This window comes from Somniosus microcephalus, chromosome 11 (genome assembly GCF_052327205.1).
Source record: "Somniosus microcephalus isolate GS21.2 chromosome 11, FLI_Smic_1.0, whole genome shotgun sequence".
Classification (NCBI taxonomy): domain Eukaryota; kingdom Metazoa; phylum Chordata; class Chondrichthyes; order Squaliformes; family Somniosidae; genus Somniosus; species Somniosus microcephalus.
The window spans coordinates 178,380,206-179,533,638 of record NC_140997.1 but is presented as its reverse complement, the minus strand read 5'-3'; the positions used below and the strand labels follow the sequence as shown (position 1 = coordinate 179,533,638).

The following is a 1,153,433-nucleotide window of genomic DNA, read 5'->3' as shown; positions in this document are numbered from 1 at the left end:
TCCTTTATTCAAGCTCAGCACGCTTGTTTGAGATCCAATCTTCTCACCCTCTAATTGAATATGGAATTCAACCATGTTATGGTCACTCATTCCAAGGGGATCCTTTACTAGGACATTTTTAATTAATCCTGTCTCATTACACAGGACCAAATCTAAGGTTGCTTGTCCCCTGGTCGGTTTAGTTACATACTGCTCAAGAAACCCATCCCTAATACACTCAATGAACTCATCCTCAAGGGTGCCTTGCCCAATTTGATTTGTCCAGTTAATATGATAGTTAAAATCCCCCATAATTATAGCTGTTCCCTTATTACAAGCCTCAACTATTTCCTGATTAATACTCTGTCCAACAGAGTTGCAACTGTTAGGAGGCCTATAGACTATGCCCACTAGTGTTTTTTTCCCCTTATTATTCCTTATCTCCACCCAAACTGTTTCACTATCCTGCTCCTTTGACCCAATATCATTTCTCTGTATTATAGTGATTCCTTCCTTTATTAACGTAGCCACCCCACCTCGCCTTCCTTCCTGCCTGTCCTTCCTGATTGTTAAATAACCTTGTATGTTTAATTCCCAGTCATGGTCACCCTGCAGCCATGTTTCTGTAATGGCCACAAGATCATACCCATATGTAGTTATTTGTGCCGTTAACTCGTCCATTTTGTTATGAATGCTACGTGCATTCAGATAAAGAACTTTCAAATATGTTTTGTGACACTTAATTCCTGTTTTTCCCCTTTTACTACTTTACCTTTTACTCCATACCTTCTGTCCCTTCCTGACACACTCTCTTTTTTAATTCCCCCACTGCTACCTAAGTCTATGACCTTCTCCGTTGTCATTTTTATTATTTGCACTCTAGAAACCTCCCCCCCACTAATTAGTTTAAAGCCCTCTCTACAGCCCTAGTTATATGATTCACCAGGACTCTAGTCCCAGCACTGGCCAAGTGAAGTCCGTCCCAATGGAACAGCTCCCTCCTGTCCCAGTACTGGTGCCAGTGTCCCAAGAAGCAAAACCCATTTTTCCCACACCAGTCTTTGAGCCACACATTTAACTCCTTAGTTTTATTTATCCTAGCCAAATTCGCTCGCGGCTCAGGTAATAATCCAGAAATTATTACCCTTGTGGTTCTGTTTTTTAATTTGACCCCTAGCTGCTCATACTCCTTTAACAGAACCTTCTTCCTTGTCCTATCTACGTCATTTGTACCAACATGGACCATGACAACTGGATCCTCCTCCTCCCACTCCAAGTTTCTTTCCAGCCCAGAAGAGATGTCCTTAACCCTGGCACCGGGCAGGCGACACAGCCTTTGGAACTCCCGCTCTTGACTGCAGAGAACCCTATCTATCCCCCTAATGATACTATCCCCTACCACTACAACATTTCTTTTTACTCCCCCCACTTGAATGGCCCCTGTTCCATGGTGCTGTGGCCAGGTTGCTCATCCTCCCTGCAGTCCCTGCTCCCGCCCTCACAGGGAGTAAGAACCTCAAACCTGTTTGACAAGAGCAAGGGCTGCGGCTCCTTCAACAATACCTCCTGGATCCCTGTACCTGCCTCACTCGTAGTCACACCGTCCTGTCCCTGACCACGGACTACATCTGCATTAATTAATTTCATAGATGTGACTACCTCCTGAAACATAGAGTCCAGGAACTTCTCCCCCTCCCTGATGTGTCACAGTGTCTGAAGCTCAGTCTCAAGCACTTTAACACGGAGCCTGAGTTCCTCTAGCAGCAAACACTTATCGCAAATGCAATCACTGTGAGCCTCAATGGGGTCCACCGGCTCCCACAATTTGCAACAGTAACACATCACCTGTTCACCCATTTCTATGTAATTAATTAAATTTCTTATTATTAGTTATGAAGACCCTCTGCCCCGATATAGATGATAGTATCACACCACTATTTAATAGGACTTACCAACTTAAAGGTATAGAAGAGAAGGAAGAGGACCTACCAACCAGCTGATCACCCACCTCCCTTTTGAATGCTGTCTGTGGGGCCTGTCAGGTTGATTCGTCTCGCTGCTCCACTTCCGCAGTGCTGGATTAGCCTGAGAGCGGGAAACAAAACAGAGCAAAAACAGCCCCTCACCTCCCACTTGCCCGAACTCTCCCACTTACCAAACTCTGCTTCCACTCAATGCCACCACACTCAGAGCTGCCGCACTAAGCCCGCCCCTTTTTATACCCGCATTCTACTTCCGGTTTAAACTCCCCAACAGCTTAATTTTCTCTAAAAAACTAAACTTACTTCAAATAATATGTCCCCCAGAATTTCACCCGATATGTCCCCAGTATTGCAACCCATATGTCCCCCAGTGTTTCACCCCATATGTCCCCCAGTATTTCAGCCCCATATGTCCCCCAATGTTTCACCCCATATGTCCCCCAGTGTTTCACCCCATATGTACCCCAGTATTTCACCCCATATGTACCCCAGTGTTTCACCCCATATGTCCCCCAGTATTTCACCCAATATGTACCCCAGTGTATCAGCCCATATGTCCCCCAGTGTTTCACCCCATATGTACCCCAGTATTTCACCCCATATGTCCCCCGGTGTTTCACCCCATATGTACCCCAGTATTTCACCCCATATGTCCCCCAGTGTTTCACCCCATATGTTCCCCAATATTTCACCCCATATGTCCCCCAGTATTTCACCCCATATGTCCCCCAGTATTTCACCCCATATGTCCCCCAGTATTTCACCCCATATCTCCCCCTGTAGGAACTGGGGTTCCTAGCCGAAGAATTGAGATCGACTCAGAAAATCAAAAACAGTAAAATTTAATGAACAAACGAAGCTGTACAGGAAACTGTAGGATACAATGCAAATAGGTCTGGTCTGCTTGAAAGCCTCTCTGGAAAAACTGCTAGAAGGTTCCGAGCTCAACTGCTAGCAGGTTCCGAGCTCAACTGCTAGCAGGTTCCGAGCTCTGACGTCATGATGTCATCACGTTCTTCCTGCCGTTGAGAGATCACGTGACGGACGGCATGACGTCATCACGCGGAGTACAGGAAAGAAGCCCTAGTACAGTTAACAGATACATTAAAGGTGCAGCCCCCAGCTGTACTACATTGCTGTAAAAGGAATTATATACAATTGTCCGTAATCCTCTGGTAGTTCCGCCACATGCGCCCCCCCAGAATTGCTTTTAACAGAGAAGGTAAGGCGAGAAGGGGGTCTGATGAGTCTGTCCGACTGACTGCGATACCCCGGCAGCTGGAACGGAGCACTAGAAGACGAACTGGCTGTTGGCTGTGGTTGGGATGACGCTGCAGGCGGAGGAGAAGAAGAGGCCGGCTGTGGTCGACCCGGTGAGGCGGGCACTGGCGACTTGGCGGATGACTGTGGCTGTACTGGACTGGCAGTCGACGGTGGACGACCACGACGAGGCAGCTGAGCGGTGACGACTGGTTCGCTCAGATCTAGATGCGCCGGTTTCAACCGGTTGATGGAGATGTGGTCAGGCTTATCGCCGACGTCGACTGTGAAGGACTTGTCACCTGACGAGATGACATGGAATGGACCTGTGTAAGGCGGTTTGAGCGGGTTTTTGCGAGCATCCTACTGAATGAACATGTATTCTGCGCTCTTACGATCCACCGGGACATGGGAGCGCTGCAGGTCATGATGCAACGTAGGCACTGGGATGAAATTCCTAGCCGCTTCCTGGTGGCTGACGAGCTGCTGAGCTGGGGACCAGGGTTCCATGTGAGGAAGAAGAAAATCGCCAGGCACTCTGAGTGGTTGGCCGTAAACCAGTCCTGCTGAAGAAGAATGCAGGTCGTCCTTAAGCGCCATGCGAAGACCTAGCAGCACCCAAGGGAGCCTGTCCACCCAACTAGACCCATGGAGACTAGCACGCAGTGCGGCTTTAAGGGACCTGTCGAATCTTTCACACAGACCGTTCGCCTGTGGATGGTAGGCAGTCGTACGATGAAGCTTGGTGCCCAAAACTTGAGCTATAGCGTTCCAAAGCTCAGAGGTAAATTGAGGCTCTTGGTCGGAGGAGATGTCAGCCGGTACCCCAAACCGAGCTACCCACGACGAGATGAAGGCTCTGGAGACGTCTGCCGCTGTGGTGGCAACCAAAGGAATTGCCCCTGGCCACCTGGTGGTGCGGTCTACCACGGTGAGGAGGTGAGTGTACCCGCGAGAGGAAGGGAGAGGACCAACCAGGTCCACGTGCACATAGTTGAATCGATGCTCCGGAACCGGAAAAGTGGCGACTGGGGCCTTAACATGGCGATGTATCTTGGACTTCTGGCAACTCACGCAGGTATAAAAACTCCCATACCTACTAGGGGAAGAGAGAAATTGCATAACACTAGCGGCACACTATGTTACAGCTTGCCATAAACAGAGGGACAACCACTAAAGATAAGATAAGAGTATATATAAATTATATGAAAGTATATTTATACACTCAGGGATATATCTGTTTATACACTGTATGGATAGATCTGTATTTTTGTGAACAAACATGAATGTTTTCCAATGCTTTGGCAACATAAGATGTAACTTGTCATGCCAATAAAGCGATTTGAATTGAATTGAATTGAATTGACTGGGGGGAAGAGAGAGAGAGAGACTGGGGGGGGAAGAGAGAGAGAGAGAGACTGGGGGGAAGGGGGAGAGAGAGAGAGAGACACTGGGGGGAAGGGAGAGAGAGAGAGAGACTGGGGGAAGGGGGGGAGAGAGAGAGACTGGGGGGAAGGGGAGAGAGAGAGAGAGACTGGGGGGAAGGGAGAGAGAGAGAGAGAGAGACTGGGGGGAAGGGGGAGAGAGAGAGAGAGAGACTGGGGGGAAGGGGGAGAGAGAGAGAGAGAGAGAGAGAGATAAAGACGGGAGGAAGAGAGAGAGATACTGGGGGGAAGAGAGAGAGAGACTGGGGGGAAGAGAGAGAGAGAGACTGGGGAAGAGAGAGATTGGGGAGAGAGAGAGAGAGACTGCGGGGAGAGAGAGAGAGACTGGGGGGAGAGAGAGAGAGAGAGAGACTGGGGGAAGAGAGAGAGAGAGAGAGACTGGGAGAAGAGAGAGAGAGAGAGAGACTGGGGGAAGAGAGAGAGAGAGAGAGAGACTGGGGGGGAAGAGAGAGACTGGGGGGAAGAGAGAGAGAGAGACTGGGGGGAAGAGAGAGAGAGACATAAGGAAGAATTTCTACCCAAAATTCACAAAAATATGCCCGGAATTCAGAAATTTGAATGAAGACCAAAAACTCCCATACCTACTAGGGGAAGAGAGAAATTGTGTAACACTAGCGGCACACTATGTTACAGCTTGCCATAAACAGAGGGACAACCACTAAATATAAGAAAAGAGTATATATAAATTATATGAAAGTATATTTATACACTCAGGGATATATCTGTTTATACACTGTATGGATAGATCTGTATTTATGTGTACAAACATGAATGTTTTTCGATGCTTTGGCAACATAAGATGTAACTTGTCATCATGCCAATAAAGCGATTTGAATTGAATTGAATTATTGGTCCAGTCATGGACGTCGAGATGCATGCCCTTCCAGACGAATTTCTTTGCCATGAATCGTTGTGATGCTCTAAGGCCAGCGTGTGACAACCCGTGGATAGTGTCGAAAATTCTCCTGTGCCATTCGACTGGAACGATTGGACGTGGGACGCCCATCAAGATGTCACACAGGAGTGTGGTCCCTGCGGCCTGGAAACTGACATCAGCCACTTGTAAGCTGGAAGGTGCGGTCCGGTATGCCTGCACTTCAGGATCTGCCTTCTGTTCTTTTGCCAAACCAACATAGTCGACTCCCAGGTGTACTGCGTGGAGCTGGGCACGGGAGAGACAATCCGCCACCAGGTTGTCTTTGCCCGAGACATGTTGTATGTCAGTTGTAAATTCAGATATGTACGTAAGATGATGTTGTTGCCGTGCCGACCATGGTTCCGCTGTCTTGGCCATCGCAAAAGTAAGTGGCCTGTGTTGTGTATGTGTACCTTTAAGAGAATAACTGGTCTCAGACTGCAGTACCGGCAGTGACCACCCCTGTATAAAAAGGCGCTAGCAGCCTTCTGTAGTTTCAGTTCTCCATGGTCTCCATTCAGTAAAGACTTGTTAAACCAACTCCTGCATTCCGTGTCTCCATTAACACACGGATTTAATACTGGCGACGAGTAAGAAATGAACTTACCTGCAACTTGGCAGCATCTCAGACGACGTTATTGACGGTCGAAGCCAGAAGAGAGAAAAATAAAAAAATAATCCACAGAAACTTGAGAAACGGGCGTCGACCGTGGGCAACCGCCCTCCACAACATCGACTTGAAAAGTGCAGGAGAGACTGTCGAGAGCCAGGCTTGGTCTCCAGTCTGTGGTTTCCCAGCCAATTGGGCTGGTGGCAGGTAGTGCACTGATCCTTCCTGGGCTGCGGCGGGCTAGAGCTCGATCAGGTGGCTCTGCAATGGGGCCGGGCAGCGAGTCAGGAAGCAGAGAGAGAGAGAGGGCGGAGCACACAGGGCGTGGCCGGTGCTTCGCAGCCGGGTAGCGTTCGGACCTAAGAAGAGGGAGGGAAGTGTCCCAGAGGGTCCGCTCCACGACGGGAACGGTTAAAAATAAAAATACCATGGAGAGCGGCGTTGACAGCAGCGGCAGCGGCGGGAAAGCATGGGAGGCACCATCTTAACTCGGTGGGGAAGAAGGAAAAGCGCGGGAGGTGCCATCTTAGATTTTCAAGATGCCAAAGACTGGCGATATCACTGCCTTCGATAATGCAATAGAAGACTGGACCACGTATGTGGAAAGAGTCGAGGTATATTGCGAGGCAAACGAAATAGCCGAGGAGAAAAAGGCATCGGTATTGCTAAATTTAATGGGCGCAAGAACGTACAGCCTATTGTGGGACCTGATTACTCCAGCCAAACCGAAGGCGAAGAGTTTTAACGAAATTGTTGCTATCCTACAGGAACACCTAAATCCTACACCGCTGCTGATAGCAGAAAGATTTAAATTCCACAGGAGAAATCAGCACAAAAATGAGAGCAATGCTGATTACCTTACAGAACTACGCAAGCTATCAAAGCACTGCCAGTTCGGAGCAGGACTGGCAGATACCTTACGGGACAAATTTGTCTGTGGACTCCTGAGTGAAGGAACCCAGAAGACGTTACTCTCAGAGAAAGAGCTGATGCTAGATAAGGCTTTCAGCGTGGCAGTATCGTACGAAGCAGCAGCAAGGGGAGCTGCGGAAATACAACAAAAGCCACAGGAATACGGCACCCACGAAATGGCACGGGGATTTGCAAAATGCTATCGCTGCGGCAGAACAAACCATGACCAGAAGGACTGCTGGTCCAAGGACAAAATATGCAGGCAATGCGGAAAGATGGGACACATTGCACGAGTTTGCAGGTCTGAGAAGAAGACCAACGACAATAAAAAGGCTACTAAGGAACCGTACAGGAAAGTACAAAAGATGACGGACAGTAGTTCCGAAGACCGGATGAGCGATGGTGAATCCGGGAACAAGAGACTAAACTGTCTCAAACTTCACAACGTAATCGTAAAAGAGGATCACCGAACCATGTGGGTCACCCTCACGATAGCAGGGTCTCAAGTCAAAATGGAATTGGATACAGGATCAGCTCTAACCGTCATGAATCGACGAGACTACGAGCGGCTATTCTCACACATACCCTTGAGAGAGACATCCATTGTCTTGAGGACGTATACGGGGCAAAAAGTATACCCCAGAGGAAAAATAAGGGTGCCTGTCGAATACAACGGCAAGAAAATACGGAAATTGTATCTCTACATTCTGCAAGATGGTGGACCACCGTTATTGGGACGTGAATGGATCAGAAAGATAAGTTTAGACTGGCACTCCATTCAGGCACTGACGGTGGCTGGTAAAAAGGATGACGACGTCACTCCTGGACGATTGTCAACAATCTTAGCTGACGCCAAAGAGGTATTTCAACAAGAACTGGGCACTCTTAAAGGCGTAACCGCCTCGATTAAAATAGAGGAGAATGCAATTCCCAAGTTTTTCAAAGCAAGACCGGTACCATATGCAATTCGCCCAGCCGTCGAAGCAGAGCTGGAGAATCTGGAGAATGCAGGCGTGTTATCTAAGGTAGACTGGAGCGAGTGGGCGACACCCATCGTTCCTGTCATGAAGAAAACGTTAAACAATAAGTCTGAGGAGCCAAGGAAGGTTCGCATCTGTGGGGACTTCAAGGTGACGGTGAACCCAGTCCTTCACACAGTACAATATCCTCTTCCAAGGATAGAAGATATCTTCGCCGCACTATCCGGAGGGAAGCGTTTTACAAAAATTGACCTAGCGCAAGCATATTTGCAGATGGAGGTTGAAGAATCCTCTAGGAAGTATCTCACGATAAACACTCACAAAGGTCTTTACCAGTATAATCGACTGGTATTCGGAGTCGCATCAGCTCCGGCAATATGGCAAAGAGCGATGGAACAAGTCCTGCAAGGGATTCCGGGGACTCAGTGTTACTTGGACGACATCCTAGTGACAGGTGAAGATCACAGTGAACACCTTAACAACCTAGAACAGGTGCTCACTAGACTATGTGAACATGGGCTACGAGCCAACCGCCCCAAGTGCGAGTTTTTTAAGAAACAGATATCGTATTGTGGCCACGTGATTGATGAAGAGGGGTTACATAAGTCCCCTGACAAAGTTGAAGCGGTTGTTAAGGCCCCAGCGCCTGAAAATGTGTCGCAACTGAGGTCATTCCTCGGATTGGTGAATTACTACCATAAGCTTTTACCGAATTTGTCCACAATTCTGCACCCACTGAACGCCCTACTACGAACGGGAGTAGCATGGAAATGGAGCAATGACTGTAAGCAGGCATTTCAGAAGAGTAAGGACTTAATCACTTCAAGAGAAGTATTGGCTCACTACAACCCATCACTACCGATAAGACTGGCGTGTGATGCGTCTCCCTACGGCATTGGGGCAGTACTGTCACATAAATTCCTTGATGGTTTAGAGAGGCCGATAGCTTTTGCGTCACGCTCGTTAACTGCAGCCGAGCGTAACTACGCCCAGATTGACAGAGAGGCCCTCAGCCTAGTGTGGGGGGTGAAGAAGTTCAATCACTACCTGCACGGTCCAAAATTTACTCTAATAACTGATCATCAACCTCTTGTCTCCATTTTCAACCCTCAGAAGGGCGTACCGATAATGACAGCACAACGGCTACAGAGGTGGTCCCTTTTCCTAGGGGCACACCAATATGACATCGAGTACAAAGGAACTAAACAGCATGGGAATGCTGATGGATTGTCGCGCCTACCGTTGCCGACGGTGGAAGAAGAACTTGCAGTGGATCCAGTGGAGATATTCCACTCGACCACAGTCGAATGTCTCCCTGTGACGAATGCAAACATAGAAAAGGAAACACGAAATGACCCGACACTGTCCCGGGTCTATGATTTAACGGTGAAGGGATGGCCAGCACATGGCGAACCACTGCTGCCAGCATTCTCGTCGAGAAGAGAACAGCTGTCAGTGTGCAAAGGAACCTTGATGTGTGGATCGAGCGTAGTAATTCCACCCAAATTGAAGGATAGAGTGCTCAATGAGCTTCATGAGGGCCATCTGGGAGGGGTAAAAATGAAGAACTTAGCTAGAGCGTTTGTGTGGTGGCTGGGAATCGATAGAGAAATCGAAGAGATGACCAAGAGCTGTACAGGATGCCAAAAGGTCCAAAACGCCCCACCACAAGCCCCTCTACATCCATGGAAGTGGCCCTCATCTCCATGGCAAAGGGTGCACATTGATTTTGCTGGTCCCTTCATGGACTCGACGTTTTTAATTGCGGTGGATGCACATTCAAAGTGGCCAGAGGTAATAAAAATGTCCTCAACCACCACAGAAAAACTATTACAGTCTTACGAACCATATTCGCCAGGAATGGGCTGCCTGAACAGATTTGCTCTGACAATGGACCACAGTTTGTGTCTGAAGAGTTCCGGAGGTTCTTAAAGAACAATGGTGTTAAGCATTACACTTCTGCCCCATATCATCCAGCCACTAATGGATTGGCCGAGAGGTTTGTTGAAACATTCAAGAAGACTATCAAGGCAATGTGTAATGAAGATATACCCCTACAACACAAGGTGGACAACTTCTTGTTTGCCTACCGGAATGCGACACATGCGGTTACCAACCAAACTCCTGCCATGATGTTCTTCAATCGAAGACTACGATGCCACTTGGATTTGGTTAAGCCGAACATCAGAAGAGATGTGGAGAACAGGCAGTTTCAGAATATGAATGAAAGGCCGACCAGGAGTTTTAAGATAGGTCAACCAGTTTTGGCCCGGGACTACCGCACAGAGAAATGGCAGCCAGGAACGATTTGTACACGGCAAGGACCTCTCATGTATACCGTGGACGTTGGAGAGAGCATTGTAAGACGCCATGCTGACCAGATTCTAGAGTCACGGGAAAACGTCAACTCCACACCACGATCTGATACACCTGGCGATGAAACCGACGTACCAATTGCATCTACCGCAGAATCGGTGATATTGGAAGCAGATGAACCAAACAACGACATTGATCCGGACTCAACCTTGCCAGAAGAACCTGATACCCCAAAGAGGCGTTATCCAGACAGAATTAGGAAGCCTCCTCAAAGACTGAACTTATAATTGATTAACCTCAACCAATGTATCTAGCAACCATAATTGTGATTGTAATTAGTTATCATTTAGTTGTTAAATGAATGTTATGTACTGTTTATCTAAAAGGGGAGGAATTGTTGTGTATGTGTACCTTTAAGAGAATAACTGGTCTCAGACTGCAGTACCGGCAGTGACCACCCCTGTATAAAAAGGCGCTAGCAGCCTTCTGTAGTTTCAGTTCTCCATGGTCTCCATTCAGTAAAGACTTGTTAAACCAACTCCTGCATTCCGTGTCTCCATTAACACATGGATTTAATAGCCTGTGGTCTACAAAAGCCGTGAATGGGCGTCCTTCCAGTAGGAAGCGAAAATGGCGGATGGCCAGAAACAATGCCAACAACTCCCTATCAAAAGTACTACACTTGCGTTCGTTCTTCCGCAATTGGCGGCTGAAGAAAGCCAGTGGTTGCCATGTGCCGTTGACCCACTGCTCCTGTACTGCCCCGATGGCATAATCAGATGCGTCGGTGGTAAGGGCAATGGTTGTGCCCGGAAGGGGATGTGCCAACATGGTCGCAGCAGCCAAAGCGTTCTTAGTGTCGAGGAAAGCCTGGCCCATCTGGGGTGTCCAATCGATCGGGTCTTTGCCCGATTTACCTCTGAGGGCCTCGTACAAAGGTTGCATCAACAATGCCGCCTTGGGGACGAACCGATGATAAAAATTGACCATTCCCAGAAATTCCTGGAGGGCCCTGATGGTCTGAGGAAGAGGGAACGAGGTGACTGCTTCCACCTTCGTGGCCAGCGGGACGGCGCCTTCTGAGGTGATTCTGTGTCCCAGGAAATCAATGCTGTGCAACCCAAACTGACACTTGGCCGGGTTAGTAATAAGGCCATGTTGGCTGAGATGAGAAAAAAGGGTACGCAAGTGCGTAATGTGTTATAGAAACATAGAAGATAGGAGCAGGAGTAGGCCATTCGGCCCTTCGAGCCTGCTCCGCCATTCAACGAGATCATGGCTGATCATCCAAACCCTAGCACCCGGTCCCTACACCGACAGCCATCCCACCCAAGCCCTATCCCCGTAACCCCGTAACCCCACGTATTTAATCCCCCCTAACACTAAGGGCCAATTTTTTTATCATGGCCAATCAACCTAACCCGCACATCTTTGGACTGTGGGAGGAAACCGGAGCACCCGGAGGAAACCCACGCAAACACGGGGAGAATGTGCAAACTCCACACAGACAGTCACCCGAGGCCGGATTTGAACCCGGTAGACGAAGATGAACGGCAGATCGCACAACACGGAATCCATGAGACGTTGAAAGGCTTGTGCTGCATTCTTCAGCCCAAATGGTATACAAAGGAACTCAAAGAGCCCGAAAGGTGTGATGACGACAGTTTTGGGGTCGTCCTGAGGATGCATGGGCACTTGATGATAGCCTCGGATGAGGTCTACTTTGGAAAAGATGGAATTCCCTGCCAGATAGGCTGAAAAATCCTAAATGTGAGGAATTGGGTACCGATCCGGTGTGGTAGCCTCATTCAGGCATCTGTAGTCGCCGCATGGTCGCCATCCGCCGCCCGGCTTAGGAACAATGTGTAATGGCGAGGACCAAGGACAATTCGAACGTTGAATAATACCCAGGTGTTCTATTGTATGGAACTCCGCCTTGGCGGCCGCGAGTTTACCGGGTTCCAGCCTTCGAGCTCTCGCATAAACGGGGGATCCTGTCGTGGTACTGTGGTGCGCCACACTGTGCCTCGCGACTGAAGAAGAAAATGTGGGTCTGGTGAGCTCAGGGAACTCACTGAGAAGACGAGAGAACTCATTTGGAGATGGGACTGCACAGGCAACTGACCAAGACATTGCGGTGCTTCAGTGGCAGGGGACCAAGTGAAAAGTGGAGGCACTGATTAGCCGGCACTGTCGGACGTCAACGAGAAACCCGTTTGCGCAGAAGAAATCTGCCCCCAGGATGGCCTGTGAGACTTTCACCGTGATGAACTCCCAAACAAAACGTTGGCCACCAAAACTCAACTGGACCCTACGCTTTCCGAACGTGCGAAAGGCCGCACCATTGGCTGCCTCGAGGGGGGGACCTTGACCGCCGGATTGAAGATCTAGATTTGACGCTGGTAGGATACTGCACTGGTAGCCAGTATCACAGAGAAAACGTTGCCCTGACAGGGAGTCTGTAATGTATAGGAGTTTCCCTGCGGACCCGACGGCCATCGCAACTCCGGCACGTCCCTTAGGCCTTATTGATCTTCTCAGAAACCGCTGGTTTGAGGTAGGTTTTTTTTTTGGTGAGAAACTGCAGGGTGGATGGCAATTTCTGGCCTTCGCGCCGAAACGAGCGTGGTATGCACACCAGCCTGCAGGAGGAGGAGTCGGATGCGCTCTTGTGGGGGATGGGCGCCTCGTGGCTGCACAAGATTGTTGTGAGACGGTGAATATTTTATCCGCTTCCGCGGCGAGTTCAGCACAATCAGTGATCGCGGAATTGCCCAAGGCCGTCTGTACTGGCTCTGGTAGTTGACAGAGAAACAGCTTGCAGAACAGAAAACATTGCGATTCCAAGCCCAAAAGCGTGAGCATTTGGCTCATGAGCTCTGAGGGTTTTGAGTTCCCAAGGTCGGGCATGGAGATAAGTCTGCGAGCGCACTCCGACTTGGACAGACCGAAAATCTGCAGTAAACGTGCTTTTAAAGCTTCGTACTTGCCATCGTTCGCGTTCGGTGGACTCTCGAGGAGGCTGACGACCCGTGAGGCCGTGGCGCTGTCGAGGGCGGAGACCACGTAATAATAACGGGTCGAATCCGCTGCTACTCCCCGGATTGCAAATTGGGCTTCCGCCTGGAAAAACCACGCCGCCGGTTGTTGCTCCCAAAATTGCGGCAGTTTGAGGGTGACGGCGTTCGTGTCCATGATGTAACTTCAACGAAAATTGTTCGAAGAAATCAGGGTCACCAATGTAGGAACTGGGGTTCCTAGCCGAAGAATTGAGATCGACTCAGAAAATCAAAAACAATAAAATTTAATGAACAAACGAAGCTGTACAGGAAACTGTAGGATACAATGCAAATAGGTCTGGTCTGCTTGAAAGCCTCTCTGGAAAAACTGCTAGAAGGTTCCGAGATCAACTGCTAGCAGGTTCCGAGCTCTACTGCTAGAAGGTTCCAAGCTCTGACGTCATGACGTCATCACGTTCTTCCCGCCGTTGAGAGATCACATGACGGACGGCATGATGTCATCACGCTGAGTACAGGAAAAAAGCCCTAGTACAGTTAACAGATACATTAAAGGTGCAGCCCCCAGCTGTACTACATTGCTGTAAAAGGAATGATATACAATTGTCCGTAATCCTCTGGTGGTTCTGCCACACCCCAGCATTTCACCCCATATGTCCCCCAGTGTTTCACCCCATATGCCCCTGATATACCTATCAATTCATCCAATGAAAAGCGACGAGTTAAGACAGTAACTATAGGTTTTTATTGGCTAAATAACAGAGCCCACCCTCGTGGGTGATCGGATCCAACAAGGAGGAATACCAGCCAGTCGACCACCTTTATACCTGGGCAAGTAGGTGGAGCCATGGGCGGAGTCAGCAGTGGTCAGCCCAGGTATAACAGCGTGACAAGAGGCGACCTCGTGTAGTGATACAACAGTGTAAACAGTGATAACCATAGTGTAACGATATAACAGTGATAACCATAGTGTAACGATAGTGAACGATAAAAGTGGTTTACCACATTCACCCCTTGTTTAGATTTGAGTCCGGCGGGGTGAAGTGTACTACCAGTTCGGGTATGTCAGTCCGTCCGGAGGCCTCGTAAGCCTTTCCGATCGTCGCAGCAGCGGCGGCGGTGATGCAGTATCCGATGTTAATGCTGGTGTCTGCGTGGTCGGCGAAGGCTCGTGGGGTTCCGGCATGCCGTCTACCTGGGCTGGATTTGGGGGGGTGGTGGGGGGTAACGGTGGTGTCTCAGGGATGCTCGAGGGTGCGAGGTCTCGTAAGGAGACTGTGTCCTCCCGCCCGTCTGGGTATGCCACATAGGCGTACTGGGGGTTGGCGTGCAGGAGGTCCACCCTCTCGACCAGGGGGTCTGTTTTATGGGCCCTCGCGTGCTTTCGCAGCAAGACGGGCCCCGGAGAGGTCAGCCAAGTTGGTAGCGTGGTTCCCGTAGTCGACTTCCTGGGGAAAACAAACATTCGTTCATGGGGGGTGGCGTTAATGGCAGTACAAAGCAGTGACCGGATGGAATGCAGCGCTGCCGGGAGGACTTCCTGCCAGCGAGAGGTTGGGAGGCCCTTGGACTTTAAGGCTAAGAGAACGGCCTTCCAGACAGTCGCGTTCTCTCTTTCCACCTGGCCGTTCCCTCGGGGGTTGTAGCTGGTGGTCCTGCTTGCAGCAATACCTCTTGCTAGTAGGAACTTGCGAAGTTCCTCGCTCATGAAGGAGGAGCCCCGGTCGCTATGTATATAGTTCGGGAACCTGAACACGGCGAAGAGGTCGTTCAGGCATTTGATGACCGTGGTACTGGTCATGTCTGGGCAGGGGAAGGCAAAGGGGAAACGGGAGTACTCGTCAATGATGTTGAGGAAGTACACATTACGGTCAGAGGACGGGAGGGGCCCTTAAAATCGATGCTCAAGCGCTCGAAGGGGCGGGTGGCCTTGATCAGGCTTGCTCTGTCCAGCCTAAAGAAATGCGGTTTGCATTCGGCACAGGTTTGGCAGTTCCTGGTCATGGTCCTGACCTCCTCGATGGAGTAGGGCAGGCTGCGGGCCTTAATGAAGTGGTAAAGTCTGGTGACTCCGGGGTGGCAGAGGTCGTTGTGGAGGGTCTGCAGTCTATCAATTTGCGCGTTGGCGCATGTACTTCGTGATAGAGCATCTGGGGGTTCATTCAGTTTACCAGGCCGGTACAAGATCTCATAATCATAGGTGGAGAGCTCGATTCTCCACCTCAAGATCTTGTCGTTCTTGATTTTGCCCCTCAGCTTGTTATTAAACATAAAAGCAACCGAACGCTGGTCGGTGAGGAGGGTAAATCGTTTGCCTGCCAGGTAATGCCTCCAGCGTCGTACAGCCTCCACGATCGCCTGGGCCTCCTTCTCGACCGAGGAGTGTCGGATCTCAGGGCCCTGGAGGGTCCTTGAGAAGAAGGCCACCGGTCTCCCCTCCTGGTTAAGGGTTGCGGCTAGGGCGAAGTCGGATGCATCGCTCTCCACTTGGAAAGGGATAGACTCATCCACCGCGTGCATTGTGGCCTTAGCAATGTCTCCCTTAATGAGGGAGAAGGCTGCGCACGCTTCTGCCGTCAGGGGGAAGGAGGCAGACTTCATGAGGGGTCTGGCTTTGTCTGCATAATTCGGCACCCATTGGGCATAGTAGGCGAAGAGCCCCAGGGTCCTCTTCAGCGCCTTTGGACAGTGGGGGAGGGGAAGCTCCATGAGGGGGCGCATTCTTTCGGGGTCGGGGCCGATGACTCCGTTCTCTACTACGCAGCCGAGGATGGCAAGGCGCGAGGTGTTAAACACACATTTCTCCTTATTGTAGGTGAGGTTCAGCCATTGGGCCGTACGGAGGAATCTCTCCAGATTAACATCATGGTCCTGCCGGTCGCGGCCGCAGATGGTGACGTTATCTAGATAGGGGAACGTGGCTTGCAGCCCGTTCTGGTCAACCATCCGGTCCATCTCCCTTTGGAAGACCGAAACCCCGTTGGTGACGCCGAAGGGAACCCTAAGGAAGTGGTAGAGGTGGCCATTCGCCTCGAAGGCGGTATACTGGCGGTCCTCAGGGCGGATAGGGAGTTGGTGGTAGGCCGACTTAAGGTCGATGGTAGAGAATATTCGGTACTGTGCAATCTGATTGACCATATCAGATATGCGGGGAAGTGGGTATGCGTCCAGCTGGGTGTACCGGTTTATGGTTTGGCTGTAGTCGATGACTAGGCGGTTTTTATCGCCGGTCTTAACGACTACGACCTGGGCATGCCAGGGGCTGTTGCTCCTCTCGATGATGCCCTCTTTCAGGAGACGCTGCACCTCAGAGCTAATAAAAGATCTGTCCCCGGCGCTGTACCGCCTGCTCTTGGTAGCGACGGGTTTACAGTCGCGGGTGAGGTTGGCAAACAGGGAGGGGGGCGGAACCCTAAGGGTGGATAGGCCACAGGTGGTACGCGGTGGGCGGTTTAAAGGCTGTTGGTTGTCGACTGTGAGTGGGGGGAGGGGTCCACCGTATGCCAAAGTGACACTTTGAAGGTGGGATTGGAAATCCAGCCCTAGTAGGACGGCAGCGCAGAGTTGGGGCAGGACGAGAAGTTTAAAATTTTTATACTCCGTGCCCCTAACCGACAGGGTCACAACACAGTATCCGCTGATGTCTGTTGAATGGGACCTCGACGCCATCGAGATCCGGTTGCGCATTGGCTGGACAGTGAGGGAGTAGTGGCTCACCGTGTCTGGATGGATGAAACTCTCCGTGCTTCCGCTGTCGAACAGGCAGGTCGTGGCGTGGCCGTTTACTTTGATGTCCATCATGGACTTGGACAGGTGATGCGGGCGAGCTTGGTCCAGTGTGACGGAGGCTAGTGTATGGCTGAGTGAGCTGCTGTAGTCTGCGGGTGAGGCTGCGGTCGGGTCTGGAGACAAGGTGGCGGTCGAGTGTGGTGAACAAAATGGCGGTGCCCACGACGTTGCATAAAATGGCGGAGAAGATGGCCGCCCCCACAACTCACATGAGGCACTGCCGGTGTCGGTGGCCTTGATCAAAGATGGCCACCCCCACGACTCACACGAGGGGATACTGGCATCTGTGGCCTTGATGAAAGATGGCCGCCCCCACAACTCGCATGAGGCACTGCTGGCGTCTGTGGCTTTCCCCCTGCAGGCCTTCGCGAAGTGGCCTTTCTTGTGGCAGTCGGAGCAGGTCGCGTTTCTTGCAGGGCAGCGCGCCCTCGGGTGTTTCGCCTGGCCACAGAAAAAGCAGCCGGTGGCCCGATCGCGGGGCTCCGATGTCGCAGCCGGTACCAGGGGTGGCGGTCCCGATCGGGTCCAGGACGCCGACGCTGAGGTAGGTCCCAGAGGCGGTGGTGCGAGGGGTATTGCGGCCGGGGTCGGGACCGAGTCCCAGGGCCGCGCAGCACAGTACCTGGAATACGTCTCGAGGTCCCGATGGGCCACTTCCAGAGAGTGAGCGAAGGCTGCAGCTGTGTTCAGGTCGAGGTCCTTTGATTCGAGCAGTCTTTGCCGTGAGTAGTCGGACCGAAGGCCTTTCACGAAGGCATCGCGGATATTCTCTTCAGTATTTTCTGCAGCCGTTACAGCTTTAAAGTCACAGTCCCTGCCGAGTGTTTGTAGCGCCCGTAAAAATTCATCTACAGACTCTCCTGGCTGTTGCGGGCGGGATCTTAGGAGATGTCTGGCATACATAGAATTTACCGGGCTCCGGTACTGCTCTTTCAGCAGGTTGAGGGCGGCCTCATATGTAGTAAGGTCCTGGATGAGTGCAAATACTTTAGGGCTCACTTGGGCGGTCAGAACTCTTAGTTTGGATCTCTGAGGCACGCCGGATTCTCCCAGGTAGGATTCGAAACAGCTCAGCCAGTGTTTGAAGTCGAGGGCTGAGTTTGCTGCCTGTGGGTTTAGATCCAGGTACGGCGGTCGGAGGGCTCGCAGCCAGGCCGGCTGCTGTGGCTGTTGTAGCTGGGCGTCTGACTGGTCGTTTGGCTGCTCCGTTAAAGACATTTCAAAATTTAGCCAATAAAATTGATATACCTATCAATTCATCCAATGAAAAGCGACGAGTTAAGACAGTAACTATAGGTTTTTATTGGCTAAATAACAGAGCCCACCCTCGTGGGTGATCGGATCCAACAAGGAGGAATACCAGCCAGTCGACCACCTTGAAACCTGGGCAAGTAGGTGAAGCCATGGGCGGAGTCAGCAGTGGTCATCCCAGGTATAACAGCGTGACAAGAGGCGACCTCGTGTAGTGATACAACAGTGTAAACAGTGATAACCATAGTGTAACGATATAACACTGATAACCATAGTGTAACGATAGTGAACGATAAAAGTGGTTTACCACAGCCCCCCAGTATTTCACCCCATATGCCCCCCAGTCTTCCACCCACATGCCCCCCAGCATTTCACCCCATATGTCCCCCAGTATTTCACCTCATATATCCCCAGTATTTCACCCCATATGTCCCCCAGTATTTCACCCCATATGTCCCCCAGTATTTCACCCCATATGTCCCCAGTATTTCACCCCATATGCCCCCCAGTATTTCACCCCATATGTCCCCCAGCATTTCACCCCATATGTCCCCAGTGTTTCACCCCATATGTCCCCCAGTATTTCACCCCATATGTCCCCAAGTATTTTACCTCATATGTCCCCAGTATTTAACCCCATATGCCTCCCAGTATTTCACCCCATATGTCCCCCAGTATTTCACCCCATATGTCCCCCAATATTTCACCCCATATGTCCCCCAGTATTTCACCTCATCTGTCCCCAGTACTTCACCCCATATGTCCCCCAGTATTTCACCCCATATGTCCCCCAGTATTTCACCCCATATGTCCCCCAGTATTTCACCCCATATATCCCCCAGTATTTCACCCCATATGTCCCCCAGTATTTCACCCCATATGTCCCCCAGTATTTCACCCCATATGTCCCCCAGTATTTCACCCCATATGCCCACCAGTATTTCACGCCATATGTCCCCCAGTATTTCACCCCATATGTCCCCCAGTATTCCACCCCATATGTCCCCCAGTATTTCACCCCATATATCCCCCAGTATTTCACCCCATATGTCCCCCAGTATTTCACCCCATATGTCCCCCAGTATTTCACCCCATATGTCCCCCAGTATTTCACCCCATATGCCCACCACTATTTCACCCCATATGTCCCCCAGTATTTCACCCCATATGTGCCCCAGTATTTCATCCCATATGTCCCCCACTATTTCACCCCATATGTCCCCCAGTGTTTCACCCCATATGTCCCCCAGTATTTCACCCCATATGTCCCCCAGTATTTCACCCCATATGTCCCCCAGTATTTCACCCCATATATCCCCCAGTATTTCACCCCATATGTCCCCCAGGATTTCACCCCATATTTCCCCCAGTATTTCACCCCATATGCCCCCCAGTATTTCACCCCATATGTCCCCCAGTATTTCACCCCATATGTCCCCCAGTATTTCACCCCATATGTCCCCCAGTATTTCACCCCATATGTCCCTCAGTATTTCATCCCATATGTCCCCAGTATTTCACCCCATATGTCCCCCAGTATTTCGCCCCATATGTCCCCCAGTATTTCACCCCATATGTCCCCCAGTATTTCACCCCATATGTCCCCAGTGTTTCACCCCATATGTCCCCCAGTATTTCACCCCATATGTCCCCAAGTATTTTACCTCATATGTCCCCAGTATTTAACCCCATATGACCCCCAGTATTTCACCCCATATGTCCCCCAGTATTTCACCCCATATGTCCCCCAGTATTCCACCCCATATGTCTCCCAGTATTTCACCTCATATGTCCCCCAGTATTTCACCCCATATGACCCCGAGTATTTCACCCCATATGTGCCCCAGTATTTCATCCCATATGTCCCCCACTATTTCACCCCATATGTCCCCCAGTATTCCACCCCATATGTCTCCCAGTATTTCACCTCATATGTCCCCCAGTATTTCACCCCATATGACCCCTAGTATTTCACCCCATATGTGCCCCAGTATTTCATCCCATATGTCCCCCACTATTTCACCCCATATGTCCCCCAGTGTTACACCCCATATGTCCCCCAGTATTTCACCCCATATGTCCCCCAGTATTTCACCCCATATGTCCCCCAGTATTTCACCCCATATGTCCCCCAGTATTTCACCCCATATATCCCCCAGTATTTCACCCCATATGTCCCCCAGTATTTCACCCCATATTTCCCCCAGTATTACACCCCATATGCCCCCCAGTCTTCCACCCACATGCCCTCCAGTATTTCACCCCATATGTCCCCCAGTATTTCACCTCATATATCCCCAGTATTTCACCCCATATGTCCCCCAGTATTTCACCCCATATGTCCCCCAGTATTTCACCTCATATGTCCCCCAGTATTTCACCCCATATGTCCCCCAGTATTTCACCCCATATGCCCCCAGTATTTCACCCCATACGTCCCCCAGTATTTCACCCCATATGTCCCCCAGTATTTCACCCCATATTTCCCCCAGTATTTCATCCCATATGTCCCCAGTATTTCACCCCATATGTCCCCCAGTATTTCGCCCCATATGTCCCCCAGTATTTCACCCCATATGTCCCCCAGTATTTCACCCCATATGTCCCCAGTGTTTCACCCCATATGTCCCCCAGTATTTCACCCCATATGTCCCCAAGTATTTTACCTCATATGTCCCCAGTATTTAACCCCATATGATCCCCAGTATTTCACCCCATATGTCCCCCAGTATTTCACCCCATATGTCCCCCAATATTTCACCCCATATGTCCCCCAGTATTTCACCTCATCTGTCCCCAGTATTTCACCCCATATGTCCCCCAGTATTTCACCCCATATGTCCCCCAGTATTTCACCCCATATGTCCCCCAGTATTTCACCCCATATATCCCCCAGTATTTCACCCCATATGTCCCCCAGTATTTCACCCCATATGTCCCCCAGTATTTCACCCCATATGTCTCCCAGTATTTCACCCCATATGTCCCCCAGTATTCCACCCCATATGTCTCCCAGTATTTCACCTCATATGTCCCCCAGTATTTCACCCCATATGACCCCTAGTATTTCACCCCATATGTGCCCCAGTATTTCATCCCATATGTCCCCCACTATTTCACCCCATATGTCCCCCAGTGTTTCACCCCATATGTCTCCCAGTATTTCACCCCATATGTCCCCCAGTATTTCACCCCATATGTCCCCCAGTATTTCACCCCATGTGTCCCCCAGTATTTCACCCCATATCTCCCCCAGTATTTCACCCCATATGTCCCCCAGTATTTCACCCCATATTTCCCCCAGTATTTCACCCCATATGCCCAACAGTATTTCACCCCATATGTCCCCCAGTATTTCACCCCATATGTCCCCTAGTATTCCACCCCATATGTCTCCCAGTATTTCACCTCATATGTCCCCCAGTATTTCACCCCATATGACCCCCAGTATTTCACCCCATATGTGCCCCAGTATTTCATCCCATATGTCCCCCAGTATTTCACCCCATATGTCCCCCAGTACTTCACCCCATATGTCCCCCAGTTTTTCACCCCATATGTCCGCCAGTATTTCACCCCATATGTCCCCAGTATTTCACCCATATGTCCCCCAGTATTTCTCCCCATATGTCCCCCAATGTTTCACCCCATATGTCCCCCAGTATTTCACCTCATATGTCCCCCTGTATTTCACCCCATGTCCCCCAGTATTTCTCCCCATATGTCTCCCAGTATTTCACCCCATATGTCCCCCAGTATTTCACCCCATATGTTCCCCAGTATTTCACCCCATATGTCCCCCAGTATTTCACCCCATATGTCCCCAGTATTTCACACCATATGTCCCCCAGTATTTCTCTCCACATGTCCCCAGTATTTAACCCCACATGCCCCCCAGTATTTCACCCCATATGTCCCCAGTATTTCACCCCATATGTCCCCCAGTATTTCACCCCATATGTCCCCAGTATTTAACCCCATATGTCCCCCAGTATTTCACCCCATATGTCCCCCAGTATTTCACCCCATATGACCCCCAGTATTTCACCCCATATGTCCCCCAGTATTTCACTCCATATGTCCCCCAGTGTTTCACCCCATTTGTCCCCCAGTATTTCACTCCATATGTCCCCCAGTGTTTCACCCCATTTGTCCCCCAGTATTTCACCTCATATGTCCCCCAGTATTTCACCCCATATGACCCCTAGTATTTCACCCCATATGTGCCCCAGTATTTCATCCCATATGTCCCCCACTATTTCACCCCATATGTCCCCCAGTGTTTCACCCCATATGTCCCCCAGTATTTCACCCCATATGTCCCCCAGTATTTCACCCCATATGTCCCCCAGTATTTCACCCCATATGTCCCCCAGTATTTCACTCCATATATCCCCCAGTATTTCACCCCATATGTCCCCCAGTATTTCACCCCATATTTCCCCCAGTATTTCACCCCATATGCCCCCCAGTCTTCCACCCACATGCCCCCCAGTATTTCACCCCATATGTCCCCCAGTATTTCACCTCATATATCCCCAGTATTTCACCCCATATGTCCCCCAGTATTTCACCCCATATGTCCCCCAGTATTTCACCTCATATGTCCCCCAGTATTTCACCCCATATGTCCCTCAGTATTTCACCCCATGTGCCCCCAGTATTTCACCCCATATGTCCCCCAGTATTTCACCCCATATGTCCCCCAGTATTTCACCCCATATGTCCCCCAGTATTTCATCCCATATGTCCCCCAGTATTTCACCCCATATGTCCCCCAGTATTTCATCCCATATGTCCCCCAGTATTTCACCCCATATGTCCCCAAGTATTTTACCTCATATGTCCCCAGTATTTAACCCCATATGACCCCCAGTATTTCACCCCATATGTCCCCCAGTATTTCACCCCATATGTCCCCCAATATTTCACCCCATATGTCCCCCAGTATTTCACCTCATCTGTCCCCAGTATTTCACCCCATATGTCCCCCAGTATTTCACCCCATATGTCCCCCAGTATTTCACCCCATATGTCCCCCAGTATTTCACCCCATATATCCCCCAGTATTTCACCCCATATGTCCCCCAGTATTTCACCCCATATGTCCCCCAGTATTGCACCCCATATGTCCCCCAGTATTTCACCCCATATGTCCCCCAGTATTCCACCCCATATGTCTCCCAGTATTTCACCTCATATGTCCCCCAGTATTTCACCCCATATGACCCCTAGTATTTCACCCCATATGTGCCCCAGTATTTCATCCCATATCTCCCCCACTATTTCACCCCATATGTCCCCCAGTGTTTCACCCCATATGTCCCCCAGTATTTCACCCCATATGTCCCCCAGTATTTCACCCCATATGTCCCCCAGTATTTCACCCCATGTGTCCCCCAGTATTTCACCCCATATATCCCCCAGTATTTCACCCCATATGTCCCCCAGTATTTCCCCCCATATTTCCCCCAGTATTTCACCCCATATGCCCAACAGTACTTCACCCCATATGTCCCCCAGTATTTCACCCCATATGTCCCCTAGTATTTCACCCCATATGTCTCCCAGTATTTCACCTCATATGTCCCCCAGTATTTCACCCCATATGACCCCCAGTATTTCACCCCATATGTGCCCCAGTATTTCATCCCATATGTCCCCCAGTATTTCACCCCATATGTCCCCCAGTACTTCACCCCATATGTCCCCCAGTTTTTCACCCCATATGTCCGCCAGTATTTCACCCCATATGTCCCCAGTATTTCACCCATATGTCCCCCAGTATTTCTCCCCATATGTCCCCCAGTGTTTCACCCCATATGTCCCCCAGTATTTCACCTCATATGTCCCCCTGTATTTCACCCCATGTCCCCCAGTATTTCTCCCCATATGTCTCCCAGTATTTCACCCCATATGTCCCCCAGTATTTCACCCCATATGTTCCCCAGTATTTCACCCCATATGTCCCCCAGTATTTCACCCCATATGTCCCCAGTATTTCACACCATATGTCCCCCAGTATTTCTCTCCATATGTCCCCAGTATTTAACCCCACATGCCCCCCAGTATTTCACCCCATATGTCCCCAGTATTTCACCCCATATGTCTCCCAGTATTTCACCCCATATGTCCCCAGTCTTTCACCCCATATGTCCCCCAGTATTTCACCCCATATGTCCCCAGTATTTAACCCCATATGTCTCCCAGTATTTCACCCCATATGTCCCCCAGTATTTCACCCCATATGTCCCCAGTGTTTCACCCCATATGTCCCCCAGTATTTCACCCCATATGTCCCCCAGTATTTCACCCCATATGACCTCCAGTATTTCACCCCATATGTCCCCCAGTATTTCACTGCATATGTCCCCCAGTGTTTCACCCCATTTGTCCCCCAGTATTTCACCTCATATGTCCCCCAGTATTTCACCCCATATGTCCCCCACTATTTCACCCCATCTGTCCCCAATATTTCACCCCATATGTCCCCCAGTATTTCACCCCATATGTCCCCCAGTATTTCACCCCATATGTCCCCCAGTATTTCACCCCATATGTCCCCCAGTATTTCACCCCATATGTCCCCCAGTATTTCACCCCATATGTCCCCAGTATTTCACCCCATATGTCCCCCAGTATTTCACCCCATATGACCCCCAGTATTTCACCCCATATGTCCCCCAGTATTTCACCCCATATGTCCCCCAGTATTTCACTCCATATGTCCCCCAGTGTTTCACCCCATTTGTCCCCCAGTATTTCACCTCATATGTCCCCCAGTATTTCACCCCATATGTCCCCAGTATTTCACCCCATTTGTCCCCCAGTATTTCACCCCATATGTCCCCCAGTATTTAACCCCGACATGTCCCCTAGCTTTTCACCCCCATATGTTGCCCAGTATTTTAAAATCGGTACTGAACTTTATGTGCCACTGTTGTTCAAAATTATCTAGCTCCTTTTGTAGGTCCTTGGCAGTCAGTTTTAACGATGAAATTTTTGCCATTTTACATTCATGTTTTCAATTATTTTACCAACTAACGAGAGAAACCTATGGTGGACTTTACACCAACAGATGTATCTTGATAGCTGGTAAACATCTGAGAACATCATTATGTGAACAAACCCCATAACCCATCCTTATGAGCTGTGACACTGCCATGTTCTGTCGAAAAACACTCTCGCCTGAGTATAAAACCAACTTCTTTGTGAGTCAGGAGGTGGTAAATAATGAAATGCCTGAAAACCCACTCAGTATGTTATCCTGTCAATGAATGAATATTAAGAATATGTATGTTTTAAAAGTTCTGTACAATTGTCAATTCATTTTATCCTTTCATTAATATATAACTCTTTTTAAAACATTTTGCCTGAATTCAGTAATAAGAACATAAGAACATAAGAAATAGGAGCAGGAGTAGGCCATACGGCCCCTCGGGCCTGTTCCGCCATTCAATAGGATCATGGCTGATCTGAATCTAGACTCACGTCCACTTCCCTGCCCTCTCCCCGTAACCCCTAATTCCCTTATCTGCTAGGAAAATGTCTATCTCCATTTTAAATTTATTTAATGTTGCAGCTTCCACAGCTCTCTGGGGTAGCAAATTCCATAGATTTACTACCCTCTGAGTGAAGAAGTTTCTCCTCATCTCAGTTTTGAAAGGGCAGCCCCTTATTCTAAGATTATGCCCCCTAGTTCTAATCTCACCCATCAGTGGAAACATCCTCACCGCATCCACCCGATCAAGCCCCCTCACAATCTTATATGTTTCGATAAGATCGCCTCTCATTCTTCTGAACTCCAATGAGTAGAGTCCCAACCTACTCAACCTTTCCTCATACGTCAACCCCCTCATCTCTGGAATCAACCGAGTGAACCTTCTCTGAACCGCCTCGAGAGCAAGTATATCTTTTCTTAAATATGGAAACCAAAACTGCACGCAGTATTCCAGGTGTGGCCTCACCAATACCCTGTATAACTGCAGCAAGACTTCCCTGTTTTTATACTCCATCCCCCTTGCAATAAAAGCCAAGATTCCATTGGCCTTCCTGATCACCTGCTGCACCTGCATACTAACTTTTTGTGTTTCATGCACCAGGACCCCCAGATCCCTTTGTACTGTAGCACTTTGCAGTTTCTCTCCATTTAGATAATAACTTGCTCTTTGATTTTTTCTGCCAAAGTGCATAACCTCACACTTTCCAACATTATATTGCATCTGCCAAATCTCTGCCCACTCACTTAGCCTGTCTATGTCCTTTTGCAGGTTTTTTATGTCCTCCTCACTCACTGCTTTCCCTCCCATCTTTGTATCGTCGGCAAACTTGGATATGTTGCACTCGGTCCCTTCCTCCAAATCGTTAATATAGATTGTAAAGAGTTGGGGTCCCAGCACTGACCCCTGTGGAACACCACTAGTTACTGATTGCCAGCCCGAGAATGAACCATTTATCCCAACTCTTTGTTTTCTGTTAGATAGCCAATCTTCCACCCATGTCAGTATATTGCCCCCAATCCCGTGATTTTTTATCTTGATCAGTAATCTTTTGTGTGGAACCTTGTCGAATGCCTTTTGAAAGTCCAAATACACTACATCCACTGGTTCCCCTTTATCCACCCTGTATGTTACATCCTCAAAGAATTCGAGCAAATTTGTCAAACATAACTTCCCCTTCATAAAAACATGCTGACTCTGTCCTATTAAATTATGTTTATCCAAATGCTCTGTTACTGTTTCCTTAATAATGGACTCCAACATTTTGCCAACCACAGATGTTAGGCTAACTGGTCTATAGTTTCCAGCTTTTTGTCTACTTCCCTTCTTAAATAAGAGTGTTACATTAACAGTTTTCCAATCTGCCGGGACCTTTCCTGAGTCCAGGGAGTTCTGGAAAATGATCACCAATGCATCCACAATCCCCACTGCCACTTCTCTCAAAACCCTAGGATGTAGGCCATCAGGTCCGGGGGATTTATCCGCCTTAAGTCCCATTATTTTACTGAGTACCATCTCCTTAGTGTTTTTAATCGTGTTTAGCTCCTCCCCCCCCCCATTGCCCCCTGTTTGTCCAGCGTTGGGATATTTTTAGTGTCCTCTACTGTAAAGACTGATACAAAATATTTGTTCAGCGTCTTTGCCATCTCCATGTTCCCCACCACTAGTTTCCCAGTCCCATCCTCTAAGGGACCAACGTTCACTTTAGCCACCCTTTTTCTTTTTATATAGCTGTAGAAACTCTTGCTATCTGTTTTTATATTTTTTGCTAGTTTACTTTCATAATCTATCTTCCCTTTCTTAATTAATCTTTTAGTTATTGTCTGCTGGCTTTTAAATGCTTCCCAATCTTCTATCCTCCCACTAGATTTGGCAAATTTATATGCCCTTGTTTTCAGTCGAATACTATCCTTTATTACTTTACTAAGCCACGGATGGCTGTCTTTTCTTTTACTCCCCTTTTTCCTCAGTGGAATATATTTATCTTGAAAGATGTGAAATATCTCCTTGAATGTAGACCACTGCTCCTGTACCGTCTTACACTTTAATCTGTTTTCCCAGTCCACTTTAGTCAATTCTACTCTCATACCTTCATAGTCTCCTTTATTTAAACTTAGTACGCTGGTTTGAGATCCAACTCTCTCACCCTCAAACTGAATTTGGAATTCAACCATATTATGGTCACTCATTCCAAGGGGATCCTTTACTAGGACATTTTTTATTAATCCTGTCTCATTACACAGGACCAGATCTAAGATTGCCTGCCCCCTGGTTGGTTCAGTTACATACTGCTCAAGGAACCCGTCCCTAATACACTCTATGAACTCTTCCTCAATGCTGCCATGCCCAATTTGATTAGTCCAGTCAATATGAAAGTTAAAATCCCCCATGATTATAGCTGTTCCCTTATTACAAGCCCCAACTATTTCCTGATTTATACTCCGACCAACAGTAATACATGAGACAAGTGATGGGGCGGGCACTTGAAAAAAAATGAAAATGTAATCTAAATGACATATTGTTCCTGGGAGTTCCTGGTTGATATTGTAAGGAGTCTAGCCTCTACTCGGCCCTTACAAGGCCAGTTGTTGATGAGGGCAGGTTAGGGGGAATGGGAGAATCCCTACGATGTGAGATTCCACATCCCCAAAATCAGTGGGACCCATTGAAAGGTTGTAGGATGGTATGCCCAGCAAAATGGGGTTCATCGTCCTCCAGAAGGGCATAAGTTATTCCCACTAAAGGGGTTCAAGTCAAGGAAGCAGCCTGGACCTCCCTCCTCCCAAAAAACAAAGGTAATTAAAAAAACGTTTAATATTACCCCTCCTTGTAAGGGGGCTGAAGGCAGCAGAAAAAATATTTGTCTTTGTGGAGATCTGGGCACTCTTTATCAGAGATGGCAGCCAGGCAGCAAGGAGCTGGTGTGTGCCCAAGATACCCCATAATGGAGTGGGCACCCACAGCAGAATGAAAATCAGGTGCCCCCCCCCCTCATTCGCCTTGGCCCCACATACTCTGGCGAGGGTCAGCACTGGAGGGCACCAACAGGCATGATCTTGGCATACGAGTCAGAATCGTGGTTTGAGGATTTTTGGAACCACTGAGTATTCTGATAGGCATAGGGCATTTTTAACTTCAAACTTAGCTATTTTGATACCACTCATGAAGTAGCTGTATCTACCATTTTTCTGTTCTTAAATTCAATATTTTACATTTCCCTGTACTAAATTTAATCTGCCATCGTTCTACCCACTTACATGTTTTAAGTAACTAATTTCCTACTGACTTCTCAGATTCAACTGGCCCCATCCCACCACTTGTGTTATCCACACTTATCATGGGAGTCCACATATATCAGACAAATAGCGATAAGCATTTGGCAGTACCGTGGGAGTCAATTATCAAGGCACCATTTATAACATGTTAAGTGCACTGACTATTTTGGGCAGTTCAATAAGTTCTTTGCACGGTGTCATCACATTTGTATATAAATCCCTCATTTTGTGGATCATTCTGTGTCTGTTTTAAGTCCACAATCTCTCTAACAATCGCCCATTCTGAACTAGAATCCCACTCATGGCTGAATAACTGCTGCAGAGATTTCAGAAATTCTGTCTCTCTTGCATTTCCTGGATTTTACCAGCTCCCGATTATTCAGTCAGTAATTTGGGAACATTGGAAAGCCCTTGGTTTAAATCCTGGACAAACCATCTGTTGATCTCCTTCCACGTTAATTTTGTTAATAATAACAGCAGGGACAGAATTGGAATTCAGTCAGCAGTTCCTTCCTTCTCTGTTCCTGTTCTCTTGGTGTCTCTAAAAGACAATACACTGTCCACCGAGCTAATCACGTTAACACCAATGAGCCTGTTATAAATGTTGGGGACTGTATCTGTAAATTTGACCAGTTTGCATTGAACTTCTGAATTCAATTATTAATATGCATTAGTATAGTTCCCAACACTGAGCTTTGGAGCACCCCAGTTGGCAATTTTACAAATTCCAACATCACTCCGCTAACAAATACTCACTGCCAATTTCTTATCCATTCTGGATTTTATCCTGAATCCCTGCTGCTTTAAGTAGCAGCCTTTTGTATGGAATTTTGTCAACGGCTCTTTTGAAGTTTAAATAACCATGTTAAAAGGCTCGCCACAGTCCCCCTTGGGATGCCAGTTCCTTAGATAAGTCAAGGAGGTTGGTCAGGCAGGCTTTTACCTTCTGAATGCATCTTGGCTGATATTTACTAGGTTATTATAATTGCAGGTAATCCTCAAGTTTGTTTCAAATAATCGTTCACCTTATTTTACCTGGTGTTGATGTGAGACTGATTAGCCTGTAATTTTTTAGGTTTGTTTGTCACATCTACTGGATAAGTGTATAATAGAATTGTCTGCTTCATGTTTTACAGTGATGAGGTACCACAGTCCTATTTTAAAGTAAATATATTCTGAAAACTTTTAACAAGACCTGTCAAAATGACATATAAAGTGGAGTTGTGGTTCAGACTGTGCATGTGTTTAGCTGCAGCTGATTCACACATCACTTGTCAACCAACCCATTTCAGCTCATCGATTGTCTTTGTAAGGAGCTTATTTCTTCCTTATTTTACCTGAAAGTGAAATAGCTTGAGTGAAACAATAGACTCAGTGGTTTTGATCCTCAGCAACATGATCCTTAAAGACTAATTAGATAGCTACTGTCTATTGTTGCAAATCAGCTGAAGTTCAAGATAATGACAAGTTCTGAAAAGGCAATGGATGTTTTAAAAATGGAAATAAACAAATCTGGAATCTAGCAACATGAAGATAGAAACCACTGTAATATGTGACTAAGACCAAATTGACCTATTTTTTAATGTGTTTTATTTAACAGAAACATCAATAACAAGTAAAAGTATTTTCCCACTGATGTCTTTCTTAATCCAGGGCAGCTCATTTGAACTACTTAATTCTTTTTCATTTTTTCAATGTCAGCAGTGCGCATCATCTTATACCATATTTGTTTTTGATTGCATGGCTCCACTCCTCCTGGACGTGGCTGAAATCCAATGTGTCGTGGGGGGACGAGGAAGGGGAACAAGATCTTAGCTTTGTGGTAAAATGGCAAATAAACTTACTTTGTTACAATCTAGCTTGCACTTACCACTTGAACACGTGTTCTGCCTTCTCCTTAACGCAAGTATTAGTGTAAAGGCCAGCAGAATATTGGTGGGTGGTGGTAGAAATATTTTGAACAAGCAACGATCATGGGCAGTGGGAAATGCACCCATTAACTAGTGGGCAGATTTAGTGCTGGAAGTAACTTGACAATGCCTGTTGGAAAAAAAAATCCAAACCTATGTGATTACAAAACAACAACACAGTCTTAATGTTATCATATTATCTCTCCCCTCTTTAGGATTGCCTTGTCCATCCCTAGCCTGAAAGGGAGAGTGGACAACCAGCTTACACGCTGATGCCAATGGTACACTTGGTCAGCTGCTTGGAAGTATATAACAGCAGCAAGGAGTAACTCACCCTTTGTTTATCCTTCGCTTTGATATCATGGTTCAAACTGATTGTGTGGAGACTACAGACTCAGGTCTGCACCTTATCGCTTGGTGCTGCAGTACAATGAAGCACAAATATGCTGTTAAAAATAATTTTCACTGCAATTTGAGCTACAGTCAGACAGTGATATTTCGTATACCAACATGTTCTTGTATTAAATCAATGCCAAAGCTACTAGCCAGTACAGATTTGTTAGTGGAAGCAATAATGCGGTAAGACTGGATTTATAGCTCACTCTGGGAGTACAAACCAGAGTGAGGCAGCCTCTCGAGAGTGGTCTTACACCTCAGGGGCTTAGTGCGCTTGACAGTCTTCTGAGTTGTACTGGCTGTTTTACTTTGATCTCCACTCAAAACGACTTTACATGAGTGCAAAGGCGATAGTATAAATGCAGAGGTAAGGTAAAAATTATGCTTTAGTTACCACAGAAATCCAAGGACAGTCTGTTGTACACTGGGTGGGGGACTTCAATGTCCATCACCAAGAGTGGCTTGGTAGCACCACTACTGACCGAGCTGGCCGAATCCTGAAGGACATAGCTGCCAGTCTGGGCCTGCGACAGGTGGTGAGAGAACCAAAACGAGGGAAAAACCTACTTGACCTCATCCTCACCAATCTACCTGTTGCAGATGCATCTGTCCATGACAGCATTGGTAGCAGTGACCACCACACAGTCATTGTGGAGACAAAGTCCCGTCTTCACACTGAGAACACCCTCCATCATGTTGTGTGGCACTACCACCGTGCTAAATGGAATAGATTCGGAACAGTTCTAGCAGCTCAGAACTGGGCATCCATGAGGCGCTGTGGGCCATCAGCAGCAGCTGAATTGTATTCCACCACAACCTGTAACCTCATGGCCTGGCATATCTCTCAGTCTACCATTACCATCAAGCCAGGGGGCCAACCCTGGTTCAATAAGGAGTGTAGAAGATCATGCCAGGAGCAGCACTGGGTATACCTAAAAATGCGGTGCCAACCTGGGGAAGCTGCAACACAGGACTATATGCATGCTAAAAAGCAGAAGCAACATGCTATAGACAGAGCTAAGTGATTCTACAATCAATGGATCAGATCAAAGCTCTGCAGTCCTGTCACATCCAGTCGTAAATGGTGGTGGACCATTAAACAACTAATGGGAGGAGGAAGGCTCCATGAATACCCCATCCTCAATGATGTTGGAGCCCAGCACGTGAGTGCAAAAGACAAAGCAGAAGCGTCAGTCAGAAGTGCCGAGTGGATGGTCCATATTGGCCTCCTCCTGAGGTCCCCACCACCACAGATGCCAGTCTTCAACCAATTTGATTCAATCCACGTGACATCAAGAAACGGCAGTGAATTGTATTAACAACAGAGTGCACTGGATACAGCAAAGGCTATGGCCCTCGACAACATCCCGGCTATCGTGCTGAAAACTTGTGCTTCAGAACTAGCCGCATCTCTAACCAAGCTATTCCAGTACAGCTATAACACTGGCATCTACCTGACAATGTGGAAAACTACCCAGGTATGTACTGTCTACAAAAAGTAGGACAAATCCAACCCGGCCAATTACCACCCCATCAGTCTACTCTCAGTCATCAGCAAAGTGATGGAAGGTGTCATAGAGAGTGCTGTCAAGCGGCACTTACTCAGTACTCGGCCGCCTGAAAGGTGTCATGAGCCTGCCAGAAAGTTGTTTGGAGGAGTGAAGAGCTAAGGGAGGGTGGACTGGTGAAGGATGAAAGAGTGATGGCAGCTGCCAGTGAAGTTGGTGCACACATGCATGATGATCTTCCTATGGTTGCAGACCAGCTGCACATTCAGGGAATGGAAGCCCTTGCGGTTGACAAAGACTCCTGGGTGATGATGGTCACATGTGTGCAGTCGATGACACCCTGCACCCATGGGAAGCCAGCCAGAGTGGCAAAGCTAAGCGCCCGCTCAGTAACACTGACTTTATCAGTGGCAAAGTTGATATAATTGGCTGACTTGTCAAAAAGGGCATCTGTGACATGTGTGATGCATTTGTGGGCCGCAAATGTCTGCTGCAGATCCCTGGAAGAGAGCCTGAGGCGAAGAAGTTGAGGATGCTAGTGATTTTGACAGTCACTGGTAAGGCGTGTCCACCCGCTCCTCTGGGCAGCAGGTCTTGCTCGAGCAATGTGCAAATGTCTGCAATTACCTGGCGTGATAGCCTGAGCCTCCTTCGGCACTGCTGCTCACTCATGTTGAGGAAGCTCATTCTCTGCCTGTATACCCTGTGTTGGGGGTACCGCCTCTGGTGCGGTGCAGCCCTGCACTGATGCACTCTGTCCTGTGCAGGATCAGGTGGTTGAGGAGAAAGTTAATGGTGTTGTTGGTGCTGCTGGTGTGCCTGCTGCTGCTGGTGCTGGGGCTGATCGTGGTGGGATTCTGAGGACCAAGGTGAGAGAGTACAAACGGCACCCATGCTGATGGAATAGATGGCAGGTCAAGTAGAGATGAGAGAAGCAATCTGTCAATGGAGTGATAGGTTGTACCAATGAGGTGAGACTGGATGCCGACTTTGCTGCAAAAACTTGCAGCCTGTAGAAAGCTAAATCTGTGCTGGGAATGCAGTCAGCAACAGCTTCTGCCTGAGGAAAGTGATCAGCTGTGAGGTGGGAGCTTTTATAGTACATTTCATGCTTTCAACTAATCAGCTGGAGCAATGGCCACTCAACTCCCACCTCAGGCTGACAGACATGGTTCCTGAGCTGTGTGAATCCCGTGGGAAGCCAGGGAAATTTGAAAGGTGGGCTAAAAAAGGTGCTTATGGGTCTGACAACAAGGTGATAATGATTTGAATTAGGTCACCCACCTCTGCCGTTCGGGTCGCTGCTGCACCGGCAAACGCGCCCAAAGGAAAGCTGCATGGGGGCGGGATGACGGCGGGTTCCCGACCTGCTCCAAATTATTTCAAATTTCCCACCCGACCTGCCTCCAAACGCGCCCGCATGGACCCCAGAAAATTCCAGCCAAGGTACTGCATTGTAACCTTTGTGGGAGATTTTTAAGCTTCCCACCTGACCAAAGCAGGGCCTTGAAAATCACGGGGAAGAACTTAACACCCCCCCTTTGTAAGGGGTTTTCCTCGAGAGATGTCCCTGAGGTTTCTCTCTCTAGAGGCCTCTCTCTCTTGCACAGTAAAACCTTGAGTGGTTCGACCCACTCGCCCCTTAGATTCTATACTCTGGACTTTGGGGCAGGAACTACAATGTAGAGAAAACTCTTGTAGACCAAGTTTGATGAAACAAAATGAAATTTTATTGCATAAGGAAAAATATCAAATCAAATGCAAGCAGATAAGAGAGTACATGGGAGGGAAAAACACAAAACAAATCATAACGACACAGTACTAACTAAGGCAAATACAGGCATCTTATACTCTACAAAGATCATCATGAAATAAGGAAACACACGGAACATCGAGGGACAACAACTCATGTTAATTGTACCCTTAAATCTACCCCCTTATTAAACCTATCTAGATCTGATTGTGAAGGGCCAGAAACATGCTCACCAATCCCACTAGGAAGTGCAAGGTTTTGGACCAGTCTGCATTTGATCCTTTCAGGCTTTCCGTCTCCACGTGGATCGTGGAGCCCCTGCGAGCTGCGCCACACCTCTCTCCTGAGGTGGGGGTTGGGGGCGGCTGGACAGCGGCGGGCCTGGATGTCGGCGGGGTCGAGTATCGCCGGCTTGACCCTGGTCAGAGGAGCCTTGGGCTGGCTCCCTTAGATTTCCTTGGTTCGTTACTGTCTCTTTTCGAGCCGGAGTGGCTGGAAGGTTTCTTCTCTTGGGGCTTTATTTTTTTGTTTCTTCTCCCAAGTTGGGTCGATGGCCTCTCATTCCGGCAACGGCCCGGGGATGGTTGATGATCTCCCGATGTGTTTCCCCGCGGCGGGACGCCGGCTTCGAGACAGCCTTCTTGATGTTGGCTTGGTTCTTCTTCCTCCTCCGATGGTGGAGAGGAGTTTGCTGATCTTCTCCCGAAGCGACTCCTCTTCACCCACCAGTTCTCTCTCCGAAGCTGTGTCTGTGTTCAAGCTTGCCCCAACTGCCGAAAAGACTTCCAGATATACCTTTCTTCCAGAAGCTTCCATCTCCCGCCCAAAATCAGGTTAGTCTTTGTTTAACTTTTGGTGGGCTGGGAGCACAGCGGGGTAGTTATTATATTTTAAAATGTTTTCGATGGCCGGTAAAGGCCCATCTCTGGTCTGGAATGACCTTCATTGTTTTTAATGTCCTGCTGATCTCGTTTCTAGTCCTGGGTGCTGTTCTCATGAATATGAAATTGTCCCCTTTTGTCTGGGTCAACATTTAGATGGCCTCTGTCTCCAGGCCGATCTTAACTGGATCTGCATCTAATCCATATGTATACGTGTGGGTCTGGTTTCGTTCTCTCAGAAACGGCTTCCAGAACTTACTGTGGGTTGAATCCACAAAGCTGTCTGCGGTTGTGCAGGATCCATTTTAAAGTGTCCCAATAAGCTGGTCACATGGTATGGTGGCCATTTTGTATGCCCCTTTTTCTGGGCTTCTTTTAAAACAGTCTTTAAAATCACGGCCTCTTCGGCCATTTGACCCAATACAAAGTCCAATTTTGCGAATCCTACACCTTCCCACTATGGCTGTGGCCATTGACATTTATGACTTTAACTGGCAAATGACCAGTTTGCCTTTGACTGCAGCCGCGAGTGTTAGTCCACAACATCCCTTATACCCCAAAACTTGGCCACTCGCCCACAGCGTTCGTGTCCCAAACTGTGTGATTAACGTTGTTTTTCTCTTTCTCTCTCTCCTTCTATCTGTTTTGGTGCTTAGTTAACCAAGGCCAGACATTCGAGGATTGGAGAGATTCATTGGGCTCGATTTTGCCAGGCCCGAGGAGGCGGGATTGGAGGCGTGTGAGGTGTTAAAATCACAAAAAATGGCAGGCGGGCCCGATCCCGCCTCCGAGCAATTTTCCCACATGCTTGTTTTCTGACCCCATTTCCATCCCGCCTCTTGGAGGCGGGATAGACCCTTAAGGCCCTTAACAACCACTTAATTGCTGCTATAATCCCATTTTGAGAGGCCTTTCTGATTTTACCACTTTTCCCACCTGCTGCACGTCTCCTCTGAATCCTGACAGCCTCACAAGTGGACTGCTTACTAACAGCTGCAGCTCCACCATTAAAAAGGAGTTTTCAGCAATCATCATTTGCAGGTGGCAGAACTTTATTGTCTCAGGTCTGGGGGAACTTTTAACAGGTATACCCATTGTTGTGGAAGTTTGGAGCCTGACACCCATCTCCAGTGTGACCTCCTGTGAAACCCCTCTCACCACCTTGACTGAACGCTTCCTCAACTGAGGCATATACCAGAAGCATGGGAACCATTTATTTCCTTTCATCCTGGACATCAGATTCGAACGAAGACCAGCCGTGCCAGCAGCAGAACCCTGAACAACAGCAGCACCAACCTGCCAGAGACTTCTGCACCTGTTCCTGGAGTTCCGGCACCACTCTCCTTCTGGATGGACCCGGAGGCACAGGGTCAACATGCAGTGGAGCTGAGCTGGGAGCGTCCTGCGCCCTCCGACGAGGACTCTCCACTGCTATCCCTGTCTCCACCCTCTGCTGATGCTCACTTGTGAGCTGTGATAAACCAGGTGACAACTCTATGTCCCGAAGGTCCCACCGAGGTGTGAGTGTCTGCACTGGTGAAACATAGAAACATAGAAGATAGGAGCAGGAGTAGGTCATTCGGCCCTTCGAGCCTGCTCCGCCATTCAATGAGATCATGGCTGATCATCCAAATTCAGTACCCTGTCCCTGCCTTCTCGCCATATCCCTTGATCCCTTTAGCCTCAAGAAATATATCCAACTCTTTCTTGAATATATTTAATGAACTGGCCTCCACCGCCCTCTGTGGCAGAGAATTCCACAGGTTCACCACTCTCTGGGTGAAGAAATTCCTCCTCATTTCAGTTCTAAATGGCTTACACCTTATCCTTAGACTATGACCCCTGGTTCTGGACTCCCCGGCCATCAGAAACATCCTTCCTGCATCTAGTCTGTCCAGACCTGACAGAATTTTATAGGTTTCGATGAGATCCCCTCTCAACCTTCTAAACTCCAGCGAGTATAAGCCCAATCGACACAATCTCTCCTCATACATCATTCCTGCCATCCCAGGTATCAGCCTGGTGAATCTTCGCTGCACTCCCTCCATGGCAAGAACGTCCTTCCTCAGGTAAGGTGACCAAAACTGCACACAATACTCAAGGTGCGGTCTCACCAAGGCCCTGTACAACTGCAGCAAGACATCCTTGTTCCTGTACTCGAACCCTCTTGCTACAAAGACCAACATACCATTTGCCTTCTTAACTGCCTGCTGCACCTGCATGCTTACCTTCAGCGACTGGTGCACAATAACACCCAGGTCTCTTTGCACTTCCCCTTCTCCCAATCTATTGCCATTCAAATAATAATCTGCCTTCCTGTTTTTGCCACCAAAGTGGATAACCTCACATTTATCCACATTATAGTGCATTTGCCATGTTTCTGCCCAATCACCCAACCTGTCCAAATCGTACTGGAGTTTCACGACATCCTCCTCACAGCTTACCCTCCCACCCAGCTTTGTGTCATCTGCAAATTTGGAGATATTACATCCAATTCCCTCGTCCAGATCATTAATATATATTGTGAACAGCTGGGGTCCTAGGACCGATCCTTGCGGTACCCCACTAGTCACTGCCTGCCACTCGGAAAATGACCCGTTTATTCCAACTCTTTGCTTTCTGTCCACCAACCAGTTCTCTATCCAAGTCAATACCTTGCACCCAATCCCATGTGCCTGACGCAGCGCCCTCAGAGGTTGCAGCTTCCTCTGAGGAGTCTGGAAGCTCAGGCTCTTCCTCCTGGACAGTGGGGACGGGGGCTCTCAATGGTCCTGTGGGGGAGTAAAGGAAAGAGTTAGAGATGTGAGGTCAAGGTTACATGCACATTGAATAGTGCAGATGATCATAAGCCAATCTGTTAGAGCATTAGATTCATTATCAGTGACTCATGCAATGTCAATGAGAGAGATGCCAAACTATTCTGTCACCAGCTTGCTGTGATGCGCCCGCCTGTCCGTTCCCCACTTGGGAATCCTCCTCGATCCCAGCAATTTCCAGGGCCGCCTCCTCCGAGGTGATGAGCTGGGCTACTGTGGGTGGCCCTCCTCCTGTCCTCGCTCTTTCCCTCTTATTGTGGGCTCTCTTTTCCTACAATGAGGGACAAAAGTGAAGTTTGAGTGAGAATGAAGGAGTGAGTATAGAGAATGCATAGCATAGATGCGTAGGAGACAAAGGGCCCTCCTTGTGTGTTGTAAGTTGTTGTTGTTGCAGCACAGTGATAGGGAGTGTAAGGGCTACATGGTCGAATAGTTAAGTGAATGTGACCATAGTGAGTGAGGCAATGGGTAAGGATGCAGGGATGTAAGTGTCAAGTGGGATGTGGAGGAAGAGGCTGGCAAAGCAGAGTGCTGGTGAGGAGAGGCGATGGGGATCAGATTGAGGGTGATGGGAAAGTCATACTCACTTTTCCTGTGCGGAGAAGATCATGAAACCTCTTCCTGCATTGCAGCCAGGTTCTGCGGCTCATTGATATGGAGTTGACCTCCTGGGCCACTTGCAGCCGCACAGCTTTAGTCTGCTGGGGTGACTTTTCTCTCCTTGTGAAAGTGAAGAGCACCTCCTTATTAGATCTTGCTCCCTGCACCAGTGCTTGGAGGGAGGGCTCATCAAAGCAAGGTGCACACTTTTGCTTGCTGGTGGACATGGTCGGTAAATGAAGTCCTTTATACAATTTCCAAAGCGTTTCCAGCCTCCAGAAGAAGCAAGGCTGATTGCAGGTCTTAAATCCAGCAGCACTGATGATGTCATCGGAGGCGACTGTCTGTATGAAAAGACTAATTGGGCCTGGGGTTCCCGCACGCTGGAAATCAATTGCCTAATTAGGGGAAAATCGCAATTTTTCAACACTTCGCTTCGGAGTCGGGGTCCTGACATGAATCCCACCTGACACGCCCCAGTCTGCCCACACTGGCAAAATCCAGCCCGTTTTTACATTTGCAGGTTGTTGACTGGTGGTTCTCACAGAATTTTCAAGATCTTATCTGTTGAAGGAAAAATACCAGCACATCATGTTTTAGCCAAGCAGTCTCTTGCCCTCAAAGCTTGTTGGTACATTTGGTCACTTTTAGATTCAGTCAGGTTGACCGTGGACAGTATATTCTTACAGTACTTATTTATTTTATGTAAGAAGTCACACAACACCAGGTTATAGTCCAACAGTTTTATTTGAAATCACAAGCTTTCGGAGTGCTGCTCCTTCGTCAGGTGAAGTGTGATCAGGAGCCTCCTCCAGGTTCCACAAAAATAACATGGGCCACTGCCCCATTGGGTCCTGAGAACAGACCCCCCACCCCCCTCGTCACCACCTGGACCGACATTTTTCCAGACCTGGAGGCTGGCCGGGCAGCTTGATATTGCGGCAGACCAGAGCCAGCAGGCTGTCAAGGGCACTTGTTTTCTGTCCACATCTCACCAGTTATGTTAATGAGGCCCGGCCCTCAAATGGACCAGGCCTCCCATCGGCACTATTACATTGATGGATGACCGCTGGAAAACCGCACGTAGGGAAAAGTTACCCCTTTATGCGATGGTTTGTTGAAGACTATCCACAGAGTTTCTTTGATCTATATATCTCTATCTCTGATTGCCTACTCAATCTGAAAAAGAGAAAATGAGAAAAATGTTTAAAATGACCTGGACAAATGAAGTTGAAATGTGTCCCTTAAATTCAAAAGAGCTGCCAATCAAACATATAAATAGAATCTATGGAATGCTTGTATTTGAATTAAATGACTTAGACCCTCCCTTGGATGCAACATCTTTATTCTGGGGCTACTGTGTTAAAACAAGCTGTGTCACTTTCTAGAATTGAACCTATTTTTAACTCTATGTGTACCACGACAGAAAGAAAGAAGCCAATATAATGATATATCATTGATAAGATTACTTCATTATACAGCATTTAATTTTGCACAATGACCAATTATACAGGTAAAATTATAATTTATTTACAAGCAGCAGCACTCTATGTTCTACAGTAATGACAATCAAAGAATTTGTTCGCAAAAATCTGCGCAGGAAGAGAAACAGGCTTAGGTCTAGCTTTCATATTCATATTGCCCATTCTGTTTTTTTCATGAATGATTTTATGGACTTGTTTATTGGTGTCTCTTAAATTTTGAAGTATAATTACATCAAATGTTTTTCTTTGAGTTTCACAAGCCTTATTCCCAATCCACTAATAATTCATAAATAAGTATAGGAATGAATTGCTGTGAAACATTTATCAGGCTGCATGGCTTTACTACTCAGTGGAAGGAACTGTTGTACACATGGAAGACACAATGGGCAGGACTTTCCTCCATAGTTCTGCCAGTTTTCCAGAGATACGAGACAAGATATGATAGAAAACCAAGATAGGAGACCTGTTTACTGCCTATTTGTGTGGCTGTACAGATCTTTCAGCGCTATTTCCAGTGATAATGTTGAGTGGTGTCATACATCAGTTTCCATCATTATCACCTTGATAACATTGGATGCTAAAACAAGGAGTTGATAGAAGAGATGCAACATCGGCAACAACAAGTGGGAGAAAAATCATTTAAGAGTATTTTGTGAATTTTAGTGTGTTAAAAAGTCAATTATTTGAAGTAAGTTTAATTTTTTAAGGGTATATTAAACTATTGGGCAGTTTAAACCGGAAGTAGAATCTGGGTATAAAAGGGGTGGGGCTAGTGCTGTGCACGGAGTGCCTTGTGCATTGAGTGCTACTGGAGTTTTGGTAAGTGGGAGAGTTCGGGCAAGTGGGAGGTGAGGGTGTGTTTTTTGCTCTGTTTTTCCCCCCACTCCCAGGCTTAGACAGCACTGCGGAGGCGGAGCAGCGAGATGAGTCAACCAAACAGGCCCCACAGACAGTATTCAAGGAGGAGGTTGGTGATCAGCTGGTTGGTTGGTTTTCTTCCTTCTCTTCTCTTTTATACCTTTAAGTTGGTAAGTCCTATTGAATAGTGGTGTGATATTATCATCTAATAATAAGAAATTTAATTAATTATATAGAATGGAGCAGGTGATGTGCTACTGTTGCGAGATGTGGGAGCCGGTGGACCCCATTGAGGCTCACGGTGATTACATCTGCGACAAGTGTTTGCTGCTAGAGGAACTCAAGTTCCATGTTATGGAGCTTGAGACCGAGCTTCAGACACTGCGACACATCAGGGAGGGGGAGAAGTTCCTGGACTCTATGGGCTAGATTTTCAGTATAGGCAGTTTTGGGGCGCTAACCTTAGCACCCGCCCGAAGTTAGCGCCCGCCCCAAAGTAGCACCCCATGCCGGAAATTCAGTGGCTTCGCCCTAAGAGGTTGGTGGAGCGCTAAAAGAGGCGTTCCACTACTATCTTTAGGCGCTAAGCCGGCGGTCCAGAGGGATAGCGCCCAGGCGGGGCGCAGCACGGGTGCGGTCATTTTTGGACTGACAGCAGACCCCGTGGCGCCGACCAGCTCTTAAAGGAGGAAGGGACGAATTGGTCTGCTGCCACGCCCTGCACACTGCAGCCTTGCAAAGAGGCCTCAACACTGCTGCTCAGCCCCAGGGAGTCATGGCAACGCCAGAGAAGGCCCGTCAGCGTGCCCTGCGCTTCTCAGAGGGTGATCTGGACATAATGGTCACAGCTCTGGAGGTGAGGCGCAAGATCTTGTTCCCAGAGAGTGGGAGGAATCCAACCCACCACGACTACATCAAAGCCTGGAAGCAGATCGCCCAGAGGGTGACGTTCACCGGCGATGCCCCCAGGACCCACAAACAATGTCGTAAAAAATACAACGACCTGACCAGGATTGTCAGGGTGAGTACCCTTTCCAGTCTCCTCCTCATTCTTGCATGTACACCTGACATGATGGGCAAAGGGAGCTGAAAGTCCTATTGGCCAGCCCTCAGCCAGCAGCATTGGGACAGTCATGAGCATCAATTGGCCATTCGGCACTCTACACTCTGGCCAAGCTATTCCACCATGGGAGGCAGTGCACACTACATCAGGGCTTCACTCTGGCCAAGCTATTCCACCATGGGAGGCAGTGCACACTACATCAGGGCTTCACTCTGGCCAAGCTATTCCACCATGGGAGGCAGTGCACACTACATCAGGGCTACACTGCGCAGTTACAGCCCGTCCTTTCTCTTGCAGGCTAAAGTAGCCTTTAATCGCTAGGCCCGTGCCAGGGGTGGCCGCGCCAAGCTGCAGAAGCTCACTCGGCTGGAGGAGCGCGTGTGTGTGCTCATGGGAGCCCGTGTGATCGTCCCCACAGCGTGCGGAGTAGCCGACCCTCCACTGCCCGGCAATGGTAAGGACCTCGCCTTTTGGCCCTCTCGCGTCGCACTGGCCCATCCGAGCTACCTCCTTTGCCACTGTCCCACCAATGCGCTGAATGCCACCAGCCCTAACTCCCTCGCTGACGCCGTCTCCTCACTCTGAAGCTACTCTTGTGCATTCCTGCTTTCAGCTGGTGACGACCCGGACCCTGAAGCTGCCAGTGACAGCACCTCCAAGCACGAGGAGGAGGAGGAGCAAGCCGGTCCATCGGGGGAACAGTCACGTCCCGCAGGAGAGGAGGAAATGCTTGACACCTCCTCACTGGACGAGTGCCTGGAGGAACTGTCGCAGGGCAATGCAGCTTCTGGGACCAGTGGCGTCCAGCCACCCAGGAGTCGTGCGCGTGGCCCGCGGCCTTCCCCCCAAAGGGGGGAAGGATCAGAGGGGAGTGCTGCTGATCGGCACACTCGCCGCCACCAACGTGGCAAGGGTCCCCTAGTTCGGCCCCCTCCTCCCCAGCGGGAGAGTCGCGACTCCAGTCCGGACACCTTCACCTCGGAGGAGGTGCGGAAGCTGGATAAGATGGCCGAGGATTCGGACTGGCGCCACACGGAGCTCATGAGCGTGGTGGGGCGCATGCCTGAGGCCATCGAGTCGCTGGCGACCAGTGTGCGCGAGTTCGGGGCAGCAACTGCCGCGAGTGGCTGCATGCTGACTGATGCCGTCAAGACCCTGGCGGATGTGATGCGGGCGCACACCAGGACAACAGGGGCACTCACTGCTGCCACACGCGCTGTCTCAGGCAGGCATCGCCAGGGCAGCCGCCGTGCTGGACCATCCCAGCAAGCCGCCCCTCGGCTGATTGTTGCGGATCCTGCAGTGCGGGCCCGGCCGAGTGCCACCGCACCACAGCACCAGCCAGCGCATCCCAGACACCAGCTGGCCCATATTGCGCCATCCGTCGCCGCCATTCCCCCACTGGGGCGTCAAGGGCAAGCGGCTGCAGCTGATGGTGGCCAGGCTCAGGTGCGCCACTCAGCAGACGGCCCCTCGAGGCCCAAACGCCGTGTAGGCCGCCCCCCAGCGGCATCTGGCAGAAGGGCATCTGAGCCTCAGGCGCCTTCCCCCAGCCTCGCAGCAGCCACTGGGCAGAGCTTGCAAAGGAGCAGCAGGCCGGGCAGGGGAGGCAAAAGGCTGGGCAAGGTCTCGCCCTCGCGGGCCACTCAGTAGAGGGTGTGGCCAGCTTTCCTTTTATATGGCGGTGGCCATCTTTATTTTGCCCATGGTTGTGTTGTTGGAGGGCTTATGTTTTGCGTTAGGCCGACGTTGAGGCCCGGTTTGAAGAAATGTGGAGTGACTCCTCCCCAGTTTGTGGGAGTGAGTCGTTTGTTAGGCTTTTTGTGGGGCCCGTTTATTGTTTTTGGGGATTCATGTGGGAAGGGCTTTTCATTTTTGTGTAATAAATAATTATCTTTATTCATGCAGTCTCCATGGTTGTTCTTCTTAGTGTTTGTTGGCTTCGCCGGCTGAGGGCTTGCGGAGCGGCTGCATTCATCTTCCCTCATGGCCCCTGGCCATTCCCTGACAGGGGGCTTAGAAGTACCGTGTAATAAGGTGGCGTCATGCGGCCCTTGGCCCTGGTCGCTCCCTCCTGGGAACGTACTCCTGCTCCTCCTCCTCCTCCTCCTCATGCTCCTCCTGCTCCTCCTCCTGAGGTGCTGGTCCAACGTCAGGTGGCAGTGCCTGAGTCCTGCGGATAGCCAGGTTGTGTAGCATGCAGCAAACCACCACAAATTGGGAGACCCGGTCCGGCGAATACTGGAGAGCTCCTCCGGAGCGATCAAGGCAGCGGAACCGCTGCTTGAGGACCCCAATAGTTAGCTCGATGATGTTGCGGGTGGTTTGATGGCTCTCGTTGTAGGCCTCTTCAGCAGCGGTCCTGGGCGCGCGGAGCGGGGTCATGAGCCAGGTGCACAAAGGATAGCCTTTGTCCCCGAGTAGCCATCCTCTTGGGGGAGGCTGTGCCTGGAACATGTCATGCACAGTACTCTGCCGCAGGATAAAGGCATCGTGGCTGCTGCCTGGGAAGCTGGCATTGACTGCCATGATGTGCTGCTTGTGGTCACACACCAGCTGCACATTCAGAGAATGGTAGCCCTTCCTGTTGCGATACTGCTCGCCATGCTCCAGAGGGGCCCGCAAAGCCACATGCGTACAGTCAATGGCGCCCTGCACCAAGGGGAATTCCCCGAGTCTGGAAAATCCCAATGCGCGCTGATGCTGGCTCTCCAGGGCCATGGGGAAGGAGATGAATTGGCTTTTCCTTCTGAACAGTGCTTCGGTCACCTGGCGGATGCAGCGATGCGCGCCGTGCTGGGAGATGTTTGCTATGTCCCCAGCAGCGTATTGGAAGGAGCCGGTGGCATAGAAGTTCAATGCCACCGTCACCTTCACTTCCACCGACAGAGACATCCTGCACCTGAGCTTTGGCCGCAGATCTTGGCGAAGCAGGTGGCAGATCTCTGCAATCACCTCCTTTCGGAATCGGAGCCTTTTAACACATCGCGCGGCACTCATGTTTCGGTAGGAGCGCTGCTGGCGGTATAGCCTGACTGGGTAAGGCCTACGTGGCCGACGCCTGTAGCCCCCTCTGCCTCTAGCCAGGGCTGCCCCTCTCACAATGCGTCTGCGAGCCCTACGGACATGGAGCTGCAGCTCCGCGTTGGCACCCCATGCAACCCCCATCAAATCCTGGCAAACACTCAAATTTCCAAAAGGCCACTTGCAGCGCTCTGGCCTGAGTCCAAAAATACCTGAGCTCTTGCTGCTTGAAACCAGTTAGCTATCCTCCTTGTTGTGTCTCCAGAAATGCGTTGCACAAGAGTGTTTTCTGAAAAAAGGCTGGCCTTTATACTGGAGAGCACGTCCCCTTTAATTTGCGCCCCCCGGGGCCCGCGCTGGTTGTGTTGCGTTCCTTTTTCCAAACGCTCCGGCCGCCAGCCGCACAATGGGGCAGTCCGACTGAAGTTTGGAATCGGGGCGGCCAAAGGGCGTTGCACGAGGATGTGACGTCATTTTCTGCGCGCGCATCCGGGCGGGCGCTAAACTTTGCGCCGGCGCTAGCAGGCAACTTAATTTGGGGCGGGGCGCAAACTGCGCTGTGCACGGGCGCTACACGCATAGCGCCCGAAAATCACTTCTCTTAAGGCGCTAACTGCTGGCGCTAACAACTGAAAATCTAGCCCTATGTTTCAGGAGATGGTCACACCTATGAAGTTAATTACTGCAGATGTAGTCCGTGGTCAGGGACAGGACAGTGTGACTATGAATGAGGAAGGTACAGGGATCCAGGATGTAGTGTTAAAGGAGATGCAGCCCTTGCTCTTGTCCAGCAGGATCGAGGTTCTTACTCCCTGTGAGGGCGGGAGCGGGGACTGCAGGGAGGATGAGCAACCTGGCCACAGCACCGTGGTACAGGGGGCCATTCAAGTGGAGGGAGTAAAAAGAAATGTTGTAGTGGTAGGGGATAGTATCATAAGGGGGATAGATAGGGTTCTCTGCAGTCAAGAGCGGGAGTCCCGAAGGCTGTGTTGCCTGCCTGGTGCCAGGGTTAAGGACATCTCTTCTGGGCTGGAAAGAAACTTGGAGTGGGAGTAGGAGGATCCAGTTGTCGTGGTCCATGTTGGTACAAACGACGTAGACAGGACAAGGAAGACGGTTCTGTTAAAGGAGTATGAGCAGCTAGGGGTCAAATTAAAAAACAGAACCTCAAGGGTAATAATCTCTGGGTTATTACCTGAGCCACGAGCGAATTTGGCTAGGATAAATAAAATTAAAGAGTTAAATGCGTGGCTCAAAGACTGGTGTGGGAGAAATGGGTTTTGCTTCTTGGGACACCGGCACCAGTACTGGGACAGGAGGGAGCTGTTCCGTTGGGACGGACTCCACTTGGCCAGTGCTGGGACTAGAGTCCTGGCAAATCATATAACTAGGGCTGTAGAGAGGGCTTTAAACTAATTAGTGGGGGGGAGGTTTCCAGAGAGCCAATAATAGAAATTACAACAGAGAAGGTCATAGACTTAGGTAGCAGTGGGAGAATTAAAAAGCAGAACGTGTCAGGAAGGGACAGAAGGTATGGAGTAAAAAGTAAAGTACTAAAAAGGGAAAAAACAGGAACTAAGTGTTCCAAAACATATTTGAAAGTTCTTTATCTGAATGCACGTAGCATTCGTAACAAAATGAATGAGTTAACGGCACAAATAACAACACATGGATATGATCTTGTGGCCATTACAGAAACATGGCTGCAGGGTGACCACGACTGGGAATTAAACATACCAGGTTATTTAACAATCAGGAAGGACAGGCAGGAAGGGAGAGGAGGTGGGGTGGCTATGTTAATAAAGGAAGGAATTACTATAATACAGAGAAATGATATTGGGTCAAAGGAGCAGGATAGTGAAACAGTTTGGGTGGAGATAAGGAATAATAAGGGGAAAAAAACACTAGTGGGTGTAGTCTATAGGCCTCCGAACAGTTGCAACTCTGTTGGACGGAGTATTAATCAGGAAATAGTTGAGGCTTGTAATAAGGGAACAGCTATAATTATGGGGGATTTTAATTATCATATTAACTGGACAAATCAAATTGGGCAGAGCAGCCTTGAGGATGAGTTCATTGAGTGTATTAGGGATGGGTTTCTTGAGCAGTATGTAACTGAACCGACCGGGGGCAAGCAACCTTAGATTTGGTCCTGTGTAATGAGACAGGATTAATTAAAAATGTCCTAGTAAAGGATCCCCTTGGAATGAGTGACCATAACATGGTTGAATTCCATATTCAATTAGAGGGTGAGAAGGTTGGATCTCAAACAAGCGTGCTGAGCTTGAATAAAGGAGACTATGAAGGTATGAGAGCGGAATTGATTAGAGTGGACTGGGAAAATAGATTAAAGGATAAGATGGTACATGATCAGTGGCGTACATTTAAGGAGTTATTTTACAACTTCCAAAAAATATATATTCCACTGAGGAAAAAAGGGTGTAAAAGAAAAGATAGCCATCCGTGGCTAAGTAACGTAATTAAGGATAGTATCCGACTAAAAACAAGGGCATATAAGGTAGCCAAATCTAGTGGGAGGATGGAAGATTGGGAAGTCTTTAAAAGACAGCAAAAAATAACTAAAAGATTGATTAAGAAAGGGAAGATAGATTATGAAAGTAAATTAGCAAAAAATATAAAAACAGAGAGCAGAAGTTTCTATAGTTATATAAAAAGAAAAAGGGTGGCTAAAGTAAATGTTGGTCACTTAGAGGATGAGGCCGGAAAATTAATGGTGGGAAACATGGAGATGGCAAAAACACTCAACAATTATTTTGTATCAGTCTTTACAGTAGAGGACACTAAGAATATCCCAACACTGGACAAACAGGGGGCTCTAGGGGGGGAGGAACTAAATATGATTAAAATCACGAAGGAAGTGGTACTTGGTAAAATAATGGGACTCAAGGCGGATAAGTCCCCTGGACCTGATGGCTTGCATCCTAGGGTCTTGAGGGAAGTGGCGGTAGGGATTGTGGATGCATTGGTAATAATTTTCCAAAACTCCCTGGACTCAGCAAAGGTCCCGGCAGATTGGAAAACTGCTAATGTAACACCCTTATTTAAAAAGGGTAGTAGGCAGAAGGCTGGAAACTATAGACCTGTTAGCCTAACATCTGTAGTTGGTAAAATGTTAGAGTCCATTATAAAGGAGACAGTAACGGGACATTTGGATAAACATAATTTAATAGGACAAACTCAGCATGGTTTCATGAAGGGGAAGTCATGTTTGACAAATTTACTTGAGTTTTTTGAGGAAGTAACATACAGGGTGGATAAAGGGGAACCAGTGGACGTAGTGTATTTGGACTTCCAAAAGGCATTTGACAAGGTGCCACACAAAAGATTATTGCTCAAGATAAAAAATCACGGGATTGGGGGTAATATTCTGGTGTGGGTGGAGGATTGGCTCTCTAACAGAAAGCAGGGAGTTGGGATAAATGGTTCATTCTCAGATTGGCAACCAGTAACTAGTGGTGTTCCGCAGGGGTCAGTGCTGGGTCCCCAACTCTTTACAATCTATATTAACGATTTGGAGGAGGGGACCGAGTGTAACATATCAAAGTTTGCAGATGATACAAAGATGGGACGGAAAGTAGTGAGTGAGGAGGACATATAAAACCTGCAAAGGGACATAGACAGGCTAAGTAAGTGGGCAGAGATTTGGCAGATGGAATACAATACTGGAAAGTGTGAGGTTATGCACTTTGGCAGGAAAAATCATAGAGCAAGTTATTATCTTAATGGCAAGAAACTGGAAAGTACTGTAGTACAAAGGGATCCGGGGGTCCTGGTGCACGAAACTCAAAAAGTTAGTATGCAGGTGCAGCAAGTGATCAAGAAGGCCAATGGAATGTTGGCTTTTATTGCTAGGGGGATGGAATATAAAAGCAGGGAGGTATTGCTGCAGTTGTACAAGGTATTGGTGAGACCGCACCTGGAATACTGCATACAGTTTTGGTGTCCATACTTAAGAAAAGACATACTTGCTCGCGAGTCAGTACAAAGAAGGTTCACTCGGTTAATCCCGGGGATGAGGGGGTGGTCATATGAGGAGAGGTTGAATAGATTGGGACTCTACTCATTGGAGTTCAGAAGAATGAGAGGCGATCTTATTGAAACATATAAGATTGTGAAGGGGCTTGATCGGGTGGATGCGGTGAGGATGTTCCCAATGAAGGGTGAAACTAGAACTAGGGGGCATAATCTTAAAATAAGGGGCTGCTCTTTCAAAACTGAGATGAGGAGAAACTTCTTCACTCAGAGGGTGGTAGGTTTGTGGAATTTGCTGCCCCAGAAAGCTGTGGAAGCTACATCATTAAATAAATTTAAAACAGAAATAGATAGTTTCCTAGAGGTAAAGGGAATTAAGGGTTACGGGGAGCGGGCAGGAAATTGGACATGAGTCTAGGTTCGGAATGGTCATGGCCCTGTGGGTAGTGGAGCGGGCTCAGGGGCCGTGTAGCCTGGTTCTGCTCCTACTGTATTCTAATTCTGTGTTAGATTTCAGGAGATGGCTTTATTCCTGTTCCTGGCTGGGGTGGAGATCGCCTTTACAGAAGGTAAGTACTGTAGAAAATATAGGGACAGAGTGATCTCCTGGAAGAATTTCGATCGCCTAGATGGGTCGGAGAGGAATTTCCCAGATTTTTTTCTCCCAAATTGGCCATGGGGTCTTTTATCTGGTTTTTCGCCTCTCCTGGGAGATCACATGGGTTCGGGTGGATGCAGAGTGATAGAAGATTTGAGGTTAGGATCAGATCAGCCATGATCTTATTGAATGGTGGAGCAGGCTCGAGGGGCCGATTGGCCTACTCCTGCTCCTATTTCTTATGTTCTAACTTAAAGGCACAGGGAAAGATCACCAATCTATTAAGGCACAACAAAGTGGAAAATCTGCATCTGTAGATTTTCTGATCATTGGACCCAGGCTCCCTGTCCTTTATGCCGCTGGAGCCTCCCTCTCCTACAGCAAAAGTAATTTCCCGTGTCTCCTAGGAAACTTTGCTGGAGTCAGCATTGGGTCAGTGAGGCAGGCACAAAGCCTATACCTCCACATTACAGCATGAATTGGATTGAGGAGGAGAATCCCAGCTAAATTGCTTATATGACTGCTTTAATCACAGTGACAGCCTGCTTTAAAAAAAAACAAGGATTTTGTAATAATTATGTAAATTTATGATAAGTTCAGATTTTCAATAAACATAATATTGGCCCAGAATTTGCAGTTGCAATGACGGTGAAACTGTTAGCGTTCGCCATCATTATAACAGTGAAACCGACAGCAACTTCTAGAGTAAGCACATGCGCAGTTAAACGCGGAAATCCAGAAGTTGCTGTCAGTCATTCCTTGCTCCACCTCAGGGCGCGCTGTTGAACTCCCTGGAGCTGGGAATCGATTGAAATCACTGAACTGACAAGAACGCAAGCTTTTATACTGGACTATCGCTCTTAAAAGCCCCGGAAAAAGTTAAGCCTTGTTGAATGAGGTGTAACTGGGTTTTTAATGGTGTATTGAGTCATAATTACCGCTGAACAACTGTTCTGGCCCTGAAAAATTAATTTTATATTTGTGGAATGCCAAATTTTTCCATTATGATAAAAATCCCATGCTTTTTAATAATTCTTTTTTGAAGTTTGTTTATGATATTTCAGCTTCTACCTTACTCCCATGTATATGTCTCAATCTTTATTTCACTCTGTAAAATGATTAAAAAGTGAGGGAAAATCAGTGCATTTTACTTCCTGGTTTGCTGTCTGTGAGAATTCTTCAGTGTGATGACATCACTGTTGCTGGATGCTGGAGGTCCCCTAGATTGGCGTCAGATTCAAATTAACATCGGGAGAGGTGAACTTGACACAACAGAGATTGCTAGATTTTTGTGAATTTTTGTGGGGAGCTTTCTTCGAGGTCAACGGCAAGCGGTATCACTTCGTCACTGACCGCAAAATCCCCAATGTTATTATTGCGTTATTTAAATATTTGACAGCAAACTATTTATGAAAAATAATAATGAAAAAGGAATGGTTTATAAATAACATTAGTTTCTGAAAAATATACTGAGATAATTTAGTGTGGTAAGGTGTAGAAGTATGGCAACCACCGCATTTTATCAATTTAAACAAAGCTTTATTTCACTTTGTGACATCACACAAGACACCAGGGATTCCCTTAACGTGAAGGCTATGTGCTACTCTGTTAGAATGTGCTCAACAAATTTAGAAGCTCTGCATTGATAGAGAGGCAAGCATTTGACAAAGGCAGTGTGGGTGGTACAACATTGACAGTAGATAAAATGTGTCTCAAAACTGAACTCTGGAACTTCAGGGGCAAGTCTCTAATGTGATCCAATGTTCCCCAGCTGATAGGAATGGTGCGGGGACAAAGGGCAGAGACTAAAAGATCCAATTTAACTGACAGGAGCAGAAGAATTATAAATTGTTTAGATTGATGAAAAGATTTTGGCTCTTCGTGATGATTTTGTTATCAAACCTACATTCCTACTATCAGTCAAGTGAAGGGAATGTAACGTTCAACCATTAGCAAAATGGTGTCAGAAACACTGAAGGTGTTCATCAAGCTACCACCATTGAGAAAATGTAAGGAATGAGCCTTACAAACGAGACAGCTTGAAAATCAACATAAATAAATGCATCACAATAGGGATGACCTTAAACCAAAATCAGTGAGTGCCACTCTTAATGAGTGAGACTTAACAGGTCTGCCTAATGTAACCTCAGTGCTGTTGTCTGAGTCATCGAACATTTCATTATGGTCTCTGACCATTGATAGTTGTGTTATGTCCGTGTATAATCACACACAGACTGCGGAGAACGGTACAAACGGTGTTTACTCAACGTGGCTCAGACTGCAACTGAACTGTACAGATTACTACTCAACGTTATATACAGGTGTGGTCACTGCCGGTACTACAGTATACATGAGCTGTAAAAAGTAGTTCTCCCCCTTAAAGGTACATACATTACAATTCCTCCCCTTTTAGAGTAACAGTACCATAACACTCATTTAACAATTAAATATCAAACTAATTACAATTAACACTTTTAACATGCAACATTAGCTGAAAATAGTCTATTTATAAATTCAGTCTTTGGGGAGGCTTCCTGATCCTTTCTGGATAGCGCCTTTCCCGAGTGTCTTGCTCTTGGTGCGGAGGCGATTCTGGCCCCCTGTCGTCGGTTGGTTCATCAGCTTCCGATGCTATTGTTTCTGGGGTAGATGCTACCTGTACGTCGGGTTCATCACCAGGTACGTATGGGCGAGGCATGGGGTTGACTTGTTCCTGTGACTCTAGGATCTGGTCAGCATGGCGTCTCACGATGCTCTCCCCAACGTCCACTGTGTACATTAGTGGGCCCTGCCGTGTGCATATTGTACCTGGCTGCCATTTTTCTGTTCGGTAGTCGCGGGCCAAGACTGGTTGCCCTACGTTGAAGCTCCTTGTTGGCTTCTCATGGATGTGCTGGAATTGCTTACTCTCAACATCTCTTCGTACGTTTGGTCTGAGCAAATCCAGGCGAGATCTTAACCTTTGGTTAAAGAACATCATGGCTGGGGCCTGGTTGGTGACTGCATGTGTCGCATTCCGGTAGGCGAACAGGAAATTGTCCACCTTGTGCTGCAGCGGAACGTTGTCATTGTACATAGCCTTTATTGCCTTCTTAAAGGTTTGTACGAACCTCTCAGCCAATCCATTTGTGGCTGGGTGATACGGGGCAGATGTGTAATGCCTTACCCCATTCTTTTTCAAGAACCTCCAGAACTCTTCGGACACAAACTGTGGTCCGTTGTCGGAGCAAATCTGTTCTGGCAAGCCATTCCTGGCAAAAATGGTCCGTAGGACTGCAATAGTTTTCTCCGTGGTGGTGGAGGACATTTTGATGACCTCAAGCCATTTCGAGTGCGCATCCACGGCTATTAAAAACATTGAGTCCATGAATGGACCAGCAAAATCAATATGCACCTGTTGCCATGGAGATGAGGGCCACTCCCATGGGTGTAGAGGGGCCTGTGGTGGTGCATTTTGGACTTTCTGGCATCCTGAGCAGCTCTTGGTCAGGTCCTCGATTTGTTTATCGATTCCCGGCCACCACACATAAGCCCTGGCTAGGCTTTTCATTTTTACCCCTCCCAGATGACCCTCATGAAGCTCATTGAGCACTCTATCCCTTAACTTGGGTGGAATTACCACTCGGGATCCACACATCAAGGTCCCCCGGCACACTGACAGCTGTTCTCTCCTTGTCGAGAATGCTGGCAACAGTGAGTCGCCATGTGCTGGCCATCCCTTCACCGTCAAATCATATACCCGAGACAGTGTCGGGTCATTTCGGGTTTCCTTTTCGATACAAGCGTTAGTTACCGGTAGGTATTCAACTATAGTCGAATGGAATATTTCGACAGGATCCACTGCTGGTGCTTCCTCCGCAGTAGGCAGTGGCAGGCGTGATAGCCCATCAGCATTTCCATGCTGTTTCGTGCCCTTATATTCAATCTCATAGTGGTGCCCCCCTAGAAAAAGTGACCATCTTTGTAGTCGTTGCGCAGTCATCACTGGAACGCCCTTCTTTGGATTAAAAATGGAGACAAGAGGCTGGTGATCAGTCAGCAAGGTAAATTTCTGTCCGTGTAGATAGTGATTAAACTTTTTCACTCCCCACACTAGGCTGAGGGCCTCCCTGTCAATCTGGGCGTAGTTACGCTCGGCTGAGGTTAGTGATCGTGACGCAAAGGCTATTGGCCTCTCTGAGCCGTCCGAGAATTTGTGCGATAGCACCGCTCCAATGCCATAGGGTGACGCATCACATGCCAACCGAATTGGTAATGCTGGGTTGTAATGGGCCAATACCTCTTTCGATGTGATTAGTGTTTTGCTCTTCTGGAAAGCTCGTCTACATTCGTCACTCCACTTCCATGGCACCCCTGTTTGCAGTAGGGTGTTCAGTGGGTGTAGTATTGTAGACAAATTTGGCAAGAACTTATGGTAGTAGTTTACCAGCACGAGGAACGACCTCAGTTGTGACACATTTTCCGGTGCTGGAGCCTTGACTACAGCCTCAATCTTCTCTGGGGACTTATGTAACCCCTCTTTATCGATAACGTGGCCACAATATGAGATCTGTTTTCTAAAAAACTCGCATTTGGGGCGGTTAGCTCTGAGCCCATGTTCCTGCAATCTAGTGAGCACCTGCTCCAGGTTGGCGAGGTGATCACTGTCATTTTCGCCCGTGCCCAGGATGTCGTCCAAATAAAACTGGGTCCCTGGGATCCCTTGCAGGACTTGTTCCATGGCCCTTTGCCAAATAGCCGGAGCTGATGCTACCCCGAATACCAGCCGGTTGTATTGGTAGAGACCTTTATGAGTGTTGATTGTGAGGTATTTTTTTGATGCTTCTTCTACCTCCATTTGCAGATACGCCTGGGCCAGATCAATCTTAGTGAAGCGTTTCCCTCCAGATAGCGAGGCGAAAATATCTTCAATCCGCGGAAGTGGATATTGTACGGTGTGAAGGACTGGGTTCACTGTTACCTTAAAGTCCCCACAGATGCGAACCTTCCTTAGTTCCCCAGGCGTGCTGCTCAACGACTTTTTCATCACAGGGATGATGGGTGTAGCCCACTCGCTCCAGTCTACCTTGGACAGTACAGCTGAATGTTCCAGACTCTCCAGCTCTGCTTCGACGGCTGGGCGGATTGCATAAGGTACCGGTCTGGCCTTAAAAAATTTTGGACTTGCGTTTTCTTCAATTTTAATCATCGCTGTCATGCCTTTTAGTGTTCCGAGTCCTTGCTGGAACACTTCTTTCACGTCAGTTAGGATCTTTGACAGTCGCCCAGGTGTGATGTTGTCATCCTTTTTGTCAGCCACAGTCAGTGCCTATATGGAATGCCAATCCAGTTGTATTTTCCGGATCCATTCACTTCCCAGTAATGGTGGTCCTCCATATTGCAATACATACAGGTCTACTTTTGGTGTTTCCTTACCATTATATATAATGGTCACACTTATTTTTCCTTTGGGGTAGACTTTTTGCCCCGTGTACGTCTTCAAAATAATTTTTGTGTCTCTCAAGGGTATGTGTGAGAATAGCCGCTCGTAGTCCCGTCGGTTTATGACTGTTAGGGCTGATCCTGTGTCCAATTCCATCTTTACCTGGACTCCTGCTATCTTGAGAGTGACCCAAATGGTTCGGTGATCCTCTGTTGTGATCAAATTATGTAGTTTCAGACAACTCAGTTCCCTGCTTTCGGAGTCATTATCACTCTTTTGTTCATCTGAACTATTCTCTGTTATCTTATGTACCTTCTTGCACTTCCCTTTGGTCGGTTTCTTATTGCTGGTTTTCTTTCCCGACCTGCAGACTCATGCTATGTGTCCTACTTTTCCACACTGTCTGCACACTTTGTCTTTGAACCAGCAATCATTCTGGTGATGTGTTGTTCTGCCGCAGCGATAGCACTTCTCTGTTCCATATGACATTTCGTTTGTGCCATATTCTTGCGGTCTCTGTTGTATCTCTGCAGCACCCCGTGCTGCTGCTTCATATGATACCGCAATGCTGAAAGCCTTTTCCAGCGTAAGGTCCTTTTCAGATAAAAGCCGTTTCTGGGTTCCTTCACTTTGAACTCCCACACACAAACTTGTCCCTTAAAGTATCTGCTAGTCCCGTTCCAAACTGGCAGTGTTTCGATAGCTTGCGCAGTTCCGTTAAATACTCAGCATTACTTTCATCTTTATGCTGGTTCCTTTTGTGAAACTTAAATCTTTCTGCTATCAGCAGCGGTGTGGGGTTTAAGTGGTCCTGTAGGATTGACACTATGTTTTCAAAATCCTTTTCTACTGGCTTCTCTGGGGTTACTAGGTTTCGTAGTAAGCCATACGTTTTTGCACCCATTGAATTCAACAATACCAGTGATTTCTTGTCATCTGGCACTTCATTCGCCTTGCAGTATACTTCTATGCGTTCGACATATGTCGTCCAAACTTCGACTTCATTGTCGAATGCTGTGATACTGCCACTCTTCGGCATTTTTGGGTGTGGTTAGACTGGCTTAAAATGGCGTCTCCCGCGCTTTCCTTTCTTCCCCGCTGCGGCTTAAAATGGCGTCTCCCGTGCTGCCGCCAACGCCACTCTCAGCGGTCCTCGTGGCAAATGGCGATGCCCTGTGGGTTTCACGCGCTGCTCCTGCGCTGCTGCCAGTGCCACTCTCTGCGGTCCTCATGGCAATGGCAGCGCCTCGCGTTTTCCTGCGCGCCTCTCTCCCCCATTGACGCTGCTCGGCCCTTGAACACCGGCTGTGCTCTGCTCTCTCTCGTCTCTCTCCCACGTTGACGCCGCTCGGTCCTGAACACCGGCTGCGCCCTGTGCGCTCTGCCCTCTCTCTCTCCCCCGTCAACACTGCTCGGCCTTTTTCTGTGCCGCTCAGTCGGGCTCTAGCCCGCCGCTGTCCGGGAAGGGTCTGCGCAGTACCTGTTGCCAGCCCGTTTCACTGGACCACCGTGACTGGAAAGCCAAGCCTGGCTCTCGACAGCCTCCCCTGCGATGCTCAAATCTCCGCTGGATGACTGGGCGGTTGCCCGTGTTCGACGCCCGTGCTTCTGGACTCGACCTTCTTCCACTGTTCTCCAGGAGCGAATCCCTGGGAGGTGATGCAGAGTTGCAGGTGTAGTGTATGTACCTTTATTAAGGGGAGAACTACTTTTTACAGCTCCTGTATACTGTAGTACCGGCAGTGACCACACCTGTATATAAACCCTGAGTAGGGATCTGTACTGTTGTTTTAGAGTAACCCTCATCCAGTAAACACCTGTTGATTGTTCTCTGCAGTCTCTGGTCTAGTTATTGAAGGACACACAACATCAAGATACACGGATTTCACATTGGCGACGAGTCGATTCGAACCGACCTGCAACTCTGCAGAAGAAGGCCGATTCCAGAAGCACTGGCGTCGACCATCCAACGGAGACTCCAGCGAAACGGGCTGGCAACAGGTATGGCGCAGACCCTTCCCGCACAGCGGCGGCTAGAGCCGACCGACGGCACAGGGAAAAAGGCCGAGCAGCATTGACGGGAGCAGAGAGAGGGTAGAGCGCACAGGGCGCAGCCGGTGTTCAGGACCGAGCGGCATCGACGGGAAAAGAGAGAGGGTAGAGCGCACAGGGCGCAGCCGGTGTTCAGGACCGAGCGGCATCGACGCGAGAAGAGAGAGGGTGGAGCGCACAGGGCGCAGCCGCTGTTCAGGACCGAGCAGCGTCAACGAGAGAGGCACGCAGGAAAATGCGCAGAGCACAGCCAGTGTTCAAGGGCTGAGCAGCGTCCGCGGGGAAGAAAGGAAGCGCGGGAGACGCCATTTGAGCCGCAGCGGAAAAGAAGGGAGAGCGCGGGAGACACCATTTTGAGCCACAGTGGAGAAGAAGGGAGAGCGCGGGAAGAAAGGAAAGTGCGGGAGACACCATTTTGAGCCACAGCGGAGAAGAAGGGAGAGCGCAGGAGACGCCATTTTGAGCCACAGCGGAGAAGAAGGGCGAGCACGGGAGACGCCATTTTTAGCCCGTCTAACCACACCCAGGGATGCCGAAGAGTGGCAGTGCCACAGCGTTCGACAAAGAAGTCGAAGATGGGGCTACATATGTCGAACGCATAGAAGTGTACTGCAAGGCGAATGAAGTGCCAGATGACAGGAAAGCACTGGTATTGTTGAATTCCATGGATGCAAAAACGTATGGCTTACTGCGAAACCTAGTAACCCCAGAGAAGCCAGTGGAAAAGGATTTTGAAAACATAGTGTCAATCCTACAGGACCACTTAAACCCCACACCGCTGCTGATAGCAGAAAGATTTAAGTTTCACAAAAGGAACCAGCATAAAGATGAAAGTAATGCTGAGTATTTAACGGAACTGTGCAAGCTATCGAAACACTGCCAGTTTGGAACGGGACTAGCAGATACTTTAAGGGATAAGTTTGTGTGTGGGCTTCAAAGTGAAGGAACCCAGAAACGGCTTCTATCAGAAAAGGATCTTACGCTGGACAAGGCTTTCAGCATGGCAGTATCACACGAAGCAGCCGCACGGGGCGCTGCAGAGATACAACGGAGACCGCAAGAATATGGCACAAATGAAATGTCATATGGAAGAGTGAAGTGCTATCGCTGCGGCAGAACAACACACGACCATAATGATTGCTGGTTCAAGGACAAAGCGTGCAGACAGTGTGGAAATGTAGGACACATAGCAAGAGTCTGCAGGTCGGGAAAGAAAACCAGCAGCAAGAAATCTCCACAGGAGAAGTACAAGAAGGTACATAAGGTGACGGAGAGTAGTTCAGACGAACAGAAAAGTGATACAGACTCCGAAAGCAAGGAGCTGGGTTGTCTGAAACTACGTAATGTAATCAAAATGGAGGATCACCAAACTATCTGGCTCACGCTCAAGATAGACGGAGTCCAAGTGAAAATGGAATTGGACACAGGATCAGCCCTAACAGTCATAAACTGAAGGGACTACAAGCGGCTATTCTCACATATACCCTTGAGAGATACAGAGATTGTCTTGAAGACGTACACGGGCAAAAAGTCTACCCCAAAGGAAAAATAAGGGTGAACATCATATATAACGGCAAGGAAACACCAAAAATGGACCTATATGTATTGCCAGATGGAGAACCACCACTACTAGGACGTGAATGGATCTGGAAGATACAGCTAGATTGGCATTCCATACAAGCACTGACTGTAGATGCCAAAAAGGATGACGACGTCACACCTGGACGACTGTCAAAAATGCTAACTGACGCACAAGAAGTGTTCCAGGAGGGACTCGGAACACTAAAAGGCATAACAGCGACGATCAAAATAGAGGAAAATGCAAGCCCAAAGTTTTTTAAGGCCAGACCGGTGCCTTATGCGATCCGCCCAGCCGTCGAAGCAGAGCTGGAAGGTTTGGAACGTTCTGGAGTACTGTCCAAAGTGGACTGGAGCGAGTGGGCTACACCCATCGTTCCTGTAATGAAGAGGTCGTTGAGTAATATGCCTGGGGAACCAAAGAAGGTTCGCATCTGTGGGGACTTTAAGGTAACAGTGAGCCCAGTCCTTCACACGGTACAATATCCGCTTCCGCGGATTGAAGATATTTTCGCCTCGCTATCTGGAGGAAAACGCTTCACTAAGATTGATCTGGCCCAGGCGTACCTGCAAATGGAGGTAGAAGAAGCCTCGAAACAGTACCTCACGATCAACACCCATAAAGGTCTCCACCAATACAACCGGCTGGTGTTCGGGGTAGCATCAGCTCCGGCTATTTGGCAAAGGGCAATGGATCAAGTCCTGCAAGGGATTCCAGGGACCCAGTGTTATTTGGACGACATCCTGGTCACGGCCGAAAATGACAGTGATCACCTCGCCAACCTGGAGCAGGTGCTCACTAGATTGAAGGAATATGGGCTCCGAGCTAATCGCCACAAATGCGAGTTTTTCCAGAAGCAGATCTCGTATTGTGGCCACGTTATTGATGAAGAGGGGTTACATAAGTCCGCTGAAAAGATTGAGGCAGTAGTCAAGGCTCCAGCACCGGAAAATGTGTCACAACTGAGGTCGTTCCTCGTGCTGGTAAACTACTACCATAAGTTCTTGCCGAATTTGTCTACAGTACTACACCCACTGAACACCCTACTGCAAACGGGGGTACCATGGAAGTGGAATGACGAATGTAAACGAGCTTTCCAGAAGTGCAAAGAATTGATCACATTAAAAGAGGTGTTGGCTCATTTCAACCCAGCACTACCAATTCGGTTGGCGTGTGATGCATCACCCTATGGTATTGGAGCGGTGCTGTCGCACAAATTCCCGGACGGCTCGGAGAGGCCAGTAGCCTTTGCGTCTCGGTCACTAACCTTAGCCGAGCGTAACTACGCCCAGATTGACAGGGAGGCCCTCAGCCTAGTGTGGGGAGTGAAAAAGTTCAACCACTATCTGCACGGGCAGAAGTTCACCTTGCTGACTGACCACCAACCACTTGTCTCCATCTTTAATCCAAAGAAGGGCGTTCCAGTGATGACTGCGCAACGGCTACAAAGATGGTCCCTTTTTCTAGGGGCGAACCAATATGAAATAGAGTATAAGGGCATGAAACAGCATGGAAACGCTGATGGGCTATCACGCCTGCCACTGCCTACTGCGGAGGAAGCACCAGCAGTGGACCCTGTCGAAATATTTTATTCGACTATAATGGAACGCTTGCTAGTAACTAACGTGGATATAGAGAAGGAGACCCAAAATGACCCGACGCTGTCTTGGGTATATGACTTGACGGTGAAGGGATGGCCAACACATGGCGACTCACTGTTGCCAGCATTCTCATCCAGAAGAGAACAGCTGTCAGTATGCCAGGGGACCTTGATGTGTGGATCCCGAGTGGTAATTCCACCCAAGTTAAGGGAGAGATTGCTCAATGAGCTTCATGAAGGCCATCTGGGAGGGGTGAAAATGAAAAGCCTTGCTAGGGCTTATGTGTGGTGGCCGGGGATCGATCAGCAAATCGAGGACCTGACAAAGAGCTGCTCAGGATGCCAGAAGGTCCAAAATGCACCACCACATGCCCCTCTACACCCATGGGAGTGGCCCTCCTCTCCATGGCAACGGGTGCATATTGATTTTGCTGGTCCATTCATGGACTCAATATTTTTAATAGCCGTGGATGCGCACTCGAAATGGCCTGAGGTGATCAAAATGTCCTCCACCACCACGGAGAAAACGATTGCATTCCTACGGACCATATTTGCCAGGAACGGCTTGCCAGAGCAGATTTGCTCTGATAACGGACCACAGTTTGTGTCCAAAGAGTTTCGGAAATTTATGAAAAGGAATGGGGTAAGGCATTACACATCCGCCCCGTATCATCCAGCCACAAATGGATTGGCTGAGAGGTTCATACAAACCTTTAAAAAGGCAGCAAGGGCCATGTGCGATGATGACATTCCACTGCAGCATAAGGTGGACAATTTCCTGTTAGCCTACAGAAATGCGACACATGCAGTCACCAACCAGACCCCGGCCATGATGTTCTTTAACCGAAGGTTGAGATCTCGTCTGGATTTGCTCAGACCAAATGTACGAAGAGATGTTGAGAGTAAGCAATTCCAGCACATCAATGAGAAGCCGACAAGGAGCTTCAATGTAGGGCAACCAGTCTTGGCCCGCGACTACCGAACAGAGAAATGGCAACCAGGAACGATATGCACACTGCAGGAGCCACTAATGTACACAGTGGATGTTGGGGAGAACATTGTGAGATGCCATGTCGACCAGATCCTAGAGTCACAGGAACGAGTCAACCCCATGTCTCGCGTACCTGGTGATGAACCCGACATACAGGTAGCATCTACCCCAGAAACAGTAGCATCAGAAGCTGATGAACCAACCGACGACAGGGGGCCAGAATCGCCTCCGCACCAAGAGCAAGACACTCAGGAAAGGCGCTTTCCAGAAAGGATCAGGAAGCCGCCCCAAAGACTGAATTTATAAATGGACTATTTTCAGTTAATGTTGCATGTTAAAAGTGTTAATTGTTAAATGAATGTTATGGCACTGTTAATCTAAAAGGGGAGGAATTGTAGTGTATATACCTTTAAGGGGAGAACTACTTTTTACAGCTCCTGTATACTGTAGTACCGGCAGTGACCACACCTGTATATAAACCCTGAGTAGGGATCTGTACTGTTAGTTTTAGAGTAACCCTCATCCAGTAAACACCTGTTGATTGTTCTCTGCAGTCTCTGGTCTAGTTATTGAAGGACACACAACATCAAGATACACGGATTTAACAGCAAGTAGGTTCGAATCTGCCTCATCGCCACTGTTATGTCCATGTATAATCAGACACAGACTGTGGAGAACGGTACAAACGGTGTTTACTCAACGTGGCTCAGACTGCAACTGAACTGTACAGATTACTACTCAACGTTATATACAGGTGTGCTCACTGCCGGTACTACAGTATACATGAGCTGTAAAAAGTAGTTCTCCCCCTTAACGGTACATACATTACAAGTTGCAAACCAGAAATGTCCCCTGATGGGATCTTCTTTCATGTGGACATTCAACTGAGGAAATGCTTTGAATGTTTGGAATCTTCAAGCATCTTTTTCAAACTTGAGAGGTATAAACAGTGGTGGTTCCCAGGATGTACTTCGCACAAGGGTTGAATTTTGGGCCCTTAGTTTTACCAGTCCCTTGCCACCCTTATAATCTCATTCCACACTTGCAAATAGACTTTTTCTCAGAGCCTTACCTCGAAAGATACATCTGCGGTATCATATTTGGTAGCGGCATCTATCATTAGCTTTGCATGTTTTGCCTGCTGGCACCTAAATTGCACTGCATATCCTGCAAAAAACAGGTCTTTTATGTTATCTGCATACTTGTTTCAAGAGAAGGTGGCCCATAATATGAGGGAGAGACAGGCCACAGAGGGGTGGCCACCAAACATCATGCCTCTGATTCCCTATGTAAAGGAAACACTGGCCCAGAAATTCCAGAACGGGGCTTGCAGCGCGTGCAAGCCCCGTATTTACACTTACCCCGCGCTACTGACGATCAGCTCCAGGGACGCCTGGACTTGGTGAATGAAAAAGAAGAATCCCGGGCAGCGTATGACGTCACGCCGCCCAGGAGTGCAGCCAGCGCGAAGCCAGGAGCGTGCAGTGTAAGTGAGACACGCCCCTTGAGGTCTCAGTTTCACTGGACACGCCCCCAATGTTTCTGTCAAGCTGCTTTGCTTTTTTACATGCAAAGCAGCAGTTTAAATAGGTTTTTGGAAGTTTTTTGAAGATTTTGGTAACTTTTATAAACTTTTTAAAATGTTTATATTATTTTGAGTAATCTGAAGTAGTTTTAAAGAGAATTAAAGCAATTTAAAGACTTTTAAAAGCCCTAAAAGAATTTTTTTAATTCCATTTATTTATTTAGCAATGTCGTCGTCATACGTGTCTTCACACTGTTCCCTTTGGGGAACTGTATGAAGTGGTGGAAGGATTTATGGCCGTGATTAACGCTCATTCCGTGACCGTAACCATCTTTGAACCAGCCATTAGGGCGGTTAGTCCTATGGCGGGAGGGTTTTACGGGCTCCCACAAGCTATACAAGGAGGGGGGGCCACCCACACCCACGGACGCAAATATCCCACTGGATGTCAACCCAGAATTTAGAGCCGGAGCTCCGACTCCACTTGCCGGGACTGTCTGGAGCGGGGTTCGAAACCCTACTCTGATCTGGCCCAGCGGCGGGGATCCTACCGCTATGACAAAGGCCCAATCCGATTAGCAACGTGAAATGGCAGCATAGGGCTCCAGTCACAGGGAGGGAAAAGGCGCAGGAAACGTATGGGTGTCACCTTTTGTGCGGAGTGGGCCTTTTGCGTAGCAGTAAGCATCCCCGCCGCTGGGCCAGAAGGAGTAGGGTTTTGAACCCCACTCCAGACAGTCCCGGCAAGTGGAGTCGGAGTTCCAACTTTAAATTCTGGGTGGACATCCAGCGGGATACTTGCGTCCGTGGGTGTTGGTGGCCCCCCCCCCTCAGATGGGTTGTGGGAGCCCGTAAAACCCTCCCGCCATAGGACTAACCACCCTAATGGCTGGTTCAAAGATGGTTACGGTCACGGAATGAGCGTTAATCACGGCCATAAATCCTTCCACCACTTCATACAGTTCCCCAAAGGGAACAGTGTGAGGATACGTACGATGATGACCTCTTGCGCAATGCACCTCCTTGGACCCTCAGTCGCAGATGCGAGGGGGCAAGTCGTGCAATTGTTAAATTTTTCATTTTATTGACATGTAAAATGTTGGCCCAGTAATTCCCTTCCAACTGCGCGAGTACGGTCGGGGTACTTACGCATCTGGCCGGATGAAATGCCGGTTTTCAGCATGCACAGTGCTTTTGGGGAAAACCGGCATTTCCTGTCCTCTGAACGAAGGGGTTCAGAGGCAGAATGCGTGCGACTGCACAGGCAACGCGTGCGCAGTATAATTCGCCGCTTTCATTACTGCTTTCAGTGAGGTCAAGTCCTTACAACTTACACATGAAAAAAGCATGGGTACAGTTGCTCCAGAGGCTGCGGAGGAAGATATTTCTTATCGTGGAGCTTCTGAAAGTATGTATGTCTGTATATATTCCTTTGCGTGTTATGTATATATTCCTTTACTTATGTGTATGAATGTATTATTTAGTTATGACTTTCAGAGAAAGTAACTTATTTGAAAATCATAATTAAAAACATACATTCATACACATTATTAAAGGAATATAAAACATACATACATATACGTAAAGGAATATATGTGGACATACATACATAACTCATTCTCACATTCCATTCACACAGCCACAATTGCTCCTTCTACCTACCGTTCTGAAAACCCTTTAAAAAAAAAAAATTTTTAACTTTAAAACTTACTTAAAATTTCTTAAAATAACTTCCCTCCCTTTCCCAAACAAAAATATTGCATTTCAGAAGCTCCACGATAAAATGTTTCTTCCTCCGCAGCCAATGAACCACTTTACACTTGCTTTTTTCAAGTGTAACTTCTGAGGACTTACCCTCACGGATTTCATGAATGAAATCTACGAAGTTCACTGCGCAAGCGCTGCCTGTGCAGTCGCACGCGCTCGAGGTCTGGAAATGCCGGCGTTCCCCGCATGCGCTGTTCATGCTGAACGCCGGCATTTCCAACGGCCAGATGCGTGAGTACCCCGAGCGCACTCACGCCTTTGGCCGCGAATTTCTGGCCCATTAAAATTACTGGCGAGGTCCACAGACAAGTGAGTCAGAGATAAAGTGGGAGGTCAGGAGCCAGCTGTATATTTGTCATAATATTCTGCTGCTTTTCCATCTCTTCCTACAGTAACACACCAAACTGTCCTGCAAACAGCCTTATGTTACTTCTCTGTTTTAAAGTGACTGGGGAACTCTGTTTCACCACTACTCATTCTAAATTCTCTTCGCCTCCTGTAAATCAAACACTGCACTTAGAAGCCAGGAAAAAGGAGGAGTTTAATCAGGCCCCCTGTTTCAGATCTTCAGGCAAGCACTTTATCATTCATGTGGTCATTCACTCTTTCTCTTCCACGCACCAGCCTACAGACAAGCACCCAGAGGCTTTAGATAGTTAACATAAGGACATTGCACAAGGTGACACAATGAGCATGACTGGGTAGGAAGAGGACAGAACTAGAAATTAAGAGCCTGACATTCTTCAGCAGTGCCAGGAGTCTTCAAACCTTGGCTTAAAAGTATATAGACCCCAATCTCATGGGTACTGCTTTTAAAAGGATACATACACCTATGGTCGGAATCAGTGGAGTCTCCCATCATATGCATTACCTATCTGGCCAACGAGAGGACTCCACGGCCAGTATGTGTGGTTCCATAGGGAGAACTTCACAACACTATAGACCACCTGAAGCTTGTGGCAGCTCCAGGCAGGACTCCACCAGATGCCCCCAACACAGGTGTCTATGTAGCAGGACAACCTCTTGTCTGTCAACCAATACTGCTGCCATGGTGACCTTGGGCAACTATTTTGAAAGGTTCTTCTAGGTAGGACAAAGTTGGTGATTGCTTGGAGACAATCACGAGGCAGGACTTCATGGATCTCATTGGTACCAATTAGTCTGCATCCCATTTATCAGTGACCTAGCAAAGCTAGTGCCCAGTATCAGTAACTTGGCACATGATGTTCATGTGATCCTGTTGTCTCTCATGATAGCAAGTCAAGTATATCCTCAGATGCCTACACATGTGGCTCTAAAACATCAGAGTTAGGCACAGCACTGGAGATGCAGCCTGAAGTAGGACTTTCTGGGGACGTAGACCTTAGGAGAGGAAGGTTCTACTGTCCTAAAAGATTAATATAGACAGCCAACAGCCAGCCAAATCACAGACTCCAGCATTTCAGGTAGGGCTTAGGAGAAGCACCAGATTAGGCATAAATTGAGAAGAATGGGATAGGATCGATACAAGCAGACTGTTTTCAGTCATTGAGTTCAGAGCCAAGAGCGAGGGACCATAACTGCAAGGTTAAATGTAACAGAATTAGAATAAAGGACAGGAGAAACTTCTTCACACAGAGAGTTGTCAGGATGCGGAATTCACTTCCAGGGCTAGTAGTTGAGGTAGAAACTATGTCAACATTCAGGATTAGATTGAATAGGTGGATGAAGGAAAAGGGGTTGAAGGGCCATGGGAACAAAGTGAGTAAATATGATTCGAACTATTTGCTCGTGTGGAGGCTGAACACCAACATGTTCTGGTTGGGCCGAATGGCCTGTTTCTGTGTATTTATGCTGATTTAGCAGCATACATGAAGCTGAAAATCCAGGTTTATGACTCTAAAGGTTGCACTTTTTACAACATTAAGGAAAGTACTCACTCCCTGATAATGCCAGAATATAAACTTCAGCAGCCATTCCTGTAACCTACTTTTAAAATTAATTACAATATACTCCTAATATGATATTGTGAAATTAGGTGGAAGTTAATATAGAAATAAATAAAAAAGATTAAGTAAATAATTCAGATTATTGAAATTAACAAAGATGTAATTCACAATATTTGTGAACATCAGTGGGATGCTCTGTTTGAGTCAATTAGATTTTCGGCATCCAGCAGCATACAGTTACAGTGCTCATTGAGTTATTTGTTATATTGATATTTTGTTTTGCAAATGAACATTCATTGGAGTTTACTCATTTTACCAATCAACATATTGATAACATTTTGTTTACCCCAAACAGCATATCATTTACTGAATATATTTTCAAATGAATTATTTTTCAGCACTACCTATCTGTATTATTAAAAATGTTGCAGGCTTAGATCCTGTCTCAGCTGACCAGTACTGAACCCAGCCAAATTTCCAAGTCAGTTTGATTTTAATACTGTGGCAAGCTGCCAGCGCAACTAGTGCCTGGGCAGTTGACGTATTAGAGGGCAAGATATTGCGTGCTGCTACAGGTTATAAAGTTCTGCAGCAGCTTACAGGGCAGACTGCTTTGTTAGTCCACCACATATCTAGGGAGCAATAGAGCACCTTGGTTTTCTGCCAAGGCAATAAAAGTATTGATGGAGCAAATCTGGAAGAAGAGGGACACCCTTCTTGCAGATGGTCGCTTTGTGCCACAGCGAGTTGGGGGAGAGGCTTGGCAGGAGGTCAGCAACCATATCAGTGCCTGCAGCATTTACCCAAGGACCTGGCTGCAATAACAAAAATAAACTCCATATGGTCACCAGGTGTGCCATGGTAGCAAGCAGGAGTTGGGGAAGCTGAAGGCCTGGTCCTGGCTGAGAATGTGTAGCCAACTTTTCTGCACCCTTTTTGCGAGAAATCTGCCGGGTCCTCCATGGAGCCAGGCTGGTAGTTGGAGGTTAAAAGGGAGTCGGGAGGCAATCACGTGGTGTGGTGATGGTGGGGGGGGGGGGGGGGGCGGGGCGCAGGGGGGCGGATAGGGGTCACATAGAACCGGCAGCAGGCCAGAATGTTTTTGTGAGGCCAAAGAGCTTTTGTGGGCTTTAGTGAGCTGCTACCTGAAAGTTGCATTGGGTCATATTTACCCCAATTTAAATACCTTAATAAGGCACCCACTTGAAACAGGGCTCTGGCTGCCCTTCATGACACCCCTGACAAAATGGTGGTGGGTGGATCGTGAGCAGAAAGTTCAAAGCCATTGCTTTCAGAGCATTATTTTCTTGATCCCACCTGGCGAGGACAGTGAAAATCTGCCCCTGTGTATTGCCATTCCATGATATTTCTGGGGAGCCCATTGCTGCAGAAGAGGGATATTTTCCCAGTGTTACAGCTAGACTGCTGCTGAAGCATGTCCCACTGAAGGCCTCAGCCGAGACCAAGGCCTCCAGCAGTTAAGTATTGGAGTCAAAACACAGGGAGAGAAGGCTGTTACAAGGTCCTCCACGGGGGCACCACTTTGTCAATAACCCTGCTTCATGGGGTCCACCACCTCCTTCCACATTGCAGAAACTTTCTCTGTCTTCTTTACTTCATCCCAACTAGCAGATTGGTTCTTTCTGTCAGTGGGTTTCCCCAGATAAGGACTATGCCTGACTGAAAGTTCCCAAAATATATCCTCTGACTCTGTGAGCAATGCCACAGAGGTCAACACTGGTCAACAGCCACTTGTGTTGTAATTTTCTCAAAAGGAGATGAACTCACTGAATTAGATAGGAAATTGTATCTACCTTAGCTGCTAGTTTCAATACTTACTCTTCACAGATTATGACAGAACTATTTTATTTTGTTTGATTTGAGATGAATAGCAAGATTTATTAATCTAAACCGTGTTTTCAAAATCAGTAAGAATAACACAATATTAATGATTTTTAGCCATGCTACATTTTAAAAGCAGAAAAGAACAGCTTAACTACAATGCTGATTTCTGAAAAATTGCTTCTGTTAAAATACAACAATGTTTTCTGTTGGCCTAACAAATCTTTGCTTTTCCAGATGTTGGATTACTGCTTCAATTAATCCTCTGGTCTCCTGATATGTATAATTTAACAGAGATGGTTTTTCCGATCTGTGCAATTTCTCTCTGCTTGTTTAAAATTTCATATGTTAGCATAAAAAAGTTTACCTAGAATATTTTAACACAAGTATCACTTCAAAGGCAATTTTATGACTTCTGTTGCTCTCACCGCACACTGATCAGCTGTGCTACCTGTTATTAATTTCTTATTCAAGTTGACATCAAGAAGTTTTCCCCTGTAAAGATGTCTCTGCTCTCAGTAACGCCCTCAGGCCAACAAATCCGTGGGGGTAAGCAAGGCTGTGGTTCTTCCTTCACAGTTATCCAGTCAGCATCATTAACACGGCTTTACAGTGTTTCAATGGAGTACAGTGGCCTGGTGCATTACAGTACATCAGAAAAGGCAGGCGCCTTTCTGCAGTCACATTGTGAAATATTTCAGACTTTGACATTCGATCCTGTCTAGCCAGTGTAACTTGTGCATCCTTAATGATTAAAATAAAGTCGTTTGTGTCAAAAAACTTGATACATTTGTGTTTTTATGACATTGAATGTAAAAGTCACTTCCCACAGCACTGTTGTTAGTCTGTGTGTCTTTATTCAACTTAGGAGTGTTGCATTCTAATTCTTAGGAATACATCAATTCAACTGCAACATTGCAGGTACATTACATAATCAAGTGTAGCTTAATGGATATTTGACACTGAATTACTAGGCTTTTGAAGGTTAAGCACTTTATTAACCATTCCATGAACCCCAAGATCAGATTACAGCCAAACTCACTCCCTGATAACCGTGTAATAGTGAGTCTCCTGTGGCATTGCACAGGGGGATGTCAAGACCAAGTCTAGTGTTTGGGTCATGCAGATTAGAAGACAATGGACCCAAGTTGGGGAGATGAGAGACAAGGGGTTAAAAATTTGGTTGCTTTGCACCTCCCATTAGTGCCCTAAGAGGGCGCTAACAGGGCGCAAAGCAACTAGCGCCCAGGTGCGGCGCCGCCAAAGCCTCCTGCGAAATTCAGCAGGAGGTTGGCGGCGGTGGTAACCATTAGCGTCCTGCGGCGCTGCACCGCCGGCGATGACGACATTGCCGTGCGCAGTACCCTGCTCGCGCCCCGGCCGCGATCTTCAGTAGCGCCCCCTGACATTCCGCTGGATGTTATGTCCGACGGGGTCAGGGGGGCCTACCTACGGCCAGGGCGGCACGATTTAAAGGCGAGGTGCCGGGCAGCCATTTTTGTTGCTGGCCGCCTGCCAGCACCTGCCTCCACTCCCATCCCCGGCCTCCTGACCCGTCCCCCCGCGGAGTGCCAGCTGCGCTCCATGAGCCCGGCATTTCTCTTGAGTGCTGGGCTCTTTTGCCGGCACTCTGATCCCCGGTGACCCAGCTGGGCCTTTAAGAAGGGGAGGAAGGCCTGCAATACCGCGGCGCAATGTGTCGCAGTACGTGGCGCTGCGGCACGTAGTACCGCGATAGTTCCTCGCAGCGCTCCAAGAGGGAGGTGGGGTGCTTCCAGTAGTGCCCCGTTTCCCTCTTGGGGTGCTACCACTCCATTCCGGCCACGGGGACACTAAATTTGTAGCGCCCCGGCAAAGTTAATGCCACAAAGGGGGCATGACTCAATTTTTCCCCCAGGGAGAGGAGGAGAGGGGGATAGGGGGAGATGGAAGGGGAGAGGACATGGGAGTGGGGAATACATGGGGGCCAGGCCGGGCAGGACATGAGGATGGGGTGGAGGAGAGAGAGAGAGCAACAGATGATAATGAAGAAGTGTGTGGCACTGGGCCCATTTCTTCTTAGTGGGGGAGGGGAAGACACAGAGGAGAGAAGTAAGGGAGTGGGAGGTGGACAGGGAGAGGGAGATAGGATGTTGTGAGGGAGATAGGATGTTAGTAGCAGATTGCTGTTCAGTGAGGGTGGAGGGTAATGCCGAGCATTTCTGTTCATTGGGGGGAAGTTGTAGGGATTTTGCTCAGTTGGGGGGTTGTGTACTGATTTCAGCTTGGTGGTGGGGTGTCCTCATTTCAAATCAGTGGGGGTAGGCGAGGGATTTCAGTTCAGTGCGGTAAACGGCTGTGATCTAATTGCAGATGACTTGGTGGGGGAGGTTGCGTGGGGGTTTGCATATTTGTTTCTGCTTGATGGATGGAGGTTGATGATTGGATTTTTGTTCAGTTGTGGGGATGATTTCTGCACATGAATGGGGTGTGGGCTGAGGGTTATCCTAATTATAGCTCAGTGGGGAGCGGTGTCCTGATTTTGGGTCAGTGGGGCTTGGTTCCAAGATTTGCTCTGGAGGAGGAGTGGGGGTTTAGACCATTTTTTTTGCTCGCTGCAGGGTGGGGCCATGACTCTGCTCAGTTGATGCAGCTGATGTCTACTCAGTGTATAGAGGAACAAAGATCAGTGGGGGGGGGGGGTGCATGGGGGGAGGTACATTATCTGCTCAGTTGGGGTGGGGAGTCTTTCAAAGGGCTAGAAATTCATTATAGCCCAGGAATGGGCGGTATCTTTAGAAAAGTTTAAGAATTAGCGCTAATGATTTAGACTGCACACAAAATTCATTCTCACTGCTCAAAGAAATGATTGGGGCGCTAATTCAAGTCTTAAAGGCCTAGCTCAGTAGCATTACACTCAAAGGGTGGACCAATATTGGGTGCAGTCTAATCTTAGCTCATCATTGCCACAGGCTTTTCCCAATGCTTAAAGGGGAGGTTCATTGATACTGCAGCACCTCATTCTCAGCATTGCTGGCTGTGCAGCTACCTCAGCAAGGAGAAGCACAACAAGGAGAAGGAGCCGGAGGACTGAAGCAGGTGTGTTCATGGCAGATCCATCTCAGTCGGGTGGTCAGGGTAAGTGAATGCTTCAATAAATGCTACATACCACAATCTGTACCACAAGCTTCACACACTGCCCAAAGCACCACAACCCCAGCACTCGCCCACCAACAATGTCTAACTACCAACAGTCACACCCACATCTCACACCTTGCACACAATGATAGCTATTCAACTATGGCAGGCACAAGGGTCCTTAGTTATTAGAATGAATGTGATATGTGTGATATGTTTATGCATACATTTATTAATGGAGTTTGCAATATTTCGTGGTCTCCCTCATTTCACCTTTACACCCAGGCGGACGCTATGATATGGCATGACACGGGGATGGTATGATGGGCATGTGGTGAACAAAAGGGATCTGGGATTTAAGTCATCCTGCTGTGAGGTTGGAAGTCTACTTGGAGGAATCATAGAATGGTTACAGCATAGAAGGAGGCCATTCGGCCCGTCAAGCCCATGCCAGCTCTCTGCAAGGGCACTTAAGCTAGTCCCACCCCCCCGCCCTTTCCCCGTAGCCCTGCAAATGTTTTTCCTTCAGGTACTAACACCAATTCTCTTTTGAAAGCCAGATCCTAACCACTCACTGCGTAAAAACGTTTTTCCTCATGTCACCTTTGGTTCTTCTGCCAATCACCTTAAATCTGTGTCCTCTGGTTCTCAACAAAAGGTAAATCATGCTTGACTAATCTACTGGAATTTTTTGAGGATGTAACTGGCAAAATAGATAAGGGAGAACCAGTGGATGTGGTGCATTTGGACTTTCAGAAGTCTTTTGATAAGGTCCCGCATAAGAGATTAGCGTGTAAAGTTAAGGCACATGGGACTGCGGGCAAGGTACTGACTTGGATAGAGAACTGGTTGGCAGACAGGAAGCAAAGAGTTGGAATAACCGGGTCTTTTTCCGAGTGGCAGGCAGTGACTAGTGGAGTACCGCAGGGATCGGTCCTTGGACCCCAGCTACTCACAATATATATTAATGATCTAGACGAGGGAACTAGATGTAATATCTCCAAATTTGCAGACGACACAAAGCTGGGTGGGCGTGTGTGCCGTGAGGAGGATGCCGAGAAACTCCAGTATGATTTGGACAGGTTGAGTGATTGGGCAGATGCATGGCAGATGCAGTATAATGTGGATAAATGCGAGGTTATCCACTTTGGTGGAAAAACAGGAAGGCAGATTATTATCTGAACGGCAATAGATTGGGAGAAGGGGAAGTGCAACGAGACCTGGGTGTCCTTGTGCACCAGTCGCTGAAGGTAAGCATGCAGGTGCAGCAGGCGGTTAAGAAGGCAAATGGTATGTTGGCCTTCGTAGCGAGAGGGCTCGAGTACAGGAACAAGGATGTCTTGCTGCAGTTGTACAGGGCCTTGGTGAGACCACATCTTGAGTATTGTGTGCAGTTTTGGTCGCCTTATCTGAGGAAGGATGTTCTTGCCATGGAGGGAGTGCAGCGAAGATTCACCAGACTGATACCTGGGATGGCAGGAATGATGTATGAGGAGAGATTGGGTTGATTGGGCTTATACTCACTGGAGTTTAGAAGAATGAGAGGGGATCTCATTGAAACTTATAAAATTCTAACAGGACTAGACAGACTTGATGCAGGAAGGATGTTCCCGATGGCCGGGGAGTCCAGAACCAGGGGTCACAGTCTAAGGATAAGGGGAAAGCCATTTAGGACAGAGATGAGGAGGAATTTCTTCATCCAAAGAGTGGTGAACCTGTGGAATTCTCTACCACAGAAGGCAGTTGAGGCCAATTCATTAAATATATTCAAGAAGGAGTTAGATATATTTCTTAAGGCTAAAGGGATCAAGGGATATGGGGAGAAAGCAGGGACAGGGTACTGAATTTGGATGATCAGCCATGATCTCATTGAATGGCGGAGCAGGCTCGAGGGGCTGAATGGCCTACTCCTGCTCCTATCTTCTATGTTTCTATGTTTCAACACTTCCGCCAATGGGAACAGTTTTTCACTACCTACTCTGTCTAGACCTCTCATTATTTTGAACACCTCTATCAAATCTCCTCTCAACCTTCTCTGCTCTAAGGAGAACAACCCCAGCTTCTCCAGTCTATCCACGTAACTGAAGTCCCTCATCCCTGGAACCATTCTTGTAAATCTTTTCTGCACCCTCTCTAAGGCCTTCACATCCTTCCTAAAGTGCAGTGCACAGAATTGGACACAATACTCCAGTTGAGGCCGAACCAGTGTTTTATAAAGGTGGTTCATAACTTCCTTGCTTTTGTATTCCATGGGCTCGATTTTGCCAGGCCCGAGGAGGCGGGAATGGAGGTGTGTGAGTTGTCAAAATCGCAAAAAATAGCAGGTGGATCCGATCCCGCCTCCATCCCTCATCTGAGCAATTTTCCCACATTCGTGGTTTCAGACCCCGTTTCCATCCTGCCTCCAAGAGGCGGGATTGGCCCTTAAGGTACCTTAACAACCAGTTAATTGCCTCTATAATCCCATTTTGAGAGGCCTTTCTGATTTTAACACATTTCCTGTAATGTATGTACCTTTAAGGAGAGAACTACTTTTTACAGCTCCTGTATACTGTAGTACCGGCAGTGACCACACCTGTATATAAACCCTGAGTAGTGATCTGTACAGTTAGTTCTAGAGTAACCCTCATTCAGTAAACACCTGTTGAATCGTTCCCTGCAGCCTGCTGTCTGATTATTGAAGGACACAACATTAAGATACACGGACATAACATTTCCCCATCCTGTATGTCTTCTCTGGAACACGCCAGTTAATCCTGGTGGCCTCACAAGTGGATTGCTTACTAACAGCTGCAGCTCCACCATTAAAAAGGAGTTTTCACCGATGATCATTTGCAGGCGGCATAACTTTGTTGTCTCAGGCCTGGGGGAACTTTTAGCAGGCCTACTCATTGTTGTGGAAGTTTGCAGCCTGACACCCATCTCCAGTGTGACCTCCTGGGAAACCCATCTCCCCACCTTGACTGAGCGCTTCCTCAACTGAGGTATATACCAGAAGCATGGGAACCATTTATTTCCTTTCCTCCTGGACATCAGATTCGGACAAAGACCTGAACAACAGCACCACCAACAGCAGGAGCAACAACAGGAGCGCCAAGCTGCTGCTCACCCACCTGAAGCTGCACAGGCCAGAAAGCGCCAGCGCGCGACCACATTGCTGCCTGGGATGCAAGGGATGCACCCATGTTGGCCAGATTTGCTTAGCCTGCACAATCAAACACTTTTGCCTCGCACCTTCTTACCAGAGCATCGACAATGGACAAGAACCTGCAGATTCCTATCACTCTGACCACCATACTGACAATTGCAAGTCACCCTAAGCCCTCAATGTGGAAGTCCCATTTGCAAAATGACACAGGCCACAACTTTAACAGTTTGCCATCAAATCTGTTTATCATAACAATTCAAGGATGGCTTGTCAAAAATCAATACAACAGAACACCCAGTGACTACCCTTGTGACTACTTGTGCTTTATCTTCCTCTTACGCATGCTCCTACGTGGTGCTTCCCCTGTGGCTTCAGCAGATGTGGAGGCCCCTTACTCATTTTCTTGCTGCTCCTGTCTCGACACCTTTGGCGGCAATCCTCTGGGGTGGCAAACCTGTGAGGGCTCGCCAACAGTCTGCTGCTCCTGTGGCTGTGCAGGGGCTGAGATGCCCATCTCAGTTAGGTGAGGACTCTGGTGGGGCTCTGACTGAGGGCTTTGCAGTGGCATGGTCATGTGAGCGCTTGGAGAGGAGCCTTCACTTCCTTGTTCTCTGCCACCAACATCCCTCTCATGGGTCAGCCCCACTTCAGAGCTAGCAAGTGGCTTGACAGCACCTTGCTGCACTTCAGGGGAGCCCATTTCTGCACTGGAAGTCCTACTCCAGAGGACTTCCATGAAGGTCTGGTGTCTATGCTCAATAGCTGACCATCGCTCCTCAAGAGATGTCAGTCTATTCTGAACAATGACCATGTTTTCCATACCCTGGAGACTAAGCTCGTCCATGGCTGTAGCCATCCTCTCCTCTAATGTAGCCATCCTCTCTTCTACGGTAGCCAGCCTTAGCACGGATGTAGCCATCCTTTCCACGGACGTTGCCATCCTTTCTGTGGTGATGCGTTCATGCGCCAATGCCTCCACAAAGGCTCTGCTCATGTTCGCGATGGACTCCTCCATTCGCTCCACACTCGCAGCGACCCTGGAGACAAAACCTGCCAGAGATTCCTGCACCTGTTCCTGGAGTTCCAGCACCGCTCTCCTTCTGGATGGACCCGGAGGCACAGGGTCGATATGCAGCTGAGCCGAGCTGGCAGAGTCCTGCGCCCTCCGACGAGGACTCTCCACTGCTGTCCCTGTCTCCACCCTCTGCTGATGCTCACTTGTGAGCTGTGATACACCAGGTGACAACACTACTCTATCTCGCGAAGGTCCCACTGAGGTGTGAGTGCCTGCGCTGGTGCTGGGTGCGCTGAATTCTGCTGACGCTGTGCCCTCAGAGGTTGCAGCTTCCTCGGAGGAGTCTTGAGGCTCAGGCTGTTCCTCCTGGACATTGGGGATGGGGGCTCTCGATGGTTCTGTGGGGGAGTAAAGGAAAGAGTTAGAGATGTGAGGTCAAGGTTGCATGCACATTGAATTGTGCAGATGATCATAAGTCAATCTGTTAGAGCATCAGAATCATTATCAGTCACTCATGCAATGTCAATGAGATGCCAAACTATTCTGTCACCAGCTTGCTGTGATGCACCCGTCTGTCCGTCCCACACTTGCAAATCCTTTGAGGTGGTGAGCTGGGCTACTGAGGTAGGCCCTCCTCCTGTACTCGCTCTTTCCCTCTTATTGTGGGCTCTCATTTCCTGCAATGAGGGACACAAGTGGAGTTTGAGTGAGAATGAAGGAATGAGTGTAGAGAATCCATAGCATAGATGCTTAGAAGGAGACAAAGGGCCCTCCCTGTGTGTTGTAAGTTGTTGTCATTGCATCACAGTGATAGGGAGTGTGAGGGCTGCATGGTTGAATAGTTAAGTGAATGTGACCATAGAGAGAGAGGGAATGGGTAAGTGTCAAGTGGGATGTGGAGGAAGAGGTTGGCAAAGCAGAGTGCTGGTGAGGAGATGTGATGGGGATCAGATTGAGGGTGATGGGAAAGTCATACTCACTTTTCCTGTGCGGAGAAAGTCATGAAGCCTCTTCCTGCACTGCAGCCAGGTTCTGCAGCACATAGAGATTGAATTGACCTCCTGGGCCACTTGCAGCCACACAGCTTTAGTCTGCTGGGGAAGCTTTTTCCTCCCTGAGGAAGGGAACAGCACCTCCTTATTTGATCTTGCTCCCTCCACCAGAGCTTGGAGGGAGGCCTCATCGAACCTTGGAGCACACTTTGGCCTACTGGTGGACATAGTGGCTGAATGAAGCGATCACAACAATGGCCATAACATTTAGAGTCTCCAAAAGAAGCAAGGCTGCTTGCAGGCCTTAAATCCAGCAGCATTGATGACGTCATCGGAAGCGGCTTTCTGTATGAAAAGACTCATTGGGCCAGCGGTTTCCACACGCTGGAAATCAAGTGCCCAATTAGGGCAAAATCGCACTTTTTTCCCACTTCACATCGGAGTTGGGGTCCTGATACGAAAACCACCTGAAACGCACCAGCCCGCCCCCAATGGCAAAATCGAGCCCTATGCCTCTGCTTATGAAGGAGGTGGCAGAGTTCTGTGACCACCACGTTGGTGATGCAGAGCCATTTAATACATTGCTCCTCACTTAATTGAAGGTAGGAGAAGTGCTGTCAGAATACCCTTGGAGGGTAAGGCCTCCTGGTGAGAGCCCTGATGTCCCTCCTCATCCCTCTGTGCACATATTCCTGTATTTCTTGCTGCCTACGCTCCCTCCACCTTAGATTCTGGAGGGCGAGGTGTCATGCCAGTACAGCCCCCATTAATGTTGCCAATTGTAGCAGTTTGAATCTTTGAACGATAAATGTAGCTACTTTGTAGTTGCCAGAAGACTGCTGATACAAAGGAAGCTTGAAATTACTCATACAAACTGCTCCACTGGCTGAAACTGACAAGAAGTCATTGAAACTAACCTGCCCTGACAGCTGTGAGTGATTAATGCTGATGCTTTTAAATAACATCGCAGGAGCCGGCTTCCTGCAGCTGTGCGCCTGCTCTCCCTGTCACTGTCTGGTCGAGGCACAAAGGTAAGTGGCGATAATGAATTTTACAGATTGGGCGCCCAGTGAGCATTGCAGACTCACTGACATCATGATCTGCTTGGTGTTGAAGTCCCCGGCAGAACCTCATACCGGCGGTGCAACGGGAGGGCTGGATTTGCTGTGCGGCACTGGATTTGCCTCGCCCTGGCGCTACTGCATCAGCACCCCGTTACCGCCCTCTGCAGGCGCTAACAGGAGGCGCTAACCTAATGAATTTTTCCCCCTTTGTCTTTTACAATGGTTTTGGCTAACCTTGTCCTTCTGTTCCGTACCTTGGTTCGGTAAGATGGCCCCGAGACATTACCTTGCCTTGTGCACAGAGGCAGAAGGGCTGTCAATTTTCAGTCCCATAGTCTCATATCATTTGGACTATTGCACTAGGTGAAATATAACGTCAGCTTCATTTCCTGCTGCCATATATTTAACACTTTCTTCAGGCTTCAATCTATCATGGTTGTCCAGAACCGTACTGAATGTGGGAGCGTGGGAGGAGGGGGTTGGGGGGAATTTGCTTCGTTCTCTACTCAGTAGTGGGGAGCTGTTGGATACTTCACAGATGAATTGACTGACTCCAGGATTCCATAGTAGAAGACTGGGGAATGCTTGAAATTATCTGTTTAATGTTGAGTCTGTGGGAAATGTGGCTCAACAGGTTGCTCCATTGGAATTCCATTATATTGAATTTTACAATAGAGAAACAGACCATTCGGCCCAACTGGTCCATGCCGGTGTTTATGCTCCACACGAGCCTCCTCTCACCATATCAGCATATCCTTTTATTCCTTTCTCCCTTATGTACTTGTCGAGTTTCCCCTTAAATGCATTTATGCTATTCGCCTCAACCATTCCATGTGGTAGCAAGTTCCACATTCTCACCACTCTCTGGGCAAAGAAGTTTCTCCTGAATTCCTTCTTGAATCTATTAGTGACTATCTTATATTTATGGCCCCTACTTTTTGACTCCCTGCAAGCGGGAACATCTTCTCTATGTCTGCTCTATTAAATCCTTTCACAATTTTAAAGATCACTTTCTGGTCACCTCCCAGAATTATATTTTCTAGAGAAAGCATCCCCAGCCTATTCAGTCTTTTCTGATAATTGTACACTCTCAGTTCTGATATCACCTTTGTAAATATTATTTTGTACCTTCTCCAGTACTTCTATATCCTTTTGTAAAACGGAGACCAGAACTGTGCACAAGTGTGGTCTAACTAAGGAATAACTGGCCAATGAATCTTCTTCAGAAGGAGGACAATGCTCCCTTGGTGACTCTACCCTCCTAGGTTCCACAAAGGACAACCGAAAGGAGTCTGGACTTTTGTGTGTGAATTTTATAGTCAGACTCTACGTTTAAACCAAGCGAGGCAAGTGACACTTTCTGTTTACCTGGTTGATATGAAAAGAATGTGAATAATCAGGAACTGAATAGTTTGAAAGATATTAAATATTGAGGAATGAACAGTGCTGCACTCTTTCATGATAAAGATGGTAGCTTTGAATGTAAAATCTAATGTATTTTTTAAATGTACTGTTGTGTTTCTTTTGAGTAATGTTCACCTACTGTCACTTACTGTAAATGTAAGGAGCATGATAAAGCCTCCCTTAAGACTTCAGGTCATCATTCAATTTGTATGTTAATATGCATGAGGGATTTCTTACTTAAACTTCTGAAAATTGTATTTGACATAAAATTTTCTGCTACGATCTTGGTTCTGCTCAAGTGCACTGAGGGAATGCTGCATACTCATGGGCAATCAATGGCCAGACTTCAGGACCTGCACTGCCTGGGCTCTTAGAGGCATAGAAACATAGAAGATAGGAGCAGGAGTAGGCCATTCGGCCCCTCGAGCCTGCTCCGCCATTCAATGAGATCATGGCTGATCATTCAAATTCAGTACGCTGTTCCTGCCTTCTCTGTATATCCCTTGATCCCTTTAGCCTTAAGAAATATATCCAACTCCTTCTTGAATATATTTAATGAATTGGCCTCTACTGCCTTCATGGAAGAGAATTTCACAGGTTCACCACTCTCTAGGTGAAGAAATTCCTCCTCATCTCTGTCCTAAATGGCTTACCCCTTATCCTTAGACTGTGACCCCTGGTTCTGGACTCCCCGACCATCGGAAACATCCTTCCAGCATCTAGTCTGTCTAGTCCTGTTAGAATTTTATAAGTTTTGATGAGATCCCCTCTCATTCTTCTAAACTCCAGCGAGTACAAGCCCAATCGACCCAATCTCTCCTCATACATCATTCCTGCCATCCCAGGTATCAGCCTGGTGAATCTTCGCTGCACTCCTTCCATGGCAAGAACATCCTTCCTCAGATAAGGCGACCAAAACTGCACACAATACTCAAGATGTGGCCTCACCAAGGCCCTGTACAACTGCAGCAAGACATCCTTGTTCCTGTACTCAAACCCTCTCGCTACGAAGGCCAATATCATTTGCCTTCTTAACCGCCTGCTGCACCTGCATGCTTACCTTCAGCGACTGGTGCACAAGGACGCCCAGGTCTCGTTGCACTTCCCCTTCTCCCAATCTATTGCCATTTAGATAATAATCTGCCTTCCTGTTTTTGACACCAACGTGGATAACCTTGCATTTATCCATGTTATATTGCACCTGCCATGATTCTGCCCAATCACCCAACCTGTCCAAATCATACTGGAGTTTCTCGGCATCCTCCTCACAGCACACACGCCCACCCAGCTTTGTGTCGTCTGCAAACTTGGAGATATTACATCTAGTTCCCCCATCCAGATCATTAATATATATTGTGAAAAGCTGGGGTCTGTAACATTTGCATATTGAATTATCATTGGCCTGCAGGCATCTGCAAGGAATGCCTATTATATTCACATGTGATCACATGCTGAGTTGTCATTGGCCTGTAGGCATCTGTAAGGGGTCCTAACTCCATCTTGTCCCCACTGTGCTGTATGATTGAGATTACAGACCTAATGCTTCATAAAAGAATTTAAACTGTAATACTCCGTTGTCCTGCAATTTATTATTTTTGTATAAAGTGTGCAAAACAAGACATGGTGTCAGAACAGGGATTTGAAATGGACATCGTTGGAGCTCCCTTACCTCGAATGAATTGGGAATCTTTGAACTTACCTAGAGAATGGAGCAAGTTCAAGCAACACGTGGAGTTAATGTTCTCGGGTCCGTTGAAAAGCAAAGGGAAGGAAGAAAGGTGCAGCTACCTACTTTTGTGGATCGGAGAAAAAGGGAGAGAAATTTTTAACACATGGCCTCTCACCGCGGATGAAGCAAAGGTACTGAAAAGTTAATTTGACCGTTTTGAATCATATGTGATGCCCAAGACAAATATGATATTCACTAGGTACAAGTTTCAGGAGAAAGTACAAGGAGCTAGTGAGTCGTTTGAACAGTTTGTGACTGAGTTAAAACTGCTGGTAAAAGACTGTGAATATGCAGAAGATAAAGATGAAATGGTCAGAGACCGCATCATGTTTGGAATACATTCAGCTAAAGTGAGAGAGAAACTTTTGAATGTTGGGTCCGGGCTAACGCTGGACAAAGCTATGGACATAGCCAGATCGCACAAGATAGCCCAAGCACAGTTGAAAACCATAACCAGCGCCACGAGCAGCTCGAGTGAACAGACAGTGCACGCAGTTAACAGACACATACCAAAGAACACTGCCCAGAGAGCGTATTTCAGACAGAAAGAACAGAGAGAGTTCTAAAAATGAGCGACACAGACACAAAACGCTTCAAAAACTGTGGATATTGTGGAAACAAGATGCATGGAGAAAAGGAGCACTGCCCCGCCAAAGGAAGGCAATGTGCTAAATGTGGTAAATGGAATCACTTTGATAAAGTTTGCAGGACTGTTCTTGGAAGGACAATACACACAGTGAGTGACAGCCAAATGCCAGATAGAGAGCCAAATGCAGAGGAACTTTTTATTGATTCTGTGTCACAGAAAAAACAGATTTCAGAGATTGAGCAAGCCTTTGCTGATATTGAGATAGGAAAACAGGGCACAGAGCTTAGGTTTAAACTAGACACTGGAGCTCAGGTTAATATAATTCCTCTGAGTGAGTATCACAGCTTGAAGGATGAGTGTGAGCTACAGCCTACCTCACACAGACTGACCAGCTATGGGGGTCAGCAGCTCAGTATAAAAGGCACATGCGTGATGAAATGCAAGTACAAAGAAAGCGACATGATGTTGGACTTTTACATTGTTGACACTCGAGCACCTCCAGTGCTAGGTCTAAAGGCATATTTAGACATGGACCTTGTCAAGCTAGTGCTATCATTGACAGCACCAGTTGAGAAGCAGGCAGTCATGGAGCAGTCTGCTGATGTTTTCAAAGGAATTGGACTATTCCCAGGTGAATACACTATTCACCTTGACCCAGCAGCAACCCCTGTGGTTTGCCCACCGAGAAGGATACCCCTTGCTCTACGTAATTGCCTGAAGGAGGAGCTGCAGAGCATGGAGAATACAGAAATCATCGTCCGGTAAACAGAACTGACAGAGTGGGTCAACGCGTTAGTAGTGGTTGAGAAACCACACACAGGCAAGCTCAGAGTCTTTCTCGACCCCAGAGATTTGAACAAGGCTATCAAACGCCCTCACTACCCTCTACCAACGCTAGATGACATCACACCCAAGCTAGTGGGAGCACGTTACTTCAGTGTAATGGATGCACGATCAGGATACTGGACTATCAAGCTCACAGAAGAGTCATCTAAGCTAACAACGTTCAACACACCATTTGGACGCTACCGATTTCTGCATTTACCATTTGGTCTTATCTCAGCTCAGGATGAATTCCAGTGGAAGATTGACGAAACTTATGAAGGCCTCGACGGAGTAGTCGCAATCGTAGACGACATCCTCATCTATGGCAGGAATAGAGAGCAACATGACAGGAACCTCCATGCAATGCTACAAAGATCACGGGAGAAAGGTATCCGGCTAAACCCCGAGAAAAGCATAATCGGATCCACCGAAATCAGTTATTTCGGGCATCGCCTCTCAACTGATGGCATTAAGCCGGATCTAGAGAAAATCTCCGCCATCAAGAAGATGGAGCCACTGAAGAACCACGCAGAGCTAGAGACAGTACTAGGCATGGTTAACTACTTAGCCAAGTTTGCCCCAAGCCTCTCCGAAATCAACGCACCCATGCGTCAGTTGCTCAAACAATCCAATGAGTTCCTGTGGGACAAACAACATGACACAGCATTTCAGAAAATGAAAGACCTAATCACCAGAGAACCAGGACCAGTTCATGCCTACTTCGACCCCAACAAAGAGCTCAGACTACAAGTGGACGCGTCAAAGTATGGACTAGTTGCAGTATTACTGCAAGAAGGAAAGCCCATCGGCTACGCTTCCAGATCTCTCACAGACAGTGAAATCAACTATGCTCAAATCGAGAAAGAGCTATATACAATTCTGTTTGGATGTAAGCGTTTCCACCAGTATGTCTATGGCCGACAAGTCATTGTGGAATCCAACCACAAGCCCCTTGAGTCAAACATGAGGAAACCACTAGCCACAGCCTCACCAAGGCTAGAGAGAATGATCCTTCAGCTACAGAAGTACGACTTCACAATCATTCACCGTCCAGGCAAAGACATTCCTGTTGCAGACACACTCTCCAGAAAGTCTCTTAGCTACCAGGACAGCAGCCTCAGTGAAGGCATGGATGTGCAGGTGCACATGGTGTACAACAGCTTACCTGTGAGTGACTCAAAACTGAAGGAGATCCGAGCAGAAACAGGGAAAGATGCACAACTCACACTGCTGAGCAAAGTCATACATGAAGGATGGCCTGAGGAAAGGAGGAAATGCCCTCAGAGCATATCTGAATTCTGGAACCACAGAGACGAACTGTCACAAATCAACGGAATCGTCTTCAAAGGGGAGAAAATCATCATTCCTACCAGTCTCAGAGAAGAGATGTTGACAAAAATTCATGCGGGACATATGGGCATGGAAAAATGCAAACAAAGAGCATGTGACATTATGTTTTGGCCCGGAATGTGCAAACACATTGAGGACATTGTCGGAAAATGTTCCATTTGTCTAGAACGCCGCCCATCAAATGTCAAAGACCCCATGATACCTCACCGTATCCCAGACAGGCCCTGGCAGGTTGTGGCAACGGATCTGTTCACATGGAACAACGAGGACTACATAGTGACTGTTGATTACTACAGCAGATTTTTTGAACTGGACAAGCTTCACAGCACCACACCTGCAGCTGTGACCCACAAGCTAAAGGCAGCCTTTGCCAGGCATGGCATGGTAGAGACTTTAGTCTCAGACAATGGCCCCCAATACAAATCAAAAGAGTTCGAGTCATTTGCCAAGGCATGGGGTTTCACACCTGTCACATCAAGCCCACATTACCCTCAAAGTAATGGCCTTGCTGAAAAAACTGTCCAGATTGCAAAAACACTCATGGACAAAGCCAAAGCGGAAAAAAGAGACCCCTACATCAGTCTCCTTGAGTACTGCAACACCCCGGTTGACAACTTCAAGTCACCAGCACAGCTGTTGATGAGCTGCAGACTTCACTCAATCCTTCCAAGCACCAACCAGCAGCTGCAGCCAGAGGTCAACAGCTGCAAGCAAGTGCATGCAAAATGTGTACAGAGACAGCAACACCAAAAGAGATACTATGACAGGTCAGCTAGACTACTGCCGCCGCTGCACAATGGAGAATCCGTCAGAATCCAGGAGCATGAGTACTGGAAGCCAGCAGTCGTCATCCAGCCAGCTGACGCTGAGCGATCGTATCACATCCGCACCCCAAAAGGGCAGGTGCACCGCCGCAATCGCAGGCACCTCCTGAACACCAAGGAGCAACACCGTCATTCCGACGAGAGGATCAGTTCAACAGAGTGTGATGAACAGAGTAATAAACAAAAAACATCACACTTACCTGAACCTAAACCTGAACCTGATTTGTTGACCGATTCAGGAGCATGGTCAGTTCCATACCACATAAGGTCGGGACGAGAGGTCAAGCCTAGCGTTATCCTTGACTTATGAACTGTCAAAGGGTTTGGCGGATCGCTGCCCTAAAAAAAACTGTACATTGTTATTGAAACGTTGAGATGTTTTCAGTGCTAGTTAAATGCTGAGTTTACTTAAATGTTTATGCTACCGAGAACATTAGGTAGAAGAAAGGGTTAAAAGTAATACATTACATTTTTCTTTTAAAAGAAAGGGGATGTAACATTTGCATATTGAATCATCATTGGCCCACAGGCATCTGTAAGGAATACCTATTATAGTCACATGTGATCACATGCTGAGTTGTCATTGGCCTGTAGGTATCTGTAAGGGGTCCTAACTCTATCTTGTCCCCACTGTGCTGTATGATTGAGATCACAGACCTAATGCTTCATAAAAGAGTTTAAACTGTAATACTCCGTTGTCCTGCAATTTATTATTTTTGTACAAAGTGTGCAAAACAAGACAGGGTCCAAGGACTGATCCCTGCGGTACCCCACTAGTCACTGCCTGCCACTCGGAAAAAGAGCCGTTTATTCCAACTCTTTGCTTTCTGTCTGCCAACCAGTTTTCTATCCAAGTCAATACTGTTAGATCCGTGTATCTTAATGTTGTGTCCTTCAATAATCAGACAACAGACTGCAGGGAACGATTCAACAGGTGTTTACTGAATGAGTGTTACTCTAGAACTAACTGTACAGATCACTACTCAGGGTTTATATACAGGTGTGGTCACTGCCGGTACTACAGTATACAGGAGCTGTAAAAAGTAGTTCTCTCCCTTAAAGGTACATACATTGCAATTCCTCCCCTTTTAGATTAACAGTACCATAACACTCATTTAAAAATGAAATATCAAACTAATTACAATTAACACTTTTAACATGCAACATTAGCTGAAAATAGTCTATTTATAAATTCAGTCTTTGGGGAGGCTTCCTGATCCTTTCTGGATAGCGCCTTTCCCGAGTGTCTTGCTCTTAGTGCGGAGGCAATTCTGGCCCCTGTCGTCGGTTGGTTCATCAGCTTCCGATGCTACTGTTTCTGGGGTAGATGCAACCTGTATGTCGGGTTCATCACCAGGTACGTATGGGCGAGGCATGGGGTTGACTTGTTCCTGTGACTCAAGGATCTGGTCAGCATGGCGTCTCACAATGCTCTCCCCAACGTCCACTGTGTACATTAGTGGGCCCTGCCGTGTGCATATCGTCCCTGGCTGCCATTTTTCTGTTCGGTAGTCGCGGGCCAAGACTGGTTGCCCTACATTGAAGCTCCTTGTTGGCTTCTCATGGATGTGCTGGAATTGCTTACTCTCAACATTTCTTCGTACGTTTGGTCTGAGCAAATCCAGGAGAGATCTTAACCTTCGGTTAAAGAACATCATGGCTGGGGCCTGGTTGGTGACTGCATGTGTCGCATTCCGGTAGGCGAACAGGAAATTGTCCACCTTGTGCTGCAGCGGAATGTTGTCATTGTACATAGCCTTTATTGCCTTCTTAAAGGTTTGTACGAACCTCTCAGCCAATCCATTTGTGGCTGGATGATACGGGGCGGATGAGTAATGCCTTACCCCATTCTTTTTCAAGAACCTCCAGAACTCTTCGGACACAAACTGTGGTCTGTTGTCGGAGCAAATCTGTTCTGGCAAGCCATTCCTGGCAAAAATGGTCCGTAGGACTGCAATAGTTTTCTCCGTGGTGGTGGAGGACATTTTGATGACCTCAGGCCATTTCGAGTGTGCATCCACGGCTATTAAAAACATTGAGTCCATGAATGGACCAGCAAAATCAATATGCACCCATTGCCATGGAGATGAGGGCCACTCCCATGGGTGTAGAGGGGCCTGTGGTGGTGCATTTTGGACTTTCTGGCATCCTGAGCAGCTCTTGGTCAGGTCCTCGATTTGTTTATCGATTCCCGGCCACCACACATAAGCCCTGGCTAGGCTTTTCATTTTTACCCCTCCCAGATGACCCTCATGAAGCTCATTGAGCACTCTATCCCTTAACTTGGGTGGAATTACCACTCGGGATCCACACATCAAGGTCCCCCGGCACACTGACAGCTGTTCTCTCCTTGTCGAGAATGCTGGCAACAGTGAGTCGCCATGTGCTGGCCATCCCTTCACCGTCAAATCATATACCCGAGACAGTGTCGGGTCATTTCGGGTTTCCTTTTCGATACAAGCGTTAGTTACCGGTAGGTATTCAACTATAGTCGAATGGAATATTTCGACAGGATCCACTGCTGGTGCTTCCTCCGCAGTAGGCAGTGGCAGGCGTGCTAGCCCATCAGCATTTCCATGCTGTTTCGTGCCCTTATATTCAATCTCATAGTGGTGCCCCCCTAGAAAAAGTGACAATCTTTGTAGTCGTTGCGCAGTCCTCACCGGAACGCCCTTCTTCGGATTAAAAATGGAGACAAGAGGCTGATGATCGGTCAGCAAGGTGAATTTCTGCCTGTGCAGATAGTGATTGAACTTTTTCACTCCCCACACTAGGCTGAGGGCCTCCCTGTTAATCTGGGCATAGTTATGCTCGGCTGAGGTTAGTGATCGTGACGCAAAGGCTATTGGCCTCTCTGAGCCGTCCGAGAATTTGTGTGACAGCACCGCTCAAATGCTGTAGGGTGACGCATCACATGCCAACCGAATTGGTAATGCCGGGTTGTAATGGGCCAATACCTCTTTTGATGTGATTAGTGTTTTGCTCTTCTGGAAAGCTCATCTACATTCGTCACTCCACTTCCATGGCACCCCAGTTTGCAGTAGGGTGTTCAGTGGGTGTAGTATTGTAGACAAATTTGGCAAGAACTTATGGTAGTAGTTTACCAGCCCGAGGAACGACCTCAGTTGTGACACATTTTCCGGTGCTGGAGCCTTGACTACTGCCTCAATCTTCTCTGGGGACTTATGTAACCCCTCTTTATCGATAACGTGGCCACAATACGAGATCTGTTTTCTAAAAAACTCGCATTTGGGGCGGTTAGCTCGGAGCCCATATTCCTGCAATCTGGTGAGCACCTGCTCCAGGTTGGCAAGGTGATCACTGTCATTTTCGCCCGTGACCAGGATGTCATCCAAATAACACTGGGTCCCTGGGATCCCTTGCAGGACTTGTTCCATTGCCCTCTGCCAAATAGCCGGAGCTGATGCTACCCCGAATAGCAGCCGGTTGTATTGGTAGAGACCTTTATGGGTGTTGATTGTGAGGTATTTTTTTGATGCTTCTTCTACCTCCATTTGCAGATACGCCTGGGCCAGATCAATCTTAGTGAAGCATGTCCCTCCAGATAGCGAGGCGAAAATATCTTCAATCCGCGGAAGTGGATATTGTACGGTGTGAAGGATCGGGTTCACGGTTACCTTAAAGTCCCCAGAGATGCGAACCTTCCTTGGTTCCCCAGGCGTGCTGCTCAACGACTTTTTCATCACAGGGACAGTGGGTGTAGCCCACTCACTCCAGTCTACCTTGGACAGTGCACCTGAACGTTCCAGACTCTCCAGCTCTGCTTCGACGGCTGGGCGGATTGCATGAGGTACCGGTCTGGCCTTAAAAAATTTTGGGCTTGCGTTTTCTTCAATTTTAATCATCGCTGTCATGCCTTTTAGTGTTCCGAGTCCTTGCTGGAACACTTCTTTCGCGTCAGTTAGGATCTTTGACAGTCGCCCAGGTGTGACGTCGTCATCCTTTTTGTCAGCCACAGTCAGTGCCTGTATGGAATGCCAATCTAGCTGTATCTTCCGGATCCATTCATGTACTAGTAATGGTGGTCCTCCATCTGACAATACATATAGGTCCATTTTTGGTGTTTCCTTGCCGTTATATATAACGTTCACCCTTGTTTTTCCTTTGGGGTAGACTTTTTGCCCCATGTACGTCTTCAAGAAAATCTTTGTATCTCTCAAGGGTATATGTGAGAATAGCCGCTTGTAGTCCCTGCCATTTATGACTGTTAGGGCTCATCCTGTGTCCAATTCCATTTTCACTTGGACTCCTGCTATCTTGAGCGTGACCCAGATAGTTTGGTGATCCTCCGTTTTGATCACATTATGTAGTTTCAGACAACCCAGCTCCTTGCTTCCGGAGTCTTTATCACTCTTCTGTTCGTCTGAACTACTCTCCGTCACCTTATGTACCTTCTTGTACTTCTCCTGTGGAGATTTCTTGCTGCTGGTTTTCTTTCCCGACCTGCAGACTCTTGCTATGTGTCCTACTTTTCCACACTGTCTGCACACTTTGTCCTTGAACCAGCAATCATTATGGTCGTGTGTTGTTCTGCCGCAGCGATAGCACTTCAGTTTTCCGTATGACATTTCATTTGTGCCATATTCTTGCAGTCTCCGTTGTATCTCTGCAGCGCCCCGTGCTGCTGCTTCGTGTGAAACTGCAATGCTGAAAGCCTTGTCCAGCATAAGATCCTTTTCTGATAGAAGCCGTTTCTGGGTTCCTTCACCTTGAAGCCCACACACAAACTTGTCCCTTAAAGTATCTGCTAGTCCCGTTCCAAACTGGCAGTGTTTCGATAGCTTGCGCAGTTCCGTTAAATACTCAGCATTACTTTCATCTTTATGCTGGTTCCTTTTGTGAAACTTAAATCTTTCTGCTATCAGCAGCGGTGTGGGGTTTAAGTGTTCCTGTAGGATTGACACTATGTTTTCAAAATCCTTTTCTCCTGGCTTCTCTGGGGTTACTAGGTTTCATAGTAAGCCATACGTTTTTGCACCCATTGAATTCAACAATACCAGTGCTTTCTTGTCATCTGGCACTTCATTCGCCTTGCAGTATATTTCTATGCGTTCGAAATATGTCGTCCAACCTTCGACTTCATTGTCGAACGCTGTGATACTGCCACTCTTCGGCATTTTTGGGTGTGGTTAGACTGGCTTAAAATGCCATCTCCCGCGCTTTCCTTTCTTCCCCGCTGCGGCTTAAATTGGCGTCTCCCGCGCTGCTGCCAATGCCGCTCTCGGCGGTCCTCGTGGCAAATGGCGACGCCCTGTGGGTTACGTGCGCTGCTCCTGCGCTGCTGCCAACGCCGCACTCTGCGGTCCTCGTGGCAATGGCAGCGCCTCACGTTTTCCTGCACGCCTCTCTCCCCCGTTGACGCTGCTCGGCCCTTGAACACTGGCTGCGCTCTGCTCTCTCTCGCCTCTGTCCCCCGTTGATGCCGCTCGGTCCTGAACACCGGCTGCGCCCTGTGCGCTCTGCCCTCTCTCTCTCCCCCGTTGACGCTGCTCGGCCTTTTTCTGTGCCGCTCGGTCGGGCTCTAGCCCGTTGTTGTGCGGGAAGGGTCTGCGCAGTACCTGTTGCCAGCCCGTTTCACTGGACCACCATGACTGGAAAGCCAAGCCTGGCTCTCGACAGCCTCCCCTGCGATGCTCAAATCTCCGCTGGATGACTGGGCGGTTGCCCGTGGTCGACGCCTGTGCTTCTGGACTCGACCTTCTTCCACTGGTCTCCAGGAGCGAATCCCTGGGAGGTGATGCAGAGTTGCAGGTAGGTTCGAACTTGCTCGTCGCCACTGTTAGATCCGTGTATCTTAATGTTGTGTCCTTCAATAATCAGACAACAGACTGCAGGGAACGATTCAACAGGTGTTTACTGAATGAGGGTTACTCTAGAACTAACTGTACAGATCACTACTCAGGGTTTATATACAGGTGTGGTCACTGCCGGTACTACAGTATACAGGAGCTGTAAAAAGTAGTTCTCTCCCTTAAAGGTACATACATTACAAATACCTTGCCCCCAATCCCATGTGCTTTAATTTTACACGCTAATCTCTTATGCGGGACCTTATCGAAAGCCTTTTGAAAATCCAAATACGCCACATCCACTGGTTCTCCCTTATCTATTTTACCAGTTGCATCCTCAAAAAATTCCAGTAGATTAGTCAAGCATGATTTACCTTTTGTAAAGCCATGTTGACTTTGTCCGATCCGGTCACTTTTTTCCAAGTGCTCTGCTATTACATCCTTTATAATGGACTCTAGCATTTTCCCCACAACCGATGTCAAGCTTACCGGTCTGTAATTCCCCGTTTTCTCTCTACCACCCTTTTTGAACAGTGGGGTAACATTAGCTACCCGCCAATCCATGGGTAATGTTCCAGAGTCTATCGAATTTTGGAAGATGACCAGCAATGCATCTACTATTTCTAGGGCCACTTCCTTAAGTACCCTAGGATGTAGATTATCAGGCCCTGGGGATTTATCGGCCCTCAATCCCATTAATTTCCCTAACACCATTTCCCAACAAATACTGATTTCTATCAGTTGCTCCCTTTCATTAGACGCTGTATTCCCCGACATCACTGGGAGGTTATTTGTGTCCTCCTTTGTGAAGACAGAACCAAAGTATGTATTTAATTGGTCTGCCATTTCTTTGTTCTCCATTATAAATTCCCCTGATTCTGACTGCAAAGGACCTATGCTTGACTTCACCAATCTTTTTCTCTTCACATATCTATAAAAGCTTTTACAGTCAGTTTTTATGTTCCCTGAAAGCTTACTCTCATACTCTATTTTCCCCCTCTTAATTAATCCCTTTGTCCTCCTTTGTTGGATCCTAAACTGCTCCCAATCCTCAGGTTTACTGCTTTTTCTGGCCAATTTATATGTCCTCTCCTTGGATTTTATGCTATCCCTAATTCCCTTTGTTAGCCGCAGTTGAGTCACCTTTTTTGTTTTATTTTTATGCCAAACTGGGATGAACAAATTCTGTTGTTCATCCATGCGATCTTTGAATGTTTGCCATTGCCCATCCACCGTCAACCCTTTGAGTGACATTCCCCAATCAATCCTACCCAACTCGCACCTCATACCATCGTAGTCTCCTTTATTTAAATTCAGGACCCTAGTCTCTGAGTCAACTATTTCACTCTCCATCTTAATGAAGAATTCTATCATATTATGATCGCTCTGATCCAAGGGGCCTTGCACAACAAGATTGCTAATTAATCCTTTCTCATTACATAATACCCTGTCTAAGATGGCCTGAGCTCTAGTTGGTTCCTCGACATATTGGTCCAGGAAACCATCCTGTATACACTCCAGGAATTCCTCCTCCACAGTATTGTTACTAATTTGGTTAGCCCAATCTATATGTAGATTAAAGTCACCCATGATAACTGCTGTGCCCTTATTGCACGCTTCTCTAATTTCCCATTTACTGCCATCCCGACCTCCACATTACTGTTTGGAGGTCTAGATGCCACTCCCACTAATGTTTTCTGCCCCTTGGTATTTCTCAGTTCTACCCATAGAGATTCCACATCATCAGAGCTAATATCCTTCCTTTCAATTGTGTTAATCCCCTCTTTAACCAGCAATGCTACCCCACCTCCTTTTCCTTTCTGCCTATCTTTCCTGAATATTGAATACCCCTGGATGTTGAGTTCCCAGCCTTGGCTACCCTGGAGCCATGTTTCCATAATCCCAATCATATCATATTCATTTACCTCTATTTTCACAGCTAATTCATCCACCTTATTACAAATGTTCCTCGCATTAAGACACAAAGCCTTCAGGCTTGTTTTTTTAATGGTCTTAGATCTTTTAGAATTATTTACTGTGGCCATGTTTGATTTAAACCCTTAATTTCTCTCCCTGTCACTTTTGTTTTTCTCCTTCCTATCTTTTGCTTTTATCCTTGTTTCCCTTTCCTCTGTTTCCCCGCTCAGGTTCCCAACCCCCTGCCATTTTAGTTTAAACCCTCCCCCAGAGCACAAGCAATCACTCCCCCTAGGACATCGGTCCCGGCCCTGCCCAGGTGCAAACCGTCCGGTTTGAACTGGTCCCACCTCCCCCAGAACCGGTTCCAATGTCCCAGGAATTTGAATCCCTCCCCCTGGCACCATTCCTCTAGCCACGTATTCATCTGAAATATCCTTCTATTTCTACTCTGACTAGCACGTGGCACTGGTAGTAATCCTGAGATTACTACCTTTGAGGTCCTGTTTTTTAATTTACCTTCTAACTCCCTGTATTCAGCTTTTAGGACCTCATCCCGTTTTTACCTATATCGTTGGTACCTATATGCACCACGACAACTGGCTGTTCACCCTCCTCTTCCAGAATGCCCTGCAGCCGCTCCGAGACATCCTTGACCCTTGCACCAGGGAGGCAACACACCATCCTGGAGTCTCATTTGCGGCCGCAGAAACGCCAATCTATTCCCCTTACAATAGAATCCCCTGTTACTATAGCTCTCCCCCTCTTTTTCCTCCTGTCCTGTGCAGCAGAGCCACCCCTGGTGCCAGGAAGTTGGCTGCTGCTGCCTTCCCCTGGTAAGCCATCCCCCCCATCAGTATCCAAAGCGGTATATCTTTCTGAGAGGGGGATGGCCACAGGGGACCCCTGCACTACCTGCCTGTGCCTAGTACTCTGCCTGTTGGTCACCCGTTCCCTTTCTGCCTGTGCCACCTTTATCTGCGGTATGACCAACTGATTAAACATGCTATTCACGACGTCCTCAGCATCGCGAATGGTCCAGTATGTATCCAATCGCTGCTCCAGCACTGCAATGCGGTCAGCCAGTAGCTGCAGCTGGACACACTTCCTGCACACGTAGTTGTCAGGGACACAGGAAGTGTCCCTGAGTTCCCACATAGCGCAGGAGGAGCATACCACGGCACCGGGCTGCCCTGCCATGAATTACCCTTTAATTAATTGAAATTAAATTAAATCAAATTAATCCCACCAATTACACTACAGATAAATTATATATTTTAGGGCCCTGGTTTACCAACAGTCCCCGCTACACCACAGAGACCCTAGAAACTATAAACCATAGAGTTAGAGTTAAAAAAAAAAGAAATACTCACCAACCAATCACTTACCTGCTTTCTGGTGATGTCACACTTTGATTACTTTTTACTTCTCTCCCTCTCTGAGATTGGAGATTAGTACACATACCTGGTCTCTGGGGGCCTTTTAAAGCCTCGCCGCTCGCGTTTCCCGCCGCCGCCGCTGACACTGTGAGGCTTACCTGGTCTCTGGGGGCCTTTTAAATCCTCGCCGCTCGCGTTTCCCGCCGCCGATGCTGACGCTATGAGGCCTACCTGGTCTCTGGGGGCCTTTTAAAGCCTCGCCGCTCGCGTTTCCCGCTACCGCCGCTGACGCTGTGAGGCCTACCTGGTCTCTGGGGGCCTTTTAAAGCCTCGCCGCTCGCGTTTCCCACCGCTGCCACTGTGAGGCCTACCTGGTCTCTGGGGGCCTTTTAAAGCCTCGCCGCTCGCATTTCCCACCGCTGCCGCTGACGCTGTGAGGCCTACCTGGTCTCTGGGGACCTTTTAAAGCCTCGCCGTTTGCATTTCCTGCTGCTGCCGCTGATGCTGTGAGGCCTACCTGGTTGCCTTGTGAATTGTTGGAATCACAGGGACATCCTATGTAGGGAGTGCCATCCCCTCTTGCATCAATGGCCTTGTTTGGGTTGGGCGAATGCTCTTACCCAACAAGCAGGGAAGAGGACCTCCCTGCGTGCTCTGACTCCCTCCACAGGAATATGTAGTGAGTCATCTGAAAAACGGGGTGCAGCCCTCTGTCTTTGTTAACTCATTTTAAAACTCTCAGCAAGAACCCACTCCTCTACAGTACTCCCTCCACGCTCCTACATGAACCTTCAAATGCGATGTGGCCAAGGCTGCATTAAATATCCACACTGGAAATGAGTCATCGACGATGTCCATCACACCCGCCCATTTAATAGGTCCGGCAAACATGCATGACTAGTTCAATAGGAGCCATTAACTGAAAGTCGTAGCGGAGAATGCGCTGTTCACATCTTCGGGCTCCCAACCCGCTATGCAGCCCGCACCCACGCAACCCGACTCCAAGGTAAAAATTCCAGCCTTCATATTTGTGCAGAAGAGAGTCCAAATGTATCTATGTCCCAATCAAATTAGCAACCTTCTATTACATTCCCACCAGAGTTTCATTGGTCTCACATCATTTGGACTGTGCACTAGGGGAAATAAAGCTGGAGTAGGCTATTCGGGCCTTCGAGCCTGCTCTGCCATTCAATAAGGTCATGGTTGATCTTCGACCTGAACTCCACCTGTGTGCGCTATTCCCACATCCCTTGAATCCCTTAGTATCTAAAAATCTATCGAACTCTGTCTTGAATATACTCAACAGCTGAGCCTCCATAGCCCTCTGAGAGTAGAGATTCCAAAGATTCACAACCCTTTGAATAAATTAAAAAATACAGGACATGTTACCAAATTATACTCCAATGACATTAGTAATTTGTTATTTTTAAAAAGATCAATGTTTGTCGATTAAATGTTGGCACATCAAACAATGGTTGATGTATTGTTGTTGGGTTAACCTTACAATAATAAAATGAATACACCTTAATTATGTTAGATTTACTTTGACACATAAGTTATGAGAATTTGTTCATGAGCATCGCAAATTAAATAAGGCTGACATTAACACCACAGCCTCCCCTCCAGGATAAATAATGCCAATTTTAGCAGTGCTATTGAGGAGGTGAAAAGAAAGTTGTACGGGAGTTTTTTTCCCCCAGTAGGTTCACTAAAAGTCTACAGTACAGATCTATTGAGACATGAGCCATCAAGACTGTCCTTCCTGAGTGAATAAAGAGTGTAGATGCAAGTGCTGGAAGAGGAGGAAAAATAGGCAGCTAATATGAAAACAGGAAAGAAATGGAGAAAAATTCAACAATGTTTTGGTGAATTTGAAGACAGTTGTAATTGTTATGCTGAGAGAAGTCAATGAAAGAAAAATATTTGCATTTATATAGTGCCTTATCATGTTGTTGAAGCATCTCAAATTGTTTCACACAATGAATTATGTTTGAATTTCAGTGACTGTCATTATGTAGGCAAGAGTGGCTGCCATTACACACCAGCAATGTCCCAGAAACAGCAATGACCAATTAATCAATTCTGTGAATGGAACATTTTTCAACCTTTAACAAAATAAAATACACCCAGGTCATGAATGTCAGGTATAATAAATGTCCTTCCAATCTGTCCTGACAATGTACATTACCTCATCTCAGAAGGGCACTCTCTTCTGCACAAATATGAAGGCCGTAATTTTTACTTTGGAGTCGGGTTGCGTGGGTGCGGGCCGTGTAGCAGATCGGGAGCCCAAAGATGTGAACAGCGTGTTCTCCACTACGACTTTCAGTTAATGGCCCCTATTGAACTAGTCATGTGCGTTTACTGGCCCAATTAAATGGACGTGTCTGATGACATCATCGATGACTCATTTCCAGCAGGGATATTTAAAGCAGCCTTGGCCACATCGCATTTGAAGGTTCATGTAGGAGTGTGGAGGGAGTATTGTAGAGGAGTGGGTTCTTGCTGAGAGTTATAAAAACGAGTTCACAAAGACAGAGGGCTGAACCCCGCTTTTCGGATAACTCACTACATATTCTTGTGGAGGGAGTCAGAGCATGCAGGGATGTCCCCTTTCCCCGCTGATGGGCGAAGAGACCTCCCCAAGAGACCAAAAGGGCATGGCTCGAAATTGCTGAGGAGGTCAACAGCATGGATGTCGTCAGGAGGACATGGGTACAGTGCAGGAAGGGATTCAATGATCTGAAGAGATCAGGAAAGGTGAGTGCAATGCCACACTCACCTTCATCCTGCTGTGCCTGTCACCACATCCCATCACTCTACCTTCCCAAGCCTAATCCTGCACATCATTCCTCACACCAACATACCTTGCATGTCCACCCATCCCTCTCTCTCTATGTACATACTCACATCCCCATCTGACTAACCACCCCGACACTCACCCTCATCCTATTGTAATTATACCAAGTAACACCACGGAAGGAGACCATTTGGCATTGGCACCGCACTCCCTCATGGTCACCCTCTACAGATGTAACCCACACATTCTTTACACTCATTCCATCACGCTCACTCAAACTTCCCTTCTTTCTTCCTTGCAGGAGAAGAGAGTCCACAACAACAGGGAGGGAGAGAACCAGAGGTGGCTCTCCAGCCTTCAGTACTTTGACTGCAGCAGAGGAGGTGGCCCTGGCGGTGCCGAGAGTTGCAGAGCTGCCAGCGGTGAGAAACAGAGAGAGTGGGACCCCTCAGCAACCTGGTGACAGAATTACATCTCATACAGCCACATGGCATACAACCGTCACTCATATGGTGACTGATGTCAGCAGCCAGTGAATGTTTATAATGTGCATTGACGTAAGAAAATTACTAGGCACTTGGTCTAAGCGTTAAACAAAGCTTTAATCAACTGTTTTACAACATGGAAGTCTAGTTGTGTCCTTCACTAGTTCCTGTTAAAGAATGTTCCGAGCAACCTGGGCCCATGCCCGAGTATTTATACTCTCCCTGGACAGCGCCACCAGCAGGCTGCCCAGTATTATTTCATAAGTCATTTCCACATGAATGACAAGATTCATGTCATTCTTCCCGCCTGAAGGATTGGTAGTCCGGCGACTTCCTTCTACCGGATTAATCGGACTACGAATAGCCGCAGTTGTTTGGATCTCGATTTGTGGCTGGAAAGCATGTATCCTTGGACCGTGTCTTGGTCCCTGGATTGCTTGGTTCGTACCGGCGGACTGGCAGAGCCCGTGTCGCCTGGATCGACCTGAGGGGGACTGGGGAGCTCGTGACTCCGGGTGCGGGCCCCCACAGGCACAGAGCTGGCTTCATCCTGCTCTGTAGTCAGTGATTGACCGGTGTCCAGGCTTCGGGTGGTCATCCTGCGGGGAGCACTCTGTTCCCCGGGTTGATCCGGCGGAGTAGCTGGCAGATCTCTTGACGTTCTGGGTAGGACGTCATCCTCGGAGGAGCGCAGAGTATTGGCGTCATCCTTAGAGGAGCGCAGAGTATTGGCGGCATTAATACGGATCCATCTATCGATTGGGTCCGTAGGACCGGTTGGGCAGGGAGCCAGATCCCGAAGTGAAACTGTGGACTCCCAGCCATCAGGGTACCGCACGTACGCGTATGTAGGATTGACATCCGTTAGTTCCACTTTGTCGACGAGGGGATCACTCTTGGAGGATCGGATGAATCTTCGGAGCAGCACGGCGCCAGGAGCTGCCAACCATGATGGTACGGATGTCCCATGAGTGGAGCGACGCTGGAACCCGAAGAATCATTCGTGAGGAGTAACATTGGTGGATGTAGAAAGGAGAGACCTGATGGAATGCAACGCATCAGGGAGCGTAGTTTCCCACTGCTTGTCTGATAGGTTGTGTGACGTCAGTGCAAGATGAACAGCGTTCCAAATGATAGCATTGTATCTCTCAACCTGTCCGTTTCTAATAGAATGATACGGTGTCATTTTACTTGTGGCAATTCCCCGTTGGGAAAGATAACTTTTGAGTTCGCTTGACATGAAGGAGGGACCCTGATCAGAGTGGATGAAATTGGCCATACCACAAAGGGAAAAGACCTGATCGAGGCATTTGATCACTGTGGAAGTAAGCATATTGGGACAGGGGAAAGTAAAGGGAAAGCGTAAATATTCGTCCACCATAGTAAGCAAGTAGGTGTTTCGCATTGAAGAAGGCAGTGGCCCTTTAAAGTCAATGCTGAGTCGCTGCATAGGCTGTGTAGCATGTATGAGCGAGCCATCCGACAGATGGAAGAATTGCGGTTTTAATTCCGCGCAAATTCTACAAGTGGAGCATGTTCTTTTCACGTCTTCTGTAGAAAATGGGAGATTTTTAGATCGAACAAAGTGTAACATATGGGTAACGCTAGGATGGCACAAGTCAGTATGAAGATCCGCAAGAGTCGAAGCTGACATAGAAGAGCAGAATGCATGCATGAGGGTATCCGGGGCCACATTCTCTTTGCCGGGTCGATAATGGGCCAGAAATTCCAGGCCAGAAGCGTGAGTGCGCTTGGGGTACTCACGCTTCTGGCCGTTGGAAATGCCAGCATTCAGCAGGAACAGCGCATGCGGGGAACGCCGGCATTTCCAGACCTCGAGCGCGTGCGACTGCACAGGCAGCGCTTGCGCAGTGAACTTCGTGGATTTCATTCATGAAATCCGTGAGGGTAAGTCCTCAGAACTTACACTGAAAAAAAGCAAGTGTAAAGTGATTCATTGGCTGCGGAGGAAGATATATTTTATCGTGGAGCTTTTGAAATGCAATATTTTTGTTTGGGAAAGGGAGGGAAGTTATTTTAAGAAATTTTAAGTAAGTTTTAAAGTTAAAATTTTTTTTTTAAAGGGTTTTCAGAATGGTAGGTAGAAGGAGCAATTGTGGCTGTGTGAATGGAATGTGAGAATGAGTTATGTATGTATGTCCACATATATTCCTTTACGTATATGTATGTATGTTTTATATTCCTTTACTATGAATGTATGTTTTTAATTATGATTTTCCAATAAGTTACTTTCTCTGAAAGTCATAATTAAATAATACATTCATACACATAAGTAAAGGAATATATACATAACACGCAAAGGAATATATACAGACATACATACTTTCAGAAGCTCCACGATAAGAAATATCTTCCTCCGCAGCCTCTGTAGCAACTGTACCCATGCTTTTTTCATGTGTAAGTTGTAATGACTGGACCTCACTGAAAGCATTAATGAAAGCGGCGAATTATACTGCGCACGCGCTGCATGTGCAGTCGCACGCGTTCTGCCTCTGAACCCCTTCGTTCAGAGGACAGGAAATGCCGGTTTTCCCCACATGCACCGTGCATGCTGAAAACCGGCATTTCATCCGGCCAGATGCGTAAGTACCCCGACCGTACTAGCGCATTTGGAAGGGAATTATTGGGCCAACATTTTACATGTCAATAAAATAAAAAATTTAACACTTGCACCACTTGCCCCCTCGCACCTGCGACTGAGGGTCCAAGGAGGTGCATTGCGCAAGAGGTCATCATCGTACGTATCCTCACACTGTTCCCTTTGGGGAACTGTATGAAGTGGTGGAAGGATTTATGGCCGTGATTAACGCTCATTCCGTGACCGTAACCATCTTTGAACCAGCCATTAGGGTGGTTAGTCCTATGGCGGGAGGGTTTTACGGGCTCCCACAACCCATCTGAGGGGGGGGAGGGGCGGCCACCAACACCCACGGACGCAAGTATCCCGCTGGATGTCCACCCAGAATTTAAAGTTGGAGCTCCGACTCCACTTGCCGGGACTGTCTGGAGTGGGGTTCAAAACCCTACTCCTTCTGGCCCAGCGGCGGGGATGCTTACTGCTACGCAAAAGGCCCACTCCGCACAAAAGGTGACACCCATACGTTTCCTGCGCCTTTTCCCTCCCCGTGACTGGAGCCCTATGCTGCCATTTCACGTTGCTAATCGGATTGGGCCTTTGTCATAGCGGTAGGATCCCCGCCGCTGGGCCAGATCAGGGTAGGGTTTCGAACCCCGCTCCAGACAGTCCCGGCAAGTGGAGTCGGAGCTCCGGCTCTAAATTCTGGGTTGACATCCAGTGGGATATTTGCGTCCGTGGGTGTGGGTGGCCCCCCCTCCTTGTATAGCTTGTGGGAGCCCGTAAAACCCTCCCGCCATAGGACTAACCGCCCTAATGGCTGGTTCAAAGATGGTTACGGTCACGGAATGAGCGTTAATCACGGCCATAAATCCTTCCACCACTTCATACAGTTCCCCAAAGGGAACAGTGTGAAGACACGTATGATGACGACATTGCTAAATAAATAAATGGAATTAAAAAAATTCTTTTAGGGCTTTTAAAAGTCTTTAAATTGCTTTAATTCTCTTTAAAACTACTTCAGATTACTCAAAATAATGTGGGGAAGGCCGATTTTAATATGATAAGGCAGGATCTGGCCAAATTGGACTGGGAGCAGCTACTTATAGGAAAATCCGCATCAAAACAGTGGGAGACTTTCAGAAGGGAAATAGAGAGAGTACAACGCCAACATGTTCCTGTAAAGGTCAAGGGTGGGACCAACAAGCAAAGGGAACCTTGGATGACAAGGGATATACAAAAATGCATTAGAAATAAAAGGGGGGCTTTTGGCAGTTACAAAAGACTAAAGACGGAAGAAGCCCTAGAGGAGTATAAAAAATGCAGGGGCATACTTAAAAAAGAAATTAGGAGGGCGAGGAGGGGCCATGAAATAACACTGGCGAGCAAAATAAAGGAAAATCCTAAGATGTTTTATAAGTATATTAAGGGCAAGAGGATAACCAGGGAAAGGGTAGGGTCCATTAGGGACCAAAGTGGCAATCTGTGTGTAGAGCCAGATGATGTAGGCGGGGTTTTAAATGAATTTTTTGCATCTGTGTTCACTATGGAGAAAGACGATGCAGACATAGAAATCGGGCAAGGGGGCTGTGACATACTTGAACATATTAGCATCGAGAGGGAGGAGGTGCTAGCGGTTTTAGCAGGCCAAAAAGTGGATAAATCCCCAGGCCCAGACGAGATGTATCCCAGGCTGCTGTGGGAGGCAAAGGAGGAGATTGCAGGGGCTCTGACACAAATTTTCAGAACCTCTCTGGCCACAGGGGATGTACCAGAGGACTGGAGAACAGCTAACGTAGTACCATTATTCAAGAAGGGTAGCAGGGATAAACCAGGGAATTACAGGCCAGTGAGCCTAACATCTGTGGTAGGGAAATTATTGGAAAAAATTCTGAGGGACAAAATTAGTCTCCACTTGGAGAGGCAAGGATTAATCGGGGATAGTCAGCATGGCTTTGTCAAGGGTAAATCATGTCTGACAAATCTGATTGAATTTTTCGAGGGGGTGACTAGGGGGGTGGATGAGGGAAATGCTGTGGATGTGGTTTACATGGACTTCAGTAAAGCTTTTGACAAAGTCCCGCATAGGAGACTGGTCAAGAAGGTAAGAGCCCATGGGATCCAGGGTGCCTTGGCGCGTTGGATCATAAACTGGCTGAGTGGCAGGAGGCAGAGGGTGATGGTCGAAGGTTGCTTTTGTGACTGGAAGCCTGTGTCCAGTGGGGTACCTCAGGGATCGGTGCTGGGTCCCTTGTTGTTTGTGATCTACATAAATGATTTGGATGAGAATGTAAAAGGTATGATCAGTAAGTTCGCAGATGACACGAAAATTGGTGGGGTGGTAAATTGTGAGGAGGAAAGCCTCAGGCTACAGGACGATATAAACGGGTTGGTCAGATGGGCGGAAAAGTGGCAAATGGAATTTAACCCTGAAAAGTGCGAGGTGATGCATTTTGGATGGACAAATAAGGCAAGGGAATACACAATGAGTGGTAGGACCCTAGGAAGTACAGAGGGTCAGAGGGACCTTGGTGTACATGTACATAGATCCCTGAAGGCAGCGGAACAGGTAGATAAGGTGGTTAAAAAGGCATATGGGATACTTGCCTTCATTAGCCGAGGCATAGAATATAAGAGCAGGGAGGTTATGATGGAGCTGTACAAAACGCTGGTGAGGCCACAGCTGGAGTACTGTGTGCAGTTCTGGTCGCCTCACTATAGGAAGGATGTGATTGCTTTGGAGAGGGTGCAGAGAAGATTCACCAGGATGTTACCTGGGATGGAGCGCCTCAGCTATGAAGAGAGGCTGGACAGGCTGGGGTTGTTTTCCTTGGAGCAAAGAAGGCTGAGGGGGGACCTGATTGAGGTGTACAAAATGATGAGGGGCATAGATAGGGTAGACAAAGAGGAACTTTTCCCCTTAGTAGGGGGGTCAATAACAAGGGGGCATAGATTCAGGGTAAGGGGCAGGAGATTTAGAGGGGATTTGAGGAGGAACTTTTTCACCCAGAGGGTGGTTGGAATGTGGAACTCAATGCCTGAAATGGTGGTAGAGGCAGGAACCCTCACAACATTCAAGAAGCATTTGGATGAGCACTTGAAATGCCAATGCATACAAGGCTATGGACCAAATGCTGGAAAATGGGATTAGACTCGACAGGGATGGATGGGCGGCGCAGACACGATGGGCCGAAGGGCCTCTTTCTGTGCTGTAAAACTCTATGACTCTATGACTCTAAAAGTTTATAAAAGTTACCAAAATCTTCAAAAAACTTCCAAAAACCTATTTAAACTGCTGCTTTGCATGTAAAAAAGCAAAGCAGCTTGACAGAAACATTGGGGGCGTGTCCAGTGAAACTGAGACCTCAAGGGGCGTGTCTCACTTACACTGCACGCTCCTGGGTCCGCGCTGGCTGCGCTCCTGGGCGGCGTGATGTCATACGCTGCCCGGGATTCTTGCTTCAGTTTCTGGAAGTGCAGGCGTCCCTGGAGCTGATCGGCAGAAGCGCGGGGTAAGTGCAAATATGGGGCTTGCACGCGCTGCAAGCCCCGTTCTGGAATTTCTGGCCCAATGTATGGTGTAGCCAAAGGCAGCCAATTCCATTCTCCAGAGCTGTATCTTGTTATTCTTGATCTTCGTGCGTTTCCGGTTATCCAGCATAAAGGTCATGGAGCGCTGATCGGTTATAAGCGTGAAATGGCGACGAGCAAGAAAATGACTCCATTTACGTATTGCTTCGATGATGGCCGTAGCCTCCTGCTCGACAGGAGGATAATGGAGCTCGCTACCCTGCAAAGTTCTGGACAGAAATGCAACGGGTCGACCACCTTGATTCAAGGTAGCCGAGATCGCCACCTCCGATGCATCGCACTCGACCACAAAAGGGAGATTTTCATCGATGGAACGAAGCGTGGCTTTTTCCAGTTGTTGCTTGAGGAGGTCGAAAGCTGAAATAGCCGTTGCCTCCAACGGAAATGACTTCACGTGAAGCAGGGGCTGGATCTTGTCGGAAAAGTGGGGTATCCACTTCGCATAATAGTCAAACATGCCAAGGGCCTGACGAAGAGAGCCGAGATTCGTAGGAGGAGAGAGCTCCTGAAGCGGACGAAGTCGCTCCGGGTCCGGTTTGATGACACCATTGCCCACCCAGTAGCCAAGAATGTTGACTGATGGTACTGATTTCATGGATTTGGACTCATTTAAGGTTAAGTTGCGACGACGGAGAACGTCAAGAAATTTCTGGAGGTTGGCATCGTGCTCCTTCTGGTCATGACCAGCAATGGTGATATTATCCAGATGTGGAAAAGTGTCCATTAAGTTCTCCTGTTTGACTAGGCTGTCCATTGCCCGTTGAAAGACGGCCACCCCATTGGTGACCCCAAACGGAAGGCGACAAAACTGGTAAAGCCGACCATTGGCCTCAAAGGCCATATACTACCTTTAATGGTACTTGATGATATGCGCTCTTTAAGTCAAAAGTTGAAAATACCCTGCAGTTGGCAAAGTTATTGACCATGTCATCGATGCGTAGTAGTGGGTAGGCATCCAGGTCAGTATTCTGGTTAATAGTTTGCGAGTAATCGATGCAAAGACGTTTCTTGTGTTGCTTCAGAGGATTTTTAACAATGACGACTTGAGCCCGCCAGGAAGATAAACATGGCTCAATGATACCGTCAGCTAGAAGGTGAGAGATTTCTGCCTCGATAAAGGATAGATCATCTTGGCTGAAACGTCGTGATTTAGTGACTATGGGCTTATGTCAGGGGGAAAGATTGGCAAACAAGGAGGGCTTGTCGAGTGAAGCCGCCGAAAGCGCACAAAACGGTACTTTGGAAATAGTAAGCTCTGGCTTTGACCCTCCAAACTTGAAAGTGAGTCTTTTGTGTTGCTTCTGGAAATCCTGTCCCAGGAGCAGATCACTGCATAGGTTTTTGAGCACCCCAAGCCGGGTGGAAAAATAAGTGCAGCCATTGAGAATAAGGTCGACAAGACAAAAGCCGGAAAAGTTGGTGGTCAGTGTTGTCAGAGCCATTGCAATTTCCCTGTCCGAGGGGTAAATACGCAGTTTTAACTTACTGACAGCCTGCTCACTGATGAAGCTGTCAGAGCTACATGAGTTGATTAGTGCACTCAAAATGTGTCCATTTACCGAAACCTTCGTGGCTGCATGGGACAGGCTTTGGGGAAAAACGGCTGTGATGGGAGGATGGGCAGTTTTATACCTGACAGCTGTAACATTAGTAGTGGCTCTTGGGAGAGGAGCAGTTTTATAGATGACAGCTGTAACATTAGTAGTGGCTCTTGGGGAAGGAGCAGTTTTATACTTGGCAGCTGTAACCCTAGAAGAGGCTCTTGACTGACATACTTTAAAAAAGTGACTTTTCTTACTGCAATGATTGCAGGTTGCATTACGGGCAGGACAAAATTTCCTATAGTGAAATGCACCTCCACAGAAGAAACACTTCTTTTTAGATTGCCAAGATGCTGCTAGGGTAGGGTTATCGTCAGTTAGGATAGCGTTGTCATCCGTGAGGGCTTCCACCTGAGGCTTATCAGAGGAGTCACTAAAAGTGATAGCAGCAGTTCATGCACATGGTACAAGATAGGCATCTGCATTTTTTTTTGCTATGTCCAGAGAGTATGCCTGGTCATAGGCAGCTTGTAACTCGAGGGTTCTATTCTCCAACAGATGCTAGCGTATGAAGGGAGACGCAATTCCATTAATAAAATAATCACGAATTAATTCCTCCTGGTACTGCTCAGCTGAGACAGCTTTGAGATTACAGTCTTTGTGGAGCCTGCGAAGCTTTTGAAGGAATTCGTCAAGTGATACCCTGGGTTGTTGTCGAGTTGTGGCCAGTAAGTGCTGAGCAAAAATTTCATTCGGGGCCTTAACATTTAGTTGCTGCAGTATTTGGATAGCGGAGTCATAGTCTACACAGTCAAACACATGAGGAGATACATAATTGGCAAGTATTTGTAACTTACCAGGAACATTCCCACCACAAGCCCTGAGGAAGTTGCCGAAGGTACGATACCAGTGTTTCCATACCTTAGCAGTTGTAGGTGAATTCGGGTCCAGGTCAAGACGGGCGGGTAGGAGTCGTTTCTCCATGATGGATTGATTACTACTTCTGGTTCCCTTCTACCATTTAAGTCATAGCCATCTGTTCCCAAAATCACTCGGAGCGTGGAGCAAGTTCCAGTTGATTAAATTGATGTAAGAAAACTACTAGGCACTTGGTCTAAGTGTTAAACAAAGCTTTAATCAACTGTTTTACAACATGGAAGTCGAGTTGTGTCCTTCACTAGTTCCTGTTAAACAATATTCTGAGCAAGCTGGGCCCATGCCCGAGTATTTATACTCTCCCTGGACAGCATCACCAGCAGGCCGCTCAGTATTATTTCATAAATCATTTCCACATAAATGACAAGATTCATGTCATGCATAATGGTAACGTTACCCATTCTTAATATATAATTTCTAAATCATCTCTTTACTCTCCCGTAGGTCGATCAAGAGCAACCCCCCACCCCCCCCGCCCACTGTCCAGCCAGAGGAGGAAGACGACTCCTCAGGGTAACCTCCAGCCTCTGAGGGTGCATTGTCACCAGACCCAAGCGCACCCAGCACCAGCGCAGATACACACACCTCGCTGGGTCTTGTGCGAAATAGAGTAGTGTTGTCACCTGGTGTCTCACGCTTCACAAGTGAGCAAGAGCAGATGGTGTTGAAAGGAACAGCAGTGGAGACTCCTCGCTGGAGGGCGCAGGATGCTCCAAATTCTGTTCAGTTGCATACAGACACTGAACCTCGGGGGCCATCGAGAAAGAGGGTGATCCTGGAGGGGCAGCAAGAAATGCAGGAGGCTCTGGCAGGTTTTGCAGCCGTGATGTCTGTAAATGTGCAGAGAATGGAGGAGTCCATCTCCAACATGAGTACCATCATGTTGCAGGCGATGGCGATGGTAGGCTCTTTCATGGAAAGGATGACCACCTGCATGGAGCAGCTAATGCGCCACTCACATGAGCACATGCTAGCTATGGAGAACAGATGGCAGAGGCTCATAAATCTCCTTTCTAGGAGGGATGTAAATGTAGACTTGGGTCCTCATGGCCCCACTGCTCTCCAGCTCCTTGCTAGCAGCGAAGTGCGGGTGGCCCATGAGAGAGATGATGGTGCGAGGGGACATAGATGTGGGGGCTCCTCTCAAAGCGCTCCCATTTCTCCCCCATTGCCTACCCCTCGGTCAGAGCCCCAGATGCTTCCTCGGATCGTGATGGCCGAGTCTGCCCCTGCACAGTCGCTGGAGGAGCAATCTTCGGTGGGGCCCTCACAGGCTCCAAAACCCAGCGGATGTCTGCCAAAAGTATCTATGCAATTGCAGCAGGGAAGTGAGCAGCCTCCCTCTGCTGAAGCCACAGGGGTTGCACCTCGTGGAAGCACGCGTAAAAGAAAAGAGCCACAATCCTAATTACACAAGGGTGTATAAAAAAGTGTTATTGTTAAGATTCCGTTACTGTTACCACACATATAAAAGTATCTATTTTCACCACTTTCCAGTCATGCCCATTTTTGTCTGCTACCTTGGAAGTGGCTTTGTGAGTTGGAGTGAATGGTGAGACATAACGTTACCTCCAGCAATGGTGGTTAGTGTGAAAGGAATGGCTTGGTCATTGTATGGATGCTTTATGGCGTTGTTGCGGGGGGGGCGGGAGCTTGGCACACCATGTGATAACATCTTACAATGCATACATATGGCTAAGTAAATCTGGCCATGATGTGGCCATCCCTGGCCTCCTGGGCAGCAATGTGCTCTGCTTCTGGTGCCATCTGGACCTCAGGTTCCCCCTGCTCCTCCTCCTCATCTTCTAGATGTTGCTCCTCCTCCTCCTCTGAAGAGGCTGTGCGCTCAGTGCCTTGCTCCTCATGCAGCTCCAATCCTCGCTGCTGCACAATATTATGCAGCGCACAGCAGCAGACGACGATTCTGGAGACCCTGGCTGGTGCATACTGAAGGGCTCCTCCTGGTCTGCCAAGGCATCTGAAGCACATCTTGAGCATGCATATTTTTTGCTCTATGACACATTGGTGGACATGTGGATTTCATTATAATGCCCCTCAGCCTCAGTACTTGGCCTCCTCAAGGGTGTCATGAGCCACTTCTTCAGTGGATAGCCCTTGTCTCCAAGCTGCCAGCCGGTAAGCATTTGCCGATGCGAAGAGCTGAGGAAGGGTGGACTGGCACAGCACAAACGAGTCATCAGAGCTGCCAGGGAATTAGGCGCACACATGAATGATGATCTTCCTATGGTTGCAGACCAGCTGCTTATTGGGAGAGTGGAAGCCCTTGTGGTTCACAAGCACTCCTGGGTGATGTGGGGGTGGCCTGATGGCCACATATGTGCAGTCGATTATGCCCTGCGCTCGTGGGAAGTTAGCAAGAGCAGCAAAGCCGAGCGGCCACTCTGTAACACTGGCTTCATCAGTGGCATCTATGGGCGGCCGACCACGAGATGCCACAAATGTCTGCTGCAGATCCCTGGAAGGAGCCTGAGCGAAGAAGTTGAGGGTGGTGGTGATGTTGACAGCCACTGGTAAGGAGTGTCCGCCAGGTTCTCCGGGCTGCAGGTCTTGCTCCAGTAAGCTGCAAATGTCTGCAACGACCTGGTGCGATAGCCTGAGCCACCTTTGGCACTGCTGCTCAATCATGTTGGGGAAGCTCGTCCTCTGCCAGCATACCCTGTGTTGGGGGTATCGCCTCAGGCATGGTGCAGCCCTGCACTGATGCCCTCTGTCCGGTGGAACATCACGTCGTTGAGGAGAAGTTTGGTGGTGTTGTTGCAGCTGGTGTGCCTGGTGCTGCTGGTGGTGGGACTCATCTTGGTCTGATTCTGAGGAGCAAGGTGAGACAGTATAAGCGGCGCCCATGCTGATGTAATAGATGGCAGGTCAAGTAGAGATCAAAGGCCCAATCTGTCAATGTTGTGATAGTTACTAGCAATGTGGTGAGAGTGGCTTCCGAGATTGCAGAAAAGACTTGCAAACTCTAGACATCTGAATCTGTGCTCAAAATGGAGTCAGCAAGAGCCTTTCCTTTAGGCAAGTAAGCAGGTGTCATGTAGGAGTGTTTATGGATTTCCATGCTCTCCCTTATTGACCTCGCACAATGGCCACTGAGCTTCTGCCTCACGTTGATAGACGAGGTTCCTGAGCTGCGTGATTCCCGTGGTCATTCAGTAAAAATCTAAAACTCTGGTTACAAACCCTGTTAAGGGTCTCACAACAAGCACTTAATTACTTCTATTAGGTCCGCCGCCTCTGCCGTTCGGGTCCGTCGCGCACTAGGAGATAAATTCGCGAGATGGCGGGATGACGGCGGGTTCCCGACGCACTTGCAATTTCGGCAAATTTACTGATTCCCTTAATATTCAAAAATGTATCGATCTCTGTCTTGAATATACTCAACGACTGAGCCTCCACAGCCCTCTGGGGTAGAGAATTCCAAAGATTCACCACCCTCTGAGTGAAGAACTTTCTCCTCATCTCAGTCCTAAATGACCGAACGCTTATTCTGAGACTGTGACCCCTGGTTCTAGACTCCCAGCCAAGGGAAACATCCTCCCTGCATCTACCCTGTCAAGTCCTGTAAGAATTTTGTATGTTTCAATGAGATCACCTCTCATTCTTCTAAACTCTAGAGAATATAGGCCTAGTCTACTCAATCTCTCTTCATAGGACAATCCCCCCATCCCGGGAACCAGTCTGGTGAAACTTCGTTGAACTCCCTCTATGGCAATTATATCCTTCCTTAGGTAAGGAGACCAAAACTGTACACAATCTCTAGGCGTGGTCTCACCAAGGTCCTACATAATTGCAGTAAGATGTCTTTACTCTGATACTCAAATCCTCTTGTAATAAAGGCCAACATACCATTTGCTTTCCTAATTGCTTGCTGTACCTGAATGTACAAGGACATGAAGCAGTCCATGCCCGAATACAGCAAGGCCTGGACAGCATGCAGGATTGGGCTGATAAGTAGGAAGTTTCAATCATGCCACACAAGTGTCAGGCAATGATAATTTCCAACAAAAAAGCATAACCATCTCCCTTTGATATTCAATGGCATTACCGTTGCAGAGGCCCCCACCATCAACATCCTGGGGATCACCATTGACCACACACTGACCTAGACCAGCCACGTAAATGCCGTGACTACTAAAGTAGGTCAGAGGCTGGGTATTTTGCAGTGAGTGGCTCATCTCCCAACTTTGCAAATCCTCTCCACTACCTACAAGGTACTTCAGCAAATTGCCAAGGCTTCTTCGGCAGCACCTCCCAAACCTGTGACCTCCATCACCTAGAAGGACAAGGGCAGCAAATGCATGGGAACACCTTCACCTCCAACATCCCCTCCAAGTCACACACATCCCAACATGGACATATATCGCTTAATCATCACTGGGTCAAAATCGTGGAACTCCCTACCTAACAGCATTGTCGGAGTACATCCACCACATGGACTGCAGCGGTTCAAAAAGAAGGCCCACCATCACCTTTTACAAGGATGGGCAATAAATGCTGGCACACACCTATATCCCAAGAATGAATTTTTTACTAATCATACACTGGGCATGCATACAGAGGTTAAGTTGAAAAGCTGCAATTGAAAAAAACCTGGGAATCTGAAATAAAAAACAAAAATACTGAAAATACCTAACAGGACTGTCACATCTGGACAGAGGAAAGATAAGATAAAGTGTATGAAGTCTCACCAACAAAACTCACCAATTTTGCTAATATGCTCTTTGAACCTGTCCATCACGCTGTGACTGCATTTGTTTCTTGCAGGAACCTTACAGGCCCCAGAACTTAACATACTGCATGTCCCAACCACCTTGCAAAGTAAAGCAACAAAAAAAAAATCATAGTGTTAAATTATTTCCTTGCCTTTAGCTATAACTATTTTAGGGGAAAAACTTTATAGCTTTACTTAAAATAAATAATAGCAATAGATTCATTCACTCTTCATAAACTAGAAAACAGTAAATTAATTCGTGTTAATGCAAATTACACAAATCAATTCAACTAAGTTCTTTGTCTTTTCTTTAATTATGTAAGCAATCGGAATGTAGTAATAAATTATATCCTCTTGTTTCTTTAGAACCTGATTAAAGCTCAATTAATAATCAACAGCATATTGTGACAGGTATATTATATTGGGAAAATTGGAAGCAGTTTTAAATTATTTGCTCTTAGTAGCATAAATAGTATTTCATGATTTGCCATGAAAAATTCTCTATTTATTAAAGTAGACATCAGAGAGTACAAAAGACTAATGGAATTAAAATTATTTGTAAACTGCATTCCATTTGATACTTGGAAACAGATAATATTGCCACAAGGCTTCTACAGGAGAATATTTCCCTTGTATTACTATCTACAGTCTTGTTTTTGCCCAACTTGTTGCTGGTGACTTTGTTTAATTAACCCAGCACCCTCTTAAGACCTATCCATTGGATGTTCTTCTGCAAATTGGAACCACAAGCCTTAAAATCAAATGAGAATTGCAGCAGCAGCTAGTAGTTAAACTGGTATTGTTTGGTCAAAGAAATGGTAGTTGGAGGAAAGAACATATAAGATCTGCATGACAGCCAAAACATTATTTATAGAAATATATATTAATTATATATCAAAGTGAAGAGGTGTCATTTTTTTGGAGACATCATTCACTTGAATGTAAATGTTTAGTTGATGTTGGTATCAAAATGCACATCCACAGAATCATTTAGTGCTACTATAAATGAAAATGTGTGCATGTTCCTAATGCTTCTTGCCCCTGTGCCAGTGGGTGAAGTATGAGCTCATAACCATGTCCTTGTACTCCCTCCAAATGCTACCTCTGTGGCAGATGTGTGAGCTGGCTGGCTGCTGTGTTGAAATAGAGGAGTCCTTGGACTGAGGTGGTCTTGTCTCATGGCAGATAGATCCGGAGATGGACCTGCTGCAGGCAATACCTCTTGAGCTGCTGCAAGGGCAGCCTAGCCCTGCATCCTTTCAGCTACACGTACATGTACTGGAGGAAGCTGGAAGGAAGGTCCACATGCGTTGTCATCCTGACATCCTATCATCCGCACCCATTCTTGTCACCCATCACCTCAGGACTGACTTTAATTCAGCATGGCAAATGATCTGCTGAAAAGTTGACATAATGGTCCCATTATGATCTTTGAAGCCCCATGTCCAGGATTTTTTGCCCACTTTTTCTACAGAAAGGATTAACAAAGAGAGTTATTTTAAAATGTTGAGGTCCAAAGCAAATTTTTTAAAAAGCTTATAGAAGGTTCAAATTCTAATAGGCTAGCTTTGATGTTGTTTCTCCATAGACTGTAAATAATAAGCAATTTGTTAGCTTGTCTCAGCAATCAATAAACACCTCATACCAATTTTGTTGGGAAGTGTCTGTTTCTTTTGGCTGTGGACATAGAAACATAGAAGATAGGAGCAGGAGTAGGCCATTCGGCCCCTCGAGCCTGCTCCACCATTTAGTGAGATCATGGCTGATCATCCAAATTCAGTACCCTGTCCCTGCTTTCTCCCCATATCCCTTGATCCCTTTAGCCTTAAGAAATATACCTAACTCCTTCTTGAATATATTTAATGAATTGGCCTCAACTGCCTTCTGTGGTAGAGAATTCCACAGGTTCACCACTCTCTGGGTGAAGAAATTCCTCCTCATCTCAGTCCTAAATGGCTTACCCCTTATCCTTAGACTGTGACCCCTGGTTCAGGACTCCCCCACCATCAGGAACATCCTTCCTGCATCTAGTCTGTCTAGTCCTGTTAGAATTTTATAAGTTTCAATGAGATCCCCTCTCATTCTTCTAAACTCTAGCGAATACAAGCCCAATCGACCCAATCTCTCTTCATATGTAATTCCTGCCATCCCAGGCATCAGTCTGACAGAGGGAGATAATGAAACATAGACAGAGATACAGGCACTGAGTTAGGTCTTCAAACAGAAATCTGCAAAGGCATGCTTTGGCCAGGCTCAGAAGTAATATTCAGCAGAACAGTTAGAAATTATATTCTTTAACTCAAGTAAGATGATCCACTGATGTGGGAAAGCATAGCATGTTCATTATTTTGTATTATGATGCATACACAGCTTACATATGTCTTCCTACTTCCCCTTCTTTGAGTGAGATGTAGAGGTCATTGTAAGTGGCAGGCATGCTTAGTATAATGCATTCTCGGTAGGTGTGCATGATTTCTTCCTCATTGGCTGACTAGGTAAGATCATTATATTTCTTCCACTGGTTGATTGAGCTGGGGTTGATAATCTCTTGCTTCTGGCTCTGGACAGCTCTCCTTGGCGGGCCTCCTTTGTCTTACATCCTGCAACCGTATTTCCACTGCTCCCTCAGAGAACTCAGGCACCTTCTGCTCTCCTATAGACTTGGCAGCCACTCTGCAATGTTTTTCTGAACGGAGTGAATATTTGGACCGCATTTTTGGTTCTCTCTGCGCATGTGGTACTGTGCATGCGCACTCAATCTGGTCGCTCACGCACAGTACCCAACGGTGCCACGGCTGCGGCCTTTACTGCTACACTTTCCTCGGCTCCATGCAGAGAAGGTCATGGGATCTGTTGGTGGCCGGGGGGAGAGAGAGGGGATCGGAGAGGGAGGGAGAGGATCGAAGGGGAGAGAGGGAATTGGAGGAGGAGAGAGATGAACAAAGGGAGAGAGAGAGGGTATCGAAGGGGGGATAGAGAGGGGATCAGAGGGGTACAAGAGAGGGGATCGAGGGGGAGGAGAGGGGATCGAGGGGGGAGAGGAGCTCGGAGAGGGGGAAGAAGTTCAGGAACTCGGGGGGGGAAGAATGTCAATGGCTCGGTGGGGGAGGCAGGAGGGAGAAGGTCAGGAGCTCGGGGTGGGAGGCGGGAGGGAGAAGGTCAGGAGCTCGGGCTGGGGTGGGTCAGGAGCTTGGTGGGAGAAGAGGTCAGGAACTTGTTGGCAGGGGTAGCATGGTGAAAACACTGGGGGAGGGGGGAAGAATGTGATCCAGGTCTAAAGGAGGGGGGATGAGAGCAAGAACGTGATCCAGATGGGAAGATAAATCACATTCTCCCACCCTCAGGCCTGGATCACGTTCTTTCACCCCCCACCCCCTTTACACCTGCACGATGTTCGCCCTCTCCTCCCCCCACCACTGACTGCAGCGGTTCAAGAAGTCAGCTCATGACCACCCTCTCAAGGACAACTAGGGAAGGGCAATAAAAAAATGAATTTTTAAAAATTAGAGCATATGCTGTGTTGGTCCTACAACATGCATAACATCACATTTATGTGAACGTGAGCTCATCTAAAACTCTGCTGCATGTATCCTAACACGTAGCAAGTCCCATTCACCCATCACGCCAGTGTAGTTGACTGGAGGTCTTGCGCAGCCAGTTTAAAAAATAATATTAGGGGGAACCTTGTCCACCAACAACTTGGCTGGAATTTCCCCCCCAAAAAACAGGTGGGTTTAGAGTGTGGGGGCAGGTAAATTGTTAAAAATGGGATTCCTGACCTGATCCTGCCTCCAACCCACCCACTTTTGGTTTTGAGGGGGTGGGATGTCAATTTAAATATTATAATGAGGCTGGAAGCCTGTCTTTTAACCTCCATTTTGAACTTAACTGCATGGGGACGGGTTTCACATAATTCGTCAAACCTGGCAGTTAAACCGAGGCATGGACTGCTGCATCCAGGAGGTAAGTGGCTTTATACCTACCTCCTGGATCTAGGGACCCTGCCTAACCTACCCCCCGCAATCGGCGACGTCCCCACGAGGTCTCCAATCACCTTCCCAAGCCTCCAATCCCCACCATGAGGCTTCCCCACCACGCCCGCCACCGATGATGCTGAGGCCGGCCATAATATTCCGGTGGCCAGCCCGATCCTCTCTCCCCCCCTACCGATCCCTGACCGCCCCGATCCCTGGCCGACCTCCCGCCTCCGTCAACCTCCCCAACGCTACTCCTGTGATCCCAATCCTTCACTGCCTGACCCCCTGACCCCCCTCCCGTGACCCCCGACCCTCCACTGCTGACCCCTCTCCCGCGATCCCTGACTGCCGACCCCCATCCCGCCCAACCCCGACCATGCCAATCCCCCACGATCCCCGACCATACCGATCCCCGACCCTCCCCACCGATCCACCACCCCCCTCCGCGATGTCTACCCTCGACCCTCCACTCGCTCCTTCTCTGCATCTGAGGCCTACCTGCTCGCAGCCAGCCAGTCTTTCAAGCTGGCTGGCTGTGGGCGGGAATCCAAGGCCTTACATGCCTTAAAGTTGGCAGGACCTGCGGGTTTCCCGCCCCCAACCCAGCTACCTGGAGAAAATTCCGCTCCTTGATTTTAAAATTCTCATCCTCATGTAAAAATTCCTCCATGGCCTCAACCCTTCCTATCTGAACTCGGCAGTGTGCCTGCACCTAAGCCGGAAGGGTGAGCCCTGCCTGTTCTCTGAAAGCTGTCGTGTTAGCAGTAGTGTAATGGATCAAATTACACATTGCAAGGATCTTGATTACTCAGGCAGGCAGGATTTAATTACACATTCCAGACAAACTGTTGGGTGTGTCTTGTCCTCCAAGGGGACCAATTAGAACTTTGGTGTTAAAATTAGTTACAATCTTTTCTGAACACAAATAATAGATGATGCCTTCCCCTTTAAGCTACTGTAGACCTTCAAATACTGCAACAGCACACTGTGATAGAAATTGCCTTGGGGTAATAGCGTAAAATGGGCAGTATTGATTCGGCTGTCAGTTAAATGCCCTACCCGCTATTTCAGTTCCACTGAAGTGTAGGGAGTTTGCAAAATTCCCCCACCTCGCCTGCTTTCCGAATCAAACAAAGTTGGCCACTTTTTAAACGTACAAAATGGAGTTCTGGGACACGTGACCAGAAAGCTGCTGGAAGTGAGTCATTTTTCTCCCCAGCAACAAGACTGGAGACAGGGCCTGGAATTCCACAGTCCCTATGTGGATTCCAGGCCAGACATGGAATTGAATATGTAATAGCAAGTCGCCAGTAGGCCGGTAAGAACAATGAACCTGGTTGCACTGCAATCAGGGTTAAGCTAGTTAAAACCATCATCGGGCCCATACTAACAGATTCAATCATATCAGAAACCGTTTTAGAGGACTAGGTACCAGAGACACCATTGTGTGACTGAAACCAAAAACAATGAGGGCCGGTGATAAGGCCGTTAGTGGGAAATCGGCCGTTTTGCAGCCATTTACAGTTAACGAAGTAACCTGGGACACTTCTCGATCTGGGGGAGGCAAGGCAGATCGAGAGAGTATAACTGTTTTTAGCAAGCAGACAGAAAGGGCAGTTCGAGACACTTCGACTTGGAACACACTTCGGGAGAGACAGCTTCTACACTTCACTTCAATTTCATCCTGGGACTTCGCTGCAAAAGGGAAACTTCGAGGACTCTACTGGGAGAAGCAGTCTCCAAGACGGGGAAGGCTATGCGCAGCAGGCCCATGCTTTGGTAAGCAGGCGAAGCTCCCGGTCCGTACTGCCTCCCGATTTAAACCTGACTGTTCCTCCCCCCGTGCCCACCACCTCAGGCAGGGATTCAGAGTGGAACCAGGAAGACACGGGACAGAGCCCAGAGCGGGCCTCGCTAAACGGCGCAGCCTGACCCAGGAGGGAAGCCTTTTCGCCCAGCCAAGGAGGAAGATCCACTACCTGACTGACGGGAGAGTGTGTGGCCAGTGCACACTGAACTTTACCAGGCCAGACCAACTAAAGCTGCAGTCCCAGGACAACCTAAAGGCCTTTGTTCCAATGCGTTGGGTGAGCATGAGAGTCTGACCCCCCTTTAGTTCGACCTAGGTTAGGGATAGTGTAGGAGGTGGGGATAAGGCTAAGGGGAGTGTTAATGTGTGATACCCCTCGATGTGTCATACTCCTTCCCGCACTCGCGTGCCCTCTGTTTTGAATATATAGTATTCCTTTCTTTTTCTCTTTTTAAAGTGTATAGAGCTGTAGCCTTGGTTTAGTATCGTTGAACCAATTAATTTCTCTGCTTGCTTGTTTTGTTTTATTTTTCTCTCAATAAAACCGTTATTATTTTAACCTTTCACCTGCTTGTCTGTCTCTAGCTTGTTATTCTGCGCATCAGCTGCCTGGTAGGATCCCAGTGTCAGAACTGAGTGGGAGTGTGGGGATGCCTCGAAAACGTCCACTGGGTCAGGCCCGGGCCAAACCGACCACCCAACCAACAACCCCTACAAAATGGCGACCGCGGCAGATCACTGGGCGCAGGCATCTGGTGTTGTAGATGGCGAGTAGAATGAGACAAGCTTGATGGACGAGAGAATCTCGGACTATGTGTTCAGGAAGGTGAATCTCACTAAGAAGTGGATCACTGCTCTGCTGAAGGCTGGCCATCCGGTGGACGCCGCAGCTCAGTGGACGCAGGGGAGGGAACACAAGAGATCTCTTGAAAAGGCTGTGTGGCTGTGCTGTTACAAAAAGCAGGTACAGCTCCTGGATGGGTTCGTCGCAGCCCAGGCAGCCAGGTTAAAGGAGCTGGAACTGGAAGTCCAGGAGAAGGCTCAGGCAGGAGAGAAGTTAGTTGTGGCGCTGCAGGCTCTCGCACAGGAGAGGGTGCAGCTCTTAGGGGATTATAATTCCCAGTTGGAATACCTGCGGTGTCAAGTCACCGAGGCCAAGGGGAATGAGTTTAGGCTGCGGGACAAAAGTGCCCGCTTGGTAAAGGAAGTAAAAGAACAGGAGGAGAAAGTCAGGGAAGTGAAGGCAGCCTATAAGCTGGCCAGTGAACAGGGGTTCGGGGAAGCTGACCACAGCCCCTGTCAGGAGAAGATAGAGAGTCTTAGCCGAGCCCTCCGGAAGGCAAAGGGCATGGTATGCCTGATGAATCCGAAGGTGGGTCAGGCGGATTTTCTGGGGAGCGAGGGTAGGACCATTTCACCATCCCAAGTGGTACCTAGGGAAGCAATAGAGGAAAGAGAGGAAACCGCGCGTCCACCACCCACTACTCCGAGTTTCGGGGAAGTGTGGCACCAAGGGGAGGTGAAGGCGGAGGTGGTCCAAGCCCCGGCTAGGACGGGAGCAGGGCCCATGTGCCCGGCCCGGCAGCTGAGGTTAGGTCCGCCCGCCGAAGGGGAAAGGGAAGGGCCTCTCCAGAACCAGTTTGTGGTCCCTTTTAATACCCAACAGCTTAGGAGTATGGTGAGCCATATTCCAAAGCTCTCCCAGAAGGGAGATCCCTCGGTTCATTTTAGGGAGGTAGAGCAGGCAGCCAGCGTCAACGACTGTGATGACGCTGAGCAGGCCAAAATGCTGCTATTTTCCCTAGAAAGCAGCCTCCTCCAGTCCCTCTCTGACGGGGATAAAAGAGGTCAGAGTGGGTACGAGGAGCTCAAGGATGCTGTCTTAGAGGCATTGGGCATGGATGAGGGTAGTCCGTTCTCCCATGTGGAGAAAACGGTCCAATTGGTGGAAGAGACTCCGCAAGCTTTCGCGGACCGGCTGTGGCCGGTGTACCGGAGAGCTTGCCCAGGGACACCCAACCGGGCGTTCCTGAATGGAGATCTCCTGACCCATTGGCTCTGTTGCTTGGTGGCGAACAGCCTGCCGCAAGTTAGAGCAAAAGCGGAAGTTTGGTTCGACCACAAGGACCCCGGGGCCACAGAAGCAGGGGTGATCCGGCAGCTCACCCTAGCCTACAAGAACGGTCGGGCAGCCGAAGCGCTCCCAGCGAAAGGGAAGCTGCATGAGGCAAAACCCGGGCCGGGTAGGAAGGAGTGGCGCCAGGAAGGGACTACCCCAACACACCCCAAACTTAATTGTTACGGGTGTGGTAAAGATGGCCACTGGTGGAAGGAGTGTAGAAACCCTTGGAAAGAGACCAGGGGGAAGGTGCCAACTGCCCCAGCCCAACCAGCGGGGGCAGGACCCAGCCAGGTCGAGATAATACTGGATGCCGTACGGTCCGTATTGTCTGGCCAGGGGAAGGTAGCAATGGCCACCGGCGCTCTTACTCCGGCAGCCCCAGCCAATTCCCAACCCTGACTAGCAAGAACGCAACCGGTCCACCTGTGCTCTGTCTGCTATGACGAGTGGGGGAGACCCCTCGTGGAGATGGAGGTGGAGAGGCTGAAGGGGACCTATCTGCTGGATACGGGAGCATCAAGCACCGTAATCTATGCAGATAACCCCGCCGCCTCGCCCCTCTCCAGCGGGGTCCCCTACAGTCTATCGGGATTTACAGGGAAGGAACAGGCTGGGTCGGTGTCCATCCCACTTTCCATCAAGTTGGGACCACTCCACACCACCTGGAAGTGCATCCTGATGAGGTGGGAGGTGGAGGGTGGAAGGGGAGTCCTGGGGGCCGACTTCATTGTAGGTCACGGGATTCTGGTGGATCTAAGGAACCACTGCTTGTGGGGAGCAGGTGGAATAAAGGATGGTGAGTTAGTGGTGATCCCAGGAAAGGAAGGGAAGGGGACTCTCTGCACCATGAAGCCAAAGGGAGGCTACGACCTCGGGCTTATGGTCAGTGGTGTCCCCGAGGAGTTTCAGGCATTCGTGAAGGCGCACCTGGCCACGTTTGCCACTCACCAGCACGACTGCGGTAGGGTCACGGGGTTTGAGGTCACGGTAGACGGGGATCCCATGGCCAGACCACAGAAACAGTATAATTTCCCAAGGGAAGCTGAGCCAGACATGGAAGCAGCCATGTCCTCCCTAGTGCAGCAGGGAGTTCTGAGACCTATAGCAACTCACGTGAACTCTCCATTGCGGCCGGTGAGGAAACCGGACGGTGCCTGGAGAGCCACGGTGGACTATCGGGTCCTCAATAGTAACATTCCTGCCTGCGCCCCCACCGTGGCAGCAGTCGCTGACCTAATTGGGAGTATCCCAGCATCCGCGACCACGTTCACGGTACTGGATATTTCAAATAGGTTTTGGTCCATCCCTGTACGGAGGGAGGACCAGTACAAGTTTGCCTTTACGTTTAGGGGGCAACAGTACACTTGGAACTGCTTGCCACAGGGCTTTCACAACAGCCCCAGCATCTTCCATCAGTGCATGGCAGGTAGCATCAAGGAGTTTAGCCAGCCCAGACAACTAGTCCAATATGTGGACGACCTACTCCTCTTCACCGATTCAAAGGAGGAGCATGGCCCACTATTGGCCGAGTTGCTGGAGCTGTTAGGCCAGAAGGGGTTTAAAGTTAACCCCAAGAAAGCGCAGATCGGCCGGCAGGAGGTAAAGTTCCTGGGCCTGACCGTGCGCGCTGGAGAAAGGGCCATAGATAAGGCCAGGAGGGAAGCGGTGCAAGAGCTACCGATCCCAAAAACAGTATCGGGTGTGAGGTCGTTTCTAGGGCTGACCGGTTACTGTCGAGATTTTATTGAGGACTATGCAGCCTCGGCAGCTCCTCTGCTCCGACTCCTGCACAAGGGAGTGGAGTGGCGTTGGGATGAGAAGTGCCAGGCAGCGTTTGTCGGGCTCAAAGAGAATCTGCAGACCGCACCAGCCCTGGGAGCCATAGATGAGGGAAAGGAGTTTTTTCTGGAGGTAGCAGCCAGTGGGGACAGCCTGAGCTCAGTGCTGCTTCAAGAGTGGCACGGCCGGCTGCGGCCCGTGGTATACTCCTCCAGGGTGCTCACTGATGTTGAGAGGAGCTACTCCAATTGCGAGAGGCATCTGTTAGCCACGCATTGGGCTGTGAAGAGGTCCCTAATCTTCACAGGCACCTCTCCCATCACCCTCCTCATGCATCACACGCCGACTCAGATGCTACTGGATGGGAGAATTAAGGATGGGACAGTGAGCAGTGCCCGCATTGCTCGCTGGACCTTGCTCCTCTCCCAGATGGACCTGAGGGTGAAGGGTCTCTGCGAGCCAAAGCTCGCGGCCAATTTGGTCGACCCGGGAACAGCCCATCGGTGTTCCGTAGAAGGGGTTTGGGAGGTGAACATAGGTTTACGGGCCGGGATACATCCCACAGGCCGCGAAATCTATGTTGATGGTTCCAGCACGGTGTCCGCTGGCAAGCATCGCACGGGATGTGGGCTTTATGACCCTACGGCAAGCATTGCCCTGGCAATTAAACTCCCCAGCACCATGAGTGCCCAGCAGGCTGAACTGTCCGCGGTGGTGTATGTCGTTACACACCCCGAAATCTTCCCTACCCCCTACACGATTTGCTCGGACAGCATGTTCACGTGCAACTTGTGTACAGAATATTTGGCCATCTGGTCCCGCCGCGGATACACCTCCGCTGACGGGAGACCCCTCACAGTGAAGCCCTTGCTGGAAAAGATTCTGGCAGCCATGGGGGAGGAAGGGGACGTGTTCATCCATAAGGTGAAAGCTCATTCCTCCACAGAACCCCGCAGTCAGGGTAACCAGCAGGCTGACCTGCTTGCCAAGGAGGGTGCCCGCACCGGCACTTTCTGGGATCCATTCGGGTCTGGACCTGTGGCAGCGGTCAGAGGTAGGGACGGGACACAAAGGAGGGTAGGGGTAGCATTAGCCCCGGACCTTAAGTCCGTCCAGGCGCAGGACCCGGCCCTGAAGGCTGTCCTCAGCGCAGTCATTGAGGGCAGGAGGGTAGAGGGGCCGTATGGGACAGCGACCCTCTCCGTTAAAGAGGGCATGCTGTTCAGGGGGGAGCAGTGGATTGTGCCGCAACAGCACCGGAGGGAGTTCCTGCAACTGGCCCATGAGGGACCGGGAGCGGGACACCCCAGGCCCGAGGCCACCTGGCAGCGGGTGGAACAGGCAGGATGGTGGCCGGGACTCAGGGAGGACGTCCACGAGTTCTGTGCAGACTGTCTCATGTGCGCTGCAAACAACCCTGACCCCCGGAAAAGGAAGGTGCCCATCGGACACATCAGGCGGGTAGAGGGACCATGGCAGTCGATCCAGGTCGACTACATCAGGCCCCTGCCCACCGCCCAGGGAGGCTTTAAGTACTGCCTAGTCCTGGTGGATGTGTTCACCAAGTGGGTGGAAGCCTTCCCCTGTAGAAATGCCACGGCTCTGGGAACGGCAAGGATCCTAGTCCGAGAGGTGTTCTCGCGGTGGGGACTACCACAGTATGTGGAGTCCGACCAGGGGAGTCACTTCACCGGACAGGTGATGCAGACAGCCCTTATGCTGTTGGGCATTGAGGGAAAATGGCATGTAGCTCACAATCCACAGTCATCCGGGATTGTGGAGCGCATGAACCGGACCCTCAAGGAACGGTTGAGAAAGGAGACGGTGGACTCGCCCCGCAAATGGGCCGAGGTCCTGCCGTTAGTGTTGATGGGGATCCGGGCCAGCCAGTCAAAAAGCACGGGGTACTCCCCGTACGAGCTGATGACAGGCAGGGTCATGCGGAACCCCACCCATGTGTTAGCGCCGCTGCTTATGGAGGGGCAACTCCGGGAGGTGAATCAGGACAAGTTCGCCCGAACCCTCTATGAGCACCTGAAGCAGGTCCATGGGCAGGCAGCAGGGAACATGGGGAGGCAGCATCAGAGTAACTGATTGCTGCTGGAACCGAAAGGGCACCAAGAGTGGGAAGTGGGAGACCAGGTCATGGTCAGGAATTATGCCAGAGTAGGAAGTTTGGAGCCTTTGTACATGGGGCCCTTTAGTGTGGTAGACAAAGCCAGCCCCATGGTGTATGCCGTGAAAATGCCCCGGCGTACAAAGTGGTTTCATATCAACCAGTGCAAGCTGTTTAAGCCAAGCAGGGCTGGACAGCTGGCTGGTCAGGGGTTGGGGAATAGAAATCCCCAGCCCGATATGGGAACCAGGTCACAGACCGCAGCAGGTCTGGTGACGTGTCTGAAGGGAGGAGCCACCGGCGAGTGGGGCGTTCCTCCACTTCTGTGGGATGTGGCTGAGGGGGAGGAACCCGGGAGCGGCGTCTCCAGCCTCAGCTCGGGTATAGAGGGGGAGGAGCCCGAGGGCAGCGCCTCCGCTCTCAGTTCAGATGAGGAGGGGGGGGAGACCGAGGAGAGTAGCCCTGCCCCTAGCTCAGGTGTAGGGAAGGAGGGACCTGAGGTCAGGAACCCCGCCCCGGACCCCGTCGTGGGAACAGGGGGCGGAGACCTGCGGGTCGCAGCAGTAGGCTGCAGCGGGACGTTCGTCCCAACGGTAGGAGGGGGGGATGTGTGATGAAATATGTCATTCATCAGACTCTGTAGTTAACTGTATATATTGTATTGCCTGCTCCGGTGTTTGTACCTTGTATTGTGTATAGGGCACCGCCCCCTTTGTGTGTCGGCTCCGCCCATACCTGGCCCTACTTAAGACAAGTCCAGGCTTGTCCTGCAGTAGAACAGCAGCACGCCAGGTGAAGCTAGGTGCAGCCACCGGCATCCTTTCTTTGCTAATAAAAGCCTTTGTTTTATCCTGCTAACTTCGAGTCTTGAAGTTATTGAGGCACGTCAATTTTATTAGCAAACTTTTAACGATGGATCAACTTTTGAAACCGGAACGCTTGGACTTGGACCCGCATGCTTTGGATGCATCGGCACGGTTTGGACACTGGTTCCAGTGCTTGGAATTCTTTATGGCCAACTCCAAAGCCGTCACAGCCTCTACAGCCACCGGAGATGTGAAACTCGGGATCCTACAGAATCGGGTAAGCCACCGGGTTTTTCCACTCATACAAGACGCCGCCAGCTACCTGGATGCCTGCAACATCCTAAAGGCCCACTATCAGCGGCCTACCAACAAAGTGTACGCCAGGCACCTGCTTGCTACCTGCACACAGCGACCCGGAGAGTCGCTAGAGGACTTTCTAGTCACCCTAAAAGTGCTTGGCAAAGACTGCAAATGCAAAGACGTGAAAGCCACGGTATACACAGACGAGCTGATTCGGGATGCCTTTATCGCAGGCCTTAGCTCTAATTATATCCGGCAGAGACTGCTAGAGAAAATGGGCCTAGATCTGACACAGGCTGTGGACACAGCGCGATCGTTGGATGTGGCTCAGAAGAACTCTGACTCCTACTCGGCAGGCCGCGCGGCCCACGCCGCCTCTGTTTCCCAGCCCGGTAGCCCAACACCGTCGGGGCCCTGCTCTCCCCCCAGAAGCCCTACGACCGCCGCGACGCATCGGGGCCCCAAATGCTACTTCTGCGGGCAGCCGAAGCACTCCAGGAACCTGTGCCCGGCGAAAGGCACCACCTGCTTTAAGTGCGGTAAGAAGGGGCATTTTGGGAAGGTGTGCAGAGGGAACCCCGCAGGCAAAACCGCCACCACCGCGTGCGCGCCGTGGGAGCGGCCATCTTGGACGCCATCTTGTCCGACCTCGTGGGGTCCGCCATCGCGCGAGCAGACAGCGTGGATGCCATCTTACCCGGCCTCGTGTGGCCCACCATCTTGTCCCGATCAGGGCCCTACAGTGGCGTCGATCACAGTGGACCAGTCCAGACCGCACCCACTATCCAAATCGATGGTGGACATTGAGGTAAACGGGTGCAAGGTTAAATGTTTAATTGACAGCGGGAGCACAGAGAGCTTCATTCACCCTGATCTGGTACAACGACTCTCTCTAACTATAGTCCCTACTCAGGGCAGGATCTCTATGGCCGACAAAACCCAGATATCGACTATTGCGGGTTACTGCACGGTACGATTGTCCGTTAAAGACACTGTATATAATAATTTTAAACTGTTAATTATGAAAGATTTATGTGTGAGCGTGATCTTGGGCCTGGATTTTCAGTGCCACCACCAAAGCATCACACTCAATTTCGGTGGGACCCAGCCGCCCCTCACAGTGTGCGGCCTGGCTACCCTGAAGGTAAAGCCGCCTTCACTATTCGCGAACCTTACCCCTAACTGCCGGCCAATAGCGACCAAAAGCAGGAGGTACAGCTGGGAGGACAGGTGGTTTATCGCGACCGAGGTAGACAGGCTCCTGAAGGAGCGCATTATTGAACGCAGCAACAGCCCGTGGCGCGCCCAAGTGGTGGTGGTGAGGGGTAGCGAGAAGAAGCGGATGGTGATTGACTATAGTCAAACAGTCAACATCTATACCCAACTAGACGCCTACCCGTTACCCCGCATATCCGAGATGGTGAACCAAATCGCCCAATACCGGGTGTTCTCCACCATCGACCTCAAGTCAGCGTACCACCAGCTCCCTATCAGACCAGAGGACCGTTCGTACACCGCCTTCGAGGCAAACGGACGCCTCTACCAGTTCCTCAGAGTCCCCTTTGGGGTGACGAATGGGGTCTCGGTCTTTCAGAGGGAGATGGACCGCATGGTCGATGACCACCACTTGCAGGCAACCTTCCCCTATCTCGACAACGTCACCATCTGCGGCCACAACCAACAGGACCACGACTCAAACCTCGCGAGGTTTCTGAAAACCCCACAAAAACTCAACCTCACCTACAACGAGGACAAGTGCGTTTTCAACACCACGCGCCTTTGCATACTAGGCAGCGTGGTGGAGAATGGGGAAATCGGACCAGACCCCGACCGATTGCGCCCCCTACGGGAGCTGCCCCTGCCCAACACTCCCAAAGCCCTGAAAAGGTGCCTGGGGTTATTCTCGTATTCTGCCCAATGGGTCCCTAACTACTCTGATAAAGCCCGCCCCCTCTTGAAAGCATCCTCTTTCCGCTCTCTGCTGAGGCCCATGCTGCCTTCAAAAGCATTAAGCAGGATATTGAGCGGGCCACGCTACAGGCAGTGGACGAGAACACTCCCTTTCAAGTGGAAAGTGATGCGTCTGACTTTGCCTTGGTGGCCACCCTCAATCAGGCAGGGCGGCCCGTAGCTTTCTTCTCGAGGACCCTCCAGGGGCCCGAGATCAGACATTCCTCCGTGGAAAAGGAGGCCCAAGCCATCGTGGAGGCAGTGCGCCACTGGCGGCACTACCTAGCCGGCAAACGCTTCACCCTACTTACCGACCAGCGGTCGGTAGCGTTTATGTTCAATAATAAACAGAGGGGGAAGATTAAAAATGATAAGATTCTTAGGTGGCGGATCGAGCTCTCCACCTTCGAGTACGACATCATATACCGGCCGGGGGCCCTTAACGAATCCCCCGACGCCCTCTCACGAGGGATGTGTGCCAACGCCACCGGGGGTCGGCTACAGACCCTCCACAACGACCTCTGCCACCCAGGGGTCACACGGCTGTTCCACTTCATAAAGTCCCGCAACTTACCCTACTCGATTGAGGAAGTTTGGTCTCTGACCAGGAACTGCCGCACCTGCGCTGAGTGCAAGCCTCGGTTCTACCGCCCTGATAGAGCCCACCTAATCAAAGCTACACAGCCCTTTGAGCGGCTTAGCTTAGATTTCAAGGGCCCCCTCCCGTCCGTCGACCGCAATGTTTACTTCCTGAACATTGTGGACGAATACTCCCGTTTCCCATTCGCCTTCCCCTGCCCAGACATGACCAGCGCCACGGTCATTAAATGCCTCAACAGCCTGTTCTGCCTGTTCGGTATGCCAAGCTATATCCACACGGATAGGGGGGCGGCCTTCATGAGTGAAGAGCTACGCCAGTACATGCTGTCCAAGGGGATTGCCACGAGCCGTACCACCAGCTACAACCCCCGGGGTAACGGTCAGGTGGAGCGAGAGAACGGGACAGTATGGAGGGCAGTCACCCTAACTCTAAGGACCAAGGGCTTCCCTATCTCCCGCTGGCAGGAAGTCCTCCCAGATGTGCTCCACTCAATACGGTCACTATTGTGTACCGCCACTAATGCCACGCCTCATGAGCTAATGTTTGTGTTTCCCCAGAAATCCACCTCAGGCGTATCCATACCGTCATGGCTCTCCACCCCAGGTCCGGTACTTCTGCGGAAGCATGTGAGGGGCCACAAGACGGACCCCCTCGTGGAGCCAGTGCACCTGCTCCACGCCAACCCACAATATGCGTATGTCCGGCACACCGACGGACGGGAGGACACTGTGTCCATAATAGACCTCGCCCCAGCCGGTAACAACAGCAACAACGACTACAACAACAACAACAACAACAACAACAACAACTATTACCCACCCACTCCACCCACTAATTTTTCATCACCCCCGGAAGAACACCAGCCAACGGTACACCCACCACCTACTCCCCCACCACCTACTCCATCAACAACCCCGGTGGCACCCCCGGCAGAGACCCAGGAGACCACCCGGGACACCCAGCTGGCACCCGCGGCACCGCAACCGTTACGTCGGTCACAGAGGACTATCACACCCCCGGACAGACTAAATCTGTAGAAGGGGTGAATGTGATGAAATATGTCATTCATCAGACTCTGTAGTTAACTGTATATATTGTATTGCCTGCTCCGGTGTTTGTACCTTGTATTGTGTATAGGGCACCGCCCCCTTTGTGTGTCGGCTCCGCCCATACCTGGCCCTACTTAAGACAAGTCCAGGCTTGTCCTGCAGTAGAACAGCAGCACGCCAGGTGAAGCTAGGTGCAGCCACCGGCATCCTTTCTTTGCTAATAAAAGCCTTTGTTTTATCCTGCTAACTTCGAGTCTTGAAGTTATTGAGGCACGTCAGGATGGATGCAAGGGAGCGGCGGCCCGAGTCAGGGGACCACCGGCCAGGAAAGCTCCACCCGCCCTCAGGAGGTCTTCCCGCACACCCCAGCCCAAGAAGACGTGGTCACCCGTCTTCCATTTGCCCAGAGCCGTCCCGAGGATTAGGAAAGCTGAGGACAGGGGTCCCCAGCGGCCGGCCACAGACCGCGAAGGGGCCATAGGTAGGGACACCGCAGGCCCGCCGGAAGCAATGGCAAGCCAGGGCCCTACCAGGGACTGATTTAGCCATCCGGAGACGGGCGGCGGATGTATATAGTATATTATAAGTTAAGTTAGGTTTATAAGTTTAGTGGTTAAGTAAGTCTTGTTGCTCACAGTGTATGTGTTTGGGTTCGAGGTCGAGGGACCCAACCACCGCTTAACCCAGGCCAGAGCATCTCCGGAGAGACCTGGCTGTATGTTCCTTTTTGTTTTACAGAGAGGCGTTCGCGCATGGCAGCTGGCCATCCTGCTCGCCCTAATCGAGGGGAGCAGAGGACTCCGGGGAGACGTAGAAGACTCCCACGTTTTTGGGTGCTCCGGACCGAGAGCTCCGGTAGTCACTGCAGGGAGCTGTGAGAGAGGCTCCGAGGGACCCGCCACCTACACCCACCAGGGGCGCTGGCCCGGATGGGTCGGGTCCAATTCCACCCGGTATTCTGACCAGCCCGATTTCACCTATGGCGAGGCATCCCTAGTGTGTCCCACAGTGGAAATAGTGGCTGCGCGTGTGGGAGTTATCGTTGGCAAGAAGGTCTGCCTGACTTGCACCGGAAGGATCCCGGTCGCGCGATGGTGGTGGATCCGCAAGTTAAAGAATGACTTAAAAGACGCTTCATCCACGTGGGTGCGAATGGACAATGACACCCACCGAACTGTCACTGCTACGGCAGAAAGGACAAGTGTCTGTTGGGACAAATGGTGGGAATCCGAGCAAGGGATTTATGTGTGTATGTGGGGATCGAAGGAGGCCTGCCCCGCAGGAATCTCAGTTGTCTTCTCTGCCGCCTGGCAGGACCAGGGGAAGGGGATACGTTCATGCGTGGTTTTTCAAGGGGCAGCCCCAGTTAAAGCCACGGAACTGGTGGCGCGCACCCGCAAGCCGTTACCCACCAATCCACCTAATAGGACACCCCAGGAAGGGTGCCCTACCACCACTAAGGGACCTGGGAATGGACTGGTACTAGTGCCTACCGATCAGGTGCTGTACCAGGGGGTACATTACGCGGTGGCCTCGGTGATCTTAAATCTCACTGAGGTACGTCTACCCGAGTGGTGCCCCAAGGAAACAGAACAGTTATACCAGGCCCTCTTAAAGGACATGTTCGGGAGGTTTTACGAATTTGATTTTTCTAGTGGGGATAGGACTGAACTCTACACTACACCACGCGAGTTTTTGGGCGACACGGGGAGACAGAGAAGGGGTATTTTGGGTGATACTTTCACCGTGTTTAATACTGGGACTTCTGTCATCAACTCTTTAGACGACATTGAGTTACAGACCCAGATAAATGAGCTGAAAACACAGCTAAAGGGGATTCTCATGGATGAGAACAAAGTAGTGAGCTCGGAGTTGCATGAGGACCAGGCTATGACGGTCCATTTGAAGGAAATCATAGCAGAGTTGGAGAAGCATGCGAAAACGGTAAATGCTCTCATACGGGAGGACAGGGATGCGTCTGACCAAGCAGCGCAGAGCGCGGTGTGCGTACTGTACGGGGCATGGTTACTGGGCAAGGGCCGCAGTAATCTGGAGGACCTGAAACAGGGTTTGGTCCCCTCCTGGATCAGTAACAAACACCTCGCCGCCCTCCACCCGTATGAGGACGCATTGAGCCCGTGCCAACTCTGGCTAGCCTCCGAGGCTTATCCAGTTCCCGTGGACTGTAGTCGGTCTAACCACACAGTCATGGGGGTGGTTGTTAGGATGCCGGTCATGGGTAGGACAGCCCAACCTGCATCGGTGTACAGGGTGGAGAATACTGGAGTGATCCAAGGGGGTGCGCACATTCATTTTGCCGCGGTCCCGCCTTACGTCATCAAATGGGAGCACGAAATAACAGGCATGGACCTTTCAGGGTGCCGGAGCTGGGAAGCACACATAATCCTGTGTCCCCAGCACTTGAATGCCTTTTTAAGACTGCAGTGTGGGTTCAGAGCTGCTGGCACGAAGCCTATAAATTGCAGCATGGAGGCGATGGCACAAGGCCACGTTCCCCCCCAGGTGGCATATATAGGAGGTGGGGCCTACTGTGTCACCACCGGCGCGTCCCACTACCGGCACGGACAGCACAGCTGGTGTGCGGTGAGTGATAGCAGTTTCTGTTTCAAACCCGAGGCAGAAGTTCAAGTGGCCCAGGAACGAATTGTCCCCATCCCGGAGCCCTCCACCATTCACCTCACTGTTAAAGAGAATGTAACCAACTTGTTACAGTATGTAGCACACTTCAGCTACGAGATTCCCCCTCTCCCTGAACACCTCGCAAAGCTACTGAAGGCCGTAGTGGTTTCCCAAAAACACTTTTACACCCTAGAGCAAAAGATGATAGATACAGGGTCCAAGATTTTGGATATAGTGGTTCCACCATGGTGGGACATTTTTGAGAGTATAGAGGTCCCCTCGTGGATCCGTCTGGCCTCCCACATCCTGGTGGTGTGTCAGATAGGGATCGTACTGTACCTAGTCTGCGTGCAGTGTAGAGGGAGGGGTCGGTTGACACAGTTCCGCAACCAAAGAACTTGGCAGGAACACTACGTGGGAATCAACGGGGATTCGTCTGCGTAAACCCTCCCAAGGGACTCTCCGTACTATGAGAATTCTTGCGGCGCAGTTGTTAATAAAGATTGTGAATGATGAATGTACCGAACTGAGCAGGGACGTCGGAGCCCCTCCATGTTTGGATGTAAGTAATGTCATGTACTTGGTTGATTTTTCCTTTTCTAGCTGCTTGTGTACACCACGGTCTCGCGTTATGGGAAGTGCAATGTATCGCGGGTATCTGTAGAGGGGAGAGATTAATCTAAGGGGAAGGTCGACTAAGGAGGGCCAGAATTATGATACGTAATGGAATTTTCAAGAAAAATTATTATGTATCACAGGGGGGTGTAGGGAGTTTGCAAAATTCCCCCACCTCGCCTGCTTTCCGAATCAAACAAAGCTGGCCACTTTTTAAACGTACAAAATGGAATTCTGGGACACGTGACCAGAAAGCTGCTGGAAGTGAGTCATTTTTCTCCCCAGCAACAAGACTGGAGACAGGGCCTGGAATTCCACAGTCCCTATGTGGATTCCAGGCCAGACAGGGAATTGAATATGTAATAGCAAGTCGCCAGTAAGCCGGTAAGAACAATGAACCTGGTTGCACTGCAATTAGGGTTAAGCTAGTTAAAACCATCATCGGGCCCATCCTAACAGATCCAATCATATCAGAAACCGTTTTAGAGGACTAGGCACCAGAGACACCATTGTGTGACTGAAACCAAAAACAATGAGGGCCGGTGATAAAGCCGTTAGTGGGAAATCGGCCGTTTTGCAGCCATTTACAGTTAACGAAGTAACCTGGGACACCTCTCGATCTGGGGGAGGCAAGGCAGATCGAGAGAGTATAACTGTTTTTAGCAAGCAGACAGAAAGGGCAGTTCGAGACACTTCGACTTGGAACACACTTCGGGAGAGACAGCTTCTACACTTCACTTCAATTTCATCCTGGGACATCGCTGCAAAAGGGAAACTTTGAGGACTCTACTGGGAGAAGCAGTCTCCAAGACGGGGAAGGCTATGCGCAGCAGGCCCATGCTTTGGTAAGCAGGCGAAGCTCCCGGTCCGTACTGCCTCCCGATTTAAACCTGACTGTTCCCCCGCCCCGTGCCCACCACCTCAGGCAGGGATTCAGAGTGAAACCAGGAAGACACGGGACGGAGTGCACCATCCCGGTACAGACCGGAGCCCAGAGCGGGCCTCGCTAAACGGCGCAGCCCGACCCAGGAGGGAAGCCTTTTCGCCCAGCCAAGGAGGAAGATCCACTACCTGACTGACGGGAGAGTGTGTGGCCAGTGCACACTGAACTTTACCAGGCCAGACCAACTAAAGCTGCAGTCCCAGGACAACCTAAAGGCCTTTGTTCCAATGCGTTGGGTGAGCATGAGAGTCTGACCCCCCTTTAGTTCGACCTAGGTTAGGGATAGTGTAGGAGGTGGGGATAAGGCTAAGGGGAGTGTTAATGTGTGATACCCCTCGATGTGTCATACTCCTTTTGAATATATAGTATTCCTTTTTTTCTCTTTTTAAAGTGTATAGAGCTGTAGCCTTGGTTTAGTATCGTTGAACCAATTAATTTCTCTGCTTGCTTGTTTTGTTTTATTTTTCTCTCAATAAAACCGTTATTATTTTAACCTTTCACCTGCTTGTCTGTCTCGAGCTTGTTATTCTGCGCATCAGCTGCCTGGTAGGATCCCAGTGTCAGAACTGAGTGGGAGTGTGGGGACGCCTCAAAAACGTCCACTGGGTCAGGCCCGGGCCAAACCGACCACCCAACCAACAACCCCATCAGAAGTGAATGGAATTGAATATCAGGCTTTGCATATAATAGGTGACCGATGCATTACCACCCGTTTCGCACAACTGCCCAAGATGAATTTCTACCCCATTATTTCCTACCCCAAATGAGCAAGCACCAATCAGAACTGTTTCCATCTTCTGGATCTTGCCCAAAATATTTTAATAAGATTGACCCTGAAAGTTACAGCAAGGCCAGTGCTTATTATGTTGGGAGGTGCAAATCGTGCTCTATACCCAATCAGAAAACCCCAAATCAAAAAATACGTTTCCTATTTTGGCTCCTTAAATCTGCTATTCACAAATTAGAATAACGAGATCATTAGAAACACCAAAATATTTTTAGAACTTTCAACATTCTTGAAAGGATGGTAGAAAAATCTTCTCTGCAAGTTATTACATAGAAACATAAAAGATAGGAGCAGGAGTAGGCCATTCGGCCCTTCAAGCCTGCTCCGCCATTCAATGAGATCATGGCTGATCATCCAAATTCAGTACCCTGTCCCTGCCTTCTCCCCATATCCCTTGATCCCTTTAGCCTTAAGAAATATATCCAACTCTTTTTTGAATATATTTAATGAACTGGCCTCCACCGCCCTCTGTGGCAGAGAATTCCACAGGTTCACCACTCTCTGGGTGAAGAAATTCCTCCTCATTTCAGTCCTAAATGGCTTACCCCTTATCCTTAGACTATGACCCCTGGTTCTGGACTCCCCGGCCATCGTAAACATCCTTCCTGCATCTAGTCTGTCCAGGCCTGACAGAATTTTATAGGTTTCGATGTGATCCCCTCTCAATCTTCTAAACTCCAGTGAGTATAAGCCCAATTGACACAATCTCTCCTCATACGTCATTCCTGCCATCCCAGGTATCAGCCTAGTGAATCTTCGCTGCATTCCTTCCATGGCAAGAACGTGCTTCCTCAGGTAAGGCGACCAAAACTGCACACAATACTCAAGGTGCGGTCTCACCAAGGCCCTGTACAACTGTAGCAAGACATCCTTGTTCCTGTACTCGAACCCTCTTGCTACGAAGGCCAACATACCATTTGCCTTCTTAACCGCCTGCTGCACCTGCATGCTTACCTTCAGCGACTGGTGCTCATGAACACCCAGGTCTCTTTGCAATTCCCCTTCTCCCAATCTATTGCCATTCAAATAATAATCTGCCTTCCTGTTTTTGCCACCAAAGTGGATAACCTCACATTTATCCACATTATAGTGCATTTGCCATGTTTCTGCCCAATCACCCAATCTGTCCAAATCATACTGGAGTTTCACGACATCCTCCTCACAGCTTACCCTCCCACCCAGCTTTGTGTCGTCTGCAAATTTGGAGATATTACATCCAATTCCCTCATCCAGATCATTAATATATATTGTGAACAGTTGGGGTCCTAGGACCGATCCTTGCGGTACCCCACTAGTCACTGCCTGCCACTCGGAAAACGACCCATTTATTCCAACTCTTTGCTTTCTGTCCGCCAACCAGTTCTCTATCCAAGTCAATACCTTGACCCCAATCCCATGTGCCTTAATTTTGCACGCTAATCTCTTATGTGGGACCTTATCGAAAGCCTTCTGAAAGTCCAAATACACCACATCCACTGGTTCTCCCTTATCTATTTTACCAGTTACATCCTCAAAAAATTCCAGTAGATTAGTCAAGCATGATTTACCTTTTGTAAATCCATGTTGACTTTGTCCGATCCTATCACTGCTTACCAAGTGCTCTGCTATTACATCTTTTATAATAGATTCTAGCATTTTCCCCACTACCGATGTCAGGTTTACCGGTCTATAATTTCCCACTTTTTCTCTACCACCTTTTTTGAATAGTGGGGTAACATTAGCTACCCTCCAATCCATGGGTACTGTTCCAGAGTCTATCGAGTTCTGGAAGATGACCAGCAATGCATCTACTATTTCTAGGGCCACTTCCTTAAGTACCCTGGGATGTAGATTATCAGGCCCTGGGGATTTATCGGCCTTCAGTCCCATCAATTTTCCTAACACCATTTCCCTACAAATATTGATTTCTTTCAGTTCCACCCTTTCATCAGGCCCTATGTTCCCCGGCATCTCTGGGAGGTTATTTGTGTCCTCCTTTGTGAAGACAGAACCAAAGTATGAATTTAGTTGGTCTGCCATTTCTTTGTTTCCCATTATAAATTCCCCTGATTCTGACTGTAAGGGACCTACGCTTGACTTCACCAATCTTTTTCTCTTCACATATCTATAAAAGCTTTTACAGTCAGTTTTTATGTTCTTTGCTAGCTTACTCTCATATTCTATTTTCCCTTTCTTAATTAATCCCTTTGTCCTCCTTTGTTGAATCCTAAACTGCTTCCAATCCTCAGGATTAATGCTTTTTCTGGCCAATTTATATTTAAAGTATTAGTAATGGATTGCCTGCCATTGGAAAATAAATTGGACATTATCAGTGAAAGGGTCCATTGAAGCTGTGGGATAGATTTTTGCCCACTGCCTGGATGGTAATCTGGTGGGGTGGATCTCCCTCCCTTTATAAAGCATATACCTGATTATCATTCCATTGATTTCATTTCAATGAGAATCAGACGGTTTCTATAAAGGGCAAACGTTCCTCTGCCAGACTATCACCCAGGTGGTGAAGACAAAAATTACCTCTGTAAGATTTGCTGTTACTTTGAAGAATAGTGATTAAAATATTACATTTTTAGCTCAAATATATCTGACAAAGTTATAGATGGCAAACAGATGCATTTATGATGCTGTCTTCATTGTCCCATTCAAGCCCTTATGCTCAATCTGTTTTAATGTATGAATCTTCTCAGCAATAGCCATTTCTAGACCCTAATTATGTCTGTGACATCTTCACTCAGTCTCTTCAACAATTATTCTAATTTCTCATGTTTCCGACTGTAACAAAGTCTCCTCTGTGACTGGCTGACATCCTTAATGTTCTTCAGCCGTCATTCCCACTCCTGGTTGTGTACCACAACCAATTTCTGGTCCCTCAGTCCAATCATTTTTAAGACCAGCACATAGTACCAATTCCAAAGTACTTTAATGCTCCATCTTGTCTCAGTCTAATAAAAGTCTTACTAATCTGCCTCTGCCATTCTCAGAGTAATACTGTATATTCTCTACAGCCTATCTGAGTTCCCGTGAGTCCCCTTTACAACAGCCCAGATCTATCAGCCAGGATTCCAGCTCCCCTGCAGGCACTGTCTACCACCACATCTAAGTTACTCAATCCAAGATGTTTTTTAACTGGCCCCTGGTGCTTTGCTTTCCCAACACACTTATTTGATTTTTGATCAAAGGTGTTCCACTTCCCCACAATGAATGCTCTGCTCCTTAATCATGAATGCTCTACAGTATGAACCAATTCCCATCTACAGATGCTAAGCTCCCTAATCACTGATGCTGATAACTACTATGTTGTCTGAAAATCTTTCGATTTCTGCACATTCCATTAAATTAGGGTGAGATTTATCAACAATTTTCTTGAAGAGTTGCACTGAACATTGTAGGCACTTTAGATTTCTGACCCAGATTTATGCTCATTCGTTGTACTTCGATTGAACTGTCAGTAATGGGTGATTAACAACAGAAAGTAACAATTTCTATTCCATCTACCCCACTAAAAAAAGCCAAATAAAACCCCAAATTGACAATGGAACTGCAAATTTCCTCAACCCTGAACAGTAAGGAGGAACATTATAAAGAGCACGCATGTTTCCATAAATCACGAATTTATTGTAGGGTATTGTCTTTTTTAAAGGAAACAAGCAATATTTGATAGCAGCTGTACAGCTGTTCGGATGTTCACTGCCTCAAGTTACGCTAATAAATGCATCACAAATTGAATGACTTTTAGATGTAAAATTATCAGCTACAAATAATTCTCTAATTCGTTGAGGCTGTGTGGTATAAACAGAAATATATTTTCTGGTCTTAAGAACTGATCTAGCTCGAACAATATTGATATTCTTTACTGAAGTAGATACTATCTTACTCTAAGAACATCATTACTCATGGAGAAAACACAGATCTAAACAGCTAAAGCAATGCAAATATTAGCCATGAATTACAAAGCAGACTTTGCCATTAAAAAATGGCTATGTTAGGATCACACAGGACTGGAAGAATTTATTTTGCTGAATGGGGCTAGTGGAAATTTAAAGACAAAGGCCTAGAAATTCAGCTGTTTGCGCCAGCCGTTAGCGCCAGATTTCCGGCGCTATCCACTTAGCGCCCGGGCACCGCCGGATCTGCGCCTACGCCGAAATTCAGCTGGGCTTTAGCGCCGGCGCAAAGTGTTAGCGCCCGCTCAGCTGCGCGCGCATCTTATGACGTCATTCCGTCGTGCAACGCCGTTTGTGCGCCCCAAACCGGAAATTCAGTGGCGCCCGGCCGATGTGGCCGTGGCGCTGCTAAGAACTGTGAAATGGAACTCAACAGAGGCCCTGTGGGATTCGGGGAGCGCTAATTAAAGGGCACATCCACTCACCCATAAAAGCCAGCCATTTCGCTGCAATGACTTGACTGGTTTGGATTTCTGCACAGAGAGCAAGGCACAGAGATTACTGATTTCGGACACCATAGGAGAGGTATTTTTGGCTTCTAGCCAGTGCTTTGACATTTGCGTCCTTGTGATTTTGCTGTTTGGAACTTTGTAATGGGGGCTGCATGGGGGGCCAACCCTCAGTTCCTACATTTTGTGCGAAGGGCTCACAGACGCTTTGAGAGAGGGCCAGGCATGCCTAGACGCAGAGGGGCCATTAGGCGTCGCCAACGTAGGCCTTACCCAGTCAGGCAATACCGGGAGCAGGTCTCATATCTCACCATGACTGCGGCGCATTGTGTTAAGAGGCTGCGCTTCAGAAGGGAGGTGGTTGAAGAGATCTGCCAGCTGCTTCATGCAGATTTGCAGCCACAGCTCATGTCCAGGGCGTCTCTCTCGGTGGAAGTGAAGGTCACGGTGGCTCTCAGCTTTTATGCAAGCGGCTCCTTCCAAGCCGCTGCTGGGGACATCGCGAACATCTCCCAGTTCGCCGCGCATCGCTGCATCCGACAGGTCACCGAAGCACTTTTCGCGAGGAGGCACCAATTCATCTCCTTCCCCATGACCCAACACAAGCAGGAGCAGCGTGCATTCGGATTTGCCAGGATCGCGGCCTTCCCCATGGTGCAGGGCGCCATTGACTGCACGCATGTGGCTATGCGGGCACCTATCCACAATGCCGAGCAATACCGCAACCGGAAGGGCTACCATTCCCTAAATGTGCAGCTGGTGTGTGACCACAGGCAGCGCATCCTAGCTGTCAATGCCCGCTTCCCAGGAAGCAGCCACGATGCCTTTATCCTGCGCCAGACTACTGTGGCTGACATGTTCCAGGCACAGCCTCCACCAAGGGGATGGCTTATCGGGGACAAGGGCTACCCTTTGTGCAGATGGCTCATGACCCCGCTCCGCGCGCCCAGGACCCCAGCGGAGCTGGCATACAATGAAAGCCATCAAGCCACAAGGAACCTAATAGAGCAAACGATAGGCGTCCTCAAGCAACGGTTCCGTTGCCTGGATCGTTCGGGCGGGTCTCTTCAGTATTCGCCGGATAGAGTCTCCCAGTTCGTCGTGGTGTGCTGCATGCTCCACAACCTGGCTATCCGCAGGACTCAGGCACTGCCACCTGACATTGCCCCACCACCTCAGGAGGACGAGCAGGAGGACCCTGAGGAGGAGGAGCACCAGGCCAGGAGGGAGCGACAAGGTCCAAGGGCCGTCCGCCGGGGGCTTATTGCTCGACACTTCTAGGCCCCCTGTCAGGGAATGGCCTGGCCCACTGAACGCAGCCGCTTCGCAAGCCCTCAGCCGGTTAACCCAACAACCACTTGAAACATGACACCTGCACATGGTGAATAAATAAACATCTTTATTTCAAAAACTCAGGGCCCTTCCCACATGGAAGAGCAAAACAGAGAAGACCCCCAAAAAACAGTAACAAACTTCTGTCACTCCCAAAACCTGGGGAGGACTAACATAACATCACCATCCAAATGGCCTTCGTCACTGGCCTAACAAAAACAAGCCCCCCCCACAACACAAAGACCCCCATAAAACCAAACCACATAATGCCCCCCAGAACAGAAGCCCCCGCATCACCCAAACCCTCGCTCAACACACTCTATTCGGTGTGGCGAGAGGGCGAGTCTGTCGACAGCCGTCTTTTGCCCCGGCCCGTCCTGCTGCTGCGCCTCAAGCTGGGCCATGAGGCTGTGGCGAGGCTGGGGGAAGGATCCTCAGGGCGACAAGGCGTCTCGCCAGATGCCCTTGGGGGTCGGCCTACACGAGGGCGGGCCCGGGAGGGGCCGGCTGGTGGCTGCTGCAGCTGTGGGTGGCCCTCTTCACTGGCTGCAGTAGCTCCTTGCACCCTGGCTGGGGGAGTCGCAGGCTCGCCTGCACCAATGGGGACAAGGTGGGTGATGCCAGGCGCGCGCTGGGCGCCAGACACACGTGCACTCGGCCGGCCTGGCCGGGGAGCAAGCGCGCCAAACTGTTGGTCGCCAGACCGGTGTGCGGCAGCAGGGCGGCGGCTGGCCTGGCGACGCCTCCGCGCCAGTGCGAGGGTGGCAGAAGTCAGTGCCCCAACTGCGCCGGCATGTCCCCGCATCTGCAGTGCCATTGTCTGCACAGCACCTCTCAGCTGGCGACTGGCGTGCTGCGCTGCCTCGAGTTGTTCGACCCCCCTCTCATGCGCTGCCACAAGGAGCTCCACCCCCCTGGCGTGCGCTGCTGCGAATAGCTCTAGGCCCCTGGCCTGGGATTGGCCGAAAGCCACCACACTTTGAGCGAGGCTTTCGATGGCGTGAGGCATCTGTGCCACCACCTCCATGATTTCGACGTGCCGGCGCTCCGACGCCGCCGACATCTCGTCCAGGAGGCGCACCTCCTGGGCGACGTCCGAGTCCGGACTGGAGGGCGCCTCCACCCTCTGGCCAGAAGGCTGGTGTGCCGCTGGAGCGTTGCCGCGTGCGGCCACGCCACTGGGACCAGGTTCTGCCCTCCCCTCCACCGCCTCCCCCCTCTGGGCAGAAGGCTGGTGTGCCGCCGGAGCCTTGCCGCGTGCGTCCATGCCACTGGGACCAGGTTCGGGGCTCCCCTCCCCCGCCTCCCCCTGGCTCTCCGGCACGCCAGACGTCTCCCCTTCATTGCCATCTCCTGGAGCGGAGGAGGGTTCCCCCGAGGTGGCGCCTTCCTGCTGCTCCTCGACGTCCTCCTCCTCTGAGGGCCTGGCTGTGTGGGCTTCAGGGAGCACCTCCTCCTCACCAGCTGAAAGCAGGAAGGCACAAGTGTAGCTTTAGAGTGAGGACAGGCCGACAGCGAGGGAGGCCGCACTGGTGCATTATGCGCATTTTTCGGCCAGTGGGGAAGGATGTAGATCTGATGCGCGAGGGCAAGGAGAGAGGTGCACCCGGTCCTGTCCTTACCAGTGGGTTCCAGTATAGGGTCGGCGTCGCCGAGCGCCACAGGCCCAATCACCGGGTGACGCAGCAGTCGGGCCACCCTCTCTTCCAGAGCCGTTAGCTCCTGGTAATCGCGAGGGCCTCCACCAGTGACACGCAGGCTCCTGGCGTTCCTCGCCAGCTTGGCCTGCAAGAGAAAGGAGGGCGTCTAAGTACAGTGTGGTGCCCCGTTGCTGTGTGTGAGGCCTCCCATGGTGGAATAGCTTGCACAGTGTGGTGCCCTGTTGCTGTGTGTGAGGCCTCCCATGGTGGAATAGCTTGCACAGTGTGGTGCCCCGTTGCTGTGTGTGAGGCCTCCCATGGTGGAATAGCTTGCACAGTGTGGTGCCCTGTTGCTGTGTGTGAGGCCTCCCATGGTGGAATAGCTTGTACAGTGTGGTGCCCTGTAGCTGTGTGTGAGGCCTCCCATGGTGGAATAGCTTGCACAGTGTGGTAAGTGCAGAAAGAGCTATTGATTAACATGCAAGTGCCATTGCAGCGGCAGCAGGGCTGGGCATTAGACCTTGGATGTCCCTTTGGCCCTAATGGGAGGTGCACATGCAAGGATGAGGGGGACATTGGAAAGGGTACTCACCTTGACCAGCCGACATAGGTCATTGTATTTCTTGCGGCACTGGTCCGCACTCCTGGGAACATCGGAGTTGGAGGAGACCCTCCGGGCAATTTTGGTCCACGCCTCCCTGAACTGGCTCCTGGGAGCCTTCCTGCCACTAGCCGGGCACACGACCCATCTTCTTTTGCGCACCCCATGAAGGAGCACACCCAGCGCATGCTCAGAGAACCGCTGGGCTCTTTCACGGGCCCTCTCCATGACCTCCAGGCGTTGATATGGCACACAACCAGTCCTGAGGCCTAGTTGCAGGGCTACAGCATGCAGGGCGTGGCTGCAGTCAAAGTTGACCCTTCCCCCTTTAAGAGCTTGCCGGCGTCAGGGTGTCTGCTGACACTCACCACATGATCGCACCTGCGCTGCGCCCGGAATCGGCGTTATCAGGCTGCATCGCCGGATTAGCGCCTGAACACAGGGTTCCAACGCCTTTTGCAGCGCTCGGCCAAAACGTTGGCCAAATCTACTGAATTTCGGCGAGCTCGCCTGCACTTTCCGGCGGCCGCTAAATTTGACGAGCGCCCGACTTTAGCGCCGCAATAGCGTCCGAACTGAATTTCTAGGCCAATAGGCCAGAATTTGCTGGAGCATCTCATGGCATGCCCCGTTAGTTAGACTTTTTCCCTCACCCTTCAGCTCAAGAAATTTTTGTGCTGCCAGTTGCTGGAAATGTGAGCTGATAACAGTGCATCTGGGCAACAGGGCATCTGTGACCTTTGTGAACGACGGGATCAACAGTCTATCTAAGGATTGAGAAAGAAACAGAGGAACGACAGAGAAGGAAATAGGATGAATTAGAGTCATATCAGGTACAGAAAGAGAAATAATGAGAGGGAAAGAAAGATTGGATTAAGAGAACAAAAAAAGAGACAGAAAGGAAAAGCAAGAAAAAAAAAAAAAAAAAAATTAAATTTAAAAAATCTCTAACAATTTACTATCTCTAGGGCTGAGACTCCAACGTTTCAGCTGTTCCCTTTCTGGGCCGGAGAGGTTGAGTGGCATTGCAGGATCATAAATCTCGTCTTTAAAAGATACTTATGCTGTTAATTAGCAGCCCTAACTTGCTGTGGTGAGTTTAATGGGCAATTAATGTGCAAATGCAGCAATTTCTTGAAACTCTCGGGAGGTTGAGGTTGAGCTACCGTTTTTGCGAGGCTAATGGCGGAACAGCACAAATCATCCAGCAACTTGTGGTGACTCGCAACTCACGAGGTATCTCTTCCTCGCTACAAGTTGCTGGCCAACTTACATATTAATAACAGCGTGCACATTAAACTCGCCGTTATTTTGACAGCAAATTCTGGCCTAATGTCAAACAATAATCAACTCCTCGTCTCATCTTTTAGTTATCAAAATGAAAGATGCACCAACATTGCATATTACTGTGCACTAACACGGAATTTCTCCATGAAGTTATTGCAGAGAGAGAGAGCCTAGTCTAACAAATACATTTGATATTGTTTGCATACTGAAATTTATATTTTCTAGAAAGAAACCATTTCTAATGTGTGTTGCCTTAGTCCTGTCAAATTGTATTAGGGTCCAGGTCTCCCAGCCTGAACTCGAACCCTCTATATTCAGGCCTGCCTGGTATTGTTCAAACCAGCTTGAAGAGGCATTGATTGTGATAACAAATGCTGAAGCCATGAAACCTGTTAGACAGAAGCTGAATTGATTTCATAAGACTGTGCCCAAACATTTCAGACTCTTTGGTGCCAAAAGCTCAACTTTTACATTGTCAATAGTGAAACATAATAATATGCAGCAGTGCAGCTCAAATAACTCACTGAGAATACATTGAACAATGAGCAGCCTTCGACGCTTTTTATGGCTTTACTGTTCGATGAACTTTTAGGCAGAGTTTGCCGGTTCCCAAGTGCCTTGAAGGAGAGTATATTGTCAGTATATTGCAAAATGTTCAATCGGCACTTGTCATTTCCTTCATGAATTCAAATATAGTGTTGCAAACTTGATTCCAAAAGACTTGTGAGCCTGTAAAGGATTTACAGTTTATTTAATTTTGCTTGCTTTTTTTTTACCACTATCAGTTATAATATTCAGTTAATGTTTTGTTCTGTATTAAACTCAGAAAAAGTAAGAAATCAACACATCTTTAATTTGCTGCCCAAGCAGTTCAGATATTGTACAGAGTAAAATTAGTTTATGCATCTTTTAAAGCTTGCTTTAGCCCTTATTCTGTGCAAATTAAAAGGTAACAACGTACAACTACTACAACAAAAACTGTGAGAAACACTTTGACCAAGTGGGGCCATTAAGTTTCCAGACAATTCTTTTATCAATATATTTTGGAACAACAGCCAAAACTGTACACGATATTTATAAAACTAGAAAAAATATAGATCTTCACTAAATTTCATAGGAAATAACTGCATTAGGAAATATAATTCCACAGATAATAATCTGAATGGATGCTGTTTAATATTTATGCGCTACAATTTAGTTCCGACCCAGATATTCTGATCGCAAGCCCGATTATTAGCTAATCACCTAAAAATGAATTAAAATGATCCAAAATGGCTGAGAAGGTCATTGAAGTCTAAAACCTGAATATCATCACATTAAAAGACAACCTCGTTAGAGATCTGCTTGTTTGTATGTATGAGATGACGGGGGATGTTTCATTTTTACCTGATTCAACTTATTTTGTACTCCAACTAAAAAATATGTATTTGGGTTAAACCTCGAAAAATGGAACATTGTCTACTGATTAAACAAACCTTGTCTGCTCCACTTCCCTTTCTGCTCCTTGAAAGTCATCTTCTAAAATTATACCATAGAAATATTATTCCACAGAAAATAATGGGAAGTGATGCTATTTAATATTGATGAACTACAACCTTGTTATGACCCAGACACTCAAAATATGTCAGATTATTCTTTAAGAACTCCATGTGGCTAAACATTATTCATACTATGGGTCACTGAGGGCAAGAACCTTGATGGCCTCATATCTTGCTTAAGATAGAAGAAGCTTTCCTATGCAGTGTAAAAGAAAGAAGATGTGATTAACCTTCAGCTTAAGTTGGAACAAAAGGATATCGTTGAAGAATCCAATTTCAACCTCAGCCCTTTTCCAGAGTGCAATTTATGATTAGCTTGGTGCTTTACCAAATGATTAAGTGCACATTTAGGGATCTAAGAAACGTTGTCACCAAGGCCCCATGCTGAAATATACTTACATTTGATAACAGTCTATCATCAATTTCAAAGGCAATTGTAAGAGGAGAGTGGCAGACAAGGAACTATCTTATAATTAGAAAAGCAAAATACTGCAGATGCTGGAAATCTGAAATAAAAACAGAAAATGCTGGAAATACTCAGTAGGTCAGGCAGCATCTGTGGAGAGAGAAACAGAGTTAACATTCCAGATCGATGGCCCTTCGTCAGAACTGGAAAATGTAGAGATGTAACAGATTTTTAAGCAAGTGCAGGGGCAGGGAAAGGGGGGGAAGCAAGGAAAGAACAAAAGGGGAGATCTGTGATGGGATGGAAGGCAGGAGTGATTAAAAGACAAAAGAGATGATGGTGCAAGGCAAAAGGAGATGGTAATGGGACAAGTAAAGAAACAAAAGATGAGTCTAGATGAGGTGTAAATGGGAATGGCAGAATCATCAACAGCGGCCACGTGGAAAAAAAATATGGGCAGAGGTTATGGTCTGAAATTGTTGAACTTGATGTTGAGTCCAGAAGGCTGTAAGGTGCCTAATCGAAAGATGAGGTGCTGTTCCTCGATCCATCCCCCACCAGGATGGCCTGAGGGTGCTCCGCTTCTTCCTTGAACAGAGGCCCAACCAGTCTCCATCCACCACCACCCTCCTCCACCTGGCTGAACTTGTTCTCACATTGAACAACTTCTCCTTTGACTCCACTCACTTCCTCCAAATTAAAGGTGCTGCTATGGGAACCCGCACTGGTCCTAGCTATGCCTGCCTTTTCGTGGGATATGTGGAACATTCTTTGTCCCAGTCCTACTCAGGTCCCCTCCCTCACCTCTTTTTCTGGTACACTGATAACTGTATTAGTGCCATTTCCTGCTCTCGCCCTGAACTAGAAAATTTCATTCACTTTGCTTCCAATTTCTACCCTTCCCTGACCTTCACATGGTCCATCTCCGACTCTTCCCTTCCCTTCCTCGACTTCTCTGTCTCCATTTCTGGGGATAAGCTATTGACAAACATTCACTATAAGCCCAATGACTCCCACAGCTACCTGGACTACACTTCATCCCACCCCACTTCCTGTAAGGACTCTATTCCATTCTCCCAGTTTCTCCATCTCGGTTGCATCTGCTCAGACGATGCCACCTTCCATACTAGTGCTTCCGATATGTCTTCCTTTTTCCTCAACTGAGGATTTCCCTCTACCGTGGTTGACATGGCCCTCGACTGTGTCCATTCTATTTCCTGCACTTCTGCTCTCAACCCTTCCCCTCCCTCCCAGAACCACGATAAGGGTTCCTTTTGTCCTCACCTTTCACCCTACCAGCCTCCACATTCAACGTATCATCCTCTGCCATTTCTGCCACCTCCAGTGTGATCCCACCAAACACATCTTCCCCTCCCCTTTCAGCCTTCCGAAGGGACCGCTCCCTCCGCAACACCCTAGTCTACTCCTCAATCACCCCCAACACCCCTTCTCCATCCCACGGCACCTTCCCGTGCAAGTGCAGGAGATGCAACACCTGCTCTTTAACTTCCTCCCTTCCCCCTGTCCATGGCCCCAATCACCCCTTCCAGGTGAAACAGTGATTTACTTGTACTTCTTGCAATTTAGTATACTGTATTCACTGCTCACAATGTGATCTCCTCTACATTGGAGAGACCAAACGCAGATTGGGTGACTGCTTTGCGGAACACCTCTGTTCAGTCCGTAAGCGTGACCCCGAGATTCCAGTTGCCTGTCACTTTAATTCTCCACTCCACTCCCACTCTATCCTCTCCATCCTTGGCCTCTTACACTGTTCCAATGAAGCTCAACATAAGCTCGAGGAACAGCACCTCATCTTTCGATTAGGCACGTTACAGCCTTTTGGACCCAACATTGGGCTGGATTTTGTCAATCGGGAGCCTTTGGAGGCAGGACTCCCACGCTATTTTCCCTTGATTGACCTTGTTAAGAAAGTCAGTTACAGGTGATGTCAGTGAGTGCCGTTTCATCTGTCAAGAGCTTTTGACAGATGAAATGTCATTGTTTGACAGCTCTGTGAAGCTCTGACAATCTGTCTTCTAAGTTGTGTCTTTACTCAAGACTCAATTAGAAAGCCTTCCTGACCAGAAAGCAGAAGGCTGCAGCTTTTGACAGTTCAGCGGCCATTCTGCTTTCTGTGCCGGTGAGCTGATGGGCTCCCGAGACCTGAAGGGAGGAAGCCTGCAGGAAGAAGTAAAGGTAAGTAAAACTTATTAAAACACTTTACACACACCTCATACACTTACTTCTGCACACATGCACCCATCACTCACCTGCATACTGGACATCTCGGCCCCTCCGTCCCCCGCAGACCGACGGCCCGCCTCGCTGACGCTGGTGAGGTTCAGAGCTGTCGGGAAGCCCACACTTCAGGGCTCAAAATAGGGATTAGCCAAAAAACTGCCTGTTAACAGGTAGTTAACAGGCAGTTAATTGGCATTAATCGCCTTACCGCCTCGAGGAGGTGGGACCCAGCACAGGTCGGCTACCTGCCTCCTGGCAAGATGGCATGAAGGCGGGTTGGGGGCAGGTTGGGCACCCGCCCCCAAATTCTGCCATTTTCCCGGCAGTCCCGCCTCCAAACCCGCCTCCCCAGGGCTGGCAAAATCCAGCCCATTGAGTTCAACTATTTCAGACCATAACCTCTGCCCCTATTTTTTTTTCACATGGCAGCTTTTGATGATTCTGCCATTCCCATTTACACCTCATCTAGACTCATCTCTTGTTTCTTAACTTGTCCCATTACCATCTCCTTTTGCCCTGCACCATCATTCCTTTTGTCTTTTAATCTCTCCTGCCTTCCATCCTATCACAGACATTCTCTTTTGTTCTTTCCTCCCCTCCCCCTTTCCCTGCCCCTGCACTTGCTTAAAAACCTGTTACATCTCTAACTTCTTCCAGTTCTGACGAAGGGTCAGTTGCTTGACCTGCTGAGTATTTCCAGCATTTTCTGTTTTTATATACTATCTTATTATTTTTGGATAACAAGCCAGGCAGGTAGGAGTTCCTCTTTGCACTAACTAGAATAAATACATTGGGCCAGAATTTGCTGTCAAATAACTGCAAGGATATTGGCACTCGCTGTTATTTATGGGTCAATGGTACAGCAGGGGAGGAGCAGATGCGCAGTTAAATGTAAATATCCAAAAGTGGCTGTCTGAGTTGTGCCAATCTGCCATTAGCTTCGGCAAAATAGCATCTCACCCATAGCCTCCCTATTTTTTTTAGCAACTTGCTGTATTTGCCCATTAATTGCCCATTAAACTTGTCACAGAAAGTTAAGTCTTGTCATTACAAGCACAACTAATCATGTGTTAATGATTGCAATCAACCTCTCTGGCACCAAAAATTAACTATTACAAATATAGAGTCTCATTCCTTCAGGTTCTGAATTTTTCAGGGAGGTTTAAAAAATGTCCAATAAAAAAAAAATCTTACTTTTCTTTGTCTCTTTTTTTCTGTCTCTCTTAATCCAATCTTTCTTTCTCTCACTTTATTTCTCTTTCTGTTCCTGATTTGACATTGAATTCATGCCCTTTAATTCGCCCTCCTTCTCAGTCCTTCACTGTTTATTGCCCAATCCTTAAATCTCATTGGTTAAGGAGGGTACCCTGTTGGTTGCCCTGTTTACTCAGGTCCCAGGTGCCCTGTTTCCCTCACTGCGCTATTATCAGCTTGCACTTCCAGCAACTTAATAAGCAAAACATTTTTGAGCTGAAGGGTGCAGGAGGAAGTCTAACTAACGCCAAATGCTGTTAGATGCCCTGCTACAGCAAATTCTGGATCATTATTTGAGTTGTAGCATGTTAAGGGACATAACATACAAAAGCTGAGGACTGGGACTCCCTACTTTAGGAACTTTCATGACCTCAGCCATCAAAAGGACCAGACATAACATTGGCGGTGGTATGTCTGGTGGAAGTGGGGGTGACCTGGGGATTTAGGCTTGGGTCACAGTCTAGACCTCGCATAAGATCTTGGAAAGTTTAAAAACAAATTGTTACCTGAGATCCCCTGGCAAAGGAGCAGTGAAGGATGATTTTCACCACTTCCTTGGGTAGACCACTCTTCAGCCAAACTTTCTGGCTGCTTCAGTGGGGTGGGGAAGGTCACCCAGCAGTGCCTCCAGCCCACTGAAGGCATGGAAATCATGGGATCTCGTCTTGGCCCTATAAAAGATGCAGAGGTCAATTATACTTGTACTGTAAACCAACTCAAAGCAGTAAATGTTTGTAAGGCACCAAATTGGATACAATCTGGAGTCCTTAAATAATTGAGTGATATAATAGATGAGGCTCTGGTTCATATTTTCAGAAGTTCCATAAATACAGGGTTGTATCTGAGGATTAAAAAGTTGCCCATATTCCAAAAAGGGAGTGAAACATGAACGTGTGACTGCACTTTTGTCTTCTCTCTGTTGTACAGGTGCACTGCCTATCCAAAGGGTAAAACTACACCTGATGTCTGCCAGCAGGTGTCTTTTCAAAGGTGCAGCACACCTGAGATGCATTGCGCTCGTTGGATGCCAAGGATGAATTCTTGGAGCAAGGTAGAGGTGTCTGTATGGAAGAGGAGGGAAAGCCATTGGTGGAGATGTTCTTACTGCATTAGGACAGGTAGAAATGGAACCAAGAGAGGGTGTTGCCCCATGAAAAACTCAAGGAGGAATAGCACACTGTTGTCACAGTCATGTAGGATGTAATTCTTGACTTTGGTCAGCGTGGCCTCAGTGTGCGGGTGGGATGGAAGTCAGACTGAAGGGCGTCAAACAGGGTGTGGTGGCAAGAAGTTGATAGTGGTGATATGAACAAGCAACCTAAAAAGGAAGCGGAGGTTAGAAATGGGCAGTAGTTGGATAGGGTGGAGGAGTTTAGGGTAGACTTTTTCAGAAGGGACATTGACAGCAGTTTTGAAGCAGAAGGTAATGTTACCAGAGAAAGGGGAGACGCTCAGAAAGTTAGTGAGCAGTGAGCTGTGGACTGGTAGCTCAGTGTTGATGAGCTGGAAGGGATTTGGATCTTAGTGGAAATTAGTTCGATGAGGCTGGAGATGGGCTCATGGGGGATAACCATGAAGTACTGTGGGCTGTGGTGAGGGGAGCAGGAAGGCCAGTGGTTGAGCAAGTTGACAGGAGTGCTGATGTTATGATGTGTAGTACATCAGAGGAGAGGGAGTTGGACAGTAGAGAAAGCCCTGGCGAGAAAGCTACAGGGTCATTTTTTTGCAGTAGCCTTGGGTGAGAGTAGAAGTAGCATGTGGGCAAGGGAATGTGGATGATGGAGATTAGCAAATGGTCTTGTCAGCGATCATGAACGTGGAGGTGCAGATGCCTCATGTGATGACAAGGCCAAGGGGTGGTTATGGGTGTGGGTAGCGAGCTAATGTTCAGGACGAGGTTGAATGAGGACAGGAGGATGGGCAGCATGGTGGCATAGTGGTTAGCACAGTTGCCTCACAGCGCCAGGGACCTGGGTTCAAATCCGGCCTCGGGTGACTGTGTGGAGTTTGCACATTCTCCCCGTGTTTGCGTGGGTTTTCTCCGGGTGCTCCGGTTTCCTCCCACAGTCCAAAGATGTGCGGGTTAGGTTGATTGGCCATGATAAAAATTGGCCCTTAGTGTTAGGGGGGATTAAATATGTGGGGTTACGGGGATAGGGCTTGGGTGGGATGGCTGTCGGTGTAGGGACCGGGTGCTAGGGTTTGGATGATCAGCCATGATCTCGTTGAATGGCGGAGCAGGCTCGAAGGGCCGAATGGCCTACTCCTGCTCCTAGTTTCTATGTTTCTATGTTTCTAAGTCAGGAGTGAGAATGCAGAATGAATTTGGATGCTAGTTAAAGTCACTGAGGATGAGGAGCAGTTTAGTACGGAGGTCATAAATATTTAATTTTAAAGTTGGATAAAGTTGGAGAATCCTTGATTAGTAATGGGACCTATTATAGTACAAATAAAAAAGGAAAAACTGCAAATGAGATCTGATGAAGGGTTACACCAAAACCATTAGCTTATTTTTTTTGTTACAGATGCTGACTGATCTGCAATACTTTCCAGCATTTTCTATTTCTGCTACATATTATTTTGGGATTTTATTTGACTTACTTTCTACCCATATCTAAAAAAAATCTGGGTTTAGGTTAAACCACCAAACACTAGAACACCATTAGCACTGTTAACTAATTATGTTTGCCCCATTGAAGTTGCTGCAAAATTGGATAACTGTAATTGAAGATATAATTGTAATAACACATATATATATATAATAAAGTTATAAAACACAATTGTGCAATTTATGCACCACTACCAGTAATCTTTTGGCAGATGATGCAGAGGCTGCAGGTATTGATCCTAGTGTTATTGTACATCATATTTCACAGTATGTAAGTGGTAGTTTCAGCACCCTTCGCACACAATTTCTGAATGTTTTATTGGATAATATGGTACAATCATTTGATATTCCACCTCATGGAAAAAAAGTGTGTATAAGAGAAAACCTCCCCCCAAAAAATTAATTTGGAGCTGGAAGCTCAAACATTCACAGAGGAAAGACAAACACATAAATAGGGACCTTTAAACAATATTCAAAAATCTATTATTGACTATGCAACTTTTGAGGTAAATCTTTGGTGCTTAAATGCAGCAATTAAAGAACAATAGCTTAACCCTAAAGTAACCAAAAATGAGTATTTGATGATAGCTGGAAATGATCTCCCGGATTTTGCAGTCGGTATGGCGGCGTACTCTCCTCCTTTGACATCCACCGCATGTTCAGTATTTCTGTATCGTTGACAGGCTATCCACATGGGCCAGGACAAAGCAATTGCTGGTGCAGAGTTGGGCTATTTGCCCACTGACTGGCCAGCAATTGCGCATGGAAATGTTACAGTTGATGCAAACAGGCACAGGGCGTAAGGGGATTTCTCAGGCATGATTGAAACATTTTCATATCGGAAACGATACACATATACAATGAATCAAATGAGTTTCTGCAAATATTGGCCAGGATTAGAGTTTATGGGGGTGATTTTGCCAGCCCTGGGGAGGCGGGTATGGAGGCAGGACTGTCGGGAAAATGGCAGAATTTGGGGGCAGGTGCCAAACTCGCCCCCAACCCGTCTCCATGCCATCTTCCCAGGAGGCGAGTAGCCGTCCCACGCCGGGTCCCGTCTCCTTGAAGGCGGGAATGGATTAAAGCCTATTGACTGCCTGTTAACAGGTAGTTAACAGGCAGAAAATAGGATTATCCCGTTTTTGCCCTTACAAGTGCGGGCTTCCCGAAGGCTCCAAAACGTGCCAGCTCAGCGAGGCGAGTATTGGGTCTGCAGGGTTCGGGGGGGTGCAAAACTGTGATGTAAAGGTAAGTGATGGGTGCAAGAGTGTAGAGGTGAGTATCTGAGGTAAGTGCAAAGTGTTTTTAAAAGTGTACTTACCTTTATTTCTTCCTGTAGGCTTCAGTCGGTTTGTATGTGGAGAGTCTCACACCTCCGTGTTGCAGATGAGAGATGGCCGTTGCATTCTCAGATGCAACAAACATCTCATTCCTGTAAAAGAAAGAAGGTTGATGAGGTCTTGTATGCAAGACCTCATCAAACTGCAGAGATTGTCAGTGTTTGACAGCCTCACAGAGCTGTCAAATGATGACAATTCATCTGTCAAAAATTTTTGACAGATGAAATGTCATACGTTGACGTTCTCTGTAACTGGCTTTCCCTTAATTGGCCTGCTAAGCCCACTGGGCGGGCTTAACAAGGTCAATCAAGGGAAAATAGCGTGGGTTGGCCACAAATCGATGGAGGCGGGACATCGGCCCGACAAGCAGCAGTCCCGCCTCCAACTCGCCCCAGTCACAAAATCGCCCCCTTAATGTCTAAAATTATCAAAAAATTAATTTTTTAGTGAGGTTGGTGGAATGCAGCTAATTACGAATTAAATTCCAATTCTGTAAATTGTAATTAGATCAGATTTCAGGATTCCATTACATCTCATTACGGGATTCTCTTCGGAAATGATTCAAATGGAATTCTGCTTTGTGATTGGAGGATCAGGCCCACGTGTTCCCACGTATGCTTCCGTACCGCTTGCGCCCCTGGGATCCGTGGGCTATTACGCTGCCATCCGCCTCGCATCCTCAGACAAGTTTATGCAGCCTCGCCGCCAGCAGGTAGGTGCGGAATTCTTTCATGGGTTGGAGGCACACTCCAGAGATATGCCTCTGTTACATTGTTATAGTATCATATCGTTAAATGGAACTACTTTGGTATGGAACTACTTTGGTATGGTGTAGTTATATTGCTAGGTGGCACACTGTGCACAGGCAGTGCACAGTGCAGCGTCGGACATCTTGTATCACTCTGCACCATGCGGCAGCACAGAAACAAAACAGAAATACAGCTAGTAAAAGCAGTAACTAAAATGAGCTAAAAGTGTCTATTATTTATAGTAAAAGAACACAAGGAGACACAACACGGTGGCAGCGGTATAAGTGAGTAAAAAATTGTGCTATACGAGCTACGAATAAGACAAAAAGTGATTTTATGAGCTGATTGTGAGTGCCGATGTCTGCGGTGATTTGAGAGTGAATCATACGGGAAACTAAAATGACGACTGTGCAAATGCAACCCCTCATGAACTGGGAAGCCGATGATATAGTAGAAGCATTCCGCAAGTTCAAACAGAAATGTGAGCTTACATTCAAAAGCTTCCTGAAGGGCGCTACCAATGAGGAAAAGGTTAGTTACATTCTGTTGTGGACAGGAGAAAAAGGTCGAGATTTGTATAATAGCTAGAGTTTGACTGAAGACGAAAATGAAAACCCTGCGACAATTTTTGAGAAATTCAGCAACCATCTAGAGCCTAAATCCAATCACCGTATACACAGATACAAATTCCAGAGTCTAAGGCAGGAACCCGGTGAAACAGCTGACAATTTCCTAACAAGGCTGAGAAATGAAGCCAGCAAATGTAAATTTAAGGAAATGGAAGAAAAGCTTGTGGACCAGCTAATATGGGGGTCAGCGCATGTAGAGGTACAAAAAGCCCTGATAGGAAAAGAAAAGCTTGGAATAACAGAGGCTGTAGATACTGCGCGAGCTCATGAAGCCATGAAGCAGCAAATGAAAACGCTGATTTCTCAAACGGCTGACATGCGGACGGCTTCTGAGACGGACAACAGAGTGGATGCAGTGAGAGAAAAGTACAACACACAAAGACATACACATGACAATGGGGGAAACATGTGCAGAAATTGTGGAAGACCGCACGATTACACAGACAAGAGGAAATGTCCAGCATATGGAACAAGCTGCAATGCATGTGGCAAACTAAACCACTGGGAAAAGAGGTGTAGAACGAAGAAAGAAAGAACATACATCAAAAACAAAGGCGGGCAGCAGAACCAGAGAAAGAAACACGATATCCATGCCATGGATGAGCAGGATGATGATGATGATCACGACAATGCACTAAACATCGAAACCATAAAGATACAGCTTCACGAGATGTCCAGAGCGGAAAATACTCCGAGGAGAGAATTGCACACCATCATCCAAATCAAAAAAAAGATCAAAGGTCGGCCCAAAACCATCAACTTAAAGTTGAAGCTGGACACAGGGGCTCAGAGCAACATTCTCCCATTGAGACTGTACCAGCAGATCTTTCCCGAAAACCTGAGAGAAGATGGCTACCCGAAAAATGGTTGTTTAAAGGCAAATAAGGTCACTCTGACAGCATACGGGGGGAGTGAGATTAAACAACTCGGAATAACCTTTATCAAAGGGACACATAAAAGAAAGAACATCTACTGCATGTTCTATGTCACCGACACTGAGGGGCCAGCGATCCTGGGATTAAACAGCTGCGAGAAGTTGAGATTGATCTCAGTGCATCACGAGCTGACGGAAACGCCACTGAAGATAGGCAGCAACACCCCACTGGAGAACCGCCCACAAATCAAGAGTAAAAAGGACTTGATAGACATGTATCCGGAATGTTTCGATGATACAGTGGGATGTTTCGGAGATTTCCAATACCACATCACCATTGATCCAGTGGTAAAGCCCGTTATCCATGCTCCACGAAAAGTACCCATCGAGCTGAAGACAAAGCTTGAAAGAGAGCTAAAGGAGATGGAAGAAAAGGGAGTGATCGTAAAGGTCACTGAACCCACAGACTGGGTAAACTCAATTGTGGTACAAGAAAAGCCAAACGGGCGTCTCAGAATATGTTTGGACCCCAAAGATCTAAACCAGGCGATAAAGAGGGACCACTATCCCACCCCAACGCTAGAGGAGATTATGCCATCACTGGCAGGAGCCAAGGTTTTCTCAAAACTAGATGCCAGAAATGGATATTGGAACGTGAAGTTGGATGAGGAATCAACAACACTTACAACATTCAACACACCATTTGGGCGTTACAAATTCCTGCGGCTACCATTCGGGCTAAAGGTCAGTCAAGATATCTTTCAACAGAAAATAGACGAGACATACAGAGGCTGTGAAGGAGCTATAGGAATAGCTGATGATATTCAGATCTATGGAGCAGATGAAAGAGACCATGACATGCACCTACATGAGACCATGGAGAGTACCAGGAAGGCTGGCATCAAGTTAAATGCAGATAAGTGCATAGTTAAAGTCAAGGAATGCCAATTCTTCGGTATGATTTATACACCAGAGGGAGTCAAGCCAAATCCAGAGAAGATTGCAGCGATTGCTGAAATGAAACCACCCAAAGACAAGAAAGAGCTGAGGAGTTACCTCGGCTTGGTCCAATACATGAGTTCTTTCATCCCACACATGTCGGAACATACAACAAATCTCAGAGAGCTATTGAAAGAAGACGCCGAATACCAGTGGTCTGAATCACACGAAAGGAATTTCAAACAACTTAAAGAACTGTTGTGCAAAGAAACAAGTCTGTCATATTATGACAGAAGAAAACCAGTCACTCTGCAAGTAGACGCTTCTACCAGAGGACTAGGGGCAGCTCTGGTGCAGGAAGGAAAGCCGATAGCTTTCGCATCAAAGGCCTTGACGTCAGCCGAGACGAGATACATAGAAAGAGAACTATTAGCAGTAGTGTATGGATGCGAGAAATTCCATACATACCTATATGGCAGGCGATTTACAATAGAGAGTGACCATCGTCCACTAGAACAGATCTATAAGAAGAATCTGTGCAAAGCGCCTGCAAGACTGCAAAGACTACTTCTAAGGATCCAAAGCTATGACTTCACGCTTAAATATAAGCCAGGAAAGGAAATGGTGCTAGCAGATGCGTTGTCTCGATTGTCACCATATGAGAAACACGAGGTGGAGGGCCTAACAGTAAAAATCCACCACCTAGTGAATGTTACCCCTACAAAGCTCAGTCAAATCAGAGATGAGACTAGCAAAGATGAGGAGTTGCAACTACTCACACAACAAGTAATACAGGGGTGGCCGGAGAGAATCCAGCAGGTACAGGCGACAATTCGTCAATACTGGACGATTAAAGACGATATTGCAGTAGAAGACGGTATTCTCCTTGCTGGATCGAGGATCATCGTGCCAAAGACGATGCAGACACAACTTCTCCATCTCATACATGAAGGTCACATGGGAATGGAAAAATGCAAGCTGAGAACCAGATCAGCTGTATACTGGATAGGCATGTACAAAAATATCGAACAGATGGTCTCTGCATGTGGTATATGCCAGAAATACAGAAATGCACAACAGAAAGAGGAGACGATACCTCGTGAAATACCGTCAAGACCATGGCACACTGTTGGGGCAGATCTCTTCATGTGCAATCAAGAATGGTATCTCATAGTGGCAGATTACTATTCCAAGTTTCCTTTTGTGAGAAGGATGAAAGACTTGAGAGCCAAAACTACCACCAGGATTGCAAAGAGCTTGTTTGCTGAACAAGGAATCCCGGAAAAGGTAATTTGTGACAATGGAACCCAGTTCACATCGAGTGAATTCAGAGCTCTGGCAGAAAAGTATGGGTTCAAAGTATTAACCTCATCCCCACATTTCCCAAGGGGACACGGGTTCATCGAAAGACAGATCCAGACTGTCAAGAGAACTCTCATCAAAAGTAGTGAGATGGGGGAAGACCAAGACCTTGCCCTCCTATCACTCAGATCAACACCACTGAAAGCAGACATGAAATCACCTGCGGAATTGCTGAATGGGAGGAAGTTTAAGACTACACTACCAGCAAAACTACATCCTCCCCAGGACCAGGAGGACTTCAGACAAAAGCTGGCAGAAGCACAAATCGTAGGACGCAAACATTACGATAAACATGCAAAGACGCTACCAGAATTGCTGAATGGACAATCAGTGCATGTGCAAGACCCGGTGTTGAAAACCTGGAATCCAGCCAAGGTCATTGGAAAAGCTGATACTCCAAGATCCTACTTCGTAGAGACTGAACCTGGTAACCAATACAGACGGAACAGACTCCACATCAGACTTTCACCTGAACTGGATAAGCAGCAGACAACATCAGCAACATTGACAACACCAGCTACCACAAGCAGCACAACACAAGAAACAAGCGCCACAAATCAAAAAACCACAAGCATACACACTCCAACTCCAAAGGCGACAGCAACAACAACAACGAGAGCGGAACACACCAAAACACCGCAGAGAGGAATGGTCACCACCAAATCCACAAGATGGAGGGACAACACCCAACCACCTGAGCGGTATTGCGAATAAAAAAAAACTCACGATTCTTTGTAGTTGATAATAATAGTTTAGATATAATATTTGTTAATTTAAATTGTTAAATTTCATGTTTTAGTTTTTTGAGAAAGAGGGATGTTACATTGTTATCGTATCACATCGTTAAATGGAACTACTTTGGTATGGAACTACTTTGGTATGGTGTAGTTATATTGCTATGTGGCACACTGTGCACGGGCAGTGCACAGTGCAGCGTCGGACATCTTGTATCACTCTGCACCATGCGGCAGCACAGAAACAAAACAGAAATACAGCTAGTAAAAGCAGTAACTAAAATGAGCTAAAAGTGTCTGTATTATTTATAGTAAAAGAACACAAGGAGACACAACAGCCTCCGACTGCAATTGTTGGCCCAATAAATGTTTTACAAGTTCTGGATTGATAAAGTGGCATGAGTGGAGACCCGAGAGCATAAAGTGGTGAAAGCGGAGACCCGAGAGTGTAAAGCAGCGAGAGCATAGACCCGAGAGTATAAAGGAGCAAGAGCGGAGGCCCGAGAGTATAAAGCGGCGAGAGCGGAGACCCGAGAGTATAAAGGAGCGAGAGTGGAGACCCGAGAGTATAAAGCAGTGAGAGCGGAGACCGGAGAGTATAAAGCAGTGAGAGCGGAGACCCGAGAGTATAAAGCAGTGAGAGCGGAGACCGGAGAGTATAAAGCAGTGAGAGCGGAGGCCCGAGAGTATAAAGCGGCGAGAGCGGAGACCCGAGAGTATAAAGGAGCGAGAGTGGAGACCCGAGAGTATAAAGCAGTGAGAGCGGAGACCGGAGAGTATAAAGGAGCGAGAGCAGAGGCCCGAGAGTATAAAGGAGCGAGAGCGGAGACCCGAGAGTATAAAGCAGTGAGAGCGGAGACCCGAGAGTATAAAGGAGCGAGAGCAGAGGCCCGAGAGTATAAAGCGGCGAGAGCGGAGACCCGAGAGTATAAAGCAGCGAGAGCGGAGACCCGAGAGTATAAAGGAGCGAGAGCGGAGGCCCGAGAGTATAAAGTGGTGAAAGCGGAGACCCGAGAGTATAAAGCGGTGAGAGCGGAGACCCGAGAGTATAAAGGAGCGAGAGCGGAGACCTGAGAGTATAAAGCAGTGAGAGCGGAGACCCGAGAGTATAAAGCAGTGAGAGCGGAGACCTGAGAGTATAAAGCGGCGAGAGCGGAGACCCGAGACTATAAAGCAGTGAGAGCGGAGACCCGAGAGTATAAAGCGGCGAGAGCGGAGACCCGAGACTATAAAGCAGTGAGAGCGGAGACCCGAGAGTATAAAGCGGTGAGAGCGGAGACCCGAGAGTATAAAGCAGTGAGAGCGGAGACCTGAGAGTATAAAGCGGCGAGAGCGGAGACCCGAGAGTATAAAGGAGCGAGAGCGGAGACCCGAGAGTATAAAGGAGCGAGAGCGGAGACCCGAGAGTATAAAGCACAAGAGCGGAGACCCGAGAGCATAAAGCAGTGAGAGCGGAGACCCGAGAGTATAAAGCGGTGAGAGCGGAGACCCGAGAGTATAAAGCAGTGAGAGCGGAGACCCGAGAGTATAAAGCGGTGAGAGCAGAGACCCGAGAGTATAAAGCAGTGAGAGCGGAGACCCGAGAGTATAAAGCGGTGAGAGCGGAGATCCGAGAGTATAAAGCAGTGAGAGCGGAGACCCGAGAGTATAAAGCAGTGAGAGCGGATACCCGAGAGTATAAAGCGGCGAGAGTGGAGACCCGAGAGTATAAAGCAGTGAGAGTGGAGACCCGAGAGTATAAAGCACAAGAGCGGAGACCCGAGAGTAAAAAGCGGCGAGAGCGGAGACCCGAGAGTATAAAGCAGTGAGAGCGGAGACCCGAGAGTATAAAGCAGTGGGAGCGGAGACCCGAGAGTATAAAGCAGTGAGAGCGGAGACCCGAGAGTATAAAGTGCCGAGAGCGGAGACCCGAGAGTATAAAGCAGCGAGAGCGGAGACCCGAGAGTATAAAGCGGTGAGAGCGGAGACCCGAGAGTATAAAGCAGTGAGAGCGGAGACCCGAGAGTATAAAGCAGTGAGAGCGGAGACCCGAGAGTATAAAGCGGCGAGAGCGGAGACCCGAGAGTGTAAAGGAGAGAGAGCGGAGACCCGAGAGTATAAAGCAGTGAGAGCGGAGACCCGAGAGTATAAAGCAGTGAGAGCGGAGACCCGAGAGTATAAAGCAGCGAGAGCGGAGACCCGAGAGTATAAAGCAGCGAGAGCGGAGACCCGAGAGTATAAAGCGGCGAGAGCGGAGACCCGAGAGTATAAAGCAGTGAGAGTGGAGACCCGAGAGTATAAAGCGGCGAGAGCGGAGACCCAAGAGTATAAAGCAGAGAGAGCGGAGAGCTGAGAGTATAAAGCAGCGAGAGCGGAGACCCGAGAGTGCAAAGGAGTGAGAGCGGAGACCCGAGAGTATAAAGCAGTGAGAGCGGAGACCCGAGAGTATAAAGCAGCGAGAGCGGAGACCCGAGAGTATAAAGGAGTGAGAGCGGAGATCCGAGAGTATAAAGCAGTGAGAGCGGAGACCTGAGAGTATAAAGCAGTGAGAGCGGAGACCCGAGAGTATAAAGCGGTGAGAGTGGAGACCCGAGAGTATAAAGCACAAGAGCGGAGACCCGAGAGTATAAAGCGGTGAGAGCGGAGACCCGAGAGTATAAAGCGGCGAGAGCGGAGACCCGAGAGTATAAAGGAGTGAGAGCGGAGACCCGAGAGTATAAAGCAGTGAGAGCGGAGACCCGAGAGTATAAAGCGGCGAGAGCGGAGACCCAAGAGTATAAAGCAGTGAGAGCGGAGACCCTAGAGTATAAAGCAGTGAGAGCGGAGACCCGAGAGTATAAAGCGGCGAGAGCGGAGACCCGAGAGTATAATGCAGCGAGAGCGGAGACCCGAGAGTATAAAGCAGTGAGAGCGGAGACCCGAGAGTATAAAGCGGCGAGAGCGGAGACCCAAGAGTATAAAGCAGTGAGAGCGGAGACCCGAGAGTATAAAGCAGTGAGAGCGGAGACCCGAGAGTATAAAGCAGCGAGAGCGGAGACCCGAGAGGATAAAGCAGTGAGACCGGAGACCCGAGAGTATAAAGCGGTGAGAGCGGAGACCCGAGAGTATAAAGCAGTGAGAGCGGAGACCCGAGAGTATAAAGCAGTGAGAGCGGAGACCCGAGAGTATAAAGGAGTGAGAGCGGAGACCCGAGAGTATAAAGCAGTGAGAGCGGAGACCCGAGAGTATAAAGCACAAGAGCGGAGACCCGAGAGTATAAAGCAGTGAGAGCGGAGACCCGAGAGTATAAAGCAGTGAGAGCGGAGACCCGAGAGTATAAAGCGGTGAGAGCGGAGACCCGAGAGTATAAAGCAGTGAGAGCGGAGACCTGAGAGTATAAAGCGGCGAGAGCGGAGACCCGAGAGTATAAAGTGGTGAAAGCGGAGACCCGAGAGTATAAAGCAGTGAGAGCGGAGACCCGAGAGTATAAAGCACAAGAGCGGAGACCCGAGAGTATAAAGCAGTGAGAGCGGAGACCCGAGAGTATAAAGCAGTGAGAGCGGAGACCCGAGAGTATAAAGCAGTGAGAGCGGAGACCCGAGAGTATAAAGGAGCGAGAGCGGAGACCCGAGAGTATAAAGTGGTGAAAGCGGAGACCCGAGAGTATAAAGCGGTGAGAGCGGAGACCCGAGAGTATAAAGCAGTGAGAGCGGAGACCCGAGAGTATAAAGCAGTGACAGCGGAGACCCGAGAGTATAAAGCAGTGAGAGCGGAGACCCGAGAGTATAAAGGAGCGAGAGCGGAGACCCGAGAGTATAAAGTGGTGAAAGCGGAGACCTGAGAGTATAAAGCGGCGAGAGCGGAGACCTGAGAGTATAAAGGAGCGAGAGCGGAGACCCGAGAGTATAGAGGAGCGAGAGCGGAGACCTGAGAGTATAAAGCGGCGAGAGCGGAGACCCGAGAGTATAAAGTGCCGAGAGCGGAGACCCGAGAGTATAAAGCAGCGAGAGCGGAGACCCGAGAGTATAAAGCGGTGAGAGCGGAGACCCGAGAGTATAAAGCAGTGAGAGCGGAGACCCGAGAGTATAAAGCAGCGAGAGCGGAGACCCGAGAGTATAAAGCGGCGAGAGCGGAGACCCGAGAGTATAAAGCAGTGAGAGCGGAGACCCGAGAGTATAAAGCGGCGAGAGCGGAGACCCGAGAGTATAAAGCAGTGAGAGCGGAGACCCGAGAGTATAAAGCAGTGAGAGCGGAGACCCGAGAGTATAAAGCAGTGAGAGCGGAGACCCGAGACTATAAAGTGCCGAGAGCGGAGACACGAGAGTATAAAGCAGCGAGAGCGGAGACCCGAGAGTATAAAGCGGCGAGAGCGGAGACCCGAGAGTATAAAGCGGCGAGAGCGGAGACCCGAGAGTATAAAGCGGCGAGAGCGGAGACCCGAGAGTATAAAGCAGCGAGAGCGGAGACCCGAGAGTATGAAGCAGTGAGAGCGGAGACCCGAGATTATAAAGCGGCGAGAGCGGAGACCCAAGAGTATAAAGCAGTGAGAGCGGAGACCCGAGAGTATAAAGCAGTGAGAGCGGAGACCCGAGAGTATAAAGCAGCGAGAGCGGAGACCCGAGAGTATAAAGCAGTGAGAGCGGAGACCCGAGAGTATAAAGGAGCGAGAGCGGAGACCTGAGAGTATAAAGCGGCGAGAGCGGAGACCCGAGAGTATAAAGTGCCGAGAGCGGAGACCCGAGAGTATAAAGCAGCGAGAGCGGAGACCCGAGAGTATAAAGCGGTGAGAGCGGAGACCCGAGAGTATAAAGCAGTGAGAGCGGAGACCCGAGAGTATAAAGCAGCGAGAGTGGAGACCTGAGAGTATAAAGCGGCGAGAGCGGAGACCCGAGAGTATAAAGCAGTGAGAGCGGAGACCCGAGAGTATAAAGCGGCGAGAGCGGAGACCCGAGAGTATAAAGCGGCGAGAGCGGAGACCCGAGAGTATAAAGCGGCGAGAGCGGAGACCCGAGAGTATAAAGCGGTGAGAGCGGAGACCCGAGAGTATAAAGCGGCGAGAGCGGAGACCCAAGAGTATAAAGCAGTGAGAGCGGAGACCCGAGAGTATAAAGCAGTGAGAGCGGAGACCCGAGAGTATAAAGCAGCGAGAGCGGAGACCCGAGAGTATAAAGCAGTGAGACCGGAGACCCGAGAGTATAAAGGAGCGAGAGCGGAGACCTGAGAGTATAAAGCGGCGAGAGCGGAGACCCGAGAGTATAAAGCAGTGAGAGCGGAGACCCGAGAGTATAAAGCAGCGAGAGCGGAGACCCGAGAGTATAAAGCGGCGAGAGCGGAGACCCGAGAGTATAAAGCAGTGAGAGCGGAGACCCGAGAGTATAAAGCAGTGAGAGCGGAGACCCGAAAGTATAAAGCGGCGAGACCGGAGACCCGAGAGTGTAAAGCAGTGAGAGCGGAGACCCGAGAGTATAAAGCGGCGAGAGCGGAGACCCGAGAGTATAAAGCAGTGAGAGCGGAGACCCGAGAGTATAAAGCAGTGAGAGCGGAGACCCGAGAGTATAAAGCAGTGAGAGCGGAGACCCGAGAGTATAAAGTGCTGAGAGCGGAGACCCGAGAGTATAAAGCAGTGAGAGCGGAGACCCGAGAGTATAAAGCGGCGAGAGTGGAGACCCGAGAGTATAAAGGAGTGAGAGCGGAGACCCGAGAGTATAAAGCAGTAAGAGCGGAGACCCGAGAGTATAAAGCGGCGAGAGCGGAGACCCGAGAGTATAAAGCAGTGAGAGCGGAGTCCCGAGAGTATAAAGCAGTGAGAGCGGAGACCCGAGAGTATAAAGCGGTGAGAGCAGAGACCCGAGAGTATAAAGCACAAGAGCGGAGACCCGAGAGTATAAAGCAGTGAGAGCGGAGACCCGAGAGTATAAAGCAGTGAGAGCGGAGACCCGAGAGTATAAAGCGGTGAGAGCGGAGACCCGAGAGAAAAAGCAGTGAGAGCGGAGACACGAGAGTATAAAGCAGTGAGAGCGGAGACCCGAGAGTATAAAGCAGTGAGAGCGGAGACCCGAGAGTATAAAGCAGTGAGAGCGGAGACCCGAGAGTATAAAGCGGCGAGAGCGGAGACCCGAGAGTATAAAGGAGCGAGAGCGGAGACCCGAGAGTATAAAGCAGTGAGAGCGGAGACCCGAGAGTATAAAGCGGCGAGAGCGGAGACCCGAGAGTATAAAGCAGTGAGAGCGGAGACCCGAGAGTATAAAGCGGCGAGAGCGGAGACCCGAGAGTATAAAGCAGCGAGAGCGGAGACCCGAGAGTATAAAGCGGCGAGAGTGGAGACCCGAGAGTATAAAGCAGTGAGAGCGGAGACCCGAGAGTATAAAGCGGCGAGAGCGGAGACCCGAGAGTATAAAGCGGCGAGAGCGGAGACCCGAGAGTATAAAGCGGCGAGAGCGGAGACCCGAGAGTATAAAGGAGTGAGAGCGGAGACCCGAGAGTATAAAGCAGTGAGAGCGGAGACCCGAGAGTATAAAGCAGTGAGAGCGGAGACCCGAGAGTATAAAGCAGCGAGAGCGGAGACCCGAGAGGATAAAGGAGCGAGAGCGGAGACCCGAGAGTATAAAGCAGTGAGAGCGGAGACCCGAGAGTATAAAGCAGTGAGAGCGGAGACCCGAGAGTATAAAGCACAAGAGCGGAGACCCGAGAGTATAAAGCAGTGAGAGCGGAGACCCGAGAGTATAAAGGAGCGAGAGCGGAGACCTGAGAGTATAAAGCAGTGAGAGCGGAGACCTGAGAGTATAAAGCGGCGAGAGAGGAGACCCGAGAGTATAAAGCAGTGAGAGCGGAGACCCGAGAGTATAAAGTACAAGAGCGGAGACCCGAGAGTATAAAGCAGTGAGAGCGGAGACCCGAGAGTATAAAGCAGTGAGAGCGGAGACCCGAGAGTATAAAGCACAAGAGCGGAGACCCGAGAGTATAAAGCAGTGAGAGCGGAGACCCGAGAGTATAAAGCAGTGAGAGCGGAGACCCGAGAGTATAAAGCAGTGAGAGCGGAGACCCGAGAGTATAAAGCAGTGAGAGCGGAGACCCGAGAGTATAAAGCAGTGAGAGCGGAGACCCGAGAGTATAAAGCAGTGAGAGCGGAGACCCGAGAGTATAAAGCACAAGAGCGGAGACCCGAGAGTATAAAGCAGTGAGAGCGGAGACCTGAGAGTATAAAGCAGTGAGAGCGGAGACCCGAGAGTATAAAGCAGTGAGAGCGGAGACCCGAGAGTATAAAGCAGCGAGAGCGGAGACCCGAGAGTATAAAGCAGTGAGAGCGGAGACCCGAGAGTATAAAGCACAAGAGTGGAGACCCGAGAGTATAAAGCAGTGAGAGCGGAGACCCGAGAGTATAAAGCGGTGAGAGCGGAGACCCGAGAGTATAAAGCAGTGAGAGCGGAGACCCGAGAGTATAAAGCGGTGAGAGCGGAGACCCGAGAGTATAAAGCAGTGAGAGCGGAGACCGGAGAGTATAAAGCGGCGAGAGCGGAGACCCGAGAGTATAAAGTGGTGAAAGCGGAGACCCGAGAGTATAAAGCAGTGAGAGCGGAGACCCGAGAGTATAAAGCGGTGAGAGCGGAGACCCGAGAGTATAAAGCACAAGAGCGGAGACCCGAGAGTATAAAGCAGTGAGAGCGGAGACCCGAGAGTATAAAGCAGTGAGAGCGGAGACCCGAGAGTATAAAGCAGTGAGAGCGGAGACCCGAGAGTATAAAGGAGCGAGAGCGGAGACCCGAGAGTATAAAGTGGTGAAAGCGGAGACCCGAGAGTATAAAGCGGTGAGAGCGGGGACCCGAGAGTATAAAGCAGTGAGAGCGGAGACCCGAGAGTATAAAGCAGTGAGAGCGGAGACCCGAGAGTATAAAGCAGTGAGAGCGGAGACCCGAGAGTATAAAGGAGCGAGAGCGGAGACCCGAGAGTATAAAGCGGTGAAAGCGGAGACCTGAGATTATAAAGCGGCGAGAGCGGAGACCTGAGAGTATAAAGGAGCGAGAGCGGAGACCCGAGAGTATAAAGGAGCGAGAGCGGAGACCTGAGAGTATAAAGCGGCGAGAGCGGAGACCCGAGAGTATAAAGTGCCGAGAGCGGAGACCCGAGAGTATAAAGCAGCGAGAGCGGAGACCCGAGAGTATAAAGCGGTGAGAGCGGAGACCCGAGAGTATAAAGCAGTGAGAGCGGAGACCCGAGAGTATAAAGCAGCGAGAGCGGAGACCCGAGAGTATAAAGCGGCGAGAGCGGAGACCCGAGAGTATAAAGCAGTGAGAGCGGAGACCCGAGAGTATAAAGCAGTGAGAGCGGAGACCCGAAAGTATAAAGCGGCGAGACCGGAGACCCGAGAGTGTAAAGCAGTGAGAGCGGAGACCCGAGAGTATAAAGCGGCGAGAGCGGAGACCCGAGAGTATAAAGCAGTGAGAGCGGAGACCCGAGAGTATAAAGCAGTGAGAGCGGAGACCCGAGAGTATAAAGCAGTGAGAGCGGAGACCCGAGAGTATAAAGTGCCGAGAGCGGAGACCCGAGAGTATAAAGCAGCGAGAGCGGAGACCCGAGAGTATAAAGCGGCGAGAGCGGAGACCCGAGAGTATAAAGCGGCGAGAGCGGAGCCCCGAGAGTATAAAGCGGCGACAGCGGAGACCCGAGAGTATAAAGCAGCGAGAGCGGAGACCCGAGAGTATAAAGCAGTGAGAGCGGAGACCCGAGATTATAAAGCGGCGAGAGCGGAGACCCAAGAGTATAAAGCAGTGAGAGCGGAGACCCGAGAGTATAAAGCAGTGAGAGCGGAGACCCGAGAGTATAAAGCAGCGAGAGCGGAGACCCGAGAGTATAAAGCAGTGAGACCGGAGACCCGAGAGTATAAAGGAGCGAGAGCGGAGACCGGAGAGTATAAAGCGGCGAGAGCGGAGACCCGAGAGTATAAAGTGCCGAGAGCGGAGACCCGAGAGTATAAAGCAGCGAGAGCGGAGACCCGAGAGTATAAAGCGGTGAGAGCGGAGACCCGAGAGTATAAAGCAGTGAGAGCGGAGACCCGAGAGTATAAAGCAGCGAGAGCGGAGACCCGAGAGTATAAAGCGGCGAGAGCGGAGACCCGAGAGTATAAAGCAGTGAGAGCGGAGACCCGAGAGTATAAAGCGGCGAGAGCGGAGACCCGAGAGTATAAAGCGGCGAGAGCGGAGACCCGAGAGTATAAAGTAGCGAGAGCGGAGACCCGAGAGTATAAAGCAGTGAGAGCAGAGACCCGAGAGTATAAAGCGGCGAGAGCGGAGACCCAAGAGTATAAAGCAGTGAGAGCGGAGACCCGAGAGTATAAAGCAGTGAGAGCGGAGACCCGAGAGTATAAAGCAGCGAGAGCAGAGACCCGAGAGTATAAAGCAGTGAGACCGGAGACCCGAGAGTATAAAGGAGCGAGAGCGGAGACCTGAGAGTATAAAGCGGCGAGAGCGGAGACCCGAGAGTATAAAGCAGCGAGAGCGGAGACCCGAGAGTATAAAGCAGCGAGAGCGGAGACCCGAGAGTATAAAGCGGCGAGAGCGGAGACCCGAGAGTATAAAGCAGTGAGAGCGGAGACCCGAGAGTATAAAGCAGTGAGAGCGGAGACCCGAAAGTATAAAGCGGCGAGACCGGAGACCCGAGAGTGTAAAGCACTGAGAGCGGAGACCCGAGAGTATAAAGCGGCGAGAGTGGAGACCCGAGAGTATAAAGCAGTGAGAGCGGAGACCCGAGAGTATAAAGCAGTGAGAGCGGAGACCCGAGAGTATAAAGCAGTGAGAGCGGAGACCCGAGAGTATAAAGTGCCGAGAGCGGAGACCCGAGAGTATAAAGCAGCGAGAGCGGAGACCCGAGAGTATAAAGCGGCGAGAGCGGAGACCCGAGAGTATAAAGCGGCGAGAGCGGAGACCCGAGAGTATAAAGCGGCGAGAGCGGAGACCCGAGAGTATAAAGTGCCGAGAGCGGAGACCCGAGAGTATAAAGCAGCGAGAGCGGAGACCCGAGAGTATAAAGCGGTGAGAGCGGAGACCCGAGAGTATAAAGCAGTGAGAGCGGAGACCCGAGAGTATAAAGCAGTGAGAGCGGAGACCCGAGAGTATAAAGCGGCGAGAGCGGAGACCCGAGAGTGTAAAGGAGAGAGAGCGGAGACCCGAGAGTATAAAGCAGTGAGAGCGGAGACCCGAGAGTATAAAGCAGTGAGAGCGGAGACCCGAGAGTATAAAGCAGCGAGAGCGGAGACCCGAGAGTATAAAGCAGCGAGAGCGGAGACCCGAGAGTATAAAGCGGCGAGAGCGGAGCCCCAAGAGTATAAATCAGTGAGAGTGGAGACCCGAGAGTATAAAGCGGCGAGAGCGGAGACCCAAGAGTATAAAGCAGAGAGAGCGGAGAGCTGAGAGTATAAAGCAGCGAGAGCGGAGACCCGAGAGTGCAAAGGAGTGAGAGCGGAGACCCGAGAGTATAAAGCAGTGAGAGCGGAGACCCGAGAGTATAAAGCAGCGAGAGCGGAGACCCGAGAGTATAAAGGAGTGAGAGCGGAGATCCGAGAGTATAAAGCAGTGAGAGCGGAGATCTGAGAGTATAAAGCAGTGAGAGCGGAGACCCGAGAGTATAAAGCGGTGAGAGTGGAGACCCGAGAGTATAAAGCACAAGAGCGGAGACCCGAGAGTATAAAGCGGTGAGAGCGGAGACCCGAGAGTATAAAGCAGTGAGAGCGGAGACCGGAGAGTATAAAGCGGCGAGAGCGGAGACCCGAGAGTATAAAGTGGTGAAAGCGGAGACCCGAGAGTATAAAGCAGTGAGAGCGGAGACCCGAGAGTATAAAGCGGTGAGAGCGGAGACCCGAGAGTATAAAGCGGTGAGAGCGGAGACCCGAGAGTATAAAGCAGTGAGAGCGGAGACCCGAGAGTATAAAGGAGCGAGAGCGGAGACCCGAGAGTATAAAGTGGTGAAAGCGGAGACCCGAGAGTATAAAGCAGTGAGAGCGGAGACCCGAGAGTATAAAGCAGTGAGAGCGGAGACCCGAGAGTATAAAGCACAAGAGCGGAGACCCGAGAGTATAAAGCAGTGAGAGCGGAGACCCGAGAGTATAAAGCAGTGAGAGCGGAGACCCGAGAGTATAAAGCAGTGAGAGCGGAGACCCGAGAGTATAAAGGAGCGAGAGCGGAGACCCGAGAGTATAAAGTGGTGAAAGCGGAGACCCGAGAGTATAAAGCGGTGAGAGCGGGGACCCGAGAGTATAAAGCAGTGAGAGCGGAGACCCGAGAGTATAAAGCAGTGAGAGCGGAGACCCGAGAGTATAAAGCAGTGAGAGCGGAGACCCGAGAGTATAAAGGAGCGAGAGCGGAGACCCGAGAGTATAAAGTGGTGAAAGCGGAGACCTGAGATTATAAAGCGGCGAGAGCGGAGACCTGAGAGTATAAAGGAGCGAGAGCGGAGACCCGAGAGTATAAAGGAGCGAGAGCGGAGACCTGAGAGTATAAAGCGGCGAGAGCGGAGACCCGAGAGTATAAAGTGCCGAGAGCGGAGACCCGAGAGTATAAAGCAGCGAGAGCGGAGACCCGAGAGTATAAAGCGGTGAGAGCGGAGACCCGAGAGTATAAAGCAGTGAGAGCGGAGACCCGAGAGTATAAAGCAGCGAGAGCGGAGACCCGAGAGTATAAAGCGGCGAGAGCGGAGACCCGAGAGTATAAAGCAGTGAGAGCGGAGACCCGAGAGTATAAAGCAGTGAGAGCGGAGACCCGAAAGTATAAAGCGGCGAGACCGGAGACCCGAGAGTGTAAAGCAGTGAGAGCGGAGACCCGAGAGTATAAAGCGGCGAGAGCGGAGACCCGAGAGTATAAAGCAGTGAGAGCGGAGACCCGAGAGTATAAAGCAGTGAGAGCGGAGACCCGAGAGTATAAAGCAGTGAGAGCGGAGACCCGAGAGTATAAAGTGCCGAGAGCGGAGACCCGAGAGTATAAAGCAGCGAGAGCGGAGACCCGAGAGTATAAAGCGGCGAGAGCGGAGACCCGAGAGTATAAAGCGGCGAGAGCGGAGCCCCGAGAGTATAAAGCGGCGACAGCGGAGACCCGAGAGTATAAAGCAGCGAGAGCGGAGACCCGAGAGTATAAAGCAGTGAGAGCGGAGACCCGAGATTATAAAGCGGCGAGAGCGGAGACCCAAGAGTATAAAGCAGTGAGAGCGGAGACCCGAGAGTATAAAGCAGTGAGAGCGGAGACCCGAGAGTATAAAGCAGCGAGAGCGGAGACCCGAGAGTATAAAGCAGTGAGACCGGAGACCCGAGAGTATAAAGGAGCGAGAGCGGAGACCGGAGAGTATAAAGCGGCGAGAGCGGAGACCCGAGAGTATAAAGTGCCGAGAGCGGAGACCCGAGAGTATAAAGCAGCGAGAGCGGAGACCCGAGAGTATAAAGCGGTGAGAGCGGAGACCCGAGAGTATAAAGCAGTGAGAGCGGAGACCCGAGAGTATAAAGCAGCGAGAGCGGAGACCCGAGAGTATAAAGCGGCGAGAGCGGAGACCCGAGAGTATAAAGCAGTGAGAGCGGAGACCCGAGAGTATAAAGCGGGGAGAGCGGAGACCCGAGAGTATAAAGCGGCGAGAGCGGAGACCCGAGAGTATAAAGTAGCGAGAGCGGAGACCCGAGAGTATAAAGCAGTGAGAGCAGAGACCCGAGAGTATAAAGCGGCGAGAGCGGAGACCCAAGAGTATAAAGCAGTGAGAGCGGAGACCCGAGAGTATAAAGCAGTGAGAGCGGAGACCCGAGAGTATAAAGCAGCGAGAGCAGAGACCCGAGAGTATAAAGCAGTGAGACCGAAGACCCGAGAGTATAAAGGAGCGAGAGCGGAGACCTGAGAGTATAAAGCGGCGAGAGCGGAGACCCGAGAGTATAAAGCAGCGAGAGCGGAGACCCGAGAGTATAAAGCAGCGAGAGCGGAGACCCGAGAGTATAAAGCGGCGAGAGCGGAGACCCGAGAGTATAAAGCAGTGAGAGCGGAGACCCGAGAGTATAAAGCAGTGAGAGCGGAGACCCGAAAGTATAAAGCGGCGAGACCGGAGACCCGAGAGTGTAAAGCACTGAGAGCGGAGACCCGAGAGTATAAAGCGGCGAGAGTGGAGACCCGAGAGTATAAAGCAGTGAGAGCGGAGACCCGAGAGTATAAAGCAGTGAGAGCGGAGACCCGAGAGTATAAAGCAGTGAGAGCGGAGACCCGAGAGTATAAAGTGCCGAGAGCGGAGACCCGAGAGTATAAAGCAGCGAGAGCGGAGACCCGAGAGTATAAAGCGGCGAGAGCGGAGACCCGAGAGTATAAAGCGGCGAGAGCGGAGACCCGAGAGTATAAAGCGGCGAGAGCGGAGACCCGAGAGTATAAAGCGGCGAGAGCGGAGACCCAAGAGTATAAAGCAGTGAGAGCGGAGACCCGAGAGTATAAAGCAGTGAGAGCGGAGACCCGAGAGTATAAAGCAGCGAGAGCGGAGACCCGAGAGGATAAAGCAGTGAGACCGGAGACCCGAGAGTATAAAGCGGTGAGAGCGGAGACCCGAGAGTATAAAGCAGTGAGAGCGGAGACCCGAGAGTATAAAGCAGTGAGAGCGGAGACCCGAGAGTATAAAGCAGTGAGAGCGGAGACCCGAGAGTATAAAGCGGTGAGAGCGGAGACCCGAGAGTATAAAGCAGTGAGAGCGGAGACCTGAGAGTATAAAGCGGCGAGAGCGGAGACCCGAGAGTATAAAGTGGTGAAAGCGGAGACCCGAGAGTATAAAGCAGTGAGAGCGGAGACCCGAGAGTATAAAGCGGTGAAAGCGGAGACCCGAGAGTATAAAGCAGTGAGAGCGGAGACCCGAGAGTATAAAGCAGTGAGAGCGGAGACCCGAGAGTATAAAGCAGTGAGAGCGGAGACCCGAGAGTATAAAGCAGTGAGAGCGGAGACCCGAGAGTATAAAGGAGCGAGAGCGGAGACCCGAGAGTATAAAGTGGTGAAAGCGGAGACCCGAGAGTATAAAGCGGTGAGAGCGGAGACCCGAGAGTATAAAGCAGTGAGAGCGGAGACCCGAGAGTATAAAGCAGTGACAGCGGAGACCCGAGAGTATAAAGCAGTGAGAGCGGAGACCCGAGAGTATAAAGGAGCGAGAGCGGAGACCCGAGAGTATAAAGTGGTGAAAGCGGAGACTTGAGAGTATAAAGCGGCGAGAGCGGAGACCTGAGAGTATAAAGGAGCGAGAGCGGAGACCCGAGAGTATAAAGGAGCGAGAGCGGAGACCTGAGAGTATAAAGCGGCGAGAGCGGAGACCCGAGAGTATAAAGTGCCGAGAGCGGAGACCCGAGAGTATAAAGCAGCGAGAGCGGAGACCCGAGAGTATAAAGCGGTGAGAGCGGAGACCCGAGAGTATAAAGCAGTGAGAGCGGAGACCCAAGAGTATAAAGCAGCGAGAGCGGAGACCCGAGAGTATAATGCGGCAAGAGCGGAGACCCGAGAGTATAAAGCAGTGAGAGCGGAGACCCGAGAGTATAAAGCGGCGAGAGCGGAGACCCGAGAGTAAAAAGCAGTGAGAGCGGAGACCCGAGAGTATAAAGCAGTGAGAGCGGAGACCCGAGAGTATAAAGCAGTGAGAGCGGAGACCCGAGAGTATAAAGTGCCGAGAGCAGAGACACGAGAGTATAAAGCAGCGAGAGCGGAGACCCGAGAGTATAAAGCGGCGAGAGCGGAGACCCGAGAGTATAAAGCGGCGAGAGCGGAGACCCGAGAGTATAAAGCGGCGAGAGCGGAGACCCGAGAGTATAAAGCAGTGAGAGCGGAGACCCGAGAGTATAAAGCAGTGAGAGCGGAGACCCGAGATTATAAAGCGGCGAGAGCGGAGACCCAAGAGTATAAAGCAGTGAGAGCGGAGACCCGAGAGTATAAAGCAGTGAGAGCGGAGACCCGAGAGTATAAAGCAGCGAGAGCGGAGACCCGAGAGTATAAAGCAGTGAGACCGGAGACCCGAGAGTATAAAGGAGCGAGAGCGGAGACCTGAGAGTATAAAGCGGCGAGAGCGGAGACCCGAGAGTATAAAATGCCGAGAGCGGAGACCCGAGAGTATAAAGCAGCGAGAGCGGAGACCCGAGAGTATAAAGCGGTGAGAGCGGAGACCCGAGAGTATAAAGCAGTGAGAGCGGAGACCCGAGAGTATAAAGCAGCGAGAGTGGAGACCTGAGAGTATAAAGCGGCGAGAGCGGAGACCCGAGAGTATAAAGCAGTGAGAGCGGAGACCCGAGAGTATAAAGCGGCGAGAGCGGAGACCCGAGAGTATAAAGCGGCGAGAGCGGAGACCCGAGAGTATAAAGCGGCGAGAGCGGAGACCCGAGAGTATAAAGCAGGGAGAGCGGAGACCCGAGAGTATAAAGCGGCGAGAGCGGAGACCCAAGAGTATAAAGCAGTGAGAGCGGAGACCCGAGAGTATAAAGCAGTGAGAGCGGAGACCCGAGAGTATAAAGCAGCGAGAGCGGAGACCCGAGAGTATAAAGCAGTGAGACCGGAGACCCGAGAGTATAAAGGAGCGAGAGCGGAGACCTGAGAGTATAAAGCGGCGAGAGCGGAGACCCGAGAGTATAAAGCAGTGAGAGCGGAGACCCGAGAGTATAAAGCAGCGAGAGCGGAGACCCGAGAGTATAAAGCGGCGAGAGCGGAGACCCGAGAGTATAAAGCAGTGAGAGCGGAGACCCGAGAGTATAAAGCAGTGAGAGCGGAGACCCGAAAGTATAAAGCGGCGAGACCGGAGACCCGAGAGTGTAAAGCAGTGAGTGCGGAGACCCGAGAGTATAAAGCGGCGAGAGCGGAGACCCGAGAGTATAAAGCAGTGAGAGCGGAGACCCGAGAGTATAAAGCAGTGAGAGCGGAGACCCGAGAGTATAAAGCAGTGAGAGCGGAGACCCGAGAGTATAAAGTGCCGAGAGCGGAGACCCGAGAGTATAAAGCAGTGAGAGCGGAGACCCGAGAGTATAAAGCGGCGAGAGCGGAGACCCGAGAGTATAAAGGAGTGAGAGCGGAGACCCGAGAGTATAAAGCAGTGAGAGCGGAGACCCGAGAGTATAAAGCGGCGAGAGCGGAGACCCGAGAGTATAAAGCAGTGAGAGCGGAGTCCCGAGAGTATAAAGCAGCGAGAGCGGAGACCCGAGAGTATAAAGCGGTGAGAGCGGAGACCCGAGAGTATAAAGCGGCGAGAGCGGAGACCCGAGAGTTTCAAGCGGCGAGAGCGGAGACCCGAGAGTATAAAGCGGCGAGAGCGGAGACCCGAGAGTATAAAGCAGTGAGAGCGGAGACCCGAGAGTATAAAGCGGTGAGAGCGGAGACCCGAGAGTATAAAGCACAAGAGCGGAGACCCGAGAGTATAAAGCGGTGAGAGCAGAGACCCGAGAGTATAAAGCACAAGAGCGGAGACCCGAGAGTATAAAGCGGTGAGAGCGGAGACCCGAGAGAAAAAGCAGTGAGAGCGGAGACACGAGAGTATAAAGCAGTGAGAGCGGAGACCCGAGAGTATAAAGCAGTGAGAGCGGAGACCCGAGAGTATAAAGCAGTGAGAGCGGAGACCCGAGAGTATAAAGCGGCGAGAGCGGAGACCCGAGAGTATAAAGGAGCGAGAGAGGAGACCCGAGAGCATAAAGCAGTGAGAGCGGAGACCCGAGAGTATAAAGCGGCGAGAGCGGAGACCCGAGAGTATAAAGCAGTGAGAGCGGAGACCCGAGAGTATAAAGCGGCGAGAGCGGAGACCCGAGAGTATAAAGCAGCGAGAGCGGAGACCCGAGAGTATAAAGCGGCGAGAGTGGAGACCCGAGAGTATAAAGCAGTGAGAGCGGAGACCCGAGAGTATAAAGCAGTGAGAGCGGAGACACGAGAGTATAAAGCAGTGAGAGCGGAGACCCGAGAGTATAAAGCGGCGAGAGCGGAGACCCGAGAGTATAAAGCGGCGAGAGCGGAGACCCGAGAGTATAAAGCGGCGAGAGCGGAGACCCGAGAGTATAAAGGAGTGAGAGCGGAGACCCGAGAGTATAAAGCAGTGAGAGCGGAGACCCGAGAGTATAAAGCAGTGAGAGCGGAGACCCGAGAGTATAAAGCAGCGAGAGCGGAGACCCGAGAGTATAAAGGAGCGAGAGCGGAGACCCGAGAGTATAAAGCAGTGAGAGCGGAGACCCGAGAGTATAAAGCACAAGAGCGGAGACCCGAGAGTATAAAGCAGCGAGAGCGGAGACCTGAGAGTATAAAGCAGTGAGAGCGGAGACCCGAGAGTATAAAGTACAAGAGCGGAGACCCGAGAGTATAAAGCAGTGAGAGCGGAGACCCGAGAGTATAAAGCAGTGAGAGCGGAGACCCGAGAGTATAAAGTACAAGAGCGGAGACCCGAGAGTATAAAGCAGTGAGAGCGGAGACCCGAGAGTATAAAGCAGTGAGAGCGGAGACCCGAGAGTATAAAGCACAAGAGCGGAGACCCGAGAGTATAAAGCAGTGAGAGCGGAGACCCGAGAGTATAAAGCAGTGAGAGCGGAGACCCGAGAGTATAAAGCACAAGAGCGGAGACCCGAGAGTATAAAGCAGTGAGAGCGGAGACCTGAGAGTCTAAAGCAGTGAGAGCGGAGACCCGAGAGTATAAAGCAGTGAGAGCGGAGACCCGAGAGTATAAAGCACAAGAGCGGAGACCCGAGAGTATAAAGCAGTGAGAGCGGAGACCCGAGAGTATAAAGCAGTGAGAGCGGAGACCCGAGAGTATAAAGCAGTGAGAGCGGAGACCCGAGAGTATAAAGCGGTGAGAGCGGAGACCCGAGAGTATAAAGCAGTGAGAGCGGAGACCTGAGAGTATAAAGCGGCGAGAGCGGAGACCCGAGAGTATAAAGTGGTGAAAGCGGAGACCCGAGAGTATAAAGCAGTGAGAGCGGAGACCCGAGAGTATAAAGCGGTGAGAGCGGAGACCCGAGAGTATAAAGCACAAGAGCGGAGACCCGAGAGTATAAAGCAGTGAGAGCGGAGACCCGAGAGTATAAAGCAGTGAGAGCGGAGACCCGAGAGTATAAAGCAGTGAGAGCGGAGACCCGAGAGTATAAAGCAGTGAGAGCGGAGACCCGAAAGTATAAAGCGGCGAGACCGGAGACCCGAGAGTGTAAAGCAGTGAGAGCGGAGACCCGAGAGTATAAAGCGGCGAGAGCGGAGACCCGAGAGTATAAAGCAGTGAGAGCGGAGACCCGAGAGTATAAAGCAGTGAGAGCGGAGACCCGAGAGTATAAAGCAGTGAGAGCGGAGACCCGAGAGTATAAAGTGCCGAGAGCGGAGACCCGAGAGTATAAAGCAGCGAGAGCGGAGACCCGAGAGTATAAAGCGGCGAGAGCGGAGACCCGAGAGTATAAAGCGGCGAGAGCGGAGCCCCGAGAGTATAAAGCGGCGAGAGCGGAGAACCGAGAGTATAAAGCAGCGAGAGCGGAGACCCGAGAGTATAAAGCAGTGAGAGCGGAGACCCGAGATTATAAAGCGGCGAGAGCGGAGACCCAAGAGTATAAAGCAGTGAGAGCGGAGACCCGAGAGTATAAAGCAGTGAGAGCGGAGACCCGAGAGTATAAAGCAGCGAGAGCGGAGACCCGAGAGTATAAAGCAGTGAGACCGGAGACCCGAGAGTATAAAGGAGCGAGAGCGGAGACCTGAGAGTATAAAGCGGCGAGAGCGGAGACCCGAGAGTATAAAGTGCCGAGAGCGGAGACCCGAGAGTATAAAGCAGCGAGAGCGGAGACCCGAGAGTATAAAGCGGTGAGAGCGGAGACCCGAGAGTATAAAGCAGTGAGAGCGGAGACCCGAGAGTATAAAGCAGCGAGAGCGGAGACCCGAGAGTATAAAGCGGCGAGAGCGGAGACCCGAGAGTATAAAGCAGTGAGAGCGGAGACCCGAGAGTATAAAGCGGCGAGAGCGGAGACCCGAGAGTATAAAGCGGCGAGAGCGGAGACCCGAGAGTATAAAGTAGCGAGAGCGGAGACCCGAGAGTATAAAGCAGTGAGAGCGGAGACCCGAGAGTATAAAGCGGCGAGAGCGGAGACCCAAGAGTATAAAGCAGTGAGAGCGGAGACCCGAGAGTATAAAGCAGTGAGAGCGGAGACCCGAGAGTATAAAGCAGCGAGAGCAGAGACCCGAGAGTATAAAGCAGTGAGACCGGAGACCCGAGAGTATAAAGGAGCGAGAGCGGAGACCTGAGAGTATAAAGCGGCGAGAGCGGAGACCCGAGAGTATAAAGCAGCGAGAGCGGAGACCCGAGAGTATAAAGCAGCGAGAGCGGAGACCCGAGAGTATAAAGCGGCGAGAGCGGAGACCCGAGAGTATAAAGCAGTGAGAGCGGAGACCCGAGAGTATAAAGCAGTGAGAGCGGAGACCCGAAAGTATAAAGCGGCGAGACCGGAGACCCGAGAGTGTAAAGCAGTGAGAGCGGAGACCCGAGAGTATAAAGCGGCGAGAGCGGAGACCCGAGAGTATAAAGCAGTGAGAGCGGAGACCCGAGAGTATAAAGCAGTGAGAGCGGAGACCCGAGAGTATAAAGCAGTGAGAGCGGAGACCCGAGAGTATAAAGTGCCGAGAGCGGAGACCCGAGAGTATAAAGCAGCGAGAGCGGAGACCCGAGAGTATAAAGCAGTGAGAGCGGAGACCCGAGAGTATAAAGCAGTGAGAGCGGAGACCCGAGAGTATAAAGCGGCGAGAGCGGAGACCCGAGAGTATAAAGGAGCGAGAGCGGAGACCCGAGAGTATAAAGCAGTGAGAGCGGAGACCCGAGAGTATAAAGCGGCGAGAGCGGAGACCCGAGAGTATAAAGCAGTGAGAGCGGAGACCCGAGAGTATAAAGCAGCGAGAGCGGAGACCCGAGAGTATAAAGCAGTGAGAGCGGAGACCCGAGAGTATAAAGCAGCGAGAGCGGAGACCCGAGAGTATAAAGCGGCGAGAGCGGAGACCCGAGAGTATAAAGCAGCGAGAGCGGAGACCCGAGAGTATAAAGCGGCGAGAGTGGAGACCCGAGAGTATAAAGCAGTGAGAGCGGAGACCCAAGAGTATAAAGCGGCGAGAGCGGAGACCCGAGAGTATAAAGCGGCGAGAGCGGAGACCCGAGAGTATAAAGCGGCGAGAGCGGAGACCCGAGAGTATAAAGGAGTGAGAGCGGAGACCCGAGAGTATAAAGCAGTGAGAGCGGAGACCCGAGAGTATAAAGCAGTGAGAGCGGAGACCCGAGAGTATAAAGCAGCGAGAGCGGAGACCCAAGAGTATAAAGCAGCGAGAGCGGAGACCCGAGAGTATAAAGCAGTGAGAGCGGAGACCCGAGAGTATAAAGCAGTGAGAGCGGAGACCCGAGAGTATAAAGCACAAGAGCGGAGACCCGAGAGTATAAAGCGGCGAGAGCGGAGACCTGAGAGTATAAAGCAGTGAGAGCGGAGACCTGAGAGTATAAAGTACAAGAGCGGAGACCCGAGAGTATAAAACGGCGAGAGCGGAGACCCGAGAGTATAAAGCAGTGAGAGCGGAGACCCGAGAGTATAAAGCAGTGAGAGCGGAGACCCGAGAGTATAAAGCAGTGAGAGCGGAGACCCGAGAGTATAAAGCACAAGAGCGGAGACCCGAGAGTATAAAGCAGTGAGAGCGGAGACCCGAGAGTATAAAGCAGTGAGAGCGGAGACCCGAGAGTATAAAGCAGTGAGAGCGGAGACCCGAGAGTATAAAGCAGTGAGAGCGGAGACCCGAGAGTATAAAGCAGTGAGAGCGGAGACCCGAGAGTATAAAGCAGTGAGAGCGGAGACCCGAGAGTATAAAGCAGTGAGAGCGGAGACCCGAGAGTATAAAGCAGTGAGAGCGGAGACCCGAGAGTATGAAGCAGTGAGAGCGGGGACCTAGACAAACTCAGGAAAAAACCTGAACAATTGACATCAAAAGTAACGTCAAATCAGCGTTGAGCGAGAGGAGCGGCGATACCAAAAAAATGTAAGATAAGTAGAAGTATCTAATTTATTTCACACCATCTAGTTTTAGCTATAAACTAAACTAGTCAATTTAAATCATTAAATAAATGAATAAGTAAATAAACAAAAGAACAAGATTATAAATGCAAAATACTGCAGATGCTGGAAATCTGAAATAAAAACCGAAAATGCTGGAAACGCTCAGCAGGTCAGGCAGCATCTGTGCAGAGAGAAACCAAGTTAACGTTCCAGGTCAAAGACCTTTCATTAGAACAAGACTAATTAATTACAAATTTATTTGAAATCAAGCTAAATCCATCAACTGAATATAATCTAGATTCTATTATAGCTAGATTTAAATTATGACTCATAAATTAATAAATAAAAAACTAGAAATGGCAGTACATGCTATGTGTTGGGACTGTAATATTTGGGAATGTGTGGACAGTGAGACTGTCCCAGATTGCCACATCTGCAGGAAATGCCTCTGCATTGAGACACTCCAGATCAGAGTCCTTGAGCTGTAGTGCAAGATAGAGATACACTGACACATAAGGGAGGGGGTGGAATTTCTGGTTAGATTTTCCAGAGTACAGTCACACTTCAGAGGAAAGCACAGGTGCAGGAAGATGAGAGTGTGACTGTCAGTCAACAGGGTAGGGGGAACCGAGGAGAGATAGAAGAGGAGGTCCTATCCAACAAGTACAATGTACTTGATACTTGTGAAGATAAGGAGAAAGACTGCAGGGAGCAGATTGGGCAGCTGAACATGTGGCTAAAGGAATGGCGTGGAAAGGAGGGGTTCCATTTCATGGGACACTTGCACGAATACTGGGACAGGAGGGAGCTGTACTGTTGGGATGGGCTGCACCTGAACCGGCTGGGACCAAGGTCCGAGCGGAAAGGATACACAGGGTGTTAAAAAAGACTTTAAACTAATAAATGGGTGAGAGGACTCAGAAAGAAAAAAAGAAAGACTTGAATTTATATAGTGCCTTTCACAACCTCAGAACGTCCTAAAGTGCTTTACAGCCAATGAAGTACTTTTGAAGTGTAGTTACTGTTGTAATGTAGGAAACGCAGCAGCCAATTTGGGCATAGAAAGCTTCCACAAATAACAAAGTGATAATGACCAGATAATTTGACCAGGACTCCGGGGATAAGTCCACTGCTCTTCTTCAAAAATAGTGCCATGGAATCTTTTACAACCACCTGAGAGAGTAGATGGGGCCTCAGTTTAACGTCCCATCCAAAAAACAGCACCTACGACAGTGCAGCACTCCCTCAGTACTACACTGGAGTGTCAGCCTAGATTTTTGTGCTCAAGTCTCTGAAGTGGGACTTGAACCCACAACCTTCTGACTCAGAGGTGAGTAGTGCTGCCCACTGAGCCACGGCTGACACCCATCAGAAAAAATAATAAAAATTATAGTTTAAAGATTTTAAAAAAGGTATAAGAGAAGAGTTTAGGTCACAAACAGTGATATAGATAGTCTAGGTGAAGGAAATACTAAAATAATTACTAAAATAATTAAAGTAGTTACAACAGGAGTGACAAATAAGAAATGTTTTAAGTTAAGCATTGTGAGAAAGACAGCATCAGGACAGAAGGACAGATTGCCTAAAAAAGTGTTTCATATACCAACGCACGGAGTATAAAAAATAATAAGTGAATTGGAGGCTCAAATAAAACTTAGAGGGTATGACATGGTGGCCATTACTGAGACATGGCTGCAAACTGGTCATGATTTGGAGTTAAATATTCCAGGTTATAAGGTCTTGAGAAAGGAGAGGGAAACTGGAAGAAGAGGGGAAGCCTTATTTTTTTTAAATTCGCTTATGGGATCTGGGCGTCACTGGCAAGGCCAGCATTTATTGCCCATCCCTAGTTGCCCTTGAGAAGGTGGTGGTGAGCTGCCTTCTTGAACTGCTGCAGTCCGTGTGGTGAAGGTACTCTCACAGTGCTGTTAGGTAGGGAGTTCCAGGATTTTGACCCAGTGATGATGACGGATCGGCGATATACTTCTAAGTCAGGATGGTGTGTGACTTGGAGGGGAACTTGGAGGTGGTGGTGTTCCCATGTGCCTGCTGCCCTTGTCCTGCTAGGTGGAACAGGTCGCGGGTTTGGGAGGTGGTGCCGAAGAAGCCTTGGCGAGTTGCTGCAGTGCATCTTGTAGATGGTACACACTGCAGCCACGGTACACCGGTGGTGGAGTGAGTGAATGAGGTGCCAATCAAAAGGGTTGCTTTGTCCTGGATGGTGTCGAGCTTCTTGAGTGTTGCTGGTGCTGCACTTATCCAGGCAAGTGGAGATTATTCCATCACACTCCTTACTTGTGCCTTGTAGATGGTGGAAAGGCTTTGGGGAGTCAGGAGGTGAGACAATCGCCACAGAATACCTAGCCTCTGACCTGCTCTTGTTGCCACAGTATTTATGTGGCTGGTCCGGTTAAGTTTCTGGTCAATGGTGACCCCCAGGATGTTGAAGGTGGGGGATTCAGCGATGGCAATGCTGTTGAATGTCAAGGGGAGGAGGTTAGACTCTCGCTTGTTGGAGATAGTCATTGCCTGGCACTTCTGTGGCACGAATGTTACCTGCCACTTACCAGCCCAAGCCTGAACGTCATCCAGGTCTTGTTGCATGCGGGCATGGACTGCTTCATTATCTGAGGAGTTGTGAATGGCACTGAACACTGTGCAGTCATCAGCGAACATCCCCATTTGTGACCTTATGTTGGAGGGAAGGTCATTGATGAAGCAGCTGAAGATGGTTGGGCCTAGGACACTGCCCTGAGGAACTCCTGCAGCAATGTCCTGGGGCTGCGATGATTGAACTTCAACCACCACAACCATCTTCCTTTGTGTAAGATTCGGATCACAGGCCACACACAGATTACCCCAAAGGGTTTTAGAAGTTGTAAGGCTTTTATTAAAGAGCTACAGTTTTAAAGCACAATCAGGTATTACATATGGTTTAAGCCGAGTATAATAGACATACAACTCGTGACAGTAGAGAGCGATCTATGACTCCCGAATCGGAATGCCATGACCGGATGGACGGGGAGGCAGTACGGTGGCCTCGGATTGGGTGGATTCCTGCAGTCTGCTGCAGCGGTCACTTCCGTTGGGTCATTTCTCAAGCTGTTGGAGGTTTTAGGCTGTCAGCCACCTCAGAGGCTAAACTTGACCATGGTGTTAGGCCGTAGCCACCTTGGGGTAGCCTTCGCCCCTGACTGCCTGATTTCCTCTCTCCGTCGTCTATATTTATAGTTATTTCGGTGGGCTGGTAATCACCTGGTGTCAATCATTTGATCCCCCATCCTATTGTCCAATTGTGAAGTGGGAAGGCATCCCTCGCCGTCCCTTTCTGCATGACTGACAAGGCCTCCCTCTTATCTTTCTGAGGAATGTTTTGTTATATTTCTTCAAGGAAAATTTATGACTTTTCGGCTCCATTTTTGTCTATTATCCCCCACCCTGTGTTGTTTTGCATTTTATGATTCCCTTATCACTTCTATTTGTCTTTTGATGCTTGATATTCGATCTTGCTGGCATTTCTGCTCTCTGCTCCCGGCTGCATGTTGTCAGTCTCTGTTCTAAGAATTAAAACCCATCTTTGAATCTAACAGCTATTTCTTACATTTGTGCTCGGTATGTCTCCAGCCAGTGGAGCGTTTTCCCCCTGATTCCCATTGACTTCAGTTTTACTAGAGGTCCTTGAGGCCATAGTCGGGCAAATGTTGCCTTGATGTCAAGGGCAGTCACTCTCACCCCACCTCTGGAATTCAGCTCCTTTGTCCATGTTTGGACCAAGGCTGTAATGAGGTCGGGAGCCAAGTGGTCTTGGCGGAACCCAAACTGGGCATCAGTGAGCAGGTTATTGGTGAGTAAGTGCCGCTTGAGAGCACTGTCGATGACACCTTCCATCACTTTGCTGATGGTTGAGAGTAGACTGATGGGGCGGTAATTGGCCGGGTTGGATTTGTCCTGCTTTTTGTGGACAGGACATACCTGGGCAGATTTCCACATTGTCGGATAGATGCCAGTGTTGTAGCTGTACTGGAACAGCTTGGCTAGAAGTGTAGCTAGTTCTGGAGCACAAGTCTTCAGCACGATAGCCGGGATGTTGTCGGGGCCCATAGCCTTTGCTGTATCCAATGCGCTCAGCCGTTCCTTGATATCACGTGCAGTGAATCGAATTTGCTGAAGACTGGCTTCTGTGATGGTGGGAACCTGGGGAGTAGGCCGATATGGATCATCCACTCGGCACTTCTGGCTGAAGATGGTTGCAAACTCTTCAGCCTTGTCTTTTGCACTCACATGGTGGGCTCCACCATCATTGAGGATGGGGATATTCATGGAGCCTCCTCCTCCCGTTAGCTGTTTAATGGTCCACTACCATTCATGACTGGATGTGGCAAGACTGCAGAGCTTTGATCTGATCCGTTGATTGTGGGATCATTTAGCCCTGTCTATAGCATGTTGCTTCCGCTTTTTAGCATGTCCTGTGTTGCAGCTTCCCCAGGTTGGCACCTCATTTTTAGGTATGTATGGTGCTGCTCCTGGCATGCTCTTCTACACTCCTTATTGAACCAGGGTTGGTCCCCTGGCTTGGTGGTGATGGTAGAGTGAGGGATATGCTATGCCATGAGGTTACAGATTGTGGTGGAATACAATTCTGCTGCTGCTGATGGCCCACAGCGCCTCAAGGATGCCCAGTTTTGAGCTGCTAGATCTGTTCTGAATCTATCCCATTTAGCACGATGGTAATGGCACACAACACAATGGAGGGTGTTCTCTGTGTGAAGACGAGATTTCATCTTCATAATGACTGTGCCGTGATTACTGCTACCAATACTCTCATGAACAAATGCATCTGTGACAGGTAGATTGGTGAGGATGAGGTCAAGTAGGTTTTTCCCTCGTGTTGGTTCTCTCATCACCTGTCGTAGGCCCAGACTGGCAGTTATGTCCTTCAGGACTCAGCCAGTAGTGGTGCTACTGAGCCACTCTTGGTGATGGACATTGAAGTCCCCCACCCAGAGTACATTCTGTGCCCTTGCCACTCTCAGTGCTTCTTCCAAGTGGTGTTCAACATGGAGGAGTACTGTTTCATCAGCTGAGGGAGGGCGGTAGGTGGTAATCTGCAGGAGGTTTTCTTGCTCATGCTTGACCTGAAGCCATGAGGTCTGGAGTCAATGTTGAGGACTCCCAGGGCCACTCCTTCCCAACTGTATACCACTGTGCCACCACCCCTGGTGGGTCTGTCCTGCCGGTGGGACAGGACATACCCAGGGATGGTGATGGAGGAGTTTGGGACATTAGCTGAAAGGTATGATTCTGTGAGTATGACTATGTCAGGCTGTTGCTTGACTAGTCTGTGGGACAGCAATCCCAATTTTGGCACAAGTCCCCAGATGTAAGTGAGGAGGAGGTTGCAGGGTCGACTGGGCTGGGTGTGCCGTTGCCGTGTCCGTAGCCGAGGTCAATGCCGGCCGGTCCGTCCGATTTCTTTCTTATTATGTTTCATAGCGGTTCGTTACAACTGAGTGGCTCACTCGGCCATTTCAGAGGGCAGTTAAGAGTCAACCACATTGCTGTGGATCTGGAGTCACATCTAGGCCAGACCGGGTAAGGACAGCAGATTTCCTTCCCTAAAGGACATTAGTGAACCAGATGGGTTTTTACGACAATCCGATAGTTTCATGGTCACCATTACTAATACTAGCTTTTTTATTCCAGATTTATTTAACTGAATTTAAATTCCCCAGCTGCCGTGGTGGGATTTGAACTCACGTCTACTGGATCATTAGTCCAGGCCTCTGGATTACTAGCCCAGTGACATTACCACTACGCTACCATTCCCGTTGCCGCTACCGTTGATTAAGGATACTTTTATAACATTAGTAAGAGAGGATATAGGTAAGGAAAAGCAATCAGTGGAGAATCTATGGTTAGAATTGAGGAATAAGAGAAGACTTAAAGCTGTAATTGGAGTTGTCTATAGGCCTACTGATAACAACAATGAAGTGGCAGAATGTATTAATTCAGAGATTAGAGAAGCTTGTAGCAAAAGCAGTGTTGTTTTAATGGACAACTTTAATTTTCATATAAATTGGGAAGAGCAGAGCTCAATTCAGAAAGGTAGATACATTTTTGGAGCAATATGATCTAGACCCAACAAGAAGGTAGGCCATACTAAAATTTGTACTAAGTAATGAGACAGACTTCGTTAATAATCCAACAGTAAAGGAACATTTATCTAACAGTGATCATAACATGATCAAATTCAATGTTAGGTTTGAAAAGGAGAAACATAACACAGTTACTAAGATTTTAGATTTTGGCAAGGCTAACTTTAATGGGATGAGACAGAGACTGATGACAGCAAACTGGTTAAAACTGTTATCAGGTAAAACTACAGATGAACAGTGGGAGGTGTTCAAAAAAGAATTTAGCTTAATACAAGACCAGTGTATACCCCTAAGGGGCAAAGCTCTACTTACCAAGTAAAACAGCCTCGGTCAACAAAAGAGATGAAAGATAACATAAAACTAAAGGAAAGAGCATGCAATAGTGCAAAGAATAGTATAGATCCAGGGGACTGGGAAAGATATAAAGAACAGCAAAGGAAGACAAAAAAGATGGCAAGAGTTGCAAAAAGGAACTTACAAGGGATATCAAGATTAACACAAAGATTATATTAGAAAGGAAAGGGTAGTCAAGGTTAATGTGGGCCCTTTAAAGACAGATGCTGGTAATATTGCAAATGAAAATAAGGTGGCATAGTGGTTAGCACTGTTGCCTCACAGCGCCAGGGACCCGGGTTCGAATCCGGCTTCGGGTGACTGTCTGTGTGGAGTTTGCACATTCTCCCCGTGTTTGCGTGGGTTTCCTCCGGGTGCTCCGGTTTCCTCCCACAGTCCAAAGAGGTGCGGGTTAGGTTGATTGGCTATGATAAATTGACCCTTAGTGTTAGGGGGATTAAATACGTGGGGTTACGGGGATAGGGTGGGATATGTGTTGGTGTAGGGGTTACAGGGATCGGGTGGGATATGTGTCGGTGCAGGCTCGATGGGCCGAAATGCCCTCTATCTGCACTGTGGGGTTTGTGTGTTGTGTGTGTGAAATGGCAGACTTGTTGAATAATTGCTTTGGCTGGGATTTTCCAGGGTGGTAGCGGGCGCGATCGGTGGTGGGTCAGGTGGGAAAGTTGTTATTTTTGACAGCGGGTCGGGAACCCACTGTCATCTCGCTCCCACGCGCCTTTCCCTCAGGCGCATTTGTCATCGTGGAGCCGACCCGACCAGCAGCGGCGGGGGGCCTAATTGAAATCATTATCAGGTAGGTTACAGGCACTTTAGAGCCTTTTTTCACTTGCTTTTAAAATTTCCCTGCATGGCCACGGAATTCACACAGCTCAGGAACCATATCTGTCAACCTGAGGCGAGAGTTCCGTAGCCATTGCTGCAGCTGATTACTTGACAGCGTCAAATGTACAGTGAATGCTCTCACCTGACAGATAATCACTATCCTCAGGCAGAATTGCTCAGTCCATTTCCAGTACAGATTCTGCTGGCTACAAGTGTTTCCAGCAAAGTCGCCATCCAGTCTCACCTCATTGGAAGAACCTCTCTCACCATTGACAGAATCAGACCACAACGAGCCCCAACACCAGCAGCACCAGGCACACCAGCAGCACCAACAACACCACCAACCTTCTCCGCAACCAACTGATGCGGCACAGGGCATCAGCCTCCGAGCACATTGCTGCCCGGGAGGCCAGGGATGGCCTCATCATGGCCAGATTCAGTTAACTTTACACTGTACACCCATATGGCTGCCACATGATGCACCAGGTTGGCACCACCCCACACCAACACCATTAAGTATCCCTACAATGACAAAGCCATTCCTTTCACTCTCATCACCATTGCGGGAGGTACCGTTATGTCTCACCATTCACTGCAACTCACTAAGCCACTTCCAAAAGTGCACACAAATCTGTCCAAGAACGCAAAGTGTTGAAAATAAAGATTTTTATGTTTGACACCACATTAACAGAAATGTTACATAAACATTGCATAAAACACCCAAGTGGCTACCTTTGTGTGCTGTTAGTTGTTATGATTGCACTAGGATGAGGGTGAGTGTGAGGGGTGGTTAGGGAGATGGGGAAGTGATAATGTAGATAGAGAGGGATGGGTGGACATGCAAGGTATGTTGGTGTAAGGATGTACAGGAGTAGGGTAGGGAAGGCAGAGTGATGGGGATGTAATGAGAGGCACAGCAGGATGAAGTTGAGTGTGGCTTTGTACTAACGTTTCCTGATCTAATGAGATAATTGAAACGTTTGCGGCACTGCACCCAGGTCCTCCTGAACACATCCCTGCTTGTGACCTCCTCTGCAATCTGCAACCAGGCTGTCTCAGTCTTCTGGTGAGGTCTCTTCCGCCCATGGGAAGGGAAGAGGACCTCCCTGGGTACTCTGATTCCCTCCATAAGCATATGGAGGGAGTCATCGGAGAACCTGGGTGCAGCCCTCTACCTCTATGCAGTCATCGTCAGTGTTTGCAGCACTCCAATGGTATAGTGCACTGACAGCTCCATGTTAGATTAAACTTCAAATGTAATGTGGCCATGGTCCCTTTAAGGATCCTGGCTGAAAACATGTCATGAATGATGTCATCAGGCCCGCTCCATCTCATTGGGCTGGGTAACGTGCTGGGCGGGCCCAATAGGCCCCATTAAGATAAGTTCATTTTCAACAAGGGGCTGGAGCCAGCAGGGGGTTGTAACCCGCCATGGACACCGGCTGCACCGGACCCACCCAGGTCGGCAAAATTCCGGCCTGTTAGTCTTCTCAGTAGAGAAAGAGAATAATACACCTGACATTTCAGGGAAAGTAATAGTCGTTTTTATTAAGAACAGCTAGCTTTTGCTAGACACTTTATTGAGCACATGTGGACTAGGTACAGTATCTGTAGCGGCCTCCATCTTGACTGCTGCCTTGTGGGTAGCCTAGTGCATCCTGGGTAGCCCACTCTTATATGCATACAGCACCACCTAGTGTACCATTCCAGAATGACAGGTTACTGATCATTACATCCCCCTTTCTTTGAGGTTATACAAAATCTGTATCAATCAATATCAATCAATAACAACATAAACATCTTCAACAGTCAATACATTTTCAATGTAGTTTTTGTACTCAAAGATTAAGTCTATCAGGCTTTTTTACTTCACGTGTGGATCTTCTCAGCACAGGTAAGTCTGATGTGTTTTCATGAGAGCCTGTATGTGTATTTGTGTTAGATTGTTCTGGTGGTGAGTGACAAGATTTAGTTGTGGCATTGTCATCGATTTGCTCTTCGATAGTCTCTTGTGTTTTTAGGAGGGAACGGCGGTTCCTCCTGAGAATCTGTCCTTCCTCAGTTCTAACAGTGTATGACCTTGGTCCTACTTCCTCAAGAACTGTAGCTTTCCTGTTCCATGCATCTGGATCCTCAATCCTGACAACATCATCCCTTGTCAATGGTTTCAGAGTTTTGGATGACTTGTCATAGTATGATTTATGTTTCAGCTTTAACAGTTGAAGTCTCTGTCTCAGTTCCTTACTCTGCTTTTCTTTTGCACAGCAGGGTAGCGTGGTACGCAACTTGCGACCCATTAGGAGTTCAGCAAGTGAAGAACCAGAGTCTAAGGGTGAGGCTCGGTAGCTCAGCAGGGCGAGATAAGGATCAGACTTGCTTTCTGTCGCTTTCTTCAGTAGCTACTTGAGAACTTGAACACCTTTCTCTGCCTTACCATTCGACTGAGCATACAAAGGACTGGATGTGATGTGTTGAAAGTCATAATGTGCTGCAAACTGTTGCCACTCCTTACAGTTGAAGCACGGACCATTGTCGCTAACGGCAATCCTGGGAATTCCATGTCTGGCGAAGATGGATTTCACATGCATTATGACATTGCTTGCTGTGGTGCTTGAGAGCAGCGCCATCTCAGGATGGTTAGAATAGTAGTCAATCACTATTAGATAGTCTTTACCATTTAAATGAAAAAGGTCCATACCAACCTTTTGCCATGGTGCTGTTGGTATGTCAGCTACTATCATTGGTTCCTTTGCTTGTTTGTTTTGGTGTTTCTGACATGTCTCACATTTGCCTATCATGTTCTCAATGTCCTTATTTATGCCAGGCCAATAAACAGTGTCTCTTGCTCTCCTTTTGCATTTTTCAATTTCGAGGTGTCCCTCATGAATCCTTTTGAGCATGTCTTGACGTAGAGCCTGTGGAATGACTATTCTGTTCTGTTTTAGTAATAGTCCACTTGTGACACTCAATTCTGACCTTATGTGAAAATATTTTGGACAGGAACCTTTTGGCCAACCATGATGAATGTTCTCTATTACTGTTTGTAATACTGTATCTTTTACTGTTTCTTCTGCTATTTGCTTTGATTTTGTGTCTGACATGGGCAGTGCAGCAGTGACCATACTCACATGAACATCCACGTCTTCTTCAGTAGAGCTCGCTTGACTCATTGTGGGTGCTCAGGATAGTGCATCTGCTAACACTGTGTATTTGCCTGGTGTGTAGATCAGTTCAAAGTCATATCTTTGCAGCTTCATCATGAGTCGTTGAATCCTTGGAGACATCTCATTCAGGTTCTTTTTATGGTGGCAACCAGTGGGCTGTGGTCTGTCTCAACTGTGAAGGTGGGAAGTCCATATATGTAGACATGAAACTTTTCTAGTCCAACTACCAAGCCTAGACATTCCTTTTCAATCTGGGCGTATCGACACTCAGTATCAGTCATACGCCTGGAGGCATAGGCAACAGGCTTCCAATCTTCACCGTCTGCTTGTAGCAAGACCGCGCCTAGGCCATCTTTTGATGCATCCGTTGACACTTTGATTCTTTTTGTTGGGTCAAAGAAGGTGAGTACAGGTGTGGTTGTCAGCACTGTTTTGAGGTTTATCCACTCTTGTTCATGTCTTTCTGTCTATGCGAACTCATTTGTTTTACGTAGCAGGTCTCGCAGACAGGCTGTCTCGGCTGACAAGTTAGGAATGAACTTTCCAATGAAGTTTATCATCCCCATGATGCGTAGCACTCCTTTTTTGTCAGTGGGTCGGGGCATTTTGAGTATGGCGCTTACTTTTTCCATATCTGGCTCTATTCCTTTACCAGATAGATTATCTCCTAGGAAAGTGACTTCCTGGATGCCAAACTGACACTTGGCTTTGTTGAGCTTCAGTCCATTCCGGCGTATGCTCTGTAGCACTTTAGTCAGTCTCTCATTGTGTTCTTTCAGTGTGGAGCCCCAGATGATGATGTCATCAACATAGACCCGAACTCCTTCCAGACCTTCAATTATGTGTTCCATCGCTCCATGAAAGATTTCAGATGCAGATATTATCCTGAAAGGCATTCTGAGGAAACAATACCTGCCAAATGGTGTGTTGAAGGTACAGTATTTGGTGCTCTCTTCATCCAGTTTTAGTTGCCAAAATCCTTGTGAGGCATCAAGCTTTGTAAAGTATCTGGCACCTGACATTTCACTGGTGATTTCTTCTCGCTTGGGAATCTGGTAGTGTTCACGTTTTATGTTTGCATTTAAGTCCTTTGGATCCATGCATATTCTTAGATCATTGTTCTTTTTCTTTACACATACCATGGAGTTAACCCAGTCTGTTGGCTCTTTGACTTTCCTGATGACTCCTAGTGTGGTCATTCTGTCCAGTTCATTCTTGAGCCGGTCACGCAGGGGTGCTGGAACTCTTTGTGGAGCATGTACCAGTGGCTGAGCATCCTCCTTTAGCTGGATCTTGTAAGTGAATGGTAGAACTCCAAATCCTTTGAACACATCCTGGAAATTATTCACTACAGAATCCACCGAGTCATCTGGTCTGCTTATGGCACAGTTTATACAGTAGACTCTCTTGAACAGTTCTAAGTCCTCACAAGCTTTGTCACCCAGTAGTGAATCAAGTCCTTCAGCCACAACAGAAAACATGAGATGATGCACTTTGGCCTAGAAATTGGGTTTTGGTCTTGCCAGGGCTGTAGCGCCAGAAAGTTTGCGCCAGCGGTAATGCGGCAGCGCGCGACGAAAATTCGGGTGCGCCGGGCCCAGACGGCGGCGGGCGCTAAAACCCACCTTTAGCGCCTCAAAACGGGCGTGAACTTGGGTTTCCCGGCGCTAATCCCCCGCTGCGGCACCCGATGCGGTGCGGCAGGCGGGGGAACTGCAGGCCTCCTCCTCCTGTTAAGGAGGAGCTGCCTGCAGCCGACAACTGTCTGGCGGATTGACCCGACATCTGAGCCCGGCACCTCGGGGAAGTGCCGGGCTCGCATCAGACACTGATCAGGGCCGCGGGGGGGGAATGCAGGAGTCCGGGAAGGGAGGTGCGGGCAGGCGGCCGCCGGGAACGCGGCCGGCCGCCGCTCCACCTTTATGCGCCGGCGCACACTGGGGGAAGACTCTGTTGCCAGAGTCTTAGTTGCGCCTGCCACGGGCAAGGCGGGCGCAACTGAATTTCGGCTTGGGGCCGGGTTACCACGGCAACCGGGACGCTGCGCACACCGATGACGTCATCGGTGCCGGCGCAGCGCTACCGGTGCAACGCCGATTTAGGGCCCCAGGGAATTTCTCAACTGGCCATAACTCCGGCGCTAGGCCCTCTAGCGCCTCAAATGCGGCGCTAAGCCTACCGAATTTCTAGGCCTTTGTCTTTGATTGTCACTTTAAGTCTGCATACACCTAAGCTATCTATTTTCTGTCCATTATAGTCCTTCAGTAGTACTGACTTTTTCTGTATTTTGGGCTTTTCTTTCATATTGTTAATGTCACTCATACTGATTAAGTTTGCTTTTGCCCCAGTGTCTAGTTTCAATGTAACTAATGCTCCATTTACCTGCAGTGGGATCATCCATTTGCCCTCTTTTACTGCATTAACTTTATGTTCAGCATTGTTAATTCCTGAGGGCTGCACATTTTCTGTATCCTTTTTGATATTGTCACATGACACCATTCCTACAAAACATGTCTCACTTAAATCAATGTCCTCAATTACATTAACTCATTGCCCTTTCTTAGTTTTTACTTTTGAAAAGCATTGTTTGGCAAAGTGATTCTTTCCATGACATTTTGTGCACATTTTTCCAAACGCTGGACATTGTTTTAACTGATGTTTGTAACCACAGCATTTACAATTAAAAATTCCTTCCTCCGATTGCTTTCCACTTCTGTCTATCATATTAATTGGACAAATCAAATTGGGCAGGGCTGCCTTGAGGATGAGTTCATCGAGTGTATTAGGGATGGGTTTCTTGAGCAGTATGTAACTGAACCAATCGGGGGCAAGCAACCTTAGATCTGGTTCTGTGTAACGAAACAGGATTAATTAAAAATGTCCTAGTAAAGGATCCCCTTGGAATGAGTGACCATAACATGGTTGAATTCCATATTCAATTAGAGGGTGAGAAGGTTGGATCTCAAACAAGCGTGCTAAGCTTGAATAAAGGAGACTATGAAGGTATGAGAGCGCAATTGAGTAGAGTGGATTGGGAAAATAGATTAAAGGGTAAGACGATACATGATCAGTGGTGTACATTTAAGGAGTTATTTTACAACTTCCAAAAAAAATATATTCCACCGAGAAGAAAAGGGTGTAAAAGAAAAGACAGCCATCCATGGCTAAGTAAAGAAATTAAGGATAGTATTCGACTAAAAACAAGGGCATATAAGGTAGCCAAATCTAGTGGGAGGATAGAGGATTGGAAAAACTTTAAAAGACAGCAAAAAATAACAAAAAGATTGATTAAGAAAGGGAAGATAGATTATGAAAGTAAATTAGCAAAAAATATAAAAACAGATAGTAAGAGTTTTTATAGTTATATAAAAAGAAAAAGGGTGGCTAAAGTAAATGTTGGTCCCTTAGAGGATGAGACCGGGAAATTAATGGTGGGAAATATGGAGATGGCAAAAACACTGAATGAATATTTTGTATTAGTCTTTACAGTAGAAGACACTAAGGATATCCCAACACTGGACAAACAGGGGGCTATAGGGGGGAGGAGCTAAACACGATCAAAATCACTAAGGAAGTGGTACTCGGTAAAATAATGGGACTCAAGGCGGATAAATCACCTGGACCTGATGGCTTACATCCTAGGGTCTTGAGGGAAGTGGCGGTAGGGATTGTGGATGCATTGGTAATAATTTTCCAAAACTCCCTGGACTCAGCAAAGGTCCCGGCAGATTGGAAAACTGCTAATGTAATGCCCTTATTTAAAAAGGGCAGTAGACAGAAGGCTGGAAACTATAGACCGGTTAGCCTAACATCTGTGGTAGGTAAAATATTGGAGTCCATTATTAAGGAAACAGTAACAGGACATTTGGATAATCATAATTTAATAGGACAAAGTCAGCATGGTTTTATGAAGGGGAAGTCATGTTTGACAAATTTGCTGGAGTTCTTTGAGGAAGTAACATATAGGGTGGATAAAGGGGAACCAGTGGACGTAGTGTATTTAGACTTCCAAAAGGCATTTGACAAGGTGCCACACAGAAGATTATTGCTTAAGATAAAAAGTCACGGGATTGGGGGTAATATTCTGGCATGGATAGAGGATTGGCTATCTAACAGAAGGCAGAGAGTTGGGATAAATGGTTCATTCTCAGACTGGCAATCAGTAACTAGTGGTGTTCTGCAGGGGTCAGTGCTGGGTCCCCAACTCTTTACAATCTATATTAACGATTTGGAGGAGGGGACCGAGTGTAACATATCAAAGTTTGCAGATGATACTAAGATGGGAGGGAAAGTAGTGAGTGAGGAGGACATAAAAAACCTGCAAGGGGACATAGACAGGCTAAGTAAGTGGGCAGAGATTTGGCAGATGGAATACAATACTTGAAAGTGTGAGGTTATGCACTTTGGCAGGAAAAATCGTAGAGCAAGTTATTATCTTAATGGCAAGAAACTGTAAAGTACTGAAGTACAAAGGGATCTGGGGGTCCTGGTGCACGAAACTCAAAAGGTTAGTATGCAGGTGCAGCAAGTGATTAAGAAGGCCAATGGAATGTTGGCTTTCATTGCTAGGGGGATAGAATATAAAAATAGGGAGGTATTGCTTCAGTTGTACAAGGTATTGGTGAGACCGCACCTGGAATACTGCGTACAGTTTTGGTGTCCATACTTAAGAAAGGACATACTTGCTCTCGAGTCAGTACAAAGAAGGTTCACTCGGTTAATCCCGGGGATGAGGGGATGGACATATGAGGAGAGGTTGAGTAGATTGAGACTCTACTCATTGGAGTTCAGAAGAATGAGAGGCGATCTTATTGAAACATATAAGATTGTGAAGGGGTTGGAGCGGGTGGATGCGGGGAGGGTGTTCCCGATGATGGGTGAAACTAGAACTAGGGGGCATAGTCTTAGAATAAGGGGCTGCTCTTTCAAGACTGAGATGAGGAGGAACTACTTCACTCAGAGGGTGGTAGGTCCATGGAATATGCTGCCCCAAAAAGCTGTAGAAGCTACATCATTACATAAATTTAAAACAGAAATAGACAGTTTCCTAGAAGTAAAGGGAATTAAGGGTTACGGGGAGCAGGCAGGAATTTGGACATGAGTCTAGGTTCAGATCGGTCATGGCCCTGTGGGTAACGGAGCGGGCCCAGGGGCCGTGTAGCCTGATCCTGCTCCTATTTCGTGTGTCTAATTCTGTTAGATTCAGGAGATGGTTCTGTGATAGTGGATTGGCGGTTAGGATCAGATCAGCCATGATCTTATTGAATGGCGGAGCAGGCTTGAGGGGCCGATTGGCCTACTCCTGCTCCTATTTCTTATGTTCTTATGTTCTTATGTTCTGCCCATGTTTCTTCCCCTTGTAGGACACAGCACCGACGGCAGCACTTACTGCAATCGCATCATCATTGATTTCACTGAAAGTCTTGGCATGCTTTTGAGCTAGCTCGCTAGCTTGGCATATTTTCACAGCAATTTCCAATGTTAGTTCGGTTTCTCTCAACAGACGTTCCCTGACTTTTTTTACCATGAATACCAAACACAATCTGGTCACGAATCATGGATGCTTTCAGCTCAGAGAAATTACATGTCTGTGCTTTCAGTTTCAGATCAATCAAAAAGCTATCAAAAGTCTCATTTTGCTGCTGTGTCCGAGAACGGAAGATGTACCTCTCATAAGTTTCATTCTTTTTGGGAGAACAATGTGTATCAAACTTCTTTAGCACATCGTCTAATTTTTCTCTGTTCTCCTCTGGATTAAATACAAATGTATTAAATACCTCTGTCGCCTGTGGGCCTGCAACCGTGAGCAGCAACACTATTTTCCTTGCGTCTGGCTTCGTACCGTACCCGATGGCAGCAATGTAGAGTTCGAATTGTTGTTTAAAAGTCTGCCAATTGTAGTCGACATTTCCTGTGAGTTTCAGACGCTCTGGTGGCTTCAAATTCTCCATGTCGCGTTGCACAATATTCAGCAGATCTGACCAATCCTGGTACCATGTTATGTTCATTAATAACTAGTCGTTTTTATTAAGAACAGCTAGCTTTTGCTAGACACTTTATTGAGCACATGTGGACTAGGTACAGTATCTGTAGAGGCCTCCATCTTGACTGCTGCCTTGTGGGTAGCCTAGTGCATCCTGGGTAGCCCACTCTTATATACATACAGCACCACCTAGTGTACCATTCCAGAATGACAGGTTACTGATCATTACAAGGGAGATGGGGAAGTGATAATGTAGATAGAGAGGGATGGGTGGACATGCAAGGTATGTTGGTGTAAGGATGTACAGGAGTAGGGTAGGGAAGGCAGAGTGATGGGGATGTAATGAGAGGCACAGCAGGATGAAGTTGAGTGTGGCTTTGTACTAACATTTCCTGATCTAATGAGATAATTGAAACGTTTGCGGCACTGCACCCAGGTCCTCCTGAACACATCCCTGCTTGTGACCTCCTCTGCAATCTGCAACCAGGCTGTCTCAGTCTTCTGGTGAGGTCTCTTCCGCCCATGGGAAGGGAAGAGGACCTCCCTGGGTACTCTGATTCCCTCCATAAGCATATGGAGGGAGTCATCGGAGAACCTGGGTGCAGCCCTCTACCTCTATGCAGTCATCGTCAGTGTTTGCAGCACTCCAATGGTATAGTGCACTGATAGCACCATGTTAGATTAAACTTCAAATGTAATGTGGCCATGGTCCCTTTAAGGATCCTGGCTGAAAACACATCATGAATGATGTCATCAGACCCGCTCCATCTCATTGGGCTGGGTAATGTGCTGGGCGGGCCCAATAGGCCCCATTAAGATAAGTTCATTTTCAACAAGGGGCTGGAGCCAGCAGGGGGTTGTAACCCGCCATGGACACCGGCTGCACCGGACCCACCCAGGTCGGCAAAATTCCGGCCTGTTAGTCTTCTCAGTAGAGAAAGAGAATAATACACCTGACATTTCAGGGAAAGTAATAATGAATCAAAGACTGTAACTCCAAGAAGTGGAGAAAATGTTCCCACTTGTGGGGGAGACCAAAACTAGAGGTTGTAAATATAAGATAGTCACTAATAAATCCAATAGGGAATTCTGGAGAAAGTTTTGTTTCCCAAAGAGTGGTAAGAATATTGAGGTGCATTTAAGGGAAAGATAGATAAGTACATGAGGGAGAAAGGAATAGAAGGGCATGCTGATAAGGTTAGATGAAGAAGGGTGGGAGGAGGTGCATGTGGAGCATAAACACTGGCATAGACCAGTTGAGCCGAATGGCCTGTTTCTGTGCTGTAGGCTCAATGCAATTCGATGTAACTCGCTAAAGTTAATGTAAGCAAGAAAGTAGTATTAGAAAAAATAATGGCACTAAAGACTGACAAATCCCCAGGACCTGATGGTTTCCACCCCAGGGTTTTAAAGGAAGTAGGTGAGGAGCTTGTAAATGCTTTAGCCATCATCTTCCAAAGCGCTCTCGATTCAGGAATTGTCCCTTTAGTTTGGAAATTGCAAATGTATCTCCAGTATTTAAGAAAGGCGAGAGAGAGAAACCAGGAAATTATAGACCCGTTAGTCAAATATCTGTTGTGGGGAAGTTATTCAAATACATAATTAAGGACAGAGTGACTGACAAAATTGAGCTGATTAGAGAGAGCCAACATAGATTTGTAAAGGGTAGGTCTTGTCTAACAAACCTAATTGAATTTTTTGAGGAATTAACTAAAGTAGTAGACAGGATGCAGTTTATATGGAATTCAAGAAGGCATTCAGTAAGGTTCCACGTAAGAGATTGTTGCTGGAAGTCAGTTCCAGTTGTTATTTGCCCTCTGTGTAAAGAAACACTTCATGATTTCTATGCTAAGCTTATCTTTGAACATCCCTGTATCTGTAACTTCTTGTCCTGTTGTTTTGGCATGTGTGATAGTATTGTTCCAGGTTTACTTTCTCTACCCCTTTAAACTGCCTTTATAGACCTCTGTAGCATCCCTTCTGAGAAGACTGAAGACCATTAACAAGCTGTTTCTGATAGCGCATCCTTCTCGAACAGGGTTTTAGCCTCATTGATCTCCTCTGTAGAGCTGGATATAATGTAAGTACTGGAAATACTTTGTGAGCTGTTTGGTCTTTATGCTTCTGCTTATCCACTGATAACTTTTGCATCTTTTTGTTTCACCCAAACCTTTTCTAACTGTATCAGGACCAGATATGCACTTTTGTGCATTCTTCTGTTCCACCAAGAGCCATATTATTAGTGCTCCTTAGTTGCATATAATAGATCGAATCCGGCCTCGGGCGACTGTCTGTGTGGAGTTTGCACATTCTCCCCGTGTTTGCGTGGGTTTCCTCCGGGTGCTCCGGTTTCCTCCCACAGTCCAAAGATGTGCGAGTTAGGTTGATTGGCTATGATAAATTGACCCTTAGTGTTAGGGGGATTAAATACGTGGGGTTACGGGGATAGGGTGGGATATGTGTTGGTGTAGGGGTTGCGGGGATCAGGTGGGATATGTGTCGGTGCAGGCTCGATGGGCCGAAATGGCCTCTATCTGCACTGTGGGGTTTCTGTGATTCTAAAGTATACAGTAAACGTAAAGTTCTGACAACTTGTAAGCAAGAAACAAATGGCCATAAGTAGGGCATATGCTGCGTTATTAAGTAATATCCTACAAATTTCTATACTTGCTGCAATTTGATGTTTGAGCACCTCAATTTTGCATAAAAAGTCCTGGAAGCAGTTAAAATACCAATTTCTAAGCAGATCTGAGCAATAACCAATCACTTACCCTAGTTAATAGTCAGTATGGCCAGTCTAGTCAATCAATTGGATTGTTCCCTTTAATACAACGACATAGTCAATTTTTGATTACTCAAATGGTTCATTTCATTATTTGAAAACTCTAATAATGAACATTCTGATCAGTGCCTACAAAACAACATTGACTACACTTCAAAAATAATGCAAAATGCTTTGGGACGTGCTGAGGAAGTGAATAGCAGTGTATGAAGGTGAGTTCTTTCTTTTCGTTCTTGGACAATAACACTGATTATCAATATGCTTCTAGTGCTTGCTTATTCTCTTCCTGGTGATTTTTGTGGTAGTGCACAGTGTTCCATTATATAGAAACAAAACTAGTGAAAGCCAGTTCTACAAAGGAACCCCTCATAGTACCACTAAAATAGAAGAAAAATCTTATCATAGTATGAGGTTTTTCTTTCGTTGTTTGCCAAGCAGCAGTTCATGTACCTGATTGATGCAATCATTTTTCATGGCGCAACAATACATTCTCTATTATCTGATATACTGTTTAACAGCACGCTCTGTCTTTGCTGGGGCTTATTATTTTCTATTTTTGCTGGAAATAGATCAACTCCTCCAAACAGGAAAACAGAAGTGTGGATCCTTTTGTTTTCGATTTTGGCTTTGCTGATTTCATCAACAAATATAGAGTCACTGAACTCCAAAATATGGTGCTTCACTTTTTAAAAAATGTCCTCTGAATATGTTGCAACTCTTTCAGAAAAACATCACTCTTCTCTTTTGTCAGCTTGTCTTCATCTTTGTCTTTTAGATTGTCTATCAAGGTATTGATTTCAAAATTGTGTCTGTCAGTGTCTGTCTCTGCCCATCATTCTCAATTTCAATGGTACCCATTCAGAGTAAGATTTGGAGGGAGTTAGCTTGTGGAAATTGAACACAATGTTCACTAATAGATGTAAAATCTTGCAGGGAAGAAATATTTAAGAGGAATGGATGCATTCTAGAATATGAAGGCTAATTGATGATCGGAAAACACAATGAAAAAAGATCAGACCAATATACACAGAAGAAGCCTACAAATTGTAGCAAAGGAGTATGATAGCTATTACATGCTGTGCACAATAGTCCAAGCTGGATGCAGCTTCCAGCCGGTCAGTTCCCAATGTTTGTTGTGTTATCACAGAATGGTGAGCCAGTGAGGGCTGTGGCTATTTTCATTTATGGCACAGATCAGGTGGACGGTGGGTGGGGTGTCTGCTCCACCTGCCCAGTGACGTTGGCAGGAAGTCTGATCAATTTTCGTGATTGGGCCTCATTTAAATACTGGAGGAGAGCTGCCAGTGCTAATCACACTGCTTTTTGGGGCGGGCCGGACATCCGATGGGCCTGCCACTCCTTAAAGCTGGCCTGCAGTTCTTAAAGGAGAGATGGCATTTTCAGTGGTGGTGAGTGAACAGTGCATTACTGAGGCAGCAGCCAGAATGCGGATGACCACGGCACCCCAATTTTCAGATACTGCCATGGAAGTCCTCATGAAATAAGTGAGGACCAGGAAGGTCGTCTTTACTTCAGATGGGTGGCATGTGCCCCAATAAATTAGCCAGCAGCAGTGGAGAGAGGTGACTGAGCAAGTCAATGCCAGCAGCATTGTTCCTCGGACGTGGTTGCTGTGCATTAAGAAATTTAATGGCCTTACCAGGATTGACAAAGTAAGACTACTCTTCACATCTCTCTCACTCTCTATACAGCTCTGCAATACCAAATTTTTTCCTCGGCACTAGCAATTCTTCCCTCCCCTACGTCAGAAGCCTCTCGTCCAGTCACAATGGGAGACTTTACTACAGCTCCTTCTGCTTGGAGTCACACACTCAACACCAGCTACTGCCCTCACAACTACTTCCTCCTCCCCCACATTTGTTGCTTTTTCCTCCCAGGATACACACTATGCCCAGCTGCCTCACACATCATTTCTGCATTGGCAGAGGCACGTAAGCAGTTTACCCACACTCTTACTTGGTAAGGAAATTTAAGCATAGAAACATTAAAAAATAGGAGCAGGAGTAGGCCATTCGGCCCTTCGAGCATGCTCCACCATTCAATATGATCATGGCTGATCCTCTATCTCAATCCCATATTCCCACTCTCTCCCCATACCCGTTGATGCCTTTTGTGCCTAGAAATCTGTCTATCTCCTTCTTAAATATATTCAGTGACTTGGCCTCCACAGCCTTCTGTGGTAGAGAATTCCACAGGTTCACCACCCTCAGTGAAGGAATTTCTCCTCATCTCAGTCCTAAATGTCCTACCTCGTATCCTGAGACTGTGACCCCTCGTTCTAGACCCCCCAGCCAGGGGAAACATCCTCCCTGCATCCAGTCTGTCTAGCCCTGTCAGAATTTTATACGTTTCATTGAGATCCCCTCTCATTCTTCTAAACTCTAGTGAATACAGGCCTAGTCGATCCAATCTCTCCTCATACGACAGTCCTGCCATCCCAGTAATCAGTCAAAGGATTGAGGAAGAGAAAAAAAAGTCAACTGCTGAAGCAAGCAATTAAAAAGAAGAATCAAGTAAGGAGAATCTGTTCTGGGACTTGGAGCAAGGATCAGTTCTGAATTATTGTAAACAGAAAATTATTGCAATGGTACCAAAAAAGAGAATGCAGAAGTGTGCCCTACAATGTTCTATACAAAGACACTAAAATTCTAGGCTAGCCATTTGTCAGCATGTTTGGTTGAAAGAAAAACTATTTTGCTATGTCATTCTTAACACCAGCATGTACATTTACAAGTTAACCATTTTTATACTAGTTTACACAGATTAATACAGATACCCATTATATTTACATTTTTAACTAGAATCGTTCAAATATAGCTGAGGTTTTCCACTTCTGTGACTTCCAGCTTGTTATGACTTTTCTCCTAGTCACTGTAGTGGGTAGAAAATCACGGGGTGGTGACTACAGAAGCCATTGTTAGAGCAGCACTGTGCAGACCTGAGGGGAAAATAGTTATTCAGGCCCCCAAAAGAAATAAAGATGATTGACACATCCTGTTAAGGATTGGTGAAGCAGCAACACAATCAAAATTAATTGTTGGTGATTTATGTGGCACCTAAAAATAATCCACGATTTATTTTTTCTCGATTCGTCTCAATACGGGTTGTCTAATAGCAATAAAAGTAGAACATTATACTCCCATTCAAAGGACCTAGGTTTGAATACCCAGTGTCGACTCTCATTAGAACTCGGCACCCTCCAGGGTTGAGTTTTGCCAGTTCAGCCAAGCTGCTTATGGAGTGGAGTGCTTCATCTTACAGTGACAGTTACAGAGTGATTGACAGTAGCCATGGGGAAGTCAGCATTGCAGACAGTGCACTCTCCTGACTGAAGGAGTACAAAGGGAATAGGAGGACGCAATAAAGAAGCAGATAAAAAAAATTAAACTGTAAAATGAATTAGATTTAGAATTGTTTTACTTTAAGTTGTGACCAAGAGGAGACTGAAGATTAACCCATTACTTGCCAAATCTGTGTGTCATCTGTATTACCGTTCACTCAGATGTCAAGTGTACGCATACTATTCTACAGTGCATAGCACTTATTGTCATGTAGATCTGATTTTTTTTTCAAATACTGCTTAGTAGAAATATAGAAATTTCTATACTAACATTTCCAAATCATGAGCCAGTCATTACTAAATCAGTACTTTATAGGAACATTTATCTCCTAGACAGGGATTCTATAGATAACGCTGATGGGATAAGAAATTTATTCAGGTGCTTCAAGAACAGCTTGATGCCTTTCCAATGTTTGATTATTCCATTAACTTTCCTGTTCCCACCCAGGGAGAGGATGTGAAGGTAGAGAGGTTAGACAGAGGATTGTCATTTGTTTGATTTTACAAGAACAATTGATGAAGAAAGAAACCTGGATTTAAAGGGAGCTTAATTTTCCAGAGAAAATACCTAACCACGGAAATAGTGCAACCACTTCATTTGCCTTGCAACAAAATAAGTATTATTTCAACTGATTTATTTCAGAGAATCCAACATGCCATTTTATTACACTCAGAGAAATGTTCTTTGAGCATAGTAAAAAAAAGGATAGATTTTTATTACAAAATAAACTTATGAAGCAGAATCATTATAGAATGCAGTTCTACTAAAAACACTAAACTACCTAAGATCTCAAAGTAATTTGCAATGCATCATACAATTTCGATGTATAATTACTTTGTGCTATGTGTAATTGCTTGTGTTGCCATACAAACAAAAAGAACAGCTTGTACTGGTAAGTGGATGTCAACACTGTGCAACAATTTTCAATGTATGTAAAAGGCAGCCCTATTTATAAGACGTGACTGACTAGAAAGTTCTGTGTAACTCAATTAGGTCAGTCATATTAACAAATCAAAAGTTACCCAGCACCATGTACAAGAAAGGAATTTAAATAAGATATTCCGTCTAGTACTTTATAATATGTTCTTTTGCTTGCAAGTCTGTTTTATTTGAAACAAAGTTTTCAAATAAAGTTTGCATTGAATGCTATGCAATTTAGTACATGACAATATCTGTTCTGTAGAGTACTTAAAGATGTTCCTTGAGAAGTTGAGCTTTCCTGAACATGCATACAAAAAGAATGGATTTGAACAGTGCCAGGTTATGGAATTTCCTATTGGGATTTCATAGAAATTATTAATTTATTGGCCCAGAAATTCGGGTCGGGGGCTTCCCACGGGTGTAAGCCCCCAACCTGCACTTGCCTTGCGTGCCGGCCGTTGAGCTGTGGGCCCCCATGGAATTGCGATCCTGGGCCTCCTCCAACTGCCGGTGCGCAGTGCTTGCGTATCCCAGGGGTGCAGTTAGTTCGATGCGTCCCCTGGGATCACGTGGGCCATGGCGAGCCAATGGTAGCAGAGAATGCTTCATTCATAAGTTTGACAGGAAGACCTGTCAAACTTATAAATACTATAAGCCCCAAAAGTCACTAAATCTTTGAATAAATTTTTAAAAATCACGTATTTTAAATAAACTATAAATTACATGAAATAACTATTTTAAACAATAATTTAAATTTTTGAGAAAATAATTTTATTTTCTAACAGAGCTAAAAATAAACTTACCTTTCTTTAAAGTATTTAAAAATAATAAACCTGTGGAAAAAATGTTTTAATTTTAATTAATTCACCACTTACCTTGTAAAAAGCAGGCCTTGCAACTGCTTTTCATGTGTAACTTCTGGAGACTTACCCTCCCGGGAAAACCTGCAAAAAAAAACATAAGTTCGATGCACACACGCAGCCTCTCCTGCGCACGCGTTCGACCTCTGAACCCCTTCTTTCAGGGGAACTGAAGTGCCAGTTTCCCGCGCATGTGCAGTGCATGCAGGAAACCGGCACTTCCATTGGGCTTACGGGTGAGTACCCCGTGCGTACTCACCCATGGAGACCCGAATTTCTGGGCTAATATCTTTCCATGGCATTTATAATTATTATATATACAAACTGATTTGCATGCTAATGACTCTTACATAGTATTTACAGCACAGAAACAGGCCATTTGGTCCAACAATCCACGCCGATGCTTATGCTCCATACACGCCTCCTTCATTTAACCTCATTGGCCCTCTTGGCCAATTCTTCTAAATATTATTGACTGTAAAATATTAGCCATTTTGGAGCATTGTTATTGAGAATACTTAAAAGAAAATTGAGGATAACTTGATGTGACAAGCCATATCAAATATAACATATTAAATAGCACAGGTCAACAGAATGGCATTGAGAGGATTTTCACACAAAAATGGGACTGCTTCACTCGTACAAAAGGAATGACTCAATTACAATAACTGACTTCTGCATGTGCTCTACTGGGGGATTGAGTAGGCAGAGAGGGATAAAATCTGATTTTATTTCTTTGGTAGTGTTACTGCTTAAATACCATTGTAACCATAAGTTAATCAAAATGCACACAATAGAGTGGAGTTTAACTATCCGGGACAATAGAATTGATAGTTCTAACATGCTTTCATACAGCAAAATAGCACACATTAATGTAGATAGTAGCACTGTAAAGAAGAGCTGCTTTATACTGGTGACATTTAAAAAGAGAGCTATATTTTGCTGTAGCAGATTGCAGTATTGTTCAAATCTTTATGCTGAAAGATTGACAAAGTACTTTATGCACATGAGACCTTCTGTTACAGAACCTTGTCTCAATCAGCTGATAGACATTTCACAGGCAGAGACATGATAAATGCAAAGCAGGTGACTACTGTGATATGATACTTGGTGTTGGTATTAGGATTGAAACTGACAAACCGTAAGAAATTATTTTAAATTTTAGAAATGTTTTATATATAACACTCTAAGCATAGACTTTCAGCTAAAAATTCAATTAGGCCTGAAAATGGGTGTGGGGATCATGATGCATGATTGGCCCACGACATTCATGCTGCCTGCTAATTATCATTAGCTCTATTTAAAGCTAGCCTCCACTTTTAAATGCAGTCTGCACCTCTTAAAGGGGAGGTGCATTGTGCATTCAGCAGCTGCTGGAAGTGCTTGTCAAGGCAACTGTGAGTGAGTAATGGCTCAACTGGCCATGAAAGGGCACCAGGTTCTCCTAGAGGCCTTAGTGCAGGGGGTAGAAAGGATCAGAGGGCCAGGAGGACCTCCAGACTCAGTCAGAATGCAGTGGGAGCAGATAGCTGAAGCGGTCACTGCCAGCAGTCTTGCCCCAAGGACCTGGATCCAGTGCCGAAAGAAGTTCTTTGACCTCACACGAGTGGTCAAGGTCAGTGAATACATCTTCAAAAGCCATCTCCCATCAACTGCACCACCAGCTTCTCACACTGCTCAATGCACCACATCCCCATCACTCATCTACCATCAATCTCTATCAATCACGACTCATACCTCACATTCATAGCTTCACCTCACCCTCACACACTTAACCCTGTTGCATACCTCACATCTCACACACAGGTCCCTTTCTCTTGCAGGGCAAGGCGGCTCACAACCACAGACAGCAGCAGCTAACTGGCGGGGGATGGACAAGACTGCATATCCTGACCTAGCTGGAGGAGACCATGCTTTACATTATTGAAGGGGCCATCACTGAGGCCGTGGTGAGCGGCGAGGCTGAAACCACTGAAGATGACGGTATGCTCATGCCTAATCTGCCTTCTCACATCCCATTTGCCCCTCATCCCACAATCTCTTCTCACTTACAAGCTGCTGATGGTGTAAACATATACATCTTGCTTTCCCCCACTCCCCTCACCACAAACCGACCCTTGCGACTTTCTACTTTTAGATTCCCAAGAAATCCAACCTGCCCAGCCAGTGAAGGAAGAGCAAGGGGGAGTGATGGAGAAGAAGAGACACCATCACTCGATCTCCCATTCACAGGCACCAGCTCAGAAACTGGCACTGCGCATACTTTAGAGGGTAGTATAGAGGCGGAATCTACACGTGGTGAGTCACTGGGCATGAGTGGGCTGCAGCCAGGGCAGGGGAAAAGGGTAGCACAGGTGCCAACTCCCTGGAGGGCGAGGTCGCACACGAGTTCTGCTGCAGAGGACTCTGATGAGGACTTTGATGGGGTGGCCTACAAAAGAAGGGTGATGAGCATGCACACAGAAATGCTTGGTGCATTGGTAGGCCTGCCAGAGAGCCTGTTGTCACTGTCAAGGAGCATGGAGGAGTCTAGCTCCAACCTTGCACAGGGCTTTGCACAAAGCTTGGAGGCCATGATTTCCAGGCTGGAAGTGATGGGCAACTCCATTAGCACACTTGTGGACCCAAGCATGATGCAGGGTCTGATGGGCGATGTCTCGGTTTCCATTGCAGCCCGAACGGAAGTCACCCAACATCTGACTGCTGCAGTGGAAGCTCAGACTAAAGTCATGCAAGCTCAGCTTGCTGCCACGCAAGTTCAGACCACTGCCATCGTGGCTGCGTTTACCAGTGTGGAAAGAGGCTTGCAGGGTTTCACAGCAGTCCAGCAATCTGTCCTCCAACAGATTACTAGGATTGTTGAGACACCACCCAGTGGCTCTGTTAGCACTAACATGCTGTCCTCTCTCAGGGTGATATAGCATTCGTACTTCCATCACTGCCACTCCACCAGTGCCCCTGCTGTGCCCTGTCAGCCAGCCAGCCCAGACTTCTACTGCCCTGGTGGTGCAGTCTACAGCCGGGCCTTCTAGGCCCAGAGCTGCTCGAGGTCGTCCTGCAGGCCATCTGCAGTCTCCCCCACTGAAAGTCAGCAGCCTTCCACCAGCCATGCTGCAGCCAGTGGGATAGCACTTCGGAGGAGCACTAGGACAGGTAAAAGCACACGGAAGACAGGCACTAAGGGAATACACAAGGCTGATTAATGGATTTTGTTACGTAGTATTGGATTGAATGATTTATAAATGTGGTTTGGAATGTTTGTTTTTGTGGTGGTTTCATTTCAGCATTGTGGCCAAGAGGACACTGTGATGTTCCATGACACGGGGATGGTAAGGTGAGAAAGTGTTGAGCAATGGGGATCTGGGATTTCATTCAGGGGAACCGGAATCTGATGATGCACTCACGGACAGCCCGTCCAGAACATGGATGTGCAGGCTGCCTCCTCCCTTTCTCTGCCTCCTCCTCCTTCTTCTTCATCCTTCTCCTCCTGCTGAGGAGGTCGTGGAACCTGTGGTGGAAAAGGCTGTGCTGTCATGATGGCCAAGTTGTAGAGGATGCAGCAGACCATCATGAATTGGGACACCCGCTCCGGTGAGTCCTGGAGGGCTCCTCCCAAAGTCAAGGCAGCGGAAACGTTGCTTCAGCACCCCTATGGTTTGTTCAGTGATGTTGCTCATGGCAGTGTGGCTCTCATTATATGAGTGCTGGCCACGAGTGGCGGGGTTGCAGAGGAGACTCGTCAGCCAGGTGCAGAGTGGATAGCCCTTGTTGCTGAGCAGCCACCCTCGGGTTCGATGTGGTAGCTGGAAGATTGCTGCCACAGCAGACTGGAGCAGGATGAATGCATCATGACTTTTGCCAGGATAGCGGGCATTCACCAGCATGATGTGCTGGGTGCGCACACCAACTGCCCAGTGAGTGGTACACTTTGCGGTCACGGAACATCTCACCATTGAGATACAGTGCCCACAAAGCTAAGTGTGTGTAGTTGATGGCGTCCTGCACCATGGGGAAGCCTGATATCCTGGCAAAGCCATGTGCATGCTCCTCCTGCTTCTCTCTGTTTAGAGAGAAGATAATGAAGTCCCTTCTAGAGTACAGGGCCTCTGTGACCTCCCGGATTCAGTGATGGATGGCGAACTGCGAGATATTTACTATGTTGCATGTTCCAACTTTGAAGGATCCGCTAGTGAAAAAATTCAGGGCCATGGTCACCTTGAGGGCCACTGGCAGCACTGTCGTTGCCCTGCTCTGAGGCTGCAGGTCTGGTTCCAAGAGGTGGCAGAGTTCTGTGACCACCTCCTTGGAGCGGAGCTGACAAACACACTGCTTCCGGCTTCAGTGCTCCCTGAAGACCCCAGGTGGGTAAGTCCTCCTGCTGAGAACCCTCCTACCCGTCTGCGAGCAGCTCGTCTTCTTTGCTGCCTCTGCTCCATCTCCCTGTCATGCTGCAGCACGAGGGGGGACTCCAACTAGAGCCCCCATGACTGGGAGCAAGTGGTGAACTTGGAGGCTTTCCGGTAGCAGCCAATGCCTTCCCAATGTCCAGCAGCACTTCCTACACACTAACAACTTTTGAAATCTCTCACAGCAACCCAGTACTCCTAGAAAATCTGCAAGAACTAGTGCAAAAGCAATAATCAACTTAGCTGCAAGTTGGATGTATCCCTTTAAGTAGTGCTGGTGGAGGGGTCCCTTGTGCAGATGAACGCATGTTCAGCTGTGCATGTTTGGGAGAGGGCATTGAGTGGAGTGGCGATGTCGAAAATGGCAGGTCGTGCGTCAAACCAGCATTACGTTTACAACATAAGCATGCCCTTATGTTTGTGTGCGTGCATGCTAGGCCGTTGTAGCAGAGCCTGGTCTCCAATCATCTTGGATCCCCTTGCCATTGGACCAAGACCTTGCTCTGTCAAGCCCATGAGGTAGCTGGTGTGCAATGGCCAACCCACGTTAAAAGAATTCATGCACAGGCATCTTCCACTCTTTAAAATGAAGTTCGGGACCTGGAACGTCAGGACCCTCATGGACAACCCCAACAGTGACAGACCGGAACGCCGTACTGCTATCGTTGCCCGGGAGCTCGGACATTTCGACATTGACATCACCACCCTAAGCGAGACCCAGGGGAAGGCCAGCTCAAGGAGCAAGGCGGTGGCTACACCTTCTTCTGGAAAGGAAAACCTGAAGAAGAATGCCGCCTCCATGGGGTAGACTTCGCCATAAAAAATGAACTACAGTAGTTGGGCGTCTCAGACTCCCCAAGTGGTATAAATGAGTGCCTCATGACTCTACAGCTCACCCTAGTCCGGAACCAGTGTGTTACGGTCATCAGTGCGTATGCCCCAACACTGGAAGCCACAGACGAGACCAAAGAGGAATTCTACTCCAGCCTCGAACAATCGCTGTCCCGAGTCCCAACGGGTGACAATCTGATCCTCCTTGGCAACTTCAATGCCAGAGTTGGAAAGGACACAGACCTCTGGGGAGGTGTGATCGGCAGAGAGGGGGTAGGGAAAGTCAACTCCAACGGTACCCACCTCCTGATGAAATGCTTAGAACATGGCCTTGTCATAACCAACACCTTGTTCCAGCAGAGAGATAAGTACAAGGCTTCATGGCAGCACCCTCACTCCAAGCACTGGCATCTGCTGGACTACGTCATCGTCCGAGCGACAGACCGCAAGGACATACGCATCACCCATGCCATGACAGGAGCTGATGACTAGCAAAATACTGCGGATGCTGGAAATCCGAAATAACAACAGAAAATGCTGGAATAACTCAGCAGGCCAGGCAACATCCGTGGAGAGAAAACAGAGTCAACGTTTCGAGTCAAACTCTTTGTCAAGACAAAGAGTTTGACTTGAAATGTTGACTCTGTTTTCTCTCCACGGATGTTGCCTGGCCTGCTGAGTTATTCCAGCATTTTCTGTTGTTTAGGAGCTGACAACTGTTGGACAGACCACCGCCTAATCCACTCTGTCATCTCCAGCAATGTAGCCCCAAAACAGCGGTGGCAACAGAAACAATGCCGCAGGAAAATCAACGCTGGAGCACTCAAAGACCCCGCTAAGAAAGCCCTATTCAAACTGCACCTCACAAACAACCTGACGACTCCCAGTGATGCAGCGACAGTGCCCACAGCGCCTGGTCTGCACTCAAGGCCTCCATAATCGGCACCTGTGAAGAGACGCTCGGTCACTCGACCAGGAAACACCAAGACTGGTTCGACGAGAAGGACCAGGAGACCCAGCAGCTAATAAGCCGCAAGTGCAAGGCATTCCAGATCTGGAAACGGCAACAGAACTCAAGAACAAGAAAGCAGCTCTACAGACGTCTGAAGGCTGAAGTCCAACAAAAAACTCACGACTTAAAGAACAGGTGGTGGGTGGAGAAAGCGCAGGAGATCCAGCAGCTAACCGACAACCACGACGTGCGTGGATTCTTTAGCGCAGTCAAGACCGCCTACGGCCCAACCACCAAAGGTCCTACCCCACTGCGGGCCAAGAACAGAGGTACTCATCAAGGACAAGGAGGCAGTCCATGCCCACTGGAAGGAGCACTTCGAAGATCTCCTTAACTGAGACTGTCTTCGACGCGAGTGTCCTCAACTCCATCCCGCAGCATGCTACCCGCCACCATCTCGGCATAAACACAGCCCGGCATGAGGTTGAAAAGGCCATCCGACAACTGAAGAACAACAAGGCCTCAGGAGCAGATGGAATCCCTGCCGAGGCGCTAAAGCATGGCGGAGATGCATTATTGGCGCAAATTCATGAACTCATTTCTCTTATCTGGAAGGAGGAGTGCATGCCAGGGGATCTCAGATGCTGTAATTGTGACCATCTTCAAGAAAGGTGACAAGTCCGATTGCGATAATTACAGAGGTGTTTCCCTGCTGTCTGCCACAAGGAAAGCCATCGCAAGAATCCTCCTCAATCGCCTTCTCCCAGTCGCTGAAGAGCTCATCCCAGAGTTGCAATGCGGATTCCGCCCACTAAGGGGCACAATGGACATGATCTTCACCGCGCCAATTACAAGAGAAACGCAGGGAACAGCGCCAACCGCTGTACATGGCCTTCTTTGACCTCACAAAGACCTTTGACACTGTCAAACGTGAGGGATTATGGAATGTCCTCCTCAAATTCGGCTGCCCTCAAAAGTTTGTCACCATCCTCCGCATGCTTCCCGACGACATGCAAGCGTGATCCTGACCAACGGTTCCACCACAGACCCAATTCATGTACGGTCTGGGGTCAAGCAAGGCTGTGTCATCGCACCAATGCTCTTCTCGATCTTCCTTGTGGCAATGCTCCATCTCGCCCTCAGTAAGCTCCCCGCTGGAGTGGAGCTAATTTACAGAACAAACGTGTAGTGTATGTAACCGTTCTACCTTTAAGAGAACTATTGTATGTAACCGTCCACCTTTAAGAGAACTATTTTAGGTGTTGCACTACTTTATCTTGGCTGCTGTATACTGTAATACCGGGAGTGACCACACCGGTATATAAGTGCTGTGTAAGGATTTATTGGGCAGATTCGCCCTGACCTTCGAATAGTAAAGTCCTGTTAAAGTTACTCTTGTAGTCTGTGTATTAATTCACCATATAACCCACAGACTTTACAAAACGGGAAACTGTTTTACCTCCAGTCCAGATCCAAGGTCGTCCCTTCCTCTGTCATCGAATTACGGTATGCAGACGACGCTTGCGTCTGCGCACACTCGGAGGTCGAACTCCAAACCATCGTTAACTCCTTTACCGAAGCGTGCGTGAGCATGGGCCTTACACTAAACATCCGTAAGACAACGGTCCTCTACCAACCTGCCCCCACCACACAGTACTGCCCCCTGATTATCAAAATCCATGACAAGGCCTTGGACAACGTGGACCACTTTCCATACCTCGGGAGCCTACTGTCAACCAGGGTAGACGTCGAAGACTAAGTCCAACACCGCCTTCAATGTGCCAGTGCAGCCTTCGGTCACCTGTGGAAGAGAGTGTTTGAAGACCAGGACCTCAAACCCGGCACCAAGCTCATGGTCTACAGAGCAGTAGTAATACCCGCTCTCCTGTATGCCTCAGAGATATGGACCATGTACAGCAGGCACCTCCAAGCACTGGAGAGTTACCACCAACGCTGCCACAGCAAGATCCTGCAAATTCATTGGCAGGATAGGCGCACCAACATCAATGTTGTCACTCAGGCCAGCATCGAAGCTTTGACCACGCTCGATCAGCTCCAATGGACGGGTCACATCATCCGCATGCCCGATACGAGACTCCCAAAACAAGCGCTCTACTCGAAGCTCCGACATGGCAAGAGAGCCCCAGGTGGGCAGAGGAAACGCTTTAAGGACACCCTCAAAGCCTCCTTGGAAAAAGTGCAACATTCCCACTGACACCTGAGAATCCCTGGCCCAAGACCGTACAAAGTGGAGGAGAAGCATCCGGGAAGGCGCCGAATACCTCTTTGCCGGGAGCAAGTGGAAGCCAGGCACAAACAGCGGAAGGAGCGCACGTCAACCCAAGCACCCCACCCACCCGTCCCTTCAACCACCATCTGCCCCACCTGTGACAGACTGTAGGTCCCGCATTGGACTCATCAGTTAGCTGAGAACTCATTTTTAATGTGGAAGCAAGTCATCCTCGGTCCTGAGGGACTGCCTAAGAAGAACACGCTGACTGACATCACGCTCTGCCTGCGCTGCATACTGCCGGCGCACGCACTTACCGCCCGCAGTATCGCCCTCACCAAGATGGCAAACAGCACAGACTGTGCCAGAAGTGGGCGGAAGCGAGGCAGATGCCATTTATTTTACAAACACTGGCCAAAACTACCGCCACTACAGGGTTAAATTTAATGGCTTTTGTTTCTACAAAATCAGCACAAATAAAGGGCTTCAAGTTAAAATAATCTTTCTTTCTCCACATGATGAGATCCCAGAATATTCAAGGGTAATTGGGTACAGACAAACTGCCAACCCTGAGGAAAGAAGGATAAACTGAAGGATTAACTAAACTGCATCAGTCATATTACCCCCTACTGATCAGTGCAAAGTGCTGGAGATAATGATCTAAAAATGAGTTACTGGAACCCCTTTGAATACAGGACTGCTGACTGAGTTAGGTGATCTTAGATGGGGACAAAAAGCAGTAGCAAACTCTTGAAAAATTATAGACTGTTCCAGGTTAAGTATCTTCTTTGAGGTCGCAAATAAACAGCTATTTTAATATCAAAAGCAACTATGCAAACCATAAGAACATAAGAAATAGGAGCAGGAGCAGGCCATTTGGACCTTCGAGCTTGCTCCCCCATTCAATAAGATCATGGCTGATCTTCTACCTCATCTCCACTTTCCTGCACTATCCCCATATCCTTGATTCCCTTAATATTCAAAAATCTATTGATCTCTGTCTTGAATATACTCAACGGCTGAGCCTCCACAGCCCTCTAGGGTAGAGAATTCCAAAGATTCACTACCCTCTAAGTGAAAACATTTCTCTTCATCTCAGTCCTAAATGGCTGACCCTTTATTCTGAGACTGTGATCCCTGGTTCTAGGCTCCCCAGCCAGTGGCAACATCCTCCCTGCTTCTACCCTGTCAAGCCCTGTAAGAATTTTGTATGTTTCAATGAGATCACCTCTCATCCTTCTAAACTCCTGAGAATATAGGCCTAGTCTACTCAATCTCTCCTCTCCTCATAGGACAAGCCTCCCATCCCAGGAACCAATCTGGTGAATCTTCGTTGCACTCCCTCTATGGCAAGTATATCCTTCCTTAGGTAAGGAGACCAAAACTGTACACAGTACTCCAGGTGTGGTCTCACCAGGGCCCTATATAATTGCAGTAGGACATCTTTACTCTTATAATCAAATCCTCTTGTAATAAAGTCCAACATACCATTTACTTTGCTAACTGCTTGCTGTACCTGCATGTTAACTTTCAGTGATTTGTGTACAAGGACACCCAGGTCCCATTGAACACCAACATATCCCAATCTCTCACCATTTAAAAAAAATACTCTGCTTTTCTATTTTTCCTACCAAAGTGGGTAACTTCACATTTCTCCACATTATATTTGTCATGTTTTTGCCTACTCACTTAGCCTGTCTATATCCCCTTGAAGCCTCCTTGCACAACTTACATTCCCACCCAGCTTTCTATCATCAGCAAACTTGGATATATTACATCCAAATCATTGACATAGATTGTGAATAACTGAGCCCAAGCACTGATCCGTGCGGTACCCCACTAGTTACAGCCTGCCAACCCGAAAATGACATGTTTATTCCTACTCTCTGTTTTTTGTCCGTTAACCAATCCTCAATCCATGCTAGTATATTACCCTCAATCCCATGAGCTCTAATTTTCTTTAATAACCTCTTGTGTGGCACCTTATTGAATGCCTTCTGAAAATCAAAATACACCACATCCACTGGTTCCCCCTTAACTACTCTGCTCGTTACAACCTCAAAACTCTTAATAGATTTGTCAAACACTATTTCCCTTTCATAAATCCGTGTTGACTCTGCCCAATCCTATTATTATTTTCTAAGTGCCCTGTTACCACGTCCTTAATAATAGATTCTAGCATTTTCCCTACTACTGATGTCAGGCTAACTGGTCTGTAGTTCTCCGTTTTCTCTCTCCCTCCTTTCTTAAATAGTGGGGTTACATTTGCTACCTTCCAATCTGCAGGAACCATTCTAGAATCTATGGAATTTTGGAAAATGACAACCAATGCATCCATTATCTCTATAGCCACCTCTTTCAAAACCCTAGCATGTAGGCCATCAGGTCTAAGGGATCAGTCCCATTAATTTCTCCAGTACTTTTTTTTACGAATACTAATTTCTTTCAGTTCTTTATTCTCACTAGAGTCTTGGTTCTCCACTATTTCCGGGAAGTTTTTTGCGTCTTCTTCCGTGAAGACAGACACAAAGGGCTCGATTTTCATCAGGCCGTTGAGGCGGGATTGGAGGCGTGTGGGGGGGTTAAAATTGCAAAAACTGGTGGGCGGGCCCAACCCTGACTGCATCCCGCCTCCAAGCAATTTTAATTAAATTGTGTCTACTGGTCCCGTCTCCGTCCCGCCTCCAAGAGGCAGATAGGCCGTTAAGACCCTTAACGAGCACTAAATTGCCTCTATAATGCCATTTTGATAGGCCTTGGTGATTTTAACCCTTTTCCAATGTGAAGCACGCCTGTTCTGAAACACGACGGTGAAACCTGGTGGGAGCACAATTGGATTGCTGACTATTGGCTGCAGCTCCACCATTAAATAGGATATTTGATCAGCCATCATTTGCAGGTGGCAGGACTTTGTTGTCTCAGGTCTGGGGGAACTTTTAGAAGGCATAACCACAGCTGTGGAAGGTTGGACCCTGACACCCATCTCCAGTGTGACCTCCTGGGAAACCCCTCTCGCCACCTTCACTGAGTGCTTCCTCAACTGAGGCATATACCAAGTAATCCTAAGCCCTCAATGTGGAAGTCCCATTAGCGAAATGACACACGCCACAACTACAGGAGTAGCAATCAGATTTTTAATTTACATTAATCATCTGATGGCTTTTTAACATTAAACATCAAATTTCACCCAAGTGACTACCCTTGTGACTATTTGTGCAGTATCTTTCTCTTACGCGTGCTCCTACGTGGTGCTTCCCCTGTGGCTTCAGCAGATGTGGAGGCCCCTTGCTCACTTTCCTGCTGCTCCTGTCTCGACACCTTTGGCGGGCGTCCTCTGGGGTTGTGAGCGTGTGAGGGCTCGGCAACAGTCTGCTGCTCCTGCGGTTGTACAGGGGTTGAGACGCCGATCTCAGATGGGTGTGGACTCTGGTGGGGCTCTGACCGAGGGCTGTGCAGTGGCATGGAAATGTGAGCACTTGGAGAGGAGCCCCCACTTCCTTGATGTCTGCCACCAACTTCCCTCTCATGGGTCAGGTCCCCCTCAGCGCTTGCAAGTGGCTTGAGAGCATCTTGCTGCACATCAGGGGGGCCATGGGGACCCGTATCTGCACTGGCAGTCCTACTCAGAAGGACTTCCATGAAGGTCTGGTTTCTCTGTTCAATAGATGACCATCACTCCTCCAGAAATGTCATTCTATTCAGAACACTCACCATGTTTTCTGCACTCTGGCGACTTATCACCTCCATGGAGGTTGCCATCCTTTCCATGGTGATGCGTTCATGCGCCAATGACTCCACAAAGGCTCTGCTCATGTTCGCAATGGACTCCTCCATTCACTCCACACTCGCAGCGACCCTGGAAACAAAACCTGCCAGAGACTCCTGCATCTGTTCCTGGAGTTCCAGCACTGCTGATCTTATGGATGGACCCGGAGGCAGAGGGTCGACATGCAGCTGAGCCGAGCTGGCAGAGTCCTGCGCCCTCTGACTAGAACTCTCCACTGCTGTCCCTGTCTCCACAATCTGCTGATGCTCACTTGTGAGCTGTGATACACCAGGTGACAACACTACTCTATCTCACGATGGTCCCACCGAGGTGTGAGTGTCTGCGCTGGTGCTGGGTGCGCTGAATTCTGCTGACGCTGCACCCTCAGAGGTTGCAGCTTCCTCTGAGGAGTCTGGATGCTCAGGCTCTTCCTCCTGGCTAGTGGGGACGGGTACCTGTGATGGTCCTGTGGGGGAGTAAAGGAAAGAGTCAAGAGTCAGAGATGTGATGCCAAGGTTACATGCACATTGCCTATTGCAGATGATCATAAGTCCATCTGTTAGAGCTTCAGAATCATTATCAGCGACTCATGCAATGTCAATGAGAGAGATGAAAAACTATTCTGTCACCAGCTTGCTGTGATGCACCCCTCTGTCCGTCCCCCACTTGCGCATCGTCCTCCACTCCCACTATCTCCAGGACCGCATCCTCCCAGGGGGTGAAGTGGGCTAGTGAGGGTGGCCCTCCTCCTGTCCTCGCTCTTTCTCTCTTATTATGAGCTCTCTTTTCCTGCAATGAGGGAGACAAGTCAAGTTTGAGTGAAAATGAAGGAGTGAGTGTAGAGAATCCATAGCATAGATGCTTAGAAGGAGACAAAGATGGAGTGAGGTTGCAAGACCAAGGGCGCTGTGTGTTGTCAGTTGTATTCATAGCATCACAGTGATAGGGAGTGTGAGGGCTGCATAGTTGAATAGTTAGGTGAATGTGACCAGAGAGAGAGGGAATGGGTAAGGGTGCATGGATGTCGGTGTCAAGTGGGATGTGGAGGAAGAGATTGCTAAAGCTGAGTGCTGGTGAGGAAAGGCAATGGGGATCAGATTGAGGGTGTTGGGAAATTCATACTCACTTTTCCAGTGCATAGAAGGCCATGAAATCTCTTCCTGCACTGAAGCCAGGTTCTGCGGGTTACTGACAACGAGTTGACCTTCTCTGCCACCTGGATCCACACAGCCTTGGTCTGCTGGGGAGGCTTCTTCCTCCCTGAAGAAGGGAAGAGCACCTCTTTATGTGCTCTTGCTCCCTCTACTAGAGCTTGCAGGGCAACGTCATCGAACCTGGGAGCAGACCTAGGTCTCTGGCTGGCCATTCTTCCTCCCAGGACCCTCTTACTGCAAAGGCCAAAAGGTTGGCAGTCTGCAGAAGAAGCAAGGCTTGTTGCAGACCTTAAATGCAGCAGCAATGATGACGTCATCGGAGGCAACTGTCAGACTGGAAAAACTCATTGACCATGGGTTCCCACACAGTGGAACTCAATTGGCCAATTAATTTAAAATCGCATCATTCTCCCACTTCGATTTAGAATCGGGTGGCTAACATGAAATGCGGATTACACGACCCCAGCCCGCCCTGAATCAAAATCCAGCCCAAAGTATTTGTTTAATTTCTTTGTCATTTCCTTATTCCCCATTATAATTTCTCCTGTCTCAGCCTGTAAGAGACCCACATTTACTTTCGCTAATCTTTTCCTTTTTACATACCTGTAGAAGCTTTTACAATCTGTTTTTATGTGTCTCGCTAGTTTAATCTCATATTCTAATTTCCTTTTCTTTATCAATTTCTTGGTCCCCCTTTGCTGAATTCTAAAATCCTCCCAATCCTTGGGCTTACTATTCTTTTTGGCAGCATTATAAGCCTCTTCCTTTGATCTAATGCTATCTTTAGCTTCTCTTGTTAGCCATGGTTGGACCACTTTTCCTGTGGGGTTTTTGTGCCTTAAAGGAATGTATATTTGTTGTAAATTATGTATTAATTTTTTTTATGCTAGCCATTGCTTGTCTACCATCATACCTTTTAATGTAATTTCCCAATCTACCTTAGCCAACTCTCCCCTCACACCTACGTAGTTTGCTTTGTTTAGATTTAAGACCATAGTTTCGGATTTAACTAAATCACTTTCAAACTCAATATAAAATTCTATCATATTATGGTCACTCTTCCCTAAAGGCCCCTTTACTACAAGGTTATTAATAAACCCTTTCTCATTGTACAATACTAGATCTAAAATAGCCTGTTCCCTAGTTGGTTCATATTGATCCAGAAAACTATCTTGCATACATTCCATGAATTCGTCCTCCACTGCAAATTTGGTTTGCCCAGTCTATATGTAAATTAAACTCCCCCATGATTACTGTATTACCCTTGTTACATGCACCTCTAATTTCCTGATTTATACTCGGCCCTACATTACAACTATTGTTTGGGGGCCTATAAACAACTCCCACCAATGTTTTCTGCCCCTTGCTGTTTCTTAGCTCCACTCAACTGATTCGACTTCTTGATTTTCGGAGCTAAGATTCTTTCGCTCTACTGTTTTTATCCCATCCTTTATTAGCAAAGCTACCCCTCCTCCTTTTCCATTTTGCCCATCTCTTCTAAAAGTTAAATATCCTGGAATATTTAGTCCCCAACCGTGACCATTTTACAGCCATGTCTCCGTATTGGCTATTAGATCAAACCTGTTAAATTCTATCTGCGCTATTAATTCATCTATTTTGTTTTGAATGCTTCGCGCATTCAGATATAATGCCTTTAGCTTTGACTTATTTATATTTCTCCCTGATGTCACCTTAGTCACTGATACCTTATTACCTTTGTTACTCTTTCTGACCCACACTGCTTATTTTACCCAAAACTCTACTCTGCTCCAGAGCCTTGACATTTCTCTCGCTGCTTTTAAATTTACTCTTTCCTGAATCCTCCCCGCCCACCCCCCACTTCATTAGTTTAAAGCCCTGTCTACTGCCCTAGTTATTCGGTTCAGCAGGACTCTTGTCCCAGCCCATGCTCCTTTTGCTGTATATCCCTCTACAGCAATTTTGCTTATGTTAAGGAGTACTACTGAGCACTGCTGCCATTTTAAGATATGTATTACGTGGGATGGAATACTGCAGAGCAGACGAGGGGTCAGGCAAGATAATTAAGTGAAGACTGAAGGAGTGAGAAGCAGTAAAAGGATTTGGGAAGTGAGGAGAGTCGGAAGTGGAGAAAGTGAGTGAAAGGCATGGTCAGGGAGCAAAAAATTTGGGAGTATAGTGTCCGAGTATATAAATAATACACGGACTGCAGGAGAACAATAATAACAGGTATTTACTGAACAGAGGGTACTCTTTTTTTTTTGGACCCAAAAAAACCCAATTGGACTGTAAATAAACAAAAGTTCAACTAAAACTTAACAAATCAAATTAAAATTTGGTTTTCCGGGTTGATAATGCACTCCAGTCCCCGCGGCGCCCACCGGTCGCGGAAATACTCAAGCGCGCCGGCGGACACCGCGTGCTCCATCTCCAGGGCCACCCGGGCGTGAACATGGCCACGGAAGAGAGGCAGGCAATCTGGCTGGACGACCCCCTCGACCGCCCGCTGCCTGGACCAATTGATGGCTCTTTTAGCCAGGCCCAGGAGCAGGCCCACAAGGAGGTCCTCCAACCTGTCCGCTCCCCTCCGCACCGGGTGACCGTACATCAAGAGCGTGGGACTGAAGTGCAACCAAAAATCGAGGAGCAGCCCCTTCAAGTAGTGAAAGAGGGGCTGCAACCTCTCACACTCCATATAAACGTGAAACACGGACTCCTCCAGGCCGCAAAAAATGCAGGCGGCCTGGGAGTCCGTGAACCTACTTAAAACCTTATTGCACGGGACCGCTCCGTGCAACACACTCCAGGCCAAGTCCCCGATGGAACAAGGGAGGACTCCCGCGTAGAGAGCCCTCCATTGGGGACCTCCGCCACCGCCAGTCGGCAAGACGTGTCCGGACGGCAGACGAAGATGGCAAAGTGGAGAGCGTGCAGGAGCAGCCCGTACAGGAAACCCCTCCGCGCGGAATGAAAAGGCACGGAGGGTATTTCCTCGAGACGGCTCAAGTTGTGAGGCGCCAGTTCCCGAGGGGAGTTTCTGGGCTGGGCGCTGATGAGGAATTCCGTCCGAACGGGGGTAAGCTCGGATGGGATCGCCCCACGTGCTTGAGCCGCCTCGATACACCTAGTGGAGTGGGGGCCCAGTGCCGCTTTCACCAATTCGATGGCTTCGACCGCGAGCTGGACGTTGGCCCAGGACAGGCGCTGCGCCAGCTCCTCCGGCGCCATCCAGCCCGCTCCTCCACCATCGAGCAGGTCCCCGACTCTGGTCACCTTGCCAGGCACAGCCCTGCCCTCCGCCAGCCACCCGAACCCGCGGTCGTGGAGGTGCGGATTCCTGAGCAGTGGCTCCCGAAGGAGAGCCGCCGCTCCTGATGGGGGAGAGCTCCGCCTGGAAGCGACGTAGTTCGGAACCCATAGTAGTTCCTGGTAGAAGACAGGCAGCTCCTGCAGGCCGGCATGCCTGCCGCCCACTTTCGCAAATAGGAGCTGCGTGTCGTAATTGAGGCCGTGCAGCTGGCGGAAGAAAAACATCGCCAGCGCACACCATCTCGGAGGATTCTCGACGTACAGGTATCTCTGCAGCGTCTGAAGACGGAAAGTCGCAGCCTGGGTGCAAAGGCACACCAGCGCCTGACCGCCCTCCCTAAGCAGGAGACACAGAACCGCGGCAGAGACCCAGTGCTTCCTTTTGTCCCAGAAGAAGTTGATGAGCTTCTTCTGCATCTTGGCGACAAACGCAAGGGGAGGGATCAAAGTGACCAACCGGTACCACAACATGGCGGCCACCAGCTGGTTTATGACCAGCGCTCGACCCCTGTAGGACAACACTCGGAGCAGTCCTGTCCAGCGTCCTAGGCGAGCGGTGACTTTGGCCTCCAGCTCTTGCCAGTTCGCCGGCCAGGCGTCCTCGGCAGGGCTAAGTTAGACTCCCAAATAGAGGAGGTGCGTGGTGCTCCAGGCGAAAGGCCTGAACTCCTCCGGCAGGGAGTCCACTCGCCACTGACCCACCAGGAGTCCGGAACATTTCTCCCAGTTGATCTTGGCGGAGGATGCGTCCGAGTAAATCTGCTGGCATTCCCGCATCCTCCGCAAGTCAGCGGGATCCGTGACCGTGAGGAGCACATCATCGGCGTAAGCCGAGAGGACCACCTCCACGCCCAGCCCTTGCAGAGCCAGTCCCGTCAACCTCTTCCGCAAGAGGCGCAGGAATGGCTCCACGCAAACGGCGTATAACTGACCGGACATGGGGCATCCCTGACGCTCACCCCTCCCGAAGCGAAGGGGCACCATCAAGGACCCGTTAACTTTAATCAGACACTCCGCAGTGGCGTACAGAAGTCGGATCCAGGCAACGAAATGCATCCCGAACCCGAATACGCGCAGAGTCCCGAAGAGATGCTCGTGGTCCACCCTGTCGAACGCCTTCTCCTGATCCAGGGAGAGGAAGGCGACCGACAGACCAGCCCTCTGGGAGTGGTGGACCAGGTCCCGGACCAGATGGATGTTATCGTGGATGGTCCGGCCCGGGACCATGTAGGACTGGTCGGGGTGGATCATGTGAGCCAGCACGGTGCCAAGGCGAGCAGACATGGCCCTGGAAAAGATTTTATAATCTGTGCTGAGGAGGGAGACCGGTCGCCAGTTCTTAAGGAGGCGGAGATCGCCCTTCTTAGGCAGCAGGACAATGACCGCCCTGCGCCAAGAGAGGGGCATCTCCCCGGTCGCCAAACTTTCCCCCAGGACCCGCACGTAGTCGCCCCCCCAAGACGTCCCAGAACGCCCTGTGGAACTCCACGGTCAGCCCGTCCAGCCCTGGGGACTTTCCCCTAGAGAGCTGGCGGAGGGCGCCGGTCAGCTCCGCCAGGCTTAGCGGAGCGTCCAATTTTTCGGCGCCCTCCGGGCTGACCTTCGGCAGGTCCTCCCACAAAACTCTGCGTGCATCCTCGCTGGACGGATCCGGAGAGAACAGAGCCCCGTAGTAGGCGCGGGTCTCCGCGCTGATTCCCTCCGGATCCGAGACCAGAGATCCGTCGTTGGCCAGCAGCCCCAAGAGCTGCTTACAGACCCCCCGTCTTTTTTCCAGCGAGTAGAAGAAGGGGGAGCCGCGGTCCAGGTCCCGCAGGAGCTGGATCCACGATCTCACGTACGCGCCTCGGGACCAGACGAGCTGCAGGTCCTTCAGTGCGCCCTTCTACTCTTCGTACACCTTCCGCAGGGCCGGGTCCTCGATGTCCTGACCGAGACGAGACTCCAGGTCGAGCACCTCCTTCTCCAACCGCCCGACCCGGGCCTCCCGCCTCTTGGTCGACCCCTTCGCGTACTCCTGACAGAAGAGACGGACGTGAGCCTTGCCCACGTCCCACCATAGCCTCAAGGAGGGGAAGCCCCCCCGCTTCCTTCTCCAGTCGGCCCAGAACCGACGAAACGAATCCCGGAACCGCGCGTCCTCCAGCAGCAGGTTGTTAAAATGCCAGTACGCGGACGCCCCCCGCGCGCGCAGTGGTGCGAGCTCCGCCCACACCAGCTGGTGGTCCGTGCACGGCACCGGCCGCATGGAAGCCGCTGGAACGCAGGAGACGTATGCCCGGGAAATGTAGAGGCGGTCGATTCTGGACCTTCCTCCCCCAGACCTCACACTAGTGAAGGCGCTGGAGTTGGGGTGGAGATTTCGCCAGACGTCCACCAAGTCAAAGGACCCGACCAGGTCCCTCAACTTCTCCATCGCCGGGCTTCGCGGGGGACCCGAACGGTCCCTCGCCTCCAGGGTGCAGTTAAAATCCCCCCCGAGGATGACGCACTCGCCTACGTCGACGGAGCCCAAAAGAGCGGACACTTCTTCGAAGAAGCACACTTGCTGCGCACCGGTCTGAGGGGCGTACACGTTCACTAGATGGAGCGGCACGCCCCCCAGGCGAACAGTGACCTGGAGCAAGCAGCTCGGCACGTGCTCCTTGACCCCCAAGATCTCCGGCTGAAAATGCGGGGCCAGCAAGATAGCCACCCCGCTGGAATTGTTGGAGAGGTGACTCATGCTGACCCCTCCTTGCCATTCCAGGAGCCACGTGGCTTCGTCTCCCGGAACGGTGTGGGTTTCTTGCAGGAAGCACACCGCATATTTCCCGTCCCGAAGGACCGAGAAGTTATTGAATCTGCGGCGCGCCTCCCTGCTGCCATTGATGTTGAGGCTGGCTATGGTTATCTTCATGTCAGAAGCATAGTGCAACCTCTACCTGCACCTAACGGGGGGAGGAAGCGCAGCCGCTGGTCAGCCGCCACCTCCTCAGCAGCCCAGTGAGGAACGTTCTGAGCCGATGCAGCTCGAGCGGGTTCACGCCGTCGTCCGCGTCCATGATCTTAACGGCGGCACGGACGGACACGATGAGCAGCGTCAGCTCCGACCACCTGTCGAGGGCCAGCCGGACCTTATTGCGCCGAACCAGGCACATGGCCATAAAATCCCGGAGTTCCCTTACGGGAATGAGGGGAGACTCGGCAAGGGGCACGAGGTCATCCATCGCCTCGTTGGCGCTGGAGTCCGAATCGTCCTCCGTGCCCATCACCGAGTCCCCATCCTCCTCCAGGGGGTCGTCACCAACGGCCGACCCGTCCGCCGCGCAGTGCGCAGCGAACGGCTCGGCCGCACCAGCCAGCCCCGCCCCTGCCCGGATCCCACCCCCAGGATCGGCGGCAGAGGATTCCTCCCTGGGCTCCTCTAGGGGCGCTGGGCCAGAAGACGGCGGTGGTTCAGAGCTCCCCTCCGCCCCAGACGCCTGAACGACCAGAGAAACTGGGGAGAGAACAATTCCCAGCTCCTCCAGTACGTCCGGCACCAGAGACGCAGCCAGGGGACCATCCTCCTCCCCGCCACCAACCTCCGACCCAGCGGATGGGGTGTTTTGAATAAAAACCTCTACCAGGTCGAGCAGCCCCTGGGAGACATCCGGGTCGCATTGGGCGAGCTCATTTTCCTCGAGCTCGCCCGACCCAGACCCCAGGCCACCCGACCCAGCGAGGGGTAACGGCACCGATAAAATGTCAATTTCTGCCGCGGGTTGTTCCGCGACCCCCCCCCCCACGGGCAGGGTCTCGTCCCCATCCCCGGGAGGCACGCGCCGGACAGACACATCTGCCTCAGACTCCCGAGGGACAGGCGACCCCTGCCGATCGCTGGTGATGACGAAAGCGGGGGGGGGGGGTGCCGCAGTACCCACGGCGGGCGACGGCTCCCCCTGCTCGGAGGGACCTTCCTCCTCCCGGTCCTCCTCCTCTTCCAGGGGGTCGCGCCTTCTTTTTAGCACGGAGGGAGCGAGGGAGACCTCCATGTCTGCAGAGGCCTCCTCCTCAGCTCCCTCCGGCAGAGCAGGTTTGTCGGGTTCCTCGGGCCCGAGCCCGGCTGCAGTTATTGGCGTTTCCGCAACGGCGGTTGCGACCACAGGCTCGGGCACGAGGCCCCTCCCACTCACGTCTGCCCTGATTAACTCCGCGAGGAGCGCGGGTGTAAGGGGCTCAAGGGCTGGCCCTCCACGGGGGGACCCGCCCTAAGGTGTTTTGATTTTTTCCGCACCTTCTTTCCAGCCGGACGTGCTCCCTCCCCCCCGCCGGAGGCCTTGGTGGCATCGGCCTCCGACGTCGACCGCGCATCAGCGTTTTCCGATGCGCGGGCAGATCCGGGGGGAGAAGCGGCGGCGACGCCAGCCTCGGCCGCACTAGATGATCTGGCGGCGTTGGAGGCAGGGCAGTTTTTCTGAATGTGCCCCACCTCCTTGCAGGCGTGGCACCGCACACCGTCCGACGTCCAGAAGACGCGATAGGCGGTCCCCTCGTGGAGGACGATGAACGCCCGTCAGTGTCCTCCTCCCGTGCCAGCTGCATAAACAGCTGGTGCCGGAAGGAGAAAACGTGGCGAAGGCTGGCCTCCCGGAAGCCAAGCGGGATGGGTGTGATCCCTGACCTCACCTCCCCAAGTTGGCGTAAATGGGGAAGGAGGAGCTCACCAGGAACATAGGGCGGGACGTTAGAAATGACGATCCTCTGCGCGGTGGCCTCGAGAGGATCCACCGGCAGGAAGGTCCCACCCACGGTGAGCCCCTTGGCGACGGCCAGGGACACCGCCCGCTCCGACCCCAGGAAGAACACAGCCTTCCCATACATTTTTGAGGCCGCGACGATGGCTGAGGGGCCGACAACCCCAGCCATGGCTTTAACGCAGGCCTCAATGGTCATAGTGGGGTGAGTGTAGCTCTTCACCCCAAGCTTTTTTGTTATCAATCTGAATGGTGATGGGGCAGCAGAAGCAACGGGAGCAGCTGTGGCTGTGGCTGCCACTCCCGCATAAGTCCTGGCTGGCCCCGCCACCGGCGAAGATGCAGTCACCATTCTGGGGTGTTTTCTAAAAAGGGCTACACTCACCCTAAGTCACAGGCCTGAAGGTGTTAATTGTGGGCTCAGGTATTTTGTGGTCCTCAATTGAGCAGAGGGAGCTGTTTAAATTGAAGGCACACCTCTCCCCTTATTGATTGAAATTGGGAGAGGGGCCTTCTCCCCTCTGCTCAATAGGCAATTAATAAATAAAGATGAAATGAGGTGCCTCAGAGAGAGAGGCAGAGAAAGACAAAGACTGCAGTCAGGGAGTAGTAGAGACAGAGATGCACTTCCTCACAGCCTGTGGAAAATATCAGGGCATCAGGGAGAATTTCTACCAAAAATTCTCACAAATATGCCCTGAATTCAGAAATCTGAATGACAACCAAAAACTCCCATTCCTACTGGGGGAGGAGAGAAGCTGTGTAACACTGGCGGCACACTATGTTACAGCTTGCCATGAACAGAGGGACAACCAGTAAACTAAGACAAGAGTATATATAAACAAGGCGAATGTATATTTATACACTCAGGGATATACCTGTTTATACACTGTATGAATAGAACTGCGTTTATGTGTTCAACCATAAATGTATTTTGATGCTTTGGCAACATAAGATGTACCTTATCATGCCAATAAAGCGATTTGAATTTGAATTTGAATTTGAGAGAGAGAGGGCGGGGTGGGAAGGAGGGAGGCCGCAAAGGCAGGGTCGCCACTCAGGATGGTGGGTGGGTGTCGGCAGGGGTGCACTCTCCGATGAAAAATTAAAGTCTTTGAAGGTGGTCTTCTAGCAGGGGGAGAAGATGTCTTCACCTGGGAAAGCTGGAGATGCCCCAGGCTCAGTCCCACACCAGGTCTTAACGATGTATTAATTGGGCTGATCACCTAGGCAGCTCCAGCTATCCCAGGTCAGGCAATAGGAAGGGGTGCTTAATTAGTGGTGTGTGTGGCCTAGTGTTTTATAAGAGCCACACACACACACACACACACACCCCTTGATGATCCGGCCCTTTTTTTCTTCTTTTCTCCCCCCACCTAAAATACAAAGTCTTTGGGAGAGTGCACCAAATAACACCCACCTGAAAGATGATGTTGTTCTTCCCTCCTTCCAAACAGTTGGTGGTTGTTGGTTGTTTCTCTCCCCTCTCTCCTGGAATGGAGGCCAATTTGGGGAGGCAGTAATGGGAAAGGCCTCTCCCCTGGTTGGTGTTGTTGCTGGCCTCCTTTCTCCTTCTCCTCCTCTGTCCTCTCTCTCCAGGCACCTCAGTTGATGTTATGATGATGGTGGAGTTGGTGGTGGTGGTGGTCCAGCGTTCTCCTCCTCTTCCTGGTCAGGGGACCACCACTTTAGTTCACTCTCCACTCTCCTAGTCTGGCTGCCCCTTCTCCTTCTGCTTGCTGCTGCACAGCCAGCAATGCTGTGAATGAGGTACTGAACAGAGGGTACTCTTTTATTTCTTTTATTTCTGAACAGAGGGTAACTTAAGACTGACGTACAGAAGCCTGCTATGGCTTTATATACAGGGGTGGTCACTGCCGGTACTGCAGTATAGAATCAGTTCTTCTCTTAAAGGTACATACACAACAGGGAGAAGGATAGAAAGAGTGGGCAAGGGGAAGTCAAGAAGCTAGTGAAGGATGACAGCATGAGAGAAGCCAAGAGAATGGGATAGAATTATGTTATGCAAAACAAGTACTTTACACACACCCTGTAGGGCATGCAAGATAACACCATAAGATTACAGAGATTTCTTTACCTGCATTAGGAATCATGAACAAGTTTTGGTTCAGCAACTTGATGTTGCAAAGAACGATACTTGAATCTACACTTATTTTGTTAAAAAGACAGTCTCACTAGGTTTGTCTTACCTTTTATCTAAAATCATTCATTTCTAGTTCAGTCATTTGTATTCAAAGGTGATCTCATTCTGCAAAATGTTCATTTGTTTGGCAATTGACTTCACATTTTTACTGTGTAAATGATTTGAAGAATTTGTTCTGCATGCATTCATTTTCTTGGATTGTGTTTCTATTTTGCTTGAGATTTTCAACCGTGAACATTTAGTAATTTCATTTTGTATTAACTGATCTCTTTTAGTTTTGTGTGTGGCGGCGGGGGGAGAAGGTGGGATTTAGATACTTTATTTGAAAACTTTAATTCTACTTGTTACTAAAGCAGATTTTTTTTTAAATCATCGGCCATATTTTCATGCAGAATGTGCTTTGTGATATCACAAATCGTGAAACTTGTGCTTGTCAATAAATCTCCCATGGGGATTACTCATGGGTAGTTTGGGACTTGGAGTGAGATTTCTGATGTTTACTGTGGTCTTGGGACAGTGAGTTTGTCCATGACTGTAGTACAGCAAATGTACTGAAGAAATACACCAAATAACTTGATGCAATAAATAATCTTACATACATTATGTATATACTGAAAGACACTGGCCTCATATATTTTTGTGAAACAGCTTACCTACCACTTTACCAAACTTGCTTAAAATGCAAATAACTTTATTTTCACCTTCAGTTCTCAATTATTTACATCACAAATATTTTTTTACCCTGCTTCCTATAATGGATTTACAGTATTTGCTAAAACTAAGTATTTTTATTAATTTATTCTACTGTCCAACTTTCCCAAAACCGTTTTTTTTTCTGTTATTTACACCGACATTTTCTCTCCTAATTTCCAACATTAGATTTGTAGCTCTTGCTGAAGCAATTGTTGGAGCAGCATCATACTAGGGAGGCTCTCCCCAATGTCAAGTCTCCAATGGCCAGCATCCTGAACAGATGGTTATTTGTCATGTCTAGGCCTAGCTGATTGATTCTGGCCACGGAATCTGATTACAGCAGCTGCATATCCATTCTGCCAGCCAGGAAACAGTGGGTTGGGTGCTGTACCACAACATCACTTGTCCACAGAATTGGTTTTGTGCCTTTACCTTGGATTCCCTTTCAATTCATTTTTGCCTGGCAATTCTTCCTACATAGGAATCACTAGACAAAAAAAATAAAGGTCCAGGAGGTGGGTCCCTCATTTAAATATTTTAATGAGGTTTTTTCTCTGTTCCAGCTTTAACACTGGCTGGCCAGGGTTCCCAGGTCTCAGGAAACCTGGTAGCTGAAGGGATGTGAGTACTGCTGGATGGTACCAGTAAGTGCCTTTCCAGCACTGATTGTGGGCCAGGCAGAGCAAGAGTGCTTCCCCTTGGCCCTCCAAGCTAACTTGTTAACATCTCCGCGATCGGAACCCCCACCACCTGTGATCTGATGCCCTCCCAATGTCCACACCAGCCTGTAATCTCCTCCCCGCAGCCCCCCACCACCTTCCCCCCCATGTCCTCCACGGTTCCCCAGCGATCTCCTCCATGGGCCCTCCGCGATATTCTCCCCCTACGCCTATTCTCCCCCTACGCCTAAACTATCCGGGCCCCCCGGCGATCTTCTCCTCTACTCCCCTGATTTCTCCGGACCCACCCCCCCCCACCCCATCAATGACCCCTCCACCCCAATCTCTCCAGATGCCCCCCACCCCCTGATCTCTCTAGGCCCCCCATTGATGTCCCCTCCTCCCCCAAACTTTTCACTTTTCGGACTCCACCAAACAATAACCCCCTGACCCCGATCATTCCACCGCCTCCCCCCCACTCCAGCTCTGTCTCCATGCCTCCTCTATGCTCCCCGGTTGTGGCCTGGTGTCGTAGGCCTACCCGGCTGACAGCCAGCCAACCTCTCAATCTGTCTAGCTGCAGCTGGGAAACGGGTTCCAAAAATGGTAATCGAGTCCTGACATTAAATTCGGCAGGATCTGAGGGAAGCTCGTTCTTCCGCCTTTCCTGACCACTAAACTGCTCCCCCCCCCCCCCCCTTGGCAAAGGCTGATAAATATTTAAATTCACTTTGAAGCTTTAAAGAGACTGAAAAATTGTCCTTGTATGTAAGCAGTTAAATTTGTATGCACATCCCTTTAAATTTGACCAGTTGGCCAGATTTCTCAGATTCGGCTGTCTTCTTCCACAAGACTAAAACTGTATGAAAATTCTGTGCTGCTGGCTAGCTTTGTCCCAGAAGCTAGGCAGAAAAGTATAAACTTAGCTTGGAATGGAAAATCAACTTTTATTTTTCTATTAAAAAAATGTTTTTTTTTATGGTTGAGGAAACGACATGGCTGCTCAAACCAAACAGAAAAACCTGAACAGTTGGCGGTTACTTAAGTTAATCATAAATGAATTATAATATAAACAGAAAATGCTGGAAACACTCAGCAGGTCAGGCAGCATCTGTGGAGAACTGGAAAATGTTATGTAACAGCTTTTGAGCAAGTACAGAGGCAGGGAAAGCGGGAGGGGAGGAAAGAACAAAAGGGAAGGTCTGTGATAGGGTGGAAGGCAGGAGAGATTAAATGACAAAAGGGATGATGGGACAAGGTGAAAGGGAGTGATAGGACAAGTAAAGAAACAAAAGATGGGTCTTGAGGAGTTATACTGGTAATGATTCTGCTGTTGCCATTTACAGTTCCTCTAGACCCATCTTTTGTTTCTTTACTTGTCCCGTTACTACTCCCTGTTTCTCTCACCACAGACGCTGCCTGACCTGCTGAATATTTCCAGCATTTTCTGTTTGTTTCAGATTTCCAACATCCACAGTATTTTGCCTTTGTATAAAAGAGTTACATATGGTTTTTGATGCCACAGGCACATTTAAGGTGTGACATACACTAGCCAACAGATTTAATTATATTGATCGATATTTTTAAAAATACCAACAGTATTTTTGCTAGAAAAGGGAATACAAGGACACTGTTCTTTCATTAATTGAAGAAGGATCATTTGGTGTTGTTTCTCCAAGGGAAGCATTAAATGGTCATTTGTGAAGTCGACTTCTTCCCCCCTTTCCCATTCAATTCAATTATCTGGGAACAGATATAAAGTGGGTGGAAATTTCTGAGGTCTCGCACCACGCAGCGAATAATTTATGAGAAAACTATGGGTGCTTTGTATGCGATTTTCCACTCATTGACATTAATGGATGGAAAATTTTGGGCACCTCTGATATGTTCTGATAGGCCATGTTAGATCCGTGATTCTGAGAGTATGATGTTTTCCAATAACTACACGGATGCTGTAACTTAACAATCAACAGGTGTTTACTGGAGTAGGGTAGTCTCAAGACTGGGAGAAGAGAGGCATGCTCAAGGCTTATATACAGGTGTGGTCACTGCCGGTACTACAGTATACAGGAGCTGTAAAAGTAGTTCTATCTTAAAGGTACATACACTACAATTCCTCCACTTTTAGATTAGCAGTACCCATAATATTCAAATAACAATTAACACTTTAACATGCACATTAAACAGAAATAGTCCATTTATAGATTCAGTCTTTGGGGCGGCTTCCTGATCCTTTCTGGATAGCGCCTTTCCTGAGGTTCTTGTTCTTGGTGCGGAGGCAATTCTGGCCCCTTTTCGTCGGTTAGTTCATCAGGTTCCACTGCTACTGGGTCTGAGGTAGATGCTACCAGTATGTCTGGTTCATCCCCAGGTATGCGAGACATGGGGTTGACTCGTTCCTGTGACGCTAAGATCTGATCGACGTGGCGTCTCACAATGTTCTCCCCGACATCCACTGTGTACATTAATGGCCCCTGCCTTGTGCATATCGTTCCGGGTTGCCATTTCTCTGTTCGGTAGTCACGGGCCAAGACTGGTTGTCCTACATTGAAGCTCCTTGTCGGCTTCTCATTGATGTGCTGGAATTGTTTATCCTCAACATTTCTTCGCACATTTGGTCTGAGCAAATCCAGACGAGATCTCAACCTTCGGTTAAAGAACATCATGGCCGGGGTCTGGTTGGTAACTGCATGTGTCACATTTCTGTAGGCTGACAGGAAATTGTCCACCTTATGCTGTAGTGGAATGTCATCATTGCACATGGCCTTTATCGCCTTTTTAAACGTTTGTACGAACCTCTCAGCCAATCCATTTGTGGCTGGATGATACGGGGCAGATGTGTAATGCCTTACCCCATTCCTTCTCATAAATTTCCAAAACTCTTCGGACACAAACTGTGGTCCATTATCAGAGCAAATCTGCTCTGGCAAGCTGTTCCTGGCAAATATGGTCCGTAGGACTGCAATCGTTTTCTCTGTAGTGGTTGAGGACATTTTTATCACCTCAGGCCATTTCGAGTGAGCATCCACTGCTATTAAGAACATTGAGTCCATGAATGGACCAGCAAAATCAATATGCACCCGTTGCCATGGAGAGGAGGGCCACTCCCATGGGTGTAGAGGGGCATGCGGTGGTGCATTTTGGAACTTCTGGCATCCTCAGCAGCTCTTGGTTAGGTCCTCGATTTGTTGATCGATCCCCGGCCACCACACATAAGCCCCAGCAAGGCTTTTCATTTTCACCCCTCCCAGATGACCTTCATGAAGCTCATTTAGCACTCTCTCCCTTAACTTGGGTGGAATCACCACTCGGGATCCACACATCACTGTCCCCTGGCATACTGACAGCTGTTCTTTTCTGGATGAGAATGCTGGCAACAGTGAGTCGCCATGTGTTGGCCATCCCCTCACCGTCAAATCATATACCCGAGACAGTGTCGGATCATTGCGGGTCTCTTTCTCTATATCCGCGTTTGTTACTGGCAATCGTTCAATTATCGACGAATAAAATATCTCAATAGGGTCCACTGCTGGTGCTTCCTCCACAGTAGGCAGTTGCAGGCGTGATAGCCCATCAGCGTTTCCATGCTGTTTCGTGCCCTTATACTCTATTTCATATTGGTTCGCCCCTAGAAAAAGTGACCATCTTTGTAGCCGTTGTGCAGGCATCACCGGAACGCCCTTCTTTGGATTAAAGATGGAGACAAGTGGTTGGTGGTCAGTCAGCAAGGTGAACTTCTGCCCATGCAGATAGTGGTTGAATTTTTTTACTCCCCATACTAGGCTGAGGGCCTCCCTGTCGATCTGGGCGTAGTTGCGCTCGGCTGAGGTTAGTGACCGAGACGCAAAGGCTACTGGCCTCTCCAAACCATCTGGGAATTTGTGCGACAGCACCGCTCCAATACCATAGGGTGATGCATCACATGCCAACTGAATTGGTAGTGCTGTGTTGAAATGGGCCAACACCTCTTTTGATGTGATCAATTCTTTGCACTTCTGGAAAGCTCGTTTACATTTGTCATTCCACTTCCATGGTACCCCCGTTTGCAGTAGGGTGTTCAGTGGATGTAATACTGTAGACAAATTTGGTAAGAACTTATGGTAGTAGTTCACCAGCCCGAGGAACGACCTCAGTTGTGACACATTTTCCGGTGCTGGAGCCTTGACTACTGCCTCAATCTTTTCAGGGGACTTATGTAACCCCTCCATCAATAACGTGGCCACAATACGAGATCTGCTTCTGGAAAAACTCGCACTTGTGGCGACTCGCTCGTAGCCCATATTCCTTTAATCTAGTGAGCACCTGCTCCAGGTTGACGAGGTGATCACTGTCATTTTCGCCCGTGACCAGGATGTCGTCCAAATAACACTGGGTCCCTGGAATCCCTTGCAGGACTTGATCCATTGCCCTTTGCCAAACAGCCGGAGCCGATGCTACCCCGAACACCAGCCGGTTGTATTGGTAGAGACCTTTATGAGTGTTGATCGTGAGGTATTGTTTCGAGGCTTCTTCTACCTCCATTTGCAAGTACGCCTGGGCCAGATCAATTTTGGTGAAGCGTTTACCTCCAGATAGCGAGGCGAAAATATCCTCAATCCGTGGAAGCGGATATTGTACCGTGTGAAGGACTGGGTTCACTGTCACCTTAAAATCCCCACAGGTGCGGACCCTCTTTGGTTCCCCAGGCGTATTACTCAATGACCTCTTCATTACAGGAACGATGGGTGTAGCCCACTCGCTCCAGTCTACTTTGGACAATACTCCTGAACGTTCCAACCCTTCCAGCTCTGCTTCGACGGCTGGTCGGATCGCATAAGGCACCGGTCTGGCCTTAAAAAAAACTTTGGGCTTGCATTTTCCTCTATTTTAATCATCGCTGTTATGACTTTTAGTGTTCCGAGTCCCTCCTGGAACACTTCTTGTGCGTCAGTTAGCATTTTTGACAGTCGTCCAGGTGTGACATCGTCATCCTTTTTGGCCTCAACCTTCAGTGCCTGTATGGAATGCCAATCTAATTGTATCTTCTGGATCCATTCACGTCCTAGTAGTGGTGGTCCTCCATCTGGCAATACATATAGGTCCATTTTGGGTATTTCCTGGCCTTTGTATATCACGTTCACCCTTATTTTTCCTTTGGGGAAGACTTTTTGCCCCGTGTACGTCTTCAAGACAATCTCTGTAGCTTTCAAGGGTATATGTGAAAATAGCCGCTTGTAGTCCCTTCGGTTGATGACTGTTAGGGCTGATCCTGTGTCCAATTCCATGTTCACTTGGTCTCCGTCTATCTTTAGCATGACCCAGATAGTCTGGTGATCCTCCATTTTGATTACCTTATGTAGTTTCAGACAACCCAGCTCCTTGCTTCCGGAGTCTGTATCACTTTTCTGTTCGTCTGAACTACTGTCCATCACCTTATGCACCTTTTTGTACTTCTCCTGTGGAGATTGCTTGCTGTTGGTTTTCTTCCCTGACCTGCAGACTCTTGTTATGTGTCCTGCTTTTCCACACTGTCTGCACACTTGGTCCTTGAACCAACAATCCTTCTGGTCGTGTGTTGTTCTGCCGCAGCGATAACACTTCCCTGCTCCACATGACATTTCAGTGGTGCCATATTCTTGTGGTCTCCATTGTATCTCTGCAGCGCCCCGTGCGGCTGCTTCATGTGATACTGCCATGCTGAAAGCTTTGTCCAGCGTAAGATCCTTTTCTGATAGAAGCCTTTTCTGGGTTCCTTCACTTTGAAGCCCACACACAAACTTGTCCCTTAATGTATCTGCTAGTCCCACTCCAAACTGGCAGTGTTTCGATAGCTTGCGCAGTTCCGTTAAGTACTCAGCATTACTTTCGTCTTTATGCTGGTTCCTTTTGTGGAACTTAAATCTTTCTGCTATCAGCAGCGGTGTGGTGTTTAAGTGGTTCTGTAGGATTTCTACTATGCTTTCGAAATTCTTATCCACTGGCTTCTCTGGGGTTATTAGGTTTCGCAGTAAGCCATAAGTTTTTGCACCCATGGAATTTAACAAAACCAGTGCTTTCCTAGCATCTGGCACTTCATTCGCCTTGCAGTGCACCTCAATGCGTTACACATATGTCACCCAATCTTCGACTTCATTGTCGAACGCAGTGATACTGCCACTCTTCGGCATCCCTGGGTGTGATTAAACTGTCTTAAATGGCGTCTCCCACGCTCTCCCTTCTTCTCCGCTGGCACATAATGGCGTCTCCCGCGCTTTCCTTTCTTCCCGCGCTCGCCCTTCTCCACTGCGGCTTCTAAAGTGGCGTCTCCCGCGCTCTCCCTTTTTCTCCGCGGCTCAATGGCATCTCCCACGCTTCCTTTCTTTCCCCTGCGGACGCTGTTCAGCTCTTGAGCCCTGGCTGTGCTCTGCGCGTTCTCCTGTGCGCCTCTCTCGTTGCCGCCGCTCGGTCCTGAACCCGGCTGCTGCTTTACCCTCTCTCTTTTTTTGTTTTCCCTCGACGCCGCTCGGTTTTCAACCCCCGGCTGCGCCCTGTGCGCTTCACCCTCTCTCTTACCCCATCGACGCTGCTCGGCCTTTTCTGTGCCGTCGGTCGGCTCCAGCCGCCGCTGTCCGGGAAGGGTCTGTGCTGTACCTGTTGCCAGTCTGTTGCTGGATCGTCGTGGCTGGATAACCAAGCCCAGCTCTCAACAGCCTCCCCTGCGATGTTCACTCTCTGCCGGATGACTGGGCGGTTGCTCATGGTCGACGCCCGTGCTTCTGGCCTCGACTTTCTTCCACCGCCCTCCTGGAGCGAATCCTTGAAAGGAAATGCAGAGTTGCAGGTAGATTCAAATCGACCTCGTCGCCACTGTTGAATCCGTGATTCTTAAAGTATGCCAATAACTAGACGGAGGCTGTAACTTAACAATCAACAGGTGTTTACTGGAGGAGGGTAGTCTAAAGACTAACAGTGCAGAGGCATGCTCAAGGCTTATATACAGGTGTGGTCACTGCCGGTACTACAGTATACAGGAGCTGTAAAAGTAGTTCTCTCTTAAAGGTACATACACTACAGTCAACTGTGTCAAAGGTTTGCAAACAAGTCAAGAAGGATGAGGAGGAATAGTTTACTTTGTCACAGTCACAAAGGATGTCATTTGTGACTTTGATGAGAGCCGTTTCAGTACTGTGGCAAGGTCAGAATCCTGATTGGAGGGATTCAAACATGGGATTGCGGGAAAGATGGGCACGGATTTGGGAGGCGACAACTCATTCAAGGACTTTGGAGAGGAAAGGGAAGTTGGAGATGGGGCGGTAGTTTGCAATGACGGAGGGGTCAAGGGTTGGTTTTTTGAGGAGAGGGGTGATGACAGCAGATGTGTACTATCACAAGAGAAGCAGTTATGGAGTTAGGCCGTCTCCTCGAGCACTACCTCCAGATAAGATCTATAAAAGGGACAGCCCTGCCCATGACAGTGAAGGTTACTACCACAAAGAAACCTGAACCGAGACCAACTAGAGATACAATGAGGTTCACACCTCTACTAGAACTCTGGAGGAACATAAAATTGGTTGTGAACAGAGCAAGCTCTATAGTCATAAGAACATAAGAAATAGGAGCAGGTGTAGGCCATTCGGCCCCCTCGAACCTGCTCCGCCATTCAGTAAGATCATGGCTGATCCACCTCAACTCCTTTCCCACCCTATCCCCATATCCCTTGATTCCCTTGGTATCCAAAAATCTATCGAACTCTGTCTTGAATGTACTCAATGACTGAGCATCCACAGCCGCTGGGGTAGAGAATTCCAAAGATTCACAACTCTGAGTGAAGAAATGTCTCCTCATCTCAGCCCTAAATGGCCAACCCCTTATTCTGAGACTGTGAACCAGAGTTCTAGAGTCCCCAGCCAAGGGAAACTTCCTCCCAGCACCTACCCAGTCAAGCCCCTTAAGAATTTTATGTTTCAATGAGATCACCTCATTCTTTTAAACTCTAGGGAATATAGGCCTACTCTACTCAATCTCCTCATAGGATCATCCCTTCAACTCATGAATCAGTCTAGTGAACCTTTATTGCACTCCCACTAAGGCAGGTACACAGTACTCCAGGTGTGGTCTCACCAAGTCCCTACATAATTGCAGTAAGACTTCTTTATACTCTTAATATTCCAATCCCTTTGTAATAAAGGCTAACATGCCATTTGTTTTCCTAATTGCTTGCTGTACCTGCATGTTAACTTTCTGTGATTCGTGTACAAGGACACCCAGCTGTCTCTGAATACCAACATTTCCCAGTCTTTCACCTTTTAAAAAATATTCTGCTCTTCTATTTTTCCTACCAAAGTGGATAACTTCACATTTTTCCACATTATATTCCATCTGTTATAGTCCTGACATGGTGCCCAAAATTATCTGCATCTGCTGTATTTTGCACAATTTTATCAAAACCATGCAGCAAGAGAGGCAGCCTGAAGCCTTGGCAGAGCAGGAACAAGAAGAAATAATTGAGCATGGCGTGTAGGCAGGAAGACTGGTGCATCATATCCTCAATTGGTGGGAATTTAACTAAACTCTGTAAAGCTCTTCCAGCATGAGCAGTCATAGAACTTGATTTTTCACCATAGGCATTGCCCGATTTCAGGTGATAACAGGGTTCTTAGGCATGGGAAATGACGGCACATATTGAAAATGTATACCCATCATGAGGTGGGGGGGGGGGACATATTCATATTAGAGGTTAATAATGGGAAACCATCGCAGCACACTGGATATCAGACAGCAGGAACATCTTACTTTCTTGGCATCAGTGCATTTCTAAAGCAGTACAGGGATGAGGTTTAAATTTAAGGGGCTGCCTTGCATAGTGCAATCAGCTGTACTGGGCAAGCTATGAGGTTTAAAACGTTTCTTCTGGCACCATGAATAAGTGCATTGGTAGTTGACTGCTCCTCAATGGGCACCACTTGACATGGCTGTGGTGCTGTACCTCATTGTGCTGGGTCACAAGATGGCCCTGAAACTACTGCAAGCATTTTAGCCCCTATGCTGGTTGGCTTCTTCTATCCATTCCCTACCACTTCTTCAGTCCTGTGGCGTGGCCAGCTGAAAGCTGCAAAGCCCACTGTCAAGGTTCTCTTAAGCTGGTCCCATAGAATCTCCTAACCAGAAATGAGAGGCACCTGTGAACAGCCTGTAATAAACTCTGCGCTTTGGACCTCTATCCTTGAGAGTTCACCTGTAGTTGCCCATGGAGTTGCTGCCGACTTTGTGATGGTTTCCCAATCCCTGTCACATAACTACACAGATGTCAGAGTAGCACTTCTGCAGAGTATCCAACATACCATGCAGGGAGCTCTCTAGATTCTCGAAGAACTTCATGAAGGACTTTTACTCACTAATAAACTCTCCTCCATAAGCAGCCCCCATAGGATAAGAATCCGTGACCCTGCAGCAGAGAATACCAGGCCCTGGCCCTTCATTTTGGTTGTTCCTGTTGCTCTGCTCTTCTTCACTTGTGTTTCATCAAGTACTCCCTCTCTATCTAATTCCCATGAGGTGAATTTAGCTGAGCTGATGTTAATGTGCTCAAGAGTGTGTGATACATGCAGTTGAGATGGACCAGCATCTTGCTCGTCTCTGCTGGCAGATATGTCATCCTAGGCAGTCTCTACATGAAGAAAAAAGGAACATGTGTTACTGTAGTGCCTGCATGAAATGTTTGAGTACGCATAACAGTGGCAATACATTGAGTACCATACTGCTGCTAGGTAGATGTGCCTATGGTATTATTGAGTTTGAGGGGAATAAAAAAGAATAGGACAAAAGCAAAATACTGCAGATGCTGGAAATCTGAAATTAAAAACAGAATATGCTGGAAACACTCAGCAGGTCATGTGGCATCTGTGGAGAGAGAAACAGAGTCAATATCCTTTTGTCAGAACTGGAAGAAGTAGAGATTTAACAATTTATAAGCAAGTACCAAGTCAGGGAAAAGGGCGCGGAGGGGTGGTGTGGGGGAGCTTGGAGGAAAGAACAAAAGGGAATATCTGTGATAGGGTGGAGGACAAGACTCATTGGCTGCAAAATTCGATAGGTTAGTGTCTCCCGTTAGCACCTAGCGGGGGCACTAAGGGGTTAGCGCCTGGCCATGGCAAATCCAACACCGCATGCGACCTTCAGTGGCAAATTAGCGCTGGGGGCTGCAATGGCAGTCGCCCAGGTCATGTTGAAAAGCACCACTGATGACTATGAGATTATACAGCGTGATTGGCCCTTCCCTTTAAGAGATGGAAGCAGCCTGTGTGATGTAAGAGTGCCGTTTGGACTGCACGTGACCTTCTTTATCCCTCTAATGGTAGTGCCCTGCTCTCAGAGGTTAGCGCCCTAAGTTAGGAATGTAGCACTTGATTTAGCGCTCCATTTCTCTCTTGGCGTGCTAACAATGAATTTTGCAGGAGTCAACAATGATTAGCACCTGCCGCTTATTCTTCGACTTTTAAAGTTTTAGCGCCCCAAACGGGCCTGTACTGAATTTCTCCCCCATTAAATTTTAAGTCAAAATGGATATTTGTTTTGTTGTGCTGCCATGAAGCTGTCACGCTAACTCTGTCCCACATCCTCTATTGCTTCGGTACCTATGATTTGAAGGGCTACCTCCTTACATACCTGACTGATCCCACCACTAGTCCTGTTTGTCTCCCTATGATTGTGTAGTGGCGCTTCTTAGTTTCCAAACAGGCAGGCCACTGGGCTGTGGGGCTTTTAACATCGAGTAGACGCGTGTCGAAATAAAACGTTCCCAAACGTAGCTTTGTCTTTTAAATGGTTTACTATAACACTTAACAAACAGAATTACAAAGCAAACACGTATAAACGAACACGGTCAAAACTGTACTGCTCCAAACCTCACAGCTTCTGCCTCTTTCACCACGTGCAGTTTAAAACTGTAAGATGGCTGCACCCATGTGTGGCTTAGGGACTGTTCCATTGTGGCAAGAATGAAGGGGGTGTCGGACTATACTACTGGAGCAAGAAAATAGGGGGTTTCTTAATACAATAAGTCATTCAGGTAAATTAACCATATTATGCCATTTAGCCACTATTTTAAAGTATTTTCTTAAGCTTTTATGGCTCTTACATTCCGGCCCCTAATTGACTAGGCACACGAAGCATATCAATTACTCAAGCATTAAGAGTCATAAACGAATGAGTTCAACATATTTACAATACAAGTGTCCACTTTTTTCTTTCGTTCAGGAGCTTTTCACGCTGCTTCTTGTAGCAGGCAAAGCTTTGTGATCGGTCTCTCCAGGGTACTGGTCTTGGTTTGCAAACAGACGCGACGAACGACGCCTCTGGAGTCTGGCATGGTCTTAATTATTTTTCCCATCAACCAAGAATTTCTAGGGGCTGAATCATCCACAATTAAGACAATGTCTCCGACGATGAAGTTCCTCTTTATTTTGGACCATTTTTGTCGCTCCTGTAGCAGAGGTAAGTATTCTCTTGTCCATCTGGTCCAGAAGAGGTCTGACATATACTGAACTTGCCTCCACTTCCGACGGGCATACAGATCTTCCTTTTTGAAGACTCCCGGGGGCATGGCTGGCTGTGTTTTCAACAACAACAGGTGGTTCGGAGTCAGGGCTTCGAGGTCATTGGGATCATCTGATGTCTTAGTTATCGGTCGGTCATTAATGATGGCTTCGACCTTGCACAGAACGGTTTGGAGTCCCTCGTCGTCCAGCGCTTGCTGCTTCAGTACAGAACTGAGTAGTTTTCTTACGGTGCGTATCTGTCTTTCCCAGACACCTCCGTGGTGGGATGCAGCCGGAGAATTGAAGATCCACTTAATTCCTGTTTGCATCATGGCTTCCTGTATTTTAAGCTGATTCCAACCTTCAATAGCTTCCCGTAGTTCTCTCTCCGCTCCGACGAAATTAGTGCTATTATCAGAACGCATAATGGACACCTGTCCTCTTCTACAGACAAAGCGCCGCAAGGCGTTAATACAGGAATCAGTGTCAAGCGTGTGTGCCACCTCAATATGAACTGCTCTGATGGTCAAACAAGTGAAAAGCACACCATATCTCTTGACAAGGCTCCGTCCTCGCTTTACCTCGAAAGGCCCGAAATAGTCCACCCCTACGTTTGTAAATGGGGGCTTGTCTGGTAACAAACGGTCTTCAGGCAGGTCTGCCATTTTCTGCTCCCCAGCTCTAGCGTGTAACCGTCTGCAAACAATACATTCAGAGAGTATTTTTCTTATTACGGAATTAGCTCCTGGCATCCAGTATCTTTGTCTTTGACTGAAGCAAACTATCTCCTTCTCAGCCTTGGCCAAATCCTCCACGGTCAATGAATTCTTGCTCAATGTGGTCTTGTGCTGATGCATATACTGCTGTAGAAGCATTCTCTGCTTATCAGGGTTACTTTCAGACTGACTGATAGTGGCTCGGTACTCTTTTCTCTTACCGCTCAGGTGTAGCAGCAACTCTTTCAACCTTAGAAACCATGCAACTGCTTTCCTCAACTGGTGCCATCCTGAGAAATGGTTAACAAGCTTGTTCACTGTGTCAAAGTTCTCTTTCGTAGTTATGAAATTTACTGTGACTGATCTCTTGACTTCGACGTCGTCTTCAGTAATCTGACTTGGCATATCTGGTCTTTCTGGCCATGATCTCTCTGTTTCCAGCAGATAACTTGGGCCTTGTATCCAAGTTTCACTCCTCATGAAGTTTTCAGCCTTCAATCCCCGTGAGGCTTGATCTGCTGGGTTTAATGAGGTGTTTACATACCTCCATTGAGATGGTTGTGTAGCTTCTCTAATGGATGAGATTCTGTTTGCTACGAAGGTCTTGAAGCGTATCTTCTCATTCTCTATATACTTCAGCACCGTCGTGCTATCCGTCCAGAAGACAGATTCTTCTAATGGAAGCTGTAACTCTTTACGCATCACCTGGTCAACTTTAACTGCAACAACCGCTGCCGTCAATTCCAGTCTCGGGATGGTGACCTGCTTCAGCGGAGCCACCCTGGATTTTCCCATGAGGAAGGCACAATGTTTCTGGCCCTGTTGATTTGTCAGCAAGAGGTAGGTAGCCGTGCCATAGCCGTCCTCACTGGCGTCCGAGAAATGATGTAGTTGAGCCGTCTTTGTAACTCCAAAACTCGCGGGCTTGATGCATCTACTGACGTTGAAGCTAGAAAGTTGTTGCAAATCTGTCAGCCATCTGTGCCATCTCTGAGCTTGACCTTCTGGGACATCTTCATCCCATCCTCTCTTGTCTCTACACAGCTCTCGTAGCATCAGCTTCACCGGCAGAATGAGTGGTGCCAGGAATCCGAGAGGGTCGTAGATGGAACTGACCACGGAGAGAATCCCTCGTCTTGTGGATGGTCTTTCGTTCACCATTATCCTGAAGTTGAACGTGTCTGACTCGATGCACCATTGTACACCAAGAGCTCTCTCAATAGGAAGGACATCGTGGCTCAGGTCCAGATCTTTGACTTCAGTGGCTCTTTCCTTTTCTGGGATAGAAGCTAGAACTGCTCTGCTGTTGCTTATCCACTTAGTCAGATGGAATCCTCCATTCGAACACAGAGTTCTAAGGTCTCTTGACAGTGCGATGGCATCGTCTTCTGTTGACACGGACTTCAGACAGTCATCGACATAAAAGTTTCTGAAGATTGTCTCCACAGCCTCGGATGGTGCTTTGCCCTTGCCATCTTCTGCAGTTTTTCTGAGAGCGTAGCTTGCACAGCTGGGAGATGATGTGGCTCCAAACAGGTGTACGGCCATTCTACATTCCACCATCGCTTCACTAATGTCGCCATCTGGCCACCAAAGGAAACGCAGAAGATCAGCATCTTCGTCAGGGATTCTGACTTGATAGAACATTGATTCTATGTCTGCCATCATGGCAACGAGCTCTTGTCTAAACCTAGTCAAGACGCCAATGAGGGTATTAGTAAGATCAGGACCTTGAAGCAGCTGGTCATTCAATGAAGTTCCTCTGAATGAGGCGGCGCAGTCAAACACGACACGGATCTTTTTCTTCTTTGGGTGATACACCCCGTGATGAGGAATGTACCAGACCCTTCCATCGTCTCTGTTCAACTGTTCTTCGGGCACTTTTACAGCATAGCCTTTCGCTATGATGTTTCTCATGAAGTCTTTGTAGTCTTCGTGAAAGTCGGGGTTCTTGTTCAGCTTTCTCTTTAGACTGATGGCGCGTTGCTCTGCTATGCAGCGATTGTTCGGCATCTTCGCGGTCTGTCTTCTCAGTGGCAAACCAATGTGATAGTGGCCATCAATGAACTGTGTAGACCTTGTAATCAAACCCATGAACTGATGGTCTTCTTGTGACATCTCTGTCTTTTCCTCACAGCTGCGTTCTGAGAAGTCTGCGTTGAACTGCTGTATCAACAGCTCTTCAATGCTTGCGATAGAGATGCGATTAACTGTGACGTTTTGTCGTTCCTCCTTGTTCGACTTGTGGCCATCATCTCTCCTTACCGGTCCATTGATTACCCATCCAAGGGCTGTCCTGACGGCGTAGGGTCCGTCATCCTTGCTGTTTATCACCTGCCATGGCTCCATAGTTTTGTAGGCATTGGTTCCAATTAATAGGCCAATTTCTGCTTCAATGTATGGGAGACGCACCTTTTCTAGGTAGGGCCATCTATCCACATCCTTCTGCAGGGCTAGGTTCCCTATTCTAACAGGAATCTCCCTCTGTGTGAAAACATTAGGCAGGTCTATGAAGTCCTTCTCTTCAAGTCCACACACTTCTAGGTCTGACAGGATATAACTTTGCATTTACTTCTCATGACCCATGGTGCGTAATAGGACTTCTGTTCTTCTGCCTCTAACGTTCAGCTGTCGCATGAGTGATTCTGTGCAGAACGTTGCTGAACTACCTGGATCCATGAAGGCGTAAGTCTCCACAACCTTCTCACTCCTCTTAGACTTGATCCTTACTGGTACGATGGCAAGAATACAGTCACTGTCACCGGCCCCAGTGAGTCCACAAGTCTCTGGTTCTAGCGACACCAGAGCACTTGAAACAACCTTCTCGTCGGTATTGTTTTCTTCACTCTTCTTAGAGACTTGTTCTTCTTTATGGATATGCAGCAGACTGGGATGTTTCCGAGTGCACTCTCTGCATGTTGTTCTTTGCTTACAGTTTCTACTCAGGTGCCCCTGAGAGAGACATCCAAAACATAGGCCGTTGTACTTCAGGAATTCGATTCTGTCCTTATGTGGCTGTGCTTTGATGTCGCTGCAGAAATCCAATGTATGATTCTTCTGGCAGAATAAGCATGGCTTCTGAAAGGCATTAGCAGGCGTCACTGTGCTGCTCTTTTTGGGAGATGAGTTCTGGGGCCTTTCTTCCTCGGCCTGAGTGACGATAGTTGCAAAGCTGCTTCCCCTGGAACCACCTTTCCTGAGAGTCTTTGATTCAGCAGGCTTGGCTTTCACTCTTCCATCGGTGGTCGGGCTGACATCCTGGATGTTTCCAAACAATGGGTCCCTAGCAATTTTAGCCTGTTTGTCTATGAAATTCACTAAGTCTGCAAACCTGGCTCTACTTTTCCGTCTCTCCATTATCTCAAAGGCTGTTCTTCTCCATTGTTCTCTCATCCTGTAAGGAAGCTTAGAGATGACGATTCTCATAGTCGTAGGATTGTCCATCTCTTCCATGAATTCAACATCCTCCATGGTGTTGCGACATCCTATGAGGAAGAGAACATATGCGTTCAATGCCTCTCCGTCTTCCGATCTGATCTGTGGCCACTTGGTAGCCTTTTCGATATATGCAGTGGCTATCTTCAGCTCGTTACCATAGTGCTCCTGCAGCAACTTCCTGGCTTCTATGTATCCCCGGTCCGGTCTCATGTGTTCACAGCTTCTGACCAGGTCTTGTGGTTTACCACTGGTGTACTGTCCCAGGTAGTACAACTTATCACTGCTGCTCTCTGTCTTGGAGTCAATGGCTTGTTCAAAGGATCTGATGAAGGGCTTATACTTGAGTGGGTCGCCTTGGAACACTGGTATGTCTCTTTGAGGGAGTCGAAACAGATTCTGTTGTTTTACAAGCATCTCTGTAATTTCGTTCTGACGTTGCATCACTCGGTATAGGCTTCTCCCTGTGTCTTCAGGCCTCTGGTGGTCATCAGCAGGGTCTAGTCTAGACCGTCTGACATCTGGGGTAGCATCACGTGCTCCTGTTAGTGGAGAGGCCACTCTTCCACGCTGTAATGCCGGGGAATTGCTTTCGGGCTCTGTTGTAACTCTTGAAGGTGCCCTGGATCCAACTCTATGTGGCAACGTTGACTGGCAGTGGCTCCCGCCGTCCCGTGAGCCTTCATAATCTTCGTACGCACTCAACCTGGCATCTGAGACCTCGATAGCTGTTTTCATCTCCAGCCGTTCTTTCTTTGCCTGCACCTGGGCCCGCTGGGCCTGCACTTGGGCCTGCACTTGGGCCTGCAGTTGGGCCTGTTGGGCCTGCAGTTGGGCCTGCAGTTGGGCCTCTTGGACCTGCAGTTGGGCCTCTTCCCGTTCAAGAGCTTGCTTCTCATCTAAAGATGCTGCGCGCGCCATCAACGCCGCCCGTTCAGCCTCCGCTCTCATGCGTCGCGCCGAGCTTGTGGTAGAAGCGACTGACCTGCGTCCAGAAACAGAGCTACCTTCTTTTCGATTTTTGCTCGGTCTGGCGGAAGTCTCTGAAATGCTATCGTCTGGTCCGACTTCATCGTCAACCTTATCTTTCTCTGCTGTATCAGCATCTTGACGAATTTTTAACATCCACTGCTCCGTGGCCTTGATATAGTCCTTAATGCTGGTTGATTTAAGATCAAACCAGTCGTGCTGATCAGTGTTTCCCTCTTCTTCAGACAGAAGTGCTAATACATCTTCATTGAGTATATTAAATTCTTCATGCAGCTTGGAGAAATCGTAATACATCATGTCTTCAGCTTTCTTAATATTAGCATTATCTTCCATGAGACGATCAATTATCTTCATTTTTCCAGTTATCTGAACTAATTTAGCCTTCCTTGCACCTATGCTTCTATGTAACTTCTCTTCCCTTGCCTTTGGGGTGAGTTTTATTTCCCTCTTTTGGCCAGCAATCCTTCTGGCTGGGGGAAGCTCCTGGCTCCTTAAGGCCTCGGCCATTTTACCCGCAGCTCTTATTTAGCTTCTCAACAGAATGAACAAAGCAAGTAGCAGTCACTGTACCTTCGCTTTCTTAAATTGTCGTCTGGCTCCGTGACCATTCATGTATACGTTCGCCGACGATTCCGTCCCTTCCTTCTTAGGGAGCTAGTTTTTGACTAATGTAGTGGCGCTTCTTAGTTTCCAAACAGGCAGGCCACTGGGCTGTGGGGCTTTTAACATCGAGTAGACGCGTGTCGAAATAAAACGTTCCCAAACGTAGCTTTGTCTTTTAAACGGTTTACTATAACACTTAACAAACAGAATTACAAAGCAAACACGTATAAACGAACACGGTCAAAACTGTACTGCTCCAAACCTCACAGCTTCTGCCTCTTTCACCACATGCAGTTTAAAACTGTAAGATGGCTGCACCCATGTGTGGCTTAGGGACTGTTCCATTGTGGCAAGAATGAAGGGGGTGTCGGACTATACTACTGGAGCAAGAAAATAGGGGGTTTCTTAATACAATAAGCCGTTCAGGTAAATTAACCGTATTATGCCATTTAGCCACTATTTTAAAGTATTTTCTTAAGCTTTTATGGCTCTTACAGATTGTGTGCTGCCTTATCCTTTAAAAACAGATAGAATATACACCTTCAGCGTTTGGAACAAAATAGAATGCCACCTAGTGCCCAGCCTACATCCCACCTTGTAACAATGGAAGACTAAACAACAGGCAAGCAGTTTCAGGCTGTCATTTTGACAACAGTTAGGTGTGACACTAGAAGCATTTTAAAATAGACACAAAGTTCAAGCTTCAGTATAATGGATATGGAAGTGTGGGTGTGAAAGATGTGAGCTCTTGCGCCAACCCTTAGCATACTCTGTTGCTGATGCAGTACGATGTTAGGGGCACAATGTTTGTGGCATGCAAACCATAGGCATTGACTTTATTTCAGTTCCCAAACTGTGGGCAGCATTACTTTATCACCCTTCCTCACTCTCTATCCATTATCTCTAATACCATGTGCCATGATGTTTGCAATGTTGTCAAATGTCTTCTGAAAAAATATACAACATCTACAACATTCTCTTTTATCTATACTTTGTGATTACCTCAAAACATTCAGCTAAATTGATCAAGCACAATTTTTCCATCACAAATCCATGTTGACTGTCTCTTGTTAGCCCATGCCTTTCTATGTATTCACTAATTTCATCTTGTATTATGGATTCTAGAGGCTTGATTTTGTGAGAAAGGCAAAAATGGGTTTGAGTTGGCCTATGGCATTGGCAACCCCCTGCCAGCAGCTCAGGAGGTAAGCTGAACTAAATTTTACAGTGGGAATCCTGCCTCCCAATTTGAATAGGCTACTTCCAGGATTAGTAAATAAGTAAGAAGAATCCCGTACCCTTTTGGTGGAGCCAGTCTGTCCCTGCCTTCAATGACCCATCACTCATTACCAGCAGTGAAATCTGTCTGTCCTTCAGAGTGGGCCATGGTTGTGAGAAAACTAGTGGACATAAAAAATTGCATTAACCAGATCAAATGAGGCAATGGAGATAAAGGTGCTGAAAAACAATATGGTACCAGTAGATAATAAGGTGGATCATTTGGAAAGCTGATACAGAAGGAATAAGCTCAGCCTCATTCATTTGCAGACGGAGGTAGAGAAGAATGGGATAGGCTTTCTCCAGGATATCCTACCTGAGCCTTTATTTCCACTAGAATCTCCGAAGATGGAAATTGAGTGGGCACATTAATTCTATGTCCCTTACTCCCATCTACACAACTTACTGTGCCTCCTAACTTAGTGTCATCTGCAAACTTGGATATACAACTCTATTCCTTCATCCCAACCATTAATATTTAGCAAAAAGCTGAGGCCCTAGTACAGACCCTTGGGAAACACCACTTGTTACATCCCTTTATCCCTACTCTCTGTCTCCTACCTCCCAACCAATTGCCAACCCATGTCATAAAGTTACCTCCATGTGTTTTCATTTGTTCTAATAATCTCTTGTGTAGAACTTTATCAAAGGCTTTCTGGAAGTCCATATAGACAACATTCCCTATCCACCATGCTAGTGAATTAGAAATTTATCCCAAAGACACTTAATGGCACATACAGGGATTGAACTCTCAACCTTCGTGTTATTTGCATCACACTCCATCAACTGAGCTAACCAGCCCATCACTAGAGAAGATTTTTGTACTATATATTCAATAAATGGAAATAAACTAAATGGCCTAGAAATTCAGCCGCGTTTGCGCCCACTTATTGGCTATAGAGTGGTTTGCGCCGGAAGTTTTTTAGCGCCCGAAATTCAGTTGGTCCCTAACATCGGCGTTAGCCGGTAGCGCTGTGCCGGCACCGATGACGTCATCGGTGTGCGCAGCGCCCCGGTTCCAATGCTATTCCGTCCCGATGGCCAAATTCAGTTGCGGCCGCCTCGCCCGTAGCGGCCGCAAACAGCGTTTGAAAAACGGTGCCTTGCAGCTCCGAGAGGCCGGCGCATAAAGGTGGAGGGGCGGCCGGCCGCTTTCCCGGCGGCCGCCTGGCCGCACCTCCCTCCCTGGACTCCTGCACCACCCCCCCGCGGCATTGGTGTCTGATTCCCGCGAGCCCGGCACTTCTCCGTGGTGCCGGGCTCATTTGCCGGGGGAATCCAGCGGCGATCTCACGGCTGCAGGCAGCTCCTCCTTAAGAGAAGGAGGAGGCCTGCAGTACCCCAGCCTGCCGCACCGCATCGGGTGCCGCAGCGGCAGCTGGACGCCTGAAACTGACTTTCATCGCCCCAAACGAGGCGGCCAAACCCTGCAATAGCGCCCGCCTCCGTCTTGGGGCGGCGCAACTGAATTTCAGGCGGGCGCTACGGGAATCCGGGCGAGCGCAAAATTTCGGGCACTAAAGACCTGGCGCGGCGATACCGAATTTTTAGCCCAATATGCTTACAAACTTTGACATTAACAAGATAAAAGTTCTGGATAGGTTTAAAGGATTTAAAACAAACAAAGTTGTGATGTCAGATAGTACTTATCCCAGGGTACTAAGGGAGATGAGGGAATAAATTTGTGAAATGTTAACAGTTATCATGAGTGAGTCATTGATTGCTGGGGGGGGTCCCTTCGAATTGGACATGAGTTAATGTAGTATCCATATTTAGAAAACATGATAAATCTAATCTGGGAAACTATAGACCCATTAATATTACATGAATAACTCGTAAAATAATGGAATTAATCATCAGGAGCAAATGAGAATTATCTGTAAAATAACAACTTAATAAATAATAGCCAACAAAGCTTCAGAATGGAAGAATCCTGATCAATCAGACTCTTTATGATTTTTGAAGAGATGAAATCCAAAGTTTGCTATGGTAAACCTTATTGTATGATATTGTGGCAGAGCCACCAAGGAACTCTTATACGAATGTATATAATTGCCTTTAAATCTGTATTCTTTCGCTGTATGTAAATAGCGCGGTCTCTAAAGGGTTAAGACCGAACGCGATGACATCGTCACGTGGGTCACGCGACGTTCCCAACGGCGGGAAACATGATGACGTCATGACGTCGGACTGAGGGGCCTCCCCTTCTCAGTCCTCGTGGAGCCAGCATTAAGCAAGCACCTGTTGATTTGTTCTCCTGCGTTTTTGTTTGTTACTTCCACCAGTTTGCATTAAACATCGTTTTGGTTAGCTGATTGACTCGCTCTCAGTATTTTCGTCAGGAATTTACCAATTCCTACAATATATCTGAATGTCCAGAAACCCTTTGACAAGATTCCTCACAAAAAGTACGGCATAGATTAAATCTCTGGGGATTCAAGTAAAACATGGCTGTAAGAGTAGGAAACAGTAGGTACTGTTTAGAGTAATGATGTCATAATGAAGGGAAAGACTGTGTGGAGTACCCAGAATAGGTGCTAGTCCCCTAATTTACATCAACCTACCCCAAATTTTGATTCAAAAACTTAGCATAACTTTGTCAAGTTTGCAGCTGATGCCAACTTTTGAGGGGTGGCGGGGTGGGTTGAGTTGGAAAAATGAACTTGGGGACCTACAAAAGGAGTTAGATACAATCCATAAATGGGCAGATAGCGGCACATGAAATTTAACACAGAAGTGTAAGGTATTACACATTGGAAGGAAAATTGGATGACATAGGTATGCTATTAACGGTGCAGAACTAGCTAAAGGTGAGGTGGAAAGAGACTTGGAAGTAATAGTAAACTCACCATTTAACATATCAAGAAACAATCATCAACAGAGTAAACAGAGCTGTAAAGCTGATTCCTAGGCCCTGATATTTACAGGGAGGCAGGAACGCGGTTGCTGGGGGGGAAACCTGGAAATCCCAGGAATGTGGAGGTCCTGCCAAATATAACAGCAGGACCTTATTATCATGTTTTATTCCTTTTTCTGCCCAGCAACCGGTTAGATTAACAGGCGGGAAAACCAGTGGTAGAAGGCTGCAGCCGGGGACCACTAGAGCGAGGAGGGAGGGAAAGATCAGTAATGGTGGGGGGCTCAGAACGCGGTAGTGGGAAGGAGGGAAAGATCGGGGCATGGTGGGCGGGGAAAGTTTGGCAGATTGCAGTGAGGAAGGCAGGCAAAGATCACGGGTAGGTTTGCTTAGGGGGCCAGGGGAGCAATGGTGCAATATAAAGCAGTAACCTGCTTGATCCAGCTGTTCCTGCCTCTTTTTAGCTGCCCGGTTTCCCGGCCAGCCAGTGTTAAATTTAAATCAAGGCTCCTAACTGCACTGTGCGAGCCTGATTTATAGATTATAATGAACTGTCCTGCCTCTTGATAATGGGACACAGACACGCCGCACAACCGTCCGCCATAACGATGTCAACAGGCGCATACGCGGCGGGTTTTGATCGCGTTTTGTGATTTTTAATTTTTAACACCCTCCAACCCTCTCCCATCTATCATGCTGAGGTTACAATTCCCCCCTTAGTGTCAGTGGAGAAACTCAGGCTAATTAGTCAGGAAAGACGACAACTCTGAATGGATCCAAGAGCAGTATGTGACATTAAATGGTATAGAAAAGGTAAATCTGGAGTAAAAGGTAAGACTGAACAGATGAAAGGACATTTAGAACTGATGTAAGGAAGAATTCCTTCATACCAAGAGTAACCAACACATGAAATAGACTTCCATGTAAGGTAATGGAGGAAAAACCCTTGAGGCTTTCAAGAGCCAGTTGGATACTGTGATGGGCAGACTAGATTTTTCTATTGAAGGACTGAAATAAGATGAACCAAACAGTCTTCCTCTTTTGTATTTATCTTGTGAAGGCAAATAGTAAGGGAGGCATTTTTATTGATTGATCATTCATAATCAATATAAAACTCCAGTACATCAATAAATCATTACCCTTCTCTACAGTATTGCAGGTTGGTTGGGTTGTCATGCACTTGCATGCCCTGACAGCTGTTAATATTTTTAAATACCTGCTGGTCAAGAACCACACAGATTGTTAAAGAACAATAATTTTATTAAGGTTCAAAGTGGGATTGGATTGCTTTACTCCATATTACAGATATAGCTTGAGCTCTCAGCATATTACAGTATCATACAACTTTACAATTTATAAGGTTATACATAGCTCAGTGCCCTCAAGTACTTTAATTTTAGGTCAAGATTAACTAATTTTGTAAGGTCTTTAGTAATAGATTGTCCCCACTGACTGATGATGTGGCAACTTGTGTCAGTCGTCAGAGTCTTCCTTGAATGTGGACAAGTTTGGCAGGCCTGTTCAGCTGACATCCTGTGGCTGGTTGCAGGTCTTTGCTCCTAGCTGCTCTCAGAACTGTTCTCTCCCTGTCTGGATTGTTTTCAGGCGTCGCTCCCTCCTTGGGATGCTCTGAGACCCGTTTCCCTCAACTGATTGCTCTCAAGGTTCTCTACCTCATTGGGCTGTTTTCAGGCCTCTCTCCCTCACTGGGTTGCGCTTCGGGCGCTCGCCCTCTCCAGCCTGCTCTCAGGAATCCCTTCTTCTTCAAATAGGGTTCTTTTGTCTCTGAGTTCCTGTCATGCAGCACAGAGTTTCTCTGTACCCCTTTGGCCTGGGCAATCCAGCATTCCGATATCTCAGCCACACTATTTCCAACTATATCCCACTCTGGCTCCGCCTTGCCTTCTGCCACTTTTGTGCACTCAGATGCCTTCCATTTTTAGTACAGAGATTCTGAAATGTTCTGAATATGGGGTCTCCTGAGTGTTTTAGACTTTCTCCAGGATTCCAGTTTGAAATCCTGGACATATGTGGCAGCCCAATGTTCCCTGCCCAACCCAACACAAATCTACAGCCACCACTTTCAATCCACCCCAATCCAAATCTGCAGCCGTTGCTTCCTGCCTGACCTGCTGCAGGTTATTTTGGCAACTCACCGAGGAGGTCATTATATTTGATTCTCAACCCACAAAAGCCCTTCCAGTTTCACGTACAAATTCAATTTCTCCATTACCATATGGGCCTGAATGTAACTCTACATTCACTGTTGCAGTATTATAATGCATTCATTCAGTCAATCTGATATTTCTTTCTGACTAATACATTTGACCAATTTGGATATTTTCACACTAGTTTGTCATTTGCATCACCTTGCCATCTTTAGGGAAGCTTATGTGTTTGCACTACAATAATTGGGTAGGAAAAGGAGTTGAGTTTGCACTGAAAAGAAATCTGTTACTGAAATAGAGGCAGTCCAGCAGAGAGTACGGTCTCAGTAGAAAGCAACAGTGAATGTAGAGTTACATTAAGGCCCATAAGGTAATGGAGAAATTGAATTTGGCCCAAGAGAAAGTAGAATTCTATCCAGGACATAACACCACAGCAGAGGAAAGCTGAGAAGCCAGCAGTGCACCAAAGTACAATCCTTAAACTCAGCAGGTAACAACAGCAGGTGGGGGGTTGGCACTGCAGGTTGGAACATGTTACCTTAAATTTGAAGAGATTCAGTGGTAGAGCAAAGCCATGGCAGCCGGGGCTTACAGTATAGATCAGCAGAACAGTACAGTCCTGATGGCAAGGAGTTCAGGAAGCCAGTAAATCAAATCTGAGTAGATTTCCAGCTGTTGAAAAGAGCACAGGTAAAAACATACGACAAGCAGGGTCAGGGGATAGGCAATATGTTCTGTACATGTAGCTTTAAATTTGTAGCTTGAACTTGTAGGTTGAGCTAAAATATACCCACTATTAGGGGCAGGGGAGGAGAGAAAATTGAGGGGGGAAAAGGGCAACGGTTACAAATGGGTGGCCATGGATAAGAGATGCAAAGGAGCGGCGCTCAGTAGGGAGCTACCAGCCTCCTTCTATGGAGAAAGTACAATGTAGATCTATAGGGCGGAATCACAGAATCACTCATCACAGATAACCTGCACTCACTGTCAAGGTTCACACACATATGAATAATGGCCACTTGGAAAACCAGTGCCCTTGAAATGTACCATAGTGAAAGGGCTTCTTTATTCAAGGTTTTGGGAGAGCAGCACAATATCAGCATTCCAGTACCACTCTCCCTATTCACATGTCCACCTGGTGCCATTGTCCATCAGGTACTGATCAGATGTATAGCCAGCAAATCCAATAGCAGCTTTCAAGCCCTCTTAAAAAAAAAAAGTAGGTTTTTCCTGCTCCCAGATTCAAGGTTAGTTGGATCGTTTGTATTTCTAAGTGCAGCTGCTGGCAAAGAACCATACGTTTGCTGTTGGTTGCAGTTATTAAATGTTAAAGCACCTTGAGGGAATTAATGCCTTTAGGAAAAAGGGTAGAAGAGAAAACTAGAAAGAAATGAGAGAGAAAAAAATAGAACTAAAAAGGCAGGGAAAAGGTAAGTAAATAAATGGCCATCATACAGGTCATGGTGGAATTTTTTTTTTTAAACTAAGATTTATTTTACAGCATTTGTTGGGAGGAGGGGAGAAACTTCAATTAAATTTGCCAAAAGTAAATATTCTGGAAAATACAGGAATCTACAGGTTTGCAGCTTGTTGCAGTGGGCTCCTTAGGAGAGCTAGTAAAGTAATAGGGGGAGAGATATGGGTCCTGGTGAAATTTAGTCCAGAATGGTTAAGTTCTGTTGCAAATCTAGCCAGAAGCATAATGTGCTGACAGCGGGCAATTTTCCTGGATCAGCTCATTTCCATAATTATTGAAGCTTTGGCCTTGTGTAGGAAGCTAAGCTAATGGGGTGACCAGAAAATTATGGTGTGTGGAAAAAGTAAAGGTAAGTGGCTGCAAAGGAAGACAAATTCTTACAGCCTTTAGAAAGGTTCAAAAGGCATTTCAGTTCATTGGTAGTCTTTGCCAAGACTGAAGGGGAAGAAGAAATGCCAGACAAGAATCAAGTGAAAGGAAACCCATTGAGGAGGCAGAGTATGGAATCTGGAGGCAATTGACAGAACAGCACAACATCTAGTCCTTGTGTCATGGTTGGCATGGATGTTATGCTGCATGAAGGGATGTGAGAGTGGTTGGCCTTCAGGGTAGCCTCTCCATAGGGCATCAGTTACAATATGCCTGCAGTAAGCCTGGGCTGCATCCAAACCAACCCCTATCATAAACTTTACCTTTGCTTGGTACCTGCAACTTGCACCTTGGTACCATATGGCTCCTTGATCTCCCATTAAAAGTCAGTTCTGGAAGAAATTATTTTTCTCTGCTCTCTTTTTCACCTATTCTGCTGAAATCCTGCAAATGATTGATTTAGAGTTTGATGACTTAATAGATACTAATGGACTATTTGTTGGATAATACTTGAAACCAAACTTACATGAATGGGTAAATAAAAATATGTCTCCTCTAATAATTCCACAAAATTCTCTACACTAACATTTCAGAAATATTTTAAAAATCTATAATTAAAACAACACAGTAGTAGAAAGGTACTTCAGCACAACTGCAAAAAAGACCATCCATAGCTTGTTTCCCATTAGAAGCTTCATCATACATGGGCATCATTTTCACCCATTCAAAATATATTTGGTAGGGAAAAGTGCAATCTTGGTGCAAAAGCAGGAAAGTTGCATCAGGTATTCATTTAAATATTTCTGTTTGTATTCTGGAGTCAGTTATGATATGAAATGTGTGCAATCACTAACATCCATTCTGCATCTACACAATCAGTACAGATACCCCAACACTTACCCTAGGCTTCTGTAGCCAATGGAGGAGGTGCCTCCCATTGACCCCTCCAAATATCATTTTCAAAGGGCTTTAAATGCCAATATTTTTAACTTTTCAGTGTTGTGGTCTCTGCATTCATTCTCTCTTACACTCTCAGGACCCAGCGAGTCCACTTTTTGAAATTGGGATACATTTTCAGTATGACAGACTGCCTGGGAGATTGGCTACAGGAGACCTTTAGGCTTGTAACATGGCCGGGAGCCTCACGCTGCAGTGTAAATTAAAACATTTTGTTGGATTTGGCACCTAGGCAATGCAATTAATCGCTGTGATCAATTGCATTGGCATCTGGGGCATTAAAATTTCAATGATCCCTGCACCATCCTTGGCATCCGCTATTGCAATGGTGGAAATGATGATGGAATATATGTTGGACGGCACATTTCCATCATTTGCATATTATTACAATATGTCCATCCATATATGGAGGATGCATTATATATCAGTACATCCCAAGCCACCACAGTTCCTCTGAAAAATCAGTGGAGTGAGGGTATGAAATTCCAGCCTCAGTCTCGGCTTACCTTTCAACGTGAGCCTAAATAAGAACATAAGAAATAGGAGCAGGCCATTTGGCCTGTCGAGCCTGCTCTGCCATTCAATAAGATCATGGCTGATCTTCTACCTCATCTCCACTTTCCTGCACTATCCCCATATCCCTTGATACCCTTAATATTCAAAAATCTATCGATCTCTGTCTTGAATATACTCAATGACTGAGCCTCCACAGCCCTCTGGGGTACAGAATTCCAAAGATTCACCACCCTCTGAATGAAGAAATTTCTCATCTCAGTCCTAAATAGCCGACCCCTTATTCGGAGACTGTGACCCCTGGTTCTAGACTCCCCAGCCAGGGGAAACATCCTCCCTGCATCTACCCTGTCAAGCCTAGTAAGAATCTTATATGTTTCAGTGAGATCACCTCTCATTCTTCTAATCTCTAGAGAATATAGGCCTAGTCTACTCAATCTCTCCTCATAGGACAATTCTCCCATCCCAGGAACCAGTTTGGCGAACCTTCGTTGCACTCCCTCTATGGCAAGTAAATCCTTCCTTAAGTTAGGAGACCAAAACTGTACACAATACTCCAGGTGTGGTCTCACCAGGGCCCTATATAATTGCAGTAAGCCGTCTTTATTCTTATACTCAAATCCATTTGTAATAAAGGCCAACATACCATTTGCTTTCCTAATTGCTTGTTGTACCTGAATGTTAACTTTCAGTGATTCTTGTACAAGGACACCCAGGTTCCTCTGAACACCAACATTTCCCAATCTCAGACCATTTAAAAAAATACTGCTTTGCTATTTTTCCTACCAAAGTGGATAACTTCACATTTCTCCACATTATATCCCATTTGCTATGTTCCTGCCCACTCACTTAGCTTGTCTATGTCCCCTTAAAGCCTCCTTGCATCCTCCTCACAACTTACATTCCCACCCAGCTTTGTATCATCAGCAAACTTGGATATATTACATTTGGTCCCCTCATCCAAATCATTGATGTAGATTGTGAATAGCTGAGGCCCAAGCACTGATCATTGCGGTACCCAACTAGTTACAACCTGCCAACCTGAAAATGACCCGTTTAGTCCTACTCTCTGTTTTCTGTCTGTTAATCAATCCTCAATCCATGCTAAAATATTACCTCCAATGCCATGGTTCTCCCATATCAGTTGAATACTGTCGTTTTTTAAAAAATTTGTTTATGGCATGTGGGCATCGCTGACAAGGCCAGCATTTATTGCCTGTCCCTAATTGCCCTCAAGAAGATGGTAGTGAGCCGCCTTCTTGAACCGCTGCAATCCGTATGGTGAAGGTACTCCCACAGTGCTGTTAGGCAGGGAGTTCCAAGATTTTGACCCAGCGACGATGAAGGATCGGCGATATACTTCTAAGTCAGGATGGTGTGCGACTTGAAGGGGAACTTGGAGGTGGTGGTGTTCCCATGTGCCTGCTGCCCTTGTCCTTCTAGGTGAAAGAATGTGTGGGTTTGGGAGGTGCTGCCAAAGAAGCCTTGGTGAATTGCTGCAGTGCATCTTGTAGATGGTACACACTGCAACCAGGGTACGGCGGTGGTGGATGGAGTGAATGTTTAAGGTGGTGGATGGGATGCCAATCAAGTGGGCTGCTTTGTCCTGGATGGTGTCGAGCTTCTTGAGTGTTGTTGGAGCTGTACTCACCCAGGCAAATGGAGAGTATTCCATCACACTCCTTACTTGTGCCTTGTAGATGGTGGAAAAGCTTTGGAGAGTCAGAAGATGAGGCACTCGCCACAGAATACCTAGCTTCTGATGTGCTCTTGTTGCCACAGTATTTATGTGGCTGGTCCAGTTAAGTTTCTGGTCAATGGTGACCCCAGGATGTTGATGGTGGGGGATTCGGCGATGGTAATACCGTTGAATGTAAAGGGGAGGTGATTAGACTCTCGCTTGTTGGAGATAGTCATTGCCTGGCACTTCTGTGACGTGAATGTTACCTGCCACTTATCAGCTCAAGCCTGAACATCATCCAGGTCTTGTTGCATGCAGGCATGGACTGCTTCATTATCTGAGGAGTTGTGAATGGCGCTGAACACTGTGCAGTCATCAGCGAACATCCCCATTTCTGACCTTATGTTGGAGGGAAGATCATTGATGAAGCAGCTGAAGATGGTTGGGCCTAGGACACTGCCCTGAGCAACTCGCACAGCGATGTCCTGGGGCTGTGATGATTGACCTTCAACCACCACAACCATCTTTCTGCTAGGTATGACTCCAGCCAGTGGAGATTTACCCCGATTCCCATTGATTTCAGTTTTACTAGGGATCCTTGATGCCACACTCGGTCAAATGCTGCCTTGATGTCAAGGGCAGTCACTCTCACCTCACATCTGGAATTCCACTTCTTTGTCCATGTTGGGACGAAAGCTGTAATGAGGTCGGGAGCCGAGTGGTCTTGGCGGAGCCCAAACTAGGCATCAGTGAGCAGGTTATTGGTGAGTAAGTGCTGCTTGATAGCACTGTCGATGATACCTTCCCTCACTTTGCTGATGATTGAAAGTAGACTGATGGAGATTAATTGGCTGAGTTGGATTTGTCCTGCTTTTTGTGGACAGGACATAATTGGGCAGTTTTCCACATTTCAGATAGATGCCAGTGTTGTAGTTGTACTGGAACAGCTTGGCTAGAGGCATGGCTAGTTCTGGAGCACAAGTCTTCAGCACGATAGCCGGGATGTTGTCGGGGCCCATAGCCTTTGCTGTATCCAGTGTGCTCAGTCATTTCTTGATATCATGTGGAGTGAATCGAATTGGCTGAAGACTGGCTTCTGTGCTGGTGGGGACCTCAGGAGGAGGCTGATGTGGATCATCCACTCAGCACTTCTGGCTGAAGATGGTTGCAAACGCTTCAGCTTTATCTTTTGCACTCATACGCTTGGCTCCACCATCATTGAGGATGGGGATGTTCATGGAGCCTCCTCCCCCAGTTAGTTGTTTAATGGTCCACCACCATTCACAACTGGATGTCTCAGGACTGCAGAGCTTTGATCTGATCCGTTGATTGTGGGATCACTTAGCTCTGTCTATAGCATGCTGCTTCCGCTTTTTAGCATGCATGTAGTCCTGTGTTGCATCTTCCCCAGGTGGGCACCTCATTTTTAGGTACGCCTGGTGCTGCTCCTGTCATGCTCTTCTACACTCCTTATTGAAACAGGGCTGGTCCCCTGGCTTGATGGTAATGGTAGAGTGAGGGATATGCCGGGCCATGAGGTTACAGCTTGTGGTGGAATACAATTCTGCTGCTGCTGATGGCTCACAGCCCCTCATGTATGCCCAGTTTTGAGCTGCTAGATCTGTTCTGAATTTATAGCATTTAGCACAGTGGTAGTACCACACAACGCAATAGAGGGTGTTCTCAGTGTGAAGACAGGACTTTGTCTCCACAATGACTGTGCGGTGATCACTGCTACCAATACTGTCATGGACAGATGCATCTGTGACTGGTAGATTGGTGAGGAGGAGGTCAAGTAGGCTTTTCCCTCGTGTTGGTTCTCTCACCACCTGTCGCAGGCCCAGACTGGCAATTATATGCTTCAGGACTCGGCCAGTTCGGTCAGTAGTGGTGCTACCGAGCCACTCTTGGTGATGGACATTGAAGTCCCCCACCCAGAGTACATTCTGTGCCCTTGCTACTCTCAGTGCTTCTTCCAAGTGGTGCTCAACATGGAAGAGTACTGATTCATCAGCTGAGGGAGGGCAGTAGGTGGTAATCAGCAGGAGGTTTCCTTGCCCATGCTTGACCTGAAGCCATGAGACTTCATGGGGTCCAGAGTCAATGTCGAGGACTCTTAGGGCCACTCCTTCCTGACTGTATACCACTGCGCCACTACCCCTGGTGGGTCTGTTCTTCTGGTGGGACAGGACATACCCAGGGATGGTGTTGGAGGAGTTTGGGACATTGGCTGAAAGGTATGATTCTGTGAGTATGACTATGTCAGGCTATTGCTTGACTAGTCTGTAGCACAGCTCTCCCAATTTTGTCACAAGTCGCCAGATGCTGGTGAGGAGGACTTTGCAGGGTTGAGTGGGCTGGCTGTGCCATTGCCGTGTCCGTAGCCGGTGCCGAGGTCAAGGCTGGGTGGTCCGTCCGGTTTCATTCTTATTATTGTTTTTCGTAGCGGTTTGTTACAACTGAGTGGCTTGCTAGGCCATTTCAGAGGGCATTTAAGAGTCAACCACATTGCTGTGGGTCTGGAGTCACATATAGTCCTGACCAGGTAAGGACGGCAGATTTCCTTCCCTGAAGGACATTAGCACCTGAAGTATGCAGTGGTCAGAATCACTTCCATTAGAAGCATGATCTAGGTGGGAGTGCACCGAGGTGAGAGGGGCCCTTATACTGATTTTTGGCAGCAAATGCTGACAGGTGGAGCAAGCCACCAAAACACTGACTGTCAGAGTCAAATACTGATTGCCATGTATGCACCAACATGCCCATGAATATTTCTGCGTCTCACCCAGATACTGCAGCCATGACATGACTGAAGGTAAATAAAGGGTGGAGAAGGCAGTGGTGATATTTCAGGAGCTACCATCCCCTTCATTAAACCCGCAAGAACATGCCATCTAATAAGCATATATTTATTCTTTTAAAATGTATTTTTTTCAAATAATGTCAAATGTTTCTAAGGATTATACAGCTCAATGTAATGGCTTTGTAATCCATAGGGGCACAAATGTAGCCCTCTAATAGCTAGCAGCTGTTTCTGTCCTTTGAGACCAAATCCATCAGTCTCTTACCATCTTCTGCAAGAGAATTCCTTAGATAACGACCCTTTCCACTAAGGCAGAGACACATAAAAAGAGCATGAGCTCTACAGAACATACAATTCTGGGGCGGCTTATAGTTGCCCGTAGAGAGATAGATAATGATGGAAGAAAGGCAGAATGAGTTCACTTCAGTTATAACTATTCCAGTCCTCTGCTTAGAAATTGCTTTCAAACTATACTGGTGCAAACAAATGGTAAAGATGACTTAAAAAGTTAGTAGAAGAGTGAATCCTCAAATAGCGTGGTCTTACTTGGCCACCATCAGTAACCATCTTTTCAGTGTTCTACAAAACTCATACCAACCCTGCAATAGAGTATTACAGAATTAAGAATATAAAAGAGGGCCTAGAAATTTGGTTGCATAGCGCCTGTTTGGGCGCTACAGGTGCCGAATTGGGTCCAAAATGCTGTCCGAGCAGCACACGCATACTTCTGGTGTGGGCCTTGACGGACGCCATCTTGGTGAGAGCGGTAGGGTGGCTATTAGGAGCGTACGCTGGAAGTATGGTAAGCAGGCAGTTTGTGACGCCAATCAGCATGCAAGGTAATTTGACGCCAGCGCTGCCATTATCGTCGTCATCGCTGGAACGCCGTGTTAACCTCACACAGCTGACTATGCGTTCAGCAGCAGGAAGGACCCCCACCAGCATTATTTAAAGGGATCATCAACTTTCAGGTAACTTGCTTTTTGATTTCTACTGGCTCTGTCTAATTTTGTAGAAGTCTTTGGTGTTTTTTTAGTCATTTAAAGTTGGTCAGGTGACAGGGATTGGCGCTGCAAGGGCAGAAGGCCTTGCTTCTGACTTCAAGGCTTCTGGTCAGACCACTTGCTTCCAGTCATGGGTGCTCTAGTTGTCACTTCCTTGGCCTGCAGCATGACAGGAAAATGGAGTAGAGAGAGCAAAGAAGAGGACAAGCTGCTCGCACAGGAAGGAGGAGGAGGGGGTCTTCCGAGAGCAATTCTCTTACCTCACCTGATCCAGGAACAGTGTCTGATGCATCTGCGTTTTACGAAGGAGTTGCTGACAACTCTGCCACCTCTTGCAACCAGACCTGCAGCCTCACTCCAGGGCATGGACAGCATTGCCAGTGGATGTGAAGGTGACCATGGCCCTGAATTTCTTTGCATCGGGATCCTTCCAGGCTGGAGCAGGCAACATCTGTAACATCTCCCAGTTCACCGTCCACTGCTGCATCAGAGAGGCAACAGATGCTCTTTATACCAGGAGAGGGGATTTCATTGTCTTCTCTGATCAGAGAGAAGCAGACGGAGTGTGCACGTGGCTTTGCCAAGATAGCGGACTTCCCCATGGTGCAGGGTGCCATCGACTGCATGCATGTGGCTTTGCGGGTACCGTATATAAATGCTGAGATGCACCGCAGCCACAGAGGTTACCACTCGCTGAATGTGCAGTTGGTGTGCGACCATGTTCAGCACATCCTGATGGTGAATGCCCAGTATCCTGACAGCAGTCATGATGCTTTTATTCTGTGCCAGTCCGCTGTTCCCTCAGTCTTTGAGCCACCAAGACAAACCAGAGGGTGGCTACTGCATGACAAGGGCTATCCCTTGACCACCTGGCTCATGACTTCTCTCCGCAACCCAACCACACATGGCCAGCATGCATATAATGAGAGCCATGCTGCCAGACAAAGCATCATAGAGCAGCCCATTGGGGTGCTGAAGCAATGGTTCCGCTGCCTGGACCACTCTGGAGGAGCTCTACAGTACTCACTGGAGTGTGTCCCAATTTGTGGTGGTCTGCTGTATCCTCCACAACCTGGCCATCATGAGGGCACAGTCCTTGCCACCAGGGATACGGTCACCAGCTCAGGAGGAAGAGGAGGAGGAGGAAGCAGAAGCAAGGCGGTAACCCAGACATCCCCTTTCTGGCCGGGATATATGGGATCGAATCATCCGTCTATAGTGCGAGTGCATGCAAGTCCAATTCCCCATTCAACATTAGTCCCATATATTACCTTCCCTCTGTTACTGACTATCTCAGTGTCCTCTTGGCCACAATGCTGAAATAAAAGCCACCACAAAGAAAACATTCCAATCCAACTTTATACATCTATCCATCCAATGTTATATCAAAAAATCAACTATTCACCCTTGTGCATTCCTTTAGTGTCTGTCTTGCATGTGCCTTTCCCTATCCTAGTGCTCCTAAGCAGTGCTACCCTAATGGCTGCATTATGGCTGGTGGAAGGCTGCTGACTTTGAGCAGGAGACTGCAGATGGCCTTGCAGGACGATCTTGAGGAGCTCTGGGTCTAGAAGGCCCGGCTTCGGACTACATCACCTCGGCATGGGTGGCAGCAGTCTGGGCTGGCTGGCTGAAAGGCAACAGCAAGGGCACTGGTGTAGTGGCAGGGGTGGAAAAATGCATGCCGTCACCCTGAGAGAGAGGACACGCGGGTTGGCATTCATTGATCCATTGCCACTCCCCGGGTCAGCGCCTCATAAATCTGAGAGTACAGACTGCTGTGACACCTTGCAAGCCCCTTTCAACACTGATAAACCCAGCCACGATGGCAGCAATCTGAGCTTGCATAGCAGCAAGCTACACTTGCATGGCAACAAGCTGAGCTTGCATGACTTCAGTCTGAGCTTCCATTGCAGTACTCAGATATTGGGTGAATTCTAGTTGTGCTGCAATGGAAGCGGAGCCTTCAGCCATCAGACGTGGTATGATGGGTTTTTTAAAATTCGTTTTTATGGGATGTGGGCGTCGCTGGCAAGGCTGGCATTTATTGAAAATCACTAATTGCCCTCGAGAAGGTGGTGGTGAGCCGCCTTCTTGAACCACTACAGTCCGTGTGGTGATGGTACTCCCACAATGCTGTTAGGGAGGGAGTTCCAGGATTTTGACCCAGCGACAATGAAGGATCGGCGATATACTTCTAAGTCAGGGTGGTGTGTGACTTGGAGGGGAACTTGGAGGTGGTGGTGTTCCCATGCGCCTGCTGCCCTTGTCCTTCTAGGTGGTAGAGGTCGCGGGTTTGGGAGGTGTTGCCGAAGGAGCCTTGGCGAGTTGCTGCAGTGCATCTTGTAGATGGTACACACTGCAGCCACGGTACGCCGGTGGTGGAGGGAGTGAATGTTTAAGGTGGTGGATGGGATGCCAATCAAGTGGGCTGCTTTGTCCTGGATGGTGTCGAGCTTCTTGAGTGTTGTTGGAGCTGCACTCATCCAGGCAAGTGGAGAGTATTCCATCACACTTCTTACTTGTGCCTTGTAGATGGTGGAAAGGCTTTGGGGAGTCAGGAGGTGAGACACTCACTGCAGAATATCTAGCGTCTGACCTGCTCTTGTTGCCACAGTATTTATGTGGCTGGTCCAGTTAAGTTTCTGGTCAATGGTGACCCCCAGTATGTTGATGGTGGGGGACTTGGTGATGGTAATGCCATTGAATGTTAAAGGCTCCTACTGCAGTCTGGTCTGTTGTCTGGAGGGCCTCATGGCCCCCTGTGGAAAGAGGGCCTCTCTCCTGGAGATGACCTCCTGGGCCAAGGCCTCCAGTGCTGTGTCTGAAAACCTTGGAGCCCTTTCTCTGGCCTGTTGAGCCATTATTCAGTATTTTTCTTTGAGCCTTGCCTCCACAATCAGTTCCAGCAGCTGCTGCAGGCAGAATGCACTTCCCCTTTAAGAGGTGAAGACTGCCTTTAAGAAGTGTAGGCTAGTTTTAATTGGAGCTAGCATCGCACGAACTTGGGCTGCATGCTGAGTGTTCAGCCACTCAGCAGCGCATTCAGTGCTGGGCTGAACGCCACAATCATGTAAATCAGCAGGTAGCATGAAGCTTGCGTGCTGCCTGCGGTCCTCCGAACGGGCGCGGATTGGTCACACATTGTGATCTCCGGGCCTTGTCCAATTTTTGGGCTGAGATTTACAAACTGAGCCAAATTTGTATAAGTCAGAACTACTAAACCAGTTCATTTACACTTAAATAATATACAGCGGTGAAGATATTAGCCAGTTGTTATGAAGTACGAGCAGTATTTTAAAATACATACATCACTTATAGTCCATGAGAGCATGCTGCTCCCTCAGATCCTTCTTGCAATCTATTGGAATGAAGCAGTCCCTTTTGCTGTATCCTTCAGGAAGAGAAATATCTAACCCAAATGTGAAAACACTTTTGTCTGAAGATCATTCAGAAATACAGTAAGGAATTAAGGAATCATAAAAGGCAACTTTTCTCTCCCTGTATTTCTTTTAAGATGTAATTTTTTTTTAAAAAGCATCATGGGGGCAAAATTCAGTTGTTTGCGCCTCCCGTTAGCACCTTAAGAGGGCACTAATGGGGCTCAAAACAACTAGCGTCCGGGCGTGGCGATGTTTGCGCCGCTTGCGAAATTAACTAGACATTTTGCGGTGGCGCTAAACACTACCGCCATGATCTCCTGCACCGGCAGATCGTGACGTCAGTTGAGTGCGCAACGCCCCGGACCGGATATTGAGTGGCGCCCCATGCCTTACTGCCTGCCGCTAGCAACGACAGGTTGAGGGGAGCGTTTTGCAGTCAGGAAGGGACTGGGGGAATGCTATTTAAAGGCGACCGCTTTCTGCCTTTTTTTGTTGGTGACATTTTCGCACCATGCATTGTGAGTTAGAGAGAGAGAGAGAGAGAGAGAGAGAGAGAGACTTCTAAAGAGATTCAACGCTGTGTGAAGGAGTTTTGGGTACTGAGCAGCACTTTGCATGTTCATTTTGATTTGCCCTTCCTTGTATCGATTTAGAAGAGATTGTGCGGGCTGCACTCTGAGCTCTTTCCCTGGGTCTCTCCATTGTTCTTTCCGGCAGATTTGATGTACAGGTCTATCCAGGCCGAGATTCAAGGCTGCAATGAGCAGAATGTGGATGGAGAGCAAAATCAACCCTCCCCTTTAAGATAAAAACAGAAAATGCTGGAGAAACTCAGCAGGTCAAGCAGCATCTGTGAAGAGAGAAACAGAGCTAATGTTTCAGGTCGATGACCTTTCGCCAGAACTCCCCTTTAAGAGCTGGCCGGCGCCAGTGTGTCTGTGTTCCATTGCTGACTGACATCACATGAGCTTCGCCAGCGCTCTGAGGTAGTGCCTCGCTCCTCGGCCTTTGCGCCTTAAGACAGGTGTGAAGCGCCTGAGTTAGCGCTCCAATCACCTCCAGGGGCGATAAAAGCCAAGTTTGCCGTCGGAGGCGATAATTAGCGCCAGGCGCTAAACTTTGCGCACGGCCGATAATGGTGCCCAAATGGGAAGATACTGAATTTTTCCCCCCAATAACTTTAACAAAATGAATTAGAATAACATTCTGTAGTATCAGAACTCAACCCATGTGGTTTTGAAGCATAAACTGCCAGTATACTTCAACACAAGACAACAGCTGGAAATCACACTGATGTCTATCATTGAAGAAGGACACAAGGAAGAACTTTCAGAGGCTCTGCACTACCAGCAGAGCTATGCACAGTGGGTGGCCTGTAGTGTATGGGTGGCCTGTAGTGTATGTACCTTTAAGAGAGAACTACTTTTACAGCTCCTGTATACTGTAGTACCGGCAGTGACCACACCTGTATATAAGCCTTGAGCATGCCTCTGTACTCCCAGTCTTGAGACTACCCTACTGTCAAATTAGGTAACCACACCTCCCCCCCACTGACCCTGAACACGGGGGCCCCACAAGGATGTGTGCTGAGCCCCCTCCTCTACTCCCTCTTCACCCACGACTGTGTGGCTGTTCATGGTTCCAACACCATCATCAAGTTTGTGGATGATACCACGGTAGTAGGCCAGATCACCAACAACGATGAGTCAGCCTACAGGGAGGAGGTCCAGCATCTCGTGAAGTGGTGCACCGATAACAACCTGGCCCTTAACATCAAGAAAACCAAAGAAATCATTGTGGACTTCAGGAAGTCTAAAGGCGGAAGTCACACCCCCATCCACATCAATGGGGCTGTGGTGGAAAGGGTGGACAGCTTTAAGTTCCTCGGAGTCCACATCACGGAAGACCTCTCCTGGTCCCTCAATACCTCCTCTCTGGTGAAGAAGGCCCAGCAGCGCCTATATTTCCTAAGGAGGCTGAAGGGATGTAACCTGTCACCCCTGATCCTCTCTAACTTTTACCGCTGCACAATAGAGAGCATCCTGATGAACTGTATCACAGTATGGTATGGCAGCTGTAGCTACTATGACCGGAAAGCCCTGCAGCGGGTAGTCAAAACTGCCCAACGCATTACCGGCACCCGGCTACCGACCATAGAGCACATATACCAGAAACGCTGTTTACGGAGGTCACGGTCCATCATCAAAGACCCTACCCACCCCAGCCACAGTCTGTTCGTCCTCCTGCCATCTGGGAGACACTACAGATGCATTCGCACCCGTACGACCAGATTTAGGAACAGCTTCTTTCCCAGGGCTGTCATCCTACTGAACTCCACAAATAAACTCAAAAGCCTGCACATCTGCCAATGCACTTTATTATGGTTATGTTTATGTTAATGTATTACAAGCCAAATGCATGTTGAATGTTTAAATGTCTTAATCTAAATGTACACTCTCGGGAGCCGCAAGCCTACATTTCGTTGTACTGCACTTGTGCACTAACAATGACAATAAAGTTGATTATGATTATGATATGATGATGATTATGATTAAACACCTGTTGATTGTTAAGTTACAGCATCCGTGTAGTTATTGGAAAACATCTTACTCTCAGAATCACAGATCTAACAGTGGCGACGAGGTCAATTCGAATCTACCTGCAACTCTGCATTTCCCTTCAAGGATTCGCTCCGGGAGGTCGGTGGAAGAAAGTCGAGGCCAGAAGCACGGGCGTCGATCACGAGCAACTGCCCAGTCGTCCGGCAGAGAGTGAACATCGCAGGGGAGGCTGTTGAGAGCCGGGCTTGGTTCCCCAGCCACGACGATCCAGCAACAGGCTGGCAACAGGTACAGCGCAGGCCCTTCCCGGACAGTGGTGGCTGGAGTCGACCGACGGCAGAGAAAAAGCCGAGCAGCGTCGACGGGGTAAGAGAGAGGGTGAAGCGCACAGGGTGCAGCCGGGGGTTGAAAACCGAGCGGCGTCGAGGAAAAACAAAACAGAGAGAGAGAGGGTAAAGCAGCAGCCGGGTTCAGGACCAAGCGGCAGAAACGGGAAAGGCGCACAGGAAAACGCGCAGAGCACAGCCAGGGCTCAAGGGCTGAACAGCGTCCGCGGGGAGAAGAAGGGAGAGCGCGGGAGATGCCATTGAGCCGTGGAGAAGAAGGAAGAGCGCGGGAGACGCCATTTTTAGAAGCCGCAGCGGAGAAGAAGGGCGAGCGCGGGAAGAAAGGAAAGCGCAGGAGACGCCATTTTGTGCCAGCGGAGAAGAAGGGAGAGCGCGGGAGATGCCATTTTTGACAGTTAAATCACACCCAGGGATGCCGAAGAGTGGCAGTATCTCTACGTTCGACAATGAAGTTGAAGATTGGGCGACATATGTGGAATGCATTGAGGTGTACTGCAGGGCGAATGAAGTGCCAGATGCTAGGAAAGCACTGGTTTTGTTAAATTCCATGGGTGCAAAAACTTATGGCTTACTGTGAAACCTAATAACCCCAGAGAAGCCCGTGGATAAGAATTTCGAAAGCATAGTAGAAATCCGACAGAACCACTTAAACCCCACACCGCTGCTGATAGCAGAAAGATTTAAGTTCCACAAAAGGAACCAGCATAAAGATGAAAGTAATGCTGAGTACTTAACGGAACTGCGCAAGCTATCGAAACACTGCCAGTTTGGAGTGGGACTAGCAGATATGTTAAGGGACAAGTTTGTGTGTGGGCTTCAAAGTGAAGGAACCCAGAAACGGCTTCTATCAGAAAAGGATCTTACGCTGGACAAGGCTTTCAGCATGGCAGTATCACATGAAGCAGCCGCAAGGGGTGCTGCAGAGATACAATGGAGACCGCAAGAATATGGCACCAATGAAATGTCATATGGAACAGGGAAGTGTTATCGCTGCGGCAGAACAACACACGACCAGAAGGATTGTTGGTTCAAGGACCAAGTGTGCAGACAGTGTGGAAAAGCAGGACACATAGCAAGAGTCTGCAGGTCAGGGAAGAAAACCAACAGCAAGAAATCTCCACAGGAGAAGTACAAAAAGGTACATAAGGTGATGGACAGTAGTTCAGACGAACAGAAAAGTGATACAGACTCCGGAAGCAAGGAGCTGGGTTGTCTGAAACTACATAAGGTAACCAAAATGGAGGATTACCAGACTATCTGGGTCACACTCAAGATAGACGGAGTCCAAGTGAAAATGGAATTGGACACAGGATCAGCCCTAACAGTCATAAACCAAAGGGACTACAAGCGGCTATTTTCACATATACACTTGAAAGCTACAGAGATTGTCTTGAAGACGTACACGGGGCAAAAAGTCTACCCCAAAGGAAAAATAAGGGTGAAAGTGATATACAAAGACCAGGAAATACCTAAAATGGACCTATATGTATTGCCAGATGGAGGACCACCACTACTAGGACATGAATGGATCTGGAAGATACAATTAGATTGGCATTCCATACAGGCACTGAAGGTTGAGGCCAAAAAGGATGACGATGTCACACCTGGACGACTGTCAAAAATGCTAACTGATGCAAAAGAAGTGTTCCAGGAGGGACTCGGAACACTAAAAGGCATAACAGCAATGATTAAAATAGAGGAAAATGCAAGCCCAAAGTTTCTTAAGGCCAGACCAGTGCCTTATGCGATCCGACCAGCTGTCGAAGCAGAGCTGGAAGGGTTGGAACGTTCAGGAGTACTGTCCAAAGTAGACTGGAGCGAGTGGGCTACACCCATCGTTCCTGTAATGAAGAGGTCGTTGAGTAATACGCCTGGGGAACCAAAGAAGGTCCGCATCTGTGGGGATTTTAAGGTGACAGTGAACCCAGTCCTTCACACGGTACAATATCCGCTTCCACGAATTGAGGATATTTTCGCCTCGCTATCTGGAGGTAAACACTTCACCAAAATTGATCTAGCCCAGGCGTACTTGCAGATGGAGGTAGAAGAAGCCTCGAAACAATACCTCACGATCAACACTCATAGAGGTCTCTACCAATACAACCAGCTGGTGTTCGGGGTAGCATCGGCTCTGGCTATTTGGCAAAGGGCGATGGATCAAGTCCTGCAAGGGATTCCAGGGACCCAGTGTTATTTGGACGACATCCTGGTGACGGGCGAAAATGACAGTGATCACCTCGCCAACCTGGAGCAGGTGCTCACTAGATTAAAGGAATATGGGCTACGAGCGAATCGCCACAAGTGCGAGTTTTTCCAGAAGCAGATCTCGTATTGTGGCCATGTTATTGATGAAGAGGGGTTACATAAGTCCCCTGAAAAGATTGAGGCAGTAGTCAAGGCTCCAGCACCGGAAAATGTGTCACAACTGAGGTCGTTCCTCGGGCTGGTGAACTACTACCATAAGTTCTTACCAAATTTGTCTACAGTATTACACCCACTGAACACCCTACTGCAAACGGGGGTACCATGGAAGTGGAATGACGAATGTAAACGAGCTTTCCAGAAGTGCAAAGAATTGATCACATCAAAAGAGGTGTTGGCCCATTTCAACACAGCACTACCAATTCAGTTGGCATGTGATGCATCACCCTATGGTATTGGAGCGGTGCTGTCGCACAAATTCCCAGATGGTTTGGAGAGGCCAGTAGCCTTTGCGTCTCGGTCACTAACCTCAGCCGAGCGCAACTACGCCCAGATCGACAGGGAGGCCCTCAGCCTAGTATGGGGAGTAAAAAAATTCAACCACTATCTGCATGGGCAGAAGTTCACCTTGCTGACTGACCACCAACCACTTGTCTCCATCTTTAATCCAAAGAAGGGCGTTCCGGTGATGACTGCACAACGGCTACAAAGATGGTCACTTTTTCTAGGGGCGAACCAATATGAAATAGAGTATAAGGGCACGAAACAGCATGGAAACGCTGATGGGCTATCACGCCTGCCACTGCCTACTGTGGAGAAAGCACCAGCAGTGGACCCTGTCAAAATATTTTATTCGTTGATAATTGAACGCTTGCCAGTAACTAACGCGGATATAGAGAAGGAGAACCGAAATGATCAGACACTGTCTCGGGTATATGATTTGACGGTGAAGGGATGGCCAACACATGGCGACTCACTGTTGCCAGCATTCTCATCCAGAAGAGAACAGCTGTCAGTATGCCAGGGGACAGTGATGTGTGGATCCCGAGTGGTAATTCCACCCAAGTTAAGGGAGAGAGTGCTCAATGAGCTTCACAAAGGTCATCTGGGAGGGGTAAAAATGAAAAGCCTTGCTAGGGCTTATGTGTGGTGGCCGGGGATCGATCAACAAATCGAGGACCTAACAAAGAGCTGCTCAGGATGCCAGAAGGTCCAAAATGCACCACCACATGCCCCTCTACACACATGGGAGTGGCCCTCCTCTCCATGGCAATGGGTGCATATTGATTTTGCTGGTCCATTCATGGACTCAATGTTCTTAATAGCAGTGGATGCGCACTCGGAATGGCCTGAGGTGATTAAAATGTCCTCAACCACTACAGAGAAAACGATTGCAGTCCTACGGACCATATTTGCCAGGAACGGCTTGCCAGAGCAGATTTGCTCTGATAACGGACCACAGTTTGTGTCCGAAGAGTTTCGGAAATTTATGAGAAGGAATGGGGTACGGCATTAGACATCCGTCCCGTATCATCCAGCCACAAATGGATTGGCTGAGAGGTTCGTACAAACCTTTAAAAAGGCGATAAGGGCCATGTGCGATGATGAAATTCCACTACAGCATAAGGTGGACAATTTCCTGTTAGCCTACAGAAATGCGACATATGCAGTTACCAACCAGACCCCGGCCATGATGTTCTTTAATCTAAGGTTGAGATCTCGTCTGGATTTGCTCAGACCAAATGTGCGAAGAAATGTTGAGGATAAGCAATTCCAGCACATCAATGAGAAGCCAACAAGGAGCTTCAATGTAGGACAACCAGTCTTGGCCCGCGAGTACCGAACAGAGAAATGGCAACCCGGAACGATATGCACACGGCAGGGGCCATTAATGTACACAGTGGATGTCGGGGAGAACATTGTGAGACACCATGTCGACCAGATCCTAGCGTCACAGGAACGAGTCAACCCCATGTCTCGCGTACCTGGGAATGAACCCGACATACCGGTAGCATCTACCTCAGAAACAGTAGCAGCGGAAACTGATGAACTAACCGACGAAAGGGGGCCAGAATCGCCCCCGCACCAAGAACAAGAACCTCAGGAAAGGCGCTATCCAGAAAGGATCAGGAAGCCACCCCAAAGACTGAATCTATAAATGGACTATTTCAGTTTAATGTGCATGTTGAAGTGTTAACTGTTATTTGAATGTTATGGGTACTGTTAATCTAAAAGGGGAGGAATTGTAGTGTATGTACCTTTAAGAGAGAACTACTTTTACAGCTCCTGTATACTGTAGTACCAGCAGTGACCACACCTGTATATAAGCCTTGAGCATGCCTCTGTACTATTAGTCTTTAGACTACCCTCCTCCAGTAAACACCTGTTGATTGTTAAGTTACAGCCTCTGTCTAGTTATTGGCATACTTTAAGAATCACGGATTCAACATTGACCACTCCATCTTTCTCCAGCGTCTCTCCACCGTCATCCAGCTGGGTGGGATTGCACGCACCTGGTTCCATTCTTATTTATCTAATCGTAGTCAGAGAATCACCAGCACTGGCTTCTCTTCCTGCTTCCATATCATTACCTCTGGTGTCCTCCAAGGATCTATCCTTGGCCTCCTCCTATTTCTCATCTACAAGTTGCCCCTTGGCGACATCATCCGAAAACACAGCGTCAGTTTCCACATGTACGCTGACGACACCCAGCTCTACCTCACTACCACTTCTCTCGACCAGTCTATGGTCTCTAAATGGTCAGACTTCTTGTCAGACATCCAGTTCTGGATGAGCAGAAATTTTCTCCAATTAAATACTGGGAAGACCGAAGCCATCGTTATCAGTCTCTGCCACAAACTCCATTACCTAGCCACTGACTCCATCCCTCTCCCTAATATCTGTCCGAGGCTGAACCACACTGTTTGCAACTTTGGTGTCATATTTGACCCTGAAATGAGCTTCCAATCACACATCCGCAGCATAACTAAGACCGCCTATTTCCACCTCCGTAACATCACCCGTCGCCGCCTTTGACTCAGCTCATCCGCTGCTGAAACCCTCATTCATGACTTTGTTACCTCTAGACTTGACTATCCCAACGCACTACTGGCTGGCCTCCCACATTCTACCCTACGTAAACTTGAGGTCATCCAAAACTCGGCTGCCTGTGTCCTAACTCGCACCAAGTCCCATTCACCCATCACCCCTGTGCTTGCTGACCTACATTGGCTCCCCGTGAAGCAACGCCTTGATTTCAAAATTCTCATCCTTGTTTTCAAATCACTCCATGGCCTCGCCCCTCCCTATCTCTGTAATCTCCTTCAGCCCCACAACCCACCCCCCCCTCCACCCTCCGAGATATCTGCGCTCCTCTAATTCTGCCCTCTTGAGCATCCCTGATTATAATCGCTCAACCATTGGTGGCATTGCCTTCTGTTACATAGGACCTAAGCTCTGGAATTCCCTGCTTAAACCTCTCCGCCTCGCTACCTCTCTTTCTTCCTTTAAGATGCTCCTTAAAACCTACCGCTGTGACCAAGCTTTTAGTCACCTGCCCTAATTTCTCCTTATGTGGCTCAGTGTCAAATCTTTTGTCTTTTAATACTCCTGTGAAGTGCCTTGGGACGTTTTGCTACGTTAAAGGCGCTATACAAATACAAGTTGTTGTTGAAGGCAGGTCTTTCAGATATCCCCAAGTGGGTGTGCCTGGGTGTAAAGACTCTTAAAATTAAGTCAGCTGAGATACAGGTGCTTCCGGTACAACTGCACTTGCCGTTGTTCCCTCTGCCTGGACTCTTCTTTCTCCAAATCTATTCGATCACTGTCATTGGTATGCCAGGTGGAAATGAAAAGTTGAACATTGTTGCTGATGCTAATAAAACAGAGAAAAGATGTGTAAAAAGAGCATTGCAATGCAAAAATACAGCAGGAAACACCAGCAGCAACTTCTACATTAAAGGTAATGCAGATACAATTATGCAGCTAGCACAAAAAAAGGAGAGTAGTAAATTGTCAATCACACTTTTAAGAACCAAACTCCTAAAGGGTAGAGTAGGAAAACCCTGTTGTGAATGGGTAAATATTACTAAAAGTGAACAGGTGAAAAAGGTCACAAATTTCAGCGAGGGACCAATTTGTGTATTACTATTTTACTGCTGACAATTAAGAGATGTAATGGGAGTCATGCACTCTTTGCAAAGCCTCAAAGAATTTTACTCACAGAATTTGGCTCCTGACGATTTGGTCATTTGAGCCCATTAACTCGATTCAGAGAGGTGTGTTCCTGGAATGTGCGGGTGTGCTCACACAATGCACTGTTGTTGAGTCAGCTTTAGTAACTTCACTTTAAGTCCAATATTTATACACCCGAGGCTACCTGTTTATTTTTCCTGGTTGCAATCAGTAAATGTTTGAATCATAATTATTGTACTGCACCTAACACCCCCAGTTGTTGATTCAGAATCTCCATGATTGAAACTTGAGGGGGGGGGGGGAAGGAAATCACAAAAACTTAAATCTGAAGACATGGCATAGACCCCAATATTGTGTGGGATATCCTAAGTGTTTTTAATCAGCCTGATTCGGTATGATTTATTTGTAATTATTTGCCTGACTGGATATATCATTCTTCTGACTATTTGATAGGTCACCAGTTGTGGAACAAAAATGGCAGAGTGTTGATCTAGAGCAACCATCCTTTATTTTTAATCAACAAGTCTGCACATTCTACCATGTACCATATTGAATGAGCACACCCAAAAAAATAAAATCCTGTTTTCTCCTACTTCAGAGGCTGGGTGTTGTGTAACCTTTTTGTTGATGAAGTGTCATTGGCACATTCTTATTCTGCAATATAAGCATTTAATGATTTTTAGTCTCCAGTTCCATTACATGGAACTAGTCCTTTTACCATTACATGGAACTAGTCCTTTTACCCTTGCATCAACTTAAAATTACTATTTTACTGCTGACAAATTGAACAATAGGTATCATTCTTATCATTTCAACCTCAGGCAGGGTAAAGTGAAAAATTGAGCATTTTATGTGCATTCTGCACTGCCGTCATTTCAATTTGATTGACACTGTTAACAGATAACTCATTGACTCCACATACCTGGAGAATTTATTAGCAACTTGGAAATAAGTATGAAGGGATATAAAGAGAAACCCATAGGAGTCTTAAAATGGCATTTATCAGACCTGTCACATCTTTGCTAGTTGTAATAGAAGCATTTCGGTTTTATTCTGCCACGTCTATAGAGAATAATATTTTGCACTAAAAAAAAGAGAAGAAATTTTAACATTTATCATGCTGTTTGAAGTAAAATAGCCTGAAAAACAGGGACATTTTTTAATCTATTAGTGTAAAATACGGATACTTAGTGCTCTCAGTCATGCCAAGCAATGGTTGCTATATGTTATTTAGTAAGTTGTCAAATATAAAAATTACTTTAAATAAATGATCTGTTAAAATGTTTTATGGTACAAGACAATTTGTTACTCATTTGAGCACGCTGGTCTTGTTTTGGCATTTCTTCAAAAATGTGCGGTTCAGATTTTTTTCAATACATGTAAACAGTATATTTCTTTAAGAAATATTCTTTCTTATATTCTTTCTACTCATCCCACACTTACACTATAATTTCATTGAACACTGTGTTCATCATATGAACAACATTAATCATGTTAATCAAAGTTAATGGAACTTAATTCAGCAGAGCAATTTGCAATGAGCTAATTATGTTTAACGAGCCATCATTAAGCCACATATTGAGCATAATACAGGGCTCCCTCTACCACATGTAACTTTGAATGAACAAGGTGTCAAAATACCTCATCAAAAATTGATAACAAGGACTCCTTGAAAACTCGACCATTCCATACCGGGCAATTTTCTGCCATTTATATTAAATCAATTAATTAATTCATAATGGGAGTTTTATCTGTCCTTGTATATGTTTCACTATTGCTTGTGAGATGCTGGTTTAATCATAACAAAAATGTAGATAGGAGCAAAAGATCACAATCATTCAACAGATATTTGGAAGAAATACGCACACATACAAACCAGAGATATGATTCTCTTGAACTTATACCACTAATATAGTCTGAAGAAATGGCTTCACTCTAAGGGCTATTTTCATTGGTTATGCATATGAGCTTCCCATCAGTCAAAGGAACTGTCTGTTTCTTCTCAGCAGGCAAGTGCCTAGACCTCAAAGCTTTTCACCCAAGTACTAAAAAGCAGTAAAATGCAAATGCAAGAAATCTGAAACAAGAACAGAAAATTCTGGAAATCTTCAGCTGGTTAGTTAGCATCTGTGAAGAGAACAGACAGGTTAACATTTCAGATGTAAGCCTTCATCACAACAGCATTTTCTATTTTTGTTTCACCCAAGGACTGACTGGCATGTTCTATTTCACATTATAGCTTTTCCTCCGACCTATCTACTTTTCTATCTCCATATTCTACTGTCTGTCTGATCCATCTCTTCTCTCCAACCCCTCTTCTTATCTGGCAGCTCAAAACTGAGGTCTGATGCTGGGGTATTTCTGCATTACAATTTTTTTCCCCCCAAATGGGAGCAATTAATCACTTCAAAACAGGACATTATTTTAATCAGGAAAATAATAAAGGGGTAAAAACAAATGAACCATTGAGTGACACTGAATAACAACTAAGAGTCCTCTGGGTCAAGGGACGTGAGGCCCCATATCACTTGTTAGGTCACTTCTCTGTTAAGTCAACTATAAATTGGTGGTCATAATTTTTGCTATTTCCTTTGCAGTGATTTATTTGTACCTCAGTGCGATGAAAGTGAGATGTAAATTATCGCTGAATATCTTATTTTGGAATCTGTTAAAACCAGACTGAAGAATTCTTTAAAGGATAACATCAAATCATGCCATCGACTCTAGAATAAAATGGCACTAGTGACACTGCTTTAGATTTTTGTTTTACTGACATTGAATACCGAATTCACTTATGCCTATGGCAAGCACAATTAATTACAGGATTATACAATTGTAAAAGAAAATCAGTAATGCATCATTATGTGCAACATCCTACAGTTGAGTGTATGAAGGACAATAGTCATGTTGAAGTGGTTAGCTGATAAAACAGTTATCTATAGCAATATTATGAAAAATATAATTATTCAGATTTATTTGGCTAGTATTGTTAAGGCTATTTGAGTGGTAGGCACACGGCAATTACACATAGTTACTGACGAACAGAATGTTACATTCTGTGTTTTTGCATGGTGAATCAAGTCAGCAAATAAAACATGTTTTCAACAGTCACATTAACATAGAAACATAGAAGATAGGAGCAGGAGTAGGCCATTCGGCCCCTCGAGCCTGCTCCGCCATTTGATGAGATCATGGCTGATCATCCAAACTCAGTACCCCGTACTTGCCTTCTCCCCATATCCCTTGATACCTTTAGCTCTAAGAAATATATCTAACTCCTTCTTGAATATATTTAAAGACTTGGCCTCAACTGCCTTCTGTGGTAGAGAATTCCACAGGTTCACCACTCTCTGGGTGAAGAAATTCTTCCTCATCTCTGTCCTAAATGGCTTACCCCTTATCCTTAGACTATGACCCCTGGTTCTGGACTCTCCGACCATCGGGAACATTCTACCTGCATCTAGTTTGTCCAGACCTGTCAGAATTTTATAAGTTTCAATGAGATCCCCTCTCATTCTTCTAAACTCCAGCGAGTATAATCCCAATCGACCCAATCTCTCCTCATACGTCATTCCTGCCATCCCAGGGATCAGCCTTGTGAATCTTCGCTGAACTCCTTCCATGGCAAGAACATCCTTCCTCAGATAAGGCGACCAAAACTGCACACAGTACTCAAGGTGTGGTCTCACCAAGGCCCTGTACAACTGCAGCAGGACATCCTTGCTCCTGTACTCAAACCCTTTCGCTATGAAGGCCAACATACCATTTGCCTTCTTCACCGCCTGCTGCACCTGCATGCTTACCTTCAGTGACTGGTGCACAAGGACACCCAGGTCTCGTTGCACTTCCCCTTCTCCCAATCTATTGCCATTCAGATAATAGTCTGCCTTTCTGTTTTTGACACCAAAGTGGATAACCCCGCATTTATGCATGTTATATTGCATCTGCCACATTTCTGCCCATTCACCCAACCTGTCCAAATCATCCTGGAGTTCTCGGTATCCTCCTCGCAGCACACACGCCCACCCAGCTTTGTGTCGTCTGCAAACTTGGAGATATTACATCTAGTTCCCTTATCTAGATCATTAATGTATATTGTGAATAGCTGGGGTCCAAGGACCGATCCCTGCGGTACCCCACTAGTCACTGCCTGCCACTCGGAAAAAGACCCGTTAATTCCTACTCTCTGCTTTCTGTCCACCAACCAGTTCTCCATCCAAGTCAATACCTTGCCCCCAATCCCACGTGCCTTACCTTTACACGCTAATCTCTTATGCGGGACCTTATCGAAAGCCTTTTGAAAGTCCAAATACACCACATCTACTGGTTCTCCCTTATCTATTTTCCCAGTTACATCCTCAAAAAATTCCAGTTGGTTAGTCAAGCACGATTTACCTTTTGTAAATCCATGTTGACTTTGTCCGATCCTGTCACTGTTTTCCAAGTGCTCAGCTATTACATCCTTTATAATGGACTCTAGCATTTTCCCCACTACCGATGTCAGGCTTACCGATCTGTAATTCCCCGCTTTCTCTCTACCACCTTTTTTGAATAGTGGGGTAACATTAGCTACCCTCCAATCCATTAGGCAATTTAAATAGTTAGGTGTTAGACCGTTTGACGCTAGTAAATCATACTGCCATTATAACAGTAGCATAGTGGTAATGTCACTGGGCCAGTAACCGAGAGGCTTGAACTAATGATCCAGGGACGTGAGTTCAAATCCCACCACGGCAGCTGGGGAATTTAAATTCGGTTAATTAAATAAATCTGGAATAAAAAGCTAGTATCATGAAACTATCGGATTGTTGTAAAAACCCATCTGGTTCACTAATGTCCGTTTGGGAAGGAAATCTGCCGTCCTTACCCGGTCTGGCCTATATGTGACTCCAGATCCACAGCAGTGTGGTTGAATCTTAACTGCCCTCTGAAATGGCCGAGCACGCCACTCAGTTGTAACAAACCGCTATGAAACAGAATAATATGAAAGAAACCAAACGGACCACCCAGCACCGACCTCGGCACTGCCAAAATCCTCATCATCAACATCTAGGGACTTGTGCCAAAATTGGGAGAGCTGTCCCACAGACTAGTCAAGCAATAGCCTGACATATTCATACTCACAGAATCATACCTTTCTGCCAATGTTCCAAACTCCTCCATCACCATCCCTGGGTATGTCCTGTCCCACTGGCAGGACGGACCCACCAGGGGTGGCGGCAGAGTGGTATGCAGTTGGGAAGGTGTAGCCCTGGGTGTCCTCAACATTGACTCTGGACCCCATGAAGTCTCATGGCTTCAGGTCAAGCATAGGTAAGGAAACCTCTGCTGATTACCACTACCACTCCTCCCCCAGCTGCTGAGCTGTATTCTGCCATGTTGAACACCACTTGGAAGAAGCACTGAGAGCAGCAAGGGCACAGAATGTACTCTGGGTGGGGGACTCCAATGTCTATTACCAAGAGTGGCTCGGTAGCACCACTACTGACCGAACTGGCTGAGTCGTGAAGGACATAGCTGCGACAGGTGGTGGGAGAACCAACACGAGGGAAAAACCTACTTGACCTCGTCCTCACCAATCTACCTGTCGCAGAAGCATCTGTCCATGATAGCATTGGTAGTAGTGACCACCGCACAGTCATTGTGGAGACGAAGTCCCGTCTTCACACTGAGGACACCCTCCATTGTGTTGTGTGGCACTACAACCGTGCTAAATGGGATAGATTCAGAACAGATCTAGCAGCTCAAAACTGGGCATCCATGAGGCGCCGTGGGCCATCAGCAGCAGCAGAATTGTATTCCACCACAATCTGTAACCTCATGGCCTGGCATATCCCTCACTCTACCATTACCATCAATCCAGGGGACCAACCTGCTCACTGCTGCCCAGTTTGGGTTCCGCCAAGATCACGCAGTTCCTGACCTCATTATAGCCTTGGTCCCAAACATGGACAAAGGAGCAGAATTCCAGGGGTGAGGTGAGAGTGACTGCCCTTGACAACAAGGCAGTATTTGACCGAGTGCAGCATCAAGGAGCCCTAGTAAAAGTGAAGTTAATGGGAATCGGGGGGGGGGAACTCTCCACTGGCTGGAGTCATACCTAGCACAAAGGAAGATTGTTATGGTGGTTGAAGGTCAATCATCACAGCCCCAGGACATCGCTGCAGGAGTTGCTCAGGGCAGTGTCCTAGGCCCAACCATCTTCAGCTGCTTCATCACTGACCTTCCCTCCAACATAAGGTCAGAAATGGGGATGTTCGCTGATGACTGCACAGTGTTCAGTGCCATTCACAACTCCTCAGATAATGAAGCAGTCCATGCCCGCATGCAACAAGACCTGTACGGCGTTCAGGCTTGGGCTGATAAGCGGCAGGTAACATTCACGCCACAGAGGTACCAGGCAATGACTATCTCCAACAAGCGAGGGTCTAACCACCACCATTTAACATTCAATGGCATTACCATTGCCGAATCCCCCACCACCAACATCCTCGGGGTCTCTGAGATCCCCTGGCATGCTCTCCTCCTTCCAGATAAGAGAAATGAGTTCATGAATTCGCGCCAGTAGTGCTTCTCCGCCATGCTTTAGTGCCTCGGCGGGGATTCCATCTGCTCCTGAGGCCTTGTTGTTCTTCAGTTGTTGGATGGCCTTTTCAACCTCATGCCGGGCTGGGGTTGTGCTGAGATGGTGGCGGGTAGCATGCTGTGGGATGGAGTTGAGGACACTCGTGTCGAAGACAGAGTCGTGGTTAAGGAGATCTTCAAAGTGCTCCTTCCAGCGGGCACTGACTGCTTCCCTGTCCTTGATGAGTACCTCTCTGTTCTTGGCTCGCAGTGGGGAAGGGCCTTGGGTGCTTGGGCTGTAGATGGTCTTGACTGCGCTAAAGAATCCACGCACGTCATGGTTGTCAGCTAGCTGCTGGATCTCCTGCGCTTTCTCCACCCACCATCTGTTCTTTACGTCACGAGTTTTTTGTTGGACCTCGGCCTTTAGGCTTCTGTAGAGCTGCTTCCTTGCTCTTGAGTTCTGTTGCTGTTTCCAGATCAGAAATGCCTTGCGCTTGCGGCTTATTAGCTCCTGGATCTCCTGGTCTCCATTGACCAGAAACTTAACTGGACCAGCCACATAAATACTGTTGCAACAAGAGCAGGTCAGAGGCTAGGTATTCTGCGGCGAGTGTCTCACCTCCTGACTCCCCAAAGCCTTTCCACCATCTACAAGGCACAAGGAGTGTGATGGAATACTCCCCTCTTGCCTGGATGAGTGCAGCTCCAACAACACTCAAGAAGCTCGACACCATCCAGGACAAAGCAGCTTGCTTGATTGGCACCCCATCCACCACCTTAAACATTCACTCCCTCCACCACCGGCGTACCGTGGCTGCAGTGTGTACAAGATGCACTGCAGCAACTCACCAAGGCTTCTTCGGCAGCTCCTCCCAAACCCGCAACCTCTTCCACCTAGAAGGACAAGGGCAGCAGGCACATGGGAACACCACCACCTTCAAGTCACACACCATTTTGACTTAGTATATTGCCGATCCTTCATCATTGTTGGGTCAAAATCCTGGAACTCCCTACCAACAGCACTGTGGGAGTACCTTCACCACGTGGACTGCAGCGGTTCAAGAAGGCGGCTCACCACCACCTTCGCAAGGGCAATTAGGGATGGGCAATAAATGCAGGCTTTGCCAGCAATGCCCACATCCCACAAACGAATAAAAAAAAACATTGTGTAAAGTGCTGGGTTTACCTGATAGAGCCAAAAAGCCAAGATTTTCAGAGCAATAGGATGATCTCACCATGGAGAAGATGGGACTCCATTGTGAAAAACGCCTAAACTCATCAAATCCCAGAATCCATTTTGTGACTAGTTAAGAGGTGTGTGAATAGTTGAATATCATTTCTAAAAAAAAACTATCAGGATACCAGAAAGCAGTTCCATGGTATCAAGTATAAGAGCAAATTCAGCTACCGAGTTCACCAAGGTAGAGCAGGCCAATCATGCTGAGATTCCAAATACTCAGAGTACAGAATAATACAACTTTTTCCATTGATTCTTTGGAAGGAATCTGTGGTCAGGAGATTGATGTTAGCAGCACTGATTCTGGTAAATTATTTTTAACATTATAGGGCCTCATAAAAGGCTGACATTGTCCTTCACTGCAACTTTGCTGCTTGTATCTAGAAAATATGAATGGCAGCAGCAGCCACCAAGATCAGGAATTGTGCTCTTGATTCCCACTCCCACTGCACATCGAAAGACAGGTAATATTCTTAAACATAGAAACATAGAAGATAGGAGCAGGAGTAGGCCATTCGGCCCCTCGAGCCTGCTCCGCCATTCAATGCGATCATGGCTGATCATCCAAATTCAGTACCCGGTCCCTGCTTTCTCCCCATACCCCTTGATCCCTTTAGCCTTAAGAAATATATCCAACTCCTTCTTGAATATCTATATATATAAATCGGTACATCTGTCTGTCTGTCATTCTGTCATTCTGTCTGTCATCGCTTGTGCGTCTGTCGGGCTATGCGCTCGAAAGTTACAGGGCGTACCTACGCGCGCGTTACCTCCAAAGAAAGCTTACGCTTCCGAGACGGTTTTAAGCGTATTTACGTTTTGGCCGGGCTAAAATCGCACCCGCGGTATCCCAAAAACCTTCAACATTCTGCTCATTAGCATCTCATTATCCGCTCATTAGCGACAGAGTGACCTCGAGGTCGACCAATCGTACGGCGGCTTGCTGCCGCGTGCGGCCGGACCAATCGGTGCGTGTGTGGGCGGGCCTTATCGTTCTGAACCGAGGTGAGTCGCCGCCATCTTGATTCCAAACTTTTCCTTTCTTTTTCCTGCTTTCTGCGTCTTTAAAAAAAACGTTGCTTTTAAAACACATATTGTTTTTAAAAAAAATGATTTAGAAACAAATTAACTTATCTAATCTCATTAATTTTCCGACCTTTCCCCGTTTTTCCAGGTAGGCCTCGAAGCCTCGGCTTCTCCTCCGCACCCACGCCCGAGCTAGGCACCTCCCGGCCCCACTCGAAGGCTGGAGGGGCGGGCCTCAGTCCAGCGCCGCTACCTTACTAAAGGTGCGCGCGCAGCAGGAGCTGAGACGCGGCGTCTCTCTCTGGCTCAGCCGGGGGGCGGAGCTTGCTGAGCGTCAAGCGTTACCCTGGCAACCGGGCTACCTTACTAAAGGTGCGCGCGCAGCAGGAGCTGAGATGCGGCGTCTCTCTCCGGCTCGGCCGGGGGGCGGGGCTTGCTGAGCGTCAAGCGTTACCCTGGCAACCGGGCCCGCCGGCCGTCTCGCACAGCCGCAATCGGCGGTCTTCACCTCGGGGGGGGGGGCCGCGACCCTCGGGGGGGTGCGACCCTCGGGGGGTGCTGCGACCCTCGGGGGGGCCCCCCGCCCTCCCTCCCTTCCCCCCTCCTCCTCCCCCCCTCCCTCCCCCCTTCCTCTCCCCTCCCCCCCTTCCTTCTCCCCCTCCCCCCTTCCCCCTCCCTTCTCCCCCTCTCCCCCCCTTCCCCCCACCCTCCCTTCTCCCCCCCTCCCCCCTCCTTCCCCCGCCCTCCCCCTCCCTCCCCCCCCTCTCTCCCCCCCTCCCTTCCCCCCCGCCCTCCCTTCCCCCCCTCCCTTCCCCCCGCCCTCCCTTTCACCGCCCCGCCCCGCCCTCCCTTCCCCCCCCGCCCTCCCTTCCCCCTTCCCCCCCGCCCTCCCTTCCCCCTTCCCCCCCGCCCTCCCTTCCCCCCGCCCTCTCTTCCCCCCACTCGCGCTCTCTCTCTTCCCCCCAGTCTCTCTCTCTCTTCCCCCCAGTCGCTCTCTCTCTACCCCCCAGTCGCTCTCTCTCTCTCTTCCAACAACAACATGCCCTCGAAAAAGCCTCGGCACTTCAGCTAGTCTATATATATAAATCGGTACATCTGTCTGTCTGTCTGTCATTCTGTCATTCTGTCTGTCATCGCGTGTGCGTCTGGCGGGCTATGCGCTCAAAAGTTACGGGGCGTACCTACGCGCGCGTTACCTCCAAAGAAAGCTTACGCTTCCGAGACGGTTTTAAGCGTATTTACGTTTCGGCCGGGCTAAAATCGCGCCCGCGGTATCCCAAAAACCTTCAACATTCCGCTCATTAGCATCTCATTATCCGCTCATTAGCGACAGAGTGACCTCGAGCTCGATCAATCGTACGCCGGGTTGCTGGCGTGTGCCGCCGGGCCAATCGGTGCGTGTGTGGCTGGGCCTTATCGTTCTGAACCGAGGTGAGTAGCCGCCATCTTGCTTCCATTCTTTTTCCTGCTTTCTGCGTCTTTCTTTTCAAATATACATTTCCAGCAAAATAAAATTCAATTTATTAAATTCTTTTAAAATAAATCACTCATTTGTAAATATTTTATCTAACCTGAACATTCTTTTTCCTACCTTTGCCCGTTTTTTTTCTTAGGCCTCAAAGCCTGCGCCTTTCTTGCCCAGCCAGGCCCGAGCTAGGTGATTGCGCTTCCGCTAAGCTCCTCACACCCCCCCCCGCCGTGTCACGTTACCCAGGGCAACGGCGTCAGCCACGAGGGCCAGGGTGCGCGCGCAGCAGGAGCAGGAGAGACGCGGCGTCTCTGTTCCGCGCTCGGCCGGGGGGGGGCGGGGCTCGGCCGCCGGCCGTCTCTCAGAGCCGCAATCGGGCTCAGCGGGGGGGGGGGGGGGGCGGGGCTCGGCCGCCGGCCGTCTCTCAGAGCCGCAATCGGCCTCGGCCGGGGGGGGCGGGGCTCGGCCGCCGGCCGTCTCTCAGAGCCGCAATTGGGCTCGGCCGGGGGTGGGGCGGGTCTCTCGGCCGGGGGGGGCGGGGCTCGGAGAGCGGGGCTCTCGGCCGGGGGGGGCGGGGCTCGGAGAGCGGGGCTCTTGGCCTGGGCCCCCCCGCCCCTTTCCCCCCCCGCCCCCCCACCTTCCGCCCCCCTTCCCCTTCCCCCCGCCCCTTCCCCCCCGCCCCCCTTCTGCCCCTCCCCTTCCCCCCCGCCCCTTCCCCCCCACCCCCCCTTCCACCCCTCCCCTTCCCCCCCTTCCCCCCTCCCTTCCCCCCCGCCCCTTCCCCCCCTCCCTTTCCCCCTCCCTTCCCCCCGCCCCTTCCCCCCCCGCCCTCCCTTCCCCCCGCTCTCTTCCCCCCACCCGCTCTCTTCCCCCACCCGCTCTCTCTCTTCCCCCCAGTCGCTCTCTCTCTTCCCCACAGTCGCTCTCTCTCTACCCCCCAGTCGCTCTCTCTCTTCCCCACCAGTCGCGCTCTCTCTCTCTCTTCTCCCCCCCCCCCCGTCGCTCTCTCTCTCTCTCTTCCAACAACAACATGCCCTCGAAAAAGCCTCGGCACCGCCGGGCACTCCAGCTAGTATTTAATGTATTGGCCTCTACTGCCCTCCGTGGTAGAGAATTCCACAGGTTCACCACTCTCTGGGTGAAGGAATTCCTCCTCATTTCTGTCCTAAATGGCCTACTCCTTATCCTTAGACTGTGACCCCTGGTTCTGGACTCCCCAACCATCGGGAACATCCTTCCTGCATCTAGTCTGTCCAGTCCTGTCAGAATTTTATAAGTTTCAATGAGATCCCCTCTCATTCTTCTAAACTCCAGCGAATACAAGCCCAATTGACCCAATCTCTCCTCATACATCATTCCTGCCATCCCAGGTATCAGCCTGGTGAATCTTCGCTGCACTCCTTCCATGGCAAGAACATCCTTCCTCAGATAAGTCAACCAAAACTGCACACAATACTCAAGATGTGGTCTCACCAAGGCCCTGTACAACTGCAGCAAGACATCCTTGTTCCTGTACTCAAACCCTCTCGCTATGAAGGCCAACATACCATTTGCCTTCTTAACCGCCTGCTGCACCTGCATACTTACCTTCAGCGACTGGTGTACAAGGACACCCAGGTCTCGTTGCACTTCCCCTTCTCCCAATCTATTGCCATTCAGATAATAATCTGCCTTCCTGTTTTTGCCACCAAAGTGGATAACCTCGCATTTATCCACGTTATATTGCATCTGCCATGCTTTTGCCCAATCACCCAACCTGTCCAAATCATCCTGGAGTTTCTTGGCATTCTCCTCACAGCACACACGCCCACCCAGCTTTGTGTCGTCTGCAAATTTGGAGATATTACATCTAGTTCCCTTGTCTAGATCATTAATATATATTGTGAATAGCTGGGGCCCAAGGACCAATCCCAGCGGTACCCTACTAGTCACTGGACAAGTTTCAGGACACAAAAAACGTATTTGATTTTGTGCATGATGACTTCCACCAGTAACGTTCTTACATCACACCATGTGAGCTAGCTAGATATGACTATGGTTGATGACCGGATTGGTTGTATTGTCAAATTTCTGACCACCCCGGTTCACCATATGACATCATCCTAGGGAATGTCGCCAGTTAGACCCCTTCTGATGGTTAGGTTTCCCTTAGTTAGTTTTGAGGCCATGCAGAAACTTCACAGAAACTTACCTTCTTGGAAACTTTATCTTTGGTTATTCTCCTCTCTTTGGAGATTAAACAGATTTGAAAGAGTCCATGGCTATGCAAATTGTACAAGGCCAGTTTAAAGGAGCAGTCTCGAGGGGCCAAATGGCGTTTTCTCATTTCTATCCTTTCCTTATGTACTAATCTTTTTTAAAGTCCATAAAACATCAGAATAACTTATTTTTCTTTATTCAAGATTTGTCAAATAAAAAGCCATTTCCATCACTTCCCTGTTCAAGTCCCTTCTCCTCGGCACCAGGACAAAGTTACCATTTCAAACCAAAATTCTGCTATTTCCATTTAACAGTCTTTCTACCTCCTTTTGAGTAAAGCACAATGGGGGAGAAATTCAGTAGCGCCCTGTTTGGGGCGCAATTATCAGCCGGGCGCAAAGTTTAGTGCCTGGCGCTAATTATCGCCTCCGACTGCAAACTTGGCTTCTATTGCCCCTGGAGGTGATTGGAGCGCTAAATCAGATGCTACACACCTGTCTTAAGGCACAAAGGCAGAGGAGCGAGGCACTAACTCAGAGTGTAGGCGAAGCTCAGGTGATGTCAGTCAGCAATGGAACAGAGACACACTGGCGCCGGCCAGTTCTTAAAGGGGGGGTCGATCTTGCTCCCCAGCCACAGCCTGCTCATTACAGCCTTGAATCCCGTCATGGACAGACCTGTACCTGAAATATTGAGCCAAGGACTATGGAGAGGGTCAGGGAACGAGCTAAGTGTTCTGGTTGGCGCAGTGGAGCGCCAAAGAGCTATACTGTACCCTGACAGTGGAAGGAGGCCATTGCCGCATAACTACAGAAGAGTGTGGAGGGAGGTGGCTCAACACGTCTCCTCCAGGGGCATGGTGCTCAGGACCCATAGGCAATGTCGCAAAAAGTTCAACGACCTCACTCGGGTCGTCAGGGTGAGTGGCTGTTTTTCAATACCTCTCCATCCCTCCATCTCAACCTCACTCTATGGCTAGAGGGTCTTAAAGCCCCAATGCCCAACACTCATGCAAGACCTATGGCCATCTCATAAAACACACACGCACATTCCACACTTTGCATACATTAAGGGCTATTCAACTATGGGAGACACATCAGGCAAGACCATGGCTGCATACTTACTCAGACGCCATCCTTTTTCTTGCAGGCCAAGCTATCTCACAACAGGAGACAGCAGCAATGGACGGGTCGAGGGCCGCCTCAGCTGCAACCCCTCAGCGATCTTGAGGCACGCGTCCACAGGATTGTGACAACACAGGTGATCAGTCCCGTCGCCCCTGGAGAGACCGACCCCGTTTGGGACAGCAAAGGTAAGGTCATCAGCTTTCTCTCCTCTCTCATTCCACTTGTCCCTCACAACACCAGCCTTTTACACTTTCAATCTAACTTACTAAATCACACCACTCCTTCCTCCCTTACTGCCCCCCTATCCTCACGCTAAAGCCACAGTGATTCACCAGCTGAGGAGATGGGCCCTCAAGCAGCCAGTGGGAGCGAAGCTGCAGGCGAGGAGGAAGAGGAAGCCGAGCCTCAGCGTCTCCGAGGACGCCCATGCCCACACTGGGACCACGTTTTCCCTGGAGAGGAGCAAGGGGGAAGGGTCTGATGAGGGTGAAGCTCTGGGACCCAGCAGGCTGCAGCAACGCGATGGGGGTAGGGAAGCTCGGGGGCCTTCTCCCCGGAGGGAGAGTAGGCCAGCAAGTCCTGCTGCACTGGATGCAGAAGAGGAGCAGCTCATCACTGAAATTAACATCCAGGCAGTGGACATGCACACTCAGCTCATGGGTGCAGTGGGAAGGGTGCCCGAAAGCATTGATGCACTGGCAAGGAGTGTGGAGCACTACGCTGCAGCACAGGCGGACACCTCACAAATGCTTAGTGCTGCAATTCAGTCACTGGCTGCTGTGATCCAATCTCAGACTGCTCTCATGCAGTCTCAGATTGAGGCCACGCAAGCACTGACTGCTGCCATCATCGCTGGTTCGGCCACATTGCCCCGGGGCTCTCACGGCGCCGCAGCAGGCCAGCAATCTGTGCTCGTGCAGATTGCTCCGGATGCTGAGGTGCTGCCCCGTGGGAGTGCCAGTGTGTCGGTCGAGCAGGGAGGTGCTATCCTCTTTCAAGATGACAGCATTCCTGCTACCACCACTGTCACTTCCCCATTGCATTTGCCACCACCTGTAACCCAGACTGCTGCCGCCCATGCAGAGTTGGTGCAGTCTGCAGCTAGGCCCTCCAGGCCTAGAGCTGGTCGAGGGCGTCCTTCAAGGGCATCTGTAGTCTCAGGATCTGATATTCAGCAGCCTTCCACCAGCCTTGCTGCATCCACTGGGGCCCCATTATAGAGGAGCAGTAGGGTGGGAAGGGGGCAAGTGGGCAAGGGAAGGAGATCACCCTCGAAGGGCAAAAAGTAGGAGGTCTCAGGAAATGTTGGGAATGTTTTTATTAAAGGCCGAGGTTCGTCTGATAATTTTTGTTTAGTGTTTTGGCCATTATCTCCAGGTTGTGAGAACCAGGTATGTTAATGATTTCTTGTGTTTGTTTTTATTCGTTTGTCATGAATAAATGACACACACAGAGTTTGTAAAATAAAAAAGTTGTTGTATTCAAAATGTACATGTTTGGTCTTTGGAATTATTGCTGCCTTGGCTGGCTATAGGGGTTACGGGTTGCATTCCATCATGTTTTTCTCCATGTCAGAAGCCATTTCCTGAGTAGGGGCCGAGAAGCGGCTTTCTATCAGTCTTTGACGGATGGCCCTTGCAGTTTCAACATTATGGGCCTCCCTCCCGCCTTGGTGCTCCTCCTCCTCTTCCTCCTCCTCCTCCGGTGGTGCTCCAAGGCCTGGTGGCATTGGTTGGGTCCTGAGGATTGCAAGGTTATGAAGAATGCAGCAAACAACTGTGAAGAGGGAGACTCGCTCAGGTGAGTACTGCAGGGCTCCTCCCGAGTGGTCCAGACAGTGGAACCGTTGCTTGAGCACGCCGATCGTCTACTCAGTTATGTTCCTAGTGGCGAGATGGCTCTCATTGTACCGCAGCTCAGCAGGGGTGTTGGAGTTACGGAGCGGTGTCATCAGCCAGGTGCAGAGTGGATAACCCTTGTTCCCGAGGAGCCAATCACTTGGCTGATGCGCTGCCTAGAAAAGCTCTGGCACACCAGTCTGGCACAGGATGAAAGCATCGTGGCTGCTGCCAGGATAACGGGCATTGACAGCGAGTATCAGCTGTCTGTGGTCACACACCAACTGGACATTTAAGGAGTGGAACCCCTTGAGGTTTCGGAAAACCTCCGCATTCTCATGTGGTGCCCACAATGCCACATGCGTGCAGTCAATGGTGCCCTGCACCATGGGGAAGACCACTATCCTCGCAAAGCCCAATGCGCATTCATGCTGTTTGGCCTGGGTCATCGGGAAAGAGATGTACTGGCATCTCCTTTTATAGAAAGCATTTGTGACCTCCCGGATACAGCAATGGACTGCGAACAGGGAGATATTGGTGATGACTCCAGTAGCTGCTTGAAAGGAGCTGGTGGCATAAAAATTCAGAGCCACTGTGGCCTTCATTGCCACCAACAGAGACGTCCTGGTCTTCAGTTGAGGCTGCAGATCTGGCTGCAACAGATGGCAGAGCTCAGTGACCACCACCTTGCTGAAGCACAGCCTGCGTAAACACTGCTCCTCAGACAAATGAATGTAGGAGAATTGTTCCCGGAATACCCTGGGAGGGTAAAGTTTCCTGTGCAGAGGCCTGTTGGCCCTCCTCCCTCTGGCCATGATTGCCACTCTCTCTCTGCGTCTCTGATGCCTCCGATTCTGCAGGCGTAGGACGACGCCCCGAATCAGTGCAGCCCCCACAATCTCTTGACAATCGAAGTAATGAAGGTCAAATCCAAAAGAACCTGTAAAGTGCTGCTCAGTAGCCAAAACTATTTCACACAGCGTTGACTCTCTCCAGAAGTGACTCTCTGCAGAAGTCTCTCTCTCTCTATCAGAATGAGTGGTGCAAAAATGTCTCCCACAAAAAAAGGCAGGAAGAGGGCGCCTTTAAATAGCGCTCCCCCAGCCCCTTGCCGACTGCAAAACGTTCCAGTCTCCATCGTTGCTTGCGGCAGGCGGAAAGGAAGGGGGCGCCACTCAATATCTGGTCCGGGGCACCACCAGGGCGTTGCACGCTCGACTGACATCACGATCTGCGGGCGCAGGAGATCAGGGCGGTAGAGTTTAGCGCCGCTGCAAAAACTGGTCAATTTCGCGAGCAGCGCAAACATTGCCGTACCCGGGTGCTAGTTGCATTGCACCCCATTAGTGCCCTCTTAGGGCGCTAAGCAACCAAATTTTTCCCCCAACATCTCTACCATAGAATTATATAGAAATTATAACATAGAAACAGGTCATTTGGCCGAACTGTCCATGTTAGTGTTTATCCTCCACACAAGCAGTAGTGCTAATCCTATGTGCCTGTCCTGTTCCCATATCCTCTTATTCCCCTTTCCTTCAACCATCTATCTAACCTAACCGTAAAAGTTGACAAGGTCTCTGCTTCGATCACTAACTCCAGTAATGCGTTACACTCACAACTCACTATGTAAAACAGTTTCTCCTGCTCTCGGTCCTACATTTTTTACATTTAATCTTATATCTATGTCTTCTCATTCTAGATGACTTAACTACTGGAAACAGTCTGCTTCTATCTACTCTGTCTCATTCCTTCATAATTGTAAACACTTCTATTAAATCACACCATAATCTCTTTTGTTCTCACAAAAATATGCCTCAATTTTTCAAGTCTTTCTTCATATTTGTATTTCCTCAAACCAGGCAGCAGTCTAGTGAATCTGTGCCGTACTCTCTCTATTGCCTCAGCATCTTTCCTATAGCCTGGAGCCTGTTATGTTCATTAATAAATAGACATTCTTATTATGAACACAGCTAGCTTTTGCTAGTTATTTTATTGAGCACATGTGGACTTGTACAGCATCTTGTAGAGGCTTCCATCTTGACTGCTGCCTTGTGGGTCGCCTAGCCTCATGGGTAATGTAGTCTTAATATAATATATAGCTGGGTAGTGTAGTCTTATACATACAGCTATATACAGCTCTACGGCTCCACCTAGTGTCCACTATAGAATGACATGCTATTGATCACTACATCCCCCTTTCTTTGAGGTTTATCAAAATCAATATCAATCAACTTTCAAGACAACAATAAAGATAATATCAGTAACACTTTTGTTAGTGCTCTATAAACATAAACATTTTCAAAACAATCAACACATTTTCAAAGCTTTACATTGTACTCAAAGTTTAAGTCTATCAGGCTCTTTTACTTCACGTGTGGATCTTCTCAACACGGGTAAGTCTGATGTGTCTTCATGAGATTGTTCTGGCGGTGAATGACAAGATGCAGTTGCGGCATTGTCATCAATCTGCTCTTGTATAGATCGCGGTCTCCTTGCGATCTTTCCTTGGAGAGGGTTTCAGTGTTTCCTTCACTCTTCATGCCATAACTCTCAATGTAGTCAATGCACTCTTGAAAAACTGCTGGCAGCTGGATCCCATCATACAGCATAGTCCTCTCAGCAGCCTCGGCTAATGGAACACCAAAGATTGGCCTGAGGGAAGAAGGAGTATCCACCGGAACTGCTTTCTGCTCTGGTGCAGGCTTCTTCTTTTTCTTTTTCTCTTTCCACTGCTTAACAACATCTGCTGTGGTTATATCTTTGGGCTTTTTCTCCTTGTGTTTTTTCTCTTTGTGCTTAAAGTCTTTTTCTTTCTTCTTGGAGAAACTAGGCTTTTTGAAGACATGGATACCCTTTGGCCTTTTCATCCTTGATGGGCTCTCTGCTTCATCACCTGAGTCATCTGGTCTGCTTATGGCACAGTTTATACGGTAGACTCTCTTGACCAGTTCTAAGTCTTCACAAGCTTTGTCACCTAGTATCGAATCAAGTCTTTCAGCCACAACAGAAAACATGAGATGATGCACTTTGTCTTTGACTGTCACTTTAAGTCTGCATACACCTAAGCTATCTATTTTCTGTCCATTATAGTCCTTCAGTAGTACTGACTTTTTCTGTATTTTGGGCTTTTCTTTCATATTGTTAATGTCACTCATACTGATTAAGTTTGCTTTTGCCCCAGTGTCCAGTTTCAATGTAACTAATGCTCCATTTATCTGCAGTGGGATCATCCATTTGTCCTCTTTTACTGCATTAACTTTATGTTCAGCATTGTCTATTTCTGAGGGCTGCACATTTTCTGTATCTTTTTTGATATCGTCACATGACACCATTCCTGCAAAAAATGTCTCACTTAAATCAGTGTCCTCAATCACATTAACTCGTTGCCCTTTCGTCGTTTTTACTTTTGAAAAGCATTGTTTGGCAAAGTGATTCTTTCCATTACACTTTGTGCACATTTTTCCAAACGCTGGGCATTGTCTTAACTGGTGTTTGTAACCACAGCGTTTACAATTAAAAATGTCATCCTCCGATTGCTTTTCATTTCTGTTCTGCCCACGTTTCTTCCCCTTGTAGGACACAGCACCGACAGCAGCATTATCACTCATTACATTCGCATCATTATTGATTTCACTGAAAGTCTTCGCGTGATTTCGAGCTAGCTCGCTGGCTTGGCATATTTTCACCGCATTTTCCAAATTTAGTTCGGTTTCTCTCAACAGACGTTCCCTGACTTTTTTATCATGAATACCAAACACAATCTGGTCACGAATCATGGATGCTTTGAGCTCAGAGAAATTACATGTCTGTGCTTTCAGTTTCAGATCAGTTATAAAGCTATCAAAAGTCTCATTTTGTTGCTGTGTCCGAGAATGGAAGATGTATCTTTCATACGTCTCATTCTTTTTGGGAGAACAATGTGCATCAAATTTCTGTAGCACATCGTCTAATTTGTCTCTGTTCTCCGCTGGATTAAATACAAATGTATTAAATACCTCTATCGCCTGTGGGCCTGCAACCGTAAGCAGCAACGCTATCTTCCTTGCGTCTGGCTTCGTACCGAATCCGATGGCTGCAATGTAGAGTTCGAATTGCTGTTTAAAAGTCTGCCAATTGTAGTCAATTTTTTCTGTGAGTTTCAAATGCTCTGGTGTCTTCAAATTCTCCATGTCGCTTTTCACAATTTTCAGCAGATCTTCACCACCCTGGTACCATGTTATGTTCATTAATAAATAGACATTCTTATTATGAACACAGCTAGCTTTTGCTAGTTATTTTATTGAGCACATGTGGACTTATACAGCATCTTATAGAGGCTTCCATCTTGACTGCTGCCTTGTGGGTCGCCTAGCCTCATGGGTAATGTAGTCTTAATATAATATATAGCTGGGTAGTGTAGTCTTATACATACAGCTATATACAGCTCTACGGCTCCACCTAGTGTCCACTATAGAATGACATGCTATTGATCACTACAGAGCCCAAAACTGCTTAATTGTTTTAGAGGGCACTTCCTCCATTTTAAGTCATTTTCCCCTTTTCTCTTTCTATAACACACGATTAAAGCCCACAGGGCAGGCAGGTAGTCTGTTCTCAGGTTTCTGTCAAAAGTGCTGTAAAACTGGTTGCTTGTTGCTTGAAGGCACACATCAGTGGCTCAGGTAATCTTTGTCTGATCTTCTCTTCCTCTACTTTGTGGCTTGACTAGAATTGATAACTTAATTTGGAAAATTATGGGCATAAACGTACATCCTGTCACTCCACACACAATGATTTGGATCCATCCAGTGCCACTATGCAAGTCGCAGCCACCTGTAGCAGTCCAAAAAGATACAGCTGCATCTTCTAATCTGCCTGTAGTTTGACCCAGTTTCCTGACTGTGTGGTACATTGGTACATGCAATAGGCACAGTTGTTGCACATGATCTTGAATGAACATGGGCACTGTGAAAGAAAAAACATCACCTCAGTAAATCACACATAGGAAAGAAGTTGAGGAAAATCAAAGGGCAAAACATTGCATGCTGTGCTTAGCAGCTGGTTATAGCAGCAATGGCAGAAGCCCAGGAATAGATCATCATCCCTGTCCCTCAGGCAGAGAATGATGTGTGGCATACGGAACCTAAAAATGGGAGAAAATAATATGAGAGATTAAAAAAAAAATATGCTGAGGAGTAATAATGGATATATTAAATTGCACTTTTAAATTAAAATTAAACAGGACATGATCCTCAAATTATATAATCCGAGCAGTGAATATACTGAATTAATTATACAGTGCCTTCCGCCATTAAAAATAGTCATGTGATAATTAAAGAAAACCTATCGGCAATTTTATATGGGATAAGCTTTATGATTCTGGCAAGTTAAAATAAACTGGAAGAAGCTATTATTAAAGAATTATCATTGGCAAAATGTATTGTGCTCCATGCTCATGTGGCTAGGAGTACTAATTAAATGACAGATTCCCAATATGCATTCCACAGCCTCCTATCCCGAACTTATCAAAGATCAGCAAGAAAACTACTTCATTGGTTAGCATCCAAAATACAACCCACTGTAAAATTATTTCTTTAAAAAAAATCCTGGTTTATTTTTCATGACTGAATCAAAACAAAGGCCAGAAATTTTACTTGTGAGGCGAGTCGGGTGCGGAGGGTGCTGTGTGCCAGTCGGCCTCATGAAACACTCAGCAGCACGCTGTCCACCTTGCCTTTAACTGAATTGGATCAATTAAGTTATGCCCGTGGGTTTCTCAGCCAATTAAATGAAGTGGGTCTGATGACATCATTGATGATTCGCCTGGAGCTCAGATATTTAAAGGGCCCTTCCACATATCACACTTGAAGGCTGTTGGAGGAGGATCAGAGCTCTTTGGCAGAGGTGTGGTTGTTCAAAAGTAAAGATTTTCCATCCGAGGCTCGAGGGAAATATATGGTACCAGAGACAGAAGGCAGCACCCAGACTCTCTGACTCCTCGCTGGAAGTCCTGCTCCAGGGAGTTCGAACACACAGGGATATCCTCATCCCTGGGGATGGGTGCAAGAGACCGTCCAATGAGACCAAGAGGGCAAGGCTGGAGATCGCGGAGGCGGTCAGCAGCAGGGATGTAGTAAGGCGGTCCTGGATTCAATGCCGGAAAAGATTTAATGATCTCATGAGGTCGGGAAAGGTGAGTGCAATGCCCCACTCAACCACATCCTGATGTGCGTGTCACCCCAACCCCATCACTCTGCTTTCCCAAGCCTACTCCTGCACATCAATCCTCTTGTCGACCTACCTTGCAAGGTGCAGCCATCCCTCACTCTCTATGCACATACTCACATCCTCATCTGACTAGCCACCACTGACACTCACCTTCATCCGAATACAATCATAGGAAGTAACGCCACAAAAGGCGGCCATTTGGCAATGTCACGCCACTCCCTCATAGTCACCCTCTATGGATGTAGCCCATCCATTCCTTCCACTGATTCCATCACTCTCACTCAAAGTTCTCTTGTTTCCCTCCTTGCAGAAGAGAGCCTTGAACAACAGGGAGAGGCAACGAACTGGAGGTGGCCCTCCAATTTATACCAACTTGACTCCAGCAGAGGAGGATGCACTGCAAATCACTAGAGTTGCAGAGCTGCTGGCGGTGGGAGACGGGGAGAGGGGAACCTCCCATCAACCTGGTGACAGAATTAAATGTCATACAGCCACATGGCATACAACAGTCAGTCATGGTGACTTGATGCCAGCTGCCAGTGAAATGTCATCATGTGCATAATGGCAATGTCGCGCATTCTTATTATTACATTTCAAATTCATTTCTTTACTCTCCCACAGGTCCACCAAGTGCCGTCCACCACCGTCCAGCCGGAGGAGGAAAACGACGACTCAGAGGAAGCCCCACTCTCTGAGGGTGCACCCTCACCAGACCCATGCACATCCAGCACCAGCGCATATACGTGCAACTCAGTGGGTACAGTGAGACAGAGTAGTGTTGTCACCTGGTGTCTCACAGATCACAAGTGAACAAGAGCAGATGTGGAGACAGGGACAGCAGCAGAGGCTCCTCACTGGAGGGCGCAGGACGCTCCCAGCTCTGCTCAGCTGCATGCAGATGCTGAATCTATGGGGCCATCGAGAAAGAGGGTGATCTTGGAGGAGCAACAACAAATGCGTGAGGCTCTGGCAGCTTTAGCAGCCGCGATATGTGTGACTGTATAGAGAATGGAGGAGTCCATCTTCAACATGAGCACTGTAGGGGGTTTTGCACAGGCGTGTTCGGCTCAGTCAGCTTTGCCTCTGACTACCTTCCTTGAGTGGTTCGAATCGCTCGCCCCCTGGGTTCTAGACACCGGACTTGGATACAGGCAGCGATACAGAGAAGACTCGAGTGGACAGGTGGTTGGATGCAAACAAAAGCAAGATTTTATTGAAGAGGAAAACTTGATACAATCTTATGGAAAATCATTGATGTACACTTCTACAGGCAAAAATTACAAGAATCATAATAATACTTATATACTTATACAGGGAATGGGGAACACATGGCACATCGAGGGAAAACAACTATCTTAACAATCCCCTTATCCTTATCCCACCCCCTATAACTAACTAGGTTAATCTATGAAGGGTCAGAATACATGCTCACTAATAAAAAGGGTTTGCTAGACTCAAAACAGCGGTTGGGTTCGGGGTTCGCTCTTGGTGCTCTCTGGAGCCTGCCGTCGTCACGTGGGCTCCGGGTGCTGCAAGGGCGTTGTCCAGGTTCGAGTACCCCAAAGTTACAGTCTCTGCTTGGGTACTTTACTTTGCAGGGATGATTCTTCGCCGACAGCTTGAGTTTGCATGAAGATACTCGCAGGTCGGCTGAGGCTGAAGGCCCGATAATTCGAAGCCTATCCTCAGTTGGCCTTCCCCGGGTGGTCTTCCTCCTCCTCCCCTCATTGCGTCCCGCTTCGCCTGGCCTGAATTGCCCGTGTTCGCCCGACCCGGTGTCGGGGCGAGTCTAGATGGAGTTGGAGAGGGCACGGGTAAAGGCCAGGGGGTAAGCGCAGGATGGGGGAAAGGGCGGCAGCCACGAGGGCAAGGGGCCGAAGGACTGGGGAGTGGTGATACCAACAGCAGTCTTCTTCTTCGTCCAACGACTACCCTCACTTGCTATCTGGGGGCCTTCAATTATACCTTCGTCGAAAAACCTTATCTGCCCGCCAAATCAGGTTAGTTCTTTGTTTTATTTTTGGTGAGCTAGTTAAAATAATGGTAGCAAACTATACTGACGGGTTTTTAGATGGCCGGTAATTGCTTCTACCGGCCTGATAAGGGACTCGTATTGTCCTGAAAGTCCTTGATGGGCTTGTCCAGCCTCGATGGATGTGTTTAATCTGTTTCCGATTATGTATGCAGACTGTTTGATGGCTTTAACTATAGGCCTCATTGAATTCAGATCTGCCTCTGATTCGGCCTAATACATAATTCACAGTTTGTCTGGGTCCCAAATCACAAAGTGCTGTTCACAGGAAACCTGCAGCCTTAGTCTCGATTTACCTCAAACAGCCTGGGTTGCAGAATCTGCTAAGTCTGTGTGTTATAGTGATAATTACTACACAGACTACAAGAGTAAATTGAACAGGTCTTTACTGGTTGGAGGTCGGGACTATACTGAATACAATATTACTACACAGTGCTTATATACCGGTGTGGTCACCACCGGTATTACGTATACAGCAGCCAGAGAAAGTAGTACATCTCTTAAGGTGGAACAGGCTTAAGTTCTCTTAAGGTGAAACAGGTTACATACACCACAGAATCCATTTTGGAGACCCGCAGGCTTTCTGCCACGAGGCACGGACACCATTTTGGGCATCCTTTTTAATTTCAAAGAAATGTCCACACAGGGTCCCTTTTATCGATAATAACCTTCGGGGAAATGCACAAATTTTGCGAATCTTACAGCACCACAATCTTGCAGGCGATGGCAATGATGTGCTGCAGAGGGATGATAGTGAGAGGGGACACTGAAGTGGGGGCTCTCCCCCATTGCTTCCCCTTCAGTCAGAGCCCCATATGCTGCCTCGGATCCCAATGGCTGAGTCTGCCTCTGCACAGTTGCAGGAGCAGTCTTTGGTGGGCCCTCACAGGCCTTAAAACCCAGAAGATGTCCACCAAAAGTGTCAAAGCAGTCGCAGCAGGGAAGTGAGCAGCCTGCCTCTACATCTGCTGAAGCCACAGTGGTTGCACCTCATAGAAGTAAGTGGAAAAGAAAAAAGACTCAATTGTAGATGAATAAGGGTATGCACATGGATGTTTGCCAAAATGTTAATGTTAAGTTTCAGTTCTATTTATGAGAAGTTAAATTTATTTATTTGCACTACTTTTCCGTCTTGTCCATTTTTGTCTGCTACCTGGGAAGTGGCTTTGTCACTTGGCTTCATCAGTGGCAAAGTGTACATAAGTGGCTGACTAATGAAACATGGCATTGGTCACCTTGGTGATGCATCTGTGGGTGGCCAACTGAGGGATCCTGCAAATGTCTGCTGCAGATCCCGGGAAGAAGACCGAGATGAAGAAGTTGAAGGTGATGGTGACTTTGACAGCCACTGGTAAGGCGTGTCCATGAGGTCCTCTGGGCAGCAGGTCTTGTTCCAGCAAACTACAAATGTCTGAGATGACCTGGCGCGATAGCCTGAGCCTCCTGAGGCACTGTTGCTCAGTCATGTCCAGGAAGCTTATGCTCTTCCTGTATACCCTGTGTTGGTGGTATCGCCTCCGGTCCTGTGCACCCCTGTGCTGATCTCCTCTCTCCTGTGGAGCATCAGGTCAGTGAGGAGAAAGCTGCTGGTATGGTTGCTGCTGCTGGTGTTGCTGGGGCTCAGCATGATCCGATTCTGTGGTCAATTGTGAGATAGCATAAGCTATGCTGATCTAATGGATGCCAGTTAAAGTGGAGATCAGAGGCGCAATCCTCCAATGTACTGAGCGTGACTAACAATGTGGTGAGAGTGGCTTCCGAGGTTGCAGAAATCACCTGCCACCTCCTGAAAGCTAAAGCTCTGCACAAAATTGTGTCAGTCAGAGCATTTTCCTTAGGTAAGGAAGCAGGTGTAAAGTGTGAATATTTATGTGCTTTATCCAGCTGTCACTTAATGAACTCTCACAATGGCCACTGAGCTTCCACACCCCCTTCAGAGGCAAGGTTCCAGAGGTGTGAGAATCCCGTGCGCAACAAGTTAAAGTTCAAATCTGACCTTAAAAAGGCAGTTAAAGGCCTGTAAACGAGTAGTTAACAACCTCAATGAGGTCACCCGCCTCTCCCGAGCGGGTCCGTGGCGCACCTCAAAATGCGCCCCAGTGAAAGGCAGAAGTCAGTGGGATGACGGCGGGTTCCCAACGCAGTCAATCTACGCTTTTAATCACCGACCCGCCCCCAAACCCGCACACTCTCCCATGTGAAAATTCTGGCCAAAGTGTTTCATTGAATAATTACAAAAAAAACACACAAGATTTAATGCATTCAATGGATACTACTCCATGTTCTCCCAATGACCTCGGATTAACGCCCTTGAACAAAGCTTCTGTAATCTTGATATTAATTCCTGATCAAATACAAGTGAAAAATATGAGTGATACCTGTTGATAGCAATTTGAAGAAATAAATTATGGAATAGTAGCTCTTTAAAAAAAAATTGTAAATATTTGCAGAAAATCTTTAGCAAACAGCTAAAGTTAAATTGATTAACAGAAACACAGATTTTCACTTGCCCAGTGGGTCATTCCGTAAATGAACAGCCCAGTGTGAAACTGAGCCACGGAGACTGGCTAGTCCCAGATTCAATCTCCAGCCTGTGCTCAGGTTGTTAATCTCCGGCAAGCATATAGCAGCTATACTAAAGAAGGAAAAATAGTCAGCCAGGGTTCTCAGTGCCGGTTGCTATCCAGTGGCCTCTGCTGGAATGTTGTGTGCGTGTGGACATCAGGTGAGGACAAGATTGGTGCAGGTATGATGCCTTCATGATCAAATGGCCTATTGACACTGGCCGTCAAGGCTCACACATGAAGAATGGCAAGCTACTGGAGGGTGGCCATAGAACTGTACCTCAATATCAATCAGCTCCTTCAGGAGAGGAGTGGGGGGAGAAACTGAAGGGAAACAAGTTGAACCAAAACAAAACACAGATCTTCATGAGTCAGTAGATTTATAAAACAATGCACAAAATCATGTTTAAATGGATTAACAACTTGCGGGCACCTTTATTTTAAACAATACATGGTGTCATTTTGTAAAGGAAAGCATAGTGATATTTAAAGAAAACATCAGCAACCAAACTGAAAAACTGCACATAAATCTTATTTTCTTGTTCACTGACAGCATCTCATTCAGCCAGCGGATAAATCTTGTTCTTCAGTGACATTATAATTATAGTGATAGAACTACTGTAGGTCTTTCCCCACTGTATTAACATTTAATAGAATTGACAGAAACAGATAAATAATTTTGACAACTACATTAATATTGCTACATTAAAATCTTCAAAGTATGATGTTGCTTTGTGAAAAAGTAGCATTAATTTGTTTCTAGTAAAATGGTATTTTAATTACTCACATTGCCATTATTATTCTCACTTTTTACACTTCTGTACTAGCAATCACATTAATTTAATAATTAATGACAGTGTTACAAAACTCTTACAATAAATCAATAACTTTTTATTCATGTCACCATGTCATCTGCATGCAAAACATTATTTGAAATAATGAGCAACATTATTGATTCCTTTTGCTGAACTGTCAAAACTAATGACAAAAGAAGTAACATTACCTCTTTATTCTTCTGAACAAACAAAGATATACAGTACTATACTGTATCGACTGAAAGGAGATCAGATCATTTGTAATATAGTATACAGTTTAAATACTTGTGTTTGTATGTGCGCTTGGAGGCTTGGGCATTGAGATATTGGTTTAATTTGCCATTACCATACATAAAGTTTTGTTTATTTTCTCTCAGACATATTTGGGGCAATTTTAACCTAATCCGCCTGTCAGGAAACTGACGGGAATCAGGTACAATACTGGTTTTACACCCCATCCATTTTTACTCTCCATTGAAGTCAACATTGGGCGGGGTGTAAAAATCAGCATTCCATCTGATCCTGTGCGTTTCCCGAAGGGCGGGCTAGATTAAAATGACCTCTATTACTTTTACATTGCGCCATTGCAGTACTAATCAACAACAGCGAGGTAACAAAATAAAAATAAAATAGAACCTATCAGCACAATCACAGTGTAAGAGCGGTGTTGTCATTTTTTCCGAGGAAATTCGCATGTAACTGATTTACTACTGCTTTACACTGAAACATTGCTACGTGCGAATTTCCTTGATCACTTGCACCGCTTATGAGATACATCTGCCGAAACGCACATTTACATAATTCCATCCCACGTGCACAAGATCAGCTCACGTGAGTTTCCTACATTTATGCAAATCATGCACTGGTGTAGATTTACGCTCAAAAATTGTGGCGTAGCAGGACCCAAAGTCACCCGAGATCAGCGCAATTAAGCAATTTCAGTCTTCCAAATCAGTCTTGGAAGTGGCCCCAAACTTTGTAGATTTATTTTAACAGTGGTGCAGCAATTTTTCTCAAGATTTATTTTGATTTCTAGTCTCTGACACCTGCACTAAACTTATCTAAAGTGCCATCAGTCTCAGATTTTTCAGCCCCCCCCCACCCCCAACTTTTTAGAAGGATCAAGTAGATGCAATGGTCTTCCCAATGTGTATATTCCTGTTCACTATCATCATGGAAGCGGAAGAGGAGCAGCAGAGGCAGGAGGCCCTGAGAGTGAGGCACCATGTCAGCAGACAGTGTCCCGCTCTCTATTACACTAAGTACGGTAGCATAATGGTTATGTTACTGGACTAACAATCCAGACTAATGATCCAGTGAGATTAGTTCAAATCCCACCATGGAAGCTGGGGAATTTAAAAAGCTAGTATCAGCAACGGTGACCATGAAACTTCCAGATGTTGTAAAAACCCATCTGGTTCACTAATGTCCTTTAGGGAAAGAAATCTGCTGTCCTCACCCAGTCTGGCCTATATGTGACCCACAGCAATGTGGTTAACTCTTAACTGCCCTCTGAAATGGCTTAGCAAGCCACTCAGTTGTATTCAAGAAGGCGACTCACCACCACCTTCGAGGGCAATAAATGTTGGCCTTGCCAACGACACCCACATCCCGTGAAGGAATATAAAAAAAAAACCTCCCCCAGAGAGTGTACAGGCAGCGCTCATCATTCTAGGGACTATCGGAAGGGCTACGCATCCAGAGACTTCATAAAGAAAGCCGTCTGCAGGATGACCTCAAGCCGCAGTCTACTTCCTGCAGGGTGTTAGCTGTCGAGACGGGGGATCTATGCAACATTAGCCAAGGAGCTGTGTGGACCTGAATTCGCCAGGTGACGGATGTCAGTTTTTGACTTACATCAACAGGAATGGCTTCCACACCCTTATCATGCAGATTGTCCGTGATGCCCAGCAACAGATGCTGCATATCAATGCAGAACCACAATGTCTTTGTTTTATCGCCCTGACGCCATTATCCAATTATTCAGCGAGAATAGGCAAAGCAACATTTGGATCCTGAAGGACAAGGACTACCCACAATGCCATGGCTGCTGCCACCGTTCTGAGTGATGCACGACACAGCAGGTAGGCAATGGGGAGAACAGTAAAGAGGGCCAACAGGAAAGAGGGTCAAAGTGCAGAAAAATATTAAACAGGCAAAATTGAAGGCACTTTATCTAAATGCACATAGCATTTGTAACAAGGTGGATGAATTAATGGCACGAATAGAAGTAAATGCGTATGATGAAATTGCCATTACAGAGACATGGTTGCAGGGTAACCAAAGCTGGGAACTGAATGTTCCAGGGCACTCAACATTTAGGAAGGACAGACGAAAAGGAGGTGGCCTGGCGCTGTTAATAAGGGATGAGATCGGTACGGTAGAGATAAAAGATCTTGGCTTGGCAGATCGGGATGTAGAACTGAAATCAGTTTGGGTGGAGCTAAGAAACAGCAAGGGGTGGAAAACATTGGTGGGAATTGTGTATAGGCCACCAAACGGTAGTGGTAATGTAGGGCACAGCATCAATCAAGAGATTAGAAGTGCATGTAATAAGGGCAATACGGTAATCATGGGGGACTTTAATCTACATATTGACTGGGCAAATCAAATTACCACTAATGGTGTGGAGGACGAATTCTTGGAATGCATGCAAGATGGTTTCCTGGATCAGTATGTGGAGGAATCAACCAGGGAACAGGCTATTCTGGATCTGGTACTGTGTAATGAGAAAGGGCTAATCAATAATCTTGTGGTAAAGGGGCCTTTAGGGACAAGTGACCATAATATGATTGAATTTTACATTAAGTTTGAGAGTGATGTAGTTCAATCTGAAACTGATGTCTTCAACCTAAACAGAGAAAACTACAAGGGTATGAGGGACAAGTTGACCATGGTAGATTGGGAGACTACACTAAAAGGTATGAAGGTGGACATACAATGGCTAACATTCAAGGAAAAAATGCATAATTTGCAACAAACATATATTCCTCTAGGGCATAAAAACCCAAAAGGGAAAGTGATCCAACCATGGCTAACAAAATTAATTAAAGCTAGTATTAAGTCAAAGGAGGAAGCTTTAAAGTTGCCAGAAAAAGCGGTCAGCCTGAAGAGTGGGATCTTATTAGAAATCAGCAAAGGGGGACCAAGAAATTGATAAAGGGAAAATGGAATATGAGCACAAAGTAGCGAAAAATACAAAAACAGATTGTAAAAACTTCTATAGGTATGTGTAAAAACTTCTATAGGTATGTGATAAGGAAAAGACTGGCAAAGGTAAATGGAAGTCCTTTACAGTCAGAAACGGGAGAATTTATAATGGGGAATGAGGAAATGGCAGAGAAATTAAATATTTTGTTTCTGACTTCACGGAGGAAGACACAAAAAATCTCCCAGAAATACGAGAAAACCAAGGGTGTGGCGAGAATGAGGAACTTAAAGAAATTATTATTAGTAAAAAAACAGGACTAGCAAAATTAATGGGACTAAAAGTCAATAAATCCCAAGGACCGGATGACCTACATCCTAGGTTTTTGAAAGAGGTGGCCATTGGGATACTGGACACATTGTTTGTCATCTTCCAAAATTCTATAGATTCTGGAATGGTTCCTGCAGATTGGAAGATAGCAAATGTAATCCCGCAATTTAAGAAAGGAGGCAGAGAGAAAATGGGGAACTACAGATCTGTTAGCCTCACATCAGTAGTTGGGAAATGCTGGAATCTATTATAAAGGATGCAATAACTGGGCTCTTAGAAACTAAGAGTAAGATTGGGCAGAGTCAACATGGATTTATGAAAGGGAAATCCTGTTTGACAAACCTACTGAAGTTCTTTGAGGATGTAACTGTTATGTATTGTGTGTTCTATTGTGTGTTCTCCTCCCACCTGTGGTGGCACTGTCACAAGAGATAAATGGTTGGGTGTTCTCTGTTAAGTTTAGCTCTCTTTGTTCGGAACTTTCCAGAACTTCCTTTCCTTCCAATAAATCACTTCATGTTTGAATCTCTGAGTTCTGAGTCCTAAATTGTGTCGAGGTAGAAAGGTACCGACACAACAAGTGGCAACGAGGAGCGGATGAATCTGCGTACGTTACGGGTGCAGTGAGTAAACAGAAAATTTAATTTGAAACGTGAGATGGCTACTATATTAGGAAACATCAGTGATTTTGATGAAAATCTGGAGCAATGGAGCGCATATATGGAACGTTTTGACTATTTTGTATTGGCGAATGCGGTGGCAAATGAAAAGGTCGTGCCTACCTTTTTGAGTGTAATCGGGCCGAAGACTTTCAATTTACTTCGCAGCCTCGTGCAGCCAGATAAGCCAGGAACTAAAACATATAAGCAACTAGTGGAAATTCTTGGAGCACATTTTTCACCAAAACCTCTGGTTATTGCTGAGAGATTTAGATTTCACAAACGGAATCAAGAGGAGGGGGAATCAGTGACGATGTTTATTGCTGCTTTAAAAAGGTTGTCGGAACACTGCCAGTTCAAGGAGGTGCTGAATGACACCATTAGAGACAGACTTGTGTGTGGTCTGCAAAATGCAGCCACACAGAAGCGCCTTCTTACTGAGGACAACCTTACTCTTGAAAAGGCCATTGAAGTTAGTGTCTCCATGGAGATGGTGGAAAAGGAGGCTGACCAGTTGAGTTCAACAGGGAGAGTTCACAAGGTGTCGTCTGAGCCTAAAGGTGCGCGGAACGGCACATGTTACCGTTGTGGGAAAACGGGCCATCACGCTAATGACTGCTGGTGTACGGAGCTGGAATGCCGAAATTGTGGCAAAAAGGGTCACATTGAACGCGCCTGTAGAGGTAAAAAAAAGAACAGACAGAGCTGGGAAGCATGGAAGCAAAATGTCTGTATTTGGACAAGAGAGGAAAAAGAGTGTTCATTCAGTGCAGTATGATGGAACAAGCAAAACAGAGGGGAGCGACACCTCTGAGGAGGAAGAGGTGCACATACTGACGGTTGCAGGTGGTTCAAATGGCTACTGGGTGTCACCACTGGTGGAGGGACAATCAGTGCGGATGGAGGTGGACACAGGCGCAGCTGTGTCCCTTGTTTCAGACATCTTACCCTTCAGCCAACAAACATTGTGCTAAAGACGTATACCGGCGAACCTGTGGCCATGAGAGGAGTCATTGAGGTGACAGTTAAATTGAATGGACAGACTGCAAAACTGCCACTATATGTGGTAAAGGGAAATTACCCATCGCTACTGGGACGTGCGTGGCTAGAGAAAATCACGCTGGACTGGCCTGCAGTCCGCATGATGTCAAAAGGGGAGTCAGGTCTGACTGCAGTGTTAAACAAACATGCAGAACTCTTCAATGGGGAACTTGGGAGCATGAAAAAGATCAGCGTGAGACTGGACATTAAACCTGACAGCAAGCCGAAGTTTCACAAAGCCCGACCTGTACCCTATGCAATTAGGCCAAAAGTTAAGGATAACTTGGAGGCCTTAGTCGAGAATGGAGTCCTGGAGCCTGTGAGCGTGAGCAAATGGGCCACACCCATTGTTCCTGTCCTGAAAAAAGATGGATCTGTTCGAATCTGCGGGGATTTTAAAGTGACTATTAACCCGGTGCTGTCTGTGGAACAGTACCCTCTTCCCCTCATTGATGATCTTTTTACGGGCCTGGCCGGAGGGCAAAAGTTCAGCAAAATAGACTTATGCCAGGCTTATCTACAAATGCATGTCGATGACAAATCAAAGGAGCTGCTGACAATTGTGACACACAAGGGGCTATACAGGTACTGCCGCCTTCCATTTGGAATTACTTCGGCCCCTGCTGTATTCCAAAGGGCAATGGATCAGATTTTGAATGGACTGCCAGGAGTCCAGTGCTACCTGGACGACATCCTTGTCACTGGGACAAATGAGGAGGATCATCTTCTGAACTTGGATGCGACACTACAACGACTGAAAGAGTACGGACTCAGAGTTCGTAAAGACAAATGTGAAATCTTTCAGTCTTCAGTTGAGTACCTGGGGCATGTGATTGACGCTACTGGCCTGCATAAGGCGCCGCCAAAGGTCAAGGCGATCGTGGAGGCCCCAGCACCCCAGAATGTGAGCCAGTTACGTTCATTTCTGGGGCTACTTAACTACTATGGGAAGTTTATTCCAGACTTAGCAACATTGCTGAAGCCGTTACATCAGTTGCTATGTCAAGGCAAAACATGGAAATGGACTGAACTGTGCAACGAAGCTTTCGCCCAAGCAAATAAAGCATTGCTGAATTCGGAGGTCCTGACACACTTCGACCCAAAGCTACCCGTGCAGCTAGCATGTGATGCATCACCATATGGTGTGGGAGCAGTCATATCCCACATCACGGCTTCGGGTGAAGAGCAACCTATCGCCTTCGCATCACGCACCTTGAACAAGGCCGAGAGTAACTATGCGCAGATCAAGCGCGAGGCCTTGGGAATCGTTTTTGGAATTCGAAAATTTCATCAGTACCTGTTTGGGAGAAGGTTCACACTCCTGACGGACCACCGTCCATTGACTTCATTCTTCGCGCCCCACACCGGAATTCCGTCTCTCGCTGCAAGCAGGATGCAAAGGTGGGCTTTACTGTTGTCAGGACACACATACGACATCAAATATCGCAAATCAGACTTGCACGGCAATGCAGACAGTCTCTCGAGGCTACCCTTGCCTGTTACACCCCCAGAGCCTCGTCAGATAGACATCTTCTACTTTAGACAAGTGGAGGGAGCACCTGTCACTGCAGTTCAGGTGCGAAGGTACACCCGCAACGATCCAGTCCTGTCTGAGGTAATAGACGATGTCATTCGAGGGAGAGCGATAGGAAATTCTCCTAGTTTGAAACCTTACATTTCAAAAAGAAATGAGCTCTCCGTCCAGGCAGGTTGCCTTCTTTGGGGACGCCGTGTCATCATTCCACCACCTCTGAGGTGCAACAACTTCATACAGGCCACAGTGGGATGGTTCGGATGAAGGAAATGGCAAGAAGCTACTTCTGGTGGCCAGGTCTCGATGGGAATATTGAGGAGAAAGCCAAAACATGTTCCCCATGTCAAAGGGTCCGGAATGTTCCACAGCTGGCAACCCTACACCCCTGGGATTGGCCTGCAGAAGTGTGGCAGCGAGTACATGTGGACTTCGCCGGTCCTTTCGAAGGGAAGATGTTTATGGTGGTTGTGGACGCTCGTAGCAAGTGGCCGGAGGTCGCTGTGATGAGGTCTACCACGGCAGAGAAAACAATTGAGAAACTTGGTGAGATGTTCAGCCATTATGGCTCACCGGAACAACTCGTAAGTGACAAAGGTCCACAATTTGTATCACAGGAGTTTGCAACCTTCCTGCATGTGAATGGTGTCCAACACATCAGGTCTGCGCCCTATCATCCCTCTACTAACAGCCAGGCAGAAAGGTTTGTGCAAACTTTGAAGCATGCCTTGAAGGCATTGCAAGGTCAGGGCTCAATCCACCAACGTCTGAACAGCTTCCTGTTGTCCTACAGGAACGAGCCGCATGCCACAACCAAAACTTCCCCCGCTTCGCTCATGATGAAGAGGCAGTTGCGGACAAGTTTTGACTTACTCAAACCTCCAAGGGCAGAACAGGTTGTCCATTGTCAACAACAAGCTCAAGTTGAAAAGAGAGAGAAAAGAGCCAAGGAGAGACGGTTTCATCTGGGAGAGCACGTCCTAGCTCGAAACTACAATACTGGACCGAAATGGGTTCCTGCTACGGTGATCGCGCAGACGGGCCCTGTGTCTTACACGGTTGAGACTGCTGAGGACGTCGTCTGGAGAAGACACACAGATCAACTGTTGCTAGGAGCAGAGACAGCCACAGAGGCTCCAACGGCTGGTTGGCCTGAACTGTTTCCAGATGATACCGCAAAGCAGCATCCTTTGCCACAGTGCTCTTCTCCAACACAGGAAGTCAAAGAGACTGTTCCACCTGTGCAAACTCCTGACTTTCAACTGACACAGGCACCTTCTCCATCCAGGCCTGTGTCAATGCCTACTTCTGTGGAAGCCAGCGATGACCGCCGGTATCCTGTCAGAGAGCGGCGGCCTCCAAGACGCTTGGATCTGTAGGCTTAGTGACTTACCCACAAGACTGGGGCAGAATAAACCCCAGGGTAAAGTCAGGGTTTGAGGCAGTCTACCTTTACCCTAGGTTCGTTGAGTGCATTGAAAGTAACTTACCTGTTGAGGAATAATGTGGACCTTCCATTTAAGAGGGGAGGAAATGTTATGTATTGTGTGTTCTATTGTGTGTTCTCCTCCCACCTGTGGTGGCGCTGTCACAGGAGATAAATGGTTGGGTGTTCTCTGTTAAGTTTAGCTCTCTTTGTTCGGAACTTTCCAGAACTTCCTTTCCTTCCAATAAAGCACTTCATGTTTGAAGTTCTGAGTCCTAAATTGTGTCTAGGTAGAAAGGTACCGACACAACAGTAACTAATGGAGTAGACAAAGGGGAACCGGTAGGTGTGGTGTATTTGGATAAGGTCCCACACAAGAGGCTGGTGAACAAAATTAGGGCACATGGAATTGGGGATAATGGATTGAGAATTGATTAACAGACAGAAAACAAAGAGTACGGCCGGGACCGATGTCCTAGGGGGAGTGTTTGCTAGTCCTCTGGGGGAGGGTTTAAACTAAAATGACAGGGGGTTGGGAACCTGAGCAGGGAGACAGAGGAAAGGGAAACAAGGATAAAAGTAAAAGATAGGAAGGAGAAAAACAAAAGTGGCAGTCAGAGATATCAATGGTTTAAATCCAACATGGCCACAGTAAATAATAATTCTAAAAGGTCTACGAGCGTTAAAAAAACAAGCCTGAATGCTTTGTGTCTTAATGCGAGGAGCATTCATAATAAGGTGGATGAATTAGCTGTGCAAATAGAGGTAAACAAATATGATTTGATTGGGATTATGGAAACATGGCTCCAGGGTGGCCAAGGCCAACATCCAGGGGTATTCAATGTTCAGGAAAGATAGGCAAAAAGGAAAAGGAGGTGGGGTAGCATTGCTGGTTAAAGAGGGGATTAACACAATTGTAAGGAAGGATATTAGCTCTGGTGATCTGGAATCTGTATGGGTAGAACTGAGAAATACCAAGGAGCAGAAAACATTAGTGGGAGTGGTATATAGACCTCCAAACAGTAATGCGGAGGTTGGGGATGGCATTAAAAGGGAAATTAGAGAAGCGTGCAATAAGGGCACAGCAGTTATCATGGGTGACTTTAATCTACATATGGATTGGGCTAAGCAAATTAGTAACAATACTGTGGAGGAGGAATTCCTGGAGTGTTCACGGGATGGTTTCCTGGACCAATATGTCGAGGAACCAACTAGAGATCAGGCCATCTTAGACTGGGTATTATGTAATGAGAAAGGATTAATTAGCCATCTTGCTGTATGAGGCCCCTTGGGTCAGAGCAATCATAATATGATAGAATTCTTCATTAAGATGGAGAGTGAAGTAGTTGACTCAGAGACTAGGGTCCTGAATTTAAATAAAGGAAACTACGATGGTATCAGGCGCGAGTTGGGTAGGATTGATTGGGGAATGTCACTCAAAGGGTTGACGGTGGATAGGCAATGGCAAACATTCAAAGACCGCATGGATGAACTACAGAATTTGTTCATCCCAGTTGGGCATAAAAATAAAACAAAAAAGGTGACTCAACCGTGCTAACAAGGGAAATTAGGGATAGCATAACATCCAAGGAGAGGACATATAAATTGGCCAGAAAAAGCAGTAAACCTGAGGATTGGGAGCAGTTTAGGATTCAACAAAGGAGGACAAAGGGATTAATTAAGAAGGGGAAAATAGAGTATGAGTGTAAGCTTGCAGGGAACGTAAAAACTGACTGTAAAAGCTTTTATAGATAGGTGAAGAGAAAAAGATTGGTGAAGTCAAGCGTAGGTCCCTTGCAGTCAGAATCAGGGGAATTTATAATGGGGAACAAAGAAACGGCAGTTCAATTAAATACATATTTTGGTTCTGTCTTCACAAAGGAGGACACAAATAACCTCCCAGAGATGTCGGGGAACATAGGGTCTGAAAGAAATCAGTATTTGTAGGGAAATAGTGAGGGAAATTGACGGGATTGAAGGCCGATAAATCCCCAGGGCCTGATAATCTACATCCTAGGGTACTTAAGGAAGCAGCCCTAGAAATAGTAGATGCATTGCTGATCATCTTCCAACATTCGATAGAATCTGGAACAGTACCCATGGATTGGAGGGTAGCTAATGTTACCCCACTATTCAAAAAAGGTGGTAGAGAGAAAATGGGGAATTACAGACCGGTAAGCCTGACATTGGTAGTGGGGAAAATGCTAGAGTCCATTATAAAAGATGTAATAGCAGAGCACTTGGAAAACAGTGACAGGATCGGACAAAGTCAACATGGATTTACAAAAGGTAAATCGTGCTTGACTAATCTACTGGAATTTTTTGAGGATGTAACTGGTAAAATAGATAAGGGAGAATCAGTGGATGTAGTGTATTTGGACTTTCAAAAGGCTTTCGATAAGGTCCCGCATAAGAGATTAGCATGTAAAGTTAAGGCACATGGGATTGGGGGCAAGGTATTGACTTGGATAGGGAACTGGTTGGCAGACAGAAAGCAAAGAGTTGGAATAAACGGGTCTTTTTCCGAGTGGCAGGCAGTGACTAGTGGGGTACCGCAGGGATCGGTCCTTGGACCCCAGCTATTCACTATATATTAATGATCTCGACGAGGGAACTAGATGTAATATCTCCAAGTTTGCAATTGACACAAAGCTGGGTGGGCATGTGAGCTGTGAGGAGGATGCCGAGAAACTCCAGGATAATTTGGACAGGTTGGGTGATTGGGCAGAAGCATGGCAGATGCAATATAATGTGGATAAATGCGAGGTTATCCACTTTGGTGTCAAAAACAGGAAGGCAGATTATCTGAATGGTAATAGATTGGGAGAAGGGGAAGTGCAACGAGACCTGGGTGTCCTTGTGCTCCAGTCGCTGATGGTAAGCATGCAGGTGCAGCAGATGGTTAAGAAGGCAAATGGTATGTTGGCCTTCGTAGCAAGAGGGTTTGAGTACAGGAACAAGGATGTCTTGCTGCAGTTGCACAGGGCCTTGGTGAGACAGCATCCTGAGTATTGTGTGCAGTTTTGTTCACCTTATCTGAGGAAGGATGTTCTTGCCATGGAGGGAGTGCAGCGAAGATTCACCAGGCTGATACCTGGGATGGCAGGAATGACGTATGAGGAGAGATTGGGTCGATTGGGCTTATACTCGCTGGAATTTAGAAGAATGAGAGGGGATCTCATTGAAACTTATAAAATTCTGACAGGACTGGACAGACTAGATGCAGGAAGGATGTTCCTGATGGTCGGGGAGTCCAGAACCAGGGGTCACACTTTAAGGATAAGGGGTAAGCCATTTAGGACAGAGATGAGGAAGAATTTCTTCACCCAGAGAGTGGTGAACCTGTGGAATTCTCTACCACAGAAGGCAGTAGAGGCCAATTCATTAAGTATATTCAAGAAGGAGTTGGATATATTTCTTAAGGCTAAAGGGATCAAGGGATATGTGGAGAAAGCAGGGACAGGGTACTGAATTTGGATGATCAGCCATGATCTCATTGAATGGCGGAGCAGGCTCGAGGGGCCGAATGGCCTACTCCTGCTCCTATCTTCTATGTTTCTATGGATAAACAGGTCTTTTTCAGGATGGCAGGCTGTGACTAGTGGGGTACCGCAAGGATCGGTGCTTGGGCCCCAGCTATTCACAATCTATATCAATGATTTGGATGAGGGGACTAAATGTAACATTTCCAAATTTGCTGACGGTGCAAAGCTAGGTGGCAGTTGTAGTGTATGTACCTTTAAGAGAGAACTACTTTTACAGCTCCTGTATACTGTAGTACCGGCAGTGACCACACCTGTATATAAGCCTTGAGCAGGCATCTGTACTGTTAGTTTTTAGACTACCCTCATCCAGTAAACACCTGTTGATTGTTGATCTGCAGTCTCCATCTATTTATTGAAGAACACCATACCTTAAGATTCACGGATTCAACAGTGGCGACGAGGTCGATTCGAATCTACCTGCAACTCTGCATTTCCTTCCAAGGATTCGCTCCGGGAGGACGGTGGAAGAAAGTCGAGGCCAGAAGCACGGGCGTCGACCACGAGCAACCGCCCAGTCATCCAGCAGAGAGTGAACATCGCAGGGGAGGCTGTTGAGAGCTGGGCTTGGTTCTCCAGCCACAATGATCCAGCAACAGACTGGCAACAGGTACAGCGCAGACCCTTCCCGGACAGCGGCGGTTGGAGCCGACCGACGGCACAGAAAAGTCCGAGAAGCGTCGACGGGGTAAGAGAGAGGGTAAAGCGCACAGGGCGCAGCCGGGGGTTGAAGACCGAGCGGCGTCGACGGAAAACAAAAAGAGAGAGAGGGTAAAGCACAGCCGGGGTTCAGGACCGAGCGGCGGCAACGAGAGAGGCGCACAGGAGTGTAGTGTCCATGTATCAATAACACACGGACTGCAGGAGAACAATAATAACAGGTGTTTACTGAACAGAGGGTATGCTGAAACTGAAAGTACAGAAGCCTGCTACGGCTTTATATACAGGTGTGGTCACTGACGGTACTACAGTATAAAATCAGTTCTCTCTTAAAGGTACATACACAACAATTCCTCCCCTTTTAGATAAACAGTACATAACATTCATTTAACAATTAAATAATAACTCATTACAATTTTCTCTGTACTATATACATCAACTGAAGTAATTGTTAAGTCTGTGGGTTGTATTATAAATAATCACAGACTCCACTGTTAACAAAATAAAACACGTCTTTACTATTCAGAGGCTCGGGCGATTCTGCCCTAGTTAACGTATCACAACCCTTATATACTGGTGTGGTCACTATTGGTATTACAGTATACATGAGCCAACAAATAGTGCCACACCGAAAGTAGTGCTCTTAAAGGCGAACGGTTACATTCTATAGTTCCCTTAAAGGTAAACGGTTACATACACAACACTCCTCCCTTTTTAGCTTATTACTTACAGAATCCCCTTTAAACATACAATCTTCAACTTCATATAACAGTTTACAGATATACTCTCGATGGAGTCAACGTCATATAACAGTTTACATGTTTAGTCTCTGTGGAGGTTTCCGGATCCTCTCTGGATAACGCCGAAGTGGTGTCGTCATTCCTAGCGGCCCAGTAGGGGTGCCTGGCAAAATCGATTCAGCTGGAACAACAGTGTCAGGTTCATCTGAATCCAATGTTACTAGATCAGCAGTAGGTGTTCTAGGTATTTCAGTTTCAACATTACTCGGGTCAGGTGGTGAAGTCGAGTGCTCATTTGTGGCGGACTCTATGAGCTGGTCAACATGGCGCCTTATTACATTGTCCCCAATGTTCACCGTGTACATCAACAGGCCTAGCCTTTTTTTAATAGTTCCAGGCTGCCATTTTTCTGTACGATAGTCCCGGGCCAAAACTTGTTGCCCCATCTTGAAAGACCTAGTTGCCCTGTCATTGATGTTCTGGAATTGCCGGTTCTCCACGTCCCTTCTGACATTGGGTTTAAGTAGATCCAGCCGGCATCTTAAGCGTCTGTTAAAAAACATCATTGCGGGAGTTTGATTTGTGACCGCATGTGTTGCATTTCGGTATGCCAACAAAAAACTGTCTACCTTCTGTTGTAGACTTATGTCTTCATTACTCATGGCCTTTACGGCCTTCTTGAAGGTCTGGACGAACCTTTCAGCCAACCCATTGGAGGCGGGATGGTATGGGGCTGATGTGTAATGTTTAACCCCATTGCTCTTTAGGAATTTCTTGAATTCCTCGGACACAAATTGTGGTCCGTTATCGGAACAGATCTGTTCCGGCAGGCCATTCCGAGCAAACATGGTTCTTAACACCGTGATGGTTTTCTCCGTCGTGGTGGTGGTCATTTTAATTACTTCCGGCCACTTGGAGTGGGCATCTACCGCTATCAGGAACATCGAGTCCATAAATGGACCAGCAAAGTCGATGTGTACTCTTTGCCAAGGAGATGAGGGCCACTCCCATGGGTGCAGAGGAGCCGGTGGTGGTGCATTCTGAACCCTCTGACATCCTAGGCAATTCTTGGTGATCTCCTCTATGTTCCCGTCGATGCCTGGCCACCACACAAATGCTCTCGCTAAATTCTTCATCTTTACTCCACCCAGATGTCCTTCGTGCAGCTCCTTGAGTACTTTCTTTTGGAGTTTGGGCGGAATCACCACTCTCGACCCACACATTAGGGTTCCTCGGCACACCGACAGTTGTTCTTTCCTCTGTGAGAATGCCTGCAGTGTTGGTTCGCTCTGTGCTGGCCATCCCTTCACCGTTAAGTCATAGACTCGTGAAAGAGTCGGGTCATTCCTTGTCTCCTTCTCAATCATTGAGTTTGTTATCGGCAGACATTCCACAATGGACGAGTGGAACAACTCCACTGGGTCCCCTGTACTCGCTTCTTCTACTGTCGGCAATGGTAAGCGTGATAACCCATCGGCATTTCCGTGTTTTGTTGACCTTTTGTACTCAATGTCATACTGGTGTGCCCCAAGTAAGACTGACCATCTTTGTAGCCTTTGTGCTGTCATGTTGGACACGGCCTTGTTCGGGTTAAATATGGACACCAACGGCTGGTGGTCTGTCAGCAATGTGAACCTCTTACATTGCAAGTAATGGTTGAATTTCTTCACACCCCACACAAGACTGAGGGCCTCCCTGTCTATCTGGGCGTAATTTCGCTCCGCGGTTGTCAAAGATCGGGACGCGAAAGCCACTGGCCTTTCCGAGCCATTTGGAAGCCTGTGCGAAAGTACTGCTCCAATTCCGTACGGTGAAGCATCACACGCCAGCCGAAGGGGTAATGCTGGGTTGAAATGAGCCAACACTTCCTCGGAGGTAATCAACTCCTTGCTTCTGCGAAAAGCCTTTTTGCACTCCTCACTCCACTTCCATGGTGTCTCCTTTCGCAACAGCTCATTCAGTGGATGCAGCACCGTGGACAAATTTGGTAGGAACTTGTGGTAGTAATTGATCAACCCCAAGAATGATCTTAACTGTGACACGTTCCCTGGAGCGGGAGCCTTCACGACCGCTTCTATCTTCTCCGGTGATTTATGTAGTCCCTCGCGGTCAATGATATGACCGCAGTATGAGATTCGTTTTTGGAAAAACTCACACTTATTGCGGTTAACCCTAAGGCCATACTCCTTTAACCTGGTGAGTACCAGTTTCAAATTCGTGAGGTGTTCCTCTTCATCCATTCCCGTGATTAGGATATCATCCAAATAGCACTGTGTGCTTGGAATTCCTTGTAACACCTGTTCCATGGCCCTCTGCCAAATTGCTGGTGCCGAAGCCACTCCAAAGACCAGTCTGTTATAACGGTACAAACCTCTGTGGGTATTGATAGTTAGGTATTGGCGTGACTCTTCCTCAACCTCCATCTGCAAATATGCCTGAGCTAGGTCTATCTTCGTGAAGTGTTTTCCTCCAGCCAACGAAGCGAAAATATCTTCAATCCTTGGCAGCGGGTATTGCACCAAATGAAGCACTGGGTTCACTGTGATCTTGAAATCCCCGCAGATACGGACCTTCCCCGGTCCCCCTGGCTTACTACTTGGTGAGGATTTCATGACGGGTACAATGGGCGTGGCCCACTCACTGTAGTCTACTTTTGACAGAACCCCTGATCGTTCAAGTTCTTCTAGTTCTGCCTCCACTGCTGGTCGTATTGCATACGGTACCGACCTGGCCTTACAAAACTTTGGGCTTGCATGTTCTGCAATCTTAACCCTTGCTTTAATACCTCGCAGCTTACCCAGCCCTTGTTGGAATACTACTTTCGCTTCATCTAATATTCGGGACAACCGTTCAGATTTGACGTCCTCTTTCTTGTGCTCCACCGACATGGCGTTTAGCTCATGCCAATCCATCTTTATTTTTCGGATCCACTCCCGTCCTAGAAGTGGTGGACCTCCCTCAGGCAGTACATACAGATCCAGACGGCGGTAATTTTTGTCTTTGTATCGCACATTAACTCCTGCCTTCCCAATAGGGAATACTTTGTGTCCCGTGTATGTCTGTAGTACTAATTCTGTATTCCGTAGTGGAATATGTTTGAAAAACTTTTTATAGTCATGCTTATTCATGACCGTCAATGCCGATCCCGTGTCTACTTCCATTTTGACTTTGGCCTTTTCAATCCGCAGCGTCATCCAAATGGTTTGTCTGTCAGCTTCGTTGTTCACGTTGTGAATTTTTAGACTGTCCAGTCCCTTGTATTTGAAGTGTGAGTCGGACTTTTGTTCCCTTGGACTCTCCTTGTACCCTTTTTTTGCGGACTCCCTCTTGTTGTCCGTCATTCTTGACCGGCATACTTTTGCTATGTGCCCGATCCTGCCACATTTCCTACATTCTTGGTTCTTAAACCAGCACTGATTCTGGTCGTGCGTTGTCTTTCCACAACGGTAGCATTTGGAAGTGCTTGCAGTAATTTGATCCTTCAGCACTGCTACGATCTCTTCGAAGGTCTGGTCCACTGGTTTAACTGGTGCTATTAGATGTTTCAAGAGCCCGTATGTTTTTGCTCCCATCGAATTTAACAAAGTTATTGCCTTGTCGTATATGGCTACGCAATATATTCCTATGCGTTCCCCATACGTGGCCCTGTCTTCTATTTCAGCATTAAAATCATTAATATTTCCTCGCTTAGGCATCTTCTTCTCTTTCCGAGAACAGCACAAGTATTTCTTTACTTATTATTAATTTTCTTCTCTTCTTGAGAACACCACAAGTATTGCTTTACTTATTTCTTGTTTCTGAAAATTCTAATTAATTTTCTAAGATGGCGGTTTCCCGCTTCTGCCTTCTTCCCCAGCGGTTTTCCCGCGAAAAATGGCGGCTTTCCCGCGCTTCTCACTCTCCCCGCCCACTTCAATGGCGGTTTTCCCGCGCTTGACGGTCTTCACCCGTCCCCCGACGCTGTCTTTCAGCCTGAGTGCGGCCCTTATCAGCTCTCCCGATCGGTGGCCCTGTCTTTGCAGCCAACGCTGCGGCTTACCCACGAGGTTATGGAGGCTTCAGGGTCCTAATGCCTGTCGCTTCCAGCCTGTCGGTTCCAGACTGGTGAGGATTGAAACCTCTCTTCAACGTCCTGTCTTCGGACGAAGCCGCCGTGGAACAACTGCCGCAGGGTTCGAATCCTGACTCGTCGCCAATGTTAAGTCTGTGGGTTGTATTATAAATAATCACAGACTCCACTGTTAACAAAATAAAACACGTCTTTACTATTCAGAGGCTCGGGCAATTCTGCCCTAGTTAACGTATCACAACCCTTATATACTGGTGTGGTCACTATTGGTATTACAGTATACATGAGCCAACAAATAGTGCCACACCGAAAGTAGTGCTCTTAAAGGCGAACGGTTACATTCTATAGTTCCCTTAAAGGTAAACGGTTACATACACAACAGTAATCATTTATAAATTCAGTCTTTGAGGAGGCTTCCTGATCCTGACTGGATAGCGCCTTTCTCGAGTATCCTGTTCTTGCGGCGGAGTCGATTCTGGCTCATTGTCATTGGTTGGTTCGTCAGCTTCCAATACCACGGATTCAGAGGTAGACGCAATTCGGGTTCATCACCAGGTGCGCATGCTCGTGGTATGGGTTTGGCTTGTTCCTGTGACTCTAGAATCTGGTCAGCATGGCGTCTCACGATGCTCTCTCCAACGTCCACTGTGTACATTAGTGGTCCCTGCTGTATGCATATCGTTCCTGGCTGCCATTTTTCTGTTCGGTCGTCGCGGGCCAAGACTGTTTGCCCTATCTTGAAGCTCTTGGTTGGCTTCTTGTTGATGTGCTGGAATTGCTTATCCTCAACATCTCGTCTTATGTTTGGTTTGAGCAAATCCAGGCGACATCTTAGCCTTCGGTTGAAGAACATTATGGCTGGAGCTTGGTTGGTGACTGCATGCGTCGCATTCCGGTAAGCAAACAAGAAATTATCCACCTTGTGTTGTAGTGGTATGTCGTCGTTATACATCGCCTCTTTTGCTTTTTTAAAGGTCTGAACAAACCTCTCAGCCAATCCATTTGTGGCTGGCTGATATGGGGCAGATGTGCAATGTTTTTCCCCATTATTCCTCAGAAACCTCCGGAAATCCTCGGACACAAACTGTGGTCCATTGTCGGAGCAAATCTGTTCTGGCAAGCCATTCCTGGCGAAGATGGTCCGTAGGACTGCAATAGTTTTCTCCGTGGTGGTGGAGGATATTTTGATGACCTCTGGCTATTTCGAATGTGCATCCACGGCGATTAAAAACATTGAGTCCATAAATGGACCAGCAAAATCAATGTGTACCCGTTGCCATGGAGATGAGGGCCACTCCCATGGGTGTAGCGGGGCCTGTGGTGGAGCGTTTTGGACCTTCTGGCATCTTGTGCATCTCTTGGTCATATCCTCGATTTCTTTATCGATTCCCGGCCACCACACAAATGCCCTGGCTAGGCTCTTCATTTTTACCCCTCCCAGATGACCCTCATGAAGCTCATTGAGCACTCTATCTCTCAACTTGGGTGGAATTACCACTCGGGATCCACACATCAAGGTCCCCCGGCACACTGACAGCTGTTCTCTCCTTGGCGAGAATGCTGGCAACAGTGAGTCGCCATGTGCTGGCCATCCCTTCACCGTCAAATCATAGACCCGAGAGAGTGTCGGGTCATTTCGGGTTTCCTTCTCTATACTTGAGTTTGTAACAGGTAGACATTCGACTATGGTCGAATGGAATATCTCAACAGGGTCCACTGCAGGTGCTTCCTCCACCGTAGGCAACGGTAGGCGCGACAGCCCATCAGCATTTCCATGCTGTTTTGTACCCTTGTACTCTATGTCGTATTGATGTGCCCCTAGAAAAAGTGACCATCTTTGCAGCCGTTGCGCCGTCATCACCGGAACGCCCTTCTTTGGGTTAAAAATGGAGACCAGAGGCTGATGATCAGTCAGTAGGGTGAATTTCTGCCCGTGCAGATAGTGATTGAACTTCTTCACCCCCCACACCAGGCTGAGGGCCTCCCTGTCAATCTGGGCATAGTTACGCTCGGCTGAGGTTAACGAGCGCGACGCAAAGGCTATTGGCCTCTCTGAACCGTCAAGGAATTTGTGTGACAGCACCGCTCCAATGCCGTAGGGAGACGCATCACATGCCAACCGAATCGGTAGTGTTGGATTGTAGTGGGCCAATACTTCTTTTGAAGTGATTAGGCATTTATATTTCTGAAAGGCACGCTTACACTCATCACTCCATTTCCATGTTACTTCAGTTTGCAGCAGGGCGTTCAGTGGGTGCAGAATTGTAGATAAATTCGGCAAGAACTTATGGTAGTAGTTCACCAACCCGAGGAACGACCTCAGTTGCGAAACATTTTCCAGTGCTGGAGCCTTGACTACTGCCTCAATCTTGTCTGGAGACTTATGTAACCCCTCCTCATCAATCATGTGGCCACAATACGAGATTTGTCTCCTGAAAAACTCGCATTTGGGGCGGTTGGCTCGTAGCCCATATTCTTGTAATCTAGTGAGCACCTGCTCCAGGTTGGCAAGGTGTTCACTGTCATTTTCGCCCGTAACCAGGATGTCGTCAAAATAAAACTGGGTCCCCGGGATCCCTTGCAGGACTTGTTCCATCGCCCTCTGCCAAATAGCCGGGGCTGATGCTACCCCGAATACCAGTCGGTTGTACTGGTAAAGACCTTTGTGAGTGTATATCGTGAGGTATTTCCTAGATGCTTCTTCCACCTCCATTTGTAGATACGCTTGGGCCAGATCAATCTTCGTAAAGCGTTTCCCTCCAGATAGTGAGGCGAAAATATCTTCTATCTGTGGAAGTGGATATTGTACTGTGTGCAGGACTGGGTTCACAGTTACCTTGAAGTCCCCACAGATGCGAACCTTCTTCGGCTCCCCAGGCGTGCTGCTCAATGATTTCTTCATTACAGGAACGATGGATGTGGCCCACTCGCTCCAGTCCACCTTGGACAGCACACCCGAACGCTCCAGACTCTCCAGCTCTGCTTCAATGGCTGGGCGGATCGCATATGGTACCGGTCTGGCCTTAAAAAATTTGGGGTTTGCGTTATCTTCGATTTTTATCATTGCCGTTACTCCTTTTAGAGTCCCAGGTCCTTGTTGGAACACCTCTTTCGCGTCAGTTAGAATTTTTGACAATCGTCCAGGTGTGACGTCGTCATCCTTTTTGTCAGCCACAGTTAGCGGCTGAATGGAATGCCAATCCAATTGTATTTTTTGGATCCATTCACGTCCCAATAATGGTGGTCCTCCATCTTGTAGTATATATAGATACAGTTTCTGTGTTTCCTTGCCGTTGTATTTAACTGGCACCCTTATTTTTCCTCTGGGGTAGACTTTTTGCCCCGTGTATGTCTTCAATACAATGGACATGTCCTTCAAGGGTATGTGTGAGAATAGCCGCTCATAGTCTCGTCGATTCATGACAGTTAGGGCTGATCCTGTGTCCAATTCCATCTTTACTTGGGACCCTGCTATCATGAGGGTGACACAAATGGTTCGGTGATCCTCCTTTGCGATCACGTTGTGTAACTTTAGACAACTTAGTCTCCTGCTCCCGGAGTCATTATCACTCTCCTGATCTTCTGAACTACTGTCTGTCATTTTTTTTACTTTCTTGTACTTTTCCTTAGTAGTTTTTTAGTGTTGGTTTTCTTTCCCGACCTGCAGACTCTTGCTATGTGTCCCACTTTCCCACATTGCCTGCATACTTTGTCCTTAAACCAGCAGTCCTTCTGATCATGGGTTGTTCTGCCGCAGCGATAGCACTTTTCTGCTCCATATGTCATTTCGTTAGCGCTATATTCTTGTGGTTTCTGTTGTATTTCTGCAGCTCCCCGTGCTGCTGCTTCGTAGGATACTGCCACGCTGAAAGCCTGTTCTAGCTTCAGGTCCTTTTCCGAAAGTAGTCGTTTCTGGGTTCCTTCACTCTGGAGCCCACAGACAAACTTATACCTTAAGGTATCTGCCAGACCTGCTCCGAACTGGCAGTGCTTCGATAACTTGCGTTCTTCCCCAATGGATTAAAATGGCGCCTCCCATGCTTTTCCTTCTTCCCCTTGCTGCCAACGCTGCTCCTAGCGTTCTAAAGGGTAATGGCAGTGCCCCGTGGCTTCGGCGTGTCGCTCTGTCCTTCCCCTCATTTTATTTTCTCTACGCTTCCCGGTTCTTGATCACCGACCGTGCCCTGTGCGCTCCACCCACTCTCTCTCTCTTTTCCTCCTGACGACGCTGCACGGCCACGGCCCCTTTGCAGAGCCGCTCGATCGAGCTCGAGCCCGCCGCAGTCCGGAAGGGTCAGCGCACTACCTGCTACCAGCACGATTTGCTGGAATACCTTGACTGGGGAGCCAAGCCCAGCTCTCCACAGCCTCCCCTGTGATTCTCTGAACTCCGATGGATCACTGGGCGGTTGCCCGCGGTCGACGCCCGTTGCTCTGACTTCAACCTCCAAGAAGCTTCTTTTCAGGGAAGGATCCCCGTGAGGTGATGCAGTACTGCAGGTGAGTTCGAACCAGCTCGTCGCCAGTGTAGTTTCCACGTATCAATAACACACGGACTGCAGGAGAACAATAATAACAGGTGTTTACTGAACAGAGGGTACTCTTTTTGTTTGGACCCAAAAAAAACCCAATTGGACTGTAAATAAACAAAAGTTCAACTAAAACTTAACAAATCAAATTAAAATTTGGTTTTCCGGGTTGATAATGTACTCCAGTCCCCGCGGCGCCCACCGGTCGTGGAAATACTCAAGCGCGCCGGCGGACACCGCGTGCTCCATCTCCAGGGCCACCCGGGCGTGAACATGGCCATGGAAGAGAGGCAGGCAATCTGGCTGGACGACACCCTCGACCGCCCGCTGCCTGGACCAATTGATGGCTCTTTTAGCCAAGCCCAGGAGCAGGCCCACAAGGAGGTCCTCCAACCTGTCCGCTCACCTCCGCACCGGGTGACCGGAGATCAAAAGCGTGGGACTGAAGTGCAGCCAAAAATCGAGGAGCAGCCCCTTCAAGTAGTGAAAGAGGGGCTGCAACCTCTCACACTCCATATAAACGTGAAACACGGACTCCTCCAGGCCGCAGAAAATGCAGGCAGCCTGGGAGTCCGTGAACCTACTTAAAACCTTATTGCACGGGACCACTCCGTGCAACACCCTCCAGGCCAAGACCCCGATGGAACAAGGGAGGACTCCTGCATAGAGAGCCCTCCATTGGGGACCTCCGCCACCGCCAGTCGGCAAGACGTGTCTGGACGGCAGACGAAGATGGCAAAGTGGAGAGCGTGCAGGAGCAGCCCGTACAGGAAACCCCTCCACGCGGAATGAAAAGGCACGGAGGGTATTTCCTCGAGACGGCTCAAGTTGTGAGGCGCCAGTTCCCGAGGGGAGTTTCTGGGCTGGGCGCCGATAAGGAATTCCGTCCGAACGGGGGTAAGCTCGGATGGGATCGCCCCACGTGCTTGAGCCGCCTCGATACACCTAGCGGAGTGGGGGCCCAGTGCCGCTTTCACCGATTCGAAGGCTTCGACCGCGAGCTGGACGTTGGCCCAGGACAGGCGCTGCGCCAGCTCCTCCGGTGCCATCCAGCCCGCTCCTCCACCATTGAGCAGGTCCCCGACTCTGGTCACCTTGCCAGGCACAGCCCTGCCCTCCGCCAGCCACCCGAACCCGCGGTCGTGGAGGTGCGGATTCCTGAGCAGCGGCTCCCGAAGGAGAGCCGCCGCTCCTGATGGGGGAGAGCTCCGCCTGGAAGCGACGTAGTTCGGAACCCATAGTAGTTCCTGGTAGAAGACAGGCAGCTCCTGCAGGCCGGCATCCCTGCCGCCCACTTTCGCAAATAGGAGCTGCGTGTCATAATTGAGGCCGTGCAGCTGGCGGAAGAAAAACGTCGCCAGCGCACACCATCTCGGAGGATTCTCGACGTACAGGTATCTCTGCAGCGTCTGAAGACAAAAAGTCGCAGCCTGGGGGCAAAGGCACACCAGCGCCTGACCGCCCTCCCTAAGCAGGTGACACAGAACCGCGGCAGAGACCCAGTGCTTCCTTTTGTCCCAGAAGAAGTTGATGAGCTTCTTCTGCATCTTGGCGACAAACGCAGGGGGAGGGATCAAAGTGACCAACCGGTACCACAACATGGCGGCCACCAGCTGGTTTATGACCAGCGCTCGACCCCTGTAGGACAACACTCGGAGCAGTCCTGTCCAGCGTCCTAGGCGAGCGGTGACTTTGGCCTCCAGCTCTTGCCAGTTCGCCGGCCAGGCGTCCTCGGCAGGGCTAAGGTAGACTCCCAAATAGAGGAGGTGCGTGGTGCTCCAGGCGAAAGGCCTGAACTCCTCCGGCAGGGAGTCCACTCGCCACTGACCCACTAGGAGTCCGGAACATTTCTCCCAGTTGATCTTGGCGGAGGATGCGTCCGAGTAAATCTGCTGCCATTCCCGCATCCTCCGCAAGTCAGCGGGATCCGTGACCGTGAGGAGCACGTCATCGGCGTAAGCCGAGAGGACCACCTCCACGCCCAGCCCTTGCAGAGCCAGTCCCGTCAACCTCTTCCGCAAGAGGCGCAGGAATGGCTCCACGCAAACGGCGTATAACTGACCGGACATGGGGCATCCCTGACGCACACCCCTCCCGAAGCGAAGGGGTGCCGTCAAGGACCCGTTAACTTTAATCAGACACTCCGCGGTGGCATACAGAAGTCGAATCCGGGCAACGAAATGCATCCCGAACCCGAATACGCGCAGAGTCCCGAAGAGATACTCGTGGTCCACCCTGTCGAACGCCTTCTCCTGATCCAGGGAAAGGAAGGCGACCGACAGACCAGCCCTCTGGCAGTGGTAGACCAGGTCCCGGACCAGATGGATGTTATCGTGGATGGTCCGGCCCGGGACCGTGTAGGACTGGTCGGGGTGGATCATGTGAGCCAGCACGGTGCCAAGGCGAGCAGACATGGCCCTGGAAAAGATTTTATAATCTGTGCTGAGGAGGGAGACCGGTCGCCAGTTCTTAAGGAGGCGGAGATCACCCTTCTTAGGCAGCAGGACAATGACCGCCCTGCGCCAAGAGAGGGGCATCTCCCCGGTCGCCAAACTTTCCCCCAGGACCCGCACGTAGTCGCCCCCCCAAGACGTCCCAGAACGCCCTGTGGAACTCCATGGTCAGCCCGTCCAGCCCTGGGGACTTTCCCCTAGAGAGCTGGCGGAGGGCGCCGGTCAGCTCCGCCAGGCTTAGCAGAGCGTCCAATTTTTCGGCGCCCTCCGGGCTGACCTTCGGCAGGTCCTCCCACAAAACTCTGCGCGCATCCTCGCTGGACGGATTCGGAGAGAACAGAGCCCCGTAGTAGGCGTGGGTCTCCGCGCTGATTCCCTCCGGATCCGAGACCAGAGATCCATCGTTGGCCAGCAGCCCCAAGAGCTGCTTACAGACCCCCCGTCTTTTTTCCAGCGAGTAGAAGAAGGGGGAGCCGCGGTCCAGGTCCCGCAGGAGCTGGATCCGCGATCTCACGTGCGCGCCTCGGGACCCGACGAGCTGCAGGTCCTTCAGTGCGCCCTTCTACTCTTCGTACACCTTCCGCAGGGCCGGGTCCTCGATGACCTGACCGAGACGGGACTCCAGGTCGAGCACCTCCTTCTCCAACCGCCCGACCCGGGCCTCCCGCCTCTTGGTCGACCCCTTCGCGTACTCCTGACAGAAGAGACGGACGTGAGCCTTGCCCACGTCCCACCATAGCCTCAAGGAGGGGAAGCCCCCCCGCTTCCTTCTCCAGTCGGCCCAGAACCGACGAAACGAATCCCGGAACCGCGCGTCCTCCAGCAGCAGGTTGTTAAAATGCCACTACGCGGACGCCCCCCGCGCGCGCAGTGGAGCGAGCTCCGCCCACACCAGCTGGTGGTCCGTGCACGGCACCGGCCGCATGGAAGCTGCTGGAACGCAGGAGACGTATGCCCGGGAAATGTAGAGGCGGTCGATTCTGGACCTTCCTCCCCCAGACCTCACGCTAGTGAAGGCGCTGGAGTCGGGGTGGAGATTTCGCCAGACGTCCACCAAGTCGAAGGACCCGACCAGGTCCCTCAACTTCTCCATCGCCGCCGGGCTTCGCGGGGGACCCGAACGGTCCCTCGCCTCCAGGGTGCAGTTAAAATCCCCCCCGAGGATGACGCACTCGCCTACGTCGACGGAGCCCAAAAGAGCGGACACTTCTTTGAAGAAGCACACTTGCTGCGCACCGGTCTGAGGGGCGCACACATTCACTAGATGGAGCGGCACGCCCCCCAGGCGAACAGTGACCTGGAGCAAGCAGCTCGGCACGTGCTCCTTGACCCCCAAGATCTCCGGCTGAAAATGCGGGGCCAGCAAGATAGCGACCCTGCTGGAATTGTTGGAGAGGTGACTCATGCTGACCCCTCCTTGCCATTCCAGGAGCCACGTGGCTTCGTCTCCCGGAACGGTGTGGGTTTCTTGCAGGAAGCACACCGCATACTTCCCGTCCCGAAGGACCGAGAAGTTATTGAATCTGCGGCGCGCCTCCCTGCTGCCGTTGATGTTGAGGCTGGCTATGGTTATCTTCATGTCAGAAGCATAGTGCAACCTCTACCTACACCTAACGGGGGAAGGAAGCGCAGCCGCTGGTCAGCCGCCACCTCCTCAGCAGCCCAGTGAGGAACGTTCTGAGCCGATGCAGCTCGAGCGGGTTCACACCGTCGTCCGCGTCCATGATCTTAACGGCGGCACGGACGGACACGGTGAGCAGCGTCAGCTCCGACCACCTGTCGAGGGCCAGCCGGACCTTATTGCGCCGACCCAGGCACGTGGCCATAAAATCCCGGAGTTCCCTTACGGGAATGAGGGGAGACTCGGCAAGGGGCACGAGGTCATCCATCGCCTCGTTGGCGCTGGAGTCCGAATCGTCCTCCCTACCCATCACCGAGTCCCCATCCTCCTCCAGGGGGTCGTCACCAACGGCCAACCCATCCGCCGCACAGTGCGCAGCGAACGGCTCGGCCGCACCAGCCAGCCCCGCCTCTGCCCGGATCCCACCCCCAGGATCAGCGGCAGAGGATTCCTCCCTGGGCTCCTCTAGGGGCGCTGGGCCAGAAGACGGCGGTGGTTCAGAGCTCCCCTCCGCCCCAGACGCCTGAACGACCGGAGAAACTGGGGAGAGAACAATTCCCAGCTCCTCCAGTAAGTCCGGCACCAGAGACGCAGCCAGGGGGCCATCCTCCTCCCCGCCACCAACCTCCGACCCAGCGGATGGGGTGTTTTGAATTAAAACCTCTACCAGGTCGAGCAGCCCCTGGGAGACGTCCGGGTCGCATTGGGCGAGCTCATTTTCCTCGAGCTCACCCGACCCAGACCCCAGGCCACCCGACCCAGCGAGGGGTAACGGCACCGATAAAATGTCAATTTCTGCCGCGGGTTGTTCCGCGACCCCCCCCCCACGGGCAGGGTCTCGTCCCCATCCCCGGGAGGCACGCGCCGGACAGACACATCTGCCTCAGACTCCCGAGGGACAGGCGACCCCTGCCGATCGCTGGTGATGACGAAAGCGGGGGGGGGGGGCGCAGTACCCACGGCGGGCAACGACTCTCCCTGCCCGGAGGGATCTTCCTCCTCCTGGTCCTCCTCCTCTTCCAGGGGGTCGCGCCTTCTTTTTAGCACGGAGGGAGCGAGGGAGACCTCCTTGTCTGCAGAGGCCTCCTCCTCAGCTCCCTCCAGCGGAGCAGGTTTGTCGGGTTCCTCGGGCCCGAGCCCGGCCGCAGTTATTGGCGTTTCCGCTACGGTGGTTGCAGCCACAGGCTCGGGCACGAGGCCCCTCCCACTCGCATCTGCCCCGATTAACTCCGCGAGGAGCGCGGGTGTAAGGGGCTCAAGGGGCAAGGGCTGGCCTCCCACGGGGGGACCCGCCCTAAGGTGTTTAGATTTATTCCGCGCCTACTTTCTGGCCAGACGCGCTCCCTCCCCCCCGCCGGAGGCCTTGGTGGCATCGGCCTCCGACGTCAACCGCGCATCAGCGGTTCCCGACGCGCGGGCAGATCCGAGGGGAGAAGCGGCGGCGGCGCTAGCCTCAGCCGCACTAGATGATCTGGCGGCCTTGGAGGCAGGGCAGTTTTTCCGAATGTGCCCCACCTCCTTGCAGGCGTGGCACCGCACACCGTCCGACGTCCAGAAGACGCGATAGGCGGTCCCCTCGTGGAGAGCGACGAACGCCCCGTCGGTGTCCTCCTCCCGCGCCAGCTGGATAAACAGCTGGCGCCGGAAGGAGAAGACGTGGCGAAGGCTGGCCTCCCGGAAGCCGAGCAGGATGGGTGTAATCCCCGACCTCACCTCCCCAAGTTGGCGTAAATGGGGAAGGAGGAGCTCACCAGGAACATAGGGCGGGACGTTGGAAATGACGATCCTCTGCACGGTGGCCTCGAGAGGATCCACCGGCAGGAAGGTCCCGCCCACGGTGAGCCCCTTGGCGACGGCCAGGGACACCACCCGCTCCGACCCCAGGAAGAACACAGCCTTCCCATACATTTTTGAGGCCGCGACGATGGCTGAGGGGCCGACAACCCCAGCCATGGCTTTAACGCAGGCCTCAATGGTCATAGTGGGGTGAGTGTAGCTCTTCACCCCAAGCTTTTTTGTTATCAATCTGAAAGGTGACGGGGCAGCAGAAGCAGCGGGAGCAGCTGGGGCTGTGGCTGCCACTCCTGCATAAGTCCTGGCTGGCCCCGCCACCGGCGAAGATGCAGTCGCCATTCTGGGGTGTTTTCTAAAAAGGGCTACACTCACCCCAAGTCACAGGCCTGAAGGTGTTAATTGTGGCCTCAGGTATTTTTTGGTCCTCAATTGAGCAGAGAGAGCTGTTTAAATTGAAGGCACACCTCTCCCCCTTATTGATTGAAATTGGGAGAGGTGCCTTCTCCCCTCTGCTCAATAGGCAATTAATAAATAAAGATGAAATGAGGTGCCTCAGAGAGGAAGGCAGAAAAAGCCAAAGAGAGAGAGAGAGAGAGGGGGGGTGGGAAGGAGGGAGGCCGCAAAGGTCGGGTTGCCACTCAGGATAGTGGGTGGGTGGGTGTCGGCAGGGGTGCACTCTCCGATGATAAATTAAAGTCTTTGAACACACACCCCTTGATGATCCAGCCCTTTTTTCTTCTTTTCTCCCCCCACCTAAAATACAAAGGCCTAGAAATTCAGTTGTGTTCGCCAGCCGTTAACGCCATAAGAGGGGTATATTTCCAGCGCTAGGCACTTAGCACCCGGGCGCAGGCCGATCTGCGCCTACGCCCAAATTCAGTAGACATTTAGCGCTGGCGCAAAGTGTTTGCGCCCGCTCAGCTGCGCGCGCAGCTTATGACGTCATTTCGTCGTGCAATGCTGTTTGTGCGCCCCAAACCGGAAATTCAGTGGCGCCCGCCCAATGTGGGCGTGGCGCTGTTAAGAACTGTGAAGTGGAACGCAACAGAGGCCCTGTGGGCCTCGGGGAGCGCTAATTAAAGGGCACTTACACTGACCTATAAAGCCCAGCCATTTTGCTGCAATGACTTTACTGCTTTGGATTTCTGGACAGAGACCAAGGAACAGAGCTTACTGATTTGGGACAACATAGGAGAGGTATTTTTGGCTTCTGGCCAGAGCTTTGACATTTGAATCATTGTGATTTCACTGTTTGCAAGTTTATTATGGGGGCTGTATGGGGTTCCAACCCTCAGTTGCAGCATTATGTGCGAAGGGCTCGCAGACGCTGTGTGAGTGGGCCAGCCATGCCTAGACGCAAAGGGGCCATCAGGCGTCGGCAACGTAGGCCTTACCCACTCAGGCAATACCGGCAGCAGGTGTCCTATCTCACCATGACTGCGGCGCATTGTGTTAAGAGGCTGCGCTTCAGAAGGGAGGTGGTTGCAGAGATCTGCCAGCTGCTTCACAGAGATCTGCGTCCACAGCTGATGTGCAGGACGTCTCTCTCGGTGGAAGTGAAGGTCACGGTGGCTCTGAACTTCTATGCAAGCGGCTCCTTCCAAGCCGCTGCTGGGGACATAGCGAACATCTCCCAGTTCGCCGCGCATCGCTGCATCCGGCAGGTCACCGATGCACTTTTCGCGAGGAGACACCAATTCATCTCCTTCCCCATGACCCTAGAGAGGCAGGAGCAGCGTGCAGTCAGATTTGGCAGGATCGCGGACTTCCCCATGGTGCAGGGCGCCATTGACTGCACGCATGTGGCTATGCGGGCACCTATCGACAATGCCGAGGATTACTGCAACCGGAAGGGCTACCATTCCCTCAATGTACAGCTGGTGTGTGACCACAGGCAGCGCATCCTAGCTGTCAATGTCCGCTTTCCAGGAAGCAGCCACGATGCATTTATCCTGCGCCAGACTACTGTGGCTGACATGTTCGAGGCACAGCCTCCACCAAGGGGATGGCTTATTGGGGACAAGGGCTACCCTTTGTGTACATGGCTCATGACTCCGCTCCGCGCGCCCAGGACCCCAGCGGAGGAGGCATACAACGAAAGCCATCAAGCCACAAGGAACATCATAGAGCAAACGATTGGCGTCCTCAAGCAACGGTTCCGCTGCCTGGATCGTTCCGGCGGATCTCTACAGTATTCGTCGGATAGAGTCTCCCAGTTCGTCGTCGTGTGCTGCATGCTGCACAACCTGGCTATCCGCAGGACTCAGGCACTGCCACCTGACGTTGCACCACCACCTCAGGAGGACGAGCAGGAGGACCATGAGGAGGAGGAGGAGGAGGAATACCAGCCCAGGAGGGAGCCACAAGGTCCAAGGGCCGTCCGCCGGCGGCTTATTGAATGACACTTCTAGGCTCCCTGTCAGGGAATGGTTTGTGGCAATGAACGCACCTGAATGCAGCCGCTCCGCAAGCCCTCAGCCGGTTAACGCAACAACCACTTGAAACATGACACCTGGACATGCTGAATAAATAAAAAGCTTTATTTTACAAACTCAGGTCCCTTCCCACATGAAACAGAAAAACAGACGAGACCCCCAAAAAACAGTCAAAAACATCTGTCACTCCCACAACCTGGGGAGGAATAACAAAACTTGCCCATCCAATTGGCCTTCATCATCGGCCTTACAAAAATAAGCCCCCCCCAGAACACAAACACCCCCATATAAAAAAAACCGCTATCACCACACTCTACTGGGTGTGCCGAGAGGGCGAGTCCTTATGCAGGCTTCTCCGGCCCCTGCCCGACGTGCTGCTCCACCTCAACCTGGGCCCTGTGGGTGTGGCAAGGCTGGGGGAAGGCTCATGAGGGCCACAATGCGTGACGGCAGATGCCCTTGGGGGTCGGCCTAGACGAGGCCCGGCCCGGGAGGGGCCGGCTGCTGACTGCTGCAGCTGTGGCTGGCCAGCATCAGTCTCAGCAGCAGCTCGTCGCACCTTGGCAGTGGCAGTGTTGGCTGCACCAATGGGGGCAAGCTGGCTGATGCCAGGCGCGCGCTGTTCGCCAGAGACACTGGCACTCGGCCGGGCTGGCAGTGCAGCAAGCGCAGCAATCTGGTGGAAGCCAGACCGCTGTGCTGCAGCAGGGCGGCGGGTGCCCTGGCGATGATTCCGCGCCACAGCGAGCGTGGCAGAAGTGAGTGCCCGAACTGCCCTGGTATGTGCCCGCATCAGATCTGCCAGTGTCTGGACGGCACCACTCATGGACTCGCGACTCGCGTCCTGCGCTGCCGTGAGTTGCTGGACACCCCTGTCCTGCGCTGCCGCGAGTTGCTGGACACACCTGTCCTGCGCTGCCGCGAGTTGCTGGACACCCCTGTCATGTGCTGCCGCGAGTTGCTCGACCCCCCTGGCCTGTGATTCCCCGAAAGCGACCACACTATGAGCCAAGGACTCAATGGCCTGAGGCAACTGTCCCACAACCCCCATGAACTCCTTGTGGCGCCGCTCCGACGCCGCGGACATCTCATCAAGGAGGCGCACCTCCTGGGCGAGGACTGTCTCCGGACTGGAGGGCGGACTCTCCCTCTGGGGAGAAGGCCGCCGAGCTGCCCGACCCTTCCCGCGTGCCTCGACCCCACTGGGCCCAGGAACTGCCCTCCCCTGCAACACTTCCCCCTGCCTCTCCTCCAGGCCAGATGTCTCCCCTCCATTGCCATCCCCTGGCACGGATGAGGGTTCCCCCGATGTGCCGCCTTCCTCCTGGTCCTCGTCGTCCTCCTCCTCCAAGGGCCTGGCACTCTGAGCTTCAGGGACCACCTCCTCTTCACCAGCTGAAAGCAGGAAGGCACAAGAGTAGCTTTAGAGTGAGGACAGGGCGTCAGCGAGGGAGGCATGAGTGGTGGCATTATGCGCATTGGTCGGACAGTGGGAAAGGATGTAGATCTGAAGCGCAAGGGCAACGAGAGAGGTCCAACCGGTCATGTCCTTACCAGTGGGTCCCAGTACAGGGTCCGCATCTCCAATGGCAACAGGGCCAGTCACCCGGCCACGCATGAGTCGAGCCACGCTCTCCTCCAGCTCACTGAGCGCCTGGTACTGGGGACGGCCTCCCCCGGTGGCAGACTGGCTCCTCAAATTCCACGCCAGCTTGGCCTGCAAGAGAAAGGACGGCCTCTAAGTACAGTGTGGTGCCCTGTTGCTGTGTGCACTGCCTCCCATGGTCGAATAGCTTGGCCAGTGTGGTGCCCTGTTGCTGTGTGCACTGCCTCCCATGGTCGAATAGCTTGGCCAGTGTGTTAAGTGCAGAAAGTGCTATTGATGATCATGCCAGTGCCATAGCTGCGGGAGGAGGGCTGCCCATTAGGCCTTTGAGGTCCCTTTGCCCATAATGTGAGGTGCACATGCAAGGATGCGGAGGACACTGGAAAGGGTACTCACCTTCACCATCCGAGTGAGGTCGTTGTACTTCTTGCAGCATTGGTCCGCACTCCTGGGGACATCGCTGGTGGATGACACCCTGTGGGCGATTTTCTTCCAGGCTCTCCTGTACTGCCTCCTGGGAGCCTTCTTGCCACTGTCCGGGCACAAGATCTCTCTTTTCTTTTCCACACCATTAACCAGCACCCTCAAAGCATGCTCTGAGAAGCGCTGCGCTCGTTCACGGGCCTTCTCCATGGCTTCAGGCGCTATTTGGGTCCACCAGCAGTGTTGAGGCCTGGCTGCAGGGCTCCACTATGCAGGGCGTGGCAGCAGTCAAAGTCGACCCTTCCCCCTTTAAGAGCTGGCCGGCGTCAGGGTGTCTGCTGTCAATCGAAACATGACCGCACCTGCGCTGCGCCCGGCCTCGGCGTTATCAGTCCGCATCGCCGGCTTAGCGCCTGAAGATAGCAGTGCAACGCCAGTTTCAGCGCTCGCCCAAACTCTTGGCCAAATCTACTGAATTTCGGCGAAGTGCCCTACACTTTCCGGCGGGCGCTAACTTTAGCGACCGCCCGACTTTACCGCCCCAAAAGTGGCCAGACTGAATTTCTAGGCCAAAGTCTTTGGGAGAGTGCACCAAATAACACCCACCTGAAAGATGATGTTGTTCTTCCCTCCTTCCAAACAGTTGGTGGTTGTTGGTTGTTTCTCTCCTCTCTCTCCTGGAATGGAGGCCAATTTGGGGAGGCAGTAATGGGAAAGGCCTCTCCCCTGGTTGGTGTTGTTGCTGGCCTCCTTTCTCCTTCTCCTCCTCTGTCCTCTCTCTCCAGGCAGCTCAGTTGAGGTTATGATGATGTGGAGTTGGTGGTGGTGGTGGTCCAGCGTTCTCCTCCTCTTCCTGGTCAGGGGACCATCACTTTAGTCCACTCTCCTAGTCTGGTTGCTCCTTCTCCTTCTGCTTGCTGCTGCACAGCCAGCAATACTGTGAATGAGGCACTGAGCAGAGGGGAACTTAAGACTGAAAGTACAGAAGCCTGCTATGGCTTTATATACAGGTGTGGTCACTGCCAGTACTACAGTATAAAATCAGTTCTCTCTTAAAGGTACATACACAACAAGGAGAACGCACAGAGCACAGCCATAGCTCAAGGGCTGAGCAGCGTCCGCGGGGAAAGAAAGGAAGCGCGGGAGATGCCATTTGAGCCGTGGAGAAGAAGGGAGTTCGCGGGAGACGCCATTTTTGAAGCCGCAGCGGAGAAGAAGGGATAGCACGGGAAGAAAGGAAAGCGGGGGAGATGCCATTTTGAGCCAGCGGAGAAGATGGAAAATGCGGGAGACGCCATTTTAGACAGTCTAACCACACCCAGGGATGCCGAAGAGTGGCAGTGTCACTGCGTTCGACAATGAAGTCGAAGATTGGGCGACATATGTGGAACGCATTGAAGTGTACTGCAAGGCAAATGAAGTGCCAGATGCCAGGAAAGCACTGGTTTTGTTGAATTCCATGGGTGCAAAAACGTATGGCTTACTGCGAAACCTAATAACCCCAGAGAAGCCAGTGGATAAGGATTTCAAAAGCATAGTGGAAATCCTACAGGACCACTTAAACCCCACACCGCTGCTGATAGCAGAAAGATTTAAGTTCCACAAAAGGAACCAGCATAAAGATGAAAGTAATGCTGAGTATTTAACGGAACTGCGCAAGCTATCGAAACACTGCCAGTTTGGAATGGGACTAGCAGATACGTTAAGGGACAAGTTTGTGTGTGGGCTTCAAAGTGAAGGAACCCAGAAACGGCTTCTATCAGAAAAGGATCTTACGCTGGACAAAGCTTTCAGCATGGCAGGATCACACGAAGCAGCTGCACGGGGCGCTGCAGAGATACAACGGAGACCACAAGAATATGGCACCAATGAAATGTCATATGCAGCAGGGAAGTGTTATCGCTGCGGCAGAACAACACACGACCAGAAGGATTGTTGGTTCAAGGACCAAGTATGCAGACAGTGTGGAAAAGTAGGACACATAGCAAGAGTCTGCAGGTCAGGGAAGAAAACCAGCAGCAAGAAATCTCCACAGGAGAAGTACAAAAAGGTACATAAGGTGATGGACAGTAGTTCAGACGAACAGAAAAGTGATACAGACTCCGGAAGCAAGGAGCTGGGTTGTCTGAAACTACATAAGGTAATCAAAATGGGAGATCACCAGACTCTCTGGGTCACGCTCAAGATAGATGGAGTCCAAGTGAAAATGGAATTGGACACAGGATCAGCCCTAACAGTCATAAACCGAAGGGACTACAAGCGGCTATTCTCACATATACCCTTGAAAGCTACAGAGATTGTCTTGAAGATGTACACGGGGCAAAAATTCTACCCCAAAGGAAAAATAAGGGTGAACGTGATATACAATGGCCAGGAAATACCAAAAATGGACCTATATGTATTGCCAGATGGAGGACCACCACTACTAGGACGTGAATGGATCCGGAAGATACAATTAGATTGGCATTCCATACAGGCACTGAAGGTTGAGGCCAAAAAGGATGATGACGTCACACCTGGACGACTGTCAAAAATGTTAACTGATGCACAAGAAGTGTTCCAGGAGGGACTCGGAACACTAAAAGGCATAACAGTGATGATTAAAATAGAGGAAAATGCAAGCCCAAAGTTTTTTAAGGCCAGACCGGTGCCTTATGCGATCCGACCAGCCGTCGAAGCAGAGCTGGGAGGGTTGGAATGTTCAGGAGTACTGTCCAAAGTGGACTGGAGCGAGTGGGCTACACCCATCGTTCCTGTAATGAAGAGGTCGTTGAGTAATACGCCTGGGGAACCAAAGAAGGTCCGCATCTGTGGGGATTTTAAGGTAACAGTGAACCCAGTCCTTCACACGGTACAATATCCGCTTCCACGGATTGAAGATATTTTCGCCTCGCTGTCTGGAGGAAAACGCTTCACTAAGATTGATCTGGCCCAGGCGTACCTGCAAATGGAGGTAGAAGAAGCCTCGAAACAATACCTCACGATCAACACCCACAAAGGTCTCTACCAATACAATCGGCTGGTGTTCGGGGTAGCATCAGCTCTGGCTATTTGGCAAAGGGCAATGGATCAAGTCCTGCAAGGGATTCCAGGGACCCAGTGTTATTTGGACGACATCCTGGTCACGGGCGAAAATGACAGTGATCACCTCGCCAACCTGGAGAAGGTGCTCACTAGATTGAAGGAATATGGGCTATGAGCTAATCGCCACAAGTGCGAGTTTTTCCAGAAGCAGATCTCATATTGTGGCCACGTTATTGATGAAGAGGGGTTACATAAGTCCCCTGAAAAGATTGAGGCAGTAGTCAAGGCTCCAGCACCGGAAAATGTGTCACAACTGAGGTCGTTCCTCGGGCTGGTGAACTACTACCATAAGTTCTTACCAAATTTGTCTACAGTATTACACCCACTGAACACCCTACTGCAAACGGGGGTACCATGGAAGTGGAATGATGAATGTAAACGAGCTTTCCAGAAGTGCAAAGAATTGATCACATCAAAAGAGGTGTTGGCCCATTTCAACACAGCACTACCAATTCGGTTGGTGTGTGATGCATTACCCTATGGTATTGGAGCGGTGCTGTCGCACAAATTCCCAGACGGGTTGGAGAGGCCAGTAGTCTTTGCGTCTCGGTCACTAACCTCAGCCGAGCGCAACTACGCCCAGATTGACAGGGAGGCCCTCAGCCTAGTATGGGGAGTAAAAAAATTCAACCACTATCTGCATGGGCAGAAGTTCACCTTGCTGACTGACCACCAACCACTTGTCTCCATCTTTAATCAAAAGAAGGGCGTTCCAGTGATGACTGCACAACGGCTACAAAGATGGTCCCATTTTCTAGGGGCGAACCAATATGAAATCAAGTATAAGGGCACAAAACAGCATGGAAACGCTGATGGGCTATTACGCCTGCCACTGCCTACTGCGGAGGAAGCACCAGCAGTGGACCCTGTCGAAATATTTTATTCGTTGATAATTGAACGCTTGCCAGTCACTAACGCGGATATAGAGAAGGAGAACCGAAATGATCAGACACTGTCTCGGGTATATGATTTGACGGTGAAGGGATGGCCAACACATGGCGACTCACTGTTGCCAGCATTCTCATCCAGAAGAGAACAGCTGTCAGTATGCCAGGGGACAGTGATGTGTGGATCCCGAGTGGTAATTCCACCCAAACTAAGGGAGAGAGTGCTCAATGAGCTTTAGGAAGGCCATCTGGGAGGGGTGAAAATGAAAAGCCTTGCTAGGGCTTATGTGTGGTGGCCGGGGATTGATGAACAAATCGAGGACCTAACAAAGAGCTGCTCAGGATGCCAGAAGGTCCAAAATGCACCACCACATGCCCCTCTACACACATGGGAGTGGCCCTCCTCTCCATGGCAACGGGTGCATATTGATTTTGCTGGTCCATTCATGGACTCAATGTTCTTAATAGCAGCGGATGTGCACTCGAAATGGCCTGAGGTGATCAAAATGTCCTCCACCACTATGGAGAAAACGATTGCAGTCCTATGGACCATATTTGCCAGGAACGGCTTGCCAGAGCAGATTTGCTCTGATAACGGACCACAATTTGTGTCCGAAGAGTTTCGGAAATTTATGAGAAGGAATGGGGTAAGGCATTACACATCCGCCCCGTATAATCCAGCCACAAATGGATTGGCTGAGAGGTTCGTACAAACCTTTAAAAAGGCAGTAAGGGCCATGTGCGATGATGACATTCCACTACAGCATAAGGTGGACAATTTCCTGTTAGCCTACAGAAATGCGACACATGCAGTTACCAACCAGACCCCGGCCATGATGTTCTTTAACCGAAGGTTGAGATCTCGTCTGGATTTGCTCAGACCAAATGTGCGAAGAAATGTTGAGGATAAGCAATTCCAGCACATCAATGAGAAGCCGACAAGGAGCTTCAATGTAGGACAACCAGTCTTGGCCCGCGACTACCGAACAGAGAAATGGCAACCCGGAACGATATGCACACGGCAGGGGCCACTAATGTACACAGTGGATGTCGGGGAGAACATTGTGAGACGCCATGTCGACCAGATCCTAGCGTCACAGGAACGAGTCAACCCCATGTCTCGCGTACCTGGGGATGAACCCAACATACCGGTAGCATCTACCCCAGAAACAGTAGCAGCGGAAACTGATGAACTAACTGACGACAGGGGGCCAGAATCGCCTCTGCACCAAGGACAAGACACTCAGGAAAGGCGCTATCCAGAAAGGATCAGGAAGCTGCCCCAAAGACTGAATCTATAAATGGACTATTTCAGTTAAATGTGCATGTTAAAGTGTTAATTGTTATTTGAATGTTATGGTACTGTTAGTCTAAAAGGGGAGGAATTGTAGTGTATGTACCTTTAAGAGAGAACTACTTTTACAGCTCCTGTATACTGTAGTACCGGCAGTGACCACACCTGTATATAAGCCTTTCTATACTGTTAGTTTTTAGACTACCCTCATCCAGTAAACACCTGTTGATTGTTGATCTGCAGTCTCCGTCTATTTATTGAAGAACACCATACCTTAAGATTCACGGATTCAACAGCAGTGTCAGTTGTGAAGAGGATGTGAAGAGGCTTCAAGGGGATCTCGACAGGTTCAGTGAGTGGGCGAGAACATGGCAGATGGAATATAACGTGGATAAATGTGAAGTTACCCACTTTGGTAGAAAAAACAGAAAGGTAGAGTATTTCCTAAATGTTGAAAGATTGGGGAATGCAGATGCTCAAAGGAACCTGGGTGTCCTTGTACATGAGTCACTGAAAATAAATGTGCAGGTGCAGCAAGCCATTAGGAAGGCAAATGGTATGCTGGCCTTCATTACAAGAGGATTTGAGTACAGGAGTAAAGAAGTCTTACTCCAATTATATAGGGTCTTGGTGAGAGCACACCTGGAGTACTGTGTACAATTTTGGTCTCCTTACCTAAGGAAGGATATACTTGCCATGGAGGAAGTGCAATGAAGGTTCACGAGGTTGATTCCTGGGAAGGCGGGACTATCGTTTGAGAAGAGATTGAGTAAACTAGGCCTGTATTCTCTTGAATTCAGAAGAATGAGAGGGGGTCTCATTGAAGCATAAAATATTATTACAGGGCTTGATAGGGTGGATGCTGGGAGAATGTTTCCCTTGGCTGGGGAGTCTAGAACCAGGGGCCACAGCCTCAGGATAAAGGGTAGGCCAGTCAGGACTGAGATGAGAAGAAATTTCTTCACACAGAGGGTGGTGAGTCTTTGGAATTCTCTACCCGAGGGCTGTGGAGGCGGTCATTGTGTATATTCAAAACAGAAGTCGATAGATTTCTGACTAGTAAGGGCATCAAGGGATATGGCAATAAGGCCGGTGAATGGAATTGAGGCAGAAGATCAGCCATTATCTCATTGAATGGCAGAGCAGGCTTCAAGGGCCGAATGGCCTACTCCTGCTCCTATTTCTTATGTTCTTATGGGGTTACTGAAAGGCCGCTTGAAGGTGCTTAAGCAGATCAGGCGTGTCCTGCATTGCATTCTAGTGAGGGTAGCAAAATTAATTGTGGCCTGCTGCGCACTGCACAATTTCACCTTACAGGAAGGGCTCAGCCTGGACATCCCTGGAGGGAAGCCCATGGAACAAGGTGATCCTGAGCTGCTGGACGTGAAGCGCAGGGGTGATGCCAGTCAGATGAGTTATTGCTTCGAGTTGCCAGGGCAGTCAGAGGGCAGATCTTAAGCAAAGGTATTCAGCAACTGATTGCCTCCACCATCAGAGCACAGCTTGACCACCTTCTCCCTTGCTTTCAGACAGTTATAGGTTTTCAGAAGGCATTGCCCACCCAAGCACATGGTAACACATCAGCGCTTTAGCCCCATAAAGCTATGCCAACTTTCATTAGCCATGTGTACAAGTCTGAACCAGTCGTATGGACCTTTCCTCATTGATTGTGATGCCAAACAGTAACAGATCAGAGCATTAAAGTGAAAATTTAACTTTAATACAATAAAAGAACAAATGAAGTGAATAAAAGAACACAAACTGGCTTCAATGAACAACAAGGCATAAAATAAAGAAAACTTTCAACCATGATACATAAATAGCGAGATCCAGACCCTTCTCCGTTAAATTGCATTTGTGACCAACAACAGAATAAGTGAACAGTTAAGGTGCATATATACTTTGCAAAATATAATGGAACTCTGTAAATACACTTTGAACCTTAATAAGGAGATGGTCAACGACAGGCAGGCCTGCATCAAAATGAGACACAGAAAAGTGCATTGTCATACTGTGTACAATTTTTGTGAGATTAATAACATTCTTTGCTGAACTGTATTACTAGTGTTTACAGTTTGTTAGATTAAAAATAACCATTAAACTGCATGCATGTACATTTAACTTCAATAAAGAAATGTTCTAAGACAAACAGGCCTGCATTAATGACTCAAATCTGAATGGGTGGGCAATGGAAATGCTGTTGATACACTGGAAACAAACTGAATAAAGAAACCTACCTTCAATTCCCAAGCCTCACTCTGAAGAATGGCATAAGTTCCATGCTTTGATCATGCTCTACCTGAGTTTCCTGGAGCCCCTATTGGGTACACTGAATTTACATCTGTTTCATGTTTTAGCGTAGGCAAATGAATTACGCAGCAAATTTCTACGCAAGTTCAGTCAGCAAGATTGGCACGGAAACCAACTAAATTTTGGCATAATTTCTGTACAAGTGCAACCCAGGAAACTCCGGGCCCATCACAAAAGTGGGAGCATCTGTACTAGAGGATGTGCAATGCCTGATATTGGGAGCACCTGATTGGATAGAGCCTTCAACATGCTTAAATATTTAAGGTCTAGAGGATTATGACAAATAATTCTTACTATGAAAAAAATATGCAGAGAGGAGGATGAAGTTGGTAGTGAGGTATGGAGTTTGTGGAGAGAGCTAAATATTTGTCTTCCCAATGTTTAGCTGATGGAAGTTATAGCTCATCCAAGACTGATGTTAGCCAGACAGCCTGACAAAGAGACAGTGGAAGGGTCAAGAGAGATGGTGGAGAGTTAGAATTGGGCTTCATTGGCACCATGCACAAAAGATGAAGAGGAAGTATTGAAGATTGTGGAAAGATTAGAGGTTGCAGTGTTAACATAGAAACATAGAAGATAGGAGTAGGAGTAGGACATTCAGCAACTCGAGCCTGCTCCGCCATTCAATGCGATCATGGCTGACCATCCAAACTCAGTACCCTATCCCTGCTTTCTCCCCATACCCCTTGATCCCTTTAGCCTTAAGAAATATTTCCAACTCCTTCTTGAATATATTTAATGAATTGGCCTCTACTGCCTTCTGTGGTAGAGAATTCCACAGGTTCACCACTCTCTGAGTGAAGAAATTCCTCCTCATTTCTGTCCTAAATGGCTTACCCCTTATCCTTAGACTGTGATCCCTGGTTCTGGACTCCCCGACCATCGGGAACATCCTTCCTGCATCTAGTCTATCCAGTCCTGTCAGAATTTTATAAGTTTCAATGAGATGGTGATTGGCAGGGTCAAGCAACTTTGGGATGGATGTCATTTGACTTGATTTCAATAGCAGGATGTTGCATGAACAGCAACAGACAAACCAATCACTTGATTCCCTGCATCAAACATTGGAAGCTGGTCTGCATAATGTGGAGGATCCACTTAAACCTGTGGAGTCATAAGCATCATTGTTGACACTATGATAGATCGACTGTCTGTCCTGCATACTGTGATCATCTAGGTGATACGTCGATGGCACCTGCATTTGAGACCTTTGTTGTGCACACAAATAGTGAAAAAGGGGCATCGCTCCTGAATGTTCCGTTTTGAGGCCCTAGCAAACAAAATCTCAGACACTATAGCAGCTGAATTTACCATGCCTGGAGACATTGCAGTAAATTATCTGCTGGGGATTCAGAGACCCTGTGAAAATGTATTGTGCATGGAATGCTAGGCAATATGGGCACTCCGCCTCAAGCAATTCCATGTATACAGCAGCAGCAGAGTGGTCACCTCTCAGGCCAGTACCACGCTCTACACAATTCACACAAGCTGAATCTTAAAGCTGTATGACCTCAGAAGAACAGCACAGGACATTCCAGGCACATCTGCTGGGTCTTAAGCAGCAGAAACATAGCTGCCACATGCCAGCAGATTCCCAAAACCATACTTAGGAGACCTTGCAGTCACATGCCTCCACACGTGCTGCTTTCTATAGAAGCAGTTCACTACATGGGCCACGCAGTAAGCCATCACAGCACACAAGGTAATGTAACAGCAGTGCATCACATCACACACACACAATGGCCCAGAAATTCGTGTCGGAGGCTTCCCGCGGTGCAAGCCCCCGACCTACACTTACATAGCGCGCCGACAGTTGAGGCCTGGGCCTGCGTGGATTTCCTGTCTGTGGCCCGTTCCAGCTCCCGGCGCACTGTGCTTGCGTGACCCAGCGGCGTACATAGTGCGATGCGTCGGCTGGGATCACGTGAGCATTGGGCAACCAATTGGAGGAGGCAAAAGTCCATTCATGAGTTTGACAGAAAGAACTGTCAAACTCATGAAAACTCCGGGCGCCCAAAACAGTACATAACCTTAAAATAATTTTTTTTTTAAATCACACTATTTAAATCAACTATAAATAACATTAAATAACCATTTTAAACAATAATTTAAATTTTTGAAAAAAATAATGTTATTAAAAATTGGAGCTAAAAATACACTTACCTTACTGTAAAGTATTTAAAAATAATAAACCTGTGGAAAAAATGTTCTAATTTTAATTAATTGACCACTTACCTGTTAAAATGAAGTCCTTACGTCTGCTTTTTTAATGTGTAAAAAGTGGAGGCCTTCACGCACGGGCAAACCTGTTAAAAAAAAGAAAGTTCAACGTGCACGCGCTGCCTCATACGTCGCACGCGCTGCCTCATACGTTGCACGCGCTGCCTCATACGTTGCACGCGTTTCACCTCTTAACCCCTGCTTTCAGGGGACCGGAAGTGCCGTTTTCCCGCACATGCGCTGTGCATGCAAGACACCGGCACTTCCATCGGGTCCACGCGCAAGTACCCCGTGCGTACTCACGCGTTGAGACCCGAATTACTGGGCCAATATATTACTGCAATAAACATTTATTACTTTACTTTTCATATGATGCTTCTTTGCATAATGTGAATGTCTGCATTAAAAATGCCCAGCCAGATGTAAAATATCAAAACCATACATAGATCTCAGTCAAGATCATTAGAAATGTTACACTAGCTCTAATGCTGATATGCTTGTGGTACATGGTGCTGGTTTCTATTGGAAACATCATCAATCAGTGCCTGCTTCACCAGTCGCCTATAGACTACTGGCTAATAAGCTGCTGGTTGATAGTACATCTTTCCTTCCTCTTCATCTTGCTGCTGCTGCTCCCATCTACGTCATGTATCTAATGTAGTAACATTGTTAACCATGCAGCAGACCACAATTAGTTTGCAAGTTGTTTCTGTGTTGAATTGCAAAGACCACCCCTTCCTCCTAAGTAGTCCAAGAATTGAGAACATTATTTTAACACACTTAAGGCCTGCTCAATGATTCTCCAAGTCTTCACATGTGCTTCTTGCGACTAGTCTCTGCTGGGTTCTGAGGAATGTGTAGAGCTGCAAATTGTCAATGTCTCAATAGTTAAGCCGAAACAATGGTGGAAAAGTATCCCTTTCTGTTCCTATATGCCATAGTATGGTCCACAAATTCAAAGAGGATTACAGGGATACAGTTGATTGAACCTTGTACCTTGGGAAAGCTACCACTGAGGAAAAAATTACCATTGCCTTTCCTGGTGCTGCTAGTGTTATTACAGGAATTGGATACAGGTGGTTACATGTGCAAAAAGAGCATCTGTGACATCCTTGATTTCACAGTGAACTGCAAATTGGCTCAATACAGACTTATCCCCTGATGGGGACTGGAAAGACTCTTGAGTAAAATCTTAGCAAAGTAGTGACATTAAAGGCTGGGTTTCGCTCTGATTTAGCACCTGATTGTGGGCTTTTTTTGGGGTGACCAGAAAGGAAAATGGGGCAATAATGTTTCCCACTGCATGCCACCGTTTAAAAGATCCAGTTTCCTCTGGAAGTGAGGCAAGTGGCTGCAAGTGCCCATCCAAATACTGGCAGCATTTGTAAAATGCAATTTAAATTCTGCTGTGACGTCAGGCGTCAGATTGCCTGATATTTCCACCTGCGGCATACCCATTGCTAAGAATGCTGGTACATAAGAGGCATTCAGCCTATGTAGGTGGTTGCTGACAGTCAGAAGTGCATTTACAGGGAATTTGTTAGGATCTTTAAGTCACTAGGTTTGTTTTTCTAGTATTTGTTTGGAGTAGTTTTTTGGTTATTGTAATCAAAACCTTGTTGCTAGTTTATGCTCTGGAGCTTCTGTTTTTTAAAAATCCAGAGACATTTAAGAGAAGAGGCAATGTGTATCCTTCATTTTCTGTTTTTATATCAGATTTCCAGCATTTTGCTTTTGGATCAATGCTTATGAAGACTGTGGGGATAAAATTCAACTTCAGCAGGGGGGGCGGGGGGGGGGGCACAAAATGGCCAGTAGCAGATCCTGCTGCCTTTTATACACCCTGCCCGAAAGAAAAATTGGGCAGTGTGTATAATGGGTGACCGATCTGCTACTGATTATTCCTTCCCCACCTCCTGTGAGGGAATAAGCCATATTTCAGAAAAATACACCATAATATGAACAGAATACTGATATTATTAATACAGAATATACTGTGTTTAAAAATCTAAAGCCTCGGAGACACAGGCTGCAAACAGAATACAGGCTCCTAAGATAAAGATCAGTTGATAACAAAGTTGTAAACAAGCTTTGAAATGGGAATTAGTTAAATATGCTAAAACAATGAAAGATTGAAGCAAACCATTGGTGCTTCCGAAAGGTCTACGGTTTGCAACCACACAATGAAAATGCCCAGTTTAAAGTGTTACGAACTAACGCGTAGAACAGAAACACAAACATTAAAAGAACCATGTGCCTTTGAAAACATGATATCAAGTAAAAGAAACACCTGCTGGTCAAATAGTTTTTATGTTAAACTTGGAAGACAGGAAACACGATTAAATATGCAACCAATTGAGATAGCTAGAAATGCATGAAACACTCTGGCCAAAGTGTCTTTAATATAGACATAGTAAATATGATACCAACAAGGAGACTTTGAAGATATAACTTCAATAGATGACACCAAGCAATTGTATTATGTTTGTATTAAACTTGGAGCAGTAAGGGGAGTCACAACGTCTGCTAAAAACCAGTTAAGCCAATATTAAGAATTGAATGAAGAATCTTCGGTAAGAATGACATCAAACAGAAACCATTGCTGTCATTGTTTTTATGATAGTTTTTGGAACACCTAAAAATAGAGATATAATTATGCATGCAATAGTTGAATTGACAGTAAGATAGAAGGTATTTGAAAGAGGTATCAATAAAGACAATTAGCTGACATCAGCAGAGAACATCAAAGAAGAAACCACTGCCAAAACGGTATAAAAATAAAACCTTTTTAACAGAAAGGCAGAACTCGCTGAACGGGCAAAACATTTCTCAACTCTTCAGAGGCATCTCTGTAAGTCTTTAACTATGAGTCTCAGGCAGTCAAAGTAATTGATTTTGGTGGATGTTCTAGATTTAGAAATAAGTAAGAAATAAGAAATGTAACGAAGTAAAGATTTGAGAATAAGGATCTCTGAGAAATAAGAAAAGTAAGCTATCTGTATTTTGAATTGTTAATGTTGCGACTGATTCAACAGCTGTTAACTGAATATCGGCTCTTAAATAAAACTACATATTTTTAGAATTGTCTCAAAGAGTAATTCTGTATAAACTCGCGAACCCACATTTCTGTACACTCTTTTGTAAGGAGTTGCAGAATTCTGGGGGAGTATTCCAGACCCTCATAATATCCGGATGGTTACAGTCTAGTTCAACTTATTAAAAGTACTATCTGGAGGATGGTAACATCTTCAGTCGTTCCTTTCCTTTAGGGAGAGAGAGCCTGAACCTTTAGACCCATTTAAGCGTCTTATGGAATTCGGCTATCTCTAACTTAAGTTGAGGGTGAACATCTGGGGAATACGCCTGATCTGGGATAGCCCAAAAGGGCTAGGACTTGTAATTATCCCTTCACCCCACCCCGCTGAGGTTGAATTTTATCTCCTGTGCTTCACTGGTCAACATCAAACAATCATCACACTCCAAACAGAAATCACAACTTACAAGTAGCCACCCTAATCCTTCAGGAACAGTGGAAGATGGCATTTCTACATATTTCATATAGTTAGAAGCATAACCACTGGCACAAATATTCTAATAAAAGAGATTGCACTTATCCCAGTCATTTTTGGTCAGTTCAAATACTCAACATAGCGTTCAAGATAGTGACAAACATATACAACTTCAACTCATTCATCATCTCAAGGTTATTTTATAGAAGGGGATGATGAACAACTGCACATGGGTTAATCAATAATCTGAAAGTGTTCCAGATGTGCCATATCATTGGGGCATCTCAATTTCAGCATTGGCAACACATTTGAGAGCAGTTACAACAAAGGTACAATATCAACTGCAACAATAGCACATGAGTTGTGAAATCACATATGCTGCATAGATGCAGAAAAACTCTTAGGCTTGGTGTTATGGGAACAAGGAGAGGGTGAACAGTGACCAGACAGCAGCCACTTGCTGTGGCTAAACATATCAAGAACTATTGAATACCTTTTCTGCAAACTACAAACTCAACTGGGAGAGATGATTGTTCAGCTATTACTTGCTGGAATTAGAACATATGTCTATGTACCTGACCTGCTGAGTTTTTCCAGCATTCTCTGTTGTTATTTTTATGTGTATGTACGCTGTAATCAGGCAGGTTTTTTGCCATATGTGGTTTAGAAAGTTCTCCATGGTCTAAATGAACAGGATAAAAGATGTGGATAACCTAAAAGCTCCTCAGAGGTCCCTTGTGATTCATCTGTTTCTGAAACATGCATAAGGAAAGGAACATATGAGCAACCAAGGAGCTCGTCAGTGTCTTATTTATTTTAACGAGGTGCCACTTGCACTAAATATTCATTCACTTTTGGATGATGTGACTAAGACAGGGGACTGGGATTAGAAGCCCACTCAGAGTCAATTAAGGATCCAAACAACTTGAAAAAGATTTACCTGAATAATGATATTTCTCAGTACAAGAAAACTCAGAATTCTTAGTTGGAATTGTGATTCTAAGCTGATCATCAAAAGATTTTCTTTGCAGTCTGGATACATTTTTTTTATCATAAGATACATTTGGATTAAGAAAGCTCTTCCACTACATAAAACCATCCTTCCAGAATAAAATCCCTATCATTTTCCCTTTACAAAATCTAGCTCTTTCTTAAATAAATCCACTATCTTGGCCACACACATCCTTTTGGAAACTCTTCCCAGCTGTTGACCCCACTTTGTGGGAAAAAAATCAACTTCCTGCAAGTTTAAATTATGTCGCGAGAGACAAATTGTCATTTTGGAGGAATTTGTGGGCATGTGAAATTCCTGGAACAGCCTGTTGTAAAAACTCTGTAGCACTGTGAACTTGGCTACCAGGGACGTGTATGCTGCAGCATATGCAGTTTTGTAGGCAGCATTAAATTTTTAACATACTTTTTTTTGTAGAGGTGTGATTGGGGCATGAATTATGTCATCTTGTCATAGGTATCATTTGTGTAATGTGAAGAGTTTATCTAACAAATTTTTCAGTGGTGACAATGTCACATTAAAATTCAGTTTAACATTAGGCATAAGCAATTATTTTTATTTACTACCGGAATATTCCTATTTCACCTGACATATTGATGCACCACAGCATTTATGCCTGAAATGTGATATTTACTCTGAAATGAACTATGAAGTCATTTTCCAGAAAGATCAGACAATTTTCAAGTTGCCTTTTTGCTGTGCGAGAATTGATACAAGCATCTTCAGCAGTGTAGTAGAGAACTTGGCACACAAAACATCTTCAAACTTTTTTTTCTCAAAGTAATGGAAATGTCAGCTCATCACCTGCCTCTTACAGAATGGTTTACACCTTTAGTAGATGCTTGCAAAGTATTTCTTGGTATTTTAAAGCACCATTATCGCCATTTTAGGCAAATTGTGCATGCTGCAGCTTTTAGAATTAATTCTATGCTTTTAAACGTTATCCCTCAAATTTCACAGACGGGAAACCGTGACGGTTAGCTGGAATTATGCTTGATCCTCCATTGCTCCCATTGTCTAAAGTACCTTCATACCTTTGTCTGTACAGTTTGGATACTACATCCTTGTGGTGGTTACACTAGCCCAGCATACGTGAAGGAATTAAATAGGATCTATTAAATGGAACCTTTTCAAGGGAAAAAATTGCCTTCACACTAGTACAGCTTCACAAGTTATTTTGAGTCTTAGGTTGTTTTATCATCAGCCTGTGTGTAAATTCATACCAGGTATGTGGCCAGGGAAGAATGAAAAGATCCTGCATAGCATCACATAAGTTACATAAATAAAATATGCATGAATTTTAAAAATGATCTATTTTTAAATTCAGTTACCAAATGGAACAAGTTGAAGTCATCAGTGGGTTGATATATCTTTCCACTGCTAAGGCTGACCATAACTGCTCAAGATCATTTAATTCACGAGTTGTTCAGTTAGCCTCAGTTATAGACATCATAATTAATGAATGCTTACAACCTTGTATTTCTTTATACGACTGATATTGTGATATATCCTGTTATAAAAGAATATTGGCACACTCCAGCGATGAGATAGTGTGATAACATTCTAACCAGAATTACTAATTCCTTTACCACTGTTGCCCTAAAAATGTCAAAGTTAGTCATTTTACTGCAGCCAGCCTTGTATGCAATAATACAGATATAAAGAGGCAACAACACCTTTTCCTACTGATAACAGTGATGATGAATTTTCCAAGATGTTTATCTCTTTTTCATTGGATGGACTCACAAAGCTAATAATGATTCTTGCCCATGCTTTGCTGATTTAAAAAAAATAGCCTTAGGGCTGAGGTAGAACATTAATTTTATACTCAATCTCTGCCCTGGAGATTTTCAAGATGCTGGCCAGTCACATTTAGAGAAGAAAAATAAACAGCCCATGTGACATACTGGAGGATATTAATTAACTTTTAGTACTGATATTAATTTAAAAAAATCTAGTCACACAATCTATGACAACAAATTGATTATTTTAATTTTAAAAAGTACCCCTGGTTCCAGTTGGACAAGATGAAAGACAATGGGATACTGAATTCCCCAGCACTGGACACACACACACACACATTTTTGCAAAAGCTTCTGCAGTACAGTTATCACCTTAATTCAATTAATGCAAGAGGATTATTTGTCTTGCAGTCTATTTTGACCAATACTGTCTGGTGTAAACATTTGGAGTACATTGTGGATAAAAATTGATTATGTGCCTGCCTTTTTCATTTGTGTTGTGTGGCATGTCCAATACTTTCACTGAGCAGCAAAAGCCTAATAATATGAATCCAAGGGCTTTAAAAGAAATAAACACAAACAGAAAATAAAGCAATTTAGATAAAGTGTACAACATTACAGGCTAGCTGGTCCAACTTCTGAACAGACTTGTTACAACATGCCACAGATTAGGCAAACAATTAAACTGTTTTGCCTTATGATCCCACAATAGAAAAATGATCAAATGCTCTTATGTTAAAAACTTGACTTGCATTCACCCATTAGTGTTTGGAATTTATCCCTACTGAGCTGCAAAATCTGAATTGTCAATATTAATTTTTCAATTCCATCACCCGCCCTGTTATTTACTTGCATCAACTACTTTTATCTGAGAGATTATAATTATACAGAAATTCATTACACTGACTGATCTCAACAATATGTTCCATGGTGGCTTGGGGCTACAACTGTGGTCTAGTGATAAAACAAGAAATAAAGTAGTTTGGTGCCAGTACATTTTCCCATGTTGTCATTGAATCATGGTTAATAGCTTCTTTCATGGCAGTTTTACCAATTTACTTGCAATGACACCCCTTTCACCTCCTGATTCCAGATGCCCCAAAGCTTTGTGTGAATGACTTACTAACACACATGCTGTTTAAAAAAGGCATTTTCATTTCCCCAGTTCACTTTTTGTAGGCTGCGTTGCAATTAATATTTACAGTTTATCATAATGCATAATAATGAGAGCAAACAGTCTCATTATACACCAGCTTTCATAAATGAATGACATTCTATTAGATTATGACTCATTAGTATTAATAAGTTCCTTATAATGAACTGCAAAATGGTGAAATCTATTGCCATTCCAATTAATGCTACAGTTTAAGTAGTGTGTTCATGGATAGATCCTCACAAGCCATAGTCTGTGTCAAAGTTGATTATTTAAAACCATGAAGATGTTACATTCAGGCTTACTTTTCATAGTAAGTTCTCACTGCTTTGAACTGGTCAGCAAATGTAAAGCTTAGTCTATAAACTGTCACGCGAAGCACGTGTATGATTCATTCTGATGATGTTGCAGAATAATAATGTTCCAGCAGGATTTTGCTCTGTTAGGAGCATGGAACCTGCAGTCATACGGACATAGTTACATAATTGCACTGAAAGTTGAGCTTTGAGCAGGAGTCACATATGTTTGCAAATGTTTATTGGGATCAGCAAACATTCTTTTAACATTTATTATTTTCAACAAACTTAAAAAAACACATTTTAATTACAACTACAGTAGAAATATAAGAATTGCTAGATGAAAAAAGACCAAGTTCTAGTTCACCGTCTACAATCATGGTATCGCATAATACAATGATAATAGTGTTGTTGGCTAATCATGGCTATCAATCAATCTCTAACAATTAGTCTACAGCAGACTCAGACCTGAGGTGAGGAATCCCCCAATGGGGGAAACATTTGGGAACCATAGGTGTTCCTCCCAAGCATGCTACACTTGCCATATGCTATGTCTTAAATTACTCATCTACTGTATCCCAAAATATTGCATTTGAATGAATCAGCACGATCTGCTTCCACCATCTCCCCAGGGAGCCTGTTCCATAGATTTACCACTGAAATAATGTTTCCGCAGATTAGTTGTGAATTTATCCTTTTTCAAGTGAAGGTGGTGCCCCTCTGGTTCTACCGTTCTGGACAAGGTAAAACAGCTTGTCCTGGTCTACATCAGAATCCTAAAAAGAGCAATATCATCTTTCAACCTTCTCTTTTCCAATGAGAACATGACCAATTTACATAATTGCTACTCATAACCCAACCCTCCAATCATTCTGATTGCAACATCCTTTCTGTACTGAGGCGACCAAAACTGTACACAGTATTCGACGTGCAGTCCCAACAATGATTTATAAAGTGGCAGGATTACTATTCAAGCTCAATATTACCCTTTTAATACATCCCAGCATTTAATTTGCTTTACTCACTGGCACTAAGCCATTGTTGCGATTAGTCGAGTCTGTGTGTGCGGTTAGTTCGGAATGCAGAGCGTTGAGAAAGCACATTTTTAAACGATTTTACATATGTATACACACAAACCTCATTAACAATCACATTCAAATGACGTATATTAATTGGTCATTAACTATTCAGATTTGCTACCTCAACCATATTAGAAAGCGTTCGTTTAAATTCTAGTGCGTTCGCGTCTATTGCTAAAATGTGCGGCATATTGGCACTATTTTAAAAAGCCCCAACTTACTCTGTAGAGTAAATGTATTGAAGTCCCAAAATACTCCTCAAGAGTCTGCTCGCGCGCAGAGATCTGAAGTGATTTGTCCCTTATTCACAACCTTTCAATGTTTTGTAAGGGATATTTGCTTTTCAAAACTGCAATATTTGACATATGTCCTTAATAAATCCTGCTACATTTTAATTAATGACTGTCAACGCTGTTTAATGTAACACATGGCTGCTTACTAAAACTGCTTCTTGAGACGCCTACTTTGTTTCTTAAACTTTTTTACACAAATCAATAAAAAATCAATGAGAAATACAATTAGAGATGATGAATAGACAGCAGCTAGGATTAATCTTAAATAATTGATTTTATAAGTAACATTTGACATACCATCCGAACATCAAACCATTGAGTGTCCGAGTGCAACGTATTGAAGAAAAACTAAAAGTCAATTTTCCCACATTTCCCTGGTGATTCTGGTAGTATATAAATACCATGTCTTAATGGAAACATTGATATTTTGTTTCAAGGAACCTATAACAGGATGCACGTGCGAACTCGAAATCTAATTCCGCAACTTTAAAGCTGCCTGGAATATGTTTTTCGGAGGAACATGCACCCCAGATCGCACATACATACAGTATAATAATGTTTCTGGATCTTGGGTTGAATTACTGTCCAACTGTCTCTGGTCAGTATACAGGCAATATTTCTGGATCATTTGGAGGTATGTAATGATCCCTGGTGCTTCAGTGTCGAATAGCTATCCATTATAAAGAGTGCTGCGAGTGCCTGGCATTGGTGCACACCAGCGTTAAGCAAAAGTTAAATTACTTAATGGAAAAGAAGCAGAAAAGCCTATTGCCTCAACAGCCGACCCTGTACGTAAGTTTTTAAATATTTTGTTTTGTTTTGTCAATGCTGGCAATAGTTACAACTACTGCACACTCATTCATCAACTGGCTGAACATCCAACCCGTGGGGACTACCGGACAGGGCCCCGGGGAAAAATCATCTACAGAGCTACCATCCTTTGATTTTCTTTTAAAGATTTTTCCCATATGCGGAAAGGTGTATATTACTGGCGGGAGAAAATGGTAATTGACAATGGGACTAATTTCTGGCTTTAGTAGATAGTCTCGCTTTAAGACGCGGTGCTACTTCCAATGAAGAAAGATGCATGAAATTCAAACAGTGTTAAGCACGACAGGGGGAGGGCCAAGGCCAGTGGAAGTGGTTTTCTTTTCGGATTCGGGTGAAAAGAGGACGGCTTGCTGTTTTGTATTGAGTTGGTCTCCTTTTCTGGTCGTTTTTAATAATGAATTAACGTGCTAGGACATTATATCGACTTTCTCAAGTGAATTGCATCGAGAGGGATGATTGGGAGGTGAGAAGGAGCGGGATGCTGTTGGCGTCCTTGACAGGGGTAGTGACAGCCATTCCTCGACTGCCCTGAACGCTGCATGGATATAATCCGCTGTCGGGCTTCCTGTGAAAGTTCATGGTTCACATTTCACTGTAACGAGGGAATGGTTGTGCCGGAGGAGGCCACTGCATCTCCCCGGTGAGCCCTCTCCCCGGGGCGGCCAGCGTGCGCTCACCTCTCTCTGCCCCGACTGTTCCAGGTAAGAACCGACCGACCGATCGATCGATCGAGTGGCGGGAGAATCAAAGATCAGAGCTGGCGGGCGCGGGAAACAATCCGAAAAGAGGTTTGTGCACTGAGGGGAATTGGTTCTACCCGTTTATATCACCGGACATTGGCAAAAATAGGGTCAGGAGACAGATTGGCGCTTTAAAAAGAATGGGGAAGGGGCGGGGTGTCTCGTAGTCCAGTCAGAACTAATTAATTCATTTTATACCATTGAATTATGACTTAATTAACACCCGATAAATAAATCGACCCCAACCCCTTTTACATGCAGATTTACTTTTTGACCCCCACATAACTGATAGATAGCCCCGTGCTGATGAAAGTTCTCAGTGGATGGCTTGTGTTGGTGAGGACGCGCTGTGCTGGGTTATTCCGCTTTCTCTCTGCTAAATGTCTCCTGGATGCAGTTTATCTCGGAGAAGCGCAGGGGATGTTGCTTAAAGAAAGCGCTGAGGCATATGCTTTGCATACTGTCGGGAAAGGGGTCCTTTGGGGGGAGGCGAAGAGCACAAAATGTGCAGATCGCCCCTGGGTCAGGAGTGATGGCGGGACCGAGCAGTAAGCCGGTGGCTGCAGGACGCTGCTACTGAACACGATGCGCCTCCCGTCACAGCCAGTGCTCGAATCGTCCCGACTCGCTCTTCCCGGCATCTGAGCAGTGTTCGGCACTGCTCTCTCCAAGCATCTCTGGAAATCTTTCTGGCAATACCGCCTGTCAGACAATTGTTAAGACGTAGCCAAAAGAAACGGCAGCGACTTCCCGGGGGCTCATCGGATCTTTCGGTTCATTGGAGATGACTTGTCTTTGCCCTTTTTTAATAACCAGGACCGCCTGCGGAGCTGAGTAAAGTGATGTCCCGTGTGTTCTGGAAATGCTTCTGGTCAGGACAGGAGAGTAAATAATCAAGTATTTTCTGATAAACAATGACTCCGTTGCAATTTTGATGGGTAAAGCAGTGCTGAAGAAACGGTAGTGGCAGCATTCCCACACACTCGTCTGTTACTCCTAGGTGAGTGTAAATGTATTAAACAGCGTAGGAGGGCACTGATTCTCCAGCAGGCTCCCAGCTTTCAAAACCAGTTTACCGACCGAGAAACCAGCAAACAAGCGTTTTTTTCCCCCATTTAAACTTTCTCGGCAGCTGCTGGTTTAGCCATCGGCCGGGATTGTACCTGGGGTCTGTCTGAAATCTTACTCTGGTTGATATGCAAGGGTTTCTATTTCCAGCATTAAAAGCGAAAGCCTGTAGTTTGCTAGGCGATGCTGTTTCCGAGAGCTGAAGGCAGTATAAGTTTATTTCATACTTCCTGCTTTGCAGAGACGCGATGGTATCTACAATGTCTGTGTTCCTGTATATCTGGATAACCGCCTGCGCCTTGGTGTTCAGTCACGGAGCTCTTCCGCCAACACTCGAGCAACTTTATCTGCACCGGCCAGGTAAGAGCACTGTCGGCCCCGTGTACAGGTAGCCTGGAGTCTGTAGTACGGGGACAGAGTCCCGCCAGGCTCTGGCACGGGTCACATCTGACCCGATTTCTCTTGGAAGTGACCGATGGGAGTTGAACTGGACTAGAGGCGGACAGGGTTGGGATTGAATTTTTAGCAATCTAGCACCGTGCATTTTCAGGAAATTAATGGAAAGATCCAAAACGTTGCTAGAAAGACGAGCCGTGAATCACGCTGGTGTGGGACAGCGGACGGTGGGAGTGACCCAAATAGGAGGACAATCGGAGGGAAGACATTGGGAAGGAGTACGGCCAGTGGGAGGTTTGATGTGCGGGTGGGAGAGAATGGGGGGGGGGGACAGCTAGTGAGAATTGAAATGCTGGAACAACCCGGTGCACTGGAGGAAGGAAGTGCGAGCAAACGAGGCAGGGGGATCAGAGCGCCGCCGACAGATTTATTTTGTGATGTGATGCTCTACATGCCCGAAGAGGCCGCTTTGTAAGAGGGACAGGCTGAGAGCAGGGCATGCGGAGCGAAACGGCAAGATGACAAATGTCTGAGCGCAGCACCGCGTTCAAAGCATCGCAGCTCAGCCCTTTCCTCCTGCGAATCCCCGGCAGACAGCCGCTCTGCACCAAGAATGACCAAGATTGATGACATTCAAATCCCAAGCAGCCCCTTCCAATCTCTCAAGATATAATCCACTACATTGACAGATGAGTGGAATTTGACGTGACGTAGATCTCATTCAAATCGCCCTCCACCTGTACAGGAAAGAAGCGAGTGGCAGTTCAGTGCCAACCCATTGGTGCCAGCTCTAGTTCTGCTGTCAAATCACCAGGACCGTGTAGGCGCCAGTGCCACGCACGGGGATGGATCAGGCCACGGATCTAAGCCCCTCCGAGGAAGGATCTCTCATCAGACCATTCACACAACAGTGGCTGGTGATAACTGATCGATGACAAGTGTTCTCGCGGTCCATTCGTTCCAACAGATAGAGTCCGGGAATAAAGAGCTTCAGCTAAAATATTAAAGGTCGGCACTGCATTTGTGAGCGGTGTTACTATATCTGAACTGCAGGTTGCACATTATAGAAATATACTATAACCGATGCTAATTCCAATGTTTTAAATAGTAAGGTTAGAGGGTTGCCATCTGCAGAGTAAACTGGGTGCAAGTGATAATCTATTGATCCCCTGACTGACGTTCTCGGCTTGCTCTCACCTAGGCGGGATTGATTTTTATTGACATCGCATGTCTGCACAGAGACACGAAACTTTGTATAGGGGAATTTAGCAGTGGAAGTAATTAGCGATTATCGTGTAGCGAAGCTTTGCGTTTTATTGGAAAGACAGAATCTTAACGTGCCTTATTCAGCACAGCACGTGTACTATCCACCGAATACAACAAGCTTCGAATGGTATAAGACAAGTATGAAGCAACGATATGTAGAATAGCAAATCCCATTTTAAACAATGTGTACCTATTGCAAGACAAATGGGTGATTGGTAATATTTTTACAGTAATGAGATTTCAATTAGAAATAGAAAACAAAACTGGTAAAGCAATTGACACGGGCAGATTAAAGGATTCTGTTTCGATTTCTATCATTGACGCGATGGAACATATTAAACTTGCGTCATCTAGATCCAAGCATACTGGCCATGAATCTACAGAGTGAAGACAATTACTGCTGCTAATATAGTTCAGATTATCAATTAGGAAATTTAATGAGAATCACGTTCACTTACTTTCTAAACTACAAACGTCAGGGTTCCAATCCCCTTTCACAAGGAGAATCAATGAGAAAAGCGAGTCTGCGAGATAAACTGAAAACCCCATACTAGTGTACTGGGGCAGCAGTGAGCCCTAGAAACCGATGCGACCTTCTCTTCTAACTCGGAAAAGGCAGAGGTGTATTCATCCTCGTGCAGAAACTTCAAGGTAATCGAAGAATGGAACATGTAAAACTTGAAAACAGGCGTTCGTTCATGGCCCGCCTGTCTGCTACCTGTGATTCGAGAGGCTGAACCAGCTGCTACCTGGGCGCATGCATTTAAAAGTTTCCCCGAAATACTTTTTCCACCACTGACAAGTCAGCAGTGCCCAACTTGTCCCATACTCGAAATTACAGGGCTCCATTTTACCACTTTAACATTCAGTATGACAAATTGTATCATTACAAAAGCCATGTATAGTTGTTTGCTCCTAAGGATATATTTTAATTATACATCATGCTTAGCTAGCAATAAGCAACAAGGCTATTTTTCAAGCAGCAGTTCTGATGATGTCAAAACTTCCAGCACAAGCGGTTAATAAACATCAAAGTAAATACCAGATTAAATTATATTTACTGCCATGATGTTTTAGATGAAAGGGTATCAAAACTAATGGTGATTTAGGGCCTGAATAAGTTTGACATTACAGGTGCTGTACTATTAACACTGTGTGGAGTCACTCTAGCCAACTTCAGTAGTCTAAGGGGCTGCAAACGAGCAAGCCAGTTGTCAACCTACCTGTTTCCGAGGCCAGTGGTTCTCAACTCTTCCCCCCCCAAAATCTAAATACTATAATCTCCTTGCTCGTTTACATTTTTGAATGTAAAGTTCATCAGCGTCCTGTTAAAGGGACTTGCATGGAAGTTTCCCAGGGCTGTCCGACATAGTGAACATAGATGTGAAAACGTTGCTATTCCCTTCGGCTGAAAGGTAATCCTACAGATTCAGCAACATGCCTAATGAATACTTTACTGCAAAACACCTGCCTGCTCTGCCTGGCGTGGGATTTGGCTCGGTGACTCCTGTTCGGAACACTGGTACCGTTTTCGGTGTACCCCTCCCTCCGCCTGCCGGCTCACTACACAGTTGCTGACTGTTACAGGGTTGTTTTCTTCCCCTTTTACTCGTCTGTGCTGGAATATCGCTGACACACTGCCTAGTGTGGGGCAGGGCGGGGGGACGCCGCTTTAGTCCGGGTCCAGTCACAGGCCCAGCTACCGTACTCTGTGAACGGAAGCTCGGCTTGATCGTCATTCCAGGCCCTTGGACAAGGCTGACGTGGTGGTGGTGGCGGCTGCTTCCTACCCTCCCTCCCCCGCGCGAATCCATTCCCGCTGTCTCTGGGGCCGCTCGTCTCTCTAAGGATTCTCAGTCAGTCCGAGGTGCTGCTAATCCCGTTACGTGTCCGTTTCCAGAGCTGCCTGGGCCCCGGTGATCACTTACCAGTGTCCCGCTGTGCGAATGCCCCAGGCCCCCCCGGGTCCCGCTGTGTGAGTGTACCAGGCCCCCCAGTGTCCCGCTGTGTGAGTGCACCAGGCCCCCCAGTGTCCCGCTGTGTGAGTGCATCAGGCCCCCCAGTGTCCCGCTGTGTGAGTGCACCAGGGCCCCCCAGTGTCCCGCTGTGTGAGTGCACCAGGGCCCCCAAAGTCCCGCTGTGTGAGTGCACCAGGCCCCCCAGTGTCCCGCTGTGTGAGTGCACCAGGCCCCCCAGTGTCCCGCTGTGTGAGTGCATCAGGCCCCCCAGTGTCCCGCTGTGTGAGTGCATCAGGCCCCCCAGTGTCCCGCTGTGCGAGTGTACCAGGCCCCCCAGTGTCCCGCTGTGCGAGTGCACCAGGCCCCCCAGTGTCCCGCTGTGCGAGTGCACCAGGCCCCCCAGTGTCCCGCTGTGCGAGTGCACCAGGCCCCCCAGTGTCCCGCTGTGCGAGTGCACCAGGCCCCCCAGTGTCCCGCTGTGCGAGTGCACCAGGGCCCCCAAAGTCCCGCTGTGTGAGTGCACCAGGGCCCCCAGTGTCCCGCTGTGTGAGTGCACCAGGGCCCCCAAAGTCCCGCTGTGCGAGTGCACCAGGGCCCCCAAAGTCCCGCTGTGCGAGTGCACCAGGGCCCCCAAAGCCCCGCTGTGCGAGTGCACCAGGGCCCCCAGTGTCCCGCTGTGTGAGTGCACCAGGGCCCCCAAAGCCCCGCTGTGCGAGTGCACCAGGGCCCCCAGTGTCCCGCTGTGCGAGTGCACCAGGGCCCCCAGTGTCCCGCTGTGCGAGTGCACCAGGGCCCCCAAAGTCCCGCTGTGCGAGTGCACCAGGGCCCCCAAAGCCCCGCTGTGCGAGTGCACCAGGGCCCCCAAAGCCCCGCTGTGCGAGTGCACCAGGGCCCCCAAAGCCCCGCTGTGCGAGTGCACCAGGGCCCCCAAAGTCCCGCTGTGCGAGTGCACCAGGGCCCCCAAAGCCCCGCTGTGCGAGTGCACCAGGGCCCCCAGTGTCCCGCTGTGTGAGTGCACCAGGCCCCCCAAAGCCCCGCTGTGTGAGTGCACCAGGCCCCCAAAGTCCCGCTGTGCGAGTGCACCAGGGCCCCCAAAGTCCCGCTGTGCGAGTGCACCAGGGCCCCCAGTGTCCCGCTGTGCGAGTGCACCAGGGCCCCCAGTGTCCCGCTGTGTGAGTGCCCCAGGCTCCCCTCCCGGTGTGCGAGTGCACCAGGCCCCAGGCCTGAGCGCCAGCTTTCGGCTGCGCCGCTCGAGCGACGAAGGAAGTCTACATAATCGGCCAACCGCCCGCGCCATCGCAGCAGCGGGACTTGTTCACATTCTGATTCCGTGGGGCCCCAGAGGTCCGCGGACCCCTGTTTGAGAACCACTGTCCCAGTCAGTTTATGGGACACAGAGGGTGGGTTGATTTTCCAATCTCTCACTGTGCCCGAGTCAGAACAGAGGTATGTGGAACACCCTGTATTGAGGGTAACTCTTGTGTGACAGTCAATGGGGGAGGGAGTTGGTTGAAACACCACTTAAAATAAAGCAGATACAGTCCAAAAAAAATTATATTAACTCTTTTGATTCATAATCTTGGATTATTTTCTTTTGTATTTCGATTTAAGCGAGACAGTGGGAGAATTTTGTATATTACACAGGATTGTGAGCCTGTGAAATCCATTACCGGAGTTAGCAATTGAAGCAGAGACCGTGTCAACATTTAGCAGGCTAGAAAGGTGTTTGAATGAAAATGGAATAAACGAACATCGAAATGGGTGGGCACATGGGATTAGGAGTACGACTACTGCTTTGTGGAAGATAAACATCAATAACGACTGGTTGGGCCGAATGGGCCTGTTTCTGTATTGTAATTGCTATGTCATTCTTTGTAAATTCTACGTTTTGCATATATACAGTGCTACTGATCCACTATCCGTTTTTTGGATGCGACGTGAAACGGCTCTCTCTGGTGGACGTAAAAGATCCCATGGCACTATTTCGAAGAAAAGCAGGGGAGTTATCCCCGGAGTCCTGGCCAATATTTATCTCTCAATCAACATATAAAAAAAACAGATTATCTGGTCATTATCACATTGCTGTTTGTGGGAGCTTGCTGTGTGCAAATTGGTTGCTGCATTTCCTACATTACAACAGTGACTTCAAAAGTGCTTAATTGGGTGTACTCTTTTAGTTGAGTGATTAAACAAATAAACTGTAACTTAATAAAACATTAAATAAACCTTAAATTAAAATTTAATTGGCCGGGGTGATGATGCACTCCAGTTCCCGCGGCGCTCACCGGTCGCGGAAGGACTCAAGTGTGCCGGCGGACACCGCGTTCTCCATCTCCAGGGCCACCTGGGCACAAACATGGCCGCGGAAGAGAGGCAGGCAGTCGGACTGAACGACCAACCGCTGCCTGGACCAGTTAATGGCCTTTTTGGCCAGGCCCAGGAGCAGTCCTACGAGGAGGTCCTCCGATCTGCCCGCTCCCCTCTGCACCGGGTAGCCAAAGGTCAGGAGCGTGGGACTGAAGTGCAGCCAAAAATCGAGGAGCAACCCCTTCAAATAATAGAGGGGCTGCAGCCTCTCACATTCCGTGTATACGTGGAACTTAATTGGGTGTAAAGCACTTTGGGATGTCCAGTGGTCATGAAAGGCACTATAGAAACATAGAAGATAGGAGCAGGAATAGGCCATTCGGCCCCTCGAGCCTGCTCCACCATTCAATGAGGTCATGGCTGATCATCCAAACTCAGTACCCTGTCCCTGCCTTCTCCCCATACCCCTTGATCCCTTTAGCCTTAAGAAATATATCTAACTCCTTCTTGAATATATTTAATAAATTGGCCTCTACTGCCTTCTGTGGTAGAGAATTCCAAAGGTTCACCACTCTTTGGGTGAAGAAATTACTCCTCATCTCTGTCCTAAATGGCTTACCCCTTATCTTTAGACTGTGACCCCTGGTTCTGGACTCCCCCACCATCAGGAACATCCTTCCTGCATCTAGTCTGTCTAGTCCTGTTAGAATTTTATAAGTTTCAATGAGATCCCCTCTCATTCTTCTAAACTCCAGCGAGTATAAGCCCAATCGACCCAATCTCTCCTCCTACGTCATTCCTGCCATCCCAGGTATCAGCCTGTTGAATCTTCGCTGCACTCCCTCCATGGCAAGAACATCCTTCCTCAGATAAGGTGACCAAAACTGCACACAATACTCGAGGTGTGGTCTCACCAAGGCCCTGGACAACTGCAGCAAGACATCCTTGTTCCTGTACTTGAATCCTCTTGCTACAAAGGCCAACATACCATTTGCCTTCTTAACCGTCTGCTGCACCTGCATGCTTACCTTCAGCGACTGGTGCACCCAGGTCTCGTTGCACTTCCCCCTTCTCCCAATCTATTGCCGTTCAGATAATCTGCCTTCCTGTTTTTGCCACCAAAGTGGATAATTATATAAATGCAAGTCTTTTTTCTCTAACATACAATAACATAAAACATGATGCCACTATGGTTCAAATAACTGGTATGTAAACCATCTCTGGAAATAAAAAAAATGTAATATTCTAACTCCCAGAAGCACTGCTATGACATACGGTATAGAATAGCACAGACTGTAACGTGTTGCAAGGGCATAATACATAATAGGGTTAAGATGATGTTGATGAGCCACTCCTGTTTCACTCATAGCAAATTACACAATTTTAAATCCTCAGGGTGTTTTTGTCTTGTCATACACTGTAGCCTACATCTTTATAATATATGCTGCATATACTGTGCAAGTTATCGTCAGTACTTAACTGTTGATTATTTCCTCAATGTATTTGCAGTGATTACAACATAACTGTTACATCTTCAGTGTGGATTTCATCATGCATAAACTACAATGACCACAGACATTTGCTACATATACTAAAAAATAATAGCTACTCTGGAATGATTTTAAGTTCAATCTTATTTCCAAGTTCAGATGACAATTCTAACCATTCAAGTTTTCCTGTTGTAGTTTCTGACATTATGACATAATTGAAGAGATTATTAGCTTGCAATCACTCTTGGGTATCCATTATTTGCAATGATATTCTTCAAGTCTTTTAATTAGGGTTTATCAAATCCGAGTTTAGACTCACTCATTTTAGAGTGCATCAATACCTCTTCACAAATGTCCACCAATCAGAACTTAGAAAGTGCTTTTGGGTAGTAGGGAATCAACTTGCATTTATATAGCACCTTTATCATAGTAAAACATCCCAAAGCGCTTCACAGGAGCATAATCAAAAAAAATTGACACCGAGCCAAAAAAGGAAACATTAGGACAGGTGACCAAAACTTCTCAGGGGTAGGTTTTATGCAGGGTCTTAAAGGAGGAGAGAGAGGTGGAGAGGTTTAGGGAGGGAATTCCAGAGCTTCGGGCCTAGACATCTGAAGGCACGGCTGCCAACGGTGGAGTGAAGGAAGCTGGGGATACACAAGGCCAGAATTGGAGGAATGTGTTGTGTCCGAGAGTAATAAGACACCAGACTGCAGGGGAACGGTACAACAGGTGTTTAGTCAACATGGCTCACTCTGGAACTGAACTGTACAGATTACTACTCAGTGCTATATACAGGTGTGGTTACTGCCGGTACTGCAGTATACATGAGCTGTAAAAAGTAGTTCCCCCCCCTTAAAGGTATATACATTACAATTCCTCCCCTTTTAGATTAACCGTACCATAACACTCATTTAACAATTAAATATCAAACTAATTACAATTAACACTTTTAACATACAACGTTAGCTGAAAATAGTCCATTTATATATTCAGTCTTTGGGGAGGCTTCCTGATCCTTTCTGGATAGTGCCTTTCCCGAGTGTCTTGGTGCAGAGGCGATTCTGGCACCCTGTCGTCGGTTGGGTCATCAGCTTCCGATGCTACTGTTTCTGGGGTAGATGCGACCTGTACGTCGGGTTCCTCACCAGGTACGTATGGGCGAGACATGGGGTTGACTTGTTCCTGTGACTCTAGGATCTGGTCAGCATGGCGTCTCACGATGTTCTCCCCAACGTCCACTGTGTACATTAGTGGGCCCTGCCGTGTGCATATTGTTCCTGGCTGCCATTTTTCTGTTCGGTAGTCGCGGGCCAAGACTGGTTGCCCTACATTGAAGCTCCTTGTTGGCTTCTCATGGATGTGCTGGAATTGCTTACTCTCAACATCTCTTCGTACGTTTGGTCTGAGCAAATCCAGGCGAGATCTTAACCTACGGTTAAAGAACATCATGGCCGGGGCCTGGTTGGTGACTGCATGTGTCGCATTCCGGTAGGCGAACAGAAATTGTCCACCTTATGCTGCAGCGGAATGTTGTCATTGTACATAGCCTTTATTGCCTTCTTAAAGGTTTGTACGAACCTCTCAGCCAATCCATTTGTGGCTGGATGATACGGGGTGGATGTGTAATGCCTTACCCCATTCTTCTTCATAAACCTCCGGAACTCTTCGGACACAAACTGTGGTCCGTTATCGGAGCAAATCTGTTCTGGCAAGCCATTCCTGGCAAAAATGGTCCATTGGACTGCAATAGTTTTCTCCATGGTGGTGGAGGACATTTTGATGACCTCAGGCCATTTCGAGTGCGCATCCATGGCTATTAAAAACATTGAGTCCATGAATGGACCAGCAAAATCAATATGCACCCGTTGCCATGGAGATGAGGGCCACTCCCATGGGTGTAGAGGGGCATGTGGCGGTGCATTTTGGACTTTCTGGCATCGTGAGCAGCTCTTGGTCAGGTCCTCGATTTGTTTATCGATTCCCGGCCACCACACATAAGCCCTGACAAGGCTTCATTTTTACCCCTCCCAGATGACGCTCATTGAGCACTCTATCCCTTAACTTGGGTGGAATTACCACTCGGGATCCACACATCAAGGTCCCCCCGGCACACTGACAGCTGTTCTCTTCTTGTCGAGAATGCTGGCAACAGTGAGTCGCCATGTGCTGGCCATCCCTTCACCGTCAAATCATATACCCGAGACAGTGTCGGGTCATTTCGGGTCTCCTGTTCTATACGAGCGTTAGTTACCGGTAGGTATTCAACTATAGTCGAATTAAATATTTCGACAGGATCCACTGCTGGTGCTTCCTCCGCAGTAGGCAGTGGCAGGCATGATAGCCCATCAGCATTTCCATGCTGTTTCGTGCCCTTATATTCAATCTCATAGTGGTGCGCCCCTAGAAAGAGTGACCATCTTTGTAGTCATTGCGCAGTCATCACCGGAACGCCCTTCTTCGGATTAAAAATGGAGACAAGAGGCTGGTGGTCAGTCAGCAAGGTGAATTTCTGCCTGTGCAGATAGTGATTGAACTTTTTCACTCCCCACACTAGACTGAGGGCCTCCCTGTCAATCTGGGCATAGTTACGCTCAGCTGAGGTTAGTGATCATGACGCAAAGGCTATTGGCCTCTCTGAGCCGTCCGAGAATTTGTGCAACAGCACCGCTCCAATGCCGTAGGGTGACGCATCACACGCCAACCAAATTGGTAGTGCTGGGTTGAAATGGGCCAATACCTCTTTCGATGTGATTAAAACAGAAGAACATAAGAAATAGGAGCAGGAGTAGGCCAATCGGCCCCTCGAGCCTGCACCGCCATTCAATAAGATCATGGCTGATCTGATCCTAACCGCCAATCTACTATCACAGAACCATCTCCTGAATCTAACAGAATTAGACACACAAAATAGGAGCAGGATCAGGCTACACGGCCCCTGGGCCCGCTCCGCTACCCACAGGGCCATGACCGATCCGAACCTAGACTCATGTCCAAATTCCTGCCCGCTCCCCGTAACCCTTAATTCCCTTTACTTCTAGGAAACTGTCTATTTCTGTTTTAAATTTATGTAATGATGTAGCTTCTACAGCTTTTTGGGGCAGCATATTCCATGGACCTACCACCCTCTGAGTGAAGTAGTTCCTCCTCATCTCAGTTTTGAAAGAGCAGCCCCTTATTCTAAGACTATGCCCCCTAGTTCTAGTTTCACCCTTCATTGGGAACATCCTACCCGATCCAACCCCTTCACAATCTTATATGTTTCAATAAGATCGCCTCTCATTCTTCTGAACTCCAATGAGTAGAGTCCCAATCTACTCAACCTCTCCTCATATGTCCATCCCCTCATCCCCGGGATTAACCGAGTGAACCTTCTTTGTACTGACCCGAGAGCAAGTATGTCTTTTCTTAAGTATGGACACCAAAACTGTATGCAGTATTCCAGGTGCGGTCTCACCAATACCTTGTACAACTGAAGCAATACCTCCCTATTTTTATATTCTACCCCCCTAGCAATGAAAGCCAACATTCCATTGGCCTTCTTAATCACTTGCTGCACCTGCATACTAACCTTTTGAATTTCGTGCACCAGGACCCCCAGATCCCTTTGTACTTCAGTACTTTCCAGTTTCTTGCCATTAAGATAATAACTTGCTCTACGATTTTTCCTGCCAAAGTGCATAACCTCACACTTTCCAGTATTGTATTCCATCTGCCAAATCTCTGCCCACTTATTTAGCCTGTCTATGTCCCCTTGCAGGTTTTTTATGTCCTCCTCACTCACTACTTTCCCTCCCATCTTAGTATCATCTGCAAACTTTGATATGTTACACTCGGTCCCCTCCTCCAAATCGTTAATATAGATTGTAAAGAGTTGGGGACCCAGCACTGACCCCTGCGGAACACCACTAGTTACTGATTGCCAGTCTGAGAATGAACCATTTATCCCAACTCTCTGCCTTCTGTTAGATAGCCAATCCTCTATCCATGCCAGAATATTACCCCCAATCCCATGATTTTTTATCTTCAGCAATAATCTTTTGTGTGACACCTTGTCAAATGCCTTTTGGAAGTCTAAATACACTATGTCCACTGGTTCCCCTTTATCCACCCTATATGTTACTTCCTCAAAGAACTCCAGCAAATTTGTTAAACATGACTTCCCCTTCATAAAACCATGCTGACTTTGTCCTATTAAATTATTTTTGTCCAAATGTCCTGTTACTGTCTCCTTAATAATGCACTCCAAAATTTTACCTACCACAGATGTTAGGCTAACATATAGTTTCCAGCCTTCTGTCTACTGCCCTTTTTAAATAAGGGCGTTACATTAGCAGTTTTCCAGTCTGCCGGGACCTTTGCTGAGTCCAGGGAGTTTTGGAAAATTATTACCAATGCATCCACAATCCCTACCGCCACTTCCCTCAAGACCCTAGGATGTAAGCCATCAGGTCCAGGTGATTTATCCGCCTTGAGTCCCATTATTTTACCGAGTACCACTTCCTTAGTGATTTTGATCATGTTTAGCTCCTCCCCTCCTATAGCCCCCTGTTTGTCCAGTGTTGGGATATTCTTAATGTCCTCTACTGTAAAGACTGATACAAAATATTCATTCAGTGTTTTTGCCATCTCCATATTTCCCACCATTAATTTCCTGGTCTCATCCTCTAAGGGACCAACATTTACTTTAGCCACCCTTTTTCTTTTTACATAACTATAAAAACTCTTACTATCTGTTTTTATATTTTTTGCTAATTTACTTTCATAATCTATCTTCCCTTTCTTAATCAATCTTTTTGTTATTTTTTGCTGTCTTTTAAAGTTTTCCCAATCCTCTATCCTCCCACTAGATTTGGCTGCCTTATATGCCCTTGTTTTTAGTCGAATACTATCCTTAATTTCTTTACTTAGCCACGGATGGCTGTCTTTTCTTTTACACCCTTTTCTTCTCAGTGGAATATATATTTTTTGGAAGTTGTAAAATAACTCCTTAAATGTACACCACTGATCATGTATCGTCTTACCCTTTAATCTATTTTCCCAATCCACTCTACTCAATTCCGCTCTCATACCTTCATAGTCCCCTTTATTCAAGCTTAGCATGCTTGTTTGAGATCCAACCTTCTCACCCTCTAATTGAATATGGAATTCAACCCTGTTATGGTCACTCATTCCAAGGGGATCCTTTACTAGGACATTTTTAATTAATCCTGTGTTTTGCTCTTCTGGAAAGCTTGTTTACATTCGTCACTCCACTTCCATGGCACCCCAGTTTGCAGTAGGGTGTTCAGTGGGTGTAGTATTGTGGACAAATTTGGCAAGAACTTATGGTAGTAGTTTACCAGCCCGAGGAATGACCTCAGTTGTGACACGTTTTCCGGTGCTGGAGCCTTGACTACTGCCTCAATCTTTTCTGGGGACTTATGTAACCCCTCTTTATCGATAACGTGGCCACAATACGAGATCTGTTTTTTTAAAAACTCGCATTTGGGGCGGTTAGCTCGGAGCCCATATTCCTTCAATCTAGTGAGCACCTGCTCCAGGTTGGCGAGGTGATCACTGTCATTTTCGCCCGTGACCAGGATGTCGTCCAAATAAAACTGGGTCCCTGGGATCCCTTGCAGGACTTGTTCCATTGCCCTTTGCCAAATAGCCGGAGCTGATGCTACCCCGAATACCAGCCAGTTGTATTGGTAGAGACCTTTATGGGTGTTGATTGTGAGGTATTTTTTTGATGCTTCTTCTACCTCCATTTGCAGATATGCCTGGGCCAGATCAATCTTAATGAAGCGTTCCCTCCAGATAGCGAGGCGAAGATATCTTCAATCCGCGGAAGTGGATATTGTACGGTGTGAAGGACTGGGTTCACTGTTACCTTAAAGTCCCCACGGATGCGAACCTTCCTTGGTTTCCCAGGCGTGCTGCTCAATGACTTTTTCATCACAGGGACGATGGGTGTAGCCCACTTGCTCCAGTCTACCTTGGACAGTACTCCTGAACGTTCCAAACTCTCCAGCTCTGCTTCGACGGCTGGGCGGATCGCATAAGGTACCGGTCTGGCCCTAAAAAATTTTGGGTTTGCGTTTTCTTCGATTTTAATTGTTGCTGTCATGCCTTTTAGTGTTCCGAGTCCTTGCTGGAACACTTCTTGCACGTCGGTTAGGATCTTTGAGAGTCGCCCAGGTGTGACGTCATCATCCTTTTTGGGAGCCACAGTCAGTGCTTGTATGGAATGCCAATCCAGCTGTATTTTCTGGATCCATTCACGTCCCAGTAATGGTGGTCCTCCATCTTGCAATACATACAGGTCTAGTTTTGGTGTTTCCTTACCGTTATATATAACGGTCACCCTTACTTTTCCTTTGGGGTAGACTTTTTGCCCCGTGTACGTCTTCAAAATATTTTTTGTGTCTCTCAAGGGTATGTGTGAGAATAGGCGCTCGTAGTCCCATCGGTTTATGACTGTTAGGGCTGATCCTGTGTCCAATTCCATTTTTACCTGGACTCCTGCTATCTTGAGAGTGACCCAAATAGTTCGGTGATCCTCCGTTTTGATCACATTATGTAGTTTCAGACAACTCAGCTCCCTGTTTTCGGAGTTGGTATCACTCTTTTGTTCATCTGAACTATTCTCCGTCACCTTATGTACCTTCTTGTACTTTTCTTTTGGAGATTTCTTATTGCTGGTTTTCTTTCCCGACCTGCAGACTCGTGCTATGTGTCCTACTTTTCCACACTGTCTGCACACTTTGTCTTTGAACCAGCAATCATTCTGGTTGTGTGTTGTTCTGCCGCAGCGATAGCACTTCTCTGTTCTGTATGACATTTCGTTTGTGCCATATTCTTGCGGTCTCTGTTGTATCTCTGCAGCGCCCCGTGCTGCTGCTTCATATGATACCACAATGCTGAAAGCCTTGTCCAGCGTAAGGTCCTTTTCAGATAAAAGCCGTTTCTGGGTTCATTCACTTTGAAGCCCACACACAAACTTGTCCCTTAAGGTATCTGCCAGTCCCGTTCCAAACTGGCACTGTTTCGATAGTTTGCGCAGTTCTGTTAAATATTCAGCATTGCTTTCATCCTTATGCTGGTTCCATTTGTGAAACTTGAATCTTTCTGCTATCAGCAGCGGTGTAGGGTGTAAATGTTCCTGTAGTATCGTCACTATGTCTCCAAAACTCTTTTCCACTGGCTTCGCTGGGGTTACTAGATTTCATAATAAGCCATACATCTTTGCACCCATTAAATTTAACAATACCGGCGCTTTCTTGTCATCTGACTCCTCATTTGCCTTGCAGTATACCTCTATTCGTTCGACATATGTAGTCCAATCTTCAACTTCATTGTCAAATGCGGTGATACTGCCACTCTTCGGCATTTTGGGTGTGGTTTAAAATGGCTTAAAATGGCGTCTCCCGCGCTTTCCTTCCTCTCCCGCTGCTGCCAACGCCGCTCTCGGCAGTCCTCGTGGAAATGGCGGCACCCTGTAGGTTTCGCGCGCTTCTCCTGCGCTGCTGCCAACGCCACTCTTGGCGGTCCTCATGGGTTTCTGCGCGTCTCTCTCCCTCTCCTCGACGCTGCTCGGCCCCTGAACACCGGCTGCGCCCTGTGCGCTCTGCCTTCTCTCTCTCTCCCCCGTCGACGCTGCTCGGCCCTTTGCTGTGCCGCTCGGTCGGGCTCCAGCCCGCCGCTGTCCGGGAAGGGTCTGCGCACTACCCGTTGCCAGCCCATTTCGCTGGACCACCGCAACTGGAAAGCCAAGCCTGGTTCTCAACAGCCTCCCCCGCAATTCTCGAGTCTCTGCTGGATGACTGGGCGGTTGCCCGTGGTCGACGCTCGTGTCTCTGGCCTTGACCTCCAATCTACTGGTCTCCAGGAACGAATCCCTGGGAAGTGATGCAGAGTTGCAGGTAGGATCGAATTTGTCTCGTCGCCAATGTTGTGTCCGAGAGTAATAAGACACCAGACTACAGGGGAACGGCACAACAGGTGTTTACTCAACGTGTCTCACTCTGGAACTGAACTGTCCAGATTACTACTCAATGCTATATACAGGTGTGGTTACTGCCGGTACTGTAGTGTACATGAGCTGTAAAAAGTAGTTCCCCCCTTAAAGGTATATACATTACAGAATGCAGAGTTTTTGGAGGGTTGTAGGGCTGGAGAAGGTTACAGCAATTAGCAAGGCAAGGCCATGGGGAGCTTTGAACACAAGGATGAGAATTTTAAATTCGAGGCATCAGTGGTCTGGGTGTCAGTGCAGGCCAGCGAGCACAGGGGTGATGGGTGAACAGGACTTGATGTGAGTTATGATACGGGAAGCAGAGTTTTGGATGAATTCATGTTTATGGAGGGTGGAAGGAGGCCGGCCAAGAGAGCAATGCAATAATCAAGTCTGGAGGTAACAAAAGGAATGTGATATAATAAGTGAGGATGGCAGGAAAACTTGTATGTGTCCCAATTCATGAGTTAGTTATAATCAGATTGGGTGGGAATATTTATCATGCCTCACTGCTGGCCATAACACTCTACCTCTAATGCCTGCAAGCTTGAATTAAAAAAGAAGGTACATTGTTTGTTTGTTTTTAGCTTAATAAATCAGTTGAAGCTACTCTGTGGTCACACCAGTGAAACTTCTTCATTTCATTGTTATAAGGAGTGAACGCAATAGCTTTTCTTTATTTTTATCAATATTTAATTTTAAAGATTTAGTATGTGGTATGAATGCCAATAAACCGAGATGCAGGCTGTAGTAAAAAAAACTGCTCTACGCATTTAAGAGTTAAACTATTAAAATCAGCATCTGATTGTCCACGAGAGTGGTGGCACACAGTAACAACCTGAATCATTAAAATGTGTTTAGCAGATGTTTCAGAAGCAGTACCACACAGATTGTTCCTATGGCACTGCTGGCTCGCTTTGCTTTTGCACAATCTCCATTTTTAAAATAATAAAACAAAAATATTTCATGTTGGAAAAGAAACCTTGAGTTGTGTCTTTTGCTTTAATCAGCTCTGTCCCTAAATCAGCATAAAATATGTTGGAACATTTATTGCCATATTCCGTGTCCTTTATTGCTTTGTACTTTGGAATTCCTATGTTTATTGCTTAATTAGATTTTGCTTGAAGCTCTGATGGATATTGAATATATCGGGACAGCAGCTATGATAGAAAGCTCCACGAGTGAGGCTGATCAAACAACTTAATTGATAACATAGTCCACAAGTAGTTGTAGTTACCAAAGCAGTAGAAATATTTATTATATCTAATATAGTACAGTCATCTACTGAATATCACATGCCCAAAGGGCAGAGCCAACTGAATAATATTTGAACAATGTAGTCTCAAGTACAGTATAACACAAAATCTGCTTGTTTGATAAATATCATCCCTGACAGTCATATGCGATATACAGGGCTAATGTCTAAAATGTTAGCAAACACTTTATAACATTTTATAAACAAAGCAGATTGATACGATGCAGTGTAAAATATCATGATGAGTGTCACACAACTTTTTGCAGCATATTCATTGGTGGCTGTGGAATTGTTGAGGCAATGTTTGCTCTGCAGCAAGTGATTCACTATAGCATATAGCTGTTTTAGAAACAGCGGTTAGAGTTTACATTGGTAGTGCGATTCTTGCAGTCTTGCATAAGGAGGAAAATTTCAGTGAAAGTTATATCTCCTGTTGTCTAATAGGCCAAACAATGCAGCCTATTCGTTTCATTCAGCGTTAGGACTTTTCATCATTCTGTATTAGAATTACTGCTGTCAATTCAAGAGAATCACAGTAGTTGAACTATACTAAAACATTTATTTAAAAAAAATCTTAAATATCTAATGGCAATAATGATTGCATGTGAAGGATATAAGGACAAGTATAGACATAGATTACTATGTCTATACTTGTATGGGATACTTCAGCTTCTGTGTTCTGGGATCAAGAAAACACTGTCTTATGGAATATAACCATTCAAAGTTAGATTATGTTAAATGAAATGTTACTTACCTTTGAGAATCGGGGAGAAATTTCAGTTTTATCTTCTTGGAAATTTTATGTAATCTTTTCTTCTCTTCTCGCAGTTAATTGGAGACAGTCCATGGCAGTATATGGATTATACATGGTCTCTTTGAAGCGGCAGGCTTGATGGTTTAAATTTTTTTATTTTTCAGCCTATACATATGTTGGAGTATTACCAACTGCTGTCTGTTTTAACACTGGATGTCTCTTTCTGGCAAATGGTAGATGGTGATTCTTTCAACTTCTACCAAGTAAAATATTTTAGCAATGTTATTAGGTAATGGGAAAGATTACTTAACAATTATACGCTTGTGATCGTCTTCTCTACACTTCGCCATGTGTGTGAGGTGAAGCATCTTTGTGTAAGAAATATAGTGGAGAGAGAGGTGACAAAGATGTGGAAGAAGATACTGTAATCTTACCAACTCTAAGTAGATTATTTGTTCCATTAAATCATCATAGTTTCTCACATTCTTAAGATCTCAAAGATGAGAATTTTTTCATTTTTGTCTTGAACACTCAGCATTCCTAAAGAATCAGTTATAATAACTGACTTTCTGTATCTTTTATAATGTGATTATCTGATGTTGTGGCAACACATAATAAGCCTGCTGCATCTTGGGATATGTCATATATGGAATCAATAGCCATATACACAAAACTGGGTATCTGGAAGACAGGTGTTGTGTAAAAAAAAAAATCAATATTTTAGCAAATAAAGGTGAAATGAATTGATATATCTAATTAAAACATTTTTTGAACCTTCTCTTAGAACAATTTCGTATAATGTTTTAATCCCAGGAAAAAGATATTTGCTATATCCTTTGTTATTGACCCATTACATTGACTGACTGTTTTGATGCTGTCCATGGTTCCAAATGCAGCCCTCCCTCTCAATAAATCTAGCATTCCAATGTAGCACACATACAATTTATTATGGATCAAGTGAAGCCATTTGTCAGTGTACAAAATATCCCAGTGCTCTGATCAGTTAGTGGAAACCTAGGCAATGTTTAGGCTCCTTCTCTTTCTGGTTGTCTCCTCTCATATCCTTAGCACTCACTTAAGGAGAGTCAGAATGACAAAAATGTACCATTTGTTTACAGCTTTAAAATAATTGACACGTCTCTGCAGAATCTACTGTAGACATTAACATTGTTGAAATGTTAGATGCGAATATGTTAGAATTATAAATTAACAAATCATACAACAAATATTAATGACCCAAGGATTAATGCATCCTATCTCTGCTAATTCATTCATTTAAATAAATGAAAAGGATATTTCTATGACACTCATCCACTTAAAGGCACCATACACCATTTTAACTGCAAATATAATGCAACCTTTCCTGAGAGAACTGTTTCCTTAAATATTTTAATTAAAAATTTTTTTTTTTATGAACCTAATTGGAGAATTGATTTCCTACAGGTTACAGGGATGGCAGTGCAGGTGGTGTGCCGCAACTGCAACATATGGGAGTCTGTGGAGAGCATTGTGATCCCGGACAACCACATTTGCAGTAAGTGCCTGCATCTTGAGGAACTTCAGCTCAGAGCTTTTTAACTGGAGTCTGAGGTGCAGACATTGCAGGGTATCAGGGAGGGGGAGAGTTACCAGGACACTTTGATCCAGGAGGCAGTCACACCCCTTAGGTTAGGTAGTGGTACAGGTCTGGTTAGTGGTCAGGGACAGGAGGGTGTGACTGCAACACAGGCAGGTAAGGGGACCCCAGGTGCAGTGCTGGAGGAGCCTCAGCCTTTGCCCTTGTCCCACAGGTATGAGGTTCTTGCTGCCTGTGTGGATGAGGGAAAAGCCTGCAGGATGGATGAGCAAACTGACCATGGCACCCTGGTGCAGGAGGCCAGTCAAGCGGGGGGAGTGAAAGGGAATGTATTTGTGGTAGGGGACAGTATAGTCAGGGGGATAGATACTGTTCTCTGCAGCTGCGACCGAGAGTTCCGAAAGTTGCCTGCCCGGTGCCAGGGTTAAAGACATCTCCTCACGGCTGGAGAAGAACTTGGAGTTGGAAGGGGATTATCCAGTTGTCGAGGTCCACGTGGGAACCAATGACATGGGTAGAACTAGGAATGCGGTTCTGCTGAGGGAGTTTGAGGAGCTAGGATCCAAATTAAAAAGCAGAACCTCAAAGGTAATAATCTCTGGATTGCCACGTGCAAATTGGCATAGGGACAAACCGATTAGAGGTTTAAATGCGTGGCTCAAAGAGTGGTGTGGGAGGAAGGGATTTCAGTTCATGGGGCACTGGTACCAGTACTGGGGAAAGAGGGAGCTGTTCCGTTGGGAGGGGTCCACTTAAACCAGGCTGGGACCAGTATCCTGGTGAACCAAATAACTAGGGCAGTAGACAGGGCTTTAAACTAATGAAGATGGGGGGGGTGGTGTAGGAGGATTCAGGAAGAGTAAATTTAAAAGCAGCGAGAGAAATGTCAAAGCTCTAGAGCAGAGTAGTGTTTTGGGTAAAAATAAACAGAGGGACAGAGAGAGTAACAAAGGCATCAGTGACTAAGGTGACATCAGGGAAAAATAGAAATGTCAAAGCTAAAGGCACTATATCTGAAAGTGTGAAGATTTCACAACAAAATAGGTGAATTAATAGCGCAGATAGAAAATAACAGGTTTGATCTAATAGCCATAACGGAGACGTGGTTGCAAAGTGGCCAAGGTTGGGAACTAAATATTCCAGGATACTTAACTTTTAGAAGAGATAGGCAAAATGGACAAGGAGGCGGGGTAGCCCTGATAATAAAGGATGGGATAAAGACAGTAGAGAGAAAGGATCTTGGCTCCGAAAATCCAGAAGTAGAATCAGTTTGGGTGGAGCTAAGAAACAGCAAGGGGCGGAAAACATTGGTGGGAGTTGTTTATAGGCCCCCAAACAGCAGTTGTAATGTAGGGCAGAGTAATAATCGGGAAATTAGAGGCGCATGTAACAAGGGTATTAGTGATCATGGGGGATTTTAATCTACTTATAGACTGGGCAAAACAAATTTGTAGTAATACTGTAGAGGAAAAATTCATGGAATGTATGTAAGATAGTTTTCTAGATCAGTATGTTGACAAACCAACTAAGGAACAGACTATTTTAGATCTAGTATTGTGCAATGAGAAATGGCTAATTAATAACCTTGTAGTAAACGGGCCTTTAGGGAAGAGTGACCATAATATGATAGAATTTTATATTGAGTTTGAAAGTGATTTAGTTTAATCCAAAACTAGGGTCTTAAATCTAAACAAAGCAAACTACGTAGGTATGAGGGGCGAGTTGGCTAAGGTAGATTGGGAAACTACATTAAAAGGTATGGTGGTAGACAAGCAATAGCTAGCATTTAAGGAATTAATAGATCATTTACAACAAATATACATTCCTTTAAGGCACAAAAACCCCACAGGAAACGTGGTCCAACCATGGCTAACAGGAGAAGCTAAAGATAGTATTAGATCAAAGGAAGAGGCTTATAATGTTGCCAAAAAGAGTAGGAAGCCTGAGGATTGGGAGGATTTTAGAATTCAGCAAAGGAGGACCAAGAAATTGCTAAAGAAAGTGAAAATAGAATGAGAGTAAATTAGCGAGAGACATAAAAACAGACTGTAAAAGCTTCTACAGGTATGTAAAAAGGCAAAGATTAGCGAAAGTAAATATGGGTCCCTTACAGGCTGAGACAGGAGAACTTATAATAGGGAATAAGGAAATGACGGGGAAATTAAACAAATACTTTGGGCCAGAAATTCGGGTCGGAGGCTTCCTGCGGGTGCAAGCCCCCGACCTGCACTTACCTAGCGCGCCGGCCATTGTGCTGTGGGCCCGCATGGGATTCCGATCCTGGTCCTCCAGCTGCCGGCGCGTAGTGCTTGCGTATCCCAGGGGCGCAGTTAGTTCAACACATCCCCTGGGATCACATGGGCCATGGAGAGCCAATCGTAGCAGGGGATCTCTATTCATAGATTTGACAGGAAGACCTGTCAAATCTATGAATAGAGATCGGCCCCAAAACCTAACTAAATCTTCAAATAATTTTTTTTTTAAATCACATTTTTAAAATAATTATAAATTACATAAAATAACTATTTTAAACAATTTAAATTTTTGAAAAAATTAATTAGTTTTTAACAGGGCTAAAAATAAACTTACCTTTCTTTAAAGTATTTAAAAATAATACACCTGTGGAAAAAATGTTTTAATTTTACTTAATTCACCACTTACCTTGTTAAAAGCAGGCCTTGCGACTGCTTTTTAAAAGCATAGCTGCTGGAGACTTACCTTCCCGGAGAAACCTGTAAAAAAAAAAAAACTGAAGTTCCAGGCGTATGCGCTGCCTCTCCGGCGCACGCGTTCGACCTGTGAACCCCTTCCTTCAAGGGAACGGAAGTTCCGGTTTTCCGCGCATGCGCAGTGCATGCACGAAACTGGCACTTTCGTTGGCCCTACGCGCGAGTACCCAGCGCGTACTCACCCGTGGGGATCCGAATTTCTGGCCCTTTGTGTCTCTCTTCACGGAAGAAGATGGATGCAAAAAACTTCCTGGAAATAGTGGAGAACCAAAGCTCTAGCGAGAATAAGGAACTGAAAGAAATTAGTATTAGTAAAAAAATAGTACTGAAGAAATTAATGGGACTGTAAGCCGATAAATCCCATGGACCTGATGGCCTACATCCTAGGGTTTTGAAAGAGGTGGCTATAGAGATAGTGGATGCACTGGTTGTCATTTTCCAAAATTCCATAGATCCTAGAACAGTTCCTGTCGATTGGAAGGTAGCAAATGTAGCCTCAGTATTTAAGAAAGGAGGAAGAGAGAAAACGGGGAACTACAGACCAGTTAGCCTGACATCAGTAGTAGGGAAAATGCTAGAATCTATTATTAAGGACGTGGTAACAGGGCACTTAGAAAATAATAATAGGATTGGGCAGAGTCAACACGGATTTATGAAAGGGAAATCATGTTTGACAAATCTGTTGGAGTTTTTTGAGGTTGTAACGAGCAGTGGATGTGGTGTATTTGGATTTTCAGAAGGCATTCAATAAGGTGCCACACAAGAAGTTATTAAACAAAATGAGGGCTCTTGGGATTAAGGTTAATATACTAGCATGGATTGAGGATTGGTTAATGGACAGAAAACAGAGAGTAGGAATAAATGGGTCATTTTCAGGTTGGCAGGCTGTAACTAGTGGGGTACCGCAAGGATCAGTGCTTTTGCCTCAGCTATTCACAATCTACATCAATGATTTGAATGAGGGGACCAAATGTAATGTATCCAAGTTTGCTGATGATACAAAGCTGGGTGGGAATGTTAAGTTGTGAGGAGGATGCAAGGAGGCTTCAAGGGGATATAGACAGGCTAAGTGAGTGGGCAAGAACATGGCAAATGGGATATAATGTAGAGAAATGTGAAGTTATCCACTTGGTAGGAAAAACAGAAAAGCTGAGTATTTTTTAAATCGTCTGAGATTGGGAAATGTTGGTGTTCAGAGGGACCTGGGTGTCCTTGTAGAAGAATCACTGAAAGTTAACCTGCAGGTACAACAAGCAATTAGGAAAGCAAATGGTATGTTGGCCTTTATTACAAATGGATTTGAGTACAAGAGTAAAGACGGCTTACTGCAATTATATAGGGCCCCGGTGAGACCACACCTGGAGTATTGTGTACAGTTTTGGTCTCCTTACTGAAGGAAGGATATACTTGCCATAGAGGGAGTGCAACGAAGGTTCACCAGACTGCTTCCTGCAATGGGAGGATTGTCCAATGAGGAGAGATTGAGTAGACTAGGTCTATATTCTCTAGAGTTTAGAAGAATGAGTGGTGATCTCATTGAAACATACAAAATTCTTAAAGGGTAGATGCAGGGAGGATGTTTCCCCTGGCTGGGGAGTCTAGAAGTAGGGGTTACAGTCTCAGAATAAGGGGTTGACCATTTGGACTGAGATGAGGAGAAATTTCTCCAGAGGATGGTGAATCTTTGGAATTCTCTACCCCAGAGGGCTGTGGAGGCTTAGTCGTTGAGTATATTCAAGACAGAGAGTGGTAGATTTTTAAATATTTTAAATCGAGGGATATGGGGATAGTGCAGGAAAGTGGAGATGAAGTAGATCAACCATGATCTTATTGAATGGCGGAGCAGGCTCGAAGGGCCAAATGGCCTACTCCTGCTCGTATTTCTTATGTTCTTGTGTTCTAGATCATCTGGTGTGGAAAAAATGAAGTGGGTCCATCTTACCAGTTACTGTACTATCTATCGTTAAGGAAATGAAGCCAGGTGATACGTAAAGTGAAATTGTGCAGACATTGTTTAATTAGTCTCTCCACCTACAAAATAATCTTGCTCGGGGTGCTACCCAGTTTGAATATTTTTTAAAACATTTTTATTTGGTAGGCTGTTGAAGGAAGCATCATTGTATGAGTGCCTCTGGCACCAACAATCCAAATAACGGCACACAATTACAGCTCCATCATCATGGTCATATTTCTGTCAAAGTTACATATTTAAGAAACCAGAGATGTTCTTGGCAATATGAGGGACTGCACATCTAAGGTTAAATTACTTTTCAGGCAATAGTGTTAAAATGTTTCACCTATTAGAAAAAAAAATTTGTGTTGTTTACTCACTCATGCTTTCTTCTTAAGAACAATAATCACACTTTGCACGCCTGAAAGTAATCCATTTCCATTAAGAGTGGTACTTATCCCTGAGGTACAGATATCGTTGGTGGATTTTGACCTAAAATAGCATAGATGGAGATACTATTGTGATGGCACAACAGATAGAGTCTAGGGGGTAAAAATGGGGTATTTGGGGTGCTACCTTCACCGGGACGCTAATTTTAGCGCCCTGAAAATATTAGTGCCTCCGCGTCCCTCTTGGGGCACTGCGAGCCAATATCACAGCGCGTTGCGCCGCAGTACTGCAGGCCTTCCTCCCCTTATTAAAGGGGAGGACCCTGGCGCAGCGCATCCCGGCGCCCAGCTGGGCCACCAGGGATCGGGGGTGCCAGCAAACAAGCCCGGCACTCACGGAGAGCAGCTGGCACCCTGCGAAGGGGCTTCATGGGGGCCAGGGACAGCCCGCCACCTCCCCTTTAACTAACGCCGCAACGGCCACAGGTAGGCCCCCCTGACCCCGTCGGACATAGCGTCCGGCAGTAAGTCGGTGGGCACCACCCAATATTTCAGCCGGGGTGCGAGCGGGGCACTGTGCGCGACGATGACATCATTGCCGCCGGCGCAGCGCTAATGGTTAGTGCCGCCGCTAACTTCCCACTGAATTTCGTGTGAGGCGTTCGTGGCGCTGTACCCAGGCACTAATTGATTTGCGCCCCATTACTGCCCTCTTGGGCGCTAACGGGAGGTGCAAATCAACTGAATTTAGCCTCCTAGGAGTCTTTATGGATAAGACAATAATTTGAAACATTAGAGTTACGTGGATAACCAGTTTCTGGAGGTGGTCACCCCACAGCTTTAAGAGTGTGCAGGCAAAGAGGGAATGGGTGACCGCCAGACAGAGGAGGAGGACCAGGCACGTAGTGCAGGAGTCCCCTGAGTGCATCTTGCTCGCTAACCAGTATTCAGTTCTGATGGTTCCTTTGAGGAGTGCAGCCAGAGCCAAGTCCATGGCACCGTGGGTGGCTCAGCTGCACAGGTGGCGAGAAAGAAGAGTGGAAGTGCAATAGTGGTAGGGGAATAGATGGGTGTTTCTGTGGCCACAGACGTGACTCCAGGATGGTATGTTGCTTCCCTGGTGCCAGGGTCAAGGATGTCACTGAACCGCTGCAGGACATTCTGAGGGGGGAGGGTGAACAACCAGAGGCTGTGCTCCACATAGGTAGAAGGAGGGATGGGGTCCTGCAGGCAGATTTTAGGGAGCTAGGAAAGCGATTAAAAAGCAGGACCTCAAAGGTACTAATCTCCGGATTGCTCCCGGTGCCACGTGCTAGTGAGTACAGAAACAGGAGGATAGAGCAGATGAATGCATGGCTGCAGAGATGGTGCAGGAGGGAGGGCTTTAGATTCCTGAGGCATTAGGACTGTTTCTGGGGGAGGTGGGACCTGTACAAGCCAGACAGGTTGCACCTCAACAGGACCGGGACTAATATCCTTCTGGCGGGGTTTGCTTGTGCTATTGGGGAGGGTTTAAACTAGCTTTGCAGGGGGATGGGAACCTGAGAATGGATTCGGAAGGGAGAGAAGCAAAGCTGGAAATGGAAGGCAGAAAATTAGTAAGCGAGTTTGGAAGGCAGAAGAAACAAATGCTAGAAAATAGACAACATGGGAGTTTGGCAGTGCTAAATGGTATATACTTCAACGCAAGGAGTCTAGGGAATAAAGCAGATGAGCTGAGGGCACAGATAGACACGTGGGAGTATGATGATATAGCTATTACTGAGACACGGTTGAAAGACGGGCAGGAATGGCAGCTCAACATAGCTGGTTACAGGATTTACAGACAAGATAGAGAGGGGGATAAAAAAAGGTGGGGTCGCAATATTGATTAATAAAGCATCAATTACAGCAGTGAGGAGGGAGGATATCTTGGAAGGATCATCAAATGAGGCCATATAGGTTGAACTGAAAAACAAAAAAGGGGCAATCACACTGCTGGGAGTGTACTATAGACCTCTGAACAGTCAGAGGGAGATAGAAGAGCTAATATGTAGGCACATTGCTGAGATGTGCAAAAATAGGGCAGTAATAGTAGGGGATTTCAACTTCCCTAATATTAACTGGGATACAATTAATGTGAAAGGCATAGAGGGAGCAGAATTCTTAAAATGCATTCAGGAGAACTTTTTTAGCCAGTACGTAGCAAGCCCAACAAGAGAGGGGGCGGTTCTGGACCTAGTTTTAGAGAATGAAGCTGGGCAGGTGGAAAGGGTATCAGTGGGAGAGCATATTGCTAGTAGTGATCATAATTCTGTTAGATTTAGGGTAGTTATGGAAAAGGACAAGGACAGACCAGGAATAAAAGTTCTCAATTGGGGAAAAGCTAATTTTACTAAGCTGAGGGGTGATTTAGCCAAAGTAGACTGGAGACAGAAACTTGAAGGTAAGAGCAGTGGGAGGCATTCAAGGAGGAGATAGTGAGGGTTCAGAGCAAGTATGTTCCCTCAAAGAAAAAGGGTGGGACTAACAAGTCTAGAGCTCCCTGGATATCAAGGGGCATACAGGATAGGAGAAAGAAAAAATGGGAAGCTTATGACAGATACCGAGAACTCAATACTGCAGAAAGCCGAGAGGAGTATAGAAAGTGCAGGGGTGAAATTAAAAAGGTAATTAGGAAAGCAAAGAGAGGGCATGAAAAAATATTGGCAAATAAAATCAAGGAAAACCCAAAGATGTTTTCTAAATACATTAAGAGCAAGAGGATAACTAAAGTAAGAGTAGGACCTATTAGGGACCATAAAGGTAACCTGTGTGTGGAAGCGGAAGACATGGGTATGGTTCTTGATGAATACTTTGTGTCTGTTTTCACAAGAGATGGATGATGCAAACATTGCAATCGGGGAAGAGGAGTGTGAAATATTAGATGAAATAAACATCGTGAAAGAGGAAGTATTAAAGGGTTTAGCATCTTTGAAAGTGGATAAATCCCCAGGCCTGGATGAAATGTATTCATCTGTTAAGAGAAGTAAGAGAGGAAATAGCAGAGGCTCTGACCATCATTTTCCAATCCTCTCTGGCTATAGGTGTGGTGCTGGAGGACTGCTAAAGTGGTACCGTTGTTTAAAAAGGGAGAAAGGGATGGGCCGAGTAATTACAGGCCTGTCAGCCTAACCTCGGTGGTGGGAAAATTATTGGAAAAAATTATGAGGGACAGGATAAACCTTCATTTAGAAAGACATGGGTTAATCTGGAACAGTCAGCATGGATTTGTTAAGGTCATGTCTGACTAACTTGATTGAATTTTTTGAGGAGGTAACAAGGAGGGTCGATGAGGATAGTGCGTTTGATGTAGTCTATATGGATTTTAGCAAGGCTTTTTAAAAAGGTCCCACATGACAGACTGGTCACAAAAGTAAAAGTCCATGGGATCCAAGTCAAAGTGGCAATTTGGATCCAAAATTGACTCGGGCAGGAAACAAAGGTTAATGGTCGAAGGGTTATTTTGTGACTGGAAGGCTGTTTCCAGTGGGGTTTCGCAGGGCTCAGTACTGGGTCCTTTGCTTTTTGTGGTATATATCAATGATTTGGACTTGAATATAGGAAGTATGAGTAAGAAGTTTGCAAGGGAATACTCTATAAATGGTAGGACACTAAGAAGTGCAGAAGATCAGAGGGACCTTGGAGTGCATGTCCACAGATCCCTGAAGGTAGCATGACAGGTAGATAAGGTGGTTAAGAAGGCATATGGGATACTTACCTTTATTAGCCGAGGCATAGAATACAAGAGCAGGGAGGCTATGCTTGAACTGTGTAAATACTAGTTAGGCTGCAGCTAGAATACTGTGTGCAGTTCTGGTCACCACATTACAGGAAGGATGTGATTGCACTAGAGGGGGTGCAGAGGAGATTTATGAGGATGTTGCCTGGGCTGGGGATTTTTAGCTATGAGGGAAGATTAGATAGGCTGGGGTTGTTTTCTTTGGAACAGAGAAGGATGAGGGGAGACCTAATTGAAGTATATAAAATTATGAGGGGCCTAGATAGAGTGGATAGGAAGGACCTATTTCCCTTGGCAGAATGGTCAACAACCAGGGGGCATAGATTTAAAGTAATTGGTTGGAAGTTTAGAGGGGGTTTGAGGAGAATTTTTTTCACCCAGAGGGTGGTGGGGGTCTGGAACTCACTGCCTGAAAGGGTGGTAAAGGCAGAGACCCTCATCACATTTAAAAAGTACTTGGATATGTTCTTGAAGTGCCATAACCTACAAGGCTACGGACCAAGTGCTGGAAAGTGGGATTAAGCTTGATAGCTCTTTGTCAGCTGGCACGGACAAGATGGGCCAAATGGCCTCCTTCTATGCTGTAAATTTCTATGATGATTAGCTATTCATGAAGCAAAGAAATATATTGCCAGATTTTGGTGAAGTTCTTTTCATTATATTTTGAACCATTCTGAATTTTTTAAAACTGTATCTACAGTTGTTAGTCTGGAAAATGTATCTTCAGTTTATAATTTGTTAATGGTAACAAGCTGGTCAACATACTCAATGGCATTGGAATAAGCACAAAGTCATGTGGAAGAAAAAAAGCTGAGCAAGCTTGTGAAGTACAATAGACATAATTCCTGAGTTGTGGCGGAGCCACTGAATGACTCTGGGCAATTGTATATAATTCCCTTTAAAGATGTTCTAACACCAGCCTAAGCCTGTACCATTGTGTTAGACATTACTTTGTTTTGTATATAGTGTTTGTATGCACGGCGTGTGGCCCCTTTAAGAGCGCGGGCAAATGCGATGACGTCACGTCGCAAACCACGTGACTGCCCAAGCAGCCCTCGTGGAATCTCCATCTTGTTAAGACCTGTTTTCGTGGTTCTCCTGTATCGATCTCATCAAACTGTTTGAACTCGTTTAGTTTTACATTAAAGACCTGTTTGATTGATCTCCTGAGTCGACCTCAGTTATTAGTTAGGAATTCGTCAATTCCTACATTGGTGACCCCATTTTTTGTGAACATTTTTCGCAAAAAGGACACAGCATGGAGGCCAACGCCGTTTCGCTGAAGCTACCGCAGTTCTGGGAGCAGTAAGCGACCTCGTGGCTCATTCAGGTCAAGGCTTAATTCGCCCTGAGGGACATCGTTGCGGATCAGACCAGATATCTCTATGTGGTCTCCACCCTCGATGGCTCTACCGCCTCACGGATCGTCAGCCTCCTCGAGAACCCTCCAACAGAGCGCAAGTATGAAACCCTCAAGGCGCGGTTGCTGCAAGTTTTCGGGCTCACTAAATCAGAGCGCGCCCGTCGACTGCTCGCTATGCCCGGGCTCGGGGACTCCAAGCTTTCGGAGTTAATGAGCTCTCCTTGGCTCCGAACCGGAATGCTTCCTATTCTGGGAATTATTCCTCAGCCAGCTACCGGAACAGGTGCAAGCCGCTCTGGCCAGATCCGAAGTTGAGGACTGCGCAGCACTCATGGCAGAGGCGGACAAAATTTTCGCGGTTACTCAGCAGAACTGCGCCGCCATGAGGCGCCCATCCCCCACAGACGCCGCCCCAGCTCGTCAGCCTGCTGGGCTGTGTTCCTACCATGCGCAGTTCGGCGCGAAAGCGAGACGTTGCCGCCCTCCCTGCAGTTTCCATTAAAAAAAAACGACTGCGACCACCGAGGAACAGGTCTAACGGGCGCCCCATGGCCGCGATGGCGATCGGCAACGTGGGCAAGTTGCTGTTTATCACCGATACTCTCTCCAGTCGTCGTTTTCTGTGCGACACCGGGGCGCAGATGCAGCATATTACCCATGTCCGCCGTCGATGTGCAGACCGGCATTCACGGCCTCGCCCTTGAAGTGGCCAATGGCGCAGCAATTCGGACCTTCGGCAGACAGCGGGTGCAGTTGTGTTTCGGGGGCCAACGTTTCCACTGGGAGTTTGTGACGGCCAAGGTTTCGCAACCCATTCTCGGCGCGGATTTCCTGTGCGCCAACAGCCTCCTGGTTGACTTGAGGAACCGGCAGTTGATCAACGCGGCAACTTTTCATTCTATCCCTTGTTACCGCAGTAACACTAAGTCGCGCACCGTCGCCTGTGCTTTTCCGGCTCCGGATGAGTTCGCTCGCCTGCTCGACGAATTCCCCGACCTGACAAGACCCACGTTCTCCTCCACGGCCACGAAACATGGTGTGGAACACCACATCACCACCAACGGCCCCCCAATCTACGCACGGGCCCGGCACCTGGAACCTGGCAAGCTGGCAGTCGCAAAAGTGGAGTTTGCGACCATGGAACGGTTGGGGATTTTTCGCCGGTCGAATAGTCCCTGGGCTTCACCCCTCCACATCGTCCCGAAGCCTGGCGGCGGATGGCGGCCATGCGGTGACTATCGACGCCTAAACGACGCCACCACTCCTGATCGGTACCCGATCCCCCATATCCAGGATTTCTCCGCCCATTTGGCAGGGAACACTGTATTCTCGAAAGTCGACCTCGTCCGGGGCTACCACCAGGTCCCCGTTCATCCCCAAGACGTTCAGAAGACCACAGTCATCACCCCATTCAGCCTTTTTGAGTTTTTAAGAATGCCGTTTGGCTTAAAGAACGCCGCCCAGGCTTTCCAGTGCCTGATGGACTCCGTGCTGCAGGACCTCAAGTTCCTCTTCGTCTATCTGGACGATATTCTCATTGCCAGTCCCACCAAAGAAGAACACATCTGTCACCTACGCACCCTTTTTCGGCGTCTCAGCCAACATAGCCTGATTATCAACCCGGCCAAGTGTCAGTTTGGCCTGCAACAAATTGATTTCCTGGGGCATCACATTACTTCAGAGGGAGCGGTTCCTTTACAAGCGAAGGTAGAGGCGGTGACATCCTTTCCACGCCCGCAAACTATTAAGGCCCTGCAGGAATTCCTAGGCATGGTAAACTTTTACCACTGTTTCGTGCCTAAGGCAGTACTACTCATGCAGCCCCTGTATGAGGCCCTCAAGGGCAAGACTGGCAAAGATAAGGTAGACTGGACGGATGACATGGCCCGGGCATTCGCTGACACCAAAAGAGCCTTGGCCAATGCGACTATGCTGGCGCACCCGCTGCCAGGAGCCACCATCGCCCTCACCACCGACGCGTCAGACTACGCAGTTGGCGCCATGCAAGAGCAGTGGGTGAACGGGACCTGGCAGCCGTTGGCATTCTTCAGCCATCAACTATGGCGGAACGAGAGAACGTATAGCACGTTCGACCGGGAGTTGCTCGCTCTTTTTCTGGCCATCCGCCATTTTCGCTTCCTCCTGGAAGGACGTCCCTTCACCACCTTCGTGGACCATAAGCCGCTCACTTTCGCCATGGCCAAGACCGCCGAGCCGTAGTCATCCCGACAGCAATGTCAACTGACCTACATATCCGAGTTCACCACGGATATACAGCACGTGGCCGGTAAGGACAACCTGGTGGCAGACTGTCTCTCCCGCGCGACCGTCAATACGGTCAATTTAGGCATCGACTATACCCTCATGGCAGCGGATCAAGCCTCGGACCCAGAAGTCCAAGCCTACAGAACCACCGTCTCTGGCCTCCAGTTGGCTGATGTCAAGTTCCACGCGGCAGGTACCATGCTCTTGTGTGACGTCTCCGTATGGGACCCTCGCCCTGTCGTACCGGCCGTCTGGCGCCGCAAAGTGTTCGACGCCATACATGGGTTGTCACGCCCAGGGATGAAGGCCTCGCAGAAGCTGATGTCAGCGAAATTCGTATGGCACGGCATGCACAAGGATGTCCGTGACTGGGCCAACACCTGCGTGGTCTGCCAAAAGGCTAAAGTACAGCGTCACATCAAAGCTCTGTTGGCCACCTTCACTGTTCCGGAGTGACGGTTTGACCATGTCAATGTGGACCTGGTGGGTCCACTCCCACCCTCCCATGGCTTTTCACACATCCTGACCATGGTTGACCGCACCACCAGATAGCCGGAGGTGGTTCCCCGATCATCCACTACTTCGGCGGACGTGGCCAGGGCGTTCATTTCCACCTGGGTCACCCGTTTCGGAGTGCCCGCTGATATTTCTTCAGACAGGGGACCACAGTTTTCCTCCGAACTCTGGAAGGCAGTGGCCCAAGGACTCGGTGTCCAATTACACCGCACCACAGCCTACCACCCACAGGCGAATGGTCTCTGTGAACGTTTCCACCGGTCACTGAAAGCCGCCCTGAGGGCCAGCCTCCAGGTCCTGTTGGGCCTTCGCACGGCCCCCAAAGAAGACCTTCACTCTTCATCCGCGGAGCTGGTGTACGGGCAACCGTTGCGAGTCCATGGGGATTTCCTACCAGAATCGACGAAACCTTGGTCCGCGTCTGAACAGCTTACTAGTCAATGGGAGGCGGCCAGATGTTTCGCGCTGGTGCCCACTTCGCACCACGGGCTGCAGTGTTTGCACGTGCCAACGGAGCTTCACAAGGCCGAATACGTCTTTATTCGCCACGATGCTCACAGGGATCCACTCAAGGCCCCATATACTGGTCCCTTCCGCGTGTTGGAGGCAGGGGACAAAACCTTCATGGTAGATGTCGGTGGTAAGCCAGACCACATTTCAGTTGATCGATTAAAGCCTGCACATCTGAACCTCGACCGCCCTGTCGAGACAGCACAACCGCCGAGACGAGGTCGGCCACCCATTGCCGTTACGGCAGACCAAGCGCAACCGCCCGCGAGCCGCCCAGCAGCCTCCACCTCAGGAGTACAGGAGTCGTTCCGACAGGCTCATCAGACCCCCTCGCCGTTTGACTTTGTCTGTTAAAGCGAATTTTGGGGGGGGCGCATGTGGCGGAGCCACTGAATGACTCTGGGCAATTGTATATAATTCCCTTTAACGATGTTCTAACACCAGCCTAAGCCTGTACCATTGTGTTAGACATTACTTTGTTTTGTATATAGTGTTTGTATGCACGGGGTGTGGCCCCTTTAAGAGCACGGGCAAACACGATGACTTCACGTCGCAAACCATGTGACTGCCCAAGCAGTCCTCGTGGAATCTCCATCTTGTTATGACCTGTTTTCGTGGTTCTCCTGTATCGATCTCATCAAACTGTTTGAACTCGTTTCGTTTTACATTAAAGACCTGTTTGATTGATCTCCTGAGTCGACCTCAGTTATTAGTTAGGAATTCGTCAATTCCTACAGAGTAATATTTTTAAATTGAAACTCCTGTGACGGGAGCAGAGCCATGCTTTAAACAAACAATTTTGTCTTTTTTTATGACTTTGGATGAATAGAGCAAATTGTTTTGAAAATGACTTTAATTAGCTGTATTTTAAGAGTTCCTTCGTCTTGGTGTTGAGAGCCATTAGTTTTGTGGGAAGCTGGCCAACCTTTGTTAGTGGTACGACCTGGTCAATTTCTGATCAGGTCAAGTTTGGGTATGATCAAGTTCAAGTATGCTTGAAATGTTAATGCGTGCAAGTTCACATATTGGGAGAGAAAACAAACCTCGGTGAATTTTCAACCAGTTACATCACCACTGGTAGTGTGAACCAGGCGAAAGAGATCACAATTATTGGCATAGATTGCTCCCACTGGATCTCCACTAATTCAGCACATAGTGAGCACTTCCAACGGTGCTGTCACCCATCTGAGGTGATGGCTTCTTTTAAATATTAAAATAGGCATGTAATATATGCAAATTAATGCATGCACAGTTTCCCTGCATATGTACCAGGAATCCAATAGGCATGCAGCCTGCATAGATAAGATGGCCTTTTGTGGGTTATTAGGATGTTGGCTGTTGATAGCATTTAAATGACAGCTGCCATTTTTGTCAGGCCAATTTTCTGAGACTCCAGAAAAGGATTTTTTGGGGGGTGTTTTTCCTGTTAGCCTAGTTTCTTGAGGCCACTTTTTATACTGTTTGTATCAAGAGTGTTAGGACTGCCAATTTCAATAGGTTTCCTGTAGAAATTCTGTTATATTTTGGATGAGGAGCAAAGGAAGGATGTCAGACAGTGACACCCACACCCATGATTACCTTCAAGCCTGGATCTACAGGCAGAAGCACACGTACTAGGACCTTTTGTGAGGAATGCTTTATTACTAGACTATGGGGCTATTTTTCGCCTTCACCACCTGGGTGGTAATGTGGCAGATTGTGCCACCCACTCATAGATTTTGATCCCGTTGATTTCAGTGGGATAAGGTGAGTTCCATTACAGGTTGGTAATTGACCTTTTCATCACATTACTGGCCAGGCACAATTTACTAGAGACTGTGACAAAGTTGTGTCACATACTGGAACCTGACCTCCAATCAAACTGCACCACAGGCATGGCACTACCAGTGATTGCAAGATCACCACAGCACCTGATTTTCTTTTATTCAGGCTTATTTAGGGTGGAAAAAGGGGGGTGGGGGACCTCAGTAAATTCAATCAAATTGCAGTTCACAGATGTATCAAGCAGATGATAGATGCCTTGTCTACCAGAGCAAGCAATGACATCACTTTCCCCACGGACAATTAAAAACCGCATGAAAGAAAGAATTTGCATCTATATAGCATTTTTATCATGCCTCGGTTTAACGACTTATCCAAAAAGCGACACCTCCAAAAATGAAGCACTCCATTTGTAGTGCACTGAAGTGTAAGCCTAGATCATGTGCTCAAGTCCTGGAATGGGGCTAATGAGCCTTGAACTTTTTCCAAAAAGCAACGTTCCAAAAAGCGCAAGGCATAATTTATGGCAACCATGTTGTATTATGGGTTCCTCGGAACATAGGAACAGGAGTAGGCCATTTAGCCCCTCGAACCTGTTCTGCCATTCAATGAGATTATGGCTGATCTGCGACCTAACTCAATATACCCGCCTTTGCCTCATATCCCTTAATACCTTTTGGTTAACAAAATTTTAAATCTGAGATTGATAGATTTAACAATTGATCTAGCATCAATTGCTGTTTGCGGAAGAGAGTTCCAAACTTCTACCACCCTTTGTGTGTAGAAGTGTTTCCTGATTTCACTCCTGAAAGGTCTTGTTAGATCCATGGTTCAGTGGATAAATAATTACACGGATGCTGTACATAAACAAATAACAGGTTTTTTCCTGGAGGAGGGCAATCTCTAGACTGGAGTACAGAGGCATGCGCACAGCTTATATACCGGTGTGGTTACTGCCGGTACTACAGTATACAGGAGCTGTAAAAAGTAGTTCTGACTTAAAGCACATACACTACAGGTCTGGCTCTATTTTTTAGACTATGCCCCCTAGTCCTAGACTCCCCAATCAGCAGAAATAATTTCTCTCGATCTACCCTACCTGTTTCCTTTAATATCTTGAAAACTTCGATCAAATCACCCCTTAAGCTTCTAAATTCCAGGGAATACAACCCTAGTTTATGTAATCTCTCCTCGTAACTTAACCCCTGAAGTCTGGGTATCATTCTGGTAAACCTACGCTGCACTCCCTCCAAGGCTAATATTTCCTTCCTAAGGTGTGGTGCCCAGAACTGCTCACAGTACTCCTGTACACAATGGCTTTGTTTTCATGAGCCACAAAGGCTGCCACTGCATGAATGTTCAGCTCTTCTGTAACCATCAAGCATCTCTTTGCTTGTTTCCTAGGCAGCAGTCGTGATGTTTTCATTTTAAACAAACTACCTTGTCCCCATTATTTGACCCACAAAGTTGAATGCAGGGTAAACTATTTTAATATGAAGGATACCATCTTGAACTCTGGCTAATGAAACCTCCATGACTTCTACAAACCGCTGCTGGGCACATACAAAGGAGGGCATGCTGCTACCAGAATAATCATTGATCACACCATAAACATGATGAAAAGGCGCTGGGCAGATCAGATACTGTCCTATTATTTAGGCAAAAGTTTCCAGGATCATCATGATCTGCTGTACGATACACAATTTCATGATCCTACAAGGCATAAGTATAGAGCACCCGGAGGAGCTGGACAACCAATCGTTGCAGACAGATGAAGATGATGAGCTGGAGGAGTTAGAAGCCTCTTCTGCAGAATTTCTTATGGTGGCTGGCCAACTGTATGTCAGGCTCATTGTCTGGGCTTGTTTCAAGCATCACTCCACATGGGATTGCTAAATTTACCCAATAATGTTACGTTGGGTACCTTGGCTGACCTGATGAAGTCTGTAAACTTCTTAAGTTGCTTCTAGGTACTGTGAGTTTTTGACTCCGTACTGACATGCATCATTGCCTTCCATCATGAATTCTGTGTTGTTTATCTATGTGGCTGGTGCTCTGGGCTGCCAAAGACACACTCACTCAATTGGCACCTGCAGTATTGGTGAATCATGGTCACTTGGTGCATCTCCTCCAGAAGCTGACAGATTGGCACTATAAAAATGTATCAGTGAAGTTTTATTTAGTTTGTCCATCAAAAATTACCCACCCTATGAAGATCATACTGTAGGACCTATGGGGGGCAATTTTAACCCTACTCGCTCAGCAGAAACCTGGCGGGCGGGTGGGCAGTTAAAATTGCCCTGGCTCTTGCCTGTCCAAAAGCCGCCATGATCACATCTGCAATTTTAACCTGCTCTCCTGAGCAGGCAGCAAGGACACGCGCCTGCAGCCAACAGGGTCCTTCTTTACATATGCATGTTGAGACCCAATGACATCATTGAGATCCGACTGCAATTTTAACTCTGGCCTGAGCAGGGAATCCACCTGGAGTTAAAACCGGGGCCTGTGCCACAAGATTTCCTCTTTGTCCCCAAGGAGTGAGCTCATGGTCAACGGCATTATTCCAATTTCGGACTTGCTCAAATTATTACAATGAAACTGATTCCAGAAGTCCAATTAGTGATAATTCTCTCCAATCAGATCGATACAGGGGCCTCATTAGAATATTGTAGGGTTGCCCGTCTGCTGGCCAAATTGAAAGCCTGGCCAACGGGTGGGAGGGAACATGAGTGGCAGGAGGCAGCAGCCAGAGAGCCTTGGACAGTCCTTAGCACTGGGAAAGGAGCATCAGCACTGTCACGATCGGCTTGGGCAGGGGGAGGCTGGTCATCAGGAGGGCTGGGGAGGAGGCTGATGATCAGGGCTGTGGGAGGTCAAAGGCTTCCCTGAGGGGCTGGGGAGCACTCCTGTTCTTCCTGGCCCACAAGGAGTGCTAAAAGAGCCACTTAGCTTGGGGAGCTGGCAGCTTCCGCTTCAGATCAGCTGCCAGGAATCCCACAGGTGGGGCCTCCATCTTGCTATGAAATTTAAATCGTGGCACCTATGTCTTCAGGCTGCGACTTTGGTATGTTAATAGTAATGAAATAGCCCCTGCCTGCCTTTTGAGGGAGCCTCATCCGTGGCCTGATTTCTGCACTTAAAAAATTTTAAGGGACAGGAATGGGGGCGGGTTGTCCAATCCTGATATTTTAACCCACCCTCCTGACCCCCTCTCAGCCTTCGGGAGGGAGTGGGGAAACAGGGGTTAAAATCGAGGCCGTTGTCTCTAATGTGAACTATCAAGAATTTCCAGTTGAAATTCCAATATGCATTGTTTTATACCTTGGCAGGTGTGAGACCTCAATGTATGTTAGATCGGTCATTGATATGCCCTGCCACTACTTTGCACAATGTGTTTGTTAGCATCTGAGAAAATTGTCTAAGAGCTGACAGTTTTCTTTGAAGATTTTAGTTCCCTGCTTTGCACTATCCATTCCATGTGAGCCAGTGAAGAAGCACTTCATGGGAGTGGGTGGGCATCGTTCACATAATGTTATATCAGAGGCTCCGCTATAAGATTCTTGAAAGAATTACAAACCTTACTGTTTTTGGAAGATGCAAGTCAAGAATTGCTCTGCTGGTTACGTGCTCATGTGTCTTTTGCTTCTGTGTATTTATCTTGCTTTTAACTAAATTGAACTATAAATTTTAGCTTGAATCTTTGACAGTGTGATATTTACTACCTTTTGTAGTGGACAGGAGAATGTGGTGATCATTCGATACAGTCTTCGGTGCAAAGTACTGTGGTAAATGTGCAATTGTTGATCATTCCAGCATCATTGTGCATTACTTTATCAATATTCTCAACCACTTTCATACCTATCTTTTTTTCTAAAGATAAAAAAATCTCTGAAACTGTTCTTTTTTCTGTTAAGAGACTAAACCTTTATTGAAAAAGCCTTCTTCGTGTGAACTACACGTACACTATATTTTCTGAATTAGTGCCCTCTAAGAGGAATTCTGAAAGCTTCTCTTGTGCTGAGCGTCGGTGTTGTGTGCTGCCATATAGACTTGAGGCTAAATGCCCAAGTACTAAGCTGTACCTGCTTGTGAACGTTTTGAAGGATGGGTGAAAGGTTGTCTGGTAACAAAAGATAGTATCATAATTGCCAATGAACTTATTACGAAAGCTATTTACTTTAGATGGTGGTGCCATCAATCCACCTTCAGAAATTAGGACAAAAAACTGAGGCAGTCTGAGCATTTGTCTGCAGCATTTAAAGTTGCTCAGGTGAAAGGCTGGCCTAATGGTTTACTGATGTGCTCCTATTAAGTGACCCTAATATATCTGATCCTGGGTCTTGGTTTCCTTTAACACCGGCACCATTTTAAACATCATGACAATTGGGTCAAGTCACTGGCCCTCATAGACTTGGAATCACATGTCCCTGTCTGAATCAATTTCTTGATCTTGCAATGCTGTGCTAGTGTGCAGCTTGGGATTATTGAAAAATCAAGGCATTATGTAAGAGAGTTTGGGTGTGAGATCTCAGATGCATATCAACCCATTATTTGAAATATAAAAAACCTCAGGATGTTCTAAAGCAGTGGTTCTCAAACCTTTTTGGTTGAAGGACCCCTTTTCAAATGGATTAGTAATCACAGACCCTCCCATCTAAATTATTATTGCCCCCTTGTATTGATACTGTACCAGGATCTTCTGACAATTAATTGCAATATAGCTATGATGATGACATTTACAAAATGGGAATCCCTCAAGTAAGCATGTATAAAATGACAATGATTTTAAAGCATTGATTTTTTTAAATTACAAATGCATTGGTTATTCAGTGTATTCAAATACTGCCTAGATTGTCAGATTTGCTGCTTGGCCAGCCCTTGACTGTGGACAGACAGATCTAATGTAACATATGTCTGACTTACGTGCCTGTTCTTTTTGGCCATATCCCGGCGCTGCTGCAGCTGGCTGGTAGTCGGGATGGGATCTTTTGTTCACAGACGGTTGGTTTCTCTTTGAACAGTTGGCCCTGCTCCCGATCCTTATCTGTTCATATTTTTAAAAAAAAGCTGCATCTTGTAAATTTGATCTTGGCTGGTGGAACTGCATATCTGTGGTAAAATTATCTGAAAGCAATGATCATTCAAAACTCCAAGGGCTTCGTTACATTTTTAAATCCTTGTGTTACTTTCTCCAAGTGAGTCAAGACATTCACAAATGATTGAATTTATGGGCAGACATACACTGCTTATGGCTTGTAAGTGAAGGTTATAATGTGAGAGCGCAATTGCAACATGATCAAGAAAGGTTTCAAAAGTGAGATAAACCAGTTATATTAGTAACTATATTCAGTCTTATCATGACAAAAGGCCCTGCGCTTTTCCGCCTCTGACTCTTGTTGCTGGCGGTGGCATTACGGCTGCTGCTGGCCCACAGTCTTTTTCCCTCCCTCCCTCCTTCTCCTCCTCTTCCTGCGGTGCACAGCCGCTGCTGCCCTGTTCAGCAGCACCTGGCTGCTCTGCACCGGCTCGCTCTCCATCACCGATTATGGTTTTTTTTTGTAGACACCCCAGAAAGTCTCTACTGACCCCTGTGTGAGAACGACTGTCCTAAAGCACTTCACAGTCAATGAGGTATTTTTGAAATGTAGTCACTGTTGTAATGTAGGGAAACACAGCGGGCAATTTGCGCATCGCAAGGTCTCACAAAAAGAAATGAGACAAATGATGTTGGTTGAGGGATAAGTGTTGGCCAGGACATTGGAGAACTCTTTTCTTCGAATAGTGTCATGGAATCATTAATGGTCACCTGAGAGGGCAGTTGTGGCTTTGGATTAAAGTCTCTTCCAAAAAACAGCAACTCCAACAGTACAGCACTCTCTTAGAACTGCGCTGAAGTCAGTGTAGATTATGTGCTCAAATCTCTGGAGTGGGGTTTGAAGCCATGACCTTCTGCTTCAAAGATGGGAGTATTACCACTGAGCCAAGACAGCGCCTTAAAGTGGTAAAGATGTATAATTTATGCATCCACAAGATATTAGCTTCCATGAAAGCTGGAGAAAAACCTTATGCACAATGTACTGCATAGTTATCTGGTTCCATGGTTGGAATGTTGTGGTTCCAGGAGTGTGTTGGTGTGGTGAAAGAGGGCACTTAGTATTATATCATTTGGTGATGGATAATGGGGTGTCTGTTTTGGGAGATGATTCAGATGCAGGTCTAAACTGTCAATGAAATGACACTTCTATTTCTCTGTTTTCCCAATTAAAATAGCATTGATTTTAGGCCTGGGCCAATTGTTGGAGGATCCTGCTGTTCAGCTAAAATGATCAGCCACACCATCTAGGTTGCAAAGGTTTGTGCATGCACCATGTTTTGAGTAAGGAATGTTTTTCTTTATTCAGTCCCTGTCATGTTTTCGGATTTTTTTGATAGTGGAGAAGGCAGGTGAGTATGAAGTGTGTTTGTTTGGAGTTGCAGTTGTGTGACTTTTGAGTGTACTTTCAATGTTGTCAATTTTCTTCTTGGGAACAGAGGAATGTTCTGGACCAGAAATGATCATTTTGGTCTCTCTGACCAGACCGAGAGTTCAAAATTAAAACAAAACGTTCATTACCCAAATCCCTCAATTGATTTTCTTGCTTCTGCAGTATTAACGTTTTTATTTTTGTGTTTTTATTGCAGAGTTTTATATTCATAGTAAATTAAATGAAGGGTTTTGAGAGAGTAGATCGGGAGAAACTGTTGGCAGGAGGGTCGGTAACCAGGGGACACAAATTTAAGATAATTGGTAAAAAAAGCCAGCGGGGAGATGAGGAGAAATTGTTTTACACAGTGAGTTATGATGATCTGGAATGGATTGCCTGAAAGGGTGGTGGAAGCAGATTCAATAATAACTTTCAAAAGGGAATTGGATATATACTTGAAAGGGAGAAAACTGCAGGGTTATGGGGAAAAGAGCAGGGGAGTGGGGCTAATTGGATAGCTCTTTCAAAGATCTGGCACAAGCATTTCTGTGCTGTATGATTCGATGTCCTAAATATAGGCAGGGTTGAAATGTGATTAGTTTAGAGGGTTTTTCTGGCATGTTTTGAATAATTCTGGACTGTAAATATTCAGATAGTCTCCTCAGTGAGACTTAGCTTTGTGCAGAAAGATAAGAATTGAGATTATTTTGTAACCCAGTGCTGGTATGGAGAAGTGGGCAGTTACTCAGCAACTGAAGTGGGGTTTGCAGCACAGCTGCAACCAAGATCAGGACCAGATTTTGTAGCATAAGTGAGGTTAGAACCAGCAGATAGATGGAGCATCTCGCATGAAAACAAAAAGTGTGCAAAAATGCATTTGGTAATAAATTGACCAGAAGTGTATCAAATGTAGTTGCTTGTAAGATTTTCTTTCAAACTCTAGTTTGGTAATTATTTACTTCTATTTTGTGCTTGGCAACTTGTCATACAAGTTAACCTCCAGTAGTCATGATGAGAATGGGAAGGATAATCCATTGGACTTCACAGATGCTGACAATCTTTCCATTCAGAAGTATAATTGACTTTAGTACACTTGAATCTAAATAGCTGTGACTATATCAATTGCTGTTAAGAGATAGTTCAAATGTATTGCCTTGAGGATTACAAATGATTGAACATATTTTGAGGGTTTATTACATATTACAAACCATTTGAATAAGCTGAGGGAATAGCATTATTGGTTGAGATTTGTAATTCGCATTCCATTTATAACAGTGCGCTACTATTGTATTTCTGGAAAACAATACCAAATATCTGCAATTTACACAAAAGACTTGCAAGTTTTAACATGATTAGCTAATGAAACAAAGCGTCAGCCAGTGGCTCATTGGGTAGTGGGCCAAGAACGGAGAGGTACTTATCAAGGACAGGGAAGCAGTCACTGCCTGCTGGAAGGAGCACTTCGAAGATCTCCTTAACCACGACTCTGTCTTCGACACGAGTGTCCTCAACTCCATCCCACAGCATGCTACCCACCACCATCTCAGCACAACCCCAGCCCGGCATGAGGTTGAAAAGGCCATCCGACAACTGAAGAACAACAAGGCCTCAGGAGCAGATGGAATTCCCGCCGAGGCACTAAAGCATGGCGGAGAAGCACTACTGGCGCGAATTCATGAACTCATTTCTCTTATCTGGAAGGAGGAGAGCATGCCAGGGGATCTCAGAGATGCCGTAATTGTGACCATCTTCAAGAAAGGTGACAAGTCCGATTGCAGTAATTACAGAGGAGTTTCCCTGCTATCTGCCACAGGAAAAGTCATCGCAAGAATCCTCCTCAATCGCCTTCTCCCAGTGACCGAAGAGCTCCTCCCAGAGTCGCAATGCAGATTCCGCCCACTAAGGGGCACAATGGACATGATCTTCACCGCACGTCAATTACAAGAGAAATGCAGGGAACAGCACCAACCGCTGTACATGGCCTTCTTTGATCTCACAAAGGCCTTCGACACTCAGCCGTGAGGGATTATGGAGTGTCCTCCTCAAATTCGGCTGCCCTCAAAAGTTTGTCACTATCCTCTGCCTGCTTCACGACGACATGCCAGCCGTGATCCTGATCAACGGTTCCACCACAGACCCAATTCACGAATGAACTAGGGTCAAGCAAGGCTGTGTCATCGCACCAATGCTCTTCTCAATCTTCCTTGCGGCAATGCTCCATCTCACCCTCAGTAAGCTCCCCACTGGTGTGGAGCTAATTTACAGAACAAACGGGAAACTGTTCAACCTCCGTCGCCTCCAGTCCAGATCCAAGGTCATCCCATCCTCTGTCGTTGAATTACAGCATGCAGACGATGCTTGCGTCTGCGTTCACTCGGAGGTCGAACTCCAAACCATCGTAAATACCTTCAGCAAAGCATACGAGAGCCATGGGCCTTACACTAAACATCCGTAAGACAAAGGTCCTCTACCAACCTGCCCCCCGATTATCAGAATCCACGACAAGGCCTTGGACAACATGGACCACTTTCCATACCTCGGGAGCCTACTGTCAACAAGGGCAGACGTCGACGACGAAGTCCAACACCGCCTTCAGTGTGCCAGTGCAGCCTTCGGTCACCTGAGGGAGAGAGTGTTTGAAGACCATGACCTCAAACCCGGCACTAAGCTCATGGTCTACAGGGCAGCAGTGATACCTGCCCTGCTGTATGCTTCAGAGACACGGACCATATGCAGCAGGCACCTCAGAGCACTGGAGAGGTACCACCAACGCTGTCTCCGCAAGATCCTGCAAATCCATTGGCAGGATAGGCGCACCAACGTCCGTGTTCTTGCTCAGGCCAACATCCCCAGCATCGAAGCTCTGACCACGCTCAATCAGCTCCGATGGACAGGTCACATTGTCCGCATGCCCGATACGAGACTCCCAAAACAAGCGCTCTATTCGGAGCTCTGGCACGGCAAGAGAGCCCCAGGTGGGCAGAGGAAATGCTTCAAGGACACCCTCAAAGCCTCCTTGAAAAAGTGTAACATCCCCACCGACACCTGGGAATCCCTGGCCCAAGACCGCACAAAGTGGAGGAGAAGCATCCGGGAATGCGTCGAACACCTCGAGTCTCTTCGCCGGGAGCAAGCGCAGGCAGCGCAAGGAGCGCACGTCAACCCAAGCACCGCACCCAACTGCCCCTTCAACCACCATCTGCCCCACCTGTGACAGAGACTGTAGGTCCCGCATTGGTCTCATCAGTCACCTGTGAACTCATTTTTAATGTGGAAGCAAGTCATCCTCGGTTCCAAGGGACTGCCTAAGAAGAAGAAGAAGGGTAGCACTCTCGCCTGAGTCACAAGGTTGTGTGTTCCACTCCAGAGCCTTGAGCACAAAAGTCTAGGCCGACACTCCAGTGCAGTACTGAGGGAGTGCTGCACTGTTCAAGGTGCTGTCTTTCGGATGAGACGTTAAATCGAGGCCCAGTCGACTCTCTCAGGTGGACGTAAAAGATCCTTTGGCACGGTGTCCTGATCAATATTTATTCCTCAATCAACATCACTAAAACAGATTATCTGGTCATTATCACATTGCTGTTTGTGGAAGCTTGCTGTGTGCAAATTGGCTGCTGCGTTTCCTACATTACAAGGGTGACTACACTTCAAAAAGTACTTAATTGGCTGTAAAGCACTTTGGGACATCCAGTGATCATGAAAGGCGCTATATAAATGCAAGTGTTTTTCTTTTAACACTTCATTTTGGTTGTGCAAGTACTCAAAGCATTTTCAAGATCTGTCCAGTTTTTACAACAAATTTGTGTATATTGCTGGAAAATAAATCAATTAAGATTTCCACTGGCATATCTAGCAGGAGGTCTAGTCCACAAAATACTAAATGCAGTGATTTCCCCACAGACGTATGAATTTTTCAATTTAACATAGGTCATTTATGTGGCTCAAAGACGGCTCTAGAATGTTAATAGCTTTGATGGAAAGCATAGTATTCTAATTTAACATTTTATATTAACAGCTATTATTTTTACATTTACATAAATTTGTTTGATTTTTTTTTTGGAGCCAGATCCAGTATTGGGTTGCAGGAAAGTAGAAGCCCTGTTCATCTTGGATTAAGTTTATCCAAAATATGACCACATTGTGCTGCAGAGGGTCTGGTTTTCTTTACTATTGGGTTTATTCTGCCTTCTTCTAACATGACTTACTTAAGACTTTATTTCATAGGATTACATAGGATATACGGCACAGAAACAGGCCATTTGGCCCAACTGGTCCATGCCGGCGTTTATGCTCCACACGAGCCTCCTCCCGTCTTTCCTCATCTAAATCTATCAGCATAACCCTCTATTCCCTTCTCCCTCATATGCTTGTCTAGCCTCCCCTTAAATACATCTATACTATTTGTTTCAACCACTCCCTGTGGTAGCGAGTTCCCCATTCTTGCCACTCTTTGGTTAAAGAAGTTTCTTCCGAATTCCCGATTTGATTTCTTGGTGACTATCTTATATTGATGTCCTCTAGTTATGCTCTTCCTCACAAGTGGAAACATTCTCACTGTATCCACTCTATCAAACTTTTCCATAATTTTAAAGACCTCTATTAGGTCACCCCTTAGCCTTTTTTCAAGAGAAATGAGACCCAGCCTGTTCATCCTTTCCCGATATGTATACCCTCGCATTTCTGGTATCATCCTTGTAAATTTTCTCTGCACCCTCTCCAGTGCCTCTATATCCTTTTCATAATATGGCGACCAGAACTGTACGCAGTACTCTAAGGTTTGATACAGGTTTAACATAACTTCCCTACTTTTCAATTCTATCCCTCTGGAAATAAACCCTAGTGCTTGGTTTACTTTTTTTATGGCCTTGCTAACCTGCGTCGCAACTTTTAGTGATTTGTGTATTTGTGCTCCTAGATCCCTTTGTTCCTCTACCCCACATCAACACCCACCCTCCAAGTGATAAGTGACCTCCCTATTTTTCCTACCAAAATGTAATACCTCACATTTATCTGTGTTGAACTTCATTTGCCAATTATATGCCCATTCTGCAAGTTTATTAATGTTTCAATGGAAGTGAATTAGTAAAACTACTTTTGGCACATGATTGCTTTTGCAAGGAGCCGTATTTGAATTCTAACCCCCCAGGATATAATAAAGATGCATGACTATCATCCATTTTGCCCAGGTAGGGGACGAAACCGCATCAAAATATTGCTCAACATGTATTGCATACCCAGCAATCGCCTTGTGCCACTGTAGTTGTCCTAAATTATATTCCTTTCATTCAAAAGTGACTCAAATGCTGTACACACCAAGGTGATGAAGTTTCCAAGATGTAAACCAAAGAGAACACTTGAATATTTGATTCATTATATTTACCAGTGTTGAAATTATGTTTCGTTTTAAAGTCTGAATTGATGATAATTATATTAAGATAACAGGAGAAATGTAGAATGTTCTAGCCTCATCCTGAATAAATACAATGGCCACAAATTTGCCTTCCGGGGCGGCTTGGGTCGGTGGCGGGGTGCGACCCCGCTGCTGGCTCGAGCGCGCTCTGTGAAAAGATTTTACGTTGATTAGGCTTGTTAAGCCTACCCAGCGCATTTCTCAGCCAATTGTAGGGAGCGGGTCTGATGACGTCATTTGATGATGCATCATCAGCCAGTTTCCTTAAAGAGACATGCGCAAATTGATTTTGACAGTTCTGCTGTCAATGTTCTACAGCATTGAGGTGCTACGAACACTGACGAGCACTGCACAGAGGTCCACGGCATCACCCAGGCTCTCCCATGACAGCACGCAGGGAGATACTCTTCCCTTCCCATGGGCTGGGCAGAAGAGATCTCCCCGAGAGATCAACGCAGTCTGGTTGCACATTGCACAGGAGGACACAAGCAGGGATGTTCGTTAGGAGGACCAGGCTGCAGTGGCGTAAACCTTTCAATGATCCCAGTAGATCACGAAACGTTACTGCAAAGCCACACTCAATCTCATCCTGCTGTGCCACTCATCACATTCCCATCACTCTGCCTTCCCTACCCTACTCCGGCACATCCTTACTCACACCAACTTACCTTGCACCTCCACCCATCCCTGTTAATGTGCTGTCAAACATTGAAATCTTTATTTTCAACACTTTGCGTTCCTGAACAGATTTGTGTGCACCTTTTGGAAGTGGCTTAGTGAGTTGCAGTGAATGGTGAGACATAACGATGCCCTCCGCAATGGCGATGAGTGTGGAATGGCTTGGTCATTGTAGGGATGCTTTATGGTGTTGGTGTGGGGTGATGCCCACCTGCCGCATCATGTGGTAGCCAGGGTGTACAACGTCAAGTGAAGTAAATCTGGCTATGGTGAGGCCATCCCTGGCGTCCCAGGCAGCAATGTGGTCGGGTACTGATGCCCTGTGCAGCATCAGTTGATTGCGGAGAAGGTTGGTGTTCTTGGTGCTGCTGATGTGCCTGGTTCTGCTGGTGTTGTGGCTGATCGTGGTGGGATTCTGAGAAACAAGGTGAGAGAGTGTAAACCGTACCCATTCTGATGTAATGGGTGGCAGGTGAAGGTGAGATGACAGAAGCAAATCTGTCATTGCTGGGAGAGGTTGTTCCAATGAGGTGGCACTGGATAGAGAGTTGGCTCCAAACACTTGTAAGCTGCATAAAGCTCAATCTGTCTTCCAAATGCAGTAAGCAACAGTTTCTGAGCTTGGAATGTGAACAGCTGTGAGAGAGGAGCTTTTATACAGCTTTTGCAGCTCTTGGGTAACCAGATAATTCAATGCTGAATCCATTCACGACATGCTGAGTGGGTAACCCGTTGGGGAACATGTAAAATTGAAAGGTAAGCTTAAAATACTATTTAAGTGCCTCTTAACAATCTCTCTCTCTTGATCTAAATTGCCTCATACAATAGCAAAATACTGTGGATGCTGGAAATCTGAAATAACAACAGAAAATGCTGGAAATACTCAGCAGGCCAGGCAGCATCCGTGGAGAGAGAAACGAGTTAATGGGGGTGATTTTCATTCAGAAGTCGGGAAGGAGGCAGGACTACAACTTTTGGGGTTGTAGTGCCGCCTCCATCGAGATGTGGCCAATCCATGCAATTTTAACTTGATTGACCTTGTTGAGCCCGCCCAGCGGGCTCAGCAGGCCAATTAAGGGCCACCCAGCAACAGGTGACGTCACAGACTGTAATTTCATCTGCCAAGACGTTTTGACAGATGAAATATCAGTGTTTCACAGCTGTTTGAAGCTGTCAAACACTGACAGTCTTACTTCTAACCTGAGTCCTTCTGCACAGACTCAGTTAGAAATCTCACCGGCACAGAAAGCTGCAGGCTGTCACTTTTGACAGATCACAGCCGTTCTGCTTTCTGTGCCGGTTAGATGATGGACTCCCGAAACCTAGAGGAAGGAAGACTGTAAAGGTAAGTACAGGTAATTTAAACTTCTTTACACACTTTCGACACACCAAACACACTTACCTTTGCACTCATGCACCCATCACTCACCTGAACACCGACATCTCGACCCCTCCAAGCCCTTCAACCCAACGGCCCGACTCCTCTAACTTAGCGTAGTTTGGAACCGTCGGGAATCCCACACTTCAAGCTTTAAAATAGGGATTAGGATAAAAACTGCCTGTTAACTACCTGTTAACAGGCAGTTAATTGGCACTAATCCCTTCCCACCTCGGGTAGGCGGGTCCCAGTGCGGGGCGGGTACCCGTCTCCTTTGAAACTTAGATGGGGGCGGGATGGTGTCGGGACCCCCGAATTCGGGACTTTAACCTCCCGCACGCCTCCAATCCCGACTCCACGGGTCAATGAAAATCGACCCCAATGTTTCAGGTCTGGGACCCTTCATCAGAACTGGAAAAAGCTGGAGATGTAACAGATATTAAGCAGGTGCAGAGACAGGGGAGGAAGGACTTGAAGGAACATACTGTGCTTATGTAAGAGGCAGGAAAGATAAAATGTTGCAAATGGGAATGGCAAAATCATACAGCATGAAAAATGGGGGCAGGGGCTATAGTTTGAAATTGTTGAACACAATGTTGAGTCCAGAAGGCTGTAAAGTGCCTAATCGAAAGATGAGGTGCTGTTCCTCAAGCTTACGTTGAGCTTCATTAGAACAATGTAATAGGCCGAGGACAGAGAGATCAGAGTGGGAGTGAAGCAGAGAATGAAAGTGACAGGCGACCGGAAGCTCAGGGTCACCCTTACAGACTGAACGGAGATGTTCCGCAAAGCGGTCGCCCAATCTGCGTTTGGTCTCCCCAATGTAGAGGAGACTGCATCGTGAGCAGCGTAACAGTATATTAAATTGCAAAAATACAAGTAAATCGCTGTTTCACCAGGAAGGAGTGTTTGGACAGTGGGAAGGGAGGAGGTAAAAGGGCATGTGTCGCATCTCCTGCGCTTGCATGGGAAGGTGCCAGGCGAAGGGGAAGGGCTGTAAGGGGTGATTGCGGATTGGACCAGGGTGTTGCGGAGGGAGCGGTCCCTTCGGAATGCTGAAAGGGGAGGTGAGGGGAAGATGCGTTTGGTGGTGGGATCACGTTGGAGGTGGCGAAAATGGCAGAGGATGATCTGTTGAACGTGGAGGCTGGTGGGGTGAAAGGTGAGGACAAGGGGAACCCTATCGTGGTTCTGGGAGGGAGGGGAAAGGGTGAGAGCAGAAGTGCGGGAAATGGAACGGACGCGGTCAAGGACCGTGTCGACCACATTAGAGGGGAATCCTTGGTTGAAGGTTGAGGTTGAGCTACCTGGACGACACTTCCACCTGCTTCCTGTAAGGACTCTATTCCATTCTCCCAGTTTCTCCGTCTCCGCTGCGTCTGTTCTGACGATGCCACCTTCCATACCAGTGCTTCCGACATGTCTTCCTTTTTCCTCAACCTTACCCGCTGTCTCAAAATTTTTTTTCCCACCCAACTGGCCACCAAACGCGCCAGCTGACCCCCCCCCCCAAAAAAAAAAATTCCCCCCAATGAGTCATTCCGATACCAGGCTTTCACTGATTTAATAAAAATGTAAGTTATATGTACTCACTAAAATGGAAATCCTACTCTTGGATATCTTTTTTTATTCTATTTGTTACACAAATATAATTCTTAAAAAAAAAAACCTGCCTTCAGAGTGATGAAATAGGATCAGTGTACAATATTACTTGTGATTTTTCCAGTTTAAATGTAGTTGAACTAATAACTTAAAAGTGTGCACATGGGATTGATATACAAGAATAAGGATCTGTATTTGAAACTAACCTCGCAGTTAAACTTGTGAGAAACCTATTAGGTATTATTATCCTCAATCAATCTACAAGAACAATGAAGCAATGACAAGCAGTAATAATGATAGATAGACAGAATACTGGTATGAAATGAATTAATTGAGCAGAAACTGATAAGAGTTCAGATTTTTGCCCCCATTTAACAGACATTTAAGTTTAAATCTCTGATGCAAGTAATATCTGACAGCCTCAGTTAATGGTTTGAAGCCACAACCTTATTTGTAGTATTTACTACCCGATAATAAATTAAACAGGATCCTTTTTATGCATGCAGTTCATTTTAAGCAGTTGATAACGGGCAAACTGCTACGAGGTGCTGAGTGTTGCGAACGCTGCTTTTATTTCTGAATGTTTTAAAGGCAAAGTTCTCTTCAAAGATCTAGTTTACAGGGTTAAACCATTGGCTCGGAATTTGCGGTCAGTGGCGAAGTGAAGGCGTTTGCCGCTGGCCCCAAAACATAGAAACATAGAAGATAGGAGCAGGAGTAGGCCATTCGGCCCCTCGAGCCTGCTCCGTCATTCAATGTGATCATGGCTGATCATCCAAATTCAGTACCCGGTCCCACTTTCTCCCCATACCCCTTGATCCCTTTAGCCTTAAGAAATATATCCAACTCCTTCTTGAATATATTTAATGAATTGGCCTCTACTGCCTTCTGTAGTAGAGAATTCCACAGGTTCACCACTCTCTGGGTGAAGAAATTCCTCCTAATTTCTGTCCTAAATGGCTTACCCTTTATCCTTAGACTGTGACCCCTGGTTCTGGACTCCCCGACCATCGGGAACATCCTTCCTGCATCTAGTCTGTCCAGTCCTGTCAGAATTTTATAAGTTTCAATGAGATCCCCTCTCATTCTTCTAAACTCCAGCGAGTACAAGCCCAATCGACCCAATCTCTCCTCATAGGTCATTCCTGCCATCCCAGGTATCAGCCTGGTGAATCTTCGCTGAACTCCTTCCATGGCAAGAACATCCTTCCTCAGATAAGGCGAACAAAACTGCACATAATACTCAAGATGTGGTCTCACCAAGGCCCTGTACAGCTGCAGCAAGACATCCTTGTTCCTGTACTCAAAGCCTCTCGCTACGAAGGCCAACATACCATTTGCCTTCTTAACTGCCTGCTGCACCTGCATGCTTACCTTCAGCGACTGGTGCACAAGGACACCCAGGTCTCGTTGCACTTCCCCTTCTCCCAATCTATTGCCATTCAGATAATAATCTGCCTTCCTGTTTTTGCCACCAAAGTGGATAACCTCACATTTATCCACGTTATATTGCATCTGCCATGCTTCTGCCCAATCACCCAACCTGTCCAAATCATCCTGGAGTTTCTCGGCATCCTCCTCAAAGCACACACGCCCACCCAGCTTTGTGTCGTCTGCAAATTTGGAGATATTACATCTGGTTCCCTCGTCTAGATCATTAATATATATTGTGAATAGCTGGGGTCCAAGGACCGATCCCTGCGGTACCCCACTAGTCACTGCCTGCCACTCGGAAAAAGACCCATTTATTCCAACTCTTTGCTTTCTGTCTGCCAACCAGTTTTCTATCTAAGTCAATACCTTGCCCCCAATCCCATGTGCCTTAACTTTACACGTTAACCTCTTATGCGGGACCTTTTCGAAAGCCTTCTGAAAGTCCAAATATACCACATCCACTGGTTCTCCTTTATCTATTTTACCAGTTACATCCTCAAAAAATTCCAGTAGATTAGTCAAGCACGATTTACCTTTTGTAAATCCATGTTGACTTTGTCCGATCCTGTCACTGTTTTCCAAGTGCTCAGCTATTACATCCTTTATAATGGACTCTAGCATTTTCCCCACTACCGATGTCAGGCTTACCGGTCTGTAATTCCCCGTTTTCTCCCTACCACCTTTTTTGAATAGTGGGGTAACATTAGCTACCCTCCAATCCATGGGTACTGTTCCAGATTCCATCGAATGTTGGAAGATGATCAGCAATGCATCTACTATTTCTAGGGCCACTTCCTTAAGTACCCTAGGATGTAAAGTACACATTGCACAAGTATCTTGCGATCTCCGTGTCGAAAACTTCAGGTTTTCCGACATTCAATTCAAATCAACGAAGTATAGTGGGGATCCCCTTTTGCGAACTGCTGTGACGCCCACAAGCTGTTTAAGCAGCCAATGAAAAGGCAGAATTCTCACAGACAGCAAACAAGGTAGTGAGTAAACTCTTAAAATTCCAATTTTAAAAAAATGTTCGAGACAGAAAAGCAAAGAGTTAAATTTTTATTAAAATGGACAAATTTCATACTGCACAAAATTAAAATTGGTTTGTCAGGCCCTTAACATTTGTTTATCAGTAATAACGCTATTAAAAGCCCAGTTACACTTAATCCCTTTGGGTCTAACGTTTAGTGAGGAATTTAACAGTGTAATTACTGCGGAAGAGCCGAAGTTTTCATCAGTTTCCCTGATTTGGGTGATTACACAGATTGCTGGCTCTGAGAGGGTGGGGGCACATCGCAGCCTGTGTTGGAGCTGTCAATGACGGACCGCAACTTCAGGATTTCCGCCTGCGCATGCGCCAAATCCCGAAGATGCCATCAGTTTCAAAAGCGGAATGATGGCGAACGCTGCCAGTTCACCGTCCTCCCGATCGCAAATTTTGGACCATTGTATCTGCGCAAGCAAAGATGGAAGTGTCATCTGAAAACAACAGGGTAATAGGAAATAAATAAATAAATAAATAAAATCTCCACTGACCTTTCCATGGTGTGCCTTTTGGTGTCTTGCTATGAGAAGCAGTCAGCAGTAAAAATGGAAACTATTCATAAAGTTTAAGTAGTGCTAAATGGAAAGGTACCCTATTGTGCAAGAAAATGCTTAACATAAATTATGATGTAATTAACATTTGCATAATGATATAGACTTCCTACTGCTTGTAGTGCTAATTGGCAAATGACAAATGAGTAAGCATTAATATTTCATTAAGATCCAAGAAAGATTTACAATGAAAAATAAAACTGGTCTGAACAACATGCCTGAAAAAAATATATGGACAAATGTTAACATATTTTGGTTGGCTTATTCCTTCTGGATTTTGTACCTTTTCGCCCTTAATATTTACTAATTAAAATAATTATTTTCTCCATTTTAATCATTCTGATGAATAGTTAAAGTCCACAGTTCATCAAACAGATATGCCTCAATATTATACAATTCCCAAAGGGTAAACATACCTTATAAAAGCTAATACTACAAGAAAACTAGCCATAATTAAAATTGCAGTACATATGATTTATTATTAGCCCACATCAAAACAGAAGAGCTGTAATATTACAAAAATAACAAAGCAAAGCCACATTCATTAAGGCCAGTTATACCATATATTTTGCATTGATTCACCGAGCTTGTGGTTCATCTTCTGTGTGGTATGTTCCAGATGTATTGAAGAAAACGTAACATCATCTTGAGGAGGTAGTCTCAGGTTTGCACTGGCCACAGTATAACTGTTGGAGAAGACACACAGATCAACTGTTGCTAGGAGCAGAGACAGCCACAGAGGCTCCAACGGCTGGTTGGCCTGAACTGTTTCCGGATGATACCGCAAAGCAGCATCCTTTGCCACAGTGCTCTTCTCCAACACAGGAAGTCAAAGAAACTGTTCCACCTGTGCAAACTCCTGACTTTCAACTGACATAGGCACCTTCTCCATCCAGGCCTGTGTCAATGCCTACTGCTGTGGAAGCCAGCGATGACCGCCGGTATCCTGTCAGAGAGCGGCGGCCTCCAAGACGCTTGGATCTGTAGGCTTAGTGACTTACCCACAAGACTGGGGCAGAATAAACCCCAGGGTAAAGTCAGGGTTGGAGGCAGTCTACCTCTACCCTAGGTTCGTTGAGTGCATTGAAAGTAACTTACCTGTTGAGGAATAATGTGGACCTTCCATTTAAGAGGGGAGGAAATGTTATGTATTGTGTGTTCTATTGTGTGTTCTCCTCCCACCTGTGGTGGCGCTGTCACAGGAGATAAATGGTTGGGTGTTCTCTGTTAAGTTTAGCTCTCTTTGTTCGGAACTTTCCAGAACTTCCTTTCCTTCCAATAAAGCACTTCATGTTTGAAGTTCTGAGTCCTAAATTGTGTCTAGGTAGAAAGGTACCGACACAACACTGTCCATGACAGTATTGGTAGCAGTGCCTACCGCACAGTCATTGTGGAGACGAAGTCCCGTCTTCACACTGAGGACACCCTCCATTGTGTTGTGTGGCACTACCACCGTGCTAAATGGAATAGACTCAGAACAGATCTAGCAGCTCAAAATTGGGCATCCATGAGGTGCTGTGGGCCATCAGCAGCAGCAGAATTGTATTCCACCACAATCTGTAACCTCATGGATTGGCATATCTCTCACTCTACCATTACCATCAAGCCAGGGGACCAACTCTGGTTCAATAAGGAGTGTAGAAGAGCATGCCAGGAGCTGTTGTACCTAAAAATGAGGTGCCAACCTGGGGAAGCTGCAACACAGGACTACATGCATGCTAAAAAGCGGAAGCAGCATGCTTTAGACGGGGTTAAGCACTCCCACAATCAACAGATGAGATCAAAGCTCTGCAGTCCTGCCACATCCAATCATGAATGGTGGTGGACCATTAAACAACTAATGGGAGAAGGAGGCTCCATGAATATCCCCATCCTCAATGATGGTGGGGAGCCTAGCACATGAGTGCAAAAGATAAGGCTGAAGCGTTTGCAACCATCTTCAGCCAGAAGTGCCGAGTGGATGATCCATATCGGCCTACTCCTGAGGTCCCCACCATCATAGAAGCCAGGCTTCAGCCAATTCGATTCACTCCACGTGATATCAAGAAATGGCTGAGTGCACTGGATACAGCAAAGGCTATGGGCCCCGACAACTTCCCGACTATCGTGCTGAAGACTTGTGCTCCAGAACTAGCCGTGCCTCTAGCCAAGCTGTTCCAGTACAGCTACAACACTGGCATCTATCCGACAATGTGGAAAACTGCCCAGGTATGTCCTGTCCACAAAAAGCAGGACAAATCCAACCCGGCCAATTACCGCCCCATCAGTCTACTCTTAATCATCAGCAAAGTGATGGAAGATGTCATCAACAGTGCTATCAAGCGGCACTTACTCACTAATAACCTGCTCACTGATGCCCAGTTTGGGTTCGGCTCCTGACCTCATTACAGCCTTGGTCCAAACATGGACAAAGGAGCTGAATTCCAGAGGTGAGAGTGACTGCCCTTGACATCAAGGCAGCATTTGACCGAGTGTGGCATCAAGGAGCCCTAGTAAAACTGAAGTCAATGGGAATCGGGGTGGGGGGGGGGGAAACTCTCCATTGGCTGGAGTCATACCTAGCACAAAGGAAGATGGTTCTGGTGGTTGAAGGTCAATCATCACAGTCCCAGGACATCACTGCAGGAATTCCAGGCCCAACCATCTTCAACTGCTTCATCAATGACCTTCCCTCCAACATAAGGTCAGAAATGGGGATGTTCGCTGATGACTGCACAGTGTTCAGTGCCATTCACAACTCCTCAGAAAATGAAGCAGTCCATGCCTGCATGCAACAAGACCTGGACAATGTTCAGGCTTGGGCTGATAAGTGGCAGGTAACATTCGTGCCACAGAAGTGCCAGGCAATGACTATCTCCAACAAGCAAGAGTCTAACCACCTCGCCTTGACATTCAATGGCATTACCATCGCCGAATACCCCACCATCAACATCCTGGGGGTCACCATTGACCAGAAACTTAACTGGACCAGCCACACACATACTGTGGCAACAAGAGCAGGTCAGAGGCTAGGTATTCTGCAGCGAGTGTCTCACTACCTGACTCCTCAAAGCCTTTCCGCCATTTACAAGGCACAAGTCAGGAGCATGATGGAATACTCTCCACTTGCCTGGATGAGTGCAGCTCCAACAACACTCAAGAAGCTCGACACCATCCAGGGCAAAGCAGCCGGCTTGATTGGCACCCCATCCACCACCTTAAACATTCACTCCCTCCACTACTGGCATACCATGGCTGCAGTGTGTACCATCTACAAGATGCACTGCATCAACTCGTCAAGGCTTCTTTAGCAGCACCTCCCAAACCTGCAACCTCTTCCACCTAGAAGGACAAGGGCAGCAGGCGCATGGGAACACCACCACCTCCAAGTTCCTCTCCAAGTCACACACCATCCTGACTTGGAAGTATATCGCCGATCCTTCATCGTCGCTGGGTCAAAATCCTGGAACAGCACTGTGGGAGCACCTTCACCACACGGATTGCAGCGGTTCAAGAAGGCAGCTCACCACCATTTTCTCATGGGCAATTATGAATGGGCAATAAATGTTGGCTTTGCCAGCAACGCCCACATCCCATAAACGAATATTTTAAAAACATCTAAGCACATATGCACATAATTTTGTTTTTCTTGCCCAGAAAGCAATGAGAAGTCAAAATATAACTTTTGGGATGCCAGCTCTGCATGGTTCTGGTGCTTGTAGTCTAATTGGCCTTAAAGCACTTGGCCTTATCAAAACCATAGAGCAATGCATGCTGTTCAGACATACTTAATGTTATTAATATGCCTTGTAATCTACATGGTATTTTACTATTTTTGGCCAGAATACAAACAAATTAGACACCTTTCTTTATAACCTAGTTATTAAGCAATAGAAACATAACATAGAATGAGTATTTGGAAACTCTCATTACTCTGAAGTATTTTTGGAAGTCTCGGAACATTTTACTATTAATGTTTGGTGCAATATTAATCTATCAAACGTTAACTGACGGACACAAAGCAGCGCTGAAGGGATGATCTAAGTCAGGGGTTCGCAACCCCTAGGGGTCCGCCCGATTCAACACAATATCCTGCCCCCCCTCTCACTCCGGTTGGTTGGAGGACCTGCTCGATCCTCCAGCTCCTTTTCCAATTGGTCTGGAGCTCACCAGGGTGTTTCCAGCATTTTCTGTTGTTATTTCAGTCACCATTTCCTTTCATTTACAGACACTCCCTAACCAGTCACCATTTCTACTTCATTTACAGAACTCCCTGAGAGTTCCCAGCACCTCCCAGAGTTTGGCGCTTTCCAGCCGGGGCGAACCCAGGAACCCATTCCCCTCGAGTTCTCAACCCGCTCCCTCCTGCTGCGTCTCCACCAGCCAGTGCCGCCTGCGCTTGCTAAACTCACACTGCCCGGGTAATTGACATGAGCTCCAGACCAATTGGAAGAGGGGCTGGAGTACCATGCAGGTTCTCCAACCAATTGGAGTGTGTGAGGGGTGGGATGTTGTGTAGAATCTGGTGGACCCCTTAAAACCTTGAGAACCTCTGGTCTATAGGATGGAAGAATATTATAGATTAGAAATGGTCCCAAATAAATAACAGCATTTTTTGAGATCTGAGTCTTATTACGAAAACATAACTTTGATAATGAGTAATTACGGAATCCATTTATGATGAATCTCAGAAAACATGGCTATATAAGACGATGTTAATAGGTTTAGGAGTTTAACCATATCAAGGGACTGGGGATATTGTTCACGAGCAGATTGTTGCCCAACAGGAATCTGTTTTCCAGTGATCATTGTTAGTAATTAAATATGCGAGATGAAAACATTCTATACAAGAGGTGAAGTTCCTAAGATAATTAGGTGAAATGGTAAACTTGAAATGTTTTTCAATTGTTGGCAAACATTTGATAGCCTGTAGAATTAATTGAATGTAAATTTGAAGAATAAGGAAATGATGAAAGAAGTAGACTATTATGAACATTTTTCAACTAAGCTCTGGAAAAGTTTATAGAATATTTTGTTGGTACAGTATTTCTTAGTAGCAAAGCAGCTAGATAATGTCATTTGAAAATCCTCAACAAAGTTATAGTCAGAGATGAAACATATGCTTAAGGCTGAGTCTGCCACAAAGTGGATTGAAGATAAATCACTGGGGAGAGAACTGGCATCATAGAGCTTCCTTAAATTCTTGGGAAAAACACAGAGAATGGTCTAGATGTTCAGAAGGAAGTCATTAGAATCATTCAATGTCTGGAGAGCACCAGGGAAGTTTCTCCTTGATCACCATGAGTGGATAGATCCGAAACATCTATCCATTTCAGTATGTCATTCCAAAGGTGTCTCTTTGAATTAGTGATGGAGAAAGGAGCCAGATGACAAAGCTAATCTTCTTGTGCTTGTCACTGGAAAATCATAAAATGCTGGCCTGCCTATTGTTGAATGTTAAAGGCAAGATGTGGGCCTTTGAACATTGTTTAACTAATGCAGCACACAGAGCAAATGGCTCAAGTTTTACAAGTAGGTTTACAATTATACGTACTATGTAAAAGATAGTGGACATACTTTTGCACCAAGACTCATGTAGGCCTAACTTAACGTCCATGTGTGTTTTTTTTTCCAAATATAATAAATCCACTTTATGGCTATCTAATATACTGTAACCTGTCAAATAATGATTATTATGTTTGTCTTCCTTACTTATGGAAAACCTATATAATGCACCCTCTTTTTATAACACAAATTTTCATGACTCTAAAAACAGCATTATCAATGACATGATATTTATGGTTTAATGTTACTTAAAATGGATAAAGGTAATTGTTACTTATACCTTTTGCCCAATTCATTTTCTTTGTTTGAAGGCATAATTATGCCTCGTGGGACAAAAGGAATCTATATTCCCAATGCCATCAACACAATCTCATCTCCCAAGATAACAATTAAAATATTAGGTCACTGGTAACCAAATTGGCATGAATGCAGTATACTTGCATCCCTTGCCTTAGAAAGTATCCAATATATTATTTCCCATGCACTATCGCATCAATTCAAATTTATAGACTAGACATGCTTTGTAAAGCCTTCTCTGGTTACATGGTAAACAATTAAGTGATTTATATGTTTAGAGGCTTAAGTCATACAAGTAATAAGAGATGAGGCAAAATGTAATGAAGTGACATGACTAGTGTTATAAAATTATCAATTTAATTATAAGCAATAAGCCTCTGAAAAAAATCAGCACCAAATCCTAGTATTTTACCATAAATAGCCAGTTTTAGAACAATACTTTCATTGCAAGAGCCTGAGTGCACCAACATATTCTTGACTGTTAGGAATCAAAACACAGCTCAGACTATTTACGGATTTATCAATATTGTCTATTGTCTATTCTTTGGGATTGTGATGTCAATTTATATCTTCAGATAAGTTCCTTGGTTAGGTTAACATACGAACATATGAAAATGACAGACAGGAAAAGACCAACTGCTTTATCGAGCCTGTCCCACACAGTCATGGTGCAATTGAGCATCATGACCCAGCCAGAATGCTCCTATCCACCAGCAGCCATGTAATCTCCTGGGATAGGAAAACAATGAAAACAGATAATTTTAAAAATGGGAAGGGGAAAAGGTTTCTGGGAAATTCCTCTCAGACTTCCGAAGGCAATCAAAGTGTGTTCCAGGAGACACGCGATGCTGAGGACGTCGTGGATATCACGTTTAATCAGTTGGTCACACTGCAGGTAAAGGCTGCACAGGCAGGAAGGGAATGGGTGACCGCCAGGCAGAGTAGTAGGCGCAGGCAGGTAGTGCAGGGGTCCCCTGTGTCCATCCCCCTCTCAAACAGATATACCGCTTTGGATATTGTTGGGGAGGATGGCTTATCAGGGGAAGGCAGTAGCAACCAAATTCCTGGCACCATGGGTGGTTCTGCTGCACGGGATGGGAGGAGGAAGAAGAGCGGGAGAGCTATAGTGATAGGGGATTCTATTGTAAGGGGAATAGATAGGTGTTTCTGCGGCCGCAAACGAGACTCCAGGATGGTATGTTGCCTCCCTGGTGCAAGAGTCAAGGATGTCTCTGAGTGGCTGCAGGGCATTCTGGAGGGGGAGGGTGAACAGCCAGTTTTCGTGGTGCATATAGGTACCAACGATATAGGTAAAAAACGGGATGCGGTCCTAAAAGCTGGATATAGGGAGTTTGGAGGTAAATTTTAAAAATAGGACCTCAAAGGTAGTAATCTCAGGTTGCTACCAGTGCCATGTGCTAGTCAGAGTAGAAATAGAAGGATATTTCAGATGAATACATGGCTAGAAGAATGGTGCAAGGGGGAGGGATTCAAATTCCTGGGGCATTGGAACCGGTTCTGGGGGAGGTGGGACCAGTACAAACTGGACGGTTTGCACCTGGGCAGGACCGGGACCGATGTCCTAGGGGGAGTGTTTGCTAGTGCTGTTGGGGAGGGTTTAAAATAAAATGGCAGGGGGTTGGGAACCTGTGCAGGGAGACAGAGGAAAGGGAAGCAAGGTAAGAAGCAAAAGACAGGAAGGAGAAAAGCAAAAGTGGCAGGCAGGGAAATCAAGGGTGTAAATCAAACATGGCCGCAGTAAACAATATTCTAAAAGGTCTAAGAGTGTTTAAAAAAAAAAGCAAGCCTGAAGGCTTTGGGGGTGATTTTCATTCAGAAGTCGGGAAGGAGGCGGGACTACAACTTTCGGGGTTGTAGTCCTGCCTCCATCGAGATGCGTCCAATCCATGCGATTTTAACTTGATTGACCTTGTTGAGCCCGCCCAGTGGGCTCAGCAGGCCAATTAAGGGCCACCTGGCAACAGGTGACATCACAGACTGAAATTTCATCTGTCAAGACGTTTTGACAGATGAAATATCAGTGTTTCACAGCTGTTTGAAGCTGTCAAACACTGACATAGAAACATAGAAGATAGGAGCAGGAGTAGGCCATTCGGCCCTTCGAGCCTGCTCCGCCATTCAATGAGATCATGGCTGATCATCCAAATTCAGTACCCTGTCCCTGCCTTCTCCCCATATCCCTTAATCCCTTTAGCCTCAAGAAATGTATCCAACTCTTTCTTGAATATATTTAATGAACTGGCCTCCACCGCCCTCTGTGGCAGAGAATTCCACAGGTTCACCACTCTCTGGGTGAAGAAATTCCTCCTCATTTCAGTCCTAAATGGCTTACCCCTTATCCTTGGATTATGACCCTTGGTTCTGGACTCCCCGGCCATCAGAAACATCCTTTCTGCATCTAGTCTGTCCAGACCTGACAGAATTTTATAGGTTTCGATGAGATCCCCTCTCAATCTTCTAAACTCCAGTGAGTATAAGCCCAATCGACACAATCTCTCCTCGTACGTCATTCCTGCCATCCCAGGTATCAGCCTGGTGAATCTTCGCTGCACTCCCTCCATGGCAAGAACGTTCTTCCTCAGGTAAGGTGACCAAAACTGTACACAATACTCAAGGTGCAGTCTCACCAAGGCCCTGTACAACTGCAGCAAGACATCCTTGTTCTTGTACTCGAACCCTCTTGCTACGAAGGCCAACATACCATTTGCCTTCTTAACCGCCTGCTGCACCTGCATGCTTACCTTCAGCGACTGGTGCACAATAACACCCAGGTCTCTTTGCACTTCCCCTTCTCCCAATCTATTGCCATTCAAATAATAATCTGCCATCCTGTTTTTGCCACCAAAGTGGATAACCTCACATTTATCCACATTATAGTGCATTTGCCATGTTTCTGCCCAATCACCCAACCTGTCCAAATCGTACTGGAGTTTCATGACATCCTCCTCACAGCTTACCCTCCCACCCAGCTTTGTGTCGTCTGCAAATTTGGAGATATTACATCCAATTCACTCGTCCAGATCATTAATATATATTGTGAACAGCTGGGGTCCTAGGACCGATCCTTGTGGTACCCCACTAGTCACTGCCTGCCACTCGGAAAAAGACCCGTTTATTCCAACTCTTTGCTTTCTGTCCACCAACCAGTTCTCTATCCAAGTCAATACCTTGCCCCCAATCCCATGTGCCTTGATTTTGCACGCTAATCTCTTATGCGGGACCTTATCGAAAGCCTTCTGAAAGTCCAAATACACCACATCCACTGGTTCTCCCTTATCTATTTTACCAGTTACATCCTCAAAAAATTCCAGTAGATTAGTCAAGCATGATTTACCTTTTGTAAATCCATGTTGACTTTGTCCGATCCTGTCACTGCTTTCCAAGTGCTCTGCTATTACATCTTTTATAATAGACTCTAGCATTTTCCCCAGTACTGATGTCAGGCTTACCGGTTTATAATTCCCCGCTTTTTCTCCACCACCTTTTTTGAATAGTGGGGTTACATTAGCTACCCTCCAATCCATGGGTACTGTTCCAGAGTCTATCGCGTTCTGGAAGATGACCAGCAATGCATCTACTATTTCTAGGGCCACTTCCTTAAGTACCCTGGGATGTAGACCATCAGGCCCTGGGGATTTATCGGCCTTCAGTCCCATCAATTTTCCGAACACCATTTCCCTACAAATACTGATTTCTTTCAGTTCCTCCCTCTCATTAGACCCTATGTTCCCCGGCATCTCTGGGAGGTTATTTGTGTCCTCCTTTGTGAAGACAGAACTGAAGTATGTATTTAGCTGGACTGCCATTTCCTTGTTTCCCATTATAAATTCCCCTGATTCTGACTGTAAGGGACCTACGCTTGACTTCACCAATCTTTTTCTCTTCACATATCTATAAAAGCTTTTACAGTCAGTTTTTATGTTCCCTGATAGCTTACTCTCATATTCTATTTTCCATTTCTTAATTAATCCCTTTGTCCTCCTTTGTTGACTCCTAAACTTCTCCCAATCCTCAGGATTATTGCTTTTTCTAGCCAATTTATATGTCCTCTCCTTGGATCTTATGCTATCCCTAATTTCCCTGGTTAGCCACGGTTGAGTCACCTTTTTTGTTTTATTTTTATGCCAAACTGGGATGAACAAATTCTGTAGCTCATCCATTCGGTCTTTAAATGTTTGCCATTGCCTATCCACCGTCAACCCTTTGAGTGCCATTCCCCAATCAATCCTACCCAACTCACTCCTCAGACCATCGTAGTTTCCTTTATTTAAACTGAGGACCCTAGTCTCTGAGTCAACTACTTCATTCTCCATCTTAATGAAGAATTCGATCATATTATGATCGCTCCGACCCAAGGGGCCTCGTACAACAAGATTGCTAATTAATCCTTTCTCATTACATAATACCCAGTCTAAGATGGCCTGATCTCTGGTTGGTTCCTTGACATATTGGTCCAGGAAACCATCCCGTAAACACTCCAGGAATTCCTCCTCCACAGTATTGTTACTAATTTGGTTGGCCCAATCTATATGTAGATTAAAGTCACCCATGATGACTACTGTGCCCTTATTGCACGCTTCTTTAATTTCCCTTTTAATGCCATCCCCAACCTCCGCCTTACTGTTTGGAGGTCTATATACCACTCCCACTAATGTTTTTTTCCCCTTAGTATTTCTCAATTCTACCCATACAGATTCCACATCATCAGAGCTAATATCCTTCATTACAATTGTATTAATCCCTTCTTCAACCAGTAATGCTACCCCTCCTCCCTTTCCTTTTTGCCTATCTTTGCTGAATATCGAATACCCCTGGATGTTGAGTTCCCAGTCTTGGCCATCCTTGAGCCATGTTTCCGTAATCCCAACCAAATCATATTCGTTTACCTCTATTTGCGCAGCCAATTCATCCACCTTATTACAAATGCTCCTCGCATTAAGACACAAAGCCTTCAGGCTTGTTTTTTTAACGCTCTTAGACCTATTAGAATTATTATTTACTGTGGCCACGTTTGATTTAAACCGTTGATTTCTCTGACTGCCACTTTTGTTTTTCTCCTTCCTATCTTTTGCTTTTATCCCTGTTTTCCTTTCCTCTGTCTCCCTGCTCAGGTTCCCAACCCCCTGCCATTTTAATTTAAACCCCCCCGAACAGTGCTAGCAAACCCCCCCCGCAAGGATATTTGTCCCACTCTGGTTCAGGTGCAACCCGTCCGACTTGTACAAGTCCCACCTTCCCCAGAAGCAGGCCCAGTGATCCAGGAAACTAAAGCCCTCCCTCCTGCACCAACTCATTAGCCACACATTCATCTGCTCTATCCTCCTATTCCTATACTCACTAGCACGTGGCACCGGGAGTAATCCAGAGATTACAACTTTTGAGGTCCTACTCTTTAATCTGCCACTTAACTCCCTAAATTCTTGCTGCAGGACCTCATCCCTCTTCCTACCTATGTCGTTGGTCCCAATGTGAACCACGACCTCTGCCTGTTCACCCTCCCCCTTCAGAATGCCCTGCAGCCGTTCAGTGACATCCTTGACCCTGGCACCAGGGAGGCAACAAACCATCCTGGAGTCACGTCTACGGCCACAGAAATACCTATCTGTTCCCCTTACGATAGAATCCCCTACCACTATTGCTCTCCCACTCTTTTTCCTCCCTTCCTGAGCAGCAGAGGCACCCCTGGCGCCAGGAAGTTGGCTGCTGCTGCCTTCCCCTGATGAGTCATCCCCCTCAACAGTATCCAAACTGGTATACCTGTTTGAAAGGGGGATGGCCACAGAGGTCCCCTGCACTGCCTGCCTGCTTCTATTGCTCCGCCTGTTGGTCACCCATTTCCCTTCTGCCTGTGCAGCCCTACCCTGCGGCGTGACCAACTCATCAAACGTGTAATCCACGACCCTCTCAGCATCGTGAATGCTCCACAACCCATCCATCCACAGCTCCAGTGCCTCCATATGGCCAGTTAGTAGCTGCAGCTGGATGCATTTCTGGCACACGTGGTCATCAGGGACACTGGCAGCATCCCTGAATTCCCACATAGAGCAAGAGGAGCATAACACGGGGCTGGGCTCTCCTGGCATGACTTACCCCTTTAATTAATTTAAATTAATTCAATACCACCAGTTAAAGATATACTCTAGGGCGCTTATTTACCAACTGACCCCACTACACCACAGAAACCCAAGAAAAAATAAACCGCAGAATTTAAGCTTGTAATGAAAAGGAGAAAGAAATACTCACCAACCAATCACTTACCTTCTTCCTGGTGACGTCACACTTGGGTTACTTTTTACCCCTCTCCCCTGCTGTTGAATTGGTACTGTACTGGCCGCACTAGACGTGCTCCTATCTAGTTATCCAGCAAGTTAAACACTTATTCAAAATAATTCTTCGTGAAGCCGTTTGCTGTTTGAAGCCTTTACTTGAACAATTTTTTGTGAAACTGTAAACAAAGATAAAGTATGTTTTGTACATAAACTGAGTACTATACATTCGATATTACATAAGATATAACATATTTACAACAGTAGAATAGATTAATTGTATAACTAGCTAACATTTGGACTCACTTCTGTAACTATCAAATATTACCCTTTTATAAACATAGTGTTATCAAAATACTACTCTGACAACGTTGCTATTATGCTAACAAACAAAGATACTCACAGATATTGCGCTTGGCCTAACATATGAAATCAGATTACATTGGATTGTGAATCCCTCATGGAATCCTCCATTACTGCCAGGTTCTTCCTGGAATTCTACTTCCTGGGATTCTACTTCCTGGGTTACGCAGGAAGAAAGGAACAAAGGTCAAATGACCTCACACAGGAAGAAAGGAACAAAGGTCAAATGACCTCTGCTTCATACAAACACACTGCTAACACATAACCACCACCAGAGGGTGCTATCTGCACATAAAATAGTCCATCAGTCCAGAACACTCCCCGTCTGGGGTCGTTAATGACTCCACATAGTCCGAACTCTACTTGTCACTGGAGTCCTCTGGCGACAAAAGAAGAACCACCTCAGAGACGGGCCATCGGTGTCAATGATAGGATGCAGCTTCCGTAGACTGCTGTGAGGGGGTAGGTTGTGTTCTGCTACGCACAGTTCCAATCTGGGTATGGTGAGGTCTGGCTGGGGCGCCAGCTTGCCTCTATCAAAGATGAAGCCGATTTTGCTTTGTCCTTGAGTGGTGACCTTCAGATAAGCCACACTTGCAATGGCCTTAGCGGATGCATCTGCAAAGACACAAAGCTCTTTGAATTGGGCATTTAAGGGAGAGAAAGACGAATAGCAGCGAGGTATTCGGATCTCCTGTAAGTCTTGGAGTGAGTCTCTCCATCTGTCCCACTCTGCTTCCATCTCTTCAGGGAGAGGTGAATCCCACTCTTCAGTGCGTGTGGAGAGTTCCCTGAGGAGCAGCCTGCCTTGTATGGTGACAGGGGCTAAGAAGCCGAGAGGGTCGTATAGGCTGTTGACTGTAGAGAGCACTCCTCTATGTGTGAAGGGTTTCTTGACGTCTAAGACTTGGAACGTGAACGTGTCTGTTGCTATGTTCCATGACACCCCTAGGCTACGCTGTAGGGGGAGGTCATCAGTGAAGAGGTCTAGGTCCTTGACGTCCTTAGCACGATCTTCAGGGGGGAATGCCTCCATCACTGCTGGTCTATTAGAGGCTATCTTATGCAGCCTGAGGTTGGATAGTGCAAGTAGTTCCTGAGCTCGTCCGAGGGTACTGCTGGCCTCTGCTTTGGTCGGGAATGACTTCAGTGCGTCGTCAACATAGAACTCTCGTTTGATGAACCCTCTCACATCACTGCCAAAGTCGTTGTCTTCTTCCTTGGCAGCCCTCCTTAGTCCGTATATGGCGACAGCACGGGATGGGCTATTCCCAAAGACATGGACACGCATTCTGTAGTCCACAATGTCTCTATTGGGGTCATTGTCCCGATACCACAGGAAGCGGAGGAAGTCTCTGTGGTCTTCTCTCACCACGAAGCAATGAAACATGTGCTGGATATCGGCAGTGATGGCGACGGGCTCTTTCCTGAATCTCATGAGCACTCCCAAGAGGCTGTTGTTAAGATCGGGCCCTGTGAGGAGTACGTCGTTGAGAGAGACTCCCTGAAATGGTGCACTGGAGTCAAACACCACGCGGATCTGACTACTGCATGGTGTAAGGTAGCTTGGACGACCATTCTCCAAGATGGAAGTCTTGAGTGTGCTCACCTGAGATGGCTTGTGAGTGCCCTTGAGGCACATATCTCCAACAATGACCCAGCCGAGGTCTAGCCTTTGGGCGAAAGGGGCGTCATGTGGACCGTTGATCTGTTCCCTTATCTTATGTACCCTCAGGATGTCTCTTCCCAACAACAGAAGTATGCTTGCATCTGGATCAAGAGGTGGGATCTCGTCTGCAATGCGCCTCAGATGATGGTGATGACGAGCTGCATTCGGAGTGGGAATCTCAGAACGGTTGTCGGGGACTTGATTACATTCGATGAGTGTAGGAAGGGGGAGACTAATCTTCCCGTCGGCTGACTCAACAACGTAACCGCAGGCCATCCTGCCGGCTGTCTCTGAAAGTCCAGCACACGTCTTCAGCGTGTAAGGCGACGGGCTTCCTTTGATCTTGAAGATGTTGAAGAACTCGGATCTTGCTAGAGAACGATTGCTTTGTTCATCTAGTATGGCATACATCTTTTCAGATTCCTGACGACATCCTGCAGGGTACACATTAACGAGGCATATCTTGGAGCATGCTCTTGCGCTCACTCCTTCTCCACACACCTTAGAGCACCTGGATGTAATCTTCGGACCGGCAGCTCCGTCTCTCTCGCCGCCGTGCTCTGAAGCGGGAGGAGGCGACTCTGACTCCCAAGGAGCTGGGACTGGGTGTAGTGCTGAAACGTGCCTATCACTTTCACATTCAGTGCATTTTGCATCTACCTTGCAGTTCTTGGCGAGATGGCTCGTGGAAGAGCAGCACTTGAAACATATAGAGTTCTCTTTAAGATATTGTTTCCGATCTTCCAGGGACATCTCCCTGAAGCCTCTGCACTTCTTTAAAGGATGGGGCTTGTTGTGGATAGGGCATTGTTTGCTCATATCCTCAGGTTTTTTCTGAATCTTTGTGTGCTGAGTTGAGGACACTTGCATTTTGTGGACAGATATTGGTGTCTTTCCATGTCTGTCGAACTTGTCTCTTCTGGCAAGTGCTGGGTGGGAGGAGAAGCAGTTGAAGCTGGGGTCGTTCCTGGCTTTGGCTTCTTTACGGATGAATTTAACGAACGCAGAGAATGGTGGGAACGCCACGTTGTGCTTTAGCTTGAACTTTGATCCAAACGTTATCCACTTCTCCTGCAGGTTAAATGGAAGCTTCTCAGTGATGGGACTTACCCCTCTGGAAGTGTCTAAGTATGATAGACCGGGTAGGTAGCCGTCCTGCTTTGTGGCTTCGAGTTCCGACAGCAGATCTCCAAGGTCGCGGAGCTTCTGGGGTTCCTTACTCGTTAACCTCGGAAAGTTCTCCAACCTGTCAAAGAGAGCCCTTTCAATGGCTTCGGGCGAGCCGTAGCTTTCTTCCAGCCTCGCCCAAGCCTTCTTCAACCCCTCTGGCAGCTGTCCCACATTGGCCGCTTTTATCCTGCAGGCCTGTCCGGTGGACTCTGGGCCGAGCCATTTGATAAGGAGGCCGAGCTCTTCTCCTGCCGACAGGTCTAAGCTCGATATGGCATCATGGAAGCAGGACTTCCAAGCCCGATAATTCTCTGGTCTGTCATCAAACTTGATTAACCCCGAAGTCACCAGCTGGGTGCGTGCAAGGTATTTGGCAAGGTCATAGGTGCTGGGACCTGTGCCAGGGTTGCCTTGGCTAGAGGCTCTGTTGGGGGTCTCAAGGAACCGAGAGGGGATTTGCCTCTGACTTTCTCTATTCGGTGTCCTATTCCTCTGCACCGTGTCTTCCGTTCTGCTGGGGGAGACACTGCGGCTTGAGGCACGCCGTCTGCTTTGACCTGGATTGGCAACTTGTGGCATGTTATACGAAGTGCTTGCGTCTGTAGAGATGTGCGGGCCTTCATCCCTTTCTCCTGTAAACTGTATGTCGGCATGGCCGCTGATGTAATCTATGGTGCGCTGTCGTGGACTCTGCCACGAAACGGGTATTAAAGGTTTGTAAGCTCTCTCGGGATCAGCTCCCTCCAAAATTGCCTCGAATACTTGTGTCTCGGCTAATGCAGCATCTATCTCTTTTTGTTGCTGCAGAGCGTCTAATGTGGCTTGGTGACGGGCCTGTTCAGCCTGGCATTCAACTTGGTGACTGGCCTGTTCGGCTTGGAATTCAGCTTGGAGTCGGGCCTGTTCGGCTTGTGATTCAGCTTGGAGACGGGCCTGTTCGGCTTTGGATTCAGCTTAAAGACGGGCCTGTCTTACTTTTTTTCTATTTCATTATTCGCATGCGCAGCTCTGGCTTGAGCTGCCACCAGCTTAGCCCGTGCTCTGGCGATGGTCATGCTTACTCTAGAACCACCTGATGACCGTGAACCAGCTTGCGATCTGACGTAACCGGAGTTTATAGACCGATTGTCACCTTCTACAGTTTCGTCTGCCTGTTTAAGGTCTTCTCCTTGCTGCAAAGCATTATCGTTATTATCTTCTGACATGTTGATGTGAGGTAGATGTGCTCTACGAGGTTAAGGCTTACTCTGGGTTCCTTCTTCTCCGCTCTTCACAGCTAGCCGTATTGCTATCTTTTGACTGTACTGGCCGCGCTAGACGTGCTCCTATCTAGTTATCCAGCAAGTTAAACACTTATTCAAAATAATTCTTCGTGAAGCCGTTTGCTGTTTGAAGCCTTTACTTGAACAAATTTGTGAAACTGTAAACAAAGATAAAGTATGTTTTGTACATAAACTGAGTACTATACATTCGATATTACATAAGATATAACATATTTACAACAGTAGAATAGATTAATTGTATAACTAGCTAACATTTGGACTCACTTCTGTAACTATCAAATATTAACCTTTTATAAACATAGTGTTATCAAAATACTACTCTGACAACGTTGCTATTATGCTAACAAACAAAGATACTCACAGATATTGCGCTTGGCCTAACATATGAAATCAGATTACATTGGATTGTGAATCCCTCATGGAATCCTCCATTACTGCCAGGTTCTTCCTGGAATTCTACTTCCTGGGATTCTACTTCCTGGGTTGCACAGGAAGAAAGGAACAAAGGTCAAATGACCTCACACAGGAAGAAAGGAACAAAGGTCAAATGACCTCTGCTTCATACAAACACACTGCTAGCACATAACCACCACCAGAGGGTGCTATCTGCACATAAAATAGTCCATCGGCCCAGAACAGGTACGCCTTGCCTCGCTCCTCTTTTTAAAGTTGCCGCCTTGTACCTCACGCAGGTCCGCTCTCGCTTCTCACTGCACTCCCAGGTCAGCCGCTGACAGTCTTACTTCTAACCTGAGTCCTTCTACACAGACTCAGTTAGAAATCTCAACGGCACAGAAAGCTGCAGGCTGTCACTTTTGACAGTTCGCAGCCATTCTGCTTTCTGTGCCGGTTAGATGATGGACTCTCAAAACCTAGAGGAAGGAAGGCTGAAAAGGTAAGCACAGGTAATTTAAACTTCTTTACACACTTTAGACACATCAAACACACTTACCTTTGCACTCATGCACCCATCACTCACCTGAACACCAACATCTCGACCCCTCCAAGTCCTTCAACCCGACAGCCCGACTCATCTAACAGGCAGTTAATTAGCACTAATCCCTTGCCGCCTCGGGTAGGCGGGTCCCAGTGCGGGGGGGGGGGCGGTGGGTACCCACCTCCTTTGAAACTTACATGGAGGCGGGTTGGGGGCAGGATGGTGTCGGGACCCCCGATTTTGGGATTTTAACCCTCCGCATGCCTCCAATCCCGACTCCACGGTCAATGAAAATCGACCCCTTTGTGTCTTAATGCGAGGAGTATTCGTAATAAGGTGGATGAATTAGCTGCGCAAATAGATGTAAACGGATATGATATGATTGGGATTACGGAGACATGGCTCCAGGGTGACCAAGGCTGGGAATTCAACATCCATTCAACAATATTCAATATTCAGGAAGGACAGGCAAAAAGGAAAAGGCAGTGGGGTAGCATTGCTGGTTAAAGAGGAGATTAACACAATAGTAAGGAAGGATATTGGCTCTGATGATGTGGAATCTGTATGGGTAGAGCTGAGAAATACCAAGGGGCAGAAAACGTTAGTGGGAGTTGTATATAGACCCCCAAACAGTAATGCTGAGGTAGGGGATGGCATTTAATGGGCAATTAGAGATGCGTGCAATAAGGGCAATGCAGTTATCATGGGTGACTTTAATCTACATATAGATTGTTCTAACCAAATTAGTAACAATACTGTGGAAGAGGAATTCGTAGAGTGTATATGGGATGGTTTCCTGGACCAATATGTCGAGGAACCAACTAGAGATCAGGCCATCTTAGACTGGGTATTATGTAATGAGAGGATTAATTAGCAATCTTGTGTGAGGCCCCTTGGGGAGGAGTGATCATAACATGATAGAATTCTTCATTAAGATGGAGAGTGAAGTAATTGATTCAGAGACTTGGGTACTGATTAAATAAAGGAAACTACGATGGTATGAGGCGCGAGTTGGGTAGGATGGATTGGGGAATGTTCCTTAAAGGGTTGATGGTGAATAGGCAATGGCAAACATTTATAGATCGCATGGATGAAGTACAGAATTTGTTCATCCCTGTTTGGCATAAAAATAAAACAAAAAAGGTGACTCAACATTGGCTAACAAGGGAAATTAAGGATAGCATAAGATCCAAGGAGAGGACATATAAATTGGCTAGAAAAAGCAGTAAACCTGAGGATTGGGAGCAGATTAGGATTCAGCAAAGGAGGACAAAGGGATTAATTAAGAGAGGGAAAATAGAGTATGAGAGTAAGCTTTCAGGGAACATAAAAACTGACTGTAAAAGCTTCTGTGAAGAGAAAAAGATTGGTGAAGTCAAGCGTAGGTCCCTTGCAGTCAGAATCAGGGGAATTTATAATGGGGAACAAAGACATGACAGACCAATTAAATACATACTTTGGTTCTGTCTTCACAAAGGAGGAGACAAATAAACTCCCAGAGATGTCGGGGAATATAGGGTCTAATGAGAGGGAGGAACTGAATGAAATCAGTATTTGTAGGGAAATGATGTTAGGGAAATTGATGGGATTGAAGGCCGATTAATCCCCAGGGCCTGATAATCTACATCCTAGGGTACTTAAGAAAGTGGCCCTAGAAATAGTAGATGCATTGCTGGTCATCTTCCAAAATTCAATAGACTCTGGAACAGTTCCCATGGATTGGAGGGTAGCTAATGTAACCCCGCTATTTATAAAAGGTGGTAGAGAAAAAACTGGGAATTATAGACCGGTAAGCCTGACATCGGTAGTGGGGAAAATGCTAGAGTCCATTATAAAAGATGTAATAGCAGAGTACTTGGAAAACAATGACGGGATCGGACAAAGTCAACATGGATTTACAAAAGGTAAATCATGCTTGACTAATCTACTGGAATTTTTTGAGGATGTAACTGGTAGAATAGATAAGGGAGAACCAGTGGATGTGATGTATTTGGACTTTCAGAAGACTTTCAATAAGGTCCCGCATAAGAGATTAGCGTGCAAAGTTAAAGCACAAGGGATTGGGGGTAAGGTACTGACTTGGATAGAAAACTGGTTGGCAGTCAGGAAGCAAAGAGTGGAAGGCAGTGACTAGTGGGGTACCGCAGGGATCGGTGCTAGGACCCCAGTTATTCACAATATATTATAATGATCTAGACGAGGGAACTAGATGTAATATCTCCAAGTTTGCAGATGAGACAAAGCTGGGTGGGCGTGTGTGCTGTGAGGAGGATGCATGAGAAACGCCAGTACGATTTGGACAGGTTCGGCGATTGGGCAGATGCATGGCAGATGCAGTATAATGTGGATAAATGCAAGGTTATCCACTTTGGTGGCAAAAACAGGAAGGCAGATTATTATCTGAACGGCAATAGATTGGGAAAAGGGGAAGTGCAATGAGACCTGGGTGTCCTTGTGCACCAATTGCTGAAGGTAAGCATGCAGGTGCAGCAGACGGTTAAGAAGGCAAATGGTATGCTGGCTTTCATAGCGAGAGGATTCGAGTACAGGAGCAAGGATGTCTTGCTGCAGTTGTACAGGGCCTTGGTGAGACCACACCTTGAGTATTGTGTGCAGTTTTAGTCGCCTTATCTGAGGAAGGATGTTCTTGCCATGGAGGGAGTGCAGCGAAGATTCACCAGACTGATACCTGGGATGGCAGTAATGACGTATGAGGAGAGATTTGGTCGATTAGGCTTATATTCGCTAGCGTTTAGACGAATGAGAGGGGATCTCATTGAAACTTATAAAATTCTAACAGGACTAGACAGACTAGATGCAGGAAGGATGTTCCTGATGGCGGGGAGTCCAGAACCAGGGGTCACAGTCTAAAGATAAGGGGTAAGCCATTTAGGACTGAGATGAGGAGGAATTTCTTCACCCAGAGAGTGGTGAACCTATGGAATTCTCTACCACAGAAGACAGTTGAGGCCAATTCATTAAATATATTGAAGAAGGAGTTAGATATATTTCTTAAGGCTGAGGGGATCAAGGGATATGTGGAGAAAGCAGGGACGGTACTGAATTTGGATGATCAGCCATGATCGCATTGAATGGCGGAGCAGGCTCGAGGGGCCAAATGGCCTACTCCTGCTCCTATCTTCTATGTTTCTATGAGACCATAAAATCTTATGGCATATTACCCAACTTCCCACCTATCTTTTTTGTATGCTGTTCATCGGTTTAAGCCAGGAATACATCCAGATACCTTTTGAGCAAATCTGAACTCACTGCACAGGCCACAACTTGTTCAGAGATCATTGGTGGTTTTTCTTTTTGCGAAGTGTCAATCACCTAACCCAGTCCTATATGCTGATATATCCTCTATGCATGTTGCCTGGTACTCCATACCTATTGAATTCAAATAGTCTATCCAGTCTAATCAGTTCATTATTTTAAATACTGAATCAAATCTCCCCAAAATCTACACTTTTCTAGAATGTAAAGACCCAGCTTTCTAAGCCTACCATGACAACTAAGGGCTTTTAAATTGGGTATTAATCTAGTGGTCCTCCTCTGAATGTTTTCTAGGGCCTCTATCACCCACTAAAATTGAACACAGCGTTCTGGATGAGGCCTAATCATGTCTTGTACAAGGACGTTATAATTTTCATTTTATATTGGATTGCCCTAGCAATGCATCCCAATACTCAAGTAGTCTTTACTATAGTCTTACGGCATTGATTGTGAACCTTTTAGAGATTTGTGCACTGTAGCACTCTTTCCCACAACAGATTTTAGTTTGGAGCCCCTCATGGTATTATACATGCTTGTCATTAGCCCTACCCACATGCATAACACTACATTTACTTACATTAAACATCATCCCGGGCCCATTTCCCCCATCACATCTTGATCTGATTGTAATCTTCGTTTCTCATTCAAGGTTCTAACACCATCACAAATGTTTGTGTTATCAGCAAACTTGCTGACTGTTCTTCCCACAGCTTTATCCAGATCATTAATATAGATAGTAAAGAGCAGCAGTTCTGTTACTATTCCCTGCAGTACACCATTAGTAACTGGTCTCCACACAGAACCCCTACCATTAATAATAACCTTCTGCCTACAATAAACCTCTGCCTACAAGAACCCACCAATTCCTTGTCCAGCCTAGGATGTGCCCTCCAATCCCACAGTAAATTAATCTTTGTGTGACACCTTGTCACAAACTTTTTTGAAAATCCAAGTATACTATGTCAACCGAGCTACTTGCATTCATCAACCTCATCAAAAATTAAACGAGTCAGACGTGACCACCTTTTCCAGAAGCTAAGTGGAGAGCCTGTACTAACCCCTTCTCTGATCAGCTGCTGATACAAGGTATTTCTAATCCCTTTTAGCAACTTGCCTAATACTGGAGTCAAGCTAATGGGCTTATAGGCCCAGAATTTGCTGGGAAATTAACTGCGAGTTAAATGTGCACGCTGTTGTTAGTGCATATAAAAAGAAAAAAACAAGCAATTTATGGCGAGGAAGAGATATGACATGAGTTATGAATCGCCACAAATTTCTGGATGATTTGCATCGCTCCGCCATTGGCTTTGCAAAAAATGGAGCTCACCATCAACCATGAGTTTCTTGAAATTGCTGCATTTACGCTGTTAAAATTAATTAAACTCACCACAGAAAGTTAGGGCTGGTATTTAACGACACAAGAATCCTTTTAATGACGAAATTTATGTTACTGCAATGCCACTCAACCTCGGACGCGCAGAAAGGGAACAACTGAAACTGTCTCACTCCTGCAGATAGTAAATTGTTCCTAGAGGCTTTTAAAATTTAAAACTAACTTTTTATCTTACTTTTCCTTACTCTGTCTCTTTATTTTCTCTGTCTCTTAATCCTTTCTTTCTTTCCCCCTCTATTTCTCTTTCTGTATCTAATTTGACTCTAATTCGCCCTATTTCCTTTTCCATCATTTCTCTTTTTCTTTCTCTATCCTTAAATTTCATTAGTTAAGGAGAAAGACTTGGTTCTGTTGTTCACCAAGGTCCCAGATGCCATGTTGACCTGTTATCAACTCACTTCCAGCAATTTACAGCACCAAATATTTTCGAGCTGAAAGGCGAGGGGGAAAAAAATCCAACTCATGAGGCACACTGCGAGATGCTCCACTCCAGCAAATTCTAGGCCATAATTTCCCAATTCTGACTTGTACCAATATTCAAGAAGGGAAACAACATTAGTCTCCCTCCAGTCCATGGGAGCAATCCCTAACTCTTGCGAACTGTTACATACATAAGCAAGGGGTTCACAGTACAGCTCCCATATCTTTGAGTATCTTCAGGTGAATGTTGTCAGGACCAGCAGCCCTATTTGAAACCCGATATTCTTTCCTGGATTACATCTGCATCGACTTTGACATGTACAACTTTAGCGTCAACTAGTATATTGCATTAATGGCAACTGAGTTTAGTCTACTGGAGTGAAGACTGATATAAAGTAGCCGTTTAAAACCTCTGCCATGTCTTGGGAGTTCACCCTAATGCAGATTTTACTGTTGCTACCACAGTTATTCACCTCGTCCTTCTTAAGTAAACTTTTGGCTGCTCTGATAGCAGCTTTGTTTGCCTTTAGCTTAGCTTGGTACTTATCCCTGTTCTCCTGAGAGTTATTTTCTTTTAGCTTGAAAATATTTTTGCTTAAGTCTGATTTGTCCTTGCACATGAGCAGTTAGCCACTTTGACTCTTTCCCCACCGTGTACCTGATTTAGACTCTAGGGACACACGGGGCTTCCTTTTTGTAAAGTCTGTGGGTTGTACTGTTAATAACGACACAGACTTCAGGAGTAACAAACAAACAGGTCTTTATTATTCGAAGGTCAGGGCGAATCTGCCCCAGCAATCCTGCCACAACACTTATATACTGGTGTGGTCACTGTCGGTATTACAGTATACAGAAGCCAAACAAGTAGTGCCACACCTAAAGTAGTTCTCTTAAAGGTGAACGGTTACATACAATAGTTTCCTTAAAGGTAAACGGGTACATACACTACAATCCTCCCTTTTTAGCTTATTACTTACAGAGTCCCATTAACATACATATCTTCAACTTCATATAAAACACTTTACAGATATAATCTCGGTGGGAAACAGTTCACAAAGTCAGTCTCTGCGGGAACAGTTCACAGATTCAGTCTCCGACCTTGACTTGGTCCGAACAACATCTCTTTGGTGTAGCTGGTTCACATGGATAGTGTGACTCCTCCATAGCCTTTTCCTTGACGTAACAGCTTGGACTTTCGTCCTGTTGAACCGGCAGTGCCGACTTTTATAACCAACTGGCTGTCTTGATAATTTCCCACTTTTCAACTAATTTAGCTCCTTTCGTAGGTCCCCTCCTGAGCTGGTAGAAGTGATAATATTTTAGATAGTTATTGTCTTCTGCCTCTTTTTCTTTTCTGCCTTTTTGAGACTCTCGGGGCTCCTTTCTCGGCTGCCAGCTGTAGCGCCACCAACTCTCTATGTTCCTTAGACCTTAAGTGTTTCATCCTGATTTCAGCACTTTGGGAGTTTTCCTCACAAACTGGGCAGACCAGATCCTCGTAATATTCAGTGTCACTCAACAGGTCATGGTAATATTCGGGGTCGTCCTGAGTTAGGCCAGCGAGAGGGCCTTCTACTTCCTCCTTACCCATCTGGACGTTAGCCGACTGTGGTTCCTTCCCTAGACATCTTTCTTGAAAAGACTTCCTCATACATTCATATATTCATCACGCTCTTCCTGGGTTGTCTGCCATTCCTTCACTACTGTCCTCGTTTGTGAGTTCAATACCTTCCCTTCCATCGGGGATTGCGTTATCCGGCTATTTACTCCTTCTACTGGAGTAGCTGTTTCCCCATTCTTCTGTTCAATTTGACGTAATTCAGCGTCCTTTTGGCATCCTTGTAAAAGCTGTGTTGCCACCTCAGCTATCTCCATCCCTTTTGGAAGCTCCGAATTCCTTCCCTTTGAAGCCTGAAGCTCGTGTTCCCCTTGTGGAGTCTTGTCACTCCGCCTGTGAAGGAGTTGGCTGGTCGTTAACTCTTCCCCGGGGACACTGTGGATCAGCTTCTTCTCTATTTCATCCACCTTTCCCTCTGGTGCTTGGGTTTTAAGCGCTCGAAGAAGTTGCGCCTTGATGCTCTCTAGCTCCAGTTCAGGGGCCATTCTTCCAGTCTCTGTTTCTCTTCCAGTTGCCTTTCCTTCCACTGCCCGGATTCCCAGTTGACTATGTTCTTCAAGTTGTTGAACCCTGGTCATTTCCGCCTCATATTTGTCTTGGGTTCCCTTCAGTACTTTTATGAGTTCTTGAACCTCTTGGATTCCATGTTCTGCCATGTCTTCCACCTCCAATTTTTCATCGATGGATGGAATCTCTACCGATGAGTCTGTCTTGGCCTGAAGCTCCTCAAACATTTCCTGCATCCTTTGGACTTCTTGCTCATGTTCAACCTTTAGTTGCTCATATGCTTTCACTAAAACTAGCTTTTCGGAGGTTGCCGAGTTAACCCCCTGCAGAATTGTAGCCTGGGCCTGTTCATACTGTTCTTTCAACTTCTTACACTCTGCTTGTAAGGAGTCGTAGAGAGGAACTGGGATAAAATCCTGGCTGCCTGAAGATTCCTCTTCATTTCATTTGTTTCGTTCTGCAAATATTCTAACTCTTGAACAGCATCAGGGAGATGTGATCGATACTTAGCCATGATGGCCCTATGGTCGCTCTCAGCTTGAGCTAGCTGCCTCTGTTGTCTTTCCAGGTTCTCCCATTCGGTGTCCCAGAATTGTTCCATTGTTTTCATCTCTTGTACGAGACGGTAACTCAACTGTTCTAATTGTTGTTGTATTTTGCGATACGTTTGAGTCCGGGCTCTGTGTTCTTCCGTCGTGGATAAGTCCTTAACTTGGACAGGCTCAGAATTCTCTGTCAACCTGGAGTTCTGCTCTGAAGCTTTATCCTTCTCGGTAGCATAAGCCTTTATGCCTGTCTTCGTTTTCTCCACCATAGTCGGCAAGTCCATTTCAGCCTTGTCTTCCATATTTGAGTTAGTCTTATTGTCATCCGTTCCAGAATCTGAGCTGATTGCTCGTACCGAGTCCTCACTCGTGATGGCTTTTAGATAGTGCCATTCCATGTCTATTTTCTTAATCCACTCCCATCCTAGAAGTGGTGGTCCTCCCTCAGGTAATACGTACAAGTTCATTCTTGGGTGTTCTTTACCCCTCTCTCTCACCTTGACTCTTATCTTCCCCATGGGGTATACTTTATGCCCCGTGTATGTCTGTAATACGAACTTGGTATTCCTTAAGGGTATGTGAGAGAATAGCCGGTGGTAGTCCCTTCGATTGATGACTGATAGAGCTGATCCAGTGTCCAACTCCATTCTTACTTGGACTCCAGCTATTCTTAGCATGACCCAGACAGTTTGTAGATCAGCTTCCCTCCCCACATTGTGAATTCTCAGACTACCCAGCTCCTGGTTGTTTGGGTCTGAGTCTGAATTCTGTTCGTCTGAACTCTTCTCAGCCACCTTGTGTACCTTGCTGTACTTTTCTTGTGGTGGCTTCCTTTGGTTGTTGGTCTTCTTCCCTGACCGGCATACCTTTGCGATGTGACCCAGTTTGCCACATTTCCTACATTCTTGGTTCTTAAACCAGCATTGATTCTGGTCGTGCGTTGTCTTCCCACAACAATAGCATTTTGTTGTATTCGAGGTAATTTGGTCCACCCCGAGTGCCGCCGCCTTCAGCTGCATTTCTGCCGTTCCTTTCGCTGCGGCTTCGTGCGATGCAGCTATAAGAACAGCCCTGTCTAGTGTGAGGTCGTTCTCTTCCAGTAGTCGCTTTTGCGTCCCTTCTTTGGACAATCCACATACGAACTTGTCTCGCAGTGCCTCTGTCAGATTCCCTCCGAACTGGCAGTATTTCGCCAGCCTACGCAGTTCGACCAAGTATTCCGCGTTACTTTCGTCTTTCCTCTGCGTTCTTGCATAGAATTTGAAACGTTCAGCCAGCATCAACGGTGTGGGGTTCAAGTGGTCCTTCAGCACAGCCACAATCTCTTCGAAAGTCTGATCCGCCGGTTTATCTGGTGCTATTAGATGCTTCAAGAGCCCGTATGTTTTTGCCCCCATCGAGTTTAGCAATGTTATCGCCTTGTCGTCTTCCTCTATTTTGTTGGCTTCACAATAAATCTCTATGCGTTCCACGTACGTGGCCCAGTCTTCTATCTCAGAATTAAAATCGTTAATATTCCCTCACTTAGGCATCTTTCTTTCCTTGGGAGCAGCACAAGTATTTCTTTAAGTATTCTTATTTATTTGTTTATTTCTAAGATGGCGGTTTTCCCGCGGAAATGGCGGTTTCCCGCTCTTTCCTTCTCTCCCCGCCCACTTCAATGGCGGTTTCCCGCTTCTGTCGTCTTCTCCGCCTAATGGCGGCTTCCCGCGTTTCTTCCCTGGTGGAAGGGGTACGCTTTCCCCACAGTGGACAGGTTCAGCCGCTGGCTGGCTTCCGCACAGCTCCCCTTACTCGGCTCTGTCTTTCTCTCCCGCTCGCACGGCTCTACCGGCGCTGGGTACACCCCGTTCACGGATAACAGTTCAGCCGCTGGACTGGCTCTCGCGCAGTCTCTCTCCCCTTGCTTGGCTCTGTCTCTCTCTCCCGCTCGCACGGCTCTACCGGCGCTGGGTACACCCCGTTCACGGATAACAGTTCAGCCGCTGGACTGGCTCTCGCGCAGTCTCTCTCCCCTTGCTCGGCTCTGTCTCTCTCTCCCACACGTTCGGCTCTACCGGCGCTGGGTACCCCGTTGGCGGAGAACAGTTCAGCCGCTGGACTGGCTCTCACGCAGTCCCTCTCCCCTTGCTCGGCTCCGTCTCTCTCCCACACGTTCGGCTCTACCGGCGCTGGGTACCCCGTTGGTGGAGAACAGTTCAGCCGCTGGACTGGCTCTCGCGCAGCCTCCTTTGGTCGGCTCTGCCTCTCCCACACGCTTGGCTCCCGTTCGCCTCCCAGCCCTCACGCAGTCCGGTGCTTCCCTCCCCAGCTGCGGCTGAGTTTCTCTCTTCCCGCGCCTGCTCCCGGTCTCAGCGCTTCGTGGCTTCGGTCGCTGCCCGGCTTTTCCCGCCGATCGCGGTCCGGCTATCTCACGACGCCATTGGACCCGACTTCCTGACCAGCTCTGCTCCCCCTCGACCGTGGTCGAGTGCACAGCCCTTATCCTCCGGATTTCGTTACACTTTCCCCTACTCACAGTCTCCGCGGCCGCCTTGTTTCCTGCTGATCGGCTCACTCCGCACCGTGGTAGAAGGGTAGTCAGTGCCTGTTGCTGATGGAAGCTTTTGTTGCTAAGTCTTCTTCCTTTCTATTGCTGCAGCCTCGTGTTTTCTCCCAGCATAACGACGAGGGCGGTTGCCTCTCTTCGACGCTCTTTAGTTGCTTTGGTAGTCTTGCCGCAGGGTACGATTGGACTCGTCGCCACTGTAAAGTCTGTGGGTTGTACTGTTAATAACGACACAGACTTCAGGAGTAACAAACAAACAGGTCTTTACTATTCGAAGGTCAGGGCGAATCTGCCCCAGCAATCCTGCCACAACACTTATATACTGGTGTGGTCACTGTCGGTATTACAGTATACAGAAGCCAAACAAGTAGTGCCACACCTAAAGTAGTTCTCTTAAAGGTGAACGGTTACATACAATAGTTTCCTTAAAGGTAGACGGGTACATACACTACACTTTTCATCAAAATGGTTTGAAAGATTTTTCTTTTGTGTTGCTAATTGACCCTCCTAGTAGGGTTGCCTAATCCACTGATTCAAGTCCTCTGTGTCAGCCGTGGCTCAGTGGGTAGCACTCTCACCTCTGAGTTAGAAGGTTGTGGGTTCAAGTCCCACTCCAGAGACTTGAGCACAAAAACCTAGGCTGACACTCCAGTATGGTACTGAGGGAGTGCTGCACTGTCAGAGGTGCTGTCTTTCAGATGAGACGTTAAACTGAGGCTACGTCTGCTCTCTTGGGTGGACATAAAAGATCCCATGGCACTACTTTGAAGAAGAGGGGAGTTATAAGAACATAAGAACATAAGAAATAGGAGCAGGAGTAGGCCAATCGGCCCCTCGAGCCTGCTCCGCCATTTAATAAGATCATGGCTGATCTGATCCTAACCGCCAATCTCTATCACAGAACTATCTCCTGAAACTAACAGAATTAGACACACGAAATAGGAGCAGGATCAGGCTACACGGCCCCTGGGCCCGCTCCGCTACCCACAGGGCCATGACCGATCCGAACCTAGACTCATGTCCAAATTCCTGCCCGCTCCCCGTAACCCTTAATTCCCTTTACTTCTAGGAAACTGTCTATTTCTGTTTTAAATTTATGTAATGATGTAGCTTCTACAGCTTTTTGGGGCAGCATATTCCATGGACCTACCACCCTCTGAGTGAAGTAGTTCCTCCTCATCTCCGTTTTGAAAGAGCAGCCCCTTATTCTAAGACTATGCCCCCTAGTTCTAGTTTCACCCATCATCGGGAACATCCTCCCCGCATCCACCCGATCCAACCCCTTCACAATCTTATATGTTTCAATAAGATCGCCTCTCATTCTTCTGAACTCCAATGAGTAGAGTCCCAATCTACTCAACCTCTCCTCATATGTCCATCCCCTCATCCCCGGGATTAACCGAGTGAACCTTCTTTGTACTGACTCGAGAGCAAGTATGTCCTTTCTTAAGTATGGACACCAAAACTGTACGCAGTATTCCAGGTGCGGTCTCACCAATACCTTGTACAACTGAAGCAATACCTCCCTATTTTTATATTCTATCCCCCTAGCAATGAAAGCCAACATTCCATTGGCCTTCTTAATCACTTGCTGCACCTGCATACTAACCTTTTGAGTTTCGTGCACCAGGACCCCCAGATCCCTTTGTACTTCAGTACTTTCCAGTTTCTTGCCATTAAGATAATAACTTGTTCTACGATTTTTCCTGCCAAAGTGCATAAACTCACACTTTCCAGTATTGTATTCCATCTGCCAAATCTCTGCCCACTTACTTAGCCTGTCTATGTCCCCTTGCAGGTTTTTTATGTCCTCCTCACTCACTACTTTCCCTCCCATCTTAGTATCATCTGCAAACTTTGATATGTTACACTCGGTCCCCTCCTCCAAATCGTTAATATAGATTGTAAAGAGTTGGGGACCCAGCACTGACCCCTGCGGAACACCACTAGTTACTGATTGCCAGTCCGAGAATGAACCATTTATCCCAACTCTCTGCTTTCTGTTAGATAGCCAATCCTCTATCCATGCCAGAATATTACCCCCAATCCCGTGATTTTTTATCTTAAGCAATAATCTTTTGTGTGGCACCTTGTCAAATGCATTTTGGAAGTCTAAATACACTACGTCCACTGATTCCCCTTTATCCACCCTATATGTTACTTCCTCAAAGAACTCCAGCAAATTTGTCAAACATGACTTCCCCTTCATAAAACCATGCTGACTTTGTCCTATTAAATTATGATTATCCAAATGTCCTGTTACTGTCTCCTTAATAATGGACTCCAAAATTTTACCTACCACAGATGTTAGGCTAACCGGTCTATAGTTTCCAGCCTTCTGTCTACTGCCCTTTTTAAATAAGGGCGTTACATTAGCAGTTTTCCAGTCTGCCGGGACCTTTGCTGATTCCAGGGAGTTTTGAAAAATTATTACAAAGCATTCACAATCCCTACCGCCACTTCCCTCAAGACCCTAGGATGTAAGCCATCAGGTCCAGGTGATTTATCTGCCTTGAGTCCCATTATTTTACCGAGTACCACTTCCTTTGTGATTTTGATCGTGTTTAGCTCCTCCCCCCCATAGCCCCCTGTTTGTCCATTGTTGGGATATTCTTAGTGTCTTCTACTGTAAAGACTGATACAAAATATTCATTCAGTGTTTTTGCCATCTCCATATTTCCCACCATTAATTTCCCAGTCTCATCCTCTAAGGGACCAACATTTACTTTAGCCACCCTTTTTCTTTTTATATAACTATAAAAACTCTTACTATCTGTTTTTATATTTTTTGCTAATTTACTTTCATAATCTATCTTCCCTTTCTTAATCAATCTTTTTGTTACTTTTTGCTGTCTTTTAAAGTTTTCCCAATCCTCTATCCTCCCACTAGATTTGGCTACCTTATATGCCCTTGTTTTTAGTCGAATACTATCCTTAATTTCTTTACTTAGCCATGGATGGCTGTCTTTTCTTTTACACCCTTCCTGGTGTCCTGGCCAATATTTATTCCTCAATCAACAGATTATCTGGTCATTATCACATTGCTGTTCATGGGAGCTTGCTGTGTGCATATTGATGCGTTTCCTATATTACAACAGTGACTACACGGAAAAAAGTACTTTATTGTCTGTAATGCACTTTGGGACGTCCTGAAGTCATGAAAGCCTCTATATAAATGCAAGTCTTTCTTTTTCTGCCATTTTACTTATAAAATTCTACCAGGACTAGACAGACTAGATGCAGGAAGGATGTTCCCGATGGCGGGGAGTCCAGAACCAGGGGTCACAGTCTAAAGATAAGGGGTAAGCCATTTAGGACAGAGATGAGGAGGAATTTCTTCACCCAGAGAGTGGTGAACCTGTGGAATTCTCTACCACAAAAGGCAGTGGAGGCCAATTCATTAGTATATTCAAGAAGGAGTTAGATATATTTCTTAAGGTTAAAGGGATCAAGGGATATGGGGAGAAAGCAGAGACAGTGTACTGAATTTGGATGATCAGCCATGATCTCATTAAATGGTGGAGCAGGCTCGAGGGGCCGAATGGCCTACTCCTGCTCCTATCTTCTATGTTTCTTTTTTTGCAGTTATGCTGACCTGCAAATAATTTTTTTTAAATTGAGCAAGCCACCATATTTAGTACTGAATTAGCAGACAGGAAGCTATTTTAACAACGAGAAGAGAGGCAACATGCTTTAATCAGCTGAATATTCCCAACCGTAGCATAGAACATAACCCTATTGGTCATCAATAGTCTGCTCGTCTCCCTCCATTAAGCTCAGTATTGGAGGAGAAACTGCTTATTACTTATCTGAGTGACTGGTGAAAATTCATAACAGTTATTAGATTACAAAAGTTTCATCTTTAAAATTCTAATTGTGACTGTTTTGCAAGAGCAGCTCTTTAATAATGGTCAGTGACAGCTCTTTTACGGTTGGTTCCTTCGCCTGGTCTTTGCAGGCACAGTTCCATATACATTCCTGATTGCTGGAGTTTATGTCTTGGATCTTGCAAGCTTTTGCCCAGATGGTTCAACTCTCAGAGCCTCTCAACCGAGTTGACTTCAACTGTTAACATTAATCTCACTGTCTTAATTCAACTGAACACCCATGGAATTAAAAAGAATAATTTTCTCGACCATTTTTAGAAGAGCAATCTTTATTTCACTATTAATGGTGTTTTTATTTTGTCAAATAATCATGAAAATACCCAACTGATCAATTATTTGATCCAGCCTCTGGGTACCCAGGTCATTTCTCCACATGGGGTTTTACTAATCTTGTGTCTTTTGAATAAATGCTGTAGAATTACTTGAGTATTTTTCTCCATATTTAGATAAATGTTTTGTTTTTTTTGTTTCCTTTTCACGTTGCTTCTTTGTGGTTACAGTTAGAAATATAGATGCAATATAAAGTTTTCAATATAAGTTTATGCTGAGAACTTGGAATTTGTCTTCAACCCAAATGTCTTTACCAGCAATTAATGATGACTGACCATTCTAATCATCTATCTACTGATTTTTAATAATCCGTATCAATCATCTAATTTTGAAAAGCATAAGATGTGACGTATGTGCAACCTTGGTCTCTGACTAAGTGCCCCTCATACAAAATGGTGAAGTGTACCAATACATGGCCCAATCTCAGGCGATGAGGGTTAATTGGGGGTTTTATTTTTCTGTGCTGGATTAAGTTGTTGAGCTGTCTTAAAACAGAGAAGAACTTGTGTTTCCCAATTTGGATCAGTCAAATTTTGGACTAAGATTTGTGCCATTTTAGATCTTGTGTGTTTATCTGTCGTTCAAGTAGAGAGCATACAATCTTTAGCAGTTATACTACATTTATTTTTCTGATTAATACCTTAGAAGGGATTGTTTTAATTTAAATACTGTAAATTAATCCCTCTCCTTTTTATCTCCGTATAACTTACCCATTGCGTGGATCAGTGGAGATCAAATGCGATAGCTCAGCGATTGTTTGCTGGGGAACATTTACTATGGACAAATTAAGCAAAGGAGTAATTATGTATAATAATGTATCGTGTTGCTGATTTACAGCAGTTTTCACCTCTGTTTCTATTGTCACTGCTCTGATTTCTTTTCCTACCTCCAGTTTTAGTTTGCTTTGCCACATTATAGTACCGACTAGCATAAATTTAGACATAACCATTTTTCATCTCTGTGCCTATTTCACAAGCTCGGGTTGCATAACCTAAACAGCATGCTGTGCTGATGTACTCGGCATTATTTCATTTAGTCTATGGCGGTAAAATGTGGAGAAATGATTTCTAAGGTTTAATATGGGTCTGTCAAGATGTCATACAAATATCTCAGTAACTACTGATTATAGTGCCATAAAACATCCACTTGATTGGCTGTGATGTGTTAGCTACAATGGGGTATGTCACTCTAGTCAAATGCAACGTGTAAACACATGGTGCAGAACTTGATGCCCTGCTGCTGATGCTCATAGGCAATTCTAAAATTCTATTTGGTTTCTGGAGTGTGCAGCGTTCCACTGTAAAATGTACTGAATTTTAAAATCTATCCAGTTACAGAAATCAGCTTTCACATACTACAGTTACAAAGTATTTGTGAAAGCTTAAAAACACAAATTAGTAGTAACGAATGTCAGAAGCATTGACATCCATCATAACTTTTATTTTTTGTATTATTTTTAAGCTTTGTATGAGTGTTTGAGTTTAGAAATAGTCCTTCTACTGATTTTTATTCACCTGTTAATCACAAAACTGTGTCTATCACCTACTGACGTGTTACCATCTTGACATTTTATGGGGTGATCCAGTGTAAGTGATAGCGCACTTGCTTCCGATACAGATTGCCCTGGAGGATTGGAGTCTGAAAACAACCTTCACATGAATATACATGCCATTGTTAACATAATTTTGGCATCATTCTTTATCATTAAGTTACATACAGTTTCATGGGGAAATAGTTTATAAATTTAATGTAGAACTGGTGCTTAACTGTTCGACCTGTGTTGAGTTTCTGACCCCTTAAGCTCCTCAACATAAAGACCAGCTACTTCCATCTCTGTGCCATTGGCCAATTCCACTCTGCTGCTGAATCCCTTACTTATGCCTTTCTCATCTCCAGATTTGATTACTCCAATACTCTCATGGATGACTCTCATCCTCCACCTTCCATAAACTTGAACTCCTCCAAAACCCTGCTGCCCATATCCTATTCCACATCAAGTACCACTTGTCCATCACCCCTATCCTCACTGACCTACATTGGATCCTGGTTTCCCAATACCTCAAATTTAACATTCTCAACCTGTGGCTAAATCCCTCCATGGCTTTGCTCCTCCCTATCTCCATAACCTCATCCTGTGCTACAACCCTGATCCTGAATTCTGCATTCCTCTGATTCTGACCTCATGCACTCTTTTTTAATATATATGCACTCAATTTTGGGATGATGACATTACTGACAAGGCTGGAATTTATTGCCCATCCTTGGGTGCCCTGAGAAGGTGGTCGTGGGCCACCACCTTCAATCGCTGCACCTTCATAATTTCGCCCAAATCTGCCCTTGCCTCAGCTCATCTGCTGCTGAAACCCTCATCCATGCCTTTATTACCTCTGGATTTGACTATTCCAATGCTCTCGTGGCTGGCATCCCATCTTCCACCCTCCATAAACTCTGGCCTGCATTCTAACTCGCACCAAGTCCCGTTCACCCATCACCGCTGACCTACATTGGCTCCTGGTCCAGCAATGCCTCAATTTTAAAATTATCATCCTGGTTTTCAAATCCCTCCATGGCCTTGCCCCTTGTTATCTCTGTAACCTCCTCCAGCCCTACAACCCACTGAGATCTCTGCGCTCCTCCAATTCTGACCTCTTGCGCATCCCCAATTTCAATCACTCCACCATTGGTGGCCGTGCCTTCTGCTGCCTTAGCCCTAAGCTCTGGAATTCCCTCCCTAAACCTCTCCGCCTCTCTACTTCTCTACTTCTCTCTCCTCTTTTAAGACGCTCCTTAAAACCTGCCTCTTTAACCAAGCTTTTGGTCATCTGTTCTAATATCTCCTTATGTGGCACGGTGTCAAATGTTAAGCACCTTGGGATGTTTTACTACTTTAAAAGCGCTATATAAATGCAAGTTATTGCTGTTGTGTAGTGAAGGTGCTCCACAATTCTGTTAGGTAGGGAGTTCCAGGATATTGACCCAATGACGATGAAGGAACAGCAATATGTTAAAAGTCAGGATGATGTGTGACATGGAGGGGAACTTGGAGGTGGATGCGTTCCTATGCACCTTGCCCTTCTAAATGATGGAGGTCGTGGGTTTGGGTGGTACTGCCAAAGAAGTCTTGGCGAGTTGCTGCAGTACATTCTGTAGGCAATGCACACTGCAGCCCAGGTATGCCGATGGTAGAGGGGGTGGATATTTAGATTAGTGGATGAGGGCTCGATTTAAGTGGACTGCTTTCGCCTAGAAGGTGTCCAGCTTCTTGACTGTTGGCAGCTGCACCCATCCAGACAAGCGGATAGTATTCCATCATACTCCTGACTTGTGCCTTTTGCAGGTGGTGGAGAGGGTTTTGGGAAGTTAGGTGTGCCACTCACCACAGAATATCCAGTCTTTGAACTGCTCTAGTAGCCATGGCATTTATGTGGTTGGTCCAGTCGAGTATCCCCCTCCCTTCACCCCACCATTGGCAACCGTGCCTTCAATCGACTAGGTCCCACACTCTCCCACCCTAGACCCGCCACTTCTCTATTTCCCCCTCCTCCTTTAACACTCTCCTTTAAAATCGGCCTTTTTGACTGAGCTGTTAGTGACCCCTCCTAATCTCCTTTGGCTTGGTGTCCATTTTCTCTTAATGCATCTGTGAAGCACCTTGGGACTTTTTCAGCATTAAGGCACTGTGCAAGTTGTGTTGTTAACGCAGTAAATGCTGAGAAAACTAAACAAAGATTGTAGGAACGGAGGTTCCTATCAAAAAGACTGAGTTCGACTCGGGCAATTAAAATAATGAACTTTAATGAAACCAAACGAGTTTAAACTGGAAACTGCTAGAACACATCAATAACAGGTCTACTCTCCTTGAGGGCTCCACGAGGACTGATCCTCTGGTCAGAAGACTGACGTCGTGACGTCAGCACGTTATTCCCGCCATTGGGGCATCACGTGACTAACGGCATGACATCATCACATTGAAACCATGCTGTAAAGGTAACTAGACATTGTACAGTCAAACAGCGTAATTAAAGGTACAGGCACAGACAGTAACTACATTGCTGTTAAAGGAATTATGTACAACCGCTCTGAGTCCTTTGGTGGCTCAGCCACAAGATAACCATTTTGAATGACCTGTGATTGATTGAACCATAAATTCTATTTGAGATATAACTATAAACAAAAGTATCTGGGTGTTCAGTACTAGCCGCTGCAAGACGTCAGATTTATTATGAATTTTGACTTTGAAATGGTTATCCCATAGCTATCTTTAATTCCTATAGCGTAGTCGATCAACCTAATATAACACACATATTTTTGTAGCTTTACATACTTTCAAAGAGTTAAGTGTTATGAGGGTCTGATGTAAAGAGAAGGCAGCAATGCAGTAAATGAATTGGAGAAAGATTTTCTCTGGTTACAATAGCCTGGATTTTGTAATAGGAATAATGGTGAGGCTGTCTGCACTCAAAATAATTTTGAGTAAATCGGACAGCAGCTTGTGGTGTCTGCACATGCGCAGTTAAACGTGGAAATCAAGAAGTTGCTGTCCGATTTGCCTGGCTCCTCCACAAGCTTCGCTACACTGGTACCTCGCCAAGGGATTCGACATTCAAACGCATGAAGGGCGTGAAGTTGGGGTACTTACCCACGAGATACCCATTAAACAAGCCCAGAGTTGGTGCATTCAGGTGTAAGTGAATTTTTAAAGGCATGATGAGTTTTAATTACTGCCAAACAACTTCTCTGGCACTGAAAATGAAATTTTGAAAGTTTGGAGTCTCATTCCTTCAGAATGTAATTATTGTTGGAGATTTTAGAAAAATTACATTTTCTTTACTTTTTCTTTCTGTCAGTTTTATCTTTGTCTCTTAATCCCATCTTTCTTTCCCTCTCTTTCTTTATTTCATTTTCTGTACGTGATTTTATAATGAATTAAATATTCTAATTTATACTTCCTGGTTTAGACTGTGTGTCGCAATGAGGATTCTTCAATGTGATTGGTTGAAGAGACACGCTGTTGCTTGTTCAGCTCGCACACGCCACAGATCCCCTGTAGAGGGCGCCACTCTGAAAAGAATCTCTAAATACTGTAAGTTTCCGCTCAAAAGCCCGCGGAAAGTCTGTGGGCAGCTGTAAGCGTGATGAATGGCGAGCACCGTTCCTTCGCCGCTGACGCAAAATCCGGGCCTACATGTTATCGATATTGCGAACCTAGGAGGAAGATTGCCCCTGTTTCATATTTCTAGCAAAATTGCAAGTGCATTAAAAAAAAATAGACTTGTGATTTTGCTGTAAAAAGCAATCAGAAAATGTTCCTCCTGTGCTTATGATGTCGCTAACACAAAAACCAGAGAAAATTGTCTATTATGGAAAATGCATGGTCATTATACCAGAGATTTCCATCACAAAATGACAGATTGGTTCAGTGCCAGAAGACTAAAATATCAACTCAGGTAAAGGTTCTAGTACATGCTATCTCAATATGCACCTAATATCTTCAGTGCTAAGCACAAATTAGTACTGGAAACAGATTGCTAGGCATCAAAGGGAAAAGGATCTGTACTGTAAAATTAGATGCCTATAATTGCTTTTGAAATATAGTTTCAGTATTTGGATATTAAAAATTCAAACATTTGGAATATAATTTGTATTAACATTATTCAGAAATTAACATTTTCCCTATAGGTTGGTGAACGTGATACATTAACTATCCTTCTAGGAAAAAATAAATCACATTTTAATTGCCATATTAAACATAGAGGCCCAAAATTCTCTCAGCATCATTGCAAAAGTAGCACAGGCGTACGAGTTAGACCCCATATGAGCCATGAAGCAGGGGCGGGGTGATAATTTTGACTTTGTGTAATAGTGTAAAATGGGCTCTTGGTAGAGCTATCAAATTTGTCCCACTCCCTAGCTCTTTCCCCATAACCCTGTAACTTTTTTCCCTTCAAGTATTTATCCCATTCTCTTATTATTGAATGTTATTACTGAATCTACTTCAACCACCCTTTCAGGCAGTGCATTCCAGATCACAACAACATAATGGCCCAGAACTTGGTGTCGGGGGCTTGCCGCGCGTGCAAGCCCCCGATGTGCGCTCACGCTGCGCGCCGACATCTGAAACCTGGCCCGCAGTGGATTTCCTTTCAGTGGCCTGGTTCTGATGTCGGCGCGCTGTGCTAACCTGACCCAGCGGCGTAGTTAGTGCGATGTGCCGGCTGGAATCAGGTGAGCACTGTTCAGCCAATCAGGGGAGGGGAAACTTTATTCATAAGTTTGAGAGTAAGAACTGTCAAACTCATGAGAAGTACTGCACCCCAAAACACTACTTAAACTTTAAATAAAATTAAAAAAAACATCCCAATCATTAAATTAAGTATAAATAAGTTTAAAAAAATAATTTAAACAATAATTTTTTTTTTGAAAAAAATAAATTTTTAATAAAAAGAGTCTAAAACTAAACTTACCTTATTGTAGATTCTTTAAAATAATAAACCTGTGGAAACAAAAATTCTAAATTGCACTAAAACACCACTTACCTGTAAAAATAAATACTTACGTGTGCTTTTTACAAGCGTAAAGACCGGAGGCCTTTACACATGCGCAAATCCCCCAAAACAGAGGAAATCCAAGACGCACGCGCTGCCCCCTACAGCGCACGTGCTAGCCTCTTCACCTCTTGGGTTAGAGGAGAGGAAATGCCGGTTTTCAGCGCATGCGCTGTGCATGCTGAAAACCGGCATTTCCTCCGGCCAGACGCGTGAATACCCCTTCCGTACTCACGCGTTTGGGGAGGAATTTCTGCCCCGTTGTGTAAAAATATGTTTCCTCATGCCATCTCTGGTTCTTTTGCCAAAAAACCTTAAATCGGTGTCCTCTGGTTACTGGTCCTTCAACCACTGGATACTGCTTCTCTTTATTTATTGTATCAAAACCGTTCATGATTTTGGGCAGAGTCAACATGGATTTATGAAAGAGAAATCCTGTTTAACAAACCTATTGGAGTTCTTTGAGGATGTAACTAGTGGAGTAGACAAAGGGGAACCGGTAGATGTGGTGTATTTGGATTCTCAGAAGGCCTTCGATAAGGTCCCACCCAAGAGTTGGTGAACAAAATTAGGGCACATGGAATTGGGGGTAATATATTAGCATGGATTGAGAATTGGTTAACAGACAGAAAACAAAGAGTAGGGATAAACGGGTCTTTTTCAGGATGGCAGGCTGTGACTAGTGGTGTACCCCAAGGATTGGTGCTTGGGCCCCAGCTATTCACAATCTATATCAATGATTTGGATGAGGGGACTAAATGTAACATTTCCAAATTTGCTGATGATACAAAGCTAGGTGGCAGTGTCAGTTGCAAAGAGGCTCCAAGGGGATCTCGACAGGCTCAGTGATTGGGCGAGAACCTGGCAGATGGAATATAATGTGAATAAATGTGCAGTTATCTACTTTGGTAGAAAAAACAGAAAGGCAGAGTATTTCCTAAATGGTGAAAGATTGGGAAATGCAGATGCTCAAAAGGACCTGGGTGTCCTTGTACACGAGTCACAAAGTGAATGTGCAGCAAGCCATTAGGAAGTCAAATGGTATGCTGGCCTTCATTACAAGAGGATTTGAGTACAGGAGTAAAGAAGTCTTACTCCAATTATATAGGGCCTTGGTGAGACCACACCTGGAGTATTGTGTACAATTTTGGTCTCCTTACCTAAGGAAGGATATACTTGCCATAGAGGGAGTGCAATGAAGGGTCACGAGATTGATTCCTGGGATGGCGGGACTGCCGTATGAGAAGAGATTGAGTAAACTAGGCCTGCATTCTCTTGAATTCAGAAGAATGAGAGGGGATCTCATTGAAGCATGCAAAATTATTACAGGGCTTGGTAGGGTGGATGCTGGGAGAATGTTTCCCTTGGCTGGGAAGTCTAGAACCAGGGGCCACAGCCTCAGGATAAAGGGTAGGCCATTCAGGACTGAGGGCTGTGGAGGCTCAGTCATTGGGTATATTCAAAACAGAAATCGATAGATTTCTGACTAGTAAGGGCATCAAGGGATATGGCAATAGGGCTGGTGAATGGAGTTGAGGCAGAAAATCAGCCATGATCTCATTGAATGGCGGAGCAGGCTCGAAGTGCCGAATGGCCTACTCCTGCTCATATTTCTTATGTTCTTATGAACACCTCTGTAAAATCTCCTCTTAACCTCTCTGCTCGAAGGAGAACAACCTTGGCTTCTCCAGTCTCTCCACAGGTTCCGCCAGGGCCACTCGGCTCCAGACCTCCATTACACCCTTGGTCCAAAAGGGGCAAAAGAGCTGAATTCCAGAGGTGAGGTGAGAGTGACTGCCCTTGACATCAAGGCAACATTTGACTGAGTGCGGCATCAAGGAGCCCTAGTAAAATTGAAGTCAATGGGAATCGGACGGAAAATTCTGCACTGGCTAAAGTCATACCTAGCACAAAGGAAGATGGTTGTGGTTGTTGGTGGCCAATCATCTCGGTCCCAGGACATCGCTGTGGGAGTTCCTCAGGGCAGTGTCCTAGGCCCAACCATTTTCAACTGCTTTATCAATGACCTTCCCTTCATCATAAGGTCAGAAGTGGGGATGTTCGCTGATGATTGCAGTGTTCAGTTCCATTTGCAACTCCTCAGATAATGAGGCAGTCTGTGCCCGCATGCAGCAAGACCTGGATAACATTCAGGCTTAGACTGATAAGTGGCAAGTAACATTTGTGCCACACAAGTGCCAGGCAATGACCATCTCCAGCAAGAGAAAGTCTAAGCACCTACCCTTGACATTCAATTTCCCACCATTACCATTGACCAGAAACTTAACTGGACCAGCCACATAAATACTGTCAGAGGCTGGGTATTCTGTGGTGAGTGACTCACCTCCTGACTCCCCAAAGCCTTTCCGCCATCTACATGGCACAAGTCAGAAGTGTGATGGAGTACTCTCCATTTGCCTGGATGAGTGCAGCTCCAACTACACTCATGAAGCTCAAACCATCCAGGACAAAGTAGCCCGCTTGATTGGCACCCCATCCAACACCTTAAACATTCACTCCCTCCAGCACCGTGTCTGCAGTGTGCACCATCTATCTACAGGATGCACTGCAGCAACTCGCCAAGGTTTCTTTGACAGCACCTCCCAAACCCACGGCCTCTACCACCTAGAAGGACAAGGGCAGCAGGTGCATGGGATCACCACCACCTCCAAGTTCCTCACCAAGTCACACACCATCCTGACTTTGAAATATATCGCCGTTCCTTCATTGTCGCTGGGTCAAAATCCTGGAGCTCCCTATCTAACAGCACTGTGGGAGTACCTTCACCACATGGACTGCAGCAGGTTAAAGAAGGCACCACCACCAAGGGCAATTAGGGATGGGCAATAAATGCTTATGATGAATGAATAAAAAATAATAACTGAAGTCCCTCATCTTTGGTACTATTCTAGTAAATCTCTTCTGCATCCTCTCTCAGGCTCTGACATCCTTCCTAAAGTGTGTTTTTTTAATTTTTTTTTATTCATTGATGGGATGTGGGCGTCGCTGGCTAGGCCTGCATTTAGTGCCCATCCCTAATTGCCCTTGAGAAGATGGTGGTGAGCCACCTTCTTGAACCGCTGCAGTCCATATGGTGTAGGTACACCCACAATGCTGTTAGGAAGGGAGTTCCAGGATTTTGGCCCAGCGACAGTGAAGGATCGGCGATACAGGTCCAAGTCAGGATGGTGTGTGGCTTGGAGGGGAACTTGTAGGTGGTGATGTTGCCATGCATCTGCTGCCTTTGTCCTTCTAAGTGGTAGAGGTCGCGGGTTTGGAAGGTGCTGTTGAAGGAGCTTTGGTGAGTTGCTGCAGTGCATCTTGTAGATGGTACACACTGCAGCCACAGTGCGCCGGTGGTGGAGGGAGTGAATGTTGAAGGTGGTGGATGGAGTGCCAATCGAGCGGGCTGCTTTATCCTGAATGGTGTCGAGCTTCTTCAGTGTTGTTGGAGCTGCACTCATCCAGGCAAGTGGAGAGTATTCCATCACACTCCTGACTTGTGCCTTGTAGATGGTGGAAAGGCTTTGGGGAGTCAGGAGGTGAGACACTCGCCGCAGAATTCCCAGCCTCTGGCCTGCTCTTGTAGCCACAGTATTTATATGGCTGGTCCAGTTCAGTTTCTGATCAATGGTAGCCCCCAGGATGTTGATAGTGGGGGATTCAGCGATGGTAATGCCATTGAATGTCAAGGGGAGATGGTTAGAGTCTTGCTTGTTGGAGATGGTCATTGCCTGGCACTTGTGTGGTGCGAATGTTACTTGCCACTTGTCAGCCCAAGTCTGAATGTTGTCCAGGTCTTGCTGCATATGGACACGGACTGCATCAGTATCTGACGAGTCTCGAATGGTGCTGAACAGTGTGCAATCATCAGCGAACATCCCCACTTCTGACCTTATGATGGAGGGAAGGTCATTGATGAAACAGCTGAAGATGGTTGGGCCTAGGACACTGCCCTGAGGAACTCCTGCAGTGATGTCATGTGATTGAGATGAATGACCTCCAACAACCAGAATTGAACACGATACTCCAGCTGAGGCCTAACCAATGTTTTATAAAGCTTTAGTATAACTTCCTTGCTTTTGTACATTATGCCTCTATTGGTAAGGCCAAGGATTTTTAACAGCCTTCTCAACTTGTCCGGCTACCTACAAAGGTTTGAGTACATACACCACCAGGTCCCTCTGTTTTGCACACTCTTTAAAATTGTACCATTAAGTTTATATTGCCTCTCCTCATTCTTTGTATCAAAATGTATCACTTCACACTTCTCGGCGTTAACTTTCACCTCCCATGTGTCTGCTTATTTCACCAGTCTATCTATGTACGCCTGAGGTCTGATGCTATCCCCCTCATTGTTTTCTGTCATCTGCAAACTTTGAAATCTTGCCCTGTATACCCAAGTCCAGTTCATTAATTAATATATATATAAAATAACTCCTTTGTATTGCCGGAAGAAATGAACAACCTCACCAGAGCAGCCAAAGTAAGCTCCCTGCTCCTCTGACCTTTCCTTGCAGTTTCTTTAGATGTGTGCCTTTCCTTCATTCATTACCTAGAGGAGTTGGAGATAAAAGTGGAATCACACAGTGAGGAGCAGACGCTCTGCAGATGTCAGTCCCTAGCTCCCAAGCCTGTGGATTCGGATCTCTAAGGTCTGCTCTAAAAGGGATGCTGGATGTGCACCAAACTAAAATGGAGGCACTGAGGACCATCTTGAAGTACATAAGAACATAAGAAATAGGAGCAGGAGTAGGCCAATCGGCCCCTCGAGCCTGCTCTGCCATTCAATAAGATCATGGTTGATCTGATCCTAACCTCAAATCTGCTTTCACTCTCCATCCCACCTGAACCCATGTGATCTCCCGGGAGAGGCGAAAAACCAGATAAAAAACCCAATGGCCAATTTGGGAGAAAAAATCTGGGAAATTCCTCTCCGACCCATCTAGGCGATTGAAACTCGTCCAGGAGATCACTCTGTCCCTGTATTTCCTGCAGTACTTACCTTCTGTAAGAGGTGATCTCCACCCCAGCCAGGAACAGGCCCAATTTACTCTTGAAGGATTCCTAGCTGGCAGCCTGTTCCCGAGGTCTCCACTAATCCCTGTGAATAGAACCATCTCCTGAAATCTAACACAGAATTAGAACACAAGAAGTAGGAGCAGAACCAGGCTACACGGCCCCTGGGCCCGCTCTGCCACCCACAGGGCCATGACCGATCCGAACCTAGTCTCATGTCCGATTTCCTACCCGTTCCCCGTAACCCCTAATTCCCCTTACTTCTAGGAAACTGTCTATTTCTATTTTAAATGTATTTAATGATGTAGCTTCCACAGCTCTCTGGGGCAGCAAATTCCACAGACCTACCACCCTCTGAGTGAAGAAGTTTCTCCTCATCTCAGTTTTGAAAGAGCAGCCCCTTATTCTAAGATTATGCCCCCTAGTTCTAGTTTCACCCATCATTGGAAACATCCTTACCGCATTCACCCAATCAAGCCCCTTCACAATCTTATATGTTTCAATAAGATCGCCTCTCATTCTTCTGAACTCCAATGAGTAGAGTCCCAATCTACTCAACCCCTCCTCATATATCAACCCCCTCATCCCCGGGATTAACCGAGTGAACCTTCTTTGTACTGCCTCGAGAGCAAGTATGTCTTTTCTTAAGTATGGACACCAAAACTGTATGCAGTATTTCAGGTGTGGCCTCACCAATACCTTGTACAACTGCAACAATACCTCCCTGTTTTTATATTCCATCCCCCTAGCAATAAAAGCCAACATTCCATTGGCCTTGACCACCTGCTGCACCTGCATACTAACTTTTTGTGTTTCGTGCACCAGGACCCCCAGATCCCTTTGTACTGCAGTACTTTCCAGTTTCTTGCCATTAAGATAATAACTTGCTCTATGATTTTTCCTGCCAAAGTGCATAACCTCACACTTTCCAGTATTATATAGAAAGTACCTGAGACAGATGGCAGTCCAATGCCTTCCTTTCTGTTACTATTCAAATGGTGACTTGATACAGATCAGTATTATCTTGAGTGAGTAGTAACACCATGACCGTCTGCATCTGTCTTCCCGACCAGATCGTGTATCCAAAGTGATTCTTTGATTACTGGCCTTCAGGGCTTGGGGGATCATTTGGAGATAATGATGGAAAGTGGCATCCAAGGTCTGCAGAGCAACATCTCTCCAGAAACAGGGCGAGTGGCGAGCTCACATGGCTGTGCTGTTGAGATTGCTCAGACCATTTTAACCCCTGGGTCTTACCTGGCTGACTGGCAGGAGAGAGAGATTTTTCGGAACCTGACAGGACGGCCCCTGGCACTCCTGCTCCTCTTGGTCCACAAGGAAACTATGAAAAGTGTTTAAAAATCGTACCTTGCTGAGCCTCTTTTGGCCCTGGATCTATTTGGCGATAGCATGCTTCAGTACGGTCGGCAGTATGCACGACTTGTGTGACCTGGGGGCGGTGGGGGAAGGAGATTGAAATTGGGACTAATATCTTTAAACAGTGAGGCAGACTCCATATTTTTACATACAGGTGCAGAGGACTTTTTTTTAACTGCACTCTGATTCCACTCAACCTCAATCACCAGATTTAATAAAGGTTGCGCATCGGGTCTTTTGGACGATATTTGCATCAACCAGATGCATGTCCTGAAACGAGTTACCTGAAACTGATGGTGCTCGTTTTCTTGTACGTTTGTATCAATTTATGGATGAAAAATTGTCTTTTTTACCCCATTTGGTTCACAATTTGTCAACATGTTTTGAACTAACAATAGTTTATTCAACATTTGTTGCAATAGATTTCACTCTTGTTGCAATAAATAAAGAGAAAGTCATGTTCTGAAAAATTCTGGTGTATCTATAGTTTGTTTAAAAAAATTCCAAACAATTTCTGAACTTTATTACCAAATAGTGAATAAACTACTCTGTCATACATTACATAATCTAGCAAAGTAGTTATCAAACGCTACTTGATAATGTAAACCAACAAGAAAAACCTCACCACACAATTTTGCATAAATAGATACTATCTAAAGAAAAGATGTTTCGAAGTTAGTGTTGTGAGCCCCACAGATTTGGTAAAGCAACCAAGTTATTTGGTTACATATGTTGCAATAACCAGTGGCATTTAAAAGACTTCTTGACTACCAATTTGTTTTGGGTGATGTAAGTTAGTGATACTTTTGCAACATATAAAAAGTGCATTAAATGATACTTGAAAAATGTCTGCAATAGGCAACGACATTTATATCAATAGATAAAATGACATGCAGCACAAAAAATTACAAGAAAAGAAATGACCCAAAGAGAGCTCGAGTATACAAGAACTCTGGTCCAAGATATCACATTGGGACCTTTTGTGCTATTCTGTCCTAAAAGTGGATTTCTTTGAAACCTAAAGGAACATTGGGGTAGAAATGTACCTTGAGCGGCAGCCCAAAATGTGCGATATGCCAGCGGCTGCCTATTGTACGCCCTGCCCGATATTCAATGTCTAACAGGCGACAGATGCATTGCCACCCATTTTGCACTACTGCCCAAGATAAATTTCTACCCCATTATCTCCATGGAAAGTCTTCTGAAAGACATTTGTTTGTACATAGTTGTTTTGGTACTAATGTCTTTTTGGTGATACAGTAACTGTTTTGGAGCTTGTTATTAAACCTCATTAAATTATTTTTTGTCTTGTAACTTTCAAAACTATTTATTTCCTTTGCATGCCAATAGTAACAAAAAAGTAGATGTTCCTTGCATGGTGAGAAAAAGCAGCAACAAACTTTTCATCCATTTTTATCACTAGTCTCAATGTTGCTGAATAAAAGCTCAAACACTGCTTACTATGGATTGCGAAGACCCATGCTAAGAAACATATTGGCCTGGATTTTGCAGTCAGTGGTGAACGAACGGCGCTGGCTGTTCATTACACTTACCCACAGAATTTCTGTGGCTTTTACACTGTGACTTGCTGTTCTCAGACTGTCAAAACAGCACGGTGACCTCTACAGGGGATCGGGGGCAAGTAATGGCATCTCTCCTCAACCAATCAGATTGCTCTTCAGTGTCTGAACCAAGAAGTTTAAGTTTAATATTTAATTCAATGTAAAATCATGTACCAAAAGTGAAATAAAGAGAGGGAAAGAAAAATGGGATTGAGAGAGAGATAAAAGAGACAAAAAGAAAAAGTAAAAAAAAACTTTTGTAAATCTCCAACAATAAGTAAAATCTGAAGGAATGGGACTTCAGACTGATAAAAGTTAATTTTCAGTGCCAGAGAGGTTGTTTGGCAGTAATTAAGACTTATTACACCGTTAACAATTCACTTACACTTGAATGGACATGCCCTAACTTTTTCTGCCGTGTTTAGTGGGTGAGTACCCCAACTTCACATGCATTGCATGTGTTTCAATGCCGAGTCTCTCAGTGAGGTACTGTTAGAGCGAAGCTTGTGAAGGAGCCGGGCAACTCGGAATGCAACTTCCAGATTTCTGCATTTAACTGCGCGTGTGCGGTTGCTGGAAATTGTTATCCGATTTACTCCTTAACAGTGAGCACTGTTAACCTCACAGTTAATTCTAATGCAAAATCTGGGCCATGCAGTTTTAGGCAAGAGGGAATAGAAATGGAAAGCACACCCTGAACTCCCATTCAATAACTTGATTTTCTTTTTCTTTTTTTAAAAACAACTAAAACTCCAATGGCCAGCTATAAGGATAAGGTTTTACTCTTTCCTGCTTACTCCACAGCTGGCTGAACAAACTTGTCAGCACTTATTCCAATTAACAGGGTGAATTCAATGACCAGCTACAAAGATTATGACTGGAATTTTCCCTCCCTGGGTGGGTCCGGTGCGGGCGGTCGGTGTGGAGGGTCACGACCCCACTGCTGGCTCCATCCTGCTGCTGAAAATTACTTTCCCTTAAGCCCACCCAGCGCATTACCCGGCCCAATTAAATGGTGCGGGTCCGGTGACTTCATTCATGACGCATTTTCAGCCAGGATCTTTAAAGGGACCATGGCCACATTAGATTTGACGTTTAATCGAACATAGTGCTGTTAGTGTACTACAGCATTGGAGTGCTGCAAACACTGACAATGACTACACAGAGGCAGAGGGCTGCACCCAGGTTCTCGGATGACTCCCTCCATGTGATTATGGAGGGAGTCAGAGCACGCAGGGAGGTCCTCTTCCCTTCTGATTCAGCGAACTGAGGCCCGAGCAGAGCGGACCTGCGAGGAAGCACCTGAGGAGAATTCAAATACCGGCGGCGGTTGGGGAGAGGCGGCTGATTCAGCGAACCAAGGCCCGACCAGAGCGGACCTGCGAGGAAGCACCTGAGGAGAATTCAAATACCGGCGGCAGTTGGGGAGAGGCGGCTGATTCAGCAAACCGAGGCCCGACCAATTCAACAGCAGAGGAGAGAGGTAAAAAGTAATCCAAGTGTGATGTCACCAGGAAGCAGGTAAGTGATTGGTTGGATTGGTTGGTGAGTATTTCTTTCTTTCTCCTTTTCATTACAAGCTTAAATTCTGCGGGTTTTTTTTTCTAGGGTCTCTGTGGTGTAGTGGGGACAGTTGGTAAACCATTTAACTGGTGTAATTAGAGGGATTGATTTAATTTAAATCCAATTAATTAAAGGGGATACTAGCATCTAAAATCGGGCAGAGGGTGTCCATAACTAACAATAAAAAATTTAATTAATTACATAGAATGGAGCAGGTGATGTATTACTGTTGCGAGATGTGGGAGCTGGTGAACCCCATTGAGGCTCACGGTGATTACGTCTGTGACAAGTGTCTGCTGCTACAGGAACTCCAGCTCCGTGTTGATGAGCTGGAGTCTGAGCTTCAGACACTGCGGCACATCAGGGAGGGGGAGAAGTACCTAGACTCTGTGTATCAGGAGGTGGTCACACCTATGAAGTTAATTAATTCAGATGTAGCCCATGGTCAGGGACAGGACGGTGTGACTACGAGTGAGGCAGGTACGGGGATCCAGGAGGTAGAGCTGGAGGAGCCGCAGCCCTTGCTCTTGTCCAACAGGTTCGAGGTTCTTACTCCCTGTGGGGACAGGAGCAGGGACTGCAGGGAGGATGAGCAACCTGGCCACAGCACCGTGGAACGGGGGGCCATTCAAGAGGGGGGAGTAAATAGAAATGTTGTAGTGGTAGGGGATAGTATTATTAGGGGGATAGATAGAGTTCTCTGCAGCCGAGAGCGGGAGTCCCGAAGGCTGTGTTGCCTACCCGGTGCCAGGGTTAAGGACATCTCCTCTGGGCTGGAAAGAAACTTGCAGTGGGAGGGTGTGGATCCAGTTGTCGTGGTCCATGTTGGTACAAACGACGTAGATAGGACTAGGAAGCCGGTTCTGTTAAAGGAGTATGAGCAGCTAGGGGTCAAATTAAAAAACAGAACCTCAAGGGTAATAATCTCTGGATTATTATCTGAGCCACGAGCGAATTTGGCTAGGACAAATACAATTAGAGAGTTAATTGAGGCAAAGGAAGAGATTGCGGGGGCTCTAACACATATATTCAGGATTTCTCTGGCCACAGGGGATGTAAAAAGTCACACAACACCAGGTTATAGTCCAACAGCTTTATTTGAAATCACAAGCTTTCGGAGCGCTGCTCCTTCTTCAGGTGAAGTGGAGAAATGCATAAAGACACAGCTTATATAGTCAGAGAATCATGTCAGATGTTTACAGGTAACCTTTCCAACTTCCATTTATCACACCTCGGCAGAGAGATAATCACAGCAGTCAAAGGTGTGAATGGTGTCCAAACAGGTCAGTCAGGGAAACATTACATCAAAGAACAATGAGGTGGGGTCACAGGGGGTCAAATATTGCAGATGCTGGGGTCTGTATGAAAAACAAAAAAACAGACAAAAAACATTTTTTTTGGCTGGAAATCACAGCAGGTCCGGCCGCATCTGTGTAGAGAGAACAAGCCAATGTCGACTCGAGTCTGGATGACCCTGCATCAGGTGGGGTTACATGTAGCGTGACATGAACCCAAGATCTCGGTTGAGGCCGTCCTCATGGGTGCGGAACTTGGCTATCAGTTTCTGCTCGACGATTTTGCGTTGTCGTGTGTCTCGAAGGCCACCTTGGAGAATGCTTACCCGAAGATCGGAGGCTGAATGTCCTTGACTGCTGAAGTGTTCCCCGACTGGGAGGGAACACTCCTGCCTGGTGATTGTTGCGCAGTGTCCGTTCATCCGTTGTCGCAGTGTCTGCATGGTCTCGCCGATGTACCATGCTCCGGGGCATCCTTTCCTGCAACGTATGAGGTAGACAACGTTGGCCGAGTCACATGAGTATGTACCATGTACCTGGTGGGTGGTGTCCTCACGTGTGATGATGGTATCTGTGTTGATGATCTGGCATGTCTTGCAGAGGTTGCTGTGGCAGGGTTGTGTGGTGTCGTGGTCGCTGTTCTCCTGAAAACTGGGTAATTTGCTGCGAACGATGGTCTGTTTGAGGTTAGGCGGCTGTTTGAAACCGGTACGATAGCAAAATACTGCAGATGTTGGAAATCCGAAATAACAACAGAAAATGCTGGAAAAACTCAGCAGGTCAGGCAACATCCGTGGAGAGAAATTTGAGTTGACGTTTCGGGTTTGACCCTTCTTCAAAACTGGAGAGAAAAGGAACTAGATCGAAGGCAGGGCTGCGATCGGACAAAAGAATAAAAGAACCAAAAGAAGTAAAAGAGATTAGAAGCTAGATGAGATGGTAATAGGCTGGGATTAGGTGTAAAGTGTACTGGCAGGGCTAAAGATAGCTGCCAGGTGTGAGAGCGAAACAAAAGGAAAGGGGTGGGGGGGGGAGGAAAGGAGTGGAAAAATATAAGTAAAAATGAAATAGGGGCCGAGGTTATGATCTGAAATTGTTGAACTCGATATTGAGACCGGAAGGCTGCAGAGTGCCTAATCGGAAGATGAGTTGCTGTTCCTCGAGTTTACGTTGAGCTTCCGTGGAACAGTACAAGAGGCCAAGGACGGTGAGGTCCGAGTGGGAATGGAGCGGTGAATTGAAATGACAGGCGACCGGAAGCTCGGGGTTACCCTTACGGACTGAATGGAGGTGTTCCGCAAAGCGGTCACCCAATCTGCGTTTGGTCTCCCCAATGTAGAGGAGACCGCATCGTGAGCAGCGAATACAGTATACTAGATTGCGAGAAGTACAAGTAAATCGCTGTTTCACCTGGAAGGGGTGTTTGGGGCCCTGGACAGTGGGGAGGGGGGAGGTATAGGGGCAGGTGTTACATCTCCTCCGCTTGCACGGGAAGGTGCCAGGCGAAGGGGAAGGGCTGTTTGGGGTGATAGAGGAGTGGACTAGGGTGTCTCGGAGAGAGCGGTCCCTGCGGAATGCTGAAAGGGGAGGGGAGGGGAAGATACGTTTGGTGGTGGGATCACTTTGGAGGTAGCGGAAATGCCGGAGGATGATCCGTTGAATGTGGAGGCTGGTGGGGTGAAAGGTGAGGACAAGGGGAACCCTATCGTGGTTCCGGGAGGGAGGGGCAGGGGTGAGGGCAGAGGTGCGGGAGATAGAACTGACACGGTCGAGGGCAGTGTCAACCACGGTAGAGGGGAATCCTCGGTTGCGGAAAAAGGAAGACATGTCTGAAGCACTGGTGTGGAAGGTGGCATCGTCGGAGCAGATACGGCGGAGGCGGAGAAACTGGGAGAATGGAATAGAGTCCTTACAGGAAGCGGGGTGGGAGGAAGTGTAGTCCAGGTAGCTGTGGGCAGTGCTTCAGACATGTCTTCCTTTTTCCGCAACCGAGGATTCCCCTCTACCGTGGTTGACACTGCCCTCGACCGTGTCAGTTCTATCTCCCGCACCTCTGCCCTCACCCCTGCCCCTCCCTCCCGGAACCACGATAGGGTTCCCCTTGTCCTCACCTTTCACCCCACCAGCCTCCACATTCAACGGATCATCCTCCGGCATTTCCGCTACCTCCAAAGTGATCCCACCACCAAACGTATCTTCCCCTCCCCTCCCCTTTCAGCATTCCGCAGGGACCGCTCTCTCCGAGACACCCTAGTCCACTCCTCTATCACCCCAAACAGCCCTTCCCCTTCGCCTGGCACCTTCCCGTGCAAGCGGAGGAGATGTAACACCTGCCCCTATACCTCCCCCCTCCCCACTGTCCAGGGCCCCAAACACCCCTTCCAGGTGAAACAGTGATTTACTTGTACTTCTCGCAATCTAGTATACTGTATTCGCTGCTCACGATGCGGTCTCCTCTACATTGGGGAGACCAAACGCAGATTGGGTGACCGCTTTGCGGAACACCTCCGTTCAGTCCGTAAGGGTAACCCCGAGCTTCCGGTCGCCTGTCATTTCAATTCACCGCTCCATTCCCACTCGGACCTCACCGTCCTTGGCCTCTTGTACTGTTCCACGGAAGCTCAACGTAAACTCGAGGAACAGCACCTCATCTTCCGATTAGGCACTCTGCAGCCTTCCGGTCTCAATATCGAGTTCAACAATTTCAGATCATAACCTCGGCCCCCATTTCATTTTTACTTATATTTTTCCACTCCTTTCCTCCCCCCCCCCACCCCTTTCCTTTTGTTTCGCTCTCACACCTGGCAGCTATCTTTAGCCCTGCCAGTACACTTTACACCTAATCCCAGCCTATTACCATCTCGTCTAGCTTCTAATCTCTTTTACTCCTTTTGGTTCTTTTATTCTTTTGTCCGATCGCAGCCCTGCCTTCGATCTAGTTCCTTTTCTCTCCAGTTTTGAAGAAGGGTCAAACCCGAAACGTCAACTCAAATTTCTCTCCACGGATGTTGCCTGACCTGCTGAGTTTTTCCAGCATTTTCTGTTGTTTGAAACCGGTACTACATTAGCGGTTCTCCAGTCCTCTGGCACCACAGGGGATGTGCCAGAGGACTGGAGAACCGCTAATGTAGTACCATTATTCAAGAAGGGAAGTAGGGAAAAACCAGGGAACTACAGGCCAGTGAGCCTAACATCAGTGGTAGGAAAATTATTGGAAAAAATTCTGAGGGACAAAATTAGTCTCCACTTGGAGAGACAAGGATTAATCAGGGACAGTCAACATGGCTTTGTCAAGGGAAGATCATGTCTGACTAATTTGATTGAATTTTTTGAGGGGGTGACTAGGTGTGTGGATGAGGGTAACGCAGTGGATGTGGTATACATGGATTTCAGTAAGGCCTTCGATAAAGTCCCGCACAGGAGACTGGTCAAGAAGGTAAGAGCCCATGGAATCCAAGGTGCCTTGGCACATTGGATACAAAACTGGCTTAGTGGCAGGAGGCAGAGGGTGATGGTCGAAGGTTGTTTTTGTGACTGGAAGCCTGTGGCCAGTGGGGTACCACAGGGATCGGTGCTGGGTCCCTTGCTGTTTGTGGTCTACATTAATGACTTGGATATGAATGTAAAAGGTATGATCAGTAAGTTCGCGGATGATACAAAAATTGGTAGGGTGGTAAATAGCGAGGAGGGTAGCCTCAGTCTGCAGGACGATATAGATGGGTTGGTCAGATGGGCGGAACAGTGGCAAATGGAATTTAACCCGGAAAAGTGCGAGGTGATGCACTTTGGGGGGACTAACAAGGCAAGGGAATACACAATGAATGGTAAGACCCCAGGCAAGACGGAGGGGCAGAGAGATCTGGGTGTGCAAGTACACAGATCCCTGAAGGCGGCAGAACAGGTGGATAAGGTGGTAAAAAAGGCATATGGGATACTTGCCTTCATTAGCCGAGGCATAGAATATAAGAGCAAGGAGGTTATGATGGAGCTGTATAAAACACTGGTTAGGCCACAGCTGGAATACTGTGTGCAGTTCTGGTCGCCACACTACAGGAAGGATGTGATCGCTTTGGAGAGGGTGCAGAGGAGATTCACCAGGATGTTACCAGGGCTGGAGCGCTTCAGCTATGAAGAAAGACTGGGCAGATTGGGTTTGTTTTCCTTGAAGCAGAGGAGGCTGAGGGGGGACATGATTGAGGTGTACAAAATTATGAGGGGCATAGATAGGATGGATACTGAGGAGCTTTTTCCCTTAGTAGAAGGGTCAATAACTAGGGGGCATAGATTCAAGGTAAAGGCTGGGAGGTTTAGAGGGGATTTGAGGAAGAACTTTTTCACCCAGAGGGTGGTTGGAGTCTGGAACTCACTGCCTGAAAGGGTTGTGGAGGCAGGAACCCTCACAACATTTAAGAAGCATTTGGATGAGCACTTGAAATGCCATAACATACAAGGCTACGGACCAAATGCTGGAATATGGGATTAGATTAGACAGGGCTTGATGGCCGGCACGGACACGATGGGCCGAAGGGCCTCTATCCGTGCTGTATGACTCTATGACTCTAAATGCGTGGCTCAAAGACTGGTGTGGGAGAAATGGGTTTTGCTTCCTGGGACACTGGCACCAGTACTGGGGCAGGAGGGAGCTGTTCCGTTGGGACGGGCTTCACTTGGCCAGTGCTGGGACTAGAGTCCTGGCGAATCATATAACTAGGGCTGTAGAGAGGGCTTTAAACTAACTAGTGGGGGGGCGGTTCCTAGAGGGCAAGTAATAAAAATGACAACAGAGAAGGTCATAGACTTAGGTAGCAGTGGGGAAATTAAAAACCAGAGCGTGTCAGGAAGGGGCAGAAGGTATGGAGTAAAAGGTAAAGTAATAAAAAGGGCAAAAGCAGGAACTAAGTGTCACAAAACATCTTTGAAAGTTCTCTATCTGAATGCACGTAGCATTCGTAACAAAATAGATGAGTTAATGGCACAAATAACTACATATGGGTATGATCTTGTGGCCATTACAGAAACATGGCTGCAGGGTGACAATGCCTGGGAATTAAACATACCAGGTTATTTAACGATCAGGAAGGACAGGCAGGAAGGAAGGGGAGGTGGGGTGGCTATGTTAATAAAGGAAGGAATCACTGTAATACAGAGAAATGATATTGGGTCAAAAGATCAGGACAATGAAACAGTTTGGGTGGAGGTAAGGAATAATAAGGGGAAAAAAACACTAGTGGGCGTAGTCTATAGGCCTCTGAACAGTTGCAACTCTGTTGGACGGAGTATCAATCAGGAAATAGTTGAGGCTTGTAATAAGGGAACATCTATAATTATGGGGGATTTTAACTATCATATTAATTGGACAAATCAAATTGGGCAGGGCTGCCTTGAGGATGAGTTCATTGAGTGTATTAGGGATGGGTTTCTTGAGCAGTATGTAACTGAACCGACCAGGGGGCAAGCAACCTTAGATCTGGTCCTGTGTAATGAGACAGGATTAATTAAAAATGTCCTAGTAAAGGATCCCCTTGGAATGAGTGACCATAACATGGTTGAATTCCATATTCAATTAGAGGGTGAGAAGGTTGGATCTCAAACAAGCGTGCTAAGCTTGAATAAAGGAGACTATGAAGGTATGAGAGCGGAATTGAGTAGAGTGGATTGGGAAAATAGATTAAAGGGTAAGACGATACATGATCAGTGGTGTACATTTAAGGAGTTATTTTACAACTTCCAAAAAATATATATTCCACTGAGAAGAAAAGGCTGTAAAAGAAAAGACAGCCATCCGTGGCTAAGTAAAGAAATTAAGGATAGTATTCGACTAAAAACAAGGGCATATAAGGTAGCCAAATCTAGTGGGAGGATAGAGGATTGGGAAAACTTTAAAAGACAGCAAAAAATAACAAAAAGATTGATTAAGAAAGGGAAGATAGATTATGAAAGTAAATTAGCAAAAAATATAAAAACAGATAGTAAGAGTTTTTATAGTTATATAAAAAGAAAAAGGGTGGCTAAAGTTAATGTTGGTCCCTTAGAGGATGGGACCGGGAAATTAATGGTGGGAAATATGGAGATGGCAAAAACACTGAATGAATATTTTGTATCAGTCTTTACAGTAGAGGACACTAAGAATATCCCAACACTGGACAAACAGGGGGCTATAGGGGGGGAGGAGCTAAACATGATCAAAATCACTAAGGAAGTGGTACTCGGTAAAATAATGGGACTCAAGGCGGATAAATCACCTGGACCTGATGGCTTACATCCGAGGGTCTTGAGGGAAGTGGCGGTAGGGATTGTGGATGCATTGGTAATAATTTTCCAAAACTCCCTGGACTCAGCAAAGGTCCCGGCAGACTGGAAAACTGCTAATGTAACACCCTTATTTAAAAAGGGCAGTAGACAGAAGGCTGGAAACTATAGACCGGTTAGCCTAACATCTGTGGTTGGTAAAATTTTGGAGTCCATTATTAAGGAGACAGTAACAGGACATTTGGATAATCATAATTTAATAGGACAAAGTCAGCATGGTTTTATGAAGGGGAAGTCATGTTTGACAAATTTGCTGGAGTTCTTTGAGGAAGTAACATATAGGGTGGATAAAGGGGAACCAGTGGACGTAGTGTATTTAGACTTCCAAAAGGCATTTGACAAGGTGCCACACAAAAGATTATTGCTTAAGATAAAAAATCACGGGATTGGGGTAATATTCTGGCATGGATAGAGGATTGGCTATCTAACAGAAGGCAGAGAGTTGGGATAAATGGTTCATTCTCAGACTGGCAATCAGTAACTAGTGGTGTTCCGCAGGGGTCAGTGCTGGGTCCCCAACTCTTTACAATCTATATTAACGATTTGGAGGAGGGGACCGAGTGTAACATATCAAAGTTTGCAGATGATACTAAGATGGGAGGGAAAGTAGTGAGTGAGGAGGACATAAAAGAACCTGCAAGGGGACATAGACAGGCTAAGTAAGTGGGCAGAGATTTGGCAGATGGAATACAATACTGGAAAGTGTGAGATTATGCACTTTGGCAGGAAAAATCGTAGAGCAAGTTATTATCTTAATGGCAAGAAACTGGAAAGTACTGAAGTACAAAGGGATTTGGGGGTCCTGGTGCACGAAACTCAAAAGGTTAGTATGCAGGTGCAGCAAGTGATTAAGAAGGCCAATGGAATGTTGGCTTTCATTGCTAGGGGGATAGAATATAAAAACAGGGAGGTATTGCTTCAGTTGTACAAGGTATTGGTGAGACCGCACCTGGAATACTGCATACAGTTTTGGTGTCCATACTTAAGAAAATACATACTTGCTCTCGAGTCAGTACAAAGAAGGTTCACTCGGTTAATCGAGGGGATGGACATATGAGGAGAGGTTGAGTAGATTGGGACTCTACTCATTGGAGTTCAGAAAAATGAGAGGCGATCTTATTGAATCAAAAAAGATTGTGAAGGGGTTGGATCGGGTGGATGTGGGGAGGATGTTCCCGATGATGGGTGAAACTAGAACTAGGGGGCATAGTCTTAGAATAAGGGGCTGCTCTTTCAAAACTGAGATGAGGAGGAACTACTTCACTCAGAGGGTGGTAGGTCCATGGAATATGCTGCCCCAAAAAGCTGTAGAAACTACATCATTACATAAATTTAAAACAGAAATAGACAGTTTCCTAGAAGTAAAGGGAATTAAGGGTTACGGGGAGCAGGCAGGAATTTGGACATGAGTCTAGGTTCGGATCGGTCATGGCCCTGTGGGTAGCGGAGCGGGCCCAGGGGCCGTGTAGCCTGATCCTGCTCCTATTTCATGTGTCTAATTCTGTTAGTTTCAGGAGATAGTTCTGTGATAGAGATTGGCGGTTAGGATCAGATCAGCCATGATCTTATTGAATGGCGGAGCAGGCTCGAGGGGCCGATTGGCCGACTCCTGCTCCTATTTCTTATGTTCTTATGATGGGCGGAAGAGACCTTACCAGGAGACCAAGACAGCCTGGTTGCAGATTGCAGAGGAGGTCACAAACAGGGATGTGTGCAGGAGGACCTGGGTGCAGTGCCGCAAATGTTTCAATGATCTCATTAGATCAGGAAATGTTAGTACTTCATCCTGCTGTGCCTCTCATCACATCCCCATCACTATGCCTTCCCTACCCTACTCCTGCACATCCTTACTCACACCAACATACCTTGCATGTCCACCCATCCCTCTCTATCTAGATGATCACTTCCCCATCTCACTAGCCACCCATCACACCCTCATCCTAGTGCAATCATACCAACTAAGAGTCTTTGAGTATATTCAAGGCTGAGATAGATAGATTTTTGGACTCTAGGGGAATCAAGGGATATGGAGATCGGGCGGGAAAGTGGAGTTGCGGTGGATGATCAGCCATGATCTTATTGAATGGTGGAGCAGGCTCAAGGGACTGTATGGCCTTCTCCTGCTCTTATTTCTTATGTTCTTAACACACAAGGGTGGGCACTTGGGTGTTCTATCCAATGTTTATGTAAACTTTCTGTTAATGTGGTGTCAAACATAAAAATCTTTATTTTCAACACTTTCAGGTTTTGGACTAATTTTTGTGCACCTTTGGAAGTGAGTTGTAGTGAATGGTGAGACATAACGGTACCCCCCGCAATGGTGATGAGTGTGAAAGGAATGGCTTGGTCATTGCAGGGATGCTTTATGGTGTTGGTGTGGGATGGTGCCAACCTGGTGCATCATGTTGGGTGGACAGGTGTAAAGTTAACTAAATCTGGCCATGATAAGACCATACCTGGCTTCTTGGGCAGCAATGTGCTCGGGTGCTGATGCCCTCTGTCCTGTGCAGCATCAGGTGATTGCCGAGAAGATTGATGATGTTGTTGCTGCTGGTGTGCCTGGTGCTACCGGTGTTGCGGCTCATCGTGGTCTGATTCTAAGGACCAAGGTAAGACAGTATAAACGGCACCCATGTTGATTGAATAGATGGCAGGTGAAGTACAGATGACAGAAGCATTCTGTCAATGGTGAGAGAGTTCTTCCAATGAGGTGAGACTGGATGGAGACTTTGCTGAAAAGACTTGCAGCCTCCAGAATCTGTACTGGAAATGGACTGAGCAACAGCTTCTGCCTGAGGAAAGTGATCATCTGTCAGATAGGAGCTTTTACTGTACATTTGATGCTGTCAAGTGATCAGCTGGAGCAATGGCCACGGAGCTCCCGCTTCAGGTTGACAGATGTGCTTCCCGATCAGCGTGGTTCCCGTGGCCATGCAGTTAAATTTAAAAAGTTTTTAAAAAATGCCTGTCAAGGGTCTGACAACTTGCTGTTAATCATCTCAATTGGATCGCCCCCCTGTTGCCGGTCGGGTCAGCTCCGCGATGATAGACACGCCCGGGGGAAAGGCACGTGGGGGCGGGATGACCGCGGGTTCCCGACCCGCTGTCAAAAATAACAATTTTCCCACCTGACCCACCACCGATCATGCCCACTACCACCCCGGAAAATTCCGGCCTAAGCTTTACTCTCGCCCTCATGTTCTCCAGCTGACTGAACAAACTTGTCAGCACTTAGACCAATTAGCAGGGTATCTGGGTGACTGTAAAAAGTAAAACGAGCATTATTACATGTGTCATGATTGGTTGGCTATTTTGTCTACCTCTTCCCACTATCGAATTCATATTTTACAATGTCTTGCAGGAAAACTGGCGCAAGCCCATATTTTAATTGTCAGGTGTTTAAAAATATTCTTACTAAAATACCAAATAAAAAAAATTCCGTTGACCTTGAAGTTATCCTGTGAGATACTAGCATATGAATGTTTAAGGTGTTTGCATGAAGTTTTCTCCTGCTATTTTGATAGAGGTGTTAATCATTTATTTTAAATTTCCATTAAAATATTAAGATATTTGGAAGACACGTTTCTGATGAATGAAAAAAATGTTTTAAAAAGAATTCATCAATTTAACCAACACTTTCAGAATAAGAGGCATTAGTCTTTTTATGGCACATCTTCTGAATTAATTCAAATATGCTTGACTTGAGCCTTAATTACTATGTGTTCAGTAGCACACGTAGATGCTGATAATGGGTTTTCATTGGAACTTACTGCTCCGGCTGCCAGTTGGAATTGTTTGATGTGCATTATAATTTTGTTTGGAAGGAGGCAGTCTGTGCACTCCCAATAAAACACAAGATTTTAAACTCTGCCTATGTTTGACGTGACAGATGTTGAGGTGTGATTAACCTTTCAAATAGAATTCAGATTTTATAATGGCAAAATGAAATAAAACAAGTCTGTTAAAAGGAAAAATGGTCAAATTGTTATTCCTTACTTGAACATTCCAAATATTTCATGTGTTGGATGGTAAATACAGTGCCTATTACACCCTACAATAAAAATACATTGCAACCCTAATTGATTGCTGCTTTGAGATATGACTTACTAACATTTTGTTTAATTTTGCAAAAATCTATGCAGGTATTTCTATCCATTTTTATGTTCTGTGAATGTTATTATAATTATGTATGGAAGACATTCTGTCCTAAGGACTAGCCAGAACTGAGACACAGTAAATTCTCACATTGAACAGAGTCAGTCTTCATTACCTTCTTATTTATTTTCTTTTTTTTAATTATCTGCCATAAAAGGTCATTTCCACAGAAGTACATGATGTATAAAAGCAGCAATGGTGGAATCATCCTGTCTGCAGTTGTTAAGACTGGGCAGTGAATGCAGGATCATTACCTGGATTTACAACCAAATGCTAACGTAAATTTGGCTGCATTTTCATGACTTTATTTAATGTTGGTGGTAGGTTAAATCATCCAGCAGAACATTTATATAATTGAACTATTTACCAAAGTTGCATGATTTTTTGTTTAATCGGCCAGACTTAACTTCTGGTAGTTGCAGAAGAAAACTAACATATGAAACCCCCACAAAGTCATAAGTCATGTTTAATAGAGCAAAAGCATCATATTTTAGAATTTGCTAAAAGAGGCTATCATTAGATTAAAAACTGAAATGGCAATTTTTTTGTTGTTACCGATAGATAGGGGGTGGATGGTGGCTGAAAGATGCTCCCATTTTCTGGGGCCTGGTTTCATTAGGATACTGCACACCCACCTATATGTGGGTAGGCAAATCATAACATGCAAATGAAGGAAAAATAGCTTTCTTCATGTTTCCTTCCATTTGGATGGTTTAAGCACTGAATGCAAGACTGCCTGTTTGGCTGAAGGGTCCACCCTTTTAATAGGCAGAAGGTGAAGGTTTGCACAGCCTGGGCCTGCTCAAGCCCTCGGGAAGCACTGTCTTGCACAGGATCAAAGGAGGGGGAATTTCTTTTTTTAAAGGTATTTTGCAGGCAGCATTGAGGCTGCATCAGTCTTCAGCAGGACTTCCTACCAGAAGCTGAGGACACTTCCAATGTGATAAGCACCTTCAAGCCAGAGAGTGCTTGAGCTGCTCATTGGGGCAGGATACCTCAATCCTGAAGATGCATCCAAATCAAGTGGGGTTGTAAAGCTTTGGCTAAAATGGCTGCGGCACTAGGGCACCTACAATATATTTACTGTGCAGCCTGGTTTCAATCAGCTACATGGAGGTTTCCATATTTGGATCATAGTGAAAATTGGCTGGCCGCAGCAATCTGTACAGGTTGGCTCTAATCATTGTTAACCACATGAGTCTACCCCCCTGCCATGTTACTCAGCACAGTTAAGATGCTACATGTCATACCTCATCCAATGGGACACAACAGAATTGTCAGGGCAGCCTTCGTTGCAATTATGACTGTCACCTGTCTCAGGAACTAACCATTTGCAGGATCCTTATATTGATGGCACCTCCCTAAAGTTTTACTTCAAGTACTCATTGGTTTTTCTATTAGTATAAGCCATACTGAAGCTAATAACCAATCCTTTCTTTTCATAATTAATATTGCTTATTTTACTTATTATAAACATTAAAAAAGAATAGTGGGGTAGAGTTTCCACTTCGGACGCAATCGGCGATTCCGGTGGAAATTGCACCCAAAATTGCATCCAACTTGAAACCTGTTTTCACCCCTGCCACCATGAGTTTCCGTTCAAACTCAATTGCACAGCACCGAACACAAAATCTGAAATGAACTAGCTCAATGGGGCAGCGTTTTAAAACTTAATTCTTTAAAAAAAAATTTGCTTTAAAAATATTCCTTGATATATTTAAGAATGGTAACTTGATAAAGTTTGATTTAATACAGCTGAAAATGGGTTTATCACAAATAATAAGCATTTTAAATCAGTCAATTCACCACCTGTAAGTAACCCGATTTTAAATGACTGAAAATGACTTTAAAAAAATACAAAACTATTTTCTAGTTAGGTTGGGGTACAGTAGTGAGTTCCTTAGTAAATTAAAAAAGTTTTCAAAATTGTGCAAAACCTACCTATTAATGTCCTTGTGCCCAAAAGTTAAGGCCTGCAAACAAGCACAATTAGCAGAATCTTCCAATGCTGATTAATGGCCGGTTTTGTGGGTGGGGCCTACTTCTAACGCGATGCTTTTAAAATGAACGCAAAAGATTGCAGAAACTCGAGTTGCGCTGTTTGGGCTTAAAATTCTGTGATATTTTGCGCCAGTTACGCTGATATCGGGGGTATTGCACTGAAGTTGACTGTTTTCTACCTCCTGCTTCTTTTAACCTCTTGACTTGTGATATGATTTTAAAATTAAATTAAACCACATTATGGATGCAGTGATGCAAGGTGGCTCACTACCTTGAAGGGTTTTTTTTGGACTATTTTGATAAATGCTTTTATCCTTTGGGTCCCATTCAGTTAATATCCGTATGTAGAAGATGACTAATTTTGCAGTTAAATCATCAAAATAGATGGATAAATTGCGATTTCTTTTTACTGCTTCTTTAAGAATACTATAGTATACTTTATTTACTGTGACACCTTGGTAAAGTTACACATTTCTTACAAATCCCAAAGCTACTATGATACTGAATGTTAATAAATTATAATAGTTTTGCAAATCATACTAGTTTCATGTTTAGTACAGGTTAAATGGCAAATTTGCAAACTAATCTTTTCGGGGAAATATTAAACCATATTTCAAATGCACTTTAATTGCAATTTGTGTAACATTCATTGATGTGAATTTATTAGTGGGCATATTTTAGTTTCCTTTGTCCTTTTTAATAATTGGATTTAATTGGTGATTTTCTACATGGGCAGTAATGCATTGTGCCTACAATTAATTAGCAGTGCTAAATACAACTTAATGGCATTTTGTATTTGTAATGACAATAAAAAAATAATACAATGTTACAACAGGACAATTCCATTGCAAAGATTTTGGATTGAGTGTACTACCAGAATTCAATATCATTCTGCATGCAAATTCTGCTTGCCCAACAATAATTGCCAATATATATGAGAGAGCGAGAGATGCCCCTAATAAAGTGTAACCCAATTCTTCACTAGTTAAGTACTAAAGTTTTGTTTGCTTTGCCCTAGTTCACTAACTAAATCATGATGGCTTGTTTTGTTGGCCTAGTTTGTTTTATATTCTTGGCACTTTATGTATTTCATTTAATTATGTCAGTTACCTACCCATGGTGTACTTCAGAAAGATGATATACTTCAGGAATCCCATGAGCAAGCATCGCTGACAGCTCTGACAGACAAGGGGCCAATTTTACAGAGGCAATTTGGGCCAGCATTTTTTTTGACTTGTGTCTCTTTGGGTCTATAAGGATATTTGCATATTATAATCCTTTGTGACATAATTTAAGTGAAACAATTGCAACTTGTATATTGACAAAGCTGCCATTTTTGAATTTGAAACTTTCCCTCTGATTTATTTTATGGGGAAATAGTCCATTTGTCTCCTAGTATTTTTGTCCTGTTATTTTTTTTGTCAGAATACTTTAAACTTGAATCTCTCCATGGCATGTTTTTTCCTCAACTGAGTGAACAAATGAGCTATTCACCTTTGCCAATTCTGTCCTGAACTTGGACACTAGGACATAAGGTGGCTTCCTTTCTAGTTTTTCCAGTCACTTCTTGGCCTTTATGTTATGCATGTTTAGTACAGCATAGCTGAGATTGATTACACGTTCTGAGCAAGATGAGTCGTTGAACCTAAGATCGTGTGTGATATAATGCAATGGGGTTTCAACATTGAGGTTCGCCTGATTGATGTGAAAGGTTACACTATTAGTGCTATAGTGTAACCTTTCCCATCCCTCAACAGTTTGGTGCTTCCACTAAAATGATTTAAAACATATTTTATTTTTAAACACAAACTTGTGGCGTCCAATGAAGTCTAAATCAGCCCATTTGGACTGTGTGGCATTCAGAGACCAGCAATAGGGCAGAGCTGGGCAGCAAAGCAATCTAGTTAACATTGAATAGTAATTGAATACTGTTTTTCATTAATCATGTATAGACTGTGAATTTTGCACTTGTATTAAGTACTGCAGAAAGCACATATACAGATGCATTAAAATGCTTCTTGACTAAATGCTAAATATTAATTGCAGAAAGCTCTATCTATAAAAACAAGTATAGTATGTAAATTATCTAGAACAAGAAGTCAAAACTGTACATGTTAATTTCTCACAAAATAGTAGTGGTGTAAATGATCTGTACGCTGCTGGACAAAGGTTGTGTTATGAATGTAAATAAGATTGAGGAGTCCTGTGGCGATTAATTGAAAATAATTAAACCGTGACCTTTATCCACTGTGAACCAGATAATGAAACTTACCTCTAAGCACAGTTGCAGTTGTGTAGCTATTAATTAAAAAAAAAAATGATGTAGGATATACGGCACAGAAACAGGCCATTCGGCCCAACCAGTCCATACCGGCGTTTATGCTCCACTCGAGCCTTTGAAATTTCAAGAACAAAATCTAATTTCTAGCTTGAGATGGAGACAGATATTTTATGTAAAGATAATTTGTCTCTTCCTTAAGCAGCTGCCGCAGTGACATACACTTTGTCTGCTATTCTGAGTAATCTAGAAGTTCCTTGAATCTTTGCAGTCCTGTTGTCCTACACAGTTTTTATGTGTTTTCAGCTGAAGGACTTCCTGGGCATATGTGAGTTCTAGGACCAAGCTGTGAGGTGGATTTGTGACAAAGCGGGGAAATGTTTGCAGGAAAGCAGGGTTCTGACTTATGCCAACCTGTCATTTCACAGATTTCAGGGCAAGTCAGGCTCATTCTCTCACATGAAATCTAGGAACAGACTTGGAGGTTTTACTAAGAGGTTTAGACTGAGATGCTGAAATAATCCCCAGGACACAATGGGCTGGATTTTACCAGCCCTGAGGAGGTGGGACTGATGGGAAAATTGGAAAAAGTGACAGTGGGTTCTGATCCCGCCGTCAACCTGCCTCCACGCAACTTTGCCAGAGGCAGGCTTGCAGAGTCGGTTTCGGTCGCGCCTCCAGGCGGTGGGATAGGCCCTTAAGGTACTTAACTACCACTTAAGTACCTCTATAATCCCATTTTGAGAGGCCTTTCAAATTTTGCCACATTTCCAGTGTGCTGCACGTCTCTTCTGAAACACGCCAGCTAATCCTGTCGGATTGACAAGTGGCTGGATTCCTAACAGACGCAGCGCCACCATAAAAACGGAGCTCTCAACAAGGATCAGTTGCAGGTGGCAGAACTTTGTTTTTTCAGGTCTTGGAGAACTTTTTGCAGGTCCACTGATCTTGGAAGTGGTGAAGCTGAGATCCATCTACACTGTGACCTCCTGGGAAAACCCTCTCCCCACATTGACTGAGGGCTTCCTCAACGGAGATATCTACCAACAGCATGGGAACCATTTATTTCTTTTCATGCTGGTCCTCAGATTCGGAGGATGAGCAGCCACGGCAGCAGCAGAACCAGGCACAACAGCAGCACCAACAGTAGCAACAGCAGGAACACCAACCTATGCTCACCCACCTGATGGTGCACAGGGCAGAAGGCACCAGCGCAGGGAAGCACGTCGCCGCAGGAGATACCCCCAAAACAGAGTTTACAGGATGGGGATGAGCTTCCTCAACATGAGTGAGCAGCATTGCCAAAGGAGGCTGAGACTTTCGCAAGAGGTAGTCGGTAACATCTGCACAATGCTGCACCAACACCTGGAGCCCAGAGGAGCAGGTGGACACCCCGTAAAAGTGGCTGTCAAAGTCACCACCGCACTCAACTTTTTTGCTTCAGGCTCCTTCCAGGGATCTTCAGCAGACATCAGTGGCATCTCCCAGTCGGCCGCACACACTTGCATCATGCAGGTTACCGATGCCCTCTTTGCAAAGGCGCACAATTACATACACTTCTCCACAGATCAAGCAAGTATAACCGCACGTGTGGTTGGCTTTGCAAATATGCCAGACTTGCTAAGAGTGCAGGGCGTCGTAGACTGCACACATGTGGCCCTTAAGGCACCCCATCACAACCCAGCTCTTTTTGTCAACCGCAAGGGCTTCCACTCCCTCAACGTGCAGCTGGTGTGTAACCACAAGAAGGACATTTTGCATGTTTGCACCAAGTACCCTGGCAGTTGCCGTGACTCATTCATCCTGCGGCAGTCTAGTGTGCCTCCGCTCTTCAGTCCACCAAACCAACTTTGCGGATGGCTACTTGGAGACAAGGGCTATCCCCTGAAGACTTGGCTAATGACACCGTTCAGGAGGCCATCCGACAAAGCTGAGGAGCGCTACAACTCCAGCCACATTTCGACCAGATCCATCATCAAGCAAACCATCAGCTTGCTGAAGATGTGATTCAGATGCCTTCACAGGTCAGGTATACTCAGCAGCCAGGGTCTCCAGAATCGTTGTGGTCTGCTGTGCACTGCACAACATCGCACAGCATCATGGCTTGCAGCTGAGGAGGAGAACGAGAACAAAGACCTTGCGGATGCGCATCAACCAGCTGCAGAAGAAGGGTCAAACCCGAAACGTCAACTCAAATTTCTCTCCACGGATGTTGCCTGACTTGCTGAGTTTTTCCAGCATTTTCTGTTGTTATTTCGGATTTCCAACATCTGCAGTATTTTGCTATCAAGCACATTGCTGCCTGGGATGCAAGGGATGCCCTCATTTTGGCCAGATTTCCTTAAGTTGCCCATTCAAACACATGTGCCTGACACCTTCTTACCACACCATAGACAATGAACAAGAACCTGTGGCTTCATATCACTCTGACCACCATCATGACATATACAATTCGCCCTGAGCCCTCAATGTGGAACTTCCATTTCCGAAATGACAGAGTCCAGAACTTCAACAGTTTGCCATCACTTCATTTTAATACATTGACTAAAGGATGGCATTTAATAATTAAACACAACAGAACACCCAAGTGACTACCCTTGTGACTACTTGTGCTTTATCGCCCTCTTAAGCGTGCTCCTACGTGGGGCTTCCCCTGTAGCTTCAGCAGATGTAGAGGCCCCTTGCTCACTCTCCTGCTGCTCCTGCTTCGACACCTTTGGCAGGCATCCTCTGGGGCTGCGAGCCTGTGAGGGCTCGCCAACAGTCTGCTCCTCCTGCGGCTGTGCAGGGGCTGAGATGCCGATCTCAGTTGGGTAAGGACTCTGGTGGGGCTCTGACTGAGGGCTCCATAGTGACATGGTCGTGTGAGCGCTTGGACTCTTCCAGCCTTGTTCTCTGCCACCAACATCCCTCTCATGGGTCAGCCCCACTTCAGAGCTAGTAAGTGGTTTGACAGCACCTTGCTGCACTTCAGGGGGGCCATGTGGACCTGTTTCTGCACTGGTAGTCCTACTCCAGAGGACTTCCATGAATGTCTGGTTTTTCTGATCAATAGCTGTCAATCGCTTATCCAGAGATGTCAGGCTATTCTGAACATTCACCATGTTTTCTGCACTCTGGCGACTTAGCTCCTCCATGGCTGTAGCCATCCTCTCCTTTACCATAGCCATCCTTTCCATGGAGGTAGCCATCCTTTCCACGGAGGTTGCCATCCTTTCCGCGGTGATGTGTTGATTCGCCAATGCTTCCACAAAGGCTCCGCTCATGTTAGCGTTGGACTCTTCCATCTGCTCGATACTCGCAATGACCCTGGAGACAAAACCTGCCAGAGACTCCTGCACCTGTTCCTGGAGTTCCAGCACCGCTCTCCTTCTGGATGGACCCGGAGGCACAGGCAGCTGAGCAGAGCTGGGAGTGCCCTGTGGCCTCTGACGAGGACTCTCCACTGCTGTCCCTGTCTCCACCATCTGCTGATGCTCACTTGTGAGCTGTGATACACCAGGTGACAACACTACTCTATGTCCCAAAGGTCCCACCGAGGTGTGCGTATCTGCGCTAGTGCTGGGTGCGCTTAATTCTGCTAACGCTGCACCCTCAGAGGTTGCAGGTTCCTCTGAGGAGTCTTCCAGCTCAGCCTCTTCCTCCTGGAGGGGGGCTGTCGATAGTCCTGTGGGGGAGTAAAGGCATGAGTTAGACATGTGATATAAACATAGCATGCACATTGAATAGTGCAAATGATCATAAGTCAATTTGTTTGAGCATCAGAAGCCATATCAGTCAGGTTCTGCTGCACATCGATCTGGCACTCACCTCCTGGGCAACTTGCAGCCACACAGCTTTGGTCTGCTGAGGAGGTTTTTTCCTCCCAGAGGATGGAAAGAGCACCTCATTTTGTGCTCTGGCTCCCTCCACCAGAGCATGGAGTGAGTCATCATTAAAGCGTGGTGAGGCCTTGGGCCTTGAAGTCGACATTGCACTAGCTCTAAAAAATATTTTCAACAGAAGCAAACACAAGCGTTTAGGCACAAAATGAACTAAGGCTGCCCTTAAATGCAACTGGAGAAATGACATCATCAGAGGCGAGTTTCAGGCCCAAAAAACTAATTGGGCAAGGGGTTCGCACACGCTGGGAATCAATTGCCCAATTAGGGCAAAATTGTTATTTTTTTTCCCGCCCAACAGCAGAGGCGGGATCAGGACCCACCGACCACCTGACCCGCACCCAACCCGCCACCAATGGCAAAATCGAGCCCAATAGTTCCTCTGCTGTTAGACAGGAAACAGGGAAAAGATGGTGTCTGAATGGCAATAGGACAATGTTGAATAGCAGAGATGTGAGAAAGAATAAATAATCTGGAGTTTTGCTTATAAGCATCAGTGATTTTTCTGCAGAACTCTCTCTCAGATTACGAAAGCAAAGTACTGCAGATGCTGGAAATCTGAAATAAAAACAAAATGCTGGAAAGTTTTGACGGAAGGTCATCAACCTGAAACGTTAAATCTGTTTCTCTCCACAGATGCTGCCTGACCTACTGAGTATTTCCAGCATTTTCTGTTTTTATTTATCTCTCAGATTAAATGGGTGTAATATTGTCCACAATAAAGTAGATAAGGGCTGTCCAAACCTTTCCTCTTAGTGGCTTATTATGAGGCTCAAAGGGCCTTGTATAAATGCAATTCAAAATACTGAATTTTCTTATATTTAATGAATAAGTATTTCAAATAAATGTCGTTTCAAACACAAATTCACAGGAATAAGAAAGTTTTCAAAAATTCAGACGATGTTGCACATTAACATGATTACCTTTTATTTATGCAGTTCAGCACTGATGATGTTTCCAGACACACACACAATCGACTATTAATGAAAAGCAAGTAAAGAACATGATTTGATTTGTGGTACACATATGGGTCAAACAGCGCCAGAGATTTTGTAATAGATCACTGCCCCTGGGTTTGAGAGATGTCCTTTTCTTGAGAGCATACATTAAGTCAGCTTTCATGGAAATTAAAGTCGCGTGGATACTACACTGGGCAGGCGATCCATTCTGGTGGTTTACTACCCAAGTGGTGAAGGTAAAAATTAGTCATGGGGCCTGAACCCTCAATCTTGTGATTCGAGGGTGAGAGAGCTACCATTGAGCCAAGGCTGATGCCTTTCAGGTTATATTGTCTCCTGAGGGAAGAGGAAGTGTAAGTGGTTTTTGATCCGAGCCCAATTGCTGGACGAACGGTTCGAATCGCCCCTGCCTTACGAAAGTTCTATACCCGGGAATTATTTTTCAGTGTGTAAATGGAATAAGTCACAGACAGGAATGCTTCGGTGAAAAATCAAACTTATATTTATTTGCTCTAACATACACTGGCTAAAACATGCACTACTAAACTAAATCACTGTCTCTGTGGAGAATAAAATCCAGGTTACAAACAACATACATACAGTACACAACTGGGGACTATAACAAGCAGTAATTCCCTTGTTGCTATGGTGGACTCTAATTCCACCCCTACCAACGAATTACCCAGTCGCATAAACCCCTTCACCTGGCTGAACCAAATGAAGCTCCCACCCCAGAATAGCCCAAAAGCGTCACTTCTGAGAAAAACCCTGAGCCCCTTGCACCTCACCCAGCTTGCCTGGGATATCTGGTTACCGGCTTGGGACACTCGAGACTATGCTTACCACCACACACGGTCTGTCTCGATCGCTTCGCTCAGTGGCTTCTTCCTCTGGTACTTCTTGTTAGGTCGATCTTGGTGGAGTGAGTGAGAGAGAAAGAATGGTGGGAAAGGATCTATCTTTATAGGAGTCTGGCTACCCCTATCTTTCCCACCAATCTTTAAAATCCTTTTGTTTCTAAGCACTCCGGTGCTTAATCAGTGATGGGTCATCATCGGACCCATGAGTATTCCATGATTGGATTAATGGTCCTAAGTCTGGGACATATCTTTCGGTCTTTGTGTTGGGAAAAACTGGCTCCTCTTCAGCTGGCTGAGGCTAGTGGGTTAATTGTTCTGCTTCTCTTCTGAGATGGAGGTGAGAAGTGCTTTTGCATATTAGAGTGGCTTTCTAATAAGTTCAAGTTCAATGGCCCCCTTCCTTTTTCCAGGACTGTCGGGCGAACCCATACATTCTGGATGACTGACAGTTCTTTTGTCACAGCCAACTGCCATGCGTTCTCTGGAGTTTTAACAAACCAGTCCCCCACGCATCTACACAGGGCAATCCCACCACAGGGAAAACACCCTCAGCCCATAAAGTCCACAAAAATATTCTCGACTGAATCCATTCTTCAAACAGAGACTTTGCGATCTCTTCGGAAGAGAGTCTTGATAGAACCCTTGGCAACCTTGTTTGGAGGAAACCTGCTGCCTCTTAACTTATTGTGGACAGTAAGCTCCTGATATTGGTCTCTGTTTGGCGGGCAGGTGAGCTTTTGTAGAGTTGCTGTCAGGAGCACATTCAGATATTGCTCCAGAGTGGGAGTGGGAGTTTGAAGGGGTGCATTGGTACACAGGTCCACTCAACATCAGGGCAGACAGATTCTGTGCTTCAAAATATTAAAGCAGTAGGAATAGTGCTTAAGAAATCAGTTGATCTGCATGCACTGATAAAGCTGCCAAGGGCTCCAAAGGGAAAAATATATGCAACATTAAATAGTTTGCCTTCTGCTACAACCGCTAACTCCGTGGGTTGACTCCAGTGTCAATGAAGGCCTCAATCCCAATAGTCAATATTGGATCAGCTGTCCAGCAAATGGAGTAGTACTTTGTGGAGCAGATGGCAATGCCCCAAAGGCTGTATTTTGGGTACCCTTGGACTAGATTACATATGGTCTGTAGAAGATAGGCCAAATGGACTTTTCTAGCTTAGTGCTTTATGTTCTTGTCTAAATCATGGCCAGCAGATATTAATTTACAGCATTAAAGAGGCAATGAACATGAAAGCTAGTTAAATGTTCATTTTCTTTGTTTTGCTTTTCAAAACTTGAAATTCAATTATATAAAAATTTGAATCTGCAATATTTTGAAGATTGTTGTCTAAGGAAACTATTGAACGTTTAAAAAAAATCATTATTACCTTGTATGAAATTCCAACCCCATTAAGAAAAGCCTTGGCTCAGTGGTAGTACGCTGAGTCAAATGGTCATGTGTTCAAGTCCAAAATCTAGGTTGACACTTTAGTACAGTACTGAGGCAGTGCTATACTGTTGAACATGCCATCTTTTAGTCTACCCTCGCAGGTGGAGATAAAAGGTCCCATGGCACTATTTGAGGGAGAAGAAGGGAGTTGCCATTGGCCAAGGTTTATCCCTCACCCAACATCACTAAAAACAGATTAGATGGTCATTTCTCTTATTGCTGTTTTTGTGATCTTGCTGTGTGCAAATTGGATGCTGTGTTTCCTTACATTACAATATTGACTGCATGTCAAAAGTGCTTCATTGGCTGAGAAGTGCTTTTGAACCTCCTGAGGGCAAGAAAGTAAGTTTTCCTTTCTATTTCTACCAAAGAAAGGTGTTGCCTTATTGTTTGTGGCTTCGTGTACTGAATAATGGGTATACTTGATAGTATGTGCTCCTTCCGTCTTTCTAGGTTACTCATCCATGACTCTTCTTTTAAGTTGAGATAATTAAGCCAGACAATTGCTCGAAGGCTGGCTTGGACCTCCGCTATTTAAGTATCATACATTGCTACCAAATGCTACTGTAGCACTGCTCTACCAAGTCAAAATAGCAACCCAGTCAATGCAACTCTATAGATAATAATTAAGGAATGATTTTGTTTCATAGCTGAGCTGAAAAAGTACACTCAGATGTGATGAAAACAAATTTGTTTGCCAATGATGACCATAAATGGAGAACATTTACATTTTCATTCAGTGATGTTGTGCAAATGCTGAATTTGACCAAATGCTATTATCAAGTTCCATCAGCAGACTCTATAATTCTGATCTTCAATAAGTACTTAAAAGCACCTTTCTTTGAAAGCTTCAGTAAAATGCCAGATTAGTATTTGCATCATCAGTACTTGTGTATAGAATGTCAGTCTTCCAGAATGAAAACATATTGTTTAATAGTAAAGGTGTGTGCACCTATTGTTTAATTACCATATTTAAAATATTGAATAAAGAAGATTTATCTCTGAATTATTGTGGTATTTAAGCAGCTCCACTTTTTTTTCCCCAGGTATTAGAGCCACAGATGCTATTTACTAGCCCATCTGTGATGGCAGATGTGTTGGATATAAATTGTGAATGAAATTGATGAATCTCCTCATTAAAGGTTGGGGAACAAGTCTAGTAATCAACAATTTACATCTCCCTTCCAAATTTCCAAGTGGCACATTTACCAGGATTTACTTTATATATTAAATGTGAAAGGTTTATGATTTACAATCCATATTTGGTTATAAAAAGAGAATGTTGTGGTCACACAGCAATCAATTCTGCTACTGTTTTCAAAGGTTTACAAATTGTTTTAAACCTCCCCAGTTTACTGCTTTAACAAACAATGAATGATAGAAACACATTGTTGGCCTTTTGTTACCAGGTGCTATTTTTCAGTAAAAGGAATAGCTTTTAGCCAAATAGATAAATATTCCTTATCTTAATTCCCTCAAAGTGGTTCTTAAAGGTCTTGCCTGCCTTGGCAAGGAATACGGACAGCTGGTCTCTGTCCAAAAGTCCTCCACGCTACACGAATTCACCAACAGGAGAAAATGCAGCACTTATTTACATTGCAAACCAATCTTGAAGAGCTATGTTTCCAATGAAAATAAGAAGTAACACTGTGCCTATTAAATTACATTCTCTTTCCACTATTGAAGTCTAAGCTTGATTTCATTCAAATATCTAATCAAATCAGCAAAGAATATTTGTCATTGCAGAATCAAGTAGGAATTCATGTAGCTTTTCTGACTTTTTGGCCTGTAAAGTTGCGCAGGAATCTTTCACTTCAACTTGTATGCACCATCTTGGGGCATGGCCTTTGCTTAGTCAGTGGATCTTATTCGCTCCCAGTAGATCGTTATAGATATTAGATACTTCAGGCAGAAAATATTTAAATTACTTGTGCTGTAAACCTGACTGATGTAATGATATCAGCAAATAGAGATGGTATTTGCCTGTTTGATTATGATGCCTTACCAGCATGTTTGCATGTATTGATTGATTGTGCCTGACCAGCAGAGGGCATGTGACAGAGACAAGCAAGGCAGTTTGGTTTAGTTTCAGTTTCGTTCTAGATGCATCACTAGCATGATGTCTCCTGTAAATACTGTTAAAAGAGTTGAACAAGCTTTAGATTAAAAGACATTCTCTTTCATAAATGTCTCGTCATTGAAGAAAGAGACTGTGAAGTTGCAGGCAAAGGAGCTGTTCAGTGACAATAGCTGCAACGTGGATGCAGTGAGAAAGAACGGACACAAACCGTTTAACAAAAAGAGCGCCAGTGTGAAAAAAGAGGCGTGGCCAGCGAACAAAAATGAAAGGGACAATCGAAAGTCATGTAGTCGATGCAGTACACAGCATCCACCAAGAAAGTGTCCAGCATATGGTAAAACATGCAATAGTTGCAACAAGAACAACCATTATGCCCGTTGCTGTAAGAACCAAATGCAACAAAGCAAGGTCCATACAGTAGATGAAAGCGAGATAGAGGAGTTCTATGTAGATGTTGTGTCTGAAAACAAAGAAGAAAGAGACTGGATGTTGACACTAAAAGTGAATGACATACATATTCCATTTAAATTGGATACTGGAGCACAAGTTAATGTGATATCAGAGACTGATTTTAAGAAAATTAGACCCAGACCAAAGATACATGGAATAAAAGTGAAAGTGACAGGATACTCAGGTACTGATATACCAGTGAAAGGAAGATGCATTGTCAAAGTGACACACAAGGACAGAGAGCACACGTTAGCATTAATCGTGGTGCCAAAGGAGGTGCAAGCCATACTAGGTTTAAAAGCCTGTGAGAGACTGAACCTGGTAAAGAGAGTCCTCATTGTGGAAAGCGAAGGAGAGACAGTCTATGATGAACTCATGAAAGGGTACAAAGACCTATTTAAGGGTCTAGGCTGCATTCCAGGAGAACACACGATCAGAGTAGATAAAAGTATGACACCGGTCATACATCCATGCAGAAAAGTTCCGTTTGCTCTTCAAAAGCAACTGAAGGCAGAGTTGGACAGGATGGAAAGCCTGAACGTGATTCAGAAGATAGATGAGCCAACTGAGTGGGTGAGTTCCCTCGTCGTAGTGGACAAAAAGAATGGAAAGCTCAGAATTTGCCTGGATCCAAGAGATCTAAACAGAGCAATAAAGAGAGAGCACTTCAAGCTTCCTACACGTGAGGAAATCATGGCACAGTTTGCAAATGCAAAATATTTCAGCAAGTTAGATGCATCATCAGGATTTTGGCAGATGAAGCTGGACGAAGCAAGTTCAAGACTGTGCACGTTCAACAGTCCATTTGGCAGATACAGATTCCTAAGGTTACCATTTGGCATTGCCTCAGCTCCTGAAGTGTATCACAAGACTATCCATATGATCTATGAGCACCTGGAGGGAGTTGATACATCAATGGATGACATCATAGTATGGGGAACCACGAGAACTGAGCATGACGAGAGACTGAAAAAAGTGCTGGAAGCAACAAGGAAAACCTACCTGAACTCCACACTGGTGACCAAGTAAGGTTCAAAGACAAAACAAACACATGGACTCAGAAAGGAACTGTCCTGAGTGAAGTTCAACCAAGATCATACACCATTCAGACAGATGAGGGTGCTGTTCTGAGAAGAAATCGTCGAAATCTTCTCATGGGACCAGCCACAGCAAGCCAAAAGACTGATACTGTTGAACAACCTGATCACACAGCTGAGAACACATCTTCTGAGGCAACAACTCAGATTCAAGGACAATCAATCAGAAAATCCTCAAGACACGTGAAGCCTCCTGAGAGACTCATTGAGCAAATTTAAGGACTATTGTTATAGAAGGAAGTAATGTTATCTTATTCTTTCTTCAAGTTCTAGTGTATTGACATATTTCATGTGAACACACAAAGCAAGGTTAAAAAACCTTGATCATGATAATGATAATGTAAGTTCATTAAGTGTTACAGTTAAAATGTAGATTAATACAAAGAAAACATGTTGTTAGTTAAAAGTAAAATACTTTTGTTTTAAGAAAAGGAGATGTAATGATATCAGCAAATAGAGATGGTATTTGCCTGTTTGATTATGATGCCTTACCAGCATGTTTGCATGTATTGATTGCTTGTGCCTGACCAGCAGAGGGCATGTGACAGAGACAAGCAAGGCAGTTTGGTTTAGTTTCAGTTTCATTCTAGATGCATCACTAGCATGATGTCTCCTGTAAATGCTGTTAAAAGAGTTGAACAAGCTTTAGATTAAAAGACATTGGGCTAGAAATTCAGTGCCCTTAGCGCCGATTTTGCGGCGCTAGAGGGCCTAGCGCTGCAATTGGCGCCGGCGCCGAAATTGCCTGGGGCCCTTCCGCCGCAGTAGACCGGTAGCGCTGCGCCGGCACCGATGACGTCATCGGTGTGCGCAGCGTCCCGGTTGCCATGCCGACGGGCCCCAGCGCCGAAATTCAGTTGCGGCCGCCTCGCCCGTGGCAGCCGCAACTAAGACTCTGGCAACAGAGTCTTACATCACTTTGCGCCGGCGCATTAAAGGCACCGCGGCGGCCGGCCGCTTTCCCGCCGGCCGCCTGGCCGCAGCTCCCTCCCCGGACTTCCCCCCCCCCCCCCCCGGAACAGAAGCAAGCCCGGCACTTGTCCGAGGTGCCGGGCTCATTTTTAAAAAGATTTTCGCGGGCCGCGGCCGGGTGCAGGCAGCTCCTCCTTAAGGGAAGGAGGAGGCCTGCACTTCCCGAACCTGCCGCACCGCAGCGGGCGCCGCAGCGCCAGAATAGCGCCGATATTCAGCGCGTAGCGCCAGTTTTCAGGCGCAAACAGCTCTCAGCAGCGCCGGCAGCCGTTTGGGCGCAGAATTGGTGAATTTTGGGCCCGACCAGCGCGACTTAGCTCCGGCACTAACTTCCGGCGCTAAAGCCCTGGCTGCGCCAAAACTCAATTTCTAGGCCATTCTCTTTCATAAATGTCTCGTCATTGAACCCACAAAGAAATCAATACAACTGACATCGATGATCTTGATCAATATTTGCATAACATCTTCATGATAATGTGGTCCCAAAATCCTCTCTCCAACTGTCATTGGACAAACTCATTATTGTGACATAACTTTTAAAGCACATAAATATTCCTAAGTGACAAGAAACTAACCATTCACTTCAACAAATCTTCAGCTGCAACATGATTTTATTATCGATATTGGTTTTAGCAGATTCTCATCAAAAGTACGGCATTTGTTAATAAGTTGGAAAGAATCACATTTATATAGCAGCTTTTCATCCTCAGGATGTCCTAAAGTTCTTCACAGCCAATTAATTACTTCTAAAGTGCAGTCACTGTTGTAATGTAGGGAAACATGGCAGTCAATTTACACATGCCAAGATCTCATAAACAACAATGTGATGTGACCAGATAATCTGCTTCAGTGGTGTTGGTTGAGGGATAAAATTGGACCAGAACACCAGGAAAACTCATCTGCTCTCTTTGAATAGTGCCACAGGATCGTTTACATCCACTTGAGAGGGCAGACAGGGCCTCAGTTTAACATCTCAGATGAAGGACAGCAGATCTGACATTGCAGCACTGAAGTGTTAACCTAGATGACCTGGTCAATGTCTCTGGAGTGGGACTTCAACCCACAACCTTCTGACTTGGAGGCAAGAGTGCTACCACTGAGCCAAGGTTGACGATTAATATAAAACTAGAAAAGATTTTAGAGTTGCAAAACAGGGTTGTGTATTCATCGGCTATTTTTGTACACTGCACTTCCTGTACTAAATGTTGGATACAAAGCTCAGCAACATTGATATGAAAATAATATTCAGTGGGCCAATTTGCAGACTGATCCCAGACTGATACCTGGGATGGCAGGAATGACGGATGAGGAGAGATTGGGTCGATTGGGCTTATATTCGCTGGAGTTTAGAAGAATGAGAGGGGATCTCATTAAAACTTATAAAATTCTAACAGGACTAGACAGACTAGATGCAGGAAGAATATGGCGGGGGAGTCCAGAACCAGGGGTCACAGTCTAAAGATAAGGGGTAAGCCATTTAGGACAGAGATGAGGAATTTCTTCACCCAGAGAGTGGTGAACCTGTGGAATTCTCTACCACAAAAGGCAGTTGAGGCCAATTCATCAAATATATTCAAGAAGGAGTTAGATATATTTCTTAAGGCTAAAGGGATCAAGGGATATGGGGAGAAAGCAGGGACAAGGTACTGAATTTGGATGATCAGCCATGATCTCATTAAATGGCGGAGCAGGCTCGAGGAGCCGAATGGCCTACTCCTGCTCCTATCTTCTATGTTTCTATGTTGTACATCTTCTCTAGAGGAATGCAAAATGTCCCTTATTGTCAAATACTAATGTCCTATATTGCTGGACACTCACTGACTTGATTAAAGGCTTCCACAATACCTTCTCGTCCTTAACAAACAGTGCCTTTACTGTTGCCCCCATCTACTCTTTGATCATGCCTGTGTCAGGGATCAGTTTTCCAAGATCCACAAAACATTCACTGATGTTTTAGTTACTTTTTCCATTGTTATCAATAGCACATTTATGCAAGATGCTTTCAGGGCTGAAATTTTGTGTAACTTGCAGTTGGATTCTTGTGGATACTGCTGGTCAAAATCAGCATATTTTGTCTTGCAGTGTGGTTTCATGTTTGTATTCTTCACAATTGTGATAGTTTCCAGAGTATCATCCATAATAGTCAGACATTTGACCAGTCAAGACCAAACAATATGGTTTGCATCATCAATTTTTTTAATTTTCTGTTGATATCAACTGCTTCTGAGTTGTTGCCTCAATGTGAAATCTGGGAACACATGAGGATAAACATATGACCTTGTTGATTCGATAATTATTCATCCCATGTAACAGACAAAACTCAAAGATTCACCATTTAGTTTGCAGTGTTGTGGTACTGTTTGTTCAATATACCCATCAACTTGCCCAAGAAGTCTATTTCTTTATTGTCCCTTCAAATTGTACTTGTTTCACATCTGGACTATTAACAGCTTTATTTTGATTACACCTAACATAAAGTAACAGTTGTTTTAAAGTATATTAAAGGTACTCGATCAATGGGATCTGTATGAGTTGTCAACAGTGAGGCTGAAGCTCAAACAGTTTCAGCAAGTCATCAGCACCCTTAATTGTGTTACACAGAACTCGCTCCAGAGCAATTCTTACTTTATGTAGCATTTCATCCATATATTGCCTTGCCGTTTAGTTATGGTGCTGTGAGGTTAAGCCAGGTTACAATTTCTCACTGATGTGCGGGGTCGGTTCAGTTTGCTATTGTCGAGCATAAAAGTGAGCTCAAATCATATACAGCAGCTGGAACAGAAGTCTGTACATCACATCTGGTGAGCTATAACAGCCAGCGTTACAGGAATGTTTTTGCTATACTGTTATGAAACATTATGTAAAAGCAGTAGATGCTGTATTATACTAATAGTTTGTGCATTTTAGCACATTTGATAAGAGTTTAAATAAACCAGCAGCGTCATTCATATCCCTTTAAGCATTGATATAGCAGATTACACGCAATGTATTAATAATACCTTTTTACTCTGCTTGCTGCAGGAGCCTCCAATTTCCATTCACTCCAGGATCTTTTTGGATATTGTATTTAACAGTGGTACTATAAAGAAATTTCAATTCGATCATTCTTATAAAATGGATCATTGTACTACACCATACTTCAGACAGAGAGATGATTAATATCTTCCACGGTTCAAGTTTTCTTTCTCTGAACTTTCTCCACAGGTAATTGAAAGACTATTCAATGCAAAAAAAAAAAAAAATTGGGTTGGTAATCAAAAATTCCATTTAAGAGAAAGCATGCTGACTAACCCCAAAAATAATTCGTGGACAGACCAGAACTCATTTTGTGCTAAATTTGAAGGCTAATGCTTTGTATGTAGGCTTGCTAATATGTTATTGATTTTAAATATACTGAAGATTAAGTTTAAATTTTTTACTTGCCTGTATGATTCAGAAATGAAGGTCAGAAGGGATTCAAGCAGCTCAGTGATTCTGTACTCATCAGTTGTTTTGAGGTCTGACCTTCTGTTAAGCTCTTTTCAGCTTAACTCTGGACTTTATGACATTGGTGTGATGAAATATGGATGAATTCATAAATTGAAACCTGGCTGACAGGAAACAAGAAATTGACCTCCTTTAACTTGAATGAAACAATTTAAGTTATTAGGAGAATACATACCCTTACAACACTGGGAAAGTGTTTTTGTCTATGTTTCTAATTTTTTTTATTGTAGTTGTTCTTCAGTTACATTCACAAATCGTTTCTACAGTATATGGCATATATTGTGCAATGTACAGTATACAATGTGCCAGAGAGCGAGCCTTGAAGAATAGCTTTCAAATCTGGTACATGATTTTGGTATCTTGGCAAAGCTGCCTGTTACATTAATTTTTACTGATATTTTGGCTCCAATGCCATAATTTGTTAGCTTTCACAGTCGAATGGGTTACCACATAGCCCCCTCAATTAGTGCTTAGGCTATACTGTTTGTTAATAAGCCAAGAAAAAGGACCAGATTTTGAAGAATTTTATGAGTATTAGTGAGTACGTGATTTTTGTCTGACAAGGCTGTTTTCCATAGTGCTTCAACCAACATTGGCCAGGTTTGGGGAATGGGGTCTGTCTATTGCCATCTCATTTGTCAGGCACTATCAGACTGCAGTTAAGTTTGTCCTTTCTCAAACCAGACTCAGTGGCCGGAATTTTCCTGGGGCCAGCTGGGGGGGGGGAGGGGGTGGGAAATCAGCGGGTGGGATTGGTGGTGAGTCGGTGGGAAATTTGATATTTTTGATCAACTCGCTCCCACTCGCGCCTTTCCCGATGTCAGGTCTGTCAGCGCTGAGCAGACCCGACAGGCAGCAGCAGGCAACCCAATTCAGGTAATTAGTGGCTTGTTTAGAGCCACTTTTACAATGATTTTCAACTTGCCTTTTGCATTTGACAGCTCACCCCTGGGGTCCACGCTGGTCGTAGACCATGTCTGTCACGCTGAGGTGGGAGTTCAGTGGCCATTGAATCAGCTGTTGAGTTGACCACTTCAAATGCACAGTAAAAGCTCCCACCTTAGAGATATTTTCCCTCAGCCACAAGCTCTTCCTCACTGCATTTCCACAACAGATTCACCATGCTGCAAGACTTTACACAAGTCTCCATCCAGTCCGACCTCATTACCTCTCTCACCATTGACAGATCGCTTCTGTCATCTCTACTTCACCTGCCATCTATTCCATCAACATGGGTGCCCTTTATACTCTCTCACCTTGGTCCTCTGAATCCCACCACAATCAGCCCCAACACTAGCAGCACCAACAACACCACCGACCTTTGCTGCAATCAACTGATGCTGCACAGGACAGAGGGCATCAGCACCCGATCACATTGCAACCAGGGATGGCATCACCATGGCCAGATTTACTTCACTTGATGCTGTGCACCCTGGCTGCCCCATGATGCGCCAAGTTGGCACCACCCCATATCAACAACATAAAGCATCCCTACAATGTCCAAGCCATTCCTTTCACACTCATGACCATTGCGGGGGGTACTGTCATGTCTCACCATTCACTGTAACTCACTAAGCCACTTCCAAAGGTGCACACACATCTGTCCATGAACGCAAAGTGTTGAAAATAAAGGTTTCAATGTTTGACGCCACATTAACAGAAACTTTACATGAACATTGCATAAAACACTTGTTGTTAGTTGGTATGTGTAATGTATATACCTTTTAAGGGGGGAACTACTTTTTGCAGCTCATGTATACTGCAGTGCCGGCAGTGGCCACACCTGTATATAGCACTGAGTGGTAATCTGTACAGACCAGTTCCCGGGTGAGCCACGTTGAGTAAACACCTGTTATACCGTTCTCCTGCAGTCTGTGTCTTATTATACACAGACACAACAGTATGATTGCACTAGGGTGAGGGTGAGAGGTGGCTAGTGAGATGGGGATGTGATAATATAGATAGAGATGGATGGGTTGAGGTGCAAGGTAAGTTGGTGTGAGTAAAGATGTGCAGAAGTAGGGTAGGGAAGGCAGAACAATGGGGATGTGATGAGAGGCACAGCAGGATGAGGTTGAGTGTGGCTTTGTACTAACATTTTGTGATCTACTGAGATAATTGAATCGTTTGCGGCACTGCACCCAGGTCCTCCTGACCATATCTCTGCTTGTGCCCTCCTCTGCAATGTGCAATGAGACTGTGTTGATCTCCTTGGGAGGCCTCTTCCGCCCATGGGAAGAGAAGAGGACCTCCCTGCATATGGAGGGAGTCATGGGAGAGCCTTTGTGCAGTCATTGTCAGTGTTTGCAGCACCTCAATGCTGTCGAACACTGACAGCACAAATGTCAAAATAAATTTGGACATCGTCCCTTTAAGAACAACGGCTGGTGACACGTTATCCAATGACGTTACTAGAACCGCTTCCTCTAATTGGCCTGGGAAACGTGCTGGGTGGGCTTAACAAGCCCAATCAAGGGAAATTCATTTCACAGAGCGGGATGGAGCCAGCAGCGGGGTCGGGATCTGCCACAGACGTCGCCTGCTGAGGTGAGCAAAATCCTGGCCTCTGTCTTTGTGTCTATACAGTTAATGTCTTTTGAAGTGTAGATTGTTTTTCAACTTGGCTGCCTCAGAAATTATGGCCCCGATAATAACTCTGAGGTGGGGGAAGGTTGGTTGTCCGATATCGCATAGGAAACCCGGACATAAGTTCAGCATGTCTGTCAGTGGCATTTTAACACAGCCAGCTCATTATCATTTTATTTCCGGGTTTAGCGTTGATTGCGTGTCAACGGGCGTGACGAGGACCCACATGATGCGATCTCAACTCCAGTATTTAAAGGGTCAATTCAAAGATGGAATTTGGAGGAGTTGCGAGCTGGAAGCAAGAGAAGACAAACTGTGAGAATGGATTCAGGAGGTTCAAAGGCTGCAGCTCGCGTCAATGATTCCTCCCTTGATGTACTGCCGGGGGCAGTGAGGAGCTGGAGAGAGATACGCTTCCCCAGCAATGGGAGGACAAAACCTGCTGCTGCAACAAAAAAGGCGTGTCTGGAGATTGCCCAGGAGGTCAGCAGCAGGAGCATTGTGCCACACTCCTGGATTTAGTACTGGAAGTGCATTAATGATCTAACCAGGTCAGGAAAGGTGAGTACAGTTGCACATTTGCCTACATCCTGCTGTGCACATCACCCCTACCTCACTCTGCCTTGTCAAGCCTACTCCGTTACATCATTCCACACAGCCACTTACCTTGCAAATGCTCCCATCCTTCTCTTTCTGTGCACTTTCTCACATCCCCCATTTATCCATCACCAGGAGATAGGTCTCCACACATCTTATAGTTGACAACTGCAGAGGAGGAAGTGCTGGAGATCAGTGGCATCTTGGTGTCCCTGGCCATCGAAGATGGGGACCTCACAGCTACCTGGTGGCAGAATCAACTATAATGCACACACAACACTCAGTCATGTTGACTTGATTTCAGCAGCGAGTGAAATATGATGATCATCATCATAATAAGTTGCAACATACTTATCTTGCCAGTACTAATTAATTTCCTTTCTCTCCGCCAGATAGTTCGATTTTCACCTGGTGACTCACAGTTCACAAGTGAGCAAGAGCAGACAGTGGTAGCGGGGACACAGTCCGCGTTGGAGAGCGCAGCTCTCGCAAGCTCTGCTCAGCTGGACACATGCAATACCCTGGGGGCCGTCAATGAAAAGGAGAATCATTGAACAGCAGCAGAGAATGTGTGACGTACTGACAGGCATTCCAAGCACACTGTCCATGATTGTAGAGAGATGGAGGAGTCCGCCTCAAGCATGAGTGGGTTGATGTCACAGGGCGTTGCGACGATGTCTTCTTGCATGGATAAAGTGGCCAACTCCATGAAACATCAAATGCAACAATCAAATGAGTCCATGCATGCCTTGACCACAGCCATGCACACCCTGGATGCCAATATGTCTGGTGCCTTAAATAGGTTGAATGCTGCTTTTTTCTTGGCCTTACAGCCCCTCATGATCTGCAACAAGTTGCTTTCCAGCAGAGTGGTAACATTGAAGTGCAGCTGGCCACGAGAGGGATGATAGCAAAAGGCGACATGGAAGTGGGGACTCCACTCAAAGCACTCCCACTTCTATACAGTTGGCACCACACCCACACCCTGCCCTCCCCTCAGCCAGTACCTGACATGCTGCCTTGTTCCCAATGGCCGAGTCTACCCCTGCACAGATGCAGGCGGAGCAGTCTTTGGCAGGGCCCTGATGGGCTCCAAAGCCCAAAGGTCGTTGGCCAAGAGCATCTCAGCAGTCAAAGCAAGGATCTGAACAGCCTACTTCTACCTCTGCTGAAGCCACAAGGGTTGCACCACGTAGGAGTGGTAGGAAAAGGAAGAGTAAGGCTTTGTAGTACACCAAAGGTATGTGACAAAATGTTATGTTGTGAAGTTTCCGTTCTTTCATAGTATCACCTAAAATGTATTACTTTGCACTATTTTTCTGTGTTGCCCATTCTTGGTTAATGGGTGGCAATTCACCTTTAATTTGCTTGATGAATGGGAAGACATGAATGGACGGAGACCAGTGGGGGATGTGCAATGGGTGGTTGGTTGTTTGCAGGACAGCTTTGTGTCCGTGGCATTGGGGGAGGGCGGGAAGAGTGGCTGTTGCATGTGGTTCTGACATCGATTCACTGGTGGTACCTAAGTGAACCATGCATTAACAAGGGCATCCCTGGCAGCAATGTGAGCAGCTGGTGCTGCATTGCCATCAGCACCTTCCTCCTCTTTGTTTTCCTCCTCCTCCTTCCTCCTCGGATTTGTCCGCAGATGATCGGAGCGCTTCGCCTTGTTCCCTCTGCAGGTCCAAACCTCGCTGCTGCAATTTTGTGCAGAGTGCAGCACATCACGACCATTCTGGAGACCCTGGCTGGTGCATACTGAAGGGCGCCTCCAAGCAGCTGAAGCGCATCTTCAGCATGCCGATGGCTTGTTTGATCACACATCTGGTGGTCATATTACATTAATTGTAGCGCTGTTGGGCTTCATTGGTCACCATCGCAGGCGAAGTTCACATAATTGCCGGCCCTGGCAAACAAGCCATCATTCACTTGCCTTATGCATTTATGTGCCGGCAACTGGGAGATCCTGGATATGACTCTGGCAGAGCCTTGGAAGGATCCGAAGGCAAAAAGGTTGAGGGCAGTAGTCACTTTAACAGCTACTGGTAACATGTCACCAGGGACCAGGTCTTCTTCTAGGAGGCTGCAGATGTCTGCCACCACCTGACACAACAGTCTGAGGCTCCTGAGAAACTTCTGTTCCGACATGGCAAGGAAGTTCAGCCTCTGCCTGTATACTCTGTGATGCGGGTAGTGCCTCCTGCAAGCTGCACCCCTCTGCTGCTCCCCTCTCTGCTGTCCAGCTGCAGGTCTCAACAGCAGGCTGCTGCTGCTGGTCATATTGCTCCTCGTCTGAGGCCCAAGCCAAGGCGCCACCCATCCTGATGTGAATCAGAAAACCTCCAAAGTATAGCTCAGCAAAAGTACTGTGGGGAAAAAAAATCCTTTGTCATTAGTAGGCAAGAAAGCAGCTGTGAGTACTGAGTATTTATTGCAGTATTTGCATGAGTTTTAATCAGCCCCCTCGATTTTCACTGTGTTCTCACCTTGCTTTCAATGGCAAGTTTCAAGAGCCCGAAAAACTCATGGATGCGATGTTAAAGTTAAAAGTTAGTTGAAATATCGCTCCAATTGAGCGATCAGCATATGTTAATAGTCAACTGCCTCTCCCGAGGGGGTTGCGCGCAAACAGCCTAACGCATCCAAGTTAACACGGAAGTTGATGGGTTGGAGCCGGCTTCCTGACGCACGCTCATTTTTGTCAACTTTAACCCCCAACCTGCACCTAAACCCATGCGCTCCTCCAGGTTAAAATCCCTCTCCATGTGTCTGGCTAGAGTGCCTTTAAGATCTGATTTTCTATGCCAAGCAGTTAAATAATGTCATTGGTGCATAAATTGATACCAAAAAATGTTACACACAAAAATATATGACATTGGGACAGTAATTCCTGTCCCAACGCGTGAGTACGGACGGGGTACCCACGTGTGGGCCCGGAGGAATTGCCGGTTTTCAGCATGCACAGCGCATGCGGGGAAAACCGGTATTTCCTCTCCTCTGACCCAAGGGGTTAAGAGGCGGAACGCGTGCGACGTATCAGGCAGCGTGTGCGCACTGAACTTCCCTTTTTTTATTAGAGTTGCCCGTGGGGAAAAGACTCCGGTTTTTACGCGTGGAAAAAGCAGCCGTAAGTACTTACTTTTAACAGGTAAGTGGTCTATTAAGTTAAATTAGAAAACTTTTCCACAGGTTCTTTTTTTTTGAAGACTTTACTGTAAGGTAAGTGTATTTTTAGCCCCAATTTTTTATATAATTTTTTTTCAAAATTTAAAATTATTTAAAATAGTTTTTTTACAGTTATTTATAGTTTATTTAAGTAGTGCGATGTTTTTTTTAATTTTCTTTCAAGTTTAAGTAGTGTTTTGGGGCCAAGAGTTTTCATGAGTTTGACAGTTCTTACTATCAAACTCATGAATGAACTTTTGCAACCTCCCATTGGTTGCCCAGTGCTCACGTGATCCCAGCCGGCTCATCGCACTAAGTACGCCGCTGGGTCACGCACGCACAGCGCGGCAGGACCTGAAGCAGGCCAGTGACAGGAATGCAATGCAGGCCAGGATTGAAATGTCAGCGCGCCAGGTAAGTGCACATTGGGGGCTTGCACGCACGGCAAGCCCCCGAACCTAATTTCTGGCCCAAGATGTAAAGGAACAAAAATTCATGTGCAAGGCAATAGTTTGCATTAAAACAAGTTGCAATTTTATTCAATACCACTTCGATAGCTTTCATTACCACACTTGATTGAAGAAAGGGTTTAATTAGGCAGAGAAGAGTGCAAACTTTCTTTGACATGTTAAACAATGAATCTCATAAAACTGCAAGCAAATATCAGGCATTTGAAAAGCATACTTGGATTCAGTTCTGTCAATCATGCATATGTGCATATCTTTAAGCAAAACTAGTGCACAGATGTACATGTATGTGGTTTTTAAGTGATTATTAAATTCAGTCACATGGATTACAACCTAATTATTTCTTGGCAGAAGTAACTTTATGAATAAACTGGCAGATTTGAAAATTAGGTAATTTTATTACGTACGGATAATCATAAATCTTAGAACAATAGAGCCAATGCACTCAACAAGGAAGTGTTTACAACAGAAATGGGACAAGGAAGTGTTTACAACAGAAATGGGTCAAAGAATCTGAAGTTCAAAATCCTCAAGTAGGCCTAATGGCTCAGTTTGTAACAGCATTGCCTAGTGTGGAACCTGGTCAGGTTTGGTCTTTGGTTTCTGCTCCATCAACCAACTTCCACCAGGGCAGTGGTTGGGGAACTGCAATTGGTCTCTGTACCCTTGCTGAGAGGGCGACAAATCCGGCAGGGTTCTCGCTCTTGATCACTACGTGACGAGTTCTGTTGGAAACTATTCAGGTATGGACATTGACGATGGATATGACTAGTCCTGGCCATCATTTTCCCCCTCAGTCTATTAAATTTGCAGATGACACAAAGCTGGGTGGGAGGGTAAGCTGTGAGGAGGATGTCGTGAAACTCCAGTACGATTTGGACAGGTTGGGTGATTGGGCAGAAACATGGCAAATGTGGATAAATGTGAGGTTATCCACTTTGGTGGCAAAAACAGGAAGGCAGATTATTATTTGAATGGCAATAGATTGGGAGAAGGGGAAGTGCAAAGAGACCTGGGTGTTCTTGTGCACCAGTCGCTGAAGGTAAGCATGCAGCTGCAGCAGGCGGTTAAGAAGGCAAATGGTATGTTGGCCTTCGTAGCAAGAGGGTTCGAGTACAGGAACAAGGATGTCTTGCTACAGTTATACAGGGCCTTGGTGAGACCGCACTTTGAGTATTGTGTGCAGTTTTGGTCACCTTACCTGAGGAAGGACGTTCTTGCCATGGAAGGAGTGCAGCGAAGATTCACCAGGCTGATACCTGGGATGGCAGGAATGACGTACGAGGAGAGATTGTGTCGATTGGGCTTATACTCACTGGAGTTTAGAAGATTGAGAGGGGATCTCATCGAAACCTATAAAATTCTGTCAGGCCTGGACAGACTAGATGCAGGAAGGATGTTTATGATGGCCGGGGAGTCCAGAACCAGGGGTCATAGTCTAAGGATAAGGGGTAAGCCATTTAGGACTGAAATGAGGAGGAATTTCTTCACCCAGAGAGTGGTGAACCTGTGGAATTCTCTGCCACAGAGGGCAGTGGAGGCCAGTTCATTAAATATATTCAAGAAAGAGTTGGATATATTTCTTAAGGCTAAAGGGATCAAGGGATATGGGGAGAAGGCAGGGACAGGGTACTGAATTTGGATGATCAGCCATGATCTCATTGAATGGCTGATATACCTATCAATTCGTCCAATAAAAGGCGACGAGTTAGGAACGTAACTAAAGGTTTTTATTGACTAAATAACAGAGCCCACCCTCGTGGGTGATCGGGTCCAACAAGGAGGAATACCAGCCAGTCGACTACCTTTATACCTGGGCAGGTAGGTGGAGCCATGGGCGGAGTCGGAGGTGGTCAGCCCAGGTATAACAGCGCGACAAGAGGCGACCTCGTATCGTGATACAACGGTGATAACAATACAACAGTGATAACTATAGTGTAACGATAAAGTGGTTTACCACATTCACCCCTTGTTTAGATTTGAGTCCGGCGGGGTGAAGTGTACTACCAGTTCTGGTATGTCAGTCTGTCCGGAGGCCTTGTAAGCCTCTCCGATCGTCGCAGCGGCGGTGCTGCATTATCCGGTGTTAGTGCTGGTGTCTGCGTGGTCGGCGAAGGCTCGTGGGGTTCCAGCATGCCGTCTACCTGGGCTGGAATTGGGGGGGTGGTGGGGGGGGGTAAAGGTGGTGTCTCCGGAGTGCCCGAGGGTGCGAGGTCTCGTAAGGAGACAGTGTCCTCCCGCCCGTCTGGGTAAGCCACGTAGGCGTACTGGGGGTTGGCGTGCAGGAGGTTCACCCTTTCGACCAGGGGGTCTGTTTTATGGGCCCTCACGTGCTTTCGCAGCAAGACGGGCCCCGGAGAGGTCAGCCAGGTTGGTAGAGTGGTTCCCGTAGTCGACTTCCTGGGGAAAACAAACATTCGTTCATGGGGGGTGGCGTTAACGGCAGTGCAAAGTAGTGACCGGATGGAGTGCAGCGCTGTCGGGAGGACTTCCTGCCAGCGGGAGGTTGGGAGGCCCTTAGACTTTAAGGCTAAGAGGACGGCCTTCCATACCGTCGCGTTCTCTCTTTCCACCTGGCCGTTCCCTTGGGGGTTGTAGCTGGTGGTCCTACTTGCTGCAATACCTCTCGCTAGTAGGAACTGACGGAGTTCCTCGCTCATGAAAGAGGAGCCCCGGTCACTATGTATATAGTTTGGGAACCCGAACAAGGCGAAGAGGTCGTTCAGGCATTTAATGACCGTGGTACTGGTCATGTCTGGGCAGGGGAAGGCAAAGGGGAAACGGGAGTACTCATCAACAATGTTGAGGAAGTACACATTACGGTCAGAGGACGGGAGGGGCCCCTTAAAGTCGATGCTCAGGCGCTCGAAGGGGCGGGTGGCCTTGATCAGGCTTGCTCTGTCCGGCCTAAAGAAGTGCGGTTTGCACTCGGCGCAGGTCTGGCAGTTCCTGGTTATGGTCCTGACCTCCTCGATGGAGTAGGGCAGGTTGCGGGCCTTAATGAAGTGGTAAAGTCTGGTGACCCCGGGGTGGCAGAGGTCGTTGTGGAGGGTCTGAAGTCTATCACTTTGCGCGCTGGCGCATGTAATTCGTGACAGAGCATCGGGGGGTTCGTTCAGCTTACCTGGCCGGTACAAGATATCATAATCGTAGGTGGAGAGCTCGATTCTCCACCTCAAGATCTTGTCATTCTTGATTTTGCCCCTCAGCTTGTTATTAAACATAAAAGCGACCGAACGTTGGTCGGTAAGGAGGGTAAATCGTTTGCCTGCCAGGTAGTGCCTCCAGCGTCGTACCGCCTCCACAATCGCCTGGGCCTCCTTCTCGACCGACGAGTGTCGGATCTCAGGGCCCTGTAGGGTCCTTGAGAAGAAGGCCACCGGTCTCCCCTCCTGGTTAAGGGTGGCGGCTAGGGCGAAGTCGGATGCATCGCTCTCGACTTGGAAGGGGATGGACTCATCCACTGCGTGCATAGTGGCCTTGGCAATGTCTCCCTTAATGAGGGAGAAGGCTGCGCACGCTTCCTCCGTAAGGGGGAAGGATGTGGACTTCATGAGGGGTCTGGCTTTGTCCGCATAATTGGGCACCCATTGGGCATAGTAGGCGAAGAGCCCCAGGGTTCTCTTAAGTGCCTTAGGGCAGTGGGGGAGGGGTAGCTCCATGAGGGGGCGCATTCTTTCGGGGTCGGGGCCGATGAGTCCGTTCTCTACTACACAGCCAAGGATGGCAAGGCGCGAGGTGTTAAACACACATTTCTCCTTATTGTAGGTGAGGTTCAGCCGTTGGGCTGTACGGAGGAATTTCTCCAGATTCACGTCGTGGTCCTGCCGGTCGCGGCCGCAGATGGTGACGTTATCTAGGTAGGGGAATGTGGCCTGCAGTCCGTTCTGGTCAACCATCCGGTCCATCTCCCTTTGGAAGACCGAGACCCCGTTGGTGACACCGAAGGGGACCCTAAGGAAGTGGTATAGGCGCCCATTCGCCTCGAAGGCGGTGTACTGGCGGTCCTCGGGGTGGATAGGGAGTTGGTGGTAGGCCGACTTAAGGTCGATGGTCGAGAATATGCGGTATTGTGCAATCTGATTGACCATGTCAGATATGCGGGGAAGGGGGTATGCGTCCAGCTGGGTGTATCTGTTTATGGTCTGGCTGTAGTCGATGACCAGGCGATTTTTATCGCCGGTCTTAACGACCACGACCTGGGCACGCCAGGGGCTGTTGCTCCCCTCAATGATGCCCTCCTTCAGGAGACGCTGCACCTCAGAGCAAATGAAAGCTCTGTCCCCAGCGCTGTACCGCCTGCTCTTGGTAGCGACGGGTTTGCAGTCGGGGGTGAGGTTAGCGAACAGGGAAGGTGGCGGCACCTTGAGGGTGGATAGGCTGCAGGTGTTACGCGGTGGGCGGTTTAACCTTCGCTGGTTGTCGACTGTGAGTGGGGGGAGGGGTCCACCGTATGCTAGGGTTACACTTTGGAGGTGGGATTGGAAGTCCAGCCCTAGTAGGACGGCAGCGCAGAGCTGGGGGAGGACGAGGAGTTTAAAGTTTTTATACTCTGTACCCTTAACCGACAAGGTCACAGCACAGTAGCCGCTAATGTCCGTGGCGTGGGACCTCGATGCCATCGAGATTCGGTTGCGCGTTGGCAGGACAGGGAGGGAGTAGTGGCTCACCGTGTCTGGGTGGATGAAGCTCTCCGTGCTTCCGCTGTCGAACAGGCAGGTCGTGGCGTGGCCGTTTACTTTGATGTCCATCATCGACTTGGACAGGTGGTGTGGGCGGGCTTGATCCAGAGTGACGGAGGCTAGCGTGTAGGTAAGCGAGTCGTTGTCGTCTGCGGGCGAGGCGGTCGTCGGGTCCGGGGGCCCGGTGGCAGTCGGGCGTGGTGGGTAAAATGGCGTCTCCCACGAGGTAGGACAAAATGGCGGAGAAGATGGCTGCCCCCATAACTCACATGAGGCACTATTGGGGTCGGTTGCCTTGATCAAAGATGGCCGCCCCATGACTCACGTGTGGGGATACTGGCCTCAGTTGCCGTGAAAGAAGATGGCCGCCCCCACAGTTCGCATGAGGCACTGCTGGCCTCTGAAGATCCGCTCCTGCAGGCCTTAGAGAAATGGCCTTTCTTCCTGCAGGTTGTGCAGGTAGAGTTCCTGGCTGGGCAGCGCGACCTCGGGTGCTTCTCCTGGCCGCAAAAGAAGCAGCCGGCGGCCCGATCGCGGGTGCCCGATGTCGGAGCCGGTACCGGGGGTGGCGGGCCCGGTCGGGTCCGGGACGCCGACGCTGAGGTAGGTCCCGGGGGCGGCGCTGCGAAGGGTATTGCGGTAGGGGTCGGGCCCGAGTCCCAGGGTCGTGAGCAGTACCTGGAAAACGCCTCCTGGTCCTGATGGGCCACCTCCAGGGAGAGAGCGAGGGCTTCAGCTTTGTCCAGGTCGAGGTCTTTAGCTTCAAGCAGTCTTTGCCGTGAGTAGTCGGACCGTAGGCCTTTCACAAAGGCATCGCGGATATTATCTTCCGTATTTTCAACAGCCGTCACCGCTTTAAAGTCACAGTTCCTGCCGAGTGCTCTTAGCGCCCGTAAAAATTCAGCTACAGACTCTCCTGGCTGTTGCGGGCGGGATCTTAGGAGGTGCCTGGTGTACATGTAATTTACCGGGCTGCGGTACTGCTGTTTCAGTAGGTTGATAGCGGCCTCGTACGTAGTCGTGTCCTGTATGAGTGCGTATACTCTCGGGCTCGCTTGGGCGTTCAGAAGTCTTAGTTTGGATCTCTGCGGGGCGCCGGATTCTTCCAGGTAGGATTCGAAGCAGTCCAGCCAGTGTTTGAAGTTGAGGGCTGCGTTTGCTGCCTGTGGGTTTAGATCCAGGTACGGTGGTTTGAGGGCTTGCAGCCAAGCCGGCTGGTGTGGCTGTGCTTCTGGGAGGGCTTCTGGCTGGCCAGTAGTAGACATCTTTAAAATTTAGTCAATAAAATTGATATACCTATCAATTCGTCCAATAAAAGGCGACGAGTTAGGAACGTAACTAAAGGTTTTTATTGACTAAATAACAGAGCCCACCCTCGTGGGTGATCGGGTCCAACAAGGAGGAATACCAGCCAGTCGACTACCTTTATACCTGGGCAGGTAGGTGGAGCCATGGGCGGAGTCGGAGGTGGTCAGCCCAGGTATAACAGCGCGACAAGAGGCGACCTCGTATCGTGATACAACGGTGATAACAATACAACAGTGATAACTATAGTGTAACGATAAAGTGGTTTACCACAATGGCGGAGCAGGCTCGAAGGACCGAATGGCCTACTCCTGCTCCTATTTTCTATGTTTCTATGTAACTCTAACTGTCTAGCTTCACACACAAAGAATGGCCCCTTAAGAGAAAAACTGGTGCCAAAGCAACTGTACCTCAGCGAGTGTAACTCCTCCTGAGAGGAGGAGAGAAAATTGGAGGACATTGCTTTGTTTAGGTTCTTTATTCTGGATTTATTTCTGTTTTAAATGTGCACATAGTTTAACAGAGAACAACCCTGCAAAGATTTACTGAAAAAAAATGCCACTGATATTCATTGTGACATAATAATCTGATTTACGCTCAAACAGATAATTGCAATTCAACAATTTTGATCAAATAAATACTTTGCCTGATGGGTTAAAGTAAGAGTCAATACAAATAAGTGGACGAGACCCACATTTCACTCCTTATGACAATACAACTACTGAATTAATTTATATCCCAGGTCTGAGTGGAAGTCACACTGCAGGATAAACACCTATTCTCTAAAATGTTACTTTAATGCCTGGGTTTTAGACAAAGTACGCAGGTTGGGTGCGGGTGGGGGGAGGAGAAAGTGGTGAATGTAAATCTTCAGGTCTGAATTATACAAGTTTTAACTTAGAGTTCAATAATTGGTTACTAAATATGTCATAAATTGGTTTAAGACTGACTGAAGAACAGAAGACAAGGATATAGCAAAGTGACATTGTAATGTTTATTACAGCTGCATGGTGGAATTATTCATAATTGGAAGGATGCCATTGCATTGGTGGCCTCTGTATGGTAATTAACAGTACTGAATTGTTACTGCCACTTTGTAAAGAAGCAGTGGCTTTCATGAAAAACATAAAATACAAAAATAACAACACATTAATCCTTTATGATATTGTGACAAAAATGATACCTATATGACAAAGACAGTGGTTGATTGAAGTAATGTCAAGTTTATTGACCTTTAATGAATATTGGCGTCATTGTTAACAAGTCCGATTTCCGCATTTCCTGTCCACAATACCTTGCCTTTTAGAGGAACAGTAAACTTCCCCTTATCCTCAGGCTTTCTGATTCACTGGTCATTCAAACTCCAAAAACAGCCAAGCAGGCCAAATGTGACGACTGCACTTTGCATAATTACTAGCTCAATGGAGTATCATAAATGTTTAAGGCCTATGTGGTAAGCGGTTATTTTGTACCAGTTAGCATTTGATTTATTTATTAGTAGTAAATTTCTAGACTTCACACTGATCTTTTGTGGCAATTTAAGTGTTTTTTTTATAGCCGTCTTAATGAAAGAACAGATTAATTATCTCCCTGTTCTGATTTTCACAACCCAGTTCTTCAGATGACATTTTATTGTAAAATGATGGTTTTGAAGTCTTCAAAATAAAATATGAAAATTGTAGCATATAATCATGAAATTAATTAATTTTTTTCATGTATGATTACAGTAGTTAAATTATTTACAATATTATCTATTAAGATCTACAAACATATCAGTGGTCATTATACTGGAGAACAGTGTCATTACAAATCAGGAACACAAATAAATTGAAGCACTTTAAGAGGAAGTTAGCATTGGGCAATTTTATTACCAAATAATACACTATTTGCAATCAATATTGGTTTGTAGCATTAAAGTGAACTTAGTACAGAAAGCCCAATATTTCTTTTGTATTTTACTTAAGTGTGACTGCTGGCAATTCAGTAATCTAGTAGGTCCAAGTAAAACACTCGGTTATGGCCTTCTACATTTTTATATATGCTATTCCTTTTACTTTTTGGCGAACTTTGTGTTTATGATAGTGAGGGAAGTTAACATTGGAAAATTGAACTTTTTCTCATTTTATGCATTGAGCACTCACAGGTCAGGTTAAATGCAGGGTATAGCAGGTAAAAATAGAGAATCCAGAAGTGTGTTTCTCTGACTTTTTTCATTTTTCACTCCATCCATCCTGCAGGGATAGTTTTAATCATTGGGCTGATGCCCATTAAATTTCAAGAGAGCCTTCAGTGAAGACTTTCATTCTGACAGTCTGGGCTGCATTTGAATCCAAGCCCATCGGCCTTACTCACTGCACTAGTCAACACTCCAATACTGCAGTTTTCTTTTGCTTTAGATTTTACCTCCTTTTAATTCAGTATAGATGGAAGAGCAAAAGTTCTAATATAAGCATTTATTAAACTCCACCATTCCTCTTGTTCCAATGTCTATTCACCATGTGTGTCTAAATCAAAACATGTTACCACACACTGGTTAGCCTCACAGATTGATCCAACAGTTTCTTTTTGTTTACTCTCGCCAACATACCCTAGCTTATAGGCATAGTGTTAGTATTTTTTTGGTAAGTTGCGTTGTCTAGGACTTGCCTCATCAGGTATTGCCATTCCCATCCATCTATCGATCAGAACTATCAAACTTGATTGCTTTACGTGATTTGAAAATGTTCTTTGACAATGATTATCAGGGCTGGTGTCTAATATGGACCAACCACAGTCATTTCAAGACATCTTAGCAGTAGACATAGTCTTGAAAGAGGATCTGTGACAATTAAATTCAAAACAAAGAGCACTGTTTTTTCAGGCCTGGTGTCTGAGGAGTTCATGGAGAAGTATTGGCTCCGCCTATGGCTCAGTTGGTAAGTGCATTGCCTGGTGTGAAACTTGGTCATATAGACCATAAAAGTCTCAAGTTTGATTCTAGTCTGCGCTGAGTAATTTGATTTTAGCTGTACCGATACAAGGGTGGTACAATGGGCTTCACTGCCTCTGGATTAGGAAGGGAAAAAATACAACCAGGGTTTCTGTTCTCAATTGGTAACCAGTGCCATATCTTGGAAAGTGTGCATATGTAGATGGAGGGTGAGGACAGGATTTGCTTGGTTTTGATGCCAGCTATAGGAAAATACCTGCTAACGGTCACTAACTAAATTCAAACATGAAGCCTGGCCTCTTGGGTGAGGTACTGGAGAGCAGCTGTATGTCTCTGGAACTATAACTCAGTTCATTCAGCAGAGAATAGGAAGATAAATCATAAAGGAGTACTGAAAAAGTACAAAAGCAATGGGCCACATTTTGCTGTAGGAGGGAATCTAATGGTGTCTGCCGTTAGTTAGACTTGCCCTTGCACATTTAGGTTTTTTGCATGAAAAGTTGCTGAAAGTGTGAGCTGATAACGTCACAGCGAAGTAACAGGGCATCCAGGACCTGAGTGAACCGGGAAAGCAGCTGTGCTTCTCCTTAACCAGTCAGATTGAAGGATTGTGAAATAAAAAGTGCAAGGACTGAGAAGGAAGTGTAAATTAAAGTGGGTGAATTCAATGTCAAATCAGGCATAGAACGAGAAATGAAGATAGAGAAAGAAAGATTGGATTAAGAGAGGAAAAAGAGACAGAGGAAAAATTAAAAATTTTACATTGTTAAATTTCCAACAACATAAAACAAACGAATGAGACACTACACTTGGATTGAGAGAGAAAGAAAAAATAGACAGAAAGCAAAAGTAAGAACAACATTTTTTACGTTTTAAAATCTCCAACAATTAAAACCTGAAGGGATGAGTCTACACACTTGTAATAGTTAATTTTCAGTGCCAGAGAGGTTGTTTGGCAGTAATTAACACGTATCACGTTGGTAAAAAGGGTACTTAGAGTTGAAATGGCTTAACTTAACTTTGTGGCAAATACAGCAACTTCATGCCATTTAATGCATTTCAATGGTGAAGCAGACAGCGAGATGCCGCTTTTGCAAAGCTAATGGCAGAGCAGCACAACTGGGCCAGCAACTCTTGGATATCCGCGTTTTACTGTGTATCTGCCCCTCACCTGAAGTTACTGTACCATTTATGCATAATAACGGTGAGTGCCATTAGCCTCACTGTTGTTTTGATCACAAAATCTAACCGAAGATTTACAATATTTTCGTAATCTTATGTAGTCCGTATGCATCATATAGGAAAAGAGGGTGACTGTAACTAGTTTCAGGTCTGCCTATTTTATGGGGTACAGCAGTGGTGGTCACTCTTGAAAGCGGTCTGTATGTTTTATGTTCAGGAGTGTGCCTATTCTGCCCAATATCTAAATATGTGATGGTGTAACAATAGGAACCCTTGTGATCTTAAACTGAATATCGCATCTTTTGCAAGTGCCCTTGTTTGCTTCGCCAAATGTTCCAAATGTAGATTTTGAAACACTTGCTGAGACAATGTCGGATACTAATCATTAAGCTTATATTTCACAAACAGCAAGTGAATGTATAGAACAGTCAAATTAAATTCAAATTGCCTGTCTCAATCTCACTTCTCTCTTTGAAAATTGGGAAAAATAATAACCCACATGGTCAGCTCCTTTTGTAGACTGACTGACTTGTTCTTTGCATTACTTTCTTTCAAATTATTTCGAACTGCAAAAACATACCACCAGCATCATAGGCCGGAATTTTGCCAGCACTCAGAGGGCGGGTTTCACAGAATCACAGAATCACAGAAACCCCACAGTGCAGATAGAGGCCATTCGGCCCATCGAGCCTGCACCGACACATATCCCACCCGATCCCCGTAACCCCTACACCAACACATATCCCACTCTATCCCCGTAACCCCACGTATTTAATCCCCCTAACACTAAGGGTCAATTTATCATAGCCAATCAACCTAACCCGCACATCTTTGGACTGTGGGAGGAAACCGGAGCACCCGGAGAAAACCCACGCAAACACAGGGAGAATGTGCAAACTCCACACAGACAGTCACCTGAGGCCAGGTTTGGTTTGGAGATGGGTCCGTGCCAAAATAGCAAAGATTGACAGTGGGTAGGAAACCCGCTGTCAACCCACCTCCACACGAGTCTCCCAGGTGTTGGGTCTGTCAGCGGAGAACTGACCCGACACCAAGCAGCAGGGCAGACAATTGAGCTCATTAAATGGCTTGTTAACAGCCAATTTAATAGTATTTTGAGGCTTCTTTCCAATTTTACGTTCTTCCCCACAGGTTACCCGCTGCTCGGGAAACACGCCAGCTCACCCTAGTGTGATTTTGAGTCTGTTCTGATGTTCCTGATAAGCTGACAGTTGCAGAAGTGGTGTAAAGGATGCCAAGTTGCAGATGGTCAGTTTCAGAGTGCAGAAACTTTTAGTTACTTCATTTGCAATACATATAGATATTCTTTTAGCTTGCAAGTGTTTAAAGGCAACTGTATGTCCAGTGCCACCGCATTGGAACAAACTCTCTCACCATTGACAGATCACTTCTGTCATCTCACCTGCAGCTGCCATCTATTGCAGCATTATCGGTGCCCTTGGAAAAAATCCTCTGAATCCTTCCACGATCAGCCCCAACACCAACATCACCAACCTTCTCCGCCATCACCTGATGCTGCACAGAACACGGCATCAACCCCTGACAACATTGCTGCCCGGGAGGCCAGCGATGGCATCACCATGGCTAGATTTACTTCATTTGATGCTGTTAACCCTGGCTGCCACATGATGCGCCAGTTGATACCATCCCACACTAGCACCGTAAAGCATCCCTTTAATGTCCAAGCCATTCCATGCACACTCATCACTATAGCAGCGGGGGGTGGTGGGGGGGGGGTGGTGCGGGCGGGGGTGCGGTGGTAGGAGAGTGTTATGTCTCAACATTCACTGGAACTCAGTGAGACACTTCTCAAGGTGCGCACAGATCTGTCCAATGAGGGGCAGTGTCCGAAAAATAGTTTTCTCTGTATGAAAACACATTACCAGAAACTTCACATGGACGTTGGCTAAACCTCTCAAGTGTCTAACCTTGTGTGTTAGTTCGTATGCTTGCAGTAGGATGAGGGTGAGTGTGAGGGGTGGTTAGTGAGATGGGGAAGTGATAACGTAGATAGAGAGGGTTGGGTGGAGGTGCAAGGTAAGTTGGTGTGAGTAAGGATGTGCAGGAGAAGGGTATGGAAGGCAGAGCTATGGGGATGTGTTGAGTGGCACAGCCAGGTGAGTTTGAGTGTGGCTTTGCAGTAACATTTCGTGATCCACTGAGATCATTGAAAGGTTGGCACCACTGCAGCCAGGTGATGACATCCCTGCTTTTGCCCTCCTGTGCAATGTGCAACCAGGCTGCGTTGGTGTCCTGGGGAGGTCTCTTCTGCTCTTGGAAGGGAAGAGAACCTCCCTGCATGCTCTCACTTCCTTCATAAGCATATGGAGGGAATCATTGGAGAGCCTGGGTGCAAGCGTCCACCTTTCTGCAGTACTTGTCAGTGTTTGCAGCACCTCAATGCTGTCAAACACTGACAGAACAACTGTCAAACTCAATGTGGCTGTGGTCCCTTTTAAGGAAACCGGCTGATGACGTGTTTGAGTCATCAAAGGGTTTGAGTACAGGAGCAAGGATGTCCTGCTGCAGTTGTACAGGGCCTTGGTGAGACCACACCTTGAGTACTGTGTGCAGTTTTGGTCACCTTATCTGAGGAAGGATGTTCTTGCCATGGAAGGAGTTCAGCGAAGATTCACAAGGCTGATCCCTGGGATGGCAGGAATGACGTATGAGGAGAGATTGGGTCGATTGGGCTTATACTCGCTGGAGTTTAGAAGAATGAGAGGGGATCTCATCAAAACTTATAAAATTCTGACAGGTCTGGACAAACTAGATGCAGGTAGAATGTTCCCGATGGTCAGAGAGTCCAGAACTAGGGGTCATAGTCTAAGGATAAGGGGTAAGCCATTTAGGACAGAGATGAGGAAGAATTTCTTCACCCAGAGAGTGGTGAACCTGTGGAATTCTCTACCACAGAAGGCGGTTGAGGCCAAGTCTTTAAATATATTCAAGAAGGAGTTAGATATATTTCTTAGAGCTAGAGGTATCAAGGGATATGGGGAGAAGGCAGGTACGGGGTACTGAGTTTGGATGATCAGCCATGATCTCATCGAATGGCGGAGCAGGCTCAAGGGGCCGAATGGCCTACTCCTGCTCCTATCTTCTATGTTTCTATCAAATGATGTCCTCAGACCCGCTTCCTGTTAATTGGCCAGGAAGCCCACAGGGCGGGCTTAACAAGGCCAATCAAGGGAAAATCCCTTTGACAAAGCGCTGCAGCCAGGATCAGGACTGGAACCTGGAAAACAGCTCTCCCGCCATCATCCTGACACCGCTGAGAAAATCGCGGCCATAATCTCTTGTTTATTTTATTTTCTTCCTATCTGTCTGTTTGTCCTTTCTCTGTGTTCCCAGCCAGAGGGTGGACTGTGACATTGATTTCCTCCCTTGTCGTTAATTCAACAGTCAGCCTGTCAATAAAGAAAGACTTGCATTTATATAGCGCCTTTCACGACCTTAGGATGTCCCAAAGTGCTTTACAGCTAATGAAGTACTTTTGAAGTGTAGTCACTGTTGTAATGTAGGTAACATGAGGAAAAGTAGTCTGCCAATTTGCACACAGCAAGGTCCTACAAACCGCAATGAAATAAATGATCAAATCATCTGTTTTAGGTTGGTTGAGGGATAAATATTGGCCAGGACACTGGGAGAACTCCCCTGCTTTTCTTTGAAAAGTGCAATGGGATCTTTTACATCCACCTGAGAGGGCAGACATCTCATCTCTCGGTTTAACATCACATCTGAAAGACGGCACCTCTGACAGTGCAGCTCTCCCTCAGTGCTGCAGTGGAGTGTCAGCCTAGATTTTGCATTCAAGTCTTTGAATGACCACAACCTTCTGACTCGGAGGCGATAGTGCTATCAACTGAGCCACGGCCGACACTGGATCTCGCCCCACCACGCTTGTTCCCCCCCATCCCATCCCATCCATGTATGGGTTTAAATAAATCATCCCCTGCTATTCTCAAAATAAATCAGGGTCATCCTGGAAACGGACCTGCGATGACATAATTGACAGTGTATCAGTTTGGAATAGATTGAGTTGTGACATTCCACAAGGTGGCCCATCTGGCTTTAATGCACACCTTCAGTGCCTGTGGCTTCTTTTTAAACCTGTGCAAATTCTGCTTGTTTTACAGCACAAAGCTTAAACCTGAATCAATCCCTACATTCTTTCCATGAAGAAAAAAGTCCTGAAAATTAAGAATGCCATTGAGAAGAAAGTAGAAAGTATCATAACTAAGTTCCTTGCGATCCTTTAGGCTTTCAGTGACCAGTCTGTTATTTAACAAGACTAAGATTAATTCAAATTGTTTGTTTCCGTTAGAACTGGGACAGGACCTTCAATTCACTGGAAGGGCAATTTGTCGGCCTCTAGAGAATTTGGAAACATTATTGAGAGCTTAATTTCATGGACTAATAGCCATAATGTGCAATGAATTTTTTTTTTGCTGCAATTTTACATTCAGCACACATTGTATATGCAAAATAGCATAAAAATGGTGCTGATTCCAAATCATTCAACTCCTCCATGCATTGTGCCTCTGAGGCACTGTGATAAATAATGGCGGAATGCATATTTTCACTTACAGATCTCATGGCACCATTTGGGGGAAAATGCAAGTAGTTCGCCTGCTATCCTGGCTAATACTGCACCATTAATAAACACCATCAAATAAGATTAACTGGTTATTCATCTCATTGCTGTTCATAGGACAAGGCAGTAGGCTAAATGGCTGCTGCGTTAACCTACATAACAGTGACTACACTTCCAAGCAATTCATTGTGTGCGAAGCACTTTGAAGCATTTCTGATAGCAGTGAAAAGACAAATGCCAGTGCTTCCTTTCTTTGATTCCCAGCATGTAGAGTTCCAATCTCAAGAAAGCACCAATGATAGGTCGAGCCTTTCCAAGGCAGTCTCATGTATTTCCTTACGGTCAGCTGTACATTAACATTGGCAGAGACCTAGGAGATGTCTGGTTGCCTGAAATCAGGGCCAAGTATGCTGCATGGTATGGAACAAGCAAAAGTGGGAACAAAAAACCTTGCCACAAAAAGAACATTTAAGTAGGAGGAAATGAAACCTCCTTTTGCACTTTTTCTAATATGGAGGAAAGCACAGTATCATTTCTGGGGACTCGACATTAAATAAGGCAACTTATCAGAATCTCATTGTAAATGTGCTCATTTGATATGAGAAAACAATCTTGTTATAACAAGAGTGCAATTTTCTCATTGCGACAGTATCTCATTGTAAACAAATAATTTTGACTGAATTGAATCTGCTGTAACATTGTAATAAATAAATGATGCAGCAGATATCTTTAAATATCCTCAATAATAAAGTACCCACATTGTTGTCCCTCTACTCTGAAACGTTTTGGTTCATCATTTCAATCCTATTAGCATAAATACAAAAGTGAGATAACATGATTTCAGAACATAATAAATAAATTACACCAATTTGACAATGTTAAAACAATCCGTATCACCGGAAAAAGCAATACGGCAGCTACTTCTGCAGTTCACAATTTTAAATGGCAATAAATTGTATTAATGTCCTCTGCCATACAGTGCCCCCTGGCAAATGCACTAGTGAAGATTACAATGTCTGGAAGAGAGAAATTAATTTTCTGCAATATTTTATTTGATAAAGATAGGCTATCGGGGCAAATAAATCAACTTGCAGTGTCTTTGGACTTACTACATGATATAAACATTGCAATGGCTTAAAAGTTATTGATATTTCTTTATAATTGTCATGCCAATGTCTGAAAATGTAATATTCTAATTCTCTACTGATCAAATTAGCACTGGATGCTACATAGGAACACAGAATGGAAGGATAAGAAAAGGTATCATCTTACCTTGCTCTCTGTCTTTCAGGTCTATTTCCAATTTTTCATATTTTTCGTACCCCTATCCTAAATCCCGTTTATAGCTTTCATTTATTTCTTCAATTCCTTTGAATGGATCATTTAAAAAAACATCCTAGATTTAGCTTCCTTAGTCTGTACTGCTCAATAGCTCAAAACCTAGACCTGGTGTCACCTTTTTGGGAATCCATCCCATTGCCTTTTTTTTTTGCATCACCTTTATTTTTTATAGGTACAATGACTATATCTAGTGCTGGTGCAAGGGAGCACAGTTTCAGGCCTGTAATGATTTTTTCCTGTGTTTGCACGACTACTGTACTTGCATTCCTTTTCTACCTTCTTAATCGGTATTAAATAATTTTGGGGATTAACTTGGCCAGTCACTAAGTCACTAGACATCTTTGAATGTTGTCCCTTTTCTCTGAATATCCTGCTTTCTCACAAAACTTGACATCATCTACAAACCCATCTACTTGATTTTCAACAACTTCATCGAGCTCATTTTTAAATGTTTTGAACAGAGAACTGGGACTATTCTTCTGGGTGCTTCACTAGTCATAGCTGACTGATGATAAATGCTATTATTGATCACCAATCTATTAAATTTCCAATTTACACATCTTGCTTTATCCTCAGAACTTTCACTTTGGTTGCAAATCTTTTCTGAGGCATCTTATCAAATGCTTTCCTGAAGGCCAAGATATTTGATATCCCTAGCATTGCCATCATCCATGAATTCTGTTATATTTTCAAAGAATTTCAATAAATTTGACACCTGACCTTCATAAACCAATGCTTTGCAATTATTCTGTTCACCCTCTTTAAACTTTGAATTGGTTTCTTCATAATTGACTCCAATATTTTTTTCCCTCACTGTAGATGTCAAGTTAACAGGCTTATAATTCTCAGTATTGTGCTTCATAATAATTGGAAAATGTTCTAGCCTTCGAGCAGCATTCTTTAAGCAATAAGCTGCAGCAACTTTCTGACGCAGGTTCCCCTTATTCCTACTCTAATTTCTTTAACTATTGCACGGCTGTTCTTTCTAGTTGTTCTGCAGCTAGAATTCTGAATAAAGTTTACTGACAAGTGGCCCTTTGTTATGCAACAGTTTTGATTTTTTACTGCTAATTTACTGGGAAAGATTATAATCTCCAGAAAGTTACATTAGACAAGGGGGCAACACCATTGTCTGAATGATGGAAAAACCTTTGACCTCCGATTTCACTCAGTGTTATTTTGTGCTGAGGTATTCACTGTTCAACGTGAACTGAATTACTTAAGTGTAAGAAAAACAGAACTAAGTGTGTAGTAAGCACACAACTCCTGGGGCTTCTTTTCCTGTTTTTGGCAGCCCTTATTGAAAATCTTCCAAACCTAACTGTTCATGTCCCTCATTAGTACCCACAAACAGAAAGAAAAGTTCAATAGGCTGATATTTGCCCTGCAGAATCATGGCCTCAATATTAACAACCCAACGATGAGTGGGAGGGGGCCAGGATTAAAGAGTTAACAGGGAAGGCGACCCCAACCCACCGCGCACACTACCTTTCATATCGAGCCGTCAAAGCATCCCGCCTTGGAGGGGTGAGGAAGTTAATTAACATATTTAAATTGGGCTTCCACAGTGCAATTGGGAGCCCGATTTTAAATTTACTGTTGCTGCATGGGTTTCCCAGTGTGCGGGAAACTCGGCAGTGAAAGGAAGGCTGGAGCTGCTGGTTCCACAAGAAACTGCCTCTTTCAGCACTCCTTGTGAGTCAGAAGGAGCATGAGTGCTCCCCCCAGGCCACTCATAGAAGCCTTCGGCCTCCCCCAACCCGATCAGCATCCTTCCCCATCAGCCCTCCCAATCATGGGCCTTTTCCACCTCCCGATCACGGGACTCTTTCCCCGCCCACCCCCCCATGATTGTAGGCTTCTCCTCCTTCCTCCCTCCCCCCAGCCCTGATCACAGGCCTCTTGCCAGCAGCCCGCCCGATCACGGGCCACTCCCACCCCCCCCCACCCCCCCGATTGCAGGCTTTTCCCCTCCATCCCCAATCACCGACCTCTCCTTGCCCTAGCCGTCCTGACCATAGGCCTCTCCCACCTCCCGATCACGGGACTCTCCTCCCAGCCCTGCTCGAGGGCCTCTTTTCCCCCCCCCCCCTCTTCCGCTGACATCTCCAACAACGTGATTGCCGGTGACCATCACCATGCCTCCCCAGCTGTAGCCTCCTGTCTCTGGTGTTTACACCGGCCAGCTGGCCGGCCAGGCTTTCCATTTGGCGGCAGCGTTGCGGGAAACCGAGCTAAAAAATGTTGATGAGGTGCTGCTGTGAAGTTTGGCCATTTTCGGTCTCGCCAGCATCCTCCCCACCACCCTGTAAATATCGGGGCCCATGGGTTTCTATGTCCATGTTCCTGATGTAGTTAAAAAGCTGGTCATCTTCAGGGAAAATTCATCCCATTTTTTGTCATTTTGCCAGTATCTAAAAGAATTCAAAAGCCTGGTTAGCATTATGCTGTGGTGAGCTGTGTAGCTCCTAAGATAAGAATTAGATCAGTTTCTAATTGACTTTGTTCCAAGTCTTTGTTACCATGCATTTCAACCCACCCCTTATAAATCAGTGCAAGCACTCTGAGCTTTTGTGATCACTCCCTACCATAGGTGCTTTTGGAAGAGGAAAGACTGGAAACCTGATGGGCAGATATTATGAATATACTGAGTTGACAAATGTAACTGCTAACAGTGACACTATCCTTAAGAAATTCCATTTGGTAGCTCTTCCCATCCCTAAGGAATTGTGTTAGAAAAAGGTACTGTATTGAGGCTGAGCTGCTCATCCTTGTCATCAGGAATTATATCAAAGTCCAGCATGCCGAGAATAGAAACTGCCTACAGCTTTGGTTCTTAAAGGTTGCTTGAACTTCGTACACTGAAATTATTAAAGTTTTGATTGGTAATTTTTTTCCCCATAAAAATGAAAATCTTCAAGGTGATCGATGTAGCCAACGTCTTGCTATTGACATTGAGCAAAAGCAAAAACAAACCAAGCTCTTCAAAAATATAAAAATTATTTCTTCATCCACAAATAGTGCCATGGATGTTGGTCTAGTCACTCTGAGGTGCAGACTTGTTCATTTGTCATTATTAGTCTCCTCCATCTGTGTGGTGTAGACATGCTAATGATTCATTAACATATTGTAGGAAACATTCTAATCAGTGTTTCTAACCTTTAAATGTTTCTAAATGCCACACAGCCCTTGGAGATATTGTTCATGCTTGGGGATCATGTCTATTTTGGATATGTCTTATTTGTTGTCATAGAAAAAAATACTTCACTAACTACTTACAACCATGCACTGTCATTTAAATGAAAAAGAATACGATTCTGCCAAATACACAAATGATTTAATTGTCAGGCCCAATACTTGTTCCGCCAAGGATAATTAAACTGTATATTCTGATTAGTTAATTCCTGTAAATTTCACCAATACATCTGTACATAAACTAGTGCCCTTTTCAGTATTACCATCCCCCACCTTGATAAAAACACGTGCGCACACCATAATATTCTCCTTTAGAAATGAAATAAAATAATACACTAGCTGGCTGGTCTGCACAGCTTTGAAAATTATATTCTTCAGACACTAGTAAAATATATAGTGCTCAAACTGGCTACTACCATGATTTAGTATCCAGAATAAGGAGCATTCAGAATATTAACCATTACAGCCAGCTTTCAATGTGTGGATTTGTTAATGGTAGGAATGATTCTCAAAAAACATTTTTTTCCTCATATGAAAATACTGTAGATTTCACATCTAATTATGGGTGTGTTGGAACATTCTGCTGACCCAAGTATCCCAGTGTTAATATCACACAGATGTGCACACAAAACATCAGCGTTGATTGAGTTAATGTTTTCATTGCAGTCATTTTAGCACAGCAGTGGCCAACCTGCAGTACACAAACTGTATACGACCCTTTCTAATGCTCAAGTGTGGCTGTTAAACCTCAATGGCGCTCTCTGGGTGGCTGTAGCAGTGGGAGGCACTGCACTCAGAGCAGGAAACACATTTTCTGTGAGTTTGGTTGAGAGTTTTAAGCCCAACGCTTTGTGGGGAAGGCTGCTGGAGTTTACGGGACTGGCATATCCAAGTTGCTGGCATTTTCTGCAGAGTGGAGAGCAGCAGGTACCATGGAGAGAGGGCAGCGCACCAGGAGAGCCATGACATTGATAGAAAAGCAGCAAAGATATTAGTGAAAACTGCTGACTTTGTTACGGATCAAGGTCAAGATAATTTTAACTTCAAACATATGACTTGTTGCCGATAATGGTTTGAGGGATTTCGGGCTTAACAATGCTACAGCGCTGAAATTTTCGGAGATGTCAAGTGCTGTTTAGTTGGATTCTTTTTTTGAGAGTAAGGAGTGAACCGAAGCCTGCTGTAAAATAATGTGTTTATTAAATAAAAAATAAATTGAAAAAAAAAACACTTGCAAGCTATGAGCTGCTCTTTACCTGTCCAATTTGATGTAAAAATGAGTGGTTCTTGGAATAGAGATGAGGATAAAAGACAAATGGGCTGAAATCATGTAGGGTTTGCCAGGCTCGTGTTATAAGGACACTGGTCCCTTTAATGCAACCAAGGCCAAGGGTGTGCCATGAAGTGATTTAAAAATGTTGGCGCTGAATTAAATATTGGAGTTCCTTGCTATGAGAATATTTTTTAAACGATGACGGACTGGGAAATGTTGGTATTCAGAGGGACCTGGGTGTACTTGTACACGTATCACAGAAAATTAACATGCAGGTCCAGCAAGCAATTAGGAAAGCAAATACAGGCAACTCTTGTTTAAACGGCACCTAAATATCCGGAATTCTCTCTTAATCGGCAAAATTCTCGCTCCGAAAACAACACCTCAATAACCGGCAATGTTGCCGAGTCCGAGTCTCCCGCGGTGTCCGAGTTAGTCAGTGGGGGTAGTTCTCCAAATTGCCACTACTCGGCGGCTTGGCGCTGTCTGAAGTCGGAACACCTCAATACCCCTGTAACAGGAGTCTGACTCTCCCGCGCTGCCGGTAGTCTCTTCTGATCCGCCATTTTACAGGGGTACGGTGTGTCTCCCACGCTGCTGGTAGTCATTGCATTGCATTACCCTCAACTGGCAGTACTGTACTTAATCAAGCATCTTCCACCATCCATTTAACACAACATTCTGTAGGTGAGTACTCAATTACTGTGTACTGCACATTTCTTGATTTTTTTAAATTTTTCTTTGTTAAAAATAGCCTCGGTAGATAACCCCCTCCGTCATCCAGAATTTTTGATCAACTGGCAACACACCAGTCCCGTTGGTGCCGGATACCAAAGACTTTCCTGTAGTATGTTAGGGATTGGAGTATAAGAGTAAAGGGGTAGAAAGTGCCCTTCTTTGTGCCTTCCATGGGGGGCGCTAACGGGGTGCAAAGGCCTTTTCGCCCGACCGCGGTGCTGACCACACCTCCCGCCAAATTCCACGGGAGGTTAGCAGAGGCGCTACTGGGTGCTGCAGGTAAGTTTAAAAAAAACTGCAGATTTCGCAGCATGGGGCTCCTTCCCTTTATTTCAGGGAAGAGCCCCTGCAACGCAGCAGCACCACGCGCCCCAGTGCGTGGCGCTGCTGAGCAGTGCACCCTGGGTCGCGAACTTCTCTTCCCCCCCCCCACCCCTTACGCTCCAAGAGGGAGGTGGAGCGCTTGATTTAGCGCTCCAATTCCCTCTTGGAGCAAAAAGTGGGTATTTTAGAAAGGCTGGAAGAGGTTAGTGCCTGGCGCTAACTTTTCCAGCTTTTCTGATTTAGCGCCCCAAACAGGGCTTGAGGGGAATTTCTAGTCCATAGGAGTCTAACTTTACAATTACATAGGGCCTTGGTGAGACCACACCTGGAGTACTGTGTACAGTTTTGGTTTCCTTACCTAAGAAAGGATATACTTGCCTTAGAGAGAGTACAACGAAGATTCACCAGACTGATTTCTGAAATGAGGGGAATTGTCCTATGATGAGAGATTGAGTAGACTAAGCCTATAATCCCTAGATTTTAGAAGAATGAGAGGTGATCTCATTGAAACATATAAAATTCAAGGGCTTGACAGGGTAGATGCTGGGAGGATGTTTCCTCTGGCTGGGGAGTCTAGAGCCAGGAGTCAGTCTCAGAATAAGGGGTCAGCCATTTAGGACTGAGATGAGAAATTTCTTTACTCAAAGGGTTGTGAATCTTTGGAATTCTCTATCCCAGAGAGCTGTGGATGCTCAGTCGTTGAATATATTCAAGATAGAGATTGCTAGATTTTTGGATACCAAGGGAATCAAGGGATATGGGGATAGTGCGGAAAGGTGGAGTTGAAGTAGAAGATCAGCCATGATCTTATTGAATGGCGGAGCAGGCTCGAAGGGCCAAATGGCCCACTCCAATTCATTAATCACCTCTCTCCCTCATCTTCTCCCTGCACACCTCCGCACCCGCCCCCCCCCCCCCCACCACACTACTGCTCCTATTTCTTCTGTTCTTAGATGAGTATTCAAACAACAAAACTGCTGCCCTTACCGGTGTTCTATTTTTAGTTTTACCTGCATGTGAATCTTTTTTTTCCAACTCTAATGTGTGAAATTGAAGTGCAAATCTGTTCTGACTGATGTTCAGATTTCAAAGTACATGAACAACGGAGTTAGAGAGAATAAAAGAACTTGCATTTATATAGTGTCTTTCATGACACCTGGACACCCCAAAGCACTTTACCGCCAATGAATTACTTTTGAAGGGTGGTCACTGTTATAATGTAGGAAATGTGACAGCCAACTTGTGAACATCAAGGTCCCATAAATAGCAATGAAATAAATGACCAAATCATGTGGTTTTTTTAAGTGTTGGCTGAGGGATAAATGTTGGCCAAGACATCGGGAGAATTCCCTTGCTCCTCTTCGACGGGGCCTCGGTTTAACGTCTCTGAAAGATGGCACCTCCAACAGTGCAGCACTCCCTTGGTACTGCACTGGACTGTCAACCTAGATTTTGTGCTCAAGTCTCTTGGAGTGGGGCTTGAACCCACATCCTTCTGACTGAGGCGAGTGTGCTACCAACTGACCCATGGTTAACACTTTTTTAGTGATGTTGGTTGAGGGAGAAACATTAGCCAGGACACCAGGAAAACCTCTCCAACTCCTCTTCGAATAGTGCCATGGGATCCTTTATGTCCACCTGAGAGGGCAGACGGAGCCTCCGCTTAATGCCTCATCGGAAGACGGCACCTCTGACTTGCAGTACTCCCTCAGTACTGCACCGAAGTGTCAGCCTAGGTTATATGTTCAAGTCTCTAGAGTGGCCCTTGAGTTGATTTGTATGCCTGACTGTACCAAGTGTAATGCAAGTATTTTTGTTGTAGGTACAGAGAGATTTTCAATTTGCATACTACTGCTATTTACTAATAAATGTTTCATTTTATTATCAGAAATGATTGAATTTTGTTTCTTCTTATTTCTTATTAATTCCTGGTATAGTTGCACTTTTTGGAAACAAATGAGCATTAATTTAAAAAGTAGCTAGAGTTTTTTTGTCATAATTCTACTGAAGAATAAGTGCCATAATGTTCACTAATGTGCCTAGTAATATTTGTTAAGCAAGGGTATTAAGGGTTATGAAATATCTATCAATCTCCATTTTGACATTTAAGGCATCTTGATCATAAAGGAGTACCATGAACTGCAGGTTTCTCACACTTAGGGGGTGATTTTCATTCAGAAGTCGGGAAGGAGGCGGAACTACAACTTTCAGGGTTGTAGTCCCGCCTCTATCGCGATGCGGCCAATCCACGCAATTTTAACTTGATTGACCTTGTTGAGCCCGCCCAGCGGACTCAGTAGGCCAATTAAGGGCCACCTGGCAACAGGTGACGTCACAGACTGAAATTTCATCTGTGAAGACATTTTGACTGATGAAATATCAGTGTTTCACAGCTGTTTGAAGCTGTCAAACACTGACAGTCTTACTTCTAACCTGAGTCCTTCTACACAGACTCAGTTAGAAATCTCACCGGCACAGAAAGCTGCAGGCTGTCACTTTTGACAGATCGCAGCCATTCTGCTTTCTGTGCCGGTTAGATGATGGACTCCTGAAACCTAGAGGAAGGAAGGCTGAAAAGGTAAGTACAGGTAATTTAAACTTCTTTACACACTTTAGACACACCAAACACACTTACCTTTGCACTCATGCACCCATCACTCACCTGAACACCAACATCTCAATCCCTCCAAGTCTTTCAACCCGATGGCCCGACTCCTCTAACTTGGCGTGGTTTGGATCCATCGGGAATCCCACACTTCAATTCAATTCAATTTTATTTGTCATATATGCAGCAGACGTGTGTACTGCACAATGAAATGTTGATTTTTACGAGTCCTCCCAACATTGGAATAAATATGGCATAACAATGATAAAATACTAATAGAAATACTTCAAGCTTTAAAATAGGGATTAGGCTAAAAGCTGCCTGTTAACAGGCAATTAATTGGCACTAATCCCTTCCCGCCTTGGGTAGGCGGGTCCCAGTGTGGGGTGGGTACCCGCCTCCTTTGAAACTTACATGGAGGCGGGTTGGGGGTGGGATGGTGTCGGGACCCCCAAATTCGGGACTTTAACCCCCCGCACGCCTCCAATCCCAACTCCACGGGTCAATGAAAATCGACCCCTTAGTGTCACTCCTGATCATAAATCGCCTGACCTCTGTGGAGTTGACGGTAGCAGAAATCTACTTTTGGATTTACTTTCCTAGGACCCCAGCTGAAATCCAAAACAGACAGAACACTTACTGACCTTTCAGATAAAAAAATCATTTTCTGGATCTTGAACTTTGTAAGATTACCCAATCAAGCTTTAGCAGCTTCCAGAAACTAAATTCCTATGTATTAAGGGTGCTTAAAAAAACTCATTCATCTCCTTCCTCCCTCCTCTTCTCCCCGCACACACCCCCAGGAAAATACAACGACAAGATTTTGTAAGAGAAGTTCGAAGATCCATAATTATTAGTATATTCAAGGTATTGGTATTTCCAATGTTGTCTTCCATAAGTATCATACCATTTGTATAGTGACATCGCAAAGTACATAGAAGGACTTCCCAAAACATGTGTATGAATGTAACTCTTTGTCTTTCTCTGAGAAAGAATCACTCACATTGACATTAGCCTTGCCTTCCACATAATGTGGGAGTACCTTCACCACGCGGACTGCAGCGGTTAAAGAAGGCGGCTCACCACCACCTTCTCAAGGGCAATTAGGGATGGGCAATAAATGCTGACCTTGCCAGCGATGTCCATATCCCATGAACAAATTAAAAAAAAAAAAAAATTAATAGCAATAAGTTTAAAGTGCATTCACTATTGGCCCTCTGAGTCTTCAACAATTCGAAATCCAGCTGTAGTAATACTTAAACAGGGGTTAGATCTCTCTAATGAAGAACAAAGAACATTAGTGATTATTTTAGGATGAATTACCCGACGAGCTTTGCTATAGATTTCTATACGGGTAAGATTGAATATAGTGAATTTCTAACAATATAGGGTTGAATACCTTTTCATTGGTTTGCACTGAATCAAATGAAACTGGAGAACTCAGCCAAGGCTAATTTGCTCAGCCCCGAGTACAAATGCTATTACCCAACATTAGAAGCTATGATTAATTAGACTAAACAATTCAACAATTAAAGGAAAAATAGAATTGAAATCTTAATTCAGCACCCTCCACATGGTGCAGGATCTGTCCCTCGTCCAATTGGTCCTTGGGAGTCACATGCACAACACTGCAGTAGGTAATGTCATAACCATGCTTTTTGAAATACAATTAGCTATTTCTCTTCTTTTAAGAGAGGCAGTTAATTTTTCTTCAACTACAGAATGGAGTCCTCAATACATGAGACATCAATTGAATTACTTTGGATTTCTGACCTTGCTACGACAAGTTTTCCATAAATGTTATGAACACCCGTTCTGTTTTAAAAAAAAAAGTGAAATGTGAAGCTACTTCAAATATACGTGAAGCTGTCACACTCCAATTCAACAGAATGGCTGTATAAGGAACATAGGAACAGGAGTCGTCCATTCAGCCCCTTGAGCCTGTTCTGCCATTCAATTAGATCATGGCTGATCTATATCTTAACTCCATTTACCTGCCTTGGTTTCATAACCCTTAATGTCCTAGCCTAATAAATATCTATCAATCTCAGTTTTGACATTTTCAATTGGCCTAGCCTCAACTGCTTTTTGGGGGAGAGAGTTCCAGATTTCCACTGCCCAAAACTCCTGTGTTGGGTTTTAAACACTGTAAAGATTGTCACAGTCCATTTTCAGTGGGTGGGGGGGGGGGGGATCTGTGCATAAAACCCTGCTTCCGAATTATGATAATTAATGATCTGGCCTTGTGTTTTCATGTTGTACCCATAAGTCCAGGCGTCTGCAACTTTCTGAACATCAAAGGAATTTGACAATAAATCCAACAAATGCAAAAGAACACTTGAACTAATAATCAGCAAGTGAAAAGTATCTGCTTTGATACTTATTGCTTATAAAAAGAAAAAGAAAGACTTGCATTTATATAGCACCTTTCACGGCCACTGGACTTCTCAGCACTTTACAGCCAATGAAGTACTTTTTGAAGTGTAGTCACTGATGTAATGTAGGCAATGCGGCAGCCAATTTGCACATAGCAAGGTCCCACAAACAGCAATGTGATCATGATTTTTTTACTAATGTTGGTTGAGGGATAAACATTGGCCAGGACACCAGTGTGAACTCCCCAGCTCCTCTTTGAATAGTGCCATGGGATCTTTTATTTCCCCTGGGAGGGCAGATGGAGCCTCAGTTTAACGTCTCATCTGAAAGAGGGCACCTCCGCCAGTGTAGCACTCCATCAGTACTGCACTGGAGTGTCAGCCTAGACTTTGTGCTCAAGTCTCTGTCATGGGGCTTGAGCTCACAACCTTCTGACTCAGAGGCAAGTGTGGTACCAACTGAGCCATGGTTAACACTGTAGAGCATCCACTATCAAAAGCAAATCATGAAAAATGGAAACCTTTGTCTGATGGTGTTGCACTCAGTTGGTCAGCCAGTATTTATTATGTTACCTTTTAGAGTTTCTTTGAACTTGGTTTGAAACCCAGTTCTCTTGAGGCTCATATTGCTGCCTATTTTCTAGTTCACCAGTGGATCACCCATTGGCTTCCCAGTTTATGACGGCTATCCAGAAATTGTGTCCACCTAGGCCTTAGTTAGCTCTGAATCAGGACCTTCATTTAGTTTTGCAAAAAATAGTGTCCCCTCCCTTTGAACCACATGTTATCTCAACTTTCATAGAAATCTGTGCTGTTATTAGCATTAGTTTCAGTATTTGGAATTAATGAATTGCAGGTCCTTACCATAGACTAAAGCTAATATATTTGTTCCCTGACGAGATAGTTCTTGGACCCTGTCCTAACTTCTTACCAAGAGTTGCCTCTCATTTTCCTTTAGGACATAAAATTGTGATTCCATCATTTCATACTACTCCCCATGAATCTAACTGGGAACAATGGTTTCATTGTCTCAATGCCTGTTGAATCCTGATGTTTAGTGACAATTGTTCATCTCCTATGGCAAACAAAGGATACAATTAAACACTATTCTATACAATCCACAGTCATATCATAGGCTTCTGCCAGTCACATTATGGGCTTCTGCCAGTTACCTCATGGGCTTCCCCCAGTCAAGTGTCCACTGATGATGCCTGTAAAGTCACAATGTGGATCAATCCCCAGATGTTCATGAAGTTCTATTTGATGGATTTATTAGCTTCCCAAAATCTAACCTTTGGCAGATTCATCCCATCAGACAGTGTTGAAACCATTGCAGAGGCCTCATTCCCCTTAATTGCTTCTAATTTTGGTATAATCTTGTGGTGTGTGGAGAATGCTGACTAAAGAAGAAAGATAGATTCCCTACCTTGGTAGAGTCTTCTTCATTCTTTGAATGGATGCATTCTCCACACAACTGCAGTCTCGCTATACACCCCTACAGGCTCCAATAAGGTTTCTCAATTCCAAGTCGGTGTGTACTGCATAATTAGATTCTGTAGCTTTAGGTCAAAATGAACTGATGATCAGGTACCTAAGCCAATCACATCTCAATGAGCACGCTAATGACATTAACTTCTGCAATGTTGAGGAAATCACTCCTCAGTGCCAATTGGAAGAGAGACATACCCTGCAGTGTGAAGAATGAAGAACACTTTTTCAAGCTACGTAATTTACCTTTCTACACCATTCCCCCACCAACAAAATAATTATTTCTGTAAAAATTAGAGTAGCCAAGGTGTATAATTTCCTCAAAACATACATTGTAGACTAATAACATTACACAAACAGATATTTGATTTTTGTCTGTGAACAATGTTGCTTTTACATCTTTTGAAAATATCATAACAAATGCATAGGTGCTTGACATCAATGCATTATTCAACATGTTGTAGGAATGTGGGTTCCTAACTAAAAGACTGAGTTCTACTCAGGCGATCAAACAAAATGAACTTTAATGAAACAAACTGGCTTTAACAAGAAACTGCAGGATAACATCGAATGTAGGTCTGCTCTCTCTGGAGGCTCCACGAGGACTGCCCCTGCAGTCCTGTGGCTGACGTCATCATGTTTTCCCACCAGTGGGGGATCACGTGATGAACGGCGTGACGTCATCACGTTTTAGCTGTGCTGTTAAAGTAACCACACTCTGTACAGTTAAACAGCATAAATAAAGATACAGACTCAGACTGTAGCTAACATGTTGTTAAAGGAATTACAGGTAGACTATCCTTTATCCGAAAACCTCGGGACCAGCCGAGTTTCGGATAAAGGAGAATTTCGGATTTCGGAAGGTGGGTCGGCGGGGGTCCGCGGGGGGGTCGGCGGGGGGTCGTGCGCACGACTTACGCTGACGCTCAGCGTAAGTCAGTCGGGGTCGGCGGGGGTCGGGGCCGGCGGGGTCCGCGGGGGGGTCGGGGCCGGCGGGGTCCGCGGGGGGGTCGGCGGTTGTCGGGGCTGGCGGGGTCGGCGGTTGTCGGGGCCGGTGGGGTCCGCAGTTGTCGGGGCTGGCGGGGTCCGCGGTTGTCGGAGCCGGCGGGGTCGGCGGGGGGGTCGGCGGTTGTCGGGGCCGGCGGGGTCCGCGGGGGGGTCGGCGGTTGTCGGGGCCGGCGGGGTCCGCGGGGGGGTCGGTGGGGGATCGTGCGCACGACTTACCCTTTAACCGAACTTCCGAAACCGGAACCCTCCAAAAACCGAAGGTTTTTTCGTTCGTACGCACGACTTACGCTGAACGAAAAAACCTTCGGTTTTTAGAGGGTTTCGGTTTTCGGAAGTCCGGATAAAGGGTAGTCTACCTGTATATACAACCGATCTGAGTCCTTTGGTGGCTCCGCCACAATGTTCTCATTGAATAATTTGTCACATCATTTTTGAGCTTTATTACTCTAACTTGTGATCTTATTTGTACACTGTATTAGGTAAATGATTTGGCAATAATGTAATCAGATCAAAAATAATATTTTAAAATATTTTAAGGAAAACAGTTCCACACTTGGATATTCCCTTTGAATCTACTAGAATAATGTAACAATGCTGAATAATTATAGCCCTCTCCAGCAAGTTAGCGATGAAGAAGCTTTCATGTCACAGGACTGTATGTCAGTCAATCTGGTTTAGAATCTAATTAGGTGGTTCTTAGCATTCCAGTCTAAGATATAACAAGAAAATGTAACGTGATGTGATGCAAAATAGTGCAACACAATCCTGCCTATGGGGAGATACATGGAAATAGACTATCATGAAGAAACATTGAATTCTACCTAATTACATCCATTTGAGTTGACTAACAATGAATTTATGCAATTGACCTGATAGAAACTGCTTATTTGGGATTGACATGTTTCATCATCAAGAATAGATGAACATCTAATTTGCAAGTGTTCAGAAGATCACTTTAAACCAAATTACTGACATGTTGTTAATTTAAATTGAATCTGCAATATGTACTTTTGAACTTAAATCGCTGTCCATCGGTTGTGTTCTGCGCCAGGGCAGATCCTAACTCAAGCCTTACACGAGATTCTTCAGCCATTTACTAGTGATTTCTCATTGCCTTCCTCACGGTTTTTTTCTTTTGACTACCTTATCTTGGGTGGACTGCAACCAAGTCTAAAGAGTACCATGTGAAGGGATAATTACTGGTCCTAGCCCCTTTAGGGCTACCCTGGATCAGGCGTATTTCTCAGGTGTTCACTTTCAACTAAAGTTTAAGGTAGCCGAATCCTAAAGATGCTTAATTGGGTCTAAAGGTCTGGACTATCTCTCCCTAAAGGAAAGGAATAACCTGAAAATGTTACCATCCTCCAGCTAGCACTTTTAATAAGTTTAGCTAGACTGTAACGTTCCAGATATTATGAGGGTCCAGAAAACTCCCCCAGAATTCTGCAACTCCTCACCAAAGAGTGTACAGAGATCAAGTTCGCGAGTTTTTGATACAGAAGTCTTATGTGAGACAATTCTAAAAATATATAGATTTATTAAAGAACCAATGTAAGAAGTCACACAACACCAGGTTATATTCCAACAGCTTTATTTGAAATCACAAGCTTTCGGAGCGCTGCTCCTTCGTCAGGTGAAGTGGAGAAATGCATAAAGACACAGCTTATATAGTCAGGGAATAATGTTAGATGTTTACAGGTAATCTTTCTAACTGCCATTTATCACACCTCGGCAGAGAGATAATCACAGGTGTGAATGGCGTCCAAACAGGTCAGTCAGGAAAACATTACATCAAAGAACAATGAGGTGGGTCACAAGGGGTCAAATGTTGCAGATGCTGGGGTCTGTATGAAAAACAAAAAAACAGACAAAAAACATTTTCTTTGCTGGAAATCACAGCAGGTCCGGCTGCATCTGTGTAGAGAGAACAAGCCAACGACGACTCGAGTCTGGATGACTCTACGTCAGGTGGGGTTACATGTAGCGTGACATGCACCCAAGATCCCGGTTGAGGCCGTCCTCATGGGTGCGGAACTTGGCTATCAGTTTCTGCTCAACAATTTTGCGTTGTCGTGTGTCTCGAAGGCCGCCTTGGAGAATGCTTACCCAAAGATCGGAGGCTGAATGTCCTTGACTGCTGAAGTGTTCCCCGACTGGGAGAGAACACTCCTGCCTGGCAATTGTTGTGCGGTGTCCGTTCATCCGTTGTCGCAGTGTCTGCATGGTCTCGCCGATGTACCATGCTCCGGGGCATCCTTTCCTGCAACGTATGAGGTAGACAACGTTAGCCGAGTCACATGAGTATGTACCATGTATCTGGTGGGTGGTGTCCTCACGTGTGATGATGGTATCTGTGTTGATGATCTGGCATGTCTTGCAGAGGTTGCTGTGGCAGGGTTGTGTGGTGTCGTGGTCGCTGTTCTCCTGAAAGCTGGGTAATTTGCTGCGAACGATGGTCTGTTTGAGGTTAGGCGGCTGTTTGAAGGCGAGTAGTGGAGGCGTGGGGATGGCCTTAGCGAGGTGTTCGTCATCATCGATGACATGTTGAAGGCTGCGAAGAACATGGCGTAGTTTCTCCGCTCCAGGGAAGTACTGGACGACGAAGGGTACTGTGTTGGTTGTGTCCCGTGTTTGTCTTCTGAGGAGGTCTATGCGATTTTTCGCTGTGGCCCGTCGGAACTGTCAATCGACGAGTCGAGCGTCATATCCCGTTCTTACGAGAGCGTCTTCCAGCGTCTGTAGGTGTCCATCGCGTTCCTCCTCGTCTGAGCAGATCCTGTGTATTCGCAGGGCTTGTCCATAGGGGATGGCTTCTTTAACGTGGTTAGGGTGGAAGCTGGAGAAGTGGACCATCGTGAGGTTGTCTGTGGGCTTGCAGTAGAGTGAAGTGCTGAGGTGTCCGTCTTTGATGGAGATTCGTGTGTCCAAGAATGAAACCAATTCTGAGGAGTAGTCCATGGTGAGTTTGATGGTGGGATGGAACTTGTTGATGTTATCGTGTAGTCTTTTCAGTGATTCTTCGTCGTGGGCCCATAGGAAGAAAATGTCATCGATGTATCTGGTGTATAGCGTTGGTTGGAGGTCCTGTGCTGCGAAGAAGTCTTGCTCGAACTTGTGCATGAAGCTGTTGGCGTATTGGGGTGCGAATTTGGTGCCCATGGCTGTTCCGTGTGTTTGGGTAAAGAACTGGTTGTCGAAGGTGAAGACATTGTGGTCAAGGATGAAGCGGATGAGTTGTAGGATGGCGTCTGGAGATTGGCTGTTGTTGGTGTTGAGTACTGAGGCTGTCGCAGCGATGCCGTCATCATGGGGGATACTGGTGTAGAGTGCCGAGACGTCCATCGTGGCGAGGAGTGTTCCTGGTTCAACTGGTCCGTGGGTGCTGAGTTTCTGTAAGAAGTCTGTAGTGTCGCGACAGAAGCTGGGGGTTCCCTGTATGATGGGTTTCAGGATGCCCTCGACATACCCAGAGAGGTTCTCACACAGGGTTCCGTTGCCTGATACGATAGGACGTCCAGGTGTGTTGGCTTTGTGTATCTTTGGGAGGCAGTAGAAGTCTCCCACGCAGGGAGTACGTGGGATGAGAGCGCGTAGGATGCTTTGAAGGTCTGGATCGAAGGTCTTGATCAGTCTGTTGAGTTGGCGGGTGTGTTCTTTGGTCGGATCTTCGGGTAACTGTCTGTAGTGTTCCTGGTTGTCCAGTTGTCAGTATGCTTCTTTGCAATAGTCTGTTCTGTTCTGTATGACATGCAACATTAACAGTTCCAAAAAGAGAAAATTTACAATCCTATTATCAGAGAACCTTACTTTCAAATCTTAACTTCGCTACAGTTTTACCGTTCTTAAAGTTCTATTCAGGATATCCACCAAAATCAAATACCTTTGATCCCCAAGGTACAAAGAGTTGGAGACTTACAGAGCCGCCTCTGAAGCCGAGAATCGCTTTGCCCGATTTAAAGCGAGTCTGTTATCCCATTTGAGAGTTCAATATTTATACCCTTTTCCAGTGGTATTTCCTTTAAGGTTTTCTACTGATGTAAGCTAATTAATTTAATTGGGCTAGAACTTCGGGTCCCCAAGGGTGAGTACGCGATGGGTACTCACGCGTAGGCCCAACGAAAGTGCCGGTTTCGTGCATGCACTGCACATGCGCGGGAAACCGGAACTTCCGTTCCCTTGAAGGAAGGGGTTCACAGGTCGAACGCATGTGCCGGAGAGGCAGCGCGTACGCCTGGAACTTCCGTTTTTTTTGCAGCTTTCTCCGGGAGGGTAAGTCTCCAGCAGTTACACTTTTAAAAAGCAGTCGCAAGGCCTGCTTTTAACAAGGTAAGTGGTGAATTAAGTAAAATTAAAACATTTTTTCCACAGGTTTATTATTTTTAAATATTTTAAAGAAAGGTAAGTTTATTTTTAGCCCCGTTAGAAAGTGTAATTAATTTTTTCAAAAATTTAAATTATTGTTTAAAATAGTTATTTTATGTAATTTATAGTTATTTTAAAAACTTGATTTAAAAAAAAAATTATTTGAAGTTTTAGTGATGTTTTGGGGCTGAATTTTATTCATAGTTTTGACAGGTCTTCCTGTGAAATCTATGAATACAGATTCCTTGCTACCATTGGCTCTCCATGGCCCACGTGATCCCAGGGGACGCTTCGAACTAACTGCACCCCTGGGATACACAAACACTGCGCGCCGGCAGTTGGAGGAGGCCCAGGATCGGCATCCCACGTGGGCCCACAGCACAATGGCCGGCGCGCTAGGTAAGTGCAGGTCGGAGGCTTGCACCCGTGGGAAGCCTCCGACCCGAATTTCTGAGCCATTATCTCTAGTCATTTTTCTGCTGACCCCTGCAATTCTTACAGTCACCTCAGCTGGTAGCATTACAGAATTATGTCTCCTCTCTAGGTGTTCTAAGTTTACCATAAAAAACGGTGTGACGGCAGGTGTGCTTTTTACTTGATGTCATTTTTACAAAGACAGATATTTGTGCTTCTTCACGAGGTGTAAATTAGAACACCTTATCCAGGGTGAACCATTGTTTCATTCCGAAAAGTTCAGCCTGTCGGAGCCCTTAACGTTCTGTTTCAATAAGGTTATTTATTCAGGGTCAACAACTACCTTATCTCAATAGCCAGAATGCTTTCACAGCTTTATATCTCAATAGCCAGAATGCTTTCACAGCTTTATATCTCAATAGCCAGGATGCTTTCATTGCTATTTCAGTTAGGTTTCTAAATTTCCAAACCCAGTTTGTCATGTTTTAATGAGGCCCGAATTCTTTCATAAGATGGTGTCTTTTTCTGAATAGGTTATATGGCTTGTTCCTTCACACATGCACCCTTTATGATGAAGGGGGAGGCAGGGGCCATCATTGGACTTCATTCCAGCATTCATAACCAACGCTCCAGTCTCTGCTCGCTGTCTGAAGTGGAACCTCTATCCAACCCTTCTGATTGCGAGGCGACAAAACTACTGCTGAGCCAGTGATCACTCCAGTCAGATGCAAGTACTCGATTGGATGTCAACCTATTAATTAGAGACTGGGGTGGGGCAGGGGTGTGGAGGTGGTGGGACATTCCTCCCCCTTCACCGGGCAGGAGCATTGTGAAGGAGGGGTTAAAATCGGGTTAGTTGACTTACCAGCCTTAATCAGTCTGTTCCCGCATGGCTCCGTTTTCTATTCGCCAACTTTCAAATCGGTTGAGGCTCCTGTTACAGGCAGACAGGCCCTAATTGAAAAGTAAAAGTCACGGCCAAATGACATCTTTGGCGCTGCAACACTATTTTAACTACAATTTGGGGAGGGGAGGGGAGGGGAGGCCTGCCCGGTGGCAAACCCGCCAGAGAAATCTGGTGGGAAGCAGCAGAGTGACCACAAGAGGCCATGGTAAGTTTATTATATTTTAATCTTCAAGAGGATTCTTTGGGGGCTATTTGCGGGGCCATCTGGAGTGGGACTCAAAATCTTCACCTCACTCAGAAGTGGGAATGTCGCCACGAAGCCAGAGGCTCGCTCCAAAATCTCTGTAGTAATGCATGTTTCTTCTCTTAACATGTGACAACTCTTTGGATAGTGATACGTTAATGCCCATTCTTGTTGCCTGCCATTTCAATTAGAATTAGGATGAAGCATTGCCTAAACCTGCCACTTAGCCCCTTCATATGGCTACAGAATTGGTGGGCATCCAGATGGCATGTGCTGTTCTCCCATTTGCTTAACAAAGACAGTGCTGCAAAATTGTACGCATGTGTAGTAATGAACGAAACCTGTACGGGTGCAACCTTTTGGTGCATCCTCCCAATACAGGAAATGAGACAGTGCATCAATGTTGGACTATCACATCCTCAGTAAAGAGTGCTGTGGGTGCTCTTCATTTTCATGAATTATCAAGAACCATCCGTGGCTAACTAAGGAAGTAAAGGATGGTATCAAATTGAAAACAAAGGCATACTATGTTGCGAAGATTAGTGGTAGGCCAGACGATTGGGAAATTTTTGGAAACCAGCAAAGGATGACTAAAAAATAATAGAGAGAAGATAGATTATGAGAGTAAACTAGCAAGTAATATAAAAACAGACAGTAAGAGCTTCTACAGGAATATAAAAAGGAAGAGAGTAGCTAAAGTAAACATTGGTCCCTTAGAGGATGAGACTCGGGAATTAACAATGGGAAACAAAGAAATGGCAGAGACTTTGAACAAATATTTTGTATCAGTCTTCACGGTAGACGACACTAAAAGCATCCCAATAATAGATAATCAAGGGGCTATAGGGAAGGGGGAACTTAAAACAATCACTATCACGAGTGAAAAAGTACTTGGTAAAATAATGGGACTAAAGGTGGACAAGTCCCCAGGACCTGATGGCCTGCATCCTAGGATCTTAAAAGAAGTGGCTGCAGAGATTGCAGATGCATTGGTTGCAATCTGCCAAAGTTCCCTGGATTCTGGAGAGGTCCCAGCGGATTGGAAAACCGCAAATGTAACGCCACTAATTAAGAAAGGAGGGAGACAGAAAGCAGGAAACTATAGACCAGTTAGCCTAATATCTGTCATTGGGAAAATGCTAGAGTCCATTATGAAGGAAGTAGTAGCAGGACATTTAGAAAATCATCATACAGTCAAGCAGAGTCAGCATGGTTTTATGAAAGAGAAATCATGTTTACCAAATTTGCTAGAGTTCTTTGAGGATGTAATAAGCAGGGTGGATAAAGGGGAACCAGTAGATGTAGTGTATTTGGATTTCCAGAAGGCATTTGATAAGGTGCCACATAAAAGGTTACTGCACAAGATAAGAGCTCGCTGGGTTGGGGGTAATATATTAGCATTGATAGAGGATTGGCTAACCAACAGAAAACAGAGAGTCGGGATAAATAGATCATTTTCCGGTTGGCAAACTGTAACTGCTGGGCCCTCAACTATTTACAATCTATATTAATGACTTGGATGAAGGGACCAAGTGTAATGTAACCAAATTTGCTGCTGATACAAAGATAGGTGGGAAAGCAAATTGTGAAGTGGACACAAAGGCCGTGATTTTCTGAGTGGAGGCGGGTTGGAGGCGGCTTTGATGTTCAGTGGGTTCTGGTCCCGCTGCCAGTTTCAGCCACCCTGGAATTAAGATTTTTGCTTAAATGGGCTGATTAAACCTGTCATGTGCGCTACCCAGCCCAGTCAGTGGGATTGGGTCTGCTGCTCGTCTCTGCTGACGTCTCTCAGCCAGCTGCATTTAAGGGGCCCATGCAGCCTTGTTTTTGTTCATCCTTTCCTGCTGCTTCTCGGTGTGGTACTTCTGAAAATGACTGCTGCAAGACCCAAGCCATCTCCCAGATTTGATGATGACTCCCTCCATGCTCTTGTGGAGGGAGTGAGAGGGCGCCAAGAGGTACTGTTCCCCTCAAACAAACAGAGGAAGCCTCCTCAGCAAACCAAAGCAGCCTGGCTGCAAATTGCTGAAGAGGTGAGTGTCAGGTCTTTGTGTGCATGCACCTGGGTTCAGTGCAGGAACATGTTCAATGACCTGCTGCGCACAGCAAAAGGTGAGTATAACATCACACTTATCTTCAATCTGCTCCCCATCTCCTCTCATCATCAGCACTCTGCATTGTCAACCTACTCCTGCATATCCCACTTTACTCTTGCATCCCTTGCACCCTTATCCATCCCTCTCTCTCTATGTACAGAATCACTTCACTATTCTACTATGCACACCTCACACTCGCTATCACTGTTTTGCAATGCCAACAACTAACAACGCACAGGGAGGGCCCTTGGTATTGGCACCTCACCCCATCTTTGTCTCCTTCTAAGCATCTATGCTGTGGATTCTCTACACTCCCTGTAACATTCTCACTCAAACTCCACTTGTGTCCCTCATTGCAGGAAAAGAGAGCCCACAATAAGAGGGAGAGGGGCAGGACAGGAGGAGGGCCACCTTCGATTGCCCACTTGACCACCGCTGAGGAGGCTGCTCTCGACATTGTCGGAGGTGCTGAGGATCTGGAAGTGGGGGACGGTCAGATGGGCGCAGTAGAGCAAGCGGGTGACAGAATAGATTTGCAACCCTCTCATTTAGATTGCATGACTCACTGATATGGCATCTGATGTTCATACAGATTAAGTTCTGATCATCTGCACAATTTGATGTGCCTGCTACATTAATATCACATGTCCAACTCATGCCTCTACTCCCCCACAGGACTATCAAGAGCCCCCCTCTCCACTGTCCAGGAGGAAGAGCCGGAAGACTCCTCAGAGGAAGCTGCAACCTCTGAGGGCGCAGTGTCAGCAGAATTGAGCGCACCCAGCACCAGCGCAGAGACGCACACCTCGGTGGGTCATTCGCGAGATAGATTAGTGTTGCCACCTGGTGTATCGCAGCTCACAAGTGAGCATCAGCAGATGGTAGAGACAGGGACAGAAGTGGAGAGTCCTCATCGGAGGCCGCAGGGCGCTCCTAGCTCTGCTCAGCTGCATGTGGACCCTGTGCCTCTGGGGCCATCCAGAAAGAGAGCGGTGCTGGAACTTCAGCAACAAGTGCAGGAGTTTCTGACCGGTTTTACATCCACGGTAACTGCGAGTGTGCAGAGAATGGAGGAGTCCATCTCAAACATAAGCAATGCCATGGTGGAGGCAATGGTGCATGAACTTGCCACCATGGAGAGGGTGGCAACCTCCTTGGAGGACATAAGTCGCCAGACTCAACAGAGCATGGTGACTCTTCTAAATAGATGGTCTGCTATGGAGTATAGATGAGCAGCTATTGAGGAGAGATACCAGAGTTATATGGGCGTCCCCATTATGAGGACTGTCGGTACAGAGACGGGTCCTCATGGCCCCACTGACGTGCAGCTACTTGCTAGCAGTGAAGTGCGGGCGACCCATGAGAGGGATGTTGGTGGTCGACAAGAAGGAAGTGTGGGCTCCTCTCCAAGCATTCACACTCCCATGACACTGCGGAGCCCTTGGTCCAGATTCTTCACCCAACTGAGACCCTGCACAGCCGCAGGAGGAGCAGACTGTTGCCGAGCCCTCCCAGGCTCTCAAACCCAGAGGACGCCCACCAAAGGTGTCGAAGCAGGAGTAGCATGAAAGTGAGCAAGGTGCCTCCACATCTGCTGAAGCCACAGGGGAAGCACCAAGTAGAAGCACGTGTAATAGAAAGTTAACACACAAATAGTCACAAGGGTAGTCACTTGGGTGTTTTGATGTAATACATATTTAAGATTATGATCGGCATTTCAATTGTAATAAAGAAATGCGATGGGAAACATTCAAAGAGTCGGCCTACATGTGCCCAGAAATGGAAGTGTCTCAGTGAGGTCAGGATGCCTTTCATCTGTAATGATGATGGTGAGAGTGATAGGAACCCACAGTTTATTGTACAGATGGTGTATGGTGTGTTAAGAAGGTGGCAGCCACATGTGTTTGCTTTGTAAACTTAAGCGAATCTGGCATGGATTAGTACATCTCTTGCATCACGGCCAGCAATGTGCTCGCGTGCTGGTGGAACTGGCACATCCGCCTCCGCAAGGTCTTCCTCCTCCTCCTCCTCCACTTGTTTCTCAGGCAGTGGTAAGCTACGCTGCTGTGCAATGTTGTGCAGTGCACAGCAGACCATGATGATTCTGGAGACCCTGGCTGGTGCATACTGTAGGGCTCCACCTGATCTGTTGAGGCATCTGAATCGCATTTTGAGCAAGCCGATGGTTTGCTCGATGATGTCTGCTGATGATCCCTGGAAGGACCCTGAAGCCAAAATATTGAGTGCGGTGGTGACTTTGACAGCCACTGGTAAGGAGTGTCCACCCGTTTCTCTGGGCTCCAGGTGTTGGTGCAACATTGTGCAGATGTCAACGACTACCTCTCGCGAAAGTCTCAGCCTCCTTTGGCACTGCTGCTCAGTCATGTTGAGGAAGATCATCCTCTGCCTGTAAACCCTGTGTTGGGGGTATCTCCTGCGGTGAGGTGCAGCCCTGTGCTGATGCCCTCTGCCCTGTGCAGCATCAGGTGGGTGAGGAGGAGGTTGGTGCTCCTGGTGTTGCTGCTACTGTTGTGCCTGGTCCTGCTGCTGCCACGGCTGTTCTTCCCCCAATTCTGAGGACCAGGATGAGAGGGTATAAATGGTTCCCATTCCGCTGGTATATATGTCAGTTGAGGAATAGTTGTTATAAGCACTCAGGCAATGTGGGGAGAGGGTTTTCCAAGGAGGTCACACTGCATATGGATCTCAGCTTAACCACTTACAAGCTCAATAGACCTGCAAAAAGTGTTCCAACACCTCAAAAAACAAAGTTCTGTCATCTGAAACTCAGCCATGTTACAGGTCCGCTTTTATGCTGCAGGTCCAGCTGTCAAGAATTCGTGTAGTTCCTGAACTCGACACAATCAGCTGGCGTGTTTTGCGAACGGCGTGGAACACACTGAAAATGTCCTAAAATGGGAAAAGCCTGCTAAAATCGGATTATGTAGGCGGTTAACAAGCTGTTAACTGCCTTATGTGCCTCTCCCGCCGCTTGGTGGCTGGTCTGAGCAGGACTCCCAGACTTGACACTTGGCAAAGTTGCGAGGAGGCGGGTTGACGGCAGGTTTGGAACCCGCCATCAATCAAAACAAATTTAACCTCTAACCCGCCTCCAAACCCACCCTCTAAGTGCCAGCAAAATCACGGCCAAAGAATCTGCAAAGGGATATTGATAGGCTAAGTGAGTGGGCAAAAATTTGGCAGATGGAGCATAATGTGGGAAAATGTGAGGTTATCTACTTTTGTAGGAAAAATAAAAAAGCAAATTATTATTTAAATGGAGAGAGATTACAAAATGCTGCAGTACAGAGTGATCTGGAGGTCCTTGTACATGAAACACAAAAAGTTAGCATGCAGGTATATCTAGTAATTAGGAAGGCAAATGGAATATTGGCCTTTATTGCAAGGGGGATGGAGTATAAAAGTAGGGAAGTCCTGCTATAACTGTACAGGGTATTGGTGAGACTACACCTGGTGTACTGCGTACAGTTTTGGTCTCCTTATTTAAGGAGGGATTTACTTGCATTAGAGGCAGTTCAGAGAAGGTTTACTAAGTTGATTCCTGAGATGAAGGGGTTGTCTTATGAAGAAAGGTTGAGCAGGTTGGGCCTATACTCATTGAAGTTTAGAAGAATGAGAGGTGATCTTATTGAAACATATAAGATGCTGAGGGGGCTCGCCAGGGTAAATGCAGAGAGGATGTTTCCCCTCATAGGGGAATCTAGAACTAGGGAGCATAGTTTCAGAATAAGGGGGCGCCCATTTAAGATGGAGATGAGGGGGAATTTCTTCTCTGAGGGTCATGAATCTGTGGAATTCTCTACCCCAGAGAGCTGTGGAGGCTGGGTCACTGAATATATTTAAGGTGGAGATAGACAGATTTTTGAACGATGAGCGAGTCAAGGGTTATGGTGAGCGGGCAGTGAAGTGGAGTTGAGGCCAAGATCAGATCAGCCATGATCTTATTGAATGGCGGAGCAGGCTCGAGGGGCCAAATGGCCGACTCCTGCTCCTATTTCTTATGTTCTTATCAGATGGAAGAGAGGGACTACCAATAGAATGGCACATCTACTCTTATATAGTGCTTCAGCCTGTCCATTCAAGCATTTCGAAATGCATCCTGCTCTATTTCTGCCAGGCATTTGCCTGACCCTTATGCATACAGACAAGTGAATTGCAAATCAAGCTGTTTTATGAATTCTCAATTTTGGACCAACCCATTCTAATAGGATATCACTGAACTGAGTAATTCTGACGACACTATTTTTCTTTTTGGTAGCCTTCTTTCTATTTCTGCAGTGACTCTTTTTGCTTTTGTGAGCTACATTAATTTCCTGTGTGTAACCTTGGTCACTGTTCCCCAGAGAGCCCTCCTATTTAAGAAGTTCTGGGTCAGCACGTATAGGCATTGATCCCATACTATCTTTGGTGTACTCAACCGACCAACTTCTAACCTGTAGACATATGGAGAAAATTGCAAATGCTGGAAATCTGAAATAGAAGTAGAAGTGCACAGCAAGCTAACTAGTATCTGAAAGAATAAGATAGGATCTGAAAGAATAAGATAGGTTAACAATTCTGGTGGAGGAGACCCTCATCAGAACTAACCTCTTTGATTTTTAATAAGCAGTACTACAGCTTTGAACAGCATTCCCTTGTCTGCTATTTTGACAAAGGCCTAACCCATTTAACATAAATGGATGAACGGCTCCATTCAAATAGCAAAGGAATTGTTTATGAAGGCATATAGCGTTTGTACACTAATATTCACCCTGTATAATTTCAAGCCATGTATTTTCATGTTTCAATTTTGTAGATGTCAGGTGTAGGAAAATATGTTCACCGATTGAAAACTGAAAGCAAAATTCAGTACTCGATCTTATGTTTTATTTAAGGCATTTGTAATAAAAATTGAAATGGTTTTTGAATGATTACATTTGCAACTCATTAAACAGGACTCCAAAGATGAAGTATTGCTTACAATTGTGTACAGGCTATTTGTGTAGTCTAATTAAAATATTCTCATTAAAAAAGAAATAACTGACAATTAATATGAAGAAACATTCCAAAAGCCTATGTAAGGGGATCAATAGAATCATTCCCTGTATTATTTTATGTCTAACCTACTGTTGGGTCCCAGTGGTAGCAGTCAGTCATTTAGAAAATTCCTACTACAATAATGTTCCATGTAATTTAGGGGAATGAAATAAGGCTTGTAGGTCTGTCTGGTCTCCCTGCTCCCCCACCCCCCAGGAAATTGCGCCCATAATGTGCTCAAAATTGCACTCCTTAGGTTACAGTTCAAATTTCCACTAAAAATCATTTGCATAATCACATGCAAAATTTTCCATCAACTAGCCCAATCAGGCCAAGCAGCACAAAAGACTGTAATTGTTTTTCTCTTTCCATGAAAAGATATACATTGATGTATTTAAGAGTGGTAAACTGGTCCTATTAATACAGCTGAAAATGGGTTTAATCACAAAAAATAAGCATTTTTAAAGAGTGTACAGTCCTCCACCTGTGTGTAACCTGATTTAAAATCCACTGAAAATAACTTTAAAAAACTATACTGAGCCATTTACTACTTTCATTGGTGCACACCAGTCAGTTTCTTAGTAAAATATTTTTTGGTACAATGAAAATTTTAAAACATGCCTACAAGTGCCTGTGCATTACAACTTTCCTACATTACAACAGTGACTACACTTTAAAAAAAATACTTCTTTGGCTCATCCAGTGGTGGTGAAAGGCACTATATAAATGCAAGTATTTCTTTGTGCGCCTTAGAAAATTAGTGCAACTTAAAGTCTTGTAGAGTACTAAAAGAGGTAGCCATGGAAATAATGGATGCATTGGTTGTCATCTTCTAAAGTTCTATAGATTATGGAACAGTTCCTGCAGATTGGAGGGTGGCAAATGTAACCCCACTATTTAAAAAAGGAGGGAGAGAGAACACAGGGAACTACAGACCGGTTAGCCTAACATCAGTAGTAGGGAAAATGCGAGAGTATTATAAAGGATGTGATAACAGGACACTTAGAAAATATCAACAGGATTAGACAAAAAAGTCAACATTCTTTTATGAAAGGGAAATCATGTTTGACAAACCTACTGGAGTTCTTTGAGGATGTAACTGGTAGAATAGATAAGGGAGAACCAGTGGATGTGGTGTATTTGGATTTTCAGAAGGCCTTTGATAAAGTCCGACATAAGAGGTTAGTGTGCAAAATTAAAGCACGTGGGATTAGGGGTAATATACTGGCATGGATTGAAAATTGGTTAACAGACAGGAAACAAAGAGTAGGAATAAATGGGTCTCTTTCGGGGTGGCATGCGGTGACTAGTGGGGTACCGCAGGGATCAGTGCTTGGGCCCCAGCTATTCACAAGATATATTAATGATTTGGATGAGGGAACCAAATGTAATATTTTCAAGTTTGCTGACGACACAAAACTAGGTGGGATTGTGAGTTGTGAGGAGGATGCAAAGAGGCTTCAAGGCGATTTAGACAAGTTGAATGAGTGGGCAAATACATGGCAGATGCAGTATAACATGGATAAATGTGAAATTATCCACTTCAGTAGGAAAAACAGAAAGGTAGAGTATTATTTAAATGGTGATAGATTGGGAAATGTTGATGTACAACGGGACCTGGGTGTCCTTGTACACCAGTCACTGAAAGTAAACATGCAGGTGCAGCAAGCAGTTAGGAAGGCAAATGGTATGTTTGCAAGAGGATTTGAGTACAGGAGCAAGGATGTCTTACTACAGTTATACAGGGCCTTGGTGAGACCACACCTGGAGTACTGTGTGCAGTTTTGGTCTCCTTACCTAAGAAAGGATATACTTGCCATAGGGGGAGTGCAGCGTAAGTTCACCAGACTGATTCCTGGGATGGGAGGATTGTCGTATGAGGAGAGATTGGGTCGACTAGGCCTGTATTCACTAGAGTTTAGAAGAATGAGAGGGTATCTCATTGAAACGTATAAAATTCTGACAGAGCTAAACAGACTGGATGCAGGGAGGATGTTTCACCTGCCTGGGGGGTCTAGAACGAGGGGTCACAGTCTCAGGATACGGGGTAGGACATTTAGGACTGAGATGAGGAGAAATTTCTTCACTTGGAGGGTGCGAACCTGTGGAATTCTCTACCACAGAAGGCTGTGGAGGCCAAGTCACTGAATATATTTAAGAAGGAGCTAGATTTCTCGACACAAAAGGCATCAAGGGGTATGGGGAGAGAGCGGGAATATGGTATTGAGATAGAGGATCAGTCATGATCATATTGAATGGCGGAGCGGGCTCGAGGGGCCAAATGGCCTACTCCTGCCCCCATTTTTCTATGTTCCTATGTTTCTCTAACCAGCGCAATCGGCGGAGCCTCACAATTTCGACCTGAAGGTGCGGGTAGTTTTGTGGGAGGGGCCTGATCCGGGCAAATTGAATCTTGAACCAGCGTAAACGATCGCAGAAACTCGAGTGTAGGTGTTGATGGGCATAATTCGCGTTTTAAATTCCCTGTTTTTTTGCACTTGTTCAGTCGATTCGCCCGGATTGCACTGGTACTAATAGTGTAAAGGAGCAGAAACTCTACCCCCATGTGCATAGCTGGAAAAAAAAGTCAGAAGCTAGCATTCAATGGGTTAAATGCTCTAAAATATGTCATTTTCTATTTTGAATCAGTTCATACTGGCTGAATACTATCAATGTGGGTTGATTTTAATGGCTTAAAATCAGAACCTGCAATGAATTTCACAATTCACATTATATTTACATTAAGTTGCAGTGTACTTTTTAAAATGTTGATGTGTGATAGTTTTAATCACTTAGTCACTTCAAAGTAGTAAGAGATTCTATGATAAACAAAACCTGCAAACAGTGGAAGCAAAAAAAAAGCTAACTGTTTATCAAAGGATAGAATTGAGAAAACAATGGCCCAGATTTTCCTGTCAAAATAACGGTGAGGCTAATGGTGCTCTCTATTATTTAATCGTAAATGGTACAACAACATTAGACGAGGGGCAGATGTCCAAAAGATGCTGTCCGAGTTGCTCCACGCTGCTGTTACCTTCTGGAAAATGGCTTCTCGCTGTCTACCTCACCATTGAAATGCGTTGAATGGCGTGAAGTTGCTGTATTTGCAGTGTAAATACGAATTAAAGTCACCACAGAAATTTCAATGATCATGCTGTTTGGCATGAGTCAAAGAAAACGTTGAAGTCAATGGGCAGGATTTTCAGTGGGCCGTGGAGGCGGGATTGGAGGCATGTGGGGGTTTAAAATTGCATAAACTGGCGGGCGGGCCCAACCCCATCTCAATCCCACTTCCAAGCAATTTTCATTAATTTGTGTTTAATGGTCCCGTCTCCATCCCGCCTCCAAGAGGCGGGATAGGCCATTAAGGCCCTTAACAAGCACTAAATTGCCTCTATAATGCCATTTTGAAAGGCCTTTACGATTGTAACCCTTTTCCCATGTGCAACATGCCTGTTCTGAAACACAACAGTGAAACCTGGCGGGAGCACAATTGGATTGCTGACTATCAGCTGCAGGTCAACCATTAAAGAGGAGATTTGATCAGCCATCATTTGCAGGTGGCAGGACTTTGTAGTCTCAGGTCTGGGGAAACTTTTAGAAGGCATAACCACAGCTGTGGAAGTTTGGAGCCTGACACCCATCTCCAGTGTGACCTCCTAGGAAACCCCTCTCGCCACCTTCACTGAGCGCTTCCTCAACTGAGGCATGTACCAGAAGCATGGGAGCCATTTATTTCCTTTCCTTCTGGACATTAGATGAGGACGAACACCAGCCGCAGCACCAGCAGAACCAGGAACAACAGCAGTAGCAACAACAGGAGCGCCAAGCTGCTGCTCACCCACCTGAGGCTGCACAGGCCAGAGGGGGCCAGCGCGTGGAAGCCCGTCGGCCCAGGAGATACCCCCCAAACAGGGTCTACAGACACAGGGTCAGCTACCTCAACATGTCTGAGCAGCAGTGCCAAAGGCGGCTCCGACTTTCGCGAGAGGCAGTGGGTGACATCTGCGCAATGCTGCAACAACGCCTGCAGGCCAGAGGACCAGGTGGACAACCCTTACCAGTGGCCATCAAAGTCACCACCGCACTCAACTTTTTTGCCTCAGGCTCCTTCCAGGGATCAGCAGCAGACATCAGCGGCATCTCCCAGGTGGCCGCACACACTTGCATCACGCAGGTAACCGATGCCCTCTTTGCCATCGCGCACAATCACATCCATTTCACCAAGGATCAAGCAAGTGTCACGGCGCGTGCGGTTGGATTAGCTAATCTGGCAGGCTTTCCAAGGGTGCAGGGCATCGTTGACTGTACACATGTGGCCCCATCGTAATCCAGGTATTTTAGTCAAATGCAAGGGCTTCTACTCCCTTAACGTTCAGCTGGTGTGTGACCACAAGAAGGAAATTTTGCATGTTTGTGCCAAGTACCCTGGCAGTTACCATGACTCCTTCATACTGCGCCAGTCTAGTATGCCTCCGCTATTCACTCCGCCAGACCAACTTAACGGATGGCTACTTGGAGACGAGGGCTATCCCCTGAAGACGTGGCTAATGACGCCGTTGAGGAGACCATCCAACGAAGCTGAGGAGAGCTACAACTCCAGCCACATGTCCTCCAGAGCCATAATCAAGCAAACCATCGGCACAATGTCGTGGCTTGCAGATTCCTGAGGACCAAGTGGCTCGGCACATATCCTCCTCAGATGATGAGGAGGAGGAGAGCGAAAACTAACATCTTGCAGAGGCCCATCAACCATCGGCAGCAGTACGTGAGAACATTGCTGCCCGGGATGCAAGAAACGCACTCATCTTGGCCAGATTTGCTTAGCCTAGCCAATCAAGCACTTTTGCCTCACAGCTTCTTACCTGAGTATCGACAATAGCCAAGAACCAGCGGATTCCTAGCAATTTGACCACCATACTGACAATTGCAAGTAATCCTAAGCCCTCAATGTGAAAGTCCAATTCGCGAAATGACACACGCCACAACTACAGCAGTAGCCATCAGATTTTTTATTAACTTTATTCATCTGATGGCTTTTACACAGAAAAAATCAAATTTCACCCAAGTGACTACCCTTGTGACTATTTGTGCAGTATCTTTCTCTTACGCGTGCTCCTACGTGGTGCTTCCCCTGTGGTTTCAGCAGATGTGGAGGCCCCTTGCTCACTTTCCTGCTGCTCCTGTCTTGACACCTTTGGCGGGCGTCCTCTGGGGTTGCAAACCTGTGAGGGCTCGGCAACAGTCTGCTGCTCCTGCGGCTGTGCAGGAGTTGAGACGCCGATCTCAGATGGGTGTGGACCCTGGTGGAGCTCTGACCGAGGGCTCTGCAGTGGCATGGAAGTGTGAGCGCTTGGAGAGGAGCCCCCACTTCCTTGATGTCTGCCACCAACTTCCCTCTCATGGGTCAGGTCCCCCTCAGCACTTGCAAATGGCTTGAGAACACCTTGCTGCACACCAGGGGGGCCATGGGGACCCGTATCTGCACTGGCAGTCCTACTCAGAAGGACTTCCATGAAGGTCTGGTTTCTCTGTTCAAAAGATGACCATCGCTCCTCTAGAGATGTCATTCTATTCTGAACACTCACCATGTTTTCTGCACTCTGGCGACTTATCACTTCCATGGAGGTTGCCATCCTTTCTATGGTGATGCGTTCATGCGCCAATGACTCCACAAAGGCTCTGCTCATGTTCGCTATGGACTCCTCCATTTGCTCCACACTCGCAGCGACCCTGGAGACAAAACCTGCCAGAGACTCCTGTATCTGTTCCTGGAGTTCCAGCATCTTATGGATGGACCCAGAGGCAGAGGGTCGACATGCAGCTGAGCCGAGCTGGCAGAGTCCTGCGCCCTCCGACTAGAACTCTCCACTGCTGTCCCTGTCTCCACAATCTGCTGATGCTCACTTGTGAGCTGTGATACACCAGGTGACAACACTACTCTATGTCCCGAAGGTCCCACCGATGTGTGAGTGTCTGCGCTGGTGCTGGGTGTGCTGAATTCTGCTGACACTGCGCCCTCAGAGGTTGCAGCTTCCTCTGAGGAGTCTTGAGGCTCATGCTGTTCCTCCTGGCTAGTGGGGATGGGGGCTTTCGATGGTCCTGTGGGGGAGTAAAGGGAAGAGTCAGAGATGTGATGCCAAGGTTACATGCACATTGCATATTGCAGATGATCATAAGTCCATCTGTTAGAGCTTCAGAATCATTATCAGCGACTCATGCAATGTCAATGAGAGAGATGGAGAACTATTCTGTCACCAGCTTGCTGTGATGCACCCCTCTGTCCGTCCCCCACTTGCGCATCTTCCTCCACTCCTACGATCTCCAGGACCGCCTCCTCCCAGGGGGTGAGGTGGGCTACTGAGGGTGGCCCTCCTCCTGTCCTCGCTCTTTCTCGCTTATTGTGAGCTCTCTTTTCCTGCAATGAGGGAGACAAGTGGAGGTTGAGTGAGAATGAAGGAGTGAGTGTAGAGATTCCATAGCATAGATACTTAGAAGGAGACAAAGATGGAGTGAGGTTGCAAGACCAAGGGCCCTTCCTGTGTGTTTTCAGTTGTTTTCATAGCATCACAGTGATAGAGAGTGTGAGGGCTGCATAGTCGAATAGTTAGGTGAATGTGACCATAGAGAGAGAGGGAATGGGTAAGGGTGCATGGATGTCAGTGTCAAGTGGGATGTGGAGGAAGAGATTGCTAAAGCTGAGTGCTGGTGAGGAAAGGCAATGGGGATCAGATTGAGGGTGATGGGAAATTCATACTCACTTTTCCAGTGCGCAGAAGGTTATGAAAGCTCTTCCTGCATTGAATCCAGGTTCTGCGGGTTGCTGACAATGAGTTGACCTCCTCTGCCACCTGGACCCACACAGCCTCGGTCTGCTGGGGAGGCTTCTTCCTCCCTGAAGAAGGGAAGAGCACCTCTTTATGAGCTCTTGCTCCCTCAACTAAAGCCTGCAAGGCAACATCGTCAAACCTGGGAGCAGCCCTAGCTCTCTGGCTGGCCATTCTTCCTCCAGGTCCCTGTATCATGAAAGGCCAAAAGCTTGGCAGTCTGCGGAAGAAGCAAGGCTTGTTGGAGACCTTAAATGCAGCAGCAATGATGACGTCATCAGAGGCGACTTTCAGACTGGAAAAACTCATTGCCATGGGTTCCCACACGCTGGAACTCAATTGGCCAATTAAGTTAAAATCGCATCAATCTCCCACATCGATTTAGATTCGGGTGGATAACACGAAATGCGGATTACATGACCCCAGCCAGCCCCTGAATTAAAATCCAGCCCAATGTCACCAGTGAGGTGTTTCATGTATTTTTGACATGTGGCTCTTGATAGAACTTAATGAAATTGAGAGTATGCTGCTGCTGACTGTGCTGCTATTTCACATACATGGATTGTCAGGTTTAATTCACTCATGTGAAATATTGATTCTGTTGCCACTGAAATTACAAATCATGCCCATAGTGTAGGAATCAATATGCAGGAATTAAGGAAACCCCAATGTGGACAATCAGTGCATTTACAAACAAGAATCTGTCAGCTTGCTTTTGAAGTCAATGCATCTTTTAAGTGCAGTCAAACTGCTTACTGTGAAGTTTGTTGAAGAAATGCTGTCCAGAATTCCAAAATGGTTACAATATACTTCATGTGGTCAAAGGTATAGTAAAGTGTCTGACTTCTTTGCTGATATTACAGCAAACTTGCTTACTTTACATCATCAAGTTATATCATCAACAATATCTGATGCTATGCAAAGCCATGAAAAATATACCAATGTATCTGCTATATGTAAACACAGTAAATATGTTTAAAAGCATATTTTGGTTCACAGTAAGCTTAGTGTGTGTTCCATCTTTTTTTCCCCTTGGAACTTTTGCCTCTCAGGTGGACGTAAAATATCCCACGTCACTATTTCATAGAAGAGTATAGGAATTCTCTGCGGTGTTCTGGCCAATATTTATCCCTCAACCAACACCTAAAAACAGATTATCTGGTCATTATCACATTGTGCTAATGGGAGCTTGCTGTGTGTAAATTGCCTGCTGCATTTCCTACATTACAACGGTGGCTACACTTCCAAGAGTACTTCATTGGCTGTAAAGTGCTTCGAGATGTCCTGAGGTCATTAAAGGCACTATATAAATGCAATTTTGTTCTTTCTTCCTCCTAAATGGGACACTGAGAACAATTGTGGTGCTCCGATTGAGATCAGCTAACTCAACATAGATTGGGAATTGAATCTGACTTATATGATTTAGCTACTCACTGGATAAACTTACTGAGCCATTAGCGGAGCTGGAAGTATATTATCGGTGAGATTGGATGAGTGATATTTGCTGCAAAATAGACAGTAATAATTTCTTGAAAACACAGGTAAAATTGGGAGAAGTCAAAATACATGCATTGTTAGGGCTTTCCACAATGTTTCCAAAAGGCAGCTACACGTCATGGCTACTTATTCTGCTTTAACGAAAACGTATTCCCAGGCTGCACTGTGCCACTAAGTGCAACCCGAAGCTTAATAAAACAGTTGCAACGTAAAGAAAATAATAGCAAAATGAGCAAATGACCCCAGCTGGTGTCCTACACATTTAACTTTTTGATAACCGTGCTATAATTCAGCATGCACCAAATGATGATTTCATTTATTAAACATGGGAAATCTGTGGCCTTCACAAAGGTAATCATCAAAGAAATTTCCTATCATGTATCATGTAAAATTTAACAGTAGCTCTTCTGGAATATTTTACTTTATAATTTTCAGAATAAACCATCTGGTGCATGATATCGTAAGCTATATTAGTTTTGTCGTTGTCGTAGTGATGGCATAGATTACTGGATTTCCAACTCACTGGCTGGTTGAATGCACTTGCATTGTGTCCTCAACTGGCCCAAAATATCAACTGTATATTTAGTCACTATAAAATGATTAAGGAAGATAAAAAGTGAGAAGCTTGTTGTCAGATGTATGTATACAATAATACGTTTCTTAAAGCCCACCTATGCTGAGAGCCTATCTGCCTTATAGTTAACTAACACCCATCCAATGAAACAATGTAAATTATTGATTTAGATTTAAATCTATATTTGGAGACTATCTGTTCTCCTAAAGTTCCTGAAGTTATTTAAAATGTTTTGCTTTTTTTTACATCTGAATGGAATGTGTATGATGGCAGCTGGACACCACCCCAGCATGCATAATATAACTAACAGGGAGGGATTCTACTTGCCAAAAAATTACCAACTTGCTTCAGTTGACAGCCCTCTTGTTTCTGGGGCTGAAAGTTATTGGTTCAAGCTCCACTCTCTGACCTGAACATACAATCCAGGCTGACACACTGGCATAATGCCAAGGGGGTGCTGCATTGTCAGAGATGCCATCCTTCAGGCGAGACTTTAAGCCAATGTCTGTTCTGGTGGTTCAAGTGGATGTAAAAGACTCCATGAAAAACAGGGAATTCTGGTGCTCTGGCCTACATTATTTTATCAACCAACACTGCCAAGTGTAAATTTGCTTTTTGTATAAAATAAACCACCTCGTTTGCCTACATAGGAACGGTCGCTACACTTTAAAGTAACACATTGTATGAAAAACATTTAGCGATGCTTCTGAGATTGTGACTAGGTGCTATATAAATGAAATTATTTATTTGGTACCTCTGCAACCCTGATGCGATTTTGGTCAATGTGTGCATGTGGGGTGCAAGTTGTCACACACAAAAGTCAACAAAGGTTCTCATCCCCAAACACTCCTGCAATTTATCATCCAGTATGTTATAAAATACGAATGTGATACTTTTGTAATTTACAACAATTCATGAAAAATAACAAGCATTGCACTAATGTGAACAGACTGTGCAGATAAAGAAGCTATTTTGAAGAATGAACAGTGAGACATCACTGAGGCAACAACAAAGCAATTGTTTCAAGCCAAAATGCCAAAATTACTGGAATTGCTCATCCACTGATTCATTTCTACATATAGTTCAAAATTTGCTTAATAGAACAACTGGATAAAGTGAATGTTTTATGAGGCACAGCAGACCTCCAATTTACAGGGATGTATTGTCTAAATGTTGATTTGTTTTACATAGGTAGCCAGTATTGCATTAAGTTGACAACACAAGTAAACAAGCAGAGTGTAATTGGATCCAACGGAAGACCAGTGGTGAAGCTTCACACAGCACGTCTTCTGCATATGAAACACTTATGTAATTTTCCAGAATTCTGTTCCTGGTATATAGAAGTTTAAATACAGAGTTGACCATCACATCCTCAACCAGAGCTGCTGGAGACAGAATAGGATATGAGAAATCTTATGCCTCTTTATAACCTAATACAATTTTTCTATGCTCTCAGCAATCATCTGGGCGAAGACACCTGCCCTCATTACAGTTGCTTCTAGCTGCACTGTGTTGATGAGTCACTTAAAAAAACAAAAAAGAGCAATATGTGTCTAAATTCAATATATGTGAAAATCACAGAAAAACTCTTGCATTGAATGGAGGAAATACAATTTTTTTTCAGTAAACACAAAAGGATTCAACATCTTGTTTAACTTATTTCTAGAACAATAGATGTAATTGTTTTAAAGCTAATTAAAGCTGACATTTTGATATGGTACATAAACTATAGTTATTTTATCCCTGAAACACAGACTACCATTGCTCACTTCATGAAAGCATTCTGGTTACCATTCACATGTTTGTTAATTTTATCTTTTGAGCTGAGAAATTTCTCATTTAAGGTATGGTAAATGATTACAAAATAATTTCCCCCAAGTAAGTTAGGTGGTATCTTCTCTACTACACAAATTATATACTGTATTTATGATTGCCATGGCCTCAAATATTAAATATAAATCTTATGACCAAAATAAAGTCACATGACATTTTAGTTTTTATTGCATCCAACTTATGATCCTTAGGTTTTGTTAAGTAACAAATATTGCTTCCTGATATCATGAAATAAGGACAACTAACTATGGAAGTATCACTGAACTCAGTGCATAAATTCTGGTTTGTTCGAGCTGAGTGATAGGAACCCTGTAACATAATAAAATACATATTGGTATCAGCTTTGGCAACACTAGGAATGCTTTTGCCTTTATTAAAGACAACTCCTTAAAGTGCTATAAATACCCAGCTTTAGGACACTATTTAAGAACATAAGAACATAATAATTAGGAGCTGGAGTAGGCCATATGGCCCCTCGAGCCTGCTCTGCCATTCAATAAGATCATGGCTGATCTTCAACCTCAACTCCACTTTCCCGCCCGATCCCCATATCCCTTGATTCCCTTAGAGTTCAAAAATCCATCGATCTCAGCCTTGATATTTCCATCAATAGTGATCGACAATCATGTGATCAATACTGCAAGAAAAGTACATTTATAAATATGAACAATGCATTGTTTCTTGATGAAAACTTGGCTTATTTGGTGGATTAATATAATTACAATTGAATCATTTGCTTACTCATACACATTTACTAATAGTTAAAATGATTGAACTGTGGCTTATGTGGTCTGACTTAATTGAACTTTTTGCTTATACTATTACCATTTCTCACTGTGCTCTTGCACAAGTTCAGCACTGTTAGGAATTTTCTATCCTTTCTAAATCTTTTATTGTATGTATTTCTTTTCCATTTTGATAGTTAGTTTCTTCACCTATTTAATTCCCCAGCTGTGAGAATTTTTTTTTATTCGTTCATGGGTTGTGGGCATCGCTGGCAAGGCCAGCATTTACTGCCCATCCCTGATTGCCTCTGAGAAGGTGCTGGTCAGCCGCCATTTCAGAGGGCAGTTAAGAGTCAACCACATTGCTGGGGGTCTAGAATCACAGATAGGCCAGACCAGGTAAGGACGGCAGATTTCCTTCCCTAAAGGACATTAGTGAACCAAATGGGTTTTTACAACAATCCGGTAGTTTCATGGTCACCATTACTGATGCTAGCTTTTTATTTCAGATTTTTCTATTTAATTAACTGAATTTCAAATTCCCCAGCTACATCGTGGGATTGAACTCATGTCTCCGGATAATTAGTCCAGACCTCTGGATCACTAGTTCAGTAACATAACCACTATGCTACTGCAGGGTCATTAGGAGGCACTGAGTGCAGTAGGGTTGATTTATTCTCAGATTTTCCATTCTATCCCTATGAAGAGAGCCTCACATGAACACACTGGCCGGGAAATTGGAGCCGTTAGCATAGGCCGTTAAGGCTGATTTGGAAGAAAAATAGCAGCCTTGCTTTCGCCCGCTTCCGGTGTGGAACGCGGCGGGCACCATTTTGGGCAGGTCGGAAGCACTGCCATTGCCTGCGCTCGCTTCCCATATTTAAATGATCCAGATCGTGAAGTCAATCGGCATGCAACGCGTAAATTGATGCACGGTCTGGGATTTTAGGCATCGCCGCTCTTAATAATGCTCTCTCCAAACCACGCATGTAAGAACGTGTGTGCAGCAGTACAACAGATGCATTGCCAGTGCTTCTTAAAGGGTAACACATAAATTTCAGGTAAGTTTAGATTTTTGCTTTTGGACTGGTTTCTTTACATATTATTGGAGTAGTGGCATGGTGCAATACAGTTAAAACGTTGTTAAGGTGTGCAGGGAGTGCTGCTGGATGTTTGCAAGACTTTGGCTCTTAAAGGAAGGCCTCTGAGAGCACCACCTGCCCCCAGTCCTGGGGCTCTAGTTGCAGTCCCCCTTGGGCTGCAACATCACATGGCGATGGAGCAGAGGCAGCAAAGGGGACAATCTGCTCGCAGAGGGAGGAGGAAAAAGCAGAAGAGGAGGAAGCGGAAGGAAGGAGGCAACCCAGGCAGCCCCTTTCTCGCTGGGACATCTGGGATCGAATCATCCACTTGCGGTACCAGTAAACACAACTCCAATTCCCTTTTCAACATTTGTCCCACACCTTACCTTCCCTCTGTAACTGACCATCACAGTGTCCTCTTGGCCACAATGCTGAAATAAAAGCCACTACAAAGTAAACTTTCCAATCCAACTTTATCCATATATGCATCCAATATCACGTCAAAAAATCAACTAATCACCCTTAGGAATTCCCTTAGTGACTGTCTTGTGTGTGCCTTTGCCTATCCTAGTGATATTATGCAGTTCTATCCCAGTGGCTGCGCATGGCTGGTGGAAGGCTGCTGACCTTCAGTGGGGGACACTGCAGATGGCCTTGCAGGACGACCTCGAGGAGCTCGTGATTGTGAGTGTGAAATTGAGTGACGGTGTTTCTTCTTCTTCACTCTCCTCTTTCTCTTGGTCAACCACTGGCTGGGCAGGCTGGATTTCTTGGGTGTGTGAAATGAGGAAGGCACAAGCATAGGGTTGTGGTGAGGGGAGGAGGGTAAAGAAAGAGGTGCATGCTTAGACCATGTGCAGCTTGTAAATCAGAAGATATTGTGGGATGAGGGGGAAGTGGAATGTGAGAATGAGGATAAGGAATGAGGATATCAGCATCTTGTATTCTTTCAGTCCTGACACTGGCCAAGGGCTCCGCCATGGCCAGCATTGTCTCCTCCAAGGGGGTGAGGTGAAGCTAGGAATATGAGGTGTGCATTGTGTTTGGTAGAGATGGTTGGTAGGTGAGTGATAAGAACTTAAGAATTAAGAGCATGAGTAGGCCATATGGCCCCTCAATAATTCAATAAGATCATGGCTGATCTTTGACCTGAACTCCACTTTCCCGCCCGTTCCTCCATATCCTGGGGGCGACACTGCTGGCAGTGATGACCTCAGCAATCTGGTCCCACATCCTTCTTTTTAGAGGGCCTCCTGGCCCCCTGTGGATAGAGGACCTCTCTTCCAGTGTTTACTCCCTGCACAAAGGCCTCGAGTGCTGCGTCCGAGACCCTGGATGCCCTTTCTCTGGCCTCTTGAGCCATTTGTGTTAGTGCTGAAGCACTTTTACCATTTTTGATCATCAGAAGGCAACTCAACTTTAAAAAGGTGCAGACTGCCAAGTGCTGAACCAATTTTACATTTTTTTTAATCTGCAGAAGGCAGCTCAGCTTTAAGAGCTGCAGGCTGCCTTTAAGAGAAGCAGGTTAAGTGAAGCTAGCCTCACTCCAGCAGCGCGTTCAGCGCTCGGCTGTGCACTACAATCATGGTAATTAGCAGGCAGCATGACGTTGATGTGCTGCCTGCGCTTTTTGAACGGGCACGGGCATATCTCACATCACGGTGCTCACGCACATTTTCCCATGGTATCAAATTTCCTGGACTCTATCTCAAATAAGCTGAATTCACTGTGAGAGGAACCATGGTTGTTGAGTCACATCCTACCTTGTGAGAAGCAGCAAATTATTATACTAATGCACTGGTCACCAAGGCATTATATTTATACTTTATTTTTTAAATCATTCACAGGCAACAGATGCACGTGGCAATTCATTTTTAACTTTGCTGGAAACTAAAAATATACTAATTATCTATATTCTGCAGACAGGGTTAAATGATGGTGATGGTACAGTGCAGACATGTTTACATCTACATGATCTACTATGAAGCAGCAAGATTTAGGGAAGATAGTGGTTACTTTTCTGGACCATAGTGTATCATTCTCTCAAGTTAATACCAAAATATAACTTTTTGTGATAATGCCACTCCTACAAATCGCACCAAAAACAATGCAATTTTTCATCACTGCACATTGTCACCATGCTGCAGTTAATAAACAGGATTAACATTTAGATTATTTTTCTTACTGGTGAAAAATCACATATTAGCAGTAGATATTACAGTGGTGCCTTATTTATAGAGTAGCTGTATAATAATCTGGTCTAATATCATTAAAATAACATTTGTTTTTCACCAAATAAATATTTTGCATTACTTTTGCTTGTCTATGTATATTGAAATTGTTAATATAACAAAGGCATACAAATTCAATTTGGTAAACTATGCAATACATTTGCCCTATAAAATAAACACAAATAGAATATTTTATTGCATTCTATCACTGTGCAGTAATTGAAATTGGATATTTTTAATATGCTGCTTTAGGTTAAAAGGTAAATTTATTCCTCCTAATGGATTTAATTTAATTTTTGGCTGATATAATTACATGTTCAACCCAGTCTTAATTGAAGATTGTATAGTAAAGCTATATTAGACAAAAAAATAACATTGCCTATAATATTTCAGATACTAAAATGATGAAGCTCCTTCAGATGCATATTACCTTTGTATACACCATGTTTAAAACATAAATAAATGTAAGTGCCTCTCAGAAACCAAGGCTTCTATCCAATGCCCAAGTCTTCGTCAACAGTCCTGAGAGATGCACTTCCTCTTCCCATAAAGCAATAGCTTGTAAAATCTAACACATTTTAATTCCTGTTGTAATACATATGTCTGTAGTCAATTGGCTTGTGCATTGCATATTAAACCATACAGTGCTCTGTAACTTTTTATAGATGCCAATTATTCACAAGGGCCAGTTCAGTTTGACATGATACATTTGCCAACAGCCTTTGCCTACAGCTTTTGCATTCTGTTTTGTCCATTAAATTATGAGTCAGAGCAGAGGTTAATGATTCTTAATTGGACTTCATTAAAAAGGGTAATGTAGCATCTTGAACTCATAATTAGGCATAAGTATTGAGAAGCAGTCAAAACATTGCAAAATAATGAAGTAGAAGGCGTGCATCATGTGCTTCAGTTATCGGCTTGTTTGTCCTCTGCCACATGGACTCAGATGGATATTGAAGTGAAGTATTTATAGACGTGTAGCTTTCAGATTACTTCTCTATCCTTATTAAATGCTATCATTAAGTTTTTTGATAAAGTGGTTTTGAATGAATAGACTCAGTAGATTTTATGAACCGAATTTTCATCTGTGCACTAATTTTTATGAAAATTAATACCGGGAGAAAATGATAACAGATTATTTGTGTTTAAGCCGATACTCTTGAGTATTGCTCCCATCTGAAAATAAATTCACAAATGAGCAAAAGCAAAAATAAACAGAGTTTTGCTTATTTTACTTTATAAAGACCAGTTAACAGCAACTCATATAGAATTACATGGGTTTGGGTGAGGGGAGACTATTGAAAAATCCGCTTTGAACTCTTGATTAGACCTACTGTTAGTTTAAGGAAGGACAGGTTTTCGAACTATCATCACAGCACTGACAGAAGTGAACAATACAGAGGAGATTTCTGCCCCGCAGTGTGGATGCAACAGTCTCGGTTGGCTATCTCATAGTGCAGCTGGAGGTCTGACACTTGAAGTAGGGACTATCATACTGCTGGCAACCAAACCTGTTAAAATACCAAGATATTCGATAAATGAACAAACAAATCATCAGTTTGTGATGCAAGAGCGTCACCACTGCGGCTGCCACAGAGGTTGCTCCTTGCTGAATGGCAACTACAGTGTAAACAACTGTTTGTCCCACTTAGCCATACCATTTTCTAGTGCTATGTGTATGGAGGCAAGTGACTGCTCAACACTGGGCCTGTAGTGTAGCACCTTTTGGAAAGTAGCCTCACCAGGTCAACTTAGGAGGGTAAGTCAGCACACGAGATCTCCACTCTGCACCCACTGACCTGTGGCAATTGCCCCCTCTGCTGTCCCTTCATCACCAGTGTCCTGAGCTTCCTCAGCTGCTTCACTAATTGTTGTGTGCTATCTATATCTATGCTGGTGCTTGGTACAAATATGCGTAATGACAGTTGATGTGTCAGTGATTCTCCCTGGGAATAAACACCATTTGGTTCTCCTTTCTCTGAAGAAAACCGATGAGACAATATGAGTGCAAAGCATGCTTATCCATCATATAAACCTCAGTGCGCATGGGATATGTTAATGTGTGGTAAATTTTTGCCTTTAGGTATCCCAGCATGGAGACTCGCCTCATTAGAATGTACTGTATATTGGGAATTCAGGCACATTCACCAGGATTTCAGTACTGCCCAAAACCTTAGAGACAACCGTTTACTTGTAATTCCTGTTGCAACTTACAGAATATATGAATAATATACATAATGGATGATCTGTCACAGGCCCTCCACACACCCAACACCTTCAAACCCTCCACACGCCCAGCACCTTCAAACCCTCCACACGCCCAGCACCTTCAAACCCTCCACATGCCCAGCACCTTCAAACCCTCCAGCACCTTCAAACCCTCCACACGCCCAGTACCTTCAAACCCTCCACACGCCCAGCACCTTCAAACCCTCCACACGCCCAGCACCTTCAAACCCTCCACACGCCCAGCACCTTCAAACCCTCCACACACCCAGCACCTTCAAACCCTCCAGCACCTTCAAACCCTCCACACGCCCAGCACCTTCAAACCCTCCACACGCCCAGCACCTTCAAACCCTCCACACGCCCAGCACCTTCAAACCCTCCAGCACCTTCAAACCCTCCACACGCCCAGCACCTTCTAACCCTCCACACGCCCAGCACCTTCAAACCCTCCACACGCCCAGCACCTTCAAACCCTCCACACGCCCAGCACCTTCAAACCCTCCACACGCCCAGCACCTTCAAACCCTCCACACGCCCAGCACCTTCAAACCCTCCACACGCCCAGCACCTTCAAACCCTCCACATGCCCAGCACCTTCAAACCCTCCAGCACCTTCAAACCCTCCACACGCCCAGCACCTTCAAACCCTCCACACGCCCAGCACCTTCAAACCCTCCACACGCCCAGCACCTTCAAACCCTCCACACGCCCAGCACCTTCAAACCCTCCACACGCCCAGCACCTTCAAACCCTCCACACGCCCAGCACCTTCAAACCCTCCACACGCCCAGCACCTTCAAACCCTCCACACGCCCAGCACCTTCAAACCCTCCAGCACCTTCAAACCCTCCACACGCCCAGCACCTTCAAACCCTCCACACGCCCAGCACCTTCAAACCCTCCACACGCCCAGCACCTTCAAACCCTCCACACGCCCAGCACCTTCAAACCCTCCACACGCCCAGCACCTTCAAACCCTCCACACGCCCAGCACCTTCAAACCCTCCACACGCCCAGCACCTTCAAACCCTCCAGCACCTTCAAACCCTCCACACGCCCAGCACCTTCAAACCCTCCAGCACCTTCAAACCCTCCACACGCCCAGCACCTTCAAACCCTCCACACGCCCAGCACCTTCAAACCCTCCAGCACCTTCAAACCCTCCACACGCCCAGCACCTTCAAACCCTCCACACGCCCAGCACCTTCAAACCCTCTAAATCACCTTTGAAAGCCTCCCACCCCCCTCCAAATAAGTAATTAAGCCTTTGTTTCTCGTGTCAGGTTCCTCCACCATGCCCCACCCTGTGTCCTCCCATTACACACCACTTTTCCTATCAAACATAAGAGCAAATCAAGACAACGTGATTTGTCATGGAAATTCCTTCCTGCAGTACATTCTGTATATGCCATTTATGATATAATTTGCATTAGGTTGCTATTTTTACCTTCTTCTGCTACATGCTTTATATTTCTCTGAGTAGTGGCTCAGTTGAAGCACTCACCTCTGAGTCAGAAGTTTTTGTGTTCAAATCCCACTCCAGAGACTTGAGCGCATAATCTAGGCTGACACTCCAGTGCAGTGCTGAGGGAGTGCTGCACTGTCGAAAGTGCCGTCTTTCGGACAAGACATTAAACCGAGGCTCTGTCTGCCCTCTCAGGTGGATATAAAAGATCCAACAGCACTATTTGAAGAAGAGCAGGGGAATTCTCCCCAGTATCCTGGCCAATATTTATCCCTCAACCACATCACTAAAACAGATTATCTGGATTGTTATCTCATTGTTTGTGGGAGCTTGCTGTGCGCAAATTGACTGCTGCATTTTCTACATTTCAACAGTGACTACACTTCAAAAGTTCTTCATTGGCTGTAAAGCGCTTTGGGAATTCCTGAGGTTGTGAAAGGAACTATATAAATGCAAGTTCTTTCTTTCTTTGTTATCTAGATTATTGAAAGATTTTGTATTTATTAGCTCTATTCATTCTCATAATTAGAAATCCAAATGTCAGTGTTTATAGCTCTGGTGTTTTTACATCAATGTATAGTAATATACACATAAATTCCTTTAGCAATGTAGTTTTCCTCAAAGCTATACGCTTGTAATGTTCTTACATGAGAACATACAGATTATTTTCCTGCAGGTGTTGCATCTCTGACATCATTTAACCAGATTCTTCATTATAAACAGGTGTCCATCTGTGAAGTCAACTCACCTGTGCATGATGCTGGTCAATTTTCATAAATTTATGTGAGGAAGAACTAAACTTGTGTGCACCACACAAGACAATAGCTGTGTGCAGAGTGAATAACAGAGATGTACTGGAAGCCTCCATGATTTGATGCATTAACTTACAAACCATTTATTCCTGATCTTTCACTACTATACACACATGCAAATAGATGCACACAAACACGCACACATGAGATATCTAGAGAATAATGATATATTAGTCAAAAATCCAAAGTAAGTCAATAGCTTTGAGTTTCTCGGATTTGTGGAAACTATTTCAAGGTTCCTACGCAATGTGGATCACTAATACTTGCTAGCTGGTGACGAAAATAAAGGTGCACAGACATGAATGTGTTTATTTTCAGCTTATTTTATCTAGTCAGAAAAATCTATTCTAATTGATTGCATTCCTTAATCGCAACGTTTTATCAGAGAAAGCCCTCGTTTAAAAATTCTCCTTTCAACCCCAGCATAATCGTGACCCATTTCTGAAAAATACAGAGGGAACAAAGCCAAACGAATGTCAGGTAGATTTATTTATTTGGCCAATTCAAGTTGTAAATCCTGAAAAAATAGAATACAAGTAGTTAATCTAAGTAGACTCTGTTCATTTTGCTGTGAGACTTGGCTTTCTAGAATGACTACAGCAGGGAAACCTTAAAAATAATAATTGCATTTAGGCAATCCTACAAAAATGTACTTGCTAGTTGACTCATTATCAAATTAGAAATAAAACTCATTGTTTAAAGTTACACAAGAGTCTCGAATTCAAAGTGTCATGCACTCTTCCTAAGAAAATAGTTAAGTTTAAGGAAGGACAGTGTACCAAGGAATGAACGGCACTCTAAGAAGCACATTTATTCAGTTCCTATATTTACAGTAGAATTATTAAAGTATTTGCATGCAACCATTATGCATTAATTCATCCTCTCAGAAGGACATTTTGTTTGCAATTTGCAAAGAATCTGACTTTCTTTATAGCCTGGCAGGAATTTTCACACACTAAAGGGACAATTTTACCCTACCCGTACAATGTAAACCGAGCGGGCCATCAGTTAAGATTGGCACAGATCTCGCCATCTTACATCCTTTTCTAAGCAGGCGGTGAGGACACCTGCGGAAGTGGGCAGAGTTCTTCTTTAAGTGTCTAATGATGTCATCAGGCAATGACTGAAATTTTAACAATGCCTGAGCGGGGAAGCCTTTGTGGCTTCGCCAACAGGTGAAGACAGTGGAAAAAGGATCTGGGACCAGAAGAGGCCATTTAAGGTCTTCTAGGCCCCGCACGAAAAGTTTATGCCTCCCCTGCCCCGGGGCTTCCAACGTCCCTCCCATGAGAACCTCCCAAAACCCTCTCCCCACAACTTAGCCCTCTTGGTGCAGGCCAGCTGGAACTTCTGCTCCTACCTCACCCCCCACCAGCTGTCGCTGCCTATTTTGGGTGGGCAACTGACTCAGATGAGGCCTGGGAGTTAAATTTGCCTAGGCCTTACATTGGCAAAATTGGGGGGGTGTGGAGGCGGCGGGTTCCGATCACTTCACCCCACCCCCATCCACCCGAATCCCACTCTGGGTTAAAATCGAGGCTTAATTCATTATTTTTCTCATCCATCAGTAATTTCCAAGTATTTTCTCTTTCCCCTCATTTTATCATATTTGTTTAGCTAGGTCCACAGTATACCCATGATGCATCTCCTCCCAGATGCCAGTGGTGCTTCGTGGACTAGTCAGCTGAAGCTGTGTTTTCAAGAATGAGGAGGATGAATTTTTACATGAGCATAAAGCTAGGAGTATAGTTATCAATAAAAACACCTCATGTTACTATGTTATTCATGGTTACTCGTCATCTTTTCCATGAAAAAAAAATCTGCATTAAAGGCACACATCTTCAAGACAAGAAGCCATTCCAGTTATCATTCAGGCGACATACCTATTAGGCTGACTCTTACTAGATTTGACAAAAGGTATAAATATTTTAGATTTAACCATGAGCATCAGTGTTGTGCATTATTTGTAGGTAGGCAGAATAAGCCAAAGGGAAAATAAAATCAGCTAATCTATCAAGTATAAAATTCTCCCCTGGGGCACTGTTTTCCCCTGTTTAACAATGGTGCGATGGACATTAAAACTGGCAAGAGACTGCGATACAAGCTGAAACATCAGTTTATTTCCATTTCTGAAATGCTCAGTTTTCCACCCAAGGAAAAAAATGTGCAATGAAATTGGTAACAAAATTTCTTTGAAAAGGCTACAGTTGCTGGTTAATTCTGTTGAGGTCTTGCTGAGATTTCAGGAAAAAGATGAAGCAGTCTTCTATTGAATGAAATGATAATGCCCACTTGCTGAGCAGCATTTAATTCAACAATGGAGCCAGGCTCTTTGGCAGGCTATCTATTCAATGTGGATTTTGCTGCGATTGCTACATTAACTGCTTCAGTGTCAGCACTCAGGAGGGGGCTGCGTGGGTGCACGAGCTCTCCAGAAAAATAATCACCCACATCACCAACTACCATCAGGGGTTTTAAACAGATTCTCTGCTGCACCTACTGCCATGTTAATCAGCTGAGCAGCTTTCCGCCTATGGGCACTTTAAACAAATGAGCTGTAAACTGTTTAAAAGCCCTGATGGTAGTTGGTTGTGTGGGTTCTTAACTGCATATTTCCAGCTCCCTCATGGGAAATTGAAAATCTGACAGTTTGGAAATTTAAATAAATTATTACAAGTGCGAATAAATTAATTTAAATATAATTTTCAATACGAGCTACACAAATAGTGCACATTTTTAAAAAAAAGTCAAAACTCATGTTTGTTAACTCGCATAAGGCTAAATATTTTGGTTGTAATGCTATTGATCTATCAAGAATTCTTTCAAAATTCAAAAAGACCCATTTCAGTGAATCAGGCTGTACAAATTTCCTATCCTATAAATTATCCTTGACCAGTTTAGTAGCACTCAATGAGCAATGTTAAAAGGTGAGTCCTGATTGGCCAGGTTTCTGTCGGTAAGGCTAGCAAAATCTTATAGAATTAACTCACCCTGTGGATATTGTTATTCACCGTTTGTAAAAGAAAATGGCAAGATTAATATCTAATTTTCTGGCTCAATTTATAAATGCATTCTCCAGAGTACAACTGAGCCACAAGATGAGTATTGTCCAATATGTTGGCCATTAGCCTTATGTGGCTAATTGGGAATCCAGATGTGGCGAATTGCATTTCTGATTAGTAAAAATGTGTAATTGATACCGTCCTTGGGCATGTGATCTCAAAACTCATATTCGCATGATGTATGCATGTGCACTTTAACCTTTTTGTGCATTTTTTGGTAAAATGGTGAGACAAAAAGTTGAGTGTGCAAGTGTTTTTTGTTTATTGTGAGTGCTTTAATTTGAAGTCTTTAAAATGATGAAGGGTTTTTTGATAAGGTAGACGTAGAGAAGATGTTTGCACTTGTGGGGGAGACCAAAACTGGGAGCCATAAATATAAGATAGTCACAAATAAATCCAAAAGGGAATTCAGGGGAAACTTCTTTACCCAAAGAGTGGTAAGAATGTGGAACACGTTACCACAAGGAGTAATTGAGACAAATAGCATAGATGCATTTAAGGGGAAGCCAAATAAGCACATGAGCAAGAAAGAAATAGTAGGATATTCTGATATGGGTATATGAAGAGGGGTGGGAGGAAGCACATGTGGAACATAAATGCCAGCATAGATCAGTTGGGCCAAATGGCCTGATTCAGTGCTGTAGACTCCCATGTAATTTACTTCCTGAATGGTGGTAAATATGAAGTACATTTAACTATTGTGTGAGTATATGCAAGACATTTTCTACTAAAATTAGTGCAGTCTAAGACTGTCACCGTGGTCACACCTGTGGCTAGTAAGGAATTTAAATTGGACAATACTGTTCTAGGTCAGCAAAGTACCAGGTGTAATCTGTGATGTGTGCTGAGGTAGCAGATTTCAGCTGGGGTGGCAGTAGGACTGCTGTACCTGGCCGCAGTTCACTGGGTGGAGAACATCAGCCTGTATTCCTTCCCTTGATCACTGTGCTGTTACTGTTGCTGTAAAGTGTACATATATGTGCATATCGGGCAAGGACAGGATCAGATTCGGCTGTGATTTTCCCCCACAGTAAATAGCTTGTCAACACTCACAGTCTAAGCTTCCACATGAACAATAGCCTATTGAGTGTGATTGAAAGGATGATTGGCACCCAAGGAGCCTTGCCCTCGGAAGATCCAACACCTTAAGGAGAGCAGGAAAGAAAATTACAGTGTGGTTGGAAAACTAGTATTCCTTTATTCATTTTACCTCTTAAGTATATGGTTCCAAGCCTCTTGTAAAATACACAAGCACAATGATATTAACAAAACTGGTATTTATTGTGCACAGCATATAATCCACATCTTCTAAATTGCTCTGACTTTTAAATAAAGGTGTTTTTAGTGTTAAGCAAAGAAGTTCCAAAGGTGGATTAACAATTAAATTACCAAACTGTCAGTCAACATACCTTCTGAGACATGCTACACTCTCTTCAAAAAAGGGGGAAGCTATCCAAAAGCAGGTACTATACTAATTGCTTTAGAAACCCTGTGCCTCAAGCCTTTGAATTTGCCATTGCATATCATGAGAGATATAGATTAGAAAGGCTGCTCGACCCTGTCCTACCTCAATCATCAGAAAAAGCCTGAGACCCACATAATGGTATCCAACCATTTTTAAATGATTTCCAGGCTTTTCTGTCCATTATCCTATCTAGGAGTCTATTCAAATGTTGAAAAAAAACATTTTTTGGCAGTTTTTGAACCAAGCTTCCAGAGGTGAATGCCTATGATCTAACCCACTGCATCACCCAGTCCCCGGGAGTGGGCCTTTGGCATAGCGGTAGCATCCCCGCCGCTGGGCCAGAAGACGTAGGGTTTCGAACCCCGCTCCAGACAGTCCCGGCAAGTGGAGTCGGAGCTCCGGCTCTAAATTCTGGGTTGACATCCAGCGGGATACTTGCGTCCATGGGTGTGAGTGGCCCCTCCCCCTTCGTATGGGTTGTGGGAGCCCGTAAAACCCTCCCGCCATAGGACTAACCACCCTAATGGCTGGTACGAAGATGGTTACCGTCACGGAAGGAGCGTTAATCGCGGCCAGAAATCCTTCCACCACTTCATACAGTTCCCCAAAGGGAACAGTGTGAAGACACATACGACGACAACCCAGTCCCCCAGGTTACAGGAACCATGGTCAGAGTATGACATGTATACACTGCTCATGGGAATAACATTGAAAAGTCAATCATGCAAATAAAACAAAAAATAAATTAAGTAAATTTAATAGCTCCAAAAATGACAAGAGTACTCTGCTGGTTTAAGAGCTGCCCGCAGGCTAGCTGGTACGGCTGGCACAGGAGTACTCTGCTGGTTTAAGAGCTGCCCGCAGGCTAGCTGGTACGGTTGGCACAGGAGTACTCTGTTTAGCTGCTCATCAGACCCCTTTACAAAAGGGGCCGATTTCAGGAAAGATATCCATTATCTTCGGGGGCTGAGGCCAGGCCTGGACCTCCAGGTGGGCCCCACTTACTCCAAACAAAGGACTGATAGACCTGCTTAAGCCTGACAACACCAGCCATTTGGTGTAACCCAATCTAGGGTTGAGGAAATTCCAGACATATGAATTCCCCCCTCCCCCTGGCTCCATCACTTCTGATGTGGCCACATGTTGGGCCAAAGGAAGGTTGTGTCCAAACAAGCATCCCCCGCCCCAACCCCTCCCAGAAACTTGGATCAAAGGCTGGGCTGCAGCATGGTACCGGTTGAATTCCCAGGCTTCCCACTGCACTCCCAGTTGATTTATACAGGGACTGCAGTGAAAAGGTTTACAGATTTTCCAGGCCAATCTACCGATATATTTAAAAATGTTGCATGTGGAACAAATCCATCACAGTACACCATTCAAAGATGTCACACCTTAAAAGTATCACATCTCAGGGCATTGCACATCTATTGGCAAAAAAACGTGATTGACTCAAATGTGAAATGTGCACAAATCAAAGAAGGGCAAAAGTTACCAAGGCAGAAGGAGTAACCAAGCAATCAAATCCCTCTCTTTTTCCAACTCTACCATTCATTAATTATCAATAACCATAAATTTCTCATAAATTTTTTGCGTAGTTTTTGTTTGCCATTTTTCTTCCTCAGAAGATGAGATTATACAGCGATAAATCATGCGCTGGATTACTCATTTTGTGAAGTCAGTGTGGCAGCCTTCGCACTTGCCCAACTTGGGTGCTGACCTCAGCGAATTTTCCAGGCTTGACTAATTTGATTATTTTTGATGGGAATCTGGCAGGATTCCTGCCTGGGCCAGGGAGGAGAATGGCTGCTGCGGACTTTGAGTGCACGCAGCAATGGAGTGGGGGTTACCACCTGCAGAACAGCTGAAGGGGCATCTGAGAATTTTTTTTTTTTAATTGAATTTCTTAGGGCAATGAGGGGAAATATGACACGGTTTTTCCGTATGTGGGTGGACAGAAATGCCCAAAGTTGGGTGAACAATTTTAAAGGGGGTGCAAGAAAAAAGAGATCTGGGGTGTTTGTGGACAAATCTTTGGACAGGCTAACAAAGCAGTTAATAAAGCATAAGGGATTCTGGGCTTTATAAATGGAGGCAGAGAGTACAAAAGCCAGGAAATTATGCTAAACCTATTGACCCAGAAATTCGGGTCGGGGGCTTCCCGCGGGTGCGAGCCCCTGACCTGCACTTACCTTGCGCGCCGGCCGTTGAGCTGTGGGCCCCCGTGGAATTCCGTTCCGGGGCCTGGTCCAGCTGCCAGTGCGCAGTGCTTGCGTATCCCAGGGGCGCAGTTAGTTCGATGTGACCCCTGGGATCATGTGGCCATGGACAGCCAATTGGAGCAGGGAATGCTCCATTCATAAGATTGACAGGAAGAGCTGTCAAAACATATAAATACTACGGCCCCGAAATAGCACTAAATCTTCAAATAAATTTAGAAAAATATCACATTTTTAAAATAAACTATAAATTACATGAAATAACTTTTAAACAATAATTTAAATTTTTCAAATATCATTTTATTTTCTAACGGGGCTAAAAATAAACTTACCTTGCTTTAAAGTATTTAAAAATAATAAACCTGTGGAAAAAATGTTTTAATTTTAATTAATTCACCACTTACCTTGTAAAAAGCAGGCCTTATGCCTGCTTTTTACATGTCTAACTTCTGCAGACTTACCCTCCCAGGAAAACCTGTAAAAAAAAAAAAAACACCTAAATTTGATGCACACGTGCAGCCTCTCCCGCGCACGTGTTCGACCTCTGAACCCCCTCGTTCAGGGGAACAGAAGTGCCGGTTTCCCACGCATGCGCAGTGCATGCAGGAAACCGGCACTTCCATTGGGCTTACGGGTGAGTACCCCGTGAGTACTCACCCATGGAGACCCGAATTTCTGGGCCATTTAAAATACTAGTTCAGCCCCAGCTGGATTTTATCCGATTTTGAGCACCACACTTTAAAAAAGTTGTGAATGCTTTGGAGAGGGTACAGAAAGATTCCAGGGATCAGAGATTACAGTTACGTCAATAGACTGGAGAAGCTGTGGTTGTTCTCCTTAGAGCAGAGAAGACTAAGAGATATATGTAGACTGTTTAAAATCATGAAGGGTTTAGATAGAGTAAATAAAAATAAACTGTTTCCAATGCCTGAAGGTTCGATAAACGAAGGGCTCAGTTTAAGGTGATTGGCAAAAGAACCAGAGGCGATGGTTAGGGTTTGGAATGCACTGCCTGATAGGGTGGTGCAAACAGATTCAATAGTAGCCTTCAAAAGGGAATTGGATAAATACTTGAAGGAGAATAAAAATTGCAGAGATCTAGGAAAAGAGTGAGGGAGTGGGACTAACTGGATTGCTCTTCAATAGAGCCGGTGCAGGTTCGATGGGCCGAATGGCCCCCTTCTGTGCTGTACTATTCTATGATTCGAACTGTTGCACTGCACATTAGTGTTTTAATACAGTATGTCATGAATTACAGAATTGGGAATTGCACCCATGATTCCTTTTGTATCAAGTTCTTGAGTTTGACAGTCATCGGGGTGAGGAGCAGGGTCTGCATGGAGAAGAGTAAATTCAAAGTGTGCATCAGGCCAGACTGCTTTGCAGACTTCTTAATGGCTGCAGATTATCATTGATAGAGGTCAAAAAGAGGTCACTTCACTGTACTTTCAATCAGTGTTCCCTCTAAGCGGCTGCGCAGCAATCTGCAGGGTCCCACGCAGGCCACTCACTGGCTTTTCTATTGTAAATATCGCGCTTGCGCAGAAATTTAAAGGGACCACACATTAAAAGAAACAGGCTGCGCAGAACAAAGCACAGCTTACAGGGAATGTTGCTTTCAGTCAGGGAATAGTGGGAGGCTCAGAGCAAAAAGTTGCAGGGCTGAAAAAATAACTAAAACATTTTGAAAAGATTAATCTGTCTTGAAAATTAGATGTTCATGTAGTTTGAAATGGGCTTATTGTAATATGTCAATACTCTATTAAGGGACCTTGAGTGTCCTAGTCCAGTTGTTAATGTTCCCTCTTAATTCTCTACCTTGCATGGGATCTAATTGTATCTGTATTTGTGTAGTAATGGATGCTCCAGAGTCCGCCTTTAGAGAGTGTGGTGGCTGATTAATCAAGAAGATATTGTAGCTTAAGAGCAATTTCTATCTTTATAGCAGAATTAATTAAACCAGGTTTTTTGTGGATACTGGCCATAAAGTTTGATGAGTCTTTCTTTGATGAAATTCTACGGAAGCATCTTGGGTACATCTGCAAGATGCCGATGCGTGACTGCTAAAGAGTATTCTGGCAGCAATCAGGTGATGTTTAACCAATTTCCCAAAGCTCCTGTGGTATTGTTCTTCCATACTGGTTCCTGGTGCAAGTGTTCTGAAGCACTGAAACAAGACATTGCATCAGTGATTTTGTTATTAACATTAGAGACATATTTGTACTTGAATAAGATATGATTGACCAAGCGTGCCACTGAGTTGCATGGCCGACTCCAAGCTGCTGATGTTGCTCCTCCATTAATGAGTTGTACGGCTGCCCGACTGTGTGCAGAAAAAGACCCTTTTTATTGGCGAGTAGGTGAGCTCATCCCTTCACAATTGGAAATAATTCAAGTATTGTATATTTACGATGCCTGAGACCCACACTCGTTGCAATGTTATGTCTATGCAACTGGGCCCTAGATAGTAGCATTACAAGGCTATGAGGCAATTATTTCTATTGTATACAGCTCCCATAAGCCAAATGTGCATCAAAAACGTGTTCTAAATTAATTTGTTTATACATTCTAAGATACAGCATATTTTATTCCTCCCCCAACAGCATTTGCTCTAAAAACAGTGAATTAACACACATGCTGGCTTTGATTGGGTTCTGCTAAATATAACATGGAACTATTGGGGGTAATTTTAACTTGTGGCAGTTGTGTAACACGGGCAATACTTTAATGGAAAGGAAAGTCGGGGGAGATGTATAACGAGCGGCCGATCTGATATCGCTCCATTTACTCTATTGGTAAAAGTTAAAATGATCTCCAATTGCCTTTAGATATGTACAGTTGTGGATGAGCAAATATTTTCTCCTATTAAATATTGGGAAAACCGAAGCCATTGCTTTCGGTCCCCGCCACAAACTCCGTTCCCTAGCCACTGACTCCATCCCCCTCCCTAACATCTGTCTGAGGCTGACCCACACTGTTCGCAACCCTCGTGTCATGTTTGACCCTGTAATGAGCTTCCGACCACATATCCGCAGCTTAACAAAGACCGCCTACCTCCACCTCCGTAATATCGCCCATCTCCGCCCTTGCCTCAGCTCATCCGCTGCTGAAACCCTCATGCATGCCTTTGTTACCTCAAGACTTGGCTATTCCAATGCATTCCTGGCTGGCCTCCCACATTCCACCCAACATAAACTTGAGGTCATCCAAAACTCGGCTGCCTGTGTCCTAACTCGAACCAAGTCCCGTTCGCCCATCACCCCTGTGCTCGCTGACCTACATTGGCTCCCGGTTAAGCAGCACCGCGATTTCAAAATTCTCATCCTTGTTTTCAATCCCTCCATGGCCTCGCCCCTTCCTATCTCTGTAATCTCCTTCAGCCCCACAACCCCCCAAGATATCTGCGCTCCTCTAATTCTGCCCTCTTGAGGATCCCTGATTATAATCGCTCAACCTTTGGTGGCCATGCCTTCTGTTGCCTAGGCCCTAAGCTCTGGAATTCCCTGCCTAAACCTGTCCGCCTCGCTACCTCCCTTTCCTCCTTTAAGATGCTCCTTAAAACCGACCTCTTTGAACAAGCTTTTGATCACCTGCTCTAATTTATCCTTATGTGGATCGGTGTCAAATTTTTTGTCTTAAAGTACTCCTGTGAAGCACCTTGGGCTGTTTTACTACGTTAAAGGTGCTATATAAATAGAAGTTGTTGTTGTTGTTGTAAATGTGTGCAAAGGTAGTGCGTTGATCAAAGAGTAGCACTGTAAAGTGGCGGGTTGTAAATTTGACCCCCACTCTGCTGGGGTCTTGACCTTCACTTCACTGCTGTAGTGAAGTGTTGAGCAATTGCCTAGCAACTCCCCATTGGCAGGTAAAAGAAAAATCAAATGGAGATCTTCACAAAGCTGCTTGGGGTGTGGGGGAGGGGGATTAGGGCAGGGCTATCTTCATCCAAAAATTCTTAGGTCAATAGTATCAACCATTTGGCAGCAGTTGGATGTGGATTGAAAGAAACTGAATGAAGTTTATTTAAAACCGCATAGACAGTTTCTTGCTATCAGCGGCATTATTATTAAACTCGTTTGAAGACTTAAGTCTATGAGGAACACAGGCAAATTCCTGCCCAGAAACATAGGGGAGGGGTTTTTATACCACTGTGCCCAATCCTCCTGACCGGGGTCTTTCCAATTTCAAGAGATCAATCAGTACATTTCCCCCACTGCTAGTCTGAGCCATTAAAATGACTACTACCCTTGGCCTGGGATCTATTGTCTGGAGCCTGTTTCACTTGAAGCCTGTTTGAAGACACCTGTCCCTCCCTGGGCAGATGGTGATGCACTCCAGGCTCTGCAATGCATACAAACATTGTTTGAAAACTATAACAAGGAAAAACTGTTCAAGCATCTGTTACTGTAACAATGTAAAACTATTAAAAATGTAAGCCTTCAATCAAGAACATTCTAAGGAACTAGGGCTGAACCATATCAGCTTTACATATTACACGGTTCTTATTTTCTGATAACGAGCAAAGCACATCTGACCAATCTGACGAGCTTCATATGAAGCCACCCACCACCCTAGGCTTGAGAAAGGCAAGTAAGGGGAAGAGGTAACATACTGTTGTAAAAGGTTATGTAATTGCACAAAAATGCAACATAGTGCTTCTATATTAGAGGTACACATCTGGCTTCCTGGATGCGGTATGAAGTATTCCAAGAACACTTGCAGCAGAGTCCCCATATCCTAACGGCAGTCTGTGCTGCTTCCATGGATACTCAACTGCTGCCATAGAGGTTTGGGCTGTCAGAGTGTATGCTAATGTATGGCATTGAGCATGTGTGGCCACATGGGTACAATCTATGTCGCCAGTGGCAGCCTGAAATGAACTCTTAGCATGAAATTTAAGGGTAGTTGGGCGAGAAATTGGGACCGTTAGCGCCTGTTTTTTGGGCACTACGAGCTGCAAAATGGCATCCAAAAAAAGGGCACTTCCAGCGGGCACCCGAAATGACAGTAGATAAAGGGAACCAGGTACAAAAGTGGCCAGAGACCTTGTAACTCATTTCCTTACGTGAGATTAGGGTTGCAAAGGGGTGGAAAGTTTCCGGTAAATTTCCAGAAATTTTCCACGGGAAGTTTAGCTTGGGAATTTTGCCCAAAAAAGCACATGCTAGCATAATATTGTTTTTTTTGTATTTCTTTCTTTTTTTTCCACAGGTCCTCTCTTAAAATTACTAACAGAGATGGAATCTTAATTATTAAGGAATTTCTTAATCAATGTATGTTTATCTTACTTGGCTTGTTTTAATAATTACAAGTTTTGTGTGTGACTGTGAACAAATGTGTCCTGATTGGGTGGATGAGCGATTAGCTCCCTCTATTTGTAATATTTGCATATCGAATTGTGATTGGCCTGCAGGCATCTGTAAGACTGCTATAGTTTTTTTAAGATCCAGGTTAGGGGTCCTGAGGGAAGTCACTTTGTTTTCTGCTGATGTTGTGATGATGCAGTAAGTAAATCAGACTTTATACCAAATAAACCAGTTACTTGTTGAACTCTGTTGTCCTTCAATTTAAAATATACAAAATAATACACTATTGGTGATGTAGCGTCGTGTGTGTACAGGTCATGCTTCCATCACATGGAGCATCAGCAAAAATGTACTCACCCTGTTGCAATCGTGCTGATCGACCGCAGTTCGACACAGAGATGAATGCCCTTTATTTCTCTGCATAGAACAATGCCACATTTACCGTCGGATGTGTGGAAGCATTTTACCCCAGGCATTAAAGATGGAAAGACTGTGTACATGTGCAAACACTGTGGAAAGCCATATGTAAAGAATGCCACAAAGATGCAGCAGCATTTATTCAATGATCTTGGATCACAAAAGGTCTTTGCAGTAGTTACTGACAATGCTGCGAATATGAAGGCTGCTTGGGCTCAAGTGGAGGAGGCCTACCCTCATATTACGTCTATTGGGTGCGCAGCTCATGGGCTTAACCTGCCCCTCAAGGACATCATGGGTTTGAGAACCATGGAAGCGCTGTACAAGAGAGCCAAGCAAGTTGTTAAGTATGTCAGGGGAAAACAGGTAGTTGCAGCAACCTACAACTCCAAGCAAATGACAAAGAACAAGAACACCACACTGAAGCTGCCCAACAACACTAGATGGGGTGGTGTTGTCATAATGTACAACAGCCTTCTGGAGGGTAAGGAGTCACTGCAAGAAATGGCAATATCCCAGTCTGGGGATATGGAAACCACCATCAAGAAAATACTGCTGGATGATGTGTTTTGGGAGAGAGTGGTTAGCAGCCTTAAACTACTCTCACCAGTAGCATCTGCAATTGCTCAGATTGAAGGAGATGACGCTGTCTTGTCAGATGTTCTCAGGCTTTTTACTGATTTAAAAGAACAAATCAGCATTGCCCTACCCACATCCCTGCTGCTCAAAGCAGAGGAGAAGGCAATTGTTCAATTCATACAGACGCGTCAAGAATTTTGTGTCAAGCCGATTCATGCTGCAGCATACATGCTGGACCCAAAGCATGTTGGGAGACCAATACTTTCTGGAGAACAGATCAACAGCACTTACAGTGTGATTTCTACCCTCTCACACCATCTCAATCTGGATGTGGGCAAAGTTCTGGGAAGTCTGGCAAAGTTCTCTACCAAGCAAGGTCTTTGGAATGGGGATGGGATATGGGAATCATGCAAGCATATCAGTGCACATATCTGGTGGAAGGGACTTTGTGCATCTGAGGCCCTGTCACCTATTGCATCGGTGATACTCCAAATCCCACCTTCATCAGCGGCCTCTGAACGAAACTGGTCACTTTTTGGGAATACGCATACAAAGGTGCGCAACAGGCTGACTAACAAGAGAGTGGAGAAACTGGTGGCTATCCGGGCGAACCTACAACTTATTGAGCCGGATACAGAAGTGTCCACCACACAGCTAGACACTGACACAGAGGAGGAAATGGACACGTCAGAGAATCAGGAGGAGCAATGAGGAGTAGAAGACTCAGAAGACTCATGAGTAGAAGACTCAAAGGGACAAAATAAGGACAAATTACAGGCTAAATAAGCTGACGCTCTTTTTATTTTATTTTAGATGGGTCTTTTTTGTGGGCGTTCAATAAAGTTCAAAATTATAACCTAAATAAAGTTTTGAAAGCCTGTTTTTATTTGTATGGAACAGTATGTCTATTTTGACGACAAAGATAATATAAGGGTCAGAGACAAAAACCATCAGTGTGCAAAAAACTCTAAATTCCCAAAATTCCCATAAATTCCCGAAAATTCCCATGGAAAGTTTCCTCTTTTAAAAATTCCCAGAATTTTGCAACCCTACGTGAGATGCCCAATTTGAACTCACAAACCAACTGATTGCAATCATAAAATGATCCTCCAACAAAAATAACCTCTAGTTCATTACATCAGCTGAGTAAACTCATGAGAAACTCTTGCATTGTACATTTCTGGGAAACCTATGATGAAAAAATCATTTCAGTGATGTGGAATGTTTTTTTCATCTAATCTGCCTATTCCCATACAGCTGACTTAAAGTACAAACAGGCCAAAACCCATAGGCATACATTTGTCACTACTTGTTCATTAATCTAACGTGATTCTATATAAATTCATTTGCCTGATCTATGTTAACTTAAGTAACAGAGGAGAGCGCAGGGACAGTGTAATGGCTGATAGAATTTCCTTTAGGATAAGATATCTTTTCCTAAAAGGTTTTGTAAAAGGGCCTTTTGTGTTAACTAATTAGATTCTTTGTATTTTTTTGCCCCACAACTCCTGTATGTGGGTAAGTAAATTCTTTAATCTCACGGTTGTTCTAGCCTCTTTGAAATGAGTTCAGAAAATCCTGTAAGAAATATGCAAACTAAGGACTTGAGTTTTCTTCATCAACATATCACCTGAGGAGGGAAAGGAGGGGCTGAAGCTTAATTGACTGTTGACTGACCTGAAAACCATCTTCAACCTGCACAAGTGTCAGCTTGGTGCATTTGATTGCATTCTTACCGCTGCTTCAGATGGTTGTGAATTTTTACCCCACACTATGATAATCTAGGCTGACACTCCAATGCAGTGCAAATTGAATGCTGCTTTTAGCGGAGGTTCTGTCCTTCAGATGAGACATTAAATTGAGGTCGTAGCTGCCTATGGATGTTGGAAATCCTTCAGCACTATTCGAAGAGGAGTCAGGAGTCCTTTTGTTGTCACTGACATTTGAGTCATGGCTGGCACAGAATGGCTGCTGCGATTGCCTACATAATAACAGTTACTGTATTCCAAAATATAATTCATTATGTGAAATGCATCAAGATATTTTGATGATGTGATAATGCAATTATAATAATCCAAGTAATCATTTTTAAAATAGTTATGAGTCACACCTGACTCTATCCATGATGGATATTTATGCTCTTGAGAGATCAATCTCATCTATAAGAATTTTTATTGAAATCCCAGCAATTTACATAGTCATGCCATCCTGTATTTCAAGCAGGCTAAAATACTGAGCTTGTATGGGATTAAAAATAAGCCCAGTTACTGTGTTGGTTCCAAATACCGTCTAGCAAAAGTCAAGAATGAATTTTTTCATATGGCACCCAAGTTGCTAATCCTTGGTCACCATTTTTGTTACCATACTATGCTGTTGCCCCTTAAATCGCATCAATGCCACTTGATCAAAGAGCCATGAACTGATCCCTAATGTCAGGGGTCTGAATTATGAGTTATGAAAGAAGTTGGAGAGACTTGGGACGCTAAGTTCGGTTGATTTGCGCATCCTGTTAGTGCCCTAAAAGGGTGCGAACAGGGCGCAAATCAACTAGCGCCTGGGTGCGGTGCCGCTAACGCCTCCTGCGAAATTCAGATAACCATTAGTGCCGCGTAGCGCTGCACCGCCGGCGATGACGTCATCGCCGTGCGCAGCGCCCCAGCTGTCATATTGGATGGCGCCCCCCGACTTACCGCCGGACACTATGTCTGACGGGGTCAGGGGGGCCTACCTCCGGCCGGGGCGGCGCTAGTTCAAGGGGAGGTGGCGGGCGGCCATTTTTGTAGCTGTCCACCTGCCAGCACCTGCTCCCGTTGCTGTCCCCGGCCTCCGTGAAGCCCCCCCGCGGGGTGCCAGCTGCTCTCCGTGAGCCCGGCACTCCTCTTGACATGCTGCGCCAGGCCCCTCCCCTTTAATAAGGGGTGGACGGCCTGCAGTACCACGGCGCAACGTGCTGCAGCACCAAGTAGTGCGCGATATTGGCTCACAGCGCCCCAAGAGGGACGCGGGGTGCTTCCAGTAGCGCCTCTCCTCCCTCTCGGAGCGCTACCTGGGAAAATCTGCCGCGGGGGCGCTAACATTTTTGGGGCGCTAAAATTAGGTAGCTCCCCCAATATTTACACCTTTGGCTTTTTCGCCTTCAAATGAGGCGTCTATAAGGTTATGGTATAGAGACATGTAAGATGGTAAGTAGTATGGAAAAGGTTAATCCAGAATATTACATAGAATAGAAAAAAAAAAGGCGATGGAGTAGGCCATTCGGCCCTTCGAACCTGTTCCGCCATTCAATATGATCATGGCTGATCCTCTATAGCGATACCATATTCCCCCTCTCTCCCCATACTCTTGATGCCTTTTGTGTCTAGAAATCTATCTATCTCCTTCTTAAATATATTCAGTGACTTGGCCTCCACACCTTCTGTGGTAGAAAATTCCACAGGTTCACCACCCTCTGAGTGAAGAAATTTCTCTTCATCTCAGTCCTAAATGTCTTACCCCGCATCCTGAGACTGTGGCCCCTCGTTCTAGACCCCCAAGCCAGGGGAAACATCCTCCCTGCATTCAGTCTGTCTAGCCCTGTCAGAATTTTATATGTTTCAATGAGATACCCTCTCATTCTTCTAAACTCTAGTGAGTACAGGTCTAGTCGACCCAATCGCTCCTCCTACGACAGTCCTGCCATCCCAGGAATCAGTCTGGTGAACCTTCGCTGCACTCCCTCTATGCACTCCCTCTATGGCAAGTATATCCTTTCTTAGGTAAGGAGACCAAAACTGCACACAGTACTCCAGGTGTGGTCTCACCAAGGCCCTGTATAACTGTAGTAAGGCATCCTTGCTCCTGTACTCAAATCCTCTTGCAATGAAGGCCAACATACCATTTGCCTTCCAAGCTACTTGCTGCACCTGCATGTTTGCTTTCAGTGACTGGTGTACAAGGATACCTAGGTCCCTTCGTACATCAACATTTCCCAATCTATCACCATTTAAATAATACTCTACCTTTCTGTTTTTTCTACCAAAGTGGATAACTTCACATTTATGCACGTTATACTGCATCTGCCATGTATTTGCCCACTCACTCAACTTGTCTAAATCGCCTTGAAGCCTCTTTGTATCCTCCTCACAACTCACAATCCCACCTAGTTTTGTGTCGTCAGCAAACTTGGAAATATTACATTTGGTTCCCTCATCCAAATCATTGATATATATTGTGAATAGCTGGGGCCCAAGCACTGATCCCTGTGGTACCCCACTAGTCACCGCATGCCACCCTGAAAAAGACCCATTTATTCCTACTCTCTCTTTCCTGTCTGTTAACCAATTTTCAATCCATGCCAGTATATTACCCCCAATCCCATGTGCTTTAATTTTGCACACTAACCTCTTATGTCGGACTTTATCAAAGGCCTTCTGATAATCCAAATACACCACATCCACTGGTTCTCCCTTATCTACTCTACCAGTGTAATCTTCAAAAAACTCCAGTAGATTTGTCAAACAAGATTTCCCTTTCATAAATCCATGTTGACTCTGTCTAATCCTGTTGATATTTTCTAAGTGTCCTGTTATCACATCCTTTATAATAGACTCCAGCATTTTCCCTATTACTGATGTTAGGCTAACCGGTCTGTAGTTCCCTGTTTTTTCTTTCACTCCTTTTTTAAATAGTGGGGTTACATTTGCCACCCTCCAATCTGTAGGAACTGTTCCATAATCTATAGAATTTTAGAAGATGACAACTGATGCATCCACTATTTCCATGGCTACCTCTTTTAGTACTCTGGGATGCAGATTATCAGGCCCTGGGGATTTATTGGCTTTTCATTTCTCCAGCACTATTTTTTTACTAATACTAATTTCCTTTAATTCCTCCTTCTCTCTAGACCCTTGGTCCCCTAGCATTTCTGGGAAGTTATTTGTGTCCTCTTCCGTGAAGACGGAACCAAAGTATTTATTTAATTGCTCTGCCATTTCCTTGTTCCCCATTATAAATTCTCCCGTTTCTGACTGTAAGGGACCTACATTTGTCTTCACTAATCTTTTTCTTTTTACATACTTGTAGAAGCTTTTACAGTCCGCTTTTATGTTCCTTGCAAGTTTACTCTCATATTCTATTTTTCCCCTCTTAATCAATCTCTTGGTAATTTTTTGCTGAATTCTAAACTGCTCCCAATCCTCAGGCTTGCTACTTATTCTGACAACTTTATATGACTCCTCTTTGGATCTAATACTATCCTTAATTTCTTTTGTTAGCCATGATTGGAGCGCTTTTCCTTTTATGTTTTTGTGCCAGAAAGGAATGTATAACTGTTACAATTCATACATTCGTTCCTTAAATGTTAGCCATTGCCTATCCACCGTCATGCCTTTTAATGAAGCTCCCCAATCTATCATAGCTAACTCACTCCTCGTACCTTTGTAGTTTCCTTTGTTTAGATTTAGGACCCTAGTTTCAGATTGGACTACTTCACGTTCCATCTTTATGAAGAATTCCATCATGTTATGGTCACTCTTCCCTAAAGGACCCCGCACAACAAGATTATTAATTAACCCCTTCTCATTGCACAATACCCAATCTAGGATAGCCTGTTCCTTAGTTGGCTCCTCAGTCCTATTACTTTAATCTGTGAGAGTATGACCCAAGGGAACACAGTTCCAAACTAGTAAAAGGTAACTTTAGTACTGATACCAGGAGGTTCATGCAGAGTGTGATCAACACTTGGAATGGACTTTGGACAGTGAAAACACAGAAGCATTTAAGAAACAACTGGGTGTAGCAATGCGGGGAGGGGAATGTCTAGATTCTCATGAATGTGCTGTGTGCAAAACTCAGTTTAATTTAACAATATATCATTTTTTACAATCAATTATTCTGGTTTCATGATCAGGTTAATTCAATTATTGCTATGCATTTTTAGAAAAGGAAAACATATTTCATGCATTCTATCCTATTGTAGAAAGCATGGTGTTGTGTCTTAGAGGCTTCTTGTTCTTTGCAGTTGATTCAAAGAAAGAGGCGCTCCAAGCAGAAACTTGTGGTGACTGTCCTTTACTGTCTGATAGGGATTAGCCATGCTTGTACCAAGTGACTTAGGGCTCATGCTAATTTTAGGGATAATGGAGGGCTCTACAATTTCTCGTGGGTTAAATATTCCGAGTTGATGACAGCTCATAAATGGAGATATCCAATTATTATTTAAAGTAACTCACCATTTTGAATTAAAAGATCAAAGAGTTCCTTTATTATGGAGGATTCAATTTATTATTGAATAGGACACTGCACATTTTAATATTGCAGGGAACATTAAAATAACACTTCAGCTAGCAAGGAAATACTCTGACCTAACATATCTAGAGACTTCAGATAATAAAAGAATTATGACATTCCAATCAGTAATGCAGTGATCTGTTTGGAGACATTGCAAGTAGTGAAGAGTGCAGGTATTCTAGTCAACGTTTCCTATTCTGGGCAACCTCACAGTACTAAAGACGAATATGGTTACAATCTGCATATGTCTTCCATTTTACTTCCATGTGGGAGCAGCTCTGAAAGACTCTCAAATAAATGTCTGGTACATAACTATGAATTTGCTTAATTGACACTCATCAATGAGAAAGAAAACATCTATCCATATTGAACTTCTGTGTGAGAGTTTATATATCCTATATAAATGAGTCCTACTGTAATGGGTTTTGAAATGATGCCCTGATATTCTGCAGCATTCCTCCAATAACGCCTTTATTCAGCCTGTAGTGTGCCATCAGATGATCTAATTGTATGCATAAAGGTTTGGATTGCAATACTGAGGAAGGTAATGGTTTTATTAATATAGTGGCTTTCACAGTGTACATTTTTAACTATACTTTGCTAAATTATCATTTATGCAGTTACATGCTCCATTAGATTTGGTAAATATACAGTACAGGATTGTTGCTTCAACCAGTGCTCAAAAAGGTGACTTTTGCTATTTTTGAGGACTGCTGTAATATAACATTAAGTAAGTGCACCTTATATATTTGGCACATTAGGCAACGCTTAACTTGACGTCAATGGAAATAAAACTCGGGAGAGATGTAAAACAGGCTGCCAATTCGCTATTACCCATTTTACACTACCGCATAAAGTCAAAATGACTCCCAATGTGTCATGTACCTGTATTTTGTTGGAAGTGGTGTTATGATCTGGGATACTGTATTAGAGTTAGAATTCTTAGACGTGATTTCCTGTTATCGCTGTTTCTGGTCTGAGTGAAAAAGGCAGAGAGAAAACAAATGTGAACAGCAAATCTGGGATTGAATAGCTAGAGGCTGTGTGCTGCCACTGAAAGGTAAAATTAAAATTAGGCTAGTCTGATTAAATTCACGTTACAAAAGTAAAAATTATGCAATGTCTTATCAAAAAAACTCAAGGAAGTAGGTATTATTATCACACTGTCAGTACGCTAGTTCCTCAGATGATGTCATCAGCATTCACTATATTTTTATTGAAAAGTGTCAATGGTGCATCAATTCCCACAGTGCAGGACTCCACCAAGGTTGAAAACAGTAGGAGAGAAAACAAGATCAATCAAGAAATCATGGGCCTGAAATGGCGGTGGTTTCGACAGCATACGCTCAGCATACGCTGTCAGGAGCCTTCTGAAAGGCCTCGCAAGTTCGGGGTTTCCGCGTGCGTTGCGCATGCACAAAAACCCGGAACTTGCGATCTGTCAAGTTTCACATTGACAGATCGTTCGTATCTGCTGCAAAAACACCTTTGCTGGTGCAGAGTTGGGCTTTTTACCCAACTACTACCCAGCGAATGCCCACAAAACCCTTATGCCTGGTAAAAGCAGGTGTAAGGCTGCCTTTTACCAGTGTAAGGATTAAAATAAATGTTAAAATAACTGTTTTAAAATGATTATAACATACACATACATTTAAAATTAGTTTACGTAAATTTTGACCCATTTTAAAATGTTTAAATTTATTTTTCAAAAAATTTAAATGTTATTTTAAATGCTTTATTAAAGGGTCTTTTAATTAAGTTTGAACATGGGAACATTTATTTTTATTTAAGTGGTGTGAATTCTTATTTATTTGGGGATTTCTAATATGCTTATGAGGATTCCGTACGTAAGTGGAATCCCCATAAGCATCAAAGGAATCCCCCTTTTTGATTGGTTGACTGGGCCCACGTGATCCCAGGGACGCTTGCGAACCGCCTGTGCCCCGGGATCCATGGGCCCTTTGTACAGCTGCAGACCCGAGAAGGGAACTGTGGAGCCAGGAGATAAGTACGGAAATATTTCACGGGTTGGAGGTGTACGCTGCTGACCGTAAATTCAGGGCCCATGGTTACATGACTAAGCTTGGGTTTTAAATGCCTCACATATGGTAGGAGGATGGGAATACTGAGGTAATTAAATAGTTAAAAAATTGAAAGCCAGCATTTTAATTTAATCATAATTCTCTAAACTTAATTTCTAAAATAAGGTGCTGGTAGTGTTGTTTGGTCTTTAAAGGCCAATGTTTTAAACTGAATGTGTAACTCATTAAAGCAGCAGTACAAGAACAATCCATGACAGTATTTTTGCATTTCCCCCCAGTGTTAAACAAAATTTGAAATTTTGTTCAGTTGAGACTGTGGGGTCGATTTTCATTGTCCCGTGGAGTCGGGATTGGAGGCGTGCGGGGGGTTAAAATCCCAAATTCAGGGGTCCCGACACCATCCCGCCCCCAACCCGCCTCCATGTAAGTTTCAAAGGAGGTGGGTACCCGCCCCGCACTGGGACCCGCCTACCCGAGGGGGAAAGGGATTAGTGCCAATTAACTGCCTGTTAACAGGTAGTTAACAGGCAGTTTTTAGCCTAATCCCTATTTTAAAGCTTGAAGTGTGGGATTCCCGACGGCTCCAAACCACTGAGTGATGGGTGCATGAGTGCAAAGGTAAGTGTGTTTGGTGTGTCTAAAGTGTGTAAAGAAGTTTAAATTACCTGTACTTACCTTTTCAGCCTTCCATCCTCTAGGTTTCGGGAGTCCATCGTCTAACCGGCACGGAAAGCAGAATAGCTGCGATCTGTCAAAAGTGACGGCCTGCAGCTTTCTATGCCGGTGAGATTTCTAACTGAGTCTGTGTAGAAGGACTCAGGTTAGAAGTAAGACTGTCAGTGTTTCACAGCTTCAAACAGCTGTGAAACACTGATATTTCATCTGTCAAAACATCTTGACAGATGAAATTTCAGTCTGTGACGTCACCTGTTGCCAGGAGGCCCTTAATTGGCCCCGCTGGGCGGGCTCAACAAGGTCAATCAAGTTAAAATCGCGTGGCTTGGCCGCATCTCGATGGAGGCGGGACTACAACCCTGAAAGTTGTAGTCCCGCCTCCTTCCCGACTTCTGAATGAGCCACCCCCTGTGTGTAATATAGTGTACCCTTTGTTCTTATTGAACTGCCGTATTCAGCATATTTTCAGATTATATGTAGCCTTTGTTCCTATTGAGCTACCATATTCATGTTTCAGTTTATAATTTTAAACATGCTATTAGAAAATGTGCCTGTTTCTCCGAAAACAAAGCAAGTTCCGGTCCTCAATGAGTTAATAATGTCAAATTGTGAGAATACCAGCCAAATCAATTTGACTTGCCCTCTGACATAATAATTAGCTGCAGTGTACTTGAGTCATCAGACTGATAAAAATAAATTAGTTAAAGTCTGCTTCAATTGTTGTATCTAGACCACCCACAGACAACAGCATTGGATTTCCTTTTTATTAATAAAACAAAATTATAACTATCTCATGCATAAAGAACTGTGTCAGCTTTGTGCTACAGAGAACTGAACTTATGTCTACGCACAAGGGAATGTTTTTTTCAGTTCAGTTTGATTGACCGCTCTTTATAAAAAGAGAACCGGGTAACTTCAGATATCTTTTCTGTAAAGCAGTACAAAGAAAGCCATTTTAGTTGCAAGTACTGTATATATAAAAAATACAGATTAACAGGGAAGCAAAACTTCTAAATTGAGTTAGTTTAAGAAAAATATAATCGCTTCTTCAAGTTAATGTGCGTATGGGATCCTAGAGAATGGATCTTGGTATAGAAACAGGAATAAGTAGGTGGCAAGACATATATAAAAGGTCTGAGAAGAAATCTCATTACAATGCTCAGCTATCACTTTTATGGATTTGAATAGAATATGTTTAACTGCCAACTGGGATTTGAAAAGAATCATTGTGATCGAGTCTTCTATTTGTTGAAGGTGTATTTTTTTGTCCCTTTTTGGTTGCGAATTGGGTCCAGAAACTACCAATTTGTTCCCATGATTGCGCGTGACAGTAGTGCACAGGAAAGAAAGACAGACCTGGGCCTCAATATTAACCCCTCATGATGGGCGGGAGAGGGTTGGGGGAAGGGGGTTAAAAATGAATAAATAGGGAAAGGGTCCCCAGACTGCCGCAAACGTGCCTGCCGCAAACGTGCCTGCCGCCATTTTCACTGCGGTGAGTTTCGGGACATGCGAGTGTCCTGCTGTGGAGAGGCGGGACACTTCATTAACATATTTAAGTCAGGTTTCCACAGTGCAATTGGGAGCCTGAATTAAATTTAACAATTGCCACGTAGGTTTCCCAGGGCTCGGCAAACCTAGCAGTGAAAGGGAGGTCGGAGCTGCCAACTGTACAAGGTAAGTGCTTTTCCAGCACTCCTGGTGGGTCAGCAGGAGCAGGGGTGCTCCCCTCGGCCCCGCAAGGAAGTCTGTGGCCTCCCCTCTACCGATTGTATCATTTCTCTCCCCCCAACCGTGATCGCAGACCTCCCCCCCCCCCCCCAGCCCCCACCCCGCCCAAGCACCGATGTCATCTCCATGCTGCGATTGCGGCCAACCTCCACCCCCTCGCCCCCCCAAGCACCAATCTCGGGCCGGCCTTCCCCTTTCACGCAATGGCCTCTCCCTCCCCGCCACCCCCCCCCCCTCACCAAGCCACGATCCCTGGCCTTCACCCCTCCCAATTGCCGGAGACCTTCCCCAAGGGTCCCCGGCTGCAGCTCTTGCTGCTGGTTTTCCTGCCTGGCAATGGCCAGCCTGTCAATTTGGCCGGATGCTGGGCGGGAAAGGGAAGAAAATTTTTTAATGAGCTCCTGCCATTAAATTCAGCAGGACCTCTGCGACCCTGGCCTCGATGCATTACCCGTCTGTTTTAGCTCTCCACCGCACACTCTCTCCCCCCCCCACCCATACATATCAAGGCCTTGTAGTTCTATAGCGCGTTTCATGACTTTGGGATGTCCCAAAGCGCTTTCCAGCCAATTAAGTACTTTTGAAGTGTTCTCAGTGAGTGAAAACCCATTGTCAGATACTTATGCTGTCAAAAACATTTTTCTGGTCATAATTATCTTGCACTTTGAAAGGGTAACAAAATGGAAACAGCTGGTTTAGTGTGTTACCCCTTTAATGATACACATCACTGCCCTAAATATATTTGGATTATTGAAGGAAAATCCATATGCAGCTTTATGATTCCGCTTAAAGTTTTACTTCCCGCCTCGTTAAAAGAAATGTTGAGTAGCTGCTCCTTTATAAGGTGCTCTTTTCCGAATTGGTTTGATTACGTTCTCTGGTATAAGGTTGTTCACAGGCTGGCATGAATTGCCATTGGGTTTCACTATATCGAAGGTACTTAACAGTGTAAATGTGACAACGGGAAAAAAGACTTGATTGTCTATCATTCTCAACCTTGATTCACACAATGACATTGTTTGGAAGTAATTGCTTAATGATTATTCATCGTTTAAAAACATAGTTGCTGTTCAGTGGTTATGTATTGCTTCCAAATGTAACCCAACACAACACATTGAGGAAATGTTAGTCAACCAATTATGTCTGGAACAATATCACCCAATTAAACTCTGTTAATACTGGCATCAGGCCACAATAGCATTCTTTGTATAACCCAACAAACAAGGCTCTGTATAAATCAAATAACTAGTGAAAATGAATGCAGTGCATCATTTAAAATGATTAATTGTGTAAAAAAAAATGCACGAATAACACACTTATCCCTTAGTTTTTTGGAGAACATTCAATTTTAAATTACCTGCCAAACAGTGTTTTAGATAACATCCTATTTTAAATTATCAGCAGAACCTCTAGCTAAACCTCATAATTTATCTCACGTGGAAGGTGGTAACTGGGCATCACACAACTAAAGAACAAATTAAAAAACAAACATCTACAGGGAACTTGTTTTCTTTCTATAGGTTTAATAATATAAAATAACATTTATAGAAGTAGAGCTTTGAGTATCTAGTTCTAATTTTATGGATTCTGAAATTATCAGCCAAACCTTGAATAGCGATCAAGTAACTGAATTTCAATTGTGAGCTCATACAGGGAGTTAAATTATTGCTGTGTGAAAACAATAAAAAAACCTGGTAGTTGATTGATGGGAAAATTGTGTGATCCATTAGCCCCAGGAGTCTCGTTCTTTACCCATTTCCCCTATGTGCTTTTAGATCTGATAAAATTAAAAACAAAGGGTCAGGTTACAACTCAAAATGGAATGATTTTGTGCCACTAGCTAATGCTATTTCCATGTATGTCAGACAAGTAGTTGGTTTTGTTTGACATGCTTTGGTGCCCTGTAGTACAGGAAATTCAAGGCCATCAGATCCTACTTATTTCCATTGTCTGTCTCCTTCCTTCTCCTTAATCTTTTCACATCAGTAACCCAGAAGGTAAATTCACTGTAAATCAAAACAGAACCAACAATCTACACTGGGTATGGCTCAGAATCTATTATTTCTGTTGCAAAATATCTTTTCTGTTCTAAAGTTGAACATTAAGTCACAATATAAAAAATTAGGCATACATTTTTAGAACATATTCAGTTTAGTATATTTCAAAATATGGTGAAAGAATTAATTTTCAAGCCTGCATCCTTTATCTCCCCTCGTCACGGCTCCATATCTTGATCTTATAGTTAGATCTTTCAATCGATTTCTGTTTGCTTCGGGGCATGACAGGCCCATTCAGCCACCAGCATTCAGTATCCAAAAGTGTAAGCGTTCTCATCACGGAGAGACTTCCTTAGCATGAGGTTCAATTTCAGAATGAACCAGTAAAACTCAAACCAAAGGAATTGGAAAAAAAATTAAAATTGATTCACTTTCTAAGATGTTTTTGCACAATTTAAATGAACTCCTTAATTATTCAAGGTTGCATTGAAATCAATAGAAATAAAAATTGGATGGTTTCTATAATGGGCACCTGATCCACATCGCCAGCTTAATGCCCAGGAGGCAAATTGAAAATCTATCCCTAGGTCTTGATAAGTGGATATTCATCATCTTATCACAATATCTACACACTGGGTGTCTCAGGGAAGTGTGCTTAACCCCACCCTATGAATTTATAGTTATCTGGTTCAGATATGACACTGCTACTATTATGTGATAATTCTTGATTTATGCCCTACATTTGAAGAAGCAGATATGATGAAACTGATGTGAATCACAGAACAAAACCTGTTTCAATTCACTTTTATCAAAGCTCTATAATTATTGCTTTTACTAAGGTTATGTTTCTGAAACCACTTTTTATAATCTATGAAGATTACAGTTTAAGAATGAGATTTGATGCATGCAATCAAACTAGGAAATCTAATTTAGTAAAAATCGACCAGTAGGTACCTCACAAGTAGAAGATCCATTTATATGCAAATCGAATAAATGCAAAATCATCTTCTACATATTTTTTTTAAGTTCAAATTTTCTAAAAAGTAAGCAATGTCCTGTACCTGCATTTCCAGAGTGCCTTTAAAAAGGTTGCTCTTGAAAGACTGTTATAGAAGCTGAAAACAGTGGGAATTCAAGGTAAGACACAGTACGGTATTGCAGCCTAGTCTTTATGTTTATGTTATGGACTAGCAACCCTGAGGTTGTGAGTTTAAATCCCAACATGGAAAATTGTGAAATTAAATTCAAAAAGTAATTTGTGGCTTGGTCTTGAATGCTGCTGGATTGTTGTAACCATCCAACTGTGAGAGACCTGCCAACCTTACCCTGTCAGGCCTATATGTGACTCCAGTCCCACATTGTGTTGTTGACTCTTAATGCCCAAAGGACAACTAGGGATGGGCAATAACTACTGCCTTGCCCAAGAACAAATAAAGAATAATTGAAAAGATGCCTGAAGGCAAGGATGCACTGGGTAGTTGCTCTGGGAGTGCTATTAGAATGAGGGGTGAGTACTGAGTGGAGTGCCTCACGGATTGATACTAAGGCCCCTTTGTTTCCAATCTACATCAACTCTGACACAGAAACTCAATGTAACTGGTTACATTTGTATATAATGCTTCATTGGAGGGAAGGGTTAGTCAAGTCAGAGTAAGCTGGCAAGGGCCTAGAAAACAAAATAGATAAAAATGTGTAAATGGGCAGAACAATGGCAGGTGAAACTTAATCTAGACAACTGTTTGTGCCAAATGGATGGTGTAGAATTAGCTAACAATGAAGTTGAAAGGGATCTGAGGGTGTTAGTAAATATGGTACTTAACATCTCAAATCACTGTGAGTAGTAATAAGCAAAGCAAACAGAATGCTGAGCTATATTTCAAACCCGTTAGAGTAATAGTGAGAGGATGTCATGCTAAAATTATACAGTGATCTGGTTAGAATGCACCTTGAGCATTGTGTCCAGTTTTGGTCATGAAGATGCAACACCAATAATCATGCCAAGAAGGCAGTGCAGAGAAAAGCCATGATGCTGATACTAGTGAATAATTGAGCTCTGAGGAAAGACTGGCGAAACTGGGCTTCTTTAGCTGTGAAATGAAAAGACTGAGGAGTGACTTTATGCAGGTGTAAAATAGTATAGACAAGGTAAATCTGGATCACTACTTCAAGATAAGTCAAGCCAGGATGGATGAGATAAAATGGTCTAATTGACCTCTTCATCTGTATGTATGTTGTGATTTTGTGACCTGGATCAGTCAGATTGCATAAAAACAACAATGGAGGCAACTCAATCTTTTTAAATAATATAGATTAGATGGATTTTTGATGTGAGAGTTTTACAGTATGAAGTTTGGAGCAGAAAGAATAAATAATTTTTAATAAATGGTACTAAAAGCATCAAGAAGCATAAATATGTTTTTATAATGGTGGCAAAAGATTAATACTGTGTTGGACACTTTTAAATAGCATGGTTACAGCACAGAAGGAGGCCATTCAGCCCGTCGAGCCCGTGCCAATATAAGATTTTTTTTAAATGGAGGAATAGGCTAATGTCCTGGTGATTTACCTGTGCTGTTGTCTATTTCTCATCAGTACTGCAATAGAAGTGGAGGCTTCAAAACTTGACCTTACCAGAAGTTGCATTATCATCTCATTTAAATATTTATATAGACCAGCGGTTCAAAAATATCATGAATTTAGCACTGAATAGGAATAATATTAGCAGTTCATAAGTGAGTTCATTTTACTGAGTTTCTTTAATATAACATTTTGTTTGAGCATCACATTAATGGAATGGATGGCAATTGGATGCTGCTGATATAATATTTTAGTAGTAATAAAATATAAAGAGGTTACACAATTACACTGGCATAAACACGTGGTGTTGTACGATTCAAATTATAGAAAGGTAACTGCTCCATATTGGATGTATTTTTATCTTTCGTTGTTAAATGTCAACTATGGGATTGAAAAATATTTTCCATGATGATATACTTTTAAAGATTCTGTGTCATTATGCTTTGCAGATGTTTAGAAAAAGTCTCAATTATTTCTTTTCATCATTGCCAATTTGTTGGCGACCAGGTAATCATGTGCATCCCTGTGCTTAGCAATACATTTTGGAATGACTTGTGTGCAGTCAATGGCAAAAGTGAGATTTCAGACACTCATCAGATCCTTTATTTACAAAAGCTATGAAGTACATGATAACCCCAAAATGCCTGGTGATACACCTTCATTGCAACAAGATTCAGAATATTGCCTCTGTACCCTTACACTTTACAAAGGACCTTGTAGACAAGTAAATCTTAGCTTGCGCAGCCTGGGTAATGATAAAAGGACATATAAAATAATGCAGAACGGGGATCAAATTGCAGCAGGATTGGATTCCAAACAAATGTAATTGTTTTTGGACAAGTCTTTTGTGAAAGGAAGGAAAACTGAAGGGGGTTCCCTTTCCACATTCCTTCATGGGATGATGGAAGGAAGGATTAAATGATATCTGAAAATTATTGAAATACAAAATTTAAGGCTAGTGTGTACTAACCGGTAATCTCTCAGGCTGACTCAAGGACCCTAGAACTTCTAATCCAGCCCTTTTGAACTACTTTAGATTACTGAATGAATTAATAAAAATCAAAGACCTGAGAGAACTTTTAAGTATAATCCTTTCGAAACAAAATGTCCCCTAACTGGTTTCCTCAAGTTATAGCTTATCTAATAATTTCGACCCTCAGCTTGGCAGAAGTGCTGAAATTAACTTTAACTCTCCACTAAATCAAATGCAAAATGATGCAGTAATGTAATTTTTTTGAATAGCAAAATACCTATAAGCAAAACAAACTCATTGTTCAGTCAAAACCAGCCCACATAATATCCCACTTAGATAAATTGAAGGTAAAATGTAAAAAAAAATACTTATTCTGAAACAAATCTGTGCTACTTTCAACGTTCATTGATTCAGAGATGAAAGTGATAAGAAAACACAGTTAAGGTACAAGAAAGTAATCACAGTAAAAATATGAAGGACATTAAAGGTCAAGTGGACAATAACATTTGCATCTATTGTTAACAGTATGCAATGCAATGCTGTGCTCTGTGAGGAAGTATGCATCTGAGGATGAGCACTACATTAAGTCGAAACTAATCCCCACTAGCAATACTCAATATTTTCAGTAGCTATGGTGCATAATGCACTAACCCATTAAAAATTAGCAAACTGCTTAATACACTAACACTGCAGCCTGCCCATTAATCATGTTCCAAAGGTTTTTTTTAAAAAAGCCAACAGTAGGACTGGCTTGCTTACAAAGTTATCCCATGGAATATTCTGACAAGCGCTGTGAAGTTTCAAGAATATTTAAATCTCAGTATGTTTTCCTTGTTGCAGTATCAAGAGAATCCTACAAATGTAATTAAAAAGAAAACTAATGATTTTTCTACAAGGGTTGACTCTGAGGTAAAGTCAAACATATCTCGGCTGATCCTGAAGTGTATTACTCACCAAGAATGTACGTGTTATTTTTCACATTGATAGTTCTTCAGGCCTCGTGTGAACCATCAGTTACTAAAGAGATAAATCAAACTATTCTGATGAGGAATAATATGAAGACCAGTACTACATGCTATCCTAGCCAGCTGCCATCCTTGGAATTGCATAATTAATATTGTATTAGTATAATCATTTAATACTTTGGTGTATATTGTATTTGAATTACCAGAAACAGAGGCAATTTTTTTTTAATCCTCTCTAATACGGGACTCAGTGCCATTAGTATCCAGATCACATTGTACTGACACATGCCAAATAGCTCTATCTGTGCCCTGCATATTCCTTGATACAATAATTTACAGGCCATGTAGTAACAATCCAACATGGTAAAATGGTGTCTTAACCCCAAGGTTTAGCAGCAGGTTTGATACAATTAAGCTTAAGATTTTTGAAGGTGACCTTCCTGATGCTCATTCCTTACTCTCATCAATGTTTGTCCAATATGACAAGGCAGGTAGTAGCTTGCAATGAGACAGCTTGATTGATCAAAGACTGTCACATTAATGCAGCTGGAGGGTAGCCAAGCCAAGATACAAAACTGCATGATGTAACAAATAGATGTACCATCTTGATACCTCTGAATAGAGCAGATACCATGATATCCGGCTTGGGTAGTCTGGCATGCAGTGCTAGAAAAGTGCTAGATAATGAATTACTTGTCACTCAGAATAGATGTAGCATTGAAATGGGAGATGAGAACTGTGTTTCACAGTGAGTGGTATTAGAAAACAAAAAAATATATACATACAGGAATTTATTGGGAAATAAAAACAATGCATTCATCCCATGCAATGTAAAGTCTCAATATTTTTTTAAAAAAATGACCAATTCTAACATGTAAAGATACATAAATTCTGAAAAACCTATTTATTGTTTGTATTTTCAATATTTTGTGATACTCTTATGAAAAGCATAGCAGGCTTTCTGAGGTGTCAGCAAGCTGTGGCTATGCAGATGTGTGTCAGTGCTTTATTTGTTTAAGTTATGATGTGGTGCTCTGTTGTGGAAGATGCTTCATGTCTGTCACTCACCACGGTAGCTCTTTCTCTATTAAACTCACTGTAACTTGTCAAAAAACACCATCTGTGAGCATTCTATTATGCTTTCCGACTACCCTCCTTTCATCTCACTTGTGTATCAGCTTTCCAGTGAGTAGTGACGAGTAAACTTAAGTGATAATGTGCCGTCTTAGGATTGTTTTTGGATGCTCCAAAACCTGAAATATAAAAGATCTGATGCGCAGGTGTGATTTTGGAATTTTCACAGAAGTAACTGTACTTGTTTCCTGAGATTGGTCACATAACTGATGCAAATAGTAGTTGAAATAATTTTCTGGTATGGATCACTTTTTTAATCCTAGTATATCTATGTTAGAACACATTATTTTAGTTAATTTCTTTTAGATATGAAATTTTTGACCCAGTAGAAATAAAACTGACACACACTTCCAAATAATGGCTTCTATTACCTAGAACATCCCTTGAGACCTATGCTCTCTGAAACAGTCTGAAATATGGCTCACAATAACATCTTCACTCCTGGAGTATAATACAACTTTTAAGTTTTGATTTCCCATTAATTCCAACTTCTAAGTGCAGCTGCTGCTGATTGTTTTTTTGCTGTAGCTGTTGTACAAAGCCATCAGAATAACACTGGAAAAGATTTGTTTCCTATTGAGACAAATGGAAAATGAGACACTGAAAGGGCAACATGCTGAACCTACCTTCCAAGCAAGAAAAACTGCTGCAGGAACTGCCTGGCAAATACATGGGAGTGATTGCATTATATTAACAAGCTTCTGCTATTTCCAAGATATTTAAAGTTATTGGAACGTTACAAAGTGCTCCCATACCAGGGCTACCAATAGAGAATGAATTTCATTGTTGATATCCAGTTGTGTGATGACTGTGTGTTTAAACTGAGCATACAAGCTTGTTGACCTTGAATAATATAAAACTACTGTTGCATTAAAATAACTCTCAGACTGAACTGCTGATGGATATAAAACTATTGTAGCATTTCACAATATTTCAGTAGTGTCTAATTCAGGTAATTGGTTGGGAGAAATTGGCTGGCTGATTCTTTTAACTTACTGCCAAAAAGTGGTAGACGCTGAAATGCTGCGGATTACAATCGTTACGGTCATTAGCGACCATCTAAAACAAAGCCGATTAGAGACTAGAGGCATTCAAGTTACGGTGCTACAGACATATGTTGAAAATTAGTTGGACAAAGAAATAGGTCATGAAAAAGTCCTTGAACTAGCACAAAGAAGAGTCGATGAGGAAGATGACTTGATGTAAGCACATTATTAAAGAGTCACAAAGAATGTTACTGAAGTTGTTGTTGTCTGGAAATGATAGCAATAGATCGAGAGGAAGGTAAAGAAGAATAGGTATTCTGATGGGATGGGCTGGTTTAATTTCAGGGACTGATACAATCCACCTGTGCAAAGGCTGGAAAGTCTACTAGTTGTTAGCTTTCAGACTGGAGAAGGCACATAGAGACAAAGAGAGATCACCAGAGAAATTCTTTAAGGGATAAGTTGTGAAGAGATATACAGGATCAGGAAATGACGGATGTGTTAGATTCGTCACACTCGTCTTCACAGATGAAATTTGTAGTCTAATTCCAAATCGTGTCATTTTATAGGGGTGATTCTGCAATCCTGCACTCCAAGCAGGGAGCTGCGGTCACAGGGGAGATAGGGCTCCAACGTTGTGGCCCCAATTCTCAGATCCAGACTCCCTGTGAGCATACTTCCCTGACGTGGAGGATTGCACAATCACCCAACTGAAGTAGATATCAGTAACCGTGTGTTAAAAAGAATTAAATGCCTACAACGGAACTTGAACACTGTTCAACACTTACGAGCAGTTTAAACAGGAGATACTGAGCAGCTCATTAATCAGCTGCTTAGAATGCTGTGCGATACTGCTTATCTGCTCAACAGTACTGCTGATTGACACTTATACAAGCTGATAAACCAGAGTAAGCAATGGGGTGAAAACAATGGTAATCCAGCACAAACTGATTAGTACGACCAATGGAAAATCCACAGATTTAATATAAATGGGTTTTACAATTTGAGTACTGCAACTGCACTAAAGATGGATTCTACTGTTGTCTTATAAAAAAAATTGAGACATGATCCTCGAAATTGTAAACCAGTCAGCCTAACATCTGTAGTGGGGACAATACTTGAAAGCATTATATGGGATGCTCATCATAAAATCAGAGAGACCATAAGCAGGGCCATTAGAAATCCACGGGCAATGATTTTCTTTGGAAAATATAGATTTTTCAAGCCCCTGAATCTTTCCAAGGATTATTAAAAAAAAGTCAAAAGAAACATTAAAATTTTTTAAATAGGACCTTTCCACACATTTCAAACTGTCCCAAAGTGCATCACATACCATGTATTATTTTGAAGTACAGTCAGGTTGCTATGTAGGTGAAATCTACAAACTGGCATGTTAACTGGACATTTTATCATTGAGATACCAAAATGCACTTTGTTTCCATTGTTGCTGTGGCTTAAAGCATTTTCAATTGATCCCATCCCCTACTTGTTTTCATGCATATACTTTGTGGTGATCATCCTGTGCAGCATCTATGTAAAGTTTTCCAGTCCTTTGCTGTTTTCTTGCATAGCAGTGAAGGTTGCAGCTTATTCCTAGTCCTCAGTCTCTTGGTCCATAGATTACCCATCCCATTTGTCTTTTTGCTTGTGGCTCGCTGCGGTGTACTCTGGAGATAGTATATTAAGATGTTGGCTTCTTTTCCCAAAGGGAGATGGACAACCAAAGCCATCAGTCCAGCTCTGTGGCCTTAACAGTTATTACATTATGATGATTGAGATTTAATCATTGTAGTTGGCAGCAGTAATGTAGGAACCCTGGGCAAGCTGCATGTCTATAACACAGGTGAGAAAACAACAAAAAAGCCATTCATGTCAAAGATATCAGCCAGTTTGTGGTGGCCACAGAATGGAATTTGAAAAAATAAAAATTGGAATTCAGAGTGCAAACCACAGCTATAGGGAGTGAAGGTCAGAGCTTGAGGGTAAAGATAGGTGGGCTACTTACAGTTTCAGCTTTACTGGCATCCCTGCAGGTCCAGGGATTTCCATCTTGTTTTGGACAAAATCTCCCAAGGATTTTGATTCTGATTTCTATGAATTTCTGATAATGCTAGCTACAAGGCATGATTGCCATGGATTAAGAAAGCACAGGGTTCCTCAATAATCTGCTGAATTCATTGAAGAGGTAATAAAACTACTGATGAGTGCTATCTGAATGGCTATAGTTTACTTGGATTTTTAGAAGACATTTGATAAAGTTCCACATGGCAGACTTTTGAAGAAGGTTGGAGCTAATGGCAATTTAGTTGGTTGGATTGAAAACAGGCTGGACAATAGAAAGCAGCAGGCAATGATAAATGAAAAAGACGCAATGTAGAGAAGCTCTATATGGAAGAGCATTATACTATTTATTGATATACCCCAAAAATTTGACCAGGTCACAAATATAGATGAGATAAACAACGTACAAAGAGATGAACAACATTCAAGGAAATATCCATCAATTAACTACAGATGAGCTAAGGAATGGCTGATAGTTTTACCTTCAAAAGGATATTGATGTAATGAAAAGGGTTTAGAGAAGAGGAGCAACGATGGCTCTGTGTGGTATGTTAGTTTGATATAGCAGCTGTAAAGAATTTTATCATCTATATAATACATAGCTGATACACCTACAGATACCAGGGTCAGGCTTTTACACAGTGAGTTAGATTTTTTATACTATACACAAAAAATGGAACTCCTCTAAACTTTGACGTGTTCTGACTGAATCTATTCCTCTGAATGATTTTCAATTATCATTACATTCTTGAATACATTATGAGATACCATTAAAAGAACTAATTTGCATTTATATAATACCTTTCATGACCTTAGAATGTCCCAAAGTACTTCACAGCCAAGGAAGTACTTTTGAAGCATAGTCACTGTTGCACTATTGGGAAATGCAGCAACCAGTTTGCACTCAACACGGTCCCACAAATGGCAATGAGATAAATGACCAGATAATCTGTTTCTTTAAGTGATGTTGGTTGAGGTATGAATGTTGGTCAAGACAACTCCCCTGCTCTTCTTCAAATAATGCCGTGGGATGCTTTACATCCATCTGAGAGAGCAGATAGGCCGCTGGTTTAATGTTTCATCCAAAAGAGAGCACTTCCTCAATACTGCACTGAATTGTAATCTTAGATTGTGAGCTCAAATTTCTGGATTGGGTTTGAACCCATGATTTTCTGACTCAGATAACAGTGCTCCCACTGAACTAGGCTGATATCTATAACTCATAAAGTTGGTATTGGAATTGTGGTTTGATCATCAACAAATCAAACTGCCTGACATATTAATTTTTCACAAAATTAGTTTACCCTTAGTTGTAGTTGTATAAAAATTTACCAACCTGACATGCATTTCATGCTGAGCCTCCATTTAACTCATAGGTGTTTGGTGTGAATGTGAAAATAAGATTTACTTAACTTTAAATTGAATAAACAAATTTAATTGATACTTTTAGCCCCCACATTCATTTAGATAGCAATGAGAAGGAAAATCTCATTGCAGGAAGTCTAAAAATGCTGGAAATACACAGGTAGATCAGCATATGAAAGAAGAAGATAGGTTAATATTTCATGTGTGAACTTTCATCATTTTGATTCAGATAGTATTAATTTCACACACATGTAGTTTATAAAGTTTCAAATTTAGTTTGGGTATGAAAAATTATAATGGAGTATTATCAGGAACGGTAGCATAGTAGTTATGTTACTGGACCAGCAATCCAGAGGCCTGGACTAATGATCCAGAGACGTGAGTTCAAATCCCACTACGGCAGCTCTGGAATATAAATTCAGTTAATTAAATAAATCTGGAATAAAAAGCTAGTAACAGTAATAGTGACCATGAAACTATCGGATTGTCGTAAAAACCCATCTGGTTCACTAATGTCCTTTTAGGGAAGTAAATCTGCTGTCCTTACCTGGTCTGGCCTATATGTGACTCCAGACCCACAGCAATGTGGTTGACTCTTAACTGCCCTCTGAAATGGCCTAGCAAGCCACTCAGTTGTAACAAACTGCTATGAAAAACAATAATAAGAATGAAACTGGACGGACCATCCGGCATCAACCTCGGCACTGGCTACGGACACAACAATGGCACACCTAGCCCAGTCGACCCTGCAAAGCCCTCCTCACAAACATTGGGATAGCTGTCCCATAGACCAGTCAAGCAACAGCCTGACATAGCTATACTCAGAGAATCATACCTTTCAGCCAATGTCCCAGACTCTTCCATCACCATCCCTGGGTATATCCTGTCCCACTGGCAGGATAGATCCACCAGAGATGGCAGCACAGTGGTATACAGTCAAGAGGGAGTGGCCTTGGGCGTCTTCAACATTGACTCCGGACCCCATGAAGTCTCATGGCTTCAGGTCAAGCATGGGCAAGGAAACCTCCTGCAGATTACCACCTACTGCCCTCCCTCAGCTGATGAAACAGTACTCCTCTATGTTGAACACCACTTGGAAGAAGCACTGAGAGTAGCAAGGGCACAGAATGTACTCTGGGTGGGGGACTTCAATGTCCATCACCAAGAGTGGCTCAGTAGCACCACTACTGGCTGAGTCCTGAAGGACATAACTGCCAGACTGGGAGGTGGTGGTGAGAGAACCAACATGAGGGAAAAATCTACTTGACCTTATTCTCGCCAAACTACCTGTCGCAGATGCATCTGTCCATGATGCATTAGTGACCACCGCACAGTCCTTGTGGAGACGAAGTACTGTCTTCACACTGAGGACACCCTCCATCGTGTTGTATGGCACTACCACCATGCAAAATGGGATAGATTCAGAACAAATCTAGCAGCTCAAAACTGGGCATCCATGAGGCGCAGTGGGCCATCAGCAGCAGCAGAAGAATTGTATTCCACCACAATCTGTAACCTCATGGCCCAGCACTCTACCATTACCATCAATCTAGACAACCAACCCTGGTTCAATGAAGAGTGTAGAGTAGCAGGCCAGGAGCAGCACGAGGCGTACCTAAAAATGAGGTGCCAACCTGGGGAAGCTGCAACACAGGACTACATGCATGCTAAACAGCAGAAGCAGCAGCTAAGCGATCCCACAATCAACAGATCAGATCAAAGCTCTGCAGTCCTGCCACATCCAGTCATGAATGGTGGTGCACCATTAAACAAATAGCGGGAGGAGGAGACTCCATGAATATTCCCATCCTCAATAATGGCGGAGCCCAGCACGTGAGTGCAAAAGACAAGGCTGAAGCATTTGCAACCATCTTCAGCCAGATGTGCCGAGTGGATGATCCATATTTGCCTCCTCCTAAGGTCCCTACCATCACAGAAGCCAGTCTTCAGCCAATTCGATTCACTCCACGTGATATCAAGAAACAGCTGAGCGCACTGGATACAGCAAAGGCAATGAGCCCCAATAACATCCTGGCTAAAGACTTGTGCTCCAGAACTAGCCGCGCCTCTCGCCAAGCTGTTCCAGTACAGCTATAACTCTGGCATCTATCCAACAATGTGGAAAACTGCCCAGGTATGTCCTGTCCACAAAAAGCAGGACAAATCCAATCCACCCAATTACCGCCCCATCAGTCTACTTTTAATCATCAGCAAAAGTGATGGAAGGTGTCATCGATAGTGCTATCAAGCGACCCATACTCACCAATAACCTGCTCACCAATGCTCAGTTAGGGTTCCGCCAGGATCACTCGGCTCCAAACCTCATTTAAGCCTTGGTCCAAACATGGACAAAAGAGCTGAATTCCAGAGATGAGGCGAGAGTGACTGCCCTTGACATCAAGAGTGCATTTGACTCAGTCGGGCACCAAGGAGCCCTCGTAAAATTGAAGGCAATGGGAATCGGGGTGAGACTCTCCACTGGCTGGAGTCATACCTAGCACAAAGGAAGATGGTTGTGGTTGTTGGAGATCAATCATCGCAGCCCCAGGACATTGCTGCAGGAGTTCCGCAGGGCAGTGTCCTAGGCCGAACCATCTTCAGCTGCTCCATCATAAGGTCAGAAGTGGGGATGTTCGCTGATGACTGCACAGTGTTCAGTGCCATTCACAACTCCTCAGATAATGGAGCAGTCCATACCCGCATGCAGCAAGACCTGGACGACGTTCAGGCTTGGGCTCATAAGCGGCAGCTAACATTCACGCCACACATGTGCCAGGCAATGACTATCTCCAACAAGCGAGAGTCTAACCACCGCTCCTTTACATTCAACTGCATTACCATAGACGAATCCCCCACCATCAACATCCGGGGGGTCACCATTGACCAGAAGCTTAACTGGACCAGCCACATAAATACTGTAGCAACAAGAGCAGATCAGAGGCTGGGTATTCTGCGGCGAGTGTTTCACCTCCTGACTCTCCAAAGCCTGTCCACCATCTACAAGACACAAGTCAGGAGTGTGATGGAATACTCACCACTTGCCTGGATGAGTGCAGCTCGAACAACACTCAAGAAGTTCGACACCATCCAGGACAAAGCAGCCCACTTGATTAGCACCTCATCCACCACCATAAACATTCACTCCCTCCACCACTGGCGCACCGTGGCTGCAGTGTGTACCATCTACAAAATGCACGGCAGCAACTCACCAAGGCTTCTTCGGCAGCACCTCCCAAACCCGCGACATCTACCACCGAGAAGGACAAGGGCAGCAGGCGCATGGGAACACCATCACATCCAAGTTCCCCTCCAAATTACACACCATCCTGACTTGGAAGTATATTGCTGTTCTTTCATCGTTGCTGGGTCAAAATCCTGGAACTCCCTCCGTAACAGCACTGTGGGAGTACTTTCACCACATGGACTGCAGCGGTTCAAGAAGGCAGCTCACCACCACCTTCTCAAGAGCAATTAGGGATGGGCAATAAATGCTGGCCTTGCCAGCGACACCCACATTCCCTGAACGAATAAAAAAAAATATGTATTACAATGCTACTGACTGCAGTCAAACAGATTTGTTCCTGAATAATAATGTTTTCTAACACTATTTGTTCTCCCCAAGGACATTTGGAAGAAGATCCAGGCTTCAAATCTAGAGGAATTTGCACAATAGTCATTTTAAAGAATACTGTTCTTCTAAAAGTATTGAACATCTTTAGTTTGCATTCAATAATAGTAGTTTGGAAAAATGCCCTTGGAAGGCATAAAAGTTCAAAATCTTGTGAGATCACGAACAAAAAGTCTTCAGAATAATTGCTATTTCCAAGTTATCCCTTCACATCTACATTGTTGGAGTGGCCCAGATGTAGTGTCCGCATATCAATAATACACGGACTGCAGGAGAACAATAATAACAGGTATTTATTGAACAGAGGGTAAGCTTAAACTGAAAGTACAGAAGCCTGCTGTAGCTTTATATACAGGTGTGGTCACTGCCGGTACTACAGTATAAAATCAGTTCTCTCTTAAAGGTACATACACAACAATTCCTCCCCTTTTAGATAAACAGTACATAACATTCATTTAACAACTAAATAATAACTAATTACAATGACAATTTTCTCTGTACTATATACATCAACTGAAATAATCATTTATAAGTTCAGTCTTTGAGGAGGATTCCTGATCCTGACTGGATAGTGCCTTTCTCGAGTATCCTGTTCTTGCGGCGGAGTCGATTCTGGCTCATTGTCATTGGTTGGTTCGTCAGCTTCCAATATCACTGATTCTGAGGTAGACGCAATCTGTACTTCGGGTTCATTACCAGGTGCACATGCTCATGGTATGGGTTTGCCTTGTTCCTGTGACTCTAGAATCTGGTCAGCATGGCGTCTCACGATGCTCTCTCCAACGTCCACTGTCTACATTAGTGGTCCCTGCTGTGTGCATATCGTTCCTGGCTGCCATTTTTCTGTTCGGTAGTCACGGGCCAAGACTGGTTGCCCTATCTTGAAGCTCCTGGTTGGCTTCTCGTTGATGTGCTGGAATTGCTTATCCTCAACATCTCGTCTTATGTTTGGTTTGAGCAAATCCAGGCGACATCTTAGCCTTCGGTTGAAGAACATTATGGCTGGAGCTTGGTTGGTGACTGCATGTGTCGCATTCCGGTAAGCAAACAAGAAATTATCCACCTTGTGTTGTAGTGGTATGTCGTCGTTATACATCGCCTTTATTGCCTTTTTAAAGGTCTGAACAAACCTCTCAGCCAATCCATTTGTGGCTGGATGATATGGGGCAGATGTGTAATGTTTCACCCCATTATTCCTCAGAAATCTCCGGAAATCCTCGGACACAAACTGTGGTCCATTGTCGGAGCAAATCTGTTCTGGCAAGCCATTCCTGGCGAAGATGGTCCGTAGGACTGCAATAGTTTTCTCCGTGGTGGTGGAGGACATTTTGATGACCTCTGGCCATTTCGAATGGGCATCCACGGCGATTAAAAACATTGAGTCCATAAATGGACCAGCAAAATCAATGTGTACCTGTTGCCATGGAGATGAGGGCCACTCCCATGGGTGTAGCGGGACCTGTGGTGGAGCGTTTTGGACCTTCTGGCATCCTGTGCATCTCTTGGTCATATCCTCGATTTCTTTATCGATTCCCGGCCACCACACAAATGCCCTGGCTAGGCTCTTCATTTTTACCCCTCCCAGATGACCCTCATGAAGCTCATTGAGCACTCTATCTCTCAACTTAGGTGGAATTGCCACTCGGGATCCACACATCAAGGTCCCCCGGCACACTGACAGCTGTTCTCTCCTTGGCGAGAATGCTGGCAACAGTGAGTCGCCATGTGCTGGCCATCCCTTCACCGTCAAATCATAGACCCGAGAGAGTGTCGGGCCATTTCGGGTTTCCTTCTCTATACTTGAGTTTGTAACAGGTAGACATTCGACTATGGTCAAATGGAATATCTCAACAGGGTCCACTGCAGGTGCTTCCTCCACCGTAGGCAACGGTAGGCACGACAGCCCAACAGCGTTTCCATGCTGTTTCATACCCTTGTACTTTATGTCGTACTGATGTGCCCCTAGAAAAAGTGACTATCTTTGCAGCCGTTGCGCCGTCATCACCGGAACGCCCTTCTTTGGGTTAAAAATGGAGACCAGAGGCTGATGATCAGTCAGTAGGGTGAATTTCTGCCCATGCAGATAGTGATTGAACTTCTTCACCCCCCACACCAGGCTGAGGGCCTCCCTGTCAATCTGGGCGTAGTTACGCTCGGCTGAGGTTAACGAGCGTGACGCAAAGGCTATTGGCCTCTCTGAACCATCAAGGAATTTGTGTGACAGCACCGCTCCAATACCGTAGGGAGACGCATCACATGCCAACCGAATCGGTAGTGTTGGATTGTAGTGGGCCAATACTTCTTTTGAAGTGATTAGGCAATTACATTTCTGAAAGGCACGCTTACACTCATCACTCCATTTCCATGTTACTCCAGTTTGCAGCAGGGCGTTCAGTGGGTGCAGAATTGTAGATAAATTTGGCAAGAACTTATGGTAGTAGTTCACCAACCCGAGGAACGACCTCAGTTGCGACACATTTTCCGGTGCTGGAGCCTTGACTACTGCCTCAATCTTGTCTGGGGACTTATGCAACCCTTCCTCATCAATCATGTGGCCACAATACGAGATTTGTCTCCTGAAGAACTCGCATTTGGGGCGGTTGGCTCGTAGCCCATATTCTTGTAATCTAGTGAGCACCTGCTCCAGGTTGGCAAGGTGTTCACTGTCATTTTCGCCCGTAGCCAGGATGTTGTCCAAATAACACTGGGTCCCCGGGATCCCTTGCAGGACTTGTTCCATCGCCCTCTGCCAAATAGCCGGGGCTGATGCTACCCCGAATACCAGTCGGTTGTACTGGTAAAGACCTTTGTGAGTGTTTATCGTGAAGTATTTCCTAGATGCTTCTTCCACCTCCATTTGTAGATACGCTTGGGCCAGATCAATCTTCGTAATGCGTTTCCCTCCAGATAGTGAGGTGAAAATATCTTCTATCCGTGGAAGTGGATATTGTACTGTGTGCAGGAGTGGGTTCACAGTTACCTTGAAGTCCCCACAGATGCGAACCTTCTTCGGCTCCCCAGGCGTGCTGCACAATGATTTCTTCATTACAGGAATGATGGGTGTGGCCCACTCGCTCCAGTCCACCTTGGACAGCACACCCGAACGCTCCAGACTCTCCAGCTCTGCTTCAACGGCTGGGCGGATCGCATACGGTACCGGTCTGGCCTTAAAAAAAATTTGGGGTTTGCGTTATCTTCGATCTTTATCGTTGCTGTTACTCCTTTTAGAGTCCCAAGTCCTTGTTGGAACACCTCTTTCGCGTCGGTTAGAATTTTTGACAGTCGTCCAGGTGTGACGTCGTCATCCTTTTTGTCAGTCACAGTTAGCGCCTGAATGGAATGCCAATCCAATTGTATTTTTCGGATCCATTCACATCCCAATAATGGTGGTCCTCCATCTTGTAGTATATATAGATACAGTTTCTGTGTTTCCTTGCCGTTGTATTTAACTGGCACCCTTATTTTTCCTCTGGGGTCGACTTTTTGCCTCGTGTATGTCTTCAATACAATGGACGTGTCCTTCAAGGGTATGTGTGAGAATAGCCGCTCATAGTCTCGTCGATTCATGACAGTTAGGGCTGATCCTGTGTCCAATTCCATCTTTACTTGCGACCCTGCTATCATGAGGGTGACCCAAATGGTTCGGTGATCCTCCTTTGCGATCACGTTGTGTAACTTTAGACAACTTAGTCTCCTGCTCCCAGAGTCATTATCACTCTCCTGATATTCTGAACTACTGTCTGTCATTTTTTTTACTTTCTTGTACTTTTCCTTAGTAGTTCTTTTAGTGTTGGTTTTCTTTCCCGACCTGCAGACTCTTGCTATGTGTCCCACTTTCCCACATTGCCTGCATACTTTGTCCTTAAACCAGCAGTCCTTCTGATCATGGGTTGTTCTGCCGCAGCGATAGCACTTTTCTGCTGCATACGCCATTTCGTTAGCGCTGTATTCTTGTGGTTTCTGTTGTATTTCCGCAGCTCCCCGTGCTGCTGCTTCGTAGGATACTGCCACGCTGAAAGCCTGTTCTAGCGTCAGGTCCTTTTCAGAAAGTAGTCGTTTCTGGGTTCCTTTATTCTGGAGCCCGCAGACAAACTTATCTCTTAAGGTGTCTGCCAGTCCTGCTCCGAACTAGCAGTGCTTCGATAACTTGCGTAGTTCTGTAAGATAGTCAGCATTGCTCTCATCTTTGTGCTGGTTTCTTTTATGGAACTTGAATCTTTCTGCTATCAGCAGCGGTGTAGGGTTTAGGTGTTCCTGTAAGATAATAACAATCTCTTCAAAACTTTTCTCCATTGGTTTAGCTGGGGTAATTAAATTCCGCAATAGGCCGTACGTTCTCGCGCCCATCAAATTTAATAATACCGATGCCTTCTTTCCATCGGTCACCTCATTTGCCTTGCAGTACACTTCAATTCTTTCCACATACGTGGTCCAGTCTTCTACCTCGTTGTCGAAAGCAGTTATACTGCCACTCTTCGGCATCTTGGGTGGTTTAAAATGGCGCCTCCCGCGCTTTTTCTTCTTCCCCAATGGAATAAAATGGCGCCTCCCGCGCTTTTCTTTCGTCCCCTTGCTGCCAACGCTGCTCCTAGCGTTCTACAGGGTAATGGTGGCGACCCGCGGCTTCAGCGCGTCTCACTTTTCCTTCCCCTCGTTTTATTTTCTCTACGCTGCCCGGTTCTTGAGGACCGACCGCGCCCTGTGCGCTCCACCCTCTCTCTCTCTCTTTTCCTCCTGACGACGCTGCACGGCCCCTTTGCAGAGCCGCTCGATCGAGCTCGAGCCCGCCGCAGTCCGGAAGGGTCAGCGCACTACCTGCTACCAGCACGATTTGCTGGAACACCTTGACTGGGGAGCCAAGCCCAGCTCTCCACAGCCTCCCCTGCAATTCTCCGAACTCCGGTGGATCACTGGGCGGTTGCCCGCGGTCGACGCCCGTTGCTCTGACTTCGACCTCCAAGAAGCTTCTTTTCAGGGAAAGATCCCCGCGAGGTGATGCAGTACTGCAGGTGAGTTCGAACCTGCTCGTCGCCAGTTTAGTGTCTGCGTATCAATAATACACGGACTGCAGGAGAACAATAATAACAGGTATTTACTGAACAGAGGGTAAGCTTAAACTGAAAGTACAGAAGCCTGCTATAGCTTTATATACAGGTGTGGTCACTGCCGGTACTGCAGTATAAAATCAGTTCTCTCTTAAAGGTACATAAACAACACCAGACAATTCACTCTACGGGAATCTTAATGCCATAAGTCAGGAGCTACATTCGTAGAGGAGGTCCTTTCCCCCATTCCACCTCGTGTTTCTCCACATTTCCTTAAGCCAACGCATCAAGAATTGGGTAGGAAAGTCCTCAGAATGTATTTGTTGGATTCTGGGCGTCTGGTCCTGATTTGGATGCTTGCCACTTGCTCTTGAATTGACCAGAATGCTTTTAATAGATATTAATTCAAGCCTTTGCATATTTTTCAAATATTTTAGGATGTAAACAACAGAAGATAGATGTTTTATGAACTTAACATGAACTCTCCTTGTCCCTGGGATGTAGGATTGCACTACCATGCTGGGCAGAGTAAATGCCACTATCCCGCAGCATTGTATTAGTCTCCTGCTGAATTCACTAACTGTTGAATAAGAACATAAGAACATAAGAAATAGGAGCAGGAGTAGGCCAATCGGCCCCTCGAGCCTGCTCCGCCATTCAATAAGATCATGGCTGATCTGATCCTAACCGCCAATCTACTATCACAGAACCATCTCCTGAATCTAACAGAATTAGACACACAAAATAGGAGCAGGATCAGGCTACACAGCCCCTGGGCCCGCTCCGCTACCCACAGGGCCATGTCCGATCCGAACCTAGACTCATGTCCAAATTCCTGCCCGCTCCCCGTAACCCTTAATTCCCTTTACTTCTAGGAAACTGTCTATTTCTGTTTTAAATTTATGTAATGATGTAGCTTCTACAGCTTTCTGGGGCAGCATATTCCATGGACCTACCACCCTCTGAGTGAAGTAGTTCCTCCTCATCTCAGTCTTGAAAGAGCAGCCCCTTATTCTAAGACTATGCCCCCTAGTTCTAGTTTCACCCATCATCGGGAACATCCTCCCCGCATCCACCCGATCCAACCCCTTCACAATCTTATATGTTTCAATAAGATCGCCTCTCATTCTTCTGAACTTCAATGAGTAGAGTCCCAATCTACTCAACCTCTCCTCATATGTCCATCCCCTCATCCCCAGGATTAACCGAGTGAACCTTCTTTGTACTGACTCGAGAGCAAGTATGTCTTTTAAGTGTGGACACCAAAACTGTATGCAGTATTCCAGGTGCAGTCTCACCAATACCTTGTAAACTGAAGCAATACCTCCCTATTTTTATATTCTATCCCCCTAGCAATGAAAGCCAACATTCCATTGGCCTTCTTAATCACTTGCTGCACCTGCATACTAACCTTTTGAGTTTCGTGCACCACGACCCCCAGATCCCTTTGTACTTCAGTACTTTCCAGTTTCTTGCCATTAAAATAATAACTTGCTCTACGATTTTTCCTGCCAAAGTGCATAACCTCACACTTTCAAGTATTGTATTCCATCTGCCAAATCTCTGCCCACTTACTTAGCCTGTCTATGTCCCCTTGCAGGTTTTTTATGTCCTCCTCACTCACTACTTTCCCTCCCATCTTAGTATCATCTGCAAACTTTGATATGTTACACTCGGTCCCCTCCTCCAAATCGTTAATATAGATTGTAAAGAGTTGGGGACCCAGCACTGACCCCTGTGGAACACCACTAGTTACTGATTGCCAGTCTGAGAATGAACCATTTATCCCAACTCTCTGCCTTCTGTTAGATAGCCAATCCTCTATCCATGCCAGAATATTACCCCCAATCCCGTGATTTTTTATCTTATGCAATAATCTTTTGTGTGGCACCTTGTCAAATGCCTTTTGGAAGTCTAAATACACTACGTCCACTGGTTCCCCTTTATCCACCCTATATGTTACTTCCTCAAAGAACTCCAGCAAATTTGTCAAACATGACTTCCCCTTCATAAAACCATGCTGACTTTGTCCTATTAAATTATGATTATCCAAATGTCCTGTTACTGTCTCCTTAATAATGGACTCCAAAATTTTACCTACCACAGATGTTAGGCTAACCGGTCTATAGTTTCCAGCCTTCTGTCTACTGCCCTTTTTAAATAAGGGTGTTACATTAGCAGTTTTCCAGTCTGCTGGGACCTTTGCTGAGTCCAGGGAGTTTTGGAAAATTATTACCAATGCATCCACAATCCCTACCGCCACTTCCCTCAAGACCCTAGGATGTAAGCCATCAGGTCCAGGTGATTTATCCACCTTGAGTCCCATTATTTTACCGAGTACCACTTCCTTCGTGATTTTGATCGTGTTTAGCTCCTCCCCCCCCATAGCCCCCTGTTTGTCCAGTGTTGGGATATTCTTAGTGTCCTCTACTGTAAAGACTGATACAAAATATTCATTCAGTGTTTTTGCCATCTCCATATTTCCCACCATTAATTTCCCAGTCTCATCCTCTAAGGGACCAACATTTACTTTAGCCACCCTTTTTCTTTTTATATAACTATAAAAACTCTTACTATCTGTTTTTATATTTTTTGCTAATTTACTTTCATAATCTATCTTCCCTTTCTTAATCAATTTTTTTGTTATTTTTTGCTGTCTTTTAAAGTTTTCCCAATCCTCTATCCTCCCACTAGATTTGGCTACTTTATATGCCCTTGTTTTTAGTCGAATACTATCCTTAATTTCTTTACTTAGCCACGGATGGCTGTCTTCTTTTACACCGTTTTCTTCTCAGTGGAATTTTTTTTTGGAAGTTGTAAAATAACTCCTTATGTCCTTTGCAATAGCTTCAGCTGACCATGTAAATGTATAGCATCCACATTTGCACAGCAGGAGACCCTTGATCATTCCACCTAGTTCTTCACAGTCAGATAGGATTTCTGAGCAGTTTCAGCACCGAACAAATGTTTAAGAAAATAGGATGTGCTTATATAGCAGTAGAAAAATATTTATTTTATTTTATATGAATATAGTTCTACACGTTTAAAGTTCTGATGCTATTATTCACTTTTAGTTGAATTTGTTCTTTATTTTAGTTGTTAAACCAAATAGGGGAAATGTGTCAGTCCAATAGGAATAATTTAATTCAAAAATTAAAGTTTTTGGTTGAAAATATGTAAATGTTAAAGTTTTGAGTCAGGTTCATCATGCCTCAGATGCCACACATGCAAATTTCTGTTCATACTTTTTTTATTTAAATAAAAGAAAACTAGTCCTCTTCTCCTGGGTTTTTCTCATCTCTGGATGGCACTGCAATTAGATGTTGTGATTCTATAAAGGGATGTATTAGATTATACACAGCTACACCTTAACCACACATCAACACACTTTATGTTCCATGGTGTAATAATCTTGCACTTATAAAACTGTGTGTCTTCTGACTTACCATCTGCAGCAACCCAAAGGCCTACTGTTATAGATATAACATTTTATTCGATTGATTGGAAAAATAGCTCATATGGTCACCATCCTGATTAGTTCTAAAACATATTTGTAATATTTTTCCAGTGCTTAATAATTATTATTCTTTGTACATTTGGTGTTAAATTCCACTGCTCAAATGTGTATTGTGTGTCTGATTTACAGAGGTGGGCAGATCTGGGGGACTTGTTATGCTTATTTCAATATACTTAACCACACAGACGTAAAAGCTAGAATGGAACTTTTAAATGTCTATACATTGGTGAACGGAAAATTCAAACTGGTATTCATCACATCATTGATATTTTAGTCCAACGTGTCATATAGTGGCATAACCATTTATTTTTTGATTACTGTTTGTGTTGAGGAGTATTGTTCTTCTATTTGATATCATTTATTTAGCATAGCTTTGATGGAAAGGATTTCTGACATTTGAAAGGATAAAAAATTGCTGATAGTTGTTCCTTAAATCTTTTTAAGGCTATCAATATGTTTATATAAGTGGGATAAACCGTGATCACTTTGAAGGTGCTAAATCTCCACTGTATATCAAGACTGTTTACAAGAGTCATTGCATGTGGTGACAGTTGTTTTGCATCAGACTAGATGGACTGTTTATACCAGCCTGATGTGAATCTTCTATTTTACACTATAATTATGAAGTGGGAGTTTTATAAAATTATGATGAGCGCTCGGAATAAATAATTCCATGTCATTTGTACTTGGCTTTAGAAAGTGTATCAGCAGCAAATTCAGCACAAATCCACATTTGTGGTTTACAGAATAAACAGTTTTCACAGAAATCACAGAATCACAGAAACCCCACAGTGCAGATAGAGGCCATTTCGGCCCATCGAGCCTGCACCGGCACATATCCCACCCGAACCCCGTAACCCCTACACCAACACATATCCCACCCTATCCCTGTAACCCCACGTATTTAATCCCCCTAACACTAAGGGTCAATTTATCATAGCCAATCAACCTAACCCGCACATCTTTGGACTGTGGGAGGAAACCGGAGCACCCGGAGAAAACCCACGCAAACACGGGGAGAATGTGCAAACTCCACACAGACAGTCGCCCGAGGCCGGATTCGAACCCGGGTCTCTGGCGCTGTGAGGCAACAGTGCTAACCACTATGCCACCGTTTTGCAAGGGGTTAGTCACAGATTAAAATCTACTGCTCAAATGTGTGTGGTGTACCTGATCAACAGAGCTCTACAGATCTGTGAAACTTGTTATGCTTTTTTTCTATATACTTAACCACAGACAGAAGCGATAGAATAGGACTTTTAAAAATCTGTATTTATAAGCAGAGCAAATGGTGGCCGTTGTTCTGTAAGATTACATTGGGCATCTAGGGTAAGTTGTTACAATTAGGTCTGTCAATTAATCGCAGTTAACTTCGCCGATTAATGCGATAATTATGTTGGCCATTAAATGTGGAAGTCACACGGCGAGGAAAGAGCAGAGCGAGGTTGGGAACAAGATATTGGGAGGGAAAGCCTAAGGGAGGCGGCAGCAGGGCGAGGGAGGGAAGGGACATGGGGAGAGAAAACCATTTAAAAGCAGAGTTCAGGGTCAAACAGGATGCCATCCACTCAGTTACACCAAACACTCTACTCAGAAACTCATTACCTTTACCAAAGGCTGGGAATTACTTGAAAAGTAACTTTTCATTATTTTTCCTTTCGTTTTCAGTGATTTTTGAGTATCTCTGACTGTTTCTGTTTTATGCTGTTAATTCTGTCATGTATAAGCACCAATGCTCCTTGTACTAATTTATCCAGTTTGCAATCAACCTCTGTCCTGGCAGACAAATCAAGCCCTGTTAACAGGCTAACATATTGGCACACTGACCAAAACAGACACCAATATAACCAACATGCCAGCCAGAAACGATAATAGTAAGGCTGGCATTTAAATACTTCGTAGTACCAATGATAACAGTATCAATTTAATATGTGAATAAAACCAAGAGATTAACTGAGATTAAAATTTTTAATTGCGAGATTAATGGCGATTAATTTTTTTAATCGCTTGACAGCCCTAATTATTATGCTATGTAATGCACTGTGTCTTACGAATGAGACGTTAAACCGAGGCCCCACCTGCCCTCTCAGGTGGATGAAAAAGATCCCAATGTTTATCCCTCAACCAACATCACTAAAAACAGATTTTCTGGCCATTATCTCATTGCTGTTTGTAGGACCTTCCTGTGTGCAAATTGGTTGCCACGTTTCCTACATTACAACAGTGACTGCACTTCAAAAGTACTTAATTGACTGTTGACTGTTGGTAAGGTCAGTTAAGAAGATGCAGACATTCGAACAGCAGTAGTTTTTGCTCCTGAAGAGTTACTAAACTGCCTTTGTTTCAGTAAACTTTTTTTTAAGTGTGACATAAAATTGTTGAGTGTGACACTTGAAGCATGATGGACAGGAAATGGAGAGGAATAATAGACAGGAACCAAACCTGGAATTTCAATGGAGGTTCTCTGGCGGGAGATCAGTGGAACCTCAGAGAAACAACATAAATGGCCATTTTTAATAGTTTACTCCATTTCTCTTGGGGTTCTACCGAGGTTGCAGTAAAAGATCATAGGAACACCCATGGAAATTGAGGGCCACTATGTTTATTATATTATAGAGCTAGATAGTAATTTTGAAGTCTTTAAGTCCATTTTTACAGGAATGCTCATATTTTGCAACTATAGTAGAAGGCAGGAAGAAAGAAAGAGAAGAAAGAAAGAAATACAAAAGAGTTTAACATCACACATGATTTCACAGAAATCACAGAAATCCCACAGTGCAGATAGAGGCCATTTCGGCCCATCGAGCCTGCACCGACACATATTCCACCCGATCCCCGTAACCCCTACACCAACACATATCCCACCCTATCCCCGTAACCCCACGTATTTAATCCCCCTAACACTAAGGGTCAATTTATCACAGCCAATCAACCTAACCCGCACATCTTTGGACTGTGGGAGGAAACCGGAGCACCCGGAGGAAACCCACGCAAACACGGGGAGAATGTGCAAACTCCACACAGACAGTCACCCGAGGCCGGATTCGAACCTGGGTCCCTGGCGCTGTGAGGCAACAGTGCTAACCACTATGCCACCGTGCCGCCCATGTCAGTCTTTTCTATAAATTGTCTGGTATATGTGACAAGCTCAATCAGGAGAGGACAATATCTACAGCTATTTTATATATATATATATTCTATATAATTACATTATAAACGTTAAACAGAATTGTTTGAAAGAAATGCAATTGAATTTTAATATAAAGGCTGGGACATGTATTCTTTTTGATCATTTTAAACTGCATTTCATGTAGACTTAAGTGTAATATCCAGACTTTATAAAGGGTGTCATTATTCTTCAAATACTCTTGCTTACTGAAGTGACTATCTTGTCTCAGACACCAATTAAGCTACAGGAATCGAACTCACTGAGTGCATTAAATGCAGCACATAAACAAGAAGTAGAGCTGCCCAGTGAAAATCTTCAGCAATGCATGCACAGTGTCATGGTTAAGCTGGGACTGATTTTCTCATATTGCACTGTATTGAAATCTATGACACCAACACTGAATATTGGGGGGGTCAAATATACTATCTGTGTTGTTTACTTTGCTTGGGAAATACGTCTTCGTTCTTCGTTTTTTTCCATTACAGACAATAGCAATTAGTAATTAATATCAATCATTAAATTCAATTTTGATATCTTGCCTGATAGCAACCAAAAAGTGTGAAATGTAAAGAGTCTGTATATTTCTATGTGTGATAAGGAATAATAGCCACATTGCCAATGCCAAGGGGGTCACTGGCGGGGTGCCATGGGAGTAAGGGTTGGGATGATTGCTGTTCACTGTGTATATAACTGATTTGGAGCTCAGGACAGAAACTAAGTTATCTAAGTTTGCAGATGACATTAAATTGATTGTGGGTTCCAAATAATAGGGAAAAGGCAAACCAAATATAAATAAGTCTGGAAGGATGGGGCAGGTGGGCTGATAAATGGTAAATGGCATTTAATGTGGACGAATAAGACAAGGGAAGGGAAATAAATAGGAGGCATATGAACTAAATGACTGTAGGCTGCAGGACACTCCCCAAGAGAGGAATCTGAGGATACTGGTGGGTAACTCACTGAAACCAACAGTGCAGTTTGAGGCAGGAAGGAAAGCTAACCAGATCTTGGGATACAGAGCCAGGCAGATAGAGTGCTAATCCCAGGAGGTGATAAGGACATTGTACAAGGCATGTGCAGCCACACCTGTGTACAATTCTGGTCACCATACGACAACGTGGGAAACCCAGGTTTTGGAGGCTGTGCAGAAAACAGTAACCAAATTGATACCAAGCTTAAGGCTTCTGAGTTGTAGGGGAGGTTGAAGATCCCTAGATTTTTTTTTACTCTGAATAATAGAAGGTGTAGAGGAGATACTATTTAAGTATTAAGATCCTTAAGGGAGTAGATAAATTGAACTTAATAAAATGTTGAAGATTACAACAAGTTTTAAATAAAAGGGAGTCAGGCTGAGGCTTAGAAGGGGAGAAGTGCACAGACAGTTTAGATTTAGCTACTTTACACAGACGGCAGTGAGTGTGTGGAAGGGACTGCCTGGGAGTAAATAAAGAATATTGGATAGATATTTGAAGAGGTAGATGATGAGGGGTGTTAGTTTTAGTGACTGGATGGATGGACTGCAGAGTCTTTTCCAGCCCTGTGCTTTCCCATGTTCCTTTAACACACAGTTAGAGTGTGTCCTAGGCTGGTAACTCATCTCAACATTAAGGGAAGTTTCACAAACTTCATTCTTGAAATTCGGGTCTCCACGGGTGAGTACACACGGGGTACTCACCCATAGGCCCAATGGAAGTGCCGGTTTCGTGCATGCACGGGAAACTGGAACTTCCGTTCCCTTAAAGGAAGGGGTTCAGAGGTCGAACGCGTGCGCCGGAGAGGCAGCGCGTGCACATGGAACTTACGTTTTTTTTCCAGGTTTCTCCAGGAGGGTAAGTCTCCAGGAGTTACACATGTAAAAAGCAGGCGCAAGGCCTGCTTTTAACAAGGTAAGTGGTGAATTAATTAAAATTAAAACATTTTTTCCACAGGTTTATTATTTTTAAATACTTTAAAGAAAGGTAAGTTTATTTTTAGCCCCGTTAGAAAATGTAATTAATTTTTTCAAAAATTTAAATTATTGTTTAAAATAGTTATTTTATGTAATTTATAGTTATTTTAAAAATGTGATTTAAAAAAAAAATGTATTTGAAGTTTTAGTGATGTTTTAGGGCTTATAGTATTTATAGTTTTGACAGCTCTTCCTGTCAATTTTATGAATGGGCATTCCCTGCTACCATTGGCTCTCCATGGCCCACGTGATCCTAGGGGATGCATCGAACTAACTGCGCCCCTGGGATACGCAAACACTGCGCGCCAGCAGTTGGAGCAGGCCCAGGATCAGAATCCCATGCGGGCCCACAGCTCAACGGCCGGCGCGCTAGGTAAGTGCAGGTCGGAGGCTTGCACCCACGGGAAGCCTCCGACCCGAATTTCTGGGCCATTTACTTTGACCCCTCATTCTGTTACAGCTTGGAAACCAGTTCCCAGAGTCTGTTTTGCTATGCATGCTAAATGGCCAAATCAATAAAATTCAAAGTCACATTCATTCTGTTTGTTTAATATCAAACTTTACTTGGTCCATGATGTTACCCAAACCAAGCCTCAGATAATTTACTTGAGGTAAAGACTCAATTTGTTATGAAACCTATCCCTTAAAGGTACTTTTTAATGCATTCACAATGTGCAATTCAGAAGAGTTTCTAGACATGTCCTGTGACAGACTTAGAGGTTCCAGTTGCACTCCAGCATGAATATAACTGGACAAAACTACAGCTAATCACCTGCGTTCAACTCAAGAATTTTCATGTAACCTTATTCATGCCAATCTCACTGTCGTTATGAAAAATGTCAAATCTTTTTTATGAAGGCGCAAGAGCCAGACATCAATTTTTTACAATTATGACATGCTGAAATGGTGTGATTGTGTCGTAACATTTCATATGATTAGGTCATCTGTTTTTAATCAAATCATCAGTCAATTTCATGAAGAGGCTGCCTCTTTAACCCTTTGTTTGCTCGCTGCAATACTGCAGAGGTGCAAATATAAAAGGGTGTAAGGCACTGTCTCACCTCTGCTTGTGTCACTTAATCAAGGAGTACAGCTCCATCTTTATGTGGTGGTTCATTTTACACACAATAACTGGTGCCAGTAGTCACCTGAAGTAAAAGCTCTATCATTCACACAGCATGTGGTGGATTGAATCCAGCATGGACTCCATTATAAACTGCATGGTGTCAAATGCTTCAGTCTAGTCAAAATTGTTTTGTATCTGCGTTGTAACATATTTGTGTAAATAACTAATGTTCTGGTATAACACTAAAATCAACTTTGACTTGCACCACATGTCTCTAGTCAAGAGGATATCAGTATAGTAACCTGATATTTGTGATGAGTGCTTGCACTGCTGCAGTTCCTGTAAATGGTACAGATCTCTGAACAGCAGTGGAAACAGAATTGGTGTATTTTTAACCTCACGCATAAGACTTTTTAAAAATTAGTTCCTGGGATGTGGGCGTCGCTGCCAAGACTAGCATTTATTACCCATCCCTAATTACCCTTGAGAAGGTGGTGATGAGCTGCCTTCTTGAACTGTTGCAGTCGTGTGGTGAAGGTACTCTACAGTGCTGTTAGGGAGGTGTAGTGTATGTACTTTGCAGAAGGAACTATATTCTGCAGCCCCTGTATACTGCAGTACCAGTAGTGACCACCCCTGTATATAAGCCTGTGTAGTAACTTTTGCATAGTAGTTCCAGGTTGTCTCCACTCGGTAAAGACCTGTTATAACCAACTCCTGCAGTCCGTGTCTTAATTATACACGGACATAATACTGGCAACGAGCAGATCCGAACTTACCTACAGTCTGCACCACCTCATGGGGATCCAGCCCTGAAGCAAAGTTATCAGAGGTCGAGGCCAGAAGAAAAAATAAATAAATAAACGAACAGAAGAAACGGGCGTCGACCGTGGGCATCCGCCTCTGATTCATCGGAGTTGAAGATTTGCAGGAGAGGCTGTCGAGAGCGGGGCTTGCTTATCCTGTCGATGGTGTTTCAGCTAATCGGGCTGGTGGCAGATAGTACACTGATCCTTCCTGGGCTGCGGCGGTCTAGAGCTCGATCGGGTGGCTTTTCAACGGGGCCGAGCAGCGTTGTCGGGAAGAGGAGAGAGAGAGAGGGTGGAGCACACAGGGCGCGGCCGGTGCTACGAAGCCGGGCAGCGTACAGACCCGAGAAGAGGGAGGCAAGTGTCCCACAGGGTTGCTCCGACGACGGGGAAATAATAAAAAATTAGAAGCGCAGAAAGCCGCGAGGAGCTGCAGTTTGCCACGGGAACCGCGGAGAGCGGCGTTAGCAGCAGCGCGGGGGGGAAGTGCGCGAAGACCATAGGGCGTCGCCATCAAGGCATAAAACGCCAGCAACAGCGCTAGCAGCAGCGGAGAAGACAGAAAGTGCGGGAGGCGCCATCTTAATCCAGCGGGGAAGAAGGCAAAGCGCGGGAGGCGCCATCTTAGATTTCCAAGATGCCGAAGACTGGTAATATCACTGCCTTCGATAATGCAATAGAAGACTGGACCACGTATGTGGAAAGAGTCGAGGTATATTGCGAGGCAAACGAAGTAGCCGATGAGAAAAAGGCATCGGTACTACTAAACTTAATGGGCACAAGAACGTACGGCCTATTGCGGAACCTGATTACTCCAGCCAAACCGAAGGCGAAGAGTTTTAACGAAATTGTTGATATCCTACAGGAACACCTAAATCCTACACCGCTGCTGATAGCAGAAAGATTTAAATTCCACAGGAGAAATCAGCATAAAGATGAGAGCAATGCTGATTACCTTACGGAACTACACAAGCTATCAAAGCACTGCCAGTTCGGAGCAGGACTGGCAGATACCCTACGGGACAAATTTGTCTGTGGACTCCTGAGTGAAGGAACGCAGAAGAGGTTACTCTCAGAGAAAGAGCTGACGCTAGACAAGGCTTTCAGCGTGGCAGTATTGTACGAAGCAGCAGCAAGGGGAGCTGCGGAAATACAGCAAAAGCCACAGGAATACGGCACCCACGAAATGACACGGGGATTTGAAAAATGTTATCGCTGCGGCAGAACAACCCATGACCAGAAGGACTGCTGGTCCAAGGACAAAATATGCAGGCAATGCGGAAAGATGGGACACATTGCACGAGTTTGCAGGTCTGGGAAGAAGACTAACGACAACAAAACGGCTACTAAGGAACAGTACAGGAAAGTACAAAAGATGACGGACAGTAGTTCCGAAGGCCAGATGAGCGATAGTGAATCCGGGAACAAGAGACTAAGCTGTCTCAAACTTCACAACGTAATCGCAAAAGAGGATCACCGAACCATTTGGGTCACCCTCACGATAGCAGGGTCCCAAGTCAAAATGGAATTGGATACAGGATCAGCTCTAACCATCATCAATCGACGAGACTACGAGCGGCTATTCTCACACATACCCTTGAAAGAGACATCCATTGTCTTGAAGACGTATACAGGGCAAAAAGTATACCCCAGAGGAAAAATAAGGGTGCCTGTCGAATACAACGGCAAGGAAATATAGAAATTGTATCTGTACATACTGCAAGATGGTGGACCACCGTTATTGGGACGTGAATGGATCAGAAAGATAAGTTTAGACTGGCACTCCATTCAGGCACTGACGGTGGCTGGTAAAAAGGATGACGACGTCACTCCTGGACGATTGTCAACAATCTTAGCTAACGCCAAAGAGGTATTTCAACAAGAACTGGGAACTCTTAAAGGCATAACCGCCTCGATAAAAATAGAAGAGAATGCAATTCCCAAGTTTTTCAAAGCAAGACCGGTACCATATGCAATTCGCCTAGCCGTCGAGGCAGAGCTGGAGAATCTGGAGAATGCAGGCGTGTTATCTAAGTTAGACTGGAGCGAGTGGGCGACACCCATCATTCCTGTCATGAAGAAAACGTTAAACAGTAAGTCTGAGGAGCCAAGGAAGGTTCGCATCTGGGGGACTTCAAGGTGACGGTGAACCCAGTCCTTCACACAGTACAATATCCTCTTCCGAAGATAGAAGATATTTTCGCCTCACTACCTGGAGGGAAGCGTTTTACAAAAATTGACCTAGCACAAGCATATTTGCAGATGGAGGTTGAAGAATCCTCTAGGAAGTATCTCACGATAAACACTCACAAAGGTCTTTACCAGTATATTCGACTGGTATTCGGAGTAGCATCAGCTCCGGCGATATGGCAAAGAGCGATGGAACAAGTCCTGCAAGGGATTCCAGGGACTCAGTGTTACTTGGACGACATCCTAGTGACAGGTGAAGATGACAGTGAACACCTTGCCAACCTAGAGCAGGTGCTCACTAGACTAAGAGAACATGGGCTATGAGCCAATCGCCCCAAGTGTGAGTTTTTTAAGAAACAGATATCGTATTGTGGCCACGTGATTGATGAAGAGGGGTTACATAAGTCCCCTGACAAAATTGAAGCGGTAGTTAAGGCTCCAGCGCCTGAAAATGTGCCGCAACTGAGGTCATTCCTCGGATTGGTGAATTACTACCATAAGTTTTTGCCGAATTTGTCCACAATTCTGCACCCACTGAACGCCCTACTACAAACTGGAGTAGCATGGAAATGGAGCGATGAATGTAAGCGGGCCTTTCAGAAGAGTAAGGATCTAATTACTTCAAGAGAAGTATTGGCTCACTACAACCCATCACTACCGCTAAGACTGGCGTGTGATGCGTCTCCATACGGCATTGGAGCGGTACTGTCACATAAATTCCTTGATGGTTCAGAGAGGCCGATAGCTTTTGCGTCACGCTTGTTAACTGCAGCCGAGCGTAACTACGCCCAGATTGACAGGGAGGCCCTCAGCCTGGTGTGGGGGGTGAAGAAGTTCAATCACTACCTGCATGGTCAGAAATTTACTCTACTAACTGATCATCAACCTCTTGTCTCCATTTTCAACCCTCAGAAGGGCGTACCGATAATGACAGCACAACGGCTACAGAGGTGGTCCCTTTTCCTAGGGGCACACCAATATGACATCGAGTACAAAGGAACTAAACAGCATGGGAATGCTGATGGATTGTCGCGCCTACCGTTGCCGATGGTGGAAGAAGCACCTGCAGTGGATCCAGTGGAGATATTCCACTCGACCATAGTCGAATGTCTCCCTGTGACGAATGCAAACATAGAAAAGGAAACACAAAATGACCCGACACTCTCCTGGGTCTATGATTTAACGGTGAAGGGATGGCCAGCACATGGCGAACCACTGCTGCCAGCATTCTCGCCGAGAAGAGAACAGCTGTCAGTGTGCAGAGGAACCTTGATGTGTGGATCCAGAGTCGTAATTCCACCCAAATTGAAGGATAGAGTGCTCAATGAGCTTCATGAGGGTCATCTGGGAGGGGTAAAAATGAAGAACATAGCCAGAGCGTTTGTGTGGTGGCCGGGAATCGATAGATAAATCCAAGAGATGACCAAGAGCTGTACAGGATGCCAGAAGGTCCAAAACGCCCCACCACAAGCCCCTCTACATCCATGGGAGTGGCCCACATCTCCATGGCAAAGGGTGCACATTGATTTTGCTGGTCCATTTATGGACTCGGATGTTTTTAATTGCGATGGATGCACATTCAAAGTGGCCAGAGGTAATAAAAATGTCCTCAACCACCACAGAAAAAACTATCACAGTTTTACGAACCATATTCACCAGAAATGGGCTGCCTGAACAGATTTGCTCCGACAATGGACCACAGTTTGTGTCTGAAGAGTTCCGGAGGTTCTTAAAGAACAATGGTGTTAAGCATTACACATCTGCCCCATATCATCCAGCCACCAATGGATTGGCTGAGAGGTTCGTTCAAACATTCAAGAAGGCTATCAAGGCAATGTGTAATGAAGACATACCCCTACAACACAAGGTGGATAACTTCTTGTTTGCCTACCGGAATGCGACACATGCGGTTACCAACCAAACTCCAGCCATGATGTTCTTCAATCGTAGACTACGATGCCGCTTGGATTTGGTTAAGCCAAACATCAGAAGAGATGTGGAGAACAGGCAGTTTCAGAATATGAATGAAAGGCCGACCAGGAGTTTTAAGATAGGTCAACCAGTTTTGGCCCGGGACTACCGCACAGAGAAATGGCAGCCAGGAACGATCTGTACATGGCAAGGACCTCTAATGTATACCGTGGACGTTGGAGAGAGCATTGTAAGACGCTATGCTGACCAGATTCTAGAGTCACTAGAAAACGTCAATTCCACACCACGATCCGATACACCTGGTGATGAAACCGAAGTACCAATTGCATCTACCTCAGAATCGGTGATATTGGAAGCAGACGAACCAAACAACGACGTTGATCCCAAATCAACTTTGCCAGAAGAACCTGATACCCCAAAGAGGTGTTATCCAGACAGAATCAGGAAGCCTCCTCAAAGACTGAACTTATAATTGCTTAACTTCAACTAATGTATCTAGCAACTGTAATTGTAAATATGTTATTTAATTATTAATCGAATGTTATGTACTGTTTAGCTAAAAGGGGAGGAATTGTAGTGTATGTACTTTGCAGAAGGTACTATATTCTGCAGCCCCTGTATACTGCAGTACCAGTAGTGACCACCCCTGTATATAAGCCTGTGTAGTAACTTTTGCATAGTAGTTCCAGGTTGTCTCCACTCAGTAAAGACCTGTTATAACCAACTCCTGCAGTCCGTGTCTTAATTATACATGGACATAATAGGAGGGAGTTCCAGGATTTTGGCCCAGCGACAATGAAGGATCAGCGATATGCTTCTCAGTCAGGATGGTGTGTGACTTGGAGGGGAAGTTGGAGGTGGTGGTGTTAGTAACATACAATGAATAAGTTATTCCTAATTTCAGAAATTGATTTCTTGAGTAAAGACAGCAGTTCTTTTGAGCTATATTATTTTTCTACCCCTTATCTCCCTGCACCCCCTAGCAGAATAGATAAACTGGAGACATGGTCCAAGGCATCTGCCAATGACATGTTTTATCTGGCTGCTGGATGGTATGTTAGAGCAGGCTGGTGTGACTGGGTCTCTGATTTTCTCTCGCTCTCTGTGTGTGGCTTCCATTTGGTGCCTCCACACGGAGCTAACCATGGGAGAAAATTATTCTCGGTGCTATTTTTAATAATTAGCTTACTGTCATTGTGTAGGGTTTCTATGTGAACTATTTTGGTGGTGTTGTAATCTGTTATTTTAAATAGGTTAACAATTTTGTCAAAATAGCGCGCAAAGAAATTTTAACCAGCACATTATTAAAATTATTAAAATAGCCATCGCAGGGGTTGATTTTCAATTATAGCGCAGGCGGGTGGAGTGATCACAGCCAGAGGTCTGGAGCATTCTATAAACGCTCAATGAGCAGTAATCCGGCAGCTCACCTATCGGCGCGGAGTGGGGAAATCTGGTGGCTGCTCCGTAGAGCTGAGCCGAAAATTAAACCTTAAAGGGGAGGCGAAGGCAATCCTAGGGGGATTCCACTGAGTGCCCGGTGACAGGTGGGAAGAATTTTGTGGTGCCAAGAGGAACATTCGTAATGCCCCGCCCTACAAAAATTAGTGCCACTGAGACTTTTAGCACTGTTTTCAGAGCAACCTGAACCAGCGCCTTTAAGGACCCCTGGTTAGACTGCTCTCAGTCCCGTACTACCCTGCAGCACACAATCTGTCCACTGAAATTGTATTAGTGCAACTGGTGTAAGACCCTGATTTAAATAAGGCTCCTACCTGTTTTGGGCTGGAACACTGGCCGCCCATTTTGAGGCCCACTCAAAGGTTGGGTAGGCCTTGGGAAGCTCGTGTGTGGGAGATTTTAAAAGAAAATTTGCTCCATCTATCACTTTATTTTTTCAGCACAGTTAGGGAAGTAGACAGATGAAAATCGTCCCCACAGTAATTTCTGCTCCTTAAGGAGGTGCCAGTGGAAACCCCATCCTACCACTCTGTGGCATCCCCAAGATAACAGCTTCCTGCAAAAAGATTGTTCCCCTGGTAAAAATTAGCAACACAGCTATCATCATTTACATGCAATACTGCTAATCTATCCAATTTTACAGATAAAGCTCTTGAGTCTAGTGTGCGTCCATCACACTCCAGATGTTAAACTTCAAAATGTCACACTGCAAAACATCACGGATGCAAAATCATCTTTTTCTTTTAAAAAGAGAGAAAGCACAGCAGTCATTTCATGTAGGTTTCTTCTGAACTGCGACAGAGGTTTACAAGGAGCTACAATTTGCCCTTTAATTGACCTCACTAGTTGACACACAGCAACAACTATCTGGATTTGGCTTCTTAGACAACTTCACCACTTGAGCAATGGCATTAAAAAGACAGAGCAGATTAAGCATAGCCCCATCTTAGCAGCTAAGCATCGGAACTGTGCTCTAGAATCCAGACTACCCTCGAGCAATGTCACAGGAGATCACTGGATTATTATCCTTATCTTTGTTTAAATAAACATAGAAATATCAGTAGAAATGCTGCAAAAAAAGCAACATCCAGGACAAACTTGGCACCATTGTTAGTGTGACAGGCTGGCAAGAAAGTCTTTGACGGACGAAATAACATTCCTTAAAGTCATATTTCAGTCAAAGAAGAAAGAACTTGCATTTATATGGTACCTTTCACATCCTCAGGATATCCCATAGTGCTTCCCAGTTAATGAAATACATTTTGAAGTGTAGTAACTGTTGTAATGAGCATAACAAGGTACCACAGATAGTAATGAGATAAATGGCCAGATAATCTGTTTTCAGTGATGTTGGCCAGAGCACTCGGGAACTCCCCTGCTCTTTCAATAGTGCCATGGAAAAAAAGAAAGACTTGGATTTCTGTAACACCTTTCATGACCTCTGGACGTCCCAATTACAGCCAATTAAGTATTGTTTAAAGTGTAATCACTGTTGTAATGTAGGAAATGCGGTAGCCAATTTGCACAGAACAAGCTCCCACAAACAGCAGTATGATAATGACAAGGTAATCTGTTTTAGTGGTGTTGGTTGAGGAATAAATATTGGCCAGGACACTGGAGTTAATTCCCCTGCTCTACTTTAAAATTGTGCCATGGGATCTTTTACGTCCACCTGAGAGGGCAGACGGGGCCTCAGTTTAACGTGTCATCTGAAATATGGCAGCTCTGACAGTGCAGCACTCCCTCAACACTGCACAGGAGTGTCAACCTGGATTTTGTGCTCTGGTCTCTGGAGTGGGACTTGAATCCACAACATGTGCCCTGGGATCTTTTATGTCCATTTCAGTTTAATGTTTCATCTGAAACACAGCACCTCTAACAGTGCAGTGCTCCCTCAGTATTACACTGATATGTCAGCCTAAATTAGGAGCTCAAGCCTAGAATGAGGCTTGAACCCACGACCTTCTGACTCAGAGGCAAGAGTGTTACTGCTGAGTGAAGGTCGACACTAATAATTAAGGCATAATAAACTCAGCAAATGAGTAGCATTCCTTTCAATGCTAGAATTGAAGGATGGTTGGATAAAAACCTGTTGCAACCTTAACCTTGTGGTCATTAGAGGCAATGCTTGATGTTTAGATACAGCATGAAACATCCGGCATATAACATGAACACAACTAACAGTCTTAACATATGGTGCACACAAAATAATCCTTTGATTTGTGTATTTTCCTTGGTATAGACCTCATTAGATTCTCCCCTTCCAAACCAATGGTGCAACAATACACTGAAGTGAAACTTCTTTATTACTTTATATTCAAATCAAATTTTATTTTTTGTAAAACTGTAGAATTTTCTTCAGATTAAACAAGTGATATTTAACTGAAAACGTAATAGAATGAGTGGCCGGAGTTTTCACTGCCCGAAACACTGGCAGTGGGAGAGCCCTGGATCGCGTGGGAAACACGGAAGTTTCAGTGGAGCTTTTGTCAGTGGCTTTTTAACGAAGCCACTGCATTTGTATCTAACTTCCAGGTTTCCCGACCAATTAACATGAGCGGGCATGATGACGTCACACATGAGTCTATTACAGCGCAACTATTTAAAGGGACCCTGCGAAGATGAATGTTGAAGGATTGTCCAGGTGGGGGAACAGAGGAGGCAACTGCATTAATGGAGACCCAGGGAGGCTGCCCCTTGCTTAAATGATGCCTCCCTGGAGCTGATGCTGCATTCTGTAAGGACCCACAAGGAGATTCTCTTTCCACGGTGACTCCAGCACATCACTCCTCATACGTACTTAACTTGCAGGTGTATCCATTTTCCTATCTGTCCAAGGACCTAAAACACATCTTCAGCACTCCGATTGCTTGCTTGATGGCAGTTCTCATGGTCATGTGGCTTTGATTGTATCTCTCCTGGGCCTCATTGTTTGGGCTCCTAACTGATGTCATCAGCCACGTCTTCAGGGGGTAGCCCTTGGCTCCAAGGAGCCAGCTGATAAATCTGCTTTGAGGTCCAAAGAGCTGTAGGAGGGTGGGCTAGTGCAGGATGAAAGCATCATGGCAGCTGCCTAGGAATCGTGCACACACCTGCATGAAGATCTTTTTGTGGTTGCATACGAGCTGATCATTAATGGAGTGGAAGCTCTTGCAGTTGATGAAGACTCCAGGGTGATCTGGGGCGCCTTGATTGCCACATGTGTGCAATTGATGACTCCTTGGAACTGTTGGAAGACAGCCAGAGCCACAAAGCTGAGTGCCCGCTCCTTCTGACTGGCCTCATCTGTTGCAAAGTGCACATAATTGCTGGCCCTGGCAAACATGGCATCAGTCACCTGAGTGATGCATTTGTGGGCGGCAGATTGCGAGATTCTGTAGATATCCCCTGCAGATCCCTGGAAATAGCCAGAGGCAAAGACATTGAGAGCAGTGGTGACTTTGACAGCCACTGGCAAAGCATGCCCACCAGTTCCACTTGGCAGGAGGTCTTCTTCCAGGAGGCTGCAAATGTCTGGGACCAGCTAACGTGATACCCTGAGCCTTCTGAGGCACTGGTGTTCCGACATGTCCAGGAAGCTTATCCTCTGCCTATATACCCTGTGTTGGGGTTATCGCCTCCTGCGAGCTGCACCCCTGTGCTCATCCCCTCTCTCCAGTGGAGCGGCAGGTCGGTGAGGAGAAGGCTGCTCCTGCTGCTCCTGCTCCTGCTGGCACTGCATCTGCTGGCGCTGCTCCTGCTGGTGCTGCTCCTGCTGGTGGTACTTCTGCTGCTGGGGCTGTTGCTGCTGATGCTCATCTTGGTCCTGATCTGAGGTCCAAGATAAAGCTGCATAAGTGCCACCCATGCTGAACTGATACTTGATGATGGAAAGTGTAGATCAGGCTCACAAAAATCCAAGGTAGCAGAATTGACCACCAAAGTAGTGAAAGCATCCTCTCCAGAAGCCTTTCACTTAGGCAAGGAAGCAGGTGTGAGTTCTGAGTACATATAGGATTGTTTGCCTGTCATTTGTCAGCTCCCTCAATTTGCGTTGTCATCTCGCTTTGCTTTCACTGGCGAGTTCCAGGAAGCCCGGAAAACCTGTGTAGTCAGAGTTAAAGCTCAAATTCGCAGTTAAAACATCTCCTAATTGCCTCAATTGCCTCTTAATATCTTTCAATTGCCAACCCGCCTCGCCCATGGGGGTTTCTCGTGTGCAGCCGAAAGCACTGCTGTTAAAAGGGGAAGTCGGCGGGTTTGAGCTGGCTTCCCGACCCGCTGTCAGTTTCATCCCAAACACACTCACTTTTTTAAGTAAAAATTACCTCCTAAATTTCTTATCTCAAATACAAATGGGTGACTTTAATGAAGAAAGTGTCTTTTTTTGAGAGAGTTGATACTAAGAGTTAAACTTTGCCTCCATGAACCTAAAGTCAGTACAAAAGGTTCTCTGGTCTGGATTTGTGCACAAAAAGTAAATTTTCATGTCGTCAGGTACTGACATTGGGCCAATTGTAAATACTAAACGTCTGTTTCAATGGAATTGTTACAGATTGGTGTGTGCATTGCTAACAGAAGGAAATATGGATGTGTAGCATCTATCCCTGGTAAATCAATTTTGCTTTAAAAAAAATTAAACTCTGATACCTTGGTAGACTCCTGTCTACGTGTCCACAGTTATATTTGGTAAAAAAAATCCTACATTCTAAACCTATTGTGTGCACATAAAATGCAAATAATGACTTAGACGAGGGGGCCGAGTATAATGTATCCAAGTTTGCTGGCGATACAAAGCTAGGTGGGAAAGTAAGTTGTGAGGAGGACGCAAAGAGGCTGCCAAGGGATACTGACAGGTTAAGTAAGTGGGCAAGAATGTGACAGTTGGAATGTAATGTGGAGAAATGTGAAGTTATCTACTTTGGTAAGGAAAAACAGAAAAGCTGAATATTCTTTAAATGGTGAGGGACTGGGAAATGTTGGTATTCAGAGGAACCTGGGTGTCCTTGTAAACAAATCACTGAAAGTTAACGTGCAGGTACAGCAAGCAATTAGGAAAGCAAATAGTATGTTGGCCTTTATTACAAAAGGATTGGAGTACAAGAGTAAAGAGGTCTTACTGCAATTATATAGGGCCTTGGTAAAACCACACCTGGAGTACTGTGTACAGTTTTGGTCTCCTTACCTAAGGAAGGATATACTTGCCTTAGAGGGAATGCAACGAAGGTTCACTAGACTGATTCCTGGGATGGGGGGATTGTCCTGTGATGAGAGATTGAGTAGACTAGGCCTATATACCATCGAGTTTATCTCATTGAAACATATAAAATTCTTAAGGGGCTTGACAGGGTAAATACTGGGAGGACGTTTCTCTTGGCTGGGGAGTCTAGATCTAGGGTCACAGTCTCAGAATAAGGGGTCAGCCATTTAGGACTGAGAAGAAGAGAAATTTCTTCACTCAATGGGCTGTGAATCTTTGGAATTCTCTACCCCAGGGAGCTGTGGATGCTCAGTTGTTGAATATATTCAAGACAGAGATCTATAGATTTTTGGATACTAAGGGAATCAAGGAGTATGGGGATAGTGCAGGAAGGTGGAGTTGAGGTAGAAGATCAGCCATGATCTCATTGAATGGTGGAGCAGGCTCGAAGGGCCAAATGGCCTACTCCTCCTATTTTTTAATGTTCTTATGTTCTTATAAAACGGAGACATACCTGCACATCTAGTTTGGCCAAAGAAGAGATAAAAATCTGTTGCTGTTGTACAAAGGTGCTCCATTATGTCCCCTTTTGCCATAAGATACCATGTGCACATCATCAACATACCAAAAACTATGCACATTAAAAATTATTCTAACCCAGTGACTGAAATATTTCATTGCAGTTCTATGTTTCTATTTGGGTATCATATAACGCACATTCATCTGTTATGTCAAATAGATTTTTTTATAGTACAACATATAGTTTACATTGTTTACAGAAAAGAAAAACTAGTGCCAGATTAAACAACTCATACAGCATAATGAAGGAACAATTGTCAGTAAATAGCAAAAATTTCAGAAGAAGCAGGTGATTATGGAATCCCAGAAGCTGCACTGGCATCTGGTCACATGGCACCCTGATGTCATACTACTATAAAAGGATTGTTAAGTAAGCAATTTCACATCGACTAGGCAGAGAACAGCAGGTTTTTAACACTTTTGTTTTATTATTAGACACACCAATAAGTTCTCCTGGGAAGAATAAATCTTCAAAAGGAAGTCTATGGGGAAAGTTAGATGCCAGATGCTAAAGCCAGTAGAGCAAAATGTCTTATTAAAATAAACCCAGCAAATCTATTGTTACATTTACTTATATTATCTGACTGTACATTTGTAAGTCAGTACTCAATAATATCAAAAATGAAGAACTCTTTCTTAACATTTCATAATCTAAGTCAATTTTTCAAGTAACAAATATTACATGAGCCATACTTGTGCCTATTTAACTCAGTAAAGTACGTGGTTCATTGAATGCTTTGAAAAACAGAGAAGTCTAAGAAATAGATGGATTTCTCATCCCATATTTGTAATTGTGCAAACAAAGGCTGAATATGACAAATATAATGGAAAGAATTATCAGTATAAATATAAGCATTTTTTTTTAGATTTAATCATCCAAAAAAAATCACGAGTAAATAAAAAAAGTTAAAAACCTCAGATATGCGACACCCACCACCAGCCTTCTGAACAGAGGCCCTGGAGGCCATTGAAGCCATCACTTCACATAGTTATTGTCTTTGGCAGCGGGAACATGTACCCTTCGCCCCAACACATTGCATTCTGACATCCTCCATAACGGACTTAAGACAAATCTCCTGCAAAATAATATGCCAATCCAAGCAAGTAATGCATAGCTTATGCCTGGCACCAGAAAGCACGAGGTTGTGTCGACCTCCTTTGTAAAGATTATTTTATTATATTAACTTAATCCTACAATCTTCTGGCTTTTAAACGACAAAATTAATGTCACCTAATCACTATGTTCTGATGTGCCTCATCTTCCCTTCTACTCTCTTCAACTTTGATGGCGTCCACACAAAACAAACAATAAATGAGTAATTGACTTCTCCGAAATTAGTTGAACTGTAATCTAAACTAACTGGATCTTTGCCGTATTCAGTTTAACATTAGCATGTTACTGTAAAAGCCACTGAATTCATTTCAAATTTAGGCAGATAATGCATATGATGTATTTGATTATTATTTGCTATTTTTATGATAGCTGAATTGTCCAATAAAAAAATTGAAGTTGTCTTCTCATTGTGGGTTCTAACAAATCATAAGCTATTTTTGAAAGAGTCAAAGATATATTCTAAGCCAGATGTTTTGTTAAAATCTAGATGTAATATTTCTTTTCTTTTGTCATCTGTGGTTCTGGTGACTTTATGGGGAGGGTTAGCAGGATTACGGTATTGTTCAGTCATTCAAAACACTCTTTGTTCTCCTGATTCATAACCCATCGAGCCAAATATTTAAATAATCATTTTCAAATGTAAATAATCATTATCAAATTAAAATCAATCAATTGGGACAGTTAATTAAAAGAAGCACATTAGCTATAACATAGGATTATTGTTCATGTGAAATGATATTTTTGGACGTGGGGTAAAGTGCATTATTTTCTGAAGGGGTTAAACTAGTTTGTGAGTACAGTGTGATGCTCGTACTTCAATATGAATTTTCAGTTTCATTTATGACTTAATACTTCAGTTATGGTCCATTAGGCAGCTAATGTCTTATGCCATACCATTATTTGAGTCATGCTGATCTGCATTTTCTCTTGTATTCCTAGCCAGATGTATCATTTTACCCTATTACCCTAATGTTTTGCAGCAGCAAGATGCTATTTGTTAATACCACATGTGTGACACCTGCTAAAATCTGAGGTAGATACAATACAGAGCTGAATAGAAACAGTAATGTACCTGGATTCCTGTACAACAGCATGTTACTGCAGATTTAGTGGATATCTTTTCTAACTTTGGACTTTTTTTTACCATTTGTGCTCCTAAATTTAGAAGTAGAAATCTATTTTGTAATACAGGCATTTTTAATATAAATGAGGCATTTTAATATAAATGCCTATCTGTTTTAATGTAACGGTAATAGAATACTTTAAAATAAAATGGTAAAACCTTATGGCAAATTGAGAATTTTTATAACGTCAAGATACATAGCTTTAAAAAAGCTATTCTGTGTGCAGTCTCTCATGCATATGGTAATGACTACTTACTGATTGGTTTATTAGGCTTAGGACAGACAGCTAGGTTGATCTCCTGTTTGAGATGTCCACTGCAATCTCTATTTGGTTTATCTGGGATAATATAAATTATGAATAAGCTTAGGGTCTTATTATGACTTCAATTCTGTTCCACCCAGGTCTCAATGAGATTTAAAGGGCAGATTGAGCAAAGCCTTGTTGGGATTACTTGAATTTATTTGTCTGCAAATAATATTGAATCACCACACGAAATTGTTAGTTTATGGTTTTGTACAATCTTCTATGACAAGGCTATGTTGCATTTTGAAAACATAAAACCATAATCCACAGTTAAGAACACCAAAGGTGATCAAGTGAACATTGACCAGGCTGGATGACAAAAAATCATACTATGAACAATTTGGTTACTATGCCAACAAGCAATCTGATTAACAAAACATTGAGTGAACAAACAACTTAGCAGTACGTAGGGCAATGTGACAACATAATGGCAGTCTAGTTACTAATACATTGAGCAATCTGGTTAACAAAGTATTGGATAATTGAGTGAATTAACTCACTGGCCATTCTGGGTTCTCCTGTGTGATGTAAATTTTAGCAGCATAAATTAATATTTTATTTGAATAATTTTTCAGGAGACAGGTCTGTGTTTTCTAACACCACGTCAATCCATGTTTTATATACATTTGCATATTTTACATTAACCCACAGCTTCACGGATTCCATTTTCAACAGGCCTTTTACAAAAAGCTTAACATTCATCAGTCAATATGGAGAATGCTTGCAAACAAATACTGGATATAGAATTTTAAACATCTACCATCAAAATCTGATTTAAAAAAACCCTTTCTCTTAAAACAGAATTCCCAATTAACATAACTTTGGTTATTTTGTAATATTAACAGCTCAAAATCTTAAATGTGTGGCAGCAACTCTTAGACTAATTTTTATGAATGTTATAAGTACAGCATCTTTTTCCTTTTGTCTCTTAATATTCCCTTCCTTTCTTCTGCTCCACAAGCTCTATCTGGAAAGGGAGTCAGAGCTAATCTGGGTAATTACAGGCCAGTTAGCTTAACATCTGTGGTAGGGAAAATTTTAGTGTCTTTAATTAAGGATGCAATTACCATGTAGCTAGATGAGTGAAAATAGTTAGAAGTAGCCAGCATGGATTTCAAAAGGAACAATCATGCTTAACAAATCTCATACAATTCTTTCAGGAGATAACAGACATGATAGATGGGGCAAATGCAGTGGATACAGTGTACATGGACTTTAGGAAGGTTTTGACAAGGTACCACATGGGAGATTACTGGAGAAGATTAAGGGATATGGAATTAGGAGAAAGATAGCCAATTGGATTAAAAATTGGTTAGAAGAGAGAAATAGAGTAGGACAATTAAGGACATTTTTCAGAGTGGTTAGAAATGGGTAGTGACATCCCACTGTGTATATCAATGATTTGGATATAGGTTTAGAGAGAGTGTTGACATTTTCAAATAATACCAAAAGAGGATGTATAGTTAATTCCTTGGAAGACCAAAGGAACATATAACAAGATGTTGATAAGAAAGGGGAATGGGCTAAAAAGTGGCAGATGGAATTTTTTCAGTTATGTGTTTTGCTTTAAGTTGAACAGACAGTTATTCAAATTAATTTGGTCAATTTCTAGAAAATATTTATTGGCCTGGCTGGTTCACATTGAGGAATTTGTATGAAGCCTTTGAAAAGTGATAGTGAAGCCAGATAGCTTCCATGGATGATAAGAAAAGGAAAATAATTGCCACATAAGAGTATATAAATATTCCCTATCTCTGTAACCTCCTCCATCTCTACCACCCTCTGAGACCTCTGCGCTCGTCCAATTCTGGTCCCTTGAGCATCCCCAATTTTAATCACTCCATCATTGGCAGCTGTGCCTTCAGCTGCCTAGGCCCTAAGCTCTGGAATTCCCTCCCTAAACCTCTCCACCCCCTTTAAGACTATCCTTAAAACCTACCTTTGTCTAAGCTTTGTCCTAATATGTCCTTATGTGGCTCAATGTCTAATTTTGTTGATAATGTTCCTGTGAAGTGCCTTGTAACGTTTTACTATGTTGAAGGCACTATATAATGCAAGATGTTGTTGTTATAAGAGGTGAGTTTTTTTTACCCTACCCACTCAGCGGAAACTGTGAATCAATATTACAATCCAAGCAAGTATTGCATAGGTTGTGCCCAGGATTGGAAATAGCTCTGTCATGTACACTTCCATCGAGGGCGCAATCCACCCAGCCTCCTTCACAAACTTATTCAGTCTGTCTGCTGAAAATATTTAGGGATCAGTGGATGAAGATGGAACTAACAACATTTCTGTAGACCACATACTAGACAAAATTCATCCATACCCATTGCCCAAATAGGCCCATCATTCATCATTGCTTGGCCTCAGACTTTGGCAAGGAAATAGAAAAAGAAGAAAGAAAAAACTTGCATTTATATAGGGCATTACATGACTTTCGGACATCCTAATAGACTTCACAGCCAATTTTGACATGTAGTCACTAGTAATGTGGGGAAATGCAGCAGCCAATTTTCACACAGCAAGGCCCCACAAACAGCAATGTGATAAATGACCAGATGAACTGTTTTGTTTGTGATTTTGGGTTGAGGGATAAATGCTGGCCAGTACACCAGGAGAAATTCCCTTCTCACCAAATAGTGCCTAGGATTGTTTATGCCAACCTAAGGGGGCAGACAGGGCCTCAGTTTTGAAAAATGATACCTCTGACAGAACAGTACTACACTGAAGTGGCAGCCTAGATTACATACTCAAGTCTCTGGAGTGGAGATTGATCCTACAAACTTTTTAACTTGGAGGCAAGAGGTCTACCACAGGACCAAGGCTGGCATCTTAATCTTGTTAATGTTAGCCTGCCTAAAAATATATAACTCTGTAAGATGCTCAGGAGATGTTTTTGCATGTAGTCTGCCATAATCCAATGAAGCATTTGAATTTTGCTGTTTATTAAAGAAGAGAATATTCTGTTTTATATAAGAAAATCAGTGCAGTATTGTGAAATGTTAGAAATGAATAAAAATGCAACACCATTGAGATTTCTCTTGAATCTTTATTGATAATCAATACATCCATAAGATGTATATGCTCAATATAAAGACAACAATTTTGTGAAAGATTTCTACATGACCTTTCACCAAGTGAACAAATAGTAACATTGTGGAAACTACAGCCTGCACAGTGATGCAGAAAATTAGATAATTGAACAATTAGAATGCTAATGGTGATCAACATAGTCTACTTCTTAGTGGCCTATTTGTTCACAGTAAAGTTGGAAATGGTTTCCATCCATTCCAATCTTTGCTTCTTAATGTGATCTAGTAAGTGGTTGCTGAGTGTTATTTGCAATGATCTCCAAGCCTGATAAGTCTGTCACAGAGGAAAATGGTTCTCTGTCCAGAGTTTCAGTGGTGTTACATACCCTCCACAGCATTTCTCTGTCTTAGACTAAGATTGATAAAAAGTGGCACACCATTTAAAACATACCTTCCAGCTAAGGAAATATTTATTTCTGTTTGCAATGTTCTGTCTGATAGCTGTAAACACACTTGAGATGTTCTTTATTTCCTTACTTTGACCTCCTTGCCACATCCTGCAGCTGATAGATGAAGTCCATTTGTGCTCAGCAGATACTGTATGTAAATCAATGTGAGCAGCCAGACAATTTTGTTCAGACTTGACAAGTGAATATTAAGAATGGCATCTTTATTTCTGCAACCATGGAAGTACACCAGATCTGACATGTGTTTTTGAGAACGTCAATTTTAAATGACACTAGGCATTTATGATAAATAACTTTCGAACCACCTGCTCTATTATTCAGTATTTAAAAATACACCTGTAACAAAATTATTTTAAATCTAATTTCCAATAAATGAGCTTATTGCATCTTGTCTTTTTGATATTTCAAGTATTTGCAATAGCATATGTTGATGTTTTAATACTTCTGATAACGTACCTCTGCGAATTTGAAGGAAAATATTTGTTATATTGATTTCAGAACAGCCCAGAAGTGTGTTGTTCATAATTGAGAATTCATAGGATGTCATAAACAGTGAAAGCAAAAAGTGTTGGTGTGTTATTTTATTGACAGATGTGGAGATTATGCCCTGTGTTCACTGGCACATTATGATAGTGCACTGTAATATAGCTGGTCTAACATTTAGTTGCATTTTGCATGGAGCCTTTTATTGAGGATATAAAGTTTAGTTTTAAAAGTCAAATTGAACTCTTGTTTTTGTCTTTCATTGACAGATGATGTTATAAGAAGCCACCAAATTTATATTGTACTTTTTTAAGCCAAGACACCTCAAACTATGATACTATTTTTTGAAAGTATTGCCATTCTGTACCAAAAACTTATGGCAATATGCAGTGAGGTAAATAACCAATTAGTCTGTTTCTGGTTGGGGAGGAATGTTGGTCGGGACATCAAGGAGAACTCCCTCCTCTTTTCAAATAGTGTTATAAGACCCTTGACTTCCGTCGGAACCACAGAACTGGCAGGCGGGATTGAAGTTTAACATCTCATCTGAAAAAGTGCAGCTCTGTCTATTTGGATTATGGGTCAAGCATTGATGTGAAGATCGAGACCAAACTTTCTCAATCAGAGGCACATATGCCACCAACTGAATCAAGCTGACACATTGTGCTAAATAAGAAAAAAGTTACTGTTAGAGTTTTGAATAACATTGTTATGCTTACTTTTTCCCCCAATCTCTCGTCTTGGGTATATGGCAAAAAGGAAGTTTCCATAAGTAGGCCGAATCTCTTATGGTAAACAATTTTGTCCTTGTATGTGCCATGCGTGGTTTAGAATGCCGAGGTTTAACAATTAACCTTCAGTCATTGTATATCAATTAATTGAGAATACATGGGATGCTTGCCACTCTCCTTTATCCCTTCTGAAAGGCAGAAAATAACATGCTATCAGCCTAATGTGTATAAGCTAAAAGTATTTACCCAGATTTATTTACAGGTTAAATGATAAACAAAAGCCAAATTATATAGAAAGATAATCAGCATAATACTTAATAAGAATAACATTAAAATAATTCAAATAATTCAACAAGGGGTTAACATTCTTTTTAGAACAAATTTATTACAGCGTCTGATGAGCAATAGAACTTTTTAATGAAACAGAAAATGTTGGGAATACTCAGCAGGCCAGACAGCATCTGTGGAGAGAGAAACCGAGTTAACGAGGACATTTTTCGGGGGGGGGTCAGTGGGCGTGTTTGATGGCGGGTCGGGTGGGGAAATGATATTTTGACCCACTGTCAACCTGCCACCGCGGTAGCTTCCCAGATGTCGGGGGAGGCTATTTAGATGATTAAGAGCTTGTTAACAGGCACTTAAAAACTATTTTAAGCCCACCTTTAAATTTTAAGAGTTCAGCCATGGGTTCCCCACTGCTCGGGGATCATGTCAGATAAGCAGGTCAGGAGTTGTGTCAGCATGGGATTATTTCTTAACTTGACAGCTGCAAATGTTTTATAAAAGCTCCCATTTCATAGCTGTTCACTTTCCAAGGTCAGAAGCTGTTGCTTACTGCATTTGGAAGACAGATTGAGCTTTATCCAGTGTCACCTTATTGGAACAGCCTCTCTCACCATTGATAGATCACTTCTGTCATTGCAACTTCATCTGCCATCTATTCCATCAGCATCGGTGCCCTTGAAACTATCTCACCTTGGTCCTGAGAATCCCACCACAATCAGCCCCAACACCAGCAACACCAGGCACACCAGCAGCACCAAACACAACACCAGCCTTCTCCGCAATCAACTGATGCTGCACAGGACATCAGCACCCGAGCACATTGCTGCCCGGGCCACCAGGGATGGCCTCACCATAGCCAGATTTACTTCACTTGATGCTGTACACCCTGGCTGCCACATGATGTGCCAGGTTGGCACCACCCCACACCAACACCATACAGCATCCCTTCAATGCCCAAGCCATTGCTTTTACACTAATCACCATTGCGGGGAGCATCGTTATGTCTCACCATTCACTGAAACTCACTAAGCCACTTCCAAAGGTGCGCACAAATCTGTCCAAGAATGCAAACATTAACAGAAACTTCACATGAACATTGGCTAAAACACCCAAGTGGTTACCCTTGTGTGTTGTTAATTGGTATGATTGGACTAGGATGAGGGTGAGTGTGAGGGGTGGCTAGTGAGATGGGGAAGTGATGATGTAGATAGAGAGGGATGGGTGGAGGTGCAAGGTAAGTTGGTGTGAGTAAGGATATGCAAGAGTAGGGTAGGGAAGGAAGAGTGATGGGAATGTGATGAGTAGCAGGATGAGGTAGAGTGTGGTTTTGCTGTAACGTTTCGTGGTCTACTGAGATCATTGAAAGGTTTGTGCCACTGAAGCCTGGTCCTCCTGATGACATCCCTGCTTGTGTCCTCCTGTGTAATGTGCAACCAGGCTGCGTTGATCTCCTGGGGAAGTCACTTCTGCCCATTGGAAAGGAAGAGAACCTCCCTGCGTGCTGTGACTCAAGGGAAAGCTAGGGTGCAGCTGTGCACCTCTGTGCAGTGCTTGTCAGTGTTTGCAGCACCTCAGTGGTGTAGAACACTGACAGCACAACTGTCAATCAATTTGCGCATGGTCCCTTTAAGAAAACCGGCTGATGACGTGTCATCAAGTGATGTCATCAGACCCGCTTCCTTCAGTTGGCCGGGAAATGCACTGGGTGGGCTTAACAAACTCAATTAGCATAAGGTCATTTTGGACAGCGGGCTGGTAGGGAAAATCGCAGCCAACGTTTCAGGTCGATGACTTTTCATCACCTGTTTCTCTCGCCACAGATGCTGCCCGACCCGTTGCGTATTCCCAGCACTTTCTGTTTTTATTTCAGATTTCCAGCATCCGCAGTATTTTGCTTTAGTTTTAAATGAAAGTCAGATTTGCCTCTTGGTAAATCATCTAGGTGCAACGTTATATGTGCGCAGTTCAAAGCCATAGAAGTTAGATCTCCTGGAAGACCTGAAGCTCAGTAGCCAGAGCTGTGATTTATGCCGAGCAATGGTTTTCATGTTATATCCATTTCTTTGACATAAACAAACAGACTGAAATATTGACGACAGATCTCACACCTTGATTTGATGTGTTATTATAGGAATTATCACCTCTTTCCCTTAATTGCTCAGCAATAAGATTAAAAGTGCCTAATCCACTGCCTGGCCATTTGCATATGTTACTATTTCAAGTAAGTTGTACTATTCTCCAAGTAGCATTTTGACATTTAAGCTCCAATTTTAACCCAGACTGCCCGGCAGAAACGGTGCGGTGGGGTGTTAAAATGGCTGCCAGACAGAAGCCACTACATTCCCATCAGGGGAAGTGCAACGAGACCTGGGCGTCCTTGTGCACCAGTCGCTGAAGGTAAGCATGCAGGTGCAGCAGGCGGTTAAGAAGGCAAATGGTATGTTGGCCTTCGAAGCAAGAGGGTTCGAGTACAGGAACAAGGATGTCTTGCTGCAGTTATACAGGGCCTTGGTGAGACCACATCTTGAGTATTGTGTGCAGTTTTGGTCGCCTTATCTGAGGAAGGATGTTCTTGCCATGGAAGGAGTGCAGCGAAGATTCACCAGGCTGATACCTGGGATGGCAGGAATGACGTATGAGGAGAGACTGGGTCGATTGGGCTTGTACTCGCTGGAGTTTAGAAGAATGAGAGGGGATCTCATTGAAACTTATAAAATTCTAACAGGACTAGACAGACTAGATGCAGGAAGGATGTTCCCGATGGTCGGGGAGTCCAGAACCAGGGGTCACAGTCAAAGGATAAGGGGTAAGCCAATTAGGACAGAGATGAGGAGGAATTTCTTCACCCAGAGAGTGGTGAACCTGTGGAATTCTCAACCACAGAAGGCAGTAGAGGCCAATTCATTAAATATATTCAAGAAGGAGTTGGATATATTTCTTAAGGCTAAAGGGATCAAGGGATATGGGGAGAAAGCAGGGACAGGGTACTGAATTTGTATGATCAGCCATGATCGCATTGAATGGCGGAGCAGGCTCGAGGGGCCGAATGGCCTACTCCTGCTCCTATCTTCTATGTTTCTATCCTCTTCCATTTTAACAGGATTCTGGTAGGGTGGAGGCCACACACCACAGGCAGGTGAGGGCCTAATTAAAAGGTGAAAGTCCCAGGTGCAAAACCCTCCACTTGGCAACATCACACAGTGAAAGAAAGAAAGACTTGCATTTATATACAGTAGTGCCTTTCATGACCACTGGACATCCCAAATGGTTTTACAGCCAATGAAGTACTTTTTGAAGTGCAGTCACTGTTGTAATGTAGGAATCGTGGCAGGCAATTTGCGCACAGCAAGCTCCCACAAACAGCAATATGATAATGACCAGATAATCTGTTTTAGTGATGTTGATTGAAGGATAAATATTGGCCAGAACACAGTGGCATAGTAAAAACCAAGAACTCACCATGTGAACAATCTCAGATACAGGCTCCGCACCTCATCACTTCCTAACACACTATACTCCAGAATTCCAGAGCAAGGCATTGATTAGGATTGTTGTCTTTGACAAAAAAAATTGGCAAGTAACGCTAATCTATATGCAGCACTAACAGTTTACGAGCTACATTCACCCGCACACTAGTAAAATGTATCTACGTAGTAGGAACTCAGGCATCCACTGTAACATCTTCAGATATAAAAATGAGAACAATTCAGTGAAGTTTCCAACAACAATTACAGGTAATGTATTATTATTATGAAAATAATGAAAACCAATCTGTAATAAGGTTGTGTTAAGGAAACACAGTAAGTTAGTGAACAGGTTGAACATCATATCTTGTTTCAGCTGCTATTTCTCAAGGGCAACTCCCATGAGCCAAAATAATTGAAAATTAAGAATTAACAGTCATGTAATTAAATTGTAGCCTTTGAACCTTTCGAGACTAAGGTAGAATATTAAATTCAAATCACTAGGTGCTTGAATGGCAAGGAAATTCCTAATGCAAACTGCAACTGCATAATATAATACGCTTTGACAGGCCCCTAATTACCAGACTATCCGGCATATTAAAAATCATAAATAGTCTGGCAATAATATGTACCACACAAAATTAAAAGGTACGATTATCTACCTACATAATCAGTGTGTGTAGGGGATTGTGGAGGAGTGTTGAGGAACTCATTTAACACTGAAGATAATTAAAGAAACTTGACTTCGATTGTATCTTCAGAGGAAGGAATTTAGAATTCTACTATGTTCATGTTAGATTATCATAAAGCTATTAATAAATTGTAGACAAGTATTAAAATGGCAGTAACATCTAGTCGTGTTCATTACCTCAGTGCCCGCTAGTGAAGACCTGGTAGCAGTAACATTAAAACATGCAGAACTGGAAAATAATAAATGCATTTGAACCTGTAGATCAAAGGCTGCAGTCATTTTATTACTGTCATCTTGTCATTGTTACTTCTACTTTGACAGTACAACAATGGAGCCAGCAAATGTGAATACAATCCCGTTGCTAGTCTGGCATCTGTACCAGCCTATCTCTACATTAGGAACTAAATAATAAATTGGTACAGAGTAATATTAAAATAAAATGTCACTTTATCATGATGATTCCTCATTATTTAAGCAATTGAGAGTTCTGTCATAAAAGGATGTGCAATTTATATAACCACTTGCATCTTTTATTTCCGACTGCCAATGAATGCTGTTACTTAACAGGCTACATATATGAAAAGCAGTTGTTATTAAATAATGTTATATTCAGGGACTATAACCATTGGACAACCCTGTTTAGGATCTCTCCTCTCCACATCAGTAGTTGGTTAATGTGTTCTCTGAATGAGCATTAACTGCTTATGCCTAAAGGCCAAGATTGTTGTGTACTTTCCGTCTCTAATGAAGACTGGTTACAGGGCCTTCGCAAACAGTACTGCAAAACAGCTGGAGCAACCTGTGAAGTCCCTGCTTTGTCTGCTTATTTCTGGAAATTAATTTAATATTCTAAATTTCTTTGCAGATTTTTCATTCTGTGCCTATTTGTTCTCCCTACACAAGCTGCTTGCCATCATGCATCTTCTCCCAGGTCAGAAGCATCTGAGCCACAATTCAGAATTGTATTTCGATATCCTAATTGAGTTTGTTTTATTTTTAAATGGATCCAAGTCTTGGAGTGCAAGTCGTTAGCCTGGCTAGAATGGAATGCATATTTTTTAAAAACCTTTTACACTGTTATTGTAAAACCAGTAATCTCGCACTGCAGGTGGAAATTAGGCTTTCTTAACTAATTGGATATTTTGTTACTTCTGAGGTGCATAGAAGCAGTCAACCAGTCAGGATAACCAAAAAAAAATTGGCCAGCACCAGCTCTCATATCAATGCAGGAAAAGGGGAAAATAACCTGATCTGCCTTTTTGTACTTTTATATCAATTATACATAAATGTTTGTATAATGAGGAGGAAACTACTTGAGCGAAATAAAAAGAGTGCATTTATTTTTTAGGAAGCTGCTGAGAATCATGTGATGTCAACTGCCTTTGAGCCTTAATTTTCAGCCACTTGATAGCATCTCCTGTGATTTGATTTTACTTTAGAAAGACTGATGAATATCCACCGAAAAAAAGGCGTTTGCTGTTTCTGACCTATTTCAGTTCAAGTTGCCAATTAAATAGCATAATAACTTAAAGCCTTTGGCAAAATTCTGCGTATCAGTAGTCCAGACCATACCTCGAGATTTCATTTTTTAAATTATTTTTTTCATTTTGAGCATAATAGAGAACTGTGTGATGAAAAGTATTCAATACGCATTCCTTAACAATTTGACAGATATCAGGTAAGCCTAGATAACTACATAGAGACATCATTTTGGTATGAGATATACACTGAATTGTTTATGTGCAATGCAACAAACTGCAGTGATGCACAGGATAATACACAAAGTTTCTCAAGCCGTGCCTTAGTAGCAACAGCCATAACAAGATTGGGGGTAGGAGCGAGGGGAATTAATTGGATTTATGTACACAGTACAGGGTTAGTGGCCTGTCTTATTCCTCAGTATATACTGCAGTCAATTCTCTCCTCCCCCATCTAAATGTTGGGTGCTTGGATCTTTCAGCGGAGGATCTGAACAAATGAAGACCAGGGGCTAGATTTTCAGTTGCTTGCGCCAGCAGTTAGCGCCTTAAGAGAAGTGATTTTCGGGCGCTATGCGTGTAGCGGCCGGGCGCAGCGCAGTTTGCGCCCCGCCCCAAATTAAGTTGCCCGTTAGCGCCGGCGCAAAGTTTAGCGGCCGCCCGGATGCGCGCGCAGAAAATGACGTCACACCCTCGTGCAACGCCCTTTGGCCGCCCCGAATCCAAACTTCAGTTGGATCGCCCCATTGTGCGGCTGGCGTCCAGAGCGTTTATAAAATGGAACGCAACACACCCTGGGGAGCGCAAATTAAAGGGCCCTCCTCCTGCTCTATAGAAGGCAGTCTGCATGTGTTGTGTGGAAGGATCCGGTGTGTTGTTGTGAACGGTGTATTAATGTCCTCCTCCTCCTCCTCCTCCTCCTCCTCCTCCTCCTCTTTTCGCCCCCAGACTCTGCCTTTGAAACAAACACATGCACCCTTCCCCTTTAAGAGCTCACTGGCACCAGAGTGTCTGCCGTGCGCTGCGCCCGAGCTCGGGTGTTGCGCTCTGGCCGCCGGCTTAGCGCCTAAAGATAGTAGTGGAACGCCTCTTTTAGCGCTCCACCAACCTCTTAGGGCGAAGCCACTGAATTTCCGGCAACAGGGCGCTACTTTGGGGCGGGCGCTAACTTCGGGCGGGCGCTAAGGGTAGCGCCCCAAAACTGTCTATACTGAAAATCTAGGCCTAGAACTTCTGCAAAATATCCTCTGAAAATGTTCATTCCTGCCTTGGATCCGCTAAGAAGACTTTTCCATCATTGTGATTGCTTTCATTGCATTAATTCCATGTTACCTACAGCTTCTAATTCTTTGGATTTTTTTTCTGGCCTCTAACAGTCTTGTCAAAAATATACATATAATATTGTCATCTGTTGGATTAGATCACTCAGAGCCACCAAAGTTCAAGGAAACATACTCAAGAATGGCCTGTCTTGATTCTCATCACCCAGCATGGACTGGTTGGGCCAAATGGCCTGTTTCTGTGCCGTATATTCTATGTAATGTAATCATCCAGGTTTCCTTTATATGGTAACTCAACCCACATGTATACTTCTTATTGCAGGATCTGGTCTTCATAACCCATGAGCAATCATTCCATATATATTCTGATACCTATTATGATATAATAGAGAGCAAATAAATATTTAGAAACATCCATTATATCACCTATCTCCACACTTGAAACCCTCATCCATGCCTTTATTACCTCCAGACCCAACTATTCCAACACTCTCCTGGCCGGCCTCCCATCTTCCACCCTCCATAAACTTGAGCTTATCCAAACCTCTGCTGCCCGTATCCTAACCCACATCAAGTTCCGCTCTTCCATCAACCGTGTTCGTTGACTTACATTGGCCCTTGGTTCACCAACACCTCGATTTTAAAATTCTCATCCTCATGTTCAAAACCCTCCATGGACTCACCCCTCCCTATCTCTGTAACTTCCTCCACGAACTCTGTGATCCTCCAACTCTGACCTTTTCAGCATCCCCCACTTCCTTCGCTCCAATATTGGCGGCCTTGCCTTCAGCCGTTTAGGTTGTAAACTTTAGAGTTTCCTCCCTAAACCTGTCTGTATCTTCACCTCTCTCTCCTGTTTTAAGACTCTCCTTAAAATCTACCAATTGACCAAGCTTTTAGCCATCCATCCTAATATCTCCTTTTTCGGTTTGGTGTCAATTTTTGTCCGATTACTCTCCTGTGAAGCGCCATGCGACATTTTTCTTTATTAAAGGCTGTATATAAATGTAAGTTGTTCTTGTTGTTGTTATTTGGGGAAAAGTAACTAAACCTATTGCTGAGTTTAGTAATGATTCCTGGTAAATAATAAATACAATAGTGATTAGTGCCAGATCAATACAGCACTCAGATCAATACTGTACCAATCTTTACTTGTACATGTTGATTGACTATTTTGATACCTTTCCACTTTTATATTATATAATGGGATTATCAGCCATTCATTGGACATATGGATAGATTTAACACTAATGATTGATGCTGGGCCAATCTCAGAGGAGGATTGAGAAACCATATGTTCTGTTGCATACAGAATGAAAGAAAGAAAGACTTACACTTATATAGTGCATTTCACGACCACCAGACGTCTCAAAGTGCTTTACAGCCAATGAAGTACTTTTGGAGTGTAGTCACTGTTGTAATGTGGGAATAAGTTTGAATAAGTGGCAGATCGCAAGAGGGATGGTTGAAAATTCTGCGTCACCCACATCCTGGCATGACTTCACTGCTGGAAACTTAATGTGCTTGCAATATGAAAAGAGTTTGCAGGAACTCTGAGTTCTTCAATGTATTTTGGAATTGGTCCCACTTTTTGCCATACAGGGGCTATGATACCCAAGCAGGTCATGTCTACGATTGGGATTGTCATCAACCCACTGAAGCCTGTTGGAACTCCCCTGGGCATGTTATTCTGGCATGTTATGCGCCACACATCCTCTTTTCAGTTTGCTCCAATGGTAGCTTGTCTGCATGGATGTTTTTCTCTGTTTTTACACTTTTCATTCAGAGTTCCTGAAGTATAACCAAAATTGGCATCAGTTATTATGAGACACAAGAATAATAAAATCAAAAATCCATGTAACATTTTATTCTTCTCCACCTTTTTTTGCTGTATCTCTCAAAAACCATTCCTTGATGGAGAGTGGGCAGCTAATATACTTGGAGGACTTTACCTTTATCTTTCAATTGAACTAGTCAATAGGAGCTGCAAGAATAGATAACAATAACTCGCCTAATTATTTCCCTTCCTCTTTGCCTTGACTCTACCTAAAGCAGTTTCCTGACCACATAACCAAGGATTAGGAACTCACAACATAGGAATCAACAGGCGCATACTTAAATCCTATCATTTCATTGCAAAGGGATTGATTCAATCCCTTTCATTGCAAAGGGATTGAAGCAATGTTTTGCCGGCAAATTGCCTATATGCAGATTATTTTGGTTCTTGTGCGACATCCACTTTCTGTAGGTACATTTCAAGGTCTATTTTCTGTGTTTATAATGTGCATTTTTTGAGGGACTGATATGAAGCATGTTGTGTTATGGAATTTCCTTTTACAGTGTTGTATTTTTATTGCAGCCATCTTGTTTTGTGCTTGTAGTTATGACAGCAACAACTTGCATTTATATCGCACTTTAATGCAGAAAATATCCAAAGTAGTTCACAGAGGTGGTATCAAAAAATGGTTAATGTGTCAAAGAAGGAGATATTAGGGAGGGTGTGCAAAAGCATGGTTAGAGAGATAGGTTTTAAGAAGGATCTCAAAGGAGGAGAGGGAGATGGAGGAGTTAAGTGACGGAATTCCAGACTATGGGGCCTGATAGCGGAAGGCATGGCTGGCAACTGTGGGGTCAATTGAGAGGGGAATGCATTAGAGGCTGGAGTCAGAGGAATGGAAGGTTTGAGAGAGGGTGCACCAAAGACTTGAGCACAAAAATCTAGGCTGACACTTCAGTGTAGGGCTAAGGGGGTGCTGCACTGTTGGAGGAGCCGTCTTTCAGATGAGATGTTAAACCGGGCTGCTCTCTCAGGTGGACAAAAGATCCCGTGGCACCATTTCAAAGAAGAGCAGGGGAGTTATCCCCAGTGTCCTGGCCAATATTTATCCCCCAATCAACATAACAAACACCGATTATCTAATCATTATCATTTCTGTTTGTGGGAGCTTGCTGTGTGTAAATTGGCTGCCGCATTTCCTACATTACAACAGTGGCTACACTTCATTAGTTGTAAAGTGCTTTGGGATGTCCTGAGGTCGTGAAAGGCGCTATATAAATGCAAGGCTTTCTTCTTTCTAGAGGAGGTTACAGAGATAGGGAGGAGCGAGGCCATGGAGCGATTTAGACACGTGGATGCAAATTTTAATTTTGAGGCATTTGGAAACCGGAAGCCAATGTACATCGATAAGAACAGGGGTGATGCGTGAGTGGTACTTGATGTGGGATAGGATACAGGATACAGGCTGCAGAGTTTAGGATGAGCTGGTTTACAAATGGTGGTGGATGGGAGGAGAGCCTGTATTGGAAGTTGAATATTGGAATAGTTGAGTCTCGAGGTGACAAAGCCATGAATGAGGGTTGCAGCGGCGGCTGAGGTAGGGGTGAAGTCAGATGATATTATGAAGGTGGAAGTAGGCAGTCTTTGTGATCAAGAGGACATGGAGTCAGAAGTACAGCTGGTGGTGAATAAGACTCCGAGGTTTGGAACAGCCTGGTTCAGCCTGAAATGGTGGCTGGGAGAAGGATAGAATTTGTGGCAAGGGTACACAATTTGTGGCAGGGGGCTGAGGACAACAGCTTCAGGATTTTCAGTGTTTAGCTGGAGGAAATTGTGGCTCATCCAAGATTTAATGTTGGACATTGTCCAACATTAAATCTTGGATGAGCCACAATGTCCAACATTAAATCTTGGATGAGCCACAATCAGTCTGACAGGACAGGGGCAGTGGAGGGGTCAGGCAAGGTGGTGGAGAGGTAGATCGGGCTGCCATCAGTGTACATGTTGACTCCATGTTACAGATGATGTTGTGGAAAAGTAGCATGTAAATGAGGAAGAGGAGGGAGCCAAGGATGGATCCTGCAGGATTGCCAAGGTGATGGTGAGGACGCGGGAGGAAAAGCAATTGCTAGAGATTCCTTGGCTATGCTCCGATAGTTAAGAGTGGAACCAAGTGAGGGTAGTCCCATGAAGCTGGATAAGGGAGAAAAGGCATTGGAGGAGCATGGTGTGGTTGATGATGTCAAAGGCTGTAGAGAGGTCAAAGAAGACAAGGAAGGACAATGCGCCAGTCACAGATAATGCTGTTTATGGCTTTGGACAAGGCCATTTTGGTGCTATGGGAGGAGCAGAAATCTCATTGGAGAGATTCAAAAAGGCAGTTGCGTGAGATGTGAGCACGGATTTGGGAGACACTATTTCATTCCAGGATTTTTAAAAGGAAAAGGGTATTGGAAATGGGGCAATAGTTGGTAAGAACAGAGAGGTCGAGGTTTTTTTTGAGGAGGAGTGTGATAGCAGCGGTTTAGAAAGGGAGGGCGACAGTGCCTGAGGAGAAGGAACCATTTACAACATATTAATTATATTTGTTGCCATGTATCAAAATAGTCAAAGTGAAGGCCAGAGTCTAGTTTAGAGTGTTTTCTGTGTGAAGTGTCACAATTTTTGTTGCTCTTTGTGAGATTGTGCTGTATTGGTTAGTTGTTCCACTGGTTTTATTGGTGTGCCTGCAGTTGCTAGGAAACGGAGGGTCTGGCGGGAACTCTGAGCAGCACCGGGTGCAGTCGGGATTGATTAAGGCTGAGTATGTCAAGTGCATAGAGCTTACACCAAATTTCTTGTGTTTTGTTGAAAATAGTTCTAGATGGCTTATTATTTAATATCAAGGTATGGTTTTGAACCATGTAGGCTTGCTATTAAAAATAAGCAGCAATGTGCTTTTACACAAATTATCACAAATTATTGAAGTACTGAAAAGGAGTAACATTTTGTATAAATAGATCTTGTATTGTAAAAGTGGCTGTATCTATTTTCTGATGGTAACAATTTAGCACTTAGCACAGTGGTATCTGTTTGTCTTGGTTGATTATGACAGCACCTCTATCATTTTGATGCACTATTTAAAGCCTACAATTAGTTAACTGCTTAATATCTATTTAACATTTTTGCTGCAATGCTATCTTATCTTAATGACAATCATTAGTGTGTATCAGTGGAATTCCATTTCAAATTTATCAACATCCTGTTTATAAAATAAACACATTTTAATATTAAATCAACTTGTAGCTAATTGCTTCATATGTTTAAAGTGACAATAATGAACAATAATTTATTGTATATTGTAGTCAGCCCATAATTCTAATGCATGCTTTCATATCCATAATGATGCTAGAAATGATTAATCTTGTTAAAATGATTTTTGCCGAAATGACCTAGTTGAAGGCCTGTTATTGAACTCATCTATTGTCATAACCATAGATATCAGCTGCGCCAATACTGAAGACCACTAATCGCAGTGCGAGTGTGACGGTGGGCAGTGTTTCTCATGGATTTCCAGTCTGCGTAGAAGTCTGACAAGTCAAATCATGTTAATGAACCACAGCAAACAACTCGTGTTGAAACATCTGTAATCACAGTATGCAAATGATGTCTATCAGAAGATTATACACATGAGAGATAATAGTCAGCTGTTTGCAGAATTTGAAAATATATTTTTTATAAACTTTCTTCTAGACGTGTCAGCTATGTGCAGCCATGAAATAAAATGCTCAACATATGAAATAAAATGTTGCATTTTCACCTGATAGCATTAATTGACAAAAGATTTGAACAATGTTGAGCCATTCAGCTGGTCTGGTGAAATACACCTGAGGTCCTATTGAGCAGTGAAAGAATGAAGGTCAGATTTATTTGAATGAAACCAGAGACAATGCAAAGGCTCAAGAGAACACGAGCCATAATAAAGGTGTGACAGAAGATGATTAATTATATTTCACTGTGAATATCAAGAGAATATGCATGGTGGAATAATCCTATAACCTGTCTCTTTGCAATAAAGAAAAATATATCATGATCTAGATAGTCTTTAGTTATTAAGCCAAAATGTTACTGAGCAGTACAGTGGAAATACTATAATATGTTCTGAGATTTAAACATTTTAAAGGATTAATTTAATTCTTTAATATTTTATTACTTACAGAATCATTATTTTATTTCTAAATGAAACATAGCAGATAATCCTATTATACATGGATTAGTCCTCTGTATTAGTGATTGTAGGTCAATACTCCAAAGATTAATTAGGTTTCCAGTGGTACTCAGTTGCTTGTTATGAAGATGACACAGTTCCACAGGTTCTGGTTCATGTAAATTAAATTCTTTACTGGGTAATCCCAACACAGAATCTGCCTAGACTCTCTTGACAAGAGGTCTCCAGCAGGAAATACTGCAGATATGCCCATCAATAATGTATTACTAATAGCAATTGCAATATTAATAGTCACAGGGGGAGAAATTTGGCTGCTTTGCGTCTCCTGTTAGCGCCTGGGGGGGCGGTAACAGGGCGCACAAGGGTTAGCGACCGGGCGTGGCGAATTCAGTGACGCCCGCGAACTTCCCTACCGGTTTAGCGCTGGTGCTAAAACTTACCGCCTTGCCCTCTAGCGCCTTGCAGATCGTGGCGTAATAAAGTGCGCAGCGCCCCGTTATCGCCCCAGATGTGAAATTGGCTCCCGCCCCCCTGCTGTTTCGCCGGGCGTCAGCAACAGCAGAAAGAGGAGGCGTTGTCACCTTGGCTGGCCGCTTGGGGAGCTCTAATAAAAGGCAGTGGTTTTCAGGTTGGCCAAACTTTATTCTTTGCGCCAGTCTGGAGCCTGCAGTTTGATGCTTTGTTGCTGCGAGATGTCCAAGCCCTGCACTCTCTGAGTGTGTTCGGGGCTGTAATGGCAGTTGCGCAGGTTGCCTGGCAACACAAAACTGAGCAGAAGTATGTTGTGCATCATCATTGGCCCTTCCCTTTAAGCGAGGGAAGCAGCCTCCGATGCCGGTATCTTTGCACTCCACATTGTTCAGCGCTCTGCCGCTACTGCCCCGCCCTCACACTTTAGTGCCCTAAGAGAAGTGGTTAGCGCTTGATTTAGCGCTCCACTTCCCTCTTGGATCACTAAAGCTCAATTTCCCGGGTCCAAACATGATTATTTCCTGGCGATACTTTTCCGAGATTTAAAAAGTTATCGCCGCAAACGGGGCACTATGGAATTTCTAGCCCAAAGACCTTTAACTTTGATTCTTATCTAACTTTTTGAAATACGGCAATTTTTTATGTAGAGCATTGTTTATGCTAGGACTCTGGTGAATAGAAAAAGATTTAATAAAATTGGATATCAAAGCCACTGAATTTGAAGTACTTTAAAATGAACTCATTTTCATGTTGGCAAACTCAGCTACTAATTTGACTGTTGCAAACACAGATCAGGGGATTTAATGCATTTTCTATGTGGTTTAGCAGAACCGTTTATTTTTGTTCACTGTGGTTCTGTTAACCAGGACACATGCCTGCTGATCAAGAAAATGCTCTAAATGTTCAAATGTATATCTAATTCAGCAGGAAGCTTCTTTCTGCTACCCATATGACATCTCATTTCCTAGTGGAGCAGTAAAAAGCAACTTTAAATATTCCAAAAGCAAAATACTGCAGATACAGGAAATCTGAAATAAAAACAGAAAATGCTGTAAACACTCAGCAGGTCAGGCAGCATCTGTTGAGAGGGCAAAGTCATTAACCTGATACTGGCCCAATGTAAGAAGTCACATAACACCAGGTTATAGTCCAACAGTTTTATTTGAAATCACAAGCTTTTGGAGCGCTGCTCCTTCGTCAGGTGAAGTGGAGAGATGCATAAAGACACAGCTTATATAGTCAGAGAATAATGCCAGATGATTACAGGTAATCTTTCTAACTGCCATTTATCACACCTCAGCAGAGAGATAATCACAGCAATCAAAGGTGTGAATGGTGTCCAAATAGGTTAGTCAGGAAAACATTACATCAAAGAACAATGAGGTGGGGTCACAAGGGGTCAAATGTTGCAGATGCTGGGGTCTGTATGAAAAACAAAAAACAGACAAAAAAACATTTTTTTTGCTGGAAATCACAGCAGGTCCGGCCGCATCTGTGTAGAGAGAACAAGCCAACGACGACTCGAGTCTGGATGACCCTATGTCAGGTGGGGTTACATGTAGCGTGACATAAACCCAAGATCCCGGTTGAGGCCGTCCTCATGAGTGCAGAACTTGGCTATCAGTTTCTGCTCTACGATTTTGCGTCGTCGTGTGTCTCGAAGGCTGCCTTGGAGAATGCTCACCCGAAGATCGGAGGCTGAATGCCCTTGACTGCTGAAGTGTTCCCTGACTGGGAGGGAACACTCCTGCCTGGCGATTGTTGCGTGGTGTCCGTTCATCCGTTGTCGCAGTGCCTGCATGGTCTCGCCGATGTACCATGCTCCGGGGCATCTTTTCCTGCAACGTATGAGGTAGACAACGTTGGCCAAGTCACATGAGTATGTACCATGTACCTGGTGGGTGGTGTCCTCACGTGTGATAATGCTATCTGTGTTGATGATCTGGCATGTCTTGCAGAGGTTGCCGTGGCAGGGTTGTGTGGTGTCGTGGTCGCTGTTCTCCTGAAAGCTGGGTAATTTGCTGTGAACGATGGTCTGTTTGAGGTTAGGCGGCTGTTTGAAGGAGAGTAGTGGCGGCGTGGGGATGGCCTTAGCGAGGTGTTCGTCGTCATCGATGACATGTTGAAGGCTGCGAAGAACATGGCGTAGTTTCTCTGCTCCGGGGAAGTACTGGACGACGAAGGGTACTCTGTTGGTTGTGTCCCGTGTTTGTCTTCTGAAGAGGTCTATGACTAACCTATTTGGACACCATTCACACCTTTGATTGCTGTGATTATCTCTCTGCTGAGGTGTGATAAATGGCAGTTAGAAAGATTACCTGTAATCATCTGGCATTATTCTCTGACTATATAAGCTGTGTCTTTATGCATCTCTCCACTTCACCTGAAGAAGGAGCAGCGCTCCGAAAGCTTGTGATTTCAAATAAAACTGTTGGACTATAACCTGGTGTTGTGTGACTTCTTACATTTGTCCACCCCAGTCCAACACTGGCATCTCCACACCATGATATTGGCCTGTAATTTCTGTTAGGAGGCTTCCTGCGTGTGGACGCCTCCTATCGGGAAAAAATCTGCGCCCTTCCCCGAGGGCTCCCGAGGTCCGGCCATTTCCGATCCTGGGCCTGTCCACAGTCGAAATGTGCAGGGCCCACGTCTCCCAGGGGCGCATGCGGTTTACAAGCATCCCTGGGATCATGTGGGCCAGGCCAGCCAATGGGAGAAAGGAATCTCCCTTCATACTTTTGACAGATAGACCTGTCAAAAGTATGAATGAGGATCACTGAAAAAAGACATCAAAACAGTAAATACATTTTTAAAAAACCATCACGTTTTTAAAATGAGTTAAAATTACATTAAATTAAATATTTTAAATAAAAGTTTAATTATTTGAAAAAAATAATTAAAGTTTTTTACAGGGCTAAAAATAAACTTAACTTTTTTTTTAAAGTATTTTTAAATTATAAATGAGTGAAAAAAAATTTTAAAACATTTTTTAAACATTTATGCTGGTAAAAGCAGGCCTTATGCCTGCTTTTACAGGCGTAAGATTTTTAAGTGATTTCAGTGGGCGGAGATTCTGCAGAAAGCGAAACTCCCCCCCCCCCCACAGAGGCCCTTCTCCAGGGCAGGTGTCCAATCTGTCAAGAGGATTCTTGACAGATTGGAAATGCCGGTTTTCAGCGCATGCGCTTCGCAAGCCTGAAACCGGCATTTCCGGTGTCCCTACGGGTGTGTACACACCTCGTACACACCCATAGGCATTGTAAAATACGATCCAATAACTCTGTTTCTCTTTCAGTTGAGGTTTAAGTCAGATTCGAGCTTAAAGTTGCATTTCCTCCAATGGGAAAACCATAAGTGTTACCAAAGAGTCACATAATTTCACGCTACACAGCACACATCAGTCAGTTTTGGTATACTCTTGCTTTACTTCATTCTTTCACACTGCACTTTAACATCCCTGGACAGTGTTGCCATCATTGTTGCAGTTGTCCAGAGGATTTCAAAGTAAAAGTAAAAATTCAGCATGTAGAAAAGTAGTTAACGGTTTCCAGAATCCAGCACTATACTCACAGGGTAGCTTGCGTCCACCTTCTGTAATATTCACTGTTAATTGGTGCATGTCTTAGAATGGTTCAGCAAAGTCATAGCTGACACAGTCCTGCCTATTGATGATTAAGTAAACACAGTTACTGCGCAAATATTTATTTTTGTTCAGTATCCAACTAAGTTAATGCATTTTTAAAAATTCATTCTCGGGATGTGGTTGTCGCTGGCGAGGCCATCATTTATTGCCCATCACTAGTTGTCCTGAGAAGGTGATAGTGGGCCATTTTGAACCGAGTGGCTTGCTAGGCCACTTCAGAGGGCAGTTGCGAACCACATTGGTGTGGGACTCGAGGCCAGACTGGGAAATGATGACAGGTTTCCTTCCCTAAAGGACATTAGTGAACCAGTTGGGTTTTTATGACAATCTGAGAGCTTCATGGTCATTTTTACTGATAATGATGTTTGTTATTCCCAGATTTTTTTTTCAACTGAATTCAAATCCTCAAACTATCATGGTGGAATGTGAACTCACATTCTCTGCATTGTTAGTCCAGGACTCTGGATTCCAAGACCAGTAACATAATCACTACGCTGCTGTACCCACATATATCTAGTCACAGACATGAGAAGAATTCTTATTCACCCAGACTTCTAGGGAGAGGTCGTCTTCTAAAAAAATATTATTTGTTCTCAGGATGTGGGAAATTCTTGTGTGAAAATGCCTGCAAGATGGAATTAGGTAGGGAATTCCACAATTTTGGCCCAGCAACAATGAAGGAACGGTGATAAATGTCCAAATAAAGATGTTGTGCGACTTGGATGGGAAATTGGAGGTGATGGCGTTTCGGGAAAGGCCGCTGCTCTTGTCCTTCTCCATGGTACAGGTCATGTGACGAGGTGGTACCACTGAAAATAAACATTGAGTTTTTACAGTGCATCCTGAAGATTGTACGTACTGTTCTGATATGGTTGGTCCAGTTAAGCTTCTGGTCAGTAGTGACTCCCATGTTGTTGTTGTTGGAGCACTTAGTGATGACGGTGCCGTTGAAAGTTTGGTGGGGTGGTTTTTTTTTCTTGTTACATAGAAACAGGCCATTCAGCCCAACAGGTCTAGGTCGGTGCTTATGCTCCACACAAGCCTCCTCCTACCTTACTTCATATCAACATATCCTTCTATTCCTTTCTCCCTCAAGTACTTATCTAACTTCCCCTTAAATGCATCTTTGCTAATTGCTTCAACCACTCCACATGGTAGTGAGTTCCACATTCTCACCATTCTCTGAGTAAAGAAGTTTCTCCTGAATTCCTTATTAGATTTATTAGTTTTAGTTGGAGCTGGTCATTCCCTGATGTAGCAAGGATGTTACCTGCCCAATCCTGGATGTTGTCCAAATCCTGCTGTACAGACTGACATGGGCTGGTCCATTATGGGAGAAATTGTGAATGAAGTTGAACACTGTAGAATCATCAGCGGACAGCTCCACTCCTGACCTTCTGCCAGAGCGAAGGTCATTGATGAAGCAGCTGAAGATGGTTGGGCCAAGAATGCTGCCTTGAGGAATTCCAGCGCCGATGTCCTGGGGCTGCAGCAGTTGGCCTTCAAATGACCAAGATCATCATTCTGTGCAGCAGGTAAACAATATTTAAACATTGTTTTTACTAAAGATCTACCACTGCTATTGTAGTTGATTACCCATCAAATTCACATTATTACCTTCAGAGGCAGTGCTGCAATATAAATGAGGTGGTTATGGTTAGCTTTGTTAGCTCAAAACATCGCTTCTCAAGATGGCTCCATTTCCTGTCTCAAAGGTCAAGGCACTGCCAGTGACAAATGTAAATGGCTGCCAGCACTTCACTGCGGCCACTATTTTGTTCTAGCGGCAGACTAGTTAAGAGTTACTGCCAGCAGTTAAAACATATCAGAGCAGCAGTCCAGTTTTCACAATGCTGGAATTGCAACTTTCCTCAACATCAAGGATGGTTTGTGAAGGGTAGGCTAAAGGCACAAATGTAACTTTTGTGCATATGCAATCACTTTGAAGTCACCTTAGTGACTTTTGAAGAAGACTTGTGTTCTGATGTTGCTGCTGCTTTGAATCTCCTCACTGTATTAACAGGGAGACTTCAGAATACAGGCAGTGAAAATGGTTCCACAATATAAAAGAGTTATTAATTGGTAAAATCTGAAAGACAAACTCCAAACTCCAAGCTATAATGCGGCAGCAAACGACCTAAGTGCCCTTGTGCATCTTTCCCCAATGCAAGGGACTTAAGAGGAATCAGGTATGATCTGACATTATTTCAATTATTGGTATTGTGCTCCAGGCATATGTCTGTCAAATTGCAAAACATCAGTGGTTGTGCTCAGTGTATTAATTTTTTTCCATCCTATTCGTCCTTTACATTATGTGCAGAAACTTTGCAATCAGCTCCGAATTAAATAATCATAATATTATTTGAGACACTGTAGATCCTTTTAGATTTTGAATGAAATTTGGCTTTAGCACTGAATACCTTTCACCCTTAGGAACCGTGATAACCCAAAGATAAATTTTCACAGAGATTGATAGATTTTTGGACAGTAAAACGACTGGATAGATTATGCTTTGTCAGATGACATTGTTAAATCTCAGGCCATCTTCAGCAGCTTCTGAAGAGGAGAAACCAATGGTGGTTGCTTGTCTTATATGCAACAATTCAGGGACTTAAATCAAAGCTTTCACTAAAAGTATGGGATTAAAAAAACATTCAGATAAAAAGTAGATTTACTACCAAATGAGTCAGCCAGAAAACACACAGCCTAGTGTGTCCATTCTGCATTAAAGCATGAAAAATATAGTTCAAACCACTTTCTGTAATTTAGCAGGAGGATAATTAGCTGACGTCTGAATTATATTGTAAAGAAAAGCTGTCTTCTGGGAAAATAACTATTGTATTGAAGTTGATTAGCAAGCGTCAGATAGATATATTTATAAAAGCTTAACAGCTGTTGTGTATGACATTAAGTCTCATTAAGCATAAAGGATACTGAGTGGTTCAAATTCTCATTCACTAAAAAGTAAATCAAAATTGAAAAACACTATTTCTAAAAACAGATTACTACCTGTAAATCTATTTCTATTCATTAAAAATCAACCAAAAACCACCAAAGTAACCAATCAAATCCCTTAACAAAAAAATCTCAATGTCCTACAAGCCACCATGGCAATTTCTTATCCACTTCACTGTGAACGTCAAAATAAAATAAAATTTATAGCATGAGCACATAAAAAATTTAACAAATCTGCAAAAATGATTACAAGAATTAGCCATAAATTTAACATCCCTTCTTCCAATCTTTCCAATGTCATTCCTTAACAAGGCCCTTGCCTCTCTTAAGCTTCTGACATTGCTTCGGCTTCATTCTCGCAACCTGGATACTTTAGCTGAGTCTTGTTTCCTGATATTTTCTGAGCCTCTATGCGCATTCAGGCTCAACAACAACAACAACTTGCATTTATATAGCGCCTTTAACATAGTAAAATGTCCTAAGGCGCTTCACAGGAGTGTCAACAAACAAAATAGAGATATTAGGACAGGTGACTATAAACTTGGTCAAAGAGGTAGGTTTTAAGGAGCGCCGTAAAGGAGGAAAGAGAGGCAGAGAGGTTTAGGGAGGGAATTCCAGAGCTTAGGGCCTCGGCAGCTGAAAGCACGGCTGCCAATGGAGGAACTGTAGTGTCCATGTGTAGATAAAGACGCTGAAGACAGGAGTTGGTTCATAGGTATTTACTAAGCAAGTCTCGGGGGGGTTTCTAAAGGATATACACAATACACAGGCTTATATAGCCCAAGTGGCAATTACCGGCATTACGCACACCTGGGGCTCTTAAAGGCACATACACCATAATTGCTCTTAAAGGCACATACACCACAATTCCTCCCCTTCTAGCTAACTAGTACATCATATTTTAAGTAATTATTAATTACATGTTATATGCAAAATAATATACATTGCTGTATTAATTAATTATAAGTTAGTCTCGCAGGAGGCTTCCTGACTCGGTCCGGATAACGCCTCGGGGGTGTAGTAGTTTCTGGTGGTGTAGTAGGTTCTTCTGGCAAGGCTGATTCGGCTTGAAGACCAGTGTCGGGTTCATCGGGCTCCAGTATCACCGGATCGGAGGTAGATATGGGTATCTCTACTTCATCGTTAGATGTATAGAGTGGTGGTGTAGGTTGTCCCTTTTCGGATGACTTGATGATTTGGTCAGCATGGCGCCTTATTATGCTGTCTCCGATGTCCACGGTATACATCAGTGGTCCTAATCGTGTGCAGATAGTTCCAGGCTGCCATTTCTCGGTACGGTAGTCCCGGGCCAAAACCGGTTGGCCTATCTGGAAGGACCTAGTTGGCCTTTCATTCATGCCCTGAAACTGCCGGTTCTCCACATCCCTTCGGATGTTGGGCTTGACCAAATCCAGCCGGCATCTTAGGTTTCTATTGTAGAACATCATGGCGGGAGTTTGGTTAGTAACCATATGCGTTGCATTCCTATATGCAAATAAGAAGTTATCCACCTTGTGCTGAAGTTTTATGTCTTCATTACCCATGGCCTTGATGGCCTTCTTGAAGGTCTGGACAAACCTTTCAGCCAATCCATTGGTGGCGGGATGGTATGGGGCGGATGTGTAGTGCTTTACCCCATTGTTCTTTAAGAACTTTCTGAATTCTTCGGACACAAATTGCGGTCCATTATCAGAACATATCTGCTCCGGCAGCCCATTCCTGGCAAATATGGTCCTTAATACTGTGATGGTTTTTTCCGTGGTGGTGGAGGACATCTTTATTACCTCCGGCCACTTGGAGTGTGCATCAACTGCGATTAAGAACATTGAGTCCATAAATGGACCAGCAAAGTCGATGTGCACCCTTTGCCAGGGAGTTGAGGGCCACTCCCATGGATGTAGAGGGGCCTGTGGCGGAGCATTTTGGACCTTCTGGCATCCTAGGCAGCTCTTGGTCATGTCTTCGATGTCTCCATCGATACCTGGCCACCATACAAACGCCCTAGCTAGGTTCTTCATTTTCACTCCACCCAGATGCCCCTCGTGAAGCTCCTTTAGCACTTTATCCTGGAGTTTGGGTGGAATCACCACTCTGGATCCACACATCAAGGTTCCTCGGCACACTGACAGCTGTTCTCTTCTTTGCGAGAATGCTGGCAACAGTGGTTCGCCATGTGCTGGCCATCCCTTCACTGTTAAATCGTAGACCCGTGAGAGAGTAGGGTCATTTCTTGTCTCCCTTTCAATGGCAGAATTTGTCACCGGTAGACATTCCACTATGGTAGAGTGGAATATCTCTACTGGGTCTACTGTAGGTGCCTCTTCTATCGTTGGCAACGGTAGGCGTGATAAACCGTCAGCATTCCCATGCTGTTTTGACCCTTTGTATTCAATGTTGTATTGGTGTGCCCCTAGAAAAAGGGACCACCTCTGTAGTCTTTGTGCCATCATAATGGGGACACCTTTTTTAGGGTTGAATATGGAGATGAGGGGTTGATGGTCAGTCAGCAAGGTAAATTTTTATCCGTGTAGGTAATGGTTGAATTTCTTCACTCCCCATACCAGGCTGAGTGCTTCCCTGTCTATCTGGGCATAGTTACGCTCAGCTGAGTTCAATGAGCGTGACGCAAAAGCTATCGGCCGTTCCGAGCTATCAGGGAATCTATGGGACAATACCGCTCCTATGCCGTAAGGGGATGCATCGCATGCCAGTCTGATTGGTAGTGATGGGTTGTAATGAGCCAAAATTTTCTCGGATGTGATTAAGTCTTTACATTTATGGAAGGCACGTTTACAGTCTTCGTTCCATTTCCAAATCACTCCTGTCTGTAGAAGATCATTAAGAGGGTGTAGAATAGTTGATAAGTTCGGTAAAAATTTATGATAGTAATTTATTAATCCCAGGAATGACCTTAATTGTGAAACATTTTCAGGTGCTGGGGCTTTTATAACTGCTTCAATTTTTTCAGGTGACTTATGCAACCCTTCCTTATTAATTATGTGGCCACAATATGATATCTGATTTTGGAAAAATTCGCACTTGGGACGATTTGCTCGTAGGCCCCGTTCTTTCAGCCTAGTGAGCACCTGCTCCAAATTGGCAAGGTGCTCATTGTCGTTTTCTCCTGTTATAAGGATGTCGTCTAGGTAGCATTGAGTCCCCGGAATCCCTTGCAGGACTTGCTCCATAGCTCTTTGCCAGATAGCTGGGGCTGATGCTATTCCAAAAACCAGTCGATTGTACTGGTACAGGCCTTTGTGTGTGTTTATTGTGAGATACTTTTTAGAGGTCTCCTCAACCTCCATCTGTAGATATGCCTGTGCCAAATCAATTTTTGTGAAACGTTTCCCTCCGGATAGTGAGGCGAAAATATCTTCTATCCTCAGAAGAGGATACTGTACCGTGTGAAGGACCGGGTTTACAGTCACCTTAAAGTCCCCACAGATGCGAATTTTTTTCTGTTCCTCAGAGTTATTTTTCAATGTTTTTTTCATGACTGGAACGATGGGTGTTGCCCATTCGCTCCAATCTATTTTGGATAATACGCCTGCCTTTTCCAAATTCTTCAGCTCTGCCTCGACTGCCGGACATATTGCGTATGGCACCGGTCTTGCCTTAAAAAATTTTGGAATTGCTGTATCTTCCACTTTTATTGAGGCGGTGATGCCTTTCAAGGTTCCTAGTTTCTCTTGAAACACTTCTTTGGCGTTGGCCAAGATGTCTTTTAATCGTTCAGGTATGATGCCATCATTGTTTTTTTCCTTACTGGTCACCGTCAGTGCCTGAATGGAGTGCCAGTCTAAACGTATCTTCCTTATCCATTCACGTCCCAACAACGGTGGACCACCATCTTGTAGAATGTATAAATACAACTTTTGTATTTCTTTGCCGTTGTATAGCACAGGCACCCTTATTTTTCCTTTGGGGTAGACTTTCTGCCCCGTATATGTTTTTAAGATAATGGATGTGTCTTTTAGAGGTATATGCGAAAATAGCCTCTCGTAATCTCGTCGATTTATTACGGTTAGAGCTGATCCTGTATCTAGCTCCATTTTAACTGGGGACCCTGCTATTGTGAGGGTAACCCAAATGGTTTGGTAATCCTCTTTGGCAAGTACATTATGTAATTTGAGACAGCTTAGTCTCTTGTTTCCGGAGTCGCTATCGCTATTCTGGTCTTCGGAGCTATTGTCCGTCATCATTTGTACCTTCCTGTACTTTTCTTTATTGATTTTTTGTTTTCTGTCAGTGGATTTATTTTGTCCAGATTGGCATACCCGTGCAATGTGTCCAATCTTACCACATTGCCTGCATGCTTTGCCCTTGAACCAGCAGTCCCTCTGGTTATGGGTGGATCTGCCGCAGCGATAACATCTTCCGAACTCCTGTGTCATTTTATGGGTGCCGAAGTCCTGTGTCTCTTGTTGTATCTCTGCAGCTCCTTTTGCTGCTGCTTCGTATGATACATCCATACTGAAAGCTTTGTCCAATGTTAAATCTTTTTCAGAAAGCAGTCTTTTTTGTGTTCCTTCACTTAAGAGACCGCAAACAAATTTGTCTCGAAGATAATCCGATAGTCCTGCTCCGAATTGGCAGTACTTTGATAGCTTTCTTAATTCGGTTAGGTAATCAGCGTTACTTTCATTCTTGTGTTGATTTCTCTTGAAGAACTTGAATCGTTCCGCTATCAGCAGCGGTGTTGGGTTTAAATGCTCCTGCAGGGTATCAACAATTTCTTTAAAAGTCTTGTCCTTTGGTTTGGCTGGAGTGATTAAATTTCGTAACAGCCCGTATGTCTTCGCGCCCATTAAGTTCAGAAGTACTGAAGCTTTTTTTTCATCTGTTATTCCATTTGCAGTGCAATAAACCTCTACTCTTTCCACGTATGTGGTCCAATCTTCTATTTCGCCATCAAAAGCCTCAATATTACCAGATTTAGGCATTTCAGAAAAGATATGGCGCTTCCCGCGCTTTTTTTTTCTCTCTGTAGCAACGATATGGCGCTTCCCGCGCTTTCCCGCCGCTGCTACCGATAACAACGCTGTTTTACTGTGGTTTCCGTTTATTCACTGTTGGAGACTCGTTCCCGACGGAGGTCTAAACGCTGACCTGCTTGCCGCGCCGGCCGTCTCTCGAGTGCACCCTCCCAATCCGTTATTGCTTGCCTCCGATTTCGCTGCCTGTCTCAGCTGTAGAGCCCGCCGCTGGAGCTCCAGCCTGACGCCCAGGAAGGATTAGCGCAGTACCTGTCACCAGCTTGGCCAGCTGGTGAAACCACAGTTTCTCTTACTTCCTTGAGTCTTCTGGACGCTGGAGGAATCGATGTCCTTGAGGTGCTGCCGAATTGCAGGTAAGTCCGTTTCCACTTCGTCGCCACTGTAGTGTCCGTGTGTAGATAAAGACACTGAAGACAGGAGTTGGTTCATAGGTATTTACTAAGCAAGTCTGGGGGGGGGGTTTCTAAAGGATATACACAATACACAGGCTTATATAGCCCAAGTGGCAATTACCGGCATTACGCACACCTGGGGCTCTTAAAGGCACATACACCATAATTGCTCTTAAAGGCACATACACCACAGGAACAATGAAAACCGGGGATGCGCAAGAGGCCAGAATTGGATGCGCGTAGAGATCCCGGGGGGTTGTTGGACTGGAGGAATATGGCTGTGTACTGGGATCCAGTTTAAGCTCAAGCTCAAGGTCGAACGTCAGCTCCAGCCTGCTCTCCCTAATCTCAACTGTTCCTTGTTAACCAATTCTAGGTGCTGTCTGATAGCACGCTCAACCATGGACGTCCCCACTACAACACCCAGCTACCTGCTGCTATATCCAAAACTGACCATCATTTTGACCATCAACAGTCAAGTTATTTAAAAAACTGAAGAAAATGGGGGAGGGGGAGAAAATCAATGATATCTAAAATTTTCCAACTTGACTTCTCAATTTAATCTTTCTGTGGTGCTCAACCTCCTCCTTTCATGCAGGCCTCCCACATTCCAGACATTCTGCATTTGTCAATAGTAATGGCAAAGACAAATCCCTGACCTCAGGATACTTCGCACTACATCATCTCAAGCCCAGCCTCTTATCTTCCTGCCTGCTCCTCAGCCCCCACAATATCTCCCTTAGTCATGCATTTTGCACAAGCTTCCAAACACTTGCTTCCCACCCAATCCCCAGCATTTACCTCCAACCTTGCATATGTTGGCTGCCATCTTGCTGCATACCTTCACTTTATAAAAGGTAAGAGATAGACATTGAGTACACCAGCGAACCATGGAAATTACCATATTTAAAAAAAAGCCATTCCGCCAGTATCACATCAGTAAAAGAGCACATGTGAGAGAGGAGACATTTAGAACAAAGAGGACACACAAGGAAGGAGATCTTGCAGAAAAAATAATCAAGAGCTAGAAAAAGAGTTGGACACAACCAAAGAAGTACAGAGACCACAGCTAGGAATGTGCGAGAGCCGTAGAGGAAGAGAAAGAATGGAAGACAATCAAAGACTGGGAAGGACAAAAAGAATTAGAGAGCAGAGACAGTTACAGCAGGAGACTCACAATTTTTCTTGGACTGTGAGCAATGCCATGGAAGATCACCTAATCACATATAAAATGGATGAACCAAAAGAACAGAACCTACTATTCACTTTTCTTAGAAAAATAATTGGATTTGTCTTTGCCATTCCTCTTGACAAATACAGAGCTGGGAGAGCTCTGAAGATAATACAATGAAACCAGCTGTGCTGTTGATGTATAATTACTTACATTATCCATACATCTAGGAATGCCTGCTCTTCCAATTATATTATAGTAAGCATCACCGTGAATAACTAAAGTTTTATTTTGTTACAGTGTATGATTACTTTAAGCTGATGGCTCAAAGGAGCAGAATTAAATTAGAAAGTGTTAGGAGTATTCAACTTTTTTTTAAAGCAAGATAGGAGCAAGTCTTGCAAGAAAAGGTGATATTCCTTTAACCATGATATTCACATTGTACTAATAAATCCATAATGTGGACTGCATTTTCATTAGTTTATACATGCATAAATTAAAATAAAATTTGCCAAAACTTTCTCAGTAATGTACCAACTGTATCAGCATTGCTTGATGTCAGCATATTAGGATATTATTATGGAAATGATTAATGAACTGTAATAAAATAGGCTGTGTTATTTTACCTCAGTCCAACAAATAGATTTAAGGGATACTAATGAATTAGATTAATGAGCAATCACAGAGATGATTCAATCACAGAGCTGAAAATAGAACATTCTGATTAGCTGAATGTTGTGTGTTCAAATTTGATTGAGCATTGTAAGTCCAACATGTGATTGGCTGTCAAGCAATCAGCCCTCAGCAATGGAGAGATCGCTGCCATTTTATTTCAGTCGGGCAACTGATTTCTTCTAAAAGCTTCAAAGGACCAGAAAAATTAGGTAGTGAATCAAACAGAAAATGTAACTGTGATCAATTAGTAATAAAGGAGTAGGCTGCAAACTTTTACTGTAATCCATATTTTCAAATCAACCTGCTTAGTTCCCTGTTACGGTAGAGGTATCATCCAGTGTGCATGGGAACACCACCACCTCCAGGTTCCCCTCCAAGTCACTCACCATCCTGATTTGGAAATATATCGCCGTTCCTTCATCGTCGCTGGGTCCAAATCCTGGCACTCTCTCCCTAACAACACTGTGGGAGCACCTTCACAATACAGACTGCAGCGGTTCAAGAAGGCGGCTCACCACCACCTTCTCAAGGGCAATTAAGGATGGGCAATAAATGCTGGCATTGCCAGTGACGCCCACATCCCAGGAACAAATAAAAAAACATGACATTTATCAAAAGTGATTTTTTTTTAAGTGGCAAAACTTAAAATTAACTTTTTGCTTTACTTGGAGAAACTGGGTTGAGGTCTACAAGAAATTATGATTTAAGAAAGAGCATCAATAACGGGATGAATATTATCATAACGTAGCTGTAAAAGTAGTCGCTCTTAAAGATACATACAAAAATGCTCCCGCATGAGAAAGCTAATTTGGTTGATGAGGGAGAGACTAGCAGATATTGGGATTGTGAAAATTGGCAGAAAGCTCAGAGCTAATGGTATTCAGCATATTAATGATGTATTCTGTGAATTGGGATCCAAACTTCAAGATGCAGTCATATGGCTTCCGTTCTCTTGGGTAATAGTTACAGTCAACTTTGATTGACGGATTCTGAAACTTCATAAATGGCTACTGTCCTATACTCACACAGGTAGCATTGAGAAATTCCGTCAACAAATGAAACAGCATGGGAGCAACCATTTGGTACTCATGTCAGCAGCATCTCTGTGTCATCACATAGCTCTGTCCAAATGCCTCTGAAACCATTCAGTCCATTTTGATTACAGCAAGAGTTCCTGGCACTGATGCAGATCGTCTTAGTTCAGTTACAGGTATAGTATAATAGACCTTCTGTATCCCTTGCATCTTGCCAATTGATCATACAGCCATCTACCAATTCTATTATCTCAGCCAAGCTAACACTTAGTTGCAGGGCACATTCACATCTAACAAGGGGACATTCTTAATGCAAGGAACAATTGTAGCAGATAAAAACATTAAACGTGTACACTATTAGTACTGCACAACTTGTATCTTTTATTCATTTTTGTGCAGCAAATGAAGAGTCAGTTGTCCAAAGGCCAAAAAAAGTGTTTGATTCCTGAGATGTCCCCTTAGGATGCGTGAAAATTTTCTGTGGTATAAAAGTTGAGGGCAGGGATGGTTGACTATTAGGTGTCTGCCATTGATACCTTCTTGGGATCAGTGACATCAGTCACTCCTATAAGTGGATTCCACATCTCATACACTTTGTAGTTGTCTCACTGCCCAATACCTACTTGAATGACAGCATAACACAGGCGATGTAACAATGCATCCCTCATGTCATACAAACTGATTCTGGAATTCACATGGGCTCCCACATGGGGTTCTCTAATATTTCAGTAAGTGGAACTGATAAATACTCTAGTAAGATGAGTTTGCTGACAAATCAAGAAGCCAGTTTATTTTGTATAAGTTCTGTAACTGAACAAAAGCAGTAATTTCAGACTTAAATTTTTTTTTTCCTATAATGCTTACTGTAACAAAACAGAACAACAGAAACACACTACCCTAGCCCGAGTAGTGGATGGAATATTCACTTTTTTGTGGGGGGCAGGGAGGTGGTTTTGGTCAGCTTCTAGCTGAGAAAAATGACCTGCTATATTTTAATTCCAGCTTAGGCCAAAGCCTACCTTCTGTCAGCCTTTGTTAGGCCTAACTGACCCTGAACATGGGGTTTTCTCTCTTTTTGTTGATTCTGACCCCAGCAAGCAGAATGTCACCAGATCACCCTGACAACTACCCCTGCTGAACTCATATAAATCAAGTAATTTCAAACAGAATATTGTGAAAGACCACTGAAATGTACAAACTATCTTTCATTGTCTCTACCATGGTGATTTAGATGCCCCATCTGAAAGCTAATCTACATCTAAGCCCCTTGCTGTGCTGTGAATTTAATTCTATGAGGGCTATGTTTAACTCAATATTAGCTTTTTTTTTAAACACATTAAGGTTTCCCCATGGTGGCATAGTCAGAAATCACAAAACATGACAACTGATGTAGGTCTGTGTGGATCAGATGGCACACTTCAATCTCTGTTGAGCCTGCGTTTCCTCATGCTTTCCTCCTCATTATGCACAGATAGTTGACACTGTTACTGTACACCTGTTGCCTGGGATAGTGTCTGATGTGAGATGTGCATCTTCTATATCCTCTGTGCTCCTGGGCTGCCTTCTTTTGCTTCTCCACTGTCAGTATGTTAGCCCCATAGCTATTCAATTGTTTTTTTGATAAATATCACACAAATCATTTCTTAAAATATTCAGTGTTATCCATAACTGGAAAATGAGAAAGAAGTTTTGCTCAGTCCTGATTTAATCAACTACATGATACTCAATAATTAAAACTGCCTCCAAAAGTTCATGTTTCCACTTCAGTGCCAAATATTTCCATTCCTCTTTTTCTGCAAAGCCTAAACATGACCAACACTTAAATTTTGCCTCCATACCTGGAAGTGTTTCTAGTACCTCTTTCGCTCCCAGACAGTATGGAAATAAACCATTCATCTTGTAGGTGCTTCTCTCACCTTCCACTCCCATCTTTCTCGGTCTATCTTGTTCTGTATTCTATTGATACCATTATCATCATTGCTCCTCTTGACTTTTCTTTCCTGTTACCTCTATGTTCCAAATATACTATTCTGCACCATGTCCCTTCTCCCTGCAAGATTTATTACTCTGCCTCCTACACTAACTCATTACAGCCGAAAAAAATTGTTAAAATCCTTACCACCTTCCATGTACAATCTACAGCTGTTTAAACCCAAGATTTATGTCATCTTCTATACTTATCCAAATAGTACTTGGCCCATAGGGTTCTTAATACAAAATTGAATCAAATACCTCTGTTGCTTGAAGGCCTTGTTCCTTTATGAACACAATATTTTTCTTTAAATTTTCTGGGTCCACCTTTGTTTATACTTTAAAGCCCATTTTTTTTATTGATACAAGACATTACTCAAGACTGCATTGTATTGTATTGCCTGAGGTAAAAGAGCAAAGATTTAAATTAGGCTGTTAACATCAGTTTGACTTACTTCCATGGGTTTCAAAGCCAGTGTCAATATATGGGGGTGGTATTCAGACTGACCGGAGTAATTACATGTGCCCTGTCATTGATTGTTAATGCAAAGAAATTCAGAATGATAGATATAGCATTAAAAATGTATTTCTATAAGGAAAGCTAACCCAGCATCTTGTCTCCTGTGAGAATGAGCACACACCACCTGCTGTCAGTATGAACAACCCTTTATTAAAAGCTTTTTTTCAGGCCTAGAATCTCGATTACAAAAAAACTATGCATTGTAATAGCACAGTCACATTGTTAAATAGCTCATGGTCTCTGAAAATTAAATAATACTAATCAACCACTAGACGCCAACTGAGTAGCAGGATTACTTGCTCCAAAATACAAGTTCCCACGTGCACATAAGACTACCTTTGGATTATGGAACCCCTGTGTTGAATGGAATTCATCTATTGTAAATGGTATAATGTATTTTGACTTTAAACAAAAGCATTTTGATGTCCCTAACACCGGCAATAAATAATGATCTTCAAAATATGTTACCTACAAATATTATGAAGACCAAAGATCTGTAGAAGAGAAATCTGAATTGTCTTCGTGTGGAATAAACCAGCAATGTCATTTAGGACCTAGGATGTTCAAAGTTTCATGTCACCTGGTTTAGAACCAGCTCAATTTGGCTTCATTGGTTTAAAACCCCACTACTAGATTTGAATGCATAATGTAGTCTAACCCAGACTGATGGACTGTTACATTGTTGGAGTTGCAGCCCTTCACATGAGATGTTAAACTGGGGCCCTGTACACAGCTGGACATTAAAGATCCCATACTATTCAAAGGAAAGCAAGGGGCACTCTTGTTCTGGCCAATATTCCTTCCTCAATCAAATGACTAAAATAGCTTAACTGGCAATTCATCTTACTGTGCAAAAAATAGCTACCACATTTGCATACATAACAGTCACTGCACTTCAAAATAATTCATCGTCTGTGAAGCACTTTAGAACATTTCTGTGAAATATAAGATACTATAAAATTATAAGCCTCTTTTTCAAAACCGAACTAAGTGTAAGTACTCCAGATTTTCCTAACCCCAGATTTTCCTGAGCAGCAGATAAGGTTACCTTTGGATTATGGAACCCCTGTTTAACGAAAGGCCAATTTTCCACTGGCACCCACTATACAATGAGTCAGAGTATTTAAATGAAGCTGTAATGATGCAATGATGTGAAGCAAAGATGTTATCTCAAATCTGCAGCTGGCACCTGCCCTCTTACTTCCCCTCTGACTCCTTCCATTGCCTCCCTCCCAACAGCTCCAAAGCCTCTCATAGGGGATGGTAAGGCAGAGACTTGTGGAGCCCCCATTATAGCCAGTCTCTCTTGACTGTTATGGACTGTGTTGCCTTAGAAAAATAAAAGTGAATGAGCCAAATTGGGTTCAGTAACCCTGAAATGCAGTAAAACCCAGGTATCTGCATGTAACTCATAATGGAGGTGCTGACAGGTGAATACAACAAGCAATAATATTGTATGTGAACCTTTTAGGGTGATTGCATGTAAGGATGTGAGTGAAGGAATGATTGCAGATGAAGGCTTGAAGTGTAAAGAGTAATCTCATGGGCATTGGTGCTAAGCTCTTAATACACTTAAAATACACTGAGGGGAATATGGTTGTAAGTGGCAGACATACAGTACTTAGTTAAATGCATTCTTGCAAGGTGTGGCTGGTTGTTCTTACTTTACCTGATCTATTAACAATAATGACAACTTGCATTTATATAACGCCTTTAATATGGTAAAACGTCCCAAGATGCTTCACAACAGCATTATCAGACAAAATTTGACACCGAGCCACATAAAAAGATATTAGGACAGGAGGTATGTTTTAAGGAGTGATTTTATGGGTGGAGAGAAAGGTAGAGAGGTTTAGGGAGGGAATTTCAAAGCTTAGAGCCTAGGCAGATGGCCGCCAATCGCAGAACAAAGGACATTGGGGATGCGCAAGAGGCCAGAAATGGAGGGGCGCAAAAATCTCGGAGGGTTGTGGGGCAGGAGGAGGTTACGGAGATAGGAAAGGGCGAGGCCATGGAAGGATTTGAACACAATGATGAGAATTTTAAAATTGAGGCGTTGTCAGACCTGGAGCCAATATAGGTCAGCAAGCATGGGTGATTAGTGAGTGGGATTTAGTACAAGTTAGTATATGGGCAGCAAAGTTTTGGATGAGCTCAAGTTTATGTCAGGTGGTTGGTAGGAGGCCAGCCAGGGGAACATTGGAATAGTCGAGTCTGGAAGTAACAAAGGCATGGATGAAGGTTTCAGCAGCAGATGGGCTGAGGCAGGGACAGAGATGGGCAATGTTACGGAGGTGGAAGTAGGCGGTCTTGGTGATGAAGAGAATATGGGGTAGGAATCTCAGCTCAGGGTCAAGTAGGATGCCGAGTTTTTGAACAGTCTAGTTCAGCCTCAGACAGTGGCCAGGGAGGGGGATGGAATTGATGGCTAGGGACCGAAGACAATGGCTTCAGTCTTCCCAATATTTAATTGGAGGAAATTTCTACTCATCCAATAAATCTCTCAATGACTGGCTGTGTGCCGAATACTGGAATTGGCACTGGCTGCCTTGACCACTCCGTTCCAGCCTGCTGCTGCTGTTCTCCTTGGGCCCTCCATCTGTCAGTGCTAAAAAGTACTTCCCTCCTGTCCCTGACCTCCTGCAGGAGCATTTCTATATCAGCATCTGTGAAGCGGGAGACTCTGTGCCCTGCAGCAGAGCTGTCTATATTGTACAAACAACCAAACTCCTAGTTTGCAGCAAAACGTTTTCTGATGGTGTTTGTCACTATAAGCTGCTGCAAGCATTTAACTCCTGCTGCAGCACATTATTTCCCACAAGGTGAAGGATGTCCTCATATGAAGACGAGACTTTGTCTTTGAAAGGATTGTGTAGTGGTTACTCCTACCAATGCACTCATCAACAGACGTATCCGTGACATTGAATACGAAAGTCATGGGGTATTCATTGATTTAGAAGCCTTTCCCTTAATGTATCCCATATATTAGTGTACATGACGTAATACAAGTTGATTTAATGATGTGATTGGCTACATCTATTATGTAAATAAGTTTTCATAAGAAGGTCTCTGAAATTTTTCTGCCAGTATTTCTATGTTATACCATAGAATCATCAAAATTACAGCACAGAAGGAGGTCATTCCATCCCTTGCACCTATGCCGATGCTAGCTCTGGAACTAGAGCTATGTACTCTAATCCCATTTCCCTGTTATTTCCCTTAATCTTTTATATTTTTCCTTTTCAAACACTTATCCAATTTGCTTTTAAATGATATAGGGACCAATTTTTGCCCTCAGAGCAACCCCATTCCAGATGGTTTAAGGTCCTGCTCTATCTTCTGGTTGGGCCTGTGTGGGTGTGTGAACTCCTGCTGCTTCATTACCATATGCAGAAAGGGGCAGGGAAGAGTACCACACGTTGAGTCTTCAGCATACCCAGTGGAACCTGGTGGGAACAGGGTGTTGGGCAGACCTGCCCACAAGAGGACTTGCAAAAAACCCAAAGAATTTGAAGATAAGTGCATCAGGGCTGTTAAAGGCCCCTCATAACTTTTTTTTCCTCAGCACATACTTTGCCTTTCATTAGCCTTTGTGCTAGTTGCTGTTACTTATTTATTTTGTTTCAAGCTCCCCTTATTGACATCAAAGAGTTTGCCACGAGGAATTCTTTGAGCTGACTTGGGTGAAGGAAAATGTGACAAGTGGAAGGATGCCTAACAGCTCAGCCTGCCTGAAAGGCACTCTGTTTCCTCCCACCCACACCTGCATCCCAACATCTGCAGAGTGGTAGCAAATCTCACTTTGGCAGGTGTTGTTGCTGGAGGCCCATCTTCCCAATGATAGCTGCATCAGCAGACCCCTGGTGGCATCACAATGAGATGTGGATGCCTGACTAACCTTTATGCTGTCAGGTTCTTAGAAGCCTCCCAGTCACAGCATTGCGTACTTTACATGGCATTGCATGTAAGAAGGTATGCAAGAGCCAGTGATACCTGTTAGGCCGGACCTGCCAAGTGCCAGAAACTATTTCCGTGGTCCCAGGCAAACCCACCTGCAGTAACCTGTCTTCTCAGTGTCTGGATTAGCAGAGCAGAAGATGTCAAGCTCTGCCACCTGCTGCAACAACACAAACAGCTGCCATGCAGCTTAGAGCTTGCATATGTGCAGGGACAATAATGGTTAGCTCTGGCCTGAAACTTGGCTGCACCTTCTTGCAGTGCTAATCTATGGGATGGTGCTGTACAGCAGCACAGAGGAAAACCTTCCCCACAAGCATCTTATGCAGCCCCGCCTCAACTTCAGCAGCCATCAAGGAGGCGGCCAAGTGTTGGGGCTGCTCAGTGACACCATTTTCAGGAAAGCTGGGGAGTTCATACAATTTCAGATGACAACAAAGCAAAAGTGTGATAGTGCTTACAGCTTTATCATGTTGTTGGTTTCCCTAAAGTTCAGGATGCAATAGATGGGACACATGTAGCTTTGTGAGCTTCTACAGTTAACCATTTCACCTTTCTGAACAGAAAAGGGTGTAACTTGCTTAATGTTCAGAAATTCCACATTTGCAGGAAAGTAGTCATGACACCGTCATCCTCAGGAATTCTAAACTCCCTGACCCGCTCAAGGCAGAGAGTCAAGTATCCGGATGGCTTTTGGGGAATAAGGCTTGCTTCTAGGGTTAATGACCCTTCTGTGAGTGACAGGAACAGAAGCTGGGAAGCGTTACAACAAATCCCATGGCTCTACTAGTAGGAACATAGGAACAGGAGTAGGCCATTTAGTTCCATCATTCAATGAGATCATGGCTGATCTGTGACCTAACTCCATATACCCGCCTTTGCCCCAAGTCCCTTAATACTTTAGTTAACAAAAATTTATCAATCTCAGATTTAAAATTAACAATTGATCTAGCATCAATTGCCGTTTGCGGAAGAGAGTTCCAAACTTCTACCACCCTTTGTGTGTAGAAGTGTTTCCTAATTTCACTCCTGGCTCTAATTTTTCGACTGTGCCCCCTAGTCCTAGACACCCCAAACAGCAGAAATAGTTTCTCTCTATCTACCCTATCTGTTCTCCTTAATAGTTTGAAAACTTCGATCAAATCACCTTCTAAATTCTAGGGAATACAACCCTAATTTGTGTAATCTCTACTCGTAATTTAACCCTTGGAGTCTGGGTATCATTCTGGTAAATCTACGCTGTACTGCCTCCCAGGCCAATATATATCCTTCCTAAGGTGTGGTGCCCAGAACTGCTCACAGTACTCCAGGTGTGGTCTAACCAGGGTTTTGTGTAGCTGCAGCATAACTTCTACCCCCCTTGTATTCTCAGCTATGACAAGGGGAATCCAAATGCTAACAATTGGGAAGTGTTTTCACCTTTTAGTTCTTTCCCTTTGTCACCACTGCCACTAATACATTTCCCCCACTGTAGTGTATGTACCTTTAAGGGGAGAACTACTTTTTACAGCTCCTGTATACTGTAGTACCGGCAGTGGCCACACCTGTATATAAACCCTGAGTAGGGATCTGTACTGTTAGTTTTAGAGTAACCCTCATCCAGTAAACACCTGTTGATTGTTCCTCTGCAGTCTCTGTCTATTTCTTGAAGGACACCATACATCAAGATTCACGGATTTAACATTGGCGACGAGGCGATTCAAACCTACCTGCAACTCTGCAGAGGAAGGCCGATTCCAGAGACACGGGCGTCGACCATCCGGCGGAGACTCCAGCGAGGCGGGCTGGCAACAGGTACGGCGCAGACCCTTCCTGCACAGCGGCGGCTAGAGCCGACCGACGGCACAGGAAAAGGCCGAGCAGCGTCGACGGGAGCAGAGAGAGAGGGTAAAGCGCACAGGGCGCAGCCGGGGTTCAGGACCGAGCGGCGTCAACGAGAGAGGCGCGCAGGAAAACGCGCAGAGCGCGGCCGGTGTTCAAGGGCTGAGCAGCGTCCGCGGGGGAAGAAAGGAAAGCGCGGGAGACGCCATTTGAGCCGCAGCGGAGAAGAAGGGAGAGCGTGGGAGACGCCATTTTTGAGCTGCAGCGGAGAAGAAGGGAGAGCGCGGGAGACGCCATTTTGAGCCACAGCGGAGAAGAAGGGAGAGCGCGGGAGATGCCATTTTTAGCCAGCCTAACCAACCCAGGGATGCCGAAGGTTGGCAGTGTCACAGCGTTTGACAATGAAGTCGAAGATTGGGCGACATATGTAGAACGCATAGAAGTGTACTGCAAGGCGAATGAAGTGCCAGATGCCAGGAAAGCACTGGTATTGTTAAATTCCATGGGTGCAAAAACATATGGCTTACTGCGAAACCTAGTAACCCCAGAGAAGCCAGTGGAAAAGGATTTTGAAAGCATAGTGGCAATCCTACAGGACCACTTAAACCCCACACCGCTGCTGATAGCAGAAAGATTTAAGTTTCACAAAAGGAACCAGCATAAAGATGAAAGTAATGCTGAGTATTTAACGGAACTGCGCAAGCTGTCGAAACACTGCCAGTTTGGAACAGGACTAGCAGAAACTTTAAGGGACAAGTTTGTGTGTGGGCTTCAAAGTGAAGGAACCCAGAAACGGCTTCTATCAGAAAAGGATCTTACGCCGGACAAGGCTTTCAGCATGGCAGTATCACACGAAGCAGCCGCACAGGGCGCTGCAGAGATACAACGGAGACCGCAAGAATATGGCACAAATGAAATGTCATATGGAGCAGTGAAGTGTTATCGCTGTGGCAGAACAACACACGACCATAAGGATTGTTGGTTCAAGGACCAAGTGTGCAGACAGTGTGGAAAAGTAGGACACATAGCAAGAGTCTGCAGGTCGGGAAAGGAAACCAGCAGCAAGAAATCTCCACAGGAGAAGTACAAAAAGGTACATAAGGTGACGGAGAGTAGTTCAGACGAACAGAAAAGTGATACAGACTCCGGAAGCAAGGAGCTGGGTTGTCTGAAACTACATAATGTAATCAAAATGGAGGATCATCAAACTATCTGGGTCACGCTCAAGATAGACGGAGTCCAAGTGAAAATGGAATTGGACACAGGATCAGCCCTAACAGTCATAAACCGAAGGGATTACAAGCGGCTATTCTCACATATACCCTTGAGAGATACAGAGATTGTCTTGAAGACGTACACGGGGCAAAAAGTCTACCCCAAAGGAAAAATAAGGGTGAATGTTATATATAACGGCAAGGAAACACCAAAAATGGACCTATATGTATTGCCAGATGGAGGACCACCACTACTAGGACGTGAATGGATCCGGAAGATACAGCTAGATTGGCATTCCATACAAGCACTGACTGTAGATGCCAAAAAGGATGACGACGTCACACCTGGACGACTGTCAAAAATGCTAACTGACGCACAAGAAGTGTTCCAGGAGGGACTCGGAACACTAAAAGGCACAACAGCGACAATCAAAATAGAGGAAAATGCAAGCCCAAAGCTTTTTAAGGCCAGACCGGTGCCTTATGCGATCCGCCCAGCCGTCGAAGCAGAGCTGGAAGGTTTGGAACGTTCTGGAGTACTGTCCAAAGTGGACTGGAGCGAGTGGGCTACACCCATCGTTCCTGTAATGAAGAGGTCGTTGAGTAATACGCCTGGGGAACCAAAGAAGGTTCGCATCTGTGGGGACTTTAAGGTGACACTGAACCCAGTCCTTCACATGGTACAATATCCGCTTCCGCGGATTGAAGATATTTTCGCCTTGCTATCTGGAGGAAAACGCTTCACTAAGATTGATCTGGCCCAGGCGTACCTGCAAATGGAGGTAGAAGAAGCCTCGAAACAGTACCTCACGATCAACACTCATAAAGGTCTCTACCAATACAACCAGCTGGTGTTCGGGGTAGCATCAGCTCCGGCTATTTGGCAAAGGGCAATGGATCAAGTCCTGCAAGGGATTCCAGGGACCCAGTGTTATTTGGACGACATCCTGGTCACGGGCGAAAATGACAGTGATCACCTCGCCAACCTGGAGCAGGTGCTCACTAGATTGAAGGAATATGGGCTCCGAGCTAATCGCCACAAATGCGAGTTTATCCAGAAGCAGATCTCGTATTGTGGCCACGTTATTGATGAAGAGGGGTTACATAAGTCCCCTGAAAAGATTGAAGCAGTAGTCAAGGCTCCAGCACCGGAAAATGTTTCACAACTGAGGTCGTTCCTCGGGCTGGTGAACTACTACCATAAGTTCTTGCCGAATTTGTCTGCAGTACTACACCCACTGAACACCCTACTGCAAACGGGGATACCATGGAAGTGGAATGACGAATGTAAACGAGCTTTCCAGAAGTGCAAAGAATTGATCACATCAAAACAGGTGTTGGCTCATTTTAACCCAGCACTACCAATTTGGTTGGCGTGTGATGCATCACCCTATGGTATTGGAGCGGTGCTGTCGCACAAATTCCCAGACGGCTCGGAGAGGCCAGTAGCCTTTGCGTCTCGGTCACTAACCTCAGCCGAGCGTAACTATGCCCAGATTGACAGGGAGGCCCTCAGCCTAGTGTAGGGAGTGAAAAAGTTAAACCACTATCTGCACGGGCAGAAGTTCACCTTGCTGACTGACCACCAACCACTTGTCTCCATCTTTAATCCAAAGAAGGGCGTTCCGGTGATGACTGCGCAATGGCTACAAAGATGGTCCCTTTTTCTAGGGGCGAACCAATATGAAATAGAGTATAAGGGCATGAAACAGCATGGAAACGCTGATGGGCTATCACGCCTGCCACTGCCTACGGCGGAGGAAGCACCAGCAGTGGACCCTGTCGAAATATTTTATTCGACTATAATTGAACGCTTGCCAGTAACTAACGTGGATATAGAGAAGAAGACCCGAAATGACCCGACACTGTCTCGGGTACATGACTTGACGGTGAAGGGATGGCCAACACATGGCGACTCACTGTTGCCAGCATTCTCATCCAGAAGAGAACAGCTGTCAGTATGCCAGGGGACCTTGATGTGTGGATCCCGAGTGGTAATTCCACCCAAGTTAAGGGAGAGAGTGCTCAATGAGCTTCACGAAGGCCATCTGGGAGGGGTGAAAATGAAAAGCCTTGCTAGGGCTTATGTGTGGTGGCCGGGGATCGATCAGCAAATCGAGGACCTGACAAAGAGCTGCTCAGGATGCCAGCAGGTCCAAAATGCACCACCACATTCCCCTCTACACCCATGGGAGTGGCCCTCCTCTCCATGGCAACGGATGCATATTGATTTTGCTGGTCCATTCATGGACTCAATGTTTTTAATAGCCGTGGATGCACACTCGAAATGGCCTGAGGTGATCAAAATGTCCACCACCACCACGGAGAAAACGATTGCAGCCCTACGGACCATATTTGCCAGGAACGGCTTGCCAGAGCAGATTTGCTCTGATAACGGACCACAGTTTGTGTCCGAAGAGTTTCGGAAATTTATGAAAAGGAATGGGGTAAGGCATTACACATCCGCCCCGTATCATCCAGCCACAAATGGATTGGCTGAGAGGTTCGTACAAACCTTTAAAAAGGCAGTAAGGGCCATGTGCGATGATGACATTCCACTGCAGCATAAGGTGGACAATTTCCTGTTAGCCTACAGAAATGCGACACATGCAGTCACCAACCAGACCCCGGCCATGATGTTCTTTAACCGAAGGTTGAGATCTCGTCTGGATTTGCTCAGACCAAATGTACGAAGAGATGTTGAGAGTAAGCAATTCCAGCACATCAATGAGAAGCCGACAAGGAGCTTCAATGTAGGGCAACCAGTCTTGGCCCGCGACTACCGAACAGAGAAGTGGCAACCAGGAACGATATGCACACTGCAGGAGCCACTAATGTACACAGTGGATGTTGGGGAGAACATTGTGAGATGCCATGTCGACCAGATCCTAGAGTCACAGGAACGAGTCAACCCCATGTCTCGCGTACCTGGTGATGAACCCGACATACAGGTAGCATCTACCCCAGAAACAGTAGCATCGGAAGCTGATGAACCAACCGACGACAGGGGGCCAGAATCGCCTCCGCACCAAGAGCAAGACACTCAGGAAAGGCGCTATCCAGAAAGGATCAGGAAGCCGCCCCAAAGACTGAATTTATAAATGGACTATTTTCAGTTAATGTTGCATGTTAAAAGTGTTAATTGTTAAATGAATGTTATGGTACTGTTAATCTAAAAGGGGAGGAATTGTAGTGTATGTACCTTTAAGGGGAGAACTACTTTTTACAGCTCCTGTATACTGTAGTACCGGCAGTGACCACACCTGTATATAAACCCTGAGTAGGGATCTGTACTGTTAGTTTTAGAGTAACCCTCATCCAGTAAACACCTGTTGATTGTTCCTCTGCAGTCTCTGTCTATTTCTTGAAGGACACCATACATCAAGATTCACGGATTTAACACCCACTTTTGGGTCAAATCCAATCCTTCAATGCAAAACACAGTTTAGAACCTCACTGCACATCAGACTTCTTTGCCCTTACCAGATCCTGCAAGACATTATAAGCTATGAATAACTGAGCACAAAATAAGCACTACTTTTCTTTTAGCACAACAATCTTGGACATGGATACTAAATTTTCTACTCCTTCTTCACACCATTCTTCCCCTTGGTATCTAAATATGCCCTTCTTTCACTTATTCTTGTGTTTCTCCTGGGTGAAATCTGAGGGCCACTGGTTGGCTTGGTTGGCTGCTGTTGTGTTACAAATGGCTCATGGACCTGAAGTGGTCCTGCTCTCATGACAGCTTGGTTCTGGGAAGGATCTGCTTCAGTCCACGTACCTTCGGTGTCTTTCTGCTCAGCCTGGTTTTGCCTCCTACATGGCATTTGCAGCTTTTCTGAGAAATGGCAGCCTCATGCAGGTTGACTCCAGCTGTTACCAGCATCAGTGTCCACAGATCATTGGATTGCAGGTCTAATAGTTGCTAACAAATCCTGAAAGCCCTGAGAGACAGTAGCCGGTATCCTGGAACTCAGAGTCTGAAACCAGAATGCAGGGTTCTGCCTTACTATCCCCTATTTCTTTCAGGCTGCAGTGTGCTTCTTTGGAGGAGGAGAGGGGTGGACCTGAACCACTTCTGAGGTGGGGGACTGTCAAAGATTTCAGTGTCATTGCCAGATGCTCCATTAATGTCTGCAATGTAGAAAAAACTTCCCAGAAATGGTGCCAGATAGTCTGGGGACAGAGGGGAGTGAGAGTAATGAATAGCTTTCTCTGTAATAAATATCTAACAAAGAAAGGTAATACTAGGCGTGCATGATTGGGGGAAGGAAGTAGTAACATCATTTGGCATAATGACGTTGCAAGCAAATGTACTCGTACTAACTTCACATAGAAGGAATGCGCTTACATAGTAACGTCATGTTAGGGAGATGTAATTAACCTTATAAAGATAGAGTGCACCAGAGCAGCTTGAGGTTTTTACCTAGTCTTACTTAGGCTAGCGAGAGCAAGCAAGAAGACAAGCATACAGAAGGATAGACAGAAAGGAAAAGGAGGTGGGGTAGCTCTGTTAATAAAGCATGAGATCAGTACAATAGCGAGAAATGATCTTGGTTCGGAAGTTCTAGATGTAGAATTAATTTGGGTGGAGGTAAGAAATAGTAAGAGAAAGAAGGCAGTGGTGGGAGTAATCTATAGGCCCCTTAACAGTAGCTACACTATAGGACAGAGTATAAATCAAGAAATAATGGGGGCTTGTAAGAAAGGTACTGCAATAGTCATGGGCGATTTTAATCTTCATATAGATTGGACAAATCAAATTGGCAAAAGCAGCCTTGAAGACGAGTTCATAGAGTGTATTCGGGACAGTTTCTTGGAGCAATACATTGTGGAACATAGAAACATAGAAGATAGGAGCAGGAGTAGGCCATTCGGCCCCTCGAGCCTGTTCCGTCATTTAATGAGATCATGGCTGATCATCCAAATTCAGTACCTTGTGACGTAATAAAACTCACTATGCACTTGGTTTGAGCATAAAGCAAGGCTTTAATCAACTTATTTCAGAACATGGAAGTCTAGTTGTATCCACCACCTCCCTTGTCTTTACAAAATGTCCCTGGCAAGCTGGGGCCAACGCCCGAGTATTTATAATCCTTGGACGGCGCCACCAGCTGGCCGTCCAGTGTTATTTCATAGGTAGTTTCTTGATGATGAGATTTATGACACCATGTCCCTGCTTTCTCCCCATATCCCTTGATCCCTTTAGCCTTAAGAAATATATCTAACTCCTTCTTGAATATATTTAATGAATTGGCCTCAACTGCCTTGTGTGGCAGAGAATTCCACAGGTTCACCACTCTCTGGGTGAAGAAATTCCTCCTCATCTCTGTCCTAAATGGCTTACCCCTTATCCTTAGACTGTGACCCCTGGTTCTGGACTCCCCTGCCATCAGGAACATTCTTCCTGCATCTAATCTGTCTAGTCCTGTTAGAATTTTATAAGTTTCAATGAGATCCCCTCTCATTCTTCTAAACTCTAGCGAATGTAAGCCTAATTGACCCACTCTCTCCTCATATGTCATTCCCGCCATCCCAGGTATCAGTCTGGTGAATCTTCGCTGCACTCCCTCCATGGCAAGAACATCCTTCCTCAGATAAGGTGACCAAAACTGCACACAATACTCAAGGTGTGGTCTCACCAAGGCCCTGTACAACTGCAGCAAGACATCCTTGCTCCTTTACTCGAATCCTCTTGCTATGAAGGCCAACATACCATTTGTCTTCTTAACTGCCTGCTGCACCTGCATGCTTACCTTCAGTGACTGGTGCACAAGGACACCCAGGTCTCGTTGCACTTCCACTTTTCCCAATCTATTGCCGTTCAGATAATAATCTGTCTTCCTGTTTTTGCCACCGAAGTGGATAACCTCGCATTTATCCACATTGGGCAGATGCATGGCAAATGCAGTATAATCACCCAACCTGTCCAAATCATACTGGAGTTTCTCTGCATCTTCCTCACAGCACACAACCAACCAGGGAACAGGCTATTTTATATCTGGTAATGTGTAATGAAACAGGATTAATTAATGATCTCATAGTAAAGGATCTTTTAGAGAAGAGTGATCATAACATGATAGAATTCCACATTCAGTTTGAAGGTGAGAAACTTGGGTCTGAAACTAGAGTATTAAACTTAAATAAAGGCAATTACAAAGGTATGAAGAGAGAGTTGGCTAAAGTGAACTGGGAAAATAGATTGGAAGGTAAGACAGTAGAAAAGCAGTGGCAGACATTTAAAGAGGTATTTCATGACTCAACAAAGATATATTTCAGTGAGAAAGAAAGAGTCTAAGGCTGCGATTTTGCCAGTGCTCAGAGGGTGGGTTTGGAGGCGGGTCAGAGGTTAAATTCGATTTAATTGATGGCGGGTTCCGATCCCGCCGTCAACCCGCCTCCAAACAGCTTTCCCAAGTGTCGGATCTCCAATTTGTGAATGGACCCGACACCGAGCGGCGGGAAGCAGATTAAAGGCAATCGCCAGTAGTTTTCAGCCTGTTTTTGGATTTTGTCGCTTTTAGCTTGGGTTTCCTGACGTCTGAACACCACACCAGGTAAGTGTGGTGTGTTGTGAGTCTGCTGTAATGTTTGTGGAATGATGACAGTTGCAGAAGTGGTGCGAAGGATCCAATGTTGCACATGCTGAGTTTCAAAGCAAAGAAAATGTTGGGTACTGCATTTTAATTTTTTTTCAGATTTCTTTAGGTTACACGTTTTTACATCCAATTATATGTCCAGTGCCACCTCATTGGGAGAACCTCTCTCACCAGTGACAGATCGCTTCTGTCACCTCACCTGCAGCTGCCATCTATTCCAGCCTATGGAGGGAGTCATTGGAGAGCCTGGGTGAAAGTGGTCACCTTCGTGCAGTGATTGTCAGTGTTTTCAGCACCTCAATGCTGTCAAACTCTGAGAAATCAACTGTCAAAATAAAATTGTGCGTGGTCCTTTTAAGGAAACTGGCAGATGATGCATCATCAAATTACGTCATCAGACCCGCTTCCTGTTAATTGGCCGGCAAGCCCGCAGGGAGGGCTTAACAAGGTCAATCAAGGTAAAATCACACGGAAGCAGCTGGGGGCGGGACTGGAAGCCAGAAACCAGCTGTCCCGCACCCAACCCGACACCGATGACAAAATCGCGGCCTAAGAGAAGAATGAGCCAACCATGGCTAACCAAGGAAGTTAAGGAAGGTGTCAAATTGAAAGAAAATGCACACAATGTTGCAAAGATTAGTGGTAGGCCAGAAGATTGGGAAAGTTTTAGAAACCAGCAAAGGATGACTAAAAACATAATAAAGAGGGAGCAAATAGCTTTATGAGAGTAAACTAGCAAGAAATATAAAAATTGACAGTAAGAGCTTCTACAAGTATATAAAAAGGAAGAGAGTAGCTAAAATAAACATTGGTCGGTTAGAGGACGAGACTGGGGAAATAATAATGGGAAACAAGGAAATGGAAGAGGCATTGAACAAATATTTTGTATCTGTCTTCACAGTAGAGGACACTAAAAACATCCCAGTAATAGTAGAAAATCAAGGGGCAAAAGGGAGGGAGGAACGTAACACAATCACTATCACTAGAGGAAAAAGTGCTAGGCAAACTTATGGGTCTAAAGGCTGACAAGTCCCCTGGACCTGATGGCCTGCATCCTAGGGTCTTAAAAGAAGTGACTACAGAGATAGTGGATGCATTGGTTGTAATCTTGCAAAATTCCCTTGACTCTGGAAAAGTCCCTGCGGATTGGAAAACTGCAAATGTAACGCCCTTATTCAAAAAAGGAGGGAGACAGAAAGCAAGAAATTATAGGCCAGTTAGCCTAACGTCTGTCATTGACAAAATGCTCAAATCCATTATTAAGGAAGTAGTAGCAGGGCATTTAGAAAATCATAATACGATCAAACAGAGTCAACATGATTTTATGAAAGGGAAATCGTGTTTGACAAATCTATTCGAGTTCTTTGAGGAGGTAACAAGCAGGGTGGATAAAGGGGAACAAGTAGATGTAGTGTATTTGGATTTCCAAAAGGCATTCTACAAGGTGCCACATAAAAGGTTACTGCATAAGATAAGAGCTCATGGTGTTGGGGGTAATATATTAGATCGGATAGAGGATTGGCTAACAGAGAGTCGGGATAAATGGATCATTTTCAGGATGGCAATCTATAACTAGTGGGGTGACACAAGGATCAGTGCTGGGGCCTCAACTATTTTCAATCTATATTAATGACTTGTGGATGATACAAAGATAAGTGGGAAAGCAAGTTGTGAGGAGGACGTAAAGAGTCTGCAAAGGGATATAGATAGGTTAAGTGAGTGGGCAAGAATTTGGCAAATGGAGTATAATGTGGGAAAATGTGAAGTTATCCACTTTGGTAGGAAGAATAGAAAATAAAAATATTATTTAAATAGAGAAAGACTACAGAATGCGGCAGTACAGAGCGATTTGGGTGTCCTCGTACATGAAACACAACAAGTTAACATGAAGGGTGCAGCAAGTAATTAGGAAGGCAAATGGAATGTTGACCTATATTTCAAGGGGGAAAGAGTATAAAAGTAGGGAAGTCTTGCTACTGTATAGGGCGCTGGTGAGACCACACCTAGAGTACTGCGTACAGTTTTGGTCCCCTTATTTAAGGAGGGATATACTTGCATTCGAGGCAGTTCAGAGAAGGTTCGCTAGATTGATTCCTGGGATGGAAGGGTTGTCTTATGAGGAAAGGTTGAGCAGGTTGGGCCTATACTCATTGAAGTTTAGAGAATGAGAGATGATCTTATTGAAACATATAAGATTCTGAGGGGGTTGGACAGGGTAGATGCTGAGAGGATGTTTCCCCTTGTCAGGGAACCTAGAACGAGGGGGCATAGGCTCAGAATAAGGTGTCGCCTATTTAAGACGGAGATGAGGAGGAATTTCTTCTCTCAGAAGGTCGTGAATCTTTGGAATTCCTTACCCCAGAGAGCTGTGGAAGCTGAGTCATTGAATATATTCAAGTCTGAGATAGACAGATTTTTGAGCAACAGGGAAGTGGAGCTGAGGCCAAGATCAGATCAGCCATGTAAAGTCTGTGGGTTGTATAGCGAAGTAATACACAGACTACAAGAGTAACTTAAACAGGACTTTACTATTCGAAGGTCAGGGCGAATCTGCCCAATAAATTCTGCCACAGCACTTATCTACCGGTGTGGTCACCGTCGGTATTACAGTATACAGCAGCCAGGATAAAGTAGTGCCACACCTAAAATAGTTCTCTTAAAGGTGGACGGTTACATACAATAGTTCTCTTAAAGGTAGAACAGTTACATACACTACAATCCTCCCTTTTTAGCTTACAACATACTTATTCCCCATTAACATAACATCATAACATATCCAACTTCATGTTACAACAGTTCACAGAGGTAGTCTCTGCGGAAACAGTTCACAGATTCAGTCTCTGCGGGAAACAGTTCACAGATTCAGTCTCTGATCTTCTTGACTCGGTCCGGACCACGCCTCCGTGGTGTAGTCGGGTCACCTTGCTAGAGGGACTCATCCCATAGTCCTTCCCTAGACTTAACAGCTTTACTTCCATCACTTCTGAACCAGCATTGCTGACTTTTTAAAACAACAAAAAAACAGTTGGATTGCCTTGGGAAATTTTCCTACTGATTTGGCTCCGTTCGGGGGACCACATGTGTGATCGGGTAGAGGTAATAATGGTTCAGATGGTTATCATCTTCTGCTTCGTCTTTTCCTTTTTTGCTTCTTGGAGACTCTCGGAGCTCCATTGTCAGCTGCCAGCTGTAACACCACCATCTCCCTATGTTCCTTAGACTTTAAGTGATTCATCCTGATTTCGGCACTTTGGAAGTTCTCGGCACAAGCTGGGCAGACCAGGTCCTCGTAATATTCAGTGTCACTCAACAGATCATGGTAATATTCGGTGTCGTCCTGAGCTAGGCCAGCGAGAGGGTCTTCTATTTCCTCCTTACCCAGCTGGACGTTAGCCGACTTTTGTTCCAAATCCCGACATCTGTCCTGAAGAGACTTCATCATGCGTTCAGATTCATCCCACTTTTTCTGGGCTTCCTGCAAGTCTTTTACTAATGACCTCATTTGTGATTTCAATACTTCAACTTCATTCGGAGATTGATTGATCGGACTATTCAATCCCTCTACTGAAGTAGCTGTTTCAGTATTCTGTTGTTCTACATTGCCGTGCGTCAGCGTACTTTTGGCATCCAAGGGCTGTTCTGCTGCAGACTTCTCAGTCTGGGTTGCCACCTCAGCTCTTCCAATGACTTTTGAGAGCTCCCTTCCCTTTGAAGATTGAGGCTCGTATTTAAGTTTTTCCCATTTTAGAGTTTTATCCCTCAGCATATGAATGAGTTGGCTGACTGTTAACTCTTCTGCCATCATCCCTTTTCCATTAGCTACAGGGCTGTTTATAACCTTGCCCTGGAGGAGTTGGCTGACTGTTAACTCTTCTGCCATCATCCATTTCCCATTAGCTGCAGGGCTGTTTAGAACCTTGCACTGGGGTCCCTTTGCTGCTTCTACTTCGCCATCATCCGCAGCCTCCACCATTCGAATTTCCACAAATGAATCGTCCGGTGATGCTGCACCCGACTTCAGTAGGAGCTCGGAATTCATGGCGACCAAATCAGCCTTTTCTGCCTGCAACCTGCTAACAAGCGCCTTCAGTTGCTGAACATCTTGCTCCACCAGATTAGAGCACGCACCTTCAGAGACCGAATCACAGAATCACAGAAACCCCACAGTGCAGATAGAGGCCATTTCGGCCCATCGAGCCTGCACCGACACATATCCCACCCGATCCCCGTAACCCCTACACCAACACATATCCCACCCTATCCCCGTAACCCCACATATTTAATCCCCCTAACACTAAGGGTCAATTTATCATAGCCAATCAACCTAACCCGCACATCTTTGGACTGTGGGAGGAAACCGGAGCACCCGGAGGAAACCCACGCAAACATGGGGAGAATGTGCAAACTCCACACAGACAGTCGCCCGAGGCCGGATTCGAACCCGGGTCCCTGGCGCTGTGAGGCAACAGTGCTAACCACTATGCCACCGTGCTTTGATTCGTTTGGCCTCCTCGCGCAGACGGTTTGTGTGCTCCTGCTCCATTTTCTCCCCCAGCTGCTTCTGTTGTCTTTCCAGATTCTCCCACTCTGTGTCCAAGAACTTTTTCATTGCTGTTGTCTCTTGCTCAAGACGGCAACTCAATTGTTCTAATTGCTGTTGTAATTTGAAATAAAGTTGAGTTTGAGCTCGGTGTTCCTCAGTAATGTATATGTCTGTAAACTGGACAGACTCAGAATTCTCTGTCAAACTATGTTGTTGTTGTTCAGTGGAATTCTGTTCTGAAACCTTGTTCTCCTCTGGAGCATAAGCCTTTATGCACGCCTTCGTTTTTCCAACCTCAGTCAGCAAGTTCATTTTAGACTTGTCTCTCATACTTGGGCTGGTCTCATCGTCATCCGTTTCAGAGTCTGAGCTGATTGTCTGCACCGAGTCCTCACTCGTTATTGCTTTTAGGTAGTGCCATTCCATGTCTATTTTCTTGATCCACTCCCGTCCTAGAAGTGGTGGTCCTCCCTCTGGTAGTACATATAAGTCCATTCCTGGGTGTTCTTTGCCCCTGTCTCTCACCTTGACTCTTATCTTCCCCATGGGGTATACTTTATGCCCCATGTATGTCTGCAATACGAACTTGGTATCTCTCAAGGGTATATGTGAGAATAGCCGGTTGTAATCCCTTCGATTTATGACTGATAGGGCTGATCCAGTGTCCAACTCCATTTTCACTTGGACTCCGGCTATTTTTAGCATGACCCAGATAGTTTGTAGGTCAGCTTTCTTACTCACATTGTGAATTCTCAGACTACCCAGTTCCTGGCCATTTGGGTCTGAATCCGAATTCTGTTCGTCTGAACTCTTCTCAGCCACCTTGTGTACTTTGTTGTACTTTTCCGGTGATGGCTTTTTTTGGTTGTTGGTCTTCTTTCCTGACCGGCATACTTTAGCTATGTGCCCCAGTTTGCCACATTTTCGACATTCCTGGTTTTTAAACCAGCATTGGTTCTGGTCATGTGTTGTCTTCCCACAACGATAACATTTCGTTGTACCCGAAGTAATTTGATCCACACTGAGTACCGCTGCCTTTAGCTGCATTTCCGCAGTTCCTTTCGCTGCGGCTTCGTGTGATGCTGCAATAAGGACAGCCCTATCAAGTGTAAGGTCGTTCTCTTCGAGCAGTCGCTTTTGCGTTCCTTCCTTCGACAACCCGCACACGAACTTGTCTCGCAATGCCTCTGTCAGATTTCCTCCAAACTGGCAGTATTTCGCTAATCTACGCAGTTCGACCAAGTATTCCACGTTGCTTTCCTCTTTCCGTTGCGTTCTCGCATAAAATTTGAATCGTTCCGCCAACATCAGCGGTGTGGGGTTCAAGTGATCCTTCAGAACAGCAACAATATTAGCGAAGGTCTGATCCGCCGGTTTAGCTGGTGATAGAAGATGCTTCAATAACCCGTATGTCTTCGCGCCCATCGAGTTTAGCAAGGTTATAGCTTTATCATCACCTTCTATTTTATTGGCCTCACAATATATCTCGATACATTCTACGTACGTGGCCCAATCTTCCACCTCAGCATCGAAGTTGTTGATGTTACCATGCTTAGGCATCTTCACTATCTCTCACTATCTTTCTGCGAAACAACAGGATTTCTCTTTAACTTTTTAACTTTTTCTTTTTTTTTCCAAAAATGGCGGTTTCCCGCGCTTGTCTTCTTCCCCGCCTACTGGCAAAATGGCGGTTTCCCGCGCTTGTCTTCTTCCCCCCTACTGGCAAAATGGCGGTTTCCCGCTCCTGACTTCTTCCTCTGGTGCGAGGGGTAAGCTTTGCCCTCGGGCGATGACCGCTGGTTTACGGGGTTTGTAGCCTGTGCGCCGGCTTCAGTTTATTCTGAAGCGCGCGCTAGAAAAGCCGATCGCGTTCCTTGTTCCCCCCCTTCTTTTCGGCAGGGGCAACCGGCGCTGGGTCAACCAGTTGGCGTCGGACAGATCCAGCTCCTGGTCCTTCACGGCAGCTGCTGCAAGCCGCTGGCCGGAACCTCGCTCGGTCTCTCTCTCGGGCTCTGTCTCTCCCGCTCGCTCGGCTCTCGCTCGCTCTCTCTCTCTCGGGCTCTGTCTCTCCCGCTCGCGCGGCTCTCCCTCAGCGGCTTTAAACGCCTCTCCCAGACCTCCCGCAGTCCGGTCCTTTCCTCCCCGGCTGCGGCTGATTCTTCGCGGGTTATTTAGTTATTTATTTATTTATTGCCTCCGCGCCTTATGATCCCGGTCGCAGCGCCTCGCGGCCTCGGTAGGTGCCTGGTCTTTTTCGCTCCAATCGCGCCTCCCAGCCCTCTCGCAGTCCGGTGCTTTCCTCCCCGGCTGCGGCTGAGTTCTCCGTGGCTTATTTATTTTTATATCTTCCCGCGCCTTACGATCCCGGTCGCAGCGCCTCGTGGTCGCGGTAGTTGTCCGGCCTTTTTCGCCGTCGCGGTCTAGCCGTCTCACAATGCTCCCCAGCCCGCTTGTACCGCGGCTTCCGTGCTCCACGCTGCCCCGTCTCAGCGCCTCTGGGCCCGACTTCTGTCCGGCTCCTTTCCCCCTCGACCGTGGTCGAGTTCACTGCCCTTATCCTCCGTTTATTTTTTTTTAATTTTCCCTTTACTCACAGTCACCGTGGCCGACTTGCTTCTCGTGTTGATCGGCTCACTCACCACCGTGGCAGAAGGGACAATCTGTGCCTGTTGCTGATGGAAGACTTCGTGTTTGAAATCTTCCTCCTTTCTTGGTCTGCAGACTCGAGTTTTCTCTCAGCAAAACGACGAGGGCGGGTGCCTCTTTTCGACGCTCGTTTACTTCTTCAGAAGTATTGTTGCCACAGGGTAAGATCGAACTCGTCGCCACTGTAAAGTCTGTGGGTTGTATAGCGAAGTAATACACAGACTACAAGAGTAACTTAAACAGGACTTTACTATTCGAAGGTCAGGGCGAATCTGCCCAATAAATTCTGCCACAGCACTTATATACCGGTGTGGTCACCGTCGGTATTACAGTATACAGCAGCCAGGATAAAGTAGTGCCACACCTAAAATAGTTCTCTTAAAGGTGGACGGTTACATACAATAGTTCTCTTAAAGGTAGAACAGTTACATACACTACAAGCCATGATCTCATTATGGCTCGAGGGGCCAAATGGCCTACTCCTGCTCCTATTTCTTATGTTCATATGACACCTGATGATTCCGTTGCATGTTTTCTTCAATATTTACAAAGTCTAGTAAAATATTAGACTTGGATAACACCTTGAAATATAATTTTGTTAAAATGTCCTTTACTAGCCATCATGCCACACATTTTTATCCCAATAGCCATTTTCCAAATTAAAAGAAATACTTAAAACAATAAATATATTCTTAAAAGTATATTATTTTACATTTTAATAAGTTTAAGTTAAGTTTCAGAGTCACAATACTTGACTCCCTAAATGTGGTTCCAATGATTAATTTTGTGAATCATGCTGATGATTATTTAATCTTTATTAGTCAAAAGAAAGATATTAATTTGATCTTTATCAGCAGTGATGCTCAAGCCAACATAGTTTATGAGCAGCTTGAAATAGTGATAATTGTAAATTCTTTCCCACATGTTTTGTCACTCCTAGGGGGGCGATTTTAACCCTACACACTCAGCGGAAATCAGGCCAGTTAAAATCGCCCAAGTAACTTACCCAACCTGGAGACGCTGAAGCTCATGGCTCCTGATTTTAACCTGTCCAACTGAGCAGGTGGCTAGGTCACCCGGACAAAGAGCAGACAAGCTACCCCCAGTGTCCTGGCCAATATTTATCCCTCAACCAACACCAGTTAAAAAACAGATTATCTGCTCATTCTCACATTGCTGTTTGTGGGATCTTGCTGTGCGCAAATTGTCTGCCGCGTTTCCTACATTACAACAGAGACTGCACTTCAAAAAAAAGTACTCAATTGGCTGTAAAGTGCTTTGGGACGTCCTGAGGTCATGAAAGGCGCTATATAAATGTAAGTTTCTTTCTTTGTATGTGTCAGGTGTTTCTCATTCAATGATCATTCTAATTTGCACTGAATGACAGGTATCTTTCAGACACCCTTCGAGCAGACATGATAGTAGTAGTCAAACAACATTAACAAATGCACCCCAAACTCACTCTTGCAAATTAGCAAAGCTTAATCTTTATTTCATATATGCTTTCCTTCATCCCAGTGCTTAATGTGCCTAATAAGTACTAAGGTAGCGCCAAGTCAATATTTATTTCCTGCAGGGCCCAAGTTCACAGAGAGTTAGTCCAAGATTTAATTCTCTGAGTGAAATTCAAACCTGTGTTGGAAGTGAAGGGTAGTGACCGAGACTAATATCTTCACCAGCTGTACAAACCCCCTAGTGCAGTGCATTAGATGTAATCAAGTGTTTCTCATTATAGTTTTAGTATCCGGAGAAGGTGCCAAAGAAGGATTGGCTTTATAGCAGGTGGACTTCAAAGCAGCACTTGTGGGAAACAAATAATTCTCTATACACTAATGAACCTCCTGCTGTTGTTCCCTTCATGGCTCAGTTGGAAAAGGCATGATGGCCGCGATTTTAACTCCCCGCGGCAGTTAATGGAGCAGGGGGACTTACCCACTCCTATCCCGCCACAATCTAGCTGACTCCAATTTTAAATTGCAGGCCACAAGGTCACCCACCCCAAGCTGGCCCGAATTTGCCCTCAGGCCTCATCTAAATAATCTTGGTGAGCAACCGGCGCCTGTTGCGTTTCCACAGGCAGCTTACCCTTCTACAGCATCATTTCTGGGCTGCTTATCTTGCAGGCAGCAGCCTCAGGTATGTGTCGGGATCAAGGGGGAAGATAGTGCGAGGTGGGCCGATTGTGGCTGGGGCCAGCTGTCAGGAGTGCTGTGGAGTCAGGAGGAGCACTGTAGCAAAATTAATTCCAAATAATTTCCAAAGCATGTTGGCATGAAATATGAGCTGGTCCTCCTATCTTCACTGGTTTGGAGTGTATAATATGTCTAAATGGTTGAATTAAGTCCTGAGCACTCTAGTAAGGGATGCATGGCCAATGCTTAATCTGATTTCTCAATATAATGCCTTCCTTGGGCTTTGGCAGCAGTAAGTGATTTGACTCATCAGTCTCTCTTTCCCAAAGGTATTAATGTCATTTTAGAGACTCACAAATGTAAGACCAGACTCGGGATAATGCTCAGTAACCGGATGCCGACTGAAGTTGTCAGCAAACAATTGTTGATGGTTATTTTGACTGCCAATGGAAGAAAGGACAAAACTTACCTCATTAAATACTCAGCAGGGATGCCATTTAATATGATTTTTATCACAGTGACCACTCAGGAGGTTTTTATTTTCTCAGAATAATCCGACAATTGATATCACTGATATCACTCTGCAGGTTTCAAACATTGAAAAGCAATCTGTGCGACACAAATTTGCTATTGAATTTTGAGCTTCACTCCAGATAGAGACACATATGCTAGAATAGGTGATTTATATGAAATGCATGAATTTTCTGCCTAGAGAAAAAAATGCATTAGAACTGTGACAGAGTAGTGTAACTGAAGGATTTAGGGTTATTACAACCAATGAAAAAAAATTTATTAGCTTCATCCATCATATATTAGCAGCGTGTCGGTAATGGCACAATATTCAAGAGGGTCTAAAGCTTATAATCTGTCAGTATAGAAGGCCTATTAAGCACTATCGAGTGAAAAGGTTCATTATTATTTAAAGTTTGTCATCTGAAGTAAAAATTTTAATTACATGAAATAATATAAAGAAATATTAAAAAATGGAAAATGAGTTGTTATGCTTAGGGTTTTACCCCAAGTAGGGCTGTCTTTCCTTCTGTTTGATAATTTTTGGTTGAAAAAAGGAGTCATGATAAAAAGAGATAGCTAGGGTGCAATTTTAACCCAACTGGCCCACTGGGAAATTGAGGGGATCAAGTGCAACGCTGGTTTTACACCGCACCTGACTTTACTCTCTGTTGAAGTCAATGGACAATAATATTGGGCGGGGTATAAAACTTACGTTCTACCCGATCCTGTGGATTTCCCGCCCAGTGGGTTGGATCGCAATTGCCCCCATACTGTCAGTAGAAACCATAAATAGACCACAAAACACAAATAGACTATTTTTCCTTGCTGACTGCTGATCGTAGAACTTTGTAACTCCTCCAAAAATGGGCTGATGAACATTACTAAAACATGAAAAAATTAGCAGATTTTCTTGTTATGACCGTTAATGAAGAACTCGTGCAGCATTTCTCAGTTGCATAGTCAAATCAAAAAGCGAATATTTTACTTGGGCTTAGGCTAGGTAGTAGTGAGCTTAATGAACAGAACAGTCTTAAAGTATCAGTACAGCATTGACTGAAATGAATAGTACACAGCAATTTACTTCAACTCCTCCCTGATCGGTTACTCTTACCCAGGCTCCATTAATTGCCAAGATAACGATTAGACTATTTATTATCAGATTCTGTTCCCCACAGTAGAAACCAAAGATAGAATGGAATTAACTTTTATAAAGCAGGAAGCATCCTCAGTGTTGGAACTATATTCCACATCTTTAGCAAAAATAAAATTACCATTGAAAATATTTAATTTCATAATCAATACACTTTTTGTCACAAGTTGTGAAATTTATACTGTTTTATTTTAATAATGTATATTAAAAAATACCAGCCGTATTTAGTTTTTCCAAATAAGGGTTAAACTAAGGGTGACTTCAGTTGTTTGTGAACAGTGTCCTTGTTTGATGCAAGACAGGAAAAGCATTTTGAAGAGTTGTCACGTGTTAAAATGATTGGCTGCTGTGTATGAAAGTCACACGGGATGGGTGTTGATTCCACAAAGATTTCTTCCCAATCTATCATTGATAGGTAATATTATTAAAGGATGTTTGGTTTCTAAATCAGTTAAATTGCTTTCTTTGTCAAAGGAATTAAAAGAGAAAAAGTAAAAGACGGTTTGTGCTTCCTTGTTTTTTGCTGCATTTCTGAAGCATGTTCTGAATAAAGAACTCAGTGAGACATGTAGATATATCTACAAACTACCAAGCTCAAGTTTATGGCAAGAAAACTTTCCCCCGAAGAGACAATTTAATTACAACTGGATCTTTAAGTGATATTCAGGGTATATATAATTTTATTTTTGTCAATTTGGATTTTTTTGAGTACACCAATTGTAACCTTGCCCACCCAGCAGGAAACTGGGCAGGCAGGCAGTCAAAATGGCCCATGCGACTTATCAGCATTACTCTCTCATTATGATCTTAACCTGCATTTCTGAACAGGTGAGAGGAACATCTACCAAAAGGTAGCAGGGTCCTTCTTTAAATATGCAGATCGGGCTCGACTGTAATTTTAGCATGAGGCCTGCTCGGGGGAAGCAGTTGTGGCTTCTCCACCAGGCCAACCTGGTGGCAAGAGGAGCCAGGCCCAGAAAGGTAAGTACATTTTTTTTTTAGTTTCCTTGTGAGCCAGGAGGGACAGGAGTGCTCCTCCAGACCTCACAAGGAAACCTGCCCCGGGCTTCCCTCCCTGTCCGCAAGGCCCTCCCGGCCCCTCCCAACCACTTACATGAGATCTGGGAACCATTCCTTCAGGTCCCCAGCTGCGGCTTCCTGCTGCCCAACATTTCACTCCCACCCGCCTGCCAGCTGCACTGCCCACCGGGTTCAAGCAAGATCCTAACTGGGTCTATGCAGATGAGGGTCTAGAGTTAAAATCTCCTGGGTCTCCTATTGCGGAGGGCCGAACAGTTTGCATCAATAAAACATGATTCATGATTTAAGCCTATATAAATCTAGTTCAGCAGGTGATATTTTCACCGTACAATATGTCATTGAAGGCCAATTTTCCGCCCGCCACCCCCACCATGCCTAGGCATTAATCAAGCAGAGCACATCTGAAGCATGCACTGCCTGACATGGCTGGAATTCTGCCTTGAGATCACTATGTTGTGCCAGCCACTCCCCAAACCAGGCCTACTCCCTGGCACAGCCTTGCGCGTGGAAAGGTGGACTGCAATCTAACCACTGCTGCAAGCCTGAGAGGGCTGCAGCAACAGTAATTACTACTGGCTGCAAGGTGCAGTTGCCGACGTTAACTAAGGTCCAGTCTGCCCTCTCAGGTGGACGTAAAAAATCCCATTATACTATTCAAAGAAGAGCAGGCGAGTTCTACCCGGTTCCCTGGCCAATATTTATCCCTCAACCAACATTACTAAAACAGATTACCTAGTCATTATCTCATTGTTGCTTGTGGAACTTGCTGTGTAAAATTGGCTGCCCTGTTTCCTACATTACAATAGGAATGATACTTCAAATGCACTTGATTGGCTGTAAAGTGCTTTGGGATGTTCTGAGATTGTGAAAGGCACTATATAAATGTTACTTCTTTCTTTATCCCTGTACATATTAGAAATAACAGGGAAGAGGGAAGAACTAAAATAAATTGACTGGGGAAACAATTACTAACACCTCAGTACAGAACAAATGGAATACTTCCAAAGACATACATAAGAACAGGTAGGTCTAATGCTTTGTTAAGTTAGTATGGGTAGAGTCAAAAAAATGAATCAACAAGACAATTGATTGTAAAATAAGATAAAAAGGCTGATTGGGAAGAATATAGGAAACTTCAGAATCTGTCAAAAGGGTGATCAGATGATCATAGGGGGAAATGGAAATGAGCATAGATACACACAAGGCCAAGAATTTCTTCCAGTGCCATTAAACAAAAGGACAGTCAGGGAAGAAGTGAAAGTCTAAAGGAGGATGCCAAAGGGATGAGATGGAGAATAAGTTAAAAATAGCTAATATATATATACAATGAATATTTTCTTGAAGTATTTACAATGTCACGTGATCATGGGTCACATGATCAAAATCTCCAGGAATATGTACAACCAGAGTTGGCAATCCTACTGCAGGCCTTCTGGCTGCTGCCTCCAGGACAAAGGATAGTACCTGGAAAGAAAAGATACTTGCAAGTTTCTTACTACTATTCCCACAAACTCCACTATCTTGTTGTCTGCCTCTTTCAGATACTCCACTCTGCGAGCTGCTGGTGCAGGGCCTAAAGCCCACTTCTGGGAATCCTCCAACCTGGGCACCTGTCCAGTGTCGAGAGAGGAGAATGAGGTGGCAGGGTTGATTATATCCTTTCTCGCCTTATTTGCATTGTTGCATTTTCTTGGAGGTAATTGCTCCACTCCACCCCCCAGGGGATCCCCAGTAAATCCCTACACAATGTAAAGGGGCCAGAGACCTGGCATAATCGTTTTTCACCCCTTTTACCTCTGTTTAGCATCTGGGAACTGAGCATTCCCCAAGCGCAAAGAAAAGGAAAATCAGCCCCAAGATGTAATGGGAATCTATATAAGTTCCAGTATAGAATTTACCACATCAGGGTTAATTATTAGCCCAGGGCTATGTTGTCTTTACAAGGAAAGATCAATAGGGTGGCAGCCTGTTTACAGAAATTCTCCACAGGAAAATAATGTATTAAAAACCCAAATTGTGATCATCTTAACTAAAACTATATTTATTATCATTGAAACTTGAACAAATATCTTTAAAAGAAAATTAAGAAAAATAAATTGTAGTTTACAATATAATGTTACAAGCAGCAAATTTATTCTATTAAGATTATATGTGCTTCCATCTTAATCTAAAAGAGAATTTAATAAATTGGAACTTAACTAAATAGCCTTTTATTAAAATGTGTATATGACTGGAAACTAGTGATAAGCCCACCATCACCCAAATATCTAACAGCAATCTCCAAAACTATAATGTGAAGTAAGGCAGGAATTTTATCAATACAAAAGGAAAGTACTAAACAGACTGATGCTTGGACAACAGGGCCAGTTATAGGCTACTCAAACGTAGAAGAGGAGAATCAACACAAATCTAGCAGAGAATTATTTTTTATCCATTCCTGGGATGTGGGTGTTGTTGACAAGGCCAGCATTTATTGCCCATCCCTAATTACCCTTAAGAAGATGGTGGTGAGCCATCGCCTTGAACCACTGCAGTTTCTGTGGTGAAGGTACTCCCACAGTGCTGTTAGGGTTTTAAGGATATTGACCCAGCGATGATGAAAGAACGGCGATATTTTTCCAAGTCAGGACGGTGTGTGACTTGAAGGGGAACTTGCAGGTGATGGTGTTCCCATGTGCCTACTGCCCTTGTCCTTCTAGGTGGTAGAGATTGCGGATTTGGGGGGTGCTGTTGAAGAAGCCTTGGCGAGTTGCTGCAGTGCATCTTGTAGATGGTACACACTACAGCCATGGTGTGCCGCTGGTGGAGGATCTGAATTTTTCAGGTGGTGGATGGGGTGCCAATCAAGCGGGCTGCTTTGTCCTGGATGGTGTCGAGCTTCTTGAGTGTTGTTGGAGCTGCACTCATCTAGGCAAGTGGAGAGTATTCTATCACACTCCTTACTTGTGCCTTGTAGATGGTGGAAAAACTTTGGTGAGTCAGGAGTTGAGACTCTTACTGCAGAATACCCAGCCTCTGACCTGTTCCTGTAGCTACAGTATTAATGTGGCTGGTCCAGTTAAGTTTCTGGTCAATGGTGACCCTCAGGATGTTGATGGTGGGGGATTCGGCAATGGTAATGCCATTGAATGTCAAGGGGTGGTGGTTATTGCCTGCCACTTGTGTGACGCGAATGTTACTTGCCACTCATCAGCCCAAGCCTGAATGTCGTCCAGGTCTTGCTGCATGTGGGCATGGACTGCTTCATTAGCTGAGGAGTTGCAAATGGAACTGAACACTGTGAAATCATTTAGCGAACTTCCCCACATCTGACTTTATGATGGAGGGAAGGTCATTGATGAAGCAGCTGAAGATGGTTGGCCCTAGGACACAGTCCTAAGGAACTCCTGCAGCGATGTCCTGGGGCTGAGATGATTGGCCTCCAACAACCACAACCATCTTCCTTTGTGCTAGGTATGACTCCAGCCAGTGGAAAGTTTTCCCCTGATTCCCATTGACTTCAATTTTACTAGGGCTCCTTGATGCCACACTTGGTCAAATGCTGCCTTGATGTCAAGAGCAGTCACTCTCACCTCACCTCTGGAATTCAGCTCTTTTGTTCATGTTTGAACCAAGGCTGTAATGAGGTCGGGAGCCGAGCAGTCCTGACGGAACCCAAACTGAGAACTGAAAATGATTGTCATCAAAGGTTTTACTGGCTCTCATACCCCATAATAAAGCAATGGCTTATTAATTTAAACTATTCTTAAACAAGAAAAACAACACTGCAACTACAAGCTTGAGCATATGCATGGTCTTAGAATGATACAGCACAGAAGGAAGCCATTCAGCCCATCGGGTCTGTGCTGGCTCTTTATAATTAGTCTCACTCCCCTGCTCTTTCCCTATAATCCTTTCAAGTATACATCCAATTCCCTTTTGAAAATTACTACTGAATCTGCTTCCACCACCATTTCAGGCAGTGAATACCAGATCATAACAACTCGCTACGTAAAAAAATTCTCCTTGTCTCCCCTTAATTATCTTGTTACCAATCTCCCTGCCAGTTGAAGCAGTTTCTTGTGGGTAAATCAGGATAGTCTCCCTTTTCACAAATTATACACTTTACCACTGCATTAATAAACTTTTCAACATTTACAGTGATTAAGTGGCTTGATAACAGCTTCAGAAATGTTGAAATATTATTATAGAGGTATCATGATTGGCTTCTAACTTTTCAATACCATTATCAAAATGTCATTCTTAGTGCAAATTTCAAAACTGTACATTCCCGTGATTTTATTAGCTGTTTGTTAATCACAATTCTTCAAGAAAATAAGAAAACATGGCCCCAAGTGTTTCTAAAACTATAAGCATGTCAGAACTACTGGAACAACGAAGGCAACACGAGAGGTATTGAAACACCTGACATAACCAATGTAATACACACACAAATACAAACCGCTCTAATTATGGCCATAGCTTACTGAAGCTGAACATGTGCTCTATCTGCTTCAGCAACTCTCTTGTAAAAATTAGTCATCTTATTTGTTCAAACAACACTTTTAGAGGATTCCATTTGCAGCCATTCTCAATCTTTGTTGAAGTTAATGTTATCAACACTCCTTTTAAAAAAAAAAATGATGGCATCTGTTGTGATTAAACATAAACCTTACCAGCATGCTCAAATTGACCAAAGAAACAGGACATTCCTCATTCATCAAAAACCCTTGCGTGCAAAGTGCAGCCTAAATGTTTCCATGACATGCCTATTTGCTCAAGCATTCATGCAAGTGTTAATTTATTATACTGACCTGCCTAGGGAAGGTCCATTAAGTGAAGCTCATTTGAAGCACAGATGGTTCAAAATAGCTTAATGTCTGCCTGATGGCCAAAAATAAGTGACTTCTGGAAAGCCTTCGCCTTTTGGAGAACAGAACTGTAGCCAGGGAGGAATGAAAGACATGTTTATCACTTTGATAAACAGCTACTCCTTTTGCTGCAGGATGCTCTATGTAACTCAGTAGAAAAAAAACGACTTAATGCGCATCAGTGTCAGTAACCATAGTTAGCCTGTTCCGCTACCTGGGAGGGGGGATTTCCTCAGTCAATACATTTATCCAACACACAAATTGATTATTAACATTGAAGAATTTCTTGATTTTATGCTAACAAAACAGTCATCTGCATGGTTTCTTCAAAATTTCTCTCTTGCATAACAAATAGTAACAGCAATTGCCGGGGTGATTTATGCTTTGCGTGTTAATTTAGGGAACCTTTTGAAAAATTCCACAGTAATAGCCTACTGACAAACATTGCTTGTATAACACCCATTGAAAGCTAACACCAGAGTAGCAAAATTCCAGTAGTGAACAGAACAGCCACATAACTATTGATGGAGGAATTGTTTAAATGTGCAACAGCATGGGTGCAGCCTCCCTTGGCAGACATGTTAGAGAAGGAGAAGCAACAGGAACAGGAAAGATCAGCCCAGGAGGCTAGGAGACATAGGAGGCAGACCGCCAGGACTCAACAATGCCCCATGCACTTGGTGCCCTACCTGGGCTTCATAGAGGATCAATGTTCAAGGAGGCTTCAGGCTAGCATGGACGCTGTCACTGATCTCTTCCATTTGATAGAAAAGGATCTTCAGGCAGAGTCCACCATCTACACTGTGCTACCAGTGGCAGTGAAAATGACCACGACACGCAACATCTATGTAACACTTAATGAATGACTCAGCAGCATTATTGCAGCTGCATTCAGATTGGCTGATCTGTTGTGCATGCATTCTGGCAACATTCAAAATAGTACATTCCAATTAATTTGTTATGGCGCTAAAAAAATGCACTGTTTTAACACATTATTAACATACACGGAGGAATTTCAACCCTTTGTAGCTGCAAAATTATTAAACACAATTCAACGCTGTTTGTGTTTGGCCCAGAAATTCAGGTCGGGGGCTTCCCGCGGGTGCAAGCCCCCGACCTCCACTTAGCTTGCGCGCCGGCCGTTGAGCTGTAGGGCCCCGTGGAATTCCGATCCGGGGCCTAGTCCAGCTGCCGGCGCGCAGTGCTTGCGTATCCCAGGGGCGCAGTTAGTTCGCTGCGTCCCCTGGGATCACGTGGGCCATGGGGAGCCAATTGGAGCAGGGAATGCTCCATTCATAAGTCTTGACAGGAAGTGCTGTCAAGACTTATAAATACTATGGCCCCAAAACATCCCTAAACCTTCAAATAAATTTTTTTAAATCACATTTTTTAAATAAACTATAAATTACATGAAATAACTATTTTAAACAATAATTTAAATTTTTGAAAAAAGTAATTTTATACTCTAACGGGGTTAAAAATAAACTTACCTTGCTTTAAAGTATTTAAAAATAATAAACCTGTGGAAAAAATGTTTTAATTTTAATTAATTCACCACTTACCTTGTAAAAATTTCTAACTTCTGCAGACTTACCCTCACGGAAAAACCTGTAAAAAAGAAACGTAAGTTCGATGCGCACGCGCAGCCTCCCCCGCGCACGCGTTCGACCTCTGAACCCCTGCTTTCAGAGGAACGGAAGTGCCAGTTTCCTGCGCATGCGCAGTGCATGCAGGAAACCGGCACTTCCACCGGGCCTACGGGTGAGTACCCAGCGCGTACTCACCCGTGGAGACCCGAATTTCTGGGCCCCTTTGTTTGCTACCAACTATTTGACTCCTTCATTATAACAATGCTCAATTATATGAACACATTTGGACCATTAAAATGGTTGGGGATTTTAATTTTCTGTTCACATGGACTGTGCAATCTAAAGAGACCTAGCTGTCTGACAACAAACAAAATATTTTGTGAAAGAATTCAGATTTCTCAATAAATGTAGATCAATACCATGCATGTTGTTTGACTCAAAGCTTATTGATTGTAAGGATCTTCGATCTAGGTCAAAGCTTTGGTAAATATAGCGAATGAAATTGAGTAGAGATTTGAATACATTCATGCAATTTGATTTAAACACTGTCAAGGGTAAATGTTGACCCAACAATTTTTTTTGAATTGAAGCATTGGGAACAAAGGGTCTCTTGCTCCAAAGGTTTTTGTGATAGCTGAAGCCTCAGGATAAGCAACTTGACACTTGGGAGCAGGAAGTCAATTTCACTAATAACACACATTTCTACTGATCTTTTGTACCAAAACAATAGAGCCCAGGTTCAGTGACGATCTGTACACCCCATGCACACTGGAATAATAACATGTGTGATTGGGTTATGTGCATAGTTAAAATTGAGAAGAAAAAACATTAAGGGCTCAGATAACACTGTGTCAGAAGTCTGGGTAATTGCAAAACTCACATTATTAGCAGCACAAAAGGACCATTTTCTCTGAAGACCCATCAACTTGCAGAGGTAATCAAACTACAAGTCATTATAACCAGCTCAAATCAGTAATCCAAAATACTCAACTTCTTAAATTTGTACATGACTTGGTAGTGCAATGTCTTTGTAAATTCTAAAGCTTTTGCAATTAAGTTTTAAAAATGAGAAAAAAGAGCAAGGGCTCAGCGTGGTCAGACAACAGAGTGTTGGAATACTACTGCTCAGTGCAAGGTGAGAAGGTCTTGGGTTCAATCCCTATTTCATTCAGATTCCAGTTTGAGTAATACCAGGATGGCAACAACATGTCAGGTTCCTGAGCATTCAGAAAGAATTGACCTGCCAGGGTAGTATCTCATGCCTTCTAGTGGCTATCCAAAGAGGGAGTGAGAGCACAAGTGCAGGCAAACCAAAAATAGAAATATGCACTTAAATTAGCAACTTATGCATATCCACACCAAACTTACTACAGCATGCTAATAACTTGATATTTCTCTAAATGGTTCTGTGTAGTTTTTTAGACATTCACTCCAGGAGCTTCTGCAGTGACTCAGTGAGTAAACTCACTGGGTAGTATGATGCTAAATCATACAAAGCAGAAGATTCCAGGTTTGATCCTAAGCCGCAGCTTAATTATGCCAACCTCAGGCAGGGTGGCACTACAGCTAGATGGAAAATCCTATGATGGGGAGGTTGGAAACAATCTAAATCCATCCTTCTCATTATCAAATGGTTTCTGCTTGAAGTGTATTTGTGTGGATAACAGCTGAGGACTGGATTGGGTTTGGCTAAAATTCTCCCTTCCATGATTGCTGATCTACTGGTTCTCTCTATCCAGGTTAATACATGAGGAATAGCTACTTCACTGAGGTAGCAGAGGACTGCATTGCCATAGTCATCAACTTTAGTAAAGAAAAGGTCAGAGGGGATAATTAGAGAGAATTTTTCTATGTGTACAGTCTATTAATTATCTTGGCTTTCATAAAAATGTACGAAATAGGAGCAGGAGTAGGGCATACAGCCCCTCGAGCCTGATCCCCCATTTAATAAGATCATGGCTGAACTTCTACATCAAGTACACTTTCCCACTTTATCCTCATATCCCTTGATTCCCTTAGTTACCCAAAAATCTATCGCTCTCAGTCTTGAATATACTCAACGACTGAGCATCCGCAGCCCCCTGGGCGAGAGAATTCCAAAGATTCGCAATCCACTGAGTGAAGAAATTTCTCCTCATCTCAGTCCTGAATGGCCTACCCCTTGTCCTGAGATTATGACCTCTAGTTCTAGACTCTTCAGCCAGGGGAAACAGTCTCTGACCCTCTACCCTGTCAAACCCTTTAAGAATTTTATATGTTTCAATGAGATCATCTCACATTCTTCTAAACTCCAGAGAATATATGCCCATTCTATTCAATCTCTCCTCATAGGGCAGCCCTCTCATTCCCAGGAATCAATCTAGTGAACCTTTGTTACACCCCCTCTAAGACAAGTATATCCTTCCTTAGGTAAGGAGACCAAAACTGTACACAGTACTCCAGGTGTGGTCTCACCAAAGCCCTATATAATTGCAGCAAGACTTCCTTACTCTTATACTCCAACCACCTTGCAATAAAGGCTAACATACCATTTGCTTTCCTAATTTCTTGTTGTACCTGCATGTTAACGTCCTGTGATTTGTGTACCAGAACACTTAAATCCCTCTGAATACTAACATTTACTAGTCTTTCACCTTTAAAAAAATATTCTGCTTTTATATTCCTACCAAAGTGGATAATTTCGCATTTCCCCACATTATGCTCCATCTGTCACCTTCTAGCCCAATCACTTAACTGATCTATATCCCTTTGCAGCCTTTTTGTGTCTTCCTCACAGCTTAAGTTCCCACCTAGCTTTGTATTATCAGCAAAATTGGATATATTACACTTGATCCCCTCATCTAAGTCATTGATACAGATTGTAAATAGCTGAAGCCCAAGCGCTGATCCTTGCGGCACTCCACTAGCTACAACCTGCCAACCCGAAATGACCTGTTTATTCATGCTCTCTGTTTTCTGTTCATTAATCAATCTTCAATCCATGCTAATGTATTACCCCCAATCCCATGAGCCCTGGTCTTGTGTAACAACCTCTTGAGTAGCACCTTATTGAATGCCTTCTGAAAATCCAGATATACTACATCCACTGGTTCCCCCTTATCTACCCTGTCAGTTATATCCTCAAAAAAACTCTTAATAGATTTGTCAAACAATATTTCCCTTTCATAAAACCGTGTTGACTCTGCCTAATCATATTATGATTTTCTAATTGCCCTGTTACCACATCCCTAATAATAGATTCTATCATTTTCCCAACGACTGATGTCAGACTAATTGGCCTATAGTTCCCTATTTTCTCTCCCTCTCCTTTCTTGAACAGCGGGGTTACATTTGCTACCTTCCAATCCATGGGGGCCGTTCTGGAATCTAGGGAATTCTGGAAGATTAAAGCCAATGCGTCCACTATCTCTGCAGCCACCTCTTTTAGAACCCTAGGATGTAGGTCATCTGTGCATTTCAGTTTTGCAAGCAACCACATCAATAAACTTTAGGGCAAAATCTAGGGTCTGTTGAGAACATTTAACTGTATTAGATATTATCTCGAAAGAAACACATGAGACTTTTCACTCTTATATTGTAGCTCATTTTGATTCAGCAGACGTCATGTGGCCAAGTTCTGGTCAACATTTCTTTTGAAAGAACACCAACCAGAATTAAATTGCGAACAAGTATTGTCAGTCTGTGGAAACAATTTAGTCGTTTAAATTGAGTCTGTCCGGAATATACCACTTTAATATTCATCTCTTCTTTCTAACTCATGCTAAAATATTGTAGAGTACCTGACATTGATTTCTTTGAACAAGTAAAGCAATGATCAAAATGCATGGATAAGTAAATTCTTGTAGTGATTATGTGGTTAGCAACCGAAAGTTGTGGGTGGCCCTTCTGAATCTCAGACACAGGCACCACCACCATCTATGAATTTACATTATTTGCTTGACAATATTACACCTCTCAGTCTACATTCAAGAAGCATTCAAAGTTTAGAGAAGTAGAAACATAGAAAAATAGGAGCAGGAGTAGGCCATTCGGCCCTTCGAGCCTGCTCCGCCATTCAGTATGATCATGGCTGATCCTCTAACTCAATACCATATTCCGGCTCTCTCCCCAAACCCATTGATGCCTTTTGTGTCTAGAAATCTATCTATCTCCTTCTTAAATATATTCAGCGACTTGGCCTCCACAGTCTTCTGTGGTAGAGAATTTCACAGGTTCACCACCCTCTGAGTGAAGAAATTTCTCCTCATCTCAGTCCTAAATGTCCTACCCTGTATCCTGAGACTGTGACCCTTCATTCTGGACCCCCCAGCCGGGGGAAACCTCCTCCCTGCATCCAGACTGTCTAGCCCTGTCAGAATTGTATACGTTTCAATGAGATCCCCTCTCATTCTTCTAAACTCTAGTGAATACAGGCCTAGTCGACCCAATCTCTCCTCGTACAACAGTCCTGCCATTCCAAGAATCAGTCTGGTGAACCTTCGCTGCACTCCCTCTATGGCAAGTATATCCTTTCTTAGGTAAGGAGACCAAAACTGCACACAGTACTCCAGGTGTGGCCTCACCAAGGCCCTGTATAACTGTAGTAAGACATCCTTGCTCCTGTACTCAAATCTTCTTGCAATGCAGGCCAACATACCTTTTGCCTTCCTAACTGCTTGCTGCACCTGCATGTTTGCTTTCAGTGACTGGTGTACAAGGACACCCAGGTCCCTTTGTACATCAACATTTCCCAATCTATCACCATTTATATAATACTCTACCTTTCTAGTTTTCCTACTGAAGTGGATAACTTTTAACTTGATAAGTTCCTTCACTAGTGTAGAAATCACTATCAAACACAACAGAATGTATTGTAAAAACAGGTCCCTGATGATGATGTATTACGCCATTAACTATTCAAGTGGGGATAATTTGATTTTTATATAGGCATTCCCAATGGACAGATCACCTGTGCTTCTTTTTACCCACTTCAGTACCTTCCCTCCTACTGAAAATAGCTCTGATTCACAAATTTGCATTGACAATAAGAGGACAGGGTATCTCTGAATAATCTGTTCACTGAAAGCATACAGTTAATGTGAGGCTGCTATCAATCATAATAATCAAATTCTGGGATGCATCTTAGGGGATTTTGATTATAAATTGAGGCAGACTATTCTGACCTTGTTTGACTACTTGTTAAGTTGCATTTGGATTATTAGGAGTAATTTTACAAACTTGTTCTCTTAATGGGGAACACTGCCCGCTCGGAGCACATATCAGGAAATGTGGGCATGGAGGTCAGTGGGCCATACTGGGATTTATGTCCATTCTTGTGGGGCTTGCTTATCTCTGTGCCTGAATTCCTGCTATGTGCTTCCAGCAAGCGATGCTCAGCACCCTATTGTGTACAGTTTTGGGTATCCTCTCTTCAAAATTATGTTGATGATTTGAAGCTAATTCAGAGAAAGGTCATAAGGATGATTCCACAAGACTGCAAAATCTAATTTATTAGGTGACACTTACTGATTAAGAAGGGACATGACCAATTTTTGGTTAATACTAAAGAGCGTAGTTACTGCAGATTTAATGTGGCTACTTAACTTAAACCATGACTAGAGAACTAAAACAAATATCATAATGGCAAGGTTCAAATTAGACTAGAGATTAGAATTATTGGTCCCAATATTCCTCTCCTCCTACACTAAAGTGTGCTCCACTTGACATGGCCTGAACCCACCTTTGTTACAGTGTTCAGATCATTGGTCTGGTGCCTGAAAATAGCAGTCAGTTTGGGAGGAACTGAAGTCATCTGGCCAGGCCTTCACCCTGGAGCTGGAGGGTGGGGGGAGCGTAACCAGTTTAATTGGCAGATCAGCTGACCAACCCTGGGGAGGGGTTGCAGGTTGAGCACCCCGCCCCGCCCCCCCCCCCCTTTCCAGGCTGCATGTGGCAGGGAGGAGGCAGGAGAAAGATGGCCTACGCTTCAATAGCTGGTCAGGTTCCAGAGAACAAGACTAAATAAGAAAAGAGAGGGTTTTTTTAGGCCACCGAAAATGTTATTGTGGCATATTATTATTATTTTTATTATTTATAAGGAGGGACTGAAGTTAAGTTGAAATAAGGTGAGATCTGCTATTACTGCTACTCTATCGGAGAGACTGATGATAGTACCCTGAAAGAATATCTAATGCACACCTAAAATTTGTAACAATGCCTCATTTCCATGAGCGCACCCTGCTTGGGCTTGCTACAAATGTAAGCACTCTTCCTCCCCTCAAGGGAACCCCGGATATCGCTGGGCAACAAAAATGGGTTGAAGACCCTTTTCCCCTCTACTATGTGCCTGGTAACTAAGCATTTCCTGGGTGGAAAGGAGAGGAAAATCTATCATATATTTTGATTGTTAAATTGGTATATGAAATGGACTTTCACAATAAGCATATTGATGTTGATTAAGTGCTTCAAAACGTGTTGGATGTAAATTTGATCAAGAATGGAATTGAAGGGTTTAAGTGTAAATATCGAACTAGATGATCAAACACTGTAAAACACTATGGGCTGGACTTTCTCAGCCCCGAGGAGGCGGGTATGGAGGCGGGACTGCCAGTAAAGTTGCAGAAAGTGGGAGTGGATGGCAAACCCGCCCCCATCCCGCCTCCGTGCCCTTTTGCCAGGAGGCGGGAAGATGTCTTGCTTTTGGTCCCGTCTCCTCGAGGCCAGCAAGGGATTAAATCCTTTTAACTGCCTGTGAACAGGTAGTTCACAGGCAGAAAAAAGGATTCATGCCATTTTACCTTTTCAGGAGAAGGCTTCCCGAACTCGGAGAACCCCGCTGGGTTGGAGGAGTCGAGTAGGAGGTATGCGGGGGTCGGAGGGACCTGAAAGTGAGATGTAGAGGTGAGTGATGGGTGCAAGTATGGAGTGGTAATTATGTGAGGTGAGTGTTAAGTGTTATATAATGGTCACTCACCTTTGTTTCTGCCTACAGCCTTCAGCTGCGGTGGTTCCGGAGTCCTGACATCCTCGTTGTAGATTTCACAGACTGGCTGTTGGATCCTCCGAACCAACAGCCACCTGCTTTCTACAAAGTTGAAAGGTTTGATGAGTCCTGAACACAAGGACTCATCAAACTACACAGAATCTCAGTGTTTGACAGCTTCATAGAGCTGTCAAACTATGACATTTCTTCTTTCAAAAGTTCTTGACAGATAGCACACCAGACGTTGACGTGCTCTGTCAATGACTTCCCCCTAATTGGCCTGCTGAGCCCGCAGGGCGGGCTTAACAAGGTCAATCAGGGGAAAATCCCTCTGGTTGGCCAGAACATGATGGAGGCGGGACTGAGACCCGACAAGCAGCAGTCCCGCCTCCAGCACGTCTCCATTCACAAAATCCAGCCGTATGATCCCCATTCTGTTGAAAGTAATCAGGGTTATGGGATATAGATGTTAATAAAGCAATGCTCTAGAACATTTGTTAATTATCTTCCCGCAACAGGGAAATATTTCACTGAATTTTGTCTTGGGGATTTACCTGTGACTGTTCATCTCTCTTGAGAGATTGAATGATCTGAACGCATTTCATGAAGGTGATGGTTGTCCAGAGTCTGTTAGAAAGAACAGGCTTGATGGACATCTTGGCCTTTTCTCATTTCATTCTTTGTATGTTCTCAGCTACTCCTATATGATTGTAATGACTAAATGCAAAATGTAAGACATTAGGTTATAATGATTCAGTATTGGTTTTTCAGTCAGTAATACTGATCAAAGACTGGTTTGCGACTACAAATATTTCTCCATTTGCTGCTTTAAGCTTTTCCTCTGTAGAATTGCTTTCAAGCAGTGGCAGCTCATTTACAATTTCTCCTTCACCAGCTTAAGCTCTTAAACCTTTCAAAATCCATAGGATTAGACCAATTATTGAAAATTGGAGTTTAGCTTTCTGTGAAATCATTGATCCAAATTATCAGTTTATCTCCATCGTTTGCTACTTTCCCAGATGAATGAAAAATGGCAAAATTTAAACTTCTCTGTAATAGTAGAAACATTCCAACTGCTATAATTGCAAAGTAAGCTGTATTTTTCCAGTAGCCACAAAATATTTACAATGTACTGTTTATAAACAGTGCTGGGGAAAAAGTTTATACACGATTTTCAGTATGGATTTAGATCATTACATTCAAAGATCAGAGGATTAGTTCAATTCAGTCGGGAGGGAGTGGCCATGGGAGTCAACATTGACTGTGGACCCCATGATGTTTCATGGCATCAGGTCAAACATGGGCAAGAAAACCTTCTGCTGATTACCACCTACCGCCCTCCCACAGCTGATAAATCAGTACTCCGCCATGTTGAACAGCACTTGGAAGAAGCACTGAGGGCAGCAACGGCACAGAATGTACTCTGGTGGGTGACTTAATGTCCATCACTAAGATTGGCTCAGTAGCACCACGACTGACCGAGCTGGCTGAGTCCTAAAAGACATAACTGCCAGTCTGGGCCTGCGACAGGTGGTGAGAGAACCAACACGAGGAAAAAACCTACTTGACCTCGTCCTCACCAACCCACCTGTCGCAGATGCATCTGTCTATGACAGAATTATAAACAGAGTGATCACCACACAGTCCTTGTGGAGACAAAGTCCCATCTTCACATTGAGAACACCCTCCATTGTGTTGTGTGGCACCACCACTGTGCTAAATGGGATAGATTCAGAACAGATCTAGCAGCTCAAAACTGGGCATCCAAGAGGCGCTGTGGGCCATCATCAGTAGCAGATTTGTATTCCACCACAATCTGTAACCTCTAGGTCTGGCATATTCCTCACTCTACCATTACCATCAAGCCAGGGGACCAACTCTGGTTCAATGAAGAGTAGAGAAGAGCATGCCAGGAGCAGTACCAGGTGTACCTAAAACTGAGGTGCCAACCTAGTGAAACTACAACACAGGACTACATGCATGCTAAACAGTGTAAGCAGCATGCTATAGATAGAGCTAAGTGATCACACAACCAATGGATCAGATCAAAGCTCAGCTGTCCTGCCACATCCATTCATAAACGGTGGTGGAACAATTAAACAACTATTGGGAAGAGGAGGCTCCATGAACATCCCCATCCTGGGGAGGCGGGTTTGGAGGCGGGACTGCTGGGAAAATGGCAGAATCTGGGGGCGGTCTTCAAGAAAGGTGACAAGTCCGATTGCGGTAATTACAGAGGAGTTTCCCTGCTATTTGCCACAGGGAAAGTCATCGCAAGAATTCTCCTCAATCGCCTTCTCCCAGTGGCCGAAGAGCTCCTCCCAGAGTCGCAATGCGGATTCCGCCCACTAAGAGGCACAATGGACATGATCTTCACCGCACGTCAATTACAAGAGAAATGCAGTGAACTGCACCAACCACTGTACATGGCCTTCTTTGATCTTACAAAGGCCTTCGACACTGTCAACTGTGAGGGATTATGGAGTGTCCTCCTCAAATTCGGCTGCCCTCAAAAGTTTGTCACTATCCTCCGCCTGCTTCACGACGACATGCAAGCCATGATCCTGACCAACGGTTCCACCACAGACCCAATTCACGTACGAAGCGGGGTCAAGCAAGGCTGTGTCATCGCACCAACGCTCTTCTTAATCTTCCTTGCTGCAATGCTCCATCTCACCCTCAGTAAGCTCCCCACTGGAGTGGAGCTAATTTACAGAACAAACGGGAAACTGTTCAACCTCCGTCGCCTCCAGTCCAGATCCAAGGTCGTCCCATCCTCTGTCGTTGAATTACAATATGCAGACGATGCTTGCGTCTGCGCTCACTCGGAGGTCAAACTCCAAACCATCGTAAACACCTTCACCGAAGCATACGAGAGCACGGGCCCTACACTAAACATCCGTAAGACAAAGGTCCTCTACCAACCTGCCCCCGCCACACAGTGCTGCCCCCCGATTATCAAAATTCATGACAAGGCCTTGGACAACGTGCACCACTTTCCATACCTCGGGAGCCTACTGTCAACAAGGGCAGACGTCAACGACGAAGTCCAACACCGCCTTCAGTGTGCCAGTGCAGCCTTCGGTCGCCTGAGGAAGAGAGTGTTTGAAGACCATGACCTCAAACCCGGCACTAAGCTCATGGTCTACAGGGCAGCAGTGATACCCGCCCTGCTGTATGCCTCAGAGACATGGACCATGTACAGCAGGCACCTCAAAGCACTGGCGAGATACCACCAACGCTGCCTCTGCAAGATCCCGCAAATCCATTGGCAGGATAGGCGCACCAACGTCAGTGTTCTTGCTCAGGCCAACATCCCCAGCATCGAAGCTCTGACCACGCTCAATCAGCTCCGATGGATGGGTCACATTGTCCGTATGCCCGATACGAGACTCCCAAAACAAACGCTCTACTCGGAGCTCCGGCACGGCAAGAGAGCCCCAGGTGGGCAGAGGAAACGCTTCAAGGACGCCCTCAGAGCCTCCTTGAAAAAGTGTAACATCCCCACCGACACCTGGGAATCCCTGGCCCAAGACCGCACAAAGTGGAGGAGAAGCATTCGGGAAAGCGCCGAATACCTCGAGTCTCTTCGCCAGGAGCAGGCGGAAGCCAAGTGCAAGGAGCGCACGTAAAGTCAAGCACCCCACCCAACTGCCCCTTCAACCACCGTCTGCCCCATCTGTGACAGAGACTGTAGGTCCCGCATTGGACTAATCAGTCACCTGCGAGCTCATTTTTAATGTGGAAGCAAGTCATCCTCGGTTCTGAGGGACTGCCTAAGAAGAAGAACCCGCCTCCGTGCCATCTTCCCAGGAGTCGGGTACCTGACCGGCGCTGGGTCCCGTCTCCTCGAGGCGGGAAGTGGATTAGTGCCAATTAACTGTCTGTTAACAGGTAGTTAACGGGCAGTTTTTTGGCTAATCCCTATTTTGAGCCCTGAAGTGTGGGCTTTCCGACGGCTCCGAACCTCGCCAGGGTCAGTGAGGCGGGCTGTCGGTCTGTGGGGGTTGGAGGGGTCGAGATGTCCGGTGTGCAGGTGAGTGATGAGTGCAATTGTTGTGAGGTGTGTGTAAAGTGTTTTAATAAGTTTTACTTACCTTTACTTCTTCCTGCAGGCTTCCTCCCCTTCAGGTCACGGGGGTCCCTCAGCTCACTGGCACAGAAAGCAGAATGGCCGCTGAACTGTCAAAAGCTGCAGCCTTCTGCTTTCTGCTCAGGAAAGCTTTCTAATTGAGTCTTGAGTAAAGAAGTTGGTGTTGTGTATGTACCTTTAAGGGAATAACTGGTCTCAGACTGCAGTACCGGCAGTGACCACCCCTGTATAAAAGGCCCTAGCAGGCTTCTGTAGTTTCAGTTTCCAGGTTGTCTCCATTCTGTAAAGACTTGTTATAATCAACTCCTGCAGTCCGTGTCTCAATTATACACAGACATAATACTGGCGACGAGTAAGAAACGAACTTACCTGGCACTCGGCAGCACCTCAGACGACGTTATTGAAGGTCGAAGCCAGAAGAAAGAAAAAAAATAATAATCCAAAGAAACTCGAGAAATGGGCGTCGACCGTGGGCAACCGCCCTCCAAATCATCGAATTGAAAAGTGCAGGAGAGACGGTCGAGAGCCAGGCTTGGTTCTCCAGTCTGTGGTTTCCCAGCTAATCGGGCTGGTGGCAGGTAGTGCACTGATCCTTCCTGGGCTGCGGCGGGCTAGAGCTCGATCGGGTGGCTCTGCAACAGGGCCGGGCAGCGAGTCGGGAAGCAGAAGAAAAGAGAGAGAGAGGGTGGAGCACACAGGGCGCGGCCGGTGCTTCGCAGCCGGGCAGCGTTCGGACCTAAGAAGAGGGAGGGAAGTGTCCCAGAGGGTCCGCTCCACGACGGGAATGGTTCTTCAATTAACGGAGCAAATATTGAAGCGCGAAAGAAAAAGAAAAATACCGCGGAGAGCGGCGTTGGCAGCAGCGATCGGGGAGGCGCGAAGACCATAGGGCGTCGCCATTACAGGATAGTAAAATAAATATAATCGCCAGCAACAGCGCTGGCAGCAGCGGCAGTGGCGGGAAAGCGCGGGAGGTGCCATCTTAACTCGGCGGGGAAGAAGGAAAAGCGCGGGAGGCGCCATTTTGATCCATCGGGGACGAAGGCAAAGCGCGGGAGGCGCCATCATAGATTTTCAAGATGCCAAAGACTGGCGATATCACTGCCTTCGATAATGCAATAGAAGACTGGACCACGTATGTGGAAAGAGTCGAGTTATATTGCGAGGCAAATGAAATAGCCGATGAGAAAAAGGCATCAGTATTGCTAAATTTAATGGGCGCAAGAACGTACGGCCTATTGCGGGACCTGATTACTCCAGCCAAACTGAAGGCGAAGACTTTTAACAAAATTGTTGATATCCTACAGGAACACCAAAATCTTACACCGCTGCTGATAGCAGAAAGATTTAAATTCCACAGGAGAAATCAGCATAAAAATGAGAGCAATGCTGATTACCTTACGGAACTACGCAAGCTATCAAAGCACTGCCAGTTCGGAGCAGGACTGGCAGATACCTTACGGGACAAATTTGTCTGTGGACTCCTGAGTGAAGGAACCCAGAAGAGGTTACTCTCAGAGAAAGAGCTGACGCTAGATAAGGCTTTCAGCGTGGCAGTATCGTACGAAGCAGCAGCAAGGGGAGCTGCGGAAATACAACAAAAGCCACAGGAATACGGCACCCACGAAATGACACGGCAGAACAAACCATGACCAGAAGGACTGCTGGTCCAAGGACAAAATATGCAGGCAATGCGGAAAGATGGGACACATTGCACGAGTTTGCAGGTCTGGGAAGAAGACCAACAACAACAAAAAGGCTACTAAGGAACCGTACAGGAAAGTACAAAAGATGACGGACAGTAGTTCCGAAGACCAGATGAGCGATAGTGAATCCGGGAACAAGAGACTAAGCTGTCTCAAACTTCACAACGTAATCGCAAAAGAGGATCACCGAACCATTTGGGTCACCCTCATGATAGCAGGGTCCCAAGTCAAAATGGAATTGGATACAGGATCAGCTCTAACCGTCATGAATCGACGAGACTATGAGCGGCTATTCTCACACATACCCTTGAGAGAGACATCCATTGTCTTGAGGACGTATACGGGGCAAAAAGTATACCCCAGAGGAAAAATAAGGGTGCCTGTCGAATACAACGGCAAGAAAATACGGAAATTGTATCTCTACATTCTGCAAGATGATGGACCACCGTTATTGGGATGTGAATGGATCAGAAAGATAAGTTTAGACTGGCACTCCATTCAGGCACTGACGGTGGCTGGTAAAAAGGATGATGATGTTACTCCTGGTAGATTGTCAACAATCTTAGCTGACGCCAAAGAGGTATTTCAACAAGAACTGGGCACTCTTAAAGGCGTAACCGTCTCGATAAAAATAGAGGAGAATGCAATTCCCAAGTTTTTCAAAGCAAGACCGGTACCATATGCAATTCGCCCAGCCGTCGAGGCAGAGCTGGAGAATCTGGAGAATGCAGGCATGTTATCTAAGGTAGACTGGAGCGAGTGGGCGACACCCAGCGTTCCTGTCATGAAGAAAACATTAAACAATAAGTCTGAGGAGCCAAGGAAGGTTCGCATCTGTGGGGACTTCATGGTGATGGTGAACCCAGTCCTTCACACAGTACAATATCCTCTTCCAAGGATAGAAGATATCTTCGCCTCACTATCTGGAGGGAAGCGTTTTACAAAAATTGACCTAGCACAAGTATATTTGCAGATGGAGGTTGAAGAATCCTCTGGGAAGTATCTCACAATAAACACTCACAAAGGTCTTTACCAGTATAATCGACTGGTATTCGGAGTAGAATCAGCTCCGGCGATATGGCAAAGAGCGATGGAACATGTCCTGCAAGGGATTCTGGGGACTCAGTGTTACTTAGACGACATCCTACTGACAGGTGAAGATGACAGTGAACACCTTGCCAACCTAGAGCAGGTGCTCACTAGACTACGTGAACATGGGCTACGAGCCAATCGCTCTAAGTGCGAGTTTTTTAAGAAACAGATATCGTATTGTGGCCACGTGATTGATGAAGAGGGGTTGCATAAGTCCCCTGACAAAATTGAAGCGGTAGTTAAGGCTCCAGCGCCTGAAAATGTGTCGCAACTGAGGTCATTCCTCGGATTGGTGAATTACTACCATAAGTTTTTGCCGAATTTGTCCACAATTCTGCATCCACTGAACGCCCTACTACGAACGGGAGTAGCATGGAAATGGAGCGATGAATGTAAGCGGGCCTTTCAGAAGAGTAAGGACCTAATCACTCCAAGAGAAGTATTGGCTCACTACAACCCATCACTACCGATAAGACTGGCGTGTGATGCATCTCCCTACGGTGTTGGGGCGGTACTGTCACATAAATTCCTTGATGGCTCAGAGAGGCCGATAGCTTTTGCGTCACGCTCGTTAACTTCAGCCGAGCGTAACTATGCCCAGATTGACAGAGAGGCCCTCAGCCTGGTGTGGGGGGTGAAGAAGTTCAATCACTACCTGCATGGTCAGAAATTTACTCTACTAACTGATCATCAACCTCTCTCCATTTTCAACCCTCAGAAGGGCGTACCGATAATGACGGCACAACGGCTACAGAGGTGGTCCCTTTTCCTAGGGGCACACCAATATGACATCGAGTACAAAGGAACTAAACAGCATGGGAATGCTGATGGATTGTCGCGCCTACCGTTGCCGATGGTGGAAGAAGAACTGGCAGTGGATCCAGTGGAGTTATTCCACTCGACTATAGTCGAATGTCTCCCTGTGATGAATGCAAACATAGAAAAGGAAACACGAAATGACCCGACACTCTCCTGGGTCTATGATTTAACGGTGAAGGGATGGCCAGCACATGGCGAACCACTGCTGCCAGCATTCTCGCCGAGAAGAGAACAGCTGTCAGTGTGCAGAGGAACCTTGATGTGTGGATCCAGAGTAGTAATTCCACCCAAATTGAAGGATAGAGTGCTCAATGAGCTTCATGAGGGTCATCAGGGAGGGGTAAAAATGAAGAACTTAGCCAGAGCGTTTGTGTGGTGGCCAGGAATCGATAGAGAAATCGAAGAGATGACCAAGAGCTGTACAGGATGCCAGAAGGTCCAAAACGCCCTGCCACAAGCCCCTCTACATCCATGGGAGTGGCCCTCATCTCCATGGCAAAGGGTGCACATTGATTTTGCTGGTCCCTTTATGGACTCGATGTTTTTAATTGCGGTGGATGCACATTCAAAGTGGCCAGAGGTAATAAAAATGTCCTCAACCACCACAGAAAAAACTATCACAGTCTTACGAACAATATTTGCCAGGAATGGGCTGCCTGAACAGATTTGCTCTGACAATGGACCACAGTTTGTGTCTGAAGAGTTCCGGAGGTTCTTAAAGAACAATGGTGTTAAGCATTACACATCCGCCCCATATCATCCAGCCACTAATGGATTGGCCGAAAGGTTTGTTCAAACATTCAAGAAGGCTATCAAGGCAATGTGTAATGAAGATATACCCCTACAACACAAGGTGGATAACTTCTTGTTTGCCTACCGGAATGCGACACATGCGGTTACCAACCAAACTCCAGCCATGATGTTCTTCAATCGAAGACTACGATGCCGCTTGGATTTGGTTAAGCCAAACATCAGAAGAGATGTGGAGAACAGGCAGTTTCAGAATATGAATGAAAGGCCGACCAGGAGTTTTAAGATAGGTCAACCAGTTTTGGCCCGGGACTACCGCACAGAGAAATGGCAGCCAGGAACGATCTGTACACGGCAAGGACCTCTAATGTATACCGTGGACGTTGGAGAGAGCATTGTAAGACACCACGCTGACCAGATTCTAGAGTCACTGGAAAACATCAACTCCACACCACGATCTGATACACCTGGCGATGAAACCGAAGTACCAATTGCATCTACCACAGAATCGGTGATATTGGAAGCAGACGAACCAAACAACGACATTGATCCCGACTCAACCTTGCCGGAAGAACCTGATATCCCAAAGAGGTGTTATCCAGACAGAATCAGGAAGCCTCCTCAAAGACTGAACTTATAATTGCTTAACTTCAACCAATGTATCTAGCAACCGTAATTGTAATTAGTTATTATTTAGTTGTTAAATGAATGTTATGTACTGTTTATCTAAAAGGGGAGGAATTGTTGTGTATGTACCTTTAAGGGAATAACTGGTCTCAGACTGCAGTACTGGCAGTGACCACCCCTGTATAAAAGGCCCTAGCAGGCTTCTGTAGTTTCAGTTTCCAGGTTGTCTCCATTAGACTTGTTATAATCAACTCCTGCAGTCCGTGTCTCAATTATACACGGACATAATAGTTGGGGCTCCTCTCCAAGCACTCACACTTCTATGCCACTGCCAAGTCCTCGGTCAGAGTCCCCACCCAACTGAGATCGGCGTCTCAACCGCTGCACAGCCGCAGGAGCAGCAGACTGTTGCTGAGCCCTCACAGGTTCGCAACCCCAGAGGATGCCCGCCAAAGGTGACGAGACACAAGCAGCAAGAAAGTGAGCAAGGGGCCTCCACATCTGCTGATGCCAAGGGGGAACCACCATGTAGGAGCACTCGTAAGAGAAAGATACTGCACAAAGCGTAGTCACTTGGGTGAAATGTGATGTTTAATGTTGAAAAGCCATCAGTTGGTTATTGTAAATAAAAATTCTGATGGCAAATGTTGCAGTTGTGGTGTGTGTCATTTCGCTAATGGGACTTCCACATTAAGGGCTTAGAATTACTTGCAATTGTCAGTATGGTGGTCAGAGTGCTAGGAATCCGCAGGTTCTTGGCCATTGTCGATGGTCTGATAAGAAGGTGCGAGACAAAATTGTTTGATTGTGCAGGCTAAGCAAATCTGGCCAAGATGAGTGCGTCCCTTGCATCCCTGGCAGCAATGTGGTTGTGTGCTGGCGCCTTCTGGCCTGTGCAGCTTCAGGTGGGTGAGCAGCAGCTTGGCACTCCTGTTGCTGTTGTTCATGGTTCTGCTGCTGCCATGGCTGGTCTTCGTCCAAATCTGATGTCAAGGAGGAAAGGAAATAAATGGTTCCCATGCTTCTGGTAGATGCCTCAGTTGAGGAAGCGCTCTGTCAAGGTGGTGAGAGGGGTTTCCCAGGAGGTCACACTGGAGATGGGTGTCAGGCTCCAAACTTCCACAGCTATGGTTATGCCTGCTAAAAGTTCCCCCAGACCTGAGACAACAAAGTCCTGCCACCTGCAAATGATGACTGATCAAATCTCCTATTTAATGGTGGAGCTGCAGCTGATAGTCAGCATCCAATTGTGCTATCGTCAGGTTTCACCGTCGTGTTTCAGAGGAGGTGTGCATCACGTCAGAAAGGCCTCTCAAAATGGGATTATAGAGGCAATTCGGTGGTTGTTAAGGGCCTTAAGGGTCTATCCCACCTCTTGGAGGCGGGACGGAGACGGGATCAGAAACCATGCATTTGGGAAAATTGTTTGGAGGCGGGGTCAGGCCCGCCCACCACTTTTTGCAATTTTAACACCCCACACACCTCCATTCCCGTCTCCTCGGGCCTGGCAAAATCGAGCCCTCAGTGTTTGACAGCTTCACAGAGCTGTCAAATGATGACATTTCATCTGTCAAAAGCTCTTGACAGATGAAACGTTACTTGCTGACATCACCTGTAACCAGCTTTCCCATAATTGGCCTGCTAAGCCCCCTGGGTGGGCTTAACAAGGTCAGTCAAGGGAAAATAGCGTGGGTTGGCCACAAGTCGATGGAAGCGGGTCCAAGACCCGACAAGTGGGAGTCCTGCCTCCAAAATCTCCCCATTGACAAAATCCAGCCCATAGAGTCATAACGGCACCGAAGGAGGCCACTCGGCCCATCGAGTTCATGCCGGCTTTCTGCAGAGCTATCCAGTCAGTCACATTCCCCCGCTCTATCCTCGTAGCCCTGCAAGTTTATTTCCCTCAAGTGCCTATCCAGTCTTCCCTTGAAAACATTGAGTGTCTCCGCTTCCACCACTTCCGTCGGCAGCGAGTTCTAGGTCCTCACCACTCGCTGCGTAAAAAAGTTTTTCCTCACATTCCCATGTATCTCTTGCCCAAAACCTTAAACCTGTGTCCCCTAGTCCTTGTACCATCAACTAGTGGGAACTGCCTTTCCCCGTCTAGCCTATCCAAACCCGTCATAATCTTGTACACCTCTATCAAATCACCCCTCAACCTCCTTTGCTCTAATGAAAACAAATCCAGCTTCTCCAACCTGTCCTTGTAGCTAAGATCCCCTATCCCCAGAACCATTCTGGTAAATCTCCTCTGCAATGTCTCAAGGGCCTTCACATCCTTCCTAAAGTGCAATACTCCAGTTGTGGCCTAACCTGCGCTTTATAAAGATTCAGCATAACTTCTCTACTTTTGAACTCAATACCTCTATTTATGAAACCCAAGATCCCATATGCTTTGCTAACCACTCTCTCAATATGTCCTGCCACCTTCAGGGACCTATGCACATTAACTCTCAGGTCCCTCTGTCCCTGCACACTCTTTAAAACTGTGCCATTAAGTGTATATTGCCTCTCCCTGTTCCTTCTGCCAAAATGCATAACCTCACACTTCGCTGTATTAAATTCCATCTACCACTTGTCTGCCCATTCTGCTAACCTTTCTATGTCCTGTTGCAGTCAATTGGTATCATCCTCACTGTTTGCCACACCCCCAAGTTTGGTGTCATTGGCAAATTTAGAAATTCTACTTTGTATTCCAATATCCAGGTCATTTATATATATCAAAAAAAGCAGTGGCCCCAGCACTGACCCTTGGGGAACACCACTGTCTACCATCCTCCAGTCTGAAAAACAGCCATTTACCACAACTCGCTGTTTTCTGTCCTTAAGCCATTTCCTTATCCAAGTTGCCACCGACCCATCTATTTCATGAGCCTCAATTTTGCTAACCAGCCTTCTATGTGGTACTTTGTCAAACGCCTTCCTTAAATCCATGTAGACAACATCCATTGTATTCCCTTTATTAATACTCCCTGTTACTTCATTAAAAAATTCAATTAGAAAACCTCTCCAAGTGCCCGTTAATTTTTTCCTTGATTATTGTTTCTAAAACTTTACCCACCACTGATATTAAACTGACCGGCCTGTAGTTACTAAGATTGTCCTTACACCATTTCTTAAACAATGGTGTTACATTTGCCATTTCCCAATCCTCAGGCACCTCCCCCCCCCCCCCCCCCAATCTAGGGAAGATTGGAAAATTATGCCAAGCACTTCTGCTATCTCCTCCCCCAATTCCCTTAGCAATCTGGGATGCAAGCCATCTGGACCAGGTGACTTTTCCATTTTAAGCATACCCAGCTTTTCTAGTGCATCCTGTCTATCAATTTTCACCCCTTCCATTGCTTCTACCTTTTCCACTTCTACCAATATTTTGTCAGCATTCACTTCCTTAGTAAACACCGATACAAAGTACGCATTGAATATTCTAGCCTTGCCCTGCGCCTCGAAGCATATATCACTTTTGTCCCAAATAGGCACCTTCTTCTCTTCTCCGCCTCTTACTACCCTCTTACTGTTTACATGCCAGTAGAAGATTTTTGGGTTCGCTTTTATGTTAACCGCCATTCTACTCTCATATTCTCTCTTTGCCAATCTTATTTTCATCTTCACTTCCCCTCTCAACTTATTGTACTTGGTCTGGTTCTCACTTGAAAAATTCACCTGACATGCATCATACATCCTCTTTCTTTGTTTCATCATCTTCTCTATCTCCCTCGTCATCCAAGGAGCCCTTGCATTGGTTCCCTTACTCTTCCCTCTTGTTGGAATGTACCTAGCCTGTACTTGGAGCATCTCCTCCTTAAAGATCACCCATTGTTCCATTATAGTTTTCCCTGTCAGCTTTTGGTTCCATTTTACCCTGGCTAGATCCTTTCACATCCCATTGAAGTTAGCCCTATTCCAGTTTAGAAGTTCCACTCTGGATTGTTCCTTGCTCCTCTCCATTGCTAATCTAAATCTTATGATACGATGATCACTCGTACCCAAGTGTTCTCCCACAGACACTTGGTCGACCTGGCCTACCTCATTCCCCAGCACCAGATCCAGCAATGCCTCCTTCCTATTTAGGCCAAGAACATACTGTGTGGTGTATGTGCCTTTAAGAGCCCCTGTGTACTGTAATGCCGGTAATGGCCACTCGGGCTATATAAGCCTGTATAGTGTCTTGTATCTGTTAGTTCACCTCCAGACTTTGTTCAGTAAACACCTGTGAAACCAACTCCTGCATTCCGTGTCTCCATTAACACACGGATACAACAGTGGAAACGAATTGGAAACGGACTTACCTGCAATTCGGCAGCACCTCAAGGAGATCGATTCCTCAGACGAAAGTCGAAGAAAAACAAGAAAGAAAAAAAAACTGTGGTTTCACCAGCTAGCCGAGCGGGTGGCAGGTACTGCAATAATCCTTCCTGGGCGGCGGGCTGGGACTCGATCGGCTGGCTCTGCAGCAGGGCCGAGCAGCGAAGGCGGAGGCAAACAGAAACAGAGGGTGGAGCACTCGGGAGACGGCCGGCGCTGCAAAGCAGGTCGGCGTTCGGACCAAGCAGAGGGAGGGAAAAGTCCCAGAGAGTCCGGCGGGAACGAGTCTCCACCTATTAAACATATCTGTGTAAATAAAAACCGCGGAGAACAGCGTTGTCAGCAGCAGCGGCGGGAAAGTGCGGGAGGCGCCATTTTTTTTCTGCAGGGAAGAAAGGAAAGCACGGGAGGCGCCATTTTTTTTCAGGATGCCTAAGACTGGCAATATTACTGCTTTCAATAGCGATATAGAGGATTGGACCACATATGTGGAAAGAGTGGAGGTATATTGCACAGCAAATGAAATAGAGGATGATAAAAAGGCATCAGTACTTCTAAATCTAATGGGCGCAAGGACTGTTACGAAACTTAATCACTCCAGCCAAACCGAGGGACAAGAATTTTAAGGAGATTGTTGATACCCTACAGGAGCACTTAAACCCAACACCACTGCTGATAGCGGAATGATTCAAATTCTTCAGGAGGAATCAGCACAAGAATGAAAGTAACGCTGATTACCTCACCGAATTAAGGAAGCTGTCAAAGCACTGCCAATTCGGGGCAGGACTGGCAGATTCTCTATGAGACAAATTTGTCTGCGGTCTCCTAAGTGAAGGAACACAGAAAAGGCTACTCTCTGAGAAAGATTTGACACTGGACAAGGCTTTCAATGTGGCTGTATCATACGAAGCAGCCACAAGAGGAGCTGCAGAGATACAGCAAAAGCCACAGGACTTCGGCACACATGAAATGACACAGGGTTTCGAGAGATGTTATCGCTGCGGCAGATCCACCCATGACCAGAGGGACTGCTGGTTCAAGGACAAAGCATGCAGGCAATGCGGAAAGATTGGACACATTGCACGTGTATGCCGATCTGGAAACAAAAAATCCACGGACAGGAAGAAAATCTATAAGAAAAAGTACAGAAAGGTACAAATGATGACGGACAGTAGCTCCGAAGACCAGAAGAGCGATAGCGACTCCGGAAACAAGAGACTAAGCTGTCTCAAATTACATAATGTAATTGCCAAAGAAGATTACCAGACCATTTGGGTTACCCTCACAATAGCAGGGTCCCAAGTTAAAATGGAGCTAGATACAGGATCAGCTCTGACCGTCATAAGTCGACGGGATTACGAGCGGCTATTTCCGCATATACCTTTGAAAGACACATCCATTATCTTGAAAACATATACGGGGCAGAAAGTATACCCCAAAGGGAAAATAAGGGTGCCTGTTGTATACAACGGCAAGGAAATACAGAAGTTGTATTTATACGTTCTGCAAGATGGTAGTCCACCGCTGTTGGGACGTGAATGGATCAGGAAGATACGTTTAGACTGGCACTCCATTCAGGCACTGACGGTGACCAGTAAGAAAAAAAATGATGATGACGTCATACCTGAACGATTAAAAGACATTTTGGCCAACGCCAAGGAAGTGTTTCAACAGGAACTAGGAACCTTGAAAGGCGTCACCGCCTCAATAGGCAAGGCCGGTGCCATACGCAATTCGTCCAGCAGTCGAGGCAGAGCTGGAGAATTTGAAAAAGGCAGGCGTATTATCCAAGATAGATTGGAGCGAGTGGGCAACACCCATTGTCCCGGTCATGAAGAAAACGTTGAATAATGATAAATCTGAAGAACAGAGAAAAATTCGCACCTGTGGGGACTTCAAGGTGACTGTAAACCCGGTCCTTCACACGGTACAGTATCCTCTTCCGAGGATAGAAGGTATTTTCGCCTCACTATCCAGAGGGAAACATTTCACCAAAATTGACTTGGCACAGGCATATCTACAGATGGAGGTTGAAGAGGCCTCTGAAAAGTATCTCACGATAAACACACACAAAGGCCTGTACCAGTACAATCGACTGGTTTTTGGAGTAGCATCAGCTCCAGCTATCTGGCAAAGAGCTATGGAGCAAGTCCTCCAAGGGATTCCGGGGACTCAATGCTACCTAGACGACATCCTTGTAACAGGAGAAAACGACAACGAGCACCTTGCCAATTTGGAGCAGGTGCTCACTAGGCTGAGAGAACGGGGCCTACGAGCAAATCGCCCCAAGTGCGAATTTTTCCAGAAACAAATATCATATTGTGGCCACATAATTAACGAGGAAGGGTTGCATAAGTCACCTGAAAAAATAAAAGCCCCAGCACGGTGGCATAGTGGTTAGCACTGTTGCCTCACAGCGCCAGGGACCCGGGTTCAAATCCAGCCTCGGGCGACTGTCTGTGTGGAGTTTGCACATTCTCCCCGTGTTTGCGTGGGTTTCCTCCGGGTGCTCCGGTTTCCTCCCACAGTCCAAAAGATGTGCGAGTTAGGTTGATTGGCTATGATAAATTGACCCTTAGTGTTAGGGGGATTAAATACGTGGGGTTACAGGGATAGGGTGGGATATGTGTTGGTGTAGGGGTTACGGGGATCGGGTGGGATATGTGTCGGTGCAGGCTCGATGGGCCGAAATGGCCTCTATCTGCATTGTGGGGATTCTGTGATTGACCACCAAAAGCTACTACACCACTGAGGCGTTATCCGGACCGAGTCAGGAAGCCTCCAGAGAGACTGACTTATAATTGATTAACTGCAACAAATGTGTAGATTATTGTTCTTGTAACATGTTAATTAATGATTACTTAAAATGTTATGTACTGGTTGTCTAAAAGGGAAGGAATTGTGGTGTATGTGCCTTTAAGAGCCCCTGTGTACTGTAATGCCGGTAATGGCCACTCGGGCTATATAAGCCTGTATAGTGTCTTGTATCTGTTAGTTCACCTCCAGACTTTGTTCAGTAAACACCTGTGAAACCAACTCCTGCATTCCGTGTCTCCATTAACACACGGATACAGCATACTGGTCAAGGAAATTCTCCTGAACACATTTCAGAAATTCCTCCCCCTCCTTTCCCTTTACCCTATCATTATCCCAATCGATATTTGGGTATTTAAAGTTCCCCAATATCACCACTCTATAGGTCTTGCATATCTCTGCGATTTCCCTGCAGATTTGCTCCTCTACCTCCTTCTCACTATTTGGAGGCCTATAGAATACCCCCAGTGAGGTGAGGTGAGAGTGACTGCCCTTGACATCAAGGCAGCATTTGACCAAGTGTGGCATGAAGGAGCCTTAGTAAAAGTGGTCAATGGGAATCGGGGGGAAAACTCTCCACTGGCTGGAGTCATACCAAGCACAAAAACAGATGGTTGTGGTTGTTGGAGGCCAATCATTGTTGCAGTGTTCTAAGCCCAACCATCTTTAGCTGCTACATCAATGACCTTCCTGCCAGAAGTGGCGATGTTCACTGATGATAGCATAGTATTCAGTTCCATTTGCTACACCTCAGATAATGAAGCAGTCCATGCCTGCCTGCAACAGATTTGGACAACATTCAGGCTTGGGCTGATCTGTGGCACAAATGTTACTTGCCACTTAAGTGCCAAGCAATGACTATCTTCCACAAGAGAGAGTCTGACCACTGCCCCTTGACATTCAATGGCATCATCATCACCGAATCCCCCACCATCAATATCCTGGGGGGTCACCATTGACCAGAAACTTAACTGGACCAGCCACATAAATACTGTAGCTACAAGAGCAGGTCAGAGACTGGGTATTCTGCAGCGAATGACTCACCTCCTAACTCCCCAAAGCCACCACCTACAAGGCACAAATCAGGAGTCTGATGGAATATTCTCCACTAGCCTGGACAAGTGCAGCTCCAATAACACTCAAGAAGTTTGATCCCATCCAGGACAAAGCAACCCGCTTGATCAGCACCCCATCCACCACCTCAAACCTTCACTACCCCCACCAGCGGTGCACCATGGCTGCAGTGTGTACCATCTACAAGATGCATTACAGCAACTCGCCAAGGCTTCTTCGACAGCACCTTCCAAACCTGCAACCACCTAGAAGGACGAGAGCAACAGGCGCATGGGAACGCCATCACCTCCAAGTTCCCCTCCAAGTCGCACACCATCCTCACATGGGAATATATCACCGTTCGTTCTTCATCCCTGGGTCAAAATGCTGGAGCTCCCTCCCTAACAGCACTATGGGAGTACCTTCACCGCATGGACTGCAGCGGTTCAAGAAGGTGTTTCACCACCACCTTCTCAAGGGCAATTAGGGATGGGCAATAAATGCTGGTCTTGCCAGCGACGCACATATCCAGTGAAGGAATAAAAAAAAGCATGGGACCCCGAGCCAGGCATGGATCCCTGAGGCGATCTAGTGAAGGGACATCTGTGCTCCATGGGACACCCTGGCATGTAGAAGTTTGAAAGTTCCTCTTTGACAGTTTGAAGGGCTGGATGGGAAAAGTTCCATCTTAGTTCCCAAAGATTATGGTTAGTGCTCTCACAATCTTGCAATCAGGGTAGCCTATTTATACATTCAATGAATGGAGATGACGCTTGCGAACGCCCCAGGAATATCTCACTCATTGCTGCAATGTCGCTTGAGCTGAGATATGTTAATGGCTCACAATGCAGTAGAACCTATCCAATTCATCCTCTTATAGTCTTAAAAACATTGCATATAATGTTTAAATAGTTCCCAGATGGTCCACGCCTAGACACTTCTAAAATGTGGCTTCACACTGGCAGGAGTTCCACTACCTCTTGCTGGGGTCTCACACCACTTGGCTTTGGAAGACTCAGGCGTTGGATCAGGATCTGACACTCAAGTTCTACTGTTATTGTTATATTGACGTGCATCCAACACCATTTCCATTGATGTGAACGTAGTTTTGGTTGCAGATTCTTTGGCTGGTTCTCCACTTGCAGAAACGCTTTCTAAATTTGCAATATCGATTTCCCTTATTACTTAAAAAAACACAGACCTTATTTCAGGCCATTTTATCCGTAAAAGAGTTACTTTTACCGCTTCTTGATTAGTAATGTTTTATTCAGCAATCTACAGAGACACTTCGTCCTACATGAAAGAATTTCTGTAACTTCATTAGTGAAGGATCCTATAACAAGTGAACTGTTGTAAGGGCCCATGAGAGGGTTTGAAGCGACAGGATTTCGGATTTACACAATATAAGGTGTACTTACACTCTAGTGGTTGAAATGATAGAATTTAATCATTCACACTCATTATACGCGGTCAGTAATCTGAGGACAGATCATCAGGGTCAGAATCTTTAACTCACATTGAATGAGAATGAAGAGTGTGCTTTTCTAGTTTGCAATTACTGACAAAGTACAGTACTGAGAAACGACACAGCGGGATCTGTACCCCGTAAATTATGAATAATTATTTGAATGAAAAAGAGATGTTAATGGTTCATGGGAGACCATTCAAGAAGCTGTGGTGCTGCCAAACTTTGGCTTTAAAAGGTTTGATCAGAGGAGGAAAAGTTGAACCACTTTTAGATCCTGGTAAATAATACTTTTGGGTAAGAAACAGTTGGATGTATCTTCATTTCACCACACAGCAAGATGGGAGATTTAAAGTGCACTTAGAATTAAGCAACAAGAGAATGATGTTCAAATGTGGAATGGCCAGATCATATTTAACAAAATAGAGGTAAGAACGTTTGGCAGCAGGACAGAGACATAGGCAGATTTTGGACGACAGACTTTTAGTTTGGACTCCCATATCAGAAGGGTCGGTGTATCACTGACAGCAGCAACAACAGCAACTTGCACTAAGTGTGTCCAATGTTACAACAGGTTTTAAGGAGCTTCGTGATTGAGGTGAGGCAGTTGGATCTGACACCAAAGAAATAGGAGAAGGGTCAGTGGAAGTGAAAAAAAGCAGGACCAACAAATTCCATTTGGAGGGGGCTTTTGAAGGTAGCAAAATGTATAGCAAAGCAAGAGGATTTGGAAAGGGAACTGCTGAGCACGGGAGCATGACAGACTCAAGGATCCTCACCTGGGGTGACACGCGGGTAAACATTAATTTCTGACGAGACTTGAGCTGCCCAGTTGTGAATGATTTTGAATTTATATTCAGTGAAGCGGGAGATGCTGGCCTGGAGATCGAGTGCAAGATGACTAACACACAGATGACAATTTTAGTGTTTAGCTGAGATAAGAATGGATCGGCGACTATTTCTGAGGTGTAAGTAGGCAGTTTGTTAATAGACTAGACCTGGGGATTGAAGCTCGCCGGGTGGAACAGGTCACTGAGTTGTGTAAAGTCGTATTCAGCCTGAGCAAGCTTGATGGAATCAGGGGCCTGAAGCCAGCCGGCGAACACCATTGGTTGGCGCCTCAGAATGTAGCCAAGGCATTGGAACGCCAATAGCCATGACATCTTGGTATCCTTCAGAATGTTGGAACCTGAGTGAATTGCAGGCTTAGTAGGTTTCAGAATCAGTTGATGTTCAGCTTACGGGGGAGTGGGTCTGCACAGATTTTGTTTTTAATAATTGTAACAAATATTAGTAGCATTTAGTATCATTATCTAGTCAAATTGAGGGGACCCAAACTGAACCTTTGTACAAGGCCCCATCAAGACGAATGCTGCCCCTGCAGCTATTTCAACAAATGCATGAGGATCTCCCTCAGCTAATACCAAATTAGATCTTAACTCACGTTACTCTGGAGGCTAGGGTAGATAATTAGGCCACTGCTGTACCTGATCTAAGTCAGTGACCTTTTTTGTCCATAAGAGACATGGAATGAATAAAGCTCATTTGGCCCATCAGCCCCACCCCCAACAAGTATTTAGAATTAGAAGTCTATAAATATGCAGACAACACTATACAAGTGTTATGCTAACAAGATATTGTTCAAAATTACCTAACTCATTATCAATTATCACAATATAACATGACTACAAATTAGCCACTGAATTCAGAAAAAATCCAATATGCTAATGATAACCACACCAATTTTGAAACATCATCCTGATAATTTTGCTGTTCTTTATGGTTCTGTGCACTTTGAAAGCTACAATCTATTATATTCTAGTTTGTTCTGATTTTCCTGACGTTGTGTGGCCTAGTTGTAATAAACACTCTTTTTGAAAAGCACAGGTTCTTCAGAATAAATTAACCACGATGGAACTGCTAAAAGGCCAATATAACTCATGTACAAATCTTTAAAAGTTTAAATTGGACCCCTCCAGAACACATACTAAATTCACCTTTTATCTTTAAATCTATAATATTTCTTTCTTTGACTATATCATGAGAAGATTCAATGAGTCACAATGTAGTATAATTAGCAGTTAAAGTAATATGCCAGCATAAAGCCCTACAATAGATATTGCCAAAATATTTAAAATCATCTGATATCCTGAGCAACTGAAATGGATCAGAATATATACTGCTGAATCAACCTAAAACATGTTTTTGAAATAATTTTCTGCAGGTAGAATCTCCAGCTTGGGAAAGTGACCAAAGATTAATTTTAAGGAAATAAAATGATTTCAAAGCCGACATGACTTCTTAATGTCAAATGAGGTTCAACGTCACTGTCACACCAGAAGGCTAAGTGGGTGGGGAAGGAGGAGTCCTGGGAACATTTGAGAAGGTGCTAGAATGTCTCATCTCAGGAACTCAGCCTCCATGTACACAAAAGATCTGCTGGAAAGGAAGTTTGTATTGTGGGGGTTAAATCACGGATTAGGTGATTTTTAATTGTTTATTCTGGTGCAAAACACTTGAAAGAACAAATAAATATGGAAATTTTAACGCCAATATAGAGGTTTCTCCCAGAATATTTCTATTAATGTAGCTCCTTTTTTTCATTTGTATTATGTTGCTTTCTTTCAAATCATTTGGCCAAAGCTTGTCGGAAGTGTTATTCTAATTTTCACTGAAAGAAGTTTTGATATACTCGTTTGCTGGCAGCATGCCTTTTCTCAGAGTTATTTTGGAATAAACCCATTCACTGTTGGCCTTGGGTTTTATTGGAAAACAGTATTTCCTTTAAAATCAACAGTTCTTTCACTGAGAACAGTTGAAAACAACCATCATCAGGACTACCTGATCAGTACCCAATGGTTATATTTTTATTTATTGTTATAACCAATGATATATGTAGTTAGAATCATAGAATGGTTACAGCACAGAAGGAGGCCATTCGGCACATTCAGCCTGTGCCGGCTCTCTGCAAGAGCACTTCAGCTAGTCCCACCCTTACCCCGTAGCCCTGCAGAAAAATTTCCTTCAGATGCTAATCCAATTACCTTTTGAAATCCACGATTGAATCTGCCTCCACCACCCTCTCAGGTAGTGCATTCCAGATCCTAACCACTCGCTGCATAAAAAAGTTTTTTCTCATGTCGCCATTGGTTCTTCTACCAATCACCTTAAATCTGTTTCCTCTGGTTCTCGACCCTTCCGCCAACGGGAACAGTTTTTCTCTGTCTAGATCCCTCATGATTTTGAAAACCTCTATCAAATCTCCTCTCAACCTTCTCTGCTCTAAGGACAACAACCCCAGCTTCTCTAGTCTATCCAAGTAACTGAAGTCCCTCATCCCTGGAACCATTCTTGTAAATCTTTTCTGCACCCTCTCTAAGGCCTTCACATTCTTCCTAAATTGCGGTGCCCAGAATTGGACACAATACTCCAGTTGAGGTTGGATCAGTGTCTTATGAAGGTTCATCATCACTTCCTTGCTTTTGTACTCTATGCCTCTATTTATGAAGCCCAGGATCCCGTATGCTTTTTTAACCACTTTCTCAACCTGCCCTGCCATCTTCAACGATTTGTGTATATATACCCCCAGGTCTCTCTGCTCATGCGCACCCCCTTTAGACTTGCACCCTTTAGTTTATATTTCCTCTCCTCATTCTTCCTACCAAAATGTATCAATTCACACTTTTCTGCGTTAAATTTAATCTGCCATGTGTCCGTCCATTCCACCAGCCTGTCTATGTCCTCTTGAAGTCTACCACTATCCTACTTACTGTTCACTATACTTCCAAGTTTTGTGTCATCCTCAAATTTTGAATTTCTGCCCTGTATACCCAAGTCCAAGTCATTAATATATATCAAAAAAAGCAATGGTCCTAGTACCGACCCCTGGGGAACACCACTGTGTCCTTTCCTCCAGTCCGAAAAACATCCGTTCAGCACTACTGTTTCCTGTCATTTAACCAATTTCGTATCCATGCTGCCACTGTCCCTTTTATTCCATGGGCTTCAACTTTGCTGGCAAGCCTATTATGTGGCATTTAATCAAACGCCTTTTGGAAGTCCATGTACACCACATCAACCGCATTACCCTCATCAACCCTTTTTGTTACCTCAGCAAAAAACTCAATCAAGTTCGTCAAACACGATTTGCCTTTAACAAATCCATGCTGGCTTTCCTTAACTAATCTACACTTATCCAATTGACTCTTAATTTTGTCCCGGATTATCTTTTCTGAAAGCTTCCCCACTACTGAGGTTAAACTGACTGGCCTGTAGTTGCTGGGTTTACCCTTACACCCTTTTTTGAACAAGGGTGTAACATTTGCAATTCTCCAGTCCTCTGGCACCACCCCCATATCTAAGAAGGATTAAAAGGTTATGGCCAGTACCTCCGCAATTTCCACCTTTACTTCCCTCAACATCCTAGGATGCATCTCATTCGGTGCTGGTGACTTATCTACTTTAAGTACAGCCAGCCTTTCTAGTACCTCCTCTTTATCAATTTTTATCCCATCCAGTATCTCAACTGCCTCCTCCTTCACTATAGAAACATAGAAGATAGGAGCAGGAGTAGGCCATTTGGTCCCTCGAGCCTGCACTGTCATTCAATGAGATCATGGCTGATCATCCAAACTCAGTCCCCTGTCCCTGCCTTCTCCCCATATCCCTTGATCCCTTTAGCCTTAAGGCTATGACTTTGGTAGCATCTTCTTCCTTGGTAAAGACAGATGCAAAGTACTCATTTGTGGCTCAGTTGGTAGCACGTTCGCCTCTGAGTCAGAAGGTTGTGGGCTCGAGTCCCACTCCAGAGACTTGAGCACAGAAATCTAGGCTGACACTCCAGTGCAATACTGAGGGAGTGCTGCACTGTCAGAGGTGCGGTCTTTCAGATGAGATGTTAAACCGAGGCCCCATCTGCCTTCTCAGGTGGCTGTAAAAGATCCCATGGCACTATTTCGAGGAAGAGCAGGGGAGATATCCCCAGTGTCCTGGCCAATATTTATCCCTCAATTAACTTCACTAAAAACAGATTATCAGGCCATTATCACATTGTTTGTGGGAGCTTGTTGTGCCGCATTTCCAACATTACAACAGTAACTACACTTTGAAAAGTACTTAATTGGCTGTAAATGGTTTTGAGACATCATTGGTTGTGAAAGGCGCTATATAAATGCAAATCTTTCAAGTCTTTCTTTTAGCACCTCAGCCATGCCCTCTGCGTCCATGCGTAGGTCTCCTTTTTGGTCTCTAATCGGCCCCACCCCTCTTCTTACTACCTGTTTACTATTTATATGCCTATAGAATACTTTTGGATTCCCTTTTATGTTAGCTGTCAGTCTATTCTCATATTCTCTCTTTGCCCCTCTTATTTCCTCTTTCAGTTCCTTTCTGAACTTTCTATTTTCAGCTTGGATCTCTCTTGTATTCTCAACCTGAAATCTGTCATACGCCCCCTTTTTCTGCTTCATCTTACTTTTATTTATTCGTTCATGGGATGCGGGTGTCGCTGACAAGGCCAGCATTCATTGCCCATTCCTGGTTGCCCTTGAGAAGGTAGTGGTGAGCCGCCTTCTTGAACTGCTGCAGTCCCTGTGGTGAAGGTACTCCCTATCTCTTTAGGTACTCTCTTTCTCTTTTGTAATCCAGGGAGCTCTGGCTTTGGTTGCCCTACCTTGCCCCCTCATGGGAATGTATCTCGACTGTACCCGAACCATCTACTCTTTAAAGGCAACCTATTGTTCGGTTACAGTTTTGTCTGCCAATCTTATGGATTATTGCCTGAGCCACATGCAAATTGGCATAGGACCAGTCAGATCAAGATAATTAACACGTGGCTAAAGAGCTGGTGTGGGAAAGAGGGGTTCCTTTTCATGGGACACTGGCACCAGTACTGGAACAGGATGGAGCTACACCAATGGGATTGGCTCCACCTGCACTCTGAGCACCGGCAAAATTGCGGCCATGGCTACAGAAAAATCAGGACTGGGAATAAAACATTGCAGGGTATAATATATTTAAACAAGATAGAGAGAGAAAAAGGGGAGGTGGAGTAGCTGTACTTATTAGGGATAACATAATGGCAGTAGAAAAAAGTGATGCAGCAATCAGCAAGACAGAAATAGAATCCATGAACATAGAGGTAAAAGATAATAAAGGATCAATCACACTAATATGTGCAGTCTACAGGCCACCTAATAGTGGAAGGGAGGTGGAGAAAGAAATATGCAAACAAATTAGGGAAATGAGTAAAAACCATAGAATAATAATCATGAGGAATTTCAACTACCCCGATATTCTCGTTCTACCTGGACCCCTCCCTTTGGCCTCTTAACCTCTCTGGATCATTTTATTGCAAACTGCCGGCATAACACCGGCTGTCTCCATTTCTCTGCTCCCCTCACCCACTCTAGCCTATCTCCATCTGAACTTACAGCACTCCATTCTCCCAGATCCAACCACAACATTGTCATTAAACCTGCTGACAAGGGTGCTGCTGTTGTTGTTTGGCGAACTGACCTCTACCTAGTAGAGGCTGAATGGCAACTCTCTGACACCTCCTCCTACCTCCCCCTGGACCATGACCCCACGACCGAACATCAAGCCACCGTTTCCAAGACTGTCACTGACCTCACCTCCTCTGGAGATCTTCCCTCCACGGCCGCCAACCTCATAGTTCCCCAAAGCCGCACAGCCCGCTTCTACCTCCTTCCCAAGATCCACAAACCAGACTTTCCTGGTAGACCCATCATTTCAGCCTGTTCTTGCCCCACGGAACTTATTTCTTCCTATCTCAACTCTTTTTTTCTCCCCTTGTGCAGTCCCTTCCCACCTACATCCGCGACTCTTCCGACGCCCTCCACCACTTTAACAGTTTCCAGTTTGCTGGCGCCAACCATCTCCTTTTCACTATGGGCGTCCAATCCCTCTACACCTCCATCCCCCACTAGGATGCTCTGAGGGTGATCCACTTCTTCCTTGAATAGAGGCCCAACCAGTCCCCATCCACCACCACCCTCCTTCGCCTGGCTGAACTTGTTCTCACATTGAACAACTTCCCCTTTGACTCCACTCACTTCCTCCAAATTAAAGGTGTTGCTATGGGAACCCGCATGGGCCCTAGCTATGCCTGCCTTTTCGTGGCATATGTGGAACATTCTTTGTTCCACTCCTACTCAGGTCCCCTCCCTCACCTCTTTTTCTGGTACATTGATGACTGTATCGGTGCCGTTTTCTGCTCTTGCCCTGAACTAGAAAATTTCATTCACTTTGCTTCCAATTTCCACCCTTCCCTCAACTTCACATTGTCCATCTCCGACTCTTCCCTTCCCTTCCTCGACTACTCTGTCTCCATCTCTGGGGATAGGCTATTGACAAGCATTCACTATAAACCCACTGACTCCCACAGCTACCTGGACTACACTTCCTCCCACCCCACCTCCTGTAAGGACTCTATTCCATTCTCCCAGTTTCTCCATTTCCGACGTATCTGCTCCGACGATGCCACCTTCCATACCAGTGCTTCCGACATGTCTTCCTTTTTCATCAACCAAAGATTCCCCTCTACTGTGGTTGTCACAGCCCTTGACTGTGTCCGTTCTATTTCCCGCACTTCTGCTCTCACCCCTTCCCCTCCCTCCCGGAACCACGATAGGGTTCCCCTTGTCCTCACCTTTCACCCCACCAGCCTCCGCATTCAACGGATCATCCTCTGCCATTTCCGCCACCTCCAGCGTGATCCCACCACCAAACACATCTTCCCCTCACCCCCCCCTTCAGCATTCCGAAGGGACCGCTCCCTCCACAACACCTTGGTCCACTCCTCTATCACCCCCAACACCCCTTTGATGTAATGTTTCCCTGACTGACCTGTTTGGACACCATTCACACCTTTGACTGCTGTGATTATCTCTCTGCCGAGGTGTGATAAATGGCAGTTGGAAAGGTTACCTGTAAACATCTGACATGATTCTCTGACTATATAAGCTGTGTCTTTATGCATTTCTCCACTTCACCTGAAGAAGAAGCAGCGCTCCGAAAGCTTGTGATTTCAAATAAAGCTGTTGGACTATAACCTGGTGTTGTGTGACTTCTTACATTTGAACACCCCTTCCACTTCGACCGGCACCTTCACATGCAAGCGCAGGAGATGCAACATATGCCCTTTTACCTCCTTCCTTCCCACTGTCCAGGGCCGCAAACACTCCTTCCAGGTGAAACAGCAATTTACGTTTACTTCTTGCAATTTAGTATACTGTATTCGCTGCTCACGATGCAGTATTCTCTACATTGGGGAGACCAAACACAGATTAGGTGACCACTTTGCGGAACACCTCCATTCAGTCCGTAAGGGTGACCCCAAGCTTCTGGTCGCCTGTCACTTTAATTCTCCGCTCCACTCCCTCACTGACCTCTTGGTCCTCGGCCTCTTACACTGTTCCAATGAAGCTCAACGTAAGCTCGAGGAATAGCACCTCATCATTCGATTAGGCACTTTACAGCCTTCTGGACTCAACATCGAGTTCAACAATTTCAGACCATAACTTCTGCCCCTATATTGTTTTTCACTCTCTCTCACATGGCAGCTGTCAATCATTCTGCCATTTACACTTCATCTAGAGTCATCTTTTGTTTCTTAACTTGTCCCATTACAATCTCTTTTTACTTGCACCATCATCCCTTTTGTCTCTTAATCTCTCCTGCCTTCCATCCTATCACAGACCTTCCCTTTTGTTCTTTCCTCTCCTCCCCCCTTTGCTTAAAAACCTGTTCCATCTCCAACTTTTTCCAGTTCTGACGAAGGGTCATCGACCAGAAACGTTAACTCTGTTTCTCTCTTCACAGATGCTGACTGACCTGCTGAGTATTTCCAGCATTTTCTGTTTTTATTTCAGATTTCCAGCATCTGCAGTATTTTGCTTTTGTACCCCGATATTAATTGGACAGAAGAGGTAGGTAAAGAGGATAAGGGAATTGAGTTCCTACAATGTGTACAGAACTCCTTTCTAACCCAATATATAAAAAGTCCAACAAGTCCAACAAGGGAGGATTCTCTATTGGATCTAGTCATGGGGAATGAACCAGAGCAGGTAAGAGAAGTAAAGGTAGGGGAACCTCTAGACAATAGTGACCATAATATAATACACTTTAAAATAATAATTGAGCAGGACATAAGTATGACGAAGACCAGGGTAATAGTTTGGAGAAAAGCTGATTTTGAGGGTCTGAGAATAGAACTTGGGAAAATAAAATGGACAACAATATTGCCAAACGATGACTTAGAACAGCAATGGGAAACATTTAAAATGCTGTTCAACAGAGTCCAGGAAAATATATATTCCACTAAAAAACAAGAACAAGCTAAACACTAATGAGATGCCATGGATGAATAAAGCCATAAGGGAAATATTGAGGGTAAGGAAAGAGGCATACATTAAGTACATGGACAGCAGGATAAGGGAAAATATGAATAGATTAGGAAAGAAGTCAAGAAAACAATTAGGAAAGCAAAGAGAAACTATGAAATTAAATGATCAAGGAACATAAAATAAAATAGTAAAATATTTTACAGGCACATTAATAAAAAAAGAAAGGTCAGGATGGGAATAGGGCCACTAAGGGATGGACAGGATAATACTGGCAGTGATAGAGAGATGGCAGAGATAACAAATAATTACTTTGCCTCAGTATTTACCAGGGAGATAGAACAGGTGGACATGACATTGGATCACGAGATTAGTAATGAAATAACTGCATTTAAAATTAAAAGAGATATATTAAATAAACAATCAAACTCAGAGAGGAAAAAAATCCTGGTTCAGATGGCTTACATCCATGCATTTTAAAAAGAATCTAGAGAAGAGATAGCAGAGGCATTACTACACATATTTAATAATTCATTCAAAAAAGGTGTAGTGCCAGAGGACTGGCGGATAGCTAATATAATACCTATATTTAAGAAGGTAGATGGAAAATGTCCAGGGAACTATAGAACAGTCAGCTTAACATCGGTGGTAGGAAAAATAATGGATTCCCTACTAATGGAGTAAATAGAAGAAAATCTAGAAGGCAAAAATATAATAATGAACAGTCAGCATGGATTTCAAAAGGGAAGGTCTTGCTTGACCAACCTCATTGATTTTTTTTGACGAGGTAACAGAGAGAATAGACAAGGGTAATGCAGTAGATATAATTTATCTAGATTTTCAAAAGGCCTTCGATAAGGTACCACATAATAGACTAATGAATAAGGTCAGAGAATGTGGAGTCAGGGGATAAGTAGCGGAATGGATAGCTGGCTGGCGACAAGACAGAAAGCAGAGAGTAGTGGTAAAGGGTAGCTATTCACAGTGGCAGAAGGTGGGTAGTGGTGTTCCACAAGGAGCAGTGCTGGGACCACTTTTTTAAAATTTGGTCATGGGATGTGGGCATCGCTGGCAAGGCCAGCATTTATTGCCCATCCCTAGTTGCCCTTGAGAAGGTGGTGGTGAGCCACGTTCTTGAACCGCTGCAGTCCGTGTGGTGAAGGTACTCCCACAATGCTGTTAGGGAGGGAGTTCCAGGATTTTGACCAAGCGACGATGAAGGAACGGCGATATATTTCCAAGTCAGGATAGTGTGTGACTTGGAGGTGATGATGTTCCCATGCGCCTGCTGCCCTTGTCTTCTAGGTGGTAGAGTTTGCGGGTTTGGGAGGTGCTGCCGAAGAAGCCTTGGCGAGTTGCTGCAGTGCATCTTGTAGATGGTACATACTGCAGCCACGGTACACCGATGGTGGAGGGAGTGAATGTTTAAGGTGGTGGATGCAGTGCCAATCAAGCGGGCTACTTAGTCTTGGATGATGTCGAGCTTCTTGAGTGTTGTTGGAGCTGCACTCATCCAGGCCAGTCGAGAGTATTCCATCACACTCCTGACTTGTGCCTTGTAGATGGTGGAAAGGCTTTGGGGAGTCAGGAAGTGAAACATTCACCACAGAATACCCAGCCTCTGACCTGCTCTTGTTGCCACAGTATTTATGTGGCTGGTCCAGTTAAGTTTCTGGTCAATAGTGACCCCCAGGCTATTGATGGTTGGGGGATTTGGTGATGGTAATGCATTTGAATGTCAAGGGGCGGTGGTTAGACGCTCGCTTGTTGGAGATAGTCATTGCCTGGCACTTGTGTGGTGCGAATGTTACCTGCCACTTATCAGCCCAAGCCTGAATGTCGTCCACGTCTTGCTGCATGCAGGCATGGACTGCTTCATTATCTGAAGATATACGAATGGCACTGAACATTGTGTAGTCATCAGTGAACATCCACACTTCTGACCTTATGATAGAGGGAAGGTCATTGATGAAGCAGCTGAAGATGGTTGGGCCTAGGATATTACCCTGAGGAACTCCTGCAGTGATGTCCTGGGGCTGTGATGATTGACCTCCAACCACCACAACCACCTTCCTTTGTGCTAGGTATGACTCCACCAGTGGAGAGTTTTCCCCCTGATTCCCATTGACTTCAGTTTTACTCGGGCCCCTTGATGCCACATTCGGTCAAATGCTGCCTTGATGTCAAGGGCAAGTTCACAATTTATATTAACGATTTAGACTTTGGAATCAAAATCACATTTTCGGGGCGGGGAGGATAGTTAATACTGAGGAGAACATCAACAAATTACAGGAAGACATTAATAAACTTGCAGAATGGGCATATATTTGGCAAATGAAATTCAACACAGATAAATATGAGGTATTACATTTTGGTAAGAACAATAGGGAGGTCACTTATTACTTGGAGGATGCGAGTCGAGGTGGGGTAGAGGAGCAAATGGCTCTCGGAGTAGAAATACACAAATCACTAAAAGCAGCAACACAGGTTAACAAGGCCATAAAAAAAGCAAACCAGACACTAGGGTTTATTTCTAGAGGAATAGAATTGAAAAGTAGGGAAGTTATGCTAAACCCGTTAGACCACATTTGGAGTACTGCGTACAATTCTGGTTGCCATATAAAAAGAATATGGAGGCACTGGAGAGGATGCAGAGAAGATTTACAAGTATGATACCAGAAATGCGAGGATATACCTATCAGGAAAGGATGAGCAGGCTGGATCTCTTTTTGCTTGAAAAAAGAAGGCTGAGGGGTGACCTAATAGAGGTCTTTAAAATTATGAAAGGTTGTTATAGAGTGGATACAGAGTGAGTGTTTCCACTTGTGGGGAAGTGCATAACTAGAGGCCATCGATATAAGATAGTCACCAAAAAATCAAATAGGGAATTGAGACAAAACTTCTTTAACCAGAGAGTGGTGAGAATGTGGAACTCACTACCACAGGGAGTAGTTGAAGCAAATAGTATAGATGCATTTAAGGGGATGCTAGATAAGCATATGAGGGAGAAGGGAATAGAGGGTTATGCTGACAGAGTTAGATGAGGAAAAACGGGAGAAATCTCGAGTGGAGCATAAACACCAGCATGGACTTGTTGGGTCGAATGGCCTGTTTCTGTTCCGTATATCTTATGTAATCCTATGTAATCTTTGATTCCAATTTACCCACACCAGATCCAATCTCAACCCACTAAAATTTGCCTTCCTCCAATTAAGTATTTTTACTCTAGATTGCTCCCTGACCTTTTCCATAGCTAATCTAAACCTTATGATACTATGTTCCCCTACTGACACTTGCTCCATTTGACCCACCTCATCCCCCAGAACCAGATCCAGCAATGCCTCCGTCCTCATTGGGCTGGAAACGTACTGACCAAGAAAGTTCTCCTGAACACACTTCAGAAATTCTTCCCCCCTTTCTCCTTTACATTATTACTATCCCAGTCTATATTAGGATAGTTGAAGTCCCCCATTTTCACTACTCTATAGTTCTTGCACCTCTCTGTAAATTCCCTGCAAATTTGCTCCTCTATATCCTTCCCACTAGGTGGTGGCCTCTAGAATACACCTAGTGGTGTAATGGCACCTCTATTGTTTCTTAACTCTAAAAAAAAAGACTTGCATTTATATAGCGCCTTTCACGACCACCGAATATCTCAAAGCGCTTTACAGCCAAAGAAGTACTTTTGAAGTGTAGTCACTGTTGCAATGTGGGAAATGCAGAAGCCAATTTGCGCACAGCAAGCTCCCACAAACAGCAATATGATAACAACCAAATAATCTGTTTTTGTTATGTGGATTGAGGGATCAGTATTGGCCAGGACACCGGGGATAACTCCCCTGCTCTTCTTCGAAATAGTGCCTTGGGATCTTTTGCGTCCACCTGAGAGAGCAGATGGGGCCTCAGTTTAATGTCTCATCCAAAAGACGGCACCTCCAACAGTGCAGCACTAACCAAATAGATTCTGTCCTTGACCCCTCCAGGACATCCTCTCTAGTTACACCTCTGCATTGACCCAGAAATTGATGGACTGGCGCATCTCGTGGCGAGCAATGTGAATAAGATTTTTTTTCTCACCCTTCAGATCACACTATATGTCCACCACAAATTGCTGGAAATGTGAATTAGTAATGGTGCAGCGATGTTAATGTAGCATCTGGGACCTCATGACCATCGGGTCCAATGGTCTATCTCGTTAACCAATGAAATTTAAAGCTAGAGAAACGATGGAGAACAGAATAGGGTGAATTCGAGTCAAATTAGATACAGAAAGAGAAATAAAAAGAGGGAAAAAAGGCAGCGGATTAAGAGCGAGAAAAAAGAGACAGAAAGGAAAAGTAAGAAACAAATGAAAAAGAACAAGCAGAAGAAGAGGACTTTGTAACCCAGTTGTGTTTGGGACTTGTTGTATTGCTGCTTGAGAAGTTAATAACGAGTGACTGGTAGGGTTGGTGTGCAAAATGTACAAACATTCTTTCTCATATATCTGAAATAAATCTACCTTATTTGCATTTCTGAGTGTCAAAACAGCTTTGCACCCTGAAAATGATTTCCTTCCGACACTAACTGGAGTGTGGATGGCAAGACTGGCACAAAAATACTGCCAAGAGAGATCAAAAAAAAGTTTTTAAAACTTCTAGGAACAATTCACTCCAGGAGAATACACAGCTTAATTTGTTCCAATCCTGGGCCTCCAAGGTTGAGTTTCATATCAGGACCATAAATCACAGCATTAACAGAATCCTTATGACATGAATTACCAGCCCTAAATGGCAGCAGCGAGATGAATTCGCATTTATGGCGCAAATCCAGCTATTTCATGGCATGCAATTCATTTCAATGAAGAGGCTCACGGCTGCAATTTCTTCGATTTAGTTGAGGCTAATGGCGGAGCAGCGCAACTCATCCAACAATTTGTGGAGAATCGGAACTCATAGCGTATCTTCTTCACCTCAAATTGCTGGATTTTTTGTGAACTAATAATAGCAGGTGCCGTTAATTCTCCATTATTTTTCCAACAATTTCTGGATGTCGCTTTGTACATATTAGAAATGTTGGGAGCAATTTTCATCTCGCTACTGCCCCGATTTTCAGTACAGACAGTAGAAGGACAATTTTTTTAACAAATCTCCCACTCAAATCATGGTCAAGCCTGCCCGACTGAATTTACAAATTGGTCTTGAAATAGGCTACCAGCATTCCCACCTCAAACAGGCGGCAATCTTATATTTTTATATTTAAATCAGGTAGTAGGTCTCCACATACTTTACAGTTGCCAATGGATACAGTGTGCAACATGCACGCTCTACTCAAAGGTACTCGATGTGCAGTAGCCTACCAGTGGTCCTTAAAGGGATCGTTACAGGCCACTCTGAAAATGGGGCAGAAACCGTAGTGCCACTGATTTTTGTGGGGCCAGAAGGAACATGATTGCTCAGCCTGGCCCCACAAAAATCTTTCCACCACTGCTGGCTGCTCAATGGAGCTCCTCCCTGGGATTGCCTCTTTCCCCCCCCCACCCTTTAATGTTTAACTTCCAGCTCAACTCCACGAAGGAGCAGCTGGATTTCCTCCTCCCCGCTCCTCCCCACTCTGATTGTTAAGCTGTCTGTCAGCACTCCTTGAGCATTGGCAGCTTGTTGATCCAATTCAAATGAGGCCAAACCATGAAACTGGTTCGGAGCTCTCGCTGATGCCATCGCGAGCAATACGATCACTCCACCCTCCACCCAACCGATGTGCACTTCAATTTAAAATCGGCCCTGATTAATGTAGGGTAGCCAATGGTGCCACGTATTTGTGTAGTAACCTTAAAGCATGCCAGGATGACATGCTGCGCAATCCCCATCTTAGCCAGACATAAGCATGTATTTCTCAAAGGAAGTGAATATGGAAGAAAAAGTAACCCTCAGGCTGCCTATGCCCAACCCTCTAAGATGCATTACAGACCAACTTTAGCACAGCAACAATAAAGGAGAACAAAAATTAATTTCCAAAAAGTGATTAATCTGAAAAATCTCAATTTTAAATACAAAAGTTTAACTAATTTATCAAACCTACCTAGTTTCCAATCTTGGTTGTAATGTTGCTATAAATGCATATGTTCTCCCACTCCCAGTGTCTTCTGGGACCTTTACTGCTGTTGACAAAACTTCTTCCTCCATCTACTGAACTGGGATGACTGAAAAAGGAATGTACAATGCTTCAGGAATTCTGGGTTTTTTTTGTGTTCCTACATAAAGAATTATTTACAGCTAGTTACGTGTATTCTTACATATTCAGCACACTTTCAATTATACGTGTGGATTAGTTTTCATTGGTGTTTTAATCCTCATTTTGTACTTAAAAAAAAAACAATTCTCACCAACTTCATTCCTGCCCTTCCCTCCTGAAGGCATTGACTCCTCACTGGGGTATGATTAAATAGTTGCCACGCACCTCTGCCAAGTGGTTATTCTTCTTCTGTGAGCTTTGATCGTGAGCTTCTCAATCATATAAGGCATCATAGCTAAGACTGATCTTGTCCTCATAACCATGTACACATAGGTACACTTCCCCAAATTTCCTTGCCCCCTCCTCCCAAGTGATTTACAGCCATTTTACAAAGGACTTATGTCTTTTGTTCACCACACTTGATGCAAATAAGCTGACTCCATGCTGGTGGCTAGAAGTCCTGCCCCACCAATGTTCCAACATCCCAAAAGGCCCTAAGAAAATTTGGGGCCATATGTCCAGAAAATTGTTAGATTTTGTTTAGTAGTTTCACTGCTGCACACCTCTTTAGTGATCTACTAGTGAATATCCTTCTTGGTGGGAAGATAAGTACAAAATCTTTGGGGTCAAAATAGCTCCAAGCTGACATACTTGGTGATGGAAGTTTGAAACTAATGATCCTTGAGTAATCGAACATCTGAAAATAAGGTCTGCAGTAGTCCAGGGCACTGTTGATGATCGATGAGTGACTAATGAAACTTGGAGAGTTAAACCTGACACTAGAGGCTGGAATTCTTCCCAGTCAGCCCAGATAACCTTGTAAGCCATGGTCCTTGGTTAGCTAAGCACTGGAAAGCTTTATACTGTAGGCTGCTCAGTTTAAGCTGGCCAAACTCCAGCTATATCTCTGCACACACTAAGCTTTCTAGATTTAGATATGTGTTTCTAAGGGGAGAGTGTTTACTCTGTATGAGACAAACAAACATTCTATAGTTGTAGATTTTTCAGTACTTTAGTTTGGAGATTCTTAAACATGGTGCTGATACCTGTAATATCAGATACCTGGCTGACCCTGAAAAAAGAGACTTTTCTCTTCACACTTTTCTGTCCTCACCACCCTCCTTGAAACTGATATGAAATCTCTTCACTTCTCTGCTTCCCGCACAGGCCTTCGCAAATTTTAACACTTCTTAATTTGCCCTTTATTTTTGTATTCATTTGTACTGAGTGAGCTACATTCAAAGTAACAAGTTATTCCTTGATACTTGGGGTTTTCTCCAGTCTTTCAATATTGTATGAAAACTCCAGTACCTCTTGTGGACAAAACAGTTGGCATTAAGGTTAAAAAGTGACATAATAATTCATAAAGCAACCAAACGAAAGGACATACTAACTTCCTATTTTAGCTGTCACAGTATAAAATTTAATTTTCATCTGGACGATTAGATACATAGAGTGTGAATGTTGACCTTTGTGAAATCTGTTGGCAGAATTTTGAGAAAGTGCTGTTGAAACTGAACTTGGCTGCATATTTGACAGACCAAATTGAGTGAGATTAGCTAAACCTTTCAGTCTTTCAAGCAGAAACATGGAATCTTTTTAGTTATCAGTATTAATCTTCTCCAAAAACAAACTCATCGCATTCCCTTCTTTTTACATCTAAAATATCATTCACTTTGCTTTTAATTTCCACCCTTCTCTCGCCTTCACATGATCCGTCTATGACTCTTCCCTTCCCTTCCTCGACTTCTCTAGCTCCATTTCTGGGGCTAGGCTGTCGACCAATATCTATTATAAGCCCACTGACTCCCATAGCTACCTTGAACACACTTCCTCCCACCCCGCTTCCTGTAAGGACTCTATTCCATTCTCCCAGTTTCTCCATCTCCACCGCATCTGTTCTGATGATACCATCTTCCATACCAGAGCTTCCGATATGCCTTCATTTTTCCTCAGCCAAGGATTCCCCTCCAATGTGGTTGACAGGGCCCTAGACTATGTCCATCAAATTTCACGCTCTTCTGCTCTCATCCCTACCTCTCCCTCCCAGAACCAAAATAGGGTTCCCCTTGTCCTCAGCTACCACCCGACCAGCCTCCACATTCAATGAATCATTTGTTGCCATTTCTGCCACCTCCAGCGGGATGCCAAAGGGACCGTTCCCTCCGCGACAGCCTGGTCCACTCTTCAATTACCCCTAACACCCCCTCCCTTTCCCATGGCATTTTCCTGTGCAAGCGCAGGAGATGCAACACCTGCCCTTTTACCTCCTCCCTTCCCACTGTCCAGGGCCCCAAACACTCCTTCCAGGTGAAGCAGCGATTTACTTGTACTTTTTGCAATCTAGTATACTGTATTCACTGCTCACGATGCGGTCTCCTCTACATTGGGGAGACCAAACGCAGATTGGGTGATCACTTTGCGGAGCACCTCCGTTCAGTCCACAAGCGTGACCCCGAGCTTCCGGTCGCCTGTCATTTTAATTCTCCACCCATTCCTACTCTAACCTCTCTGTCCTCGGCCTCCTACACTGTTCTAATGAAGCTCAATGGAAGCTCGAGGAATAGCACCTCATATTTCGATTAGGCACTTTACAACCTTCCGGATTCAACATTGAGTTCAGCAATTTCAGATCATAACCATTGCTTCCATTTTTTTAGACAGCAGCTGTTAGTAATGATTATGTTATTCCCATTTACACCTCCTCTAGACCCATTTTTTGTTTCTTTACTTGTCCCATTACCACCCCCTTTTGCCTTGCACCATTATCTCTTTTGTCATTTAATCTCTCCTGCCTTCCACCCTATCACATCTCTTTTGTCATCTCTTTTGTCATTTAATCTCTCCTGCCTTCCACCCTATCACATCTCTTTTGTCATCTCTTTTGTCATTTAATCTCTCCTGCCTTCCACCCTATCACAGACCTTCCTTTTTGTTCTTTCCTCCCCTTCCCCCTTTCCCTACCTCTGTTCTTGCTTAAAACAACAACAACCACCTGTATTTATATAGCACCTTTAACATAGTAAAATGTCCCAAGGCGCTGCACAGGAGTATTGTAAGTCAAAAAATTTGACACCGATCACATAAGGATAAATTAGGGCACGTGAACAAAAGCTTGGTCAAAGAGGTAGGTTTTAAGGAGTGTCTTAAAGGAGGAAAGAGAGGTAGTGAGGCGGACAGGTTTAGGCAGGGAATTCCAGAGCTTAGGGCCTAGGCAACAGAAGGCATGGCCACCAAAGGTGGAGCGATTATAATCAGGAATGCTCAAGAGGGCAGAATTAGAGGAGCGCAGATATCGCGGGGGTTTGTAGGGCTGAAGGAGATTACAGCGATAGGAAGGGGCGAGGCCATGGAGGGATTTGAAAACAAGGATGAGAATTTTGAAATCGAGGCGCTGCTTAACCGGGAGCCAATGTAGATCAGCGAGCACAGGGGTGATGGGCGAACGGGACTTGGTGCGAGTTAGGACACGGGCAAACCTGTTACATCTCTAACTTTTTCCAGTCAATGATAGGTCATTGACCTGAAACGTTAACTTTGTTTCTCTCTCCACAGATGCTGCCTTACCTGCTGAGTATTTCCAACTTTTTCTGTTTTTATCCTTTCTTACATTAAATAGCTAATTGTGGCAGTAAAATTAGATTTTTGTTTAGAAATTGATGATTTGAAAACTTTTCCACAGAACTAATATTTTATACCTACTCATTCTGTAGCAATGAAAAAAGACAAATTGACTATCATCATACTGGTCTAGTTTAAACTACTGAAGAAATCACAATTGCTAGTTGGTGCATTAAACACAATGTATCAGACCATTGTTCATAGTACTGAGCTGGTGGCTGAAATTATGTCAATATTGAAACCATTTATTTAATTCATCAAAAAGCCTGTTAAAGTCAGTTGTAAAGGTTTCATTACCAGAGTGCAATTATGTGGGTCTGTCCTGCTGAGGTGCCAAAGAAATTGATCTAAGCAGATAGCATGAAAAAAGATTGACTTGCTAGCTTAAGCAAACCGTGGTCTTTTATATGGGCCTTGAGTTTAGAAGTAATGATGTGCTGCAAGAAGACCTGAATTTCGCATCATGTAATTTCAGAATTATATCTCAATTAATTCAAAATCCTGCAGATTTATGTCACGTACAGTCTCCCTGGAATTGTTAACGATGTTTATAATGAAGGGGAACATACTTCACAAGAGAAGTAAGAATTAGTGTAATATTTAAATGAGAAACAACTATAATAATGTTTACATGCAATCCCACTCTTTCTGGAATCTCTAGATCTCCAACAGTGATATGCAGCAAATTCTTAATCACCTATCTGTTTCAAGCCTAGAAATTACTGTTTGCAATATTAGCATACAAAAGATGAATGGCTTTATATGACTGTCCTCTGTCCACTATTGTAGCAGAGGTGTTAACTTGTTAAATAGCAGGCAGAGAAATGTTAAATGTTTGCACATTGATATCATCAACAATAATGTGCAAGGTTATATTCCTGAAACACATCAATTAATTTATGTTGTTTTATATGGGACATGAATCTCAATATACAATGAATAACTTTGTAACAACTGGAAACTAAACGTATAATGGCATTTAAACAAAATAGAATGTAGGAAATTCAGCTGAAAGATAAAGATTGTCAGCACTGAAGAGAAGTTATCAAACTGTATGTTATGCAATAAATCAGAGCTTTTCTTTATGTTCAGTCTCATCAGTTGATTAATTTGTAGACACGTTAAGCATCTTGGAATATACTCAAGGTTCCCCTTCACTGTAATGTTAAATATTCTATGCAAACCTTTCTGTCCAAGTCAAGGCCAGTTTTGTAGAATATAAAGGTACATAGGAACTGTCTATTTGCATTGCATAGAAATAAAAGGCAGACGTTGAGGTACAACATAATTTCTGTAACTTCTTTGGTGAAACTATTTCCTTTCTACTTTCAGTGCTTTAGATTTTGACATGCCTTACTCTCAAATTGAAGGCTGTTGGCAATGGTTTTAGAATTAGTATGCATACTACAAACGACAAACGTATTCAAACCATTCCAATTTTTTAAAATTCAAGTTGCAATTTGACCAGTTTCTCTATTAGGACTTCCCTTTTGTCTTTATTGTACTGGGTTAAGTAATAAGTCTTTTTCTAAATTGTAGAAAACAAAATTTTTTTTTTTACTATAGACAGCCAATGTAATTTCTTTTTCTTCCCCTTTAGATGGAGGTACATGTGAAGTAATAGCAGCACACAGATGCTGTAACAAGAATCGAATTGAAGAACGATCACAGACTGTAAAGTGTTCCTGTCTGCCGGGGAAAGTAGCTGGGACAACCAGAGCCAGACCGTCTTGTGTTGATGGCAAGTAAATTAGATCAATAATAATTCAATTTAAAAATCACAGACACAGATGTGTTAAATATAATGCTAGTCAGATTTCAGGCAATGTAATCTGTTCAGTGGCCTTTTTGATTAAATTGCAAACTTATGCTTAAATGCATTAGCAACATAGATGAGTCTTCAGTTTTTGCAATTAATCAGATAAATACTGACCTCTGAAGAAGCAAACAACAAAACCTAATAAAAAGTCATTTATATTTTATATGTATTACAACTAAAGCACAGTAACTTACTTTATTCCAAATTGTCTGCTGTTATCTTGTCTCCAGATAAGATGGAAGTCACTTTGAATCACTCTGTAGCCACAGTACCCGATGTTCAAGCATCATTTTAATTTACAGGGCAATGAGTGTTTATTACAGTGATGTAAAAATGGTCCAGTATTGTTACCTTAAGTGCTAATAAGGGGTTAATTTAGGAGATGCTTTGCACATATATTGGCCCGTATCTTGCTGGAGCGACGCATCTCTTGACATGCGCCGTTAGTTAGCCTTTTTACTGCACCCTTCAGCTCGACTATAATTTGCATCGTAACTTGCTGGAAGTATGAGCCAATATGGCGCGGTGAGGGCAATAGGGCATCTGGGACATTAGTGAACAGCAGGACCAACAGTCTATCTCCTTAACCAATGTGATTTAAGCATTGAGAAAGAAACAGAGGAATGACAGAGAAGGAAGGGGAATTAGAGTCAAAGCGGGCATAGAAAGAGAAATAAAGAGAGAGAAAGAAAGATTGGATTAAAAGAGAGAAAAAAGAAGAGAATGAAAGGAAGAGTAAGAAAAACAGTTCAATTTAACATTTGAAATTTCCCTAAGAAGGCTTTACTAAATGCAGAAAGGCAACTCGGCTGTTTATATTGTTCCCTTTCTGGGCCAGAGAGGTTGATTAGCATTGCATTATCACATTGTTAAAAGGGTACTTACGCTGTTAAGTATGAGCCCTATCTTTCTATGGTGAGTTTAATGGGCAATTAATGTGCAAATCCAGCAAGCTCTTAAAAATAACAGGGCAGTTGAGGGTGAGATGCTGTTTGTGTGAGGCAAATGACGGAGTGACGTAAATCGACCAGCAAGTTATGGAGATTCTCAACTCACGGTGTATCACTTCTTGAAATTGCTGGCCAAGATGCACATTAATATTGGTGTGTGTCGTGAACTCCTCGTTAATTTTCCAGGAAGATATGGCTCTTTGTGATGTCCACTTTATTAAATTGAGAAACTTGTATAGTTTTCCAAAAGAATCGTCCTGCTATCTCTTTATTACTGTTCAGACTTCATCTCCAATCTTTAAGTTGAATTAATTTTGGCTTCTTTTTCAAATTGATAATGCCAGGAATATTTCATAGTCTCCATCCATAGTACAAAAGACACACAAACACCATCCACACAAAGGATGGATCCATCATTTGTTAAGTATAGCTATCCTACAGTTAGCAACAATAAGCATTCTATATAATTATTGTAAAATGATATTTTATTATTGTAAAAATTCTGCATAAATTGCAAACTAATCTATGGTTGTTTTGGTAAAATTGTCTTAGGTATGACTTGCCTGTCAGATTCTTGACCCAGCATGCAGCAGAAAGATGTTTGCTGCTCAAGCATGCATCTCACTCCTGTCAGTTGCAGCCAAGAATGCAAGGAAGCAACCTGCTTATATATCACCACCCCCAATGTCCCATTAAACCTGCAACCAGAAGGTCCACTAGAAACGAAAGACAAGATTGAGAAGAGGCCATTCAATTTCTTCCTGTATTGGCAGCAAGCAAGCATTCCCTGTTGAATCATTAATATGACAGAACAGAAATCGTACAGCCAGCAGATGACAGCCTTCTTAGTTGTTGGTTTAGGGAAGAATTGACAGAACCCTGGAAAAGTTAGCTGTCCTCTGAGCTACAATTAGCAAATAGTCCAGAGAGACTAAGGAATGGGGAAAAAAGAGAAAGATTAAAAATTAAAAGAAAAAAGTAATAGGCATTCCATTAATTTAAGTTTTATATAACTGTTCTGTAAGCATATAAAACTATAGCCTGTCCTGAATTTGGTCTCAGATATTTGGCTTTACTTGACAGGTACAATCTGTTCATCTGGATACCATTGCATTGTGATGCTCAAACTTTTACACAATTCACATACACAGGCTTCAGGAAGTGAGGTAAATGTAGGATCAAAAATCAAGAGTATCAAATATAAGAGTACACGTCCATATTTGACAAAGTACACATGCTATGTCAAAGATGTTAGAGGTAAGGTAGCTCCATGGTATAGTGCACTGACTTACTGACATTCCTTACCATAGAGTACCAGGATACATGTTGTATCTTCTGATGTCCTACAATGTGGGTAGGTCTAGTAAAACTATAAACCATCTTATAAAGATCAAAGGATTTCACTACATCTAGCACACAAATGAAATCTTCCCCACAATAAAGGAAATATTATATATGAAATATTTCCCCATGTTGAATTGCATTTCTTAGTCAGTCTAGGTAGTTGGAGAGGACAGAAGGATGGGAGAACAAAAGTCAGAGGAAACATTATATCCCACTTTCACATTCCTTGCTTCTGGCCAAGGAACAGTATATGAGTTGGAGATATTACAATTTTAGGGTGTGACCTTAGATCATCTTTCAGATACAGTGGTGCTTGTCACTACCATATCAGTCTGAGCATCTAACATTTAGGGGTGAACCTGCACTTCCAAATATCTAACTATATGACAGCATAACTCAGAGAGGTATAACAATAGTATTCCCTTGTGATGTGAACTGGGTATTCATATCTTTTTCATGTGTACGTCTTCAATTTCTTCGAAGGTAGAGTGATGAAACATTTATTGAGATATAGCCAGATATGATTATTAAGCTGTTTTATTTCACAGTGAGTAAACATACAGAGCAAGAGTTATAACCAGATTAATTTAGTTCAAATAGTACGGCTTGTCTTTGTGGAGTTTTTTAATAGTAGAAATAATGAACATGATATGGTTCCCCACATCAGTGGGTTATCTTACTTGACTTAAACAAAATAATTCCTAACCAACATTTTACATTGTCCTTTTGAACCTGGCCAAAGCATCCCCTTGCAGTTTTCTGTTTTAAAACCCTGACTGACTTTGCAGCTTTTGCTGGACCTGACTGCTTGTGTCTCTATCTCTGTTTCTTAACACTCTCTATTCAATGCCATCAGGGATCAGAGATTGTGAGGCATTTATTGATTGTTAGGATAAGTTAATTTAATTGCTTATTGTTTACAGTCTTTGCACAATTTACATTAGCATATTAACCACCTTTTCTCTAGGTGCTTTTTATCTAAATATTTGTGAATACACTTTGCTTTAAAACCCCTACACATAAACTATTTTTCCAAATTCTTTTGGTGGAAACATGGCAATAACAACAAAATCCCAAAACATGACAATGTCCTACTGTAATTGTCATTCAGAGGCTATTTCAACCTGGTGTATCTGATTAGACTTAATGGCCCCAATAATAACTATGAGGCTCGTTCAGAGCCTGGGGGGGGCGGGAAGGGGCTGCGATATCGGGAGCAAAACCCGTAAGAAGTTTCAGCGCGTTAATCTGTGGTATTTTAATGGAGCCACCTAATTATAATATTATTTCCGGGTTTGGCGCCGAATGCACGGCAGCGGGCATGGTGCGGACCTGCGTGACTTGATCTCAACTGGAGTTTTTAAAGGACCAATCCAAAGATGGAATTTGGAGAAGTTAGGAGTTTGCACAAAGAGGAGAAGTTTCATGATGGATTTAGGGTGGTCAAGGGATGTGCCTTGATTTAAGGATGCATCACTGTTGGGTGCAGTCAGCAGTAGGAGAGAGATACTCTTCCAGCAAGGCATGGCTGGAGGTGGCCGAGGAGGTCAGCAGCAGGAGCATTGTGCCACACTCCTGGATCCTGTGCAGGAAGCACTTTAATGACCTAACCAGGTTAGGAAAGGTGAGTACATTTGCACATTCACCTACATCCTGTTGAGCACATCAGCTGGACACCACCTTTCCCACCCCCATAGCCCTACTCTGCCTTGTCTAGCCTACTCCATCACATCACTCTTCACACCCACTTACCTTACAAGCGTACCCATCCTTCTCTTTCTATGCACTTCCTCACATCCCCATCTACCTATTCACCATTCCCACTCACCCTCATCCTTATGCAATTGAATGCCTCTCCGATAGTCACCCTTACTAAATGCATTGCATCTCCTGGGTGAACATATGCCATTACAGTTACTTACAGGTCTGCTCTTTCCCCCATTGCAGCTGCAGAAGAGGAAGCACTGGAGATCAGTGGCATTTCGGCGACCCTGACCATCGCAGATGGAGAGATTGGGACTTCCCAGTTACCTGGTGATAGAATTAAATATCATCCACCCACATGTCATACAACACTCAGTCATGTTGACCTGATTTCAGCAGCGAGTGAAATACGATTATCTTCATAATGCTAAGTTGCAACATTCTTACCTTGCCAGTACTAATTCATATCTTTTCTCTCTGCCAGGGCCTTTACATGTGCAGCAGCAGTTGGTGGACCTCCCGGATGACGAATCCTCAGAGGAGCTGATTCCTTCTGAGGGTGCACCGTCACAGGACTCGTGCTTACCATACACAAGCTCAGCAACTTGCACTTCAGTGGGTCCAATTAGGCAGTTAGTTGGGATTTCACCTGGTGACTCACACTTTACAAATGAGAAAGAGCAGACAGTGGCGGCAGGGACAGCTATATAGAGTCCAGTTTGGAGAGCGCAGCCCTCTCCAAGCTCTGCTCACCTGGAGACAGATGCTGTACCTCAGGGCCATCGATGAAAAGGATAATCATTGAGGGGGCAGCAGAAAATGTGCGATATATTGGCAGGCCTGCCATGCTGTCCATGATTGCAGAGAGAATGGAGGAGACCAGCTCAAGCATGAGTGGGTTGATGTTGCAGGGCATTACGATGATGTCTTCTTCCATGGATAGAGCGGCCAACACCGTGGAACATCAATCGCGGCAATCAAATTAGCTCATGTAGGCCTTGACCATGACTGTGCAGACTCTGATGCCAACAATGTCTGGACCCTTAAATAGGATGACAGAAACCTTAGCCTTGGCCTTACAGCACCTCATTGATCTGCACCAAGCTGCTCTCCAGCACAATGGTAGGAGTGAAGTGCAGCTGGCCCATGAAAGTGATGATGGCAAAAGGGGACATGGAAGTGGGAACTCCACTCAAAGCAAATGTTCCCACTTCTCATCTGTTGCCCCCCCCCCCCCCACCACCACCTCCTCAGCCAGTACCTGACATGCTGCCTCCTCTCCCAGTGGTCCAGTTTGCCCCTGCACAGGTGCAGGTGGAGTAATATTTGGCGGGCCCTCACAGGCTCCAATACCCAGAGGCCATCAGCTAAGAGTCATAGAGTCATAGAGTCATAGAGTAATACAGCACGGATAGAGGCCCTTCGGCCCATCGTGTCCATGCCGGCCATCAAGCCCTGTCTAATCTAATCCCATATTCCAGCATTTGGCCCGTAGCCTTGTATGCTATGGCATTTCAAATGCTCATCCAAATGCTTCTTAAATGTTGTGAGGGTTTCTGCCTCCACAACCCTTTCAGGCAGTGAGTTCCAGACTCCAACCACCCTCTGGGTGAAAAAGTTCTTTCTCAAATCCCCTCTAAACCTCCCGCCCTTTACCTTGAATCTATGCCCCCTAGTTATTGACCCCTCTACTAAGGGGAAAAGCTCCTCAGCATCCATCCTATCTATGCCCCTCACAATTTTGTACACCTCAATCATGTCCCCCCTCAGCCTCCTCTGCTCCAAGGAAAACAAACCCAATCTGCCCAGTCTCTCTTCATAGCTGAAGCGCTCCAGCCCTGGTAACATCCTGGTGAACCTCCTCTGCACCCTCTCTAACGCGATCACATCTTTCCTGTAGTGTGGCGACCAGAACTGCACACAGTATTCCAGCTGTGGCCTAACCAGTGTTTTATACAGCTCCATCATAACCTCCTTGCTCTTATATTCAATGCCTCGGCTAATGAAGGCAAGTATCCCATATGCCTTTTTTACCACCTTATCCACCTGTTCCGCCGCCTTCAGGGATCTGTGTACCTGCACACCCAGATCCCTCTGACCCTCCGTCTTGCCTAGGGTCTTTCCCTTCATTGTGTATTCCCTTGCCTTGTTAGACCCCCCAAAGTGCATCACCTCGCACTTTTCCGGGTTAAATTCCATTTGCCACTGTTCCGCCCATCTGACCAACCCATCTATATCGTTCTGCAGACTGAGGCTACCCTCCTCGCTATTTACCACCCTACCAATTTTAGTATCATCCGCGAATTTACTGATCATACCCTTTACATTCATATCCAAGTCATTAATGTAGACCACAAACAGCAAGGGACCCAGCACCGATCCCTGTGGTACCCCACTGGCCACAGGTTTCCAGTCACAAAAACAACCTTCGACCATCACCCTCTGCCTTCTGCCACTAAGCCAGTTTTGTATCCAATGTGCCAAGGCACCCTGGATTCCATGGGCTCTTACCTTCTTGACCAGTCTCCTGTGCGGGACTTTATCGAAGGCCTTACTGAAATCCATGTATACCACATCCACTGCGTTACCCTCATCCACACACCTAGTCACCCCCTCAAAAAATTCAATCAAATTAGTCAGACATGATCTTCCCTTGACAAAGCCATGTTGACTATCCCTGATTAATCCTTGCCTCTCCAAGTGGAGACAAATTTTGTCCCTCAGGATTTTTTCCAGTAATTTTCCTACCACTGATGTTAGGCTCACTGGCCTGTAGTTCCCCGGTTTTTCCCTACTACCCTTCTTGAATAATGGTACTACATTAGCGGTTCTCCAGTCCTCTGGCACATCCCCTGTGGCCAGAGAGGTCCTGAATATATGTGTTAGAGCCCCCGCAATCTCCTCCTTTGCCTCACACAGCAGCCTGGGGTACATTTCATCCGGGCCTGGGGATTTATCCATTTTTAGGCCAGCTATAACCGCCAATACCTCCTCCCTCTCGATGTTAATATGTTCGAGCATATCACAGTCCCCCCGCCCTATTTCTATGTCTACATCGTCCTTCTCCATAGTGAAAACAGATGCAAAAAATTCATTTAGAACCCCTCCTACATCTTCCGGCTCCACACACAGATTGCCACTTTTGTCCCTAATGGGCCCTATTTTTTCCCTAGTTATCCTTTTACCCTTAATATACTTATAAAACATCTTCGGATTTTCCTTTATTTTGCTCGCCAGTGTTATTTCATGGCCCCTCCTTGATCTCCTAATTTCTTTTTTAAGTATCCCCCTGCACTTTTTGTACTCCTCTAGGGCTTCCTCCGTCTTTAGCCTTTTGTATCTACCAAAAGCCCTCCTTTTTTTCCTAATCCATTCCCGTATATCCCCTGACATCCACGGTTCCCTGTGGTTTTTGGAACCACTCTTGACCTTTACGGGAACATGTTGCCATTGTATGATCTCAATCTCCCTTCTGAAAGCCTCCCATTGCTCCGATGCGGATTTTCCTACAAGTAGCTGATCCCAGTCCATTTTGGCCAGATCCTGCCTTAACCTATTAAAATCGGCCTTCCCCCAATTTAGAACCTTTATTTCCGGCCCATCCCTGTCCTTTTCCATGACCACCTTAAATCTTACCATATTATGGTCACTATCACCAAAGTGCTCACCTACTAGCACTTTTTCCACTTGGCCGGCCACATTCCCTAGAATTAGGTCCAGTATCGCCCCCTCTCTTGTAGGACTTTCTACATGCTGGCTCAAAAAGCTCTCCTGGATGCACTTTAAGAATTCTACACCCTCTGAGCCTTTCACACTTTGACTATCCCAGTTAATATTGGGGAAGTTGAAATCCCCCATTATTATTACCCTATTATTTGCACATTTCTCTGAGATTTGCCTACATATCTGTTCCTCTATTTCCCCCTGACTGTTTGGAGGCCTATAGTACACTCCCAGCAAAGTGCTTGCCCCCTTTTTGTTTTTAAGCTCCACCCATATGGCCTCATTAGAGGACCCTGCTAATATATCATCCCTCCTTACTGCAGTAATTGACTCCTTAATTAATATTGCGACACCCCCTCCTCTTATACCTCCCCCTCTGTCTCGCCTGAAGATTCTGTACCCCGGAATATTGAGCTGCCAGTCTTGCCCCTCCCTCAACCATGTCTCCGTGATAGCAACAATAGCATCTCAACAGTCCAAGCAGGGATCTGAGCAGCTTGCCTCTACCTCTGCTGAAGGCACAGTGGTGGCACCATGAAGGAATGGTAGGAAATGGAGCATAAAGCTTAGTTCTACAAGGGTATGCACATGGCTGTTTGACAAAACATTATGTTGTTAAGTTTCCATTATTCAGTTAAGTTTCCATTATTCAGTACAATCACGTAAAATTTATTACTTTGCACCACTTTCCCGTGTCACCCATTCTTGGTTGCCGGGTGGCAACTCTCCTTTTTAGTTGCTTGTTGATGAATGGGAAGACATGAATTGATAGGGACCGATGGGGGGATGTGCAATGGATGGATGGTTAATTACAGAACTGCTTTGTGTGAGTGGGTTTGGGCATGTGGTGGGGTGGCGGGGGGGGGGGTGGTGGGTAGTAGTGGTGAGGTGGAGAGGAGCCGTTGGATGTGATTGTTACATCGGTATAGTGGTAGTGACTAACTGAACCTTACAGCTGTAAGGGAATCCCTAGCGGCAATTTGAGCAGCTGGTGTTTCATTGGGAGTGCCATCTTCACCCTTCGCCTCCTCCTCCTCTTCATTAGATTCAGCTGCTCAGCCCCTTGCTCCTTCTGCAGCTCCAATTCTCGCTGCTGCGCAATGTTAAGCAGAGCACAGCACTCCATGATCATTCTGGAGACCCTGGCTGGCAAGTACTGAAGGGTGCCTCCAGATCTGTCCAGGCACCTGAAGCGCATCTTGAGCATACTGATCGCTTGCTCAATTACACATATAGTGGTCATATGGCTGTTGTTATACCGCTCTTCATTGGTGGGTTCTTCATGGGTGTCATCAGCCAAGTTTGAAGAGGGTATCTTTTGTCTCCTAGTAGCCACCCCTTAAGTCTGTTTGTAGGTCCAAAGAGGTCGGGAAGCTTGGATTAGTGCAGGATGAAAACATCATGGCAGCTCATGGAATCTGGTGCACACCTGCATAAACTTTTTCTTCTGATTGCACACCAGCTTAACATTGATGGAATGAAATGCCTTGCGGTTTACGAATGCTCCTGGTTGAACTGGGTGCGCGGATTACCATGTATGTGGGGCACAGTAGATGGCACCCTGCCCCTGTGAGAAACCAGCCAGAAACACAAACCCGCTCATTCTGACTAGTATCATCACAGCCGTAGTTGACATAAGTGTCACCCCTGGCAAACAACCCATCAGTGACCTGCCTTATGCATTTATGTGCAGCTGACTGGGAGATCTTGGATACATCTCCGGTAGCACCCTGGAAGGATCTGGAGGCAAAAAACTTGAGAGGGGTGGTGACTTTCACAGTCACTGGTAATGCATGGCCACCAGGTCCAGCAGGGAGCAGGTCTTCTTCTCAGAGGCTGCAGATGTCTGCTACCATGTGACGTGACAATCTCAGCCTCTGGAAGCACTGCTCTTCTGAGAGATCAAGGAAGCTGGGCCTTTGCCTGTAAACCCTGTTACGCAAGTAGTGCCTACTACGACCTCAACCACTCTGCTCACCACCTGCAGGTCACTCCACAGCAGGCTGTTGCTGCTGCTGATGGTCATCTTGCTCTTTGTCCGAGGTTTAATCTAAGGCAGCCGTGGCGCCACCCATCTTGATCTTGAATCTCAGTGCCTCCAAAGTGCACAAATTAACCTCTCACCACACATGCAGTCAGCAAAACCTTTCCCACTGGGAGGTAAGAAAGCAGCTGTGCGCACTGACTAACTATTGCTGTCTTATGCCTGACCTTTAATGAGCCCCATGAATTGCCTTTCAGTTTTCTCGCCTTGGTTTCAATGGCGAGTTTGAGGAAGCCTGGGATACCCGTGCATGTGCTGTTAAATTTAAATGCCGGTTAAAATATCGTTGGAATACACTCATTTAAATATTATAATCATTAACCCGCCTCTCCGGCGGGAGTTACGCACACGCAGCCAAACATGCCTGAGTTAAACCCAGAAGTCAATGCGTTGGAACCAGCTTCCGGTCGCGCTTCTATTTTCGCCTAATTTAACCACCACCACCTAAACCACATGCTCTTCAATGTTAAAACTCCCCCAATGCATCTGTACAAGCCTTGACAGTCAGCTCCTTTTTTCTAATATAACAGAAGGTATTAATTGTGTTTTGCCCATTAATCAGGGGAATATTTTACCGAGTTAATGTTCCAATTAACTAAGTGGGAATAGGCGCTCATGCCCAAAATGTACATTGTATTGAGAGATTGAAGATCATCAATTCTCTGTTGGGGAGAAATGTAGGTGGCTGCATACAAATGATTACATTTCATCCTACATTATATTCTTTAATAGGACAGTGTGTAGACTTTTTATGTGTTTTCTGGGCTTCAATTACCTCTGAATCAGCCTGCACTGCCAGCTGCTGCACAATTGCTGGTTTAGATTGGTAGCTAAACTATCTGTTTTCTCAATTGCCGCACCAGACAATGATGACTCTCTGTGCTGTTCTAGTCAGGTCAGCTCTTGATATAATCAAACTGGAGAAATTTACAGTAACAACAAACACTGATATAGCATCCCTCATGTTAAAGAACATCTATCTCAAAGTGCTTTACAAGAGGAAAGTTAGGTAGGAAAATTAAGGAATTTGGCCAGAGAGCGTCATGGCATTCTGCATGAAATACAGAAGCCCTGAAATTTCTCTGGAGTTCTACGATTTTCCCTTCATAACTCCAGTAGGAGACTAATGGATCCTGCAGATAAATGGCTTTTCTGCTTTTTCCCTTTAGGTTCCACAGGTCTCCCACCAGAGCTATGGCAGGTGAATGGTAGCACCCCCATGGAATTTCGAGGCCAGCATATCATTGACTCAGGTCTATGTTTCTGGGCATGGTTATGAGGTTTACATTGACTTAAGTATAGGGGGCTGTGTCATGCAAAATCAGAATTCTAAAAGACGGTTTTTCTCGGGAGGATTTTGAAAGCAGTGAAGTGGATCGGAAAAAGAATTCCAGAGGATAAGGGCATGACTCAACGATTTGTTTCTGATGGTGGAGCTTAGGGAAGAGGAAATGACCAGTAATCTGGAATCAATGAAGTGGAGGATGTACACTGGGATATATGGTGGGGAAGACTTCACCAATAGCAAGGAATGAGGCTGTAGAGCAATTCGAAGGCAACAACGAGGATTTTGAAATTGATTCATTGGGGCATTCGGACATATTGGAGTTTGGAAAGGAGGGTGTGCAGGAGAGGACATGAGCCACAGAGTTCTGAATTAGCTGAAGTTTGTGAAGTTTGGAGGCAAAGAGGCTGCATGGAAAGCTTTTGAGAAATCAATCCTTGAAGTGCTGCAGGCATGGATTAGTGTTTCACAGTAATGGGAGATGAAAAGGTGTAAGCAGTCGGAGTACCAGAGATGGCAGAATGTGCTCCAGTAACAGATCAGACGTAAGGTAAAAGTATCCAGGTTGAACAGAACACCAAGTTTGCATAGATTAAGTCTAAATAGGTAGCAAAGGTAGTTGGTGGATTGGAGCCAGAGGGATGTCAGTGCACCTTAGAGAGATCTATTCCTGAGCATTTATGCACCAATGCTGAATAGTTTGTGTTAGGCCCTCAATGGCTGTATTACTATTAATCTTTTCCCTGTCTCCATAGCTTCCCTAATTCAGATTGACTGCTCCTTAAGATACTTATACAGAACTCCAAAGATAGAAACTTTCCAACTTTTTTATTTGTGCAAAGAATACATGCTTTCTTGGGTCAGATTACTATGACTTCCAGATGCACATGTCAAGAATCTTATCATTCATGAAGAAATGACTCATGAAATAACAATGGGCGGCCAGCTGGTGGCGCCGTCCAAGGAGTATAAATACTCGGGCGTGGGCCCAGCTTGCCCAGGATATTTTTGTAACCAGGAACTAGTGATGTAACTAGAATCTCATGGTTGTGAAACAGTTGATTAAAGCCTTGTTTTATACTCAACCAAGTGCTTAGTGAGTTTTCTTACATCAGCACACATTGAAGATTTTACACAGTTCTGCATATCAGGGATGCACTATATACTTCACAATAGTTGTCTGTGTATTTGAGGTGTGTGTATGTTTGGTTTTGTAGACATAAGACTATTGAGTTTCTGTACTTATATGGAAGTCAATTATATAGAACATTATATATACCTGCTGCCCTTTTTCTCCTTCAAGAAGAAAGCAAAGCTAATCTACTTAAACTTTGCCAAGAGCAAAGACGCATAAACAAATGACAGGGATAAACTCTATCATGTGCTCTGTCTTCAGATCTAGAGTTACTGTTCCATTCCATTGTTGATTTGCCAGACTCCTGCCCCACTTTTAAAATAGTTATTATAGGTAAATGCTAAGTCCCTACGGTTTGGCTTGTAATGGAAAAGGCATATATAATACATGTTTGAGAGCTGGCGTTAGAGCTGCAAAAAATGGGAAGGTGAGTAAGTGGTTTGAAACAGAGGAAGCCAGATGTGGGAAAGTAAGGAAGCTGAGAAAAATGCATAGAGTGGCAAGGTGACTGCACAAACAACCTAAGCTATCCTGATGGGAAGGTGTTCCACAGGCTGCAAACGCCCTGGGGGTGAATGTCCGTGGGGGTTCTCCTGCTGTAACTTTGGTGGAAGAGCGACAGAAACCTCCAAAAAGGTATAGGCACCATTTACGCCATTTTGCTGGGGCTTCCGCGGCTGTTCCACTGGAACTACGGTGGACAAGCAAGAGGACGCCCGCAGAAATTCACTCCCCTGTGTGGGTGCCAAGGGCATATGTTACCATTGATATCAAGGATCTCAGTTATGTTTCTGTGATGAGAAAAGGCAGAGCTGGAAAACAATACCGCAGAATTCTATTAAAATATCATTATTACATTGTGAATGATTATATACACATGATCAGCATGCCACCATCAGGAATGCCAACATTTACAATACCTGCTGATGTTCAACCTACAATTAAGATGGCTAGATTACATTTTACTTTCCCATACTGGCATTCAAATTGTGGATTTAAAAATGATGTCAGAACATTAGCAGTGTGTCAAAAATGTTTGCTAATACTATCATTTTGTATCCAAATTCATAAGGCATCCCAACATGACAGCCATTAATCAATTGTATTCCCTCAATACAATGGTGCAAAATTTTATACTACTAGCAAATACCTCCTGCTACAGTGGAATCTGGTTTTGGTGATCAATGCCTGCAGTAATTAAGGAAGCAATTATGCAATCAGTAATGTCAGTACCAATCAGGTAAGCAGAAGAACATGTTCTCAAGTGAGCAGGGCTGTTTCTCCTCCAAAATGCAAAAAGAATCAATCTGTAATCAGACCATGATTTAAGAGCAGAGGGAAATTGTACTTTCTATGCAATCCTTCCAGTAAGCCTTTTAAAATTATGCAAGTATATTGGAAGTACCAGTTACAGTAATTTTGTACATTCACCACCAGGTAATTAGTTGAAGTCGTTGAAAGTTAATTTAAAATGGGTGCTGTTTTGAAGATCCTTACAGCCATTTTGGACACGTATAAAGTGGAGTCCCATTATTAACTTTGGAATTTTGTGCTCAATTAACTGTTGTATGTTTAGTTTTTTGCATTATTTTTATTGCATTTGTTGTTGGCTTCAATTGTGGCCAAGCTTTTGCATTTTTAGCAGCCCTCTGTTTATAATCGTTGGCTTATTAGCAGCTGCAATTTAAGTTGCCACAGCCACAATTTTCAAAATAGGTGCCCATTCAATATATCACTCTATTTGTTGAAGTTTGAGGAGGAAGAGGCATGATAGGAAAGTGGGTAAACACTTGAAGCCATCTTGCCCTTACCCAGTCACCCACAGCTACAGCTAAAGCTATACCTACCTAGACATGTCTGAAGATACGCCTTCACTATTGACCCTTCACTAGGGATGCGGTCACGGAAATATCCATCTCTTCAAACTGTAAGTGAGTCAGTAAGGGAGAAAGAATAGTAAATAAAGAATTATACCAGCCGCGAGTTTGTGGGAGGCCTCCAACCTCCCCCTCCCCCATTTCCGTATGGTCTCCTGCCCCAGAATTTGGAGTGCACTCTATTCATAGCGAGTAAATGCCCAATGATTGAAAGGTGCCTCTCTTGGCTGCATTTGTTCCTGCCTGTTATATGTGCATTTACCTGTAAGCAGATATAAAACATAAATATGTTTGAACTTGGAAGATCAGAGACAGTGCCCAGGATCTCCTGCTTCAGCAGTCCTGGTGCACACTGGAGCTCATACCAGGAAGTTCTCCATCCCGTCCAGTGTCACACGACTGCCTAGCCTCCAAGTCCCTGACTGTACAGTCTGCAAGCAGCTTGTATTGGAAGCCTGCTTGCTGTGCCTAACTTTCAAGATATATGTATGACATTATGAACATATTTCTGTGCCAGCCACAAAGTGTGCCCTGCAGCAACAAGGATATGCAAGTGTCAACTAGCTGAAAGCTTGTCCAAATGCTTTCTATCCCACCTCAGTGAAGCAACACCAAGGTGAGAGTGAACTCTTGTTGACATTCATCATAATGGCATACACTGAAAGTAATCCAGAAAATGTCTTGAGCACCTATGAAAGATTGCATTGACTTGCTCTGTCACCTCCACACAGGTATTTTCAAACAGTCTGCTGATTGGTGGATGCCCCTCAAATCCAAAGAGGGCAACAGTCCTTTGCATCACCTTCTGCAGCAGTACCTCCAGAGCTGCAGAAAAAAAAAGTAGTGTTGCTCCTCTCCCTAATTGCTGTCATGTTGAAATGCTGTCGGGAAAAGTTGAAATTGTAAATTTGTGTGGCTCACCTTCAATTGTGATTAGCAGCCTTTTAAAAATTGCTGGGCAGATTTTTATCTTTAGTGTTTAGGCATAAAGCATCACATGGATGGAGTGGTCAGAGAGGATTGCACAAGGCAGCCCACCTGATTTTACAAATAATGAAATAGGTAGAAAATCAGGCCGTAGAGAGCCTGATTCCGACCGACACAATAGCCTAAGTAATTATTTTATCATTGGTAATAGCCATTAGAAAGTAAGTGTGAAATTCATAAATATGCAGTCCTGAAAGTTGGGCAATTGGCTTGTTAACCTTTCATTGTCTAATTTCTAGTTACAGCACTCTGCATTTGAACATTTCAGCACACCACAGTATCTATTTATCATGTGATCCTTTCTATCTGATTTTCCTATCTATATTCCATCCATGTGACGCTTTATGCCCAAGCACTAAAGAGGAAAATCTGCTCTCCTGACTCCTCTGTTGAATGGTCTGCATCTCCAATCTATTCCATGCGCATCAAACAATTTGCATGAAGAGCTTATGAAAATTATTAGAATGAGCTGATCCTACCAACGTTCACTGGATTAGGGAGAAGAGCCTCCAGGACTCAGCATTCAGTGGCTTGTGACTGCAGCCCTCACCAAAGACACTGGAAATGCCAGTGAAAGTTGGCCGGCCTGAGGGGAAGGGATGCCGGTTCCCTCCAGGAAGAGCAATCCAGCTGCACTTGGGGCCAGTTTGCAAAGGGGCTGCTTTAAAATGTATAAAATAATTGCCCCAACCCTAATCTTGAGTGGTCCAGGCCCTGACCCCAGCCTGGAACCCCAACTGGGTCCCACTTTCAGTTTCAATAAAACCAGACAAACTGGTACCGGTGCTACACCCAGTCTGACTGAGCGTCCAGGCATAGGAACTGCTGATTTATAGAGTCCCGCCCCTGGTTCCGCTACTTATGTTGATGGCCTTCTAAGAATGGGCAGAGGCTCTGCCCCTTCAAGGCCATACAGGTAACTCGCACTCTGAGTTGGGGCAATGGTAGATCATTATTCCCAATATGTTCTGCTGATTTCCAATCCCAGATCTGTACTGTACTGCTGAGTGCTCACCACTACTTTGGACATTCCAGCATTGCCCCACTCGGAGTGCTAGATTTGGGTTAACAGCAATGACTTGTACTGATCAGTATAACTGAATGAAACTGCATACAGTTAATGCAAATAGTTTTGGCAAGTGTGATTTGAACGTAAGGGCCCTGAAATTGCTCTGCTGGTCCATTGGAATCCTGCCATAAACGGTTGCAAACTTGGCCAGAACCAAGATATGCTAGATCATAGAGTCATAACGGCACAGAAGGCGGCCATTTGGCCCATCGAGTCCATGTCGGCTCTCTGTTCAGCAATCCAGTCAGTTCCATTCCCCCGCTCTATCCCCATAGCCCTGCAAGTTTATTTCCCTTGTGTCTATCCAGTCTCCCCTTGAAAACATTGAGTGTCTCCGCTTCCACCACTTCCATTGGCAGAGAATTCCAGGTCATCACCACTTGCTGCGTAAAAAAGTTTTTCCTCACATCCCCCCTGTATCTCTTGCACAAAATCTTAAATCTGTGTCACCTACTCCTTGTACCATCAACTAGTGGGAACAACCTTTCCCCGTCTAGCCTATCCAAATCCGCCATAATCTTGTACACCTCTATCAAATCACCCCTCAACCTCCTTTGCTCTAATGAAAACAAATCCAGCTTCTCCAACCTGCCTTGTAGCTAAGATCCCCCAGCCCCAGAACCATTCTGGTAAATCTCCTCTGCACCCTCTCAAGGGCCTGCACAGCCTTCCTAAAGTGTGGTGACCAGAACTGGACGCAATACTCCAGTTGTGACCTAACCAGCGCTTTATAAAGGTTCAGCATAACTTCTCTACTTTTGTACTCAATACCTCTATTTATGAAGCCCAAGATCTCATATGCTTTGTTAACCACTCTCTCAATATGTCCTGCCACCTTCAGGGACCTATGCACATTAACTCCCAGGTTCCTCTGTCCCTGCACACTCTTTAAAACTGTGCCATTAAGTGTATATTGCCTCTTCCTGTTCCTTCTGCCAAAATGCATCACCTCACACTTCTCTATTAAATTCCATCTGCCACTTGACTGCAACAGGACATAGAAAGGCTAGCAGAATGGGCAGATGATTGGTATTATCCTCACTGTTTACCACACCCCCAAGTTTGGTGTCATCGGCAAATTTAGAAATTCTACTCTGTATTCCAATATCCAGATCATTTATATATATCAAAAAAAGCAGTGGCCCCAGCACTGACCCTTGGGGAACACCACTGTCTACCATCCTCCAGTCTGAAAAACTGGGGCAATGCTCGAATATCAGTCTGTTATTAGGCTATTAGCCAATCAGTCCTAATAGATTTAACATGTATGTTTTTAACCTCAAGATTTTGATAAATTAATAATCTGTTCCAAGAGTCAGTGCATATGAAACATCCCTTATCTCCCATCATGGAAGGACCTCGTCTGGTGAATAATAGAAATTAGCAGTGAGGGAGTACAACAATCCAACAGGAATAAAGTGCAAAACAAAGAATAAAAGAAACATTATGTAGTTTCATTCACCACAAAAAGATGAAATACAGCAGAAACATTCAATGAAATGACTTCTTGTCAAAATGTTTGTTCTTTGAAAATTTTAGTTGATAATCAGGAAGGCAGCTCACAGGGATTCCACTATATTTAATTCTGAAGTTGTTTGAATTGTTTTAAGTATTGTGATGTAGATAAAGGAACTAGACATATTTATAAACTCTGAAGCCCCTTTGGCAAAATGAGCCCCAATATTATTCAGTTTATAAATGGGATACCAGATAACAACCATAAAGTCAGGAATATGGACTAATCAGTTTGCAAGATGGACAGTTTACAACATTGTGCAAGGCACTGACCAGAAGCAAAGTCTGTTAACTACTTCCCTTGGAAGAGAACTGAAGAATAAAATTATATTTTCATTTGCTAATGAAGGCCTCGACTCCATGTCATGGCTTTCCCAGACACGCAAGCAGGAACGTTTGATATACAGGTGTCCTTAGGACTTGCCTGGGCACCACAAGAAGGAGTGTCCCATAGGGATGCATCAGGATTCTTGATTTTGCATTTCAGCCAGAGGAAAGAAATCTTTTATAAGTTAAAAGTACAGTTCCCCCAAATCCTAGCCAATTAGCCAAGTCAAGCAACATTTTGCCATTCAACAGGTAGCCACATCTATTCTCTGCAGTGTTTGGATGTGTGGTACGGCTGCTTCTGAATGGCTGATTCATGTTGGCTAATTCATGTTGCCAATCAGGTTGACACTGATTTGTAGTAGTTGGGTTTGGTTGCAAGGCACACACGATGCAAGCAGGTCGTAAGGAGTGCTGTGAGAGGTCGGGGGAGTTGCACAGTTATGAAAAACTTATGAAAATTTGCTTATCTATATAACAATAATGATCAACTTTAAAACATTGTAATATACCTTTCAGACAGAAATGATTGCCAGATAGGGAATCATTAAAAAGCCAAGACCTGCTGCCAGACGTTTGTTGAGGTCAGGAATTGATTGCTATTTCTGTGCTTAAGTTAGCTCATAGAATCTTAAAGCACAGAAGGAGCCCATTCGGCCTGTCATGTCTGTGCCGGCTCTTTGAAAGAGCTATCTAATTAGTCCCACTCCCCAGTTTTTTCCCATAACCCTGCAAATTAGTCCTCCTCAAGTACATGTACATTTGAAAATTCCTATGGAATCTGATTCCAGCACACTTTCAGGTCGTGCATTCCAGATCTTAATAACCCTCTGTGTGAAAACATTCTCCTCATTTCTCCTTTAGTTCTTTTACCAATTTTTTTTAATCTATGGCATCTGGTTTCCGACCCATTTGTCAGAGGAAACAGTTTCTCCCTACTTGCTCCAATAAAACCCCTCATAATTTTGAATAGCTCTATTAGGCTTCCCCTTAACCGTCTCTGCTCTAAGGAGAACAATCCAGCTTCTCCAATCTCTCCTCATAACCAAAGTCCCTCATTCCTGGTATCATCCTGGTAAACCTCCTCTGTACCCTCTCCAAGCCCTTGACATCCTTCCTAAAGAGTGGTGCTCATAATTGTACACAATACTCCAGCTGAGGCCTAACCAGTGATTTGTAAATGTTTAACATGACTTCCTTGTTTATGTATTCAATACCCCTATTTACAAAGCAAAGTATCCCATACGTTTTCTTAACCGCCTTATCAACTTGACCTGCCACCTTCAAAGATTTTTGAATATGCACCCCCAGGTCTCATTGCTCTCAAAATAGTACTATTTAGATTATACTGCTTCTCCATGTTGTTTCTCCCAAAGTGCATCACTTCATACTTATCTGCATTAAATTGCATCTGCCATGTGTCTGCCCATTTCACCAGTCTGTTTATGTCCTCCTGAAGTCTGCTACTATCATGCTCACTATTTAATGGCCCAGAAATTCGGGTCTCCACGGGTGAGTACGCATGGGGTACTCACCCATAAGCCCAATGGAAGTGCCGGTTTCCTGCATGCACTGCGCATGCGCGGGAAACCGACACTTCCGTTCCCCTGAAAGAAGGGGTTCAGAGTTCGAATGCGTGCGCAGGAGAGGCTGCGCGTGTGTATCAAACTTACGTTTTTTTTGCATGTTTTCCCTGGAGGGTAAGTCTCCAGAAGTTACACATATAAAAAGCAGTCGCAAGGCCTGCTTTTTACAAGGTAAGTGGTGAATTAATTAAAATTAAAACATTTTTTCCACAGGTTTATTATTTTTAAATACTTTAAAGAAAGGTAAGTTTATTTTTAGCCTCGTTAGAAAATAAAATTATTTTTTTCAAAAATTTAAATTAATGGCCCAGAAATTCGGGGTCTCCACGGGTGAGTACGCAAGGGGTACTCACCCGTAGGCCCAATGGAAGTGCCGGTTTTCTGCATGCACTGCGCATGCGCAGGAAACCGGCACTTCCGTTCCCCTGAACGAAGGGGTTCAGAGGTCGAACACGTGCACAGGAGAGGCTGCGTGTGTGCATCGAACTTACTTTTTTTTTGCAGGTTTTCCTGGGAGGGTAAGTCTCCAGAAGTTAGACATGTAAAAAGCAGTCACAAGGCCTGCTTTTTACAAGGTAAGTGGTGAATTAATTAAAATTAAAACATTTTTTCCACAGGTTTATTATTTTTAAATCCTTTAAAGAAAGGTAAGTTTATTTTTAGCCCCATTAGAAAATAAAATTATTTTTTTCAAAAATTTAAATTATTGTTTAAAATAGTTATTTCATGTAATTTATGGTTTATTTTTAAAATGTGATGTGTTTTTTTTATTTATTTGAAGATTTAGTGATTTTTGGGGCTTATAGTATTTATCAGTTTGACAGCCCTTCCATACGTAAGCACTGTGCGCCGGCAGTTGGAGCAGGCCCAAACTTCGAAATTGTACTGCCTTTACCCAAGTGCAGGTCATTTCTATATAACAAGAAAAGCAATAGTCCTAATGCCGACCCCTGGGGGGCCCCACTGCATACTTCTCTCCAGTTAGAAAAACATCCATCCATCACTACTCTCTGCCTCCTATCCCTTAGCCAATTACATACCCAAGTTACCACTGTCCCTTTAATACCATATGCTTCTATTTTCCGAATACAACAATAATCTAGGCTATAGTATTCTTTATTAAAATCAAAATCATATATTTACATGAATTAATTTCAAGGTTTATATGAGATGAAGCAATTTTTGGTGAAGCTGGTCTTAAAGGTTAGAGTTATATTGATCTGATGGCTTTTGTAGCTCAAGCTAATCTTTCCTTTTGAAACTTGTGCTAAACTGTTACTGGCCTGAGATATTGTTGTTGCTATCGATCTGATGTCATGTTGAACAGATAAGTCAACTTTTTAAAGTACAAGTTACAGCACTTGTGAAAAGATTTCTTCTGGCCACTAAAAAGAAAAGGAAGAAAGACTTGTGTTTATAATAGCGCCTTTCACTACCACAGGACCTCTCAAAGCGCTTTACAGTCAATGAAGTACTTTTTGGAGTGTAGTCACTGTTGTATTGTGGGAAATGCGGCAGCCAATTTCCGCACAACAAGCTCCCACAAACAGCAATGTGATAATGACCAGATAATCTGTTTTAGCGATGTTGATTGAGGGATAAATATTGGCCAGGACACCGGGGATAACTCCCCTGCTGTTCTTCGAAATAATGCCGTGGGATCTTTTACGTCCACCTGAGAGAGCAGGTTTAACGTCTCATCCGAAAGACGACACCTCCAACAGTGCAGCACCCCCTCAGCACTGCACTGCACTGGAGTGTCAGCCTAGGTTTATGTGCTCAATTCCCTGGAGTGGGACTTGAACCTACAACCTTCTGACTCAGAGGCGAGTGTGCTACCTACTTTTATTTTTATTATATTATTTATTGAACATTAACATTTACAACATCGTGATCATTTCATTGTATCATTCAAATCCATTCCGCCGCTCTGCACAGCCATTCCTCCACCACATATTAACATCAAAACCTGAAGTTTAATTTGTCTCCCGAAACATATATTAATCGATTGTACTTTAAAAATTGATCGTAAAAAACTATCTTTAAATTCCTTTCTGAATAAAATATCCACAGAGCCTTATAATGATCTTTTAGCTTATATTTAAAATACTCTTTCAGATTGATTCTCCTCTCCTTAAAAAACAGAGCATTCCTTCTTTGCACAATCACAAATCTAGCCAAACTGAACATTAAATTAATTGCCGCTCCGCTAGACTCGGGCAGACTCTCCTGCAATTCCCATCTCAAAATTGAGTCCCACGGGATTCCCATTCTCACTCTTCAGTCCCCACCCAGCAAAAAAATCTCTCACAACTGTTGAACATAGAACTTAAAATCATTTAACTGTGGACATAACACCAGTGAATGGGACAGAGTCTCATCCCATGTCCCACACACTGGGCAAGTTGCCCCCTCCACTCGCCCAATCTTACACAAGACCGTCATGGTAAAAATCCAGTTATGAGCCAATTTGAAATCCAGTTCAATCCACTCTGGACATTTAAAATTCGCCCACACTCCCTTCCAAATCCTGTTGAAGTCCAGCTGTGGGTATATACTCTGCCAAAACTCCTCACCAGCAGGTGTCTTGCATCTCCATTCTCTAAATACCTCATAGAAATCCCGAGTATTACAGTTGTCAAATTGGACCAACTCCCTCCCTTTCTCCAGCAAAAAGCTTGGAAAAGCGGGACGCATTTTACTTCCTTTGGAGATTTCCGCATTTATTCTTTCCATCCAATCCTGTGGCGTTGTCCTCCCAATTTTCTCATACATGATCATCATTGCTTTTTCCTCTACCTCCTGATCCTCCTCCCACACCATATCCCTCAATATCGCTTCCGGCAACCAACCTGGAATTACCTCATATAATACATCTTTCACACATATAAGAATGTAAGAACATAAGAAATAGGAGCAATTCAAGCCTGCTCCGCCATTCAATGAGATCATGGCTGATCTTCTGCCTCAACTCCATTCACCAGCCCTATCGCCATATCCCTTGATGCCCTTACTAGTCAGAAATCTATCGACTTCTGTTTTGAATATACCCAATGACTGAGCCTCCACAGCCCTCTGAAGTAGAGAATTCCAAAGATTCACCATCCTCTGTGTGAAGAAATTTCTTCTCATCTCAGTCCTGAATGGCCTACCCTTTACCCTGAGGCTGTGGCCCCTGGTTCTAGACTCCCAGCCAAGGGAAACATTCTCCCAGCATCCACCCTATCAAGCCCTGTAATAATTTTGTATGCTTCAATGAGATCCCCTCTCATTCTTCTGAATTCAAGAGAATACAGGCCTAGTTTACTCAATCTCTTTTCATATGACAGTCCTGCCATCCCAGGAATCAATCTTGTGAACCTTAATTGCACTCCCTCTATGGCAAATATATCCTTCCTTAGGTAAGGAGACCAAAATTGTACAGAGTACTGCAGGTGTGGTCTCACCAAGGCCCTATATAATTGGAGTAAGACTTCTTTACTCCTGTACTCAAATCCTCTTGTAATGAAGGCCAGCATACCATTTGCCTTCCTAATGGCTTGCTGCACCTGCACATTCACGTTCAGTGACTCATGCACAAGGACACCCAGGTCCCTTTGAGCATCTGCATTCCCCAATCTTTCACCATTTAGGAAATACTCTGCCTTTCTGTTTTTTCTACCAAAGTGGATAACTTCACATTTATCCACATTATATTCCATCTGCCATGTTCTCACCCACTCACTGAGCCTGTCGAGATCCCCCTGAAGCCTCTTCACATCCTCTTCACAACTGACACTGCCACCTAGCTTTGTATCATCAGCAAATTTGCAAATGTTACCTTTAGTCCCCTCATCCAAATCATTGATATAGATTGTGACTAGCTGGGGCCCAAGCACCAATCCACCGATATAATACTAGCTTTTATAAAAGCTTGATTAAATAATACCTCTCCTTCAATGTTGACTCACCTGTTCAAAAATAAGGGCTGTTCTAAAAAAATTCCTCTGCACCCTTGGGCATAAACTGCACACTTTTTCAAAATTGGGCCCAAGTCTCTACAACCCCCTTATAAAACCTAGGGAGAGGTTTAATCGATTTGAAAAACATATTATTGTATTCCATATACAATATCCCCTGCCCTCCTATCCCACTTCGTTTTAAAAAAATGCTCAAACCAAACCTTCCAAAAACTTGTATTTGACTTCTGAAGAAATCGCTTCACCCATTTGATTCTAAAGGATTTTTTCTTCAAATCAATATCTGGGAAATTGAGTCCTCCCTGATTTCTCTGTCCAATGATGGTATTGTAAGCAACCAAGGCTGGTTTCCCTTCCCATAAAAACTTCACACAAGCCTCTTGGATGGACTTTTCCGCCCACTTAGGGATATCCTCCACCATCAATAAGTACCATAGCTTAGATAGCAGGAGAGCGGACACCACTGTCGCTCTTCCTTGCACTTTCCCTTCTTTCCCATCTTCCCAAATTCTTTTTAATTTTCATAACCTTTGGTTCCCAATTTAATCAATCCACCTCACCCCTGTCTTTCTTGCACCCCATATGCACCCCCAGAACTTCCAAAACTTCCACCACCTTAAAGGGACTTTCCTCCAACCATTCCCCCCTACCACTTCCTGCAACCAGGCATTGGGACTTACTATAATTCACTCTGGCTCCTGAAGCTCTACAATACTCCTCCACTACATCTATAGCTTTCCTCACTGACTCCCCATTTCTCAATGTTAAGGTTGTGTCAACTGCATATTGGTGTATCATTGACACCAGCCCAGAACTGGGAACCACAATCCCAACCATACCTTGTTTCTTTCGCATCATGTAACCTAATGGTTCTGCTACCAATGTGTACAACAATGGGGACAGGGGACAACCCTGTCTCACTGACCTCTGTATCGGAAAATACTTGGATAAAAAACCATTACATTTAACACAGCTAAATATGTTTGAATAAAAAATCCTTATCCACTCAATTAAATTTTCCCTCAAACTAAATGCTTCCAAAACCATCAATAAAAACTCATGAGAGACCATATCAAAGGCTTTCTCTTGATCTATCTTTAATACATAAGCCTCCCTCCCACTCTCTTCCATGAGCTCTATCGCATCTCGGATTGAGATCACACAGAGTCTGCGATGTCCTGGCCTATGACTCCATAGGACTGAGAGGGCAAAACTATCTGCAGCAACACCTCCTTCATACAATTTGCCATAACCCCTTGCCAAGATCTTATAATCCACATTTAATAATGTGATGGGCCTCCAACTCTTCAGATCCCTTCTATCCCCTTTATTTGTATAAGCTAAGCTTATGGCACCTCTCCTCATAGATGTCGCCAGGCTTCCCTCAATTTTAATCTCCTTAAAAACCTCTAAGAGCAATGGATTAAAATCTCTAAAAATTCTTTATAAAATTCTGCACTTAGTCCATCGAACCCTGGGTTTTCTCCCCCTTCATTCCACTTATTGCTACTTTTATTTCCGCTAATGCTACTTCTTTGTCACACATGCTTCTCTCATCCTCCTTTAAACCCTCTTCAATAAAAGCACTAACCTTCTCCATCGCCAAATTGGAAATGTCTTCTTTTGTATATAACTCTTGATAAAAGCTGCTAGCTGCCTTTAAAATCTCTCCACTTTCATTAATGATCTTCTCCCCAACCTTCAACTCTCCAATTAATGATAAACTCTGTTGCAGCTTCTCTTGGTCTAGAAAATATCTAGTGCATCTTTCGCCCTTCAATACATCTTTAGCCTTTGCACGGAGAACGGCCCCCTTGCATTTTTCAGCTTGCAATAATTCCCACTCTTCCTTTAAAACCCGGAACTTAGCCTCAGCTCCCTTATCCCCTCCGCCAACTGCTTTACAGACATCCGTAAACTGTTTGTTTATATTCTCTTCTTGACGCTGGTTAGCTGCCGCTCTCTTTCCCATAACGTTCCGAAATTTTTTTTACCTCATATTTGAAATTGTCCCACCAAACTCTTCTTTCTTTCAAGAACAAAGGTTCCTTCTGAGCATTCTTTATTATATTTAAAATCTCTTCTTTACAAGCAATTTCCTTTAGGTATTGATTGTTTAAAATTCACACCCCTGGACCAATCTTAACTCTGCTGTTCCTAATTCTAAGAACCAAAGATGAGTGGTCACTAAAAAATACTTTTTTGCACTAAATCCCCATCATCCTTCCTTCATTAACACAAAATCTATTTGGCTCTGTTTTAAAACAGCACCTGTTGAGTCTGTGTGTCCCAGTTATGCTTATTATAAACCACTGGACACAGACAACAAGAATAACTTTAACAGGTCTTTATTATTCGGAGGTCAGGGCTGAACTGCCCAGCAAATCACTACACAACGTTTATATACCGGTGTGGTCACCACCGGTATTACAGTATACAGCAACCAAGAGAAAGTAGTACATCTCTTAAGGTAGTTCTCTTAAGGTGGAACAGGTTACATACACCACAATCCTCCCTTTTTAGCTTAACAGTGTATAGCCCCATTTAACATAACATAATAACATATATATATATATATACAACTTCATGCAAAACAGTTCAAAGGTTCAGTCTCTGAGGAGGCCTCCTGATCCGAGTTGGATAACGTCTTTCAGGGGTCTCTGATTCTCGTTGCTGGGGTGACTCATCTAGTTGATCTCTTATGGATTGGACATCATCATCAGGTACATTCACTTCTGAGGTAGATGCTTCAGGTTCACTAACTTCTTCCACAGTTGTCTCTGCCGTAACCATGGGTTCGACCCTTGTTCTCGATTCTACCAGTTGGTCAGCATGACGTCGTATTACATTTTCACCAATATCTACCGTATACTTCAGGGGTCCTTGTCTGGCCTGAATTGTTCCAGATTGCCATTTCTCATTTTTATAGTCCCGGGCTAACACTGGTTGTCCTATTTCGAAACTCCGAGTGGTCTTGTTATTTATATGCTGGAACTGTTTGTTTTCGACTTCCCTCCGCACATTTGGTTTTAACAAGTCCAACCTGGACCGCAACCTCCTGTTATAGAACATCATGGCAGGACTTTGGTTTGTCACTGCATGAGTGGCGTTTCGATATGCCAGTAGGAAATTGTCCACCTTGTGTTGTAGTGGAATCTGATCTTCGCTCATGGCCTTTATTGCTTTTTTGAACGTTTGTACAAATCTCTCAGCCAACCCGTTTGTAGCCGGATGATATGGGGCAGAGGTATAATGTTTCACCCCATTCTTATTCCATTCTTCTTCATGAGTTTCTGGAATTCTTCTGACACGAACTGCGGTCCGTTGTCTGAACATATTTGTTCTGGCAATCCATTTCTTGCAAATATCGTTCTTAGCACCGCGATCGTCTTTTCCGAGGTAGTGGTAGTCATCTTAATCACTTCTGGCCATTTAGAATGTGCGTCCACCGCAATTAAAAACATGGAGTCCATGAATGGACCAGCAAAGTCAATATGTACACGTTGCCATGGGGTTGAAGGCCATTCCCATGGATGCAGCGGTGCAATCGGAGGTGCATTTTGAACTTTTTGGCACCCTGAGCAGCTTTTCGTCAGATCCTCTATCTGTTGGTCGATACCCGGCCACCACACATAAGCCCTAGTAAGGCTTTTCATCTTGACTCCCCCCAGATGACCTTCATGCAATTCCTTTAGAAGTCTCTCTCTTAACTTAGGAGGAATAATCACCCTTGTTCCATACATCAATGTTCCTTGACAGACGGACAGCTGTTCTCGTCTTGCTGAGAATGCCGGTAACAGTGGATCACCATGTGCTGGCCATCCCTTCACTGTCAATTCGTAGACCCGGGACAGTGTCGGGTTGTTCCTGGTTTCTCTTTCAATACTTGCATTGCTGACTGGTAAATATTCGATGATAGTCGAGTGAAATAACTCAACAGGGTCAACCGTCGGTGCCTCCTCTGCTGTAGGTAGTGGCAGGCGCGACAGCCCTTCAGCATTACCATGCTGCTTTGTACCTTTGAATTCAATCTGATATTGATGTGCCCCTAGGAAAAGGGACCATCTCTGGAGCCTCTGTGCTGTCATCACCGAAACACCCTTCTTAGAGTTAAAAATGGATACCAACGGCTGCTGGTCTGTCAGTAGCGTAAACTTTTGGCCCTGCAGGTAATGATTAAACTTCTTTACTCCCCACACAAGGCTGAGAGCCTCCCTATCTATCTGAGCATAGTTGCGCTCAGCGGAGGTCAATGATCTGGATGCGAACGCGACTGGCCTCTCCAAGCCATTTAACTTGTGTGAGAGTACTGCCCCAATACCATATGGAGAAGCATCACAAGCCAAACGAATAGGCAGCGTTGGGTTGAAGTGAGCCAACACTTCCTCTGAGGTGATCAATGCCTTGCTTTTGCGAAAGGCCCTCTTACAGTTCTCGCTCCACTTCCATGGTACTCCCTTCTGCAAAAGAGCGTTCAGCGGGTGCAGCACCGTGGATAAATTTGGCAGAAACTTATGGTAATAGTTAATCAACCCTAGGAACGACCTCAAATGGGATACATTATCCGGAGCGGGAGCCTTCACAACAGCTTCGATCTTGTCAGGAGACTTATGAAGCCCCTCCTGGTCAATGACATGACCACAATACGAGATCCGCTTCTGAAAGAACTCACATTTCTGGCGATTAACTCGAAGTCCATATTCTTTCAATCTGGTGAGCACCAGTTCCAAATTTGCAAGATGTTCCTCATCATCATCTCCTGTAATCAGAATATCGTCCAGGTAACATTGTGTGCCTGGAATTCCCTGTAATACCTGCTCCATGGCCCTCTGCCAAATTGCTGGAGCCGATGCCACTCCAAAAACCAGTCTATTATACCGATACAAGCCTCTATGCGTGTTGATCGTGAGATACTGGCGTGACTCTTCCTCAACTTCCATCTGTAAGTACGCCTGCGCCAGGTCTATCTTGGTGAAGTGTTTCCCGCCAGACAATGAAGCGAAGATATCCTCAATCCGCGGAAGCGGATATTGCACCGTGTGAAGCACCGGATTAACAGTGATCTTGAAATCTCCACAGATGCGAACCTTCCCCGGTTCCCCCGGCTTGTTGCTCGATGAACGCTTCATGACGGGAACAATGGGCGTGGCCCACTCACTCCAGTCCACCTTAGACAGTACTCCTGAACGTTCTAGCCCTTCCAGCTCAGCTTCCACAGCAGGTCGTATCGCATAAGGTACCGGTCTGGCTTTGAAAAATTTCGGGTTTGCATGTTCTTCAACCTTGATGGTTGCCGTAATTCCTCTCAGTGTTCCCAGTCCCTGTTGGAACACCTCTTTAGCATCGTCCAATATTCTGGACAATCGTTTAGGTTTGACATCTTTTTTACCGGAATCTACCGTTAGTGCTTTTAAGGAATGCCAGTCCATATTTATTCTCCTGATCCACTCCCGTCCCAGTAGTGGTGGACCTCCCTCAGGTAGCACATATAAGTCCATTCCTCGGCTTTCTTTGCCCTTGTGGACCACCTTTACCTTTATCTTTCCGATGGGGTATACTCTTTGCCCCGTGTATGTTTTCAATACAATCTCCGTATCCCGTAGGGGGAATATGTGGGAATAACCTTTTGTAGTCTTGCTTATTCATGGCCGTCAATGCCAATCCAGTGTCCAATTCCATCTTCACTTGGACTCCTGCTATTTGAAGTGTGACCCAGATAGTTTGGAGGTCTGCTTCATTACCCACATTGTGTACTCTTAGACAACCCAGTTCCTTACTGCTGGAGTCTGAATCTGACTTCTGTTCATCCGAACTGTTCTCTGTCACCTTGTGTACCTTTCTGCACTTTTCCTGCGGTGACTTTTTGTTGCTGGTCTTCTTTCCTGACCGGCATACTTTAGCTATGTGACCTAGCCTGCCACATTTTCTGCATTCCTGATTTTTGAACCAGCACTGGTTCTGATCGTGCGTTGTCTTTCCACAACGATAACACTTTACTGCACCCAAGGCCATTTGATTGGTGCTGAGTTCCGATGACCTTAGCTGCATTTCCGCAGTGCCTCTCGCTGCGGCTTCGTGCGATGCTGCAATAGTGACAGCTTTATCAAGTGTAAGATCATTCTCCTCTAGCAGTCGCTTTTGTGTTCCTTCTTTTAACAATCCACACACAAATTTATCTCTCAGCGCATCTGCTAGTCCTGTTCCAAACTGACAGTACTTTGATAGCTTACGCAGTTCAATTAAGAATTCAGCGTTGCTTTCTTCTTTCAGCTGCGTTCTTCTGTAAAATTTAAATCGTTCCGCTATCAGCAGCGGCGTGGGGTTTAAATGATTTTTCAGGACAGTAACAATATTCGCGAAAGTCTGATCCGCCGGTTTATCTGGTGATACAAGGTGCTTCAATAGCCCGTACGTCTTCGCACCCATTGAGTTTAATAAGGTTAATGCTTTCTTATCATCTGGTACCTCATTTGCTTTACAATAAACTTCCATGCATTCTACATACGTGGCCCAATCTTCGACGTCGCTATCAAAAGCATTGATGTTACCATGTTTAGGCATCCTTGCAAGTTTCTTTAAATTTTCTTTTTCCCAAAATGGCGGCTTCCCGCGCTTGTCTTCTTCCCCCGCCGACTACAATGGCGGCTTCCCGCGTTTGCCTTCTTCCCCCGCTGGCTGCAATGGCGATTGCCGTGCTGCTGCTGTTCTCGCCTCCCCAGCGGTTCTCAATTCCCCGACGCTGCTTTTTTGCTCCCCCGCGGTTCCCGTGGGCATTCACGCTTCCCCTGCTGTTGCGCCTCTCAGCCCCGCTTGCAGGCCGGTCCTTTACACCGGCTGTGGTTGAGTTCTCCGCGGTTCTCGTGGCCTGAACGCTGCCCCAGTCGCTGCGCCTCTCGGCCCCGATTGCAGCCCGGCCCTTTTCACCGGCCGCGGTCGAGTTCTCCGCCCTTTTTCCTCCGTTTTCCCTCCCCTACTCCACAGCCAACGCGGCCGACTTTCTGCTCGTGTCGCTGATCGGCTTACCCACCACCGTGGTAGAAGGGATGATCACTGCCTGTCGCCGATGGAGAGCTTCGTGGTCAGAATTTTTCTGTTTTTTTTTCCCGGGTTCTCGATGCCTCCCGTGCGATGTGGTGCTCAGCAGGATGATGAGGGCAGATGCCTCTTCTCGACGCCCATTCTGAGGACGAAGCTGCCTTGGATGTAAAACTGCCGCAGGGTAAGATCGGACTCGTCGCCACTGTTGAGTTGTGTGTCCCAGTTATGCTTATTATAAATCACTGGACACAGACAACAAGAATAACTTTAACAGGTCTTTACTATTCGGAGGTCAGGGCTGAACTGCCCAGCAAATCACTACACAACGTTTATATACCGGTGTGGTCACCACCGGTATTACAGTATACAGCAGCCAAGAGAAAGTAGTACATCTCTTAAGGTAGTTCTCTTAAGGTGGAACAGGTTACATACACCACAGCACCCACCCAACCTGATCTGGAGAACTCCCTTTTTTATGGGGTTCCAATCCCTTCATAAGTCTCTCAAATTTAAATTTGCCATCATTTTTACAATCATCCCTCTGGAGTTATCATCCTTAAAGGTCATCTGGGCTGAAATGTCCATCCGAGATAAAAATACATTAAAAAACCCCACCTGTTGGAGAAACCGCGATAGCAGGATTACTCTCTATGGGAGATGATGTATCTGACGAGGAGCAGGACTATGTGTCTGACAGGAAGCAGGAACAGAAGGTTACAGAAGAGCTCAAGACATGGGGTGGGGTGTCATCATGTGGAAAGAGAAAGGTCTGCCACTTCAGTGAATAACCATCGAAAAAACTCACGACGTTTGCAATGGTCGTTCGGTGCATAGATATTAAAGAGATTGCAATTAAATTCTTCCATTTTTACCCTTAGCCGTAAAAAATCTCCCCTCAGTGTCCTTGTCCACCAAGGCACAATGTTCTCTTTTATGGACGGACTCACCAAAACAGCCACCCCTCTACGGTTATTGTTTGCACAACTTGCAAACACCTCTCCCTTCCAAACCTTCTGAACTCTTTCTAGGATATCCTCATCCCAAAAGGTTTCTTGCAGACACAAGTCAGTGCCTTTAAAACACTGCAACAACTGCTGCAATTTCTTCTTGCCCCTCAGTCCGTTCACATTAATCGAGACCAATGTAATCATGGCTCCAAATAAGGGAAGTATGCCTGACAATCTCCCCATCATTTAATCTCCAGCCCTTCCCTCCGCTCATGCTCCTTCCCAACTGTTTGGGCAGCTGTTGCTTTTTCCTGCAGCCTCCGGTTCTTTATCACCTCCTGTTTGAACCTTCCCTGCTGTTTCAGCCTCTTCCTTGCATTCGGTTTGGGCCAAGGAGCTGGCGCTTCACCCTCCTTCTGCCCCTCACTAACCTTTCCCTTTCCACACGATGCCACCCCACCCTCCACTTCCATGTCTCCGTCCCCCTCTGATTCCTCACTCTTGAGCTCTTCTGCAACCTTCTGTTCCTGCTCCCCATCAGATACATCATCTCCCATAGAGAGTAATCCTGCTATCGCGGTTTCTCCAACAGTGCCGCTCCCTTTGGCCTCATCTCCACCGCTGACCCTTGCTCCCTGATCCTTCTCTTTCTGGGACAATGCCGCACCTATATCACTCCCTTCTGGTGTCTTTGTCTTGCCACTCCCATCCTGCTGCCCCTTTAAGGCTCCTGCCTCTTGCACCCTCTTCGTGTCTTCGTGCAGATGCAATATAACGTGGATAAATGCGAGGTTATCCACTTTGGTGTCAAAAACAAGGCGGCAGCCTATTATCTGAATGGCAATAGATTGGGAGAAGGGGAAGTGCAACGAGACCTGGGCGTCCTTGTGCACCAGTCGCTGAAGGTAAGCATGCAGATGCAGCAGGCGGTTAAGAAGGCAAATGGTATGTTGGCCTTCGTAGCGAGAGGGTTTGAGTACAGGAACAAGGATGTCTTGCTGCAGTTGTACAGGGCCTTGGTGAGACCACATCTTGAGTATTGTGTGCAGTTTTGGTCACCTCATCTGAGGAAGGATGTTCTTGCCATGGAAGGAGTGCAGCGAAGATTCACCAGGCTGATACCTGGGATGGCAGGAATGACGTATGAGGAGAGATTGGGTCAATTGGGCTTGTACTCACTGGAGTTTAGAAGAATGAGAGGGGACCTAATTGAAACTTATAAAATTCTAACAGGACTGGACAGATTAGATGCAGGAAGGATGTTCCCGATGGTCGGGGAGTCCAGAACCAGGGGTCACAGTCTAAGGATAAGGGGTAAGCCATTTAGGACAGAGATGAGGAGGAATTTCTTCACCCAGAGAGTGGTGAACCTGTGGAATTCTCTACCACAGAAGGCAGTGGAGGCCAATTCATTAAATATATTCAAGAATGAGTTGGATATATTTCTTAAGGCTAAAGGGATCAAGGGATATGGGGAGAAAGCAGGGACAGGGTACTGAATTTGGATGATCAGCCATGATCGCATTGAATGGCGGAGCAGGCTCGAGGGGCCGGATGGCCTACTCCTGCTCCTATCTTCTATGTTTCTATGTTTCTTGCCCCCTCTTGCTCACCGAGATGTCCGACTCCCCGTCTTTCTTTGGAGTACTTACATTTACCACGTACCCCACTCCCGCCTGCACTCCCCCCGTGGACACCAGATTCTTTAGGGAGAGCGGAACCATATTATGGCTCGACTCTGCCCCCGACCCGTGCTGCCCTCTACTGTCTTTGTCCTTTTCCACTGTACTTGGTGTGTTTTCCACCATCTCCATCCTGTTTTCTGCTCTGCAATTTTCTGCCTCTTCCTGCGCTCTTTTCTCCTTCAATTCACCAGCTGTGTCTTCCGCCTGCTCCGCTCCTCCGGCCATTCCACTCACACCTCCTGCTCCTTCTCCCATCTCCTCGTCACTCAAGGGGCTTCCTTCTGCCTCATACTCACAGCGGGTGGGGCCTTTGTGACACCCCCCCACAGCTCTCTGTCTTGCAACTCCGAGGGATGTGTCCAGACTTGCCGCAATTATAATAGTACAAGTCTGGACAGTTTCTTACAAGATGGTCTTGACCAAGACAATAATAACAAACATTCACTTGGTTTTCATGCAGTACCCGGAAGTACTGCGCTCCTTCCATTGTCTCAAATTTCATGCTGTACGGCAATGATCCACACCTTTACGTAATGGGTTCCATGTGCTACCCGTGTTCCTGGATAGTATCTCCTCTTTATTGCCGAGCAAATTTTAATGTCCCATGACTCCAACTTTTTGATCAGCACATCGTCCTCAATATAAACCGGCAAATTTAAGAATGGGACCACCACCTCTTCCGAATATAGCAGAGATACCTCCAAGAATTTATCACCAACCTTCAAACTGAGTAAAAGTGTTTCCACCTCTTCTCGGCCACTGACCGTCACCTCGAATCCAACATTCGGCTTTGGTTGGCAGGCAAAGCAGCTTCCCTCGCCACAGTCCTCATGTATCGCCTGGATAATATCCCAAGCTCATATTTCCTTATCCTTGCACTGAACCACCACCGTGTTTTCTTTTCCAAACCTCCTGGGGTCCCGGCCCGAGTCTTTGGGCCTTTTTTTCTCCCTTCCCCCAACATTTTCTCCCCTGATTAAATTCATCTTGGGAATGCTATCCTCCGAGCGGCCTGGCACTCTGCCGTTTATTGACCAAAAAGGCCCTAAAACCTGAAAAAAAAACACCATCAACTTTTTACAAGCTCACTCCAACTCCCTGCAGTAATCAAGCAACCAGCAGCACCTGCTTACTCCTAGCCCCTCCCACCTAGTGAGTGCTAGCAACTGAGCCACTGGCTGACACCTGGCTAACACTAGGGCTAGATTTTCGGGGAGCCGTCAGGCGGGGTTTCAGGCGTGTGGGGGGGAAAATCCCGACTTTGGGGGTCCCGACACCATCCCGCCCAAAACCCCGCCCCACGTAAGTTTCAGGGGCGGCGGGTACCTGCCCCGCACTGGGACCCGCCGAAACCAGGCGGGAAGGGATTAGTGCCAATTAACTGCCTGTTAACAGGCAGTTTTTAGCCTAATCCCCATTTTGAGGGGTTTCGTGTGGGTTTCCCGACGGCTCCAAACCACGCCAGGTTGGAGCAGGCGGGCCGTCGGGTTGAATGAGTTGGAGGGGTCGTGATGTCGGCGCTCAGGTGAGTGATGGGTGCATGAGTGTAAAGGTAAGTGTGTTTGGTGTGTCTAAAGTGTGTAAAGAACTTTTACTTACCCTTAACAGCCTTTCTTCCTGTAGCCGTCGGGAGCGTAGCACTCAGCCGGAACTGAAAGCTGAACGGCTACGATCTGTCAAAAGTGACAGCCTTCAGCTTTTAGTGCTGCTGAAATTTCTAAATGAGTCTGCGCAGAAGAACTCATCTTAGAAATCAGACTGTCAGTGTTTGACAGCTTCAAACAGCTGTAAAACACTGATATTTCATCAGTCAGAAATCTTGACAGATGAAGTTGCAGTCTGTGACGTCACCTGTTGCCGGGTGGCCCTTAATTGGCCTGCTGAGCCCGCTGGGCGGGCTCAACAAGGTCAATCAAGGGAAAATCGCGCGGATTGGCCAGACGTCGAAGTAGGCGGGTCAGAAACCCGAAAGGGGAAGTCCCGCCTTCTTCCCGACAGGTTCGACAAAATCGACCCCTACGTGTTAGCAAGATCATAAGCAGGAGCAGGAAGACTATTTCTTGCAAAAATGTAAATACATTTCTTTAAAAACAGTGAACATAGGAATTCTTCATACTATTTTTATGATGTTACTAAAACGTGATTACCTTCTCCCCCTTGACCCTGTGGTGGTCCTGTATAATCAACAGAGTAAAGGTTCAGGCTTAATAATGTGTCTTGCTTTGCATAGAAGGACTATTTTTATCCTATTGTAGAGGTGCAAAGCTATACTTTTCAAAATCATGGTATAATTAATGAGGAAATAAGGCAAGTCAAAAGCTGTTGCAGCTTTTTTGGTCAGTTGTGTCTGATGTGTACAGAAATCCATCGCTATTTTAAGATTCTTCAGACCAAGCTACTGAAAAACCTGCACATGTGTACCGTCTGTTTGCCTGATATGGAATGTACATTCTCTCCCAATAGGGGCACAACCTTATCTAAGGCTAGAGAGTTTAGGTACAGGTTGGCAGATCCAAGGTTTATGATCGCTCCGTGTGCACGGGGTACTGCTACAGTTTAAAAAGGTAAAACTGTGCTACTAACCAGTACGGAGCAATCTTCCCATTGCTGGTCCAGTGGGAGCTACCCTATTCATTAGGGCATTGACTTGCAGGGTGAACTGATGCTGAGTGTGAAGAATCCTGGCTCCAAGTAACAGCTCCAACTCTCTAGGGTTCCATTAGTGAACAGGTTGGGCAGGCAGCCATCAACATTTTCCTACAGTACAATGGACTTACTTGCTTCAGGTATCAGTTACCTCCCCCACCCTTCTCAAGGAGAATGTCATTAGACAATTGAAAGGCTAAGGTTTAAGCCCTCATTTGATGGCACCGTGAGTACTTGAAATGCTTCACAAATAGCATAGTGAGCAGCACAACGCACTATAAAATGTGTGAGGGCATAGTCGCCTTCCTCCTGACCACAGCATAGACCCACTCCATACCCCATTAAATAGCAGTGCACATACCCCATTAAATAGCAGTGCAGAGCTTCAGCAACAGCTGTTTGTATTCCTCCAATCCAATCATGAGACACCAATCCCATTTGCATGTGTATTCACGTACCAGACCTCCAGTTAATGCCTTCCAGAAGCTGCTATCCCAAATGTCAGAGTTTCCTCATCAGCTATATGCCTTCAGTGTAGTGTACTACAGGGTCCCCATATCATGGGCGCTCGGCCCTAGGTTACCCTGTCAATGATTTGGCTTGGCAATCCCAATTGGATATAACAAGGCTTTATTGTAACATTAGCAGAATCAATCAAACAGACAGTATTCAAGCAACAATTAACAGAATCAAGGTCGGTATTACCCGGTCTGAGACTCTGGACAACTGTGCAACGTGGTAGGCCATCCTTCTCTGGTTTCTCTCCTATCTCCCCTCATGCCCTCTCCAAGCTCATCTTGTCCATGAGACCCACCTCCTGCTCCCTCGACCTTATTCCCGCCAAACTGCTGATCACCCAACTTCCCTTCCTGCCCCCCATGTTAGCTGATATTGTTACCGGGTCTCTCTCCACAGGTACTGTCCCCTTCCAAGATAAGAGCTCACGGGGTTAGGAGAAATATATTAGCATGGATAGAGGATTGGCTAACTAACAGAAAACAGAGAGTCAGGATAAATGGGTCATTTTCAGGTTGGCAAACTGTAACTTGTGGTATCTTGAGCTGGCCATAGATGGAGACAGACACAGGTTAACTCCGTAACATGGTTTAATCAACCCTTGCACATAAAAGCTTCTGCCATGAGGCAGCAAAAACAAAGAGTACAACAGTACAGATCAGACTTAACTCAGGAGAGCAATTGCCACAGCACCACCTGGTGGATCAGGTTACTACACTCCTCCCCCCTTAAGATTGCCGTATGCAATTCTTAAACAATAACCCTTACTAGGTACTACTTTTTAATTAACCAGTATGCTCTAACCATGGTTAACCCCTGACTAATTTAACAGGTTTGTATAAGTCTTTCTGGTTGCTTGCGAATCCTTTGTGAACGTCTTAATTCCACTTGTGGTGGATTCTCAGATTCATTCGCACTTGAGATTGGAGTAGTCTCTGATGTTGGTTTTACTCTGTCCCGCTGTGGCCTGGCAGTACCAGTGTCCACTGTCACCTTATAAGCCGTGCTGGGTCCTGGAACAGCCTCCTCTACTGCCCTTCGTTCCATCTGAGACAGTTCCCCCTGCTGCCGGCTGAAAAGCTGATCCACATGCCGACAAACCCCTCGACCATCCCCGAGTAACACGGAGTATGACACAGGTCCTGTAATGTCCTGGATTAGTCCTGGTATCCATTTAGGTCCATAACCGAAGTTCCGGGTGTACACAGAGTCCCCTATGGTGAAATGGCGAGCTTTAGTATGTTTGTCATGGTACGCTTTTTGGTTTGTTTGTTTTGTCTCAACCTTGCTTTTGAGATCTGGGTGTATCAGGTCTAACGTGCACCGCAACTTTCTCCCCATCATCAACTCAGCCGGAGAAAGCCCCGTGGTAGCTTGGGGTGTTATACGATAACTAAACAAGGCTCTATTGAGCTTGGTCTCCAGGGTGTCACCTGAGCTCTTTCTCATGAGCTCCTTAAAAGTCTGCACGGCTCGCTCGGCTAACCCATTTGAGGCTGGGTGATATGGAGCCGAGGTGACATGTGTGATTCCATTCCTTACCATGAATTCTTTGCTCCCTTCACTAACAAAACACTGTGCATTGTCGGATACAATCATTTCTGGAATATCATGCGTGCTGAAGCTGTTCCTGAGACAATTCAGTGTAACATCAGTCGTTGCAGAGCTCACTGGATAAACATCGATCCAGTTTGAGTGAGCGTCAACCAGCACCAAAAACATTTTGCCCATAAAAGGTCCCGCATAGTCTATGTGAATTATCCTCCAGGGTTTGCTGGGCCACTCCCAGGGATGGAGTGGTGCCCCGGCAGGCGCTTTCCTCTGTTCCTGACATATAGTGCATGACTTTACCTTTGACTCAATTTCAGCATCCAAGTTAGGCCACCACAGGTAGCTCCTAGCCAGTCCTTTCATTCTAGTCATTCCTGGGTGCGATTGATGCAACTGTTCCATCAAAGTAGAGCGTCCCCGCTCTGGGACTATGATGCGTGCTCCCCATAGCACACATCCATCTTGGACACTGAGCTCGTGCTGTCTCTGTCTGTACGGCGCGAACTCCGGTCCCTCACGGTGATTTGGCCAGCCTTTCAACACATACTCACGGACCCTTGACAGAACGGGGTCCTTGGCTGTCCAGTCTTGGATTTGCGCTGAAGTCATCAGGGGACTGACCTCCTGATCCAGCATCAGGACGTGCTCCTCAGGGGAAGTACTGCGAGGAGATTTTGAGAGGGGCAGGCGGCTGAGAGCATCCGCGTTCCCGTTTTCTTTGCCAGCTCTGTACGTGATCACATATTCATAGGCTCTTAGTATTACTGCCCATCTCATTATTCTCTGTGATGCCATTTGAGGCACCGCTTTCATCTCATTCAGTAAGCTAATAAGAGGCTTGTGGTCAGTACTGATTACAAACTTCCTCCCATATATGTACTTATGGAATTTCTTTACTCCAAATATAATGGCCAACCCCTCTTTATCAAGCTGTGAATAGTTCTTTTCCGCAGCTGGGAGCGTGCGTGAAACAAACCCGATGGGCCTTTCTGCTCCATCTGACATGTGGTGGGCCAACACTGCACCCACTCCACAGGGTGATGCGTCGCAGGACATTATCAGCTCCTTCTTCTCGTCGTAATGCACCAACACCCTGCTGGACTGAAGTAGTTCCTTTGACTGCTGAAACGCTTTCGCTTGCTCTGGCCCCCAACGCCATGGCTCCTCCTTTCTCAGCAGTTTGTGCAGGGGTGCCAGCAGCATCGATAAGTTTGGAAGAAACCGGTTATAATAACTCAGGAGCCCTAGATAGGCTTTCAGTTCAGTCACTGAGGTGGGTGCAGGTGCATCCTGCACTGCTCGCACTTTCCCTGGTAATGGATGGAGGCCTGTGGCATCCACCCGATGTCCCAGGAATGTAACTTCCTTCTCCATGAACCTACACTTACTCCGTTTCAGGCGTAGCCCCGCCTCTTCCAGCTGCTGCAGCACTTTGCCCAGTGTTTTTAAGTGATCCTGATCGTCCCTTCCTGTTAGCAGAATATCATCTAAGTACACGGCCACCTTTGGAATGCCCTGCAGAATGCCCTCCATAGTCCGTTGGAATATTGCTGGGCTAGAACTGACACCAAATGGTAACCTGGCATACGTGAACAGCCCCTTGTGCGTGTTCACTGTGACAAACTTTTTTGATTCTTCATCTAGCAATATCTGCTGATACGCATGACTCATGTCCAGTTTGCTGAATCTTTCTCCCCCAGCGAGCGATGTTAACATGTCCTCCATTCTCGGAATGGGGTACTGTTCCAGTGATGATACTCTGTTCACTGTTAACTTATAGTCACCACACACCCTTACGTTACCGTCGGGCTTCAATACCAGAACTATTGGTGCCGCCCAGTCTGAAAATTTCACTGGTTCTATTACTTTGTCCCTTAGCAGGCAATCTAGTTCCGCCTCAACCTTGGTTTTCATTGCAAAAGGTACCGACCTTGGTTTAAAGAAATGAGGCGTGGCATCACTGGCTACCTGAATCTTGGCTGTGGCTCCCCTTAAGGTGCCCAGTTCGTCCTTGAACACTAACTCATGCTTCATCAGCACTTCTTGCAGTGCCTCTGTACTGTCCTCCATTTTATTCATTGCCTGCCAGTACACACTCAACTCACTGATCCACCCTCGCCCTAACAGGTTTGGCCCTGACCCTGCTACCACTAGCACCGTAAGCTCTTTGGTGACTCCTTTGTGTTCCACTTGTACTTCGGCTGCCCCCAAAATGTCCACCTTCTGCCCTGTGTAGGTTTTGAGACTAATGGGGCATGTACCTAGCTCTGGTACTTTTGCTTCCCCCCATAGCTTGGCGTACTCAGTCTGCGACATTATGGTTACACTACATCCGGTGTCAATCTCAAACTTTACTTGACCTCCGTTCACTATCAAATACTGAGTGAGAGGGGGTACATTGGGCCTTGAAGTGTCTATACTGTATATAGTGAAAACCTCCTCACTAGACTCTTCCTCTTGTATGTAATTTGCCCGCTTTGTGTACTTCTCCCTCCCCCCTTTAGCATGCTTTGCCCCTTTAGCACTGCTTCTCTCACTCACTGCCCTTTTACAGACTTTCTTTAAGTGCCCTATTTTTCCACAATTGTGGCACTTTGCCTTTGCAAACCTGCAGTCCTTTGCATAATGGCTCATCCCGCCACATCGGTAGCAATCCCCAACCCCGACTGGTGGACTTTTCGCACCAGCTTCCATCTTGAAAACAGCTCCTCCCCCTGGTTTACTCCATTTCTCCTTGCTCATACTGTTTAAGTCCTTAATGTCATAGAAACATAGAAACATAGAAGATAGGAGCAGGAGTAGGCCATTCGACCCTTCGAGCCTGCTCCGCCATTCAACGAGATCATGGCTGATCATCCAAACCCTAGCACCCGGTCCCTACACCGACAGCCATCCCACCCAAGCCCTATCCCAGTAACCCCGTAACCCCATGTATTTAATCCCCCCAACACTAAGGGCCAATTTTTATCATGGCCAATCAACCTAACCCGCACATCTTTGGACTGTGGGAGGAAACCGGAGCACCCGGAGGAAACCCACGCAAACACGGGGAGAATGTGCAAACTCCACACAGACAGTCACCCGAGGCCGGATTTGAACCCGGGTCCCTGGCGCTGTGAGGCAACAGTGCTAACCACTATGCCACTGTCCTTGTTAGCCGTCTCCATGGCTTGTGCTTTTTTAAGTGCCGTCTCAAACGTTAATCCTTCTTCTGACAGCAACCTTTGCTGTATACTGTCGTCGTTAACTCCGCATACTAGTCTGTCCCTTAACATGACTGTGAGCGCATTTCCAAAATTACAGTCCTGTGCGAGCTTCCGAAGCTCCTCCACATACTCAGTAATGCTTTCTTCCGGCCTCCTAATCCTCGAATTGAATTTCCATCTCTGTACTATTTCACTAGGTTTCGGATTGAAATGATTCTTTAGTAGACTCACCAACTCGTCAAAAGATTTTTCTCCTGGCTGCTCCGGGCTCAGCAGATTCCTCATCCGTGTATAGGTTTGCACTCCCACACAACTCAGTAAAATGGCCCTTTTCTTTTCAGCACTGTCCACCTCGTTTGCCATAAAGAAATGGCTCAGTATTTCAATATACTCCTCCCAAGACTGCGACTTGCTGTCAAAAGGTGCCATGGAGCCTACCGTTCCTGCCAATCCTTGGAGTCCGGTCACTTCAGCCAAAAAATCAAACTCTGTTTCAACTCCCGCGGCCTAGCCTCGTGCTTTTCCGACTAGTTTGCTAACCAACCCGAGCACCTCTTCCGTCCTTTATTCTCGTCGCCATATGTGGTATCTTGAGCTGGCCATAGATGGAGACAGACACAGGTTAACTCCGTAACATGGTTTAATCAACCCTTGCACATAAAAGCTTCTGCCATGAGGCAGCAAAAACAAAGAGTACAACAGTACAGATCAGACTTAACTCAGGAGAGCAATTGCCACAGCACCACCTGGTGGATCAGGTTACTACATAACTAGTGGGGTGCCACAGGGATCAGTGCTGGGGCCTCAACTATTTACAATCTATATTAATGACCGAGTGTACTGTCGCCAAATTTGCTGATGATACAAAGATAGGTGGGAAAGCAAGTTGTGAGGAGGACACAAAGAGTCTGCAAAGGGATATAGATAGATTAAGTGAATGGGCAAATATTTGGCAGATCGAGTATAATGTGGGAAAATGTGAGGTTATCCACTTTGGTGGGAAGAATAAAAAAGCAAATTATTATTTAAATGAGGAGAGATTACAAAATGCTACGGTACAGAGGGATCTGGGGGTCCTCGTACATGAAACACAAAAAGTTAGCATGGAGGTACAGCAAGGAATTAGGAAGGTAAATGGAATGTTGGCCCTTATTGCAAGGGTGATGGAGTATAAAGTAGGGAAGTCTTGTTACAACTGTACAGGGTGCTGGTGAGACCACATCTGGAGTACTGCGTGCAGTTTTGGTCTCTTTATTTAAGGAGAGATATACTTGCATTGGAGGCAGTTCAGAGAAGGTTCATTAGATTGATTCCTGAGATGAAGGGGTTGTCTTATGAAGAAAGATTGAGCAGGTTGGGCCTATACTCATTGGAGTTTAGAAGAATGAGAGGTAATCTTATTGAAACATATAAGATTCTGAGGGGGCTTGACAGGGTAGATGCAGAGAGGATGTTTCCCCTTGTGGGAGAATCTAGAACTAGGGGGCATAGTTTCAGAATAAGGGGTCGCCCATTTGAAACAGAGATGAGGAGGAATTTCTTCTCTCAGAGGGTCATGAATCTTTGGAATTCTCTACCCCAGAGAGCTGTAAAGGTGGAGTCAGTGAATACATTCAAGGCAGAGATAGACAGATATTTGAGCTACAAGGGAGTCAAGCATTATGGGGAGCGGGCGGGAAAGTGGAGTTGAGGCCAAGATCAGATCAGTCATGATCTTATTGAATGGCGGAGCAGGCTCGAGGGGCCAAATGGCCTACTCCTGCTCCTATTTCTTATGTTCTTATATTCTTGTGTTCCCCTTCAAATCTGCCATCATTACCCCTCTCTTCAAAAAATCAACTATAGACCCCTCCTCCTAGCAAAGTACTGCCCCATCTTCAACCTCCCTTTCCTCTCCAATGTCCTTGAATGTGCTGTCGCCTCCCAAATCCGTGCCCATCTTACCCGGATCTCTATGTTTGAATCCCTCCAATCAGGTTTCCACCCCTGCCGCAGTACTGAAACGGCCCTTATCAAAGTCACAAATTACATCCCATGTGACTGTGACCATGGTAAACTATCCCTCCTCGTCTTTCTCAACCTGTCTGCAGCCTTTGACACAGTTGACCACACCATCCTCCTCCAATGCCTCTTCTCCGTCGTTCAGCTGGGTGGGACTACACTCGCCTGGTTCCATTCTTATCTATCCAGTCGTAGCCAGAGAGTCACCTGCAACAACTTCTCTTCCCGCTCCCGCACCATTACCTCTGGTGTCCACCGAGGATCTATCCTTGGCCCCCTTCCTATTTCTCATCTATATGCTGGCCCTTGGTGTCATCATCTGAAAACACAACGTCAGGCTCTACATGTACACTGAGGACACCCAGCTCTAGCTCACCACCACCCCTCTCGGCCACTCTATTGTCTCTAAATTGTCAGACTGCTTGTCCGACATCCAGTTCTGGATGAGCAGAAATTTCCTCCAAGTAAATATTGGGAAGACTGAAGTCATTGTCTTCGGCCTCTGCCATAAACTCCATCCCCTAGCCACTGACTCCATCCCTCTCCCTTGCAACTATCTAAGGCTGAACTAGATTGCTCACAACCTTGATGTCATATTTGACCCCAGAATGAGCTTCTGACCACATATCCATGCCATCACTAAGACTTCCTACTTCCACATCCGTAACATCGGCCAACTCCGCCCCTGCCTCAGCTCATCCGCTGCTGAAACCCTCATCTATGCCTTTATTACCTCTAGACTTGACTATTCCAATGCAATCCTGGCCGGCCTCCCTACATAAACTTGAGCTCATCCAAAACTCTGATGCCCGTATCCTAACTTGCACCAAGTCCTGTTCACCCATTACCCTGTGCTCGCCAACCTACATTGGCACCCGGTTGAGCAACGCCTTGCTTTTAAAATTCTCAGCCTTGTTTTCAAATCCCACCATGGCCCTGCCGCTCCCTATCTCTGTAATCTCCTCCAGTCCTACAAACCTCCGAGAGAGCAGCACTCATCTAATTCTGGCCTCCTGCGCATCCCCGATTTTAATCGTTCCACTGTTAGCTTGTAGAGATTACCAATCTCTTTCAAATTATCAGGATCGACTGCAAACCAATATGGTGGGTATTTTGTGTTCAACCAGAGTTTAAGACGGAATATAACATGCTAGTTATACAGCAAAAACATATGACCATGACAAGCAGCTGATACCGGTCCCGATCGGATAGACGGCTGGCATGCATGAACAGTTCTCTGGCTTGTGGCCTCTCTTCCTCTCGTCTAGAACCTCTGAGTTGGTGAGCACGAGATCACTCTCGAAACAGCATTCAACCAGCCCAACTTCTGCTTGGCTCTTCCCTTCACCATCTGTGCTGAGGGCTTTTCAGGTCTGTCTTTTATACCCAATTTTAGGGGTGGAGCTGATGTAAAGTATGGACAGGACCATTTAACCTATAGAGGTTCCCCTAAACACTCAGTGCCCAATGGCATGTTGAGTTCTTTGTCTCAATTCTTAGGTGAAAGCCCTCCCTCAAAGGGGTCTCATGCCCTTTGCCAATTTATCTTTCTTGTTTTTACATTTTGAAGGTTCCGCCATTGGAATTTGTCCTATCTCTCTTTGTCCCTATCCTCCCTGGCACAGCAAGTACAAGGCCTGACCTTGTACCCTCTCCATCAAGGGGCCCATGTCAGCATTGTCTTGCTCATCCTGCCATTATCCAAACTATTTCCCTTTAATCTAACAGACTGTTCCATCCTGAGGTGGATACCTTAACTCCCCTAAATATATTTCTTAAGGCTAAAGGGATCAAGGGATATGGGGAGAAGGCAGGGACAGGGTACAGCCATGATCTCATTGAATGGTGGAGCAGGCTCGAGGGGTCGAATGGCCTACTCCTGCTCCTATCTTCTATGTTTCTATGTAAATTCCTTTTATTCTATGTCTTTTATACTAATTAACTTTTAATTATCTTTGCAAGCAGTTCTATTATGTTAACTCTGATTCCTACTTTAGTATCATAACATGGTAATTAGTAATGATAGAAGAAACGCAGGCATTGGGCCTTAGTTGGTCAAATTAGAGCTACATAAACAAAGTTGAAATCCTAACTGGAGAACAGCAGATAGTTAGCTTGAAAGCAAGATTATTTATGATCGTCACAGTACAAAATGCTATAACATCCGCAGAGAACAAAAACACAAGCCGATTCTAAGCATCTATCCAGTTATTCTCACACTAATCTGAAGAGACTTTGGGGGGAAAATTCAGTTGGTTTGCGCCTCCCATTAGCACCTTAAGAGGGTGCTAATGGGGCGCAAAGCAACTAGTGCCCGGGCGAGGCGATGTTTGCGCCGCTCGCGAAATTAACTAGATATTTTGCGGCGGCGCTAAACACTACCGCCACGATCTCCTGCGCCGGCAGATCGTGACGTCAGTCGAGTGCATAGCGCCCCGGACCGGATATTGAGTGGCGCCCCTGCCTTACCGCCTGCCGCTAGCAACGACAGCTTGAGGGGAGCGTTTTGCAGTCAGGAAGGGACTGGGGGAGCGCTATTTAAAGGCAACCGCTTCCTGCCTTTTTTTGTTGGTGACATTTTTGCACCATGCATTCTGAGAGAGAGAGAGAGAGACTTCTGGAGAGATTCAACACTGTGTGAAGGAGTTTAAAGGTACTGAGCAGCACTTTGCAGGTTCATTTTGATTTGACCTTCCTTGTATCGATTTAGAAGAGACTGTGGGGGCTGCACTCTGAGCTCTTTCCCTGGGTCTCTCCATTGTTCTTTCCAGCAGATTTGATGTACAGGTCTCTCCAGGCCGAGATTCAAGGCTGCAATGAGCAGGATGTAGGAACTTGTTTGTGGGTGGAGGGGAGAAGGTCCTAACCTGCGAGGGTGAGCCCTGTCTGCTCACTGTCTGGAGCCTGGCAGTCAGAATGAATGGCTCAAATTAAACATTGCAAAGTACTTGATTACTTAGGCAGGCAGGATCTATTTACACATTCCAAATAAACTGCTGGGTGCGTCTCGTCCTCCAAGGGGACCAATCAGAAATCTGGTCTTGTCCACCTTTAAGAACTGGCCGGCGCCAGTGTGTCTGTGTTCCATTGCTGACTGACATCACATGAGCTTCGCCAGCGCTCTGAGGTAGCGCCTCGCTCCTCGGCCTTTGCACCTTAAGACAGGTGTGAAGCGCCTGATTTAGCGCTCCAATCACCTCCAGGGGCGATAAAAGCCAAGTTTGCCGTCGGAGGCAATAATTAGCGCCAGGTGCTAAACTTTGTGCAAGGCCGATAATGGCGCCCCAAACGGGGCGATACTGTATTTTTCTCCCCTTTTGTCTCCAGTTCTAATACCATCATGTAAACACAGCATTATTCGCGTCACAATTTTATCCACAGAACCATATACATTTTGGACACCACTGATTTCTAACACACCATTGGCTGCTGTGCCTTCAGCTGCCATGGTCCTAAGCTCTGGAATTCACTCCCTAAACCTTTCCGCCTCTCCACCTCGCTTTCCTCCTTGAAGATGCTCCTTAAAAGCTACCTCTTTGACCAAGCTTTTGGTCATCTGCCCTAAATTCACCTTATGTGGGTCCGTGTCAAATTTTGTTTGATAACGCTCCTGTTAAGTGCCTAGAGATATTTTCCTATGTTAAAGGCGCTATATAAAGATTGCATCTATTTGCAATACCAGATTTCTGATTGGTCCCCTTGGAGGAATAGACCAGATTTCTGATTGGTCCCCTTGGAGGACAAGACACACCCAGCAGTTCATCTGGAATGTGTAAATAGATCCCGCATGCCTAAGTAATCAAGTACTTTGCAATGTGTAATTCGAGCCATTCATTCTGACTGCCAGGCTCTAGACAGAGCTCACACAGGGCTCACCCTCGCAGGTTAGGACCTTCTCCCCTCCACCCACAAACAAGATCCTACACCCTGCCCAACAAGTTCCTAACCTTCACCCCACCCCCCTGAGTTTCTGACCTATTCCCTCCCCTTGCCCATGTTTCGGACCTTCCGCCCCCCCACCCCGGGTTCCTGGCATTCTCACCCCCAACATCCCCACCAACCCCCAACACCCCCACCAACCCAACCCACCCCCACCGCCCAACCCCGCCCCACCCCCACCCCCCCCAACTAAGGCCATCTAACAGTTAACGAGGTTAAGGCCATCGAGCAGTTAATGAGGTTAAGGCCATCTGGTAATGTATTAAAAGAGTTAATTCATTATATTTCAATGGTATAAAAATAGTTACTTCAACATATTTCAACAGTCCCCAACTTGAGGGAGAAGAACTTCTTCCGATACATCACTATTATCACTATTGTTGTTCTCTTAATAAAGCTGCCATTTCATGTCTATCTACTTTCTTATTTAAGTGTTTTATAACACCTCTAAGCCAACAGACTAAAATGAGCAAAACCCCCAGTACCAAAATCTGAGTGACAATTAAAGATTCCAATAACAAGCGTTATCACGGACACTGGCCTGCCTTAGACACTGTCTCCCACCTTGACTTGAAATGTTAACTCTGTTTCTCTCTCCACAGATGCTGCCTGACCTGCTGAGTATTTCCAGCATTTTCTGTTTTTATTTATGAGTGTTTTCCTATTTGTTGGATTTGTCGCTCAGCTTCCTCGTTGTTCTGAAGCATGTATAGGCACTCTAGGCTATATCTTACAGACCACACCTTGAGGGTGAAGAAATCTGATTTCTGATCCCTCTTTATATCGTCTGTAATTAATTTAGCAAGTTCCATGTGATCTGCTTTCTTCTTTACTTTCTGAATGAAGTGTTTAAGTACACAGAATTCTTTTGCGGCCAAAATTTACAAGGCTTCTGTCTGGAGGGTGGTTTTACTTGTGGGACCTAACAGCCACCAATATCTTATCCCCAATTTAGTCATTCTGGTTGGTGTGAGGTGAAATGTTAATCACCAAATCGGACATATGGTAGGTAAAGGTAGTGGCCTAGAAATTCGGTTGGTTGCACCAGCGATTAGCGCCTAATGAGCCCGAGATTTGGGGCGCTACCCAATGTTCGGGCGGGTGCAATGAGGTTAGTGACAACTCCCATATTGACTATCCATTTAGCGCCTGCGCTAACTGTTAGCGCGCGCCCGCGTGCGTAGGCAGATCATGACGTCATTTCAGTGTGCAACGCCCTTTTGGCGCCCCTGACCGGATATTCGGTGGCGCCCGGAACCTTTCCGCCTGGCGCTATTAGTGACAGTTCGAAGGAACGTTCCCAGGCCCTTCTCAGAGTCGGGGGGTGCTATTTAAAGGGGACAGCTCTAGTATAAAAGCTGCAGCCACTTGGCCTGTTCATTCTGATCATTGCTGGAGAGAGTTGGTGAGCTACTGTTGCACAGGATTTATCAGATTTAGCCTTCGAATACTTGGGACCTTCAGCCCTGTCCGGAGCAGTTGGAGCGCTAGACATTACAGCGTGTTGCCCGTCTGGCATTGCAATGGGAGCTGCTTTGGAGGGGAACGTCCTCATGGCCGGACACTTTGAAGTGGCACAGAGACGGCGGGAGAGAGGGCCGGGATTGGCCAGAAGGAGGAGGGGCAATGGAGGTCGACCACTCCGAAGATACGCTGCGAGGGTTTTCAGGCAGCAGGTGTCATACCTTACCATGTCGGAGGAGCAGTGTCTGCGAAGGCTCCGATTTGGTAAGGAGGTTGTGACTGAGCTGTGCCACCTGCTTGCTGAGGATCTGCAGCCGCGTCTACGGTGCAGGGCCTCTCTGTCGGTGGCCGTCAAAGTGACTGTTGCCCTCAACTTTTACGCCACCGGATCCTTTCAGTCAGCCACTGGGGACATAGCAAATATATCTCAATTTGCAGTGCAGTGACAGCTGCCCTCTATAGAAGAAGGCGTCAATTAATCACCTTCCCTCTGACCCTGGAGAAGCAGGCGGAGCGCGCGCAGGGCTTCGCTGCTATTGCGGACTTCCCCATGGTGCAGGGGGCCATTGATTGCACACACGTGGCTTTGCGGGCACCATTACTGAATCCTGAGGAGTTCCGCAACCGCAAGGGGTTCCACTCCCTCAATGTCCAGCTGGTCTGTGACCACCGCCAGATGATCATGGCAGTCAACGCGCAATTCCCTGGGAGCAGCCACGATGCGTTCATCCTGCGGCAGACCTCAGTTTCTGACCTTTTTGAGGGGCCGGCTCACCCACGAGGCTGGCTTCTTGGCGACAAGGGCTATCCTCTCTGCCCATGGCTCATGACCCCACTCCGTTTACCCGCCACCCCGACAGAAGAGCTTTACAATAGCAGCCATCAGGCGACCAGGAACATTGTGGAGCACACTATTGGTGTGCTCAAACAGCGTTTCCGCTGTCTAGACCATTCGGGGGGAGCCGTGCAGTACTCGCCGGAGCAAGTGGGTCGCATCATCGTCGTCTGCTGCATGCTCCACAACTTGGCCATTCGACGAACCCAGCCAATGCCAGCTGCCCCTCAAGGTCCAGCAGAGCAGGCGGACGAGAAGGAGGAGGAGGAGGGGGAGCATGCGGACGAGGAGGAGGAGGAAGATGGGAGGGCTCCTGAAACTGGAAGGGCCGTCCGTCAGAGGCTCATAAGGACTCGGTTCGAGGACCCTCTGACGGAATGATGGGTCTCATTCGTCCTGCGCACTTCTGATCGTTCAAAGCCTATGAAGGCCACCATGAGTGTAAATAGTTACGAGTACCATTGTAAATTAAAAAAATTCTTTATTTTCAACAAAGTGCTTCCTTCCAGCATAACAACGTCATGTCAACAGAAACCATAACTAACAAAATAACAGTTAACTCTCTGGCAAAGCCGCAAAACTAAACAAACCATCACCAACAATCAGAACAGGTGAGGGCGTCCTTGAATTTGGGGAAAGAAACGTCTCAGCACCTCCCTCTACAGCTGGCCCCTTGATGGTGACCGACTTCTCTTTCGCGGTCGGCCCCTTCCCTCCCTGCTGCTCCTCCGTAGTTGAATCCCAGTGGCGGCGTCAAGGATGGGGGACGCCTGGTGACTGTCTGCAAGTGCAGAAGCCCCTGAGGGACGGCCTGGGCGACCTCTGGACTTGGAGGGTGCAGAGGCTGGCTGCTTGATCTGGCCATGGCTGGAAGCAGTGTGCACTGCAGGTGGTGGCAGCTGCACTGCAGATGTTCCAGCGGTGGCATGAGCAATGGTCACCTGCCGAGAGAGGACACCTGCACCATGGTCGGACGACACACTGGCTCTCGGAGGGGACCGGCTTGGCTCTACCGCCACAAGCGACTGCTCCACTGATTCCTGGCCTCGTGTGGTACCCGAAGGGCCCGGAGTGATCCTATCTGATGCAGATAGGGTGGCCGCAGTGAGAGTTCGCGTTGCCTCAATCTGGGTCTGGACGAGGCCAGCAAGTGACTGCGTGGCAGCAGTGAGGACCTGTGTGGCAGGTGCCAGTGCTTCGGAGTAGCCCTGGACAGTCCTCTCCATTGCAGCGCCAAAGTCCAGCACACTCTTTGCCAGTGTTTCTATCGACTGAGGCATCCTCCCCACTGCAGCCATAAGCTCAGTGTGCCTGAGCCGGGTTGGGTGCTCATTTCAGTCAGGCTACGCACCTCCTCTGCACTCTGTGCAGCAGTCATCGCTCCCTGCCTCACCCTCCGGGAGCCGGTGCCCAAGCTTGCCTACCCTCCTTGCGTTGATGCAGGCCGCTTGTTCTGGCAACTGGCTCCTCATCAGAGCCCCCCCTCCCCTTCAGGGAGCTACTATCCCCAGTCTGCAGATGTGTTGGCTCCCCTGCGGCTGGAACGGATGGTGCGGCTTCCTCCTGATCCTCGCCTCCGGAGGCACTGGCACTGGCAGCTTCAGGGCCCGGATCCTGAGCTGGTGATGCAGCATCTGAAAGCAGGGAGGTGGAAGAGTGGCTTTAGCAAAAGGACAGGTTGGCAGCAAGGCATGCCAGATTGCGGCAAGGCTATGACATGGCTCCACAGTGAGAAAGCATGCTGGTGGGGGGACCAAGTGGAAGGAGACAGCTGAAAAAAGTGAGATCCTTATCATCACTGTCGACAATGGGGTCGGCAGCTGCAGTGGTAACAGGACCACTCAGACGTCCTCCAAGAATCTGGTGCACTCTCTCCTCGAGATCCGTCAGAGTGACCACTTGTGGAGGTCCTCCACTGGTTCGAAGCTGGCCCTTGCGAATCGTCGCCAGCTTGGACTGCAGGGGAAAGAAGGGGAAGTTCTGTTACATGATGCCCTGAGTGATCATCTCATGCCCCCCATGGTGCAAGAGCCCTTACATGATGCCCTGAGTGATCATCTCATGCCCCCCATGGTGCAAGAGCCCTTACATGACGCCTTGAGTCAAATGTGCATGTGTGACAGGGTAACACAAAGAATTCGACCCAACACAATCGTCGCTAAGCAAAAGGAAAAATATCTGTCATATTGGGCAGAAACAACAAAAACCCAAAGCAAACTCAATTGCTACTTGGCCCTAAACAGACAATACAACATAGCTGATTACCTGACCATGGTAAAGGATAACAAACTGAGAAGAACCTTGACAAGGTACAGACTTAGCGAACATAGCCTAGCGATCGAAAAAGGCAGACACAGGCAGACCAGGCTGCCAAGAGAAGACAGGATATGCTCTCACTGCAGTCAGGGAGTAGTTGAGACAGAGATGCACTTCCTCACAGCCTGTGGAAAATATCAGGGCATCAGAGAGAATTTCTATCAAAAATTCTCACAAATATGCCCTGAATTCAGAAATCTGACTGACAACCAAAAACTCCCATTCCTACTGGGGGAGGAGAGAAGCTGTGTAACACTGGCGGCACACTATGTTACAGCTTGCCATGAACAGAGGGACAACCAGTAAACTAAGACAAGAGTATATATAAACAAGGCGAAAATATATTTATAAACTCAGGGATATACCTGTTTATACACTGTATGAATGGAACCGCGTTTATGTGTTCAACCATAAATGTATTTTGATGCTTTGGCAACATAAGATGTACCTTATCATGCCAATAAAGCGATTTGTATTGTATTGTATTGTATTGTGTGCCCAGAAAGGGCCATGGGTGCTTACTAACACATGGCCATTGGGGCATCGCGCACCCTGTAGCCATGAAGTCAGGTGCAGATGGAGGGAATCAGAAGTTTGCATAAACACCACTCACCCTCACGACACGTGTGAGGTCGTTGAATTTCTTCCTGCACTGAACAGGGCTCCTGGTCGCCTTGCTGCTGGAGTTGACCCTCTGACAAACATCCCTCCAAGCTCGGCGGTAGTCCTTTTGATTCGGCCTCCTGCCATTGTCAGGATAGAGAACATCTCGACGGCGCTCCACTGCGGCCACCAACTGCTCCAGAGCCTCAGTGCTGAAGCGCTCTGCTCTCTGTCTCACCTTCTCCATCTTGACCAAGTTTTTTGCGCCAGAGAAGGGCATGCGCCGATTCTGAGGCCTACAGGGCAATGAGTGTGGAAGCTGAGGCTGATTGACCCACCCCTTTAAGAGCCGGCCGGCGCCTGGAAGTCTCGTGGTTATCGGTAATTGAGATCACCTGCGCTGCGCCCGTCCGCGCCGATATTGGGTAGCGCCGGAAGTTTTGCGCCTTAGGAGGCCCATGCAACGTCTGAATTCGCACCTCAATCACCTTTGGGGGCGATGCAACCCAATATCGCGCCAGGCGGCGATAAGTTTCGTCTGGCTATAAACTTTGCGCAGCGCCAGTTCTAACGCCTCAAGCAGGGCTATACCCAACTTCTAGGCCAGTGTTTCTTATTTGCTGTAACGTAATACATTACTCACTCCGAACAGCCAACCTCCTTTTCAAATTTAATAGTATAGTTAGTATGAAACCATAAACTAACGATGGGCTCTGCAGCAAAACGCAGCTGCACAGGCAGGCACCACTTTTCCTGGAACTGAGCATGAATTGTCTGGTGCAATCCAGAACCCTTCTTTTTCCGTCACTAATATCTTCTGATAATTCACAACTTCCTTGTGTATGTCTTCCTCCAACAAACATATTGATTCCACTTTAAATACGCCATCAGTTTATCATCAGCAGAAAGCAATTGTATTACCACTATCACATGAATCAGTCATGAAACAATGTCACTTTGCTTGCAAGGCTTCCTGGCATAACATGAGTCCAAATCTTCGCACCTTACACCAAACCATATTCCCATCTGATTTCCAGATTTTTATTTGTTAAAATTTGGGATCCAATTGTTTATACAGTAATACCATTTAACCTCTTTTTGAATCTGATTTAAGTAGAAACCCTTCATACATAATCGCCTTTGAGATCAGATGTTGTGAATGATTGCAGTTTCCCTAACCTGTCCTAATCTTTCTGCCTTTGCTTTTATTAAAACCAGGGGCTCACCTTGTTCCGATATAATATGCCCTGTCTGCCAATCGTTCCTTTAAGCAATCCCTCCAATTGTTTGTGCATTGTTTTATCATGTTCTCATTGCTTCTATGTGAGTTCACCTAAATATCTTCTAGAATTATGTTTAGTAAAAGTATACAATTTCTCTAAGCACAGTCCTTCAACTCTACATACCTTTAATTACATAATTCACATGACAAAAGATACAGAAGGAAATATTTAACAACATAGGAATAATTTCTAATCATAAATCATTATAAAAAGTTTCATGTGTCCTCGTCACTAAGTTCATTGAGGGGTCCTTCATAAACACGGTTTGCATTTTTTCCTGCGCCTTTCATTGTAAAGTATTAATTGCATTAGTGTCAGTTTTTAGATCAAGTCTACACCGTCTGCTCTTGGACATACGTGCAAGAAAACATCCATCGTACCCTTATGTCTGTGCAGAAAAATGGAAAGTTCAAAAGTTCTTACACCCCATTGTTCCTTAACTGTATCCTCGTACAGATTCCCCAATTTGCCAATGTTTTGCCCTCCAAGGTGTAATAGTACGGTTTCCTTTTCATAGCCTTTCTTAAAAAATGCCACATCCAGATATGCCTGCAGATCTTGACCAGAGATAACACAGACAAGAACCAGCGAGTCTCCATAATTAAATTATAAACGATACTCCGGACTTTCTCATTCTATAGATACCTGGCCCCAGCCTGCATCCAATGGCCCAGAACTTGTTGTCGGGGGCTTGCCGCGCGTGCAAGCCCCCGATGTGCACTTACCCGGCGCGCCGTCATCTGAAACCTGGCCCGCAGTGGATTTCCTGTCAGTGGCCCTGTCGGCGCGCTGTGCTAACCTGACCCAGCGGCGTAGTTAGTGCGATGTGCCGGCTGGGATCAGGTGAGCACTGTTCAGCCAATCAGGGGAGGGGAAACTTCATTCATAAGTTTGAGAGTAAGAACTGTCAAACTCATGAAAAGTACTGCACCTCAAAACACTACTTAAACTTTAAATAAAATTTTAAAAAACATCCCAATCATTAAATTAAGTATAAATAAGTTTAAAAAAATAATTTAAACAATTTTTTTTTTGAAAAAAATAATTTTTTAATAAAAAGGGTCTAAAACTAAACTTACCTTATTGTAGATTCTTTAAAATAATAAACCTGTGGGAAAAAAAAATTCTAAATTGCACTAAAACACCACTTACCTGTAAAAATAAATACTTACGTGTGCTTTTTACAAGCGTAAAGACATGTGCAAATCCCCCAAAACAGAGGAAATCCAAGATGCACACGCTGCCCCCTACAGCACACGCGCTAGCCTCTTCACCTCTTGGGTTAGAGGAGAGGAAATGCCGGTTTTCAGCGCATGCGCTGTGCATGCTGAAAACCGGCATTTCCTCCGGCCAGACGCGTGAGTACCCCTTCCGTACTCACGCGTTTGGGGAGGAATTACTGCCCCATTGTCTAATAATATCATGGACTGTCTGAATTCGTTTGCGGCACAGGACTGCAGGAACTGCAAAAATCAGAGGGGCACCATGAATGTCATTGTCCCGTATTTTCCGATGCCTAAGGATGTGTACAGGCTGTGTACACACCTGTAGGGACATCGGAAATGCCGATTTCAGGCATGCGAAGCGCATGCGCTGACAACCGGCATTTCCAATCTGTCAAGAATCCCCATGACAGATCGGACGCCTGCCCTGGAGAAAGGCCTCTGCGGGCGGATAGTTCCGCTTTCTGCAGAACCCCCACCCGCTGAAATCCCTTAGAAATCTTACGCCTGGTAAAAGCAGGCATAAGGCTTGCTTTTACCAGCATAAGAGTTGAAAAAAAGTTTTTTTTTTTTAAATTTCATTCATTTATAATTTAAAAATACTTTTAAAAAGGTAAGTTTATTTTTAGCCCCGTAAAAAACTTTAATTTTTTTTCAAAAAATTAAATTTTTGTTTAAAATATTTAATTTATTGAAACTTTAACTCATTTTAAAAACGTGATTTAAAAAAAATGTATTTAATGTTTTACTGTGTTTTTGGGGTGATCTCCATTCATATATTTGACAGGTCTGTCTGTCAAAAGTATGAAGGGAGATTCCCTTCTCCTATTGGCTGGCCTGGCCTGAAACCGAACTGCATGTGCCTCTGGGATACGTGGGCCCTGCGCATTTCAACTATGGAGAGGCCCAGGATCGGAAGTGTCCAGACCTCGGGAGCCCTCAAGTAAGTTTGTAGATTTTTTTCCGATAGGAGGTGTCCGCATGCAGGAAGCCTCCTATCAGAAATTACGGACCATTATTTTTATTCAGGGACAATGGAACACTTTGTACAGTGACTGCTCTTTCCACTTAAAAGCAGATTGAATTGCTGGAAGCTCAAAAAGTAATTAACTCCAGCAATGCAATTTAGCAACCAAAAGTAAGGATTAATTACTTCTTGATATAAAAACAGAAAATGCTGGAAATACTCAACATGTCAGGCAGCATCTGTGGAGAGAGAAACAGAGTTAACGTTTCAGGTCTTTTGTCAGCAATTTTATTTTTGCTGTGGGCGTTTAGCTTCTTTCTCTTTTTCCTAACCCTTTTGTTACACCTCATGTGCCTAACCCAGGTTTTTTTTTAAAGAAACTCTTTTACAACACTTGTCTGCTGTGAAAGGCCTGATATTAACTCCACGTCCTCCTGCACAATCTCATTTTTTAAATCCTCAGAGACAGCAGCAGTCATTGACTGCATCTGGCCCCCCTCCTTCCAATAGGATTTAACCCAGTTCCAGACCGGTGAGAATTTTCCCATTTGTAACCATACCTTGGCCACATCAATTGAGGTTCTCGCTGCACTGAAGTGAGCAGCGTAACACAACAGCTTTTGCCACTTCTCTACAGAGAACTCTTTATTCTTTGCCAGACCATCCTCCGCATGGTTCCCCCACTGGTATCAATTCGGCTTCCTTTACCTTTTCCTCATATTGGTGGATCCACTCGGATCCCTCTTTCTTAGTCACGCTGCTTAATTATCGGAGGGTAGCGCACCGCCCTCACTCATAGTCTACTAAACTAATATCCTCCCCCAGGAGTTAGGTTATGACCCTTTACAACCAAAAGGGATTTTGCTTTGGCTAATTCACCTTGTTTTTTGCCCAGTCCTGCTGCAGGTCGCCCCTGTTACAGGGTCCCCATGTCAGGGGCGCTCGGCACTAGGTTACCCTGTCAATGATACAGCTTGGCAATCCCAATTGGAAATAACAAGGCTTTATTGTAACATTAGCAGAAGCAATCATACACACAGTATTCAAGCAACAATTAACAGAATCAATACAAAAGCAAAATACGGCGGATGCTGGAAATGTGAAATAAAAACAGAAAATGCTGGAAATACTCAGCAGGTCAGGCAGCACCTAAGGAGAGAGAAACAGATTTACAATTTCAGGTCGATGACCTTTCGTCAGAACTGGAAAAGATTAGAGATGTTACAGGTTTAAGCAAGTACAGAGGCGGGGGAAGAGCAGAAAGAACAAAAGGGAAGGTCTGTGATAGACTGGAAGACAGGAGAGATTAAATAGAAACATAGAAGATAGGAGCAGGAGTAGGCCATTTGGCCCCTCAAGCCTGTTCCGCCATTTAATGAGATCATGGCTGATCATCCAAATTCAATACCCTGTCCCTGCTTTCTCCCCATATCCCTTGATCCCTTTAGCCTTAAGAAATATATCTAACTCCTTCTTGAATATATTTAATAAGTTGGCCTCTACTGCCTTCTGTGGTAGAGAATTCCACAGGTTCACCACTCTCTGGGTGAAGAAATTCCTCCTCATCTCTGTCCTAAATGGCTTACCCCTTATCCTTAGACTGTGACTCCTGGTTCTGGACTCCCCCGTCATCAGGAACATCCTTCCTGCATCTAGTCTGTCTAGTCCTGTTAGAATTTTATAAGTTTCAATGAGATCCCTTCTCATTCTTCTAAACTCGAGCGAATATAAGCCTGATCGACCCAATCTCTCCTCATACGTCATTCCTGCCATCCCAGGTATCAGTCTGGTGAATCTTCGCTGCACTCCCTCCATGGCAAGAACATCCTTTCTCAGATAAGGCAACCAAAACTGCACACAATACTCAAGGTGTGGTCTCACCAAGGCTCTGTACAACTGCAGCAAGACATCCTTGCTCCTGTACTCGAATCCTCTCGTTATGAAGGCCAACATACCATTTGCCTTCTCAACCGCCTGCTGCACCTGCATGCTTACCTTCAGCGACTGGTGCACAAGGACACCCAGGTCTCGTTGCACTTCCCCTTTTCCCAATCTATTGCCATTCAGATAATAATCTGTCTTCCTGCTTTTGCCACCAAAGTGGATAACCTCGCATTTCTCCATATTATACTGCATCTGCCATGCATCTGCCCAATCACCCAAGCTGTCCAAATCATACTGGAGTTTCTCTGCATCCTCCTCATAGCACACACGCCCACCCAGCTTTGTGTCATCTGCAAACTTGGAGATATTACATCTAGTTCCCTTGTCTAGATCATTAATATATATTGTGAATAGTTGGGATCCGAGCACTGATCCCTGCAGTACCCCACTAGTCACTGCCTGCCACTCGGAAAAAGACCCGTTTATTCCAACTGTTTGCTTCCTGTCTGCCAACCCGTTCTCTATCGAAGTCAGTACCTTACCCCCAACCCCATGTGCTTTAACTTTGCACGCCAATCTCTTATGCGGGACCTTATCAAAAGCCTTCTGAAAGTCCAAATACACCACATCCACTGGTTCTCCCTTATCTATTCTACCAGATACATCCTCAAAAAATTCCAGTAGATTAGTCAAGCATGATTTACCTTTTGTAAATCCATGTTGACTTTGTCCGATCCTGTCACTGTTTTCCAAGTGCTCTGCTATTACATCTTTTATAATGGACTCTAGCATTTTCCCCACTACCGATGTCAGGTTTACCGGTCTATAATTCCCCGTTTTCTCTCTACCACCTTTTTTGAATAGAGGGGTAACATTTGCTACCCTCCAATCCATGGGAACTATTCCAGAGTCTATAGAATTTTGGAAGATGACCAGCAATGCATCTACGATTTCTAGGGCCACTTCCTTAAGTACCCTAGGATGTAGATTATCAGGCCCTGGGGCTCTATCGGCCTTCAATCCCGTCAATTTCCCTCACACCATTTCCCTACAAATACTGATTTCATTCAATTCCTCCCTCTCATTAGACCCTATGTTCCCCGACATCTCTGGAAGGTTATTTGTGTCCTCCTTTGTGAAGACAGAACCAAAGTATGTATTTAATTGGTCTGCCATTTCTTTGTTCCCCATTATAAATTCCCCTGATTCTGACTGCAAGGGACCTACGCTTGACTTCACCAATCTTTTTCTCTTCACATATCTATAGAAGCTTTTACAGTCAGTTTTATGTTCCCTGCAAGCTTACCCTCATATTCTATTTTCCCCCTCTTAATTAATCCCTTTGTCCTCCTTTGCTGAATCCTAAACTGCTCCCAATCCTCAGGTTTGCTGCTTTTTCTGGCCAATTTATGTGTCCTCTCCTTGGATCTTATGCTATCCATAATTTCCCTTGTTAGCCACGGTTGAATCACCTTTTTTGTTTTATTTTTATGCCAAACTGGGATGAACAAATTCTGTAGTTCATCCATGCGATCTTTAAATGTTTGCCATTGCCTATCCACCGTCAACCCTTTAAGTAACATTCCCCAATCCATCCTAGCCAACTCGCGCCTCATACCATCATAGTTTCCTTTATTTAAATTCAGGACCCTAGTCTCTGAGTCAAATACTTCACTCTCCATCTTAATGAAGAATTCTATCGTATTATGATCATTCCTCCCCAAGGGGCCTCACACAACAGCATTGCTAATTAATCCTTTCTCATTACATAATACCCAGTCTAAGATGACCTGATCTCTAGTTGGTTCCTCGACATATTGGTCCAGGAAACCATCCCGTATACACTCTAGGAATTCCTCTTCCACAGTATTGTTACTAATTTGGTTAGCCCAATCTATATGTAGATTAAAGTCACCCATGATAACTGCTGTGCCCTTATTGCACGTGTCTCTAATTTCCCGTTTAATGCCATCCCCAACCTCAGCATTACTGTTTGGGGGTCTGTATACAACTCCCACTAACATTTTCTGCCCCTTGGTATTTCTCAGCTCTACCCATACAGATTCTACATCATCAGAGCTAATATCCTCCCTTACTGTTGTATTAACCTCCTCTTTAACTGGCAATGCTACCCCGCCTCCTTTTCCTTTTTGCCTGTCTTTCCTGAATATTAAATACCCCTGGATGTTGAATTCCCAACCTTGGTCACCCTGGACCCATGTCGCCGTAATTCCAATTACATCATATCCGTTTACATCTATTTGCGCAGCAAATTCATCCACCTTATTACGAATGCTCCTCGCATTAAGACACAAAGCCTTCAGGCTTGTTTTTTTAATACTCTTTGTCCTTTTAGAATTATTACTTACTGTAGCCCTGTTTGATTTACACCCTTGATTTCTCTGCCTTCCACTTTTGCTTTTCTCCTTCCTGTCTTTTGCTTCTATCCTTGCTTCCCTTTCCTCTGTCTCCCTGCACAGGTTCCCAACCCCCTGCCATTTTAGTTTAAACCCTCCCCAACAGCACTAGCAAACACTCCATCTAGGACTTCGGTCCCGGTCCCGCCCAGTTGCAAACCGTTCAGTTTGTACTGGTCCCACCTCCCCCAGAACCGGTTCCAATGTCCCAGGAATTTGAATCCCTCCCCCTTGCACCTTTCCTCTAGCCATGTATTCATCTGAAATATCCTTCTATTTCTACTCTGACTAGCACGTGGCACTGGAAGCAATCCTGAGATTACTACCTTTGAGGTCCTATTTTTTTAATTTACCTCCTAACTCCCTATATCCCCTATAATGACAAAAGAAATGATGGTGCAAGGCGAATGGAGATGGTAATGGGACAAGTTAAGAAACAAAAGATGGGTCTAGAGGAGGTGTAAATGGGAAAAGAATCATCAGCAACAGCTGCTATCTGAAAAAATGGGGGCAGAGGTTATGATCTGAAATTGTTGAACTCAATGATGAGTCTGGAAGGCTTAAAGTGCCTTATAGAAAGATGAGGTGCTGTTCATCAAGCTTTCATTGAGCTTCATTGGGACAGTGTAAGAGGCTGAGGTCAGAGTGGGAGTTTGCCGACCTTCAATTCAAATCAACAGAAGTTAATGGAGATCCTGTTGTGTGAACTGTTGTGACTTTAACAGGCTGTCTAAGCTGCCAATCAAAAGGCAGAATTCTCAGACAACAAACAAAATAGTGAGTAAACCCTTAAAATTCTAACTTTTTAAAAATGTTTAGAGAGCAAAACATAGATTGGGGCTCTCACATGGGGAAAAGGCAAACTTGAAATAAAGATGGACAAACTTACATTTTTTAATAACTTTCTTAATTTAAATTTTTATTAAAATGGACAAATTTCACACTGCACAAAATTAAAATTGGGTTTCCAGGCCCTTAACATTTGTTTAGCAGTAATAACGCTGTTAAAACCCCAGTTACACCTAATCCCTTTGGGTCTAACTTTTAATGGGGAATTTAACAACATGCTTACTGTGGAAGAGCCAAAGTGTCCCTGATTTGGGTGATTACACAGATTGCCGGCACTGTGGGGGGCGGGGGGCACAGCGCAGCCTGTTTCGGAGCTGTCACTGATAGACCGCAATTTCAGGATTTTTGCATGCGCCTGCTCATGCGCCAACTTCCGAAGTTGCGGTCAGTTTAAAAGGCGGAATGACAGCGAATGCTGCCAGTTCACCGTCATCCTGACTGCAAATTCCGGGCCATTGTTTCTATACTAAAATTTAAATTTTCCTTTAAAACGTTGTGAGCTTATTATTTTGAGTTCTCAGCCTTAATGTGGCTGTTGTAAATGACATACTTAGCCTCCTATCTACATATCACTATTAGAACTTTCCACAGTAGACCAATAGATGAAGCAGACTCCTTCTGCCTGAGTGTAGTGCGTTCACATGGCCAATACACTTAATACAATCAGAGAAGTTTGGTCCTGCTGTTGACTAGGAAAAAGTCAGAACACCGATCTAAAACCGAGCAATTTTTACCAGCTCAGCATGATTTCTAGGTTGCCCACACGAATATTGTCAGCCCTTGGAGATCACAAGGCATGAGCGTATCTGAGCACTTTGTAGTCACTTCAGAACTTTTATAGTGTTGCTCTACAGACTATCTGTCTCTGAGATCCTCCTTGTCATGTTATCAGTCTGCCATTTACACTGAAGATCTATAGATTTTTGAAGATGGTAAATCATATTTTGAATCATAACTGCATGACTTAATAGCACCCAGTTGAAATGGCATTTATCCATTTCACTGATGTAAGCTGTATTAATACAATAGATTTCTGATTCATTTTGGGTAAGTATTGGTGCAAAGATGAAACCTTTAAATGAAGCTCTTTGTATTCTATGTATCATGTCCTATCATGTCCCAAAAATGTATCAAGGTTAGAATTGTGGAATGGTGCCAGTGAGCTCCTATTTGACATTCTCTTTCATTTATTCTTATTTGCTCTGCAGTGCTGGCTTTTTGAATGCAATTTCTAAATCCACTCCTTACACTGTAGGCTAAAAAGGATATTTCAGAATTAAAACAGTATGCGTGAGTTCCTAAGATAAACTAGGGTGGTGGGCCAAATTTACTTTTGGTTGCTCAGACATCTAATAATAGATCCATCTTTTTTCTTTCTCTTTAGCTGTTTGACTTCTCTTGCGTGCCTCTTGCTTCTTGTAATAGCTTCTTCCCATATTCAAACCTTGGTGTAATCCTTGTATTTTTCTATTAGGATGTCTCACTGGAACCCTTGAAGTTATAGTAGCATCAAATGAAACATGATTGATGAGATTTCAAAATATTCCAAGAATTCCATCAAAAATTAAAGGATTGACTGAAAAATATATCAAATCTGCACCATGCAATCAAGTTATTAAGGATGGGAATATGGTATAGGCCAAATAAACTTGATATGGCTCAGGAACCTTGTAGCATGCTGTTACAAACTGGTTTGTAGAGATTTTAATTAACCATTTATATATCATCATTAAAAGTTCAACTATAAAAGGTTACATAGATATTTTAACAGATGATTTTAATGAGGATAGACGCAGAAGATTTTTTAAATTAACCATAGCACACTGCTTTCAATGGGAATCAAAGAAAGATTTTAATGATTTTAATGAAATATAACATTCTTTTGTAGTATCCCCTGGGCATTTATCCCATTTGAATTATAATAGGATTTTCAAAACCTTTTTCAAACTTTGACAGTAATTTTATACCTTTATCCATAATTTAATGGGTGTAGCAAGTGTTCCACTTTTGGCTATATTTTCCTCTGTTTGCTATTGTTAGCAAAAATAGTGAATGTGAGTCAGAGATCACTAATGCTTGCTAAAAAAAAAGCAAACAGAGAATATATACCCCTGTGTTTTGTAATTCAATGTTTACTTCTGTGCTTTTTCCTAATAGAATTAGGGAATGAAATGTGTACAAAAAAAGACTTTTTAATCTCCTGTCTCACATGAAACATGCTCATTTTGAAACTGTGCCTTGTTGTTTTTTGCTCGCAGTCTAATTTAAATTTACATAATTTGTACCACTCGAGGTCTGGATCATGTCCCTCCCTAATAATCTATTCTCCGCTGAAAGCAAATTCAGTTCACTGACCTTATCCTCATTAATATTGTTACAGTTTCCATGTGTAGATAAATGCTATTCCCAAAACATGCTGGATTCAACAATAACTTGAAATGCTTACTGCTTCAATATGCAGCTAATTTTGTAAGCTGAAAAAAGTAGTTCATTTAAATTATGTACTTATTCCTGGTTTGACGGATATGGTGCATGTATATTTACAATGTTTAGTAAGATTATCAATGTACTTATTAATTCTAAATTATATACATTCACAAAGCCAAGCAAATTCCAATTTGTCTGTTTCAAAGTGTAAAAGTCTTCTTCCATGATTAATCTTCAAAAGTACTGTGATCAATTTATTTATTCCTTCTGAGTAAAAGAATGTGATTTTAAATCTAGAGAGTCAGTTCCTCATCCCTCTCGTTTTGCCCTAGCCTAGATAACCAGAGATCTCTAGGCCCGATATTATTAATGTGCTGTCTATATGAGTAACGAGCATGCTTTGTGAATTGTTTCACACTCCTGGGAAAATCTATGGGCCCTGTCCTAGTGGAACATCACTGGAAATAGTGAAACAGATCCACATTTTTCAACTTTGTAAATCTGGATAACTCCATTTATAAAGTCCATGCTGTTTCTTTGTGTTGTTACACAAAATTACCCCTATTATGCAAAGCCCGACAATGTGTGTTTTTTTTAAATTGAGACGTTTTATTGAAGAAGCATTGTTGCATTGACTCAGCATGTCCATGACAATGGCTGTTAATTAATTCTACTCTCAATCATCAGCAAAGTGATGGAAAGTGTCGTTGACAGTGCTATTAAACGGCACTTACTCACCAATAGCCTGCTCACCGATGTTCAGTTTGCGTTCCGCCAGGACCACGCGGCTCCAGACCTCATTATAGCCTTTGTCCAAATATGGACAAAAGAGCTGAATTCCAGAGGTGAGGTGAGAGTGACTGCCCTTGACAACAAGGCAGCATTTGACCGAGTGTGGCATCAAGAATCCCTAGTAAAATTGAATTCAATGGGAATCAGGGGAAAACTCTCCACTGGCTGGAGTCATACCTAGCACAAAGAAAGATGGTTGTAGTTGTTGGAGGTCAATCATCACAGCCCCAGGACTTCACTGCAGGAGTTCCTCAGGGCAATGTCCTAGGCCCAACCATCTTCAGCTGCCTCATCAATGACCTTCCCTCCAACATAAGGTCAGAAATGGGGATGTTCACTGATGACTGCACAGTGTTCAGTGCCATTCACAACTCCACAGATAATGAAGCAGTCGATGCCCGAATGCAGCAAGACCTGGACTACATTCAGGCTTGGGCTGATAAGTGGCAGGTAACATTCATGCCACAGAAATGCCAGGCAATGACTGTATCCAACAAGCGAGAGTCCAACCACCTCCACTTGATATTCAACGGCAGTGGCATTACCATCGCCAAATCCCCCACCATCAATATCCTGGGGGTTGCCATTGACCAGAAACTTAACTGGACCAGCCACATAAATACTGTGGCTACAAGAGCAGGTCAGAGGCTGGGTATTCTGCGGTGAGTGCTTCACCTCCTGACTCCCCAAAGCCTTTCCACCATACACAAGGCACAAGTCAGGAGTGTGATGGAATACTTTCCACTTGCCTGAATGAGTGCATCTCCAACAAAACTCAAGAAGCTTGACACCATCCAGGACAAAGCAGCCCGCTTGATTGGCACCCCATTCACCACCTTAAACATTCACTCCCTGTACCACCAGCGCACCGTGGCTGCAGTGTGTACCATCTACTGCAGCAACTCGCCAAGGCTTCTTCGGCAGCACCTCCCAAACCCGCGACCTCTACCACCTAGAAAGACAAGGGCAGCAGGAGCATGGGAACACCATCACCTGCAAGTTCCCCTCCAAGTTACATCCTGACTTGAAAATATATCGTCGTTCCTTCAACGTCGCTGGGTCAAAATCCTGGAACTCCCTCCCTAACAGCACTCTGGAAGTACCTTCACCACACAGACTGCAGTGGTTCAAGAAGGTGGCTTACCACCACCTTCTCAAAGGACAATTAGGGGTGGGCAGTAAATACTGGCCTTGCCAATGACGCCCACATCCCAGGAATGAATAAATAAAAAAGTAATTTATAATTAAATACTAACAGAATTGCTCTTTTTCTGCAAAATTGATGATCAGCTGCAAAATACCAATAATTGTGTTAAAAGCCAGACAACAGATTGAGATTTTCCTTCATAGTTAAGAATTTTAAATATAAAGCGCACTATAGATAGCATCCGTAATTTAAAGTGATTCAATTTAATGCAGACTTATAATATTTTATCTTGTAAAAATCATTCTGGGTTTCAATCAAATTATTAATAAAACCATTTGTGTTTTACTCTTGCTAGAGCCCTTCACTTACCCAGTAATGATGTTTATTCCCTTAGAAATAAATAGTGCGGCTATGTTTGATGATCCAAAATAGTGCAGACTGGCCATGGCTGTACATCTTCATAGACAATTGTAGCTATGGTGATATTTGTGTTTCCCCCCTTATTGTTAGAATGAATTTTGTAAAAGCTATTTTTTTCCTTCCAAATGTTCTTTAGTAAGCATGTGCTGTTGTTTGGCACCAAAAACCAAACTATTTGTTCTATAAATTTTGGCGTGTATGCACGTGCATGTGTGTGCGCGCATAGATGTGCATGTGTGCATATGTGTGTGCCCATGCATGTGTAGATGTGTGTGTGCATGTATACAATTTTTCAAATAACTAATAATATTAATAACTGATTACTAAGAAAGCCACTGTTGCAACCATGTTGATTTACCAAGCCAACTTTAGAAGATGTTTGCTGGTTAGAAATCAACTTGCAGTGTTATTATGGGAATAGGTACAGACTGAGACAATAAATACTCCATCGGTTAGAATAGTTCCTGTGATGTGGGCAGGAGAATGCTGTCCAGTGGACAAAAGGCCAGGATTGAGTAGTGGATATAGGAGGGTGCTTGAATATTCTGGATTTATGCTTGATTATTTTGGGGGATAAGTAGCATTCAAATGTTCCCTTAAGATAACATGTGTGCACTTACTTTGCACATACCAGTATGAACCACTTTTATATTGCCTGGCTCCTGCTTGGCTGGATCTCTAACCATCCTGCCCAAAGAGAGCTCTTTAAATGTCTGGATACTTTCACGCACAGAGCTCTCTCCTAACAGTTATAAATTTACATGTTTAGAAAGTGGGGAAGGGAGAATCACCGCTCTTCAAATGTTTAAATCGAGGTTAGATGGGCCTGCAATGTACTCAGCACCCAATCAACCCCTGAGCACTTTGTAAATCAGGTTAACGCCACTCTGGATTTACAGTCCATATGGTCACAAAGAGCCAAAGAGACATAACTAATGCTAAAACTTTATAAAACACTGGTTAAGCCTCAGCTGGAGTATTGTTTTCAATTCTGGGCACCACACTTTAGGAAGGATGTCAAGGCCTTGGAGTGCGTGCAGAAGAGATTTACTATAATGGTACCAGGGATGAGGGACTTCAGATATATGGAGAGACTGGAGAAGCCAGGGTTGTTTTCCTTAGAGCAGAGAAGGGTGAGGAGATTTAATAGGGGTGTTCAAAATCATGAATGGTTTTGAGATCGGGATAGGAGAAACTATTTCCAGTGGCAGAAGGGTCATTAACTAGAGGACACAGACTTAAAGTAATTGGCAAAAGAACCAAAGGCGACGTGAGGAAACATGTTTTTACGCAGCGAGTTGTTGTGATCTGGAATGTGCTGCCTGAAAGGGTGGTGGAAGCAGATTCAATAGTAACTTTGAAAAGAGAATTGGATATATACTTGAATGGAAAAAAATTACTGGGCTATGAGGAAAGAGCAGATGAGTGGGACTAATTGGATAGCTCTACCAAAGAACCGACACAGGCATGATGAGCTGAATGGCTTCCTTCTATGCTGTATCATTCCATGATTCCAATATTCTAACTCCTCCAGGAGTCGCTAACTCCAGATTTACACTGCCAGTTTAGTACTGGTGTGAAGCCACAATCACCGCACCAATACTAAACTTGCAGTGCAAACGCAATTGGGACAGAGCCCATGTTGAGGTACAGTGAACATATTTTGTGGAAGAGTACGCTTCATGGGCTAAATAACCTTTTCCCCTTTTGTGCTTTCTTATGTTCTTGTGACATTTATATCCAATGTAGTATTCATCTACAGAAGTCCAGAGGAAAGTTTTGAATTGCAGTTTTTGTAATAGTAAAATTGTTCAATAATTAATGAGGCAGTACATGTATATCAGACATGTTGTTTTATTATAATATGATTGTGCTGGCGCAAGGTATAGTGTAATGCCAAAGCAAGCAGAGGTACGGGAAGTCTCCTCATAGACAGATACCTGCTCTTGACCGCATTAAGCCCCTTTTCTGTAATAATAATTTACGAAAAGAATTGTTATATAACGGGTAAAGTGCTAAACAGATTTTAAAACCTCCATGACTAGTTCAGAACAAAACGTCTGTACAGAACCTCACAGAAATCAAAATTATTCTCCTTGCAGGTAGCAGTTTAGCAGGCTTACAGCTTGTTGCTCTGATTATGCTGGTTTGCTGCCAAGGAAAAATCAATTCTCTGAATGATTTTCCTACATGCAGAAAGTATTGCACAATGGGTATTGGATTTTCAGGGAAATTAGAATTAATCATTAATGAAATATATTTCATAGAAAATGCCAAAAACATGTCTCTTATTTTAACTAATTATTAATCAATGAAAGATTTAAGCAGTTATGATTTAACCTCCAAAGCAATTAACATTAGCTGTAGTAAACAGAGAATATTAATTCATTTCAGTTATATTTCTATTATGGTACATCAGAATGTTAAGACAAATGGGGGGTGAAATTCGACTTAGGCAGGGATGCAAAATGGACGGTATCACATCTGCCAACAGTTATACACCCCGGCCGATAGTCAGTTTCATTGATGTAAATATCAGTTGGGACCTATAACTGGCAACAGATACCATACTGTCTGTTTTGCATCCCAGCCCAAGTCGAATTTCAGCCCCCATGGTCTGCTGTTCTAGAACTGTAGGAATAATAAAAAGGTCATCCACCCCATCAAGCTAATCCTATGGCTAACGGGCAGGTTCACAGTCATTCTTTTCAACACCCCTTTGTTTTGGAGTTTGGTTTATATCCTTCTGCTTCCAAATGAAACAGAAATTTGTTGATTTATTTTTCAATGCTTCAATCACAGGAGCACTGTCACCAAAGGCATTTTGGCGGTTCAAGATGGTGGCTCACCACCACCTGCTCAGAGGAACCAAGGATGGGCAATGCAACTTTGCCAGCCTGGTCCACATGCTGCGAGCAAACTAAAAAAGAAAATCAAGTTAATGTTCACTTAATCAGGTGGCAGACTTTGAAGCAAATCTAGGGGACTGAAGTTCCTCATTGCACTAAATTTAGGGGGTTAGAAATTATGTTGAGGTGTTGGGTTGTACACAGATGTAGTGTTGAAGAGTTCAGTCGGAAGATTGCCCAAATTATCAGGCCATTTCTCAACTATTGCTCTTGCTTTTCTTTTTCCGTTGTGCTTTGTGGCAGTTGTTGAGCTTCTGCCTTTTTTCCTGAACAGCTCCAACAGTGCCACAATATGTTTTCCCAAGGGAATTCCTCTATATCTCTTGTTTTTGAACATAAGAACATAAGAAATAGGAGCAGGAGTAGGCCATTCGTCCCTTCGAGCCTGCTCCGCCATTCAATAAAATCACGGCTGATCATTGACCTCAACTCCACCTTCCTGCCCGATCTCCATATCCCTTGATTCTCTTAATATTCAAAAATCTATCAATCTCTGCCTTGAATATACTCAACGACTGAGCATCCGCAGCCCCCTGGAAGAAAGAGAAATGAAGAACATAAGAAGTAGGAGCAGGAGTAGGCCATACGGCCCCTCGGGCCTGCTCCGCCATTCAATAGGATCATGGCTGATCCGAACCTAGACTCACGTCCACTTCCCTGCCCACTCCCCGTAACCCCTAATTCCCTTATCAGCTAGGAAACTGTCTATCTCCGTTTTAAATTTATTTAATGTCGCAGCTTCCACAGCTCTCTGAGGTAGCAAATTCCATAGATTTACTACACTCTGAGTGAAGAAGTTTCTCCTCATCTCAGTTTTGAAAGGGCAGCCCCTTATTCTAAGATTATGGCCTAGAAATTCAGTTGCTTGCGCCAGCCGGTAGCGCCTTAGGAGGAGGAGATGTTGGGCGCTAGGCGGCTAGCGGCCGGGCGCAGCGCGATCTGCGCCTCTCCCCAATTTCACTCACGATTTAGCGGCGGCGCAAAGTCTTTGCGCGCGCTCAGCTGCGCGCGCAGATCGTGACGTCATTTCCTCGTGCAACGCCCTTTGTGCGCCCCAAACCGGAAATTCAGTCGCGACGCCCTATTGTGCGCCTGGCGCCCCTAGCGACTGGTAGAGGGGAACGGTTCTCAGTCGAAGCGGGGCGCGGGGGGCGCAAATTAAAGGGCACACCTCCTGCAGTAGAAAAGGCTGCCATTTGGCAGCACTCCTTCTTTTTGAGAGACGGATCTTTGCAGAGAGACCAAGGTAGAGAGCTTTCTGCTTTGGCTCAACACTCGGACAGGTACTTGTGGCTTCAGGCCACAGCTTTCCACTTGTCTTTGCCTTCAGTGACATATCATTGTTTGCTAACATATAATGGGGGCTGCAATGGGTGCAAACGCTGGCCTTCTCCATTGCATCCAAAGGGCTCACAGACGCCGTGAGAGAGTGGCAGTCCTGGCTAGACGGAGAGGGGGCAACAGGCGTCGGGAAAGGAGGCCTTACCCACCCAGGGTATACCGCCAGCAGTTCTCCTATCTGAACATGTCTGACGAGCAGTGTGTTCGGAGGCTGTGATTCCGAAGGGAGGTGGTCACTGAGATCTGCCACCTGCTTGGCGGTGATCTGCAGCCACATCTGAGGAGCAGGACGTCTCTGTCGGTGGCAGTGAAGGTGACGGTGGCTCTCAACTTCTATGCCACCGGCTCCTTCCAATCCGCTACTGGTGACATTTCCAACATCTCCCAGTTCGCCGTGCATTGCTGCATCCGCCAGGTGACCAATGCCCTTTTCAAAAGGAGACGTCAGTTCATCTCCTTCTCCATGGCCCTTGTCAAACAGCAACAGCGTGCAATGGGCTTTGCAGCATTCGCGGGCTTCCCCATGGTGCAGGGCGCCATTGACTGCACGCATGTGGCTTTGCGGGCACCTCTGGAGAATGCCGAGGATTACCGCAACCGGAAGGGTTACCATTCGCTCAACGTTCAGCTGGTGTGTGACCACAGGCAGCTCATCCTAGCTGTCAATGCCCGCTTTCCAGGCAGCAGCTACGATGCCTTCATCCTGCGCCAGACTTCTTTGGCAGACATGTTCCAGGCCCAGCCTCACCCACGAGGATGGCTTCTCGGGGACAAAGGCTATCCTTTGTGTAACTGGCTGATGACCCCGCTCCGTGCGCCCAGCACCCCTGCTGAAGAGGGATACAACGACAGCCATCAAGCGACCAGGAACATCATTGAGCAAACAATCGGCGTCCTGAAGCAACGGTTCTGCTGTCTGGATCATTCCGGTGGAGCCCTACAATATTCCCCGGAGCGAGTCTCCCATTTCGTGGTCGTGTGCTGCATGCTGCACAACCTGGCTATTCGCAGGACTCAGCCACTGCCACCAGAGATTGGAGGACCACCTGAGGAGGAGGAGGAGGAGGAGGAGGAGGAGGACCAGCACAGGAGGGAGGCAGAAAGTGCAAGGGCCGCCCGTCACCGGCTTATTGAACGTCGGTTCTAGGCCCCCTCTCAGGGAATGGCTTGTGCCAATGTCACCAGATGAATGTAGCCGCTCCACAAGCCCTCAGCCGAGCAGGGCAACCAGGACTTGCAAAAAAAAGTATGCACAGTGCGATTTAAGAACATTAATTTATTGCAAACCTCTGCCCTTCCCACATTACAACCTCATGGAGAGAAGCCCCCTCCAAAAACACAAAACTAACAGTCTCGGCCTTACAAAACAAAGAAAGACACCAGTCTCGGCCTTACAAAAACAAAGAAAGACACCAGTCTCGGCCTTACAAAAACACAACTACACCAGTCTCGGCCTTTCAACAAACACAAAGCATTGGTGCAGACCTTCTACTTTTTGCCCTGCGAGGGCGATGCCTTTCGCATCCATGACTGGCCCCTGCCCGCCCTGCAGCAGCTCCTCAATGGGACCCCAGTGGCTGCAGCAAGGCTGGGGGAAGGCTGCTGAGGGTCAGATGGTGAGACGGCAGATGCCCTTGGGGGTCGGCCTGCACCAGCTCTGGCCGTGGAGGGTCCGGCTGCTGACTGCTCCAACTCTGCTTGGGCGGCAGCAGTCTGTCCAGCGGCTCGTGGCAGCTGCAATGGCGGAGTGGCAGTGTCGGCTGCAGGAATGGTGCCAACCTGACAGATCGCAGGTACTCCCTGGTCGCCTGATACATTGGCACTCGCACGGGCCAGCACTGCAACATGCGCAGCAAAGAGCTGTAGAACAGACTGCTGGGCTGCTGCTGCGCGGCGAGTGCCCTGGCGATGCCTGGCCGATCCAGCGAGGGTGGCAGCAGTTAGTGCCCGTGTGGCCCTGGTCTGTGTCCACATGACACCAGCCAGTGAATGACGGCACGACTGAGCACTTGGCTCGAAGCCGCCTGTGCTGCCACGAAGTCCTGCAGACTCCTGGCCTGTGCTGCACTGAATTGTTGCAGACTCCTGGCCTGTGCTAATCCGAATTCCTGCACACTCCTTGACAGAGACTCAATGGAGTCAGGCATCCTTGCCACTGCAGCCATGAGCTCAGTGTGCCTGCGCTCAGCCTGGACAGCCATTTCCTCCAGGAGCCGGACCTCCTCTGTGCTCACCGTCGCAGGACTGGAGGCCGCACTCACCCTCTGGGGAGAAGTCCGCCGAGCTTCCCCACCCCTCCCGCGTTGCTGCAGGCCGCTGGGCCCCGGAGCTTCACTCTCCTCCGACCCTTCCACCCCGGCTTCCCTCCAGGGAAGACATGTCCCCTTCATCGCCATGGGCTGGCGCGGTTGAGGGTGGCACTGATGGGCCGGCTTCCTCTTCCTCCTCTTCGAATTCGGATTCGCTGACAGTGGCAGCTTGAGGGCCCGCCTCCTCACCTGGCGATTCACCATCTGAAAGCAGGGAGGCACAAGAGTAGCTTTAGAGTGAGGACAGGGCAGCAGCGAGGGAGGCATGAGTGCTGCCATGCACTGCATTGGTTGGACAGTGGCAAAGGATGCTGATCTGAGGCGCAAGTGGAAAGAGAGAGGTCAAAAAGGTGATGCCCTTACCATTGGTGCCCAGAACAGGGTCGGCATCTCCACTGGCGACGGGGCCAATCAGCCGGCCTGCCATAATGCGCTCCACATGCTGGTCGAGGTCGGAGAGCTCTTTGACGTCAGGACGGCCTCCCCCGGTCTCACGTAGCTTCCTCCGGTTGTGCGCCACCTTGGCCTGCAAGAGAAAGGACGGCCTCTAAGTACAGTGTGAAGCCCTGATCTTGTCTGCACTGCCTCCCATGGTGGACTGGCCCTGACAGTGTGAAGCCCTGATCTTGTCTGCACTGCCTCCCATGGTGGACTGGCCCTGACAGTGTGAAGCCCTGATCTTGTCTGCACTGCCTCCCATGGTGGACTGGCCCTGACAGTGTGAAGCCCTGATCTTGTCTGCAATGCCTCCCATGGTCGAATATCTTGTACAGTGTGTAAAGTGCTGAATGTGCAAGTGATTTTCATGACAGTCCCATAGCTGCTGGATGAGGGCTGGCCATTAGGGCTTTCAGGTCCCTTTGCCCATAAACTGAGGTGCACATGAAGGGATGAGGAGGACACTGGAAAGGGTACTCACCCTGACAACCCGAGTGAGGTCGTTGAACTTTTTCCGGCATTGCACAGGAGTCCTGGCAACCACGCTGTTGGAAGTCTCCCTGTTTGAGACCTCCCTCCAGGCTTTCCGGTAGGCGCTGGGCAGCAGCCTCCTGCCACCTTCTGGGAACAGAACATGGCGCCTGCGCTCCACTCCGCCAACCAGCACCCTCAGGTCACCGTCGCTGAAGCGCTGCGCTCTCTCCCTGGCCTTCTCCATAGCCCTGGGCGTTGTGCAGATGAAGCAGAAGTGGTCAGGCCTAGCTTGAGGGCTGCAGTGTGCAGGGCGTGGCAGCCAAACAAATCCACCCTCCCCCTTTAAGAGCTGACCGGCGCCAGAGTGTCTGCCGTCAATCAGCAACTCGCCGCACCTGCGCTGCGCCCGGCCTCAGGGGTATCGTTCAGCACCGCCGGCTTAGCACCTAAAGATAGTCATGCATCGCCTGTTTTAGCGCAGCAGCAACCTCTTGGAGCGATGCGACTGAATATCGGCGAAGGTGGCGCGAACTTGCGCCGGGCGCAAACTTTAGCGGCCGCCCGACTTTAGCGCCCTGAACGTGGCTATACTGAATTTCTAGGCCTATGCCCCCTAGTTCTAGTCTCACCCATCATTGGAAATATCCTCACCGCATCCACCCGATCAAGCCCCCTCACAATCTTATATGTTTCGATAAGATCGCCTCTCATTCTTCTGAATTCCAATGAGTAGAGGCCCAACCTACTCAACCTTTCCTCATAAGTCAACCCCCTCATCTCCAGAATCAACCAAGTGAACCTTCTCTGAACTGCCTCGAGAGCAAGTATATCTTTTCTTAAATATGGAAACCAAAACTGTACGCAGTATTCCAGGTGTGGCCTCACCAGTACCCTGTATAACTGAAGCAAGACTTCCCTGCTTTTATACTCCATCCCCCTTGCAATAAAAGCCAAGATTCCATTGGCCTTCCTGATCACCTGCTGTACCTGCATACTAACCTTCTGTGTTTTATGCACCAGGACCCCCAGATCCCTTTGTACTGTAGCACTTTGCAGTTTCTTTCCATTTAGATAATAACTTGCTCTTTGATTTTTTTCTGCCAAAGTGCATAACCTCACACTTTCCAACATTATATTCCATCTGACAAATTTCTGCCCACTCACTTAGCCTGTCTATGTCCTTTTGCAGGTTTTTTATGTCCTCCTCACTCACTGCTTTCCCTCCCATCTTTGTATCATCGGCAAACTTGGATACGTTGCACTCGGTCCCTTCCTCCAAATCGTTAATATAGATTGTAAAGAGTTGGAGTCCCAGCACTGACCCCTGCGGAACACCACTAGTCACTGATTGCCAACCCGAGAATGAACCATTTATCCCAACTCTCTGTTTTCTGTTAGATAGCCAATCTTCCACCCATGCCAGTATATTACCCCCAATCCCGTGATTTTTTAATCTTGTGCAGTAATCTTTTGTGTGGCACCTTGTCATATGCCTTTTGGAAGTCCAAATACACCACATCCACTGGTTCCCCTTTATCCACCCTGTTTGTTACGTCCTCAAAGAATTCGAGCAAATTTGTCAAACGTGACTTCCCCTTCATAAAACCATGCTGACTTTGTCCGATTAAATTATGCTTATCCAAATGTCCTGTTACTGCTTCCTTAATAATGGACTCCAACATTTTACCAACCACAGATGTTAGGCTAACTGGTCTATAGTTTCCAGCCTTTTGTCTACTTCCCTTTTTAAATAAGGAAGGAAGAAGCAGAGGATTAATGGAGGGATGCCAGCAGGTTAGGCTATACCAGAAGCCCTCTGTACCCACCCACTCGTACCCCCACACCAGAAACTACAGGTAGAGATACACATACCTCCACCTTTCAGAGGAATAGTGCCTGGGGAAGCTGCAATTTAGAAGTAAGATGGGTACAGCACTATAGGTGACTGCTTTGGGATAATTTGAGCCTTCCGTAGTAGACATCAGCAACATAAGCCAAACAGTTATCCATCGGTGTACAAAGTCAATGTCTGATGCCTGAACAAGCAATTTCATCTCCTTCCCCAGTGACAACTCAGCAGCATAACAAACCTGTGCATTTTTATAGAGTGGCAGGATAACCAAAATTCCAGGGGGTACACACAGGGCCCTGCATGCTTCATTATACACTATCACTATAAAATGAGGGAAGACTCCACTTTGTCAGGGTGCAGCTTATCTGCAACCACCAGCACCAGATTATCTAAGTCCATGTTTGTTTTTCCAAGCAGCTGTTGCACTGCTTGCATCTGTGCCCATTCCAGACATGCCCCGACTACTGAACACTGCCTTAATATTGGCCATTGACCAGCTCGTCAGCAGACCCAAGGGCACCAGTGCAATCCTTGAGCTTTGACTCCTGGTTTTCTTTAACTTATTCCCAATTCTATTGAAGCTGGAGTTAGGGATTTCTGGAGGAGTTAGAATTCCTGCGAAAAGTGCTGAATGGCCCAAGGGCTTCTAGCATGGAGAGCTCCATTATAACTGTCCCTGGAATTGTCACGCTCTCCATAGTGGAGTGCAGTATTGAGAAACCGTCATGCAAGGCTGCCGACATGTGGCAAGTACACTCCTCTGCCAAGCTGCCATCTGAAGCATAAGCTGCTATTTTACAAACCTCGGCAGGTCCGTGGTGGGTGACGTCAGTGGCGGGTCCCGACCTCGCTGCTGTCTCCATCCCACCCTCTGAAATGAATTTCCCGAGATTGGATTTGTTAAGCCCGCCCAGCGTGTTTGCCAGCCAGTTAGAGAAAGCGGGTCTGGTGACATCATTTGATGACACGTCATCAGCCAGTTTCCTTAAAGGGACAAAAGCAAAATACTGCGGATGCTGGAAATTTGAAATAAAAACAAAAAATGCTGGAAATACTCAGCAGGTCAGGCATCATCTGTGGAGAGAGAAACAGAGTTAACGTTTCAGGTTGATGACCCTTCGTCAGAACTGGAAAAAGTTAGAGATTTAACAGGTTTTTAAGCAAGCAGGGGCAGGGAAAGGGGGGAGCGGAGGAAATAACAAAAGGGAAGGTCTGTGATAGGATGGAAGGCAGGAGAGATTAAGAGACATTAAGAGAGATTAAGAGATGGTGCAAGGCAAAAGGAGATGGTAATGGGACAAGTTAAGAAACAAAATATGGCTCTAGATGAAGTGTAAATGGCACTGGCAGAATGAAAGACAGCTGCTTTTTTTTTCTCTCTCCCACATGGCAGCTGTCTTTCATTCTGCCAGTGCCATTTACACTTCATCTAGAGCCATCTTTTGTTTCTTAACTTGTCCCATTACCATCTCCTTTTGCCTTGCACCATCTCTTAATCTCTCTTAATGTCTCCTGCCTTCCATCCTATCACAGATCTTCCCTTTTGTTCTTTCCTTCCCTCCCCCTTTCCCAGCCCCTACATTTGCTTAAAATCGGTTACATCTCCAGCTTTTTCCAGTTCTGACGAAGGGTCATCGACCTGAAACGTTAACTCTGTTTCTCTCTCCACAAATGCTGCCTGACCTGCTGAATATTTCCAGCATTTTCTGTTTTTATTCCTTAAAGGGACCATGGCCAACTTTATTTTGACATTTGTGCTGTCAGTGTTCTACTGCATTGAAGTGCTGCAAACACTGACAATGACACAGAGGTGCAGGGCTGCACCCAGGCTCTCCCAAGACTCCCACAGCACGCAGGGCGGTTCTCTTCCCTTCCCATGGTTGGAAGAGACCTCCCCAGGAGATCAATGCAGCTTGGTTGCACATTACAGAGGAGGGCACAAGCAAGGATGTGGTGCAGTGCCAAAACCATGTCAATGATCTCAGTAGACCACGAAACGTTAGTACAAAGCCACACTCAACCTCATCCTGCTGTGCCTCTCATCACATCCCCATCACTCTGCCTTCCCTACCCTACTCCTGCACATCCTTACTCACACCAACTCACCTTGCACCTCCACCCATCCCTCTCTATCTACATTGACGCATCCCCATTTCACTAGCCACCCCTTAGACTCACCCTCATCCTAGTGCATTCATACGAACTAACAACACACAAAATCAAATCAATCAAAAATCAAATCAACTTTTATTGTCATTGTTAGTGCACAAGTGCAGTACAACGAAATGTAGGCTTGCGGCTCCCGAGAGTGTACATTTGGATTAAGACATAACATTCAACATACATTTGGCTTGTAGTACATTAACATAAACATAACCATAATAAAGTGCATTGGCAGATGTGCAGGCTTTAGAGTTTATTTGTGGAGTTCAGTAGGATGACAGCCCTGGGAAAGAAGCTGTTCCTAAATCTGGTCGTACGGGTGCGAATGCATCTGTAGCGTCTCCCAGATGGCAGGAGGGCGAACAGACTGTGGCTGGGGTGGGTAGGGTCTTTGATGATGGACCGTGACCTCCGTAGACAGCGTTTCTGGTATATGTGCTCTATGGTCGGTAGCCGGGTGCCGGTAATGCGTGGGCAGTTTTGACTACCCGCTGCAGGGCTTTCCCGGTCATAGTAGCTACAGCTGCCATACCATACTGTGATACAGTTGTCAGGATGCTCTCTATAGTGCAGCGGTAAAAGTTAGAGAGGATCAGGGGTGACAGCTTACATCCCTTCAGCCTCCTTAGGAAATATAGGCGCTGCTGGGCCTTCTTCACCAGAGAGGAGGTATTGAGGGACCAGGAGAGGTCTTCCGTGATGTGGACTCCGAGGACTTAAGCTGTCCACCCTTTCCACCACAGCTCCATTGATGTGGATGGGGGTGTGACTTCCGCCTTTGGACTTCCTGAGTCCACAATGCTTCTTTGGTTTTCTTGATGTTAAGGGCCAGGTTGTTATCGGCGCACCACTTCACGAGATGCTGGACCTCCTCCCTGTAGGCTGACTCTCGTTGTTGGTGATCTGGCCCTACTACCGTGGTGTCATCCGCAAACTTGATGATGGTGTTGGAACCATTAACAGCCACACAGTCGTGGTGAAGAGGGAGTAGAGGAGGGGGCTCCAGCACACATCCTTGTGGGGCCCCCGTGTTCAGGGTCCGGGGGGGGGGGCGGAGGTGTGGTTACCTAATTTGACAGACTGGGGTCTGTTTGTTAGGAAGTCCAGGGTCCAGTTGCAGAGGGAAGTGTTCAGGCCAAGAGTTTGGAGTTTGGTGCCAGCTTGTTGGGGACGATAGTGTTGAATGCTGAGCTGTAGTCTATGAACAGCATTCTGATGTAGGTCTCCTTACCATCTAGGTGATTCAGTGCCGAGTGTAGAGCAGTTGTGATTGCATCCTCCGTTAATCTGTTTGCAGGGTAGGCACTTGGGTGTTTTATGCAACGTTCATGTAAAGTTTCTGTTATGTGGTGTCAAAAATTGAAACCTTTATTTCAACACTTTGCATTCTTGGACAGATTTGTGTGCACCTTTGGAAGTGGCTTAGTGAGTTGCAGTGAATGATGAAATATAACGGTACCCCCCACAGTGGTGATGAGAGTGAAGGGAATGGCTTGGGCGTTGTAGGGATGCTTTGTGGTGTTGCATGGGGTGGTGCCAACCTCGTGGCATCAGGAAGTACAGCGTCAAGTGAAGTAAAATCTGGCCATGGTAAGGCCGTCCCTAGGCCTCCCGGGCAGCAATGTGCTCAGGTGCTGATGCCCTGTGTCCTGTGCAACATCAGTTGATTGTGGAGAATGTTGCTGTTGTTGTTGGTGTGCCTGGTGCTGCTGGTATTGGGGGCAGATCATGCTGGGATTCTGAGGACCAAAGTGAGAGAGTTTCAAGGGCACCTATGCTGATGGAATAGATGGCAGGTGAAATAGAAGTGACGGAAGTGGTCTGTCAATGCTGAGAGAGGTAATGCAGCCAGACTGGATGGAGACTTGTGCAAAAACTTGCAGCATTCTGAATCTGTAGTGAAATGCAGTTTAGAGAAGCTGGTGGCTGAGGGAACATGTCTCAATCAGCTGAGTGCTTTGACATAGAACATAGAAAATAGGAGCAGGAGTAGGCCCTTCGAACCTGCTCCGCATTCAATATGATCATGGCTGATCCTCTCTATCTCAATACCATATTCCCGCTCTCTCCCCATATCCCTTGATGCCTTTTGTGCCTAGAAATCTATCTATTTCCTTCTTAAATATATTCAGTGACTTTGGCCTCCACAGCCTTCTGTGGTAGAGAATTCCACAGGTTCACCACCCTCTGAGTGAAGAAATTTCTCCTTCTCTCAGTCCTAAATGTCCTACCCCGTATCCTGAGACTGTGACCCCCTCATTCTAGAGCCCTCAGCCAGGGGAAACATCCTCCCTGCATCCAGTCTGTCTAGCCCTGTCAGAATTTTATATATTTCAATGAGATCCCCTCTCATTCTTCTAAACTCTAGTGAATACAGCCTAGTCGAACCCAATCTCTCCTCATACAACAGTCCTGCCATCCAGGAATCAGTCTGGTGAACCTTTGCTGCACTCCCTCTATGGCAAGTGACATGTGAAGCTGTCAACTCATCAGCTGATTCAATGGCCACTGACTCTCCCGCCTCAGCTTCACAGACGAGGTTCAGGCACAGCAGGAAACCAGTGGGTGACCTGTCAAATCCAAAAAGCTGGGAAAAAACATTGATAAGTGGCTGTAAACAAGTCACTAATGATTTTAATTGCCTACCCCGCCGCTGCGTGTCGGGTCTGCTCAGTGTTGACAGACCTGACATTTGGTAAAGGCACGTTGCGGCTGTTTCACAGCAGGGTCCCGACCCGCTGGGGGGAAAAAAACAATTCCCACCCGGCCTGCCATCGATTGCGCCCGCTGTCCGCCCTCCCCCCTCCCCCCCCCCCCCCCCCCCACCCCACAAAATCAACCCATACTGTTTGGAATGATCCACAGTGCCTGCAGTGAGGCTTGATGCTCAAAAAATATCCTTTTCAAAACAGGTCCTCTGAAATCCAGAGCCAGATTCAGCAGCCAGGGTAGGGCACAAGCTGGTCCTTTGGGCAAGCGGTTCTGCCATCTGTGCCATCACCATCTGCACCTGAGCCTCTCACCCAGCGATCTACCTTAAATACCCCAAGATGGATGGATCTGAACCTGTGCTTGCAAGACTCAGCTGGTTTTTCTCTGGTATATCTAAAGATAATAGAAGAAGACAGGTTGCAACAATGCCCTTAAGAGCAGCCTCACATAAGTCTTTCATTAAAATGAATGACATGATAAGGGCTTCATTTAATGGTTTGCTGCCATTTAGTAAAAAAAAATATTTTTCCCAGAATTTTACTACTTCCAACATTCCTGCTCTGTTTTGCTGCTGAGGGACTTTAAATTCTGCAGAAGCATGTAATTTCAGCCCATCAATGGCAAGCTCCCAAATACATGTGTTATACATGCCTGCATTTCACCCACAATGTTAAAATTAGAATGACTATGGAAATTCTTTGGGGTGGCTGCAATGCACACACCAGATTTAAGCCCAACTGGAAAATCCATGCTTTATAGGCTAAGGGCCAAAAATTGAGTCGCGCCCGCTTTGGGGCGCTAACTTTGCTGGGGCGCCACTTTTAGCGCCTCGGAAAAATTAGCGCCCCTGTGACGGAAATTGAGTGGTAGCGCCCCAAGAGGGAAGTGGTGCGCTACTGGAAGTGCCCCTCCTCCCTCTTGGGGCACTGCGAGGGAATATCGCGGCGTTACGTGCCGCAGCGCATGCTGCGGTATTGCAGGCCTTCCTCCCCTTCTTAAAGGGGAGGGGCCTTGCGCAGCGCGACCGGGGGCCGGGGATCGGTGAGTGCCAGCAAAAGAGCCTGGCACTCAAGAGAAGTGCCGGGCTCATGGAGCGCAGCCAGCACTCTGCGGGGTGGGGGGGGGGGGCAGGTCAGGAGGCCGGGGACGGGAATGGAGGCAGTTGCTGGCAGGCGACCAGCAACAAAAATGGCCGCCCGGCACCTCGCCTTTAAATAGTACCGCCCCGGCTACAGGTAGGCCCCCCTGACCCCATCGGACATAGCGTCCAGTGGTAAGTCGGGGCACTACCGAAGATTGCGGCCGGGGCGCTGCACACGCCGATGACGCCATCAACAGCGGCGCAGCGCCGTGGGACGCTACTGGTTACCACCGCCGCTAACCTCCCGCTGAATTTTGTGGGAGGCGTTGGCGGCGCCGCGCCCGGGCACTAGTTGCTTTGCGCCTCCCGTTAGCGCCCTCTTAGGGCACTAACGGGAGGCTCAAAGCAACCAAATTTTCCCCCCTAAACCTCTTCAGTGTATCAGCACAAAGTTCCTCCTATACATATATTTCTTTTTAAAAAATAAGTGGAATAGTTAGAAATTCAAGGTTTAACTCTTCATTTTGCAAATGATCTTCATTTCTTTCCTTAATAGGAATTTCCATTTCTGTGAATATTTTTTTCCAAGGGAGAATTCTGAAAGAAATTTATTTTCTCGACAGTGTTAACTTTGTTTTTTTCCATAGGTTAGCAGTAGTGGGTCAAAAGCACTCCAGCCCATCCTCTTGCGGTTATTCAAACCACTTATGTGAAGTCTTGATAATAGGGATGTCCAGGTTAATTTGCATTTTTGAGAAATATAACACTCTGCAGAGTCTGTCCTTTGCATCCAGTCTAATTCATCCTAGACAAGCAATGGGCGCATCACAAAACTTATTCACTTAATGATAATAGCTCAGTTTAAGACAAGCCTTTGGAGGCCAGACCTATAAAGCCATTGAAACTTTTTTTTCCAATTTAAAAAATGTTAAAACCATCCCCAAACACCATTCGATTTGTTGCACTATACATTAGGTAGACAGATATTAATGTTTTATACCCAAAGTAGTATCTGGTAATTTCAAAATAACTAGCATGAAAGGCAAAGTGGAGTATCAGAAGGAAATAACTGGCTTGGAGCATCACAATGATTTTAACGGAGTCCACTTTACCATAGAGAGATAAGATTTACATTTTCATGAAATAGCAAACAACATTCTTTTAAATTTTATATTCTATTATTTTATTATATATACTGTATGTAAAAGGATAGTGGTGTCTGTCTGTCTGTCCGGGCATCACTCAAAAGTTATAGAGCGTACCTACACATATGTTATATCAAAAGAAAGCTTATGATTAGGGGAGTCTACTAGGTGTCTTTACTTTTTGGTCAGACAAAAATTGTTCGGACAGTAGACAAAAAACGTTCAAAAAACAGAAAAAAATCCGCCCATTAGCGGTTGACCAATCCTACCGCTCATTAGCGTTGAGTGACGTGATGGTTGACCAATCCTACAGTTCAGTGACCTGATGGTTGACCAAGCGGTGCATCACGGGGGGCGTTTCATGGCATTTGTGGACGGGGCCTAATCCTTCAAACTGCCGTTACTGAGGTGAGTGGCGGCCATTACAGACCGGCCGGGCCTGAAGCTTAAAAAATTTCTCTCTCTCTCTCTCTCCTTCCCCCCCCCTCTCTCTCTCTCTCTCTCTCCTCTTCCCTCTCTTCTTCCCTCTCTCTCTCTCTCCTTCCCTCTCTCTCTCTCTCTCTCCTTCCCTCTCTCTCTCTTGCCGTGAGTGCGGGACCGGGAAAACCGGGGCTTTCACACGAGCCATCCCAGACCGATATCTGACACGGGAGTCCGGAGCGAAAGGCGCTCCACTGCCACCCGGCCAACCGGGTCCAAAGGCCCGCCACATTAACCATGAGGAACCCCGGGCTCGCTTCGGAGCGATGGGCACCCGGACTCCCGGTGTCGGATATGCTCCGTTCTGGTACGTGGTGAGTCGGAGAGGGAGAGGAGAGGGAGAGAGAGAGGGAGAGGGGAGGGAGGGAGAGAGAGGGAGTGAGAGAGAGCGGGGATGGGAGAGGGGGAGAGAGAGCTGGGGAGGGAGGGGGAAAGAGAGCGGGGAGGGAGGGGGAGAGAGAGCGGGGAGGGAGGGGGAGAGAGAGCGGGGGGAGAGGGGAGAGAGAGCGGGGAGGGAGGGGGGAGAGAGGGGCAAGGAGAGAGGGGCGGAGAAGAAAGAGGGAGAGACGAGGCAGGGAGAGAGAGGAGGCGGGAGAGAGAGGGGGAGGGAGAGAGAGAGGGTGAGGGAACTTCCCGCCGACCTCACAAAATGGCGGGCCGCCCTTCTTCACCCGCAGTCTCTCTCTCTCTCTCTCTCTCTCCCCCCAGTCTCTCTCTCTCTCTCCCCCCCAGTCTCTCTCTTCTCCCCCCAGTCTCTCTCTCTCTCTCTCTCTCTCCCCCCCAGTCTCTCTCGCTCTCTCCTCCCCCCCCCCAGTCTCTCTCTTCCCCCCCCCCCGTCTCTTCTCTTCTCCCCCCAGTCTCTCCGGGCCTCTCTCCCCCCCAGTCTCTCTCTCTCTCTCTCTCTCTCTCTCCCCCCCCAGTCGCTCTCTCCCCCCCAGTCTCTCTCTCTCCCCCGTCTCTCTCTCTCCCCCCAGTCTCTCTCTCTCTCTCCCCCCCAGTCTCTCTCTCTCTCCCCCCCAGTCTCTCTCTCTCTCTCCCCCCCCCAGTCGCTCTCTCCCCCACCCCGTCTCTCTCTTCTTCCCCCCAGTCTCTCTCTCGATCCCTGGGCCTCTCTCCCCCCCCAGTCTCCCTCTCTCTCTTTCCCTCTCTCTCTCTCTCTCCTTCCCACACAGACAGACAAACTCATTTATATATATAAAAATTATTTCTACTTTTTTCATAACGACATGCCCTCAAAAAACCCTCGGCACCGCCGGGCACTCCAGCTAGTTGATTATAAACCCAAGTACTTCATACCATTTGAGGACAAAGTATGAGAACGAAAAGTTTTGTGAAATGGTGGATTACTTTGGACTAGATATTAATTTAGCATGGGATCCAGAAATACATGTTGTAATCATATCACTTAACAACAATCACGGGAGTCCCGATTTTAACCAAATCCATCTGGCGAGAACAGAGCAGGTCAGGGTCAGGTGCCCAATTTACGCTCAGCTCAACTTTAAAGTCAATGGAGCAGAAAAAGGGTGTAAATTGGCCCAAATCCGCCCTATTCTTGCCGAGCAGTTTTGGTTAAAATCAGGGCTATATAAAGTGATCAAGATGGTAAATAACCTTGCCTGGTTCACCCTCTCCAAAGAAAAGTGGTTGTGATCAAATCATGTGAAGCTACTGAAGCAGGGGAAGAAGAACATTGGGGCCCCATCCACTATAAGAGTATGGACTAAAATCAAATCTTTTTAATATATAAAAACGATATTCCCACTCAATGATGTCAGTTGGTTTTCTGAATCTAATAATTTCACCAATGATTACATTTCTAAGCTATTATCATTAAGTGGCTGTGTCTTTTACAAAGCCAGTCTGATAATGGTGAAAAAAGGATGCAAAAACATGTAGGTAAATTCGTACAAAGAAGGCCCTTCAGCCTTTCCAGAATTCCAACCCTACTGCCTCTTCATTACAGATTTAATATCCAACTAAACAGATGGGTAAGGTCTCAGTTTAATCTGCATCCAAGGACAGCACCTTTGGCAATCCAGCACTCCCTCAGTGCTGCACTGGAGTGATAGCCTAGATCATGCGCTCAAGTACTAATGTGGGGCTTGAACCCAGTCTTCTGTCGCAGACGGGTGAGTGCTACCAACTGTGTCAAGCTTCCAATTATGGACAATGCTTGGAATCACAATCCATGAACAGCATGAAATAAAAGCAGAAAATACTGGAAATATGCAGCAGGTCCATCAGCATTAAAGAGAAAAGACATTACGATGTTTCATGTGTGTGCCCCTCATCAGACTGAAGGCTAAGAGATAAATAGGCTGTTTATCTTAACATCTTCCAGTTCTGACAAAAGGTCATCAACCAAAACATTAAGGGGGCGAAATGGGGTCCCTTTGCGCCTCCCGTTAGCACCCGGGAGCACTAACGGGACCGGGTCTGGCACTGACATCGACATCTGCCATATTCGCCGGGAGTTTTGCAGCGGCATTACGGCATTGAGCCTCGATCTCCTTCACCCGGAGATCGTGACGTCATCGCCGTGTGCATCGCCCCGGACCCGAAATTGACTTCCGCCCCCTGCAGTAGCGCCAGTCAAAAACACCGACAGCTGCAGGAGGCGTGAATCAGGCGGCCGGCTGCTTCAGGGGCGATGATTAAAGGCAAGGTGGCTGAGGTAAGTAAAAAAAAAACTTACCTTTCTTGATCCCGTTTTTTTCACAGATTCCTGCCCACGATCGATCAGTCCAGCACTCTACTTGAGTGCCGGGCTGATCACATGGGATCACGGCTGCCTTGGTGGTCCAGGTAGGTACTTTTTAAATTGCAGAGCCTGCAGCGATGGTCCTTCCCTTTAAGGGAGGGAAGGAACCTTTGAATGCGGCAGCGCTGCAAGGCCCAGTGTGCAGCGCTGTGAAGTCTCCGCCCCGCTCTCCGACGTTAGTGCCCTAAGAAGGAAGTGGAGTGCTTGATTTAGCGCTCCACTTCCCTCTTGGGGCGCTAAAACTCAATTTAAAGTTAGCGCCCCAAAATATTGATACCAAATTTTTCTGCCTAAGCCTATGTTTCTCTCCCCACAGATGCTGCCTGACCTATTGAGTGTTTCCAGCGTATTGGGGGAAAAATTGTTCACGTCTAAAAAAAATGGCACTGTGCCTTACCATCCAATGCAAGCATTAAAGCCTCGATGGGAATAGGGTGTTAACTTCACCTCTTATCTTAGTGCATGATATATGAAGATTTGTAGCGATGAACGGATCGTCATGAAAGTATGTTTTTAAAGGGGTGCATAAACCTATCTATAAAAACCTCAAAGTTGCAGGTTAACAATGGAAAACGAGTGAAGCTCTATTTTATCAGTTTGTAGCAAAATAAATGGCATAATTTTCTTGTTCTGGTGATTCTTAGGGCGGAATTTTCTGGGGTCTGTGCAGGCGCGATCGGAGGCGGGTCAGTGAGAAATTTGAAAAAAGTCGGAGCAGGTTGGGAACCCACAGTCATCCTGCCCCCATGCACCTTTCCCTCGGGCACGTTTGCCGGTGCGGCAGCGACCCAACCAACAGAGGCAGGCAACCTAATTGAAATTATTATAGGCTTGTTGTCAGACACTTAAGAGCCTTTTCCCCCCACATTTCAAATTTCTCTGCATGGCCACGGGATTCACGCAGCTCGGGAACCACATCTGTCAACCTGAGGCGGGAGTTGAGTGGCCATTGCTCCAGCTGATTACTTGACAGCATCAAATGTAGTTTAAAAGCTCCGACCTCACAGCTGATCATTTTCCTCAGGCAGAAGCTGTTGCTGACTACATTGCCAGCACACATTTAACTTTCTGCAGGCTGCAAGTGTTTCCAGCACAGTCTCCATCCAGTGTCAGCTCATTGGAAGAACCTTTCTCACCATTGACAGATTGTTTCTGTCATCTCCACTTGACCTGCCATCTCTTCCATCAGGTGCCATTTATACTGTTTCACCTTGGTCCTCAGAATCTGACCACGATGAGCCCCAAAACCAGCAGCACCAGGCACACCAGCAGCACCAACAACAACACCACTAACCTTCTCCACAATCACCTGATGCTGCACAGGACACAGGGCATCAGCACACGAGCACAGTGCTGCCCAGAAGGCCAGGGATGCCTCATCATGGCCAGATTTACTTAACTTTACACTGTATGCACATATGGCTGCCACATGATGCGCCAGGTTGGCACCACCCCACAGCAACACCATAAAGGATCCCTACAGTGACCAAGCCATTCCTTTCACACTGACCACCATTGCTGGAGGTTCCGTTATGTCTCACCATTCACTGCAACTCACGAAGCCACTTCCAAAGATGCACACAAATGTGTCCAAGACGAGAGAGTGGTGAAAATAAAGATTTTAATGGTTGACAATACATTAATGGAAACTTGCCATTAACATTGACTAAAACACTCAAGTGGCTACCCTTGTGATTCTACTTGTGTGTCATCTTTCTCTTCCGCGTGCTTCTATGAGGTGCTACCCCTATGGCTTCAACAGAGGTAGAGGCAGCCTGCTCACTTCCCTGCTGCGACTGCTTAGACACTTTTGCCAGATGTCCTCTGGGTTTTGGAGCCTGTGATGGCCCCGCCAAAGTCTGCTCCTCCTGCAGGGGCAGACTCGGCCATCACGATCCAAGGAGCCGTCTGAGGCTCTGACTGAGGGAGTGGCAATGGGGGAGAAACGTAAGCGCTTTGAGAGGAGCCCTCTCCCCTCTCACCGTCTGTGCTGAAATCCCTCCTAGACAGGAGATCTATGAGCCTCTGCCATCTATGCTCCATAGATAGCCATCTATTCTCCATATATAGCATGTGCTCCTGTGAGTGACGCATTAGCTGCTCCATGCAGGTGGCCATCCTATCCATGGAAGAGCCTACAGTTACCATTGCCTGCGACACGGCGGTGCTCATGTTGGAGATGGACTCCTCCATTCTTTGAACATTTGCAGACATCGCGATCGCAAAACCTGTCAGAACCCCCTGCACTTCTTCCTGCACCTCCAGGATCACCCTCTTTCTGGATGGCCCCCGAGGCTCAGTGTCTGCATGCAGCTCAGCAGAGCTAGGAGCATCCTGCGCCCTCCACCGAGGAGTCTCCACTGCTGCCCCTGTCAACACCATCTGCTCTTGCTCAGTTGTAACTGGTGATGGACCCGGTGACGCCACTACTCTATGTCATGTTGGACCCACCGAGGTGTGCGTCTCTGCGCCGGTGCTGGGTGCGCTCATTTCTGGTGACACTGCCCTCAGAGGCTGGCGGCTCCTCTGAGGAGTCGTCTTCCTCTTCCTCCTGGACAGTGGGGGGACTCTTGATGGATCTGTGGGTTGATGGATCTGTGCGAGAGTAAGAGCTGAGTTAGATATGCCATATAAAGAATGAGTACAGATACCATTACGCACATAATGACCATTTAATGGCTGATGACATCAGTCCCCATTTGAGTGACTGCTGTAAGCCATGTAGTTGTAAGATATGTAATTCTGTCACCAGGTTGCTGAGATGTCCCCCTCTCTCAGTCTCCCATCTCCAACTGCTCGGCCACTCCCGAGACTTCCAATGCAGACTCCTCTTCTGTTGTGAGGGTCGCAAATGATGGAGGCCCACCTCCAGTTCTCTCCCTCTCCCTTTTATTGTGCACTCTCTCTCCTGCAAGGAGGGAAAGAAGAGAAGGTTGAGTGACAGTGATGAAATGAGTGTAAGAAATGGATGGGTAACATCTTTAGAGGGAGACTATGATGGAGTGGGGTGCCAATGCCAAGTGGCCTCCTTGTGTGGTGTTAGTTGTTATGATTGCATTAGGATGAGGGTGAGTGTGATGGGTGGTTAGTCAGATGGGGATGTGATAATGTAGATAGAGAGAGAGGGATGGGTGGACATGCAAGGTATGTTGATGTGAGTAATGATGTGCAGGAGTAGGATAGGGAAGGCAGAGTGATGGGAATATGATGAGAGGCACAGCAGGATGAAGTTGAGTGTGGCTTTGTACACATCTTTCCAGATCTAATGAGATCATTGAAATGTTTGCGGCACTGCACCCAGGTCCTACTGAACACATCCCTGCTGTTGATCTCCTCTGCAATTTGGAGCCAGGTTCTTTTTGTCTCCTGTGGAGGTCTCTTCCACCCTTTGGAAGGGAAGACGACCTCCCTGCGTGCTCTGACTCTCTCCACAAGAATATTGAGGGAGTCATCAGAGAACCTGGGTGCAGCCCTCTGCCTCTGTGCAGCCATCTCGCCAATTATTTGGAGCAATGGAAACTGCCAGTGTGCTGCCTGCACATTCCTAGATGAACCTTCAAATGCAATGTGGCCATGGCTCCTTTAAATATACCGGCTGAAAATGCATCATGGATGACATCATGAGACCTGCACCATTTAATTGGGCCAGCTAATGTGCAGAGCGGGCGTAATAGGCCCCATTATCGCAAAGTTGTTTTCTGCAGCGGGATGGAAGCGGCAATGGGGCCGCGACCCACCCAGGTACAGAAAATTCCAGCCCCAGAATTTCATAAAGGGGATGCTTCATAGCATATTTGATGGATTCCACTGGACCTATTCACGTTAAATTTTGAGAGCAGTGCTTCTCAAATTGCAATGTATGGTTATTAATATCTACATAATAGGATACATCATGATGGCTGCACTTCTAGCAAAATATCCAGAATATCTTTTTCAAATTTTACTGAAAGAATTGGCACATTGTGTGCTGAGGCTTTAGCGAGGGTTCAATGCAACTCATTAAAATGCTGCTTCGTATGAAGGAATACATAAGCAAAAAAAATTGGAAAATATGGCCTTTTTTCATTGGAACAATGCAGATTACAGGATGCTATGACAGAAAAGTTTTAAATTATGAAAAGATGGGATAGGGTAGATGGCGGCAGATTCTTTCCAGCAGTTGAGAGGTCTAGACTGAAGGGACATAAATGCCCAAGATTAAATGTAAGAGATTTAGAGAAACTTCTTTACATAGTGAGTTGTGAAGCTGTGAAATTCACTTCCAGGGTTAGTGGTTGAGGCAGAATCTATATCAACATTCAAGATTAGATTGTATAGGCACATGAAGGAAAAGCGGGTAGGGCTATGAGAACAGGGTGCGTAAATGTAATTCGCTCACATAGAGGGTAAACACCGACATGGACTGGTTGGGCCGAAAGACCTGTTCCTACATTGTTACCTTTATGTATTTCTATGTATGAATCATTTTTGTGTTTTGAAAATTTTAACCTGTAAAATGCTTTCCAATCTGGTGCACTGGCCATAGCACATACATTTTTTCTTACAATTTTTATGTTAACGGACAACCAGAAAAGCATCAACAGCATTAGTGTATGTCATAGATTTAAGTTTGCATCTTGCAGAAGATCTTCAAAAATGTTGGGGATGAGTAAAGGGCCTTTGGTATCCTCTAAGTCACAAAGTTTTCAAACTGGGGTACCAGAACACGAGTGAACCTACAAGGGGATCCGAGTGGATCTCCAGGGCCAGATTCTATCCATCTGTCTGCTATCAGATATCTTATTTCTCTCTATTTGTTGACTTAATAGCACATTATTTCTTTTGCTTTATACTAATAAAAATGATTCCTGCAATTATAGCTCTGTTCACCTTTGGTTTGCTGATATTCTGTTTCAGAATTTAGGGCACAGCATCCTCAGGAGTGTGTAAATACCTGTAGGGAACCCCCAGGAGCAGATCAATATTTGCAGTAGATCCCCAACACAAAAAGTAAAAAAAACACTGCTCTAATTACCACCATTACTGTAATACAGTGGTTTCTACATTGGATTTTATGGTAGTTGACACCTGGAAGTATGTTTACATAACAATCCTTATAATTTTTCTAATAGTTTTCTGATTAAACTTTATGGGGGAAAAATTTGGTTGGTTAGCACCTCCTGTTAGCGTCTCCAGGGGGCGCTAACGGGTGCTAGGAACTTAGCGCTCGAGCACAGCGATTTTAGCGTCGCTCGTGAAATTGACCCGTCGTTTTGCGGCAGCGCTAAACACTACCGCCATGATCTCCTGCGCCCACAGATCGTGATATCAGTCAGGCGTGCAACACACTGGTAGCGCCCCAGACCGGATATTGAGTCGCGCCCCCTGCCTTAGCGCCTGCTGCTAGGAACGACAGGTAGAGGGGAACGTTTTCAAGTCGGGAAGGGACTGAGGGAGCGCTATTTCAAGGCGGGCGCTTCCTGCTTTTTCTTGTCGGCAACATTTTTGGTACACGCAGGTTGAGAGGGAGAGAGACGTCTGGAAAGATTTAACACTGTCCTCAGGAGTTTTGGCTCTCAGCACCACTTTTGAGGTTCCTAAGCGCCGAGTTCTTTCCCTGGGCCTATCCATTAGTGCTTCCAACACAATTGCTTTAGAGGTCTCTGCAGGCCGAGATTCAAGGCTGCAATGAGCAGGGTGTGGCTGGCCAGCAAGATGGCCACTCCCCTTTAAGAACTGGATGGCACCAGTCTGTCTGGCTTCCATGGTAACTAACCTTAAGAGAGGTGTGTAGTGCCTGATTTAGCGCTCAAATGACCTCCATGGTCAATAGAGGCAAATTTTGCAGTCGGAGGCGATAATTAGCACCGGGTGCTAACCTTTGCGCCCAGCCGATATTAACACCCCAAAATGGGCGATACCCAATTTTTACCCCTATGAGTAGTCACCAACTACTGAAGAGTTGCGCATCATTTCTTAGCCAAAAGGGATACTCAAGCACCTGTCAGTGGTATTCTAGCAATACACTGGAAAGTTTGCACAAGTGGCCAGAGATGGTTTGCAATCCTATTATCCGCTAGTGACAAAGTGTCTGGTCTCTGTTCAGGACTCCTTCTGGTGAAAACTGAAAATTTACCATGTGGTGACCTATGGGGAGAGCCCATGTTCTCTCACAAATGGCACAGCATATTGGAGCACCAACATAGTTGTCACCATCAATATTCCCGTAATTTTATTTTGGGTGCGCGGCCCCTTTAAGGGGCTCCGCAGCCCATTCAAACTTTCGCGCATGTGCGGTTTTCCCATTGAGAAACCAGCAAGTGGCCTGCGCGGGAGCTTCAGACAGCTGCAGCTAAACGGGAACATTGGTCACCATGCCATCCTTACAAAATTAAGGCATTTAAAAATTTTAAATCACACACAGAATCACACAGAAACCCCACAGTGCAGATAGAGTCCATTTCAGCCCATCGAGCCTGCACCGACACATATCCCACCCGATCCCTGTAACCCCTACACCAACACATATCCCACCCTAAATGTAACAACCTACAGATGCTCTAGCTCCAGATGGCAGACATTTGCTCATTACTATCTGCCATGTTGACAGAAAGCTTGTGGTAAGACAGAGGAAATAGCGTTGTATAAGTTCAGGGGAACATTTTTGCTCTGGTTATACTTACTGCCTGTTTCACAGCAAAGTTGTTTCAGGTGCACATCAGCACAAAAGTGGCAGTATAACTTAGGGAACTACTGTGAGAGCTGAGACCTCTCCAGGAGCCCATCTGGCCATTTCAGTTTGCACAGAGTGTTGTACAATCCCAGCTATTGTTTCTCAGTGCATGTGTACACCCATTTATTATTAAAGAACTGGTAGTCTCTGAAACTGATATAATCCAAATCTGAGCCAAATTCAGGTCAATATGAATGACCCAATTTGGCCAAATTGAAATATAAACCCCCCTTCTGCTCCCTTTCCCACGGCACTTTCCCATGCAAGCGCAGGAGATGCAACACCTGCTCTTTCACCTCCTTCCTTCCCTCCGTCCAGGGTCCCAAACACTCCTTTTGGGAGAAACAGTAATTTACTTGTATTTCTTTCAATTTAATATACTGTATTCACTGCTCACGATGCGGTTTCCTCTACATTGAGGAGACCAAACGCACATTGGGTGATCGCTTTGCAGGGCACCTCTGTTCAGCCAACAAGCGTGACCTTGAGCTACCAGTCGCTTGCCATTTGAATTCTCCACCTCACAACCACTCTGACCTCTCTGTCCTCTGCCTCTTACACTGTTCCAATGAAGCTTAATGGAAGCTCAAGGAACAGTACCTCATCTTTCGATTAGGCACTTTACAGCCTTCCATACTCAACATAGAGTTCAACAATTTCAGATCATAACCACTGCTCTCATTTTTTCAGTCAGCAGTTGTTGGTAATGATTCTGCTGTTGCCATTTACAGCTCCTCTCGACCCATCTTTTGTTTCTTTACTTGTCCCATTACCACCCTCTTTTGCTTTGCAATATCATCCCTTTTGTCATTTAAATCATTCCTGCCTTCCACCCAATCACAGACCTTTTCCTTTTATCCTTTTGTCCTTTTCTCCCCCCCTTTCTCTGCCTCTGCACTTGCTTAAAACCTATTACATCTGTAACATTTTCCAGTTTTGATGAAAGGTCACAGACCTGAAAAGTTAACTTTGTTTCTTGTTCCACAGACGCTGCCTGACCTGCTGAGTATTTCCAGCATTTTCTGTTTATATTTCAGATTTCCAGCATCCGCAGTGATGTGCCTCAATAATTCCGAGACTCGATGTTAGCGAAACAAAACAAGGCTTTTATTAACTTAGAAGGTAACACGTAGTGGAGAGAGGTATCTTCCATCCGGAGGGCTGCAGTACTGGATATGAGGCCAGACTGAGCTTGCTTACATAGGGGCCAGGTATGGGCGGAGCCCTACACACAACACATTCCAATATACAATACAATGGTGAGGAAACGGAACTGGGGGAAGGGAAATGAAACTGAAACTGACCACAGTCACAGGCAGTGATGAATGGAATATTTCATCACATTCACCCCTTCTATAGACTTAGTCTGTTCGGGGGTTTGATAGTCCTCTGCGACCGACGTGGCTGTTGCGGTGCCGCGGGTGTCGGCTGGGTGTCCCCGGTAGCCTCCTGGGTCTCTGCCGGGGGTGCCGCCAGGGTTGTTGAAGGGGTAGTTGGTGGGGGTGCCGTTGGTCGATGTTCTTCCGGGGGTGATGAAAGAGTAGTGGGTGGGTAAGAGTTGCTGCGATCGTTGTCGCTGCTATCGCCGTGGTTGTTGTCGTTACCGGCTGGGGCGACGTCTTTTATGGACACGGTGTCCTCCCTTCCGTCGGCGTGCCGGACATATGCGTATTGGGGGTTGGCGTGGAGTAGGTACACTGGCTCCACGAGAGGGTCCGTCTTGTGGCCCCTCACATGCCTTCGCACGAATACCGGACCTGGGGTGGAGAGCCATGACGGCATGGATACGCCTGAGGTGGATTTCCGGGGAAAGACAAACATTCGTTCATGAGGCGTGGCATTAGTGGCAGTACACAATAGCAACCGTATCGAATGGAGCACAGCCGAGAGGACCTCCTGCCAGCGGGAGATAGGGAGGCCCTTGGTCCTTAGAGCTAGAGTGACTGCTTCCCATACTGTCCCGTTCTCTCGCTCCACTTGGCCGTTACCCCGGGGGTTGTAGCTGGTGGTACGGCTCGTGGCGATCCCCCTGGACAGCATGTACTGGCGTAGCTCTTCACTCATGAAGGACGCCCCCCTATCCGTATGGATGTAGCTCGGCATACCGAACAGGCAGAACAGGCTGTTGAGGCATTTAATGACCGTGGCGCTGGTCATGTCTGGGCAGGGGAAGGCGAATGGGAACCGGGAGTATTCGTCCACAATGTTCAGGAAATAAACATTGCGGTCGACGGACGGGAGGGGGCCCTTGAAATCTAAGCTGAGCCGCTCAAAGGGTCGTGTAGCTTTGATTAAGTGGGCTCTATCTGGGCGGTAGAACCGAGGCTTGCACTCAGCGCAAGTGCGGCAGTTCCTGGTCAGAGACCGAACTTCCTCAATCGAGTAGGGTAAGTTACGGGACTTTATGAAGTGGAACAGCCGCGTGACCCCTGGGTGGCAGAGGTCGTTGTGGAGGGTCTGTAGCCGATCCCCGGTGGCGCTGGCACACATCCCTCGTGAGAGGGCGTCAGGGGATTCGTTAAGGGCCCCTGGCCAGTAAATGATGTCATACTCGAAGGTGGAGAGCTCGATCCGTCACCTAAGAATCTTATCATTTTTAATCTTCCCCCTCTTTATTATTGAACATAAACGCTACTGACCGCTGGTCGGTAAGTAGGGTGAAGCGTTTGCCGGCTAGGTAGTGGCGCCAGTGGCGCACTGCCTCCACGATGGCTTGGGCCTCCTTTTCCACGGAGGAGTGTCTGATCTCGGGCCCTTGGAGGGTCCTCGAGAAGAAAGCTACGGGCCGCCCCGCCTGGTTGAGGGTGGCCGCCAAGGCGAAGTCAGACGCATCACTTTCCACTTGAAATGGAGTGTTCTCGTCCACTGCCTGTAGCGTGGCCCGCTCAATATCCTGCTTAATGCTTTTGAAGGCGGCGTGGGCCTCAGCAGAGAGCGGAAAAGAGGATGCTTTCAAGAGGGGGCGGGCTTTGTCGGAGTAGTTGGGGACCCATTGGGAATAATAAGAAAATAACCCCAGGCACCTTTTCAGGGCTTTGGGAGTGTTGGGCAGGGGCAGCTCCCGTAGGGGGCGCAATCGGTCGGGGTCTGGTCCGATTTCCCCATTCTCCACCACGCTGCCTAGTATGCAGAGGTGCGTGGTGTTGAAAACGCACTTGTCCTCGTTGTAGGTGAGGTTGAGTTTTTGTGCGGTTTCCAGGAACCTCTCGAGGTTCGAGTCGTGATCCTGCTGGTTGTGACCGCAGATGGTGACGTTGTCGAGGTAGGGGAAGGTTGCCTGCAAGTGGTGGTCATCGACCATGCGGTCCATCTCCCTCTGGAAGACCGAGACCCCATTCGTCACCCCAAAGGGGACTCTGAGGAATTGGTAGAGGCGTCCGTTCACCTCGAAGGCGGTGTACGTGCGGTCCTCTGGTCTGATAGGGAGCTGGTGGTACGTTGACTTAAGGTCGATGGTGGAGAACACCCGGTATTGGGCGATTTGGTTCACCATTTCTGATATGCGGGGTAGCGGGTAGGCGTCTAGTTGGGTGTACCTGTTGATCGTTTGGCTATAGTCGATCACCATCCATTTCTTCTCGCTACCCCTTACCACTACCACTTGGGCGCGCCACGGGCTGTTGCTGCGTTCAATAATGCGCTCTTTCAGGAGCCTGTCTACCTCGGTCGCGATAAACCGCCTGTCCTCCCAGCTGTACCTCCTGCTTTTGGTCACTATTGGCCGGCAGTTAGGGGTAAGGTTCGCGAATAGCGAAAGCGGCTTTACCTTCAGGGTAGCCAGACCGCACACTGTGAGGGGCGGCTGGGACCCACCGTACTTGAGCGTGATGCTTTGGTGGTTGCACTGGAAATCCAGGCCCAAGATCATGCTCGCACATAGATTCTTCATGATTAATACTTTAAAATTATCATATACAGTTCCGTTAACGGACAATTGTACCGTGCAGTAACCCAGAATGGCCGATGTCTGGGTTTTATCAGCCATAGAGATGGTACCCTGAGTAGGGACCACCTTTAGGGAGAGTTGTTGTGCCAGTTCAGGGTGGATAAAACTCTCCGTGCTTCCACTGTCAATTAAACATTTAACCCTGCACCCGTTTACCTCGATGTCCACCATTGATTTGGATAGCGGGTGCGGCCTGGTCTGGTCCACTGTGACCGATGCCACTGTAGGGCCCTGATCGAGACAAGATGGCGTCCACGCTGTCTGCTTATAAGATGGCGGACCCCACGAGGTCGGGCAAGATGGCGTCCAAGATGGCCGCTCCCACGGCGCGCACGCGGCGGTGGCGGGTTTTCCGCCGGTTGGTTTTCCGGCGGGGTTCCCTCTGCACACCTTCCCGAAGTGCCCCTTCTTACCGCACTTAAAGCAGGTGGTGCCTTTCGCCGGGCACAGGTTTCTGGTGTGCTTTGGCTGCCCGCAGAAGTAGCAGTTGGGTCCCCGACGCGTCGCGGCTGTCGTAGGGCTTCTGGGGGGAGAGCGGGGCCCCGACGGTGTCGGGCTGCCGGGCGGGGAAGATGCCTTCCAAGATGGCGGCGCCCTTGGTGCACACGTGGCGGCGTGGACGGCGCGGGCTGAAGAGTAGGCGTCCGAGTTTCTCTGGGCCACATCCAGGGATCGCGCGGTGTCCGCAGCCTGTTTCAGGTCCAATCCCATTTTTTCCAGCAGTCTTTGCCGGATGTAAGTGGAGCTGAGGCCTGTGATAAAGGCATCGCGAACAAGCTCGTCAGTGTACACTGCGGCTTTTACATCTCGGCACTTGCAGTCTTTGCCAAGCATTTTCAGGGTGCCTAGGAACTCCTCCACCGATTCCCCAGGTCGCTGTGCGCGAGTAGCGAGCAGATGCCTAGCATACACCTCATTCGTAGGCTGCTGGTAATGCGCCTTTAAGATGTCGCAGGTGGCCAGGTACGTGTCGGCGTCTTGGATGAGGGGGTAAACCCGGTGGCTTACCCAATTCCGCAGAATTCCGAGTTTCATACTCGCAGCGTCCGTAGCATCTTTGACGGCTGCGGAATTTTCCAGGAAGAATTCCATACACATAAACCAGTGTCCGAAGCGTGCTGATGCGTCCGGAGCATGCTGATCCAAATCCAAACGTTCGGGTTTCAGGAGTTGATCCATTGTGTTGAAAAATAAGTTAATAAAATTGATGTGCCTCAATAATTCCGAGACGATGTTAGCGAAACAAAACAAGGCTTTTATTAACTTAGAAGGTAACACGTAGTGGAGAGAAGTATCTTCCATCCGGAGGGCTGCAGTACTGGATATGAGGCCAGACTGAGCTTGCTTACATAGGGGCCAGGTATGGGCGGAGCCCTACACACAACACATTCCAATATACAATACAATGGTGAGGAAACGGAACTGGGGGAAGGGAAATGAAACTGAAACCGACCACAGTCACAGGCAGTGATGAATGGAATATTTCATCACACGCAGTATTTTGCCTTTGATATTAGTGGCCACATTGAAATGTTTCTTTGATGCATTGTTCATCATAAAGGAAGAAAAGTGGTTATGAAAATTATACTCAGTTAGTGTTGCACTGGTTGCATTAAATGAGAGATTTGTCAAAATTAAACTGAGATGGAATACCTCCTTATTGACGGTTTGCTGCAAAGAACATTCTGCCTTTTAACAGGAAGTACATTAGTGTGTCAGCCACACTCCAGAAAAAAAGCACTATTACCCACAGTGATACATTGATTAGTTCTAACAGTAAATTAGCTGCAGTAAAATACCATTAGACTTTAAACATAATTGCTTTCTGTTGTTAATTTGTATTACAATTAATCAATAGAACACAATGGAAAGTTAGTCATTATCAGGCTTTTTAAAAAAATACCATAATGGCAAATAATTTATTTATATAGTTGGTTCAATCGAAATATTGTTACTTGATTCTTGAAAGGAAATTATTCCCACTTGGTATTAGTCATCTTGTGATTTTATCGGGGTTCCTCTGGTACCTAAAAGCTTCCGCAACTTTCTAAGACACATCAAAGTGTACATTTTAAAATACATTTCTCTGGAACTTGGGAATCAGAGTAAATGAAAGATGAAAATGTACCCCCTTGATTTACGTCTTTGTGGATTACTACCAACAAAAGGGGTGATTTATTACTTTACAATAGGTTGTGTACGCTAGCTCTCAGCTCTCTCCTGTGGTCATTGCTGTCATCTTGGCTATTGAGGCTAGTGCCTAGCCATTAGGTCCTGGTCATGCTACCTCATGTATACAAACTTTGGCCGCAATTTCGCCAGCGGCGGCGAGAACGAGGTGGGTGGCGGGTCCCACTCCCGGCTCCAGCCCGCTCTCTCCAAGTGATTTTATGTAGATTTGGGCTTGTTAAGCCCACCCTGCGCATTTCCCCATCAATTAAAAGGAAGCAGGTCTGATTACATCATTTGATGACGCGTCATCAGCCGATTTCCTTAAAGGGACCATATCCACATTCATTTTGACAGTTGTGCTGTCAGTATTCTACAGCATTGAGGTGCTGCAAACACTGACAGGTACTGCACAAAGGTGGACGGCTGCACCCAGGCTCTCTCATGACTCCCTTCATATGCTTATGGAGGGAGTCACAGCACACAGGGAGGTTCTCTTCCCTCCCCATGGGCGGAAGAGACCTCCCCAGGAGACCAATACAGCCTGGTTGCACATTGCATAGGAGGGCAAAAGCAGGGATGTTGTTAAGAGGACCGGGCTGCAGTGGCACGAGCCTTTCAATGATCTCAGTAGATCACAAAATGTTACTGAGCCACACTCAACCTCATCCTGCTGTGCCACTCATCACATCCACATCATTCTGCCTTCCCTACCCTACTTCTGCACATCGTTACTCACACCAACTTACCTTGCACCTCCACCCATCCCTCTCTATCTACATTATCACTTCCCCATCTCAATAGCCACCCCTTACACTCACCCTCATCCTACTGCAAGCATACCAACTAACAACACACAAGGGTAGGCATTTGAGTGGTTTAGCCAATGTTCATGTGAAGTTTCTGTTAATGTGTTGTCAAACATTGAAATCCATATCTTCAACACTTTACCTTATTGGACAGATCTGTGCTCACCTTTAGAAGTGTCTTAGTGAGTTCCAGTGAATGTTGAGACATAACTCCGCCGCCCCCCCCCCCCCCCACCAATTGTGATGAGCGTGAAAGGAATGGTTTGGACATTAAAGGGGTGCTTTAAGGTGCTGGTGTGGGGTGGAGTCAAGCTGGTGCATCATGTGGCAGCCGGGGTGTACAGCATTAAGTGAAGTAAATCTGGCCATGGTGATGCCATCGCTGGCCTCCCGGGCAGCAATGTTGTTGAGTGCTGATGCACTGTGTCCAGTACAGCATCAGGTGATTGCAGAGAAGGTTGGTGGTGTTGTTGGCCATGTTGTTGGTGATGTGGGTGTGCCTGGTGATGTTTTTGTTGGGGCTGATCGTGGAGGGATTCAGAGGACCAAGGTGTGATTTTTTTCAAGGGCACCGATGTTACTGGAATAGATGGCAGCTGAGGTTCAGATGACAGCAGTGATTTGTCAATGGTGAGAGAGCTTGCTCCAAGGAGGTGAAAGTGGATAGAGAGTTTACTGCAAACACTTCCAAACTACATACAGCTCAAAAGCAGGTCTTTCAAGTCCCAAAAGTTCAAGCTTCTGACATTGGAAAGTGACCAGCTGTGAAATGGTAGCTTTCATACCACTTTTGCAGCTGTCGCCTATTCACAGCAATGGGGAGACATAGAGAACCCGACACACTTACCTGACATGATCTCCGAACGACGGGAACCTCGTAAAAAAAAGTGGTAAAATAGAAATAGGCTGGCAAAATTGTAGTTAACAAGCATTTAACTATCTTAAATGCCTCCCCCGCCGCTTGGTGTCGGGTCTGTTCTGAAATCGCAGACCCGACACTTTTTGGAAACTTACATGGAGGTGGATTCGGAGCAGGTTCCCAACCCGCTGTCAATCATTTCGATTTTGACAGCGGACCCGCCTTCAAACCCGCACTCTGAGTGCCGGCAAAATTCAGCCCTAAGTTCTAAATTCCACACGTATAATGTGGCATGCGTTTATTCCACGTATTATTAATCATAGATATTGCATCAATTTAGAAAGGAGGAACTTGATTTCATACAGCGTCAATCACATTCATAAGATGTTCTGAAGTGCTTCACAACCAATGAAACACTTTTGAAGTGTAGTCACTGTTTTATGCAAGTACAGCAGTCAGTTTGTACACAGCAGTCTCACGCACACAGTGGCATAAAGACCAGTGGTGTTGGTAGAGGAATAAATGTTGGCCAGGACACCAGGAGAACTCCCCTGCTCTTCATTGAATAGTGCCATGGAAACCTCAGTCCCGCACTGAATTGTCAATCTAGAGTATGTGCTCAAATTCTACAAATTAAGATACAGAAAACATTCCCTAGTGGGTTTGCTGCATGTAGGCAGAGAGAAACTGGCCTAGAAATTGCATTGCGCCCAAATCAGGGTGTGATGCTGGTGGAATGTAGTGATGAGCCTGCTGACATTTCCAAACCTTGCTCTCACGCCTAGGCCTCAAAATTCCTGATGGTCCACTCCACCAGTGTAAATCAGCAGAGAGGAACTCTTGTTCCATCTATCCCTTTCTCAGATCTCAGTAATATAGGTTCATTGGCAAGGTTGGTGCGAGTGCCTCACCAGCATCTGCCCCAAACCGGTGTCTGGAATGTTGGCGTGGTGCCATGTCTCGAGGGTGCCCAATGAGGGCCCGAACCAAATCAACCCCTTCCCATCTTCTGCTCCAGTGGAGCATGCAGGCATCTCTAGGATTGATTATGCTTCCCAACTCACGGTTTTGGGCCTCTTATGTCCCTTAGCAGGACTCACGGCGGGTCTCAATTGGCATATTGCATAACACAGTTTCACTTCTATTTATTTTGCTCCCCTGATTACCAGTTGATCTCTAGTCAAACAAAGTTAGTTACCCCAGTTGTATGGTATTATTTCCTGATCTGTCCCATCAGCTCCCACTTCTTCTAACACGTTTGTGCCATACAACAACCCCCAAATGCCTCTCACTCATGACAAATCTTGAAATAATTAATTGTGGCATAACAATTGTGCAAACGTAAATAGTTCTTGTTCCTGCTGCAGATCACTGGTTTCTGCCTCACCATCTGAGAAGAGAGCACAGGGTGCATTTGTGAGTACATAAACACACTTTTACACTTCGCTATTGCCTTTGAATGTAATGAGCTGAACAACTGTTATACTCAGAGGATACAAACATTGATGATACTTGTTCTGCAAATCAGGAGAAGATAGCATAAATTCTCTACATGCCATCTGGTGTGCGCCTCCCTGACAACTCATCAGGAAGTGTGTCTTCAACTATCTCCATGCTGATGAAGGCTAATATCCTTTGTTCAAATGCTGCCATGGCCTTTAGCATGTTCTTCCACCCACTCACCAAACTGTTGAACTCTAGCTTTTAGCTCATTTTGTTTTGTGACAAGACTTTTTTTTTAAAACAGACTAATTGGGACAACTTTGCTCAATTATATCTATAGTTTCTAATACCACAATTAGGAATTCCTTAGCCATCGCTGTTATGTTTTTTTTTTCTGGCCTTCTTACTCCAGATATTTTACATTAGATGATGTGATAGAGAGCCACATATCCAAGTTTGCCAATGACACAAAGGTAGGCGGCATTGTAAGCAGTGTAGATGGAAGCATAAAATTACAAAGAGATATTAATAGATTAAGTGAATGGGCAAAACTGTGGTAAATGGATTTCAATATATGCAAGTATGAGGTCATCCACTTTGGACCTAAAAAGGATGACATGAATCTGTCATTCATGTGGAAATAACTTATGAAGTAATACTGGGCGGCCTGCTGGTGGCGCTGTCTAGGGAGAGTATAAATACTCGGGCATGGGCCCAGCTTGCTCAGGACATTCTTTAACAGGAACTAGTGAAGGACACAACTAGATCTCCATGTTGAAAAACAGTTGATTAAAGCCTTGTTTAATACTCAGACGAAGTGCCTAGTAGTTTTCTTACGTCAAAGGATAGGTCAGAGTGCTTTGTAAATGTTGAAAAACTAGAAGCAGTGGAGGTCCAAAGAGACATAGGGGTACATGTACGTAGATCATTAAAAGGTCATGGACAGATACAAAAAATAATCAAAATGTCTAATGGAATGCTGGCCTTTATATCTATGGGACTAGAATACAAGGGGTTAGAAGTCATGCTACAGCTATACAAAGCCCTGGTTCAACCACACCTGGAGTACTGTGTTCAGTTCTGGCCACCAAACCTTAGGAATATATTGGTCTTGGAGGAAGTGCAACGTAGATTTACTAGAATTATACCTGCACTCCGAGGGTTAAATTACAAGGAGAGATTACACAAACTAGGGTTGTATTCCATGGAATTTAGAAGATTAAGGGGTGATTTGATCGAAGTTTTAATGATATTAAGGGGCACTGATAGATTTGATAGAAAGAAACTATTTCCACTGGTTGGGGAATCTAGGACTAGGGGACATAGCCTAAAAATTAGAGCCAGGCCTTTCAGGAGTGAAATTCGGAAACGCAAAGGGTGGTAGATGTTTGTAACTCTCTTCTGCAAATGGGTCAATTGTTCATTTTAAATCTGAAATTGATAGATTTCTGTTAACCAAAGGTATTAAGGGAAATGGGGCAAAGACAGGTATATGGAGTTAGGTCACAGACCAGCCATGATCTCATTGAATGGTAGAACAGACTCGAGGGGCTGAATAGCCTACACTTGTGCCTATGTTCCTATTTTGGCTTCTGTCTATTAGACTACTCTCAAAGGTGAGTTTTAGCTCCATTATAATCTCAACAATATGCTCACTAGCTCTCATATCTAGGGAGGTTTTGATAGAAAACCCAGAAAAATAAACAGAAAATTATTCTTTACTTTTCTTTAGCTCCATCCTGTGTCTCGATAGAATTCTCTTGGACATGTTTGAAAACAGAGTAACAATATTTCAGGCTTTAAATGCCAAACAAATTTATTGAATGATAGATGAACAAGTGAATAAATTATCAAAATATATATATATATTTACAGTAGCTGTTAGATTATACTAACTGCTTGAAATAAGAAAAATAAATGGATCAAATCTCTAATACTAAACAATATTTTAGAATTAACTTTTGTGATTTGTAATTATTCTTTTTTTAATTATAGTCCTACCAATAATGGGAGCTAACTGGTCTGGCTACTAGTCTGTTCAAAGATTCCAGATCAACATTCCAATATTTGAACAGTATTAAATATGGCCCAGTTAGCAGGTCTTATGAGTTTGGATTACTGTCAGTTAAATTCAAAAGGAGCTGTCAGTCATGCACATTGCTGAACAAATTATACAGTATATTTTTGTTTCAGTTGTGTAGCTTGGTTCCTTCCTCAGGCCAACAGCCTCAGAGACAATGAAGCAAGGGTCCTTGCAACAACGTCATGAGTTTGGCTGGGATATGACTGAATGCAGCTGGTTTAATTCCTTAGCAATTTTGATTGCATTAAAGGTACAGTTACCAACTAGAACTAGTCAAAAGTGCATCATTTTTTGTCACAGTCACACTGAAATTTATGCATACAGTCCTTTATAAAATCTGCAGCATTTGCTGTTCCATTTTCACATTGCCTTGCTAACTATCCCTAAGTCAGGATACTTCATCCTAATTTTCTTCCAAAATCTTTGGGTTTCTGAGCCAGTTTTGATGCAGCTGATAATTCAAATCCAGGTAAAGTAAACTTGATTAATAGGCTGCTATCTGAATCCAGAAAAAGCCATTCTGCTTTTCATGGAGCTTGTCAAGAAGAATGGTGAAGTTACAAGTTACATAGAATTAGAGAGCATATACAGAACAGAAACAAGCCATTCGGCCCAACCAGTCCATGCTGGCATTTATGCTCCACTTGAGCCTCCTCCCATCCTTCCTCATCAAATTCTATCAGCATTATCCTCTATTCCCTTCTCCCTCATATGCTTATCTAGCTTGCCCTTAAATGCATCTATACTATTGGCCTCACCCACTCCCTGTGGTAGCGAGTTCCACATTCTCACCACTCTCTGGGTAAAGTTTCTTCTGAATTCCCTATTTGATTTCTTGGTGACTATCTTATATTGATGGCCTATAGTTTTGCTCTTCCCCACAAGTGGAAACCTCTCTCTGTGTCGACTCTTATCAAAACCTTTCATAATTTTAAATTTAAAAAAAGTTACAATAAAAAAACAGGTGTTTGTGAACAGTATAAGCAGCCATTGTTTGGTCATTCTGATTTCCTCACTGGATGTGTACTTATAGCCAAATCAAAAGAAATGGTGATTAAACAGTTCATTACCTACATGAAGTGTGAAAATTATCATCAGTATAAGTACACACTAATTGACCAGTTTCTGCTGAGTGAGTTTTTGGGAACAATCAAATTTATAGGCCTATATTTAGCTATTGAAACCTAAACAACTATTCACAGGCACTCTGGATTTCCACCCAATATTATTTGGAATGTGCAATCCAAGGGAAAGTTGTCCTGAATGCCTGAGGAATGAATGCCATAGTCCTTATATATTAGAAAATAATTTCATACTTGTTTAAATCATTTTCCATTGTTATTCATGTTGTAAATAACCTGTCATGTCAGGAACCTCCTTCATCTATTCTAACTATACCTGGAAGACCATGTCCTGCTGACTCTGCCTTAATTATTTGGCGTGTCAAATGATTTTTCTCCTTGCTGGAAATCATGATCTATAAGACGTTGTGTAGATTAAAAATAAATCAGTACACAAAAGTTGTAGAACTCAATCTACAGGCGTGTAGATTCATTTCTAGAACCATTAACCTGAATTTACAGTAGCAGAGGCATTTTGAAAATAAAATGATCAATACTGTATTTAAATTAAAAATATGAAGGAATAACAAAGTCGTTTTCCAAAGAATTTAAAATTGATTTTTTTTTTAACTAAACCTTTGATATGTTTTAGTGTGGAATATATTCTGTGACAAAAGAAGCTAATTATGCATTACTATGAGGAGATTAATCATTAGATTTATTTTTCGATCATTGTTTCCATTTGTGCCTTCATTTTGTGGGGCTGGCATACATAGGAACCTTAACGTTTGAGAATATGGAGTAGGTAACAAAGCAAGTAAAATTAGTTGAAAGTCAATTGCAGCATGAGAAAGGGTGTACAGAAAACATAGGAACAGGAGTAGGCTATTTTCCCCCTCAGTTCCACCATTCAATGAGATCATGGCTGATCTGTGACCTAATTCCATATACCCGCCTTTGCCCTATATATCCCTTAATATCTTTGGTTAACAGAAATCTATCAATCTCAGATTTAAAGTTAACAATTGACCCAGCATCAATTGCCATTTGCAGAAGAGAGTACTAAACCTCTACCACCCTTTGCATGTAGAAGTGTTTCCTAACTTCACTCCTGAAAGGCCTGACTCTAATTCCTAGATTTCCCCAACCAGCAGAAATAGTTTCTCGCTATCCACCCTATCAGTTCCCCTTAATATCTTGAAAACTTCGATCAAATCACCCATTAACCTTCTAAATTCCAGGGAATACAACCCTAGTTTGTGCAATCGCTCCTCGTAATTTAATCTTGGAGTCCAAGTATCATCCTAGTAAATCTATGCTGTACTCACTCCAATGCAATTATATCCTTCCTAAGGTGTGAGAACTGAACACAGTACTCCAAGTGTGGTCTAACCAGGGCTTTGTATAGCTGTAGAATGACTTCTAACCCCTTGTATTCTAGTCCTCTAGATATAAAGGCCAGCATTCCATTAGCCTTTGATATTATTTTTTGTACATGTTCATGACATTTTAATGATCTAAGTACATGGACCCTTAAGTCTCTTTGGACCTCCACTGCTTCTAGCTTTTCACCACTTAGAAAGTACTCTGACCTATCCTTTTTAGGTCCAAAGTGGATGACCTCACAGTTGCCCATATTGAAATCTATTTGCCACAGTTTTGCCCATTCACTTAATCCATTAATATCTCTTTGTAATTTTATACTTCTGTCTACACTGCTTACAATGTCACCTATCTTTGTCCCATCATCTAAGTCGTTAATAAATACTTTTCTTCTTAGGCAGTCCCTCGGAACCGAGGATGACTTGCTTCCACATTAAAAATGAGTTCGCAGGTGACTGATGAGTCCAATGCGGGACCTACAGTCTTTGTCACAGGTGGGGCAGATGGTGGTTGAAGGGGCGGGTGGGTGGGGTGCTTGGGTTGATGTGCACTCCTTGCGCTGCCTGCGCTTGGCTTCCGCTTGCTCCCGGCGAAGAGACTCGAGGTGTTCAGCGCCTTCCCGGATGCTTCTCCTCCACTTTGTGCGGTCTTGGGCCAGGGATTCCCAGGTGTCAGTGGGGATGTTACACTTTTTCAAGGAGGCTTTGAGGGTGTCCTTGAAGCGTTTCCTCTGCCCACCTGGGGCTCTCTTGCCGTGCCGGAGCTCCGAATAGAGCGCTTGTTTTGGGAGTCTCATATCGGGCATGCGGACAATGTGACCCGTCCATCGGAGCTGATTGAGCGTGGTCAAAGTTTCGCTGCTGGGGATGTTGGCCTGAGCAAGAACACTGACGTTGGTGCGCCTATCCTGCCCTGTAGACCATGAACTTAGTGCCGGGTTTGAGGTCCTGGTCTTCAAACACTCTCTTCCTCAGGCGACCGAAGGCTGCACTGGCACACTGAAGGTGGTGTTGGACTTCGTCATCGACATCTGCCCTTGTTGACAGTAGGCTCCCGAGGTATGGAAAGTGGTCCACATTTTCCAAGGCCTTGTCGTGGATTTTGATAATCGGGGGGCAGCACTGTGCGGCGGGGGCAGGTTGGTAGAGGACCTTTGTTTTACGGATGTTTAGTGTAAGGCCCATGCTCTCGTATGCTTCGGTGACGGTATTTATGATGGTTTGGAGTTCGACCTCCGAGTGAGTGCAGACGCAAGCATCGTCTGCGTACTGTAATTCGACAACAGAGGATGGGACGACCTTGGATCTGGACTGGAGGCGACGGAGGTTGAACAGTTCCCTGTTTGTTCTGTAAATTAGCTCCACTCCAGTGGGGAGCTTACTGAGGGTCAAATGGAGCATTGCAGCAAGGAAGATTGAGAAGAGCGTTGGTGCGATGACACAGCCTTGCTTGGCCCCGGTTCGTATGTGAATTGGGTCTGTGGTGGAACCATTGGTCAGGATCACGGCTTGCATGTCGTTGTGAAGCAGGCGGAGGATAGTGACAAACTTTTGAGAGCAGCCGAATTTGAGGAGGACACTCCATAATCCCTCACGGTTGACAGTGTCGAAGGCCTTTGTGAGATCAAAGAAGGCCATGTACAGCGGTTGGTGCTGTTCCCTGCATTTCTCTTGTAATTGACGTGCGGTAAAGATCATGTCCATTGTGCCCCTTAGTGGGAGGAATCCGCATTGCAACTCTGGGAGGAGCTCTTCGGCCACTGGGAGAAGGCGATTGAGGAGGATTCTTGCGATGACTTTCCCTGTGGCAGATAGCAGGGAAACTCCTCTGTAATTACCGCAATCGGACTTGTCACCTTTCTTGAAGATGGTCTTGAAGACAGTGAATAGTTGAGGCCCCAACACAGATCCCTGTGAGATGCCACTAGTCACATCCTTTCAATTAGAGTACCTACTCATTATCCCTACTCTCTGTCTCCTGCCGCTCAGCCAATCTCCTAACTAGGTCAATAATTTACCCTCAATTCCATGAGTTTCAACTTTAGCTAACAGTCTCTTATGAGGGACTTTATCGAAAGCCTTCGGGAAGGCCATATAATTAACATCCATAGATATACCCCTGTCCACTACTTTAGTCACCTCTTCAAAAAATTCAATCAGGTTCGTCAGGAATGATCTACCCTTTACAAATCCATGCTGGCTTTCTCTGATCAGCTGAAAATTTTTACGGTGTTAAGTCTATAATTAAGGATGGAGTGACTGAAGTAATTTCTTGACAACGGATGTTAGGTTAACTGGTCTATAATTCCCTGGTTTTCCCCTCTCACCTTTCTTAAATAGCGGCATGACATGTGCAATTTTCCAATCTAAAGTAACAGTTCCTGAATCGAGAGAACTTTTGGAAGATCGTAGTTAGGGCATCTGCAATGTCCAGGGGGTTTAAAAAACAAATACATTCAGAATGCCTCTGCCTAATTTGATACAAATGGTGCAAAGATTTGTTCAGTTGCCTCTGAGGCTATAAGCTGGAGGGAGGAAACAAGGTACATTAAAAAAAATACTGTGTGATTTGCTTAGTTTTGTGTTACTATTGGATTTAGCTGACAGCCGGCCAAATATTTAGGAGCCTGGACTTTTCAAATCAAAGAGATGGTTCAGGACAGTTAGCTTCCACATTTGATAAGACTATAGATAGAAAAGTAAACTGTATATAAAGGTTAACTATAAAATAGTTTAACATTTATTATTTTTCCTTTTGAGGAGTTCTTGCAGTATAATATCTACTATAAATGTATATTTATTAGATTACAGTTATTTATTTTCTTGTTCATCTATTGTTCAATAAATTTACTTGATAGTTAAAGTTTGAAATGAGGTCTGATGTTGGGACCTGTTTTTGAAGATGTGAGAGGTTTTGTGGAGGCACAGGATAAATCCAGTAGCCAAAGAAACTTTTAAAGAAAGGTTTTCTGTTCATTATCCCGAGCACTTTACCAAAACTTACCTCGATATCAGGGCCAGTGAAAGCACTTTTGAAGCCATAATGAGCTAAGAAATCACCTTAAACCATGGGTAATCTCATAAACCATGGGAGCTGAAGTATCGAGGTAAGAAACAAAAAAAAGACACAAATTCATAACAGCTACCTGTCTATCCATAAGGCTACATTTCCTTTAATACTATGTGGTCCTTGACCCAACCATCTTCAGCTGCTTCAACAATGGCATTCCTTCTGTTGTAATGTCAAGAGTGTGGCTGTTGTTAATGATTCTACAATGTTCAGCTCCATTTACAACTCCTTCAATAATGGAGTAGCCCATATTGGACTGCAGCAGGACAACATCCAAGCTTGTGCTGACAAGTGGCAGGTAACATTCCCACCAAAGAGTCAGACAATGATTGCCTCCAGCAAAACAAATGCCCAAATCCTTCCCCTAACCTTGAATGATGCCACCATCACGAAGTCCTCCACCATTAACATCTTGCGAGCCACCACTTACAAGAAGCTGAATTGGATCAGCCATATCAACACCATGACTACAAGAGCAGGGCAGAGGCTGGGTACACTGCAATGACTAGCTCACCTTCTGACCCCTCAATGCCTCTTCACTATCTACAGGGTTATAGTCAAGAGTGTGATGGAATATTCACCAGTTGCCTGGATGGGTGCAGCCACAACAACACTGAAAAAGCTTGACACCATCCAGGACAGATTAGTTCACTTGATAGGCATCCTACCCCCCAAACTCAATATCCACCTCCTCAAACACTGTGGCTACAGTATGTATTATCTGCAGGATGCAATGCAGGAACTTTCCAAGCTTACCAAACTTCTACCACCGAGAAGGACAATTGTCACAACACCATAACCTGCAAATTCCCCACCATTCCTTCATCATCTCTGGGTCCAAATATTGGCATTCCCTGCCATTGTGGGAGCATCATAACCACAAGACTGCAGTGGTTTAAAGATAAGGCCCAGCACTACCTTCTCAGGGCAACTAAGGATGGGCAATAAATGTGGCAGTCACCCACAACCCACAAATAACATTTTAATTTTCAAAACAAACTTCTTATGTGGCACCTTAACAAATGTCTTCTGAAAGTCCATATACAACATTTCTTTATCTATACAATACCATGAGTAATGTGCTTATTGCAGTTTGCAGCTTAGAATATACAGCAACATGTACTCTATGTTTCTCAAACTGGGGTCCTCGGATCCCTTTTCAGAAGAACTGGTTCTGGAAACTTTGAACATTTCTGTTATTGGGAACCACTTAGTTGATCCAATATTATATCTCTAAATCTCTGATTCTGAAAACTATGCCTTCCTTCTATCATATGTAGGTGTTACATGGAGCAGTGGTTCTCAAACATTTTTGGTTAAAGGACCCCTTTTCAAATGGATTAGTAATCACGGACACCCCCATCTAAATTATAAAACTATATAATACTCATAATATGAAGGTGCTGTATGTAAGGAGTGTTTTAATAATGCTTTTAAGAAAATAGGTATTTACTTACAGTTATCAGTGAGATGGGTGCGCCTGCTTCTCACACCAATTCTGGGTACTCCACAGCAACAGATGGCCACTATTAGCCACTTAGTGCTGGACAATTTTTAAAGCCGTCAGCAGGCTGGCCAAGGTGAGTGAGGACACGAGCACCTGTGCACCTGGTGGGATTCTGCTGGAAGCCTGACTCACCACCACACTGTCCCACTGGCATGTTCTGTAACAGCTGCACTGTGGGATTGTATATGTTTGCGTGAACACATTCAGGCACTTGTTTGAAGGGCCCCGCAGGTGCTCTGATCACGTGTCGAGAGGATGGCACAGGGCCGCAGCGCCAGGGCGACAAATCGGCTCGACCAGCAGGGAGCGCTTGTTGCAGAGTGAGTGAGAACTGTGGGCCTCTGTGAGGAGGCGGGCCCAGCCACTGAGAATAATTCGCAAGAACTGAATCAGTGTCAGTTTTATTAAGAGGAAGCAGGCTTGAAATGACCTCCGGCCGCCTCCGGTCATGGACACCTGGAAAGTCTCTACGGAACCCCAGGGGTCTGAGGACACCAGTTTGAGAAACACTGGCATAGAGTACATGTTGCTGTTTATTGTAAGTTGCAAATTGCAGTAGGCACATTACTCACGGGGTTGATACCAACTAATCCTACAGGTCATGACCTCTGAAATTCCCAAGTTCAAAATCTCATTGGACAGCAGCCAATGTCAGCCTAACGAAAGAAGCAAGTGCGGCGTCTCACTCTATTCAGCATGATTGGGCTTTAAAGTAATAGGTAATCTATGGGTCACATACTGTATACTCTGAGCAGATTCACATTTATTTTCTCTGGACGTAAAATAATTTAGTGCTTTGCTGCATCTCCTTTTAAAATCCTCTTACAAAACCAAAAGCATCTTAATGAGACTGTGAGAACCTTGTCCCATTAATTGAAGAAATTACTAAATTAATTACATTTTTATCAAAGAAAGGCTGAAAAAATGATCTTGTCTCATATCTTTTCATAAGCCGTACTTAACTGTCTCCCCACTGCTGCCTGAAATTCTGGTTCTTTATTTACATTACATTTCAACACGGCAATTTTCAGTCGTGGCAAGTGGAGCAAGACAGTAAAAAAAAGCTATTACATATTGCAATTGCTGAGCCAGGGAACTTCTGTTATAGAACAAATCAGGAATAAAATTACAATTTCTCCATTCTGATAGCTTATATAAACCATATGTTAGATGCCAAAAGCACATTTAAATACATTTGTAAAGGAAAACACTGGACATTACTCCCAGTTTTGGAATACTAAAACTGAACAAATCACTATAAATGATAACATTGTACGTTAAACATTATATAAAAGCTTATTTTTTCAGACATTTTTAAGACTAGTAATTGTTTACTGCATATTGAAATTAACTACATTATATTTGCATTATGATTACCATTTGGGGTATCATTTTGTTAGTCTCTCTCTTTTACAATGAATAATGGCTTATTCATATCCTCACTATAGATTTAAAAACCCATTATTGATGTGCTATGTTTCTTCCACATTATTATCTATGGTGATAGGTTAAGTGTTCAGAAATAGGGAATATTAAAATAAATCTCAGTGTAAAAAAAAAACACAAGTATATAAGGCTTTTAGTTTTGTCCTGTTTTCTTTGATTCTGCACTATTAATAGGACAGACCTATTGCATTGGGATGTAGTTCATTCTTGTTTCATGGAATTTGTAATGGCCAAAACCAAGGCTATTCTGGTCAATGCAGCACCTGTCCCTGCCTCTTAAGTATAGTGGCTATACACCACCACCCTGTTGGAATCCATTTCCCAATGACATTTGTAGAAAATAGGCAATTGCAATTTTAATGCAGGTGCTGCTGGCTGAAAATAATTTCACGTCCTCTTTCGAGTTCTACTCCTTTCATGTGCAAGTATGATCTTGAAAGATATCATTTCCTATTCTCATTGCCATTTGGAGACGGCTGGTGACATAAGTACATCCCTTCAGCTATATTCCAGGTTGTACAAAATGTTGCTGAAGCTAGCAGAACAGGTATATTGCCATTTCCGAAGGAAAACACTAATATGAACAAATGCAAGGCAGATCTAAAATGGCCTTCGAATCCTGTTTTAAAGGGGTTGTGTAAAAGAATGTATTTTATAAGAACATAAGAAATAGGAGCAGGAGTAGGCCATTCGGACCCTTGAGCCTGCTCCGCCATTCAATAAGATCATGGCTGATCTTCTACCTCATCTCCACTTTCCTGCACTATTCCTATATCCCTTGATTCCCTTAATATCCAAAAATCTATTGATCTCTGTCTTGAATATACTCAACGACTGAGCCTCCACAGCCCTCTGGGGTAGAGAATTCCAAAGATTCACCACCCTCCGAGTGAAGAAATTTCTCATCATCTCAGTTCTAAATGGCTGACCCCTTATTCTGAGTCTGTGACCCCTGGTTCTAGACTCCCCAGCCAGGGGAAACATCCTCCCTGCATCTAACCTGTCAAGCCTGATGTGCCTCAATGAATCCGAGACTCAACGTTAACGGAGCAAAGCAAGGCTTTTATTAACTCAGAAAGTAATACACAGTGGAGAAGTGTCTCTCATCCAGAGATCTGCTGTACTGCCTGTGAGACACGCTGGGGCCTGCTTAAGTAGGGGCCAGGTATGGGCAGAGCCCTACACACAATACAATACAGGTAAGGAAATGAAACTGAAACTAAACTCCCCTGCTTGTCACAGTCACAGGCACAATCAAACACAGAGAATACAGAGTGCCTGATGAATGGCATATTTCATCACAAAGCCCTGTAAGAATTTTGTATGTTTCAATGAGATCACCTCTCATTCTTCTAAACTCCTGAGAATATAGGCCTAGTCAACTCAATATCTCCTCATAGGACAATCCCCCCATCCCAGGAATCAATCTGGTGAATCTTTGTTGCACTCCCTCTATGGCAAGTATATCCATCCTTAGGTAAGGAGACCAAAACTGTACACAATACTCCAGGTGTTGTCTCACCAGGGTCCTATATAATTGCAGTAAGACATCTTGGCCTAGAAATTCGGTTGAGGCGCCAAGTTCGCTTGGGCGCTGATTTTTGCGCAGCGTTCGGAGTAATACCGATCATCAGAAATTCAGTTTCAGCGCCCCTAGAGGGAGACGGGGCGAGGCTCGAGGCGCTCCGCGTCCCTCTTAGGGCGTTGAAACTGAATATCGCAGCACAACGTGCCGCAGCGCCACACGCTGCGGCACGGCGTGCTGCGGTACTGCAGGCCTTCCTCCCTCCCATTGTTAAGGGGGAGGGGCCTGCAACAGCGCGATCCCCGATCGCGAGTGCCGGCAAAAGAGCCCGGCACCGAGGAGAAGTGCCGGGCTCTTGGGAAACAGCCGGCAATGCTGTGGGGGGGGCAGGATCAGGAGGCCGGGGACGGAGGTGCTGGCAGGCGGCCGCCGAAAAAAGCGGCCGCACCGCACCTCCACCTTAACTTGCGCCACTGCCGGCACAGCAAGGCCCCGTGAACCGGGCGCGGGTAGCGAACGGCGCTACAGCGGCGTTCGCTACCAAATATCGCGATTGGGGCGCTAATGGGGTGCTGCGCACACCGATGACATCATCAGTGGCGGCGCAGCGCAACAGGCTAACGCCACCATTAGCGCCCCCGCTGAATATCGCGGGAGTTGCTGCCAGTGGCGCTACAGCCACTGACTGCCCTCTTTAGGCACTAACAGGTGGCGCTACATACCCAATTTCTCCCCCCTTTACTCTTATACTCAAATCCTCTTGTAATAAAGGTCAACATACCATTTGCTTTCTTAATTGCTTGCTGTACCTGCATGTTAACTTTCAGTGATTCGAGTACATGACACCCAGGTCTCTCTGAACACCAACATTTCCCAATCTCTCACCATTTAAACAATACTCTGCTTTTCTATTTTTCCTACCAAAGTGGATAACTTCACATTTCTCCACATTATATTCCATTTGCCACTCACTTAGCCTGTCTATATCCCCTTGAAGCATCTTTGCATCCTCCTCACAACTTACATTCCCACCTAGCTTTGTATCATCAGCAAACTTGGATATATTACATTTGGTACCCTCATCTAATATTGATATAGACTGTGAATAGCTGATTCACTGATCCTTGTGGGGTTTTTGTGCCTTAAAGAAATGTATATTTGTTGTAAATTATGTATTAATTCTTTAAATGCTAGCCATTGCTTGTCTACCATCATACCTTTTAATGTAGTTTCCCAATCTACCTTAGGTAACTCGCCCCTCATACCTACGTAGTTTGCTTTGTTTAGATCTGCTCTGCTGTAGAGCCTTGACATTTCTCTTGCTGCTTTTAAATCGTCCCACCCCCCCTGCACTTCTGTCTACTGGGGTACATTCACTTGAGGGATGGTGGTGTTGAACAATGGATTGCATTCATCCTACAATAATTTAGTTCACAGTAAAAGTATTGGTTGACAGTAGTGCTGGGCTTTGCTGCACTATCTTAGCAATCCTAGTCTCATATTAGTGGTTGTTCCTCTACTAGGCGACTTTAAAGTTCTCCACCTCTGCTCTAGGTAACAAAATGAGTAGTATAGTTTGAGGTAATTATACACTCGTACTTACATTCTCCAATGATAAAGCTGAGCAGCCTAGCAATCTTCAACCATCCGACATTTGCAACAGACCACATCGGTCTGTTTGAACCCAGGTTATGACCATGGCTAGGAATGTAACTTTTTGGCTTAGAAATTTGTCTCGGGGCTGTGGCGCAAAATGGGCGGTATCTGATCAGTCGCCCGTTATATGCAGCGCCTCATATTCAGTTCCATTGATGGGCGTATAATTGGCGGCCGATCTGATGCCACCTACTTTGCACCACTGCCCGAGACGAATTTCTAGGCCTTGATATTTTCTAAAATAAAAATTAAATTAAAGATTTTTCATTTGCCTTTTGAGGTGTTGACTCACACAAACTATCAAAAGATTATTACAATTTTTGGAATGCTTTGCTTAAATCCAAGCATTATTATGATTACAGTACTCCAGTAATGGAAATAAGCCTACCTCTTGATCTTTGTCTGCCAACTGGGGAAAAAGATTTACTTGGATATTCTATCATGACAGGCATAGATTTATATGGGTATATTTACCTTACTATGCAAAATTTTGAGCAGTTTATGGCTAGAGATTTTAGGTTAAGTTTCGGTTAAAAGAAAAATTTAAATACAAATTTTAAATATTTCTCTTCTCTGTTGATCAATCCAGATTACGTACTATTCCCCCAGCTGAAGGGGAGGTATGTAACCTGGCAGCCTCGTTCTAACCCACTGTCAATATTGCTTTCAATGAGGTGAGCAATAATGACCCATGGTGAACCACCCTACAATTTTTCTTGCTTCCCTGGGGAAAAGCATTTGACGGAAGTTCTGTGCAAAACCACATTCTACCATTCTATGGTATAGCATGGTATCAATGCACCATACCAATGTGGTTCCTTGAGAAGTGATGTTCTACAATTCTACCTAATGCAAATTGAGCTTAAGGTAAACAGACCCTGCTGTTGACCTAAGACAAAAGAAAATCAGCTGAACACTTTATCTCAGCAGATCTGAAGCGTGCAAATGACCATGACTGATGGAATTGTTCACGTGGTGGATACCCGAGACCCAACATACGCACATGTGATGGGACTCTGATTGGACCAGTTTGAAATTAAATGTATGCATTGAATGTTTATCTTCCCTAGCAGCATAGCAGATGCAGCACTTTGCAAAACTGAAAAAAGCAAAATCATTCACAATGTTTTACAAAAAAATTAAATGTGTTTAAATTTTACACCACTGTTCGGTTTATTTTTGTGGCTTCTCAAAATAGTATCAAGAAGACTGTTTAGAAAGAGTACAGAACATATTACACTGAGTGAAAGTCCTCCTTGTACAATGATTCATTAGCCATTTCTTTTATCTATTCCATGACCTTCTAAAGCTTCCATTGTTATTGGGAAATGGTGGTGTGAGATGGACCCCTGTGTAGAGGGAGAGGAGTGCAAGACATTACCAGATAATTCAGGATGGATGTGCGCTTCTGGCAATAGAGTTAAGACCACAAAGGTAAGAATCTGAGACTATCAATTTAGATCACATAGAAATATCTCGGAATTTTATAGTCAAACAAAAAACTTTAAACAATTGAATTAAAAACTTGAATAATTGAAGATGCATGTATTTTTCCAATGAAGACAGGTCATTTGGCTGTGTGATTTCTTCTTTAAAACTTTTAAAGTTGAGTGAAACTTTTGTCTCTCAAAGTCTCTACTTTTCTTCTTTTTAGCTTTTTCCATTACAGCCCTCTGCCATCACATATCCTTTTTCAGCATTGGGAGCAGTGGGAGACACCAGTCACAGAAAACTGGTTGGGTGTGGTGGGTGAATAAAAATAGTTCACTGATTGATATTGGGAATGGATAACCATAGGATTCCATATATTCCACCATTAGAAAGGGATTTCATCTTCTTAATTCCTACTGCCCCCAACACAGTCATGCATACCTCATGTGATATGCATATATGTTATATAGAATTGCCCTTTTAATTAAGTCGAGCTAATTGACATCTATCATCATTTCTGAGATATGAAATAATGTCACTATTTTCTAATCTAGGTCGATTCGGGAGGCATGCTCACAGGAAAAAAATAGATTTTTAACACTTTATTTGGTGCATTTTTAGCATTTTGGAGTAGACATAATGATGAATAATGTGGTAACCAAGTATTAGAAAAATAATATACTGGTTTCTTGACACGAGTTTCAAGTTGTTCTTATGCCTGAATTGGCCCCCCAATTCTTTTTTCCACTTGAATCTAATTTCCTTTATTTTGGTAAGTTGCTCACCTCATTCCTTTCCTCTTTCTATTAACTATTCCTGTTCATTTTCTGATATGTCTGGCTTACTATTTGCTTAGCAGCCCCTGTTTGTGTGTCTCCTCCATAAGGCTACCACTTTCAATGCCCTAGTAAACAACCTTCACTTCTTCATTGCCAAGCTGTGTTCTTTTCTTTCTGATCCATTTCTTTTAACTATCATGGCACAATCTGCTTTGAGAGAATCCACAAACAGAATCGTTAGCCCCAATTTTAACTAAGGGTGGACATCGAGGGTGCGGGGGCTGAAGTGGAGCATGAGGCCCAGGAGATTTTAATTCGAGGGCCTCATTTGCATGCTCCGACTGACTCCCACCAGGAATGATGTAATTGCCAGCGGGCAGCAGCCAAATTCATGGGGGCCGCCCATGAAACTGGACCTCGGCAAGGTAAATAGGGAATTGGAAGGGGGGGAGGGGATTCAGAAAGTCTGTGATGGAGGGAGGTAGGGAAAGCCTGGGGAAGGGGAGGCCCAAGGTATTTTTGTGGGGCCAGGAGGAGCAGGAATGTTCTTCCCAGCCCACAACGAACCTTTAAAAATTAGGGAAAAAATCTCACTTGCCTGGGACTCCAGTGGCCAGGATGCTGGCTGCCACCAGCTTTTGCTGGCAGGTTCGAGACTGTGAAGGCCTTAGTCGGGCCCACAGTTAAAATGGCATGTGCGCCCAATGATATGACCAGGATGTGACTTTGCCATTGAAATTAAACCCTTCCGGAGCAAGTGTAAAATGGTAGGGGGCGGGAACGCCATAGGAACACAGTGCAAGCCCGCCGCCACCTTACCTCCTGCCATCTTAAATCACGCCATCTTAACCCCTGCTCCATGCACCATTCCTACCAGACGTGCTGGGTTGAATCGACCCTGTTGTGTCGTGCAAACTGCTCTGAGAAATCCACACTAAAGATGTGGAGCAGTGTTCCTCACAACTCAGCTGCCAACTCCCTTGCTCTAGTGGCAATAGATTCAAATGGACAGGAGACATCAGATTAGATGAGTTGAGCAGGAGGCTGCACCAGCCTCCACTTATGTTTCTTGTGTTACTTTACTTCTGTTTTTTCTCTTTCTTTTCACTGCTCTGTTTTTCCTCCCCTTATAACACCTGTTTTGCTGTTTTTCTCCTATATGTCTATGCAACACTGTTTCTGTATATGCTGCAGTGTGTGCTGTTACACGGTGAGATGCAGGAGTATGGAAGGAGCAGGTCGCTGAATCCTACATTTCTCTAGAACAGAGGGGTTTGCATTTCCCCTAAGCACATCTTTTTCTCTGATGTATTTGTTGCCAAACGCAACTTTCATTTTACTGTTCATCCTACGTGGATTGTAATTAGTTGTCCTCAAGCGGAGGGTATTTCCTCATAAAGGTTAAGCACAAAGAGCATGAGATGATTGGGAGGGAGCATGATTGACACCGACTGCAACCAATCAGACCCTAGCAGCACTGCAGCGCTACTATTCAGCAAAGTTAAAAATAAAGAAGCATAAATTCTGGCTCCTGTCCTCGCCCCCACCTGGACAGACCTGTACCAAAAAGTGGAGTGGGCCCCACAGTTTGAGAACCAGTAATACATGTATAGTGAAATCACAGATACTGTATGAGCAAGAATTCTATTATCACACTGATGCTAATAGACATCTGTAGTGTGCAGTGTGCAATTTTTAAAAAACCTCTCCATCAACACATCATGTATTAAATATAATCAGATAAATATGTAAATTGTCATTTACATACAATTCCTCCATCCCCCCCACACACAAAAATCAAATATCAAGTTCTTCAAATGGCACAAATGCACTGCCATTGTGGAGAAATTTGCCCTAAAATTTGATAATGGAGGGAAGGGGATTATCAACTGCGCTAGATCACTATTAGGGTGGTTGTAGTCGAATCATTTGGTTAAAGTCCATGCAGCACCAAACATGAACTAGAATGGTAGCAGCAGTGTGCACCCTGCATTACTGTTCTATGATACACTGCACACTTTGTACATTGCCACAAATGGATAGAATAGAATTTAATTCATCTTGAGTGGTGCATGAAAATAATTGCCCCCATTTATTGAGAATAATCATCATGAAATAATGATGGCATAAATGGGAAAGCTGATTTCTGATTGAGTTTTTCTGAGTGAAATATTACAACAGTAAGGGAATAGTGAAACTCAAAATCCAGGCACCCACACTTCCCTATTGTCAAATTTATGAAAAATCTCTGATGGTAATTATGTACCACTGAAGGGGTATAACCGAGGAATCTGGAGTAGATTTATAAACCAATTTCTAGATCCTTCTTTTGAGGGAGGGGAGATTATTATTGACAAATTAAATTTTATAATGGAATTGAATCTAAAGCATGATAGCTTTACAGTATGTTTTTTTGGATCAATTCGTCTGTCATGGTTCCTTTATCCTAAAAACATTTTGATAATTAGGAACATAGGAACAGGAGTAGGCTATTCAGCCCCTCGGGCCTGTTCTGCCATTCAATTAGATCATGGCTGATCTGTACCTCAATTCCATTTACCCGCCATAGCTCCATATCCTTTGATACCCTTACCTAACAAAAATAATACTCTAAATCTAAATACTCAAATTAGTTTTGAGTATTTAGATTTTGAATGCTATGATTCATCAGAATTTATAAGGCTTTTTATTTGAAATATCAGTGTAGGCCCATACTGAAATCTCTTAGAAAATTCAGCATTGAAGCTGAATTTTGCTACATCCAGCAGTGCGCTATCAGGATAACCATCTCACTATATAGTGTATACAAGCATAGAATTTACTATATTTTTATGTGGTATTTATATTTTAGTGTTAGATACTGTCATTTAATTATAAAGTATGTCCTAGAACATTGACTAGCAGAATGACAAAGGCTTGCAAAAAAAAAAATCACAAGTTGGTTTTAACATGACGGAAATTTGGGCAAAGTTGCTAGAAAAATGCAAACTTTGAAAATCAGGCCAATATCTCATACAATATCCTAGAAACCAATCAGAAACTGTATAGCACAGGTTCCAGCCTTTCTCATTTAATCATTTAATGCTTCATGACTGCTTCTGTAATAAAAAACAGTATATACTCGAAAATCACAGCAGGTCCATCTGCATCTAAAAAAATACTTTAATGTTTCAGGTAGAGATTGTTCATCATACAAAGGTTCTCCACATGAAATGTTAACCTATCTTTTTTCAGATGCTGACAGGTCTGTTTTCTACTGTAAACATTTCCTGTGTTTTTTTTAAGGATTTCCAGCTTTGTCTTTTTTCTTTCTGCTATGTCTCTTTTGTGAGATGTGACTGAGGGCATCTAGTATTTGATAGAAGGTCATTCAAATGTCCACCCCCATAGATTCCCATCTACACACCTTCGTGTCCTTTTCGCTGAAACACTTAGAAGCGAATGTATCAAGCAATTGCAAGAATGTAATAGGAAGGTTATGCTGGGATTTCAGAATCTTAGAGCGTCACTCATAATAATTCAATGAGTGGTTTAAAGAATGTCAGTTTTTGCTCAGGTCATATTCTTTGAAATATCCCCGTGGACATTGCGACTCAAAAGTCACAAACCTATTGATGTATTGAACTTAACCAGGATCATGTTTAATCTCTCTTATGAATCCTGAAAGATCAACTGGTAAGAGATGAGGTATACTGTCACTTACTAGAGTCAGGAAGACCACATCTATATTTACAAGTAACAAAGGAACACTCTGTTCCAACCTAGTGTCTAATGACTGTCATGCATTTTACATTTCAGTTGATTGCAAAGGACCACTTTATGGAAAGAGTTGAGGAACTGTAACCCAGTGTGAGATGAGGTGGTTGGAGTGATTGGCATCATCACAGAAATTAGTTTACCTATCATGATTTCATCTAATAGTAAACCGTGTTCCAATGGGGACTAAGGTACTGTAGGGTGAACAGACTATATATTTTGTAAACAATTGCAAGTACTATTGTATGTGATTCAATTATTCGGGGAAAAAATACATTTGTAAAAAATGAAAGTACATATTTTCCTAGTTGGTTACCAAAGATGAAATTAATCTATTACCATTTTATAAATATTCATATGTTTGCTCGCAATAACGTATGAAATTTCACTCTCAAATATACTGTAGTTACACTGCACATTTCAACAATTATTAAAGTATAAAGTGTCGCGGGTACATTTTATAACCTGCTTCTGGTATTTAAAGGAAGCACAGCAGAGAAAACCAATTTTTGAGCAACATGCTGGGTAATTGGTATGCATTAAATATCTTGTATTACTTATGGTTGCTGCATTTAATTATTGAACTCCAGATGCCAGAATGCTCAGCAGAATTTTTCTTTTCGAACAACTGCTGGGTATCAGGTTAAATGAGTTGTCCTTTATATTGGATATACAAATTACTAATTAGGGTTTGAAGAATTAGCGATGATAAACTACTCTGCAGATTTAAAGGATGCAAAATAACATTGGAAACTTTAATGCAACATTGCCATTTCCAAGCATTTGTTTTAAGTATTTTACAAGTATGATCTCAAACAATTCTCCACAGCATCTGTGACAGTTTGTGCTAAACATTAATCATTGTAAAATATATTTCATGTTTTATGTAGTCAGAGTCTTCACCTATTCTTGCTTTCTTGTACTCTTTATTAAAATGGGTATGTCACAAGGCAGGCACATTAAACTAATGAAGGGAAATGAATGTTAATTTTAAGGTTTATACAGTTTATGCAGTTAACATCTTATATTCCACATTATAGGATTTTCATATATCAATAAATCTGTTTTATTTTTAATATAAAGTTCAACAGAGGCATAATAACATTTTAACTTGATATAGCATGCCTGTGTCTGTCACACTTCAAGCGGTAGATCACACTTGATATACAATGTATGTGTCACTCTTACATTTAGTTGGCTTAAATTTCATTTTCACAAAACTGCAACAAAGCACAACTGATAGGGGATATAGCAACATACTAAATTAGACTCACCACATGAAAACACCATTGGAGATTGGCTAACATTACCAAAATTAAACCATTCATTGAGAAAGAAGGTGTCAGCTTTGCACATAGTAAAGAAACTCACTTTACTAACTGTGCACATCCTGCCTATTATTTAGTATTGAGAACTCAATTTGATATTTTTGCATTGCTGCTCAGCCTATTGGTATGTGTTATTGGCATACATGCATTTTTCCCTTTGCAAGCAGTTTTTTAAGAAATGGGAACTAGTTTCTGCAAATGTACTTAGATGCTGGGAGTAGGACATCTTAACAGTTTTGGAGTAGGCAGTTTTAGAAATGGTAAAACATTTCACGTATTTTAGTGCTTTTGTAATGACTCCAGTGAGATTAATCATCCAGTATTATAAGGTCAAAAATTAGTTTGTATCTATAAAATGACTTCCATCCCTAAAGCAAGAATCTTAAAAATCAGCCTTTTAGCCAAGAGAATAATTTGGAATAAAGATTATACAAAGGGAATGATGCCCCAGATTTGCTGGCACTGGTCGTGGCCATTTCACTGCAGTGCTGCAGTCTGGGTGGGTTTGAAACTATATTGACATGTCATTTAAATATTTATATAGTGCCTCACTGCATCGTGGTTTAAAGAATGCAAAGTAATTTTTTACTGAAGCAGAGAATGGCCAATTCTGCATGTAAACTAATGGAATATGTCATTTGTGGAAACTTTAAACAGAAAATCCAAGACTCTCCATATATATATATATATATATATATATATACATATTAGAAAAATGAATAGAAGAAGGAAAGAAAAAAAAATCAGTTCTTCATTTTAGGTGCAATGTGGATTGATAGTGATCTATACAGAAATATAATTTCTTATTCACAAAAGCAAAGATATTAATAACACGTGTGCACCAACAGCCAGTTCCTCTGTTTAATGTTAGATATGGCGTCTGTGGCTTTCTTCCATAGGAACCTCAATATATGTCTGAAAAAATAGGAATATTAATTCCATATATTGGTGTTCATACATCAGATGTCACATCAGAAATGTTTCTTGACATAAGGCATGTCCACCCTAATATTTTATTTCATAAAGACCATTTAGAGGCTTGGGATAAAAAGATATGCAACAGCATTCACTTACACATCTACAGATAAGAAAAGATTAGTAGAAAAACGAAACAGTGACAAAACACATTGAGGTTCTCCAAATGATATTAGCAGCCTGCCTTTTCTCATTAGCTCTGTTATTTTTGTAGAAAGCTAATAGTTCTGATGTTGTCAGACTTATCTTCTACCCATATGTTGTTATGGGTGAGATGAATATAAAACATGGTAGATTAACATGAAAGACAATCTCTGGGTTCCACATCATAATTAATTTTCAGTCTGCAGCTTGAACTACCGTGACATCATCATCCAGCAACAAAAGGTCACTATGCTAATGATTCCTCTAAATATACTTAATGGTGCTATGAAGTAGGTGGTAAGCATCACTTTAAGACCTTGTTTTACTATGTAGATAAAATGTTGAAACTAGATCAGTGCTGGGAATGAATATTTTGTGTACTACTTATAAGTTGTCTGAAGTTTGGTTGTTTTCTTTCATTGTGCCTGCTGAGTGTTTCTGTTGTATACTCAATTCAGTACATTTCTAAAGTAAACTGTAATTTCTACAAACTGCAAAGAGCTTCAGCCAAAATTGACTGCTCTGTAGAACTCCTTTTACTCAGTTCAATCCCTTGGAGGGTTTTCACAGCCGTCAAAATGATCTTCTGACCAGAACTAATTCTGATCAGATGTTTGCCTAGATTTCCAACTTTAGACTTTATTTTGAATGACAATTTGTGAGAGCTGATTACTGCCAAGCATCCTCATTAATGCTCAGATTAGAGCCATTGCTGACAAGACTTGTCAGTTCCGTGCTGTTCCTCACTTGCCACTAGGAGGAAATACTGTAATTAGGGAAATGTTACCACATTTCTATCACAAACCCTTGGGTGTCATATTAATTAGTGTGTCTGTGTCTCTATATCTGCGTGTGTATCTACGTACATGTGTGTAGGAAAAGCAGGGTACATTGGGCCAGAACTTCGGGTCGCCACGGGTGAGTACGCACTGGGTACTCGCGTGTAGGCCCAACGAAAGTGCCGGTTTCGTGCATACACTGCGCATGCGCAGGAAACCAGAACTTCCGTTCCCTTAAAGGAAGGGGTTCACAGGTCGAACGCGTGCGCCGGAGAGGCAACGTGTACGCCTGGAACTTCCATTTTTTTTGCAGGTTTCTCCGGGAGGGTAAGTCTCCAGGAGCTACGCTTGTAAAAGCAGTTGCAAAGCCCGCTTTTAACAAGGTAAGTGGTGAATTAAGTTAAATTAAAACATTTTTTCCACAGGATTATTATTTTTAAATACTTTAAAGAAAGGTAACTTTATTTTTAGCCGTTAGAAACTGTAATTAATTTTTTCAAAAATTTAAATTATTGTTTAAAATAGTTATTTTATGTAATTTATAGTTATTTTAAAAATGTGATTTTTAAAAATTTATTTGAAGTTTTAGTGATGTTTTGGGGCTGATTCCCTGCTACCATTGGCTCTCCATGGCCCACGTGATCCCAGGGGATGCTTCGAACTAACTGCACCCCTGGGATACGCAAGCACTGCGCGCCGGCAGTTGGAGGAGGCCTAGGATCGGAATCCCACGCGGGCCCACAGCACAACGGCCGGCGCGCTAGGTAAGTGCAGATCGGAGGCTTGCACCCGCGGGAAGCCTCCGACCCAAATTTCTGGGCCATCGATATAATTAATACTCATCTACAAGACTTCTTACTATTCAGACAACATCTTTATCTGCCAATAAGATTGATGTGGTTCAATTGAACTAATTTCCCTGCAAGTTATAATTTTCCATTCCATCACTCCCTTTGTTATTAATTTGCAGTTATCTATTTGCTTTTGCAAGTAGAACCATGTCTATTTATAGGTAAAGAACCAATAATTGAAAAAAAATGTTGCACGTGTTTTAATGTTTAATAAGAACACCTGGCAAGAACATGTTACTTTGCTTGTATTTAAATAGGAGCTAAAATATGCTTGCTGTTCTATATTCCATCCTATAGTCTTTTGCTGCAGGCATTGAAAAGCCTTTGTTCCACCCCGATCTTAGATCACCTCTCTCAGGGGAGTGGATTTGTAAAGGTTCAGGTACTCTGATGGTATTTTAGAATACTATGTCCTGTTGCCTGTACAGTTTCCCTAGTGTTGCGTCTCTTTGGGGGAACAGCCAAAGCTTTGCGAATCTATTCATGGCACACTACACTTCAAATATACTTCATTGGCTGTGAAGCGCTTTGGTACGTTCCAAAGTCATGAAAGGCACCAAATAAATGCAAGTTATTTCTTCTTTCTTGCACTAAACATTTTAGCTAAAATATCATTACACTAAATATGTTCCAAAGTCAAAAGATCAGGCTTAAAGTGAATGTCAGCCAATGTCCCAAACTCCTCCATCACCATCCCTGGGTATGTCCTGTCCCACCGGCAGGACAGACCCACCAGGGGTGGGAGCACAGTGGTATACAGTCGGGAAGGAGTAGCCCTGTAAGTCCTCAACTTTGACTCCAGACCCCATGAAGTCGAATGGCTTCAGGTCAAGCATGGGCAAGGAAACCTCCTGCTGATTACCACCTACCGCCCTCCTTCAGCTGACGAATCAGTACTCCATTGAGAGTAGCAAGGGCACAGAATGTACTCTGGGTGGGGGACTTCAATGTCCATCACCAAGAGTGGCTCGGTAGCACCACTACTGACCGAACTGGCCGAGTCCTGAAGGACATAGCTGCCAGTCTGGGCCTGCGACAGGTGGTAAGAGAACCAACACGAAGGAAAAGCCTACTTGACCTCGTCCTCACCAAACTAGCTGTCCCAGATGCATCTGTCCATGACAGCATTGGTAGCAGTGACCACCGTACAGTCATTGTGGAGACAAAGTCCCGTCTTCACACTGAGGACACGTTCCATCGTGTTGTGTGGCACTACCACCGTGCTAAATGGGATAGATTCAGAACAGATCTAGCAGCTCAAAACTGGGCATCCATGAGGCGCTGTGGGCCATCAGCAGCAGCAGAATTGTATTCCACCACAATCTGTAAATTCATGACCCAGCATATCCCTCACTCTACCATTACCATCAAGCCAGGGGACCAACCCTGTTTCAATAAGGAGTGTAGAAGAGCATGCCAGGAGCAGCACCAGGCGTACCTAAAAATGCATGGCCAACCTGGGGAAGCTGCAACACAGGACGACATGCATGCTATAAAGCGGAAGCAGCATGCTTTAGACAGAGCTAAGTGATCTCACAATCAACTGATCTGCAATCCTGTCACATCCAGTCATGAATGGTGGTGGACCATTAAACAATTAATGGGAGGAGGAGGCTCCATAAATATCCCCATCCTCAATGATGGTGGAGCCTAGCACGTGAGTGCAAAAGACAAAGCTGAAGTGTTTGCAACCATCTTCAGCCAGAAGTGCCAAGTGGGTGATCCATATCAGCCTTCTCCTTAGGTCCCTGCCACCACAGAAGCCAGTCTTCAGCCAATTCGATTCACTCCACGTGATATCAAGAAACGGCTGAGTGCAATGGATACAGCAATGGCTATGGGCCCCGACAACATCCTGGCTGTCGTGCTGAAGACTTGTGCTTCAGAACTAGCCGCACCTCTAGCCAAGCTGTTCCAGTACAGCTACAACACTGGCATCTATCCGACAATGTGGAAAACTGCCCAGGTATGTCCTGTCCACAAAAAGCAAGACAAATCCAATCCGGCAAATTACCGCCCCATCAGTCTGCTCTCAATCATCAGCTAAGTGATGGAAGGTGTCATCGACAGTGCTATCAAGCAGCACTTAGTCACCAATAACCTGCTCACTGATGCCCAGTTTGGGTTCCGCTGGGACCACTCAGCTCCGGACCTCATTACAGCCTTGGTCCAAACATGGACAAAACAGCACAATTCCAGAGGTGAGGTGAGAGTGACTGCCCTTGACATCAAGGCAGCATTTGACCGAGTGTGACATCAAGGAGCCCTAGTAAAACTGAAGTCAATAGGAATCAGGGGGAAATCTATCTACTAGCTGGAGTCATACCGAGCACAAAGGAAGATGGTTGTGGTGGTTGAAGGTCAATCATCACAGCCCCAGAACATTGCTGCAGGAGTTCCTCAGGGCAGTGTCCTAGGCCCAACCATCTTCAGCTGCTTCATCAATGACCTTCCCTCCATCATAAGTCAGAAGTGGGGATGTTCGTTGTTGACTGTACAATGTTCAGTGACATTTGCAACTTTTCAGATAATGAAGCAGTCCATGCCTGCATGCAGCAAGACCTGGACAACATTCAGGCTTGGGCTGATAAGTGGCAGGTAACATTCGCGCCACACAAGTGCCAGGCAATGACTATCTCCAACAAGTGAGAGTCTAACCACCGCCCCTTGACATTCAACGGCATTACCGCAAGCCTACATTTCGTTGTACTGCACTTGTGCACTAACAATGACAATAAAAGTTGATTTGATTTTGATTTGATTTGAATCCCCCACCATCAATATCCTGGGGGTCACCATTGACCAGAAACTTAACTGGACCAGCCACATAAATACTGTGGCAACAAGAGCAGGTCAGAGGCTAGGTATTCTGCGGCGAGTGTCTCACCTCCTGACTCCCCAAAGCCTTTTTACCATCTACAAGGCACAAGTAAGGAGTGTGATGGAATACTCTCCAATTGCCTGGATGAGTGCAGCTCCAACAACACTCAAGAAGCTCGACACCATCCAAGACAAAGCAGCCCACTTGAGTGGCACCCCATCCACCACCTTAAACATTCACTTCCTCCACCACCGGCGTACCGTGGCTGCAGTGTGTACCATCTACAAGATGCACTGCACCAAGGCTTCTTCGGCAGCACCTCCCAAACACGTGACCTCTTCCACCTAGAAGGACAAGGGCAGCAGGTGCATGGGAACACCACCACCTCCAAGTTCCCCTCCAAGTCTCACACCATCCTGACTTGGAAGTATATCGCCGTTCCTTCATCATTGTTGGGTCAAATTCCTGGAACTCCCTCCCTAACAGCACTGTGGGAGTACCTTCACCACATGGACTGCAGCGGTTCAACAAGGCGGCTCACCACAACATTCTCAAGGGCAACTAGGGTTGGGCAATAAATGCTGGCCTTGCCAGCGATGCCCACATCCCATGAACAAATAAAAAATAAGTGCTCTTGTATTACACAGAACTGCTTCAGATAGAAGCAGTTCTGTATGCCTTTACTCTTGGTGCTCTGCAGTGCACACTATTTACATTTGGAGAATTTCAGAGGCAACAGATTTATATCACAGCTCTCAGCTCCTGGCTACCCTTGCTTGCTGGCTTGGGGATGTTTGTACAGGCCAGCAAACTGAAAAAACTATTGTTGAGCTGCATGGGTAGAACCTAGTCTCAGCCAAAAAATGAATGGCAGCTGGCAACAGTGTAATTCACCAGCAGTGGCTGTATACGGAGCTACCACTAATGGTGCACAGAAAAAACATGTCAAGATCTTCCTCTAATTGCCACTAATTGCAGCTCTACTTCATTTACATTATAGCATTGCCATTGAAACTGGGGCTGCCAGCAAACGCAGCTGTATAATGTGAATGCAGCATTAGGAGATTGCTTCTCTCATTGCTGACACTCTGGGCTGGATTTAGCGGGCGCGATTGGGTGGGTCAGGTTGGAAAGTGGTATTTTTCCCCCAGCGGGTCGGGACCCCGCTGTGAACCCGCTGCCACGCGTCTTTCCCCGCTGTCGGGTGTGTCAGCGCCGAGCAGACCCGACACGCAGCGGTGGGTTCACAGCGGGGGACCAAATTCAGGTAATTAGTGGCTTGTTTAGAGCCACTTAAGAATGAATTTGAGCTCACCTTCTGCATTTGACAGCTCACCCATTGGGTCCACGCTGATTGTGGACCACGTCTGTCAAGCTGAGTGGCCATTGTGTGTAAGATTCGCAACATTTCTACATTTCCCCGAAGGTTGTTATTAATAAACGGGACCCTGCATGGACATTTTAAATCAAAAGGGGTACCCAAGATGGCGTCCGTGCCTCATAGCAGAAAGCCTGTGAGATTTTAAAATGGACTCTGCAACGCAGACAGCTTGTGGATCGAAACCCAAGCTGCAGTTTTCTGTGAAGAGAGACTTTGTATTTTGAAACCAGACAGGACTCTGAATTATGCATTAGACCGAATTGGAGACAAATCTAAATTCAGTTTAGGCCAATAGTTAAGGCCACCAAGCAGTCTACATTTCTAATCACAAACAGATCAAGAGAACCATCGAGGCTGGACAGGCCCATCAAGGAACATTCATGACAATACAAGTCGATTATTGGGCCGGTAGATGCGATTACCGGCCATCTGAAAACAGTTAGTATGGATTGCTACCATTATTTAAAATAGCCCGCCAAGATTAAGACAAAGAACTAACCTGATTTGGCGCGCAGATAAAGGTTTTCGAAAAGAGTATAATTGAAGGCCCCCGGGTAGCAATCGCTCTCTTCTTTTCTCTCTCTGCTCTTCGGCCCCTCGCCCTCGTGGCTGCTGCTCTTTCCCCGTCCCACGCTTACCCCCTGGCCTTTGCCCATGCCTTTTCCCCACTCCATCTGGAATCGCCCCGGCACCGTATCGGGCGGACATGGACAATTCAGGTCAGGTGAGGCGGGACGCGACGAGGGGAGGAGGGAAGACCACCTGGGGAAGACCAACTGAGGAAACGAACTGAGGAGATGGGCTAAGGGTAGGCTTCGAATTATCGGGCCTTCAGCCTTGGCCGACCTGCGAATATCTGCACACCAACTCGAACTGTCGGCTGGCGACGAAGAATCATCCCTGAAAGGTAAAGTACCCAAACAGAGACTTTAACTTTGGGGTACTCGAACCTGGACAACACCCTTGCAGCGCCCGGAGACCACGTGACAATGGCAGGCTCCAGAGAGCACCAAGAGCGAACCCCGAACCCAACCGCTGTTTTGAGTCCAGCAGACCCCTTTTGATTGGTGAGCATGAAGTTCTGACCCCTCAGAGTTGAACCTAGTTAGGTATAGGGGGTGGGATAAGGATAAGGGGATTGTTAAGATAGTTGTTTTCCCTCGATGTGCCGTGTGTTCCCCATTCCCTGTATAAGTATAGTTATTCTTTGGTATTTTTGCCTGCAGAAGTGTACGCTAGTAATTTTCCATAAGATTGTATCAATTTTTTCTCTTCAATAAAATCTTGGTTTTTGTTTACATCCAATCACCTGTCTACTCGAGTCTTCTCTGTACCGCCGCCTTGTACCTAAGTCCAGTGTCTAGAACCCAGTGGCGTGGGAGCGATTCAAACCGCTCATAAACAGTCAGAGGCATAACTGACTGCAGGCCACCCCCTACATGTGAGAGAGGTAATGAGGTCAGACTGGATGGAGACATGTGTAAAGACTTACAGCATGGTGAATCTATTGTGGAAATGCAGTGAGGAAGAGCTTGTGGCTGAGGGAAGGTATCTCTGTAAAGTGGGAGCTTTTACTGTACATTTGAAGCTGTCAACTCAACAGCTGATTCAATGGCAACTGAACTCCCGCCTCAGCTTGACAGACGTGGCCCACAACCAGTGTGAACCCCGTGGGCAAGCTGTCAAATGCAGAAGGTGAGCTCAAATTCATTCTTAAGTGGCTCTAAATAAACCACTAATTACCTGAATTGGGTCCCTCGCTGTGAACCCGTCGCTGCGTGTCGGGTCTGCTCAGCGCTGATACACCCGACATCGGGGAAAGGCACGTGGCGGTGGGTTCACAGCGGGGTCCTGACCCGCTCGGGAAAAAAAACACTTTCCAACCCGACCCACCACCGATCGCGACCGCTGACCCCCCAGAAAATCCAGCCCGTGTTGAGTTGGGACCATTTGGTGCCTTTAGCAGAAACAGTAAATAGAAAAAATAACCTTGGACCTCGCAAGATCACAAGATATTTATGGATGAGGAAGGTCATTCACCCATCCATCCAGAACATCCCTACAGTTTGCTCACTGCTGTGTCTAATTGTTTCTTAAATGATTCCAGGGTTTTCACACACCACCACTCTGCCCATTAAATGTAACAACCTAGATTCATTTTTATTTTGAGTATTATATTGTGCAGAAGTTTCAAATTTTAAATATTTCTGTCTGTTTTGCACTTCATTGAATTTTGTCCTTGTCTGTGAGGTATTATGAATGTGATCTGCTTTGTTAGCAGATTATGGTCACATTATGATAGTTACAAATCAAATGGAAGAGTTACTTGTTTCCACAGTTTAGCTGCACATGATTGCACATTATTGCACAATTTTTGCCAGTGGTGGTGATGAGAATAGTTTATATATAATTTTTTTAATGTGACAACTGGAAGTCAAGTTGTGCAGAACAAGATATTTTATATATATATACACACATCTTGACTTCCAGTTGCCACAATTTTGTCACACATTTTGTGACAAGATTTTCTCATTATAAGCTCCTATGCTCACATTTATAAGGGTTGTTTTTGCCTGTGTAAAATCATCTGTCTGATCTGACAATCAGGTTCAACAAATTGCTCAAAATGTTTTATGAAAAAGTTTTCATTTGCCATTTTTGTCTCAGAAACTGACATTCCTAAAGTCTGAAATAAGAGTTTTTAACAAAATAAACATTTCAAAAAATTATGGGGGTAAAATTCAACTTTGGCGGGGGCACAAAATGGGGTTAATTTTGATTTTGGGTGATAGTGTAAAGCAGGCGATATCGGATCAGCCGCACAGTATGCGTCTCTCCCAATTTTAATTTCCATTCACTTCAGTTAAATGCGCTGCCTGAAAGGGTGATGTTAGCAGATTCAATAGTAGCTTTCAAATTGGATATAAACTTGAAAAGGAATTTTTTTTTCAGGGCAGGGAAAATGGGATTAATTGGCCAGCCCTTTCAAAGAGCCAGCACAGGCATAATGGACTGAATGGCCTCCTTCTGTGCTGTAAGATTCTATAAAGGAATATAAATATCCGTCAGTTATTTACAGTTTTCATGGAATAGTGAACAGAGTTGTGAATTTCAATCCTGAAAACACTAGTAAAAATCTTGAATAAATTTTAATAAAGGTGGAATTTGACTCATTCAGTCACTCTAAATTAGTGGTCTTAATGTTATTACCTACAACTCTGTTGTTATAAAAACAAGAAATCCTCTGGCTCACTGTGAGCAATACCTTGGGACATCTACTAGTAATACATTAAAAATCTCATGTCTGTACGCATTTCCAATGTGAATTCCTGTGTCCACATTTATATTGGAATCTGCCTATATAAGCTTGTCACAATGTTATTAGTGGTGGCACTGTAGTATCGCAGTTTAATGTCACCAAGTTCCTCAGCACAAACAATAGAGAAATTCCTCAGCTTTAACTAACTCTAGGGCCGCGATTTTGCCGGAGCTCAGAGTGCGGGTTTGGAGGTGGGTCAAAGGTTAAAATCATTTTGATTAACGGCAGGTTGCAATCCCACCATCAACCCGCCTCTAAACAATTTTCCCAAGTGTCTGATCCCCGATTTGCGAATGGACCCAACACCTAGCTGCGGGAAGAGGATTAAAGACAATTATCTGCCTATTAACAGGCAGTTGCCAGTAGTTAACAGTCTATTTTTTCATTTTGCCGCTTCTGGCTCGTGTTTCCCGATGTCCGAACACCACACCAGGTATGTTTGGCGTGTTGTGAGTCTGCTGTAATGTTTGTGGAATGATGACAGCTGCAGAAGTGGTGTGAAGGATCCAATGTTGCCCATGGTGAATCTCAGAGGAAAGAAAATGTTGGTTACTGCATTTTTAATACATTTACACTTTTCTTTAGGTTACAAGTTTTTAAATCCATGTCCAGAGCCACCTCATTGGGAGAACCTCTCTCACCAGTGACAGATCACTTCTGCCACCTCACCTGCAGCTGCCATCTATTCCAGCCTATGGTGGGAGTCATTGGAGAACCTGGGTGCAAGAGGTCACCTTTGTGCAGTGATTGTCAGTGTTTTCAGCACGTCAATGCTGTCAAATACTGAGAAATCAACTGTCAAAATAAAATTGTGTATGGTCCCTTTAAGGAAACCGACAGATGACGCGTCATCAAATTATGTCATATGACCCACTTCCTCTTAATTGGCTGGCAAGCCCGCAGGACGGGCTTAACAAGGTCATTCAAGGCAAAATCACGTCTGTGGGCTGGATGCAGCTGGGGGCCGGACTGGAAGCCGGAAATCACCTGACCCGCACCCATCCCGCCTCCATTAATAAAATCGCGGCCTCTGTCTTTGCTTCCCAAATTGCTGTAAGTTTTACTATTTCATTAATTACAAATAATAATGCCAAATCACAGTATTATTTTAAACCAAGGGCAGAATGTTTGGCTTAAAAATGCCCCCTGTTGCTCCACTGTATACAGTTGTCTCCACCATGTTCACATTTGGGGGTTCAGATGGTGGCATTTCTGCACCCCATTGCCCCTACCCACTCCCTTTGTCACTGCCTGCCATATATTTATTTTCATTTCAATGGAATGAATATCAGGCGGGTTCTACAGTGGGTAATCTGCTCCTCCAGGTTACTGCCCAGGTGGCGCATTTGAAAATCCCCCCCCCCCCCAACGTTTGCAACGTATATATAAATATGTTTGTTCTTCCTTTTAGCCACACATTTGTTGTCCTTCTCTTCCCATTCTGGGATTGCCATTCTTTGTTGGGCGCATTTCACTTTTATCACTGAGTGAAAAATGGATGGTAGCGAATCAGGCGTCCATTTTACCCATCACCATTTGTGAGCCTAGTCAATGAGTGTCAGTAGGCTATTAACTGCGGAGGGCCATCATAGCTAAGGCCCTTCTTGTCCTCACCCGATGTCACCTATAGCGCTCAAAATGCTGCACTAACTGAGATCAGCCAATTCAGTGCAGACAAGGAATTGAATCCTGTACCTTCTGGTCCATATAGTTCAGTGCTACACCATACGGTGCATTCACTCACTGAACTATCACAGGAGCAACCTGCCTCAGGTTGATGAATTTGTGCTATCTACTAAGATTGCTGTATGAATATAAACTTGCTGAAACATTGCTAGCAGAACATCAGATAAACTAAGTCTATATCAATGCCATGCAGTATGGAGAACATTCTATGACGACCTGGCTGCATAGCTCAAGAGCAGGAAAATATTGCATGTATTCACCATGGGATATATTTTGTATGTGATGGCCACCTGCCAAATTCTCTGCTAATGCTGTGAGAGTGCTTTAAAAAAACACTTTCTGCACTTCAAGATTATTTATTATAGTTAGTCAGCTCCTCAAATGGGGACTGGACCTGACAATTCCATGCATTTGGGTCAGATGCACGTCCATTGCGCTGTTGGCAAGTAGTTCTGCCTGCCATCATATTTAATAGATGTTATTCAGCTGTTTGTAGGACCACTTTCACACTAAAGTGTTGTTCAGGACTTATATTTGCTCTAAATAGCAGTTTATGCTGATGGAAGTATTAATTATGATTTAATTCTCTATCATTCTAAAAGATTTGACAACTTGTGTAGTGCAAAGTCTGTGATAATTATTAAATATGCTTTATCCACCATAATTATAATAGATTTCCAGCATAATATTGCATTTTAGTCAATACTAGCTGTTGCACATTTTCTGAAGTTGTCAGTATAATCAATAAACTAATATACACTTGCTGCACTGGTAAAGTGCATGTTTCTTGGTCAGTATAATGCACATTCATAAGACATTCAAACTGTCTATTGTTATCAAATAAGTAAAATTACCTCTCAGTCTTGTTTTTGATTTAGCGCTCACTCACAGCATATACAGCTTTTAAACGAACAGACATATTCCAAGATATTTGAAACATTTTTCACAATGGGGATACACATTTCTGTACAGGGCTGTGCATGTTGTTTCACTTTCCAGTGTATTTACTGGAACCATCTTTATCGCCTTTCATGTTGGTGATTTTACATGGTAATTTTTGTGGCATATATCTTGTTTTCTTGTAGTTTAATGGCCTGTGTCCATCATGCTCCCAACTGGTCTAATGGTGAGTATCTGGGGCCCTGGCTCTCTAATAGCTTTAAGCATCTGACTCCCTGACACTTGTGCACTTGTATATTTTCAGTGCAATCTTCAAATTCAAAGTCTGCACTGGCCAAAATCAGGTGAACCCATTGGAAAACTGGCTGGCACAGAACAATTCCCCTATGAGTATTTAGAAATCTGCCACCACTCGAGTCTAACACAATGACCAGTATAAATAATTACAATGTAAATTGGTTCATTTATAAAATGACAACTTGAGTGTTACAATTTACCAAATTACCCTAAAGTGTCATTCTTCTTGAAGCCATCTTTGATGAAAAAGACTAAAAGCAAACTATTTGAAACGGGCATAGATACGGAAGTATAAACACGCTCCATTCTGATGAAAACATTTTCCACTGGTTGCTCATGTACCTTTACTCCTGTAAATTGGTAATTTTCCAGTTTCCCTATAGTTTGCTCAGATTAACATCTGTGGTTGGCAAAATGTTGGAGTCCATTATTAAGGAAACAGTAACAGAGCATTTGGATAAACATAATTTAATAGGACAGAGTCAGCATGGTTTTACGAAGGGGAAGTCATGTTTGACAAATTTGCTCGAATTCTTTGAGGATGTAAAATACAGGGTGGATAAAGGGGAACCAGTGGATGTAGTGTATTTGACAAGGTTCCACACAAAAGATTACTGATCAAGATAAAAAATCACGGGATTGGGGGTAATATACTGGCATGGGTGGAAGATTGGCTATCTAACAGAAAACAAAGAGTTGGGATAAATGGTTCGTTCTCGGGCTGGCAATCAGTAACTAGTGGTGTTCCGCAGGGGTCAGTGCTGGGACCCCAACTCTTTACAATCTATATTAACGATTTGGAGGAAGGGACCGAGTGCAACATATCCAAGTTTGCCGACGATACAAAGATGGGAGGGAAAGCAGTGAGTGAGGAGGACATAAAAAACCTGCAAAAGGACATAGGCTAAGTGAGTGGGCTGAGATTTGGCAGATGCAATATAATGTTGGAAAGTGTGAGGTTATGCACTTTGACAGAAAAAATCAAAGAGCAAGTTATTATCTAAATGGAGAGAAACTGCAAAGTGCTACAGTACAAAGGGATCTGGGGGTCCTGGTGCATGAAACACAAAAAGTTAGTATGCAGGTGCAGCAGGTGATCAGGAAGGCCAATGGAATCTTGGTATTTATTGCAAGGGGGATGGAGTATAAAAACAGGGAGGTCTTGCTGCAGTTATACAGGGTATTGGTGAGGCCACACCTGGAATACTGCGTGCAGTTTTGGTTTCCATATTTAAGAAAAGATATACTTGCTCTCGAGGCGGTTCAGAGAAGGTTCACTCGGTTGATTCCAGAGATGAGGGGGTTGACGTATGAGGAAAGGTTGAGTAGGTTGGGACTCTACTCATTGGAGTTCAGAAGAATGAGAGGCGATCTTATCAAAACATATAAGATTGTGAGGGGGCTTGATCGGGTGGATGCGGTGAGGATGCTTCCACTGATGGGTGAGACTAGAACTAGGGGGCATAATCTTAGAATAAGGGGCTGCCCTTTCAAAACTGAGATGAGGAGAAACTTCTTCACTCAGTGGGTAGTAAATCTATGGAATTTGCTACCCCAGAGAGCTGTGGAAGCTGCAACATTAAATAAATTTAAAATGGAGATCGACAGTTTCCTAGCAGATAAGGGAATTAAGGGTTATGGGGAGAGGGCAGGGAGGTGGACGTGAGTCTAGATTCAGATCAGCCATGATCCTATTGAATGGCGGAGCAGGCCCGAGGGGCCGTATGGCCTACTCCTGCTCCTATTTCTTATGTTCTTATTAAAGATTAATATTCCAAGTTCAGCTTCTTTTGCTGAAAACTGTCTTCTGCAGAAATGGCTTGCCACTGCCTTATTTGTCTCTAGTCTAAAAATGACAACTAACATCAGTATATTGCAGCCTCCCCTTGTATACTGCAGCTCCAAGTGACAAGCTATAATTATACACAACTGTGCAATTGTAGAAGGTCTGAGAATATTGTAATTCTAAGGAAAGAATGCAAAACACTTCAATTTTTTCTGTCAATAATTTCAGATATGTTCTTCAATTAAAATAAAGCATGATTAACGGTTTGTTCTTTAAAAGGATCCTTACTTTAGCTGCTTTTTTGTAGCATTCATGAATGACTTTTAAAAAATCAGTTGAAGTCCAGTTGTGGTTATGGGTTGTCTCAATGAATACTCAATTTTACAATAAACTTTCAACTGAATATAGCTGAATCATGATGGTGGTGCCTGATAGTGGAAGGATCCCAATGTGTTTATGTTTCAAGGCCAACCCATTGAGTTTTTTTTAAAAGAAAATGGATTGCAATGGAAGATTCCAGTATAAACATCGTTGTTCTTAGAATAACCAAATATAAGAAACATTTTTGAATGTTTTCTGCATGTAGCATAAATAAAATTTGTTAACGACAACTGTGGAAATAAGAATAGAGTCATAGAGTTATACAGCACAGAAAGAGGCCCTTCGGCCCATCATGTCTACGCCGGCCATCAAGCCCTATCTATTCTAATCCCATTTTCCAGCACTTGGTCTGTAACCTTGTATGCTATGGCGTTTCAAGTGCTCATCCAAATGTTGTGAGGGTTCCTGCCTCTACCACCCTTTCAGATAATAGCTAAGGGAGAACCAGTGGATGTGGTGTATTTGGACTTTCAGAAGGCTTTCGATAAGGTCCCACACAAGAGATTAGCGTGCAAAATTAAGGCACATGGGATTGGGGGCAAGGTATTGACTTGGATAGAGAACTGGTTGGCGGACAGAAAGCAAAGAGTTGGAATAAACGGGTCGTTTTCCGAGTGGCAGGCAGTGACTAGTGGGGTACCGCAAGGATCGGTCCTAGGACCCCAGCTGTTCACAATATATATTAATGATCTGGACGAGGGAATTGGATGTAATATCTCCAAATTTGCAGATGACACAAAGCTGGGCGGGAGGGTAAGCTGCGAGGAGGATGTCGGGAAACTCCAGTACAATTTGGACAGGTTGGGTGATTGGGCAGAAACATGGCAAATGCACTATAATGTGGACAAATGTGAGGTTATCCACTTTGGTGGCAAAAACAGGAAGGCAGATTATTATTTGAATGGCAATAGATTGGGAGAAGGGGAAGTGCAAAGAGACCTGGGTGTCCTTGTGCACCAGTCGCTGAAGGTAAGCATGCAGGTGCAGCAGGCGGTTAAGAAGGCAAATGGTATGTTGGCCTTCGTAGCAAGAGGGTTCGAGTACAGGAACAAGGATGTCTTGCTACAGTTGTACAGGGCCTTGGTGAGACCGCACCTTGAGTATTGTGTGCAGTTTTGGTCACCATACCTGAGGAAGGACGTTCTTGCCATGGAGGGAGTGCAGCGAAGATTCACCAGGCTGATACCTGGGATGGCAGGAATGACGTATGAGAGAGATTGTGTGGATTGGGCTTATACTCACTGGAGTTTAGAAGATTGAGAGGGGATCTCATCGAAACCTATAAAATTCTGTCAGGTCTGGACAGACTAGATGCAGGAAGGATGTTTCTGATGGCTGGGGAGTCCAGAACCAGGGGTCATAGTCTAAGGATAAGGGGTAAGCCATTTAGGACTGAAATGAGGAGGAATTTCTTCACCCAGAGAGTGGTGAACCTGTGGAATTCTCTGCCACAGAGGGCAGTGGAGGCCAGTTCATTAAATATATTCAAGAAAGAGTTGGATATGTTTCTTGAGGCTGAAGGGATCAAGGGATATGGGGAAAAGGCAGGGACAGGGTACTGAATTTGGATGATCAGCCATGATCACATTGAATGGCGGAGCAGGCTCGAAGGGCCGAATGGCCTACTCCTGCTCCTATCTTCTATGTTTCTATGTTCCAGACTCCAACCACCCTCTGGGTGAAAAAGTTTTTCCTCAAATCCCCTCTAAACCTCCTGCCCCTTACCTTGAAACTATGCCCCCTGGTTATTGACCCCTCTACTAAGGGGAAAAGTTCCTTTCTATCTACCCTATCTATGCCCCTCATAATTTTGTACACCTCAATCAGGTCCCCCCTCAGCCTTCTCTGCTCTAAGGAAAACAACCCCAGCCTGTCCAGTCTCCCTTCATAGCTGAAGCGCTCCAGCCCAGGTAACATCCTGGTGAATCTCCTCTGCACCCTCTTCAATGCAATTATATCCTTCCTATAGCGTGGCGACCAGAACTGCACACAGTATTCCAGCTGTGGCCTAACTAGTGTTTTGTACAGCTCCATCATAACCTCCCTGCTCTTATATTCTTTGCCTCGGCTAATTAAGGCAAGTATCCCATATGCCTTCTTAACCACCTTATCTACCTGTCCTGCTGCCTTCAGGGATCTATGTACATGCACACCAAGGTCCCTCTGATCCTCTGTCCTTCCTAGGGTCCTACCATTCATTGTGTATTCCCTTGCCTTGTTAGTCCTCCCAAAATGCATCACCTCACACTTTTCTGGGTTAAATTCCATTTGCCACTGTTCTGCCCATCTAACCAACCCATCTATATCGTCCTGTAGCCTGAGGCTTCCCTCCTCGCTATTTACCACTCCACCAATTTTCGTGTCATCTGCGAACTTACTGATCATACCTCCTACATTCATATCTAAATCATTAATGTACACTACAAACAGCAAAGGACCCAGCACCGATCCCTGCGGTACACCACTGGACACAGGCTTCCAGTCACAAAAACAACCATCAACCATCACCCTCTGCCTCCTGCCACTAAGCCAATTTTGGATCCAATGTGTCAAATTGCCCTGGATCCCATGGGCTCTTACCCTCTTGACCAATCTCCCATGCGGGACTTTGTCAAAAGCCTTACTGAAGTCCATGTAGACTACGTCAACTGCACTACCCTCGGGCCCACACCCAGAGAATATCGCAAAGGCTTTCTATCTTTATGTTACTGGACTAGTAATCCTGAGGCCTAGACTAATAATCCAGAGAGTGTGAGCTCAAATCACATCATAGCAGTTTGAGAATTTGAATTTAGTTTCAAAAATCTGGAAATTAAAAAAAACTGGTAACAGCGGAAGTGACCATGAAGCTGTCGGATTGTCGTAAAAACCCAACTGGTTTACTGTTGTACTTTAGGGAAGGAAATCTGCCATCCTTACCTGGTCTGGCCGATAAGGACTCCAGTCCCACACCAATTTGGTTGACTCTGAAGTAGCCAAGCAAGCCTCTCAGTTGTAAGTTGGGGTGGGCAATAAATGCTGGCCTTGTCAGCAATGCCCACACCCATAGAATGAATTAAAAGAAATAATCCATCACATGAAGATTTTGTTCTTATCTCCAACATAAAGCACTATGTTAGTCTGGGGCAGGGGGTTGTTTTCTAAAGCTCCTAGTCCACTCAGACACAAGCACTGATCTTTCACCTCTCTCCAGTTCCAATTCACCACAAATTCAGGATTAGTTACCTTTCAAAATCAAATCCATGGATAGAAAAACATGTTAACAGGACACAGAATAAGAGTACATCTACTTCTTATTCCAGTCATTTCCTACCTGGTAATATTTTATCATGTTGATTATCTTTGTGTAGAATCGCTTTTGCCAATTGAGTGCTAAACTAGGCAAAAGATCGTTCACTTTGGTCAAAAACAGTTGCCCATTTTTAAAAAATAAAAAGACTGAGAAAAAGACCTATTTCACAGTAAGTGGACTTGTTAATATTACATTTGAAAAAAACTAGAATCAACCACAGGTAAAAACAGAAAATGCTGGAAATACTCAGCAAGTCAGGCAGCATCTGTAGAGAGAGAAACAGAGTTAACGTTTCAGGTCGATGACCTTTCGTCAGACCGTTCTGACGAAGGGTCATCGACCTGAAACGTTAACTCTGTTTCTCTCTGTACAGATGCTGCCTGACCTGCTGAGTATTTCCAGCATTTACTGTTTTTGTTTCAGATTTCCAGCATCGGTAGTATTTTGCTTTAGGATCAACCACAAATCTGCACAAGATTAGAAATCTCATAAGCTAAAATCAGGAAAGATCTAACATTTTAAAATATTTCAAAATGCAATGATAAAGTGGTACAACGTTTGCACCCCAACCTCTAACAACACTGATTGCAATTGAACAAAGCCTACAGAACATATCAATCAACAATTAATTTAATTGATATTGCTCTTTAGTTTACAAATAATTTTTTCTGTGGGACAGGTGCATCAGGGAGAAAAAGGGACCCAATTCAGCTGGCAGGTAGTAATACTTGGTTATCCATGCATCTCATTAACTTTGCTGTGGCATCAACATTTTGAATGACCCAGTTTAGCAGACACCTCTTGCAGCTGGCTGAAAATGTGTTTGAACATATACAAAATGAAGCACCTGTACATTGAATTATATCCCATATTTTAAATGGTTTTCTCTTTGGGTTTTCCACCAATCTCCACCATAAAGAGACTGCTTTAGTAATCCTCTTTTTTTCCATGATGTCACCTCTTATTCCCACAAATAATTACTTTTACACTGTAAGATGATTTCTCAGTGGGTCTCATGCAAAGGAGGTTTATTTATATAATAATCACTCGGTGTGCATCTACATATGTTTGCACACATCAACCAATTCTTACTAATACAATCAAAAGAGAGGATTAGGGAGCATTTATAAGGTTATGAAGATGAAGGTATTGGGACACAGAACTGCTTAAGATCTGATACAATTTGAGAGGAGGTAAGGGAGCTATTTTAATTTGAAATGCTTTAAGGCTGCTCTCATACTTTTGTGTGATTTGCCAAAGAGGAAAATAGGTCCACTGAAGAGCCATTCGAGATATGCACAAACTGTTGTTGAAAGCCATGGTGTACACATACACAGACCTTTCAGTGCGCCCACACAGTTCTTTTGTAGGAGTGCCTGCCTGCAGCACTGTTCCTTTAGTGCATGTACAATTTTTATTTTTTATTGTTTTAATTCGTTTATGGGATCTGTGCGTCGCTGGCAAGGCCAGCATTTATTACCCTTCCCTAGTTTCCCTTGAGAAGGTGGTGGTGAGCCGCCTTCTTGAACTGCTGCATTCCGTGTGGTGAAGGTGCTCCCACAGTGCTGTTAGGTAGGGAGTTCCAGAATTTTGACCCAGTGACGATGAAGGATCGGCGATATACTTATAATTCAGGATGGTGTGTGACTTGGAGGGGAATTTGCAGGTGGTGGTGTTCCCATGCGCCTGCTGCCCTTGTCCTTCTCGGTGGAAGAGGTCGCAGGTTTGGGCGGTGCTGCCGAAGGAGCCTTGGTGAGTTGCTGCAGTGCATCTTGTAGATGGTACACACTGCAGCCACAGTGCGCCGGTGGTGGAGTGAGTGAATGTTTAAGGTGGTGAGTGGGGTGCCAATCAAGCGGGCTGCTTTGTCCTGGATGGTGTCGAGCTTCTTGAGTGTTGTTGGAGCTGCACTCATCCAGGCAAGTGGAGAGTATTCCATCACACTCCTTACTTGTGCCTTGTAGATGGTGGAAAGGCTTTGGGGAGTCAGGAGGTGAGACACTCGCGGCAGAATACCAAGCCTCTGACCTGCTCTGGTTGCCACATTATTTAAGTGGCTGGTCCAGTTAAGTTTCTGGTCAATGGTGACCCCCAGGATGTTGATGGTGGGGGATTCGGCGATAGTAATACCGTTGAATGTCAAGGGGAGGTGGTTAGACACTCGCTAGTTGGAGATAGTCATTGCCTGGCACTTCTGTGGTGTGAATGTTAACTGCCTCTTATCAGCCCAAGCCTGAACGTCGTCCAGTTCTTGTTGCATGCGGGCATGGACTGCTTCATTATCTGAGGAGTTGTGAATTGCGCTGAACACTGTGCAGTCCTCAGCGAACATCCCCATTTATGACCTTATGTTGGAGGGAAGGTCATTGATGAAGCAGCTGAAGATGGTTGGGCCGAGGACACTGCCCTGAGGAACTCCTGCAGCGATGTCCTGGGGCTGTGATGATTGACCTTCAACCACCACAACCATCTTTCTTTGTGCTAGGTATGACTCCACCCAGTGGAGCATTCCCCGCACCCCCCCGCCCCCGCCGATTCCCATTGTCCAGTTTTACTAGGACTCCTTGATGCCACACTTGGTCAAATGCTGCCTTGATGTCAAGGGCAGTCACTCTCCCCTCACGTCTGGAATTCAGCTCCTTTGTCCATGTTCGGACCAAGGCTGTAATGAGGTTGGGAGCCAAGTGGTGAACCCAAACTGACTTCATGGGGCCTGGAGTCAATGTTGAGGACTCCCAGGGCCACTCCTTCCCGACTGTAAACCACTGTGCCGCCACCCCAGTGAGTCTGTCCTGCCTGTGGGACAGGACATACATAGGGATGGTGATGGAGGAGTTTGGGACATTCGCTGAAAGGTATGGTTCTGTGAGTACGACTATGTCAGGCTGTTGCTTGTCTAGTCTGTGGAACAGCTCTCCCAATTTTGGCACAAGTCCCCAGATGTTGGTGATGAGGACTTTGCAGGGTCGACTGGGCAGGGTGTGCCGTTGCCGTGTCCGCAGCCGGTGCCGAGGCCGATGCCAGCTGGTCCGTCCAGTTTAATTCTTTTGTTTTTTGTAGCGGTTTGTTACAACTGAGTGGCTTGCTAGGCCATTTCAGAGGGCAGTTAAGAGTCAACCACATTGCTGTGGGTCTGGAGTCACATATAGGCCAGGCTGGGTAAGGACAGCAGATTTCCTTCCCTAAAGGACATTAGTGAACCAGATGGATTTTTTTACGACAACCTGATAGTTTCATGGTTACCATTACTGATGCTAGCTTTTTATCCCAGAGTTGAACTCACGTCTCTAGATCATTAGTCCAGGCCTCTGGATTACTAGCCCGGTGACATTACCACTACATTACCATTCACATATTGGATCAGGAATGAGGAGAGCTGTGCAGACATATGCCAAGAAATTCAAATTGTGCCCAAAGTGGGCGTAAAATCGGCAGAGCGATGGCTCCGTGCACCAGTCCGTGCCGGCTTTGCCAAATTCAGCATCGGGCTTCATTTAAATGCCGTTGGCTAGTTACGGATGCCAAACGGATGCACCAACTGCAGCTCGGCCTTGGGGGTAGGTGGGGAATCGACTTGCTCCTACACTGAGCCGGACAGCAGGTGAGGCCTGAGGTGGGGGCGGGGGGCGATCCTGGAGGAGCACTCCTGCTTCTCCTAGGCCCATAAATATAAAAGTTGAAAATTCTTTTGGTCATTTTTTGAGCAGCCTCCAATGGTCCCTTTAAAGATCTTTAGGCCATATGCCAATTTTATGCTGGAAAAACGGGGGTTGAATTTCTCACCCATAGGTATTGCAGACTTATTACTCACATATGGACAGAGACAGATAAGGTGAGAGAAACACATATACATGTGCAGAAAATGGGAAAATGAAACAAAGAGATAGACACCCATAAGCACAGAATCAGATGGGAGAATTAATATTTCATAGGTTTGCCCCTGTGTTTTTCTGTTCAAAGAAAGTTACCTGTACTGCTTGAAGTTTGGACTTTGGTGTAAGCAGTAATTTTGCTGGCTGTCCAATAAGTTGCATTCAAAAAATTACAATTGTGATGTTGCAGCAGCTCAAGAATCCAGCATGATGTTCCAGTTACTAAATTTGACCAGGTTTTAGCTCTCCGTCTCACTCTGCCATTTTGCTGACTTTGCCTGGTAACTCTTTGGCTGAGTGCCTAATTCAAATTTCTGTGCACATGCAAACACATATTCGTATTTATTTTCAAACGGGTCCATTGAAATTGTATTGTGTGTGCAATTCTGACTTTACGATGGAAATCGAATTGCATGTGTAATAAACAGAATTGGTTTTCATAACACTGAAAGTTACACAACACAGCTATACCTTCATTGGAATTAGGGGCAAAACCTTTAAAAACTTTTGATTCCGTTAATAACCCTTTATAAAGCACCTGAATATAATTGATCTTTTTGCTGTCATCAGCTCAAATCAGAGAGTGTAAGGACTATTAAGTACTCGTGCCGCAGTTGATATAATATTGATACAGAAATAGGATCTGGAGTGATATATACAAAACTGATGTGATACATTGTTAGAAAGATTGTAGACATATAAAGTGGAACAGAAAATAGGTAATCACAGGCAATCACACAGAGTACATTAATGGTTTAATAGGGTGGTTAGCTACAGGGCACAGAAAATATTGTCTAATTTCATTTTTGTTTTTTGCAAAATTTGTCATGCTGTTATGCCTTCATTAATTGCAGTATTTTGTGCCACCAATGGTGTTTAGCTCTAGTTAATGTCACAGATAGTATTAAGAGTGCAGTATGGGAATAACAGGTCTGTTTGTATGTGCATGATGAGCAGGCTATTAACTGTTGTATGAAATCATAATCTTATCAAACTGTGTGCTTATCACAACTGTTGAAAAGAACCCTGCACAGTGGATGAGAGCATTGTCACTTCACCTTTAAGGCCTGCCTTTGAATCAAAGCCAGCCTTACTCTGCCAACTATAAGGATCTTATGTGAAATGAGATTGGTGGGCATCAGCACACCACACAAATCTGCCCATAATTCATCACAAATGAGCCATCTCATTCTGACTGGGTATAAGAATGGCTGGAATGGGGACTGGAAATCTTTAATAGTAAAACAGTAAGGCCGGTGTTTAGATTCATTTTAGTTCCTCTATTGAGGGAGCTTAAACCAGTGTTCCAAAAAAAGTTTAACATTTAAAACAAAAGACAACTTATATTTTTTAGTTTGACACTAATAGCTATTCTCGTTCACTCAGAGTCAATGAGTGAAATGCAACAATCATGTAGCTGGCCAGTGATGAGTGAAAATAGAAAATAGGTAATCACAGGGAATCACACAATTAATTGGCTATTTTCAATCATAATTACGGTGGACAAGTTATTATTCCCAGAACCTGGGACATCACAAGGAGATGAAAGAGTTAATAAGGTTTCATGATTATATACAGTTTATAAATCTTTAATAGCATCTTCTAGTACATTTGCAGTACTTTGTCCACGCTGAATAGTTAGTATCCATCATTCAAAGCTTGAAGACAAATGGGCTGACATCACACTGTATGATGTTAGTTACAAACACAATGGCCGGAAAATTCCTGAGAGTTGCTCCCGCTCCGCTGCCATAACTTCTGGAAGCGTAGCGGAAACACCATTTATCCCCTCAAACGGGATTTCTGCCACCCTTCCAGTAAAGTTACTGTGGCGGAGCGGGAGCAGCTCCAAGGAACTTCCCGGCCGTTAATGCCTTTGCATGAAGTTCCTTTGTCCGCTATTTAACAAAGGATTGTATAGTTAGGGGGATAGATACTGTTCTCTGCAGCCGAGAGCATGAGTCCCGAAGGCTGTGTTGCCTGCCCGGTGCCAGGGTTAAGGACATCTCCTCTGGGTTGGAGAGGAACTTGGAGTGGGAGGGGGAAGATCCAGTTGTCGTAGTCTACGTAGGCACCAATGACATAGGTAGGACAAAGAAAGACGTTCTGCTGAGGGAGTATGAGCAGCTAGGGGCTAAATTAAAAAGCAGAACCACAAAGGCAGCACGGTGGCATAGTGGTTAGCACTGTTGCCTCACAGCGCCAGGGACCCGGGTTCGAATCCGGACTCGGGTGACTGTCTGTGTGGAGTTTGCACATTCTCCCCGTGTTTGCGTGGGTTTCCTCCGGGTGCTTAAAAAGTCAAAGAGAAAGGAGAAGGCAATAGTGCAGGGTAGAGAAAGGGATAATGATAACCAGAGTGTGACAGGAAGGGACAGAACATATAAATATAAGAGTGCACCAGAAAGTAGAGTCAGAGTAGGGAAAAATGGTATAACAACAAAATTAAAAGCTCTTTATCTGAATGCACGCAGAATTCATAACAAGATAGATGAGTTGACGGCACAAATAGAAATAAATGGGTATGATCTGATAGCCATTACAGAGAAATGGTTGCAAGGTGACTAAGGCTGGGAACTGAATATTCAGCCATATTTGTCATTTCAGAATGATAGGTAGAAAGGAAAAGGAAGTGGGGTAGCTCTGTTAATAAAGGGTGAGATCAGTGCAGTAGTGAGAAATGATATTGGCACAGAAGATCAAGATGTAGAATCAGTTTGGGTGGAGATAAGAAATAATAAGGGAAAGAAGTCACTGGTGGGAGTACTCTATGGGCCCCCTAACAGTAGCTACACTGTAGGACAGAGTATAAATCAAGAAATAATGGAGGCTTGTAAGAAAGGTACTACAATAATCATGGGCGATTTTAATCTTCATATAGATGGGACAAATCAAATTGGCAAAGGATGAGTTCATAGAGTGTATTCGGGATGTTTTCTTAGAACAATACATTGTGGAACCAACCAGGGAGCAGGCTATTTTAGATCTGGTATTGTGTAATGAGATAGGATTAATTAATGATCTCATAGTAAAGGATCCTCTAGGGAAGAGTGATCATAACATGTTAGAATTTCAGATTCAGTTTGAGGGTTAGAAACTTGGGTCTCAAACTAGTGTCCTGAACTTAAATAAAAGCAATTACAAAGGTATGAAGACAGAGTTGGCTAAAGTGAACTGGGAAAATAGATTAAAGGGTAAGATAGTGGATAAGCAGTGGCAGACATTAAAGGAGATATTTCCTAACTCTCAGCAAATATATCACAGAAATCACAGAAACCTCACAGTACAGATAGAGGCCATTTCGGCCCATCGAGCCTGCACCAACACATATCCCTCCCAATCCCCGGAACCCCTACACCAACACATATCCCACCCTATCCCCGTAACCCCACGTATTTAATCCCCCTAACACTAAGGGTCAATTTTTATCATAGCCAATCAACCTAACCTGCACATCTTTGGACTGTGGGAGGAAACCAGAGCACCCGGAGAAAACCCACGCAAACACGGGTAGAATGTGCAAACTCCACACAGACAGTCACCCGAGGCCGGATTCGAACCCGGGTCCCTGGCGCTGTGAGGCAACAGTGCTAACCACTATGCCACCGTGCTGCCTATTCCAGTGAGAAAGAAAGACTCTAAGAGAAGGATGAACCATCTGTGGCGAACTAAGGAAGTTAAGGATGGTATCAAATTGAAAACAAAGGTGTACAATGTTGCGAAGATTAATGGTAGGCCAGAGGATTGGGAAATTTTTAGAAACAAGCAAAGGATGACTAAAAAAATTAATAAAGAGGGAGAAGGTAGATTATGAGAGTAAACTAGCAAGAAATATAAAAACAGACAGTAAGAGCTTCTACAGGTATATAAAAAGGAAGAGAGTAGCTAAAGTAAACATTGGTCCCTTAGAGGATGAGACTGGGGAATTAATAGTGGGAAACCAGGAAATGGCAGAGACTTTGAACAAATATTTTGTATTGGTCTTCACAGTAGAAGACACTAAAAGCATTCCAATAATAATAGATAATCAAGGGGCTATAGGGAGGGAGGAACTTAAAACAATCACTGTCACTCATGAAAAAGTACTAGGCAAACTAATGGGACTAAAGGTGGACAAGCCCACTGGACCTGATGGCCTGCATCCTAGGGTCTTAAAAGAAGTGGCTGAAGAGATAGTGGATGTATTGGTTGTAATCTACCAAAATTCCCTGGATTCTGGAGAGGCCCCAGCAGATTGGAAAACCACAAATGTAACACCCCTATTTAAAAAAGGAGGGAGACACGAAGCAGGAAAATATGTAGCCCAGTTAGCCTAACATCTGTCATTGGGAAAATTCTGGAGTCCATTATTAAGGAAGTAGTAGCAGAACATTTAGAAAATCACAATACAATCAAGCAGAGTCAGCATGGTTTTATGTAAGGGAAATCATATTTGACAAATTTGCGAGAGTTCTTTGAGGATGTAACAAGCAGAGTGGACAAAGGGGAACCAGTAGATGTAGTTGTAACATTTGCACATTGAATTATCATTGGCCCACAGGCCTCTGTAAGGAATACCTATTATATTCACATGTGATCACATGCTGAGTTGTCATTGGCCTGCAGGCATCTGTAAGGGGTCCTAACTCCATCTTGTCTCCACTGTGCTGTATGATTGAGATCACAGACCTGATGCTTCATAAAAGAGTTTAAACTGTAATACTCTGTTGTCCTGCAATTTATTAGTTTTATACAAAGTGTGTAAAACAAGACAGTAGTGTATTTGGATTTCCAGAAGGCATTCGATAAGGTGCCACATAAAAGGTTACTGCACACGGGGTTAGAGGTAATATATTAGTGATATACCTATCAATTCGTCCAATAAAAAGCGACGAGTTAGGAACGTAACTAAAGGTTTTTATTGACTAAATAACAGAGCCCACCCTCGTGGGTGATCGGGTCCAACAAGGAGGAATACCAGCCAGTCGACTACCTTTATACCTGGGCAGGTAGGTGGAGCCATGGGCGGAGTCGGAGGTGGTCAGCCCAGGTATAACAGCGCGACAAGAGGCGACCTCGTATCGTGATACAACAGTGATAACGGTGATAACAATACAACAGTGATAACTATAGTGTAACGATAAAAGTGGTTTACCACATTCACCCCTTGTTTAGATTTGAGTCCGGCGGGGTGAAGTGTACTACCAGTTCTGGTATGTCAGTCTGTCCGGAGGCCTCGTAAGCCTCTCCGATCGTCGCAGCGGCGGTGCTGCATTATCCGGTGTTAGTGCTGGTGTCTGCGTGGTCGGCGAAGGCTCGTGGGGTTCCGGCATGCCGTCTACCTGGGCTGGAATTGGGGGGGTGGTGGGGGGGGGTAAAGGTGGTGTCTCCGGAGTGCCCGAGGGTGCGAGGTCTCGTAAGGAGACAGTGTCCTCCCGCCCGTCTGGGTAAGCCACGTAGGCGTACTGGGGGTTGGCGTGCAGGAGGTTCACCCTTTCGACCAGGGGGTCTGTTTTATGGGCCCTCACGTGCTTTCGCAGCAAGACGGGCCCCGGAGAGGTCAGCCAGGTTGGTAGAGTGGTTCCCGTAGTCGACTTCCTGGGGAAAACAAACATTCGTTCATGGGGGGTGGCGTTAACGGCAGTGCAAAGTAGTGACCGGATGGAGTGCAGCGCTGTCGGGAGGACTTCCTGCCAGCGGGAGGTTGGGAGGCCCTTAGACTTTAAGGCTAAGAGGACGGCCTTCCATACCGTCGCGTTCTCTCTTTCCACCTGGCCGTTCCCTTGGGGGTTGTAGCTGGTGGTCCTACTTGCTGCAATACCTCTCGCTAGTAGGAACTGACGGAGTTCCTCGCTCATGAAAGAGGAGCCCCGGTCACTATGTATATAGTTTGGGAACCCGAACAAGGCGAAGAGGTCGTTCAGGCATTTAATGACCGTGGTACTGGTCATGTCTGGGCAGGGGAAGGCAAAGGGGAAACGGGAGTACTCATCAACAATGTTGAGGAAGTACACATTACGGTCAGAGGACGGGAGGGGCCCCTTAAAGTCGATGCTCAGGCGCTCGAAGGGGCGGGTGGCCTTGATCAGGCTTGCTCTGTCCGGCCTAAAGAAGTGCGGTTTGCACTCGGCGCAGGTCTGGCAGTTCCTGGTTATGGTCCTGACCTCCTCGATGGAGTAGGGCAGGTTGCGGGCCTTAATGAAGTGGTAAAGTCTGGTGACCCCGGGGTGGCAGAGGTCGTTGTGGAGGGTCTGAAGTCTATCACTTTGCGCGCTGGCGCATGTAATTCGTGACAGAGCATCGGGGGGTTCGTTCAGCTTACCTGGCCGGTACAAGATATCATAATCGTAGGTGGAGAGCTCGATTCTCCACCTCAAGATCTTGTCATTCTTGATTTTGCCCCTCAGCTTGTTATTAAACATAAAAGCGACCGAACGTTGGTCGGTAAGGAGGGTAAATCGTTTGCCTGCCAGGTAGTGCCTCCAGCGTCGTACCGCCTCCACAATCGCCTGGGCCTCCTTCTCGACCGACGAGTGTCGGATCTCAGGGCCCTGTAGGGTCCTTGAGAAGAAGGCCACCGGTCTCCCCTCCTGGTTAAGGGTGGCGGCTAGGGCGAAGTCGGATGCATCGCTCTCGACTTGGAAGGGGATGGACTCATCCACTGCGTGCATAGTGGCCTTGGCAATGTCTCCCTTAATGAGGGAGAAGGCTGCGCACGCTTCCTCCGTAAGGGGGAAGGATGTGGACTTCATGAGGGGTCTGGCTTTGTCCGCATAATTGGGCACCCATTGGGCATAGTAGGCGAAGAGCCCCAGGGTTCTCTTAAGTGCCTTAGGGCAGTGGGGGAGGGGTAGCTCCATGAGGGGGCGCATTCTTTCGGGGTCGGGGCCGATGAGTCCGTTCTCTACTACACAGCCAAGGATGGCAAGGCGCGAGGTGTTAAACACACATTTCTCCTTATTGTAGGTGAGGTTCAGCCGTTGGGCTGTACGGAGGAATTTCTCCAGATTCACGTCGTGGTCCTGCCGGTCGCGGCCGCAGATGGTGACGTTATCTAGGTAGGGGAATGTGGCCTGCAGTCCGTTCTGGTCAACCATCCGGTCCATCTCCCTTTGGAAGACCGAGACCCCGTTGGTGACACCGAAGGGGACCCTAAGGAAGTGGTATAGGCGCCCATTCGCCTCGAAGGCGGTGTACTGGCGGTCCTCGGGGTGGATAGGGAGTTGGTGGTAGGCCGACTTAAGGTCGATGGTCGAGAATACGCGGTATTGTGCAATCTGATTGACCATGTCAGATATGCGGGGAAGGGGGTATGCGTCCAGCTGGGTGTATCTGTTTATGGTCTGGCTGTAGTCGATGACCAGGCGATTTTTATCGCCGGTCTTAACGACCACGACCTGGGCACGCCAGGGGCTGTTGCTCCCCTCGATGATGCCCTCCTTCAGGAGACGCTGCACCTCAGAGCTAATGAAAGCTCTGTCCCCAGCGCTGTACCGCCTGCTCTTGGTAGCGACGGGTTTGCAGTCGGGGGTGAGGTTAGCGAACAGGGAAGGTGGCGGCACCTTGAGGGTGGATAGGCTGCAGGTGTTACGCGGTGGGCGGTTTAACCTTCGCTGGTTGTCGACTGTGAGTGGGGGGAGGGGTCCACCGTATGCTAGGGTTACACTTTGGAGGTGGGATTGGAAGTCCAGCCCTAGTAGGACGGCAGCGCAGAGCTGAGGGAGGACGAGGAGTTTAAAGTTTTTATACTCTGTACCCTTAACCGACAAGGTCACAGCACAGTAGCCGCTAATGTCCGTGGCGTGGGACCTCGATGCCATCGAGATTCGGTTGCGCGTTGGCAGGACAGGGAGGGAGTAGTGGCTCACCGTGTCTGGGTGGATGAAGCTCTCCGTGCTTCCGCTGTCGAACAGGCAGGTCGTGGCGTGGCCGTTTACTTTGATGTCCATCATCGACTTGGACAGGTGGTGTGGGCGGGCTTGATCCAGAGTGACGGAGGCTAGCGTGTAGGTAAGCGAGTCGTTGTCGTCTGCGGGCGAGGCGGTCGTCGGGTCCGGGGGCCCGGTGGCAGTCGGGCGTGGTGGGTAAAATGGCGTCTCCCACGAGGTAGGACAAAATGGCGGAGAAGATGGCTGCCCCCATAACTCACATGAGGCACTATTGGGGTCGGTTGCCTTGATCAAAGATGGCCGCCCCCATGACTCACGTGTGGGGATACTGGCCTCAGTTGCCGTGAAAGAAGATGGCCGCCCCCACAGTTCGCATGAGGCACTGCTGGCCTCTGAAGATCCGCTCCTGCAGGCCTTAGAGAAATGGCCTTTCTTCCTGCAGGTTGTGCAGGTAGAGTTCCTGGCTGGGCAGCGCGACCTCGGGTGCTTCTCCTGGCCGCAAAAGAAGCAGCCGGCGGCCCGATCGCGGGTGCCCGATGTCGGAGCCGGTACCGGGGGTGGCGGGCCCGGTCGGGTCCGGGACGCCGACGCTGAGGTAGGTCCCGGGGGCGGCGCTGCGAAGGGTATTGCGGTAGGGGTCGGGCCCGAGTCCCAGGGTCGCGAGCAGTACCTGGAAAACGCCTCCTGGTCCTGATGGGCCACCTCCAGGGAGAGAGCGAGGGCTTCAGCTTTGTCCAGGTCGAGGTCTTTAGCTTCAAGCAGTCTTTGCCGTGAGTAGTCGGACCGTAGGCCTTTCACAAAGGCATCGCGGATATTATCTTCCGTATTTTCAACAGCCGTCACCGCTTTAAAGTCACAGTTCCTGCCGAGTGCTCTTAGCGCCCGTAAAAATTCAGCTACAGACTCTCCTGGCTGTTGCGGGCGGGATCTTAGGAGGTGCCTGGTGTACATGTAATTTACCGGGCTGCGGTACTGCTGTTTCAGTAGGTTGATAGCGGCCTCGTACGTAGTCGTGTCCTGTATGAGTGCGTATACTCTCGGGCTCGCTTGGGCGTTCAGAAGTCTTAGTTTGGATCTCTGCGGGGCGCCGGATTCTTCCAGGTAGGATTCGAAGCAGTCCAGCCAGTGTTTGAAGTTGAGGGCTGCGTTTGCTGCCTGTGGGTTTAGATCCAGGTACGGTGGTTTGAGGGCTTGCAGCCAAGCCGGCTGGTGTGGCTGTGCTTCTGGGAGGGCTTCTGGCTGGCCAGTAGTAGACATCTTTAAAATTTAGTCAATAAAATTGATATACCTATCAATTCGTCCAATAAAAAGCGACGAGTTAGGAACGTAACTAAAGGTTTTTATTGACTAAATAACAGAGCCCACCCTCGTGGGTGATCGGGTCCAACAAGGAGGAATACCAGCCAGTCGACTACCTTTATACCTGGGCAGGTAGGTGGAGCCATGGGCGGAGTCGGAGGTGGTCAGCCCAGGTATAACAGCGCGACAAGAGGCGACCTCGTATCGTGATACAACAGTGATAACGGTGATAACAATACAACAGTGATAACTATAGTGTAACGATAAAAGTGGTTTACCACAATTAGCATGGATAGAGGATTGGCTAACTAACAGGAAACAGAGAGTCGGGATAAATGGGTCATTTTCAGGTTGTCAAACTGTAACTAGTGGGGTGCCACAGGGATCAGTGCTGGGGCCGCAACTATTTACAATCTATATTAATAACTTGGATGAATGGACTGAGTGTAATGTAGCCAAATTTGCTGATGATACAAAAATAGGTGGGAAAGCAAGTTTTGAGGAGGACACAAAGAATCTGCAAAGGGATATAGAAAGGTTAAGTGAGTGGGCAAAAATTTGGCAGATGGGGTATAATGTGGGAAAATGTGAGGTTATCCACTTTGGTAGGAAAAATAAAAAAAGCAAATTATTATTTAAATGGAGAGAGACTACAAAATGCTGCAGTACAGAGGGATCTGGGGGTCCTTGTACATGAAACACAAAATGTTAGCATGGAGGTACAGCAAGTAATTAGGAAGGCAAATGGAATGTTGGCCTTTATTGCAATGGGGATGGAGTATTAAAGTAGGAAAGTCTTGCTACAACCGTATAGGGCATTGGTGAGACCACACCTGGAGTACAGCGTACTGTTTTGGTCTCTTTATTTAAGGAGGGATATACAGGTAGACTATCCTTTATCCGAAAACCTCGGGACCAGCCGAGTTTCGGATAAAGGAGAATTTCGGATTTCGGAAGGTGGGTCGGGGGGGTTGTGCGCACGACTTACGCTGACGCTCAGCGTAAGTCAGTCGGGGTCGGGGCCGGCGGGGTCCGCGGGGGGGTCGGCGGTTGTCGGGGCCGGCGGGGTCCGCGGGGGGGTCGGCGGTTGTCGGGGTCCGCGGGGGGGATCGGCGGTTGTCGGGGTCGGCGGTTGTCGGGGCTGGTGGGGTCGGCGGTTGTCGGGGCCGGCGGGGTCCGCGGGGGGGATCGGCGGTTGGCGGGGTCGGCGGTTGTCGGGGCCGGCGGGGTCCGCGGCGGGGTCGGCGGTTGTCGGGGTCGGCGGGGGGGTTCGGCGGTTGTCGGGGCCGGTGGGGTCCGCGGGGGGGTCGGCGGTTGTCGGGGCTGGCGGGGTCGGCGGTTGTCGGGGCCGGCGGGGTCCGCGGGGGGGTCGGCGGTTGTCGGGGCCGGCGGGGTCCGCGGGGGGGTCGGCGGTTGTCGGGGCTGGCGGGGTCGGCGGTTGTCGGGGCCGGCGGGGTCCGCGGGGGGGATTGGCGGTTGGCGGGGTCGGCGGTTGTCGGGGCCGGCGGGGTCCGCGGCGGGGTCGGCGGTTGTCGGGGTCGGCGGGGGGGTTCGGCGGTTGTCGGGGCCGGTGGGGTCCGCGGGGGGGTCGGCGGTTGTCGGGGCTGGCGGGGTCGGCGGTTGTCGGGGCCGGCGGGGTCCGCGGGGGGGTCGGCGGTTGTCGGGGCTGGCGGGGTCCGCGGTTGTCGGGGCCGGCGGGGCCCGCGGTTGTCGGGGTCGGCGGTTGTCGGGGCCGGCGGGGTCCGCGGGGGGGTCGGCGAGGGGTCGTGCGCATGACTTACCCTTTATCCGAACTTCCGAAACCGGAACCCTCTAAAAACCGAAGGTTTTTTCGTTTGTACGCACGACTTACGCTGAACGAAAAAACCTTCAGTTTTTAGAGGGTTTCGGTTTTCGGAAGTCCGGATAAAGGGTAGTCTACCTGTACTTGCATTGGAGGCAGTTCAGAGAAGGTTCACGAGGTTGATTCCTAAGATGAGGGGGTTGTCTTATGAAGAAAGATTGAGCAGGTTGGGCCTATACTCATTGGAGTTTAAAAGAATGAGAGGTGATCTTATTGAAACATACAAAATTCTGAGGGGGCTCGACAGGGTAGATGTAGCGAGGATGTTTCCCCTCATGAGGGAATCTAGAACTAGGGGCCATAGTTTCAGAATAAGGGGTCGCCCATTTAAAACGGAGATTTCTTCTTTCAGAGGGTCGTGAATCTTTGGAATTCTCTACCCCAGAGAGCTGTGGAGGCTCAGTCATTGAATATATTGAAGGTGGAGATGGACAGATTTTTGAACTATAGGGGAGTGAAGGGTTATGGCGAGCAGGCAGGAAAGTGGAGTTGAGGCCAAGATCAGATCAACCATGATCTTATTTAATGGCGGAGCAGGCTCGAGGGGCTAAATGGCTTACTCCAGCTCCTATTTCTTATGTATTGTAAACAGGCTAATACTTTTATTAAAATAATGAACAGCGGAATTTCGTACTGTTACTAATGTCACAGAGTGCAATTTCAAGCATAAAATCATGTGATATACTAGAACCCTCTGATGACAGCAATAGCATTTCAGCAATACAATAATACAATTTTTAGTTTTCTCAAAATATTATGAATCAAAATTTCTCATTATCCTAATTTTCAACTTACCATTGCAGCTTGGGTGCCTGTTAGAAAAACAGCCCAATTTTCCGTTCTGTTGATCTGAATGGAAAGGAAAATAAGGTGGTTTTATAATGGCCGCCCGACCTGCAAGACCTGTTTTATGTTCCAGTGGGAAGTTGAAAATTACTCCTTGTATATTCCATGAGTTTATTTTAGTAATCCATATTAGAAATTTAGAGAAATTATAGATTCATGAAAGCAGACATGTATATTTTAAAAGCTGAAACTGTATTTAGTCCTCCAAGGGTTAAGAAAGCTTTAATTGACAAAGATCTGCTCAGTACAATAAAAATGCTAAGGTATTAGGCACATATATTCATAGAATGGGAACATTTCTGGAAAACATTAAATTTGCTTAAAATCACCTCATTAACACATGACATCATTAACACTGCTTCATATTTTTATGTGTTTTGATGCAATTCATTTTCTAGTCTGTAATGAATTTAATCTGTCAAATATTTTAACCTGTATTAAATAAAATAGATAACTGTGTTTACCCTCAATAGAAAGCTCATGGATTTTCTTTTCTATTTAATTATTTAGATCCATCCGAGAACCTAATATCTGGACTCCGCACTATCCTCAATGATCCTAGATGGAAGACAGCCATTATGAAGGACAGTTAGTTGAATCACTGCAATCATATCAGAATTTACAATATAAAAGTGTAATACCATCTGAAGCATTCCTGGGCCAGCTAGATTTGGTACTTGCACACTGACTGATCTCCGCTCTTACTAATGATGGTACATAGACAATGTAAAATCCACTATTCTTCGGTGAGCAACAAGATCATCAAATACCCAATGGTCATGGATGTTGACCTTTTACCCTGGAGTCCTACACTATGATACAATTTTTGCATCTATCATTAATGGTTTCTCTCTGATCTGGCACCATTGTGGCACAATACACTCAAGAAAACAAGTTGCCATGGAGTTTATACAGTTCTTCTCGTCAACGGGTGTATGTTGCTGACTGAATATATTAAATTCTGTTTCAAAAGAAGCATCACAGAGAAGCAAGCTGAAATAGGAAATAACATCCAAAGCACTTGGAAAACAAATGCTTTATTTCTATAGAAGACGTGGTTCAATTCTGTAATCAATTACAGCCATTTATATAACTCCCATATGGTTCGGTTCCATCAAGCACTAATAGCATGCTGGCTTTGCTCAATATACTCTGTCTGACCAGTGTACAATGGTATGAACAACCACACAAAAATCACTCCTGGCATTCACATGGGATGTTACAAAGAACCCGTTCCAGCCTTTCCAGATGTAAAGCAGCAGGGTTATAACCAAAAGATACTGATGTGCATTGACAGTACCAGTTACTTGACGTGGTCATTGTAATCCATGGGTTTCTCTCTTTGTATTCAAGAGAGCTGTACATATGTCTGATTACTTTGTATTATTAGTATGGTCTACAGTAAATTAAACTGTTTACTCTTACAGTGGTTGCTCATTTTTACTAGGAGATTAAAAAAGTAATTACCCTAAACTTGAAGCTTGAACGTGCAATAAATGATACACTACTCGCTGAATCACATCAAAGGGAGTTAATCTACATCGGAACAACTTGGACATGATTGAAATGATTCAAGTGGGAACAGCTGACAGTGCTTTATTCACCCAATACATTTACCATCCAGAGTTATTTTGCTTATTTGTATTGCAAAGCATCAGAAAGCATATTTGTTGAAACAATATTCTTTTGCAGTACTCTGAGCTTTCCATAACATTCTAGCAGAATTCTTTTCAATATTTTCAAGAGACTATATAAATATTAAATGTTTTTTTCAGATTGAGCATTTGGCATTGTATTCTAATAAATACAAACAACCCTATGCCATATTATAAACACTTGCTGCTTCTATCTATTAAATATGAAGTTCTTGAGGTTTCATTGAAAACACCAAATATATACACCTGCAGTACCTGCTACTCCTGTAGGGGGCACCATGACAGGCATTTTCAATGTTAAACATGTCACACTGTGTGACACACAACAGCTGGTATTTTATAATAAGAGTGTGATTACACAATTGGGCCACCAGATTCTCAAAAATTGCTCAAAATGCTTTCTGAATTTTTTTCATCCACCATTTTTCTCAGTAACTGAAATTCCTAGAGTCCAAAATAAATATTTAAACAACCTAAATGATTAAAAAAAACATGTATCACAATAGCATGTTGCATTTATCCATTGAATTGTCTTTTCTGTCTTTTAATGCCTTTATTAAAGTTTTGACTTGAAGGTCTCTACCTTTCCCAAAAGCCTGGGTTTGAACTTAATATTTTTGCCCACACCTGTCACTCTGGATTATGCAGTGTAAGCAGGCAGTGTGCCTAATTTTCAGGCTGCATCAATAGCATTCAGTTAGTTATCCTGATGGATCTTTTTTCAACTTCTAGCATTATTTACTCAGTAGTTTTTTTTCACATGATTTTTTAAAAAGGACAGATTTCAAATGTATGTTAAAGCACAAAGAGGCTGTCTGTGTCTGTGGTGCCTGTGTGTGTTTGAGAATGACAGAGTTCTGTTTACTAACTTTTTGTAGTAGGAAGGGAAAGAGGTAGTGGGAATGTGAAGGAGTATGAGATACAATGGAAGTGAATGAGGTGGGGAGGCACAAGAGATGGGGATGGTGACATTTTCCCCCAACCCCAAATGCAGCCATGTCTTCCTACCCACCATCCATCACCTGAAAGAAGAGATGGATAGAAGCACAAAAAGGTTAAGGAGTCAGAGCAGTAGGGATTTTTTTTAGGCCCATTGCACTTTACAACTGTAGTGTCCGCGTATCAATAACACACGGACTGCAGGAGAACAATAATAACAGGTGTTTACTGAACAGAGGGTATGCTGAAACTGAAAGTACAGAAGCCTGCTACGGCTTTATATACAGGTGTGGTCACTGCCGGTACTACAGTATAAAATCAGTTCTCTCTTAAAGATACATACACAACAATTCCTCCCCTTTTAGATAAACAGTACATAACATTCATTCAACAATTAAATAATAACTAATTACAATTACAATTTTCTCTGTACTATATACATCAACTGAAGTAATCATTTATAAATTCAGTCTTTGAGAAGGCTTCCTGATCCTGACTGGATAGCGCCTTTCTCGAGTATCCTGTTCTTGCGGTGGAGTCGATTCTGGCTCATTGTCATTGGTTGGTTCGTCAGCTTCCAATACCACTGCTTCTGAGGTAGACGCAACCTGTACTTCGGGTTGATTACCAGGTGCGCATGCTCGTGGTATGGGTTTGGCTTGTTCCTGTGACTCTAGAATCTGGTCAGCATGGTGTCTCACGATGCTCTCTCCAACGTCCACTGTGTACATTAGTGGTCCCTGCTGTGTGCATATCGTTCCTGGCTGCCATTTTTCTGTTCGGTAGTCGTGGGCCAAGACTGGTTGCCCTATCTTGAAGCTCCTGGTTGGCTTCTCATTGATGTGCTGGAATTGCTTATCCTCAACATCTCGTCTTATGTTTGGTTTGAGCAAATCCAGGCGACACCTTAGCCTTCAGTTGAAGAACATTATGGCTGGAGCTTGGTTGGTGACTGCATGTGTCGCATTCCGGTAAGCAACCAAGAAATTATCCACCTTGTGTTGTAGTGGTATGTCGTCGTTATACATCGCCTTTATTGCCTTTTTAAAGGTCTGTACAAACCTCTCAGCCAATCCATTTGTGGCTGGATGATATGGGGCAGATGTGTAATGTTTTACTCCATTATTCCTCAGAAACCTCCGGAAATCCTCGGACACAAACTGTGGTCCATTGTCGGAGCAAATCTATTCTGGCAAGCCATTCCTGGCGAAGATGGTCCATAGGACTGCAATAGTTTTCTCCGTGGTGGTGGAGGACATTTTGATGACCTCTGGCCATTTCGAATGTGCATCCACGGCGATTAAAAACATTGAGTCCATAAATGGACCAGCAAAATCAATGTGTACCCGTTGCCATGGAGATGAGGGCCACTCCCATGGGTGTAGCGGGGCCTGTGGTGGAGCGTTTTGGACCTTCTGGCATCCTGTGCATCTCTTGGTCCTATCCTCGATTTCTTTATCGATTCCCGGCCACCACACAAACGCCCTGGCTAGGCTCTTAATTTTTACCCCTCCCAGATGACCCTCATGAAGCTCATTGAGCACTCTATCTCTCAACTTAGGTGGAATTGCCACTCGGGATCCACACATCAAGGTCCCCCGGCACACTGACAGCTGTTCTCTCCTTGGCGAGAATGCTGGCAACAGTGAGTCGCCATGTGCTGGCCATCCCTTCACCGTCAAATCATAGACCCGAGAGTGTGTCGGGTCATTTCGGGTTTCCTTCTCTATACTTGAGTTTGTAACAGGTAGACATACGACTATGGTCGCATGGAATATCTCAACAGGGTCCACTGCAGGTGCTTCCCCCACCGTAGGCAACGGTAGGCGCGACAGCCCATCAGCGTTTCCATGCTGTTTCGTACCCTTGTACTCTATGTTGTATTGATGTGCCCCTAGAAAAAGGGACCATCTTTGCAGCCGTTGCGCCGTCATCACCGGAACGCCCTTCTTTGGTTTAAAAATGGAGACCAGAGGCTGATGATCAGTCAGTAGGGTGAATTTCTGCCCGTGCAGATAGTGATTGAACTTCTTCACCCCCCACACCAGGCTGAGGGCCTCCCTGTCAATCTGGGTGAAGTTACGCTCGGCTGAGGTTAACGAGCGCGACGCAAAGGCTATTGGCCTCTCTGAACCGTCAAGGAATTTGTGTGACAGCACCGCTTCAATGCCGTAGGGAGACGCATCACATGCCAACCGAATCGGTAGTGTTGGATTGTAGTGGGCCAATACTTCTTTTGAAGTGATTAAGCATTTACATTTCTGAAAGGCACGCTTACACTCATCACTCCATTTCCATGTTACTCCAGTTTGCAGCAGGGCGTTCAGTGGGTGCAGAATTGTAGATAGATTCGGCAAGAACTTATGGTAGTAGTTCACCAACCCGAGGAACGACCTCAGTTGCGACACATTTTCCGGTGCTGGAGCCTTGACTACTGCCTCAATCTTGTCTGGGGACTTATGTAACCCCTCCTCATCAATCATGTGGCCACAATACGAGATTTGTCTCCTGAAAAACTCGCATTTGAGGCGGTTGGCTCGTAGCCCATATTCTTGTAATCTAGTGAGCACCTGCTCCAGGTTGGCAAGGTGTTCACTGTCATTTTCGCCCGTATCCAGGATGTCGTCCAAATAACACTGGGTCCCCAGGATCCCTTGCAGGACTTGTCCCATCGCCCTCTGCCAAATAGCCAGGGCTGATGCTACCCCAAATACCAGTCGGTTGTACTGGTAAAGACCTTTGTGAGTGTTTATCGTGAGGTATTTCCTAGATGCTTCTTCCACCTCCATTTGTAGATACGCTTGGGCCAGATCAATCTTCGTAAAGCATTTCCCTCCAGATAGTGAGGCGAAAATATCTTCTATTCGTGGAAGTGGATATTGTACTGTGTGCAGGACTGGGTTCACAGTTACCTTGAAGTCCCCACAGATGCGAACCTCCTTCGGCTCCCCAGGCGTGCTGCTCAATGATTTCTTCATTACAGGAATGATGGGTGTGGCCCACTCGCTCCAGTCCACCTTGGACAGCACACCCGAACGCTCCAGACTCTCCAGCTCTGCTTCAACGGCTGGGCGGATCGCATACGGTACCGGATTGGGCTTAAAAAATTTTGGGTTTGCGTTATCTTTGATTTTTATCATTGCCGTTACTCCTTTTAGAGTCCCAAGTCCTTGTTGGAACACCTCTTTCGTGTCAGTTAGAATTTTTGACACTCGTCCAGGTGTGATGTCGTCATCCTTTTTGTCAGTCACAGTTAGCGCCTGAATGGAATGCCAATCCAATTGTATTTTTCGGATCCATTCACGTCCCAATAATGGTGGTCCTCCATCCGGTAGTATATATAGATACAGTTTCTGTGTTTCCTTGCCGTTGTATTTAACTGGCACCCTTATTTTTCCTCTGGGGTAGACGTTTTGCCCCGTGTATGTCTTCAATACAATAGACGTGTCCTTCAAGTGTATGTGTGAGAATAGCCGCTCATAGTCTCGTCGATTCATGACAGTTAGGGCTGATCCTGTGTCCAATTCCATCTTTACTTGGGACCCCGCTATCATGAGGGTGACCCAAATGGTTCGGTGATCCTCCTTTGCGATCACGTTGTGTAACTTTAGACAACTTAGTCTCCTGCTCCCGGAGTCATTATCACTCTCCTGATCTTCTGAACTACCGTCTGTCATTTTTTTTACTTTCTTGTACTTTTCCTTAGTAGTTCTTTTAGTGTTGGTTTTCTTTCCCGACCTGCAGACTCTTGCTATGTGTCCCACTTTCCCACATTGCCTGCATACTTTGTCCTTAAACCTGCAGTGCTTCTGATCATGGGTTGTTCTGCCGCAGCGATAGCACTTTTCAGCTCCATATGCCATTTCGTTAGCGCTGTATTCTTGTGGTTTCTGTTGTATTTCCGCAACTCCCCGTGCTGCTGCTTCGTAGGATACTGCCACGCTGAAAGCCTGTTCTAGCGTCAGGTCCTTTTCCAAAAGTAGTCGTTTCTGGGTTCCTTCACTCTGGAGGCCGCAGACAAACTTATCCCTTAAGGTGTCTGCCCGTCCTGCTCCGAACTGACAGTGCTTCGATAACTTGCGTAGTTCCGTAAGATAGTCAGCATTGCTCTCATCTTTGTGCTGGTTTCTTTTATGGAACTTGAATCTTTCTGCTATCAGCAGCGGTGTAGGGTTTAGATGTTCCTGTAAGATATTAACAATCTCTTCAAAACTTTTCTCCATTGGTTTAGCTGGGGTAATTAAATTCCGCAATAGGCCGTACGTTCTTGCGCCCATCAAATTTAATAATACCGACGCCTTCTTTCCATCGGCCACCTCATTTGCCTTGCAGTACACTTCAATACTTTCCACATACGTGGTCCAGTCTTCTATTTCGTTGTCGAAAGCAGTGATACTGCCACTCTTCGGCATCTTGGGTGGTTTAAAATGGCGCCTCCCATGCTTTTCCTTCTTCCCCAATGGAATAAAATGGCGCCTCCCGCGCTTTTCCTTCTTCCCCTTGCTGCCAACGCTGCTCCTAGCGTTCTAAAGGGTAATGGCGGTGCCTGCGGCTTCGGCGCGTCTCTCTTTTCCTTCCCCTCAATTTATTTTCTCTACGCTGCCTGGTTCTTGAGCACCGACCACGCCCTGTGCGCTCCACCCTCTCTCTCTCTTTTCCTCCCGACGACGCTGCACGGCCCCTTTTGCAGAGCCGCTCGATCGAGCTCGAGCCCGCCGCAGTCCGGAAGGGTCAGCGCACTACCTGCTACCAGCACGATTTGCTGGAACACCTTGACTGGGGAGCCAAGCCCAGCTCTCCACAGCCTCCCCTGCGATTCTCTGAACTCCGATGGATCACTGGGCGGTTGCCCGCAGTCGACGCCCATGGCTCTGACTTTGACCTCCAAGAAGCTTCTTTTCAGGGAAAGATCCCCGTGAGGTGATGCAGTACTGCAGGTGAGTTCGAACCTGCTCGTCGCCAGTGTAGTGTCCGCGTATCAATAACACACGGATTGCAGGAGAACAATAATAACAGGTGTTTACTGAACAAAGGGTATGCTGAAACTGAAAGTACAGAAGCCTGCTACGGCTTTATATACAGGTGTGGTCACTGCCGGTACTACAGTATAAAATCAGTTCTCTCTTAAAGGTACATACACAACAACCACCAATAGCTTTTCTTCAAAAAATTTTGAAAAACAAGGAACACATTTCATAAGCTTGACTGAGAAAGCATTTATACTGTGTGATTATTTTTAAAAAGGAGGCTGAGTGTGTGAGAGAGAGAAAGAAAATAACTAGTGTTCTGATTACACACTTGTTTTAACTTTTGTTTTGTGTTCTGTAAATTTAAGAGGCATATTAAGCTAAAAGAGGGAGAGAAAGAGAGAGAAACTGGAGTCAGCAAGATTGGTGTCAGAGAGAGGGGTGTGGGAAAAAGACTGGAGTCAGAGAGATATGGATGTGAGAGAGATGGGTGAGTCAGAGAGAGGGGTGAGAGAGAGAGGCTGGAATCAGAGAGGTGGGTGTGAGAGGGAGACTGGAGTCAGAGAGTCGGGTGTGAGAGAGCCAGACTGAAGTCAAAGAGAGATGGGTGTGAGAGAGCCAGACTGAAGTCAAAGAGAGATGGGTGTGAGAGAGTCAGAGAAGAGAGAGATGAAAAAGAAATAGAGTGTTTTCTTCATTTAATGTTACTTCAATTTAAAACATTTTTTAAAGCCAACTAATCATCTCCACCTGTGCTTTGTTGACAGAAACGGTCACTACTCATCTCATACACCTGTGAATTTCTAATTTCAAATGTCTGAGCGAGAGAGTTAAAACACAAACAAAAGGGCAGACAGTTTTTTTCTTCCTCGCTCTAATTTGATTTCATTTTTTATAATTCTGAAAACAAAGCAAAGCCTCTTTGAGGTAAACAGATAGGAATGAAAGGGAGGAAGGAAACTGGTTGTGGGTGAAGGGGCTGGTGCCCTTTCAGTATCCAGCCTCTGGGAGAGCAAATGGGAGAGAGATAGAGCAGATGGGGGTTAAGTTTGAGTGACTATGGAGTGAGGATGAGGGGAAGATACAATGGTTAAATAGGTAATTCCAAGGGCAGTAGGTAAGGGTAGTGATAGGAGTGAGTTATGGTAGGAAAGGGAATGAATAAATTGGTCGGGGGACACAATGCGAGCGAGTGACTGGATGAGTGAATGGGAAGAGAGCCTCCTAGGGTCACATTTTCCCCACAACTCCCACCCTAACATGCAGTCTACAGATATTAGTAATTCTTTTCCTCACCATACCATACCACCCACCCAAAGAAAGAGTAAAGATAGAGAACCAGGAGAGAACAGAGAGAGAGAAGGGAAAAAAGGTTCGTGGAGAGATACAGCATAGAATAGAAAGAGAAAGAGATAGAAGCAGAAGAGAGGCAAAGTGGCCTCGATATTAATCTGAAGGTGGCTTTCATGCATGGGGGAAATCCGGAGGTCAACTGAGCAGGTCAGCATCTGCGATCGCAACTCAATTGTACTAATTAATTTGACTTCCAGGTTTCGCATCTCCAAGCTGCGCAGCCGGCGTGATGCACACCTGCATGGTGCGATTTCAGCTGTATTTAAAGGGACAGTGCACAAATGGAAATTGGAGGTGTTCAGGATGGATGGTGGACATAGAGCAAGAGCAGCATCCTGATATAATAACGTCTCACTGGAATTACTGCTAGGTGCAGTCAGGAGGAGGGGAGACCTACTTTTCCCCAGCAATGGGAGGAAGAGACCTGCTGCTCTCATCCAGAAGATGTGGTTGGAGGTAGCTGAGGAGGTGAGCAGCAGGAGCACTGGATGTAATGTTGGAAACAGTTTAATGACCTAACTAGGTCAGGAAAAGTGATTACATTTGCTGATTCAACTCCTGTGCTTTAAGACCCCCCCTTCACTGTGTCATGCTAAGTTATTGCCATCACATCACTCCTCACACCCACTCAATTTTCAGCAGTACCCAGCCTTCACTTTCTATGCGCTTCATCACCTCCCCATTTATCCATCCACCGTTGACACTCACCCCAGCCCTTATGCAATGTGCTGCATCTGTCTCATAGTCAACCTCACCGAATGCACTGCATCCATCAAGTGAATACCTCACCTTCACTCACTCGCTGGTCTGTTTATGCGCCCCTTGCAGGAGAAAATAGTGCAAAACGCAAGTGAAAGGGACTAAAAGTACGCAGCCACAAATAGTACAGCTCACAGATGTAGAGGAGGACGCCCTAGAGTTAAGTGCCACATCTGTGTCCCTCTCAGTCAGAGGTGGAGAGAAAGGAAGCTCGCAGATAGCTGGTGGCAAAATTACAAATATCTCTCACACACATATGCTGACTTCATTTCATCAATGACTGAACTATGAGAAGACTGAGTATGGTGATCGTCAAGATTGTCACTTTGCCACTAAATTATATCCCTTTCTTTTGTCTGCCAGGGCCTTCATGCGTACAGCAAGTGTCACAGGACATCTTTCAGGACAATTCCTTAGAGGACCTCATTCCTTCTGAGGACCTACAGCCATGCCCCAGCGCAAATACACACACTCTGGTGGATACAATTAGAGAGTTAGTTGGGTTTTCACCTGGTGATTCATACCTCACAAGCAGGGACAGCAGCGGAGAGTTCACGTCGGGGGGCGTAATCCTCTCCAAGCTCTGCTCAGCTGGACACAGATGCTGAACCCCAGGGGCTATCATTGAGAAGGAGAATGCTAGAGGTGCATCAGCAACTTAGCCAGCGACTGACAGGCTTGCCACACACACTTTCCAAGATAGCGGAGAGGATGGAGGAGTCTAACTCAATTGCTAGTGGATTGGTAATCCAGGGAATTGCGAGAATATCTGCCATGGAGAGACAGTGGAGCTTCAAGCAAGGCTCTTAAATGAGTCCATGCAGGCCATGACCACGGCCATGTAGACTGGATGTCAACTTGTCAGCCGCCTTAAACAGGGTGACAGATGCCTTATCCGTGGCCTTACAACATGTCACTGATCTGCACCAAGCTTCTCTCCAGCAGAGTGGTAGGAGTGATGTGGCGCTGGCTCAGGAGAGGGATGATGGTGAAAGGGGACGTGAAGTGGGAACTCCACTCAAAGCGCTCCCACTTTTCACCTGTTGCACCCGCCCGCGCCCACATCACCCCCAACCAGTACCCGACATGCTGCCTTGTCTCCCCTTGGCCGAGTCTGCCCCAGAACAGGTGCAGGTGGAACAGTCTTTGGCAAGGGCCTCAGGCACTACAACCCAGAGGGCATAGGCCAAAAGCATGTCAGGGCAGGGATCTGAGCAATCAGCCTGTACTTCTGCTGAAGCCACACAAGATGCACCACGTAGGAAGTGTAAGTTGAAGAAACTGTAATTCACCAAAGGTATGCACATAGGTGTTTGACAAAATTTTATGTTGCTAAGTTTCCTTTTTTTATAATGCCATGTAAAATTGAATGATTTACACCACTTCCACGTCTTGCCCGTTATTGTGTCCCAAGAGCCAACTCGGCCTTTCACTTATTTCATGACGAATGTCAAAACATGCCAGAACCAACCCATTGGGCAGATGTGCAATGGGTGAATGAGTGGTTGGAGGACTGTTTAGTGCAAGGGGAAGGGGTGGGGGATGGTGCTGGTGGTGGGAGTAGACCGGAGGTTTTCATTTGTTATATTTCACACTAAATGAACTATCAATATTAGGGCATCCCTGGCATCCTGGGCAGCAATGTAAGCGGCTGCTCTGGTGCGAGTGCCCCATCCTCATCTGCCTTTTCCTCCTCCCCCATGTTCTCCTCATCCAAAGATGAGTGACGAGCCCCTTCATCCTCCTCCACCTGCAATCCTCTCTGCTGCACAATGTCGTGCAGGACGCAGCACACCACTATCATTCTGGACATCCTAGCTGGCGAGTACCTCCAGCTCCAAACTTATCTAGGCACCTGAAGCGCATCTTCAGCATTCCAATGGCTCTCTTTGTGCCTCATTGGTGGGGTTCCTCACTGGTGTCATGTGCCAAGTTTGAAGTGGGTATCCCTTGTCTTCTACGAGCCAACCCTTAAGTCTGCTCCTGGAACGAAAAGGTCTGGGATGTTGGACTGCCTCAGTATGAAGGCATCGTGGCAGCTCCCAGGTATTCTGGCGCAGACCTGCAGGAACCTCTTCTTATAGTTGCATAACAGCTGTGCATTGATGGACGAATATCCTTGTGGTTTATAAAAACTCCTGTTTGCTGTGGTGGTGCTCAGATGGCCACGTGTGTGCAATCGATGGCACCTTGTCATCACAGGGGAAATTTACATAATTGTCAGTCCTGGCAAACAAGCCATCAGTGACCTGCCTTATGCTTTTATGTGCAGCCAACTGGGAGATTCTGGATAAGCTGCCGGTAGCGGCATGGAAGGATCTAGAAGCAAAAAAGTTGAGGTCGGTGGTCACCTTCACAGACACTGCTTGGCCACCAGGTCCAGAAGGGAGCAGGTCTTTTTGTAGGAGGCTGCAGATGTCAGCTATCAGCTGACATGACAAATTAGCCTGCAGAAAAATTGCTCTTTCGAGAGGTCAAGGATGCTCCCTCCTGTGCACCTTCCTCCTGTGCACCTCCCTCCTGTGCACCTCCCTCCTTAGCAACTCCCGCCTATGCACCTTTCCCTTGTGCAACTTCTGCCTATGCACCTCTCTCCTGTGCAACTTCTGCTTATGCATCTCCCTCCTGTGCAACTCCCTCCTGTGCACTTCTCTCCTGTGTAAATCCCTCCCGTGCATCTTTCTCCTGTGTAAATTCCTCCCGTGCACCTTTCTCCTGTGTAAATCCCTCCCGTGCACCTTTCTCCTGTGTAAATCCCTCCCGTGCACCTTTCTCCTGTGTAAATCCCTCCCGTGCACCTTTCTCCTGTGCATGTGCTGATCCCACCACAGCACATTGTCACTATTGTGGATGGTGATGGTTTTCCTCTTCTGACGTGCTGTCAAATACATCCAATGCGTCTCCCATCCTGATCTTGTCAGTTTGAAATCCTCAAAGGTTGAAAAAAGCTGTATCCACACAAGCACTCTCTGCCAAATATTTGCCAGAAGGAACTGAGACAGCAGCTGCAATAATTGAGGTTTTATTCAGATGGGACAATGACAACTTTAAACACCACCTGAACTGCTGCTCAAACTCTCCTCTGTTACCCTGCTCAGTTTCCTGAGCCCTGGGAAACCCATGCTACTCAAGTTAAATTTGGAGCCAAGTGAAAAACAATTTTAAAATACCTCATTAACGTCTCCTAAGGACGTTAATTGCGCCAATAAGTACCAGCCCGCATCCAATTAGGAAATCCCCGACTTCGGGAGCCAGGTCCTGCTCCCATTCTAAAAATCAATCATTTTTACTCCCACCCGCTCCCAACGGACCTGTTCTTAGGGGTTACAATTCTCCCCAGAGAATCAAGAACACGAAGTCACCTGACACAGGTAAGAGAGTGACTTTATTCTTCGACTTCTCATATGTAATGCCATAGGAGATCAATTTTCGGTTTTGGCAGACAGTGAGTAGAGCACACCCACCCGCCTCATGTCACTGGCAAGAGACCTGACCAATTTTCATGGTAGGGTCTCATTACGATTTCGCTGGCGAGGCGCTCACACATTTTGAGTAACTTACCAATCAAAGGGGTCCAAAAGTACAGTGGCTCTACTATGGAGCCCAGCCAGTCCTGGTAAGTTAAAGGGAGGGGAGGGGGGGAGGCGATCCCGGGGGAGGGCTGTGGAGAGTCAGGCATCACAAGAGTCGATTTTAGTGGGCTAGAAAGTGCATTACTGCTCCTCCTGATCCCACAAAAATCATTTTAAAGCCTTTAAATTAACTTTTTGTGAGTGTTTCCCAGCAGTCCCTTTAAGGACTGCTTGTTAGGCCACTTAACACAAGTACCAATAGACAAAGCATGATTGTTACACACGCCGCCCATTGGTACCTGAAAATTACATTGGGCTCCTAATGATGTCATAGAACCCTGATTTGCATATGCTAATAAGACACCTGCCTGTTTTTGGTGAGCTCCTGGGCCACCCACATCAAGGGCCCAACAAAATGGCAGCAGCCTGGTGTCAGCAGGAGTAGGGCAGTAAGTCCTCAGAGCAGTGTGATTTTCAGTGCACTACCTCCCGGGCAGTAAAGCCGAAAATTGGAACCATGGTTATGAATTTCATATCTGCTCTAAATATTCTCTGGGGTTGATCATCACGCGTCTCTTCCGTAATCCGATTCCATGACCCCGATATTTATGGGAAGGCGGGGAAGGAGCAGGGATGAGGGGAGGCATTCGGACAGGAATCCCGGAAGTACAGGTTTCCCAGACATCCTGCTGAAATGAACAGCCCTGGCCCACAATTAATGCTGTAAATGCACTTACCTCATGGATCCGGCCCTTCTCGCCTCCTTTTACCTGCCAGGTTTTCCAAGGCCTGGGAAACCCAGCTGAAATGGGCAAAAAATTAAAAGCCTGTGAAAATGGAGGCGAGCAGCCTCCTTAAAACCTTTTACCGACCGCCCCGCCACCTGAGAGCAGCTTGGCCGTCTGCCCCCGACCCACCTCCATCAAAGTTGGAAGTGGGCGGGTTGGGGTCAGGTTTGAATTTTTTTTAATTTTAACTCCTCACTCGCACCCAATCCACCTGTTCTTGGGGGTTAAAATTACTCCTATGTCCTTTACAATCAGGAGTTTAACTGCCCAGTACCTTGTTATTTGACAGCATAGCCCAGAGAACTATGGGTGCCAGAGATTTGTATGTGCCCTTGTGTGCTGCTCCAATTTTCAGAAGTGAATTGATTAACACTTTAGTGGGATGAGCCCAATTACAAATTAATAAGATGCTTATTTTTACAGAAAATAAGAGTAACAGTTATAACAAATCGCACCTTACTTTAACTTAATTTTAATCGCTCCTCATTTTAAAGAGAGTAATAAACCACACCACACTATCCCAGTTAGTGGGTTAAAGAACACCTTCTTTTAGTCCTCTCTATCAGTGAATCAAACCAAGGCATGCTCTGAGACTGGTCACTGTCTTGTTAAGGTAGACCAGCCTAGGCACTTACCACAACACAAAAGCAAAATACTGCGGATGCTGGAAATCCGAAATAAAAACAGAAAATGCTGGAAATACCCAGCAGGTCAGGCAGCATCTGTGAAGAGTGAAACAGAGTTAACATTTCAGGTCGATGACCCTTCGTCAGAACTGGAAAAAGCTGGAGATGGAACAGGTTTTTAAGCAAGAGCAGGGGCAGGGAAAAGGGGCGTAGGGAAGAACAAAAGGGAAAGTCTGTGATAGGATGGAAGGCAGGAGAGATTAAGGGACAAAAGGAATGATGGTGCAAGGCAAAAGGAGATGGTAATGGGACAAGTTAAGAAACAAAAGATGACTCTAGATGAAGTGTGAATGACACTGGCAGAATCATCAACAGCTGCCATGTGAGAGAGAGAAAAAAATAAATGGAAAAAAAGATAGGGGCAGAGGCTATGGTCTGAAATTGTTGAACTCTATGTTGAGTCCAGAAGGCTGTAAAGTGCCTATTCGAAAGACGAGGTGCTGTTCCTCGAGCTTGGGTTGAGCTTCATAGGAACAGTGTAAGAGGCCGAGGACGGAAAGGTCAGAGTGGGAGTGGAGTGGAGAATTAAAGTGACAGGGGATCGGAAGCTCGGGGTCACCCTCACGGACTGAACGGAGATGTTCTGCAAAGCGGTCACCCAATCTGCATTTGGTCTACCCAATATAGAGGAGACCGCATCGTGAGCAGCGAATACTGTATACTAAATTGCAAGAAGTACAAGTAAATCGCTGTTTCACCTGGAAGGGGTGTTTGGGGCCCTGGACAGTGGGAAGGGAGGAGGTAAAAGGGCATGTGTTGCATCTCCTGCGCTTGCACGGGAAGGTGCCGGGCGAAGGGGAAGGGGTGTTGGGGGTGATAGAGGAGTGGACCAAGGTGTTGCGGAGGGAGCAGTCCCTATGGAATGCTGAAAGGGGAGGTGAGGGGAAGATGTGTTTGATGGTGGGATCACACTGCAGGTGGCAGAAATGGTGGAGGATGATCCGTTGAATGTGGAGGCTGGTGGGGTGAAAGGTGAGGACCAGGGGAACCTTATCATGGTTCTGGGAGGGAGGGGAAGGGGTGAGAGCAGAAGTGTGGGAAATAGAACGGACATGGTCAAGGGCCGTGTCAACCACAGTAGAGGGGAATCCTCGGTTTGTAAAGGAAATAGCCATATTCCAATAGATACACCATCATATGAACAGATTTCTGATATTATTAATACATGACATACTGGGTTTAAAAGTCTGGAAAGCCTCGATGACACAGGCTGCAAACAGAACACAGGCTTTTGAGATAAGATGAATTGTTAACACAAAAGTTGTAAACACCACACAAGCTTTTGAAATGGGAATTGATTGTTAATACTAAGACAATGGCCCTATTGAAACAGCAAGTTGCAGCTTCCAGACTGTCTGCAGTTTGGAAACAACACAATAGCAATGCCCAAGTAAAGTGTTAAAAACTGACACTTCAAACAGGAACACAGAATATTAAAAAACCATGTGCCTTCATAAAAGTAACATCAAATGAGAAACAGGAAACACGATTATATATGCAACCAATTGAAATAGCTAAGAAATGCATGAAACACCCTGGTTGAAGTGGTTTTGATTTACATATTGTAAATATGATACCTACAGAAGACTTTGTAGATATGACTTCAATAGATGCACCAAGCAATCACATTGTGTTTGTGTTGAACTTGGAACACATAGGAGTCACAACTTTTCCAATAACCAGTTAAGCCAATATTAAGAATTGAATGGAAGACCTTCGATAAGAATGACATCAAATAGATACATAAGTTATAACTTTTTTATGATACGTTTTGAACATCTAAACAACAGACAGAAGTCTGCAAGCTAACAGTTAAATTGACAGTAAGATTAGAAAGAATTCAACAAAGAATGACTAGAGATAATTAGCTTACATCAGCAGAAAACTTCAAAGAATAAACCACTAAAAAAAGGTATAAAAATAGAGCTTTTCAGATGGAAAGCCAGAAGTCACTGGAAAGGGCAAGCGATTCGCAACTTCAGAGGCAGGCTCTGTAAGTTTTTAATTCTTTGAGTCTCGGGGATCAAAAAGATACTCTTATTTGATTTTGGTGGATATTCTGGATTAGAAATAAGAAGAAATGTATAAATGTATGAAGTTAAGATTTGAGAATAAGGATCTCTCAGAATAAGAAATGTAAGCTATTTGTATTTTGAACTGTTAAAGTCACGATTGACTTATCAGCTGTTAACCGTATGTTGGCTCTTAAATAAATCTATATATTTTTAGAATTGTCTCAAATAGTATTTCAGTATCAAACTCACAAACTCAATTTCTGTACACTCTTTGGTGAGCAGTTGCAGATTCTGGGGGGGTTTTCCGGACCCTCATAATATCCGGAAGGTTACAGTCTAGTTAAACTTATTAAAGTGCTATCTGGAGGACGGTAACATCTTCAAGTCATTCCTTTCCTTTAGAGAGAGATAGCCTGGACCTTTAGACCCAATTAAGCGTCTTATACAATTCGGCTATCTCTAACTTTAGTTGAAGGTGAACGTCTGGGGAATACGCCTGATCTGGGGTAGCCCAAAAAGGGCTAGGACTAGTAATCATCCCTTCAGGTTGAGGAAAAAGGAAGACATGTCGGAAGCACTAGCATGGAAGGTGGCATCATCAGAGCAGATGCAGCGGAGATGGAGAAACTGGGAGAATAGAATAGGGTCCTTACAGGAAGCGGGGTGGGAGGAAGTGCAGTCCAGGTAGCTGTGGGAGTCAGTGGGCTTGTAGTGAATGTTTGTCAATAGCCTATCCCCAGAGGTGGAGACAGAGAAGTCGAGGAAGGGAAGGGAAGAGTCGGAGATTGACCATGTGAAGGTGAGGGAAGGGTGGAAATTATCATGTCTCTCTCCACATCACTTACCAACTGATCTCTAGTAGGTGTTTTCCTGTCCTTTCGTCCTGCCTCTGGACAAGAACTTGAGGGCTAGACCTCCTATCTCATTCTTGTCTAGGGTTGACAATCAAATCAGTCAATGCACTCCGCATCCCCCTCAATCAGCACGCCCCACACACCCCAGGATGTGATAACAGGACACTTCGAAAATATCAACGGGATTAGACAAAGTCAACATGGATTTATGAAAGGGAAATCGTGTTTGACAAACCTACTGGAGTTTTTTGAGGATGTAACTGGTAGAATAGATAAGGGAAAACCAGTGGATGTGGTGTATTTGGATTTTCAGAAGGCCTTTGATAAAGTCCCAGGTAAGAGGTTAGTGTGCAAAATTAAAGCACATGGGATTGGGGGTAATATACTGGCACGGATTGAAAATGGGTTAACAGACAGGAAACAGAGAGTAGGAATAAATGGTCTTTTTCGGGGTGGCAGGCGCTGACTAGTGGGGTACCGCAGGGATCAGTGCTTGGGCCCCAGCTATTCACAATATATATCAATGATTTGGATGAGGGAACCAAATGTAATATTTCCAAGTTTGCTGGCGACGCGAAACTAGGTGGGATTGTGAGTTGTGAGGAGGATGCAAAGAGGCTTCAAGATGATTTAGACAGTTTGAGTGAGTGGGAAAATACATGGCAGATGCAGTATAACGTGGATAAATGTGAAGTTATCCACTTCAGTAGGAAAAACAGAAAGGCAGAGTATTAATTAAATGGTGCTAGATTGGGAAATGCTGATGTACAAAGGGACCTGGGTGTCCTTGTACACCAGTCACTAAAAGCAAACGTGCAGGTGCAGCAAGTAGTTAGGAAGGCAAATGGTATGTTGGCCTTCATTGCAAGAGGATTTGAGTACAGGAGCAAAGATGTCTTAATACAGTTGTACAGGGCCTTGGTGAGACCACACCTGGAGTACTGTGTGCAGTTTTGGTCTCCTTACCTAAGAAACGATATACTTGCCATAGAGGGAGTGCAGCGAAGGTTCACCAGACTGATTCCTGGGATGGCAGGACTGTCGTATGAGGAAAGATTGGGTCAACTGGGCCTGTATTAACTAGAGTTTAGAAGAGTGAGAGGGGATCTCATTGAAACGTATGCAATTCTGACAGGGCTAGACAGACTGGATGCAGGGAGGAGGTTTCCCCTCACTGGGGGGTCCAGAACAAAGGGTCACTGTCTCAGGATACGGGGTAGGACATTTAGGACTGAGATGAGGAAAAATTTCTTCACTTAGAGGGTGGTGAACCTGTGGAATTCTTTACCACAAAAGGCTGTGGAGGCCAAGTCACTGAATATATTTAAGATGGAGATAGATAGATTTCTAGACACAAAAGGCATCAAGGGGTATGGTGAGAGAGTGAGAATATGGTATTGAGATAGAGGATCAGCCATGATCATATTGAATGGCAGAGCAGGCTCGAAGGGCCGAATGGCCTACTCCTGCTCCTATTTTTCTATGTTTCTATGTTTCACCCATGCCCCCCCCACCCACGTCCCCCCTCCCCCCCGCCTCACATTCCCCCACCCACGCCCCCCCCCAACCCCCCCACCACCCCTCAGGTAGAAGCCTCTAGCAACTAACTCCTACTGTTTTAAAAATTAATCAGGCAAATGTAACACAGAGAGCCTGGATGGTTCAAAGGAGAGACTTAATGGTCCTCATCCTTTTGTTCAGAAAACAGGCCAGATAGAAATCCGTTCCATGCACTGGCCCATCTAGCTTTAATAGACATTTCCCCCTCCCCCCAGCTTCGTGCTGAAGAGGAGATTTCTAAACCCGCATGAGCTTGATTCAAGTTAAAACTACCATTTCAGTACAGATTATACCCAGATCTCCCACAGCCAAATGATCAAGGATTCCAAAGAATGATACTTGCCCACAACAAATGCAGTGATTAACAATTTAAGGATTCCATACAAGATACTTAAAGACTCAAACCAAAAACCTAGTGCTGCAGGGGAGTGAGAAAGAGAGCCCAGTGAATGGTGAAATGCTGCATGATGGCACATGTAACTGTAATGTTTCCTGAAGCCTGCCTTGCTGCTTCTGCCCTAGATGTACTCTTATTCAGTAGCAATGATAAGATGTTTAGACGTAGCTCAGCACTTTATAATAAAATAATAAAGATATGCACAGATTAGGATTTAATTGAATAATTCCTTTCTCACTCGCTTCAACATTATGGATTTTAACTCTGGTAATTCCAGTAGGAATCATCGCTGGTGAGTTAATTTCCTGTCTGCCGGAGACCACCTGCTGATGCAAGGTAGGCAGTGGGATTGGGTTCTGGTGGTGTCTCGCGGGGGTCTTGTGCTTGGGGGTGGGAGTCCAGGGCAGGGGTGGCCTAAGCAATCCTGCTCCTCCTGGCCCGACAAAGGCAAGAAAAATACTTTTGGTCCTCTCCTGTCTTGCAGCAATTTCCCTGCTCGCATCCAAGTTAAAATTGTAGTTGGGTCCTAATGACGTCATTGGATCGCGACCTGCATATTTAAAGAAGGCTCCTACCGGCTTTAGGCGGGTGTCCTTGCAGCAGGTTAAAATCACGGAGAGCGGGTTGTTGGCAGCTGCAGGGTGGGTATGTATTTCGAGGCATTTAAATTCCCAACCACCCAGTTTCTGCCGAGTAGGTCAGGTTAAAATTAACCCCCTAGGTTTTTGTTTTGAGAATTAAACTTTTGCTATGTTAGCGCTTAAGTTATTAGTTACTACGTTTACTGGATCTTACTGACTTACTGCTTGAGTTATGGTTGCAGAAGTTTTGCTGAAAGCTGTTCTTAAAGTGAAGTTGAGCACATTCTTCTCCAGACTTAGATGTTAATGCAGTTTTACTTCTGCAAATTCTCTGAGCTGATACTGTATCATGAACCTACTTAAGAGTTATAGTACAGCCAGCATTTCTCAAATAACCACTATGTTAATCTCTTCATTTGTCTTTACTTCTTACAGTTCGTTCTAACTGGTTTAATTATTATTCATTGATCCGAATATAGGTTAAGAGCTGACAATAAAATAATTTAACTCACATCTTGACAAACCAATAAATGGTACTTTATGCATTTATCATTCAATTCCAGTTTAAACCCAGCTTCTTTCCCAGGGCTGTCATCCTACTGAACTCCACAAATAAACACTAAAGCCTGCACATCTGCCGATGCACTTTATTATGGTCATATTTATGCTAATATATATGTACAAATGTATGTTGAAATGTTAAGTGTCCTAATCCAAATTGTACACTCTCGGGAGCCGCAAGCCTACATTTCGTTGTACTGCACTTGTGCACTAACAATGACAATAAAAGTTGATTTGATTTTGATTTGATTTTTATGACAGCAATAAAATTGTAGCCAGCTTTTTAAGTACACAATCATTTTTATTATTCTAGCAATTTGAACACTTTTTATTAGGCATATTGTCAGCACTGCATTACAGTTTGTTGCCATCCTCTCTATGTTGCCATCCTCTCTATGTTGCCATCCTCTCTATGTTGCCATCCTCTCTATGTTGCCATCCTCTCTATATTGCCATCCTCTCTATGTTGCCATCCTATCTATGTTCCCATTCTCTCTATGTTCCCATCCACTGCTTCAACACACTTCTGATTACAATCATCTGGATACTTTTCATAAAATCTTGTTATGAATTAATATTCTATCAGCTTTGAGCTTTCAATCTGCTTTGCTGTAATTTCGCAGCTGAACTGTCATGTTCAACCAGTCACTAAGAAAAAATAACTGCCTGCCTGGCAGTATGGAAGTGTGCTTCAGACTGGTTGATCCATTCATTAAGGTGTCAGATGCCATTATAAACTATTCAGCCTGCTTGTCTGTACTACACTGTGGAGAATAGTGTAAATTGAGTGGTTATGATCTGTAAGGGAAAATTATAAACGACAAATAAGTCTACAGAACGATAATATAGCTGACCCTGTCTGATTGTGTCTGATAAAGAGCAGGCGAAGGTGTTTCTGTAGTTTCTTTTTTGAAGAGTGAGGCGTAAGCAGTGCGTATTGCATTTGTGGTTATTGCAATTAGTGTTACAGCAAGAGGCTGCCCTACACTCTAGAAAACAGAATAACAAAAGGAGACTGGGGAGCATTAAACTAAAAGCCTTTCCAATGCAAGGGAACAAAAGACTGCAGATGCTGGAAACCTGAAAAACACACAACAGAAAATGCTGGAAACATTCAGCAGGTCAGACAGCATTTATGGAGAGAACAGACAAGTTGATGTTTCAGATGTGGACCCTTCATCAGAACTGGAGGTTATTACAAATGAACAGCATTTAAATAGTAGCAGAACAAAAGGAAGGGGAAGGGAAAACACATACACACCTAAGAGAAAATGTATGACCTGTAACGTAGAAAACAGGAGATGGTTAAATGATCAAGGTAGTATTAGCATGAGACAACAGGATACAGCTGGCAAAGAAGAGCATGATTCAGCAGTCTAAGAACTTGGGACAAGAAAAAAGCAGGTCAATACCAACCAGGTTTCCTACAAAGGATCAGCAGTCCAATGCACCAAAATGGTTACTCCCTCTCTGGACAGGTCGGCACACCCGTTCTATATTACCAACACTTCCTGTCACTTCCTCACTTTCTTCTGGGAGCTTCCCATGCAAGCGCAGGAGATGCAGCACCTGCCGATTCACCTCCCACACCACTGTGCAAGGCCCCAAACACTCCTTTCAGGTGGCACACCAATTTAAGTACTGCCTCGAACATAGTATACTGTATTGGCAGCTCGTGGTGCAGACTCCCCTACACTGGGGAGGCCAAATGTAGAATAGGTGACTATTTTACCAAATACCTCTGTTCTGTCCACAAGTGTAACCATAAGCTCCCTTTTGCTTGCCACTTCAATCTCTCACACCCTCACTCTGACCTCTCTGACTTTGGCCTTGTGCAGTGTTTGGGGAATAACACCTTTGGGGGAATTTTAACCCACTGGAAAAGGGGCAGACACACAGTTAAAATAGCTGTGCAAAGACTTACTGCCTTGTTCCTGCGCGATTCCCGCCTTTAACCATTTTAACAGGGCCCAGGTGCTCACCTAACTCAGATGGGAGCCTCATTACTATATCCCCACCTTCCCACTCGCGGAACTACCCCAATCCACCCACTGTGCAACTTACTTTGGTACCTGCAAACAGCCTCCAGACCTTGCAATATTGACATGCCCGACGCCAGACAGCTGCCTCTTTCTGCCCTTTTTGCCAATGGAATGCAAATGAGGCCCAGGAGTTAAAATAGCCCATGCTACAAACTGATGACATTGAGCGGCTTTGATGCTCGCCCCGGTTCCCGCCAGCCTAAAACCCACTCCCAGTTAAAATCCCCCCTTTTCTATTTGGCATTTGCAGCTTTCTGGCTTTACTATTAACTTTAATAACTTCAGATCAAAATTACAGTTCCCACTTTCTCTTTGGCAGGATGGGCTGGTGATATAGGATCTGTGTACTGGCATTTCCTGGAGGGGGAAAAGGATGGGATGGGAGGGGTTTGTGCTTGGGCTGGAGATCCTCTGTCAGAATACCATGCTGGCGGCACAGTCTGAACTCTTGGCATTTACCTGTCCTGTTCTTTTCCTTCACCTCCTGTTCTCTGTGCCTCGTAATTCCTTTGATTTAACTCATTTTACCTCCTGTTCCCTCATGCTAATATCATTTCTGCCATTTAGCTATATCCTGTTCTGCACTCAAGCACTTTACAGGTCAGTCTGTTTCTTTTCTTGTGTATATGTGTCTTTCCTCCCCCCCCCTTCCCTTTGGTTTGTTCCTTTTTTTAATGCTGTCAATCTGTAATATGCTCCAGTTCTGATGAAGAGTCCACACCTGAACTTGTCAGTTCTTTCCACAGATGCTGCCTGACTTGCTGAGTGTTTCCAGCATTTTCTGTTTTTGTTTTAATTTTAAAGGATGCCTTTGTCTTATCTATTCTATAATTTAACACTTCAATATTACCACCAAAGTGTTTCTTCTTTGGTATTTCAGCCTTTTGGCAGAGCTATCTTAATTAAGATCCTAATGAGCACAGTCTCATTTGAGATAATAGTTTGTTCCAGTGCAGTTTGTTTTTATTAAGCACTGTTAGTGGTCTGATCAAGCCATTACTCTGTTAGTAGAGTATGTTATTTTGTTAAATTTATTCATTCACTGGAGGTAGGTGTCGCTGGCAAGGCCAACATTTATTGCCCATCCCTAACTGCCTTTGAGAAGACAGTGGTGGCTGCCTTCTTGAATCGCTGCAGTCCGTGTGGTGAAGGTAATCCCACAGAGCTGTTAAGGAGGGAGTTCCAGGATTTTGACCCAGCGACAATGAAGGATCAGCCATTTATTTCCAAGTCAGAATAGTGTGTGACTTGGAGGGGAATTTGGAGGTGGTAGTGTTCCCATGCACCTTCTGATCTTGTCCTTCTAGTGCCGCTTGATAGCACTGTCGATGACACCTTCCATCAGTTTGCTGATGATTGAGAGCAGGCTGATGGGGCAGTAATTGGCCAGATTGGATTTGTCCTTTTTGTGGACAGGATATACCTGGGTAATTTTCCACTTTGTCGGGTAGATGCCAATGCCAGTGTTGTAGCTGTACTGGAACAGCTTGGCTAGAGGCACGGCTAGTTCTGGAGCAGAAGTCTTCAGCACTACAGCTGGGATGTTGTCAGGGCCCATAGCCTTTGCTGTATCCAATGTGCACAGCCATTTCTTGATATCATGTGGAATGAATCGAATTGGCTGAAGACTGACTTCTGTGATGGCGGGGACCTCAGGAGGAGGCCTTGATGGATCATCCACTGAATACTTCAGCCTTGTCTTTTGCACTCACGTGTTGGGCCCCGCCATCATTGAAGATAAGGATGTTCATGGAGCCTCCTCCTCTTGCTAATTGTTTAATTGTCCACCACTATTCACTACTGGATGTGACAGGACTGCAACGCATTGATCTGATACATTGGTTATGGAATCACTTAGCTTTGTCTATAGCATGCTGCTTCTGCTGTTTAGCATGCATGTAGTCCTGTGCTGTAGCTTCACCACGTTGGCACCTCATCTTCAGCTATGCCTGGTTCTGTTCCTGGCATGCTCTTCTATACTCCTCATTGAACCAGGGTTGGTCGCCTGGCTTGATGGTAATACATAGATACATAGAGATAGGAACAGGAGTAGGCCATTCGGCCCTTCGAGCCTGCTCCGCCATTCAATGAGATCATGGCTGATCTTACCAGTTCAGTACCCCGTCCCCGCCTTTTCTCCGTAACCCTTAATCCCCTTAGCCTTCAGAAATATATCCAATTCTCTCTTGAAAATATTTATTGAATTAGCCTTCACAGCCCTCTGTGGCAGGGAATTCCACAGGCTCACCACTCTTTGAGTGAAGAAATTCTTCCTCATCTCTGTTTTAAATGATTTGCCCGCTATTTTTAGACTGTGGCCCCTGGTTCTGTGCTCCCCGGCCATTGGAAACATTCTCTCTGAATTCAGCCTGTCCAGGCCTGCCATAATTTTATATGTTTCGATGAGATCCCCTCTCAATCTTCTAAACTCCAGTGAGTACAAGCCCAAACTATTTAATCTCTCTTCGTAGGTCATTCCCGCCATTCCAGGTATCAGCCTGGTGAATCGCCGTTGCACTCTTTCCATGGCAAGAACATCCTTCCGCAGATGGGGCGACCAAAACTGTACACAATACTCCAGATGCGGTCTCACCAGCACCTTGTACAGCTGTAGTAAGGTATCCCTATTCCTATACTCGAACCCCCTTGATATGAAGGCCAACATACCATTTGCCTTCTTAATCGCCTGTTGCACCTGCATGCTCTCCTTCAGTGACTGGTGCACAAGAACACCCAGGTCCCTCTGCACTTCCCCATCTCCCAATCTATTGCCATTTAGATAATAATCTACCCTCCTGTTTTTACCCCCAAAGTGGATAACCTCGCATTTATCCACATTATAGTGCATCTGCCACGTATCCGCCCATTCCCCCAACCTGTCCAAATCGCACTGTAGCCTCCTGACATCCTCATCAGAGCCCACCCCTCCTCCTAGTTTAGTGTCGTCAGCGAATTTGGAAATATTGCATCCAATTCCCTGATCCAGATCATTTATATATATTGTGAACAGCTGGGGTCCCAGGACAGATCCTTGCGGCACCCCGCTGGTCACTGCCTGCCACTCCGAAAACGAGCCGTTTATTCCAACTCTCTGTTTTCTATCCGCCAGCCAGTTCTCTATCCACGTTAATACTTTGCCCCCAATTCCATGAGCCTTAATTTTGCATGATAATCTTTTGTGTGGAACCTTATCGAAGGCTTTCTGGAAGTCAAGGTACACCACATCCACTGGCTCTCCCCCATCTATTTTACCAGTTACTTCCTCAAAAAATTCCAGCAGATTAGTCAAACACGATTTACCCTTTGTAAATCCATGTTGACTCTGTCCGATCCTTTCCCCATTTGTCAAGTGCTCCGCTATTTTATCCTTAATAATGGACTCTAGCATTTTGCCCACAACCGATGTAAGGCTTACTGGTCTATAATTCCCTGCTTTCTCTCTACCCCCCTTTTTAAATATTGGGGTAACATTAGCTACCCTCCAATCCACGGGTACTGTTCCCGAGTCAATGGAGTTCCGGAAGATGATCCTTAGAGCATCTGCTATCTCCAGGGCCACCTCCTTAAGTACCCTAGGATGTAGTTTATCAGGCCCCGGGGATTTGTCGGCCTTCAGTCCCCTCAACTTACCCAACACCATATCCCTAGAGATACTAATTTCTGTCAGCTCCTCCCTCTCATTAGTCCCCATGTTTGCCGATATTCCTGGGAGGTTATTTGTGTCCTCCTTTGTGAATACAGAACCAAAGTATGAGTTTAATTGGTCTGCCATTTCCTTATTCTCCATTATATATTCTCCCGAATCGGACTGCAAGGGACCGACTTGGGATTTTACCAGTCTTTTCCTCCTGATATACCGATAAAAGCTTTTGCAGTCTGTCTTTATGTTTGCTGCAAGTTTACTTTCGTATTCTATTTTCCCCTTCCTGATTAATCCCTTTGTCCTCTTTTGCTGTATCCTGTACTGCCCCCAATCTTCCGGTCTGGTGCTTTTTTTTGCCAGTTGATATGCCCTTTTTTTTGATTTTATGCTGTCCCTAATTTCCCTCGTTATCCACGGTTGAGTCACCTTTTTAGGTTTATTTTTATGCCAAACCGGTATAAACATGTTCTGGAATTCTTCCATTCTATCTTTGAATGCTTGCCATTGTCTCTCTACTGTCAATCCCCCCAGAAACACCACCCAATCAATCTTACCCAATTCCCGTCTCAGACCCTCGTAATTCCCTTTATTTAAGTTCTGGACCTTAGTCTCTGATTCAATTTCCTCACTCTCCATCTCGACTGAGAGCTCGATCATATTATGATCGCTCTGACCCAAGGGGCCTCGTACAAGAAGATTGCTGATAAGTCCCTTCTCATTGCACAATACCCAGTCTAAAATGGCCTGATCTCGAGTCGGCTCCTCGACATATTGGTCCAGATAACCGTCCCGAAAACATTCCAGGAATTCCTCCTCCTCAGAATTTTTACTAATTTGGGTAGTCCAATCAATATGTAAATTAAAGTCACCCATGATGACAGCTGTACTCTTATCGCACGCTTCTCTAATTTCCCTTTTTATGCCTTCCCTCACCTCCATATTACTATTTGGAGGCCTATATATCACACCCACTAACGTTTTCCTCCCCTTGCTATTTCTCATTTCTACCCATACAGATTCCGTTTTATCCGAGTTAATATCCTTCCTTTCCATTGCATTAATCCCCTCCTTTACCAGCAATGCTACCCCACCTCCCCTACCTTTTTGCCGATCCTTCCTAAATATTGTATATCCCTGGATGTTAAGTTCCCAGCCTTGCCCACCCTGCAGCCACGTTTCTGTAATCCCAATCAAATCATACTTGTTTACCTCTATTTCCACATGGTAGAATAAGGGATATGCTGGGCCATGAGGTTACAGATTGTGGTGGAATACAATTCTGCTGCTGATAATGGCCCACAATGCCTCATGGATGCCCAGTTTTGAGCTGCTAGATCTGTTCCATTCAGCAAGGTGGTAGTGCCACATGTTGAGTCTGAGTGTCCCAGATATGCTTATTCTAAATCACTGGACACAGACAACAAGAATAACTTAAACAGGTCTTTACTAATTGAAGGTCAGGGCTGAACTGCTTAGCAAATTGCTACACAGAGTTTATATACCGGTGTGGTCACCACCGGTACTACAATATACAGTAGCCAAGAGAAAGTAGTCCATCTCTTAAGGTAGTCTCTTAAGGTGGTACAGGTTACATACACCACAATTCCTCCCTTTTTAGCTTAACAGTGTACATCCCAATTTAAACATAACATGGATAACATATATACAACTTCATGCAAAACTGTTCAAAGATTCAGTCTCTGAGGAGGCCTCCTGATCCGAGTTGGATAACGCCTTTCAGGGGTCTCTGATTCTCATTGCTGGGGTGACTCATCTAGTTGATCTCTTATGGACTGGACATCATCAGCTACATTGGCGTCTGAGGTAGATGCTTTAGGTTCACTAACTTCTTCCACTGGTGTCTCTGTCGTAGTCATGGGTTCGACCCTTGTTCTCAATTCTACAAGTTGGTCAGCATGACGTCGTATTACGTTTTCACCAATATCCACCGTGTACATCAGGGGTCCTTGTCTGGCACGAATTGTTCCAGATTGCCATTTCTCATTCTTATACTCCCGGGCTAACACTGGTTGTCCTATTTCGAAACTCCGAGTGGTCTTGTTATTTATATGCTGGAACTGTTTGTTTTCGACTTCCCTCCGCACATTTGGTTTTAACAAGTCCAACCTGGACCGCAACCTCCTGTTATAGAACATCATGGCAGGGCTTTGATTTGTCACTGCATGAGTGGCGTTTCGATATGCCATTAGGAAATTGTCCACCTTGTGTTGTAGTGGAATCTGGTCTTCGCTCATGGCCTTTATCGCCTTTTTGAACGTTTGTACAAATCTCTCGGCCAACCCATTTGTAGCCGGAGGATATGGGGCAGAGGTATAATGTTTCACCCCATTCTTCTTCATGAATTTCTGGAATTCTTCTGACATGAACTGCGGTCTGTTGTCTGAACATATTTGTTCTGGCAATCTATTTCTTGCGAATATCGTTCTTAGAACTGCGATCATCTTTTCCGAGGTAGTGGTCGCCATCTTAATCACTTCTGGCCATTTAGAATGTGCGTCTACCGCAATTAAAAACATGGAGTCCATGAATGGACCTGCAAAGTCAATATGTACACGTTGCCATGGGGTTGAAGGCCATTCCCATGGATGCAGCGGTGCAATTGGAGGTGCATTTTGAACTTTTTGGCACCCTGAGCAGCTTTTAGTCAGATCCTCTATTTGTTGGTCGATACCTGGCCACCACACATAAGCCCTAGCAAGGCTTTTCATCTCGACTCCCCCCAGATGACATTCATGCAGTTCCTTTAGAACTCTCTCCCTTAATTTAGGAGGAATAATCACCCTTGTTCCATACATCAATGTTCCTTGACAGACGGACAGCTGTTCTCGTCTGGCTGAGAATGCCGGTAACAGTGGTTCACCATGAGCTGGCCATCCCTTCACTGTCAATTCGTAGACCTGAGACAGTGTCGGGTCGTTCCTGGTTTCTCTCTCAATACTTGCATTGGTGACTGGTAAACATTCGATGATGGTCGAGTGAAATAACTCAACAGGGTCAACTGTCGGTGCCTCTTCCACTGTAGGTAGTGGCAGGCACGACAGCCCATCAGCATTACCATGTTGCTTTGTACCTTTGAATTCGATCTGATATTGATGTGCCCCTAGGAAAAGGGACCATCTCTGGAGCCTCTGCGCTGTCATCACCGAAACACCCTTCTTAGGGTTAAAAATGGAAACCAACGGCTGGTGGTCTGTCAGCAGCGTAAACCTTTGCCCTTGCAGGTAATGATTAAAAAAATTTACTCCCCACACAAGGCTGAGAGCCTCCCTATCTATCTGAGCATAGTTGCGCTCAGCGGAGGTCAATGATCTGGATGCGAACGCGACTGGTCTTTCCAAGCCATTTGGCAACTTATGTGAGAGCACTGCCCCAATACCATATGGAGAAGCATCACAAGCTAAACGAATAGGCAGCGTTGGGTTAAAGTGAGCCAACACTTCCTTAGAGGTGATCAATACCTTGCTTTTGTGAAAGGCCCGCTTACAGTCCTCGCTCCACTTCCATGGCACTCCCTTCTGCAAAAGAGCGTTCAGCGGGTGTAGCACCGTGGATAAATTTGGCAGGAACTTATGGTAATAGTTAATCAACCCTAGGAACGACCTCAACTGGGATACATTTTCCGGAGCGGGAGCCTTCACAACAGCTTCGATCTTGTCAGGTGACTTGTGAAGCCCCTCCTGGTCAATGACGTGACCACAGTACGAGATTTGCTTCTGAAAGAACTCACATTTCTGGCGATTAACTCGAAGTCCATATTCTTTCAATCTGGTGAGCACCTGTTCCAAATTTGTAAGGTGTTCCTCATCATCATCTCCTGTAATCAGAATGTCGTCCAGGTAGCATTGTGTGCCTGGAATTCCCTGTAATACCTGCTCCATGGCCCTTTGCCAAATCGCTGGAGCCGATGCCACTCCAAAAACCAGTCTATTATACCGATATAAGCCCTTATGCGTGTTGATCGTGAGATACTGGCGTGACGCTTCATCAACTTCCATCTGTAATTACGCCTGCGCCAGGTCTATCTTGGTGAAGTGTTTCCCACCAGACAACGAAGCGAAGATATCCTCAATCCGTGGAAGCGGATATTGCACCGTGTGAAGCACCGGATTAACAGTGATCTTGAAATCGCCACTGATGCGAACCTTCCCCGGTTCCCCCGGCTTGTTACTTGATGAACGCTTCATGACGGGAACAATGGGCGTAGCCCATTCACTCCAGTCCACCTTTGACAGTACTCCGGAACGTTCTAGTCCCTCCAGCTCAGCTTCCACAGCAGGTCGTATCGCATAAGGTACCAGTCTAGCTTTAAAAAATTTCGGGTTTGCATGTTCTTCAACCTTGATGTTTGCCGTAATTCCTTTCAGTGTTCCCAGTCCCTGCTGGAACACCTCTTTAGCATCGTCCAATATTCTGGACAGTCGTTTAGGTTTGACATCGTCCTTTTTACCGAAATCTACAGTTAGTGCTTTTAAGGAATGCCAGTCCATATTTATTCTCCTGATCCATTCCCGTCCCAGTAGTGGTGGACCTCCCTCAGGTAACACATATAAGCCCATTCCTCGGCTTTCTTTACCCTTGTGGACCACCTTTACCTTTATCTTTCCGATGGGGTATACTCTTTGCCCCGTGTATGTTTTCAATACAATCTCCGTATCCCTTAGGGGAATGTGTGGAAATAACCTTTTGTAATCTTGCTTATTCATGACCGTCAATGCCGATCCAGTGTCCAATTCCATCATCACTTGGACTCCTGCTATCTGAAGTGTGACCCAGATTGTTTGGAGGTCTGCTTCATTACCAACATTGTGTACTCTTAGACTACCCAGTTCATTACTGCTGGAGTCTGAATTTGACTTCTGTTCATCCGAACTGTTCTCTGTCACCTTGTGTACCTTTTTGCACTTTTCCTGTGGTGACTTTTTGTTGCTGGTCTTCTTTCCTGACCGGCATACTTTAGCTATGTGACCTAGCCTGACACATTTTCTGCAGTCCTGATTTTTTGAACCAGCACTGGTTCTGATCGTGCGTTGTCCTTCCGCAACGATAACACTTTACTGCACCCAATGCCATTCGATTGGTGCTGAGTTCCGATGACCTTAGCTGCATTTCCGCGGTGCCTCTTGCTGCGGCCTCGTGCGATGCTGCAATGGTGACAGCTTTATCAAGCGTAAGGTCCTTTTCCTCTAGCAGTCGCTCTTGAGTTCCTTCTTTTAGTAATCCACACACGAATTTATCTCTCAGAGCGTCTGCTAGTCCTGTACCAAACTGACAATACTTTGATAGCTTGCGCAGTTCAATTAAGAATTCAGCGTTGCTTTCCTCTTTCAGCTGCGTTCTTCTGTAAAATTTAAATCGTTCCGCTATCAGCAGCGGCGTGGGGTTTAAATGTTCTTGCAGGATAGTAACAATATTCGCGAAAGTCTGATCCGTCGGTTTATCTGGTGTTACAAGGTGCCTCAATAACCCGTACGTCTTCGCACCCATTGAGTTTAATAAGGTTATTGCTTTCTTATCATCTGGTACCTCATTTGCTGTACAATAAACTCCAATGCGTTCTACATACGTGGCCCAATCTTCAACATCGCTATCAAAAGCAGTGATGTTACCGTGTTTAGGCATCCTTGAGAGTTTCGTTAAATATTTTATTTTCCCAAAATGGCGGCTTCCCGCGCTTGTCTTCTTCCCCCGCCTACTAAAATGGCGGCTTCCCACGCTTGTCTTCTTCCCCCGCCGACTACAATGGCGGATTCCCGCGCTGGTCTTCTTCCCCCACTGGCTACAATGGCGATTACCGCGCTGTTGCCGTTCTCGCCTCCCAGCGGTTCTTAATTTCCCCGACGCTTCTTTTGTTCCCCCCCGCGGTTCTCGTGGGCATTAACGCTTCCCTTGTTGCTGCGCCTCTCAGCCCCGATTGCAGCCCGGCCCTTTACACCGGCTGCGGTCGAGTTCTCCGCGGTTCTCGTGGCATTAACGCTGCCCTTGTCGCTGCGCCTCTCGGCCCCGATTGCAGCCCGGCCCTTTACACCGGCTGCAGTCGAGTTCTCCGCCCTTTTTCCTCCGGTTTCCCTCCCCTTCTCCACTGACAACGCGGCCGACTTCTGCCCGTGTCGCTAGATCGGCTTACCCACCACCATGGTAGAAGGATGATCACTGCCTGTCGCTGATGGAGGACTTCGTGGTCAGTAATTTCAACCCGGGTTCTCGATGCCTCCCGTGCGATGCGGTGCTCAGCAGGCTGATGAGGGCGGATGCCTCTTCTCGACGCCCGTTCTGAGGACGAAGCTGCCTTGGATGCAAAACTGCCGCAGGGTAAGATCGGACTCGTCGCCACTGTTGAGTCTGAGTGTCCCAGATATGCTTATTCTAAATCACTGGACACAGACAACAAGAATAACTTAAACAGGTCTTTACTAATCGAAGGTCAGGGCTGAACTGCTTAGCAAATTACTACACAGAGTTTATATACCGGTGTGGTCACCACCGGTACTACAATATACAGTAGCCAAGAGAAAGTAGTCCATCTCTTAAGGTAGTCTCTTAAGGTGGTACAGGTTACATACACCACACCACACAACATGATGGGTGGTGTCATTAGTGTGAAGATGGGACTTCGTTTCCACAAGGACTATGCAGTGGTCACTCCTAACAATATTTTCATGGACAGACGCATCTGCGACAGGTATCATCTGCAAACTTTATAATGCTGCTCCCGGCACCCGAATCTTGGTCATTTATAAAAATTAATTAAAGAGTAATGGACCCAAAACTGACCCTTGGGGGAGCACCACTGCAAAGCACCTCCCAGTCTGAAAAACATCCATCCACCACCACTCTCTGCTTCCTGTCACTGAGCCAATTCCATATCCATACCGCCACTTTCCCCTTCCAGGTCCAAGTTAACCAAATTGACTAATATGGCTATTTAAGCCAAAACTAAAGCTGAACCAAGTTTAATAAAAAAAACAAGTAAAAAGGTTGGTCTGAGACCAGGAGTGGTCATTTACGTTTGTAAGTCATACTTAGTCATAGTCATAGAGTCATAGAGTAATACAGCACGGATAGAGGCCTTTCGGCCCATCGTGTCCGCGCCGGCCATCAAGCCCTGCCTAATCTAATCCCATATTCCAGCATTTGGCCCGTAGCCTTGTATGCTGTGGCATTTCAAGTGCACATCCAAATGCTTCTTAAATGTTGTGAGGGTTTCTGCCTCCACAACCCTTTCAGGCAGTGAGTTCCAGACTCCAACCACCCTCTGGGTGAAAAAGTTCTTTCTCAAATCCCCTCTAAACCTCCCGCCCTTTACCTTGAATCTATGCCCCCTAGTTATTGACCCCTCTACTAAGGGAAAAAGCTCCTCAGCATCCATCCTATCTATGCCCCTCATAATTTTGTACACCTCAATCATGTCCCCCCTCAGCCTCCTCTGCTCCAAGGAAAACAAACCCAATCTGCCCAGTCTCTCTTCATAGCCGAAGCGCTCCAGCCCTGGTAACATCCTGGTGAACCTCCTCTGCACCCTCTCTAACACGATCACATCCTTCCTGTAGTGTGGCGACCAGAACTGCACACAGTATTCCAGCTGTGGCCTAACCAGTGTTTTATACAGCTCCATCATAACCTCCTTGCTCTTATATTCAATGCCTCGGCTAATGAAGGCAAGTATCCCATATGCCTTTATGGTGCGTGCTTCAAATAGAAGCTAAATAAAAATCACTGGGGTGGGATGTGTTAAGTTGGACACAAACACTGAAGACATGAGAAGCATGGCCACAAAGTTGCACCAGTTGTATTCTGGAAATGATTTGATAATTGTTTTGGTTTGTAAATATGTGGAGGTGGTGATCGGAAGTGGAGCTCAACTTGGCTTTGTCTCTTGATTATCACTTTTTAAAAAGCCACGAGGCTAACAGTTGGCTGGAATTTCTCTTGACCCCTCGAGGGGGAATGATTACCCTCTGAGGTCGGCAACTGCATTTCTCTACCACAATCTAAATGATAGCAAGGTATTGGGTATCATCACAGCAGGATTCAACCAGAGATAATTTGTAACACAGATAGTTATCTCACAGATTTTGCTCTGGTGATTGCTGGGATCAAGAATAGACTTGGAGAACTTGTGCAGGGGTATAAGGGGCAAGTCATGGAATTTCCCATAAACTAATGCCAACTCCAGCAACCTTAATTAACAGCTGATGTTTACTCTTTAGTTCCAAAATGAATTAAGAGAGCACAAAGGCAATTTTCTTCGGCCATCACCCTGAAAAATAGAATGGTTAGCAGATGTTTTTTTAAAACCAACATTCAAAGCATCTTAATATCAATCCTGAATTTGCATTTGACCACTTTGAAGTTGTGTCCCTGTGTCCTACTCTCACAATTTAAAGTAATTTTCTGGATTTACATTTTCCATAAAGTTTACAATGTTATGTACTTCTATATCAACTGTCAGATGCTTGTTTTCAAAGCTGAAAAGCCTAAGGGCTAGAAATTCATTATAGCCCAGGAATGGGCGATATCATTAGAAAAGTTTGAGAATTAGCGCCAGGCGCTAATGCTTTAGACAGCATGCAAAATTCATGCTCACTGCTCAAAGAAATGATTGGAGCGCTAATTCAAATCTTTAAGCTCAAGCTCATTGGCGTTACACTTAAAGGGTGGACAAATATCGAGTGCAGTCGAATCGCAAATCATCATTGCCACAGGCTTTTCCCAGTATTTAAAGGGGAGGTTCATTGATACTGCAGCACCTCATTCTCAGCATTGCTGGCTGTGCAGCTACATCAGCAAGGAGAAGCACAATAAGGAGAAGGAGCCGGAGGACTGAAGCAGGTGTGCTCGTGGCAGATCCATCTCAGTTGGGTGGTCAGGGTGATTGAATACTTCAATAAATGCTACATACCACCATCTGTACCACAAGCTTCACACACTGCCCAAAGCACCAGATCCCCAGCACTCACCCAGCAACAATCTCTACCTACCAACACTCACACCCCCATCTCACACCTTGCACACAATGACAGCTATTCAACTATGGCAGGCACAAGGATCATTAGTTATTAGAATGAATGTGATACGTGTGATATGTTTATGCATACATTTATTAATGGAGTTTGTAATATTTTGTGGTCACTCTCATTTCACCTTTGCACCCAGGAGGATGCTGTGATATGGCATGACACAAGGATGGTATGATGGGCATGTGGTGAGCAAAAGGGATCTGGGGTTTAAGTCATCCTGGTGTGAGGCTGAAGGTCTGTTTGGAGGAGGTGGCGGAGGTCTGTTTGAAGGAGGTGGCAGAGTTCTGTGATCACTAGCTGCTGTAGAACGCTGATTTGCATATTCAAACAGCACTGTTTCAAGTGGGCTTCCTCAGATCAGGCAGGACAGATCCTAATGTGAAATTCAAAGATCTAATGCTGATTTTATGCCAGATAAATGTGCAGCCATGAGTTGAAGTAATCCCCATTGTGGTTTATTAAATTTATGCATAAAGATACTGACCTAGTGTAGGAAATTGTGGATTGAAAGAAATAATAGTCTGTTACAAGTTCCGTAGATCAGCAGTTTATCTAAGTTGATGACACAGAAAGATTCCAGTCATGTCAGAAAAATAGCTGTACAGAGAGTTGAATTACGAGGTCAGAACACAAAAACAGGACTTCGAGTGGGCATAGCTAGGCCTGATAAGGGATATAGCAAGGAGCTGTAGGATAAACAAGCTGTCTACAAGAGGGCAACAAGACCTTTAGAACAGAGATAAGGAGGAAAATGACCTCATAAGGCTGGGAGGGGGCTGTCATAGGTAGCTGTTGTGTATGTACCTTTAAGAGAAGAACTGATTCTATACTGCAGTACCGGCAGTGACCACCCCTGTATATAAAGCCATAGCAGGCTTCTGTACTTCAGTCTTGAATTACTCTCTGTTCAGTAAATACCTGTTTTGTTGTTCTCCTGCAGTCTGAGTATTATTGATCCTCAGACACTACACTGGCGACGGGCAGGTTTGAACTCACCTGCAGTACTGCATCACCTCACGGGGATCTTTCCCCTGAAGAGAAGCTTCTTGGAGGTCGAAGTCAGAACGGCAGGCGTCGACCGCGGGCAACCGCCCAGGGATGCATCGGAGAGTTGCAGGGGAGGCTGTGGAGAGCTGGGCCTGGCTCCCCAGTCGAGGTGTTCCAGCAAGTCGTGCTGGTAGCAGGTAGTGCGCTGACCCTTCCAGACTGCGGCGGGCTCGGGCTCGATCGAGCGGCTCTGCAAAGGGGCCGTGCAGCGTCGTCGGGAGGAAGAGAGAGAGAGAGGGTGGAGCGCACAGGGCGCGGTTGGTGCTCAAGAACAGGGCAGCGTGGAGAGGATAGAATGCGGGGAAGGAAAAGTGAGACGCGCCGAAGCCGCGGGTCACCGCCATTACCCTGTAGAACGCGAGGAGCAGCGTGGCAGCAAGGGGAAGAAGGAAAAGCGCGGGAGGCGCCATTTTATTCCATTGGGGAAGAAGGAAAAGTGTGGGAGGCGCCATTTTATTCCATTGGGGAAGAAGAAAAATCGCGGGAGGCGCCATTTTAAATCACCCAAGATGCCGAAGAGTGGCAGTATCACTGCTTTCGACAACGAGGTAGAAGACTGGACCACGTATGTGGAAAGAATTTAAGTGTACTGCAATGCCAATGAGGTGGCCAATGGAAAGAAGGCGTCGGTATTATTAAATTTGATGGGCGCGAGAACGTACGGCCTATTGCGGAATTTAATTACCCCAGCTAAACCAATGGAGAAAAATTTTGAAGAGATTGTTAATATCTTATAGGAACACCTAAACCCTACACCGCTGCTGATAGCAGAAAGATTCAAGTTCCATAAAAGAAACCAGCACAAAGATGAGAACAGTGCTGACTATCTTACGGAACTACGCAAGTTATCGAAGCACTGCCAGTTCGGAGCAGGATGGGCAGACACCTTACGGGATAAGTTTGTCTGCAGGCTCCAGAGTGAAGGAACCCAGAAAAGACTACTTTTGGAAAAGGACCTGACGCTAGAACAGGCTTTCAGCGTGGCAGTATCCTATGAAGCAGCAGCACGGGGAGCTGCGGAAATACAACAGAAACCACAAGAATACAGCACTAATGAAATGGCGTATGGAGCAGAAAAGTGCTATCGCTGCGGCAGAACAACCCATGATCAGAAGGACTGCTGGTTTAAGGACAAAGTATGCAGGCAATGCGGGAAAATGGGACATATAGCAAGAGCCTGCAGGTCGGGAAAGAAAACCAACACTACAAGAACTATTAAGGAAAAGTACAAGAAAGTAAAAAAAATGACAGACAGTAGTTCGGAAGATCAGGAGAGTGATAAGGACTCCGGGAGCAGGAGACTAAGTTGTCTAAAGTTACACAACGTGATCGCAAAGGAGGATCACCGAACAATTTGGGTCACCCTCATGATAGCAGGGTCCCAAGTAAAGATGGAATTGAATACAGGATCAGCCCTAACTGTCATGAATTGATAAGACTATGAGCGGCTATTCTCACACATACCCTTGAAGGACACGTCCATTGTATTGAAGACATACACGGGGCAAAAAGTCTACCCCAGAGGAAAAATAAGGGTGCCAGTTGAATACAACGGCAAGGAAACACAGAAACTCTATCTATATATACTACCGGATGGAGGACCACCACTATTGGGATGTGAATGGATCCGAAAAATACAATTGGATTGGCATTCCATTCAGGCGCTAACTGTGACTGATAAAAAGGATGATGACGTCACACCTGGACGACTGTCAAAAATTCTGACTGACGCGAAAGAGGTGTTCCAACAAGGACTTGGGACTCTAACAGGAGTAACGGCAATGATAAAAATCAAAGATAATGCAAACCCAAAATTTTTTAAGGCCAGACCGGTACCTTACGCGATCCGCCCAGCCGTTGAAGCAGAGCTAGAGAGTCTGGAGCGTTCGGGTGTGCTGTCCAAGGTGGACTGGAGCGAGTGGGTCACACCCATCGTTCCTGTAATGAAGAAATCATTGAGCAGCACACCTGGGGAACCGAAGAAGGTTCGCATCTGTGGGGACTTCAAGGTAACTGTGAACCCAGTCCTGCACACAGTACAATATCCACTTCCACGGATAGAAGATATTTTCGCCTCAATATCTGGAGGGAAACGCTTTACAAAGATTGATCTGGCCCAAGCGTATCTACAAATGGAGGTGGAAGAAGCATCTAGGAAATACCTCACGATAAACACTCACAAAGGCCTTTACCAGTACAATCGAGTGGTATTCGGGGTAGCATCAGCCCCGGCTATTTGGCAGAGGGCGATGGAACAAGTCCTGCAAGGGATCCCGGGGACCCAGTGTTATTTGGACGACATCCTGGTTACGGGCAAAAATGAGAGTGAGCACCTTGCCAACCTGGAGCAGGTGCTCACGTGATTACAGGAATATGGGCTATGAGCCAACCACCCCAAATGCGAGTTCTTCAGGAGACAAATCTCGTATTGTGGCCACATGATTGATGAGGAAGGGTTGCATAAGTCGCCGGACAAGATTGAGGCTGTAGTCAAGACTCCAGCACCGGAAAATGTGTCGCAACTGAGGTCGTTCCTCGGGTTGGTGAACTACTACCATAAGTTCTTGCCGAATTTATCTACAATTCTGCACCCACTGAACGCCCTACTGCAAACTGGAGTAACATGGAAATGGAGTGATGAGTGTAAGCGTGCCTTTCAGAAATGTAAATGCATAATCACTTCAAAAGAAGTATTGGCCCACTACAATCCAACACTACCGATTCGGTTAGCATGTGATGCTTCTCCCTACGGCATCGGAGCGATGCTGTCACACAAATTCCTTGACGGTTCAGAGAGGCCAATAGCCTTTGCGTCGCGCTCGTTAACCTGAGCCGAGCGTAACTACGCCCAGATTGACAGGGAGGCCCTCAGCCTGGTGTGGGGGGTGAAGAAGTTCAATCACTATCTGCATGGGCAGAAATTCACCCTACTGACTGATCATCAGCCCCTGGTCTCCATTTTTAACCCAAAGAAGGGCGTTTCGGTGATGACGGTGCAACGGCTGCAAAGATGGTCACTTTTTCTAGAGGCACATCAGCACAACATAGAGTACAAGGGTACGAAACAGCATGGAAACGCTGATGGGCTGTCGCGCCTACCGTTGCCTACGGTAGAGGAAGCAGCTGCAGTGGACCCTGTTGAGATATTCTATGCGACCATAGTCGAATGTCTACCTGTAACAAACTCAAGTATAGAGAAGGAAACCCGAAATGACCCGACACTCTCTCAGGTCTATGATTTGACGGTGAAGGGATGGCCAGCACATGGCGACTCACTGTTGCCAGCATTCTCGCCAAGGAGAGAACAGCTGTCAGTGTGCCGGGGGACCTTGATGTGTGGATCCCGAGTGGTAATTCCACCCAAGTTGAGAGATAGAGTGCTCAATGAGCTTCATGAGGGTCATCTGGGAGGGGTAAAAATGAAGAGCCTAGCCAGGGCATTTGTGTGGTGGCCGGGAATCGATAAAGAAATCGAGGATAGGACCAAGAGATGCACAGGATGCCAGAAGGTCCAAAACGCTCCACCACAGGCCCCGCTACATCCATGGGAGTGGCCCTCATCTTCATGGCAATGGGTACACATTGATTTTGCTGGTCCATTTATGGACTCAATATTCCTAATCGCTGTGGACGCCCATTCAAAATGGCCAGAGGTCATCAAAATGTCCTCCACCACCACGGAGAAAACTATTGCAGTCCTACGGACCATCTTCGCAAGGAATGGCTTGCCAGAACAGATTTGCTCCAACAATGGGCCACAGTTTGTGTCTGAGGATTTCCGGAGGTTTCTGAGGAATAATGGGGTGAAACATTACACATCTGCCCCATATCATCCAGCCACAAATGGATTGGCTGAGAGGTTTGTTCAGACCTTTAAAAAGCAATAAAGGCAATGCATAATGACGACATACCACTACAACACAAGGTGGATAATTTCTTCTTTGCTTACCGGAATGCGACACATGCAGTCACCAACCAAGCTCCAGCCATAATGTTCTTCAACCGAAGGCTAAGATGTCGCCTGGATTTGCTCAAACCAAACATAAGACGAGATGTTGAGGATAAGCAATTCCAGCACATCAATGAGAAGCCAACCAGGAGCTTCAAGATAGGGCAACCAGTCTTGGCCCGCGACTACCGAACAGAAAAATGGCAGCCAGGAACGATATGCACACAGCAGGGACCACTAATGTACACAGTGGACGTTGGAGAGAGCATCGTGAGACACCATGCTGACCAGATTCTAGAGTCACAGGAACAATCCAAACCCATACCACGAGCAGGTGCACCTGGTAATCAACCCGAAGTACAGATTGCGTCTACCTCAGAAGCAGTGGTATTGGAAGCTGACGAAGCAACCAATGACAATGAGCCAGAATCAACTCTGCCGCAAGAACAGGATACTCGAGAAAGGCGTTATCCAATCAGGATCAGGAAGCCTCCTCAAAGACTTAACTTATAAATGATTATTTCAGTTGATGTATATAGTACAGAGAAAATTGTAATTGTAATTAGTTATTATTTAATTGTTAAATGAATGTTATGTACTGTTTATCTAAAAGGGGAGGAATTGTTGTGTATGTACCTTTAAGAGTTGAACTGATTCTATACTGCAGTACCGGCAGTGACCACCCCTGTATATAAAGCCATAGCAGGCTTCTGTACTTCAGTCTTGAATTACTCTCTGTTCAGTAAATACCTGTTTTGTTGTTCTCCTGCAGCCTGAGTATTATTGATCCTCGGACACTACAGTAGCCGCTCCCTTGTAATTGGACAATAGGATGGGGAACAAATGATTGACACCAGGTAATCACCAGCCCACCAAAATAACTATAAATATAGATGGCCAAGAGAGGAAATTAGGCAGTTAGGGGCAAAGGCTTCCCTGAGGTGGCTACGGCCTAACACCTTGGTCAAGTTTAGCCTCTGAGGTGGCTGACGGCCTAATACCTCCAACAGCTCGAGGGATGACCCAACGGAAGTGACCGCTGCATGAGACTGCAGGAATCCACCCAATCCGAGACCACCGCACTGCCTCACTGTCCATCCGGTTGTTTCGCTCCGTTCCAGGGCCGTAGATCACTCTCATCTGTCACGGGTTGTATGTCTACTGTATCTATTTCAATCGCATGTAGTAATACAGGAAACTTCGCGATATCTGGCACCAACGGGACCGAGCTGCTGCCGATCTATCAAAACTTCTGGATAGACCAGCGCTAATGTTGAAGGATATGGAGGCTTTCATCTCCGTATCTGACAACAAACACTGTTGCTTAGCAACAGCTTGTAAACACTCGGCCCGTACCTTGGAAGTGTCTCTGAAGTTTTTGCTAAGCTACAGAGAGGCTTTCCAGAGCCTGACTGTTAAAAAAATGCTAGGAGAAGAAAAAAAACCTAACCAAAATGGCTGCTGATTTCTGCCGTTAGATCGAGGTTTCCGGACATACAACCTCCGGATAAGCCAAAGTTTCCTGTATCTGATTATGTTTTAAACTGCTCTTTAATAAAATGCCTTACAACTCCTAAGACTCTTTGGGCAATCTGTGTGTGGCCTGTGATCCAAATCTTACACTAGGCTCTCTACTCACCTGTTAATGGGGGTGCATCACTGAAGAGGTGGCAATTCCGCCCTCCGCGGAAATATGCCGCTAACCCTGGCCGGTCTTCTGACCTTTGAGTCATTTGCATCAAGGATGGAGGCTCCCTAACCTCCAATAGGGAATTTTGATGAAATGGGCACCGAGCTTAGCTGCAACTGGCCTCCAAGGCTTATCGCCTCCATGCTGCCTATAAAAACACATTTTTTAAAATCAAGGGCCTGTATAAAGCCACGCTCTGTAAGGTCCAGGTACCCCCAAAAAAATGAGAGTCCCAACTGCCATTAGGACTTTGGAAGTCTAAGCCTTGCAGTTGGCCCGTTGTAATTTATTAGCATCTCATTTTCACATGCTCGCCCATGTAGGGGTCTGTGCACACTTTGCTACCGGGCCCAGCTGCCATGCAATGGGAAGCAATAGGGGATAGGGATGTGGAGGAGAGCATTCTCAAGCCCTTTTCCGCCCCTGCCACATACCTCCCCCCACCCCCCCCCACCACCCCACCCCCATATCCACCACAAAATTGACAGAGAGTACATAGAAATTCTGGTAAATTAAGTTTAATTTCTTAAATAGGAATGCTTTTAACTATACTTTGTATGGTAGCTTTGTAGTGATGCTGAGATTATATAGAATAAGACCTGCAATTTATGATAGCGGATTGCAAGCTTCAAAACTTATTGGCTGCAAAATTGGAGACCTTAGCGCCAGCCGTTAAGGCCACGTCACTTCCGCCCACTTCCAGCGGGTCCCACAGTGGCTCTCAGCAGGAAGCCTTACTCAACTAATGGTCTACTGAGAACACTTTTCCTACCTGCACTTAAGCCAGGAACAGTCCATTCGGAGGCTCTGCTTCACTAAGGAGGTGGGCACAGAACTCTGCCACCTCCTGTAACCAGACCTGCAGCCTCAGTGCAGGGTGCCAACGACTTTCCCGGTGGTACTCAAGGTCACCGTGGCCTTCAATTTTTCACTACCGGATCCTTCCAGTCTGGAGCAGGAGACATAGCTAACATCTCCCAGTTCACCATCCATCGCAGCATCCGGGAGGTCACAGAGGCTCTGTACTCCAGGAAAAGGGACTTTATTGTCTTCTCTCTGAACAGAGAGAAGCAGGTGGATCATGCATGTGGCTTTTCCAGGATATCGGGCCACCACATGGTGCATGGCACCATCGTCTGCACACACGTGGCTTTGCGGGCACTGCATACTAATCCTGTGATGTTCCATAACCGCAAAGGCTACCACTCACTTAATCTGTGACCACGTCCAGCACATCACGATCGTGAATCAGGTAATTAGAGGCGCATGTAGCAAGGGTAATACAGTAACCATGGGGGACTTTAATCTACATATGCACTGGGCAAACCAAATTTACAGTCATAGTGTGGAGGACGAATTCATGGGATGTATGCAAGATAGTTTCCTAGATCAGTATGTTGAGAAACCAACTAGGGAACAGGTTATTTTAGATCTAGTATTGTGCAACGAGAAAGGGTTCATTAATAACCTTATAGTAAAGGGGCCTTTAGGGAAGAGTGACCATTAATATGATAGAATTTTATGTTGAGTTTGAAAGTGACTTAATTAAATCCGAAACTAAAGTCTTAAATCTAAACAAAGCAAACTACGTTGGTATGAGGGGCAAGTTGGCTAAGGTAGATTGGGAAACGACATTAAAAGGTATGACAGTGGACGAGCAATGGCTAACATTTACAGAATTAATACATAATTTACAACAAATATACATTCCTTTAAGGCACAAAAACCCCACAGGAAAAGTGGTCCAACCGTGGCTAACAAGAGAAGTTAAAGATAGTATTAGATCAAAGGAAGAGGCTTATAATGCTGCCAAAAAGAGTAGTAAGCCTGAGGATTGGGAGGATTTTAGAATTCAGCAAAGGAGGACCAAGAAATTGATAACGAAAAGGAAATTAGAATATGAGAATAAACTAGCGAGACACATAAAAAGACTGTAAATGCTTGTATAGGTATGTAAAAAGGAAAAGATTAGCAAAAGTAAATGTGGGTCCCCAACAGGCTGAGACAGGAGAAATTATAATGGGGAATAAGGAAATGGCAGTGAAATTAAACAAGTACTTTGGCTGTGAATATACCAGCGCTCAGAGGGCGGGTTTCGATGTGGGTCAGAGGTTAAAGGCGTTATGATTGACAACGGGTAGGAAATCCACTGTCAACCCACCTCCATGCGAGTCTCCCAGGTGTCGGGTCTGTCAGCGGAGAACTGACCCAACACCAAGCAGAGAGGGATACAATTGAGCTAATTAAATGGCTTGTTAAGAGCTAATTTAATACTATTTTATGGCTTCCTTCCAATTTTAGATTTTGGTCTCCTTACCTAAGGAAGGATATACTTACCATAGAGGGAGTGCAACAAAAGTTCACCAGACTGGTTCCTGGGATGGGGGGATTGTCCAATGAGGATAGAGTGAGTAAACTAGGCCTATATTCTCTAGAGTTTAGAAGAATGAGAGGTAATCTCATTGAAACATACAACATTCTTACAAGGCTTGACAGGGTAGATGCAGGGAGGATGTTTCCCCTGGCTGGGGAGTCTAGAACCAAGGGTTACAGTCTCACAATAAGGGGTCGGCCATTTAGGACTGAGATGAGGAGAAATTTCTTCACTCAGAGGGTGGTGAATCTTTGGAATTCTCTACCCCAGAGGGCTGTGGAGGCTCAGTCGTTGAGTATATTCAAGACAGAGATCGATGGAGTTTTGAATATTAAGGGAATCAAGGGATATGGGGATAGTTCAGGAAAGCGGAGATGAGATAGAAAATCAGCCATGATCTTATTGAATGGCTGAGCAGGCTCGAAGGGCCACATGGCCTACTCCAGCTCCTATTTCTTATGTTATGAATGACTGATATCCTGGCAGCAGTCATGATGCCTTCATCCTGCACCAGTCCGGTGTGCCAGCAATCTTCCAGCCACCACGTTAAACCCGAGGGTGGCTGCTCGGAGACAAGGGCTTTCTGCTCTACACCTGGCTGATGTCTCCCCTCCGCAACCCCACCACTCGTGGCCAGCAATCACATAATGAGAGCCATGGTGCCACAAGGAACCTCATTAAGCAGACCATTGGGGTGTTAAAGCAATGGTTCCGCTGCCTTGACCGCTTGTGAGGAGCCCTCCAATACATGCTGGAGTGAGTGTCCCATTTCGTGGTGGTCTGCTGCATGCTCCACAACTTGGCCATCATGAGGGTGCAACACTTGCCATCGTGTGTTCTGGGACCACTTCAGGAGGAGGAGGAGGGGGAAGAGGAGGAGGAGGAGGAGGAAGGGAGGAGGCAGGCAGCAAATACCTGTTCTGGAAGGGCTGTCCATGAGCATCTCATCAGACTCCGGTTCCAATGAATTAAACTCCAGATCCCTGTTGCTCACCACTTCCCCAACTTAGCATCCTTCTGGGCACAAAGCTGAAATGAGAGCCACCAAAAAAAACATTCCAAACATAATTTATAGATTTATCAAATCGAAATCAAAATAACAAAGACAACTAATCACCCTTGTGCATTCCCTTAGTGTCTGTCTTTCGTGTTGCTTTTCCTACTCTAGTGCTCCTAAGAAGTGCTCCCCTGGTAGCTGCAGCATGACTGGTGGAAGGCTGCTGACTTTCAGTAGGGGAGCCTGCAGGTGGCTTTGCAGAGTGACCTCGAGCACCTCTGGGCTTAGAAGGCCCGGCTGTGGACTGCACCACCTTGGCATGGGCAGCAGCAGTCTGGGCTGGCTGGCTGACGGGCAGCAGCAAGTGCACTGGCAGAGTGGCAGTAGTGGGAGTACAAATGCTGTCATCCTGAAAAAGGACAGCAGGTTCTTGCTCCACGGAGCCACTGCCACTCGCCCGGGGTGGTGCCTCAGCATTCCTGGCCATCTGTTGGGGGACAGATTTCTGGAGTGCTGTGAGACCCTGGAAGCCCCTTTTCACACTCGTAAACACCGCACAATGGCAGAAGTCTAAGCTTCCAACACAGAACTGAGACTCTGGGTTGCTTCTGCCTGCAATGGAAGCTGCGACATCGCCCATCACATGCAGCATCATGGTTGGGTCCACAAGGTCTCTTGTGGAGTTGCCCATCATTTCCATCCTGGAAATCATGAGCTCCATGCTCCGCGCAAAGCTCTGTGCAATGTTAGAGTCTTTGACACTGAAAAGAAGCGCTCTGGCAGGCTTGCCATTGCACCTAGCATTTTTGTGTGCATGCCCATATCCTTCTTCTGAAGGCCGCCCCATCGTGCTCATCAATCTGAGTCCTGTGCAGCAGAACTCATGTGCAAACACGCCCTCCAGAGAGTTGGCACATGAGCTACCCTTTCCCCCTGGCCTGGCTGCTGCCCACTCATGCCCAGTGACTCACCACGTGCAGATCCTGCCTCTATATTACCCTGTAAAGTCCGCGCAGTGCCATTTTCTGAGCTGGTGTCTGCGAGTGTCAGATGCAGTGACAGTGTGTCTTCTTCTCCTCCTTCACTTTCCTCCTCCATCACTTTGGGAACTGGCTGGCTAGGTTGGAGTTTTTGGGTATCTGAATGGAGAAAGGCACGAGGATTGGGTTGTGGTGAGGGGAGGAGAGCAAAGCAAAATATCCATGCATACACCATCAGCAGCTTGTAAGTGAGAAGAGATTGTGGGATGAGGGGGAAGTGGGATGTGAGAAGAAGGATTAGGTATGAGCAATGCTTTCAACTTCCCCACTTGCCACAGACTCTGACTGGCCCTCCAATGATGTCCAGAACTGCTTCCTCCAGCTCTGTCAAGTTCTGCAGATGGGCTTCCCCTCCACCTGTCAGCTGCTGCTCCCGGTGGGTATGAGCAATCTTTGCCTGCAAGAGAAAAGGAAGTTTGTCAGTGAGTGTGGTGCAATGTGTTTGGGTGATGTGCCTGCCATGGTTAAATAGCTGGCAGTGTGTGCAAGGTGCGAGATGTCGGTGTAAGTCTTGCAGCAGTGGTAAGTGTGTGCAGGTGAAATGAAGCTATGATTATGAGGTATGAGTGGTGATTGCTAGAGATTGTTGGTAGGTGAGTGATGGGGGTTTGATGCATTGAGCAGTGTGTGAGGCTAGTGGTGCAGATGGTGGGATATGGCATTTGATGATGCATTCACTCACCTTGACCACTCATGTGAGGTCATTAAACTTTTTGTGGCACTGGACCCAGGTGCTGGGGACAATACTTGTCGCTGTGACGGCTTCAGGGATCTCCACCCACAGCCTTCTGGTGTTCTGCCTTGAAGGCCTCTTGCCCCCTTGCGGGTAGAGGACTTGATGGTGTCTTTGAACCCCCAGGACCAAGGCCTCAAGTGCCGCATCTGAAAATCTCCTCACCCTTTCCTTTAGCTGTTGGGCCATGGCTCTCTCCACAACAACGACATGCTTCTGCGACAACGCACCTCCCCTTTAAGTAGTGCAGAGAGCCTGGTCCAAACTTTATTGGCTAGTAGACTGCACCCGATATTGCCCCCCTTTTCAGCGCTAAGCCAATCAGCAGCGTGTTTAGCACTGAGATCAATGCTGCAATCATTATAATGAGCAGGCAGCATGAATTTTGTGTGCTCCCTGCACCACTTTGAATGGGCGCGGGCACAATGCGCTTCGCCCTGCCCGCACCCGTTTCTAGGCCATTCTCTTTTACGTCCAATTATATAGTGGTTCCATCCACATGACTGAAGAAAATTATGGGGGAATAAAACAAAGCAAAACTGTAATTATTTCTTTTGCACTACATATTCCATTAAGTATAATAATGTTTGCATGCTTCATCGCTTTTCCTTACAGTGCAATCTAATTAGCATTTTTAAGAATCAATGAATGTGTACCAAAGCTTTTAAGACATCTGAAACCGAAGAGGCACAAATGAATTGCATTTGTTCTGCATTAGAGTGCAAAACCTTCGAACACTAACACATGATACCTCTTGGGGTATGGAATATGATTTGCTCCTTACAGTTTATAAATAATTATCAGGCTGTTCCGGAAGTAGGGGAGCATATAGAGTTAGAGCGGGTAATAAGTCTTATCAGATGGTCGGTTAGGAGTGCTGGGGAAAACACTGGGCCAACATTTGCGATCGGAGGCTTCCCACGGGTGGATGCCTCCGACCTGCAAAATGTCTACGACGGTACCTGGTGGCCTGGGAGGAATGGCAGCCTGCGATCCTGGGCCTCTCCGGGTCCGCGCGGGCAGAGTCCCAGGTATCCCAGGGGCACAGGCAGTCCATAGGCACGCCTGGGATCACGTGGGCCAGCCCAACCAATAAAAGAACTGTCATAGGTATGAATGGGAATCACTTAAAAAATACACCAACACATTAATTTTTTTTAAATTACATATTTAAAATTAATTAATTAAATATTTTTAACAAAAATTTAATTTTTTGAAAAAAAATTAAATGTTTTTATGGGGCTAAAAATGAACTTATCTTTTTAAAGAGTATTTTTAATTTATAAATGAGTGATCAAATTTTATTTTTCTATTTTTTAAAACTCTTATGCTGCTTTTACCAGGCGTAAGAATTTGACAGGCATTCAGTGGGCGGAAGTTGTGCAAAAAACGCAATCTCCTCCCGCTGAGGCCCATCTCCCGCGGATGCAAGAATTCTTGACAGATCGCAAGTGCCGGCTTTCAGCGCATGCACTTCACATGCCTAAACCCAGAACTTGCGCGGCCCCTATGGGCGCGTATACACCTCGTACGCACCCGTGGGGGGTCGCAAAATATGGCCCAATAATTTTAACACAGGCTGCAATTACTTTACTTGCAAGAAACAGAAAGGTTGCTTTAAGTTGTCAAATGAACACTGGAGTTTTGGGTATATCAAGTTTCCTACAAGTTCAGCTAAGCCAATCAGGATAAAAAGCAGGAGAGGATTTCACACTACACCACGCCATTAACAAAGTTTTGCAGATTTCAGCTCATTAGATGAATTGCAGGCACTTAGTGGCTCAGCAGTATTATTGCAAATATGTTCCAACTGGCTCTTCAGTCATGTATCTGTTCTAATGCATTCAAACTCCCACATCCAACTGAATGAAATAGCAAAATGTAGCATGTGAATTATAATTTAAAAAATCAGAAGTAACCCACATTTACCCATATTTAGTGCGCAAAGAGAAATTTCTAGCAACTAGTCCTTATAATTCAGTCATTTTTAAATGAGTCTGCTGTCATTACATCACATTATGCGGTAGCAGGAACTTAGCATCCTCTGAAATAATTTATTTTGCCTAAATTACCAATTTGGTCTTTTCTTCCAAGCCATGCTATCTCACTTTATTCTTTTAATTCATCAGAAATAACTTCTTAATCTCCATTTTATCAATTCCTCTCACAACTAGGTCAATTGAAAATTTCAAAACTGAGATTGATAGATTTTAATTAAGCAAGGGTATTAAGGGTTACAGAACCAAGGCGGGTAGATGGAGTTAAGATATAGATCAGCCGCAATCTAATTGAATGGTGGAACAGGCTCAAGGGGTTGAATGGCCTACTCCTCTTGCTATGTTCCCAACTTCAAAAAACTTCATGAAATCGTGTGCAGACAAACTGCTATAAATATATTCAGTAATGAGACTTGTACAGGCTGCACTCCCAGTAGTGGTGCAAGTGCACTTCCATTTCAGCACTAAGCGTTGTATTTTTGTAACTAAGAAAAGATGAGAGTACTCGAACACTAGGTTACATTTATATTTTATAACAAAGATCATTAAAATCTGTATTGTTGTAAACCCAAATGTTAGTTATTTCCTGAACCAACATAGATGTTGTTAGCAGTATATATGAAACTGCAATTAAACAGATTTCAATTTGGATAATCAGTCATAATGTTTAAATGTGCTGTTGATCTTGCAAGTAAGATCTTAGGATGTATATCCAGGATGAATTGAGCATAAATCCCGGTAGGTAATCGTGAGCTTATCTTGAGCATTGGTTTGCATCCAGCTGGAGTAATGTGTACACTCAACCATAATGGAGACATGCAGGTTTTAGAGAGAATACAGAGGGCAGTTAAACAGGTACTACAGATTAGGCACCTGAAGGAATTGTTCCAGCACGTTAAAAAGGTCTCAGGAGAGAACTAACTGAAGTTTCAAGATTCTAAAGAGTATAGACTGAACGATAATATTGTTTGCCACAACCACAATTTTGATAGCCAAAGGCCATGAACTCAAGCTATTTAGTAAAATGCAGCATGTGAATGAATGTGTCAAAAAGGCTGCCTAGGCAAACAGTGAACATGGATAATATTAGCAATTCAAAATGGAGCTGGATCATTTTTTTGATGAAGGAAATTATTGAGAACTATTAGAGGCTGAAGGACACTATTGTCATTTTTGAGCTTTGCGATCAGCCTGATGGATCTGCAAAGGTCTTTTCTAGCCCTATATATACATTGACACCTCAAACGATCAAATAAAAACTCTTTAGGGTATGGTAGCATAGTGGTTACATTACTGGACTAGTAATTCAGAGGCCTGGACTAATAATCTGGTTAGTACATGAGTTCAAATCCCACCACAGCAGCTGGGAATTTAAATTCAGTTAATGAAATAACTCAGGAATAAAAAGCTAGTGTCAATTATGGTGACATGAAATGACCAGATTGTCCTAAAAACCCATCTGGTTGACTAATGTCCTTTAGGGAAGGAAATCGTTCGTCCTTACCTGGTCTGACCTATATGTGATTTCAGACCCACAGCAATGTGGTTGACTCTTAACTGCCCTCTGAAATGGCCTAGCAAGCCAATCAGTTATACCAAACTGCTACAAAGAAGTACTGCAGCAGTTCAAGAAGGTAGCTCGCCACCACTTTCTCAAGGGCCTTGCCAGCGACATCCACATCCCGTGAACAAATAAAAAAAAACTTTAGATTGAGGTTTTAACTCAGTTATTACATCCACTTACATTTTCTTTCTTGATTCTCGTGCACTCTACATAAAATATTCACATTGCATCTATTCCCTTGTACGAAAGACTGATATTTAGAGATATTTAGTAGACGAGAATCATATAGCCATTGACCAAATAATATTACCCATAATTACTCCTGGGTAACTAAAAAAGCTAAGATTGTTCAAAATGTAGCTGCACAGTCAAAAGCAGTTCTGACTAAGTTTTGATAACAAACAGCCACAGACTGCGAGTGAAGGTTAAATCATTAAATAACATATTACAATGCTGTACAGAACTTAGAATTCGCTTAACAAAACTAATTGCAACAATATTTAAAGAATAATTAGTATAAGGACATAAAATGAGAGAGATTATGGAGATAAAGTATTTATCTGGTCGATTAAAGTGAGATAGTTTGGATACCTCAAGACTAGTGAAACAGCGCTGATATGGGCTCTTGGTATAAAGCCCTTGTACCAGGGAAGCTAGAAATGAAAGAGATAAAGTAAATTCCAATGGGGTGAAAAACTATAAACAAGATAACACTGAACATGGCAAAGTTGGTGGAAAAGTACTGGAAAGGCGGGATGCTACCTTAGTCTGAGTGACAATGGTATTTTGACCATTAGAACCAATTAAAAAAGGTGATTTTGTTAAAGACCATATATGGACACTGGCCAAACCAACTTTTGATAAGAAAAGGGTTAAAACCTCGCTATCCAAAGAACAACTTCACACAGACGTACTGCGAGAACAAAGGAACAGACTTAAGACGACGTCACCTGTGTCCGAGAGGTTCCAGAGACCTAGGGCTGCGAGCTACTCGTTAAAACTATCGCCTAATATTAAGTATATTATGCTGTATGCTTAATAAATCTTGATCTATTGCTCAAACATATTGGCTGCTGCCTGTTGGTGTCTTGTCCAAGACTCAGAGATCGTTAAGATCTTACACCCTGGAATAATTTGGGATTTCTATAATTCCTTGGACAATGCAACTTCTAACTGAACCACCAGGTTCACTACATAGGGGTTATAACATATTTCCAGGCCACTTCAGTGTAGTTCCACCCAAAAACTCCAAGGTTTTGACTTGTGCAGTCACATAAATAAAAATTGGGTCTGATTTTCAACCCTATTTTTGGATGAGTACAGGACAATAATGCAGGGGAAATGACAGTATACGTCTTACCTTCCTGTTCTCACTGCAATCCACACGCTGCTATTTCCATATAGTCCTGGAAATGGGCAGCTAGACTGACCACCTGTTTCAAGCAGCTCCTCATTAAGATATGCAAATTGGGTTACGATGAAGTACATAGGACCCCAATGCAATTTGCAGCTACCAATGGATGGAGCATGTTACTGATGCTGAAGAGCTGGACTCCCTTGTGGTGAAGTTATTCATTGTGGAGACAAAGTATTCACTTCTCCTCGGTCAGTAGGGACCAACTAGTTGGTCCAAGTAGTTGCTAACTCTGAGAAAGTTCTTCCAACTATTGATAGTTGTTTTGAAGGGTGACAAAAGTAGTAACTGATTCAATCTGGTATTAACAAGATGGAAGTTACTTCATGGAATAGTTTCTCTTACTCTTCAGTTTTCCTTTTGGGACGTAAAATATTGCCTATTGAAAAGGATCTTTTAGCTTGTTATTTGGAAGAGTTGAATCTTGGAGTTTCTCAGTTTTGATCTGAGTTGTGGTCTATGGCCTAGAATTTCCATGCCATTTTTGGTGTAATTTCAGCAAATAATCAGCAGATATTACTTTTTTGGCAACAAGATGAAGTGAAAGCTATTTATACCAGTTTTCTGCCCCAAACTCAATCCACAGCATTCCTTTGTGATTATTTGGACCTTCCTGCAATCCACCCGCCAAGTCCAGACTGACCTCATTTAAATAATGCGGGCCAGTGGTACTGCAGCTCTGAGTTTCCTGCTGTTATACTCACAAAACAATCTCTACATCTTGGGAACAACATCTTGCAATGATTTCTTTTGGCATTGTGCCTACACAGACCTGGACTTGCTTCTTACTGCTTCAGACAGTGTGAGACCACCAGGAAATTTCACCTGCACTTTAGAGGAGAACTGGGGAATTCATTACCTTTGCCATCAGAGCTAGGCAGCAGCAAAATAGAGCTATTTAGTTTCATGGGGTTGCAGACTCTCCCAAGGTCCAGAGTGCAATTAGTGGTATATCTCTATAAGATCACCTCTCAGATGCCTCCTTTCAAGGAGGAAAAGACCAAGAGGTAGAATTTCAAGATCTTGGTGAACAAACCTGGACACAACATTTAAGGAGTAGTTTGACCAAGCACCATGCTGGGTGGGCATGACTTTCTCCAGTTTGTACTGTATCATTTTAGCTAGATAGTTCAGCATTCTATTTGCTTTGTTGATATCTGTTCTGCAGTGATTGAATATGCTGAGCATTGAGTCTACTTAACCCCCTAGATCTAATAACCTTTAGCTACTTCAACATCATTCGTTGAGTGCCAATGTCACCCATTTTTTTTCTCCTTAAATGCAGCACTTACACTTGAACATATTAAATTGCTCCTGCCACTATTCTATCCACTTACATATTTTGTCTAGCTCAATTTGTAGCTTCTGAGCTGCCTTCTCAGATTCAGCTGCCCTTTTCTAGTTCAGTGCAATCTGCGATTTTGACCAATTTACATTGAGCTTCAGAATTCAAATCATTAATGTCATCAGATACAGTGCGGATCTCACACTGATCCCTGGGACACCCACTGATCATCCCACCTCCAGCATAATTCCTCTAGGAAGCACCCACTGCTTCCTAGCATTCAGTTAATTTTATCCATTCTTACTCTGAGTAGCTGTTACTTTAAGTTTAAATAACCTTTCACGTACAACTTTGTCAAATGCCTCCCATAGTGTCAAAAATGACAAAGAAAGCAAATCATTTCTGTTTTTTTTGTGATCTTGTTAACCTGGCCTCTCCTCAAAGGCAGGAGCCAGGAATTTGCAAGAAGCTACCCTCAATTATTAGTCTCTAATTGACTTCAGAATGAGTCCATTTTGATAACTTCCCATAGGAGTTATTTAAGCAATGGCCTTAGAGGGACAGACCAGGATAGCAATTTGTCTCAGGCGGTAGTACATTGGCGACCTGTTAAATGCCCTGCCTGTTAGTCAATGCCATTGACTGCAATGCTTGGAATATTGGGTGGGCATATAATGGGTGGCCAATGCAATACCACCTATAGTGCACTCCCACCCAAGATGAGTTTCTACCCCACCGTGCTAGACACAGCTCCACCTTGGCAGCTAAACATCAGAAACGTCCTCCAAATACCCGTGAGCAATGCCACTGAAGATCAGCTGTACTCTATACATTCAATTGAAGCTCAGAAGGGTGAAATAGTAGACTGGGGCTGTAATTTTACTTATTTGATGAAGAAAGCAGGCACAAATGCAACTTGCTTTCACTGACTATTGCTATTCACATTCATAGCAATAAGTACGTTGATCTATCTGCACTTTCAAGGACATTTTATTCTTTCAGTTGCAACAACAGACAACCACACTAGTTTGCCATCTACAGTATGTCAGAAGCAAGTATTAACTTGGCCCCTTTTTTCTGGAGCAAACATAAGGCTGAAAAATGCCTTCCGCATGACAAAAAGCTCTGTCACTGTTGTCTTCTTTCTGGTTGAGCATCTGTGCTGCATTTTTATGTTCCTTCTCCAGCAATCCCAGCCGTCACTAATTTTACTCTGTAATATAATGACAGGAGGTGTGCTTCAGGCAAAGCAAGAAGGAAAATGTCACTTCTTTACTCCTTCCAAGGTGAAGCACTTTTTTATCATGTGGTGTTCCACTTAAGGTGGGTTCAGATTATCTTGTTAAAAACTGTCTGATTTTTGGAAATGCTTTTGGTTGAGTTGAAATACATTTTGAGTGCCTCTAGAGGCACTTAAACAGTACTATAATGGGTTGACTTCACCTAGTATCTATCTACAAAAGTGCAGTGAAGCAAGAAGTGTCAACAGAAGTGTGCCTCCAAATAGTGATGTAATTACATTTCAATTTGACTATTAAAGCACTTTAAAGTGTTTGACGTACCAAGACTGATTCAGGGCGTTCAATATAACCAGTATATAATTATATAAACAGAACATTTAATCACAGGTAACAGTTTTAGCACACATGATAATGAGAAGAGATTAACCAATAGATTGGAACCAAAACACCATCTGCCACCAGGAGATCTCCCTTAATTTCCTGCTGAAAGTGTTGACTCTTGCTGGGGTATGGGTGACGGTCGGCCTCCAGTACCACTCCCAAGTGCCTATTCTTCACTGTGTGCCCAAAAGAAAAAAAAAGAAAGACTTGCATTTATATAGCACCTTTCACGACCACCAGATGTCCCAAAGTGCTTTACAGCCAATGAAGTATTTTTTGAAGTGTAGTCACTGTTGGAATGTAGGAAAGGCGGCAGCCAATTTGCGCACAGCAAGGTCCCACAAACAGTTGGTATAACTTAGTTCTACACCAAAGAGTGTAGTTACCCACTGAGCTATTGTCAGCAGCATAAAGATTTATGTCATAGAATTTGTTTATCTCATACATCTGTGAAGAAACTAAGGATGTTTTTCTAAATTAAAGCTACTGTATAAATGCAAGTTGTTGTTGTTTTGTACGAGATTTACGAGAATGATTCCAGGAATGAGGGACTTCAGTTATGTTGATAGACTGGAGAAGCTGGGGTTGTTCTCCATGGAGCAGAGAAGGTTGAGAGGAGATCTAATAAAGGTGTTCAAAATCATGATGTGTCCAGACAGAGTAATTAGAGAGAAACTGGTTCCATTGGCAGAAGGGTCGAGAACCAGAGGACACAGATTTAAGATGATTGGCAAAAGAACCAAAGGCGACATGAGGACAAACTTTTTTACGCAGCAAGTGGTTAGGATCTGGAATGCACTGCCTGAAAAGGTGGTGGAGGCAGACTCAATCGTGGCTTTCAAAAAGTACCTGAAGGAAAAAAATTTGCAGGGCCATGGGGAAAGGGCGAGGGAGTGGGACTAGCTTAAGTGCAATTGCAGAGAGCTGGCACAGGCTCGACGGGCCAAATGGCCTCCTTCTGTGCTGTAACCATTCTATGATTCTTCTATGTGATTTAAGTATGCAAGACAAGAAAAGGCCATCAGCCCTATATGTGCTTGCCCTCATCCATTGGCTGATTCTATTCCCTTGCAGCAAAAATCTGCCTACTCCCCTAGCTCTCATCTCCTGGGAAGGGCAAAAACTAAAGACCTGTAGTGAATTCAGGAATTCGCTGGCAAAAATACCTTGCTAATACCTCATACATGATCAGGCAAGCTCCAGGATGCCCCAGATCCCTAATTATTAGCCAGAAATAATTTTCCTTACCTTCTATTTGACATGGCGACATAGTTTTCTAGAAATCCATATAATGCCTTTGTGAAGGACTGTAAAGATTAAGGGGGCAAAATTGGGTTGCTTTGCACAAAGCCCCTAGCCCTCGGGCACAGTGCCGCTAATGCCTCCTGCAAAATTCAGTGGGAGGTTAGCGGCAGCAGTAGCCGGCAGCGCCCCGCGGCGTTGCGCTGCGGCGATGACATCATCAGCATGCGCAGCGCCCCGGCCACAAACTTCGGCTGTGCCCCCGACCTATCACTGGACGATATGACAATATGTCCAACAGGGTCAAGGTGGCGTTTTTGCAGCCGTGGCGGCGCAAGTTAAAGGGCAGGTGTCAGGCGACCATTTTTTTTTGGCTGCCTGCCAGCACCTGCCCCCTTCCCTTTTTTTTACTCAGGGTATCGGCCGCGATCACTCAGCCCGGCACTCCTCTTGAGTGCCAGGTTGTTTTCCTGGCACCCTGCTTCCCGGTGGTCAAGCAGGGCCCTGGTGCGTGCAGCGCTAGGCCCCTCCACTTTAATCAGGGGAGGAAGCTTGCAATACCGCAGCGTTACGTGCCGACGTGCGTGGCGCTGTTGCACGTAGCGCCGCGATAGTCACTTGTAGCGTCCCAGGAAGGAGGTGGAGTGCTTCCAGTAGTGCCCGCCTCCTACTTGGGGCGCTACCACTGAATTTATGGCGCGGGGCGCTCACTTTTTCGGGGCACTAAAAGTAGCGCCCCGGCAAAGTTAGCACCCCAACGGAGGTGCCACTGAATTTCCACCCATAAGATTCTACCAGCTCCTGTAGAACCAGTTCCATCCATCCTCACTCCCTGCTTCCTCAGTTTGTATTTCTATTTCTACCCAACCCCACCACATCATACATTTTGGCCCTGAAATTCTGGGGCTCCTGTTCCATTGACACACGTGCAGCAGAGCAGGATTCCTGGCTGCCTGCAGCAGAGGGTGTTGACTCTGTCTCTAAGCCTCAGGGATCGGGTCATTTTAATTATCAGGGTGGGTGCCTGCAGCTGTAGAAGGCACCCGTCCTGAAGAGGTGCCCAAAAAATTAGAGCAGAAGGTTCTCTGCCGTCCAGGACATTTGTGAACGAGGTGGGTTTTTAAAACCTAGCTCACAAATACCAGAACTATGGAATTCAATTTCACAGCTTGCTATATATAGTAGGATTAGAACTCATAATCGCTGGATTGCTAGTCTACTACTATAAGCATGCATATGCATCTGATATACTGGGGGAAATTTTAACATGAAGGAACGCATGGGTTTGGGAGCAGGTGTGGGGTTAAAACCGGCCAAAATGACAGTGCGTCGGGAAGCTGGTTCCAACCCGCCAACTTCTACATTTAATTACAGCACGTTAGGCTGCTTGCGCGCAACCCTCTCAAGAGAGGCAGGTTGCCTATTACCATATGCTAATCGGTCAATTTGAGCGATATTGACACAGATTTTTCAGTTTAACGTGTGACCCACAGGTTTCCTGGGCTTCCTGAAACTCGCCAGTGAAAGCAAGGGCGAGACCACAGCGGAAATTGAGGGGGGTCAAGGAACAGGCCATTGTCTGGAGCGGTGAGAGCAGAGGTTCAGTGAGTATTTAAACTCACTTTCGCAGGCTTTTTTTCACAGGCCATTGTCGGGAGCGGTGAGAGCGTAGACTCAGTGAGTATTTAAACTCACTTTTGCGGGCTTTTTTTCACAGGCTTACCAATCTCGCAGACCGGCGGTGGTGTTCCAGAGCCATGTCACGATTCAAAACGTGACGCAGGCAGGAGGAAGCAGCTGATTGGGTGAGTATTTATACTACTCTATAGTTTGACAGTTAAGGTTCATAGGCCTAGAAATTCAGTGGGCCTTGCGGCCACTTAGCGCCTAAAGAGGTCTTTTGCACCGGCGGGGTGGTAGCGCTGAAATTGAGTGCAGCGGTATTGGCGGCGGTAGCCGTTAGCGCTGCGCCGGGACCGATGACGTCATCGGTGTGCGCGGTGGCCCGTAACGCCCCAAAACCGCGCCGATCCCCATATTTATTTGCGCCCGCCTCCTCCGAAGCGGGCGCAAACAGCAAACAGAAAACGGGGCCGTCCTGCTGCCATAGTGGGGCGCTTTAAAGCTGAAGGTGCGGCCGGCCACTTTTTCGGCGGCCGCCTGCCCGCACCTCCTTCCCCGGCCTCCTCCACGCCCCCCGCGGCATTGCCGGCTGGTTTCCGTGGAGCCCGGCACGTCTCCGTTGTGCCGGGCTCTTTTGCTGGCACTCGCGATCGGGACTCCGGCCGTTGCAGGCACCTCCCCCTTAAGAGAAGGGGGAGGCCTGCAGTACCGCAGCCTGCCGCACCGCATCGGGTGGCGCTGCGGCAACTAGCGCGCCGATATTCAGTTGCAGCGCCCCAAACGGAGGCAGGCGCACCCTGGTATAGCGCCCGCTTCTGAATTGGGGCGCAGAAGACGAATATACGGCGTGCGCTAATGCCTCCCCGCCCAGCGCTAACTTTTGGGCGCGAGCGAGCTGCCCGCGCCCAAGTGAATTTGGGTGCGGGCAGCTCGCTCGCGCCCAAAAGTTAGCGCTGGGCGGGGAGGCATTAGCGCACGCCGTATATTCGTCTTCTGCACCCCAATTCAGAAGCGGGCGCTATACCAGGGTGTGCCCGCCTCCGTTTGGGGCGCTGCAACTGAATATCGGCGCGCTAGTTGCCGCAGCGCCACCCGATGCGGTGCGGCAGGCTGCGGTACTGCAGGCCTCCCCCTTCTCTTAAGGGGGAGGTGCCTGCAACGGCTGGAGTCCCGATCGCGAGTGCCGGCAAAAGAGCCCGGCACAACGGAGAAGTGCCGGGCTCCACGGAAACCAGCCGGCAATGCCGCGGGGGGTGGGGTGGAGGAGGCCGGGGAAGGAGGTGCGGGCAGGCGGCCGCCGAAAAAGTGGCCGGCCGCACCTTCAGCTTTAAAGCGCCCCACTATGGCAGCAGGACGGCCCCGTTTTCTGTTCGCTGTTTGCGCCCGCTTCGGAGGAGGCGGGCGCAAATAAATATGGGGATCGGCGCGGTTTCGGGGCGTTACGGGCCACCGCGCACACCGATGACATCATCGGTCCCAGCGCAGCGCTAACGGCTACCGCCGCCAATACCGCTGCACTCAATTTCAGCGCTACCACCCCGCCGGCGCAAAAGGCCTCTTTAGGCGCTAAGTGGGCGCAAGGCCCACTGAATTTCTAGGCCATAGTTTATAAAGTTTAGAATGTCTTAATTTTGTGGTTATAGTTTCTAAGGTCTCCGTTGTGTAACGGGGAGTGCTAGGAAACAAGGGCCCTTGAGTATATCACTTAATTGTAGTATAATTGGTGGTATTGATTTAATTTAAACTAAAGGGTAAGTCATGGCAGCAAAGCTCAGCCCCGTGGCATGCTCCTCCTGCACTATGTGGGAAATCAGGGACATTTCCTGTGTCCCTGACGACCATGTGTGCGGGAAGTGTATCCAGCTGCAGCTACTGGCAAACCGCATAGCGGCACTGGAGCTGCAAATGGATACATACTGGAGCATTCGCGATGCTGAGGACATCGTGGATGTCACGTTTAATCAGTTGGTCACACTGCAGGTAAAGTCTGCACAGGCAGGAAGGGAATGGGTGACCGCCAGGCAGAGTAGTAGGCGCAGGCAGGTAGTGCAGGGATCTCCTGTGGCCATCCCCCTCTCAAACAGCTTTGGATATTGTTGGGGAGGATGGCTTATCGGGGGAAGGCAGCAGCAACCAACTTCCTGGCACCATGGGTGGTTCTGCTGCACGGGACGGGAGGAAAAAGAGCGAGAGAGCTATAATGATAGGGGATTCTATTGTAAGGGGAATAGATAGGTGTTTCTGCGGCCGCAAACGAGACTCCAGGATGGTATGTTGCCTTCCTGGTGCAAGGGTCAAGGATGTCTTGGAGTGGCTGCAGGGCATTCTGGAGAGCCAGTTGTCATGGTGCATATAGGTACCAACGATATAGGTAAAAACCGGGATGAGGTACTAAAAGCTGAATATAGGGAGTTAGGAGGTAAATTAAAAAATAGGACCTCAAAGGTAGTAATCTCAGGATTGCTACCAGTGCCACGTGCTAGTCAGAGTAGAAATAGAAGGATATTTCAGATGAATACGTGGCTAGAAGAATGGTGCAAGGGGGAGGGATTCAAATTCCTGGGACATTGGAACCGGTTCTCAGAGAGGTGGGACCAGTTCAAACTGGACGGTTTGCACCTGGGCCACACCGGGACCAATGTCCTAGGGGGAGTGTTTGCTAGTGCTGTTGGGGAGGGTTTAAACTAAAATGGCAGGGGGTTGGGAACCTGTGCAGGGAGACAGAGGAAAGGGAAGCAAGGATAGAAGCAAAAGACAGGAAGGAGAAAAGCAAAAGTGGAAGTCAGAGAAATCTAGGGTGTAAATCAAACATGGCTGCAATAAACAATAATTCTAAAAGATCTAAGAGTGTTAAAAAAACAGGCTTTGTGTCTTAATGCGAGGAGCATTCGTAATAAGGTGGATGAATTAGCTACGCAAATAGATGTAAACGGATATGATATAATTGGGCATACAGAGACATGGCTCCAGCATGACCAAGGCTGGGAATTCAACATCCAGGCGTATTCCATAATCAGGAACGACAGGCAAAAAGGAAAAGGCGGTGGGGTAGCATTGCCGGTTAAAGAGCAGATTAACACAATAGTAAGGAAGGATATTAGCTCTGATGATGTAGAATCTGTATGGGTAGAGCTGAGAAATACCAAGGGGTAGAAAATGTTAGCGGGAGTTGCATACAGACCCCCAAACAGTAATGCTGAGGTTGGGGATGGCATTAAATGGGAAATTAGAGATGCATGCAATAAGGGCACAGCAGTTATCATGGGTGACTTTAATCTACATATAGATTGGTCTAACCAAATTAGTAACAATACTGTGGAGGAGAAATTCCTAGAGTGTATATGGGATGGTTTCCTGGACCAATTATGTCAAAGAACCAAGTAGAGATCAGGCCATCTTAGATTGGGTAGTATGTAATGAGAAAGGATTAATTAGCAATCTTGTTGTGCGAGGCCCCTTGGGGAGGAGTGATCATAATATGATAGAATTCTTCATTAAGATGGAGAGTGAAGTAGTTGATTCAGAGACTTGGGTACTGAATTTAAATAAAGGAAACTACAATGGCATGAAGCGCGAGTTGGCTAGGATGGATTGGGGAATTTTACTTAAAGGGTTGATGGTGAATGGCAAACATTTAAAGATTGCATGGATGAAGTACAGAATTTGTTCATCCCTGTTTGGCATAAAAATAAAACAAAAAAGGTGACTCAACATTGGCTAACAAGGGAAATTAGGGATAGCATAAGATCCAAGGAGAGGACATATAAATTGGCCAGAAAAAGCAGCCAACCTGAGGATTGGGAGCAGTTTAGGATTCAGCAAAGGAGGACAAAGGGATTAATTAAGCGAGGGAAAATAGAGTATGAGAGTACGCTTGCAGGGAACATAAAAACTGACTGTAAAAGCTTCTATAGATATGTGAAGAGAAAAAGATTGGTAAAGTCAAGCATAGGTCCCTTGCAGTCAGAATCAGGGGAATTTATAATGGGTAACAAAGACATGATAGACCAATTAAATACATATTTTGGTTTTGTCTTCACAAAGGAGGACACAAATAAACTCCCAGAGATGTCGGGGAACATAGGGTCTAATGAGAGGGAGGAACTGAATGAAATCAGTATTTGTAGGGAAATGGTGTTAGGGAAATTGACGGGATTGAAGGCCGATAAATCCCCAGGGCCTGATAATCTACATCCTAGGGTACTTAAGGAAGTGGCCCTAGAAATAGTAGATGCATTGCTGATCATCTTCCAACATTCTATAGACTCTGGAACAGTTTCCATGGATTGGAGGGTAGCTAATGTAACCCCACTATTTAAAAAATGTGGTAGAGAAAAAAACAGGGAAAATGCTAGAGTTCATTATAAAAGATGTAATAGCAGAGCACTTGGAAAACAGTGACATGATCGGACAAAGTCAACATGGATTTACAAAAGGTAAATCATGCTTGACTAATCTACTGAAATTTTTTGAGGATGTAACTGGTAGAATAGATAAGGGAGAACCAGTGGATGTGGTGTATTTGGATCTTCAGAAGGATTTCGATAACGTCCCGCATAAGTGATTAGCGTGCAAAGTGAAAGCACATGGGATTGGGGGGTAAGGTACTGACTTGGATAGAAAACTGATTGGCAGACAGGAAGCAAAGAGTTGGAATAAACGGATCTTTTTCCGAGTGGAAGGCAGTGACTAGTGGGCTACCGCAGGAATCGATGCTAGGACCCCAGTTATTCACAATATATTTCAATGATCTAGACAAGGGAACTAGATGTAATATCTCCAAGTTTGCAGATGAAACAAAGCTGGGTGGGCATGTGTGCTGTGCTGGGGATGCAGAGAAACTCCAGTACGATTTGGGCAGGTTGGGCAATTGGGCAGATGCATGGCAGATGCAGTATAATGTGGATAAATGCGAGGTTATCCACTTTGGTGGCAAAAACAGGAAGGCAGATTATTATCTGAATGGCAATAGATTGGGAAAAGGGGAACTGCAACAAGACCTGGGTGTCCTTGTGCACCAACCGCTGAAGGTAAGCATGCAGGTGCAGCAGGCGGTTAAGAAGGCAAATGGTATGCTGGCCTTCATAGCGAGAGGGTTCGAGTACAGGAGGAAGGATGTCTTGCTGCAGTTGTACAGGGCCTTGGTGAAGCCACACCTTGAGTATTGTGTACAGTTTTGGTCACCTTATCTGAGGAAGGATGTTTTTGCTATGGAGGGAGTGCAGAAAAGATTCACCAGACTGATAACTGGGATGGCAGGAATGACGTATGAAGAGAGATTGGGTCGATTAGGCTTATATTCGCTAGAGTTTAGAAGAATGAGAGGGGATCTCATTGAAACTTATAAAATTCTAACAGGGCTAGACAGGCTAGATGCAGGAAGGATGTTTCCGATGGCGGGGGCGTCCAGAACCAGGGGTCACAGTCTAAGGATAAGGGGTAAGCCATTTAGGACTGAGATGAGGAGGAATTTCTTCACCCAGAGAGTGGTGAACCTGTGGAATTCTCTACCACAGAAGGCAGTTGAGGCCAATTCATTAAATATATTCAAGAAGGAGTTAGATATATTTCTTAAGGCTAAAGGGATCAAGGGATATGGGGAGAAAGCAGGGACAGGGTACTGAATTTGGATGATCAGCCATGATCGCATTGAATGGCGGAGCAGGCTCGAGGGGCCGAATGGCCTATTCCTGCTCCTATCTTCTATGTTTCTATGTTTCTAATCTCAGGGAAATATGGCGCTAAATACTCAGTACTCACAGCTGCTTTCTTACCTGCTCGTGGGAAAGAGTGTTCACAGTACTTTTGCTCAGAGTTAATTTTCTAGACTTTGGAGGTTTCCTCTACACTTTGGAGGTTGGATCTATCAGATCAGGATGGGTGCCGCTTATGCTGCCTTAGATTGGACCTCAGATGAAGAAAAAGATGACCAGCAGCAACAGCAGCAACAGAACCAGCAGAAGCCTGCTGGGCACAGACCGATAGCTGCACAGGAGAGAGGGGAGCACAGAGAAGGGAGTAGCAGGGAGGGGAACAGCAGTGAGGTTTGGACCTGTAGGAGGACCAAGGGGCAGTGCGCAGATCCTCTTCGGAGGATTTCGATGGGGAGGAAGATGAGGAAGAGGAGGAATACGAGGAGGAAGGTGATGAGGACAATGCACCACCAGCTGTGCACATTGTTGCCTGGGATACCAGGGATGCCCTGATTATTGCGAGGTTCACTTAGGTTCCACCAGTGGAGCCATCTCATAATCACATGCAACAACCACTTTTCCGCCCCCACCCCCACCCCCAATGCTACTGACACAAAGCACTCCTGCAAACAATCAGCCACCCCTTTTACATCCCCCCATTGGTGACTGTCAATTCATAGCTTCCCATTCATCATCAAACAACTTAAAAGGCCACTTGCCAGTCCGCAAGAATGGGCAAGACAAGAAATTGTATACAATATGGTATGGTTTGATATACAATTTTGTTTTGGAATGTTTATTTTGTGTTGGCTTTTATTTTTGCATTGTGGCCAAACAGACGTTGTGATGGTCAGTACTAGAGGGAAGGTAAGGTGTAGGATTGTTGGTGAATGGGGAATTGGGGTTGCGGTTACTGGTATCGCAGCTGGATCAGTCGGTCACGGACAGCCCAGCCAGAAAGGGGCTGTCTGGATTGCCTCCTCCCTTTCTCTTCCTCTTCCTCCACCTCATCTTGTTCTTCCTCTTCCTGTTCCTCCTCTTCCTGCTTCTCAGCTGGTTGCCGTATGGCTGGTGGCACGGCCTGTGCCCTCATGATGGCGTGGTTGTGCAGCATACAGCAGGCCAACATGAGTCTTGACACCTGCTCTGCCGAGTACTACAGGGCTGCTCCAGAGCAGTGCAGGCAGCAGAAGCATTGCTTCAGCCACCAATGGTGTGTTCTACGATATTTCATGTGGCAACCTGACTTTCGTTGTATGAATGCTGCCCATGAGTGCGTGGGTTGTGCACCGGAGTCATGAGCCATGTTGTTAACGGATAACCCTTGTCGCCCAATAACCACCCTCTGGTTTGTCGTGGTGGCTCAAATGCAGCTGGCACAGTGGACTGCCACAGAATGAAAACATTGTGACTGCTGCCAGGTTACCAGGCATTCTCCTGCATGACTTGCTGAGTATGGTCACACACCAGCTGGACATTGACGGAGTGTTACATCTCAGAGTTTACACGCAGCACCCACAAAGCGATATGTATGCAGTCAATGGCACCCTGCACCATGGGGAAGCATGCAATCCACGCTAAGCTGTGTGCTCACTCCGCCCACTGCTCTCTGGCCAGAGAAAAGGAAATGTATTCAGCTCTCTTAGAATAGAGAGCCTCAGATACCTCCCTAATGCAACAGTGCATGGCAAACTGGGAGATGCTGCAAATATCTCGTGCTCCAGCCTGGAAGGAGCACAATGCATAAAAGTTACTGGCCACCTGGCAATGCGGTCCTTACCCTGCTTTGAGGTTGCAGTTGTAGCTGCAGCAGGTGGCAGATTTCAGTGAGGGCGTCCTTACTGAAGTGCAGACATCTCACACACTGTTCCTCGCTGAGGTTCAGATAGGAGAATTGCTCCCTGAACACCCTGGGCGGATATGGCCTCCTGCTGAGAGCCCTTCTCGCCCTCCTCCTCCTCCCTCTTCCAGCAGCTTGTCCTGATCTGTGTCGCCTCTGTTCATTCTCCCTGTTAAGCTGTAGGCCAAGTGGAATGCCTACTACTGCATCCATGTCTTGAAGTAAGTGGATTGTGCAGAATCCTTGTAGTCAGGACAAAGTCCTTCAGCACCTGCCACACCACTCCCTATAGACTTTAGCAACTTTAAATAACTGCACAAACCACCAAACACTTCTACAAACTTGGCAATAGCCAATAGAAATCAATGAGTAACTTACCTGTAAGCAGTTGATGTTCCCTTTAAATAGCTCTGGTGGAGGCTTCTTCCTGCTGCTGACCACGTGTTCCGCTGTGCAAGCTTCAGCGAGAGCATTAGCTGGAGTGTTGAGCTCCAAAATGGCAGCGCTGGCGTCAAATCAGCGTTACACGCCGATTGGTGTCATGTTCTGCCTACTCTGCATACTTCCGGCGCGTGTTCACTGCACCCGCGCTAACCCCTCACCAAGATGGCGTCTGGCGCAACTCATACCGGATGTGTGCACACGTACCACGGATGCCATTTTGGAGGCAAATCAGCGAAACAACGGGTGCTACGGAACCCAATTTCATGGTCATAATCTTTACAGGCACGTCTTGGCCAGCGTGCGAGGCCTCGCCCCACGCACATGATGGCTTTATTGAAATGCGAAAGTCAGGGTCTGATGATGTAATCCAGACCCCAGTGGTATTTTAACACGCAGTCACACGTTTGGCACCGGCCTCACTTGGGTAACCTGGCACCACGCAGGAGCAGGCTCAGAAGAGGGCTGAGAAGGTAAGTACATATTTTACTGTTTCCGTTGGGCCGGAAGGAAAAGGAGTGCTCCACTGCCACGGGATTGTCCCCTCCCTTGGCCATGATCACCAGGCAATCCCCGGCCCCCACTCCAACGCACTTACCTGACTTACGGCGGGCAGTTTCTTTGGGTCCCTGGAGGTGGCCTGCTGCCGCGTGATTTTTCTGTTCCTGCCTGCCAGCCTCCATGGCATTCCTACTGGGTTCTGGCTGAAATCGGTTCTGGGATATTGTAATGAGGCCTCATGTCAGCACAGCTCTATGAGCTTGTCATTCACCGTGCCCCACCCCCACACCACACTCGTGCCCTGAGTTAAAATCGGGGCTTCAATCACATTGAAGATGGTATTCTGTCAAGATGAACCATGTCAGCCACAGTGCCAATCCACTGAGACAGCGTTGCTCTACTTACAATCAGTCTGAATCAGTCAGCATATTTCTTATCATTGCTGATATAGGCAATATATCCAGAAACATAAAGGTATGGATGTCCAGACTAGTATGCCGGTAGAATCCCAAGAGACTGAGTTTAAGTCTAATTGGGTTTGACTTGCATAACCTGTTGTACAGTTGATTGCTCTCCACAAGGGAATCATTATTGGACAGGTCCAAAACACATGGAAGAACATGTCACACTGTGTGACACTTCTGGGACAGCAGGGGACATTTTACTCAAGATAACAGATGTATAATAAAATCTGTAAAGTAACTCGAATTGGATTTCCATCTGCTCAATACAAGTTGAAGTATTATGGACACAGAGCTGCATTTCCACCAATCCTTGTGTTCAATCATGACAGTTCTGCCTTTCTCCCATGTTCTTCTCAGGGAGGGGTTTAATAGGGTCTGTACTTGATTTGAAGACAGATAGTGACAAGAAATATGCCACAGATTCGATATTGTATTTTTGCATCATTCATTAGAATAAGTTTGTCAGTGAGATGTGACAGTGTAGGGAGGCAAGGAAATTAGCAATTTGATAAAGAAAGAAGTTAAAGCTCTTAATGATAATTTTGAACAGTGAATGATTCAAACCTGACAGTTTTACAGCACAATATCATGCTACCTCCCCTTCTCCCAATTTAATATTTAATTTTTAATTTTTTTTTATCATTTATGGGATGTGGGCATCACTGGTAAGGCCAGCATTTATTGCCCATCCCTAATTGCCCTTGAGAAGGGAGTGGTGAGCCACCTTCTTGAACTGCTGCAGTTCGTGTGGTGAAGGTACTCCCACTGTGCTGTTAGGGAGGGAGTTCCAGGATTTTGACCCAGCGACGATGAAGGATCGGCAATACACTTCTAAGTCAGGATGTTGTGTGACTTCGGAGGGGAACTTGGAGGTAGTGGTGTTCCTGTTGTATCCATGTGTTAATGGAGACACGGAATGCAGGAGTTGGTTTAACAGGTGTTTACTGAACAAAGTCTGGAGGTGAACTAAAAGATACAAGACGCTATACAGGCTTATATACCCGAGTGGTCACTACCGGTATTACAGTACGCAGGGGCTCTTAAAGGTACATACACTACAATTCCTCCCCTTTTAGATAATTAGTACATAACATTTTAAGTAATCATTAATTAACATGTTTACAAGAACAATAATCTACACATTTGCTGCAGTTAATCAATTATAAGTCAGTCTCTCTGGAGGCTTCCTGACTCGGTCCGGATAACGCCTCGGTGGTGTAGTAGTTTTCGGTGGTGTAGTAGGTTCTTTTGGCAAGGTTGATTCGGCTTGAATGCCAGTGTCGGATTCATCTGGTTCCAGTATCACCGGATCGGAGGTAGATACTATGGGTATCTCTGCTTCATCATTAGGCGTATAGAGTTGTGGTGTAGGTTGTCCCTTTTCAGATGACTCTATGATCTGGTCAGCATGGCACCTTATTATGCTTTCACCAATGTCCACGGTATACATCAGCGGTCCTAGTCGTGTGCAAATAGTTCCAGGCTGCCATTTCTCGGTACTGTAGTCCCGGGCCAAAACTTGTTGACCTATCTGGAAGGTTCTAGTTGGCCTTTCATTCATGCCTTGAAATTGCTGGTTCTCTACGTCCCTTCTGATGTTTGGCTTGATCAAATCCAGCCGGCATCTTAGTCTTCTATTGAAAAACATCATGGCGGGAGTTTGGTTTGTAACCACATGTGTTGCATTCCTGTATGCAAACAAGAAGTTATCTACCTTATGTTGTAGATTTATGTCTTCATTACCCATGGCCTTTATGGCCTTTTTGAAGGTCTGGACAAACCTTTCAGCTAATCCATTGGTGGCGGGATGGTATGGGGCGGACGTGTAGTGCTTAACCCCATTGTTTTTTAAGAACTTCCTGAATTCTTCGGACACAAATTGCGGTCCATTATCAGAACAGATCTGTTCAGGCAGCCCATTCCTGGCAAATATGGTCCTTAATACTGTGATGGTTTTTTCCGTGGTGGTGGAGGACATCTTTATTACCTCCGGCCACTTGGAGTGTGCATCAACCGCGATTAAGAACATTGAGTCCATAAATGGACCAGCAAAGTCGATATGTACCCTTTGCCATGGAGATGAGGGCCACTCCCATGGATGTAGAGGGGCTTGTGGTGGGGCGTTTTGGACCTTCTGGCATCCTAGACAGCTCTTGGTCATTTCTTCGATGTCTCCATCGATACCTGGCCACCACACAAACGCTCTGGCTAGGTTCTTCATTTTCACTCCACCCAGATGCCCCTCGTGAAGCTCCTTTAGCACTTTATCCTGGAGTTTGGGTGGAATCACCACTCTGGATCCACACATCAAGGTTCCTCGGCACACTGACAGCTGTTCTCTTCTTTGCGAGAATGCTGGCAACAATGGTTCACCATGTGCTGGCCATCCCTTCACCGTTAAATCGTAGACTCGTGAGAGAGTCGGGTCATTTCTCGTTTCCTTTTCAATGGTAGAATTTGTTACTGGTAGACATTCTACTATGGTTGAGTGGAACATCTCCACTGGGTCCACTGTAGGTGCCTCTTCTACCGTTGGCAACGGTAGGCGTGATAAACCGTCAGCATTCCCATGCTGTTTTGATCCTTTGTATTCTATGTCATATTGGTGTGCCCCTAGGAAAAGGGACCACCTCTGTAGCCTTTGCGCTGTCATAATGGGAACGCCCTTTTTAGGGTTGAATATGGAGACGAGGGGTTGATGGTCAGTCAACAAGGTAAATTTTTGTCCGTGTAGGTAATGGTTGAATTTCTTTACTCCCCACACCAGGCTGAGTGCTTCCCTGTCGATCTGGGCATAGTTACGCTCAGCTGAGTTCAATGAGCGTGACGCAAAAGCTATTGGCCACTCCGAGCCATCAGGGAATCTATGCGATAATACCGCTCCTACGCCATAAGGGGATGCATCGCACGCCAGTCTGATTGGCAGTGATGGGTTGTAATGAGCCAACACTTCCTTGGACGTGATCAAGCCTTTGCATTTATGGAAGGCACGTTTACAGTCTTCGCTCCCTTTCCAAATTACTCCCGTTTGTAGCAGTGCGTTAAGAGGGTGCAGAACAGTTGACAAGTTTGGTAAAAATTTATGATAGTAATTTATCAATCCCAGGAATGACCTTAATTGTGAGACATTTTCAGGTGCTGGGGCTTTTATGACCGCTTCAATTTTTTCAGGTGACTTATGCAACCCTTCTTCGTTAATTATATGGCCACAATATGATATTTGTTTCTGGAAAAATTCGCACTTGGGGCGATTTGCTCGTAGGCCCCGTTCTCTCAGCCTAGTGAGCACCTGCTCCAAATTGGCAAGGTGCTCGTTGTCGTTTTCTCCTGTTACAAGGATGTCGTCTAGGTAGCATTGAGTCCCCGGAATCCCTTGCAGGACTTGCTCCATAGCTCTTTGCCAGATAGCTGGAGCTGATGCTACTCCGAAAACCAGTCGATTGTACTGGTACAGGCCTTTGTGTGTGTTTATCGTGAGATACTTTTTAGAGGCCTCCTCAACCTCCATCTGTAGATATGCCTGTGCCAAGTCAATTTTGGTGAAACGTTTTCCTCCGGATAGTGAGGCGAAAATATCTTCTATCCTTGGAAGGGGATACTGTATCATGTGAAGGACCGGGTTTACAATCACCTTGAAGTCCCCACAGATGTGAATTTTTCTCTGTTCTTCAGATTTATCATTATTCAACGTTTTCTTCATGACCGGGATGATGGGTGTTGCCCACTCGCTCCAATCTACCTTGGATAACACGCCTGCTTTTTCCAAATTCTCCAGCTCTGCTTCGACTGCTGGACGAATTGCGTATGGCACCGGCCTTGCTTTAAAAAACTTGGGAATTGCCGCATCTTCCACTTTTATTGAGGCGGTGACGCCTTTCAAGGTTCCTGGTTCCTGTTGAAACACTTCTTTGGCGTTAGCCAAGATGTCTTTTAATCGTTCAGGTATGACGTCATCATCATTTTTTTTCTTACTGGTCACCGTCAGTGCCTGAATGGAGCGCCAGTCTAAACGTATTTTCCTGATCCATTCACGTCCCAACAACGGTGGACCACCATCTTGCAGAACGTATAAATACAACTTCTGTATTTCCTTGCCGTTGTATACAACAGGCACCTTTATTTTCCCTCTGGGGTATACTTTCTGCCCCGTATATGTCTTCAAGATAATGGATGTGTCTTTCAAAGGTATATGCGGAAATAGCCGCTCGTAATCCCGTCGACTTATGACGGTCAGAGCTGATCCTGTATCTAGCTCCATTTTAACTGGGGACCTCGCTATCGTGAGGGTAACCCAAATGGTCTGGTAATCTTCTTTGGCAATTACATTATGTAATTTGAGACAGCTTAGTCTCTTGTTTCCGGAGTCGCTATCGCTCTTCTGGTCTTCAGAGCTACTGTCCGTCATCATTTGTACCTTTCTGTACTTTTCCTTATTGATTTTTTTTCTGTCAGTGGATTTTTTGTTTCCAGATCGGCATACACGTGCAATGTGTCCCATCTTTCCGCATTGCCTGCATGCTTTGTCCTTGAACCAGCAGTCCCTCTGGTCATGGGTGGATCTGCCGCAGCGGTAACATCTCTCGAAACCCCGTGTCATTTCATGGGTGCCGAAGTCCTGTGGCTTTTGCTGTATCTCTGCAGCTCCTCTTGCTGCTGCTTTGTATGACACAGCCACACTGAAAGCCTTGTCCAGTGTCAAATCTTTCTCAGAAAGTAGCCTTTTCTGTGTTCCTTCACTTAGGAGACCGCAGACGAATTTGTCTCATAGAGAATCTACCAGTCCTGCCCCGAATTGGCAGTGCTTTGACAGCTTTCTTAATTCGGTGAGGTAATCAGCGTTACTTTCATTCTTGTGCTGATTCCTCCTGAAGAATTTGAATCGTTCCGCTATCAGCAGCGGTGTTGGGTTCAAGTGCTCCTGTAGGGTATCAACAATCTCCTTAAAATTCTTGTCCATCGGTTTGGCTGGAGTGATTAAGTTTCATAACAGCCCGTATGTCCTTGCGCCCATCAGATTTAGAAGTACCGATGCCTTTTTATCATCCTCTACTTCATTCGCTGTGCAATATACCTCCACTCTTTCCACATATGTGGTCCAATCCTCTATATCACTATCGAAAGCAGTAATATTGCCAGTCTTAGGCATCCTGAAAATCAAAAATGGCGCCTCCCGTGCTTTCCTTTCTTCCCTGCCGAGAAAAAATGGCGCCACCCGCGCTTTCCCGCCGCTGCCGCTGCTGACAATGCTGTTCTCCGCGGTTTTTATTTACACAGATATTTTTAATAGTTGGAGACTCGTTCCCACCGGACTCTCTGGGACTTTTCCCTCCCTCTGCTTGGTCCGAATGCCGACCTGCTTTACAGCGCCGGCCGTCTCCCGAGTGCTCCACCCTCCGTCTCTGTTTACCTCCGCCTTCCGACTCGCTGCTCGGCCCTGCTGCAGAGCCACCCGATCGAGCCCCAGCCCGCCGCCCAGGAAGGATTAGTGCAGTACCTGCCACCAGCCTGGCTAGCTGGTGAAACCAGTTTTTTTTTTTTTCTTCGACCTTCGTCTGAGGAATCGATCTCCTTGAGGTGCTGCCGAATTGCAGGTAAGTCCGTTTCCAATTCGTCGCCACTGTTGTATCCGTGTGTTAATGGAGACACGGAATGCAGGAGTTGGTTTAACAGATGTTTACTGAACAAAGTCTGGAGGTGAACTAAAAGATACAAGACGCTATACAGGCTTATATACCCGAGTGGTCACTACCGGTATTACAGTACACAGGGGCTCTTAAAGGTACATACACTACAGTCCCCATGCACCTGCTGCCCTTGTCTTTCTAGGTGGTAGAGGTCGCGGGTATGGGAGGTGCTGCCGAAGAAGCCTTGGCGAGTCGCTGCAGTGTATCTTGTAGATGGTACACAGAAACCACGGTATGCCAGTGGTGGAGAGAGTGAATATTTAAGCTGGTGGATGGGCTGCCAATCAAGCGGGCTGCTTTGTCCTGGATGGTGTCAAGCTTCTTGAGTGTTGTTGGAGCTGCACTCATTCAGGCAAGTGGAGAGTATTCCATCACACTCCTTACTTGTGCCTTGTAATGGTGGAATGGCTTTGGGGAGTCAGGAGGTGAGACACTCGCCTCAGGATACCTAGCCTCTGACCTGCTCTTGTTGCCACTGTATTCATGTGGCTTGTCCCGTTAAGTTTCTGGTCAATGGTGACCCCCCAGGATGTTGATAGTGGGGGATTTGGCGATGGTAATGCCATTGAATGTCAAGGGGCGGTGGATAGATTCTCGCTTGTTGGAGATAGTCATTGCCTGGCACTTCTGTGGTGTGAATTTATGGCAGTTACCTGCCACTTATCAGCCCAAGCCTGAATGTCGTTCAGATCTTGTTGCATACGGGCATGAACTGCTTCATTATCTGAGGAGTTGTGAATGGCACTGAACATCCCCATTTCTGACCTTATGTTCGATGGATGGTCATTGATGAAGCAGCTGAAGATGGTTGGGCCTAGGACACTGCCCTGAGGAACACCTGCAGCAATGTCCAGGGGCTGCAATGATTGACCTCCAACCACCACAACCATTTTCCTTTGTGCTCGGTATGACCCCAGCCAGTGGAGCGTTTTCCCCCCGATCCCCATTGACTCCCATCAGTTTTACTAGAGCTCCTTGATGCCACACTCAGTCAAATGCTGCCTTGATGTCAAGGGCATTCACTTTCACCTCACCTCTGGAATTCAGCTCCTTTGTCCATGTTTGGACCAAGGCTGTAATGAGGTCGGGAGCCGAGTGGTCCTGGCTTAACCCAAACTGGGCATCAGTGAGCAGGTTATTGGTGAGTAAGTGCCGCTTGATAGCACTGTCGATGACACCTTCCATCAATTTGCTGATGATTGAGAGTAGACTGATGGGGCGGTAATTGGCCGGGTTGGACTTGTCCTGCTTTTTGTGGACAGGACATACCTGGGCAGTTTTCCACATTGTCGGATAGATGCCAGTGTTGTAGCTGTACTGGAACAGCTTGGCTGGAGGCTTGGCTAGTTCTGGAGCCTACAGTAACTATGACCTAATCGGTGTCTGAGATTTGAGAATCTCTTTTAGAATGCAAGTCTCCTCCACGATCCAAATATAACTGATTTGCGGCACTTTTTGGAATTGATATCCAAGGCTTGTCTTACTGTTTTATTAATTATGTATTTCCTATGTAATGGTAAGCAACATAATAGTATTTTTAAGTAACAAGAGACTCCAGAGACGTTATCAATGTGCCCATTCCCACTCCCAAACTGTGACATTAAATGCAAACAAAGCAAATTTAAATAGTAAAATTTGTGAAATTTATGACTGATGCCTTTTCTTTTACATTTTCCCTGCATATATGGCAGGTGACATGAATCTTGTCATTCATGTGGAAATGACTTACAAAATAATACTGGGCGGCCTGCTGGTGGCGCTGTCCAGGGAGAGTATAAATACTCGGGCATGGGCCCAGCTTGCTCAGGACATTCTTTTACAGGAACTAGTGAAGGGCACAACCAGTTCTCCATGTTGTAAAACAGTTGATTAAAGCTTTGTTTAATGCTTAGACCAAGTGACTAGTAGTTTTCTTACATCAGCAGGTTAATGATATTAGTGACCTGCCCTGAACTTGGTGCAGGAGAGAGGAAGAAAATCAAAAAAATAATCTTGTACTATGAGCAATGCATGTGTTGGGGGTCAGACCTCCATTTCACGCTGATCAGGGATATTGCCAGTAATAAAATAAAATCCTAAATATTGATTTAAATGGCTTCTTGTGTGCAATTTGCCATTTAAAGTATTGGTGAACTTTTATTTTACACTTGAGATGGCAAACAATTGTAAGTACACTGGAGTATTATACTTTCTGCCTGGTGTTCCTGGAATTTACCTTTAGGAGGTAATCAAATTCTGCTCCCGCCAATTTTCTACATTTATCAGGGGAGGCTTCTACTTTTTAATGGGCTTGCAGATAAGCAGGTTTCTTTTCTATTGCAAGCCTTATTTTGCTGAAGGCCTAGTTTATAGGCCAAAAAGAATGATACGTGAAAAGTTCTTAACAGGTCATTGGAAACCTTAGATTTAAAATCAACACATTCATATTTACATATTTTAATTATTCTCTGATAAATTTTACAATTTTAGGATCCTACAGTAACTATGAATTACATCTTTTTTTTCAATGATTCTTATTGTGGAGAACAAAGCCACACAAAGTGTGGTCCAAAAGGGTTCTGGAGCAGTAGAGCTCACTTCCACCTTTGATGTTAAGGACATACAGAAAAAAATAATTAATGGGCCGGATTTTTCTGTAGAAATAACAGTGAGGCTAACAGCGCTCACCGTTATTAAAGTGTAAGTCGGAGAGCAACTTCCAACAACCGCACATGTGGTTAAACATGGAAATCTGGAAGTTGCTGTCTGAGCTACCCTGCTCCTCCAGAAGCTGCGCTGTCTCGCCCAGAGACTCAGCATTGAAATATATTGAATGGTGTGAATTTACTGTACTTATATGATATATACACCCGAAACTCAGCAGAAAGTCAAGGCTTATCCATTCTAGTGTAAGTACACTTTTACAACAACAACAGCAGCAAAAACTTGCATTTACATAGTTCCTTTAATGTAGTAAAACATCCCAAGGCCCCAACAGTCTTGTTCAGCCTCAGACAGTTACCAGGGAGAGAGGTGGCTAGGGAACGGAATTTGTGGCAGGGACCGAAGGTAACGGTGTGGTAAATTTTAATTACTGCCAAACAACCACTCTGGCACTGAAAATTAACTTTTACAAGTGTGGAGTCTCATTCCTTCAGATTTCAATTATTGTTGGAGATTTTAAAAAATGTAATTTTTTAAAACTTTTTCTTTCTGTCTCTTTTAGCTCTCTCTCTTAATTCAATCTTTCTTTTCCTCTCTTTATTTTGCTTTCTGTACCTGATTTGATATTGAATTAAATATTCTAACTGGCACTTCCTGGTTCAGACTCTGCGCTGCTCATTAACACTTCTTCAATATGATTGGTTAAGGAGATACATAGTTGTTTGCCGTGTTTACACATATCCCAGATGACCTGAAGAGGATGCTACGCGTTTTCGATGGTTGGCTGACAGGAACTTCTAGTGGAAAAACTCGTCGAAAGTCTATGGGCAAATCAAGTGCGATGAATGGCTGGCACCATTCATTTGCCACTGACCACAAAATCTGGCCTGATGTGCAAAAAACATTGATAGAGATTGAAGAAAAACAAACCTAATTCTTACAATAAAATCCTCCAACCAACTAACAAAGCAAATTCAGAGGTTTGCATCTTGAGGGCCTGGGACTTCTGGGCTGGAATTTTTATCTTGGAGTAGATTCAGGTGCGGGCAGGCTGCGTAGCGGGTCGGGAATGCAATGTTTTGCTCAGCGCAATGTTCAGTGCGACTTTAACTTAATGGCCCCACTTAAAGCAGTCATGTGCATTTCCCAGCCCAATTAAATGGAGCAGGTCTGATGATGTCATCGACGACTCGTTTCCAGTACCGATATTTAAAGCAGCCTTGCACACAACTCATTTGAAGGCTGCTAGAGGAGTGGGCAAGGTGAAATAGAAACGTCTGAGTACTGTCCCAATTGTTAAATGATGGATACACAAAAGCAGAGGGCTGCACCCAGATTTAGTGAAGCATCCCTGCATGTTCTGGTGGAGGCAGTGAGAGCATGCAGGGAAGCCCTGTTCCCTGCAGATAGGTGCAAGAGACCTCCCAAAGACACCAAAAGAGCCTGGTTGGAGATAGCAGAGGTCAGCAACAGGGATGTTGTCAGGAGGACGTGGATCCAGTGCAGGAAACGATTCAATCATCTCATGAGGTCAGGAAAAGTGAGTGCAATGCCATACTCACCTTCATCCTGCTGTGCCTGTCACCACATTCCCATCACTCTGTCTTCCCAAGCCTACTCCTGCACATCATTCCTCACACCAACATACTTTCCAGATCCACCCATCCCTCTCTCTCTATGTACATACTCACATCCCCATCTGACTAACCACCCCGACACTCACCCTCATCCTAATGCAATCATAGCAAATAACACCACGGAAGGAGGCCACCCCACTCCATCATAGTCACCCTCTAAAGATGTAACCCATCCATTCCTTACACTCATTCCATCACGCTCACTCAAAGTTCTCTTCTTTCCATCCTTGTAGGAGAAAAGAGCCCAGAACATACGGGAGAGGCAGAGAACTGGAGGTGGCCCTCCAGTATTCACGCAACTGACTCCAGCAGAGGAGGGGGGCCCTGGAGATATCGGGAGTTGCAGAGCTGCTGGCGGTGGGAGACAGAGAGAGGGGGACATCCCAGCAACCTGGTGACAGAATTACATCTCATGCAGACACATGGCATACAGCAGTCACTCATATGATGACTGATGTCAACAGCCAGTAAATTTTCATCATGTGCATAATGGTAACGTTACCCATTCTTAATATAACATTTCTAAATCATCTCTTTACTCTCCCACAGGTCCATCAAGTGCCCCGACCCCCCACCCCCACTGTCCAGCTGGAGGAGGAAGACGACTCCTCAGAGGAAGCTCCAGCCTCTGAGGGTGCACCGTCACCAGACCCAAGTGCAGCCAGCACCAGTGCAGATACGCACACCTCGATGGGTTCTGTGCGAAATAGAGTAGCATTGTCACCTGGTGTCTCACACTTCACAAGTGAGCAAGAACAGATGGTGGAGACAGGGGCAGCAGTGGGGATTCCTCACCGGAGGATGCAGGATGCTCCCAGTTCTGCCGAGCTGCAAGCAGATGCTGAGAACTCGGGGGCCATCCAGAAAGAGGGTGATCTTGGAGGGGCAGGAACAATTGCATAAGGCTCTGGCAGCTTTTGCAGTCACGATGTCTACAAATGTGCAGAGAATAGAGGAGTCCACCTCCAACATGAGCACTACCATGTCGCAGGCGATGGTGATGATGTACTGTTCCATGGAAAGGATGGCCATCTGCATGGAGCAGCAAATGCGCCAGTCACATAAGCACATGCTAGCTGTGGACAACAGATGGTAGACACTCATAGATCTCATCTCTAGGAGGGATATAAACATAGACTTGGGTGCTCATCACCCCACTGCTGTGCAGCAAGGTGCTCTCCAGCTCCTTGCTAGCAGGGAAGTGCGGGTGGCCCATGAGAGGGATGATAGTGAGAGGGGACATGGAAATGGGTCCCTTCTTAAAGCGTTCCCACTTCTCCCCCATTGCATCCCCCTCAGTCAGAGCCCCACATGCTTCCTCGGATCCCGATGGCCGAGTCTGCCCCTGCACAGCTGCAGGAGGAGCAGACTTTGGCGGGGCCCTCACAGGCTCCAATACCCAGAGGACGTCCGCCAAAAGTGTATAAGCAATCGCAGCAGGGAAGTGAGCAGCCTGCCTCTACCGCTGCTGAAGCCACAGGGGTTGCACCTTGTAGAAGCATTCGGAAAAGAAAAAAGACACAAAAGTAGATGCACAAGGGTATGCACATGGGTGTATGAAAAAAAGTTAGTGTTAAGTTTCAGTTATTTTGATGACACAGATAAATATATTTCTTTGCACTACTTTCTGGTCTTGTCCATTTTTGCCTGCTACCTTGGCAGTGGTTTGTCACTTGGAGTGAATGGTGAGACATTACTTAACTTCGAGCATTGCGGGTTTGGGAGAGAGGAATGGCTTGGTTATTGTAGGGATGCTTTATGGTGTTGTTGAGCAGGTGCTGGGGGTGGGGAGGCTTAGTACAGCATGTGGCAGCCATATGAGTGCATTGGAGCAAGTTAAATAACTCTGGCCATCATGAGGCCATCCTGGGCCTCCCGGGCAGCAATGTGCAACACTGCTAGTGCCATCTCCACCTCAGGTTCCTCTTCCTTCTCCTCCTCGTCTTCCACCTGCTCCTCCTCCTCCTCCTCTGCTGAGGCTGTGCGCTCTGCGCCTCGCTCATCCTTCATCTACAATCTGCGCTGCTGCAATATGTTGTGCAGCGTGCAGCAAACGACGATGATTCTGGAGATGCTGGCTGGTGCATACTGAAGGGCTCTTCCAGATCTGTCAAGGCATCTGAAGCGTATCTTCAGCATGCCTATTGCTTGCTCTATGACACATCTGGTGGACATGTGGCTCTCTTGACTAGGTGTGGTAGGGCTACAGAGCTTTAGACTGATCCATTGGTTGTGTGATAGTAGTTCTGTTTATATAATCAGTAGAGTGCTAATGGGTATTCAAAATTATTATTTGTTATAACAAATAATCACCATCCCTTTGATAGCCATATGAAAGATTAACTGGGCAGGTCGATGGACATTAAGGATGTTGAAATAAAATTAATAATATATCAACTGTAAGCTGCTTACTCTGTGCCTGAACATTTTCTGAACCATGATATTGCGGTCCCCTTCAAGGTGATGAAGTAAAAACAAAACAAAAAATGCATTCTGAACTTCTCAAGCTGGTAACCATGCCAAAGCATTCCATAAATGACAAACTATTACATAAACTTTGATCAATTTTATTAGAGAAATTAGCCAAAGTCACACTAAGATCCAGGTTAACATACAGCAGAGCTACAAATCCACTCCTATTCCCTTTTTCAACACCTTTATGGAGAATGTCATAAATATTACAGTGCAGATTGATTCAGACTCACACTGCTCAGCTATTACTCCTTTGGATGAAAGAAAGATGAATCCAAACTGATCTGGGATACAACCTTTCACAGTGTCTTGAGCATAGGAACATAGGAACAGGAGTAGGCCATTCAGCCCCTCGAGCCTGCTCCGCCATTCAATGAGGTCATGGCTGATCTGTGACCTAACTCCATATACCCGCCTTTGGCCCATATCTCTTAGTACCTTTGGTTAACAGAAAGCTATCAATCTCTGATTTAAAATTAACAATTGATCTAGCATCAATTGCCATTTGCAGAAGAGAGTTTCAAACTTCTACTAAACTTTGTGTGTAGAAGTGATTCCTAATTTCACTCCTGAAAGGTCTGGCTCTAATTTTTAGACTATGCCCCCTAGTACTAGGATCCTCAACCAGTGGAAATAGTTTCTCTCTATCTACCCTATCTGTTCCCCTTGAAGCTGCTGATGGTAGGGCTGCATTCCTTATGAACAACTCTTTGCCTACAGGAGATTTATAAATCATATAGTTAGAATCATAGAATGATACAGCACAGAAGGAGGCCATTCAGTCCATCATGCCTATGCCAGCTCTTTGGTAGAGCTATCCAATTAGTCCCATTCCCCTGCTTTTTCCCCATAAACCTGTATTTTTTCTTCAAGTATTTATCCAATTCCCTTTTGAAAGTTACGATTGAATCTGCTTCCACCACCCTTTCAGGCAATGCATTCCGGATCACAATTCGCTGCATAAAAAAATGTTTCCTCATATCTTTTGCCAATCAATTTAAATCTGTATCCTTTAGTTACTGACACTTCTGCCACTGGAAACAGATTCTCCTTAATTACTCTATCAAAGCCATTCATAATTTTGAATCTCTTAAGCTTCTCTGCTCTAAAAAGAACATCCGCAGCTTCTCCAGTCTTTCCACATAACTGAAGGCCCTCATCCCTGGTACCATTCTTATAAATCTCTTCTGCACCCTCGCTAAGGCCTTGACATCCTTCCTAAAGTGCGGTGCCCAGAATTGAACACAATACTCCACCTGAGGCCTAACCAGTGTTTTATAAAGGTTTAGCATAACTTCCTTGCTTTTGTGCTCTATGCCTCTATTAATAAAGTCAAGGATCCCAAATGCTATTTTTAACAGCCTTCTCAACTTGTCCCGCCACCTTCAAAGATTTGTATACATACGCCCCCAGGTCTCTCTGTTCCTGCACCCCCTTTAAAATTGTACCATTTAGTTTATTTTGCCTCTCCTCATTTTTCCTCTCAAAATGCATCACCAGTCTGTTTATGTCATCCTGAAGTCTGTTACTATCCTCCTCATTGTTTACTACATTTCCAAGTTTCATGTCATCTGCAAACTTTGAAATTATACAAGTCCAGGTCATTAATATATATCAAAAAGAGCAGTGGTTCTAATACCGCCCCTTGGAGAACACCACTGAATACCTCCCTCCAGTCTGAAAAACAACCATTCACCACTGCTCTCTGCTTTCTGTTGCCTAGCTAATTTTGTATCCACACTGCCACTGTCCCTTTAGTCACATGGACTTTAATTTTGCTAACAAGTCTATTATGCGGTACTTTGTCAAATGCCTTTTGAAAATTCATATACACATCAATCACAGTACCCTCAACAACCCTCTCCGTTACTTCATCAAAGAACTCAATCAAGTTAGTCAAACAGGATTTGCCTTTAACAAATCCATGCTGACTTTCATTTATTGGCCCATACTTTACCAAATGCCAATAAATTTTGTCCCAGATTATTGTCTCTAAAAGTTTCCCCACCACTGACGTTAGGCTGACTGGCCTGTAGTTTCCTGGTTTATCCCTCTCCCCTTTTTGAACAGGGGTGTAACATTTGCAATCCTCCAGTCCTCTGGCACCACCCCCATATCTAAGGAAGATTGGAAGATTGTGGCCAGAGCTTCTGTAATTTCCACGCTTGTGGACTGGTAGGAAATTCTTTAGCTTATTGCCCCTCAATGCACAAACACTTTCTGTAATCGCAATTCTAGCTTTGTTTAATCTAATTTAATTTTCCATTTCTTCTTTTATTTACTACTAAAATATTCGCGTCAAACTGTGTTATCAATCTGACTGTGTTGCTGTGTGTGATGCATTCCGAGACTTGCTACTTCAAAGAGCAGTGAGGACTCAAATTTTATGGGGAGAGAGGAATTTTCAATTGGTAAGATAAAAAGGAATAGATTCTGCATATATTGTCACTTTTAATCAGTGTGAAGTGACTTTGGTGCACATCAATGCAAGAATGGCAGTGTAACTCAGGAGACTGCTGAGCGCATTAAAGCCCTGAGGCATGAGACCACTTCAGGAAGCCTTCCCACAATGGATTGAGTTCCCACTGAGTGCTGTATAACCCCTTAATCATCTCTTCTCCTTCATCTGGCTTTCCAAATTATCCATGATTTTTACAACATCCTCAAGAGTTGGGTTGTTTCATTTTTCTTTAAGAAAAATCACTTCTATCACAATAAAGAATTCATTCAACTCCCAAAGCATTTCCAAATCACTAATGCAATCCTCAGCATGCTATATTTGTGCATGTAGGAAGTAGATATTAGATCAACAACCTGAAAATAAGGAACATAAATTTGCCTGCCTGGAATGTTAACTATGAGAATGAACATAAATTCAGCCATACAGTTGCTGCCTGATGCCATTGATCTGCATTTGAAAGTGAATCTGTGATGATGAAAGCATTTAAGCTGGTACTTTCTCTGATTTAAGTCTATATCACTTTTGTATGATAAAAAAGCGAACAATATATATATACTTCAGCACAGTAATTAGCCATCCCAATTTACAGGGTGAACAAAGTTAGATTTACCAAGATACCATATTACCTCTGAGACCTAGAATTCATATCTAGATCAGACTGATGGAGTTTCCTGTATCTGCTGGTTGTAAGGATCCTACATCTTTAAGGAGGCTCCTAATGGCATTGGCTTACAGCACAAAACTCATGACAACTTGGCACAATTAATAATCCTACTTAAAGAGAGCAAATGGTGTGTTAGCCTTTATTGCAAGTGGATTGGAGTATAAAAGTAAGGAGGTCTTGCTGCAATTATATAGACCACACTGGAGTACTATGTACAGTTTTGCTCCCCTAACCTCAGGAAGGATATACTTGCCTTAGAGGGGGTGCAACAAAGATTCATGAGACTAATTCCTGGGATGAGAGGGGTGTCCTTTGAGGAGAAATTGTGTAGAATGGGCCTATACTCCCTGGAGTTTAGAAGAATGAGGTGATGTCATTGAAAAGTAAAATATTCTTCGAGGACTTGACGGGGTAGATGCTGAGAGGCTGTTTCCTCTGGCTGAAAAGTCTAGAACTAGGGGTCATCGTCTCAGGATTAAGGATCAGCCATTTACGACTGAGATGAGAAGAAATTTCTTCACTCAGAGGGCTGTTGATGCTCAGTCGTTGATTATATTCAAGACTGAGATCGATAGATTTTTGGACACTAAGGGAATCAAGGGATATGGGGATAGAGCGGGAAAGTGGAGTTGAGGTAGAAGATTAGCCATGATCTTACTGAAGGCTCAAGGGGCCGTATGGCCTACTCCTGCTTCTATTTCTTTTGTTCTTATAACAATATTCGGTAGGGGTAACCATCAAAAATTAAATGGTATTTTGTAAGGGCAGAGAGAAGGGACCATAACTTTGTATCTGTCTCTGCTATAAGTATCTAGAAGTGCTCCATGCTTACAGTGGATGCTGAAGTGTTCCAATGTATTGCAGCACTAGCACATAAACTTTGATAAGTATGAAACTGTTTTTTTTAAACAGATAGCAAGAATCTGTGTTAACATCAAAAAGAAGTCAAGACAAGTCTATGGTGGATTTAGAGGTACCAGATACAAAGCACTAAGTGACCATATTGGTCTGGAATAGAAGTTCAAAACTAAGAGCAATGAAAAGATTCATGTCACAAGTTCTAGGCTAATGTTCACATTTGTTATTAAGAATATTCTATAATATTTCCAATTAGGCAAACGTGTAGATTAAATAATGTGTTTTTTTTACTGTCAGTTGGGAAATATATACATCTTGCACAGTTCGATTATTCAAAATTCAGCAACAAGGTGACAAAAGAGACCTTAATCATAGCACGTTAACTTTAATTGACCTGTCTACATTTCAGTTACTCAGACCCTGAGACAAATATCTTACAATAATAATTTAAGAAAAATTGTATATCAGCTCACTTTGCACCTAAATAATACAATAACTGCCAGATTATACCCAGAGATCAAGCATTGGATACATGTCACCACAGTCTTTCAACATGGGTTCATTGACACCCCTCAATGAAAACAGCAATAATCCAAATTCTGACTGTCAGGTAGCTGATAGTCCGTTCAGCTTGCACTTCATTTTTATTTTGTATCCAATTGAGCAAAACATATTTTTCCTCTTTCTGAAGTAATGATACAACAAGATGCATGGTTTTTATTGTTGCGGGCACATCCTGTGTTGGATATAGCCATCCAATACAAAATTAATTGTTTAAAAAGTCTTTGATTTTAATAAGTATGATTCAGGATGAATTAACTTTAATAGTGAAGAGAAAGAAGTTGCTCCAAGACAAATTCCTCCCCTGGAAAGTTTTAGTAATTAGAATGTACTATCCTTTGTTTACATTATCACCTTTGATAACCAATTTTGTGTCACAGTAGTGATGGTCTAATTTCCTGGTCTAAGTTCCTGTATGTAATTTGAAGGAACAGCAGTCCTCTCTGTTGGACAAAACTAAAAATTGACTCCAGAGGTACAAAATCCTTCAGCTCACACACAGTTATAATTAGGGCTTAGCTTCCCTTTGAAGCATACTCACCAATTTTCATGTAGCCTTCCAATTAACATTTAACTGGAGTAAACCCTCTTAATTAAAAATTATGGAGCCATTAATTAGCACGTTGACCACGTAGATGTTTCAATTTCAAAGTTTAAAAAATCTTTCAATTAAATAAAACCTATTATATATTAATTTACAAAAATTTGCTTAATGCAAGTTTTCTTTTTTAACCATCCTCTATCCAATAATGTTCTAACAAACGCTAGTTGATGATATTTTTTTTAATTGAAACTTTTGTATTTGATAACAAGGAAGAGAAGATTAGTGCATTAGTTATTAAAATTAATATTGTGTGAATGAATGCCAAATTATACCTACAGCAGTATCTTCAATAACCACAGGGACAATTTTGAAATTTGTGCTTACAATTAAATATACTTATCATTGTCATTCAAAATAAATATTCTAGTGCAAGCTCTACGCTGAATGTTCTTACCTTTTCCCTTTTCAGTTGCTGACAGGTCTGATGGGTATTTTCAGCAATTTCTGTTTTTACTTCAGATTTCCACCATATACAGTTTTTTTTTAATTTTATCTCACGAAGGCAAAGTTAATATGTTGGGCCTCACAGTAATATCCAGCAGTTATTTTCAAATTGTTGAAAGTCACTGAATGGAAACATAAGGGCCCAGAATTTGCGGTTGGGATGACGGTGAACTGGCAACATTCACCGTCATTCCACCTTTGAAACTGACCTCAACTTCGGGATTTGGCGCATGTGCAGGCATTCTAAAACATTATTTTAGAAAGTTAAAGGGGGAAAAATTCGTCCCCTTAACGCCTCCCGTTAGCACCAGTAGATGGCACTAATGGGGCGTTAGACCAGTATCGCCGGGGCGAGGCGAGTCCAGCACTACACCTAAATCCAGCTACCCCGTAGCACCACCAGTAAGAGGTATCACCAGAAACGTCAACATCAGGTAGATCGTGACATCAGTGAGTGTGCAACGCTCACTGACCACCCAATTTGCAAAATTGATTCTTGCCACTTACCTCACCGCCTGGAGTAACCACCAACAGGGAGAGCTGGTATGCAGCACCAGGAAGCTGCCTCCAGGGAAGTTATTTAATGGGATCATCAGTAATCACTCGCAGCTGTCAGGTTAGTGCAGTTTCAATGTTTTTTTTTAGTTTCACTCACTGCAACAGTTTAATTCAGTAATTTCAAAGTTCTTTTGTATCAGGAGTCTTCTGGCAACTAAAAAGTAACTACATTTATTCTTCAAAGGTTCAAACTGCTACACTTGGCAACATTAATGGAGGCTGTACTAGCATGCCACCTCACCCTCCAGGATCTACGGCGGAGGGAGCGCAGGCAGTGAGAAATACGAGAACATGTGCACAGAGGGAGGAGGAGGGCCATCAGGGCTCTCACCAGGAGGCCTTACCCTCCGAGGGTATTCCGAGAGCACTTCTCCTACCTTCAATTAAGTGAGGAGCAGTGTATTAGAAGGCTTAGCTGCACCAAGGAGATAGTCACAGAACTCTGCCACCTCCTACAACCAGGCCTCCAGCCTCAGACCAGAGTGACCATGGCTCTCCCAGTGGCAGTCAAGATTACTGTGGCCCTCAATTTCTTCGCCAGCGGATCCTTCCAGTCTGCAACAGGAGACATATCTAACATCTCACAGTTTGCCGTCCATCGCTGCATTCGGGAGGTCACTGAGGCTCTCTACAGCAGGAGAAGGAACTACATTGGCTTCCCAATCATCAGGACGAGCATGCATGTGGCTTTGCCAAGATAGCGGGTTTCCCCATGGTGCAGGGCACCATTGACTGCACCCACGTGGCTTTGCGGGCACCACATAACAATCCTGAGATCTTTTGTAACCACAGAGGCCATCACTCACTTAATGTGCAGTTGGTGTACGACCACAGACAGTGAATCCTTAATGTCAATGTCTGCTATCCTGGCAGCAGCCACGATTCATTCATCCTGCACCAGACCGGTATGCCAGCATTCTTCCAGCCACCACGTCAAGCTTGAGGGTGGCTGCTCAGAGACAAGGGCTATCCGCTCTCCACCTGGCTCATGGCTCCCCTCTGTGGTGTATGTAACCTGTTCCACCTTAAGAGAACTACCTTAAGAGATGTACTACTTTCTCTTGGCTGCTGTATACTGTAATACCGGTGGTGACCACACCGGTATATAAACGTTGTGTAGTGATTTGCTGGGCAGTTCAGCCCTGACCTCTGAATAGTAAAGACCTGTTAAAGTTATTCTTGTTGTCTGTGTCCAGTGATTTATAATAAGCATAACTGGGACACACAGACTCAACAGTGGCGACGAGTCCAATCTTACCCTGCGGCAGTTTTACATCCAAGGCAGCTTCGTCCTCAGAATGGGCGTCGAGAAGAGGCATCCGCCCTCATCATCCTGCTGAGCACCACGTTGCACGGGAGGCATCGAGAACCCTGGTTAAAAAGAAAAATTCTGACCACGAAGCCCTCCATCAGCGACAGGCAGTGATCATCCCTTCTACCACGGTGGTGGGTAAGCCGATCAGCGACACGAGCAGAAAGTCGGCCGCGTTGGCTGTGGAGTAGGGGAGGGAAAACGGAGGAAAAAGGGCGGAGAACTCGACCGCGGCCGGTGAAAAGGGCCGGGCTGCAATCGGGGCCGAGAGGCGCAGCGACTGGGGCAGCGTGAAGGCCACGAGAACCGCGGAGAGCTCAACCGCAGCCAGTGTAAAGGACCGGCCTGCAAGCGGGGCTGAGAGGCGCAACAGCAGGGGAAGCGTGAATGCCCACGGGAACCGCGGGGGAGCAAAAAGCAGCGTCGGGGAATTGAGAACCACTGGGGAGGCGAGAACGGCAGCAGCACGGCAATCGCCATTGCAGCCAGCGGGGGAAGAAGGCAAACGCGGGAAGCCGCCATTGTAGTCGGCGGGGGAAGAAGACGAGCGCGGGAAAAACCGCCAAGCGCGGGAAGCCGCCATTTTAGTAGGCGGGGGAAGAAGACAAGCGCGGGAAGCCGCCATTTTGGGAAAAAGAAAATTTAAAGAAACTTGCAAGGATGCCTAAACATGGTAACATCAATGCTTTTGATAGCGATGTCGAAGATTGGGCCACGTATGTAGAACGCATGGAAGTTTATTGTAAAGCAAATGAGGTACCAGATGATAAGAAAGCACTAACCTTATTAAACTCAATGGGTGCGAAGACGTACGGGCTATTGAAGCACCTTGTATCACCAGATAAACCGGCGGATCAGACTTTCGCGAATATTGTTACTGTCCTGAAAAATCATTTAAACCCCACGCCGCTGCTGATAGCGGAATGATTTAAATTTTACAGAAGAACGCAGCTGAAAGAAGAAAGCAACGCTGAATTCTTAATTGAACTGCGTAAGCTATCAAAGTACTGCCAGTTTGGAACAGGACTAGCAGATGCGCTGAGAGATAAATTTGTGTGTGGATTGTTAAAAGAAGGAACACAAAAGCGACTGCTAGAGGAGAATGATCTTACGCTTGATAAAGCTGTCACTATTGCAGCATCGCACGAAGCCGCAGCGAGAGGCACTGCGGAAATGCAGCTAAGGTCATCGGAACTCAGCACCAATCAAATGACCTTGGGTGCAGTAAAGTGTTATCGTTGCGGAAAGACAATGCAAGATCAGAACCAGTGCTGGTTCAAAAATCAGGAATGCAGGAAAAGTGCAGAAAGGTACACAAGGTGACAGAGAACAGTTTGGATGAACAGAAGTCAGATTCAGACTCCAGCAGTAAGGAACTGGGTTGTCTAAGAGTACACAATGTGGGTAATGAAGCAGACCTCCAAACTATCTGGGTCACACTTCAGATAGCAGGAGTCCAAGTGAAGATGCAATTGGACACTGGATCGGCATTGACGGTCATGAATAAGCAAGATTACAAAAGGTTATTCCCACATATTCCCCTACGGGATACGGAGATTGTATTGAAAACATACACGGGGCAAAGAGTATACCCCATCGGAAAGATAAAGGTAAAGGTGGTCCACAAGGGCAAAGAAAGCCGAGGAATGGACTTATATGTGCTACCTGAAGGAGGTCCACCACTACTGGGACGGGAGTGGATCAGGAAAATAAATATGGACTGGCATTCCTTAAAAGCACTAACGGTAGATTCCGGTAAAAAAGATGTCAAACCTAAACGATTGTCCAGAATATTGGACGATGCTAAAGAGGTGTTCCAACAGGGACTGGGAACACTGAGAGGAATTACGGCAAACATCAAGGTTGAAGAACATGCAAACCCGAAATTTTTCAAAGCCAGACCGGTACCTTATGCGATACGACCTGCTGTGGAAGCTGAGCTGGAAGGGCTAGAACATTCAGGAGTACTGTCTAAGGTGGACTGGAGTGAGTGGGCCACGCCCATTGTTCCCATCATGAAGCGTTCATCGAGCAACAAGCCGGGGGAACCGGGGAAAGTTCGCATCTGTGGAGATTTCAAGATCACTGTTAATCCGCTGCTTCACACGGTGCAATATCCGCTTCCGCGGATTGAGGATATCTTCGCTTCGTTGTCTGGCGGGAAACACTTCACCAAGATAGACCTGGCGCAGGCGTACTTACAGATGGAAGTTGAGGAAGAGTCACGCCAGTATCTCACGATCAACACTCATAGCGGCTTGTATCGGTATAATAGACTGGTTTTTGGAGTGGCATCGGCTCCAGCAATTTGGCAGAGGGCCATGGAGCAGGTATTACAGGGAATTCCAGGCACACAATGTTACCTGGATGATATTCTGATTACAGGAGATGATGATGAGGAACACCTTGCAAATTTGGAACTGGTGCTCACCAGATTGAAAGAATATGGACTTCGAGTTAATCGCCAGAAATGTGAGTTCTTTCAGAAGCGGATCTCGTACTGCGGTCATGTCATTGACCAGGAGGGGCTTCATAAGTCTCCTGACAAGATCGAAGCTGTTGTGAAGGCTCCCGCTCCGGATAATGTATCCCAGTTGAGGTCGTTCCTAGGGTTGATTAACTATTACCATAAGTTTCTGCCAAATTTATCCATGGTGCTGCACCCGCTGAACGCTCTTTTGCAGAAGGGAGTACCATGGAAGTGGAGCGAGGACTGTAAGAGGGCCTTTCGCAAAAGCAAGGCATTGATCACCTCAGAGGAAGTGTTGGCTCACTTCCACCCAACGCTGCCTATTCGTTTGGCTTGTGATGCTTCTCCATATGGTATTGGGGCAGTACTCTCACACAAGTTGCCAAATGGCCTGGAGAGGCCAGTTGCGTTCGCATCCAGATCATTGACCTCCGCTGAGCGCAACTATGCTCAGATAGATAGGGAGGCTCTCAGCCTTGTGTGGGGAGTAAAGAAGTTTAATCATTACCTGCAGGGCCAAAAGTTTACGCTACTGACAGACCACCAGCCGTTGGTATCCATTTTTAACCCTAAGAAGGGTGTTTCGGTGATGACAGCACAGAGGCTCCAGAGACGGTCCCTTTTCCTAGGGGCACATCAATATCAGATTGAATTCAAAGGTACAAAGCAGCATGGTAATGCTGATGGGCTGTCGCGCCTGCCACTACCTACAGCGGAGGAGGCACCGACGGTTGACCCTGTTGAGTTATTTCACTCGACCATCATCGAATGTTTACCAGTCACCAATGCAAGTATTGAAAGAGAAACCAGGAACGACCCGACACTGTCCCGGGTCTACGAATTGACAGTGAAGGGATGGCCAGCACATGGTGATCCACTGTTACCGGCATTCTCAGCAAGACGAGAACAGCTGTCCGTCTGTCAAGGAACATTGATGTATGGAACAAGGGTGATTATTCCTCCTAAGTTAAGAGAGAGAGTTCTAAAGGAACTGCATGAAGGTCATCTGGGGGGAGTCAAGATGAAAAGCCTTGCTAGGGCTTATGTGTGGTGGCCGGGTATCGACCAACAGATAGAGGATCTGACGAAAAGCTGCTCAGGGTGCGAAAAAGTTCAAAATGCACCTCCGATTGCACCGCTGCATCCATGGGAATGGCCTTCAACCCCATGGCAACGTGTACATATTGACTTTGCTGGTCCATTCATGGACTCCATGTTTTTAATTGCGGTGGACGCACATTCTAAATGGCCAGAAGTGATTAAGATGACTACCACTACCTTGGAAAAGACGATCGCGGTGCTAAGAACAATATTTGCAAGAAATGGATTGCCAGAACAAATATGTTCAGACAACGGACCGCAGTTCGTGTCAGAAGAATTCCAGAAATTCATGAAGAAGAATGGGGTGAAACATTATACCTCTGCCCCATATCATCCGGCTACAAACGGGTTGGCCGAGAGATTTGTACAAACGTTCAAAAAAGCAATAAAGGCCATGAGCGAAGATCAGATTCCACTACAACACAAGGTGGACAATTTCCTACTGGCATATCGAAACGCCACTCATGCAGTGACAAACCAAAGTCCTGCCATGATGTTCTATAACAGGAGGTTGCGGTCCAGGTTGGACTTGTTAAAACCAAATGTGCGGAGGGAAGTCGAAAACAAACAGTTCCAGCATATAAATAACAACACCACTCGGAGTTTCGAAATAGGACAACCAGTGTTAGCCCGGGACTATAAAAATGAGAAATGGCAATCTGGAACAATTCGGGCCAGACAAGGACCCCTGATGTACACGGTAGATATTGGTGAAAATGTAATACGACGTCATGCTGACCAACTGGTAGAATCGAGAACAAGGGTCGAACCCATGGTTACGGCAGAGACAACCGTGGAAGAAGTTAGTGAACCTGAAGCATCTACCTCAGAAGTGAATGTACCTGATGATGATGTCCAATCCATAAGAAATCAACTAGATGAGTCACCCCAGCAACGAGAATCAGAGACCCCTGAAAGGCGTTATCCAACTCGGATCAGGAGGCCTCCTCAAAGACTGAATCTTTGAACTGTTTTGCATGAAGTTGTATATATATGTTATTATGTTATGTTAAATGGGGATATACACTGTTAAGCTAAAAAGGGAGGATTGTGGTGTATGTAACCTGTTCCACCTTAAGAGAACTACCTTAAGAGATGTACTACTTTCTCTTGGCTGCTGTATACTGTAATACCGGTGGTGACCACACCGGTATATAAACGTTGTGTAGTGATTTGCTGGGCAGTTCAGCCCTGACCTCCGAATCGTAAAGACCTGTTAAAGTTATTCTTGTTGTCTGTGTCCAGTGATTTATAATAAGTATAACTGGGACACACAGACTCAACACCCTCCACAACCCCAACAGTCCTGCCCAGCACTCATATAATGAAAGCCATGTTACCACCAGGAACATCATCGAGCGGACCATCAACTTATTGAAGCAACGATCCCGCTGCCTTGACCGCTCGGGAGGAGCCCTCCAGTATTCGCCAGAGTGGGTGTCCCATTTCATGGTGGTCTGCTGCATGCACCACAACTTGGCCACCATGAGGGTGCAGCCCTTGCCAGCAGGGATTGTGGGACCACCTCAGGAGGAGGACGAGGCAAGGGAGGGTGAGGAGGAGGACGAGGAGGAAGAGGATGAGAAGGAGGAACAGGAAGGAGGGAGGGGACAGCAAGACAATCGGCCTTCTGAATGGGCTGTCTGTGACCGGCTCATCAGACTCTGATTCACATGAATGAAACCCCAGATCCCCATAGCTCACCACATCCCCATCACAGCATCCTCCTGGGTGCAAAGGTGAAATAAGAGAGACCACAAAATATTCCAAACACCATTTGCACCTGGTGCTAATTCTCTAACCTTTCTACTGATATCGCCCATTTCTTGGCTATAACGAATTTCTAGCCCTTAGAATTTTACGGGCTTACTCACTTCCTTGTTCGCTGTCTGTGAGAATTCTGCCTTTTGATTGGCTGCTTAGACAGCCTGTTGATGTCACAGCAGTTCGAACAAGGGGATCCCCATTATGTTCCAGTGAATTGATTTGGAGGTCGGGAAACCTGAAGTTCTTGACACAGGGATTGCGAGATCCTTGTGTGAAGCATACTGCGGGGCCAGCAGTAAACACTTTCACTTTGCTGCTGACCGCAGATTTGGGGCCAAGAAATAGATTTACTTGGGGTTTTGTTCAGCTAGGTGATGCTGCTTGCCTGATGATCAGTGTTTTTACCAACTGAGGCAGCAAGGAATTAAGTGATACAAACAAGAAATGTCCTAGGGTCTACACTTGATCCATGCTGAGTTAGCTTACCTCAGCCAGATCAGCAGTACTAACACTACAATTGTTCTCAGCGTCCTTGTGACCATGGTGCATTAAAAAAGTCACGCTGGGTGTCTGCTTCTGATTCCCATCCAATTGGACCCGAAACGTCAACTCAAATTTCTCTCCACGGATGTTGCCTGACCTGCTGAGTTTTTCCAGCATTTTCTGTTGTTACCACAAATGTAGACATTGGACAAGAACAGGTTTGGGCTCTGTTGTGATGCCCAACTGTATAGCCTGCTAATGCTTGCTGTCTCAGATGAAACCTGAATTGTAACCTTTCAAATGACATGACTTCAGTGTAAAAGTGCAATTCATATAAATTCATCAATTAAGAATGGCAAAATCCATCATGGTCTGTTACAATAATTTCAAACCAAAGTGTTCAGTATTAAGACCATAACTTATTTATTACTGATATAGGCCTAGAAATTCGGTTCCATAGCGCCTGTTGTTTGGATGCCACAGGTGCTGAGTTGGGACCAAAATGGCTTCCGAGCAGCAAGTGCGGACTTCTGGTGAGGGCCGCGCTGGACGCCATCTTGGTGAGGATGATACAGGGTGGCTGTCAGGAGCCTGCGCTAGAAGTATGGTAAGTAGGCAGATCATGACATCCGCTAATTTGACACCAGCACTGCCATTTTTGTCATCATCACTGGAGCTAACATCCTCTCCTAACCTCACATGATCATGCGTTCAGCAGCAGGAAGTGTAGTGTATGTACCTTGAAGAAGGAACTATATTCTGCAGCCCCTGTATACTGCAGTACCAGTAGTGACCGCCCCTGTATATAAGCCTGTGTAGTAACTTTGTATAGTAGTTCCAGTTTTGTCTCCATTTAGTAAAAACCTGTTATAACCAACTTCTGCAGTCCGTGTCTCAATTACACACGGACGTTACAGGAAGGAAACCCCACCCCTCCCCACCCCCATCACCAGCAATATTTAAAGGGTGACGTAAGAAAACTAATAGGCACTTGATCTGAGTATTAAACAAGGCTTTATTCAACTGTTTTTCAACATGGAGATCTAGTTGTGTCCTTCACTAGTTCCTGTTGAAGAATGTCCTGAGCAAGCTGGGCCCATGCCCGAGTATTTATACACTCCCTGGACAGCGCCACCAGCAGGCCGCCCAGTATTACTTCATGTCATTTCCACATGAATGACAAGATTCATGTCAAAAGGATCATCAATAACTTTCAGGTAACTTGCTTTTTGATTTCTACTGGCTCTGTGTAAGTTTGTGGAAGTGTTTGGAGCTTTCTAGAGTTACTTAAAGTTGGTGAGGTGACAGGGAGTGGTGCAGCAAGTGGAGAAGGCCTTGCTTCTGACTTCAAGGGTTCTGGTCAGACCATTTACTCCCAGTCATGGGTGCTTTAGCTATTATCCCCCTTGGCCTGCAGCATGACAGAGAGATGGAGCAGAGGCAGCAAAGTAGAGGACAAGCTGCTCGCAGAGGGAGGAGGAGAAGGGGGAGAAGGGCTCTCAGCAGGAGGCCTTACCCACCTAGAGTCTTCCGAGAGCAATTCTCTTACCTCAACCTGAGCCAGGAGCAGTGTCTGGAGCATCTGCGATTTACGAAGGAGGTGCTCACAAAACTCTGCCACCTCTTGCGACCACACCTGTAGCCTCACTCCAAGACAAGGACAGCACTGCCAGTGGCTGTGAAGGTGACCGTGACCCTGATATTCTTTGCATCGGATCCTTCCAGGCTGGAGCAGACGACATCTGTAAAATCTCGCAGATCGCCGTCCACTGCTGCATAAGAGAGGTGACAGACGCTCTTTATGCCAGGAGAGGGGACTTCATTGTCTTCTCTCTGACCAGAGAGAAGCAGATGCACCGTGCACATGGGTTTGCCAGGATAGCGGACTTCCCCATGGTGCAGGGGGCAATCGATTGCACATACGTGGCTTTGCGGGCACCATATATAAATGCTGAGTCGTACCGCAACCACAAAGGTTACCACTCACTGAAGGTACAGTTGGTGTGTGACCATGTTCAGCACATCCTGATGGTGAATCCCCAGTATCCTGGCAGCAGTCATGATGCTTTTATTCTGCACCAGTCCGCTGTTCCCTCAGTCTGTGAGCCACCAAAACAAACCAGAGGCTGGCTACTGGGCAACAAAGGCAATCCCTTGACCACCTTGCTCATGACTCTGCACTGCAACCCAACCACACGTGGCCAGCATGTGTACAACGAGAGCCATGCTGCCACATGAAACATCATAGAGGAGACCATTGGCATTCTTAAACAATGCTTCCGTTGCCTGGACCACTCGGGAGGAGCCCTATGGTACTCACCAAAGCGTGTGGCCCGATTCATCATGGTCTGCTGTATGTTCCACAACCTAGTCATCATGAGGATACAGCCATTGCCATCAGGGATACAGCCACCAGCTTAGGAGCAGGAGGAGAAGGAGAAGGAAGAGGAGGAGGAGGAAGAGGTGAAGGAGGCAGAAGAGGAAGTGGAAACGGAAGGAAGGAGGCAACGCAGACAGCACCTTTCTGGCCGGGATATTCAGGAGTGAATCATCCACGTGCGGTACGATTGAATGCAACCCCGATTTCCCATTCAACAGTAGTCCCACGCCTTACTTTCCCTCTGTTACTGACCATCACAGCGTCATCTTGGCCACAATGCGGAAATAAAAGCCACCACAAAGCAAACTTCCCAATCAAATTTTATCCATATTTCTATCCAATATTACATAAAAAATGTAATTAATCAACCTTGTGCATTCCTTAGTGACTGTCTTGCATGTGCCTTTCCCTATCCTAGTGATTGCAGGATGGTATGTTGCCTCCCTGGTGCCAGAGTCAAGGATGTCACTGAGCTGCTGCAGAACATTCTGAGGGGGGAGAGTGAACAGCCAGAGGTCGAGGTCCATATTGGTATCAATGATATTGGTAGAAAGAGGGATGAGGTCCTGCAGGCAGACTTTAGGGAGCTAGGAAAGGGATTAAAAAGCAGGCTCTCAAAGGTAGTATTCTCCAGTTTACTCCCAGTGCCACGAGCTAGTAAGTATAGAAATAGGAGGATAGAGCAGATGAATGCGTTGCTGGAGAGATGACGCAGGAAGGAGGGCTTTTGTTTCCTGGGATATTGGGACCAGTTCTGGGGAAGATGGGACATGTAAAGGACGGATGGGTTGCACCTCAACAGAGCTGGGACTAATATCCTCGCAGGGGGGTCTGCTAGTGCTGTGGGGGAGGATTTAAACAAATTTGGCAGGGGATGGGCACCAGGATGTAGCATTAGAAAGGAGAAACAAGGTGCACAAAGGATTAGGAGGGACAGATAGCACTAGAGTAAGAAATAGTACAGTATTAGGTGGGGCCAGACGAAGAGAGAATACAAGAAGGTCTAAGATAGGTTTACAGTGCATGTGTGTAAATACATGAAGCGTGGTAAATAAGGTTGGTGAGCTGCAGATGCAAATAGTCACATGGGAATATGATGTTGTGACGATAATGAAGACCTGGCTGAAAAAAGGGCAGGCTTGGGTACTAAATATTCCTGGATATAAGATGTTCACAAAAGATAGGGAAGGAAAGAAAGGAGGTGGGGTGGAAGTATTGATTAAAGAGAATATTACAGTGCTGGAGAGAGAGGATGTTCTGGCAGGGTCAAGGACAGAATCTATTTGGTTAGAGTTAAGAAACAATAGAGGTGCCATTACACTACTAGGCGTATTCTATAGGCCACCAACTAGTCAGAAGGATATAGAGGAGCAAATTTGCAGGGAAATTACAGGGAGGTGCAAGAACTATAGAGTAGTGATAATGGGGGACTTCAACTATCCTAATATAGACTGGGATAGTAATAGTGTAAAGGACAGAGAATGGGAAAAATTTCTGAGGTGTGTTCAACAGAACTTTCTTGATCAGTACGTTTCTGGCCCAACGAGGAAGGAGGCATTACTGGATCTGGATCTGGGGAATGAGGTGGGTCAAGTGGAGCAAGTGTCAGTGGGGAAACATTTAGGGAATTGTGATCATAGTATTATAACGTTTAGATAAGCTATGGAAAAGGACAGGGAGCAATCTAGCGTAAAAATACTTAATTGGAGGAAGGCCAATTTCAGTGGGTTGAGAATGGATCTGGCCCAGGTAAATTGGAATCAAAGATTGGCAGGCAAAAATGTAAGCGAGCAATGGGCTGCCTTTAAAGAGAAGGTGGTGCGGGTACATTCCCACAAGGGAGAAAAGTAGGGCAACCAAAGCTCCCTGGATGATGAAAGAGATGGAGAGTAAGATGAAACAGAAAAAACGCGTGTATGACAGATGTCATGTTGAGAATACAAGTGAGAACCAGGCTGAATATAGAAAGTTCAGAGGTGAAGTGAAAAGGGAAATAAGAGGGGCAAAGAGAGAGTATGAGAATAGATTGGCAGCTAACATAAAAGTGAATCCAAAAGTCTTCTATATGCATATAAATAGTAAACGGGTAGTAAGAGGAGGGGTGGGGCCGATTAAGGACCAAAAAGGAGACCTGCGCACGGAGACAGAGGACATGGCTGAGGTACTAAATGAGTACTTTGCACCTGTCTTTACCAAGGAGGAAGATGCTGCCAAAGTCATAGTGAAAGAGGAGGTAGATGAGATACTGGATGGGATAAAAATTGATAAAGAGGAGGTACTAGAAAGGCTGGTGATACTTAAGGTAGATAAGCCACCAGGACAGGATGGGATGCATCCTAGGATGCTAAGGGAAGAAAAGGTGGAAATTGTGGAGGTACTGGCCATAATTTTCTAATCCTCCTTAGATACGGGGGTGGTGCCAGAGGACTGGAGAATTGCAAATGTTACACCTTTGTTCAAAAAAATGTGTAAGGATAAACCCAGCAACTACAGGCCAGTCAGTTTAACCTCGGTAGTGGGGAAGCTTTTAGAAATGATAATCTGAACAAGATTAACAGTCACTTGGACTATTTTCACTAAGGAAAGCCCGCATGGATTTGTTAAAGGCAAATCGTGTTTAACTAACTTGATTGAGTTTTTTAATGAGGTAAAGGAGAGGGTTGATGAGGGTAATGCAGTTGATGTGGTGTACATGGACTTCCAAAAGGCGTTTGATAAAGTGCCACTTATTAGGCTTGCCAGCAAAGTTGAAGCCCATGGAATAAAAGGGACAGTGGCAGCATGGATATGAAATTGACTAAGTGACACAAAACAGAGAGTAGTGGTGAACGGTTGTTTCTCAGACTGGAGGAAGGTACACAGTGGTGTTCCCCAGGGGTCAGTACTAGGATATCTATTAATGACTTGGACTTGGGTGTACAGGGCACAATTTCAAAATTTGCAGATGACACAAAACTTGGAAGTATAGTGAACAGTGAGGAGGATAGTGATAGACTTCAAAAAGGACATAGATATGTTGGTGGAACAAGCGGACACGTGGCAGATGAAATTTAACACAAAAAATTGAGAAGTGATACATTTTGGTAGGAAGAACGAGGAGAGGCAATATAAACTAAAGGGTACAATTCTAAAGGGGGTGCATGAACAGAGAGACCTGGGGGCATATGTGCACAAATCATTGAAGGTGGCAGGGCAGGTTGAGAAAGCAGTTAAAAAAGCATTCGGTATCCTGGGCTTCATAAATAGAGGCATAGAGTACAAAAGCAAGGAGGTTATGATGAACCTTTATAAAACACTGGTTCAGCCTCAACTGGTGTATTGTGTTCAATTCTGGGCACCGCACTTTAGGAAGGAAGTGAAGGCCTTAGAGAGAGTGCAGAAAAGATTTACAAGAACGGTTCCAGGGATGAGGGACTTCAGTTACGTTGGTAGACTAGGGAAGCTGGGGTTGTTCTCCTTAGAGCAGAGAAGGTTGAGAGGAGATTTGATAGAGGTGTTCAAAATCATGAGGGGTCTAGACAGAGTAGATAGAGAGAAACTTTTCCCATTGGCGGAAGGGTCGAGAATCAAAAGATACAAATTTAAGGTGATTGGCAGATGAACCAAAGGCGACATGAGGAAAAACTTTTTTACACAGCGAGTAGTTAGGATCTGGAATGTACTGCCTGAGAGGGTGGTGGAGGCAGATTCAATCGTGGCTTTCAAAAGGAATTTGGATAAGTACCTGAAGGAAAACCATTTGCAGGGCTACTGAGAAAGGGCGGGGGAGTGGGACTAGCTGAAGTGCTCTTGCAGAGAGCCGGCACAGACTCGACGTGCCAAATAGTCTCGTTCTGTGCTGTAACCATTCTATGATTCTATGATTCTAGTGCTCCTACGCAGTGTTACCCCAGTGGCTGCAGCATGGCCGGTGGAAGGCTGCTGACTTTCAGTGGGGGAGACTGCAGATGGCCTCGGATGATGACCACGAGGAGCTCTAGGCCTAGTAGGCCCGATTTCGGACTGCACTATCTCGGCCTGGGCTGGCTGGCTGACAGGCAACAGCAAGGGCACTAGCGGTGTGGCAGTGGTGGGAGGGCGAATGCTGTTATCCTGAGAGAGGACAGCAGGGCTATCCTCCATGGCTGCTTTGCCACTCGCCAGGGGCAGTGCCTCAGCAATCCTAGTAATCTGCTGGAGTGCAGATTGCTGGACTGCTGTGAAACCCTGCAAGTCCCATTCAACACAGGTAATCCCAGCCATGATGGCAGCAGTCTGTGCTTGCATGACTTCAGTCTAAGCTTCCATTGCAGCACTCAGATGTTGGGTGGCTTGTGCTTGTGCTGCAATGGAAGCTGAGACTTCGGCAATCAGTGCGTTAATGGATCATGCAACCCTTCCACGCTGGAAAAGATGGGCTCCAAGCTCTGCCCAAAGCCCTTTGCAAGGCTGGAGCTGGACTCCTCTATGCCCCTTGACATTGCATTTAGGCTTTCTGGCAGGTCTGCCAATGCACCAAGCATTTCATTGTGCATACCCATCAGTGTTCTTCTGTCGGCCACCCCATCGAGGCCTTCATATGAGTCCTGTGCAGCAGAACTCATTTGCAACCTCACCCTCTGGGGAGCTGGCACCTGAGCTACTCTTTCCCTTACCCTGGCTGCAGGCCACTTGTGCCTGGTGTCTCACCACATGCAGGTCCTGCATCTAACCTCTCCTCTAAAGTATGCGGTGTGTCAGTATCTGAGCTGGTGACTGGGAATGTAAAATCGAGGGATGGTGTTTCTTCTTCTTCTTCTTGACTCTCCTCTCCCTCTTGTTCTTCGACCACTGCATGGGCAGGCTGCATTTCTTGGGTTTCTGAAATGAGAAAGGCACAAGGGTAGGGTTGTGTTGAGGGGAGGGTGGGAAAGCAAGAGGTGCATGTTTACACCATGTGCAGATTGTAAATCAGAAGAGATTGTGGGATAAGGGGGAAGTGGGATGTAAGAAGAAGGATAACATATGAGGATACCAGCATCTTGTATTCCTTCAGCCATGCCCCTGCCAAGAATGGCCAGCACTGTCTTCTCCAAGGGGGTTAGATGATGCTGGCGAGCCTGTCCCCCACCTGTTAAGGTCAGCTGTCATCTGTTGTGTGCCACCTTTTCCTGCAAGAGAAAGGGAAGTGTGTCAGTGAGTGCAGTGTAATGTGTTTGGGCAATGTGCCTGACATGGTTGAATAGTTGACAGTGTGTTCAAGCTGTGAGTCTTGCAACAGTGGTAAGTGTGTGCGGGTGAGGTGAAGCTATGAATATGAGGTATGAGCCGTGTTTGGTAGAGATTGTTGGTAGGTGAGTGATGGGGGTGTGCTGCATTGAGCAGTGTGTGAGGCTAGTGGTGCAGATGTGGGATCTGGCATTTGAAGATGAATTCATGGACCTTGACAACTCGTGTGAGGTCATCAAACTTCTTCTTGCACTGAGTCCAGTCCTCGTGGCTATACTGCTGGCATTGACCACAGTGGCTATCTGTTCCCACTGCACTCTCGTTTGTTGCCTGGAGGGCCTCCTGGCCAATGTTCCCTCTATTTTCTTTTGTGTGTGTGGGCCTTTTAACAGGCTGTGCAGCCCATTCAAATTTCCACGCATGCAGTTTTTCTATTCAAAAGCCGGTGTAGCCTGCGTAGGAACCTCTAGACCACTGTGTGGCCATGCGACCGCACAGCTTAACAGAAACATTGCTCCTGGCCCCCTTTAGGAAGAGGACCTCTCTCCTGGAGTTGACCTCCTGGACCAATGCCTCCATTGCTGCATCGGAGAATATTGCAGCCCTTTCTCTGGCCTGTCGAGCCATTACTCACTCTTTTTTCTCTGACAGTAGCCTCCACAAGCACTTCCAGCAGCTGCTGCAGGCAGAATGCAGCTCCACTTTAAGAGGTTCAGACTGCCTTTAAGTAGAGCAGGCGAGCTTTAATTGGAGTTAGTCTCGCACGAACTTGGGGCCCCCACCAAGCATTCAGCCACTCAGCAGTGTGTTCAGCACTCGGCCGAACGCTACAATCATGCAGAGTAGCAGGCAGCCCGAATTTTACAAACTGCCTGCAGTCCTCCGAATGGGCACGGATTCCGACCACAGCGTGATCCCTGCGCCTGTTTTCGGAGGCTACTGAATTTCTAGGCCATAATTTGTAATACAGCACATTTACGAGGTCCCGACATTAACCTTGAAAATGTGAAACATCACTCAGTATAGATTTTCACATTTCGGAGGTGGCGGAAAACTGGCAGTATCAGATTGGCTGCCTGTTATATACCCCACCCAATATTTATTTGCATTGACTTTAATGGCAAAAAAGAAAAAAATAATTGGAATTAAGTGGCTTTTTTATTCATGTATGATCACCTAGATAGGATATTCTAAAAAATTGGAAGTACTGTTTTGACAGGATTTGGACACACCTCAGGAGATAAATTGACATCGGAGTTGCAAGTAAAAATCTGCTATATTCATGTTTTTGCACCAACAGTTTTTTTTAGTTAGACCCAATCAAACAACCTTTCAGCTTACACACTGTAATCGTGCTTTTAAAATTCTGAGCAACATAACTATTAGAATAAATATCAAAAGGCTTTTTATTTGAAAAAAAACACATTCTTTATTTTAGCATCAGTGTTCATTCAGCTTCTGTATTACAACATTCAATTTACCACAGAATGATAGAAATATTACAATAAAAATGGAAATGCTGAAAAGATTTATATAGATTGTACTTTATGGTTTGCAGTTACCCAGTTCTTACTTTTTCAAGTGTCACAGGTGACCAACTTTCTCCACTAAGCTTGGTATGCAGCATGAACAATTCAATACTTTTTTTTTATTTTCATTCATTTTAACAAGAGCAATGGAACAATTTATCAATTCCCTTGTCCAATTAATTCAATAACCTTTTCTCATGATGAAATGCCTGCCTGCCTGTATATGTCTGTGTTTAACAGTTTTGTCTCTTGTAGGAGAGCACTAATACCGGAATTGTTGAGACTTTGTCACACTCCAATGAATAATTTTAATGCTTTATTGAAAATTCACGGAGCCACCTTCAGCATCAGCCCACTGATTAATTGAACTTGTACCATGCCTCTGGGTGGATTCTCGCTCTGCTGTTTCTCATGGCATAGCACAGACAGTGAAACACCTGTGGTACAAAAGCATGTAAAGGTAAGTTTGAGTTGTGACCTTTCACGTGACAAAGACTTCAGTATAAAAATGCAATTCATATAAATTTATGATGTAAGGTGGCAAAATCAATAATGATCTAAGATACAATAATTTGACACTAAAGCGTTCAGTATTAAGACCATAACTGTTATTTATTACCAATAACAGTTTGTTATACAACATATTAACGAGGTCCAAGACATGAATCTTGAAAATGTGCAACGTAACTATAAGACTCAGTATTTATAAAGGCATTGAGAAGAATTGTGTCAGTTACCATGAACTGTGTCTCCATTAATTTGTTCCTTTCTCCAGAAAACTATTGCAGAAAATAGTGATCATTCATAAGGTCAACCCCAGCTCTCCCTGACGTGCAGAAATGAAGTCTTGCAGTAGGGGGATGTAAAGTATGGCTCAAGCATGAATAATAGCCACTTGGACAAGGCATCAAAGGGTGCTTGATGCCCAAGGCATCATATTCCAACAGGGTCGGTGTCTTCAGGAGGAGAAAATTAGAGATTAAGAAAAGCTAACAAAAGCTGTTAATGTCAATGTCGCAAACTGCTGGAAGGTGGAACTAAGAAATATCATTACATTTTCTTCTAAAGCATTCCTGGAAATTACTTTCTGTATTTTATTGGGAGGTTGCAAAAATATTAATGAAATTTAGTGGTTTTTTGATTCATGTATATTCACCAAAATGGGCTAATCTAAAAAATGAAATACATTCCTATCTAAGCTAACATTAACTCCATTGTGATAGTTTCAAATGGTATACTAATTGTATGACATAATGAAGAGGTTGGATTGCTCTTTTTGATGTGTTCATCATAAACCAAGACCTGTCGGCTACTATGTAGCCTAACATAACAAATTTTAATTACAGCAGTTTCAGATTGATGTTCTATTAAAGAGTTACAGTATCTTTGTATTAAATTTTACCACCTAAATGTTAAGTTTATTCATAAATAAATCACCAACATATACATCAGTGTTAATGAAACACCTACAGCCTGATTTATCACGCAATTCATGTCTTCACTACTTCTGCAAGAAGACATATTTTCCCATTTTCATGACTCAGAGTACTGAAGTATTCAGATTTCTTTTCAATTGTATTACAACATTTTTTTACATTTTCACAAGAAAACAAAATATTTAATGGATGAGGAATGCCATTTGACCATCTCAATTCATCCATTCAGAACAACCCCATGTTCCCCCCATTTAAGTTATTCCATGGTTTATTGCCTCCACTATTGTAGCTGGAAGTCCATTCCAAATGTTGATCAATCTCGCTGTGAAGAAACTCCTGATACTTTTTATTGGTTTGAACCTGTGTCTTCTTGTTTTACTCCCACTGTTTAATTTAAAATAATATTCCAGGTCAGTCTTTTCCATACCCTTTACTATTTTATATCCCTTTATAAGATCACCTCTCAGATACATCCTTTCCGGGCTGAAAAACCCAAGGGCTAGAAATTCGGTGCATTTGCGCCTAACGACTTTTCGCCCAGGCGCAGTGCCACTAATGACTCCCACTAAATTCAGCAGTTTAGCGGCAGTAGTAACTGGTAGCGCCCCGCTCTGCTGCGCAGGCAATGACGACGTCATCACCGTGCGCAGCGCCCCATTTTCGCCCCGCCTGCAAAATTGGCCTGCGCCCCCTGAATCTGTGCCGGGTGATGACAGCAACCGATTCAGGGGGCGGTAACGGAGAGGCAGGAGGCTCGCGGGGCGCTAACTAAAGGGGAGGTGGTGGGTGGGCAAAAAAAAATCGTCCGACTTACTTGTCGCGGCCCATTGCGCCTTTGAACGCGGAGTCCATGCCGCGATCTGGGCTGCTAGCACGGGACCCCGCTCCCCGGTGGTCCAGGTAGGACCCCACAGAGTTGTGGACTTGGGCCCTCCCCTTTAATGAGAAGAGCCCTTCCATGGGTCAGTGCTACGTGGCCCAGTGCGTAGCGCTGCAGAACGCACCACCCCGATATTCGAGGTTAGCGCTCTAAGAAGGAAGTGGAGCGCTTGAATTAGCACTCCACCTCCCTCTTGGGGCTCTAAAATTGAAGTTAGTGATCACCAGCGCTAGCGCCCAGGAGATGTTAGCAACCCAAAATGGTCGCTAACAAATTTTTCTCTCCCAAGTCTCTCCAGTCTTTATTCACAAGTCAATACCTGACACTAGGGATCAGACTCTTCTCTGCACCACTTGAATGTCTCCCTTGTTCCTCAACAACCAGATCCAGACACAGTACTGTAGGTATAGTCCAACCAGAGCACTGTACAGTTTCATCACAACTTCCTCTGACTTGTATTCTACTGTTTTGGCTGTGTAGTTCAGCATTTAATTATCGTTGTTGATTGCTCTTTCTCATTGGCTCGGCATGCTGAGCACTGAGTCTACTAAGATTCCTATTTCTCTTTCAACTTCATCTGTAGCTATTTCAACGCCATTCATGAAGTATGTATGTTAACCATTTTTCTTTCCTATATACAATACTGTCCTATATACATTTGTCTGCATTAAATTTCATCTGTGATTGTTTGAACTACCCACATATTTTGATTAACTCGTTCTGTAGCTTCTGATGCCCTCCCAGTTTGCCATCATCTGCAAATTTAACCAATTTGAATTGACTTTCAGAATCCAAAGGGCCAATTTTAACTTTAGGAGGTGGTGAAATTTGGGTTGTAGCAGATTGGCTGCCCATTATACACCCCACCCGGTTTTCCTGTCCCTTGAAGTGAATGGAAAGGAATATTGGGCGCGGTGTATAATTCGCGACTGCCCGTTTTACACCACCGAATGTTAAAACCAGCCCTCAAGTCTTTGATGTAAACTAGCAATAGTAGTGGTCCCAACATTGAGCCCTTGAAATCAAGGAGGTTAGTCAGGCAGGGTCTTCCCCGTTGAAAGCCATGTTAACTGCTGTTTATTCAATTGTTATTGTACAAATAATCTTAAGCGTGCCCCTAACAATCAATTCCATTATTTTACATGGAATTAGATCTGAAGTTGCCTGTGTCTGTATTGTCACTGCTTCCAATCTACTGGTATTTCCCCAGTGTCCACTGACTCCCTCATAATTATTGTCAGTGCCTCGAAAATCTCCTCACTAGTCTCTCTCAACAATATAGGATAAATGCCTTCTAATCCTGGGAATTTATTTATCTGGCATCACCTTGTCCAGGACTTCACTCTCATTTATATTGAAATCTGGAATGATGCCCTGGTGCACTTTTTCAGCAGAGGGTATGTTGCTCATGTCTTCCCTTGTGCATACTTTGAGGAAGTAATCATTCAGAATATTTACTTTATTGTGCTCGTCAGCAATTTCAAGCACATTTGCATCTTTTAATGCTTTCAGCTCTTCTCTGACAATCCTCCTATTGAAAGAAATTCCGTGTACATTCATATCAATGTACTTATCTTGCATGTTCAGCATTATTCGTTTAAAGGTGTTCCATTTGCCTTCCACTGAAATGTTGACAAGTATTCTCCTCCATCCATTTGTTTCAATTCTTCCCTCATCCCTTTGGATTTGACCTTTTTAAAGTTATTAACCTGGCTCCTAATCTTTGGTATAATTGCATCCCGGATCATGTTAAACTTGATCATTCTGTGGTCACTGTCCCCCAGGAGTACTACAACTTCTATTTTCTGTACATTGCCTAAGTTATTTATGTATGTCAAGTCAAGATGAGCACTGCCTCACGTGGCCTCCCTTAAGCACTTAGTCATAAAACAGTCATGCATTATATCTACCAACTATGACGGGTATTCCCAGTTTATATGGGTTGATTGAAGTTTATTAAAATAACTTTCCTATTCGCACACACTCTTCTTACCTCGTCATAGAGTAAACTTTCCTTTCTGTGTTGATCTGGTGATATGTTGCAAACTCCTAGTGGTCGTTTGGATATATTTACAGAAAAGTTTTCTAACCAGAGTAGTTCTTTCTGTGGCTTTCTCCATCCCACAGGATCAACTTTATTAACTCTCAGTTGTCCTTAACATATATGACTACATCACCTCCTTATCTGTCCTTTCTCAAAATTCTATATCCCTGAATATTAATTTCATTTCCATATTCTAGCTTTAGCCATATTTCTGATCATTAGAAATCCAATGAATTAAAAGCAATAACTGAGAAAATATTACTATGAAGAATTAATATCTACTTAGCCTGAGCTTGCTGATCTTATCAATGTATTGGTCCAGCATGTCCAGCATTATTCTTTTAAAGTTGACAAATATTCTCCTCCAATCAATTTTTTCAATTCTTTATCATTTCCCCTGTATTATTATCCTCCATCTAATTTTTCAAATTGCTACTAGTCGCCTTTCTATCGTTCTTCAAATGGAAGTCTGTTCTGCTGAATACTCAACAGCTACTGACACAACTACTGGACTTTGATTGACATGCATGAAGTACACATCAATTGGATAGGGTTCAGTAGCACAGTGGGAATGTTACTGGACTAGTAATCCAGCTAGACCTGGACTAATGATCTGGAGTACATGAGTTCAAATTCAGTTAATTAAATAAATCTGGAATAAAAAGCTAGTATCAGTAATGGTGACCATGAAACTATCGGATTGTTGTAAAAACCCATCTGGTTCACTAATGTCCTTTAGGGAAGGAAATCTGCCGTCCTTACCTGGTCTGGCCTATATGTGACTCCAGACCCACAGCAATGTGGTTGACTCTTAACTGCCCTCTGAAATGGCAGCTTCTCAAGGGCAATAAGGGATGTGCAATAAATGCCAGCCTTGCCAGCAACACCCACATCCTGTGGATACATTTTTTTTTAAATAAGCAGACAGAACATCATGTTTTCTCCATGATGAAGCACGAGAACCAAGACCAAGCAACTCAACTGAGAGCTTTTAATCTCGCACAAATAAAAAGGTGGAAAGACACGGTTAATACTTCTGCTTGCTCTCCAGCAACCCCCTGCTAGAAAATGTACATGGCTGGACATTAAAGCTGAGAAAATCTGTGGGTTGTGAGCCAAGCAGAATCGCTGGGATTGCGCTGGTCAATGCACGCCAATGAGAAGTTTGTGAAGCCAGCAGGAAGGCACTCATTTACATGGGACTGGCAGTTGCCCATACCACCACAAATGTATCTTTGGCACCCATCTGCCCCATACAGCTGGAAAACATGCCATCTGCCCACCATTGGGGGAGAGGTGCCAGGCTCCCCCAAGACCCATCGCACTGCCCAAGCTCATATGTGAAAAATGGAGGGAAGAGAGGTGGAGAGGGAAGAAATCAGATATTAATACACAAATGTCATAATGAGTCAGCTTCACAGAGGCATATGTTTCTTTTAAAAACAGGATGGTGGCATTAATGCTGAGGGTTTTTTTTCTCTCTTTTTGTTTATGTGCACTGTTTATACAGTCAATTGCTGCTTGGTTTAACTGTAGAGTCAGACTGGTAACAATATTGAGCCTGGATTTGTTGATGTGCCTGCGAATACTGAAAGTGAAGTCAACCAATAAAGAATGGACTGCTTCATTTTGGTAGCCGTCTATCATTTTTCACCTTAACATACTTACAAATATGTCAGAAGGCTCCACAATTGAATGAACACCATCACTATTTCTTTTTCTGGTCTCTATTTAAGGAAACACTCTGATACAACAAAGACTACTGGGACTGCAAAACCAGGATTGCATATCTTTCCCAAGTTAAACAATACTTCAAGGTTAATAAATCTGTGCATCAATCAGAAAGCAGTCTTCTGACAAAAGGTGCTGTGAACCTCTTTATAAAATGCTTGAATGTATGTGCGAGTAAGCGATTGCAAATTAACTTTTGTAGCGTTGGAAGTTAAAATATTACAACTTAGTTTGTGATTCTGCACATAAACTTACTGGATGCAGCACTATGATAAATCATTGGTCATTTTCATTATTGTACATCAAACACTAATGATTTTTAGTAACATTGTTAAATATGTGACTAATGCTTGTGTTCTAACTTAAACTCTTTAGTTATAAATAAAAAATAGGGGGGGAAAACTACAGGAAATATTCTTTTGTTATATTATACAAGTTAGGAATTGAAGTAAATTTAAAACCAAAAAACAGAATTTCTATGAGCAAATATTGATAAAAAATGCAATCCTGTAGACTTTATTATCCCAGAGTAATGAATAGTTCAAGGTTCTGCAGAACAGCAAAATTTGTGAAGTCTAATGGTTTCCATGATAAAAATATTTATACCATTGTTGTGTGTGAGTAAAGTACTGAGCTATATTTAGTTACTCAATCGTCTCTCACTGGTATAATTTATTGAACCATTGAAATTAGGATGCTTTGCTAAACTCAGTACAATCCCTTGCACAAGCTCACTATATACTTCAAAAATATTAATAATTTGTCATTTTCTTAATGTACATTTTGCTATCTAACTCCATAACTTGTAATAATAAAACTGTTTTCAAAGTAGAGTTTGGGAAAATTTCCGTTACGGGCAGTTAGTGGTAACACTATATGACAAGATGGATTAAAGTTCCCTGTGGTAATCTGTAGGCTGATGAGTAGTCAGGGAAGTACAAATTTAAACTAGCTTTGTGACAAATTATTAAAACATTAGGCAGATATCTGCTTATATTTTCAAACATTTATCCCTGCTAATGGAATTTTCAAGATGGTAGACAATATTTTCTGGAGAGGGGAAATAGCTACTTTATATGAATCGTTCTTTAATAAACAAAGCATTGACATACTGACAATGAGTAAGGAATTCTCTGGTCAAATTTTCAATTTTGTTAGAAAGCTCAACAGAGGAATTCTCCACATATGCATTTACAATGTCAGCATACTTAACAACCAGATGAATTCTTATCCCAAATTTTTCTTATATATTAATTTACATCAATGGTATAAACAAAATATTTGGTGGCGATTTGCTGTCTGCAGAATTCATCAGCACAATCTTCTCAACTCACTTGTGCATACAGAGCTGATGGGTTATTAATTCCCCTTCACCTATGAAATGAGAGCTGTATTGAACAGCTTCTCATCAAGTATACTCAATTTGCTTCAAGGTGGCCTTCATTTTGTGTGCTGTTTATAAATGGCTGTGGCTCCATTCCAGAAATAAGTTTGAACATAAACGGTCCCTCAGATACTATTTTGCAATTGTTTCATAATTCGGCATTATCAAATCAATAGTGACTACTATAGGCGGCCATTTTGACAAACTTACAGTGGCACTTCCATTATTTGTCATAATGGAAGGCACTTTACCAATACACAATGGAAATTGATGGATAATTGAGTCCCCAAATGTTGGTCTTGCATATATGATTAGGCAATACCCTAGGCACTGGAATGAAAACAATTACAACATAAATAACAAAAGAAGTATTGGGTAGTTCTATTCACCCAAAAAAGGAGACAAAATGCAAATAACAAAAGAAACTACAATGTGGCAATTTCATATGCAAGGCTTTGTCCTGTAAAATTCTGCTGGATAATCAGGATGGCAAATCATAGGAGTAGATGCTCCACATTAATCTGAAGCTAAAACAGAAATAATATATTGAATTCCACTGAGGAAAATATACTTTTGCTTTTGGGGTTTCAGTTAGACTTAATTAAAAGGAATCATGTTTGCCAACAGGTAAATTACTGTAGTCTAATGGGACAAAAAATGATAAATCTTTCTGAAAATGTATAGTGTTTCTATTCAATATAATTGACTACTAACAATCTTTCCAGCTAATCCTGATATTTTGAGACACCATTCATCATCCATGTAGTCTTTAAACAGCAATTTGAGACACTACTCTCAGCAGTAATCATTTATATTATATAAGAAATTAATCATCTAAAGAGAAGTCTTAGTTTTAAGCAATATGAAACAAAAGATGCAATACAGTTACATTAGAAACACCAAACATTGGTTTGGTGGTTAGGAAAAACAGTAATCTAACCTTTCACCTACACAATTGCGTAGTAGAATGCTAGTGAGAGTGAATGCTAGCACACTTACTATGCATAGAATGCCTTCTTTTCCCCAAATGTCTATCCTCTTCTCCTGAAGACACTGATGCATACTAGGATATGACTTCTACAGATACTTCATCCAAATGATCATTCTCCTTATATGAATATAAGATAGCAAGTGCCAACACAGTATTTGACTTTGGCGGGGGGAGGGAAAAGCCGAACCCAATTCTCTTCTTGCTGACATCCCCACCTGTATATTTTACAACAGGAGTCACTGACCAGCAACTAGGAGCAGGAATCCTGGCTGATTTTTCTTCCCCAATCCAGGGACACTGAGATAAATTGCAACAGCCTCCATCACCTTTTGAAAAAGGGTTTCGACCCGAAACGTTGACTCTAATTTCTCTCCACGGATGTTGCCTGACCTGCTGAGTTTTTCCAGCATTTTCTGTTGTTATTTTGAGCCTCCATCACTACCCTAGTTGTAACCATTTAATTTAGCACAGACCAGGGATTAAATGGGGTCTGGTCTGTACAGCTCAGTTTCACATTATGCATGAGAACGCACTTCAAATACTATTACAAACTGGCCACTTTCCTAGCCCTTTCAATCTCCTAACATACCTCTCACCGCCGCCCGCCCGCCCCCCACTGCCCATTGTCACTTTTTCCTGGCTTTCCCCGGCCCTATCTGGGTCTCCTTAAATGATAATGGTGATCACTTCGCACTTTTACATTTTTGTCACAGTCAGTGTATAAAGTACCATTAAATAAAGAAATTGCATTAAAACTGCTGTTTTGCTGTAACTGTATATATAATCAAACTCTAATCAGCTAGGTGACTGGTGGTTTTAATAGTGGATTGAATATGTTGGCCAGCAACTAACTTTTATAGTCTTACTATAAGTTCATATCATTAGGAGATAGTATTTTGACACTTGATTAGTGATTTAATTAACTGAATTAATCACAATACTTGCCAAACTGTATAAAACTATCCAGCTGGGTACAATTAAAATGTTCATTTTATCTAGCATATTCAAAGGCAGGTGGCTGCTTTAGATACCTTTACTACCTTTAATGAGGAGAACTACAAGGTTAAATAATGAAGATGACAGTATCCTTACCACTTTGACCAATATATACAATCTCCCAAAAAGATACATCAAACATTAAACATTTGTAACTACCTCCATTACACAATTCAGCCTATACATGAAATTAAATTCATTTTAAATAAAACATTTCGTTAGTGCATACAAGTTGTTGAATTCAAGATTATTTTCAAAGTAGACATTCAGATAGAACTGTGAATGATGCATGTTACGAGTTCTGTGGAGTAGATCTAATCAGTAATGCATAGGCAAATACATAGTTGCTGAAGTGTGTAAAATTTTCATTTCTATCAACTATTTTCACATTTGGTTGTATATATAAAAAAACAAATTAAAAAAGTTAAGCCAAAAAACCATTAAACCGTAACTTTAGCATATGACAAATATGAAAGGAATGTATCTTCCAAAGTAATCTTCACCCTTAAGAAATTAAAGGAGTCTTGTCACCTCCATAGGGGTTTTCAGGGCAGATTGCTGCCAAGCACGGCTCATTCTGAAGTATCTCCTATTGCGTTTACAGTAAGTTGAATTAACAGCGTAATTTTTTTAATTATATTCCTCACCAATTTTCTCCCCTCCCTTCCTGATGTCATTGTCACTTCGCTCAGGTACAGTTCCATGATTATCCTCCGGTACTTCACCCAAGTGTCTATTATTCATGTGTGAGCTCCGACAGTGTCAGCAGGTTATTTGAAGTAGGCTGCATCACAGCTGAGTCCGAATCTGTCATCATCCGATGTCTACACATGCATGCAATTTCCAGTAAGGGTTACTGGATAGTGATTAGGATCGGGAACCTTTGTTAATTTTCCCCTCTTTAGCCCAGGGGTAATAATCCTTCACCACCAAAAATCAGTTCACTCAGCAAAGACTGCACAGCGGGAATCAAACCAGGGATCCTCCTCTCTGTGCATGGGGCAGCTGCACACTTGAAAATCTTACTAAGCCATCGTGAATTTCAAAATTTAAATACAGCTTTTGTTCATCTTGATTTTAATTACAAATAAGAAAAAAAACCTGTAGCAGCAGACATTGTTATGGCACCAATTGGACCATTGTTTACACCTCAATTTATATTAAGAAGCAAGGTAAAGTGTCTTTCAATAGTTTATCTTCACAACCCTGCATTTTAATCTAAGGATTCCAGGAATTTCAATTACTTTCAATGGGATTAATCAGAAGAATAAAGAGAATGTCCATCATCCATGGTATTCTCTGCTTGTTTAATTTTTGCATTTTGGACCAATTACATATTTTTCTACTAGAACGTATGGATAACTAGCGCCACTGAGAAAAGATAGTTCTTGTATAAAGTTCTCCTACCTATGAAATCAACCTCATTTAGAGTTTTGCCAGACACACATGATGGAGTATGTTATGTTGAAAAACAGCATCATGCCACTATGGTAAATATAATGCACAACAATTTTCTCTCCCCAAGTGAAAAAAAGAGGTTTGCCAAACACGTTACTGTGAACGCAATGCTTCGCTACATAAAATGCGTCCTTATCTATGGATCGATTGATGTTGCTGGATGAATACAGGAAACTCAATGTTACATGGAGCTTGTGGAAAGCTGGAGGAGAAAAAGGTGTTTCAGGGGGTTCCTGATTCCGAGCTCATGGTTAAGAGAGTGGATTTTTCTTCCTCTTACCCGGTCCTTTAAAGTTAAGCAGGATGATCAATCAAATCAATCTTCAAATAAATGTGATTGGGTTTTATCATTTTTAATTCCTCAGTCCTCAAATCTTTTTTTAGAGGCTTGGTTAGTTCAGGAATTAGAACATTTCAGGAGAATGGGACTTCATTTTTGGTTTAAGTGATGTAGAGTAATTTTTCCTTTCAAAATACCTTATGTATGAAATCTAAAATAATATATGAAATATTTTAGATTTGGGTGGGTTAAAGACACCTAATATGATTGCAAAATATCAAAAATGTTAACAGCCATTTCCAGCAGACTTTCTAGAATGTCAGTCAATGTGATTAGGAAAAGAACATTTATATTGAGTTGCAGTGACAGCATTGCAAAATGCCTTCTGGCTTTCGATTGACAATAGGAAACTGCAAATAAATGAATTAGTGTACAAATCCAGTATTCTATTATATGCCATGGTTTGCAACAGTTGCAAGTGCCCATAGTTCTATGGAGTTTTTAAGTTCCCTGCTATAGGACTAAGGCACTAACACTTCTCAAAGCTATCTGCACTTTTTGCAAATTCTAGTAAATTGGAATAAAATTAGATTAACCATTGATTATTTCTTAACATTAATGGCAGCTCAGCTACATATAAATTAAGCGTAGAAAATGCTGTAACTGCACAGCAAGTCAGTCATCGTCTGAAGGAGAAAGATAGGTTAATGTTACAGGTGGGACCATTCATCAGAACATTAACCTGTATTTTTACTTTCAGATGCTGACTGACCAGCTATGCATTTCCAGCATTTTCTCTTTTTACTTCAGATTTTACTGTTTTTCTTTTCATCTCTATAAATTAGTCTGCAATCCCATAATAGAAAAATCAAAAAAACAGCAAAGACTGGTGAGCAGTAACAGTTATTACAAAACATCTCGACAGGAAACAATTCCTTATTACTGTAGTCAAAATATGTTTCCCTATACAGTAATAGTATGTGAAAGAAGTCTTGGTGAGTGGCATCTTCAAGACTCTAAATTACGTATTGATGTTTTGTTGAAGGTTGATGAAGATTGCTCCAATATAAGGAGATTAAAACTTAGGGAAAATAAATAGCTATTATTCCAGTGTAATCCAGAACATTCAACACAGATGTTACCAAATCTATAACATTCAGTACTGGGAAATACTTTGCGATATAGTCTGCTTGTTTTACAACAGATGTACAATGTTTAAGCTGAAATCCCTGGTGTGCCAATCCTCAGGCAGTGGAAGGATTGCCAGTGTAGCATCATTGTTTCGGATCTGTCCCAGGCACCATTACCGCACAGATGCAGCATTTGTACAGAGATATTTGGCATAGGTGGAATTGCTCTGATCCCTACATACGTTGCAATGGGCTTGAAGGACTAATCTGTAAAACAGTGAAAAGGAAACAATGAAAGTGAGAGGAAGCATTTGAGCAGATCTTATAATGGACTAATTGTAAACTTCTTAAGCAAAGACAAATGAGCAGCTCCTTCACTGCAATAACTAAGCTCCCAATGGAGACACTGCTTATCCAGCAGAGAAAGCACACAAAGGGTAGACTGTGAATCAGTGGCAGGGTACCTACTCTGGTCCCTGGTCCGAGTTTCTCACAGCCGGCTCTGACCCTTATATTGTTACAGAATTCATATGGACTGCTTGTCACAGTTTGATAAAAAGAAAATAGTTCATTAATACATGGAAAGCAGGTTATCACATCACTACAGTCTAGGCAACACGCCATGCTGGAAACCATTTCAATAATATGCATAATTAAGCCTGTTTCAGCAGGCTTCACTCCATACACAATTAAGCAAGGTAGTTTAAACTGCATAACTGTTACACTACAGATGCTAAATAAGGATCCAGGATTATAGTTGTGTCTTTTCCCTGCAGCCCGTAGAAAGGGAGCCTAAACCAACAGCCACAGAAAACCTGGCCAGCAAAACCTTATACTGTCTCCTGGCTGCAGTAGCAAAGAACAGACTGATGCTACATTGACATTACACAGACCTGCTTCAGATGTCTTTAATGAATTTCTATCAGCAGCAAAACCTCAGAACTCAAGCCAAATATCCCATCCCTTGCTGTGCCTCAAGCTCGCCAGCTGTCCAGTCTGGACTTGACAAAAATTCAAGAACATTCAGGAATTAATTTCATTTAAAACACATAGCAGTAATCTCAGGAAGCCCTTTAAAAACAATGATGCCATTGCACTCTGACTATAACTGTTGTAATGCAGACTTAACTACAAAAAATGTACACTCAAAAAATAGTTATTGAGAAAAACCATATAGAGGATTTGCAGCTTTGACTTCCTTTATTCCAGCTGATATGCCTCCACAAAGTTGTTTGGACTTAGGGTCCTAATACCACACTAGCAGAATAATGGCAATCAACATTTATTGTTCACAGGCACTAAGCAAACCAATTTCTGTGCCCCTATTGATGCTGTCAAATTAGAACTGGACACATTGAAAAGAAGTCAGTACATTGAGCTTCAGTAAAGCAATTCACTGTTCAGATTCACAAGTCAGTGGTGGGCATTTAACCTCTTCCCTCAAAAAGCCCTCCATTCAGGGACTGTGAATCTCCATAAGGTTGTAGTAAATGAAAATGGATATCGACACCTAGCAGGTGGTAGCAAAATCTAACAAACTCTTTGTGCATACAAGCTAAACCTGGGCTCTGCTGGGATATGAACCTATGGCCAGAAATGTGATCAGAGTCGGTAAGCACCATAATGCTTCATTGTGGTACAGTATCCGAGACGTGCACCTGTTTCCACAAAATATTAACCATTTCCTATCATTAGTTCCTCCCAGGTTCTAAATTCGCCACAATTTCGCTGCTTGAGCCATTATTTTGACTTTGGCTCATGAACCCTTATTAACTATGAAGGTAATATTTCAGGCACAGCTGCAGCAATGAACATTATCATTGTTTATGATGCAGTCTCCTCTACACTGGGGAGACCAAACGCAGATGGGGTGGTCGCTTTGCAGAACACCTCTGGTCAGTCCGTAAGCGTGACCCTGAGCTTTCGGTTGCTTGTCACTTTAATTCTCTACCCTACTCCCACTCTTACCTCTCCGTCCTTGGCCTCCTGCTCAATGGAAGCTTGAGGAACAGCACCTCATCTTTCGATTAGGCACTTTACAGCCTTCTGGACTCAACATTGAGTTCAACAATTTCAGATCATAACCATTGCTCCCATTTTTTCGGCCAGCTGTTGCTGATGATTCTATTGCTATTGCCATTTAAAGCTCTTAAAACCCATCTTTTGTTCCTTTACTTGTCCCATTACCATCCCCTTTTGCCTCGCACCATCATTCCTTTTGTTATTTAATCTCTCCTGCCTTCCACCCTATCACGGACCTTTTTTGTTCTTTCTCCCATCCCCACCCTCCTTTCCCTGCCTCTCTACTTGCTTAAAACCTGTTACATCTCTAACTTTTCCAGTTCTGATGAAAGGTCATCGACCTGAAACGTTGGGGGTGATTTTGCCAGCCCTGGGGAGGCAGGTTTGGAGGCGGGACTGCTGGGAAAATGGCAGAATCTCAACCCGCCTCCGTGCCATCTTCCCAGGAGGTGGGTACCCGACCCGCGCCGGGTCCCGTCTCCTGGAGGCAGGAAGGGGATTACAGCCACTTAACTGCCTGTTAACAGGTAGTTAACAGGCAGTTAAGAGGATTATCCCCATTTTTCCAGCAGAGGAGCAAGCTTCCCAACGTCGGGAAACCCCTGCGAGGCAAGCAGTATCTGCGGGGGTCGAAGGGGTCCAAAAGTGCGGTGTGGAGGTGAGTGATGGGTGCAAATGTGGAGAGGTAAGTATGTGAGGCGAGTGAAAAGTGATAGAAAAAGTTTCCTTACCTTTGTTTCTTCCTGCACGCTTCAATCGTTGGGGATGCAACAGCCATCTGCTTTCTGCTCACAAAATAGGTTTGGTGAGCCTTCACAGAATCACAGAAACCCCACAGTGCAGATAGAGGCCATTTCGGCCCATCGAGCCTGCACCGACACATATCCCACCCGATCCCCGTAACCCCACATATTTTAATCTCCCTAACACTAATGGTCAATTTATCACGGCCAATCAACCTAACCCGCACATCTTTGGACTGTGGGAGGAAACCGGAGCACCCGGAGAAAACCCACGCAAACACGGGGAGAATGTGCATACTCCACACAGACAGTCACCCGAGGCCGGATTCGAACCCGGGTTCCTGGCGCTGTGAGGCAACAGTGCTAACCACTATGCCACCGTACAAGAACTCACCAAACAACAGAGAATGTCAGTGTTTGACAGCTTCTCAAAGCTGTCAAATGATGACAATTCATCTGTCAAAATTTTTTGACAGATGAAACGTCATACGCTGACATTCTCTGTAACCGGCTTCCCCTTAATTGGCCTGCTAAGCCCGCTGGGCAGGCTTAACAAGGTCAATCAAGGGAAAATAGCGTGGGTTGGCCACAAGTCGATAGAGGCGGGACTAAAACCCGACAAGCAGCAGTCCCGCCTCCAACGCGCCCCCATTGGCAAAATCACCCCTGTTAACTCTGTTTCTCTCCCCACAGATGCTGCCTGAACTGTTGAGTATTTCCAGCATTTTCTGTTTTTATTATCATTGTTTATTGGCGTTTATAATATGATAACTTTGGATGCATTGTTCTATGGCTTCTAAAGCTGCTTACACTGAAGTTTTGTTTTAAGTGCTTTTTTATTGCTTGCGCAAGCTAAATATAACAAAAATGGAAATCAGATATGAACCATTGGATAGTAGAGTTGATAATTAAAAGGTAGCAAATGAGCTGCTAAATAAATGAAAATTGGCTGTGCTTCTTCTTGTTATTGTCATTTATTTGTTACTTTCTACTCCAAACAAAATAACCCTTTAACCCAGCAAAACTGTCAATGGAAAACCAGCTTTCTTTGCTCTATAAATTATTCAGTTATTGCATTAAATTGCCATGTTTCATCTATAACGCTTGACTGTTATTCTCTCAAATGGCAAATTCCTTTGAGTAAAAGGCCTCTAGTTTGGATGTAGGAAAGATACATTAAATTCAAGGTCAGCTAATCAAGGCCATCTATTTCCACCTTGATAATATTGACCACTTCTTCTCCTCCTTTACTCCCACTCCCACTGAAACTGAAACCCTTTGTTACTTCCAATCTCAAATTCCCCAATGCTCTCCTTGCCAGCCTCCAAACACTACCCTACATAAACACCAACTTGTCCAAAATTATACCATTTGCATCCTATCCCATACCAAGTGAACTTAGTATGGCACAGGATGTGGGAAATGGAGTTGTGGACAAGTTGGAATTTGTGAAGTAGAGCTTGGGAGGCTGGCAAGGAAAGCATTGGGGAATTTGAGACTGGCATTGCTACCCTCCACTGGCTTCCCATCCCCAGTACATTGATATCAACATCGTCATCCTCAACTACAAAGCCCTCTGTGGTGTCTCCCCACCTATCTCTGTAATTGCCTCCAGTCCTGTGTCCCAGCTCCCACCCTCCAGTTTTCTGACTATGGTTTTCTGTGGATCCCCTCCTCCCTCTGCTTGGCCATCAGTGGCAAAGCCTTCAACGATCTTTCTCTTCACTCTAGTTTTCCTTTATTAACTCTCATCTCTTGCTCCACCTCTGTCCACCTTCAAAAAGGCTGTCTCAAAACCTCTCCGCAACCACGCCTTTGGTCATCTCCTCTAACTTCTTTACCTATCTCTTACTTTATCTTCTTCCCCCAACAAGTGCCTTGTGACATTTTGGTAAATTAAAAGTGCAATATGAGTACAAATTCTTGTTGCCGATAATGAAATCTAAACTGAGGTGTCAGATATCTATAAAGCTATTAATGCAATATTTGAAATGACTGGCAGCAAGTTAAAAAGCAAAATAATCATTTCATGGTAAAAGGCTTTACTTTATCATATGTGAAACATGTTCTTAATTATTTCCCATAAGCATTTGTGTTCAATTAATTGCAAGCAGTTTAAGACCCTTATTCAGTGACGCATTTAATCCAGCCGGCATTAATCTGTCATATCATATTGTTCCACGCACCAGAAGCATTCAACTATTGGACAGTGGCTAGCAGAACAAATACCATGGGCAGGATTTTCATTGGGCCGTGGAAGCGGGATTGGAGACGTGTGGGGGGTTAAAATTGCAAAAAGTGGCGGGCGGGCCCGCCTCCATCCCGCCTCCAAGCAATTTTCCAGAAATCGTGGTTACTGCTCCCGTCTCTGTCTTGCCTCCAAGAGACGGGATAGGCCCTTAAGGCCCTTAACAAGCACTAAATTGCCTCTATAATGCCATTTTGAAAGGCCTTTGCGATTTTAACCCTTTTCCCATGTGAAGCACGCCTGTTCTGAAACACGACGGTGAAACCTGGCAGGAGCACAATTGGATAGCTGACTATTAGCGGCAGCTCAACCATTAAATAGGAGATTTGATCAGCCATCATTTGCAGGTGGCAGGACTTTGTTGTCTCAGGTCTGGGGGTACTTTTAGAAGGCATAACCACAGCTGTGGAAGTTTGGAGCCTGACACCCATCTCCAGTGTGACCTCCTGGGAAACCCCTCTCGCCACCTTCACTGAGCGCTTCCTCAACTGAGGCATATACCAGGAGCATGGGAGCCATTTATTTCCTTCCCTTCTGGACATTAGATGAGGACGAAGACCAGCCGTGGCACCAGCAGAACCAGGAACAACAGCAGCACCAACAGCAGCAGCACCATCAGGAGCGCCCAGCTGCTGCTCACCCACCTGAAGCTGCACAGGCCAGAAGGGGCCAGCACATGGAAGCCCGTCGACGCAGGAGATACCCCCCCCAAACAGAGCCTACAGACACAGGGTCAGCTACCTCAACATGTCTGAGCAGCAGTGCCAAAGGCAGCTCCGACTTACGCGAGAGATAGTGGGTGACATCTGCGCAATGCTGCAACAAGACCTGCAGCCCAGAGGACCAGGTGGACAACCCTTACCAGTGGCCGTCGAAGTCACCACCGCACTCAAATCTTTTGCCTCAGGCTCATTCCAGGGATCAGCAGCAGACATCAGCGGCATCTCCCAGGCGGTCGCACACACTTGCATCACGCAGGTAACCGATGCCCTCTTTACCATCGCGCACAATCACATCCATTTCACCAAGGATCGAGCAAGTGTCACGGCGCGTGCGGTTGGATTAGCTAGTCTGGCAGGCTTTCCAAGGGTGCAGGGCGTCGTTGACTGCACACATGTGGCCCTTAAGGCACCCCATCACAATCCAGGTATTTTTTCAACCGCAAGGGCTTCCACTCCCTTAACGTTTAGCTGGTGTGTGACCACAAGAAGGAAATTTTGCATGTTTGTGCCAAATGCCCTGGCAGTTGCCATGACTCCTTCATACTGCACCAGTCTAGTGTGCCTCCGCTATTCAGTCCACCAGACCAACTTAACGGATGGGTACTTGGAGACAAGGGCTATCCCCTGAGGACGTGGCTAATGACGCCATTGAGGAGCCCATCCAACGAAGCTGAGGAGAGCTACACCTCCAGCCACATGTCCACCAGAGCCATAATCGAGCAAACCATTGGTTTGCTGAAGATGCACTTCAGATGCCTGGATAGATCAGGTGGAGCCCTGCAGTACTCAGCAGCCAGGGTCTCCAGAATCGTCGTGGTTTGCTGTGTACTCCACAACATGGCACAGCGTTGTGGCTTGCAGATTCCTGAGGACCAAGTGGCCTGTCACATATTCTCCTCAGATGATGATGAGGAGGAGGAGAAGCAGGAGAAGCAGGAGGAGAGCGAAAACGAACATCTTGCAGAGGCCCATCAACCAGCGGCAGCAGTACGTGAGAATATTGCTGCCCGGGATGCAAGAAATGCACTCAACCTGGCCAGATTTGCTTAGCCTAGCCAATCAAGCACTTTTGCCTCGCAGCTTCTTATCTGAGCATCAACGGTGGCCAAGAACCAGCGGATTCCTAGCAATTTGACCACCATACTGACAATTGCAAGTAATCCTAAGCGCTCAATGTGAAAGTTCCATTTGCAAAATGACACACGCCACAACTACAGCAGTAGCCATCAGATTTTTTATTTACATTATTCATCTGATGGCTTTTCCACATAAAACATCAAATTTCACCCAAGTGACTACCCTTGTGACTATTTGTGCAGTATTTTTCTCTTACGCGTGCTCCTACGTGGTGCTTCCCCTGTGGCTTCAGCAGATGTGGGGGCCCCTTGCTCACTTTCCTGCTGCTCCTGTCTCGACACCTTTGGCGGGCGTCCTCTGGGGTTGCAATCCTGTGAGGGCTCATCAACAGTCTGCTGCTCCTGTGGCTGTGCAGGGTTGAAACGCAGATCTCAGTTGGGTGTGGACTCTGGTGGGGCTCTGACCGAGGGCTCTGTAATGGCATGGAAGTATGAGCGCTTGGAGAGGAGCCCCCACTTCCTTGATGTCTGCCACCAACTTCCCTCTCATGGGTCAGGTCCCCCTCAGTGCTTGCAAGTGGCTTGAGAGCACCTTGCTGCACATCAGGAGGGCCATGGGGACCCGTATCTGCACTGGCAGTCCTACTCAGAAGGACTTCCATGAAGGTCTGGTTTCTCTGTTCAATAGATGACAATCGCTCCTCCAGAGATGTCATTCTATTCTGAACACTCACCATGTTTCCTGTACTCTGGCAACTTATCACCTCCATGGAGCTTGCCAACCTTTCCATGGTGATGCGTTCATACGCCAATGACTCCACAAAGGCTCTGCTCATGTTTGCTATGGACTCCTCCATTCGCTCCACACTCGCAGCGACCCTGTAGACAAACCTGCCAGAGACTCCTGCATCTGTTCCTGGAGTTCCAGCACCGCTGATCTTATGGATAGACCCAGAGGCAGAGGGTCGACATGCAGCTGAGCCGAGCTGGCAGAGTCCTGCGGCCTCCAACTAGGACTCTCCACTGCTGTCCCTGTCTCCACAATCTGCTGATGCTCACTTGTGAGCTGTGATACATCAGGTGACAATACTACTCTATGTCCCGAAGGTCCCACCGAGGTGTGAGTGTCTGCGCTGGTGCTGGGTGTGCTGAATTCTGCTGACGCTGTGCCCTCAGAGGTTGCAGCTTCCTCTGAGGAGTCTGGAGGCTCAGGCTCTTCCTCCTGGCTAGTGGGGATGGGTGCTTGTGATGGTCCTGTGGGGGAGTAAAGGAAAGAGTCAGAGATGTGATGCCAAGGTTACATGCACATTGCATATTGCAGATGATCATAAGTCCATCTGTTAGAGCTTCAGAATCATTGGCCCAGAAATTCGGGTCGGGGGCTTCCCACGGGTGCAAGCCCCCGACCTGCACTTACCTATCGCGCCGGCCGTTTAGCTGTGGGCCCCCATGGAATTCCGATCCTGGGCCTGCTCCAGCTGCCGGCACGCAGTGCTTGCGTATCCCAGGGGTGCAGTTAGTTCGATGCATCCCCTGGGATCACGTGGGCCATGGAGAGCCAATCGGAGCAGGGAATGCTCCATTCATAAGTTTGACAGGAAGAGCTGTCAAAACTTATAAATACTGCGGGCCCCAAAACATCACTAAACCTTCAAATAAATTTTTAAATAATATCACATTTTTTAAATAAACTATAAATTACATGAAATAACTATTTTAAACAATAATTTAAATTTTTGAAAAAAATAATTTTATTTTCTAACGGGGCTAAAAATAAACTTACCTTTCTTTAATTATTTAAAAATAATAAACCTGTGGAAAAAATGTTTTAATTTTAGTTAATTCACCACTTACCTTGTAAAAAGCAGGCCTTATGACTGCTTTTTAAACGCGTAAATTCTGGAGACTTACCCTCCCAGGAAAACCTGCAAAAAAAACCTAAGTTTGATGCGCATGCGCAGCCTCTCCTGCGCACGCGTTCGACCTCTTAACCCCTGCTTTCAGGGGAACAGAAGTGTCGGTTTCCCGCGCATGCGCAGTGCATGCAGGAAACCGGCACTTCCATTGGGCCTACGGGTGAGTACCCCGTGCGTACTCACCCGTGGAGACTCGAAGTTCTGGGCCATAGAGAGACAAGTGGAGGTTGAGTGAGAATGAAGGAGTGAGTGTAGAGATTCCATAGCATAGATACTTAGAAGGAGACAAAGATGGAGTGAGGTGGCAAGACCCAGGGCCCTCCCTGTGTGTTGTCAGTTGTTTTCATAGCATCACAGTGATAGGGAGTGTGAGGGCTGCATAGTCGAATAGTTATGTGAATGTGGCCCTAGAGAGAAAGGGAATGGGTAAGGGTGCATGGATGTCAGTATCAAGTGGGATGTGGAGGAAGAGATTGCTAAAGCTGAGTGCTGGTGAGGAAAGGCAATGGGGATCAGATTGAGGGTGATGGGAAATTCATACTCACCTTTCCAGTGCGCAGAAGGTCATGAAATCTCTTCCTGCACTGAATCCAGGTTTTGCGGGTTACTGATAATGAGTTGACCTCCTCTGCCACCTGGATCCACACAGCCTTGGTCTGCTGGGGAGGCTTCTTCCTCCCTGAAGAAGGGAAGAGCATCTCTTTATGAGCTCTTGCTCCCTCAACTAAAGCCTGCAGGGCAACGTTGTCAAACCTGGGAGCAGACCTAGGTCTTTCGATGGCCATTCTGCCACCAGGTCCCTCTAGCATGAAAGGACAAAAGGTTGGCAGCTGCAGAAGAAGCAATGCTTGTTGCAGACCTTAAATGCAGCAGCAATGATGACATCATCAGAGGCGACTTTCAGACTGTAAAAACTCATTGCCATGGGTTCCCACACGCTGGAATTCAATTGGCCAATTAAGTTAAATTCGCATCAATTTCCCACATTGATTTAGATTCGGGTGGATAACACGAAATGCGGATTACACGACCCCAGCCCGCCCCTGAATCAAAATCCAGCCCCTTGTCTGTGCTCTAACAACCAGAATCCTCTAGTTTACCACTGAAATTTTAATAGGTGCAGACTTCAAGACGCTCAGTACTCTATTAAACGAAAGAGAGCTATTGTAAGCCAGTCTCTTGGGAAACTGGGTCTTAACATTTATGCACCAAGTTCTGACAAGCAAGAGAGCCCTGATCTGATCTCTTCTGACTGATGACAAAACCTGCATTAGGAGAGATAGGATTCAAACAAGTAAATGGCTTCATATCCACAGCATCTGACCATTACTCTGCTTCTTAATAGTGATACATTAAATTTCCAGCACATAACATGTAACAAAAAATGCCTTTTTCCACATGCCGAGTGTATTAACATTGAAAAAGCTTGTTGTGTTAAAGCATCACTATGCTTTTTTCCCCACTTAAAGACAGGTAATAAATACTCTCGGTAGATTTGCTTACATAAAGCACAGAACTCAACAGCAGTCTTTCTCAGACTAAGAAGATCTGGGAATTTGCTGGTCAGAGTTCACATCAGGAGGTTTTTATAACTCAAAGCAACCTTTTTGGCCTGAAATTATTCTGTATGTCTGAGAGCTGCTGCACTCCTGACAATTGTATCTCCCCAGGCCACTCTTCCCATTTGTTTTCTCTGCAAAGTGGAGTACAAAGTTTTTAACTGAATAACTTCAACTGTGAGCAAACTCTTAGAATTCATAAATAAAAATAAAATTAGTAAGCATTTAGAGAAGCATGGGTTAATCGAGGAACAGCACCTCATCTTCCGATTAGGCACTTTACAGCCTTCCGGACTCAATATTGAGTTCAACAATTTCAGATCATAAACTCGGCCCCTATCATATTTTTATATATTTTTTATCCACACTTTTGGTTTGTGCCTTTTCCTTTTTTTTCTCTCCCACATGGCAGCTGTCTTTCATTCTGCCAGCGCATTTCACACTTCATCTAGAGCCATCCTTTGTTTCTTTACCTGTCCTATTACCATCTCGTCTCGCCTTGAATATCTCTTAATGTCTCTTCACCCCTCTCAGACCTTCCCTTTTGTTCTTTCATCCCCTCCCCCATTTCCCAGCCCCCAAACTTGCTTTTTCATCTGTTTCATTTCCTGTCGTTTTCTCGGTTCTGATGAAGGGTCTTCGACCTGAAACGTTAACTCTGTTTCTCTCTCCATGGATGTTGCCTGGTCTGCTGAGTTTTTCCAGCATTTTCTGTTGTTATTATGGGTTAATTAAAGCCAGCATGGATTTAGCAAAGGCAAACCTTTGACAAATTTACTAGAGTTTTTTGGAGAAGTGACCAATTGGATAGAGGGAATGCAGCAGGTGTAGTGATAAGCCTCCAATATGATGGATAGGAAGCACGCGCTCATTGTGAGTTGGAAGTGCGCCACCGCCATATGAGATCGGTCTTCTCCATAGGCATCCAGAGAGCACACAAGAACTATGGAAAACACTGAAAAACTTATTCAAATTAGGATCCTGTGCTTTTTGGAAGACCTTTTTCCAATTTTGGTATGCCGCATTGCCTGACCCACCGCGTGCTAAGCTTGCTCAGCAACTCGTGGTGCTAACAGGCAGGAAGTATTATTCATCAGGGCTATTTAAAGGGATCATGCAGTACTTACGGAATAGTTACTGGTTAACTTCTGGATGTTTTTTGGTCTGTTTTCTGACTCTGGAAAGTTAGGATTGACTGCTGAGAGGAAGATATTGCTGGTGTTGCACTGTTGTTGGCTGCTTTATAAACAGTTTGACTGCAGTCATGGGTGGTCTAGTAAGGCCACCTTCAGGGTTAGAGGAGGAGGGGGAGCAGCAAGGATGACAGCAAACAGCAGGAGCAGCTGCGACAGGAGAGAAGGGGGGCACTGCACAGGAGGCAATATCCACAGTGGGTATTCAGGGAGCACGTCTCCTACATGAACTTAACTGTGGAGCAATGTATGAGGTGCTTTTACTTCACAAAGGAGGCTGTCACCAAGTTATGTCACCTGCTGAAGCCACACTCGAACTTTGCACCAGAGCACGGGCTCCTTTCAGGCTGCAGCAGGTGACATCAGCAACATCTCACAGTTCATACTGCACCAGTGTATCAGGGAGGTCACTGAGGCTCCCTACACCAGGAGAAACATTTACATCTCATTCTTCATGGACAGAGTGAAGCAGGACATGGTGCCCACACGACAGGCTTCCCCAGGGTGCAACGTGCCATAAACTGCACCCACCTTGCCTTGTTTTCTCCCTGTCACCAACCTGGCATCTTTATCAATCTAAAGGGATTCCACTCTCTCATCGTACATTTGGTTTGCAACCACAGGCAGCATATCATGCAGATCTGTGCCCAGTATCCTGGCAGCAGTTATGACACTTTCATCCTGCACCAGTCCTCTGTGCCGCCTTTATTCCAGTCAGGCAGTCAAATTACAGGCTGGCTACTGGCGAGAAGGGATATCCCCTTCGGACATGACTCATGACTCTTGTCAGTAATCCGGGTACAGCTGCAGAGATAGCCTACAATCAGAGCCATGCCGCCACAAGAAATGTAACCGAACAATTAATCGATGTGCTCAAGCAACGCTTTTGCTGCCTGGACTGTACTGGGGGAGCTTTGCAGTACACCCTGAGTGGATATCCAGATTTGTGATTATCTGCTGCATGCTGCATAGTTGTGCCATCATGAGGGATCAGTCCTTACCACCACCTGGGCAGCAAGAAGTGCAGCAGGAGCAGGAGGAGGAGCAGGAAGAGGAGGAAGAGCAGGAGAGGCACCAACCACCAGTGCTCCTCGCTGCCAGAGCTCTGAGAGACCAGCTCATCGAAGAGTGCTTCATCTAAACCATCTCTCCCATTCCCATACACTAACGGTCCCACAATCCTTACCACCGTCCTTACTACAACCATCCGATTACCTTCCTTCAGTCCAATTTTATGGGTCCTGCCCTCACTTCACTACAAAAATAAACACCAACACCAAATCGAGAACAAAAAACAAATTTATCAAACAAGTCAATTCCATTTGTATCTAACACTGAACAGAAATAATTATGACTCACCCTTGTGCAAGCCCTTAGTGCCTGTTGTTTGTGCTTGTTTACCTATCCTAGTGCTACTACAAAGTGTTTCCCCAGTGGCTACAGCTTCAAATTCTAAACCAATTTTTTTGGAGTGCTGTTAAATACAACTTTAAAAATGACGGATTAAAAGCAGCTTTAACCAAACCGGCTTCCAAGTGTGCAACGCTCTACCTAACGATCTTGTCACTTAGTCATTTACTTATCTAACTGTAAAAGGAGCATGGGTGCTTTGAGTAGCAAATGAAAGCATTCAGGAGAGTTTGCTCTTAACCTGTTTTCATAGATATTTGGAGAACTAGTGCAATCATTTTGGAGAGATCTAAGCATTGCTGTAATGTTTTTGGTCTGGGTTTGAAATCACCAGTCTGCTCTGAATATAGCAGATTGGCTTTTCAAAGCAAGAAAACCTCCTTTAAAATAATCTTTGTCACTTCCTTCATACCTACTTTGCTGTGAAGGCTGATAGAAAAAAAAATGACCCTTTCACAAATATTTTGATATGATCTTTAAAAGCACACTTTAAAACAAGTTCCCTTATGAATATAAAAAATAATATATATATAACTTAAAAGTAGCTGTCTGCAATGGATATCCCATTTACTTTACAGGATTACCTTAAATTGCAGACATACTGTCAGAGACAACCCTGTAAACAAAGCAACAACAGCACTGTCAGAAGCACCAAGACTCGCTTTGATTAGTGCCACCAACAATTAGTGCTGGGTGTTGGCAAGTACAAACAGCAGTCGCCAGTGCCATTTATGTAGAGTCTGCCATTTTGTGCCTGGCTATGGACAGGTTGACCTCTCAAACTATATAACAACAGAAAATGCTGGAAAAACTCAGCAGGCCAGGCAACATCTGTGGAGAGAGAAATAGAGTCAACGTTTCAGGTCGAAACCCTTTGTCAGGACTGACGAAGGGTTTCGACCTGAAACGTTGACTCTATTTCTCTCTCCATGGGTGTTGCCTGGCCTGCTGAGTTTTTTCCAGCATTTTCTGCTGTTATTTCGGATTTCCAGCATCCACAGTATTTTGCTATCCCTCTCAATCTATATGTACTGGCCAGCAATGCACTTCCAGCATTGCTCACCCATATAGACCTTCCCTTAGCATTAAATAACAGCCTGGCAGGAGTGAAAAAATATGATTTGGGCATAAGTAACTGTTTTAAAGTCATGATCGACAATCAGCCAATCAGCTGCCTGACATTGAGCAACAGCATTGTGCTACCCAAAGCAGGCAGATGTTACTGAGGAGGTAGCAAGACGTTGCTCACAAAAGCTCCTGAGAAAAGAAGAAAGTAATCATTAAGAATTCAGATACAAGTGAATATGACAAATCGCAACATACTATTTATTGATGTTGAAACATCATCACAATACAAACAGGGCAGATTCAATAATAGGAAAACCAAGATATGTTACAGAACCATTTACAGTGGAATTAGTTCTGTTGTGTAAAAGAGGTTTTAGAGATAGATTAGTCCAAGGAACACATGTGACAGAGACTTGAATATTACGGTATACTTGAACTGGCATGAGGGTTACAGCCAAGCGCACTTCTTTAGATGAGCAGTGTTCAAAATGTAACAACTGCGCAGTTATTCTTCTAGTCAGTTGTCCATGTTTGTAGGACTTTAGTGTCTCTTGGTTTGACCAGAACACTGTACAGTTCAATCATGACTTTCTGTGACTTGAATTCTACTGTTTTGATTATGAAGTTCAACATTCTATTTGCTTTATTGGTTGCTGCTCAGAATTTGCTGGACATGTTGTGTCGAGTCTGCTAAGATACCTTGGTCTCTTCCAAATCATGCCTCCTGCAGTCCCTCACCCAGAGCAGTTTAGCACCACCCCCAACCTTAGCCAAAAACCTACCCTCTGTAATGTCCCCCACATGACAACAAAAACATTCACACCAACCACCACCACCCCCCTCCCCCACCCCCCGGAGATTGGATTAAGCCCTGGCCCAATGTACCTCCACCCATACTGAGAGGAAAATTGCCGTGGCCCAGTTCAACTATTGTCTCATCTCATCCACCTCTGTCTTCTTCCTCTTTTAGCTCCTCTTCTCTCCTTACCTCTCCCACTTCCAATCTGTCTCCTTCTAGCTCCCCATCAATCTCCCCCTCCCCTCCTTTCCCCCCTTCTCTATCGTCCTCCCCCACTTTGAAGAAATGGACTCTGGCCAAGTGCCACACACCTCTTCCTCTCCGACACCATCACCTCCCTTTCCCCATTCCCTCCCTATTCTCCTCTCCCAATTCCCTTTCCTTCTCTCCATATCTCTCCCTCTCCTCTTCTCTCCCTCCCTCTCCCATCTGTCTTTGCTCTCCTCCCTCTTGGGCCCACTTATTTTACTGCCCACTAACCTGCTTGACCTGAATACTAGATTTGGTCTTGACTACTCTTATTGAGAACAGGGGTACGGTTCTACAGGCTCCAGCAGCACTTCAGCACCTTCCACAAGTGATTATTCTTCATGTGTGAAGCTGAACAGCATATGTTGGCAAGCAATTTGACAGTGGGGCCCATCACAGTCAAGCCAAGTGCTCAATGATGTCGTATAAAATCACAGTCGCCAGCGAGTGTTCCTTGGCTTTTTTTTAAACAAGAAAAACTCTTCTAGTCCATATTACAGTGGAACCAGATGTCCTTCTAATGCAACTCCTGTCTTTTTTTTTAGGTATTATTGGGTACTTGAATACTGCTGGGAAGTAACATTTAAATATTTAAATAAGGCCTGTCTGTCTGGAAAGTTCATTTTTTTATTACTAAAGGGCAAGGCAGGATAAAGACAGCAACCTTAATTTAAATATTTTAAATTTACCACTGGTGGTATTTAGGTGTTTAATTCCTGAAAATAATAAATAAAACCAGCACAAGATTTATGGAATGACATTTTGGCCAAGTGATGAAATACATCCAGAAAGAATCTACAAACAACAAATCAGGAGCAGGCCTCCAGCTGTAGTCATCTGACCAGACTAAAGTCCCGTTCCACCCCATTAAGGACGAGACTTTGGAGCTCATGGGCAGATAGTTGTAAGAAAATAAGTAAAAAAAAGTGACTGGAACAGTGTTAAGGCCAGCTTCAAACTGCTCTTTACCTTTTCCTGATTACTGCTACACTTCCCCAGGTTACATAACAACAGACACTAGAGCATTAAACCACCGCCACGTCTTCAACTGCACATTGCAAAATGCCACACCAGGCACAGGCCAAGGCAATCTGAAAATAGGATAAAATTAAACTACCCACCAGAAAAAAGACCCCAAGAGGTTCAAACTACCACACAAACCAGAGTGTATATTTTCTATCAATTTAAATCACTCCACAGAAGCCAAAAGAGTATCCAGAGATGAAAGACAATCCAAAATAACTAAAGCTAATACTACACTACAAAAGGTTATAAGATTGAATAGAAAATATTTCTGACAATTGAGAACCTACAATTGATTTTCTGTGCATTCACATTTATGTAATACAACTTTATAATTGCAAGTTCTTTCTTTCTTTTGAAGTTAACTCCTAACCAATGGTCCTGAGATTTCCAAAAAAGGCAAAAATTGTGGAGTACATTGCATAAATAACGATTGGGATATCTGTTACCTGTTAAGTCAGTGAATGATTGAGACACGGACTAGCAGGAGAGAAAACAAACAGATCTTTACTGGTGAAAGGCATAAACGAAACTAAACAACAGAGGCTCTCTAGCGCCTTTTATACAGGGGTGGTCACTGCCGGTACTGCAGTCTGAGACCAGTTATTCTCTTAAAGGTACATACACAACATTACCCAAGGTTGAAAACTAAATAAAGACTCCCCTAATGCCTTAAAAAGTTTGTCCAGTGAGTACCTGTGCCCAGGAAAGTACCAGCTTGGATCCACTAATCTGTGTTGAGTTAACTGATCTCAACTGGAGAGGTGTTAAAACCCACCTCTTTAACCAGGTTTTTTGTCACCCCTCCTACTGCCTCCTTCTTTGCCTTGGTATCCATTTTTTCCTTACAACTCTGCAAACGCCTTGGGCCACTTTTCTACCTTAAAGATGTTATATGAATGCAAGTCGTGTTGTGTTCGTGTAGGTGTTAGAGTACTACAATTGGCCTCAGTGCCCCAGATTAGGAAAGAGAATTATCAGCCCAGTCTGCCATTCCCTGATTGCTATCCAGTGTGCACATCAGGTGAGGGGTTGGCTGTGATTCTCCCCACCCTTCGCAGTCAAATATCCTGGTGATACTCAGTCAAAGCTCACACATGAATAATGGTCACTTGCATGACGTGCTAGGGATGACTAATACCTGTGAAACTGTATCCCAGCAAACAGTTAATAGCTTCAGGAAATGAAGAGAACCAGTTGGATTTCTGTATTGGAACTTCAGTAGTTTAGGGTATTATATTAAAGCCTTGAATTTACACAGTGAATATATCAGCACACAAATTCATTCAACACAGCAGAAGATCTGGTGTGATGGTTGTTAGACATGTACTTTCTTTTGCACTTGGTATTTTATTTTTAAACCACACATCTGCAGAATTACATGGGTCAAAGTTGTATCATTGAACACTAAGAAGGGATAGACAAACTAATCCAGTGTAAAGAAATAATGCATTAACTAACTTGACAGCATGTCAACGCAACTAGGTGTTATTTACAGTGGTGAAATTCTTTCTACACTGTGTGGTTTACACATACCTATATGTATATGTTATTAGAGTGCTGGAATTAGTATCCAAGACTAGAAATGGTGCCCATCCTCATTCAATACAACCAGAGATATCTGCTGAAAGATCTACGACATACACCTACTCCATTCCAGTCCAGAGACCTAACAGAGTAAAACTCCAAGAGTGTGGCTTAAAGCTCTGAATGTTGGAAGTTTCTTTTCAGATAGGAGAAAGGAAAATTTAAAAAAAACCACAGGGGCCTGAAAAATCTGTGGGCCATGATCCCTGCAGTGTTTGCAGGATGAATGGGATGATACTGAATTTGCATGAGGTGCGCGGGAATGCACTATGGCCACATCTGCCTATTGTCACAGGATACCCAGGTCCTTCCCTCCAAGACCCCAACTATCATCTCTTCGACCCCCGGTGTAAGGGGGCTGATATACCTTAAATAACTACAAAGACTGGTAGTTATAACTCAAACAGTTGGCTTTTATTAGCTTAGAACTGGACAGAACAGAACACACATGTTAGCTTACTGACCAGCTTCTCAGAACTGCCAGGAGGCGGAGCCAGGGGCAAAGTAACCGTATCAGGACAATCAATGGCACAGCAGAGTGGTATACAGTACATCAGCATTCCTGGCCAACCAAGAAAGCCGCAGGGTTACAATAGATTACAATAGGAAACTATACACAGGTAGAATAAGGTATATACTTATGACTTATTTCACCACATTCACCCCTCCTATAAGTTAAGTCTGACCGGGGGTTTTACAGTTCGTAGTGAGCGACGTAGCGTCGGCCGAGGAACCTCCTGGGGAACTTGCTCAGGTTCCTCCGCCGTCCTGGCGTCTGCTGGGTTTTCCAAAACGACGTTTTGTACGTCTTGTGCCTCCGGGCATCCCACCCCCACAGGCGGCGCATCACGGTGCTCCACACCCGCATCTTCGCTAGCAGCATCGCTCTCTCTCTCTTCTCCTGCTGGAGCCAGGTCCTTTATTGAAACAGTATCCTCACGTCCATCAGGGTATTGGATATATGCGTACTGAGGATTGGCGTGGAGGAGCTGTACTTCCTCCACTAGGGGATCAGTCTTATGACCTCTCACATGTTTTCGTAACAGTACAGTGCCCGGGGACATCAACCACCCGGGTAGTGAAATACCTGAGGAAGATTTCCTGGGGAAACCGAACATCCTCTCATGAGGAGTAGCATTTGTTGCGGTGCACAGCAGAGACCTTATGGAATGCAGTACATCGGGGAGAACTTCCTGCCAGCGAGAGGTCGGTAGGCCTTTCGATTTTAAAGACAGGACGACTGCCTTCCACACTGTCGCATTCTCCCTCTCAACCTGCCCATTGCCCCGGGGGTTGTAGCTAGTGGTTCTACTAGTAGCAATCCCTTTTGATAGTAAGAACCGGCGTAACTCATCACTCATAAACGACGTTCCTCTGTCGCTGTGGATATAGTTGGGCATACCGAATAGACAGAATAAGTTGCAGAGGCTTTTGATTACCGTAGCACTGGTCATGTCCGGGCAGGGAATGGCAGAGGGGAAACGAGAGTATTCGTCTATAACGTTGAGGAAGTAGACATTACGATCAGCCGATGGGAGAGGACCTTTGAAATCAAGGCTTAGGCGCTCGAATGGCTGAGTTGCCTTGATGAGGTGAGCTTGTTCGGGCCTGTAGAAGCGGGGTTTGCATTCCGCACAAACGCGGCAGGCTCTGGTCATCGTTCGGACCTCCTCAATGGAGTAGGGTAAGTTGCGAGACTTCATGAAGTGATTCAATCGGGTGATTCCTGGGTGGCAGAGTGCATCGTGGAGACTTTGGAGCTTGTCAGTACTAAGGCTGGCACATACCCCTCGAGATAGGGCATCGGGTGGCTCGTTGAGTGCTCCTGGCCTGTACATAATATCGTAGTCGTAAGTGGACAGTTCTATCCGCCATCTTAGGATCTTGTCATTTTTTATCTTGCCTCTCTGCTTCGTGTTAAACATGAAGGCCACAGACCGCTGGTCAGTGAGGAGTGTGAAACGTTTGCCGGCGAGATAATGTCTCCAATGTCTGACCACCTCGATAATTGCTTGTGCTTCCTTCTCAACGGAAGAATGCCTGACTTCAGGACCCTGTAGTGTACGGGAAAAGAAGGCTACCGGTCTCCCGGCCTGGTTGAGGGTTGCAGCCAACGCGAAATCAGAAGCATCGCTCTCTACCTGGAAGGGTATCCTCTCATCTACAGCACATACCACGGCCTTTTCAATGTACCGTTTGATGTTGGTGAATGCCTCCTGAGCTTCTACTGATAGAGGGAAAGACGTCGACTTGATAAGGGCTCGGGCTTTGTCCGAGTAGTTGGCCACCCACTGAGCATAATAAGAGAAGAATCCCAGACACCTTCTTAAGGCCTTAGGGTTATGTGGCAGTGGTAGTTCTTTAAGCGGGCGTAATCATTCAGGGTCTGGCCCGATTACCCCATTCTCTACCACACAGCTGAGAATACACAGACGAGTAGTGTTGAAAGTACATTTGTGCTCGTTATAGGTCAGGTTTAGCTTTTGGGCAGTCTCTAGAAATTTAGCGAGATTCCGGTCATGCTCCTGTTGGTCGCGTCCACAGATAGTAACATTGTCCAGGTACGGAAATGTTGCCTCCAACGCATTCTCATCTACCATACGGTCCATTTCCCGTTGGAAAACGGAAACTCCATTCGTGACCCCGAAGGGTACCCTAAGGAATTGGTACAGGCGCCCATTTGCTTCAAAAGCCGTATAAGGACGGTCATCTACTTTTATGGGGAGCTGGTGATAGGCAGACTTTAAGTCAATAGTGGAAAACACACGATACTGGGCAATCTGGTTCACCATCTCGGAGATGCGAGGCAAGGGATGAGCGTCTAGTTGCGTATATATGTTGATGGTCTGGCTGTAGTCGACCACGAGCCATTTCTTTTCGTTAGTTTTAACCACCACTACCTGAGCACGCCACGGGCTATTACTATTTTCGATGATACCCTCCCGCTGTAGCCTTCCTACTTCTTCTTTTATAAATTTTTTATCATCTGAACTGTACCGTCGACGTTTGGTCGCGATAGGTCTACAGTTTGGGGTGAGGTTCGCAAACAGAGATGGCGGGCTTATCTTTAAAGTGGAGAGGCCGCAAACTGTGAGCAGGGGCTGGGATCCACCATATGCAAGTGTGACGCTCTCGTGGTGGCACTGGAAATCTAGGCCTAGAATTAGTTTCACGCAGAGCTGTGGCAACACAAGGGCCTAGAAACTCATTAAGGCGCTGCCAGCTTTGTGGCCAGTTACCGCCTAAAGAGGGCTTCTGCGCCAAAAAGGAGTTTGCGCTGATATTCAGCGCAGCGGTATTGGCGGCGGTAGCCGTTAGCGCTGCGCCGGCACCGATGACGTCATCGGTGTGCGCAGTGCCCCGGTTGCGCCCCGAAACCGGCCCGATCCCCATATTTAGTTGCGGCCGCCTCCTCCGCAGCGGCCGCAAACAGCGACCAGAAAACGGGGCCGTACTGTAGCCTTAGTGGGGCACTTTAAGGTGGAGGTGCGGCCGGCCGCTTTTTCGGCGGCCGCCTGCCCGCACCTCCTTCCCCGGCCTCCTCCACCGCCCCCCCCCCCCACGGCATTGCCGGCTGCTTTCCGCGAACCCGGCACTTCTCCGTGGTGCCGGGCTCATTTGCTGGCACTATCCAGCGGCGATCTCCCCGTTGCAGGCAGCTCCCCCTTAAGAGAAGGAGGAGGCCTGCAGTACCGCAGCCTGCCGCTCCGCAGCGGCTGGCGCAGCGGCGCCAAGAGCGCTGAAATTCAGTTTCAGCGCCCCAAGCGGAGGCGGGCACACCCTGGAATAGCGCCCGGTTCCGAATTGGGGCGCAAAAACTGAATATCTGACGATCGCTAATGGCTCCCCGCCCAGCGCTAACTTTTGGGCACTAGCCAGCTGGCGGGGCCATAGTGAATTTCTAGGCCCAGGAGTTTAAAATCTTTATACTCTGTGGCCTAGAAATTCGGTTGTGGGTCCGCCAGGGCTTTAGCGCCCGAAATTTTGCGCCGGCGTTAATGCCGCTGCGCCCGACGAAAATTCGGTTGCCCCGGGCCCAGACGGCGGCGGGCGCTAATGGAGGGTTTTTGCGCCTCACTATGGGCGTTCAGTGCAGTTTTGAGGCGCTAATCCCCCGCTGCGGCACCCGAGGCGGTGCGGCAGGCTGGGGAACTGCAGGCCTCCTCCTTCTGTTAAGGAGGAGCTGCCTGCAGCCGACCGCTGGCCGGTCGATTCGCCCGACAAATGAGCCCGGCACCTCGGGGAAGAGCCGGGCTCGCGGGCCACACACATCAGTGCCGCGGGGGTGTGGTGGAGGAGTCCGGGGAGGGAGGTGCGGGCAGGCGGCCACCGGGAAAGCGGCCGGCCGCCGCTCCACCTTTATGCGCCGGCGCAAAGGTGTGTAACATCCCTTTCAACAATCGTTGGTTGCGGCTGCCACGGGCGAGGCGGCCGCAACTGAATTTGGGCTTGGGGCCGGGTTACCACGGCAACCGGGACGCTGCGCACACCGATGACGTCATCGGTGCCGGCGCAGCGCTACCGGCTAACGCCGATGGTAGGGCCCAACGCAATTTCGTTACCAGCTATAATTCCGGCGCAGGACCCTCTAACGCCTCTAATTGGGCGCTAACCCCACCGAATTTCTAGGCCTGTGCCCTTAACAGTCAGTGTTACTTTACAGAAACCGCTTACCTCCGAAGTGAGGGACTTAGATGCCATTGCAACTTTGCTCCGGGTAGGGTACACCTTTAGTGAGTACAGTTTGATGAGGCTAGGGTGAATAAAACTCTCAGTACTCCCGCAATCGATTAAACACTTCGTCGGGTGTCCGTTTACCTTAACGTCCATCATAGACTTTGATAATGGATGCGGTCTGGACTGGTCAACCGTGACTGAGGCTATCGTAGATCCGTAGGCGGCCGCTGAGACGGTATCAGATTCTGGGACCACGTGTAGGGCCGCGGAGACTGTATCAGGTATGGGATTCCCCTTACATACCTTGCTGAAATGTCCCCGTTTCTTGCACTTGAAACATGTGGCGTCTTTTGCAGGACATCGGTGTCTGGGGTGCTTGAGCTGGCCGCAGAAGTAGCATCTTGGTCCGCGGGACATCGCTGCAGTGGTGGGGCTGGGTGGAGACTCCCGTGGTGTAGGGCTGGTCTGAGGCCCAGGCGGAGAGGATGGCGCCTCCTCACTCGGCGCGCACGAGGCTGAGAGGGCCGCATGGCCTGACGCATAGGTCTCGGAGTTCTTCTGCGCTACATCCAGCGATCGAGCTGTAGCCACGGCCGTCTTTAGATCCAGAGTGTCCCTTTCAAGCAACCTCTGCCTAATGTAATTCGATCGAAGGCCCGATATAAACGAATCGCGAACCGCTTCTTCCTGGTACAAAATGGCCGTCACAGCCTTGTAGTTGCAGTCCTTCGCCAGGGCCTTTAGATTCTGTAGAAAATCATCCAGCGATTCCTCCGGTAGTTGCCTGCAGGTAGCCAAGAGATGCCTGGCATACACCTCGTTAACAGGCTTCAGGTATTGGGCCTGAGAGTCGCGAGTGCATCCTCGTATGTAGGAGCGTCCTCGATTAGCGAGTAGGTCCGATGACTTACTAGGTTAGTCAGTAGGCCCAGTTTGTTGGCCTCATCATTGAGCAATGCAATGAAATGTTCGAAACACCGGAGCCAATGTGTGAATTTCTTCGATGCGTCTGCCGAATGTGGATCACTGTCCAGATGCTCCGGCTTCAGGAATCTGTCCATCCCTGGAAGTAATAAGCTAATAAAATTGATATACCTTAAATAACTACAAAGACTGGTAGTTATAACTCAAACAGTTGGCTTTTATTAGCTTAGAACTGGACAGAACAGAACACACATGTTAGCTTACTGACCAGCTTCTCAGAACTGCCAGGAGGCGGAGCCAGGGGCAAAGTAACAGTATCAGGACAATCAATGGCACAGCAGAGTGGTATACAGCACATCAGCATTCCTGGCCAACCAAGAAAGCCGCAGGGTTACAATAGATTACAATAGGAAACTATACACAGGTAGAATAAGGTATATACTTATGACTTATTTCACCACAGGGGCTGATCAAGATTTTTGTGAAAGAAAACATTTTTGGACCCTCACTCTTTCCCATCCCACTCCTTCGCTTCCCACTTGCATCCATCTTGAGGTTGGTACACTTCATCTAAATGTAACATTTCCAAATTTGCCAATGACACAAAGTTAGGTGGCAGTGTTAGTTGTGAAGAGGATGTGAAGAGGCTTCAAGGGGATCTCGACAGGCTCAGTGAGTGGGCGAGAACATGGCAGATGGAATACAATGTGGATAAATGTGAAGTTATCCACTTTGGTGGAAAAAACAGAAAGGCAAGAGTATTTCCTAAGTGGTGCAAGATTGGGGAATGCAGATGCTCAAAGGGACCTGGGTGTCCTTGTACATGAACCACTGAAAGTGAATGTGCAGGTGCAGCAAGCCATTAGGAAGGCAAATGGTATGCTGGCCCTCATTACAAGGGGATTTGAGTACAGGAGTAAAGAAGTCTTACTCCAATTATATAGGGCCTTGATGAGACCACACCTGGAGTACTGTGTATAATTTTGGTCTCCTTACCTAAGGAAGGATATACTTGCCATAGAGGGAGTGCAATGAAGGTTCACGAGATTGATTCCTGGGATGGCGGGTCTGTCGTATGAGAAGGGATTGAGTAAACTAGGCCTGTATTCTCTTGAATTCAGAAGAATGGGAGGGGATTTCATTGAAGCATACAAAATTATTACAGGGCTTGATAGGGTGGATGCTGGGAGAATGTTTCCCTTGACTGGGGAGTCTAGAACCAGGGGCCACAGCCTCAGGATAAAGGATAGGCCATTCAGAGCTGAGATGAGAAGAAATTTCTTCACACAGAGGGTGGTGAATCTTTGGAATGCTCTACCCCAAAGGGCTGTGCCGGCTCAGTCATTGGGTATATTCAAAACAGAAGTCGATAGATTTCTGACTAGTAAGGGCATCAAGTGATATGGTGACAGGGCCGGTGAATGGAGTTGAGGCAGAAGATCAGCCATGATCTCACTGAATGGCGGAGCAGGCTTGAAGGGCCAAATGGCCTACTCCTGCTCCTATTTCTTACGTTCTTATCTCACTCACAATACCAGCCTCCAGTAATATACCGACCGAACTAGGGAAGTGCAAATTCCCAGTGTCGGAAATCCCCATCCCCGGACGCTCCCTACATCATTGGCCTTGTAATGAGTAGACAGTGGTTCCACCCTTTACGAGGCCAACCAGGAAATCCTGGAATCAATTGAAAGAAAGAAGTTGCATTTATATAGCGCCTTCCACAAACTCAGGATGTCCCAAAGTGCTTTACAGCCAGTGAAGTACTTCTGAAGTGTTGTCACTGTTATAATGTAGGCAAACACGGTAGCAAATTTGCGCACAGTAAGATCCCATAAACAACGATGAAATAAGGACCAAATAATCTCTTTCAGTGATGTTAGTAGAGGGATAAATATTGGCAGGGACACAGGGATAACTCTCCTACTCTTCTTCAAATAGTGGCATAGGATCTTTTACCTGTATTGCGCTCCTATAGCACCGGAACTAATATTATGTTGGACATGTCTCTGACACTGTTTGGGTGAGGGTGGTTGGTACCATAAGTTGGACCTCTGTGTTACCATTTTCCATCTGGAAAACAGACTCAACAAGGTCCAATTTCACCACCCTCAGTTAGATTAGTGACTTTCAGTTTTTAAAAAGTCCTTACGAATATTAAGGGAATACTTTGACTGGGAAAAGTACATTATATTTATTCAACAGGCTGTTTAATATATAGTCAATAGGCTGTGAGCATGAGCTTTGTCATCAAATAAGACAAACAAAAATAATGGTATGGTTGCATCAGTTCTTGACCAATAAGGATTTTCTTCAGAAGAATATTTCTACTGGAGAGTAAAGTCACAATGCGTAACACCTAGGAATATCACAAAAAACAAAGCACCATCTTCATATCAGTTAATTGACATGGGTTGAAACCAATCTAAATTTGTAATCTATATCATTGGACTCAATAATTCCTTATTGTCATTCTGAGGATTGGCCGGAAAAACAAAGCAACTGGATTACCAAAAACTAATTTTAAAATTGCCAAAATGTGTGCTCGCATGTCTTTGTTGAATTAACAAATTGTGGCTGCAGAATGAAATGGCTTTTAATTGAACAATGTCAGTTGCCTTTCTCAGATCTACTATTTAATTTATATTGAGAAGAGGAAATGGGGGAAAGTGTTCAAGTTAGTTTTGTGCTTCATGCTGTTTAAACTTCAGGGCGCTACGTAAAAGCTTGATAAAATGAGACCTGTGCAACGGTTTCAGGTTCATTCTAACACAAAGAGCAGAAAAAGATAACTGGTCTCATTTATTTAAATGCCCAACAAACCAATCCACTTACACTTAATCACAGTTATTTCTTGTCTGTGGTGAAGACAGCGATATGTGGATAACCCACAGAAATCTTATTGTAGTTTCAATGAACCTTTGAACAGCTTAATGACTTCATTTATCTTTTCCACTCACCGACCTGAATTGCTATTGTAAAAAACGAAAAGGTTTTCAGTCGGTAACACAAGTCAGTGACAGCAAAGGTTTAACATTACTGCAAGTTTAAAAGTCCTTGGAGTTCAAATATGATAGTGCAAAAACCAAGCTTCTAGGCAATCAACCAGAAAAAGTAAACAGATAAACAGAGAGGGGAAACATCAGTGGAATGACAGATATTTTCTCTTCCCCTTTTCTGCTCATTTTAAACACCCATTTGTATCATATTTTTTCAGTTCTGAAGAGAAATAAGCAATCAAAATGCAGATTGCCTGTTCTCGCCACTGATACCGATTGACCTGCTGAGTGTTTCCAGGTTTTTCTAATTCTGTATGATTTACTGGGTAAATATTGTACCGAGCTATACAGTCTAGTAATGTCCCAGGTTCAATCTCTGGTTGTATCTATAAGACAGTATACTATAAATGGCACGATTTTGAAAAGTGTAGATGAGCAGAGAGACCTTGTCAATATATACAAATCCTTAAAGGTGACAGGGCAAGTTGATAAGGTGGTTAAAAAATCATATGGGTTACTTAGGTTTATAAATACAGGAATAGAATAAAGAAACAAAGAGGTCATGCTAGAACTTTATAAATCACTGGTTAGGCCTCAGCTGGAATATTGTGGGCAATTCTGGGCATCACACTTCAGAAAAAATGGAAAGGCCTTAGAAAGGGTACAGAGGAGGTTTACCAGGATGTTACCAGGGATGAGGGACTTCAGTTATGAGGAGAGGTTGGAAAAATTAGGACTGTTCTCCTTGGACCAGAGAAGGTTAAGAGGTGACCTAATAGAGGACTTCAAGATGATGAGAGGTTTCGATAGAGTACAGAAAAATTATTCGCTCTGGCGAGTGGGTCAATAACTAAAGGTCATAGATTCAAAATCATTGGTAAAAGACCTAGAGGGGAAATGAGGAGAATTTTTTTCACTCGGAGAGTTGTCGGGATCTGGAATGCTCTACCTGAAAAGGTGGTGGAAGCTGATTCCATAAACAATTTTAAAAGGGGGTTGGACAGGTACTTGAGGTTCAGAGTTACAGTCAAAAAGCGGGGGTGTGGGACTAAGCACAATTGCTCTTTCAAAGCGCCAACACAGGCACGATGGACTGAATGGCCTCCTTCTGTGCTGTAAGCCAAGGTAGCAGTTGGCACCATGGCTGACCACTGGGCATTGGAAAGGAATAAATGTGCCAGGTTTTGCTACTCCTGATTGCTAACTAGTAATCCCCGCTGGAAAGTACATCTGTGTGGATTTTGGGGGAGGACAGGATCATAGTCAGCTCTTTATATCCATCATGGTGCATAGCCTGACAGCATTTAATGTCTAGGCTTGTATGAAGATACAGTGAGTGTTGAAGAATGACCATTTAGGCACGGTATCAGAGGGTTATTAGTGCCTGTGGAACCCTATCCCAACTTGAGCCAGTGCCTTCAGCACAGGGGGTTAGGTAAGTGGGTAAATAAATAAAGCATATGAAAAAATATGAACCCACCGACAATCAAACTGGCAAAATATCAGCTTGAATTAAAACCGATTGTATTTTGGGCGAGTCTAATGATATTGTCCAGAAACAAAAACAGATCTATACTTGTACACTTTTTATTACTCATGGTAGAAACAGACCTCAAGGAATTAAAATTCAGATGTACATCAAAACAATAAGGTTAACTGCTTCCTGTTTCACATCACTGAGATCAATGCCAGGGAGGCCCCTCTGTAGGATGTGGCTATCGATCATGAATAATTTAGATGCACCGTCTGTAATTCTTTTCCCTGTTTACAAGGTTAATATGTATATATACTCTGTACTTCCCCCATGATCCCTTTTTGATAACATCTGTGCATGTAGATTTTAATCTTGTCAGTAAATGTGAGATGATGGCTTGTATCCATGGAAGGTTATTCATCATCATGTCACAGGGTATGACCTCTGTGCAATATAACTTGTTTTACTACTTATGCAGCTTTTTGTCTTGCCAATTTTCTCTCTCCCTTGAAAGCATTGAATCCTTGTGGGGGTAGAGTTGCGTAGGTGCTGGATGCCCTCTGGTGTCCTGCCCAAGTGAGGGTTACTCATGTGTGAGTCTTGACAGTGAGTGTTGGCAGCCTAATTGACCATGGGACTCTGAGCCAATTCTGTCTTCACCTGATATCTATGTATGTGCACGATAGCAGACACAGGTAGGAACCCTAGCTGATTTTTCCTGCCAAACCCAGAAGCATTTTTGCCTTATGTAGCATTCCTGTCAGTGCTGCCAGTGAAATCAATGGAAATAAAAATCGGGAGAGGTGTAAAACGGGCTGCCGATTCATTATCACCCGTTTTACACTATCACACAAAGTCAAGAACTACCCTTGCATATGAAACTGTTACTTGGAATTAATTATAGGTCCAATTCACTATTGTGAATGGCCCTTGCAAACAATTAACCCCTTGCAGTACCAAATTCTTTTTATGACTTTGTTAAATTATACTGTAAAAATTTCCAGAGCACATTCTCTGCATTTCTAAACATCAATTAAATATTTAAACTGATAGGGCTAGATTTTCAGTATAGGCAGTTTTGGGGCGCTAACCTTAGCGCCCGCCCGAAGTTAGCGCCCGCCCCAAAGTAGCGCCCCGTTGCCGGGAATTCAGTGGCTTCGCCCTAAGAGGTTGGTGGAGCGCTAAAAGAGGCGTTCCACTACTCTCTTTAGGCGCTAAGCCGGCGGTCCAGAGGGATAGCGCCCAGGCGGGGCGCAGCACGGGTGCGGTCATTTTTGCACTGACAGCAGACCCCGTGGTGCCGACCAGCTCTTAAAGGGGGAAGGGACGAATTGGTCTGCTGCCACGCCCTGCACACTGCAGCCTTGCAAAGAGGCCTCAACACTACTGCTCAGCCCCAGGGAGTCATGGCAACGCCAGAGAAGGCCCGTCAGCGTGCCCTGCGCTTCTCAGAGGGTGATCTGGACATAATGGTCACAGCTCTGGAGGTGAGGCGCAAGATCTTGTTCCCAGAGAGTGGGAGGAATCCAACCCACCACGACTACACCAAAGCCTGGAAGCAGATCGCCCAGAGGGTGACGTTCACCGGCGAGGCCCCCAGGACCCACACACAAAGCCGTAAGAAATACAACGATCTGACCAGGATTGTGAGGGTGAGTAGCCTTTCCAGTCTCCTCCTCATTCTTGCATGTACACCTGACATGATGGGCAAAGGGACCTGAAAGTCCTTTTGGCCAGCCCTCAGCCAGCAGCATTGGGACAGTCATGAGCATCAAATGGCCATTCGGCACTCTACACTTTGGCCAAGCTATTCCACCATGGGAGGCAGTGGACAGTACATCAGGGCTTCACTCTGTCCAAGCTATTCCACCATGGGAGGCAGTGCACACTACATCAGGGCTTCACTCTGTCCAAGCTATTCCACCATGGGAGGCAGTGGACAGTACATCAGGGCTTCACTCTGTCCAAGCTATTCCACCATGGGAGGCAGTGCACACTACATCAGGGCTTCACTCTGTCCAAGCTATTCCACCATGGGAGGCAGTGCACACTACATCAGGGCTTCACTGCGCACTTACAGCCCGTCCTTTCTCTTGCAGGCTAAAGTAGCGTTTAATCGCCAGGCCCGTGCCAGGGGTGGCCGCGCCAAGCTGCAGAAGCTCACTCAGCTGGAGGAGCGCGTGTGTGTGCTCATGGGAGCACGTGTGATTGTCCCCACAGCGTGCGGTGTATCCGACCCTCCACTGCCCGGCAATGGTAAGGACCTCGCCTTTTGGCCCTCTCGCGTCGCACTGGCCCATCCGAGCTACCTCCTTTGCCACTGTCCCACCGATGCGCTGAATCCCACCAGTCCTAACTCCCTCGCTGACGCCGTCTCCTCACTCTGAAGCTACTCTTGTGCATTCCTGCTTTCAGCTGGTGACGACCAGGACCCTGAGGCTGCCAGTGACAGCACCTCCAACCAGGAGGAGGAGGAGGAGCAAGCCGGACCTTCGGGGGAACAGTCACGTCCCGCAGGAGAGGAGGAAATGCTCGACACCTCCTCACTGGACGAGTGCCTGGAGGAACTGTCGCAGGGCAATGCAGCTTCTGGGACCAGTGGCGTCCAGCCACCCAGCAGCCGTGCGCGTGGCCCGCGGCCTTCCCCCCAAAGGGGGGAAGGATCAGAGGGGAGTGCTGCTGCTCGGCACACTCGCCGTCACCAACGCGGCAAGGGTCCCCTAGTTCGGCCCCCTCCTCCCCAGCGGGAGAGTCGCGACTCCAGTCCGGACACCTTCACTTCGGAGGAGGTGCGGAAGCTCGATCAGATGGCCGACGACTCGGACCGGCGCCACACGGAGCTCATGAGCGTGGTGGGGCGCATGCCTGAGGCCATCGAGTCGCTGGCGACCAGTGTGCGCGAGTTCGGGGCAGCAACTGCCGCGACTGGCCGCATGCTAACTGATGCCGTCAAGACCCTGGCGGATGTGATGCGCGCGCACACCAGGACCACAGGGCCACTCACTGCTGCCACACGCGCTGTCTCAGGCAGGCATCGCCAGGGCAGGCGCCGCGCTGGACCATCCCAGCAAGCCGGCCGTCGGCTGATTGCTGCGGATCCTGCAGTGCGGGCCCGGCCGAGTGCCACCGCGCCACAGCACCAGCCAGCGCATCCCAGACGCCAGCTGGCCCACATTGCGCCATCCGTCGCCGCCATTCCCCCTCTGGGGCGTCAAGGGCAAGCGGCTGCAGCTGATGGTGGCCAGGCTCAGGTGCGCCACTCAGGAGACGGCCCCTCGAGGTCCAAACGCCGTGTAGGCCGCCCCCCAGTGGCATCTGGCGGAAGGGCATCTGAGCCTCAGGCGCCTTCCCCCAGCCTCGCAGCAGCCACTGGGCAGAGCTTGCGAAGGAGCAGCAGGCAGGGCAGGGGAGGCAAAATGCTGGCCAAGGTCTCGCCCTCGCGGGCCACTCAGTAGAGGGTGTGGCCAGCTTTCCTTTAATATGGCGGTGGCCATCTTTATTTTGCCCATGGTTGTGCTTTTGGAGGGCTTTTTTTTTGCGTTAGGCCGACGTTGAGGCCCGGTTTCAATAAAGGTGGAGTGGCTCCTCCCCAGTTTGTGGGAGTGAGTCGTTTGTTGGGCTTTTTGTGGGGCCCGTTTATTGTTTTTGGGGATTCATGTGGGAAGGGCTTTTCATTTTTGTTTAATAAAAAATTATCTTTATTCATGCAGTCTCCATGGTTGTTCTTCTTAGTGTTTGTTGGCTTCGCCGGCTGAGGGCTTGCGGAGCGGCTGCATTCATCTTCCCTCATGGCCCCTGGCCATTCCCTGACAGGGGGCTTAGAAGTACCGTGTAATAAGGTGGCGTCGTGCGGCCCTTGGCCCTGGTCGCTCCCTCCTGGGAACGTACTCCTGCTCCTCCTCCTCCTCCTCCTCCTCCTCCTCATGCTCCTCCTGCTCCTCCTCCTGAGGTGCTGGTCCAACGTCAGGTGGCAGTGCCTGAGTCCTGCGGATAGCCAGGTTGTGTAGCATGCAGCAAACCACCACAAATTGGGAGACCCGGTCCGGCGAATACTGGAGAGCTCCTCCGGAGCGATCAAGGCAGCGGAACCGCTGCTTGAGGACCCCAATAGTTAGCTCGATGATGTTGCGGGTGGTTTGATGGCTCTCGTTGTAGGCCTCTTCAGCAGCGGTCCTGGGCGCGCGGAGCGGGGTCATGAGCCAGGTGCACAAAGGATAGCCTTTGTCCCCGAGTAGCCATCCTCTTGGGGGAGGCTGTGCCTGGAACATGTCATGCACAGTACTCTGCCGCAGGATAAAGGCATCGTGGCTGCTGCCTGGGAAGCTGGCATTGACTGCCATGATGCGCTGCTTGTGGTCACAGACCAGCTGCACATTCAGAGAATGGTAGCCCTTCCTGTTGCGATACTGCTCGCCATGCTCCAGAGGGGCCCGCAAAGCCACATGCGTACAGTCAATGGCGCCCTGCACCAAGGGGAATTCCCCGAGTCTGGAAAATCCCAATGCGCGCTGATGCTGGCTCTCCAGGGCCATGGGGAAGGAGATGAATTGGCTTCTCCTTCTGAACAGTGCTTCGGTCACCTGGCGGATGCAGCGATGCGCGCCGTACTGGGAGATGTTTGCTATGTCCCCAGCAGCGTATTGGAAGGAGCCGGTGGCATAGAAGTTCAATGCCACCGTCACCTTCACTTCCACCGACAGAGACGTCCTGCACCTGAGCTTTGGCCGCAGATCTCGGCGAAGCAGGTGGCAGATCTCTGCAATCACCCCCTTTCGGAATCGGAGCCTTTTAACACATCGCGTGGCACTCATGTTTAGGTAGGAGCGCTGCTGGCGGTATAGCCTGACTGGGTAAGGCCTACGTGGCCGACGCCTGTAGCCCCCTCTGCCTCTAGCCAGGGCTGCCCCTCTCACAATGCGTCTGCGAGCCCTACGGACATGGAGCTGCAGCTCCGCGTTGGCACCCCATGCAACCCCCATCAAATCCTGGCAAACACTCTAATTTCCAAATGGCCACTTGCAGCGCTGTTGCCTGAGTCCAAAAATACCTGCCTCTTGCTGCTTGAAACCAGTTAGCTATCCTCCTTGTTGTGTCTCCAGAAATGCGTTGCACAAGACTGTTTTCTGAAAAAAGGATGGCCTTTATACTGGAGAGGACGTTCCCTTTAATTAGCGCCCCCCGGGGCCCGCGCTGGTTGTGTTGCGTTCCTTTTTCCAAACGCTCCGGCCGCCCGCCGCACAATGGGGCGGTCCGACTGAAGTTTGCAATCGGGGCGGCCAAAGGGCGTTGCACGAGGATGTGACGTCATTTTCTGCGCGCGCATCCGGGCGGGCGCTAAACTTTGCGCCGGCGCTAACGGGCAACTTAATTTGGGGCGGGGCGCAAACTGCGCTGCGCCCGGGCGCTACACGCATAGCGCCCGGAAATCACTTCTCTTAAGGCGCTAACTGCTGGCGCAAGCAACTGAAAATCTAGCCCTTAGTGTTTGGATGGACATTACAGAATATAGATCTTGATTCCCAACCCAGATCAAGGCAGAATGTTCTGGAGTACTAGAAAAGAATATATATTCAACAGCACAACATGACTTAAATTGCTTGAGGAAATCATTAGACTGTCTAGCTCCAACTTAGAAGTTTAAAGGGAAAACTGGAGCAAGCATCATCCCCGGGGTGCAGCCACATGCCTTCTAGCAGACGGTGTATGGCCCAGGGAGATCAGTGGGTCAGAAAGAAAATATAAGAGCCAGGACTGATGATTGTGCGGCCCACGTTGACTGTCTGAGCCTAAGTCACAGCCTAGATTTTCCAAGGAGGAATTTTCACAAAAAAAAATTAGTGTGGCCCTCTTAGCAAGAGAGTTGCCAAGACACAATCAAAGGGTTTCTGGCATTCTGCAGCCTGCTGGGATAGGTGGGCACCCAAGATATGCCTCTAGTAGTACGTGTACCTGGTGGGAATATTTAGATTGGGTGATCTCCCATGACCCCACATACTTTGGCAGGGTCAGCAGCAGAGTTCACCAGTGGGCACAATCCCGGTGGAACTCCTAGGATTGCTGATTTGAGTATTTTTGGACCCAAAGTCTTGCTGCTAGCAGCTGATGGTGGAAGCAAAGAGGAACAGAAGCAGGGCTGCTCTTTTTTGAGAATGCTGCCCTTAAGAACATTCTGGCAGGGGATTCTGGATTGAGGGAGAATAGCCTCTCTGGAGCTGAGGGACACCTTCCAATCAGACGCACTGTGAGAAATGCCTGGGTGGAAGTGGTTGAGTGAGTCAATGCAGACTCCAATATCTGTAGGTCATGGAAGCAGATGCAAAATAAGTTTGCTGGACTCATAAAACTGGCCACGGTAAGAGTTCCCACACTGTCTAATTTCAATATGAATCCTAACAATGCTTGCCAACAAGAGTTCACTCTCATCTTGGTGTAACTTCACTGAGGCAGCATGTAAATCATTCAGGCAATCTTTGAACACTTTGGAACACACACACAAGAATGAAACCGATTCTGAGGAGTAGTCCATGGTGAGTTTGATGGTGGGATGGAACTTTACCCAAACACACGGAACAGCCATGGGGACCAAATTCACACCCCAATACGCCAACATCTTCATGCACAAGTTCGAGCAAGACTTCTTCGCTGCACAGGACCTCCAAGCAATGCTATACACCAGATACATCGACGACATTTTCTTCCTATGGACCCACGGCGAAGAATCACTGAAAAGACTACACAAAAACATCAACAAGTTCCATCCCACCATCAAACTCACCATGGAGTACTCCTCAGAATCAGTTTCATTCTTGGACACACGAATCTCCATCAAAGGTGGACACCTCAGCACTTCACTCTACCGCAAGCCCACGGACAACCTCAGGATGCTCCACTTCTCCAGCTTCCACCCTAACCACGTTAAAGAAGCCATCCCCTATGGACAAGCCCTGTGAATACACAGGATCTGCTCAGACGAGGAGGAACGCGATGGACACCTACAGACGCTGAAAGACGCCCTCGTAAGAATGGGATATGACGCTCGACTCGTCGATCGACAGTTCCGATGGACCACAGCAAAAAATCGCATAGACCTCCTCAGAAGACAAACATGGGACACAACCAACAGAGTGCCCTTCGTCGTCCAGTACTTCCCCGGAGCGGAGAAACTACGCCATGTTCTTCGCAGCCTTCAACATGTCATCGATGACGACGAACACCTCGCTAAGGCCATCCCCACGCCTCCACTACTCGCCTTCAAACAGCCGCCTAACCTCAAACAAACCATCGTTCGCAGCAAATTACCCAGCTTTCAGGAGAACAGCAACCACGACACCACACAACCCTGCCACGGCAACCTCTGCAAGACATGCCAGATCATCAACACAGATACCATCATCACACGTGAGGACACCACCCACCAGGTACATGGTACATACTCATGTGACTCGGCCAACGTTGTCTACCTCATAAGTTGCAGGAAAGGATGCCCCGGAGCATGGTACATCGGCGAGACCATGCAGACACTGCGACAACGGATGAACGGACACCGCGCAACAATCGCCAGGCAGGAGTGTTCCCTCCCAGTCAGGGAACACTTCAGCAGTCAAGGACATTCAGCCTCCGATCTTCGGGTAAGCATTCTCCAAGGCGGCCTTCGAGACACACGACAATGCAAAATCGTAGAGCAGAAACTGATAGCCAAGTTCCGCACTCATGAGGACGGCCTCAACCGGGATCTTGGGTTCATGTCACGCTACATGTAACCCCACCTGACGTAGGGTCATCCAGACTCGAGACGTTGTTGGCTTGTTCATTGATTTTGTTGCATCTGGTACTCTTTTTGGTTGTGGCCTAGCTTTTACATATTTTGGACTTAATAGCAGCAGTCTGTTTTTCATCTGTGACTTGTTTGCAGCCACAGTTTAAGTGGCCACAAACAAAATTGTGAAACTGTACATCAGCGAGATATACCACTCTATTTCCTCGTTTTGGAGAAGGAACAGATGGACCAGGCATGACAGGAACATATGCTTACATGTGTGGTGGTTTGGGAGTACCACCAGTCTCAACAGATCAAGGAGCATCAACCTAGGCAGGTTGCCAGTAGGTATCTAGTCAAAGAGCTGTGCCATTTTCTTGAGCTAGAGCTTCAAACAGGTTCCACAATAGACTCTTCCATTGGCTGGCAAGGTGACCACAGCCTTGAACTTTGATGCTATTGGATCTTTTCAAGCAACAGCATAGGATATATGCCAAATTTAGCAATTAGCAGTACAATGATGCATAAAGTAGATAGCTGATGCCTTGTTTGCCAGAGCTAACTCTTTCATTACTTACCCCGTGAAAGCAGTATGAGAATCCACTGCACTTTTTCCATGTTTCCCAAAGTTCAGAGCATTACTGATGACACACATGTGGACATATTGGTCCAGAGCCTAATCCCACAGCCTTCATGACAAGAAAGCTGTTTCATTCTATTAATATGTAGCTAGCTTGTGACCATGGGAACAAAATTAATCACGGGAATGCTCAGTATCCTGTAGCAGTCATGACACCTATACGGCAATCTATGGTGTCATCAAGGGACAGGAGGGCTGGATGAATGACTCCTTGAAGAAAAAGAATCGCCTCTGCAGCCTTGGTTCATGATCCATTTAAGGTACAGTGAAATAATAAGGTACATGCGGCTACCAGAATCATAGTCAAACATACCATTGGAATGTTAAAACTAAGGCTCAAATGCTTGGACAAACTGGGAGGTGGGGGAGGAGGGTGGGGAGAGTGAACTCAAAGGTCAAAGTAGCCTGTTCCTTATTGTATAGCTTTACCATTCAAAGAGACATTACCATGGAAAAGGCAGAAGATGAGGCCAAAGTGCAACTATTGGCAAAGCAGCACATTGAGAGTCAGCCACAAGACATCCTTGCTGACCCCAGTTCCAGACAGGTTGGGATAGGTCTTAACGGACGATAGCGAGTCAGCAGCCCATTTTACATCTCTCCCAAATGGAATTAAAAAGAGTGATATAAAACAGCTGCCAACTTGCTATCGCCCGTTTTACACCATCATAAAAGTCACAATCTACTCCGATGAGTCATAGACTGGCAGTAATTGGCATGACCTACACTTAAAGTGCCTCTTTTGCCGAATGCAGAAATGGCTATGTTCATATGTTCCCAACAACGTGCAGCAAAACACTAGTCTATCACTGCCCTCTCCCTTACAGCAATCACCATGGATACCAATCCATTCCTGTCCTGCTATCCACCCCATCCTAAGTGAACTCTCAGAACACAAGTGAAATAAAATAAACCTATTTTTCTCCACAATACAATGAGGTGCCGGTCTGCTCGGTGTATCTTACCCTGGTGCTTTCCCTTTGTGAAGCATATATCATCTACTATCTAATGTAGTGCTTTGTCTAAGTGATTCCCCAGTGGGAGGGGGAAGTGTGATAAATGACTGTTGGCTGTCGGTGTGTGCTTCTTGGGATGGATATTCCAGTTCTTCTGTTGGGTCAGGAGATGGCCCTGTAACTTGTGTTGGTTGCCTGGTCCTGTGTGTTATATGACACATCTAGAAGCATAGAATCATAGAATGGTTACAGCACAGAAGGAGGCCATTTGGCCCATCAAGCCCATGCTGGCTTTCTGCAAGAACACTTCAGCTACTCCCACTCTCCCGCCCTTTCCTCAGAGCCCTGTAAAGAAATTTTCCTTCAGTTACTTATCCATTCCCTTTTGAAAGCCACAATTGAATCTGCCTCCACTGCCCTTTCAGGCAGTTCATTCCAGATCTTAACCACTCGCTGCATAAAAAAGTTTTTCCTCATGTCGTCTTTGGTTCGTCTGCCAATCACCTTAAATCTGTGTCCTCTGGTTCTCGAACCTTCTGCCAATGGGAACAGTTTCTCTCTATCTACTCTGTCTAGACCCCTCATGATTTTGAACACCTCTATCAAATCTCCTCTCAAACTTCTCTGCTCTAAGGAGAACAAACGCAGCTTCTCCAGTCTATCCATGTAACTGAAGTCCCTCATCCCTGGAACCATTCTTGTAAATCTTTTCTACACCCTCTCTAAGGCCTTCACATCCTTCCTAAAGTGCGGTGCCCAGAATTGGACACAATACTCCAGTTGAGGTCGGACCAGTGTTTTATAAAGGTTCATCATAACTTCCTTGCTTTTATACTCTATGCCTCTATTTATGAAGCCCAGGATCCCTTATGCTTTTTTAACCGCTTTCTCAACCTGCCCTGCCACCTTCAATGATTTGTGCACATATACCCCCAGGTCCCTCTGTTCAGGCACCCCCTTTAGAATTGTACCCTTTAGTTAATATTGCCCCTCCTCGTTCTTCCTACCATGTGTCACTTCACACTTTTCTGCGTTAAAGTTCATCTGCCACGTGTCCACCCATTCCACCAGCCCGTCTATGCCCTCTTGAAGTCTGTCACTGTCCTCCTCACTGTTCACTATGCTTCCAAGTTTTGTGTCATCTGCAAATTTTGAAATTGTGCCCTGTACAACCAAACCCAAGTCATTAATATATTTCAAAAAAAGCAGTGGTCCTAGTACCGACCCCTGGGGAACACCACTACATACCTTCCTCCAGTCCGAAAAACAACCATTCACCACTGTTCTCTGTTTCCTGTCACTTAGCCATATTTGTATCCATGCTGCCACTGTCCCTTTTATTCCATGGGCTCCAACTTTGCTGGCATGTCTATTATGTGGCACTTTATCAAACACATTTTGGAAGTCCATGTACACCACATCAACCGCATTGTCCTCATCAACCTCTCTGTTACCTCATCAAAAAACTCAATCAAGTTAATTAAACACAATTTTCCGTTAACAAATCCATGCTGGCTTTCCTTAATTAATCCACACTTGTCCAAGTGACTGCTAATTTTGTCCTAGACTATCATTTCTAAAAGCTTCCCCACTATCGAGGTTAAACTGACTGGCCTGTAGTTGCTGGGTTTATCCTTACACCCTTTTTTGAACCAGGGTGTAACATTTGCAATTCTCCAATCCTCTGGCACCACCCCATATCTAAGGAAGATTGGAAGATTATGATCAGTACATACATGGAGGCAATGGGTATGGTTGAGGTACTAAATGAGTACTTTGCATCTGTCTTCACCAAGGAAGAGGATGCTGCCATAGACATAGTGACGGAGGAGGTAGTGGAGACACTTGATAGGATAACAATTGATAAAGAGGAGGTATTAGAAAGGCTGGCTGTACTTAAAGTAGACAAATCATTAGGAGCGGATGGGATGCATCCTAGGATGCTGAGGGAATTGAAGGAGGAAATCGCAGAGGTACTGGCCATAATATTCCAATCCTCCATAGATACGGGGGTGGTGCCAGAGGACTGAAGAATTGCAAATGTTACACCATTGTTCAAAAAAGGGTGTAAAGATAAACCCAGCAACTACAGGCCAGTCAGTTTGACCTCAGTACTGGGGAAGCTTTTAGAAACAGTAATCAGGGACAAAATTAACAGTCACTTGGACTGGTGTGGATTAATTAAGGAAAGCCGGCGTGGATTTGTTAAAGGCAAATCGTGTTTAACCAACTTGATCGAGTTTTTTGATGAGGTAACAGAGAGGGTTGATGAGGGAAATGCGGTTGATGTAGTGTATATGGATTTCCAAAAGGCGTTCGATAAAGTGCCTTCCCAGCAAAGTTGAAGCCTTTGGAAGAAAAGGGACAGTGGCAGCATGGATATGAAATTGGCTAAGTGACAGGAAACAGAGAGTAGTGGTGAATGGTTGTTTCTCGGACTGGAGCAAGGTATACAGTGGTGTTCCTCAGGGGTCGGTACTAGGACCACTGCTTTTATTGATATATATTAATGACTTGGATGTGGGTATACAGGGCACCATTTCAAAATTTGCAGATGATACAAAACTTGGAAGTATAGTGAACAGTGAGGAGGAGAGTGATAGACTTCAGGAAGACATAGACAGGCTGATGAAATGGGCGGACACATGGCAGATGAAATTTAACACAGAAAAGTGTGAGGTGATACATTTTGGTCGAAAGAATGATAGGACATATAAACTAAATGGTACAATCCTAAAGGGGGTGCATGAACAGAGGGACCTGGGGGTACTCACAGCGCCAGGGACCCGGGTTCAAATCTGGCCTCGGGTGACTGTCTGTGTGGAGTTTGCACATTCTCCCCGTGTTTGCGTGGGTTTCCTCCGGGTGCTCCGGTTTCCTCCCACAGTCTAAAGATGTGCGGGTTAGGTTGATTGGCTATGATAAATTGACCCTTAGTGTTAGGGGGATTAAATACGTGGGGTTACGGGGATAGGGTGGGATATGTGTTGGTGTAGGGGTTACAGGGATCGGGTGGGATATGTGTCGGTGCAGGCTCGATGGGCCGAAATGGCCTCTAGCTGCACTGTGGGGTTACTAAAAAAAAAAAAAAAAAAATTGTTGAAGGTGGCAGGCGGGTTGAGAAAGCAGTTAAAAAGGCTTATGGGCTCCTGGGCTTCATAAATAGAGGTATAGAGTACAAAAGTGTAGAAATTATGATGAACCTGTATAAAACACTGGTTCGGCCCCTACTGGAGTACTGTTTCCAATTCTGAGCACCACACTTTAGGAAGGATGTGAAGGCTTTCTCTAAGATTTACGAGAATGATTCCAGGAATGAGGGACTTCAGTTATGTGGATAGACTGGAGAAGCTGAGGTTGTTCACCTTGGAGCAGAGAAGACTGAGAGGAGATTTGATAGAGATGTTCAAAATTATGAGGGTTCTGGACAGAGTAGATGGAGGGAAACTATTCCCATTGGCAGAAGGGTCGAGAACCAGAGGACACAGATTTAAGGTGATTGGCAAAAGAACCAAAGGCGATGTAAGAAAAAACTTTTTTACGCAGCGAGTGGTTAATTATTGGAATGCACTGCATGAAAAGGTGGTGGAAGCTGACTCAATCTCATCTTTCAAAAGGGAATTGGATAAGTATCTGAAGGAAAAAATTTGCAGGGCTACGGGGAAAGGGCAGGGGAGTGGGACTAGCTGAGAGTTGGCACGGGCTCGATGGGCCGAATGGCCTTCTTCCATGATGTAACCATTCTATGATTCTATGAGGCGTTGCTTAACCGGGAGCCAATGTGGGTCAGCGAGCATAGGGGTGATGGGGGAACAGGATTTGGTGCGAGTTAGGACACAGGCAGCCAAGTTTTGGATGACCTCAGCTCGATTACAGCAAGTAATAACACTCCCTTTTGAGAGTGCAATATCCAAAATGGCTGATTGCAGTGTCCAACAACTTTAGTGCATTCCTGGCAATGAAAAACAGAAAATGACACCACCAGCTAATTATCCTAATTTTGAACCCTTAACGAGGTTGTTGCATGAAAAGTGAACTTGCCCTCAAATAAAAATGTGCTCTGGCTGCAGAATGGCTCTGTCTAACATTGGGTGAAAAATAAACCTAAGATCTGCTTAACCACACCTCCCCCACCTTCTTCGGTTTGCCACTGGCACTACTGGCACAGCTGACCACGTAATCATTCAGATGGGGAGTTAGACATTCAAAAAAGTTACAAAAAACAGACACAACACAAGAAAGGAAAGAAAATGAACAAGGACTCACACAGATACAACCAGAATCTTACCAAATATTAAAAGTGAGATTTAAAAGAACAGAAAGTAGCAGAATGAGGGCATTAATATAAATATCTGTCCAAATTTTAATAAATCAAAGTATAGAAAGCATTTTGCAAATCACAGTTCATTCAAACACACAACCAACACAATCAATCAAATGAGCAGCCGAGGTAACCAACTATGTTTGTAGTGTTATGCTGCATTTATGCTTCAGGAGGAAGTGGTTCCATAGCATTCTAGCCTTTAATGCATGGATATCAGCTGAGGGTAGGATCAGGCCTTTTGGAAATGCCCCCTCTGCATTCAAGTTTAGAAAACAGATTATCTATCATATTATAAGCAGACCTCCCATGGCATTGCTTCTAAGTAGTCTTGGGTGTCGAGCATGGTTTTTAGCTACTAACCTGACCACTGACTTTAAAGCTACCACTCTACATAGATAACTGTAGCTAATTATGAATTGCTGAGGTCAGTTGTAACTGCTTGTAAAGTTTGGGCTTCAGGTCATTGACTGGCTTTCTTTCCCACTTTTTAAGATTGTTTTGCATCTGTAAATGTGTGACATCTTGTGTGTGGCACACACACGTTAGACGCAAAACTTTATACATACATAATACTTTCCCATAGAAGGTAGCTGCTTAAGATGTTACCATAGTTACTGCAACTTAGGCAGAGTGTGATGGTGTCCTTGAAAGGTTGAGTTTTAAAATTACTCTTCACTTTTGGTGAATGCATCATACAATAAAATATCCAGGTACTCTGCTTTCAAGAAACATCTGTCCTTTGCTCTCCACTAATTTCTTTCACCAAGCAGACTTTCCACATCAGCACTTCATGTGGTAGGACGACCAGCCATAATGTGAGCTTGGACAGCAATGGTAGCCGAGGTCTGCTTTGTTTCTGGGATTTTTTTATTCCCACAATGTCTTGTCATTATTGGTCCGCAGGCAATGAAATCTTTTATCTCAGTATTGTCGAGAATTCATATTTCAATGCTTCATCCTCCATCTGCTCTCTGACTGTCCATTATATCAGGAAAGCAGTCAACCAAGAACTCAAAATTTGTCTCTGAAAATGATTCTGTTTTCCTAATACATAGCTTCTGGGATTTTATTTTGCTCTCACCGTCTACAAGAAACAGAATTTTGTTTAGAAAATGTTTGCAAGATGCAATATAGCACTTTTTTTTAAACCAAAGACAGAAGGATGGAGATTTCCTTGTTCTTCTCCATATTCCATTGCTTGACAAAATATTACCTCACAATCTGCTCTGTCAACTGCAATGTTAAGCAAAAAAGGCAGGTGTGACTTTTAAAAATTTATTTCCAGATGTAGGAAACGCTGACAAGGCCACATTTATTGCCCCTGTCTAGCTGCTCTGAGAAGGTGATAGTGAGTTATCTACTTGAACCACTGCAGTCCTTGTAGTGATGGTCCTCAGATGTGCTTAGGTAGGTAGGCAGGCATTCGTCACTTGCATGCTGTTGCATGTGTTTCGTTGATAAACTTTCACAGTACTCAGAACTTTATTTGTAGAATATGGAGGCTTGTGGGGGAGGGGGGAGGATTTTAACCCCCAACAACGGGTGGGATGTAAAAATGTTAAAAAATCTCAAACCCGACCACAACCCGCCTCCAGCCCAGCCACTTCCAGTTTTAACAGAGATGGGACGGGGCAACCAACACACTCGCAGGAGGCGGGTGGCTCATCTAAATATTATAATGAGGCTGCAGACCTCGGAATTAATGACCATTTAAATTTAACCCGGAACCTAAAGGGAGGCGAGGACTGCTGGACCCTTCCGATCTCCCATCTCGCCTCCGATCTTCCCCCAGCCCCAGCCTCCGATCTTCCCCCAACCCCAGCCTCCGATCTTCCCCCAACCCCAGCCTCCGATCTTCCCCCAACCCTGGCCTCCGATCTTCCCCCAACCCCGGCCTCCGATCTTCCCCCAACTCCAGCCTCCGATCTTCCCCCAACTCCGGCCTCCGATCTTCCCCCAACCCCGGCCTCCGATCTTCCCCCAACCCCGGCCTCCGATCTTCCCCCAACCCCAGCCTCCGATCTTCCCCCAACCCCGGCCTCCGATCTTCCCCCAACCCCAGCCTCCGATCTTCCCCCAACCCCGGCCTCCGATCTTCCCCCAACCCCAGCCTCCGATCTTCCCCCAACCCCAGCCTCCGATCTTCCCCCAACCCCAGCCTCCGATCTTCCCCCAACTGTTAAATCTCAAGAGTTTAATAACCTTGCTTGTATAACAATTAAAAGAGTACGCAGGAGACAGAGTTCAGTTAACAGCCATGACTTTCCAGAATCTTCTCTACTTCATGCACTCTATTTCCCATAGTGCATTGCACATCACAACTACGGTAAGCTATGTGGGACAATTCAAATACAACATTCAAAATACACAACATCTCCTCCCCTCTTACATTAGATGTCCCAATAGAACCACAAAATTTAAAAACACAATAATAATTCAAAATTTTTTAAAACACAATAATAACACAGATAAAGGATAAGCCTCTGAACTATAAGTTCAAACGTATAGGGGCCGCCGCTCTCTGGTAGGATACCGGCGGTCAACCTGGCTCTCCAGTTCATTGTCTCTCACAGGTGACGTCAACACAGGTGTAGGCAGCTGAGGTGCCTGTATACAGGTCTCCCTTGCTGGTGAGATAGGGGCTGAAGCGGCTGCTTCCTCAGAAGGTGAGCCTCTCGGTGTAGAAGGCGGATGACCCACAGCATCACCCAATGGCAGATAAACTGCTGTTGGTGGTTCAGTGGGTGTTGCTGCACTTCGTAGAAGCTGATCGGTGTGTCTCTTCCAGACAATGTCCTCGGGTGTCTGTACAGTGTAGGATACTGGACCAGTCTGTGCAATGACAGTAGCAGGAACCCACTTAGGTCCACCACTGTAGTTCCGTGCCAACACATGTTCACCTGGACTGAAGACTCTGTCTTTGGAGCATTGTTCACGTCACTTGATCTGCTTGTCCTGCTGATACTGTACCATGTCTTTCACCTTTGGCGGTTTCAGCAGGTCGAAGTTGGTTCGTAGCTCTCTTTTGAGCAGTAGAACAGCAGGTGATGCTTTTGTGGTTGCATGTGGTGTGTTCCTGTAACTCAACAGGAAACTATTCAGGCGCTGATGAAGCGTTCCCTGGCCTTGCAATGCCTTTAGAGAGTGTTTCATGGTCTGAACAAACCTCTCAGCTAGACTATTGGTCGCAGGGTGGTATGTTGTATGCCATTCACCTGCAGGAATGTAGCCACTTCTTGTGACACCCACTGTGGACCGTTGTCTGAGACAAGTTGCATCAGAGATCCAAATCGGCTGAACACCTCACCTAACTTCTCGATGGTCTTCTCAGCGGTGGTGGACCTCATTATAACAACCTCTGGCCACTTACTGTGCACGTCAACAGCCACCAGGAACATTCTCTCCTCGAATGGACCTGCAAAGTCTACATGAATGCGGTGCCATGCTTCCTCCGGAAAGTCCCAGGGGTGAAGAGGTGCAAGCTGAGGCACAGTACGAACTCTCTGACATGAGGAACAGGTTTTAGCTTTGTCCTCAATCTGTCCATCCATACCCGGCCGCCAGAAGTAGCTCCTCGCTATTTCTTTCATACGAACCATTCCGCAGTGTCCGGAGTGTAGTTGCTGTAAAACTGGTTTCCGTAGCGATGGTGGAATAACCACTCTCCTCCCCCACAGCAAACATCCAGACTGCACCGACAGTTCGTTTCCCCTTAAGAGATATGGTTTCAGGTTTGGGTCATCGCTGTCAAGCTTGCCCCTGACGATAATGTCCAGCACTGCAGACAACACTGGGTCATTTCTGGTGTTTCGTCGGACCTGTGTCGAAGTAACGGGTGCGTTCTCCACCTGCCTAAAATAGCAGATGTCCATGCTACGCGTCATAGGCTTGGTGACAGGCAGCGGCAACCTGGAAAGACCGTCAGCATTGCCGTGCAGGTCAGACTTACGATATCTAATGTCAAATGTGTGTGCAGACAACCGCAGCGCCCACCTTTGCATTCTGCTCGCAGCAAGTGACGGAATCCCTGTATGTGGCCCGAAGATGGTCGTGAGAGGGCGGTGATCTGTTCGTAGGGTGAACTGTCTCCCGTACAAATATTGGTGAAACTTGTGAACGCCAAAAACGATGCTCAGTGCTTCTCGTTCTATTTGGGCGTAGTTAGTTTCAGCTCTGTTCAAAGTCCTAGATGCGAATGCTATCGGCTTCTCTTCTCCATTTGGCATGATATGAGAAACAACCGCTCCCACACCATATGACGATGCATCGCAAGCTAACTGTATTGGTAATGAAGGGTTAAAATGCATCAAAGCCTCTGACTTCAGGAGCGTGTCCTTTGCTGTCATGAACGCCTCCTGGCACTTGTTAGTCCATTCCCACTTCTTGTCTTTACATAGCAACCAATGCAGCGGCCTCAGCATCGAGGCTAGGTTCGGTATGAACCGTCCATAGTAGTTCAGTAACCCTAGAAAAGAACGCAGCTGGCTGATATTTTCAGGTGCTGGGGCATCCACAATTGCCTTGGTCTTAGACAGTGCCTTGTGAAGGCCTGTGGCATCGATCACATGACCGAGGTACTCAACTGATGCCTGAAAAAAATCGCATTTATCCCTGCGAACTCTGAGTCCGTAATCCCTCAATCTCTGTAGCGTTGCGTCCAAGTTACGCAGATGGTCTTGGTCATCACACCCAGTAACTAAGATATCATCTAAGTAGCACTGGACTCCAGGCAATCCACTAAGGATCTGGTCCATAGCACGTTGGAAAAGCGCTGGAGCTGATGTAATTCCGAAAGGAAGTCGACGATACCTAAATAGGCCCTTGTGCGTCACAATAGTCAGCATTTCTCGTGACTGTTCATCCACATGCATTTGCAGGTAGGCTTGACAGAGGTCGATTGTGCTAAACTTCTGGCCCCCAGCAAGTCACGCAAACAAATCATCAATATGGGGAAGCGGATATTGCTCCACTGACAATACAGGGTTAACAGTTACTTTAAAATCTCCACATATCCTAACTCCACCCCCTTTCTTGAGCACTGGTACGATGGGCATTGCCCATTCACTCATGCTGACTGGTTCTAGTACTCCGCTTTCAACTAGGGCTTCTAAGTCAGCCTCGACTTTTGGTCTGATGGCAAAAGGTACGGGTCGTGCCTTCATGAACTTGGGTTTGCTATCCTGCTTAATACGAAGCTTCACAGTAATACCTTTCATGCTACCTGTTATATCCGTGTATCTTAATGTTGTGTCCTTCAATAATCAGACAAAGACTGCAGGGAACGATCAACAGGTGTTTACTGAATGAGGGTTCAAACTGCAACTGACTGTACAGATCACTACTCAGGGTTTATATACAGGTGTGCTCACTGCCGGTACTACAGGATACAGGAGCTGTAAAAAGTAGTTCTCCCCCTTAAAGGTACATACATTACAATTCCTCCCCTTTTAGATTAACAGTACCATAACACTCATTTAACAATTAAATATCAACCTAATTACAATTAATACTTTTAACATGCAACATTAACTGAAAATAGTCTATTTATAAATTCAGTCTTTGGGGAGGCTTCCTGATTCTTTCTGGCTAACGCCTTTCCCGAGTGTCTCGCTCTTGGTGCGGAGGCGATTCTAACACCCTGTCGTCAGTTGATTCATCAGCTTCCAATGCTATTGTTTCTGAGGTAGATGCGACCTGTACGTCGGGTTCCTCACCAGGTACGTATGGCCAAGACATGGGGTTGACTCGTTCCTGTGACTCTAGGATCTGGTCAGCATGGCGTCTCACAATGTTCTCCCCAACATCCACTGTGTACATTAGTGGCCCCTGCCGTGTGCATATCGTTCCTGGTTGCCATTTCTCTGTTCAGTAGTCGCGGGCCTATACTGGTTGCCCTGTATTGAAGCTCCTTGTCGGCTTCTCATTGATGTGCTGGAATTGCTTACTCTCAACATCTCTTCGTACATTTGGTCTGAGCAAATCCAGATGAGATCTCAACCTTCGGTTAAAGAACATCATGGCCGGGGCCTGGTTGGTGACTGCATGTGTCGCATTTCTGTAGGCTAACAGGAAATTGTCCACCTTATGCTGCAGTGGAATGTCGTCATCGCACATGGCCTTTACTGCTTTTTTAAAGGTTTGTACGAACCTCTCAGCCAATCCATTTGTGACTGGATGCTACGGGGTGGATGTATAATGCCTTACCCCATTCCTTTTCATAAATCTTCGAAACTCTTCGGACACAAGCTGTGGTCCGTTATCAGAGCAAATCTGCTCTGGCAAGCCGTTGCTGGCAAAAATGGTCCGTAGGACTGCAGTAGTTTTCTCCGTGGTGGTGGAGGACATTTTGATCACCTCAGGCCATTTCGAGTGCGCATCCACGGCTATTAAAAACATTGAGTCCATGAATGGACCAGCAAAATCAATATGCACCCGTTGCCATGGAGATGAGGGCCACTCCCATGGGTATAGAGGGGCATGTGGTGGTGCATTTTGGACCTTCTGGCATCCTGAGCAGCTCGTTGTCAGGCCCTCGATTTGCTGATCGATCCCCGGCCACCACACTTAAGCCCTAGCAAGGCTTTTCATTTTTACCCCTCCCAGATGACCTTCGTGAAGCTCATTGAGCACTCTCTCCCTTAACTTGGGTGGAATTACCACTCGGGATCCACACATCAAGGTCCCCTGGCATACTGACAGCTGTTCTCTTCTGGATGAGAATGCTGGCAACAGTGAGTCGCCATGTGCTGGCCATCCCTTCACCGTCAAATCATATACCCGAGACAGTGTCGGGTCATTTCGGGTCTCCTTCTCTATACCAGCGTTAGTTACTGACAAGCATTCAATTATAGTCGAATGAAATATTTCGACAGGATCCACTGCTGGTGCTTCCTCCGCAGTAGGCAGTGGCAGGCGTGATAGCCCATCAGCGTTTCCATGCTGTTTCGTGCCCTTATACTCGATTTCATATTGGTGCGCCCCTAGAAAAAGGGACCATCTTTGTAGCCATTGCGCAGTCATCACCGGAATGCCCTTCTTTGGATTAAAGATGGAGACAAGTGGTTAGTGGTCAGTCAGCAAGGTGAACTTCTGCCCGTGCAGATAGTGATTGACCTTTTTCACTCCCCACACTAGGCTGAGGGCCTCCCTGTCAATCTGGGCGTAGTTACGCTCGGCTGAGGTTAGTGACCGAGACGCAAAGGCTACTGGCCTCTCCGAGCCGTCCGGGAATTTGTGCGACAGCACCGCTCCAATGCCATAGGGTGATGCATCACACGCCAACCGAATTGGTAGTGCTGGGTTGAAATGAGCCAACACCTCTTTTGATGTGATCAATGCTTTGCTCTTCTGGAAAGCTTGTTGACATTCATCACTCCACTTCCATGGTACCCCCGTTTGCAGTAGGGTGTTCAGTGGGTGTAGTACGGTAGACAAATTCAGCAAGAACTTATGGTAGTAGTTCACCAGCCCGAGGAACGACCTCAGTTGTGACACATTTTTCGGTGCTGGAGCCTTGACTACTGCCTCAATCTTTTCAGGGGACTTATGTAACCCCTCTTTATCAATAATGTGGCCACAATACGAGATCTGCTTCTGGAAAAACTTGCATTTGTGGCGATTAGCTCGGAGCCCATATTCCTTCAATCTAGTGAGCACCTGCTCCAGGTTGGCGAGGTGATCACTGTCATTTTCGCCCGTGACCAGGATGTCGTCCAAATAACACTGGGTCCCTGGAATCACTTGCAGGACTTGTTCCATTGCCCTTTGCCAAATAGCCGGAGCGGATGCTACCCCGAACACCAGCCGGTTGTATTGGTAGAGACCTTTATGAGTGTTGATCGTGAGGTACTGTTTCAAGGCTTCTTCTACCTCCATTTGCAGGTACGCCTGTATTATGTCCGTGTGTAATTGAGACATGGACTGCAGGAGTTGGTTATAACAGGCCTTTACTGAGTGGAGACAAACTGGAACTACTATGCAAAAGTTACTACACAGGCTTATATACAGGGGTGGTCACTACTGGTACTGCAGTATACAGGGGCTGCAGAATATAGTTCCTTCTGCAAAGTACATACACTCCAATTCCTCCCCTTTTAGCTAAACAGTACATAACATTCGATTAATAATTAAATAACATATTTACAATTACAGTTGCTAGATACATTAGCTGAAGTTAAGCAATTATAAGTTCAGTCTTTGAGGAGGCTTCCTGATTCTGTCTGGATAACGCCTCTTTGGGGTATCAGGTTCTTCTGGCAAAGTTGATTCGGGATCAACGTCGTTGTTTGGTTCGTCTGCTTCCAATATCACCGATTCTGGGGTAGATGCAATTGGTACTTCGGTTTCATCACCAGGTGTATCGGATCGTGATGTGGAATTGACGTTTTCCAGTGACTCTAGAATCTGGTCAGCATGGTGTCTTACAATGCTCTCTCCAACGTCCACGGTATACATTAGAGGTCCTTGCCGTGTACAGATCATTCCTGGCTGCCATTTCTCTGTGCGGTAGTCCCGGGCCAAAACTGGTTGACCTATCTTAAAACTCCTGGTCGGCCTTTCATTCATATTCTGAAACTGCCTGTTCTCCACATCTCTTCTGATGCTTGGCTTAACCAAATCCAAGCGGCATCGTAGTCTTCGATTGAAGAACATCATGGCTGGAGTTTGGTTGGTAACCGCATGTGTCGCATTCCGGTAGGCAAACAAGAAGTTATCCACCTTGTGTTGTAGGGGTATGTCTTCATTACACATTGCCTTGATAGCCTTCTTGAATGTTTGAACGAACCTCTCAGCCAAGCCATTGGTGGCTGGATGATATGGGGCGGATGTGTAATGCTTAACACCATTGTTCTTTAAGAACCTCCGGAACTCTTCAGACACAAACTGTGGTCCATTGTCAGAGCAAATCTGTTCAGGCAGCCCATTTCTGGTGAATATGGTTCGTAAGACTGTGATAGTTTTTTTCTGTGGTGGTTGAGGACATTTTTATTACCTCTGGCCACTTTGAATTTGCATCCACCGCAATTAAAAACATCGAGTCCATAAATGGACCAGCAAAATCAATGTGCACCCTTTGCCATGGAGATGAGGGCCACTCCCATGGATGTAGAGGGGCTTGTGGTGGGGCGTTTTGGACCTTCTGGCATCCTGTACAGCTCTTGGTCATCTCTTCGATTTCTCTATCGATTCCCGGCCACCACACAAACGCTCTGGCTAAGTTCTTCATTTTTACCCCTCCCAGATGACCCTCATGAAGCTCATTGAGCACTCTATCCTTCAATTTGGGTGGAATTACTACTCTGGATCCACACATCAAGGTTCCTCTGCACACTGACAGCTGTTCTCTTCTCAGCGAGAATGCTGGCAACAGTGGTTCGCCATGTGCTGGCCATCCCTTCACCGTTAAATCATAGACCCAGGAGAGTGTCGGGTCATTTCGTGTTTCCTTTTCTATGTTTGCATTCGTCACAGGGAGACATTCGACTATGGTCGAGTGGAATATCTCCACTGGATCCACTGCAGGTGCTTCTTCCACCATCGGCAACGGTAGGTGTGACAATCCATCAGCATTCCCATGCTGTTTAGTTCCTTTGTACTCAATGTCATATTGGTGTGCCCCTAGGAAAAGGGACCACCTCTGTAGCCGTTGTGCTGTCATTATCAGGACGCCCTTCTGAGTGTTGAAAATGAAGACAAGAGGTTGATGATTAGTTAGTAGAGTAAATTTCTGACCATGCAGGTAGTGATTGAACTTCTTCACCCCCCACACCAGGCTGAGGGCCTCTCTGTCAATCTGGGCATAGTTACGCTCGGCTGAAGTTAACGAGCGTGACGCAAAAGCTATCGGCCTCTCTGAACCATCAAGGAATTTATGTGACAGTACCGCTCCAATGCCGTAGGGAGACGCATCACACGCCAGTCTTATCGGTAGTGATGGGTTGTAGTGAGCCAATACTTCTCTTGAAGTGATTAGGTCTTTACTCTTCTGAAAGGCCCGCTTACATTCATCGCTCCAGTTCCCTGCTACTCCAGCTTGTAGTAGGGCGTTCAGTGGGTGCAGAATTGTGGACAAATTCGGCAAAAACTTATGGTAGTAATTCACCAATCCGAGGGATGACCTCAGTTGCGACAGATTTTCCGGCGCTGGAGCCTTAACTACCGCTTCAATTTTGTCAGGGGACTTATGTAACCCCTCTTCATCAATCACGTGGCCACAATACGATATCTGTTTCTTAAAAAACTCGCACTTGGGGCGATTGGCTCGTAGCCCATGTTCTCTTAGTCTAGTGAGCACCTGCTCTAGGTTGGCAAGGTGTTCACTGTCATCTTCACCTGTCACTAGGATGACGTCCAAGTAACACTGAGTCCCCGGAATCCCTTGCAGGACTTGTTCCATCGCTCTTTGCCATATCGCCGGAGCTGATGCTACTCCGAATACCAGTCAATTATACTGGTAAAGACCTTTGTGAGTGTTTATCGTGAGATACTTCCTAGAGGGTTCTTCAACCTCCATCTGCAAATATGCTTGTGCTAGGTCAATTTTTGTAAAACACTTCCCTCCAGATAGTGAGGTGAAAATATCTTCTATCCTCGGGAGAGGATATTGTACTGTGTGAAGGACTGGGTTCACCGTCACCTTGAAGTCCCCACAGATGCAAACCTTCCTTGGCTCCTCAGACTTATTGTTTAACGTTTTCTTCATGACAGGAACGATGGGTGTCGCCCACTCGCTCCAGTCTACCTTAGATAACACGCCTGCATTCTCCAGATTCTCCAGCTCTGCCTCGACGGCTGGGCAAATTGCATATGGTACCGGTCTTGCTTTGAAAAACTTGGGAATTGCATTCTCTTCTATTTTTATCGAGGCAGTTACGCCTTTAAGAGTTCCCAGTTCTTGTTGAAATACCTCTTTGGCGTTAGCTAAGATTTTTGACAATCATCCAGGTGGGACGACGTCATCCTTTTTACCAGCCACCGTCAGTGTCTGAATGGAGTGCCAGTCTAAACTTATCTTTCTGATCCATTCACGTCCCAATAATGGTTGTCCACCATCTTGCAGTATGTACAGATACAATTTCTGTAATTCCTTGCCGTTGTATTCGACAAGCACCCTTATTTTCCCTCTGGGGTATATTTTTTGCCCCGTATACATCTTCAAGACAATGGATGTCTCTTTCAAGGGTATGTGTGAGAATAGCCGCTCGTAGTCTCGTCGATTCATGACGGTCAGGGCTGATCCTGTATCCAATACCATTTTGACTTGGGACCCTGCTATCGTGAGGGTGACCCAAATGTTTCGGTGATCCTCTTTTGGGATTACGTTGTGAAGTTTGAGATAGCTTAGTCTCTTGTTCCCGGATTCACTATCGCTCATCTGGTCTTCGGAACTACTGTCCGTCATCTTTTGTACTTTCCTGTACTGTTCCTTAGTAGCCTTTTTGTTGTCGTTAGTCTTCTTCCCAGACCTGCAAACTCGTGCAATGTGTCCCATCTTTCCGCATTGCCTGCATATTTTGCCCTTGGACCAGCAGTCCTTCTGGTCATGGGTTGTTCTGCCACAGCGATAACATTTTTCAAATCCCCGTGTCATTTCGTTGGTGCCGTATTCCTGTGGCTTTTGCTGTATTTCCGCAGCTCCCCTTGCTGCTGCTTCGTACGATACTGCCACGCTGAAAGCCTTATCTAGCGTCAGCTCTTTCTCTGAGAGTAACCTCTTCTGGGTTCCTTCACTCAGGAGTCCACAGACAAATTTGTCCCATAGGGTATCTGCCAGTCCTGCTCCGAACTGGCAGTGCTTTGATAGCTTGCGTAGTTCCGTAAGGTAATCAGCATTGCTCTCATCTTTATGCTGATTTCTCCTGTGGAATTTAAATCTTTCTGCGATCAGCAGCGGTGTAGGATTTAGGTGTTCCTGTAGGATATCAACAATTTCGTTAAAACTCTTCACCATCGGTTTGGCTGGAGTAATCAGGTTCCGCAATAGGCCGTACGTTCTTGTGCCCATTAAGTTTAGTAGTACCGATGCCTTTTTCTCATCGGCTACTTCGTTTGCCTTGCAATATACCTCGACTCTTTCCACATACGTGGTCCAGTCTTCTATTGCATTATCAAAGGCAGTGATATTGCCAGTCTTCAGCATCTTGGAAATCTAAGATGGCGCCTCCCGCGCTTTGCCTTCTTCCCCGATTTAACAAAATGGCACCTCCCGCGCTTTCCGTCTTCCCCGCTGCTGCTAGCGCTGTTGCTGGCGTTTTATGCCTCGATGGCGACGCCCTATGGTCTTCACGCAGTTCCCCCCCGCGCTGCTGCTAACGCCGCTCTCCGCGGTTCCCATGGCAAACTGCAGCTCCTCGCGGCTTTCTGCGCTTCTAATTTCTTTTATTTCCCCGTCATCGGAGCAACCCTGCGGGACACTTTCCTCCCTCTTTTCAGGTCTGTACGCTGCCCGGCTTCATAGCACCAGCCGCGCCCTGTGTGCTCCACCCTCTCTCTCTCTCTCCTCTTCCCGACAACGCTGCTCGGCCCCGTTGAAAAGCCACCCGATCGAGCTCTAGCCTGCCGCAGCCCAGGAAGGATCAGTGTACTACCTGCCACCAGCCCGATTAGCTGGAACACCATCGACAGGATAACCAAGCCCCGCTCTCGACAGCCTCTCCTGCAAATCTTCAACTCCGATGAATCAGAGGCGGTTGCCCACGGTCGACGCCCATTTCTTCTGTTTGTTTTATTTATTTATTTATTTTTCTTTCTTCCTTCTGGCCTCGACCTCTGACAACTTCACTTCAGGGATGGATCCCCATGAGGTGGTGCAGACTGTAGGTAAGTTCGGATCTGCTCGTCGCCAGTATTATGTCCGTGTGTAATTGAGACACGGACTGCAGAAGTTGGTTATAACAGGTCTTTACTGAGTGGAGACAAACTGGAACTACTATGCAAAAGTTACTACACAGGCTTATATACAGGGGTGGTCACTACTGGTACTGCAGTATACAGGGGCTGCCGAATATAGTTCCTTCTGCAAAGTACATACACTACAGCCTGGGCCAGATCAATCTTAGTGAAGCGTTTCCCTCCAGATAGCGAGGCGAAAATATCTTCAATCCGCGGAAGTGGATATTGTACAGTGTGAAGGGCTGGGTTCACTGTCGCCTTAAAGTCCCCACAGATGTGAACCTTCTTTGGTTCCCCAGGCGTATTACTCAACGACCTCTTCATTACAGGAACAATGGGTGCAGCCCACTCGCTCCAGTCCACTTTGGACAGTACTCCTGAACGTTCCAAACCTTCCAGCTCTGCTTCGACGGCTGGGCGGATCGCAAAAGGTACCGGTCTGGCCTTAAAAAACTTTGGGCTTGCATTTTCCTCTATTTTGATCGTCGCTGTTATGCCTTTTAGTCTTCCGAGTCCCTGCTGGAACACTTCTTGTGCATCAGTTAGCATTTTTGACAGTCGTCCAGGTGTGACGTCGTCATCCTTTTTGGCATCTACAGTCAGTGCTTGTATGGAATGCCAATCTAGCTGTATCATCCGGATCCATTCACGTCCTAGTAGTGGTGGTCCTCCATCTGGCAATACATATAGGTCCATTTTTGGTGTTTCCTTGCCGTTATATATAACGTTCACCCTTATTTTTCCTTTGGGGTAGACTTTTTGCCCCATGTACGTCTTCAAGACAATCTTTGTATCTCTCAAGGGTATATGTGAGAATAGCCGCTTGTAGTCCCTTCGGTTTATGACTGTTAGGGCTGATCCTGTGTCCAATTCCATTTTCACTTGGACTTCTGCTATCTTGAGCGTGACCCAGATAGTTTGGTGATCCTCCGTTTTGATCACATTATGTAGTTTCAGACAACCCAGCTCCTTGCTTCCGGAGTCTGTATCACTCTTCTGTTCGTCTGAACTACTCTCCGTCACCTTATGTACCTTCTTGTACTTCTCCTGTGGAGATTTCTTGCTGCTGGTTTTCTTTCCCGACCTGCAGACTCTTGCTATGTGTCCTACTTTTCCACACTGTCTGCACACTTTGTCCTTGAACCAGCAATCATTATGGTCGTGTGTTGTTCTGCCGCAGCGATAGCACTTCACTGTTCCGTATGACATTTCATTTGTGCCATATTCTTGCGGTCTCCGTTGTATCTCTGCAGCGCCCCGTGCTGCTGCTTCGTGTGATACTGCAACGCTGAAAGCCTTGTCCAGCGTAAGATCCTTTTCTGATAGAAGCCGTTTCTGGGTTCCTTCACTTTGAAGCCCACACACAAACTTGTCCCTTAAAGTATCTGCTGGTCCCGTTCCAAACTGGCAGTGTTTCGATAGCTTGCGCAGTTCCGTTAAATACTCAGCATTACTTTCATCTTTATGCTGGTTCCTTTTGTGAAACTTAAATCTTTCTGCTATCAGCAGCGGTGTGGGGTTTAAGTGGTCCTGTAGGATTGACACTATGTTTTCAAAATCCTTTTCTACTGGCTTCTCTGGGGTTACTGGGTTTCGTAGTAAGCCATACGTTTTGGCACCCATTGAATTCAACAATACCAGCGCTTTCTTGTCATCTGGCACTTCATTCGCCTTGCAGTATACTTCTATGCGTTCAACGTATGTCGTCCAATCTTCGACTTCATTGTCGAACGCTGTGATACTGCCACTCTTCGGCATTTTTGGGTGTGGTTAGACTGGCTTAAAATGGCGTCTCCCGCGCTTTCCTTTCTTCCCCGCTGTGGCTTAAAATGGCGTCTCCCGTGCTTTCCTTTCTTCCCCGCTGCGGCTTAAAATGGCGTCTCCCGCGCTGCTGCCATCGCTGCTCTCGGCGGTCCTCGTGGCAAATGGCGACGCCCTGTGGGTTTCGTGCGCTGCTCCTGTGCTGCTGCCAATGCCGCTCTCTGCGGTCCTCGTGGCAATGGCAGCACCTCGCGTGTTCCTGCACGCCTCTCTCCCCCGTTGACGCTGCTCGGCCGTTGAACACCGGCTGCGCTCTGCTCTCTCTCGCCTCTCTCCCCATTGATGCCGCTCGGTCCTGAACACCGGCTGCGCCCTGTGCGCTCTGCCCTCTCTCTCTCCCCCATCGACGCTGCTTGGCCTTTTTCTGTGCCGCTCGGTCAGCTCTAGCCGCCGCTGTCCGGGAAGGGTCTGCGCAGTACCTGTTGCCAGCCCATTTCGCTGGACCACCGTGACTGGAAAGCCAAGCCTGGCTCTCGACAGCCTCCCCCGCGATGCTCAAATCTCCGCTGGATGACTGGGCGGTTGCCCGTGGTCGACGCCAGTGCTTCTGGACTCGACCTCCTTCCACTGTTCTCCAGGAGCGAATCCCTGGGAGGTGATGCAGAGTTGCAGGTAGGTTCAAATCTGCTCGTCACCAATGTTATATCCGTGTATCTTAATGTTGTGTCCTTCAATAATCAGACAAAGACTGCAGGGAACGATCAACAGGTGTTTACTGAATGAGGGTTCAAACTGCAACTGACTGTACAGATCACTACTCAGGGTTTATATACAGGTGTGGTCACTGCCGGTACTACAGGATACAGGAGCTGTAAAAAGTAGTTCTCCCCCTTAAAGGTACATACATTACACTACCCAGTTCTCCATTAAAGACTTCTGCATATTTCTTTAAGATGGCGGGTAAGCCTGGATCATTGTGTGACATCATGTAGACTGATGACCAGTCTAATTTTATTTCCTCCATCCACGGACGTCCCAGCAGAGAGGGGTAGTCTCCTTTAACTACGTAGAGTGGTAACTTCCTCGTTTGTCCATTCAACTGAACTGTGACCTCAGTGATACCTCTCACGGTTACTCTTTCACTGGTATATGTCTTTAACGCTATGTTAGCTGGCTGAAGTGTAAGGTGCTTTAATGTCTTTTTGTAGACTGTCTCTGACATAAGAGATACTGCTGCCCCGGTATCGATCTGCATTCGCACAGGCTGCCCCTCTAGCAAGGGTGAGACCCAGTAGCCATGCGAATCCCCAGCTACAGTCAGCACGTTCAGTAATAGTTCCTCCTCTGAAGTGTCACTTGCCTCTGTTTTGTCCTGTTCTACATGCTTCTTTGTCTTTTGTCTGAATGTTTTTTTTCTTCCATCCGTCTTTGACGTTTTCTCTGTGTCCTTTTTATTTCTGCATGCACGCTGAATATGTCCCTTTTTACCACAGCTGTGGCAATCCATGTCCACACACCAGCATGCAGACGCAAGATGCCCCGCTTTGCCACAACGGAAGCATGGCCCTTGCTCTCTGTTCTTACTTTGTGCACTTTTTCTGTTGCACCCAACTGTTGAGCTTCCTTAGCTGCCAATTCCATGAAAATACTGATTTCAATGGCCTTTTGTAGAGTCAGATTACTCTCCGTTAATAGTCTCTTCTGTATGGCTTCAGTTCTCATACCACACACTAGCCTGTCTCTTATAGTATCATTTAGCACGTCATTAAACTCACAGTGCTCTGATAGTCTTTTTAGTGCAGCTACAAACATGGTCACTGTTTCTCCTTCTTCCTGGTTACGCCTGTGGAACCTAAACCTCTCAGCTATAACTAGGGGTTTGGGTGAAAAATGCCCTTTTAGTATCTCCACAATTTCGCTATATTGTTTAGTCCCTGGTTTATCTGGATGCACTAAAGTACGCAAAAGATTGAAAGTCTTTGGTCCCATCACACTTAACAATGTAGGTACAACTTTGTTCCTTCCAATGTCATTTGCTTGTGTGAAGTATTCAAATTGTTCTGTGTATGAGCTCCATTGTTCGACATTCTCATCAAACGGTCCAATGTTACCAATAATTCCAGCCATTTTCCTTCTCTCAGGCTCCTAATTATCATTCACTAAGGATCCTTCCAATGTTGAACTCAACTAAAATCACTATCAGTTAAGTGCTTCAATTCACAGATTGTTTCACAGTTGAATAAATGTCCTTCCCGATTTACTCACTTTAATTAACTGTCCACGGCAAAAATAACAGTTTTAAACACGTAAAACCCGACTATCTTCCGCACAGCAGAGCCACGACGTCCTCGTCGCCACTTTTGTTATATCTCAAGAGTTTAATAACCTTGCTTTTATGACAATTAAAAGAGTACACAGGAGACAGAGTTCAGTTAACAGCCATCTTTCCAGAATCTTCTCCACTTCATGCACTCTATTTCCCATAGTGCATTGCACATCACAACTACAGTAAGCTATGTGGGACAATTCAAATACAACATTCAAAATACACAACACTGGCCTCCGATCTTCCCCCGGCCCCCGATCTTCCCCCGGCCCCCGATCTTCCCCCGGCCTCCGATCTTCCCCCGGCCTCTGATCTTCTCCCAGCCTCCGATCTTCCCCCGGCCTCCGATCTTCCCCCGGCCCCAGCCTCTGATCTCCCCTCTGATCTGGATCCCAATCTTCCCCCAACCCCTGATCTCTCCTCTGGCCTCCAATCTCCCTCTCCCCCCTGCCCCCCACACCATCGCTGGCAATTTTGATCCCTCCCTCCATCCTCTCCACTCTCCGGCTGAAGCCTGGTGTCAAAGGCCTACTCACCCGACAGCCAGCCAGCCTCTCAATCTGGCTGGCTGCGGCCGGGAAACGGAGACAAAAAATTATAATTAGGTCCTATCATTAAATTCTGCATGATCTGAGGGAAACCCGTTCTTTCGGATTTCCCAACCGCAAAATTGCCCCCCGCCCCCCACATTCGAGAAAAGATGTGGCCTTGGTCTCTTGTTGGGACAAATTAAAGAATGGCAGGAAGGGCATGGTGCAATACTATAAAATGCAGGTGAAAAGTCATTGACCGCACATTAATTTGAAAGTTCCAGGTACAGGAAACTTTCTGGTATCCGGCACGGACGGGACCGACGTATTGCCGGTTCATCAACAATTCCGGATAACCGAACGCTATAGTAAAAGATACGGAGCTCAGAGCTCTGTATAAAGCAACAAACCGCAACAGCTTCAAAACAATCAGCAGAAGTTGCAAGCATCTCTGTAGCTTAGCAACAGCTTCAGCTACACCCTTGCACAGCAACAAATCAATTCAAAAAAGTAACTAAAAGTAAAAAAAGTTACCTGAACCGACTCCTGAATTTTGCCGGTGGATAGAGCGTTCCGGTTATTTAGGGGCCGGTTAATCGAAAGTTTCCTGTAGTTGCATTTTATTTACTTGCGCTCCCAAAGTAAAACTCGTAGATGATCACAACTTGGCCAGTCTCCATGTAATTGATGAAAATTCAGCCATCTTATCTGCAGGGTATCAACAGACTCTGTGGATGGTTTTAGTTGCACATGTTTGTATTTGTTCATCACTCATCCTAAATCAGTTTAATGCACTGACAGGTAGAAATTGGATGTCATCACTGAAAACAATTCAAGCATCATGCATTACATGGCAAGTTAAGAGTTATTAAATATTTGCTGTTAGCGCCTTGTTACACATACTAAGGAGCACAGCCCTTGGGCAAGTTTGAACTCCCAGATATAATCTATTCGGCTTTGCAGCTTTCTATTTATTTATCATTTTATTGCTTAGTCTTTGCCATGGCCTCACTCTTAGTGCCAGAGCCATGTGATTTTTTTTTTGAAGCTCTACTTCTGTGTTTGTCAAAGTTTCTCACTTTGATTGGAGGACTCAGTCTGGCTTCCTGCATATGCCTTGATATCAAAGCACAAATCAGTCACAGACAAGAACTGGGGGGAAAAAGTTGCTTTTTTTCTAATTCTGTCATCTGAAACACTCCTGTTTGATGATGATGCCATTTTGACTTGAATGTGAGATCGCTTCCAGAACACTGTACATTCCATTAGAAATAAGAAATTTCACCTTTCTTTTTATACAGGTATGGAATTTTATATAGTATGAGAACCTCTTATAGATGGGAGTGCTAACAATGAATGTTCATTACATAAGAAAATGACAAATCATTGAATGAGAAAGGAGCATTTTGGATCATCAATTCTGCTACTTCCACAATCTACTGTAACTTGGACGCTGTTTCCCCCTTTTAATCTCCTGAGGCAAAGACCATCATAAATATTTCCTGACCTTGAAGCTAATCGAAGAAATCTCCAAACTATTCATCCATCCTAATATTTCCAAGATACTGCCATCATCTGCAGTCCTCCATATATTACCCGCTCCTGTCCCGCTCCTGTTGATGAAGCACCCTGGGCTTAACACTGCATTTAAATCTGTTAATTCAACTTGCTTACACTGCTGCGCTCAATAGCCCCTCCCAGTCAACTTCCTGATTTCTCTGGTGAGTGCTGATCAACTAAATAAGAACAAGTGAAAAAGTAAGGAGGCACCGTCTTCATGAAAAGGTTGTTTTTTAAGAAGGAGAGCTATGTCACACTGACATCACTCACAAGGGACACAATGACATGTTTGAATGTAATTTACATTATCAATTTGTGTGATTTTACAAATGAGCAAAGCATTGTCAAACATTTTTATATGCAGACAGGAGGATAGATTTTCCGATTGGTTACACCTTATTAATGGACATGACCAACTGTAAAAATAGGTGTAGATTCATAATACCAAATTTCTACCCATTTAGCACCTCATCCAATTTTCTAGTTGGGTTCTCCACTGGTGTCATTAAGGGCCTCACAGTTTGCAGTTCATTATATTAACATTAGCCCATGTTACGTTATTGTGATATCCATGCAATTTACTGCTTTTTATGCCAGTACAGCACTCAGTCATCTAGCCACCCATGTAAAAGGGGCAACCAGAGCTGTTAGGGTGTGCTGGTTACAGAAGTGCATTTAAAGAGTCCTATACTAAAAGTTACAGCAGCATTTTGGAGTTACTTCTCAAGCTTGTTTCTTGCTATTTTTTGGTCCTTTCTTGTCAGTCAAGTAGAGAAGGCATATCAGTGACATCTGACATGGCTTCTGGAACAGAAGGTCGTGTCTTATGAATTTGATTTAATTTTTTGAAGAAGTCACCAGGATAGTGAACATGGGTAACCCAGTAAACATTGTCTACCTGGACTTTCAGAAATCTTTTGATAAGGTAACTCACAGGATAGAATCTTGTAGGAGTAGTTGTAATATTTTGCGGTGATCAATTGATTTGGATCTGCTTGGAGACCAGTTACCAGTGGTGTCCCACAAGGATCGGTATTAGGACCTTTGCTATTTGCTATTTTCTTTAATGACCTAGATGTAGGTGTTGGGGGAATGATCCGCAAGTTTGTGGATGACATCAAGATATCTTAGGTCTGTAGCGGATGCTTGAATACTCCAAGTAGATCTCGATCTGTTCGGGAATGGGCCCGTTTTTGGTAAATGATGTTAAACTTAGAAAAGTGTAGTATTATGCACGTGGGCAGGTCTAATGGTAAAATTACATACATAAGAACATAAGAACATAAGAAATAGGAGCAGGAGTAGGCCATTTAGCCCCTCGAGCCTGTTCCACCATTTAATGAGATCATGGTTGATCTGATCTTGGGCACAGCTCCATTTCCCTGCCTGCTCCTCATAACCCTTCATTCCCTTAGTCTTCAAAAATCTGTCTATCTCCACCTTAAATATATTCAGTGACCCAGCCTCCACAGCTCTCTGGGGCAGAGAATTCCACAGATTTACGACCCTCTGAGAGAAGAAATTCCTCCTCATCTCAGTTTGAAATGGGCGACCCCTTATTCTGAAACTATGCCCCCGAGTTCTAGATTTCCCCATGAGGGGAAACATCTTCTCTGCATCTACCTTGTCGAGCCCCCTCAGTATCTTATATGTTTCAATAAGATCACCTCTCATTCTTCTAAACTCCAATGAGTATAGGCCCAACCTGCTCAACCTTTCTTCATAAGACAACCCCCTCATCTCAGGAATAAACCTCATGAACCTTCTCTGAACTGCCTCCAATGCAAGTATATCACTCCTTAAATAAGGAGACCAAAACTGTACGCAGTACTCCAGGTGTGGTCTCACCAATGCCCTGTACAGTTGCAGCAGGACTTCCCTGTTTTTATACTCCAACCCCCTTGCAATAAAGGTCAACATTCCATTTGCCTTCCTGATTACTTGCTGTGCCTGCATGTTAACTTTTTGTGTTTCATGCACAAGGACTCCCAGGTCCCTCTGTACTGCAGCATTTTGTAATCTCTCTCCATTTAAATAATAATTTGCTTTTTTATTTTTCTTACCAAAGTGGATAACCTCACACTTTCCCACATTATACTCCATCTGACAAATGTTTTCTCACTAACTTAGCCTGTCTATTTCCCTTTGCAGATTCTTTGTGTCCTCTTCACAACTTGCTTTCCCACCTATCTTTGTATCATCAGCAAATTTGGCTACATTACACTCGGTCCCTTCATCTAAGTCATTAATATAAAATGTAAATAGTTGAGGCCCCAGCACTGATCTCTGTGGCACCCCACTAGTTACCGTTTGCCAACCGGAAAATGACCCATTTATCCCGACTCTCTGTTTTCTGTTAGTTAGCCAATCCTCTATCCATATATTACCCCTAACCCCGTGAGCTCTTATCTTGTGCAGTAACCTTTTATGTGGCACCTAATCAAATGCCTTCTGGAAATCCAAATACACCACATCCACTGGGTTCCCTTTATCCACCCTGCTCGTTACATCCTCAAAGAACTCTCGCAAATTTGTCAAACATGATTTCCCTTTCATAAAACCATGCTGACTCTGCTTGACATAATTATGATTTTCTAAATGTCCTGCTACTGCTTCCTTAATAATGGACTCCAGCATTTTCCCAATGACAGATGTTAGGCTAACTGGTCTATAGTTTCCTGCTTTCTGTCTCCCTCCCTTCTTAAATAGGGGCGTTACATTTGTGGTTTTCCAAGCTGCTGGGACCTCTCCAGAATCCAGGGAATTTTGGTAGATTGCAACCAATGCATCCACTATCTCTGCAGCCACTTCTTTTAAGACCCTAGGATGCAGGCCATCAGGTCCAGTGGACTTGTCCACCTTTAGTCCCATTTCTTTACCGAGTACTTTTTCTTTAGTGATAGTGATTGTTTTAAGTTCCCCCCTCCCTATAGCCCCTTGATTATCGATTATTGGGATGGTTTTAGTGTCTTCTACCGTGAAGACTGATACAAAATATAGGGCATCACGACTATATGGGACAGACTATATCTAGTAGGTCTTTTCCTGTCCGTCATTTTCTTGTGTTCATATGTTCGGGACTGTGCTGCCTTCTGTTAGGAATTTATATTAGTTTTCCAGTTAATTCAGGGGTTTGAGTAATTTGGGTCAATTTCCATTGTGTGCCGCCACCTAGTGGATATTTGGTACCTAGCAAGTGCGGTAAAGCGCAGTAAAGTGCAGTAAAGTGCAGTAAAGTAAACTACTGTATATCACAGACCTGCAGCCACACATGGTCTGGGAAGTTATATTCTTGTCATGCTCCAGCCTTGGACACTATTTGTCTGTAAGTACTTGAGAATGTTATAGATGATTAGTGTACACTATATTTTGCAGAAAATGTTTAGTTTGTAACTTTTCTCTGTAAGCAAACTTACACAGCTAGCCGTGAAGTGCTCGCTCTCTGTCTAGCTGGTTAACTTGTAGCCGTATTTTGATGCACTATGTACAGGGCTAATTTAAAGAGAATGCCTTTCAGTTTGCTAAATGTGTATTCACAGTAAGCTGTGTTTCCACGTGTTTTGGTAAGTTACATGCCAAATGTACTGTGTTGTTCAGGCGTACCTAAATTTGTGTATGCATATCAGTTATGTGCTTGTATACTAATGTGTGCTTCCATTTCTGTATTGTATTTCAGTTTCACAATAAGAATCTTTCAGTAAAGTGTACAAGAAAAGTCAAGCCTTGTGATTTTTATGTGAAGATATCAAGTTGTTAGCTACCTGTCTAGCTCTGCATAGGAACGCGCTGCAAGGGCAGAATAGTATGCGCTGCAAAGGCAGAATAGGGACTTTATGTCAAGTGTTTTGGCACTGCCATTTTTTTGTTACATCCACAATATTGGGACAATGGGTTTCCCAAAGGGAATCTTCCTTTATTTATTTTTTTTGGAGGAAGAAGAGGAAGAGTAACGGAGAAATGAGAGCCAAGGCACACTGTGCCAGAAGTAAACTGTACCCATCTGCTAATACTGTCCCATCCAAATTTACAAGCAGAGGTGCACTTAAAGGCCAATTACTTTGTGGAACTGGTTACAAAGGCTCTGGGTCAGTAAAGAGCACAATGCAGAGCTGAGCCATCTGTTACAAAGTCACTTGCAGCTAACATCCATCTGAGGGCTGGCACTGTCAATAGCTGTAACAGATTTCCAGCATCCACAGTAGTTTGCTTTTGTGTTGCTGTGACACTCGGCTGTGCCTTCATGTCCTCTTCCTTTTCCTCCTTCCAGACATGCTGAAATGCTGTCTCAGAAGGGAAAACGGGCCACCCTCCTCACTACCATCTCCTTCAGCACCAGCTCCACCTCACCAGCCAAGTTATGCACAGCAAGATCCCATACATAGCAAATAAATGATATATTAATCTGTCTTTGGTGATGTTACTGAGGGAGAAATGCTGGTTAGGTAACCAGGAGAAATTCCTGCTCTTCTTTAGTGACATAGGATTGTCGATGTCCTTCTGAGCAGGCAGAGCCTCAGTTTAATAACTCGTCTGAAAGACAACACCTCTGACAATGCAAAATTACCTCAATACTGCACTGCAATGACAGGCTAGGTTATATGCTCAGATTCGTAGTGCGGCTTGACCCGCAGAGAGGAGAGCGTTATCAACTGAGTCAAGTTGATACTGTTGTAACAGTTTAAATTTCTAAATGTGAGTACTGTTGCTTTTTAATGGAATACCCTTTGATTATGAGAAGGTTAAAGCATAGTTTGTTTTATTTTTCTTAGAACTAACAAAATGACCTTTCCTGTCTAGAAAGGTCAGCAGTATTCTTTGAGCTAAACTTCCAGCCACTGTGAAATGCATTCTACAGCTGAACCTATCAGCTGAAAATGTTACTGCAAAAGCCAAACTCTTAAGACTCTTAAGAAAGGTCTAAGAGGGCCATTACTTGGTTATATACTGCCATCTAATCTTGAAAGTCATTTCCATGGGTTGCTAGACAGTGCAAATTGCTGAGAGCCTGGACTGATGACATAGGTTCCAGGGAAAATTCTGAACTGTAATGGTTTAATTTTCCAGCTTAGAGCTGCGTTGGTAGAGCCAAGCTACTGAGAGGAATCGGGGGGAGAAATTCGGTACCTTAGTGCCTCCAGTTAGCGCCTGGTGGGGGCTCTAATGGGGTGCTGAGGCAGTAGCGCCGCGGCGAGGCAAATCCAGCGCCGCACGCCAAATTCGGCACCCCCGAAGCATTGGCGCTATGAGTTAGCGCCAGGGACATCAGCGCCAGGCAGATCATGATGTCAGCAAGCGTGCAATGCTCACAGGCCGCCCGATCTGCCAAATTGAGTATCGCCCCCTGCCTTAGCACCTCGCCCCGACAGCGACAGGGAGAGGAGGTGTCAAGCAGGCGGATGCCGGCTCCAGGGCGCTATTTAAAGGGATCATTAGTTATGAGTCACAGCTGTCAGGTTAGTGGTGTTTCACTGCTTCCTTGTCAGTTTGAGATAGTTCAAGAGTTGAATTCAGTCATTCAAAGGTTGTTTAGTCTCTGGAGTGTTGCAGCTTCTAAAAGTTAGTTATATTTATTCTCACAAAATATCAAGTGCTGCACTTCCTTACATTAATGGGGGCTGTACTGGCAGTTGACCTCGCCCTCCAGGATCTGCTGCGGAGGGAGCAGAGGCAGTGAGAAAGACTGGAACATGTGGCCAGAGGGAGGAGGAGGGCCATCAGTGCTCTCAACAGGAGGTGTTACCCTCCGAGGGTATTCAGACAGCAATTCTCCTACCTTTAATTAAGCCAGGAACAGTGTATTAGAAGGCTCTGCTTCAGCAAGGATGTGGTCACAGAACTCTGCCACCTTCTGCAACCAGACCTCGAGCCTCAGATCAGGACTCGGACGGCTCTCTCAGTGGCAGTCAAGGTCACTGTTGCCCTCAATTTTTTCGCCAGCGGTTCCTTCCAGTCTGCAAAAGGAGATATAGCTAACATCTCGTAGTTCACTGTTCATCGCTGCATCCGGGAGGTCACAGAGGCTCTCTACAGTAGGAGAAGGGATTACATTTCCTACCCCATCACCAGAGAGGAGCAGGATGAGCGTGCATGTGGCTTTGCCAGGATAGCGGGATTCCCCATGGTGCAGGGCACCATTGACTGCATCCACGTGGCTTTGCAGGCACCGCATAACAATCCTGAGATTTTCTGTAACCGCAAAGGCTACCATTCACTTAATGTGCAGTTAGCGTGCGACCACAGACAGTGAATCCTCAATGTGAATGCCCGCTAGCCTGGCAGCAGCCACAATACCTTCATCCTGTTCCAGCACTCTTCCAGCCACCACTTCAAGCTCGCAGCTGGTTGGTCGGAGACAAGGGGTATCCGCTCTCCACCTGGCTCCTGACTCCCCTCCGCAACCCCAACAATTCTACACAGCACTCATATAATGAGAGCCATGCTGCCACCAGGAACATCATTGAGCAGACCATCAGTTCCGCTGCATGACCACTCGGGAGGAGCCCTCCAGTACTCGCGAGTACCCCATTTTGTCGTGGTGTGCTGCATGCTCCACAATCTGGCCATCATGAGGGCCCAGCCCTTGCCACCAGGGATTGCGGGACCACCTCAGGAGGAGGAAGAGGGAGAGGAGGAGGAGGAAGACAACAAGGAGGACAAGGAAGATGAGGAGCAGGAGGAGGACGAGGAGGAGGAACAGGAGCAAGGGAGGGGGCAGTCACTCAATCGGCCTTCCGGAAGGGTGGCCCGTGACTGCCTCATCAGACTGCGGTTTGAATGAATTAAACCCCAGATCCCCATTGCTCACCACATCCCCATCATGCCATCCCTGTCGCAGACCATATCACAGCGCAACGCTGAAATGAGAGACAGTACAAAATTATCCAAAGTGAATTCATAAATTTATCAATAATCAGTGAACACATCTTTACAATAATAATTACTATTCACCCTTGTGCAATCCCTTAGTGCCTCTCATTGCAGTGCCTTTGCCTACTCTCATGCTCCTATGAAGTGTTGACCCAGTGGCTGCAGCAGGATTGGTGGAAGGCTGCTCAATTTCTATGCGGATGACTTCAGATGGCCTTGCAGGACGCCCTCGACCAGCTCTGGGCCTGGAAGGCCCAGCTGTAGACTGCACCACCTCAGCATGGGCGGCAGCAGTCTGGACTGGCTGGATGATAGGCAGCGACAAGGGCAATGGCAGAGTAGCAGTGGTGGGAGCAGGAATGCTATCAATGTGAGAGAGCACAACAGGTTCCTGCTCCACTGACCCACTGCCACTCTCCCAGGGCAGCACCTCAGCATCACTACCAATCTGTTGCAGCACAGATTGCTGGCCTGCTGCGACACTGTGAAATCCCCGGTCGACGGTGGTAGACCCAGCCATGATGGCAGCAGTCAGAGCTTGCGTGGCATCAAGCTGAGACTGCATGAGAGCAGTCTGAGATTGAATGGCACCAACCATAAACTGCATTACAGCACTAAGATGCTACGTCGCTTCCGCCTGTGCTACAATGGAAGCTGCCAGATCGCCCATCACATGCGGCATCAGGTCTGGGTCGCCACGGTCTCTCTGGGAGTCTACCATCCTTTGCAGACTGGAAATGATGGTCTCCATGGTGTGCGCAGAGCCTTGTGCAATGTTGGAGGTGGACTCCTCCACGCTCCATACCGTTGCCATGCCTTTCCCCCTGGCCTTGCTGCAGCCCGCTCATTCCCGGTGCATCACCCTGTGCAAATCCCGCTACTATACTAGCCTCTAAAGAATGAGTAGTGCCTGTATCTGAGCTGGTGCCTGCGGGTGAGATATGCAGTGAGGCGGTGTGTTCTTCCTCCTCCTCTTTTCCCCCATCGCTCTCTACAGTGCCCTCAGGGACAGGCTGCTCAGGTGCTTGCTAATTATCTGAAAGCATAAAGGCACAAGAGTCGGATTAAGGTGAGGAGGATGGGGGCAGGAAGGGAGAAAGGCATGGATGCAGCATGATTAGCTGGAAAGTGCAAAAGGCTTGTGGGGTGAGGGGAAGTGGGATGTGAAAAGAAGGAGTAGGGATGAACATACCATTGTTGTCTCCAAGGGGGTCAATGTCACTGGAGGCCACGGCGCTCACCACCTGGCACCCAATAATCTCCAGCATTCTATTGTCCAGCACAGGCAGTGGTTGGGTGTCGGCTTGTCCCCCGCCTGTGCGCTCCTGCTCCCTCCTGTTGTGAGCCACTTTGGCCTGCAAGAGAAAGGAAAGTGTGTGAGTGAGTGTGGAGCAATGTGTTTGGGTGGTGTGCCTGCCATAGTTGAATAGCTGTCATTGTGTGCAAGGTGTGAGACGTGTGTGTGAGTGTTGGTAGGTAGAGATTGTTGGTGGGTGAGTGCTGGGGGTGTGGTGCTTTGGGCAGTGTGTGCAAACTGTGGTTCAGACGGTGCTATGTAGCAGTTGTTGAGGCAATGACTCATTCTGACCATCCGAGTGAGATCATTAAATTTCTTCCTGCACTGTGTGTGGGTCCTGGGGACCACAGTGCTGCCCGAGACCTGATGGGCAACCTCCTTCCACATGGCACGGAAGACTTGCGGCGAGGGCCTCCTGCCACTTGACTGGAAGAGCACCGCCCTCCGTCTCTCCACAGCGGACAACAACTCCTCCAATGCTTGGTCCAAAAATCAAATCAAATCAACTTTTATTGTCATTGTTAGTGCACAAGTGCAGTACAACGAAATGTAGGCTTGCGGCTCCCGAGAGTGTACATTTGGATTAAGACATTTAAACATTCAACATACATTTGGCTTGTAGTATATTAACATAAATATGACCATAATAAAGTGCATTGGCAGATGTGCAGGCTTTAGAGTTTATTTGTGGAGTTCAGTAGGATGACAGCCCTGGGAAAGAAGCTGTTCCTAAATCTGGTCGTACGGGTGCGAATGCATCTGTAGCGTCTCCCAGATGGTAGGAGGGCAAACAGACTGTGGCTGGGGTGGGTAGGGTCTTTGATGATGGACCTCCAAATCTGCGGGCTCTCTCCCTGGGGCGTGGATCTGCCATGAGTACAGCTGGTTGAGTCGTCCGGCTCCTTGGACTTGGCCTGCTCCTGCTTGCTGACACAGGTTTACAGGTGGCAATGCTGAGAATGAGGTTCTGCAGCATCAATGACCCTCCCCTTTAAGAACTGGAAAGAGGCTCTGGCAATGAAGACTTGCGATTAGACCGCACCTGATATTGGTTAATGCTTTGAGTGTAATGCCAATGAGCTAGGCCGTTAGTGCTTGATTTAGCGCTCCCATTCCTTCTTTTAGCGATGACACTGAATTTTGTGTGCAGCGAGATTCATTAGCACCTGGTGCTAAATCTCAAACTTTTCCAAAGTTAGTGCCCATTCCTGGGCTATAATGAATTTCTCACCCTAGGTTTCTTAAATGGAGCAAAATACAAACAAGAGAAAAAACTGTGTATTTTTATGCCTGGAATCTGAGGGGCGACACTTTTTTATTTTAAAAATGGAAAATGGATTTTATAGGGTTTATTAGCTTGCATTTTTACACGCCTCGTTGTGGACATGATTTTTTTTGTCCCAAATTATGTAAATCTATTGAATTCCATTTTATCACTCAAGCTCACATTTGCACCTTAGGTGCTTTATGCTTGCAAAGAGGACGCAGTCTTAATATTTCTGGTGACTCGAACAATCATTCAGGTCAATAGAGCCTCTAGTAACTAATTACATCAGGGAGCCAATTTAGCCTGCCATCCTTTAGTAGTGAGAGTAAATACATAATGCATGTTCCACTGGCAACCAATCAAAAATAACAAAATTGAGCAACACAAGTCTGCCAAAAAGACAAATTAAAAATAATCAGCTCCTCGTGTTCTTTTTTACTTACAGTACATTTTGGTGCATAAATTACAATTTCAAAATTGTCTCTTGGATCCTCTAGAAACATGCTTAAAAACAATTCAACAAATAATTGTAGAATTGAGTCAGTTCATTTCATTGGCATTGTATTCATTTGCACTTACCTATAAAATTTAAATTCATTGCTTTGTAGCCTACAAGCAGTTCAATTTGACTGCCTGGTATTTTTGGATTCAAGGTAAAGATCATTGCTGCTGTTTAAAATGCAAGCATCAAATGGATCTGTTTATAGTGAACTACAAGAATCTTTATGACTTAAAAAACCTCAAGTCTTTTGCATCTTTCCAAATGCTGCTTCAAAGACCTGGATTATTTGAGTAAATTAAGGTGCAACACCTCACGAATAATTCATGAAAAGACTTTTGTTATCCTGGATTTTAGCACGTCTGGGTATGTTTACTAAAAGCCAATATGAATGCTTGAAGTCGCCTTAAGTGATACAATCCACCAGAATGCACATTTATACATTTAATTAACGCTGCTCTTATGTGCAAGTAGACGTCGGCAATCTATTTTTATTTAATCAAGCATCTTTCATACTTTGCACAAATCCTTTTTTATATTTTTGTGGAAATTTAACTTGCTAATATAGGATTCAAGCAATCTGATTTTGCAGCTCCGCATTATTAAATATCTTCAATGTTCATGCCTTTACATAATCTGGTTTTTGTCTTTGCCTGTGCAAATTAGACTTGCAAATCTGGCCACCTAGTTTAGGCAACAAATTTCTTATTCACAGGTATGGTTGCATGCTAGATACAAAACTACTTAAAAAAAACGTTTTTATGTCTTTGAACTCACCACCCTGCCCTGTGTTGCTTTAACTACCATTCTGTTTCTGGATTACAATTTATGCAGTAGTTCAAAACACAGAGGGTCAGACATTTCCCATTTAATTAAAGGTTCTTCATAAATGTTCCACTGTGTAACGCACTAACAGACACTACATAGGAAATCATTCCTGGGAAAATTAGTCAAAGCCAATTAGTTCAACCCGCTGTTCATTTCCTTCTGTAGCAGTTAACAGCACTGTTTTATGTAAGGTGGAATCCATTAACAAGAGAATATTTCCAGGAATATATTTCAAAGTATTGTTGAGATGATAGTAAGTAAAAGTATTTAAATATCTTGAAACACAGGTTTTCTTGTTAGAAGTTTTATTATCAGGCCCAAGTGTCTCATGTATTATGCACTAGAAATTCTTAGCCCGTGGCCATCAAAAAATGAGAATATTTATTGATCATCGATATATGTTGGTGCAGGATGATACTCAAAAACACTGATGTGGCAGATATGTGTTCTGAACTACAAAGCATGGTGTGCAACTTTTATAACTAGCGCACCTCCACTGGTCCCATTTTAGAAAATACATTGCGCAGTGAACATAGTGCAGAAAATATTAATGCAAAAATCTAAATTCCAGCCACCCAGCTCCCTCCAAAAGAGGACTGCTGCCATCAAAACCTCCAGTCAAAAAGACATAATAATGCACACATCAGAGTGTTCTTACAAATCTTCAAATCCTGTCTTCAAACAATGTAGGCAGTATTTTGGTATAAAGCAGATGCATGTTAGCACTGAGTGATCTTTCATTTCTAAACTACAGATGTGTCTGTCCTTACGCAAATATATGTTCTTAGCCTTTTCTGATGCCGAACATGATAATGCAATGAGAAGACATCATGGAGCAGAAATTTGTCCTGGGCGGTAGCGGAAAATGGACCGCCCGATATTCAGTCCCATTGACTTCAATGACAAATTTCTACCTCGATATTCCCTCCCTCTATATTCAATATGTTGATCAAATTATACATTATTTTGTACAGAAATGCTCTGGTAGTCCTAAGAGGGCACTCTGGAAGCATTTTTGCATTTTCAGTTACTACACAATTCAAAACATGTGCAGTAGTTGCATGTCTTTCCTTTGTTCACCTTTATAACAGTTCTAATCTACACAAAGTCATTTCTACAGACATTAGGAATCTGGTCATCATCTAAAATCCACATAGGAAATTAAGCGCTAAACGAGTTACATGCTATTTCAAAGGCGAGCCTATAAAGACCTATCAGATAGACTTCATTGTCTCAGAAATTCTGTCATTGATTAGAGTTGCTACTTTCTTGGGGCAATCTGTAGATTTATCTCCTCTCCAGTGTCAGTGCTAATTTGCATTTGTGGACTGAACCTGTCTGACTGTATCCAGCAAACCTGTGGCATCATCAGCTGTTACATGCACTAACGGATTCATTATCTTGTAACTGCACTTCAAAGAGTGCCACACAATTGGAACATACACAATGACATTAAATATTTTTCTTTCAAATCTGCATATTTTATCTTGTGGCTGGCGAAGATGTGCAAAAAAATCAAATTAGTTTGCAACATCCTTTCTAATTGTAGGTTTGGATTGTGGTAAATTAAAAATGACACAGCACCTCAAAGGCCTTGTGGGTAAAGTGCTGCCAGTCTAGCACGAATCCATGAATGCGAGGATGATATCCAGCTTAGCTGAGTTAGCAAAGCTCAACCAGAGAGCATTAGAGGCTCTACAATTAGGCGAGAGAAGGGGAAGATCAGCAGGGTTACTGCTTCTGAACACCATTGAATGATCCTTCATGGAAATAGCATTGGTACTGATAATAACTGAGAAGATGAGTGGGTCAACTGTTAGGCCCTTCACAGTCAAATAGCTTGCTGACATTCACTGGTGAGACACACACAAAGGCCGCGATTTTGCCTACCTGGGCAATTTCAAGGCGGGAGAGGTCAGCGGCGGAGGGCGATCCCGCTGCTGCGTGGATCCTGTTGATAAATCGAACCTTGCCCTAATGGGCCTTGTTCAGCTGCCCTGCGCATTTCCCAGCCCTATTAAAGTGGGTCTGGTGGCGTCACCGGATGACGCGATTATTGTTGGTTTATTTAAAGGGGCCATGGCCCCAGTTGCTGTCAGTTGCAAATTGATAGTATTCAGTGCTGTCAGTATTTGAGTCTCTGCACTATGAGCTTGCAGCACCAACGAGCAGTACCTCGCTTCACAGATGAGTCCCTTCATCATCTTGTGGAGGGAGTGAGAGCACGTAGGGAGGTTCTCTTCCCTGCGGATGGCAGGAAGAGGCCTCCCCAGCAGACAAAGGCTGCGTGTTTGCAGATATCGCAGAAGGTTACGGGGCTGTCAGTGGTGGTTCGGACCAGGGTGCAGTGCCACAAGAGCTTCACTGATCTAGTAAGATCAGGAAAAGTGAGTACAAGCCACAATGACCTTGATGCTGCTGTGCGTCTCATCACATTCACACCTCTCTACATTGCCACCCCTACTCCTGCACAACGCTACACAGCCCAACATCCCTTGTCCCTTCATCCATCCCTCTAACTGTATCTACATTATCAGGTCGCCATCTTACTATGCAGCCCTCACACTGAGCCTCATCGTTATGCAATGACAGCAACTAACAACACAAAAGGAGGCAACTTGGTATTGCCAACCCACTCCATCAAATTGTCAGTGTAAAGCTCTATCCCATTCCATTCTTTACACTCATTCCATCACTCTCACTGAACCTTCTCTTCTTTCCCTCCTTGAAGGAAAAGTTAACCCACAATAAGAGGGAGAGGGAGAGAATGGGAGGAGGGCCTCCACAAACCATTTCATACCTGAGCACTGCAGAGGAGGCAGCACTGGAGATTGCTGGAGTGGTGGATGTTCCGGAAGTGGGGGACGGACAGAGGGGCTCAGTGGAAGAAGCTGGTGACAGAATGAATTTCCATACCATTGCATGCCTTTCATCATTGCCTCATATGGGGTGTGATGCCAAGACAAGACGAATGCTCATCATGTGGATAATGGTAGGTGTCTGCAATAGACATCCTGTATATCTAACATGTCTTCACTCTCCCACAGGTCCACCAAGTGCCCCCCCCAATGTCCAGGAGCAACAGCAAGAAGACTCCTCAGAGGAGCCTCCTGCCTCTGAGGGCGCAGCGTCATCTCAGACAACGCAACCCAGCACCAGTGCAGAGTCGCACACCTCAGTGGGTATGTCGTGAGATAGAGTAATGTTGTCACCTGGTGTCTCACAGACCACAACTGAGCAGCAGCAGATGGTGGAGACATTGACAGCAATGGAGACTCCTCGTCGGAGGGTGCAAGAGTCTCCGACTTCTGCTCAGTTGCATGCAGACACTGAGCCTCAGTGGCCATCCAGGAAGAGGGCGATCCTGGAGCTGCAGGAACAAGTGCAGGAGACTCTGACTGGTTTCGCAACCGTGGTGACTGCGAGTGTGCAGAGAATGGAGGAGTCCATCTTCAACAAGAGCACCACCGTGGCGCACTCACTGTCAGCTATAGCTTCCTCCATGGATAGGATGGCCACCTGCATGGAGGAAACACAGCGCCAGTTGCATGAGAACATGGTTTCTCTTCAAAATAGATGCTCATCTATGGAGGAGGGGTGGTGAAAAATGGAGGAGAAATGGGCATCTATGGAGGAGAAAAGCCAGAGGCTCATAGACGTCCTTTGTAGGAGGGATGTCAGTATAGAGGTGGGCCCTCATGGCCCCACTGAAGTGCAGCAAGGTGCTCTCCAGCAACTTGCTAGCAGGGAAGTGCAAGTGGCCCATGAGAGGGATAATGGTGGGAGGGGACATGGAAGTGGGGGCTCCTCTGCAAGCTCTCTGACTTCCAACCCCTTGACAACCCCTTGGTCAGAGCCCCAGGTGGACAGTGATGGCTGAGTCTGCGCATGCACAGTCGCAGGAATAGCAGACTTTGGCGGAGCCATCAGTGGCTCCAAAACCCATAGGATGACTGCCAAAGGTGTCTAAGCAGGCACAGCACGGAGATCAGGAGGCTGCCTCTACCTCTGCTGAAGCCACAGGGGTAGCACGACATAGAAGCACCTGGAAATGAAAGATCCCACACAAATAGTCACAAGGGTAGTGTTAAGTCTGTGTGTCCCAGTTATGTGCTTATTATAAATCACTGGACACAGACCACAAGAATAACTTTTAACAGGTCTTTACTATTTGGAGGTCAGGGCTGAACTGCCCAGCAAATCCCTACACAACGTTTATATACCGGTGTGGTCACCACCGGTATTACAGTATACAGCAGCCAAGAGAAAGTAGTACATCTCTTAAGGTAGTTCTCTTAAGGTGGAACAGGTTACATACACCACAATCCTCCCTTTTTAGCTTAACAGTTATATCCCCATTTAACATAACATAATAACATATAGATATAGATATATACAACTTCATGCAAAACTGTTCAAAGATTCAGTCTCTGAGGAGGCCTCCTGATTCGAGTTGGATAACGCCTTTCAGGGGTCTCTGATTCTCATTGCTGGGGTGACTCATCTAGTTGATCTCTTATGGATTGGACATCATCCTCAGGTACATTCACTTCTGAGGTAGATGCTTCAGGTTCACTAACTTCTTCCATGGTTGTCTCTGCCGTAACCCTGGGTTCGACCCTTGTTCTCGATTCTACCAGTTGGTCAGCATGACGCCGTATTACATTTTCACCAATATCTACCGTGTACATCAGGGGTCCTTGTCTGGCCCGAATTGTTCCAGATTGCCATTTCTCGTTTTTATAGTCCCGGGCTAACACTGGTTGTCCTATTTCGAAACTCCGAGTGGTCTTGTTATTTATATGCTGGAACTGTTTGTTTTCAACTTCCCTCCGCACATTTGGTTTTAACAAGTCCAACCTGGACCGCAACCTCCTGTTATAGAACATCATGGCAGAACTTTGGTTTGTCACTGCATGAGTGGCGTTTCGATATGCCAGTAGGAATTTGTCCACCTTGTGTTGTAGTGGAATCTGATCTTCGCTCATGGCCTTTATTGCTTTTTTGAACATTTGTACAAATCTCTCGGCCAACCCGTTTGTAGCCAGATGATATGGGGCAGAGGTATAATGTTTCACCCCATTCTTCTTCATGAATTTCTGGAATTCTTCTGACACGAACTGCGGTCCGCTGTCTGAACATATTTGTTCTGGCAATCCATTTCTTGCAAATATCGTTCTTAGCACCGCGATCATCTTTTCCGAGGTAGTGGTAGTCATCTTAATCACTTCTGGCCATTTAGAATGTGCGTCCACCGCAATTAAAAACATGGAGTCCATGAATGGACCAGCAAAGTCAATATGTACACGTTGCCATGGGGTTGAAGGCCATTCCCATGGATGCAGCGGTGCAATCGGAGGTGCATTTTGCACTTTTTGGCACCCTGAGCAGCTTTTCGTCAGATCCTCTATCTGTTGGTCGATACCCGGCCACCACACATAAGCCCGAGCAAGGCTTTTCATCTTGACTCCCCCCAGATGACCTTCATGCAGTTCCTTTAGAACTCTCTCTCTTAACTTAGGAGGAATAATCACCCTTGTTCCATACATCAATGTTCCTTGACAGACGGACAGCTGTTCTCGTCTTGCTGAGAATGCCGGTAACAGTGGATCACCATGTGCTGGCCATCCCTTCACTGTCACTTCGTAGACCCGGGACAGTGTCGGGTCATTCCTGGTTTCTCTTTCAATACTTGCATTGGTGACTGGTAAACATTCGATGATGGTCGAGTGAAATAACTCAACAGGGTCAACCGTCGGTGCCTCCTCCTCTGTAGGTAGTGGCAGGCGCGACAGCCCATCAGCATTACCATGCTGCTTTGTACCTTTGAATTCGATCTGATATTGATGTGCCCCTAGGAAAAGGGACCATCTCTGGAGTCTCTGTGCTGTCATCACCGAAACACCCTTCTTAGGGTTAAAAATGGATACCAACGGCTGGTGGTCTGTCAGAAGCGTAAACTTCTGGCCCTGCAGGTAATGATTAAACTTCTTTACTCCCCACACAAGGCTGAGAGCCTCCCTATCTATCTGAGCATAGTTGCGCTCAGCGGAGGTCAATGATCTGGATGCGAACGCAACTGGCCTCTCCAGGCCATTTGGCAACTTGTGTGAGAGTACTGCCCCAATACCATATGGAGAAGCATCACAAGCCAAACGAATAGGCAGCGTTGGGTTGAAGTGAGCCAACACTTCCTCTGAGGTGATCAATGCCTTGCTTTTGCGAAAGGCCCTCTTACAGTCCTCGCTCCACTTCCATGGTACTCCCTTCTGCAAAAGAGCGTTCAGCAGGTGCAGCACCGTGGATAAATTTGGCAGAAACATATGGTAATAGTTAATCAACCCTAGGAACGACCTCAACTGGGATACATTATCCGGAGCGGGAGCCTTCACAACAGCTTCGATCTTGTCAGGAGACTTATGAAGCCCCTCCTGGTCAATGACATGACCACAGTACGAGATCCGCTTCTGAAAGAACTCACATTTCTGGCGATTAACTCGAAGTCCATATTCTTTCAATCTGGTGAGCACCAGTTCCAAATTTGCAAGGTGTTCCTCATCATCATCTCCTGTAATCAGAATATCGTCCAGGTAACATTGTGTGCCTGGAATTCCCTGTAATACCTGCTCCATGGCCCTCTGCCAAATTGCTGGAGCCGATGCCACTCCAAAAACCAGTCTATTATACCGGTACAAGCCTCTATGCGTGTTGATCGTGAGATACTGGCGTGACTCTTCCTCAACTTCCATCTGTAAGTACGCCTGCGCCAGGTCTATCTTGGTGAAGTGTTTCCCGCCAGACAACGAAGCGAAGATATCCTCAATCCGCGGAAGCGGATACTGCACCGTGTGAAGCACCGGATTAACAGTGATCTTGAAATCTCCACAGATGCAAACCTTCCCCGGTTCCCCCGGCTTGTTGCTCGATGAACGCTTCATGACGGGGACAATGGGCGTGGCCCACTCACTCCAGTCTACCTTAGACAGTACTCCTGAACGTTCTAGCCCTTCCAGCTCAGCTTCCACAGCAGGTCGTATCGCATAAGGTACCGGTCTGGCTTTGAAAAATTTCGGGTTTGCATGTTCTTCAACCTTGATGTTTGCCGTAATTCCTCTCAGTGTTCCCAGTCCCTGTTGGAACACCTCTTTAGCATCGTCCAATATTCTGGACAATCGTTTAGGTTTGACATCTTTTTTACCGGAATCTACCGTTAGTGCTTTTAAGGAATGCCAGTCCATATTTATTTTCCTAATCCACTCCCGTCCCAGTAGTGGTGGACCTCCCTCAGGTAGCACATATAAGTCCATTCCTCGGCTTTCTTTGCCCTTGTGGACCACCTTTACCTCTATCTTCCCGATGGGGTATACTCTTTGCCCCGTGTATGTTTTCAATACAATCTCCGTATCCCGTAGGGAAGTATGTGGGAATAACCTTTTGTAATCTTGCTTATTCATGACCGTCAATGCCGATCCAGTGTCCAATTCCATCTTCACTTGGACTCCTGCTATCTGAAGTGTGACCCAGATTGTTTGGAGGTCTGCTTCATTACCAACATTGTGTACTCTTAGACTACCCAGTTCATTACTGCTGGAGTCTGAATTTGACTTCTGTTCGTTCGAACTGTTCTCTGTCACCTTGTGTACCTTTCTGTACTTTTCCTGCGGTGACTTTTTGTTGCTGGTCTTCTTTCCTGACCGGCATACTTTAGCTATGTGACCAAGCCTGCCACATTTTCTGCATTCCTGATTTTTGAACCAGCACTGGTTCTGATCGTGCGTTGTCTTTCCACAACGATAACATTTTACTGTACCCAAGACCATTTGATTGGTGCTGAGTTCCGGTGACCGTAGCTGCATTTCCGCAGTGCCTCTCGCTGCGGCTTCGTGCGATGCTGCAATAGTGACAGCTTTATCAAGCGTAAGATCATTCTCCTCAAGCAGTCGCTTTTGTGTTCCTTCTTTTAACAATCCACACACAAATTTATCTCTCAGCGCATCTGCTAGTCCTGTTCCAAACTGACAGTACTTTGATAGCTTACGCAGTTCAATTAAAAATTCAGCGTTGCTTTCGTCTTTCAGCTGCGTTCTTCTGTAAAATTTAAATCGTTCCGCTATCATCAGCGGCGTGGGGTTTAAATGATTTTTCAGGACAGTAACAATATTCGCGAAAGTCTGATCCGCCGGTTTATCTGGTGATAGAAGGTGCTTCAATAGCCCGTATGTCTTCGCACCCATTGAGCTTAATAAGGTTAGTGCTTTCTCATCATCTGGTACCTTATTTGCTTTACAATAAACTTCCATGCGTTCTACATACGTGGTCCAATCTTCGATATCGCTATCAAAGGTATTAATGTTCCCATGTTTAGGCATCCTTGCAAGTTTTTAAATTTTTCTTTTTCTCAAAATGGCGGCTTCCCGCGCTTGTCTTCTTCCCCCGCCTACTAAAATGGCGGCTTCCCGCGCTTGGCGGTCTTTCCCGCGCTCGTCTTCTTCCCCCGCCGACTACAATGGTGGATTCCCGCGTTTGCCTTCTTCCCCCACTGGCTGCAATGGCGATTGCCGTGCTGCTGCCGTTCTCGCCTCCCCAGCGGTTCTCAATTCCCCGACGCTGCTTTTACTCCCCCGCGGTTCCCGTGGGCATTCACGCTTCCCCTGCTGTTGCGCCTCTCAGCCCCGCATGCAGCCCGGTCCTTTACACCGGCTGCATTTGAGTTCTCCGCGGCTCTCGTACCTTAAGCTGCCCCAGTCGCTGCGCCTCTCGGCCTCGATTGCAGTCCGGCCCTTTTCACCGGCCGTGGTCGAGTTCTCCACCCTTTTTCCTCCGTTTTCCCTCCCCCACTCCACAGTCAACGCGGCCGACTTTCTGCTCGTGTCGCTGATCGGCTTACCCACCACCGTGGTAGAAGGGATGATCACTGCCTGTCGCTGATGGAGGGCTTCGTGGTCAGAATTTTTCTTTTTAACCCGGGTTCTCGATGCCTCCCGTGCGATGGTGCTCAGCAGGATGATGAGGGCGGATGCATCTTCTCGACGCCCGTTCTGAGGACGAAGCTGCCTTGGATGTAAAACTGCCGCAGGGTAAGATCGGACTCGTCGCCACTGTTAAGTCTGTGTGTCCCAGTTATGCTTATTATAAATCACTGGACACAGACCACAAGAATAACTTTTAACAGGTCTTTACTATTCGGAGGTCAGGGCTGAACTGCCCAGCAATCCCTACACAACGTTTATATACCGGTGTGGTCACCACCGGTATTACAGTATACAGCAGCCAAGAGAAAGTAGTACATCTCTTAAGGTAGTTCTCTTAAGGTGGAACAGGTTACATACACCACAGGTAGTCACTCGGGTGTGCCTTTCTTTATCAATGTCATGTTAGTATTCTATGAAGTACTGTTAATAAATCATCTAATTGTCACACTTGGAGGTTGTTGGCAAATTTGTGTGATGAAATGGAAGTGGCAGAGTGAAGGGTCAGGGCTCATTTCACACCCAGCAATGGTGGTGAGAGTCAAAGCAAGGGACAAATCATTGCGTGACTGCTGCATGGTGTTGGTGCTGGGTGATGCAAACCTGCGTATGTGGGTGGCAGCCACATGTATGAGCTGCATGAAGTTATTGAAATCTGCCATTGATAAGGGTATCACTTGCGTGAGGGGCAGCAACGTGCTTGCGTACTGGTCACAATGGGACCACCATCTCCTCCAGGTGTTACTCATCCTCGTAACCAACCTCATGGTGAGCCTCCTCGTCCTCATCCTCCTCGTCCTCCGATGAGCTGCTGCACTCAGCGGTGTCTTCTTCATCCAGTACTAATCCTCCCTGCTGCACTATGTTGTGCAGGGCACAGCAGACGACGACTTTTCATGTGTACTGAAGGGCTCCTCCAGGTCTGTCAAGGCCTCTGAAGCGCATTTTGAGCAAGCCTATTGTCTACTCAATGACACTTCTCGTGGCGATGTGGCTTTGATTATAACATCCCTCAGGCTCATTTGTTGGCCTCTCAAAGGTGTCATGAGCCACGTCTTCAGGGGATAGCCCTAGTCCCCAAGCAGCCAGCCGCCAAAACTGTTTGGCAGTGCGAAGAGCTGAGGGACAGTGGACTGGTGCAGGATGTATGAGTCATGGCAGCTGCCAGGGAACTTGGCACACACATGGAAGATAATCTTCCTATGGTTGCAGACCAGCTGAACGTTGAGGGAGTGGCAGCCCTTGCGGTTAACAAATGCTACTGGGTTGTGATGGGGTGCCCTGATGGCCACATGTGTGCAGTCGATGACTCCCTGCACCTGTGGGAAGACAGCAAGAGTGGCAAAGCCAAGCGCACGCTCATTGACAGTGGCTTCATCAGTGGCAAAATTAATATAATTTGCGGACTTGTTAAAGAGGGTATCGGTTACCTGTGCAATGCATCTGTGTGCGGCCAACTGTGAGATGCTGCAAAGGTCTGCTGCAGATGCCTGGAAGGAGCCTGAGGTGAAGAAGTTGAGGGCAAGGGTGAGTTTGACTGCCACTGGTAAGGCGTGTCCACCCCTTCCTCTGGGCTGCAGGTCTTGCCCCAGTAAAGCGCAAATGTCGGCGACGACCTGAGCCTCCTTTGGCACTGCTGCTCCGTCATGTTGAGGAAGCTCATCCTCTGCCTCTATACCCTGTTTTGGGGATATGGCCTCCGACGTGGTGCAGCCCAGCGCTGATGCCCTCTGCCCTGTGCAGCATCAGGTGGTTGGGGAGAAGGTTGGCGCTCTTGTTGTTGCTGCTGCTGCTGGTGTGGCTGGTTCTGTTGCTGTGGCTGATCGTCATCAGATTCGGAGGACCAAGATGACAGAGCACAAACCATGCCCATTGTGATGATTCATATGGCAGATGAAGTTTAGATGACAAAACAAATCTATCATGGGTTAGATATGATGTTGCAAGGCAGTGACAGTGAATAGAGTTTACTACAAACGCTTCCCAAATACATAAAGCTTAAAAATCTGTTCCAAATACTCAAGCCTGAAGCTTCTGAAAGTGGAAAGTGACCATCTGTAAAATGGTAGGTTTTAAACCAGTTTTGCAGCATATTTACCTGGCATGAGCCCCGAGCGACAGGAACCTCATGGAAAACTTGGGAAAATACTTTGTGCCTGGTAAAATGGTGAGTAAATTAGTTTAAACACCCTCTCAACTAGCACAATTGAAAGACCTGCCACTTAGTGTCGTGTCTGCAAAGCGCAGGCAGAACCGGCAGTAGGGAAGCTCACAAGGAGGCGGGTTTAGAGCCAGATACCGCCCTGCTGTCAATCATTTGGATTTTGACAGCGGACTCGCCTCCGAACCCGCCAGCAAAATTCAGCCCAAAGAATGGACACTTAGGCAAGGTACCAAGGGCAGATACTGTCAATGGCACACTACCCAAGCATAAATAACACTTTCAAGAAATAAAAGGAGAATATTTGGACAGGAGAAAAAAAAAACCTGTACATTTAAAAAAAATTACAGACAAGCAATTTCAGGGAGAATACCACAGTGTTAAGTGGTTGCCACAAAGATAAAAGAAAAGGGACTCTACCATAAAGTTTAATTCACCAAAAAGCCTATGACCAAAAATCTATCTCTTAGACAAAACCAGCAGCCGCTTCAGAAGACTGCATAAGAGGTTAATGAAGAAAAAATTAAAAGGCTTCATCTGTTAATGATCTCATCTGTTCACAAATATAGCTGATGTAAGATGTGATATTCCCAATCCAAGAATGTCTATGATTACTGTCTGGTTTTGTCCACAGGTAAAGGTGGCAATTATTAGAGTTTGTCAATAAAGACGGTAGTCTGTTGCTGAATCTTAACTACACCATACAGTTAGTACTGAGAAATAACAATGAAGCAATGTCATTCTTACCTCAAACTTTTCAAACACTTAAATAGCTTTTCCCGGATATGAACATGAATCTTTTTGTTCTATTGTGCATGATTTAATAAGCTGCTTATACTGTGTGACCCACCAAAATAAATTGATTATCAGCACAAACTAGTGGGACAGCCCACTAATTGATACATAAATCAAGATCATTTTGCAAGACTTAATTGAAAGTTTTGAAACTGACTGCAATTAATCAAAAAACATTTTTTTCTAAATGTGGCAAAGAAATGACATCTTACCAACTACAAAACAAAATCATTACTTTTTCAGCACCACTTCCTAAAAGTAAATCAATTGATCTGCATTTATTAATTTACAGTCGAATTGTGTTTATTTAACAGTTAACTGAAGTGATAGCGGGTGCTCACTTTTGCAGAAGCAAACTGTAATATTGTATAAATAATAATCTCCACGTGCAGGAGTAGCTGTATAGAATATATAATTTCCAAGATTAATTACACAGAAACAAGCTAAGACCACAAAAATAAATTAACTTTTCTTAGTTATTATTATAATCTTACTCTCATTATTAATTTTCTTGTAATTAAAAATGAAATTCAGTATAGATAATAAAATAAATTGTATTTCCAACACAATGCTTAGCACTTTACACTGCTACTGAATACTCAGTCCATACAATTATTAATTCCTTAAAGAGTTACTGTTCCCATCAGTAATCTTTTGAGAAAAAAACTATTGCAAAGAATTAACATTCACTTCAACATTCTTTTGGTTATTTCTGCTGTCTTTTATTCTCAAGGGTAATTAGGGACGTGCAATAAATTCTGGCCTTGCCAGCGATACCCACATCCCATGAACGCATAATAAAAAAACTGTGATGGCATCACTGGGGGAGGGAGACCTGGCTTGGAGGCGTTACTGAACCCAACTATGTGAGGAAATCAAATGAATATGGATGATGGAAGCCGAAACACTCTGGGTTAATGCCTGTATCATTACCAGTGTCAATTCCCTCCTTACACTGTCAAACAGCATCTCCTTAAATAAGTTTCCTCCGTGATGTTGCACAGCACTCACTGTTTAAAGCTCTTTAAAAAGAAATAACAATGGAAATAGACAAAGGATATTAAAGAAAATAATAAAACCTTTTAACCAATTGCTTTCGAAAAGGTGCCCTGTTGGTGAGACTTGTTCTTTAACCTACAATACATTACAATTTGTGGGATCTGGTTGTGAGCAAACTGCCACATTTCCTACATTACAACACTTCAAAAGTACTTCATTGGCTGTAAAGCGCTTTGAGATGTTCTGAGGTCATGAAAGGTGCTATATAAATGCAAGTTCTTTCTTTCTTCAGTGCCATATGTGTTTGATTCAGTAAAGCTTTGGGGATTTTTAGTCTCTTTTCTAATAATACAAAACATCTTCTCTCTTAACATCTAGCAAACAAGTTTCCTCTGTGCATTTGATGTAATGTACTAAGTGAGCATTAGCAGTTTAAAAAATTGTTTAAATGCAGAGAACAGCAGGAGATATATTACAGAAATATTCAAAGAGTACTTGCATACTAATACTAAGTAGGTACTTATTTACGGAAACTTACTCTTGTAAGGACCAATGCTCCATTCCATTGGTCAGGAAGGGGTCTTTTGAAGATCCACATAAAGACAAAGGAATAGAAAATTGGCGGTCCGTGGAAGGTGATGTCGATGGCGGATCCCGACCCCGCTGCTGGCCCCATTCCGCTATGTAAAATGAATCTCCCTTGATGGGGCTTGTTAAGCCCGCCCAGCGTGTTTCCCAGCCAATTAGATAAAGCGGGTCTGGTGACGTCATTTGATGACGCATCATCAGCGTCAAGGTTTCCTTGAAGGGACCATGTCCAAATTTATTTTAACATTTATGCTGTCAGTTTTCGACAGCATTGAGGTGCTGCAAATAATGACAACAACTGCACAAAGGCACAGGGCTGCACACAGGCTCTCCCATGACTCCCTCCATATGTTTATGCTTATGGAGGGAGTCACAGCAAGCAGGGAGGTCCTCTTCCCTTCACATGGGCGGAAGAGACCTCCCCAGGAGATCAACACAGCCTGGTTGCACATTGCAGAGGAGGGCACAAGCAGGGATGTGGTCAGGAGGACCTGGGTGCAGTGCTGCAAATGTTTCATTGATCTCAGTAGATCACGAAACATTAGTACAAAGCCACACGCAACCTCATCCTGCTGTGTCAATCATCACATCCCCATCACTCTGCCTTCCCTACCCTACTCCTGCACATCCTTACACACACCAACTTACCTTGCACCCCCACCCATTCCTCTCTATTTCCATCTCACTAGCCACCCCTCACACTCACCTTCATCCTAGTGCAATCATACCAACTAACAACACACAAGGGTAGCCACTTGGGTGTTTTATGCAATGTTCATGTAAAGTTTCTGTTAATGTGGTGTCAAACATTGAAACCTTTATTTTCAACTCTTTGCATTCTTGGACAGATTTGTGTGCACCATTGGAAGTGGTTTAGTGAGTTGCAGTGAATGATGAGACATAATGGTAACCCCCACAATGGCGATGAGTATGAAAGGAATGGCTTGGGCATTGTAGGGATGCTTTATGGTGTTGGCGTGGGGTGGTGCCAACCTGGCGCATCATGTGACAGCCAGGGTGTACCCCGGGCAGCAATGCGCTCGGGTGCTGATGCCCTCTGTCCTGTGCAGCATCAGTTGATTGCGGAGAAGGTTGGTGTTGTTGGTGCTGCTGGTGTACCCAGTGCTGCTGCTATTGTGGCGATCGTGGTGGGATTCTGAGGACCAAGGTGAGAGAGTATAAAAGGCACCCATGCTGATGGAATAGATGGCAGGTGAAGTAGAGATGACAGAAGCAATTTGTCAATGGTGAGAGAGGTAATGAGGTCAGACTGGATGGAGACTTGTGTAAAGACTTGCAGCATGGTGAGCCTGTTGTGGAAATGCAGCGAGGAAGAGGTTGTGGCTGAGGGAAGATATCTCTGTAAGGTGGGAGCTTTTACTTTACATTTTAAAGCTGTCAACAACTGATTCAATGGCCACTGAACTCCCGCCTCAGCTTGACAGACATGGTCCACGACCAGCGTGGACCCCGTGGGCGAGCTGTCAAATGCAAATGGTAAGCTGAAAATCATTCTTAAGTGGCTCTAAACAAGCCACTAATTACCTGAATTGGGTCCCCCGCCACTGCGTGTCGGGTCTGCGCAACGCTGACAGACCCAACATTGCGAAAGGCGCATGATGGCGGGCTCACAGCAGGGTCCCAACCCGTTGTGAAAAATAAATACTTTCCCACCCAACTCACTACCAATTGCACCCATTGACCCCCCGCAAAATTCCGGCCACTCAGTCGGGGTTACTGCAGAACTCTCCTTGGACAAACAGCATCACTTCAGGAGTTTGAGACTAATCACGATATGGGGATAGTGCATGAAGGTGGAGCTGAGGTAGAAGATCAGCCATGATCTTATTGAATGGCGGAGCAGGCTCGAGGGACCATATGGCCTACTCCAGCTCTTATTTCTTATGTTCTTATGTACATTAACTTTCACAGCTAACATTGACTTTACTATTATTTTAATTCAATTAAAATATTCAGTGAATACAGCAGTATCGTTGCACCATCAAGACTGCCTTTGCTGGGCACATTGATGAAGGAGCAGGAACAGCAAGAGGAGATGGCCTGGGAGATGTGAGAGAACAGGGGCTGGATCACCAGGACGCACTGCAACCTAATGTAGCTGGAGTACCACAGACATGCCAGCTACCCAGGCCGCAGCAAAGAACAGTATATATAGAGTGTGCACCTCACCCGGGACACAATTAATGACCTGTGTCATCTCCTGGAACCAAAGCAAGAAGCAACATCCAGTGGAAGGGAAAGTGACAACTGCACTAAACTTCTATACTACTGAATCATTGCAGGCACCAGTGGGAGACATCACAAGGGTCAGCCAGTATTCAGCTCATCACTGTGCCACAGCCCAGTTTCTCATGTATCGGCATATATGCAATTCAGCAATACTGAAGAGCATCAGCTGGAAATGCAGACTTTTTTAAAGATGTGTGGCATTCCTAGGCTACAAGACACCATTGATTGCACTCACATCACCATCCATGCATCTATAGACAATGCTCTCCCTTTTATCAATAGAAAAAATTAAGCAAGTTAATGCTGGGGTTTTTTCCCAGGAAGCGCTCACGACACACACACATCTCGATGAAATGAAGCATTTCCCAGCTATTCCAGATTCAAACAGAAGATGAGATTGGCTCTTGGGAGCTGTGTTACCCACTCCAAATGTGGCTGTAAACTTCAGCATGGAACCCTCATATGCCTTAAGAAATGGCCTACAAAGACTCGCATTTATGAGGTAGAAAAGAATAGACCGTTTAGTTCTTAAAAACACATTTTTCCAATTTTGAACCACTTTGTGGGTGTCATTACATTAAGATCCAGAGTGAGTTGGCACAGTAATTGTAGCATTTTGCATAACTGGAATAGCACATGGATTGCTTCAGAAGAAAAGTAGCAACAAACCTGGCCCTTTGAAGAGGATGAGAGGCAAAAATGAACACTCGCATGACAGAGCACCCTGTGTGTCCGGCAATCATCCAAGATTTATTTCCTTGAAGCCGGCACAGGGCCCTTACAGTAATTAGAGATAGATTTCAGAATGATGCAAATACATTTTACCTTAACATGACCTGCTGTTCTCCATTAAGCATTTTTTCAAAACAATCTTACATGCTTTTTCTAGAGTTACTTAAATAAAAGGAATGACTCACCGGCAGCAGAGGCAGCAAGAGTGGCCCTGGGTGGAGACCATGAGCAGAGACTGAGTGCGGTTTAAACAGAGTGCTGCAAGTTTGGTGAGTCAGAGAGTTAGGTGAGCAGTAGAAGGAGGAGCTCCCTTGCTTCGTCTTTATTTTTCCTAACATTTCACCCTGTAGGAATTGCTTCTTACTGTACACCAAGGAAAGAGTCCGAGAGCGGGAGCAGTCAAACTGCAACAACGGCGAAACCACTAAAGTGATGTCACAACCAGGGAAGGAGCTGATTGGTAAGTAGGACCTGGTGAGTATTTCTACAGTCCAGTTGTTAAAGTCAAAGTAAGGTCTCTAGTTTAGAGTAAGTAGTGCTTAAAGGGAAGTAAGGTCCCTAGTGTATTTAGTATTCTTTAATTTAAAGGAAGTAAAGGGAGTAAATTAAGGTTAGGACATGGCAGGGCAGCTCGGCTGCATGGAGTGCTCCTCCTGTGCTATGTGGGAAGTCAGGGACACTTTAGGTGTCCAGGGCAAACACATGTGCAGGAAGTGTCTCCAGCTGCAGCTACTCGAAATCCGCATTTCGGAGCTGGAGCTGCGGCTGGAGTCAAAGTGGAGCATCCGCAAAGCTGAGATCTTCGTGGATAGCATGTATAACGAGGTGGTCACACCACAGGTAAAGAGTGCACAGGCAGACAGGGAATGGGGGACCACCAGAGTAAATGAACTAGGAAGGTAGTGCAGGAGTCCCCTGGGTCCATCTCCCTCTCCAACAGATTTTCCATTTTGGATACAGATGGGGGAGATGGTTTCTCAGGGGAATGCAGCAAGAGCCAAGTCCATGGCACTACGAGTGGCTCAGCTGCACAGGAGGGGAGGAAAAAGAGTGGGAGAGCAATAGTGATAGGGGGTTCTATCGTAAGGGGAACAGATAGACGTTTCTGTGGCCAAAGACGTGACTCCAGGATGGTATGTTGTCTCCCTGGTGCCAGGGTCAAGGATGTCACTGAATGGCTGCAGGGCATTCTGAAGGGGGAGGGCAAACAGTCAGAGGCCGTAGTTCACATTGGTACCAACGACATAGGTAGAAAGAGGAATGAGGTCCTGCAACAAGAATTTAGGGAGCTAGGTAGCAGATTAAAAAGCAAGACCTCAAAGGTTGTCATCTCTGGATTACTCCCAGTGCCACGTGCTAGTGAGTATAGGAATAGGAGGATAGGGCAGATGAATGCGTAGCTAAAGAGTTGGTGCAGGAGGGAGGGCTTTAGTTTCCTGGATCACTGGGTCTGCTTCTGGGGAAGGTGGGACCTGTACAAGTCAGACGGGTTGCACCTGAACCAGAATGGGACCAACATCCTTGTGGGGAGGTTTGCTAGTACTGTTGGGGGGGGGGTTTAAACTAACTTGGCAGGGGGATGGGATACGGAGTGGAGCTATAGTAGGGGATGATGCACAGCCAAATATAGAGGAAAAAACAAGTCAGCCTGGAAGGCAGAGCAAATATGTAATGGCACAAGGGAGTATGGCAAGGCTGGGTGGCATTTATTTTAATGCAAGGAGTCTTGCAAGTAAGGCAGATGAATTGAAGGTATTGATGAACACATGGGAGTATCACATTGTTGCGATCACAGAGACATGGTTGAGGGAGGGGCAGAACTGGCAGCTCAATATTCCAGGGTATAGAATCTTCAGGCGAGACAGAGGGGGGTGTAAAAGAGGAGGGGGTGTTGCAATATTAATCAAGGAGTCAATTACTGCTGTAAGGAGGGATGATATCTTAGTAGGTTCCTCTAATGAGGCCATATGGGTAGAACTTAAAAACAAAAAGGGGGCAAGCACTTTGCTGGGCGTGTACTATAGGCCCCCAGTCAGGGGGAGATAGAGGAACAGATATGTAGGCAAATCTCAGAGAAGTGTAGAAACAATAGGGTAATAATAGTAGGGGATTTCAACTTCCCCAATATTAACTGGGATAGTCAGAGTGTGAAAGGCTTAGAGGGTGCAGAATTCTTAAAGTGCATCCAGGAGAGCTTTTTGAGCCAGCATGTAAAAAGTCCTACAAGAGAGGGGGAGGTACTGGACCTAATCCTAGGGAATGTAGCCGGGCAGTGGTAGATGTGTCAGTAGGAGAGCATTTTGGTGAGAGTGACCATAATTTGGTGAGATTTAAGGTAGTCATGGAAAAGGACAAAGATGGACTGGAAATAAAGGTTCTAAATTGGGGGAAGGCTGATTTTAATATGATAAGGCAGGATCTGGCCAAAATAGACTGGGATCAGCTACTTGTAGGAAAATCCACATCAGAGCAATGGGAGTCTTTCAAAAAGGAAATAGAGAGAGTACAATGCCAACATGTTCCTGTAAAGGTCAAGGGTGGAACCAAAAAGCCCAGGGAACCCTGGATGTCAAGGGATATACAAGAATGGATTAGGAAAAAAAGGGAGGCTTTTGGCAGATACAAAGGACTAAAAACAGTGGAAGCCCTAGAGGAGTATAGAAAGTGCAGGAGGGTACTTAAAAAAGAAATTAGGAGAGCGAAGAGGGGGTATGAAAAAACACTGGTGGGCAAAATAAAGGAAAATCCCAAGGTGTTTTATAAGTAAAAAAAGGCCCAGGGAACCCTGGATGTCAAGGGATATACAAAAATGGATTAGGAAAAAAAGGGAGGCTTTTGGCAGATACAAAGGACTAAAAACAGTCGAAGCCCTAGAGGAGTATAGAAAGTGCAGGAGGGTACTTAAAAAAGAAATTAGGAGAGCGAAGAGGGGGCATGAAAAAACATTGGTAGGCAAAATAAAGGAAAATCCCAAGGTGTTTTATTTGGTAAAAAAAAAAGTCAAGATGGTGACCGAGGCGGTCCGGAGGTAAGTGCTCTCCCTGCTTCAGATGGCCCGCTCCCGCTGCCGGAGCAATGTGTTCGGCGAGTCGGGCGGAGGCAGCGCAGCAGCAACAAGCAGCAGCAGCAGCCACGATGACTCACTACAGCACGTCGGCCGGCAGCTCCTCGGCGGGAAGCACGCATTCCGACTGGGAGGAGGGGAGCCGGGCATGGCAGCCAGAGGCCAGACCGTGAGTGGGAGAAGCAGGCCCGGGCCGTCGGACCGTGGAGCCGGCGACAGTGAGGAGGAGGCCGCGGCGACCGGAGCTTATACATCTCGACGATGTGTTCGGCGAGTCGGGCGGAGGCAGCGCAGCAGCAGTAAGCAGCAGCAGCAAGCAGCAGCAGCAGCTACAATGGCCCGCTACAGCACGTCGGCTGGCAGCTCCTCAGCGGGAAGCTCGCAGTCCGACTGGGAGGAGGGAGAGCCAGGCATGGTGGCCAGAGGCCGGACCGTGAGCGGGAGAAGCAGGCCACCACTTCATGGAGCCGGCAACAGTGAGGAGGAGGCCGCAGTGACGGAGCGGCTGAGGGACATCGCGTTCCCACTGCCATTGGATGCCATTGAATTGACTTTTCTGAACAGGGCGCTGGAGAATAGCGACGCGTCTCTGTGTGCTCCCACAGCTTATTGTGGGAGTGATCGGGGAGTAAGCATTCCATTGTAATAGTTACATATGGCAAATAAAATTGAAATTGAGTTGAATTGTATATTAAGGGCAAGAGGATAACCAGGGAAAGAGTAGGGCCCATTAGGGGCCAAAGTGGCAATCTGTGTGTAGAGCCGGAAGATGTAGGTGAGGTTTTAAATGAATATTTTGCATCTGTGTTCACTATGGAGAAGGACGATGTAGGCATAGAAATCAGGCAGGGGGATTGTGATATACTTGAACAAATTAGCATTGAGAGGGAGGATGTACTAGCGGTTTTAGCAGGCTTAAAAGTGAATAAATCCCCAGGCCCTGATGGGATGTATCCCAGGCTGCTGTGTGAGGCAAGGGGGGCGATTGCAGGGGCTCTGACACAAATTTTCAGAACCTCTTTGGCCACTGGCGATGTGCCAGAGGACTGGAGAACAACTAAGGTAGTACCATTGTTCAAGAAGGGCAGTAGGGATAAACCAGGGAATTACAGGCCAGTGAGCCTAACATCAGTGGTAGGGAAATTATCGGAAAAAAATCTGAGGGACAGAATTAGTCTCCACTTGGAGAGGCAGGGGTTAATCAGGGATAGTCAGCATAGCTTTGCCAGGGGGAGATCATGTCTGACCAACTTGATTGAATTTTTTGAGGGGGTGACTAGGTGTGTGGCTGAGGGTAGTGCAGTTGATGTAGTCTACATGGACTTCAGTAAGGCATTTGACAAAGTCCCACATGGGAGACTGGTCAAGAAGGTAAGAGCCCATGGGATCCAGGGCAATTTGGCATATTGGATCCAAAATTGGCTTAGTGGCAGGAGGCAGAGGGTGATGGTCGAAGGTTGTTTTTGTGACTGGAAGCATGTGTCCAGTGGTGTACCGCAGGGATTGGTGCTGGGTCCTTTGCTGTTTGTAGTGTATATTAATGATTTAGATATGAATGTAGGAGGTATGATCAGTAAGTTCACAGATGACACGAAAATTGGTGGAGTGGTAAATAGCGAGGAGGGAAGCATCAGGCTACAGGATGATATAGACGGGATGGTTAAATGGGCAGAACAGTGGCAAATGGAATTTAACCCTGAAAAGTGTGAGGTGATGCATTTTGGGAGGACAAACAAGACAAGGGAATACACAATGAATAGTAGGATCCTAGGAAGGACAATCAGAGGGACCTTGATGTGCATGTACATAGATCCCTGAAGGCAGCAGGACAGCTAGATAAGGTGGTTAAAAAGGCATATGGGACACTTGCCTTCATTAACCGAGGCATAGAATATAAAAGCAGGGAGGTTATGATGGAGCTGTACAAAACACTAGTTAGGCCACAGCTGGAATACTGTGTGCAGTTCTGGTCACCACACTATAGGAGGGATGTGATTGCATTGGAGAGGGTGCAGAGGAGATTCACCAGGATGTTACCTGGGCTGCAGCGCTTCAGCTATGAAGAGAGACTGGACAGGCTGGGGTTGTTTTCCTTAGAGCAGAGAAGGCTGAGGGGGAACCTGATTGAGGTGCATAGATAGGGTAGATAGAAAGGTACTTTTCCCCTTAGTAGAGGGGTCAATAACCAGGGGGCATAGTTTCAAGGTAAGGGGCAGGAGGTTTAGAGGGGATTTGAGGAAAAACATTTTCACCCAGAGGGTGGTTAGAATCTGGAACTCACTGCCTGAAAGGATGGTAGAGGCAGGAACCCTCACAACATTCAAGATGCATTTAGATGAGCACTTGAAATGCCATAGCATAATACAAGGCTAGGGACCAAGTGCTGGAAAATGGGATTAGAATAGACAGGGCTTGATGGCCGGCGCGGACACGATCGGCTGAAGGGCCTCTTTCTGTGCTGTATAACTCTATGGCCTAGAAATTCGGTTTTGGCGCAGCGAGGGCTTTAGCGCCGGAAGTTAGTGCCGGCGCTAAGTCCCCCTGCGCGCGCCAAAAATTCAATAGCGCCGCGCCCAAACGGCTGCCGGCGCTACTGAGGGGTCTCAGCGCCTCAAAACTGGCGCCACGCGCCGCATTGCGGCGCTATTCCGGCGCTGCGGCGCCCGCTGCGGTGCAGCAGGCTCGGGAAGTGCAGGCCTCCTCCTTCCGTTAAGGAGGAGCTGCCTGCACCCGGCCGCGGCCCGCGATAATCTTTTTAAAAATGAGCCCGGCACCTCGGACAAGTGCCGGGCTTGCTTCTGTTCCGGGGGGGGGGGGGGGAAGTCCGGGGAGGGAGCTGCGGCCAGGCGGCCGGCGGGAAAGCGGCCGGCCGCCGCGGGGCCTTTAATGCGCCGGCGCAAAGTTCTGTAAGGCACCTCTGCCAGAACGTTGCTTGCGGCTGCCACGGGCGAGGCGGCCGCAACTCAATTTCCGAGTTCGGGCGGGTTACCATGGCAACCGGGACGCTGCGCACACCGATGGCGTCATCGGTGCCGGCGCAGCACTACCGGCCTAACGCCGATTTAGGGCCCCTGTCAATTTCTAAACTGGCCATAACTTCGGCGCTAGGCCCTCTAGCGCCTCAAAAGCGGCGCTAAGGCCAGTGAATTTCTAGGCCTATGACTCTATGACTGCAATCTTTACAATGTTGAGTATTTGCTTTCATTTAAATAATCATATGTAGGATGTATTTAACATGATTTGGCACTATGATCTCTCCCTGTGCTCAAACTAGTGGCCATGTTCTTACTCGTGTAATATTCCTAACTCATTGGCTACTGAACTGAATAGGCATGGAGACTACTTGAGAGATCTCCTGAGGACTTGCTTGCGGTTCCACTAGCCACTTAACTCTATGTGCTGCAGACGAAGACAGTGCTGCTTGTATGCCTGGAATAACCTATACCATTTTAGCATTAGGGCTCTGCATGATTTAGACTCCTTCCTCTATCACAGGGCCAGAGGCATGTGCTGGCAAAAGATTGGGCACCTGTGGGTTTTTTTGTGTTCTAAATTTATGCTGCTATTAGGGACTAATTTCCAAGGGTGGCCACTGACCTCCATAAACAGAGACAGTAACAGTGCTACAAGGTCTCTAAATCCCTCACAGATGGTTGATCCAGTTGGGTTTCCAAGCATACTGAAGCTGGTCTTCATCATATCTTGAATTTTGGACTACAACACCACAACATCATCAGTGGAGCAATCCTGAGAATCTCTGTAGCTATGCTCACCAACTGGTTATCTGAGGTCTCCTCTCCAGTTGCCACTAATGTTGCTTGCAGAACAGACAATCACTGCTCCACAACAGTGCATATTGGGACGGTAGAATTTGCAACATTACTCAGACCAGTTTGCATCCTGCTTTGCAATAAAATCAGTACCTGTTCAATCATTCATGCTTATGAAGTATCCTATGCTTTCTAGCTGGCTCCAAATGATGGTGTCATGAATGAATTCAGCAGGGCAGTGGCCAAGCTGGACCTCGACCCAGCAGCAGTCTACCTTTCTTCATTAGTTATCCAGGACTCACCCTGTATTCTCTCCTCAAACTCACTGGGTATGTCTGCGCTGGTGCCTGCTTCTAATGGTGTCGGTGACATAAAGTGAGCATTGGAGTTCTGCAGCCCTCCTCCTCCTCCTCTTGTGCTTTGTCTGTGAAAAAAGAAGGCCCATGGGCATTGTTTTGCATGTTGCTGCTGCACTGACAGTATATGTTATTTCCCAGGTCAGCACAATACTGATTTTAATGCGATGAATGTCAAAATCTTTGCCACCGTGAACATATGCAACTATCAGGAAGTGTTGTCGTCTCCATCAACTTTATGTGCTTTTGATGTCCATTATGATCTCCTTATAACAGGTTATGGAGTTTTATTTGTGGAACCCTACCAATAGTCCTCACTCATTGTCACTTGTAGAAGGCCATCTTCTTCTGCAATAAAATAGAGCATTAAGTTTTGCAGAGAGAAGGTAGAGCTGCTGCTCAGCGCGTGTGCAACACAGCTGAATCTTGAAGAGCAAATTGACCACTTTCGTGCTGACCTGTGTATGCGTTACATTAAATCAATCTTTCTTATTGGCAAGTTTGCTTGTTTCTCTTTTCAGGCCTATTCTAACACTACTGAAATATCGACCGGAATTTCACCTACCAAGTCGGGTCGGATGTTTGCGGGCCATGGTAGTGGGTCGGTATCGCGATGTAGTGATCAGCCTGCTCTTCAGAGTGACTTTAACATAATGGCCCCTATTAAAGCAGACATGGGCATTTCCTGGCCTGATTAAATGGTGCGGGTCTGATGACGTCATCAATGACTCATTTCCAGGAGGGATATTTAAAGCAGCAGTTTAAGGTTCATGTAGGCGTGTGGAGGGAGTATTGGAGAGGAGTGTGTTGTTGAGAATTAGATAAATGAGTTCACAAAGTCAGAGGGCTGCACCCCGCATTTCAGATGAATCGCTACCTATTCTTGTGGTGGGAGTCAGAGCACGCAGGGAGGTCCACTTCCCTGCTGATAGGGGAAGAAACCTCCCCAAGAAACCAGAAGGGCTTGGCTCCAAATTGCTGAGGAGGTGAGCAGCTGGGATGTCATAAGGCAGACCTGGGTACAGTGCAGGAAGAGATTCAATGATCTGATGAGATCAGGAAAGGTGAGTGTAAAGCCACACTCACCTTCATCCTGCTGCGCCTCTCAGCACATCCCCATCACACTGCCTTCCCAAGCCTAATCCTGCACATCATTACTCACACCAACATACCTTGCACATCCACCCATCCCTCTCTCTATGTACATACTCACATCCCCATCTGACTAACCACCCCTGACACTCACCCTCATCCTAATGCAATCATACCAAGTAACACCACAGAAAGAGGCCATTTGGCATTGGCACCACACTCCCTCATAGTCACCCTCTACAGATGTAACCCACACATTCCTTACACTCATTCCATCACTCTCACTCAAACTTTTCTTTCCCTCCATGCAGGAGAAGAGAGCTCACAACAACAGGAAGAGAGAGAGAACCGGAGGTGGTCCTCCATCCTTCAGTATTTTAACTGCAGCAGAGGAGGTGATCCTGGAGGTCTAAAGAGTTGCAGAGCTATTGGCAGAAGGAGACGGAGAGAGGGGGACATCTCAGCAACCTGGTGACAGAATTTCATCTCATACAGCCACATGGCATACAGCAGTTACTCATATGGGGACTGATGTCAGCAGCCAGTGAATGTTTATCATGTGCATAATGGTATCGTTACCCATTCTTAATATAACATTTCTAAATTATCTCTTTACTCTCCCACAGGTCCATCAAGAGCCCCCCACACTGTCCAGCCAAAGGAGGAAGACGACTCCTCAGAGGAACCTCCAGCCTCTGAGGGACCCAAGCACACCCAGCACCAGCGCAGATACGCACACCTTGGTGGGTCCTATGTGAGATAGAGTAGTATTGTCACCTAGTGTCTCTCACATCACAAGTGAGCAAGAGCAGATGATGTTGACAGGAACATCATGGAGACTCCTCGCCAGAGGGCCCAGGACTCTATTAGCTCTGCTAAGCTGCATGCAGACGTTGAGCCTCGGGGGCCATCGAGAAAGAGGGTGATCCTGGAGGGGCAGCAAGAAATGCAGGAGGCTCTGGTAGGTTTTGCAGCCGCATTGTCTGCAAATGTGCAGAGAACGGAGGAGTCCGTCTACAACATGAGCACCACCATGTGACAGGCGATGGCGACGATGTGCTGTTCCATAGAAAGGATGGCCACCTACATGGAGCAGCAAATGCGCCACTCACAGGAGCACATGCTAGCTATGGAGAACAGATGGCAGAGGCTCATAGACCTCTTCTCTAGGAGAGATGTTAACATAGACATGGGTCCTCATGGCCCCACTTATGTGCAGCAAGGTGCTCTCCAGCTCCTTGCTAGCAGGGAAGTGCAGATGGCCCATGCGAGGGATGATGGTGAGAGGGTACATGGAAGTTGGGGTTCCTCTCAAAGCACTCACACTTCTCCCCTGTTGCCACCCCCTCAGTCAGAGCCCCAGATAGCTCTGCTTCTGCACAGTTGTAGGAGGAGTAGAATTTGATCACAGGCTCCAAAACACAGAAGACGTCTGCCAAAAGAGTCAAAGCATTCACAGCAGGGATCTGAGCAGCCTGCCTCTGCCTCTGCTGAAGCCACAGGGGTGCACCTCGTAGAAGCACGCGTAAAAGAAAAATGACACAGAAGTAGATGCACAAGGGGAAGCACGTGGGTGTATAAGGAAGTGTTATTGTTAAGGTTCCGTTACTGTTATCACACATGTAAAAGTATTTATATCCATCACTTTCCAGTCATGCCCATTTTTGTCTGCTACTTTGGAAGTGGCTTTGTGAGTTGGAGTGAATGGTGAGACATAACATTACCTCCAGCAATGGGGTCAGTGTGAAAGGAATGGATTACAGAATCATAGAATGGTTACAGCACGGAAGAAGGCCATTCGGCCCATTAAGCCCATGCCAACTATCAGCTAGTCCCACTCCCCCACTCTTTCCCCGTAGCCCCATACCTCCACCACACTTTCAGGAAGTGCATTCCAGATCTTAACCACTCGCTGCGTAAAAAAGATTTTCCTTACGCCGCCTTTGGTTCTTTTGCTAATCACCTTAAATCTGTGTCCTCTGGTTCTCAACCCTTCTGCCAATGGGAACAGTTTCTCTCTATCTACTCTTCCAGACCCCTCATGATTTTGAACACCTCTATCAAATCTCCTCTCAATCTCCTCTGCTCCAAGGAGAACAACCATAGCTTCTCTAGTGTATCAACGTAACTGAAGTCCCTCATTCCTGGAATCATTCTCATAAGTCTTTTCTGCACCTTCTCTAAGGCCTTCACATCCTTCCTAAAGTGTGGTGCCCAAAATTGGACACAGAACTCCAGTTGGGGCCGAACCAGTGTTTTATACAGGTTCATCATAATTTCCACACATTTGTACTCTATACCACTATTTATGAAGCCCAGGATCCCGTAAGCCTTTTTAACTGCTTTCTCAACCTGCTCTGCCAACTTCAACAATTTGTGCACACATACCTCCAGGTCTCTCTGTTCGTGCACACCCTTTATGATTGTACCATTTAGTTTATATGTCCTCTCCCCATTCTTTCTACCAAAATGTATCACCTCACACTTTTCTGCGTTAAATTTCATCTGCCACATGCCTGCCCATTTCACCAGCCTGTCTATGTCTTCCTGAAGTCGATCACTCTCCTCCTCACTGTTCACTATACTACCAAGTTTTGTATCATCTGCAAATGTTGAAATTGTGCCCTGTACACCCACGTCCAAGTCATTAATATATATCAAGAAAAGCAGTGGTCCTAGAACCGATCCCTGGGGAACACCAATGTATACCTTCCTCCAGTCCGAAAAACAACCATTCACTACTACTCTCTGTTTTCTGTCACTTAGCCAATTTCATATCCATGCTGCCACTGTCCCTTTTATTCCATGGACTTCAACTTTGCTGGCAAGCCTATCATGTGTCATAAGAACATAAGAACATAAGAAATAAGAGCAGGAGTAGGCCATACGGCCCCTCGGGCCTGCTCCGCCATTCAATAGGATCATGGCTGATCTGAATCGAGACTCACGTCCACTTCCCTGCCCTATCCCCGTAACCCCTAATTCCCTTATCTGCTAGGAAAATGTCTATCTCCATTTTAAATTTATTTAATGTTGCAGCTTCCACAGCTCTCTGGGGTAGCAAATTCCATAGATTTACTACCCTCTGAGTGAAGAAGTTTCTCCTCATCTCAGTTTTGAAAGTGCATCCCCTTATTCTAAGATTATGTCCCCTAGTTCTAGTCTCACCCATCAGTGGAAACATCCTCACCGCATCCACCCGATCAAGCCCCCTCACAATCTTATATGTTTCGATAAGATTGCCTCTCATTCTTCTGAACTCCAATGAGTAGAGTCCCAACCTACTCAACCTTTCCTCATACGTCAACCCCCTCATCGCTGGAATCAACCGAGTGAACCTTCTCTGAACCGCCTCGAGAGCAAGTATATCTTTTCTTAAATATGGAAACTAAAACTGCACGCAGTATTCCAGGTGTGGCCTCACCAATACCCTGTATAACTGCAGCAAGACTTCCCTGTTTTTATACTCCATCCCCCTTGCAATAAAAGCCAAGATTCCATTGGCCTTCCTGATCACCTGCTGCACCTGCATACTAACTTTTTGTGTTTCATGCACCAGGACCCCCAGATCCCTTTGTACTGTAGCACTTTGCAGTTTTTCTCCATTTAGATAATAACTTGCTCTTTGATTTTTTCTGCCAAAGTGCATAACCTCACACTTTCCAACATTATATTGCATCTGCCAAATATCTGCCCACTCACTTAGCCTGTCTATGTCCTTTTGCAGGTTTTTTATGTCCTCCTCACTCACTGCTTTCCCTCCCATCTTTGTATTGTCGGCAAACTTGGATATGTTGCACTCGGTCCCTTCCTCCAAATCGTTAATATAGATTGTAAAGAGTTGGGGTCCCAGCACTGCCCCCTGCGGAACACCACTAGTTACTGATTGCCAGCCCGAGAATGAACCATTTATCCCAACTCTTTGTTTTCTGTTAGATAGCCAATCTTCCACCCATGCCAGTACATTACCCCCAATCCCGTGATTTTTTATCTTGATCAGTAATCTTTTGTGTGGAACCTTGTCAAATGCCTTTTGGAAGTCCAAATACACTACATCCACTGGTTCCCCTTTATCCACCCTGTATGTTACATCCTCAAAGAATTCGAGCAAATTTGTCAAACATGACTTCCCCTTCGTAAAACCATGCCGGCTCTGTCCTATTAAATTATGTTTATTCAAATGCTCTGTTGCTATTTCCTTAATAATGGACTCCAACATTTTGCCAACCACAGATGTTAGGCTAACTGGTCTATAGTTTCCAGCTTTTTGTCTACTTCCCTTCTTAAATAAGGGTGTTACATTAGCAGTTTTCCAATCTGCCGGGACCTTTCCTGAGTCCAGGGAGTTCTGGAAAATGATCACCAATGCATCCACAATCCCTACCGCCACTTCTCTCAAGACCCTAGGATGTAGGCCATCAGGTCCGGGGGATTTATCCGCCTTAAGTCCCATTATTTTACTGAGTACCATCTCCTTAGTGATTTTAATCATGTTTAGCTCCTCCCCCCCCCATTGCCCCCTGTTTGTCCAGTGTTGGGATATTTTTAGTGTCCTCTACTGTAAAGACTGATACAAAATATTTGTTCAACATCTTTGCCATCTCCATGTTCCCCACCACTAGTTTCCCGGTCCCATCCTCTAAGGGACCGACGTTCACTTTAGCCACCCTTTTTCTTTTTATATAGCTATAGAAACTCTTGCTATCTGTTTTTATATTTTTTGCTAGTTTACTTTCATAATCTATCTTCCCTTTCTTAATTAATCTTTTAGTTATTGTTTGCTGGCGTTTAAATGCTTCCCAATCTGTTGGCTGTCTTTTCTTTTACTCCCCTTTTTCCTCAGTGGAATATATTTATCTTGAAAGATGTGAAATATCTCCTTGAATGTAGACCACTGCTCTTGTACCGTCTTACACTTTAATCTGTTTTCCCAGTCCACTTTAGTCAATTCTACTCTCATACCTTCATAGTCTCCTTTATTTAAGCTTAGTACGCTGGTTTGAGATCCAACTCTCTCACCCTCAAACTGAATTTGGAATTCAACCATATTATGGTCACTCATTCCAAGGGGATCCTTTACTAGGACATTTTTTATTAATCCTGTCTCATTACACAGGACCAGATCTAAGATTGCCTGCCCCCTGGTTGGTTCAGTTACATACTGCTCAAGGAACCCGTCCCTAATACACTCTATGAACTCTTCCTCAATGCTGCCATGCCCAATTTGATTAGTCCAGTCAATATGAAAGTTAAAATCCCCCATGATTATAGCCGTTCCCTTATTACAAGCCCCAACTATTTCCTGATTTATACTCCGACCAACAGAGTTGCAACTGTTAGGAGGCCTACAGACTACGCCCACTAGTGACTTTTTCCCCTTATTATTCCTTATCTCCACCCAAACTGTTTCACTATCCTGATCCTTTGACCCAATATCATTTCTGACTATTGCAGTGATTCCATCCTTGATTAACATAGCAACCCCACCTCCCTTTCCTTCCTGTCTGTCCTTCCTAATTGTCAAATACCCTTGTATGTTTAGTTCCCAGTCATGATTATCTTGCAGCCATGTTTCCGTAATGGCCACCAGATCATACCCATGTGTAGTTATTTGCACCGTCAACTCATCAATTTTGTTACGAATGCTGCGTGCATTCAGATAAAGAACTTTCAAATATGTTTTCTGACAATTTATTCCTGCTTTTACCCCTTTTACTACTTTACCTTTATCATTATACATTCTGTCTCTTCCTGACACTCTGTCGAACGCCTTTTGGAAATCCATGTACACAACATCAACCGTATTACCCTCATCAACCCTTTCTGTTACCTCATAAAAAACTCAATTAAGTTAGTTAAACACGATTTGCCTTTAACAAATCCGTGCTGGCTTTCCTTAATTAATCCTCACCTATCCAAGTGACTGTTAATTTTGTCCCTGATTACTGTTTCTAAAAGCTTCCCCACTACCGAGGTCAAACTGACTGGCCTGTAGTTGCTGGGTTTATCTTTACACCCTTTTTTGAACAATGGTGTAACATTTGCAATTCTCCAGTCCTCTGGCACCACCCCCGTATCTATAGAGGATTGGAATATTATGGCCAGTACCTCCACGATTTCCTCCCTCAGTTCCCTCAGCATCCTAGGATGCATCCCATCCGCTCCTGGTGATTTATCTATTTTAAATACAGCCAGCCTTTCTAATACCCCTTCTTTATCAATTTTTAACCTATCAAGTGCCTCCACTACCTCCTCCTTCACTATGTCTATGGCAGCATCCTCTTGTTTAGTGAAGACAGATGCAAAGTACTGGTTTAGTACCTCAGCCATACCCTCTGCATCTATGCATAGGTCTCCATTTTAGTCCCTAATTGGCCTCACCCCTCCTCTTACTACCCTTTTACTTGTTCATTGTAGGGATGCTTTATGGTGTTGTTGGCACAGCGTGTAGCAGCCATATGTGTGCAATGCAGAAAATTAAGTAAATCTGGCCATAATGAGCTCATCCCTGACCTCCCAGGCAGCAATGAGCACCTGTGCTGGTGCCATCTGGACTTCAGGTTCCTCCTGCTCCTCCTCCTCATCTTCCAGCTGATGCTCCTCCTCCTCCAAAGAGGCTGTGCACCCTGCGCCTTGCTCCTCCTGCAGCTCTAATCCTCATTGCTTCGACGATTCTGGAGACCCTGGCTGGTGCGTACTGAACAGCATCTGTCAAGGCATCTGAAGTGCATCTTCAGCATCCCTATTGTTTGCTCTATGACACATCTGGTGGACATGTGTCTTTCATTAAAGTGCTCCTCAGCTTCATAGAAACATAGAAGATAGGAGCAGGAGTAGGCCATTCGGCCCCTCAACCCTGTTCTGCCATTTAATGAGATCATGACTGATCATCCAAATTCAGTACCCTGTCCCTACTTTCTCCCCATATCCCTTGATCCCTTTAGCCTTAAGAAATATATCTAACTCCTTCTTGAATATATTTAATAAGTTGGCCTCAACTGCCTTCTGTGGTAGAGAATTCCACAGGTTCACCACTCTCTGGGTGAAGAAATTCCTCCTCATCTCTGTCCTAAATGGCTTACCCCTTATCCTTAGTCTGTGACCCCTGGTTCTGGACTCCCCCACCATCGGGAACATCCTTTCTGCATCTAGTCTGTCTAGTCCTGTTAGAATTTTATAAGTTTCAATGAGATCCCCTCTCATTCTTCTAAACTGTAGCGAATATAAGCATAATCGATCCAATCTCTCTTCATACATCATTCCTGCCATCCCAGGTATCAGTCTGGTGAATCTTCACTGCACTCCCTCCATGGCAAGAACATCCTTCCTCAGATAAGGCGACCAAAACTGCACACAATACTCAAGGTGTGGTCTCACCAAGGCCCTGTACAACTGCAGCAAGACATTCTTGCTCCTGTACTCGAACCCTCTCGCTATGAAGGCCAACATACCATTTGCCTTCTTAACCGCCTGCTGCACTTGCATGCTTATCTTCAGCGACTGGTGCACTTCCCCTTTTCCTTGGCCTCCTCAAGGGTGTCATGAGCCACGTCTTCAGTGGATAGCCCTTGTCTCCAAGTAGCCAGCTGGTAAGTATATTTGGCGGTGCGAAGGGCTGAGGGAGGGTGGACTGGCGCAGGACAAAAGGGTCATGACAGCTGCCAGGGAATTTGGCGCACACATGCATGATGATCTTCCTATGATTGCAGACCAGCTGGCCATTATGGGAGTGGAAGCTCTTGTGGTTCACAAACACTCCTGGGTGATGTGGGGGTCCCTGTTGGCCACATGTGTGCAGTCGATGACTCCCTGCACCCATGGGAAGCCAGGCAGAGTGGCAAAGCCAAGCGCACACTCATTTACACTGGCTTCATCGGTGGCAAAGTTCACATAATTGGCTGACTTGTTAAACATGGCATGAGTGACCTGTGTGATGCATCTGTGGGTGGCCGACTGCGAGATGCCTCAAATGTCTGCTGCAGATCCCTGGAAGGAGCCTGAGGTGAAGAAGTTGAGAGCGCCGGTGACAGCCACTGGTAAGGAGTGTCTACCAGGTCCTCTGGGCTGCAGGTCTTGCTCCAGCAAGATGCAAATGTCTGCGACAACCTGGCGTGATAGCCTGAGCCACCTTTGGCACTGCTGCTCAGTCATGTTGAGGTAGCTCATCCTCTGCCTGTATACCCTATGTTGGGGGTATCGCCTCAGGCGTGGTGCAGCCCTGCGCTGATGCCCTCTGTCCTGCGGAGCACAGGTCATTGAGGAGAAGTTTGGTGGTGTTGTTGCTGCTGGTGTGCCCTGGTGCTGCTGGTGGTGGGGCTCATCTTGGTCCGATTGTGAGGAGCAAGGTGAGACAGTATAAGCGGCGCCCATGCTGATGTAATAGATGGCAGGTCAAGTAGAGATCAGAGGCCCAATCTGTCAATGTTGAGATAGTCACTAGCCATGTGGTGAGAGTAGCTTCCGAGGTTGCAGAAAAGGCTTGCAAACTCTAGACACCTAAATCTGTGCTCAAAATGGAGTGAGAAAGAGCCTTTCCCTTATGCAAGTAAGCAGGTGTCATGTGGAAGTATTTATTTGGATTTTCATGCTCTGCATTAATGACCTCGCTCAATGGCCACTGAGCTTCTGCCTCACATTGACAGATGTGGTTCCCGAGCTGCATGATCCCCGGGGTCATCCAATAAAAATCAAAAGGTCTCGTTAAAAACCCTGTTAAGGGTCTCACAACAAGGATTTAATGAGCTTAATTAGGTCACCCGCCTCTGCCGTTTGGGTCCGTGGCGCGCTGGCAAACGCGCCCCAGTTAAAGGCGCGAGGAAGGGGGATGATGGCGCGTTCCTGACGCGCCCATAATTTCTGCAACTTTTACTGCCGACCTGCCTCCAAACCCACACACACAGCAGCGGGAAAATTCCGTCCAATTTCATTGCTTCTGTTTTAAGATATACCTCCATCGCATTACTAAGTGATTTCAGACTAACAGCAGGCTCCGTGAAACTATTCAGGCAAACATGTCTGACAACAGCAAATTCTTTTACAATCCATATATAGCAGGGTAAGATCATTGACAGTCATCTTCATTGAATACCTTTGGTCCCAATTGGAGACTATTTTTTTCCCAAATCGGAGACCTTTTTTTCCAGATTGGGGACCTTTTTCTGCACATACTTCCATGTGCAGCATGTGGGAGACATCGCACTTCCCTCAGTGTGGCCTCCTATGACATTTGAATCCTCTTGTTTATTTGAGGGTTGCCCCTCCACACTCAAGAGAGCATTTCATCATTCCCTTACACCTTCCACACTAACCTGTATGGTCTCATTTTCCTTGTTTACTCCTTGAACTCTCAAATCTGCACATTAATCTACACATACTAGTTACATGTCTATCTGGATGCTTAACAAGCTATTCAGCAGCATTATTTCCAGTGTATTCTGACTGACTCCTCAGTTATGCGTTAGTTGTAATGCACCTGGCATCAATGAGCAAGGTTCTACTTTCCAGTGAGTGTGCTGAAAGATAGGGCGGAAAAATTAATTCTCATTTAATGCCGTCTCAATAAGTTTAGAAGAAATTCAGCCCTAAGGTTTAATAAGAAACAGAAAGTTTCTCCCCTATCTTTTTGTTGTTGGATTAACTAAAAAAAATCATGAAGCTTAGATTTTTTTTGGAAAGGGTTTTAACTTTATTTGATTTCTAGATGACGTTATTGAAATCCACAAAACTACTTTCACTGGATACAGAGAGACTACAGTAGTGGTTTAGAAATCCTTTCTTAATTCACAGTCTCAATAATCCAAGATTCTTCCACACAACATTATTTCTCACTTTTACTTCTGTGATGGTAAGGCTATTTGAATGTCATATTAACTAAGGTATCATTTGTATCACTCGATAAGTTTTCCATTTCAACTGTCTCTTTTGGAGTTGTAAAGAGCTTCTCTTTATTGTTCTGTTTTCCTACAGATCATAATTCTTACGCTTGCAATTAAAAGATAGCAAATGTAATACTTCATCGGTCTACTAAATATGCAGTGTTGTCCATCCTCTTTCGTTTTGTATTATCAAAAGCACAAGTGTCTTCATCAGTATCTTGTCAACCAACACAAGAAGTGACAGCACAGAAGTGCCATTTCTCCAATCAGAAAATTCCTCAACCGGTAAATTAGAGTTCAAACCACATTGGAGCAGGCGACTGCATTGACCTTGCTTCGTGCTCAGGATTTGTGCCCATGCTTCGTTTGTTCCAGGAATCAGGCATAAGCACGACATCCAGGGAAATCTTTGACACTCAACAAGTCTCGCGACTGAAAAGAACTTGTCAGCAGCAGCTCTCATGCTACCGTGTAACCTGCAAAACAAGGCCAGGGCGATGTCTGTCAGTCTGAGAGAACTGAACTCTTCACTGTCACACAGCTCAAACGTAACATCATTGAGCATCTCTATTCTGCACCTCTGTAAAGTTCAGGGAAGGTCTTTGTAAGGTCAACCCAATTAGGAGTGCTGAGTGCTAAGCTGCTTTTAGATATAAAAAAACCCTTCCTGATATATAATGATTATATGATTCCCTTCAAGGCATTATTTATGTGAATCAGACCTTAATGATATTCTGGACCAGCAATAGGCTGAACATAGTAGAAGAGTATGTTTATCTTCCTTTTGTTCTAAGAGCATTAACAAGCTTCTTTTTCAGGTTTATTCGGGCTCTGCTCTTCTTTGTGGAATCACATTTTCCATTGGAAAAATCGCCACTTTTGTTTTAGCGTTAACTCCAGATATCTGGCCAAACCACATTTACCTCTGATAATCCCAGTTCCACATTGTTCAAGTGGTTTACTAGGCATTTAGCTAGTATATGCATCATCTGCTGATGTTAAACCATCTGCAGAGGCTGTAATTCCAGAGTTACTGTTTCTCAGCTGTGCACTAGACAGCTCCATTCAGACAGGTCTCTATTTGCATGTGCAGATGTGGTCCTGGGAAGCAGGGAGGCTTTCTTACAGCAATAGAGTCAACACCACCAAGGCCAGGCATCAAAGTGCCTTGAACGAAGTTGCCAACAGCCTAACCACTGTGTCAATGAGCCCCAGGACTTTTGGGGAGATCAGGAAGAAATTTAACGCCATGCACAAAGTACAACGACAAGACAGATTAATAAGGGAATACATTTTCATTTACACTGGGATGAAAATCGAGTGGGTTCTGTGGGGCGGATGATCCATTCCACCAGATTACCGCCCAGGATGTGAAGGCAAAAATCTACTCCATGGATTGTGAGGAGCGTACACCAAGCTGCTTTTAAGAGGGGTGTTTTGTTGTTATCATTGTTAGATCCGTGATTTGGAGAGTATGATGTTTTTCAATAACCACACGGATGCTGTAACTTAACAATCAACAGGTATTTACTGGAGTAGGGTAGTCTCAAGACTGGGGGTACAGAGGCATGCTCAAGGCTTATATACAGGTGTGGTCACTGCCGGTACTACAGTATACAGGAGCTGTAAAAGTAGTTCCCTCTTAAAGGTACATACACTACAATTCCTCCCCTTTTAGATTAGCAGTACCCATAATATTCAAATAACAATTAACACTTTAACATGTACATTAAACAACAATAGTCCATTTATAGATTCAGTCTTTGGGGCGGCTTCCTGATCCTTTCGGGATAGTGCCTTTCCTGAGGTTCTTGTTCTTGGTGCGGAGGCGATTCTGGCCCGTTTTCTTCGGTTAGTTCATCGGTTTCCACTGCTACTGGTTCGGAGGTAGATGCTACCGGTATGTCGGGTTCATCCCCAGGTACGCGAGACATGGGGTTGACTCGTTCCTGTGACGCTAAGATCTGATCGACGTGGCATCCAACAATGTTCTCCCCGACATCCACTGTGTACATTAATGGCCCCTGCCTTGTGCATATCGTTCCGGGTTGCCATTTCTCTGTTCGGTAGTCACGGGCCAAGACTGGTTGTCCTGCGTTGAAGCTCCTTGTCGGCTTCTCATTGATGTGCTGGAATTGTCTATCCTCAACATTTCTTCGCACATTTGGTCTGAGCAAGTCCAGATGAGATCTCAACCTTCGGTTAAAGAACATCATGGCCGGGGTCTGGTTGGTAACTGCATGTGTCGCGTTTCGGTAGGCTAATAAGAAATTGTCCACCTTATGCTGTAGTGGAATTTCATCGTCGCACATGGCCTTTATCGCCTTCTTAAAGGTTTGTACGAACCTCTCAGCCAATCCATTTGTGGCTGGATGATACGGGGCGGATGTGTAATACCTTACCCCATTCCTTCTCATAAATTTTCAAAACTCTTCGGACACAAACTGTGGTCCATTATCAGAGCAAATCTGCTCTGGCAAGCCGTTCTTGGCAAATATGGTCCGTAGGACTGCAATCGTTTTCTCTGTAGTGGTTGAGGATATTTTTATCACCTCAGGCCATTTCAAATGAGCATCCACTGCTATTAAGAACATTGAGTCCATGAATGGACCAGCGAAATCAATATGCACCCATTGCCATGGAGAGGAGGGCCACTCCCATGGGTGTAGAGGGGCATGTGGTGGTGCATTTTGGACCTTCTGGCATCCTGAGCAGCTCTTGGTTAGGTCTTCGATTTGTTGATCGATTCCCGGCCACCACACATAAGCCCTAACAAGGCTTTTCATTTTCACTCCCCACAGATGACCTTCATGAAGCTCATTTAGCACTCTCTCCCTTAACTTGGGTGGAATCACCACTCTGGATCCACACATCACTGTCCCCTGGCATACTGACAGCTGTTCTCTTCTGGATGAGAATGCTGGCAACAGTGAGTCGCCATGTGTTGGCCATCCCCTCACCGTCAAATCATATACCCGAGACAGCGTCGGATCATTGCGGGTCTCCTCTATATCCGCGTTCGTTACTGGCAATCGTTCAATTATTGACAAATAAAATATCTCGATAGGGTCCACTGCTGGTGCTTCCTCCACAGTAGGCAGTGGCAGGCGCAATAGCCCATCAGCGTTTCCATGCTGTTTCGTGCCCTTATATTCTATTTCATATTGATTCGCCCCTAGAAACAGGGACCATCTTTGTAGCCGTTGTGCAGTCATCACTGGAACGCCCTTCTTAGGATTAAAGATGGAGACAAGTGGTTGGTGGTCAGTCAGCAAGGTGAACTTCTGCCCATGCAGATAGTGGTTGAATTTTTTTACTCCCCATACTAGGTTGAGGGCCTCCCTGTCAATCTGGGCATAGTTGCGCTCGGCTGAGGTTAGTGACTGAGACGCAAAGGCTACTGGCCTCTCCAACCCGTCTGGGAATTTGTGCGACAGCACCGCTCCAATAACATAGAGTGATGCATCACATGCCAAACGAATTGGTAGTGCTGGGTTGAAATGGGCCAACACCTCTTTTGATGTAATCAATTCTTTACACTTCTGGAAAGCTCGTCTACGTTCGTCATTCCACTTCCATGGTACCCTTGTTTGCAGTAGCGTGTTCAGTGGGTGTAATACCGTGGACAAATTTGGTAAGAACTTATGGTAGTAGTTTACCAGCCCGAGAAACGACCTCAGTTGTGACACATTTTCCGGTGCTGGAGCCTTGACTGCTGCCTCAATCTTTTCAGGGGACTTATTTAACCCCTCATCGATGACGTGGCCACAATACGAGATCTGCTTCTGGAAAAACTCGCACTTGTGGCGATTAGCTCGTAGCCCATATTCCTTTAATCTGGTGAGCACCTTCTCCAAGTTGGCGAGGTGATCACTGTCATTTTCGCCCGTGACCAGGATGTCGTCCAAATAACACTGGGTCCCTGGAATCCCTTGCAGGACTTGATCCATCGCCCTTTGCCAAATAGCCAGAGCCGATGCTACCCCAAACACCAGCCAGTTGTATTGATAGAGACCTTTATGAGTGTTGATTGTAAGTTATTGTTTTGAGGCTTCTTCTACCTCCATTTGCAAGTACGCCTGGGCTAGATCAATTTTGGTGAAGCGTTTACCTCCAGATAGCGAGGCGAAAATATCCTCAATTCGTGGAAGCGGATATTGTACCGTGTGAAGGACTGGGTTCACTGTCACCTTAAAATCCCCACCGATGCGGACCTTCTTTGGTTCCCCAGGCGTATTACTCAACGACCTCTTCATTACAGGAATGATGGGTGTAGCCCACTCGCTCCAGTCTACTTTGGACAGTACTCCTGAACGTTCCAACCCTTCCAGCTCTGCTTCGACAGCTGGTCTGATCGCATAAGGCACTGGTCTGGCCTTAAGAAACTTTGGGCTTGCATTTTCCTCTATTTTAATCATTGCTGTTATGCCTTTTAGTGTTCCGAGTCCCTCCTGGAACACTTCTTTTGCGTCAGTTAGCATTTTTGACAGTCGTCCAGGTGTGACATCATCATCCTTTTTGGCCTCAACCTTCAGTGCCTGTATGGAATGCCAGTCCAATTGTATCTTCCGGATCCATTCACGTCCTAGCAGTGGTGGTCCTCCATCTGGCAATACATATATGTCCATTTTAGGTATTTCCTGGCCTTTGTATATCACTTTCACCCTTATTTTTCCTTTGGGGTAGACTTTTTGTCCCGTGTACGTCTTCAAGACAATCTCTGTAGCTTTCAAGTGTATATGTGAAAATAGCCGCTTGTAGTCCCTTTGGTTTATGACTGTTAGGGCTGATCCTGTGTCCAATTCCATTTTCACTTGGACTCCGTCTATCTTGAGTGTAACCCAGATATCACAGAATCACAGAATCACAGAATCTGCAGTGCAGATAGAGGCCATTTCGGCCCATCGAGCCTGCACCGACACATATCCCACCCTATCCCCGTAACCCCACGTATTTAATCCCCCCTAACTCTAAGGGTCAATTTATCATAGCCAAATCAACCTAACCTGCACATCTTTGGACTGTGGGAGGAAACCGGAGCACCCGGAGGAAACCCACGCAGACACAGGGAGAATGTGCAAACTCCACACAGACAGTCGCCCGAGGCCAGATTTGAACCCGGGTCCCTGGCGCTGTGAGGCAACAGTGCTAACCACTATGCCACCGTGCCCCCCAGATAGTCTGGTGATCCTCCATTTTGGTTACCTTATGTACTTTCAGACAACCCAGCTCCTTGCTTCCGGAGTCTGTGTCACTTTTCTGTTCATCTGAACTACTGTCCATCACCTGGTGTACCTTTTTGTACTTCTCCTGTGGAGATTTCTTGCTATTGGTTTTCTTCCCAGACCTGCAGACTCTTGCTATGTGTCCTGCTTTTCCACACTGCACACTTGGTCCTTGAACCAACAATCCTTCTGGTCGTGTGTTGTTCTGCCGCAGCGATAACACTTCCCTGTTCCATAGGACATTTCATTGGTGCCATATTCTTGCGGTCTCCGTTGTATCTCTGCAGCGCCCCTTGCGGCTGCTTCATGTGATACTGCCATACTGAAAGCCTTGTCCAGCGTAAGATCCTTTTCTGATAGAAGCCGTTTCTGGGTTCCTTCACTTTGCAGCCCACACACAAACTTGTCCCTTAACGTATCTGCTAGTCCCACTCCAAACTGGCAGTGTTTCGATAGCTTGCGCAGTTCCGTTAAGTACTCAGCATTGCTTTCATCTTTGTGTTGGTTCCTTTTATGGAACTTAAATCATTCTGCTATCAGCAGTGGTGTGGGGTTTAAGTGGTCCTGTAGGATTTCTACTATGCTTTTGAAATTCTTGTTCACAGGCTTCTCTGGGGTTATTAGGTTTCGCAGTAACCCATAACTTTTTGCACCCATGGAATTTAACAAAACCAGTGCTTTCCTAGCATCTGGCACTTCATTCACCCTGCAGTACACCTCAATACGTTCCACATATGTCGCCCAATCTTCGACTTCATTGTCGAACGTAGAGATACTGCCACTCTTCGGCATCCCTGGGTGTGATTTAACTGTCAGAAATGGCGTCTCCCGCGCTTTCCCTTCTTCTCCGCTGGCACAAAATGGCATCTCCCGTGCTTTCCTTTCTTCCCGCGCTCGCCCTTCTTCTCCGCTGCGGCTTCTAAAAATGGCGCCTCCCGCGCTCTTCCTTCTTCTCCACGGCTCAATGGTGTCTCCCGCGCTCTCCCTTCTTCTCCCCGTGGACACTGTTCAGCCCTTGAACCCTGGCTGTGCTCTGCGTGTTTTTTTTTTTCTGTGCGCCTTTCCCATTTCCGCCGCTCGGTCCTGAACCCGGCTGCTGCTTTACCCTCTCTCTCTCCGTTTTGTTTTTCCTCGACGCCACTCAGTTTTCAACCCCCGGCTGCGCCCTGTGTGCTTCACCCTCTATCTTACCCCGTCGACGCTGCTCGGCTTTTTCTCCGCCGTCAGTTGGCTCCAGCCGCCGCTGTCCGGGAAGGGTCTGCGCTGTACCTGTCGTCAGTCTGTTGCTGATCGTCGTGGCTGGGGAACCAAGCCCGGCTCTCCACAGCCTCCCCCGTGATGTTCACTCTCTGTCGGACGACTGGGCGGTTGCTCATGGTCGACGCCCGTGCTTCTGGCCTCGACTTTCTTCCACCGCCCTCCCGGAGCGAATCCTCGAAGAGAAATGCAGAATTGCAGGTAGATTCGTTTCGACACTCGTCGCCACTGTTAGATCCGTGATTCGGAGAGTATGATGTTTTTCAATAACCACACGGATGCTGTAACTTAACAATCAACAGGTATTTACTGGAGTAGGGTAGTCTTAAGACTGGGGGTACAGAGGCAAGCTCAAGGCTTATATACAGGTGTGGTCACTGCCGGTACTACAGTATACAGGAGCTGTAAAAGTAGTTCCCTCTTAAAGGTACATACACTACAATCATGACATGAGCACTTAAAATTACCAGGAAAATCATCCACAAATAGAGATAGGTTGCACATATGGGGAAAATTCAACCTGCTGTTATTGTAAGTCCATATGTAAATGGAAAACACAGATTGTCCAGCAAAGCCAGGTGACTCTCAGGAAAAGGAAAGGGACACATTTTATAGAAAAAAGAAAGACTTGCCTTTCACAACCACTGGACGTCTCAAAGTGCTTTACAGTCAATGAAGTACTTTTTTGAAGTGGAGTCACTGTAGTAATGTGGGAAACGCGGCAGCCAATTTGCACACAGCAAGGTCCCACAAACAGCAATGTGAAAATGACCAAATAATCTGTTTCTGTTATGTCGGTTGAGGGATAAATATTGGCCAGGGTCACCGGGGAGAACTCCCCTGCTCTTCTTCAAAATAGTGCCATGGGATCTTTTACGTCCACCTGAGAGAGCAGACAGGGCCTCGGTTTAACGTCTCATCCGAAAGACGGCACCTCCGACAGTGCAGCACTCCCTCAGCACTGCACTGGAGTGTCAGCCATATATATATAGAGAAAATATATAAACATGCATTGTTATTCATGCCGTGTGTATGAAACTGTGCCAATTATTTGATTGCCCTATAGATGATTTGGCACAGTGGAATGTGATTGGCATATGTCCTGAAATTCAAAAGTGCCACCTCTGACATCTATGCAGATAAAACAGGTACATCTCTGTATCTTATTTTATTAGCACCTTTTGTAACGACAGAATATTTTGCGTGTTCTCGGCCAACCTCATGTACAATGCCAGTGCCAGAAATGGCACCAGGGGGAGAAGATTGCAAGAGAAGACTGCTGGACTGCTGTCTTGTGTTGCCGTTGTCCTGTTTGAACATTAAGCCCAGCACAAGCGTCAGTGGAACACATCTCTGAATAAACAGTGAAGCACAAACCTGTCACTCTTAAACAGGTTCTTGGCCTCCAGTTGCCCTTCCCTCAGTGTGTCACATACCATTGGCTGTCTCCAGGCAACCATCCAAATTGTATCATAGTCCCCTCCTGACATTTACTCCCTCCAGTAATTTGTCCAAACATCTCCCCATGTCTCTCCTTTTCCCCCACACCCTTCCATGCAGTTTTCCATTTTTCTGCCAAGTATCCAGCTACCTCATTTGGAGGCTTCATTAAAATATTAAAATGAGGGCGAGGAAATGTAACTATTCTGTCCTGCTAGCTATTTTCCAATTGTATGCATTCCATACATAATGGCTGTCCAGGGTTGTTGGGTGGAGGTTTATGGAAGTAGTAAGAATGAATTAGCAGTTTTAAAGCCATTTCTAGACTGTTTTTCTTTTTCTTTTTCTTTCAGCTGCCAGGCGAACATTCCCAAGCGCTTGTAGTAATTGTTCTGCTTTTTTTCCCTGACAACTCCATTAGTGACACTAATGGGTTTCCAGTGGGAATCTCCCTATGTGTGAGATTTTTGGAGGATGAAAAGGAAGATGAGCTTAGGGATTTCAGGCAGGGCGGGCTACACCAGAGATGTACTGTGCCCATCTGCCAGTATCATTACACCTACATCCATAGGAAAGGGTGCACATGCTTCAGGATGATATATTACATTACAGAATTAACAGCACAGAAACAGGTCCATGCCGGTGTTTTATGCTCCACATGAGCCTCCTCCCACCCTACTTTATCTAACCCTATCAGAATAACCCTTTCTCTCTAGAAGATCCTTCCATTCCTTTCTCCCTAATGGACTTCTCTAGCTTCCCCTTAAATGCATCTATGTTATTCGCCTCAACTACTCCATGTGGTAGAAAGATCCACATTCTAACCACACTCTGGGTAAAGATGTTTCTCATGAGTTCCTTAGATTTATTAGTGACGATCTTATATTTATGACCCCTATTTAATTTTGTGAGAGTAGGTCAGATGGCACAAATATGATATGTGAAGACCTGACTAATCATAATGGTTCTTTGGAAGCACTCAAATCGCCGTATGTTATGTTTTTAATGGAACTGTATGAAAGCAGGCACATCAGGGTGATTAACAGCCAACATAACCTGATTGGCTGCACCCACCAAGATACCACCAACCACAAACTCAAGTACTGTCACACTAACCTGGCAATGAACATGGGGTACTGTTTTCATAGGCTCTGGGTCAGCAGACAGGCAGGTGCAGAGCTGTCCCAGCTACTGCAAGAATATCTGCAGCTAACACACAGCAAAGTGCTGGCACAGCAAGTGTCAGTAACAGTCAGAACTGGCCTCTAACCTGGCATGTCCTCCATCTAGGCATGCTGTATTGGTAAACTATAGAGATGCCATGGAGTGGCAAACAAGACCAGTCTCCTTCACAACCACCTCATGCAGCACCACTTTCACTTGAGCAGCCATTAAACAGAGGGGATGGGGGCTAGGATGCTCCATCATTTGCCTGCAGATGCAAGCTTGCACATTTGGTTTGTTGCCTTTCATTTTTTAGCCTTCTCCCCATCAGCTTTCATTTGCACTAATAGTGTGCTCTCTGCTCAGGTCAAATCTGTACTTGGAGCTGTATATAATAATGCAATAATGATCCGCAAGTTGAAGGCTATTAACTTATTGCCATTCTGGCAAGATTCTACCAGTTCTTAACAATTTGGAACTGATTTCCAGCAGTACGTGAAGATCGGCCCCAATGTCCTAGATTACACAATTTCATAAAACTGATTCAGATGATTTAGTCCTTTCAGTTGATATGATCTTATCCTTCCAGACCATCAACCCTACTATCTCCCCATTACAATATCCAAGTGTTTTTAAATCAGTCTCATTTCCTAGCCTCAACCATGGTTCCAAAAACAAAACCCTTCCAGCTGTTGATCACCTTCTGTGGAAAAAATGATTCTTGGTGTCTGTCCGAAACATGCCCATCACAACTTTGAACCTGTGCCCTGCATCATTTAGGCATGACCAATTATGTAACAGTGTAGTAGCACTAATAGATTCTGTTTTCATTGGGCAGAAAACAAGGCAGTTAACTCCTAACTGTATTTCCCCCCCCGTTTTTCACCAATTTTAATGCTAATTTCTGTGTGCAGTAGATGGGAAATTAACAGCTCTTTGAATTTACTCCTACACACACTACAGGAAATACTCAAACAATTTCAGACGCATTGTTGGATTGAGGGATTGAGGAATGTTGTCCCTGTTTATACCAGGAGTTCATAACACCTGATCGCTTAAAGAGAAGCAAATGTATGCACGATGATTCCAAATTGTCACTTTTTGGCATTACTATGTACATGTCATTTTGCAAAACTAGGCACATGGAACACGTAAAGGGATATTCAGCCCAGCAAAGCTTACAATGGAAAGGTACACTTCTGGCAATACATTGGGGTCAAAAAAGAGCAGATAGGATTTCACACTGATTACAAAATTGTCAAAGTTTAAACTCTATCTCTGAGGGACAAGCATGACTGAAATATCCTAACCAATCTCATCCCAGTATAAGATGTACAGTGTAAATGGAGCTTTATGCTTCACGGCAGGTATGAAATCATTTTCATCCAGGGATGAGCCTTTGGTTTTTAGTTTCAGTTTCAGCCACTTCAAGCTATCTGATGTTAAAGACCCAAGTACTGCTCCCTGCTTTCTTTACACAAGGTACTCTGGTGCACTGTAATGAAAGCTATCTCTGTGTACACTTTACATTACAGCAGGTTTCTCTCTTCCTGGGAGATATGGCACACAGACAAACAATAGCAGAGGTCACAGAATTTGCACCGTGATGTTCCTGTGCATCATGATGCAAACTATTTTTCTACAACATAAATATCAAGATTACAGCAGGTCCACAGCAGGTATACCTGTTTTATATCATTAATCTGTGTGTTGATAAGATTTACACGCCCAACTTTATTGGTGTATGGCTTAGGTAAAATTTGATAGCATATGAAGTTGCCAGAGTAAACAGGATGAATCTTACACAAAAATGCATTTATATAGCCCTTTATTCTGCCCTCAGGACATCCCAAAACACTTCACGACCAATGAATTACTTTTGAAGTGCAGTCATAGTTGTTTTGTAGGCAAACATGGCAGTCAATTTGCCCACAGCAGAGTCCCACAGACAGCAGATGAGATTAATGTGTTTGTCCTCTCAGCCAAGACACTAAGAGAATTCCCTGCTCTTCTTCAAATAGTGCTATGGGGTCTTTTATGTCCAGCTGAATAGGTAGACAGGACTTCATCTGAAAGATGGCAGGTCTGACTATGTAACACTCTCTCAGTACTGTACTGTCAGCCTGGATTATCTAGAAGAACACATGAGGAAAAAAGGAATAGAAGGTTATGCTGATAGGATTAGATAAAGAGGGGTGGGGGGAGGCTCATGTGGAGCATAAACACTGGCATGAACCAGTTCAGCCGAATGGCCTGTTTCTGTGCTGTACATTCTATGTAATTATGTGCTCAAGTCCTGGAATGGGCTTCAACCACAATCTGTAGAGGGAAGAGCCAAGCTGAAACTTAATAACCTCCATTTCTTTTGAATTTTAATTGAGTTATAGAAAGTTTACATATTTGGTTAAATCATGTAACATTTTGGTATAGTGCAATGTATTTAAATAGCACCACACATTGAGAAGCAAAATGCTTCTTCTTTCCAAGAGGCTACGGTCATGCAGACCATTTAAGAAGGAAGAACTCATCGGAGTGATGTTTTTAGAATTCAGGCCAAATGGGTCATGAGGAAGTCTAGATGACTTGATATTTCTGCAGGTCCAGGCACAGTCTATTCATTATCTGTATGCGTGTATTGCATCATTGATGAGGAACTGTATCTTCTCACTGCTAGTAGCAAAAGCTTTGGTAACCTATATGCTATGTGGCGATGGGAGGCTCTGTTCTGCTAGCAGCAGGCCACACATTCAAAGGGGTTAAGCCTGAGAGATTTGCTGGGCCATTCGTGATTTTTTGTGGTCTCCAGGGCACTATCCAGAAGGGCTACAGACAGGGCTACATGAAAAATGTTTCATATATGATTGTGGCTGTAGCCTCTGTAGCATTTGTCAGTCAGAAAAAGATAGAATGTAAGGAGTGTGTGTAATGAGTCTCTTTATTACATTCCATTTCTGTGTCATTGACCACCATGGAACGTGAAGAGTATTTTTGGAAAATCAGCAATAGCCATTTTGCATTACTTACCTATTTTGTTGATACCTATTATGAAGACCACTCGGCTCCCGACCTCATTATAGTCTTGGTCCAAACATGGACAAAGGAACTGATTTCCAGAGGTGAGGTGAGAGTGACTGTTTTTGACATCAAGGTAGCATTTGACTGAGTGTGGCATCAAGGAGCCCTAGTAAAACTGAAGTCAATGGGAATCAGGGTGAAAACTCTCCACTGGCTGGAGTCATACCTAGCACAAAGGAAGATGGTTGTAGTGGTTGAAGGTCAATCTTTACAGCCCCAGGACATCACTGCAGGAGTTCCTCAGGGCAGTGTCCTAGGCCCAGCCATCTTCAGCTGCTTCATCAATGACCTTCCCTCCAACATAAGGTCAGAAATGAGGATGTTCGCTGCTGACTGCACAGTGTTCAGCGCCATTCACAACTCCTCAGATAATGAAGCAGTCCATGCCCGCATGCAACAAGACCTGGATGACGCTCAGGCTTGGGCTAATACTGTAAGTGGCAGGTAGCATTCGCGCTACAGAAGTGCCAGGCAATGACTATCTCCAACAAGCGAGAGTCTAACCACCTCCCCTGGACATTCAACAGCATTACCATCACTGAATCTCCCACCATCAACATCCTGGGGGTCACCATTGACCAGAAACTTAACTGGACCAGCCACATAAATAATGTGGCAAGGTCAGCAGGTCAGAGGCTGGGTATTCTGTGGAGAGTGTCTCACCTCCTGACTCCTATCTACAAGGCACAAGTAAGGAGTGCGATGGAATACTCTCCACTTGCCTGGATAAGTGCAGCTCCAACAACACTCAAGAAGCTCGACACCATCCTGGACAAAGCAGCCCACTTGATTGGCACCCCATCCACTACCTTAAACATTCACTCCCTCCACCACCAGCGTACCGTGGCTGCAGTGTGTACCATCTACAAGATGCACTGCAGCAACTCGCCAAGGCTTCTTCAGCAGCACCTCCCAAACCCGCGACCTCTTCCACCTAGAAAGACAAGGGCAGCAGGCGCATGGGAACACCACCACCTCCAAGTTCCCCTCCAAGTCACACACCATCCTGACTTAAAAATATATCGCCGATCCTTCATCGTCGCTGGGTCAAAATCCTGGAACTCCCAACCTAACAGCACTGTGGGAGTACCTTCACCACACAGACTGCAGCGGTTCAAGAAGGCGGCCCACCACCACCTTCTCAAGTGCAATTAGGGATGGGCAATAAATGCTGGCCTTGCCAGCGATGCCCACATCCCATAAGCAAATAAAAAAAGTGTTCATACTATGGTCTGTGGGTTAATTTCAACCTTTTAGCCCAGGCAATTCAGCTCTATTTGTGCTTTTATTTCTAACTCATTGGTTTAACATTCACAATTCTGTGAATCCAGGGCTCTGAAATGGGCTGTTTTTAGTGCTGTTGCCTTTTAGGAAATACTTTCTAAATCAGAACATCAAAATATAAAAGTGTCTGCAACTTCAGATTAATGCAAATTAATTAAAAACTACAAGGTAGATTTTGAGGCCTCCCGCCCAAAAGTCAAAATCTACCCCAATATGTGACCTGCAGTTTTAAGATATGCACCTAAGCAGCCATGAAGAATAAATCCTCAAATAGTTCTGTCCTATTTCTTCCACATTTAAATCTGTGGAAATTTGTGGAAAATACTTATGCAGTTTGCAGTTCTGACCATTTAAGAGAGGGATATCCTCAGTGAGGTACAGGCCTGATTGCTAATAATAACACTGCTCCAGAGATTTCTAAGCCCCTGTTGATGTTTTCCATCAAAGGTTGAGTCTGTAACCAGACTAAAATGGGAGCTTCACTTAGTGAGAAATAGGAAAACTAATTATTATTATGGGCTTGGCACAGGCTTTGGATCATCAGAATACACAAACGTATAGTACGTCATTTTAATATGGTTACTATTTATAAACACACAGGTTCCCTGACAGAATAGGGGTGATAAAACCGAAGAGGCCTCGGTTCTTTAGTCTGCTCAGTGTCCCACTTCCTGCACATTCACATGAATCCATATGTGTTGGTTTATTATAACCGCATGGGCCAGTTAGAACAATCAAATACATATTTCTTTCCTTCTCTTTATTTCATTTTCTGTACCTGATTTTACATTTACAAATTCTAACTTACACTTCATAGTTTAGACTCTGCGTGCCTCAGTAAGGATTCTTCAATCTAATTGGTTAAGGAGACACGCCGTTGCTTGCCCTGTTTATGCAGGTCCCAGAGCCCCTGTAGGGGGTGCCGCGCTGTTTTGTACTCCCGATGACCAGAAGCTGCTGTGCAAAAGCCCACGGAAAGTCTGTGGGCAGCTGTAAGCGTTATGAACGGTGAGCGCCGTTTGTTCGCCGCTGACTGCAATATCTGGGCCAATGTTTTTTTACGTGTCTCTGTTTCAATCTAAACATTTTAATTGGGACAGTTTTTTGATGCTATTAATGCTACTGGTATCATGATGCTATTGACATCATGATATCAGCCACACTAAACCAGCTCCATTTCTTTAGTGAACTAGAAGCAGAGGCAGCAAATCTGGCTCAAAGGTCCCACAAAACATAAGACTCCACTTCTGCCAGAACAGCAATGGTCACATTTTACATGTCTGAGTGCATCCAATGGCAGGAGAACTTTACATTAACCATCAACTGCACTTTCTAATGTACAAAAAACCCTTCTAGAACTAATTCTGCAGTATTGCCCTCAGCTTCTGATGCTCTGAAATATGCCCCATTTATACTGTGGGGCAGAATCCACCACACCAGAACATATGCATGTGTCATTATTATAAAGTTTATAATATTGTTTTCTGGCTGTCAGATGTTCTCATGGTTGGGAAGGTCCACACAGGCTAGCAGATGAAAAGATTCATTGCTTGCCTGTACAGGTAGGCTGAACCAATGACCCCATTGATGGTCAGTAAAGATATTGGCCTCTAATTGCTACTGGAGGTAGCACCACCTCAAGCGGCACTGGGGAATGCCATCTCTTTAGGTGGGTCTCAGAGCTTCTGGAGCCAGTAGCACCGCCTCACTTACCTTTCAGCAATGCACTAAAGTGCCAACTGCCACCGGCAGCAGGATACCAAAGTAAATGGAGCAGAAGCCCATGGGCCAGCTCACCTGGGCATTCTGGATTTAGCTAAACTAACACATCTTTTAATTTTCCACGTCCAGGTCTTTAAAGGTCATGAGTTGATTTCCTTCCACGTTTTCTGGTTTGATAAGTCTCAACTCATTAATAAATTCAGGATTTGTCTATTATGGTTGACAATTGTATCAGCATTGTCCAATACAATAACCACTAGCCACATGTGGCTAATTAGGAATGGAGATGTAGCTAATTGCATTTCTGATTATTAAATTAAAATGAATAATAGACATTATTGATGGGGATATGATCTCAATACACATATTCGCACAGTCTATACATGTGTTCTTTAAACTTTTTTGGTGTTTGTTGGTAAAATGATAAATAGAGTATGCGAGAGCTTTTTTTGATCATTTGATTGCTTTACTTCCTTCATTACTGAGTGATAGCAGTTGTTTATTACTTATATTTAACTGTTCTGTGTGAGTGTATGTAGGCATTTTGTGCTAGCATTAGTGCATGTGGCTAAATCAGTGCCACTGTAATGATTTCTATTGGACAACATTGAATTATAGGGAACTAGAGACCAGTCAGCTGAACATCAGTGGTAGGAAAGATAATGCAATCCCTACTGAAGGACAAAATAGAAAAACATCTAGAAACCAAAAATATAATAATGAATAGGCAACATCAATTTCAAAAGGGAAAGTCTTGTTTGACCAAGCTCATTGAATTCTTTGAAGAGGTAACAGAGAGAGAAGACAAGGGTAATGTAGTAGATGTAATATAACTAGATTTCCAAAAGGCCTTCAATAAGGCACCACATAATAGAAAAATGAATACGATCAGAGCATGCGGAGTCTGGGGGCAAGTAGCAGAATGGATATTTAGCTGACAGAAAGCAGAGAGTAGGAGTAAAGGGTAGCTATGCAGAGTGGCAGAAGGTGGAAAGTGGGGTCCCACAAGGTTCAGTGCTGGGACCACTGTTGTTCACAATTAATATTAATGATTTAGGTCTAGAAATTTGGGTCCTTTGCGCCTGCCATTAATGGCTCCAGGGGGTGCTAATGGCAGGCGCAACGGGCTTATCATCCATGGGGGGGGGGGGGAAACGCCTCCCGAGAAATTCAGCAGGGCGTTGCTGAGGCACTACGCGATAGCGCCGTGCCCCTACCGGTAGCGACCAGGCCGTTGTGCTGCTGGCGATGATGTCATCGGTGTGCGCTTCAGCCCCTTAGCGCCCTGCCGTGTCCCCTTAGCGCCCCATGGCAGAAATTTGGCTGTGCCCTGTGAGGCTGCTGAAGGCAATGTCAGCACCAGCCTCACGGGTTGTGAATCGGGCCGACCTCCGGTAGCAGGGCAGTATTTAAAGGGGAGGTGCGGCCACGACGCACGCCGCCATTTTCTTTTTTTGGCAGACCTCCAGGTCGGCCCTCCATAGTGGGCCGTGGCGTGGTCCTGGTCACCATCGCGCAGCTCAGCATCGCGTCTCGGTTCCATTCTGCGGCCGTGGCACTACGCCGCCCTGGTGACTTAGTGTGGGGGGCATTTAAATGCGGCAGTGCTCCGCGGAGCCTCTGCGGTTCGCTGCCGATCATGCCCCGACATCACCTCGGTTACCATCCCACCAGAAAGTAGAGCGGCCGAGATTGCACTCCATTCCTGTGCGGGGCGGTAAGCCGAATTTAGCGGCTGGGGCGGTACTTACATGCCGGGCGCTAAACATCCGGCCTTAACTCAGTTATCGCCCCCAAACAGGATGTAACCGAATTTCGCGCCCTTAGACTTTGAAATCAAAAACACAATTTCTAAATTTGTGGATGACAGCAAATTGGAGGGTATAGTCAATACTGAGGAAGACTGCAACAAATTACAAGAAGACATTAATAAACTTGTAGAAATATTGGCAAACGAATTTCAACATAGATAAGTGTGAGGTATTACATTTTGGTAAGAAAAATAAGGAGGTCACATATTACTTGGAAAATAAGAATCTAAATGGGGTAGAGGAGCAAAGGGATCTGGGAGTACAAATACACAAATCAATAAAAGTAGCGATGCAGGTTAATAAGGCCATAAAAAAGAAAACCAAGCACTAGGGTTTATTTCTAGAGGGATAGAATTGAAAAGTAGGGAAGTTATGCTAAACTGGTATCAAACCTTGGTTAGACCACACTTGGAGTACTGCATACAGTTCTGGTCGCCATATTATAAAAAGGATACAGAGGCACTGGAGAGGGTGCAAAAAAGATTTACAAAGATGATACCAGAAATGCGAGGGTATACATATCAGGAAAGGATGAACAGGCTGGGTCTCTTTTCTCTTGAAAAAGAGAAGACCAAGGAGTGACCTAACACAGGTCTTTAAAATTATGAAAGGTTTTGGTAGAGTAGACACAGAGGGCTGGATTTTTATTGAGGAGGCGGGACTACAACTTTCAGGGTTGTAGTCCCGCCTCCCTTGAGTTGTAGCCAACCCACGTGATTTTGACTTGATTGACCTTGTTGAGCCAGCCCAGCAGGCTCAGCAGGCCAATTAAGGGCCACCCGGCAACAGGTGACGTCACAGATTGATATTTCATCTGTCAAGACCTTTTGACAGATGAAATATCAGCGTTTGACAGCTCTTTGAAGCTGTCAAACACTGATAATCTGTACTCTAAGTTAACTCCTTCCTCTCAGGATGATTTAGAGATGTCTCCGGAACAGAAAGCTGAATGCTGCAATTTTTGACAGATCGCGGCCATTCTGCTTTCTGTGCCGGTGAGATGAGGGACTCCCGAGACCTGAAGGAAGGAAAGCTGTAAAGGTAAGTAAAACGTCTTTAAACACTTTACACACACCAAACACACTTACCTCTGCACTCATGCACCCATCACTCACCTGAACACCGGACATCTCGGCCCCTCCAAGCCCTTCAGCCCGCCTTGCTAACTTGGCGTGGTTTGGAGCTGTCGGGAATCCCACACTTCAAGAATGAAAATAGGGATTAGGCTAAAACAGGCAGTTAATTGGCACTAATCCCCTTCCCGCCTCGGGGAGGCGGGTCCCAGTGTGGGGCGGGTGCCCGCCTCCTTTGAAACTGGCATGGAGGTGGGTTGGGGGCGGGATGGGTTCGTGCCCCCCCCGATTTTGGGATTTTAACCCCCCACACGCCTCCAATCCCGCCTCCACGGTCCAATGAAAATCCTGCCCAGAGAATGTGTTGCAACTTGTGGAGAAGAGCAAAACTAAAGGTGATCAAGAAATCACCAAGAAATCAAATAGGGAATTCGCAAAAAACTTCTTTACCCAGAGAGTGGTGAGAATTTGGAACTCGCTATCACAGGGAGTAGTTGAGGCCAATAGTATAGATGCATTTAAGAGGAAGCTAAATAAGCATATGAGAGAAAAGGGAATAGAGGGTTATTACTGATAGAGGTAGACGAGGAAGGATGGGAGGAGGCTCGAGTAGAGCATAATCACCGGCATGGACTGGTTGGGCCGAATTGCCTGCTTCTGTGCTGTGAATTATATGTAATTCTATGAAATATATTTACACAGTAAACTGGTCTCTGGAAAGCTACTGGTATCACATAATTAAAGAGGGTGCTTTGTGACTCAACTATAACCTGTCAAAGTAGTAAATAGGATAAAATAAAGGAATATTATAAGATTGGCAGAGGATTCCCCTACTATTTGTTACAAAATTGGGCTGAATTTTGCCGGCACTCAAAGGGCGGGTTCGGAGGCGGGTCCACTCAAAACCCAAATGATTGACAGCGGGGCGGTATACCGCTCTAAACTCACCTCCTTGTAAGTTTCCCGAGTGATGGTTTTGCCTGCGCTTTGCAGACACGGCACTAAGTGGCAGGTCTTTCAATTGTGCTAGTTAAGAGAAAGACTTGCATTTATATAGCGCCTTTCACGACCACCAAACGTCTCAAAGTGCTTTACAGTCAATGAAGTACTTTGAAGTGGAGTTGCTGTTGTAATGTGAGAAACGTGGCTGCCAATTTGCGCACAGCAAGGTCCCACAAACAGCAATGTGATAACGACCAGATAATTTGTTTTTGTATGTTGGTTAAGGGATAAATATTGACCAGGACACTGGGGATAACTCCCCTACTCTTCTTTGAAATGGTTTATACACCCTCTGTGTCAGCTGTGGCTCAGTTGGTAGCACACTTGCCTCCGAGTCTAGAAGGTTGGGATCCATGGGATCTTTTACGTCCACCTGAGAGAGCAGACGGGGCCTCGGTGACGTAATAAAACTCACTACGCACTTGGGTTGAGCATAAAGCAAGGCTTTAATCAACTTGTTTCAGAACATGGAGGTCTAGTTTTACTTCACTAGTTCCTGTCTTACAAAATGTCCCTGGTAAGCTGGGGCCGACGCCTGAGTATTTATACTCCTTGGACGGCGCCACCAGCTGGCCGTCCAGCGTTATTTCACGAGTAGTTTCTTGATGAATGATGAGATTTATAACACTCGGTTTAACGTATCATTCAAAAGACAGCACCTCCGACAGTGCAGCACTCCCTCAGCACTGCACTGGAGTGTCAGTCTAGCTTTATGTGCTCAAGTCCCTGGAGTGGGAATTAGAACCCACAACATTCTAGACTCAGAGGCGAGTGTGCTACCAACTGAGCCACAGCTGACACAGAGGGTGTATAAACCAATTTACTCACCATTTTAGCAGGCACAAAGTATTTTCCCAAGTTTTCCACGAGATTCCCATCGCTCAGGGATCATGCCAAATAAGTATGTTGGGTTCTGAACAGCTCTCCATTTCTTTCAATGGGGTAACAGCTGCAAAAGTGGTTTAAAACCTAACATTTTACAGAGGGTCACTTTCCACTCTCAGAAGCTTCAGGCTTGAGTATTTGGAACAGATTTTTAAGCTTTATGCATTTGGGAATTGTTTGCAGTAAACTCCCTATTCACTTTCATCTCCTTGCAACATCATATCTAACCCTTGATAGATTTGTTCTGTCATCTAAACTTCACCTGTCATACGAATCTTCAGAATGGGTACAATTAATGCTCTGTCACCTTGATCCTCCGAATCTGATGACGATCAGCCGCAGCAGCAGCAGAACCAGCCACACCAGCAGCAGCAACAACGCGAGCAGCAACCTTCTCCTCAACCACCTGATGCTGCACAGGGCAGAGGGCATCAGCGCAGGGTTGCACCGCGCCGGAGGTATACCCCCAACACAGGGTATACAGGCTGATGATGAGCTTCCTCAACATGACTGAGCAGCAGCACCAGGTCATCGCCGACATTTGCACTTTACTGGAGCAAGACCTGCAGCCCAGAGGAAGGGATGGACACTCCTTACCAGTGGCTCTCAAACTCACCCTTGCCCTCAACTTCTTCACCTCAGGCTCCTTCCAGGCATCTGCAGCAGGCCTTTGCGGCACCTCGCAGTCGGCCGCACACAGATGCATCGCACAGGTAACCGATGCCCTCTTTAACAAGTCCGCAAATTATATTCGTTTTGCCACTGATGAAGCCAGTGTCAATGAGCGTGCACTTGGCTTTGCCACTCTAGCTGTCTTCCCACGGGTGCAGGGAGTCATCAACTGCATACATGTGGCCATCAGGGCACCCCATCACAACCCAGCAGTATTTGTTAACCGCAAGGGCTTCCATTCCCTCAAAGTTCAGCTGGTCTGCAGCCATAGGAAGATTATCAAACATGTGTGTGCCAAGTTCCCTGGCAGCTGCCATGACTCATACATCCTGCACCAGTCCACTGTCCCTCAGCTCTTTGCACTGCCAAACAATATTTCTGGCTGGCTGCTTGAAGACAAGGGCTATCCCCTGAATATGTGGCTCATGACACCTCAGATGAAGCCAACAAATGAGCCTGAGGGATGTTATAATCAAAGCCACATCTCCACGAGAAGTGTCATCAAGCAGACAATAGGCTTGCTCAAAATGCGCTTCAGATGCCTTCCCGGATCTGGAGGAGCCCTTCAGTACACACTAGCTAGGGGCTCGTGAATAGTCATCGTCTGCTACGCCCTGCATAACATAGCGCATCAGGGAGGATTAGTAATGGATGAGGAAGACACCGCTGAGCGCAGAGCCTCATCGGAGGATGACGAGGATGAGGACAAGGAGGCTCACCATGAGGTTGGTTATGAGGATGAGGAACATCTGGACGAGCTGGCGGTCCCACTGTGACCAGTACCCGAGCACACTGCTGCCCCTTATCAATGGCAGATTTCAGTAACTTCATACAGCTCATACATGTGGCTGCCACTCACATACGCAGGTTTGCATCACCCAACACCAACACCGTGCAGCATTCACACAATGATTCGTCCCTTGCTTTGACTCTTACTACCATTGCTGGGTGTGAAATGTGCCCTGACCCTTCACTCTGCCACTTCCATTTCATCACACAAATTTGCCAACAACCTCCAAGTGTGACAATTAGATGATTTATTAACAGTACTTCATAGAATACTAACATGACATTGATAAAGACACACCCGAGTGACTACCCTTGTGATTATTTGTGAGGGATCTTTCTTTTCCGGGTGCTTCTATGCCGTGCTACCCCTGCAGCTTCAGCAAAGGTAGAGGCAGCCTCCTTATCGCCGTGCTGCGCCTGCTTAGACGCTGTTGGCGGTCGTCTTATGAGTTTTGGAGCTACTGATGGCTCCGCCAAAGTCTGTTCCTCCTGCGACTGTGCATGCGCAGACTCAGCCATCACTGTCCGGGGAGGCATCTGGGGCTCTGACCGATGGGTTGACAAGGGGGTGGAAGTCAGAGTGCTTGGAGCGGATCCCCCACTTCTTTGTCTCCTCCCACCATCATCCCTCTCATTAGCCACCCGCACTTACCTGCTAGCAAGTAGCTGGAGAGCACCTTGCTGCACTTCAGTGGGGCCATGAGGGCCCACCTCTATACCGACATCCCTCCTACAAAGTAGGTCTAAGAGCCTCTGTTTTTTCTCCTCCATAGATGCCTATCTCTCCTCCATTTTTCAACACCTCTACTCCATAGATGAGCATCTATTTTGAAGAGAAACCATGTTCTCATGCGACTGGCGCTGTGCGTCCTCCATGCAGGTGGCCATCCTATCCATGGAGGAAGCTATAGCTGACAGTGAGTGCGCCACGGTGGTGCTCTTGTTGGAGATGGACTCCTCCATTCTCTGCACACTCGCAGTCACCACGGTTGCGAAACCAGTCAGAGCCTCCTGCACGTGTTCCTGCAGCTCCAGGATCGCCCTCTTCCTGGATGGGCCCCAAGGCTCAACATCTGCATGCAACTGAGCAGAGCTAGGAGACTCCTGCGCCCTCCGATGAGGAGTCTCCACTGCTGTCAATGTCTCCACCATCTGCTGCTGCTCAGTTGAGGTCTGTGAGACACCAAGTGACAACATTACTCTATCTCGCGACATACCCACCGAGGTGTGCGACTCTGCACTGGTGCTGGGTTGCATTGTCTGAGGTGACGCTGCACCCTCAGAGGCAGGAGGCTCCTCTGAGGAGTCGTCTTGCTGTTGCTCCTGGACATTGAGGGGGGGGCTCTTGGTGGACCTGTGGGAGAGTGAAGACATCAGTTAGATATACAGGATGTCTATTGCAGACACCTACCATTATCCACATAATGAGCATTCATCTTATCTTGACATCACACCCCATATGAGGCAATGATGAAAGGCATGCAATGGTATGGAAATTCATTCTGTCACCAGCTTCTTCCACTGAGCCCCTCTGTCCGTCCCCCACTTCTGGAACATCCACCACTCCAGCAATCTCCAGTGCTGCCTCCTCTGCAGTGCTCAGGTATGAAATGGTTTGTGGAGGCCCCCCTCCCATTCTCTCCCTCTCCCTCTTTTTGTGGGTTAACTTTTCCTTCAAGGAGGGAAAGAGAAGGTTCAGTGAGAGTGATGGAATGAGTGTAAAGAATGGAATGGGATAGAGCTTTACACTGACAATTTGATGGAGTGGGTTGGCAATACCAAGTTGCCTCCTTTTGTGTTGTTAGTTGCTGTCATTGCATAACGATGAGGTTCAGTGTGAGGGCTGCATAGTAAGATGGTGACCTGATAATGTAGATAAAGTTAGAGGGATGGATGAAGGTACAAGGGATGTTGGGCTGTGTAGCAGGAGTAGGGGTGGCAATGTAGAGAGGTGCGAATGTGATGAGACGCACAGCAGCATCAAGGTCATTGTGGCTTAATACTCACTTTTCCTGATCTTACTAGATCAGTGAAGCTCTTGCGGCACTGCACCGAGGTCCGAACCACTACTGACAGCCCTGTAACCTCCTGCGATATCTGCAAACACACTGCCTTTGTCTCCTGGGGTGGCCTCTTCCTGCCATCCGCAGGGAAGAGAACCTCCCTACTTGCTCTCACTCCCTCCACAAGATGATGAAGGGACTCATCTGTGAAGCGAGGTGCTGCTCGTTGGTGCTGCAAGCTCAGAGTGCAGAGACTCAAACACTGACAGCACTGAATGCTATCAATTTGCAACTGACAGTAACTGGGGCCATGGCCCCTTTAAATAAACCGGCAATAATCGCGTCATCCGGTGATGTCACCAAACCCAAACCCATAAATAGGGCTGGGAAATGCACAGGGCTGGTCTAACAAGGCCCATTAGGGCAAGATTCGATTTATCGATGGGATCCACGCAGCAGTGGGGTCGCCCCCCCGCTGACGACCTTTCCCGGCTTGAAGCCGCCCAGGTAGGCAAAATCGCGGCTAAAGTGTTTATGAACAACAGGCTTGCGATTTTGCTACAAATAATGAACAGAGGAAATCTTCTTTCATTGTCTGATAAATTATATTTAAACTACTTAGAATGCCAAAGGGGTTGTTGCTGTCTATGTGTTGAAACAGATAATTGCAGGTTTTGCTAATATGATGTTGATTTGAATCTTTTTCTAAAACAAATCCTTAATCATTTGAGATTATGTATTTGGAAAACTTTTAATTACTTTAACTCGCATACATATTTAATTGGAGCAAGTGTAACCCCACAGTAAAACCACTCGTTGAGCAGAAAACATTATATAGAATTTTCATACATTTACAGGTTTGAAAGGAATGGCTCAGTCGCACACCCTTTACTACCATGAAATTCAGCATTAACTGAATAGAGATCTGTTTAATTGTAAGAATTGGATTAATCAGTAGTTCTGAAAATTTGTTCAGATCTGGGCTGTTCTTAAGTGTCTATGGACATTGAGTTAGTAGGTCCAGAGATGTGTCATGCATGTTGCATGATGATGTACATACCTAAACTGTATGATGACTTTAATCATGCAATTTCAGTGCCAAATTCTGGAAATGCAAGCAAGGTAATTTGAGGTAAGCTCTTTTAAGCACTTAGAGGAGTTTGAGAGAGGGTTTAAGTGTTGTCTCACATCTGACCTGTCATGCCAAAAGGAAAATGATGGTGGCATCCAAAGAGGCATTGTGACAACAATTAATAGGCTCCCGCACTTAATAGACAACTCAGGGAGCTGCCTGACATACAGCATTGATCAACATCCAAGAGACTCAATTAAGCAAAGTAAGAGCATCTATGATTCATAACGGAGATGCAACAAGACAGGAATAAACTAAATGCAAAAGACTGTAGGTGTTGGAAATTTGAAACAGAAAATGCTGAAAATGCTCAGCAGGTCAGGCAGCATCTGTGGAGAAAGCAGACAAGTTAATGTTTCCGCTGTGCACCCTTCATCGGAACTGATGTCTGCTCTCTCCACAGATGCTGCATGACCAGCTGAGTGTTTTTGTTTCAGAAAGGAATGAAAATTTATATCAAACTGTATGTCCATCAATACTTTCCTAGCACATACTACAAAATTAAATTTTAGCATCAATTATTTCATATTTGTCAGAACATTTTGCAACACAATCTATTCACAAATACTATAGATATATTTTAATGTTATAATAGTTTGACAATATTTTGTGATCATAAAAACATATATTATATTGGATTACACTTATATTCCTTTTATACTGCATTTTAGGTGACCGAATAAAAACTGAATTAACTCATTTTGCCTGATTTTTGGGGGCTCTATTTTTTTTTCTCCGATTTTCTCCAGGTTTGTGATGCTAAAAGTAAACACTGAATTCCCCTGCCCCATTCCCTGCAAGAAAAGCAGCTTTTTAAATTGACAATAAAATCTTTAAAAGTCCTTGGGGGGCTAAATTCGGTTGATTTGCACCTCCCGTTAGCGGCCTAAGAGGCGCAAATCAACTAATGCCTCCCGCGAAATTCAGCGGGGGGTTAGCGGCAGCACTAACCGTTTGCGGCGCTGCGCTGCCAGCGATGATGTCATCACCGTACGCAGCGCCCCGCTCACGCCCTGCTCGAGCCCCGGCTGTAATTTTGGTTGGCGCCCCCCGATTTACCGCCGGACGCTATGTCCGCTGGGGTCAGAGGGGCCTACCTGCGGCCAGGGCAGCGCTAGTTAAAGGGGAGGTGGTGGGTGGCCATTTTTGTTGCTGGCCACCTGCCAGCACCTGCCCCTGTTGCTGTCCCCGGCCCCCGTGAAGCCCCCCCACAGGGTACCGGCTGCTCTCCATGAGCCCGGCACTCCTCTTGAGTGCCGGGCTTGTTTGCCAGCACTTCCAATCCCTGGTGGCCCAGCTGAGCACCAGGATGCGCTGCGCCAGGCCCCTCCCCTTTAATAAGTACAACTCCTCCCTCTCGGGGCGCTACCTGGGAAAATCGGCCGCGGGGGCGCTACCCAATTTTTACCCCCTTATTTATACTTGTGTGGACTGCAGATTGACTGATGCTGCTGATGTCCCCTGTGGCAACCTGGAATGAGCCTGAGGCAAAAACATTGAGGGTTGCAGTGACCTTTCAGCATCATGCAGTGCCATGCCTGCCCTGGAGGCTAGCTACAGATCACCTGTCAGGACCAATCTCTGCTCAGTTCTTTGACCCCTTTTGGCCCATTTGTGTCCATTTCAGCTGCATAACCAATACTAAAATTGGCCCCATTGTTTTTCCACAGAAGTTTGTTGACTTTCAAATTTATAAATCACCATACCTGCCACTTTAAGTGGTTGCAGCCCTTTAAATCCTGCAGCGGGATCTGATTTCCTGCCCAACAACTCGCAAGCTCTCATTTATAGGCATTTTTCATGCCAGGAGCTCCCCACCTAATTATGCCCGATCAGAAAATCTAGGCTCTAAAATCTTATCTCTCATATTGCCAGGAGGAGAAAATTTGCCTAATCTAATACATTTGGAGAATGGTTCATTTATCCCCTTTTACTGTCCCATATGTTTATTTATTGTCATTTAATAATTCATCACTTTCCAGGAATACATATTTATATTGCCAAATTAGAAAGAGATTATACGAAATTGGATTCATAAGTAGTAAATATTAATCGTCTCAAAATTAAAGCTGCACTAACTAATTTCCGCTTACAACTTATGGATACAGTCATGGCTGGGAGAGACATGAAGGTGTCAAATGGCTGAGAGTCTGTCCTAATTGCAAAGGTGAAATTGAAGATGCTATCTACTATACATTCTAGTACCTTACGTTTGCCTGTCTAACTTACTCGATATTGATGTTTTAGCTCCAAATCCCTGCCTCAGTATACTGTGAAATTATATAATACAATGATTTAACTGGTAGAGAAATATTCTGTTATCAGGAAATAAACCTTCAGTAAGCTCTAACTGTTGCTTGGTAGCAATTCAATGTTAATTGAAATGATCTTTTGAGCAGAAGACACTCAAAATAAGGCACGGTAGTCAGCAGAATTCAGGCTTGAGAGCTCAGGTCAAGCAAGAGATTCACATTATATTCGTAATGGATTATAATTACTTTCACAAAGTCAGATTGCAGCATCACTGCTTTTCATCAGACTTATAGAGCCCCGTCAAAGTGTTCTGAACTCATTCATATCTCGCTATTGCACACTGTTATCTCTGGTAATTCTTTTGGTGACTTTCACGTTGTTAGCAAGTCATTGGGTTCATGTACAGTGTGTCAGATGTTCTGTCTATGGATGCAGGGTCAGTTATATATGTCCTACAGAAATCCATACTGTATTTTTGTGAATTAATTTTGATGCTGCAAGGTTAGATTAGAAAATCATTAACAAATCTCTCGTTTAATCGGACACGAATAGCAGGTGTCTGAAAATGTTTAGAACTTATTACAAGCCAGCGCTGAAATATCCCTCACTTATGACACAAGCTTTGGCTTTTCACAGTGGTTTGGGGAGAGGCAAAAGCCACAGTTCAGTTCAGCTTAAAACCCCTGCGCACACGACACAGCTCCAGTAGGGTTTTTGCACATGAGCTGGGAGAAAAGACTGCATCAATCTCTATAAGTTTAAACGCTGCTCCTCTGAATTGAGCTGAAAAATCAATGGGGCTGATTTTCATGACACCCCAGCCCAGTGCTGGACAGGTGCAGTGCGCTCAAAATAGGCCACATCTATGCTGAGGGAATTTGGTCATACTCCTGGTACAGGTCCACCTCCTGGCAGTGCCTTTGAGCTGGCAAACGGTGGAGGATAAAAGATCACGGCCTAGAAATTGAGTGGGCTTAGCGCCCAATTAGTGGCGCTAGAGGGCCTTGCGCCGGACTTATAGCCGTTTTGCAAATTGACTTGGGCCTTACCATCGGCGTTAGCCAGTAGCGCTGCGCCGGCACCGATGACGTCATCAGTGTGCGCAGCGTCCCGGTTGCCGTGGTAACCCGGCCCCAAGCCCAAATTCAGTTGCGCCCGCCTCGCCCGTGGCAGGCGCAACTAACGAATGTGAAAAGTGTTCTTACACGCCTTTGCGCCGGCGCATAAAGGTGGAGCGGCGGCCGGCCGCGTTCCCGGCGGCCGCCTGCCCGCACCTCCCTTCCCGGACTCCTGCATCACCCCCCCCCGCGGCCCTGATGAGTATGTGCTGCGAGCCCGGCACTTCCCCGAGGTGCCGGGCTCAGATGTCGGGGGAATCCGCCGGACAGTTGTCGGCTGCAGGCAGCTCCTCCTTAACAGAAGGAGGAGGCCTGCAGTTCCCCAGCCTGCCGCACCGCGTCGGGTGCCGCAGCGGGGGATTAGCGCCGGGAAACCCAATTCAACGCCCGTTTTCAGGCCCTCAAACCCTCCTTTAGCGCCCGCCGCCGTCTGGGGCCGGCGCAACCGAATTTTCGTCGGGCGCTGCCGCATTAACGCTGGCGCAAAATTTCTGGCGCTACAGCCCTGGCGAGCCCACAACCCAATTTCTAGGCCCACAGCTCCTGGCCAAGCCACTGGCCTTTGGTCCTTCTGGCTGATGATGGCGAGCATCAGCCTGAGGCCCCAAGGGCCAATGACCTGGTGAGAGTAGAAACAAAATGATTCCCACCTACCTTTGGGGTACTCCTCAGCTTGCTGCCAGATCTTCACAACTCTTCCAGTCTAAGAGGGGTCCTGGCACAAGCCTATCACCAGGTTCTTGGGGTGTCCCTGCATCTAGATATCGCTGGCCGCATTACCAGAAAATTGATGCTGAAGGTCAGCAACACGCCCTCCCATGTCAGTTATATAAGTACATTGGGGCTGCACCTACTAGGAAACAGGCCCTGCTCCACTCCTGGGGAAGTCTTGGGATTTCAGGCGCAGTGTAGAGCAGATGGAGACCCAGCAAAACAAACCTCCACCCCCTTTTCACGTAGGGCAATGGTCAGAAAAATTGGCCTCTGCATGTCCATGCATTGGCAAAATCAGGTTCTTTCTCATAATGGGTTGTGCAATCTCCTTCTGCAGCCATTTAAAACTCCAAAGTTCCTCTTAAATATATCTAGTAATGGAGCAGTAATGGATTTTAAGTCATAAAAGAGTTTTTAAAATGCTCCGTTCTCCCATCTGGAGGGATTTTTCTGATTTATACAGCCAAAGCTACATCTGTCAACATTCTGGCCTAGAAATTCACTAGCCTTAGCGCCACTTTTGAGGCGCTAGAGGGACTAGCGCCAGAGTTATGGCCAGTTGAAAAATTCCCTGGGGCCCTAAAGCGGCGTTGCACCGGTAGCGCTGCACCGGCACCGATGACGTCATCGGTGTGCGCAGCGTCCCGGTTGCCATGCCGACGGGCCCCAGCGCCGAAATTCAGTTGCGGCCGCCTCGCCCGTGGCAGCCGCAACTAAGACTCTGGCAACAGAGTCCAACATGTGTTTGCGCCGGCGCATTAAAGGCCCCGCGGCGGCCGGCCGCTTTCCCACCGGCCGCCTGCCCGCAGCTCCCTCCCCGGACTTCTCCCCGCCCCCCCCCGGAACAGATGCAAGCCCGGCACTTGTCCGAGGTGCCGGGCTCATTTTTAAACAGATTTACGCGGGCCGCGGCCGGGTGCAGGCAGCTCCTCCTTAACGGAGGGAGGAGGCCTGCACTTCCCCAGCCTGCCGCACCGCATCGGGTGCCGCAGCGCCGGAATTGCGGCGCTAAACGGCAGTTAGCGCCCTTTTCCAGGCGCTAAGACCCTTCAGTAGCGCCGGCAGCCGTTTGGGCGCGGCGCTACTGAATTTTTGGCGCGCGCAGGGGGACTTAGCGCCGGCACTAACTTCCGGCGCTAAAGCCCTGGCTAAGCCAAAACCCAATTTCTAGGCCACTGTTTTTTGTAGTGAGGTTTCTATACATTCCATCTGGAGTGGTTACATTTACCTGTGGTGATGACACAGGCAATCTTGGAAGCACTGCCTCTCCTTCAGTTCAAGCTGAATAATATCAAACTAATATCAAACTAATAGCCCTAAATTGTAAGAATATAAGCCGGAATTTTCCCATTAAAAAAGCGTGTGGGTTTGGAGCGTCGGGGCAGTTAAATTGTTAAAAATGGGATTCCCGACCTGATCCCGCCTCCAACCCGCCCACTTCCGGTTTTGCCAAAGGCGGGACAGGGGCAGGGCAGGGCAGGGGGCAGACAGCCAACCCGCTCTCAGGGGGCATTAGCATAATTTAAATATTGTAATGAGGCTGGAAGCCTCTATTTTCCCCATCCATTTTGAATTTAACTGCATGTGGACGGCTTTCACACAATTCGTGAGACCCAGCAGTTAATCCGAGGTGGGGACTGCTGCATCCAGGAGGTAAGTGGCTTTATACCTACCTCCTGGATCCAGGGTCCCTGGCTAACCTGCCCCCCGCGATCGGGGACCTCCCCACGAGGCCTCTGATCACCTTCCCAGGCCTCTGCATCCCCTACGCCCCGGCCTCCCCCCGAACGATAATGATGAGTGTAACATTTGCATATTGAATTATAATTGGCCCGCAGGCATCTGTAAGGAATACCTATTATATTCACATGTGATCACATGCTGAGTTGTCATTGGCCTGCAGGCATCTGTAAGGACTACTATTGTTTTGAAGACCCAGGCTAAGGGTCCTAATGCCAGGCTTTTCCCACTGGTACTGCTATGAGTAAGATCAGACTTAATCTATATATATAAAAATGAGTCAATCTGTCTGTCTATCTGTCTGTCTGTCCTTCTGTCCTCGGTTGTGCGTCTGTCCGGCTATGCGCTCGAAAGTTATAGAGCGTACCTACGCACACGTTACCTCCCAAGAAAGCTTACGGTTCCGGGACGGTCGTAAGCGTATTTACTTTTCGGTCGGACAAAAATTGTTCGCGCCTTATGCAAAAAACCTTCAAAATTAAACTCATTATCTGCTACTTAGCATTGATTGACTGACGTCAAGGTTCGACCAATCCTGTGCCGTCACGATTGACCAATCCTACAGTACAGTCCCCTGATGGTTGGCCAATCGGTGTGTGTGTGTGGGCAGGACTAATCGTTTTCATCTCAGGGATGTGGCAGCCATTGTTTCACTGCTTCCAGCTCAAACTACTCTGCTCATCCAGCTTTGAAAAAGTTAGTATCTCTTTTAAAAATAACATAACATTTACCAAAAACATTTTATAAGTACTTTCACTTTCATCTTTCAAGGTATTAAAAGGTAGAAATTTTGCCCGGCAGCAGATTTGAGAGAGGGACACAGACAGGGCCCAAAAGCCTGGGACTCGATTTAAAATGTTGCCCGGCAGCAGATTCACAGAGGGACACAGAGAGGCCCCAAAGCCTCGCACTCGATTTAAACTGCCAGGCCCAAAACAGCCCTGGCAAAGCCGGGCTCCCCCAGCTAGTGCTTAATAAAAGAGTTAAACTGTAATACCCCGTTGTCCTGCAAGTTATTATTTTTGTACAAAGTGTGCAAAACAAGACATGGTGTCAGAACAGGGATTGAAAATGGACATTGTTGGAGCTCCCTTGCCTTGAATCGATTGGGAATCTTTGAACTTACCTAGAGAATGGTGCAAGTTCAAGCAACACGTGGAGTTGATGCTCTCGGGTCCGCTGAGAAGCAAAGTGGAGGAAGAAAGATGCAGCTACCTACTCCTGTGGATCGGAGAAAAAGGGAGAGACATTTTTAACACATGGTCTCTCACCGTGGATGAAGCAAAGGTACTGAAAAGTTATTTTGACCATTTTGAATCATATGTGATGCCCAACAAAAATACGATATTCGCTAGGTACAAGTTTCAGGAGAAAGTACAAGGAGCTAGTGAGTCGTTTGAACAGTTCGTGACTGAGTTAAAACTGCTGGTAAAAGACTGTGACTATGCAGATAAAGATGAGATGGTCAGAGACCACATCGTGTTTGGAATACATTCAGCTAAAGCGAGAGAGAAACTTTTGAATGTTGGGTCCGGGCTAACACTGGACAAAGCTATGGACATAGCTAGATCGCACGAGATAGCCCAAGCACAGTTGAAAACCATAACTGGCACCACAAGCAGCTCGCGTGAACAGGCAGTGCATGCAGTTAATAGACACACACCAAAGAACACTGCCCAGAGAGCGTGTTTCATAACAGAAAGAACAGAGAGAGTTCAAAAATGAGCGACACAGACATAAAACGCTTCAAAAACTGTGGATATTGTGGAAACAAGGTGCATGGGGAAAAAGAGCACTGCCCTGCCAAAGGAAGGCAATGTGCTAAATGTGGTAAACAGAACCACTTTGCTAAAGTTTGCAGGACTGTTTTTGTAACTGCAGTACACACAGTGAGTGACAGCCAAATGCCAGATAGAGAGCCAAATGCAGAGGAACTGTTTATTGATTCTGTGTCACAGAAAAAACAGATTTCAGAGACTGAGCAAGCCTTTGCAGATATTGAGATAGGAAAACAGGGCACAGAGCTTAAGTTTAAACTAGACACTGGAGCTCAGGTTAATGTAATTCCTCTGAGTGAGTATCACAGCTTGAAGAATGAGTGTGAGCTACAGCCCACCTCATGCAGACTGACCAACTATGGGGGTGAGCAGCTCATTGTAAAAGGCACATGCGTGATGAAATGCAAGTACAAAGAAAGCGACATGATGTTGGACTTTTACATTGTTGACACTCGAGCACCTCCAGTGCTAGGTCTAAAGGCATGTTTAGACATGGACCTCGTCAAGCTATTGCTATCATTGACAGCACCAGTTGAGAAGCAGACAGTCATGGAGGAGTTTGCTGACATTTTCAAAGGAATCGGACTATTCCCAGGTGAATGCACTACTCACCTTGACCCAGCAGCAACCCCTGTGGTTTGCCCACCGAGAAGGATACCCCTTGCTCTACATAGTCACCTGAAGGAGGAGCTGCAGAGCATGCAGAATACAGAAATCATCATCCAGGAAACAGAACCGACAGAGTGGGTCAACGCGTTAGTAGTGGTTGAGAAACCACGTACAGGCAAGCTTAGAGTCTGTCTCGACCCCAGAGATTTGAACAAGGCTATCAAACGCCCTCACTACCCTCAACCAACGCTAGATGACATCACACCTAAGCTAGTGGGAGCACATTACTTTAGTGTAATGGACGCACGATCAGGATACTGGAATATCAAGCACACGGAAGAGTCATCTAAGCTAACAACGTTCAACACACCATTTGGACACTACCGATTTCTGCGTTTACCATTTGGTCTTATCTCAGCTCAGGATGAATTCCAGCGGAAGATCGACGAAACCTATGAAGGCCTCGACGGAGTAATCGCAATCGTAGACGACATCCTCATCTATGGCAGGAATAGAGAGGAACATGACAGAAACCTCTGTGCGATGCTACAAAGATCACGGGAGAAAGGTATCCGGCTCGACCCCGAGAAAAGCATAATCGGATCCACCGAGATCAGTTATTTCGGGCATCGCCTCTCAACTGATGGCATTAAGCCGGATCCAGAGAAAATCTCCACCATCAAGAAGATGGAGCCGCCGAAGAACCGCGCAGAGCTAGAGACAGTACTAGGCATGGTTAACTACTTAGCCAAGTTTGCCCCAAGCCTCTCCGAAATCAACGCACCCATGCATCAGTTGCTCAAACAATCCAATGAGTTCCTGTGGGACAAACAACATGACACAGCATTTCAGAAAATGAAAGACCTAATCACCAGAGAACCAGGACCAGTGCTTGCCTACTTTGACCCCAACAAAGAGCTCAGACTACAAGTGGACGCGACAAAGTACGGACTAAGGAAAGCCCATCGGCTACGCTTCCAGATCTCTCACAGACAGTGAAATCAACTATGCTCAAATCGAGAAAGAGCTATATGCAATTCTGTTTGGATGTAAGCATTTCCATCAGTATGTCTATGGCTGACAAGTCATTGTGGAATCCGACCACAAGCCCCTCGAGTCAATCATGAGGAAACCACTAGCCGCAGCCCCACCAAGGCTACAGAGAATGATCCTTCAGCTACAGAAGTATGACTTCACAATCATTCACCGTCCAGGCAAAGACATTCCTGTCGCAGACACGCTCTCCAGAAAGTCTCTTAGCTACCAGGACAGCAGCCTCAGTGACGGCATGGATGTGCAGGTGCACATGGTGTACAACAGCTTACCTGTGAGTGACTCAGAACTGAAGGAGATCCGAGCAGGAACAGAGAAAGATGCACAACTCACACTGCTGAGCAAAGTCATACATGAAGGATGGCCTGAGGTAAGGACGAAATGCGCTCAGAGCATATCTGAATTCTGGAACCACAGAGACGAACTGACACAAATCAACAGAATCATCTTCAAAGGGGAGAAAATCGTCATTCCTACCAGTCTCAGAGAAGAGATGTTGACAAAAATTCATGCTGGACATATGGGCATGGAAAAATGCAAACAAAGAGCACGTGACATTATGTTTTGGCCCGGAATGTGCAAACACATTGAGGACATTGTCGGAAAAGGTTCCATTTGTCTAGAACGCCGCCCATCAAATGTCAAAGAGCTCATGATACCTCACCGTATCCCAGACAGGCCCTGGCAGGTCGCGGCAACGGATCTGTTCACATGGAACAACGAGGACTACATAGTGACTGTTGATTACTACAGCAGATTTTTTGAACTGGACAAGCTTCACAGCACCACATCTGCAGCTGTGATCCACAAGCTAAAGGCAGCCTTTGCCAGGCATGGCATGGTAGAGACTTTAGCCTCAGACAATGGCCCCCAATACAATTCAAAAGAGTTTGAGTCGTTTGCCAAGGCATGGGATTTCACACGTCACATCAAGCCCACATTACCCTCAAAGTAATGGCCTTGCTGCAAAAACTGTCCAGATTGCAAAAACACTCATGGACAAAGCCAAAGCGGACAAAAGAGACCCCTACATCAATCTCCTTGAGTACCGCAACACTCCGGTTGACAACTTCAAGTCACCAGCACAGCTGTTGATGAGCCGCAGACTTCGCTCAATCCTTCCAAGCACCAACCAGCAGCTGCAGCCAGAGGTTGTCAGCTGCAAGCAAGTGCATGCAAAACGTGTACAGAGACAGCAACACCAAAAGAGATACTATGACAGGTCAGCTAGACTACTGCCGCCGCTGCACAATGGAGAATCCATCAGAATCCAGGAGCATGACTACTGGAAGCCAGCAGTCGTCATCCAGCCAGCTGACACTGAGCGATCGTATCACATCCGCACCCCAGAAGGACAGGTGTACCGCTGCAATCGCAGGCACCTCCTGAACACCAAGGAACAACACCGTCATTCCGATGAGAGGATCAGTTCAACAGAGTGTAAGGAACAGAGCAATACACAAAATATATCATACTTACCTGAACCTAAACCTGAACCTGAATTGTTGACCGATTCAGGAGCATGCTCAGTTTCATACCACACAAGGTCGGGTCGAGAGGTCAAGCCTAGAGTTATCCTTGACTTGTGAACTGTCAAAGGGTGTAGGCGGATCGCTGCCCTAAAAAAAAACTGTACATCGTTATTGAAACGTTGAGATGTTTTCAGTGCTAGTTAAATGCTGAGTTTACTTATATGTTTATGCTACCGAGAACATTATGTAGAAGAAAGGTTTAAAAGTAATGCATAACATTTTTCTTTTAAAAGAAAGGGGATATAACATTTGCATATTGAATTATCATTGGCCCGCAGGCATCTGTAAGGAATATCTAATATATTCACATGCTGAGTTGTCATTGGCCTACAGGCATCTGTAAGGACTACTATTGTTTTGAAGACCCAGGCTAGGGGTCCTAATGCCAGGCTTTTCCCACTGGTACTGCTATGAGTAAGATCAGACCTAATGCTTAATAAAAGAGTTAAACTGTAATACTCCGTTGTCCTGCAAGTTATTATTTTTATACAAAGTTTGCAAAACAAGACAATGAGGATCCTCCAGTGGCTGGCCCCGATCCTCCATGCACCCCCCCCAACCGCCACCCCGATCCCTGGCCGATACCACCCCCTGTGATTCGTGATCCACCCCCCCCGCGACCCTCACTTGCCTGCCGATCCCCGACCTCCCCAGTCCCCAACCAACCCCCATCACCTGCCGATCTCCAACCTCCCCCATCCACGATCCCCCACCGATCCTGCAAACCCTCTGACAATCCTCTCTACCCACTCCCAAATGCCGACCCCCTCCCAGCGATTGCCAACCCCCCTCCCGCAGATAGCAGGCCCCCCTCCTGCCGATTGCCGCCCCCCTCCTGCCGATTCCTGATGCCCCCGCCAATTCCCAACCCCCCTCCCGCCGATTCCCGACCCCCCCGCCAATTCCCGAACCCCCTTCCGCCGACTGCCAACCCCCCTCCCGCCGATTCCTGACCCCCCTCCCGCTGATTGCCGCCCCCCGCCGATTCCTGACCCCCGCCAATTCCCGACCCCCCTGCCAATTCCTGACGCCCCTCCCGCCGATTCCCGACCCCCCTCCCGCTGATTGCCGCCCCCCGCCGATTCCTGACCCCCGCCAATTCCCGACCCCCCTGCCAATTCCTGACGCCCCTCCCGCCGATTCCCGACCCTCCTGCCAATTCCCGACCCCCCTCCCGCTGATTGCCACCCCCCTGCCGATTCCCGACCCCCCCCGCCCCGCCGATTCCCGACCCTTCCCCGATCCCTTCCCCGGACCAACCCCTTGCAGCTGAGGCCTACCCACCCGCAGCCAACCAGTCTCTCAAGCTGGCTGGCTGCGGGCGGGAAACAGAGGCCTCACATTCAAATTAAGCCCTGCTAGTAAAGTTGGCAGGGCCTGCGGGAAACTCGGTAGGTGGGAATCTTTTTGTTTCTACTCTTAACAGTGTTAGTGCCTTGGGGCCCCAGGTTGCTGCTCTCCTGAAGGCCGGTGGTCAGAGCCTCTGCAATTTTCACCCTTACTTTCCTCAGTAACCTAGGATGCAGCCCATCCAGACTGGGTGACTTTTCTGGAATTTTCAGCAGTTTGATGCAGGGAAATCTTTTCCTTCCCACCCTTCTATCATGGAGCCTTTATTATGGCCATTCCCATAAATGTCCTGATGGAGGCAGAACAGGAGCAGGACGAAAAGGAAATGAGAGCAACATGCAGGATAAGGCTAAATCAAAGCAAACACCCTACTAGGTGGTAGTTTTCCACCGCAGTTTACAGACCATGCCGCTCCCTCGAGAATGTATCAGAAGAGGTCTGCTTAAAGGGGCAATTGTTCATTCAGGTGGCATTGAAAGAACTGTCTCCTGATGCAAACTAATATCCAAACAACCTCTCAAACACAAACAACAAAGAGGACTAATTTCAGAATTGTAAGTTCATACTGTGAATCTACAAATTTACAGCAAGTTCACTCTTTTTACCACAGTACCTACCCCTGGTTATGTTCTTTTTAAACCTATCATAGTGTACCACTGAGGGGATATCTAAGGGCCAGAGGCACCAGTGGTGCTTTGCTGTGCTGTGGTATCATGAACCTCTTAGGATCAAGTTGACATTTATATTGGGGCTTTTGATTCATCAACCGGCTGCATTGCCAGTGCAGGTGTGAGGGCAGCCTAGTCTTGTATTCTAACACTTACATGAGCAGGCATCTGAGGTGGCTGGCTGGAAAGGTCAGCAAAGAATGACTAAAAGATTAATAAGGAGAGAAAAATTAGAGTACGAGAGAAAGCTAGCTAGAAATATAAAAACAGATAATAAGAGTTTCTATAGATATTTAAAAAAGAGTTAACAAAGGTCCTATAAAAAGTGAGTCTGGGGAATTAATAATGGAAAATAAGGAGCTGGCAGTTGAATTGAACAGGTATTTTGCATCGGTCTTCACTATAGAGGATACAAGTAACATCCCAGATATAGCTGTAAATCAGGAAATGGAAGGGAGGGAGGAACTCAAGAAAATAATAATCACCAGGGAAGTGGTACTGAGCAAATTGTTGGAGCCGCGGGCTGACAAGTCCCCGGGTCCTGATGGACTTCATCCAAGGGTCTTAAAAGAAGTGGCTAGTGATATGGTTGATGCATTGTTTTTAATTTTCCAAAATTCATTAGATTCGGGGAAGGTTCCATTAGATTGGAAATTATTCAAAAAGGGAGGGAGACAGAAAGCAGGAAACTACAGGCCAGTTAGCTTAACATCTGTCATAGGGAAGATGTTAGAAGCTATTATTAAAGACGTTATAGCAGGGCATTTAGAAAAGTTCAAAGTAATCAGGCAGAGTCAACATGGTTTTGTGCAAGGGAAATCATGTTGAACTAATTTATTGGAGTTCTTTGAGGAATTACCATGTGCTGTGGATAAAGGGGAACTGGTGGATGTACTGTACTTAGATTTCCAGAAGGCATTTGATAAGGTGCCACATCAAAGGTTATTGCAGAAAATAAAAGCTCACGGTGTAGGGGGTAACATATTGGCATGGATAGAAGATTGGCTAGCTAACAGGAAACAGAGAGAAGGCATAAATGGGTCATTTTCTGATTGGCAAGATGTAATGAGTGCTGGGGCCTCAACTTTTTACATTTATATAAATGACTTGGATGAAGGGACCGAAGGTATGGTTGCTAAATTTGCTGATGACACAAAGATAGGTAGGAAAGTAAATTGTGAAGAGGACATAAGGAGGCTACAAAGGGATATAGATAAGTTAAGTGAGTGAGCAAAGATCTGGCAAATGGAGTATAATATGGGAAAATGTGAAGTTGTCCATTTTGGCAGGAAGAATAAAAAAGAAGCATATTACCTAAATGGTGAGAGATTGCAGAGCTCTGAGATGCAAAGGGATCTGGGTGTCCTAGTGCATGAATCACAAAAGGTTACTATGCAGGTACAGCAAATAATTAGGAAAGCTAATAGAATGTTATTGTTTATTGCGAGGGGAATTGAATACAAAATTAGGGAGGTTATGCTTCAGTTATACAGGGCATTGGTGAGACCACATCTGGAGCACTGTGTACAGTATTGGTCTCCTTATTTAAGGAAGGAAGTAAATGCGTTGGAAGCAGTTCAGAGAAGGTTTACTAGACTAATACCTGGAATGGGCGGGTTGTCTTATGAGGAAAGGTTGGACAGGCTAGGCTTGTATCCGCTGGAGTTTAAAAGAATAAGAGGTGACTTGATTGAAACATATAAGATCCTGGACAGGGTGGATGTGGAGAGGATGTTTCCTCTTGTGGGAGAATCTAGAACTAGGGATCACTGTTTAAAAATAAGGGGTCGCCCATTTAAGACAGAGATGAGGAGAAATGTTTTCTCATAGAGGGTCGTGAGTCTTTGGAACTCTTTTCCTCAGAGGGCGGTGGAAGCAGAGTCTTTGAATATTTTTAAGGCGAGGTAGATAGATTCTTGGTAAGCAAGGGGGTGAAAAGTTATCGGGGGTAGGCGGGAATGTGGAGTGATCAGATCAGCCATGGTCTTATTGAATGGTGGAGCAGGCTCAAAGGGCCGAGTGGCCTACTCCTGTTCCTAATTCGTATGTTTGTATGTCACATGAGCTGTCATCAGGATAGAGGATGGCATCTTGAAGGTGGACTCAAGCCACATGTGCTGTGATTTGAGTGCCCAGATCCTGTAGGCCCTGAGAGATGGCAATCCAAATCTCTTGGAATCCAGTTGTCATTATTCTCTCTAAATGGTCCCCAAAGACTTTACAGCCAGTGGTCAAAGAATCCACATGGATTGCACTGACTGGTCTGGAGCTCATTCTTTTACTGGGGGTGGATGCAGATCTTCCTGGTGTTGCCATGTGCTCCAGATAGTACTGCATTGTGTTGAATCCTTCTCAGATACTGGCACTGAGGATGGTGTTAAACTCTGCAATAGCTCCTGCCATCTGTCTTGGGTCCTCCGAGATGGTTCTCCTTGTCCCCAAGTGAGCATGACCCTCAGGAGCCCTGAGATCCGAGCCCACAGGCTCAGGAGATAGGGGGTGACTTCTTCAAAGCCTCTTCTGCCCAGTGTCAGTTCCCACTTCCATCTTTGACTTCTCGGGCACGCTTGTGTATTAAATTTTACCAACTGACTAAGCCTCATAGGAAGTATTTACATCCCCCAGGTAAATTTATCTGTGCTGGTGAGTGAGAGAGAAAGAGTGAATGATGGTGTGGTTGTAGATGTGGTTGGTAGGGCAGAGATGGAAGCACATTCACCTCCCTCTTCCTCAGTGGCATCTTCCTTAGAGTTATCTAGAGAAAAAGAAAATGAAGAGAGGCTAAAATATTAGTTGGCTATGTGGCAGTTCCTCTGTAACTTTTGAAAGTGTCCACTCATACTGCTACCTGGGGTGTGTTCACTCTGAAATCAGTATACAGTCAAGCTGTAAATGATTGAGACTAAACCGCTACTGCCACTAGTCCACCTACATCTTTGTCCCCAACAAGATTTGGCAGATGGTTCCGCAGGATCACCAAAGCTTCTTCTTCATCAGAGGCCAGCGGTCTAATGCAAGGGGGACTACCATCCATGGCCTAAGATTCCTGGATGTTTTGGACCACCTTCTCCTGTGAGAGAAAACAAAACAAAAACCTAAGTATAGCAGTGTAGGCTAGGAAGAGTATTTTATTAGAATAGTTTGACAGATACAGCTATGAGGGACAGAAAACAAGAAAAGACAGATGATGTGAGTTAGGGAGGCTTGATCAGAATGGCCCACTGTGAGGGACAGTGCATTTGTAGGTAGCCGATGAAACAGGATGGGTGAAGTCAGTAGTTCTGGGTACAATCCTAGAGTAGCATGAGGGTAATATTAAGCAGTACCACACATCAAGAGACTGCAAGGAAGGATCAGAGGGAGCTTACCTTGGCTGCTCTGGTGAGATCGTTAAACTCCTTCCTGCACTGCAAAGGAGCCCTGAGGGTCATGGAGACGGCACTTTGCCATAGCCACTTCCCTCCACAAAGTGCAGACGGTATGCTTCATGGGTTTCTAGGTCTTGACTCTGAGCAGTCCATCCCTTCTGTGCTTTATCTCCATTAGGTTGACATCCTCAGTTCCAACATATCTAGGACACATTTTAAATCGTTTTCTTTTATTTTGCCAATTTTAGTAATAGAGTTATCCCGATAAAAGATGGCTTCACTCAGAGGAAATAATAAATCGTACTGAGGGTATGAAAGCTCACAGCAATCAGATCATATCCAAGTCTCTGTGCATCTTATGACACTTTGTAATGGGGATTCCTTCATTTAATCCATTCTGCCAGCTGCTAATTTTGTAATGAACATTATAAGATAC

General features: G+C 45.8%; 1 protein-coding gene and 1 long non-coding RNA gene across 2 annotated transcripts; one reads left to right on the top strand and one right to left on the bottom strand.

Moving 5' to 3' along the window:
• The first annotated feature begins 351,155 nt into the window (after positions 1 to 351,155).
• Positions 351,156 to 893,791, top strand: LOC147111029 (chemokine-like protein TAFA-1). Its single transcript, XM_086001473.1, has 5 exons — positions 351,156 to 352,302; positions 735,518 to 735,658; positions 852,043 to 852,167; positions 856,742 to 856,890; positions 892,878 to 893,791. Exons 1-4 carry the CDS (start codon positions 352,191 to 352,193, stop codon positions 856,784 to 856,786), a joined length of 423 nt encoding a protein of 140 aa, XP_085857599.1. The 5' UTR covers positions 351,156 to 352,190; the 3' UTR covers positions 856,787 to 856,890; positions 892,878 to 893,791.
• Positions 893,792 to 993,982: 100,191 nt separating this feature from the next.
• Positions 993,983 to 1,006,747, bottom strand: LOC147111028 (uncharacterized). The gene is made up of 3 exons (XR_015080028.1): positions 1,004,218 to 1,006,747; positions 994,846 to 995,064; positions 993,983 to 994,545 (listed from the first exon to the last, which is right to left on the bottom strand). It is a non-coding gene; the product is annotated as an uncharacterized LOC147111028 (long non-coding RNA).
• Between the last annotated feature and the right edge of the window lie 146,686 nt (positions 1,006,748 to 1,153,433).

Coding starts and splice junctions, on each gene's coding strand:
- LOC147111029 (XM_086001473.1), top strand. CDS start 352,191: ATGGTATCTACAATGTCTGTGTTCCTGTATATCTGGATAACCGCCTGC. Junction 352,303..735,517: donor ACTTTATCTGCACCGGCCAG/GTAAGAGCACTG, acceptor CTTCCCCTTTAG/ATGGAGGTACATGTGAAGTA. Junction 852,168..856,741: donor ATAGAGTTAAGACCACAAAG/GTAAGAATCTGA, acceptor TTTACATTTCAG/TTGATTGCAAAGGACCACTT.